A 1028759-nucleotide genomic window follows, 5' to 3' on the forward strand; every position below is an offset into this window, starting at 1 on the left:
TTTTATTGTTTTTCTTAAGTCATTGTTTTTCATGGATTATTTTAAAAATACCTACTCCATAATTTTCAGGCACTTGTAAAAATAAACCTTTTTTAAGATAACTTAATGGTACATATCAACTATATGTGGGAAACAAATGCAATTTTCTGGGCAAGAGAAACCAAGGGATTTTCAATATATGAGATGCCAGGTTGTCAATTTTCTAAACCTTTTCCTCTAGATTATTCTGGCCCCAGGCCTTTCAGCGACCCCACTAATCAATTATTAGATCCTGCCCCAAGGAGCAGTGGCATGGGGGCTGGATTTAGGGAGGAAAACCTGATTAAACTGTTTTGTTTAGTACTGGTTACAGCTGTAGCTGGAGAAGAGTTTATAACCATAAAGTACATTTTTGTTATTACCTTGTGGATTTTAATTATCCATCTTGTCTAATCTTGTTCTCTGTCATCCTAGATAATGAGGTGTTTGTGGGAGCAGAGCTCTGCTCACACCAGGGGATGTAATAAATGTTTGCACTTGGCCCAGTATATTATGAATGTGGCACAGGAAATAAAATTTGTGTACAAAAGATTAGTTTATTTCTATGGGAGCCATTATGTTCAGGATATATAAAATGTATCTAATTAAACAATTATGAATCTATTTTGTGCTCTAGAAATGTTCTTTTGGGGAAAGATGGAAAGAAATGTATAAATGGACTTAAGATTAAAGCGTTTGGGTTTTTTTTTCCCCAAAAGCTTCCCAGTTATTTAGAAATACTGCTATCCAGAGTAGAATTTGATCCTGTAAGTCCTAATTGAATTTCTTTTGTAAAATTGATACATTTAAACTGTACATTGCATAATCATTCTGTTAAACTAAACCTTTGTTTAATACATAATTGTAAGAGCATATATTTGTTATTGAATCGAAAGACCTTTTTTGTAGCTTTTGCTTTTAAAGAAGATGGCAGATTATCTAAGAAAGACTTAGCTTTAATACTTCCAAAATGAGATCTAAAGAAGGAGGTCTTTAAAAATTGTTGTGATGAACTAGCATGTCCAACATCGTAAGCAAATGAGGCATCATAATTAAGGCAGCTTACAGATAACTCAAGTGGAGAAGAACTTACCTGTCATATGCATCCTTTTGTTTTCCAAAACAATATCTGATTTAGTTCATTTTCCCCAGCCTTGCTCCTAACATAGTGAAAGGCATAGATACACATATATGTTCTTTTGCACCGTGTCATTGTTTGTAAAAGGCACAGTATTTATGTACAGTTTCAGAGACATTCAATATTGAAAACCACTTCAGTTAGCCTCCTAGTTAATACTGTAAATTTTTCATGGATTGCATATTACCATATTACTCCATAAATACATTTTATTAGTTACTTTGGTATATCCAAATTGGTAGAAAAAAACCCAAAAATGTTCTTATTTTCTGCAATTTTTTTTTTCTAGCCATTCCTTCCTCCCAAATAGAAGTGAGGGGAATTGTAGAGAGAGGAATATTAAGTTTTCATAAAGCAAAGTATCATCTTATTTGTGTTCCACCTGTTTCTTCTAACACTTTTAATTCATAAGGTGAGCAATTGAACTTCTTAATACTGTTAACGAGAGAGCATGCTAGAACTATTACTTCTTTTGTCTAAGACACCCACTTTCCCTTAATTCTCATCTATTTAGTTTTTTAATAAAATTGTTGCTAGAATTCTTGTCCTTTCAAGTTCTTTTTTTGTTAATTTTATTGATATTGCTGTACTTTTTTTTTTTTTTTTTTTTTTTTCCTGAGACCGTCTTGAGTGCTGCGTCATCCAGGCTGGAGTGCAATGGCGCGATCTCGGCTCACTGCAGCCTCCGCCTCCCAGGTTCAGGAGATTCTCATGCCTTAGCCTTCTGAGTAGCTGGGATTACAGGCATGTGCCACCACACCTGGCTGATTTTTGTATTTTAGGTAGAGACGGCGGTTTTGCCATGTTGGCCAGGCCGGTCTCAAACGCCTGATCTCAAGTGTTCCACTGCCTCAGCCTTCCAAATTGCTGGGATTACAGGTGTGAGCAACCGCGCCTGGGCTCAAGTAAGTTCTTTTTAAAGTTTGATTAAGGTATAACTGACATATAATACACTTCACATATTTGAACAGTACTTGATACAGTTTGATGTATGTATATACCCTTGACATAATCAAAATAGTGAACATATCTATCACCCCCAAAAGTTTCCCCTGCCCCATTGTAATCCTTCCCCATCCTCCATCCTGAGGCAACCATTGATCTGCTTTTGTTATTTTTAAAAGTTAGCATATTTTCTTATATTTATTGCATATGGGATTTTTCTAGAAGGCCACGTGCATATGCACCCTCCCCTTCCATTACCCCAGTATCCGCCATCAAGTAGTAACATGTTGTAAGAAAAAGAATCCCATTAAGTCCTAGTTCTGGTAGCCCGGAACAAATTTTAGATTTTCCCCAAAAAAATGAAAAAAAATTTTTTTTAAATTTAGATTTGAAATGCTTAGAAAACAATAATTTATTTTTAATATCAAAATGTCCAAGTAAATTAATGGATGAATTTCCATGCTTTAGGAGTCCAAAATAATGCTAACACATCTGGTGATGTAACACCACTTGGTGGTGGCACTGAGGAAACCCTGGGAAGTGTTTTTCTCTGGTGTGTGTAATGAAAGACTCACTGACAAAGCCGTTGGGATCCAGAATGACTGCTCTTGAAATGATATTACGATGATGATGACCAGGGAAATAGCCTATGCTGATTTATTTATCATCCCCCAACCCCAACCCCACTTTTGTGTCACGAACATTTGAAACTCCCAGCTGCTTTTCCAATATCTCCTAATATCCTCACTCCCCATCTGGAAACAAAGTTACTAAACCTAGTTTTGGAAAAGCAATGGAAATGGAAGTGAACTTACTGGCAGTTGTGCAAGTTGAAAGCTTATTCCTTATATCCTAAGCCTGAAAGCCTTATTCCTTATATCCAGAGCCTAAAAGTTTGCTCAAAAGTAGAAAACTTTCCAGACAAGATCACATACAGAACGATTAACATGAATGCTAATGAAGAAACAAGGCAAGAATGTACAAGAGAAATGGAATCTGGGGGGAAAACTAAGTTCTCTAACTGGGGCAGGCATCTTGTTTCTTGGGGGCATATGATAGATCCCAGGTGGGCCACGAAATCATCTTGGATATTTACCGGCTGATTTCCTGACTTTCCCTCCAAAGATTCTGAGTCCGCAGATCTAGGGTGTGGACCGAGAGTCATTGTAACAAGCACCCTCTGCCTCCAGGGCATTTTAAGGTAGATGGAGAACTAAGGTGAGAGTGTGCCAGCTAAATACTCTTTCCTTTGTCCCTGTGCCTCAGTCTTTTTTGTTTGTATTTTTTCATATGACACTCAGTAGGAAAGTCTAGTTCAAGAACCGGAAACTGAGCCGGGCATGGTGGTGCGCACCTGTGGTCCCAGCTACTCAGGAGGCTGAGGCAGGAGGATGGCTTGAGCCTGCAGCCCATGCCACTGTGAGTTACGATTGTACCACCGCCCTGAGCCTAGATGACAGAGCAAGTTCCTGTCAAAAAAAAAAAAAAAAGTAATAAAAAATACATTTTTTAGGCCGGGCGCGGTGGCTCAAGCCTGTAATCCCAACACTTTGGGAGGCCGAGACGGGTGGATCACGAGGTCAGGAGATCGAGACCATCCTGGCTAACACGGTGAAACCCCGTCTCTACTAAAAAATACAAAAAACTAGCCGGGCGAGGTGGCGGGCGCCTGTAGTCCCAGCTACTCGGGAGGCTGAGGCAGGAGAATGGCGGGAACCCGGGAGGCGGAGCTTGCAGTGAGCTGAGATCCGGCCACAGCACTCCAGCCTGGGCAACAGAGCGAGACTCCGTCTCAAAAAAAAAAAAAAAAAATACATTTTTTAAAAAAACAAAAACTAATTACAGCTCAGTGACCTGTGACTTGCTTGCCACTTTGTCATTTTCTTGACTTCTGTCCCAATGCCAGCACTGTAATATGGAGATAAAGAGTGAGGAGGACAGAACTCTGAAACCTAAAAGCAAGAATTGTGCTAAGCCGGAGAACATAAAAATACATTCCTGGAGGCAGTCTAACCAGCCAGATAACCAGAAGTTTACTCTTCAAAGCCAAGAATCAGTACCCCCACCTCACCTTCCATTCCCTCTTGGGCTTTGTCTATGTTTCTAAGGGGAGTGTTTCAATTGACTGATGAGGTCCTCACTGGTAGGGAAGCCTGCAGGGAAATCCTGTGGCAAAGCACACTCTTGGTCACCTACTTGACAATTTCTTAACAAGGTCTAGCAGGACATTCTTAATCCAGGTCAGCTTCTTCCTGAAAATAATATATTTTTTAAATTTCTGTTTGAAAAAACTCCACTGTGAAATTACTCTGCTTATATTAGAAGGTATAAAGACAGTAGTCATGTACTGTTCGCTTGCATACGGTCATTTTGAGATAGAAAAATTTTATTAGGAATAGAATTTCAAGCAACTTTCTACAAAAATACAGCTTGTGGTTAAATTTCCTAATGAAAGAGGAATTATTCGCTGAAAAATTTGTCTAATCTGTGCCACCTCAAAATAAGAATTGTGCCTCTTCAGTGAATGTTGTATATGAGAATGTTACATTTGTAACAGCAAAGGAAACTCAATAATTTATTTTAAATAAATTATATAAAGAGATTTTTATTTGGGTACAGTATGTCCTGATGACTTTTCCACATTACTAATTTTACAAAAATTACTAAATTTGCTAAATATTTTTATCTGTTCGAAGCAAGAGACTTCAAATAGGATATAAAGCTTGAGTACTTAATATCTGACTATATTTCCAGGTCTTCTTCATGTGTTTTCAAATCAAATACTAAAACATAGATTCTTTTCCTGAATTTTGAACTGAATTTTCTGGAATATTGAAAGACTTAAGGCTGGGCGCCGTGGCTCACGCCTGTAATCCCAGCACTTCAGGAGGCCAAGGCGGGCGGATGATCTGAGGTCAGGAGTTTGAGACCAGCCTGGCCAACACGGTGAAACCCCGTCTACTAAAAATGCAAAAATTAGCTGGGCGTGGTGGTGCATGCCTGTAATCCCAGCTACTTGGGAGGCTGAGGCAGGAGAATCACTTGAACCCAAGAGGCAGAGGTTTCAGTGAGCCAGGATCACACCACTGCAACTCCAGCCTGGGAGACACAGCAAGACTCCATCTCAAAAAAATAATAATAATAAATAAACAAAAAAAGACTTAGAGTTGCCTTCAGTTTCCCATGTTTCTAGATTATGGGAGAAAAGTGGTAGTTCATGAAGTCTGGAGGAAACTCACAATCACTCAGATGAGAGTTTCTTCCATCTTGGTCTCTTGGGAAAGTTCTAGGGATTCGTTTACATTCATTCAATAATTCTCCCTTTGGGAAGAGAGATTTCATGGGGGGTATTTTCTATCTGTCAGTGGTGAAAACACTTTCAATAAAACAATGACAATATGTTTAGTTTGTAATCTGTACACGTATTATAAGTAGATGATTTATCAGCCTTAATCTCCAAGTCTCCAATTTCTTCAAAAGAAGTAGAGGAAGAAATATTTTCAGAGTGTCAAAACAACGTACCAACTGTTTGTTTAACTGGAATCCCAAAATCAGTTTTTTGTAAAACAAACATTAGTAGTCAACCTATTTCAGTCCTGCTGGAATGTGATAAACTCACATGCTCTGAGGCCTTTCAACAGCCTGGCCCCACTGTGGTGCATTTATGGGCTGGTACCCAGCCTATCCTGACACTGTCCAATCACAGAACTGTGAGGACCTTGTAATATCACATCCTAGAGATAAGTTCCTAGGGCTCTATTGAGGAGAAACTTTGATGTGGCTGGCAAGAACACACAAAAAAGTCAGTCTTGTCTCCTCGTGTATGCACCAGAAGTTCTCAGCTTAGAGGGAAGGGGGAGGTGGCGAAGGAAGGGGGAGGTGGCGAGAGAAGAAGATTGAGAAAATGCTAAACACTTGAAATGACAAAGAAATGCCCCCACCCCCTTTGCCATATATACTTAAGTAACTGGGAAGCAAATTGAAAATAGACATAATAGATGAAACTTTCATTTGCATAGTTTGTGATTATATAATCACAGTTGCCTTAAGTCAGTTTTCCTGCCCAATTATAAAATCATGCCAGAGAATTAATCTCTTATCAAAGTACATATAGCCCCAGTTACATTAAACTATTGCTGGTTGTAGGTAGTAGTTTCTTGGTTTGGTTTTAGCTTGCTAAGTACAGAATTGGAGGATACAATGGGATAAACACAACTGAATATGTGACAACAGTTTGTTGACTCGGAAAGCCATCAGATGGCAAGGGATGACCATCGAAGGGTGTGGGTTGGCCTGACTCAACTGCACGACCAGTCTGGCAGCTGCGTGGCCAGGCAGCTGTGCAATGTGGAGGGCTGTCTGCCTGAAGACCAGCCTGCTTCAACGGCACAGCCTCTGCTAACATGCTAACTGGGCTGTTTTCTCTGTAAAACAATGGGTTTGTTGGGTTGGGAGGAAGTGAAACCTACAAAAACAAATCTCTACCAGGAAGCTCTCAAGTCTCTGAATGAGGTCATCCATATAACAAGTACTCTAAGGTATAAATAATGAAAGTTCAGTATTTCCTACTTATTCCTGAAATTGTCCATCATTTTTAAAGTTTACCAAGAGTAAACTTCCCAAATGTAACAGCTTAGTACTTTACCCTTCTGAAGGGGTGGCCTACCCCTCCACACCTGTGGGCGTTTCTCGTTAGGTGGAACGAGAGACTTGAGAAAAGAAATGAGACACGGAGACAAAGTATAGAGAAAGAAAAAGTGGGCCCAGGGGACCGGCGCTCAGCATACAGAGGACCCACGCCGGCACCGGTCTCTGAGTTCCCTTAGTATTTATTGATAATTATCTTTACCATCTTAAAGATAAGGGAGTGGCAAGACAATAGGATCATTTTAGGGAGAAAATTAGCAGTAAGACATATGGATAAAGATCTCTGTGACATAAGTAAGTTCAAAGGAAAATGCTGTGCCTTGATATGCATATGCAAACATCTCCATAAACCTTTTAGCAGCATTGCTCCAGCAAGTCCCACCAGCAAGCCCCACCTTATGCCATAAGGCGGTTTTCTCCTATCTCAGTAAACAGAGCATACAATCGGGTTTTACACCGAGATGTTCCATTGCCCAGGGACGGGCAGGATTTTTAACCAGCAAGCTGCCTTCAAGCACTTGTTTAACAAAGACATATCCTGCACAGCCCAAAATCCATTAAACCTTGAGTCACCACAGCACATGTCTCTTGCAAGGACAAGGTTGGGGGTAGGGTCACAGATTAACAGCATCTCAAATACAGAACCAAATGGAGTCTCTTATGTCTACTTCTTTCTATATAGACACAGTAACAGGCTGATCTCTCTTCCTTTTTTTTTTTTTTGAGACGGAGTCTCGCTCTGTCGCCCAGGCTGGAGTGCAGTGGCCGGATCTCAGCTCGCTACAAGCTCCGCCCCCCGGGTCCACGCCATTCTCCCGTCTCAGCCTCCAGAGTAGCTGGGGCCACAGGCGCCCACCACCGCTCCCGGCTAATTTTTTGTATTTTTTTTTTTTAGTAGAGACAGGGTTTCACCGTGTTAGCCAGGATGGTCTCTATCTCCTGACCTCGAGATCCGCCCGTCTCGGCCTCCCAAAGTGCTGGGACCACAGGCTTGAGTCACCGCGCCCGGCCTGATCTCTCTTTCTTTTCCCCACACCTTCAAATTCAGATTTATAAAATTTTAGAAGAGAAATATGAGAATGAGAATTTTTCTTTCAAAGAAAATCAAACCTCCTCACATTCAACCTTTCTCTTCCTTAAGATTCTCCCCCAAAATACTTAATTTTCTACTTTATTCTCTCAGAATTTTCTATATATTAGCATAGTATTTTTGGGTTATTATTTTTTAAGCTGCTCATCTTCCCCAATTGCTTTATTATTATTATTATTATTTGAGATGGAGTCTCACTCTGTTGCCCACGCCGGAGTGCAATTTTCAGTCGGCTCACTGCAACCTCCGTCTCCCAGCTTCAAGTGATTCTCCTGCCTCAGCCTCCTGAGTAGCTGGGATTACAGGCATGCACCACCACGCCTGCCTAATTTTGTGTTTTTAGTAGAGATGGGGTTTCTCCATGTTGGTCAGGCTGGTCTCAAACTCCTGACCTCAGATGATCCGCCCGCCTCAGCCTCCCAAAGTGAGAGGAGTAATAATTTAAATGTGGTTTAACCTGCTGCAGTTACTATTTTTACTGATGCTTAAATTGTCTCCTCTTTGGCCAGTGGGAACCTCATTAATCAGCTCCTGACCCTCTTGACCCTGTGGTACAGTGGTTCACACCTGTAATCCCAGCACTTTGGGAGACCAAGGAGGGCATATTGCTTAAGCCCAGGAATTTGAGACCAGACTGGGCAACGTGGCAAAACCCTGTCTCTACAAAAAATGCAAAAATTAGCTGGGTGCGGTGGCATGTGTCTGTAATCTCAGCTACTTGGGAAACTGAGGCAAGAGGCTCTCTTGAACCAGGGAGGTTGGGGCTGCAGGGAGCCAAGATCATGCCGCTGCACTCCAGCCTGGGGGACAAAGTGAGGCTCTGTCTCTAAATAAATAAATAAATAAGCCAGCGTGAGCTTATTAGAGATCTACATTTTACTTTTAGTTTAGAGACATGGTCTCACTCAAATACTTAGCAGTATATGAGTAGGTATATCCAATGAACAAGATTCTCACTTAACACATGATTAAATCTGAAAAAAACGTGAAAACCTTAACAATATCCTCTCTCTCTCTCACAGACCCTTGCAGGAATCAATATAACTACCTCCTAAAATTTCAAGGAGAATAGCCAGGGTGCTTGATGATAAAACAAAGTATGCTCAGACTGAGGGGCTGAGGACAGCTGGATCCTTCCAGAGCTGTGGGAGCAGCAGTTGATGCTACTGCTCAGCTACTCGGTGTGTCTGCTGTGCTGTGGTCTGTGCCCTGGCATGCAAGGTACACGAAGCAGGGTCAATGAAAATTGTGTAAAGTTATAGAGTACGTAGAGGCTTAACAGTCTTATGGAAGCGTGTATAACAGTTCGTTCACTCTTGCTATAATAATTCTAGTATTTATTGCATGGTGAAAGTCTACAACTGTTCATTTATTTTCTTGGTTGATGATAATTTGTTGTTGTTGTTGTTGTTGTTAATGAGACGGAATCTCCCTCTGTCGCCAGGCTGGGGTGCAGTGGTGCGATTTCAGCTCACTGCACCCTCCGCCTCCAGGGTTCAAGCGATTCCCCTGCCTCAGCCTCCCGAACAGCTGGGACTACAGGGCACACTACCACACCCAGCTAGTTTTTGTTTCTTCAGCAGAGATGGGGTTTCTCCATGTTGGCCAGACTGGTCTCAAACTCCTGACCTCAGGTGATCTGCCTGCCTCAGTCTCCCAAAGTTCTGGGATTATAGGCATGAGCTACTGTGCCTGGCCTGATAATAATTTTTTATTTGTTGTAAGAAGCTAGCTTTTTAAAAAAGGACACATGTAATAAAAGATGGAGTACTGAATATTTGTTTTTTAAGAAATTGATAGCTACTTAGGAGGCTAAGGCAGGAGAATCACTTGAACTCTGGAGGCGGAGGTTACAGTGAACTGTTACAATACAGCCTGGGCAACAAGAGCAAGACTCCATCTCAAAAAAAAAAAAAAAGAAAGAAAGAAAGAAAAGAAAAAGAAAATTGATAAAAGATATGTAACTTGTACCAAGTGTTCATCAGTATTTACCCTCCACTATTGGTCATTTCATCCATCATGAAATAAATGACGGGAAGTAGAGGAAGACCACCCAAATGAGAGCAGAGTTTACTGACTCAGAGCTGGCTATACCAAGAGTCAGCCTCCATCACTTGCATTTGGCAGAGACTAAAAGGCAGGAAAGAGAATAGTCAAGCTCTGTATTTTAAGCAATTTCAGATATGTTTTGGTTTGGAAGTTGTTGGCAGGAAGAGATGCAGGTGGGCTAACTGGAAGCAAGGCCTCTTATATGTTTGGTTTAGGGAGCATATTTGACTTTCTCTGGTTGGTCCTGAGCTGGAAGAGGGGTAAAAAACTTGGAAGTTGGCAGCCATTGAACAAATCCTGACTGTTCTGGGCTGATTGTTACAGGAGTTGTAATATGGTTTCTTGGACCGGTTACTGTAGAGCAAACTTGCCCAACCCACAGTCTGTGGGTCACAGGTGGCTCAGGACGGCTTTGAATGCGGCCCAACACAAATTCATAAACTTTTCTTAAAACATTATAAGATTTATTTTACTTACTTTCTTTCTTTCTTTTTTTTTTTTTTTTTTTTGAGCTTATTAGCTATCACTAGTGTTAGTGCATGTTATGTGTGGCCCAAGACAATTCTTCTTCTTCCAGTGTGGCCCAGGGAAGCCAAAAGACTGGACACCCCTGCTGTCGAGGTTGTGGGTAAGAGTTCTATTGTCATATATGACGTGGCCTTGCCTGTTTGTATATTCAGTCTCTAACTTGAAAACCAGATTTAAATCTTGTGAATAAGCCATAGCATGTATTTGAAAAGTTAGTTGTTATTTTAAGAACATCATGCCTAAAGATGATGATTTGATACATACAGCAGCAGAAGGGGCTTCGTTTTTTTGTTTTGTTTTGTTGTGTTTTTTGAGACAGATTCTCACTCTGTTGCCCAGGCTGGAGTTCAGTGGTGGGATCTTGGCTCACTGCAACCTCCACCTCCAGGGCTCAAGCATTTCTCATGCCTCAGCCTCCTGAGTAGCTGGGACTACAGGCCTGTGCCACCATGACTGGCTAATTTTTTGTATTTTCAGTAGAGACAGGGTTTCACCATGTTGCCCAGGCTGGTCTCAAACTCCTGACCTTAGGCGATCTGCCTGCCTCAGCCTCCCAAAGCAGAAGGGGCATTTTCATAACATTCTGTGAAGCATGAGTTTCATTCAGTTCACATGTCTCTACTTCTAAATTACTTTTACCCATTTTTTAATCCAAGTTTCATGTGTGTACATTAACATGAAGTACCAGCTGTTAGTGTGTTGGCTCCAAGAGCAGAAGAACTTTGCAGATAGTTAAATAATGTCAATTTTATACCACTGGCATAAGATGCTTCACATAGAAAATCAACTGAAGTAATTCCAAAAGTGGTTCACTTTTTTTCATCCAATTTATGAAATCAAAGTAAAACTTTTAGAAGTTAATTGTGTCAGCCGGGCGCGGTGGCTCAAGCCTGTAATCCCAGCACTTTGGGAGGCCGAGACGGGTGGATCACGAGGTCAGGAGATCGAGACCATCCTGGCTAACACGGTGAAACCCCGTCTCTACTAAAAAAATACAAAAAACTAGCCGGGCGAGGTGGCGGGCGCCTGTAGTCCCAGCTACACAGGAGGCTGAGGCAGGAGAATGGTGTAAACCCGGGAGGCGGAGCTTGCAGTGAGCTGAGATCCGGCCACTGCGCTCCAGCCCCGGCGACAGAGCGAGACTCCGTCTCAAAAAAAAAAAAAAAAAAAAAAAGAAGTTAATTGTGTCAAAAATAAAATATCTGACACTATTTTGTGAATGTTACTATAAATTCAGTTCAAAAGTTCAACTGTGCTGTGAAGATGCAAATGTCGGTGGGTATAGCATTGTGGTAAAAACAATGCTCTTATTAAGAAAACTTCAAGGCAAAAATATACTAGATATAAAATAAGACAAAAATATGTATATACTAGATTTTGGCTGTAGTATAAACATAATTCAAAATTGTGTTCAGAGAAACTGAGAAATCTTACCAATGAAAGTAGCTATCACGTTTAACAAATATTTATATAATTTCCAGTATATGTAATCAAATTACAAAATTTTTCTAGCAAAATTGATATTCAATTTTTATTTTTTATTTTTATTTATTTTTTTTTTTTTTTGAGACGGAGTCTTGCTCTGTCCCCCAGGCTGGAGTGCAGTGGCCGGATCTCAGCTCACTGCAAGCTCCTCCTCTCGGGTTCACGCCATTCTCCTGCCTCAGCCTCCCGAGTAGCTGGGACTACAGGCACCCGCCACTTCGCCCGGCTAGTTTTTTGTATTTTTTAGTAGAGACGGGGTTTCACCGTGTTAGCCAGGATGGTCTCGATCTCCTGACCTCGTGATCCGCCCGTCTCGGCCTCCCAAAGTGCTGGGATTACAGGCTTGAGCCACCGCGCCCGGTCGATATTCAATTTTTAAAATCCCTAAAGTTTTCAGCTAGTTATATCCCTTTTTTACTATCTATCATCAATTGAATTTTAAAATATTTGGGCCTTTGAAGTACTACTTTGTAAATCATCCTAAGTATCTTACAATGGTATTGAACTTTTGTGTAACAAGTCCCCTAAATTTTGGTTGTACTTTGCACAAAATCAGTTACAAATTGTTAATCTAAATATTCAATGAATAGCATGCTAAAAACTTCAGTTTTTGAAGCTTTTAATGAATTGCAATTAGTGAAAACAAAACTTCCAAACAGGATAACACTACATTTCATTCCTTCACAGAAGACAGAAACTGAATAAATTAAATGATGAGGGCTCAAACAATGTAGACATAATCTTAAAATTTTCTTTTTTTTTTTTTTTTTTTTTGAGACGGAGTCTCGCTCTGTCACCCAGGCTGGAGTGCAGTGGCCGGATCTCAGCTCACTGCAAGCTCCGCCTCCCAGGTTCACGCCATTCTCCTGCCTCAGCCTCCCGAGTAGCTGGGACTACAGGCGCCCGCCACCTCGCCCGGCTAGTTTTTTGTATTTTTTAGTAGAGACGGGGTTTCACCGTGTTAACCAGGATGGTCTCGATCTCCTGACCTCGTGATCCGCCCGTCTCGGCCTCCCAAAGTGCTGGGATTACAGGCTTGAGCCACCGCGCCCGGCCAATCTTAAAATTTTCTAACTGGACTTTGGAATGTTAAGACTTGTAAGAAGAATCTTTTGATGTAGCTCTTATTTTTAATTAGATAAATTTATATTCTTCATTCAAATGGAATAAAATGAAGACCGCCCAATGGTTTTGCAGCATTTAAATTGACAAAACATTCAAAAGAATCTGGAAACAATTTATTTGACACATTTTGTCTTGTCAAAACTATTTGTGGCTTCAGGTGTTCTGATGAATGGCAAAGGGACAATTCTTGTGAAAATATTTAGGCTGAAATTTTACACATTTCACAACAAAAACTATTATATTTTAGAATATCCTCCATTTAGCAGGATTAGCCCCAAATTTACCAATAACTTCAGCACTTGCAGAGAGAGAGTAGTTTCTCAGTTAAAAACATTATTATGGTCTACTGTGAAGAAACAATTGAAGATGTTAACAATCACAAAATTATTAACCATAAAACACAATGTCAAAGAACATTGCAGGCAATTTTAAGAAGAAAATGAAAAATAATAAGACCATACACACACTTCAGAAAATGCCAGTGATACAATATTAGAGATACATCTAAGTAACTGATTAGTGGACACAAATATATACTAAAAGTTTTTATTCTGTTGAGTATTTTTTAATGTTCAGATAATCAATATGAATACTGTTTAAAATTTTTTTGTAAATTCTTGAATATATATTCTTTTTAGAAATAAAACTTTCTAAATTTTCTAGATTTTTATTTTTTAAAAAAGAATATTTTTCTTTGAAAACTGAATGCAAGTTTTTATAAGTCTAACAATATAATAACATGAATTTGTTGGTCAATAAATATTTTTTAAAATATAAAATTGTAATGATGTTTAGCACCCCCTTCTCAAAAGTGTCTGGTTTGGACAGTAAGTCACACAATTAATCCACGTATCTGTAGCCCCCTCTCTTTCTAAAATTAGGTTCCTTTAAAACTTCTATGGTCATCAGTTATCCCAGGGTTTAGGTCCAAAAAGAGGATTTTTAAAGGATAAGAAACCTACAACCCAACAACAAAAAAGCAAACACTTTATTTAAAAATGAGCAAAGGACCTGAATAGACATTTATCCAAAGAAGATACACAAGTGGCCAACAAGCACTTTAAAAGGTGCTCAACATTACCGCATTGCATTACGGAAATGCAAATCAAAACCACAATGAGATGCCACATCACACACAGTAGGATGGCTACTATAAACAAACGAACAAACAACACAAGTGTGGACGATCTTGTGGAGAAATGGGAACCCTTGTGATCTACTGATGGCAATGTAAAATGGTACACCTACTGTGGAAAAGAGTATGACAGTTTCTCAAAAAATTAAAATAGAATTACCATATGATCCAGCAATCTCACCTCTGGTATAAACCTACATCAGTTTCCTAGGGCTGCCATAACAGAAAACCATAGATTGAATGACTTAACTGAAATTTATTTTCTCACAGCTCTGAAGACTAAAAGTTCAAGATCAAGGCATAAGTAGGTGTGGTTTCTTGGTGATCCCTCAGCCCATACAAGTACCTGGTGTCTCTCAGTGTGTCCAAATTTCCTCTTATAAGGACATCAGTCAGATTGAATTAGGGCCCACCCTAAGGACCTCATTTTAACTTAATTACCTCTACAAAGGCCCTGTCTCCAAATACAGGTACATTCTGAGATACTGGGGGTTAGGGCTTCAACATAGGAATTTTATGGGGACATTCAGCCCATGACAATATCCAGAAGAATTGAAATCAGGGTCTTGAGGAGATATTTACACACCCATATTCACAATAGCCAAAAGGTGGAAGGAAGTAACCCAGGTGTTCACTGACTGAAGAATAAACAAAATGTAGTATATACATAAAATGGAATATTATTCGGCCTTAAAAATGAAAGAAATTCTGATGCATATACAATACGGATGAACCTTGAGGATATTATGCTAAATGAAATAAGTCAGGCTGGGCGCGGTGGCTCAAGCCTGTAATCCCAGCACTTTGGGAGGCCGAGACGGGCAGATCACGAGGTCAGAAGATCAAGACCATCCTGGCTAACATGGTGAAACCCCGTCTCTACTAAAAAAATACAAAAAACTAGCCGGGCGTGGTGGCAGGCGCCTGTAGTCCCAGCTACTCAGGAGGCTGAGGCAGGAGAATGGAGTTAACCCGGGAGGCGGAGCTTGCAGTGAGCTGAGATCTGGCCACTGCACTCCAGCCTGGGCGACAGGGCGAGACTCCATCTCAAAAAAAAAAAAAAAAAGAAATAAGTCAGGTACAAAAAGAAAAATAGTATATGATTCCACTTATATGAGGTACCCAAAGAAGTTAAATTCATAGAAGTAGAAAGTATAATAGAAAAGTGGTTTCCAGGAGATGGGAGTAGAAAATGGGACATTAGTATTTAAAGGGTACATACAGAATTGCAATTTTGCAAGAGAAAGAGTTCTGGAGATGGGTTGCACAACAATGTGAATGTACTTGATACTGCTGAACTGTGCACCTAAAAATAGGATGGTAATTTTTTTTTTTTCAAGATGGAGTCTTGTTCTGTCACCCAGGCTGGAGTGCAATGGAGCAGTATCAGCTCACTGCAACCTCCGCCTCCCGGGTCCCAACAATTCTCCTGCCTCAGCCTCCTGAGTAGCTGGGATTATAGGTGAGCACCACCACGCCCAGCTAATTTTTGTATTTTTAGTAGAGACGGGGTTTCACCATGTTAGGCTGGTCTCGAACTCCTGACCTCATGATCCGCCCCCACCTCGGCCTCCCAAAGTGCTGGGATTACGGGCATGAACCACCGTGCCTGGCCTAGGATGGTAAATTTTATGTTATGTACATTTTACCGCAAGTAAAATTTTTGAATTAAAAAAATGACATCTATCTATATCCATGTTGTACCGTTGTTAATTTCCTTGTTTTAATATTGCACTGTATTTATGTAAGATGTAACCACTGAAGGACTTGGTGAAAGGTACAGGGACATCTCCCTACTACCTTTGCAACTTCCTGTGAATCTGTAATTAGTTTAGAGCAAAAAGTGTTAATTTAATGCTTGTGTTAAAAAAAAAAAAAAAAAGGAAGTTATAGACTGCCGATCTCTTGGACCAGGATAATAGAACTTTACAAACACAGAGATTAAAACCTATTTACCCACAGTTTGCCCATGATGGTAACTTTGATCAGAAAGAATCTCACAAGCTGGGACCCAGCAGGACCAAGTAATCCATGTCATGATTATTACAAGTTATCAGCCTTCCAGGGAAGTGGAGTTTACAAGCTTTCCCTTTGGCATGGAGCCTAGGTGATGGCCTCCTATTGAGCAGAGTCCCCAACAATAATTACCTTGTATGTCAAAGGCCTCATTTCCCCAAAACAGTAAACCATAAAATATAGCGCAGATTCTCTCCATGTATATCACTCAAATATCACACTGTAGAAGCATATAACTGATAGTACTGCCTCTAGCCCATGCCAAATTGCAAGTGGCAGATTTTTTTTCCTTCCAAATTAAGAAACACAAGCTTTACCCCTTTTCTTGGAAAAGTGTTAAGAGTCCAGCACCCCCAATAACTAGGGTCTACAGATGTCTAAAAGTTATTACTCTTGGTCTGTCTTAACTATCAATTCTCTTAATCTGGATAACCTGAATTTTTTTTTTTTTTTTTTTTTTTTTGAGACAGAGTCTCACTCTGTGGCCCAGGTTGGAGGGCAGTGGTGCCATCTCAGCTCACTGCAATCCCCGCCTCCCAGGTTCAAGCGATTTTCCTGCCTCAGCTTCCCTAGTAGCTGGGATTACAAGCATGCACCATCACACCCAGCTACTTTTTGTATTTTTAGTAGAGACGGGGTTTCATCATGTTGGCCAGGCTGGTCTTGAACTCCTGACCTAAGGTGATCCACCCTCCTCCCAAAGTGCTGGTATTACAGGCGTGAGCCACTGCACCTGGCCTGGATAACCTCAAAATTTTAAATGAAGGGATTGGAGGTAACATCTAGGATTTTATCTAGTTCTATCTTCTATGATTCAAACCCCAAATTCTCCACTACACTGACTGCTGCTGGAATCGATATTCCTGGCTGCGTGTCTCTGAAAAAAAGCCTCACATAAGGCTAATGAGAAGGAAAACTAAGGGAGGATCTCTCCTTTCAAGGCCACATATTCAGGGTTGTTTAATAGGCATACAAAGTAGAGACATATTTACCCATTCACCATGAAAAAACACCTTTATAAAGGGCCCAATACCTGGGCTTAATAGCTTCATTTCTTGTGTGATCTTGCAGTATACATGAAAAAATTAACAAATAACATCCAGTGACATGATCTTGGCTCACTGCAAACTCCGCCTCCCGGGTTCAAGCGATTCTCCTGTCTCGGCCTCCCAAGTAGCTGGGATTACAGGCATGCACCATCACAGCCGGCTAATTTTGCATTTTTAGTGGAGACGGGGTTTCTTTCTCCATGTTGGTCAGGATGGTCTCGAACTACCGACCTCAGGTGATCAGCCCGTCTTGGCCTCCCAAAGTGCTGGAATTACAGGCGTGGGCCACCGCGCCCGGCTCGCCCCGCCCCCCGCAATTTCTAAACTGTATCTGTCTCCTCCCAAGCCCTTGTTCCTTCATCCCCTACCCGGTGCAGATTCAGACGAGCATTTTAGTTCCTAAGCCTCGCGGTGCTCTCAGCTCCCGCGCCTCTGAGCTGCCCACACCCCTCCCAATCCCCTCCTCCGCGCCGCCGTCCTTCTGGCTCTGGGATGGCCGCAGTGCCCGCTCCCTCTGAACTCGCCGGAGCAGGGATACAGCCGCCCGGGGCCTCTTGCTCGTGCTTGGTTTTCCGTACCCCACTTCCTAAAGGGTCTTTAGGGGTTCCCGGACTCCTTCGCCTGGGAGCCTCCATCCGCCCCGCACAGCCCCCGGCAGGGCCGAGGGGCGGCTTCAGTGGCGACCTGGTGGGGCCTAGCGGCCCTGCTCCCGGACGTCAGCGCCGGCGCCGTCATTGAACAGCTTTTGCTTAGGGCAGAAGAACCTATGGGCACAAAAAGCAGCATCGCGTAGCGGTGGCGGAAGAACGAGCAGGAGCTTGAATTTCAGTTTTCTTATGAGGAATTTTCCAGAAAAGATATCTTCACTGTGAAATAAGTAAATAAATGCCCACTCAGTACAGTAAGTATTGATACCGTCCTGTAGCATTTGGCTGGAAAGTGGTGTCAATAGGGTTTTTTCTTCAGACTTTACACTACTGTACAGAAGGGCCAATGCCAATCCTTCTGTGAGGAAGTTTTTTTTCTTCCTAAATATGTTAATTGCCTCAACTTGCACTAACGGTCACACTCGTGAATATGAGTGTAAGAAACGGTTTCTTTCTCACATGTATGAAAAGGAAATTTTCCTTCATGTAAGGCCACTATTCAGAGTAAAGTCAAGATTATGTAACCTGCAAAATGAAGCACTAACTTCATTTCAAATGAAATAAAATTTCGTCTGATCAGAAAACCCTTGGAGCAGTTTATATTAACCTAATTATCTTTTATTACTGCAGTAAGTTCATTGAAGATTATGGAATGCATCTAAAAAGCAGTTATATTTACAGGTCTCAAAATTAAATGCTAAGGAAAAGCATTATTTCTGCAAACCCAGGTAGTACGGACAAGCCGAAGGGAGTTTCTGTCAAGTTTTACTCTAAATTCAATCATGGATCAGCTAGATCTCGGCTTGGTTTTTCTTGGAGGAGCTGCTTTGCAAATGATTCCACTCTGAGCTCGCCGGCCACAGTAGCATGAAATGGATGGCGCTTTCCTCTTCCTAAGACTGGGTGTGGTTTGGCTGGCCAGAGTCTATACAGTGGGCGACTCTGGCGGGATTTGAGGAGCCTAGAGAGGCCCACCGCATGTGTGTCTCCCCCTAGTGACCAACGGACTGAAGTTCCTGTGGTTAAAGGCAATTGCTGATTTTGCCGTTAGCTGGAAGGCGAAGCTCAAGGAACTCCTGCGTGTACGGCACCATTCTAGAAGCTGGATGTGTTTAAAGATGTGACGCAATATGTACCCAGAAGGAATAAGACTAGATCACTAGGGTACAAATTAAAATATCAAGTTGCATACGCTGAATGTGGGATTAGCTCCGCGGAACACACTTTGGAAAACACTACTTTAACGACCTCATTCTGAGTCCCTGTAATGCTTAAGGTTATAGCACAGTTTAGGCACCTTATATATATTATGATGGAATGCTTTCCTAGAGTAATATTCTGTGGTGGAAAGAGCAAATCAAAGGTCTCTGTGTTCTCTGTGACAGTGGAAGAAATTGCAACTATTAATATAAATAGGGGTTTTAAAAAATGTGGGAAAAGTCTGAAGAAGCATTTGCAGAAACTCCTTACAAAGTCAGTGACAGCAAGGCCAGGCCAAGGGGGGCGGATCACTTAAGGCCAGGAGTTTGAGACCAGCCTGACCAACATGGCAAAACCCGGTCTCTACTAAAAATACAAAAATTAGCTGGGCGTGGGTGGCTGAGGTGGGAGAATTGCTTCAACCCAGCAGATAGAGGTTGCAGTGAGCTGAGATCGCATCACTGCACTCCAGTCTAGGCAACAGAGCAAGACTCTGTCTCCAAGAAAAAAAAAGAAAAAGACATGTACTATAAATGTAAAATATAAAATATATGCTGGAATTCAGAGACACATGTAAAAAAGGATGTAAAATATCTCATTAATAATTTTTATATTTATTACATATTAAAATGATAATGTTTTTGACAGGTTAAGTAAAATATAACTCAATTAGTTTCTTTTCCCAAAGAACGTGGCTACTAGAAAATTTTAAATTGTATATATGGTTTGCATTATCTTTTTTTCAGACAGTGCCGATGTAATAGTAACAAAAAGTCTCAGCATCATTTAAGATAAAAGGCCATCATCAGACAATGCAGGACAGATTGTAACAACAGGACAACAGGAAGTACTACAGAGATTCAGAGAATGCCATAAATAACCTTGGAATCCTGTGCTTGGGTAAACAATTTCCTTTTTTTACTTAGCTGATCCCTTAAAGCCTGTGAAGTTGAAATGTTACAGAGGGAATTATTTTCTATTTGAGTTAGCCACCTCAATTTCATAACTTTGTAAGAAGAAAATGGCTTACATTTTTGCATCTTCAAGGTTTTCAAAACATTTGCACATTTATTATCTCATTTCATCTTTCTAATCTGAGATGAAGGTAGAGCAGGTTATCCCCATTTTACTGGTGAGGAAACTGAGGCTCAAAGAGTTCATGTGATGTGAAGAATATTGGAATTAAGGATGCCAGAGAACAGTGACTCAGAGGGACCAAATCATTATGGGGTCCATTTGGAGGTCTCTATGTAGAGGGGGAGCTTCCTCAAGGACTTCTGCGGAGACCTCCTTATTGAAGGAGAGGAGGAAGCTTGAAGACACTTTTCCCCACTCGGACTCAGTACTAAGCACTTTTCCACTCCAAGCCCTTCACCTTCTCCTCATCCCAGGCCCTGGGTCCATAAAACTGCAGGAGCCTTTTGTTCAGGCATTCCCTCAGCCATGCTGTGCTGATCCACCTGACCCTGGATTGGTGCCATTCTATCACAGCATGGGATTAAAGACTTGACCCTTCCTTTCATATTGGCTTATTGTCTTCACTGCTTTTCTCACATCTGGCTCCTCAACTCTCTGGAACCAAGCTTGGCCCTTGACAATTAGACCTGCTGTCTCTTCCCACTTTGACTTCCCTCTTGTCTCCCATCCTGGTACTGTTCCTTGCTCTGGCTAGGCACAGCCCCCAACTTTAAAGTTTTTGAGTGATCACAGGCATTTCTGGGATTTGGCAAGGGATAAATTGAGTTGAGACTACATTGAGTTTGGGTTTAATGGGATATATGTATGTGGTTTGTAGTCACATCCATGTATACTTAAATATTGGTCATCCCACCATTGGAATGGTTTCTAGGAATACTCCTACTAGTGATTGTGCAGGTTCACCTACACCCTACACATAAAAGCAGGGCCAGAGGTCACACTATGATGTGAATGTGACCTATTGCTTGGCACCAGAAATATGCGGGAAGTGAAGAAGAAACAGATTGAAATGAACTGTGATAGATCCATTGCAAGAATTTCTCCAATCCTTCCCTGTAGGCAGACCCTTTGCAATGTGATTTTTTTTTAACTCTACCCATGAAAAGTTGGGCCCACCTCTTGAATCTTGAATTTGTGACTTGCAATGCTGTGGAAAGAGCCATACTTGAAGAATAGGGCTGCTTTAGTCTCTAGAAAGGGTCTACTTTAAACCCATGCCAACAAAGCTTTTAAAATACCCCTCCTATAAGAATCAATGTGATCCATCAGTAAATTAACTGTGAGAAAAAAACTCAATACTCTTTAAAGGAAGACAACAAAGTCTTGATTCACAACAAGGTAGAATTTGTAATATACAACATATAATCTATCAAAATGTAAGAGAATCAGAAAAGCAGGAAAATGTGACACATAATCAGAACATGTGTTGCTGGATCGTGCTGATCACCTTTGTTTTCCAACACTGGAGGACTTGTGGAATCTTGACTCAGCTTGTCACTCCTCAGTGGTAACTTTTCTCTGCTGGCCTTCACAGAATCTTACTCTGCACATGCACAGCTTTATATTTGGCTAAAGACTTAAAGGGAATCCCTATGCAGGATTCTGTAGTTTCTTCTCTACACCACTTCTTATCCTCAGGCACTCTGCCCTACTTACTCTAGGCAACTCGGCATCCCTGAGGTCTTTCTGAACTTCACTTCTCCATTCTGCAGTCCAAAATGGGCCCTTGAGCAGAAATGTAGGGCCACCAGAGGGATCAACTCATGTGTTTCTCCTCTGTCAGATTAGCAGCCTGTGCTGTTGTCTAAGATTCTTTGCTTGGTCAAACTTTAATCAGGCTCCTAAGGCTTCTGCTAAGCCCATTTGTGCACTTCAATGTAAAAGCCAGTTGTAGCAAGAACCCTGCTTAGTTGGGTTAGCAAGAATCCCCACTTTTGATATCTGATCACCCTTGATATCTAATTGGGTTCCTCGTCCTCTACCATCCCAAAGGTGACATCTGATTAATCTGGCCTGACTTCAGCAAGAATCCTGTTAGGTTGGTTGGTTTAGCCAGAATTCCCCTTACCTTTGATGTTTCCTCTTAGTAATTTTCTATCCACTGCCACCACCCTGCCCCTTGTCTATAAATTCCTTCTTGCCCATGCTATATTCACAGCTGAACCTAACCTCTCTCCCCTACTGCTAAATCCCATTGTACAGGTCCCTGTACCTTTTGAGATAGTCCTAAATAAAATCTCCCTTATTGTGCTTTAACAAGTATCATTTTTTAAATTTCTGGGTTTTTTTGTTTTTTTTTTTTGTTTTTTTCCAGAAGACAGGGTCTTACTGTGTCACCAGGCTGGAGTGCAGTGGCATGATCATAGCTCACTGCAGCCTCAAACTCCTGGGCTCAAGTGATTCTCCCATCTTAGCCTCCCAAGTAGCTAGGACTACAGGAGGGTACCATCAAGCCCAGCTAATATTTTTATTTATTTTTATTTTTTGTAGGAATGAAGTCTCACTATTTGCCCAGACTGATCTCAAACTCCTGGCTTCAAGCAATCCTCCTGCCCCAGTCTCCTAAAGTGCTGGGATTATAGGAGTGAGTCACTGCACCTTGCCTCATTGAATAATTTTTTCTTTATATGTATAATGTCTGAAAGGAGCTGCCTTCTGTCTTTTGTCCAGTTTTAAAGTTGTTTACAGTGAGAGGAGCGCTAGCCCACACCATTTACTATATCACATTTGGAAGCAGAAGTCAGTTACCCTTAAATTAGAGATGAGGAAACTGAGGAAATGAAAGGTTAAGCAACTTGCCCCAAATTACACAGCTGTTTACATGTGATGGAGCTTGAATTCAAACCTAGGCAATCTATCTTTAGAGATGCTCACTTAATTATTGTACTGTACAGCTTCTTAGAAAAATGGCTTTATATATGCATGTAAAATGTTTTGTCCAGTGTCAGGTAACATAGTCAATCCTTAATAAAGTCTAGCTAAATTATTCTTTAAAATCCTAAAGCTCAGTATGAATTTGTTCCTAGCCCAGTGTTTCAAAGCAAAAGATGATTAATAGGACACAAGCACCATCAAGTGAGTTGATATTCCTTATTAACACTAATTTTTATTACCATCCTACTATTAGCAAATAAAAACAAAGCATTTGCTTAAGTCCTTTATTAAGTGCATGAACAAAATATTAAATCCTTAGCCTGCTTTCTTTTGCCATTAACACTACCTTTCTTTTTTTTTTTTTTTTTTTTTTTGAGACGGAGTCTCGCTCTGTCGCCCAGGCTGGAGTGCAGTGGCCAGATCTCAGCTCACTGCAAGCTCCGCCTCCCGGGTTCACGCCATTTTCCTGCCTCAGCCTCCCGAGTAGCTGGGACTACAGGCGCCCGCCACCTCGCCCGGCTAGTTTTTTGTATTTTTTTAGTAGAGACGGGGTTTCACCGTGTTAGCCAGGATGGTCTCGATCTCCTGACCTCGTGATCCACCCGTCTCGGCCTCCCAAAGTGCTGGGATTACAGGCTTGAGCCACCGCGCCCGGCCAACACTACCTTTCTTAACTAGAAATATAAGATAAAATGAATAAAATAAACCAAGCAATCAGGCATAGGTACTATCAGTTTCTGAATTTCAAATAAATCCTGTGCAGTAACACACCCATCTGGCCATAATGGAGATTGCACCAGAATGAAAGCACAAGCTCATAAATAAAAATGTAAACATTTGTAATAGAACCCAGCATTTACTATACTATCTAATTCTTAATCTGCCATCTAAATGAGCTCCAATTGTTCATCTTATTTTAAAACATTATAACTGGAGACATCTGTAAGTCCAAGCCTTTCTTTGGTTTTAGCTCATACGCTTGAAAACAGTTTCTCTCTGTCTTCTGCCTTTTTTTTTTTTTTTTTTTTGGTGAGATATATGTAAATATTTTTCAAACCTCTATTGTATCTATTAGAACGGAATGCTATAAACATGTGGCAGCTATCCATTCACTCAGATTAGCATAGATAGAAAAACTAGTTCATTCATGTCTTCTCTCCACAATGTCCCACTCTTGCCTCAGCCCAAGCAGTGAAGCAAAAAAACCCACATAGTCCAATCCATCTACTTTACCCTCTCTAATGTTCAAATTGACTGAATAGCTATCAGATCTCCATTACACACTGTTCTCTGCAGATCGCCTTTTTGATAAGTCTTAACCTAAAAAAATTATTAAGGGAAATGAAGAAATCAGAAAATGATAAATTAATTACAAGAAATGTAAGACTTGGCTTATTATTATCATCTCCTTTTTGATATCAGCTGTATTTGTGGCAGAAAGCCATCGTGATCTGCTGTCTCAGTATATTGTTAAGCTAGTAATTCTGAATATGTTGTCAAGCTTGTAAAATGTTCTGAGTAGACCACATCTTCAGTAATTTCCACAAGTTTACAATTTTTCAGGTAAAGCTATAATTTATTACCTTAAAAGAAATTCATTTTTTCAATGTAGTAAGAGCTGCTGCTTAGTTATAATACTCTGAAACTTTCATGAAACTATCCTTTTTATAACTCATATTACAATATGGGCTCTTTCATGTTTTTTAACTTCTTTGGACCTTGAGATGCAGTGTTATTCTAGATGCAGCATTACTCACAGTGGACGTTGTCCTCAAATTAGCATAATTTCTATTTCATTTCCGACATACTGTTTTGGATAATGTTGAAATAAATCTTTTGAAAATGCAAATATTTTTTGTCATTGCAGCACATACACCGTCTACAGAAACTTTGTCTTAGTTTGTTTAGTGTTGCTGTAAAGAAATACCGGAGACTGGGTAATTTATATTATTTGGCTTCTGATTTTAGATGGCTGGAAAGTTCAAGATCGGGCTTCTGCATCTGGTGATGGTCTCAGGCTGCTTCCACTCATGCAAAGGTAAAGGGAAGCTGGTGTGTGCAGAGATCACGTGCAAGAGAGGAAGCAGGGGTTAGGGAGACGTGCCAGGCTCTTTTTAACAACCAGCTCTTTTGGGATTTAATAGCGTGAGAACTCACTCACATTTAAGGGAAGGCATTAATCTATTCATATGGGATCCACTCCCATGATCCAAACACCTTCCACTAGGCCCCACCTTCCAACACCACCACACTGGGAATCAAATTTCAACATGAGATTTGCAGGAGAAGGGACAAACAAACCATATCCAAACCATAGCAACCCTGCCAAAAATAAAAAGCAAAGAAAAAACTGGCTACAAACTCATAATTTGTCCTATCTCTAGAAATTCTAATAAAAGGCAAAAGATACATGATCTGAAGAGAATCCAGGGTATCTCAAATGCTGGCTTGTAATTTTATGTATCTTAAATTACGTGATTTATATGATATTCTTATCATCTTTTCTCACTAAACTATAACTCCGTATCTCAGGTGGGACTCTCAGGGAGCAGACTCAGGAGACAGTGGGCAGCAGGTTTATTAGGGAATGCTTTTGTGATCATCATCCATGGAAGGAATGGGAAGAAACGAAGATTGGGTGGAAGGAGGACTTGGGTTGTGATACAGTGTCAACAGTGTTCTCAGCTGACCCCATGGGAAACTTTGAAGCTGTTTGGCCCTTTTGGTGTCCCATATTGGAGCAAGAAGTTCAGGGAACTCAAAGATGGGGGTAACCTTGGATGCAGTGACACTCTCAGCTGGTCTCAGTGACTTACCTGGTGATAAAACTCAGCCCTCAATCCTCAGAGGCTCAGAGTCCCTGGTCCCCATAATCTTTTTAGGCTGATAATGGCTGCTACACTGTCCATTTACAATCAAAATTGGGCAAGAGCATACCAAGAGGTGCATCCGTGCACTACTTGGGTACCAACATTTTCCTCCTTCCTCCAACTGTGTAACCGTAGTCCTCCTCTTTATGATAAGATCCATTATCCCTACTAAGATGTGACTCCTCTTTTTGCCTGCTACTTTCTCGGTGCAAGGAACCTGAAGTACCTAGTCAGCAGATGTAGCTCATAGTTCAATGAGACCAATGAGTCTCTTCTTGGGTCTCACTGAACTGCAAACTACATCTGCTGGTGGAGGTGTTTCACCTTTAGGAAGCAGGACCTCTAAATGACAGGGCCCAGTGTTGTGGAGCCAGGAAGCGCAATTTCCCCCAAGGGAATCACTGGGAATGATAAAAAGCAGGGCCATTCCTGCTTCTACACCCTGATTCCTGGACCCATGTATTCTACCTATTGAGAACACAGCCCTACAGAAAGACCATTAAAGTGTACATTTCATCTTAAAGGATAGTGTTTGTGTTACGTATGCCTTCAACAAGTTATTTAATTATTCTATCAGGGTAGAGGCTTCTGGGCGATGCAGCATGTAATAATATGACAAGCAGAGGCTGTGGTCATTTGCCCACTCTCTTTCCTCCTTTGCTATAAAACAGGTCCCATGAGGTAGTTCAAACACTCTGAAAGCCCTCTGTGATGCTGGCTGATGCCCTGCAGATAGAAAAGGAGAATCATGGAAAATATGTGTCTATTCCTGTCAAAATGAGTCACTGCCTCTTGTTAGGATCATTATTGTAAGTCAGCTTGCCACCAAGTGGCTGATTGGTCTTCTTGAGGAATAGGCACTCAGTATTGCAGCATTGGTTTCTGTTGTTAGCAGGCTGAAAATTTAGTAGTGACTATAACAAATCAGCCTCAGTGTATAGGCGCCCATCCTGTTAGGTCTATTACTTAGCCTCCATTCCTGCCACAGTAGTTATTCCAATGCCAGATGCTGGGTGTTATTAACTGGCCAAGTCCTGATAGTAACTTGGTTGGTCAGGGCCTTTTCTATTATGGGTACTTGGTGGTATAGATCAAATGCAATACAAAGCTCCTAACACTTTGTGCCCACTCTCATGTGCCCAGTCCACCATTTTTATCTCAAATCTCTTTGTTCCCAATAGTTTAGTCTCTCTGTTTTCAGGACCCCGATCCCATGACCAAGCCAGTTGTCACCGCCCATATATATTCTAACCTTGAGACCCTTTCTACACAAATGGGCGGCAAAGTACACTGCTCAAAGTTCCGCCCTTTGGGAGGATTTTCCCTTATCATTGAATTTCAGGGCCACCCCTGAGTTGCACAGTAACATAGCCACCATCTGTTTTGTTTGCCAAAATATACCCATTTGTGAGTCAAATTCATGCATTTTCCTCTTTCATCATCTGGTCATATGGGATCAGTGGCAATAAATGTAAGCCAAGGGAGAGACACTGGTGCAACAGTGGTAGAGACATGGGAGTCTAGGCTGCTTGCTAATGTAACATACTGTGCCATCTGCCTATGTTTGTGTTCTACATGTATAGAACCCAGCTCATAATCATTGGTCTTGGCTTCATGGCCACTTGGCATCCCTTTGTCGGGTGCTATATCTCTATAAAAGCCCAGTAGCACATCAGCAGCTGTTTGTTGAAAGGTGTTTACTTCTCTGCTACAGATAGCACAGCCAGACTCTTGGGTCTGCATTGTGATTTTCCCATTAGGACTTCTCATAAACTCCATACAGAATCTTTTCCTACATATCTAATACAACACCATCTGCTGGGTGGCATGGCACAAGTGGTAAAACTGCCATCTGGACCTGCTTCAGAGCCCTTTTCTGCTCTGGGTCTTACTTGAAATTGGAAGCCTTTTATGTCGTCCAGTGTATAGGTAACAGCAAGTATTTCCTGCTATGGAATATGCTGCCTCTAGAACCCATAGAAACCTATCATTCTTCTATGCTTCCTTCTTTATGGTGAGAGGTACAAAATGCAATAATTTATTGCTTATTTTGGAAGGGATATCTTGGCATACCCTGGACTGTGGACCCACCAGAGAGCCACCAATGGAAGACCCTTGAATCTTTGTAGGGTTTAATCTCTCACCTTCAGAGTATATGTGCCGTAGCTCCAATGTATTACCTACTTCTTGCTCTTCTGGTCCAATTAACGTGGTATAATTGATGTAGTGGATCAGTGATGTTCTGCAAGATGCCCAGCTGGTCTTGGTCCTTCAGACTATATTACAATAAAAGGTGGGAGAGTTAACATTCTTCTAAGAAGATTATACGCGTTCACTATTGTCTGATCCAAGGCAATGTGTTTCTGATCCTCTTTTCTAATAGAGATAGAAAGGATGCATTTGTCAGATCAACAGCTGCATATTGTATATGTAGTGCCATGTTGTGATTTCTACTTTTTTGCATCTGTTGAGACTTGTTTGAAATATGGTCTGTTCTGGAGAATGGGAAAAGAATGTATATTCTGGGCTGGGCACAGTGGCTCACGCCTGTAATCTCAGCACTTTGGGAGGCTGAGGTGGGTGGATCACCTGAGGTCGGGAGTTCAAGACCAGCCTGACCAACATGGAGAAACCCCATCTCTACTAAAAATTCAAAAATTAACCGGGCATGGTGATGCATGCCTGTAATTCCCTCTACTTGGGAGGCTGAGTCAGGAGAATTGCTTGAGCCCAGGAGACAGAGGTTGTGGTGAACCGAGATGACACCATTGCACTCTGTAGCTGTTGGGTGGTGAACCGAGATGACACCATTGCACTCTGTAGCTGTTGGGTGAAATATTCTGTAAATGTCAGTTAGGCCTATTTGATCTAGTATGTGGTTTAACTCCAGTGTTTCTTTGTTGATTTTCTGTCTGGATGATTTAACTGTTACTGAGAATGGGTTGCTGAAGTCCCCTAATATTACAGTATTGCAGTTTATCTCTTCCTTTAGATCTATTAATGTTTGCTTTGTATAATTGAGTGCTCCAGTGTTGGGTGCATAGATATATAAATTATTATATCCTCTTGCTAAATGGACTCTTTTGTCATTATATAGTGACCTTCTTTGTCTGTTTTTATAGTCTATGACTTGTAGTCCATTTTATCTGATGTGAGTATAGTTACTCTTGATCTTTTTTGATTTCCACTTGCATCGATTTTTTTTTTCCATCCCTTCACTTTCCATCTATGTGTCATTACAGCGGAGGTGAGTTTCTTGTTAGCAGCATATAGTTTAGGGCTTGTTTTTTTTAATCCGTTCAGCCATTCTATGTCTTTTAATTGGAGAATTTAGTCCCCTTACATTCAGTGTTATTATTGACAAGTAAGGACTTACTACTGTCATTTTGTGCTTGTTTTCTAATTCTTGTTTTATAATTCCTCTCTTCCTTTCTTATTGTCTTCCTTTGTGGCTAAGCGATTTTTTCTGGAATATGTTTTAATTTGTTGCTTTTCGTTTTTAGTGTATCTATTATAGGTTTTTACATTGTGGTTATCATGAGGCTTACATGAAACACAGATATGCCAAGTTATCTTAAAGAGATGACAACTTACCTTAGATTAAAAAAAAAGAAAGAAAAAACTAAAAAAAGCCTTTATACCTTAACTCCATCCCGTCTACATTTTGACTTTTGGTTGTCTCAATTTATGTATTTTTATATTGCTTATCTTTTAACAGGTTGCTGTAGCTGTTATTGTTTTTGGTAGATTTGTCTTTTGGTCTTCATTCTAGAGTTATAAGTGGATTACACATCACAATTTCAGTATTAAAGTATTTGGGGATTGTCTTTGTACTTAATTTCATCAGTGGGTTTTATACCTTCAAATGTTTTTGTTTTTGCATATTAGTGCTTTTTTTTCTCTTTTGGATTGAAGAACTCCCTTTAGCATTTCTTTTAAGATGGGCCTCATGGTGGTGAATTCTCTCAGCTTTTGTTTATCTGGGAAAGACTTTATCTTGCTTTGATGGTTGAAGGATAGCTTTGCTGGATATAGTATTCTTGTGTGGCAGATTTTTTTTTTCTTTCAACACTGAAAATTTCATCCCATTTGCTCCTGGCCTGTATCGTTTCTGTTGAGAAGTCTGTTGCCAGATAAATTGGAATTTATATTATTTGCATCTTTTCTCTTGTTGCTTTTAGGACCCTTTCTTTATCCTTGCCCTTTGAGAGTTCGACTGTGTCTCTCAAAGGGGTAGTCTTATCTGGGTCAAATTTGTTTAGTGTTCTCTGACCTTCATACCTGGATATTTATATCTTTCTCAAGTTTTGGAACAATTTTTATTATTTCTTTGAATAAGCTTTCTACCCCTTGCTCTTGTTCAGCTTTTTCTTGAACACTAGTTATTCTTAGATTTGGTCTTTTGAGGTAATTTTCTATATCTTATAGGTGATCTTCATTCCTTTTCATTCTTTTTTCTTTTCTGCCCTCTCACTGTGTAATTTCAAATGACCTGTCTTTGAGCTCACTGATTTTTTTCTTCTCCTTGATCCATTCTGTGGTTGAAATCGTCTGATTTTTTTTTTTTTTAGTTCAGCAAATATATTTCTCAGTAATGAGAATTTTGTTTTTTTAAAAATTATTTTAATCTGTTAAATTTCTCTGATAAACTTATAGATTGCTTGTCTGTGTTATCTTGGAGGTTACTGAGTTTCCTTAAAACTGCTATTTTGAATTCTTGGTCAGAGAGCTCACATATCACCATTTTCTTAGATTCAGATACTGGTTCTTTGCTTTGTTCTTTTGGGGAGGTCATGGTTCCCTATTGCTGTTGTTTTTCTTGTGGATGTACGTCCATATCTTTGCATTGAAGGATTATTTATTCCAGTCTTCTCTGTCTTGATTGTTTTGTTTTCTATTGGCGATGTTTGCTTAGAGATTCTTTGTGACTTATCTGTTAAATTTCTTATTTTCCCACTAGATCACTGTCTCCTTTTTGGCACTTGATGGCACCTTACGCCCAGCTTTGCCTCCGCTCTAGAAACTCATCAGAGTGATGCCCTTCTCAAATGGGGGAGGTCCCAAAGGGGATATCCTGGCAGTGTGAAAGGCCGGCTAAAGGTTTGTGCCAAGAGGACCTGTGGAATGCATCTCCTACAGCTGTTGCTGCTGAGTAGCCACTCTGATCTGGCATCTTCTTTGGTCAAGTTCCAGAGCAGAGTTTCCAGGGCTGGGGATTGAAGTCCTGCGTCCTCCCTTTGTCTCTGGTTGTCCTCGGTAATGTTTTTCCCTCAGGTACTCATGATACTTCCCATGGGCTGAGTCGGGGACAGGTCTCCTTCCAGGGAATCCAAGACGGCAGGAAGGTTGGTTGTCTACCTTTTCTCACTTTTTCCATTGTAGAAACTGTGAGTTGGGGGAAGTTTTCCACACACTTGGTGCCAGACAGATTGTGGGGAGGGGCACTGCAGATATAAAAGTCTGATTCTCTTACCATCTGCTCAGAGTTTTTTGACTTCTATGTCCCCAGGAATTGACTCATCCTTATATCTGAGTTCTGGGATATTGTTGGTGATAATCTCGGTGCTGTATATTTGTTTTTGGTTTTCTGGTGTGGAAGTGAAGCCAGCTTGCGTCTACACTGCCATTTTTGAACCAGAAGTCCACCTGATGCCATGTGGGTCTGCTCTAACAAAGATGCCTATAGCTGTCTCTGTAGATAAATTGGAGCTACTACCTCATAAAGTTTGTGGTAGCCCACTATCTGGTTTTTGGAGGGACTAGACTGGTGAATTAAATGGAGATACAATGTGAACCATCCTCCCTGAATCTTTTAGATATTTTAGGATGGCATTAATTTCTGCCATTCCCTGAAATATTATTTTTTGATTTACTATATTGGTATAGAGAAGAGGTCAACTTTGAAAGCTTCCACCTGGCCACTTGGCCTTTATCACTATGTTAGCTCTTACCACACACACCGAGAAACCTGGTGTCACTAATCAAGTATATTTATCACAATTATACACTCAACGACTAGGTGGGTCTGTGGATATATTGTGAGCCAGACTTGGGCCAGGACTCCCTAGGACTCGACCTCCATAACCTTTACTGTAATCAAGGGCATATAATGACTTTCAGTTCTGTGTTATCATTGTTAACTCAGATCCTGTGTCCAACAGATATCAAAATGTTGAGTATTCCCCTTTCACCACTGTATGATTTCCTGAGTAATGGCGATAAGTCCCTTTGGAGAAGGACTAGAGGAATCATTATTTGTGCACACTGTGGTATTACACAGTCCTTCCTCCTGGGGACCCAGATTCTTTAGTTAATGGGCCTGGATCCAAAAACTGACTCAGGTCTGGAAATTGAGTAAGGGGTCGTGATTATTTTTTATTTATTTATTTTCGAGATAGAGTCTCCCTCTTTAGCCCAGGATGGAGTGCAGTGGCAAAATCTCGACTCACGGCAACCTCCACCTCCTGGGTTCAAGCAATTCTTTTGCCTCAGCCTCCCGAATAACTGGGATTACAGGCACGCGCGCACCACCTTGCCCGGCTAATGTTTGTATTTTTAGTAGAGACAGGGTTTCACCATGTTGGCCAGGCTGATCTTGAACTACTGGCCTCAGGTGATCCGCCCTCCTTGGCCTTCCAAAGTACTGAAATTACAGACATGCGCCACTGCACCCAGCCAGTTTAACTTTTTTTAAATTGGCTTAGTTGCCAAGAGAGGAAGTTGGGGAGGATCCTGAAGAGTGTATGTTTTGTCCTTGGAGAGACAGCTCATTGTCTTCAAGCAAAACAGGGAGCATACTAGCCCTTATTAGAGAAGAGAGGGGCACTTCTGTAGCCTTAGAAGGTTCTCGAAACCTGAGGATTGAAGATTTTTCAGGTGCATCAACCCTGATGGTTTCATCCCTTGGGTCAGGGTTCCATTTTCTCCCAATCGGGGTCCTGACCACAGCACAGTAGACCTGCCTAGCTTGGGTCCTAACTTCTTTGGGGTTTTATTCTTACGATTAAGTCCTGGGCCTGGTCCTCAGCTTCCTCTCCTCATTGGCTTGAGGAGCTGAGAGTCTGATATTCTACAAGGGAGGTTTTCTGGCCCTCACACTGAGTTTTTGTTTGTTTTTGAGACAGGATCCTGCTTTGTCACTCAGGCTGAGAGTGCAGTGGCACAGTAAGCTACTGTAACCTTGAACTCCTGGACCCAAATTATCCTCTGGCCTCAGCCTCCTAAGTAACTAGGACAACAAATGTATGCCACTATGGCCTGCTGATTTTAAAAATTTTTTGTAGAGATGGGCCTTGCTATGTTGCCCAGGCTGGTCTTGAATTCCTGGCCTCAAGCTATCCTCCCTTTTTGGTCTCGTGAGGCACTGGAATTACGGGCATGAGCCACTGCTCTTGATCCCACACTCAGCTTTTAATTACCAACTAATCACTCTCATTCTTTTATTTTGAGACAGGGTCTCACTCTGTAGCTCAAGCTGGAGTGCAGTAGTGCAAACATAGCTCACTGCAGCCTCAAATTCGTGGGGTCAGGTGATCTTCTTGCCTCACCCTCCGAAATAGCTAGGACTACAGCCACAAGCTACTGGGCATGGATAATTTTTTAAAAATTTGTAGAGACAGGGTCTCACTATATTACTCAGGCTGGTCTCAAACTCCTGGCCTCAAGGGATCCTCCTGCCTCAGCCTCCCAAAGTGCTGGGATTACAAGTGTGAGCCACTATGCCTGGCCCATTCTCATTCTTTTGTTATCTTTTTCCAAGGTATCGGTCTAGCTCAGTAATAACTCATCAGTTCCACTATCCGCACTGTTTCCCACCTGATCTTTGTGCCTGCCAGTGCATTTCCTTAAGTTGACGTGCCATCTTAGTTCACCACTAGTGAAAGTTTTAACAACTGCACTATCAGGGTGTGCTAGTAGTTAACTTCTCCCTACCCCAGTGAGGAGAATCTCATCCTGTAAGTGAAAAGGCAAGATAAATGGCTCCAAAAGCCCAGGAGCACCTATTTTCCTGCAACCCTTCTGGTACCAAGATCACAGATGCTCAGATGAAGATAAGTGGGTAGGAGATTTATTAAGGATTGCCACCTGTGGAAAGAAAGGAAGCTCCACTGGGTGGAGAAAGAATATGGACTATGATGCAATCTCAAAGGCAGCTTTAGCTGACAGTAAGGGGAACTCTGAAGCTAGGATGGTCTTTCAGATTGTCCTAATATGGGGCAATGGGACTAGTCTTTGCATGCAGCCTGGCCCAAGAAGGAAGTGTGACTTTAGATGAGGTGGCTTTCTTCAGTTAGAGGGCAATTCTACTGACAGTTGAGGGCTGTTGGGTGCACACTGCCAAGGTGAGGAAACAAAATCCTCTGTAGGGAAGGGGAACCTGCGTGGAATATCACAGCACACCCTGAGATCAGGGGAGTGGCTCTTCATCAAATAACACAATATGGGCCAACACATTCCCAGAGGCTGCTGTAGTGCTGGGCACATTAGTGCTCAATAACTTATTGAATTAGTATTACCATCATATTGTATTATTGCCATCCTCATCTTTTAAAGTCACTTATCACTTAATGGATGCTCTTATGTGTTAGAACTGACACTATGAAGATGACTATGACACAATTACCTGTTGAGCCTATTTGGGAAATTAACCTATATTTAACAAGTTTGACTAATTAGATTGGTTAAGAGCCTTAGCAGAGGGCTAACCAAAATGGTGTTAAAGGATACACCTGATGGTCCAAGAAAATCCCTAACTCTAGAAAATCTGGATAATCTGAGAGGCGACATTTGAACAGTGTAAGAATGCACTTTCCTCCAGAGCCAGAAGCAGGGAAAGCAGAGGCAGCAGCAATTTTATCTTCTGGGCACCTTATCCTCAGACCTCATTTTATCAATACATATGGACTGTCTACAACCAAGTGATATTATCCTTTTCATCAGCCTTATGAAACTTTCCCCCAATTTATCCAAGTCAGGATTTCAGTATGCAAAAGTCTAATGTCATCTCAGAGAGTTCATTGTGCCTCCCCCATATCCAAGACCATTTACTAAAACCTTAGTTCAATCTTTAAAGAGTCACAAGATCCTATTATGCCCAGCTTTTTTTCCAGTTTTTTAAGTCTATTCCTTACCTTGCCAAAAAAAGCACCTGTTTCTATGGTTTAACAAATGGAACTTAGAATATGGACCTATGGTAAGTGCTCTTTAGAATTGAAGGTAAGTTACATGTACTGGTTTTCCTTTATTTTATAGTTTGTTCTCAAAGAATTCCAGATATTTTTTTCCAGACAAAAAGACCTGCTACATACTTACTTCGGTATGAATACATGAGACCTACCTTCATTCATAAAGACCTACCTCTATGAAGCTTTCCCTGAGCTCCAAACACAGAGCTGAGACCTCTACCTAACTTAGAAAGCTAGCACAAGCCGGCGCTGACAGATGGAAGACTTGAGATGTTACAAGATGATATATGGAAACACTAAAGGTTAAAATCTGTTCATTAGACTTATTTCCTAACCTTTTCATCACTCATCACTTTGGAACATTCTTGCAACTGAACTGAATAAACTGGGAAGGGTTTTTGGGTAATTTTTTTTTTTTTTTTTTTTTTTTTTTTTTTTTTTTGAGACGGAGTCTCGCTCTGTCGCCCAGGCTGGAGTGCAGTGGCCGGATCTCAGCTCACTGCAAGCTCCGCCTCCCGGGTTCACGCCATTCTCCTGCCTCAGCCTCCCGAGTAGCTGGGACTACAGGCGCCCGCCACCACGCCCGGCTCATTTTTTGTGTTTTTAGTAGAGATGGGGTTTCACCGTGTTAGCCAGGATGGTCTCGATCTTCTGACCTCGTGATCCGCCCATCTCAGCCTCCCAAAGTGCTGGGATTACAGGCTTGAGCCACCGCGCCTGGCCGGTTTTTGGGTAATTCTAACGCTTTTTTTTTTTTGAGACAGGGTCTCACTCGGTCACCCAGGCTGGAGTGCAGTGGTGTGATCCTGGCTCACTGCAGCTTTGATCTTCTGGGCCCAAGCAATACTCCCACCTCAGCCTCCTGAGTAGCTGGGACTAAAAGTGTGCCACCACACCCGATTGATTTTCTTTTTCCTCTTTTTGTGGTAGAGATGGGGACTCACTATGTTGCCCAGGCTGGTCTCGAACTTTTGGCCTGAATGGATCCTCCCACTTTGGCCTCCCAAAGAGTTGGGATTATAGGCCTGAGCCACCGTGCGTGGTCAAATGCTTTTTAAACTAGTAATTCACCTGTGTATGGTTATGTCAAAGAAAAATAAAAGGTTGCAAACGCTTAGAGAAAGTAAGGAAGTAACCCATTACATGTATGTTTGTAAATTTTGCTTAGGCCATCATTTTTTATTTTCACCTTTGAATTTCAAAGTAAATTAGAGATATGTAAATAACAGAATTATCAACATTAAAATATTCACAATGGCTAACAAGAACAGGACGACAGTCAAGTCAGTAGCTTTTTAATAAAATGAGCAGAATCCCATCATAACAGTTCTTTGTTACATGAATTCAAATACAGAGCAGACCAATCATGTTCCCTGAAATTTAACAATCATACTTAATAAAGGCCTGTTAGTGCTGTCCCTCAAGACTCTAATTCAAAAGGGCTTCCTTTGAATTCCCTTTATAAAGCTTTGTGCAAAGAGCTTAAGCACCAGTAAGAAAGACTGTTGCTAGCATTTTTATTTCATCATCAACAACAAACATGCAATTTCTTTCTCCGATGTGCATGGCACTGTAAAATGGGTGCTACACTCTGTCTTGTGGTACAAAGTTTATAAATACAATATACCGATACAAAGTTGAAGCCATTAAAAAGAGCTTAATAACAACCACGAGGAGATAATTAAATCTGGAGTATTGATGGACTCTATGAAGAGATTTAGAAACAAGACATAAACTCAAACACTATGGTAAAAGTTTTACTTGGGAAGGGGCCAAAGGGGAACTTTTTATGTGCTACTGAAAGATTTGTTAAGTTGCTCCAAATTTACTTTCTTTCTGCTATTATCTTTAAATACTGCAAAGCATTGTGAGCTGCATCACTTTGTGCATTGCCACAGGAGATACCGGAGCCATGACAGACCGTGATGGGGCTGGTGGACAGTTCAGCAAGACATTGATACTGTCCATTGGCGCTCAGTTCATCTGTAATGACACATTCAAGGATGACGATTAATGTCCAATATGTATAAAGTGGATCATTTGTAAAAACAATACAATTCTTATTACTGTCTTTCTTTTTAAGCATCCATAGTATACTACACCACTCGCAATCTTTGTTTTGCTTGTACAAACAGAAACCACAACTGCTCAGCTGTAGCAGTTTTCAAACACATTACACTTCATAATGATCTGACAGCTTTAAAGACATACAGATATGTAGGCTGCACTCTAGCTCACTCAATCAGAAATATATGGTTGGGGGTGGCTGATTCCTACATTAAAAAAAAAAGTTCCCAAGGCAATTCTAATATGGTTAGTTGAACACTATTTGGAAATTACTGAACCATTAAGTAACTTTCTCAAAAGGGAAAGAACCATTTGTTAAAGGACTGGAGAGATTGTATTTTCCACTAGGAAGTCATTTTCAGGAGGCATCTGAACCAGGAATAACTTGGATCAAGGCAAAACCTCCCTTGTGTCTTCTATTAAAATTTTTTTAAAATTGATACATAATAATTGTATGTATTCATGGAGTTGTCCGTTCATATTCTTAGGTTTTAAGTCTGTGCAGAGTCTAGTTCTTTATTTATACTGTAAATGGGTCATGGTGTTTTAAAAACAATACCTGACCCAGGAAACAAATGTTCTTCCCATCAACTGATGAGTCATTCTTACTAAAGATGGCTGAAATGAGGGCAAAGAGGAAGAAACAAACATGTGCGGTATAACTTAAAGTGGGCATAATAAAAATGTTATTTTTGATATTCTATTTAGTGGAAAATATCCAGATACAATGGGATTATTTAATGAGTGAAGAGGCTTTCTAGTTCTAGTATCTAGGTTCTTTTCTCCTGACCCTCCAACCCCTGCTTGAGGCTCATCCATGTTGTAGCATATATCAGAACTTCATTTCTTTTTACAGTTGAATAATATTTCATTGGAAGGACAGTCCACAATTTGTTTATCCACTTATTTATTGATGGATGTTTTGGGCTGTTTCTACCTTTTGGCTTTTGTGACTAGTGCTGCTATGAATATACAGGGATCTGTGTGTATAGGCATTTGTTTAAATACCAGTTTTTGATTTATACTCCTAGGAGTGGAGTTGCTGGGTCATATGGCAATTCACTTGAGGAACCGAGAAGCTTATTCTACAGAGGCTGAACTGTTTTATATTCCCACCAGCAACTTATAAGGTTCCAATTTCTCTACATTGTCACCAACACTTACTATTTTCCATTTCCTTAATGATAGCCATTCTAGTGGATTTGAAGTGGTACCTTATCATGGTTTTGATTGCATTCTCTATTAACTAATGATATTGAGCATCTTTTCATGTATTTTTTGGTCATTTGGTCATTTTTCTTTTTTAATTTTAAAATTTTGAGACAGGGTCTCACTATATTGCCCAGGCTGGTCTCAAACTCCTGGGTTCCAGCGATTGTCATGCCTCAGTCTCCCAAAGGGGTGGGATTACAGGTGTGAGCCACTGTGCCCAGCCCATTTGTATATCTCCTTTGGAGAATATCTAGGTTCTTTTGAAGGTAGCTGCATAGAAACTAGCCAAATTAACAGACTGTGGTTTTTAGACTGCTTTCCATATCTACAAGAACTATTTAGTTCTTAAAACTGGGAAGAAATGTTTCAGAGGCATCATTAATTTATAATCTAAAATTTATTTCAGGTTTCCTTTTTTCCCCCAGATTCTGTATCCTCCATAGTTCTATTCATGACATGGGTCATTCATCTCTGTATTCTAAACCCTCAACAAACTGTAGACACTAATATTTATTGGATGAATGGTCTCTCATCAGCCACCTTTTCTTTTCTTTTCTTTTTTTTTTTTTTGAGACAGAGTCTTGCTCTATCACCCAGGCTGGAGTGCAGTGGTGCAATCTTGGTTCACTGCAACCTCCGCCTCCCAGGTTCAAGTGATTCTCCCACCACCTGGGCCTCCTGAGTAGCTGGGATTATAGGTGCATGCCACCATGCCTGGCTAATTTTTGTATTTTTAGTAGAGATGGGGTTTCACCATGTTGGTCAGACTGGTCTCAAACTCCTGACCTCAGGTGATCCGCCTGCCTTGGCCTCCCAAAGTGCCGGGATTACAGGCATGAGCCACCGCACCCGGCCTCTGGCCTCTTTTCTTTTGAGACAAGTCTCACTCTGTCACCCAGGCTGGAAAGCAGCTGCATGATCATGGCTCACTGCTGCCTCAATCTCAGGGGCTCAAGTCATTGTCCCCACCTCAGCCTCCCTAGTAGCCTGGACTACAGGCATGTGCCACCACACCCGGTTAATTTTTCATCAGCCACCTTCTCTAACCATCTGTCTGCACTGACTTCTCAGGTTCTGCATCATTATTGGTTTACTAAGACAATGCACTTGACCCGTCCTTCAATCCCAAAATAGCAGAGAATATCAGAAGTTCTTTGAGCCCCTAAGTGCCCTACTTTCCCAGGGTCAGGGGACCCTGACAAGCAAGGTCCCCACATCTGTGGTTGGATAGGGATATAAAATTTCTCACACGTTAAATCAAGTCACTTTGGCCACACACGGTGGCTCACCTGTAATCCTAGCACTTTGGGAGGCCGAGGTGGGTAGATCACTTGAGGTCAGGAGTTTGAGACCAGCTTGGCCAACATGGTGAAACTCCCATCTCTACTAAAAAAAACTTTGGGAGGCCAAGGTGGGTGGACATGAAGTCAGGAGTTTGAGACCAGCTTGGCCAACATGGTGAAACTCCCATCTCTACTAAAAAAAACTTTGGGAGGCCAAGGTGGGTGGATCATGAAGTCAGGAGTTTGAGACCAGCCTGGCCAACATGGTGAAACCCCGTCTCTTCTAAAAATGCAAAAATTAGCTGGGCATGGTGGCACACACCTGTAGTCCTAGCTACTTGGGAGGCTGAGGCAGGAGAATTGCTTGAACCTGGGAGGCAGAGGTTATAGTGAGCTGAGATCACGCCACTGCACTCCAGCCTGGGCAACAGATCAAGACTGCATCTCAGGGAAAAAAAAAAAATTAGCCAGGCGTGGTGGTGGGTGCCTGTAATCCCAGCTTCTTGGGAGATTGAAGCAGGAGGATCGCTTGAACCTGGGAGGCAGAGGTTGCAGTGAGTTGAGATTGTGCCACTGTACTCCAGCCTGGGCAACAGAAACAAGACTCTGTCTCAAAAAAAAAAAAAAAAAAAAAAGAACAAAATCAAGACACCAAACACACACAACTAATTAGCTTTATAAATTGAATTAAAAGAAAATCCATACTGACTTGCTTTCCCATCTGTCCATATTTGTCTGTCCAAATGATTAAGGGCTAGAGAAAATACAGATGATGATGGCTGGGAAAGGATAAAACTATAAACTGACTTGTTTCCATTTACCTCCCAGAATCAGCATACAGTGACAAAGTAGAGAGAAAGGGTCTGGGCGCCACAAACTTGGTACTTGTGCTAGAAATGTAGGTGCCTTTTCATTTGCCCAGCCGCCCAGCAGGGCTAGTTTAACAGCCAGGGTATCTTCTGGAACTCTTCCCCAAATCTTGCTCTACCACTGACTAGTTATGTGATCTTGGGCAAGTTTCTCAACCTTTCTGTGCCTTTGTTTCTTCACTTATAAATAAGGATAACAGAATTTGCTTCATAGAGTTAGTCTGAGGATTCAGTAAGTAGATACATGTAATCTTAGAACAATGCCTGGCACATAGTAAAACTCTATCTTTGCTATTGTTGTTTTTGTATAAGAATGGGACATATCAATTATATATATTACTGGTCTAGTAATTATATACACTTAGAATCCCTGATCAATAAAATAAATTATAATAGAAATTTTCATTCCTCATACACATTTGTAAATAAACATGTCTTGGGAAAGCCAAAGAAAAAAAAATCATACCTATATCCAAATATGTTATATTAAAACCTTGTTCCTTGGCAATTTCACTAAGCAGCTGGATGTAATCTGTATTTGGAATACTAAGGAGGCTTCTTTTCAGTAAGTTGATCTTTTCACCAGGAGAATTCCTCAAGGAATGCCAAGTACATCCTAAAGAATGTCCTACTACATTTGTCTGAAAAACAGAGATGAAGATTTAGACTCTTGACTAGTACTGGGTTCCAACACCAGTACCAGTATAATTAAAAGTACTTATTAAGCACTCACATTTAATATGTTATAAAGCATGTTTAAATGGATAACATTTGGTTAATTTTCCAATTTAAACAAGACATTAAAAAGTACACATTTAACAAGTACTACAAAATATGTTTTTAAGAAGCACTTGCAATAATATACTGAAAGTATTTTGTATTTTGTATAGTACAAATGTTTCTCAGTCGAGTTTTCTGATGGTCACATTAAGAGGTACAAGATATTTGGGAGCACCGTATCCATAAATCCATAAATAATTAAATCTGCCTAATGGAGCAATTTGCAGATTAAAATATAAAACAATTTTCATATCTTTGGTATTCCAATCACTATAACTGACAGCTATAAAACAGGAAAAAAATCTATAAAAAAACATGAAATGTGCAAGTTGGGTTTGAGGAACAAGTCAGTCAAATAAATGACAGGATGTCAAAAAGTTCTTAGACTTCTTTCCCAGAACCCAACTGAGTACTTTTTCCTTTTTCTTTCTGCTTTTCCTCTTTCCTTTATTCTCCCCTATATCCTTGCATTTTCATCTCTGTCCTTAGAATGCCTCATATTTCCATATTAGTTTATGGTTCTCAAATTGCTTTCATATGCCATAAAATAAAAACAACTACTTTCTGAAGTAAGTAGGGTTACTACTCTTAATCTTATTTTATTAATGAGCATGACAGACAGGAGGCAATTTCCAAAAGATTTTAGAGATGGCATGATATGGAATTAAGTAATTTGTTAGATTTACCAAATAAAAATTTACATTATAGCAACTTTAAAATACTGTTTAAAAAAAAATTAAAAAACACTATTTACATGGTTAAAAAAATACATACATGCACTAAGAACAAATATATAATGAAGAGTACAGTCTCTCTTCCTTACCACCCATTCCCTGAAGACCTCTGTTCTATTTCTTAGACGTACTGTTAAACATTTTTCAGTATCTTCCCATAAATGTTCTATGCATATGCAAGCACACACAATCTTTTAAAGCAAGTGATAACTTACTCCTCTACATCTTGTTCATTTTTCTTTTATCAGTGCACATATATGCACTGTATTTACCTTATGAATCTCCAACTGTGAGCTTTAGGTTGTTTCTGGCTTCTTGCTTTTACTAGCAATAAACACTCTTTTGCACTTGAATGAGTTTCTTTGTAGAATTATTTCTAGAAGTGGAACTGCTAAGTCAAAGAACATGTAAACTTTTAATTTTGATAAACACTTCCAAACTGATTTCTGAACCAATTTATACTCCTACCAACTGTCTTGGAGGGGGCTTGTTTTCTCATACCCTCACTAATACCAGCTATTATCAAATTTTGTAGTTTTTGCCAATCTAAAAGGTGAAAATATTTTATCTTGCATGAATAAAGTTGAATATTTTTTCTTTTCTTTTTTTCCTTAATCGTTTGCATTTCTTCTACTGGGTTGTCTTTTTTTTTTTTTTTTTGGTGAGACGGAGTCTCGCTCTGTTGCCCAGGCTGCAGTGCAGTGGTGCGATTCGGCTCACTGCAAACTCCGCCTCCCGGATTCATGCCATTCTCCTGCCTCAGCCTCTGGAGTAGCTGGGACTACAGGCACCCACCACCACGCCCGGCTAATTTTTTGTATTTTTGGTAGAGACGGGGTTTCACCATATTAGCCAGGATGGTCTCGATCTCCTGACCTTGTGATCCACCCGCCTTAGCTTCCCAAAGTGCTGGGATTACAGGCGTGAGCCACCGCGCCCGGCTGGGTTGTCTTTTTAACTGATGCATAAGAGCTTTTTAAATTTTCTAGTTTTTAAGAGTTAGGGTCTTGCTATGTGGCTTAACTCTCAAACTCTTGGGCTCTAGCAATCCTCCCACCTTAGCCTCCCCAGTAGCTGGGACTACAGACATGTGCTGCTGTGTGCAGATGTGTATAAAAGAGCTTTAAAGTTGGTACTGAAAACAGTTCCTTTATAGTTATATGTTGAAAATAATTTCTTCCCACTTTGTTTTTATTCTCTTGATTTACAGATTTTTTGCTGTGCAGTAGGTTTTATGTTGCCAAATTTATTAATCTTTTAACCATCTAGGTTTTAAGTTAAAATGCTTTCCCCATGCTAAGATTTTTAAAAAGAAAAACTCTTCCATGTTTCCTAATACTTATACTGTTTTAAATTTTTATGTTCAAATCTTTGATCCATCTGAAATTTATTTTGGTGTAAGGAATAAGGAAGCATCCTAAGTAGATGTCATACTCATAAACAAATATATATACAGCCCCCACCTAAAAGTGGATGTAAACCGTTTCTACATCATTATTGAATAATCCATCCTCTCACCCACTGATCTGAAATCTCACTGTTGCCATATACTATGGTCCTATGTGGATTAGCATCTACACCTGGATTCTCTGTTTGTTCCTCTGACTATTCCTGGCCCAGTACCTTGTCTGACAAGTACAGTTTTACAGTATGTTTTGTTCTCTGGTAAAGCAGCACACTCTTGCTCTCCCAACCCTTCCTTTTCAGTTTTCTTGGTTATTCTTGAGGGTTTTTTTCCAGATAAACCTCAATAAAGGTGTATGAAGGTCCAAAATGAACGCTGGTAGGTTTTGAGTGAGACCACATTACAGTTAAATATATTTACAATATTTTCTGCTCTATTCTTTAGTAGAGTTTTCCTCACATGGTCCTGCGCATTTCTTTTTAAGTTTATTTTCAGATATCCTATCCCTGTTTCTACAATTTAAATTGAGATCTTCTATATTCTAGTTATTATTTGTAAAGCAAACTATTGACTTTTTTCTAGTATATTTTTTCAGAATAGGATAGATTTTCTATTTTTCTATAAAATGTCCAATGTTACCAAGCTTCGTAAGTTTTGTCAAAGTGGATATACACATACAGCAAAAAATCAAATAGTACAGAAGTATAAAAGCAACAACCTCTGCCTTGCCCCTTCTCCACCTTCAGTCCCCTTCCCAGATACAATAATTTTTAGCTTTTTATTTTTAATTATTCTAGTTGTTACCTACATAACTCTGAGTAATATGGAAAAGCTATTGATTTTGTATATTAATTTCATAATCAGTTACCTTGATGAATTCTCTTATTATTTCTAGTAGTTTTTCTTTAGGGTTTTAAAGGGATACAATCGTATCATTTGCAGTTAGTAACCATTTTATCTCCTCTTATTTCCAACTTCTTCCTGTTTTCTCTTGTCTAATTTGTTTTTAATTGGTAGGTACTTCTAGAACAAAGTTAAATAAAAGTGGTGTTGGTGGGCATCCTTATTTCTGATATTAATGGGAATGAGTACAATGTGTAAATATTTAACCATGATTTTCGTTTTTTTCAAAGTTTTTATCAGTAATGATTGCTGAGTTTTATCAAAAATTTTTGTCATCCATTGAGAGGATTATATATTACTCTTTAACACATTAATGTGGTTAAAGTAACCAACTTACTAACCTTGAAATAGTCTTGCATTAGTTGAATAAACCCTACTTGTCAATGTTTTATTATTATTTTAATGTTGAACTGAACATTTTACAAAGGTTTTACCATTTTACCATAAGGCATATTGATCTATAATTTTTTTTTCTGTTGAACTTACTATTGTCAGGTTTTGGTGTTTGTATCATGTTGGTTTTGGAGAATAAATTTAAAAGTTTCCTTTATGTTATCTATACATTGCCTGAAAAGAGTTTAAATAGCATTGGAAATGATCTCTTCTTTGAAGATTTGACCAATTTCACCTGTAAACCTATCTGTGCTTTGTAATTTTGGTGATATTGTTGATCCAAATTCCAAAAGCAGTAAATGCGGTGTTAATTTTTCTATTAAAAAAGTAGAATCAAATTATATTACTCATTTGTATATAGTCTTTGATTTTTTTTCTAAAGAATGAGGCCTTATTTTATCATAAGCTCAGTGAAGAAGTTGCTATAGTTGTACTTTTTTATTTCCCACCTAATACACTACTCTCAGATAATGTATTACATGACAACACCTATCTATGAATATCAGAATCTGAAGTTATATATCGTGTGTAGGTCTCAATGTCTTAAGCTCTGTATTTATTTGTTCAGCTACTCGATACATTCACTTAGCTATTCCATAAGCTATTCTACAAGCACTTCAAATTCAATACATTTAGTTCATTATCTGCTCCCCTCTTGCTATTGCCAAGCTTAAAATAGTAATTTCCTCCCTTTCCCTTGCTTCCTACATCCAATCAATTACCATGCCACTTTACCTCCGTTTTCTAAATAACTTTAAAATCTACCCATCTCTCTCCATTTCCCAGCCACTACCTTAGTTCAAGCTGTCATGTCTCATGTGTCTTCTATAACAGCACTCTTGCAGGTCTCTTTGATCCTAATTTCACTCACTCACCATAATGCAGCCAAGTGATTTCCTTCTAATGTTTAGACTAGATCCTGTCCTTCCCAGATTAAAATTCTTTAATGACTTTGTACTACCCTTGGGATAAAGTTCACTTTCTTTATATAGGGGTCCCTTTAAGATTTAATCCCTCCTTACTTTGCTGGCTTCATTGAGACTCCCTTCCTCCAACACTATGCTCTACACACAACAAATCACTTAGGGCTCCTAGACCACATACGATGTTTCACTCCTGGCCTTTGCACACGCTTTTTCTTCTTTCTGGAATTCCTTTCCCCCATTCTAGACCTACAGGTCTTGGCTTAGACATTACTTCTTCCTGGAATCTGTCTCCAAACCTGTTTTGGTTGGATGCTTTCTTCTGTATTCCCACATCACACTCTGTAAGGACTCGTCTATAGAGTTCCTTCCTCTCTTTCAGTAGTCTATAAACTCCTTAGAGGCAGGGACTGCTTATCCACTGCAACCCAGTACCCAACGCAACAATTAGCACATAGTATGAGCTCACTAAATGTTTGCTGAGTGAATGAATGAACAAAGGGATGGAAATGCGCTGTCACTTTGAAGGCAAAAATGGTACTACTGGCCTATTATCTTTACATCCCATCCTATTATTCTGAATTTGACTGTGTCTCCCAAGCTCTCTTACCTAATTGCCTTTGTGATCCTGACTCACAAACAGGAAGCAGCTAAAAATGGGGTAGTGTATAACTGAATAATGAAGAGATTTCTAAAAATCACAACTCTAAAGTAGCCATACAATAAGAAATCAAGGAAAGTTTCCTACAGCAAGAAATGCTTAATGACATTAACATCATAGCTGTCAACATTACTCACTAAAGAAATGTGGTTCTCTGGAGAAATATTACTAAATTTGGCAAGAAATTTCTCAGCAGCATTCCTTTTGGCTTGCTTTTTTGATGCCCCCTTTCCTGAACAAAGAAAAAGAAATGGTAGATTTAGAAAAGAAATTAGTGTCCACAGAGGATGATCAAACTGTATAAAGTATTGTATTTAATCAGAGAACCTCATGGTTTTTATTATATGCTAGACTATGTTCTTACTGACCTGGTATCTTTGTTTGTTGTGTTATTTCTTTTGTATAGCTATTAATTCTTTTTTTTTTTTTTTTTTGAGATGGAGTCTTGCTCTGTCGCCCAGGCTGAAGTGCAGTGGTGCAATCTTGGCTCACTGCAACCTCCGCCTCCTGGGTTCAAGCAATTCTCCTGCTTCAGCCCCTCCAAGTAGCTGGGATTACAGGTGCCTGCCACCACACCTGGCTAATTTTTTATATTTAGCACAGACAGGGTTCTGCCATGTTGGCCAGGCTGGTCTCGAACTCCTGACCTCAGACGATCGGCCCACCTCAGCCTCCCAAAGGGCTGGGATTATAGGTGAGCCACTGTGCCTGGCCTGTATAGTTACTAATTCTTACACTTTTGAAGGCATTTGTTTTAAGTTTTTAATAGTTATGCTTTCTGTTTTTCTATAATAATTGTATTTTCCTATGTCTAGCATTACTGAACCACATTTGGTTTAATTCTGACCAATTATTCATATTTATTAAAATACATCTGAATTATAACTCCTCTCTCTCAATGTCTATTTCCTGCTTGTGATCTTCTCTAAACTGACAATTATATGGAATTCCTTTAAACAGGAATAAGAAAGGCACAGGGGATGCTGGAGTTGAAAGATACCACAAATATCTATCTCCATGTTTTTGTTTTATAGATTAAAAAACTGAGGTCCAGAGAGATTAAGTAATTTGCTTAACTTTGCAAATCAAGGACTGCATCAAAAATGGAAGTTGAGGTTCTTGCTTTTGACCTGGTGCTTTCTGTAAGAGCCCACACTACCTCCCAAAGGCACACAGTTTCTTATTACTTGAAACTATTATCTAGTTAAGGTAAAATCCCATTTTAAGCCACTTTAAAAAATGACAAAAACATGCCAGAGAAGTTAACAGGAATTCTCACTAGTACTTTCTAAAGTGACAGTGTTTCTTACAGTTTATATCCTTTATAACATAGGAGTTGCTACAATTAAGAAAGATAATTTTCATTTTTATCTCACTGCAATTATTTTCCATCTAGTCTCTTATTAATCATATCGTTTTCAAGGGTAATCTTCCTCTAGTCCTATTTTCTAGATAGAATAGCTGTTAAATAAAATCCAAGAGATGTGCTATAGCTTTGTCTCCAAAATGAGTTTTTTTTAAGTCACTAATTTATCAATGAAGACTGTTTAAAGTACAGAGCCAATAGTTTCTATTAATAATCTCTGATTTTTAAAAATATCAAATTAAGACTAAGTATCTTAAGCCAAATATTTATACTTAAGTTCAGCCTCAGAAAGTCAGAGACTATAAAAGAGGAGTGTATCAACTTTTCTGCATAGAAATACTGGAAAACATTATGACAGAAATTTCTATAGTCATTCATCATCTGAAAATATTTCAAATGCCTTTAATTGTAAGAAATAAGTACCAGTTTCCATAAATGACTCTAGCCTGCAAATTGTGGTATATTCTCTCTTATGAGCAGGTCCTCCCTCCTGGGAAAGGGTATATTCAGGAAGTCTCCAGCCATGATGAATAGCCAATTCCTATAAAATCAAGATGAGGCTTTAATAGTAATTTTATGCAATGGCTCAATCACATAAGTATTTTCTTAATTTTGATCCCATTTCTATGTATATGTTTGAAAAAAATAGTGATTTTCTGCAACGGAAAAAAGAGGGAAGACCCTCTATTTCTCAGAGACATTCCTGCATTTTGTATCTTTATATCCCAATACCAAAACTGAATCAGTTTTCTGCTATGAATGGTGTTCTTGAATTAAACCATAGTGAGCTGGTATGAGACTTCAATTAGAAAAACAGGCTACCACCGCCCTCTTTGGGAACACCAGAGGAGACCATCTACAGGTTTCACTGCCATCAGTTCCTAAAGTCCCTCCCCCCCTAGCTATAGACTTCCAAACCCACAGCTGGCCAAGAACACATGAGTAGGGACAGCAAACAACAGACTTGGATGAGGTGGGGGACAGAAGGTGAAGAAAACTATAGAAAAGCTCATAGTGCTGGAAAAAGAGACCAAAGGACTGGCTGAATAATGGGGAGGGGAATGGCCTAACAGAGCACATGAATAGTCTGCAAGGATATTCTGCATATAGAAATTCAAAGCTGAATATGTGTGCATATGTGAGTGTGTGTAGATATAAATTTTTTTTTTTCGGTAGAATAAGCAAATAAGCAGACTCCTTTTCTTGAGTTAGGTTCACTGATTTGATTTAGGCTCTTTATAAAGTCTTCTGTCTCAACAGAAGTAGAAAGAGATTTGTCACAAGAGTAGCAAGAACTATTCTTAAAGTATAAAACACTCTACCCATGTGCACTGAGGGCCTATTGATCTTAAATGAGAATTGTATAAGCCAAAGGCAAATACTGTATATGGAATAATTTCAAGTTAGCTCTATAAATCTAATGATCGTAAGTTGGAAAACAAAATATATCACTATCTTGTCTTTAAAATATTAATTCCTTGTGTTAGCCCCTCTGATATTACAAACTTATTATATATTTCATCAGTAGGCAAAGAACTGTACAACTTACCTGTAATGAACCAATAGGATTAAGCTGGTTCTTTGGTTGCTTGGAAGGGTCAGGCATTAAGGGATCAGGAACTGCAAAGCTAAATATTTTTAAAAAGTGTTATAAAACAAAATAATTTCCCCCAAATTATGAAATAAATGACAAGCATTTTCTAATTAACTCTCTATGTCTTTGCTCTGGTCATTCCTTCTACATGGAATGCCCTTTTCTCAGGCCTCTTCTATGGGAATCTGATCTGTCATCCAAGATATATCTCAAATGACACTTTCTCCAAGAAGCCTATCCTTTTACCCCAGTGGTTTATAATCTCTCCCTTCTTTGAAACATTATAACACACAGTTTAATCCTTTCTTGAGGAAATTGTTTTACCATAAATTATATACTCTTACAAATACATATAATTTGTCCATCCTTCACCATACCTCTCCCCTATTCAGACTATAAGCTCCTTGAGGTAGGGCCTATGTATCACTTACCTACATAAGCTTTGTGGCGTTTTGTACGTAATAGGCATGTCATAAAAAAATATTTAAAGAATACTCTGTTACAACTATGCAAAAAATAGAAGAGTAACAATGATCCAGAAAATTGAACCTGGCAATGTGAACAATACAGATTATTTATAAACATTGTTTTTTCATCCAGAGAACTATGAAGAGAGATCTGTTTGATCTATCATCTGCTCAGTGCTGGGATAATCCTCTAAGATTTACATGTATCCTGCATAAAATAGATGGCTTAGATGAATTTGGTTTTAGCATGTGGGGATTATGATTAGGGAAAAAGAGAACCTCTTCTAGGGAGTTGGGAATTACTAGTTACTTGGCAGGTCAGTGCTTAAAATTGAATAAGCGGCATTTCAAGGTTACTACCACCTAGGCAACTGGAGTCATTTTTCCATGACAAGTGAGGTTTAGTTATTGCCACTTCCTCAAGGTTTTTTTTTTTTCTTTTTCTCCAACTGCGAGAACTTCAAGCTTTACATAGGCTGATGAGATATGAGTATTCACTTACAATGCTGCATGCCGAAGCTACCCAAATAATTGTGATGGAGAAGTGAGAAAGTCTCTGTATTAAGTCAGGCCACTTTAGGCCTGATTACAGCTTAGTAATTCCCATTTTATCTGTCAAGAAGCACAAATATAGTAAAGTTTGTTAGCTTTTTTTGCTGACAAAGTGAAGTGCCCAGGTGCAGAAAGGACACTCTATACCCCTCATTTCTACAAGTGTACTTACTGGTTGGGTTCACCTTCAGGCTGTACAGAAACAGCATGGCCATCACCAGTGGGGGAGAACCCAATACCTGCCATGTCATTTGGCATGTCTTTTGTTTGTTTGGAGACAGAGTCTTGCTCTGTTGCCCAGGCTGGAGTGCAATGGTGCGATCTCAGCTCACTGCAACCTCTGCCTACTGGGTTCAAGGGATTCTTGTGTCTCAGCCTCCCAAGTAGCTGGGATTACAGGAGCATGCCACCACACTTGGTTAATTTTTTGTATTTTTAGTAGAGATGGAGTTTCACCATGTTGGCCAGGCTGGTCTCGAACACCTGACTCAAGTGATCTGCCCATCTTGGCCTTCCAAAGTGCCAGGATTACAGATGTGAGACACCACGCCTGGCCTTTTCTTTGAGACTGGGTTTCACATGCTAGAGTTCAGTGGCGCAATCTCGGCTTACTGCAATCTCTGCCTCCCAGGTTCAAGCGATTCTTGTGCCTCAGCCATCCAAGTAGCTGGGATTACAGGCACCTGCCACCATGCCTGGCTAATTTTTGTATTTTTAGTAGAGACGGGTTTGGCCATGTTGGCCAGGCTGGTCTTGAACTCCTGGCCTCAAGTGATCCACCCACCTCAGCCTCCCTAAGTGCTGGGATTACAAGCGTGAGCCACCCCGCCCAGCCTGGCATAGATCAATTATAATGCATGACCCTAGAGAATGAAGCATCATCTTGTGAAATGCAAGGCTTATCTTGGGCAGCTGCTTATCTAGAGGGTTGCCGTGTCACTGGTTAGTTCTTAACTACCCAAACGGTTTAGAATGATTTACAAAAAGAGAGGAATACTACATGAGAACCTAACTACACCCCTAATCCAAAAGCCTTTCTATGACTAGGAACAAAAAACCCATCCCAAATTCCCTGGGTCTCTACTGTCGGCTATAAGCAGATTACACCAGATCGTACTTCAGGCTAATGTGAGTGCATGCACAAGAAGAATTTGAAAGTATGCCAAGCTCCAGAGTACACCCAGTGGACACTACTATAATATGTGAGATGCTCCAGGACCAATATTCTATCCAGAAACACCTAGAGTAGTAAAAAATCTTACTTTGGAAAGATATGTCAAGAATATCCCACTTAACATTATCTTCTTTTGGTATATATTATATAATAAAAGAAAACCTCTGCCTGCTTCTTCAAAATTATAATTCCTAAAAGAGTACTTTTAGTGGATCTTTCTCCATCTCACACTTTCTTGTCTTCAATGTATAAATAATCAAAGTCTAAATACAAAATGTTAATATTAATATTTGCAAGAAGCACTGATTTTCTACTGTTGCACCCCATGTTAAAAAAAAAAAAAAGTAAAGCCTAATTCATGAGCGCCTTCATTTAACAGCTAACTGCTGGATTTGATTCAATAAAGTTTTCTTCCATGGATAAGTCTTCATAAGGAAATATAATTAGAGAGGCAGGATGCTAACAACTGTTCACTTTGTTGCTTTTGTAAGCATGTTGAAATTTTTAATCTTACCTCAGCCATGATATTTTTGAGCTGCTGAATACAAAGAAATTTAGCTCACCAAATACTTGCATTGGCTTTCAAAATGTTTATGGCAGCCTCTGCAGCTCTATGTTTCGCCAGCTTCTTACTTGTACCTTCACCTGAATTAAGATTTAAAAAAAGAAGTCTTTATCCCCTACAAAAATGTGCAGCTTACAGAGATGTTTTCAAAACACAAAAAAAGTCACTATAGATTTTACATACACATACTAGGTAATAAAAATATACACTACATGTGGTTACACACTAATAAAATACTCACCAGGTGAAAAATATTTCAAAAAATAACTTTTAAAGTTCTGTATATTTAATTCTATGCATACCTGCATAAAAATCCTTATTTCTACATTATATATGTTTATTACATAACAGGGTAATAAAGTAGACCATGTCACACCTCTGAAGAAATGCAGCTTAGTATTTTACTCTTCCTTCATTCCTGGAGGGGAAATTCTTCTGCAGCAAGAAGTTTCTTTTAAAGGAACCATTTACAGCAGAATTGTTTGACAGCAAAATATGCATAATTTTATTCGAATAGCCTGTCCTATAATGTATCAAACTGCTCTGCTAGGCTTAGCAGTCATGATTATGTGTTGGGTACAACAGGAAAGTGTTTTATGAAGTAAGGTGACAGCTTGTTATGTATCTTCTGGACAGTCTGTATCTTCTGCATGGGTAGCTAAGTTGGGACCGGGGATAAGACTGATGTCTAATTTCAGTAAGCAATCGCAATGGCAAATGATAAATTCAATCTTTTTCCTTTTAAGTTCAAACTCCCATACCCTCATGGGATAAGTTTTAAGTGTGGCCCTCAAGTGTGAGAAGATACACAAACCACATATTTATCTGCTAACAGAGGTATTAGGGATATAGCATACAGGGGCCCTGCCCTCAAGAGCCAACAGCCTGGTGTGGGATTTTTGTCTGTTAATAGGCACCTGAAATATGGAATGGGATATGTTACAACAAGCCTAAGTGCAGGCTGTAGGGGAGCACATAAAAGCAGCGGTTCTCCGACTCTTTGTAAGGATTCAGAAAGGTTTCATGAAGGAAGAGATAACTAAATGGAGACCTAAATGATGAGTAACAGCTAATAAAGTGAAGAGAGATGGGGGAGTAGGAAGAGCATTCTAGGCAGAGAAAAAGAGCACCTGCAAAGGCTCAAAGGCAACATACAGCACAGTGTTCTCAAGAATCCCAAGTAGTTGGCTTTGGCCAAAGTGTAAGAGCTTTTTTTTTTTTTTTTTTTTTTTTTTTTGTATTTTTCAGTAGAGACGGGGTTTCACCAGGTTAGCCAGGATGGTCTCGATCTCCTGACCTCGTGATCAGCCCGTCTCGGCCTCCCAAAGTGCTGGGATTACAGGCTTGAGCCACCGCGCCCGGCAGTGTAAGAGCTTTTTTAAAGTGTAAGAAGCAAGGCTGTAAGTCATGTTAAGAAACATGGTATTGTGCTGGGCTCAGTGGCTCACACCTATAATCCTAGCCCTTTGGGAGGCTGAGGCGGGTGGATCGCCTAAGGTCAGGAGTTCGAGACTAGCCTGGCCAACATGGCGAAACCCCGTCTCTACTACAAATACAAAAATTAGCCGGGCGTGGTGGCAGGCACCTGTGATCCCAGCTATTCAGGAGGCTGAGCCAGGAGAATCGCTTGAACCCAAGGGGCAGAGGTTGCAGTGAGCCGAGATTGTGCCACTTCATTCAAGCCTGGGTGTAAGAGTGGAACTCTGTCTCGGAAACAAACAAACAAAAAACATGTGTTTATCCAGAGGGTTACAGGGAAGCCACTGAATGGATTTTGAGAAGAGGAAGACATATGAATGCTAGAAAGAATACTGGTTGTTAAGGGTGGGTGAGGTGGCTCACGCCTGTAATCCCAACACTTTAAGAGGCTGAGGTGGGAAGATTGTTTGACGCCAAGAGTTCAAGACCAGCCTAGGCAATGCAGTGAGACCTTGTCTCTATTAAAAATCAGAAAAATTAGCTGGGCATGCTGGTGTGCACCTGTAGTCCCAGCTACTCGGGGGGCTGAGGCAGGAGGATTGCTCCAGTCCAGGAGATTGAGGCTGCAGTGAGCTATGATCATGCCACTGTACTCCCCGACAGAATGAGACCGTCTCAAAAAAAAAAAAAAAAATGAACACTGGATGTCACGTGACAAAAGGACATCACAAGACTAGAAGGTAAACATGTAGCTACAAGAATGCAGCTACAATCCAAGTGAGAGATGATGGTCGCCTAGGCAGTGGCAATGGCCAGGAGAGAGAAGCAGACAGATTCAGTGGCTATTTAGTGGATTATTAAACTCCAACGGATGGAGTTTAATAACAGACTGGACAAGAGGGAGGGAGAGGGGAAGTAGTTAGGAAGACAAAACCCACATGTCTACTGAACTAGGTGATTGTGGAGCCTTTACAGAGAAAGGGAATGCAGGAAGAATGGGTTTGAGGGAAAAGATGGATTCAGTTAGGGACAATGAGAGGCTTGAGGGGCCTCTGTGTCATCCAAGCAAAGATGCTCAGCAAGCAGAGACTGATACACTATTCTGTAACTGGGCTTGGGATGTAGACAGACATTTCAGAATTATTAGCCTTTAGATAGTACAGGAAGCCATGGAGGCAGATAAGCTTGCACAGGAAGCCATGGTAGTGTGAGAAGAGGGCGTAGGCAGAACAGTTGCCATAGGTTGTTAATTTGGGGTCTAAAACACATCGAGAGGGAAAAAGCCTCCTTTTTCTTGAATTCTTCCTGATTATCTAGAAATAGACTAGCTAAAGTAAGTAATGCAGTGTTGACTCTATGGTTCCCATGGGGACCCTTCCGGCCAGCACCTACAATCTAACTGCCTCACACAAAAAGTTTTAAACTTTTCTTAAAGTGGCGTCAATTAAAATAAAGGACTCCAAACTTCCAAGGACACAAACAAATGCTGCCGTCAGATTTACCAGATGGCAGAACTTGAGCCTTCCTACTAAATTTTTTTCTTGGCATCCTTCCAAATTAAATTTAGCATCCAATGTTTTGTGTTTGCAATTAAATAGATACATAAGAAAAATAATGTCCACATTTACAAATGAGCAACTTTAGTTATCATTTGCTCAAGCTCACAGACCAAAAGAAAGCATGAACTTTAAAATTTCATTGCTATGTGACTTCATTGCTACAGGCATGTTACTTATCTCTCTGAACCTGTTTCTTCTTGTTTAAAAAGTGGATAATATACAAAATATCTGTTACGTTTCAAAAACTAGAAGTTATTATGCAATATAATGTATGAGGACCTTCTCCCCTTCCTCATTTTGTTTGGATACAGAATCAAAAGTGGTACAATGGACCTAAAGGGCCAAATGAGTCCATAAAGAGAGGAGAGACGCGCAGAAAATTCTGGGGTCATGCCTGCTGGTATCTGCTATAATCTATGAAACTTCACAGTACCTAGGGACCCAGCTATGATTGCTCCAAGAACCCTTCCTGCTTCCCTTTAATTCTTAGAAGAACCCTAGGAGGATCATGGGGTATGAAAAGAGTCGTGCAGGATGGCTGGGTAACTTTTTAGTTTCTGAGCTTCTTTGGTATCTGGGGAAGAGAAAATTAGGAAGAGAATCAGATGAAGCTGAAAAGCCCTAACGATCTGAGATGAGAGGTCTCAGTTTCAGAACCTGTTCCTCACAGCTGTCTGGCAAAAAGAGCACTTTTCCGAACTGAAAAGCAACACCAAGTATTGACTGCCAACCCACTCGGTCATCCAGGTTAACTGTGTATACAGACCTGTGCAGGTTATGTCACCAACGGTTACTCTGAAGGTGAATGTGGGCACATGTATTTGCACATCAGATCTTTCACATTCATAAACTGGGATGTTCTTGGTCTTCATGCCGTATTCGTGTAATACCTGAATCGGTGTTTTCCCTGGCTTAGCTGTTATCATCTTCCCCAAACTGCAAAAACCAGAAAAAGGTGTGCTTTGCATGCCAAATTGGGAGACTGAAGCAGAAGCGTACAGAGGCCAGTTTTGACCGCCACCGACGGTGACGAGGGAGGCGCGGAGTTCCCCGGAGGCCAGGGCCAGAGCAGGAGAGGCTGGGGCGCACCTGTCTTCCGGCCCCGCTGCGGCAGTCACCCCGCAGGGGCAGGCGGGGTGAGCGAGGTCTTTAGAGAGAGAACTTGAATGCGGGTAGGAGACAGTCTCAACAGAACAGGGCTAGTAGCAGCGCCGCAGCCTCTCAGGACAAACCTGACGATCTCTTCCCCGGCGCGGCGACCGCGCGCCACCTCCATCGCCCCGCGCGCCGCCTGGGGCCACGAGAGGGGCGGGGCCCGGCCGCAGACCCCAACCCTCGCAACCGAGAGGGCGGGGCCGAGCGCCCACAGCCGCGGAGGCGTGGGCGCCAGGCAGGGCTTTACCCAGAATGCCTCTGGAGGGCCGGCTCCCCGCGCCCCGGTCTCGCCGCCCAACGCTCCCGGCCCTGGGGCCCCGACTGCCCGCACGCTGACCTGAAGGTCCCACTGTCCTCGCGCTCCAGCGGCGGGGCCTCGGCGCGGTGCCTGCTCTGGGACATGGCGAGAAGGGACGGTTCAGCGGGTGGAGGAAGAGCGGTGCGGAGCGACGTGCTAGCTCCCCGGGTCGCTGGTCCCCAGGAGGAGCTCCAGCGCCGCCGCCGCCGCCTCCTCCGACTCCCCCTCCTCCTGCTTGCGTTCCTCTAGCGAGGGGGCGGGAAGGGCGGGGGCGGAGCCTTGGTGCCGTAGCTCCGGCTACGCCCCCTCGCTGCCCCTCAGCGGGCCTCGGTCCCGGCCCAGCCCCGCCTCTGTCCCCTCCAGGGTCCGCCTCCTTCCCGCCCGTCTCCGCCCCGCTCCCGCCTGGGCACAGGCATTGGGCTCCCGGGGTTCTCAGCGCCCGCCTCTGCCGGCCCTGACCAGCCTGCAGTAACTGGCCCTCAGGCCGTAGTTCTTTGTCCTTAGGAGGAGGCCGTTTCTTTCCCGGAGAGAGGGATTAGAGGGATTGTCCGGCTTGGGTCTAGGGTCGTTGAGGCCTGAAGTTAACCCTTTGAGGGGAGGACGGATTGGGGGCTGTGTCACTTTAAGAAAAAGATTTGAAAATTCGGAAGGCAGAATTCCAGGGAGTCTCCCGGGCCTGGTTCTGAAGCTTGAGACCCCGGATATGTACGCTCCAGGGGGCTGCGGTGGGCTCTTCGGGTCCCCGAGCCCGGTGTTTAGGAACACGCGGGGACGTCCAAACACCCCCTCCTTTCCCGCCAGGCGGGCTCCTTTGTCTTCTGGGCTTTCGTCGCGAGACGGAATGCTGGGTCAGTGCATCCCAGCAAAACGTTAGGAGTAAACGAAGGCCTTTCTGGGGACCTGTGTAGTCGGTTGTAATGGCGTTTGCCTGGGATGCAGCACCTTTGGTGGGCCATTGGATGTCGTGTCGCTTCTCCAGGGGCTTGCTAGGCACTAGCTGAAATGCCATCCTGTGCTTACGCGGTGTTATGGAAGATTGCTTTGCACGATGCTCTTCGTACGAAAGAATATTATTAAAAGTGATTTATGGCCGGGCGCGGTGGCTCACGCCTGTATTCCCAGCACTTCGGGAGGCCGAGGCAGGCGGATCGCCTGAGCTCAGGAGTTCGAGACCAGCCTGGACAACATGGTGAAACCCTGTCTCTACTAAAAATACAAAAATTAGCCGGGCGTGATGGCATGCGCCTGTAATTCCAGCTACTCGGGAGGCTGAGGCAGGAGAATCGCTTGAACCCGGGAGGCGGATGTTGCAGTGAGCCGAGATAGCGCTACTTCGCTCCAGCCTGGGCGACAGAGTCAGACTCCATCTCAAAAAAAAAAAAAAGTGGTTTGTTATTTTGTTAGCATGTGAGCCCTGGATGCTTGAAAGCAAGTGAAAGATGTTCCGAATCTAATCAAATTATATCATTTGATGCTTTAATTAGAGCCTATTCTCTCTTCTTCTCCATCTATATATGTATGTATATAGATTACTATCCATCACTGTTTTAATGGATATCTTATTGGAAGGGATACATAGTCACTATTTCAAAATATATGAACTCCGCATAACACCTATGCCAAAACATTTCAGCACTCAGATAAAGTTCATTTTTAGCCACAAAATCACTTAAAAACAGGCCAGAACTTTATATAGATAGCTCTTATTACTATCCCAGTAGCTGGGATAATAATGAAACAAAAAGATGCAGCAGGACTCCATTTCAAAGGGATAGAGTCTATGTGTCCAACTTCAGAGTAAGAAACCACTAGGTAATCGTTTATATAGTTACTTACATGTAATGTGGCTTTATTTTTTTATAAAGATCTGCATGTAATTGTTTATATCTGTGAATTCATATTTAATATTAAACAGTTTTGTAAACATGTAAGATGGAAAATGAATGAAATGCTCTATCAATGAACTGTATGCCGTGAGGATTCAAAACAGCACTTTCGTGTTGCCAAAATTCCAGTGTGGACTTGTGAAGGAATTCCCTTTGGACTAGGTCCACTGTAGATTGTATCCGGGACTATTGTTAGTGCCTAAATTGCATTGCTTCCCACAGCGCTATATACTTCCCTTAAAATTGGCCCATTGCCAGTGGCAAATCGCTATCTACTGTGATCCTTATCATAGACATTGGTCATATTTTTACGTTATTAGTTTTCTGTGTATATTTTAGTGCTATAGCCTGCCATTCCAAATTAAACATGCTCTTAGCATATCGTTTTACATCGTTGATCTATAATTCATTACCTGAGCACATGAGCGGAGGCAGTGAATTATACAGTGGTAAACTACTTGGTGAAACCATGCTTTGTATTTTTAAGATGTATAATTATATTTAAAAACAAGCAATGCTTAATTTTGTGCCTGATTTTCGTCTTTAAAAATGGATTTATCTGGGGGTTGCAGTTGATGACATTTTGATTTTAATATGTTTGCTGCTGCTACCAAGAGCTTTGTCAAGCAAGTTGGAGATGGAGGGAGATTAGTTCCCGTTCCAAGCCTCAGTGAAGCTGACAAATATCAACCTCTAAGTCTGGTGGTAAAAAAGAAGCGATGCTTTCTGTTTCCTAGGTATAAATTTACTTCAACACCTTTTACACTGAAAGATATTCTCCTAGGAGACAGAGAAATTTCAGCTGGTAAGTTTAAATGTTTGGGAGTGCCAACTCATTCGTCTGTATTATTGGTAACCTAAACATAGGTCATATATGCTACTTACATTAGTAATACACATTTTCAATGATTAAAGCAACTTTTATTATGATGGTAGTATAATAATGTTATTAAGATTAACAATGCCGAAAGTTTGTATAATATCAAATCTCTTATTGGTCAAATAATTTTCAAATCTATCAATTATTTTATAAATTGTTTTAATCAGATCAACTTAGACTATGACATATTTCTTCATCTATAAAATGGGGTATTATTTGGGCTTACCTATCTTATATGGTCAAATGAGATGAAAGTAATTTGTATTTATTTTTTACAATGCAATTATTACAATTGGTAAACTGAAATGTATTTGAAGGGTAGGTTATTTAATAAGCTGATATTTTAATGAGTTACTGCTCATAAACGCTTATTTTTTCTTTGAATTGCCCAGTGGATCTTGATGCTTAAGAAGTTCTGTTGGCTGAATAGAAAATTTGAGTTCCTTTTAAGAATTCTGGCTATGTGTTTCTTTTAGTTGTAAGATTAATTGAATTACTACTTTAAATCTTGGTGAGTAATGTTGCCTTTCTCTAACATTTGGGTAATTGAGTCTTCAATTGTAAATTAACGTGTTACTATATATAATCTACATAAGATAAATTAAAGACGTTTTAAAAAGACTACGTTTCTTCTTGTAAAGGTATTTCATCTTATCAATTACTGAATTATGAAGATGAATCCGATGTTTCACTCTATGGAAGGCGAGGTAACCATATTGTAAATGACGTTGGGATTAATGTTGCTGGATCAGATTCCATTGCGGTGAAAGCTTCGTTTGGTATAGTAACCAAACATGAAGTGGAAGTATCAACACTACTCAAAGAAATTACTACACGGTCAGTATAATAATCCTAATATATTTCAGTGTTTTCATTAAATACTTTAGCTATATAAACTTCATTACAAAGAATGCTTAAAACATTGAGGTTGTATTTTACTAGTGTAATTTGCTAGGTATGTTTGAAATACATTAGTGGTATATCCAAACTTTGAATTAGGATAGATATCAAAAATCACTTGGTTTAAGTCAGAGACCTCAGGGCCCCAGATCAAGGAGCTAACTGACGAAGACACAGAGAGGCTGCAGCTAGAGATTGACCAGAAAAAGGATGCAGAGAATCATGAGGCCCAGCTCAAGAACGGCAGCCTTGACTCCCCAGGAAAGCAGGAGACTGAGGAAGATGAGGAGGAGGAAGAGAGAAGGAGAAAGGAAAACTGAAGCCCAACCTAGGCAACGGGGCAGACCTGCCCAATTACCACTGGACCCAGACCCTGTCGGAGCTGGACCTGGCAGTCCCTTTCCGTGTGAACTTCCGGCTGAAAGGGAAGGACGTGGTGGTAGACATGCTGCGGTGGCACCTCCGGATGGGGCTCAAGGGGCAGCCAGCAATCATCTATAGGGAGCTCTACAATGAAGTGAAGGTGGAGGAGAGCTCGTGGCTCATTGAGGACGGCAAGGTGGTGACTCTGCATCTGGAGAAGATCAATAAGACGGAGTGGTGGAGCCGCTTGGTGTCCAGTGACCTTGAGATCAATACCAAGAATATTAACCCTGAGAATTCCAAGCTGTCAGACCTGGACAGTGAGACTCGCAGCATGGTGGAAAGGATGATGTATGACCAGAGACAGAAGTCCATGGGGCTGCAAACCTCAGACCAACAGAAGAAACAGGAGATTCTGAAGAAGTTCATTGATGAGCATCCACAGATGTATTTTTCCAAGGCTAAATTCAACTAGCCCCTGTTTTTTCCTCCCTGAACTCTTGGAGCTGAGCTGCAACCACCTAGCTTTCTTTCCCACTCTTCTCTGGGACTTGTGGGCCTCAGGGCTTGGGGCAGGCATGGGACTGGCCCAGGCACACAGGTCCCAGGGCATCAGGGGAAAGGCTGGAGCTTGGGGTCTTGTCCTCCGTAGTTGGTCTACTGTTACACGTTAAAACGATTTGCCCAGTTTAAAAAAAAAAAAAAGTCACTTGGCTTAAACAAAACTTAATTGTTCCACAAAATTACTTTGGCTCTACACACATTTGCTAAATTATTAGATTTAAATAATAGAGGAATCTGTCTGCAACAAATAGAGTCCCCCCTCAAAAGACTTTCAACAGACGGAGTGAAACATTGTGTATAAGCATGTTTTAAGAAAACAGGCGAGACAAATTACTACATTTCTTTTGGGTGTATTTTCTGACTATTAGGATTGCCTTGATTTACTATTAGGTGAACTATGAATGAATAACACATGACAGCAAAAAATGTACTTGATTATGTGTAATTAGATGTTACAGAGTCTTGTGAATGTATCTTCTTTATTTTAGAAAAATTAACTTTGACCACAGCTTGATACGTCAGTCAAGGAGCAGCAGAAAGGCAGTATTGTGTGTGGTCATGGAGAGCATCCGAACCACACGACAGTGCTCACTGTCTGTGCATGCTGGAATTCGAGGGGAAGCAATGCGGGTAAACCACACTCGTTGGGCTTCTCTTACTAACTAAAGTGTTGCCATGGGAATTTTTTTAAGTATTGAATTTCTAGTCAGACTTGTGTATTTTGTCAAATGTTCTGATGAAAGAGCTGCAGTTGTATGGGATTTTGCACAGCAATGTCTATTCTAGAGTATGAAAAAAAGAAATGTTGGGGTTCTAAACATGTGTAATATAATGCAAAAACAGTAATCCTTATGAAATTACATGCATACTGGAGTCCCTCAAATTACTATTTAAGTGTTGTTTTAAGAATAAAAATTGAGTGAGTTGAACTGATTTTAAGTGGTATAGTTTTTGGCTAGGCACAGTGGTTCACGCCTGTAACCCTAGCATTTTGGAAGGCCGAGGTGGGCGGATCACTTGCAGTCAGGAGTTGGAGATCAAGTTGGGTAACATAGAGAAACCCCATCTCTACTGAAAATACAAAAATTAGCCAGGTGTGGTGGTGCACCCCTGTAATCCCAGCCACTCAGGAAGCTGAGGCACAAGAATCGCTTAAACCTAGGAGGTGGAGGTTGCAGTGAGCCGAGATTGTGCCACTGCACTCTAACCTGGGTGGCAGAGTGAGACTCCGTCTCAAACAAAACAAAACAAGACAAAAACCCCAACCAAAAAAAAAAAAAAAAAAAAAGTAACATAATGCAAAAACAGTAATCCTTGTGAAATTACATGCATAATGGAGTCCCTCATATTACTATTTAAGTGCTGTTTTAGGAATAAAAATTGAGTGCTTAAGCTGAGTTGTTTTTTAAGTGATAGAGTTTTTACACTTTGAATTTTTAAAAGCTGAATTTATATTTTTATATTCAAATAGTTTTTCAAAGTTAATATTATCAATGGCCATACATGCTTTATTCAAGGTTAGTTAAATCCTTTAAAAAATATTAGCTGCAAGGTGCAGTGGATCATGCCTGTAATCCCAGTGCTTAGGAAGACTGAGATAGAAAGACAGCCTGGGGCCAGGAGTTCAAGACCAACCTGAGCAAAATAATGAGACCTTGTCTCTACAAAAAATAAAAGAATTAGCTGGGTGTGGTGGCACACGCCTATAGTCCTGAGGCAGGGGGCTGCCCTTGGGGGTTTGGGTCATTGTCTTTTAGAATTTGGGAGCCTTTGAAGAGCCGTGGGCCCTCCCACCACTATTGTGCTGGGGAAGATGTAGCAGCCTCTTCTCCAAACCACCCCTTTGCCTTCAGACTTCTCTGGGGCCAGCAACCACCCAACTAGGGACCTAGGGCCAAGGGCTCAGCTGATGACCATGGGCTCCGTGTCCAACCAGCAGTTTGCAGGTTCGAGCTCAGGACTTAGCAGGGACACCTTACGATGCAGGAGCAGCCAGGAGTTCAAGGTTACAGTAAGCTATGATTGTGCCACTTCCCTCCAGACTGGGTGACAGAGAGAGAGCCTGTCTCTGAAACAATAAAAAGAATTAGAAAATTATCTGTGTTTAATTTTCAGCTCAATTATGATATTGTTTATCTTTGTCATTCAGTGACACCTAATAATGACTTGATTGGATTAAAACTCTGGAGGGCTTTGGAATGGTAGACAGGCTAGGCTGAAAACTTAAACTCTAGCACTGCTTTCTAAGATTTCCTGTTGAAAAAAAAGGCTTCTACTCCAGAGCATTATGGTTGTGGTAGCACTAATCATGGGCTGTAATACCAAAGTAAGTGAAAAGTGCAGAAGTATTTCCTAATATAGACCAGGAGTTTCTGTTGGACCAATTGGATCTCTGCTATAAAAAATGGTTTAATTCAAGCAGAATAATTCTTTACTTGGGAATTTTTTGTTTTGTTTGGTAGGATTTTATGAGATGTTTTGTTTCTCCAGAAAGCTATCCTTACGTGTTATAATACTTAATAATGTTATATATTTATTCAATATAGTTTCACTTTATGGATGAACAGAATCCCAAGGGAAGGGACAAAGCTATTGTTTTCCCAGCACATACAACCATAGCTTTCAGTGTTTTTGAACTCTTCATATACCTGGATGGTGCCTTTGGTGAGTTAAGGGTCTGCATGAAATACAAATGACTATATTTTTAAGGAGCATCCAACAGGGCATGGGCTCTCTCTCTCTCTCTCTCTCTCTCTCTCTCTCTCTCTCTCTCTCTCTTTTCTTGTGTCTAACAATTATAGAAGATGCTGTCAGCACTGTCAATCTTATGCTTGGGCAAAATAGCTGAGAAAGGTCTTCCCTTCCCTGCTTCCCCATTCCACTTTTCTGCTTCTTGGTGAAGGTTGTAAACTCTCCACTACCCCATTTAAAATTATAAATAAGAGCTAAAATGCCATCTACTGACAAAGTATTCCTTAGCTTACATGGGGAGATAATAAATGACTTTCTTATAGGTAGTTTTTGGTGGTGGCAAACAGAGGAGTAGGTAGATAGTAGGATGCCTGAAGTGTTAGGATTCCCAAACCAGGGCATCTAAAGACAGCTTTTCTTACTTCAGTTTTACTTATCATAACAAGCTTCCCCTTGCACTCTTCCTAAAAAATAACTTTAAAAGGTAAAAATACTTCCTCCAAAATTGTCACCTTGTATAATACCTAAGTGCAGCTCACTTTAGGTCTCTACATTTCACAGGTCTTTAAGGTCTGTTGGCCAACTAGAACAAGCCCAGGTGTAGCCCAAAGGATCAGGAAAGGGAGTCCCCTAGCCATGGTAATTTACAAATGTTTTTAGACCTGTTTTTGTTCATTTCTGCAATTTTGTAGGAGGAGGGAATAGGGAGTCCAGAAACAAAACAAAACTACATGTTAAGTAAATTGTTTTTTTAAAAAATATTTTTAATTTTTGTGGCTATATAGTAGATAGATATATATTTATTTATATATGGAGTACATGAGGTATTTTGATACAGGTATACAGTGCAATAATAATCACATCATGGAAAATGGGGTATCCATCCCCTCAAGCATTTATCCTTTGTGTTACAAACAATTCAATTATACTCTTTTAGTTATTTAGTTATTTAAAAATGTACAAATTCTTTTAGTTATTTAAAAATGTACAAATTCTCAGTCTAAGATGGAGAAAAAACTGTACAATTACATTGTTTTGACTATAGTCACCCTATTACGCTTCCAAATACTAGGTCTTTTTTTTTTTTTTTTTTTTTTTTTTGAGACGGAGTCTCGCTGTGTCTCCCAGGCTGGAGTGCAGTGGCGTGATCTCGGCTCACTGCAAGCTCCGCCTCCCGGGTTCACGCCATTCTCCCGCCTCAGCCTCCCAAGTAGCTGGGACTACAGGCGCCCACCACCGTGCCCGGCTAATTTTTTGTATTTTTAGTAGAGACGGGGTTTCACCATGTTAGCCAGGGTAGTCTCGATCTTCTCACCTCGTGATCCACCCGCCTCGGCCTCCCAAAGTGCTGGGATTACAGGCTTGAGCCACCGCGCCCGGCCACCAAATACTAGGTCTTATTAAGTAAATTTTAAGTTTTTTTTTTTTTTTTTTGAGACGGAGTCTCGCTCTGCCGCCCAGGCTGGAGTGCAGTGGCCGGATCTCAGCTCACTGCAAGCTCCGCCTCCCGGGTTCACGCCATTCTCCTGCCTCAGCCTCCCGAGTAGCTGGGACTACAGGCGCCCGCCACCTCGCCCGGCTAGTTTTTTGTATTTTTTAGTAGAGACGGGGTTTCACCGTGTTAGCTAGGATGGTCTCGATCTCCTGACCTCGTGATCCGCCCGTCTCGGCCTCCCAAAGTGCTGGGATTACAGGCTTGAGCCACCGTGCCCGGCCAATTTTATGTTTTTACAGTTTTATTGATGGTTGGGAGGAATGTAAATGGACTGATATATCCACAAGAATTTAAAATATACATATAATTTGGACTTCCACTTCTAGGAATTTATCCTACAGATATATTTACACATATATGAAATGATATGAGTGCAAGTATATTCAGTCCTCAATAACAAGAGATTGGAAACAACTTTAAGGAGACTAAATAATGGTGCATCCTTACAAGAGAATACTATGAAGCCAATAAGAATATAATACTTTTAATGGATATTTTTAAAGAGCTGAGTATAATATGTAACTATTTGGGCATAAATAATTTTATACACATACATGTATACATACATCTTTCTTTATGCTTGTAAAATATATGGAGTATTTCTGGAGTATGAGCCCCTGAGGTAGAAGACTGTGGCTGGATACAGGGTGGACCAGAGACTTATTTGTCGCTGTATCTCCTTTTTGTATGAATTTTGTACCATGTGAATGTTACCTTTTCCAAAAGTATGTAAAAGTTAACTTTTTAAAAAATACAATGAATGGTTTGTACCAGAATTCATCACCCCATCAAACAATAAAACATGAATTATTCAAGTTATTACATCTTCTAACAATTTTTTTTGTAGACCTTTGTGTCACTTCAGTGTCAAAAGGAGGATTTGAAAGGGAAGAAACGGCAACATTTGCACTGCTGTACAGGTTGAGAAATATCCTATTTGAAAGAAGTATGTCCATTGTGAATGTCTTTTTTTTCTTTCCTGGCTTAATGCATGAGGTTTTCTATTCAGTAATCCCATCTGTTAAGGAAAAATTTGAATTTAAAAGCCTGGCTGGTACAGTGGCTCATACCTATAATCCCAGCACTTTGGGAGGCCAGGGCAGGCAGATTGCTAGTGCTCAGAAGTTTGAAACCAGCTTGGGCAATGTGACAAAACCCCATCTGTACAAAGCATATAAAAGAAAAAAAATTAGTTGGTTGTGGTGGTGTGCATCTGCAGTCCCCGCTACTTGAGAGGCTGAGGTAGGAGGATCACTTGAGCCCGAGAGGCGGAGGTTGTAGTAAGTGGAGATTGCGCCACTGCCCTCTAGCTTGGGTGATAGAGCCAGAAAAAAAAAAAAAGAAAAGCCAAATTATTTCATGACTAGTGGATTCACATATTTATTAATGCTATTTGCATTATGTATTTTTCATTTTCACTTCTAACACATTTCTCTTCTGTTTTTGTCTTTTTAGATAGAAGAGTGATGGATGTAATTTCTCGTTCACAGCTTTACTTGGATGATCTTTTTTCTGACTACTATGACAAACCTCTCAGCATGACTGATATTTCACTCAAAGAAGGGACCCATATTCGAGTTAACTTACTTAATCACAACATTCCCAAAGGGCCGTGCATACTCTGTGGAATGGGGAACTTCAAAAGGGAGACAGTTTATGGGTGCTTTCAGTGTTCTGTTGATGGTCAGAAGTATGTGAGACTTCATGCAGTTCCTTGTTTTGATATTTGGCACAAGAGGATGAAATAAAATGAAAAATGAATATACCATGTTGGTGTTGTAGGTGCAGTTGTGCCACAAACCTTCCCTAAATTATCTAGGTTTGGTTTGATGAGTTAAATTAAAATGAGAAAAACAGAAAGAAATTAACCTGTCTGGGTATCATTTTCCCTATCTATAAAGTAGTGATGATGACAGTAGTGTCTGTTTCTTAAGTTGTCATGAAAATTAATAACACTATTTATATCAAAAAAGATTCACATGTAACATTCAGAATAGAGATGTTCTTTCATAATCTTGCCAGTCACTTTAGAATCATTTTTGGGATGTAGTCTATCATTTTAGATAACTTTTTTTTTTGTTTTTTAAGACAGAGCCTTGCTCTGTTGCCCAGGCTGGAGTACAGTGGCACGATCTTGGCTCACTGCAACCTTTGCCTCCTGGGTTCAAGCAATTCTCTGCCTCAGCCTCCTGAGTAGCTGGGATTACTGGCGCCTGCCACCACCCCTGGCTAATTTTTTGTATTTTTAGTAGAGATGGGGTTTTACCATCTTGGCCAGGCTAGTCTTGAACTCCTGACCTTGTGATCCACTTGCCTCGGTCTCCAAAGTGCTGGGATTACAGGTGTGAGCCACTGCACCTGGCCTAGATAACTTTTTATATAATTAAGAGATTTTTCTAAATACCAATTTTATTTTCAATCAACTTTCAATTCAACATGTAAGGATGACAAGACTGCACAAGTAGCAACTTTATGGTGTTTCAACTATTGCCTTTGGTCTGGTAAAATGAGAAAAATGTGTTAATAATTTAATGTAATCCTAAATGTTTAATTGCAGTATCAAATTAAAAGCACACTGAACTCAACATAGGGTTTTGTGTACACAGTTAACAAGGTGACTGATAGTAGTAATGGGCTGCCATTCTATGATGTGGGTATGCTCACGAGTTTCGTCTTCATAAAATGCAATACTGTCATTGTAAAGTTAAGACAGATAAGACACATCTGTTTCTTTGAAAATGTTTAAAACATTTAACATATTCAGTTCTGAAAGATATTTTTAATCTACTCTGTTGAGAAATCTGAATTTTTCATACACAACCTAAATTACTATTTACCTTTATTAAAATAATTGATAATGAATAAAATGTTAAAATTCTAGAATTCAAAATGTAGTCACGGCACTGAATGCCACATATATGCATATGAAGGCAGAAGGCAATCATGCTGATATGAAATACTTGTACACTGTATTGTATGTAGAATGATTAGAAATTTATTTTTAATTGTGTAAATACAAGTTTTAGAATGAATCATCTCCCTATTCATGTGGCATTATCTGTCATTTTTTAAAAACAAGTTTAAAAGCACTTTGTATGAAAAATAATGGGACAAAAAATTAGAATTACAAAGTTTAGATTATAAGGTGACTTCTTAATATGGATACAGAGAATGGAGACAGCTTCCAAACCAAAATAAAGAATATTGAGTTACTTAGTTTACTTCAACGGAGCAGGTTTTTCTGAGGGAAGGCAATGAAAGAGTAAATGATTAAACACGTGAGAAAGTGTTAAATATTGGGAGGAAGGAAAAGATAGTACAGATCCTTGTTTTATGAGGTGTCAAATTATGTGCTAGCCATGTGTTATTTACTAATCTCATGGTTGTGTTACCCCTATGTACACTTGTTTTTGTACATACTCATCTGAAAGCCCTCTATTTTTAAATAGAATTTTTGATAGTGTAAAGAAGTTAAAGGATGAACAATGGTTTGGAAAGAGCAAGTTTCAGAAGGTAGAAAAAACTTCACTTGTTGGGAACTCAATTATTTTGAACAGAGCTATTTACTGTCTGACCATACTTTCCTATATATGCAGTGTAGTAGTCCACTTTCACACTGCTGTAAAGAACTGCCCTAGACTGGGTAATTGATAAAGAAAATAGGTTAAATTGACTCACGGTTTCCCATGGCTGGGGAGGCCTCAGGAAACTTACAATCTTGGTGGAAGGCAGGGAAGCAAGGACCTTCTTCACAAGGTGGCAGGCGGGAGAATGAATGCAGGAGGAACTATCAAACACTTATAAAACCAAAGATTGCATGAGAACAGCATGGGGGAAACCACCCCTATGATTCAGTTACCTCCACCTGGTCTCTCCATTGACATGTGGGGATTATGGAAATTATGGGGATTATAATTCAAGATGAGATTTGGGTGTGGACACAAAGCCTAACCATATCATGCAGTATGCAAAATCTTCTATGTTCTGATAGACACGTGCCCTTTCTTTGGTACCAACGTGATCTTTTTTTTTTTTTTTTTGAGAGGGAGTCTCGCGCTGTTGCCCAGGCTGGAGTGCAGTGGCCGGATCTCAGCTCACTGCAAGCTCCGCCTCCCGGGTTTGCGCTATTCTCCTGCCTCAGCCTCCCGAGTAGCTGGGACTACAGGTGCCTGCCACCTCGCCCGGCTATTTTTTTGTATTTTTTTAGTAGAGACGGGGTTTCACTGTGTTAGCCAGGATGGTCTCGATCTCCTGACCCCGTGATCCGCCCGTCTCGGCCTCCCAAAGTGCTGGGATTACAGGCTTGAGCCACCGCGCCCGGCCTCCAACGTGATCTTCTACAGCATCTCTTACATACTATTCTCAAGTCATATGATATCATAACTTGACCATGACACAAAACTGCCATGGCACTGTATATCCTCCTTTGTTTGGCACATTTATCAAAATTTGACAGCATACCAATTTGTAATGATCATTCATCATTAATGACAAGAATGATGGGAAATGAGGTGACATAAGGAAAGAGATAACTAGAAAAAGGGAACAAAAACTAAGAAATTTCATGGCATCAATTTAAAACTATCAAGACAAAAGCTTGGGGTGGCAGACATCTTATAAAGGTTTGAAGAGGGAAGAGGAGTTGCACATTTATAATAATGTCTGAAGGAATGCAAAAGCCAGGCAGTACACTCTCTATGCTTGCTATAAGAGGCAAAGTCTTTGGTTTGGTCAAATATCTTTAAACATTCCGCACTGGAAAATAACCAAGGCTAGAAGCTTACACCAAAAAGTATAGAGACTGTGTTGTGTTCTTTGTGGAACAGAGATATACAACTTTCTTCCTGCACATATACCAAAGGAAGACTCTTCAGTTCTAGGATTTTTATATCCTCTTCATAATGTTATAAGATGTATAAACAAGTGAAATGCTAATTCCTGGGTCCTTATTGGATATTTTAAAAATATGAGGCACTTTAACTTTTAAAGTATAAAAAAACTGGATATTAACATGCTGGTAAGGTTAAAGTTGGGAAAAGCTTGCAGTTTTTGACATACTGTATACGTCCTCCTACATCCTGAAAGGCGAAGAAATGCCCACTGGGACCGAGAGGTCTGTTTCATAGTGCTACAATTCTCGTTTACAGAATAAAGCAACAGGAAACACAATCATACCATTCCTACAAGTTAAGTTTGCAAAACAGCCTCACATTTATTATAGCAAAATCAATGTATTGGGGAGATCAAATATCTTCTCATAGGGGAAAATAGAAAATACAACTTGAAGAAAAGTGACATTGTTTTATACATAAAGTACAGTAAATAGCTAAAAAAAGTAGAAATACAAATATGCTATAGTTCATCGTGTTGGTATACATTGTATTCCTTGGGAGAAATGAAGCCATCACCATCATGGTCATTCTTCTTAAAAATATCTTCTAAAACTGCATCCTGATATGACTTGTCACGTGGCTTCTCATCTTTTTCAAATTCCCTTTGCAAGTAGAGGTTTATCTGGAAGGCCAAAATAACATTCCTTTAATTAAAAGCCATCACAGTAAATTTCCAGTAACTTTGAGAATATTTATAATAATGAAATTCATGTCCAGGATTACTTATAGTAAATGACACAACAGTTTGAAAAGCTATTTGAGGTTTTATTTTTCTTACTCTTTGAAGCAATGTTTTGGAGAGAAACAGGTCTTCAAATTAGTTTTCCCTAAGATGATAGATGGTTAGTGGTACATACTCAAAGATTAATATTTAAATTGAACTTTGTTGAAACTAAATGCTTTCTAATAATCCATGCTGTTCATATTATCAAAGGAAAATAATGCATGACTGCCATTAGTGAAAAAAACCCAAATTGGCATTTCTATAATCTCTAAAACTAATGAATATGTTATATAATCAATAAAATATAACCATAGGTTTTGAAATAAAATTTAGTATTTTAAGTTTTTCTAGGCTTCTATTGCTCTCTTCCAAATCTACATAACTATAATAATCTCTTTAATAATGTCAAATAAAGAAAGGAATCCTGAAGTATTCACTAATTATATAAAATTTCTCTATGCAAACACACATTAAAAGTATTGTCCAATATAGTAGCCACTAGCCACATGTGACTAATGAGCACTTGAAACATGGCTAGATCAAAATGAGATATGTTACTACAAATGTAAAATATATAACAGATCTTGAAGGCTTCAAAAAGTATATCTAATTGATAACTTTTATATTGATCTCATATAGAAATGGCAATATTTTAGATATATTGAGTGAAGATATAACATTAAAATTAATTTCACCTATATCTTTTTACTTTTTAAGATGTGACTATAAAAATTTTAAAATTATATGTGTAACTCAAATTATATTTCCATTGGAAAGCACTAATCCTTATAATAACTAAAGAAAGCAATGCACAATCATCTGGAGGTAATGTTCAGTAAGGCTGGCATTAAAGAGGCAAGAGTATTTTTGAAAGCTAGAGTTTGAGAGGTTTTTCGCAATACATATCCTACGGTCAACCCATTGCAAGTTGACTTTATTTTAGAGCAATCAGTGGACCTTAATGAAGGATACATCAACTGTTCTCAAATGGGACTTTGGTCCTACATGAGGGAGATGAATTTTTTTCTTCCAGCCAAAGCTTAGCAGTCCTAGGTAGGTGTAAACAATTTTTAATAGCTTCAAATATTTCTCAGTTTCTAAGTAAGTTCATTTATTTTTACACAACCAATATTGCTGATGCTTAAACTCGACTCCTTTTCCAGTACACTATAGTACAGAGGTACAGAAAGACAGTGGGTAAGAACATGACCTTAATTTTGCTAGTAATGGGTTCCACACTATTTCCACTTTTTAATTTAATAAAACACTGTATTTCCCCCATCCTTCCCCTTTAATACTAAAGAAATATTTTTCTTTTTCTTTTTTAAAGATGAAACTGATAAAATAGTTTACTTAATCTTTCTGACAATGAATAAAGTTTTTTTTTTTTATTTTTTTTTTTAGTTCATGTTTCTAATTCAGGCTTTGCCTTGGATTTGCTGTGTGGTCGTGTGCAAATTAACCTCTCTGAACCTCAGTTTTGTCATCTGTAAAAGGAGGTAAATAAGTATCTATATTGTAGGATTGATGCAAGGATTAGAATAATGATTATGGCCATCAATAAAAGATAGCTATTGTTATTCAAGTTAGTGAAAATCACTCTCATCCATCTGGCGATAAAGCAGCTGGTATCACAAAGATATCCAGGGAAATTGTAGCTAAGTAGATTATTATTTTGAATTTTCTCTATTTTTATTTTCCAGAAAAGAATTTAAGATTGTCTAATGTCTTACTGTGGAGTAGTCATACTGCAGAACATGGCTCTTGGTGTGCCTGTGATAATGAGTGGTCTGTGTGCATAGGCTGAGCCCTTGGGTACTATGCGAATTCAGCTGCAGCTGCTATTCACTCTAAAAAAGGGTGATAAGGAGTCAATAGAGAAGTGAATAAGGAGTCAATGGAGAAGTACACTTTGGGAACCATTTGCCACCCCTGTAACTGCCCTTCTTCTTAAGAACAGGACATGTTCCCTTCTCCTTCTTCCACTGTTGGCCAACCAAGATGCTTGAAGGGAAAGTCATTACTAATATCCAGGTGTAAGAAGTTGAACTGGGTGGGGAAAGGATTGGAGAGGGAGATGAAAAAGCAACACAGAAAAAGACTTATTTTTATCACTTGAAATCAATCTTTTACTACTCACTTATGTGGTAGAGTTATGCATTTTTAAATGTCTCCTAACTAGTTAAGAGGGGAGACAGCTGGTTTACTAATTTTAAGCAAGAGTATGGTCAGTGGGACTAAGTAAAACATTAGATTTCAATAAATAGTATTAGACTTGAAACATTCATGATTTTCTCCAAAAGAAGCAGTCTAAGTCCAAAGTTAAAAATATAGTAGTGGGCCGGGCATGGTGGTTCATGCCTGTAATCCCAGCACTTTGGGAGGCTGAAGGAGAATCACTTGAGGCCAGGAGTTCAAGACTAGCCTGGGCAATGTAGTGAGACTCCATCTCTTAAACAAAAATAATTAGCTGGGTGTGGTGGCATGCTGGGGTATCACTTGAGTCCAGGGATTCAAGGGTGCAGTGAGCTATGATCACTCCACCCTGGCATGGGCAACAGAGCAAGACCCTGTCTCTAAGAAAAATTAAACTGTAAGAAGACTCATGAAGCCAGATGGCCCAGGTTTTGCCCCTTACTACTGTGTGATTTTTGGCTAGTTAACCTGATTATTATTTTCCCCATCTAAAAGTGGAGATGATGACAATAGTGTCTGCCCCATAAACTATCATGAAGATTAGATAAGTTCACATACTTAAATGCTTATAAATAGTATCTGGTACTAAAAGTACAAAATAAATGTTACCTATTATTATCTCTTTTTTTTTTTTTTTTTTTTGGAGACAAGGTCTCAGTCTATCTTCCAGGCTGGAGTGCAGTGGCACGATCACAGCTCACTGCAGCCTCAACCTCCTGGGCCCAAGCGATCCTCCTACCTCAGCCTCCTAGCTGGGACCACAGGTATGCACCACCACACCTGGCTAATTTATTAAATTTTTGGTAGAGACGGGTCTCCCTATGTTGCCCAGGCTGGTCTTGAACTCCTGGGCTCAAGCAATCTTCCCACCTCGGCCTCCCAAAGTGTTGAGATTTTAGGCATGAGCCACATGCCCAGCCCAATTATCATTATTATTACAAGATCTTTATTACAAGACTGAGATACAGAAGCTAGCTGGCTGAACTCCTGGCTCCTGTTTACCAACTTTCTAGCCCACTCAATTCAGATCCTTGCTAGCTCTTTTCATAATCCTATGAGGCGTGAATTATTTGCCCTGTTGCAAATTCTTACAGTGTTGCCTGAAAAAGAGATATGCTAGTGTAGTCTAGAAACTGGAAGAGCACTGTAGAGATGAATAATTTGGGATTTTAATGACTCTCTTGTAGGGAGAAAGGCAATTGAAGAGGATGACTCACAAGGTTTATACTGAAAAAGCTTAGAGCTTTTTCTAAGCGCTTAGATTATTTTTTAGTGACCAGCTCTATAAAAGCAGTGATCAGAGCCCATGCTAGCTAGACCTAAAAAGTAATAGTTGTAAAACAGATGTATTTAAACTGAGATAAAAAAATTAGACTATACACATGAAATTGGTTTGAATTACCTCGGCTTTAGAGAGTTGCCTGTCATTGTCCGTGTCTATCTGTTTAAATGTCTCAATGCTCCGTGGTCCTTTGGTCACAGCATAAAGTTCAATCTCAAAAATCAATGTAGCATCAGGTGGAATCTTGCCTTCTGCTAAGGGTATAAATTTTAGCAGTTTAACTTACGTAAAGATATGGTTCAAATATCTACTATGAACTGCCATAACCATATTACATTATTTCATGTTGATAAGAATTGCTATCTGAATACTCACAATTTTTAATTTTTTCTCATCTTTTATAACTTCTTTCAGCTTTTCAAGAGTTTTCATTTTTGCTTTTTTTCTCTTTTTTTATAAATACTTTTTAGGAATATTTTTTTCCGCATGTTTCTGAACCAAGTCAATTCAAAGGACCTATGGGACCACTATTTCTTGATTAAGTACAAATCATAAATTTTTATTAATACATGGATATGACCCTCCATATCTGTGGGTTCTGCATCTGTGGATTCAACCGGTCTCAGCTTGAAAATATTCATACAAAAAAAGGATAGTTGTGTGTGTAATAAACACGTACAGACTTTTTTCTTGTCATTATTCCCTAACCAATACAAAAAACTTTTACATAACATTTACATTGTATTAGATATTATAAGTAATCTAGAGATGATTTAAAGTACACTGGAAGATGTGCGGAGGTTATATGCAAATGTGATGCCATTTTATATTAGGGGCTTGAGCTTCTGTGGATTTTGGAATCCATGAGAAAGTCTTGAAACCGATCTCTAACAGGTACTGAGAGACAACTGTACTCTCCTATCATCAATACAGAAGAGAGGTGACACAGAGAAGAAATGCAGGGGCAGAAAAATTTCAAAGCATAGATGAGTAATCTTCTAGAAAACGATTTTGTGTAGTTATTTGGAAGCATAAATAAAACATAAGTATCAATATATTTGTCTTTCAAATTTTTTATAGACATTAAAAAATAAGTGCAATGATAGAAAAATCCAGTAACAGGCTGGGCATGGTGGCTCACACGTGTAATTCCAGCACTCTGGGAGACCGAGACAGGAGGATCACTTGAGCCCAGGAGTTTGAGACCAACCTGGGCAACATAGTGAGACCCTGTCTCTATTAAAAAAAAAAAAAAGAATTAAAAATAAAAGAAAAATTCAGTAACAATTTTACAAAGAAATTGTATACATTTTTAAGCATTAAGTTGAATACCTCTTTTTATTTTTATCTATTTGTTTTTTTTGAGACGGAGTCTCACTCTGTTTCCCAGGCTGGAGTGCAGTAGCGCAATCTCCGCTTACTACAGCCTCTGCCTTCTGGGTTCAAGCCATTCTCCTACCTCAGCCTCCTGAGTAGCTGGGATTACAGGTGCACACCAGGCATTGTATTATTAGTAGAGACAGGGTTTCGCCATGTTGGCCAGGCTGGTCTTGAACTCCTGACCTCAGGTGATCTGCTTGCTTTGGCTTCCCTAAGTGCTAGGCTTACAGATGTGAGCCACTGTGCCTGGCTAGAATTGCTCTCTTTAATTAAGTTAACCTATTAGCTGATGTCACAGATTTTTTCTTTTCTTTTTGGACAAGAAAATTCCTCTGTCACCCAGGCTAGAGTGCAATGGCATGATCTCGGCTCACTGTAACCTCTGCCTCCCAGGTTCAAGCAATTCTCCTGCCTCAGCCTCCTGAGTAGCTGGGATTACAGGCATCTGCCACCATTCCTGGCTAATTTTTTGTACTTTATTAGTAGAGATGGGGATTCACCATGTTGGCCAGGCTGGTCTCAAACTCTTGACCTCAAATGATCCACCTGCCTTGGCCTCCCAAAGTGCTGGGATTATAGGCGTGAGCCACCGTGCCAGGCCATGATGTCACAGGTGATTTTAATAAACAATGGGCTATTTCAGATATATATGTCATAAAAATGACCTGCAGAAATAACTTCCTAAGGGGCAGTGGGTAGCTTGTGTCATCAGTATATTGCCAGTGTCTCACACAGTGCCTGATCTACTGCAGACAGTCCAATTTGTCAAATGAATGACCCATATCATTTATTTTTTAAATGTTTGTCCTTGGAAGGAAACAGCAATTTCTTTAATAAAAAAGTGAAGCATTCTAGCTAAAGTCTTTATATAATCTGAAGAGAAAAGAGTTTGTGAGTTATAGCCAAAAGGAGTAGCAGATTAGTAGTTTTCTTTTTTCTTTTTTTTTTTTTTTTTTTGAGACGGAGTCTCGCTCTGTCACCCAGGCTGGAGTGCAGTGGCCGGATCTCAGCTCACTGCAAGCTCCACCTCCCGGGTTCACGCCATTCTCCTGCCTCAGCCTCCCGAGTAGCTGGGACTACAGGCGCCCGCCACCTCGCCCGGCTAGTTTTTTGTATTTTTTAGTAGAGACGGGGTTTCACCGTGTTAACCAGGATGGTCTCGATCTCCCGACCTCGTGATCCGCCCGTCTCGGCCTCCCAAAGTGCTGGGATTACAGGCTTGAGCCACCGCACCCGGCCAGATTAGTAGTTTTCAAAGAGAAAACATAGTAGGATCTACCCATGCATCATATGACTAACATAAAAGTCCTAACCTAATGCACCACATATTACCTGACTTTAGAGTAGAAGAGCTAGAGATTGAGTCAATGGTCGTTTTATAAAACCTATTCCTATTTTTTCCAGTTATAATCTCCTTATTACAGAAAAACAATTACTTCTGACAATAATTCAAGGCAAATTCAAAACACAAATTCAAATTTCTTTCTTTCTTTTTTTTTTTGAGACAGAATCTGCTCTGTTGCCCAGGCCGTAGTGCAGTGGCACAATCTTGGCTCACTGCAACCTCCACCTCCTGAGTTCAAGTGATTCTTGTGTCTCAGCCTCCCAAGTAGCTGGGACTACAGGCATGCACCGCCACGCCCAGCTATTTTTTGTATTTTTAGTAGATATGGGGTTTCACTATGTTGGCCAGGCTGGTCTTGAACTCCTGGCCTCAGGTGATCCACCCACCTCAGCCTCCCAAAGTGCTAGGATTACAGGTATACGCCACTGTGCCCAGCCCAAAACATAAATTTCTTAAGAAAAAATATCATAGGTACATAGGCAGTTTTTGAACAATTTTGCTATAAACAGAAAACATTGGCCAGGCGCAGTGGTATAAGCCACCAGGAGTTCGAGACCTGCCTGGCCAACATGGTGAAACCCCGTCTCTACTAAAAAAACAAAAATTAGCCAGGCATGCTGGCGTGTGCCTGTAATCCCAGCTACTCAGAGGCTGAGGCAGGAGAGTAGCTTGAACCCGGGAGGGAGAGGCTGCAGTGAGCCAAAATCAATCACACCGCTGCACTCCAGTTGGGCGACAGAGTAAGACTCCATCACACACACACACACACACACACACAAAAAAAGGATATATTGCCAATTACCTCTTTTTCTTGTTATATATTGTTATTTAAGCACTAACAAGTCACATGCATTTCAAGACATGCAGGGTTGTTCTGTGACATGAGACAAGGATATTTTACAGAAGAAAGACTTCTTCAAGTACTACCTAAAATAAAGTTATAGCTAATGTCACGTCTTAATAACAACTTACTTTTAAATGCTTATTTAATCAAGAGGTTGTTAAACAGTTACTTAAGGTCTACACTGCAACTTTTAAAATAATGTAATCCAAGTTATTGCAATGCAGGCAAGGCCAGTATTAACTATGGTCCAATTAACACACTTTTTGGGGCCTCAGTTTCCTTTCCTGTAAAATGAGGGTGCTGGTGGTATTACTAGTGAGATTATTCACTTTAATGTTTGTTAGAGATACCTTCAATTGAATAGGAACTTGTTTCATGTCAAACTTCTATATCTCTGCAGCAAGTTTCTGATTTATTAAGAGCTTAGGCAGCTTGGGTAGTCATTCATATCTAAGGATAAATTACTTTATGAAAAGGATAAGCTAAGTGGTCCTTTGCCTGAGGGTGGTGAACCCTGGATGAGCACCTGATGATGACAGATGTGTGTGCTCCAGGCAGATAGGAGAGTGGGTGCTCTAGTGGTAGGCAGAATGTGGAGGCATCTGAAGACACAACACAAGACCGAAAGGAAAACTTTGAAAATGAGAAAGAGACTGAAAGGCAAACTCTCCCTCCATCATTTTGCCTAGAAGTGGCCTTAACTTTTGACAGATTTTTAGCACAAGTATTGCATTTGACTTAATTTATTTTCAATTTTCCTTCTCTTTCTCCCAGGTTCCTATACAAATAAAAACAGGATATATAAATTATGGTACCATGGAGCTGTTCTGATGGGATCAAATTATTGGCAAAAAGCATTAAAAATAAAGCTGAAGTTATCTGGAAATTGTCTCTTTAGGAGTTTTAAGCCTGACTGGGTCTGACTCGAAGCATGACAACCCCCCACCACCCACCAATCCAATGTGGGGCACTGATGCCCCGATTTTGCTGGAAAGAACTCTTAATGACTAATAAAACAGCCTCAAAGAAGGCATGCCACTTCCATGAAATATTTGGGAGCAATGCCATATCTCATTGTGGAAAATTGATCTTTACTATTTCAAACAGGTGGAGTTAGCAGTGGCTCTAAATAGGGTAAGGAGGCAAAGATTCTTTCTGTACAGCCTTCAAGCAGCAACGTGGAGCAAGAACCTAACAAAGGATGCAAGGTGCAGCCTGTCTGTCAGGCTGCCCATCCTCCCTGCCTGCTTTAAAAATTTTCTTCTCTGTTCTGCTACACTCAATTTTTGTAATTTAAAAATTTAATTTTGGAAAAATTAATACATGCACTATAAAACTTTCAAATGGTACAAAATGTTAGAATGAAAATAAATCTTCTCATCCTTGACCCTGAGGCCTCCTTCCCAGGAACACTTAATGTCATCAGATGACTGCATATTCTTCCAGATGTATTTTTGTGTAGATACAGGCATATGTGAAACTCCTCCTCTGAGATACAAGCTCATAGAGGATCGGGAGTAGTGTCTACTTTGGTCACTGCTTTATGCCCAGTGCCTACAAAGCCTGGCACTGATGCTCAATACATATCCCAAAAGTGGAATATAGTCTAGTCCACAGGTTGGAGTGCAGTGGCACAAACACAGCTCACAGCAGCCTCGACCTCCCAGGCTCAAGGGATCCTCCCACCTCAGCACCCTGAGTAGTTGGGACCACAGGCGGATACCGCCACAGCTGGCTAACTTTTTAATTTTCTGTAGCGATTGGGTCTCCCTGCATTGCCCAGTTTGCTTTCAGACTCCTGGGCTCAAGTGATCCTCCCACCTTAGCCTCTCAAAGTGCTAGGATTATAGGCATGAAGCCACCATGCCTGGCCTCCACTTTATTTTTAACATATTAATAAGTATAGCTCTACTTAATTCTTTTTACTGGCTACACAGTAATTCATTGTGTAGATATATTATATTTAACTAATTTCCCACTGATGGATAGGAGGTGGTTTCCAGCCTTTTGCTACCCTCCCCCACAAAAATGCCTGCAGTGAATGTTCTTTTACACATACCTTTGTGCATATTCCTGGAAATGGAACTACTGGAATAAGAAGGCATGTGCATTTTCACTTTTTTTTTTTGAGATGGAGTCTCACTGTGTAGCCCAGGCTGGAGTACAGTGGCACAATCTCGGCTCACCGCAACTTCTGCCTCCCAGGTTCAAGTGATTCTCCTGCCTCAGCCTCCCAAGTAGCTGGGATTACAGACACACTCTACCACAACCAGCTAATTTTTGTATTTTTAGTGGAGGCGGGGTTTCACCATGTTGGCCAGACTGGTCTCGAACTCCTGACCTGAAGTGATCTGCCCACCTCAGCCTCCCAAAGTGCTGGAATTACAGGTATCAGCCACCACACCTGGGCCTGCATTTTCACTTTTGATAACAATTGTTAGAGAAGTTGAATGATTTCCATTCCCAGCAATAATGCTGATTTTTCCATGCTTTTGCCAAGTTGTTTTGTCTTTGCTAATCTGATGAGTGAAATATGGTGTCTCATTTTAAATTTCTTTAATTATGAATAAAATTAAGTATTCTCACAGACTTAAAGGCCATTTGTAATTTTTTGCTAGTGGGTGCTTATTTATGAATTTGGCCCATTTCTAGGGATATGTCATTTTCATTATTGGTTAGTGTAAGTCAGTCTTCATATATGATACAAACATTTTTCCCATTTATTTGCTTTACCTAGGTTTTCAGATCTTTTTGCTCTACGATTTTAAAAATAGGCAAGATATTGAAAGAATAAGATCATTTCTTACACATTTGAAGGCTTGTCCTGTATTGGGGTAATAATGACTGACAGCTTATTATATCTCAGATGTTCCTTTTACAATGTGCCCGTCCTGTCCTTTTACTCTAAACCCACATGTTCCAGTTTCTGAGTTTTATGAATTTAACTTTGGTACTACTTACCAAAGATCTGTTATAAATATTTATGTAATAATGACATATGCTGAAAACAATAAAAATGCTTGGCCAGGCACAGTGGCTTAGCCTCTAATCCCAGCACTTTGGGAGACCGAGGCGGGCGGATCACGAGGTCAGGAGATCGAGACCATCCTGGCTAACACAGTGAAACCCCGTCTCTACTAAAAATACAAAAAATTAGCCAGGCATGGTGGCGGACACCTGTAGTCCCAGCTACTCAGGAGGCTGAGGCAGGAGAATGGCGTGAACCCAGGAGGCAGAGCTTGCAGTGAGCCGAGATCGTGCCACTACCCTCCAGCCTGGGCCACAGAGCGAGACTCCGTCTCAAAAAAAATGCTTAAGATAGAGCTTATAGAATATACAGAATCATCATGAGTGTTGCCACAATGTAGAAGAAAGAACTCTGGCCAGATATCTATATTCAAACAATGTCTTTATAAACAAAAAGAGGGGACTGGACTGAACTAGATAGAGCTTAAGGTCATTGGACTCAACTGTTCTCTTTATTTCATCTATCATTTTTTATTTATTTTACTTTTTTTGTTTTTAATTGTGGTAAAATTCACATAACATAAAATTTACCATCATAACGATTTTCAAGTGTGTTGTTCAGTAAAGTACATTTATGCTGCCATGCAACCAATCTCCAGAACTCTTCCTCTGGCAAAAGTGAAACTCTATACCCATTGTTCAACACTCCCCCTTTTCCCTCTCACTTCAGCCTCTGGCAATCACCCTTCTACTTTGTCTCTATTAATTTGACTACTCTAGGTACCTCATATAAGTGGAATTATACAGTATTTATCTTTTTGTGACTGGTTTATTTCATTTAGCATAATGTCCTCAAGGCTGATACATGTTGGTGAATGTCTCAGAATTTTCTTCCTTTTTAGGGCTGAATAATATTCCATTTCATGTGGGTTTTTTTTTTTTTTTTGTAGAGCAAGGTCTTGCTGTTGCTCAGGCTGGTCCTGGCCTCAAGCGATCCTACCAACTTGGCCTCCCAAACTGTTGGGATTACAGGCGTGAGCCACTGTGCCTGGCTTCCATATACGCATATATTCATTTTGTTTATCCATTTCTCTTTTTTTTTTTTTTTTTGAGACAGAGTCTCGCTTAGTCGCCCAGGCTGGAGTGCAATGGCGCGATCTCGGCTCACTGCAAGCTCCGCCTCCCGGGTTCACGCCATTCTCCTGCCTCAGCCTCCCGAGTAGCTGGGACTACAGGCGCCCGCCGCCTCGCCCGGCTAATTTTTTGCATTTTTAGTAGAGACGGGGTTTCACTGTGTTAGCCAGGATGGTCTCGATCTCCTGACCTCGTGATCCGCCCGCCTCGGCCTCCCAAAGTGCTGGGATTACAGGCGTGAGCCACCGCGCCCGGCTGTTTATCCATTTCTCTATCATCTATGGACATGTGGCTTGCTTCCATCTCTTGTCTACTGTACGTGGCTGCTATGAGCATGGCTGTACAAATATTTCTTTTTGAGACTGGGCTTTCAATTCTTTCAGACCTACATACCCAGAAATCTACTAATCATTTTTAAAATATAAAACAAGAAATTAAAATTAAACATCTTACCATGGCCTTCCTTTCCGTATGCAAATGAAGGGGGTATAACTACTTTTCGCTTTTCTCCAGGGCACATATCCATCATAGCAATGTCTAGGCCTTTTATCACTTGCCCAACACCAAGAACAAACCATTTGGGGTGGCCTTCATTTTGTGTCCGGCTATAATAAAAAACAATACTTAAGTAAACTGATTTCAAGAAGTCAAACTTGAAAATACAGCTGGGCATTTAAAATTGGAGTCCTCTCTAACCATCATTCCTGTATAAGCACTCTTTCTAAAACCCCTAACCGGGTGTTTGACTCAAACTTCCCTATAATCACCAGAAAGAAGTATGATTTGCCCAAAGCTAATCATTAAGAGCCATCTCATTTTTTAAAATTGTTATCTTTACAAAACCTATTCAACAGTTAACTTTTTAATGGGTCTCCAGCCCCTAACTAGCTGCATGGCTTGTACAAAGAACTCATTTAACTCCCCTGAGTGTGTTGTAAAAAATGATAAGGCAGGTTTAGCCTCAAAAAGTCATTTTAAAAGTAATTTAAAATGGTATATTTTCTTATTAAATTCTAGTAATATAGTCTATATTCTTATTAAATCCTAATATAATATTAAATTTAAAAACTGTATAAATTCTTATTAAATTTCTCTATTTTATTCTAAATGGATGGAACTATCTTACCCAGTCCTATCTTTACAGGATGAAGAAAAGATTCTCCCTCTGAGTAATAAGCCATCAATTAAATCAGAGTAGGCACCAGGTGGAATGGGGGAGCAGGGCCCACCAGAAGTCACCAGGGAAGTAATGGTTTTTCTTGATAGAAAGTGGCCACAACCTATAAAAATCGTGCTTCTGAAGGCCAGAGTTAAATCTAGTTATTCCATGTATTCCTCCGTAAAGACTCAATACTTCCGGCGAGGGAAAAATGTGAACATCCTTACAGGCAGAACCTTGATTTAATTCTGGAGGTCCCAGAATTAAAGGTAATGGTAGTGGTTGGTGTGTGTGTGGATGTACTGTATTTTCGATAATTTATTGGACCAACATTTTCAATACTTTAAATAGAAATATTCAGTTTATTAGAGAACCACATATATATATAATATATATATATATTTAATGAATAAAGGGCTCAACTTTTACTGTTAAAAAATAAAACCCCAACCAACCAACCAACCAACCAACCAACTAACCAGTAAGGCTTACGCTTGGTGGAGGCAGGCAAGATTTTGTGCAACTGGACGCGTGGGCAGCTCGCAGCATTTCCTACCTGCAGTAGAATTTCGACCCGTCTTTAGCCAGGTAGCCGTCATAATGGGCATTTAGTAGGTCTCCCTTCTTGCTTGTCTTAGAGCAGTTTTCTGGACGATGCAAAACTTCTATTTTCACTTCTTCGGTGCTCTCCTCTTTCTTTTGTCTCTGAGCAGTAAAAAGGCCCCATAGATAAAAGAAAACAATGAATCTGAATAAGAAATGCATGGTTTCTGGCATCGGCTCCAGCAGAACAGCGCTCTCCCTCCCGCGTGTCACTCGCACCCCTTGGATGCCCCGCGCCGAGTTCCGACGCGTGGCAGGCGTTGTACACTGTCACAAAGGGCCGGGGCTGGGCCATAGACGCGGCCCTGCCCTCTCACAGGCCCAACCCCTCCTCCTTGAGCAGCGGGCTCAGCGCGGTTAACGCTGTTTCTAGGCCCCCGGGCTGGCTGTTCTCATCTCTAAGATTGCACCGCACACTCGCTCTGCTTCTCGCTAAACCCGCATATTTTACAGCCGGTTTCCTCAGGGTTCGGTGACAACATTGGCATTTCTAAAATGGAACTGGCATAGGACGAAATAAACAGCCAGGGATGTCGTAGAGTCAGGGAATATGGTTGTCATTTGTGGAAGCAAAAGACTTCTAAGACCCCTACGGAACGAGCAGATAGATACTGGGGGGAGGAAGAAGCATGCTGGAAAAGGAGCGTAAAAAATAGGCTGGCGGTGGCTTCCTGGGTGCTTCTGGGGTGTCCTTGAAGCGAATCCTCAGGTCGGAGTCTTGCATTCAGAAGTTCCAGGCTGAGTCGCACAACCTGAAGGCCAGCCCGACGCGAAGAAACTGCGGTGCAGCAGCTCCTCCGCCTGGCTGCAGGCATTTCCGAGAGCCGACCTCCAGGATTCAGCGACCGCCGCTGGCTTGCATTTCTTTCCCCCTCCACTAGGGGCCGCCCTTGATTCGAGGGCCTCTGGTAGTGCGGGGAATGGTCTTTTGACTTTTTTGTACCAATCCCATGGGATACGTAATTTTCCACATCAGTCAAGAAAACTTGAGTATTGGGCATGTTTTCCTAATCTCACAGCTAATACGCAGCCAGGTTTTTGGTCAAATCTGTGTGACCACACCTCCCCACCACCAATTTTAGTACGAAAACCTTTAAAATACACAGAAAAGTTGAATTTTACAGTAAACACTCGTACACCCACTGCCTAGATCCTGTCATTGAATTATATTTATTATATATCTATCCATCACTCTTTCCTCCATCAATTCGCCTTGTTTCCGAGTGAATACCTAAAGACTATCCAAACCAGAAAACCAGCAAAGGCCTTTTGCATTCGCCTGGATTAAGTTCTGGGAGTAGAGGTGCTATTCCACCTGGGTGATGCGAAGAAAAGCCGCAGCACTGAGCCCGATTGATGTGCTTTGCTTAAAGTTTGCAAAATTCCATAAACCTGAAAATTACTGTCGATTATGCAAGATGACGATTGCGTCCAAGCAGGAGTTTCAAAAATCATAAAAGCTAGGGGGAAGTCCTGCTTTCTAGAATAAAATTCCAAAGTCAAGTTCAATGTTTTATATTCTAAATAAAATTGTGGCTATCCAAGGTTAATTATCAGCGTGATGACAGTTCCTTGGGGGGCCCTCGCCATTCCTTGTCAGAGGACCCCGTCTGTTGCACATTGCCTTCATAGGAGATAATTTCAGACCCCTTGAATATGAGGAAAATACGAAGCAAACAGAAATAGGAAGGCTTTTATTTATTTTTTCAGAGAAAAAAAAAAAAAAAAACAACCAGGAAAACCCGAGAGAACTAAGTGCCCGCGGGATGAGTGTGTGGGGAGCTCCTCCTCGGGTGGGCACCGGGGCTGCGCGCGCAGTGGAGCCCGAAGGCCTCGGCCCCCGGGGGCGGTCGGCCTGGGCCTTGGCGGCCAGGGGTAGACTAGGGAGCCTCGGGACTGTTGGCCCTGGGCCCGTGAGAGGAGAAGAGCTGCCCTAGCTGGCAGGCCGAGGGTGCGACGCGCAGGTCCGCCCTCCTCACGCAGCCTCCGGCTAGGCGGCGAGGCCGCAGGCCGCGCCCGCTCCTTCAGCCCCGCCGCCGGGGAGGGGTTTCCCGGGACGATCCGGCCCCTTTCATCCAGGAAGTGAAAGCGACGTCGGGGTCAATGAAAACAAACGGGGAGCCCGGGGGGAAGGAAGGCAGGCGAGGAGGAGGCAGCGCCGGGCCACGGAAGCGCGAGCAGGAGGCCGGTCGCGGTCGCATTTTTGTCGTTGTCGCGGCCGCAGCCGCCGAGGCTTACTCCGGGATGTCTGGGCCCGCGCCTCGCGGCCCCCAAGCTCCACGCGGCGCCCGCTGTTCCGGCCTCTAAGGGCCGCCACGTCCGGGCGGCGCGCGCAGGCAGAGGGCGACTTCGTGCGGGCGGCGGGCTCCGGGGGAGGGGGCCCGGGCGGGCCGGGAGTGGCTGCCCCAGGCCCCGCGCCTACCCCATCACCGCGGCTGGCGCCAGGCCGGGAGGATGCGCGGTGTGGGGCTCTGAAGCATGGAGGGGGTTTTGTACAAGTGGACCAACTATCTCACAGGTATGGGGGCTCGCGTGATGAGGGAAGAGGGGAGAGGCGGGGGGCTTGGAGGGGCTTAGGCAGGAGGCTGCGGAGAAGGCGGGTCCGGGACTTCTCTTCCTCCGTCTGGCCTCCGCGGACCCTCAGAGCGAATTCGCTGTACTCGATTCCAGGGCTTATTGAGTCCTTCTGGCCTCTTCAGGGGAGGGTTTAAGGCTGCGCACCTTCTAGAGGGTGGGAAATGCACCTGCCACTTACTTGCTAGTGTGATAATACCAATCTTTGCCTCCTGTAGCCTCCGGAACAATTCTCAGTCACCCTACATGTGTTGTTGCGATCTCCGTCCTTATTCACACTTAGTATTCATACTTTAAGAGCATTTTGTTAATAACTGAGTTGTCAGAGTATTGGACTGGAAAGGACCCTTTAATTGTTTCAACTACAAGATTTAATTTTAAGAACTCTTTTCTGTATTTCTTCTAATTTCCTTAACATTTTATTTTAAAAAGTTGTCTTGTTGAGGTTGTTCGAGCTTAGCGAGCATGATTTTGGAAGCTGTCCCCAGATAATATTCTCTTAGGGATTGTCAATGAAGTATCCTTACGTTGGGGAATTCTGTTAACTGTGTGGGAAATAGTGGAAGACAGTGCCAATACACAGAAAGGGAGCAGGCAAGTCACTTTCACCTGTGAAGTGGGTGGAAGGGAGAACGTTGAAGAAATCAGAGGCCAGCAGGAAAGGGCTCCTTTCCATGACATTGGCAGTCTGGCTTATTTAAAAGCTCCTTAAATTTGAGTTGTAGTCCAATCTCTGCCATCAACCAACAATCAAGGCAAGTCAGTTATTCTTTCAGGACCTCAGTCTGGTAAGGCCAGGGTGATTAGCTATTTTGTCCTGGACATGCCTTCTAACTTCAGAATTCCATGACCTCACTAAGTGAGAGGATGGTTTTAACATAAATTTGAACAGTAAACAGATTTTTTTGGGGGGTCTAGCATAGGCAAATCATGACTTGCTGCCCACTTATTCCCTCTGCCAAAAGTATCGAATCCCTCAGTAATTGTGTGGTACTCTCAACTTGTGCCCACCTGATCTTGTGCAAAATGTGCACATAAACTTTTTCAGGCAAAAGCTCTGGGCTACAGTTATACCTGCTTTTTGATTTCTTAGAATGCTAAAGCCAGATTGATAGCAGCAAATGCTTTTAACATTTATGATACACAGATGTTTTATTTTGTTCAAACTAAAAAGTCAATTTATTTCTATAAGTGACATGTTTTAATGGGAAACATTTAAAAGTTAGATAAATATTTTTTATTGGGCATTTTCATTTGGGCCCTTGTGAGAGCAGTTATACTGTTTGGTTGAGGTATAGTGTTAACTGTTAAAGACAGTAGAGTGCTTCACCCCTGTAGTCCCAGCACTTTGGGGGGAGGACGTGGGAGGATTGCTTGAGCTCAAGACCAACCTGTGCCACACAGGGAGATGTGGTCTCTACTAAACAAACAAACAAACAAACAAAAAAATTAGCTAGGTGTGGTGGTGCACGCCTGTAGTCCCAGCTACTGAGGAGGCGGAGGCGAGAGGATTACTTGAGCTAGAGAAATGGAGGCTGCAGTGAGCTAGGATCAGTGAGCTATGATTGTACCCACACATTCCAGCCTGGCTAACAGAATGAGATCCTGTCTCAAAAAGCAAAATAAAACAAAAAGACAGTAGCTTGTATGCTTTGAGATGCAAATGCTCATCTCATTGCAAGTATTCCTAAGCATGGTGTTGTGGAGGTCATGCCGGAGGAACCATTGGGTCATTACTGAGATGAGTCATAATTTAAGAACTGAGGTGAAACCTGGTCTTGGTGGCCATTTCCTCATCTCCTATGGTACTAAATAACCAGTGGTTGAGCTTTTCACCGCATGTGATTTAGATTGTAGTCTTTGCAGGGCATTTAGTCAACTTCTAGTATGCATTGTAGAAGCTGGTTGAAAAGAAATCTTTTGGTTGGAAGAATTTCATTTTTAAGAGTTAAATTTGAGTCAACAGCGTGCTGATGATTAATTTTAGTTCATCATAGGTCATTAGGATGAGCAGCTGTTCATACTAAGTGATCTTTCAGTGTAATGATAGTGTTGTTCAGGCACAGTGGCTCATGCCTGTAATCTTAGCACATTGGGAGGCTGAGATGGGCAGATAGCTTGAGGTAAGGAGTTTGAGACCAACCTGGCCAACATGGCGAAACCCCGTCCCTACAAAAAATACAAAAAATTAGCCAGGCATGATGGCGTGCACCTGTAGTCCTAGTTACTTGGGAGGCTGAGGCATGAGAATTACTTGAGCCTGGGAGACAGAGGTTACAGTGAGCCCATATTGCACCACTGCACTCAAACCTTGGCAACAGAGTGAGACTCTATCTCAAAAAAAAAAAAAGATAGTGTTATTTGAGAATCCTTTGTGGAGAGTAAGAATTTCAGTAACATTTGGTAGTTTGAGATAAAAAGAATTTAAAAAAAAAAAGAATTTTAAAAAGGGAATACCTGTGACTCTTTTTCACAGATATTACCCTCTGTTATTTGAGTGTGTGAATCAATTAGAAATTGTTTTATTAAATGTTTCTTCAAAAAGTGTGTAGAGATAATTAACAGGCTTGATTATATTGATATGTTCAACCACTCACCTTTCATGTTGCTGCAAATTCTAAATGAATCATTTTGCCCAATATTTGTTTTAAAGAGATATTGAATTGCAGTACTGCAGGCTTGCAAAATCATAATTTGTTCTATAGGCACACTAGACCTGGGTGGAGGAGTGTATTTTCACCACCCACTGCTTATAATTTGTTTGATAAGGTAAATGAGTGTTTGGAAAGATAGTTTTTATCATTTCCATGCATGATCAATACAATATACTCTCAAAGATATATTGTATGTCTATATTCTCATGGTTAATATGAAATATCTGCCAGGTGTGGTGGTCCACACCTGTAATCTTAGCACTTTGGAAGGCCAAGGTGGCAGGATTACTTGAGTCCAGGAATTTGAGACGAGCCTGGGCAACATGGTGAGACTTCATCTCTATAAAAAATTAAAAAATTAGCAAGTCTTGGTGGCGTGTCTATAGTCCTAACTACTTGGGAGGCTGAGGTGGGAGGACCTTTTGAGCCTAGGAGGTCGAGGCTGTGGTGAGCCATGTTCATGCCACTGCACTTCAGCCTGGGCAGCAGAGCAAGACCCTGTCTCAAAGAAACAAAACAACAACAGCAGCAGCAATCCATGAAATATCTCACTTTTGGGGGTATTTATTCATTCATTTATTTATTCAGTCACTTGAGAAATAGATTCTTTTGGTACCTCTTACGTGCCAGGCACCATTCTAGTTGCTGGGAATGCAGTGTTGAGCAAGATAAAGTCCATATACCAAAATAACTTATTTTCTAATTTGTTTAGGTCTCATTAGGGAATACTCTGTTGTTTCACAAAAAGGAATCTTCCAGGAACCTGAAAATTGCTGGTTTTTAATTGCTTTAGATATCCATCTTTCTGAACTGTATTACTGCATTCCCTGCCTTCCTAAACAAGGTTACAAAGTAAAATTTAATCTTTTATGATGACTCAGTGTTGTCATTTCAAAAGTGTTAGAGATAAATCCTTTTGGGGAATTAAGTCCTGGATCTGTATTAAAGTGTAAGGATGATTGACCCATCTCCCCTCTCGGCACTATCTGACTCTGGAAAGATCAGATTAATCATGTGGCAGGCTATGGCAAAAGTGACCAGGATTTGAACACCCACGGTTTAAAATGTACATTTTACCCATGAACACTTGTGCTGAATTGTTATTTAATAGTCACGGAAAGAACAAGGACAGTTGGCCGGGCGCGGTGGCTCAAGCCTGTAATCCCAGTACTTTGGGAGGCCGAGACGGGCGGATCACGAGGTCAGGAGATCGAGACCATCCTGGCTAACCTGGTGAAACCCCGTCTCTACTAAAAAATACAAAAAACTAGCCGGGCGAGGTGGCGGGCGCCTGTAGTCCCAGCTACTCGGGAGGCTGAGGCAGGAGAATGGCGTAAACCCGGGAGGCGGAGCTTGCAGTGAGCTGAGATCCAGCCACTGCACTCCAGCCTGGGTGACAGAGCGAGACTCCGTCTCAAAAAAAAAAAAAAAAAAAAAAAAAAAGAACAAGGACAGTCACGCTGCCCCCAGCATGGTCACCATGTTAATAGTCAGTGAACTGTTGTAAATTAGTAGCATGCTTGATAAGGGATGCTAATCAAGCATCCAGGGAACACCAAGTTTGGCTTCAAAGAGGAGTGGGAATTGGGTGCCAAGGAAAGCCGTCATCCTTGTCACCAGCTTTGGCATGGAGCCAAGTCTGTGATAGATGTGAGCTCTGGTCACTGAATAAATATCAGTTGAACAACTGCAGTTTCTAGGATTTCTGCCCTAGCTGTGCACCTGCAGACAAGGGAAGAGGGGATCACATGGGGAATCTATGTTCTCACCATAGGGTATGTAGCTTCTATTTAAGAGACTGGAATTCATTTAGCACTCACTGTGTTTAAGGGAGTTTGCTTAGAAGTATGTATTTCATAGGAGTCACATTGCAGAATTAGAGGGCCAGGTGGCACCTGAGAGGTCATCTTATTAAATCTATACATTTTAGAGACTGGGAATTTTAGAGATTTATTGAAATGAAAAGATTCGCCCCCAGGGTATGATTATCCAATTAAAGAATGATACTATAGGTAAGGCTAGAATCACTGTCTTCCATGGCTTTTCCCTTAATATCATAACCCCAACTCTGTTCCTTTTTAGGAAAAGAGGGCAGTTATGCTATACCTGGTTTAGGGCTATTACTAAGGATGGGCCTTATGGGTTGTTAATGAGAACACTGTGAGCTAGAATTAGAAGTATTACTCCCTGTGTTTTTGCTGCTCTGGAGATTGCTCCAGAAATCTCTCCCAGTAAAGTGGAGACTGATGCAAAAACATTTTTGGTAAGCCTTGGTGATTAAAAATTTCATTGTCAGAATGTTATTTGAGAGCCAAGAAATAATGTGGATAGCAAGTTTTGAAGTCACAGTTTTCTACGTGGTAAAAGTAATGTCTTTCCAATTGACCTTTTGTTATTTATGATCTTTTTAGGTTGGCAGCCTCGTTGGTTTGTTTTAGATAATGGAATCTTATCCTACTATGATTCACAGGATGATGTTTGCAAAGGGAGCAAAGGAAGCATAAAGATGGCAGTTTGTGAAATTAAAGGTAAGTGAATATATGGAATTAGAGGAACTGGAGGTTAGTCAAGGGTTCTTCAGCATACTCCAAACAAGAGTAAAAAAGGCATTTCTAACCATGTAGGGATCTTCTAATACCATTTATATCCTTAGCAGTCAGGAGTGGCATTTCATCACAGTTAACACAATTAAACACAGTTTTTTATCATGCTCCCTGTACAAATGTATTTTGAATGGAAATAACTTTTGCTAGTCTTCCAATTTGCATTTGACAAACAATTTCTTGTGGATACTACTTTAGTGTCCACCTTCAGTCTACAAGCATTCTATTTTATTATTGTTGTAATTAATATAAAGATATTGTAAAAATTGGAAGCTTTACTCCAAAGATAATGGGGCCAGCTCTGTAGGGTTTTGATGAAGTATGAAGTTGGAGTTGTAAACTCTGGTTCTTTGCTGAATTTGGAGGTAAGTTCCTCTGGGTGATAGAGATGGTTTCCTTTTCTTCCAAAAGGGGAGAAATAAAGCGATAGGTCCTGCTGTAATTTTTGTGAAGGAAGATTTTATGGACCATTGATTCATTTGTGTGTGTGGTTGGGGTGTGTGGGGTGGAGGCGAAATCAGATAAAATGGCAGTGAAAAGTACTGAATTCTTCAAAGAGAATGAAGGAAAAACTAGAGTGCCAGGGGAGTGACTGTTTGACTTCCCCCTGGTCATTTTCATTTCTCCACTCTAGCTTAAATACTTGTCCTTCATGAAGTGTGTTTCTTTTGATGTGGTGAGCTCTGGGTCATAGCTATCAAATAGTCTTCCTGAAAGGTAGCCGTTAATCTGACTTTAATTGCCATATATAAGTGTTATCTCCGTTTGAACATTTTATAAATGGAATAATTCACTATTTTCTTTTGTGTCTTGCTTTTTTTTACTCAACATCGTGTTTGTGAAATTTATCTATGTTGTTCTATGTAACAGTAGTTCAGTCATTCTTATTGTATAGTATTCCATTGTGTGAATATCTCACAATTTTGGTATCCATTCTAGTACTGAAGGATTTTTGGGTTATTTCCATTTTGGGACTACAGTGACTAAAGCTGCCATAAACATTCTTACACATTTATTGAACATATGTGTGTATTTCTGTTTAGTGTATCTCTGGAAGTGGAGTGGAATGCTAAGGCATTGAATATTCATACATTCAGCTTTAATAGCAGTTAAAGAAAAAAGTATTCTTGACACTTGTTGAAATGGTATGGCAAACTTTATTTAGGACTATTGTGATAGATATAGGGAGTATTGCATTGGAGGAGAGAAATTGGGCTCAACTCCAAGTACAAGGAAAAGTGGGAATGTATAGCCAAGGAGCAGGGTTAGGCAGAGAGGGTATCAGTGGAGGGAAAGTTACTAAGAGGTAAGTGGGGATTCTGGCTAAATTGACCTAACAGGATTCTTGCTGAAGGCAGGCCAAAGCCAGGGTGATCAGACATTGCTGGGAGATGGTAGGGAATGAAGAATGTGGTCAGATAGCAAGGGCACGTGATGAAATACGGTGTTAGGGGATTCTGGCTAAACTGACTTAGTAGGATTCTTACTAAAACTGGATTCTACAAGGATGGAGAAGGAAGCTTAGGTGAGTACAGGACTCAAATGAGCCTGACTAAAATTTGGTCAAGAAGACAAGCTTTTTCTTTTTTTCTTTTCTTTTCTTTTCTTTTTTTTTTTTTTTTGAGACAGGGTCTCACTCTGTTGCTCAGGCTGGAATGCAGTGGTGTGATCATGGCTCACTGCAGCCTCGACCTCCTGGGCTCAGGTGATCCTCCTACCTCAGCCTCCTGAGTAGCTGGGACCAGAGGCACACGTCACTATGCCCAGCTAATTTTTGTGTTTTTTGTAGAGACGGGGTTTCAAAAACCAGGCTGGTCTTGAACTCCTGAGCTTAACCAATCTGCCCGCTTTGGCCTCCCAAAGTGTTGAAATTACTGGCGTTAGCCACTGTGCCTGGCCAATAATCTTTTTCAGAGATAATGCCAGATGTTTTCCAAAGTGATTATATCAATTTTTTCTGCAATCAGTCAGAGTATTAGAGTTCCAGTTGTTCTGCATCTTTGCTAAAACTTGGTATTATCCATTTTAAAAATTCAGACTATTCCTGGTGTTTGTAGTGGTATCTCATGGTGGTTTTCACTTGCATTTCTTCAATAACTAATGATGTTGAATGCTTTTTTAGATGTTAGCCATTTGAATGTCCTCTTGTCGGGCGCGTTAGCTCATGTTTGTAATCCCAGCAGTTTGGGAGGCCAAGGCAGGCAGATCTCTTGTGCTCAGGAGTTCCAGATCAGCCTGGGCAACAAAATGAGACTCCTGTCTCCACAAAAAGGAAAAAAAAGGTTGAATGTTCTCTTCTTTTGAAGTCCTCTTCAAGTCTTTGGCCCATTTTCTAACCTTGGCTATCTTTCATGTTGATTTGTAGGAGTTCTTTGTATAGTCTGGATGAGTCTGTGTTGCAGATATTTTCTTCTACTCTGTAGTTTATGTTTTCATTTTGTTAATGATACCTTTTGAGGAACAGAAGTTCTTAATTTCAGTGAAGTCCAATTTGTTAATTTCTTTGATTGGATCCCTTTATGACCCACTGAAAACATCTTCTGTGTTGCTTTCTGGAATGTTTATAGTTTTCCCTTTTATATTTAGGTCCATATTAGGTCTGTACCTGACTTAGTAACAACCTTTCCCCCACTGCATCATGGAGATATCTTTATCACAAAGCAAGTGACCATGTATGTGTGGGTCTTTTTCTAGACTGTCTATTCTGTTCTGTGGCCCTGTTTTTTGTTGTTGTTGTTGTTAATCCTTGTGCCAATATTACATTGCCTTAATTTCTTTAGCTTTATTCTCTTTGTATCTGATAGCCAAAGTCTCCTAACTTTAGTTCTTTTTCAGTACTGTATTGGTTGTTAGCCCTTTGCATTTCCTTATACATTTTAGAATTTGCTTATAAATTTCCACAGCTATCTGCTGGAATGTTTGAAATTGTGTTGAATCTACAGAACAATTTGAGGAGAATTATATTCTTGATGATAATTGAGTCTTCTGTTCCATTAACTCTGTTTAATTAGATATTTAGTTTCTCTCAGTAATGTTTTGTAGTTTTGTGTTTAGAGGTCTCGTCCATCTTTTCTGATGTTTTGGAAGCATCGTTTTTAAGTTTGTTGCCTTTTCAGGTGACAACTTTGGAGGGGACCCCCCTTGATTGGATACATAAATTCTGGTATGTTTAAAAATGAGTCGTCTTATTTTAGTTTCATCTTGTAGCAACATCATTAGAAATTAGAGCATTGTTTTCTTTTAAAGTAGGTATTACTGGTGCTTTCACTAGTATTGGCAAGTAGCAAGGAAGAGTTACTCTTATAGCTTTAGGAGTTCAGTAGTTTTACCCTAGCCTAGAAATCTTTTGCATTCATAATTGCCTGTTGCATGGTTGTATGTTTCAGTGTCTGCAACTAAGAATGGCCCATGTAAGTAGAATAATAAGATAGCAATGTTTTTGTGGCACTTACTCACCATAATAGACTAAACATCTGGTCAATATTTATAGCAATTAATTATATAAGTTGGGGCTTCTGCCAGAGTTTGCTGGGACCCTCATAATTTGGCTCCTCCCAACTTATCCATTCATGAATATACATTTTTTTCTTTTTCTTTTTTTCTTTTTTTTTCTTTTTGAGACCGAGGCTCACTCTGTCGCCCAGGTTGGAGTGCAGTGGCGCGATCTCAGTTCACTGCAAGCTCTGCCTCCTGGGCTCACGCCATTCTCCTGCCTCAGCCTCCCGAGTAGCTGGGAATACAGGCGCTGGCCACTACTAATTAGCCCGCCCGGCTAATCTTTTGTATTTTTAGTAGAGACGGGGCTTCACTGTGTTAGCCAGGATGGTCTCGATCTCCTGACCTCGTGATCCGCCCGCCTCAGCCTCCCAAAGTGCTGGGATTACAGGCGTGAGCCACGGCCCGGCGTTTTTTCTTTTCTTTTCTTTTCTTTTCCTTTTTTTTTTTTTTTTTTGAGACAGGGTCTTGCTCTGTCACCCGGTCTGGAGTGCAGTGGTGTGATTGTAGCTCACCACAGCCTGTACTGGGCTCCAGTGATCCTCTTGCCTCAGCCTTCTCCCTCCCAAGTTGCTGGGTCTACAGGTGCTGGGAGTGCATGCTTGCACCACTGTGCTGGCTAAACAAATATCAATATTACTTTGCACTACAATGGAAGCCTCTATTTTTGCTTGTTTCCTAATATTCTCAGTACATTCTGTGTTTATTTTCTCATTTAAGCTTTTTCTCATTCATTTTCTTAACCAAATCCTGCTTTCATCAAATCCTTCTTCTTGAAGCCTTTTAAATTTCCTGTCTTAAATTACTTTCTCTCATAATTACACAAGAAATCTCTGCACCAAAGAGTTAAACATATACGTATTCTGATTGTTTTTGGTGTGTCTGTTTGTATCTTGGTTAAATAGTCAACTGTATAGAAGCAAAGACATCTTTTTTTCCCCTCTATCTTGCCTTCTACTAGCACTGCTCTGAGCTGAGTAAATATTTATTGATGAATGACAGCTTAACACAAATTTTGTTTTACAACAAAGACTTGGGATTGGCTCATCATAATTCCTGATTAGCTTTCTTTTCTCAGAGCATCAAAGGAGGTGTGTGTGTGTGTGTAGGAGAAGAGGTAGAAAGAGGCAAAGAGATGAATGTCTTCAAAATATACATGGCTTCCATGTGTTATGCTATGATCCATAATTAAGGGCATATCATAGAGTTACTCTTCAGATAGATGGTGGCTGTAGTTGTCATTTATTACATTCCTTCTATGTGTCAGGCACTATCCTAGCCTTGGGGGATATGAAAACAAAGACTTTACTTTCAAGGAAATCAGTAAAAAATGTGTGATAGTGTAACATTCATTGCAGTTGTATTTAATATGATAAGTGGCCCCAAGGTGGGTGAGGGAGTCTCACTTCTCAGTAGTTAGTATGTCCCTGTTTTCTTTTTCATACTCTGTCATCGCTTTGGCACCATTATCACCCTGGGTCTATATGAGAATGTTGGTTTGGGGAGTGCCACTGATGCACTGGCTGCATCATGAATGATAGTTCATTGTTTTAGGTGTATGAAGCATCTGATACTGTGTGATTAGATGATTATTTGATTCTCCTTAAATTACTTAAGTCTATAACTGTATTTCCTCTTTTTCATCATAGTTCATTCAGCAGACAACACAAGAATGGAATTAATCATTCCCGGAGAGCAGCATTTCTACATGAAGGCAGTGAATGCAGCTGAAAGACAGAGGTGGCTGGTTGCTCTGGGGAGCTCCAAAGCATGTTTGACTGACACAAGGACTAAAAAAGAAAAAGGTAACTATAAACTTTTCCCTTGTGGTGAGAGTACTTTCTTAAATATAAATATAAATAAAATAGCCTGTTCACTTTTAGTATCTATCCCAAGGAAATAATTAGAAATGTAGATTTACATGTATCTTTATCATAGTAAACATTTTGTAAAAGCTATAAATTTAGGGGAATGTCTCAATAAACTTTTTCTTTCTTGTTTTTTTTTTTTTTTTTTTTTTTTTTAAATGGAGCCACGTTCTGTTGCCCAGGCTGGAGTGCAATGGCGCTTTCTCGGCTCACTGCAACCTCTGCCTCCCAGGTTCAAGCGATTCTCCAGCCTCAGCTTGCCAAGTAGCTGGGATTACAGGCACTTGCTACCATGCCCGGCTAATTTTTGTATTTTTGTAATTTTGTATGCTGGCCAAGCTAGTCTTGAATTCCTGACGTCAGGTGATCTGCCCGCCTCGGCCTCCCAAAGTGTTGGGATTACAGGCGTGAGCCACTGCGCCCAGCCTAAACTCGTGCTTTCATTGGCTGATATATAGATAGTAAGATGTTTAAAACGAATTTCAGTGTGAGAAAATGCCCAAGGTTAAATGATCATTGAAAAAAGCAGGATTCATAATTATATATAGTGTTAGTATTCTTTGGCTGGCTTAGGAAAGGTATGTAAGAATTGGTCAGATTGTTACCTTTGGAGGTGGAATTTGTGGGAAGGAGACTCACTTGTCACTGTATACCCTTTGGTATCTTTTGACTTTACCATGTATGCATATTGCCAATTCAAAAAGATTTTTAGAAACTGAAAGCAAAGCAAATGATTTATGTTATCAGTTCAACTATATACAGATATAATGTGAAAATGACAATTTCTTGATAGTGAGATTATAGTTTGTCTTAGTTCATTTTCTGTTGCTTTGACACAATACTTGAGACTGTGTAATTTCTAAAGAAAAGAGGTATGACTCATGGCCCTAGAGGCTGGAAGTTCAAGATTGGGCAGCTGTATCTAGTTGGCTTCTGGTGAGGGCCTCATGCTGCATCATAGCATGGTGGAGGAAGCAAGGGAATGCGGGCGTGTGCAGAAAGAGATCAAACACAAGAGGCAGCCTCAATTTATAACAACCTGCTCTCATAGTAACTATAACTGTATTTCCCATAATGTAGTTCCAAGAGGTTGAGAACTCACTCACTCCTTTGAGGAAGGTATGAAACCTCTTTAATGACCTAAGCACTTCTTAGAGGTACTACTTTCCTAACACTGCCACACTAGGGACCTAGCCTCAACATGAATTTTGCTGGAAACTAACCATATTCGGACCGTAGTACAGTTGTTTGATTTTTCTTTTCTATATTTTTTATATTTTTCAAAATTTTTTATTAAGTATGTGTTACTTTTATAATTAAATACACATTACATTAGTGAAAGCAGGTAAATTACAGGTATTGAGAAATGAAGGCTGAGGATTGAATTTATAACAATTTTGAAATATATGAAAACATTACAGAATATGGCTACAGGTAGGATAAGAAGGAATGGATATTCACAATAGCTAAAAGATGGAAATAACCCAAATGTTCATTGGTAGATGAATGGATAAACAAAATATACGATAGAATGTTACTCAGCCTTAGAAAGGAAGGGAAATGTGACACATGCTACACTGTGGATGAACCTTATAGACATTACAGTAAGTGAAATAAGCTAATCACAGAAAGACATATAGTCTATGATTCCACTTATATGAAATACCCAGGGCAGTCAAATTTATACAGACAGAAAATAGAATGTTGGTTCCCAGGGCCCGGGGGGAGGTGGAAATAGGGTTAATGTTTAGTGGGTACAGGCCTTCAGCTGGGGAAGATGAAGATGTTCTGGAGATGGATGGTGGTAATGATTTTACAAATACAAATGTACTTAATGCCACATTTTGAAATGAATACTTAAAAGTGGTTAAAATAGTAAATGTTATGTTTATGTATATTTTACCACAGTTTTTTTTTTTTTTTAAAAGGAGAAAGAACAGGCTTAAATGTGAGCAGGAATTTATTTAGGTTAGATTAAATGGGCAGATAGAGCTGCTTTGTCCACTCTGGCAAAAGTGGCTTTGTGGCTAGGATCAGAGAGCAAGGCCACTGGGGCCTGGCCCAGGGAGTGTGGAGAATCACCAGAAATTTACGAATTTTTCTCCTATGTAGCTTATACTTCTAGTTTAAAAGGTATTGGCTTGTGAGTGGCTGAGATTATGGCTGGGTGTTTAGTTTGTCTGGAGATACTAAGGAAGAAAGTATGCTCTTAATAAAAAATGTTGAAAATAGTATAATGTGAAAATGAAACTGAAAGGATCAGAAGAAAATAAATGAATGTTTATATATAATAGTTTTAATTACATAAAAATTTAAAACTTCTGTAAGCCAAAATAAAGAGAACTGAAAGAAAGCTAACAGATCTGGATAAGGTATTTGCAGTATATAAGATAGAGGAAAGATTACTGTCTTAATTTGTAAGAACTTTTACAAACTATCAGTTTATATTGCTAAGAGAAAAATCAACATCAGAGCTGGAAAAAAATGTATAAAGGACAAAATAAAAAAGCAATTCACAAAAGAAAACTAAGCACTATTTAAATGGAAGATGAGTAATGGAATGGAAATATCCTGTATAAAATATCCAGTGGTCATCATCCTGTCTCTGGAAATCACCTAAATGTGGCAGGCATGTAACTGTCAGCTTTTTCCCAATTATCTAAAGAGAAGATGTTTCCTTAGGGCTCTGGTATCCTATTCCCAAGTTCTCACATTTCTTGAGCTATAGGTATTTATATTCATTGCTTTTTTAAATGATTACATTTTGTTGCATTGCCCAAAGAATATGAAAATGATCTAACTGGATATTTATATATGTTCTTTTCAGAAATAAGTGAAACCAGTGAATCGCTGAAAACCAAAATGTCTGAACTTCGCCTCTACTGTGACCTCTTAATGCAGCAAGTTCATACGATACAGGAATTTGTTCACCATGATGAGAATCATTCATCTCCTAGTGCAGAGGTAGAGCAAAGAGGATCTCTTCATGTGCGGTTATGCTTTGGAGTGCTCTGGGGAGATCCTCAGTCATTCCATAAGATGATAGGCATTTTCACATTGAGTTATTTTCAGCTTTTCTGGGTTCTGCCTACTGTAGACTATCTGGAAATCTGTAGCATCTTCTCGGTTTTGTCTGTGTGGCCAGAGAAGAACATGAAGTAGCATATTTCTCTGGGGATCAAGGCTTGTCTTTGCAGCCACTCTAATAATTTGGAGGTTGGAGTGGGGAAGAAGCATTCCAGGCTTTGTTCTCTAGGCTAGCGGCATAAATTCACTGGACAGCTGCTATTCTCTTTTTTTGGTAATAAGGTCCCTGCTTCAACTGTGAGAGTTGATAACTTATCTTTATGGAATAACTTAAAACAAATCCTTCTCAGAACAGTGACTTAGGAATCAAAACTCAGATTAGTAGGATCGGGCTATAATAGGCTCATTCTTTATGGTAAAATAGGACTGGTGAGCTATACCACTCTCTGGGTGAAAGGCCAGCATGTTGCCTGTCCCTTTTTGCCTAACTTGATAGAAGTGCAGCAAGAAATCTTCCTTCTTCTTCTGTGACTTTCTCCTGTTGGGGAGGAATCTTGTGTAAGAAGCCCAAGGACAAACTGACCACAAGCTCCCTGGAGGTGGGTGCTCTCACACTTGCTACAGCAGCTCGGTGACAGTATTAGGGACCCAGGCTTGTTGCATTTTCCACTCTGCCATTCTTGATGTGTTGAGTTTTTCTCCTAATGCCCCAGGTGTCAAGATGACTGTCAAGCTCACAAAGAGGCAGGAGGCAGTGGGGCTGCCAGAGTGGAGAGAGTCCTTCTCAACTTGCTGTGCTTGGTTTTGAATCAGGGAACAAAAATCCCAGAAATTCTCCAGCAGACTTCTCATCTTTGTTTTTTTCTGGCTCAAGGGAAACCAGGAAAAAAATGAGCATTTGGTAAAGAGTCTTGGAATAGCCATGACTAGCTTAGATCAGTCTCTATTCATCCCCCAGGATCAGGGCACTTTGCGATCCTGAACAAAATTGGGGTTTTTACTCTGTCAAGGAAGAAGTGGGAGAACAGATAGAGGGTAGACATGAATTGTACTGCCACTAAGTAATTCTAAGGGTATTCCATGTCTGTGACCACTTTTGGGAAAATGAAAATTACTGTTTAGGTTAGATTTCTCTAAGATAAATTTTTGTACATGATTTTTCAATATGATAATTCAATGCAAAACTTAGTTTTTCTTAGAATCTAGGTTCATACATTGTTTAGGAGACAGGCATTTCTTATTCATAGATTTTTAAATTTTCTTCTTTTTTTTTGCCCCAGCTTAATTTTCTTTTCTTTTTTTTTTTTTTTGAGACGGGGTCTCGCTCTGTCACCCAGGCTGGAGTGCAGTGGCCAGATCTCAGCTCACTGCAAGCTCCGCCTCCCGGGTTCACGCCATTCTCCTGCCTCAGCCTCCCGAGTAGCTGGGACTACAGGCACCCGCCACCTCGCCCGGCTAGTTTTTTGTATTTTTTAGTAGAGACGGGGTTTCACCGGGTTAGCCAGGATGGTCTCGATCTCCTGACCTTGAGATCCACCCGTCTCGGCCTCCCAAAGTGCTGGGATTACAGGCTTGAGCCACCGCGCCCGGCCCCCAGCTTAATTTTCTAAGGTATTGTATTTTAAATAAATTTGAACATAGTAATGTGTCTGTTGGAGATGTCTTTTTATTTAGTGATAAGGTTGTATATGATTCCATGTCGTTGTATGCAAATCTGTTCAAGTCTTTGTGTAATTTTTCAGAACATGAATGAAGCCTCTTCTCTGCTTAGTGCCACGTGTAACACGTTCATCACAACGCTCGAGGAATGTGTGAAGATAGCCAATGCCAAGTTTAAACCTGAGATGTTTCAACTGCCCCATCCGGATCCCTTAGTTTCTCCTGTGTCACCTTCTCCTGTTCAAATGGTTTGAACTTCTTGTTTTGTTTTTTTCTTTCAGTAGTAATGTTGCATGTGGTTTTTGTTTCATTTTGGTATTTATTTTTAAGGGCTTAAACAGGCAGTGGCGGGGAAACAGGTAACAAGTTGAATTTTTTTGTTTGTACTGTTTCATATTAGAGCTTCTCAGCTGATGAGCTCAGCACTTGTGCTAGTGTCCTTATCTCCTTCCGCTTGGAGGGGCTGTGCATGGCCTGCCCACAGGCTGCTTCATCCATTTCCCCCAGTATCTAGGACAATATTACAAAGTGCTGTGACAGAGAAAAAATTGGGAGGCTCTATTCTGCTTGGTAAGAATTACACAACGGAATGAGGTTTTAGTCACAATGGGGTACAATTAAGTAAATCTTTAAAGGAGTTAGAAGGAATTTGAAACATAGTCTAGTGGGAACGGTGTTTTGTACTCACTATTTGGATCTGAACCCTCAGAGTAGCTGATCTTCAGTTTCTTCATGTGTAAAAATACAGTGTATATCAGAGAGTCACTGCAAACGATCTGACCTGCTTACTGTTAGGTGCTCAGTGTTAGTTTCTTACTTCCTCATTACTCAGAACAACAAGTCCTCTTTTTGCCAGGGGTGGCAGATCTGTTGTCCTTTCTGAGCTAATAAATTTGCTCTAGCATGCTGTGAGAAACTTGTAGGTGAGATAAGCTTTATAATGAGACTTTATTTCATCAAAGTGTTTTTAGGAGTCCATTTATAGGAGTAAGAATGCCACCTTGTTGCTGTTTCAGCAATTACCTGAAGATCTGTTTGTTAGGAGAATAGGGTCTAACTTATTCCTAGGTTCTCTTACCTATCCCAGCAAATTTAGTTATATGAGAGTTAGTAAAGATTATTGCCTAGATTTATTTAGATAATTGTTTTCTAATCAGTGTTTGATGGGCTAATAGTTTCCTCTGAGACAAGTGTACCATGAAAATGAGTTTTATGGCCAGATTAATTTGGGAATTGCTAGGTTAACTTAAATGATATGAATTGGGTTTCTCTAATCTGACAAGGACAGTTTGATAGGACTTGTCACAGCCTTTTTATTTATTTATTTTTTTAGAGACAGGATCTCACTCTGTCACCCAGGCTGACCATCATAACTCACTGCAGCCTCAAACTCCTGAGCTCAAGTGATCATCGCACCTCAGCCTCCTGAGGAGCTGGGACTACAGGCGCATACCACTATGCCTGGCTACTTTTTTTTAACTTATTATTTGTAGAGATGATCTCATTTTGTTGCCTAAGCTGGTCTCAAACTCCTGGCTTCAAGCTAAGTTTTTCAGTTTATTTTTTGTAGGGATGGGGTCTCATTTTGTTGCCCAGGCTGGTCTCAAACTCCTAGCTTCAAGCAGTCTTCCCGCTTCAGCCTCCCAAAGTGTTGGGATTACAGGCATAAGCCACCATGCCCAGCTTTTATGCTTTTCACACCCTCTTTTATGCTGAAGTATATTATGAATCTCTGAGAGGTGGAGGTGTAGTGTACAGTGTTTCTGAAATTTATTTGACAATTGAGCCCATTATATATATATATATATATTTTTTTCTTTTTCTTTTTCTTTTTTTTTTTGAGAGATAGAGTCTCACTCTGTCACTCAGGCAGGAGTGCAGTGGCGCAATCTTGGCTCACTGCAAGCTCTGCCTCCCGGGTTCATGCCATTCTTCTGCCTCAGCCTCCTGAGCAGCTGGGACCACAGGTGCCCTCCACCACGCCTGGCTAATTTTTTGTATTTTTAGTAGAGACAGGGTTTCACCATGTTAGCCAGGATGGTCTGGATCTCCTGACCTCGTGATCTGCCCGCCTCAGTCTCCCAAAGTGCTGGGATTACAGGCGTGAGCCACTGCGCCTGACCCTTTTTATGTATTTTTTAATACCATTTTACAGGACTGTGGTGTTGAGTAAAACATAGTTTGACCATGTTGCTTTTTAGGACAATTGTAGATATGCTATAAACTGTTAATTAACGTGTATATGTGAACAAAGAAACCAGTCTTTTGAGATGGATGTATAGTGCTGTGTTCCTGAGGTTGATATGCAAAGGGTACACTTTTTTGTTTTTACAGCTGTACTTTTTAAAGTCAAATGCAGTAAAACTTCAGGGTTGCCTTGCTTCCGCATTGAACTTCTCAGGAAATCCCTTATGTTACAAATGCTCTCTAGTCCAGAGTAGTCATATGTGTATTTTACATATAAGAAACTAAAATAATTGTCTTTTTAAAGCTAAAACCTTCAATAGAAAAATTACAGGAAATCTAATACATTAATTTAGGAAATATTAGATTAGAAGCTGCTTATTTTTGCTAGCTATGCCATTTTACTTGATAAAAAGAGCAAGAATTGTGGCTTATGTAATAGTTCTAGAGACAAATAGCATGGAAAGTGAGGTCAGACAGTCTTCTTTTTTTTTTTTTTTTTAAATAACATTATTTATTTATTTATATGAAAAACTTACATTTATTTATATGAAAAATAAAGCTGAAAATTTGAGTATTCCAAAACAGTTTAATCTGATCTTTATGAGCGCTTTATATAGTGAATCTCAATGAATCCATCTTAGAGTAAACTTGCATTTAACTTTATTTCAAGTTATCATAAAAGTTCAGACAACTGTCATTGGACCTACAGACTGAGTGATTATTATAGTGGGGATGTCCTTGGGTTAGTAAGCCTAAAGGAAGTAATTTCTGTTAAAGGAGATATTAATGTCCATTTGCATCTTAATGTCAATCTTATCAGATGTTCCCAGACTACAGATTGGGTGGGTCATATCTCTTATCATTTCAACTGGTATTTCTCAGAGCAACTAGTGGCTCATGTTCCAAATATAGAAGGCATTTACATAACATAAATGTTAGACCTGGGCTTGTTAGACTCTTGGGCTCATGTGTACAAAAGCAATCACCCTAAACCTTTAGTTTAATCTTTGTTTTTCTGCTACCGTGTTAAACTTTGAAATAATCAATTTTACTTGACTGCCTCCCTTCATATTTTGATGGAGTAGTTGGATCTTCCAAATTATGTTTAGTATTTATCATATTTTTTAAATGCTCTGCTTAATTAGGTATTTTTTATTTTTTTAAATATATGTTTTGGAAATCCATTGAGACTTAGGGCTCTTCTGAGTTCTTTAAAATCTTAAATTATTAATGCTGTCTTCCATGAAAACCACACTTCAGAACATTTGTATATCAGCTACCTAAATAATTAATAGTAAAGAGAAGCTTTGCTACCTGACTCTTCTACTACTTCCCTTTAAAAAGAGATATTTATTAGAATATTTTCTGGCTTGCTAGATACTCCTTTTTATCACATTTATATCCTATTTATAGTTATATACCCTGTTTTTTATATTTGTGTACACACTCATATATATATATTATGTATAAAATTTGGTTTTTACTTTTGAAAAAAGAATCCAGCATATTTTTGGTGTGTGTTGAAAAAGATTCCAGTTAACGGTTATTAGAGAGAAAGCTTTATGTTGTGCTAATTATGTTACTCGAGTCTGTGAAAGATAAATTTTGTTTTGCCAGGTATCTTTTTCTCTGAGTAAATTTATGTTTATTATGATAATAGTAAATTAGAGCTGCATGATTCTACTTGACATGTGGATTATGGTAATTTTTTTTTTTTTTTTTCAAAATTTCTAGATGAAGCGTTCTGTCAGCCACCCTGGTTCTTGCAGTTCAGAGAGGTAAAAGAACCTTTTCTTTTGATTAAGTTCTCTCAAACTATACCTATTTAGGGAAGTTCTCTGGGCCTTTAACAAGTGGTGTGGAATGTAAACTCTGTATGGGTTAGGTCTGATTCTGAAACCAGCATTTTATCTCTCTGTATTTGTCTCCTAGTATTTAGTATAAGGGCCTGGCCTCAGTAGGTAGTCATAAAAAAAAATGAATTAATTAATTAACCAGCAAGGTAAGCACCTTGCCAGCCATTTTACTTTTTTTAGATGTTTGAAATACAGGCATATAATGAAGAATGACTTTTCCATCAATGATAGACTGCATATGTGACAGTGGCCTCATAAGATTATAATACCATATTTTTACTGTACTTTTTCCATGTTTAGGTATGTTTAGATACACATGTACCATTGTGTTACAGTCACCCACAGCATTCAGTACAGTAACATGCAGTACAAGTTTGTAGCCTAGGAATAATAGGCTATACCACATTGCCTACGTTTGTAGTAGGCTATACTAGCTAGCTTTGTGTAAGCACACTCTGTGATGTTTGCACAGTGACAGAATCACCTAGTGATACATTTCTCAGAATGCATCCTTGTCATTAAGAGACGCATGACTGTATATCAAGTTATAGTTAGACAGAAGTACATTTTTGATGTATTAAGACTCCACAGCTGGGGCTCATTTTATCTCAACTGTTTATAGCATCATCTATTCATGCTGAGCTGTTATTTCATTAAGAGAAAAAGATCTTGCTGAAAAGAGAAACCACTTGATATTTTAAAGTACCTATTCATATCAATACATTAAAAAATCTTACCTTCTGGATAGATCTTACCAAAATGCTAAGTTGTTAAACTATTATTTTGTTAGGTAATAGTCCTTTAAGTTGCTATGATTGTCTTATTTGATTCTTTGGAAAGTGATTTAATTATAGTGACATTAGCATTTATTTCTCTATATTTGCACTGTTAAATGCTGGGCCCTTATTGTTTTGTCATGTTTTAATTTTTTCCCCTGATGATTATATAATCTTTGATTAAACCGTCAAATACTCAGAGGAGTCCAATGATGTATATGCCCAACTTTGTCAGGGAATCAAGAGTCCCACCAACTGAATTTTCCAGAAAAATGGAAGCTTAATCAACTTTTTTTTTTTTTTTTTTTTTTTTTTTTGAGACGGAGTCTCTCTCTGTCACCCAGGCTGGAGTGCAGTGGCCAGATCTCAGCTCACTGCAAGCTCCGCCTCCCGGGTTCACGCCATTCTCCGGCCTCAGCCTCCCGAGTAGCTGGGACTACAGGCGCCCGCCACCTCGCCCGGCTAGTTTTTTTTGTATTTCTTAATAGAGACGGGGTTTCACCATGTTAGCCAGGATGGTCTCGATCTCCTGACCTCGTGATCCGCCCGTCTTGGCCTCCCAAAGTGCTGGGATTACAGGCTTGAGCCACCGCGCCCGGCCTTCAACTTTTATTTTTATGAAAGAAAGTTTTCTATCCTTTCTACTTCACAAAATAATAATTTTAAAATCTTATTTGTTTCCTGATGAATCAAGGTTGTCATTAAGTAAGTAATGTTGGGCTATTACAAAAATAGTAGCGGAGGTGCTATTAGGTGGTGGTGATTTGCTTCTCTGTTTAATTTTTTGAGGCAGATTTTTAAAAAAGTTTTTCTAGGCCCCTTTTTGCCATCTTTATCTTCTCTTGCTGTTGTGAGTGAGTCTACCTCTAGCTCTATGAACTCCTTGCCCATTTCTTTCAGTCTGCTGGTTTGGTCAGATATGGATTGACTTGAAATACATGCACTAATGAAACCTATAACTTTTAGTTTTCAAACATTTGTAAACCGACTGATATGTCTGCTCTCTGGAGTCTCCCCTACAGAAGTCACTACTTCTTCATTATACCCCTCTTCCTTTTATTTCAGCTCAGAAGCCATATTCTTCAGGTTACCAGCTGTCTTCTAAATGGGTTCACTTGTTTTTGACTTCTGAGTAGAATGTTGCTAACATGGGACGTTGAGCATAAAAATAATTCTTTTTTCACTTAAAGAGAAGTCATTTAAAATTCCAGTCGAGGGTGTTTTTATTTATGTAAGGCCTTACAATTTAATGCTTTTTATTTAATTTGCAGGAGTAGCCACTCTATAAAAGAACCAGTATCTACACTTCACCGACTCTCCCAGCGACGCCGAAGAACCTACTCAGATACAGATTCTTGTAATGATATTCCTCTTGAAGACCCAGATAGTAAGTGGCATAGGCTCTGTCTCTTTCTTTGGCATATTCAGCAAAATTACTGTGGGACTCTGTAATTTCTGAAAATGAAGTATACTGACATTGAACATTGTACTTTGTTTATTTGATTGATTCCTTCATTCAGAGGTAAGCAAACAGCGCTCAATCAATGAAAACTCATATATCCTCTTACAAACAGGTTTGTTATTAACTAAGGAGTGCTGAGGATTGCTTTGTAAATATCGTATCTTAGATATATATTTATAGAATATCAAGATCTTTTACCACCACTATACTTGCACTTAAAAAACATTTCAGAAGAAGGCATGAATTGTTAGCAGGATTCTAGGGGAAAATAAAGGCAAGTTCCAAGTTCATATAAAAGTCAGCATTGTTACTTTACTAAAATACCTTGAAATGGCTAAGGAAAAGAATTTTGTCTGGTAGTCATGGTGAATTATAGTAGCATTCATTCCTGTACCTTTTTCTTATTAAAGAGGCAGCATACTGTGATTGAATGTTTTTGGGAAAGGTTTTGTGATTTATGTTAAAATTTTTAAATTTTTCTCTTCAGAGAAGAAGCTTTGAAAGTGTGTCAGAATATCTAGTAAGATAGTAGTGACCATGATTTGCAGTGAACACAAATATAGTCTTATTATTACATCTCTATTAATAGACTTCTACTCTCCAAGTCTTTACTATTTCTCAGGAAACATGTGGGATAGAAACTATGTACAATTTCCAATTAAGGAACAGATTGTGTTCCAGTAGTTCATTTGTAAGTCAGTTGTTTGGAAAACAGATTTTATTTTTCTTGTGGAACTGACATGATAAGTGGTGGTTAGCTCTTTGAATAGCCTAGAAGAACCCAGTGAATTCATAGTATGGCTGAAATGGGACAAAACAATGGTGTATTTCTAGCATTTGAGTGTATTGAAAACATTGATTAAGCTGGAGTTGTTTTATGTAACCAGAAAGTTAAACAGGTTTAGTTCACACACATGGCAATTTTAAAAAGAATTGCTGGTCATTTTTGGATTTTTAGGAGTGATAAAATCTGTTTTTTTTTTTTTTTTTTTTAATGCTCACTTTTTTTTTAACCGAACTAATCATCTATTTATTAATATATGGCACTATTCTATGCTCATTAACATTTTGAATTTAAATTGAGATATGGGTAGAGAAATTAAGGAAGGAAACCGGGAAGGGGAAGGGAGAAAGAAACTTTCTTGGGCCAATCAAACAAGACCTGGAAGAGAAGAGGAGGAGAGAAGGAGGGTTAAAGAGGTTGAGTATGTGAAAAAAGTGTTACCTGAGGTAGGTAAGATAGATTCTGATTCTCTTTATTCTTTATGCCTTTTACACATGACTCTTAATCCAGAGTTCATGAAGGAGTTCTGTATGCTACCTTGTACTTTTCTTTAAGTGTGACTTTTTTTTTTTTTAAGAGGATCATTTGTGATTACTAAAATAACTTTTTTAAAGTCATCCATTTTTCTTTAGAATTCTTTTCTTCTCGTTACCCTAGTCCTAAATATTTGAAAACAATTTTCAAAAGATCTAGGTGTACATGCTCATTGTATTTAGCATCCCCCAGTTTAACTGTTATGGACTGTAACAAAACTAGTCACACACACACACACACGTATATACATGCATACATATAGTTCACTTCTCTAGAACATCTTTAAATTAGCAAGTATAGACTAGGTCAGAAATTTTATCCTTAGAGTTTTTCCTGTTTATACTAGTTTAGTGTTTCAATTAGCTGACAAAGCAAAGATTGAATTAGTGCTCCTTCTAGAAAGTATATATTTTGCAGTTGGCAGTTTTGGTTGAAAGTTGTTACTCAAAAATATTCTTCTTGTGAGATGCAACTGTTTCTATTTTTCTAAACAAGCTTTTTCAAAAAGTATGAAAGTAATAAATGATGATGGTAAACTCAAACAATGTGTATAAAGGTACAACTGCCTTAGAACAGGACTATGCCAGTGTAGTCAGCTGTGTTAACATGGAGCTGCAGTGATAGTTCTGTGAGCTGCATTACAAATGGAGAAATGGGATCTTTCAGTGTGAGGTATCTTGTCAGCTTTGCTCAGAAAGTCTTAGAATGAAAAGAGGAATACCTGAATTTAGTCCTCGTTCTGTTACCAATTGTGTGATGTTGGGTAGGGCATGTATCCTTTTATGGGTCTTGGTTTGTTTGCCTAGGAACAAGAAGGATATTAACAGCATTAAAATAGGCTGAAAGAGCAATATTTAATTAATAAAGATTAAATTCAATTCAGCAGATATTTATTGACTGCTTGTTATGTGCCAACCGTGATTCTAGCAATGAACAAAACAAAAATCTCTACTTCAGGCAGTTTCGTCATTTATCCCATGAATTCTGATGTTTTTCCTTTTGACTGTTGATACTCTACTCTAAAAGTTAAGTTTTCCTGTATGAAACAAACAAGGAAATAAAAAATTAGCAGGAAGCTAAAGGAATTTCATGTGCCTGAATAGGAAATTTAAAATGTTCTTTCACGGAGGACTGGAGTTAATATTGACAGGATGTTTAATGTTTTTACCAATGTCTTCATAGGACCTGTTCACTGTTCAAAAAATACACTTAATGGAGATTTGGCATCAGCAACCATTCCTGAAGAAAGCAGACTTATGGCCAAAAAAAAATCTGAATCGGAAGATACTCTTCCATCCTTCTCTTCCTGAAGAAACTGAAGTGTCCAACTTCCTCTAAGTATTGCTATGCAAAAGCTGCTGTAATTAAACTATTGTTATAGGGAGTAGTTTTTTCCCTTAGGACTCTGCACTTTATAGAATATTATAAAACAGACAAGAAAACAAACCACATACTTTTGAAGTGTATTTTATCTTTATATAGTTTGTTTGCAAGAGTATTTTCCTAATAACTCACAGTATGAATGTGCATCTTTTTTTTTTTTTTTTTTTTTAAACAAATGATGGTGTAACATTTTGACATCCATAAGGACAAATGTAGATATTTTTCTAAAAAACTGTGAGAGGACTGACAGCTTGGTCAGGGTGTATTGTAGCTTATAAACATGAAATCTTATAAGGTTTCAGTTTGACAGAAGTGTGATATATGTAACTTGTGCCATGGACCAAATGGTCACTTTACCACAGCTAAAAATGAGTTACGATAGCAGCTTGATGGTGATTGTATTATATTCCTTTAATCAAAAAGGAAACACAATATTTTAAGTATCTTTAGCCCAATTACCATGACATATTGAGCATCTTTAACCAGACTGTATTGTCCTTCATATGTGAAGTTGACACTACTGATTTGTCATTCCAAATGTTGGGTTAAAGTGTTTAATTTTTATTTATTTTCTTGTTGCCTCAAAAGATGATTGCATTCTAACTTTTGTGACCTACCAAATTTAAGATGTGTATACGTTGTTCTTTACATTGTTCTAGAAAAGAGATTTTAATGCTATAGTGACTTTGCTCACTTGCACCAGAGAAATAAACAACTTTCAATGGAAGAGGATTTTAGTGCTTTTTTTTTTCCTAAAATAGACATTAAGCTGCTGTTGTAAAGTATTGTTTGCAGCTCTTTCCAATGTCTAGAGACATTTTTATTTATGAATATTTATACAAAAAGGAATTCTGTCAAGATGACTGCTCTATATCACTTGAGAATGGCATTATTTAATTAAAGAACAAATAGCATTTTTTGGTAGTGCCTGTCTATACCTATTGTCATTGTTTGCCTTGTAATCGGTTGTTTTGAATTCACTTTGGGTTAATAGTTTTTTTTAAGGTTTTGGTGAAGGAGCACTTTAAAACAAACTGGTGTGTTGTTTTTAAGTTAATCATATGTTTAATAAATGTGTGGTTTTTGCATTCAAACACATCATATAATACATTGTATTTTTTATATTCATTGATATTCTGTCTAATCTTTATTAGGCACTAATATAATTCTAATGGATTTGAGTTTGTATATTTAGGCCTGCTGGTGAAGACACAAATGATTGCTTTTAGTTTTTGTTGCCTGTGAGCTTAGAATGGTGTGGCCTATTTCATTTTATTTCAATTCTTCTTGTAAGTTTATGTGGGATATTTAAAAATAATTAATATTTGGTATTTATTTAAAAAACTGTAATTATAGGCCTTCCATCTTAAGTTTAAAATGGACATAAACAGTCTATACATTAATATGTGTTTGGGTAAACTCTATGCTACTTAAAGTGTTTGTAATTTTAAATAGCACACAGGTCATCAGACTACTTTATATTCAGTGGAGTCTTTTCCTGCTCGTGAGTTGTACTTCATATGTCTAATTTGAAAAAAAAAGTTTGATAATGTAGTAAGTTATAATGTTGAGCAGGTAATCAAGTTTTTTATTATTATTATTATTATTTTTTATTTTGTAGTAAGAACTTGCACAGTGTTAAGACCATGAAGGTCAGGGTGCTATTGATCGGGAGTTTTTTCTGGTAGTGAGTTTTTTTGAAGTAATAGGTTTATAATGAAAACACCATAACAAGCTTTTGAACTTATAGAAAACAGTCACAGCCATTTTCTATTGCTTTACCCAAATAGATGGGTTCGTGAAGAGTTTTCTGTAAATATTTAAAAAATACAATGCAATTATTTCTGGTTTGTATCATTTTTTCCCCCTTGAAACAGGTCCTTGAACAGGTTTGCAGTATCCCTAAGTATGTCTTTTGTTGTGAGTTGGAGCCACTCTTTGTTGTTATTGTTAGGAACCAAAAACATATGTGAAATCATTTATTTTGTGGGAGTATAAATATATCTTGAATTATATCCAGGTTTTGATCAGTGAATTAGTAGCATGAAGAAACCTATAAAGCTTAAGGGAACCTTGCATTTTGAGGAGTCCTTTATTTTCCAGTGTGCCTTTTTTGAACTTTAAGAAAAAGATGAACCAAATAACAATTCTGTAAGAATTTTAGCTTGTCAAGTTGTTCTATACTTTATAGAAAAATTATTGGTTATTATTAGTTATTAGTAGTCCCATTTTTGCTTTGTCTAGGTCATGGGGTTATTGAAAAACATGAAAAGTTGTTGAGAAATTTGGAGGTTCTCTTGGCAGCGTATCAGTGATCGTCTAAGCAAAAGCAGTGCGTGTTTTTCATTTCAAGTGCTTGCTCACTATTCTTTGGGAATCACAGGCCTCCATGACTAAAGGGATTTTGATACAGTTCTTTTATAAATGAGCTGAATTTGAATTTTCTTACATCATACGGGATTATGGCATGATCTTCAGTCAGGAAGAGTCCAGAAATGGATGTTATTGCTTAAACTTAAATTCCAAGGCAGGAGATAGAGTATCTTTATTTCCACAGATGCCCTGGAACCTTTGACCTTTGACCTTGAATTGTAGTTTTTCAGTATGTATTATCACATTTAGAAATTTAAAAATCATAACAAGATCTCAGGAAATATGTCCTTGTAATATGTTAATACCAGACTGCTGTTTAGACTAGTTCCATATACATGATAATACCATTAATTTGGACTCCGCTAGTTCTTTTATTTAATGAGGTCTGTACTTTGAGCCTTGCTCTGGTTACTTGGTGCAGAGGGAGCGTCCTGGCCTGAAGAAAGCCACATGAGGCTGCAGGAGCTCCTTTGAGGAGGTCTCTCTTTTAATAACCCTGGCGGTAAATGAATGGTAGGTAGCTGGTAGATAGGCCTTCTTGTTCATGTCTTTCTGTCTCCTCAATCCTCTCTTTGAATTCATGTTGAATTCTTAACTTGAAATTCTGTTTTTTTTTTTTTTTTTCAATTTTAGCTTTCTTTTTATTAAACTAATTAATGTACATAGTTTGAAAAAATCAAATAGAACTAAAAGGTTTATAGTGAAAAAGTTTAGTTCCCTCTTCCCCAATTTAGCATTCCAAAGACAAACACTTGGAACTCTTAGTGGTTTGTGTTAGTATTTACCTTCCTGTTTGAAAATGTTATACCACTTTTTCTTGATTTACCAATTTCAGAAATAGTTTCTCGAATGCCTTTTATGGTAGACAGGATTTACTTAACTTAAAATCTCCACCTCCCCATTTTTCTTCCCCCACCCCTCCCAAAATAGATTTATATTCACACAACTTCTTGTTAGAACAAACTTTTTGTTAAATAGACATAAATGTAGTTCACTGATGTACCACATGGTTAACTATCATTATTTCCTTTTTACTAGAATGTTATTTTTTCTGGGGTTGGTATTGCCTGATTTTCAAATTTGCTTAGTTTTTAATGTACCCGTCACAATGACTATCCAAAAGACTTAAATGCTGAAAAATATCAGATAATCTATCAATTCCCTTTATTTAAAAAAGTTTTAAAAAATATTTTGTCATCCTTTAGGGACATTTCTTCCACAGTCCTTCATCTTCTGCCATTTGTACTGTTGCCCTCCAGGCCTGTTCCATGGTTCAGCTGTCATTCTGAAACTCCCTTTGTTTTTTAGTCTCACATTAGATCTTCCATTGTGGATCTTGTAACTTCTTTCTAGATTTACTGCCTTTTTCCTTTTTTTTTTTTTTGGCAAAGCTCCTCCACCAGTAACTTCCCAAGAAAAGGTGCATAGAAAGTAAAGATGTTAAGGCTTTACAGGTCTGAAAATGTCTCTACTCTTGATTGGTAGTTGGGAGTCTGAAAAATAACATTCCCTCAGAATTGTAAAGGCAACACTTCATTCTCTTAAGGCATTTAATTTTTCTGTGAGAATTCTGATACCGTTCCTTTCCCTGGGATCTGTTTTTACACTCTGCAAGCTTTTAGGAACTTCTCATTACTTCTGATGTTTCATAATGATATGTGAATCTTTATTCATTCATCTTGATGGGCACGTGGTGGAATCTTTCAATTTAGAGATTTGTCTGCTTCAGTTTTGGGTTTGTGTGTGTGTGTGTGTGTGTGTATTATCTTTTTGACAATTTTCTCTCTTCCATTTTGTTTGTTCTATCTTTCTAGAATTTCTGTTATTTGAATGTTGGACCTCCTCTAAATTAAAAAAGCTTTTTCTCTCTAGTTGTTCCTTAAGTTATATTATCTTTGTCCTTTGTTATCCTCCAGCTCTTCTGTTGAATTTTCTTTACATATATTTTAATTTCTAAGAGGTCTTTTTTTTCTGTTTCATTTCATAAAAACCAATTTTTATTTTATAGATTAAATGTTTCCCTATATCTCCCTGAGGATAAAATTAAGATTTTTTTCTTACATCTTTCCTGTTTCTTGAATGGTTCTCCTTCTCCCCCGCCATGTTTCTATTTTCTCTTTGTTTTGAGCTCTTTCATTCTGAAGCCTTTCTTAGAGATCATCTATTCATATTAGTCATGTATTAAAAAGCTAATGTCATAGGTCTTTATGTGCGGGCAGGGTTTATAAGTTGTCTAAAGGGCCATCAGGTAGAGAGTTGTTGGCGTTTTCTGTTGAGACCCCCTAAATTTCAGTGGAGGTCTTCTCTTTGGGGCCAGTTTCTCTAGAAAACTGGGTCCTGGTAGTAGGGTAAGAAAAGGACAGCTGAGGTTTGTATGATGACTTTTGCTTAATCCTTCTATCTTCAGCTTCTTTCAGGCCCATCCGGCCCCACCCCGCAAATCCTCCTCTGGCTGCTGACCCTCAGGTTCAGTTTTTCCTGTCAGTGGAGGTTGAGGGTGGCGGGTAGGCTGGCTGTGGAGAGTCAGGGAGAGGACCTGGGTTCCAGTTGTTCTTTATACAGACTTCTAGTCCTGATTTCAGCTCTATACCTCACTCTCATCTTCTACAATACCTAGTGCTTCCAGCTCCTGAACTTAGTAGAGGTTTGGTGGAGTGTGTTTTTTGGTTTCTCCCTTTTGGGTACTTAGGCTTTAACTTCCTCCACTCTGCTAGGTTAGGTATCACACTTCCTCCTGGTTTTTATCTGTATAAACTTTGTTAAAATCTCATGGCTTTGTAGTCTGTTCTCTTTATGGTTTAATACCATTTGTATTCCTTTAATGTCTTTTCGGTGGTTTGGAGGTAGAGGAAATAAATTCATGTGGTTGGTTTGTATGTTTCACTGGAGTCTAGATTTAAATTCTAATAGTATATAGAAAATAAAAATTCTTTAGTATTAATTTATAATTCATTCTAGTTATTTTTAATTCATATGGTTTTACTGTACTACCTACCTCATAGGGTTGTGAGGATTAGAAGAATCAATTCATAAAAAGCAGTTAGAAAAGTGCCAGGCACATAGTGTATTGAGTGTTAGCTATTAATATTGTTTACTATCATTATTATTATTACTACTATCACATTTTTTTTTTCTGAGACAGAGTCTCACTCTTTCACCCAAGCTGGAGTGTAGTGGCGTGATCTCAGCTCACTGCAGTCTCCACCTCCCAGGCTTAAACAATCCTCTTACCTCAGCCTCCTGAATAACTAGGACTACAGGCATGCACTACCACTCCTGGCTAATTTTTGTATTTTTTTGTAGCAGCAGGGTTTTGCCATGCTGTCCAGGCTGGTCTCAAACTACTGGGCTTAAGGGATCTGCCTGCCTTGACTTTTCCAAGTTCTGGGATTACAGGCATGAGCCACTGCACTCTGCTATCTCTCTCAATTCAGTAACCTGTTTATTCTTGAGTGAAAATGTTTCACCATAAGAAGAATTATTAATATATGGGAAAATCTAGTGTTCAATAATGTTGACCCTACATTTTTTTTTTTTTTGAACAGTCTCACTCTGTCGCCCAGGCTGGAGTGCAGTGGCGTGATCTCGGCTCACTGCAACTTCCACCTCCTGGGTTCAAGCAATTCTCTTGTCTCAGCCTCCTAGGCTACAGGCTAGGTCTACAGGTGCACGCTACCACGCCTAGCTAATTTTTGTATTTTTAGTAGAGATGGGGTTTCATCATATTAGGCTGGTCTTGAACTCCTGACCTCAGGTGATCTACCTGCCTTGGCCTCCCAAAGTGTTGGGATTACAGGTGTGAGCCACCGTGCCCAGCAGACCCTGCATTTAAATAGACTTCATATGAAATGTTCAAATGTTAGGTGTTATCTTTCTGAGAAACATTCAAGCCTTAAGAAATCTAATCAGTAATAGTTACTTTAAAAGTTTTAAAAAGAGTATAACAATTTTGATGTGCTTTTAAGCTTTATTAGTATTATATTTTGTTTTTATCATATAAATATGAAGTATAGGAGATAATGCAGATGATGTTTGTTATGCCTTACCTACCGCCAGTGGATGTAATACTCTTAATATATGGAGTACAGAAATAGTAGATTCCCTTCATCCCCAATGCAACAGTGTTGGGAGTGGGGCCTACCAGGAGGTGTTTAGGTCATGTGGGCACCACCCTCATGAATGGATTAATGCCGCCGTGTAAAGGGCTTGTGGGAGTGGGTGAACACTCTCCTGCTCTTCTGCCGAATGTCTCTCCCTTCCAAAGGACGTAGTGTTCTGCGTAGTGTTGGAAGCAGAGAGACTGAGCCCTAACGTGCCAGCGCCTTATCTTGGATTTCTCAGCCTCCAAAACTGTGAAAAAATAAATTTTCATTCTTTATAGTAAATTCCCATCACTGTGTCCATAACCTCTTATAAATAGTTGTACACCTTTCAGAAAATGTTGTGGACTTACATAAGCAAAATGCCTGCATTTATTTCATAGGTAAAATTTTAATCTATTTTCTATTCAAAGTGTTTTGGGGAACATTTAATTTAAATACTATATTCAATTTTTTTAATGGTCTGCTTCAGATTGTTTTTTATAGGTTAATGTTTTAAAACAAAATAATTGTGTTCTAGGTAGAAGCTACTCTGAGTCTAGGTTTTTAAATCTCTTTCAGATATTTTAAGTATCTTTTTTGTGTCTGGATTCAGAGAGGTATGATAACAAGATTCTCTTCTAGAGGTGAAGTGGGAGTAGGTGATCATACTACTCTTTCTACGGCTATAGAGCTGCATACTTGAAGAAGGGAGATTTTTATTTGTAAGGACATTTGTATTAACTTTCATTAAAGTAGAGTCCCGTGGGTGTGGCAAATGGCTGTAAATAAAGTAAAAGTGGCTAAAGAAACCACTGCCTGCTATTAGCTTGATGCTGGCATTTTCTTCTTTCCCTGATGTGACTTTTATTATCTTTATTGGGTCTGCTTATTATCCCTTATTATCTGTTTTGATATCCCGTCTCTGGAACTTTGACCTCTTTTTTTTTTTTTTTTTTTTTTTGACAGAGTCTCACTCTGTAGCCTAAGTTGGAGTGCAGTGACACGATCTTGGCTCACTGCAACCTCTGCCTCCAGGGCTCAAGCAATTCTTGTGCCTCAGCATCCCAAATAGCTGGGACTATAGGCACACACCACCATGCCCAGCTGATTTTTTGTATTTTTAGAGAAGGAGTTTCACCATGTTGGCCAGGGTGGTCTCAAACTCCTGAGCTTAGGAGATCCTCCTGCCTCCGCCTCCCAAAGTGCTGGGATTACAGGTGTGAGCCATTGTGCCCGACCTGACCTCTCCATCTTTGGCGTCCTTATGCTGCCTCTCCTCCAAATGCAATAACTAATCTAGCATATTTTCATAGGATAGAATTTGTCCTTTCTGTCCCATGATATGTTCCTCTTCCCCCAAAAAGTTTTTTGTTGGTCTCTTTGGTAATAAAACATTTTAGAGCATTTACTGTGGGCCAGGTGCTTTACCTCATGTTAGCCTTATAACAGAGATGCAGAAGTACAGGACTACCAGTGCAGCCAAGATGCACAGCACCAGGATTAACTCATGAGATTGATTAGAATGATGAATATCTTATTGTATCCTGAAACATTAAGCCTTTGAGTTACCTCTTTATTTAGTATTTAAATTCACATGCTTCTTGATTTTTTTGGACTAGCATTAGTTGTTGAATAAATAATTCAGAATGTATCCACAAAACCTAGAATATATGACAGGGTGGATTCAGTTTTGCTTAGTTACTGTAGATCAACCAAATAAATTAATGTAAAGGAATATTAATGCATTAAGCAATTTTTTGACATAAATGAGGGGTTGTTTCCATGGGTAATATATTCAGAGTATTAAAGATGAGTAAAATGTATGACTATAATGAATTCCTTCTTCAGTTTTACTGTGACAAGGTGGGAGGATGGTGCTGTTGATAATCTCTGTGCTTTTGCAAGTTTGGCATAAAGACTTTTACCCACTTAAATCTCAATATAAAGTATATTGCCAGATCTGGCAGCATGGGGACAGTTAGGAACAAAGGAGAGAGAATAGAATCAGCCATCAGGGGCTATAACTACACTCTTCTTTCCCAACCTTTTCTGGTATTAGTAGGCAGAAGTCCTTTTGGATGCGATGAAGCATTTTAGGAGTGAACAATGGTGAGTCATGTAATGAAAGGAGATGTTCTAGGAAAACTTTTCAGTCCCACTCAGTGCTGCCATCTTTTTCTCCCAGCACTCTGGACTTAAAATTCTGAGAGAACAGGGTATTTCCTACCCTTCCTCTTACTTGAAAGCAATACCTGAGTTATTAAACAATCATTTAGACAATATGAATAAACCAAAATTCACCTTGACACTCCATCCCCTAGAGGTAACCATTCTTTTCTAGTATATATTCTTCCAGACCTTTTTCCTGTGTATTGACTTTTATATAGATGTACATTCCAATAGTTTGGATTAGCTCATCCATAGCAGGGTGGTTAAATAAACAGTGGCACTTTTTTTTTTTTTTGGAGAGTCTCGCCATGTCGCCCAGGCTGGAGTGCAATGGTGCGATCTTGGCTCACTGCAACTTTTGCCTTCCAGGTTTAAGTGATTCTCCTGCCTCAGCCTCCCGAGTAGCTGGGATTACAGGCGCTCATCACCACGCCTGGCTAATTTTTGTATTTTTGGTAGAGACAAGGTTTTACCATGTTGGTCAGGCTGGTCTTGAACACCTGGCCTCGTGATCTGCCTGCCTTGGCCTTCCAAAGTGCTGGGATCCTGGCCCCAGTGGCACATTTTTATGATGCATCTGGTACCAGAAAAGGAGCTGGCTTTATGACCTTTACTTGAGTATTTTTTTTGTGTGTGACAGTTCAACAATTCTGACTCCTATCATTGTTGGCTGGACAGGCGTTTTCTTTTTAATTCTTCTATGCAAGAAACTGTGGATTGTTTTTTTCTGGCTAGCTGGGGCCATTTTCTTTCAAAAGACAGTCCTAGAGTTTCTAGTGGTTTTCTTTAATTGTATATGCATGAGTGTGAGAGTGTGTGTGCCTGTATCTGTATCTGTGAATGCATCTGTATGCATAGTTTCTTGGTTGTGGACAATGCAACTTGGAATCATTTTAGTTTTCCAATTGATTTTAAAAGTTTGTCTATAAAAGATGAGACAAATTTGCTGTAGAAGTTACCACTACTTGGTCAAAATAGAGAGTTCTGGGGTTTTTTTTGTTTGACAGCAATCAAAAGTATGGCCCACAGATAGTAAGGGTTAACCACCCAGATTTTTGTCAGATAATACATACATGTCCATGTAATTAAAAGTCTTCATTTGACAAATTCATATGGTAAATGAGCATAAAATGAATATCTTTTAAGTATTAGAACATTTCTATTTATGCCTATTCCAGTGGTATTTGTGGTCACTAGGGGTTGCTGGGTTATCCAAGTGATTCAGCATGCTTTCAGAATTGGCATCCTCAGGTGATTGTCCATAGCCTCTTGCAATGGTGCCTCATCTTGGGGAGGCTTTAGAATACAACTTTCATTTAGCTTATTATTAATTTTTTTTCTTGTTTTGCAGTGGTTGGCTAGAGAAGGGTGTGTAGCAATAAGTACACACACTTACTGTGGTTTACCATAATTACCATGGATAGCAAACTGCTTTTTTTTTTTTTTAAAAAAAAAACTCCTGTGTCATCTCTGATGTTGTGGCTAATTTTAAGACTTTGATTTTGCAGCTAGGATTAGCAGAGAATGACCTACCTACTTGATTAATGATGTCTGCATGGGCTTACTAAAAGGGTGTGGGGAATGGTGGCAGGAGTAACTATCATCGAGAATATAGGGAAATGGGTGTATTCTGACTTTGCATAACTTTGCTACTCACAATAAGCAAAGCTGAACAACTTAAAATTGATTCCCTGTTTTCTGTTTTCACTATCCAACTAGGATGAACTTTAAGTTCGTACATATACTTTAAAATGGAAACAAACATAGCCTGTCATGTCTTTATTTAGGCTAAGTGCATATGTATGTATAAGTAATGCGTATCCTTCACTTAGTAGTGCCTTCATGAATTCAAAGACACTTGTCACATGGTGCTCAGGAAAAAAAGTGCCAATACTCTTTTTTTTTTTTAAGAAGTACTAGTTTAGGTAAGTGAAATTCAATAGCATATCAGTGCTTTACCTTAGTCACCTTTTGTGTTTTGATCACCCTTAGTCGTTACTGGAGAGAAGAGTTTGAATTCATTTGTGGTTTTGCTTTAGTGGCAAACCTCCTCACAGAGATGAGTTGCCCTTCTTTCCCCTTGCGATATTTGGTTAATATAGGCCATGACCTTTGAGGGGAAAAGGCACAGATTGCAACTTTTCTTTCCTGCTTTTGTGAATCAGGCCATGTTCACACAGGGTCCTTGAAGGTGACTGGAGTGAGGAAGCCATGTACCGATGACTTATCAATTTTGGTCTTATAACATTCTCTCTCTCTCTCTCTTTTTTTTTTTTTTGTAGCATATGGCTTCCTCTACTGTATGTTGGCATTTGCCACTTTTGGTGATTTGACTCCTGCTGGTTTTTTTTTTCTTTTGGGGGAGTGTGATGGCAGTGGATATAGTCTTAGATGATGTTACTAATAGATCAAGTCCATTAGTGTCTTGCTCTAGAGAAAATGAAAGACTCACTGTGTGAGTTTTCTTGCCCTCTGGTTTTCAGAATTCTGTGTAGTTTCTCAACATTTGCTTTCTACCTGCCTTGAAGAGCTTTTATGGAAATCATGGTTGAATGTTAGTAAATTTCTAAGAGCTTTCCAATATTATCTATAATTAGCTAAAAAAAGTCATATGAACTTTTCTCATTCTACCTTTTTAAAAATTTTATTCACTTTATCTTTTTCTTCAGTTTTGATAGATGATTATAGAGTTCCCCAAAATGGCCTTGTTACTATTTCTATATTAGGTATATTATTTCAGAAAAGAAAATAATCACTTGAGAATGGTGGAGAGTTCAGAGGGGCTGTTAACCATTTAATTTAGGATTGTTTATACATTTATTTACCTCTTTAAAAAATTTTCTTCAGTTAATATTCATTGACCACTCACTAAGTGCTATGTTGCTAGTATTTATCTTTGCTTTCTAATTATTTTTTTGTAATTTTTTTGCTTTCTAATTTTTGAGTGAATTTAAAACTCACTGCTTTATTATTTAATAGCTTAGATACACTGACTATCTTAATTATAATTGACTTTCCAAAATTTTAACTTTTTTCAGTTAACTAGTTGAATAGTATTTATCTTTCACATTTGCACCCCAACTATTGTTTTAACCTAAACATAAATAAGCAAGCATTAGAAAGTAGCATGATTGCTATTAAAATAGCCTTTTCTTTGTGTGTTTAAATATTATTAGAAACATAAGCACACGAATTTTTTTTTGGTCTTTTAAATGTCTTTTTTGTAGCTAGTTATAAGATGTATATATAGCTTATATATGTGTATATACACATACATACACATTCATACATATATACACATAAAATGATTCTTGCAACAGTAGTTATGGGTATTTAAGTGAAAAACTTGTAACTTTAGAAGTTAAGAAATTGGAAATAATGGAATTGGTTTAAAAAGCTAGTCTCTAAATTAACTTAGAAACCTAATAGCAAGTACGGATTTTGATTGGTATAACTAAACACTTTAATTTGAAAAAGTTTCAGAATAGGATTTCTATACCCAGGGGAAAATAAACTTCATTTAAAAATATATGGATACTTATTTTGTGAATATTTTTTTCTTTTCCAAATTCCAAAAGGTGTATACTCTATATTTTTGTCATAAAAATTCTGCTGGTTGAAAATATTGTAGTAATTTTATAAATTCAATAAAAGTGAGTGATGTGAACAGTGTGGGGGAAAATGTTTAATAAATTTGCCATGCCACTGAGAAAAACTTAAATACAGCATGTTTTGAAAGTTCGAGGAAGAATAACACTTTGCTTTTTACAAAGATGACTGGTTTGCTGCACATTTAAATGTAAAAGCTAGTTGGCTATTTTAAGATTAGTGCTGTGATGTGAGAAAAGATAGTAAGATGATAGCTAACCTTTAAACGAGAGCGTACAGTGCATCACCCTATTTGTTTAGATCAGGAGTTCTCCACCTTGGCTGCACATCAGAAACCACTAGGGTGCAGCCAGGCACAGTGATTCACGCTTGTAATCCCAGCACTTTGGGAGGCAGAGTTGGGCAGATTGCTTGAGCTCAGGAATTCAAAACCAGCCTGGGCAACATAGTGAAACCTCATCTCTCCAAAAAAAAAAAAAAAAAAAAAAGTGCTGGACGTGGTGTTGTGTGCCTGTAGGTCCAGCTACTCGGGAGGCTGAGATGCGGGGATTGCTTGAGGCCATGAGGTTGAGGCTGAGTGAGCTGTAATTGCACGACTGCACTCCAGCCTGGGCAACAGAGTGAGACCCTGTCTCAAAAAAAAAACAAACCAAAAAAACAAAAACAAAAACCCCGCCCCCCGGGGTGCATTTAAATTTCCTAGGTTGATGGGTAGGTTGACGTAGACCAATTATAGCAACACCTCTGGGGGCAGGATGGGGCCCAATCATCAGTATTTTTTGAAAGCTTTTCAGTAATTCCAATGGGTAGCCAACTTGGGAAACCATTGAGCTGGATGGAAATTCTCAATTCTGATTGTTGTATTTTAGAAGAAGTGAGGGGTGTGTGTTTGTATGTGTGTATAGATAGATACAGATCTATCTCTTTTTTATATCTGTCTCACTAAAGTTTGTGGCCATCGTCTAGCAGTCAGAAAGGCCAAACAGGTACTTATTAGCATGGTCTGAGGGTCAGCATCAGCCTTACTTTGGGGGGTTGTTAGAATGCAGAATCTCATCCTCCCCACCCCAGGTGTGCTGAACTAGATTCTGCATTTTCAAAAGTTCCTGCAGTGATTCCCACACACTTTAAAGTTTGAGAATCTCTACTGGAGGTGATACTAGGGTAAATGTAGATGTCCATACACCCTGCCTTTTGCTTCTCTCTGGTTTTCTGACTAAAGTTGTGACATTTTATGTGGGGTTGGAAGATGAAGATCGTACTATGTGCTCACATCAGCAGATTAATAGCTGTGGTGAGTTTCTGATCTGGAGCAGATGTGAAGGAGATGACTGCCATCACCACAAAACTCCACTCTTCCCTGAGATGGGGAAAGACAAAACAGCTCAAAGAATGGTCACTGAGCTGAAGGCAGTACTCTTTCAGTCTCTTCTCTCAAATACCCTATGTGTTAAGGAAAAATAAGAAGTACAGTACTTGCAAGGATACTGCTTTATACATACCTTTGAGAATTCTTCTCTGAAAGAGAAAGCTATTTCCCTTTAAGTAAGAAATGTACTCATCCCAGTGTCAAACCACAATGAATAAAGCCAAATCCTTCAAGTTCTCTGAAATAATTTCTGTATAATGCCCTGCACTCAGAAACCTTTCTTATAGTGGCTACAATCCCATATCTTAAATATTTCAAGAACTTTCAGTCTGCTTCCCTCTGTCTCAACCCCTACCAAGAAATAGGCAGATTATTTTGCTAGGATGCTTTCTTTCTGCAATGATGGAAAGATTCTTTTCTATGAATACTGTAGGGTCCAGTAGTGTAGTTTCAGGGAAGCTCTCCCACTGCTGTCCCTTCACGTGACACGCTGGGTCAGGTAAGCACCCTATTTCCTGATTGTATTTCAGCATCTCTGGCCCGAGCTTTCTGAGAAGAGGAATTCCCTACACTAGAAATGAAAGGCTTTTTTTATAGGAAGCAACCTGATGGCATTTTGCTGTGGACTCTACCCTGGAACTACAGTGATTCTCAAAGTGGAAGAGAGCCCTGTTCTCCTTAAACAAGCACTCTCTTGCCTGCTCACCCTCTAGCAGGTTTGGTTCTTGGTGTTGTGAAGGGGTGGAAAGACAACACTGATAAACAGAGACCTGGCCTCTGGCTCCAGCTCTGTTGCTAACCATGTGACTCTGGGCATGTTATTCAAAGACCTGGATCTCAATATTCTCCATTTTGAGCTTTCCTTCTGGTGGTTATCTCCATCAGGGGTCTCATTCTCTTCCCCTTAGTAGTCCTTCAGGTTTTTAGGACAGAGCATCTCAGCCTCCCACCTGGTCTTGGTCTGATGGGCCTGGTGGTGTCCCTTCTCTCTGGCTGCTTTGGGTTGTGGCAGGGACATGGAAGTGAAGGGGAAACAGCTGGCCTGATGCATGTGGGCTGAATTTCTTGGCAAGTTGGAGAACAGGGAATACCTGTGTCCTTCATCTGACCAAAAGCTAAAAGTTGATTATGGTGGTCTCGGAACTGGCAGCTGACAACAAAAAACTGCATTCATTCACGTGCTACATCCCTTCATAAGGCTGAGACTGGTGTCTGACAGAGGCCCCTCAGCATCCCTGGAGACTTCTGTAACTCAGGGAATTCATACCTATTGCATATAGCAGGAAGTATTCATCCTTGAGGCTCTGCTCGTTCAGGAAACACAAGGTTCATTGGCAGCAGCCTCTCTTGGATGCAGAAGGAAAGGAAATTCTGAGCATCGAGCCTTTGTAGGGGTTTCAAAAGTGGAGTTCGTCACTGCCTCTTTTTAGAGGGAACTATGTGTAGGTATTTCTCAGGTGGCTTAGACATCCCAAGGAAAAGAGTTGGGGAAATGCTGACCCAGAGATACCAAAAAGCACAAATCCAAACTCTCACTTTTTATAACTTCAAATAAAAACCCATGGGCCAATCTATTTTCATAAATCCTATCTAGCCTGCTACCTCTTAGACACATGTAGGACAGCATTTCTTAAACTTTTAAAGTCACTGGCATCTTTGTAAATGAAACCTAAAAAATATACATAGACACAGTCTCAGGGACCTTGTGGATCACTAACAATCTCAGGATAAGCATGAGTTTCATGTTTGGAATTCCGACTTTTAGGACATGCTATCTTTTGGAGGGAATTCCTACAAGATTGAGAAGCATTGGCATAGCTGCCCATTCCTCTTACCTGCTTCCCATCTCTTTTGAAATAGAGCAGGAGTGGATGGGAATCATCTCCATCGGCTGTATTCCTGACACAACATCCTCAGTGTAACTTGGCTTGCTGGGCGGGACTCTTCTACCTCTTCACTGCCAATGCCATAGCAGTGGCCTCTGTCACTTAGAAGGTTTGGGGCAGTAAGGTGCCCTCCTATATCTACCCCTTGCTGCCACTTTTCCTATGCCTGGGAAGTCATTAACAGATTGACTTCATTTATATGCACCCCCAAGTCCCACGAAAATCTTAGGAAAGACCTTTCCATGATTGACTATAATCTCCCAGTGCTATAATTACAAGTGACACCATGGGTTAGAAATTTGGTGGTAGGTAAAGTCTTCCTGTGAGTGGAATTCTATAGGAGAAAATAAGCTCTTTGATGTAGAAAGCAAACAAATGTCATAGCTTTCTCAGAACAGCTAAAGACTTGGTAAAAATAAAATTTTATCAAGTCTCTAGTTGACTTAAATCTCTAGTGATTCCCTTACCTCTTAGGGAAAAGTCCAAACTCTATTATATGGTGTATGAGGCTTTCTGCAAGGTGGCCTTGCCTCTTGCACCGAGCCCTTCAAAGGTTGTTCCACTATAATATTTTTTCTACTAAACAAAAAACAAAAAATTTTTAAACTTTTTTGGATGTATTGTGCTGTCCTTTGCCCCAAGGTCTCTGCAGGTGCAAAGGTTGTCTGCCTGGAAAGCGAGGCATGCCCCTTCTTATCCCACATTTTAGGTTGCAGCTTTTGCCTGTTTGGCCCTTTCTCTGACTGATGCCTTAGCAATGTGCTCTCAAACACTCTGGATTTCTTCGATCATAGCACTTAACTTCGTTTCTTAGGGGATATTCAGTTGCCCCTTCAACCAAGATCTATTGCCTTCCACACCTTCAGTGTTTCCACCTTATATAGCCTGTCTTGACATGCTGTGCACCTGCATTGTGCATAGCACCAATGAAAAGCAAATTCTGTCTTCAAATAAATTTGGGGAGCACTGTGCCACCTCCTGGAAACATAATTCATAGCTCATCAAAGACTCCGAGAAATCCTGTATAGAGAAGAACAGTTACCCAAATCCTAAGTTTATTAGGCAGTGGAACAGTTTTTCCACAACATCTTGAGGAGCAGAGTTTGGGAAACATTGACCCAGGGGTACCAAAATGCGTAAAACAAAGTTTTCACATTTTATAACCTTAAAATAAAAACCCATGGGCCAGTCTATTTTCAAAAGTCCTACTTAAGTAGCAGACACTATTTTCTCCTATTACAAGGAAATGGCTTTCTCTGCTGAATTTCTCAAAATTACATTTGTGGCACAGTAAACAAAATTGAAAATTACTTTTTCTTTCTGGAGCACAATCATAAAACATTCTTCTTGAATCAGTCACCATGGAGATACAAATTTAACTTGTTATTTTATGGACTGTTTCTGGTTTAACAGCCTCTACAACCGTCTACATAATCAGGTACTATTGGATAGAGAGAATAAATCTCTCTTTTCAGAAATTCCAGAGAGGTGCTGTTCTAAGTCCGTCACATCTAGGGTGATAGATGTGTATTATGTCCCTCCCTAAGAGATGTTGGACTCCTAACCTCAAGTACCTCAGGATGCGAACTTATTTGGTGATAGGCTTTATAGAGGTAATTAAGTTGAAGTGGGGTAACTAGGATGAGCCTCAGTAGTATGACTGGTATTCCAAAATGGAGAAATTTGGACACAGCCATGCAGGGAAAATGTCGTGTGAACATGAAGGTAGCTATCTACAGACAAGGAGAGAGGCTTAGGAGAGAGTCTTCCCTCAGAGTTCTCAGAAGGAACCAACCCTGCCAACACCTTGATTTTAGACTTCCAACCTCCAGAGCTGCGAGACAATACATTTCTGTTGTGTCTGCCACTCTGTTTGTTGTACTTTGTTCCAGCAGTGCTAGATAACGAATATACTAGTCCCCTCTAATCTGTGGTTTCACTTTCTGCTGTTTTGTGTTACCTGCAGTACAGTACAATAAGATATTTAGACAGAGAGAGATCACATTCATATAACTTTTATTATAGTACATTGTTATATTCTATTATTGTTGTTAATCTCTTACTGTGCCTAATTTGCCTAATTTATAAATTAAACTTTCATAGGTATGTGTATTAGCCCATTTTCACGCTGCTGATAAAGACGTACCTGAGACTGGGTCGTTTATAAAGGAAAGAGGTTTAATTGACTTACAGTTCCACGTGGCTGGGGAGGCCTCACAATCACGGCAAAGGCAAGGAGGAGCAAGTCACATCTTACGTAGTGTCAGGGAAGAGAGAAATGAGAACCAAGCAAAAGGGGTTTCCCCTTACAAAACCATCAGATCTCGTGAGACTTATTCACTACCATGATAACAGTATGGGGGAAACCGCTCCCATGATTCAATTATCTCCTACCGGGTCCCTCTCACAAGGTGGGAATTATGGGAGCTACCATTCAAGATGAGATTTGGGTGGGAACACAGCCAAACCCTATCAGTCTGTATGTGTAAGAAAAATCATAGTATATGTAGGATTCAGTATAATCCAGTTTCAGGATTCCACTGGGGGATCTTGAGATAGGTCCCCCAAGAACGAAGGTGGCCTGCTGTACATCTAAAGAGTACCAGTGAGACCTAGGCTAGGTCCCCTCTAAAATGCTGCCTCTCTAGTCCCTAGCTTCAATATTCTGTACAGTGGTCCCTAACAGAATAATGATTGCTGGTATTTATTGGGTGCTCTGCTAAGCACTGTTCTGAGTTTTACATGTAGTAACTTGTCTAATCCTCAGAATACTGTGAGGTTGCTGCTGTTATTCTCATTTTATGGACGAGAATGTCAAAGAACGGAGAAGTTCGGTAATCTGCCCCAGGTAAGTAAGTTAGTAAACAGCAGGTCTTAGATTTGAGCGGGTTTTGAATGCAGGGTTTTGAATGCAGATGTGTAATTGCAACATTATTCGGCTGATCATGTAGCCAGGTGTGGGGTTTATAAAACAGACGTGAAGGATTTAAGAAAAAGGGGCAGGATGACCGTGAAGCTTGCCCATGCGTTTTGCGGAGGGGGTAGATTGGAACCAAAAAGCACGCATTGGCTTGGTGCTCCCTGTCGCCCTCTGTTGACTTGGGGAGAGAAGAGCGGATCTGACTCGGAAATGACGCCATGATGCTGAGGAACCACTCCTGGCGCTGCGGAAGGTGGGGTATAGGGCAGGAAGACCCTCCCCCAGCGTCTTCGGAGTAGTGCTGTTTTTGGAGGAATTAGGGGAAAGAGGCTGCCCGGTAAGCCAGGAAAGGGGCTTCTGGCCGTTCTGTTGGAGCGCAGTGGGCTTTTGCTAAGGGATAAACAGAAATAAAACCTTGCCTTTAGCGCAGCTGTCCTTCACTGGGCAGATTGCTCTCCCTCCCCACTCTCCCAGGCCCAAATTGGATCTCAGCGCCTGCGAGCCGCAACTGCAGCAAGTGCGAAATCCTGTCCTCGGTTTTGGAATTTTCGTCAGCACAGACTATATCAGCCACGGATAGGATATGTAAGAATACTAGCATGTCAAGGCTGGGAATCATCCTTAGGCATCACCTAGCCAGTCCTGCCTCTCATATTAAGGTAAGAATAGGCATTTAACATTGTAAGATGATGTAGTGGTTTATGTTGGCATCACTCAGATATCGAGGGAATGTGTATTCTTCCATCGATTTCTTGATTGTTCACTGTTTGGCTGCCCTAGTCCGTGGAGAATTGACCTGGCCAACAGGCACCCCTCTTCACTTGGGAAGGTTATTTCCCTCTTCCATGCCTCCTCAGCCCCTCAGCTTATAGCCTGTAGCCATTGACTGGTTGGTAAGGGAGTACAAAATGTCAGCCCCCTTGCTCCTAGATGGTACCAACTCTGTGGTATAATTGATGCTCCCTGTTAGATCTGGCTGAGGCTTTTGCCGAGGCCCCATTCTTGCTGAGCTTTCTTCCTCTGCCCTATCTGCCGGTTGCCCCATTCCCTTTTTCCCTGAGAGTAATAATCCCTCAAAGAACTACTGAGACAAGAATCCCCGTCTCAGGCTCCGCTTTTAGGGAATCTGACTTCAGACAGAAAACTTGCTGAATAAATTGGTGAAGACCCAGGATCTTCTTCTGGAGAATGAAAACTGACAGTACATTTGCTTCAACTTTGGTCACCTGTACTTACATTAAGGCGGTCAATTTAGGCAAATAACATCATAGGCTTATGGTTAGCAAATTGAAGTGGACAAATACAGATATTTTTCGCATTATTTTATTACCAAGTCTAGATCAGTTGTTTAAAAAGCGTAGTAGAATGACACTATTTAAAATAGTGTCAATCTTGCATATACTGTCATTCTACCATGCTTTTAAAACAACTGATCTAGACTTGGTAATAAAATAGTTCTTTAGTTCTGAGGTCCTTTATTTGTTTTGTCTCAATTTGGACTTGCAGTAGCCAATATGGACTCAGATGCACAACTGATCATTTTCCCTGAAATTGTCCTTTTCTGTTCACTATGCTCTTTGAGGGACTGTATCTATACCGTGTTAATCATCTTTGTATTGTTCCCTGTGGTGTTTAGCACAAAAGATTGTGAAATTGTAGATGGTCAAATTCCATCAAAGATATTGAATCACAGCTGATTCCGAGTTGAATCAGCTCTCCTAAAAATATTTTTCTTGATATATTTAGAAGATAAATTTTTGGGGATAAATATATCCATGAGAACTATATCTAGACTTTTTAAACAAAATTGCTGAATACATCTAACACAATAATTTAAACATTTGCTTAAAAGAACTTATAGTATGGGCTGTTTTGAACTTGAGTTGCCTTATCTATCTATGATTGTTTTTGTGATACTTGAAGGTGCATACTTCCCCACCCCAGAATTTCACAGAAAACAACCAGCCACACATTTTGAGGTGCAGATAGCTTGCTTTATTTTGTTGTTACTATCTCAAGGAGGTCCAACAATTATAACTAACAATTGAATTTATACTTGCATGAAAAGAACTACATCAAATTGACATTTTGGGCAATTAGTAATATTGTTGTTTAAAATTTAACGACAGCTTTATTTTGTTGTTGTTCTTTAGTTTTTGCTGTGGCTCATTGCTTAGGTGCCCAGGTTTTTCAGGTGCAATTAAAATTTAGAACTACCACACAAAGGCATTGGCTGCACCCTGGGACCTCCAAGAGTTGGCACTGCTCTGGCATAGGAATACTTGAATAGCTTGGTTAAATGAAGGGATGGCCAGGAGATGTTACTTTTCCAGGCTATTCAGGCACTCCTTATGTCAGAGACAGTGTAAAATGAGCGAACAAAGTGTTGGCCGTTACACTTTGCTCTGGTAATATTTGTCATGATAATTTTGTGTGACATCATCAGAGAAAATGTAAGACATTAAAGTGTTGCTTACAGGAGGGTAAATGCAAACATCACCAATGCCTTACATTTCTGATTCAATAGGTATTGGTGCACATATCAAGTGATGTGCACAGCATCATTCTCTTTTAGGTGGACAGGACATCTTCAGTGGGGAATTTCTCAACCCACTGAGGCATACTTAGACATCAACAGTATGTTGAGGCACAAAGATTGATTAAATGTTGAGCAGGGTATTCGTTCCATAAGAAACTTTCTCCTACCAACAGTTAGTTTCAAAAGTTACATTGTAAAATGTCATAAAATAAATGGTACAAAACTTTATAACCGTTAGTCCGGCTATATACAGTATGTACATGTCACTAGCAAATGTATAATATTCTTAGGTCAACAATTATGAAAAGATTGAAATGAATATTTTTGAACTTTGACTCATTTAGGTTGATACAAAACTACTTTTTTTTCTTTAAATATTTACAGATCAGAAAGATTAGTCCATGTGAAACGTTTGCAGAAAGTTAAGAATGAGTGTAGAGTATAAGGGCACAGGCCCTCTTAAATGGATCGAATATGTATATTCACAGTGGCAGAGTCAGATCCAAATTCATTCCCTAAACTCAGGGTATAAAGTCCACCATCTTGTTTCTGTACGTCCATGATGATCAGCGTTGTCAGGTCATCTGTGTTTTCAATGTGGAACCTCCCCTGTTGTTCTTGATTGTGAATTTTTCTTCCACCACAGGACCATGTTACTTCTGGGGTAGGCTCACCCGTGAAAGCACAGGCTACTGTTAGAACTTTGCCTTCATCAATGCTGATATCAGATGGAAGAGCTTCAATTTTAGGCGGAATTCCTTTATGGAACAATGACAAAAAAAGTCTTAGAATCACTGAAAAAAATAAAGATTTGCTTTCTACTGAATTGTGTGTACTAAAGACTACACCATGTTACTTGGCTTGTCTACCTCTACCGGTAATTTTATTGCTCACCTCTTATGCCTGCTTTAAGCATTTTACTAGTTGAACTTTCCAGTTGTGTCATACTAGATTTTCCCATAAAGCTGCTGGAACTCATTTCTACAAAGGACTCTTGCATGGAGGACATGCTTTGGGCAGACATGCTTGCAAATTTCATCTGAGTCATGCTGCTAGCACTGCTGCTGCTGAAACTGCTGAAGGAGGCCTCCTGCTTGGAGGCAGACATTTGGACTGACTGAGACGAGAAGCTTCCTTGCAAGCTTGTGTCACCACTTGTTCTCAATACTACCTCTCTGGAAGGTTCTTCAACTAGAGCTGTGGAGCATAGCAGATACACAGTGAACATCAATGACATCTGGTTAATTGGTGACATATGACGCTGACTTACAGAAATGGAAACTTCAACACACGCACAGCAGCATAACCCAAACAATTTGCTGTTGAAGCATAAGCAAATACATATATACATACATTTGTCAAGAGCTAGCTCAATGTCTCCAAAACATGAATCCTTATATTTCTATCATTACATTACATGCAGGTGCTAGGAATCACCAGGAAAAAAATGATTAGTCATATAGAAAGTAATTGACATATTGTGCGTCCTGAAAATAAATGTTACAGGGCAGTTGGTAGCTTTACTTTGAAATGTAATCTATCCAAGTTTCTGTGTAACTATAAAGAAAGTTTGACTGCAAGAATGAATTCACATCGGATGGCTGTCCCTCTTTCACATGGAATTTAATAAGGCTTCTTAGAGTTTTCTGTGCTTGAAAGAGAGGCAAAAAAAACCATCTAAAGGCCTTAAGCATGTAAGGAAGAATGGTGAGGAGATACTTACGAAGGACCGTTAAGGAAGCTGTAGCTGAACACTGGCCACGGAAATTTTTGGCCTTAATTGTGTACTTTCCACTGTCGCTGACTGATGCATTTCGGATTTCAAGAGAGTATATGTTTCTGGAGCGACTTATGCTGACATTTGAAGAAACAGAAATCTAAGACGAAGGAAAAAGAAAGGAAATGTTGAAGTTCTTTAGATGTGGAAGACATGGTATTTTAGTTTTTTCTTCAATAATATATTCATAATTAAACTTACTGGCAGGTTGTTTTTAAACCATTCGATTTCAGGGGATGGCTCGCCACTGATTTCACAAGTAAAGAGAACATTTTGTCCTTCATTAATATTTTGAGATCTAGGCTGGGAGATGAAGGCTGGAGCATCTGAGAGTTCTTTGCTCAGCATCAAATCATACTGACACTTGACGATTCCTTCCTTGGTTTTGCCTATGCAGGTGAGGATTCCTTCATCTCTGTGACTAGCTTGCTTGATGGTGAGGGTCTGATCGCTGCCTGAGACACCGTATCGGTACTCCTCAGAGTTGGTAAGCTCTATGCCATTCAGTACCCATTTCACATCAGTGGCACCAGCAATGTTGGCTTTTAAAACCACTCTTTGACCTTCATTTATGCTCATCTGAGTAGAAAATGCTTTAATCTCAGCATGAGTTCTGATTTCTTCTGATGCCTGTGATGTTTTAGTGATTTCCTCATGGACAATGGATTTTTCCAGGGAGGTTGCTGCTGATTTCTTGACTTCTTCGGAAATCAAAACCTTTGAAGCTTCCTCTTTGAGGGCTAACTTTTCTTGTTTTGCCTCTGACATCTTAATTTCTTCAGACATTAGGGCTTTTTGGGAAATTTCCTCTTGGACAACAGCTTTCTTCTGAGATGTAATTTCAGAAGTCTTTTGTGTAGAGACTTTCTGTGCCTCAGTATCTTTTACAGCTAAAAAAGAAACCTCTGTAAGGCAAACTTAATTAGAAAGAGACCCCCACCTTTTACTCTTCTAGATTCTGCATGTGAAAAACATACAAAGAAAAAAGTCAACTTCATGCAGTGTAGGTAATACCTAATACTTTCTCAGTTACACTTTTGGAAAATTGTCATGTGTGACTTTTGAAATCAGTGTAATGAGTCCTTAAACTAAACTGAACCAAAGATGATTCCTATGACTTAAGGAAAAAAGTCTTGAAAAGAATAGTCAAAGGATTTAGGAGATAAGTGGATTTGGGAGATTTTGAGTAACCAAAACATTAAATTATCTTTCAGAAGATTGAAATGAAAGCAAACTAATTTTAATTGGTAAAACAGAAATAGTTCTTTAATTAACTTTGTACTGCTTTGGACAATTAGCAACTGTGAAGGTTTAGGCAAGCAGTGCCATTTTGTATATTCACTGACTTTATTCTTAAATATTCCTGGGAGCAGGGGCTGACACTATAGAATCTTATATAATACCATATATAATAAGGTACTTAATAACTGCTTTTTATGCTCATAGAAAAGCATATGCTAACTTCAAATGTGTGTTTCTACTTTGGTGTACAAATTGCATTCTGGAATTAGGAAAATAATTTTATTTTAATACTTTCTTGTATGTGTATATAAGGGGGGATGTTTGAAAATATTTCCCTAATATTATCTTCTGAAAAAATGTGGGTAAAAACAAAAGCCAACCTACCTTTTATTGTTAATTTGCAGCTAGAGGACACAGATCCAGCTGAATTTTTTACCGTACAAGTATAAAGTCCACTGTCAGAAGTATCAGTCTTGTGAATTTCTAAGAGGAACCCTCCCTTGTCTTCAGAGAGTTTATATTTACCTCCTTGTGTAATAGCCTGTAGAATGCAAATGATTTGCGCTTTAAAAAGTGATTTCATTTTAAGTGTTTTTTGGGAAGCTGAATTTAGGAGATAAAATATTTTAGAAGATAAAAGTAAGAGACATTTAAGAACTGGTTACCTTTCCATCTTTTGTCCAGATGACAGTTGGCCGGGGTTCTCCAGTAGCTTTAACTGCAAATTTAGCAACACTGTCTGAAGAAACAGTTGTATCATGCAACCCAGTAACAATTACTGGTTTTGAGGAAATTGGTTCAGGAGCTTTTGGTTCAGTTTTTCTGGTTTCTGTTGACTCAGTGGTTTTCTGATCTGATTTCTTAGTTTCTGATATTTTTGATACCTTCTCATGGATACTCTTAAAGGCTTGCCCCACAAATTGGAAGTTGGTTTTAGATGTTCCACCTTCACCAGAAATCTCACAAACATATTCTCCTTGATCAGATTCAGTGAGGTTATGGATTTTGAGCTCATAGGTACCATCTGCTGAATAATGAAACTGGAAATGCCCATTTTCCTTCAGTTTCTTGCCATCTTTATACCAGGTGACCTGTTTTGCACTTAATACACTGCTTTCAACCACACAGGTCAGCTTTGCAATCTCTTTAGAAGCTTCTGCTTTCAGGAACTGAGTAATCTTTGGTGGGGCAGAGACTGGGAGGTGCTGAACTTTCTCTGTTGATGTTGTTTTTGTCTCTGTGGGTGATACGGCTTTGGGGTGAGAAGGTTCTGGAGATTTCACTCGTTTTGGAGATTTAACTGCTTCTGGGGATTTCACCCGAGGCTCTGGGGATTTGACTCTTGGTGGTGATGTCACAGCCTTTTCAGTTACCCTGGCCTTTTGAACAGTCAGAGTGAACTCTGCTTCTTGTTTCCCTTCACTGTTTTCTACCACCACGCTGTAATTGCCCTCATCGGAAGCCTGAACTGAAGAGATCTCAAAGGTTGATTTGTACTTTGTGGTGGTCACTTGGTGGCGGGCAGAAGTACTTAGCACTTGTCCTTTACGCAGCCAGGTCACAGTTGGTACCGGCTCACCATCGGTGTCACAAGAAAACCTTGCAGACTCGCCCTCGTGGACAGTCATGGACCGTGGCTTTGTTAGAATTCTTGCCGCCAAAGTTGTCTTGATCTTTCTGGTTGTGGATTTTTCTTCCAGCGACTTTTCTTCTAATGCAGCACTTTTCATTTCTGCAGATGCATGGTGTTCATATGAGGAGAGACTTTCCCTTGTCTCTGTCATCTGTGATTTCACTTCCCTGACAGAAGACGAAGCTTCCATCTCAGATGTTTTCTTAAATGATGAAACAGCATACGCCTCTGTTCTTGTCAGCTCAGGGAAAACAGATCTGGGGACCTCTTCATCTCTGCGCCTGGAAGCATAGGTGGTATAATCCCCTCCTGTTACGTCCAGTGTTGCATAGTCAGAAGCTTCGCCCTTGTAGTTGGTGCACACAGCACGGTAGGTTCCACTGTCATCAATATGACAGTCCAGAATTTCCAGGGTCAGAACTCCACTCATGTTGGTGTAATGAATCTTACTGCTTTCTTGGAGTTCCACACCATTGTGGTACCATTTAACCTCAGCAGTTGGCTTAGACTGAACATTTAAAATAAAACGTGTATTTTGGCCACATGGTACCCTGTGTGAGCGCATTCTCAATGTGATTCGAGGGGCATGGTCCAGTGTGAAAGGCTGCTGACTCAAAACTTCATACTTCCTTTCTGATGTCTTCTGAGTTTTTAAAGCAGCTTTCATGGACTCATACCTGGAAAAGATATCAAATCTTGCAGACCTCTCAAATCTCGAGAGTGATCTCTCACTAGACACAGGGCTGGGGGATCGTGGGCGAGTTCTTTCTGGAGTAGGTGACCGTCTTTCTGTGTCATCTTCGTATTCCTCAGCCGGTTGTGGACGTGACCGGATCAGCTCAGACACCGGCCTCATTAACTCAATATAAGTTGGAGACAGGGAGCGCCGTCGTCTCAGTAGTCTAGATGCGGATGAGGATGATTCTCTTTGAGCACGTTTTGAGATTTCGTATTCTTCCTCAATTTCTGTTATTTCTGTCACTTCTCTTTGTCGCCTTGATTTCTTTCTAGACTTTTCCTCCTTTGACATGTAGTCAAGTTCGCTTTTGTATTCTGAGAGACGCTGGGTGGTCGTAACTGGGCGAAGCAACTCTTCATCCTCCTTCTCAGCCATGATTCTTTGCCGTTGCTTTGGCTGTCTGTACGCAGCCTGGGCATGCCGTTCCCTCAGTTCTGCATAACTTGTACTAGCTTCAGCCTTCGTTGGGATGTGATAGGTTGAATACCTGAAGTCTTTTCTTGTTTCCTCCACCTTGACATGAGCTTGTGGTGAAGAGTAACGTAGGCTAGAAAGCTCAAAGCGTGGAGGGCTTCGGCTTGGGGGTGAAGCTGAAAAACCTAATTCAAGCTCTTCTTCAAGACGCAGCCTCTCTTCCTCTGTTCTTTTCATTGCTAAGTAGTCATCAATGGGGAGGAGTAATTCTTCATCAGAGATGTCTCCAAGAGAACGTCTTCTAGGTCGGTAGTAAAAGTAATAATCAGGAGAAGGTGTACGCCGGCGGGCTGGTCTCACTATCTCAAGATCATCTTGGGACAGTTTAGGAATACGCCATCTAGGTCTGTATTGATCCGTAATGCGTGGAAGAGGCATCACATAGAACTGTTCCCATCTTGAAAGGCGGATGCGCTTGGGTCGTTTCTGTACAACTCTGTCAAGTTTCCCAGGCATTTCATACTGATCACGTATCTTTTTATACCACTTCATGTCAGACATGGGCACGAACTGCTTGATGTGTTGGTCTTCTTCTATGGTAGTCTGCTTGTACTTGCGTGGCTCTGGTACATCATAAGGCATCCGGAGTTTTCTCTCCTCTTTCTTTTCCTCTGTCTCAAGTCTGAATTCCCCTTTTACAGTCTTGGTGCTTACAGCTGGTTTGTAAAGGATGGAAGCTTCTCTCAGAGCCTCTTTAGCTACCTGTGTCAGTGGCACACTTTCAGTTCCAGAAAGAATTTCAGCCATTCTGAGGGTTTTGTCAATTTGTTTTTGTACGTGTCGCTCATGCTCCTCCCTACTCTTGAATTCCTGTTTCTTGTACCTCAGGCGTTCCACTTGTAGGTGAGCCTGGCAGCTGGTGGACCCAGCTGTGTTAGTGGCTGTGACTCTATAATAACCTGTGTCTTCAGGCAAAGTGTCCCTGATGTGCAGAGCATAATAATCCAAGCCTTCATGGATAATTTCAATGTTAGGTCCAAGGGACAGTGGCTGACCATCTTTCTCCCATTTTAATGTTGGTGGGGGGATGCCAGACACTCTGATCTCAAAGCAGACACTTTGGCCTTCTTGGCATTCTGCATTTGCCAGTAACCTTTTGAACATGGGTCTTAAGGTACTGTCTGATGGAGGTGGGTGTAGGGTTACCGTCAGCTTTGCTTTACAGCTGTCTTCACCGTATTTGTTCCTTGCCACAACAGTATATTCAGCGTCATCATCTGTAGTGACACTGTTGATTGTTAATTGGTAAAGACCCTTGTCTGACTCAAATGTGTACTTCTTGTCATCGTCACCTGGTTTGATTTTCTGACCTGATTTATACCATGTTACACGAGGCTCTGGGTGGACAGTTATAGTTACTCCAAACCGGACATTTTCACCTACATAAGCTGTCTTATTATAGAGAGGCAGGGTAAATTCTGGTGGCCTTTCCAGGAGTCTCATTGTATCTGTTCTGCGCTTAATTTTCTTCATGGTTCTACGGCAGTAATAGTCATAGACTTCTCTCACACCTTTAACAAATAGCTCTGCATAAGAACTGTCTTCACCGTAGTCATTGACTACTTTGCATCGGTAGGTACCATCATCAAATTTGGTAATGTCTTTGACATAGAGGATGGCCACTCCATCTTCATAGGTGATTTCATATTTCTCACTGTTCTCCAGCTGTCGGACACCGAAGTACCAAGTCACTTGGGTAGACTGATCATAATTTTCAATTTTGCATACATATTTGACATGTCCTCCTTCTTCACCAACTGCATGCATTATCTGCCCAGAAACTGGGCCAATTTCAATGGATGCTACTTTAACTTTAGCAACACTCACTCCCTTCTGAGATCGAATTGCACCACCACAGGAGATCCGGGCTGCTGACACAACCATGTTGAGGTCTTTCTTGATCAGGGTGTGGTAATAACGCCGGTGTTTTAATGTTCTGATAACTTTAGTACTGACTCTTTCTATCTTCTGCTTCAACCATGGGTGCTGGAGAGCCTCTGATGCTGTCATGCGAGATTTTCTCTCTTTCACTAACAACCGGTCAACAAAATCCATGGCTTCAAGGCTAATCTCTTTGAATGCTTCTTCATCGAAAGTATATTCAGCATTCATGATATTCTCAATGATCTGTTGGTTAGTTTCAGCCAGGAATGGGTTGATACCACTCAATAGCACATATACCAGTGTTCCAAGTGACCACATGTCTGTGGCTGTGCTGACAACATCATGCTGGTGGACTTCAGGTGCATAGTATTCTGGGGCAGTGAATAGAAGCCTGAAGTTGTCCCCTGGTTTCAGCTGACGGGCTTGACCAAATTCTATTATTTTAATGGTAGAGCTTCTTCTGGTTTGGTAAATGATATTTTCTGGTCTAATGTCAAAGTGTCCAATATTATGACTGTGTAAGAACTGAAGTGCTTCACAGACCTGGTGAACATAACTTACAATTTCTCTTTCATTAAGTTCAAAAGCACTTGTGTTAATGCGCTCAAATATGTCAAGTCCTGATATAAACTCAAAGATCATAACTAATTCTTCCATGCTTTCAAATGATTCATGGAGGTATAAGATGTTTCTATGCCTAGCAATATTCAGAATGGAAATTTCCTTCTTTACCAAAACCTGATCAGTCCCTTTGACTTTAACAAATTTGGCCATGTATGTCTTCTTTGAGGATGTTTCAACACAACGGTGGACAATTCCAAACTCACCACGCCCAAGATCTTCAGCAATCATATATTTCTCATAGAGTTCTTTGGTTGAAGAGTGAGATGCTTTAGTCATGGAGACTTCCCTGGTTTCATCTACCTCTTCATCATAGTTCATAGCTCTGGTCTTATCTTCTTTGGTTATGGTTGGTTCTGAAGGCTCAGAAGGCTTGCTCAGACCAAATTTATTTTCAGCTATTACCCGGAACTGGTAACTTGTTTTTCCAAATAAGTTGATCACAGTATAACGTGTTTCTCGGGCTTGTCCTACACGAAGCCATCTTTCTGCAGTAGTTGCACATTTTTCAACAATGTAGTTGGTGATTTTGCTGCCACCATCAGAGGCCGGCTCAGTCCATGTTAAGTTGACAGAATCTCGTGAGACATCACTAACTTTGACTCCTCTGGGTGGGTCAGGAACATCAGCCACATCCAGTTCAACTGTCTTCTGATCAATTCCAAATCTGTTTTTAGCACAGACCACATAGAAACCAGCATCTTTTCTCTCTACCCCATTGGGGAAAACAAGTGATGTGAAGGATCTTGTGACAATAACTTGGTAGTGGCCATTATTGTCAATGAGATCTTGTCCTTTCTGCCAGGTGATCACAGGATCTGGTTTGCCACTGAAAGGAATCTTGATGCTGACCACTTCACCTCGGAGAGCATGAACTGCTCCCATGCCTTCAAGAGTTTTAGGTAAGTGTATCTTAGCTGGAACTGTATCAGAAAAAAATAAGAATATAATTTAGCAACACCTAACAATATTTGTTTAAGTGCAATAACCTGCACCCCCCAAGTTAATAACTCATTTAGCCTCAAATTGATGATAATATATTTTTACCTTCCACTTCCAAGGAGGCAGTGCCAGACACAGATCCCCCTTGGTTGGTAGCTCTGACTTGGTAAACTGTGGCATCATCATCTGTGACACTTGCAATGATGAGCTGGTGATAGCCACCCTTAAATTCTTGAATCCTATATTTTAATCCATCTGCAATGATTTCTTTGCCTTGTCTGTACCATTTCACGATAGGTTTTGGATGACCAGTCACTTTGCAGACCAAAGTAGCATTGCTCTGATATCTGACATTTAGATTTCTCAGTTCCTCTTTAAAGTGTGGTGCCTGAATTGGAACATCAGATTTGGGAGTGATGGGTTCTGATATTTCACTCCATTCACTTTCCCCACCTAGGTTTTCACATTTCACACGGAACTCATATTCAAGACCTTCAATAAGGTTTTTCACCGAAAAGACAGTTTCTCGAATTTCTTCTGTTGTCACAGAAATCCATTTATTCTGCTTCTTCTCGCGCTTCTCAAGGTAGTAATTTCTAATCTTTGCACCTCCATCACTGACAGGTGGCTTCCAAGCCACAACACAAGAATCTTTTGTGACAGCAGTAATAGTTGGTTTGCCAGGAGCACCTGGCTTTTCTATTAAAAAAACCAAAAGATTTAAGTCATGAGATGAAACAGGCAGCTTTATTAAAGCTTATTTATTTAAGAAAAGAATGTTATGAGTCCAAAATTTTATTAAAAAATAGGTATTCCAGAAAAATGAAATTGGTTACTTTATACTAAGACATATCAAAAACCAAAGTTGTATTTTTAAAAAGGGGTTAGGATATATATTTCTCCTTTTAGATATGCAAACATTCAATTAAAATGAAAGTAAAGGCACTTGTACTTTATCTGAATCTTTGCTATTTCCTTTCAAAATTTCTTTCTGTTTAAAAGAATTTCATACAAAGATGGAACTTTACCATAGGAAGATATGGAAATCAGGTTGTACTCACCAAATGGACTCTTAATGATCACAACTGAGGACACTTCTAGAGGTTCACTGATGCCGAAAGTGTTCTGAGCTGAAACCCGGAAGTAATAGCCAGCATTTTCTGTGAGGTTCACAATTCTACAGGTTGTCACTGAGATGGCTGAAGACACCAATTGCCATTCAGCCCCCTCCTTGGCCTCACATTTTTCCACCACATAGTTGGTGATCCAGGAGCCTCCATCATCTGCGGGTGGTTTCCAGCTGATCACTGCAGAGTTCTTCAATAGAGCTTCGATCACAATTGGTCCTGTAGGTTTGTCTGGTTTATCTGTTGGGGGAAAATACAATTGTAGTGATTTTCATAGTGTGTTTTTGAGATTTTTTTTTTCTTTAAAAATAAAAAGCACTGAAAATAAAAATAAAATACCTTGTATTTCCACATCAAGGATGGCATCAACTGTTCCGAAAACATTGCTGAGCTGGACTTTGTATTTCCCAGCATGAGTCTTACGTTGGACGTTCTTCATGACAAGATGAGTATAGTGCTCAGTGTTTTCAATAGTAATGTTTTCTGAGTTTTGCAAAAGTTTCTGACCATGGAACCAAGTCATGGCAGGTACTGGACGACCAATGTACATAACATGAAGCCGAAGTGTAGAACCCACAGCTCCATAATATTTCTCTTTCAGTGGGTAACCAGGATGGAACTGTGGTGTTGCTTGCAGGAGAAGCTTACTACTGGTTTCTACTTCTCCAACCTCATTGGTGGCTATGCAGGTATAAACACCTTCATCTTCCTGTTCCTCTGTCATTACTGTAAGAGTGTGTGTGCGTCCATCTGAAGACATTTTGTATTTCCGGCTTTGTATGAGCTCTTTACCAAATCTGTACCATTTAATGTCAGGAAGAGGCCTTCCAACAATCTGGCATGAGAGTTGAGCAGCTTCACCCAATTTGGTGGTAACATCCTTCATTTCTTTGCGTATTCCTGGGGCCTCTCCAGCTGAACGATATGAAAGATAATATTAAGTGATTGTTACTACTCAATCTGTAATCCTTTGTCCTTGTACATCAGGAATGAATTTACCTTATTTACTAACACATACCATGATTTACATATTAGCCTAATTCTTAAAAACTCTTTGAAGTGATTTTCTTAGGATCATATGGTAAATAGGGATTCAATGAGCACATTGTCACATTTTCTGTAGAATGACTTTTTCCCTTTATGATTGGAAGGGAATTAATAATGTATAGGCTTTTAAGGGACTATAAATTCTCTCTATAATTCTGTAGTATTCTTGCCCTTACTTAGGTTCATTGAAGTGGCATACAAGTGTTGACCTTTCAAATCTTGTTGGGAAGTATTTTAAAAAAGAAACCATTGCATTAGAGGGAATTGCTCAAGGAAAGTGCTCAGTTCACTGCCTCTAACATCTCCTGCTGAAGTTATGTGCTTGGAATGGTTTCCTATAGAACTTATCATATCTCCTGTGTGTGCACTTGCTTTTCTTTCTAAACACTTGCTCTCCAATAAAGCTTTCCAGGGTTCTACTTAGTATAGAGGGGAAATTAGCCTTAATTTGTTTAGTTTGTAAATCATAAGTAGAGAACCAAAGGCTACTTACATGTGAGTTTAGTCTTTATAGACATAGCAGTCCTTCGAGGTCTGCTCAGCCCAGTCTCATTCTCAGCAAAAACCCTGAATTCATATTCAGTAGCTTCCAGCAAACCCCCTATTGTGAATTGCTTGTCCTTAATACGTTCCTTACTGCTCTTCTTCCAGGCACTGTCTCCAGACTGTCTATATTCAACCCAATATCCAAGAATTTCTTTGCCACCATCACATTCAGGTTTCTCCCACTGTAGAGTGACACTATCTTTGGATATTGAAAGAATCTCAAGTTCTCCTGGTTGGCTTGGTTTATCTGAAATATTGTAAAATAATGAAAAGGGAATCAGCTTTACTGGTGAAATAAAAGGACCAAACATGGCTTGCTTCTTTAATTTAACCCCTTCTTCTGAATTCCTTACCAAATGGATCTTTGCAAACAACTGGTTCAGAAGCAGGGCTGGTCTCACTTAGGCCAACATCATTCTGTGCAATGATTCGGAACTGATACTCAGCATCGGGAACAAGCCCCGTGACAGTGTACATTGTGGTAGTGATCTGAGTCTTGTTGTGTCTGACCCACTTGTCAGTGGATGTCTCTTTGCGTTCAATGTAGTAGCCTGTGACTCGAGAACCACCATCATCTTTGGGCCGGGACCAGGACAAGCTAACAGAACTCTTGGTTACATCGAGTACTTCCGGAGGATTGCTTGGAGGTTCTGGAGGATCTATAAATATAAGTAGAAAGCACACATGTATTAGAGTACAGTCCCAAGTCTTATAAGCCGATGATTTTCATTTAAAAACAGAAAAGTGCTGAAATAATGTTTATAATTTTGTGGTTGAAAGGACACTTACTCAGTGGTGTTTTTGGTATGACTGGTTCCTCAGATTTCAAGGGCTTGCTTATGCCAAACTGGTTTTCTGCTGAAACACGGAAATGGTATTCTACATTCTCTTTAAGGCCTTTTACCACCAGAGATGTACCTCGGACTCTAGAATCAATGGTATACCAGGCGGCTTTAGGCACTTCTCGTCTCTCGAGGATGTAACCTAAGATGTCAGCACCACCATCATCAGCAGGAGGTCTCCAGCTGACCCTCACAGAGCGGGCTTGGATGTCATCATATTCCAGTGGCCCTTCTGGACTGTTGGGACTTCCTATCACCCTGACCTTGATGTAGACAGCCTTCTTGCCACATTTATTTTCCAGAACCAGGTCGTAAGTGCCAGAATCACCCCTGTCTGCTTCTTTGATCACAAGCTCAGTGTGTGTTTCAGATGTTGCAATCATGGCACGCTTACTAATATCCTGGCCTTCCTTGGTCCATTTACATATTGGGAATGGTTTTCCTTTGATTGGTATGGTAAGTCTGATGACTCCACCTTGCCTTACAAAGATGCCTTCCTGGTATCTTTCATCAAGTTCATAATCAGGATATTCTGGAAAAAAGAGTAGGGTTTCAATTTAGCATTTGGGGTAGGGGGAGTAAGAAATAAGTCTATGGCAATTATTGCAGAAAGTAAATGATCATATGTCTCACCAAGCATTTCAGTGACTTTGACTGTTCCTGGTACCTCAGCAGGCTCGCCAGGTCCACCAGCATTACAAGCTAGGATGCGGAACCTGTATTCCGCACCCTGAGGTAGGTGTGTTAGAGTATACTCTCGAATCTTGGTTGGAGTGGTGTTACACTTGGTCCATTCATGTTGATCTACTTTTTGCATTTCAATCAAGTAGCCTGTGACTTTAGATCCTCCTTCATCTTCTGGAACGCTCCAGGCCAGGGAAACTGATGTCCTTGTTGTATCAGTAACTCTTGGGTTTTGTGGCTTTCCTGGAGGAGCTGGGAATAAGAATAAGACAATATACTGGTTAAAGTTGCCGCAAAGTTGAAAATTAGCTCTGCCACCTAACAAATTCAATGGGTTGTTGAAACAGGGACTGTTAACATTAGCCTGTTTTTTTGTCCTGTGAAAATTTTATTCATGGCCGGGTGTGGTGGTTCATGCCTATAATCACAGCACTTTGGGAGGCCGAGGTAGGCAGGTACTTGAGGTCAGGAATTCAAGACCAGCCTGGCCAACATGGTGAAACCCCGTCTCTACTAAAAATATAAAAATTAGCCATGTGTGGTGGCAGACATCTGTAATCCCAGCTACTCAGAAGGCTGAGGCAGAAGAATTGCTTGAACCTGAGAGGCAGAGGTTGCAGTAAGCCAAGATCATGCCACTGCACTCCAGCTTGGGCGACAGAGTGAGACTCTGTCTCAAAAAAAAAAAAAAAAGAAAAAGAAAATTTTATTCATTTTATCAGTTAAAAATACTTAACATTTTTTCACTTTCCTTTCTCTTAAATGTGCTTCATTTTTAATCACTATTATTATCTTACATTTATCATCAGTTTTTAAAGTGCTTCCAGAAATATTAACTTGTTTTAAAATGTTAATTGTGATAGAAAGCATATATTATGAATCTTATCTTAAAGAGGTGCAAATTGACTCCAGAGAAGAATATTAAAAATTATTTGCCAGAAATTGCTAGCAGCTGGGGTGGGGAAGGGACTGATTACAAATGGACACAAGGGAACTTTATGGGGTAATAAAAATATTCCACATTTTGATTGTGGTGGTGATTACAAAACAGTACATTTTTCAAAAGTCATAGAACTGTATACTTCAAAAAGGTGAATTTTCCCACATATAAATTATAACTCAAACTTGACTGATACAAAATGTACTTACCAATTGGATCCATGGCAACGATGGGTTTGGAAGGACGACTTGGTTTTCCAGACCCTCTTGCATTAATGGCTGTGACACGGTGTTCATATTCTAAGCCTTCAATAAGGCCAGTGGAGCGGTACCGTGTCATTGTCACAGGTACTTTATTTACACGGACCCATCGATCTGCTCTCACTTCTTTGCGCTCCACAATGTATCCAGTCACTTGGGAGCCACCGTCATCCTCTGGTGGGTACCAAGTAAGTGTCATACCATCACGGGAAACATCAAATATCTGTAATGTTTCTGGGGGTCCAGGAATACCTGTGACAAGACAGAGGTTAACAGGATATGGCAATATGGATAAATTGAAACAATGACTCATATATTTGTGTGTGCCTTAGGTTTTGGTTGGTATTTTAAAAGATATATAAGACACATGACTATTTTTCCAATAGTTTCACTTTTGTACTATTTGTAAATTTTAATTTAAATCATTTAATTAACTAATTATTTTTATTAAAAATTTTGACTTTTGTTTTAGGTTCAGGGGTACATGTGCAGGTTTGTTACATGGGTATATTGGGTGATGCTGAGGTTTAATTTTGTACTTTCCTTGCTGTTCCTCATTTTCTTCAATTCTACATTTATTAAGTATGGACTGTGTATTTTTTTCTCACTATAACATTGCCAGTCCTCCTTCCTTTCCTCTCTTCCTCCTACCCTTCTCTCTTTTCTTCCTTCCATTCCTTTCTTCCTAACTCCCTCCTCTTTCATAAGAGTGAAGATTTAAAAAAAAATCAAGCCTAAGTGTGTTGAAAAGCTCTGAGAAAAGGAGGTTTAGAAACCTTAGAAAGACCACAGGGTTAATTTTGTGACCTATTTTTATTTACATTAGGGCATATTAAAAACAAATTCTTTTTTGTTAACATTGAGAATCAGAGGTGGAGAGAGTGGTAGAAGGGTCGTGGACTTACGGATGCTGCTGCGACACTCTATGACCTCAGACTGCAAGTAAGAGCCAATCCCAAAGCGGTTTGTTGCAGCCACACGGAACACATACTCATTTCCTTCAGTGAGTCTGGTAAACTTAAACGTGGACCTAGTCACTGATTCAGAAACGGGCAGCCATCCTGGACGATGAGCATCACGTTGTTCTACCACATAACCACTCAATGGAGCACCACCGTCCAATTCAGGTGGTTCCCAGGAAATGGTAATTGATGTAGCATCAATTTCATCAATCCTAATAGGTCCTGTTGGTGGACCAGGCTTGTCTATGAAGGAGAAGAAATACAAGAAATTAATTTTTACTTCAAATCAAAATTGGGTGACTGAACATCAACAACTTGCTTGTGTCTTTGTCACACATCCTTACCAAGAATGATAACTTTAATGGTTTCTGAAGTAGTTCCAGTAACATTCTTCAGTTCAAGTGTGTATTCTCCAGTATCTCTGATAGTGGTTTCACGGATGGTTAATTTAGCTACTTTAGTGTGAGTTTCAACTGTGACACGCTCTGATTCTCTCAGTTTAGAACCAGCAAAGAACCAGGAAGCAGCAGGAGGTGGACGGCCAGCAATAGGTATCACCAGCTCTACTGGTCTGCCAGCTGGGACATGGATGGTCTTCTGAGGCATCGTAGAAAGATCGATTGTTGGCAACACTATGGGAAAGAAATCAGGTATTTATTCTGAAGCATTATTTTTATGGTAAATTGTTACGAATTCTGAATTTTCATTTTACTTTACCATTATTATTATTTGGCTATTTGGTACATACCTCTGAGGTCTTGTACAGTCACGGCTGTGACAATCTCTCTTGCTTCTGACACACCTTTCTCATTTTGTGCCCTCACTCTAAATAAGTATTGTTCACCTTCATTTAAGGAAGTCACAGTGTGCTCTAGGACTGTGGGTTTTAAGGTGACAACCTTCATCCATCTCTCTGTGCCAGCTTTGCAGGCCTCGAGAACATATCCAGTGAGTCGGCTACCGCCATCATAGAGTGGTTTTTCCCAGGCAAGGGTAACAGTGGATTTGGTGACATCGACCACTTCTAGCTTTGTAGGCACCAAAGGCACTTCTGAGACCAGTACTGCATCAGATGTTTCACAGGGTTCTCCAATGCCATAAATATTTTCTGGCAGCACTCTGAAGTAGTACATGGTTCCTTCTACAAGTCCAGAAATTCTGTAAAGTGTCTTGCTGCATTTGGTAGTTACTGTTTTGAATGCTCTCATGGCAGCTTCACGCTTCTCAACAATGTAATTGTTGACTGGAGCTCCACCATCAATCGTGGGAATTTCCCAAGTTATAGTCACAGAATCTCTTGATACTTCCTTAACTTTCACTGAAGGACAGGGACCAGGAGTATCTGAAAAACAGAATGAAAGATTAATATTTCCTATTTGCCTGATAGCTGTTTTTTTTTCCTTGGGGAAATATAATCAACATAGTTCCTCTCTAGAGAGGTAATCAATCATAGGTCAAGCTATGTTGTTTTAGAGGATCTACTCATTGTATAGCCAATTTTAAGTAAAATGCTTACCATAGACTTTAACGAGGACTGTTGCTGATTTCTTGCCAGATTGGTTTTCAGCTTCAATTGTGTATTTTCCAGCATCATACCGATTAACTTTGTCCACTATTAGCAATGAGTAGCTCTCAGTGGTGTCAATAATTGCCCGACTTGCAAGGTCAATGCCCTGCTTGCTCCACGTGATGACAGGAGGTGGTCTTCCAGATACAGACACCATCAAGCGCAAGGAGGCCCCAGCCCTGATGGTCACAGTCTTCTTTAGATCATCTGCAAGCTCGAGATCTGGTATTTCTGGAAATTTAATGACAAAATTTAATTAATTCATGGACAGGTATGAGAAGAAAATAATTCACCTAAAAGTTTCTATGATATATACCTATTCTTTCCACGGGCTCAATTTCAGCAATCGATTCACTGTATTCGCTCATACCCTTCACGTTCACGGCAGCAACTCTGAAGGAATATTTCTGACCCATTTTAAGATCTGGCACAGTGAATTCAGTATTTCTTATTGTGGCTTTGGTATGCACTCGGTACCACTGATCAGTGTCCTTCTCTTGCATTTCCAGAACATATCCTGTGATGTCAGCACCACCATCATACATGGGTTTGGTCCATGCCAAACTAATGCTGTGTTTGGTGGTATCCACAACTCTTGGAGCAGAAGGTGGTCCAGGGGTATCTATGGAATTTAAAAAGTGAGATGCAGATATTAGGCAAATAAGGAAATGTTGAGATTTGTATTTTTTGTTTTCAAGACTCACAAAGGCATTATTGCTCTTTGTCCACACTCGCCAAAATAATCTTTATTAACTAGGTTCCTGATATTGTAGGACAGCACTGCATGCCACATTATAATTTAATATTATTATCTTAATAATTAAATTGCTTTAGGAAAGTGGATATTTCTTCCCCACTGCTTTGGCTAGCTTCACTGTGTATTCTCCGTTAGCTAAGCTCATTACTTAAAGTACCCATTCTTAGGGACTTTCCTTTAGTTGCTTATCTTTCACTGGGTTAGTATCTCTTGCCACCAATACATTTCTAATGAATACAGGAATTGGTTTCCTCAATGTAGGGAAAAGAAAGGGAGATCAGATTGTTACTGTGTCTATGTATAAAGGGAAGACATAAGAAACCCCATTTTGACCTGTATTCTGAACAATTGCTTTGCCCTGAGATTCTGTTAATCTGTAACTTTGCCCCAACCTTGAGCTCACAGAAACAAGGGTTGTATGGAATCAAGGTTGAAGGGATCTAGGGCTGTGCAGGATGTGCCTTGTTAACAAAATGTTTACAGGCAGTATGCTTGGTAAAAGTTATCGCCATTCTTCAGTCTTGATAAACCAGGGGCACAATGCATTGTGGAAAGCGGCAGGGACCTCTGCCCTGGAAAGCCGGATATTGTCCAAGGTTTCTCCCCATGTGATAGTCTGAAATATGGCCTCGTGGGATGGGAAAGACTTGACCATCCCCCAGTCCAACACCCGTGAAGGGTCTGTGCTGAGGAGGATTAGTAAAAGAGGAAGGCCTCTTGCAGTTGAGATAGAGGAAGCCACTGTCTCCTGCTTGCCCCTGGGAACCGAATGTCTCGGTATAAAACCCGGTTGTACATTTGTTCACTTCTGAGATAGGAGAAAAACCACCCTATAGCAGGAGGCGAGACATGTTGGCAGCAGTGCTGCTTTGTTATTCTTTACTCCACTGAGATGTTTGGGCGGAGAAAAACAAATCTGACCTACATGCACATCCAGGCATAGTACCTCCCCTTGAACTTAATTATGACATAGATTCTTTTGCTCACATGTTTTTTTGCTGACCTTCTCGTTATTATCACCCTGCTCTCCTACCGCATTCCTCTTGCTTAGATAGTGAAAAATAATAATCAATAAAAACTGAGGGAACTCAGAGACCGGTGCCGGTGCAGGTCCTCCATATGCTGAGTGCTGGTCACCTGGACCCACTTTTCTTTCTCTATAATTTGTCTCTGTGTCTTATTTCTTTTCTCAGTCTCTTGTCCCGTCTGATGAGAAATACCCACAGGTGTGGAGGGGCTGGCCCCCTTCATCTCAACTTCCCCAGTTCAGTCCCAGTGACTATTCCTTTATAGTTCTTGGACTCAGACTCTGTAAAAGGATTTGCCACTTACTTTTGAAGCTCTTATGACAATTATTTTGTCAGTAACTTATGAAACCACTAGAAACTGTATGTTCCTGCTAAACCTCTTCTTAAAAGGAGTTTTGCCATTTTTCTTTTCAGTTGTTACAGTACAATGGTACAATGCATTTTTCTCTAAGGAAAATTTATGAAATAGATTCTTTTCATATTGATAGTAGAATATTTTTCCATTAATTGGAAAATGCTGTAACAATTTTTAGCAATTCTAATTGCTAACTTAACAGATGTAGTAGTTAAAATGTTCTCTGACTTAAGCTATATTTATGATCATGTGAATAAGCATATGCTTTTCTAGACCATTCATACATTCTACAAATTCTTAGAATTTGTATGTTGGAAAATTATCTGTCATATAGTTTTGAGGAGCATTGTATTTATGTATAATTCTTGGAGCTCACATGATGGTTCTCTGCATGAGATGAAGTTGGAAGCTTCGCTGGGCTCACTGTTACCAGCTGCATTCACTGCAGTCACTCGGAACTGGTAATCACAACCCTCCATCAGGCTCGTCACCTTCAGCCTGGTATCATACACGACGTAGTCTTTGTTGACACGTGTCCAGCGCAGGCTCTTCTTCTCACGTTTGTCTACTAGGTAGTTGCTGATTTCATTGCCACCATCAGATTCAGGTTTTGTCCACTGAATGATGATATGCTCTTTGCCAGTCCCAACTTCTTCAGGTATGCCAGGTGGTGATGGAATAGCTGTTTATGAAAACAAGGATGATTAGAATTGCACAAAATTACTATTAATAAGACTGCCCTTCTCCCTCCTCCCCCGATTCTATTACATTTCAACTGTCAAATTGTTTGAGTGTTAATACTCACTGAATGAGTTTCTGGCTACAATTGGCTCTGATTCAACAGGCACACCAGGGCCATATTTGTTTACTGCCCTCACTCGGAATATGTACTCATTGTTCTTGATGAGCCTGGTAACGACATAGGATAGGGTTGGGCATTCGCCTTCAACAATCACCCAGTTGAGCCTGCTAGTCTCGCGTCTTTCCACGATGTAGTGAGTGATTTCTGCTCCTCCGTCTTCCTGAGGAAGGCTCCAGGCTAAAGTGCACTTCTCCTCTGTTACTCTACTGACGGTGAGCTTTCCACATGGGCCAGGGGAATCTGAAACAGGTGTAATGACAAGCCATGATGAAGATCATTCTTTCTGCCCACACTAGAAAATGCTATATAAATGTGAGAACATTTGACATGCTTACCAAGCACTTTGACCATGACAGACACGGCCTTGGTCCCGCTGGCGTTTTTCACTGTTAAAGTGTATTTTCCAGTGTCACTCCTGTCACAGAACTTGATCACAGCAGTTGCTCGTTTGCCAGTATACTGCAAAGAGACTTTTTCACAGAGATCTAGCTCCTTGTCTCCTTTGGTCCAGATAATTTTGGGTTCAGGTTTGCCACCAACTGCAGCATCCAGAACAAGATCAGAACCTGCTCTGATGGTAACCAGATCACCCTGTAATCGGGCATCCAGTTCGGCTTTGGGTGGAGCTGTCAGTAGGCAAAACAGATATGAATGAATATCTGAGAGTTTATTTTCACATAAATTGTGATAATTTTAAAAAGGAGAATGTTGACTATTTCCTACCGTATTCATCTCGGCAAGTGACAGGGCCTGTAGATTCAGACCCTTTGCTAATTACGCCTGCTGCATTCTTGGCTAACACACGGAACTCATAAGTGTCTCCTTCACTGAGAGCAGTCACGGTGAAGAAATTGTCAGATACAATGGTATAGTTGCACTTCAGCCAGCGACCGTCTCCTACCTCACTGACTGGCTTACGCTCTATGATGTAGCCCACAACCTTGCTGCCTCCATCATACACTGGGGCAGACCAAATCAGTGATACTGTTGATCTTGTGACATCTGTCACCTCTGGTCTGCCTGGTGCATCTAGAAGGGATGCAAAAATAAGGTTAAAATATACCACTCTGAGTTCTACTAGAATCAGTAATAATAAACAAATATGCCCTTAAATTGTGATACATACCAACTGGATTTTGAGCCATTATAGGTCTTGAAGCTTCGCTGGCCTTGCTAACACCTGCAGCATTGAGTGCATAAGTTCTGAACTGATATTCCAGTCCTTCTACTAAACCAGTTACTTTGTAGTTGCACTCTAAGCATGGCACTTTGTTTTCTTTCACCCAAAGAATTGTGTTACGTTCTTTCTTCTCAACCCAGTAGCCAACGATTTTACTGCCACCATCGTGGTAGGGTTCTTCCCAACGAATAGACATGGCATTGGCAGACACATGATAGACCTCAGGTCTGGTAGGAGCACTTGGTGGGACTAAATATAAACAAAGGTATTAAGTATGAATACAATTTTATAAAACTCAGGGGAAACATTTAATAACAGAGACTTTGAAATAGGATTTTTATTTTTCTTACCAAATGGATGTTCAGCAACTATTGGTGCTGATTCTAGAGGTTTGCTGACACCAAATCTGTTCTCTGAACTGACACGGAAAGAATATTCCATGTATTTTGTGAGATGAGTGACTTTAATTTGAGTGCGCTTGACACTGGAATTGACAAGATGCCAAGCTGTTGTACCCGATTCACGCTTTTCAACTATGTAATTAGTAATTTCAGTGCCTCCATCATCTTTAGGTTCTCCCCATGACAGGACACACGATTCAGCCGAGACAGATGAGACCTCAATGGGGCCGGTTACTGGACCTGGCCTTCCAATGACCACAACTGTGATGGTAAATGTTTTAACACCAGCTGTATTTTCCAGAGTCAAGAAGTATCTTCCAGAGTCACCTCTCATGCTGTCCTTTACAGTCAGGGTGGTCCTGTCTTTTGTTGTTGTAATGCTCACTCGATCCGTCTCTTTAAGTCTCATTTCTTCCAGTTTCCATGTTACTTTGGGGGCGGGACGACCACTGATTGGTACGTCAATGGTAAATGGGCTTCCTGCTTTGCAAGTTATAAGCTGATTGGTAATTCCAGTGAGGTCAGCAGTGGGCTCGATTTGAGGCTCCTTAATGATGACAGAAGAGAAGGCTTCCCTGGGTTCACTGTAGCCAGCATCATTCTTGGCCTTCACACGGAATTCATATTCAGTGTTCTCAACAAGACGCTCTACTGTGAAAGTCAGCTGTTTGGTGTGACCAGCTTCAACCCAGAAGTCAGATCCCTTTTGTCTCATTTCAAGCAGGTAGCCAGTGATCCGGCTGCCTCCATCGTGCTCAGGTTTAAGCCAAGCTAAGACTGCAGAGGATTTGCTAGTATCAACAACATCAAGTCTTCTAGGTGGAGCAGGCTGTTCTGTGGCTACAATTGGTTCTGGCATTTCATAGGGCTCACCAACACCATACTCATTTACTGCAGAAACACGGAAATAGTATGGAACACCTTCTGCCAGGTCACCGACCTTGAGGATCTGTCGAGTGCATTTTTCACTGATAACCTGCCAACTCCGGCGACTTGCCTCTCGTTTCTCTACCACATAGTGATGGATTCGGGCACCACCATCAAGAAGGGGGGCATCCCACATCAATGTAGCCGATCCCCGGGTCACATCTTTGAAGGTAATTGGGCCGGGCGGGCCTGGAGTGTCTAGCACTTTTACGGTGAATGTGATCGACTTACTACCACTGTTGTTTTCCACAGTAAGGGTATATTTCCCTGCATCATTTCTGTTGCAGTTTTCCACAGTGAGGGTGCTGAAGGAGTCTGTTGTATGGATATCAGCCCGAAGGCTAAGGTTAGAGTCTGGTTTGCTCCACACAGCTGTAGGAGTAGGTCTACCTTGGTAGGCAATGAAGAGGCGAATACTGGCCCCAGCTCTAACAATATGAGTCTGTTTGAAGTTTGCATCTATGTCTAACTCAGGAGCTGTTAACCGGTCAACTGCTTTAATTGTGCCGGTCACTTCACAGCTGTCTCCTTTTCCAGCACCATTGATAGCACTAACTCGGAATTTGTATTCTTCACCTGCTTGTAGATCGGTGACGGTATATCTTGTTTTCACGCATGCCTCTGCATTCACCTTGTGCCAGTCTCCTAAGTCGGCCTTGCACATTTCAATAATGTACCCAATTATTTCCATGCCGCCATCAAACACTGGTTTGGACCATTCTAAGCTCACAGTTGTCTTTGATGTGTCTGTTACTTTGACCACTGCAGGAGGACCTGGTGGGTTGACGGGCTCTCTACATTTAATGAGTCTCGAGATGCCACTTGCAGGTCCGACTCCTGCAGCATTTTCAGCCATGACATGGAATTCATACTCATTGCCTTCTGTCAGACCGGTGACTTTGAATCTTGTTTCGGAGATTGGTCGTTTACTGATCACTTTTACCCATCTTGTGCTTTTCTTTTCTCTTCTTTCAAGGATATACTGTTGAATTTCACTGCCACCATCTGATTCTGGCCTTGCCCATGTCAGGGTAATGCTGTTGCCTGTTACGTTGCTAGGTTCTGGAGTGCCAGGGGCATCAGGAACAGCTGTAAAACAAAAACAAAACCCCAAATCAATTAGATACATTTGCTTGGAAGGTTAATCTTTTGACATAGTACCACTTAGCAAAAATGCAAACTTACTGTATTGTATTTGAGCAACCACTGGATCAGAATCAAGTGGCCTGCCAACACCAAACTTGTTAACTGCAGAAACACGGAATTGGTATTCATTGCCGTTTATTAGTTTAATGGCAGTGTAACTTTGGGCTTCACATTTATCCTCAATTAGTGCCCAAGCAAGTCTGCTGGTTTCCCGTTTTTCAATGATGTAGTGGGTTATGGGAGCACAACCGTCGTTGAGTGGAGCATCCCACCACAGAGTCATCTTCTCCCCAGTAATATTGGTGAATCTTATTGGCCCAACTACTTTTCCTGGTGTATCTGTAAGAAAAAGTTTCTAGAGTTAGTTTCTTTTTCCTTGTCCATTAAAACACAACTAGGCATGTCTCTAATCCAAGTTCATAAATTGTAACATTAAGAAGCTATTTTAAAAGTACCTTGTACTTTCACTTTAATTTCTGCTTTTGCAGAACCAGATGCATTTTTGGCTTCCACTGTATATATACCACGATGGTCCCGAGTAGCATCTCTAACAAATAGGCTGGTGGATCCAAGGACATCGGTTATTTCCATATTCATCCTCTTTTCGATTTCCACTCCATCTTTGAACCAAGTTACTCGAGGCACTGGTCTTCCTTGTACCAAAGCTTTAATTCTAAGGCTCTCTCCAGACTTAATAATGAGACCATCAAAGTACTCAGGACCAAACTCTACTATTGGTGGAACTATAAGAGGAAGAGAAATACTGTGTATTAGTTTGGCTTAATAAAAACAAAAGAAATATATATTTTTCAGTAGTGCCATATCACAAGGCCTGGAAGAGTAATGACTTGTACTGTGCTACCAAAGGCTATTTTGAAAGTAGGATTGATAATTGAGAATTTGGACTATGGGGTTAGATATTTGCCTATTATTATTCGCTTTGTAATGCCTGTCATGTTTTTAATTTTGCATTGCTGTTTGTAAAAAGAAAAGTGAAACATTTACAGATCATTTACTTTGCTGCACAAACAAGTTCTTTTAAGAGGCCATTAGCTGCATTCAAGCAAGGGAATGATTGTATTGTTGGATGTATGTTGTATTTTAATAACTTCAGTGAAGATGGACAGTTATCCTTGAGAACCTTTTTTCTTTATTTACTGTAAGTGGCGAAAATTACAAAGCTAAAAACTCATTCCAACTTGCTGCATGCTCTTTACGTGGGAATGGAGTGAAATAATAGACATGGTAAAAATAATTGATGCCAATTACTTTTTTCTTCTTTTCATCTGAAAGGTAGAAAGACATAATTCATTCACTTAGCAACTTCGGGTAATTTGTTTCTGTTCCCATTTTACAGGCCAGAGGCCAAATGTGGTTTTTAAAAATGTGAATGCGCTTAGTCTCATTGGAAATAAGTTGTAAATGCTTACCATTTTCATCTCTTGTCATAATAATGCCAGAAGACTGTGAGGGCGGGCTTATAGTTCCAACAGCATTTCTTGCAATTATTCTGAACTCATAGCGATCCCCAGGACTGAGTCCTGTAACTGTGTACTGACATTCACTGACGTCAGTAAAGTTGCATCTCACCCAGCGTTCATTTCCTTGCCGTTTCTCAATGCTATAGGCCACAATCTTACTGCCTCCATCACGCAATGGTGGGTTCCATTTAAGTGTGATGGTTTCCCGGGTGACATCAATGTAGTCAGGAGTGCCAGGTGGGTCTAAAATATTATAAGGAAGGTAAATGCATCATTACATTTGTAACCAGGTCTTAATCATCCATGGAAAAAAATAAAATTATTCAATAATTTTAATAAATAAAATTTTTATAATAAATAATTTATTCAATCTCCCAAACTCATTTTGGTCATTAATTTCAACTTTCCATTTCATAGTCTTTAAAATGAACTTCAAATTAGTTTATTAGACTGATTTAAAATCATTCCTCTTGCTTTACATCACCAGTTCTCTAGTGACAAGAAGATATGTAAGAAGGTGATACAGAGAAGAAAAGCATTCTTTGATATATTTGTTTCTAATATGTTCAGTTGTTAAACTAAATGTATTTGAATAATAATCACTTACCTACTGGAGAAACAGCTAAGGTAAATTTGCTTGGGTCACTAGGTGAGCTTAGGCCAGCAGAATTTTCAGCATATACACGGAATTGGTAATCCAGACCTTCTACCAGTCCAGTAGCTCTATATTCTCTTCCAGAGATTGGTGATGTATTAACTTTTTGCCAGAGGATGCTATTTCTTTCTTTCTTTTCAACGTGGAATCCAGTAACTTCTGAACCACCATCATAAACTGGAGCATCCCAAGTTAGTGACATGCCATCAGAAGTCACATTGTATATAACTGGCTTTCCTGGGGGACCAGGAATCCTGAACTGGTGTTTTGCCACAATAATGTTTGAGACAAGTGGTTGGCTGACTCCGTATCTGTTTTCTGCCCTCACTCTAAACTGGTACTCAGCGTCTTTGACTAGATTAGGAACTTTGAAAGTCGTCCTGGCAACACTTGAACACACCATCTTCCAATTAGTTTGTGAAGTTTCCCGCTTCTCGATGCTGTAACAAGTAATTTCTCCTCCTCCATCATCTTCAGGTACATCCCATGACAGGATGACACTATCAGCCTTGATTTCATCAAATCGAATGGGTCCTTTGGGTTTTGATGGTGGGCCAAGGGTGATGACTGTAATGGGGACTGCATTTCTACACACTGCATTATCAAGAATAACAGTGTATTTTCCTCCATGCTCCTTCTTGGCATTCTTAATACTCAAAGTAATTTTGTTTTCGGTTTTACTGAAACGAACAAATTCACTTTCTTTCAGTGGCAAGCCATCTTTCAGCCAACTGATGGATGGTTTGGGCTTTCCTTTATAAGGTAATTCAAGGTGCACATTGTGCCCAATTCTCACAGTGACTTGTGCCCCAGGGATATCTGACAGGTCAACTTCAGGCGTAATAATAAGTTCTTTCACTGTAATTGGCCCAATAGTGACAGGATCACTCAGTCCTTTCTCATTTTTGGCAAACACTCTGAACTCCAGGACTGACTGCTCCTTAAGTTGGCTAACCTCAATTTCACATGTCTTACTTATGCCAGCGTGGGACCATGTCTGTTCACCTTTACCTTTCCTTTCTACAACATATTCTGTGATGACGCTACCACCATCAAAGTCAGGTTTGGTCCAGCTGAGGATGACAGATGTCTTTGTTGAGTCTTTCATTGAGAGATCACGTATAGGAGCTGGTACTTCAGCAGCCTTCACTGGCTCCGTAGTTTCACAGGGTTCCCCAATTCCAATTTCATTTTCTGCAAGAACTCTGAAGAAGAATGGAGTCTTCTCTGACAACTCTGTTAGCTTGAAGGATGTGCTAGAACATTTGTGTGACACGACAGACCATGTTCTCTTGGTGGCATCTCTCTTTTCAATTACGTAATTAATTATTGGAGATCCTCCATCGATGAGAGGAGGATCCCAGAGCAAAGTGACTGTGCCTTGAGAAACATGTTTAACCTGTAGTTTCTGGCAGGCAGCTGGTGTGTCAAGCACTTTAACACTCACAGTTGAAGACTTAGGTTCACCAACTCCGTTTTCTATTGTGAGAATATATTTTCCTGTATCATTGCGAGTAACTTGAGGAATGGTGAGTAATGAAGATGAATCAGTGTTTTCAATGCTGTATCTGGCATCACTGCCAATATTCTTCTCATCTTTTCTCCACGTGACAGTAGGTGGAGGTCTACCTTTAAAGGGAATCAGCACTTGTACATCTTCACCAGCTTTGGCAATAACAGAAGTTCTGAGAGCCACATCCAGGTCAATCTCTGGTGCCTCTGTAGGCATAAAATGGATATATACAGTGAATTTTAAAAGTAAAAAACAAGTGATTTCCTGGAAGTATGCTTATAAAAAAACATAATCACACCAGTAGGTACATACCAAGTATATCTTTAGCTTGTACAGGTTCAGTCATTTCTATAGGTTCTCCTTGTCCAGCACAGTTTACAGCAGATACCCGGAAGTAGTAATTGACTCCAGGTTTCAGGTTGGATACCACATATTCTGTAGTTCTGACCTCTCCTTTGGTAGAGACAATAGTCCATTCCTCTTCCTCTCCTTGTCTCATTTCAACAACATACCCAGTAACAGCACTGCCCCCATCATAGACAGGCTTACTCCAGCCAAGGGTGATGGATGACTTGGTTGAATCTGCAATTCTTATCTTAGCAGGCGGACCTGGAGGATCTGGAATGGCCATTCACAATAAAATAATTACACAATCATGTATAATTTAGTCACACAGGCAAATTTAGAAGACACAGGTGAAGATGCTGCAGGTATGAGCACTTACCAATAGGATCAGCAGCTTTGTAGAATTCAGATGGTTCAGAAAATGGACCCTGTCCAGCAGCATTTACAGCACAAACTCTGTATTGATAGTCACTGTTTTCTGTGAGTCCTGTTACTTTTTGTCTGGTGTCACGGATAGTCTCTTTTAGTACTTTAAACCATCCTAGACTCTTCTTATCTCGTTTTTCAAGGAAATAGCCACTTACATCACTACCACCATCTGCAATTGGCCTGCTCCATACAACAGTCATCGAATTCTTGGTAATCTTTGTCACTTCTGGTATGCCTGGTGGCCCAGGTGTGACTATTTAGAAAGGAGAGGAAAACAAGGTACAAGAATCAACATTACTGATAAATTGTACCTTTGATGTTCACATTCTTTCCAAGAATATTAATTTTATTTTTTACATTTTTCACCTTGTGAAAAGGATGGTAATGAGACAGGTGTTATACAAAAGAAAATTAAAGCATATGCACAGGTTAACATAGTTTATTTTTAAATTTTTTATATTTCAATTTTCTAATGAAATCATGTCTCACCAAATGCGTTCTTGGCTACAACGGAATCAGATTCCAGTGGCTCGCCAATTCCATATTTGTTGACGGCTCGGACCCGGAAGATATATTCATTTCCTTTGATAATTTTGGTGGTTGTAATGATGCACTCTTCCAAATGTTCAGACACCATAGACCACACAACGCGGCTTGTCTCACGCTTTTCCACAATGTAGTGGGTGATTTTTGCACCACCATCATCAGCTGGAGGCCGCCAGAGAATGGTGATCTTTTCAGCAGTTACAGTCTTAAATTCAATTGGTCCACTAGGTGGGCCCGGTTTGTCTATCAATGAAAGGACAAAACACAATGTTAGTACTTCTTTAAAGCCTACTTACTCAAAATTACTAAGCTTTAGGCAAATGTAATATGACAGTGGTCTGTATTCAGCGCCTACCAAGGATCTGTACTCTGATGGTGGCGGAGGCTGAGCCCATGGCATTCCTTAGTTTTAATTCATAGCATCCACTATTAAGGCGATCGGCATCTTTGATGAGTATAGATGCGAGGTCCGTGGTATTTTCGACACAAACCAGTGCATTGGTTTGTAATTCTTTATCATCTTTATACCACTCAATTGTAGGCGCAGGTTTGCCAGAAATGCCAGCTCTGAGCCTCACAGATGTACCTGCTCTGTATTTGACAACTTCTGTATATTCTAGAGGCAAATCAATTACAGGACCACCTGCAAGAAAAACAGATGAGAAATATTTAAAATATTATAAGGATGGAAAAAAATAGTTGCACCAACCTTAAAGTAAGGTCATTGGCCGTTATTAAATTATACACACACCCCGTCATTATAATTCTATGCAATTATTATTTAAAAATCAAAAATTTATAGGCCACTCTTCTATCTCAGATGGGGTAGAAAGACTGTGAGTTGTGCAGGGACTTAAGCACCTTTTACATGTGTTTTAAAGTCCATTAGTTGCTTTATTCCAGTGATGAAATGGGATATGATAGTGAGAACATCATGGAAGAAGCTGTTAAACATTTTCTTTCACTTTAGCTTTTTTTTCCTTTTCTTCTAAGCACCTCCTATTCTTTTTCTTTTTCCTTCCCAGTTCACTGATATCCAGGTGTGGATGGTTCATGTCAGACCCCTAAAGTCTGAATTCTCTACCCACAGAACTACATACTCACTGGACAGATTTTCTGCCATGTTGTTTGGAATGATCAAGAAAGAGAACTAAATTTGACTTGCTTCATACTCTCATAAACACTGATGCAGTATCCACAAAGCCTGATTCATAAAGAAAGAACAGCCCTGAGATTCTCAGCATGAAGATGGGAGTGGATACTTTTGCCCAGACACTATAGTGGCTCAATTTTCTCTTAGCGATTGGAGATCTTTTAGGAAAAGTGTCACAGGATACCTGACTCTCATGACGTTTTAATTTTCAAAACATTGTTGAGTTGAATGTGCCACTTATTTTCCAGAATGGTGAAGAATATGCATTTTGGACTAACCATGATAGAGAGGGCTCTGAAGTCTGTCTGTTTGAATTCCCACTCCATCCCTAACAGGGAAGTTACAGAAGCACTCTCAGCCTCGGTTTCCCTTCTATAAGATGGCTAATATGAGGGCTATGAGAACTAAGGGAAAGAATTCATGAAAATTAATAAATGTTAGCTGCTGCTAATACTATCATCATCAAAGTCTGTGTTTAGGCCAGGTGTGGTGGCTCACACCTGTAATCCCAACACTTTGGGAGGCCGAGGTGGGTGGATCACCTGAGGTCAGGAGGTTGAGACCAGCCTGGCCAACATGGTGAAACTCCGTCCCTACTAAAAATACAAAAAATTAGCTGGGTGTGGTGGGGCATGCCTGTAATCCCAGCTACTCAGGTGGCTGAGGCATGAGAATCGTTTGAGCCCAGGAGGCGGAGGTTGCAGTGAGCCAAGACCGTACCACTGCACTCCAGCCTGGGCGACAGAGTGAGACTCTGTCTCAAAAAAACAAAAAAACAAAAAAACAAAACAAAAAAAACCCACCAAAAACGAAGTCTCTGTTTAGTCTGTGGCCTATTTAAAAGCAATATTCTCTAGGAACTCAACCATGGTTTAATTATTGACTCTGATAATTTAAAATAGAATGAAAGCGCCAACTCGTACAATCAAACAATCATAAAAGGTTGAAGTTGGAAAGGCCCGTAGATATCCTGAGGTCTAAATCTCTCACTTTACAGTCAAGTCAAGAGGGCTGGAAAGGTATTTAAGGAATTTTCCTCAGACTCCCAGCTAGTTCATAAGTTCTTCCAAAAACCTCATTAAGGCACAGAATAAAAGTTATTCTATATATCAGAACTAGGAAAAGGTACGGGGAAATACTGAGTTAAACAGCTATTGTGATTCAAAGTGCTAAGCATGCTTACCATAAGAATCGATGCAAGTAATGGGCCCTACAGCCTCAGATGGATTGCTAATGGAACCAACAGCATTCCTAGCAAAGACACGGAATTCATACTGGGAATTCTGAGTCAAGCCAGAGATGGTGAATTGAGTTTCAGTAACATTGGTGAAGCTGGCCTTGGTCCATCTGCCATCTGGAAGGTCACGTCTTTCAACAATGTAGCCTGTAATCTTGCTACCTCCATCAAAAGCTGGTTGTTGCCACGAAAGGCTGACAGAGTTCTTTGAAATATCAGTGATACGAACATTTCTTGGGGGTTCTGTGGTAATAAGAGAAGCAGATTAGCGGCACTTATATCATAATATCTGGCTTCGCAGAAGTAAGATTTGCATTTCTGTTATCAGAACTGCCCTTCCCATGACAAATACATACCACAAGCATCAATTGCCAAGACTGGTTCAGAAGGATGGCTGGGTTTTCCAACTCCAGCAGCATTTTCTGCATACACCCTGAATTCATAAATAAGTCCAGCACTGATTGTTGTGACTTTGAAGTGAGTTGTGCGGATGACCAGTTTGTTGGCTTTTTGCCATAAAATACTGTTTCTGTCTTTCATTTCCAGGTGATAGCCTATGACTGCACTGCCTCCATTTGACACTGGTTCATGCCAGCCCACAGTGATGCTTTCTCGAGTAACATTAGTGACCCATGGTGTAGATGGTGGTCCAGGCGTTGCTACAAAAAGAGAAATCCTATAGATTAGTACAGATAATAACACATTTATGGTAAAAGAAAACCTGGATCTTTGAAAAGTTGGACAACTTACTGTATGGTAGTTTGACAGTCACACAAGCTGAATCTATGTGATCACTGATGCCAAAGCGGTTTTCTGCCTTGATGCGGAATTGGTATTCTTCTCCTGTGGTCAGTTTCATGACTTTCATCATGGTTCTTGCAACTGTTGCAGACACTTCAGTCCATACTGCAGTACTGGTTTCTCTTTTAAGTAGAATGTAGTTGGTAACTTGACTTCCACCATCATACTTAGGTGGCTCCCACTTGAGAGTCACACTTTCTTCAGTTATATCACTAATAACGACAGGGCCAGTTGGAGGACCAGGCCTGTCCAGCACAACAATGTTAATGAAAGCTTTGGCTGTACCACTGGAGTTGGCAGCAGTGATCTCATATTTCCCAGCATCAGCTGTAACACTTTCTTTGAGATTGATGGTCAGGTTCTCAGCAGTAATTTCGGTATTAAATCTCATGGTTGCCTTCACGGGGACACCATCTCTTGATAAGGTCACTTTGGGAAGTGGTTTTCCAGAGATTGGAATGTCAACTTTAAGGTTTGAACCAGCTCTAACATATACGGTGTGACTTGGGAAATTCTTCATATCAATTTCAGGTGGTTCTGAAAAATGAGTACAGAAAGTGGAAGTGAAAAAGGGTTTCTGAAAATTAACATAAATCAATGCAAATAATTTCAAATTTTGCTTCTACACAAAATTAGACATACCTAGTTGCTCCTTAATAAGAACGGGAAGCAGAAGCTCTCTCGGGTCACTCAGGCCAGCTTGATTTTCAGCAAACACCCGGAAAAAGTATTCAGAATTCTCCCTCAGACCAGAAACAACGTGATGGGTTGACTTTGCCACTGCACATTTAACCCAGTTTTTCTGTCCTTTTTCTAGTGCTTCAACAACATAGTGTACAATTCTGCTTCCGCCATCATGTTCAGGCTTCAGCCAGGTCAGGGAAACACTGTCTTTGGATGTACTTGTTACTCCAAGTTTTTCAGGTGGGCTTGGTTTTTCTAAGAAAACAAGCATCAAAAGAAAGTGAATAATTATTACAACTTTTTAAATGTGCATTCTTCATGTATCGTCAAAAGAAAACTTTTAAATGAAGACCATATTTTTACTTTGATTTTAGTCTTCCTTCCTTTTTGCATGACCCATTTTGCTTCTGAGCCAACCAAGGCTCCCACAAGCTATGTCATTACATGCTATAGCATTCAAATCCAAATTAAGGGTAAAATGACCAGATTAAGTGATAACATTTACTCCAAATTAATCATGGGTATAAAAAAGAGGAACAAGATGAACAATCTTTTAAAAAACTTTATGATACAATTTCTGTACACACACACACATGCACATACATATGATATATGTGTCAAACACACTATATATATGTAAAATCTGTGTATATATAAGCATGTATACCTACATATACATACAGTTAGATTCAATAATACTTAAATTCAACATAAATTGTCCAATTTTAGCTATGTAAATTTCTGTTTTTTTTAATCAACGAAAGACTTTCTTCACTAGAGATTCCATTTTGTGCCATAGTATGAATAGTCTGGGGTGTGAAGGGTGTGAACCCAAAAGCATTTAAGATGAAATAATGACTAATTAGAATGATTCACACTATTCTAGCAAAATTAATGTGGATATGTAGAATTTCCTTATTCTTAAAACATACCTGTTATTTTTACTCCTTCCTTTGTTTCAGCTGGTATACCAACACCAAACTCATTTTCTCCAGAGACTCTGAAGTAGTAGATAGCTCCTTCTTGTAAATTGGTAACTTTGTAGGAGAGGCGGTTACAGTTGTTGGTCACAGAGACCCATGCTTTCTTGCTGGCCTCACGTTTTTCTATGTGGTAATTCTTCACTGGTGCTCCACCATCGTTTTCAGGAACATCCCAGGATAACACTGCAGACTCTTTGGTTACATCTTGTACAGCAATGTTGGTTGGAGGACCCGGGGAATCTAAAACTTTGACAACTAAGGTCAGTGAAGCAGCACTCAAAACATTCTGAATTGTTAATGTGTACTTTCCAGAGTCATTTCTGTTGGCATTTTCAATGGTCAGTGAGGTACGAGAGTCTGTGGTATCAATATAAGCTCTAGTGCGGAGGTCAGTGTCTGGCTTACTCCACAAGACATTGGGCACTGGTCTCCCTCGGAAAGGCACAGTCATGGTAAATGAGGCACCGGCCTTGACAATCAAAGTCTTCCTCATTTCACTGTCAATATCAAATACAGGTTCTTCTTCTCTTTCCTTTGCTATCTGAGGGTCGGAGCTATCACTGGGGTCACTAGCACCAACCTTATTGACAGATCTTACTCTGAAAATATATTCAGCTCCTGTTGTTAGTCCACTTATTGTATATTCTGTCCCTCGTAAGCTCTGAATGGCAGTTTTCCAGTCAGTGTCATCAGATTTTTTGTATTCAACAGTATATCCAGTTATTGGGGCCCCACCATCAAACAGTGGCTTAACCCAGGCAATAGTTATAGTTGTCTTGCCTGAGTCCACAATTTTGGGTTTAGATGGAGGAGATGGTAGGAACACTGGATCTTCTGCTCGAATTAAGGGAGAGGTTTCACTTGGAAGACTTAGGCCAGCAGCATTTTCTGCATAAACACGATATTCATATTCACATCCTTCCCGAAGTCCTGTTGATTTCACTCTCAGATCATAAACTGGTTTTTTGTTTACACGCACCCATCTTAGGCTATTTTTCTCTCGTCTTTCAATTATATATCCAGATATTTCACTACCTCCATCACTCTCAGGTCTTGACCAGCAAAGCGTCATAGATTCTTTCGTCACAGAAGTAATTTCCAAAGATGTGGGTGGACTTGGAACTGTAAATGGATCTAGTGCCTTTACAGCTACACTCTCTAGAGGCTCACCAACACCGTATTTATTAACACCAGTTACTCTAAATATATATTCATTGCCTTTGAGTAACTTGGTTACTTTACAGGATGTCGTCCGTAACTCTCCTTCACATATTGTCCATGCAAGGTGGCTTGTTTCACGTTTTTCTACGATGTAATAGTCGATATCTGCACCACCATCTTCTTGGGGGCGTCCCCAGGAAAGAGAGCATTTCTCAGCAGTGAGGCCATTTATTTCAAGTGGTCCTGCTGGTGGACCAGGCTTATCAAGTACCTTGCAATTAATGGCCACAGACCGAGTGCCGGCAACATTCTTCAGTGTTAGTACATATTGCCCAGTGTCTCGTCTTACACAGTCTTTAACTGTTAACAAAGTATGATTGTCTGTTGAGATTATTTCTGTTCTTGCTCTTTCTTCAATTTCTACACCATCCTTGGCCCAGGAAATTACTGGCAGAGGTCGCCCTGCAATGTCTGCATTTATCTTAAGGACCTCTCCAGCTTTGACAACAATAACATCTCGGAACTTGACATCCATCATAATTCTTGGAGCCTCAACATCATCTTTAACTGTAATAGGCCCAGTGGATTCAGATGGCTCACTAATTGAGTCAGCAGCATTCTTTGCAAAAACCCGGAATTCATAACGCTGATCTTCAGTAAGTTCAGTTACTTCAAAGTGTGTTTCCTGTATATTAGTATAATTGCACTTCAGCCACCGGCCATCTGGTAGTTCTCTGCGTTCAACAATGTATCCTGTGATCTTAGCTCCACCATCATAATGTGGTTTAGACCATTTAAGTGACACTGATTTTCTTGTGATGTTTGTGACTTCAGGTTGTCCAGGAGGGTCACAAGGATCTCTTGCAGGGACTGGTTCACAAGATTTACTGCATTTACCGATTCCAGCAATATTCTCAGCATATACACGATACTCATACATCAGTCCTTCATCAAGGCCGGAGACTTTCATTTGAGTATCAGCAATGAGGATTTTATTTGCTTTTGACCAAAGAATGCTGCTTCTTTCTTTATACTCAAGATGATAGCCAATTACTCGACTTCCTCCGTCATTAACTGGCACTTGCCAGGTTACAAGCATGGTAGATTTTGTGGCATGCACAACTTTAGGAGTACCAGGAGGACCTGGGGGACTGAATGGATACTCTGCAACAACAGCTGAAGATTCACTGTAGGAGCTCTTTCCATAGCGGTTTTCTGCACAAACACGGAACTGATACTCACTTCCTGTGGTCAGGCGAACTATTTTAATGGATGTTCTTGCAACTGCTTGTGAAACTGTGTGCCATGTTGTAGAGGTGGTTTCTCTCTTTTCAACGATGTAATTGCTAATTTGGCAGCCACCATCATATTCTGGAGGATTCCAAGAAATGGTTATGTTGTCACAACTAACTTCATCAATACGTATAGGACCTGGAGGTCCCGGTCTGTCAAGGACAATTATAGTAAGAGGAACTGTTATGGATCCAGCACTGTTTGAAACACATAATTCATAAGTTCCAACATCTTCCCTTGAAGCTTCCTTAATAGATAGTGATGTTACAGTCTTTGAAGAAGAAACATTGACTCTAGTTGTCTCTTTAAGAGTCTGACCATCTTTTTTCCAGTTCACAGTAGCTTGAGGTCTTCCTTTGAATGGCACATCAATCTTAAGTTGTTCTCTAGCCTTTACGTTGAAAGTATGGAAAGGAAGCTCAACTGAAGGCTTTATTTCAATATCCCTTGCAATTACTGGCACTCCAAGTTGTCTTGGATCACTTCTTCCCTTTTCATTAACTGCAGCTACCCTGAAGACATACTCTTCTCCTGCAGTTAAGCCAGATATAGTTGCTTCTAGAGTCTTAACTTGTGTGCAGGTGCTCCACTTTTCACTCCCTTTAGTCTGCATTTCAACCACATAACCAATAATTTTGCTGCCACCATCACTTTCTGGTTTCTCCCACTTAATTGTAGCTGTATTACGGGTCACATCAACAAGAGTTACTCTTCCAGGTGGGAGGGGTGGTTCAGACACTTTAACGGGTTCTGTTGTTTCAGCTGGCAAACCAATCCCATACTCATTGGAAGCCAAGACTCGGAAGTAGTAGGAACATCCTTCTTGTAGATTTTCAATTCTGAAAGTAGTTTTAGTGCAATTGTTTGTAACAGTAGCATAGGCTTTTCTTGTAGTTTCTCGTTTTTCAACAATGTAGTTTGTAATCTTAGCTCCACCATCAATAAGTGGCGGTTCCCAGGACAACGTCACTGAGTCTTTCTTCACTTCTCTTACAGTCAAATTCACAGGAGCACTTGGTGAGTCAAGAACTCTGACGTTAACAAAAGCTGTTTTGGAGCCACTATTATTTTCTAGTGTCAGATTATACCGACCACTGTCAAATCTGGTAACATTATCAATCACCAACATTGTAAATGAGCTGGTCACCTCGATCTGAGCCCTATCAGTGAGAATGCCTTCTGCCTTTTCCCATTTAACTTCGGGTTCTGGTCGACCTTTGATAGTGACAAATAAGCGTAAAGTAGCACTTGCACGCAGAACGACCACCTTTCTGAGATCAGCATCGAGTTCTATTTCTGGTGGCTCTATCCTCTCCTGAGCAACCACTGAACCAGGTAGAGTTGCAGGTTCACCTACACCTTCAGAATTGATGGCACAAATACGGAAGTTATATTCAGTATTTTCTTTAAGCTTGGTCACTGTGAACTGCTTTCCTTGTAGTCCTGTTGGTGGAGTACAAGTTGTCCATTCATCTGCAGCAGCTTCTTTGACCTCTACAACATAGCCTTTAACAGGTGCACCACCATCATAAATTGGCTTACTCCATGCCAGGGAGACAGAAGATCTGGAAGTGTCCGTCACTTTTGGATTGCTTGGTGGACCTGGTGGATACAAGGCATCACATGCACGGTAGAAAACAGATGGCTCACTAGGTTCTCCCACACCAGCTGCATTTTCAGCAGCAACTCTGAATTCATAGGAATGGCCTTCGGTAAGACCAGTTACCCTGAGCCGGAGATCCGTTAATGTTTTCTTGTTGCACTTGGTCCATCTAACGCCTTCCTTATCTCGTTTTTCAAGAATGTAGCCCTCAATTTCAGCACCTCCATCGTCTACTGGGCGTGCCCATGTTACTACCATAGAATCTTTGGTGATTGCTGAGACTTCAGGTGTTGAAGGAGGACCTGGTGGCTTATAAGGATTACAGGCTGTAACAGGCCCAGATTCCAAGGGCTCTCCAATTCCGTATTTATTCACAGCCATGACACGGAAAATGTACTCATTACCAGGAAGAAGTTTAGTAACTTTGTAGTTAAGGGCCTGTACCTCAGTTGAAACCTGGGTCCAAGAGAGTCGGCTTGTCTCCCTCTTTTCAATGATGTAATGTGAAATATTAGCACCACCATCTTGCAAAGGTGGGTTCCATGCCAGGTAACATTTTTCTGCAGTAACTCCAGTAACTTTCAGAGGCCCTTCAGGAGGCCCTGGCCTGTCAAGTACCTTTACAGTGATGGGTATAGACTTTGTACCACCAACATTGCTGAGTTTCAGAATATATTGTCCTCCATCAGTCCGTATACAGTCTTTGACAACAAGAGTTGTTTTCTGAATAGTAGATTTAATTTCCATTCTAGCAGCTGTTTCTTCAAGTTCTTTTCCATCTTTTGACCAAACAACATCAGGTATAGGTTTGCCACGGATGTCGGCTTCAAGAACAAAAGTCTCTCCTGCATGAACAACGATGACATCTTTATATTTTGGATCCAGAGAGGCATTTGGTGCATCAATTTCATCTCTTGCAGTAATGGCACCACTACTTTCAGATGGTTCACTAAAGTTTCCAGCTGCATTTCTTGCAATTACTCTAAATTCATATCTTTGGTCTTCTACAAGTCCACTCACTGTAAATTCAGTTTCTAATACGTTGGTAAAGCTGGCTTTCATCCAGCGGCCATCAGGTAGATCTTTCTTTTCTACAAGGTAACCTGTTATTTTGCTACCACCATCATAGGCAGGTTTCTTCCATTTCAGTGTGACATTGTTTCTTGTAATAACAATGGCTTCAGGGCGACCAGGTGGGTCACATGGATCACGAGCAATATAGCATTCCGACACTTTGCTAGGCTTGCCAATGCCAACAATATTTTCAGCAGAAACTTTGAACTCATACTCAAGGCCCTCATCAAGCCCAGTTGTTTTGAATTTGGTGTCCTGAATGGGGGTCTTATTTAACTTGACCCATAAAATACTGTTCTTTTCTTTCTGTTCAAGATGGTAGCCAATAATTTTGGTGCCTCCATCATGAACTGGCTCATGCCATTGCACAAGCATTTGATCTTTTGAGATTGATGTCACAAAAGGAGTTCCAGGTGGTCCAGGTTCTTTAAATGGATACTGTACAATAACTGGCTTAGAATCCAGTGGGGCACTTTTTCCATACCTGTTTTCAGCAAAAATTCTAAACTGGTACTCCGTGCCTGTTTTCAGTTTGGTTATTTTAATTGTTGTTCTTGCAACTGTTGCTGATACCATGTGCCAAGTGGTGGTGGTTGTATCTCGCTTCTCTACAATGTAGTTGCTTATTTGGCAGCCACCAGTATAGGCTGGAGGTTCCCAAGATATGACTACAAAGTCTGCACTAACTTCATCAAACCGAACTGGACCAACTGGAGGTCCAGGCTTTTCTAAAACGATAACACTGAGATTTTCTGTTGCTGTGCCTGCACTATTTGTTGCTGTTATGGTGTATTTTCCAAAGTCATCTTTGTTACCTTCTTTAATGTGCAAAACAGTTGAGGTAGCTGTTTCTTCAACGTTTACTCTTGTTGTCTGTTTAAGAGGCTCACCATCTTTGACCCAAGACACGTTAGGTCTTGGTCGGCCTATAACTGGAATTTCTATTTTAAGATCTTCTCCAGCTTGGATACTATATGTGTTAAATGGTAACTTTAAACTAGGCTGTATAGTCAAGTCCTTGGCTATGACAGGAACACCCAGCACTCTTGGATCGCTTTTTCCTTTTTCATTATAAGCTTTGACACGGAACTGATATTCTTGTCCAGAACTCAAACCAGTAACAACTGCATTACAGACTTTGGATTCCGCCACAATGCTCCATTTTTCAGTTCCTTTGGGCTGCATTTCAACAACATACCCCAGGATTCTGCTACCACCATCATGTTCAGGTTTCTCCCACATAAGTGATGCACTGGTCTGGGACACATCAGTGAGTGTAACCTTTCCTGGTGGGGAAGGAGGTTCAGCAGCTTTCACGGCATCAACAGTTTCCACTGGAACACCAACTCCAAATTCATTTTCAGCCATGACTCTGAAGTAATAAATGGCTCCTTCTGTAAGATTTTCCACTTTAAAACTTGTTTTGCTGCATTTACTACTCACATTAGCATATGCTTTTCTGGTTGACTCACGTTTGTCAATCACATAGTTCTTGACCTTTGCACCTCCATCAATGATGGGTGGCTCCCATACCAGGAGGACAGAATCTTTTCTCACTTCTTTGACTGCCAAATTCTGTGGCGGTCCTGGAGTGTCAAGAACTTTCACAGTTACAAAAGCAGACTTTGATCCACTGCTGTTTTCCAACTTAAGAATGTATTTTCCAGCATCATTTCTATCACAGTTATCTATTGATAGTTGGGTATAGTTTACTCCCTTTTCAATTTGGACCTTATCTGTGAATTCACCTTCCTCTCGAGACCAAGTGATCTCAGGCGTTGGACGACCTTTGAATGGAATGTGAATTCTGGCAGATCCACCAGCTCTTACAACAATTCCTTTTCTTAATTCAGAGTCAAGGTCAAGTTCAGGTGCTTCAAGTTTATCTTCTGGTTTCACAGTACCAGGAACTGATGTAGCCTCACCTAAACCAACTTTGTTGAGGGCACAGACTCGTATTTTATACTCTTGGTGTTCAGTGAGTTTTGAAATTTCAAATCGAGTAACTCTTAGGCCAGTCTGTGGAGTAACTATTTGCCATTCTTCTTCATCTGCTTTACAGATTTCTACTACGTATCCCAGGATCTCACTGCCACCGTCATAGATGGGTTTACCCCAGGCAAGTGTGATTGAATTTTTGGTGGTGTCTACAATGTGTGCATTGGTGGGTGGGCCAGGTTTGAACACAGGATCACAGGCTTTATAATAAACTGTAGCTGGACTTGGTTCCCCAACTCCAGCAGCATTTTCTGCAGAGACCCTGAATTCATACTCATGATCTTCTGTTAATCCTGTCACTCTTAGACGCAAATCTGTAATGCGGCGTTTATTACATTTTATCCATCGAATGCCACTTCTGTCTCTTTTCTCTACAATGTAACCAATAATCTCACTTCCACCATCACTATCTGGACGGTTCCAACAGACGGTCATGGAGTCTTTGGCAATATTTGTGACTTCCAAGCTTTTTGGTGGTCCAGGAAGCACAAATGGATTTTTCATTAGTACTGGTGCAGATTCCAAAGGCTCTCCAACACCATATTTGTTGACAGCCATTATACGGAAAATATATTCATTACCTTCTAAGAGTTTGGTAACTTTCAGAGAATTGGTCACAACTTCTGAAGCAACAACAGTCCAGGCAAGTCGACTGGTTTCTCGCTTTTCAACAACATAGTGAGAAATGTCACTGCCACCATCTTGAAGTGGTGGAGACCATGTTAAAGAGCATTTTTCAGAAGTGACTCCAGTAACCTGGACTGGCCCTTCTGGAGGTCCTGGTCTATCTAATACTTTTACATTTACTGGGAATGACTTAGAACCTGCAACATTGGAAGCTCTTAAAATATACTGCCCACCATCAATTCTAATTGCATCTTTTACAATAAGTAAAGCCTTGAAGTCTGTGTTCTTTATTTCACATCTAGCAGATTCTTCAATTTCCTTATCTCCTCTTAACCACTCAATGGTAGGTAGGGGCTTTCCATGGACATCAGCCTCAAGTCTGAATGTTTCTCCAGCATTTACCACAATTGTGTCTCTGAATTTTGGATCCATTGAAATTCTTGGGAGTTCAACTTCATCCTTGGCAGTTATTGGTCCAGTACTGTCAGAGGGTTTACTTATTGCACCAGCGGCATTCTTTGCAATGACTCTGAATTCGTATCTTTGATCTTCAGTAAGACCTGACACAGTAAATTGAGTTTCAATGACATTTGTAAAGCTGGCTTTCATCCAACGACCATCAGGCAAATCACGTTTCTCTACAATGTAGCCTGTAATCATACTTCCACCATCATATACAGGTTTAGTCCACTGTAAAGTGATTTCATTTCTTTTAACCATTATTGGTTCTGGGGTTCCTGGTGGGTCACAGGGATCTCTGGCTACATAGCATTCAGAATTCTTGCTTGCTTTGCCTACACCAACAATATTTTCTGCATACACTCTGAATTCATATTCAATGCCTTCTTCAAGATTCTGTGCTTTGAACTGGGTGTCATGAATAATAGTTTTGTTGACCTTTGTCCACAAAATACTATTTCTTTCTTTTCTCTCCAGGTGGTAACCTATGACTGGGCTTCCACCATTGTTGACTGGTTCATGCCACTGTATGACCATGGAGTCTTTGGAAATGGCTGTGGCAAATGGTGTACCTGGAGGGCCTGGTTCTTTGTAGGGATATTGAGCTACAATTGGATCAGATTCTAAGGCAAAACTTTGTCCATATCTGTTTTCGGCAAATATTCTAAATTGGTATTCTGTACCAGTTTTCAGTTTGGTCACTTTGAGTGTAGTTCTAGCAACAGTAGCAGAAACAACATCCCATACTGTGGTGGTTGTATCTCTTTTCTGAACAATGTAATTGGTGATTTGGCAGCCCCCTGTATATAATGGAGGGTTCCAAGATAATGTAATACTTTCAGCACTGACATCATCAAATTTAACAGGTCCTTTTGGAGGATCAGGTTTATCTAGAGTTACAATTTCAATGGATGCTGTCTTCTGACCAACAATATTGGCAACCATGATTCCATATTGTCCACCATCATCCTTATGAGTTTCTTTAATACTGAGTGTGGTGAGATCCAGTGAATCAGTAACATTGATTCTTGTGGTCTGCTTCAGTGGGAGACCATCTTTAGTCCAGGTAATTGTTGGCTTAGGACGTCCAGAAATTGGCACTTCTATTTTCAAATCTTGGCCAACCTGTACACTGTAACTGCTGAATGCAGGTTTTACATCTGGCTCAATTACCAGATCTTTGGCAACTATTGGAACTGCAAGGGACCGAGGGTCACTTCTCCCCTTTTCATTTACAGCAACAACTCTAAAAAGATATTCTTCCCCTTGAGTTAGGTTGGAAATTACTGCTTCAAGAGACTTTACTCGAGCACACTCTGACCATTTCTCACTGTGTTTAGCTTGCATTTCCACAATATACTGAATGATTTTACTGCCACCATCATGTTCAGGTTTTGTCCAACTCAGAGAGACACTGTTTCTGGTGACGTCATCCACAGTTATTTTTCCAGGAGGTTGTGGGACTTCTGCAACCTTAATTGGATCAGCAGTCTGGGCAGGAAGGCCAATACCATACTCATTCTCAGCTGTGACTCTGAAGTAGTAACTGCAACCTTCTTGGAGCTCATCGATTTTCCAGGAATTCTTATGGCAATTAGTTACAACAGCAGCATATGATTTTCTTGTGGCTTCACGTTTCTCAACAATGTAATTTTTTATTTTGGATCCCCCATCCAACAAAGGAGGTTCCCATGTAATTGATACTGAGTCTTTGGTGATTTCTGTGACTTTCAGGTTAACAGGTGGACTTGGCGTGTCCAGAACTCTCACAGTAACAAAGGCAGACTTTGTTCCACTGCTGTTTTCTAATGTAAGTGTATATTTTCCACTATCATATCGGTTGACATTGTCAAGAACAAGAGAGGTGAAACTGCTAGTGACATCAATTATAGCTGCATCTCTAATTTCACCATCCATCTTTCCCCATTTAACTTCTGGTGTAGGACGACCTTTTATAGGAACAAATAACCTTAAGGAGCCACCTGCCCTTATATTTATGATTTTCCTTAGTTCTAGGTCAAGATCAATGTCTGGTGCTTCCAATTTTTCTTCAACTATAATAGGTCCAGGGACATCAGCATGTTCTCCAACTCCAGCTTTATTAATAGCACAGATACGGAAGTTGTATTCATGCTTTTCCAACAGCTTTTCTACTTCTATGTTTGTTTTATTAATTCCCGTTGGTGGAGTGCACATTGTCCATTCACCAACACTCACATCACATTTTTCAACAATGTATCCTTGGATTTCACAGCCGCCATCATATATTGGTTTGCTCCAAGATAGGAATACTGAAGATCTGGTAATATCTATGACTTTGGGGTTGTTTGGAGGTCCTGGTTTATAAATAGGATCACAAGCCTTTTGGTATGCAGAAGGAGGGCTTGGTTCACTAAGTCCAGCAGCATTCTCAGCAGAAACTCTGAACTCATAATTGTGATTTTCTAAGAGTCCAGTTACTCTCAGGCGCAACTCTCCAATCAGACGCTTATGGCATCTTGTCCATCTAATGCCTTCTTTATCCCGTTTCTCAAGAACATATCCAAGAATTTCACTGCCACCATCAGATGCTGGTCTTTCCCATACAACAATCATTGAGTCCTTGGTCACTGTTGTGACTTCTGGAGCTTTTGGTGCATCTGGTACTACAAATGGATTCTTGGCAATTACTGGCTCAGATTCAAGAGGTTCACCAACACCATATTTGTTTACCGCCATTATACGGAAAGTATATTCATTGCCTTCAAGAAGCTTAGTAACCTTGCAGCTGAGAGTCTGCACATTGGCATCAACCACAGTCCAAACTAAGCGGCTGGTTTCTCTTCTTTCCACAATATAATTTATGATATCACTCCCACCATCCTGAAGTGGAGGTTTCCAAGCTAGTGTGCATTTTTCTGCTGTAACTCCTGAGATAACAACAGGTCCTTCAGGTGGCCCTGGTCTATCAAGAACCTTGACATTCACAGTAACTGATCTCTCTCCTGCAACATTTTTGGCCTTCAGTATGTAATTTCCACTGTCGACACGTACTGCATCTTTTACACTGAGACTGGTGGCAAAGTCAGTGCTCTTTATTTCTAATCGAGCTGTGTTTGAAAGCTCCTGATCACCTTTTATCCACTGAATGGTTGGTATTGGTTTGCCATAAATATCTGCATCAATCTTGAATGATTCACCAGCATGAACCACGATTGTGTCTTTGTATTTTGGATCCATACTTATTCGTGGTGGATCTACCTCATCTCTAGCTGTTATTGCCCCTGTGCTTTCTGAAGGCTCACTAAACACTCCTGCGGCATTTCGGGCTATAACCCGGAACTCATATCTGTGATCTTCAACTAGGCCAGTTACTTCAAAATGAGTGTCAATAATATTTGTAAAACTGGCTTTCATCCAACGGCCCTCAGGTAATTCTTTCTTCTCAACAATATAACCAGTGATCTTGCTTCCACCATCATAGGTGGGTTTCTTCCACTGAAGAGTCACAGAATTCCTTGTGACAATGATTGCCTCTGGCCGTCCTGGTGGATCACATGGGTCACGAGCCACATAACATTCTGATACTTTACTCGGCTTGCCAATGCCCACGATGTTCTCTGCGGAGACTCTAAATTCATATTCAACACCTTCTTCAAGGCCAGTTGTCTTAAACTTGGTTTGAGGAATAGGTGTTTTATTCAACTTAACCCAGAGGATACTATTTCTTTCCTTGCGTTCTAGATGATAGCCAATGACTCTGCTTCCTCCATCACTGACCGGCTCATTCCATTGTACTTCCATGCTGTCCCTGGAGGACAGTGTGACAAGTGGAGTGCCAGGAGGACCAGGAACTTTGAATGGATATTGGGCTACAATAGGCTCTGAATTGAGGTAGGTACTCTTTCCGTATCTGTTTTCAGCTGCAATTCTAAACTGATATTCACATCCAGTCTTCAGTCTGCAAGCCTTTATTGTTGTCCTTGCAACTGTAGCTGATACAATTTGCCAGGTGGTTGTGGAAGTGTCCCGTTTCTCAACAATATAATTATTGATAGAACTTCCACCATCATACTTGGGTGGGCCCCAGGAAAGAGTAATACTATCAGCTGTCACTTCATCCATTTTAACTGGTCCAGTTGGAGGCCCTGGTTTGTCAAGGACAATAACATTAAGGGTTTCAGTAGCTTCACCAGCTGAGTTAGTCAGTTTAACCACATAATGGCCAACATCTTCTCGGCAGGCATCCTTTATTGTCAGTAGTGAATTATTTTCTGTGCTCTCTGCATTTACCCTAGTTGTCTGCTTCAGTGGTACATCATCTTTATGCCAGATTACAGCTGGGGTAGGGCGGCCAATGAATGGAACATCAACTTTTAGGTCTTCACCTGCCAGTACAGTGAAAGTATTGAACAGGAGTTTGAAGGCTGGTGGAATGACAAGATCTTTGGCGATCACTGGCACACTCAGTTGTCTAGGATCACTGATGCCCTTTTCATTCTGAGCTGAAACACGGAAAGAGTATTCTTCACCCTGAATTAATCCAGTGATAGTGGCTTCAGTGACCTTGACTGTGGCACACGTGGCCCATTTGTCACTGCCTTTGCTCTGCATCTCCACAATGTAGCCTAGAATTCGGCTGCCTCCATCATGCTCTGGCTTCTCCCAAGAGAGTGACACACTATTTCTTGTGACATCCATCAAAGTTATTTTTCCTGGAGGAAGAGGTCGTTCTGATGCTTTCACAGATTCCGCGGTTTCAGCAGGCAGCCCAATGCCATATTCATTTTCTGCGAGAACCCTGAAATAGTAGCTACAGCCTTCTTGAAGCTGGTCTACCTTCCAGGAAGTCTTGTGGCAGTTTGTTGCAACAGTTGAATATGCTTTTCTTGTTGATTCCCGCTTTTCAACAATATAGTTCTTGATTTTTGAACCTCCATCAAGGAGAGGTGGGTCCCATGTCAGTGTGACAGATGTCTTAGTGACCTCCTTTACCTTCAGATTCTGTGGAGGGCCTGGTGTATCAAGAACTCTAACGTTGACAAATGCAGACTTGCTGCCTGAACTATTTTCTACAGTTAGTATGTATTTGCCACTGTCAAATCTGTTTACATTTCCAACAATAAGCAGTGTGTAAGAGCTTGTGGATTCAATGCTAGCTTTATCTAAAGATTCTCCATGTTCCCGGGCCCACTTCACCTCAGGTGCAGGCCTTCCTTTGATTGGAACAAAAAGTCTCAGCGTGCAGCAGGCCCTTATCGTAACAACTTTGCGCAGGTCAGCATCCAGTTCAATTTCTGGAGGCAGCATTCTGTCTTCAGCCTTCGGAGTTCCAGGAACAAGGGCGGGTTCCCCAAGTCCTTCGGAATTCATGGCATAGATGCGAATCTTATATTCCTGATTCTCTGTGAGGCCAGTGATAGTATAAGAAGTTGCCTTGAGTCCTGCTGGTGGAGTGACAATCTGCCATTCATCTTCCTCTGGCAGGGCAATCTCAACCATATACCCAGTGATTTCTGATCCACCATCATAGATAGGTTTATTCCAAGCGATTGAAATGGATGATCTGCTTGTATCTAGAACACGTGGGTTACCTGGTGGTCCGGGTTTAAACACAGTGTCACAAGCCTTGTAAAATGGACTGGTAGGACTTGGTGCACTAATTCCAGCAGCATTTTCAGCCATAATCCTGAACTCATATTCATGTCCTTCTGTCAGTCCAGACACTTTATATCTTAAATCAGTAAGAGTTTTTTTGTTGCATTTAATCCAGCGTTGGCCAGCTTTATCACGCCGTTCCACAATATAATTGATGATTTCACTTCCACCATCAGAATCAGGATGTCCCCAGCAGACAACCATCGAGTCTTTAGTAATAGCTGTCACTTCAGGGTTTTTGGGCGGATCAGGGGGTCCATAAGGATTCACTGCAAGCACAGGCTCTGATTCCAGTGGCTCTCCCACTCCATATTTATTTACAGCCATGACACGGAATATGTATTCATTGCCTTTCAAGAGTTTAGTGACCTTTAGCTTTGTTACTTGGACTTCTGAGGCTACATTTGTCCATGCCAATCTGCTGGTTTCACGTTTCTGTACTATGTAATGATCAATTTTGGCACCTCCATCATCCAGTGGAGGCAACCATGATAGTACACACTTTTCTGATGTCACTTCAGTTACAGCCAAAGGTCCTTCAGGTGGGCCTGGTCTGTCAAGAACTTTGACATTGAAAATGTGTTTAGCAAAGCCACCAGGATTAGTTGCTGTAAGGGTATAGGCACCACTATCCCTTCTTGTTGAATCTTTGTTTACCAGATGAGTAGAGAAATCTGCAATTTTTATTTCTAACTTTGCTGTGCCTTCCAGCTCTTTTCCATCTTTGGTCCATTCCATTGTTGGAGGTGGGCGGCCTGAAACATCAGCTTCCAGTCTGAATGCTTCACCTGCTTTTAATATAACTGTGTCCTTAAATTTAACATCCACCTTTATCTTTGGTGCTTCAATGTCATCCCTGCAAGTGATAGCATCAGATGGCTCAGATGGTGGACTGATGGCACCTGCAGCATTTTTGGCAATCACACGGAATTCATATGCAGCATCTTCTGTTAGGCCACTGACTGTAAATTCATTCTCCAAAATGTTGCTGAAGTTGGCCTTCAGCCACCGTCCATTAGGAAGGTCTCTCTTTTCAACAATATAACTGGTAATTTTAAAGCCCCCAGTATATTCAGGCTTAGCCCATTTAAGTGTCACTGTGCGTCTTGTAATATTTAGAGGTATTGGTTTTCCAGGTGGGTCGATGGGATCCAGAGCCAACATAGGCTCCGATGGCTTGCTTGGCTTGCTTTTGCCTGCCATGTTTTCTGCAATCACCCGGAATTCATAAGCAATACCATCTGTAAGTCCACTTGATTTGAAAATGTTGCCTGGTACTAAAGCTTTGCTCACAGTCTGCCAGAGAATACCATTTCGTTCTTTTCTTTCAACGTGATATCCTAAAATAGGGCTTCCACCATCAGAAAGTGGCTCATGCCAGCTAATGGTCATTGAATCCTTGGTAACTGCAGTTACCTGAGGGGTACCAGGAGGTCCAGGAACCTTAAATGGATAGTTGGCAACTATACATGCTGATGTGATGCCTGGTCCGACTCCGTATCTATTCTGAGCTTTTACACGGAACTGATACTCTAATCCAGTAGTAAGGCGGGTGGCTTTATAGGTAGTACGTATAACGGTGGTTGCTAACTCAACCCAGGTAGTACTGTCAGTCTGCCGCATTTCCACTACGTAGTTGCTTATTGGTACACCACCATCGTTCTCAGGGGGATCCCAAGAGAAGGTTACAAAATCAGATGAAACTTCATCAAATTTGATTGGTCCAGTAGGTGGCCCTGGGATATCATGGACTTGAATGGTGATGACATCACCAACCTCTCCTACAATGTTCCTTGCTGTTAATGGATAGGGCCCACTATCACTTCTGACACACTCATTGATATTTAAAATGGTTGAAGTTGCTGTGGTTTCAAAATTAACTCTCTGTGTCTGTTTAAGAATTTGGTCTCCTTTTTTCCATGTCACTGTGGGCTTGGGTCGACCGAGCACTGGAATTTCAACTTTGATGTTGTCACCAGCTCTGGCAATGACCAGTTTCTGATAGATGCCACGGAGATCCAGCTCTGGAAGCATTGTCTGCTCCTTGACAATGACGGGTCTGCTTTCTCTAGGGGCACTTCTCCCCGCGCTGTTCACTGCCATCACTTGGAAGGTGTATTCCTCTCCTTCAGTTAGATTCCTCACAACACATTCTAACCCTTTCACGGTTGTGATGTGGGTCCACTGGTCAGAGCCTTTTCTTTGGGCTTCAATCACATAGCCAGTGATCTTGCTGCCACCATCGTGTTTGGGCTTAGGCCATGCCAGGCTGACAGTGCTCTTAGTTATGTCCATGATGTTAAGGGTGTCTGGTGGAGATGGTGCTTCAGAGGCTTTTACAGGCTCTGTAGTTTCTCTTGGCTCACCAATTCCATATTCATTCTCTGCCATCACTCTGAAGAAGTATTCACACCCTTCAGACAAGCCGGTAACTTTATATGTGCATTTATGGCACTTAGTGGTGACTGTGGAATAAGATTTCCGTGTTGCTTCACGTTTCTCTACAATGTAATTTGTTATACGTGAGCCTCCATCTATCAGAGGGAGGTCCCAGTGCAGGGTGACACTGTCCTTTGTGATGTCTGTAGGCCGCAGGTTGAGGACTGGGCCTGGCGTGTCCAAGACTCTGACATTCACAAAGCCACTTTTCTTCCCAGCCGGGTTTTCAATGGTCATGACAAATTTACCGGTATCATATCTGTTACATTCTGGGATAATCAGAAGAGTAAATGATTCTGTATTTTCAATGTTGGCTCGGTTTTTCAGGTTGATGTTATCTTTGGTCCATGTCACTTCAGGAGCAGGACGACCTTTAATCGGCACAAATATTCTAATACTGAGTCCTGCTCTAACAACAAGTGTTCTTCGAAGCTCGGCATCTAGTTCAAAATCAGGAGCCATTTCCCGTTCTACAATTTCAACATCTGGAATCACCGCTGGCTCCCCAACACCTGCATCGTTGATGGCACTGATTCTAAAGTTGTATTTTTCTTTAGTCTGAAGATCAGGAACAACGAACTGAGTGATTCTGAGGGCAGTTCCTGTGGTATCTTTTATCCAGGCCTCGTCTCCTACTTTTTGATGCTCCACAACATAGCCAGTGATTTCAAGTCCACCATCATAATGAGGCTTGCCCCATGCCAAAGAAGCAGATTTCTTGGTCGTATCAGTGACATGCGGATTTGAAGGTGGTCCTGGAGGATCTGAAAAAGAAACAAAGACACGAAAGTATATATTCAGAGTTTGGCTTTTGGATAATTTAGATAAAATATTGGCATTCTGGAATGAATGGTATTGAAAAAGACAAATACTAACATGCTGCATCTTTCATTAGAACAGAATTTGAAGCCTCACTGGGTGGACCAATTCCTGCTCTGTTTTCTGCACTGACACGGAATTCATAGGTGCTTCCTTCTTGCAGTCCTGTTACTTTGCATCTGAGATCAGAAACTGGCGTTTTTATTGCTCTCACCCACCGCAGGCTTTTCTTTTCTCTCCTTTCTACATGATATCCTGTGATTTCGCTGCCACCATCATCCACTGGCCTTTTCCAGCTGACAGTGGCAGTGTTCTTAGTGACATTTGAGACCTCTGGTTTTTCAGGAGGGCCCGGGGGACCTGAAAAGGAAGCAAATTTATTAGAAATCCATGATTTCCTAAACTCTGCTATAAATGTTTCCATTTCAATTCCCTCACATGCTCTACATACCAAATCTGTCTACCATTTTGACAGGTTCAGACTGTACAGGTTCTCCTTTGCCATAGTGGTTTACAGCTGAGACCCGGAAGACGTACTCATTTCCTTGGATAAGTTTGGTTGCCACATGCCTGCAAGACTGAATATCTTCAGAAACCACTGTCCACAAAAGTCGACTGGTTTCTCTCTTTTCAAGTATATAGGACTTAATTGGTGAGCCGCCGTCTTCCAAGGGAGGTGTCCATGTAAGTGTTGCTTTTTCAGCAGAAACATTACTGATTTCAATAGGACCTGGGGGACCAGGTACATCAAGGACTGTTACCTTCACATGTTCCTCCTTCGTGCCAAAAGGATTGGTAGCAGTGATGGTGTATTCACCGGCATCTTTTCTAGTGGCATACTTGATAGTAAGCATGGAAGATGTTGGGGTTGAAGTTATCTGAGTGATATCTGATGGTCTAATGTCTTTTCCTGCCTTGGACCAACTTGATTTTGGAAGGGGTTTGCCAAGAATGCTAATGGCATTCAAAACAATGGTATCCCCTGCTTTAATTGTTAGCCCATCTTTTATTGTGGGATCAAGGACAATTGTTGGTGCCTCTGCAAAGAAGAAAATACATTTTAATCAGAAAAGGAAGGAGGCTTAATTTGCTTTTTTTTTTTTTTTTTTAAAAAAAAACAACAACAAAGTACATAAAAAGTAAAATGGACCTACCGTATTCATCCTTGCAAATAATGGTTCCTGTACTTTCTGATGGAGCACTGATAGCACCTGCTGTATTCTTTGCTCTAATTCTGAATTCGTATTTTCCACCCTCAACAAGGTCAGTTACAGTAAAGGCACATTCTGGGACATTAACATGGTTGGCTTTCATCCAAGACTTGGAAGGTAGATCTCGCTTCTCCACTATATAGCCAGTTAACTTATGACCACCGTCATATTTAGGTTCAGTCCAAATGAGAGTCACTGAATTCCTTGTTACGTTAATAACCTCAGGTTTTCCAGGAGGATCTAAAACATAAAAACAAAACCAGTCAAACAAATACCAATGTTTTCTTCATGTAAAAAATGCACATGGGTTTTTCTTCATATAATGACTTACCAATCGGGTCCAGTGCCACGACAGGCTCTGATGGGAGGCTTGGCTTGCCCACACCTGCTAAATTGATTGCCATAACTCGGAATTCATATTCAAGACCTTCAGTTAATCCTGTCACTTTAAAGTCTCTCATCCTTATCGGAGTCTTGTTAGCTCTCTTCCACAGAAGGCTGTTTCTTTCCTTGAACTCCAGATGATACCCTACAAAAGACCCAGGGTTGTATCAATTCACATACAAAGTATAAATGCAGCCTGATTTTACAATATATATGTGTTGCCCAAATTATTTATACATATCCATATATATTGAACAAGTAATCATTCTTGCTAGTATCTATACTTTTATTACCTAAGCATAGTGCCATTTTTTTCCCCCTTGGACTATGCATAGTTGTCTTTTTTGTTGAACAATTTTAACTTACAAAAATAGATATTATAATAATTATAATTATAAGAAATATAAGAAATACTTTATTAACTATTACATTAGGAGATTTTCAATAAAATTAAACATTAACCATATGTACTGAAAGAAAAACACATTTCTGTATAAGCAGATAGTGTTATCGATAAGCACACATTCCACTGTTCTCAGGGAAATATTTGTGAGGAATCTTGATGTAAAAGATGTAGGGTAAGAATAAACAAAATACCTGTAATTGGAGAGCCACCAGTTCTCCTGGGGTCAGTCCAAGTTAGAGATACTGAATCGTGTCTGACCTCCACAATATTGGGAGGTGGGGGAGCATCAGGCACATCTAGAAAAAAGTAGATAATGCAAGATTTATAATAAGAAGCCTCCTCAAAACCATGTTTTGCTTCATGTCTTCTGAATTTAAGACACTTACCAAATGGATGTCTAGCAACAATTGGCTCCGATTTCAGGCCTTCCCCTACACCATATTTATTTTCGGCACTGACCCTGAAGGTATATTCCATGCCCTCATGAAGTCTGGTTACTCTAAAGGTGGTTTTCTGGACAGCTGAGGCGCACGTCACCCACTTGTTGTTCACAGAATCCCTCTTCTCTAGGATATAGTTGGTGATTTCAGAACCTCCATCATCCTTTGGAGGAGCCCACTTTAAGGTCATGGCTTCTGCTGTGACTTCATCAAATTTGATTGGTCCAGTGGGGATGCCAGGCTTGCCAACAACCTTTATGGAGATAGTTCCTTCCTTGGTGCCAGCAACATTCTTAAGTGTGATTGTGTATTTTCCAGCATCAGATTTTTGGCAATCGTATACTATAAGAGTTGTGTTAACTGCAGATGACTCAACACTGACTCTAGTGTCAGTTGCTAGAGGATCTTCCCCTTTCTTCCAGGAGACTGATGGAGCTGGCTTGCCTTTTATGGGGATCTTAAGCCGGAAGTTGCTGTTTTCTTTAGCCAAGTAGCACAAATCAGGTAGACCCTTTAAGTCAAGATCAGGAGCCACTGTAAAATAGCAGAGATAAATTACTGTTATTTTTAAGGCCAGGTAATTAACTTTTTCACATACTTCTAGCTTTTAATGGATTTTTAGATAAGCTAATGAGTAGGACACAAGAGTGCACTTTTGATGACAATAAAGGAAAAATGAAGATGTGTGGATAGAGCCTTACCAACATCATCCCTTGCCACAACAGTGATTTCGGTTGGGGTTCCTTCTCCATTTTCATTCTCAGCACTCACTCTGAAGGTATATTCCTTCCCTTCAGTCAGATCTTTTGCGGAGTACTGTAGGCTTAAGGATTTCATAACTCGTTGCCACTTATTTTCTTCAGTCAGGAAATCAACTACATATCCAATAATCCGACTTCCACCATCACTATGAGGCTTTTTCCAGCCAATGCTACAAGATGACTTAGTTACAGACCTCACTTTCAGGTCCACAACTGGTCCAGGAGTTTCTAAAGCAAAGGAGAAATGATAAGTGTAAGCCCCATATAGCAAAGGAAGGATGTCACTCAAAATGATGGGATGATGGTTCATTTGCTTACGGGAAGCTTTGACAGCATCACGAGTTTCACCGGGATCACCAATGCCATACTCATTTTCAGCAAACACTCGGAAGAAGTAGGATTTTCCCTCCTCCAAATTAGATACTCTGAAGCTCGTTTTGGAGCACTCAGTTGTCACTGTAGACCAGGATTTCCTCTCTGCATCACGTTTTTGTACCACATAGTTTATGATGGGGCTTCCACCATCAATAATGGGAGGCTCCCAGGTAACATAAGCAGAGTCTTTGGATATTTCCTTAACAGTCACATTGACAGGTGGCCCAGGAGTATCTGGATAAATAGTGGGTAAATAAGAAATGAATGTGTAAAAAATACATATACTATTTTAAAATATATATGATTCTTTTTTGAAATAGACTTACCAAGCACTTTCACAACAATGGTATATTCCTTTTTACCACAGCTGTTCTCCAGGGTTAAGATGTATTTTCCTGCATCATATTTGTTCACATTTTCACAGCGCAAGAAAGTGTCAAAGTCAGTTGACTTTATGTCCAGTCCAATCCTGTCTCTTAGATTGACATTAGGTTTAGACCAAGTAATCTTTGGAGGTGGGCGTCCTTTTACTGGTACATATAGTCTCATAGTAACTCCAGCACGTAATATGAGTGTCTTCCTTAAGTCCGCATCAAGTTCTCCCTCAGGTGGAACTGTTTAATTTTGGGTGAAGAAAGTTAATTAAAAATTTAATAGTCAAATGTATTTCCAAGGACTGGCCTTATCACTCCTAAAATACATTTATTTTCTAGAGCCAATTTCTTGTTCTTTAAAACTTCCTTAATACAATCCTCAAAACCATTTTTCTATTCTGTACTAATTATTGATCTTTCCATTTTCCACTATGCTTTAGTTTAACCAGGTTTTCCCCGGAGGATCTGTACCTCCTTTTTCATGAGCCTTATGTACTCTGAAATGCTACATATACTAAAAGGAAAGTAGATGATTGGTTTTTGGCTCCCTTTCATTCTTGTTTTTTCCTTTCTATATTCCATGAAGGTATTCTGCCACATATTCTAGCTCTCTTTATTATTTCATAGTAGGAAGAAAAGTACCTGGAGGGTGACATATAATATCAAGTAATTCAAATAAAGGGGAAATTATCATGGAGAATAAGCAAATAGAAAAAATAAGAAGAAGGGAAATTAAGATGGAGAGCCCACCAATCACATACTTAGGGAGATGGTGGATTGGAAAACAGAAACCCTAAGAATAGTAAATAGCTCACTACTTAGTTAAAAGGCCTCTTTATTCGTAAAATAAAATTCTTACATTCCAATAAAATTCTGTCATTCTATGTCTTTTGAAGACATGAAATTCTTATATATATGAAAAGCTTTTCAAAACCACAAATCATTTGCATTTGATTTGCCTGTTCTACAATACCGTAAAGTACCCACCCAGCTCTCCTAAAAAGTACTCCTGGAGTTACCAAGTCTACACCTTGTAAATAAATTAATCTACCTAAGGGAGTTCTATTCTCCCTCTTAGAATATGATTAATAAGAAAAGCCTTAGGTATTGCCCCTGGTAATACTTACTTAAGATGTCCTTGGGGTAGTGTTTATCTGGCACATCACTGGGGTCACTGTATCCAATCTTATTAACGGCGTACACACGAAATTGATATTGTGTGTCTTCCATCAGGCCAGTAACCTCAAAGCGGGTTTTCTGTAGATTCTGTGGTAAGTTGCACCTCACCCAGTTATCGGAGTCAGCCCGTTTTACTTCAACGAGATAACCAATGATAGGGCTGCCGCCGTCATAGGCTGGCTTGCCCCAGGATAGACTCACGGAGCTACGAGTTGTATCATATACTTTAGGGAAAGCCGGTGGGCCAGGAGGATCTGAGAAGAAATAATGATAGGAAATTTTCATTCAAACCTCCTTCCTGGGTGTTTCATGCTGCTTTTAACACAGGATATGGATCTTGTTCATGAACACTTACACTGAGGGTCCCGAGCATAAGCGGCCTTGGATGCGTCACTGGGTTTGCCTGGTCCAGCTTTATTTATAGCTGTAACACGGAACTCATATTCGGTACCTTCTTGAAGACCTGTTGCTTTTAGTGTTCTTTCTATAACAGGTTTTCTGTTGACCTTAGTCCAGTTAACAGCCTGGGTTTCCCGCTTTTCAAGCAAATAGCCAGTGATGGGTGAGCCGCCATCATCTGCTGGTGGCTTCCAGCTGACTGTCATGTGATCTTTGGTTATGTTGCTAATAACAGGAGGATCACAGCGTCCTGGTGGGTCTGCAGAAATTGATTGAAAAGTTAATTTCCCAGACTAAAAGGTAATATTTAAAAAGTAAAATGAAAAACCACCGGGAAATGTTCCTACCGTATGGGTTTTTGGCAATTGCTGGTTCAGTGAAGACTGGATCGCCTACTCCATATTTATTTTCAGCACAAATACGGAACTGATACTCATGGCCCTCTATAAGTTTCTCCACGCTGCAGCTGGTGATAGGCACAGTTGCAGAGACTTGAGCCCAGTTGGGCCTGCTTGTTTCACGTTTGTCAACAATATAGTTGGTGATTTCTGAGCCTCCATCTTCAAGAGGCGGTTCCCAAGAAAGCATTGCACGATCTGAATACATTTTGTTGATTTTAACAGATGCTGGAGGACCCGGTTTATCTGAAAGAATAAGGAAGAAGAGTGAAGTCTTTCACTAAAATATCTGGAATGGGGAATGAATATAGAGTAGAAGTCCGGAGACCTGGACTGCAGTCTTTCTATTGTCAATTTCCTTTATGACCTAGGAGATTACTTAATTTTTTAGAATCTTAGTTTCTTCATTTGTAAAATTGGGTAATTGAAACATGTGATTTTTCTAATGCTCTTTTTAACTCTAAAACATGGTTCTGTCATAAGAATAATTCTGTGCATAGGAGATATACTTTAGAATATGTATGTCTTCTCCCACATTATTTTGTAAATCCTATTTACGTCCCATTAACCAAAGTAAAATATGGGATTCTAATGAAGTTTATTAGTTACCTAACACTTTAAGCTTAATGGTGGCTGACTTAGAACCACTTGAATTTTCAGCAGTAATGGTATAGTCTCCCGAGTCCTTCCGGTTCACGCTGAATAGCTCCAAGGTGCACAGATTCCGCTGCATGGCCATCTTTATGCCTTCTGCTGGTTTTAGCAGTGTGCCATCTTTCTTCCAAGAAACCGTTGGCATTGGTTTACCAAAAACAGTAGCATCCAAGCAGACATTAGTTCCAGCTTTCACAGTAAGCAGTGATTTCATAGCCACACTCAGGTCTATCCTGGGAGGGACTGGAAAGAAAGAAGATAAAGGACTTAATATATGCAAGGCTATATTATGTAATCCTTATTAATAATAGTGGGAAATTCATATGCTACCTCTTTCAAGAATGGAATTTCAATGTTATTTCATTTTGCATATTTTAAATAGACAAATAATAACTGCATTATTGAATAACTATTGAAATTATATCGTTGCCACAGTTGTGTATCCTGCTTTTATTATGATTCTCCATAATCATAATGTTTATGTCTTTATATAAAATATCATTTTATTTTTCCTTTTTTCCTTAGGTGTATACTTAGTTGTTTATTAGGAAAAATGACCATCATGAATGCTGTTACATCTTTGCCTGTAATACTCAGCAGAATCTTACCATTTTCTGCGAGGATAGTCACTGGATCAGAAGGTTCCGAAGGTGGGCTAATGTTTACTGCGGTCCTGGCAATAGCTCTAAATTGATACTGAGCTTTCTCTTCTAGGCCAGTAGCTGTGTACTCTTCCTGGGGAATCTGGTGAGGTGCAGTATTGCACCGTACCCATTTATCACCAGGAAGTTTGCAAGCTTCTACGAAATAACCAATAATTTTACTGCCTCCATCATGCTTTGGACGTGCCCAGATCAGAGATACAGTACTCTTGGTGACATCAATAACTTCAGGTTTCCCAGGAGGATCTAAAACAAAAAGAGGTTCACTCACCATTTATCTTACTAGCAGAAGTTTAAACTTCCATATTTCACATTATCATCCCTGCTGCTAAGTAACAAGCTCAACAGGATGATAATTATCCCATTTTAATAATTGTCCAACTAGTATGCACTTTTGAGTCCTTGCTGTATGCTTTAAAGGAAATTGTATGTCCTTTTCTTTTTTTAATATGTCATCTTCATTGTAAGAGATAGACCATATTCTTGAATGGGAGTTGTAATCTTCAGATCTCTACTACTGTCTATGTCTTGGAGTCCAAATCTTAGACTCTGAGATTTAAATGTGCCTCCATAATACTAAAACAACAACAACAACAACAATAAAAAACCCCCAAAACTTACCAACTGGCATTCTTGCAGTTACATATTCTGTGGGTTTGCTGGGTGGGCTGGATCCAGCTTTGTTTAGGGCATAGATTCTAAATGAATACTCAAGACCACCTATAAGGCCAGCACAAGGATATTCAGTTGACCGGACAGGAGTATCATTGGCTTTCACCCACAGCAAACTGTTTCTTTCCTTGCGTTCAATCAGATAACCAGTAATGGGGCTCCCTCCATCACTGTCTGGTCTGTCCCATGCAACAAAAATACAGTCCTTGTTGACTTTGGTGACTCGTGCATTCTTTGGTTCACTAGGAACACCTGGAGATGAAGACAAGGAAAATGTCAGTTTCTACATTCAGTAACAAACTAGAAAGAAAACATAACTTTTTTTCTCCTTCCCAAAAACATACCAAATGGGAACTCTGCAACCATCTTTGGAGATGTGAGAGGCTCTGAAATGCCAAATCGGTTTTCAGCACGGACCCGGAAGATGTACTCCTGGCCTGGGATCAGCTTTCCAACCCTGCAGGAAGTTTTTGTGACTGAAGCTAGAGCCGTGACCCAGTCACCTCGGCTTACATCACACTTCTCCACTATATAATTGGTGATGTTACTGCCTCCGTCCTCCAGAGGGATGTGCCACGACAGGGAGCAAGCATCGGCGTCTATATCAGAAATGTCAAATGGAGGCTGAGGGGGGCCAGGGGCATCTGCATGAACCAAGAGGAAAGAAATGTAAGAACAAGGACCTGATGGGTAAAAATGTTTCAGAGTTTCATATTTAGATGGCCGTTTGTCTAATACTTAACTCACCCATAACTACAACTTTGATTTTCTGAGTGTCTGTCCCAGAACTGTTCTCTGCTGTGAGGCTGTAGTAACCACTGTCTTTTCTAGTCACATCTTTTATGATCAGAATTGAAGAGCTGTCTGCTTTATGCACTGCCAGGTGGCTGGATGTGACAACTTCATCTTCTCCTTTTTTCCATTTACAGGTGGGATGAGGCTTTCCATACACATGGGCTTCAATTCGGAGTTTTTTCCCAGCTTTGATAGTAATTTGCTCTGGCATAAGGATCTTTGGTGGCACTGAAAGTAAAATGAAAAGATACTAATTTTGGGAAGGTGGTTAAGTTTCTTCTGGTGGAGAACTATACTGGTTCAAATTAATGCTTGTATTACCGCCAATTTTTTTTTTTTTAAATACTTTAAGTTCTGAGACACATGTGCAGAATGTGCAGGTTTGTTACATAGGTATACACGTGCCATGGTGATTTGCTGCACCCATCAACCCATCATCTACGTTAGGTATTTCTCCTAATGCTATCCCTCCCCTAGCCCCCCATCCCCCTGACAGGTCCCAGTGTGTGATGCTCCCCTCCCTGGGTCCATGCGTTTTCATTGTTCAACTCCCACTTATGAGTGAGAACATGTGGTGTTTGGTTTTCTGTTCTTGTGTTAGTTTGCTGAGAATGATGGTTTCCGGCTTCATCCATGTCCCTGAAAAGGACATGAACTCATCCTTTTTTATGGCTGCGTAGTATTCTGTGGTATATATGTGCCACATTTTCTTTATATAGTCTATCACTGATGGACATTTGGGTTGGTTCCAAGTCTTTGCTATTGTGAACAGTGCCACAATAAACATACATGTGCATGTGTCTTTATAGTAGAATTATTTGTAATCCTTTGGATATACACCCAGTAATGGAATTGCTGGGTCAAATGGTATTTCTGGTTCTAGATCCTTGAGGAATCGCCACACTGTCTTCCATAATGGTTGAACTAATTTACACTCCCACCAACAGTGTAAAAGCTTTCCTATTTCTCCACATCCTCTCCAGCACCTGTTGTTTCCTGACTTTTTAATGATTGCCATTCTAACTGGCATGAGATGGTATCTCATTGTTGTTTTGATTTGCATTTCTCTAATGACCAGTGATGATGAGCTTTTTTTTTATATGTTTGTTGTACAGCCAACATTTTAAAAAACACAGAATACACTCCAGCCTGGGGACAGAGCAAGACTCCGTCTCAAAAAACAAAACAAAACAAAACAAAACAAAAAAACCACACAGAATAGGGTAGAAAACATAAGAGTGCACATGATAATGAATGGGTATTGTTTCAGGAAATGGTTTTTAGTTATCTATGTGTTTGTATAAGTTTATTTACTGTGTGTTGTTGGCCCACCCACGTGTTTGAAAGCCACTGTTCTCTATTGTTTTTCAAGTATTTATAGAGCTAGATTCCTCAGGGAGAAATGTCTACATATAAAAGAAATTCTAATAAACTTAGCACATGACATAAATGAAGCAATGACTACTTACACAGTTGTTCTTTGGCTTCATACACTCCTTCAGCTTCTCTTGGCAAACTGACTCCAACAGCATTTCTGGCTGCTACTCTAAATTTGTATTTCTTTCCTTCCTTTAGGCCAGTGACAACAAGGCTGAGATCTTTTACCACTGAGTACTCTGTCCAGCGGTCTGCAGGCTGCTCTTCTTCTCTGTAACTAATGATGTAGCCATCGATTTTAGCACCTCCATCACGCAGGGGAGGTAACCAGGCTAAGGTGGCACTGTTCTTTGTCATTTCAGTCACTTCTAATTTCCTTGGGGGATCCGGCTCACCTAGAAGAAAAACATAATGTATAAAATTACCTAGGTAACCTAATCAAATCCCCTTTTTAATGTACATAAGAGTTTTAGTATGCCATTTGCTCCAATGTACATAGAACCTGTAGTTCAGTACATTAAAAGTAAAACACGTAAGATGAGACAGATCAAAAAAGTGTTTCATGAGTGACACAGACATTTATTACACTATTTGGGTCTCTACAAATGAAATCTCTTTCAGAAGTGGATTAAAATGGTATTAGTATCTTGACCTTGCTGAAATAGGAGGCTGGAGTTAAAAGGAGGAAGAAAGCATAATACTTACTTAGAGGATCTGATGCAAGCACTGGTTTTGGGACATCTGTTGGGACGCCAGGGCCATATTCGTTGACAGCAGTTACTCTGAAGTAATACTCATTCCCAGGGACAAGATTGGTTACTTGGAAGCTTGTTTTCTTAACCTCTGGGGTAACGGTTGACCATGTCTTTCTGTCTGCCTCACGTTTCTCCACAATATAATGTGTCACTTGGCTCCCACCGTCATTTTCAGGAGGGGCCCAGGACACATGGCATGATGTTTTAGTGACATCTGAAACTTTCAAATCAGACACAGGTCCAGGAGTGTCTGTAAAGAGTCATAAAATCAGATATACACATCTCCTCAGCATCCCTATTAACAAATTCATTTTTGAAGTGGGAGGGAGAAGCATTTTAGTAACCCACCTAATACTCTGACATTTACGAATACAGCCTTTTCTCCTGCTGGGTTCACAAGTGTTAAGGAATATTTTCCTGAGTCATCACGAGTAGAATTGGGGATGACAAGGAAGGCCATAGTGTCAACCAGATCAACTTGTCCTTTTCTGACCACATTATCAATGCCCACTTTTCGCCAAGTGACTTTAGGGGCTGGTCGTCCTCTTACTATAGCAAAGAGACGAATAGGGCATCCTGCTCTCACTATGACCAGTTTTCTCATGCTGGCATCCAAATCAATCTCTGGAGGTTCTGCAAATGACAGTAAGGTCATTAATTGATGTTTCAGAATGTGGGGAAATCATAAGAAATTAGGTGTGAATGAATCACATGCTAAAGGAAGGACTTACCTAGTATTTCTTTAGGTTTGATAGCTTCCTTTAGCTCTGCAGGGCGCCCAATACCAACTTGGTTTTGGGCACACACCCTGAACTCATATTCCTGGTTTTCATCCAAGCTGGTAACGGTGAATTCCTTGCGTACAAGCTGTGCTGCAGCATTACAACGTTTCCAGCCTTCATCAGGAGATGCATCTGCTATTTTTGGTCTCATTTCCACAACATATCCAATGATCGGTGCACCACCATCATAGACTGGTTTTCCCCACCCAAGAGTTATGGAATGTTTGGTTGTATCAACCACTCTGAAATTGGTTGGTGGACCAGGTGGCTCTGAAAATAAAATATAAGAATAGATATACATATGTTTAACTACTAATAGTGATACTTCAATGTGTAATTTTATATAGCCTAGCCTCAGTTAATCAAATATAGGTCGTCCAATTTTTCAATTAGAGTCCTCTTTATTTTCCTTCATAAAAATGAGAATCTACTATTGTTTGTACCTTTTAGGTATTTTGGTAAAAGGTCTATTTGGAAAAATATTTGCTAAATACAGTTTTTATGTTATGGATTTAGATGTTACATTAACTTATTTATCAAATACTTCTGTGCTTGAGATTAAGAGTTGATGTAATATCAGAAAAAACAAGGACATCCTACCTATGGGGTCTTTTGCCACCACTGGTCTTGAAGGCAAGCTTGGTTCTCCAATTCCAATTTCATTTTCTGCCTTGACACGGAACTGATATTCATGGTCTGGGAGGAGATTCTGTACTTTCATACGTCTCTCAGGGATTGCACTCTTGTTAACAGGGACCCATCGTGTTGAATGCTTTTCCTTTTTCTCCAAAAAGTATCCTGTTATAGACTTTCCACCATCATATTCAGGTGGATTCCAAACCACAGTCATCTCTTCTTTGCTTACTTTAGTGACTTCTGGGGGATCAGGGCGTCCAGGTTTATTATACTTGGTTTTGGCTATGACTGGTTTACTTTCTGTTGGAGGCCCTGTGCCTATTTTATTTTCTGCACGGACTCTGAAAATATATTCATTTCCTTCTATGAGACGTGTTACTGTAGTACCAGGTGTCAAGACAGTAGCAGAATAGGTAGACCAAACCATTCGCTTTGTCTCACATTTTTCTAGAATATAATTTTGGATTTCACAGCCGCCATCATCTTCTGGTGGATCCCAGCGAACAGTACACCTATCACTGGACACATCAACAATTTTCAGATTTCTCACAGGACCAGGCTTATCTAAAACGTTGACAGTGGCATAGGCCACAAAACTGCCAGCTGTGTTAGTTGCCGTAACTACATATTTACCCCCATCACTTCGCTTTGCTTTAGTAAGAGAAAATTTAGATGAATCAGCACTGGTATCAATCTTGACCCTTGGTGATCTTGTCAAGTCTGTAGCATCTTTGTCCTTGGTCCATGAAACTTCTGGGAATGGTTTGCCTCTAACCCCTGCCTCAAGCCTAATGGTGTCCCCTGCTTTGACAGTTAGGACCCCACTTAATTTCAGATCAAGTACTGGTTTTTGTAAGTCTTCTTTAACAACAACTTCCTCTGTCTTCACCCAGTCACTTTCCCCACCTTCGTTCTTCGTTTGCACTCTGAACTCATAAATCTGGTTTTCAACACATCTGTCAACCATGTAGTGAGTTTCTTTAATGCTTCCTTTATGCACTCTTTCCCAGTCATCAGAGCCCTTCAGCCTTCTCTCAACATGATATGACAGATTTGGACTGCCACCATCATAATCAGGCCTCCGCCACTTTAGGTAGACAAATGTCTTTCCTTTATCCGCAATGTGAAGGTTTTCAGGCTCACCTGGTCTGTCAATAGGGTTAATAGCCAGAATGGGAGTTTTTGTTTCGATGGTTGGCCCAACACCTACTTTATTCTCTGCACAAACTCGGAAATAGTATTCATTGTTGGCTAAAAGGTTGGCCTTGATTAATCGTTTAGTGACATCTGACGCAACAATTGACCAGCCTTTCTGGTTTGGTTTGCGATATTCTACTATGAAGTTTGTTATTTCTGAGCCGCCATTATCTACTGGGTTTTCCCAAGAAATTGTACAGTTCTCTTTGGTTACATTGGTAACCTTCAAATTCTGGCAAGGCCCAGGTCTGTCAAGGACGTTAACGATGGCTGAACCTTGGGCATGTCCACTGCTGTTCTTAGCTGAGATGATATACTTGCCATGATCAGCTCTAACAGCTTCTTTAATTTGTAACTCAACACGAGGTAGGTCCTGAATAATGTCCACCCTCTTTTCTCGGACCAATACTTTGCCTTCCTTAGTCCAAGTTATGTCTGGTGCAGGTCTGCCTTTGACTCGAGCTAGAATGCGGATAGTTTGGCCTACTCTCACGGTAATAACATCACGACAAGTAACATCAAGTTCTACTTCTGGAGGATGAAGGATATCTTTTGCAATCACAGATTCTGCTAGTTCTCTTGGCTCACCCTCTCCTACAATATTAGCTGCCTTTATACGGAATCTGTACTCATTTCCTTCAATTAGTCCAGGTACTCTAAAGGCACATTGCCTAATGAGTTCATCTTTATTAATCCTGTTCCATTGTGCTGTGCCAGGTTTCTGACATTCTACTACATATCCTAGAATGGGGCTACCACCATCACTGAGAGGCTTTGTCCACACCAAATCAGCTGTTTCTCTGCTCTTGTCTTTCAGTTTAGGATTAATAGGTGGTCCAGGTGGTTTGATGGGACGGCAAGCTTTTATTGGATCGGAACTTGGGGATGGTTTGCTTAGTCCTGCAAGATTTTCAGCAAAAACCCTAAACTCGTATGTATTTCCTTCATAGAGTCCAGTCACTCTGAACTTAAGGTCAGCAATAGGTGTTTTGTTGACCCTCACCCATTTGCCAGTTACTTCTCGACGTTCCACGTAGTAGCCAGTTATTGGACTGCCACCATCAGATTTTGGCAGGGTCCAAGACACTGTTGCTGCATTTTCAGTAATGTCAGTAACCACTGGTTTACCAGGAGGAGATGGAGGACTAAATTTATGCTTAGCAACAGTAGGTGTGGAGTCAAGGGGAGGACCAACACCTATCTTATTCTCTGCTTTAACTCGGAAAACATATTCACAGCCCTTCTGCAGATGTGGGATTTTCAGCTTTGTCTTACTGCTTCCCGAAGAGACAACACCCCAAGTGTCTTTCCTTGTATCTTGTTTCTCAACAATATAATTTATCACAGGGCTTCCTCCATCATCCTTAGGTGGCTGCCATGAGATAGTCATGTGTTCAGGAGTAACATCCAGAATATGAATAGGACCTGTTGGTGGCCCAGGAACATCAAGAACAGTAAGATGTACGGCTACTGTTTTGCTACCAGCTGCATTGGAAACTGTGATTTGATATTCTCCAGTGTCTCTCCTTAAGCAGTTCTTAATGGTAAGTACTGATGAGAAGTTGTCTGTTTCAACTGTGTAGTGCTCATCGGTTTTAATCTCACTCCCATCGGTTGTCCACTTTGCGGTAGGAACAGGCACACCTCTTATAATAGCAGGGAATCTGACTGTGGTTCCAGCCTTTACCACAAGACCTTCAATTAATTTCACATCTAGCTCCACAGATGGAGGCACTGAAAAGTAAACATGAATAAATTAGATTTTGATTTTCACCTACATGAATAATTTTAAAAAGAAATAAGATAAAACTGCTAGTCCAAAAATTACCTAGTTTTTCTTGACATTCTATCGGGATAGTTGTGTCGGGGAGACCAAGACCCACAATATTTTCAGCTTTTACACGGAATCTATAGGTCTTTCCTTGTTGTAGTCCGGTAACCACACACTCTAAGTTTGTCACAGTCTTAAATTTAATCCAGTCCTCGGTGCCTTCTTCTTGATATTCCACCAAATATCCAGTGATTGGAGAACCACCATCACGATCCGGCTTATTCCAGACGAGGGAGACTTCAGTCTTGTCAACATCTACATGGTGCAGGTTCTTGGGTGGCCCTGGGGGATCTTTTCAAAGAAGAAGTTATGATGAAAAAGGAATATTCTTGAGGACAGTCAAACAATAGTTTTGTATTCAGAGAAAGCAACTTACGGAGAGGATCCAGAGCCTTGATTGGTTTTGGTGTTTCAACAAAAGGACCACGTCCATACTGGTTCTCTGCAGCTACTCGGAAGAGGTACTGGTTGCCTTCATTCAGATGTTTAGCCAAGTGACTCTTTTTCTTTGATGTAGCTGAGAGAGATGACCACTGGGCGCTGGCAACATCTCTCCTCTCAACCACATAATTGGTAATAACGGAACCACCATCATCCAGTGGTTCTTTCCAAGTAAGGTAACAAGAATCTTTCCTAATTTCACTGACTTCCAGATCTCTAGGTGGCCCAGGTTTATCTAAAAAGTGTTAAATAACAGTTTTATAAGTAATTTTATCCAAATAAGAGCTCAAAATTATCAAAATTTATTTTTAATGGCATAAGTATTAAAATTCTTACCTAATACAAGTACTTTTACTGAGACAGTTTTTGAACCAGCTGGATTCTCCACTGTTAAAGAATAAATTCCACCATCTTCATGGGCAGCATTACGAATTTCAAGCTTGCTACCAACTGGAGTCACATCAATTCTTGCTTTAGTTGGAGCATCTCTGTCTTCTTTTTTCCAAGTTACTTTTGGGAATGGCACTCCTTTGATGATGGCACTAAGTCTTAGAGTATCACCAACCTTAATGTGTTGTTCTCTTGCCATGTTGGCATCAAGAATCAACTCAGGGGGTTCTAGAAAAAAGAGAACAGAACACTCAGATTTGATCCATAATGCAGATTATAATTAAACACATACAATCAGACATCTATTTTCCTTGCAAACACAGGTGAGAGCATTTTACTCACCAAGTCTATCTTTTACTAGGACTGGCTCTGGAACATGAGCTGGATCTGATTCACCAGCTTCATTGACTGCTAACACTCTGAACTTATAGGTTTGACCGTCCCGAAGACCGGTGACTTTATATTTAGTTTCAGGACATGACTCAGGGGTGTGATTGGCTCTTCTCCACTCTTCATCTCCAACTTTCTGGTACTCAACTATATAACCCAGAATCTTGCTCCCACCATCATGACGTGGTGGCTGCCAAGTTAGATCGACTGAATTGCATGTTGTATCTATTGCTTCAGGATTAACAGGTGGACTTGGTTTAGCTAAAAAATAAAAGTAAAAAATGAATTAGCATATAGCTGAAAACAAAGTTAAATAACATGAAAACTGAATAAATCCATTAATACTATACCAATTGGATCTTTAGCAAAGACTGGTTTGGATGGTGGGCTTGGATCTCCAATACCAATTTCATTTTCTGCAGAAACCCGGAATTCATACTGACATCCTTCTAGAAGATCAGGAACCCTAAATTTAGTGTACGGATGAATAGGATCTTTGGTAACTCTAGCCCATCGTTTAGACATAGTTTCTCTCTTCTCCAGGATATAGTTTGTGATGGGTTTTCCTCCATCATGTGGCTTGTTCCAGGTTACTAATGCAGTGTCTCTGGTAACTTCTGTAACAATTGGCTGATCAGGTGCATCAGGAACCCCTGTAACAAATGTTGGAAAATGTGTTAGAAATTTATTTCTTCCTATTAGTTATATCAAGCATTGAATCACTAAAAAGAGACATAATGCATACTGAAACGATCTTTGGCTTTCATTGAATCAGACACCAGAGGATCACTTATTCCATACAGATTTTCAGCATGTATCCGGAAAATATAATCTTTTCCTTCAAGTAGTTTAGAAACTTTGCATGTTGTTTTAGCACTTGCAGATGTCACGGGCATCCAGACGTCTTTACCCACTTCCTTCTTCTCAATAATATAATTGGTGATTTCACTGCCTCCATCATCTAAAGGAGGCTTCCAAGAGATAACCATGTAATCTTTGGTCACCTCATCAAAAATAACTGGTCCTACTGGTGGACCAGGACGGTCTGCAGAAAAAAAAAATCATGGCACAAAATGTTATTTCCATTTCTGCTTTTGAAAGAAAAGAAGATCTATTCTTTCCACTAAATAAGACTTACCAACAACATTAACTTGACAGAAACCTTTCCTAGAGCCTGTACTATTCTCCACAACCACACAGTATTTGCCGGAATCTGAACGTTTGGCCTTGATCTTCTCTAAAGCAAGTGTTGTTGGTGTAGTCTTTATGTGAGTGCGATCATCTTCCAGCACATCAGCTTCATCTTTGAACCAGGAAACCTTAGGCTTTGGTTTGCCTGAGTAACGGCCAGTGAGGGCAAAAGCTTCACCAACTCGAATCGTGAGCTTATCTCTGAAGTCGAGGTGAAGTGTTGGGGGTGCTAAAATTTACAATTATAAAGGCAAGTCATTTTTACTGATGTCTTATTACAAACTACAAATGTGCAAGTTTCTGAAGTATAAATTGTAGTAGACACATACCCAGCTCATCCTTGCAAGTAATTGGCTTGGTGCAAAATGATGGTTTGCCTTGTCCAACAATGTTGACAGCACTGACACGGTACTCATAGGTATCACCTTCTTTTAAGTCTTTAACAGTGTATTTTCTGCTAAGCAAGTTGTCATTTGTAACTTTGTGGAACTTCTCAGTTCCAATGAGCCGACTTTCTAGGACATAGTTAATAATTTCTGACCCGCCATCATACTTAGGAGGATTCCAAGTCAAAGTTACAGTACTTTTAGTAACTTCTTTGACTTCCAGGTCTTCAGGACGTTCTGGTACAGCTGTGAATATAAGTATAGGAATTGTGGTAGAAAAAAGTGTCACATTAAGAATGTAGTAGGATGTAGTGAATATTCCTTTTCTGAGGATTGTGTTTAAACATTAAACTCTCTGCTCCCATAAATAGCAAAAGAGGTCTCATCCGAAAACTATTAGAGTTAAAAAGGACCAAATACAATAGAATTTCTTCACTTGACAGATGAGGAAATGAGGTTTGCTGAGGAAAAATAATTTAAGAAAGATCTTCAGAGTTGGTAGTTTTAGACGTAGGAAAATAATTCAGTTTCTATTAATGCCATTAAGTGGGAATTTTAAAAAATCTGTGAGGTATAGATGGAAGAAATTTGATAAATGGGCCAGGCGTAGTAATGCCAGCACTTTCGGAGGCCGAGGCAGGTGGATCACTTGAGGTCAGGGGTTTGAGACCAGCCTGGCCAACATGGCAAAACCGTGTCTCTACTAAAAATGCAAAAATTAGCCGGGCATGGTGGTGCATGTCTGTAATCCCAGCTCCTTGGGAGACTGAGACACAAGAATCACTTGAACCTCGGAGGTGGAGGTTGCAGTGAGCCAAGATCATGACACTACACTCCAGCCTTGGTAACAGAGTAAGACTATGTGTCAAAACAAAACCAAGAAAAACAAAAAAAAGAAATTTGATGAATTATACGTATTTGTAAAATCTCTTTCACAATCACTGTCCAAGTACTACCAAATCAGATACTGAGGAGTTGTGTAATAACTACTTGTCAAATGAATGAAATGTATGGCATTTATACACATATTTTTTTACCATCGTCTTGTACTAAATGAGTAAAGAAGTGATTAAGCATAAAGTTGTTTTTAATTTTACTTACTTATTGGCTCTCTGATAACAAGTGCCTCTGATGTCTCAACAAATGGACCCATGCCAATACTATTTTCAGCCGCGACTCGGAAAAAGTAGGCTTTTCCTTGAATGAGACCCTGGACAGTAGCATTTTGTCGGGTAACTGTATATGTCACTGGGGTCCATGCTCTGCGGTCAGATTCACGCTTTTCAATGACATAATTGGTGATTGGAGAGCCTCCATCATCTTCTGGAGAAAACCATGTCAGTTTGCAGGACTCATTGGTTAGGTTGTGAGCTAGGAATGGTGTTCCAACAGGACCCGGAACATCTGGAAATAAGAAGAAAATATTTCAAGCTGTTTGCCTTCAATGAAAGATAATGCTCAACATTTGTTTTTTAAAAGGAGACAAAATGTTGTTATGAAGAAAGTAAGGTTTTGTGTCTACTAATTGAGTTAGTTTTTCCTCCTCCTCCTGCTATCTAGTCGATACAAAAACAGTCAACCACTTTTTTTTTTTTTTTTTGAGATGGAATCTCGCTCTGTCACCCAGGCTGGAGTGCAGTGGCGCGATCTCAGCTCACTGCAACCTCCGCTTCCTAGGTTCAAGCAATTCTCCTGCCTCAGCCTCACAAGCAGCTGGGACTATAGGTGCGTGCCACCATACCTGGCTAATTTTTGCATTTTTAGTAGAAACAGGGTTTCACCATGTTGGCCAGGCCGGTCTCGAACTCCTGACTTCAAGTGAGCCACCTGCCTCGGCCTCCCAAAGTCAGGGGATTACAGGTGTGAGTCATAGCATCAAGCCCCACATTTGTTAATGAAGTAGTTTTGCAACAGTTACTGGTTACCATGCTTTTAGTAGAGGCTGAAGGGAAAATAAAAATGCTTTTTAAAAGCAATTCGTGAGTTGGACAGGAGGGAGCTGGGAGGCAAACATGCAGAGGGATACAGGAGGTGGGTAAGAGTGGCATAGTCAGTTTCTATGTCCAGTTTCCTCTCCAGGGGAAAAGGAGGGAGAGATGGATTCTTTCTGGATGATCAGTGGATCAACGAGCAGCATAGGAGGCCCCAAATTTCAGAATGACTTTGAGGAGGTTGCAAATAATTAACATGGAAATGTACCAGTTTTCAAATTAGAGTAGTAGCCATTAGGCAAAAGAGCTTTAGGTGCTTGAAACTAACCTGAAAGTTTGTGGGATTATAGGTTAATGAAATATTTTTCCTTATGACATTCTTATATTAATTATATTCAACATAGAACTGGCAAATTTCACATAAAAACTGTGACTGGAGTATTGTTGTGCCTAGAGACATGCTTAGAAAGAGCTCTGAGTGGAAGGGCTTCAAGTTCTGAGCAAATCACTGGACTAAAGCCTCCAATGAGAGGCATGAAAAAGCCTCATAGAGTTCAACTCTATATTCAATGACTAGAAATGCAATATTGATAACCAACTATGATGCCTCTCTTCAATTAGAATACTGAAACCCTTCAAAGAAGTTTTTGCATTATTATGATAATTTCGTGATAGGGATAGAGTCTCATGATGTGAAATGGTCAGCACTGGCAAATTGTTAAACATTCATGTACACTTGAAGGAAAGTTGCTTCTATGAAAACTGTATAACAACATAATAGACAGTATGGGGGCAAGTTCTATAAAAAAGTCATATTTATTCTGGGCCATGATTCAGAATACATATTCATGGCCTTCTAGCAATTTGGGAATTGTGTACATGCACTCTTTAGGTTCACTGGAGACATGGATGTATGTCTTCTTGTTAGCATCTGTTTTCTCAATTATATAGTTTGTAATCTTAGACCCACCAAACAGAATATGCATATAATAAAAAAGTAAGGAGGAAATTTTTAGAAATTCTAATAATGTTCAACGTGATTATGGGTGATTTTTCTTATTTTCCAAAATGTTTGTTACATAGCACACAGTGTAGCCTTGTGTAAATATAATAAGAATGTTGGTTTAAAAAGTTGCACAGACAAATTGAAAGTATTTACCTAATACATCAACAATAATTGTCTTCTTTCTTTCTCCGGCTTCATTTTTGGCAAGAAGAGAATAGACGCCTTGATGGCTCCTCTGGCAGTTCTTGATGACCATGGATGAGCTAATAGCTGTGGTCTCAATGGTGGCTTCTTGAGGTAATGCTCTTTCATTCATGTTCCAGGTGACGGTTGGAGGAGGCTTTCCAGACACATAGGCAATGATTCGGATCACTCCTCCAGCATGGACGACAATTCTATCTCTGACACTGGCATCTAGCTGAAGGTCAGGTAAAACTGGAAGCAATTGAAAATTACAAATGTGATTTTTCCCCCTTCAATCTGAAACATAAATACTGATGGCATAAAAGAAGGATTGATAATTACCAAGTCTGTCTTTCATTTCAATGACATCTGTGACCTCTCCAGGTTCTCCAATGCCAGCAATGTTGACTGCTCTAACTCTAAATTTGTAGAATGCTCCTTCCTTTAATCCTGTCACAACAAGCTTTGTTCCTCTCACTTCTTTATCTTTACCCTGGGGAGAAATCATAAACATTTTAAAATTAGAATAGTCATCTGTAGCTTCTTGCTTTAATGACTTCCTAAAGCATCACCAGCAGCCTATTTAACTGTTTACTCTGGGAAAATTGTTGCTGGTTTAGGTTTCAGGGATCAGATACTACAGGCAACACTGAATGGAATAACTTGGCAGGAGTTATGCTTTAAAATTATTGTCAAACAATTAAACCTTTATTTATTTATTCCACATTCCAGGATTTATAACCAAAAGATTAGTAATATCATGACTTAACTTTTGATTAGATTTCTGACATTAACAGACGTTTGGAATTTGAGTTAAAATTATGCTATTTTCCTGATTTCTTAATCCAAAAAACATAGACAGAAGTTAATGGGATTGAGAATAACTAAGACATTTTTAGTTTATTCATAGTGCATTTCCTTAGTGCCAAGTTTTCCTACCTTTTCCCATTCTTCTTTTCCTTCTTCTTTATATTCAACGATGTATCCAGTTACTTTGGATCCACCATCTTTTAGTGGGGGAGACCACTCCAGATCTGCAGATGATTTAGTCCAATCTGTCACTTTGGGAAATGGAGGACCAGGAGGAGCTGGAAAGAGCCAGTATACATTAGTATTCTTGACTTTCCCAAGGCACTTTTGGAAAATAAGATTAAAAAAAAGGAATGGTTTCAAGGCTTACCAATTGGATCTCTAGCAGTCACTGGGTCTGATGGCAGACTTGCTGGACCCACACCAGCAGCATTGATTGCATATACCCGGAATTGATAGTCAGAACCTTCAATAAGACCAGTCACTTTATAAGAAACACCCAGAGTCATGGCTTTGATAGGATCTCGGTTAACTCTCTTCCATCTCTTTGAAGTAGTGTCTTTCATTTCCAGCCAGTACCCTGTCACGGGAGAGCCTCCATCATATTCTGGCTCTTCCCAGTTGACGGTCATGGAGTTACGAGTCACGCTGCTAACTGTTGGTTTATCTGGTGCTCCAGGGACAGCTGTGAAAAAGATCATATTGATTATAAGAAATTTTTTTGAAAAAGTAAAAATGACTTTGTTCGTGAAAATGTTGTCCTACTTACAGAAGAGGTTTCTTGCTGTTTCAGGTTCACTGTCAAGAGGTTCTCCAATGCCATATTTATTCTGGGCCATGATTCGGAATACGTATTCATGGCCTTCTAGCAATTTGGGAATCGTGTACGTGCACTCTTTAGGTTCACTGGAGACACGGACCCATGTCTTCCTGTTAGCTTCTCTTTTCTCAATTACATAGTTTGTAATCTTAGACCCACCATCATCTTTAGGTGGATGCCAAGACAGTGTCATTTGCTCTGCTGAAACAGATTCAAATTTTATGGGTCCCACTGGGGGGCCAGGACGACCTAAAATGGTTTAAAGAAGGAACCCTTTATCAGTCAGATGATTTTAAAGCCAAATGTTATTTATGAACAGAAAAACAAGTAGTTTTAACCAAACCATGCAATCTTTACCCAGGACATTCAGTCTCATCTCCTTTGATGCTGTTCCCAGATTATTTACAGCTGTGATGGTATATAAGCCAGTGTCACTCCTGCGAGACTGTGGGATAACTAAAGTGCAAGTATCATCCACCACCAGTTTGTTGACATGGGTGTCATAGAGAACAGGTTCTTTGTTATCAGGCTTCTTTGGAGGAGCTTTAAACCAGGTTAGTGTTGGGAATGGCACACCTTTAATTTTGGCCACAATGTTAACATCAGTTCCTTCTTCAACCTCCATGAATTCTGTTAGATCGATTGATGGTGGGCCTAGATTATTGAAAAAAAGTTGTCATTACGAGCAAAAAGCATTGAGGGATAGAAAGTAGAATTCACAGTGACTATAAAGCTGTTTGAATCCACCGTAGTCAGACTTTGTAGCTCAGCCCAATGTAAAGAACGGTTCTGTCTTTAACACTATTACACTTGTTTGGGGAGCAGGTACACATGTGGCTGTATATCAGGGCTTGCCGCTCTTTATTTGGCATCATTATGCATGTAATGATGCATATTATTATATTCTCATATCCTGACAAAAGGGAAGAGAGGAGATTGTAGTAGGAGAGTATCATGGGACACTCTCTAATGTTTATGCAGAATTATGAAGGGATACATAAGAAGGTGAATTCCCCTTTTAAGAAATATAACTGTTAATAAAAGGGAAGGAATTTTCCATTTTGCTCAAATTTAGGACAGAAATATTCAAAGAGGGTAGCAACTACAGTTTCTTTACACTTAGATGAGAGAATAAACATACACAACAGTAGTGATGGTAATTATCAGAGGAAGAATTATTACCATATATATTATATATACTTCATTAAAATGGATATATCTTTTCTCATATAGAGAAACAGAAACTTGATTGTGAAGATAAATGGGTCTCAGCAGTTGCTAAGCAAATGACTAGTTACTTTCTGTCCCTTTTGAGGAGCATGCAGAGAAATTGCTTTAACCTCTGATAAGTAAAACAGCCTGCCATGGAGAAAATTACAGCGAGGAAATTACAGACATCATCTCCTTTGAATAGAGAAAAGTTAACAGGTAAGGGAATGTGAAAATTCTGTGGAAATTGAGGGAATGAGTAATTGAATAATGCGCCCATGTCTACATTCAAGCCATGGTGGCTTTCTAAGGTACAGATATAGCTCTTTTAATTTTGAACTATTATTGAACACCTAGGAAGGCAGTCGTAAGGAGGACATTCTTTGTCAGTACATTGGTACTTACATGTCTGGTCTTTGACAGTCACGGGGCCAACAGTGGCTGAAGGCTTGCTGACTCCTGCAGCATTGACAGCTTTGACTCGGAATTCATATTGCCCACCCTCTACTAGGTCTTCAACAGTAAATTGCAGTTCTTCCACATCACGCTTATTGCACTGCCTCCAGGCTTCTTTCTTTGTTTCAGTAGGGTCCCATGCAAGGCACTCAACAATATAGTGGGTAACAGGGGAGCCCCCATCATTCTTTGGGGGTTTCCATGACAGATGCACTGTGTTCTTTGTGATGAGGCCAATTTTGAGTTTAATAGGAGGATCAGGAGGATCTTTAAAAATAGTTAAAGGAAGTATTAAGCATTGTTTATAATAATATACTTCAATTTTGAGAAGATATTTTAAATTTAGACTTTAAAGCTTACATATCGGATCTCTGGCAGTGGTCCTCTGAATGGTTTCCACAGGTGGGCCAATACCAAAACGGTTTTCTGCTCGCACACGGAAGAAATATTGCTGTTCAGAGAGGAGATCAGGCACTACAAATGTGGTGCTTCCACAGTCTGGATTGACTTTGGTCCAGGCTTTTCCATCAATAGTTCTCTTCTCGATAACATAGCCTTTGATCCTGTCTCCTCCATCGTCATCTGGCATCTTCCATGAAAGTCTGCAACTACCCCTTGTGATATCGCTGACTTTCAGATCTTTGGGTGGGCCTGGTACATCTGTTGGATGTAAATCACAATATAAGCAAAGTTCCGTAAATGCTTAAACATGATTTGTTTTTATTCTTTTGCAACTTTCAAAGTCTTTCTTACCCATGACTTTAACTCTGCAATTTGCAGTCTTTTGTCCTGCTTTATTCTTGGCTGTGATGCTGTATTTGCCTGTATGAGATCGTTTACACTCCGGAATAATAATTACTGAGGAGTTTTCAGCAGTCTCGAGCTGTACAAAGAAAATAGTAGTCATACATTGAATGAAATCATAGTAGTATTGAAGTCAACCATATTTTGAATTATTTTAATTATTATTATTTTTTACCTGTGAATCTTCGGGTATGTCATGAACTCCATCCTATTAGAAAAGGAGACAGTCAGTTGTAGTATAAATACTACTCATAGTGATTCAGTGGAAAAAAGAGGAGAATGGTTATTTTCTTACCTTCATTGCTTTCTTTGCCTTTCCATCAAATTCCCAAGATGATTTTGGTGTTGGGCGTCCCTTGATGACAGCAGGAATCCTAATCTGTGAGCCAGCTTTACAAACCAGACAGTCCTGTGCTCCAATGTCAATGAAAACCTCTGGTTCCTCTGTAATACCACATACAATTTAACAGGATTTAACTCATATTTGTCAAAAAGTAATTGAAATATCTTCAATTGAAGAGTAATTGAAAAGTAAATTAATCAATTTTATAATGAGATCCAAAGAGGAATACATAAACTGAGTAAGTACTAGTACCTTGAATATCAGTGGCAGGGATCTCCCCGGTTGTATCACTTGGTTCAGATTCACCAGCTTCATTGACAGCTTTCACTCTGAATCTGTACTTCCTGAGCTCTTTCAGATTAGGCACCACACATTCACAGGTAGTTATAAGTTTGTCTGGTTCATTTACTCTTTTCCAGTCAGTAGTACCTTCTTCTTGCATTTCTACAATGTATCCTTTGATTGGGCTGCCACCGTCTTTGGCTGGAGGTTTCCATCCTAGTGAGATGCTTGACTTTGTTTTATCTTTTACTTCTGGGCAAGAAGGTGGCCCCGGTGGAACTAATAACAAAGAAAAAAAAGCTTCATCAGATTTTAAAGCTGATGAAGTGCTAGAATCTTTTACTACACATGATCATATATTATTTTTAATCTATTAAAATACCAAAATAGAAATGCTAAAAGGATATACAGTTGGCTTCTAGAGAAGAGAAATAAAGGAAATGGTCTGTTTTCCTTTAGTGTTAATGAAAAAACAGAGAAAGCAAACAACTAACTGGGAATAGAAAGACTACTTACTATCTTGTTAGATTTACATTCTATTTACACATGATTGGTGAAAAACTACTTTACTTTTGAGATCCCTTTGAAGAAATTCTACAATAGCCTTTACTGAAAACATGATTTAAATTTAATTTGGCACAATATGAAAATTTTAAAATGATTCCATCAATAGCTAGCAAACCTGTGAACACAAACTAATCTTAATGCCCTTTAGGGACAGGATCAGTGTCTACAATAATCCCATAACAATCCTTTACCTTTCTGAAAGTGCTTTACAATTACAGAAATTATCTTACTCCACTTGTCTTTTTAATCTTAACTTTTCCCCCTCCAGTGGTTAATATGGATCCTTGCACAAAACACATGTTCAGTACTAGTTTGCAAATGAATGAATAACTATCTCCTTATATATGTATATATGCTCCACATAGCACTTGAGTATTTAAAATTTTCTTTTTAACAAATAATTGAATTTTTCTTCTATAGAGAATCTAATCAGATATATGGCAAATAGGATGAATTATTAGGCCACAGTATTTTTAAATTTTTGAACTAATCTGCTCATAGATCTTTTAGAAGAATTTTCCTCTCTTATTTGACCTCACAGACTATGCCTGAGAATCCTAAATCTTTGTTCAATAATATTATTGAAAAGCTAACAACACTTTGCTTTTTGTTGAAAAGTCTGGAAGGTCAGACTGTTTGGTGGGAGAGATGATTTCCCCAGTATCTAATGAGCTAGAAACTTATTTAAAGTATCAGAAGAGATAGCAGTTTATAGTCCAGGTCTTTATTATTGTGATTCCTCATAAAATATTTTGTTTAATCCAAGAGTTTACAAACTGTATGATTTTATGTATGTGTGTATGTATATATATATATGTGCCTGTATGTATACATATATACTTCTGATAGTCTATGTGAATATGAACCTTTTTTATTTTAATAAAATAATTTGGCATAGAAAAATATAAGAAATTTAAGAGCAGAATTACCCATTTAGTGACTTTGTGCTTTAGAAATTAGTCCCTAGAAATGGAAGCATACTTACATATGGGATCTCCTGCAACCTCTGGATCTGATGGTTCACTGGGAGGACCAATTCCTGCAGCATTTATTGCCATGGCTCTGAATTGGTATTTAACGCCTTCAATCAAACGAGGAACATTAAATTCCACGCCTTTCAATCCTACTTTGGTTACTGGTGCTCGGCTAACACGTGACCAGTAAGGACTTCCCTCTTCTCTTTTCTCCAGCCAGTAGCCAGTAATTGGAGAGCCACCATTGTCCAAAGGAGGAGTCCAGCTCACTAGCATTGATCCTTTGGTGCGTGCCAAAACTTTTGGTTTTCCTGGAGGTCCAGGAAGGCGATAAGGATCTTGAATGACTACTTTATCTGATTTGCACTCATCACTGATTCCGTATTTATTCACTGCCCTGACTCGGAACTCATACTGACCATTGGGGATCAGTTTCCAGATCTAGAAATTAGAAAAATAGAAATTTATTGAAGAGAATATACTTATGTTGATTTTCACTCATTTAAAAATTCAACTTATTTTGGGAGGGATGACTATAAGAAGAAATAAATATATAGACTCAAAACATGGGAAGACAGAGAAAAGGAGAAAGCATTTTAAAAATAAAAATATGTAGATGTATTGTACCTGATAGTGGATCTCAATTAAAAGAGTATCTGTGTATCAAATGCTATTTACTAAGGAGCCTTATGTGTATGGGGCTAAACACTACAATAACAAAATAGCAGCTTATTGTGTGTGGTTTTAATTATCAAATTCCAAGGTTATACTAAAATGGCATCAAACCAGAGTAATGTACTTTTAATGTGTTTAAGAAAATATTTAGAAGAGTTTACCCCATATCTTTTCTCTACAGCAGTGTTGGTGACTTCCTCCCATTCTGTTTTCTTCCTACTTGCATCACGTTTGTCAATAACATAATGGGTGATTTCACTGCCACCATTATCAAGAGGGGCATCCCATGTCAAGTAGCAAGATTCAGCTTTAATGTCAGTAACAGCAAGGTTTCTTGGTGGGGATGGGCGGTCTGGAAAGGAATCAACAGAGAATATTGAGAAGGCAATTCTTAAACAGACACTGGATGCCTTTTTGATGTAAGAAAGCAAGTCACCTACCATATACTTCAACGTGAATATTTCGGAACACTGAGCCAAGGCGATTGGAAGCAGTAACTGTGTAAGTGCCTTTGTCTTCCCGGACTGCTTTGGGAATGCTAAGCTCAGTTTTTGCCTCACTTCGGGATACCTCTTCCTTGGTTATCTGAAGTGCCTCAGTGGGTTTTTCAATTACTGTTTCATTTTTGGACCATTCAATCTTAGGCATTGGAAGGCCTGTCACATCTGCAGGGATGTGGACAGGCTCTCCTGCCTTAACTTTGATAGTGTCTCCTCGAACACTCAGACGCAACTTAATAGTTGGAGGCACTGCAAAGAGAAGAGAAAGAAAAAAAAAGTAGCAAAGTCATAAGGACATTTTTTCAACTTATGGGATAAAGGCACACTGTAAAATGCATTAAAATTATTATTATATTCAGATTTCGCACCTTCATCATCTTGTATGACTACATTAAGAGGCAGGGATGGTTCACTTTCACCAATTTCATTGACAGCTTTGACACGGAACTCATACATTTGGTGTTCATCAAGATTTTCAACCAGAAGAGATGTAGTTGGGCAGAGTCGCTTGTTAACTCTTTCAAAGTCAGGTTTGTCGTGACGCCGTTTTTCAATGATATATCCTTGGATGGGACTGCCACCATTACTGCGGGGCTCTTTCCAGTCAAGGGTGATAGTGGACTTTGTCCTTTCAGTGTATGTCAGCCTCTCTGGAGATGTTGGAGGACCTTTCGCCAGAGGCAAGTGAAAATGATTAGCATGAGATAAATATTCATAAAGGAAATAATATTTCACTTCAACTTAATTATGTAAAAAATAGCCTTCTGTTTGGCATAACCTTACATCCTTATTTAAAGTCATTCCTAAAACTTGTCAGTTGCCAAAATTATAGACATTCATATAGACAGAATTTTTCTTAGCCAACTTTTCATCAAGATTATCAGTGAAAAATAGATCAAGGGCACATATGCTTTTTCATATTTAACATTTTAGATTATTTACCTTTGTAACTGGGGATGCTTCTAATTCTAATGAACTAGAAAAGTCAGTCTGTGAAGTTTTGCTTTGAATGAGCAGCTGAGAGCAAAGTGTTTTTTCTTTTATTAACAGATAGTGGGAATGTCTACGAACATACTTTGAGCCATGTTGCCTCACATGTGGGTTCAAAATATGATGGAAAGAGGATTTATGTAATGCTGCTGAAGTTTTCTTTCCTGAAGGACCAAACTAAGAGTTAAGCTTTCAGTGGTTAAACTAGACCCAATCCATACTTGTTCACTATTATTGCAACCAGAAGGAGTGGAAGCTCAGCTCTGTTCTGGTACCTCTGGCACAGCCTGTGGTATATTGGACATTCATAGATGGGCTGCAGCAGTGGTATAGGATGTAATTTTTTTTTTTCAGGGGGTGATGGTGAAGGAATAAGTTCTTCTGTCTCTTGAGGAATGGGTCTTCCTCAAAGGTTTTGCTTTCTTAGATGGAATGTCAGTGCGCATTACTGTGTGTGCAATTTTAGTGTTTCGTATTGATTTCTGGGAGATTCCCTCTGGTTGGTTTTCTATTATTTGGGGGCTGTTTCTGGTTTTGGGCCTCTCTATTCTAACAGTATGGGGACTTTTTGAATATAGAGGAAGACTAAGGCATTTATCCTCAGGCAATTGTCTAATCTTTTCGAAGAATATTGAATTCTCTCACTACTAGGCTAGTAAATTTTAAAAACCCGACTTCCAATGTGTTCTACTGGAGAGACATAATATGTCTAAACTACTTCTAGGTTATTATTCAGCCCCTGTAGATCCAAGTTTTTCAGTACAAAAAACCATGCATGATTAATATACTTAGAGTCACAGATTACACTGAAATTATAGCAGATATGATATCTTTAATGTTGCTAATAGTTTTTTGATTTACTTCTCTTGTTACTCTTTAGCTATAGATTTTGAGACTGTTGGGAGTTTGAAGCCATAACGCTCAGTAAATAATATAACCAGAAGCAAAACATTATTCTATAAACACAATGAAACCTTCTCTTTTACCTAGTGGATCAACTGCAAGAATTGGTCCTATTTCAACAGGAGGGCCACAGCCAAACTTGTTCTTGGCAATAACACGGAACTTATATTCTTGTCCCTCAAGCAGACCTGTGATGTCACATTTAGATCTCTCAGTCTCTATTGGTTGTCTCCAAGTATGCATCTTGGCATCTTTTCTTTCAATGATGAAGCCTGTTATTTCACTTCCTCCATCATCTTCTGGATCAGACCAGTTAAGTAGACACATTTTTCTGTTTGTTACAACAGGTTTTAAATCAAGAACTGGACCAGGGACATCTGAAAACAAAACAAAGCCAAAAACCAATGTAATAAGATAGTAACATTTGGGAAAATCCTATGAAAATCAATGTAACATTCCTTACCAAAAACTTCTACCCTGGCTGCTGCAAATTTGGAACCACAGCTATTTGTAGCTGTAATCACATATCTGCCATGGTCTTTTCGCAGTGCATCCTTGATAATTAGTTCAGATTTGGTTCCAACATTGTCTATTACAACGCGGTCTTTATCCAGCTCCCCTTCTTCTTTGGTCCATACTTTTGTAGGTACAGGACGACCCGTTACCACAGCTGGAATTCTAAGAGTCTTCCCAGCCATTATTTGTATTCCACCCTTGACAGAAACATCCAGTTCCACAGTTGGAGGCTCTGTTGAAAGAGAACAGTCATACATTAGCCCATGAAAGATTAAAAAATAGTCCTGTATAGAGAAAATATCCATAATTTTATTCCAATAATGTTAAGTACCTTGTGGTTCAGCCACAGTAACAGGTTCTGTTTCTCCAGGCGGTCCTTCCCCTGCGACATTGACGGCACTCACCCGAAGTTTATAATCAGCACCCTCTCGGATTTCTTTGACTGTGTACTGACGGACCTTGATCATCTTCTCTGTGCAGCGTGACCATTCATTTGTGCCAACCAACTGCTTATCAACAAAATAGCCAATAATTTCCCCACCGCCATTGAAAGCTGGGGGTTCCCATTCTAGTTCAATAGTCGTAGAGCTTGTGTCAGTGACTCTTGGGATAGGTGGCCCAGGCGGAGCTAGAATGAATGAAGATATAAAAATCAACCTCCCTGATGATTTTAAAATGTACAATAACTTGTTCTACTCCACCTTCTTCTTAAGGAACTACTTACAGATTGGATCATGTGCTGTTTTGGGATCTGAAGGTGGACTGAACTTTCCAGGTCCAGCTGCATTTTCAGCACATACTCTGAAGACATAGGTGAGTCCTTCTAATAAGCCATCTACATTGGCTTTCAAGGCATTCAGAAGGCTTTTGTTGACACGAGACCAATGTGTACTATTAACCTCACGTTTTTCAAGCCAGTAACCCAAAATGGGGCTTCCGTTATCTTTTGGTTCATTCCATTTCACTAGCATACTGTTGCTGGTAACATCTTCCACAATGGGCTTATCTGGTGCATCAGGTGGTTCTGATAAAAAAAAAAAAAACCAAACACATTTGAATTAATTCCCTAATATGACATAAAATGCAATTTTACAAGCTGTAGTAATTATATACCAAAGTACATGGTAAAAGGCAAACTTTAGATGCCAAAGGAAACTTACCAAATGGATCTTTAGCTACAAGTGGCTTTGAAACACATGGTGGACCTGGCCCAAATCTATTTTCAGCTCTTACACGGAAGAGGTACTCTTTTCCTTCAATCAGTTTTGTTACTGAATATTTGCAATGTCTAAGTGTTGAAGTGACAACTATCCATTCTGAGTCAGGTTTTGTCTTGTCTTTCTTTTCCAAAGTGTAGTTTATGATTTCACTGCCACCATCATCAAGGGGTGGTTCCCATTTACAAAGGACTGAGGTCTTTCTGATATCTTCAAATACAAAGTTGATTGGTGGTCCCGGTGTATCTAATATTTCAAAAGAGAACAGTAATCAAAAACATGTGTGGGAAGGGTTGCTATGGAAAATGTAAATGTGAGCATGCCCCTCTGACATGATTTCTGGTTTTCCCACATCTATCACTGTATTCTATTAGCTAATAAATAACAAGGTCAGGCGATTTCTTTTACATGGCCAGGAGATAAAATATGACTGAGGATAACTTGCTGAAGCTATGTCCCATTTCTTTTAACTCTCCCCCAAACTTTTTATTTTTATGTTTTACTAAAACCTTTTTCAATTGGAAAGTGTAGTTTTAATGACTCACCTAACACACTGACAGTACAAGGAGCTTTTGCGATACCATGGTCATTTTCAACTTTGATCATATACAGACCATGGTCAGGTCGGAGAGAATCTCGGACGCGTAGCTGAGATTCTCCCTTTTTGCTGTTGTCAATACTCAAACGCTGTGTCAGAGGCAGGACAAATGGTTCTTCTTCTTGAACTTCACCCTTCCTTCTTCTAACCAAGGGTGCTGCACGCTTCTTAATTTCCTCTGGTACAATAGCATTCTCATCCTTTATCCATGTAATAGTTGGGTAAGGTGATCCAGAAATACTTGCATCAAGTGCTATTTCATCACCTCGTTTCACTTCTAGGCTTGTTCTCAGAATGACTTTGGGGGCATCTATAATGATCATAACCAATAAATGTTTTCAGTTCTGATGAAAACAACTGACAAAACATTATTTTCATTTATTTCAAAATGGGAAAGTGGTAACTCCATTAAACAAAACTTACCAATGGGATCTACAGCTTTGGTTGGAGGAGTAGCCCGAGAAGGTTCACTAATACCTGCGGCGTTCTCTGCTCGCACACGGAATTGATACTCTTTCCCCTCTTCAAGTCCTTTTGCTGTATAGGTCAGGATTGGTACCAGGTGTTCATTGCATCTCTTCCACCTTTCTTCACCCTTAGCAATCTTCTCTATGATGTAGCCCATTATCTTGCTTCCTCCGTCATACAAAGGTGGCTTCCATGTAATAGTCATTGCCTCTGCTGTAGGATTATGAACCTCTACATCTACAGGTGGATCAGGGGGTTCTGAAGAATAAGAAAAAAAAGTTAGTATCAGGAAAACCACCTTCTTAAAACAAAACTATGGTTTATTAGTTCTTAGCCATAGTACACCTATGCCCAAACTTACGCTTTGGATCTTGGGCAATGACTGGATTTTTCAGTTCAATATATTCTCCTCCACCAATCTTGTTGACTGCTTTAACACGGAAGAAGTATTCACCATTTGGTATGAGATCCTTCACAGTCCACGACAGTTTATTCTCACCAGACATGACTGGTATATATGTTCTTCTCCCAGCTTCTCTGCGCTCCAGGACGTAATGAAGAATTGGGGTTCCACCATCAAATTCTGGAGGTTCCCAGGTTAACTTACAAGAACTCTTGGTAATGTCACTTGCTTTAATATCTTTGCATGGTCCAGGTAGGCCTATTACAGAAATGGATAATTATTCTAGTAATCCTGAAAAATCAGCATTTTAATAATGCACTTGTCTCTAAGTGGGGCTATCTGTATTTTGGGTAGGATAATCTTTGATGTGCTGGAGTGGCATTCACACTGCAGAGCATTTAGCACCCTTGGCTCCCAACTACTAAATGTCAGTGGTATCTACCCCAAGTCTGTGTGCCAAGGAAAAATGGCCCCACAAATATCCAGACATTATTTGCAGAGCCGGGGGGAATGCAGAAAATGTTACTATCCCTGGTTGAGAACACTATGGGAAAATGTGAAGCTGTACAATTAAAAAATTGTGGTCATTTCAATATTCTTTGGGTATGCTAATATATTTTATTTAAATTAGTATTTCACATGCAAATAATTAAAACTAGTATAAATTACTCTAATAAGAGTTTAGCAATTTCATCTCTTTAGAATTGTTTTACTTCTCATACGGAAAGACATAATCAGAAGTGACATTTAGTTTACAAGTGGCCAGTTCATGAAGTCATTTATACTGTTAATAGCACTGCAAAGTTAACTAATTTCCTCTACATGTGAAGAATGTCTGGTGTTTCTTCAAACAATGATTACCTATGACTTTGACATTGATTGAGGCTGTTGCTGAGCCGAGCTTATTCTCCAGTGTAATGGTATAAACTCCGGCATCTGCATGGACACTCTTGGGAACTTCAAGGTGGGCTGAGATGTGATCATTCTTCATTGTTAATCTATCACTTGCTTTAACTTCTTTGCCATCTTTATGCCAACTAACAGTTGGAACTGGGACAGCTCTGAAGGGAACAGGAATGCTTAACTTTTCACCTTCAATAACAATAATGTCATGAGTCTCCAGGTCAATTGTTGGCTTGCCTGTAAGATATCATTCGAAAGAGCAAAAAAGAGAGTATGTCAAAATGCAATGCATGAATAAAGGGTATTTTATTAACTGTAAAAGACATTGTGCTCTTACAGTCTGGGTCTTTGGCAACCACATTTTCAGAGATTTCAGATGGCTCGCTGACACCAATAGCATTGACTGCTCTCACTCTCAGGACATATTCTTTGTCAGGAACAACACCTTCTTCAACCTTGAATTTCAAGTCCTTTATTGGGCGAGAATTAACTCGCATCCATTTCTCAGTGCCTACTGGACACATTTCAACATGGTATCCTATGATAGGACTTCCACCATTTTTCTCTGGAGGCTTCCAAGCAATGGCAATGTGTTTTCTCCCAGCATCAGTCACATGTAGGTCAAGGGGTGGTGAGGGAGGACCTGCGAAAAGAGTGAAACATTCATATCCACCGTCTCATCAAGTTCTAGACAATATCTTGTGTATAATCAGCACTACTTACTTGTTGGATCTTCAATGGATAGGATTTCTGTGGGTTCACTTGGGTGGCCAACTCCAGCTTCATTTTCAGCCCGAACCTGAAACTGGACCTCTGTTCCTTCAATGACATCAGTTACTCTGAAGTTACAGTCAGGTCCTGCAGTCTTTCCAGCTTTCACCCAACGGGTACCTAACCTTTCTTTCTTCTCAATGATATATCTATTGAAATAACAAAGCATTTCATTAGCATTAATGAAAAAACATTGTTGAGATTTTGCAACCAAGTGTAAGTTATTCTTTATGAATTAATTCAAATTCTACCTCTGAATTGGTCTTCCACCATCATTTTTAGGTGGCTCCCACTTTAGGTCAACATGTCGTTTTGTCACATCAACCACTGCCAGGGCATAGGGTGGTCCAGGAGTGGCTGAAAGCAAAATAATCAATGATTAGGAAAACCAGAGGGAAGGTGATAATCTCCTGTCACAAAAATTAAGTGTGAGAGCACTTATTGTCACAAAGATTAAGTGTGAGAGCATACTAAAGGTGTCTTTGGCCAGCACAGAGTCCTCAATTTCGGTGTAGTCACTTTGTCCTATAGCATTTTCTGCAGCAACTCGGAACACATATAAAGAGCCCTCAGTCAGCGGGGTGACTGTGCACTTGGTGTCCTTGACAGTGGTATCCACTGTTTGCCAGCCTTTTCGCCTGACGTCTCTCTTTTCTACAATGTAGTTGGTGATGGGGGACCCTCCATCTTTCTCAGGAACTGTCCATTTTAGGTCTGCTGTATTTTTTGTGATATTAATAACTTCAAGCCAGCGTGGTGGTGATGGAGGATCTGAAAAAGAAGGAACGAAAACAAATTCATTTTTGTTTTATTGCCCAATAGTCAGTCTGAATGTGCAGGCAGTCATTAAGAAATAATGTAGCCAGGAGGAAATAATAGTAATGAATTTTTCATATTTTCTCATATCGTAGTTCATAGGCAGACATTAGAAGAATTTACATACCCCAGACGTCAAGAGTGACTTACATAGCTTCTCCCGGCAAAGCACAGGGTCGCTGGGTTCACTGGGTTCACTTTCCCCAGCCTTATTCACAGCTCTAACTCGGAATGAGTATTCCTGTCCTTCCATGAGCCCTGGGAGCAAGTGCTGAGTGGTGGGAACCCCTTCCGCCACTCTGACCCACTCATCTGTCCCAGTCTTCAGCATTTCAATGATATAAGACTCAATCTTTGCGCCTCCATCGTGTTCTGGTTTTGTCCAATTCAACCTTAATGATGTTTTGCCTACATCTTTTACAGTTGGTTTTCCAGGGGGCCATGGAGGATCTGTAAGCCAGTGAAATCATTGTTTAGGTTTGTCAAAAAGGAGTTCATATGAGCTTCAAAATAACCACAAAAATTATATAAATAATACCTATGGGATCCTTTATTAAGATTGGTTCAGTTGATTTGCTTGGTTTTCCAGGTCCAGCAAGATTTTCAGCCAACACACGGAATCTGTATTTTTTCTTATTGGTGAGACCTTTCACTCTGAATTAGGAACAAAGTGCATGTATAACATCACGGTAAGAAGCAGAAGAAGCCTATGTTTACTTTACACAGAAGAGACTAATTTATTTAAATTGTGAAAAGATGATTTGGAAATTTAATTGAAAAGCACTTCAATATAAATTAAAGTTGCTTTTTAACAGGCACACGTTAGACTTGGCCACACATACCAGTCTAATTATAATATCTATGACAATGATCATTATCATAATGTACTGGAGGATCAAATACTTTGAAACTTCCTGAAGGTTAATATTTTAGAGTAAACTAAGAAATGTGCCCTTGAATGGAATTTATATAATTTTTCAAATTATGAGGTAATAGCAAATATGAGTAAAAGTAGTTTAAAAATGTTTTAGCAATATATAATTATCTGTAATCCCAAGGAATACTAAAGAGTAAACATTTGAATATACTGCTGTCTTAACATCTTGATGGGGATTCTGAGCATACCTGTATGTTGTGTCCTTTACTGGCATCTTATTGCATCTAACCCATTTATCCGTATCAGGATCCAGTCTTTCAACCCAGTATCCAGTGATTGGGCTGCCACCATCATCATCTGGCTCACACCACGTGAGAGTCACTGCATCTTTAGTGATATCAGAAGGTTCTAGGCGAGTTGGAGGTCCAGGTGGATCTATAGACAGGATAATGGTGTAAAATGTTATATGTCCTGTATATCAATATGACACCAAAATGCAAGTTTGACATAAGCATCCTTTTTTTTTTTTTAAATCAGCTGATTGAGAAACTTACCAAACTGATATTTGGCTGTTATTGGAGAGGCCTGAACTGGTTCACCAACACCATACATGTTTTCTGCAGCAACTCTGAAGATGTACTCTTTATTGGGGATTAATTTGGTGGCCTTGAAGTTTGTATCCTTGACGGTGGATGAGAGCTTGTGCCACACTTCACTATCAGTTGCTCGTCTCTCCACAACATAGTTTGTGATCTTAGATCCACCATCATCGCGTGGTGGGTTCCATGTTAGAAGACATGACTCATTGGTTACATCTGTGATGTCAAAGGCAGCTGGTGGTCCAGGTTTATCTGTGTGGCATTACAGATGCAGGAAAAAAATTGTTTTATTTATTTATTTATTTATTTATTTATTTATTTATTTATTTATTTCAAGAAAGTAACTGCAAACAGTTTATCCCCTTTTAAAATGAGAACCTTCCTTACCTAAGACGTTCACTTCCACCACAGCAGTGGCCCGGCCACACACATTCACAGCCTCGATGATGTATGTGCCAGTGTCACTTCTCTTACTATCAACAATAGTCACTGTGGATTTCTTAGGGACATTTTCAATGGTAATTCTTTTGTCCTGCTTCAGAATCGTATCAGCCTTTGTCCAAGTTATTTTAGGTTCAGGTTTCCCGGTTACAGTGGCAGGAAGTTCAATCTTGGTCCCAGCTTTTACGGTGAGACCAGCAAGGAGCTTCACATCGAGGAAGATTTCTGGGGCCTCTGAATTGGAAAAGATTATTTATGATGTTATCAAGTTCAAGCAGATTTAAGGTCAGAGGCCTATTTGATAAGACAAAAATCAAAAATAGATACCTTGTGTGTCCACAGCCTGGATCTCCTCTGTGGGTTTGCTTGGTTTGCTAGCACCCTGCCTGTTTAAGGCCTTCACGCGGTAGGCATACCATTTGCCTTCCTCAAGACCTGTCACTTCCATCCTGTCAGAAAACAGAATAAGATGTTTTACTGTGATGTCAATAATCGTTTCATTGTGTAGTACTCATGGTCTTTCAAAAATTCAAACCCCTGGTATAATACTAGTCTTTAAATTAAACCTGGATTACTTCAACACTATAACTGAATACATTTTCATTTTAATACTGTCATGAAAACCCTGAGCATGAAGTACATTCAGCAGCACCTTTAAAAACCAGACAGACACACCGGCAGTATAGGATTCTCAATGAAAAAAGACAAACATTTAAATTTTCCCCAACAAAGCCCATTTTAGTGACTAGGAGTACACATTTACTCTCATGCCAAATAAAAAACTTACTTTGTTTCTGCAACAGGTTCTCCACAGGCAACCCATTTATCAGAACCACGTGGACATCTTTCAACTATATATCCTTTGATGCGTGAACCACCGTCATTTTTAGGTGGATCCCATGTTAAGAAGATGCTATTGGCTGTTCGATCTCTCCATTTAACATTCTCTGGTGGGTCAGGTACCGCTATAACATTTGGAAGAGAGAGTCAGTCTTACGCAGGGCACCTATGCAGTTCTCTTCGCATTGCCAACCCCTGCCTTGCCCCATAACTTCAACTCTAGGTCTAAAAGCAAAAACAGGCAACAAGATTAGGTAAGAAATCATTAAGAATGTACTCACTTGCAGGAGCTGACATATTTACAGGTTCATCAACATATGCAGGTTCTCCAGGGCCACATTTGTTACGAGCACAAACTTTAAATAAATACTCTTTTCCTTGAACAAGATCAGGAACTGTGAATTCTAGATCAGTTACAAAGTCCATAACCTGGGACAAAGAAATATAGTTAATTAGCTATTTTCCAAAAACCCTTTCCCCAACTCAAAAGATTTTTACCAAGTCAGTAGGGATTTTTTTTTTTTTTTAATTTTTTACACATTTGGTAAGGCTCACAAGACAAGACAATTACAATTATACAACCCTTGGTTGAGCTACCTCAGGAAGCATTAGTACCGATGCATTCTTAAAAAGTTTTTGTACATTTTCAGTGAGGTAAAGGTAAGAAGTTGTAGCACACAAGATTTGTGCATGGCATCCCAACCTTCTGGGATTTCCCCTACTCTCATTTTTGGCGTTGATGCAGTGCTGCTCAAAACTCACCTTAGTCCATGTTTTCCGGCTGACTTCTCGTTTTTCAACAACGTATCCGGTTAATGGACTTCCTCCATCATCATCAGGTGGTTCCCAAGTCAAATGTACTGAGTCCTTGGTTATATCACCAAATTTCAGTTCTTTGGGTGCACTTGGGCGAGCTGAAAAGAAATGCATTCACAAATCACTGTCATTAATAGTCTGAACTAATATTTGTCAATACTACCAAATCACCTTAGATGATAAACAGTTAGTTCCTTACCGATTACATTGACATCGATTTCCCCAGAAATTGTTTTCACACGGTTTTCTAATTTCAGCGTATAAATGCCCTTGTCTGAACGTTCACTTGGAGAAATGACAAGTTCGGCATAGGCAGACAAGGTCTTCATTTTCACACGGTCCCCTGTTTCTAGTACTTTATCTCCAAAACACCAGGTTGCAGTTGGCCTTGGATAGCCTGTACTTGGAACCAGGATCTTGATAGGATTTGGGACAATAACTTCCAGACCATCTTTAAATGCACTTAAATCCATTGTTGGTTCAACTGCAAAGAAGAAAAGTTAATGAGTCTGCAGTGCCATATTTAAGTCCCTGTTGCCCCAAAGTAACTATGTTCTATTCCCTGGTCTAAAAATAAAATATCTATTTACCAAATGCATCATCAGCGGTGAGAGGACCAAGAATTTCAGATGGATCTGAAACACCAGCTTTATTTTCTGCAGATACTCTATATAAATATTTATTTCCTTTTTCCAATCCGGTAACCTACAATTATGAATTAATATTTGTAAAAAACACATACAGTTATGTCCATGATCCACACTGAATATTCTTTTTTATATGCAAATGACCTACCTTGTAAGTCAGTTCAGGGACAAGTTTCTTATTGCAACGAATCCAATTATCTTTTCCTTCTTCACATCGCTCAATTATATAGCCTAATACTGGGCTTCCTCCATCTTTCAGAGGAGGTTCCCATTTGAGTTGAACTGATGACTGAGTCTGATCTGAGGAAGTTAGGTTTACAGGAGGACTTGGTCTCTCTGGAATAAAAGAAAGAGTTGGAGCATACCATTTACGTTAGTGACAATTTATGAAGACAATGTTGTAATCAATTATATCATCATCATTAAAATAACAGATTTATTGAATTCACAAAGTAAAGTAGGCACAGTCTGGGTTTCTAGAACTTTATCCAAATTTTTATGATATTCTACCTTTTTATTAACTTTCATTGAACTTGATTTATTTTAATTGATAGGCCTAATATCAGGATTTCATGCAGTAATTATTTCCTTTTTTTGATGGGCTTACCAATTGGATCGGCAACTTTGACGAAGGGTGTGGCTGCACTTGGTTTTCCGACTCCAATTCGATTTTGGGCTCTCACTCGGAAACTGTACTCCTGTCCTTCTACCACATCAGTAACAGTTGCAGACAGGTCTTCAGCTCTCACAGTCATGGCAGTATCCCACCTGATAGAAGTCTTGTCTCTTAATTCAATGACGTAGTTTGTGATCTCAGCACCTCCATCATACTCTGGTGGTTCCCATGTCAGTGAGACACCAAATCGATTCACATCAGTGATGGTTACATTCAAAGGAGGGCCTGGAACATCTAGATTTCATCACAGAAGAAGAAAATAGGAGTTTTGGGTTAACAATGATGATGAAGGCAAAGACCGCAATTTACTTAAAAGCTAGCTTGCAATTTACTTAAAACTTCTTACCATATTTACTCCTTGCTTCTACAGGAATGTCAGTTTCTACTGGTTCACCAGTGCCAACTCTGTTTCTTGCACTTACACGGAATAGATACTCAACTCCTCCTTTCTGTAGACCAGTGACAGTAAACTCACAACTGTCTGCACGGTCTGTGGCCAGAACCCAGGTCTTTCTCTTAATGTCACGTCTTTCAACAACATAACCGATGATTTTGCTTCCACCATCAGTTAAAGGTTCTTCCCAAGCAAGGCTCACTTCACCATCAAATGTTTCTGTCACTTCTAAGTTACGTACTGGCCCAGGAACATCTGAAATTCACATATAAAGGAATTTTTTAGTGTGCTGTCTTACTTTTAAATTGTGCTTTGCCAATTAAGTCTGAGAGACCCAAGGGCTTACCAATAACTTTTAGATTGATGAATCCTTCTGCTTTTCCATGTTTGTTCTGAAGCACAATTTTATATCTCCCTTTGTCTCCTTTCTTGGCTTCTAAAATTCTGAAAGAAGTTTGTTCAGCCGTAGTATCAATGGTTTTTGTAGATAAAGGTTCATTTTCTTTAAACCATTCAGCTTCTGCTTTGGGGTAGGCATCATATGGCACCACCATTGTCAGAGGCTGGCCAACATCAACCACAAGGTCTTGGTCACCTGTCTTGATTTTCGGTGCAGCTAGTGAGAAAGATAAAATGTGAATGCTTTTGACTATTAAACACAACCAAGCTACATCATATGTTATTATGCATTTGTCAGCAAATATTGGTTACATAACCTTGGAAGTATGCCACAGTAGCTTTATAGCACAGAAAACTAAGTGGCTTAGACTTCTCATAGCTTTTTTTTTGTTGTTTTTGTGTGTGCAAGTTAGATTGGAGAGTAGAGGATTGGGAATGGCACAAAATCATAAGACATGCATTCCTTGCCAAAAATAGTGACATAGGACTCAGTGTAGTGCAAAACATGTTTTGTTTTTTGATAGAGTAGGCACCGCGTACTTAGTTCAATAAATCAGAAAACTTTTTTCCTATGAATGAGAGGTACACTAATGGCTTTTTCATGAGGACAGTGTATAAGGATGTCCTGGGTCAGGATGAGAACATACCTAAAAGGCACACAGGGGTTTGTAAAGTAGGAGAGTATAAGACTGTCTTTAGATTTGCCAAGACTCTCAGGGTGATAGCTTAGTTCTAGCCTAAGTTCATAAACAGTCATCATGTACTAGGAACTGTTCAACGTTCTGGCATATAAAGATTATTGCTATTAATTTCCTCTTACTCAAGACACTTACTTTGTAGTGAGCAAAATTAGAACTGTTAACATGTGGGTAGGGCTTGCTAGAAATGAAAGACCCTCACAAGGATTACCTCATTAAGTAACTGTGAAATCGGAAATCTAACTAATCTCTGTGATATTGGAAGGATATTTTAAAATAAAAGAAAGGGACTGACCTGCCAGTTCAAGCTTAGCTCTGGCTTCTTTATCTTTGGCAATAAATCTGTATTCACCCTGGTCGCGGGGCTTAATATCACAAATCTGTAGTCGATGTATCTTTCCTTCACTCATCATCTGGTGTTTATCACCCTGGACAACAACCATGTTATTTCTTAGCCATTGGACTTCCACCTTATCTTTATTGAGTTCTGCTAAAAAGACAACATCAGCACCAGGGGCTTCAAGAATATCTTGTGGAGGCCTGATGATCTCAACGGGAATTTCTGGAAAGAAAATGTGAAATAAATATAAATATGTTTACATTTTGATTAACAATTTTAAAAAGTTGGTAACATTAGAATTGTCCTTTCACTTAATATGTACCTTCCACAAAAAGTCTAGCACGAGACTTCCTGTCTTCTACTCCACAAGCATATTCACACTCATCATCCAGCCTGCAATCTTTTATAATGAGTCTGTGTATACTTCCATCTTTTTCAAATTTGTATCTAAAGGAGACATTGGATTATCAGTTAGCTTGCATAATGGCCACTAAATTGTCAAAAGTGTATATATAGCTATGGAAATAGAGAATAAAAAGATCTTGCTTACTTTTTGCCTTCTTTGATTTCTCTCCCATTTCTGTACCATTTTACATTGGCTTTCTCTCTGGAGAGCTGGCAGGAGAAGACAGCGTCATCAAACTCAGTGACTGTCTGATCTTCCAAGTGTTCCACAAATTCTGTAGGGGCTTCTATGATGAGAAGCTCAGCAACAGATTTGTCTTGTCCAGCAGTGACAATGTATTCACCTTCATCTGGGAAGCCACAGTCTTTAATAGTTAACGAGTGCTTGTATTTATCAATTCTGTATGAGACACGGTTGTCAAAAGGCACTTCTTCACCATTTTTGGTCCACTTCAGTGTTACATTGAGACGATTCACCTTGCACCAGAATGTGACAGATTTCTTCTCCATTGTTTCAATATCTTTAAGAGGCTCAACAATCCTAAGGTCTTCCTCTGTTGTAAAGGAGAAAAATATGTTTATTTTAATTATTTTCATAATAGAAACTGATGAAAAAATCTCTAGTGGTATATAAATTACTTACCTTCTACTATTAGATTGGCTGCACTTTTAACATTTTCACCTCTGTGATTGGTCAAAGACACATTATAGTTGGCTTGGTCGTCTAAGCGTGCATCTCTAATTCTGAGGGTGTAGACCAGGTCTTTTTGGAGAATAATGTATTTTGAACTATCAAATATGGCTTCTTCATTTCTGAACCATTTGGCTTTGGCACCTTCAGTGTTGACTTCACAGTTGAAGACAACTTCTTGTTGTTCCTTCACCCGAGTGTCCTTAAGAGGAACTACGATCCTGAGTTTTTCTGAAAGAAACCAACAAGACTTTATAGTATGACGAATGATCAAAGTGGTAAATACAAATACAAAAAACCAAAACAAAACAAAGAAAAAACCCGAAAAGCAAGAACAAACTTACCAATGACTGTCAAGTGAGCTGCTGCTCTGGCGGCCCCTACCATGACGACGTAAGTGCCCATATCTTGTAATGTGGCATCTTTCACAACTAGAACTCTCTTTTTACCATCAGCAATAACGTCATATTTATCTCCAGATTCAAGTATCTTATCATCCCTCTTCCACTGGACTGGAAAGCTTTCTTTTGATATAGAGCAGACAAATTCAGCCTTTTCTCCTTCAAGTATTTCAAGGTTTTGAGGCTTTGAGATAAATTCAGCAGCCAGTTCTGGGAAGAAAAAGTTACAAGATATTAGAAACGTATGTCTTTGTACTTTAAATCTAGCAAGTGTGAATTGTTAAAAATAAAAGATTATTCACTGTAGTTTTCATACCATGTACTTTGACTTTGCCATCGGTTCGAGAGCTTGGGAGTCGACAGTTGTAGTTGCCGGCATCCTCAAGGTGAGCGTTCTGAATGACCAGGATTCTCTTCCGTCCTTCAGTCAGTATTTCATATCTTCCTGTTTCAATGATCTCCTCATCCCCTTTATACCAAATCACTTCTGCACCAGGTTTGGAGACTTCACAAACCAATTTTATAGTGTCTGTTTCACTAACTTCAATGTTGGCAAGATTTTTGGTGAAGACAGCTTCTTCTTCTGCAAACATTGAAAAAACAAAAGCCGCATTGAGTTAAGTTGGAAATTATTATTTTTTCCCAACACATATACTTCACAAAGAATGACTTTACTCTTACCCAGAACTGTCAGCATGCCAGAAGTTCTCGCTGTCCTTACTTCACAGGAATATTCAGCTTCGTCATCCAGTAGACATTTGTTGATGACAAGAATGCGCACCGCTCCCTTGGATATGATGTCATATTTTTTGCCCTTTTTAATTTCAGCACCATCTTTAAACCACTGAACCTATATTTAAGATAAACAGATGATCAGTTTTCTTGTTCCTTCACACAGGTGTCCCTAAGAGAAACTATGATCGTGAGTTTTTCTGAAAGCAACCAACGAGACTTCATAGTATGAAGAAGAACCAAGGTAGCAGACACAAATATAAACCCCAAAAGCAAGAACAATCTTACCAATTACTGTTAAGTGAGCTGCTGTGATATTATTATCAGTTATTAAAAACAATGGGATCATATAAGTGTAGAGCTATAGTGAGCCTTAGACATCATGCAGACTAACTTCTTGGATGTGTAAACTGAGGCTAGAAACTTGCCAATGGTAGTTAATGGCAACAGGAGGTACTTAGTTGAAACAAATATAATTGCTGACATTTGACTTTTACTGATCTAAGAAAACAGCAGTTTTATATGGTTCAAACTAATAACTAAATCTGATTGTGAGTCCAGTGTTTTTCAAGTAATAATAAATTAATAATACTAAAAAGAGAACAATTAAAGTCAAGAATGCATTTTATACTAAAATTATCTTTAAAAGTAAAGTGGTAACAAGAGAAAGTTTTGACTAACTTTTTTTTTTTCCATTTTGGCTAGACCAAAAGTAAATATAAAGTTATTTGACAGTATAAGGTGACAGGTATACAATCACAGACCTTAGCATTTTCTCGGGAAAGTTCACACTCAAATCGAGCCATTTCTTTTTCTCTAACTTGAAGGTCTGTGAGTGGTCTTAAGAATTCCACATGAGGAGCTGTAAAAGAATGTCATTAGAATTCAAAATGAGGTTTCTGGAAATTTACTCTGACATTACCATAATATTCATTAAGAAAAAGTGACTCTTTTATAGGACCTTTCCATCTTAATAGACTACAACTGACTTTGAAATCACTTGAAGCCCATCAGATATGATGCTTTGCTTTTTAGATATCTCTGTAGTTTACATAAAATTATGTGACATTCTATATGTTCAACTAGTGTGCATGTGTGTGTGTATAGTATATATACTAGGGAGCCATCTCAGTTCTTTTGAATAATAGCTGGAGGAAAAATCTTCATTTGTACTGCACCAGACTTGAAAGATAACGTCAAAGGAAACAGCAGGCACCAGTGGCAAAGAAACATTGTCTTCTTTAAGGCACCCAGCACAATCTTTGAGAAATTAGCAGAATTCAAAGATAAAACACGTGAAGCACTACGGCCAGCCTTGTGTATGGCTAAGAGGCATGAGGCTGTGATTGAAACATATATTCAGCTTTTTAAAAAAATCAGCTTTGAAGACGTCACATATAAGTCAGGCATAGCATCTATTAGTGCAATAAAGCAATGTGTTTTGTATGGGAGGGTGATTAGGATTTTACATCTGTTATTTCATTCATCTCTAGAATTAATTCAGCTGGTGTATAGAATTAGGGAGCTGCCCCCTTGTCCTTCCTTCTTTCAGAGCTCCTTGTGAGTCCTTCCCAAGATGACCATTCTTGAGCAATAAGATTCTGAGACAAATGCTGGCTAATAGGTTTGAAGATACGCCTCTTGCAGCTGAGCCTTCTGGAATGAAGGTAGATGTCGAGGGGAAGAAGGAGACCCAACAAGCTACTTTGACATAAGCTTGAGCAGAGCAACCACAAAGTGGTAAGAAAAACATGGTACAAGATGCATGAAGCACAGAGTCACTAGGTTGTAGCTGTTGACAGATGGGAAGCAACCAAACCAAACAAACAAATATTTCACAAAAGTACGCAGAAAAATGTCATCACTGGACAAAGGAATGAATGAAACAAATAAGCTAGCATGTGGCATTTTGAAAAAAGACATTACATTTTTCACCAGAGGAAGAAGTAATGTTAAAAACCATTAGAGTTCTCTTCATGCAGAGTCCAGGACTCAAAGGATCCAGGGCCTTACTCTATCTTCTTATCCATTCTTATTCTCAGAGATTGAATCATGTGACTAGGCTTTGTCATATTACAGCAGATCTCTGTTATGCTCCTATTCAGACTGAAATTTCATGCTCATTTTCTAGTTGTTCCCCACACCTGAAAATTCATTTTCCTTCCACATGGAAATCACTTTTACTTTGTTTTTAAAATTAGAACTCCCTACTTATCTTTAAAATTCAGTTTCTCCTCATCCATATCAGGATATCCATACAGTAGACTGACCCCATGTAGACAAAGAGCACATCTACTCACTACTCAGTGAGAGAAAAGAAGCATAGGGAAAAGTGATTGCTCCATCATTAATCAGACCAGACATAGAATAAGACTTTTCTTTTCTTTTTTTCTTTAAACACATAAAGGATCAGGTTAGGTCAGTGTCAATACTAGAAGTTGCCAAGAAATGCAGTTAGGCCAAGAAGGGCATGCAAAAAGTGTTGTGTTGTTTTGTTTTTGTTGTTATCAAAGAATTGCAAATGACAAGTCCTTTGTAAGAAGAATACTTACGCACGACATTCAGGTTACAGGAAGTCTTAAAATCCTTAGCATCACAAGTGTATGTTTTAATATCCTCTGGGGTACAGCCGTGTATAATAAGTTTTCTGACCCTGCCATCAGCAACAATTTCATACTTCTTGCTTTTGAGGATTTCTGTCCCATTTTTGAACCATTTCACCTTAGCATTTTCTCTGGAGACTTCACACTCCAGCACTGCAGTGGCTCCCTCTTCGACCGTCTGGTCCTCAAGAGGCTTAGTGAATTCAACTGGGGGTTCTGAAAGAATCATACTCATTAGCCAAGGTACTGCTTTCCTTCTCCAAGAGTTTTGGTACCATCTCAACTTTCCCTGCCATCTCCAGAGCTTTGTTCTGTCCTAAGTTTTATTTTCAAGTTTTGATTACACTCAGACGTTTTCCTCTAATAATGATATTTTATCATTATTTGTACAGACAAGAGGAAAATCATTTTTAAAAACTAGGAAACATTAAGGAAATAACAGCCAACTCTTGGTTAATAAAGTGATGGATACCTAGCTTGATAATAATTCTTCCTCCAGCTGGCTTTTGGAAATCTAGGATGTGCAAGAAAAACAATAGAGATGGAAGGAGGAAGTAAAACCTATGCTAGTCAATTTTGACTCTTTAAAAAGATAGCCTGTGAAGTATTTTGTTATGCTAAAAAGTAAAATTAGACTTTTGATTATTTGGTTGATTTTAAACATCTATAGTACTCATCATATAAAGATAATTGAGAGTTGGCATTATTTATGAGCCTCTGCCTTATACATGTTTTTAAAATAAGCCTTGTAATTACCTTTCACAAAGAGGTTGGCGTGAGTTTTGAAATCTTTTGCTGTTAGTTGGACTTCCCCAGCATCTTCTAACTTTACATCCCTCAGAGTAAGTGTATGAACTTTTCCTTCTGAACGTGTGACCACCTAGTTGTTTTAAAAAAAAGAATATATGAAATAGCAATCTAGTATATGGGTGCATTTAATTCATTTAGATAAAAATAAATGGAAATAGAGCTTTCCAAGTTGTTTTATAATCATATGTTTAGCACATATGCATTCAAAAATAATTCCAACCAATAGTTTCGGATCTTTTAAGAAAATTTAGGCTTTCATAGTTACCTTTTATAACTGCTAGGTGGCCTTTCACGTTGAAATTGCCCAGGCCGATTTCTGTTTACATTTGTGGTCTTTTTTACATATGCGTAGATATATGGCACATATATATATGTGTATATATATGTGTGCCCCCATTCTGCTACTGGGCTTATATATACATAAAGGAAGAACTTAGAAAAGCGAAATCATGAAAGGATGAAAGAAAAATATCGGCTATGGCAAGCTAAAAGTAAACCTTATATTCTGTATGTAAGGTGTTCGCCATGCAACAACAAGCTATAACTCTTCTTCCCATTTATTTTAGCAGTTAAACTTATTTTGCAAACCAATTAAACCTGTGATTAAAATAATTGGTACAACCTATTAATGTTGTTCAAAACTGCAAATGAAGGTTGGACTCTTCTTCCCTTTTCATGTGTCTAAGCATCAGGAATGGGAAAATCAGATGTCAATGGTATGACAGATAGGGTCATTCTGACAGTAAAGATAAGAGATGTGGGGGTTCTTCCAGTTCTATGATATAAAATTCCTAAGAAGCTGCGCCCTGTCATCCAGACTGATTTTGCACTGCTTAAGAGTTTACTTAGAGTTAAAAATAATGTAAAGGTTTTCACCAGTGGAACTATTTATTATGCTGGTGTAAAGAAAAGAATCAGAAATAAGGTTTCATCTGAAAGTGTCTTCTTTAAGAACTGGGCATGGTTAGTCACATAATTATCTTAATAATTGAGGGTGAGCGAAAAACATAATAAGGAAAAATAACAGCTAGGAGAGGGTAATTAAATATGTCCTTGGAACAGAGCTACTTATCCAAGGGCATGGGGCTGAAATGGGGAAAATTTGTTTTTTAATAACATTTCAATATAAATTTTGACATGCAACTTTTGGCTATTTGAAAAGGTGTCTCAGTTTCTAACCCACCCACAGATATGTTTTATCTATTAATATTATGTTGCTTTATCATCTGAGTTCCACTGTAGCTACTCTAGGACACTGCTCAGAATGCAGTATGTCTCAATAAACAGCTTGTACACAATCTACTCCCACTATGTTAAAAGAAAGAAAAAAGGAAAACTGGGGTACCTTATAAAAATAAATCAATGAAATGAATGTTGAAGATTTTGCAGTAGATTGTAGGAATAATGTTAGAGATTTAAAAAAAATATTTAAAATGGAAGCATATTACTATAATACGGTAGGCTTATGACTGTGACAAAACTATTAAAGTTTTATGTTTAAACTTCTCAAATTTAAAATTTAACTTTAAAATTATCAAATGCCATTTGGAACTTGGCAGTCCTTTCTTAAACTGACAGCCAAAAACAACTACAACAATGAAGAAAAAATGCAAACAACTCATGTCTACAAGTTTCTCTTCATATTTCCTATTCCTATAGCTTGTTTTTGCTTGTTTGATTATTGCAGTTTTGAAGGCTAAAATTTTTACAAAAAGTGAATATTAAAGGTTGGAATTACATTGACAAGAGCAAGTTTGTTCTGATAGACTTAATTTAAACAAAATCTGCCAAATGTAATAAAATGATTTTATTACTTCAAAGTTTATATTTAAGCTCTTTTTGAAAAGAGACATTTAAGTAATGCAAGAGCAAGTTCACAAAAGGCTAAAGTATTTCGGGTGCCTAGAGTAAAGGATTAAAATTCCTATGCCGAAAGAGATGTAAACGGGCCCTATAGAATTATCGTAAACTGATCCTTTCTAACCCTAGAAAAAATGTTAGTTACAATAAGAATTAAAAAAAAATGTGAATAAGATTTTTAGGAGTCTACATTTGAATTAAAATAGTGCAGTTTTTGTATTAGAACTGAGACTGATCTTTTAATAAGAAGCTCTTAATGTGACAAAAAGATATTTGGTAATGAAAAAATAATATTTGTCCTTAAGCAGTGTTTCTATATATAAATCATGAATTTACAGATCTAGAAAGAATCTTGAAAAGTCAACCTATTATCTGCCTTTAGACATGAAGTTAATTAAATCATGCATGATAGGAAAAATATATATTTTCAAACAATAAGCTTGAAGGTAGAGGTGCCTCCCTCAGTTCAATATTTAGAAGACCTCATTGTAAGGAAGGTTTTCTCATATGTAACTTAATTCTCATGCTACAAATGGAATGTACTGCTGCTTTTTCTGGTCAGTGGAAAAGGAGACCAAGAAGATCTCCTTATCTGTATAACAGTCAGGTGTTACCTATCAGATAACTGTTAGTGAATTACCCTGTAATCACTGTAGTGGAACACTAGTTTTTTGTTGTTGTTGTTTATTTGTTTGTTTCAGAGCAGTTACTTGAAGGCATTGCTTTCAAATACTTCAGTCAACTATGTGGCTTTTTGTTAAACTGAATCACTTTTTAATTATATTCCTTTAAGTCTTCAAAGTTTGATTTTTGTTGAGATCTTTATAACACATTTAATATTATTTCTGAAATATTGGGGGAAAATGTCATAGAACAATTTACTCTCTTGTGCTTTATTTCCAACCCAGGCTGGACATATTCCATATATTTTATTTTAAGAATTCAAAATTAATGATGGATTGTCAAGATAATTTAAAGACATATGTTGTTTCTGGGAACAAAACATACAGATCAATTTAGGCAAAGTGTATTGTGGGCCTATCTGAATAATCCCTTAGTTTTTACTTATGGGTAAAATCTTGGGCATAAAGAATGTCAGTAAAAGTTAACAGCAGGAGCTAGTTCTTTCCCAAAGCTTTAAAAAAATATTTCATTCACATATGTGGATAACCACAGAGCCCTTCTTTCTTGTCAGTACCATCAGTTGCACTTTAAATAGCCCACTTGCATTCCAGATATCGCACAGCCCAACGCACTTGAAGGTTAAAAATAGCTTTGGAGAAATGCTTGAAGAGAAAATCTGCCCAGAAGTTATCTCAACTACTTGATCAACTGCCTGAAATGGAATTTCAATCTTCTCCTCTTAATCCCCTTATATGCAGAACACTAGATAGGATGGAGAGCATTAATCTTAAAACTTAATGTGCACCATGGTTGCAGAGCATGCAGTCAGAAAGCCTTTTTGATCCTTCCTGTCTTCTGGGTAATCAAACAAACTACCATTGATAGTCAATGAGTCTTGCCTTTTCTCCAAAAAACTAAAACATGATCATACTTTAAATTTATTTCTATTTTAATAAAAATATCAGGTTAAACCTAATAAAAAATGGAAACATCGGCTTTACAGTTTCAGCAGAAATCAGGCTAAAGGTGGAAAGAGAAAGGCAAAGGCAGAGGAAGAGACATTAGAAAGAGCAAAGAATAAGGAACATACAAGTGAAGGTGGAAGAACTCCAGAAAAAGAATGGGAAAGACAAGGCATGCCTGCTTTTTACCTTATCGCTGGGCTCTAGTTTCTTCCCTTTGAGATACCATTCTACGGGGATATCCTCATAGGAGAGCTCGCAGTCGAAGGTGGCTGTTTCCCCTGCAGTCACGGTGACATCCTTTAAAGGCCTCAGAAGACCAATTACTCGTGCTTTTCGAGAGGGAAGAAACAGCTTTGCATTACTCATTTTGTAATCCCAAAAGAATAAATAGAGACTTAGATATGAACCTTCATGGTTGCTTTCTTCAGGAAGCCACAGGACTGGCCACTATTTTAACTCCAATGTGAACGTGGCCTTATGGTGCTGAGAAGGGGAGAGCTGGTAGCCGGAGAGCGAGTATATGTAGGGGCCCTTTCGTTCTGACGTACAAGGTCAGCGAGAAATCTCTGCCGCATCTGTCTCTCTGCCAGGCGTCAAGTTCTTCTTGCTACATAAGGTATGTGACTTCCAAAATAACTAAGACTCTGATTGGGAGAGGACAAGGGGCCCTCAATCAGAGGCTGTCCCTATCCATCAAACACTTTGCACCTTCCAGAAATGTTAGCCTAATGCTCTCCACGTTCTTTCTTGAATCTGACATGCTCACACAGCAAAGTTTGTCTTTCTGGTGCTCTAGTTGCACAGTCACTTGAGGGAAGTGGTCTTTAAGGGTTCTGAGTTAGATTCTTATTGTATGTGTATCTACTTTCAATGAGAGGACTACAGAGCAGGAAAATCTGATTTGCTAAATTTTCTTTTGTTCAAATGGCAAGGTCAACAAAATTTCCAAAATTTTACAATTTGAACCACTTCTGTATTGGAATGTCAAAGTGGCAAAGAGAGCCAGTTTTTGTGTTTTAACAATATTTTCTAACTAATAAAATAATTCCAATTAATTTCTCTCACATTCATTTTCTGAAAAAGTGTTTATTTAATTTTCCTCAAAAACATACAATACTTACGCTTAACTCGGAGGTGAGCACTAGATTTAACATTGGCAGCTTGGAAATCCACTCCACCAGTCTGGTCCAGGCGACAGTTGTGCAAAACAAGGGAGTGTATTTTGCCTTCTTCCTTAATTTCACAATCCTGTACCAACAAAATAGAAAAACTTTCATAGAAAATAATTTTCTTTGAATTTTTTTTCTAAGGATAGAATATCTTAATTAAAGGAATGCAACAAATAAATGGTAGTGAAACTTTATATAACTTTGAGCTCTTTTTTAGGAAGTAAAGCTTACAAGTACTAAGAGGAAAGCCACATTTATTTTAGCTGTATAATTCTGAGCCAACTAGCAGCATCACAGAGTATCTACAACCTTATACCCACTCTGCTGGATCAAAAGTAATGCAAGTGTGCCAGTCTGAGCCCATTCATAGACCCTGACATCTCTCTTTGGCTTAGGGTCTGATAGAGAAACTATCATGTTTTAAATGTCCTGCATGCACTCTGACTTTCACCTGTCCTTTTCTAATTCACACAGCTCGTTTAGGTGTTGACAAGTTCAGAAATAGCCTTACAGGTGTTTGGAGTAGGGCCTCTCCCTTGAGTTTCCAGTTGGCGTGGATATCATCTTCAGAGATTTCGGTTTCAAAGCGGGCCGTCTCAGTCTCCATCACCTCCACACTGTGCAGGGGTCGCACCAGTTTAATTTCCCGATCTGGAAAAGTGAAGGGCCAGCATGGGTCATTAGCCTCTGGCACAAATAACCCCAATGCTTCAAGAGTGAAACTCATGGAAATTTCCTTACCCTCAATGTCAAGTTTTCCTGAGGTCTTATCTGTCCCACAGTCACAGATGTACTGTCCAATATCCGATTTCAAGGCTTTCTTTAGGATTAGCATGCGTTTCTTGCCATCTGCCTTAATAACAGCATTTTTGGATGGCTTTATTTCCTTCCCATCCTTAAACCATTTCACTGGTGCATCTGCTTTGCTAATTTCACACTGTAGAATAACTTCATCTTTCTCTACACCAGTATAATCTTGAAGTTTTCCTGTAAAATACGGGTCTCCCTCTGCAAGTAAAGTGTAAGTGAAAAAGTTTTATTAATCACCTTAGGGAAATGACAATCTCTTGGAAAGTTTAAGAGACAATTCACAGAGTTCTGAGTATATTTTTAAATTGTGTCAAGTGTTCAATCATTTAACCTGTTTATGTTCAAAAGTTCTCTAAATATTAGAAAGGGAATCAGTGCATGGGATTTATCAAGATCTAATCCATCCATATTGAATTTTGAAACATTTTGTTAACAGTAGCCAAAAAGACTGAAATTTAGCTTCAAATACAATTTTGTATTCCTCCATTATTTGGATAAATTTCTAATTTCTTAGCAACTCTATTATGTCTAGTTTACTTTTAAGCTTTCAGGTTCACATTGTTAGTTTTTCTTAATCAATTAATAGTTTGCCTTTAATCATGTCTATATATGTTAGCCTTCATGTTTAATCTTGTTGATATTAGGTGGCCAAGAAAATGAGGCTCGTTAATGTAGGTTATGTAATATCTTCTCTTATGGGAAACTTGAAAAACATTCCTCTGAAATAATTTTGATAAAATGAAGAGATAGAAAGTATTTATATATTCCTGTTTTAAACATGACAGGGCTCAATAATTAATGAAAAATTTTAAGTTTGCTTTTAACTGGCTATTTTGTGGGCATAAGCTAGAATCTTCATTAATTTACAGTAATGAAGGTAAAATGTTTTAGAAATAAGCCTGATTACATATATGATACCTTCATAAGGAGTTGGGCTGCTTTCATGCAATATAACACTTAGAAGACTATTTTATAGAATAGATACTCCACAAATTTCTGCTGAATTTAATGCAATAAAATTAAAATTTAAAAAGCACTTACCAAGCACAGTGAGTTTAGCTTCTGAACTCATCCCCATAGCTTCTACTCTAATTTGAGAGGTATCATCAATAGACAGGTCTTTGAATGTGATTGAATGAGTTTTCCCTTCGTCTTGCATTGAGACCGACCTGGTGGTGTGTAGGCGCTGGTCATTCTTGAACCATTTAACTCGGATGTTATCATGAGATAACTCCACAGTAAACACAGCACTTTCCTTCTCTTTGGCAGTTACATCCTTGAGAGGAGTGAGAAATTTAAGCCGGATTCCTATCAAGAAAAAAAAAAAAAAAAGAACTTATTAATTGAAGCACTTTAAAGAAGAAATATAAAAGTAAAGGCAAAAAAATGATTTTGGGGTGGACTATTTGATAAAACTATTTACCTTCAATGATCAGTTTGCCACTTGTGTGCTTATCTTCAGCTTCAAACATGTATTTTGCTTCATCTTCAAAAGCAGCTGACTTGATCACCATTGAATGCTTAGTGCCATCCTTTATAAGCTCAATTCTGTCATCACCTGTGATTTCCTGGGTTCCTTTTAGCCAACGGAATGTTTTGGGTTCCCTGGATACTTCACACTCAAACTTAGCCTCATCTTTCTCGAAGACTTTAACATCACTGAGAGGTGTGATGAAGATAAGAGGCAATTCTGAAAGAAGTGGACAGTGGATGAAGTCAGAATATGTTTCCATTGAGGACCCTTGATCAATGCAGGGGTGTATCAGGAAGTCTTGCAGAGAAAATACAAAAATGTGACCGACAAGTAGAGCATACCTTTCACTTTCAGATTAGCTGCAGATTTGGCATTAGCAGCCTGGAAGGAAACCTCTCCTGTCATACCCAGCTGACAGTTATGAAGGATCAGAATATGCTTCTTCCCATCCTCAATGATTTCACAGTCCTGTTTGGAGTGAGGATTAGAAGGAAAGAAAAAACATCATTTACATAGTTATTCCTACAAATCATCAAGATATTTTATGCCTTTTTTCACCCTATACAACCAAGGAACCCCTCTCCTATATGATTAGCTAATCTTGACTTACAGGGGAAGCTGTCAAAGGCTCTCCTTTCAGCTTCCACTGGCCGTGAACATCAGGTTCAGAAAGTTCAATTTCAAAGCGGGCTGTTTCACCAACAAACACCTCTACTCCATACAGAGGCTTTTCCACTTTTATTAGTCGAGCTGAAATGATACAGTTTTGTTAGCATGACCGAACTAATAAACTACAGATTCAGATACGGTAAATTTTACATTGTCGAGCAACTCACCCTCAACAGTAACATTTGCCTTGGTCTTGTCTGTGCCACAGTCACACACATATTCGCCTTTATCTTTAAGTTCTGCCTTTTTGATTTTTAAAATGCGGCGCAGGCCATCTGCCTTGATAGAATATTTGGGTGAAGGGACAATCTCTTCACCATCTTTGAACCATTTCACTGGTACATCCTTGCTCAATTCACACTTCAAAATAATCTCATCCTTCTCCACTGCAGTTTTGTCATGTAATTTCACAGTGAAGTAGGGATCAGCCTCTGTAAATAACATTTAGCATCAAATTAGAAGAATGTGAAAACTAAAGTTTATTAAAGAGTAAAAGGTTGCAAAATATTTTATTACTCCCCACTCCCATGATTCAGAAACTGGCTCTCTGGTTATAGTTGGTTACATTTACCTAAGACCTTCAGCTGTGCTGTGGAGCTCAGATCCTTGACTTGAGCTTTTATCTGAGATATATCATCCAGTGTCACTTCTTTCATTTCCAATTTGTGAGTCTTGCCCTCAGAAGAGATGAGTACTGTTCTGCTTGTGTGGAGTTTGACATCATTTTTGAACCAGACTACATGCATTTTTTCATGAGAAAGTTCACATACAAAAGTTGCTGTTTCACCTTCTTTTACGGTCTGATCTTCAAGAGGCGACATGAATTTCAGTCTTATACCTGAAATGCAAGCATAGATAATGCCTCAGAAACACAATTCACCTTCAGAAACATTCCATTCTAATCTGTCTGAGTAAAAGGGACCCATTTCACATGACACTTATTTATTCATCTTTCCAAATAGAGTGCCACTAAAAAAAAATTCAGGGGGTTGTTTTGGTAACACTGTGAAAGTTAATTAGTGATGCTGATTATCACAGCTTTTAGAACTTGGTGTCCTATCTTTAAAGTCATATATTTGCATGCTTTTATGGGATGTCACAGATCTCATTAGCTCTCTTACCTGTGACAAATAACCGAGCTGAGGTCTTCTTGCCCTCTACCTCAGCAGTATAGACCCCTTCATCATCAAATTGAGAATCATTAATAACAAGAATATGTTTCTTTCCATCAGCAATGATATCGAATTTGTCAGATGACTTGATTATATCGGGTCCTTTGGACCATATAACATTTGCCTCTCGGGTGAGGACACATTCGAATCGAGCCTGTCGCCTTTCTGGAACAGTGACATCCTTCAGGGGCACAGCAAAGTCAAGTTCGATTTCTGAAAATCAGACATTAAGAATGAGGCTTTTCAGAATGCACAGGGATGTGAAATGAAGTTGAGGCCCCTCCCTGAATTCTAAAAGCCCCATACCTTTTACTGTCAAAATGGCAGTTGTAATTGCATTCAGGGCCTGGTAGAGGACTTCACCAGCTTGGTCCAGTTTGACTTTGTGCAAAGTTAAGAAGCGTTTTCCACCTTCTGCTTTGATTTCACAAGTCTGAAAAACAATAGTTTTAGTAACCATTTGAAAGAGATAAATTCCCCATAGGAGAAATGTTTCAGATACAGATTTCTATAGAGTTTTAAAAATTACTACTAATAAAAGTAAGCAGAGAATTCCCTGTCATAACATTGTACAAAAATTGTTCAAGTTGTCCCCAAATGATATGTAAAATTTCTTTCCTTCTTGGAGACTTTAGAAGACTCCATTATTATTAAAGGAACCTGAATCTGGGAAGTAGATATTGAATATAGGATGTGGTTATTTTATATGACTAACAATTTAAAATGTGAAATTACTCACAGGTGAGGGCCTTAGAAGTTCTCCTTTCAGTTTCCATTGTCCAGGAATGTCTGCCTCTGAGATTTCTGCATCAAAGCTTGCACTTTCTTTCTCATAGATGGTAACGTCCTCTATTGGTTTAAGCAGTTCAACTTCACGCTCTGTATTGGTCAGGGATGAAATAACATAATGCTTTAGACAATCCAACAATGCTTTGCTTTTATGTGTTTTGGTGTGTTATTTGGCTTTACACATATACAAAACTTATATTTCGAATAAAAGGTAGGATTTTCATACCTCCAAGTGTCAGCTTTGCAGGGTATCTTTTTCCTTCAATTTCCACTGCATATTCATCAATATCTTCTGGCATAGCATTCTTAATTTTGAGGTATAGATGATTTCCATCTCTCAGTATTTCAGTCTTATCATTTGGTTCTGCAGGGATTTCATCATATCCTTTGAACCACTTAATGTTTGGAGTATCTTTTGCTATATCACAGGCAAAAATAGCTGTCCCCTTGGGTTTCACATGCTGGTCTCGTATAGGTTTCACCAGCCAATCTCTAATGACTTCTATATGAAAATAAAATCAGGAAAAATGATTAAGATCTGAACAAGTAATATACATAGCTTCCTTAGTAAATTTCAGAAATAGGAAAAATTTCACAAAATTGGGCATAATTAATCCACTATAGGATATATTGTTATTCCCCTTTTAGGTACAAGATTTCTGATATCGTAATACTGGGAAACGAAGTCCTTTCTTCCATTTCCTTAGTGTGGTAATAAGCTGAAAAAATCTTCCAGGAAAGTACTAACCTACTACTTTTACGCAAGATGAACACTCCAGGTTGTTGGCGTTTTCCACAGTAACTGTGTATGTTCCAGCATCTGTGTCATCTGCATCGTTGATGGTCAGGGCCCGCATCAAGCCAATGACGCCCGGCACAATTCGGCCAGGTTTCTCCACCACAATCTTGCCATCCTTCCTCCAGACAACATCACGCTCTTTGTTTAACTCGCAGCTCAAGTACAATGGCTGTCCTTTGACCACTGTGACTTCCTCTTCCAGTGTTTTTACAAAACGCACAGGAAGTTCTGTGAAGAATTTCAGTATATATTTCAATAAATACAATATTTTCAATGAAATAAAACTTGGAAATAAGAGGTTTTGTAAAACTACAATGCAAGTTGCTACTAAGGTTTGTTACATTGAAGTTTAATATAGATTATGTTCAGAAGACTGGAAATTACCTTCTACAACAAGTTTAGCCGTGGAGGTCTTTTCTTTGTTTCCCAAACGTAAAACACAGGTGTATTCACCAGCATCGGAAAGCTGAACGTCAATGATGTGCAGCTTTCTGTCTTTACCATCTGCAATAAACCTGTGCTTGGGGCTCTCACGGATATTGCTACCATCTTTCATCCAGGTTGTAATTGCAGTGGAGGGGGAGACCAAACATTCAAAGATTGCTGAAGAGCCAACGAACTCTGATTCAGTCAAGACGATGTCTTTGATTTCTTTCACAAACTTCAATGGCACAGCCTTTAGCTGGTAGGTGAATGGGGCTTCATCAGGAGGTTTCTCTCCACCACTTCCTGGCCTTAATTTCCTCCTTTCGGCTTCTATTGGTGAAGGAGTCTTTTTGGCTACACCTAATTCAAAGTAAAATAAAAAGTTGATTTGGCATCTCCATAGGAGTCAGAAAATTCATACTTGGCTGCCTGCTGGATAAAACCACCCAGACAAGGCAATTGAAAGGTCAATTGAATTTATACTGCCTTGTTTCAGACAAGAAAATGAGATGGTATAAGGAATCCATGAATCATAAATGCTCCTTTTCTCAAGTTTTAATATGAAGTATAAAATAGCCAGATTAATGTCTGATTATTTTATCTGCCATGTATAAATATGCATATGAAAAGTGAAGCTAAGAACTTACAGGATTCCCTATGCTTAAACATAGTTGGTATATATATATATATATGTAATATATATATATTTTTTTACCTCCTTGCATAATACTAAAAGTGTATTATTTGAAATATCAGAAAACATGCTAGTTTTAGTAGAATCAATTAGAAAAAATACAAATTGTTATAAATTTTGTAATTTTTTCCCCCTTGAATATGAACTTTGGAAATTCAGAGTGGAAGGTTACAATACAAGTACTAGAAAAACGAGTCTCACCTTTGATAGGACCTTTTGGCTTGGCAGCCTCTTCCTTAGGTGCTTTGGCTTCTGAAATAAAAATAAAACTCAGCATTTAAACACTTTTCGGACTTATTTCATGTTTAATAGTAAACCACGGAGGGTGAGTCATGCTCCATTATAAATATTAATGCATAAAGAGAAATTGGTTTCATTTATATGACTTCTATGCATAATCATATTTCCAGGAAGGCATATTCTGAGATTGCAGAGCTCAAGCTAAATTGCCAACATATTTAGGATTAACAGATTCTTTCAGCAAGTGCCTTATTCTCTTCCCATTTTTGGAAGGCTTACTGTTGCCTTGTGAGGAAAAGTTTTGCTCCTGCCTAACTATGCAAAATATTTTATATGTTTATGTATGTCCTGATTATGTGAGCCAAGGAAATGAGGTTTTGTCAATAAGAAATCAGTGTAGGGAAAAGGGAAATGGCCGAGAAGTTACCAAAAGACTTTCTTTTTATGTCTAAATTGGGCAGACAAACAAATCCAGGGAAGACTAAAGAAAAAGAGTCCACGTACCATACATGCATGAGTTTCTTTGAAGATTTCCCTTAGACAATGAAGTAAAGCAGAAGCAAGAGAGTTCTGACATTTAGAGTTTGATTCCATTATTAATACAGGACAGTAAAAACTGTGGAACGAGTTTGCTAGCCTCAGCCCCCAGGATAACTGAGAATAGCTTTATTTTTATACATACTTAATTAGCCAAGAGCAATTCATCACCTTTTTCTGAATAATAAAAGTACTACATTGACATTATAAAAGTTTAAAAGAGTAATGCCCAAATCATAAACATCAGTGACAAAATATAACAAATATTAAAAATTAAACTACAGTCAAAAGAATATAGTATATTTTTTCATGTCATTAAACATGGTAAACTCCAAATATTTTGAGATAATTTTAAATAAAAAAATTTCTAAATAATTTATATAAAAATATATAAACAAATATAAAATGACTATATAATTATTGAATGAATAATCTAAAATAATATAATTTTTCTGAATAATTTTATTTATTGATTTATTAAAGATATAATCAATTTTTATTAGATTCAGAAAATTAAATTCAAAAATCTCTCTGTCAAGCTATTATGGATATTTCTAAATGTTATTCCCGGGGGCTATGCACATCTCATTGTGGAATGTAACAAATAGTTCTTTTTTTTTTATTCACCCTGAATTTTTTATTTTGTGCTTTATCAGTGGAGATGATCATTTTTCCATAGGAACAAATTGTCAAGGCATTACATTGAATATCTTAGATTCTTCACATCTTAGAAAATTATCAATATATGCATTCCCCCCACACCCCACTTTAAATTTACTTTGTTTTATTTTTGGTTTTGTTATTTTTTTCTTTTTTTAAAAAATAATTTCAACTTTTATTTTAAACTCATGGGATGCATGTGCAATTTTGTTATGTGGATATATTTCATGATGCTGAGGTTTGGGATATGAATGATCTTGTCAGCCAGATAGTGAGCCAGAGGGCAAATAGCATGTGTGTTTATCAATGACTATCAATTACATATCAAATTAGTTTTGATCAATTATGTCTCAAATTATCACTTAAATGATGAACTATACTAAATAATTCATATACAACTAATAGGTGCTTTAAGTTTGGACTTGAGATATCTATACCATTAAGTTAGAACATTTAAGAAAATTATTATTGATCTAATTCCTTATACAGATTAAAAGACTGAAATATGGAGTCTCTTTTTTCTTTTTCTTTTTTTTCGTGGTGAAATATACCTAACATAAAATTTACTATTTTAGCCATTTTTAAGTATACAATTCAGTTGCATGAAATACAGTCACAATGTTGTACAACCATCAACACTATCCATTTCCAGAACTTTTACATTATCCCAATATACAGACTTTTTTAAAAAAGAGAAATAGTTCCAATAGGGTATAAGGAAAATTTGAAGCTTCATGGGATTCTTATATGTATACCCTTATAGGGTCTCTGCCTGTCTCCTTAGTTTTTATCAGCCCCAAACATATTCATTACTTAATCTCCAAAGCATATGAAAGAAATGGCACAACCCGGGAATGTACATTCCAATTAAGGCACAATATTCACCCACTGGGCAGGAGACAAGGTGGATAAAAGATACTAGATGAAGAAAGGCTAGAAACTTATCATAAACCTCTAAAGTTGAAATGATACCTATGTTGCAACATAAACAGGGCTTGAATTTTAATCAAGTGTGAATACTTTTATTAAGTCACCAAAACAAACTAGCAAAAAGAAAGCTACAAGATAAATACCTGCTTTCTTTCCAACCACCGGCACTGTTACTGGGGCAGCGATGGGGGTTGGTTCAGGTTCCACAGGAGGTGGTTTGATTGTTTTCACTTCTGTAGAGAGATGTCCATTGCATTAATGTATCAATTTGTCACTTCCTAAAAGCTTATTTGGTGGCTTATTTGCCTCTTCTGATATAATTTTGAAATCTTTGAATAACTAGTTTTTAAGAGAATAGTATATTAAGCATATTGAGACATTAGAAATCATTTGATACATACTGACTTTCACCTACTATCTTTTATTAAGTACATGTTATGTGTGTGAATCAAGAAGGAATATGCTGTTGACATTGAGGATAAGCTTGCTCACCTGCTTCAGGCTTTGGTTTCGGTTCAGGTCCAGGGAGAGGTATTGCTGGCTTGATTTCAGGCACTGAAATAATTCAGAGTAGAGGGCAGATTATTACAGGATTTTTGAAGTTTTTCACAAAGTCAAAACCAAAATTAAGCCCACATATCTTGGAAGATATTAGAATTTATATACATATAATTATCAAATCAAGTATTTGATTAGTTTTCATTTTAAACAAAATATTTGGAAAATATAGTAAGGCAATGTTCTTGGTTTTAATGTTGTTATTTATCTCATTGCCCATAAATACAATTTTTTTTTCTGGTAACTTATTTTGCAACTGGGTAATCATTAGCCAATTGCATAGGAGAGTGAGATGGTAAAGAAAATTAAGCCATATGTGATGAACAGATTAAGGTCATGTGTTCAAATCTTTATGTCAGTGTAACAATATTTTAAATGATACATATTTGCATTTTTAGAGACAACTAAGAATGCCAGTAGATTTGTACCTTTTGTTGGTTCAGGAATCTTCCTTTCTCTTTTTGTAACAGTAGGTACTTCAACCTCTTCAACAGGTTTTGGAGGTGGTGGTTCTGGTACTTTAAGATAATAAGATTTTTTTTTAGTGTTAATATTTGAATATTTAGGGAGCAACTCATCTGAAATATCAATTTATTTTTCAAAAACTCTATTGATGGTTTTTTAAAAAACCTTATAGTTTATCAATTTCTATTTTATTTTCTTGACTCTGCTTTCATTTATTTTTCTTCCTTTTATTCCATCAACTTGTCTTCCACTCCCCATAGCTCTCTCCTTCTAAATCACTTCTATAATAGTTCCCAATAATTACACCCTTTGAGAAGAGGCTAATGATAAAAGCCAATCCATTTAAAAGCTCCCAGATTATGAAACCTTTGCTGACAACCTCCCATGAATAGCCACTTGATTATTTCAGTCATTTCTACTGGAGGAACTTAAGTTGCAAAGGAATGATAAGAATGAAGTGCAGGGAAATACATGAATGGATTTGGGAATTACTATAAAACTATTTAAACAGAAAGCAGACAATGGAAAACAAAGACTACATCACAGATGAAATATGAAGCCATGTTTACATCTAACTTCATTTATGTTTACAAGATAAACCTTTTGTTAAATGTCCATTTTGTTAAAAGATATTCTTATAAATTGTCACTGAGATTCCTACCTGCAGGTTTTTTAACTTTTTCTAGTTTTTTAGGTTCTACTTTAGGCTCTTCTTCTTCAGGTCTTTTTCTTAGAACTTTAAAGACAAAAAGGTTTATATGTAAACCAAGACAAACTAATGAAGATGTTGAATAAGCTTGACAAATGCAAATAATGTACAAAGCAAGGAAAATGAAAAAAAGCATGCTACCTAGCACTCTGGAAAGTAAGCATTTACACTAAAAGTTTTTTCTTTTTTTTTTGAATCAAAGGTTGTTACGTTAATTATAATAGCACTCAAAGTTACTTTGTTTCTGTCTTGATAGAGGGTATATTCTGAGACAAGTCTGTGGGAGAAACAGCTCCAACACAAAATAAATAATTTGAATAGCAACGAATTGTAATAATAATTAAATGTTAATGATTTAATGAGTATGTAAATAAGTAGAAAGTTTACTTAAGCAGAGATATCTAAAGAAAGGTAGCCTAAAAATCAGAATTCTATGTGAAGACAATGTTAGAACTTAATTCTTCATTTGACTATCTTGTTTCACATTCTTTAATATTGTATTAGTCGGAAAGAAATGTTCAGTTTTTTAAGGATGTTATTTATTAGTTGTGGTGATCCTGTGTCATGCTTTAAAACTGAATATTGAATTTAAGCTAAAGTAGTTTCATGTAAGATATTCAATAGGTTTAGTGTACTTTACTACATAATTTGGTTAGGAAAATGGCAGTCATGGTTGTTGTTAGTTTAGAATATTATCAACTTAGTTATGCCTATTAACATTTTAAATTTCAAAATACTGTGAATGCTCACAAAATTTCTGTCTTTTTTTAAAAAAAAGATCTGGAAATGACATTTTTCTTAATTTTCAGTGAAACTACAAACAAATTTTGATAAATAGCAAACCAATTCAAAGAAAACCAAAGGACAGAAACATTTTGTAAGCTTTCAAGTTCATTTTTAAAATTACTTAACGCTGACAGAATGGTCGAAAAATACTATACCGCTTTTCAGAACAACTTCTTCCTTTGGTTCAGGTTTACGTTCAGGAAGTAATTTGCGAACTTTCTTTTCACCTCCAGACACTTAAAAGAATATGATTTCAAATTTTGAAGTGAATTTATATAAAAACGGAATTTCAACAAGAAAAATGTCTCTCCTAAAACTAGTTAACTGTAGTGCATTAAGTAACAATTTTCACTGCATATAAATACCACAGAATTTAAGTTTAAATGATACATTTCAAGTTATCTCCTCTGTATAAATATCTATACAGCCTTGTGATGAAATTCAACTCCATTAACTGCAGGCAAATGTATTCATTTTAAATGCTTGTAGAGGATGTTGCTCTGTACTGACTTTATGAATCTTTAATCAAATTATAGGGTCAGCATCTTTGTCCCAAACTGCAACTGCAGATTGTCCAAATTTATGATGTTACCTCCCCGACCACTAAATGTATGAAAATGATACTGGCAAGTGTTAGTGCCATCATTCAGTCTTCTCCACTGAGGGCAGACGGTGGCCAAGGGTTCCGATTTGTGACTTTGATGCTGGGGAAGGGCCATATCTCACTTTCTGAACAGAAAAAGAGTATCCTTTCTTAAGATTTCCTTTTTGAGATAATACTGGATAAAATATTTAAAATTATAGAATTATAAAATCTCAAAGCTGGTGTTGGAAGCTCATTTTTCATGAATAAGAAAATGTTCTTCATTCAAATTAAGGAATGCAAGGAATTCAAAATTAATTTCCTCTACAGTGAATACTGAGCATGGTGGGTGATGCTATTTTATAGAGCGGCCTCTTTTGCTATTACGGCCCTCACAGATTTGAATGGTGAAAGAAAGGAACATGTAGTGATTATTAAACCTTTTTCCTCTCTACTAATGTCAATTAAAATCTAATTTAGAACAGTATTTATTTGTATCATGTAACTATTTGCTCACTGTCAGAAAGCTGAATTTTTAGATATTTCTGTAAAATTTCCTATTTAGGGCTTCAAACAAGATATTTGCAACTCATTAAATATTTTTATGTGATAAAGATAACATTGCTTAACTCTTATTTCAAAAATTTAAACCTGCAATAGGCAAATATGTATTTCATTTTGAATAATCACTTTTTTCTAATGCCAAATATTTTAAGTAAAAATTTTACAGTTAAACATTACATATTTTATCCAGGATAAATTGTGTTGGCCTTCAATACTATTTTAAAGGTACCAATCTTCTTAGTAACTATTTTTATTGCTCAAACCCAGAAGGAAGCACATGCATCTAATTAATGTAAAGCGAGGAGGCATAATATTGATTTTCTTTACTGATATAATGGACATAGTGAAAATATATCTGTGCGTTTTTTATATTATTATTTTATTTTAAAAATCTTATTGATATTTGAGAACCCACCATTGTAGCTATTATTTTTAAAGTCATTATGTGTGATTATGTGCTATTTTGATGTTTATGATCAATATCCATGATAACATTATTTTGTAATCTCCCCTTTATGAAATCAGGAAGTGTATATTTATATGGATGACTTTTTTCCCCAAAATTTCAGAGTGACCAGAAACAGTCTTAATTTCTAGGTCTGAATGTGTTGATTACTTGAACAGAACACTGCTACCTACTAGAAAAATTAAGTTTATTTTTGATAGATGTTTTCTAGACTCTTATAATTCATTTAGTTTTCTTTAGGGTCTAATTTTAGATGAGACCTTATTAGGGAAAATACTGTTTACAGAAAAATACATTTTAAAAATTACCTACAGCAATAAGGAAATTTTTCTGAAATGTGAATTCTGTACACCTCAGAGAATGCCTTAGAGCCAGTGAGAAGAGACTGACATGAAAGTCCTAAGGAAATCCCTACAAATAACCTTCATAATATAAAAGGAAGATAGGACTTATTTTTAATGCTTATTACATTGGCTAAAATGCTTATGTCAGGGAAATGTCAAAACAGTTTACTAATAGCTCTCAGCATTTTAATCTCACATGTCTCTTGATATCAATTTTGGCTAACCAGTAAAATTTGATATTTTTAAGTTTAGGAAAATGCAAGAAGACATATGCAGATGAGACGAAGATAGACCATGTCTATGCAATGTATGAAAGGGATGGGAGACAAAGGAAGCCACACTTATGAGCCAGGACCATAAAAGCCACAGAGATATAAGAAATGAATGGGACTACTCTCTGATGATTGAAAAAGAGAGACAGAACATTCAATGGAGGCAGAAAGAGCGAGGAGTCAGGAAAAGGGCTACCACGTAAGTATGTATTTTTCAGCCTGTGAAATACCTTTCAGAGGTGTAAGCTCCACTTTTTCTGGAACTTCAGGTTTTTCAGGAACTTTCTTCTTTGGAACAGCTTTAAAGAATATGATTTTACTTTTGTTATTTGTATATTTAATCTGAAGCAAGTGATTAACTTTCTACTCCAAGAATCAAAACCAAGCTTTGCTTATAACCAGAAAGCATTAATAACAGCCAAGAACAGCTTCCAAAGAACATACAAGCAGCATTCGAACCATGAAAACAGACTGCAGTTTTACTCCAAAGCTCAGTAGTTAATTAAAGACCGGCAGAGAAATAAGGCAATTTTTGTTATTGGCAAGAGGAAGAAATTTTCCTTTGAGCATACATTTTACATTAAGGGAAATGTATTTATGTGTGTGTCCTCATGGAGTGTCAATTAACAGATGGGTGGCCTTTCAAGAGGTGCCAGAGGGTCCCCCTAAAGGCCATGAGGGTTGTAGAGGGCAAGAATCACCAGCAGCAATGTCTTATGCTGGAAGACTCTGGTTTGCAGATACACAGGTCTGTATGGGGAAAGTGCATATCTAAGATTACATCTAGATAATTTTAGATTGGGGAATCATATGACATCACAAGACAACTTTTTGTTAAAATAAGAATAATATGTTTTTGCCAGTTTGTTTCAGCTTTTAAAGAAACTGATATTTTTAAAATTAAGTAACATTGTGTCAATTCATAGAAAAATCAAAATATAAAAAGGTGGAAGAGAAGTTTAATAATAGGAAGGGATGCTGGATACCAAATGTCTTCATAACCACTCTTTCCAGCTCCCCTGAGAACCACACAGAACACTTCTTTAAGTTGCAAGAAAAAAAAAAAAGATAGGGGAACAGTAACAAGTCATTCATATGCTTTCCTTTCATGATATATAGGCACATATCAGCTATTGGAGATCATAACTATATTACTTGTAATATATTTAAAAGCACATGCAATTCTTTAAGAACAAAGTTTTGGCTTTTAAGTAAATGTGTTACTGCAATATTGAAAATATCTTGCAAAGATTTCTTATACATTCCTTAAGCATAAGACCACAATGATATGTATAGCAATCAGGCTTTGAAATCAGAAAACTCTTTTCTACCCACTCCACAAAAGAAAGTTAATTGGATAGCCCCTGCATTCAGATATCCCAATGACGCTATCAGTGTACTTTCTGACTTTTGCAGCAGCAGGCATGACATGACAAGCAACCCAGGAACCATGGGGCAGTAGAAGACACAACTGTATGCAATCTCACAGTACAATCATGTCTGAAAAAGTACACACTTCTAAAAGTCATACATTTCTTGCAAGCAGCATTTCAGATGGCTGGATAGAAGTTTGAAGCAGGCTAATAAAACTTTGGAAGTGGTATTTTTACCTTTAAGTTGGAATATTTTCTCCTTCACATCTTCCTTAGGTGGAGCAGGTGGTGGAGCTGGGGGTCTTGGTTTGAGTTTTGGTTTCTCAATAACCTTCTTTTCAGGTTCAGGTTCTTGAAAGAGTATTTCAGAGGTGTTAGTATATGTATATGTTAGCATGGGGATATGTAGTATATTTAATAGAAATTATACATATAATTTCTATTTTATATATACACACACATATATACATATATGTATATGAAGTAAAAAGTTTACTTTTTAAGGTACATAATACCAGTATCCGACACAAAACACAGAACATAAAACATAAAAATATCAACCCTTTACATAGATGATGAGAAATACAGCAAAGGCACCAATAACAACAACAAACAGAGCATCCAGACAAGCCATAATTGACATGAGATAAACAGTACAAGTTATATGGAAACCTAAGAATGAGGTTCACATTTAAAACGAAGAATACATACAAATGGGAACAGACATACTACATATGTACAACAACATAAACCATATACATTTAAAGAGAAAGAATATGATAAAGAAGATTTAAGTCCACTGGCTTGAATACCTTTTACTGGTATTTCTTCAGGCTGTGGTTCAGGTTCAGGCTCTTCAGGTTTAACGTACTTTTCAATTTCACGTTCTTTAAAGAATTTTGACAAAGGATACGAGGTTGTAAAGTTCTTCAAAAAGACTCATAGAAATTTCACGTTGATGCAAAGATTACAGTCACAAAATAAAAATATACAATTCATACAAATTCACGTATAGAAAAATTCACATATAAGAAAAAGTTCTTATACTTGAACTGCCTATTAATTAGATTATTCAATGTATATTGATGGCAAATGAGATGAGTTTTAAAATTTGATACTGTGTTATCATTTGGGGATCCAAGGCAATTATTCCATTTTGCTTCAGTAAACTGTACCTTTTGGAATTTATAATTACCAACAAGAGTAACCAAATTAAAGATTATAATTTGAAAGAAGTGTAACTATTTCAAAAATAAAGCAGTCAAACATGCTAGACAGATCTTGTATATAATTTCAAGAAGGAATAGTGTCCTGTAAATGCTTTTGTAATTCTAACAGTAATCTTCAGGAGATTAAAAAAAATTATATATATATATATATATATATATACCTTCAACAGGGGGAGTCTCTTTTCTACCAATGGTTATAGATGCTTTTTCTTCATATATTATTTCCTCAGGAGTCTCTTCAACTTTAAAAAATATAGTGTTTTATTTTAGACTATATTTAGAACAGAATACTGCAACTACTATTCTAACATATCAACCTAGCTACATTAAATAACACTCTATAACAGATTATTCAGATGACCCCCAAATATCAATAACTTCAATACATGAGACAGACAGACAAATACATAAGATTCATCTACAGTCAAAGCAAGAGGATGAAGACAATTGTCATCTTTACAAGAATTATGGAGAAGCCATGTACCTTCAGCAGGTGGAGCTTCTGGCTCTGCAGGGATAGGCACAGACACTTCCTTTTCTGGGATGATTTTCTCAGGCACTTTGGGCACTTTAAAGATATGATTTTGTTTACTATTAAGAATTTAGAAGACATGCAAGACTGTCTAAAGAGCAGGCAAAGAATGCAGGGGCAAGAGCTTCATCTTAGAAGATTTCATGGGGAAAATGGCTTCTGAGACATGGCACCGTTTTGGACATCCTAATTTTATATATGAATCTTCTCAGCCTTCTTCATTTGCTTCTAGTCCTCTGTGTACTCTTAAATGAAGATGTTTTCCCACTGGTCTAACTTCGACACTTAAAAAAATTTGCTGTACATTTTCTGAGTAATTGTTCCTTCATACTCAATTCTTATTTCCATGTGAATGACTTTAAGCTACATCTCTAGGCCTGATCTCTTTCTTAAGCTCCTGAGGCATACTCCCAACTTTTATGCTTTAAAGGTGAAAAATACATCTACCATCTTCCTCTAACATGTGTTCAGAGACCCAATGAACCATTCTTTTGGCCATCTAGCTTTAAACCTTACAATGATCTTGGGCTCCTCAATTTCCCTAATGGTTTTGACAATGGTCAGAGGCCACTCAGTCTCCATCTGTCTCAAACCCAGTGCCCCTTTTCATTTCTACCACCACGGATCTTGTCCAACTCTTAAAGACCTTAAATAATTACAATGGGTCTTTACTATTTAGCAGCTGAAATTGCTGTCAGTTACCTTTCTAAAGCCCAAATCCTGTTAATATGTAAGCCTGCTGCAAAACCTTTGAAGCTTCCTATTGCCTATAGAAAAAAGTACAAGCCTTTTTCTAGCATTTGAAGTACTCCAAAATATGACCCCATCTTTATATCTGGTATTATCTTTCAAGACATTCCACAGTCAATCCATACTCAAATTGTATAAGTTTACTTGAAAGTCCTTGAACATTCTAGATCCTTCTATCTCTGTGCCTTTCAATATGCTCTTCCCTTTCCATAGGATATCATGTCCTCAATTTCTTTCTTTTTTTTTTGAGACAGCTCACTGTGTCGCCCAAGCTGGAGTGCAGTGGCATGATCTCGGCTCACTGCAACCTCTGCCTCCTGGGTTCAAGCAATTCTCCTGCCTCAGCCTCCCAAGTAGCTGTGATTACAGGCACATATCACCACGCCCAGCTAATTTTTGTATTTTTAGGGGAGATGGGGTTTCACCATGTTGGCCAGGCTGGTCTTGAACTCCTGACCTCAAGTGATCCAACCACCTCGGCCTCCCCAAGTGTTGGGATTACAGGCGTGAGCCACCACATCCGGCCTCATTTCCTCAATTTCTACATGTAAAAGTCCATCAAAATTTAAATTCAATTATTCCATACAACTTCCCATGATGCCTCTGCCTGAAAGTAATCTTTTCTTGCCCTGTGTTTCTGCAGCCCTTTGTATTCACTTGCTATGTGTAATCACTTCCTGTGTGTATTAGAGTCCTGTTATCTTTCTATCCTCTCACTGGATTTAACTTACTTGAAGACAAGATCAGGCCTTAATTTTTCTAATATGATGTCTTGTTAATGGTCTACATTCAACAAAATATGTTGAATTGAGCTGTTTGACACATTGAATGAGAGGTTCTTTTCTACTAGTTGTAACCATGTGATATATCACAGCACAACTGAATCCCATTCATTTTTTCACTCCTGCTTGTCTGTTTCATTTTTTCCCCTTCATTATTTCCCTTTTTTCTGTGCAATGTGGTTTTAACATAAATTCACAATCAGTATGTTTTTCTCTAAGACCTATTATTAACATGCTTAAATAGCAGTTAGAGAAATCTACTTTTTCTTCATGGTAGGTACCTTTTTCTGGAAGAACTTCTGGTTTTTTGGTAACAGGCACAGGTTCTTTCCTTACTGGAACAAGTTTCTTGGGCACCTCAGGCACTTTGAAGATATTAGTTTTGTTTTAAAAAGAGTATTTAAAAACATTTTTAAATATTAAGAATAAAAAACCTGCATTTATTGGAGCAGCATTAAAATTAATGAAAGCAAAATAAGGAAATTTTTGTCCTTAGTTATGCAGTGACAACGAGGACAACTTATTGGATTCCACTTTAAGATATCAGAATATTTTCTTTTTTATGATGCCAATGATGATGTGAATACCTTTAGCTGCTGGTGTTTCTGGCTTCTTAACAGTTGGGACCTTCTTCACTGGAACAACTTTCTTTGGCATCTCAGGTTCTTGAAAGATATTAGTAGCATTTAATAATACAAAGTTGCAAGATGTAAGATATACATACAAGTTTATTGAACACCATAACATATAGGTAAGAGTTAACAAACGTATGATATAACACAACACACAATAAGAAAAGAGTGTAAAATTGTAGACACCACAAAAATGAAGTATTCATTTTAACATGAGTACCTTTAGGAGGTGGTGCTTCTGGTTTTTTGATGACAGGAACTTTCTTCTCTGGGATGATCTTCTTGGGCTCTTCAGGCACTTGAATAATAGGAATTTCTTTTAGAATTAGGTGATTACAATGAAAAATGTAATGCTAATGAATGAATTAAAAGCCACACATATTTCTTGGTATATGTGGGACCAAATTCTGTGGGACCAAAGTTTTATGTGTAGAAACGACTTTTGTTCTTAATGTAGTCAGATTTCAGGCAACAAGGTACAAGACTGATATTTTGCCTTGAAGAAGATATATAGACACAAAAATGAAATGACTGTATTTTCCCATACAGTGAATTCTGCTTCGTACCTGCTGGAGGTGGGGCTTTTGGTTCCTCCTCTTCTGCAACAGGTACCGGCTCTTCCTCTTCAGGAGCAATTTCCTCAGGTTCTTCATATACTTTGAAGATATTAGTTAATTTTATTTCAATGTATGGAACAATATTCTAAGATGGACAAACACTAAACACGACACATAGTAATCTTGATTTCTTCTTTTGTTTCAATTAATACCTTCTCTTATTTTTGTTAAGATAAAATCTATCTCATTTGCACTAACTTCTTCGTCTATTGATTCGAATGCTTGCAAAGCCCTTTTAGTGTTTAATGTCATTTATAATCATTAGTTCTCCTGTCTTACTTTCTGTGTACATTGGAGAAGCTTTGTTTAATACAGCTTACTATGACTTATGTAGATACTGTGGACCAATAACCCAAAATAGATTTGAGATTGGAGCTAATTTAGAATGATGAATTAAGACAAATAATTAAAGGTTAGAAAATGACCAAGAAATAATAGTTAGGAAGGAAGAAGAACAAAGCTTAAATTAGAAATAGTCGCAAGTGGCAAGGTCATTAATGATCGGTCTCACGTGTACCTTCTGGGGGAGGAGACTCCACTCTTTCCGGAACAGGAACAGCTGGTTTCTCTTCCAAGACAGGTTTCTTTGGCACTTCTGGCACTTTAAAGATATTAATTAGTTTTTATTATGAGTAGTTGAGAAGTATATTAAATTTATACCACATCTACTTCACATTTTGCTCAAATAACCCAGGGACAGATCCAAGAACAAATTTCACAATAAGGTCAGTGATCTGTCTTTGGATCCTCATATAGTGGGAAGGAAAATATGGCCTATTAAAAATTAAAAAACCAAGTTAGTAAACTTTTCCAATGCTTGTAATAAGTAAATATATCACTTTTAAAAGTCAGTGATGCTATTAAAAAAGCATTTACACCCTAAAAATCCAGAATGACAGTTTTGTAGTTGTGGATTTAAGAGGATTGGCAAATAAAGGGTTTGATAATAGGTGACTTTTTAGACAACGGTGAGTGCTTTTCTGCAGAATCTCATTAGTGACATGTACCTTTTGCTGGTGGGACTTCTGGCTTTTTGGGAACAGCTACTTTCTTTTCTGGAACAACTTCTTTTGGAACTTCAGGCACTTCAAAGATATTAGTATTTTAACATTAGAAACAATCACCAGTAAACATCCATCACATTTACACAGAACAAAACCTTTTAGAAGCTGGGGGCTCCATCTGCCTCCATCAAACAGTGGAAAGCTAAATATACCTTTAGCAGGTGGGGCTTCTGGCTTTTTGGGAACCACTGGAGGCACCTTCTTTTCAGGAACAACCTCCTTGGGCACCTCAGGCACTATAAAAGATATTAGTAGTTGTTTAAGCTCATGGTTTCAATGAAATGTGAAAATCATGAAGCAGAACAGTGGAATATGGCATTTTAAAGACAGTTTTTTGATAGGGAGTTAGTGGCAGTGAGGAATACCTTTCGCCGGTGGTGGTTCAGGTTTTTTGGCAACGATAGCAGGTGCTTTCTTTTCTGGGACAGGTTTCTTAGGTGGCACGGTCACTAAAGAATTAGAAGGTATGTTTTAGAAAGAATGAAGATTGAGAAACGAGACAAAAGCTCAGAGCGCCCAGAATTATCAGGGCAGGAAGGGGAAAGAGCGGCCGACGTGTCCCAGCAGCTTTCTTGCCAGGTACCTTGTGGAGGCGCAGCCGGCTCTGGCTCTTCCACAACTTCAGCAGGAGGCTCTTCCGGGGCAACTTCCTCAGGCTCCTCGAAAGCTTTAAAGACATGAGCTCATTTTAATGCCAGAATTGACTAAAATACATGCAATAGTTTCCACACACAAAAAAAGGTTTTTACAACACTAAGGAGAGAGTTTGTATTTTAAAAAACAGTAATTTGAATAGTTTCATTATTACCTTCTGGAGGAGGACTTTCAGGTTTGGGAGGGATAGCTTCAGGCACCTTCCTTTCTGGGACAGCTGCCTTTGGCACCTCTGGGACTTTAAAGATATTAGTATTTTCATTATTAGACAAAGTAAAGACAAACAAACAATATCAAACACAGCAACATGAGGGTGTCTACCTTTTGTGGGTGGCACTTCAGGCTTTTTAGGAGGAGCCACCGGCACTTTCTTTTCAGGAACAACTTCTTTGGGAGCCTCAGGCACTTGAAAGATATTAGTGAAATTATATTTAGGCATTATGAAGACCACTAGAAAAATATTTTCCAGAGCAGAAGAGTTTGATCTTCGGAAGCCTAAAATCAGTGATAAATACCTTTAACAGGTGGGACTTCAGGCTTTTTAGGAGGAGCCACTGGCACTTTCTTTTCAGGAACAACTTCTTTGGGAGCTTCTGGAACTTAGAAGATATTAGTGAAATTACATTTAGAAGTTATGAAGACCATTAGGAAAAATATTTTCAAGAGTAGAAGAGATAGATCTTCTGAAGCTTAAAGTCCATGACAAATACCTTTAACAGGTGGCACTTCAGGCTTTTTAGGAGGAGCCAAAGGCACTTTCTTTTCAGGAACAACCTCTTTGGGAGCCTCTGGCACTTAAAAGATATTAGTGAAATTACATTTAGGCATTATGAAGACCACTAGAAAAATATCTTCAAGAACAGAAGAGTTCAATCTTCTGAAGCCTAAAGCCAGTGACAAATACCTGTAACGGGTGGGACTTCAGGTTTTTTAGGAGGAGTCACTGGCACTTTCTTTTCAGCAACAACTTCTTTGGGAGCCTCTGGCACTTAAAAGATATTAGTAAAATTACATTTAGGGGTTATGAAGTCCACTGGAACAAAATATATTCAACTGCAAAAGAATTAGATCTTCTGAAGTCTAAGGTCAGTGACAAATACCTTTAACAGGTGGGACTTCAGGCTTTTTAGGAGGAGCCAAGGGCACTTTCTTTTCAGGAACAACCTCTTTGGGAGCCTCTGGCACTTAAAAGATATTAGTGAAATTACATTTAGGGGTTATGAAGACCACCAGAAAAAATATTTTGAAGAACAGAAGAGTTCAATCTTCTGAAGCCTAAAGCCAGTGACAAATACCTGTAACAGGTGGGACTTCAGGTTTTTTAGGAGGAGCCACTGGCACTTTCTTTTCAGCAACAACTTCTTTGGGAGCCTCTGGCACTTAAAAGATATTAGTAAAATTACATTTAGGGGTTATGAAGTCCACTGGAACAAAATATATTCAACTGCAAAAGAATTAGATCTTCTGAAGTCTAAGGTCAGTGACAAATACCTTTAACAGGTGGGACTTCAGGCTTTTTAGGAGGAACCAAGGGCACTTTCTTTTCAGGGACAACTTCTTTGGGAGCCTCTGGCACTTAAAAGATATTAGTAAAGTTACATGTAGAGCTATGGAGACTACTAAAAAAAATATACAGCAGAGGAACTGGATGTTCTGAAACTTGAGGTCAAATGACAAGTACCTGTAACAGGTGGAACTTCTGGCCTTTTAGGAGGTACCAGTGTTTTCTTTTCTGGGGCAATTTCTTGTGGAACTTCAGGCACTTGAAAGATATTAGTAGTTTTTCACTTAGGTTAATGAGATAAATGGACTGAAATATTTCTAAGATCAGAAGAGATATTTCTTCTGCAGAAAAAGGACAGGGGTGAAAAATACCTGTGGCAGGTGGGGCTTCTGGTTTTTTGGGCGGAGCCTTGGGAACTTTCTTTTCTGGGACAACTTCTTGAGCTTCAGGCACTTGAAAGATATTAGTAGTTTTAGACTTAAGTTAATGAAGAGAAATGGGCTAAAATTGTTTACAGTAGGAGAGAAGATATCTCTTCTGCAGAATGAAGTCAGGGCTAAATTGTACCTGGGACAGTTGTAACTTCTGGTTTTTTGGGTGGAGCCATGGGAATTTCTTTCTCTGCGGCTTCTTGAGGAACTTCTGGCACTTGAAAGATATTAGTAGTTTTATACTTAGGTTAATGAAGAGCAATGGACTAAAATTGTTTTCAGGAATGGAAGAGAGAGTTCTTCTGCAGGATAAGGTTGAGCTGACATGTACCTGTAACTGGGGGGGCTTCTGGTTTTTTGATTGGTGCCTTGGGAATTTTCTTTTCTGGGACAACTTCTTGAGCAGCTTCAGGTACTTGAAAGATATTAGTATTTTTATAGTTTATGAATGGTGAAGGCATATTTTACAATGATTGTGAGGGGTACAGAGAATAAGTTTTTCTTAACAGAGGAGTGGGAATAAATACCTTTTGCTCGTGGGGCTTCCGGTTTTTTGGGCACAGCCACAGATACTTTCTTTTCAAGTACAACTTCTTTAGGAGCTTCAGGAACTTTGAAGATATTAGTATCTTTTAGTTAGAAGCTATAAAGGGGGAATATCGACTCCACATTGACCCAAGCAAATACAACTTGTTAGATCCGCAGACTTTTCTGTACACTCTTTCCCCAGGCCCCCCGGACTGACAGTGTGTAATGATACCTACCTTTAGGAGGTGGAGCTTCTGGCTTTTTGGGAGGAGGCACTGGTACTTTCTTTTCTGGGACCACTTCCTTTGGTGGCAGCACTTCAGGCACTTCAAAGATATTCGTAATTTATGTTTAGAAAAGGTGAAAACAATAGATGCCTTTTGCATATAAGCACACACCAAGATATTTTGGATAGCAGTTGACATTTGTTTTATTTAGAATTATATCATCTTTAAGTAGCAGGATTTTTAACATATAATTTCCTAGTTAAAATAACAATCATTTTTCTCCTATAGTTTGTATAGCTTTCGCATACCTTCTGGGGGAGGACTTTCCGGTTTGGGAGGAATAGCTTCAGGCACTTTCTTTTCTGGGACAGCTGCCTTTGGCACCTCTGGGACTTTAAAGATATTAGTATTTTCATTATTAGACAAAGTAAAGACAAACAAACAATATCAAACACAGCAACATGAGGGTGTCTACCTTTTGTGGGTGGCACTTCAGGCTTTTTAGGAGGAGCCACTGGCACTTTCTTTTCAGGAACAACTTCTTTGGGAGCCTCAGGCACTTGAAAGATATTAGTGAAATTATATTTAGGCATTATGAAGACCACTAGAAAAATATTTTCCAGAGCAGAAGAGTTTGATCTTCGGAAGCCTAAAATCAGTGATAAATACCTTTAACAGGTGGGACTTCAGGCTTTTTAGGAGGAGCCACTGGCACTTTCTTTTCAGGAACAACTTCTTTGGGAGCCTCAGGCACTTGAAAGATATTAGTGAAATTATATTTAGGCATTATGAAGACCACTAGAAAAATATTTTCCAGAGCAGAATAGATCTTCTGAAGCCTAAAGTCCATGACAAATACCTTTAACAGGTGGGACTTCAGGCTTTTTAGGAGGAGCCACTGGCACTTTCTTTTCAGGAACTACCTCTTTGGGAGCCTCTGGCACTTAAAAGATATTAGCAAAATTACATTTAGAAGTTACGAAGATCACTAGAAAAAATATCTTCAAGAGCAAAAGAATGAGATCTGAAGCCTAAGGTCAGTGGCAACTACCTTTAACAGGTGGGACTTCAGGCTCTTCAAGAGGAGCCAAGGGCACTTTCTCTTCGGGGATAAACTCTTTGGAAGCTTCTGGCACTTAAAAGATATTAGTGAAATTACATTTAGGTGTTATGAAGACCACTAGAACAAAATATTTTCAAGAGCAGAAGAATTAGGTCTTCTGAAGCCTAAAGTCAGTGACAAATACCTTTAACAGGTGGAACTTCAGGTTTTTTAGGAGGCACCACCAACACTTTCTTTTCCGGGATAATCTCTTTGGGAGCTTCGTGCACTTGAAAGATATTAGTATTTTTACACTCAGAAAATACAGAGACGACTAGATAGATACACAGACATTTTCAAGAACAAAAGAGCTCTTCTTTTTCCCCTGAGCCTGAGATCAGTGGTAACAAGTTCCCATAATAGGTGACGTTTCAGGTTTTAGAGGAGGAACTTCTGGTACTTTGTTTTTGGTAGCCATTTCTTTGGGAGATTCAGGCAGTTTGAAGATATTAAAACATTCACACTTGAGTCACAAGAGTCAACACAGACATGATTCACATGTACACATCAAAATAATCTTCAAGGCTGGAAAGGTGGTCCTTTCTATCGCCCCACCCACTATCCCACCATAAGGGGACAGTTAAGAATGTACCTTTGATAGGTACAACTTCAGCCCTTTGGGGAAGATGCATTTTCCTTTCCGTGATAACTGCTTTGAGAGCCTCCGGCACTTTGAAGATATGAATAATTTTACATTTAGAAGTTACAAGAATCAACACAATCAAGAAACACATTTATACAAGAAAAGACATTTTCCCACCCCTCTAAGCTTCCAGCAAGATATACCTTCATCAGGAAGGACTTCGGGCTTTCTGAGAGGAACCACAAGCGTTTTCTGTTCAGGGACAATTTCTTGAAGAGCTTCAGGCACTTTAAGAAATTAGTAGTTTTATGTTTAGTGTTATGCAGATCACTAGGAATAGCAAAAATATTCTCAAAACTAGAAGAGCTAGTTCTTGACCCTGAGAGCATGGTGACTTGTACCTTTAACTGATGGGGGTTCTCTTTTTTTGGAAGGAACTCTCTTTGCAGGAGTAATTTCTTGAGGAACTTCGGGCACTTGAAAGATATTAGTAGTTCACATTTAAGAATTAAAATTATTAATGGAAAACAGTAACCACAATAAGTTAGCAAATATAACCACATTTTCTTCTCTTTCCTCCATCTTCCCTTTGCTCAACCAATAGGCTTAGTCTTTTAAGGGGTTAGTGGATCCTTGAGAAGAGGTGCTCCCCCTCCTCCAGAACCTCACAGAGTTCTTGCGACACTCTACACTCTCATTATAAAGGATTTGTTGAATGAATACTTTCAGCAGGAGGGTTTTCTGTTTTGGCAGAAACAGCCACAAATATTTTCTTTTTAGAGGAAAGTTCTTGTGGAACCTCAGACACTTTAAAGATATTAGTATGTTTATATTTAGAATTTATGAAGAGTATTAGAAAAAAACATAGTTTTAAGAGCAGAGGACATAATTTCTTCTTCCACATTTGTTCAGGGTAACGTACTTTTCATACGTGGAGTTTCTGGCTCTTCAGGTACATCCTCAAACATTTTCATTTCAGGAACAACTTCTTTCATAGCTTCAGGTGCTTTGAAGATATTAGTATTATGGTTAGAGGTTAAAAGGATCAGTGGAGACATTAATTAAATGAGCTGAACCAAAGTGATTTTTATGGCTACAAAGATGATTCCTTTAAAGAATCTGAGAAGGTATAAAATCTTGAGGAGAGGAACCAAATATTAATTGTCTTTGTTTATTATTCTCCAGTTCCCTAGCACCCTGTACATACTAAACACTATTAAATATTATTAAATACCTGAAGGAAGGGATGACAGGATGAATGATACCTTTAGTGAGAGGTATTTCAATTTCAAGGGGAGCAGCCATGGGTGTTTCCTTTACAGGGACAACTTCTCGAGGTGATTCAGGCAGTTTAAAGATATGAATGCATTGTACTTTGGAGTTATGAAGAGGAGTAAAGAGTTTCCATCATAACTGCACATGCAGAACGTTCCAGATGGGAACCTTCTCCCACTCCCTGCCCCCAGAATCAGATTCTTTTGTAGCAGTGTTTTTGGTTATGAGTGGCTGTTTTCTTGGTCACCTCAGACACTATCAATATTAGTAATTTTATTTCTTGGAGTGGTAGATGCATAGAAAATTAGATCATGGAAAGTGGAAACATTGATTATAATTAATGCTATACCTCTGGCTATTACATTGAGAAAAACAAATTACAGCCACTTTGAAAAATCTAGGTTGGCTTTTTTTTGCATCTACACCTTCGACACCTTAAAAAGGTGAGTGTTTTTCCAGTTTAGGAGAGGGGAGAACAACCAAAAGATTCCAGACTGAGAAAAAATATCAAAATATTCAGATATTCTTTAAATTACAGAATACCATGGGTGTTATGATGCAATTATTGTTCCAGAGGTTTTAAAGCTTTTCCATGTTTTGACTTATCTAAAGATATTCAAAATGAAAAAAATGTATGATGCTTGAAAAATAAAAGGCAATGAGAGGAGCAAATGAACATTGAGGGGAGAGTTCCAGCTTTAACTGGAATTATTTTTGCTTTGGTTGGAGGATATTCTGGGAGGTGTTCTAATCTTGTAGAGATATTACAGATCAACTTCACACTGAATTAAATATTTTCTTTTCTTTAAGACATGTTTTGATCATAATGTGTGTATATATGTTTTCTCTGGAGTCCTCTTGAAAATACACTGACTCAACTATCTTTCATGTATATAAGTTAAAGGCATTTTTCCTCTATTGTATCTTGAGTGACTCACTGGGACATGTATACATTTGGATGAGCTTCTATTTGGGGGATCCATCTATGAAATGATTTCCTCTGTAGCCACTGTGGTTTAAAAGATATTAGTATTTTTACATGTGTTAAGTACAACTGCAAACATGAGATTAAAAAGCTGACTTTCTTCCAACTTGTACCTGTTGGTGATGGTGTTTTTCTTCTTTTAACAATGGGAGTTTCTTCCTCTGGAATGACTTCCTTGAAGACTTCAAACTCTTTAAAGATATTAGTATTTGTTTTTTAATTGAGAAAAGGCAAAGGCATAAAGACATGACATACTAAGAAAGTTAGATTTGTTAATATCATTTCAGAGATCTTTATGCTAGAAATGTTATTTTTGTTCTAATATTTTATCTTTGTATATTATATGTGTGGTATTTGACTTTCTTGGGGGCAAGTCATAGATCATTCTTTTTTGTGGGTGTATCAGATCCTTTAAAGACAGTATTTTAACATTAGAGGTTGTGAGAATGTATATTAAACATTAAACATTTTGCAGACTGAAGACAGTATATTTTCTTCTTTAGATTTTCCTAACTAGAGAATTATACCTTCAGTTGGAGGATGTTCTGGAATTTCAGGAATAGCCTCAGGTACCTCCACCTCTGGAAAAACGCCTTTGGTTGTATCAGGTTCTTTAAAGATATTAGTAGGTTTACATTTAAAACTTGTAAAAACAGTAATTTATATAAAGCATGCAATGTTTGAGTCATAAAGCCAAAGATATTCATCTGGGTTTGATGTATTTGAAATATACCTTTCGTTGCTGGTGTTTCTCTCTTTTTAGGAATAGTCACATATATTTTGTCCTCTGGAACAACTTTCTTGGGTGGCTCAGGCACTTAAAAGATATGAGTATAGTTATATTTATAAATGGTGAGGAAACATATGGAGCTTTTTAAAAGGAGCCAAAAAATAGTTTTTCTTCAGACTGGATCATTGTTATATACCTTTTGCTAGTTTGGGTTTTGTCTTTTGAGGTTGAGTCACAAGTACTTTTTCTTCTAGGTCTGCTTCTTCAGATGCTTCATAAACTTTAAAGATATTAGTATTCAGATAATTAGGATGTTTCAAGGTGGATAAAGAATTGTATTAAGAAAAATGTAATACATAATACCACATTCATCACCAAAATTAATAGTAGTACATAGAGGCGAATTAGTGGCTAGAATCCATTGGCTGGGGATAGCCTCATTCCCAGTTTCATGATATAAGACTGTAAGCATTTCTCTATGATCATGATAATAAAATGGATGAATTGTTCAGGCAAGGACTATATAATTCTTCATTTTGCCTTGAGAAAGTTATTGGTAAAATTGTCCTATTGGTCTTATTTTTAATGGATTTGTTCATAAAGAACAGGGAAGATACTGAATTGCACATTGAGAATTCTCCTGTATTTGACCTACTAGAAATTCAGTAAGTCTTTTCCCTTTCTAGAAGCTTCATTATTTATATTTTCAAATCACATCTAATATATGGTTTCACAATTTAATATGAATGTAAAAGCCATTTAGGGCTTGGAGGCAGAAAATTTAAAAAATTAATTATTTAGAAAATAAGGCAAATAAAGACAACAAAAATTTCTCCAGTTTTTAGAAGAAAAACTGGCTGAAAACAATAACTAAAGTCAAGAATAGAAAGAATATTCAAAGGAGGAAGTGATTATATTCTTTTATCCCAACTTAGTATATATAACAGGATGAACAACAAAAAAGTTGAGTTTCATCAGGAAATTTTTTAGATTTAAAAAAATGGAAGAGGGCTGGGTGTAGTGGCTCATGCCTATAATCCCAGCACTTTGGGAGGCTGAGGAGGGTGGATCACCTGAGCTCAGGAGTTTGAGACCAGCCTGACCAACATGGTAAAACCCCATCTCTACTAAAAATACACAAAATTAGCCGGGCTTTGTGGTGGGCGCCTATAATCTCAGCCACTTGGGAGGCGGAGGCAGGAGAATAGCTTGAACCCAGGAGGCAGAGGTTGCAGTGAACCAAGATTGCACACTCCAGTCTGGGTGTGACAGAGTGAGATTCCATCTCAAAAAAAAAAAAAAAAAAAAAAGGAAGAATATTTTGACTACTGTCATTTTTACTATTCAGGTTGTTGAACAGTATTCTATTCACAATATTTTACTATTTGGATTATTTCATCATTCAAATTATTTAATCCTAATTTTGTATCAAAGCAAAAAAAAAAAAAAGTATTGATAATTCTTTTGAGGTTTGAGTGGCCTTGTAAACCTACGGTCCTTTGAGCAGTTTTGCCAAAATGTTTCCAATTATGGTTGTCAAGAGTAAAAAAATAATAATGGTGAAACATTTTGATTTTATAAAATCCAATTAAAATATTTTTACGGAGTTAAAGTAAGTTACTTCATGATCTGAGAAAATAAATTGCTTCAAAGCAAAAGACACTTGCATACTGAATAGGTTAGGCAAATTTAACAAGACAAATGACTTTTCTAAAATCACACACTATGGTAAGTATAGTATTTCTTTTTTAAATTGGTGAGGAAATATAGTTTGTCTGAAGATAGTAGACACAAAGATTATTTGAGTCATATATTTTTGGCATGTTAGGCTTTTACAAGAGTTTAGTGTATTTACTTTTCAAAGCTATAAAGACTAACACAGTGAATTTAAGGACACGAATGAAACCAAAAAGAATCACTAATTTTTCTACACTCACTGTACATCTCTGTGTCTTCAGAAATAACAATAGGTGATTTTTCTTCTTGAATACTTTTCTTAGGCATTCCAGGAACTTTAAAGATATTAATTGTTATAAATAACAAATATAAGATACAAAATATAAGGATTTAATGTCACACGCATTCACTTTAAACCATGAAAAACTAAACCAAGAGTTATTTCATGTTGTGATTAGCATCACTGTATACCTTTAGCTGGTGGAACTTCAGGCTTTTTAGGAACAGCTTCACGAACTTTTTCTTCTGGGACAATTTTCTTGGGTACTTCGGGTGCTTTAAAGATATTTATTTATCTTAGTTTTTCAGAACATTATCGTTGGGTGTAAACATATCAAGCCTAGAAGGGGCATCTAACAAGGAGAATGTCAAAAACCCCCCAATTATAAGTCAACTATAAGTCAAATGTAGTCAGTGCATTTCTCTGAATTGCCTTGTCGAGGAGTTCTTGATTCATTATATCAGAAACACTTTGCTTTTTGGAGATAGTATCATTTTCTATTGTCATTTAGAGCGCACTTTTTTTTTTTTTTTTTTCAGAGCTACTTCAGAAGAGCTTCCAAAATGAATTATTTTTGAAAGAGAAGTTTGAGGGATCAATATTACTTAGTTATTAAATAAGAGGATCAATACAAATGATAACTTTGGGCTTATGTCTTTATGCCTAAAGCATTGCCTCAAAAGACAGGATTATGTTATAGAACATAAATTGAAGTTTATGTCATCTTGTGGCATTGAGAGGAGAATGGTCTCTCTTACATAGTAAGTGAATAAAAGAGGATTTTACATTAATGATGAATCAGAAAAGGCAGTTACCTTTAGTTGGTGGAACTTTGGGTTCTTCAGGAACACGTACTTTTTCTTCTACCACAATTTTCTTAGGCACCTCTGGTACTTTAAAGATAATAGTAATAATTTCTTTTATTTTTAAATATTCTTTTAAATAGCAATTTTTTAACAAGCAGAGCATAAGAGAGATATAAACACAGAACAGAATGCAGCGACAATATAAAATACAGGCATCACTTTATCAAATACATTACAGTATTTCAAATGCATTGAATTAAAAAAAATATATTAACAAGAATCCAGGGGAATTTCACGTTAGAATGGTAAGAACTTGAGAAGAAAAATTAACAGTACACCTTCAGGTGGTGCTATTACTGTTTGTTTTTGTGGAAGAGTTGGTACCTTCTCTTCAGTGATAACTTTCTTGCATGTTTCAGGGACTTTAAAGATATAAGTTTATATTATTTATTGTATACTTTTTTATTTCTATTGTGAAATTTAAGAGATTTACAAAAATGAACAAAGTAGGAACATTAAACACATATTCACTATGTATTTATATTTGCCAGGTTAATATAATTAATAATAAATAGAAAAACATGTGTGTATCAGCAAGCACGTTAGTGAATATGTAATCAAACAGCACCAAAGAAGGAGATCTGGGCTCACTATTTGGTTACTAGAGATATATGCTTTGGTTGTTTTAGGTATAACAACAGTGACTGTCTTTTTTTGGGAGAACTTCCCTTGGACCCTCAGCTGCTTTAAAGATATTAGTTTGTTTTAGACATGTCAGAAACAAGAAATACAGAAGAAAGACATCAAGTGGAATGCAAACTTGTGCTTATAAAGTAACCAAGGTGCTATTGTATGTAAAGTTAAGTAGTAATTTTTCACCAAGTAGATACCTTTAGCTGGTGGCTCTTTTCGAGGAACGACTTTAGTGGGCGGTTTTTTTGGAGGGATGATTTTCTCAGATATCTCAGGCCCTTCAAAGATATTAGTATTTTGGTTTAGAATGAACTTTTGAAGTATTTTGGAGCACTACTACTAAAGTTAGTACAATGAGGGGTCACAAAATTCTTTATATTTGTTGAATTTATAACACATTTATTTCCAAAAGAGCTTTGATTTGCTAAATATCATGTATATTGTAATTTTCTATATATGCTAAACACATACACACACATATTCCTTCATATTGCATATATATTATTAATTTGTGCAAGATCTAGAGTGGTATTGCAGATAACTTATTTGTGCTATAGTTTGTCTTCATAGTATGCTAGAATACAGGTGCCATTAACAATATTTCACTTCCTTAATGTTGTTTCTCTAATAAAAGTATCATAAACTGGCAAAAGCTTTTGATAAGTAATTCTCAGTTTGTGAACAGTTTGACTGAAATGTTAACAAAGCAGTGGTTATTTTGCCTGAGCATATAAATTCCTCAGTGAACTGAGGAGTTTCTTTTTCCTTTAACCAATGACACTGGTCAGTTATTTTGGTACCTGTAACAATTGTGTAACATTCTTAGTCAAATTTAAAAAATAATCTCCAAATTCATACAGTGACCTCCTTCGATAAGTAGATCTCAAATATTACTATCATCTACTAAAAATTATACTCCGTGTGGTTAAGAGATATTAATCTTCATGTCAACTAGTTTAAACTCAAGTTTAAAGTATTTTATGGGGTTTCTAATCTTCCATACTGAACATAAAATTTACTTTCAAAGGAAAGTTAGAGCAAGATATAAGAATTTGTATTATTTGAAGAATTCCCTATACCTTTAGGTGGAGCTTTTGGTTTTTCATATACTTCCACTTCTTCAGCCTCAAAAACTTCTATTACCCTATGTACTTCTTCAACTCTGTGTTCTTCTTCAACTCTATGTTCTTCTACTTTGACGAATTCTTCTACTTCATGAAACTCATCTTCTTCAAAATATTCTTCAACTTCATGGAACTCTTCTTCTTCTGGAATTTCTTCCACTTCTGCTTCTACTACTTCTAATTCTAGTCTTTCTTTTACTACTTCCTCTTGGTGGAAGGCAACTGATACTTTTTCTTCAAGGACAGTTCTCCCTGAAAGAGCATCTATTTTAAAAGACTTATTTTTTTAAACACTGAAGAAATAAAGATGTACATTCAAATATATATTTTTAAAACTGAATAAAGGCTTGCATGCAACAATACATGAAAATCCAAGATCTTTTCAAAAATACCTTTAGCTGGGGGAATAGCTTCTTTTTTATGCACAAGGACTTTCTTTTCTGGGACTTTCTTTTCTGGGACTTTCTTTGGTACTTCAGGCACTTTAAAGATACAGTTTTAATGTTTAGGAGTGTTGAGAGCAAGCTTTCATAGACAAAAGTCATCAAAAGCAATCAAGACACAGAGACATGAAACATAAAAGTCTTAACGCAAAAAGACAGAAGAGGAAGTCAGGTTTAAAAGAGAAGATGTACCTTTGGCTGGGGGTGCCTCTTTTTTCTGAACAGGAACAGGTACTTTTTCCTCAGGAATTTTCTTTGGCACTTTAAAGATATTAGGTGTTTTAGTTAGCTGAGAATGCTTAATAACACACATAAAATAAAAACACCAGAGACAACACCAACGTTACAATAACTAAGGTTTTTCAGAAGTCACTCTGTACTGTGGGACATCCATTTTAGAGGCAATAAAGCTACTTTCTCAAATCACTCATTTGTCCTAACATTCCTATAGAGGAAGAAATGTCCACCAAGTACCTGTGCCATTCTTTTTTTTTTCTTTTCATAACAGGGATTACCAATACGAACCCACTTTTACTATTTTTAACTTGATGAAGGCTTTTTTGAAGTGATTACCATTGTAGAGTATTTAAGCCCTGACATTGGCCTCACTTTCTGCTGTGCACTCTTATATTAGCTGAGGAGTCTGCTGTGATAGGGACAGCATAATCTAACTGCTTAAGAGCACTATCTGAAGCATTAAGTGAATTAGGAAGCAGGGAAAAGTAGACATTTTGTAATAACCTTGAATGCTTGGGTTAAACATTACAAAAGGGACGTGAGGCTCTTTAAAATGGTTATTATCCAAGCATTAGATTTTTTCCATAAAATAATAAATATAGTAAAATAATTATTATAACACATACGAAAACTCCACTTATGGAATAATCCAGAATGTGGGGAAGAGGGATCCATTGCTATGTGTATAAGTATTGAGAGACATACTAATACATTAAAATTCTCAGCTAGTTAAGAAGCTTCTAGAATAATTCATACATAAACACATGTACACAATTATTCGTTAACATCCTAGAAAAGATTAAAGAACTGGAATGAGTTATATTTTTATTGGTCCTTAATCAGTTCGCTATCTAAATGATTATAAGAAAGCAGTCAAAAAAGACAATGTTGCTTTTTAGAAAGAAAATTAATGGGAATTTAAAGATATTAATAATGAGGATTTGATATACCTTTAGCTGGTGGTGCCTCCACTTTTTTAGGAACAGGAGTAGGTGCTTCAGGTAGTGCTTTCTTAATCACTTCAGGCACTTAAAAGAAATTTTATGAACATTTTGAAAAGTGGCATGTAATGAGCAGACCACCACCCATATACCAATAAATAAATAAATATCACAAAACATTGACTTATTTTTAAAAGATATTAGCAACCTAAATGGTAATAATAAATGTGGAGTAGGAACCCTAGAGGTGTAAAGGATATTACTTAGAATAAGCAAATATAATACCAGTTACGCAAAAGATTATCACACTCTTCAGGAATAATAAGTTAAAGATTTTTCTAAAAAATGAACACTTTCACCACAGAAATAGATTCCCCTCATATTAATATTAAAAACAAAATTAAGGATTGAAATCTAGGAGAAACTATTACAGTAGGGCCTGGTCAGAAAAAAATTAAATCGCCAACAACAAAATAGTAATCTCTCATTCTTAGTTGTATTGCAGATGCTGTAGAAAAATTTAGGGTAAAAAAAGGACACATAGATTCAGGTGCCAGGAATAATTAATCTTCACTTTATCATGGATATGATAAAGAAAAGCATACTGGTGAGTATTAGATTTAGATAACTTCTGAGAAAGATTTGGAACACCGAATGTTTTAAATGTTCAACTCTTAAAAGCGGCTATACCTCTAGGTGGTGCCACCTCTTCAACTTCCTCTATGCTAGGTGGTTCTTCTGGGATTTCTTCTTCTGGAATAGGCTCTTCTTCAGGCTCCTCAGTCACTTTAAAAAGATTATTATTTTGTAAATTATTTTTATAATTATTCTGAATATTAGACTACAGTGATAATATCGAAAACTGCTCAGCCTTCAAAACACTTGTGTAAACTCACTAGTCCTTAAAAAATCTCTACTGGGTCTTCAAAATATGTTAGGCCTATCGCAGCATTTGTGAACTGGAAAGGACTTCAGATAATTTAGTTAAAATTATTATTGTTATTTTTTTTTTAATGAAAGACTTGTTTGAAGTCAAACAGCCACTTGGGGTAGAAGTCAGATTTTCTGCACCAGTTACTCAGGCTTAACTGGAATTTCTCTTGGATAAGCTTATTTTACAATTTCCTACTAAGTCATTTGATGAAAAATTTCCCACAGCAAATACAGTTTCCCTTCATGAATTCTAATTAAAATAAAACAAATAACAGACAAACAGGCTGAACATGCAAGAAGGAGATTCAAATAATATTAATTTGCCTGCTCAATTTTTATTAGGTTAATAATAATTTATTTTAGAATCTGAATATGTTGATTTCCCGGGGTAAATTGTACATTTACCTACTTTAAATATTAGACAATAATAAGACAAAGATGACTTTGCAATGTTATTTTCTTAGAAAGTTATCTACCTTCAACTGGTAGAACTTCCTCTTCTTTAGGAAGAATGATTCGTTTTTCTTCTACCTTCTTAGGCACCTCAGGAACTTGAGAGACATTGATTATTTTAGACACTTAAAATGCAAGAACCAAAGAAGAATAAAGACCAAGTTTCCAGTTTCCAGCATAAGAGAGTAAATATCAAAAGGCACATACACAAGATGAAACATTGACATTTCACAGAATCAGTTAATGAGAAAAGAATAAAAAGTTTGTGGTTTAAGATTAAGGGTTTATTAAAGAGAAATTCTACTTTTTACTACTGGAGTCTCCATTTCTTTTTTCTTTTTCTTTTTTTTCTTTTGGTAGGAAGAAATGGGTACTTCAGGGACTAGTTCCTTAGTTATTTCTGGCTCTTTAAAGATATATTTTTATTTTGTAGAAACAACATACATAGAGAAACAATGTAAAACACACCAATACCAAGTGAAAAAATGGACACAACACAAACTTGGGTGCAACAGAGTCACAAATGACGAATGTGAATGACAGACCATACAACGCACACATTTATGTTGAACGTCCTGTGTGGATAGAACCACCGTTCAACATCGGTGCAGCAAACACATCCCTGTTACGGGATGATGTACCTTTGGCAGGAGGCGCCACTGCTTTCTTAAGACCAGGAGGAGGGACCTTCTTTTCTGGCTCAGGTTTCTTAGGTACCACAGGCACTTTAAAAATATTATTTTATTTTATAAGTTCAATTTCAGAAACACAAAGACAAGTAGACATAGCAGTAATATAAGTTGTACTAACAAATACGGAAACAGGACATTTTGATTTTTACAGGTGAAGGAAGGAAATGGCGTGGTCTAATTTACTTCAGAATAGCAATACCTTTGGCAGGGGGAGCCTCCTCTTTCTTGGGAATGACCACTTTCTTCTCTGTCACTTTCTTCTTAATCTCAGGCACTTTAAAGACATCATTTCATGACAAGAATTTATTTTGAAGGACAAAAAAAGAGAGAAACCAAGAAGTCCCCACACCCAGAAAGACCAACATGCAACAGTCACTCAAGACAGGTCTGTAATGCAAGTTGGGAGCCCAAATATTATAATGTAATTGGGAGTTGTAAAGCAAGGAACCAGCAGCATATGTCATTATCAGAGGACAGATGCTATTAGGGTGGTGCAAAAATAATTGCGGTTTTGACATTACTTTTAATGGTAAAAACCACAATTACTTTTGCAACAAACTAATATCATTTCATCCATTTAAATTTCATTAGTAATTTATTGTCTAGAAAGTATTTCTGAATCGTTGATATCCAATAAAAGATCAGCTTTACTATTTCATTTGATTATATAACTATATGGCCTGATGGGAGGGTTATGCTGATTTTAAGTAGCCATGTCAGCACCTTTTGTAGAAAATATTATTGAGCTTTAAAGCACAAATGTATTAATTCTGTCCTGTACTATGAGCTGACTGAATATGTTAAATCTGGATACTATTCATTCAATGATAGACTACTTTAATAACTTACTTTATTTTATCCTCACCATAATAGCTGAACCCATTAAGACTGATATTAGCATCCCCAATTTACAGGAAAATAACTTCAGGCTCAGGTTGGTTAAAGGATTTGCTGAGAGTAATACAACAAGGTGTAAAGTCAACACTAAAATCAAAACCTGTTGGGCTGCCCTTTATATATATGTATTAGAAGACATAACTATTATTCTGTGTTTTGGTAAATACATTCATCTTTTTTTCTTTTTAGCCTGGTGTTAAATACGCATTTAATATAAATGGTTGAAGCATGAAATTTAAGAATATTTATTCATAACTTTTTTGATATGTTTAAATATATAGTATACTTATTCATGTATATTTAAATATATCTCCATGAAAACTATGATGTTTAATCAAATGATAGGAAATTAGAACTTTTCTATGAGTTTTGGGACAATGCTTCCTTTCATCTTTGTTCTTGAATCCTGTTTTTCATCTAATGAAAAAAGTAGGTATCAGTGTTCCTGAACATCGTTAGAAGTAAATATGTAAGTGGGTGATTGTCCATTTTATAAATATAATTTTTCCTAAAACCCAGTTTCATCATAATTTATGTGGTGAAGCTATGGGTGAAGAATATGTATTCACTTTGGGGAGGTGTACCTTTGGGTGGTGGTGGAGGTTCCACTTTTTTAGGAGCGGGAACAGGGACTTTCTTCTCTGGTACAGGTTTCTTTGGCACTTCAGGCACTTAAAAACATTTCATTTGAAGGCATTAAAAACCACATATACATGGTCGTGTATATATATATAAGAAAGAGACACATGAGAGTAAGACCACAAACAAGTAAACATAATACGTGATTTGAAAAGACATTTAGATAATTTACAATAGACAGATACACAAGGCAGACACACAATAATAACAGCACAAATGTCTGGAATGTTTTCTAAGATTTAGGTGGTCAATTACAGAGGGTAAAGCATTATAGATAAAACTGGAGATGAACAAAAGGATGGAAAAGCAGAATTCAACACAAAAAAGGCCTTGATGATTCCAAGAAGAGCTGCCATACCTGCTGCAGGTACTGGCACCTTAGGTTTAACTTCTGGAAGGACTTCTTCTTCAGGTACAAATTCTTCTTCCTCAGGTACATATTCTTCTTCAGGAGGAACTTCCTCTTCCTCAGGTGGAATTTCCTCTTCTTCAGGTAGAACTTCCTCTTCCTCAGATAGAACTTCCTCTTCCTCAGGTAGAACTTCCTCTTCAGGAACAATTTCTTCTTCAAATGGAACTTCCTCTTCCTGAGGTAGAGCTACAGGAACTGGTTCACGTTTCTTTGGCACTTTAAAGATATTGATTCAAGGGTAGAAACATCACTTTTATGTAAAATATTCAAAACAATGAAGAAGCTTATGAAAGACAAATATTCTGTGATCACAAAGCATCGATTATCATCAACATAAAAACTAAGCATTAATTACAATTAGTAAGGCTGTATAACACCAGTTAGTTTTCTCTTTTACTATGGCTCTGTTACAGATTAATGTACCTTTGGGTGGTGGTGCTTCCACTTTTTTCGGAACAGGTGTTGGTTTCTTTTCTTCTGGGATGAGCTTCTTGGGCACCTCTGGCACTTTAAAGATATTTTTTGTATTTAGGAATATGTTCTCTTACAATGTCTTAGAGCAATAGATATGAAAAAGAATTGCAAAATACCTGACATATTTCTAACAAGATAGACACTTTAAAAATGTACAATGTAACGGGGAAATTTGTGTATGAGTATACATAGATGTGCATTTTTCCCCCAAGTACTTTAAATGATGAAATGATGTACCTTTCGCAGGTGGAGCCTCCACTTTCTTAGGAACAGGAACTGGCACCTTCTTCTCAGGCACAGGTTTCTTGGGTACCTCTGGCACTTTAAAGAAATGATTTAGAGAAAAACTTCATACAACTTAAAAATATTGATTCCAAGCATAGTTTCAAAAGATTAAAGTAAGGTAATAAAAGTATGACAAAGATATTCCAAGAAGCATTTTCTTTTTAAAACAAAATATTTAATTTTCTCTAAAGAGTTGCATCCCAAAGAGTTCAGAGTTAAACCAATTAATTTTTTACTCATATGCAAATGTAAAATAAAAAAATTGCAACATTACAAGTTCATGTACCTTTGGCAGGTGGAGCTTCCACCTTTTTAGGAGCTGGTACTGGTACTTTCTCCTCTGGTACAGGTTTCTTGGGCACTTCAGGAACTTCAAAGATATCAGATAGAGTTAGTGTCACATTTTTCATCCATAGCTAAGATTTTAAGGCTGGCAATGTAAGGCCTTAATTGAAGCAGCATAGATATTCTATCAATTTCACTTTAAGACGGAAAATTCTAATAGCCACTAAACAAAGACCAGAAAATACACAAAAATTAAAATAAAAAACACTGAAAAAAAGTGGACTGGTGATAAAGACAAGACACAATGCCTGATAAATGATGGTTTTGTCCATTTTGATATGCAAAAAGAATATTTTACTTGAAGAACTTTCCACTAAAGAGGAGGAGCCAACCATTGAGCATAAGGAAAATTTGATGGTAAAATTGAGAGATGAATACCGGGTAAACTGCTCCTGTGGCCAGTTGAGAGGTTCTTGTCATGGCATTAGTGTTGTTAATATTGTCATGGGGAAAGATCTGCTATGGCTCACCAAGTTATGCTACATGGTGAATTATCATGCTAGTCCATTGATGGATTATAAGGATGTACCTTTTGCTGGCGGAGCCTTCTCCTTTTTAGGAATAAGCACAGGAAGTTTCTCCTCTGGCTTCTTAGGAACCTCAGGCACTTTAAAGATATTGTTTATTGTTAAGTTCTAACTACTAGTAACAACACATCCATATAAAGCACAGCTAATGGTTTTTAACAACAGATAGTGACACACACACAAGGTTTTGAACTCAGAAGAAAGTTAACTATTTCTAGGCAGATGAAGTCTCTTAGATACCCATCAATGAATGGTGGTGTACCTTTTGCCGGTGGAGCTTCCTTCTTTTTGGGAACAGGAACAGGTTTCTTCTCTTCTGGAACAGGTTTCTTGGGTAACTCAGGCACTTTAAAGATATTATTAAGAATATTGGAAATTTTGCAAGAAAGAAATAAAATGTGAAAAGCACCGGTAGAGACCATATTTCAGCATCTAAAAATATCTGGTTTAAAGTAAGCAATCATCAGTGCTGCTAATAACCCCCAGAATCTGACCAAATCAGACCCCCAAACTCCAAAGATGCTGTTGCACATCCCTTTGCAGGAGGCATCATCTACCTTTGACTGGTATCACTGGCACCACTTCTTCCTCAGTCATGAACTCCTCTTCTTCATGAATGTACTCTTCTTCTTCTTCTACAAAATATTCTTCTACATGGGTTACTACTTCCTCTTCAAAGGCAACCTCTTCTGGTTCAAGTTCTTTAGGCATTTCTGGCACTTTAAAGATATTATCTTTAAGTTGGACCTTTGCCAATGACTCAGCAAAATTAAGACACCTTAGAAACATAGGCCCATTTATAACAGAAGAAAGGACAAGATTTACTTTTCCCACAAAAGTTTTCACACACAGAACTGAAGAGTAATTCAACAGCAAAAGACGAACAACACATTAAAATGAGTGCCATTAGGTACCTCTAACAGGTGGTGCTACTTCTTTTCTAGGGACAGGTACTTTTTCTTCTGCGACAACCCTCTTGGGCTTCGTGGGCACTTGAAATATTAAGTATAAGGAAATTTTATTGTTGGGAAAAGGCCACCCAGCCAATGCTTGCTTTGCTGTACTTTAAGCAGATAGAATAATGTATCTCCCTCTAATGAGATAGATATGCGATTGTTCCTCTTTAAGAAACTATGTACTCTCCGTGGAAAGGATTCTGAGCTTCATAGAAATACAGATACACAGAAGTACCCAAGTAAACAAAGTAGCAGAGCCCAAATGTGAAATCAGGTTTAGTGTTCAAATATCTCTGCTTGAAAGAAATATCCTTTCCTGAAAAGTGAAATTTACTTCTCAATTAGTAAACTTCACACTTAGTATGAATCAGGGGGGAAAATGACTGGAAACTGGTTAGCTTTAAAAAACATCTTCAAAATGAATTTAGAATGAATAAACAGTTACCAAAGTTTGGTGAATATTATGGTATCATTACATTGTTTAGGTAAATCAGGAATATGCCAAATGGTCACTGATTCTAAACCCAAACATTCTATTTTATATGTATTGTAGCCATGTGGTAGGACACAGCCATTGTCTAACAGGCTATGGATGTATTTTGAAATAATTTTTCCTTTTAAAGGTATTATCTTCTTATCCTGTATTTACAGATTTTTACATTCAACATTCTGCAGACAACTAATTTAAAAGACAAGAAACAACAAAACAAAATGAATCATAGTTACATTAATTTCAAAAGAAGCATCAGAAAAGATCACAATTGAGGAAGGAAATCATTATACCTTTAGCAGCGGGTTCAGTCACCTGCTCTTTTTCACGTTTGGTAATTGAAATACGTATTTTTTCCTCAACAACTTTCTTTGGTTCTTCAGGCACTTTAAAGATATTAATTATTAAAGGGCATTAAAACCAATTCCTTGAATACTATGTAATAAATACACATAAAAAACCAAATATAAGAATCAGGACAAGAACATCCTACTCAGCAAAAACACAGAACATCAGATTGGCTAGGAAGACATGATTTTAGAACATACATAACAAAGTTGTTTTTGGTGATTATTACTCAGTAATGTACCTTTGGGTGGTGGAGGTTTGAGTTTCTTAGGAATGGGCACTGGTACTTTTTCTTCAGGGACAGCTTTCTTCGGCACTTTAAAATATCAATATTAAGAGATTTTAAAACTTGAAACAGATTTCTCAAGGCTAGTAAGAACAAAAAGTTAAGAAAGACAAATACAACATAATATTCCCAAACACACACATAATTTGTACACTGCCACTTTTACATATATTTTTATAGTAGGACAGACATGGAGGAAACAAAGATCTCTTACAGGTAATAATGTTTTTTTCACTCTACCTTTAGCTGGTGGGGCCTTTGGTTTTGTGGGAACTGGTTCTTCTGGGACAGGCTTTACAGGGATAGGCTTCTCTGGTTCTTTAAAAGTACATACAAGGTATTTCATGTTAGACTTTAGAACATAAGTTTAAACATTTCTTAAAAGGAATTAAATAATTGAAATACCTTTTATCTACAGTATAGCCATAGCCTATTGAGGTAGGCAAGAATCAGAGGTCCAAGCAGAACAAGCTCATATTGCCCTTTCCTTCTTGCTATTTTCTTTAATTAGGTAATTCTTACATGTTAAAATTCTCATTTCACTTCAGGTAGATAAATTCCTGGCTAAAACTCCCCTATAATATGGGTTTCTTAAAGCTATCCATAAGACTATGTAGAATGTTCTCAAAGTTGGGCTATGAAACATCAGAGACTGAATAAGTGAAATAATATTGATTTATTTCAAAATTACAATAGAAATTTATTCTTTGAGTGAAATAAACTCTTTGAAGCCCAAAATATATGCCTACAAATTTGACCTTCATTAGGTAAAACACAACAGCTTGTGTTAGCTTACATGCCTGTCTTTACTTTTGAAGTAGTCATTGTCAAGTGTTGATAATGGGAACCCTGTGGGTAAATATATTTTCTCAATAGCCTATCGTACTCCATAATAGCAAGCTTTAGAATAAAAGATGTTCAGAAATTTTTAACCATGTCCTAGAACGATCATGGGCACTTGAAGATAAACTTGTAACCTTTTTGAAAAAGAAACTTAATGACATTTGCTATTCTGCATATGAGCCAAAATGAGGGAAAAATCTAACAATAACCTTAAGATTTATAGAGTTTTTTTTTTTTTCTAGGAGTTATCAAAGAAGAAAATTCCACATTTGCCAAATGAAACAAAGTTCTTTCCAAATTTCTTTGGACATCCAAATTTTTATCTTGTTCTGATTTATCTTGTTTTATCTTGTTCGAGTGTGCACATATTTAGTGTGGTTTTGAGTTTGCAGTTTTGCTCATACCTGTGATGTATTCTTCATGCTCTTCATATCGTTCATACGCCTGTTCCTCATATTCTTCATATTGGTCATATTCTTCTGTTGGTTCATACTCCTCAAATTCTTTATAATCATATTCTTCATATTCCTCATATTCTTCTTCCCGTTGTACTGAAACAGCTTCTTCTCGGGTATAAGACCTTTCTTTCTCTTCCATTATAATTACTTCTGAAACAATATTAACAACAGGCAGCACTTTACTTTAAAGCACTTTTAGGGATGACTGATAGTCACAATGTGCTTTGATTTTATTCTTTTGTGTTTGTTTCATGCACTGATTATGGGAGACTCTGACTGCTTTTTTTGGCCGGCCAAGGTATCATAGAGTATATTTAGTAATTGTGATTTCAAATGTTGTATATCCTGCCCTTAGTCAACAATAAGCTAATAAAGCAAAGGAGTCAGATTGGGAACCAGAAGGCAAAGAGCCAGATAGTTTCATGCTTCACATTACTTAATCAAAGTTCAATATACCTTTGGTGGGTTGAGGTTCTCTTTTTGGAGCTTCAATTGATACTTCTTCTTCTTTAACCACTCTTTTTCTGAATTCAGTCACTTTAAAAGAGTAATTATTAAAAGTGAATTGCAAGATTCTGAAAATGTGTGTGTGAAGAGAAATTTCGTTCAAACAATCCGAGGACAAAGACAACCATAACAGTGCCTGATTAAACTTTCATTTAAAAGGCAAGAAAATCAATAGACTTGGAAATAAACTTGCTCTAATATACATATGAATACCTTTTTTTTTTTTTCCAAAAAAGGCTACTTAGTACATCAAAGACATTGAATAATTTTAGCAAAATCAAGTATTATTTATAAAAGTTTAAAAAGACAACTAGACAGCGTAAATAATGACTATTAAGCTAAGTAGAAGCGTTAGACAGAAACCTGTGTTACATGAATAGTTTCTTCACCTTAATTCTAAGACATTTTCCTTAGTTCTGGTGGTACAATGTAGAAAATTCAGAATTGAAAAAATTAAAAATTTCATCAGAGATTGCTACGTAAAACAAGCATCGAGGCAGATGAGTTTCGTATATGGACAAAGACATTAGAAGACAAATACAGATGAAGGAAAATTATTCACATACGTTTAGAAGAAGCCTCAGTTTTTTGAAGTAAAAAGTACTTTCTATTATCAAAAATTTTAGTTTTGAAGTGATATGCATTAACAAACTTACATTGCTTACTTTATAATATGTCTTTTTTTTTTTTTTTTTCCGAATGACACCTATTCCACTAGATTAGTTTTAGTGCCTGGATGCTTATTTTGAATTTTTTTTTTTTTTTTTTTTTTTTTAAAGAGTCAGTATACCTTTAGCTGGTGGTTCCTCCTCTCTTTTAGGTTTGAGTTTCGGAACTTTTTCTTCTGGGACAGCTCTCTTCGGTTCCTCCGGCACTTTAAAGAGAGATTTCACTTTAACGTATTGTTTCCCTCTTTCAAACCACAAAAAGGCAGCCATATAGTAGTAGCCCAAACAAAAAACTTGACATTTTCATTATTTCAAACATAAAACAACAACTGTAACAACAACAACAACAACAACAAAAACTAGCACCCATAACCAGTGTATTTGGTAAAGAGAGTAGGGCAAGTACAATATTGTGCATAATGGAAGGGCGGATGTACCTCTTGCTCTTGGAGGCGCCTCTTTTTTAGTTACAGCAACAAGAACTTTTTCTTCCTGGGTAATTTGCATGCGCCTCTCAGTCACTTAAAAGATAATTTTAGGAATAGGGAGTTATATTAAAGTGGACGTAAAAAATATACTAGCCAGAAAGTACTGTGATTTTAGAATAGAGGAATTTACAAGGCACACACAAATAAACATCACAAGTAATACTCCACCCAAAGACACCATTGTCACCCACCAACATATAAACGGTTTGACCCAAAGGACAGCAGCAGAGAGAAAGACAGACAAGTTCCTAGTATTTCTGCTGGGGAGGTTTGTTTACCTTTGGCTGGTGGAGGTTCTTCCATCTTAATGACTTTTGGAGGAACCTTTTTTTCTGGAACTGGTTTCTTTGGCTCTTCCGGCACTTAAAAGATACCAGGCAATACCGTCAAACATACGATATGAAAAACACTAAACATAGGCACACTTATTTTCTTGTTAATGTTTAAAAAATCTGAAGAATGTATCAATTTAAGATTTAAAAAAAGACAGTCTCGAAGAATAAAATAAAATCCAATGTACCTTTAGGTGGGGGCACCTTTTCCTTTTTAGGAACTGGAGCAGGAACTTTCTTTTCTGGCACAATTTTCTTAGGTGCTTCAGGAACTTTAGAAAGATTAGATTTAAGAATATGAGTTTGCCTTACATATGAAGTGATATAGTTTTGGGGCTTAGAATTCACTTTTTGAAAAGATTGCACATATATACAAACATTAATGACTATACTCAGTAAATACGTTCATACACGTGTGCTGACAAAACGTAGACAGTTACGCAAATTGTTATGCATAAGACAGTTATGCAAATATGAAGGTATTATTATATACATGAAAATAAATAGTGTTGCATTTCTTCGAAAGAAATCATACCTTTAGCTGGTGGAGGCTCCTCTATTTTAGCAGGAATTTTTGGTTTCAGTACAATTTTCTTCTCCTGCCTCTCTGTCACTTGAAAAGATTATAAAATATACTTGTAGAAATGTCCAGATTTCTTTTCGATAAAAGTGTAAGGGGTCTTTTTATTAGACATTATATTTATCAACATATGCAATATGGATGACAAATTAGCTAAAAGAAAACATAAAGGAGACAAGCTAACATAGGGATAAAACTAATTAAAGAGTCAGTATACCTTCAGCTGGCTCCGCTTCCACTCTCTTAGAAATAATGTGCAGCTTTTCTTCCACAACATATTCCTCAGGCTCTTCCATCACTTTAAAGACAGCAATTTTAAAGAAGATAAATTACAGAGTTTTTCATGTTTAATTTTAGCTTTAATTTATCACTTCAAAGAGTAATTAAAATAGCAAAAGTTTAACCCTTGCCAAATCCCTGCGTGTTCCTATTTCAAATGCTCAAAGAGCATTTTAATCAAAGCATATGTGTTAATGAAGAGTATGGGAAATGGGAACTATGTTTCATTAACTTAATTTTCACATGTGTCATACAGATAATAATGCTTATATCCACAGCAACAACAGGACAAGCACAAGACAAAAAAAGTGATTATAACAGCTGAGTTAACAAGAACACAAGAATCTGAAGATGAGTTTCACAAATAACAGAGCACTCTAGATTTGAAGGCCGCAGGGCAGAAACATATACTTGAGGATTTAAGTGAATTGCAAGATAATATTTCATGTTGTTTTCCCCGCCAGTTTTGTGGGGCAGGTATGGTAGAAAAGGCGGGAGGCTTCACATGATTTTTGAGCCTAAGTGTATACAGTTTTAATTTTTTTTTCTTTTTTAAGACAAGGTCTTGCTTTGTTGCCCAGGCTGAAGTGTAGTGGTGTAATCACAGCTTACTGTAACCTCAAACTCCTGGGCTCAAATGATCATCCTGCCTCAGCCTCCTGAGTAGCTGGGATTACAGGCTCATGCCACTGTGCCTAGCTGTTTTTTTTAATTTTTGTAGAATGGGGTCTTGCTGTGTTGCGCAGGCTGGTCTTGAACTCCTATGCTCAAGCAATCCTCCCTCCTTGGTCTCCCAAAGCACCAGGATTATAGGCATGAGCCACCATGCCTGGTCAAAGTTAAATAAGGAATAGAAGTGTCTGGTTAAAAACATATCTGCTCCTTACACTGAAAGTAAACCTAACAAGCCACCTATATTTGGGGCTTAATAAGAACCTAAAAATAATCAGTGTTTCTCCTTTTAACTAGAGTCTGGAGTACTAAAGGAAGTTTATAGTGTCAAAAGTTGAAATCAGACTATGTTTGGTTTTACGAACACTTTTAGAAAAGATGGAGTCGTCTTCAAATCTACCAGCTTCCTGACTTCTGTCCACCATCATGGCCTCTTCCAGGAAGCACAACAGAACTAACGGATTTCCTCCTGGGAGTCATGTCCCATCTTGGCCTATTCCAAGGCATTCCATTAAGACTACGCACCTTGGATTTTTACATGGGCTTTTGTTCCAAGTGAAAAAAGGGGGCATAGTGTGCCATCTTTTATTAGACAGATAAAAACAGATACTTAGGGCATCTAAATGTACTTCAATTCTACTCATCTTCTCACTGGGAAGAGAGTTTGGTTAAGGAGCTTATTGATTTCTCTTTAAAAGCAGACCTTAGGAACTTTCTTAGGAAAGTTCTTTTGGCCATATGGCTTTAGCCAGAATGCTGGATTTTAGCTGGAAACCCGCCTTAATTCATTGAAAAGATATCCCAATGGAATAGTTTGTTGGTTCTGTCCTTAAGAAATTATAGATAATTAGCATTATAGGTATGAAAAGATCTGAGTAACAAGTCAGTCTGATCACATATATAACACAATTGTTTTCTCCATATGTAAAATACAGGAAAGCCATATGTGTTCAGTGGTTCAGACTCACAAATGTGGCATTGACTCCTGGAATGTAATGAGGTAATATATTTTCTTGTTCATTTTAAAACTGTCAGTCAAGACATTATAGTGACTTCTGCAATTGACTTAATGGATTATAGCTTGTATTTTTTAAATGACTAAAATAAAAAAATTAAAGTTTTCTGGTTTGCACATGTGTGTAGGATTATAATATAAAATATATTTTTGTCTGTGGATTGTGGTACAAGCAATGCTTGAGAAACACCAATTAGGCATTAGACTACTAAGGTAAAGCTTATGCCAGCCCCCCATGCTGAAGCCAAATCCTGTTTAATGAAAGGATATATGTATATGGAGATACCTGCCCTGATTAATTATATATAAATATGAAGCCTCTTTTATTCTATATAGGCAAGTAAGAAGGGATGCACAAGAAATACACTGGATTTCTTGAATCTAGTATAATCCTCCTGAATCTTGTGTTTTGATCAAAATATTCATTTAATGAGACTGGTAGATGTTCACTGAATTTGTGTCACTTTTTGTGTCCCTTTTCATTGGTCTGTAAACAGTTTGTGAAAGAAAACACCTCATCAAAACCCCAGATCATCTCTGCATTGTTTACCTTCATATTCTGTAACCTCCGCTTCTTCCTCCTCCTCTCTTTCTTCTTCTCTATAAACTGAAATGGACACACCTTCCTCCTCTTCTGAATAACTCCATTCCTCCTCTGCAGATACTTTAAAAGATAAAGTTTCATTTAAATTCAGCCTGCTGAGATACAGATGTATATACAGCCATGTGGTCACTACAGATGGATAACTGTTCCTCTATTTGCTTAGGACATAGCTTCATGGTTCTTCCTCACTACAAGAAGGAGGAAGCTAATTTAAGATGAGGGCAAGTACGGCCCAAGACTGAGAATGATACTCGAGTTATGTCCAAGTGTGGCCACTTTCAAAATTATAACATTTTCGGGACTCATCCACTTCCTTCGAATGATTCAAGACCAACATAGACACAGAAGACTCAGTCCCAGAAGGCTACAAAAGGTAGACACATTCTAATACCAACATAAGGAGACATAACTGATGAGGACACATTCTAAGGTAAGCAATCACATGTGGAAGAAGAAGAGACTTTGAGGAAACACAAACTCATTTATCCCCTGACTTCCAATTATATACCTTCGTGCCGCGTGACTTCCACTCTTTGAGGAACTGCGAAGGATAGTTTTTCTTCAGCAACAAATCTTTTTTCTTCTACAACAGTTTTCTTAGAGACTTCAGCTTTAAGGAAGCATTAAAATTGAAGTTTAAAATCAAGAATTTTAACAATTCTCACTTTCTAGAATTTGGGGAAGAGTTGCACGTACACCACTTTGACTAGCAAAATGGGAAAACAAGTTACATATCACAAGGACATAAACAAAAAAGTTTCACTGCAAGCAAGACAACAGATCAGTACAAGCACAGACCAGATGGAAAAAGCAAGAAGTTAACACACTCGAAGATTTTTTTTTTTTTTTTTGGTCAGAGGATTGAGGCAAATCCTACCTCGGGGAGGAGGAGCTTTCTTAGCGACAGGAACTGGCACTGCAACTTTCTCCTCTGGGACAGGCTTCTTAGGCAGAGCTGGCACTTTAGAGACATTAAGCACTTTTAGAAATTTAATGTGATCTCAGTGAAGCCCAATGCAAAACAAAGAAATACACCCACAAAGCACTCATATCACAAAACTAACAAACTCACTGGAACATAAAGACTGTTCTTTGGAAGATGGAGAAACAATACCTTTTGGTGGTGGAACTTCTTCCTCTTTCCGAGGAACAGGTTTTCTTTCTTCAGGAACTTTCTTCTTTGGTATTTCTGGCACTTAAAGGATAGTATTGAATTTTAAAATTTGTCAAAAAGTCCAAATAAATGAGCAATATAGAAGTGGCAATTAAAGAAGACATGCAATTAAAGAAGCTTGAAGGAAAGACGAGGTTATTTCATGGAGATGGAATTAAGTACCTGCTGGTGGTGGAGATTCCTCTCTTTGAGTTACAATGGTTATTTTTTCTTCTGTCACAACTCTCTTCTGTACTTCAGGAACTTGAAAAGACATTTTTAGAATTGACTTTATATTTTCTAAAGTAGCTATGCACAGCTACTTTTTTAAGAAAGCAGACAGGTGGACAGACACTTTTGTTCAATTCTCACCACAAAACATCCATTTAGAATTAAAGTAACTCAATGGACAGATAATTAAACACAAAATATTTTGCATCAAAGACAAAAAAGATAGGGCTTCTTTACTTTGAAAGCCACTGTACCTTTAGCTGGGGGAGCTTCCTTTTTCTTTGCAACAGGAACAGGAATCTTTTCTTCAGGGACAGGTTTCTTTGGCACCTCTGGGACTTAAAGTTTTTGAAACACAATGTTGGTTCAGACATATATCACTTTTATGAAAGAACATGGGCACATGCACAAATCTTTACGTAGTACATTAATGTTGTTATAGATTATTTATGCATCAGCAAAATTATCCAGAAAATTAAGCTAACTATAATATTCCAAGGATCATAATGTGACAAATATCACAAATAATGTTTTAGAGGCATTTAGGCAAAAATGAGTTACGTAATAGAAAGTTGTACACAGAATTCATCCTTTATATATTGATATGACCTTGCTAAAAACAAATTAGTGATTACACAAACAATCAAGAATGTGGATATAGTATATAGAAAACTTCTTTATGCTCTGTATTGAGAAATTGAGTAAATAATAACAATGGCTTTAGTTTATGTAAGACTATTTTAGGCTAAGACTAAGAAGCCTTAGAGTCTTAGAATAGTTGAATATATATATAACTTACTTCTCTTCCCCACATATCTCCTCTCATTTTTGGTAGGTGTGCCTGTAGTGAATTCAAAACTCAGGAAACACTTACTCTAGAGTAGGTCTCTCCATCTGATACCCATGAGTGTCATAAGCTCTTTACAGAGCTTTGTGTACAGAATTCTGTGGGTATGTGTATTTGTGCTTTTTTTCTAAGGGGCTCTAGAGTTTTCAACAGGGTTTTCAACCTAAAAAATGTTTACAGTGTATTTGATTTATCTATTCTAAGAATGGATAATGTTAACTTTTTAATTGGAAGATGAATTTTAACAGCATGCATTATTGGCAGTAATTGTTCTCATTTTAAATACAGTATTGGCAGCTTTTGTGAATCCCTGCACCTCTGCACATGCATTTGTAATATTTTGGTGTAATTATATAGCTGCTCATTTCTATATGTATGTGTTATGCTATATATACATGTAGTATTTATATATATACATGCTATTATGCTATGTGTATTTGTTTTTATGAGTAAATGAGAGATGCCTCTGTGTCTCCTTTAAAAGACATATATGACTTTGCTGAAAACGAATTAGTGATTACACAAGCAGTCAAGAATGTTCAGATAGTTTATAGAAAAGCTTCTTTATGCTTTGTATTGGGAAATATAGTACATAATAACAATGGGTTTAATTTATCTAAGATGATCTGTCTCACGTAGCTTTAGTATTAGTATTGGTTTTACTAATATGTCCTTTGTATTTAATGGTTAGATAATCAAAAGAATTTTGAAAGAGCCAAGAGTTTGAGAAAGAGAGAAGCATATTTGATTCAGGAAGAAAATAGAAACATTGCAAAGTCAGGCCAAGGGAACACTATTCAAAATGTACTGTTTTAGTTAGGTCTGGTTTCTCCTAAATTGGATGTTGTTGAATTCTTGCTGAGTCTTTCTATAGCTGAACAGATATGTGTAATTGTAGTTTCAGTGCTTCAAGAAGATAGTGCCTTTTATCACCAAAAAATCCCAAACGAACGAAAGCAAGGGGTTTGTGATATACCACAGCAGTACATTTTCATTCAAACATACCTCTATGAAAGGTACTTTGACTAGCTAATTAGATAACTGAAACATTTACGGCAAATACTGAAGCTCAGTTAAGGTCTCAAGAAAATGGTGAAAGTAAACTTCAAAAAACCTATATGTTCCCCACTATTGAAGACTCACCACTATTGACTTTTAAGAAGTGTGGTACTATGTACGTCTTTATGTAATTAACAACTAGTTCTGCCAGACACTCTATAGTTATCATTGCCCACACCTCTTCATAATGCATGAAACTGCTTTTACTAAGAAAAAGTTGCATTTATGAAGGATGAAAGTTTTTTCCTAGAAACATGTAGAAAACAAGTTTCACAAACATTTCCTTTTTCTCTAAGAGAGGGAAGATATTAAAAATGTAAGATAGCAGTTTCACATAGTTACTTCCTTTAACAACACTTTTTGGTGATGTCTTAGGAATATTCAGTATAATAAACAAAGTATGTCAAGAGCATGGCACGGAAGTGGACAAACACTAAAAACAGGAGGAGAATGTAAAAGAGACAAAGACAAAGGCAGCATAGTACACATGAAGATCGCAGAAAGCAAAAGGCTGGCACTTGGAGCAAAGAGTCTCCCCATCATGGGCTCTGGTGTACCTTTCGGGGGAGCAGCAGGTTCCTTCTTAGGCACAGGAACTGGCTTTTTCTCCTCTGGCACGGGTTTCTTGGGAACCTCAGGAACTTTAAAGATACAATTGTTGAAATAATGTGGAATATTCTAGTCTCCTTCTGGGACATTTAAGATTACATTAAAGCATAAATCTTCACTAAGAGTGTGAGAATTAGGAAGTAATTTAAATATGCCTGTTTGTGATAGAAATGAATGCTAAATACCTCCACACCATGTAGACATTACATACATTACACAAGCAGACAAAGACCCAGTTAGCATGCTCTGGAGTCTAGAAATGTTACCAATACTGGTATAACACATTACCACAAATAAATGAAATCAATATACACGGAATTAAATATATTATAGATGGTTTGCAGATGCTATTTTGTTAATACACAGATCTCATAGAAAAAGATACAAGATGGATGCTAATAATTATTTTTTTCACAAATATTATTCTACCTTTTGGTGCTGGGGGCTCCACTTTTTTAGGAATGGGAACAGGGACCGCTTCTTCTGGAACTGGTTTCTTAGGTAGCTCAGGGACTTTAAAAGAAATGTACCGTTTTTGAGAAAGTGTGCATTTGACAAGGCATATGTTGTTTTAAGACTTAGAATTAAAAAAAATAGAGATTCCCTTTTTATACCAATTGAATGCAAGAAAATTATGCTTTAGAAATGAGGGCAAATGAAGATGGCTGAATGGCTAATTGGAAAATGTGACTGCTGTCACCTTTAACTGCAGAAGCCTCCACTTTGTCAGGAACAGGTAGGAACAACCCTCCCTCGGAGGTGCCTGTGTCGGATCCTCAGAAACCAGCTTTTTACGAACATCAGTAACTATGAAGTTAGGTGTTTTTTTTTGTAACCTTTACTTTTATAAAGCAGTTTCATAAACACAATTGCATTCGATTTTTTTGTGTCTTAAATGTTCAACAATTTGGCTGGGATGGAGGGGGTGGAGGCTTGATCTATAGTGCTTGCAGATTTCCGATTTCCAAGGTGGTGTAAACACTCCCTCCCACCCTGGCTATAAAGGTGATGTCATTGTTTTGAGTTGGAAAGAGACTTGCAGTAGTACATTATATGGTATTTCCACCACACAGACACAAAGATAGAAACAATCTCAGAAACACAGATAAGAACAAAATGCCGTAAAATAGGAGGTAATAAGTTTTGAGTATTTATTAACATTTAAAAATATACTTTATTGGACTGTAACTTTACATAATCTGATTTTTAATAATGGCAGTGTTAAACTACTGGCTAGCAAAATTCCTGAAAATTTAACCATAGGCACTGGTGAGCTGGTATGAACTAGCTCCAGGACACTGTATTTCCAAATAACAGGTGATGAGATTGCAAACTCTCTGAATCTGGGAATGGAGCCTCCAGTAATTTTCGCTTTTCTCCCCTGTGCCTTCCTCATGGTTCTTCCCGTCCCCCATCACATCCTTTGTACATAGTGGCTATAGGTATGCAGACTGTGACTAAATCTGTTATTTAATAATAACATAAATGTTTACTATGGAATTTGTACTAACTTTTATTAAAAGACTAGTTTAAACTTAGAATGAATTAATAATACCTTTAGGTGGTGGTTCAACCCTTTTGGAAACAGCAACATGAATTTTCTCTTCAGTAACAGTTTCCTTTTGTACCTCGGGGACTTAAAAAATGTGCATTGTAATTACTGATATGCCATGTTGTGGGTGGTAATTGTAATTTACAAAGAACATTAAAATAAAATGAAAACAGAGACAAACATGAAATGAAAAAGATGACAGAGAATTTACAAAGAGACAGAAATGTCTACATGATCACAAATTAAACAGGGATAAAAATCTGCCTAAAACCCTTCCATTTGAGCCCCCACATTCCAGTTTGCCTTATACCTGTGACTGACACCTCCTCCTCTGTGTGAGAAGCAAAGAACATCTTTTCTTCTGAAATAACCATCTTCTTTGTATGCACAGCTGGTACTTTAAAGAGAGTATTTCACATTAGTATTTCTTTTTTTAGTACAAGACATCAGATCAAACACATGGATTTTATACTCAAGTATTTCGACACAGAATGAGTGGGTTAATATGGTAGCTTGAGAACAAATTCAGTATTGACAAGAAAACAAATCATCTTTTGATCTATAGGGACAAACAACACATGCAGCCTTCATCAAACGTTCTTAAATGAGAATCAAATAGACACAACTTCTTCACACACAATGTTGTGCTTTTCCAAATCTGTTAGGGTCTATTTCTATAAATAAGAGGACAGGGAATATTATATGCAATGGAATGCATTGCATAGTAAAGTTAGCAAACTACTGATTAAACACAAACCTTCCTTATAATAAAAAATGTAATTTTTAAGCAGAACTAGAAACAAAGTAGATAATGTTATTATTTAAATTGAACATATGTGCAACTCAACGTAAGACTTGTATTATGTAAAAATGTGTTTTTTTGGTCGTTTCAGATTTGTGAGTTACTTAGCAATATATGTACACATGTCCATACACATAAATAAAAAAAATTTGAACTTGTAGCTGAAAAACAAAGATGTATACCTTTCACTTCAATAACTTCTTCCTGTACTGGAGTCCGGGAAGGTTTTTGTGGAACAATCTTCTTTGAAACTTCAGGTACTTTAAAAATATGTACAAATATATTTGTATTTTGAAGAATGTTGCTTTGCACAAAATTTATAAGTATTTGATTATATAAAGAACTAACGTGAGTATAGATCAGTAAACACATTACTTGTGTACATGGGTGCTAGGAACGTTTGAAATGATAATACCTTTGGTGACTTGAACTTTTTCTTCCTCCATTCTTCGAGAAGTCTTTTCAATTTTTTCAATTACTGGCTTCTTTATAACTGCAAGCATTTTAAAGAAATTGCAGTACTTTTAGAATTCCTATTAAAAATCTCTCTCTCTCTGTCTCTCTCGCTCTGTGTTTATACACACCTATATGTATATATGCAGATATATGTATCATTTTTTAAAGAGAGAGACGAGTTTGGTGCTTTGACCTTTATGCACAACTTTGAACGTCGGGTACAAGTTTCTGTACTTAACATATTTTGGCTATATTTAAGTTTACTATTACAATTTTTATCATCTTTTGATTTTTTAAATTAAATGAATTAGATAGAAATTTTAAGAAAAAAAATCATTCACAATAAAGCTTAGAGAAGAAGTTGTGCCTATTGGATTGAACTGCTGATTTATACATTGCTGCCAAACAAGCCATGATAATGATGTCGATGCTCTAGTCTATTTAAATATTTCCAATTACTTACCTTTAGGAGGTGGTGGTGCTTTCTTTTCAGGTACTTTGGCTGGAACTTTTCTCTCATGTGATTCTTTAATAAAAACACAGGAATAAGAAGGGATGCTTAAATAAGTTCTCTTAGGTTGTATTAATTCCAAATGAGATAAGGTAAGGATAATATATAATTTTGGGATCGTTATTACCAACACAATTCTTAGTGCTAGGTTTTGAAGCAGGATCAAGCAGAGATGCAACAAGGCAGTAAAAGTAAAACTTGAACTTCTGCATTAGAAATTAGCACTTGCAATTTAGTGTTAGTAATAAGACTAAATGATTTAGCTTGTAATGTCAAAGCATGAAAGTAACTCTGAAGAAAATAACTTTTAAAAGATTTCTAACCTTAAAAAAATCCAAGATCATTTTATCTATTTCACATAAACTGCAAATCAGGTTCATAGCATTGACAATTTAATGAACTGAGCAAAAATGAAGAAAAGAGGGAAACAAATCATTCAGTTTATACATACCTTCATAGACCTCCTTTTGAACTTGAATTACTTCCCTTTCTTGGTAAGCCTCTTCCCACTCTTCCTCCCCTTCGTCATAGCCTTCTTCCCTTTCATAGTATTCTTGCCCTTCTTCAAAATCTTCTTCCCATTCCTCATGAACTTCCCTTTTAGCTTCTACCTTGGTCTCTTCATAGTATTCATCTGGTTCTTCATAATAAGGTTGTTCAAATGGCTCTGTGTATGGTTCTACCTCCAGTTCGTCATAAGGTTCTTCGAAAGATTCAATGAAAACTCTCTTCTCTTTGTGGACTGCTTGCTTTTTCTCATACACAGCTTCTTTTTCTTTCTGAACCTCTTGCTTTCTGGTTATAGTCATTATTTTTACTTCTTCAGCTTTAGAGGATACATCAATGATTTCAGGACCTAAAATAGATAAAGAGACTATTAGCACATTAATTCTATCCATCCAACTGCTTCACTAAACAAAAATCTACCTAGTTAAACAACATCAGTATTTCAGATCTATTTTATTGAGAATCCTTTTTTTTTTTGTATTGGTTCCATTTAAATTTTTGACTACGGAACACAGTAGAGTATCAAGATACATTCTACTGTTGATTTGAGGATTTTTCCAGTGTGAAAAAATGGATTCAATAAATATTATCAAATGGACACAACTTCCATTATTCCATGAGAGCTCCAGTTTGCAGAACCCCTAGTTTCTTCCAATGGAATAGTTTTAACATTCGATAAGTTTATGGAATTTATATTTAATACTTAAACAGTTAACCTTTTAAAAAAGTTCTGATTATGATTTCAAACACATTTCTAATTTTAAACCTACATTTTTGACTATTGCATAGGATCCCTTAGTCATTTAATAAAAACAACATTTAAAATTATGTAACCAAGTTAATTAGGTACTTTTAGATAACAGATTTTAAAAGTTCTTAAGGGCTCTCATTATTTATATGACTCTTAACATTTGTGTTAACTACAATTAAAAAACTAAGGAATGGCCCCTCCTTTTGAGCCCTCACTGCTTCTTTCTCTGAGACCATTGCACAGAGGCAGCATAAACATCTGCCTGGGTTTCTTTTCCTGGGAAAGGGGCAATATGAAATAGCCATCATTTCTAATGCTAAATTTAACACAGCAGAGGAGACTCCACAACTTTGCAATAAGTTGGAAGCCTAATATTTAAAATAAGAATAGTCAGCAGAAGTGCAAATCTCAGGAATAAACAGAATAAAAATAATTTCTCTTTATTTACCTTTTGCTGGAATTAAGGTAGTAGGAGGTGGAGGCTTCTTGACAAGCTCTGGGAGTTTAAAAACATAAAAATGGGTATTTATTTTTAGATTACATTATTACTAATGTTTACTAATCCTGCACATCATTGTTAGTTGTTTGTAGGAGCTATGACTACTACAAATACACCAGCCTTTCCAGGAATCATAATAATGCTTTTATAATTTCCAAATCTAGCTCATTAGAAATGCTATGCAATGCCATATTAACAAAAAACAAACATGCAAAAGGCCAAAGTTTGATTCTAGTTTAGATTGATTTATAATAAGTTAACATTAAGCATGAAGAGAATATTTAATATGTCCAATGCTAAAAAAATGCATTAGACATTTTCAATTATTAACTATAAAGTTCACGAAATATCCATGCTTTTTGAGTGTCCTCTTATTCCGTGATGTTTCACAAATGACCACTCAGAAAAGTCTGAATGATAAATGATGCCTTGTGCTTCCATATTTTCCTTCTTTATGGAGGATGCTATACTCTAATCTTAGTCGAATGGGTTAAAACTATTTGTTTAAATTTAGTTATCCAACTGTTTTCCTAAAAATCTCCCAGGATATATTGAAAGTTAAAGTGATTTGAATTGATCCTCCTTCATAAAGTATTTTTTCTTCAAATATTGATATTTAGATCACCTAAATCAGGAAGGACACTGAGGTAGGTTGCAGCAACCTCTTAAAATTAGCACCAACCCTTGCTCTTCTATTGATGGGACTTTATCAAGACCAGCTGTTGGGCACTTCCATGTTCATTACAGCATTATTCACAAAGACCAAGTCATGGAAACACCCTAAGTGTCCATCAATGGATGAATAGATAAGGAAAAGGTGGTATGTACATACACAGTGGAATACTATTCAGCCTTATAAAAAAAAGGGAATTTTGTCATTTGTGACAACATGGATAGAATTGGAGATTATGCTAAGTGAAATAAGCCAGGCACAGAAAGACAAAGACTGTAAGTTCTCACTTAGATGTGGAACTAAAAAGTTGAACTCATAAAGTGTAGAATGATGGTTACAGAGGCTGGGAATTTGAGGGAATGGGGAAGTGTTGGTCAAAGGGTACAAAATCTTAGCTAGACAGGAGAAATATGGCTTTTCTTGAGATCTGTTGTACAGAGTGGTGAATATAGTTAATAATAGTGTATTGTACATTTCAAATTCGCTGAAGAGTAAATTTCAAATATTCTCACCACAAAAATGTTAAGTATTTGAGGTGATGGATATGTTAATTGGCTTGATTTAATTATTCCATATTGTATTCACAGATCATAACATCACTTTGTACCCCGTAAATATATACACAATAGTAAATTGTCAATTTACAATAAAATAAAAAAGAAAAAAAAAGAATAGCTGTTGGACTTCCAGGCAAGACCTTCTTTAAATTATCATCCAGAAAAAACCAGTATACACTGGTGTTGTCATTGGTTCCCAGGGGCTCAGGAGGACAGGAAAGAGAAAAGGGAGAAAAAAGGAAGTTGAGAAAGAGAGAGTGAGGACTGAGTCAAAGAGGGTGAAAGTGAGTGAAGGGAGAGGTACCATTTTGTGATTGCAAATTCTTACCCTTCCTTCACCCTCCACTATTTAGGATTTAGAAGTTTTAGCCAAGAAAAAAGTATTAAGACTGCTTTTTCATTAATTATAATACCTTCACGTGGTGTCACCTCTTCTTTGGGCTTTGCAACAACTTTTTTGGCATCTTTCTTCACAGCCTTTTTGGTAACTAAAAAATAATAATAATGAAAAGATTTCTGGTATAAGTAACTAAAATGCTTTCAGGAAACTAGGAATTTCATTGAAATATTTTATTTTTCCCAATGTTGATAGTAGTGAGCTTCTGCACATTACTACAAGATATTTGTTTTGGAAAGATCTAGGACTAGATGCAAAAAAATTGTTTTGGAGGGATATAGAAAATGTACTGTGATCTTACGTCTTCACTGATTTTGTGTCTGCTGAGAGTTAAAGTTTTCAGAACATGGGGTGTGAATCTAAGTGATATCATAAATAGAAAAGTATACATTTTCATCCTTGTTTCACTTAGGGATGAACACAAATATGTTAGGAGGAAGAGTAACAAGTGGGTTTAAAGTCCTTTGTTGTGCTGCTGTTATACCTTAACCACATTTCCTAATCATACTTGATTATGGCCTCTCGTATTCATGAATAAAGAACACTCTCTTTTAATTTTTAAAACATTATTTAACTTCTCAAGTTTCACAGTGAGTTCTCAAACTTAGCCATGTCGATACTACCAGTCAAAGAACAAATCATTCATTAACATAAGTTATTATTTTTGACAACAGAAATAGAAATGGAAATCCAATTTATGATTGTTGATTCTTGTTCCTCCCTGTTCTCACAGCTCGATAAAATGTTTATGTTGGTATGAATCATAAAAATGCTTCTCTTTGTTAATGAGGTTGCATTAGTCACAAAATTGGAAGTTTCTAACTGAATTTCCTCTAAGACTGGCTTGAAAAATAGGTCAAACTTTTAATGCCAATTGTAGTGGATGTTAAGGGCCTACCATGTCCACCCCTTGAATCTACTACAGTCATAGTGACTTAGCTATAGAAAAGTGTGATTTTGACACACAGAATTTTTTTTCTGACCATGCTGGGAGAATTCTGACAGCATTTCTGAACTCCCTATAACTCCAGAAAGTCCCAGGAAATCTGTTGTCTAATTTAGTTGAGAAACTTTAGGACACAAATAGTACAATTTCTCTGCTGAATATTTGAGAGGAGCAATTCCTTGGAACGCTTAAGATTTCTTTATTGGTGAGATCATGCCTTAGGTACAAAAGAAGTCAAATATTTCATAAGTATTCTAAATCATATTTTTTGTAACAAAATAGTAAAATTTAAAGAGTAGTTAATACTACAAATTGAGAAGAACCACAAGCTATAATTTGCAATTTAACTGTAAACTACTATGGTTTATTTCCATAAGCTGCACTAGAAATTGGTTCCATTATTCTTTTTGTTATACTTAGTAGTTAAGAAAATACGAAACATAAAATTAATTCTACATCAATGTTTCAGTAATTCCATTAAAATAAAATATTTTAATAGCAACATAGTATTTTGTTTGATGATTTTCAGAGTTTTAAGCACATGACTTACACATTTAGTTAGCTAATACTTTGAGAAAATAATTTACATTTTGAAAGGCAATTCCACCTCTTGACCACTAGAGGGCCAATGTGTTGTATTAAGCAACATTTTTCGGGTCAGCAGAGTGAAATTCTTATTTCGACGTCTAGGTAGATGAGGTATAATACCTTCAATACGTTTTGCTGGTGGTTTCTTTTCTTCGGGTGTTGGTAGCAAAAGGGGGATAGGAGGAGCAACCACAGGAGGGATTTCTGAAGAAAATAAATGCCGTTAGTAACATGTTTTAGTTTCCTATTTTGTGTAAAATATAATGAATAGTCTCATGCATTTTTTTCAGTACTTCAAAGGTATTATAGTACCAATTCATCAATCAGAACAAATAAAAGTAGCATCTATTTATTACTGGAACTACTTTGTTTTTTTTTTTTTTTACTTTAATTTCTAATTGCTCACTGAAGAATACAACATGGAAGGGTTTGTTCTGACTCTGCTGCAGTTTGGGCGTTGGTATAAAGTTTTGTACAGATTCGTAGTGCTAGAATATTGCTGCTCCAAGCTCAGATGCTGAGGTTCTGGGTCTTACCTTCTGGTGGTACTGCTCTAATAGGCATGGTTGGGATTGGAACTCTGGAGTCAGGAATATCTGGAAAGGGACATGTAATGATAAGCATAGAGAGACTGAGAACAAGCTATTTATTAGACCCTAAGATATGTCAGGCATATCTAATGGAAGAATCTAATATACAGACAAAATAATATTAGTATTCTTTTGTATGCAGCCACATAGGTAAGTTTTGTTTGCTGTCAAAATTTGTTTCATTCTGTGGCCATTCTATTTGGCATGATTCTAGCATCAGCTGAGTGAGACCTTATTATCTCTGATTTGCCATACTCACAAAGTTTAACATTTTATTATTTGACTGAAAGTAATTTGACTGAATAACACTTTTATTGAAAAATATTTTATCCAAAAGAGAAAGATGTCTTATACGTTTTAGTTTGGCTTCTGTGATTTACAAAATTATGCTGAATTTATTGTAAGCAAGGATTGATTTTTACAAAACAACTTACCAGGAGGCTTCAGCTCAAGTTTGATTTCTGCAAAATAAAAAAAAAAATGATATTTTTGTGTTGAGAATGGTATAGGTAGGCTACGTGTTTCAAAGATGGCAGGGTGGCTTTCAGATGGCGCTCCCTCACCTTTCGTCGTTAGGTATAACTCTGCCGTGCTTCTTGCTTCACCTCTTGGCTCCAGCCGAGCGATGACCGAGTAGACACCTAGGGAGAAAAATCATCCAACTTTTGTTTTCTGATATGATGCAAATAACACTTCTTTACTTCAATATATGTATGTGTTTATTTACACTTGTCTTTTCTAAAAAAGCATTCTAGATAGAATTAGAGCATGAGCGCATACAGGGTAGAAATACAGAAAACAGATGAGCCTTCAATTATACATTCACTGGAAAACTGTCAATGAAATCACCTTCATCGTCTGGGGTCACGTTGTGGATGGTCATATAATGGCAGCGACCGTCATTCCTGAAGTTGTACTTCTGGCTCTCTGTCAGTTCTGTTGGTCCTTTGTACCATGTTACAATGGCGTCATCAAAGGACACTTCACACTCGAAGGTGGCAGACTGATGCTCACTCACCACAATGTTCTGTATACGCTTTGTAAACTGAATTGGTTCAGCTGTTTAAGTACAAAGAGAGTTCAAAGCTAGGTTATATAGAGAGGAATTTCTTTTACTTGCTTTTGCCTCAGATACTTAAAATCTCCATCTTTGTACCCAGTTATAAAATAGCAAGAAAAGTTCAAAAATCCAAAATGAAAAGAAATGCACACTTCTTTGCATCACTAACAAAAAAGTATCCCAATTCTTAAGTGTATTCCTGCCGGACGAATGTAGCAAAGTGTAAAGAAATTATTGTGAGTCCTTAAAATATTTACATAAAGGACATATTAAAGAGAGCTTATGACCCGAAGTCAAATTAAGTTTTAAAAGTGTTAGGGTACATAAACTTAATTGTACTCTGTAACTTATTCCTCTGTGAAATTCTTTCTTGCCTCAGTAAAATGATTTCTGTTACTCAGGATCTAGAATTGTTTATCTAATATGTATAACTTTTCTTGTAAAATAATTTCAAACTCAATAGGAAATCTGCACTTCTAAATTTCACAAAAAAATTTTAGAGTTCGGAAATCTGCTAAGTACATAGGGGCACAAATAAAGGATCTGTGTGGATGGCAGGAGTGTTTTCTAGAAGAGGACGGAGGGGAGGGTCTTATACGTATAACAGTACCATAAAATCTTAGAAATCACAGTACTCTGGTGAGCTCTATTTACTAAATAATTATATAAAAAATATCAATTATTTAAAAAATAATTAGTACTTGCAGCTGGACCTTTACTTTGAAAATCATTTAAAATACAACCAGTCACTGATATTCATTGTAAGGTAAGCTAGAAAAGTTGACATGTTTATGTAAATTGAATGTCATATATTTGTGTTTCAGCAAATACAAATGGGCACCAATAGTTGAAAGCAGATGCTATTATAACCAAAATTTTTCTCAATACAGTTTGAGGGTGTCTTTGGAAAATGCATATAATCAATTAGGAAATGAATGTTGTTGCTCCTAAATTCTGAGATTTCACTTAATTTCAGAGATTCAGAACGTTGAAACATGATCTGAAAATGAAATAAATATTTTTTGAAAAATAATTGCTAATTGCACATGACATGTTAATTTTATCTACATAATTTTGTACAGAGAAAGTCAGACTATGTCCTATAAACAAAATATCAATTCCTAACCAAGATCCTCCAGATTTACAGCTATGAGATCTTGTCCTTTCCTAGATTTCTTTCTACAATCCTAGATATGAGAATCATGAAATTTAGACTTTAGACAGAAATTACTGTTAAAGATTATGTCTTAGACTAGATTAAAATCTAAAAGAATGACGCAAAAGAATTGACACTCATTTGAATATTTCCCGTGTGCTTCTGTATGAACTTTGAGATGTGAGTGAATACTATGAGAACGTGTGTTGGGAAATAAGAACACATGACCACTTTGGTGTGTATCTAAAGGCAGGGCTGCAGGCGTCCTGCACAACATTTGCCATTGACCTATGCTGCACCACAAGGACTCCACAGTGTTTCACGCACCTTCGATTCTGAGTTCTGCTGAAGTTTCAAGGTCTTCATATTTGCAGGTGTACTGACCCTGGTCTTCTGCTCGAACATCTGCAATGGTCAATTTGTGGACTTTGTGTTCCACTTCTGTTTTGTGTCTACCTTGGGGTTTAAGGATTCTGCCATTTCTGAACCATTCAGATTTTACATTTGGTACAGAAAACTGGCATGTCATGGTGCAAGTCTGGCCTTCTTTCAGAGTCACATCCTGAAGATGCCGTTCCCACGCAGGCTCTGTTCATGTGATACAACACACATTTTGTTCAGTATCACACGCAGATGTGCTCAACAGTAATTGAAATCTCACAAGTATTTCATAAGCCTTTTCTAACTTACCAATTACGGTTAGTTTAGCGCTAGCGATGTGTGGGCCACAAACCAATCGATAATTGCCCTGGTCTTTAAGTTGACAGTTTTTGACTCTGAGTGTATGTCGGTCACCATCGATGCTTATTTCAAATTTATCACTGGGTTCCAGTTTTTGAGTTCCTTTGTACCATGAAAGCTTGATTTCTGGATAATTAATTTTAATGTCAATTTCAAAGACAGCATCATTATCTTTCAAAACTGTCTGATTTTCGATGTCCTTGATCAGAGTGACAGGCTAGGAGAATAAAGAATTAAAACACATTTGTTACTCCTTCCCTTATAATAATACTCAATCCTAACTTGTTCATTTTATTATCAGCATAATTCTTTTTACCTCTGTCTGTGACAGTCTTTGCTGAATAAATGATACAAGTTCCTCAAATTCCTTTTCGTCCTTCTCTGACCTCTCTATTTCTTCAATTTCCTGAGAAGAACAAAAATGATAGGTATTACATATGAAACAAAATTTGATTTAGAGGATGCATGACTATATTCAACTTCCATTCTGGATGCTGGTTAGGTCATATTAAATGATGTCATATAACTATAGGATTCTGGTAATTCAAAGGGAATGTGTGAGATGTTTTAAGTGTGACTTTTTTAGGATGATGCTATATATGAAGGAGCATACCAGTCTATGTGTCTCTTCTTCTTGGCTTTGCTTGAGCAGTTCAAATGCTTGAAGAAGACCTCGGAAGTCAGTGATTCCATACATGCGGGCATATTTTTCATATTCTTTAGGATCAACATTTTTGAGAAGTTCCATGATATCAATTTCCTCTTCTTCCCCAGCTTTCTTTAAGATTGGAGTCCTAAATAAAATTTAAGAAGGATAAATCACCTGTCTTCTATTTATTTTTAATTATCTATCATCATTCAAAGATTATGTACTTCATGAAGGTTTTCTTGTTCTTTATTCAATAAATATTAATTTTACCATGTTAGCTGTGAAATAATTTTAAAATGTGGGTTTGGAGATGGAGTGGATTAGAATCAGATGGATTAGGACCATGGTTATAAAATATAGACATTGGATCAAAAATTTTAAGAAAGGAAACAATAATAGAAGTATTTCTGTAAACTTCATAACCAAAGAGCCTAGTTAATGAATTATAATATCAGAAAAAATAATAATAGCAATGGAAAACTTTAATAATAGAATAGTATACATCTCATGGAAAAGATTTATGGGAATTGAGTGTGGATTTAATTCAATAATTATGTTGAAAAATAAACCATATTGAAATGGATGATAATTATGGAAAATGTTTAAAACAGTTGTTTTAGAGAACCATTCATAACATACGAAATTATATATAGAAACAAAAATTTCATACCTAGGCACAGACAATACTAGGGTTTCTTTAGGGCATTTCTTTTTGTTTAAAACTCTTAATAGACATTCACCTCATTCTTAAAACTTTCTCTTACATTCAGAAATTGATTCTAATGAAACAAGAACACCCAGATGTTTTTGCTTATCTGCTTCTGTTAAAATGTCTATATGCCTATGTTTTTTAACAATCTGAATCATGAGATGGATGGCCCATGCCTTTTGAGAGATTCCTTTTGTGAATGGGACATTACAGTTGTCCCTCTGAATGCACAGGAGATTGGCTTCAAGAGGCCTGTGGCTAGATGCTGAAGTCCCTGATGTAAAATGGCATAGTATTTGCATGTAACCTATGCACATCCTCCTGTATACTTCATCTCTAGATTACTTATAATATCTAACACAATGTAAGTGCTGTGTAAATGGTTATTATGCTGTCTTGTTTATTTGTATTTTTAAAATTTTTGTTCTTTAAAACTTTCCACTGGGGCTGGTTGACTGTGGATGCGGAACCCGCTTACACTGAGGGCTGACTGTACAATTTGTGTTTTTTATTGAACTCACTTTTTCAGCATTGCTCTAAGATCGCCTTCAATTTTCTCTTGTTTCTTCCTTTCATCCACCTGTAAGTTAACGTTACTTTCAATTTCACCATGTTTGTTAAATGCCACGCATCGGTATAACCCAGAATCAGTTTTTGTGGTGTCTCTAATCTCCAGTTTTGCCTCATCGCCTTTTTGGTGGATGAAAACACGACCTCCTTGGTTCAGCTGTCTCCACTTCCCTTTTGTCCATTTAACATTTGGGATTGGGTCACCTCCAACTTTTGCAATGAAGGTTGCAGTGGTTTCTAAGGAATAAGGAAGACAAATGAATAAAAATTTAATTTTCTAAAATCAGTTCTTCCAAAATTAAATCATAAGTAAAAGGTACCAGATAGATGAAGATGCACTTCTCATGAAGTACACTTACTTTCTACGACTCTGATACTCTGAGGTTCTGACACAAAAAAGAGCCTTCCATCTACCGCAGCTTTCTTGGCTGCTGGGGCCACAGCTGGTTTGTCTGAAAAAACGTTTACATGTTTTGTTACTACAATCACCTCAGAATTGTAATAAATATCCCCCTTTTTAAAATAAGCCTTAGGAGGTTGGCAGTGTGATAAGTAAGTACTGCAGAATTCTCTTCCTATGTAACGGTGGGTTACAGAAGATAAAGCAGCTTCTCAGACATTTATGCTAATGATAGCTATCAAAGGTTGAACTATAATCATGTTAGTAGTGTCAATATTTTTAGACCTGGTTTTATTTTTTCCAGGTGTATCACACCAGCCTACTTTCTATCACATTATTATAGCATCATTTTTGGAACTGCATTAATTAAATCTTACTGGATATGGTGAAAAGAGGTGCAAGAAGAGTGGTAAACTTGTAATAATTTCAGATACTTTGTATTGACATTATTTCTGTTAAATTATCTAATATTTCAATTAAAATAAGGAGCCTACAAATTGCAGATGAGCAACAACTGATATTTCTAAAAATCTGATTCCATTTCTAGTGAAATTGTAATAAGCAAATAAACATGAGTGGTGGCTGGCTTGAACTGCATAATACTTTTGAGGTGTCTGTACCTTTAATGGTCACTTTTGATTTGGTAGTGTCACTTCCAGCCACATTCGAAGCTTTACACACATAATCTCCCGAATCTGCTTTAGCCACATCTCTGAGTTCCAGTACAGCTGTCCCACTAGCAAAGCTGAAGCTGCATCGGTCTGAAGGCTTTATTTCCCTGCCAGCCTTCAACCACTGGATCCTAATTGGCTCAGATCCCTGGACATGGCAGCTGAGCTGCACGTATTCTCCCTCACTCACTGTTACTGGAGTAAGGTGCTGATCAAATACAGGTGGCTTCTTAGGTTCTGGAATTGAAAAGGTATTTTCATGAGGAACATAAAGGCAAAAAAAGTATTAAATTCCACAAGAGAAACAAATAAAGAGAAAACCAGTTTTGCCTCTAACAGGTAACACTGGTTGCTGTAGTAGAACAGAATTATGTGTCTGGTTTATTCCTCTCTAAAGACAGTAGTTTAAATTTGTTGGATTTTTAAAAACGATAAAAGTTTAAAAACAAGCAAAGAACACATGACATGCTGCCCACAAATTGCCCCAGCATCTGTGTCCTGACTAAGCACTGCAGACACTGGCAGTTACTATAAACTTCTTTACCATGTAGCACACTATTAATTCTCTCAAACCTGTGTACAGCTGCGTTTTTGCTGAACCCTGAAAATGAAGGGCCTATTTGGGAATTCTGCTTATCTCCAGCAGCAGTGATTGCTACCCTCTAGGAAAGAAAGCTAGCATCTGAGTAATACATGAGCCCACATATTTATATGTGATTTTCTCTGATGTTCATCTTTAGCTTTTAAATGGAGCCACAGTAGCATTTAAAATCCAATCTTAGCCCAAAGGAATTAGGAGTTGAAGTTCAGTGTTTAACTGAAGACCAATGATGAAGACTCGATGAGTAACATGATAGGAAGGCCATGTACAACTCAGTAGTATATAATGATTTTGTTCAATGGTTCTGAGACCTGTACCTAGAAAGAATAAGGCCATTTTTTTTTGTTATTGCAAAGATTAAAACTTCTGATGTCTACCCTTTAAAAAATTTTACAAATAGCTTCAGAATTCTATAGAAAGCATTTATCTGCCGTGGTAAAACCATCATGAATGTAAATCATGAATATAAGCCACTGCTAAGTATATGTTTTTCATTTTATTAAATGTGTTTTAAAACTAAATGCATCTAAATTCCATTAAATGAGTGATGAAATTGGAATTTTAAGACAACTCAGTGATATTTACTTATGAGAAATATCAGTCTATTAATAATAACTTACTATCTGTACACTGTGAGATAATCAACCAGATCATAAGAGTTGGTAATCAATTCCAAGCTGCTCTAAGAGTTTAGTTTTTAATGTGATTTTGATGAAGCTATGTTGTAATTACTGGAAGCCGTTACAGTGAAGAGAAACAGATAAAGATATCCTTAAACAACATAGTCTATTTCATTGTCTCAAGCTATGATTGTGTATTTAAATACATCTTCCATAATGATATGCAATGTTTTCTACCCATTATTTTTCTTTTTGGGCAAATGTTACCCTTTTGTCTGGGATTAATATTTGTTTGCAGGTCCAAAGCTTTGGGCAATATACATTAAAAAATAATCCTTTAGAAATACACTTAGAAAGGAGAAAGTTTCAGACTGTGATTTAATGTATAACTCAATAATAGTCAAGTGTGATATTTGGTGATGAACATTAGAAAAAATTAAAAACAAATGTACTTCATAAAAATATATGTGTCACATATGCACACATTTCAGAGTATGCTGAAACTTCTAACTACTTAAGGGAATTTGGGGATATGATTTAGAAACCTAAGATACTAGTCCATTAAATGACACCTCCTTTGGGAAGACACATAATTAAATTACAATAATTTATATTTTTGGTAAACATGTGGAGTGATAAATACACAGTTAAATAATGTGTATTTATATTTGTTATAACTTACATGGTCAAGATATCATAAGAAATGCACATGGCTATATAACAGGCAGTGAAGAAAAACAACAGGTTGGGGCTGTGAGGATAACTCACCTTTGATGACAATTGAAGATGTGCACAGAGCAGAGCCTGCATCATTGGACACTTTGCATGTGTACAAACCCGCGTCGTTCATGCCTGCTTTCCTGACTTGCAGCACTAACGTGTTGTTCTTGAATGTTATTTCACAGTTAGAAGTTGGTTGTATCTCTATATTATTTTTGTACCAGGCAACAGTTATAGGTTGGGAACCAGCCACACGTCCCTCAAGTTTAAAAGAATTCCCTTCTGTTTCTTCTACTGTCTCTGAGAGTTTTTTAGTGAAACTTGGTGGGATGAGCCGCTCTGTAAGAAATTGCAAGGATATATGAAGTAGAATCCCGAAGCAGATTACTAATATGAAGCTTTTCAAGGAAAAAATCTCATATTTTTAGTTAAAAATCAAGGCTAACCAACTAAATACACTATATCAGTGTATGTTCCTAAACATTTCAGTCTCCTTCTACCAGCTTATTCTAAACTGTTCTTTGACTTACAAGGTGGGTGATAAGAAATAACTTATGGTCATTTACAGAATCACAAATTTGTAAAAAGAGGGGGTAATCTCAGTATCATATGGAATATATAAAGTTTTAGAAATATAGATTATAAGCTGGGTGTGGTAGCTCATGCCTGTAATCCCAGCACTTTGGGAGGCCAAGGCGGGCAGATCACTTGACGTCAGGAGCTCCAGACCAACCTGGCCAACATGGTGAAACCCCGTTTCTACCAAAAATTACAAAAATTAGTTGGGCATGGTGGTGGGTGCCTATAATCCCACCTACTCAGGAGGCTGAGGCATGAGAATCACTTGAACCCAGGAGGCAGAGGTTGCAGCGAGCAGAGATCATGCCACTGTACTCCAGCCTGGGTGACAGAGTGAGACCCTGTCTCGAGAAAAGAAAGAAATACAGATTTAAAAAATGACTTCTTCTCTAGATAAACTTATTTCCTCGTAAACGTTTTCTTTTCATTTGTTTAAAAATGTCCTAAATTGCATTCATCATCATAAAAACTACACCTTCAGGATATACTACAAAATTACACTTTTGTGGGATCGCTTATAAAATAAATGATACCTTTTATATTCAGCTGAGCTGTGCACGAGTCTTTTCCCACTTCATTCACAGCATAGCAGGTATATTGTCCAGAATCTCCTTTGTCTACTTTGAGGACTGTCAGGTGGGCGCTGTTTTCCAGATAACTAATCTGGTAGTTTCCACCACTTCGTATCTCTCTGTTGTCTTTGGCCCAGCTGACCTTTATCGGTTGTGTGCCTGTGACGTGGCACTCAAAGTCAGCACTTTCTCCCACCACAGCATCCACAGGGGCAAGACGGATATCAAAGAATGGTGGGTTCTTCCCCTCTAATAGTAGAGCAGAAAGACAAGGTTTCAGGCTCAGTATCTGGACCGTGTCAGTTTACTGAAACAGAAATTTCTCCCTAATTTCACATTTGATTACAATACTTTAATTATAGAAATAAAAGTTTAAGAATCCACAAACCTGTAAGAATGAGCCGGGCACTAGAAGAAGCAGAGCCTATAGGGTTTGTAGCTGTGCAAGAATACTGGCCTGCAAGGCTCCGGTCAGTTTTAAAAATATTGAGTGTGGCTGTATTGTCTAAAAATGATGTCTGTACATTTGGGCTGTCTTTCAATGGCTTGCCATCTTTATACCAAGACACAGAGATAGGTTCTGATCCACTTATGGCACAATCAAAAACAACTGGCAGTCCAACTGTTTCTTGAACATCTCTCAATTGTCGAGAAAATGATGGTGGAAGTTTTTGTTCTGTAGGAACAGAATAAAAGTAACAAACACTTTAATTTACTAAATGCTCTTCTCACAATTATATATATACAAAATGCATGTATATATGTGATTTCTTTTAAAAATCAGGAATTATTAACGTCTCTTGAATTAACTTGGAGATAAAGAAAAGCATATAGATTTCTGGAGCAAAAGTATCACTCTGAGACCAACCCTTATGCACAGTAGGTGCAAACCAATCTGAAAACCAGTAAAGCAATTGGTTGGCTGAAGGCATGTCTCTGGGCAAGCAGCAGATTCCTGTAATTTTAACGACTGCCTTCTAACAATTTGCATGAGATACTTATGGGGTGGAATTAAAAAATATATGATCACTTTTAAAAAAGATTTAATTATAGAATCAAATGATTGCATAATCCTTCCAATTAAAGATTTAGTCATATTATCTCTCTCTGTAAAATCCACAGAAAAAGATAAGCCACTAACTGTAAATAGGATTACTTAAGCAGAATATTAAGACTTTGGAAAGATTTTCCTAAAAACAAGGCCTCCCCAGACATTTTAAATCTTGTTCAAAAGAAACACAAATTCGTTCACTTTAAAAATATTGCCATCACCTTGAACGGTAAGGAAAGTTGATGCAGAAACTTCTCCTACGCTGTTTTCAGCTTTGCAGATATATTCTCCACTATCATTAATATCAACCTGGTTGAAAACCAGTGTAGCAACATTATTCCTAAAATGCATTTTGTAGGTCGTAGTGGGTCTCAATTTTGTATCTCCTTTATACCAGGATACCCCAATTTCAGGGGTTCCAGCAAGCTGGCATTGTAGAGAGGCAGAATCTCCAACAGACACCTTAACCGGCTCCAGCTGCTTGACAAAATACGGTGGTTCTGCAGCCAAGAGAGATAATCAATCAGTGATGAAGGAGATGGGCCAGATCATCGATTGCATACAAAGGTAAGAATGTGCAATCATGACAAACCTAGTATGAGTATTTGTGCTGAACAGGAATCTTTTCCAGAAGCATTTTCAATGTAGCAGTTGTATTGTCCTGCATCCTCTACTGTGCTACTTGGAATTTCCAGGATTGCCGATTTTTCAGTCGTAGTTATATTACACCTCTGAGAAGGAGTTACATTTATGCCATTTTTCTTCCAGACAACAAAAATGGGAGGAGTTCCAGTGAATGTACCCTCTAGGATCAGGGGTTTTCCTTTCTCTATGCTGTAATCATTCAGCCTCTTCACAAATTTGGCTGGGGCTAAAGTGACCAAATTGAAAATATATCAATTGAAAATATCAAACACAGATACATAGAGACATAGACACATCTAATTACTAACCATATAAATCTAGAAGAGCAGTCTGACAAACCTTTTATGTAGAGATGTGTTGTACAAGAAGCCTTGCCAGCTTCATTGCTAACTATGCAAGTATATTCTCCACTTTGTGATGTATCTACATCGAACAACTCCAGTTCAGCAACTGAATCCTCCAAGGACACGTTGCATCTGTCCCCTGGTACTACTTCACTGCTACCCTTGAACCAGCTAACACTGAAAGGAGGTGTTCCTTTTACGATACTGGTGAAAGTTACATTGGTCCCAGTTAAAACATCCATGGGTTCAGGTTTCTGAACAAAAGATGGTGGTTCTAAACACAAAAGCATATATCAGAAAAGGTTTAGATTTGTGAATTGTTATGACAAACATGCTTAATAAACTGTGAAATGCAATTCATTTTACTGTTTTGTAAACTGACCTCTCACAGTCAAAGGAGCACTACATTCATCAGAACCAGCCATATTAGTAGCTATACATGTGTAGTCACCACTGTCTGATTCTTCCAGCATGTTCACAGTTAAAGCACAAGTATTATCTGTCAGGGTGGTCTGGTATTTCCTTCCACTGCTGATCTCATTTCCTTCATGGAACCAGGAGACAGAGATTGGAGGTGACCCATAGACTTTACACTCCATTACAACTGAGGAACCGGATAGACCATTTGTCTCTTTCAGTTTTCTTGTGAATGAAGGAGGAACGGTTCGATCTGAATGTGATACAAAAAAAAAAGCAAAAACAAAGGACAACAATTATAAAATGACTTGAAGAGAGAGCTGTCTTCTTGATGGAATATCCCTAGATCCATTTGGCTCTTTTGTGAGGGTATTAAAAAATCCTCTATGGCTTCACACTATCAAAAGCTTGGAGAATCAGTGGGCAGAATGTGATGGTTGACTTGCTAGGGATTTTATTCTCTCTTTGCCGTGAAGCCTTATGTGGTGAATTATTTCAGCATAAAGGAAGACTGCTTTAACCTTATCCAGACACTATTTTTTCATTCCTATCATCATTTTGGAAATTCCTCAAAAAGAAAGGGATATAACTTTTGAATGTGGTTTTCTTCTAATTCTACAGATGGTATTGCCTCTGAATTTGCTGATTCAGAAGATGTAAGACTCATGCTATCCTATGGAAGATGGAACAACCCATATACATTTATGAAAATCAGGAAATACATTATTATAATGGTGAAGGAAAAGCCCAAGAAATCAACCAACCTGAAACCTGCACTGAAGCTGTGCAGCTGTCTTTACCAACAGGGTTCTGCACCTCAAAACTGTATACCCCACTGTCACTCGGTGCCACCTTGATGATCTTAAGGCCAGATACTTTGTTGAAGAAGCTTATTTTGTATTTGTTGTCACTTGTTAGTTCCTTTCCATCCTTAAACCACTTAGTACTGAGTTCAGGGGTGCCAGCTACTGTACACTCCAAGGTACAGGTGTCTCCTGTGGTAACTTTTATGGATTCTGGCTTTTCTACAATTGTTGCAGGCTCTGGAATGAAATGTAAAAGATACCCATATTTTAAATTCAAATTGAAAAACTAAAGAAAACACAGATCCTGGTGAGTGTGTGCCTTGTATCTGTGATAACATCATCTTCGTACTAACCGAGAATGGATAGCATGGCGAAGCACTCTTGCATCCCAGCATCATTTTTGATCTGACAAGTGTATTTTCCAGCACTGGCTGGTTCCACTCTTGAAAATTGTAAGGTTGCAATGTTTTCTGAATAAGAAATCCATATGTTGTCACTTTCTCTAACGACTTCCCCCTTATCTTTGAACCACACCACTGAAATGGGCTCAGCGCCTTCAATGATAGTCTGCAGCTGAACTTCTTTACCAACGACAGTAGAAATGTCACTGAGCTTCTTCACAAAGCTTGGTGGTGCTGATGAAGAAAGAGGAAAGCCTGGGTTTTAAAATGTGTGGGACTGACAGCATTTTGCTCAAATCATGAATGCCAAGAATCAAACTAGTGATAATGTATCATTTCCATTTAAGAGGCATTTTTGGTCGATGCGAGCAGGGACACATTAAAGTTTATATTCAGTAGGAAAGTTGAATATCTCATCTACTCCAGCTTTCTTAATCCAATCAAAACCTAATGACAACATTATCTAAAAGGATATTTAGTAGGATTTAGAAACGGGATGCAGACTCAACAGAAAAGGACTTGGAAAGGAAACAAAGGGAAAGTGGAATAGGCTGTTAGTGATAAGACTGAGCTAGGGTGAAGGGGGCAACAAACTATTACAATTAGAAGGGAAGTAGTGAGCAGAAGAGAATGCAGTCCATCTAACCTTTGAGAGTGATGGAACCAACGCAAGTGTCACTCCCCACATCGTTTGTGGCTTTACACTGATATTCCCCAATGTCTGCAGCATCAACATTCAGGATGTGGATACTGGTAAGGAAATTCTCAGACATTATCTTGTACTTCTTGCCGCTCCTAAGTTCTCTCTTGTCTTTATGCCAAGAAACATGAAATGGGGGCGTGCCCTGAAGCTCACATTCAAGGTGAACATCAGCTCCTTTCAGTGTCTCGACAGGATGAGGCTTTTTGCGGAAAATGGGTGGTTCTAAAATTGGAAAAAAGGAAGATACGGATGTATTATGTAAGTATATAGTTAAAAGTAAGAATCAGTCTTCCACTCCATCGGAGATAGAGTGAAAAAAACACTTTCAATTCTTTACTGTGTCCTTTCCCAATTTTAAAACATCGTTGGAGAGTCAAATAGGGAGTTAAGAGGACAATTAAAGAGGAGGCGAATGTGAAAAATACACAGGTGGGGAGAGCTCTGACCTTTAACTTTTAAGGACGTGCTGCTGCTGGCACTGCCGGCTGCATTGTGGGCCTCACAGGTGTAGTCTCCACTGTCTTCAACACTGAGATTGTGCATTTCCAGCACAGCCACGGAGTCAACGAATGACATTCTGAATTTACTGCTCTCTTGAATTTCAGTCTCGTCCTTGTACCATAAAACTTTGATTTCTGGAGACCCGCCGATTTTGCATTCATACCTTGTAAATTCATCCTGTTTCACAATTCTTGAAGGTTCTAGCTTCTTAATGAACCTGGGTGGTTCTATGGAAACAAAAGGAAACACAAAGGGTAAGGGATGGAAAAGATGCATATAATTCAAGATGAGGTGGAAAAAATAATCTTTGCTAGAGAGGTCGTTAGCTCTGGAAAACAAATTTATGCAGTTCAAGGAAGAAGAGTTAAATGAAACCTAAATAGAAAATTTCTAAAATAAAATACGCTTGTTTTTGTAAGCATCCACATCAAGTATTATTACTAAAGGAAGGAGAAAAAGACGTTACTCTCTAATGTGCCGTCCTCTCCCAGCAAAAGAGTCCCTTCTCGAGTGCCAAGATCAGAGATAATAGCATGTATCTGTCAGTGGAAGCCCTCTGAGGTCCACGGGGAATGAGAGTTTCGTTACTGTCCTGTATGTGAACCAGTGGAGAACTATTTCCTAAGGCTGCAGTGCTATCAGTTACATAGCATGAAGAGCCAGAATGGCAAAATGGGTCAGATATCCTAATATTTTTAAAATGCCATTTTCCTCTTATAGGTGTTAAATGGATATTTCTTCAACCTTCATAATTTTCCTCTGAAGTGTGCAAGAGTAATGCTTTCCTCATTAACTGAAGCAAAAAATTCAGGCATAGGGAAGTGAAAATGATTAGCTATATGTCATAGAGCAAATGGGCTGCTAAATCTAATTATATTTTAATTTCAAGATATTTATAAACCACCACCATCATAAAAACCCTTAAAAATACTCTAATGGACTCGACTAGCAGTCCATTGAGTAAACTATTTAATTGCTAACACTAGCAGCTATAAACATGTGGCAGAAACACATGACTGCCTTCCATAATAGCAGATACTGATCTACCTACTCCTCAGCCGCTGACGTCCACTGTTATTTAAGTGGGGCTCGTGGAGGAAAGTAAGTTGAACTTATCATTCTCATCTGAATTCTCCTTGAAGAGCTTGATAGTTTGGAGTTTTGCTATGCCTTAGACGGACAAAAGCCATTCATTTACTAAGTACTGTGGAAAACAAGTCATTTGCAATAACTTTGCTTTTTTCTCCTATGATAATGCCTTTCAAACTAGGATTTTCTCGCAATTTTGTAGAGTTTTGGTTGTCTCTCTCTAGTCTCTATTTTTAATCTCTTAAAATGGACTTTTGGTCCATGTTTTCCTAGTTTAAAAAAAATTTTTTTTAAGTAATAAAAAAATACTTGTCTCCATTTGGAAGGTACTTGATCCACTTGATCCATTTTAATCACTAGACCCTGGTCCTAAACGTAGCCCTCTCTCAAGCACACCCACCCTCCTATATTTTAAGATACTGAAAATGTAAAAGAGATCTTGCTCCTTCACTCTAACAAGTACCTTGTACACCCAGCTGAGCAGAACAAGAGTCTTTTCCAGCGACGTTGCTTGCATAGCAGGTGTACTGCCCGGCATCGCCTTTGCCTACTTTGAGAACTGTCAGAGTGGCAGTATTTTCTACCAAAGTCATCTTGTAGTTGCCTCCAGGGCGTATCTCTCGGTTATCTTTGGCCCAAGTGATTTTGATTGGTGCAGTTCCAGTTACATGACATTTAAAAGTACCACTTTCTCCAAGAGCAAGATCTACTGATACAGGTTTTAGATCAAAGAAAGGAGGCACTTCATGCTCTGAAAAGAATGAAGACCAACATGGTGATTTTGATTTCCATGCTCTCATATACACAGCAGAAACTAAATGGCGCCAGCCTTTTGGTGGCCTGGAGCAGTGAAGCTGCTTTACAATGAAGAGGGTAATGTGAGTTACTCACCTGAGAGAATGAGCTTGGCACTGGATGAAGCAGTCCCAAGAGGATTAGAAGCAGAGCAATTATACTGCCCTACGTGGCTCTGGTCAGTTTGTAAAATCTGAAGAGTTGCTACATTATGAACAAAAGATGTCTGCAAATTAGCATCATCTTTCAAAAGAACCCCATCCTTGTACCAAGACACTTGAAGAGGTTCTGAGCCATTGATGCGGCATTCAAATGCAACTGGGAAGCCTAGAGTCTCATGAACGTCTTTCAGTTTTCTTGCAAAGGAAGGTGGAAGTTTGCGCTCTGTAAAGAAGTTACAGATAATCCTTATTTACAAGTGAGAAAGCATCCACAACATATTTCAATCCATGAAAGTTTTGATGTTTTTAAGAAAATGAATCTGTCCACACACACTAGGTTAAACAACACCATCATCACCTTTGATAACAAGCACAGCTGAAGAAGCGACTGCCCCCACACTGTTCTCTGCCTTGCACGAATACTCTCCCACATCACTGTGATCCACTTTGTTGATTACTAAGGAAGCAATGTTATTTTTGAATTGCATTTTATATGCAGGAGCTGATCGTAGCTTTGTGTGTTCTTTATACCAAGAAATTCTAATTTCTGGAGTTCCATCCACTTTACACTGTAAAGTTGCAGGTTCTCCAATGGCTGCTTCCACATGTTCCAGAGGTTCAATGAAGTATGGTGGTTCTATGGTACAAAGGATGGTAATCAATCAGTCAGTCATGCCATGTAAAAGAGGATGTTTGAAGTGAAAGAGCAATACAAAGAGGTAGCTGTCAACACACCTAAGACAGACACCAGAGCTTCACAGATATCTTGACCGGCCTCATTTTCTATCAGGCAGCTGTACTGTGCATAATCCTCTATTGTGCTCTCAAGAATTTCCAGTATGGTAGATTTTTCTGTCATAGTAATACTGCATCTCTCAGATTGTGAAAGAAGATACTCGTCCTTTATCCAGCTCACTGAGATTGGAGGTGTGCCAGTGTATGTGGCCTCGAGAACTATGGGGCTTCCTGTCTCAACACTGAAATCAGCCAGTCTTTTCACAAAAGTGGCTGGTTCTATAGGGAGAAAACATGAGGGTAAAATTCATGTCTTCTAATGAAGACTTAGGAGAAATTTTAAAAGATACACATATTGGGGGAAAAAGCAAACCTTTCACAAAAAGATGTGTGGTACAGGAAGCACTGCCAGCATCATTAGTAACGAGGCAAGAATAGTCTCCACTTTGCAATGGCTGCACCTCAAACAACTCCAGTTCTGTGACAAAATCTTCCAGGGAGATGTTGCATGACTCCCCAGGCACCAGTTCCCTGCTGCCTTTAAACCACTTGACCTTGAAAGGAGGGGTGCCTCTGATGACACTGGTGAACGTGAGGCTCATTCCAGGCAAAACTTCCACAGAATCGGGGGTTTGTTCAAAAGATGGTGGTTCTAGATATTGCAAGGTGGAAGGGGAGATTAAGAGAAGAAAGAAATCCAAGTGAGAAGTGCTTTTGCTCCTTAAAAAAAAGGGAGCTAAGACTAAATATGAAGACAAAATAAAGAAACTCCAGGGAAGGCAGACATCACATCCACATGAAAGAGGTGTTAGAGAAGCAGCAGCTTTTTCCCTGCACACTGACCTTGCACAGTCAGGACTGCTGAGCACTCGTCGGAACCAGCTACGTTGGCAGCCACACACGTGTATATGCCTGTGTCGGAGGGCTCCAACAAGCTCAGATTCAAAGTACAGACGTTTTCCGAAAAGCTGGACTGACATTTGGGCCCACTAACAATCTCATTTCCGTCCTGAAACCAGCCAACTGAAATTGGGGCCGAACCAGAGACTCGGCACTCCAAAACAATTGAGGCCCCCAGGATGGCATTCACGTCTTTCAGCTTGCGGATGAAGGAAGGAGGTACAATCCGATCTATGTGGGGAAGGGTAGTTTTGGGTTTAAAGAGAAGTTTTATTCTGTGCCCCTCCACCCCGTGGAAATATTGTAAATGCACAAAAATCTCATTCTACTCACCAGAAACATGGACAGATACAGTGCAGTTACTTTTGCCAACACTGTTTTTCACTTCAAAGCTATATAACCCTTTGTCACTCATTTCTGCAGAGGGGATTTTGAGGGAAGCTACTTTATTGATGAATGTAATGTGATGTTTGCTGTCTGCAGACAATTCTCTTCCATCTTTGAACCACTTGGCTGAGAGTTCGGGTGTTCCAGTCACTACACATTCTAATGCAAAAGGATTTCCAGTAGTGACAGTCATGGGTTCTGGCTTCTCTATGATTCTGGCTGGTTCTAAAAGAAGAAGTATTTTGCATTGAAAACAAAGTCACCTTTCAAACTCAAGAGTACAATCACTGTATTACTCGATAAGAGGAATATTTGAGGAAAATGATCATGGATCAATTAACTTGATATTTTTTCTCTGGCTGTGCTTTGCTACTAACCTAGTACAGTCAAGACTGCAGAGCATTCTCTCATTCCAGCATCGTTTTTGATTTGGCATATATATTTTCCAGAATTCGATGCTTCTGGACTCCCCAGCTGGAGGGTTGCAATGTTATCAATGAATGAAATCCTGGTGTTCTCACTTTCTCTGATGACTTCACCTTTATCTTTCAGCCAGACAACAGAAATTGGCTGGAAGCCCTCCACTATGGCCCGTAACTCAACAGCATCCCCAATAAGTGTTGAGGTGTCACTTAGCTTTTTCACGAATCGTGGAGGTTCTGATGAAAGAAATTTGTGATTAGAGGAAAAAATGTGAGAGTCATGGCCACACAAGTTATTAGTTAGGCAAGAACAGATAGAAGTAAGGGGCATATATTTTTGTGCCCATGTATACAAACCTTTGAACTTGACAGAGCAAGAACACGTGTCACTTCCCACCTCGTTAGTAGCTTTGCAGTGATATTCCCCGACATCGGAGGCTTCAAGGTTAAGGATATGAAGACTTGTATCAAAATTTTTCGAAGTGATTTTAAATTTCTTGCTGCTTCTAACTTGCTTTCGATCTTTAACCCATACTACTTCAAATGGGGGAGTTCCCGAAATTTCACATTGTAGAATCACATCAGAACCTTTAAGAGCTCCTACTGGAGAAGGCTTCTGGGTGAAAATAGGAGGTGCTACCAGAAAAAAGAAGATAAACAATGAGAACACTTGCTTACTATAAAGGAAGAAAAAATTAAATCTAGAACCTTGAAGACTGACTGGTGTGATCATATGACAATACATGCTGACACAAGAAATGACAATTCATTAAAACTTGTTGAAGAATTGCAACAAAATAACCTTAATTATCCTTTTATTTTGGAGCTCGTAACTTTGCTAAGAGCCCAAATCAGAGGAGAATAAAGAAATGAAGAAGCTTAGTGTGTCTAACCTTTCACTGTCAACGCTGTGCTGCAGCTGGCGTCACCAACACCATTATGAGCCTCACAAATGTAGTCCCCGCTGTCCTCAGCACTAGCTTCATTGATGGTAAGCAGTGCCACAGAATTAATGAATGACATGTTGTATTTCCAACTTTCATGAAGTTCACTGTCATTTCGGAACCACGAAACTTTGATTTCTGGGGAACCACTTATTTTACATTCCAGTTGAATGGATTCCCCCTGCTTTGCAACTTTTGAAGCTTCTAATTTCTTAACAAACTTTGGAGGTTCTAGTAAACCAAACAAAACAGTCAGTGAGGGATATTTATTATACATGTTAAAAGAGCTTGTTTTTGTAGCTGAAGATCCCATAAATTTATATTTAAACTGGTTTGTTATTAAGAATATACTTTCTGAGGATTTTGCAGTAAAATAAGTTATCTTTTAAGTTAAATAATCTCATAACATTTTAAATAATTTAGTTGATACTTTTTTTAGTTTGACTATGTAAGTTAAAACATAAAAGTTAATGTATTATAGATGTATTTGATCAACACTTAGTAATGATAAATCAGAATGCCATATAACAAGAAAGCATTAAAAAATGGACTAGACAGTTAAAACATTTAACAAATTTCAATTAAACAATACTTTTTGATAAGATTACACTTAGAGATACACTAATGTAAAGAACAATATAAAGAGAAAACACAACTTTGATTAATGTTACCTCCAACACTAATACACAAATTCTAACATGTCCAGTTAGTTTATCTCAAACACTTAAAAACCAAAGAAACATTTATAAGACAATTATGCAAACATGGTAAGGAACAAATATTGTGAAAAGCCATGGAATGATACCTTTTACACTGAGCTGAGCTGAGCACATGTCTTTGCCAACATCATTGGTTGCTTGGCAAGTATATTGACCAGAGTCTCCTTTGCCTACTTTAAGAATTCTCAAATGAGGAGTGTTTCCCACACATGTGATTGTATAGTTTCCTCCAGGACGGATCTCCTTGTTATCTTTTGACCAAGTGATTCGCATTGGTTGAGCACCAGTAACGTGACACTCAAAATCAGCACTTTCTCCAGCAATAACATCTATAGATACAGGCTTGATGTCAAAGAAGGGAGATTTCTTGGGTTCTGGAAGATGAGAAGAAAGGCAATGGGTGTTTGTTTTTTTTTTTTTGCCATTGGTCATTTCTACTTTGACAATGAAATATGAAGTCACAGTTTGCAAAGAAAAAGTGTGACATGTGAACAGACCTCTTGCTGTGAGTCTAGCACTAGAAGATGCTGTTCCGAGTGGGTTGGAAGCTGAGCAAGAGTACTGGCCAGAGTGACTCAAGTCAGTTTGCAAAATTTTTAAAGTTGCCACATTATCTACAAACGATGTCTGTAGATTTTCATCATCTCTTAAAAGTACTCCATCTCTATACCAGCACACTTGGATGGGTGCAGAGCCATTTAATCGACAAGTGAGTGTAACAGGTAACCCCACAGTTTGTTCAATGTCCTTTAATTGTCTTGCAAAGGAAGGTGGGAGTTGGCGCTCTGTAGGGAGACACGTAATACTTAAGGCGTTAGGAGATGAAATGAGAACTTCACCATAAAGATACAAGAGTTAAGGAAAAAAGGAATTTCTTAATTTGTAAAATATCGTCACCTTGAATTCTGAACACAGTCTTAGAAGAAGCAGTTCCTATACTATTTTCTGCTTTGCATGTGTACTCTCCGCTGTCATTGAGGTTCACCTTATTAAAAACAAGCGTGGCCACATTGTTTGTAAAGTAGGTCCTGTATTCAGGAGTTGGCCGTAATTTGGTGTCTCCTTTGTACCAAGACACTGTAATTTCTGGTGTCCCAGCAACTTGGCATTGTAAAGAAACCGAATCTCCAACTGATGCCTCCAGAGGTTCCAGTTCCGTAACAAAATAAGGCGGTTCTAAGGAAGAAAGGCTCACAATCAGCAACTGGAATTAATGAATATCAAAGAAACTATGCTACATGTTAGAAGAATGCAAATGATTTAAAAGACAATAAGACAACGCACCTAATGTAGATACCAGAGCTCCACAAACATCCCTTCCTGCCTCATTTTCAATCTCGCAGGAATACTGTCCTGCATCTCTTTTTGTGCTATTCAGAATTTCCAGGATACAAGTTTTCTCTGTTGTGACTATGTTACATTTTTCAGAGGTAGTTATGTTAAAACCATCCTTTTTCCAAGTGACAGAAATTGGAAGTGTTCCAGTGTAGGTGCTCTCCAGAATTATGGACTTCCCTGGTTCTACAGAATGGTCACTTAATCTCTTCACAAATGCAGCTGGTTCTAGTAAGTGACAAAGCACAGCAGTTAAACACAATAAAAACACAAAGATGTCAGTATACAGAAAATAGAAAAAGCAAATCCACTTGAGCAAACCTTTTACAAAGAGACGGGTAGTGCAAGATGCTTGGCCAGCATTGTTAGAAACCACACAGGTGTATTCCCCACTGTGAGATATGTCAACATTAAATAATTCCAGTTCTGCCACAGTGTCTTCAAAATAGATGTTGCACTGGTCTCCTTTCACTAGTTCTCTGGCACCTCTGAACCAGCCGACTTTGAATGGAGGGGTTCCTCTAATAACACTTGTGAAGGTTACATTTTTCCCTGGTAGTACTTCCAAAGGTTCAGGTTCTTTCACAAAAGAGGGTGGTTCTATGTAGACATGGAGAACAATTGAAAGATCCTGTAAGCTTCAAATGGAGTTGCAATTTTGAATAAAACTTTAGAGCACTTTTGAATGTTTGTCAACATAGATGTGCACCTGAAAAGGAATTTGTATGAAATTCCTTACAAGTTGGACTGTCTACTGACCTTGTACAGTTAGCACTGCGCGACATTCATCAGACCCAGCGACATTAGCAGCCACACATGTGTAATGGCCCATATCTGATGAATCCAGAGAATTCAACTGCAATGTGCAGACATTATCTGAAAATGTGGTCTGGTACTTTGCTCCACTGACAATCTTAGTTTTTTCATGAAACCAGGCAACTGAGATAGGTGATGATCCAGCTACTTTGCATTCCAAGATGCAAGAGGCACCTAACACCCCACCAGTATTTTTCAGTCTTCGTGTGAAAGAGGGAGGAACTGTTCGGTCTGTGTGAGGAAAGGCAAGAGACTCATCATGATTTGAAAGAATAGAAGAGACTTGAAAGAAGGAAACTTGTAAAAGGAATTTGCATAAGCAACCAGAGAAAAATAGCAGAACTGACCTGAAACATCAACTACAGCTGTGCAGCTGCTTTTCCCAACATTATTTTGAACCTGGAAAGTGTATGTGCCTGCATCTTGCCTTTCAACTGAGAGAATCTTTAAGGAAGAGATTTTGTTGTAGAAGCTAAATTTGTGTTTTTGGCTGCTGGTCAACAGCTTTCCATCCTTGTACCATTCAACAGAGAGTTCTGGAGTGCCAGCCACCTTGCACTCCAGAGTGCACGTTTCTCCTACAGTCACTGTCATCGGTCCTGCCTTCTCAACAATGACTGCGGGCTCTGAAATAAAACATGATATCCATTTGTCAAAGTCTGGGATCTTTACTGTGTCTCTACTATCACATTCACTAAGATTGTTTCTCCCAATGAGATGGTTACGTTAGGGTGCTCGCTTTCTCGACTTTAAAGTGTGATTCCATAATTACATGCAGTCATAGAATGATACTATTTTTTGGCTTAATATTTTTTCTTTTTAGTTTTCTTTTTTCTTTATTTTTTACTTTTCCCACCACTCTTGCTGTCATCTTATAGCAGTTATTCTTAAGAAATATATGTTCATGCACGACTCATCTCAAATCGATTTAAACAATGTGCATTAGATAGTATATATTGATTTCCACTTGACCCTCTGTAGATCAAAGGCTACACGTTATTGTGAATTACTTGGTATTTTTGCTCTCCTTTAAGGTGTTAAAGACAATTCTTTGAAAGATGTTATTCAAACAATTGTTTAATTGTCATTTAATTTTATGTGCAAGCTTTGCTATCAAATGCCAACCTTTGGAGTTCTTGTTAGTTTTAACAATTACTCTTGTAGCACATGCTGAGCTCTGTATTCTTTCATGCTTAATCAAAGAGAGTCATGATTACATCTGCTAATTGATTAAGACAGGTAGTTATTAAACAATAAAACAGATGTTTACTTTTGTTAGAATCACAGAAACAGAAAAGAGTGTTTGAAAGATCGACTATGTCTTTCCTCTAGACCTTTCAAATAGATGAGGATAAATATAGTTCTAGAAGAAATTCAGAAAAAGAGTCTGCCAGTAACTCTTAGTAATTCATTCCAGCATTTGGCACCAGTTTCTATCGTGGGTTATTGTACCAACCTAAGATGGTCAGTGTGGCCATGTTCTCCCTCATTCCACCATCATTCTTGATTTGGCAGATATACTTTCCAGCATTAGCTGGCTCTGCTTTCGCAAACTGCAGAGTTGCAACATTTTCCACAAATGTAATCCTGATGTTTTCACTTTCTCTAATCACTTCTTCCTTCTCTTTAAGCCACTGGACAAAAATAGGCTGGGCGCCTTCTATGGATGCTTGTAGTTCAGCAGGCTCTCCAGCTACCACGGTGAGGCTGTTCAGTTTGGAGACAAATCTTGGTGGTTCTGGACAGGAAAAGATGGATGGAGATTTTTGAAAAGATTGTCCAGATCATGTGAGAGTGAAAAAAATGGGATTTTGCACATTTATGACATTTCTGCCATGTGAATGCACTATATTTACCTTTCAATTTTACAGTACAAACGCAAGTATCACTTCCCACTTCATTCTGTGCTTTGCAGTGGTATTCACCGATGTCTGAAGTGTCCACATTGAGAATGTGAATACTTGTGTGGAAGTTTTTGGATGCAATTTTGTATTTCTTGCTGCTTCTGAGTTGCCGCTTGTCTTTGTACCACACCACCTCAAACGGTGGTGTTCCCGAAAGTTCACATTCAAGACTGACTTCAGCATTTTTAATGGTTTCTACTACTGGAGGGAAGCTGCTAAAAACAGGTGGCTCTGTAAAAAACAAGAATTTCTCATGAATTGGGCTACTGAATTTCACAGAATGAAAGTTTTTTATTTGTCTTTAAATTGGAAGAAAAGGTTAGGATATTCTAATGGGTAAGTAGAGTCCAGCACTATCACTCCATGGGATAACAGCCTCAGAAGTCATTCACCTTCACAAGATAACCAGCTAGATGGGCAGAGAACCCAGATAGATCCTAGATGTTGTTACTGAAAAGTTCAACATTCTGTCTACTCCCCCTTACTGATGTATCTTAGGCTACAAAGATTGATACAAAAATTGTAAATAAGCAAGTATAGCAATAAATAGGATTTGCACGAAGTATGGAATTCTAATTTCAAGGATGATTTTTTTTGTATATGTTCTGTAACAGACACCTGGAAGTCATCACAACATCTGTGATCTAAGTCTTCCATTTCAGCAAATGATTACTGCAATAACTGTCTTGCCACAAGACAAACTTGGCCTTTGTGACAAAAAAAAGCACAGGAAAATTGCAGCAAAAAAATATGGGTACTGTTTGTACCAAGGTATAGTCATATAATTTTTAAAAGATAGGAAGTGATTCTTGAGAGAGAAGGAAAAAATATGATTGTCCTGTTTTAAACATAAGTTTAAAACCTGTATTGCTCTCACTTTGCATAGATATAGTAAATAGTGCTTGTTGTTAATGATATAGATTATAGTGAGAATGATATATCTGTAAGTTGATTGAAGGCAAAGACTAATTTTAAAATGCCTACTTCGTTTTCTTGTGTGCAGTTTTGAAACATCACGTTTGATGTTTGGCAAATGTGTTGAGGTAATCAGAATTATGACACTGGAATAACAGAAAAATATTTCATGATGACTAGTTACATGTAAGCACAATTCAAGAAGGAAAAACATCTAAAAAGGGAAATAATACTAGCTCAGAAAAATATTCTATGATCTCAAATGGAAACTAAAATGATAGTAAATGAATAAAGAGCTATAATACCCAGGGGAGAAGACGGTTTTCATTTAATGAGAAACATAAGAACAAGATGTCTACCTTTTACTATAACCTTGGTACTGCAGCTTGTGCTGCCAGCAGGATTCTGAGCCTCACAAATGAAATCTCCACTGTCCTCAGTACTGAGATTGTTCATCTGTAGGACGGCCACTGAGTCAATGAAAGTCATTCTGTACTTATCACTGGCTGGAAGTTCATGTTCATTTCGGAACCATACAACTCTGATTTCTGGGGATCCAGCTATCTTGCATTCAAGTCGTGAAGAGTCACCTGCTTTCACAATTTTGGATGCTTCTAATTTCTTTACAAACTTTGGTGGTTCTAAAGAGTCAGGAAAGAGGAGAGTATGAGGGAACAGAAATAAATAACAATAGTTAAATTAGGTAATACATAGGGAAGAGAAAAACATGAGCAAATACTGTCTACTATGTTAGAAAGAATACTGTTTTCTTGATTGTTTAGAGACATTGTAACTGAATACAGAGAACCATAGACACAGTCAGACAGAAACATAAAAGCAATCAAACTTGCACACCTGTCACAAGTAACATTGTAGTACAAGAGTCGCTACCAACATCATTGGTAACGTGGCAAGTATACTGTCCAGTCTTAGAAGCATCCACTGAGTAGAGATTTAAGAAGCTAGTCGACCCTTCCAAGCCAATGAAACATTTAGGACCTGAGACAAGTTCCACATCATCCTTAAACCATTTTATTTTAAATGGTGGTGTTCCTTTTAGTACTGCCTTGAATTCCACTGTAGAATCAGGTATGGCTTGTTGTCGCTCAGGTTTCACTAGGAAGCTTGGTGGTTCTATAGATTTTGAGAGAGATATATTAAATTAAGTTGCTTGCAGTTGAATTATTGTGACAGTTTTATGGACATTTAAGAAAACACTCTTGAAAAGAGGCAATGGCTAAATATTTCTTGAACACAACGAATATGTGTCTAAAGAACCAGAATCATAGAGATTTTAGCTCTAAAGGATACAAAGGTAAGAGTGATACATTTAAGAACCATTCACAAAGAAGAACCAAGAAGAGGTAAAGAAATTCTAACCTTTCACAGTTAAGATGCCACTGCATGCATCATCTCCTGCTACATTTGACACTTTGCATGTGTAATTTGCAGTATCTTCTAATTCCAGATTATTAACTTCCAGAGACACAGATCTCTCATGGCATACAAGTCTGTATTTTGCACTTGTGGATATTTCTTTTCCATCCTTAAACCACTGAGCACTAATGGGAAGTGAACCAGAAACCTTGCACTCCATATGAATAGAAGAGCCCAGAACTTTATCCATTTTGGTTAATTTTTTGGTGAATGATGGAGGAATATTTTGATCTGTCCAATGCAAACAGCAAAACACATCCATTAATTTCTTGTTATTTGTTTACAAAGGACATACTATAAATAAGGGAAGTTGACTGGGGTAAAGATACAAACCTAGCACTCTTAGGTAGGCATCACAGCTACTGCTTCCAAAGTCATTTTCCACCTTGAAAGTATACTGACCACTGTCCTGTGTCATTACTGACTGAATCCTAAAACTGGCCACGTTGTTTTCAAAACTCATTGAAAAGTATCTACTGGGAACTATTTGTTTCCCATCTTTAAGCCATTTCACTTTGAGTTCTGGTGTTCCAGCCACAACACATTCCAAAGTCACGGGATCTTTCTCCGTAACATCAACTGATTTAGCTTTCTCTATGATTTGAGCTGGCTCTGTAGTAGAAATGAAAATGTGGATGAGTTACATTGATAACTCCACTAGAAATAATGTCTGCTCATGAAACTGTCTCTGTAGACTATCTTTGAAAGAGAATAGCTTACAAACCTTGTACTAAAAGGAAAGCATAACACCTCTCAACTCCTGACTCATTCTTGGCTTGACACGTATATCTCCCACTGTGCCCATTATCCACACTTCTGATTTGAAGTGTGGCCACACTGTCCACAAATGAAATATAGATGTTATCATCTTCATCAAGAATCTGATCATCCTTTAGCCAGGTTATAGAAATAGGAGGAGAACCTGCCACGATACTCTGAAAGGTGGCAGAAGTTTTCAAAACAGTAGTGGTATTTTCTATCTTCTTAATAAACGATGGTGGTTCTGTGGTTAAATAAAAGAGTGTGAAAAGAAGAGACATATTGTAACTCCTACCCATAATCATAAGATTAAAAAGCCTTACAGAATTTTTATTTGGTAGGCTCCTTCTTGTAAAACTGACCTTTCAGGGCAACTCTAGCACTGCAAGAGCAGCTGCCACCTTCATTGGATACAATGCACTGGTATTCCCCAGTGTCTGAAGGGTCACACTTGGTTATATGGAGGCTAAACACAGACACTCTGTCGGTCAATGTGTATTTTTTGCTGCTTCGAATTTCCTTGTTATTCTTCAGCCAAGTGACTTCAAACGGAGGTGTTCCTGTAACTTCACATTCCAGCTCCACGTCACTATCTTTTACTACCTCCACAGGCTTCAGCTCTCTGATAAAGGTGGGGGGTTCTAAAGTTTCAAAAGGAAGACAGTAGCTTACTTAAGGGAAGACCCCAAACCTATCAGGCAGCACAGCCAAAATGGAGAATAGATTCCATTCACAAACCTTTCACTTTGAGTTCAATGCTGCAGCTCGCCGTGCCCGCATCATTTCGAGCTTCACAGACATAAGTCCCACTATTTTCTACCCTGGCACTAGAAATCTGGAAAGTGGCTAAACCATCAATGAAGGAAATGCCATGCTTCTGAATGGCTGTTATTTCATTCCCGTCTAGATACCAAGACACTCGGATTTCAGGAGTGCCTGTTATTTGGCATTCAAATGTTGTTGACTGTCCATTCCTCAGCACTAAGACTGGACTGGGCTTCTTAATGAATTGAGGAGGTTCTAAAGATGGAAAAAGAATTGTGATGTTCAATATTTTTAAAAACAGGTCACTGGGCAAAACTGCTTTCTTAAGCGTTTTTCCCTCCCCACCCCCAGGCAAGAAAATTTAGACAAGCAAGAAAGTGAGGAGATGTAGAGACCAGACCTTTTACAAAGAGAGTGACTTTACTGGTTGCTGTGCCAACATCATTGCTTAGTTGGCAAATGTAGGTTCCGGAATCGGTAGCTTTGGCTGCAAAGAGCTCTAGAATGGTAGACGTGTCGTCCTTCCAAACCGAGCGGGCTGCTCCTGAGTGTAGCTCTTTGTTATCTTTAAACCACTTTATTGTCATGGGTGCAGTGCCACCCACAAGAGCCTTTAACTGAACCCTTGTGTTGGGATTGACATCTTGTGACTGTGGCTTTTCCACAAAATAAGGGGGTTCTGGGGTGAAAGAAACAAGAAGCAAAAGAAAAGAGGAAGTTTTATTTTATAACTTAGCAATAAAGGTAAAAATTGAGAAATGAAAGAAAAATATTTTGTAAGTTCTTGATAAGTGGAAGTAAAATTTGCCAACCTTTGACTGTCAGATGCCCACTGCACTGGTTGTGCCCTGCCTTATTGGTGGCAGAACAAGTGTATGTCCCGCTGTCGGTACCTTCCAGTTGACTGATTTCCAAGAAGGCAGTATTGTCATGAAAAGAGAATTTGTACTTTTCACTAGCTGATATTTCTTGGTCATCTTTGAACCACTGGATGCTTATGGGATGTGACCCAGCCACTATACATTCTAAGTCAATGAAAGAGCCTTTAATGCTGTCCATTTTCTTCAGCTTTTTGGTGAATGAAGGAGGTATGATAAGATCTATTCAATGAAAAAGCAAACAAACAAAAAAAAAGGTCAATCTACTAACTTGTATTTTTTTTTAATTTTAAGGGAAGAAGGAGCATGGAGATGCCCAATCCTCCCTATAGAAGAACAATACCAACCTAATACATTAATTCTAGCCTTGCAGCTGCTTCTCCCAACATCATTTTGGACCTCGAAAGTATATTCTCCACTATCTTTCTTTTCTGTAGAAATAATCTTCAGTATTGAGACTGTATCAGTAACACTGATTTTATATTTTGAGCCCAGGGTCAGTTCTTGGCCATCTTTAAACCATTTGGCTGTAATCTCCTTAGTCCCTGAAAATTTAACCTGCAAAGTGGCTGGGTCTCCATGGGTGACATCTATAGACACAGCTTCCTCGGTGATTGTTGCAGGTTCTGTAGAAAACAAAGGGATAGATGTGGGTTGTGCATTACCCTGCTGAAAGGCTTACATCTGCATTTCTTCCTCAAATCCAAGGCAAACTTTCTGAACCAACCTTTTACTGAGAGTAATGCAGAACATCTTTGTATTCCTGCATCATTTTTGGCCTGACAGACATATTTCCCATCATGCTTGACTTCAATGCCACTGAGGTACAAACTGGCCACATTGTTCTCAAAGGTCATTCTTATATTATCATCTTCAGTGATTTCATCGTTGTCTTTTAGCCAAGTCACCGTAATTGGCAAGGAGCCCTTCAGCGTGGCCTGGAAGGCAGCTGTGCCTCCTCGGAGGGAGCTGGTACTCTCGATCTTCTTTATGAAGGATGGGGGTTCTAACAGAAGAATTAATTCTCAATCAATATTATCCCTAAAGTAAAACTGGCTTAAAAAAAAGAATTGACTCTTCAGCAGAGCCAGTCCATCACTGGAACCAACACTAACCTCTTAAAGTCACCCTGGCACTGCAGATGCTACTGCCCACCTCATTGGTCACCCGACACTGGTATTCACCAGCATCTGCAGCTACAAACTTGAGGATCTGCAGGCTAACCAGATGATCCTGAATGAAGGTCTTAAACTTTCTACCACTTCGCAGGGTTGTGTTGTCTTTGAACCAAGTGATCTCAAAGGGAGGAGTGCCTGCCACCTCAGCCAGCAACATGACATCGTACTCCTTTAAGACTTCAATTGGTTTAAATTCCTTGGTAAAGTAAGGTGACTCTACAGTAAAAAAGGAATGATTTGCATTAAGGGAGGAGGGGTCTGTGCCATGGGCCATAACTTTGGCAACACAAGAGGCAAAGTGAACACAAACCTTTGACTATTATAATGCTACTGCAGTGGTCACTGCCAGCCTCATTCTGGGCCTCACACATATATTCACCACTGTCTTCGATGCCAACATCTGTCAGTTTTAGAACTGCAGCAGACTCCACGAAAGACATTCTGTGTTTGCTGCTCTCCTTAATTTCTCTATCATTTGCAAACCATGTTATTTTAATTGGAGGGGTACCAGTTACTTTGCAGGCTAGCTGGGTGGCATCTCCCTTCTTTAACAGCTGTGATGGCTCTAACTTTTCAACAAATGTGGCAGGTTCTGTGGAAGGAAGGAATTTATTAAGAAATGTGAGAAAGAGGAGAGAATGTATAACAAGGGTAGCACAGAGATGTCAAGAAAACAATGCAAACCTTTTACAAACAAGTTTGCACTGCATTCCACGCCTCCAGCGACATTGCTGACTTTACATGTGTATGTGCCTGAATCAGAGGTTTTTACTGCATAAAGTTCCAGGGAACTCTCTAAAGCTTCTTTGGTGATATAGCAGCTTCCACCAGAAACCAGCTCTTTGTTGCCCTTAAACCATCTGATTGTGAGAGGAGTAGATCCTTGGAAAGTGCTCTTCAGGCAGACTGCTGAGCCAGGCAGAACATCCTTTGAGCCGGGTTTAATTACAAAACTGGGTGGTTCTGAAGAAGGGGTATAAGAAAGAATTTCAAAGGGTTAAGAGGTCTGATCTAAGGGAAGACAACTTAATTTGAACATAATCTTTAATAAGGATAAAACGCAAAGTCTCCAGCCAACCTTGCACAATCAGGGCTCCACTGCTGTCTTTGCTTCCCACGGAATTTGTGGCTCGACAAGTGAAATTGCCTGCATCGTTCATGTCTACTCTGATGATCTCCAAAGAGGCTGTGCCTTCCACAAATGCTATCCTGTATCTGTCAGAAGAAGTTATTTCTTTGCCATCCTTAAACCAGGACACCCTCATGGGAAGGGAGCCTGCAATTTTGCAGTCCAGTCTGCAGGTACCATTAACAACACTATCCACGTTGCGCAAGGGTTTGGTAAAAAATGGAGCAATGTCTCGATCTGTTTGTGGCACAAGAAGGGAGAAATGGTCAATATAGAAAAGTGCTCAGTGATTGACTTTAGGCCATTTGTTGGGTTTCAAATGCATATGCAGCATCATTTTCTAAAAATACTAACCTAATACAGTGAATGTAGTCTCACAGGAGCTGCTGCCCACTTCATTGGAAATCTCAAATGTGTATTGGCCACTATCGTGCAGCTCAGCTGAATAAAATTTGAGCTGAGCAACATTGTTTTTAAAACTTATTCGGTATTTTTTACTGGCGACCAAGGGTCTCCCATCTTTGTACCATTTGGGCTTCAGTTCTGGCGTGCCTGCCACTGTGTACTCCAGTGTGGCGGGATCTCCTGCTGTCACCTGGATCAGTTCTGCTCGCTCAATGATTTTGGCAGGTTCTACGATGGTATGAAATAGTTAGGATCCTAAATGCATATTAGGGTTTCACTTTAAATCTAAGTAGCAATTTGAGGTTTAAATGTTCCTACACAAACCTTTAACTATTAATTCCCCAACAGATGTTTGGCTTCCAGCTTCATTTTCAGCCAGGCACGTGTATTTGCCTCCAAAACTAATCTGAACATCAGGGATTATCAAGACTGCAACACCGTTGGAAAAGCTCATTTTGATTTTTCCGTCTTCTCTAATGACCTCTTGTCCTTTCATCCATGTGACAGAAATGGGTTCTGACCCTCTCACAGCAGCTTGCAGGGTAACAGTTTGTCCTGCTAGTGCAATAAAATCATCTACTTTCTTTACAAAGGTTGGAGGTTCTAATTAAGGAAAGAGAGCACATAAAACATATCAATTCCCAAACACTTTCAACACCATCTATATTTAAGAGTTTTATCAAGATTATATTTATCTTGTCCCAATAGTATTTCACAGTGTTAATTAGAAGAAGAAATAAAAGTTAAGAATAATTATAATTCCATCCAAGAGACAGAGGCATAGACGATACATGTTCGTCAGCTGACAAAATGGCTTATTATGTAATTCCCTTTTGGTATCAGATAATAGATATTTACACTGGTCTCAGGAAAAAGACCAGGCGAAAGTTATTGACTTTGTTCCCAAGGTCCCAGGTCAAACCAAGACAAAACAAATTTAAAGGATAGGACAAGAGAAAAAAGTATCAGTTTTTCTTCCTTGGGGTAAGAAAGCTATTTTGACAATTTGTTAAAGAGACATTAGCTTTTCAAGCACTAACCTTTGAGTAAGTGTGTTGCCCTGCAGCCACACTTGCCAACTTCATTAGCAACAACACATTCATAGTCACCAACATCTGCGCTATTAAAAGAAAAGATCTCCAGACACACAAGAGACTTCTGAGAAAACAATCTGTATTTTTTACTACTTCGAATTTGTTTCTTATCTTTGAACCAGCTAATTTCAAATGGTCCAGTGCCTGAGATTTCACACTGAAGTAGAGCATTTGTTCCTCTCACTATGTCCGCAGGCTCAAGAGTTTTGATGAAAGAAGGAGGTTCTACAAAAGCATGAAAGCATTGTATAAGTAATGAGTAATAAATAATTGAAAGGGAAATCTTTTCTCAGAAAAATACTGCATGGAAAGTCAGTAAACAAACCTTTGATAACTATTTCAGTACTGCAGCTATCACTGCCAACATCATTCACGGCTTCACATGAGTAACTCCCACTGTCTTCAACTTTTACATCCGTAATATCAAGTATGGCCTCAGAATTGACAAAATACATTCGGACTGTGTTACTTTCACTGAGTTCTTTGTTATTTTTAAACCAAGTAACCTGGATCACAGGTGAGCCTTTCAGCTTGCAATGGAGGCGTGCTGATTCACCTGGCAGCATTAAATAAGAGGGATCCACCTTCTTCACGAAGGATGGTGGTTCTACATGAAGTTTACAAAAAAGAAAAAGGAGAAGATATCTGAAACATAAACTCCACAAAAGAAAAGTAGACATATACAACAAAGAGACCCAACACACATAAAATTTCTGAAAAAGTTGTGGTGCATTTAACAGGTTCCTATCATTCTAAGACACTTTCCCAGTCTCTTGGTTTAAAATAAAATAACAATAAACAGACTACCTACACAAAGAACAATTTTATAAAAGAAGATAGTTAGGAATTTCCCAGACACTTGGAATTTTTTCTTAGAAGAAATTTTAAGCAAGCTTTGTTAATAGCAGACAATTTAGAAGAACAAAAGTAAGTGAACTTTGAAGAGGATTAAAAACATAAAATCAAACAATGCCAGGACTTTCCCAAACCATAATGTTTGCTGAATGGCATTATTTTAATAACAAAGTGTACTGACTGAATTGTTTGCCAACAGTTTTTCTACCGAGGATTCCTTGCAGAGAAAGGACTGGAAATACATTCACATGTTTCTTACCTCTGACAGTGACTGTGGCTGAACAGGAGCTGCTTCCAGCCTCATTTGAAGCTATGCAGACATAGGTTCCTGAATCTCTCAGTTTGGCCAGAGGAATCTCAAGTGTTGCTATTTTATCTTCAAAACAGATCTTATAATCTTTCCCTGGGGGGAGTTTTTGCCCATCTTTGTTCCACGTAACTGTGACTTTTCTGTCTTCATCTACTTGGCACTCAAGGTGGACCTTCTTATTGATAGCAGATTGCACAGGCTCTAATTCTTTAATGAAACATGGCTTATCAATGATGACCAACTCTGCTTGGCAGATGTCTGCTCCAAATTTGTTAGAAGCCTTACAAGAATAAACTCCTCTATCTTGAATGGTAAGGTTTGAGAGTTCTAAAATGTGTTTGTTTTCTGCGTCAGAAATCTTCCGGTTAGGTGAAGGTGAGAGTGCAGCACCATCTTTCTGCCAAATGGTTTCTATCACAGGAGTCCCTGTCACTGTGCAGAGGAACTTGGCTGCCTTACCCACAAAAGTCGTAAGGGACTTAGGTCTGGAGAGAAAGGTTGGTGGATATGCCTCTGCAAAAGAAATTTTTCCAGCATTACATTTAGTCCCCACCAAAGCACTTGCTGTAATTATATATTCCGAGACAGAGAAAAGATGAGTTAAGTCTTTAGATAGACGTGAGCCATAATTTAAAATAGAGTAATGCGTTAATAAGAACAAAAGATTGTCAAAGGAAAGGGATGAGAGTGTTCTTTATAAAGGAGCAAGACGTCACTTTACTTGTCTCTATCAAAGAAAAGACAAGTGTTCCTTTATTAAGTAACATTGCTAAAGATTTGTCCATTTTAGTGGCTGATTGTTTAATTATTTGATAAGCTATTGAGCTGATACTTTAATTCTGCAAATTAGAAGACTATGTAAGGAAGATAAAGAAAATATATTTGACTCTTCTAAAGAGTAGGGATATTAAGTGATAAGAAGATTGAAGTAGTTGTGTAATGTCTTTGTAACCCTCACGTCAACTGCCTGGAAATTCTTATATGGCTTAACTATGAATGCATCCTCTAGGCCAACTCAAACTTGTAAAAATATTTAATAGCAGCAACTTCCCTTTTACATTCTGCATCTTGAAGCCAGACTTTCAGAACCTCTCTTTTTAATTTTTTTAAGTCATCCTCTTTATCCTTTCCTCTTATTATCTGAAGCTTCAATATTAGTTGCATTCCTAAATTGACCTAATTTGAGTAAAGAAACTTCAAAAAGTGTCAGTATGAATAATATCATGCACTTGGTTTTATGGAGACATTTTGACCAGAGTGAAAAGCATTGGTTGGGTCATCATGGGCCTGGGTTTTTCTTAGGATCATGTAAAAGGATTGTAGAGAAGAGGAAGCTATAGGGAACCTGATCGTTTTCATGTCCAAGAGATGTGCTGCATTTGCCCTTCCCCTTGATATTCTCATTGACAAAGAAGACCAAGAGACAGCCTTCCCTGACAGTCCAAGTATGGCTTGACTGCATCTCTACCCCTGTCCTCAAAATATAGTTCATACTCACACTTTCTCTTGGGAAGAGGGAAAGAAAGAAAGAAAGATAGAGAGGAAGGAAGGAAGGAAGGAAGGAAGGAAGGAAGGAAGGAAGGAAGGAAGGAAGGAAGGAAGAAAAGCTAGCTGCTAATATTTTGGTTAATGAAGGAATTCAAGTATTTGATGAGTGTTATTAACTATTTGAAAGTCAACCTATGTATCAATTAGAAAATTGGGAATAGGATATTTATGTAGTTGTCTTATTTTCTTTTTCTTTTTCTTTCTTTCTTTCTTTTTTTTAGATGGAGTCCCACTATGTTGCCCAGGCTGGAGAGCAGCAGTGCGATCCTGGCTCACTGCAACCTCCACCTCCTGGTTTCAAGCAATTCTCCTGCCTCAGCCTCCTGAGTAGCTGGGACTACAGGTGCGTGACACCACGCCTGGCTAATTTTTTATATTTTTAGTAAAGATGGGGTTTCACTGTGTTAGCCAGGATTGTCTCGATCTCCTGACCTTGTGATCTGCCTGCCTTGGCCTTCCAAAGTGCTGGGATTACAGGCGTGAGCCACCGTGCCCAGCCGTCTTATTTTTAAACTAGTAAAAATGCCTAGAGTGAGAATCCTAGTTTTCAGTCCTGTACTAGTTCCCTGTCTTACATAAGGATTTAATTTTAGACTAGACATTGACTTTTTTAAGTTTGTAATTCTGCTCTTAATTGGTTATTTGATTTAAAAATTTTTAAATATATTGAGACTTTTTTTTTTTCTTTTTAGTAGCACCAAACTGTCCTGATATGTTTTATATGAAGGGCCAAGGTGAGCTCATTTGATTACTTAACATTGTTCTCAAATAATAAATTATTTTTTCTTTGGTCAGTGGTGGAAATATGACTGTAAATAATGATTTCTTATCCCATATAGGCTCTGCATACCTACCTACCATGTTACCGTCTTGGTTATTGGTCTCTCCAGTTGGTAATACAAGCATTTCCCACACATGTACAAAAAGCAAAAAGGACAACAATATGAAATGAAGTGACAACATCTGTGCCAATGTATGGCATTTACCTGTCACAGTTAGTGTGGCTGTACAGCTGACACTGCCATACTCATTGGAAGCTTTGCATGTATACTCGCCGCAGTCAACCACCTGGGTTCTTAGGATTTCAAGGCTGGAGACATATTTTGAAGATCGAATAGAACACTTGTCACTCTCATAAATTTCTCGGCCAGCTTTAAACCACTGGAACCGGACATTGGGAGCACTTTGGATCTCACAGGTGAATTTGGCTAGGTGGCCCAGTGCTACTTCCAGGGGTTCGATTCTCCTCCTGATCACTGGGGCAGCTGCAAAGGGAAGTAGAGTCCATTAACATGCCTCCTTACCAGGCATATGACATTTTTCTCTTTCTTCTAACTTTTGTTGCTGTTAATGGAGTAAAACAGTTGAAATTGGTGAGATGGATTACAGCAGTTTAAGACAAGTGACTGGAAAATGAGAAAGATCATTGAAGGCAAAAGAAGACAATAAGCTTTTTTTTAAATAAAAACATATTCAATCATTGCTCTGCAGTGAATTGTGAAAAAAATGTGATGCTATTGGATTACATGCATAACAACATGATATATTCTTTAAATATACCATGCTGAATGGTAACACTGACAATCATGTGAAGAAACATGATATACTAAATAAAGTGATGAAGTGAAACAACAGCAAAAAATAAATAGAAAGAAGAAACAGACAACTAATCATGGTTATTTTGAATCTAGGGCGAGACTAGTGATTTCACAGTGGCTAGGTGTTCACTGATACTTTTCATTACATATTATGAAAGTTATCCTCATATGAAAATAAACTAAAAAGCTTCTCTATTGGTATTATGAAACATATGAAAAGATGATTCATTTTTAACATAAGTAGTACCATGGATATGATAGCATAGCACCCAACAGGGCAGTAAGGGAAAAGCTGAGTTCATAACCATGATTATGTCTGTGATTTCATTCTTACTCTAAATAAATTACATTCTGGAAGTGGCAGATAAGTGAAAATTTAAGTGGTGCAAGCTAAATCATTACAATCCAGTGAATGTTAACACTTGATCTATTTCATCCTTAAAATCCAACCTCTTTTTACTACAGTGAGTTTGGCTGAAGTTGCTGTTTTTCCGTTGTCATTCAAGGCCTCACAGACATACTCTCCTTGATGATCTTCGGTATTTACTTTGTCGATGACTAGCGTATACGTATTTTGATCTTGTAAACACTTGAACTTTTCATCTGAAGGCACCAGTTTATTCTCAAAATACCAATTCACCTCTTTAGCATTTGTTATGGATGTTGTGAGGTGTACAATGTCACCTTCCTCAGAAACAGTGTCCATTAAGGGTGTATGTATCACGGGGCCATCCTCTTTGATTAAGCCACCCTCAGGTTCCTGTATCTTTACTGTACCAACCTCCTCAGTACCACTTTCAGAGGAGGACTCCTCTTTTTCCTCTGATGGTTTCAGACTCTCATCTTGTTTCTCATCAGAGACAACAGCTGAAGCAACCCCATTAGTGACAGTTGTGGCATCCAAATATTTAACTTGACTTTGCATGTTAAAATACCTGACCTCTTCAGTTGAGATAAGATATTTAGATTCAACTTCTGGTTCAGTAATGGGTTCAACCTTCTGTGAACCTGAAAAAGAATCCATTTCTTCCTGCAAACTTGTTTTGGCTCCTTGCTGAATTCTAGGACCCTCAGCTGTTAGGATGCTTATTTCCTCATATATAATAGCACACAAAACATCCTTAAGTTCCATTTTCAGGTTAGTGATTTGAGGATCAACATCTTCAATAATGATGGTTACTTCTTCTGTTATAGACTTCGCTGAAGTAACAAGGTACGTGCACATGATGTGTCTGGGCTCTTGGGTGATGTTTACGGCCATGACCTCCACCTTTTCAATATTTCTTAGCCACTCAGAGAAAAGAGCTGGCTGCTCACTGGCCACAGCTGCTTGCAAAGCCCTGCGGATTTGAATTTTCAGATTTAATCGCTGTTCTTCTGGAATACCAGAAAGCAAGCTTTCCTTAGAAAGAATGTCCCTTCCCTGTACCTCCTGCACTTTCTTTATCGCCACAGGCTCTCTTTTAGACTCAATGATTTGGTCTGGGGGCATCACCACGTTGTCAGAATGCTCTTCTTTGAGCAGTACCTGCTTTTCTTCAAGTGCTAGCGGAAATCTTAAGGACTTGCCTTCCTCAATTCTGACCGCAGAATCTTGCCCTGCATTTTCCAGTGGATCTGCACTTTCTATCAAAATTTCAGCTCCTTCTGTGCATGAGTGTTCTGAAGGGACTAGGGGCTCATAGTTTACCTGAGAGATCATGACATCAGGACTCTGGAGACTCTCCACGTGTCCCTCGGCTAAGCTCTGACTCAAGATGAGTGCACTTTGTGCCTCTTGCTTTTGAAGAGTCACTCTTTGGTCTTTGTTGGCATCAGACACTGTCTTTTCTTTTGGTAAAAGCACTTCCTCAGCCACAGAGGTTAGATAAGAATGCACCGGAGGTTCTATTGAAGACTGTGGATAATTCCCTTCAGGTTCAGTTAATACAGTTTTCAGAGGCTCAACTGTTAATGAATTAATTTGTTCTATGAACATGGCACTTGGGAAGATTTTCTCAGTCTCTGATAGAACCGCCTGTGTCTCAGGCTCTTCAAGCATTAGAATGCTTTCTTTGGAGAAGGTTTTCTGGGACTGTACAGTCTGCAGTTGTAGGTTGGGAGAGGGTTCCTTGAGAGGCTGAAAGTGAGTACTGCCATTGATGCAAAGAAGTTCCCTGGTGCTTTCAGGAGTGGACTTGTCTTGCTTCAAAATGGATTGCAATTCCTGAGCTCCCAAAGGAAGCTGGCTGCTCAATTCATTGGCTTTAGCAATATGCTCATAAGATAGTTGCTGCTTTTCTTCTGTAATTAAAGAAGCTTGCAAAATGGTGTCTTTTACAAACGTTGCAATTTCCTGCTCTGAGTCAACTGCTTCAACTGCGGGACCCTTTAAGGGTGTCTGTGAAAAATCCTCAGGAGCCTCCGGTGTGGACTTTGCTTTGCAGGGGGTATCAGTCATGTCTGTGTCTTCCAGAAGCACAAGAAGTTCTGCTGCACAGGTGGACTCACCCAGCATATTCTCTGCTTTACAGATATAGAGGCCACTGTCTTCCCTCTGAGGGTCATTGACAATGAAAGTCCCAGAGCCATCAGGGTTATGAATGATAGTGTAATAAACACTGGTGCATAGCTGCTTGTTTTCTTTGAACCATGCAACAGTAGGGGCAGGCTCTCCAACTACTGTGTACTCAAAGATGGCAGGAAGTCCTTGAGCACAGCGAACTGCTTTTAACTCCTTAAGGAAGTGAGGAGGACAAGGACCTCCAAGCTTTTCCAGAGATTTTGCCACTGCTGATTCTGTTTCTGTGTCTTTGTGACCTTCTCCTTTGGAATTTATTTTTAGATAGGCACTACATATTGCTTGTCCATAGTCATTACTAGCCATACATGTATACTCTCCCTCATCCTCCAATGTGGTGAACAGAATGATCAGGCTATGATCATCACCGTCAAAAACAAATTTGTAGTCAGCAGAAGGGGTTAATGGCACTCCATTAAAGAACCACTGAATTTTAGGTTTGGGGGTGCCAATGACAGTTACAGACAGTGTAGCCACATCCCCCATGCTTGTATCAGCACTTGACACTTCTTTGATGAAAACTGGGACAGCGCCTTCCTTTTTGGAATCAAATTTAGTTGAGTAAACTGGAGGTTCAGACAAAAGTTCAAGTGTTTCATTTATATTAGATAAATGAAGTTCAGAGCTATGAAGTTCTTCTTCCTCGGCAGACAGAAAAGAACTAGCAAACTCTGTATGGGGAAAAATGATTATTATTTTACTACAAAATTTTATTTAATAAAAAATAGAAACCAAAGAATTAGATACCAGTTGATGGCCTTCTTCTGCTTTATTCCTGGAATGATTAGATTATTACAAGATTAATTTATCAAAAAGCACATTTCTAAATTTTTCTTAGCTTAACATAAAAAATTACACAAAATTATAGATACTGTACAAATGCAATTTTTGATCCACTTCATCTGTGTTAGAGTTCATAAGTTTTAAAAATGCTCTCATGAGTTTTTCTTGAGATATAATTCCAATTTTAAAGTTTGAAAAACTGCTGATTAGTTATAATAATCCAGCATTATTTAAATCGACTTCTAAAAAGATCCAGAATTGTTATTTATATTTAGAGTTTTCTTGAGTTTAAGAGTAATCTTCTTTGTTAAAGACTGATTATTTCCAAAATAAAACATTGATGTTCTAATTACTGCCTCTAAAGTCATTATTAAAAATAAGAGGCTACAGGAAATGTTTAATTTGGATTTGTAAGAGAACCACTGTTTTCAGTTTCTAGAAATGCAGGCCTTCTTTCACCTGTGTAAATCACCATATTACTTGAACAAAGCCTTTACGTAAGGCATTAGCCAAGAAAATAAGAGAATCAAAAATAAGAGAAAACAACTCCAATATTAAAAGTTCCTTGTATTTTATTGTATAAGAAAACCTATACAGAACCACTGAGCAAGAAACAAAGCAGTGCATAACAGACACTCTTTAAACAGTATCCTGGATGACAGGATGAAAGACATGTAATTTTAAACAATTTGATTTTTTATTAAACCTGTTAGGGATGTAGAACAGGCCTGTTATTAGTAGTTTTATTGCCTTAGCAAAAGGCAGTTTTATGATTTTATTTGGTGACTTCACTTGCATCACATGAAATAGACTTACACCTTAATTCCTTTCTGTTCTAGCATACAAGCATTAGAAGTCAGGACTCAAGTATCTGCTGGCTATAAAAATACTGGAGAAACTCATCTATAGCATGCAGAATACATATTCAGGTATTTATTATTTTAAGTAAACCATAAAACCATTGATAATTTTACATATTAATGATGATCACTTAACTTTGCATTTAATCTACAATATATAATTCATGTTACCTTTCCCTTCACTTGAACTCACAAAATATCTGTAAAGGTAATGAACGTGAATACAGTTAAAATACCCTTACTCACTAGTATGTTGAAATATTTTCAAATGTTTTCCCTTCAAGCCATGGTATTATTAGCCATAAAAAGGATAGTAAATGAAATTCAAACGTGCTGAAACTTGAAAGGCATAGTTTAAAAAATTACATGTAGTGGTAGCAGCTATTAATTGTCTAAACTCAACTATCTGCAATACAATAAATTCTTTATCCAGAATCAGAGAAACTAATATTTCAGGGTTTTATGTTATGTACCATTGAGTCAGAAAATAAAAAATTCCATTTCATTATCTATGACGATTAAAGTAAGCCAAGGCTTACTTTTCTTTATTCGGTCACTGTTATTCTGCATATACTCAAGTTCACTGTACTTGAAACTAACAGAATTACAGAATTTTAATGAGCAAAATCAAACAAAGCCCTCCTTCTTATATGAATAAAAGTGTTTTTCAGCTCTTCCTAAAATCCAGTAGGACATTAAAACATTTTTCTGTTTCTGTCTTTCTTTCTTTTTTTTTTTTTTTTTAAAGAAACAAGGTTTGAACTGTTGCTGTGCTGTATGATGATTGAGTAAAGCATGCTTGTCATGTTTGCTTCAATCTGAGTTTCTCATTAATTTTAACATGCATTTACGTGACTAAGCACAGAATAAATCCTTAAGTTCCTAATCTATAGAATTAGTTTTATTTCAGGAATTTGTGATGTGATACATTACATTATGTCTATAATTATTATCACAGATATTGTATGCTCACTGGTTGGAACAGGAATGATTGTTCTACAATAGTATATCTATGCTGATGAGTTATGGTGGCTCAAACAGATAAATCAAATTTTTTTTTGTGAGGAAGGCATGGGAAACCTGACTGCTCTGCCTACTTTCTATACATTGTCTCTGTTGCTTCTTTAATTTGGATAGCTGTTAGAGAATTCCCATGTTGAGAATAAAGATTGATAGATGAAGGAAACCTAATAAACATAATTGGATATGAATTCTTTGGAAAATTAAAGTGTTTATATTTCAAATTAAATTAAAATTAGTATTTTAAACATGATCATGGTACTTAAGTATTGCTGAACGCAGGTGACAAATAAGCCATTTAGTAACAATAAGTAATTTAAGAGGTGGAGGGAGATAAAATTTATCTTTCATTGTAGTATTCTTTCTCTCGTCCTTTGTTACAAAATTAAAGTTTATTCTAAATTGTATTAAGAATAATTACTATTAGGATGACACAGAACTCTATTGTTGAATGATCGTCTCTAAGGTCTTTTGTTCCTACCCTTCATTTTCAGAATTTGTTTATATTTGTCGAGTCTTATATGAGAAGACTTAGGTCCATGTTAGTATATAGGTAAGATATTAAGGAGTATGTTAATTTACTGTTATTTTAATTTTAAAAGACAAAATTAAAGAGTTACTTTAGAAACATAAATATCATAATAAAAATTGAATGCTTACTAAGCTATATTCGTTTTAAAGATGAAATTCAGTGAAACTGATAGGAAAGCTTGATATCTTGTTATTTATATATAATCTGAAATACAAATTGCCATATTGACTCAATTCTAAAAATATCCCACGTTTTTTTTTAATTTTAAAGATTCTGAAATCAGAATACAGTTTTAAAATCTATATGTAAACACAATGTGATAGTTTCCCTTTTTTTCCCCAGGCCAATACTAAATTATTGCTGCATTTTACACTTGATGTCATCTCAAAAATTGAGAAAAATAAGGTATCTCCAAAAGTGGAAAGATCTTTATCTGCTTATTCTGCAAATGTCTAGGTGAATCCTGCGCACAAAGAGCACAATTGGTCCCTTGAAGCCAGTGAGAATTAAAGCACTTATGTAGAGGAATATTAATAATGAAAATATTTTTAAAAGAGATGAAGTTAATATATTAAGATTGAAATGGCAAACAGATTATAGAGTTAGTTGCCAATTGGGAGAAGCTGGTTTTTATTGTTTGTTTTGCCTATTCTAAGTCGAAGTACATCAACATGGGTTTGGATGCAAAGGGGTTACAATTCCAAAAATAACTTAGAATGGGAACAGAGAGGAGATTTGCCCTTACCAATTTGTCTGCGTGGTCATCTGATATGGTCTCCACGTTTACATTGTACTTTTGCATATATGGTTTATCTGCTAAAAGAGAGTCCATTCCACTGAAACACTTTGTGGAGGAGGCATGAGGGTAAATAGAAGTACAAATAATTAGGTAGCCAAGAAGAGATTTAATTGTGTTTGATGTTACACAGCATGAGTGACTCAAGTGATGATTCCACAGTTCAGATAACAAAATATTTACATGTGTTACAAAGATGAGATTTCTACACAGAGATTATTTCTCCAGCGGTCTCCAAGATAATGCATTCAAATATAGTGGACCTGTTTGGAAGTTTATTAGATCCATACAATTTGGAAAATATGAAAGCACTCAGATCAATTCTAATAATTACTGAGGCACTAAAACATTACATTTTAAGTTAAGGTGAGTGCTGCAAAGGTCTCAGCCATTCCTGATTTGTTTGTAGCTACACACCTGTACTCTCCTTCATCACTCTTTACTAAGCTTGTTATAAACAGGTTGTGGAACCCTGTGCCACTTTCCTCAACACTGAACCTTCTTCCTTGGACCAATTTCCCATCTTTGTACCAGTAAACCGTGGGTCTTGGAGAGCCACGAACTAAGCACTGAAAATATGCTGCTGTACCTATTGGTGCATAACAGTCAGAAATACCTTTGATAAACCTGGGAGGCCCTTCCACCACCTGAAATTCAAAAAAACTGTCTGTGTAGTTGCTCTTTAAGACCAATTCTTCTGTCAAACTGCTTAAAGTCACTTTGCTTTTCTTTGCTATCATAGCAAATATTTCGGAATCTCCCAAGGTGAGGAATCCACGACAGATAGCCTCTCCTACACAATTCACAGCTCTGCACCTGTATGTTGCACTATCAGAAAGACAGACATTTCTAATTTTAAGAGTGTGACTTCCCTTCTCCTCGCTAATCACATATTTAATGTTATCTGGCTCAATACACATATATTCTTTATACCACTTAACTTCGGGAGTAGGGATGCCTATGACTGAACATTTGAACACAGCATCTGAATTTTCTGGAATTTTAAAATCACAAATAGGCATTATAAAGCGAGGAGGCATTTCAAATACTTCTAAATCAATTTTTAGTTCTTTGTTTTCTCCCTCCCTTGAATCCATATTTGGATCTACAAAATTAAATGGAAGAACATCTAGACTCACAATCATACTTTTATGGTCAGGAGTAAATTCAGGAACTGTCACTATTTTCACCTGCTTCTCAAATTCTTTAACGTCTTTTTCACTTAATTCAACTTCCAGGACAATTTCTTGAGGAGAAGGTGTTCTTGATGATGTGGTGTTTTCCAAATCAAACTCCATGACATGCTGATGTGTTACTGGAGGTGGGAGTGCCACCACTCTTTCTTCTTGGGACATTATGTCTACATTTGCAAAGCTCTTTGCTTCCCCTATGATGTTTACAGCATGACACATGTACTCTCCCCCTTCTCCTTTTTGAATGTTTGAAATTTCCAGTGAACATACATTACCCACCCTTTCCATTTTGATTCTTTCATCTGGCTCTAGTAAAGATTTATTTCGATACCACTTCACACTAGGAACTGGAAGACCTTCAACTTCAACAATGAAGCCTAGTGTTGTGTTTTCATACACCTTCCTTTTGGTCAGAGGTTCAATAAAAGATGGAGGCATTTCATTGTCTTTTGGCTCAATGGCTTCATTGGGTGTGCCAAATGAATCGGAACGCCATATTTCGTCAGCTGAACCTCTCTCTTCTGTAGGTGTGTAGAAACGCTCATTTGGTGTACTGTCTTCCCTTTCTATTTTTGACGGATATGTTTTAAACGTACCAGTGGGGTTTGGTCCTCCAGTAGGAATAGAATATCTCTCTAGAGTCTCTCCTGGGGGTGTGGAATATCTCTCTAGAGTCTCTCCTGGGGGTGTGGAGTATCTCTCTAGAGTCTCTCCTGGGGGTGTGGAGTATCTCTCTAGAGTCTCTCCTGGGGGTGTGGAGTATCTCTCTAGTGTCTCCCCTGGGGGTGTAGAGTATCTTTCTCCTATCTCACCATCGGAAGGTGTTGAATATCTTTCAGTAACTTCCCCTAAAGGTGTGGAATATCTTTCAACTGTCTCACCTCCTGAATATATTGAGGATTGTTTAGTTACATCTGAAGGATTAAAATATAAGTCAGGGGACTTTGGAGATTCAAAATATTCAACAGATGATGGTGGGGTATAAAACTGATCTAACTCAGATATTTCTTCACTAGTTGTACTTCCCACACCAATGGAAATGTCAGACTCAGGAGAAAATGGACGACCTAGTGATTCCTGTTTCTGGTTGTAGTATTCGTACACAGTGTTGAATGTTACTTCTTCCACCTCCATTGAAGTGATTGATTCACTCTGGACAAGCTTTGCCTGGTCTCTGGTGTCTTTAGTTTCAGGAACCTCACGCTTTCCAGCAGCAAGTAAATATTGTGTTAGGGAGGTCTCAGATTCCGCTACCTCAGTGGTATGTGCCTCATCTAATTTAGGAATATTTTGAGAAGAACTAGTTTCTATCATTTCTCCTAAAGTGGAGAAAGAAGTTTCATTTTGGACTTCTTCATAACATTTTTCTTCTCCAGAAGCATCAATGTTTGTAATTATTTGTTCACCTGGATTCTGTTTTCCTTCAGTCATCAAGAATGGGAAGCACTGACTCAGGGAGAGCTGTCTATGGAGTGTGTCAGCCTCCTGAATATCACCTCTGTGGTCTTCCAAAGTGGCATCTGTATATTCCTGTGCCCCACCATCCTGCTTTGGAAATGATGCCAACTCTGGTTCTAGAGTGCATTCTTCTTCCATTTCACCAACCTCTAAAGGCTTTTCCTCACTTACTGCTTTTTTCAAATGTGAGATGAAACTTCTGTCTCCATTTTCTAGAGAACAATTTTTCTCAGAAAGATCAGTTTCTTCTATATCTGCAGATGAGGCTGGAAATAGGGCACATGATTCACTATAGATTTCTTCAGAAAAGGATTTAAGAGAAAGATCAGTTTTTAAAATGTCTAAGTTTTGTTCCTGTACATGTCGGACTTCTTTTTCTGAAGAAATGGAATTTTCATCAATACTACTTTTCTCCACCATAGTTCTATATGAAAGCTCCTGACTGGAAGAAATTTCTTGACTGGCAAATACATTATTTTGCACATTTTTAGAGATACTCTGTGTATCAGGTTGTAATGTTTCAGGGCTAGGAATTTTTTCTTTATAATATATTTCCTGCTGTTCCCTAGTTTCTTGCCCTTGGAACTCCATAGCTGGATCTCCTATATGAGAATGCATTTGTTTTAGATCAAACACAATGTTCTCAGTGTCAGCTGTTTCGGAAGCAGGATGTTGGATTTTAAAATAAGCTTCTTCTGGTTGACTACTATCTAATTCTTGGAATTTCACATCTGTGTGTTTTATTTGAGTGTGAAACTGCTTTAAGTCAAATGTAATAGGTGATTCATGTTCAACTCTTTTAGAAATTGCAGGTTTATCTATAAGACTTATTTTTTCCTGTTGTTCCCTTTCTTGTGTTTCAGATTCCTTATGAGTTTGAGAGGAAAGCAGCTTTAAATTTATTGCAATGTTAGATGAATTTGATTCAGTATTTGGAGACATTTTCTCTGTCTGACACATATTTGCATTTAGATTACTTGATCTTGATTCTCTTTGCTTTAATGAAAAGGCTTTGTCATCAATCTTCTTTTGAGGAGGATTAACGAATGATGTTCTGGTAGGTCTTTTTTCTAGAACTCTTTTTTCTACATGTAATTTTTCAAATTCGATAATTCTATGCTTCACTTTTTCCCCCGGGTAGTGTATCTCTTCACCAAGGGATTCTTCATGTGCAACGGCAGATGAATCTTTTGTATTGTAACTGTCAGAAATTCTCTCAGAGTGAATATTTGGTAAATAGTCACTTTGGGCATATTCTTGTACATTTTCCTTTTCTGATCTACCAAGTTTTCCAAAATTGTTTCCTACATCTTTCTTAATAGTGATATCACTGAAATCATCAACAAATGGATAAACAGTACCCTCTGCTTGGTGCAGCTTTGATTTTTCACTTACATGTCTCTCTTTCCCTTCAGCCTGACATTGTATGAATTCAGCCCTGATGGGCTTGTTGGTTTTTATGGTTCTTGAAGCACCACGCACAAATCTGGGAATTTTTTCTCTAGAAGGTACGCAACGCACCTGGTCTTTCTGGTCTATCTGCTTAATGGTCTCAAGGCTTTGAAAATAGTCCCTTACTGAATATTCTTTTACATTTGTCCAGGGAGTAAAAGGACCAGCTGGATAATCATAAAAATGTGCCCTTACAGATTCTCCCTGGACTTGCACTTGCTGATCTCTGGAATATTTTCCATAAATTTCACCAATATTTTCATATTGACTATTCTCCCTATAAGTGACAGGCTCCACTGTTAGATCTGAAACACTTTCAGCTGTCCCTGAATTGTTTTCAGCAACACATTTATATTTTCCAGAATCTTGAGAACTAACATCTTTAATACATAATCGGTGGCTACAATTAACTTCTTCAAACTGAAACTTCTGGTTCTGCTTTAAAAGGACTCCATTTTGAAACCATGTTACAACTGGCTGGGGCTCACCAGATATTAAACATTCAAGAATGATGGAATCCCCTTCTCTACACCTGGCATGCTTTGGCATTTCTTGTAACATTTTTGGTGGCTCATTAGTAACATCAGACAAAAATACAAATTTATGTTTTGGTGACTGAGTAGCTTGATCTTGAGGCATTGCTTCAGGTTCTAGCTCCTCAGTTTGAAACATCTCTTTATCCTCTTCTGGGATAGGAGTAGCTGCTGTTACCTGGATTTCTACAGGAAAGGAAAGCAATTCTGTATCTCCAGAGGGAGGAACTGGTGGGTTAGTTTTTAACACGTGAAGATTTGTTTGGCCCTCTTGACTCATAGATGGGTGGGCGCCTTTTGCTTGGTCAAACACCAATGCTAGCTCTTCTTCCTCATCAAAGTAGTCATGGAACACTGGGATTTTATGTGTTTTGACATCATGTTTTTGTTTTGCTTTCACTTTAAGCATACCGGTTGTTTTTACTGTTCCATATTGGTTAAATAGCACACAAGTAATAGAACCTTCATTCTGATGATGAACAGACGGAAGAGTTAATATTGAATAGTTTTCCAAAGAATGAATGATAAAGTTTTGATTACGTGGGATTGGCATGTCATTGTTATACCACGTCACGATAGGTTGAGGATATCCTTGAAAATGGCACACGAAATTACAACTGTCACCTTCATAAATTTCTTGAGATTCAATTTCTTGAAGAAATGAAGGTGGGCAACGTTGTGGGCGTTTTCGAAAAGAATTTTCAAAAAATCTCATGTTTTCCTCCTTCTGTTCGGTTTTGAATTCATCGATTTGTGTAGAAGCAGAGAGTTGTAATTCTCTTACATCATCCTTTCTTATTCTTTCACTAGCTATTTCTTCACTTTCTTCAACATTTACAAGTGTACCAAAAGATTCGCTGGCATGTGGTGTAATAGCTTGAGACACCTTTTCAGGAGTCTCACATACTTCCTCCTTCTCACATACATTAGTGATATATGTGGGTGACTCTCCAACTGTAGTACTGGCCATAATTTCTTCCAGCTGTCCTCTTGCTTGGGTATTTTCACTTCCTAGAATTTCACCATATAAATGGTCTTTTGGTAGACTTTCTTTTGCCAATGACTCTTGGCTCATTCTTATTTCAGTCTGGAAAATTTCTTCATCAACAATAGTTTGAAAGCTTGTGGGAAGTTCCTCAGATTCTATATTTTGATCCATTTGATTAGAAAGGCCGTGTGGATTTTGCACAATACTCTCAGCTGAATTATTTACCTTATAACTTTCAGCTAGATCAGACATAGATCTGATTTTCATGTCCTCTCTAGAGAATAGAATATCTTTATCACTAGCTTCACTTCTCAAAATTCTTGAGCTTATTTCAGAAGACGTATCTAAAAGAGATAATTTCTTTTTCTCCATTAACATTTTTCTAGCCTCCCTTAAACGTTGCAACTTCACTTGGGTCTCCCTGTCCAGAAAACTTTCACCTACATTAAGCCATCCTCTTATGTCAGATTTACTTTCTAAATATTCTTCATCATACATGTAATCTGTTTTCTTGGCAGAACTCATTGTCTTAAAATGTATAGTTCTCACCATTCCCTTTTGTTCCACATCTTGTTTTTTGTTAAAGGGAGAGCCAGTAAACCTCAGGTCAACCTTTATCCTGTCTTCTCCCCTTTCAGCTAAAGCCTCCACATTTTCATGTGTCTGTTCTGCTCTTTTCAGAAATTCTAAATATTTCTCATCTTGCCCTTTTTGGATAACAAGCAATGATGCAGTTGATTCAGCAGACCCTTCACTATTAATTGCTAGTAATCTATAACTTCCAGAATCTCTGTCTTGGACCCTTTTAATCTCTAAGCTGGAAGAGTGATGGTGTAAATCACTCTCAGCTTTTATAATCCGACGAAGACCTGTTGGAATGGGCCGACTGTTATGAAACCAAGTCATTTCTGGAGTTGGACAGGCAATTAATCTACATGTAAAAACAACTGGTTCACCCTCTAAAACATATTTAAACATAAGTTTTTGGGTAAAAGAAGGCTTAAAATATTCAGGCCAGGAGCTTGTAGATGATATTCTACTTGCATATCTTTTAGCAGCCATGGAGCTGTGGTCTATGTCTTCAGAATCTGAAAAGGCATCACGAGTATCCCTTTCTGAATGTTCAGATTCCCCCTCGGAGAATAATTCTGGGAAAAAAAAAAATAAAACCTTTTACTATTTTCCATAGAATTTGAAAAAGTTGAAAGTAAATAAAATTGCAAAATAGGAAATGAAATAAATTGCATGCTACAGATCTCACAAATCCATAGAAAAATTCACTCACCATATTTGTTCGAATAAACGCAACACCATGCTCTGTTTAAAAGATTCTGACACGAAAATCGTTCGTTGTCTGGTCTTTTCTTCAAACTGTTGAAATTTCTTCTTGAACAAGCAAAAATGCATTTCAAAATAACATGTTCCTGTGCATATTTGTTTTGAGAGCAGGAAAACTTTGTTCTTTTGATGGCTAAGTGGAAAATCTTACCTGACTTGCAGAGAGTGGAATAAACGCCCTTTCTGATTCTTTTGATTGTAGATTAAATTATTATTTTTTTGAGAATTAACTATTTAAAGAGTATATGCAAGAACTATAACCATAAATAATTAGCTAAAATAAAATGAGAAGGCGTTTATTCGAACTAATACAGCCATAAAATCACAATGTTATGCAAAGAAAAGCAGGCAATAAGGATCACATAAGGCAGCTATCTGCAAGCCAGTGTAAGAGACATATCAATGTTAAAATGATGTATGTGCATGAAGTGTAAACCAGATGGGAATGTAATGTTTTCACACAACCTCAGTAAAGTAGCATTTCAATCAAAATTCATTCATGACATTGCATTCTGAGAATGACAGCTAGGTTATTGTCTATTGTTCAATGTAATTCACTGTGATTTTGAAAACAAACTTCTACTTCATGATTTCATGCATTAAGATGACAACTTTTCCTAATACACACTTTTGGAAATGACTGCAAACATAAAGTTGAATATGTCTGATAAATTTTAAATACAAAATTTTAAATTAACTTATGATAAATTACTGTGAAATGCATGTAACCATCAACATTCTAAACCAAGCATGCGACATAGTAATATATACTCTAAGAGATATATTTGTACATCTATGTCATTTTTTTTCTCAATAATACTAAGAGAAAGAAGGCAACTCAAGGATCCTATTAATCCCTTAGAATTTCTACTTAAATCTCACATCCATTATAACAATACCTTTCATTTCCATCTCAATCTCTTGTTCAATCCTCTCATGCAAAATTGATTCAGGGGCTAAAATAGAAAAACATATAAAGAGATTTTAGTTATTAATTGCATATACTTTCTGCATCAATTCATGACTTATATGATTAAAATTTTCTTTTTATTATAATAACAGAAAACTGCATTCCCCAAATATACCAAAAAGTCCATGCCAAACAAACTATTGAGCTGATAAAACACATGGCAATGTCGACAGAAAGATTTAAAACATTTTTATTTTAGGTTCTTCATGAAATTTCCACTTTTAGTTCTATAATTCCCCATGCCTTTACATGCATTCAGAAAGCAATCTACAAACTGAAGGAATATTATTTTCTAAAAAAATGTCCTATTGACTAAACACTTGCTAAGAGATGAAATCACATTTAGAAAGAACATGCATTTTCTAAACTGCTACTTTAGCAGAGGGCTATTCTCAGTTTTTCCTGCTAGTAAATACTCCTTTGATTTGAACCACCTTTCAAACTTTAAACTATACAAAGTCCAATTACATATTAAGGAACAAAACAAAGACTTATCAAAACTGTTTTTATTACACAAGGAATATGCACAGTTTTTAGACACAATCATCTCTGGGGCAGCTGAAAGGCTGGGACTCTCGTATCACTCTGTCTTCAGTCCACGTGGTATCCTGTCAGTAGACTTGATTCCCTTGTTCTCAGTTTCTTATGGTTTTTGGCATGAAGTTAATGACAAACTTGATGTTTTCTTTGACGATTCTCTTTTTACTTCAGGGGTTGTTTTAATTTGTGACTCTTTGAGTGTTTTAATACTTTTAGTGTCTGAACCCAGAGTAATTTTTGTAAGTGCTCTGGCTTGCGATTCTTTTGCTGGGTAAGAATAAAGTTAGGGAAAGGCATAAATTAGCTGTGTTTGTAAGATTAAAAAACATGCTGAATGTGGAGAAGATGGAATGTCATTAGGATGAGAAGGAAAGGCAGCATGTTAGTCATCAAACTAATATACGATATGTCTATGTTTATTATGCACATAAGAACTGTATTCAGACAGACTTCCAGGGGTTTGACATTCCTGCTTGATCTTGGTGGATAACTCTGTAGCCTATATGAACTTATTAGGCCAAAATAAAAAAGGAATATATAAAGACTGGCCTATGTCAAATAATTAGACAACTGTGCCTGATCTTTCACTCTTCAAACACCTAAAAATATCTTATCTTTTAACGTTCTTAGGTACAAGTAAGGCAGTTGGATGTTCAAAAAAATTATTTTGCTTCACACTTTAATAATATTATCCATTGGAACTCAATGAACTGGAGATCCTAGGGCAAAAGAGCCAAGCTCAAATCAATTCTGGGAATATGAAAGTCAAACACTGCACTATAGCACTAGATTCTTTAGGAACTGAGTTAAGAGATCTAATCTACATTTCTCCCACCTTCACAAGACAGCCAACTCCCAATTACATTTCCGAAAAAGTTGTCACACTGTCACCTACAAAACTTGCAGACAACACCTCCAAATAAATAGTCACTCTGTGTGATTACTGTGCTAGCCAGCAGCTGCAGTGAAATTGAGGGTCAACTCTCTGGCTGGTGGAATTTTCTATCTAATTTACATAACTAAACCTCAGTTCTTGAGATATTGCCTTTGTAGGCTGTGGTGACAGAATGAGATAGAGCTTTAGAACAAAATCTCATTAAGAAAGAATAAGACCTCCTTTTGGTGAGCAGGTGTTGCAGAAAAATTATATGAATCAACGAACCATATTCTCTGTACTGGGTAGGAAGAAAGGCCACTGTTTCAAAATTCTGTGCAGAGATGACTGTGCACCTCCATAGCACTGCCCCTTTTTCATCCTTAACACCACTATGGCCAGGATTAGGGAGGAACTTGAGGCCAGAGCTTTCCACAGACCCCTGGAGATGCCTGAACTTCTCCCACCACCTTCCTTCCATGAGACTCAGTGGAGCTGTTTTGCCTACAGGCACACAACACAGGCTTATAGCACCTGAAAAATATTTTTCTCATTTCATTAATATCCAAAAGGAAAGACCATCGATAAGAGGAAGAAGTTATCACTTGCCCAGACAAGTTTATTCCTGCTCTTCCAGACATGATGGAGAATCAAGCCCAATAATGACAAAAATTGTGATCTTGCCATGAGAAAATTCTACAATTCCAGGAGGATTTTAAGCCTGTAAAAGCAGCATCATTTATGGAGTAATATCTAGAGACTTCTAATTTTGGTCCAGAGAGAGCCAGGTTATTTTCAGCACCCAATTTTCTATTTTTCTTTTTTGGAGATGGAGTCTAGCTCTGTTGCCCAGGCTGGAGTGCAGTGACCCTATTTTGGCTCATTGCAACCACTGCCTCCTGGGTTCAAGCAATTCTCCTGCCTCAGCCTCCTGAGTAGTTGGGATTACAGGAATGCACCAACATGCCTGGCTAATTTGTGTATTTTTAGTAGAGATGGGGTTTCACCATATTAGCCTGACTGGTCTCGAACTCCTGACCTCAAGTGATCTGGCTGCCTCGGCCTCCCAAAGCGCTGGGATTACAGGCATGAGCCACTGTACTTGGTCCCAATTTTCTATTTTCATGGCCCCTTTGTAAACAACTAGAACCTCCAGATGTGAAAATGAAGAGGAGATAAGAATTGTTGAACCTCTTACTTTAAAACAATTAAACTGAAATTTACCACAGTATCCAGCACAATAATAAATACCCAATAAATACTTCTCAGACTACAACATTTTAACTTTGCTACACTTTCTTGGTGGCGCATTGGTAAATATTAGAAAATGCAGCATATAGGAAATAAGCCTTTGCTTCTTGAATCTACGTTTAAAAATTAAACTTTCTGAATCTAGACTGGCAAGTTAAATTTTCAGGATAATTATGGTCATTGACTTGGCTGACTTTCAGAAGTCATTTATGAATATGGTGCTAGTTTAGATATATTCTAATTAATATATTCATTGATTGCATTTGCACGGCAGAAAAGCTGCATAAAGCAATGAGGATGAAATGAAGCAAGTCATAGCTAAAAATCAATTAACCACCTTCTACACTTAGTACTGCTGATGTTGTCCTCTCTCCACAGTCATTGTGTACAATGCAGCTGTATAGTCCTTGGTCTGCCAGCTGAACTTTACATATGGTAAGAAACTGAATATTTCCATTTTGTGATTGCTTCAGTCTCTCGGATTCCTCTATCTTTGCACCTTCATGAGTCCAGGTTACATCAATGAAAGAATCGTCTTTTAAAACACACAGGAATTGAGCCGTATCACCACACTTTACAGTGATGTCCTGAAGATGCAGGAGAATCTTGGGCGCCTCACCCATGGACTCTTCGGCACATTCCTTAGATAGCTCAGTGCTTTCTGCAATTTCTGAAAGGGATGCAGTATGGCGCAACTGTATATCTTGAATGGATGCAGCTGTGTGGATGGAACTTTGAGATACACTTTCAAAAACCTGCACTTCATATTCATATGATGATCCTTGATATGACTTAATATCCTTTTGAGATATTTTGCTGTCCTCCTTTGTGAAAGAGGAATCTGCCACTGCCTGGGACTTGGTGGACTCTCTTACATCTTTCCCAGAACTTTGCCTATCTAGGGCTTGCACTGTATAATCAAGTGACAAGAAAAAGAAAAGAATATTAAGATCTAAGCTTTGTCACTTGCCTATGTTAGTAACACAAAATGGCATGGAAGATGAAGATGAAAGACATAATTGTCACTTGGAAGCGCATGCCAGATGCAATATGATCTAGATGTCAGCATCACACAAAAGAAAATTCATTCCCAGTGATTCCAGGATGAATGGTTGATGAAGGCTCATGCGGATGCCATACAGTATCTGGTTCCTTCTTTCTGTTGTCATTTCAGCTATCCAAAGTGACCCGGTCTCTCTTTCTCTCTCTCACTCTAGCTGAATATATTTGGGGTAGCATTTGCTCTCCGTCCACTGTATGCTTTATAAGTAATACTCAGCAAATAGATAATTTAATGATGCAATGATACAATGTTGCTTAGAAGAGTAAAGAAGCCAGGCAAAGATGGTGCCTAATAAAATCATTACTGGTTCTCTGGGGCATAGAACAGATACTCCAGTGAAATTTAAAGTGTGTAGGTTAACCCATAATTGAGGACCTAGGGGAAGTTATTGCATGTTATTTTATTAGTAAGTTATGGACTGACCACAGTATGCAATAAAACAAACAACAGAGACTCTCATTAGTAACAGTGGGACTGAGAGGTATACAGCAAATCAAAGTCCTTGAAGCAAGATGGGCTTTACCTGTTGGAGTCACTGTGAGTGTAGCTGCACAAGTGGCTTCCCCAGCACTATTGGTTGCTTTGCAAGAGTACTGCCCAGCATGCTCTGAGTAAGCATCAACTATAAGCATTAAAGCCATGCCTGTGGACTCCTCAAAATGGAAAACTACATCTTTTGTTGGTAGAATTAGCTCCTGGTTACGAAACCATTGGATTTCTGGCTTGGGAATGCCAGAAACCCTCGCATGAAATCTGACTGTCTCCCCGCTGTGCACCCTGAGGCTTGACAGAGGCTGGATGAAGCTGGGCTTTTGGCCAAGGGGCTCCTTCTTAAATGAAACTGATAAAGAGACATGCCATTGGGAGTTTGATGTATGTTCTTCAAATTTGCTAAATCCTGAAAAGAAGCATACCAATTTTTAATGTCTTACCTTGCATTGAAACCAGAACTTATTTGGAGTTGTCTACAGATTTGTCACAAATTCCAATAATGGACTAGAATTCAGTCCAATCCTAATGCCTTGTCCTTGTATATCACTACTGATTCAAAGTCACACAAGTTCCCTTCCATTTCCCAGAGAAGCAAGCTGAGACATGAATGGACTAAGGAACTTCACTACATTGTTCATGAAGGCAATAGTGGAGTATCCACCAGGGTTCAGGTATTCTTTTCTTTCTTCCTCTGGTTGTAAAGTCAACTTTTTTATTTTATAAACCACTTTAAATTCATTATTTAACAAACATCTAGTTACAGTTAATGCATAAAGTTTAGAAAAAAATAGAAGTTTCTCTAAATCTTTGTGTATTTGTATGTACTTAATACTGCATAGACTGTATTTGCTCAGGAAAAATAGTCCCACTATATAAAAATGCTATCCTCGTTTGAATCAAAGTCCCCGTGTTACTGAGGAAGTGTTTCTGATTACAATTTAAGAGCCCTAACTCACAGAAATGTTAAACCACTTTAGGACTGCACTCCTTAACACTCAGACATTCTTGAAAGGAGGGTGAATATAACTCGCTGGTGTACAGACCTGAAATGGTCTAGCTTTTGTGAAATCAAAATTGTGTCAGCACGGTAGGAGGATAACACTCTTAGATGTTTTTAAAATATAATTTTTATGTTAGCCAATTGAGAAAACAAATCTACCTATTTCTTCAGCATATTTTGCCCCCTTCTGATTCATGCTGATCAGGAAGCATGACAGCTGGTGACAGCAGCAATACATTACAAATTGTTACAGAGAAAAAGCGGGGCCAAATGAAACATGATGGTCTATGATTCACAATGAAAAGTGGTAAAGGAGAAACGAGAACATGGCATATAACATGGAAATAATTAGTTGAATTAGAAGAGAATGGTAGGAACAACGATGATTTACATGAACTCTTGAGTAATTGTTACAGACATTGTAAGATTCGATCTATATTTAAATGGGGTTCTGAAATTTGTTTTACTTTACCTTCCAGACTTAGGTTGGCTGTGCTTGACACTTGGCCTACAGCATTACTAGCAACAAACGTGTAAGTTCCTTCATCTTCTGGATAAGCTTCGGCAATTTCCAGTTGGTAAGTGTCTTCAAATTGAGTCATTCTAAAGAACCGAGATGGCTTGATTTTCTTGTCTTTGCTGTACCAAGACACTTTTAGATCTACAACAAAAAAGAAGAGATACTTCAACCACAAAAACGAGTGGATTTTTGAAATTTACCTGCAAACACTATGTTAATAATACTAGTGCCTACATTTCATATTTGACTTAATAACATGATACTTTTCTCTGGGCATGCCATATCTACTATTATTAAATGATTTCCTTTCATCTTCAAGAAGGAAGTATGATGATAGAAAAATATAGCTTGTCCTATGGTTGAACTGGTTGTAATGTTTAAAATGATAGAATTTCAGTTACATTCTCTTTAGACATTTGCATGTCATACAGCAGAAGCAGGGACAAGATTTTGACATATTCAGCCACTTTGAGGAAAAGACAATCCTGAGAACAGTCATCGTGAAAGGTTTGATCTGGGCTTGTAGTTGCCTTCTGGGACAGGAAGTGAGAAAAATCTCCACTTTTGGTTTGCAGAAAGATCAATCAAAAAGAGAGCTGAGAAGATCAAGATATGAAAAGTCTAAAATAGATAACTTTGAAGGCTGTAGAAAAAAAAAATCTCTGTCTTTGTTACTGATGAGCAAAAGGTTTCAGTATGCAGTATATATGGCAAAAAATAATTGTACAGAAAATAATTTTTTAAATAAAGAGGGTGATTTATGGTATTTGAGCATGTTAGATACATTTGACTCTTTACAGAGTGGCAGTTATAAGACATTATAATAAAGCTAGCTATTTCTATATAAGGATTTGAACCATCTTAAAATAATAGAAAGTAAAAACCCAAATTACAGGTAAAGTAGCATGTTATTGTGTTGTAATAATTGGAGGTGATATGCGCTTTAATTTTAGTTAATTGTTTGAATAGCCAAAATCAAAGCCATCTTGTTTTTGGAGCATAGTCACTATACCTCTTCTTTGTCTCAATACCATCCAAGATGATCTTCTCATAGTCCAATCATCTAGCATTTGTCTGCATTTTAATGCCAATACTTGCTATAAAATTTACTGCCCTTCCCATGATGGTAGTTGTGTATAAATGGCAGGTTCTCCTCTTACAGTAACAAATCTGTTCAGTTCCTTAGATAGCAAGGTAAAGTAGAAAATGAAATCCTGCCCAGGTGTGGTGGTTCACGCCTGTAATCCCAGCACTTTGGGAGACTGAGGTGGGCAGATCACAAGGTCAGGAGTTCGAGACCAGCCTGACCAATATGGTGAAACCTTGTCTCTACCGAAAATACAAAAATTAGCCAGGCGTGGTGGTGCATGCCTATAATCCCAGCTACTCAGGAGGCTCACGCAGGAGAATCGCTTGAACCCAGGATGGGGAGGTTGCAGTGAGCCAAGATCTTGCCACTGCACTCCAGCCTGGGCGACAGAGCAAGACTCCGTCAAAAAAAAAAAAAAAAAAAAAGAAAGAAAATGAAATATTGACACTACAACTTGTCAGCTGTGTGACCTTGGAAATGTCGTTTAAGCTTTCTGGATTAGTCTTTTCATTTGTAAAATGGCATGCATAATGATTTATGGGCTATTCATTGCGTATAATTGCTGTGAGAATTAAATGATACAACACACATGAAATGGCTTTATAAGCCACTGGCACAAGTCAGTCATTACAGCAAGAATGTCTAACATCACAGATGGAAGCAAAAGTGTCTTCAATAACATGCCAAAAAACAGGTCCATGTGATATAACATGAAACACCACCCCTATTTCGTTTGTGTGAAGGTGTGTGTGTGTGTGTGTGTGTGTGTGTGTGTGATCATCAATGGCAAGGGAAGGGAATAGTTTGGTACATCCTCTTACAAGGTTCTCTGCTTATTTCTACTGACAGCTTCTTCCTTTGGTGAGCTGAATGAGGCATCAGGATACACATGAACTGCCACTGGACGAGAACTGCACGCAGTAAGTGAGTTAACAGGTGAAACCTTTCGTGGTAGTGGACTTGGTGCTTGTGGCTGTGATGCCATGATCTGCGTTAGTCATAAGCCTCTTGCGGCTTCTTTGAGGCCATTCTTCTCCCATATTACTACTTCTACAATCCCTCCCTTCTCTCTCCTGCCTCCTCTGGCTGAAGTCCTAGTCCATACTCTCCAGGCCTATTGTAATAACCTCTCCCGAGTTCCTGACTGCCAGTCTTGCCTCCCACATCTGTCCATTCCTTCTTTCCCTATCACAGTATCGTTTCTAAAAAGCAAACCTGATCATGGTACCTGGGGGCTTAAAAATCCTTCAGTGTCTCCTAAATGTAAACAAGATCAATTCCAAAATCTTCAGCAAAGAATATCAAAAACTTTAGCATGGGCTTTGCCGTATTATCCAGCCTTCTCACCTGCTCATGATATCACTTAAACCAACTGTACTTAAACCACTCGATTCTAGCACACGACGCATTATTGCAAGTTTTGATGACTTGGAGATGTTGTTTTCTCATCATAAGATGCCACTGTGTTCGATGATCCTACTTATTTTACAATGCTCAGTTCACACATCTTTCTCTGGCTCTCTCCCAGACAGAGAATGATGAGAAAGTGGGCCTGTTAATAGCACTTAAAACCTTGGGATCTAGTTGTGTGCATGCATCTCCTCACCTACATATTGAGCTCCTTAAAGCAAGAGCAAGATCTGCACCCCAGCACCTAAGGTAATGTCTCAATAGCAGGGAAACAATAAATGGTAGAATAAAAATTGCACAGATGCTTAAATGAATAACAGACAACATCAGTGCTAGATTAATTATTCACCATTTTGTTTAGCTAGCTGTCACTCTGTAACCCTCCAAATGACACTGACTCATCATCTGTAGAATAAACAGCAAAAAACTAGCTTTTTTACGTTTTAAGATTCTGCTTTTCCAAATTGCTCCTCTACCAGTAGGTGGCACTGGAGACCTTCAATAGGTAACATTTTCCCTGTTAGAAACAGCCCCTGGTTGCTCAGGCCCACGTTTCATGCTTCAGAAAGTACTGCATCGCCAAAAAGCATGGAAAAGGGGCTTCTGAAGACTCCCAATTTCTTTTCAATTTGTGGAAAGCAGGCCCACACTTACTTAAGGCAATACGTAGCCAGAGGAAGTTGTGTAAATATTTTTAGTTCCAGTGGTATGAAACTCTGTGAGTTGGTGAGTTTTTGAAAGAGCATTTTATTTAATGAATTTAATTTCTTTCATATGGAAAACAAATTTACAAGAGGGTGCTAAAACCACTATATGTGTATAAATATTACCACACATAGGACGTTAATGATCTTCTGAGTTTACAAAGCCTATTCAAACTTTAAAAACATTGGTTATGCAGAAAAGATAGTGAAGTTTTTCTCTTTCTACCCCAATTGGTGTCTTGTAGAGTGCTTCAGGTGTATTTCTGCAACACTTTAAAGGCAATACTACCATATGTTAATATGTTATAGACTTAAAAGCACTATACCAATATAGTTAAGACAAATATTACTACTTTGAATGATGTATATATATGTTTATATTAAAAAAATTCCTCTAAAAATTAAATAAATGGATAACGTATTTAGTGTAGCTTTAGTGAATTTGCTTTTAAAATATATTTTTATTATTGTGTTAGTAGGATATTATCAAATCAGTCTTCATTTATTAATATTTAGTATTTCTTGAACACTATCCCTCAAGTATACAGTCCATGGTATTTGTCCATATTGGTCACCCAATACATTGATGTTTATGTAATTCCTCTCTATGGCTATAATAAAATGAATGTATTGAGCCCCAGTTACTTGGCAGCCATGGCTATAGGTGCTTTACATACATTATATCTTTTAATTATGCTCATACAATCAAATAGGTCTATTGGATTTCTAGATCACAATCTCCATTTCTGAGGAGGAAATAATCAGGTCAGAAGACCAACTGAAGTACTAACCTGTTCAGAAAAATAAATCTTGACAAGGTAGATATTGGATTATAAACTAATGGGAGAAGCACAATAAACAAAACAATACAACTTTGCAATTACTTTTGCATCAGCCTATTAAGAGTACTGGGAGATGCCCAAGCTTTGAGAGTTTCCCTTTGGCTGGTGGTATACAAAAGCCAAGAAAATTAGAGAGTGATTTTCATTTGGGATAAAGGGATCATACATTCATTTGATTTATCTTGTTTCTATCTGAGACAAGATATCTATCAATTGTGATTACAGACAATCAATTATGACTTGAAGTGGTTCTACGTGTATTGTCTCATTCTACCAAGGTCAGATTCCTGGGATGAGGAAAGCGGCTGGTGGTACTTGAGAAGCATGCCCCAATTAAAAATGGTAGCAGCTGACTCTCATTGATTACTCTATGATGGGCACTGTGCTATGTGCTGACTTGAGTTACCTAACTTAATCTTGATAATAATCTTAAGTGTTTGGTAACAGTCATTTAACCATCATTAATTTGTCCAGTCAACAATTACCTATGGAGTATCTACTATGTATCAGGTGATATTCTAGGGCAACGATCCACTCTTGTTTTCATAGAGCTTACCTTTTATCAGGTACTATTTTTCAGATGCCAAATTCTAGGTACTAAAACAGAATTCCTAGCCTTATAAAATATATTTTCTAGAATTGAATGCAATAGTTTACTCAATGTATTCATGAGAGAAAGAGAACCAGAGAAATGATATATTTGCCTAAGGTCACATATTGAAGGCAAGATTCAAATTCAGCATCTTTGACCATAAAGCCCTGACTTCTGACCACTATAGGATATTATCTTCCAAAGGATACCTTTCACACAAGCATTTTCCATAGACTGAATAATATCTTATATAAATGTATTATTCTTTTGAAATATATGTAGATGCTATTATGATTAATCTAATGATAATTTTAGTTTTGTCATTGTATTTTATCAATTAGGAAATTAAGTGTAGCTACAATCATAAAGGGAACATGACCTTTTTTAAAGATTAGTAAAAAACACTAATGTAATTCTTTTACTGTGATAAAGAACACATAACATAACATAAATAACCATTTTTAAGGGCACAGAATAGTGAAAAACACTTATCTACTTCTTAATTTAATAATTGAAATAAGTTTTCTGCTAGATTTCCATTAAGCTTCAAATTATGCATGAGAGATGTTTGTGATAGAGGAGAAGGTGACAGAATGTTTTTCCCATATAATTCTTTGTAAGTATTAGCAATGATACCTTTTGTTCTTAAACTTACCTGTTCCAGAAACCCGGCATTGAAAACGGGCTGGCTGCCCTTCCGAAGTGACAGTGTCCTGAAGCGGGGTGATGATGGCAGGTGGATAAACTGGCATTTCCTGATCGGGAGACACAATTTCTGGAACTAAAGAAAGAAACCACAAGGTTTGTCATGATTAAGTCACCATAGAGACCTCACAGAAGGGAGCATGTAGGTTTATCTTAATTTATTTCACAGTAGAGTGCTTTCAAAACTGGGTAGCAATCTACTTTTATGAGCTCCAAATTGTATTTTTAAATGCACTGGGAAAGGACAAAAGCCATTTCTTAGGTTTTATTTTCAGCTGGAAGTAGCAAGGCATTCCCACCTTCCACTGAGAGTGAAGCTGATGTTGTGGCAACTCCATAGTCATTCTTGGCTTCACAGGTATAGACTGCCGCATCCTCTGGGAAGGCTTCAATTAGCAAAAGCGTGTACTCTTGCCCATCATGAAGAAATTTGCACTTGAAGCCAGTGGAAAGCAGCTGCTCTTCCTTGTACCAGGAAATTTTGGGCTGTGGTCTGCCGGATATCACGGCACAGAAGCGGGCCGGCTTGCCAGACTGCACAGTGACAGGCTGGAGCTCCTGCAGAACTTGGGGCGGTTCAGGAGCTAGGAGTAAATGTTGACAAATAGCCCATAAAAAAGTGTAAAAACACAGGAGAGCATGCAAAACTCTACATTAATTTCTTGCCGTCTACTTATACATCCAGAGACAAAATTTTGGAATTGTGGTATTTTTACTTGCCTCGGAATATTGGAACATTCTTTGTGCTAAGAATGAAGAAAGCATTTAGAATTTGTCCACAAGCAGAGGGAATAGCTTCAGAAAGATATTTTTGACATTTGGGGGGCATGCTGAGAGTGCTGAGTTAACCTGATTATCCCAGTTTCTGTTTGGGGTGGGGGCTTAGCGATGGATACCTGAATGAATTATAAAATAACTTACACATGCTACCTATTTTCAAAAGTCATTTGGACAAATCATATGGTGAGGAGGCTCATCCCATTCCATTTTGTTTGTTTTGCAAGTATTTGTATTTATGTCATAGTCATTTTGTTATGTACCAGTGCCAGTAAAATGCAATCAGTAAGTATTGAATGAATGACTACTATTTCAGATCTAGTTAAATGCCATTAGGTAGATTTAACAAATTCAGCTTTCCTGTTTTGCTAACTAAAGCATATTCTCAGTGCTGTGATGAGTGAGGGGACCTGGTTAGTTCATGGAACCCAGAAATTAGAAGAAATGACTTCTGTGAGGCTGGCTTCTGACACTATCATAGAAAAGATCTTTACTTTTCTGTGTCTCAGTTTCTCCACTAGTAATACAGAGATAATAAGAACTGGATGCCATGACCATTTGGTCTCCTAGGAACCAAGGGAATGTTGGCGATATGGTTCATCTTTGTGAATCTTGAGATTACCCCTGGTGTTCCTGCATCTGCCTCAGGGGTATTTTATTCAAAGAGATATGGCCTAGGATGAGGAGAGAAAGGGAGGTTCCATTTTTCTCTTGCATCTAGGTTAGACTCGAAACAAGGTCAGCTTGAGATTCAGCCTTAAGATTTCTAATGAGGAGAGCAGAGGTTTAACAGCACTTCCCTGAGAACTGCTGAGAGGCTCCTCAGGAGTGCTTGCTAGCAGGTGAAATTCCCCCTCCAAAATAAGAGCCCCTGTTCTTAGAGCTTGGGGTAGAGAGGATCTAGTTCCACATTGCCTGAGGCTCTCTAGGCCTTCCAGGGTCTCAAAGAGGACCTTTGAGTTCTCCCAGGCACTCCATACTAGAGGCTGGAAACACTACTTTGACTTGTTAGTGCTGCTAGGACTTGAGCAGTTCAGGCAGAGGGCAGAGAACTAAAATAGTTTAACAGCAAATCTGGAAGCCCATCTGGGGTATATGACAATTGACACCCAGTGGGTATTCAATAGTGTTGAGCAACTAGATAAGGATCTGGCCATCAGGTGCTTCTGAAAATAACTTCTCAATAGGTCTTTTAACAGCTGCCCTCCCTTTTCCGTAGGTATAATGTGAAGAAAAAAATATAACTGCAACCATGTGAATACCATAGGTTCTTTAGACATTTCCTTTGAATTACAGGAATTTAGTGACTTAAACAGGAGGATTATTTCTGATGGATCCACAAAATATGCTGAAATCTGTCCCTACATACCATTGACATAGAGAGTGACAGAACTCCTGTTCCTTCCTGCCACAAAGGTGTATTCTCCTGCATCACTCTGTCTGGTCTCAGAGATAAACATTCGGTGGATTCTTCTCTCCACCACATATTTGTGTCGTTCTTGAACTTGGAAATTGATTTCAATGCCGTCTTTATACCAGTGGGCATCAACGTCGTCTTCATTGACCTCAAACTCAACAACAGCACGCTGTTTCTCAATGACCTATTGATGAAACAACATTAAAAAAAAAACAAAAAACTTGAAGCTTTGGTTTCCTCCCAGTTAATCAATTTCTAAAACTGGTCAATGAATGGCATGTGAAACCAATATATTATAATGCAATAAGTTGGCTGATTATAGCACTCTGTAATTTTTCCTGACTAGTGTTGGACAAATGGTACATAAACTTCTCTTGTAGAGAATTGTGTTTACACCTGCACGGAGGAAAGGAGCTGGCCCAAAGGGACAATTATTTCATCCTTAAATGTTTGCTTATTTACTAAAAAGGGATATAAAGACACTTTACATTTGGGGGCTTCTTATTATCTAAAAAGTTATTACTTAATTTGATTTCATTTTATATGAACAATAACTTTGTGAGCTAGGTAGGAACTATTATCCTCATTTTAAGAGTGAGAACACTGAGGTTCAGAATTGGCAAATAAATGATGGAAGACCTCTCCAGGTTATCTGAGTCCTCATTGAAGGCTTTTTCATTGTGGTCTACAGTCTCTAAAGCCTGGTTTTCTTTGGATGAGCAACATGATGAAGCTGAACTCAACTGGTATTTCTCTAGACATGTGTCCTCCATTATATCATTTGGGATGACTGACACTTATGAGGACAAGCTCTGTAAACTCAGCCGACAGCAAAAGCATCCAGCATCCTTGCCAGGAACCCAGCATGGCTTGGACGGGGCTTTCTCTTAGACTTCATAGAAAGTACTTCTAGCCACTAAGTCCCTTGACACTTGGCTCTCCATAGATAGAAACCTGAGAAAATGTCACCTTGTTCAAAATTTCCTTAATTCTAATTGATGTGTGAACCTCATGATTTACATTTTAATTCTTTTCTGGTTGGTGCTGCTTGGCAAGCAGCCATTTATTAGACGGTGAAGTTTCTACAGCTGCTTTAATTAACGTATTTAGACAGCTGCTAGGGACACACTTATTCCCTGAGTGGAAACTGTGACTAAATTGAGGTCAGCATGAGAGAGTCTAAGCCAAGTAAGAATGAGCTGATTTAATTCTTTAAAGGACTGTGGTTAGCAAATGTAAAAGGGAAACATTGAAATATAAAATGATAGATTATGGACTACTGATGATTTTTCAAAACATTTAGTATATAGACAATACCTGAACCTCCTTTTTAATACTTCGGATGCGAACATCTCTGCCTTCTACAAAGAGGTTTGCAGTTGACACGTTGCCTCCTGCCACCACTGTGTACTTCCCAGCATCAGACATCCGGGTGGATGGGATCAGAAGGCGGTGGACATATTTCTCCTTCTGAATCTTTATTCTATGGATGAAATGGAAATTGGAGTTTTACCATATGGTGATTCAGAAGAAACTGGGAATTACTGGAATGTAGCAAGACAAAACAACCGACCTGTCTGTGATCTGCAGTTCCTGGTCATCTTTCATCCACTGTACAGTGATATCAGGTTCAGAAACTTCACATTCAAACATGGCTCGCTTCTTCTCCAGAACCTTAATGTCCTTAATGTGTTTCCTAAATTCTATATGACGAGCTGGAGAATAGCATGTAGAAAATTAACATTTTTAACAGCTTTATTGAGATATAATTCACATACTATACAATCCACCCATTTAAAGTACACAATTCAATGAGTTTCCATGTATTCATCATTGTGTAGACATCACCATAATTTTAGAACATTCTCATTCCCCAAGAAGAAATTATGTACCCCTTAGCCATTGCCCCAAGGACTTTTCTATTGTCTCCCTTGTAGACCTAGGCAACCACCAATCTACGTCTCTACAGATTTGTGTATCTTGGACATTTCATATAAATGGAATCATACAATATGTGATCTTTGTATGGTCTCTGGCTTCTTTCACTTAGCATAAAGTTTTTAATGTTCATCCATTTTGTAGTAAATCGTAGTGCTTCCTTTTTGTTGCTGATTGCTTTCCCATTGTATGGCTATCCCACATTTTATTTATCCATTCATTAATTGATACACTAAATTTTACAAAGCATGTGTGACATTTTTTCTATGGATCTAATATTTATGAAACCATACCTTCCACATAAAGTGTGGCTGTTGATGTAGCTTTTCCAGCCACAAAGGTGTAGTCAGCAGCATCCCCAAAGTGAACATTCCTGATGTTCAGGGAGTGTGTGAGCTTTTTGGTTCTCATCTGGCACTTGTCAGTTGATTTGATTTCCACACCATTCTTTAACCATTTGTAAGAGATGCCTTCATAGTTCACTGTCACCTCAAAAGTAATAGTGTCTTTTTCTTCAGCGTTGATGTCTTTCAGCATGGAAGTAATCATGATTGCTGCAAAGGAGAAAAGGAAACACACCCAAGGAGACTTTATGTAAATATGATGTGGGTTATAAGAGGTGCAGAATAAAAACTTGGAATGTTTTTAGTACATCTGTTGAGGCAATTACAGTTTAGAGATATAAGCTTTGATACCTTCCATGTACCATACAGGACAGTGCCAGCTCAGAGGAACAGAAAGATCAAGTGATAGACACTGAGCCATCTTTCCAGGTAGCCTTTCAGTGCTACTCTAACTGGAACATTTTATCCAGGTGGAGATACTAGTGCTTTACTCAGTGTAACCACATACTAGATGTTTCAAGTAACAATTTTATTTTTTATTTTTTGAGGCAGGTTCTAACTTTCTTGCCCAGGTTGGAGTGCAGTGCCATGATCGTGGCTCACTGCAGCCTTGGTCTTCTGGGCCCAAGTGATCCTCCAACCTCAGCCTCCTGAGTAGCTGGGACTACAACTCTGTGCCACCATGCCCAGCTAATTTTTTTTTCCTTTTGTTTTTGGTAGAGGCAGGATCTCACTGTGTTTCCCAGCCTGGTCACAAAATCTTGATCTCAAGTGATTCTCCTGCCTTGGCCTCCCAAAGTACTGGGATTACAGGCTTGAGCCACCCTACCCACCCAATCAAGGATTTTTGAGTGGTCAGCAAAGTGTAGGATATAGAATATCAATGAATCTACTGAATATTTCATATTTTATATACATATATGTATCTATTTTTAACTTACGGGTGACTGTCAGGGTGGCGCTGACTTGGTCATTGCCACAGACAAATGTGTATTCTGCCGAGTCCTCCGTGCTGGTGTTCATGATGATCAGCTGGTGGAGTTTTCCCTGCACAACTATCTTGAACTTTTCACTCATCTCAATTTCCACACCATTCTTCAGCCACATGGAAGGGACATTGAAGTGGGACACCTCACACTCAAAAGAGGCAGTTTTGGTCTCAGGCACCTCGATATTTTTCATGGTTTTTGTAATATGTAATGCTTGGTAAAATCAGAGAACACTTCAGTTAATACAATTTATTTAAAAAATAGACGAAACCAAACAAATTAATACATGGGGTTCATCAAGGAAAGGGCCGTAGGGGCTGCCTGATACTCACTCTCCACAAACAGTTTTGCTTTGCATTCCAGTTGCCCCACCACAGCTGTGTATTCCCCAGCATCTGAGGGGGAGATGTTCTGCAGCATCAGCTTGTGGACCTTCCTTTCTGAGACCAGTCTGTGTTTGTCACTTGGCTTAATTTCCACATTCTTATGGAACCATTTTACTGGAACGGTGTCATGGGAAACACTAACTTCAAAGGCAACAGTGGCATTTTCCAAGGCTGTCACATCCTTTGGCTTTTTAATGATCTTGACAGCTAAGAGGAAAATTGGAGCAATTCAGTGATAGGGTTAACTTAATGGTAACCACGGGCTGACTATTTGTAAAGTGTTTCTAAGTCAACTTACTCTCAACGTGCAGTCTGGCACTGGCTCCTAGCCTTCCAAGCCTGAAGCCATAAACAGACTCATCCACGATGGCACAGTTTTTAATCCTCAGAGAGTAAACTGTTCCTTTGACAGAGATAGCATACTTTTCATTGGATTCCAGCACAACTCCATTTTTGATCCACTGGACACCTTTGACATTAGGGTGTGTAAGCTCGACAGTGAAAACAGCATCCTGTGTTTCTGTCACTGTGAGGTTCTTCAGAGTCTTCTTAATTTTGACAGCTGAAGACAAATTTATGATTGGGTTAGAAAATATGGATGACATCATGAAGGAAAAGAAGTCCTGAACAAGATCATTGCTTAGTCACCCAGCAAAAAAATGGCTACCAAACATTTTGCAGTTATGCAGCACCTCTGTTTTAAAAGACACCGGAGATTATTTAGGGAAACCTGGGATCCAACTGGACATGTACATCATGAAATGATTTTTCTATGCTCGAGTAGTATGAAGTTTGCATAGCTATATATTAGTAGCATAATAGACTAATTGGAGAAGGGTGAGAGATGAATGGAGAATCAGTGTCTGATATAGCTGTTTCACAGAGCTTTAACCTAAGAAATGGCTTTTTTGCATAAACACATTTGATAAGCAATTTTGTGCCTTGTGGTATGTGTCTCAGGAAGGTTTAGAGGATCTAGAAGGACTTTATGAAGTGAAAATTTATGGTATCCAAAATGGCCATATCATTTGTCTTTTAAAATGATAATGATCAAGATTGTAATATGATTTGAAAAGGACAAATCCTATGTTACTTACCTTCAACTTTAAGTTTGGCAGATGTTTTGGAGGTGGCCACCTTGTAGGTATATTCTCCAATGTCATCTAATTTGGTGGCAGCAATGATAAGTCTCCTTTTGTGGCCATCAGACTCACTTCTGATGTTGTTAGTCAGTGGTAGGTGTTTGCCATCCCTCAACCATTCACCTTTGGAATCTGGGTTGGCAACTTCACATTCAAACACAGCTTCCTGGGATTCAGCTACGGTCTGATCTGTGAGTGGCTTGGAGATGGCCCCACCTTTGGAACAAGAGAAGTACAGTATGAGCCCTTTAAAAATACTCACATAATAAGAAAATCTTTGCAGAAGTAAATGTAAAATATCAAATTTAAGAACATGATTTTGAAATCATGAAATGTCTATAAGATTGTTTTTACCCATATTGAGAAGGTACCAAAGAAATCCCTTATTCCAAGTATGTATGACTGATAATTAGGAGAAATACTGGAATCAGAAAAGTTTTGTTAAGAAAAAGCAATTGTTGAATTAATAGGAAATTCTTAGAACAGTGTAACACTGGGATAGCCTCTAACCCAATTCCTTCTTCTTCAGAAGCATTTTACTTGGTCTTTTAATGATTATTTCCTGGGAATCTGATATTTTGACTACATAAAAATTTGCTAAACAAAATGTACAAGTCATCAATGTTTCTACTAGATTAAGGATTTCTGCATACTAAAAATCACTGTGTTGACAAATGTCACTCATTCTATGAAGTTTCACCCCATTGCCTCCACTCTTATCATCCGCTAGTAGAAATAATTACTGCTTTAACAAGCTAGTTGCTTATGTATCTGTCTTCTCTAAATTATGAATTTCTCAAGAAAAAAATCGTTTCTTATTTAGTTTTGTGTCCTGAGTTCCTACAAGTGTCTGACCTATGGTAGGTACTTTAAAAACATTGGGTGAAATCACAGAGGGGTTCATAGTTTATTCCTGTTTCCACACATTTAAAAACATGTAATTTATATTAAATGTATAAAAATGCTAAATCTGAAATTTTGTTTTACCAGTCTTTTCATGGTCCGATCTCTGAGGAAATCTTATAATGTAACTAAGTATAAACCATGAAACTTTCATACCAAATAAGACAGATCATTACCATATAACTTGCTTCAATTCTGGATGTAATAGACAACACGATCTGAATGTAATATCTCAACTCTCAATATTTAAACTGTAATGAACCAAACAAATTAATGATGACTTCTAGTTTTTTGTTGACAATTGATTTACATTTTTTATTCTTCGTTGTAAAGCTAAGACATTCTGCTGAATGATGGTCTTATTTCTACATGATATCATAAGAGATACAGTTACATTAAACTGTATTTTGAAAATATTTATTGAGTTCATTAAAAGGTAGGAAGAAAACAAAAGGCGCAAAGACTAAAGAAGCAAGAATGGCTACAAAAGGAAATAATTCTTTAGAATAAGAAAGTTTAAATAAAGCTCAATTCAGCAAATATCAATTGATTATCTGTCATTTGCAATATATTGGAATATACAAAGAAAATTCCAGATTTCAGGAGTTTATACACTGATATTGAAAGAGGAAGGATATTGAAAGAGGAAATGGGAAATAAGACAAGTGCATAATAAATACTATGAACGAGAAACATATAAAGTGATCCTGGGGTTGGAGGAGGAAGAGATCATATATAAATGGGGAGATTAAGGAAGGTTTAATGGAGAAGGTGATGTTTGAGGTAGGCCTAGAAGAACATTTGTAATTTAGGCTGGTGGGAATGGTGTTGCAAGTACTATTGGCTTTGGGAACAGCATAAGCAGAGGCATGGAAGTGGGAAACTGAAAGGAGTTTTGGGGGAAATGAATAACAATTTCTTAAAATAACAATCGCTCCTCATAAGAATTTAGGTTAATAAATATACCTACCTGCCACAGTAAGTTTTCCAGATGTCATATTTTCTCCCGCATAAAATGTATATTTTCCTTCATCATCTTTCATCATATTTAGAACTGTCAGTTTATATATTTTTCCATGTGCTTCGATTTTATATTTAGAACTGGGTTTGATTTCCTTGTCCTTAAAATTCCACAAGACATCAATTCCAGAGTGGGACAGCTCAACCTCAAACACCACATTTTGAGTTTCTGTACAGGTAAGGTCACGAAGACCTCTGATAATTTTAATTTCTGGGGAAAAAATAAAATAATCTCTTGGTTATTATTACACTGAGAAAGTAGAATGCTTAAAGTAATTATTAGATAAGTAGAATAATCCTTACTTTCTACAGAGAGATTACAGTTGGTTTCAACTCTGCCAACTATCAGCTTGTAGGGTCCTTCGTCTGAAGCATGAGTTCGGTTAATGACTAGCCGCTGTTTAGTACCTTTTACAATGGCATGCACACGGTCATCAGGCTTGATTTGTTCATCATTTAAGTACCACTTAACAGAAGTCACATCAGGAACTGAGACCTTACATTCAAGCACAGCCTTTGTGCCTTCAATCACGTTAACATCTTTTAGAGGTGTTATCACGTCCACACCTGCAAAATCATACACACACAAGATGAATGAATTTTGTTGAAATTGTCTGCTCCTTGAAGTTCTTTATGTTGCTTGATAGTGTAAACATAAAATTGTATAAGTAGGACTCACTATAGACAGAGACACGCCCACTGGTGGAGAGGCCAAGGGCTGGAATGGTGAAAGAGTAATTTCCAGCATCTTCCTTAGTCATGTCTTCAATGAGCAGCATATGAGATTGTTTGTCTATCACAATGTGAATCCTGTCACTGGGCTGCACTTCTTGGCCGTCTTTCATCCAGACACCTTCCACACTTTCCAAGGAGACTTTAACTTCAAGCTGAACAATGTCACCCTCACAGACTTTTTGGTCACTAAGTCCTTGTAGGATAGCAATGGGGCGGGCTGTGAAATATGGGGAGAAAAAGAATGTTATGATCATTTTTTATCAATAAACCATAATGATGCTCACTGCAGGCTGTCAGGAATGGGAAGACTTACGTTTCATCTTTAGTTTACAGGTTGTCTTTTTTCCGTCAATGACAAAGCTGTATTCTCCCTGGTCCTCCTTGGTTACGTCCTTGACTGTGAGGTTCTGACGTCCACGACGAGATGTAATTGTGTATTTGCCATTGGATTTAAGCTCCACATTGTTATGATACCATTTTCCTTCTATATTTTCTGGGGATACAATACACTCTAATTCTCCTGAATATGATTCTGGAACTTCTATGTCCTCAAGTTCCTTCACAAACTCAACAACTGCACCTGAAGTGTATAACAGAAAAAGAAAACATTTTTTTTGGAGAGGTATGCATCTAGACTTAGGATGGAGACAATGTCTTGTATATCTCTTATCTCCCCCATACTATCAGGAATATTCTTAATATCTACCTGCTAATGGGCTGAGAGATAAATTTTCAATGAGAAGCAGTTATTTTATTTTAATTTTTAAATATTTTTGAAAGTAAAGAATTAAGTTTTAATAAAAATCTTAAAAGCTAAAAATCAAGATAATACTACTTAAAAAAATCCAAATGGTCAAATTATTAACATTCTTAATTAGGAACATAAATTTATGATTCTGGCTATGAAACTTATAGCCAATTTCCAAATAATTGTTTTATGAAAGAAAAATTGCATAGCTAATTTGACCACATGCTAAGGGTGACCTTAGAGCTTAGGTAAACAATGAAATCCTTTGTTGTTGAATACCTTCAACAATAAGTTTAGCAGTTGTTTTGATATTTTCATCTTCCACAAGTACACAGCTGTAATCTTCAGCATCAGACATATCAATGGTCAGTATGGAGAGGAAGTGAACCTTTCTGTCAGAGTGCATCCTGTATTTATCTCCCTCATGAACCTCCATACCATCTTTATACCATTTCACTTTGACAAATGGTTCTGAAGTTTCACATTCAAAGGTTGCCATAGTATCTTTTTCCTTAGCAACAACATCTTGTAATTCCTGTGTGAAAGTGATCAATTGCTTGGCTACAAGAAAAAGGTGGGGGGAAAAGGGGAGAGCACATTATATTAAATTAAATTCGCAACCTGAGGAATGGGGAAAGAAAATAAAAGTAAACGCACTCATGGATATTCTTGAATACAAAGACAGGTCCATCAAAGGAAAGACATGCAAATTACCTTGGACAAGTAGGAATGCGTGACTAGAGGTTTCTCCAGCTATGTTGATGGCTTTTACCATGATGCTGGCAGAGTCCTCAGCAGTCACATCTCTTATGACCAATTCACAAACATTGTCTTCGGGCCAGTACCAGTAGATCCGGTCAGACCGTTCAATTTTGACACCATTTTTGTACCATTCACATTCAGGGTCTGGTTTCCCCACGACTCTGACCCGGAAGTGTGCATCAGATCCTTGGCCCACTGTTTGGCTTTGGATTCTTTCGAAGATTTTTGGAGCCTCCATACTAGGACTTAGTTCAATCTTATCAGGTTTAAAAGTTGGAATCGTGATTTTGCCTTCTTCGGCAAGAGCTTTCTTTTCCTCTTCAGTTAACTCTTTGGTCCAGTGGAGAAGTTCATCTTTTGTCTTCCTGAGGAGTTCCTCATAGGATTCATCTTTCTTTCGAGACTTGAGCTCCACAGCGGTAATGGCTTCATAATAGCCCTCTTCTGTTCTGCGCTTGAATTTACTACGCAGCTCTTCCGACTCTTCGGGCACTTTTTCATGGGTAATTCTTTCAGCCCTTTTCAACTTCACAACTTCTTTGGTTTCAGTGGTGTCAACAGGTCTATCCACTTTTTGTACTTCAAACTGAAGCTTTCCTGGTTCGTGTACGTGAAACTCGGGCCTTGGTTCAGGAGCTCTCCTAAGAACAGACCTAAAATCTTCCCTCTGTTGAATCTCAAGCTTCACTTTATGCTCTATCACACCTTCAGGATTTTCTGCGGTGACCTTCACTTCACCTGTGTCATATGATTTGCAGTCCACGATGTCCAGGTAATGGATACCATCATAGCGAACTCTGAACCTTTTGCTTTTGCGAATGAGCTGTCCATTGAGGTACCAGTTGACTTTGGGCTGAGGGTAGCCTGTTACCCTGCAGCGGAACCTTGCAGTCTCCCCTTCAAGTACTCTAACTGGCTCTGGGAACAAGACAATGTCTGGCTTTTGCTTTTCTTTCTGATCTGTTGTTACACCTGTAAGTGCACCTTCATGAGCCATTCTCTCTAATTCTTCAATTCTCTGTAAGCCTTTCCTCCCCTCAGGCAACTGGGATTCTTCCACAAGACTTTTCTCATCTTTAACAATAAGGGTAGCAGATGTATGATCTGTTCCGTATTTGTTAGTGGCTCTGCAAGTAATGATACCACTGTCTCTAGAATATGCAACACCATAATCAAGGCTGCAGTACCCAAATTCATTGATCATACGGAGCCTGTTGGCTGCCTCAAGTGGCTTTCCATCATGGAGCCACTCCACCACCATCGTTGGGTCACCAATGGGTGTTAGCCTGCATTCAAAGTGGGCAGGTCCAAAGCGCTTAAGTCTTAAGGAGGTGAGTTTTTTCTTAAAGAATGGTTTCTGTTGTTTCTCTTTGTCATAGAGATCACCTTCTTCCCATTGCTCTTGACCATATCGCAAATGGAGGGGCTCCAGTTCTGGGGCTGCAATCTCCTTTGCTCTATATGTCCCCCTTGGGATGATTAATTTTCTCTCTGGTTCAGGCTCTGCAAACTCAACTTCAACATTTACTTTGCATCTTGTAGTGTCTCTGCCAGCTTTATTAATAGCAGTCGCGGTATACCAGGCAGAATCTTGGCTGACAGTGGAATCGATTTTAAGGGCAGCTTCTCCCTTGGTTCCTTCAATTCTATAAAAAGTTGGGGGAGGGAATCATCAATATAGTAGTATAGCTTCCCTGGTTATTGGATTTGTATAATGAGCTTAGCTTTATTATTTCCAAACTTACCTGATTTTGGGATATTTATGAGGCACAATGATGTCACTGTTTTTCAACCATACAATGTCAGGGTTGGGGTTACCCGTAGCTCTGACTTTCATTTCAAGTCGGGAACCTTCCTTTACATTGAGATTTTTCAGTTTTTCTACAAACATCGGTTTTACCTGATGTTCCACAGCTGAAAGAGAAAGGTCATGATTTAGAGGGAGTAAGGCTGAAATACCTGTTTATAATCCAAGTGATAAGAAAATTCATTTATTTTTATTTTATCTCATTTTACCTTCCACAGTTAAAATCACTGAAATTGAAGATCTGCCTGCCCTGTTTTGGGCAACCACAGTCCATTCCCCAGAATCACTGGGTGTGGCAGGGACAATAATTAGTGATTGAGTACCATCTTCTTTAATGACCACTTTATGGGTATAGTCATTGACAATTTGCTGGCCTGTGAAAATATGTTCAAAAGAAAGTAGATTTTAAAATAGTTTTTAAAAATTGTTAGACAGATATATAAGCTTGTTTTTGTGTTTTTATTATTCATGAGCAAAAACCTGTCATACTTACCATCATGAAACCAGAACGTCTCTGGCATAGGTCTACCAACAACCTTTAAGTCAAATCTGGCAGTTTGCCCTTCTAAACATTTGAAAGAAGCAGGTTTTAACACAAAGACTGGTTTATACAGTCTCTCAAGTTGTGACTCATCTGTCTCCTCCAGCCTACGTCCAGGGGACATTCTTGCAGGGGACATCCGTGCAGGAGACATCCTTGCAGGTGACATCCGTGCAGGAGACATGCGTATAGGAGACCTGCTCACTGAACGTGGAGAGAGAGATCTGTAAAACAAAGACAAACAATACTTTCATGAGGCCTAAAGAAAACTCAGCAAAACAAACTTCATTTTGTCTTATTCATTATTCATTATTCACGTTATTTTAGAATTTACTTCTTGCATGTATTAGAAGGCACCTCCAACTCATTCAGATCTGAAATAGAATATATTATTGTTGCCCCCACAGCTATGTTTTTCCTATATTCTCAATTTTGGCTGGTAGTCATTCAGTACATCCAGGTACCCAGGTTCAAAAATCTTGGAATAATTCTCAATACTGTCTTTTCCTTACCACTTGGATTTAATCAGTCACTAGACTTTTTTGATTTAACTACCAAAACATCCTAATAAATGTTGGTTGGATAAGTAAACCAAATGAATACATTTATGGAAAAATAAAAAAATATATATTTTTTATCTCAGAGGAGGAAAACATAGAAATCAATTTGGAAACAAAACAAAGCAAAACAAGACTCTATCTACACATTGCAGCCAGACTGACTTGGAGTTTGAATGCTGGCACCACCACTTACAGGCTGGATGAATTAAGGCAATTTTCATAGATTCCCAGGGCCTCAGTGTTCCTATTTCCAAACCAATAATAGTCATCTTTTTATTGCAGGGCTGTTGTATAAATTTACATTTGTAAAAATCAGGTGTCAAATAAGAGCTATTGTGATATTAGCTGTAGCACTAGGAAAATAAATAGTATGATACACTGATGAAAATTCTTTGCTCATCTTACACAGGGGCAAGAAATAAAAACTCTTGGCAATTGTTGGTGTTGCCGCTGGTAAGTTTCTGTGCCATCTTAGCCCTCAATTTTTTTCTTACACAATAGCGATTTGCTACTAAGATATTTGATGTTTTGAAAACAATTTACATACTAAGTAACCCAAATTATTATAAGTCTTACCTGATTCTGCTCACTGGCTCTGGTGTGGGGATGTAAGTTGGAGCTCCAAGTGGTGCAGCAGGCTCCACATACAATTTCCCTGAGCAAATTGCATTTCCTTTAATATTGCTGGCAAATGCAGTGTAGATTCCTTCATCTTCTGGAAGAACAACAGGTATACGCAGACTAGCTCTGCCATCTTGTAGAAAGTCCATTTGATATCTTTCTCCATGTTTGATGCGCTTGCCATCTTTGTACCAAGCAATCTGCAAAGAACACCATGCATGTATGAGTAAAATTTACATCAAATAGTTATACTGTAACCAACTTGTATCTTTACTGTGGCAAGGAGGTATTATAAATGTTTATATTTTACCTTTGGTAATGGATATCCAGACATCTTGCAATGAAAAGTGACACCCATCCCCTCAAGAATTCTATAATTCTTGATTCTTAACTCAAATCCTGATTCAACAGCTTCAGATTCAGAAATGTCAACTGCCATCTTTTCTTCTCCATCTTCTTCAAGAAGTTCTTCTAATGTAGTCTTTATTATTCTATATTCAATTTCTTTAATAAGTCTCTCTTCAAAGGAAGAAATATGGAATTCCTATGCAAAAAAGATTATGGTCTGTTAAAAATACTTATCCTTACTGATGGAAATTATTTAAGGATATGTATCTGAGCTAGATTGTTGAAGTTTTTAGCTGGGAGAAGAATCTAGAAGACTTTGGTTTGTTTGTTTTAATCTGCATTATGGTCATCTTTCCCACTGAATGCTGTAGCATCTTGGGTAGAAAGGTTTTCCAAAAAAGCAGGAGTTAGAGTTGGGTTAGAGGTTACATTAGCTTGTCATACAGATGAAGAGATCTTGGCATTAATGAACTTAGCTCTACTAATATTGGTCTTTTCCTTAATATATTATAAACCCTATTTCTAAAGCCACATTTATGGCATATATGTAATCTCTATTTCTAAACTCACAGGTGCAACATACCATGAAGATTAAGGAAACTTAGCAGCAGTGAACTTTGACCTACTAATAGTTGTCTAACCCTGAGCTCATCACTTGAAAATGAAAATGTCAAACAAAAAAAGGAAAGTATAATTTATGAAATTGGTTGATTGGTCATTATTTTTATACTCACCTGATCTTCTACATATGTTCTGACCATTACAGTATCTTTGGCCATTTTCTTCCTAATTAAGGCTTGTTCTTTTTCATACTCTTTTTCATACTCAGAATATACAAATCCAGGGGCTGTTTCTCCAACTTTGGGTTCTTGAACAAATGCAGTCACTTGTGTCTGGTAAAGCATTTCTTGCTGGGACTTCATCAGTGACTCATAATCAGCTAAGAGTTAAGAACATAAGTTAATTTTTTAATATTCTTACTAAAAAAACATTCATGCCACTATGCATTCAGGTTAAACTCTACATTGGGGAAAGTTGATAACCAAAAGCCAAATTTTCCAAATATCTACTCTTGATGTGCTCAATATTTTCTAGATGGAATTTGGAAACCAAACTTACACTAACAAATCAAATCAGCCACTACAATTGTAGAAAGAATTTTATATTAGCAGTCAGTTTTGGGGGGATCTACCATGGAGGTCTTCCTACTCTGCCGTGTGGCTTTTAACAATTCATTTACCTTCCTGAATCTTGAGTGCTTTATTGGCTAAATGAAGATAATATTGTAATTTCCTCTAAGGGATACTGTGTAGATCAAATGAAACAGAGTGAGAACCAGTTCACTGTAAATGTGAACAGTCTAGCATGAAAGATATTGCATTTGTTTTCAAGTTATAAACATTGAAAATCCTGACTTCCAGGTTTTCTTTAAAGTATCAGGAGCAACACTGAGTCTGGTAACAACCTGGTGCATGCCTGGTAACAGCCTGGTGCATGCCGGGCAACAACACAGCTACTGTCTCTTTGAGGCAGGGCACCTACTCTCCAGTTTGCCACTGTTTTCATTGCGCTCACTGTTACCTGCCTGGGCCTGGAAGGCAACTGGATTTAGAATCTGTGCATTTTCGGAGGCATGATATGCCTAGAAACAAACACACCAAACAGAAACTATTGCTAGAACCTCAGAAGTTTAATGCCAGTATAGTTTTTGAGGCCATGTGGTCTAAAACATTTTCCATACAACTGAGGCAAAGACACTGGGGCAAAATATCAGAACCAGTAAATGGCAACAGGTTTTTCAGCAAACGGACAGCACTGCTATCTCCTTGTATTTCAGATCTTATCATGCACGTAGAAACTACAGTTGCACTTACCTTCTTCAAGCAAGGAAGCAGATGCAGAAGTTTCTCCATGCTTATTACGAATAACAATAGTGTATTCTCCAGCATCATCAGCAAAAGTCATAGAAATTACTAGCTTGCATTCGCCGGTTTGTTTGTTGTAACTCACTTTGTATCTTTAGGTAAATGTACAAAATTGAAAAATCAGTTATAAACAACCCTTCTGTGGGTAAAATAATTGGACTTATCTGTGAGCGGATCTGTGGTATAAATTCAATGACCCTAAACATAAGACTAAGCTCCACAATAGATTATAAGATTGCTGAAAATTGAGAAAAATGCAAGAACATGAGTAATTAGGGCCCAATAAGTTAAAATATTCATTTTAAAGAATATTTATTGCTAGAATCAGTCATGAAATTAAGTGGTTTTTGGTGTTTACATTAGCAAATGATCAGGTCACTTAAACAACAGGTATTTTCTCTTCGTTTGTTATTTTGTTCATTATTTCATTCAGATATCAAATGAATAATTAAAACAATAAATACCTTTAAATATTTCAGTATTAACTCTCTGGTACATTATATTTATTATTATTAAGGTATGGCACCTACATTTTTAGATTACCAGGTTGCTCTTTTTATCTTAAGTTGCAAAATATTCAGAGCTAAATTTCGTATTGAATTGAAGAAAAATTAGTAGCATAGATTTTTGTGCATAACTAGCTTTCTTCTTCATTACATGGCCCCTATTCTTCTATCTTTTAGTCACTTAGTTATTACATGTTTTTATTGAAAGTTGTCTCAAATCTTTTCTGGAAGTGTGTATGTGTGAAAATCCATATTTTCTCTACTTTCACAACCTCAATGAATTAAACTATAATGTAAATAAATATATCTTCCATCCACTTTTGTCACATAGCTTTATTTCTTAGAAGACTTTGCACAAAAAATGTAAAAATACCTCAAAACAAAGATGGCTCCACAATGAAAGAGCCTACGCTCAGGGTCGGTGGGGTAAGTAAATTCTACTCTAGGCTTCATGCAAATATTATACAAGTCGCAGAGAACTCTATATTCAGCCATCAAAATACCTGTATCCAGTGGTCAGAGGAACACCAGATTTTTTCCAGTACACATGGGGCTTTGGGTTGCCACCAACTTGGCATCCAAACACCACGCTCCCACCTTCCACCAGTTTCTGGACCACTGGTTTTGTAATAAAGTAAGGCGCAGCAGGTTCTCCAGGCCCTGCTTGTTCCTCTGTGATGCTAGTATCAGTCATAACCACATCTCTTGACTCAACAAAGCTGGAAAGAGAATTCGCCTCATATTAGTTTCTGAGTTGCAATTTGCCAATACTGACGGGGCTGAAAGTCAAAACTGTACTAGAACAGCTACTAATTAGCAAAATGTTTTACCGTTTCTCTTCTGTGGTAAATTTCTCAGTCACGGCTGTGGTTTCCTTTTCAAATTCTTCTGACACTAAAAGAAGACAAAAGTTTCTCATTGACATGAGATGTTTAGTGACCCCGCTTAGCGCTGACAGTTAAATTGACCATATAATCTCCCCCCCAGTTCCAAAAAGGGACATCATTTCAAGGTGCGCAGAAACCGTATTGTGGAAAAGAATGTCACATGAAAGTGATGGCATGTGCATTAGGACTGTGGGAGGGGTGGCCACTAACCCTGCACAGCCAGATAGCAGGATGTGCTGACGGTTCCAGCCTCGTTAACAGCACTGCAGGTAAATCGCCCGCTGTCTTCCGCAAACGCTTCGCGAATCATAAGACGAGCGATTCCACTCTGGAAGGTTATCTGGAAGTCAATGGAACTTTCGATTTGGTAGTCTTCCCTGTACCATGTCACTGTCGGGGATGGGTATCCAGAGATGTGGCACTCCAAGGTGACAGATTCACCTTCTATGACTGTCACATTTTTTAAGCCCTGAAGAGAGAAGAAAAATAAATAATGATACGTGTGCATATTCATTAATCATTTCTGTTTTGTAACAAATGTGGAGTTTGAGCTTACACATTTCAACTGCCACAAAATGGCCTTTTAATCAGGACTCCAGAAATAGTAGTAGAGAGACTAATATTTATGTAATATACTAATATATTAGTAAAGAGCTGTAAGGCTCAATAGCAAATGCTACCTGTTCAACAAAGCTTTGCCATGGTATCACCAACTGGAATGAATCTATCCCTCCCATGGATTCTCCCTCTGTTGTGGTGCTTATCACCTTATATATTTTATTATGCTCGTTTATGTACATTTTCTCTGATGGCAAAGAAAATATTTCAAAGAGGGATGGAGGGATGGATTGGTCTTTATGTCTCCACAGCTCCTGCAATAATGCCTTTTGCATATGAGAAGCGCATTAAATCTTTTGAATCCATGAATGATGTACCCCATAGAATTCCCCTCTTCCTTGCCAATATGGTCAAATATGGTCTTAAAATGAGCATCTGTATGCTCACTAACGTCATTTTGTATTAATTTGAGAAACTGATCTTTTCAAAAATGTATTAAAATGATTTGAGCAGATATGAATAGGGTCCAACATAATCAACTTCTTTACTCACCGAGACCAAAGTTGGTGGAGTAACAGGAATTTCAACAGGTGCTGGTACTCTTGCTGTTTCTGTTACCTAGATTTTTACAAATTATATTACAAAATGCTCATGAAATTAAGGGAAATCTCATAAACTCTTAGCTCATGCCACATTATAAAAATAATTTGAGAAAATGATCTCTGACCCATACTGTGCTCCACAAAAATCAAGTCTTAGCGTGGTAAAGGAGAAAGGCAAGACTCCGCTGGCTACTTTTTAGTACAAACTAGCCAACCACCTGGCCCTGCTCAATGGGAATGGGCCAAGCAACAGCAGGTAACCAGTGACCAACCTTGGCTTCGCGCCCGTGCAGTACTTCAAAGCGCTCTTCACGGACGGTGGCGCCAGTGATGCTCACCCCTACTTCCTTTTTCACCTCAACGCCAGCTTGACTCTTGTAAGTATCTGGCATGTCAGCGAAGGGGAACTGTGGCGAGGGTGTGGGCTCTGCCCTTACTCTAGTCTCACTGGGCTTCACAGTAGGAGCCTTCACCGATTTGGTGATCTTCTGAGCAGAAGATGTGGCTGACAACTCTTTTTGTAATGTGGCAATAGCACTACCGGCTATTGATGCCTACATGGAAACAGAGTCAGAAAATAAAGTCACTTAACCATTCTCAGATGGCTAACCCTCTCGGACTGAGTCTCAGCCTATTTCTATAAGGTCCGTTTTTTAATGTTCTCGTTATCACTCATTATCACACAGTTAATTAAAAGTCCATTAGAGATAAGCCAATTATAAAGCTCCTTGTCATGCCTGTTAGTTTGTAAAACAAATTTGAAATATCTTTTTTAAAGAGTTGTATTCAGAACTCCTTATTTTACAGCTTTTATCATAAAAGGACGGCGTCTTCTAAAGCTTAGTCATGAATTTTCACTTGACCATTCCGATGAATGCCACTTTCGAATATGCCACAGTGGGAGATTCAAAATTAAGAAATTATTGAAATTGTTGGTAAATTCCTAAGAACTACTTTGCAATAGTACATTTGAGTTTTAGCCACAAATCTATGTGAAAGGTGAACATGGAGACATTCAGACAAAATATTTTAAAGGTTTCCTTACTGCTTTTATTCTGTTGCGGTCTATGGTTATTTGTTTTGTAATTTGGGACTAAATTGAATACAGGCATTATATGTAACTTACAGTTCTTTGAAACCATAGAAGGTTTGGGTTCTATTTCTTGGATATGTATGATAACAATCGTGATTAATATAAAGGATTTATTACATGCTGACAACTTGTTAAGGTTTTTATATACTTTTTACTTGCATTTTACATGTACATTTACTTTCTCCTGATGACAGAGGTTATAAGGGGGAAGATAGGGCACTAATCCAGAGCTATTTGATTCCACAATCCAACCCAACCACCATATAGTACCACCTCTCCATCTTGCTATATTGAGTATATAAATATATGATTTCTCAATGCCTGTCTTTATTATTGAAACACATTCGCAGTTAAGTTACTCTGAAATGTCTCACAGCATAAGTAAAACTATGCTGTGTAATATACTACTTTCACAAAATCATCAGAACAATAGTAAAACAATTGAGTTTGAGCTGTCCCCGAAATGTGAACTAGAGAGAAGCCTGTGTGGATTTGTGTCTCCTCAGAGGTATAAGATAACCACTTGTGACTCTACGCTCACTCTCCTGGGCAAGTTTCAGAAATCAAAAATTTAGGGCATCTGGGCCCACTGTGAATGCACACACACACACACACATATCACCAAAAAAAGCCTCCATTGGCCTACTCTAAAGATGCTCTATTTCACAGGTTAGATACTTATTTCCTTTAAACATTTCTGTATCATGCTCTGTAACTTCTTACCTCATATCCATGTTCTGTCTTAGGAACAGAAATTTTTGAAACAGTAAAGTGAGGGCTCGCTGTGCGGGGGCGTTTATCCACATGGACTAATCTTTCCGTTGTTAGATCTGTAGTTTTCTTGATCTGCATTGAAATGAAACTCAGTGATACCATTGATCACCAATGACCACAGCAGTGAGGCTTGCTTTACCATGAACAAGGTGAAAAATCAGCAGGTATAGACTCACCTGTGATGATATGTGCATTCCCATTTGATCAGTAGTTTTGATATGAGTCTCAGAAGGAGCCTGGATTACTACAGGCTTGACTGCTTTAGGGACAACGTGGGGTTCTGAGGCTGGACGTTGGGGAGGCTCAGCTACCTTTGCGGCGGAAATGCGTTCCTTATATCCGTACTCCAAAGTGGTCTGCTGAGCATAGGATTCTTCAAGACGCCCAGGCTCTCTGGGCTCTCTGACTCGGGCTTGGTCTACTGCAGCAACAACTGTTGCTACAGCTTCAGCCTTTTTTCCAACATCCACCTAGAGACAAGGGTTCCAGAGTTAATACACAGGAATACAAAGATGAGGCTGGAACATCTCCTAGGCATCAGGACAGGCAAATGGCTAAAGGCGTGATAGGTATATGGCATCCACGTTATACAGCAGTGTTAATGTGTCTAGAAATGTATCTCAGAAACACTTTTAGGGACTATTTCATTGATTATTATATTGTACAGACATCGATTTAGATCCACTCTCTGTACACCTGCTTAATTATACTAGACATTAAATCACATAGACACAACATAGGACAATCACAATATGACCATAAAATCATAAGGAGATTTTGACATTTTGTAGAATTTTTCCAGGCAGAGAGTCAATCAGCAATTGGAAAATCAGAATTTTGGAGCTGGTTCTCCTCACTGATTATTTTTATTATCTTGTTGACCATTTAGTCTGAGGTTAATGCAATGACAGTGGTGATATAAGTGCACTCGAATACCATCATCATCCCATCCAGAAAAATCAGTAACTACAGAGTTACATGGTTGCATGCAAATCGGACATAACATGAAAGCTCATAAACACAGAGTGAGCATATGAATTTACTTATGATTCCCTAAGGGTAAGATTTGTTTAATCTATTAGAAAATACCTGTCTCAAAACACACAGATGACAAAGAGAACCCCGTGCAAATGAAAATATTGTGATTAAAATGAAAGTGTTATCATGTTTGGATTCAAGAGAACAACCTTTCACATTGGTGTTTAATTTACTTTCATTATTATGGAGAGTTAAAGCAAAGAATGAAACAAATATTATTTTCTTGTTTCTGAGTCTGATGAACATAAATGGAAATAAAATTTGCAGAGCGGTTTCTCTTCTAAAGAAGGCAAACTAGCTGATGTGGCTTAGATATTATGATTCTATGTGATACTTGGAAACAGCACACCACAAAAATCACATAGCCATGTTCATCCAGTGCTTTTTAAAAGTAAGATTGGAAAATTTTATTAATGTTCAGTTTTCTATATCTGTGAATAGAATCTAGAATGCATCGGAAACATTCTTCAACTATGCTACCTGTATATCTTTAAAAATTGTTCTCTGAACTATTTAAGATATAAATGAGATTTTTCTGAGATAGAATTGGGTCTTTAGTGATCATGGGCTTTATCCAGGGCTTCCTTTTAGGAAGACACAAACAATTTCATCTGCCTCAAAGGACTGCAAATACCATCTTCACTTTAGATTGCATCATCTCAGAAGAAAACATAAAATATACATGAGGCTTAGGTGAGTTAAGTTTGTCCATTTATTTGTTTCTTTTTTAAAAACTATATTGGCAATGAGCTGACTTTAATTGTCTAGACGTTTTAAAATGTTCATCTTCGACAGATAACACTAAATAAATATATATTATTTTGATTGTAGAGTGATCACATTTCCACCATATCTCATTTGAAACTTTTAGCCAGTCTGATATGAAGTAGTCAGGTTAAGTCTTAATTTTATTTTAACAATGATAAAAGAAACTGTCAAAGAAACTGTCATTTGACTAAATATCACACAACTGAAATATTTAAATTTTGTTCTTAATTTTAAACATATGGAAAAATCTTAATCATGGTAGAATATTTTAAATTGAGGAAACATCTGTCTGTTTTTTCCTTGAATTATTGTATATCAAATTTATATACACACACTTATTGGTGGACTACAAATGAGTACGCTGGTAACTGCTTTTATTTCTTAGTGGACTTTGATATCTCTCATGTTTGTAACCTAGAGAAGCAGGAAGACAAATTGGACTAGAATATACCAGTTCATACCAGGTAAATGCTGAGAATAAATTTAGGAGACATAAAGAAGAGTATTATATAGTCTGACTTTTCACTACTAGAAATGCTCACTGTTCAACTGGAGGATGGACTGAACCTAACCATCTCTAATGTTTTATTGATCAGTCAAGCAATTGAATGGAACACTGGAAGCACAATTCATGACGGATGAAAAGTTATGAGAGTTGATGATGAAATGGGATGAAACAATACTTGTCACCTCCATTGCATCAGTTTTCATCTCTTCTTGGAAAAGATGTATTTGTTCTTGTTTAACAGGAAATACTTCTCTAGTTGTTGGCGGTGCGGCTGATTCAGCAGATTTTGCAGTGGTAACTACTACTTTAGGTATAAAAATTTTCTCAGCTTCCATCCTTAGCTATTTTTTAACAAGAATAAGATAGTGAATTCATGACAAAATTTGAATGGAAACAAAAATAAAAAGTTAATCACTCATGAAGTATGTTGCATAGTGGAATTTCTATGATTTATGAGACTTCTGTAAGGCTGATATGCCATTAAATGTTAGACTTGAGTAAAGGTTTAAAAAGTTTATCTTAAATCATGTCTTAGAAAAAAAAAAGATGTAGAGTTAGAAAATGACATTGAGGGAAATACAAATAGGATTCAGGCCATCCTGCTAATGAAATGGGGAAACTTTAGTTGCTAATTTTCAAGTGGTATATTAGCAATAAAGAATACAATTAGGTAAATGGCTCATTTGGAGTAAATGATAGTCATGGGAAACAGTTTAATTCATGGATATTTCATAGCTACAAATAGATACAGTAATCTTTTCATGGCTTATGTGTAATTGTTCTGTTTGGATACTTCCTTCTCTAGATTTTAATATGCATCTTGTTTAGCTTTAGTGGGAGCTGCTACAGCAGGCATTATAATTTTTTCAGCTTATCTTCTCCTGTGATATTTACAGGAGGGAAAAAAGATAAAGTTTCATACAAAGAAAATTATGGGTAATTTACTGAAATAAGTCCATACTCCATAACATAATATACTGAATTTATGACCCCTCAAAACACATATCTTCTTGACAGTGATTAAGAGTCATCATTTACTTATACAACTTTGTGTTTTAAAAAATGTTCATGGGCCTCTTAAAATTAGCCTGCATGCAATTTTAATCAACTTCTGGAAGATTCCCAGATGTTAATAAAATGTTGAAAATAATGGCGAAGAGGTAAGTGGAGAAAGGGATGTGTAGTAATATTAACAATAAATCTTTTTTAGTTTCCAATTATTTAATTGTCTAAAAAATAAATTCGGTTAATAGTGACTCATACATAAGAAATTCAGAGATTTGATATTAATGTATTATTATAAGGAATTTCACATGATATGTGGTATTAATGTATTATAATAGGGGATTTCACACTTGGAACAACAATAGTCACCTTTCCATGGGTAACTTGGGTTTGTTCTTGTCTAGTAGCCATAGTTTCTCTAGTTCTCAGTATTGTTTCTTGTTCTTTGGCTTTAGCAGTAGCAACTGCTATTGTAGACAAGGCAGTTTTCTCAGCTTCCTTTCTCATCTGATTATTACAGTAAAATCAAGATTTAAGTTGAACAGGGCTTCGAACACACATAGTATGACCCTTCCCGCTTCCTCATGGTGATGCAAGACGGTTATTCAGGGTTAAATACACAAGAGAAATTAACTTTCACCTGGCAATGTCTACATATACTGACTGTGAATCACAAAACTTAGAAATGTTAGCTATTTAAAAACCTCTAGATGAGTCCCTATGTCGCTTTTTAAAAATTAAGCTAAAAAATGCTAATCTTCATGCAAAGAATAATGGTGAATAAAATGAATTATAAATGTTACCGAGGATGAAAATCAAATGTGCAGATAAAATTAATGATAATCAGTTGCATATTTACCGTTTTGTTTTTAGTTAGGGGTTTTAAAAGGCAAATACAGATTAATAATTCATACCACAATGTAGTTAATAGTTTACTAGAAATTAGTTTAAAGATGAACTTTTCACAGCTCAAATATCTGTATTCACCTTTTCCTGAGTTATTTGAACTTGTTCTCTTTTGGTAGTAATGCCTTCTCTACTTCTTGATACTAAATCTTGTTCTTTGACTTTGGGTGTGGCAACTATGACTTTAGGTACAACTGTTTTCCTAGTTTCCTTCATTATCTGATCACACACAAAAAGTAAGAAAATAGTCATTAATTCCATAAGTCTTTAATAAAAGAAACATAAATCAAAAAGAAAGGAGGCAAAATTTCTTCCTATTCAAGGAAATTTTAATTACACTAAAATATATCATTTGAGCTGCTTTGATCATCCATACTGTTTCACTGGCAAAAATATCTAAACAATAAGTCCAGTTTAAAAGAAAAAAATGTGATTAACAATAAAAGACTAATGAGTGCTCTTTTGTATTTTTCACATTTTAAAAAGTATAATCTATAAGACATTTCAATAGCACTGTAAATAGCACATTTTTTTGTATTATGAATTGACTTATTTACAGACATCTGCTTCAATAGGAAGATATTAAAGTGAATTATTATATTATATTAGTAACAAGCCAAAGAATGTCTGAAAGTTAGGAATGAATTGGCGGTGAAAGGTAGCTGTGTGGGGAAAGAAATTTTCTATTTGCATTATAAGAAGAGGTGAAAGTGAAGAAGTGATGATTAAGATCCATGATGGAAATGTAGGTGATTTGCAAATGAAATGGTGCAAGAGTGACTTTCACATTGGCAGGAAGTCATCACCTTTTCATGACTTAGGTGCATTTGATCTTGTTGTGTGGCAGTTTCTTCTTGAGCTCCCGGGACTGTTTCTAGTTTTGTGGACTTTGCAGTGGCAACTACCACCATGGATGCAGCAGTTATCTCAGTTTCCTGTCTTATCTGATTTTTAGAGTAAAATAAAGATTTGAGTTTCAAAAGATACAAAAGAAATGGCACGACATCCTTGAAACATTCAGGAAAATAGAGAATGCTTAGTGGTGAAAGATAAAATGTCAGATTTCCATTTTAGGGGCCTACACTTGTGCTTCAGACATAGACTGCTTTCCTGAGGTATGGTCTTCTTTTCTGCCCACATGCTCCTTAGCAAATTGTCCTAGAACTGAAAATAATCTCATCTTGAGACATGTTGACATGTTAGCGATCCTGGTGGTTGGCTGCTGACAAGTGGCTGGAAAACTATAGGCCAGCTGAACTTGCCAGTCACCAGCATTGCAATGGCCATGGGGATTTCTATGCCTTTGATTATGCCAAGTAGGGTTCTTGCTACATTCAAAGTGTCTCACTCACAGTAAGGAGAGGGAAATTCAGTCAGCAGCCTCTGGTCAGCCTTTTAAGTGTACAGGGTTCTCAACTGGACCTTTGAAGAAAGTAGCTCTAAGACCAGCAAAGAGCTTGAGTTCAAGGAGGATGAGCACAGGTGCCCTCTTCAACATGGAAGAATTCAGATAAATGCCTCTCTCCTGACACTTAAAGGCTTGATTTCACATACGGGAGAGATGTGGATTTTAATGATACTGAGATTGTCCTTACACAGCTCTAGGGCACAACAGCAGCAAACGCTTCTAGGTCACTGTTTATCAATCATGATTTGAAGGTTTTTTTTTTTTTTTTTTTTTTTTTTAGGAAGTATTCGTTTTCGCCGATGTCTGGCATTTCCTCACTTTCCCTTGCTATTTATTTGGGGTGTTTATGGCTGATGTATGTGTGTGTGTGTGTGTTTGTGTGCATGTGCACACACATGATGTGTCTTACAACTATGTAAAGTTTGTGCATTACAATCTAAGTGACTGAGGGCTTAGGCTATGCACAAAGAAACCGACTGTCCCGGTGGGTAACTGGATTGGCATGATATCTATCATCCATTCATGTATGGTCTAGAAAGTTCATAGATGTGCCCTAAACTGTTCTGTAGACAGTCTCCTGAAAACTGATCAAGTGAGTGGAAAATAGTGCAATGTGAACATAATTTCCATCTTGAGTTTCAATGCTAGACATAGAGGAACAATAACAAAAAATATACAACAAAAGACTTCTCCATTTGTGGGTTTCAGTTATAAGCTACCTGCAGCTGGCTGTAATGTGATATTGTCAACGAACTACAAAATATTTAGAAAATCGAACTTACTGTTTCTTGAGTTACTTGTTTTTGTTTCGTAGTAATTTCTCCAGAAATTCTAGTTTCTTGTTCTTTGGCTTTAGCTGCCGAAATTACTACCTTTGGTACAAATGTTTTTTCAGTTTCTTTTCTTATCTGCAAACAATGATTAAAAAAACTTTATTTCCTGATGCCCAATGAAATGATATGGTGTTTATTAAATATAACAACATAGGGATTTGAAGATGTAAAATCCCTTTTCTGGAGATGTCACTAAATAAAATAAATAATCTCATGTTCATAAATAAGATCATGCTCTTTCTCTCCCTCAACTGTACATTATGTAGGCTGCTTAGAGAAAACAAAGTTTAATTCAACACTTTGTTTTGAACAGGAGAATTGTAGTCTTCTTTAAAATGACTTCCAATTTTTACAAATAGATCTATGGCAATATTATTCTGTACTAATTCTGTCATCTAAAGGTAATCTTAGAATATATATCAGAATGGAAAGCTTTAGAAGTAATTTTGTCTGATCTTTTTATTTTCCATGTGAGAAATCAAGCACGGATAATTTATAATCTGCATTTATACAATAATTTTGTCTTGTCAATTTTCCTAAATACTGTGAAGAATGCTGTTTCCATCTGGGCATCTAAGTTATATGCGTGTATAGGGGGACAGTTTTCTCCATTTGCCTCTGTGCTGTTCTCAAATATCTCATCACTGAAACACAGAATCTCAAGGCTGAAAGAGACTTGAAAGTTCATCTTCTCAAACCACCCAACTGACAACTGGTTCCATTGGCCAAGAGCTTTACTAACTGGCCTTTCCCAATCTGTCCCCAAATGCTGCCAACCATGGGGCTGTCCTTTTCACCTTTTCTGGTCATTTGGCTTGTTAAGGCTATGCTGTCCATTCCACTTCAAACTCATGTGTAAATGTCTTCCCAAGTAGCCAGGAAGCAGTTGCTAAGATTCCTAAAGCAAAGTGAGTTCAGTGTCTCCTCCACTTTTCCCCATTCCTGCCTCAGCATTGATTTCTTCCTCCTGGTTTTACCCATCTGTCCTCTCCCTATATAGTCATATACTTACATCCCCAGATCAATGTGGTGAGATCCCTGGTGTATGTTCACAGAGTTCTTTTTCATACTCATAAGGGGAGCATTCAGGGACACTACCAAACTTTGGTATCCAGTACCCAGAAATTTACACATACAACAAGGGGATTTTATTAGCATGCTAACAACCATATGGCCCAAAAAACAACACTCTTCATGGTAAAGGTGATTATCTGTGTTGACCCCTGTAAGAACCTCAGTGAATTTTAAATAGAAAACCATTTTCACCTGCTCATGAGTTACGTGCATCTGCTCTTGCTTTGTGGTAATTACTTCTCTGGTTCTTGATTTTAATTCTTGTTCCTTGGCTTTGTCGGCGGCCACTACTACCTTAGTTACAGCAGTCTTCTCCGCCTCCTTTCTCACCTGCTTTTCATAGAGGAAAGGAAGAAAACACTTTAATGCATCTTACATAAAAAGTTCAAGACCAGCCTGGCCAACATGGTGAAATCTTCTACTAAAAAATACAAAAATTAGCTGGGTGTGGTGGCGCACACCTGTAATCCCAGCTACTCACGAGACTGAGGCACAAGAATCACTCAAACCCAGGAGGTGGAGGCTGCAGTGAGCCGAGATCATGCCACTGCACTCCAGCCTGGGCGACAGAGCGAGACTCTGTCTCAAAAAAGAAAAAAGTTACAATAATCTGTCAGGATCTAGACATAAATGTCACACAAGAGAGGTAAGGAGGAAAGCTGGAATGATTTTAAACTATAACAGAAGATCTATTCAAATACGAGGTGGGACATTATCCTGGATTTATAACACTGTTCTAGCTATGAATCAAGTGTCATGTTTGTTTTGAGAAAAGTAAAAACAAAAGTCCTTTGGGGAAACTTAGAGAAATGTAATGCCTGCCCTGAAATAGTAGTTTCCACGTCCAGTGTGTGCAGTGACTGAGTTCTGGAATTGACTGCTCTCTGTTTCTCTGGCCACCCTTTGCCTACCTTGAATACCATAGTTGACTTTCGCCTGCTCATATAGCCCAGGTATTTCTGGCCTACGCTGCTCTTCTGATGTTCACATTGTCAACACCTTTGGTATCTCAGACCACCTTTTGCTCAGAAAGTTCTAAAAGTCTGGGCCCTGCTGGACTCAAGGCTGTCTTCAGAATGAATTGAGCACTGCTGCGTGCAAAGCTCAGTGGATGGTGGTTGAGTAAATGTGCACTGAAGGACGCGGCTCTGCGGGTGCCTCATGGCAGCCTCACACGTACCTGTTCTTGAGCAGGTTGGACGTGCACAGCAGTCGTGGTTGTCCTCTGAGCAGTCTGCTCTACAGCGCTGATCACTGGTTCTCTCACTCTGGCCATATCAACGGCAGCAACAACAGTCGCAACAGCTGCACTTTTGTCAGCATCTTGTTTCACCTAGATTAGAAATGACCAAGTAGATTACTTTTTAAAATGACATGCCCAGTAGAAAATAAAACAGCATACTGCAAAACTGAGCTACCTAGAGCAAAATACACTCATATATAAGCATTTATTATTGCCAAGAAATATAGAGGCTGTATCATTAAACCCTGTACTTTATGGAAACTTCACAGATTGGAGCTTTTGTCCTAATTAAAAATGGTTTTACAAAGCATGACTACTGAATTTGGTCTTCAGTTGCTGCTATATTTTTATGTTCATATGCATTTTTCCTCCAATTTATACAGACTGAGTTTCTGGCAGAAATCCACTTGGAGAAACTAGAATGTGCAATAAGGAAAAACAAAACCATTCTGACAGTACCTCTTTAGCACCAGTGGCAACAGCCTCTGCTGCGTAGGTAGCACTGGCCGACACACTGGCGGCAGCACCCGCAGCGCCACTGATGGTCATTTGCTCCTGGATACCGTATCTCCCTTCCCATCTCTCTTCTGTCCTGATCTGAGTAGAGGTTGTCAGCGTTGTCTCTCTCATCTCAGCCTCAGATGAGGAGGCCACGTAGCCCTCTTGCTTCCAAGGGGGTGGCACTTCGGGACCTGTGGCCATGGTGGATGCCTGAGTCTTACGCATGAGCAATGGAGACCTAACAGACCTGATGGGGGATGTGGAGATTCTTGCTGCCGGAGACACGGACCTGAAAACCAAAGGCAGAGGTCAAGAATGTCAAAGCAAGTAGAGGTAATTGGATGTGAATCATGGATGAAAATCTGGAAGTGCTTTAAGGCAGAGTTTTAAAATGTGTGCCTCCATAACCTATTCAGAGGGTAAATAATGTACTTGGAAGTAATCTGTTTTAAATCTCAATAAACCTATTCTTATATGCTGTAACCCTGTAAGAGAATCAGCTTTAATTCCAAATAAGCTGGGGATTTTGTGCCTTGCACCTTCTCACATTAAAAAAAAAAAAAAATCACAACAGAAAAATCTACTTCTTTAATATGCAGCCAAAGACAAGACATGTCAAATCCAGCAACCTCTGTATTCCCAGTTCATCTCTGTATTTCAATTCTGGGGGGTTAGAGGATGTCAAATAGGTGTTATAAGAAGAAAGGTTTTTGTAATCAAAATGTTTGTGCCACTCTTGACTAAGCAGCTTAAGCCTCCCCCCTCCCCCCCTTGCAGGACTTCCCACAGCCTTTACTATGTCAGTATGCCTTGTGAATTTCCAGGACAGGAGGACACATTCTCAGGAAGCTTTCTGCAGCATGTTGCTGGATATAGGTTGTGCAGTGCACTTTGCAAATTGCTGCTTTAGCTAAAGTGTTTGTGGACAGCTACTTTTAATTTCCTCCGTATTTGTTTGCACACGCCCTCCTTGTATTGCACTCTGGACTTATTTTAAATATCTTTAGAGTTATTGTGGGAATTGACTAATTTAAAAACTAATGATTCTGTGATTTTTCGTTAAATTGATAAAGTTGCTTCTTCCAGAATAGTTTTCATTGTTTGCTTTTTAGATGTATCCAAAGTGCAAGTAGCATCAGTTGAAGAATATGGGTGCTAAATCCCAGCACTGATGGCCAAAAAAGACTATTTCTGATCTATAGCAATAATTCTGGGGATTGGACTACTATTGTAAGGTAAAATTTTTTTCAAAACTAATTTAATTCTTAATAAGGCTTATTACATTTTCCTCTCTAGGTGGCAGTATTGCCCTATCATTGCATTTTATTAATTCTGCATATAAGAAATTGTTTATAAATACATTCTGTCACTATCTAGGATATTTAGCTTACACTGATCATAAATGAAATGATTATTCTAATTAAGCTCAAGGTACAGTTGATATTTTCTGTAACTTACAGAGTACCTTAACAGTACATTACAACATTAACTGGTTTCACGAAGAAATGTTTATTTTCTCGAGGAAGGGCTTTTTTTGTGTGAAAATCCATTTACATTTTGTAAATGAAATCGTAATCAAACTAAAGGAAAATCTAGGGAACAAGTCTCTTTTCTGAACACGACTGCCTTCGAAATATAACCAAAACCAAGTTAGAATAATGTGTGGTTTCCACTAACTGAAGAAAAGCAAAGAGACATGCACTTTTAAGTTTCAGCCTGTGCCTTGTTCTTGCTGTACTTAGTAAATGGGTTTAATTCGAAAACAGTTAAAAGACAAGATTAGCATGACATGACTGATTAACAGCAGGTCACAGGTAAGCCCATAACTGTGAAAATCATTGTAATTTTGGTCATTATAGGAGAGTGCTTATTTCTGCACTTACAATAAAAAATAATCACCTGGTCACAGCAAGATACAATGCACCTTATTCAATGAAATATGTTTGCCTTTCAAGATTAAACTAGGAGATATTTAGAAAGTAGTCTATTTTTGATAACCATTATTTTCTCTGCAAATTGGCATTTTATTTCTTAATTATTTGAAAGCAAAATTTGGGGGCAATTTGGATGGTTATTAATGAACTTTCAAAACTACTAAGATGGTCAAAATGCTCCATGGGATCAGGAACACTCCATGATTCTAAATGATCCTTAGGCTTGGGTTTTAAAATATAGTTAGGTTGTTATCTCCTCAAGAAATTGCATTTGGCTTGTGTTGTGATTTCATGGTGTGCAAACTTGGATTTAGCCTGAGACTGAACATTTTTTTTTATTCAACTGCTAGACATGTTTTTTAAAGTAAGCTTTTTGTTCAAGGTTTCATGTTAGTGTTTGCCAATATCTTTACATTTTTGTGGCTAAAACAATAAAAATTGGAAAACATCTAGCATTTTTTTCCCACATATTTATTGGACTTTTACATTGCCTCTCATGTGAAATACTTTTTTGTATCTTTTGTCTTTTTTTATTTGTGTAGTATATTTTCCTTTAAAAATTAATTTATGGATGATTTTTAATGCATTTAGTGTATTAGTTATTTGTCATAAGTGTTACAAACATTCCTCCAGATCCATTTCTTTCATTTTGCTTGTTTATGGGTCTTATCCAGAATAAACATACATAATTGTGTATGCTATATACTGTTTCTAGGCTGGTATTGTCCACCTTGTAGCCATTTTATGTTTATTATGATACTTTTATGGCAGAGGCAATGAAGTACCTTGAGGAGGGGAAACCTCTTAAAATGTTTTCAAAAGTTCTGTTTGGTTTAGTGATGACCTTTTGCCATACATATATTTTGATTTTTATGTAGTTGAATCTGTAACTGTGTTTTTAAAAGCTTTCGCCCATAAATGCTTTTGCAAATTGTCTTCTCTCTTTTTTTTTTTTTTATTTTTTGACTATTTAATCAAGCTGAAATTTACTTTGTAAATAGTGAGAGGCAGAAGTTTGTGTTTGTTTGCTTCCAGATGGATAGCTAATTGGACAAGCATTCTTTATTAAAATACCTCTTCCTCCCATGAATTGAAAGGTCACTTTGCTTTTTGAATTCCCTATATACTTGGACCTATTCTACTTGGATCTCTTTCTGGACTCTCTGTGTTGTTCCCCCGGTGTATTTTTCTATTCATTTACCAATACCATACTGTTCTGATTATAGTAACTTTATAGTATGTTTGAATATTATTTAAGCCAACTATCTCCTTATTATTCTTTTATAAAAAATTTTATTAGCAAGGAACATCATGTGTTTTTTATTTCATTTAAATTGATCAATAAACACTTTTTGGTTTGCTCAAATTTTGTACATTTTTCATTTCATCATATTAAAAGTTTCATCATGATAAACTAAATCCCAAACTTTCAAAACTGTTGTGGACAATTTACACTTGATTATATAATTTCTGAGCCCTGATTATGATACATGATCACCTTCTAAAATACTTCCATATTAAGTAAGCATAGAAGTCCATTTTATTTTCTAGATAAAATAACACAAGCATATGCAAAATACTTAAAAGGTTTTACTTACTCTCTGAATATAAGAATATTGGCATAATTACTTTATATTTACAAGGCACTTTCAACTAATTATCTCATTGAACCCCCAAAATGCAGCTTGAGGTCATTCTTATTGTCATTCTCTTTAACTTACAGATGACACAACTGAAACCTTAAATAAACTACTTAACTTCTTTAATTCCAGTTATCTATCAATAAAATTGAGGATAATAATTCTTACAGGTTGTGAACATTTAATAAGATAATGTATGTATAGTTCCAGTCTGACAGAGGAAGTGATCCATATATAGTAACAATTATTTTATTATTTATACTTATTGCCCTAAATCAAACTGTTAAGTGATCAGGCTGATTTGTCCTTAGGGCTTTCAACTCTAACTTCTGTACTCTTCTCCTTTCATTGTGCCATATTTTGGCCCCTAAAGTAGATATTTATTACATGAAATATAAATAAGAATTCAGAAGTTTTTAAGGGTCTTCAATTTACCTGTGGACAGTGAGGATTTGTGAAAATAATATTCAGTAACTTCTTGGTTTACCTCCTTTGTCACCTGCTACATTTTTGATTGCATGAAACTTACACGGGAGGAGGGCTGGGAAGTGCTGGGAAGAGAAGGGCGTGGTCCCTAGCCAGGCCTGTGCCCACGGACCTAGGTGAGGACAGGCACTGCTGCCTTCCTGCCCAAATGTTGCATTTCCCAAGATCACCCTGACCTGCCACGCCCCAACCCTATGTCTATAAAAACCCCTGAGACCCTAGTAGGTAGACACACAAGCGGCTGGATGTCGAGAGGAACACGGAGCCCCACAACCTGCCAGTTTTAATGCTCCCCTAGAGGTTTGAGCAGCGGGGGACACTGAAGAAGCGAGCCACTCTCCGCGTCTCATGCCCTGCGAGGGGGTGAGGGAATCTTTCTCGTTTCAAAACCTAGTTCCAAAATGTGCAATAACCTGCTCTTTCTATGGAAGCTTTACCTGACCGGCGATGGGGTCGGTGCCCGCACGTGTCTGACCGGGGAAGGGGAGTGTCTTATGGGCGATGGGGACTGCTGCCGAGCCAGCTGTGCTTTGGCAGCAATGGACGGTGGCGTTGGGGATCTTGATTTTGGCTTCGGAGGAATCCTGGGAGGTGTTTTATGTGGCAGCTGTTGCCCAGCGGCACCATCTATGACCATCTCAACGGTTGCAATTGATCTGGCATCAAAGTGGGCTTCAATCTTCTGTAAAAGATTAAAACAAAGCCCACGTTGAGGAGGAATAGCTGGGGACGCAACAGCCTGAAAGGCTTGAAAACCAACAGTATAGAAAAAATACCTTTTCAATTCGGGTTTGTCTTGATTCTGAAATCTGAGCAGTCGAAACAATTGTCTTTGTCTTTTTAGCAGGTACTTCTTCTTCACCTGTGGGAAGGGAAAGATGAATGTTTAGGAGGGGGCACAATGACCCATTTTAAAAGACATTCTGTTAATTCTGACTACAAAGTCAAAAAGATTTTCTGGGTATCCCGATGGAGAAAATTGCAGAAAGTTTTACATTTTGCATGAATATAAATTAGGTTTAAAAATAGAAAACATTCATTACTAGATAAAAATTTACTTAGAACGATTTTTTAAAATTTCATTATTTGCCAATAATTTGGAAATGTAGATCACTTAATTGAAACCCTTTCCAGTTTATAATGAGATTCATAAGCACAGATTGCTTCCATTCTGTGCTCCTGCCTAGAATCTCAGGGACTTTTCATGGGTGTCGAAAAGCCAGCTTTTATATTAGCTCACAGCCTTCTTCCCAGGGCTGCGAGAGGTGGCAAGTGAACCCTTGGTCCCACTTCATCACAAACCAGCTCTCTCCCCTTCTCTCTGTTCCCCAACCTCCAGCACATACCTTGAACCAGTAATTCAGCAGTCGAAGTAGCTCTTCCAACGCTATTGGTGGCATTTACTGAATAGGTCCCTGAGTCTTCAGGGTATGCTTCTACAATCAGTAAGCTGTAGAGCTCGCCTTCTTGTGAAATTTGGAAATCAAGGGAGCTCTGGATTTCGGCTCCATCCCGGTAGAACTTCACCACAGGTGTAGGGATTCCAGTCACTCTCACTTGGAGTCTCACTTGGCTTCCTTGTCTCACGGTCATGCTCTGCAGTCGTTGAACGAAGTTGGGTGGTGCTGTCTCAGCTGCAGGGGCAAGAGAACAAAGTCAGGAGTGAGAGCCAGGGTGCTCCCCACAAGGTAATTTTTAAACAATCACAACTCCAATTCCAAAACCAGGTGATGACTCGCCAATCTAAACATCCTTAGCTGTCCTTGAACCCAGTTCACCCAGCGATGACAGCAAGAATGGAACCAGGAGATTACAGAAGGCTTTCTCACCACCCTATTTTATTTTATTTGCTTTGTTTTGCTTAGCAGTTTAGGCCAACACTTTTTGTTTCTTTGTTTTAAATAAAAGCTCTAGATTTTGTTATAGCATTTCTTGAGACTCTTTCTGGCACTTCCCCTTCAACCTCACATCTAGTGCTCTATTAATATGCGAAGGCCATGTTGCATATTCCAGTAAGTTGCATTAAAATGAATTCCAGTGGTTGCTATGATGGGTGCACCTGTTACTTAAAGAATCACTACATTTTAAATTTAATTTTTAAAATCCTAAACTTTCTCCAACTTGATAGGTATTCAAATAACCCAAATATTTACTTGCATTTAAAATGTTAATCACAATAATAACATTACTTTAATTACATTACAGAAAGGGGATTTTTTTGGTTATGTTGAAAGAAATTTTTTACAAGTGTGAGGAGTGAATGGAATTAACTTTGACATGATTTTGAGTAACAAACAACAGCAGGTGCTGCCAACCCTGTGCATTTTCCATTTGTGAATTTTCTGGGTACATGCTAAAGTTCTACCTGAAGTTACTTGATGTGGTTTCTGTTTAGGTCAATTATAGCCCTATAATTGAACCTCACTGAATGTACAGTTTATTGGATAAGCATATGTAACTTTATGTAGCTCATGTAGGATATTGTTATAAAACATGTAAAGGCATGCAATATTCTGTATAATAATGTCTCACTAGGTAGTAAAGGATAGAGAAAAACAACAGGCCACTAAGATTGGTGATAATTTTTCTGGGGAAACAGTGTCATGTGTTTGAATAATAAACAAGCATTTGTTTTCTTCTGGGTATGTTTACATGCCTCTTAAATGGGTGGTCTGTAGACCACCAGCATCAGAATTATCTGGATACTTATTAAAGTGTGAATTCCTGGAGATTCACATTTTCCTGGAGAATATGTCTTATTCCTTAATAGACTTATAAACAAGGTTCCAAGCTTTTCTACTTGCTGAGAAACATGACTTTCAATATTTCCTTAACATACTTTTGAGTGTTTAATATGTGCATAGAGAAACTGATTCTCAGCCACTTTTATGATGTACCCTAGAGGAAAATTAAATTCCAAAAGGCAAACAACTTGGTTACAAATAATTCAGCCTCCAGTAGACCCTTCTCTAGTTTAAGAGCTGCATCTACCTATGCCCATAGCTTTTTCTGGACCCCTTTCCCAATTTGCCAGAGATGTCCTCTGAGGGAGCAGAGGATTGGCAGGTCCCCACCAGCCTACCTTTCACGAGAAGCTCAGCAGTACTAGTCGCTTGTCCAGATCCATTGGTGGCTCTCAGGGAATATCGTCCACTGTTGGCTTTAGTCACGGCGGGGATCGTCAGTTTAGCGCGGCCATCGCTAAAGGAGATCTGCACGCCGGGCAGAGTGGAAGTGGAAATCACCTGGCCATCCCGAATCCAGCTCACCTCAGGAACTGGAAAACCTGAAGAGCAAGAACAATTCATCTTTAGGTTTGAGTGGGCACCGCAAAGTCCTCTGCTGTGTCCCATCATGTTCACTGCCTTGTCCCAATCTGTAAAAGCTTTCCAGCATGGAATGCCACTTAATGATAGGGAAAACCCAACAGTTGCATGATCAATGTGTAAACTTGCAGACCATTAGGAAGGCAGGAAGGGAGGCAACTGAGGCCAAAAGAGGCCTAATGATTTTTCCAAGGTCCTTCAGCTAGCAGTGACACAGAGGGGACTAGAATTTCCTGCCTTCCTGCCTAGAGCTCTCTCTGATGCAATTTTTTTTTTTTTTTTTTTTTTTTGAGACGGAGTCTTGCTCTGTCACCCAGGCTGGAGTGCAGTGGCCGGATCTCAGCTCACTGCAAGCTCCGCCTCCCGGGTTCATGCCATTCTCCTGCCTCAGCCTCCCAAGTAGCTGGGACTACAGGCACCCGCCACCTCGCCCGGCTAGTGTTTTGTATTTTTTTTTAGTAGAGACGGGGTTTCACCAGGTTAGCCAGGATGGTCTTGATCTCCTGACCTTGCGATCCGCCCATCTCGGCCTCCCAAAGTGCTGGGATTACAGGCTTGAGCCACCGCGCCCGGCCTCTCTGATGCAATTTAATAGACATCATTAAAATCATGAAAGGGACTTATAAAAATGAAGAACCAAGGAAAATTTGAAATGAAAAGTGACTGTTGTCCTCCTTGAGAGCAAGTGAAGAACAAAAGCAGCCAACTGATCTCCAGGTTCTGCCTGACAGGCCCAGGAGGCATGCCCTCCTCTCTCTGTGGTTACAGGGACACTGTCTTCTTGGACTCTTCTGCTTTCACAAGTGCAATCAGTAAAAACATTGTAACACGGACAAGCAATTTCTCATAATAAGAAACCTAGTCTTTCAGAACAACATGTATCATTGGAATTGCAGCTGGAAAGCCAAATTCTCTTTATCTGCCATAAATTGTAGAGCCGAGAACTACATGTCCGTGGTTTGAGGTTTTAAATATATTAAAACTCTGTACATTGAGAATGTATGAGGCACATTCAGAGCATGATTTATTTTGCACTTGGCATAAAGGTTGATGCTTTATCTACTTAGACTGGGAGGTAAAGATAATCTAGAGAAACTCTATTTTGTTGTTTATACATTAGCCAATCTCCCACTATGGCCAATTAAATAGTTTATTGGACTGATTTATGGGTATTGGATATTTTCAGTAGTGTCTTTGTAACAATTTATTTGCATATAGTTTGAAGGAACAAGAAGATATGAAGTAGCCAGATTCCACTACTTCTCAAGGAGGCAAATTCCTACTGAAGTCATATGTGTTCCAAAGTTCAGATGTTACTGAGTGCTACCAGATAAATAAGTAAATTATTTGGAAGTCAGTAAGACTTTATCATGCAAGAGGGAATTTCACTGGTCTATATATGTACAATAGAAAATAAGTAATGATTATATGATATTTGTGCAATGTAAAATAAAGTATTATCCAGTTATGAATAAGATTGGTGCATACAGTAGAAAAAAAGAGAAAAAAATAAATATTATTTTATATCTTTATCATAAGCCATAAAATTTTTAAAAAGAAGTGGGCAATGAATGATGGAAGTACACTAAATTAAGAATTAAGCATGATTTTTTATTAATCCATATCAATCTTACATGGCTAGTTATAATACTACAGAAAGATAAAATATTGATTAATTTTAAAATTATTTACAATATAGTTCATAAACTACTCCCCATTTTTTCATAAGATGATACCATGCATTTTTTTGAACCATCCATAAACTGAGTTATGAGGAAGAAAAAGAAAGGCAAAAAAGAGATGAACTTCTTTTCAAATAAAATTCTAGGGTTAGTGTTTGCTTCCTTTTAAATAGAGAAACCCGAGAAGCATATTATTTTCTGTCATTTCAAAATGATTGGAGTCTTTTAACTCATTAGAATCACTCAATAAAGACTGAAAATAAAATAATAAAATAATGAGGAGTTGGTTAATTACTGAACAGCTCTGCCTCTGAGGAAAATTAGATGCACTGTTATTTTGCATATGAACCAACTGAAGTTCAGGTGTCCAGAGCAGGCAACCCAGACTGCCTACCCAGTGGCTCTGTGGCTGGCTTCTATTGGGCTTGAGTTCTTGGCTTCCAGTCTGGCTCTGCAGCTGAACCCAAATATAGAATGACTAAATTTGGTCCTACTTAGCTGCTGGATTCTAACAACAATTTTAATCCAATGCTAATTATTTTTGCTTTGTGGAATAACAAATATGAATAAAACATTTTCAAGCCATTATATTGTCAGATTTTGTCAGTACTCTGTGAATGGTATACCCTTAAAATGACCTTTCCATAGTGTTGGACTAATTTACCGAAGTGAAAGCAGGGCTTAAACTTGGCATCAAGTCCTGCACTAACGTTAACTTACTGGAGAAGAGGCAAAGGAAAAAAAACAAAAGTGTGGATGTGTGAGCTTACCACTAATGTGAGCCTCAAAGGTTGCGGTACTACCCTCCAGTACCACAACGCTTTGTAACGGCTGCGTAAACGTCGGTGCTTGAGTTGTCATCTTTCTAGGCACTCTGGAAAAGAAGAGAAAATAAATTAGGGTGTCCCAACTAAGGGTCACTCTGGAGCTGCTTTGCAGATAGCGGAGACACATGTTCCTCCAAATGGATTGCTCCATAGGTCGTCTATGGGCCTAAAGTGATGGACAGGTCTTCTCTTTTGTGGTTTGAACAGTTTTGCATAGTTCATCATTGAGTTTACTTAAAGCCTAACCCAAAGAAGCAAGTGTAAGGCGAAATGGAAAAAAATATTAGCCAAACAGAGCAAGGAATGAACCCTAGTGGTCAAAGAGGGAATATACATTCTTACCAATAGTGGAAAATCAGGTTCACAGTTGAAGAAAAAGAAAACCACAGCAATGCAGGGTTAGTGAAGTGTAATTAGAGAGACAAGACATGTGATAAATGTCAACTAAACCTCTGGGCCTGGCGTGGTGGCTCATGCCAGTAATCCCAGCACTTTGGGAGGCCAAGGCGGGAGGATCACTTGAGGTCAAGAGTTCGAGACCAGTTTGGCTAACACGATGAAACCCCTGTCTCTACTAAAAATACAAAAATTAGTCAGGCGTGGTGGCGCATGCCTGTAGTCCCAGCTACTTGGGAGGCTGAGGCACGAGAATTGCTTAAACCCAGGAGGTGGAGGTTGCAGTGAGGAAAGATGGTGCCACTGTACTCCAGCCTGGGTGACACAGTGAGACTCCATCTCAAAAAAATTAAATTAAATTAAATAAACCTCTGCATGAGCTTAATGTGTAAGTGACAATTATTTTAAAAATTTTCCTTTTCCCCAATATTTTTCATTCACTCTATATTTATGAAGTTGACATTGATTCAGACATTATCTGATTACTTAAAATAGTTGCCAGAAGTAAAAATCTGGACTTTGCAATTTATTTCCTGACTGGAAAAGCTTTGGCAAGCCTTATCAAATATGCAAACTTTTCGTAGACAGCATACGGTGCTTTTTATTTCTTAACATTTCTTCATACTGTAACTGTGCAGTAAATGTTGCTACTGCTGAAGTAAATATTCAGAAAAATTTAAATTTTAGTGAACAGGCCAAAGTTTATTATAGATCTGAAAGAAAAATGCTGGCTCGAGTTCTTAATATGGAACAATTTGCAAACTTTGAATAATGGAAGGCTGGTGTAAAATGTAGATGAAGTGAAAAGGCCTATGCTTTCATAAAGTAAAATATTCAACATCAAAGAAACAAGTATGAAATTTGCAGTGAAGTCATTTTGTTAAGTGCAAGAAAGTACTTTGCCTATCAGTTTCAGAGAGATTATGTGAAGAATTTTCTGATGCATAAATACCTAATTATTCAACATGACTATTCTGTTCTGAAATAGAACATTTCTGAATTGTCAATCACTTCATTACTATTTTTCATTAAATTCTTTGTTTACTAAAACTTCATGGAGCAATAATCTTCTCAGTGATAATTCTGTTTCTTATTGTAACTTTCTACTTAGTTAAAACAATGAAACCAGCATTCTCTGAGACAATAAAATTTATATTTGGAAAATTCAGATAATATCCAAAAGCTTTCATAAATTTTTTTGTCAGAAACTCCTTTTCGTAGCATATTATCTTTGGGACGAACAACTTTCTGTGTCTAACTTTTTCTGTTTACAAGCTAGTACATCTAAAAATATCTGTCTTCTTAGATATAGAATACCTAATTATATATCTATGTATTATATATCTATGTATTACAGGCATTGACAATTAGTAATTGAATTCTAGGAAGATGAGAAATCAAAGTGTATTTAGAAGTAAGAAGCCTTTCCTTTAAACATTATTTCTTACCCTTCTTAGCATCAACATTTATCTCAAAATATATAATTGGACTGTGCGCTGAATTAAAATGCATGAAGAGATTCTGAATATTTTAGAAAACAATTATATCTTTTTATTCCAAATCTCTAACTATGTTGCAATTAACCAGCTTAAATTGATCTTACATGCCTATTGTCTAGGTAAATTTTGTTGCTTTAGCACTTGCTCTTCCCAGGCCTTTGTCTAACTGGGGCTGAAGGTATGCATCTAAAATGTCATGCTCTTAAAATAAACTCTCCTAAACTCTCCAAGGTTGACTGACAGCAGGCAAGTGTTGTGTCACTGTCCTGCAACTGATACCTCAGCAGTTGATTCCCTTAAAAAGTCATCAGGGTGTAGCTGATACCACATGCATTTTATCAGAGCTATTCTTGGTGTGCTTCACTTTATCATTGAGTAACATAACCTTGAACATTCTCAACAGACAAAGAGAGTCTAGACAAGAAGTAAACATTTTTCTCAACATTTCAGACCTCAACTTTTAGAATATGAAGTGAACTTAAGCAATTTGAATCATGGAATCATTTAGCTGATATGCTAAAGCTTTCAACTTTTTAAGGAAAAATGTTCAGACATTTTAAAACAGAATGTAACAAGCAGATTTAAATAATGGGTCAGCACTAGCAAGAAGTAGTTATACAAACACTTCTACAAAGGCATTTAGCACACACAAATAATCCGGAGTCAGAGATCAATAAGAAAGTGACTCTACTATTAAAATAAGAAAAGTTGCTGCTCACCTGATTTCTCAAGAGTGCCTAAAAAGGGTGGGACTAAGCCCAAGGTTGCTTCTGAAACGACGTCCTATGGAGAGTTGGTTTTTCTGACCATCTCCGACATGAATCGGTGAGCCTCTAATCCTAAAAACAAAACTACACAGTCAAGACTGTGTAGTTTTGCTTTTCTATGCAATCCCTACACCCGAGGCGAGGCTGGGAATGCACGACTGCTGAAGAGCCAGGGTCTGGCCTGCCCTTATAGTCACCAGATCTGCTGACAGCCCCGCATCCTTAGGCAGGGCCCTGGGTGATTGGCTGTCTTAGGAAAGCATGATGGGAGAGGACCTATTTGGTAGTGTCACATACCACCTGTTCTTCTGATTGACAGTGCTAAATTTAGTACCTCAAAGGAGACTTTACCAAGGAAATAGAACTGTATTTAAAGAATAACTGTGTTGAGACTCAGAGAAGAGAATTGGTTGCTGATGTTAAAATCTGAAAATGCAGGTCTAAAGAAGTGTGACAGTAGATAGCACTTGTGGGCAGTTATACAAAAGAGCCCCAAACCTGAGGACTCTGCCCCGAGTCAGGTCCCAGTCCGGTTCCCTTCCCCCATAAAACAAACCAAATGGACCTGTCAATCATGACAGCAGATGAGGGAATTTATCTCAAGTATGAGGCTTCACGTTCTCTGAAGAATCAGTTGCTATAAACCTTAGTGTTGAGGAGAGCTCATTTGTACTACCTACGTTCTCCAGAATCCACTTGTATTTCGGGGACAGTTACACTGATGTTAATGAGCTTATTGCTTATACAACCCTGCAAGAAATAATGTTGAAAGGCAAAATTGGAACTCTGCTTAGGTTAGTCTGCACAGTACAATGATTTCACCTTTGTCAGATTTCATTTTTGTCTGGCATTAATATTTACAAATATGTGTGCACTGCTCCTTAGTAAGTAGCCAGGTCTTATGCTTAAATCATCCATAAGGTTCTTTTTCCAGGCACATGAATGCTGTTCTGCTAATCTCTGGAGTTTGCTGTTACTAATGGGAAGTGGTTAGGAGATGATATAGTTGCTATTTTAGGACTGAATTTAATTTCAAGCAAGAGATATTTCAAATACAAAAGAGCACACCAAAAGATCTTTATAATGACTCAGCTGAGAGATTTGTGAAACTCTACTTAGAGGGAAGAAAATTGTCTTGTTGATAATGGAAAAAGACTTTTATCAATAAAAGAGACTAAAATTTTTAATTTAAGTTAAATTTCTTTATAAATTTCTTTAATAAAAATATTCCCTGTTATGGAAGAATTTGGTCATGCACTAAACTTTTCAATTTCTTGAGTATTTCATATCTTATGTTTATTTATATAGTGGTTAATATGTTAATGTTTAACAGAGCTTAAATTTACTGACAACTAATATAGCATAGTTTTATTAACAAGATGACACCATGTACCTATTTAAACATTTTTCTCCTTTACTTAAGTGGTGTATCTGTATTGGTGGCACCATTTCCACCCCCATAGGTTGCATCTGCTATAATTCTATTTGATTGTTTTATTCAGAAACAACTGGTTTCATATTATACACTTTGAAAATTATTCCCAGTGAGAGATTTGTGTTACAAAGAATCTGCCAGTCATAAGGCTAAGAAACAATAGAAATATGTGATCTTTCTGTTTTGGAGTGTTCACCAACTGGTTATCTATTTAGGATACATTTGTGCATGTTTGTGTGTGTGTATATACTGTGCATGTGTGCGTATTTTTAGACTCGTTTGATCTAATGTGAAGCAGATTAATGTTGTGTTATGTTCGTTGGAATTAAAGTCAAACCATTTACATTCTTATGGGAACTAGAGGGAAGAAGTGACTATAATCTGGAAGCCTGCGTCATCTTGACATGATGCAATTCAGGTAACTCAAGAGCCAAGAAGACGGACCATATGTTATAAACCTAAAGTCAAGTGTCTTTCCTTTTAAGCTGATTGTCTAGTCACTGTTCTTTGACTTTGCTAGACCTTGCCTCCCAACCTACACCTTTCTCTCGAGCTGGATGCTTCCTGTCCTCAAACATCAGACTCCAAGTTCTTCAGTTTGGAGCTCAGACTGGCTCTCCTTACTCCTCAGCTTGCAGACAGCCTATTGTGGGACCTTGTGATTGTTTGAATTAATACTTAACAAACTTCCCTTTTTATATATATTATATACTAGTTCTTCCATATATATATATGTACACACACACACACACACACACACACACATATTAGTTCTGTCCCTCTAGAGAACCCTAATACACCTTGCAATATTGTCGGGATCCTTGCCTTTAGGCCTTTATATGTTTATATGACATTCAGAATTAAGAAAAGAAAAAATGAATGAACAAAAGAAAAAAGAAAAGAAAGGAACAGTATATGACATTCAGAATTAAGAAAAGAAAAATATGAATGAACAAAAGAAAAAAGAAAAGAAAAAAAGAAAAGAAAAGAAAAGAAAGGACCAGTCAGTAAATAACTAATATTCTGCTCTGAAAAAGAGTTCTTATTATTGGAATAGTAACGGACAGTATATGATATCATGGTATGCATTAGTTTTAAAATTAAATATGCCATCGTTACAATTAGTAAACTAGTCTTGTGGAAACCAAATACGGGGCAGATTTGGGGAGTTTGCTGATGCAGTAAGATCTCAATTTACCACCCTAACAGTGGGGAGGAGCCACATAGATAATCCCAAACAGCTGATAATTCAAATGTAATGCACTTAATTTGGAATGCATGGCATGATTCTCTCTTTGAGCACAATATTCAATGAAATTCAGTAAATATTTATTAAACATATATTCAGTGCTGAGCACTGGGATAAATTATTATGATTTTGGATTCTGTCATTATTTGTTGATTTGACAAATATCTCTGAGTGGTGACTTTGTGCTGGGCATTGTACTAGTGATGGCTAGGCAGAGCTGACCAAGAAAAGACAGTTACAATTATTGTGCTCTTAGAGATCGTGGTCTACATAAACTCCTAATGAATGCTCATTAATCTGTGACTGAGACCAAGTCTAGGATATATGCAAAACTCAGGCAGTAACTCCAACTACATAGTCAGATTTTGTTTACCTTATATAGGACCATTTACAAAGGAAGGACTTACTGGGAGTTATTTAAGAAATGGGTACAGTTTTTAAGGCCGATGCAAGGATACTAGAAGAGAGTAAAACTAATGTATCTTATGACTGGTTAAATTTTTGTGTGTGTTCTTTTATTGCATTAAACACAGTTTAGGCACAGAGATTATAGCAATGCACACAACACACAAAAATACATGCCCTCTAAGAGTTTACATTTTTGTTAGCACAGTAATATTAAGTGATATAATATCAGTAAATTCCTTTCCACTCATAAAACATATCAAAACTGAAATATAGGCTCATCATGGAGCTATTTTTAAACAAGGAAGTAGAAAAGCAAATTCAAGAAGTGCACAGGGAAAAGCCTGCTGACGAAAACAACTTATTCTAATGGAAGACAGTCTGTGTTCTTGGAGTTATAGAGGCAGAAAAAGCTACACTGGGAATGTGGGAGGCAAGAAATTGTTGCTTACAATTTAAAAGAAGACTTATTGTCCCATTTTTTTCTACATCCAGCTATAATTTCTTTAGAAGCAAGATCAAATTAGATTTCCACAAGTATTTACAAGTGTACGAATAGTCACAGATGCATTTAACACCACATCGAATACAAAAAGATTATTTCAGACATGTAAGATATTTTTACCAAAGTAAGAAAGGTAACAAAAAATAAGTCTTGAATGTCTCAGTAGCACTGCTGTTAGGGGCACTCGGAATTTCACTCCCACTCTGCCTGGGTTTAGGCAACTCACTTGAATCTCTGTCTCAGATTTGTCAGGTCAAATTGGTGATTATGATCTTGACTTCAAAGAGCTATTAGGAAGATTAAATAACAGAATGATCATGGCAGTGTCCAGGACCATGAGAATCTGACACATGGTAGGCATTTTGTTCATTTGCTGCTGCCAAGAATGACATTAAGAAAATAATTTCTGTGCTTGGTTGTATTGATTTGCTAAATTATCTCTGACTACCTGATAAAATACACAAGATAGTATTTTCTAAGAAATCTTTGAGAAGTCCAAAAGTGAGCTCATGGAATAAAGCACATCTCATGTCCTTCCCTGAAGGCCCTCAGAAGGTGACATGACATTTATATGTGGATTAAAGCAAAGCCCAAGAAATACTGCAATCTTAAAAAAGAAATAAGTTGGGCTTCTGAAAGCCTGTGGCAGGTAACTATAATCCTGATTAGATCCAACCACCAGCAAACGCTCATTGGAGGGGATACTGCTGTCAAACATCAAGCTTTACACATGCTGAAGGGAGGCAGCCAGCCTCATTTTTTCCAGTAACCACTGCAGGCACGGCATCTGGGGACAGGGATTAAGGGCTCTTTCAGGGTCAAAAACATATTTGGGAGCTGAAAAATAAGTTTTGCTTTGAAAACAAAAAGAAATCTGCAACAAGGAAAAGAATGGATGTTTATCAAATACCTACAAAAGAAGATATGTCAACTAGTCAACTGCACTTGAGATTGGTATATTTCAATGCATCTGATAAGCTCAGGGATGGATTTTCCAAAACTAAAACAATCTCTGTGGGACAAAAATCTAAAAATGGCCCTAAAAGAGGCTCTACAGTCTCAAAAAACAAAGGTAATCTTTGAAAGATTAAAGGCTCCTTGAGCCTTAAATTATGGTTCTTTTTTATGTTCCTATGGAATTATTTAGTTTTTATGTGTCTGTTAAAGAGATTTAGGCCTTTTTAACCTTTGTGTTTTACCCCATCTATTTCAAATTCCCAGATAAATTCCTCTTTCCCCCATTTCCTCACCTAATCATAATAGAATATTTTTTGAGCAAGCCCTTACTGTATTAGCAAAGTGTGGGGTGCTATCATATTGTCTGTTGCCCCAGCCCATCCCATTTGCTACCTACCCTGCTCCAAGCTACTCTGTGCCTCTGGGAGGCTGACTCCTAGAGGAGTCCTCCTTGGCCCTCTGGCTTCTCATCTGGTTCAGCCAATGGGAAGTGCTTTAAGGAGAGAAGTTGGAGTATTCATTCCCCCTGCTTCCTCCTTGCCTGGCCATGGTTTGAACTTGCCTTCCTCTACTTGTGACCATGCCTTCCTCTACTTGTGGCCGTGCTCTTGTGACCCTTCTCCTCCAGATTCTTTCTTTGGTTCCAGGAACTGCTCCTTTCCCCAGTGTTTTTAGTTAGGGCTTTGGACTGTTGCTATCTCCAGGATTCTTCGGCAGCCCCCATTAGTTTTCATTACCCTGCTACGCCTTGTAATAATCCCTTCACTAAACTCTCTTCAGTTATTCTTTTGAGGTGCATGTACTTCCTGCCCTGACTGCAACCTGGCTTACTCACATAAAGACAACATTAACAACTTCTCTCTTTTTCTTAAGCTAAACTAAGTCAAACATTTACCTTCATTGCTAAGTTATAGTTTCCATTTCCAATTGACTTCTTCCTTACCCAGCTTCTTCCCTACAGGCAGCACGTATTTTTAACATCATGTTCAGACTTCTGTTCATTTCTTCCTCCTCTCTGTTGTTCTCTCCCTCTTTTCTTTCCTTCTCAAGTGTTTTTTGAGTATGTTCCATGTACCAAGAACTATAAAAGATACAGATGATGTAAGGCCGTTTGCTGAGATATTAGTTAGAAAGACAAGAGAGTTATGTAACAATGCAAGGACAGACAACAAAAGGTTAAGGGCCAGAATGATAAGAAACACTAAGTGCTCAGAAATTCAGAGGTGCAAGAGAACAGTGCAGAGTGAAACAAAGGCACAACTCCTCATGGAGAGGATCACTTAGGTTGGGTGTTTTTATTTCTTTTTACAAAATAATTGAAGCATTTCAGTAAAAGCACATAAAATATGATAAAAGAGAAATGGAAATAAAAAATGCCTTTGAGAGAAAATAGAAACAGAGTAGAAAACTAAAGCCATGCCAAATAACAACATAAGTTCACAATCCACAAAGGCCACTATATTTGCTGTAGTTGATCTTTAGGTTGGTGATGAGCTTCTTTAAAGTTAAAGAAAAAAGAAAGTTATAATTCAAAATATAGAGTAGAAAGCATACCAATTCCTGGGGCACATGCAATTTTCTAATGCTAAATTTGTAAAATGTATAATGTACAGCTTTATCGAGTAGGCACTAAGGGAGGTACCTACCAAAAGTCCTTAACAATGTACCTGTAGTAGATATAGTGACTTAATTTGATATGTTGATATTTTCAGTGCAAGTTTTAAACAAAAGTTCAGGGCATACCAAAAAGCAATTCACTGAATGCAACTGAATGAAAGGCTAAGGAAATATAACCCAAGTTTAAAAAATTAAGAAAAGGAGTGAGGCTCTAACCTGATCCATGGTAGGATTTAGATCCAAATGATCAAAATCGAAACCAAAATATGACTGCAATCCTGGTGTTCTGTGTGCTTGATTGTGAAGTGATTGACATTATCTTTAAGGGTTTTTACTGAAATTCACATTTCCTGATATAATGTAAAGGTTTCCACATTTTCTCACTGTCCTTAATGACAACAATCACGACTTTATGCTTACCAAGTAGTTTATATTTTCGAAAGTAAATTCAGTTCTCATTTGATAATTACATTCTTGGATTGTAGAATATTGGTGTTAGGATGGTCCTTAGAGAAACTGAAAGGATTGTCCTTTGCTAATGTGTAAAAGGAGCAGGCAGACATCCTGTGGAAGGTCAAGGTGAAGTACAAGTATGTCCCCCTGAATGTTGGAACATGCTGCTACATGCAAAGGTTGAAGGCACCAGCTACACATTATTTTTGATGAGGTCATGGTATAAAAGACCTTTGAAGAGGAAGCCATGTCATGTATTCATGTCGGAACCAGTGTAGCCACGTTGACTCCCTCATGCCTCTGTTTCTAAGATTTTCACCTGAAGACTTTAGTGGATAATATGAGTATGAGAAGAAATTAGCATTAAAAAAAGAAATTCAGTGGATGAATCGGTTTAAGCATTTCATTTTTAAGTTTCCTAGGGTGAGAACTCTGTGCATACCAATGAAATAAATCCAGTAGGGTGCAAGTTTTTACATAATAGACCTTTGGCAGTGAAAGATTTAACCTGTAGGTTTGACACATTGTGGATAACACTATAGAGTCATAGCATTTAGTTTTGAGGAAGTGTGAATTTGAATTACATGTATTATATATGATATGGTTTGGCTCTGTGTCCCAACCCAACTCTCTTCTTGTAGCTCCCATAATTCCCACATGTTGTGGGAGGGGCTTGGTGGGAGATGATTGAATCATGGAGGCGGGTCTTTCCTGCGCTGTTCTTGTGGTAATGAATAAGTCTCACGAGATCTAATGGTTTTAAAAACAGGAGTTTCCCTGCACAAGCTCTCTCTCTCTCTCTGCCTGCTGCCATCCATGAAGATGTGACTTTCTCCTCCCTGTCTTCCACCATGATTGTGAGGACTCTCTAGCCATATGGAACTGTAAGTCCATTAAATCTCTTTCTTTTGTAAATTGCCCAGTCTTGAGTATGTCTTTATTAGCATCACGAAAATGAACAAATACAGTACATCGGTACCAGAAGTGCGGTGCTGCTCAAAAGTTACCCAAAAATGTGGAAAAGACTTTGGAACTTGGTAACAGGCAGAGGCTGGAACAGTTTGGAGTACTCAAAAGAAGACAGGAAAATGTGGGAAAGTTTGGAACGCCCTAGAGACTAGTTGAAAGGCTTTGACCAAAATGCTAATAATGATAAGAACAATGAAATTCAGACTGAGGAGGTCTTAGATGGAGATGAAGAACTTGTTGGGAACTGCAACAAAGGTGACTCTTTTTATGTTTTAGCAAAGAGACTGGTGGCATTTTGCCCCTGTCCTAGAGAATTGTGGAACTTTGAACTTAAGGGAGATGATTTAGGGTATTTGGCAGAAGAAATTTCTAAGCAGCAAAGCATTCAAGAGGTGACTTGGGTGCTGTTAAGACCATTCAGTTTTAAAAGGGAAACAGAGCATAGAAGTTCAGAAAATTTGCAGCCTGAAGATGGGATAGAAAAGAAAACCCATTTTCTGAGGAGAAATTTAAGCTGACTGCAGAAATTTGCATAAGTAACGAGGAGCCAAATGTTAATCACCAAGACAATGGGGGAAAATATCACCAGGGTATGTCAGAGACCTTTGTGGCAGTCCCTCCCATTCAGGCCCAGAGGCCTAGGAGGAAAAAGTGGGTTTATGGGCCAGGCCCAAGGTTCCTCCCTCTGCTGTGTACAGTCTAGGGACTTGGTGCCCTGTGTCCCAGTGCTCCAGCCATGTCTAAAAGGGGCCAAGGTACAGCTCATGCTGTGGTTTCAGAGGGTACAAGCCCCCAGGTGTTGGCAGCTTCCACATGGTGCTGAAACTGCGGGTGCACAGAAGGCAAGAATTGAGGTTTGGGAACCTCCACCTAGATTTCAGGGGGTATATGGGAATGCCTGGATGTCCAGGCAGAAGTTTGCTGCAGGGGTGGAACCATCATGGAGAACCTCTGCTAAAGCAGTGCTGAAGAGAAATGTGGGGTTGGAGTCCCCACACTCAGTCCCTACTAGGGCACTTCCTGGTGAAGCTGTGAGAAGAGAGTCACCATCCTCCAGACCCCAGAATGGTAGATCCACTAACACCTTGCATTGTGTGCCTGGAAAAGCTGTAGATACTCAATACCAGCCCGTGAAGACAGCCAGGAGGGAGGCTGTATCTTGCAAAGCTACAGGGGCAGAGCTACTCAAGACCATGGGAACCCATCTCTTGCATCAGTGTGACCCAGATGTGAGACATGGAGTCAAAGGAGATCATTTTGAAGCTTTAAGATTTGACTGCCCTGCTTGATTTTAGACTTGTGTGGGGCCTGTAGCTCCTATGTATTGGCCAATTTCTCCTATTTGGAATGGCTGTATTTACCCAATGCCTGTATCCCCATTGTATCTAGGAAGTAACTAACTTGCTTTTGATTTTACTGGCTCAGAGGCAGAAGGGACTTGCCTTGTCTCAGATGAGACTTTGGACTGTGGACTTTTGAGTTAATGCTGAAGTGAGTGAAGACTTTGGGGGACTTTTAGGAAGGCATGATTGGTTTTGAAATGTGAAGACGTGGGATTTGCGAGGGGCCGGTGCAGGATAATATGGTTTGGCTCTGTGTCCCCACCCAAATCTCATCTTGAATTGTACTCCCATAATTCCCATGTGTTGTTGGAGGGACCTGGTGGGAAATAAATGAATCATGGGGGGTGAGTCCTTCCCATGCTGTTCTTATGATAGTGAATAAGTCTCACTATATCTGATTTTTTTAAAATGTGAGTTTCCCTGCACAAGCTCTTTCGCTCTCTGCCTGCTGCCATCCATGTAATATTGACTTGCTCCTCCTTGGCTTCCACCATGATTGTGAGGACTCCCCAGTCATGTGGAACTGTAAGTCCATTAAACCTATTTCTTTTGTAAATTGCCCAGTCTCGTGTATGTCTTTATCAGCAGAATGCAAATAGACTAATACAATATATTATCTAGCTGTGTACCAAAGCTAATCCTTTACCTAATACATGAATCTATAGTGGACAAGGGATGCATTAATTTGTGGATTTTGTTCTTTGCTTTTGCAATGCAGAATTACATTAAATGATGAAAACCATTCGTTCTAGGAATTTGTAATATTAATAGGAGATTTAAACTAAAGACAATATAATTGTCTACCAATAGAGAGTATTATACGCTGACACAATAGACTATTAGGAAGCTTTTAAAAAATAACTATAATGTTGAAAAGGAACTTGCCTTACCAGAAATAGCTTACTATACAACTACATCAACCAAAGTATTGGCATAGTAATATAAAATATAAAAATAAATTAGTAAAAATAATAGAGAGTCTAGAAACAGATCCAAGAAAATATGAAGAATTAATCTGTAATGGCTTAGTTCATAATGGTGCTGGCATAATTGAATATTTATTCAAAAGAAGGTACCTCATACCATGTAACATAAATCCCCAAAGTAAAAGGAACATGATAAAATATTATGACAATATGTAAGATAATATTTGTGGAACCTCACAGGTGGGAGAAACTATTTGAAGCAACACTGGACACTCAGATGTCATAATGAAAAGACCAAACACTTACCAAATAAATAATTTTGAATGGCACAATCTACTTTGGTCAAATTAAAAAGACTTGAGAAAAATATTCGTGTTGCACCTGCAGTAAAGGCTTGGATACTGCAAAATATAAAAGTATGAGTATAAAAAATATTTATTTTAGTATTGTTTAAAGGGGATAAAATGGACAACCTGAATTTTAATCAGTGAGGAAATGCTTGAATTATTTGTGGTATAACCATGATATCCATAGCACCCAGCAATTAAGGATAATGAGTTAGACCCATATATTGCCCCAGAAAGATGGCCATGACAGTAGGAGAAAAAGCAAGTTGCAGAGTGATATACAATGAATATTATTCTCAATCACAGCAATCTGCTCATTTTAATCATATTTCTTTTTGCTTTTTGTGTATTTGTTTTGCCATTTTCCTGATTATTATATGACTCTTCTATTGGTCTATAAACTTCAATAAGGAAGCATTAAAGTCTGTTAAGTTCACCTTTAAAACTCTGGCTCCTGGTACAGTGGTGTGCTAGATAGAAGATGCTCATTGAACATTTATTTAATGAAAATTTATAGTAAACTTCTGGAAAGATACACAAAAACTGTTAAAAGTGACTTCTTTGAGATAGATGCATGTAGGGCTTAGATGAAAAACTTAATTTTCACCTTTGACCTGAATTTGAATTTTCACCATGAACATGTATTACTCTCTCTTAAAAAAACTTCTATTACAATAATGTATCCAAAACTAGTGTGGAATTAAAAATATAAGGCAAAACTTATAAATTCTATTTAGTAAAAACATAAATAACAAACAGAAACTTTTTCCATGAAATGCATCTCTCCCTGCAAGATTTTGTTTTGTGGATAAAAGTGATCAAAAGCTGGAGTGATCTAAGAAGTGGAAATCATATACAACATACAGGGGGATAAAGTAACTGGAAAGAAGCCTAGTACACTGAAGTGTTAGTTATGTTATTTGGGTGCAATGAACATGTATTGCTTTTATAAAGAGCAAATGAAATTCAAACACAGACAAAAACCAGGTGCAATGATCATTAACATAAATAAAATAGTTGGGGGTGAAAAAGGAGCCTTCTGGAAAATTCTTTCTTTGCTATTGGTGCTGTGTCTTCCTCTCCTGAACTTGACTCTAATTTCCCAAGCCCTGTGAAACCTCTGTTCCAGTTGTTTCACAGAGTGCCTCTGCCCTCTCCTTGCCTTAACTGAAATGCATGTTTCCCCTTGGCAGCCTCACCCAGTGGAAACTACTCAGTGCCCACACAGCCAAGTGCTGATTTTTCTCCAGCTTCCATTATCACCTCCAGATGTTTACTTTTTTATTTCTAAACAAAGTCTATTCTTCCTTTGAAGCTAAAGATTCTTTAGCTACCACTTTCTACCTACCTTCTCCAGGCTTTCAGGGTGTTTTCTTTAAGGGCTTTCTCAAAATTTCCTGAAGACATCAGCATCAGCACCTCTAGTGTAAGCCTTGCAAACACCCTGAGGGACTCCCACATCCATGTGTAACCACACTAGAGGAAAATGATGGATAGCACAGTTTCTAAGTCAGACAGACTTTGGATTAAATCCCAGATGTGCCAGTTATTAGCAAAATGACCTTGGATTAATCATTGAAGCTTCATTTCTTCCTCGTAAAATGGGAATACTCACTTCTTCATAGTGAATATTCTCCTTTACTGTTGTTTTGGTTTCATTAACTAGGTTTTGTAAGTTCTTATTTGATTCTTTACTTTTACAAATAGTTTTAGATACTAGTAATTTTTTTTCATAGCACATTTTATAACAAATGCTCAATGTAGAAGCTATTGCTGGTTATTGTCATTATTTAAGTAGCTCTTTCTACGCCTTTAGCCACAAAGGTCCTGCCTGGCAGATCTGAAATGGCATTCATTTCTTCTTTCCCATTTCAACACTTTACCACTGTGACCATACTTTGGGTCTTGCTCTCTTCAGGTCTTTCCTCTGTGGAGTTGCTTCTCTTCTAACATCAACAGAGAAGTTAAAGATACATCTGTTTTTGTCAGTATTATCATGAGTAGGGCTTAAACATTTACTCTCTAACCATATACCTATGCTTATCTGTTTTCCTCCAGTGTCAGGGGAAAATGGGTCTATTCCTCTTCAAGGCTAGACCAATATTCAGGATCCTTCTACTCTTGTTTCTTCCAAGACACACACTATTCACACTATTCCATAATATGTTTCACTTCCCCTGTCTAGAAGCTTCTTCCCCTTACCAGCCACTCCACTTGATACATTGTTTTCCCATTTAATTATAACTGAGTTTATTGCTGTATTAATTTCTTTATTTCTTATTGCTATGTCTAAATGTTTGTTTCCTTCCAAATTCATGTTGAAATCTAACCCTGAAGGTGATGGTTTTAAGAGATGGGGCCTTTGGCAAGTGATTAGGTTATGAGGGTTTTGCCCTCATGAATGGGATTCGTACCCTTATGAAAGAGGCTTAAAAGAGCTCCTTTTGTTCTTCTGCTATGTGAGGTCATAGCAAGAAAGCCTTTTCTATGAGAAAAGTGCCCTTGTTAGATATACAATCTGCTGGTGGCTTGATCTTGAACTTCCCAGCCTTCAGAACTGTAAGCAATAAATTTCTATTGTTTATAAACTACCCAGGGTAAGGTAAGTTGCTAGAGCAGCCTGAATAGACTAAGACACCTATTCTTTCTGAACCCTCATTCAGCTTCTTTTCTCATTGTCCTTGCACTACTCACATTGTGTTTTCCATTGCCTTTCTTATTTCCAAATCCAATAGGCAGAGGTTTTTCAAAACTTTTTTGCAGCATTTTTGGTTGTCACTTATTCATCCAGTGGATGCTTAAAAATTGTATTTTCATAATGCATAATAGTAAGTGATGTGTTAGGAAACTCTTCAAATAAATTCACTTAAAGGAAAACTATTTGTGTTGAGTGATTGAAAAGTCAATGAGTTCATAGCACTAAACTTGAACTATTTCTCAGGTTATGTCTTCCTTTGGCCTTGGCTTTTTGACAAAACATAGCCAGGAAGAATCACCCAAGATTATAATTTTTCTGCATCCCATCACTTTCACCAGTTCACGTAGTTTTGTACTTCATCTTTCTAGAAGCTCTCTCCAAACTTGAATTCCATGGCACCAGACTCTCTGGACTCATACAGTTCTGACTTATTCTCCTCCTGCTGGTCTTGATCAGGTTCTACCTCTTCTTACTCTTGTGTTTTCCTGGTGTTAGTTCATCTCCTTTCAAGGCTTCAACCACATTCGGATCACTTCAAGACGATTATATCTGCCCCTTTCATCACTCATGTGCTCCAGACTCACATTTCACTCTTACTGGGTATCTCCAAGAGAATCTAAAACTTAAAACACCCAGATTTAACTCCTTATAAATGTGTCCTTTTTCTGGATTTTTACATCTGAGTTAATAACATCACAATCTATTCAATCACCTAAGTGAGAACTCTGGGAGTTTTTCTTAATGTTTTCTCCTCCTTATTACCTGCCTCTGAGATGTCAATAAATTCTTTTAATTCTACCACCTAAAAATAGCTTGAATCTTTGTAATCTTGTTTATTGCTACTGCCATTTCCAGGGCCTCATTTCTCACTTATTCTGTTGGATTTAGCCTCTTAACCGTTTGTTTGTGCCTCCAATCTAAAGTCTACCTCAAAGACCAATAAGCACTCCATGATAAAAATTTCAGAAAATTTCCCTGATTTAAATCTTCAGCAAGTCTTGGGAGCCCTACATCACCCAAGATACTGATCGAGTCTATTATCCTCCACTCCGGACTTTTTGGTACTGTTTTGATTTTGCCCAGCCCATTGCCTTTTTGTGGCACTGACTAGAAAAATGATCGACACATAGTAGCTCTTGGTATGGGCTAAAATGTGAACCCTCCAAAATTCATATGTTGAAATTCTAACTCCTAGTGCCTCACACTGTGACTGTGTTTTGAGATTAGGTCTTTAAAGAGATGATTAAGTTAAAATGAGCTCATTAGGGTGGGCCCTAACCCAATATGACTGGTGTCCTTATAAGAACAAGAAATAGGACCAGGACTGGTGGCTCATGCCTGTCATCCCAACACTTTGAGAGATGGAGGTGGGCAGATTGCTGGAGACCAGGAGTTCAACACCAGCCTGGGTAACATAGCAAGATCTTGTCTGTCTTAAAAAACAAAAACAAAAAATCCTGGGCATGGTGGCATTCACCTGTAGACCCAGCTACTCAGGAGGCTGAGGTGGGAGGATCACTTGAACCTGGAAGAGTGAGGCTGCAGTGAGCCATGATCACAACACTGAACTCCAGCCTGGGTGACAGAGTGAGATTCTATCTCCAAAAATAAAGAAAAAAAAAAAAAAGAACAAGAGATTAAGACAAAACAGGAACAGAGGAAAGGCCATGTGGAGACAGGAGGAAGATGGAAGTGAAGGAGAGAAGCCTCAGAAGAAATGAGCTCTGTTGGCACTTTGATCTTCAAACTTCAAGTATTCAGGACTGTGAGAAAATAAATTTCAGTAAGTTTAAGTTGCTCAGTCTGTAGTGCATTGTTATGGCAGTTCTAGCAAACTAATGATGTGCTCAATAACGTATATATGAAGGACATGAACAACTTTATCAGATAAATATGATGACAATTTGAGCTTTTGGTGACCGACTTTCTCAGAATCCCTGAATCATATTTTAAGGAAATGAGAGTGGAGCAGGCTGGAGAGGACAGGACTTTCTAATTGCTTATTACCATATCTCAGCAGCAAGAAACTGCTCATCTCTAGGCCTTCACTTTGGATCTAAGTGTTAATGTGTACTCTTCCATTTAAAATGAGGAAACTTTAGCAACAGTTTCACCTTTGGCAAATTCTTTGTCAAAACGAAGGAACACTTATCATCTGTAATGTGAATCTTTGTCTCCCTGCATCTCTGTTGATAGACTGTGATTTGGGGATGCCTGCAGTATACTCGTCCTTCAGTATCCTTGTGGGATTGGCTCCAGGAACCCCTAATCCCCAGCGGATACCAAAATATGTGGCTGCTCAAGTTCCTTATATAAAATAGCATAGTATTTGCATTTAACCTATGCACATCCTCACATATGATTTAAATCATCTCTAGATTCCTTATAATACCAAATACAATGTAAGTACTATGTAAACAGTTATGCTGTATTTTTTATTTGTATTTTTTTATTTTGGGGTTTTTCTTTTTTGAATATTTTTGATATGCATTTAGTTGAATTCATGGATGTAGAACATGTGAGTAGGGAGAGGCAACTGTGTTATTAACCCATCAAAGACTACATTCATTAGAGGTTAGTTGAGTAACAACTATTATAAGAGCATATGTAAGTTTAAAAAACAATAAGCTTTGAAAAAGATAAAAGTAGGTCCTGGCATCCAGAAGCTGGCCTTTGTAATAAGTGGTGAGCCAATATTGATGCATTATTACTAAAGTTCATAATATACATTAGGGTTCATTATTGTTTTGTACATTTGGTGGGTTTCAACTGATGTTTAATGACACATATCCACCACTGCAGTATCATACACAGTGGCTTCAATGCCCTAAACATCCTCTGTACTCCACTTGTTCATCTTCCCCTTCCTTCTCTCCCTAAACCCTGGCAATCACTGGTTTCTTATTGTCTCCGTACTTTCTTTTCCAGAATACCATGTAGTTGGAGTCATACAGTACGTAGCCTTTTCAGATTAACTTCTTTCACTTAGCAATATGCATTTAAGATTCCTTAGTGTCTTTTTATGCCTTAGTAGCATATTTCTTATTGCCTAAGATTCCATTGTATGTATGTATCTCAGTTTGTTTATCCCTTCACCTGTTAAAGGACATCTTGTTTGCTTCTAAGTTTTTGCCATTATGAATAAAGCTGCTATAAACATCTACATGCAGGTTTTGTGTGGACACAAGTTTTCAGCTCATTTGGGTAAATACCAAGGAAACTAATTGTTGGATTGTATGACAAGAGTATGTTCAGTTTGGGGGGCACCCAAGATGACCGAATAGGAAGAGCTCCAGCCTCCAGCTCCCAGCATGAGCAACACAGAAGACAGGTGATTTCTGCATTTTCAACTGAGGTACCAGGTTCATCTCACTGGGGCATGTTGGACAGTCAGTGCCAGTCAGTGGGTGCAGCCCAACCAGCGAGAGCTAAAGCAGGGTAAGGCATTGCCTCACCTGGGAAGCACAAGGGGGAAGAGAATTCCTTTTCCTAGACAAGGGAAACTGAGACACACAACACCTGGAAAATCGGGTAACTCCCACCCTAATACTGTGCTTTACCAAGGGTCTTAGCAAACGGCACACCAGGAGATTATATCCCATACCTGGCCCAGAGGGTCCCACGCTCACAGAGCCTCCCTCATTGCTAGCACAGCAGTCTGAGATCTAACTGCAAGGCAGCAGTGAGGCTGGGGGAAGGGCACCCACCATTGCTGAGGCTTAAGTAGGTAAACAAAGCCACTGGGAAGCTTGAACTGGGTGGAGCCCACTGCAGCTCAAGGAGGCCTGCCTGCCTCTTTAGACTCCACCGTGGGGGCAGGGCATAGATAAACAAAAAGTAGCAGAAACCTCTGCAGATGTAAATGTCCCTGTCTGACAACTTTGAAGAGAGCAGTGGTTCTCCCAGCACGGAGGCTGAGATCTGAGAACGGACAGACTGCCTGCTCAAGTGGGTCCCTGACCCCTGAGTAGCCTAACTGGGAGACATCCCCCAGTAGGTGCAGTCTGATACCTCACACCTCACACGGCTGGGTACACCTCTGAGACGAAGCTTCCAGAGCAAGAATCAGACAGCAACACTTACTGTTCAGCAATATTCTATCTTCTGCAGCCTCCGCTGCTGACACCCAGGCAAACAGGGTCTGGAGTGGACTTCCAGCAAACTCCAACAGACCTGCAGCTGAGGGTCCTGACTGTTAGAAGGAAAACTAACAAACAGAAAGGATACCCACACCAAAACCCCATCAGTGCATCACCATCATCAAAGACCAAAGGCAGATAAAACCACAAAGATGGGGAAAAAGCAGTGCAGAAAAGCTGGAAATTCAAAAAATTGGAGCGCATCTCCCTCTCCAAAGGAACACAGCTCACTGCCAGCAATGGAACAAAGCTGTACAGAGAATGACTTTGATGAGTTGAGAGAAGGCTTCAGTTGATCAAACTTCTCAGAGCTAAAGGAGGAACTACGTACCCAGTGCAAAGAAACTAAAAACCTTGAAGAAAGAACGGAATAATGGATAACTAGAACAATCAATGCAGAGAAGTCCATAAATGAACTGATAGAGATGAAAACCATGACACAAGAACTATGTGAAATATACACAAGCTTCAGTAACCAACTCGAACAACTGGAAGATGGAGTATCAGTGATTGAAGATCAAATGAATGAAATGAAGCAAGAAGAGAAGTTTAGAGAAAAAAGAGTAAAAAGAAATGAACCAAGCCTCCAAGAAATATGGGATTATGTGAAAAGACCAAATCTGCATCTGATTGGTGTGTCTGAAAGTGACAGGGAGAATGGAACCAAGTTGGAAAACACTCTGCAGGATATTATCCAGGAGAACTTCCCCAACCTAGCAAGGTTGGCCTAGCAGGCCAACATTCAAATTCAGGAAATACAGAAAACGTCACAAAGATACTCCTTCAGAAGAGCAACTCCAAGACACGTAATTGTCAGATCCACCAAGTTGAAATGAAGGGAAAAATGTTAAGGGCAGCCAGAGAGAAAGGTCGGGTTACCCACTAAGGGAAGCCCATCAGACTAACAGCGGATCTCTCAGCAGAAACTCTACAAGCCAGAAGAGAGTGGGGGCCAATATTCAACATTCTTAAAGAAAAGAATTTTCAGAATTTCATATCCAGTCAAACTAAGTTTCATAAGTGAAGGAGAAATAAAATCTTTTACAGACAAGCAAATGCTAAGAGATTTTGCCACTACCAGGCCTGCCTTACAAGAGCTCCTGAAGGAAGCACTAAACATGGAAAGGAACAACCAGTAGCAGCCACTGCAAAAACATGCCAAATTGTAAAGACCATCAAAGCTAGGAAGAAACGGTATCAACTAACGAGCAAAATAACCAGCTAATATCATAATGACAGGATCAAATCCACACATAACAGTATTAACTCTAAATGTAAATGGGCTAAATGCTCCAATTAAAAGACACAGAATGGCAAATTGGATAAAGAGTCAAGACCTATCAGTTTGCTGTATTCAGGAGACCCATCTCACATGCAGAGACACACATAGGCTCAAAATAAAGGGATGGAGGGAGATCTACCAAGCAAATGGAAAACAAAAAAAGGCAGGGGTTGCAATCCTAGTCTCTGATAAAACAGACTTTAAACCAACAAAGATCAAAAGAGACAAAGAAGGCCATTACATAATGGTAAAGGGATCAATTCAACAAGAAGAGCTAACCTTCCTAAATATATATGCACCCAATACAGGAGCACCCAGATTCACAAAGCAAGTCCTTAGAGACTTACAAAGAGACTTAGACTCCCACACAATAATAATGTCAACATGAGACAGAACAATGAGACAGAAAGTTAACAAGGATATCCAGGAATTGAACTCAACTCTGCACTAAGAGGACCTAATAGACATCTACAGAACACTCCACCACAAATCAACAGAATGTACATTCTTCTCAGCACCACATTGCACTTATTCCAAAATTGATGACACAGTTGAAGTAAAGCACTCCTCAGCAAATGTAAAAGGACAGAAATTATATCTCTCAGACCACAGTGCACTCAAACTAGAACTCAGAACCAAGAAACTCAATCAAAACCACTCAATGACATGGAAACTGAACAACCTGCTCCTGAATGACTACTGGGTACATAATGAAATGAAGGCAGAAATAAAGATGTTCTTTGAAACCAATGAGAACAAAGATACAACATACCAGAATCTCTGGGACACATTTAAAGCAGTGTGTAGAGGGAAATTTATAGCACTAAAAGCCCACAAGAGAAAGCAGGAAAGATCTAAAATTGACACCCTAACATCACAATTAAAAGAACTAGAGAAGCAAGAGCAAAAACATTCAAAAGCTAGCAGAAGGCAAGAAATAACTAAGATCAGAGCAGACCTGAAGGAGCTAGAAATACAAAAACCCTTCAAAAAATCAATGAATCCAGGAGCTGGTTTGTTTTGAAAAGATCAACAAAATTGATAGACTGCTAGCAAGACTAAGAAAGAAGAAAAGAGAGAAGAATCAAATAGACGCAATAAAAAATATTAATGGGGATATCACCACCGACCCCACAGAAATATAAACTACTATCAGAGAATACTGGAAGCATTTCCTTTGAAAACTGGCACAAGACAGGGATGCCCTCTCTCACCACTCCTATTCAACGTAGTGTTGGAAGTTCTGGCTAGGGCAATCAGGCAAGAGAAAGAAATCAAGGGTATTCAGTTACGAAAAGAAGAAGTCAACTTGTCCTTGTTTGCAGATGACATGATTGTATATTTAGAAAACCCTATCATCTCAGCCCAAAATCTCCTTAAGCTGATAAGCAACTTCAGCAACGTCTCAGGATACAAAATCAATGTGCAAAAATCACAAGCATTCTTATACACCAATGACAGACAAACAGAGAGCCAAATCATGAGTGAACTCCCATTCACAATAGCTTCAAAGAGAATAAAATACCTAGGAATCCAACTGACAAGGGATGTGAAGGACCTCTTCAAGGAGAACTACAAACCACTGCTCAGTGAAGTAAAAGAGGACACAAACAAATGGAAGAACATACCATGCTCATGGATAGGAAGAATCAATATTGTGAAAATGGCCATATTGCCCAAGGTAATTTACAGATTCCATGCCATCCCCATTAAGCTACCAATGACTTTCTTCACAGAATTGGAAAATCTGCTTTAAAGTTCATACAGAACCAAAAAAGAGCCCGCATTGCCTAGACAATCCTAAGCCAAAAGAACAAAGCTGGAGGCATCATGCTACCTGACTTCAAACTATACTACAAGGCTACAGTAACTAAAACAGCATGGTACTGCTACCAAAACAGACATATAGACCAATGGAACAGAACAGAGCCCTCAGAAATAATACCATACATCTACAGCCATCTGATCTTTGACAAACCTCACAAAAGCAAGAAATGGGGAAAGGATTCCCTATTTAATAAATGGTGCTGGGAGAATTGGCTAGCCATAAGTAGAAAGCTGAAACCGGATCCTTTCCTTACTTCTTATACGAAAATTAATTCAGGATGGATTAGATACTTAAACGTTAGACCTAAAACCATAAAAACCCTAGAAGAAAACCTATGTAATTCCATTCAGGACATAGGCATGGGCAAGGACTTTGTGTCTAAAACACCAAAAGCAATGGCAACAAAAGCCCAAATTGACAAATGGGATCTAATTAAACTAAAGAACTTCTGCACAGCAAAAGAAACTACCATCAGAGTGAACAGGCAACCTACAGAATGGGAGAAAATTTTTGCAATCCATTCATCTGACAAAGGGCTAATATCCAGAACCTACCAAGAACTCAAACAAATTTACAGGAAAAAAACAAGCCCATCGAAAAGTGGGCAAAGGATATGAACAGACACTTCTCAAAAGAAGACATTCATACAGCCAACAGACACATGAAAAAATGCTCATCATCACTCGCCATCAGAGAAATGCAAATCAAAAACCACAATGAGATACCATCTCACACCAGTTAGAATGGCAATCATTTTTTTTTTTTTTTTTTTTTGAGACGGAGTCTCACTCTGTCACCCAGGCTGGAGTGCAGTGGCCGGATCTGAGCTCACTGCAAGCTCCGCCTCCTGGGTTCATGCCATTCTCCTGCCTCAGCCTCCCGAGTAGCTGGGACTACAGGCGCCCGCCACCTCGCCTGGCTAGTTTTTTGTATTTTTTAGTAGAGACGGGGTTTCACCGGGTTAGCCAGGATGGTCTTGATCTCCTGACCTCGTGATCCGCCCGTCTTGGCCTCCCAAAGTGCTGGGATTACAGGCTTGAGCCACTGCGCCCGGCCAGAATGCAATCATTAAAAAGTCAGGAAACAACAGGTGCTGGAGAGGATGTGGAGAAATAGGAACACTTTTACCCTGTTGGCGGGACTGTAAACTAGTTCAACCATTGTGGAAAACTGTGACGATTCCCCAAGGATCTAGAACTAGAAATACCATTTGACCCAGCCATCCCATTACTGGGTATATACCCAAAGGATGATAAATCATGCTGCTATAAAGACACATGTACACGTATGTTTATTGTGGCACTATTTGCGATAGCAAAGACTTGGAATCAACCCAAATGTCCATCGGTGACAGACTGGATTAAGAAAATGTGGCATATATACACCATGGAATACTATGCAGCCATAAAAAACGATGAGTTTGTGTCCTTTGTAGGGATGTGGATGAAGCTGGAAATCATCATTCTCAGCAAACTATCGCAAGAACAGAAAACCAAACACCGCATGTTCTCACTGATAGGTGGGAATTGAACAATGAGATCACTTGGACACAGGAAGGGGAACATCACACACTGGGGCCTATTGTGGGCAGAGGGGAGAGGGGAGGGATAGCATTAGGAGATATACCTAATGTAAATGATGAGTTAATGGGTGCAGCACACCAACATGGCACATGTACACAAACCTGCACGTTGTGCACATGTACCCTAGAACTTAAAGTATAATAAAATAAATTTAAAAAAATAAAGAGTAAGTTCAGTTTTGTAAGAAACTGCCAAACTGTCTTTCAAAGTGGCTGTTCCGTTTTGCTTTCCCACCAGCAGTGAGTGAGAGTTCCTGGTGCTTCACATCCTCACCAGCATTTGGCTTTGTCAGTGCTTTGGATTTTAGTCATTCTAATAGGTATGTACTCTGACCCATTTTTTTTACCATAATAAAATAAGTACTTCGGGATAATTAGGGTGTATTCCACAATAAGAAGAGAATGAGGGAAATACAACAATAACTTTAAATTTGGCTCCTGGGTGGTAGGCCAGGCTCATTCCCTGAGTAAATCATTGGTTTTCATATTCTAGCCTTCTAGGATGAGATTAAAATCTGCACCTAAGAGAAACAAGGAATGAGAACTTTGGGTTATTCATTAAGGTTATATCTGCACATTAGATGTCTAATGTAATTACAATTTTACAGTAATAGCTCTAAAAGTAGAAAGGACAATAAAATATGTAATATCCACATGGGTTATGGATATTTCCACATATGAATATTTATACTTAGAAATGGGATAACCTCCACAAAAGAGTTTTAGTTCCTGCCCCTTTACCTAAGTGGACAACTGGTCCTTGCTAGTACTTTTTTCATAATTCTAATACTTTTTTCATACTTCTAATACTTTTTTTCCTCTGTTGTATTTTTGTGCAAAAACTTTTGTTTGTGTTTAGTTTCTGTCTGAAATGTGCCACATGTTTCTTTCTTTAAGACAAAAGGGGCCGGGCGCGGTGGCTCAAGCCTGTAATCCCAGCACTTTGGGAGGCCGAGGCGGGCGGATCACAAGGTCAGGAGATCGAGACCACAGTGAAACCCCGTCTCTACTAAAAATACAAAAAGTTAGCCGGGCGGGGTGGCGGGCGCCTGTAGTCCTAGCTACTCAGGAGGCTGAGGCAGGAGAATGGCGTGAACCCAGGAGGCGGAGCTTGCAGTGAGCCGAGATCGCGCCACTGCACTCCAGCCTGGGCAACAGCGTGAGACTCCGTCTCAAAAAAAAAAAAAAAGACAAAAGGGTGCACATTGTCTTGTGAATAAGTATTTCTTTCATTGATGTATTGTGTACCTGAGAACATGGCCTCAAATATAAGAATTTAGCTGAAACTACTGTTGGTGGAACAACAGATCTTTCCTACTTTATTACTCTTAGGACAGAAGTACTTCCTAGAATCAGAAAGAGTCATGCTTTTTTTCTGTGGATAATATAGAAAAACATAGAGTTAGGAAACACAATATATTCTTCTGAAAATAAAGACAAAACCACATGGTCTACTTCAGTATCTCCAGGTACCACTTAGAAGTCATCTTTGAACCAAGTGACACATAGTCCTAACCTTCTGGACAGTGTGCAGTGTGGAAGCAGATCTCATCCTTCCTGGAAGTTGACAGGTCTAACACTTTCTAGGAATCTTAGAATTTTGCCTCATACTAAAAGGTAAAGGAAATTTGAAGTTGCTAATATAAGATACACATGAGCAATATATTCTTTCTTCTTTCTTTCTCTTTCTTTTCCTTCCTTCCTTCCTTCCTTCCTTCCTTCCTTCCTTCCTTCCTCTCTTTCTTTCTTTTCTCTTTCTTTTTCTTTCTTTTTTCCTTCTTTCTTTCTTTCTCTCTCTCTTCCTTCCTTCCTCCCTTCCCTTCCCTTTCCTTTCTTCTGTCTCTCTTTTCTCTCTCTCTATCTCTCCCTCCTCTCTCCTTCCCTCCCTCCTTCCCTCCCTTCCTTTTTTCTATGGAGTCTCATTCTGTTGCCTAGGCTGGGGTGCAGTGACACAAATTCCACTCGCTGCAACCTGCTTCTCCCAGGTTCAAGTGATTCTCCTGCCTCAGCCTCCTGAGTAGCTGGGGTTACAGGCACCCACCACCATGCCTGGCTAATTTTTGTATTTTTAGTAGAGACGAGATTTCACTATGTTGGTCAGGCTGGTCCCAAACTCCTGACCTCAGGTGATCCACCCACCTCAGTCTCCCAAAGTGCTGGGATTACAGGTGTGAGCCGCTGCGCCTGGCCCACATATGCAATATTTTCAATATGTTCGTTTTCAGAAGTCTTTCTAAACAATGTCAAAGTTTTTTTTACTGCATTCTTACCACCTCCTAATGTTTAGCAATTATCAATATTCCCCTGACTGGAAAACCAAAAGCAAAAGTAAAACAAAAACAAAACCCATAAAGGTGACTTTTTAAAATTTTAAGTTCCAGGATACATGTGCAGCATGTGCAGGTTTGTTACATAGGTAAACATGTGCCATGGTGGTTTGCTGTACCTATCAACCCATCACCTAAGTATTAAGCCTCACATGCATTAGCTATTCATCTTGATGTTCTCCCTCCCCCAACCCTCAACAGGCCCCAGGGTGTGTTGTTCCCCTCCCTGTGTCCATCTGTTCTGATTGTTCAACTGCCACTTATAAGTGAGAACATGTGGTGTTTGGTTTTCTGTTCCTTTGTTAGCTTCCTGAAGATAATGGCTTCCAGTTCCATCCATGTTCCTGCAAAGGACATGATCTCATTCCTTTTTATGGCTGCATAGTATTCCATGGTGTATATGTACCACATTTTCTTTATCCAGTCTATCATTGATGGGTGTTTGGGTTGATTTCATGTTTTTGCTATTGTGAATAGTGCTGCAGTGAACATATGTGGGCATGTATTTTTATAACAGAATGACTTATATTCTTTTGGGTATATACCCAGTAATGGGATTGCTGGGCCAAATGGTATTTCTCATTCTATATCTTCGAGGAATTGCCACACTGTCTTTCACAATGGTTGAACTAATTTACACTTCCCAAAACAGTGTAAAACATTCGTAAAGGTGACTTTTATCAAGACTCTTGAATAGAGTCATCTTGTGAAATTCCACTTTCCTCACATATAAGGGAGAAAGAAGGGCAGATAGAAGGAGGAACTTGTTCTTAAGCTACTACATTACCATGCTTTACTGGAGATCTGTCTGAGTAAGAGTTTCCAAAGTGAAAAAGCTACATTCTTGGAGACTATTCTAGAAACAAATTTAAACAGAAGTAATAAAGATGACATTTTGAACTATGCATGTAGCCATTGATTGCAAGTGTACTTAGGGGCCTCTTTGTCAAAAAATTATAACCTCCACAATTTTTTTTCTGTCAAATTCCAGAATATGGACTTCAGTCTGTTGAATTTTGCAGGCTTTTATTTGATATGTTTAATTGAATATCATCATTATCATTTTGCTGGTATGTCAGGGCAATGGTATGTCAGGAATTTTAGCTCTCATAACAAATTTATTCAACTAATTAAAACTATTTACTAATCCACCCAGGACAACTAATCCATTTAAGAAGAAGAACAAAAATAAGAAAAAGTTTCAATAATTAAGAAACAGTAAAATTGCTTTGTGAAGACCACGCTATTTGCTGGATTTTATTTTCTAAATTGTACTGACAAAACACCAACATGTAATCTTGACCAAGCTTATGCTATCTTGCTTCCTTAAATAGTGGTTCTCAACCAGGGATGATTTTCTGCCAGGGGATATTTGGCAACATTTGGAGACATTGTGGTTGTTACATCTGAGGGTGGAGGTGCTAATGACATCTAGTGGGTAGAGGCCATAAATGCTGCTAAACATCCTACGATGTATAGGACAACCCCCAAAAAACATATAATTATCTGGTCCCAAATGTCAACCTTGTATCAAGGTTGAAAAATCCTGCTTCAGAGAAATACAGGATGAATATCACATTTTCCTCATATTTAAATAATTTTCATACATAGACAGCTATCTCATGAAACATTCATCTCAAAACCCAAGCAAAATACAGTTTTTTTATGTAGAACACTTTCTGGTCAACGTACACAGAAATTGAATGGTTTTTGAAAAGCATTCTACTGCATTAAAGGACATAAGTGGAAGATATTTATTGAATATATTTATTAAGCTTCACTCACTAAGTAAAGCACACCACTGATACCTCCTCCTGCTTATCTGATACAGAAAAGGACATTAAGACATCATTTCCTGCAGTTTATGTTCCATAACACGGCAGTTGATTAGAAAGATGTAGTTACTTCTGTTTGAAAATGTAGCTGCTGCTCTGCCCTCTGGCTCACTTTGAAAATTTGTGGTTCTGAAAGCTCAAGGTACTATTTTTACTCTTCGTATTTGGCTCTGACCTGTGTAGCTATGTTCCTGCTTCTTGTTTCCCTTGGTTTGGCCACACTGGTGGAGAGTGGGGCTGTGGTGTGTTTTTTAAGGTTGGCGGAGGGGTTGCAGTTACTCAGACAAGATTCTGATAAGTTCACGTTCAGGGTGGTTTTGGCTGAAAACTAAAATTTATAATTTTACAAATCAGATTATCCTTTTAGATATGTAGTTTTATGAAACATATTATCTCTTCCTATGAAAACAGAAACATGGCAAAAATATCTGAATATTGTTGGGCATTTAAAAATATTTTTATACAGGCTCAAGCTTAATTTGGAAAAAAATTGTGAACTATATGCTATTTGCAATTACTTTACGTGCAATAAAGTAATTTTTACCTGAGAATGAGATCTAAAGTATTAATAGATTAAATTGAAATGAAAGAATTTTTTTTAAAAAAATTAATTTATATGAGCTGTTCTGAAGAAAGCATTAGAAATGTGTGAAAGCTTATTTCAAAAGGGATCATAATGGAAAAATAATTTGACTTAATTTCAATATAATAAAGGCTAAGATTTTTAAATTGTCTGAAACTGGTACTGAGCTTTTCATTAAAGCAAGTATCATGTGGGTGGACATTTTGATAGCCCTGTTTAGAGTGCTACAGTCTTATAAGGGTATCTATCTACAAAGTTCCTCAAGGTTCCACATGTTAAACATGTCAAAGTGACTTTTCATTTTCTATGTTCTTTTTCTTTAATTATACTTTAAGTTCTAAGGTACATGTGCACAACGTGCAGGTTTGTTACATATGTATACGTGTGCCATATTGGTGTGCTGCACCCATTAACTCGTCATTTACATTAGGTATATTATTTTCTATGTTCTATTATACCACTATGCATTATAATACTCATTGGACACAAAACGAATATTAAACTAGGGTTGCATTTCTCTAGAGAATGACAATATCTATGCTGACTTTCTTTTTTCTAACATAGGGATAAATTTTTTATCAACTACTATGTGCTATATTCCCAGTTATTTCATCACTCAACAAAGCCACAACTGCATGAAAGGGCTTCAAGGCTGGGACTTCTGGGGGTGAATAAGAGCCTGATTGTGTTTGGTACACCAAGTTTTTAGTGAACCATATTTGAAGTCCTACAATCATATATATATATTTATATTTTTTCTTTATTGAATAAATAGAATTTTTTATGACTGCCAAAAAAGTACACTATTCTGAGCAAACAAAATTATTACCTTATCTGTCTTCTGCTTCCCAGGAAATTTCCTTAAAATTTTGTTCTAAACCTTGACTGGTCTCTTGATCATTTGGCCCCAAACACCAAGTGCTTGGCAATATCATCCACCTGTTCCAATGAGAAAATCAAGAACACATTGTGTGTTTAATACCCCTTAGAGATCAGTGAGAGCTAGACGCACATTTAGAAGTGGTCTATTTTGCACCATAATTCACAGGCAAGGAACATGAGGGTCAAAGATTTTAGTTGCCTAAATCCTCAGAGTTTTTCTGTAGCAAAGCTAGGATTAGAATTTAGGTCTTTAGCTCTTCCAAATAGTAACATTTTAAGAGGAGTAATACAGAATACTTCAATTCTTTAAAACAAGTGCTCCCTTCTCTAAGAATACAAGATTGAGACCGGGCTCAAAAGCATGATATTCAGTGTTCCACTATTTTAATAAGCAATATTTAGGACTTCGATTTACTTGCATAAAGGTACATGATAACCTCAACAAAAAGCCTACATTTACCCAATTAAAAAGGATTCAGATGGCCCTAGGTTTCTCAGGGCAACATCAATAGAGAGCCATTTATCTCATCTATGTTATCTCTAAATGGAAATGTTTATATTAGACATATAAAGGCATATCCATCATTAGAAATTTAAAACAAAAAATGAAGATTGGTTGTAATTTATTTTCAGTAACATACACAGCCAATGTCATATAATTTAAATATCAGTTATACTCTGATTTCAAATATGTCTGTTGGTGTTATAAATATAACCATGTAATCTTTGCACTGTATATGGAGTCGGTTTGAGCCAACCTGCAAAGTTTCAGATTGGTGGAAAAAGAAATATTTCTCCATGTGTCCACACATGAAAAGGAATATAGCACAATGAGAAGTCAGTACATTTGACTATAGAAAACTGTCTTAACTTGCTTTGATTACTGTCCTTCCATAAAACAAACCACTATTCTGCAATGGAATGTTTAATAGGTGTATGTTAATGGTGGTTAAATATTAACCACCATCATCATTTTTTCTCTTGAATTGGAGAAACGGCATTTATTAAGAGCATTTTGAGTCAATATTTATACAAGAATAAGCATCCCCTACCTGCAAAAGTTTGAATGAGATATTCAGATTAAATTTATTACCTTTACAGGAACTTAATGTCAAATTATACTTTAAGGAATTCCCAGTAAAGCTAAGAAACAGGCAAGTAAATTCTGTTGTTTCCAGGTATTTAGTAGACATAATATACATTTTATTATTAGCATATAAACCATTAGCAATAAAAAAGAAATAAACACACAAAACATTTGTTCCTGCAGTAATCATGTCTGCTTTAGTAACCTAAAGATATGAGCTAGAAAAATTCATCTTTAAAGATCTAGATTCAGTACTTTTATGGAAGCTTGAAATACCATAACTAATGGATTGAAAAAAACCAACAGCTGCTTCTCAGCTAAGATTTATGATGTTATGATGTTGTTATTACACTAAAATTAAAGTAACTTCTAAGTTCTGTTTAGAAATAATTCTTTTTGGTTTGCTATCAATGAAGAATTTAAATGAATTTACATTTGAGGTTGATATATATGTACACATATCTTAACAGTATCTCCCACCCTCCAACAGCTATCTGGAAATCTTGTTTGAAATATACAGATTTTTAATTATCTATTTTAAAACTGGAGTTGTGCTGAGCTTTTTATCCAGAGCATGCATATAAATAACTCTCTGTATGATACCACTGTTAAAATGAGAGAAGCGTATTTCTTCATCAAATCTAGGCCATAAGTTGCTAATGGCACTGGGGCCATTAGCATGAGGTGTTTTTCTAACCTAATCACATCACATATCACCTGGGCATTTTATGTATTACTGAATTCATACAAGTAAGAACTCATGCACACACACACACGTATAGCAAAGATTCAAAACTCTTGAAATAGTTTTTATTCATTCACAGTGATCCTTATGGCATATAACACACTCTGCTATATAATTTTGATTCAGCCAACCAAGAATCTCTTACATTTAAAGAAATGGTACAGGCTTTTCTAATTCTGAGATTCTCTATGAGATGGTATCATTCCTTTCACTGATTTAATTTTTGCCTAGAATGGATTAGAGTCAGAGCACAGAGGAATGAGACTCATGTGCCAAGGAAAAGTCAGCTGTGGCCGGGCACAGTGGCTCATGCCAGCATTTTGGGAGGCTGAGGCAGGTGGATCACCTGAGGTCAAGAGTTTGGGACTAGTCTGGCCAACATGGAGAAACCCCGACTCTATTAAAAGTACAAAAATTAGCCAGCATGGTGGCATGCACCTGTAATGCCAGCTACTCAGGAGGCTGAGGCAGGAGAATTGCTTGAACCCGGGAGGCAGAGGTTGCAGTGAGCCGAGATCACGCCACTGCACTCCAGCCTGGGCGACAAGAGCGAGACTTTGTCTAAAAAAAAGAAAAAAAAAAAAAAAAAAAGTCCGCTGCAACTGAGGACCAGCCCCTGTACCTTAGACTGTGCTCCTGACTTGTCCAGGAACATCCTGTTAAACCTGGGCCATCTTTCATGGTGTTCATAATCCATTTTGGGTTCTCAAAGTAAATCAGTATTGGTGCAATTATACAATGTATTGCCATAGATTTGAACAAAACCTATAATAGGTACTTTGTATATCCATTTATAAGTCCCAGATGGGGTCTTTACAGAGCTCTACTGCTTACACTACTATATTTACAAGGCCTTTGATAAAATACAAGTTTAATACTTGGCTTTTGTGGTGCATCAGTTCGTTTTCTTTTAAGTGACAAAGTACAATGCCATAATAATTTAGAATATTGACATATAAGACCAAAAATTACCCTCAAGAAAATGTTTAAAGGAAATGAAGAAAATAATTATATTTAACATTTAGATAATATAAAACAATTAGTTTCATTGAAAAGTTTCTAGTTAACTATAAGTGCCAAAATAGCCATTTGTATTCTATCATTTAATGAATTAACAAACTAAAATATGACTTTATGAAATACTGCTTTTTAAGGTATAATACAGAGGTTCGCATATTTTAGCTTAGGTTTCTAAGAAGAAATCTTAGAAATAATACTAGCAGCCGGGGCCTATCCTTGCTGATAGGAAAGTACATATCCACGGTAGCTACATTCATTCTTGCAGCACAGCAGATGACCAACTGGTAAATCATCTACTCCAGGATGTGATGTCAGAGGCCAAAAGGACTTCTTTTATTTTATTTTGGTCATGTTATTATTGGAGAAAGCCCAGCTCAGCAATCCTGTAATCACAATTTCTATTTTTTCTCTCTTGATCTGTTGATAATGACAATGGCAGTTAATGATCAAATTTGATTTATGTTCCACATCAAGCATTCCCTCATTCTGGTGAGCATCATCTTCTTCAAGTAATTTACCTCTCTCAAATCTGCCCCCACCCCCACCAAAATATCAGAGGAAGGTACAAGAAAAAGCAAGCGTGACATGTCGCAACTAGATTTCAGGTTTCCATAATGTCTGCAACCAACGTACGGAAAAGGGGCAATTTCTTACAGCCTGCCTTTGCCTTGGTCTCTGGAGATGCCTGATCACTACACTGACAGCTCCCTAGCTTTTTCTCGAGAGCAGTTGTTGCAGATCTTCTGCTTTGGTGATTTTGTGTACTCTGATTAGTTTCAAGAGTTTTTTGTAGATTCTTTGGGATTTTCTAGGTAGAAAGTCATGATGTCTATAAATCAAATTAGTTTTATTTCTTTTAAAATCTTAATAACTTTTATGTTTTCCTGTCCACTCACTAGTGTTTCCAGTCAACATTGAATAAGAGTGGTAAGAGAGGATGTCCTTAAGTATGATGTTAGTTACAGGTTTTTATAGATGTTCTTTATCAAGTTGAGGAAGTTTCCTCTGCTACTAGTTTTCTGACAGTTTTTAAAAATTATCATGAACACATATTAGATTTTTGTCAAATGTTATTTCTGCATCAATTGATATAATTATCTTATTTTTCTTCTTTTGCCTGTGGATGTGGTGGATTCACTGACTGATTTTTGAATTTTGAAAGAGCTATATATACCTAGAACAAATCCCATGTCTTGTGTGGCATTCTTTTTATCCATTGTTAGATTTGACTTATTAGTGTTGTGTTGAGGATTTTTGTAATTATATTCATGGGAGATATCGGTTTTTAGTTTTCATTTCTTGTAATACCTTTACCTGGTTTTACTATTAGAGTAATTCTGACCCAAGAGAACAAGTTTAAAAAGAGTTCTCTCTGCTTCTATTTTCTGGAAGAGATGGTGGAGAATGGCTATTTTTTCCCCTTTAAATGTTTGGTAAATTTATCAGTGAAATCATCTAAGCCTTGTGTTTTCTTTTTTGGAAAGTTGTTAATTATTGGTTCAGTATATCTAACAGATAAAGGGCTTTTCAGGTTTTCTATTTCTGCTTGTGTGAGTTTTGGCAGGCTGTCTTTCAAGGAATTGATCTATTTCATTTCAGTTATCAAATTTGTGGGCTTAGAGTTGTTCATAGTACCCCTTGTTATTCTTTTAATGTGCATAGATCAGTAGTGGTGACCCTTCTTTCATTTCTAATATTGGTAATTTTTGTCTTCTCTCTTTTCTTGGTTATCCTGGCTAAAAGTATATCAATTTTATTGATCTGCTCAGAGAACAACTTTTGTTTTCATTGATTTTCTCTATTATTTTCCTGTTTTCAATGTCATTGATTTACACTCTCATTTTTAAGCTTTCTTTTATTCTGCTTGCTTTAGGCTTAAATCACTTTTCTTTCTCTAGTTTCCTAAGGTGACAGCTCAGGTTGATTTTAGATTTTTTTCTTTCTAATATATGCGTTTAATGCTAAACATTTTCCTCTACACACTATTTTTCTACATCCCACATATTTTGATGTTTTATTTGTAACTTCGTATTTTTCAAAACATCTAAAATCCTTATTGAGATCTGTTTTTGATCTACATGTTATTTAGAGGTGTGCTGTTTAGTATAGTTTGAAGTCAGGTAGCGTGATGCCTTCAGCTTTGTTCTTTTGGCTTAGGATTGTCTTGGCAATGAGGGCTCTTTTTTGGTTCTGTATGAACTTTAAAGCAGATTTTTCCAATTCTGTGAAGAAAGTCATTGGTAGCTTAATGGGGATGGCATTGAATCTATAAATTACCTTGGGCAGTATGACCATTTTCACAATATTGCTTCTTCCTATCCATGAGCATAGTATGTTCTTCCATTTGTTTGTGTCCTCTTTTACTTCACTGAGCAGTGGTTTGTAGTTCTCCTTGAAGAGGTCCTTCACATCCCTTGTCAGTTGGATTCCTAGGTATTTTATTCTCTTTGAAGCTATTGTGAATGGGAGTTCACTCATGATTTGGCTCTCTGTTTGTCTGTCATTGGTGTATAAGAATGCTTGTGATTTTTGCACATTGATTTTGTATCCTGAGACTTTGCTGAAGCTGCTTATCAGTTTAAGGAAATTTTGGGCTGAGACGATAGGGTTTTCTAAATATACAATCATGTCATCTGCAAACAGGGACAAGTTGACTTCTTCTTTTCGTAACTGAATACCCTTGATTTCTTTCTCTTGCCTGATTGCCCTAGCCAGAACTTCCAACACTATGTTGAATAGGAATGGTGAGAGAGGGCATCCCTGTCTTGTGCCAGTTTTCAAAGGGAATGCTTCCAGTTTTTGCCCATTCAGTATGATATTGGCTGTGGGTTTGTCATAAATAGCTCTTATTATTTTGAGATACGTTCCATCAATACTGACTTTATTGAGAGTTTTTAGCATGAAGGGCTGTTGAATTTTGTCAAACGCCTTTTCTGCATCTATTGAGATAATCATGTGGTTTTTGTCTTTGGTTCTGTTTATATGCTGGATTACGCTTATTGATTTGCATATGTTGAACCAGCCTTGCATCCCAGGGATGAAGCCCACTTCATCATGGTGGATAAACTTTTTGATGTGCTGCTGGATTAGGTTTGCCAGTATTTTGTTGAGGATTTTTGCATCGATGTTCATCAGGGATATTGGTCTAAAATTCTTTTTATTTGTTGTGTCTCTGCCAGGCTTTGGTATCAGGATGATGTTGGCCTCATAAAATGAGTTAGGGAGGATTCCCTCTTTTTCTATTGATTGGAATAGTTTCAGAAGGAATGGTACCAACTACTCCTTGTACCTCTGGTAGAATTCGACTGTGAATCCATCTGGTCCTGGACTTTTTTTGGTTAGTAGGCTATTAATTATTGCCTCAATTTCAGAGCCTGCTATTGGTTTATTCAGGGATTCAACTTCCTCCTGGTTTAGTCTTGGGAGAGTGTAAGTGTCCAGGAAATTATCCATTTCTTCTAGGTTTTCTAGTTTATTTGCATAGAGGTGTTTACAGTATTCTTTGATGGTAGTTTGTATTTCTGTGGGGTCGGTGGTGATATCCCTTTTATCATTTTCTATTGCGTCGATTTGATTCTTCTCTCTTTTCTTCTTTCTTAGTCTTGCTAGTGGTCTATCAATTTTGTTGACCTTTTCAGAAAACCAGCTCCTGGATTCATTGATTTTTGGAGGGTTTTTTGTGTTTCTATCTCCTTCAGTTCTGCTCTGATCTTAGTTATTTCTTGCCTTCTGCTAGCTTTTGAATGTGTTTGCTCTTGCTTCTCTAGTTCTTTTAATTGTGATGTTAGGGTGTCAATTTTAGATCTTTCCTGCTTTCTCTTGTGGGCTTTTAGTGCTATAAATTTCCCTCTACACACTGCTTTAAATGTGTCCCAGAGATTCTGGTATGTTGTATCTTTGTTCTCATTGGTTTCAAAGAACATCTTTATTTCTGCCTTCATTTCATTATGTACCCAGTAGTCATTCAGGAGCAGGTTGTTCAGTTTCCATGTAGTTGAGCGGTTTTGATTGAGTTTCTTAGTCCTGAGTTCTAGTTTGATTGCACTGTGGTCTGAGAGACAGTTTGTTATAATTTCTGTTCTTTTACACTTGCTGAGGTGTGCTTTACTTCCAACTATGTGGTCAATTTTGGAATAAGCATGATGTGGTGCTGAGAAGAATGTATATTCTGTTGATTTGGGGTGGAGAGTTCTGTAGATGTCTATTAGATCCGCTTGGTGTAGAGTTGAGTTCAATTCCTGGATATCCTTGTTAACTTTCTGTCTCGTTGTTCTATCTAATGTTGACAATGAGGTGTTAAAATCTCCCATTATTATTGTATGGGAGTCTAAGTCTCTTTGTAAATCTCTAAGGACTTGCTTTATGAATCTGAGTGTTCCTGTATTGGATGCATATATATTTAGGATAGTTAGCTCTTCCTGATGAATTGATCCCTTTACCACAATGTAATGGCCTTCTTTGTCTCTTTTGATCTTTGATGGTTTCAAGTCTGTTTTATCAGAGACTAGGATTGCAACCCCTGCTTTTTTTTGTTTTCCATTTGCTTGGTAGATCTTCCTCCATCCCTTTATTTTGAGCCTATGTGTGTCTCTGCATGTGAGATGCATCTCCTGGGAATACAGCAAACTGATGGGTCTTGACTCTTTATCCAATTTGCCAGTCTGTGTCTTTTAATTGGACCATTTAGTCCATTTACATTTAAGGTTAATATTGTTATGTGTGAACTTGATCCTGTCATTATGATATTAGCTGGTTATTTTGCTCATTAGTTGATGCCATTTCTTCCTAGCATTGATGGACTTTACATTTTGACATGTTTTTGCAAGGGCTGGTACCAGTTGTTCCTTTCCATGTTTAATGCTTCCTTCAGGATCTCTTGTTGGGCAGGCCTGGTGGTGACAAAATCTTTAAGCATTTGCTTATGTGTAAAGGATTTTATTTCTCCTTCACTTATGAAACTTAGTTTGGCTGGATACGAAAATCTGGGTTGAAAATTCTTTTCTTTAAGAATATTGAATAATGGCTCCTACTCTCTTCTGGCTTGTAGAGTTTCTGCTGAGAGATCCGCTGTTAGTCTGATGGGCTTCCCTTTGTGGGTAACCCGACCTTTCTCTCTGGCTGCCCTTAACATTTTTTCCTTCATTTCAACTTTGGTGAATCTGACAATTATGTTTCTTGGAGTTGCTCTTCTCGACTAGTATCTTTGTGGCATTCTCTGTATTTCCTGAATTTGAATGTTGGCCTGCCTTGGGGAGAGTTGGGGAGGTTCTCCTGGATGATATCCTGCAGTGTGTTTTCCAATTTGGTTCCATTTTCCCCGTCACTTTCAGGCAAACCAATCAGATGTAGACTTGGGCTTTTCACATAATTCCATATTTCTTGCAGGCTTTGTTCATTTCTTTTAACTCTTTTTTCTCTAAACTTCTCTTCTCGCTTCATTCATTCATTTGATCTTCAATCACTGATACTCCTTCTTCCAGTTGTTTGAGTTGGTTACTGAAGCTTGTGCATTTGTCACGTAGTTATTGTGTCATGGTTTTCATCTCTATCAGTTCTAACTATACTACAAGGCTACAGTAACCAAAACAGCATGGTACTGGTTCCAAAACAGACATATAGACCAATGGAACAGAACAGAGCCCTCAGAAATAATACCACACATCTACAGCCATCTGATCTTTGACAAACCTCACAAAAACAAGAAATGGGGAAAGGATTCCCTATTTAATAAAAGGTGCTGGGAAAATTGGCTGGCCATCAGTAGAAAGTTGAAACTGGATCCCTTCCTTACTCCTTACATGAAAATTAATTCAAGATGGGTTAGAGACTTAAATGTTAGACCTGAAACCATAAAAACCCTAGAAGAAAACCTAGGTAATACCATTCAGGACATAGGCATGGGCAAGGACCTCATGTCTAAACACCAAAAGCAACGGCAACAAAAACCGAAATTGACAATTGGGATCTAATGAAGCTAAAGAGCTTCTGCACAGCAAAAGAAACTACTATCAGAGTGAACAGGCAACCTACAGTATGGGAGAAAATTTTTGTAAACTACTCATCTGACAAAGGGCTAATATCCAGAACCTACAAAGAACTCAAACAAATTTACAAGAAAAAAACAACCCCATCAAAAAGTGGGCAAAGGATATGAACAGACACTTCTCAAAAGAAGACATTCATACAGCCAACAGACACATGAAAAAATGCTCATCATCACTCGCCATCAGAGAAATGCAAATCAAAACCAAAATGACATACCATCTCACACCAGTTAGAATGGCAATCATTAAAAAATCAGGAAACAACAGGTGCTGGAGAGGATGTGGAGAAATAGGAACACTTTTACACTGTTGGCGGGACTGTAAACTAGTTCAACCATTGTGGAAAACAGTGTGGTGATTCCTCAAGGATATAGAACTAGAAATACCATTTGACCCAGCCATCCCATTATTGGGGATATACCCAAAGGATGATAAATCATGCTGCTATAAAGACACATGCACACGTATGATTATTGTGGCACTATTCACAATAGCAAAGACTTGGAATCAACCTAAATGTCCATCAGTGACAGACTGGATTAAGAAAATGTGGCACATATACACCATGGAATACTACGCAGCCATAAAAACGGATGAGTTCATGTCCTTTGTAGGGACATGGATGCAGCTGGAAACCATCATTCTCTGTAAACTATTGCAAGAACAGAAAACCAAACACTGCGTGTTCTCACTCATAGGTGGGAATTGAACAGTGAGATCACTTGGACATGGGAAGGGAACATCACACACCGGGGCCTATTGTGGGGAGGGCGGAGGTGGGAGGGATAGTATTAGGAGATATACCTAATGTAAATGACGAGTTAATGGGTGCAGCACACCAACATGGCACCTGTATACGTATGTAACAAACCTGCACGTTGTGCATATGTACCCTAGAACTTAAAGTGTAAAAAAAAAAAAAAAAGAAGTGTGCTGTTTAATCTACAAATATTTCTGGATTTTTGAGCTTTGTTATTAATTTCTTGTTTCATTCCATTGCAGTCTGTAAACCTGCTTTTGTATAATTATTATTCTTTTAAATTTTTAATGTATGATGTATGGCCAAGAATGTGGTCTATCTTAGAAAATGCTCCATGTGAGCATGAGAAGAATGTGTATTTTGCCTTTGTTGGATGGCATATTCTATGTGTCAATTAGATGAAGTAGATTGATAGTGTTGTTTAGGTCAGTATTTCTTAATTTTTGACTGTTAGTAATCCCATTTTTTTATCTCTCTTCTCCTTCCTTTTATTGTATATAGTCTTACTTTCATTATATGTCTAAACACAACTTTCTTTCTGCCTTCCTCGACCCCTGTTGTGAATAGTTTCAGCTTCCTCTAGAACTCTTTGCACCATAGTGCACTTAGGGGGTGATGTTCACATAGAAGATGAAAAGTTACTGATTGACTGAAATGTACCAAGGTGATCCCTTCAAATCAAGAAGGAAGCAGAGGTATTCCAGCACACCACAGGAGTGCTGGTTTGAAAGGCTGACTGGTGTCCAGTAACGGTCTCTAGGAATTTTATTACCAGAGACTTGTATTGGTTCTTCTAAAACATGGTCATTGTATTAGCTTCCTAGGGCTGCCATAACAAAGTACCACAGAGTGGCTTGAAACAACAGAAATTTATTATTTCATAGTTCAGAAGGCTAGAAATCTAAAAGTCCAAACTCTAAAGTAAAGCAACCATTCTCCCTCCAAGGGCTTTAGGGAAGAATCTTTCCTCACTTCCTTTAGCTTCCAGTGATTGCAATCTCTGGTGCACCTTGGCTGATAGCAGCTGCATTACTCCAATCTCTGCTTCTGTTGTCATGCGTCATGTACTGCCTCCTCCCTGTGTGTCTCCTCTGTGTCTCTGTGTCTGCCATGGCCTCCTTATAAAGACACCAGGAACTGGATGTAGGGTCCACCTTGACACTACTAAACCCAGTAGAGTCCTCTTACTGGGTCACAAAAATTGTCATGTAGAAACATTTTATTGGGGTCTCTAACTTTTTCTCGGGGAGTTCCCTAAAAACATTTCCAGAATCCATAGGAAATTCACACAGTCAGGGAAGCTGAAAGCCAAAGCTGACACTGAGCATCCTCACCGTGTTGTGTAGCCAGTTTATCCCTTCTAGTTTTACATATCCCCAGTCACCACCCCTAAGTGGAACACAGCCTGCAAATCTTTCATCTTTCCATAGACCCCATTTTCTCACCAGAAATTATGTTCTTTAAGTGGGGAAGCATTCTTATTTAATCTACTAGTCCAGACCAGAATGTGATAAGAAATACTATTCCACTTGTAAGAGTAATAGAAAAGAATAAAAATGCATTTTAAAAGGCACCTTCTGGAGCTGCATTCACTTGAATCAAAGGCTGGCCCTGCAGGGTTGGCATGGCAGCAGCTGCTAGAGGAGCGGCTCTGGAGCAAATGGGCATATTCGCCTTTCTGACTCTGCCAAGTAAGTGGTTTCCTACCTTGTCTGCATTTCCAGCTGACTCTGTTTTCCAACAGCTTGTTTGTGTGTGGGTGTGCATAATAATTATTACAAAGAGAGGTGGCTGTCTGCCATCATTAGCATAATATGTGCTGGAGACAATTTGCCATGGATAAAGTATGTCCTTTTATATTTCACTGATTTTTTATGCTCAAAAGATTTTATCACATGATTTTTTAAAATGCATACGTAAGATAAAAATACCATGTTGTAGATACTTGAATCAATAAAGTTCTTGTAAAAAGAACAGTTGTTGAATGACAAAGGAAAAAGATGATTTCATTTTATTACCTAGTTCTGGAGCTGCTATTTCACAAGTATTGATGTTTACGTGCATTCTAAATGGAAAAAGAGCCATGGCAAGGAGCCATGAGAATACAGATAGAAAACGTCATGTTATGTAACTATTATTTTTCTGGTTTAAAGAAAAATTGGATTTGATCTATTTTTTCCATCTACTCATATGGTTAAAATACATTTTGATTTCACCCAGTTTTTATTGTGCGAATTGGGAATACACATGCATTCTTGTCTATACAATTATTTCTGCACTCTTGCTCTTTAAAGAAGATAGGATGTTAATTTTATGGTACAAAAAAGGAGGATCCAAGGAATCCGATTTGCCCTGTCCTGGGTTACACAAATGAAACTGCTGTTGAACAGAAGGAAGAGTGAGCAGGCCAAACACTCAAACTCTCAACACAAAGGCTTGTTCACCCTGAGGAGTGTCATGCCTCCAACCTGCACTGATGCTCAGATGGTTCCTGATGTTATACAAACTCTCACCATCAAAAGGAACAGTGCTGTGGAGATTCATGGAAAAAGGCCAGAATCACAGCTGTGTGCTTCCTGTTTTTGAGGTTGAATTCATGCACAACTGATAGCATTCAAATCTCATCTCCTGTGATGAGCACAGACAAAATGAATTGTTTTTGCTTTAAAAAGGACACTTTTTCATTTAAGTCAGTGCAAATCTTTTAGCTTTCCAATGCAACTCAAGATTCCGCTTATTATAAATGGAAAAGTCTGTCATGCTTTGGCATTTACATTGACACAATATCAGAGCATACTGTTAGGAGGTATTTTATTTTGTTTCAACTAACTTATTTCATGGCTGCACTTAAAATGCCGTGCATACAACAGGAGTGTCAAAAGCTTCAGATGGTAATTTTTAGTAAGAAATGGTCATGAATAAAGACAAACATAAAGCAGAACAAAATAAGATATTCTTTCCTTTCTTCATTTGGAATTCAAATACTCTTAAGTTCTTGGATTTGGCTTTCTTTATATTTACAAGTATGTATGAAATACTGGTTTCAAATAAGATCTGTTCACAGCCCAGATTACTGAGCCCCAGCTACAATTAAATATTGATCATTTACGTAGTGTTTTAAAGAAGTACATAAATTCTGGTTTTGACAGTTTGGATTTAGTCATAGAGAGTGGAGGCATCCACTTCCTCATACCGGATGATGATTTATGCCTGAGTACATATGTTTTAAAATGTTGGAACGCTTTCATATGTTGGAACAATATTGATCCAGGAACAACAATCCTGGACCTTTCCTCTTTCCTCCTCACTATTATTTTAGTCCCTCGTGCCAGCATCTATTTTTAAATTGAAATTTTCAATCAGGGTCTAGCCCAGAGGGTCTGGAGGGTTCTCACACAAGTTTTTCAGATGAGGTGAGAAATTTTCAAGCATGCTTCATTGTTAGGGCCTGATTTGGATTGACTCCTGTCTATAAGAAGGGAGAATTATCTTTGTCTTTTTACATTTCCCCTCTCCTCTCTCTAAAAAGGGGAGAAAAACAAGCTAGGTTTATTTATTTATTTTTTTTTACCCTTGGCAACAATTCAATTCAAACGAGTTTACTGAGTGTGACTGTGTCTCAGGTACTGGCAATACAAGGACAACAGGGCTGTCATGGATCCTGCCGATAAGGTTCTTACCACCTAGCCAGAGGAAACAGATGCTCAAACCTGCAATTCCCGTGTGTGTATTCAGGGGTGTGGCTGGGCAGTGCAGGTGCTGACAGTGCACATGGCAGGACCATCTACTCTGGACTTGATGGGTCAGGAGGCTTTTCAGGGGAAGCTGTGTCTCAGTGGAACTGGAACATAAGCAAGACTTAAGTCACATGAAGAGAGGGTGGTGAAGATAGTAAGAAAGTTATAGGAAGAAAGGGCTGGAGAGAAGAGCATGACAGGTGAAAACCCTGAGGTTAAATGTCACTTCGCTAGGGGTTGGGGGTAATAAGAGGAGATCAAACAGAGGGTGGAGAGGGGAGGCCAGGTTGTAAAAGGCCTATGAACTACTTGAGGAATTTTAAATTTGAGCAAAGCAGTTAGGACAGTCTTATAGTCATCTATTTTAAGTATGTGTCTTGATTATGAGTGAAAGAGGTTACCATTATTGATTAAAATAGCTAAAAAATTGTCTGCATCTTGTTCAAATATTTTAAATATCATAGAATATTCAGAGATTCAAATGTAAAGATTCCTATGGTAAATTTCTCTTGGAATTGAGTGTGAAAAACTACCACCAAATATTTATACGTCCTTTTATTGGAAAATCAAAGCTGGAAAACTCAATGATTTTGCCTTATGAAAACTTAAAAACATTTTGTTTTGCAGTTCTTTGAAGTATCAAGTATTTACAATTTGTTGAAGAGTTTGGAAGTTTTAAAAAGTTTTCTGGTGAAAATCTTGAGTTTAATTTTCACCAGAAAACCTGCTAGACAAATTCTAGAAGAGCTGTAACACATATAATTTTTAATCTTTCTTTTCATTTTAGTTTTCTTGTTGAAAATCTTTTGATATTACTAACCATTCAGGATTTTCTCTAGAAGTAAATGGTTATAAATTAGGTATATACCTTAAAATAGAAACAACACTTAAATTTCCTGGGTCTTATGTTTTTAACCAGTAACTGCAATTGATACTTTCATAAGAAGAATTGTTTGCTCAAGACAGAAATCCCAGCAAAAAGGAAAATCACACTTAAGTTTTTGAAATTAAAACATAACCAGAAGAATAACTGAATAATTATTCTTTACTGCTGTGGGAGTCAATCAATAGCCCAGAGGAACAGGTAGATGGATAGGTACACAGAAAGCTATCTGTACTATATCTTGAATATCAGCATAGTACTCTTTTCTGATCTTTGTGCTCCCCACACCCACCTTTCTCTCTCTCTCTCAAAATGGATTTTGCATGCTTTTTTCCATCATACACCATGGATATATATGCATCTCACTCTGCTCCCCAAAGAGTTAACACGAACAAGCATGCAATAGAAAAAGCAAACCAGGAATTCCCATGCCCTAACAACCTCAACACACAAATTCAACCATGTTGACAAAATGGGAAGGGAGATCCTGCCAAATTCATAAGAAAGAGAAAGTGGGAAGAGAGACAGTTTGTTACCACGTCTCACCTGCCTTCTTTGGACATGAACAGGTTTTTACTCTTTAGCTTCAACATAGGCAATAGCAGTTAGGCAAGATTCGAACATTATTTGAAATTGGACAAAAAGGATACAAGAGGCCGGGTATGGTGGCTCATACCTGTAATCCTGGCACTTTGGGAGGTTGAGGCCCAGCCTGGCCAACATGATGAAACCTGGTTTCTACTACAAACACAAACATTAGGTAGGCATGCCTATAATCCTAGCTACTCGGGAGGCTGAAGCAGAAGAATCGCTTGAACCCGGAGGTGGAGGTTGCAGTAAGCCAAGATGGCACCACTGCACTGGGCAACGGAGAAAGAGTCTTTCTCAAAAAAAAAAAAAAAAAAAAAAAAGAAAAAGAAAGTAGTTAAGAGAAATTCCTTAGGATGTTGTATATACAAGCTTTTAATATGGTTCTATCAAAATTTAGAAGGAAACGGAGATTTAATTTTTTAATTGAATTGGATATGCAGCACAAGAAAGTATATGCCAACTTTTTACTTGACTACACATTTCACATCTTCAGATAACATTCAGCAACTTTTTAATAACAACTTGAATATATTATATTTAAATATTTTGGTTATTTGTAGACAGTCTTCCAGCAACATAATTAATTTCTTCCCTTCATCAAAAATCTGTAATGAATTATTCTTTCAACTGAAGATTTTCCTCAGCATAGTAAGACTACATTTAAAATCTAAAAAACAAATGCCTCCCTACTTCATGCTTATTTTTAAAAGGAGGCCAAAAAATGATCTTTTCTGAATAAAGTGTTGCAGAAAGGCATAGAATACTTCAATATTATAGTAACAATTATTATCATAAAAGGATAGAATTCATCTCATACCATTCTATTACATGTTTCCCCTTGGAACAAACAAAATGTATCCTCCTGAGTTTAATTTCAAGTCTTTGAAAAGAATGCAGTCTTAAGAAATTAGATAGGAATTTAAGTTCTAATTCATAAAACATCACTTTCCCCCATGGAACTCGTTGAAAATTACATATTAACAGCACCCCTTTAATTTAATATTCTAAAAAAACAGCATCTAAAAAAAAAATAAAGAATTACATTAAACAATATCATTATCCTTAGCCCTCATAGAGTGCTTTCCATTTTCCAGATGTTTAAAAGACACAAAATGGGCCGGGCGCGGTGGCTCAAGCCTGTAATCCCAGCACTTTGGGAGGCCGAGACGGGCGGATCACGAGGTCAGGAGATCGAAACCATCCTGGCTAACACGGTGAAACCCCGTCTCTATTAAGAAATACAAAAAACTAGCCGGGCGAGGTGGCGGGCGCCTGTAGTCCCAGCTACTCGGGAGGCTGAGGCCGGAGAATGGCGTGAACCCGGGAGGCGGAGCTTGCAGTGAGCTGAGATCCGGCCACTGCACTCCAGCCTGGGCGACAGAGCGAGACTCCGTCTCAAAAAAAAAAAAAAAAAAAAAAAAAAAAAAGACACAAAATGAAAACTCTCAATTGCCCAAGAGGTAGATGATGAACTCATTTTCCAGACAGGAAACTGAGGCAATGAGATACTTTGCCATAGAGTATAAAAATGGTCATCAGCAGAATCAAGATTAGAAGCAGAAACACCTGGTTACAATGTACACATTGCTGCTCAAAACACATCAATAGAATGTCAGGAATAATGCTGGTTCTTTCTTGCAACCTGTATTCCATCTTGCTATATGACATGCAGAGCTGACAAAAGATGGAAGCTCTATTTAAAGTTGATGGCACGTCTATTCTCCAATGTCAAATCCGTGAGAGCAACATGAGGAATGATTATTTACAGTGTCATCATCAGACTCAGGAATGTCGTCTGTGTTGAAATTACACAGAATGCATTTCAGTAAAAAGATCAAGACATGGAAAGCAAAATTAAAGGACAGCTAATGCAAAAATACAACATCAATTCAATAGTTCTACCGATATTCCCTACAAAGAGATGTTTTTAAATACAATTAAAAATAAATAAACAACTGTATTTGAAATTTAGCACATCTCTATGCCAATGTCAGCCTTCATCTGCACACCCTTAAATTAGGAGGGAGTAGGCATAGAATAGTTTTGCTGCATATTATGTTGAAAACATCTCTTTCTAGAGTACAAAAATATGTTCTTATCCACTACAGATAATTTATCAAGCTTTTCAACTATATTAAACACTCAAGAAAATTTGATTATTTCACCTAGCAGTGGTATTGGCCAAACAGGTATGGTGATGAGACTGGAGATACACTTGGTGGGAGATGCTTTGCAGGAGGTGCAGGAAGATAAACAGTGGCATTGTTCTTTAGGTACATGAGAATGATGTCCATTGGTGCCAATACCACAGTTATTGTGTGAGTAGCCAGTACATTAGGGACACACTAACATAGACGACACACAGCGTTATCCAGTTTATTCTTGTGATTGGCGGCCTGCAGTTACCCGTCACATGGAGGTTGACATTGGAAGAGAGAGTGCCGCTAGGGTTTTGGGCCTGAGCCACATAGAGGCCTTCGTCTCCCTTGCATACCTTCGGAATGAACACGGAATGCCTTGTCTCCTTGTGTAAAACCTGTAAGTGCCCATCTGTAGACAGTTTCTGGCCCTTCTTGTACCTGAAGCAGAGAGGCAGTTTTTAAAGTCAGGATTGCTGTTCATTCACATTATTTCCAAGTTCTAATAACGGTTGCAAATAGGCCTATTACCACGCAATATTCTCTAGGATTAGTAGGAACATTGTAGCCACAACAAATTCCAGTGGGGCTCTTTATCTTTTTTTCTTTAGTAGGCTAGAGTGCAGTAGCAGAATCAGAGATCACTGCAGCCTCAAACTCCTGGGCTCAAGCAGTCCTCCCACCTCTGGCTCTCAAGTAGCTGGGACTACAGGCGCCTACTACCATGAGCAGGCTAAGTTTTTCATTTTTCATTTTTCTTAAGAGACAGGATCTCACGTGTTACCCAGACTGGTCTTGAACTCCTGGTTTCAAGCAATCTGCCTCCCTCAGCCTCCTGAGTAGCTGGTATTATGGGCTGTTTATCTTTCAAGCCGAAGTTGGCAACTGGTGGGGAGAGAATTGCTTCGACTGGCTCAGACAATGTTTTTGGAAAACTGAATTTTTTGAAATCCTTTAAAAATTGGAATATTGCAAATGAAAATTCAGATATACAGCTACATCTAAAAACAAAAACAAAACAGACCATCTGGTCACATTAGGCCACCATTTGCTTATAGTAACAATTATCTAGGGTGTGAAATGGCACCCTCATGTTGTCCAGCTTTATTCTTTTTGCCACTCTGGAACAGCAGCTGGGACTCCTCAGAAATTGTATTGGAGTGAGACTCATCTACTCCATCATATTCATACCATGATATCCACACGACAATACAGATGTGCTGTTTTAGAGGACTGGACTTAACATCACCTCCTGATGAAATCACTTCATTTAATTTTTTTAAAGCAATTTCATTAGAAGAAAATGGCTTGTAAATATAAAAGGTATTTATGCAACTGGATTATGACTAATAACATATTTCTAAAAGTTTCCTATGAACATGAGTGCTTAACTGCATGTTTTTATAAAGCAAATAGTTTATTTTGTATATCTGAGATTCTTGTTTATTTATTTATACCCACAATCAACCACTCAGGGGGGATGACAAATCTGAATCGTCTTCTGTTCCCATTGCCTAAGTGATAACTTTGCCTTTTCCTGGGTGTCCTAAAAATGTATGATATCCTGAAAGCTTGTCAGTTACTATTTGAGCACAGTTGTAAATCTGATGGCAAAACATTTGTTTACAACACTGTGATATTCTTCAACAACATGTAAGTAGCAGTGGTTCTTTAACCACATACACACTAACCAAATTATTAATATTTACTGTGTGGACAAAAACAAGAAATACATCTGACAACATTTTTCTTTGGAGTGAACTGAGATTTAATAATGAATTAAATATTTTTAAAATTCATAAATATGACACTCCTGATTTGTAAAAAAACATGCAATAATAAAGACAATAAAACAAAAAGCAAAAGTGACCGCACTAATATAGCACAAGTGCAGTTTCTTTTAATAATTTGAGAAACCAGAGTTTTCTCATAAGTTCCTTAGATAACTGGTTCATATTTCAAGTACCATTAATGGGCACACACAATAATCGAAACTGATCATTTAATATCTACTGAAATATTGTGATCAATAAATGCTATTTTACTTAATCTTAGTTTATAAGTATAAACTAGGTCTCGCAGATTTGTAACTTTGTCCTCAAATAAATTTACTTAAGGATGAGAATTTTCCAAATGTTTAAAAGTAACCCACATATTGAGAAAGAACTGCTTTTGTTACCAACAGTAGGCAATCCAAAACCAGTATTCTACAGTTTGCTTTTACTGAAACAAATAGGCTAAAAAATAATGATGTCTCCAGAGTGAAATCATATCGTTCACAGCCCAGTTATTATACTACCTTACAAAAATGAGTTTATTGCCTGTCACCTGGAACAACTGTGACAGAAATATTTTTATTCCATCTCTCATATTGAAAAAATTTGTAAAAAGAAATCCTAGTAAAACAAAATGTTACAAAGATGACATGTGTGACTCTGTTGGAAAGAGGAAAAAGATGAAAGAGGTAAATGAGAGAGAAGGGGAAAAAACCAAATTCTTGTATTTTTCAATTGCATAAAGGTAGTTAAAACAAGCAGATGCCATGCTTATATAGAAATAGACAATAGAAAATAATTTCAACCCACAATCTTTAGAAATGTGGAATGTTTAACACAGAAAAAAACAAGCACAACCAACCTACAGTGCTTTGGAAATTTGTTAAATTATTAGTACTTTATATGGTTACCTTTTATTTTTCTTAAAGGTATTAACTATGCTGCTTCTAAAATGAGAGTGGTCTGATGTGAGATTGAATCATGCAGAGTTGCAGTGTCACAGAATATTAATCAGCTAGCCCTAAACCTTTCAGTTAGTGCTCACAGAATGATTTTTCTCTGTGACTAAATTTGTTTCCATTTATGGCTTGTCATTATAGGCTACCCACCATGTCAGTGTAGGCTCTGGAAATCCTGTTACTTCAACTTCCAAAGTCACTGGAGAACCTTCCATGACAGTTACACTAGACAGGAGCCTGGAGAAATTAGGTGCCTGGTCAGCTAGGCTGACCACGCTGCTCTTTGCTGACGTGCTTCTAATCTCTTCTCGAGGAACCATTTGCCTTTGATAGCCCCTGCTGGTGCCTGATTGAAACCTGAGGCCTGAGAATGCATCAGGGGAAGCATGCAGCCTATCTTGGATTTTAGTGAAGTTATTATCAGCATGCATTTTCTCCCGTGTTTCTAGCAAACCGCCCTGAGCCTGAGGGTGCTGCTGTAAAGCTCTCTCATGCACTTCACTCATCATGCTCTCTGGATGTTCAGCACTGATTCTGTGTAAGGCAGTACTCTTTTCCAGGAATCCTCTGGAGGTTAGTGGGGGCTCGGCTTTGAACTGGAGGTAGGGCCTCTCAAAATGACTTGAAAATGTTTCTCTCTTATCATTGCATGCATCCGCAAATGCAACAGGTGGTGGAAGAACAGATTCCTGGGCATTCCCTGGGCTGCTGGTCCCAGCCTGCACCGCATAGCTGCCTATGTGAAGGCTGAGGGAGGAGCTGACAGGCTCTTCCACCTCCATGTCAGATGGTGCAAGGGGGGACTCAGGGCTTCCTGGGAGAGGAGGCAAGGAGATGTCATCAGGTGAGACACACTCATATTCTTCCCCTGAGAGCATGTCTTCAGGCAGGAGCAGGCCCTGGACGCCACCCTCCTTGTCAGCGGACACCTTCAGGTCTTGTGGGAGCCGATCTTCCCCTGTTCCATTGATGGCCAAAAGATCTGCCACCTGTACCTGCCCCTTGAAAACAGAAAAGCCAAATCATCCTTATTCATTCATTTTTCTTTTTCCAGTTTCAATTACAGTAAAACTCAACTTCAGAGAGACAACCTGAGAAAACCTACAGGGGGTGAAAACTTAGGGGGCTGGAGGAAAACCATTTGTCTGTCTATCCTGAGCACAGTCCCACTTCTCATGACTGAGGACTCATTACAAAGACCTCAAGTTCTGAATAAAATGTGATAGACCTTGTGAACAGAAGAGAGAAAGTCCTAGTTTCCATCTGTAGTGAAGGGGTTGGACTGGATCAACATCTTTCAAACCATGATCTGAGGAGTCTCCTGAAACAGCAAAGTCAGCTTAGGTCTGGCTTGTCTACACTTCCTGTAAACACACAGATACTGAACACCAGCAAAGTCAGCTTAGGTCTGGCTTGTCTACACTTCCTGTAAACACACAGATACTGAACACCAGCAAAGTCAGCTTAGGTCTGGCTTGTCTACACTTCCTGTAAACACACAGATACTGAACACCAGCAAAGTCAGCTTAGGTCTGGCTTGTCTACACTCCTTGTGAACTCACAGATGCTGACCATCAGAGACTCCCTTGTTAGGTGATTCCTCGGACCCTCCCAGAATAACCTGTCTTCTCTCTCAAGAAAACAATTCCTTTTTAAAATAAATTGTAGTGAAATATACAAAAAATGTACCACTTCAACCATGTTTAAGTGTGTGGTTCAGTGGCATTAAGTGCATTCACATTGAGTGTAACTATCACTGCCATCCATCTCCAGAACTTTTCCATTTTTCCAGTTGAAACTCTATCCACTAAACACTAACCCGCTCATATTCAATCTTCCCCCTGACTCAGCCTTTGTTAACTACCATTCTATTCTCTTGCTCTATGCATTTGAGCCCTCTATGTACCTTATATAGAGTAAGCAATTCTTCATGACTAGTTTTATTTTCTTAAAGTCCCTTAGTTTATTCTTGCATTGAAAAAATATTTATTGAGCACGTACTGCTATACACTAGGAACCATGCTAGTATTACAGGCATAATTTGGTGAATACAAGTAGATCAGTCTTTGCAGTTGAGGAGATGATATCCTAGTGGAGGAGGTAGATATTAATGGAACAGTCAGACATGATGGCCTTTCCCAAGAGAGCACATCAAGATACAATAGGAAAGCACCTGCCACTTGTCTCTTTGCTCCAATCGGAGTGTAGTTCTGCTAGGAGCTGTGAGTAGCAGTACTTCTTTCTCTGCTTCCACCGTCCTAGTCTAATCCACATCCATCTATGGTTTAAGAAGAGGCTCAAATGTCCCTGTTGCATAGACTCAAAAGAACATTGAAGCTGAAAAGCGATCTCATCTATCCCCACCTGCTTGTTTTATATCTCCTTTCTGTGCCGTTCCTCAGCATTTTGGGTGGCTTCTTACTTAGTATGTACTGGTTTTTGTCCTGTAGTAACTGATGCGTATAGGAAAGTCACCTTTGAGTGACTTGCCTTTGAGTTTTTGATTTTAGCCTGTAGTCCTGTTCTTGATATACACTTTGTAAGTGATTTTTAAGAAAATAAGGCCAGGTGCGGTGGCTCATGCCTGTAATCCCAGCACTTTGGGAGGCCAAGATGGGCAGATCACGAGTTCAGGAGATGGAGACCATCCTGGCTAACATGGTGAAACCCCATCTCTACTAAAAATGCATAAAATTAGCCAGGCGTGGTGGTATGCTCTTGCAGTCCCAGTTACTTGGGAGGCTGAGGCAGGAGAATAGCTTGAACCCAGGAGGCAGAGGTTGCAGTAAGCCAAGATTGCACCACTGCACTCCAGCCTGGGCAACAGAGTGAGACTGTCTCAAAAAACAAAACAAAACAAAATTAGCTAGGCGTGGTGATGGTTGCCTGTAATCACAGCTACTTTGGGAGGCTGAAGTAGGAGAATCTCTTGAACTCAGGAGGCAGAGGTTGCAGTGAGTCGAGATTGTGCCATTGCACCCCAGCCTGGGTGACAAGAGTGAAACTTTGTCTCCAAAAAAAAAAAAAAAAAAAAAAGTGTTTTCAAGTTGAAGAGCAGAAGCAAAACAATGTTGCTTCTACTATCCCACAGAGATGATCTCTCCTTAGAGAAACATTAACCCAGCTTAGAGAAAGTGGTTTCCTTCCGCCATTTAGTAAAAGTTTAAATTCTGAGTCTAAAACCCAGATGTTCTTAGAAGTTCCTCTCATTACAAAGAATACTAAAATTACTAATTGCCCCTCCCTCTTTTGGTTGTCGTTCCACAGCTTAGCTCGGTCTCTCTCTTCATGAAAGTAGAATGCTTATTTTCCTCCTTATAGGGACTTTGATCAAACACCTATTGTCTAAGAATCTCCGCTACAACATTCTGGCAGCCTCTATTTGAATACTTTTTCTGAAAGAGTACTTTGAGAATGTGCACCTTACTTGTGTTAAGAATATCTTCCTACGTGTAGCAGAGATCTGCCTTCCTGCAATTTCCACCAATGGATCTGAATTGGCCTCCTGGAGCTACACAAAAAGTCCAGCTGCTCTCCAATTTTAACAGCTCTTTGACTGTTTGGAGTATTGGTCCTACAACCTGTCTAAGCCTCTTTCTCTGTACCAGACACTCTCAGGTCTTCTTCTGCCTCAACTCTGTCATCATTTTGGTCATTTCTGGGAGGTCCCACTCCTACTGGACCACAAGGTCCTTTATAGAAGAGCAGGGACATTTGTTGACTTGATGGCCTTCCAGGGGCAGACAATGACAACTCCTTAATGACTTCGTCAGGTAACCTATGACTCTCCACAGAAGAATAATGTGTTACAATTGTCTGAAAATTTACAACAAGCTTAGGAGAGAAACTTGAATAAAAGTCCAGACCAGTCTCCCAACTCCTCAATCCCTGCTGGGGAGGAATTTATTTCCTAATTGAGGGTTTGGAAGAAGGAACTGAGCATGCTCAGATCTGTCTCTATGAGGCCCTCTCTTTTGGATTTGCCTTTCATGAAATGCATGGGTTCAGGTTGGCTCTAAGGCATGAAAATCCCCTGGAGGTGAAGTCTGTGGTTGTCTAGATGGGCACCCAAGTGGACTAGGTACACATTTAATCTATTTAAATCAGGCACGAAGTTTGGGGAAACCCACTAGAAAAGTTCAAGCCATCCAGCTTTAAGTGGTTCCTGACTCCTGTATCTTACTTTTAGCTGGTACCAAACACAGGAAAGGAATCCAAGACTATCATTTTTTCACTTCTAACAATTCCTAAAATAGAAAAAGTACTTTCCTCGGAAAATAACACTACTCAATAATTTCTACTATCAATAAGAGGGAGAGAGTTTTCTCAAATCTTTTTCTGGAATCATTTAACTCCCCATTAAACATGTTTGCTTCTAGAGTTGTTTACTTTCCAGATGGTAAGTAATCAGTGGATTCATCATCTTCTTGACCTATATGATATGTTTTTATTAAGGTGATAGTATTAGTTCATTTTTTAAAATAAAAATCACATGGGACCATTGACTCATACTGGATTTGTAGTCAACTAAAATTTGCTACCTCCTCTGTCCATTAGTGCTATTGATGAAAATGTTGAACACTGCAGTGTTTAGAACAAAGTCAGATATCTCCACAAGACAGACTGTTTCCAAGGTTGATGTTGATGAACTACTTAACACTCGAGTACAATTATAACTTGGCCAAACCCTCATTCAGTGCACATTTCTCCACTTATCTTAAGAGAGCATCATAAGTGTGTTTATCAGATGACTTCTTGAAACCATAATAAATTATGCCTATGGCACTAATCTAGAATTATTCATTAAATAATCATCTCAGGAAACAAGATAAGGTGAGTTTAATATATATGCAAGTGGTTTTCTGAGTAAACCCATTTGGCTCTTGGCACTTCTGCTTTTATTCTTAAATGCAAAAATGAATGTATTAAATTATCGCAGGTACCTCAAAACTATGTACATCTATTATGTATCATATAAAAATTTTTAAGAAAATTAAAAATGCAAATAAGATTTTAGTTTTTAAGTCACTGTGGAATTTTATGGAAACATTATTTTATTTTATTTTTATTTTTGAGATGGAGTTTCACTCTTGTTGCCAAGGCTGGAGTGCAATGGCACAATCTCGGCTCACTGCAACCTGCACCTCCCAAATTCAAATGATTCTCCTGCCTCAGCCTCCCGAGTAGCTGGTATTACAGGCACCTGCCATCACGCCCAGCTAATGTTTGTATTTTTAGTAGACACAGGGTTTCACCATGTTGGCCAGGCAGATCTTGAACTCCTGACCTCAGGTGATCCACCTGCCTCAGCCTCCCAAAGTGCTGGGATTACAGGCATAAGCCACAGCACCCGGCCAGAAACATTATTTTAAAACTCACTGACCTATATTTCCTAGAACTGTCTAGTTTTCAACTACGAAAATGCTATCCAAACATTCACATATACTAATTATTTGTTAATATTTCTTCACCATAAAACCATGTTTGTTATTAGAAAAAAAAAGTGTGTGTTATTTACCCAGAAAAGGTTAAATAAATCTATGGTGTTCAGTACAGACAGGGCATATTTACATCAGTCTAATGAGTTCTGGCAAAATAGCTGGGAAACTCTGATCTAATTCACCAAAACATAGCTCAACTCTCAATCTGCTTTTCTTATATCAAATTGAGAGGCTGATCTTTGTCTTTTTGTTGATTCCTTTTTCTTTTCCCACCTTCTAAATATATGAATGGTCTGCAGCCTTATCTTGAAGTTCTCTAATTGTCTCTATATTCTTTGCCCCTCCAAGATCTCACCCACTTACATATCTAGTAAACAATTAACTTTTAATTAATACTAAATCTATAGCTTCAAGTCTTATCTCTGTCAGGACTTCCGAACTTTCATTTCTGCTCATGGGCATAATCCCTTGAATTTAATCATTGCCCTGTAGGCAGAAAAAGTGTCTGGAAGAGAGAATGCAGTGATATTCCTACATCCATTCAACTAAGGGGGCAGAACCAATCCTCAAAGTACATAGAGCAGGCAACTACTTATGTGGTAAATTTGAAGGAACAACACAAGACTTTATCTTCCAAAATAGCTCCATAACAGATAGCCTTACTTTAGGGTAAGTAAGATTTAATGAAGGTAAGTAGGAAGAACACAAAGAAAGATATTAAGCATAGGACTTGGTCTGTAAGAGGCATTTGTAGAGAAGGCCCTTGGCGGGGGCTTTAGACAAAAAGGGGTAATATGGCATTTTTGGGCACTTTACGTGGACAAGGTAAAAGAAAAGGGAACAGAGAGGTGGTGAAGAAAACACTTTGTCTCTTCCCAAATTTTTTCAAGGCCAGTGTTTCAGGGACATCTTCCTGTAGCTGCCAGGTGATCAGGATTAGTGTGTGTGTGTTGAGGGTAAAGGGGGAGTGCAGGGATCCTCCTTACCCAGTCTGATAAGAGCACTCCACTGAATTCTTTGGTGCAAAAATATTTCCATGCTATTGCTTGTAAACAGATAAATAGGAAGAGGGGAAAAGTTTGTCATGGACATCTACAGTATCATTACAAAACGGCTTATGTATATGCAACAGTTCCTGGGAGCTCCCATTTGGTCTTGTGGGAAAAGTGTATGGTTAAAATTCAGGAGAATTGGGGTGACTACCAGTTTTTACACTACTTTCTGTAATTTTTGGAGGGCAATATATTTAATCCCTTTTGGCCTCAGTTTCCTCAACTGTAAAATGATATTTGATCAGATTATTGTTAAATCCCTTCTAGCACTAAAATTCTATAACTCTAAATGCTGGCATCAAAAGCCACCATCTTCCACCGAATAGTTCCATGACTTTAGGTGAGCCTGTTAATACTGTGTGCTTCCATTTAATCTGAGGAGTTTTCATAGCTTCGGTGCTCACGTTGGGAATAAAACACCATCACTAATCTGTTAGCAGTGCTCCGTGCGTTACATTTAGTGAATTGCCTAATTCCACCTACTGCATTTTTGGGTCTGAAAAATGAGAAGTACTTTGCTATCTCCAGGAAAAAAAATCCCTGTGTTGAATATATTCTGTGGTAGTTCAGTGGAACTATTCTTTCCGACTCAAATAATTTCCTCAGGAAGGCTACCATCATTTAAGGGTATCAGAATTGACTGCAGTAATACCAGGACCAGCTTTTCACTTGGTGCTTCCCACATGGGGTTGTGGAGAATCATTACATCTGATGTACATATAAATAATAGAGACAATAAGAGGGTAAATGTGATTGAGCTACTTAAAAGTGAAGATTACTGCCACCCTTTCATTTGGCTGTCTACACCAATTGCACCAGGACATAACATAATGTTAATAAGAATTCTTGACAGCTGTAATTGTAGACCTTCACTTACACCTGAAATGACTGATGCTATATCTTTTTAGTTTATATTAGAACAAAAGTGATTTTTCCATGAATGTAAATCTTGCTTTTTTTTTTTAATTTAAAGGAATCTGTTTCTTCTAATAAGAAAATAAAAGCAAGATAAGCACTTTTGCTAAGTATAAATTATTTTTGTTTGCTTTGGTAACAATTTTTGTTTCTGAGTTCTTAGTAAATGTGTCTAGTTCACAATGTAGGAAATTGTGCAGAACTAAATAAAATAAATGATAGGATGCTGAATTTAGTAACTCTTAGAAACCTTTTTAAGAAAATGTGGTGCATTTAAGGCTATTCTTTATTATGTCAACCAGTCATTCTCAATTTAAGTGATTTTAGTATAATAGACGCTACTGGCATCTAGTGAGCAGGGCCAGGAACACTGCTAAACTCCTACAATGCACAGGACAGCTCCCCACAATAGAGAATTCTGTGGCCAAAATGCCAGCGGTGCTGTGGTTGAGAAACCCTGATTTAGACCAATCAGAGTAACGTAAGATCATTTGATATAAGAGTAACATCCAGCAAAATGACCAAAGTTTGGCAGCTTTCCTTTGCCTCAGAGAGGAATTTGGGTTTAAGTGGCTCAAGACCCTACCACAAAAAAAGACAGTTTGCTTAACAGTACTTGCTGCCTGGTGGTTGTATAACTGCACCAGGCCTTGGCATAGATTAACCTGTGGGAAAGGACCTATAAGGAAGCTGAAAGAACTCTATTGACTTCAAGGAAAGATAAATCTTTCTCCATGAAATAACTACTACAAATGGAGAGGGTTTGTGTTTATTTTTAACTCTCATGTCACAAGAAGTATATTTTATTAATTTGAGAACGGTTGAGAATAATGTTGACTCTGATTGTTCCTTCAGCTCCTCGGTAGAGAAACACTGGGGGCAGGCAACTTGGCAAAGCAAAAAGTCAAAAGCTTATTATAGTCCAGCAGCGATGAATAGAGAGTGAGCAACTTATGCCAAAAAACCATCATGATGTTGTGATTTAAATAATACTTTCAAAATCATGATACATTTGCATTTTTGTGAGTATCTGTAGTCATTACATGCTTTAATTTATCAGTAAGTGCATACGTTTTACAATAATTTAAACATTTCTCTAAATACTTTAGTATTTATATTTCAGCTGGATTCTATGGTTTGGTAAATGTGCCTGGAAATATCATCTTAGAGGTAGAGTCTATGGGAACAAGATACTATCTAATTTCATGAACTAAGCTTTGCTAATGGGTTGTGTAAAACAATAAAAATCATGGCTTGGCAATATGATGAAAAGGGAGAAGTAAAATTTGAAGTTGGATTGGATATAAAAAGACAATGGAAAAGGCAGCTAGAGATGGGAAAAACAGAAGTGGTTTGGGGTGACATGGCATTTAAATGGCTGTCCCAATGCTACTGTGAAATGTCACGGTTTCAGTACTTGATAGTGAGAAGCTCAGAGGAAACAGCATAGCAGAGAGAAGCAGCACTAAGTAAGGAGCCAACGGAAGCAAGGAAGGAGGAAACTCACATTGCATTTACATTGGGAAATTCTATTTGGATAGATAAGAAGGCTGCAATTCACTTTTATTTTGCAATGAACAATGACTCTAACCTCAAAGCAAAAGTACTGAATAGCTGAGGTTAAGTAGTTTTCTTTACCTTATTCCTTTCTTCATTGCATATTGTCTGCTTATTTTTTGCTGGTTCCTTTAGCAAGTCAATGTAATCATCATGGAAGTCTTCCAAATTTGGATTCATCTTTAAAACGTCTCCCTGCTGTACAAAGCAACAGTTAGTGAGAGCCTGAGCCAGGAAAGTTGGAGGAACAGTGCCATACACTACTTGGAAGAAAACGTAGACCACTTGCAACCTTTCAGCAAATACATTCCACAAGAGACTGGTGTACTCCCATGATGTGATTTATAAAATTATCCCTCCCAGCTCAGTTTCCCTCCTGCCTCATTCCTTTGATAGAGTTCATTGCCAGTAAAAATTGGTTGTTGAAAGGCCCAGCAGGAAAAAAGTAATCATTATAATAGGATGCTCCTGCAGGAGCATTCTCTAGAGAAAGGAATCATTATGCATGGCAGTGTAAACCATTAGGAGAGTCTGGGGAGCAGCAGTGAGGTAGAAATGATTAAAGGTTTCTAGGGGAGAAGAAGGTAGGAAATCCAGAGAATCTACACAAGCAAAATACCATGGAGACTCTTGAAAAGAGGAATAAAATATCACTGAGTATAGTAAAGAAAAACAGCAATTGAGAACACAGACGCTTCATGTGGTTGAAGATATTTTGTTCCCTGCATTTATGGGGCTCAGTTTTAGTCATGGAGGTAGTGGAGGTTTGCAAAGTGCTGTGGAGTCAGTGCGAGAGCCAAGAAGACTTTGTAAAGGTGGAAAGAGCCACTGGTATCCCACGTGATAGAGCACGCCAGTTTAGAATGATGATCATACTGCAATGGAAGAGTCTCTATTCCACCTGGAATACGATCCTTGGAGCATGCAATACACATGCTCATCAAAATGCACATGCGACACTGGCTCGGAGGATTCAGGGAGACCCACTACTGGGGAGATTCTGCTTTTAGTCCCAACTCTAAACTGAACTGGTTCGTGTCGCTCAATGAATCACTCTGCTTTGGTATGCAGCTTTGGTATGGAGCTGATTCTAAAATATCAGCTGGTGTGGAAAGAATGCTAGATTTTGAATTAAATCTAAATTCAAATTTCAGATCTACCACTATTGACTCTTGGGGCCCATGTAAAGCACTTTTACCCTCTTTGGAATTTTCCTTTCACCTCTACACAGAAAACATTTGCCTTCTTTTCATCTCAACATTATTTGGAAATCACTGGAGATAATGTATATATGAACGTCCTTTGTAAGTCTGAAATTGCTATACATTAGAAAGGATTTCTATCACTATTTCAGCCTTGACAGGAATTGCTGAGCCCACTTTCTATAACTTTGAAAAGAGAGCCATAGCATCAACCTTTATATTTAAAAACATAAAAAATAGACATTTGCTCTCTTCATACAAACACCTATAAAGTGCTGGTAAACATTCTTTGGCAAGCATTTGTTGCGGCTGTAACTCATAAAGATAATGCTGATGCCTATTTCTTTTGCCAGGGAGACCCTTTCTCATTTCTACATCCACCCAAATTAAACACCTTCAAGCACTGAAAGATAGTTCTTCTCTGTACCAATTCATCGGGCATTTACTACAAATGCCAAAACTCTTTCTGGATAACCTGCTTTAAAAAGCAAAGCAGGCCAGGTATGGTGGCTCACACCTGTAACACCAGCATTTTGAGAGGCCAAGGAGGAAAGATCACTTGAGTCCAGGAGTTTGAGACCAGCTTGGGCAACATAGTGAGACCTCAACTTTACAAAAATATCGAAACATGTAGTGGTGCATGCCTGTGGTCCCACCTACTTGGTAGGCTGAAGTTGGAGCATTGCTTGAGCCTGGGAAGACGAGGCTATAGTGAGCCACGGTAACACCACTATACTCCAGCCTGGGCAACAGAGCAACACGCTGTCTCTAAATCAATCAATCAATCAATCAATCAATCAATAAAAGGTAAAGCATAAATGTTAAATGTTGTGTGGGACACTAAATTTAGCAGCGCCAGAGGGTTTCCTTAAGTATAATCAAGTAGGGAGAGTTGGGATGGCAACAGTAGTTATATGTGATGTAATTATATGTAGTAGTTATATGTGTGATTATACTAGTGTTATAGCCTGAATGTTTATGTTCCCCTAAAGTTTATATGTTAAAATCCACATCCTTAAGGTGATGGTATTAGGAGATGATGCCTTTGGGAAGTGATTAGGTCATGAGGGTGAAGCTCTCATGAAGAGGATTAGTGCCCTCAGAAAAGAGGGCTGAGAGATACCCCTCATTCTTCCACCATGTAAGGTTAGAGTAAGTAGACAGCTACCAGGAAGTCCTCACTAGACACCAAATCAGCCAGCATCTTGATCTTGAACTTCCAGCCTCCAGAACTATGAGAAACAAATGTCTGCTTTTTATAAGGCATCTTGTCTATGGCATTTGGCATAGCAGTCAGGATGGACTAAGACAGGTAGGAAGGCACACAAGTGGCATGAGAGATCAGGGAGGGAGTGATATAGCTAAGGAAGGATTTATGGAGGAGGCAGCATTTGGGTTTGGCTCTGAGAGATGGTAAGATTTTGAAAAACAGACAGAAGGTCATGTCCTTGAAGTAAAGGTTTAGAAGTGGGAAATCCCAGGGAGCACAGTAGATCAGTAGGACACAGATCTACAGTGAATGTAGAAGCACAGTGGTTGGGAAAGGTGACCAGCCTCAGAACATTGAAAGGCCTTGAATTGGAACTTGACTTGGTAAGGAAGAGTTTGTAGTGGAGTGTTGTGAATGTGAAGATGACACTAGCAGAACTATTTAGGAAGGGTAATCTAGCTGGGAGTATAATTAGGGGACTCCTGGCTAGTGCAAAAGAGAATCCAAGTGACAGGTTGAGCGTGAGAAAGAGAGAATGCAATCCTGACTACTCTGAGTATGGAAGGAATGGAGAATAAGGAAGTGGGAGAGACTGTGGAAACAGCCCTTTCAGGAAGAATAGCCATCAAGGTAAAAGCTGAAAAGGGATATAACTTGAAGAAAGCAGATTTTATGAAGCTGACCCTCACTTTAAGATGTGCAATATAAATGGGAGGAATACTGTAGACAATGAAGAGCAAAGAGTCAGAGGAAGTAGTGATTTGCAGCCTGTGTATTGGAAGTCAGAAGCAGCAGCAGCTCCTCAGGGGGTGGGATGGAGGTGGGGAGGAAAGGATAAATGTTGAAAAAGATAACATGAGATATATGGTTTATTATCATTGTGAAACATTGATGGGAAGCAAATAACATATATATTAGAATATTAATCATTTCATATATTAAACATTTCAGTTTTCTCAAACCTGATTGTAGAATTTATGTGTGGGTAATAATATAAAAGAAAGAAAAAGCTATGCACAAAGATGTTCACTGTGGTGTTATTTAAAATGGTAAGATGGTTAGAAAATCTAGATTCTTAACCAAAGGATAAAGATAATTTAGTTGGGCACCCACTGAATTAAAAGTCTCACAAACTATTTGAATGGAAGAGGCACATAAATTTATGACATAGAAATTCCTACCAAAAAAAAAGTGGCTACTAGAAATAAATATAATTCTGCTCTGAACTGCGAGACCACCACTAGGCCTCAATAACAATTATCCCAACAATAATCTTGAGTATCTTCACAGTCAATTGTCAGGGCTACCCTGGGATCCACTTTGTAGATCAGGAAATGGAGATTCAGGGAGATTAAATAATGTAACCAAGGTCACAAATCCAATTATTTAGGGAGTTGGTATTTCAAGGCAACTGTGCTTTGCTTTACAGCCTTTGACCTTAATGACCTTGCTATTCTGCCCATCCTCAACAACCAGTTCTTTCAACCAGCTATGAAAACAGCATTAATCAAACCAGTTTGTGTCGTGACACTGACAAAGAAACATATGTATTTCACTTTAACTGGTTTTGCTTAGACATAAACACATTCTCTATATTTGTTACCATGAAATTGGTATTCTATGAAAAGTGATCATGATTAGTTTACTATTTCCATGAGGAAAAGTGTTCAATGAATATAATACCTGAAGATTAATTTTATTTTCTCTGGTGCCACAATTTGGAGAGGAAAAAAAAAAACCACCCTGGCATCTATTATTTATGAATAAAACCATAGGCTACTTAATTATGAAACAAAACCATAGGCTACTTAATACAAAGTTTACTGGCAGAGTCTTAATGGGACACATTTTTTAGGATATGATCCATGAAAATGTAAACCAGACACCTTAATTGTGTTTAGCCCTCATTCCCAGCAATATTTTTCTCTGCAGTGATGGGAAAGAAATAGAATTAATTATCAGAAACACCCAGATAATTATGTTAGAAAGCTGTGAAACAAATGTGCACATTACGTCCCTTGAGAAATTCTATTAAAACGTCTTTGCACCAGAAGACATTTGATTAACACACTTTTATTTATTTTGCTTGAAAATACATATTCTAGGAAGAAGAAATTACCTTCAGTTTTTCTTCAAGCTCTGTGAGGGACTCACATAATTCAGTCACAGATTCAAGAACCTCTTTGTGTTTTGTCACTATTTTCTCAATATATTTCTGTCCTTCTTCCAAACCTGGGGAGAAGGATGAAACTAATTTTAAAGGTCAAATTTTTAGCAAGAAAAAAAGTCCAGGTATAAATTCATATCCATGTCCAGTGTAAGGGCTGATAAATTGTAAGTTCTTAATAAATATCTGCTGAACAGATAAATAAATGAATAAAGACATGTTTCTAAAAGCTAGATATTCTAGGAAAATGATTACATTTGCTGTACCATGCCACTTTCACATAACCTAAATAATGTTGCTACATGAATAGTCTTAAAGCTCAATTCTCCTCAGTTTTTCCTATTCAGAACATCCAGTGGTTCCTCTCTGCTTAGAGAAGAATAAATTCCTCAGGATGGCATTCAAGGCCCTTCCATAACATGGTTTCAATCTGCCTCTCCCAAATGTATGTCACTCTAGTTCTCTCCTGTATTTTATCTCCAGCCAAACGGAACCAGCAACTCCTTCTGAAGATCCCCACAGCAACTGAGTATTCCTTCCTCTACCAGGACTACTGTCCCTCCACTCTCTATTTCTGCTGTCCAAATATAACCTACTCTTTAAGGTCCGCCTGAAATGCCAACATTTCTGTGAAGATATTCTGAATCTTTTCCAACTGGGTTTCTCCATATATATTGTAATAAAAATAGCTACCATGTAGCACATGCTTATTATTTGCCTGTGCCTGAGCACTATATAACCATTGTTCAATGTAATCCTTGGGTAGACTCTACTACTATCCACATTTTACAAATGAGTAATGCGATGCTCAAAAGAATGTCTTGTCTGGGCACAGTGGGTCGTGCCTATAATCTGAGCACTTTGGGAGACCAAGGTGAGCAGACTACTTGAGGTCAGGAGTTCGAGACCAGCCTGACCAACATGGTGAAACCCCATCTCTACTAAAAATATGAAAATTAACCTGGCATGGTGGCGCATGCCTGTAATCTCAGCTACTCGGGATGCTGAGGCAGGAGAATCACTTGAACCTGGGAGGTGGAGGTTTCAGTGAACCGAGATCATGCTGCTGCACTCCAGCCTGGGTGACAAAGCAAGACTTTGTCTCAAAAAGAAAAAAAAAAAGAACTTCTTTAGGTGACCCAGACAATAAACGGAGGAACAGGGATTTGAACCCAGGACTATCTGACTCCACACCCCAGGCCAAGATTGTGTCACACATTGTTATGGGCTGAACTATGTCCCCCATCCTGCCAAGTTCATATGTTGAAGTCTCAATTCCCAGTACCTCAGAATGTAACTGTATTTGGAGATAAGATCTTTAAAGAGGTGGTTAAGTTAAAATGAGGCCATGGGATGGGGCACTAATCCAATATGACTGGTGCCCTTACAAGAAGAGGGAGAGACACCAGGGGCGTGTGTGTGCAGAGGGATGACCATGTGAAGAGGCAACAAGAGATCAGCCATCTGCAAGCCAAGCAGAGTGGCCTGAGATGAAACCAACCCTGCTGGCATCTTCATCTTGGACTTCCAGACTCCAGAAGTGTGAGAAAATAAGTTTCTGTTTAAGCCACCCAGTCAGTGGTATTTTGTTACGGTAGCCCTAGAAAACGAACACGAACATTTTATGTCCTTCTCAATCCATTTACCATACCATGACTTCAAGGCCTAGACTGTGGTCTCTTGAATGCAGGAACCAGGTCTTAATTGTCTTTATAACAGCCACAGCTCTTAGTAGATAAAGGTATGCAAAAGTTTGAGATAATTTTTTTGCATGAAAATTCTGAGTTCAGTAGTGCTTGAACAGCTTGTAAGAGTTGATATAATCTTAAAGTACTTCCCTTGATGTACTAATTTTAAAAAATGTATAGCTTCCATACCAAACAGATGGAGACTCATGTCATTCATTTATTCATTCAGTGATTCATTTATTCATCAAATATTTGTTAAGCTGTTGGTATGTGCCATTAGACAGTGAACTAACAGGCAAAAATCCATCCTCGAATACAGCTTACACTCTGGTAAGGAAAGCCAGGCAACAGACAAATACCTATATAAAATGTCAGTTGGTGATAAGGGCCAGGGATACAAACAAAGCCAGAAGCAGGATCTTGCATGTCAAGAAGGGAATTTAACTTTTTAGGGGCTTTGTCAGTACTTATCATGCTCTGAGATTGAATAGGCACTGATCCAGGCACAAATACAGTGAAAAAAAATATATACTTTCCTCAAGTTTATGGGAAGTAGAGAAGATAAATAGGTGTTTATACTACAATGTAAAAAGTTCAGTCGTGGAGGAAACATATACCAGGCTATGGGAGCAGAGTGTCTCCAAAATTTTTAGTGCACTTACACGGTAACTCCAGCAAGAAGATGTCACCTTAGTTTCCATTAATTTTTCAATCCGTATTTTATTATTTTTATGTGTCTACCCTTTTCTTCTGGAATATCATGAATAATTCATTCTCAACAATTTAAGTAGTATACTACAAAATTTCAAAATTTATGGTTCTCCATGGATAGTGTTTCATGTTATATAAGAGAAAATATCTGGCAGCAGCCATGGGCAGCCAAATTAAGCATTTTGTACCAACTGCTGTGTCTTCTTTCTGGGCTGCATTTGCCTGGTCACTGGGAATTACTCTGGATCTCGTAGGACTGATACCAGGGAATTCATGGAACTTATTCCTCAGAGCCCTCAAGAACTATCATCCTCCATGGACTTCTTAAATGGGGGCCTCTTTTAGGAGGAAGGATCTCCCAGGCTGACATGACGTTATCTTTTCTAGTCACGGAAGAGAGGAAAGCAGAACTTGTAAAATGGCAATTTGAGTTCTCCCATTTATTCCACAAGTGAGAGGAAGACAAAGGAGAATTTTCCAGGTCTTTCTCAAATTCGTGAACCAAAAGCCTCGTCGAAATGAGAGGGCTGGAGACTTCAGTCTTAGCTTTATGTCTACTTAAAGTATTACTGAAATTTTATGTTTTTCGAGGAATCACTCTAGTGGAAATTAAATGGGGTTTTTGTTGTTGTTGTTTATATAAGCTGAATATTGTTCTGGTGTCATTACCCTAGAGATGAACAACAAGGATGGAGGAGAAAAGAGAATAGAGAAGGAAGGCTTACACAAAGTAGTTAAAAATCTGCAGGCTTCATCTGCTCCAGAAATTCCTCCCTCTGTTCCCTGTTTGCTTTCCCTGGCTGTGGGTTCTTATCTTGAACCTTTTCCCTGAATAGGTTGTTATACTGTGGACCCTGAGGACTTGCCACGCTCTTGCTTTCTACTGGATTAGGCTCAGTATAGATTTGTTCAATGGCCAATCACAGGATATCTTAAAAGAGATCTCACCATATAAGCGCTGAGCAAGGTCAGTGGCCTCCTGAATTCTTTCTTCTTGCTGCGGCACCGAGGGTGCAATAAACTTATTGAACTGCTGGTGGAGAATTTTCACAGCTTCCTTTGTCTTGCACTCTGTGGAATATTTTCCCACTCTTACAACTGTGGCACTTGCATCTTCGTACCAAAAGTGACACTAAATTTAAATAGGATAAAGCACAGGTGAAAGAAATACGGTCCTTCTTAAGTTCTTAATTTTGACCAGTGGAGTATCAAATTTTAATTCCCTCAACTTTATGTTCACATTGGCTTGAACTTTCTAAGTCATAATAAAGAAAATATTAAAACATGATCATATTCTTTTGCACTTAAATGTTAGTGGCAGAAATAAGTACAAATATGAAAATATATATAAATAAAACTATAAGAAAGTAAAAATATGAAACTATATTTGATTCTCCTGCCTTCTTAGGTTTGCCTAAAATATAATTCCTAAGAGGAATGTTGCAGACTTACAAGAACAGGCAGGATAAAAAGCACCTGGCACGACAAAGAATCCAAATACATGCTAAATGGCAAGAAAAAGGTCAAATGTTCACAATCCAGCATAATGAATTGATATCATTAACAATACACTGCTAAAGTATTGCCTGATGAATACTCTACCAAATAAATTCTCCTTGAAAAATAAGATTTAGTTTATGAGTGGGAAAATATCATCCAACAAATAGCATTTCACCTTTTCTTAATAGAAAATAGTTATATTTTCCAAACACAGTGGAGAATGAGACAATTTCTCATTAAAAATAAATAACTGTGATGGAAGGAATGTCTGACCCAGACCCAAAGCACTTATGCAGGGTGAGAGATAGAAACACATGACTCTGTTAGGAGTTGGTTTTAAATAAGTGCCACAAAGGCACAACAAACCTGTACATCATATGTAGAAGACTGATCATTTTGATTCTCCTTAATCTGGTGTTAAATCTAAAAACTCAACTGCATTCGCGGTAAAGACGTTCTGTATCTCAAACAATAATGGGCAACAAAGAACACTCAAGAACTTCAAGTGCAGAATTTCTTCAATACGAAGTGTTCAAACAATAACTTTAACGTGTCAAATTTCATATATTTTAGGTATACTCTACCTTTTATCCTCTTGACAGTAATAAAACACCAATAACAACTTTTTGTAACTGAAAAATCACAGTATCGATCTTTAAAATAAATATTTTCAAGTTCTGTGAAATAAATAAGCCACTCTGAGCATTTTAAACAGATATCCAGCATAATTTCATGATAATTAAACATCTTCAGTTGATGAGGTTATGGAGAAACAGGAACTCTTACACATTGCCGGTAAATTCGTAAAGACCTTTCTCAAGATAAATTGACCAATAAAACCAAAGACCTTATAACATTCATCCCCTTAAGTCCAGCAATTCCATTTTAAATAATTATCCTAAGAAAAAAAATCATGAAAAGGAGCATGATACATGTATAATGACAATAACAGCTAATGTGACATTGCTTTAAAGTTGCAAAATAATTTTTGAAAACAACATTGCAACATGGATACCACTGCAAAAAAAAGTTACCTCTTCTATCACCTCCTGGAGATGCTCAGTCAGGTCCAAATTCTTCTTGTAATCTGTCACAACTTTGTCAAAGTCATCCACATGTTTTTGCAAATCCTTCACGACTTCCAAAAGGACATTAACTTTATCACTTGGATAATTTAAGAAAGAATCAGAAGTTTTATTACTAACTTTTTCCATTTTCCTTTTCAAAGCCTGTGTGAAAAACAAGAAGTTTTTAAAATAACATTCAATTTGTATTTATGATGCTAGTGATTCAATACCGAGAAAAAAACTAGTAAAAGCTTTTGCAGCTTCCTCCAATCTATTAAAATAATAATTATTACAAATATATTATGGAAAGAATGGGTTTTCCCCAAATTCTATTGATTTAGCATTCAGCAAATAAATAGAAAATGTACACAGGTTTATTCCAGATTTTGAGACTAGTAATATGATATTTTTTAAAGACAATGATAATTAAATCAAATAGTTGTCCTCAATAAGCTCACTGTCTCCTGGAAAAGGCATTTAAATAATCTAGCCAGTACATGTGATAATCAAGATAGGAATAAGAGGCTATAGGAGCAGCAAAACTAATGACATAGATGGACGCAAGAAAAGGAGGAGGAGTGTAGAAGGCGTGTGCATGCGTCCATGCATGTGTGTGTATGTGTTGGGGAGAAGAATGGAAGTAGACACGCTGGGTAGGTTTGGCAGAAACCATTCTGGATCTGCCTCAAGAAATAAATCAATTTATTATGTATTTTTACATGAAGGATAAAATTGTTATAAAGATGGAAAAATACCCTTTGAGTCCCAGTGCTACAAAAAGCCAGAGTTAGGTATCTAGATTTGAAATGCAAAACAATTTTGCAATAATTGTGTAGTACATACATACACACACACACACATATACAAACCATATTTTCTTGTTACCTGCATTTTTTCAGCGTACATATCAACTTGTTGAATTTGATATTTAAGCACCTTCAGATTCCGATATTTTTCATTTTTCTTAGTGTAATTAAACTTCAAATTATTGAATTTCTTTTTGACATCTTTGAATGACTCTTTGAGCTGTAGTTCAACAAAAAGAAATAGGTGATTTCCTTAAAATGAGAAAACAAAGTAAGTCATTAAGAAATCAAAGCATCTGAACACTTCAAAATATTCATAATCTTAAAAATGTATTTAGGGTAATTTTCTCTCCCCTCCATTCCCTTCCTTTCCCTTTCTTCTTTTTTGAGACAGGGTCTCACTTTGTCACTCAGGCTGAAGTGCATTGACACGATCTTGACTCATTGCAACATCTGCCTCCTGGGTTCAAGTAATTCTGATGTCTCTCCTAAGTAGCTAGGACTGCAGATGTGTGCCACCATGCCTGGCTAATTTTTGTACTTTTAGTAGAGACAGGGTTTCACCATGTTGGCCACACTAGTCTCAAACTCCTGGCCTCAAGCGATCCACCTACCGCGGCCTCCCAAAGTGCTGGGATTACAGGCTTGAGCCACCGCGCCCGGCCTCAGAGTGATTTTCAATAGAAAACAAGTCTGCCAAGTGGACACACAAAGTGAATTTAAATATATCCTCCAAATATGAGTAATTATAAAATGTTTAATACTTTTCGATTTGTAATTTTTAATTAGGAATTATAGCTATAGAACATTCCTTTGTCCCTCAAGTAAGAAAATTTCTCAGATATCATACATAAACTTTTAACAACTCTAATTTTCTTATTTGTATTTATTTTATATCTTTTTTTCCCATTCATTCTGTTTTCGATATGCTAATATTTGCCCCAGATCTATCTTCCAATACTCTCTCACAGCCATCATGTATACATTTATTAAGGCTCCAAAAAGCTATCCATGTTGAAGAAGTCAATGAAGTGTTGACATTTAGACCACCTGGACATCGGTGGGGTGGAAGAGAAGACCCAATATGAGATTTAGTAGGGAAAAATAACTATTATCTGCCCAGTTAAAAATTATTTTTCGTGAGCAGTTCTGAAAAGAGTTTGACTTCTTAGATATAGACCATTAACTTCAGAGATCCTTCAAAAACAAAAAAAGTAAAGTGACAGTTGTTGCTAATGACAGCTAAGCTAACCTGTGTATAAATAAAGCATACAGCTATCCATAGGGGAAAGATTTTGACAGTCTTAAAAACAGTTCAACTTTACCAGTGCACCAAATTTCTAAGCAGCCCAGTTCCATTAAATGCACCTCTTTCTGTCCCTTCTCTATATTTAAGAAGGAGAAGCATATTGACAGGCAACTCTCTGTATTATCAACAAAGTACAGAGAAAAAAAATACCTTCTCAGATTATATGGAGGCATTTCATAGCAAGACTGAACAATGTCATGGTTGATAAATTTGAGCTAAGATAAGTCAGAAAAGCATTAAAATTCTTTTTGATGACAGCAAACAAATTATTTGGGAGGGAATAAAGACCATGCATGTGCTAGATTTTAGAATTGTAATGCAGAAAAACATACTTGCCCTACAAAATGTATGCTTTTTCAAAATGCTTATTTCAAATTCTGCAGACTGTGAAAATAAAGCCTTTATCTTATCTTTAACACATCTAGGAGACATCAACTTTAAAGCTCTAGTGGAATTGCACACGGAAATTATTATACTGATAGAATTTTTGCATCGGATACACATATACTTAATCAGTGTTGTTTAGTTTATATGGTAAATAATGTTGTTGAACATTACTTTTAAGTTACAAACTAAACCAAGCACAGAGACCGCATGAACTACTTTAACTGATAAATAAATCAGTAATGTTCAGAAAAAGTGAAAAGTTTCAGAATTTGAACATTATTTCTCTATTAGAAACTCAGTGGAATATTTAAAAGATCATATTCAGTTGATGTGTTTGTGAAATAACTAATAAACATTTACATTCTATGGCACTCAATGTTTTAATGTGCATATGTTTGATTTTAACAAGAAAGGATAAATAACGTCAATTTTGTAAGATTGAGATATAAAGGGGTTATATCCTTAGTAATTTACATAAAATTTTGGCAGGAGTTTTTGCAACTATAAATGTAATAAGTACTACATCTGAGGAAACCAGACATTATTGTTTTAAAAAACATCTCAATAACGAGTTACTATTTAATGAGTGCAGAGTTTCTGTTTAAAATGACAAAAAAGCTCTGCAGATGGATGGTGGTGATGGGTTCACAACAATGTGAACGTACCTAATACCACTAAACTATACACTTAAAACAGTTAAGCTGGTAAATTTCATGCTATGTGCATTTTACCACAATTAAAAATGAAAGGAAAAAATGCCCTGTCACTAAAATTTATCCACTGGAAAATAAACTTATATATTCTTCTACTTAAATGTGACATACATCAGAAAACCTTAGTCTACAGAAAGGAAGAAGGGCTCTGTCACTAACCTGATAACCACTGGATTACATCTGCTTTAAATGGGAAAATTCAATGTCTATTTGAAAACTATATGATAAATAGAGAAAGGCTGAGATTTAATACTTTAATTTTCAACCATGAGATTTTAAATCTACTTTGGATTAAGAAATTTAAGACTGATAAATGATGAGTGTGATTTGATTTCTGTTTGCTTCAGAATGTGTGCACTTCCACTGAAGATGATTTATAAGGCCAAAGAATGTTCATGACACTGTGGGCATGTGAAATGGGATCAGCTTCTTTCTGACACATGAGCTCCCTTGACAAAGTTGCTGGCACTTTTCTATTTTGGTTTCACTGGAAATCCATTTTAAATCTAAATCTCTGTGCCTTTTTTCAACTCAAAGTCAGGACTACTGCAGATACGAGTGGAAGGCAATATGCACGAAATTACCTTCAGCAACTGAAAAATCTTGCCATTCTTAATTTTCTTACCCGCACTTTCCAATATGAAAACTTAACTTCCAAAAAAAAAAAAAAGAAAACTTAACTTCCCATCTAATCCCAACATAACTTGTGGTCATATTTTTAAAGGAACTGAGTGCCATAGTTGCTGGGTGTGGTATCATTGTTCACACAGCTGTTTCTAACTTTAGTCAACTTGTCAACAATGGGGAATGGTGGGATGGGGCTGAGACAACTGCTCCAGTTGAACACATAAGCGGAGAAATACACCCCAAGCTTGGGGTGAGAAAAATTTTACCCTGTTAGAAATCTTTAAATGATGTCATAATTCATACTAAAGTTCCTCAAAGTTTTCAGAAAATTAGGGAAAACATATTTTTAATGAATAATTTTATTTTCCCATCTTTTCACATGGTCAGCTCCTCTATATTTACCATAGAATAAACAGACCGAGTTAACATAGCTATAATTAGAAATAAGCTATTAAGATTTAAAAACTATAAATATTTTGAAATTAGCAGAATGAGCATCTTTGCCAAATTTTCTAGCATGCCGTAAGCCCCCTCTCAGGGTTAGAAATGAACAAAGCTTCTTTGGAAAGAAGCAGAAGGGAAAGAGGCTGATGCCAAGTGAGGCTGGCTTGCTATTGTTAGTCCACCCTGGGCAAGCTGGTTGAGCCAGCTTTGGCATGAAAATGTATTATTTATAAGTTTGCTGCTGTCAAGGCCAATTTGTGTGAGGGACATGGGACATTTAAAACAGAAATGCATTTAATGCATTTAAAAAGAAAGCCTTTCCTTAGAACTATGGCACATGTTTGGCCAGAAGCAAAAATATAAAATGACTGGTCAATTTCCATAATGTCCCCTTCATGAATGTCATTTCTTGCCTGTCATTTTATTTACTCCAGAAAAAAGCTTTTTGATGCTCATGTTCAGCAACAGAAAGCTGTGATGTTATCACCTCCCAGGTATGCGTTATTCAAAATCAAGAGACCCAAAGGCTCAAAATTTAACCCAAATCATTTGCTACAATTATCAATTATCACTTAGGGAGGCTGTGGTGGGTGGATCACCTGAGGTCAGGAGTTCAAGACCAGCCTGGCCAACATGGTGAAACCCCATCTCCACTAAAAATACAAAAATTAACTAGGCATGGTGGCACACGCCTGTAATCTCAGCTACTCAGGAGGCTGAGGCAGGAGAATTGCTTGAATCCAGGAGGCAGAGGTTGCAGTGAGTCGAGATCACACCACTGCGCTTCAGCCTGGGCAATAGAGTGAGACTCTGTCTCAAAAAAAAAAAATTTTTTTTTGTAGAGGCAGGGTCTCACCATCTTGCCCAGACTGGACTTTAACTCCTGGGCTCCAGCAATCCTCCTACCTTGGCCTCCCAATTGTAGAATATTCAGACTTAGTGCTAGAGAGATTTCAGGAGAAGACTTTTTGTCCTCCTTCCATTTGGCAACCACACCCTTGTCTTCCCATGCTTGAGGCCAGTTGCTAGAGGCTGAAAGTGGGACAACTTGGGAAGACATGACAATTGCTCTGCCTTAAATTGTAGGTAGCAACAGGTGTCAGTAATAAATATTTTATCCATTTTGCATGTTTTGTGTCTTCATAATATGTTTGTCAAGTTTTGTTTTCTGAAAATGATAACCATAATTTAAAACTTCAGCTCTCTTTATTCTTCAGAAAGATTCCAGTCATTTTGCAGATGTTAAACACCAAAATGTTAACATTTTAACCTTATGGAATGGATGCTTTTAGAGCAAATTGTAATCTTTCTTATCCTCTTACACATACCATCCAGATGGATCCAGGATGGGGCCCACTAGAGGAATGGCTGTGACTGTGAAGTCTCATGGGTTTTAATGCTGTCTAGACTTGAAGTTTCCTGAGGATGTTTGTGTTCTTTTTTTTCTTTTTAATTGGTGGAGTCTCACTCTCTTGTCCAGGCTAGAGTGCACTGGAGTGATCACGGCTCACCGCAGCCTAACAAACTCATGGGCACATGGGATCCCCCTGTCTCAGCATCTCAAGTAGTTGAGACTACTGGGACATATCACCACATTTGGCTAATTTTTAAAAAATGTTTGTAGGGCTGGGCACGGTGGCTCAGGCCTGTAATCCCAGCACTTAGGGAGGCTGAGGCGGGTGAATCACCTGAGGTCAGGAGTTCAAGACCAGTCTGGCCAACATGGTGAAACCCCATCTCTACTAAAAATACAAAAATTAGCTGGGCATGGTGGCGCACACCTGTAATCACAGCTACTCGGGAGGCTGAGGCAGGAGAATTGCTTGAACCCGGGAGGCAGAGGTTGCAGTGAGCTGAGATCACTCCAGCCTGGGCGACAGAGTGAGACTCTGTCTAAAAACAAAAAAAAAACAAAAAAAAAATTGTAGAGGCAGGGTCTCACCATCTTGCCCAGGCTGAACTTGAACTCCTGGGCTCCAGCAATCCTCCTACCTTGGCATCCCAAAGTGCAGGGATCACAGGTGTGAGCCACTGCTATTTGTATTCTTATGGCTTGGTACACAGAAGCCACAGTAACACATTCGTTGAGTGAATATAATGGAGTCCTTTTTAAAGAAAATGATGAATTCAGGTTATAAATCTGGAAAATAATTATTGTCTGTACTATACCATTGTGCTGCCCTGTTGGGTGTTTTGCCATCTATGCAAACTCTTTCTCTGCTTCCTTTGCTGCCATGGTCCTTTTGTCAGTGGCAAAGTGCTATACAATGTCAGGTGGTTTTAATTTTATTGTGTATGTGTCCATAGCAACACTATTCCCCTATTCTAATTTACTGCTACTAATCGACTTGTATCCCTGGAACTCATTGGACTGATTTATTCAAGTTGAAAAAAGAATTTGTGCCATTAGAACATGTGACTGATACATGGAACATATATACTAAGTCCTTTTCTGCATAATTCCTGATGGGCAAGATGTTGCTACAGTGGAAAAATTCAGGGTAAGGTAAAATAATTATCTGGAAGTTCTATGTGGAAAACTTGAGAAAATAAATACCAACCCAATTCTGTCATTACTATACTTTTCAGCAAAGTAATTGTGATCTGTAATATGAGCCTCGAGCTACAAATTTCCATTAACATCATGTAGACGTAAAGGTAATTTTTTTGGTCAGGTTGAAAGAAGAAAACATGCTTGATATTAACTTATTACATTTCTAAATGTAGATGTGTAAAGAATGATGTTTCTGTGTCATGTAATATGGCAGAGAATATGTCTATTGTGCTTTGTGTATGAACAACTTATTTATATAGCCAGGCAAGAAAAAATATGAATTATATTCAACATTCATGCATACAAATGTATCTTTGTATGAAATGGGTAGGAAAAAACACAAAATCTGGCAGTCTGAAGATTATTTTTCTAGTAGGTAGACATGAAGAAAATAAGGCTTTACAATTTCCTATGTCTTCATATGAAATTGGAAAAAAATGGTTTTTACTCAAAGATAAGCACAAACTATCATTCATTGTCTTTAAGGCACATCACATTGCATTTTAAAAAATTACATTTAGAACACTTTATTTTGCCTTGGGGTACTGAGTTCTTTTCTAAGGGCTTTCAGTGCAGTTAAGACCATGTAAGTTAGCTATAGCACGGTCAAGAAAGAAATTTTTTTGAAATAACCAAATGAACCGTGCTATGATATCAGATCATACAAACATCTTAGATATACCAGAAAATAGGGATAGAAGAGGAAAGCATTAAAAAAAAAGATATTTAACATCAGACCATGCAGTGGTTGAATGACACTGAAATACTATATAAATGGTGAATTCTGAATTTAACAAATGATAAGCATGTTGGTGCCCAACAAATGAGTCTGTGGCCTGAAGTCGATTCCCTGGAACACCCTGAGCTGAAACTCTGTTGTCCTGTAGCATATTCCTAACATGAAAGTCTTATGCTCCTCAGTTTTCCCATCTGAAAAATGAACATACTGAACTGGACATTCTCCAAAATCCATTGCAAGTCAGAATCTGTGAACTTTCTAACAGTACTTTAAGCACATTGGAAGTGAAACTGTGTTTAAAAATCAACTTTAAAAATTAAATGCTATACTTGGTTTAGTCCTCTGGCATGTTATCTAATTTTAATTGTTTATGCAGAAAAAAATAGTGTAACGTATCATATTTAATTTTACAAATGTTTTAAGCAGCTGTACCCAAAGACTAATAATGATAACAATAAGAATAATGTCTAGATAGCAAATATTATTACCACTGTGGAAACTAGCCATCTGTTTGGGTTCTACTATTCACAATATAAACTAGAACACACGTATTTTTATTTTCCTAAGGGGCATGGAAAATATTCCTTCTGATTATTTTCCCTTAGGCCTGTCGTGAGAAAGTCCAGGGTGTGCACACTCCTCATATCTCCACAAAAAAGGAGAAACGACAAAGACCCAAAGTTCTCAAAGGTCATTTAAATGTGAAATTGTAAGTTACATGAAAGATTAACTGGATCTGTAGTGGAAGCAAATGGGAAGAATATCTCTCTTAAAATGTAAGAGCATGCTGAAGTGATACCTGATTCCTAAATCAAACCCGCATGTATCTGGCTGCTCATTCTGACACGGTACAGACAATCCTGGGGCGTCCCTACTGACAGGAAGGGACATCTGTCATCCCAGCCGACTGGCTCCAAACGCAGTCTCATCATGAGGCAGTCCCTATAAATAGAATTCCTGCTGGAAGGGCCTGAACAGGGAGACCCAGCTTCATAAATATCACAGGTCTACAGGGAGACAGAAATGGAGCCAGAGGGGGCTGGGAAAACCCCTCAGCCTGCTCCACTTGCACGTCAGCAAATGTAGAGCCCAACCATCCCTGCAAAGAGGGAGGATTTTTGGCAAGACAAAGGTTTACAAATAGAAGTACACGAGGAGGAAGAGAAGGAGGGAAAACCAGAGGAAAGGGGGAGGGGGAGGGGAGGAAAGAAGAGAGAAGGAGGAATAAAGAAGATAACTTTAAGGAAAGACTGTAAAGGAACAGTTTCCATAACCATGAATCCACATTTTGTAGCCTTGGGGAGACTAATGTGCTCTGATGGTTTTCCTTAACAAGACGTGATTGACATGTAAGCAGCAGTACAGGAACCTGAAGTGGCCATTCTATCACCTACAGGGCAAATTACAACACCGGTTCAACCCCAAAGAGTCTTGACACCTCTCTAGCCAAAAGTAACTCGCGGGAACACAAATTATGAGCTGAAACTCTACAGTCCTGTAGCACACTGCTGAAATGAACATCATTATCAGATATCAGTTCCTGCTTCCCTCCTGTTTAACAGGATCAAAGTGGCCACTCCTGCTCTCTTCCCCTCTGGTTTTTCTTCCAGCCATGCTCCATCCTGCACCTGCCTGTGGTCTGTAAATATGTGGCCTACAGGAAGGGCCACTTCAGAGCCATGCCACCATTAAAGTTGAGTTATTTACACTTATTTCTGTGCTTTAATGTTGTTGGGTAATATTTGATACTTGCTGGGTCTAGTTGATGTAAATTGGGCATAAATAGAAAGTGAAGAAAGTTTACTGCCTCCTTTTCCACCACCTTCTTTCCCAATGGACTCATGGCTTAATAGGCTCAGAAACATTTTGTTCTAAATGGAGATAAATACAGAATTATGGGTACCCTTGTGTTCTGCTATCACTTCCCAGTTAAGAATCAGAACTGTTGCTATCCCAATCTGTGAGCTGTTTTCTCCCAGAACAAGTAAGCCTTTCAATGGAAAGCTTAGCTAGGAGCAGGTGGTGGTTGTGATTTAGTGAATATCTAGGTGTTGTCGATTGGTTACAGTTGAGGGAGAGGAGGTAGAATTAAGCATGTGGAGGTGCATGGATATAGAAGATCACTCTGATCTGTTACTTCTTTTTTCTCGAAGAGTTGTTTTGCCAGAAAAGCCACGCAGTTTGAGTAAATATGAAACCAGCCACTAGACCTCAGTGATAATACTTCGTAGCCTCCGAAGCAAAGTGCCTGCTCCCTGGCCTCTGGCACCATTGACTCACCATGAGTCAATGACCCTTAAATAGAACCTCAGCAGGCTGGAGTTGGCTGCAACGAACTGGTCAATGTCACCCCTTCCTCTGGGTCCTGAAAAAGCTGTATCCACTCAAGCAAATGACTGCTATACAGGTTTGAGGGAGAAGGGGGAAGCAAAAAACAAACAAAAGCAAGCAAAAAAACCATACTACTGAATTATTGGTTTTTCTATGTATTGACATCATACTGACTTCAACAAATTTGGGAGCTTGAAGTTGACTCAAACTTCCAGAGCCCTGAGGTCACTGCTCAGTGGATTAAAAGACATAAGTGAGAAGAAAGTCTCCTGATTCACTGTGTGTCTGTGTGTGTGGGAGTGTGCACATATGTGGACATTTAGACACATGCTTTAGGGTCAAACAGCTTTTTGGCAATGTGCCAGTTCTCACCCCTCCCACCCCCACCTCGTTTATCTCGTCTCTCATGGCGCAGTACTCCAAACTACGGGACAGGCTCCGTTCATACTCCTCAGCTTTGGCACGCCACTTCATGCTTTCCTCCTCAAGGAGCTCCAGCTGCTGCTGTAAGTTCTTTGCAGAAACATTAGAGCAGTGCTAAAAGAGACAAATGGTGGTAATGGGGAGAATGGGCAAAACAGCAATGAGATGAGTAAGCTATTTACCTGAATTATGAAACTCATAAATGACACTTTTTTAAAAAAGAAATAGGTTCCTGATTTATTTTACCTTAAACATATTTGAGCATAATTATTTCAGAAAGAAGCCAGACACCCAACATTATAGAAAAGATATTTCCCAGCTCGAATTTCTAGTGTTGAAGATTCACTCATCACACCCAACTCCTCAGAGACCCCTTTCATTATAGGGTATAATCTTTACTTCAAAAGGCCTAAAATATGCATTAGAAACATTTGATTTCTGCACTATAATTTTCCTGTCAACTTGAGCTTAACCTCAGGTTCATTATGCAAGTGCTCCAATCTCAGCTCAGCACAGCGGGCTGCCAGGGCCAAGGCCAGAGGACGATTGGAGAACAATTCACATTATTTGCACAAAGTGAGACTTCTTGCTTTCTTATTCTTTTAAAAATAAATGTACTAATAAAATAAAACTCTTTAAAAAGAAAGCTCTTTCCTGGCAAAAAACCAATTCCATTAACAACAGCAGATAATTTGTATTTCTGTATCTTTCAGTTCAAAAAATATATATTTTATATTCACTGCATTTCATATAGTTTAGTGGATATCTTACATGTACTTTAAAATAAAATGGGCCATTATGATTTTATTAATGTTATACCTGTTGTTAGAGTAAACATAATCTTTTCTCCCCTCAAGTTAGAAATCTGGAGAAGGATTTTGTGTTTTATTTTGTGTTTGTTGGTAGTGGTGGTTTTTGTGTGTATGTGTGTGTTTTTTTTCTTTTTTCTTTTTGAGATGGAGTCTTATTCACTCTGTTGCCCAGGCTGGAGTGCAAAGGCTGGATCTTAACTCACTGCAACCTCTCCTTCCCGGGTTCAAGCGATTCCCCTACCTCAGCCTCCCAAGTAACTGGGATTATAGGCATGTAATACCACACCTGGCTAATTTTTGTAGTTTTAGTAGAGACAGAGTTTCGCCATGTTGGCCAGGCTGGTCTTGAACTTCTCGGCCTCCTAAAGTGCTGGGATTACAGGCGTGAGTCAATGTGCCCAGGCCGAAGAAGGATTTTTTTTTAAGAATCAATGTCCAGTGAATTATTGATGAAAATTTGATCTGGGAATATTTCCTTCTCTTTTAGGCCCCTCTTTTGAAGTCTGACAGTGGCATCAAACAAATCCAATGAGCCCTGGCTAGAATCAGGAGACTTGGACTTCTCCATTCTGGGCTTTTATGGGTAAGGTGGGAATTTCTGTTTGCCTCAAATTCTTCATCCATAAAATGATAGCTCTGGCCTGGGTGAACTCTAAGATCTAGATGGTCTTCCAGATCAGCAATGCTAAAACAGCATTGGCCAACAAAAATAGAATGTAAACACACAAATAATTTAAAATTGCCTAGTAGTCATATCAAAAAATCAAATAAAAAGATGGAGCAAAATTAATTTTTATAATATAACCAACTATGTCCAAATATCACCATTTTAACATGTAAGTAATATAAAAAATACTACTATGATTGCTTTTCATAATACCTCTTTGAAATCTGGTGTGTATTTCATACTTTGAGCATCCTCACTTGTTGCTAAATTTTGATCAGAAATATTTGATCTGTATTTTAATTTTTTAAATTTACAGTTTCAAAAGTTGATTCCCATACCCAAATTGCTCTCAACATACTTAAAAGTTTTCCAATAACTATGCTGAGGATCAATTTTTAAATTTGTATTTAAATTAATGCAAGTTAAATAAAATTAAAACTTTAGTTTTTTAGTTGCATTAGGCACATGTCAAAGGCAAAAAAGTGACTGCAACACTGGACTATACAGATCTACTATATAAATGCTCTTAAATATTTTTTCATGAGAATAGAGGTATTCAACAAGACTTTTATATTTAGATTTTCTACTTAAATTTTTTTCTCTTGTCAGAGGGTAGAAACGAATCACAAATAACTACCCCAATGGTTTAATTTATTTTTAAATTTAACATATACTAAGCAATCTGCCTGGTTTCTTTCATACGCTAGCCCAAGCCCCAGTTAGAACTGAGTCAAATGATGGTGGTGCTGGATGCTTACAGGCCGCTGCACTGATGAGATGATGTCCACTCCTAAGGAAAGGGCCAGTCTGTGGAGATGGTCTACACGTGCTTGCTTTTCCTGAGAGCACCAGAGGTGAATCTGCACATCGTGAGCATCACCCAGTTCCTTCGGCTGCTCTACAAACTCCAGCTCTCTTGATCTGATGAGATGTCCCAGCTAAAATTTAGGGCATTAACAATTAACCTGAGTTTTATATGAAGACAGATTTTTTTTTTAAGCCTAATTTCTATAGCACATTTTGCTAGCTGGTCGAAATGCTGCCAAGGCCATCTATAAACTGTTGGCATTAGCCAAATAAGAATGCTGCAAATCCAATGGTGGTAAAATTGAACTGCTAACATCGTCAGTTCCATTAAAGAAGGAAATTCTTTTTGGTCATGAACCAAAACATTAGCAAGATCTAGGCCTGTGCTCTGAGTAAATTTAGAGGCTATTTTAAAGGGATATTAATTAATATTCCTCTATCTTATGTTAATAGAGACCATAACTATGAAGTTTTTGTAAAAATGCCACCAACAAATAGCACTCCGTGATGTCAGGTACTTGAAGTGCAAAAAAAAAAAAAAAAAAAAAAAAAAATTGAACTTGGTTTCTGCCCTCAAAGAGCCTACAACTGAATTGGGCGGGGCGGGGGGTAGGGGAGGGAAGCTATGCTTATCAAAAGGTAGTTAAGAATCAAGATAGTAAAATGCAAGATATGTGGAATAAATAATGAGCTCTAGGATTTTTGAAGAGAGAGAAATCACTCCAAGTGAGGTAGGATTGTTGGAAGGAGGTATAGGATTTAGATAAGAGGGAGGAGAAAGACAGACTTGTCAAATAATGGCAGCCTGAGAGTCAAGGGTTGGAGTTAGATATGTGTGCATCCTCTCTGAGGGATGAAGAGCTCAGTTTGTCTGGAACAAAAGGAAGAATAGGAACATAGTGAGAGTAAAGATAGGGGCCAGATTGTGTAAACTTCTGATATTAGAAGATACAATTTGGTCTTTATTTATTATTTAATAATTCATTTTTAATTGCATAGTTTAAAACTCAGGATTTTTCAAACATCCCTTCTAAGCCTTACCGCTTCCTTGACTTGATGGAACTGGACCACCTTGTACAGGATATCCTCGTAATCCTGGATTCTCTCTTTCTGTTTTTGTTGGAGGTGAATGAGGTCCTTCAGTTGTTGAGACTTTTCTTTTACAGGGGCTCCTTTGCCAGTTAACTCCTCTGATTCTTTCATAATGTATTGAACCTCATCATTTAATTGCTAAAATATTGAAAGTGATAAAAAAAATCTTGCTTTTAAAGAACTTTTTTACTTTGCAACTGACAATATAAAGGTCTAAACAATGAATCACTCATTCATTTGTCAACAAACACTTATTATGAATGCCCTCACCCTCCAAAAAATTTGGGCATTGTGCTGGATGATAGAGATATATTTTCCTATATTCATCTGAGAAGTTTACAAAAAAAAAATAGCATGAGCAATGCAAAAATGTTTCAAAGCTATGTGGAAAAACAAAGTCATACATTTCTATGGCATACCAAATGTTCTATTCATCTGTTAAGTAAATGTATTTTAGATATTTTATGCAGCCCCATGATTATCTCTGATATTTAATACAGACTAGAATCAGGCAGTATGGTAAAAACACCATGAGGAGATGAGTGTAAAAATATATCAGGGGAATAACTTGTGCTCTGTGATAAAAGAATGATCAGAATGAACCACCAGCTGAACAGCATAGTAGACAGACTGTTTCAAAAGCGGTCATCCCATGATCCACAAATAGCCATCACATGTAGGGAAGGATAAACTGCCTTCTCTTTCACCTGGCATTGCTCAGATACCCCTTATGGGAATCCAGATTCTGGAATAGAATTTACAACGGGGGCATACTTTAAAGAGAATGCTACTGTAGGCCGGGCACGGTGGCTCACGTCTATAATCCCAGCACTTTGGGAGGCCAAGGAGGGTTGACCACCTGAGGGCAGGAGTTCAAGACTACCCTAGCCAATATGGCAAAACCCTGTCTCTACTAAAAATACAAAAATTAGCCGGGCGTGGTGGCGTACACCTGTAATCCCAGCTACCCCAGAGGCTGAGACACGAGAATCACTTGAACCTGGAAGGCAAAGCCTGCAGCAAGACAAAATTGTGCTACTGCACTCCAGCCTGGGCAACAGAGTAAGACTCTGTCTCAAAAAAAAAAAAAAAAAAAAAGAAGAGAGAGAGACAGAGTGAGAGAAAGAGAGAGAATGCTACTATAATTTCAAGCGTAGATCTTTTGTATGAAAGGTAAAAGCAATGGAAATGATTTAGACTAAGGAGATAATTTTCAGAAGAGTGACCTAAAAAGGGTCGTCGAGTTTAAGCATTTGGGCATCAAATATATGTGCACCACAGTGACGGGGCTAAAGAAGTATGGCAATGGTCCTGATTTAGAGGAACTTACATGTACATGCAAATGTGCATACAAACCAAGCGCATCAGTCACATTTGCTGAGAGTTTTAAAGAGTTTGCTGTGGGTTACAGTTGTGGGTGTGTTTGTGTGTAGCAGGCGTGGTGGCTATGTTTTACATTGGTTTTTGTCTTAATGGAACCTACCGTTTCCTAAAGGAATCTTCAATCTTCTGATTCTGGGGTTCTTTGAAGCCCACATTTATGAAGTAGTGACAGCTAGAAACACAGGTATCTAAATTTTGCAGCAAAGCATAAGAATCCAGGCAGAAGTATGATGTGACTAGCAGCTGGCAATTTTTGGCAGTTGTGTCACATTTTGGAGAGGCAAGAGGCAGGGAAATAGGGACAGTGTTAAGCAGTCAGGGTCAGGAGCATGACTTGTGGTTTTGTTGCTCATATCCTGAGAGGTGGAGTGGAGAGCACAGCAAAATTCCTGGGGTGATGGTACGTGCCTGGGGTGCTGGTGGGTGAGGACAGTGACATAACAGTGGTCACCTCAGGGACTCAGGGCAGCAGAGCCTCTGGGTCCGAGGTTGCCCATCCTTGTTCTGAGAGGTCTCAATTTAAAACACCTCTGCACTCCCCAGGAAAAGAATTAGAGTGAAAATACAGGATAAATATATGACTAGTTTAATTAGCCATGTGAATTTTAAAAATCTAAGATAAAAATCTATTTAGGACATTTTGTAGCCCAAATGTTGGTATATCATCAAATTCAAAAGAATGTAGGAAAACAGTAAGAAAAATGTCCCTACAGTGGATTTTTAGACAAGCGATACTTTTGTTTAAAAAATAGAAATTCACCAGCCTATTACAATTAATCAGGTAAACTGCAACCAGTTTTAAATATTTTTTCCATTCACCCAAATCCGGCAATGTATTTCTTCACCTGGAACTGAGGCTTCATGTCATTCCATTTTTGTCGTAGCTCTAAAATGAACTGGAGGCTCCCTCCAAGGTCAAGTGCAGACACAGGCATAAGTGCTTCCTGAAGAAGTTTTAAGTTGTGAGTAGTCTGAAATAAATATTGGACAGTTACACATGCATTTTCTTTGACATCTCCAGCAAATGTGATCATTCTAGTAATGACAAGAGTGTGATCAAATTTTTCAAGCCCCATGAAAACGCTCAGGATGTGGCATGAGCTCAGGGTTCTAAACAACCAAGGAGTAAGGCCCTTGGTTTCTGCTGCCTTTTTTGGTTTTACTGTGGTAAAATATACATAATAAAAGTTACCATGTTTACCATTTTGGGGTGTACATTTCAGAGGCATGATATTTAATACATTCATATCATTGTGCAATCACCATCACCACCATCCATCTCCAGAACTTGTTCATCATCCCAAACAGAAACTCTGCACCCATTAAACAACTCCCCATTCCCTCCCTCGATCTCCCAGCCCCTGGTAACCTACATTCTGCTTTCTGCCTCTATGAGTTTGACGACAGGGACCTCATTTATAAGTGGAATCACACGATATTTATCCTTTTGTGTTTGGCTTATTTCACTTAGCTAGTGTTTTCAAGGTTCGCTCATGTTAGCCTGTGTCAGAATTTCATTCCTTTTCACACCCCATTGTCCCTTGCCTCACCTTTTTAAGCTGCTCTTTGAATGCCGCCCACTGCTGTTTGACAGGCTTGCTTTCCGTGGCTTTAAGCTGCCATGCCAGCCGAAGGAGGCTAAGTTCTTCCCGTTCTGCTTTCTGGTTTTCCATAGTGTTCTTCATGATGTACACTTCATTTTCCACATTTAGTATCTCATTCTCTTTTGCCTGTTAAATTAATAATTCATATAATAGCTTTTCTTTCCCAAGAGATACAGCTTTTTGTTGTATATAACTATTTGACGAGGCAAATTCTTTATCACAGCGAAAGCAGAGCACGGTTCTGACATCCCAACAAGTTCGAACTCCCTGCACAGAGGCACAGTTCAGCTCTCGGAACCCACATACTGTTCTTAGACGTCAGGTCCCCAGTTCTTCAAGACCCAAGGGGTGTTTGAATTCGTACCTAGGGTCTGGTTATTTCCTGGGGTTTAAAAGATTATTTAATGAGCAGAGGATCCAGAATTTTTGAAGTCAAGATTTAAAACATGCGTATAAGTATACCTATATGCATTTGAAAGATACTCTATCTTTTATTTTAACACGCTCATTAGAATACATCAAAATATCAGTATTGAGGAATAGGAGGGGACAGGATGTTCTGGACCACTGTTTTTCTTTTTCTTTAAACTATTCCATTGTATACATTGCAATTATTTTAAATGTCCTTTGCTGTTTCTCAAGTTCCTCCATTTTGTGAGAACTGAAATGGGTCTGCATCTCTGTATTCAGAACTACATCATACACCGGAAGCACAGTACCTAAAATCGAAGATTTCACTTCCAAGCTTTCATATGTTCTGGTTTACTGATTAGAAATCTTTTAAACAATGGTTTTAAACAAAGGGAAATTCAATTAGTGGTAAAATGATAATAGCAAAGAGTAAGACTACGTGTGCTTTATTTCTGTAGAAACATTTAAAAAATGCACAGGAACATTCATTTGGCAAAACAGTTATTATTATTTTTACTTTAGTAGCCAGCCTTTCTCAATAAATCTTCAAATTTTTATCATCTCAATGACAGCAATTGATAGTATCATAAATATTTAACAGGATAGGCCGGGCGCGGTGGCTCAAGCCTGTAATCCCAGCACTTTGGGAGGCCGAGACGGGCGGATCACGAGGTCAGGAGATCGAGACCATCCTGGGTAACACAGTGAAACCCTGTCTCTACTAAAAATACAAAAACTTAGCCGGGCGAGGTGGCAGGCGCCTGTAGTCCCAGCTACTCGGGAGGCTGAGGCAGGAGAATGGCGTGAACCCGGGAGGCGGAGCTTGCAGTGAGCTGAGATCCGGCCACTGCACTCCAGCCTGGGTGACAGAGCGAGACTCCGTCTCAAAAAAAAAAAAAAAAAAAATTTAACAGGATATTTTAAAGATAGGCCATTTTATTTTAAAATTATTTTAAATGATATTGATATTGTGCACTTATATTTTTATATAATTTTATAAAGTGGCAACTAATTCCAAAAAATATATATATTTGTAGGTCCTAAATGAGGATTCCTCCATGAACTTAATAATCTAGTAATAAAATGATATATTCCCTCATTATTAATAATGATACATAATAAATTATGAAAGATATTAGACAACTCAGCAGAATCCACCCCAAATTATACTTTTATCTATATAATAAAGTTATCTTTCACATATTTTAAAGAAATGATTAACCAGAATGTAATGTACTATATAATTTAACATAAATTTTGAAACCGCAGCATGCCAATGACAACTTTAATCAGAAGGATATGGTGGATTCTGAGTGAGGTCTAGAGAAAGGAGAGCTATAGTAGGATTCGTAGATGTCTAGCTAGTAGGATCTGTGAAAAGTGATCCTGTATTTGGCAGATGAATATTTTGGCCACTCAAGAAGATTGAATAATTTGCCTGAGGTCTAATCAGTAAACACAGTACTCATTTTACTTCCGTGTAGGGCATGGAAACTTTTTGCCATAATCCAGTCTAAATAGGCGACTAAAGCATTCCTTTTTCACTTGTATTCATGCACCATAAATGGTTTTCTGATGTCTTACTTTTCAGATACCTTGATAATAGGAAGGCTGTATCCCAGATAGCATTCTTGGTACTGACCATTATAAATAAATAAATTGGAAGTTTCATCAAGATGTCTGTCATAATTTGAACCTGAATCAATTTCTCTGATCTTAATGATTTTTAGATGAACTGAACAATTTTCTATTTCTGGCTTGAAAATATGAGCCACGACAACCCAATAAAGAACAGAACACTCAATTGAATATACCAGCTGGCCTCTGCCTTCTTGACGAGCAAACTGGTCACCATGATTCAGCAATAATGTTTGTTTAAAAGCCTAGTGGTCCAAAAGATATCATGAGAATGAAAAAAATTGTTTTACTTACTTTACCAACAATTTCATCTCTCCAAATGTTGCTAACCAATAAATTTCATTATCATGTGGGCTTTAATTTTAATCAGTAAGGAGGAACTTATTTATCATATGATAGTGGCAAAGACCTTGGGGTAGAGTGACCATGTTTATGACATCAAGATAAAAGACCACCAGAGCACAGTAGTAAAATACATGCTATTTCTGGGAGATCTAAGTAGGCATTGAATATTATGATAACCTAAGTTTATTTAGATATAGATTCAAAATATAATTTGGAATGAGTTATTGTTGCAGATCTTTAAAAACGAAAATCTGATTGTACAATCTTAAACATTCTAAATAAGTAACAAAGGACTTCTGGGTAGAATGGAGTAGCCAGTGGCAGAGCAGTGCTTTTGCTTAGAATACCTAGAAAAGCTAGGTAAAATGCAGAGGGAATCCATTTGAAGGAAGCAGAGAGCTGCTCTGCAACCAGAACTAGAGAGGCTGACTCCAGAGAGGGAAGAACCTGACAGTGGTGAGCTCATCTGTCATCCCAGGGGCATTTCCCAATTCTGTGCAGACAGGAGGCTGATAATCAAGACTTCCCTGGAGCAGAGAAACCAACAGAGATTTTGGCAGACACTTGGAGGGCTTCAAGCACAATGATCTTCTTCTAAAGAAGATTGACAAAATACCAGGGGTATATGGGGCAGTGGATTAAAAAACCTAAGCTAAAGGCCTCTGAAAAGCAGAGTGGAGTTTTTCAGCAGACAACCCAAACAAAGATTGGAGTTTGTGACCTGCCAGGGGCACAGATCTCAGAGAAAGCACCTGGCTCTCAATATAAAACTCTGGGAGCCTGAGGGGACAGGACTACACTGCAAACACAACTCTGCCAGCTTCTGATTGGCTTCAGTGATTGCCTACCAACACCTGCCTGGAGAAAGAAGGGCGACCCTTTCTAGAAGAAGAAAACACCATCTGCCGATCCTCCAATTTTTTATACATAATGTCTGGCATTTGATAAATATTCACTAGTGCTGCCAAGACACAGGACTACAGGACTGGAAACCAAGTGAAAAATTAGACAATAGAAACCGCTCCAGATCGGCCGGGTGCTGTGGTTCATGCCTGTAATCCCAGCACTTTGGGAGGCCGAGGTGGGCAGATCACTTGAAGTCAGGAGTTCGAGACCAGCCTGGCCAACGTGGTGAAACCCCGTCTCTACTAAAAATACAATTATTTGCTGGGCCTGGTGGCGGGCACCTGTAATTCCAGCTAATCTAGGGACTGAGGCATGAGAATCGCTTGAACCCGAGAGCTGGAGGTTGAAGGGAGCTGAGATCGCGCCACTGCACTCCAGCCTGGGTGACAGAGCGAGACTCTATCTTAAAAAAAAAAAAAAAAAAAAAAAAGAAAGGAAAGAAAGGAAAAAAAAAGAAAGAAAGAGCTCCAGATCCAAATGTTGTAGTTAGCTGACAAGCACTTTAAGTGCCTAGGGTTAATATATGGTTCAAGAAAGTATTGGAAGGATGGGAAAAGTGCAGACAAGAAACAGAATTTCGAATTTCGTCAGCAATTTAACTCTAATAAATAAAAGTACCAACTGTATATTCCAGAACTAAAATTTCTGAAATTAAGTTAGTAATAAGATAGACAAAATTATGCAGTTTGAAAGTATTTGAATTCCCTTAGGTAAATCACAAACATATATAATCAACAGATGGGAGAAGATTGATTGAACCATGTAAAAGTGTGAGAGAGAGACAGAGCAATAGATAGATGGATAATACATGTTCTAAATGTTCTAAATGAAAAAAATATATATATATTTTTTACAGTAAAGTACCTAGATCACATAGGTACATGGGCAAATTGCTTAGCAAGTTTTCTTTAATGCTTAAGGATAGTGTTGGATAAATTAGAATTAGCTAATGCATCTTTTATTTCCAAGTAGGTGTAACAAGAATGGTCTTCAAACAACAAAAGTTGAAACAAGACAAAGAGAAAATTGTAGCTCAAAGTAGATGAGGGTAGTTAGACCCTAACTCTTCCAAATGAATTCAGGCTCCAGACTGAGATTAATCACATCCCAGGTACAGAGAAAATTGCAGCTGTCAGTTATCTTTGAAAATCTACAGAAACTAGAAGGGCCATAAAATTAGAGAACAGAAAATGCCCTGATTTTCAAAAGGAGGAAAGGATGGATTACACAATTTACAGATTGGTAAGCTTCACACTGAAAATCAGTGCAGTAAGTTCATTACCTATCAAGCACTTTGTGAGCATTTTGGAAAGAATGCCTTGATCACAAGGAGCCATCCTGATCTATGTCAAATTATGTCTGTGTCATTGATAGGATACTAGGTAGGTAAACCTTCTTTTGAGCAGTTTATTTGAGAAAGTCTCCCATTATAGACTTAATACAAAGATTATGAAGTAGTGGCTGAATTAAGCATTATTGGGAGCATTCATGATTATTTTAAAAACTGGTTAATCAATAGACTGCTTCATGAACTGGAATGTCAATCTGCCCTTTAGGCATTTATATTTAAGAACTAATTGCTGCCATAGAAAGCTTACTTGTCATATCTACAGAATTAAACCCAAGACAGATGGCTAATATACTACTAGATAGGTTCAAATTAGTTTAGCAAGATGGGATCATGTGTGAAGACTAACAAAATAAAATTAAATAAAAAAATATAAAAACTCATATTTGTATAAAAAAGGTAAATGGCTGATACAGGTATGATATGGGAGAGACATGGTTTGACAGAAGCTGCAATAAAAATATTATGAGAGTTTTGTTCTATCACAAGCTTAACACGTACCAGCAAAGTGAAACTACTGCTAAAAATGTTAGCATAATTGTAGGTCTCATTAGTAAATAATAATGTCCAGTTTATTGTACTCTGTGTTGCACCTGTAGTTCACTTTTTGGTTACATTTAATGAATGATCTCGACAAACCACAGAAAATCCTGAGAAGGGGGGATCAATCGCATAGAAAGAAAAATAAAGCTCCTTCATAAATGATGGAAAGGATTTCTAATGCTGCAGAAAACACTCAGACATAGCAAACTGTTTTTAATGTTGGAAGGACTTTCATATATAAGAGAAATTAAATATGAATACTTTTTGTCCCTGTGTAGCTACAGAAGATTAGGAGTAGATATGGAAACAGATATATTTAACATTAAAAAAAAAAAAGCTTTCTAGCAGCTGGCATTCTCCAACAATGAAATGAGCAGTTTCATTAGGAAAATACTTGAGGTATTGAAAGAGAAGTGGACTAACCATCTTTTAAGTATCCTACAGGGAATTTAATATTGGTTATGGGTGGATATAAGGATTCTAGAACATTTTACAGACATAATTCAAGACAGCTAAAGGTTAGGGTATTTTTCTAAATACAATGGACCTTTACAACAAAAAGATCTGCTAAGGTAAGAAACTCTTCAAAAGAAGATTCATCTTAGAAGTTGTCTTTAGCCCCCAGAAATTTTGAAAGGACCTTGTTGCATGCTTTCAACATAACACGGAACTTTTGGGTGGACTTCTGAGGACTCTATTTAATAATAACAATGTTGCATTTGGATTACAGTCACTCTTCCTTCTTAATAGTTAAAACAACCTTCCTGTTATAAACTAACCAAAGTTCTAGGCCAAGTAAGCATTTAAATATTGGGCTTCAGGACTGGTCTAGGTTGAATGAAGCTAACGAGAACTTCCTAGGAGAGAACTGCTGATTAGTAGACAGCTGAACCTTTGAAATTATTATTTTGACTTTGATGAGTAATCCTAGCAGAAGGTGTGATCCATTTAATGTCATTCTTACCATGTTTATTAAATTAAGGAACTCAAGCCCTAGATCTTGTGTTACAAAACTCTTCTTTAAAAATAGCGGCCACTGCTTCTCAGTCGAGTCAGAACAAGGCTTGGCTTTAGCATCATCCTGCTCCTTCTGAGGGATTTTGGTTTCATAAAATTCTTTTAAGCTCTGAAACTGCATCTCTACCTAAAAAAGAAAAAGAGGGTTAAGAACACTCAAACACATTTTTTTAAAGAAAAAGAACAGTAGATTCCAATAAAAGCCTATATAAAACCTAAAACTACATTTTCTGAATTTTTAATTTTTAAACATTTTATTTATTTATTTATTTATTTATTTATTTATTTATTTATTTATTTATAGAGATAAGGTCCTTTGCTCTGTCACACAGGCTACAGTGCAGTGGCACGATCATAGCTCACTGCAGCCTCCATCTCTTGGGGTCAAGCGATCCTCCCTCCTCATCCTCCAAGTATTAATAGTTAAAAACTACAGACTATAGGCACTCAACACCAGGCCTGGCTAATTTTTTTTGTTGTTTTTTTCGTTTTTGTAGAGATGAGGTCTTGCTATGTTGCCCAGGTTGGTCTCGGACTCCTGGGCTCAAGAGATCCTCCTGTCTTGGCCTCTCAAAGTGCTGGGATTACAGGCATTAGCCACCAACCCCAGCCCATTTTCAGAATTTTTAAAATAATTATTGAATGTTTTCAACTTATTGAAAAGATATAAAAATCTATTTGGATTGTTGATTGTTTGGGTAGAACACTGAGCTGACAGGTTTATTAAGCATAAAAACTAATTATTGAAGCCAACATCATATTTATAAATTCTGTGTTTGTGTGTTTTTCAATTTGGGACAATGTATGTCAAAGACCTGTGTGGTTTCATTTAAAGCCAAGTTTCATAATTCAGAAGAAAGATGCATACATAGAATCAGATAATACAAATCAGTAAGAAATACAGGCCAGTGAAAGATGATTAGTAATTAGTAAATCACGATTTACTTCTAATCAGCAATAAACCAGAATAAAAAAGTATAAATAATTCTTAATGTTCTGCCAAAGTATTAATATTAAACTGCCTCCATGAGCTAATCTCTTATTAAGGTACATTACTATGCCTCCCTGGAATTATATTTTCTCATTTGCTAAGCAATATAAGCAATATTAGATCATTTTAAATCACTCTCCTTGAGCAGAGTTTATATAAAATCAAATGTGTCTGTAGACCTACAGATTAATATGTAATTGGATGATATAGAAATAGTAGAAATTATTTGACACAAGTTTGTATGCATTTTCAGTAACACCAATGCCTGACAGGACTAGATTTAAAGAGCTCGTAACTCCCAACCTAAACATGGTAAGAAATCTCAGGCAATGGTTAGTCACTATATTTTAAAGATTTTAACATTGTTCTTGATTTAACTGAACTTGATAGGAGAGCCTGCAAATAGCTCTCAGAAACAGAAGCTCTCTCCTCATTTCCATATTCCACTTATACACGCCTCTACGTTTTGCTGATGCTTGTTCCCTCAGCCCAGAATGATCTTTCCTCAATTTTCCTCTCTTATTTATCCTTCATGAGCAGTTAAAATGCCACTTCCTCCATGGAGCCTTCTAAGATGCCCTAGTAATAATTAACTATTTTGGGAGGTATTCAAAGATAGTTCTAGGAGAAAGAGAGCCATAATCAAATTATTACAACACAGAGACACATATACAGACAATATTATGGGCACACTGAGGAGAGGCCACCAACTCTATATATGGAGTAAATAGGGAAGCGCTTCCCAAAGGAAGTCACATTTGATCTGTGTCTTGAGTAATTGTCCAGGGTGAGAAGGCGTCAAAGGGGATCCCGGATGGGAGGGATAACTTGTGTAAAAGTGTGAAACACTAGCTGTGAAGACACTCACTGGTTCAGAGGACAATACATGATCTTAGTGTGAGTGAAGTACAGGTTACACAAGCTGAGTGGTAAGATAAGAGACGGAGGGATATTTGTGCTGGGATAAAGCTGGCCAGCAAGTTTCAACCTGTCTCCTACTGTAACCAACATAATTGAGATACATTCTGATTAGGTTGAAACCACTGATAGATGACTCGGAATCAGCATGGCAATCATCAGGCCTTCAATAAGGTCATCCATTATATGCTGGGTGTCAATATTATGGGCAGTCAGTTATGTGCAATTCTCAAAACACAAACTTTAATTCATCCTTCTTTTCTAACTGCTCAAAAAAGCCTCCTTGAATGCAAATGAGAACCATATTATTACGGAAATTCCCTTAACTCTGTACTAGTTGACTTAGGTGAATTAATGGGAGATTTTATTCATTTTTGGTAAAAGTTATTTGCAACTTGCTTTATTACACTTGTCAAATTACCTGAATTTCAGGAGGTAATGTGATCAGATTTGCCTTAGTACGACTTTTGTTTTGCCTACAAAGAGAAGGGGAGTGTGAAGGGGTAAAAACAGGAGGCAAACTGAGCAGGCAGAAGATGACATCATTAAGCTGGATAAGAGATCATGACAGCCTGAACCGAGGAAGTGATGGTGCAAGTGCAGAGAAAGGGGAGTTCAGAAATCATTTAGGTTGGCTCAATAAACAGATATGGAAGAGCACGGCCTTTGAAATAGGAAAAACAAAAGGGAAATAATTTGGGATGAAACTTCAGCTTTGACGTTTGCTAGTGCTTGATCTTGCATACCTCATCCTTCAGAGCCTCAGTTTCCCATATTTACAAAATGGGGATCATAGTAACTAAAACATAGGGTGCTATAAGGATTAAATAAAATCAGGAATGAAAAGCACAGTACCTAGTACAAAATAAATGCTCAGTGAGAAAGTGATTGAAAGAGACATAGAAGCTTCTAAATAGCATTCCTGAAAGGATGGTGGAGTCATTAACCCAATGCCAAAATACAGAAGGAAAAGCATATTTGAGGAAAAGCCACCAGCTGTGTTTTGCTGAGTTGGAGGAGCCTACAGGATACATAACTAACTGAAAGCACTGGTTTAGAGCTCAGGAGAGTTGGGGCTCAGGAACCACTTTTGAGTTATTGGTGAAGAAACTATAGGTGGGAATGTGGTTTTTGTAAAAAAAAAAAAAAAAAAAAAAGTGGGTACAATGTGCAAAAGAGAGGGCACATGCAAGAACTCTATGACCCACCATGCTTTAAGAACAAAAAAGAAAAGTGAACTAGGAGTAAGGACAAGGAACAGACAAAGAAGTAGATAGGATTATTCCACTTATGTGAAATATTCAGAAAAGGCAAACCTAGAGAGACAGAAAGTAGATCAGTGCTTGCCTGAGGCTGGGGGTGGGAGCCAGGACTGCCTAAAAATGTAAGCCAGTGCTCTTCTGGGGATGATGGACATACACTAAAACTGGAGTGCTATGGTGGTTGCATGATTCTATAAATATAGGAAAAATCACGACATTATGAAATATGTGAGTTTCATGCTATGTAAATTATACCTCAGTAAATCTGTTATTAAAAAAAAAAAAACCCAAAGGAGGTGAGAGTCGGTAACTGGGTTAAATAAATGCTGCAGAAAGATTAAGCAGGATGAAGACTGAAAATATACTATTTCATCTGTCAACCAGTAGGTAGCTTAAAAGAATGTTTTTAATGGAGTGAAGAGGTGGCAAGTGGAAGGGTTGAGACAGGAATAAAGCGAATTGCAGTGGGACAAGGACAGGATGAGCAAGTAGAGGTGAGGAATATCTTCTTCCCATTTCAAGAGTCCAAATTTGAGCCTGTGCATCATGAAGAAACCCCATTTCTTAAAAAAAAAAAAAATAGCTGGGCTTGGTGGCACATACCTGTAGTCCCAGCTACCTGGGAGGCTGAGGTGGGAAGATCACCTGAGCCTGGGAAAGTTGAGGCTGCAGTGAGCTGTGATCATGCCACTGCACTCCAGCCTGGGCGACAGAGTGAGACCCTGTCTCCCAAAAAAAAAAAAAAAAAAAAGGTCTACATTTGAAGAGAAATAAAATGATGGAGTGGTAGCCTTGGTGAGGGCAAGACTATATGGACATAACTGTAGAACAAAGGGAAAGAAGCAATGGAAAAGAAATCTTTTAAAAATCAGAGGATGGCCGGATGTGGTAACTCACACCGTAATCCCAGCACTTTGAAAGGCCAAGGCGGGCAGATCACCTGAGGTCGGCAGTTCGAGACCAGCCTGGCCAACATGGAGAAACCCTTCTCTACTAAAAATACAAAAATTAGCTGGGTGTGGCGGCGCATGCCTGTAATCCCAGCTACTCCTGGCTGAAGCAGGAGAATCGCTTGAATCCAGGAGGTGGAGGTTGCAGTGGGCCAAAATTGCGCCATTGCACTGCAGCCTAGGCAACAAGAGTGAAACTCCATCTCAAAATAATAATAAATAATAATAATAAAATTAAAAAAAATAAAATTAGAAGATGATTGCCGGAGCTAGATGCTGAAGGATGTAGGAATATTTTCATTTATTGGAACCCATGGAGGATGGGTGAATATGTCAACAAGTTTGGAAGTCAAGGCCATTATTGTCAATGGCTTCATTTTTTTTTTTTCAGTGACATATGAGTTAAGAACATTGGATGAGATTTAGAGATAGAAACTAAGGTAATATGCTTGAGAATTGCTACCAAATGGGAACCAACTAGGGAGCATATGGGAGACCCAGCTGAGGCAGAGGCCCGTGCATTTGTAATGGGGCCAATCAGCACAATTGTATGATTTTCCACTGGAGTGTCTGGAAGCTTGGAAAGAAAGGCTGAGTAAACAGACTATTGGATTGATCTCGTATTGGGAGTTGGCAGGGGTTAGTCAGGGTGGAGGGCAGGGAGTTGACGGGATGGAGAATGGAAAGGAAATGAGTAACCATTAGCTAGTGAGGAAGAAAGGAAAGCCAGAGGAGGAGTGAAGTAATGTACGGGGAGCATCGCCAGGATTGGAAGGATGGAAGCCTCTGCCAGGTAGAAAAACAGATTTAGCAGAAAATAGAAAGCAGGAAGCTAGAATGTTCTGATTAAATTGTTGTTTGCAAAGCTAAGCCTCCTGGTCCAAAGGCCAGAGTGGATCAAAGTGGATGCTTAACTGAAAGCTGAGGAGGTTCATTTTTGGCAAAGAAGATGCAGAAGGCAAGCACTTCTTTGTAGCTTCTCTACCATTTCATGTACTGCATTATAATATTCATCAACAAGATAATTCTGTCAGTTGGGAATAGTTTGGAACTTGCCAAACCATGAGAGTTTAGGGTCAAGAACTAAAAAGAACATGAAGGATAAATGCTCGAGGGGATGGGTACACCATTCTCCATGATGTGATTATTACACATTGCATGCCTGCCTCCAATCATCTCATAAATATATATACCTATGTATGCACAAAAATCAAAAATTAAGAAAAAAGAAAAATAAAGAGAAAAAGCTAAAAAGTCAGAAGGGACAAACAGTTGAGTAAAAATGTAGAAAAGGATGCAGTGGTGAACTGAGAATATTATAAAGGAATTGGACAGAGGAGAGGTGTGCCGGCAGGATGGTGGTGGTGAGAGTTAAGAAGGAAGGTGTTGAGAAGGTGGAGGTAAGAAGAGGAAAAAATCAAGCACATACTTGTCTTGGGTTGGCTCCACCCTTGAGTGAACCCTGCTGGCTCCGCCTCCCACTAACCAGCACCTCTCTGCCTGAAGAGGAGAGTGATTTATATTTGCATGGGGGTTACTAGGATAGGGGTTAAATAAAGTGAGACTCTAGGGCTTTTCTATTACTGATGCCAGCTTCAAGAAGCAATGACCTTTGAGATGGAATCCAGTGTACTAGAGGGAATATTAGAGGTTGTCTAGCATAACCAGACAAAATAAGGCCTCGGAAGAAACTCTGAGGGGTAACATAGGAAGACACATCATACAAGGCAGATTCGAGACTGAACCCAGTAGCCTGTATTTTGCAATTCTGTGTATTTCAAATGAACCACACTAACTGCTAAGGTATTCAAAAAGATCTATGGTTTAGAAGATGACTATTTTGGGCTGGGCGCGGTGGCTCAAGCCTGTAATCCCAGCACTTTGGGAGGCCGAGACGGGCGGATCACGAGGTCAGGAGATCGAGACCATCCTGGCTGACACAGTGAAACCCCGTCTCTACTAAAAAATACAAAAAAACTAGCCGGGCAAGGTGGCGGGCGCCTGTAGTCCCAGCTACTCGGGAGGCTGAGGTAGGAGAATGGCGTGAACCCGGGAGGCGGAGCTTGCAGTGAGCCAAGATCACGCCACTGCACTCCAGCCTGGGCGGCAGAGCGAGACTCTGTCTCAAAAAAAAAAAAAAAAAAAAAAAAGGAAGATGACTATTTTGAAATAATTTTGTTGTCTGTTTAGGATATTGTAAATATTTGTAGGATGTAGTAAAATTTATTCCAGTATAACTAGTTTGTTTATTTGTGCATATCCCATACTATCCACACATACAAATTTGTATGTTTTTAATAAAACAACTTATTTTTTGAGCCTTTGTATGGTGCCTTGAAGAATGTGGAAAAAAACAAAAAACAAATAAACAGAATCTCAGAACCCCAAAGTCACTATGCCCAAGGGAAGGTTAAGCTTGGGAACTGGGTCACACACACAAAAACTACTTTGCTTTTGTTTCCAAACAGATAACTGTAATTTTACAGCTTTATGTCATAGACTCTACTCCCTCTTTTCACATGTTTATCTTATGTAAAATGTAGATTTACTGGGTGTGCAACAATGCATAATTTACTTTTTCCCCATGTAAAAATGTAGGTTTTCACATGTAAAATGTAGATTTGCTGAGGCTAATCAGAGCCTCACAAGAATGTAACCAGCTGCCTCACTGCCTATCCTCCCTCCTTTTTGTTTTCCTCGTGCTTGCCCTTTCTCCTTTAAATACTGAAGTTCCCCAACCCCCCTTTGGAAAAAAGCACAGGTCACAGGTGCTCCTGGGATTTTTATTTTTTCCCAGGCACATCTCAACCTTGGCTAAATAAACCTTTATAGATTGAGAACTGCTGCAATCACTCTTTGGTTTACAAGAACACAGGGCCTGTAAGTGATCCCATGCACAGGGGTAGAGGACATGGAACTACCCACCAAGGCAGAGCATATATCCCCACAGAAAGCAAGGACATGGGCAGTGGCCACCTTGCTGAAGAAGGTTAACACATAGTACTATACCTCCTCTGATGACCTCAGAAATGCTACGTAAGTTTGCAGGACTTGTGATCTGTAGTCAATGCTTTGGGCAAATAGGTTTAATTCTTCTGTTAGCCATCTAGCTTTAGAGGAAAGTGATACCATTTCATCAGATTCAAATTCGCTTTTCTCCATCATGGTTTTTGCAGCTGCTTCTAATTCATGTGATGTCTCCTGTAAAATCAAAGCACTGGAGGTCAGAAACTGACAGGGGAATCATGAACATTCACATTTCATTATCTTCTGCATATCCATCAATTATGATTACTAATTGAACTTATACCAAGAATCTCCTCAATAAAGAACAATAAAGAAAGACACAACTTCCAAAAAAAAAAAAAAGAAGGGCACTTTAGAATGAAAATCATCACAAATTATTCTTGGTTCTATCAGCTATATTTATTTTGAGCACTCTATTTTCTGTGTCACAGATAAAAGAAAGGTTGTTTGGTATGAAAGGTTAAAAATGTTTTAAATAATTTAAATGAATTAATTATACATGAGATTGCTATTTGAAATTTAACAATACTTCTAGCAAATTCCTAAACTAATTTTATTATATAAGAGATGGCAAATTTACAAAACTTATTCATTAGTTTTTAGTTTACAAAAAGATGACATATCGATAGTGCAGTCTTATTTAAATCTCTATCTAGAAGGGCTAGTAGGGAAAATATCACATATCAGGCCTAAATAACCTAAAAAGTCAGTGACTTTGACTTGCTCAGGGATGTTCTCCTATGTTTTCTTCTGAGTGTAATTTCTGTTACGTGAACTCCAACCACTGATTAAATGGACGAATAGAAATTGTAGCCATGACGATTACGCATGTCATAGAAAGAGCCATGTAAAATTTCATGTGAGAACAACCTCAAAACCAAGCAAAATGAAAGAAAAAAGCTCTGCAGCAATGAGAGATTGCTTCCCTACTTGTGATTAATATGCTTCCCAAGTACTCCACTGAATGAAGGCAATTTTAATTTACAGGCTCTGCTTCATGATAGCACTGTGGGAAGGAGAGAAGTGGGGAATTTCTTCCCTTGTAATCTCCTTCCCATTTCTAAAATGTTTAACATTAAAAAATGAAATTGAGTTCAGACATAAGCTTTAAGTATTCTAAATAATAAATAAAAAATACTCCATTTAACAAAAAATTAGTGTGTTTGTGAGTTTCCGGTGGGGACACAGTCCATGAAGGAGGCTCTTCTGCTGAGAACTGGAGTCACAGGGCTCTTCCTGTGGACCTGGGAGAACCAACCAGAGGAGGGCACTTGACTTAGGTCCTTAAACTTTCCTGGAGCAGACAGAAACTTCAGGGCAGGTTTGGAGCTAAGCACCATGTGAAACGGGTATGGGGGAGCTGGAGAAGGTGCTATGATGGGGGTATGGCACTTTCTGTCTCTGAGTGTTAGGTAAGCAAACAAGGTTGTTTTTATTTATATCCTTGGAATCTTGCAATAATGCACGTTGCTTCTGGTAATTTTTTGGTAACTTGCTCCTGCAGAAAAAATTGCCAATAGTCAGAGAAGCACTGTCCCTGCCTCCTCTGTCACCCCCAAAATGAAGCTTTTTGTGAGAAACTGCCCAGGCAAGAAAGGGAACCAAATGACCAATACCCAGCTGTAATGCTGACTTTCAGTGAGCACAAATGTCCTAATAAATGCATATATAAAAATAATTTAGACATGTAAGAATATGAGTTTTTAAGTCATTGTGTGCTACATACGAATTTAGAATTGTAAACCTCAAGGGCGCTAGGATTGTTTATAGCTATCAAATAATTTAAAAATTATATTTACAAAATTATAGCCATAATAATCATTCTCGTTTTACTCACCTTAGCTTGGATATCTAGTTCCAGATATTTATTCAAAATCTTCTCTGATTCAGAACAGGTGGAGCCAACATCCATTGCATTAGAAAGCACTGGACTGATTTTCTGAATTGACATTTCCACCTTTAGGAGTGAATAATATATGGCAGTCTTAGTAATATATTTTTGCATATAGGTACACATATATGTCAGGAAGATAAATATTATTTTATAGATTCTCATTATACTTGAAATATATTTTACCAATATTAATCTAATATAGTTTTAAATATTCAGAATTTCATATTTTAATAATGCTGCTCTTCACAGGAGGTAATACTTGTGGCCCACCAACAAAGGTTATATGTGGAAAGGGATTTCTTTTATTAACAGCTGTGAGATATAAGCAATCATCCACATCCTCTAAGAACTTATCTGTATTACCTATGAAGGATAATGCACTTGCTAACACATCAACAGAGATGAATTTATCTGTGAGTGGAATGGCACCCAATTTACAGGCACATTTTAAAGGCAAGATCCAGAGCATGAGCACTGCAGTATTTTGGGAAGAGGGACTCTAGGGAAGCACCAAACCCTGGACATGTCGTAGTAAAACACAGGGGCATACTTAGGACATTTAATTGATGAACTTGGAGGACTATGATTTGATCCTCAGTGGACATGAGTCATTGACTAAAATGACCCTTGAAGGGCTCTGTTCCATTCAAGTTACATGCTTTGTCCCATTGCTCTAACTCCAGTCCATACTCCCCAGACTCAAATTGACTACGAATTGGCAATAGGACAAGTAGCAGCAGCTGAGGTCCTACTGGTCCACCACCACCAAATTAGGTTGGTTCTCAAGCTCCAGGGGATGCAGCACCACAGCTGCCACCATATTTGGAAACTCCCTGAACCCAGGCACCAGAACGAGGATAAAATTCCCAAGTTTCTGATTAATAACAGGTGAGGAGGCAATTTAAATACAGACATTGATATTTAATGTCCTCTCCAGTGAAGGGTACTAACTCTATTCATGTAAGTTCAGGCACATAAGTCCATCGTATCAAATGAAAACATCATTGAAAATTTGAGACCCAGCCTCTACAGCAAGATTCATTAGCATCAATGCCATTGAGATATTACTAGTTTTTGCTGAAGACAAATAATTTTTTTATTTAGTCAGATTGCAGCTCCTTAGTTTTATTCCCCTTTGGAAACAGGAAGTAAAATTCTTCCATACGAAGCCATCATGTTCACTTTGCAGAGAGGATTTTCACATGTGTGTTTATATGCAGAATGACTGTGTTGCCTTGCACTGGTCTAGTTCAATAAAATATAACAATGGCAATTTATTCCTTGAAAAACCTAAAACTCGTAATATTTGGTATCTGTCTATATATCAATCTATCTACCTACCTATAGTCCTGGTGTTGTATGGTACCATGGCAACAGAAACTTGTGCATATTTGAACCATGCTCAGAACGATGCACATGAAAAATCCACTCTATTCCCATATGTACTTGGTTCAGTTAACACAGTACTGTGCAAAGCGGGAACTGCCTTTGTGTATATACCTACAGGCCAGAGGCACAGACAGGCCACCTGGGTCAGGGGTGGTTGATGAACAATAGTGAATTACAACCGTGTCTAGTTCAATTAAAGGACCCAATGTGGAACATAAGGGCAGCCTAAGGAGACATGCCCCTGTCCTCCCACCATGCCCACATACTGCCCTACCATATCATCTATTACCACCAACTTAGATGTTTAAGTTTTAGTTGATGAAACTACCTTCCGTAGGTAACCCTCCACTGAGGCTGTTAGTTGTTGTTTCTTGAGAGCATATTCCTTGTGTGCTGAACACTGTTCGGTCAGATGATCCACTCGTCTCTTAATGCACCCCATCATCTCGTGGATGCCAGACACCTGAGAGCTGAACAGAGCAAACCAGCTGTTAATTCACTCTACCCCAATATAGAACACAGAGTATTTGAAAACAGATCTGCTTTCATGTTAGGTAGGCACTGGTAAAAGGCATCAGCTTTAGGATAATAGAAGTTAAGTAGCTATCATCTCGGTATAGCAGAAAGCAAAAACAAATTATATTCTTTTGTCAGTCAGTCCTGAGGGAAAAGATGAGTTATGGGTTTTTGCAACAAGGTCTAATCTTCTTTTCTAAAGGCTTACTTTTTAATATTTCTGTAGGATATTTTGAAAACCTGATGGCAAAGCCACAGTGTGTTTACCACGACTTTTCCTTAGGGTGTTATTTAAAAACTTCATTTATCTAAAGATGCTCTTTGAATAGAAATGTGGATCAGCCAATTAACAAAGCATTTACTAATCCAATAGGGTAAAATATTTATATAACACTAAGGTCCTTGTTCTCAATGATTATGAATGCTCAAGGCTGTATTCATTAGATGAAAACCAAGTTATCACCAACAATTAGAAATCAAATACACTTGTTGATAAAAAAAAGAAGCCAAGCCTCCCATTATCATTTTTTCGCCTGTGCTGGTCTCATGAGACAAAGAAAAGTGACATGAGAGCTCCCGCAACGAAAATGCGTCTAAAACAATGCATGAATTTTGAGTTGGACCCTACCTCTAGTCCAAAGATATCTTAACAGGTTTCCTAATATTGTTGAGGGAATGAACACTTTTAAATTTTCCAACCTATCCCTAAGACTATTTAAGAAGTTGATGTCTTTCATTTCCCCTCAGTCATTTCCTTCGCATACTGTATTAATAAAGATTAACATGATAGCTCTTAAATTTAATTACCGAGAGTTTAAAAAGAGCTCAGAACAAGGTACAGGTTTCAGTCAGTTTACCTCAAAATAATTAATTTATGACTCTGTAAAAATGAATTTAATTAGTAATGAAATGACGGCAAGATCCTAAATGACTGAGAGGTAAAGTAACCTCACTGGAGTGATGACGAGGCCGCTATAGAGCTGGAAAACACTGAGGTGTGTCTTGTGGACCACAGGAGTCTCAGATACGTTTAATTGGAGGAAAATATGAAACCACTATGAGTAATCTTATTCATGACACATAATGTTTCACAGATGTTACATTTTAAACATTTAGTTTTGCATTTTAATATGTAGAGACAGTGAAGAATATAATCAAGACATCAGGAGATTCTTCTCATTTATCATTAAGAAATAGTTCTTAATAACACTAAATTCCATAATTCTACAAAAGCAGTGTATTGGTGATATGAATTGTATTTTGACTAGGCTTTAGACTTTGAAATATTGTATGCTCAAAAGGCATTTAAAAGCCCAGTTTTCCTGTATACTTTAGGCTCCAAGTTTTCTGCAGAATATGGAAACCTGGAATGAGAAAAATAAATTGAATAAGGGGCATTGTGGAAAGAAGGTACAGAGAACAAAGGTTGTGAAAGGAAATGGGCAAACACACAGAGAAGAAATATAGCTGAAAGTGGCAGAAAATGCCATTACTAAAATAAAAGGAATTTGGAAATGATTAATACAATTAAGAAAGAAAAGCCAAGATAAAAAGGTGGCCACTCTCACCTCTGAGCTGCCCTGTGTGGTCCTACCCCAAATGCCCTCGGCAACCATTCCAGTTAGGGGCTATTTTACCAACTAAACTTAGAACACAGGCCTCCCTGGTCCCAAGAAGCTGTAGCTTGAAGGGGAGTCCAAATTCTGAATAGGCTACTCCCTGGGGGAAACTAGATCTCAGTAACCAGCTCCAGCCAAGCCTCTTGATTCCTGTTCACATTACTCTTCATTCCCTGGCCTTCTCCAAAGAATAAGACTGTTAGCCAGCTTCTTGCAGTTATCTATAAGTCCTAGCCATGATGTCTCAGGTACCAGAAGTACCAGAACTCAGACCCACTCTCTGACTCTCACCTGAACTTGCTCTAGCATCTCCTCCCCCTCCCAAATTTCCCACTTGAATCCCTACTTTGTCTTAATTATGATGCTCTAATTCAACACTCACACTAAGCCCAGCCTCCTCTTCGGCTATTTGAATCTAAAATGAACTCTCTTTCTAAAATGGCATCACTCGATTGTACAGTGTCATGGAAATACAGATTATAGATGCACACTTCTTATAAATTTGCATATAGTCATAATAATAGCTACTATTTAATACATTCTTGCACCAAACTTGCCACTTTGTTAAGTGCAATAGATGCATTATTTGATAGAATCCTTACAATAACTTTGTGAAGTGTCAGAAAAGCAACAATAACTTCAATTTTTAGCCAATGAAACTGAGCCTTCACAGGTGACATAACTTGCCCTAGAGACACACATCTAGTAAGTAGCAAAGACTTGATTTAATGTCAAGTCTCTCTGCTACCTGAATAGATAGACTTAATATACTTAACAATTTTATTGATTTAATGATTAGTTATACATCTTACCTTCAGGAAATTTAAGGAAAAACAGATTACATTGGTTTAGTTTTTACCATAAAATGCCATAACTAATAAAAACAGTTATTGAGCTCTTACTGTGATAAGGCACCATTCTTAATGTTTTAAGTAGTCTCTTTTCTAATCCTCATAACAACCCTATGAGCTGAGTAGGACTGTTATCCCCATTTCGCAGATGAGTAGACTGAGGAACAGAGAGAGTCTCAGTAACTGGCCCAGTTCTGAAATGGCTGACATCTGATCTCAGAGTTCACACTCTACCACCTCATAATGCTTTTTCTGGGTCTATGACACATGACTTGGAGTAGGGAGTATTTTGTCCTCTAAAATTTCACTTTGCCTTGAGTTGAGTGTTCTTGGCTGTCGTAGCAAGTAGAAACAGGGGTGGCCTGGCTGACGTGCTCTTTTAAAACTGGCTGGCTTTTCCAGGTAATGCGATGCCTGCTGCAGTTTTCCAAGTGGCCACTAGAGGGTCATGGTAGCTTGTTCAAATTACAACCTGTCTTGACGGTCCCTTCAGCACAAAAAAATAGGTAAACAAAACCAAACCAAGCATTCCTTCCATAAAAGTGTTGTTTTTTAAAGAACCTACCATTTTAATTTAGGTAAATTACAACCAACCATATAGGATCTCTCTATCTCTCTCTGTTTTTCAGTAACCTTGGAGATTCTGTCTCATTTTGTGGTGATTTATGCCTTATCATGTGTATCTATTGCGTTGTAAATTCTTTGAGGGAAATAAATGGTGTCCTATTTATTCTTATATCCCTTGTAGCCCTGAACACATAGCCTTTTAAGTAGTCGAATATCAATGCCCATTTTCAAATAAAATAAAATAGTCTCTGGTCATTATTTAAGGGAAGAAAACACATAGATTTAAAGACTGAGAAGAATATACGCACAGTTACCATATTTGAAATGTCATAGTAACAGTGTCCAGCAGTTTTAAACAATGATGACTTGCACTTTGGGTCACTTGTAGAAGTTTTAGGCTATCCAAAGACTGCCCAATTTCTTCTTTGGTATGCTTTGGCATTTATAGTTAGGTTAAACCAAACTTATCATGTGTAGTTTGGCTCGATACTTCCTTCTATTTAAAGCCTTAGAGGGACAGACTGAACTGCCTTGTCATTCTGTACATCACTGCCTGTCCTATGTGTACTCCATTCTCACATGTGGCTTAGATCCTTTTCTTGGGAAGAGAAGTTTCCATTCATCTTGGTTAATCTAGCCAGTTCCCATTTCCCTCTCTCTATGCCCTTATAACTTGGTCATCTCTGTCTGATTGGGCAGTAACCAGTTCCTTTTCTCTGATTCCCAATTGGAAGATATCCATCACATTCCCAGTCCTAGGGCTTTTTCTATTTCTTCTTAGTGACATCCTAATCTGCAGGTTACATTCAGCCCTGATTCCATCCTTTTCCATTAGAAACTTTATACGGTGATACCAGACTTTTCTTTTGAAAGTTCTAAAACATTTTAAAACTTGCATAGCATGCATATTGACAGTTTCCTCAGCACCTGAACGGCAGGTGGTCTGATCAAAGGAAAGGTATGACCCCACTCTTTGCCAGCAATTCTTACATGAACTGAAAATAAATTAATAGAATCTCATCAGTCTCCCAGAAATGAGTCCTACTACTTTACAATCTTATTAAATTAACGACAAAACTTGGTTGAACCAAAAACGTGGTGCCCTGTCATTTTGTTCTGATTTGGAAGCAACACTGCCCATGTGCAGTCTGATTGGGTAGGAGAGGGGCTAACAATGGGCTAGACTTCTAGCTCTAACAGTCTGTGGCTCTGTGAATTGCATTGGAAATATTGATTGACCTTTGGGCTGTCTCTGTAAGAATGAATTAGAGGATGCCCGTCTGTAGTGTGAACATGCGGTACATCAGATTTTCCTGATGTTGACTTCGACTTTTCCAAGCATCACAGACTGTGAAGGCTTCTTCAGGCATTTGTTAGAAACTCCAAATGAGAACATTCTCTCCCTTACTCATTCAGCCAATAGAGGGGAGTGGAGGAGGAAGAAAAATAATTACTTTTTTTTTTTTTCTCAAAGAGCAGAGACTTTGGTTCAAGAATAGGCTGTTCTATTTACTGTATGGAAGCTGTTGCCTTATCTTTGCATTTGTTGTAAATTGGGGCTGGAGGAGGGGAGCAAATTCCAATGTTAATGTGTTCTAATGATTTTTTCTGAAGAATGGCAAGTTGCTTTCAAACCTTTCATAAATTACTATTGTCAGCCCATCTGGATTAGGAGCTGAACCAGATGGTAAGCACTTGACAGCTTACTCTGTCTCATTGGGAGAGATCAGCTGACCATATTTTTCTTTTTGTCTATGGACAAATTATACTTTGAAGATGGAAAAAAATCTTCCTTATCTTTAGCTTGCTGCTTCTTTTAACGGGAACCTGAAGAGTGTCTTTTTATGTTTATGGTTGTCTTTATTTTTGAGGAAACAACTGCTGCTCTCTCCAGTTTTCATCCCTACTTTGAAAAAGTGCCATTTATGCTGTAGAAGTGAAGTGCCTATGTTTCTACAATAAATTTGATTCTTATTTAAGTTATATACTTTGAAAATCTCTCCCACCAAACATATCTGTCTGTCTCTCTCTCTCTCACATACACACACACACAGACACACACACACACAATCTTTTATGTATAGATAACATAGTAGAAACAGAAAGCAGTAAGTGTGGCTGAAGCTACAGGGCACCTGAGTTCTTGTTCAGATGCATGTAGAGATGGCCAGAAGTTCCATTTCTGTGAGGCCATAGAGACCAACATATATGTTCTATTTGAAGGGTGCCATTGCTAGGATTCTTCCTGAAATTAGTAGCAGAGCTGAAATTCTCCACCCTCATTAGGGGAGGTTGAAAATACTGCAGCCAGCTGCTATATGGATATAGCCAACTGCTATATCCATGGGGGCCATGGAATCAAACATGGCGGGCCATCAGGAACCACATCAAGCCCTCTTCTGGTTTTCTGACTGTATCTTCAAGAGCCAGAATATCTCCATAGATGCTTGTGTGACCCTGATCAAATAACAGAAGGACATTTTATGCTGGACTGAAGGTACTATGAGTCCAGGTGGTCACTGCAAGGCTGCTAAGGAGGAAAGAGCAAAGAGAGAAGAAAGCAAGCAAAAGAAAGTCAAAGAAAAAAACCCTCCCACTCCAAATGAGAGTGCAATCCAAAATCTCAAAACACATGAGGAAAAGCAAATCCAAGATACATTCAACAACCAAGAGATAAATGTACTCCAGTTGTAAAGAAAATAAGTACAGCAATCTGACAATGACTTTAAAGTAAATGCCTGAGATCGTCAGAGAGATTTAAAAAAACCAACACCCACAATAAAAGACCAAGAAATTTTGAAACAAAAACAGTCAGAAATAAAGCAAAATTTGATACAAAAAAATTAGAAATCACAGAAATGAAAACAATATATTTTCTAAAATAAGAAATCAATGAATGAAAAAAAGGGGAAATTGACAAAAGAGAAAATAGCCTGAGGACCCAGGGAGAATGCAACATGAGGAGTTAAAATAGTGAAAAAAAAAAAACAAAAAACAAAGACAGGTAAGAGACTGGAAAGAGACCAAGAGGCTCCAACATTCTTCTAATAGAAGGTGTAGGAGAAGAGAAAAAAAGGTAATGGCAGAAAAGTAATATTTAAAAAGATAATGGCTGAAATTTTCTCATAATTTGCGACATGGTACTGAGATTAAAAGGGCACAGCAAGAGCTAAACAGATAAATGCCCACATTTGAGATTATTTGGAAAACATAAAAATATCTTTTAATGTATTTCCTTCCAAAACGACTTTCTTTTCGGTAATCCCCTGGCCCTCCTTGCCTACTCCACCCCACATTAGTATTATGCCATATAGAGAACTTGGGCCCCACTTGTACCTACTTACTGTTATATTGTGAGGATACTCTGTCTTAAAATATTCTTCAAAACACCATTTGATAGGGCCTTAGAATATTCCATTATGTGCTTTCCCTTAAACTATTCAAACATTTCCCTAGTTTCTGGAAATATTTAGGTGGTTTTCCGGTTTGCACTATTATAAATAGCACTGTGATGAGCATCTTGTTCATAAATATGTCCCCTCACATCTCTTTCTGTCTCTTTTCTTTGTCCTCTTCTCCCTAAACCCTGTAATATGAGAGGACTCCTCAACCACCCAGGGCAGGGATTTCTGCCTCTTTAGTCAGCCTTCCTCTGGAGGTTCTGTGGATCCAGATCTTTTTACTCTGGGATCTTTGCTACTTCACATCACATCATCAGCATTATAAATGAATACATTCATATTGCAGTGGTAAAGATACTTTATGAGAACCTAGTGTAGTTACTCCTGGATTTAATGGAAAGTGTAAGCTTTTGGTACTTTTCATACTAAAGAGTTTTAGAATGATAAAATCTTTAACAGCGTTAACAAGCCAAGATTGCAGTTATGACATTTACCCAGCCTCTAAAAAGAACAGCTTATTATAGACATGAAAATATTTGGAAAGTGGTTGGGTTAAGACTGTCATAAGAACTCAACTTTGTAATTTCCTAAATTTCACTATCTGACATTTACCATCTAAATGCATCATCAAACTCTTTTAAAAGCAGTTATTTTTAAGTTCTTAAATGCTTAGTACAGTTCATATAAAATGCAGGCATAGACAAATCTACTAGGCAAAGGAAATGTGTTTGCTTTGTTGGAGAATGGAGATTGTTTTTGTTTGTTAAGATCTTTATACATATTTTCATTATGATAAGGGCTTTCCTTCAATGTCATGCCAACCCCTTAACATTTCAAATCAAGTCACCCAGTATGTAATACTAGAGTAATGTAATACTAAGCTAAGAAAGGTAAAAAGAGGTTTCTTGGGTGGTTTCAGCCCTTGGGTGATATCATAGTCTGAATGAGGACATGATACTGTCACAAATGAAATAACTAAAGAATGATTCAGCCCAGCACAGAATGAAAAGTGAAGCCATGAGATAGACATGACAAATAAAAAGGAATTAAAATAAACTGTTATGTGGTAGGTATTGATTCAGCTCATCTCGGCTTGAAGATGTAGACCCTATCTCAGCCTACCAAATACAGCAACTGTTCATAGCCCTCTCAGATTTCACCCTTTCACCTGGCCTGTCCTGATCTCAGACTTTAGGATTGTGTCTCCCTTCTCTGAAGAAGTGACCCCAACACCTACTGTACTCATGGTCCCCTCATTCCTGGAGCACACTTCCTTGATGTGTCGCTCCCTGACTGGACATGGGACAGGTTCTGGGGATTTGGGGTCAGTTTTATAAGGCTTTGATTGTCCCTGAGGCCTGGTGCTTCTATGTCATATAAGATGCTCATATGTACATTTAATAACTTCTGAAATGAACTGAAAGAAAAACTTTGTAGAGAAGTTGGGACTTGAGCTGAAGCTAGAAGCTAAATTTTAAGTGCACTAAAATATACATTTTTAAAAAAGGATCCATGTTCATTTAGCCACCAGTCTTCTTGTTATTGATTAAAGCTGAATGAAAGGAGTAGAAAGACAAAAAGCTAGCAACCTAATAGTAATTCAGATCAGCTCTTAAGTACTCACACAACCTCTTACTGCAGGGTTACAGGCAATAGGGCAAGTTATTAAACTTCTCTGTGCCCCAGTTTCCTCATCTGCAAAACAGGGACAATGATAATAGTAGTATCCATTTCACAGGGTGGTTTTGAGGATTAAATTAGTTTATGTCTAGAGCACAGAAGTGTTTGCCATTATTGCTAACGAGTCATTGAACATAGTGTACCTCCCCCTCTCACTTTGTAGTCTTGTCTGACATCCTTCTCCCCCTGCCACCCCCTCCTCCAGCCACACCACCCTTGTCTCTGTGGCACCCTTACTATTGCTCTGCCTTGTCCACTCATCTCCCGGCTGCTTGCAGGGTAGCCCCCTTTGTTCTTAGAGAGTCCTTCTCTGACTACAATGTCTAAAATGATCTCCTGCTCAGTCACTCTATCTCATTTCCCTTTTATATTTTTTCATAGTACTCATTCCCGGGTAAGAGCATCTTAGGTATTCGATTTATTTGTTGGCTATTTCTTACCACCAGAATAGCATAATCACCATGAAGATGGACACTTCACCTGTCACATTCGATGCCTGGGAACATCTGATTTACAAAAGATGGTCAATAAATATTTCTGAATAAACAAATGAAGAAATGGATCATGTTCTGTCCAAAAAGTTCGTAACCATGCACAATATCAACCAAGAGGTAGCAGTAACCAACGCAAATGAAAATTGTGGGAAAAGAAAGCAAAAATCCAATAAACTCCTGTTTTATGTCTCTATAAAATATGAAAATAAGAAGATCTACATTAAGAGGGTAGTAAGTGTTGGATCAAAACAGATAAGTCTTAAAGTTATACCAAAGCAAAATATTCAGTTAGGATGAGGCATATAAGCCTAAATCCACCATGATGAGGTAGAATGAAAACTGATGCAGTCCTTTAGGCAGGTATAGAAATTGAGTTAACTCTGAAGCAAGTTTATATGTAAATTATATAAGTTAATTTTGGCAAACGGGAAAGGCAAATGAATACTTCACAAGGTAGCCTGGTCTTGCTGGGTTTTTGTATGTTTTTCAGCTCTGAATTGGTAACTGAACTGAGAGAAAAAAAGGAGGTCCTCATTTTTGTCTCATTATAGAAAATCTTACCCTCACACAAGGTCCTGGACCCAGCACTTCCAATCACCACAGATTCCTGTGTCTTAATAAATGCAAAATTCTGCTTGGTAGCAGGCCATCTTTGGTTTTTCTTTAGACTTGGTTCTCAAGGATGATGCTTAGGGAGATGAGGAAGGCTGGAAGCCAGGGGCTTTTAACTTCACTATAAGTCTACGTTTGGCCATTTCTATGATTTAAGTATGGTTCGTCCCCACCAAAACTCATGTGGAGGCTTGGTTTTCAATGAGGTGGTGTTGGGAGGTGGTGTCTTCAAGAGGTAAATAACATGGTCATTAAGATGGATTAATGTATTTTTCATAAGTCTGGGTTAGTTCTCTCAGGAATAGATTAGTTCCCACTAGAGCAGGTTGTTATAAAGCGAGGCTGCCTCTTGTCTTTTGCCCTTTTTTCATACGTAACTGGTTTCCTTCCAGTTTTCCATCATGTCATGAGGCAGCATGAGGTTCTTACCAGAAGCTGACCAGATGTGGCCACCCAATCTTGGCCCTCCAGCCTCCAGAATCATGAGCTAGATAAACTTCTTTCCTTTACATACTACCAGTCTCAGATATTCTTCTACAGCAACAGAAAATGGACTAAGACAACTGTTATTGCATACACTTTTAGGCATCATAAAGAATGCACTAAAATGCCTTTAAAATTAAAGTGGTTATGTGACAGATATTGTACTCCAAAAAGACAACAACTATTTAATAGTGACTCAGAATTATCATCAGATTAAATGCAGGAAATAGAAAAGGCAAGAAAACATGTAAATAACCACAATTTACTTTGTGAAGCTGCTCAAACTTCAGATGTATTTGATTGCATGATAGTAAAACAGTGTAGGCCTGTTCCTAATAAAGTAGTAATTACCGAACAGTAATGAAAATGTCTCAGATTTACTAAGGAAGCTTCATTTCAGATAAACGTAAACTTCTGAGGTCCTATTTTTTGACTAACAGAAAAAAAAAATCAGATCAAAGGGCCTCTGAAATTCCTACCTGCCCCAATACTAAATTATGCCTTTTATTACATTAAGGTAAGTGTTTATCTTCCCTATTTCAAATATTACCTTTCCAGTTAGTGAAAATGAATACAGTTTGATACAACTGACTGTGCTGTAATCATTTGAAACAACCATATTACCCTCAGTATTTTTTTAAGCTCTTTATATAGAAAGTAAAAAAGTATAGTTATACACCATATAACATTGCAATCAACAATGGTGGTCCCACAAGATTATAATGCTGTGCTTTTACTGTACTTTTTCTATGTTTAGATACACAAATACCATTGTGTTTCATTTGCCTATAATATTCAATACAGTAACATGCTGCACAAGTCTGCAGCCCGGGAACAACGGGCTAGCTTAGCTATGTAGTAGGCTATACCATGTCTAAGTATGTGTAGGTGTGTGTGTAAGATGTGTGTAAGTGCACTCTATGATGTTCACACAACAGCAAAATCATGTAAGACTCATTTCTCCGAATGCCTCCTCACTGTTAAGCGATGTATCACTGTACTTGTTTATTGAGCCCTCTCTGTGCTGATGGTGGTGCACATAGACAGGGCTCAACAAACAAGTGAGTTTGTGCTCAACTGCTGGTGCTGTCTCATTCAATTTTTTAAAAACTCTATAAAATGTGTATCTTCGTTTTACAAAGGGAAAACTGAGATTCAGAGAAATTAAGTTTAAATGTCATGGCATTGTTTTGGCACCCAGAATGTATGAATTAGAACTCCTTTAACATGAAGTCTTGGGTTTCTTATCCATACCAGTTTTTTGGTGTCTGGTAATAGGAACCTTAATATATTGTGTCCCATGAGTGTGGCTGGCACTCAGAAGTCTCAGAAGCTACTGTGATGTTCAGCAATATCTGCTTTGCTCTGTTGAAATTTACATTGATTTCCATTGCCAGCATTCTAAACTCCATCTTCACTCCAGCAGCGACTGCAACTTGAAATATTATCCTTACATTCTATTTCTTTCCTGTGATGGTGACTCAGTTCATTAAGCACATAAATTATTAGATGAGGAAAGGGAGCAAATCCCAAACAGAATACATGGGATTGAGGTCAATAGCAATGTATGGCTCTAGTTTGCAACTGACAGTCTAATGCATTTCAGTTCAATTTTTAATGGGTTTTTATTCTACATCTACCTTCTGAATCCAAAAATGTCCTTTGCCAAGAAACAATTTTATTTTATCTTCAGCTCCTCCTGTGAAATGAAGATAGTATTGATTTATAAAATATTATAAAATCTCAAGGAAACCAAATGCTTTGGAACTACAATGTTGACAGAAACCATATTGCTAAAGATTTTCTTAAACTCACTTACCTAAGCATTAATTCAAGCTTTTTGAAATGGTACCTAATTATTTCTTCTTCTATTGAAACCAGTCTGCATCACGAAAAACAGGATTGTAGCTGTCTCTTTGAAAAATGATAATTATGTTAAAATTAAGACCAAAAAGAGCAAAAGAGGTAAAAAGAAAACTGGTATGGATAAGGAAACTAAGACTAATGTCAAGGGAGTTTAATTTTATACATGTGGAGTGTCAAAAACAATGCCATGACATTTCAACTGAACTTCTCTCAATCTCAGTTTCCTGTTTATGAAATGAAGATGTCTATTTCATAGAGTTTTTTGTTTGTTTGTTTGTTTTTTGTAGTTGAATGAGACAGCACCACTCTTGGCACATAAAGAAGCAAGTAAACATATCAGCCATTACAAAATGATGGCTAAAAATAGTCAGTAAAACCTCAAACATAGAATGTATATAAAATAAAAGCAGCTTTCCTCTTATATGTAAGTTTTGAAAACAAGAATTACTGATTAGAGCAAACAGGATAAAATTCAGCAGTAAAAAGTTGTGACTACTTTTCTAACTCCAGGAGTCAAGCATCAAAACTGAATCGGGAACTTCCGTTTCTGGTCAAGAGGCAGGGACTGGATTTACCTTCATATCTTAACCAACTAGAAAAACAAGTACAGGAACAATGGTTTTCAGACACTGAACAATTAGTAGCACAGGGCAGTGATCAGTTGGAGAAGGAAAATACATGAGATGAGCCTTATGATTGCACTAGTTTACTGCCTGGAAGGTAATTTTTAGATCAAAGCTCAGAGAGGTGGAACCTAAGCAGAGCCCAGAGTTCTTGCTGAGTTGAGAAGACAGGAATCAGGCTTTGAGTCAAGGCATCTCAAATTTGTGGGCAGGGTACCAGACAGGAAGGAGTAACCCACAAACAGAACTCCAGAGATTTGGGCAGAGGTCTTCAGCTACATTGTGATCTCCCCATGCGTGAGAGGAACCTTTCCACAGCCAGGGAACGTGTCACAAGCAAAGAGTAGCCTGACCAGAGAAATAACATCTGTCCATGCTTTGAGACCCATTTGTTAAACTGAGATTGGACCATTTTAAAATTATAACTAGAAACCTCACCGCTTAATTCAGTCATCATATGACTCAAATCAATGTCCAACATGTACCCCGAGTCTAGGCACAATAAATGTCTCTTCCACCCCATAGGACGTTTTCTGTATTGTTCAAGACATTTATACATTCTGGAAAAGCTGGAAAAGAGCAGAAGGAGGAGTTCCAGTATCCATATTTTGTGCCTGGATGGGAGGGAACACCTTGAAACTCCTGAAGCCTAGTGGACACCCCTATTACCTACTGCATGGCTTGGAGCTGAAGTAAAGAAACTTAGTAAAAAACACAGCTATTCATTTTTCAAAGGGGAGAATCCCTTGTCTTCATAGCCTCAACTTTTTGGCTTTTATTGGAAGACCTTGGATTGTTTCTAATCTTAGTCGTGCATGGTCCTATAGCAAATATCACAAACGCTGGGTTAAATATCTCTGTCCAGATTCAGACTGTCTTCTGGAAAGAATGTTCCCCAAACCCAAAGTTACCAAATCAACACCTTTAAATACGTCTAAAATAGAACAGAACAAGGATTTAAACCGAAATAAAATGATTTTTATCACATTTCACCTATTTCATGGTTCTTCAAACTGAATGTCTTTGAGTTTCAAGGAGATTTGCAGACATGGAAGGTGAAAAAGTGAGTTTAACCCATTTATAATATTTTTTTTTTGTCTCTGTCAAAAATGTAAGCCCTGCTTTCATTTCTTTCTGGTCAATACGCATTCCACTATCTGCTCCGTCACTTCCTCTTTGTCTTCCAATCCCTGGTCTTTCCCATACTTTCCTACTGCATTCTCTCTCTCTTTCTCAAGGTCTTTCTCTCTATTCATACCCACTAAGCTCAACACTGATGCATTCACCAAATGTGCTCATAAAACAGGCCCACCTAGAGCACTGTTCAAAAGCATGCAGTCTGGTGCCCATGCCATTGGATTAACAATTGTCACTGTTTACTTAGGGTTTTGCATGGTGAGCCACCAAGGTCTAACTGGAAGGAAATTGTGGTATTTTATTTTCTTCCAGTAAGAAAAAAACAGGACAGGATAGACTCATGACTCATGAACCAAAGGGAGGGAGCTATTCCATAAAGATGCTAGGGTTTGAAAAGCCTTGGGAACTAAAGCTCCATTTCTTATTTTGTCCATTCTCTTTCCCCTCCTCAGAAATGAGTAAACAGAAAGCTTTAGCATATGTAAGTCTCCAGGCTTAGAATATGGCCTCACTTCTGGATGAGCAATGGCTGTGTTCAGAATAGCTGTTGATCAAACTTCAATAGATCCTTTTAAGCCACATCATAATGCAGCAAAACATCAGAACCAGAAAAAGACAATCATGCATCTTATTTTTTAGCAGGTTGTGGAAACTGTGAAAAAGCTTGTTACACCGAGAAAGAAATCAACTTTACTCACCTGCAGGAGTCTACTTGGCTGATTAAGGTTTGTCCCTTTTGCAAAGCATCAACTGTGCAGTCTTTAATTTTTCTGTGTAATTCCTCATGCCTCGCTGCCAAAACAGCCAGACTTAAATCCTCTGATTTAAGGAGCTTAAGGTAAGCTTCAACTCTTCCAAGTACATCAAATGCCTGCCAAAGAAAACATACTTTCGTTTTCTGCTTTTCTTGTTTAAAATCTACATCAACGTGTACATGAAACACTAGCAATTAAACCAGGCCGAACAATTTATTAGTTTCATTATAACAAAAAACAACTATCTTAATCTTGGAAGATTGTTGGAAAACAGCTGTATAGTTTTTTAGGATTCCATTTAGGGAAACTGATCATAGCTTAGTTCAGCATAAATAAATGTCAATAACATAAAATCACCAAAATAGTTTACATTGAGAATGTATCTATACAACACAGAGTTATAACTGTATAGAATTTGGAGAGTCAGTCTGGTTTATTTTGTGCATTTTATACTGTACAGAAATAACAGATGAGTTATTTAAATATATCATGCAGGTTTTAATGGCAAGAATGTTTCTCTAATATTCTTTAGAGGAAATTTCCCAGTAAATTCCACTTTGCTCTTGAAACACTGTAGGAAAATATCCAAGAAATTATGAATGTCCTTTTTTTCTCTTGCTTTTGCAGATATAAGACCTTCAGCCTACTCCATCCAATGCATCCATCTGTCTTCAGAAGAGTTTAGAATTCTGTTCTGGTGCTGTGCAAAGAGTAAGACCAAGGTAATATTTAGCTTCTGACATGCATAAATAGGATTATGCAGAAAAAACATAGCCTTGCAAACCAAGATATTGTCTTGAGAGAAGATTTTTAAATTCCTTTATTTTCGTCCTTTATTAGCAGATCAACAACCCAGCATGCAGGATTAAGCTTATAGAATTAACATAAAGTAGAGAGGAGTTAGCCACTGGGCCATTAAGGCTTAGCTGGTATTAACATGGAGGAGTGTATGATACAAAGGCAATGAAAGAAGATCGTGGGAATATGAGGAGAAAGAGAGAAAGCAGAGTGCAGTTGTCTTTGTAGGTCTCCTGATATCTCACATAATGTCTCTAGGAATAATTTTGACCTAGAGAACAAATGGTACATTGAAGAAAATCTGAATGGCATGGGGGATCTTGCCACATTGCCCTTTAGCACTACTGGAAGAAGCCACCTTAGGGAATGTTCCATACCAATCTGGAAAATAGTCCTAACAGTCAGGCAGGGGCCTTGAAGTGTAGCCTCCCTGGATTGCTGAGTTGGAAGCCAGTGAGCTTGCCAGGAGCTGACCAGTAGAGCAGGAAGACCCCACAGAAGACCCTAGGTAAGGATCCCAGACCAGAAGAAATGAGAATAGGTGGGCTCATGAGTCCAGTACTACTAAGACCTAAAGGAGACCAGGCAAGCAAGGTTGAGCTGATGCTGGGGCAACACGGGCGAAACCAACTGTAGAGGCTATGGTCATGGAGGTACACAAATGCACTCATGCCCCTGCACCTGCTGCCATCTCGGGGGTGAGATCTAGTGGTAGAATTGGAACTGGACAAAATTTGAATTTATGAATGAAATCACTCAAACAGTGTCTTACTATTTATGCACTGATATTCTATTTTCCCACCAATGTCCTCATGTCTCCCATGCTGCAATTCTGTTTATTTAGAATGTTTAAAACAAAATCATTCTCACTTATTTAGCAGCGAAGAGGAAGTTATACCTATATTTTAATATATACATAGTTATATAACTATATTTTAATAAGAACAGACTACGTGCTTGCTTCAATACTGTGTGTTGCACAATTCTTATTCAGTCAATGAATATTGAATGCCTGCTTAGTTCCAGACTCTCCTTAACTGTCCTAAGAGGAAGTAAGAAATTATCCCCAACATATGACTGGGAAAACGGAGTCTCAGAGAGGTTAAGCAAATTGCAGAAAGTGACACTTCTACCAAGGAGTGGATTTGGGATTTATACCCCATTTCCTGACTCTGAGACCACTGCTCTCAAACCCTGGGCTGTGGTGCCATGTGGCAAAAGATTACCTCGGAAGGCTTAAGAAGGAAGGGCTATTTCAGATAAAGTTGTAATTTTGGGTGGATAAGGAGGGATTTTAAAACTTACTTTTTGTAAGTATGTCTCTGCTTTTCCTTCTTATAGGTTAGAAAAGATACAGAGAAAGGTTGAGAGATTTCTCCTACACTATAGGACTGTAAAAGAAAGAGAATTTAATTGAAGAAACTTTGAACCTGAAGAACTCTTCTTTATCTGATTCTTTTGCTTTCCTGAGGTTGGCAATGGAGCCGAGTGCAACAAAATGTTGATGTTAGAAAAGAAGTTGATTGGCCAGGCATGGTGGCTCACGCCTGTAATCCCAGCACTTTGGGAGGCCAAGGCAGGTGGATCACTTGAGGTCAGGAGTTCAAGACCAGCCTGACCGACATGGTGAAGCCTCGTCTCTACAAAAAAAAAAAAAAAAAAAAAATTAGCCAGGCGGGGTGGCACGTGCCTGTAATCCCAGCAACTCGGGAGGCTGAGGCAGGAGAATCATTAGAACCCGGGAGGTGGAGGTTGCAGTGAGCCGAGATCACACCACTGCACTCCAGCCTTGGCAACAAGAGTGAAAGTCTGTCAAGCAAGCAAGCAAGGAAGGAAGGAAGGAAGGAAGGAAGGAAGGAAGGAAGGAAGAAAGAAAGGAAAGAAAGGAGGGAGGGAGGGAAAGAAGATGATTTAATGACTTTCTCTATACTTCCATAACCCATTGAAACATCATTTGCCAATAACCACTGTTTCTGAAAATTTTAAATACATTTTAAAATTTGTATTGCTTATTTTGAATAAAGCAGAGTTTGTTGTTAATTGAGGGTTAGGTTTTTTGTTTTGTTTTGTTTTCTGAGACAGAGTCTCGCTCTGTCACCAGGCTGGCGTGCAGTGGTGCGATCTCAGCTCACTGCAACCTCTGCCTCCTGGGTTCAAGTGATTCTCCTATCTCAGCCTCCTGAGTAGCTAGGATTATAGGCACATACCACCACACCCAGCTAATTTTTGTATTTTTAGTAGAGATAGGTTTCATCATGTTGGCCAGACTGGTCTTGAACTCCTGACCTTGTGATCTGCCTGTGTTGGCCTCCCAAAGTGCTGGGATTACAGGCGTGAGCCACCACGCCCGGCTGAGGGTTAGTTTTAAAGTCAATGCCTGAAGCAAATATCTGGCATAGTCAAAATCATCTTGAACTCCCTTAAATCACCCTTAAAGTTTAACATATGTGAATTAGTGCATATAGTAACTCGGATTCACATTTAGAATTGAGAACCCCTGAGCTACACTAAAGGAGGAAATAAAAGGCAAGTCTGTATGTAAATGTGAGAGCCTTCTCCCCTTTCTTCCCTTAAGATAATTCTCAAGTTTTCAGTGTGAATGGAGAAAGAATAGAAAATTCCAAAGTGCTTTTTCTTGCTTACACATTTAACCCCATTTTCTAATATAAAGCCACTATAACCTTAATATATGTCATGTTTGTTGTTTTGAGAATTAGGAAGAAAAATATAGAAAAGTAAGTGGGTTTCATGGCAAACATGTAGTAGGTACTTGGAAAATACTGGCTGTTATTCTAAATCTTGATTGATTGAGCCCATCTTTAAAAAGTCACTGAGAAGTGCATGGCCACCTGGTGCCTGTCATTCATCCCACACGGGCTTTTCCTCTGTGGCCCCACTGAACATCTGCCACTCTCAAATCCTCAGGCATTGGTCTCATCTTTATTGGAATTAGATGCTAAAACCACAAGGTCATTGAATGCTTGTGTGGTATCACTCCACCCCCTCCTGAATGTTACAATAAAAGTATTACTTCCTAATAAATGGGAAATAAATTGAAAGACTAAGCATTCACTAGAAGTAGGGAATGATATATCAAGGACAAAGATAGCCCATAATGAGAATCAAAATAGTCAAATTATCTTCCAGAGCTTTTTCTCAAATGTGTAAGGAAAATATTTACTATAAATTGTTCTATGTATCACACTTAATAGAGCTACAGCAGTAGAAAGGAAGTAAGTGATTTTATTCCTTCATTAGCTCAACAAATACATATGTAGAATACCTATTGGTACGATGGGCCCAATACCGACCTCAATCCTAAGCAAACCCTAATAGGAATAATCTGTAGACACAGAAATAAGAGTTAAATTTCTGGACTTTAACAGGAAGCTACTTTCAGGGAGAATATACTGTCTGTGATTGTCTGAATTATACACAAAGTTCATCTCTCTTATTCCCATGCAGAATTTGCCAGTTCCATGTGCCAGTTCTGGAAATGAGCTAAGTATCATTGCTCTCACTTAATCTACCCTCAAAATAGAACTGAGCGCTTTTCTATTTACCATATCCATAAAGAACCTGATATACTGGATTCAGCCTGGAAAGACTCCCTTTGCCGCACACACAGTACAGAACATATTATTTCTGGCATTAAGAACACTGTGACCCCCATATAAACTCCTTTGGAAGTAGTGTTTTCCCTTTAGTCTTTTTTCCTTCACATATCTCTCTTTCTTCAAACCTTATATGTGCAAGTCAAATAAAGCTACTACGACTGGATTGGGAAGAAAGGATATAGGACAAGGATAATATTTTATCCCTCTGGTTCCTAGCTCTTCTTGACCATTTTATATGTACTATTCAGTTTTTAGGCAGATAAGAAGATGAATCAGCTCTTTCTGGCCTTGTTTTGGTAAAGACTAAGGAGTTGCTTGGTGTTTGTTCTTCACAAAACCAATAAAGACCTTTCCTTTTTCACTTGTTTAGTACATGACCCAAGGCAGCCTGCACCAAATCAAATAGAGATAGTATCAGGACATGGCACGTTTCATTCTTTTAAAAATATCAACAAGATGAAATCAAACAAGAGTCGTGAGTCATCTAGCAGAATTCTATCATGCTGTTTCACAAAGGTGTTTAATAAGTAATGTTGTTTGCTTCTTGACTAATCAATTTGAAGAGAATCAACATTAAATAGGAACAACAACAGAAAGAAAACAGCAGAACCTAGAACATTTCCTTCCATGAGTCTAGTGGCTGGAGAGAGTTTCGTTGGAATGCTTGTAACTACCAAAAACACAAAATTCAGCTGAGTGCTGAGTTGAGTCTAATTTGTGCTTCTAATTAGAGCACCAGATTCTATTACCTGTAGAGATTCGGATTTCCCTTAGGTTCTGTTACAAAGACCAAAAGCTTCAGTTTCCTTTTCTATACATCACCTGAAGAGAACTTCTGGTGGTTCCCACTCTGGGGAACTGATTCCTATCAGGTCCTCCCCACATCTGCCCAAGCTTTCAAAGGCCATGAAGGCCAGAGTATAGGGGTGATGTGATTTTTAAGCTCCCAATATTTGCTGTCCCTTGCTGCAGCTCCAGCTTATTCCTTGCCTGTCAATGGCGGTTGCTGCTGGACCCCAGGGCTCCCTCCTTGTTCCAGGGTGAATTCATGATATTAATGACAGGTATTAAACGCCATTAGCACCTCTGGAAGCTTTTGTCTCATAATCCGGAAAGCTGAGAAAACACTGGAATAAAAGAGGTTTGGGATTGAAAGTGGTATGTATCTGAAGCATTTTATCAACAAGGAATGGAGGAAGTTTATGCATTGACCATCTTTGTTCTGAGGAATACAACTAGACCCATTCAATAGCACTTTAGGCAGCTAGTCACTATTTATAATTTCTGGTTTCTTTTCTCTAAGTTGACCTAAATGACTTTAAGATGATCTTGGAAATATTAATACAGGAAATGTCCATTTATAATGTGTTAAGCATTTATTTTTTTGCTTAATCAAAAAACATTGAAATCTACAGACTATGTACTCAGCTATGTGCTGGGAATGCGAAAATGAACAAAAGCATTACATCACATGAGAGATATAAAGACAAAATAATGGCTAGCACTTAGTGAGTGCTTAGCAGTCCTGTGCTGCAGCCATGTATTAACTTACTTAGCACAATGTCCTTATAAGGTACCAATAGTACTTCTATTTTACAGGTTAAAAAAGCCAGATGCACAGGGAGGTTAAGCGACTGCCCAAGGTCATACAGCTAATAAATGTCCAAGATCAGATTCATACATAGGCATCCGGGCTCCAAAATCTACTGTTATTTTGGCAAAGTGTCATGCTAGCAAACATTTCTAATTTTCACTTAATACCCTACAATTCCATTTATTTTACACTCCAACTCTATCCAAAAAAATTGTGTACTATTTATCACCAATTATAAGAACTTTTATTATTGAATGAGACTCTCTGAAGTAGATAAGGATTATTAGACTGATTTTAGAAAAGAGAAAACTCAAGCTCAAAATGTAAATTGATTTGTCACATGGCCAGTCATTTATTCATTCATCCGACAAAAGTTTTTTGAACATATGTGACACACAAAGATTAGGACATAATCTCTCTCTAAGGCGTACAGAGAAATATTATGGAAATGATACAAAATGAGCAATTAGTGCTGCCTGGAGATGTCTCAGAGGAGGCACTGTGTGTAGATGACAAGCCCTTTACACAGCATGACCTGCCTTCTCAGATACGATGCAGAGATGAAGCTTAAAATTTGTGTTCCTTGTATATTAAAGTAATTAAGTTATCTTCTTTCAAAATGGTCAAGTCCCAAGTACCTTGGATCAATATAATCTCCAATGAACAATTTCATGTAGTTGGCCTTGAAACTCTAGAGTTTATAATATTTCACCGCTCTTAGTCTGCTCTAGTTAGTATGAGAATTAGGAAGAAAAATATAGAACTAACCCCACTAACTAGAAGTCAGTGTTCTAGGTGTTCTGGTGAACACAAAGGGAAAAGAACATGTTTCTTACCCTCAAGAAATTTTAATTTAGCCAAAGAAATCTACCCAGAAATAACTGTAATACTAAGCAGAATGTGTTTACTGCCAACAGAGAGATGCAACAATCTGATATTGCACATAGAAGAGAAACCAATTAATACACTCTTAACTTAGAAATTCATTGACAGCTTAGATGTGAAAGGTATTCATGAGTGAGGACAATAAAATTGAGCAGCTTGATTATCAGACTATGAGATATGAACTGAGTTGTGAGCCCTCATAAGACACTTAAGATGTTAAAGGTGTTTCTTTTTCTATAATTTTTCTATGATATCTCCATTTTCATAATTGTATGCTAATAACAGCCATACTTATCAAATGCTTGCTGTGGTTTAAATAGCCTGACCTCTGAGCTCTAAAATCAAAGGTTTCTAAACCCAACAGTCATCATTCTCCCAGAGAGAGTACAGGAAGAAGGTAAATTAAGACATCATCTGCTTCTTGTGGTGAGGTTTGCATCATCATGGCTTTTTCAATTCTTAAATATCTCTGCATATTTAAAGACACGTTCAGCATAAAATAGAAACTCCTTTGCATGCTATTCAAAACCCTTCCTGATCTCCCCACCTGCTTCTACTACCTTCGTCTCTCATCACTTTAGGTTTACATACTATACTCCTGGCAAATTGAATTATCTTAGGTTCCCCAAACATGGCATGACTTTGTACCATCCAGCCCTTCCTTGACCCTTCTTGCCCCATCCTTTAAAACTTATTTCAGGCCGGGCACAGTGGCTCACGGCTGTAATCCCAATACTTTGGGAGGCTGAGGCAGGTGGATCATGAGGTCAGGAGATCGAAACCATCCTGGCTAACACGGTGAAACCCCATCTCTACTAAAAATACCAAAAATTAGCCGGGCTGGGGGTGGGTGCCTGTAGTCCCAGCTACTCGGAGGCTGAGGCAGGAGAATGGCATGAACCCGAGAGGCAGAGGTTGCAGTGAGCCGAGATTGCGCCACTGCACTCCAGCCTGGGCGACAGAGCAAGACTCCGTCAAGAAAGAAAGAAAGACAGACAGACAGACAGAAAGAAAGAAAGAAAGAAAGAAAGAAACAAAGAAAGAAAGAGAGAGAGAGAGAAAGAGAGAAAGAAAGAGAGAAAGAAAGAGAGAAAGAAAGAGAGAAAGAGAGAAAGAAAGAGAGAGAGAAAGAGAGAAAGAAAGAGAGAAAGAAAGAGAGAGAGAAAGAAAGAAAGAGAGAAAGAAAGAAAGAGAGAAAGAAAGAAGGAAAGAAAGAAAGAAAGAGAGAAAGAGAAAGAAAGAGAGAAAGAAAGAAAGAGAGAGAGAGAAAGAAAGAAGGAAAGAAAGAAAGAAAGAGAGAAAGAAAAGAAAGAGAAAGAAAGAAAGAAGTAAAGAAAGAGAAAGAAAGAAAGAAAGAAAGAAAGAAAGAAAGAAAGAAAGAAAGAAAGAAAGAAAGAAAGAAAGAAAGAAAGAAAGAAAGAAGAAAAACTTAGTTCAGTGGTCACCTCCTCTGTGGAGCCTTCCTTGACTCTTTTTCCCCGGGCCAGGTTAAGGGTCTCCGCTCTGTGTGCCCTAATGCTTTGGGCTTACTCCATCATAGCTTTCCCACAACCCAGCACACTTCTGTTCCCTTGCGTCTTGTCTAAACTTGACTGAGAATGTCTGGAAAGCAGGGATTATATCTTTCATTGCTTTTGCTCAAGTACCCATCTGATGCATGGCAAGAATAGGAACACAACATATTAGCTGAATGCAAATATGGAAGAAGAGAGGGAGGGAATATAAGAGGCTTTAGTTATTTCTAAGAGAAAGGAGAGTTGTTCTGAAAAAGAGGAATTTAAGACAGGCTGCTGAGGAATTATAAAACTGAAAGTAATAACATTTTCCTTCATACCTAATAACATTTAGCCTATTTCTTGAATTCGTTTATATCACCTCAATAAATTCCTTCTGGATAATATTTTTAGGTACTCTACTTGGGCAGGTTTTTAAAAATTTCAATCTATACAACAACTGGACCATTTTGATTGTTTTCGTCAGCTGGGCCTAAAATGTGTTTATTTTGAAAACAGTAAGATCACTTATATCTCACATATATATATATGGGAAAAAAAGCGTACCAAATTCCATGCTTATTTATTCTGTTTGCATCTGAAACAGTGATGTTGCTATAAGCATTACTGTGCATCACTGTAAATATCTTGAAAAACAATATCATCTTCTTAAAGGACATTAATGTTTCAATAGCTATGGCAGAAACAAAGGAAGCTATGACAATTGTTACATTTCAAACTACTTTTTGTGTGTTTCTTTGGCCACCCCAACTTTTGCTTCATCTTTGCTTTCAGACTGACCACCCAAAAATCAGACCATGTTCATAAAATGGATTTGTCCTCAGTTTCCTCTGCTTGCTTTCTTCAATGAAATCACACACCTGGGAATGGAAGGCATAGGACATGATACACTATGACCAGTCAGTCATATTTTACAGTTTTGGGTTCAATTGCAGCAGTCCTGTAAAAACAGGCTCACCCCATTCTGTTTTTGAAACATACGATATATTTATCTCAGATTTAAACTACATTCCCTTAACAATGACAATTACATTTGGGGTGATCAATAAATATTAACCATAGCTTGTTTTCTGTGAACACACTGGAAGTATAATAAATAAGATAATATATAATCCCGAAGGATGAATAATTTGGAGGATCGAGATGAGTTATTCTAATAGGTGCTAAATTAATATGTCGTGCCATGTTCTCATAAGTCTTAGCAACATCTGATAATTAGAGGAACTCTTCTCCAATCAGCTATTAGTCAATGTCGACAACTGACACTTACTTGTATATTCTGCTAAGTGACTTAACAAATAGGTTCATTCACCAAACACGTTAGGAAACTCTAAAAAGAATAGGAAGTATTCAGATTCTTGAGTTATACGGCTCACTCCACTTGAATCCAGTGGTTGGTTTACAGCAAGCAGCAGGTAGTGATGTTCCTAATGCCGTCTCAACATCGCCACCTGCTGCTCATTCCAGGTCCAAACATTCGTATCTCCAGTCAAAGGCTACCAGACACTTCCTCTGGGTGAGAAACATTCCTGAACCTTGGGTACTCACCAAACCCTAGTAGAACTAAAGGTAATCAATTGCACTCCTGGAGCCACTGGACAAAGGCAGTGGGGGAACTGTTGGCAATGTGGGCAATTAAGTGATGATTATATTTTACTGAATTTCACAAATTTTGTAAGTTTTGTTCTCTGCTATTTATTTTCCAGCATTTAGAACAATGCCTGACACACAGCAGTGACTCAATAAATATATACTAAATAAGTGAATATCTAAGGAGAAGGGTAATTATTCTCATGAATTCCCCTTTAAATAATAAAATAAATTATTGTGAAATATTTCTAGTAAATAATAATATCCCTATCTAGAATTGTTAGAGAGGGGAATGAATGAAAATGAAAAGAGGTGGGGTGTGGTAGCTCACACCTATAATCCCAGCACTTTGGGAGGCCAAGCAGGGTGCATCCTTTGAGCCCAGGAGCTCAAGACAAGCCTGGGAAACATGGCAAAAAATACAAAAAATACAAAAAATTAGGCTGGTGTGGTGGCAACCCAGTTGCCTGGGAGGCTGAGGTGGGAGGATTACCTGAGCCCCGGAGGTCAAGGCTACAGTGAGCTGTGATCATGCCACTGCACTTCAGCCTTGGTGACAGTGAAACCCTGTCCCCACCCTCTGAAAAAAACAGAAAGAAAGAAAATGAAGGAAAAGGGGGAAGAGGGACTCCTCAATGATTTTAACCAGAAATATGATAAAAATCTGGATGAAAAAATATATATGATAGGAGAAAATTACTAACAGTCTATTCTGCAGGTAAAATTGGATATTTATTCTTTTTATTTTAACAAAATTCAAAAAAGTAAAAAGTATATTTAAAAAATCATGTATTTCACTTTTTACCAAGCAGATATTCAAGTTATCCCACTCACTCATTTATATATTGCGTGCGATACTAACAAATTTGACTAGTATTTGACATAGAAATTGAAAAAGTATATTGACCTAGCTTCAACGAATTTGGAACAAGAAATTGTTTGCTGAAAAATAATTCCACTTTTCAAGAATGAAATTGATTTTCAAGGAAAGTATCTTTTTGTAAAGTGCTGACTTCATCTTCTATTCCTGCAGTGCTAACATCCAGATTCGCATGTGCTGGGAGAGAAAGTTCTTCATGGATCTCTTGTGCTCCTACACATCTCACAGGTAGGTCAAGAATACAAGACCCTGACCCCTTTATATCTGGGCCATTTCTCAGTGTTGGGTCTGCAACTAGCAACCTTCAGGATTGAGGTGATGTTGCCCTCCAAGACAAAGAGCAGGCTTGCTTCCTATTTGCTGTAAAACTACAGATTCTCCAAGCTTAGGGTTCCTCTCCTGAACCCCACCTGCTGCAGGTGCATACATCCATCAGGGCCCGTCTGCATCACTCTGGGGAACTGGAGCTGGGAGAATTGATGTGGTATGCAGACACTCTGGCTGCTGCTTTGCTATAATCAATCACCTCTGACCCAGAGGTCAGGTGTCTTCTGTAGTCATCCATGAAACTGTGATAAGTTAACATGTTAGCTGGAACGGAGGGTAAGATCTCAAACCCCTCACAGTTCTTGAGAGCATGACTTCATCTAAGAACAGGAATGTTCACAATGAGGAAATCCCAGTGCACTCAAGGCACAACAAAGTGAATTTTCAAAAGGAAAATTCAGTGTTTTGGAGATAATTGATTATATAAAATGAATACCTTTTCACTAGTGTCAACAGAATTTTATTCTAGAAAAAAACATTTTAAGGGATTTTGAAATTATATTAATTTTAAAACTTCAGTTCTTTATTTAAACTAGGGCTATAAGTATCACGCTAAGAATTGGGTAAAGTGGTCAAATTTTTGTAAAATTTGGAGGTTTTACAATATAAATTTAAAAAAAATACCATTTATAAGCCACGAGAAGGGTTTTCTTCTTTAAGTAGATTTACACTACATAATTTCATCATTTATTTTACTTAATTATATAGTATAAATAATATAGTTATTTTACTTAATAACACAGTAAAAAATTCATTCAACAGTCATGATTAAACATCTACATTCCAAACTCCAGCTTCTATTTTTGCTGAGGTAGAAATATCCATCATCTTTCACATTGCGTTCTTAGATTTGGAGTCAGAAATTATTTCCTTGATGCTTTGAAAAGGGAGAAAGGATTCTGACACTATTCTGAGCACCACTTGACTCTAGAACCTGCTATAGTATGAATAAATCCCAGTGGAGCTTATTATAATTTGTATAGTTAGCATGCCATGGCTTTCAAATGATAAAATGGGGAATCTAGAAATCAAAAGTCTTTGTGATTAAGAAACATACATTCTCTTCTCCAGTCTGACCTGAATTACTGTATGAGTCTGAGAAAGTAACCACTCTCTTCTTCTTCTTCTTCTTCTTTTTTTTTTTCAAAAAAAAAAAAAGACTTTTGGAGGGGATATTCCTTCTCTGTTAAAACCCAGAAAGATATAACAGCAAAGTACAAAATAATGAGAGCAGAGAAAACCAGAGTAAGAGAATGGGAATGAAAGAGAGAAAGTACATTTTGCAACGCTGTAAACTATAGGGTTTGAACTGGAAGCATTGTTTTATAGCAATATGTTTGATAACTGTTTTCCTTAGAAACAATATTAACTGACTTGTAGATGACCCACTCATTTTGAAAAATGAACCTGCAGTTTAAATTTAAAAGTCTCTTATTCAAAAACAGAATTACTGAGGAGAAACTTAATTAGCACTTAACATCGAATTAGTTCAATAGCTCCAGTAATATGGTATGTCTGTTTCCTCTCTTAAAACAAAGAAATCCCAAATGACAAATAATCTGACAATAAATCTTTCTTTAACATTTTACCACAATTTAGCACTTCTGTTTTGAAATTTTAGTATTTTTTTCCAGAAAGTTTTTGTTAGTAAAGAAGTTCAAAATTAAGTCAATATTTTGATATGCAACAGGACATTGTATTCAGGGTGTTGATGATACGATTTTAGATCACAACGTACCCAGCTTCTAGGGTTTCCTCTTTCATTTCCTGCCACATTGTCTGTTTTGAAAACATCAGTGAAATTTAAGGTATGAAAGAATTCCAAAAACACCATTTGAAGGTGTATATTACATTGGAAAAGGTAGAAAAAAATTTCAAATAAGATCCCCAGCCTCATATACTGAGCCATACTCAAGTGATGTGAACAGGTGAACACTGCCACTTAGCAGGAACCAGCTGCTGCAATGAACGTCCAGTGAATCCGAGAGGAGAAACAGAACACTTCTCCAACTCAAGAAGACCTGGGGATGGTCCACAGCCAGATTTCACTCTGGCTGACTTAAAATGGCAAGATCAAGGTGGAACAATCAGGCTGAGGCACTGTTTCTAGCCTTATGGCTTGTGTGCAAAAAGACTTGCAATATTCATATATTTTTTACTTGGTAAATAAAAGAGGATGAAAAAAAGGAGGGCCTTCGGTAAAAATTTTAAGGTATTTTTAAACCTTGATATATTTATGATAATTCTCTTCCTCCATGGGAAACACAATAATGTGGGCACAAGTGTCCCCCCCAAACAGACCAGTGGCAGCTGTAAGATAAAACCCTCATGAGGCTAGGCATGGTGGCTCACACTTATAATTTCAGCACTTTGGGAGGCCGAGGTAGGAGGATCACTTGAGCCCAGGAGTTTGAGGACAGCCTGCACAACATAGTGAGACCCTGTCTCTACAAAAAAAAAAAAAGTGACGCATGGTGGCATGTGCCTGTGATTCCAGCTACGTGGGAGGCTGAGATGGGAGAATCACTGGAGTCTGGGAGGTCGAGGCTGCAGTAAGCTATGATCACGCCACTACATTCCAGCCAGGGTGACAGAGCCGGGCCCTTTCTCAAAACAACAACAAACACCATCCAACAACCAAACCAAACCAAACCAAACCAAACAAAAAAACAAAAAACCCTCATGAGGTGTGTTTGCTGTTTTTAAAGTCACCTTTTACATGGGAAAACAGTCTTCTAGTTTTGAGAACCAAATAATGGCCATAATAGGAATATATGTTAAAAACTCTTCTTTGCTGCTATCAGTTTTGAAAGTTTACATGGAGTTTTGACTTCTGTGATGTGCTCCAGCTGGTTGAAGTAATGGTTCTTTTACTGGTCTCCCTGATTACCGAAAATTATCAACTTGATCTCACACTGACCTTGTTAGCACTGTTAAAAAATGCATTTGCCTTCTTTAACCAGGTATTCCTTTCCACCATGAGTTGACCAAATTCTTCTTGAAGCTGACTCAGTTTCTGGTGAGAGAGCTGGAGGTGTTCTTTCTCCGCGTAGTCCTTTGACAGCAGAATTCTCAGTGCCCCACTCTTCAGCTTCTCAACAGCAGAATTCCATTCCTGCAACAGATCATTCTTACTAAGTTTATTTTACACATCTCCCCGGTTATGGACTGAATGCTTGTGTCCCCCGCAAATTCCTCTGCTGAAATCTAATCCCCAAGGTGACGACATTAGGAAGTAGGGCTCTGGGAGATGAGTGACCTCATGAAAGAGGATTGAGAGGGCTACCTTGCCCCTTCCACCGTGTGAGGATACGGTAAGTTGGCAGCCTGCAACCCAGAAGAGGGTTTTCGCCACAACTCTACCGTGCTGGTACCCTGATCTGGAACTTCCCACACCCAGGACAATGAGACAAAAATATCTATTGTAGACAAGTCATTCAGTCTATGTTACTTTGTTATAGAAACTCAAACTGACAGAGACACCCCTTTTTATAATTTCTGATAAGATTCAGAGAATATTTAGATATGTTGAGTATATCAGAAATCTGCCATTCGATTTTCAAATCATGAAAGTGCAGTAAATACTGTAGTGGTAAATGCTTCACTACAGGTTTGAGTGTCATGTAGATGTAGTGGGGAAAAGACACAGAAAGAGGCTAAAAAGGGAGAGTAGAAAGAGGCAGGAAGTTGGGATGAGTGACTGGCAGAGCTCCCAGCTGACCTGAATACAGGTCACTTCCATTTCTATGAACTCCACCTAAAAATATACCCCCTATACAATGAACAACAGTTTTAAATCTTGAACGCATTTTGTCCAATGTTTATTCATTTAAGTATAAAAACATATCTTTCCCACAATTCAGTCTCACTGTCAATGTGGGTAAATGTGTACAAGAAATGAAGAGAAATCACATGTCTTATGACTGTTGTTTTTGTGTCTGCCTACACGTAGAGCTATTAGGTTCGTACAAAGGTAATTGCAGTTTTTGCCACTAAAAGTAATTACCTTTGCACCAACCTAATAAAATGAAGTTCTGTTACCCTTCATAAAATGAACAGCTGTTATTGTTCTGTATTTCCTCCTTCGTGATATCAGTTTCACCTCTCAAGGCTTCACTCTTTAATGGTATATAGACCTTTCAGAAAATGAAAAGAGGTAGCTTTTTTACTTTTTGTTGCATGAGGGTGGAAAAACATTAAACAGAATTAAAATATGAGTCGGAGTAAACCAAGCATATTTACATTCAATTTATTTGAAGGGAAATTCAAGTTTCTTGCAAAAGTCCTGAAGTCAGACCCACTGTCATAAAAGAATGATTATCTCTAACATGGCTGTCTTGTTAGTGAATCTTCTGGTATTCACATAAGCTGAGGTTGAGTGACAGGCATAGGCTACTTGTTAAGCTTGGAAAATTTAGCACAAGATTTCAGAAGTCTCAGTCTGACTCCATCCTGCCTTGTTCTACCAGTACAAAGTATCCTATTATTAAGTTACATTTGTTATATTACGCTGTGTAAAATAAGTACAATTTTAGTGCAATTTGCCATTAATTTTTCCATTCATTCATTTCACAAAGTAACTACTATGGTATTACTATGTACCCAGCACTACGCTAAGACAGATGCCTTGGGGAATATAAAGAAAGAATAAAATGGTTTGTGCGGTCGCCTGTAATCCCAGCACTTTTGGAGGCCAAGGCAAGCAGATCACTTGAGCCCAGGAATTTGAGACCAGCCTGGGCAATATGGCAAAATTCTGTCTCTACAAAAAATACAAATAGTGGACATATGGGCATAGTGGCGCATGCTTGTAGTTTCAGCTACTTGGTGGGGCTGAGGTGGGAGGATCGCTTGAGACCAGGAAGTCGAGGCTGCAGTGAACTGTGATCATGTCACTGAACTCCAGACACACACACACACACACACACACACTCAATACAGTAGTATTTTAAATAACAATTAGCAGGTGTTAAGATACAAATTGTACACATATTTTGTGTCCATGGGAACTGTTATAGTTTTAGGTGCAAGAGAAAAACATTTTGATCAATGAATACAGGAATATAAAACTTAGAGTAAGAAATTTGAATTATTTGAAGTATCAGTTATGTAAAATTGTGGCTTATAACTATAATCCTCAAAAACCCTTAAATTAGATATTATTTTTTCTAGTATTGACATAGGTTCAGAAGAGTATGCTACTCAAGGTTACATATCCAGTAAGTGGCAGTACCAGGACTAGTTCACAGGTCTTTGTCTCATGCTACCTTCCAGGGAACTGAGGATAGACTCCAAAATCTGCAATTTCTCAGTGCATGCAAAAGCAACACTCTTAAGCATAGATACGGGCTACGTGAGTTCTCAAGATCTTTCCATTTTTAAAGAGCTATTGTGTCCCCACGTAAGGAAAACTAATATGTGCCAAGATGTTCTTTCATAAAGCACTTTTATCAACCCTACCACTTAAAAACCATTACGTTAACCTACTGGGAATGAGCAAATATTTTTAAAACAGTACAATTTCTGGCACACATAATAGGCACTCACTAAATGTTAGTCCCACTTTTCTGCCCATCAGTTTTGGTTCATTAATTCTCCAAAATTTGTTCTTTATTTATGGGTATTCCTGCAACCCAGTTGTAAAATAATGGTAGTGAAATGTTTCCCAAAAATGTTATTGATTAGTGTTAAGTATTGATCAGTCTTATGAGATGAAACAAAGTAAAATGGTTTTTGTGTGTGTGTGTGTGTGTGTGTGTGTGTGTGTGGTTTTTGTTTCTGTTTTTGTTTTTTTACTGCAGTACTTCTTGGCATCTTTATTGTACTAACACGCATTGAGACTCTCCTAGAGGAAAGTGTGGTGTGGAATATTTTGGACAAACTCTCTTTGATTAATAAACTGTTTGCTAGTCATCTCAGGGGACCAATGCTCCAGTTGGAACAACGTTGGGGGAAAACGTTCTGTAGCTAAGACAAGCTGAATCACCAACTGAGTTCACCAGCTCTCACAAGTCTTTCTGTTTCTTTCTTTGCTTTGTCTCTGTTCTCCAGCTCCTCTGCTAGTTCATTTCCTCTCTTTGTACCATTCTTTCTTCTTCTGTCTATTATGATCTGTGGGGCATTAATACTCAAACTCAGGTGGAGAAATACTTAATGCTTAAAGATGCAGAATAAAGCAGGTAATTCTTTAAAAAGATTTGGTATTGATCAGAACCTTCTGTGCTGATTAGGGGGAGACTACTTAACAAATATGGAGAAGCTGGGGAGGGCCTAGAAAAACAGGGGCAAGGAAAATGCAGAAGTTAGGATATGAAGAAATGAAATACAGCCATTGCATGCTCAGTCTAACAACACTAAGCTCTAGGATGTTGTCTTAACTGTCTGCAAGATGGTAAGGGTTGATTTTTCTTCCTGTATGTTAGTGGTGTGCTAAACACTTTACATGCATTATCTCATTTAATTTTTATCATATCCCTATGAAGTAGGAACTGTTATTATCTTCATTTTACAGATGGAGTATCTGGGGCTCAGGGAGATGACTGACTTGTCCAAGGTGTCAACATTAGTAAGTGAAAAAGCCAAATTTGAAACTCTGGTAGTTTGACTCTTCTCAGTCTTGATACACTGTTTTTCTCATCAAATAATGATTAGCCATATTATTTTGGAATTGCCTAGGTAAAACTTCCATATGGCCTGGACAAGACCTCGGAGGTGATAAAAATCTTATATGACCCTGGCATTCTCAGATTTGAAATCAGAAGGCTCGCCATTTCAGAATAAACATAAAGCTAATATAGATACAGTTGAAAATTTACAGCCCAAACTCAGACTTAGTTTTGCTTAGCAACTGGACCAAAATAATAAACCTCTTCTCTATGAACAAGAAGAGGAATACCTGTTCTCCAACAATGTTCATAAATCTGCCTTCAGTATAAATTTTGCAAGCAACATTAAAGAGAGACCTTTGGAGTAGAGCCAAGTCTTTGAAAACCCACTTTCACCTTGTGCTTGACATCATGCTATAAAAAGTGGACTGTGACCTTCCAAAGAAGCTGTAAAGGTCCATTTTGTGTCTCTTATCTTTTTTTGTTCTCCATCCCCAGTCTTCTTAATTACATTTTCACATGAACTCTGTGGGTATTAAATGAAGCTGGGTCCATTCAATATTTCTATTCAATCTTCTCGGAAAATTGGTTCTGTTTTCTTTGGGCAATCTATAGGCAGTTTCTGATGCATTTCTATACCATTCTGGTAATGTATTTATTTCCCCAGCCATTTTTCACAGGGGACAGTTCCACCATTTTATTTTTAAGACAAAACTTTCCAGAGCCATTTGAATCCATCACACTATTTAAAAAATATAGTTGTCACCCTTGTCAAGACTGGAGGAGCCCAATGGAGAAAATCTCGTTCTGTTTTCTCTAAGCGGTTGCTGCCTGCCTGCTAAGTGTTAAACTTCTAACAGGGTCTCAGTCACTTTGCAATAAAATATTTCCAGTTCTTGTCCCCACCAGCAAGAAGCCCAAGCCGTCCACTTCCTTGGCTTTTTAATTTGACAGAGATGCCTACATGCATATCTCGGACCTGATACAGACAAGAGGCCCTGTGTGTTCCCAGGTTTGCAGTGTCTCCATAGGTCACACCATTATTTTCATTTTTCACTCACAGTAGGAACCTTTTTAACTGTACCTTTCAGTATTCCATTTGGTGAGGCAATTGAGCTTCTCTTGGATCCCTTGATTGAAAGGGTACTTTTCAGAGGATTAGTGCTGATAGACAAGAAGGCAAAAAAGATTTCTTCTTTCCTTCCCCCCACTGCTAGTCCTAGCTTAGCTCTTTAAATGAAGTTATGACTTGGCATAACAATTATCCAGCAAGCAGATCCAAAAAGTAAGAATGTTAGGGGCTCCAACTGAAATGAAAAAATAATGATAACCACAGTATGTTTAGTAAGCTTTCGCTCACACAAAAACTTCCCTGTGTATGAGGGGATTTTAACCATTCAACATCAAGTGGGAATTTTTCATGATAAGCTTGACTTCAGAATTTAAGTGTTAAGTGGGGGAAAGGTGGACCAAAAAACAATAGGGAATATATTTGAAAAGTACTAAAAAATATTAACTGTGGAGATTACTGGCCAAAATCAAATCTGGCAGAAGCATGTGTTGAGTTCATGCATAGTTCCCAAAGCATGGCTGATTCCTAGACCATCTCATTAGATATAGCCTAGTTTTTGTTTAACCCCCAAGTCCACAGTTCCATTCGGAACAACTAGAATTAACTCATTGACACAAAATCATAGCATTTTGCATGATTGCATTAGCAGATGGTAAAATGAACCTGGCAATTTTAATCATAGAATATTTGAACGTCTGCTTAAGATTTTTGTTTTTAACAGAAATGTTTATGCTTTCGAAGAGTGGCATTGAGCCCTTTAGAAGTTGAAACTCTCTGATTATGTCAAGTTGGATTATAAACTGGGTGGCAGTTTCTTCTCCTCATGCTCCCTTCAGGGGCATTTCTATGCTGACCTGTGCAAATGTCAGGGTCATTCTGGAGAGAAATGTCTTGCCTCAGTCTGCCATGCTTGCTGAGTTCAGTGTCTACAGGCCATTTGAACTTTGCCCTCACTATGATGCAGTCCAGCAAAGGCACAGATTGCAAACAGGAAGGACTGTGATTTTGCATTTCACCTAGAGATGAAAGAAGTGTGCTGTTTCACCTCCCAGACATACGGTGAAAATCACTGCTATTGAACCAGGGAGAGCTTGTGGATAAGAGCAAAGAACCCCAGCTAGAGGTACACTTTTTATCCAAGCTTGTCAAGCAGCTTCAGGAAGAAGATTTTGCTTTTTTGAGCCTTATTTTTACTGCAGTGCAATGACAGTCACCACCAGTTTGTACATTTCTGCTTTCCTAGTGACTCATCTGTTAATTCAGTGACAAATTAGCCGTGCTTCAAGTTCCTGGATTTTATGCCCTCCCAAACTGTGGGATACTGGCTGTTCGATCCATAAATTAACCTTACCAGCATTGGAATTGCAAGTCTGTAATAGAAGTGACAGATATCACCAAATTAATTTCTGACTATTAGTTGCTGCTTTCTTATCTTAGTTCATTTGCATATTTTAGAGATTTAGTTAGTTTGTTTTAGTTCATTCAGATATTTTTAAAGTTGCAGGAAAACAGCCCATGACTTGGAAATCTCTTGTTTCCCTTATTCTCTTCAGTGTTTGGCCACTGAATGATTCCACTCAGCAGCACTTTAGCAGCATGAAGCAGGGTGCTTGTTGCTAATACACACTGAAGCAAATGGCTATGTGGCAAAATAAAATTTGAAAATAAAATAAAATCACAACACACTATGCTCATAAACAAATCTTCAAAATAGTCATTGGAGCACAAATGCATTTATTCTTTCTTCCTTGGTTCGACATAGATGAAAATTTAATTACAAGGGAATTCTGGGGAAAATATTCCCAAGATTTGTATATTCCAAGAACCATTTTCTTCTTTAGTGTCTCGTCCCTGTTTTTCTTAGATTTCTTGTTCCTATTAATCACATTTTCTTCTAGTTAAGTAAGAGAGCCTGGTTGGTGTTTCCATTTTAAATTAAATTTAATAAAAGTCTAGCTGGCCAAAATACTTGCATCTAACACAATTTGCCTACAATCAGATTGTGTCATGGGCTGACCATATGGTCCCAGTTTATCTTAATGTCCTCAGAGGACTTACTTTTTCATTGTCTACACAATCCATTGGAGATATTTTCAGGATCTCAACACACATAATTCAGCTACAGGGGAAATTATTAGATTGTGTGGTGATTTCCCTAAATGAAATAGGCTAACTTAATAGAAGGGAGGGTCTATTTATGTTTTATCCACAATAAACCTCAAATATAGACTTTTTTAAAAAGCCTCTTAAATCTGATTGGCTGTTAGTATCTCTTGGGAAAGTTTTAAAAACACGTATTTCCAGGCTCACCCCCTATCCACTGAATCATAATTTATATTAGTAGGGTGAAAAAAATAAGGATTTAAAAAAAAATCTGAAGCATTTTATTTGCAGTCAGGGACAAGGAAATGACACAGACAAATTTTAGAACCACTGATACAGAATATTCTAAGGTATTTAATGAATAGGTAACATTTGACTTAGAATAATTGGTATATAATTATGCTGATAATTGGAAGATAGATTCTATAAGAATAGTAGTTTAAACCTAAAACTTTCAACTAACTTGACTCTGAAAATTACATTATTGTATTAATGACTTCTAAATCTAAAATTTAACTTTAGTTTTACACATTACTTCATTCAGTCAATAAGTATTGAGCTAGCCTGTGGAAGATACAATGACAAATAAACAAAATCCTCACCCTTAGACTCCTTGAATGATTGTTACACTAATCCATCAGGAGTTTAAACAGCCCTGTGCAATATTGGATATCATTAGTCTTAATTCAGAAAGATGAAACTGACGCATTTCTTCCTACTTTCTTCATTGACATCATTGTCTCAACAAAGGCACCACTGATTTAAAAGGGGAAGGATTCAAAATTACAGCTGGATATAAAGAATAAGTTCTAATGTTCTATAACACTGTAGGATGACCATAATATATATTTTCAAATAGCTAGAAGAAAGGATATTGGATGTTCCCAACACAGAGAAATGATAAATGTGCGAGATGATGGATTTGGTAATTAGCCCAATCTGATATACATACATATGTTATATGTATTGAAACATCACTATGTACCCCCCAAATATATACAATTATTATGTGTCATTTTAAAGAAAAAAAGCTAAGAAAAGGTAAAAAAATATGATCAGGTTTTTCTTTCCCAAAATTGTCTATATGCCCATGTGGTTATTTTTACCTTCCTTGTAAAATTTTTGTAACTATATTTATAATAGCTATGTATTCTATCATAGGAAAAAATCCTTACCTCTAATGGTATGGAAGAAATCGCTTGTCTTCTAACAAAATCCACTGAAAGCTAGAATTCCTTCAACTCATCTCTTTGCAGGCTCTGGGTTTCAGTTCACCACTAAGTATATGCACAGGACTCTCATTCCATAGTCAATAATCTGTGAACCAGCCACAAATGATACCGGGATGGGCATTCCATAACTCTCCTACGCTGAATGTGGAACCATCTAAAAAGCATTATTCAGCACTTTTTATGAACACAAGCTCAAATGGAAAACAAAACAAGTGTGTAGCAGAAAGTGAAATCAGTTTCTGCTTTGGGGTATCTGAGAAGCCATCTTATTGGGTCTTAAACACGCACAGGAATTTCACCTGGTGAGCGTAGAGGTGGGTCTTGGGAGAGGGCAAGGATGACTCACCATGTCCCAAGCAGGAGAGACAGCCTGAGCCAGAGCACTGAAGCAAGGGGGTCGGTGTTATCAAGAAAATGTGGAGGACGATTCTGGATCATAGAGAAATGGAGCTAATGGTTTCCAGAGAATTAATAAGAGTTTCCTATAGGAAGCGATGTCTGAGCTGAGACCTCAAATAAGCTGTGGGAGTTATCTAGGCAAAAAAAGGAGTGGAGGTGGGGTGGGGAGTGAAGGGTGACAGAAAAATGAGATATTAAGAATGAAAAGAGATATAAAATGAATAGGAGATAGAACCAGTGGGATTTAGAATAGGATCCATTTCTCCTGGAAATGAGGGGAAAGAAGTAAAAGAGAGAAGCAAGGAAGAGACAAAAAGTTTGGGCAGAGAAGAAAAGAACAAGCAATTCCACTCTGTGGGACTAAGTGACTTTGAGGTTAGTTAAAGCCTGGCTCCATGATAGTTGAGCATTTTAAAAGAGCACGAAGATTTTGGACTAGTTGTTAAGGGGTATGGAGCAGGGAATTAACAGATGATAAATAAAGGGATTTGAAAGGCTAACTGGTAACAGATAAATTATGATCAGAATAATTATGCTAATTGTTTCAGAATTAGGAAGAAACAGAGAAACCAGGTGATTGAGTAGCACATGCTGAGTAGCACAAGGACAGAGACCAGGAAAAGAAAGAAGGCACGGAGGTGGTGATGAGAGCAGTTTTGGGTGATGCTATAAAACAAAGTGTTGTGGCCACAGTAGTGGGAAGCTGAAGCTAGCTGAAAATAGGTCTTTGGAGTAAAAAAAGTCAAGGAAAGCAAAGGCTAGGGCATTAAATAAGTCACTAAATGGCTAAATTAGCACAGGAAGGTTGTAGGCGGTTCAGGGAATGACTGTATTAAGGTAATAAGAAGTCCTCTCAGGTGTTCACTTAAAGTAGATTCAATTTCACTATTATTATCATGATAGCAAAATACCATGCAATATAATAGTATTAACTGTAAAAAGCCATGCTTTCTGGGACATTTTATTTAAGGGCTGACAAATGCCAGGAAAAAAAACCAAAAAAGATGTATGAGGAATTTTTGTAAAAGTCAAAACTAAAAATGATTTTCTAAGCATTTAAACTTAACGAGCTGGTAAAGATTCTGTAAGCAAAATAACAGCAGGTAGTTTTAAACCTCATGATCATAGATCATAGAGCACAATGTTCTTTATTTGCTTTCTTAACTCAGCCCTTTCTTAGATGGGCATGAATATTTCGGAGGGACTTTCTAAATTCACCTTTCCCTTGGAAATTAAAACATAGGGTTCACTAAACTTTAAATTGAGCTACAAGTTAAGGCTAGAATAGGGTCACCAATATGAAAATCCCATCATTGTGTGGACATTCCCAGTGCTTGCTGGCAAATTCAATACTATTTGTATATATTTTGCCTGTTAGTAATAAAATGATTTCTAATTTATGTTCTGTGAAAAATGACATCTGCTTTTAATTGGAAAGTTCATTAAAGAATCAGACGAGTAAAACAAATTATTCACTAAAATGAAGACAGAGGAATTGAAATGCTCTGCTGCAGGTGTCTTACTCTTTGGAGAACTCACTAATTTCTGCCTTGAGACATTTCAGATTCAGACCCCACTTTATTTTTTAAATTAGATGAAACATTATAAAAACAGACGGTCTTTCATTGTATTGATTTTCTTTGTAATCATCAGATATGTGAGCTGATTTATTGAAGCAACATATTTTATAGTGATTTTACAATTTTTTCACATACCTTTGGTGAAGGAATTTGGGGAGATAATCAAAGTTCAAATAGCAGAAGAGTCAGCTTCTTTATACAGGTTAATAAATGCAGCAATGAGAAGAAAATTGTTCAACAATGCCTGTGATACACTTGGAAAATATTTGGATATCCTGGACACTATGATTATGCAAACTCTGGATATTGCTACATACCTCTTTAACTACCCATGAGACATATAAGTAGCTCCTTTGTTACTAAATATAAGTATAATATAAATATAAATATAAGGGCTACTTCTGAGGAAATATTTGTATTTTTGAAAATGAACAATCAGAACATTTAAATACTTATCTTTTGATCTTCAATTACCTGAGTAATGTATCTAGGACTAAATAAAAACAACAACAAAAATTAAGTTGTAAGCTTGGGCAAGCACGTCCACACCTTAAGAGACTCAAAGATTTATTTTGACTTATATCTTCTGAGTTTTAACAATGACCCAGTATTCTGACTCTATCACTTATACTCTCTTTCATTGTGCAGTTATTTCCCTTATAACCTTTGTTATCCAAAAGGCAGCCCCGAGACCCGCAGCATCATTACCCTGCAGCTTGTTAGTAATGTAGATACTAAGGTCCCACTCTAAACCTGACAAATCAGAATCTGCCTTTTAAAATACATGGGTAATTCATGAGTACACTATAGTTTGAGAAGCTCTGGTCTAGAATACACTGAAATAGCAGCTTCTTACAACTAGACAGATGATCAAAACACAAATGAACAAAGAATATGGAAGGGGAAACTTGCAGATGACATGATCTTACATGCTGAGAACTCTAAGGGATAATTTTTAAAAATTAAAGCAAATAAATTAAGTCAGTAGAGTTGGAGAGTATAAAACCAACACTCAAAAAAAATCACTTGTGTTTCTATAGAATAGCATTGAACAAACTGAAAAGGAAATTAAGAAAATGATTTCATTCACAGTAGCATCAAAAAAATGTAAAATACCTAGGAATAAATTTAATCAAGGAGATTGGAAACTTACACAAGGAAAATTACAAAACACTGTTAAAAAATGAAAAACCTAAATAAATGACAAGATATCACATGATCATGAATTGGAGAATTTAATGTTAAGATGGCAATACTCCCCAGAGTATTCTAGGGATACAATGCAATCCCTATCAGAATCTCACTGGCCTTTTTTGAAGAAATGGAAATGCTGATCCTAATATTAATGTGGAATTGCAAAGGATCCTGAATAGCCAAAACAATCTTCATAAATAAGAAGAATATTAGAGAACTTACCCTTCCAGATTTTAAAACTTACTACAATCCTACAGTAATCAAAGCAGTGTGGCAAACTGGCATGAAGATAGACATATAGATTTACAGAATAGAAGAGCCCAGAAATAAACCCACACATCTGTGGCCAATTAATTTTCAGTGAGTGTGCCAAAGTCATTCAACAGAGAAAGAATATTTTTTTCCAACAAATCTTGCAGGGACAATTGAATATCCACATGCAAACTAATGAAGTTAGACCCTTACCTCACAACATACAAAAAATTAACTCAAAATGGAACAAAGATCTAAATATATACACTAAAGCCATCAAATTGTTATAAGAAAACATAAGGGATAAATTTTCATAACTTTGGATTTAGTGATGGTTTCTTAGACATGACACCAAAAACATAACCAAAAAAATTAAGATAGATAAACTTTATCAAAATTAAAACTTTTACTTAGCAAAGAACATTTTGGTCAAAGGGCTTGAATAGACTTTTTTTTTTTAAGGAAGATATACAAATGGCCAGTCACTAAATGAAAAGATCTGCAACATCATTAGTTATTAGGGAAATACAAATAAGAATCACAACGAACTAGCACTTGATGCAGACTAAGATGACTATAAAAATCAAACAAAATGAAAGAAAACAAGTGCTGGAGAGGATTTAGAGAAATTGGAATCTTCTACCTTTCTGGTAGAAATATAAAACAGAGTAGCTGCTATGGAAAAATAGCATAGTAATTTCTCGTAAGTTAAGCATAGAAACTCCACACGATCTAGCAATTCTACTCCTAGGTATTACCCAAAAGAATTGAAAAGAGGTATTCAAAAATATACATATACATGAATGTTCATAGCAGCACTATTAACACTAGACAAAAGGTGAAAACAACCCAAATGTCTATCAACTGATGTATGGATAAATGAAAGATGGTATATCCATGCAATGGAATATTATTCAGTATAAAAAGGAAGTGTTAATACATGCTGCAACATGGATAGACCTGAAAAACATGCAAAGTGTAAGAATTCAGACACAAAAAGCCATTAAATATTATTTTATTTAATGGTATTTCCAGAATAGGTAAATACATGGACACAGAAAGCAGATTAGTTGTTGTCAGGGGCTGAGGGGAGACAGGAATGAAGATTGACTGCTTAATGGTTATGGTGTTTCTTTTTGGAGTTATGAAAATATTCTGAACTAGGTAGCCATGATAGTTATACAATACTGTCTAATTTACTAAATGTCACTAATGATAAATTTTATGTAATATTTACTTCACCATTATTTTCTTAAAGCCCATATTATGTTGTGTTTCTGTTGTGCCAGGCATTGTGCTAAGAACTGTTACATATGGCCAGGTGTGGTGACTCACGCCTGTAATCCCTGCACTATGGGAGGCTGAGGAGGGCAGGTCACTTGAGGTGAGGAGTTTGAGACCAGCCTGGCCAACATGATGAAACCCTGTCTCTACTAAAAATAAGAAAATCAACCGGGGCATGGTTGCGCATGCCTGTAATCCCAGCTACTCAAGAGGCTGAGGCAAGAGAATTGCTTGAACCTGGAAGGTGGAGCCTGAATAAGCCAAGATCATGCCACTGCACTCCAGCCTGGGTGACAAAGTAAGACTCAGTCTCAAAAAAACAAAACCAAAAAAAAAACAAAACAAAACAAAAAAAAAAACACACACACACACAAAACTGTTATAAACGACCACATTTAATCTTCACAACAAACTGTAAATTAGGTACAATTGTTACCCCCTTTCACAAAAAGGGACTGGAACTTAGGCCCAAATACACAAAAAATTTGCCCAAGATTATATCAGAAGTAAGCAGAGATGCTCAAATTTAACTCCAGTTCCCTTGCCTGAGTGCTGCCATGCTGTATGCTGCCTGGGAGCATCCCATTCACTCTCTGCTAAGTAGTCTAAGATGCTATATGTTGCCACTTCACATAATGTATATCTACACGGTTTGGTAACATGTAATCCTTAGAAAACACATTTAAAATATGTGTTAAAATGAGGAAATGCTTATGATATAATGTTAATTGGAAAAAGCATCACATTGTAAAACAACACATACAATTTTTTGTGTATACATACATATATGTATACACAAAATATATAGTATATACGTGCATATAATACACAGTTTTGGAACACTCATATGTAAATGTTTTATATTTCCTTCCTATTTCCATATACACCCACATACAGTGTGATTTTAATTTTCTTTTGTTTAGTTTTATGTCATTTCTATTTTTTCTAAGATGACAAGGTACTGTGTAATCAGAAAAATAAAACAATAAACATATTTTGAAAGAGTCACTTTCTTGCATTGGCTCTACTGATGATAATTACGCATTTAAATTACTTAAATAAGCTTGCGGGATATTCTGCTTTACTTCCTTATCCTATATTTATAAATATTTTTTAACTTTAAACTGAATTCTTCCCTTTGACTAAAGTTTCTGTGGGACCTAAGCACCTAAGCATTGGTATTTTCTGAAGATCTCCAAATAATATTATTTGAAAGAACTTGGGGCCAAGATCACAAATCCAATTTATGAAATCACTCAATAATGACTAGAAAATATTTTCAATGACTTGGAAAATTGGATTAGATGATGAATCGTGGAAGATGGTTTTAATCTTGAAGCTGAGATATGTGAATGCTGCTATATTAAAACATTGAAGATGATGTTTCTATACACAATTTTCAGTTTTGCTTCTCTCCCAGAACTTTAAAAATTATTAATCAAGAACTTCATAAACCATATATGTCATAATAAAAGACAACAATATAAGTCATCTATAAAAATTAAGAGGAACATGAACATACATGAAACATATGGGCGAAACGTCTAAGTTGGTGCCTCTTAAATTTTAGAATGAATACAAATCCTCTTGGGGAATTTGTTAAAACACAGTCTCATGCCATAAGTGTGATGGGTGGATTTGAGATTCTAAATCTCTAACAACTCTCTGACGCTGCTGTTGCTCTCTGGGAGTCACACCTTGAATAACAAGGCTATATAAGTTTCATTTAAGCCTTAAAGATGGAGATTAATAACCTCCATCTTGAAAGAGAGCATGCCCTTCCTGAAGTCACTCCCATTCAAACCACAGTAGTTTCTTAAGTGATTTTCTGTCTTCTATCTCCCTCCCATTACTGTCGTTCACATTATTTCCAAGGTAATCTCCCAAAATGCAAATCAGTTTAAGCTATACTTTGCTTTGATGATATTTAATTGCCCATCTGGTCTCAAATCCAAATGTTTACAGCAGCCAGGCACATCATGTGAATGAGTGAAGCAAGGCTAAAAGGGGAGGTAGGTCATGAGGAATAGTGGCAAACTAAGGACTGTGGCAGACTGATATGCACATACCTTTTCTAAAAGAAACAGGTATTACTGGGCTCCAGCCAGGAGTCACTATGTCTATGTGGGAAGACGAGCTGATAATGCCAGATCTTCCAGTTTTTTAAAAAAAACAGGAAATCTAGATTTCTTTTTTAACAGAAACTCCAACATTTTAAGATTAATATTATTTTTTTCAAGCCAGATGCCCACCAAAACCTACATAGAATCTCTGGGAATGAGATGCAGACATCAGTATTTTTTCAACATCCTCTAGGTGACTCCAGTGTGCAGCCAGAGTTGAGAAGCACTAATCCACACATTCCCCCATGGCACAAACTAGAAAGGGCCTGAACTTAACCAAGGGTTGAAGCTATAGAAGTACAGATTGGTTCATGAAGGGAGTTCTATTATATGAACATTATTTCTGATGTGTAAGAGAAGGACTGATCATACCCCCTCAAAAAAATAATTAGCAAGTATTTGTTTGCATAATATTTTAATACATCCTACAACAAATTCTGAGTTTCAAAGGTTCAATTCAAGCTTTGGAGCATCAAGGTGATTTATAATACAATTTAAGAGTATTTAAGATTTTAAACCAAAGGACAGTTTATAATTATCCATATCTGCTATTTCTTTGTCTCTTACACATGTAAAAGAAAAAAAGAATTTTCATATTCGGTAAAGAAAGTATAATTCAAAACAATTACCCACAGTCAAAGGTCATATTTAAAAATCCTTTAGTTCATTTATTTCAATATGTTCTGAATAAAGTATCACACTTATTAAGAGCTATGAAAGTTGCTGTATTTCTTGTTCTGAATGTATTCCAGTAAGAAATGATAGAGACATTTTCAAAGTTTACTTAGAAAGAACTCACTGAGTAGAATAACAAGCCATATACACCAGCTTCCTGCTGTTGAATTTAGCTGTGGGTAGCAGAGAACACCTGCTTTCTCTGTGTTACCAGATTATTTATAGGAGCTTCACTGATGAATCCTCAGCTTGATTCCTTATTTCTATGTTAAATCTTCTTTGAAAGGAATATTTCCTATTCTGTGCCTCATATCCACACCCAAACAAAAGTCCAAAATGTAATATGCTGCTTACTACTTAAGGACATATAAAATTGAATTTCTTTTCCATGAACAAGAAATTAGATTGTTGAAAAACCACAGATAAAAACTATTTGGAAGTTTACACTATGGATGGGAAAGGAAACCAAACAATATTTTTGGAGCCACTACTAAAACATGGATGTGTTCACAAACATTATCTTTTTTTTTAACTTTTATTTTATGTTCAGGGATACAGTGAAGGTTTGTTACATAGGTGAACTCGTGTCACGGGGTTTGTTGTACAGATTATTTCATCACCCTGGTATCAAGCCCAGTCCCCAGTAGTTATCTTTTCTGATCCTCTTCCTTCCCCCATCCTCCACCCTCAAGAAGACCCCAGTGTCGGCTGTTTTCTTCATTGTATTCATAAGTGCTCATCATTTGACTCTCATTTATATGTGAAAACACGCAATATTTTGTTTTCTGTTACTGCATTAGTTTGCTAAGGATAATAGCCTCCAGCTCCATCCATGTTCATGCAAAAGACATGATCTCATTCTTTTTTATGGCTGCATAGTATTCCATGGTGTATATGTACCAAATTTTCTTTATCCAATCTGTCATTGATGGGCATTTAGGATAATTTTATGTCTTCACTGTTGTGAATAGTGCTACAATGAACATTGACATGCGTATGTCTTTATGGTCGAATGATTTCTATTCATCTGGGTATATGCCCAGTAATGAGATTGATGGGTTGAATGGCAGTTCTGCTTTTAGCTTTGAGGAGTCTCCATACTGTGATTTACACATTCCCATCAACCGTGTTAAGTGTTCCCTTTGCTCTACAACTTCACCAGCATCTGTTATTTTTTGACTTTGCCATTCAGATTGGTGTGAGATGGTATCTCATTGTGGTTTCAATTTGCATTTGTCTAATAATCAGTAATATTGAGCTTTTTTTCAGGCTAATAATCTCTAATAATCAGTAATATTGAGCTTTTTTTTCAGGCTACACATATGTCTTCTTTTGAGAAGGTCTGTTGATGTCCTTTGCCCACTTTTTAATGGAGTTGTTTGTTTTTCTCTTGTACATTTAAGTTCCTTATAGATGCTGGATATTAGACCTTTGTCAGATGCATAGTTTATAAATATTTTCTCCCATTCTGTAGGTTGTCTGTTTACTCTGTTGATAGTTTATTTTGCTGTGCAGAAGCTCTTTAGTTTAATGAGATCCCACTTGTCAATTTTTGCTTTGTTACAATAGTTTTGGGTGTCTTTGTCATGAAGTCTTTGCCTATTCCTGTGTCTAGGACAATATTGCCTAAGTTGTCTTCCAGGGTTTTTATAGTTTTGAGTTTTACATTTAAGTCCTTAATCAGCCTATCTTGAGTTGAGTTTTGCATATGGTGTAAGGAAGAGTCCACCTTTAATCTTCTGCATATGGCTAGTCAATTATTCCAGTATTTATTAAATAAGGAGTCTTTACCCTATCACTTGTTTTTGTCAGCTTTTTTGAAGATCAGGCGGTCATAGGTTTGTGGCCTTATTTCTGGATTCCCTATTCTGTTTCCTTGGTCTATGTACCTGTTTTTGTACTAGTACCATGCTGTTTTGGTTACTGTGGCCCTGTAGTATAGTTTGAAGTTTGGTAACATAATGCTTCCAGCTTTGTTCTTTTAGTTTAGGATTGCCTTGGCTATTTGGGCTCTTTTTGATCTTACATGAATTTTAAAATAGGTTTTTCTACTTCTGTGAAGAATGTCATTGATATTTTGATAAGAATAGGGTTGAATCTGTAAATTGCTTTGTGCAGTATGGCCATATTAATGATATTCATTCTTCCTATCCATGAGTATGGAATGTGTTTCCATTTGTTTGTGTCATCTGTGAATTCTTTGGGCAGCGTTTTCTAATTCTCGTTGTAGAGATCTTTCACCTCCCTGGTTAGCTAGGAATTTAATTTTTTTTGCAGCAACTGTGAATGGGATTGCCTTTCTGATTTGGCTCTTGGCGTGGCTGTTGTTGGTGTGTAGGAATGTTAATTATTTCTGTACATTGATTTTGTATCCTGAAACTTTGCTGAAGTTATCAGCTGAAGGAGCTTTTGACCAAGACTATGGGGTTTTCTAGATACAGAATCATGTCATCTGCATAAAGAAAGAGTTTGACTTCCTCTCTTCCAACTTGGATGCACTTTATTTCTTTCTCTTGCCTGATTGCTCTGGCTAGGATTTCCAATACTATGTTGAATAAGAGTGGTGAAAGAGGGCATCCTTTTCTTGTGCCAGGCTTCCAGCATTTGCCCTTTCAGTATAATGTTGGCTGTGGGTTTGTCATAGATGCCTCTTATTATTTGGAGGTATGTTCCTTCAATATCTAGTTTATTGAAGATTTTTAAAATGAAGCAGTGCTTAATTTAGTTCTGTTTATGTGATGAATCACAATTATTGATTTGCATATGTTGAACCAACCTTGCATCCCAGGGATGAAGCCTACTTGATTGTGGTGGATTAGCTTTTTGATGTGCTGCTCAATTTGGTGTGTGTTTTGTTGAGGATTTCTGCATCAATATTCATCAAGGATATTGACCTGGTTTTCATTTTTTGTTGTGTCTCTGCCAGGTTTTGTCCTCATAGAATGAGTTGGGGAGGAGTCCCTCCTCCTCAATTTTTGGGAATAGTTGTTGGAGGAATGGTTCCAGCTCTTCTTTGAACCTCTGGTGGAATTTGGCTATGAATCTATCTGGTCTTAGGCTTTTTTTTTGTTGATAGGCTATTTATTATTTATTCAATTTTGGAGTTCATTATTGGTCTGTTCTGAGAATCAATTTCTTCATGATTCAGTCTTGGGAGGTATATGTGTCTAGGAATCTTTTTAGGTCTGTATCAAGGTGTTCGTTGTAGCTTCTGATGGTGATTTTTATTTCTGTGGGGTCAGTGGTAACATTCCCTTCATTATTTCAAATGATGTTTATTTGGATCTTCTCTCTTTTCTCCTTTATTACTCTAGCTGGCAGTCAATCTATCTTACTAAGTTTTTCAAAAAACCAACTTCTGGATTCATTGATCTCTTGAATGTTTTTTCATGTCTTCATTTCTTTCAGTTCAGCTCTGATTTGGGTTACTTCTTGTCTTCTGTTAGCTTTAGGGTTGATTTGTTCTTTTCTCTAATTATTTCTATTGAGATGATAGGTTGTCAGTTTGAGATCTTTCTAACTTTTTGATGTTAGAAAGGCATTTAGGGGAGAACACTAAATGTTGGGCATTTAGTGCTATGAATTTCCCTCTTAACACTGCCTTAGCTGTGTCCCAGAGATTCTAGTACGTTGTATCTTTGTTCTCATTAGTTCCAAAGAACTTTTTGATTTTTGCCTTAATTTCACTGTTAACCCAAAAGTCACCGAGGAGCATGTTGTTTAATTTTCATGCAGTTGCATGGTTTTAAGTGATTCTCCTTGTCTTAATTTCTATTTTCATTGTGCTGTGGTCTGAGAGTGTGTTTGGTATGATTTCAGTTCTTTCCCATTTGCTGAGGATTGTTTTATGTCCAATTATGTGGTCAATTTTAGAGTATGTGCCATGTGGTGATGAAAATAATGTATATTCTGTTGTTTTGGGATGAAGAGTTCTATAGGTGTCTAACATATCCATTTGGTCCAACGTTGAGTTCAGGTCTTGAATATCTTTGTTAATTTTCTGCCTTGAATTATCTGTCTAATACTGTCAGTAGAGTGCTGAAGTCTCCCACTATTATTGTCATAAAAATTTTCTAATTGAATTTTCAAGGCTTACAGGTAAGGAAAGTGGGGCTCACAGGTATGTAATGTACCCAAGGTATGTCATTCACTATGTAGTGAATGTCATAGCAGGGGTTTACACCTGTTTTTCTCCATGTAGATGCAACCAAGTATAGCATTATAGTCAACTTCTAGATATTGCATTGCTCACAGAACATACTCTGTTCTGGAGTAAGGGAAGACAAAGAATATAGAACTATAATCATTTTGTCATTATAATTCCATTTTCTCTAATCTAATCTGCATGTTTTTTTTTCTTTTGGTTTGTTGTAGGAAGCCTGCTAATTCAAGTGAGAAGAGGTTAATAAAGTGGCTAAGGAAAATGTATATTCAGCAAAGGCTGCCAGGTCTTTCCAGAAATCCTAACCCTATATATAGGACTGACTTCATGGCCAGCTGACCTGTGCAATCACACAGAGCCTTATGTTTAAAAGGGGCCCATGCTGCCCCTATACTGAACTTCTCAATAATATTTTAAGAAAACCTTCCGTAATTTTATTTTGCACTGGGCCCCACAAATTATGTAGCTTGTTTTTTCTGTAAAGTGAAAGTAAGGTTTTGTAGATCACAGAACTTTTCTGTGGGAGACAAAAGGTAGTTGAGTCTCAGGGCACATGGCTGTCTACATACAATAAGGTTGGATGCCATAGACAGGAGATATGTCAGGGGAGAACTTTTTAGGTGTGATGCTTTCTCTCCTTACCTCCCTGGTCGTTGCTCATCTTTGTACCTTTTTGGATAGAAAATAGTACCCTCAGTCCAGTACCAGTAAGAGAGAAAAAACAGAACCCCATGGAAATCTAATCAGATGGATAGTTGATATTAGAGAGGCAGGCAACCTGATCTGTTTCTTCATGTGTCCGTACCAACTCTCCACCATGTGAGCTGGGTAGAATACCACCCAGAGAAATAGGTCATGGATAAAAGCAAGGTCCAGAATCCAGTCACTGGGAGGTCGTCCAAGGGGTATACTCTTTTGTTCGTGTGGTGGAGGGGGGGTGTTGGGGGACAAATGGGAATGGCTGAATACTAATTGTAGCAAAAGAAGTCATCTGCACTTAGGGTACTCTCCCCAACTCACCCAGAAGGGGTAAGTTAGAGCACTGGCTTTCATATCCCCAACATACTAAAGTTACTGATATCCCAATGGAACATTAACTCACAGGGATAAACAACATCTGTTGACCACAAGCAACACTGAAATACAGAAGAAGCAGAATTAATGCACTGGACAGACCAAAAATTTAATATGTTAAAAAGTATGTCTTAAGATATGAGGAAATACATTAGATAGGTAAAACAGAAAACCATTTGTGAAGAAGAATCAATGTCAGCAATTGGGCATGAAAAATGTAATAGCTGAAGTGAAGAACTTGGCAGAAGGGCTGAATGGCAGAAGGAGTACAGCAGAAGAAAGAATGAGTGCGCTATAAGATCAGAGATTAGGAAGGAATAAAGAAATAGGGGGAGGCAGTGACAAGTTAAGAAGGATATAAGTAGAACATCATGTATGTAATACAACTTTCCAAATTTACATTGCGACTAGAAATTAGCGTACTGAAGAACACAAAGAACTGTATAAAATAGATGCAAAGAGTGTTATGGCAAAAAACAATATGAGATCTATGGCTTCATACTATTTATGAAAATTAAAACATGTAACTCTCTATTTTAGAAATAGGACTATGTCTAAAGACAAAAGTTGAGCCCATTAGAGTAGGTGCCTGTGAGAATGAGAATGTGAGGGAGACAGAGAATAAAGGCGAAGACAATAAGGTAAACCAAAAGGGAAGTGTAACTCTACTCTGAGGGTTACAAAAATGGTTTTAAAGTTAATAGGTGGATAGATAGATAAAAGAAGGCTAAGTGATTATCTAAAGTCACCTGGGAATCACAAAGAAAAACTAAAAGGATGTTTCTTCTTCACAACGTAAAAGACTTACTACACAGACATCAATGAAATGTCCTTTTCATATCAGGGACTGTCCTATGTGCTGGGAATACCAAGGTAAGACACTGTCTACTTTAAAAAAAATACTGCTACTTCCCCCAGCCAGACTTATTCCTTTCAACCAGCTCTGGAAAGGTGTTTTTTACACTCATCTTGCTTTCAATATAACAAGCATAACTGATATTGAAATGTGCATCCTATCTCATTTACAGGATTTGAAAATTAAAGAAAGTTTTGAGGTCATCTAGGCCTACCTCTGATTGCTTCAGGAATCTCTTCTATTTCCCAACCTGTGGAAGTCTACTTTTCTGTCATGACCATGAATTATTATTTCTTTCCTACAGAATGGCTGTGGATGTCTATTGCCTCTAGGACAACTCTCCTTAGCCTCTCTTCTCTGGCTTACACATTACGAGGACTTTAACTCTCATCATAGACAGCCTGGTTTGATTGCTGTTTGCCTTATTCTGCCATATTCTGGTTTGACCACCCCCTCCTAACCAACAACTCATATTCTATCCATCTGTTCAAGCCCCATCATTCCAGAAAGCTGTCCTGGATCACCCCAGAATAGAGCACTACTCCCCCTTGTACAAACAGACTGATGGTGGTCTCTCTCAACCCATATGATTCAGAGACTCCTGAAGTCTTAATAACCAGTTATCTTGCCAGTGAATTCTCTAGTGTCTGAAATTCATGGCAAATATCTTTAGAACCTTTTTGTATCTACAAGTTATATTTGAGCATTCATTTTCATTTGACTGAATCAGTCTAAATAATTAGTCCACATTTTTGTAATTTGTAATTCAAGGTGGATTAAGATTGATGGCTCTATAGCCCAACCCATAGTTCGGAAGGAAAATCTTACATTGGAAAGAATACTTCACAGAAATAAATAAAAAGAAGAAATCCCAATAAATAAACTAATACTTTTTTTTTTTTTAGAAAATAAATTTGCCAGGTATGATGGTTCATGCCTGTAATCCCAGCACTTTAGAGGGCTGAGGTGGGAGGATCACTTGAGGCCAGGAGTTCATGACCAGTCTGAGAAACATAGCAAGACCCCATCTCTACAAAAAAAAAAAAATTAGCCAGGTGTGGTGGTGTGCAGCTGCAGTCCCAGGTGCTCGGGAGGCTGAGTTGGGAGGATCGCTTGAACCCAGGATGTCGAGGCTGTGGTGAGCTATGATTGTACCACTGTGCTCCAGCCTGAGTGACAGAGTGAGACCCCCATCTCAAAAAAAAAATAAATAAATAAATAAATAAAAAGGAAAATAAATTTGTTCTCAGGAATGCTGTAGAGAAATAGGTTTCTCTGCCTCACTTTTCAAAAACAGTTTGCCTTGAAAACTACTTGAGTACATGGGGCAGTACTCAGCTTCTGCCCAAGATGCAGAGTAGTTCAGGACCCTAAAGGAAGTGGATATACTTGTATGGAACTTCCCAGGCTCAAACAATCCCCCCACCTCAGCCTCCTGAGTAGCTGGGACCACAGGCATGCACCACCACACCTGGCTAAATATTTTGTAGAGATGGAGTCTCCCTATGTCATGAGGCTTATCTAGAATATTATTTATTTCTAAACAGGAATGAACTATCAAGTCATGAAAAGATATAAAGGAAACTTAAATACATATGACTAAGTGAAAAACGTCAATCTGAAAGCCTACATACTGTACAATTCTAACTACATGACATTCTGGAAAAGGCAAAACTATGAAGAGAGTAAAAAGATCAGTGGTTGTCAGGAGTTGCGGGTGTGGAAAAGAATGAACAGGCAGAGCACAGAGGAGTTTTAGGGTAGCAAGAATAATCTGTATAATTCAATGATGTTCAATCATTCAATACATGTCATCACACATTTGTCCAAACCCATGGACTGTACAAAACCAAGAGTGAACCCTAATATAAGCTATGAACTTTGGGTAATAATGATGTGTCAATGTAGGTCCATTAAATGCACCACTCTGGTGAGGATGTTGATAATGGGGGAGACTATGAATGTGTGGGGGCAGGGTGTATATGGGAAATTCTACACCTTCCTCTTAATTTTGCTGTGAACTTAAAACTGCTCTAAAAATAGTCTTTTAAAAATTATTTTTTACATCCCTTATACCTGCAACTTAATAATATTGATGGAAATAATATGCTTTTTTGTTTATGCACATCAGAGGTGGAAATACAGCTATAAACTATGAGAAAAACTGTGGCCTACTAAGGTTAAACATTAACAAATATTCTACTCCAGACTGTCTTCAGGCTAGAGGAAACCATAACTCCACATTTATCATGAATATAACCCCAAGGGATGTATAAATTATGTGTACACTATATACTGCTTTTTTTTTTGTATTAAAGGAAGCAGCATCCTATGCAATTCTGGTAATCTCTTGTGCTTAGCATTTGGGGCTTTCGATAAAACTTTCACTGATAAAACTTGAGTGATACAAACAGAATCAATTGCCATATAATTCAATGAAAAAAATTAATGTCCTAAACAGATAAACCAAATGCTGAAAAATTTTAAGAACTTAAAAAATAATCAGTCATTATTAGTCAGTCTTCTGTAAGTGCACCTTTTATCAATCAGTCAAATATTCAAACCAAACACTTTGAATGCCTAGAAGACACTGGAGTGTTCAAACAGAAGCAAGAAACTGAAACAAATGTGTCATGATCCCCATGAAAAGATTTAAGTCTAAATAAATGCAATCTACTGCCTCCGTCCTCATCTTGCCGACTCCTATCCTCCCAGATATGTGAATATTTGACTTGTCTAGCCTGTATTCAGCTATTGTCTAGTAGTGTTGGCCCATTGTTTTCTAGAGCTTTATGACTTAGCTCTACCTACAACTATCAATCATCTAAAATATTAATAATACAAAGTTCTCTAAACGTTGATAGTGATTATTCACTGTTCTCATTCCATCTACTATGATGGACTTCTGTTTTCTTGCAGATCAATATGGAGCCTCTGTAAAGAATTTTGGAAAGTATTTATAGACCCCCAGATGTATAAATGCATTGATTTTCAAATAACAAGACACAATGGAGAGAAGGTCAACCACAACACAGGTGCTTTACTCATCTTGCTTTCGGCACTTCATGCTTGCATTTTAATGCATTCTATATACCTACAAGTGGCTGCCGGGCTGGTAACCATTACTTGTTGCAAAACTGAGAAATCTGAAGCAAGTTAAGGAGCAAAAGACATGTAAATGGGAACAGCAATCAAATTATATCTGGAAGTCATAAAAGTGATGACTCATAGTAATGATATCTCAGTGTAGAAAAAAATTTTAGAAAGCTAAAAAAGTATAATGTTTAAGAGCTTGGGCCTCTGTATTAGACAAAACCTAGAACTGAATTTTAAATCTGCCACTGACAAGATATATTATATTGGTCAAGCGACTTTGCATTTCCAAGCCTCTGTGTTTTATTTGTTTTGATGCATAAAATGGGGGAAATAATACCTCTCCCTTAGGGGTTTTATGATAATTTAGACAATGGATTTCATATACATAGTATAGTGCCTGGCATATAGTAACTATTCAGAACAATATAGTTATTGTTGTAGAAGCTGTTAATTTGTTTATCATTATTCTGGAAGCCCTGTCAATGCACAGCGGTATTGCTAATGTTATTGGGATTTTTTTTTTACATGAATAGTAGATTAATCAAAGAGACTTCTCAGTTCTCCTCTAAATTACCCACAGAAGCATATTCAAGAAAGGTTAATGCATTTTTCAATTATTTTTAAAGTGTCTAATATATCTCTTACCTTTGCTTTTATTATCAGTTCCTCGTGCTTACGAATTAGATCCTCATTGTCTGAAAGTGATGAACCTAGACTTTGTTCCTGTAAATCTCTTATCGTTTTCTGAAACCAAGAAGTAACCTAGGTAAAAAGCAACAAAGAAAGATCAAAATTTAAATAATCAGAATAAGTGAGTAAAAATTCAGAAATAGTCCCTCAACCTTTCAAAGGTTAAGCTACTTTAATTTCTCTTTATATAAACTATCTCATGTATTAAAATAATATGAACAAGTTTAGAATTTTTTCTTCATTTAACCTCTACATGCATAAAAGAAAAAAAATCCCAGAAAAGTATGAAAATGACTAATCAGTTCAGTAGATTACATGGCATGAATAAGATCAAAATCTCCTAACAAAGAATCAAAATACATTCCCAAGCAGTCCAAAAATCATGAATTCGTTTAAAATATATCTTCTTTCCTGGAAATGAATATGAATCTAAGTATAGTTATATAAACCCATACGAAGATATTAAACAGTATAGGTAGAATTATATTTTCTGCCATAAAATAGACTATGCAGAAATATTTAGTTTGCTACAAGTGCTGGAAATCTATATCCAGAAAATAGAGAGGTTATTAAAATCCATTGACATTATAAGTGGTAAGGGCATGACTCACATTTACATTGACTTGATTTATCATACATGCCATATACAGTGCTGAAACCACAAATAGCAAAGGACTTGAAATAATCCGTACCTTTTTAAATGATGCCAACACTTGTCATGGGGGCCCTGGATACAGATTCCTTATCCCAATTAAAGGAGGCTTAGATTTTTTACTCTCGAATCCTGTATAGCATTATCCTTATGATCATATCATAATGACTGATTCTTAAGAGACTACTACCAGCTACACAGTTTGCTAGTTGCTTTTTGGGCATCATCTCTATTTCTCTCAACAACTTTATAACAGTCATGATATCATCATTTTAGAGATGCAGTGACTGAGTTTTGAAGAGGTTAAGCAGCTTATCCACAGCCACATAGTAAGTAGCAGAGTTTGTCCTCCAGTCTGCAGGATTTCAAAGTCCATGCTCTTTCCATTGTGCCCTGCTGCCATGCTTGAGTCATTTCAAATCTTACAGCCCTGCCATCAGGGGAAATGACTTCAAATCTGAAAAATGAACACTGGCAGCCCATTCAAAACAATGGGCATATAAATCCCAAGTCTGATACTATGTCTTTCCCCAGCCTAGGTTGTCTTGCCTGTTGCAGTCTCAGGATTTCTCTGAAATCCTGTAACATGGAGAAATGTGTGAAACAGGTGGCCAAGGAGAACTCTAGATTAGTTTGGAAGTTCCACACAATAAATGCACATCACACACACACACACACACACACACGTCAGAGTTAATGGCTTACCTAGAATAGGACACACCATTTATAGGGCTAATATTGCAAAGTTGACTATGTGATCAAAAGGTCTACACCAACTCTTAGTATTTCTCAGCATGGAATAGGCAGTTAAAATACAGGATGGAAGCATTTCTCTAGCTTTCTGCTAATTGGAAATGTCTTTGTTAACCACCATTTTAGTCCATCATTAGTGCAAAGAAAAGAATACTGGTGACCTTGTAGCAGTTTTCATGTGACATATATCTCATTTTCTTCTGAATATTTGGTAATCTATGCACAATACACACATTATCTAGTTAGTCCCCAAGATATACAAGTATTGTGCTTATGTATTTACAATTATTTGAAGACAGTCTGTTTTTCTGGTATCCAATTAGAGCTAGATGATATGTACAATGTGCCTATGAAAACACACACAGAGTATTTTATCAACAGCTATAAAATTTATTATTTTATTGTGTAAAACAAAATAATTTTCTCCCAAAAATGCAGTAAGCCCCTATAAAAACACAACTAGATCAATGATTTAAGGGTTTCCTCAAAGTAAAGTGGATCACGATACAACTAACTTCCAGAGATCGTTTATTTTATTAAATGAAAGTGAGTTTTATTTATTCTTAGCTAAAGTGGGAGGGACTTGACATCTCAAGAATGCTTTAATAGGGACAGTTAATATAGAATCAGAGTGGATGAAAAATGGGTACAAACAGGTGTTCTCTAATCTCTAAAAACAGGTGAGAAGCCTGAACCCTCAGATAATCTTATTAAACTTTGTGAGTCAAAGACTTGTCATCTAACACATGCCAGCAGTGATGAAAGCTGGGTAAGAGTGAGTTGTTTTGATTTTTAAACCGTATCTACTGACCTCATCTTCTGGATTTGGCACATACTATTTCAGCTCCCAAAAGATACTATTCCTGTGAGACAATACTATTCTCTTTAAGAGAATGTAAAGAACTACGATAATGTTCAGCATGTCTTGTTCACATTCTTGCCTGTTAAATCATGCTGACTCTCTAGATCTACAAATTGTTACTACCAGATGCACCCTGGAAAGAAACATAAAAACAAGTTGGCATAACACTCAGAAGTCAGTCGATCATCATGAGGGTGTTACATCTCATTATGAGGTATTCACACACAGGAGCAGACTCTTAGATCAGATTTACCATGTATGCTGTGGGATGCACACAAAATAGGCTCTCAGAGTCCTTCTGATCACAAGATAGGACACCCTAAATAACCAGGAGCATGTCAATCATAATATTCTGCCACCCAGTAAATCAGTCATTGTGCCTGGTGAGTAGCTACTTCAGACAGCTGCATAGATATTCTAAGTGCACTTTTTATAAGGTTTTAAATTATGTCAGCTGCTGTCCAGAAGCCTGAGTGTTAAGTACAGTAAATGATGCACCAGGACATTTATGTAGAACATGGTCCCTGCAAAACTATGAAAACATGAGCCATAAGCTGAGGAGATGTGCAATGGAAGGAAAACAAAAAGTATTCAAAGTGTGCACTGGAAATTGGTTCTGAGCAATGATGGATTAAAGGGGTAAATTAGAATATTTTTCTTTTCTTCCCAGTTTCTATCTTTCAGTTTCATCTGAGCAATGTGTTCATGGTCATCCCATTAATTTGATAGGGCATTCTAGGTACTTGATGCCCAGAGGAGATAGAACTCAGCAGAGGAGTGAGGCAGATCTTTGTAGTGGTGTGTGTGTAGTGATGGGGTGGCATCTATCACAGAATGACAAGAGATGGAGAAAAAGGAAAGTCAGCAAAGATGCAGAGAGGAAGCAATCAGGAATGTCCAGTGAAAACAAAGAGCTTCCTTCAAAGTTAAAGTGGGGTGGCAGGAAAACCTGCACTGTCCAATACAGTAGCCACTAATCAACATAGCTATCTAGTACTTGGAAAGTGACTAGTCCTAATTGAGACATGCTCCATGTATAAAGCACACAGCAGATTTCACAGACTTAGCATAAAGTATAATGAAAATATCTCATTAAGAATAACAGTATGAGTATGAGTATGGTGGTTCATGCCTGTAAACCGAGCAGTTTGGGAAGCTGAGGCAGGCGGACCACTTGAGCACAAGAGTTTGAGACCAGCCTGGGCAACATGGCAAAACCCAGACTACTAAAAAAATACAAAAAATTAGCTTGGTGTGGTGGCACACACCTGTAGTCACAGCTACTCAGAGAGGCTAAGGAAGGAAGATCACCTGAACCTGCAAAGTTGAGGCTGCAGTGAGCCAAGATCATGCCACTGCACTCCAGCCTGGGCAATAGGAGTGAGACCCTGTCTCAATAAAAAAAAAAAAAAGTTACTATTGATTACCTATTGAAATAACATTTTGTATATGTTGGGTTAATTTAAAAATATTATTGGTTTTCACCCTTTTTGTGTGGCTTTTTGCTTTTTAATTTCTTTTTACTTTTAAAATGTGGCTACTAGAAAATTTAAAATCATATCAGTAGGTTGCATTCTATTACTATTGGATGGTTCTTCAATTAAAATATATTTGGACTATATTTGTTAAATGTAGACTTAAAGACTGAGCTTTAATTAGGGATATGTAAAAAGTGGAGTCAGGAGAAGAGTGGTGTGAGATATCAGTTGGTAGCATTTATGAACATCTAAGTGCGGATGTTGGCTGCTACAGTTTTGATGTTTGTCCCCTCTAAACCCCATGTTGAAATTTGATTCCCAGTGTTGGAGATGGGATCTAATGGAAGGTATTTGGATCATAGGAGTGGACCCCTCATGAATAGATTGATGCCCTTCCTTGGTGGGGGCTGTGGGAGAGTTCTCCCTTTATTACTTCCCAGCAGACCTGGTTGTTAAAAAGAGCCTGGTGCCTACATGTGTTCTCTTGCTTCCTCTCTTGCCATGTGATCTCCGCATTTGGAAACTCCCCTTCACCTTCTGCCATGGGTGGAAGCAGCCTGAACTTTCAACAGGTGCCCAGTCTTTCAGCCAGCAGAATCATGGGCCAAATAACCCTTTCATCTTCATAAATTACCCAGTTTCAGGTATTCCTTTGTAGCAATGCAAAATGGACTAAGACATTGGCTACATTCATTGGCTGAGTAAAGGATAATAGCTTTTGGGAAAGCAGAAGTAACAAAGGGGCTCCTCCCCACATTTTTTTCTTTGATTAGGTGAGACATGCATTTCTTTGCTTGTGTTGTTCATCACTGAAGATGCATGGGGAAAGTTGATACAGGGATGTACCAAAAACAGTGGGAAGGTTGGAAGAGAGGGAAGCTTGGGCTAAATACCTATTGAAGGTATTTAGCCTTGAGCAAAGAAGGACTCCTTTTTTTAAATATTTTTAATTTTTGTCTTGTTGGAAGTCCCACTTTGGACTCCTGCTGGTAAATAAGAATGAAGAAAGTAAAAGAAGTGAACCAGCCTTCCTTCCAAGAGAAGCATTAGGTACTAATTTAGGTAGGTTACAACATAACTTCAACTAATCTTTGCACCCCTCCTGTGATAAAGATATTTGTCTTTTCAATAGATGAGGTAACAGTTCAATAGACAGTTCAATAACTTGCCTAATTTCAAACAACCAATAGGAGGAAATTCTTGTAGGTAGGGACAGAAATGCCAGTGTCAGAATTCATACTATGCAATATTTTTCCTGCTTATTATATACATCTGCAGAAATAAAGGATTCTGGAGAAGAGAAGTGGCCTATATATATCTCATTAGGCTATATTTATGAACATTCTTTTTTTTTTAAATTTATTATTATTGTACTTTAAGTTGTAGGGTACATGTGCATAACGTGCAGGTTTGTTACATATGTATACTTGTGCCATGTTGGTGTGCTGCACCCATCAACTCGTCATTTACATCAGGTATAACTCCCAGTGCAATCCCTCCCCCCTCCCCCCTCCCCATGATAGGCCCCTGTGTGTGATGTTCCCCTTCCCGAGTCCAAGTGATCTCATTGTTCAGTTCCCACCTATGAGTGAGAACATGCGGTGTTTGGTTTTCTGTTCTTGTGATAGTTTGCTAAGAATGATGGTTTCCAGCTGCATCCATGTCCCTACAAAGGACGCAAACTCATCCTTTTTGATGGCTGCATAGTATTCCATGGTGTATATGTGCCACATTTTCTTAACCCAATCTGTCACTGATGGACATTTGGGTTGATTCCAAGTCTTTGCTATTGTGAATAGTGCTGCAATAAACATACGTGTGCATGTGTCTTTATAGCAGCATAATTTATAATCCTTTGGGTATATACCCAGTAATGGGATGGCTGGGTCATATGGTACATCTAGTTCTAGATCCTTGAGGAATCGCCATACTGTTTTCCATAATGGTTGAACTAGTTTACAATCCCACCAACAGTGTAAAAGTGTTCCTATTTCTCCACATCCTCTCCAGCACCTGTTGTTTCCTGACTTTTTAATGATCGCCATTCTAACTGGTGTGAGATGGTATCTCATTGAACATTCTTAAAATAAAAACCAAAATGCAAAGCTATGGTTATAGAACCCAATTTTAACACCGAATTAGGTCCTGTATATAATCAGGGGCTTAGTGAAAATAGTTCATTAGAGAGGAGAATGAATGTGTGGGTCAGGCCTGTCAGAGAGAGTCCCTGAGAGCAAGATGCCAGCTGTGGGCAGTGGTGACAGCAAGAGCAGGCTGAGAATTTCACTTCCCAAATGACATGTGCCAAAGACAGGACTGAAAGATGGAGCATGCAAGCAATAGAAAATGCTCTCTGATGGTCAAGGATAAACAACGGAGGCGTCAAGAAGGTGAACTTCTGCTGCAGCCCAAAGCAATGCATCAGAATGTCATAAACCACTGCAGCTTATTTTTCTGCAATTTGTTCCACAATCTGAAATCAGATCTTTTTTGTCTTTATTTAAAATATGCTGGAGGAGGTGAACTAGCAATAAGCAATTCAAACCACCTTAACAGAAATGCTTAAGGGGAGATGAAAATCTCATCAAATTACTTTCATTTTCTTTTCCACGTGCAGAACTTGCTGAATAACCAGGTTCTATTAAGGACAAAAAACTGATCAAGGAAAAAGGCATCAGTTATTCATCTTCTTTAACCCAAGACTTTTTGACAGTCTCTCTTGCAATTACCAAAAATACACACATACAGAGAATGCTTTCAATTGTAGTTGATGGTCACAGGTGACAGTTCTAATGCCTGCTTTGATTTTGAAGGCATGTTTCCATAGGGCTTTGGTTTTTTTTTCTTTTTTTACAGTAGGAGAACCAGTTGTATTTTGTATTAGACAATACAGTCAAATGAGCTCTGGACTTAACTAGCAATAACCAGATTTGAAATATCTATTTGGTCCACTAGGTGATTCTAATGCACATTAGAAGAGATGCTAAAGCTGTGTTGCTGATGTTTGCACCTGCAGACTTGGCAGGAGGGCAGAAAAAAACAATTAGTGCCAAAAATGTGGATTGGGTTTCCATTTCTAGATGTATTCTGGGACCGATCTAGTTATTGGCCTGTTATTATTTGGACTTAGAGATTCCAGGAGGACAATGCTCACAATTTTCTTCTGTAGAATTTGGGAGCCCTTTGTGAATTACTGAGATCAACTGGAAGGTATCTGTATCTCCTCAACAAATTCCAGCATCAAATCCCGGTATTCTGTGTTGAGGGGCAGTAGGAAAGCTAAAATATGTTATTTTAAGGCAAAACTTGTTACTTTATGAACAGCTTTACATACAATCTTTTTCCTGTCTAGAATAATAATTTTATGTATTTAACTATTCTGACTTGTGTTAGCATATAATTTCTCTTCTCACATCTATATTTCATTTAAAAAAAAGGCAGTAAGGACTTCCCTTCTTAACAATGCCCACAACAATTATTTGTGTTTAGGTAGGCTCTTCACTTCCAACTACTTAATGGATGGAAAGTTATTTCGTCCAATGGACAAAATCAGTACAGTAGAAGTCTCTGGACCTAAATTTTATTTCTAACATTACCTCTGACTCATTGAAAATAACTTCCCCAGCAGTGGAAAGAAATTGTTTTTCAGGAGAGGAAACAGCCCCATCCAGTGTCTTGGCAAAATGTGTATCCCTGCCAAAGATATCGAAGGCATGGTTTTCCCAATATAACTTAAAGTTCCACCCTAAGTGATCTTCAGCCAATTATATTCACTGTGTGTGTGAGATAAAGAGAGTGAGAGACAGACCGACAGACAGCGCAGAGCTACTTAGGAGTGGGACCAAAGTTTGACATTTTCATTTTACCTTCCCATTTCCTAGGTCAGGCAGCTTAATGGATTTCCTACCAAAGTTTTGGCCTGAACCTCTGGTTGTTGGGAAAAACAATGAATCAGAAACTGTCATATAGACAGAATAAATAACTGGTAAATTTTAAAAGATGTCTTCATCTTTTTAAAGCATGCCATTTATTGTTTGCTTAAGAGTCTCCCTACAATATTCATTAAAATTAGTTCATCCTTTTGGGTTGTCTTTGGGATTGGATCGTGAGAATGAGGGAAGAGGAGAAAATGATTTCTACTTCCTGGCTAGTTTGGGATGGTGGCAGGAGAAAAGAGAAGCCAATGATCACCAGGGACAAGCACCAGGGGTAGGGAAGGAAAAGAGCTTAGAGAGGTAAAAGGAGACCCACAGGCAGCCCCAGGGCTTAGCAGATATCTCAGGCAGCAACAGCTAATTCTGTCATACAATGGGCATGAGGATTAGAAGCAACCACAGAGCCTTCCCCAGGGAGCACACACACATCACTTCTGAGAGTGAATGTGGTCACAGTGTGTGTCCCCATCCCCCTTACCAACCGACTTGAGGGCTTCAATAACCAAAATGTTGTTAAGCCATCAGTTCAATTGAACAGTATACAGGAATGACCTAATTTAATGAAAATGTAATCAACTATAATAAGTATAAGTGACCTAAAGAATAGCTAAAGGGTGGAGAAACTTAAGAAGTGGAAAAATTGGTTTTAAACTCTATCTTCCAGCTAAAGCTGACCTTTTGAGTAAACTAGACTGGATATAAAGCCATGAAATGGCATTTATGCCCTGTTCATATCAGAACATTTTAGAAAGTTAAGATTATCTAGTGGTTTATGGAATTGGTGTGGGATGTGGCCAGTGTGTCTGATTTTGTAGGCTAGTGATTATCCAGTAAAGCTCAGAAAGTGACCGCCAAAGTATGTAGTGATATGGTGAACATTTGAAAAGTATTGAGCACCTACAATATGCCAAGCTGTGCTCAAAGCATTTTAAAATGTATAATATTTTTTATTTTTACAATAAATCTATAGGTAGATACTGTTATTATCCCCATTTTATAGAAAAGGACACTGAGGCACAGAGGCCAAGTAACTGGCCCAAAACCACATACCTAGTAAATGTAAAAGCTAGGATTGGCATCCATGCCATCTGCACCAGAGTCCCTCTGTTTCAACCTTTGAACTGCAGTGCCGTTGGAAGCAATAGTCATTCGCATACATCCCAGTTAGAAAAGGTTTTTTTTTTCTGTCAAAATTACGTGATCCTTCTACAAATACTATCAGATCCTTTGCATTTACTGTTGGCGTGCCCTAGAGAGAATTCTAGAGACAGACTGTATACCAAAATGAAATTCTGTGATAAATTTTCATCTATGGACAGTGGGACAGTCATGTATACCTGCTACTGACCCAACGGTTTGATACCAGTGTCACCAAAATAATGCAACCCTTTTTTTTTGGCCTTATGCCAGCCAATGTATGAAAGCTGCCTTCAGAGAAGGACTTTTTTTTTCTTTTTTTTTTTTTTTGAGGCAGCAGCTCACATTTATTGAGAGATGCAAATGCATGTATTTTTAATGCAATCACTAGAGATTTAGGAAATACTAAGTTAAACAACAAGACCAGATTTGCAAACATGAAAATAAAAGGTAATGCTCAACACTGACCAATGTGGTGGGAACTAGTACTCAACTCCAACTAGTTGGAGTCAAATTTAAACAACTTTTGTGGGGGTAATTTGACAAGATGGATCATGGGACTTAACACTTGTTCACATTCTATCAACCCCCAAATTCCACTTTTGGGAATAACACTGTTTATCCAGGAATACCACCTCTTGGAATATGAAAGATACACTCAAGAATACAACTGAAGAGGCTCATTGTGCGTAGTCATAATCATGGGACCAGGACTGACATTTTGCTGATGTAAATGTTTCAAAGTATTTTCACTCACACCTTCTCATTTATTTTTCACAAAATCTCTTGGTGATAGGTTTAGTATCCCCAATTCAAAATTTCCAAAGCAATAGATAAGAAGCTCAGGTAAGTAACTTCCAGAGAAGGACTTTCAAAATTACGCATTTAAGCTGTTGAATCATTCAAGTTCTAAATCCTAGTTAGAAGGTGGCATCATATACAAGAGAATACACTCACATATGCCTGTATGGGTGCACAGTTTTACAGATGTCCACCAGACACAAGATTGGTGCCCAGACGCTATGCTCATATATGTCATCTTTAATATCATTTAAATTGCTCATTGACAAGGAATATACTGCATGATTATGATACACATTTTACTCAAATTATAAAACCACAAAACCTTCTGATGTGAATTCTATTATCCTTCCTGCCCCTAAAGATGTATAACTCATATGTGATCTGGGTAGTAAAAAGAGATTGTCTGCCCTCATGTCTTAATTCTCCTAGACGTCCTTGACACTGTCTTGTACATAGAGACCATGAATAGCTTAGTTTTAATATATTTGTTTGTCTCACTTATGCCTGATTGGAGCAATTGAGAAAAATTACATTCATAAATCTTCTTGCCAAGATAATTAATTATGCACGAAGTACTTCAAGCTGCTTCTGATTTTCATTAATGAGGCAGATTATCTGCAAAATAAGATGCTGCTGGAGCTGAAAAGAAAGGTCAGCTGCTTATCTTTAAATGTAAAACAAGAGTGCATTATTATATCTGAAAAACAATGATGAAAGAACATGCTATAATTATCTTTATGAGGTGATCACATCCTAATTAAGATAGGAAAGTATGTGGTTTTCATTTACTGTTTTCCTGCAGTTGATGTGAATCCTAAGTCCCCATCATGCTGGTCACTTAATTTCTTTTCCAAAGGAGAATTAGCTGAACTATTATAGTTCAAAAGCATTAGGCCACAGCACTCAGAAACAGAGAAGCACTAAATGTATCTTTTAAATGGCTCTTACGAAAGAAGACACATCACGTATTCAGACATCCACATTATTATTCATCAGTAATCTTTGTTCTATTTCTTTACTCAATTTCCCTTTTTCTTAATTGGTTAAAATGATTGACAAAGTTGATATTTCATTAATGTAAAGATTGATAGCTCCTGTGTTCACTTAAAATAAGACAGAACTGACCAAAAAAAAAAAAAAAAACAAAACAAAAAAAAAAACCCTTTGCCCTCCAATGAAATGTGGTTCCATATGTTCTAGAATTATCAGGTAGATCATCCAAGAACATGATAACTATAAAACCCAAATTACGAACTGAGTGACACTCAGCTCAGTGTCCCTGCTGCAATTCTTCACCATTGTACCATCAACAACACTTTAGAACATTCAGGCCGGGCACGGTGGCTCATGCCTGTAATCCCAGGACTTTGGGAGGCCAAGACCAGCAGGTCACTTGAGCCCAGGAGTTCAAGACCATCCTGGGCAACATGGTGAAACCCCGTCTCTACTAAAATGCAAAACATATAGCCAGCATGGTGGCGTGTGTCTGTAGTCTCAGCTACTTGGGAGGCTGAGGCACGAGAATTGCTTGAACCCGGAGGTGGAGGTTGTAGTAAGTCAAGATTGTGTCGCTGCACTCCAGCCTGGGTGACAGAGTGAGACTCTGTCTCAAAAAGAAAAGTAACAATAATAATAATAAAAAACAGAAGTTTAGAAAAACTGAAAAACTCAGGTGCAATAATTTGTGTTTATACATACCTGGACTTTAAAGTGAATCCTTGTTCATATAATTATCAACAGAGTAAGCATTAATTATTGTTTATAATATTAATAAATCAAAGCAACTCTATTTCCTCATTAATAAAATACTGTTTAAATTGTTTTATATTCAAATAGCAGAATACTACACACTTATTAAAATTAATTGCTCTACTTAAACACAGAATATGTTTAGTATTTTTTTCAATTTAACAAAAAAACAGGTTGTAATACGGTATATATAGGCTAATTCAATTAATTTTCATTTGTTTGTTTAGTTTTTTATAATAAATGTGTGTGTGCCTGTGACTACGCTCACACTTGGATAAAAGTCTAGAAGGTGGCAGTATGCCAAATTTCTAGTAGCAATCTGCATGGAGGGGGATCGCTACATTTTAACAAAGAAGCATTTTTAAATCACAAGCAGAAAAAAAGATACTACTTTTTGTTTTAAACTATCAATTCAGTGCCCGTTGAACAAGGGTAGCTGTTAACATTATTAAAGCGACTTTTATTTTATCACATCCTGTGAACTCAAATAATAAAACTGGTCTTCAATCTGAGACCAATCTTCATCTGAGCACGACATTGCGGGGGCAAGAAGTGGGGAGAGTATGTAACATGTCGGGCCTTCACCATCTTTTTCAGACATGATGGTAACAACTGCTAACACTAAGATAGTAGTTGGTATTACTATTCATATTTTTACAGAAAACTGAGCCTCAGGGAAGTTAAATAATTGCTGTTACTCAGCTAGTAAGTGGTGAAGCTAGGATTTGAACCCAGCCAACAGTCTGGCCCCAGGATCTGTACCCTTACCAACATAAAGAGACAATACTTAGCTTTGTTAACTAACTACTCCAACTGCTGTCACTGCTGTTAACAAGAGAAAATGTCACATAGGTGTTTTAAGATTCAGAGTCCAAATTTTATTTTTATTTTATTTTTTGAGACAGAGGGTCTTATTCTGTCACCCAGGCTGAAATGCAATGGTGCAATCTTGGCTCACTGCAGCTTTGGCCTCTTGGGCTCAAGCCACCCATCTATCTCAGGCTCCCAAGTATCTGGGACTACAGGAGCATGGCACCATGCCTGGCTCATTTGTGTGTGTGTGTGTGTTTTGTAGATACAGGGTTTTGCCATGTTACCCAGACTGGTCTCGAACTCCCGGGCTCAAGGAATCTGCCTGCTTGCTCTGTTGATAATTATATGAAAAAGGAATCACTTTAAAGTCCAGGTATGTATAAGCACAAATTATCTCATCTGAGTTGTTCAGTTTTCCTAAACTTCTGTTTATTATTATTATTATTATTATTATTATTTTTTCTTTTTGAGACAGAGATTGCTCAAGCAATCTCACCTCCCACAGTGCTGGTATTATAAGCATTCATCACCACACCCAGCCTAAGAGCCTAAATTTTATATTTAAGGAAATGACTATCTTGTTTATTAACTGGTTATATTTACTATAATGTTGATTATTCTTATTATAATTAATTTTTGTTCAAGTGCTGTTAGGAATGGAGTCTAAATGACAGCCTCATTCCCTTAACCACGAATGTGGATTCCTAAATCCTAACTATACTTGTAACAGCCTCCAATAACTAAACAGTATTAAGAGACCTAGACATGTATGACAACAGTAATGCTACATCCGGGGGAAAGAATCTGGGCTGAATGAGAAAGCTTTCATAAGTTGTAAGGTTTAACCACAGAGAGGGAGGGCAAAGAAACTATTAAGTACCTCTTAAAACGCTATGCATTGTGCTATGTGTTTTGCACATTATTTCATGTAATCCTTATAACAACTCTGTGATTTAAGTATTATTCCCAATTTAAAGATGAGGCCCATTAAAACAGCAATGAGATACCACAACACAGCTATTAAAGTGGCCAAAATCTAGAACACTGACAATGCCAAATGCTGACAAGGATGTACAGCAACAGGAACACTCATTCATTGCTGGTGGGAATCCAAAATGGTATAGCCGCTTTGAAAAACAGTTTAGCAGTTTCTTACAAAACTAAACACACTCTCACCATATGACCCAGCAATCGCATTCCTTGGTATTTATCTATATAAATTGAAAACTTATGTTCACATAAAAAGCTGCACATGGATGTCCACAACAGCTTTATTCATAATTGCCAAAATTTGGAAGCAACTAAGATGCCAGTAGATTAATGGATGAACAAACTGTGGTAAATGCAGACAATGGGATACTTATTGATTTATTAATTTATTTATGTTATTTGAGACAGAGTCTTGCTCTGTGTCACCCGGACTGGAGTGTAGTGGCATAATCATGGCTCACTGCAGTCTCAACCTACCAGACTCAAGGGATCCTCCGACTTCAGCCTCCTGAGTAGCTGGGATCACAGGTACACACCATCACACCTGTCTACTTTAAAAAAGTTTTTGTAGAGACAGGGTCTCCCTGCTTTGCCCAGGGTTGTCTAGAATATTATTTAGCGCTAAGCATAAATGAGCTATCAAGCCATGAAAGGACATGGAGGAAACTTGAATGCATATTACTAAGTGAAAAACGCCAATCTGAAAAGTCCTGTATGATTCTAACTATATGACATTATGGACAAGGCAAAACTATGGGAACAGTAAAGATGAGTGTTTACCAGGGGTTAGAGGGAAGGGAGCAATGAACAAGCAGAGCACAGAGGATTATTAGGGCAGTGAACATGGTTTCTATGATGCTGTGATGGTGGATGCATGTCATTACACATTTGTTCAAACCCATATGTACGTGGAATTGGACATTTGGAACATACATCATCAAGAGTGAACCTTCCTGTAAACTGTGGACTTTGGGTGATAGTGATGTGTCACTGTAGGCCCACTGATTGTAAACAAGCTATTCTGAGGGGAGATGCTGATAAAGAGAGAAACTGCATGTGTGGGGGCAGGGAGCATATAGGAAATCTCTGTACCTTTCTCTCAATTTTGCTGTGAACCTAAAAGAGCTCTAAAAAATAAACTTTACTTTTTATTTTTTTTTTTTTATTTTTTTTTTTTTTATTTTTTTTTTTTTTTGAGATGGAGTCTCGCTCTGTCGCCCGGGCTGGAGTGCAGTGGCCGGATCTCAGCTCACTGCAAGCTCCGCCTCCCGGGTTCACGCCATTCTCCTGCCTCAGCCTCCCGAGTAGCTGGGACTACAGGCGCCCGCCACCTCGCCCGGCTAATTTTTTGTATTTTTAGTAGAGACGGGGTTTCACCGTGTTCGCCAGGATGGTCTCGATCTCCTGACCTTGTGATCCGCCCGTCTCGGCCTCCCAAAGTGCTGGGATTACAGGCTTGAGCCACCGCGCCCGGCCAAAAATAAACTTTACTTTTTAAAAAGCACCCCTCCCAAAAGCATTCACCTCTAAACAAAATGAGACCCCATAAGTTAGAGAACTTACCAAGTCAGACACCTTCTACTATACCTTACTTTACTTATTAGCAAATATATTTTTGCTTTCCAGGTTTAGCAAGGGATTTAGATTTCCTTTAAGAATGTGGCCGGATTAGAATGTCCATTTTGAATCTTCTAAATTTTCAGGTGATTTTTTTCTTTTCTTTTTACTACAGAGGATTCAAGTGGATGATTACTGCCATAGTTATGGGGCAGAAAGGCAAAATTGCTGTTTTAAAAATAAATAAATAAAATTACTGAAGTTATTTTCTTATTATTGGGAAATTGTTCTGTTTGGGGAGCCTCTTTGAGGAGGTTTTTTTTTTTTTGGAGAGAGAAGGTGTCTGTGTTAATCCAGATAAGAGATGTTGAGGTTTAAAATACAAGTGCTTCTCTGTATGATAAAGCAAGAGGAGTTTTTAATGTATTTTTGGAAGCACTAGAGGCAGGGGCTTGGGGTTGTAAACACAAGAATGAAGAGATAAAAGGAAGGTTCCTTTAAGGGGATAGTAGCTCTGGGAACACGGTGGCTGGTCAGGATTAGGGCAGAGAGAGACAGAGAGGAGCAAGGGAGCTAAAATACACCCACTTATGCTCGGAAGGACAAAGAACTTTGGAAACAGTTGTCTTACAATTTTAAGTTTCTTGTCCTGAGGATTAATTTCCTTCTTGTTATGTCAGAGTCATCAGGAAAAGACCTTTGCATTGGACGATAATGCTTTGGGAGATGAGCATGTGAAAGTGCATGTCAGAGTGTATAATGGCTAGAGCAGAGTCCGCAGGTCAAGCACAGCAGAAGCAGGACAGGAGGAGCGGGCAGCAGTCAATGTAAAATGATAAAAGCAAGGCAGCTTAGAAAGTGTATGGTGACTTAGAAGGGAATGGCAACAAAATGCAAGCAGGAGAATATACGACTGACATCTGCATTTAGGTCTCTGCTCTATGCCACTTCCTCGGAGAGTCTTCTTTGATTCCTTCTTTGATGAAAAGTTGACCAACACATGTCAAAATTCATTACGTTATTTGATTTCATCATCAGGTTTATCATCATACTCATCATTTGTTTATTATAAGTCCTCATCACATTAGAATAATGGTTCTTAACTGGGGGTAATTTTGTCCCCCAGGGGACATTTGGCAATGTCTAGAGACAGTTCTGGTTTTTCAAAACTGGGGATGTTGTACTGGTATCTTGTTGGTAGAGGCCAGCAAGGCTGCTCTGTATCCTAGAGTGTGCTGGACAGGACAGCCTCCCACAACCAGGAATTACCTAGCACCAAATGTCAATAGTGTGAAGGTTGAAAAACATTGAATTAGAAGGAAATTTCCTAGAGGAAAAAGGCACCATCTTGTGGTCTAGTATATCCCCAACACTTAGGATAGAAACTGGTACATAGTAGGTGCTCAATAAGTATTAATTGAAAGGTTGATCATCATTTAAGTTCTCATTTTTCCAGCTTGAAATAAGAACCAGTTTCTTCTGGACTCATATGCGCTTCCAAATATATGAATGTCTCTTCAATTTGGATGGAGCAATAATATTAAATATATGAAAAAACCTCTTTCCCGTGTATCTAGGCCAGGAGACGTCCCCCCACATGATTTCTCCCTAAAAATTCCTTCCACTTAATCTGTACAGATTTAAACATGGAATTAAGACAATCAGAAGTGTTGTGATAAACTTCTCACTTATTTCAGTTGGGGGTTTGCAAAGAGAGTTCTGCCCACTCTTCACATCAAATAATTGTAGCAGAAGAAATCTGTGTCAAGCACATTGACAACCCATCAGAAATGTGCTCGCAGCCTGGGTAATGAGCTCTAATGAGCCTGCAAACTCATCAACCCCCAAAGCCCTCTGACCACAGATCCTGCAGCTATGGGCCAAGGTCATATTTCTTGATTGGCATCAGACTACTCTTCTAAGAACATTATCTCTATTTTGGGCTGACAGACTTTTTTTTACTGATGTAAGCAGCAATCTAGCACAATTTGGCAGCATCATGCCTCTTCAACTTTTAAGAAAATTGCAATTAACATTTCAAAATGTTAAAGAAACATGTCTAAAAGTAGTGACCTGGAAGGAAGGAAGAATCCAACAATAGAATACATTCATTCTCGAAACTACCCACAGGTGTTCTCTCATTTATAAAATCAACAGTATAATGAAAAAAATGCATACATTTGATTTTATATTACTTACAGGGAAAAACAACATGGTAGTTTGGATGAAAGATTTTTGGACCAAAGACCAAAGGATTTGACCATGAAGACTGACAAACTGCCCCGGGGAATGGTTAATCCCTATAACAACTAATCAGCTGAGACTGGAACATCATCCAATGCCCCTTTGGGTTACCTGGTTTTCTCGTTGGTCCCACTGACATATCTGCAGAACCTGACTCAATTCTTGCCACTGTTGCTTCAAGTACTTGTCTAACTGTCTTCTCCTGTCTTGTAGAAGTTCAAGAAGGCTGTCAATCTTCAGACAGCTGCTATGAGCTCCCTGAATCAACTCAGGATTCACATTAGGTCCTTCACACTTGAATTTTTCTATGAAGTCAGTGAGTTGTTGACTTTTGTTTAAAAGGGCTAAAGACCGTTCCAAGAGTTCTAGAAGAAAATTAGAAAGAAGAAAGAATAATGATATTAGCAAGCTTTTATACAGCAATATTTGGATTCTTCACAATGTAAAATATATGTAATTTTTATGTTAATAAAAAACAAGTTGTGCTGCAAGGAATTAAAATATGTGGACAGAAACTGCCTACAGTACTTCAAAGAAAAAACTGGTCAAACACCTTAGCCTAGCAATTGTGATAGTGCTAACTGCCAACTGATGGGATGCTTTGTTCAGCAATTGTGTGATTCAGGCAGGGAGTAGAATGAGCGTGGGATTTTGACATTGCTGCAGTTTTCAGCGGTATGATGCTGGGTAAATGTTCTACATTCTAAGGTGATTGGACTAAAGCTGAGGTTTAAAGGCTAGTGCCTGGGATGACCAAACAAAAACTCAATAAATGTGGTGGCCAGGTGCCCAAATGTCAGGGACTACAGCAAAGTGGAAAATACTTGCTAAAAGGGTCAGCTGTCACTCAGTTCTGACGAACTGTTGACATGAAGAATATGGGTTCAGTGTTGATGGAGCTTCCAATTATTAAAAGAGTTTCAAATGCAAATTTTATATGAAAGTTCTGACTTCTAAATCTTTCATAATTCATATTTTTTAATTAAAAAATCACAGGATAATGAAGCATCGATATCTCCCAAATGGGCTACCAGTATGTGATCTCTGGAGTAAATAGCATTGTAAGTTTGGGTAACATCGTGTAGAATTGAGATGTTAAGCTAGAAATTGAAGAACTACTAAGGGAGAAAGTGTAGAAGAAGAAAGAGTTGAGAATAGCACATTGAGAGGCATCTACACTTGCGGATCAACTGAAGGAGCAGTTGGGGAACTGTCCAGTCTCCATCAGGCAGAAATGAAGGAGTTGTCCATGACATCCCTCTCCTTCAACCCGCCATCATCAAGACCTGTTGATATTACATGGTATCTCTGGCATCTGTCTACTTCTTTCTATCCTCACCATGGAAAGCATCATTTGTTGCCTGGATGTACAGTCTTCTCTTAATTGTATCCTCTCTCCAATCCATCTATCAATGCTCCAGACTTTAGCCACAGCGATCTTTTCTAAACATAACATCTCTTTTTCTTTCTTTCTTTCCTTTTTCTTTCTTTCCTTCCTTCCTTCCTTCCTTCCTTCCTTCCTTCCTTCCTTCCTTCCTTCCTTCCTTCCTTCCTTCCTTCCTTTCTTTCTTTCTTTCTTTCTTTCTTTCTTTCTTTCTTTCTTTCTTTCTTTCTTTCTTTCTTTCTTTCTTTCTTTCTTTCTTTCTTTCTTTCCTTTCTCTCCCTCCCTCCCTCCCTCCCCTCCCTCCCTTCTTTCTTTCTTTCTTTCTTTCTTTCTTTCTTTCTTTCTTTCTTTCTTTCTTTCTTTCTTTCGCTCTCTCTCTCTCTCTCTCTCTCTCTCTCTCTCTCTCTCTCCCTCCCTCCCTCCCTTCCTTCCTTCCTTTCCTTCCTCTCTCTCTCACACACAGATGCATGCACACACACACACACACACACACACTTAAACAATGGCACCCCATTGCCTTAAAATTAAAGACAGACCCCTTAATGTAGATTACTATGTCTGGCATGGTCTAGTCTCTTCCATCCTTTTCAAATTGTCTCAATTTCTCAATTTTTCATTCTTCTTTAAATTCCTCACACATGCTATACTCCCTCCTGACCCTGAACTTTTCACTATGTCCACTCACAGGGACACCATTCTCCTCAACACCCTCCTTCGTTACCTTTACTGTACTCATACTTCATGTCAACTGTCACTTCCTCAAAGGACAAACCAAATGGGATCAAATACTCTCACACTTAATGTCTGTCTTTGCCACTAGGCTCCATTGCAACATGAGGATAGAGACCATGACTGCATCCAGCACTTAGCACGGTGACTGGTACAGGAGATTTGCTATCATTTTTGTAGAATGATAGAGCGAGAACAAATATTTTGAAATGCGGGGGGAGGAGATTGGGAGAGCTACAGATGTTAGAGATCAGAAGTTCTCCAGAGATGTATAAAAGAGAAGTTGAGAAGACTTTGAGTTTTGTGATGGAAACAGAAGCCAAGTTACCAGGGTGAGGAGTGAGAAGGCAATGAGAAGTGAGAAGAAAGTGAGCTGAGAAGTGGGAAGGCAACAAGCAGGACAATCTTTGAGACATTTGTTTTTATAAGAAAATGCTAGGATAGTATCTTGAGAGAATAACAGGGTCAAATATACTGTTTTTTATTATTATTATTTTATTTTCAGGATGGGGGAACTGTGGAGAACACTGGGAGAGTAAGCATCTTACCAAGTCTGACACTAATAAAAATGGACTGAACCGGTGCTGAAACTCAAGACTTGTGATTAGTATAACTCAGTATTATTTCCACTATAGGGACACACTCAACTTCAGCATTCTTGGCAGTTTATTACACAGCGATGATGTAGGCTGAGGTAGTTGGGCCAGTTTTCTCTTTCAATTGACACCCTTTTTTTTGGGGGGGGGGAGAAAGCTGGAGGAGAGAATAAGATAAGTGAATATACTGTAAAAAGGCATTTTGAGATGAAAAGGAAATAATTTGAAGTAGTTTATTCCACATGACCTAGATCTGTCCTGTAAAATATTAGCTAGTAGTATCTGCTCCGAATGACAGTGTGATTATGTCCCCTGGGCAATTTGATTGTGAGTCAACAATGCGAAGAAACAAAAGACAAAAACAACCACAGACTTCAACCAAGTCAGAAGAACGGGAGAATGTAGATAGTGTAAGAAAAGTCAGGGAGAACATCATAATTCAAGTCAATTTCTTTGGAAAAAAGAAATGGAAGCAAACATGAACAAGATGGGACTGGGGGTAGGGTTCAGGAAAAGATCTATCTGCTCAGAACAAGTTCTTACGGGAAGGTCCAAGACACAACTGGAGAAACGAGTTATAGCAGGCCTTACCTATCAGACTAAAGAGTTTAATTTGTATATCCTTAAAGAAGTAAGAAGTATGATGGAGTCTCCTTTTATATATAGAGAGAAATAGTATTTTTCCTTTGCACTGAAGAGTTTGTTATGATATTGTGAACAGCTACACACAAACATACACACACATACAGCCCACACATGAGAAGTTTGGGAAGGCAACAGGGTCTCCACAGGGTTTCCTTCCTTCCTGTAACTAACTCTTACATATTAGACTTTGCAAATGAGAGAGGGAGGCACAACTTTAGGTCCTCAGGGTATTGCAGACTAATGGTCAACCTGTTCTGGTTCCCGTGAGAACACGAACAATTAGCCAAAATTACAATTCACATTTTTTTTCCTGGTTTTCTGTTTCACCTTCTGCCAAAATAATATAACAACTACCACAATATTGCCACGCACACAGCCCCCTGAGCCAGCATTAACTTGTAAAATGTATCCAGGCTGAGTCAGTCTGTTACCTGCCACCATGACGGCTGTTGAGGTGGATGGATTCTTCCCTCAGTTTCCTCTGCCAGTTCCCTCAGTCTTTCAGTTTCTTACATTTTGTTTCTTCACAGTTTACATTTTCCTAGCTATTTATTCCATCAGTTGATCTTACAAAGTGATGTGTTTTTCCCCAAGGGTAAACTGTCTAGATATATTGCGACCTTCAAGAACATCTTTACAGTCAATTTATTTTAAAGATTGTATATCAGCACATACAAAATCCTTCTTACTGACACAATACCTTCTCATGTGAACTTAGAAAATAGTTGATAAATTTTCATTAATTGTTTTGATTAATTTTCAATCTATCTAAAAAATTATCATTAAAGTTCACAAAATACATCATATTTTATATTAATACCTCTATAGTTTGCCACAATTATTAAGTATAAATAACCAATTTAAGATGGTATAATAGGTATACACAAGGTGGATAGGTTTATAGCTTGTTAAATAAACTTTCCAAATGAGTACTTTATAAAATCCATCAAGGTCACCATCTTGGTCCTGAGATAATGTATGATATTTCTTCCTAATACTTCAAAAATTATTCTAAATGTTCCCCAGTGGGATGGTTTCTCTTGAACATAATTAATGGGTATTTTCAAATAGAGACAAAAGTACAGATAATAGTATAATGGGCCACCAGGAATGTATACCCTAGCTAGGTTTAAGATATAAAAAACATTCACGATTGCTGGCAAGATGGCTGAAGAGGAACAGCTCCAGTCTGCAGCTCCTAGATAGATCGACACAGAAGGAAGGTGATTTCTGCATTTCCAACTGAGGTACCCAGTTCATCTCATTGGTACTGGTTGGACAGTGGGTGCAGCCCACAGAAGGCGAGCCAAAGCAGGGTGGGGTGTCACCTCACCCAGGAAGCACAAGGGGTAGGGGAATTTTCTTCGCAACCCACAAACCAGGAGATCTCCTCCAGTGCCCACCCCACCAGGCCCCTGGGTTTCAAGCAAAAAACTGGGCAGCCATTTGGGCAGACACCGAACTAGCTACAGGAGTTCTTTTTTTCCATACCCCAGGGCACCTTGAACACCAGTGAGACAAAACTCTTCACTCCCCTGGAAAGGGTGCTGAAGCCAAGGAGCCAAGTGGTCTGGCTCGGCAGGTTCCACCCCCACAGAGCCCAGCAAACTAAGATCCACTGGCTTGAAATTCTCGCTGTCAGCACAGCAGCAGTCCGAGATCGACCCGGGACGTTCGAGCTTGGTGGGGGTAGGAGCATCCGTAGTTGCTGAGGCTTGAGTAGGCAGTTTTACACTCACAGTGTAAACAAAGCCACTGAGAATTTCAAACTGGGGGGAGCCCACTGCAGCTCAGCAAGGCTGCTGTGGCCAGACTGCCAGATTTCTCTTCTCTGAGCAGGGCATTTCTGAAAAAAAGGCAGCAGCTCCCATCAAGGACTTAGAGATAAAACTCCCATCTCCCTGGGACAGAGCACCTGGGGAAAGGGGTAACTATGGGTAAAGTTTCAGCAGACTTGAACATCCCTGCCTGACAGATCTGAAGAGTAGTGAACCTCCCAGCACAGCATTCAAACTCTGCTAAGGGTCACACTGTCTCCTCAAGTGGGTCCCTGACCCCTGTGTATCCTGACTGGCAGACACCTCCCAGTAGGGGCTGACAGATACCTCATACAGGAGAGCTCTGACTGGCATCTAGCAGGTGCCCCTCTGGGACGAAGCTTCCAGAGGAAAGATCAGGTGGCAATCTTTGCTGTTCCGCAGCCTCCACTGGTGATACCCAGGCACACAGGGTCAGGAATGGACCTCCAGCAAACTCCAGCAGACCAGCAGCAGAGGGACCTGACTGTCAGAAGGAAATCTAACAAACAGAAAGGAATAGCACATCCACTCAAAGACCTCATCCAAAGATCACCAACATCAAAGGCCAAAGGTAGATAAATTCGTAAAGATGGGGAGAAACCAGTGCAAAAAGGCTGAAAATTCCAAAACCCAAACGCTTCTTCTCCTCCAAAGGATCAAAACTCCTCACAAGCAAGGGAACAAAACTGGATGGAGAATGAATTTGACGAATTGACAGAAGTAGGCTTCAGAAGGTGGGTAATAACAAACTCCTCCGAGCTAAAGGAGCATGTTCTAACCGAATGCAAGGAAGCTAAGAAGCTTGAAAAAAAGGTTAGACGAATTTCTAACTAGAATAACCAGTGCAGAGAAGAACATAAATGACCTCATGGAGCTGAAAAACACAGCACGAGAACTTTGTGAAGCATGCACAAGTTTCAATAGCTGAATCGATCAAGCAGAAGAAAAGATATCAGTGATTGAAGATCAAATTAATGAAATAAAGAGAGAAGACAAGATTAGAGAAAAAAGAATAAAAAGGAACAAGAAAAGCCTCCAAGAAATATGGGACTATGTGAAAAGACCAAATCTATGTTCAATTGGTGTACCTGAAAGTGATGAGGAGAATGGAACCAAGTTGGAAAACACTCTTCAGGATATTATCCAGGAAAACTTCCCCAACCTAGCAAGGCAGGCCAACGTTCAAATTCAGGAAATACAGAGACCACCACAAAGATATTCCTCAAGAAGGGCAATTCCAAGACACACAATCGTCAGATATAGCAAGGTTGAAATGAAGGAAAAAATGTTAAGGGCAGCCAGAGAGAAAGGTCGGGTTACACACAAAGACTAAAAGCAGATCTCTCGGCAGAAACCCTGCAAGCCGGAAGACAGTGGGGGCCAATATTCAACATTCTTAAAGAAAAGAATTTTCAGCCCAGAATTTCATATCCAGCCACACTAAGCTTCCTAAGTGAAGGAGGAATAAAATCCTTTATAGACAAGGAAATGCTGAGAGATTTTGTCACCACCAGGCCTGCCTTACAAAAGCTCCTGAAGGAAGCACTAAACATGGAAAGGAACAACTCACACCAGCCACTGCAAAACCATAATAAATTGTAAAGAACATTGACACTATGAAGAAACTGCATCAACTAACAGGCAAAACAACCAGCTAACATCATAATGACAGGATCAAATTCACACATAACAATATTAACCTTAAATGTAAATGGGCTAACTGGACCAATTAAAAGACACAGACTGGCAAATTGGATAGAGTCAAGACCCATTAGAGTGCTGTATTCAGGAAACCCATCTTATGTGCAAAGACACACATAGGCTCAAAATAAAAGGGTGGTGGAATATTTACCAAGCAAATGGAAAGTAAAAAAAAAGCGGGAGTTGCAATCCTAATCTCATAAAACAGACTTTAAACTAACAAAGATCAAAAGAGACAGAGAAGAGCATTACATAATGGGAAAGTGATCAATGCAGCAAGAAGAGCTAACTATCCTAAATATACATGCACCCAATACAGGAGCACCCAGATTCATAAAGCAAGTTCTTAGAGACCTACAAAAAGACTTAGACTCCCACACAATAATAGTGGGACACTTTAACACCCCACTGTCAATATTAGACAGATCAACGAGACAGAAAATTAACAAAGATACTCAGGACTTGAACTCAGCTCTGGAACAAGCAGACCTAATAGACGTCTACAGAACTCTGCACCCCAATTCAACAGAATATACATTTTTCTCAGCACCTCATCACAATTATTCTAAAATTGACCACATAATTGGAAGTAAAATACTCCAGAGCAAATGCAAAAGAATGGAAATCGTAACAGTCTCTCAGAACACAGTGCAATCAAATTAGAGCTCAGGATTAAGAAACTCACTCAAAACTGCACAAGTACATGGAAACTGAACAACATGCTCCTGAACGACTACTGGGTAAATAAGGAAATGAAGGCAAAAATAAAGATGTTCTTTGAAACCAATGAGAATGAAAACACAGTGTACCAGAATCTCTGGGACATTTAAAGATGTGTGTAGAGGGAAATTTATAGCACTAAATGCCTACAAAAGAAAGCAGGAAAGATCTGAAATTGACAACCTAACATCACAATTAAAAGAACCAGAGAAGCAACCGCAAACAAATTCAAAATCTAGCAGAAGACAAGAAATAACTAAGATCAGAGCAGAACTGAAGGAGATAGAAATGCAAAAAATCCAAAAAATCACTGAATCCAGGAGCTGGTGTTTTGAAAAGATCAACAAAACGGACTGCTAGCCAGACTGGTTAAGAAGAGAGAAGAATCAAATAGACACAATAAAAAATGATATAGGGGATATCATCACCGATCCCACAGAAATACAAAGTACCATCAGAGAATACTATAAACACCTCTATGCAAATAAACTAGAAAATCTAGAAGAATTGGATAAATTCCTGGACACATACACTCCCCCAAGTCTAAACCAGGAAGAAGTTGAATTCCTGAATAAACCAATAACAAGTTTTGAAATTGAGGCAGTAATTAATAGCCTACCAACCAAAAAAAAAAGTCCAGGATCAGAGGGATTCACAGCTGAATTCTACTAGAGGTACAAAGAGGAGCTGGTACCATTCCTTCTGAAACTATTCCAAACAATAGAAAAAGGGGGAATCCTCCCCAACTCATTTTATGAGGCCAGCATCATCCTGATACCAAAGCCTGCAGAGACACAACAAAAAAAAGACAATTTTGGGCCAATATCCCTGATGAACATCGATGCGAAAATCCTCAATAAAATACTGGTGAACCTAATTCAGCAGCACATCAAAAAGCTTATCCACCACGATCAAGTCAGCTTCATCCCTGGGATGCAAGGCTGATTCAACATATGCAAATCAATAAACATAATGCATCACATAAACAGAACCAATGACAAAAACCACATGATAATCTCAATAGATGCAGAAAAGGCTTTCAATAAAATTCAACACCTCTTCATGCTAAAAATCCTTAATAAACTAGGTATCGATGGAATGTATCTCAAAATAATAAGAGCTATTTATGACAAACCCACAGCCAATATCAAACTGAATGGGCAAAAATTGGAAGCATTTCCTTTGAAAACTGGCACAAGACAAAGATGCCCTGTCTCAACACTCCTATTCAACATAGTATTGGAAGTTCTGGCCAGGGCAGTCAGGCAAGAGAAAGAAATAAATGGTATTCAAATAGGAAGAGAAGAAGTCAAATTGTCTCTGTTTGCAGATTACATGATTGTATATTTAGAAAACTCTATCGTCTCAGCCCAAAATCTCGTTACGCTGATATGCAACTTCAGCAAAGTCTCAGAATACAAAATCCATGTGCAAAAATCACAAGCATTCTTATACACCAATAACAGACAAACAGAGAGCCAAGTCATGAGTGAACTCCCATTCACAACTGCTACAAAGAGAATAAAATACCTAGGAATCCAACTTATAAGGGATGTGAGGGACCTCTTCAGGGAAAATTACCAACCACTGCTCAAGGAAATAAGAGAGGACACAAACAAGTGGAAAAACATCCCATGCTCATGGATAGGATGAATCAATATCGTGAAAATGGCTATACTGCCCAAAGTAATTTATAGATTCAATGCTATCCCCATCAAGCTACCACTGACTTTCTTCACAGAATTGGAAAAACTACTTTAAAGTTCAAATGGAACAAATAAAGAGCCCACATAGGCAAGACAATCCTGGACAAGAAGAACAAAGCTGGAGGCATCCCACTACCTGACTTCAAACTATACTACAAGGCCTCAGTAACCAAAACAGCATGGCACTGGTACCAAAACAGAGATATAGACCAATGAAACAGAACAGAGGCCTCAGAAATAACACCACATGTCTACAACCAACTGATCTTTGACAAACCTGACACAAACAAGCAATGGGGAAAATATTACCTATTTAATAAATGGTGTTGGGAAACCTGCTAGCCATATATGGAAAACAGAAACTGGACCCCTTCCTTACATCTTATATGAAAATCAACTCAAGATGAATCAAAGACTTAAACGTAAGATCTAGGACCATAAAAATCCTAGAAGAAAACCTGGGCAATACCATTCAAGGCAGGCATGGGCAAAGACTTCATGTCTGAAACACCAAAAGCAATGGCAACAACAACCAAAATACACAAATGGGAACTAATTAAACTAAAGAACTTCTGAACAGCAAAAGAAACTATCATCAGAGTGAACAGGCAACCTACAGAATGGGAGAAAATGTTTGCAATTTATCCATCTGACAAAGGGCTAATATCCAGAATCTACAGAGAATTTAAACAAATTTACAAGAAAAATTATGGGCACGGTGGCTCATGCCTGTAATCCCAGCACTTTGGGAGGCCAAGGCGGGTGGATCACGAGGTCAGGAGTTTGAGACCAGCCTGGCCAATATGGTGAAACCCTGTCTCTACTAAAAATACAAAAATTAGCTGGGCTTGGTGGCACACGCCTGAAGTCCCAGCTACTCGGGAGGCTGAGACAGAAGAATCACTTGAACCAGGGAGGCGGAGGTTGCAGTGAGCTGAGATTGCGCCACTGCACTCCAGCCTGGGTGGCAAAGCGAGACTCCACCAAAAAACAAACAAACAAACAAACAAAAAAATGAATTTAAAAGAAAAAAACCACCCCATCAAAAAGTGGGCAAAGGATATGAACATATACTTCTCAAAAGAAGACATTTATGCAGCCAACAAACATATGAAAAAATGCTCATCATCACTGTTCATTAGAGAAATGCAAATCAAAACCACAATGAGATACCATCTCATGCCAGTTAGAATGGCAATCCTCAAAAAGTTAGGAAACAACAGATACTAGAGAGAATGTGGAGAAATAGGGATGCTTTAACACTGTTGGTGGGAGTGTAAATTAGTTCAACCATTGTGGATGACAGTGTGGTGAATCCTCAAGGATCTAGAACTAGAAATACCATTTGACCCAGCAATCCCATTACTGGGTATATACCCAAAGGATTATAAATCATTCTACTATAAAGACATATACACATGTATGTTTACTGCAGTACTATTCACAATAGCAAAGACTTGGAACCAACCCAAATGTCCATCAATAATGAACTGGATAAAGAAAATGTGGCACATATACACACACCATGGAATACTATGCAGCCATAAAAAAAGATGAGTTCATGTCCTTTGCAGGGACATGGACGAAGCTGGAAACCATCATTCTCAGCAAACTATCACAAGAACAGAAAACCAAACACCACATGTTCTCACTCATAAGTGGGAGTTGAACAATGAGAACACATGGACACAGGGAGGGAAACATCACACAGTGGGGCCTGTCTGGGGGCGGGAGTTAGAGGAGGGATAACATTAGGAGAAATACCTAATGTAAGTGACGGGTTGATGGGTGCAGCAAACCACCATGGCAAGCGTATACTTACGTAACAAAACTGCACATTCTGAACATGTACCCCAGAACTTAAAGTATAATAAAAAAACTAAGTAAAAATAAATTTTAAAATAAGATATATACAACATCCAAGAAGAAAAAAGAAGTAATATGACCCTTCCTGTGATGCAGCTTCTCAGTTCTTACATTCATTTTAAGAAGACCCTTAGAAAACTGGAGGGTGCAGTTGTCATTCTTTGGAGCTTAGAGTAAATTTTCTTCTCCTTAATGTCCCTATGGCACCTTGTGTGTTGCTCGCTTTTGTATCATTCTGCCATGTCATACATTGGAATTATACACAAATAACACTGAACGAATATACTTCAGGTTGCACACTATTCTCAGCTTCAGAGATCTAGGGTCTCACAACCTGATGATGAAGATAAATAAGAAAACAAATCATTACTACACAGTGTGTGAGGTGATGTACTGAAGTACCCATAGGAAGTACAGAGGGAGTTACCAAGGAATATGCACATGTCCTGATAAACTGCAGGCTTCCTGAGGAAAAGGGCCATGTACTCCCCTGACACGTGGCCCTGGATTTCTCACCAGGTTATGGGTTCAGAAAACAGTATTTAATTATGTGTTCTTTGATTGAGGGCAACTAGGCCAGTAAGTAATCTGGAAACCATATTTGCTGGAAGACTTTAACTAGGTTAATTTTAACCCCAAGGAGAGAAGACTGGAAAAAGGTATATTATTCCCTCTATTTCAAGGATTGTTATGTAGTAGAGGGAACCAACTTATTCTGAAACATTCCAGGGGGCAGAAACTTCAACCCATTAATCCTGGTTCTGACTCCCATAGTGTTAAAGAATATATTTCTTACATAGTAGAGAACCTTAGCATTGCTGAATAAGGAGAAAGCATAGGTGAAGCTAATTGAAATAAAGTGACTATTAGGGGTAAGTTTGATTACAGTTTTTCCAGCTTTTGTCACCCTGACACTCATGTTTTATACTACTCAACCGATCAACATCTCAGAAACTTACTAGAATGGCTAGCTGCACTTACAGACATATTTTATTGCTTAAATTTAAAGATAATAGATATGAAGCCCTTAACTAAAAAATCAGAATTTCACCCTTTAATAAGCATTTCAAATCCACTAATCTTAATCATATCCCACAGAAGTAGTTGGTTAATAAATTGCATCAACTCTCATTTTTTTGTTTTATGAAAACAAAAGCCCTTGAAGCCACCACTGGGCATATGAACTGGGAAGAAGTGTCCTGACCAGAGTTTTCTGTCATCTCTGTGCTTCAAGTATCACACAGAAGGGCACAAACTCTCACAATAAATATGTCATCAAGATGGAAGAATATTTTTTCATCACAAAAATAAACTATGTTTCCTGTCTTCCACTAGCATTTTTATCCATCTCCTCGGACTAAGGAGACCCCGTGGACTCTCGAAGGCTGTACCCCCGAAAAGCAAGACATCAGTTTCACTGTCAGCTGGATGCCAGAGAAGTGCAAACAAAGCAGCACGTCCCTGATGTAAACTGGCCCACGGTGCCACAGATCCTAGGAACTCTGAAGGAGCCAACAGCAGTAGCAACAACAAAACAGCATTAAGGCTACATTCCCCTGCTAGCTCCATTGCCAAATATTTATGGAAAAGCCCCTACTTCTACAAGCCCCCCGTCCCTCCGGAGAATGCTTTCATTCGATTGCTTCAGTATTGAAACTCTTCAACAATAGCATCTGTCACTGTCAGGTTTCTGGAGGTAAAACTGCTGTGTGATGATCATGTTGGTTGAAAGAAGAGTGAACTGAGACCACAGAACCCATCTGTTACCTTCTAGTCTCCTAGCAGGAATTTCACGTGATTCTACTCATTTCCTTTGGACCTAGCTAGATTACTACTGCTGTATAATAATAGACAACTGTTGCTTTAAAGCACAAGCTTTTGATGCTTTTTATAATCCCTATTAGTGATAGGTCCTATAGAACAATAATCAGTGGAAATTATATATACATATTTGGTAGGATCTCATAAGAATTTACATAGGAAAGATTAAGTCCTTTAATCTTACATAGAAAAGATTGAGTCCATTAATCTTTGACTTTTAGAAAGTTGTGATAAGTAATTTATCATAATGATCTACTGTCTAGAGTCTTTTGAAGGGTAATATAAACACTCAATCTATTTGTGACTTTAAAACACCTTTTGGTTTTTTAAAGTCCAGAATGACAGGCTGGTGGAGCTGGAAGTCAAGTTAGAACTGTGACAAATGAATTCAGGAAGTCTTTCCATCCAGCCCCTGTTCTATTTGGCAGTAAAACTAGAAGACATATTAGGCAGAAAGGAAATGGTTGTTTCTATCTATTTATCTAACCTCTTTCCACAGCAAAAGATGACAGGTTAACTACTACTTTTCTACAAATGCGTTCCCTACTCCACTCCTGGCCCACACCAAATTCTTGTAGAAAGCCTTGGCATACAAATTGTTGGTTAACAACTAGACTGTCTTTCTAGTTGTTCAAAGGGAATTGAAAATCTTTTTGTAGAGTGTCTTATTAGATTTTCATCTGGAAAAATTCACTGTTCCATTTTTTAACTGCAATAGTGAAAGAGGAATTTTGCTGATCCAGACCTGCTTTTTAAAGAATGACCTTCATTGATTGACCCTTAGAAGGAACATTCACTGAATTCAATGATTTATTCAACTAAGAACATTTCTTGAGGATCTACCATGTGGCCAGGAACCTTGCTAGATGCTAAGGGCAAAAGGATGAACAAGGAAGAAATGGCCTCTGTCCTCAGGAGCTAAACTCTAGCAGACCAAATAACAGAATCTCCTGGAGGCATGTCCTCTGCCGTCCTCTCAGCATATCTACAACTACTTCTTTCTTTCAGAAGATGACTAAAAATGAAGCTTTATTTAACTTTTCTTAGAACAAGCTGAGGTATACATAAATAGATAAATTTCAAATACACTGTCATACATAAGCATTCTCACATTAACATCTTTTAAAACCTCTAAACACTTCTGCGAGAAATAAACGTATTTCTTGCCTTTAGTATGATGTTCATGAAGCTGAAGAAGTGATTTTAAGGACTCAGCATTCTCAAACTCATGAGTATTCTGGAGGAAATCTTCAGCTTGGTCTATTTTAATAGCAAACTACAATAGAAATACAGAGGAAAGACATTTGTATAAAAATTAATGTGCCATTGTTAGTTACCTGTAGATGTTTTTCATAAATTAGTAGCCCAACTGAGGATGTGTGTTTGTGCAGGGTATATGTTCGTATGTGTTTGTGTGAGTGTGTGTTGGCTTACGGTGTTTGTGTGAGGGTGTGTGTTTGCATGTGGTCAATTTACAAAGTGTCATTGGTAAGAACTTTCTTCTCCTTTCATACCTAATTTTGTATGCTGAAATAAACCAACCTGTTTCCTGTCCAAGTGCCTATCAAATTTTTCAAACAAAATTATAATGTCCTATGTATACAGTCACTTTCAACATTCTAAGGCACTTAATTAAGAATAAGCAGATAGTTAGCTAAGGGAAACCAGGAAGAGGTTAACTAGAAAGTAATCTACACATTTACAAGTAAATGTAGCTTAAGAACTCACTTAGAGAGAAAGTTGAAGTATAGTTATTTTTTCCCTCTATAATTGAACTTAGCAGTGAAATATGCAAGTTTCCAAATAATACATAGTCTAATCCATATCTAATCCTATATATATATTTGTATAGAAAGCAGTCTGAAAAAATACACACCAAATGGTGACTTAATGAGAAGAAATGAAATTAAGGATGAGCAAGAGGAGGTAAAATTTTAATATTTGAATCTATAATTTGTAATTCTGTTTGCATTTTTATCAATAATTTGTATGCATTACATCTATAAATAAAATGAGATTAGACGGAGCGAGAATGACAAGTGAGAAATTTATCCTCTCTTTCAAGGAAAATGCATAGCAATTTCACACTCTAAATGGTGAGGAACATGACTGGTCTCTCTTTTTCTTTTTCTCCATAGAGGCAGTGGGAAATTGAGAGAGATAATTAATGTGATGTTAAAATGCTCAGGAAAATCATCTTAGAAATAAATTTTAGAAGACGGCAAAATGCATTTGGTTATCCTGTCACAGTATGTCTATAGTGGTAGACAAATAGCTGGCTTGTTTTAGCACTAAGATTCAATAGTAATTATCACAATTTATATGAGCATTTCAATATATTCACCTTTGGATTAGGTTTAGGATAAACTAATTAAGGACAAGTATCAGTGTAAAAGACACAGAAGCTTGCGATGTTACTTATCTTCTGTTTCAAGTCTTCTCCAAACTATCATCTTTGAATCTGGGGATTCTTAATATTTTAATGTAACTATTTGATTAACACAATCGACTGTAGTTTATTACAACAGCCATATGAAATCCAATTATAAATGAAATGGAATGACGAGAGAGAGACTGAAGAGCATGGGACATGTTTTGGAAATGCAAGGCAGGCCTCTGTTATCCTATCAGAACAACCTGATGGACATCTGCTGCTGCCACTCAGGGGCGGTGTTTCTAAATTATAGCACAGTGTTTGAGGTGAGAATAACCCAACTGATAGTTATGTCTGTGAGTGAGCCTGAAATAATCTTGTAATAATGATCAACCATGCAATCATTATTAATTTTTAATTTCTCAAAAACTTCTGCATGCACATAATTCAATAAGGGAGTCAATATCCACATCATTTACATCTCTAATTCACTCAATTTCTAATAACTGATTTTTAAAATATTATTTAAAGAGAATCTTCAAAAAGAAAAAAAATCCTAGTAGGTGGTTTGTTTGTTACCTGCAGAACATTACAAAAAGTTCCAGGGTCACTGTTTAACTTATATTTATATTTCAGTTTGTTATCAAATTAAAAATAAACCAATAAGCAAACAATGCTTTACTCAGAAAAAAGCTTCCCTAAAGTTCTGTTTACTTTTATCGGTATTTTCCTTTCTCCACTCTCTTTTATCACTAAAGAAATGGCTTTGGCATACAAAGGGGGCATAAGGATTATATAGCAGTTTGTCTTCAGTTTAATATGAAGTGATTCACAAAATTGGAAATGGGATAATACAAGTAATAATTAGTCTTTTCACTAGAAGCAATAAAAGCTCACGCAAGTGTAAGAATAACAGTGTTGGGTTGAATCATGGTTTGGCCTGCTATTTCCTTTTACTTCATGTTATATCGGAAAGCAATTTACTCATCATGGAGAAGATAAGCTAGCATTAACACTAAAGCACAATGAGAAACAAATATTGCTCTAACGCTAGAAAAAGAAGAAAATTTCCTGGACTCAAAACAGATGAGTTTCAAGGACAGTTGACACATGTACCCTACTTACTAAGATAGAATGAGTCAGATATATCCATAATTTGGCATCTGTAGGTATATTTCAGCTGTTTTATTTATTTTCAGGGAAGAAAGATTGTGTATGAAACTTCTTCCAAGATGGTCTCTGAAATGAGTTAAACTTCAGTGTTCAAACTGTGAAAAACAAGCCTTGAAAGTTATAATAAGGTTTTTATTCCTCCCTTTTGCTTTTAAACAAGTTCATGATGCATGAGATTGCCTACTCCAATTTTTAGGTTCCATTACTAATCTTCTTTCCTTCATTATTTTGGATTTAAGCACTGAATTTTTAGTTTAGAAATGTCATATTTTTCAAAGCTAGTGCTTTATCATAATGAAGCAGTGCTCTCACATCAAAATGAATGGGCTGCCACTTGACAGAGAAGTTAAAAGTGAAATTTCCAATAACTGTCTTATACCAAATATAATACCTCTTTTGATAATGTTCTTTGAAACTCACATTTTGAAATGAGAAACCTCAAAAAATTGTAGAATTCGAGAAAACTCACATGGAGACATGACCTTCTTAGGTCCAGAAGGACTTTTTCCTTCTCTTGTATTGTTAGGTGTTCAAACTATGGAAAATCAACTATACGCCTTAGGAAAGTACTCAGAAAATGCTATATTTATGAATCAAATATCCTATGGAATATTCTATAATTACCTTTTTAAAACATAGGCAGCAAAAGGAAATTTTATTCTCCAACTTTTAGCCAAGAACAACACTCTAGACCAGCATTTCTTAGTAATCCTACAATCAGGGTAATTGTTTGATTTAGTAATTGTATTACTACCTTCTATAGAGGGAAATAATCATAATGACTTATGAGCATTCCCATTATTACTTAATATTTTGCCAAATTTTAGTTACTTAACTGTACTTTGTTTTTGTTTGAAGACCTACTCTTAAAATAGTAATAATTTTATTTATTGACAATCAAAAAATAAATATATTGTCTATGTATGTCTTGGTTATTCTGCCATTTTTTTAACTGCTTGCAATGTCTATTTGTGGAAAAACAAACATTTTCAGGAGTGCTATTAATTTGCTCTGATGTGGGGAAGGGAGAAGTTTTTTAAAGCACAAACCTCCAAGGCATTTTCAAAAAATTCAGAAGTCAACCTAAGGAGCTCCATTCTTCTTTCAAGCATGGACACCAGGGCTGCCCATGCTTCACCCAGAGTCTCGGCCATGGCGTCGTAGACCTGACTCTGATCCTTATTCTCTTCAGCTGTCTTGTCTGCTTCCTGCAAGAGTTCCCATACCCGATCTTCCAAAGCCTAAGTACAAAAGAAAAGGCATAAGGCAGGATGTTAACTCAATGTAAGAACACAGGATCACATTTTAAACACTTGGATATTAGAAATTGTATGTGGTCTAGGAAAGATAATTTATAAACACAAACTGTTATACAAGAAAGTATATCAAACAGGAAGGAAGGAGCGATTGGATTGAGGTGAGCCAGGAAGCATGGCCAGGCTAAAGGGATTCACATTTAAACATTGCCCAAACACTGCTGACATCTGTCAAAGACACATGTCTACATTCCCAAGGGGTATAGAATATTATGTTAATCTCACAGTTCCAAAAAAAATAAGAAAAGTAATAAGAACACACCTAGAAGAATGATCAAGAATAAAGGTTGTGAGAAACAAGCCCAGTAAAGCTTACTGTTTATTGCAAATAATTGTCATTAGTTGTTAATATGACCATGATGCTTAATGTAAATATTAAGAGTAGATTTTTAAACCAGAATAGTCATAATTTAAAATTTAAGATATCTATAACCAACATTATCTACTGTTTAAACAAAATACGAAAAATGAAAAAGAACATGTGCTTACATAATTGTCTCATTCAGGGATAGGAGGATTTAATAAGTTCCATATAATTCTTGAAGTTAGCACCAAAATAAAGGCATAATTTTTAAAGAGTACAGTAGACTAAAATAGTATGAATAAATTCTAAAATATCAACATAAAAAGGAACTTAAAAATGTGATAAAGAAAAATACAACAAAGAAAACAAAAGAAATAAGAGCAGGTTCATAAGGACACACGCACACACACACACAAACATAATGACAAGTACATAATTAAATATCAATTAACACAAAAAATGTGGATGAGCTAACTTTTTAAACAAAAAGACAAACGCTATCACACTGAGGAAAAAAAGGCAGCAAAATTCAACCAATTTGTGTTTCCTAGAGTGTCCCTAAAAAGAAATACTTCTTGAAAATAAAGAGATGAGATATATCAGGCAAAGACAGACAAGAGAAAGCAGGACTATAATATTGAACAAATTAGAATCAAAACTAAAATCACTGATGCTTAAAAATGGCATTTATAATGATAAATAGTGCAATCCACAGTAAGGACACTCGTGAACCTTTGTATCTCTGGCACTGAAATATTTCAAGTAAATATAAGCAGTCTTACATCAAATGAACAGAGAATAAGAACTACAGTTATAGACTGTTTTTAAAAATAATAATAAGGCTACTACATTTAAAAACTTTAAATATACAGCTAACCTTATGCTCAGGTTAAATACATAGTATTAGACAACTTAAACAAAGAAAGAAAACAAATTATCTCAACATCTAGCTCTAAATTATTTAAAAAATAAATAAAACAACAAATTAAGGAGGATAAACTGATTTAATACAAAATCAGAAATTAGCAGTTTAGATTAAAATATTAGAATTGATTTTTAAGTTGATTAATTAAAAAGCCAATGAAATATTAAAACAGCTGACAGATGTCAATAAAAATGGGAGAGTAGATAGCTCCAAGTGACCATTCCTGTAGAGAAACATCAGAAAACGCTGGGAGGTTGAGGTGGGCGGATCACGAGGTCAGGAGATCGAGACCATCCTGACTAACATGGTGAAACCCCATCTCTACTAAAAATGCAAAAAAATTAGCTGAGCGTGGCGGCGGGTGCCTGTAGTCCCAGCTACTAGGGATGCTGAGGCAGGAGAATGGCGTGAACCCGGGAGGCAGAGCTTGCAGTGAGCTGAGATAGTGCCACTGCACTCCAGCCTGGGTGACAGAGCGAGCCTCTGCCTCAGAAACAAACAAACAAACAAACAAAAACACAAGCAAAAACTGTCTTATTTTTGTTAGAACTCTGGAAAGTAGTCAAAGATTTACAGCCACCAAACAAAGGCTGAAGCAAGAAAAAGGTGACTTAAAAATGGTAGAAAAGCTTTGAGATATTTTTACATGCCCTTGCTCAACCCCTCCTGGGTTCAGCAGAGACTATTAGAGTGGATAAGAATAGTAAGACTCAACTGTATATTGTCCACAAGAAACCTACTCCAAATATAAAGGCAGAAGTGCATTAAAAGTAAATGAAGTGGAGTAACAATGTGAGGTGATATGTCAATTAACTCAATTAATTTAACATGTGTTAATTATTTTGCAACATATACATACCTCAAAACATCATATTGTATAACTTAGGTGTATACAATTTTTAGTTGTCAATTATAACTCAATAAAGCTGGGTGGAAAATAAAGTAAATGGATGGAGAAAGATGTACCATGCTAACACTAATCTAAAGAAAGATGGAGTAGCTATGTTAATTCTAGACAGATAATATTTTAGAGCAAGGAATATTATTTGAGATTAAGGTGGGTGTCACATAATAATACAGGAGTCAATCTACAAGAAGGCACGACAATTCTAAATGTGCATGAGCCTAACAACAGAGAGTCAAAATATATGAGGCAAAAATTAATAGAACTGCATGGAAAAATAGATAAATATACTATAATAGAGACTTCAACATCCTTCTATCAGTAATCATTATATCCAGCAGACTGAAAATTATTAAGTATATAGATGAACTGAACAGCACCATCAGTCAACTTGATCTAATTGCCATTTATACAATAATTCCTCCAACAATGCATAACATACTTCCTCTCAAGCTTACATGGAACATTCATCAAGATAGGCCATATCCTGGGCCATAAAACATACCTTAACAAATTTTTAAAAACAGAAATCATACAAATTTACTCTCAGACCACAAAAGAATTAAACTACATATCAATAACAGAAATATAACCAAAAATACCACAATATTTTAATATTAAACAATACACTTTTAAATAACACATGGGTCAAAGAAGTCTCAGGGAAATATAAGTATTTTGAACTAAATGAGAAAATGAAAATACGATGTATCAAAATTTTTAAGATGCCACAATAGTAGTGCTTAAAGAAAATTTTATAGCATTGAATATATACATATATATGAAATGAAAAAAGACCTAAAATCAATATTCTGAGTTTTCACCATAGGAACTAGAGAAAGAGAGTAAATTAAAGCTTAAGTAAACAGAAGAAAATAATAACAATTAGAGGAGGAATCAATGAAATGAAAACAACAGAGAAAATCAATGAAAGCAAAAACGAGTTCTAGAAAAAGATCAATAAAATTGATAAATCTCTACTTAGGCTAATCAAGAAAGAAAGAGAAAAGAAACAAACTACTAATATTGGAAATGAAAGAGGGGCCACAACTACTGATCCCATGGACATTAAAAAGATAAAAAGGAATACTATAAGTGGCTCTATGCCCATAAATTTGATAACTGAGATGAAATGGACAAATTCCTTGAAAGACACAATCTACCAAAACTCACACAAGAAAAAATAGGTAATCTGAACAAGTCTATATCTATTAAAAAATTAAATCAATAATTAACAACCTTCCAAATAAGAAAGCACTAGGCCCAGGTGACTACACTGGTGAATTCTACCAAATGTTTAAAGAAGAAATGATGCTAAAGCTACTTAATAAATTCAGCAAAGTTACAGAGTATGAGATCAACACACACAAAAATCAGTTGTGTTTCTTTATAAAGAAATGAACAATCTAAAAAGGAAATCAAGAATTTCATTTACAAGAGCATCGGAAAGAATCAAATACCTAGGAATACGTTTAACCAAGGAGGTGAAAGACTTGTACATTGAAAACTAAAAATCATTACTGAAAGAAATTGAAGAAGACCTAAATAAATGAAAAGAGAACCCATGTTTATGAGTTGGAAGACAATGTTGCTAAAAAGCAATACTATCTAAAGTAATCCACAGATTCAATGTAATCAATATAAAAATTTCACAGGCTTTTTGACAGAAATTGAAGAGATAATCTTCATATTTATATGGACTTGTAAGGGGATCATAATAATCAAAACAATATTGAAAAAGAACAAATTTGGAGGACTCACACTTCTAAATTTCAAAACTTACTACAAAGCAACAGTAATCAAAAACAGTGTATTGACACAAGGATAGACATATAGGGCAATGGCCTAGAATTGAGAGTTCAGAAATATACCTATATGTCTATGGACAATTGATTTTCAACAATGATGCCAGGACCATTCAATTAGGAAAGAATAGTCTCTTAAGCTAGTGGAGCTAGAACAACTAGATATTCATATGTAAAAGAATAAAATTGAATTCTTACCTCACATGCCATATAAAAATTAACTCAAAATGTATCAGTGATCTCAATGTAAAAGCTAAAACTAAGAAATTTTTAGAAGAATTTTATAAGTAAATTTTCATCACCTTGAATTTGGCAATAGTTTTTTAGATATGACACCAGTAGCATAAGCAACAACAACAACAAACAGATAAATTGGACTTCATCAAAATTAAGACTTTTGTGTACAAAGGACATTATCAAATAAGTAAAAAGAAAATCCTTAGAATGGGAGAAAATGTTTGCAAATTATGTATCTGATAAGCATCTAGTATCCAGAATATATAAAGAGCTCTTTCAACTTAACAATAGAAAGGGGCGGGCACAGTGGCTCAGGCCTGTAATCCCAGCTCTTTGGGAGGCCGAAGTGGGCAGGTCACTTGAGGTCAGGAGTTCGAGACCAGCCTGGCCAACATGATGAAACTCCATCTCTACTAAAAATACAAAAATTAGCCAGGTGTGGTGGTGGGCACCTGTAATCCTAGTTACTCAGGAGGCTGAGGCAGGAGAATTGCTTGAGCCCAGGAAGTGGAGGTTGCAGTGAGCTGAGATCACACCACTGCACTCCAGCCTGGGTGAGACAGCAAGACTCTGTCTCAAAAAATTAAATAAATAAATAAATAAATAAATAAATAAATAAAACTATAGAAAGGACAACAATACAGTCATAAAACGGGCAAAGGACTTGAAAAGACATTTCTCTAACAAAGATATATAAGTGGCAAACAAGTGCACACAAAGATGCTCAAATGATTAGTCTTAGAAAAATGCAAATCAAAAGCACAACGAGATGTCACTTCACACCCACTAGGATAGCTATAACCTTAAAAAAAAAGGAAGCTGGGCACAGTGGCTCACACCTGTAATCCCAGCACTTTGGGAGGCTGAGGCAGGCAGATCACCTGAGATCGAGAGTTCACGACCAGCCTGACCAACATGGAGAATTCCCATCTCTACTAAAAATACAAAATTAGCCAGGCATGATAGCACATGCCTGTAATTCCAGCTACTCAAGAGTCTAAGGCAGGAGAATCACTTGAACCTGGGAGGCACAGGTTACAGTGAGCCGAGATTGCGCCATTGCACTCCAGCCTGGGCAACAAGAGTGAAACTTCATCTCAAAAAAAAAAAAAGAAGGAAAATAACAAGTGTTGGCAAGAACATGGAGAAAATTGGAATCCATGTACATAGTTGATGATAATATAAAATGGTACAGCTGCTTTAAAAAAACATATTGGCATTTCCTCAAAAAGTCAAACATAGAATTACCATATGACCAAGCAATTACGCTCCTAGGCATATATCCACAGGAAGTAAAAGCATATGTCCACACAAAAGCATGGACATGCATATTAACAGCAGCAGTATTCACAATAGCCAAAAGACAGAAACAACCCAAGTATACATTTACTGGTGAATGGATGAACAAAACGTACTTTACCCATATGAGGGAGTATTGATACATAGTATGAAAGAAAGGAAGGAAGGAAGGAAGGAAGGAAGGAAGGAAGGAAGGAAGGAAGGAAGGAAGGAGAAAGAAGAAAGAAAGAGAAAGAAAGAAAGAAAAAGAAAGAAAGAAAGAAAAAAGAGAGAAAGAAAAAGGAAAGAAAGAAAGAAAGGGGAAGAGGAGAAGAGAGAGAAAAAAGAAAAGAAAAGAAAGAAGGAAGGAAGGAGAAAAGGGTAGAGAGGGAAGGGGAGGGGACGGGAGGGGAGGGGAGGGGTAAATATCTAGAATAGGTAAAATCTTAGTAATAAAGAGCAGAATGGTGCTTGCCAGGGGCTGAGGGAAGAGTGAATAAGTAGTCACTACATAATGGGTACAGGGTTTTCTTTTGGGCTGCTGGAAAGGTTTTGGATCTAGATAGAGGTGATGGTTTCACATGTGAAAGTTGATCATGTGAATTGGGTCATACTCAACAAAAATGGAGTTGAGAGGTCATGGAGAAAACCATTCAGGGCACAAAACATTGCCCCAAAAATGTAATTCCATGCAAGTCTGCAAGCTGAAACTGCCTACTATAACCTGAAACCAGTTTTAGCTATTGGCTACTAAAACAACCTGCTGCAACTCTGAAACTAGTTTTGCCCACTATTGTCACTTGCCAATCAGAGCTTTCCAGCTCCTCAAAACCTTACTAGTGGCAATGAAATTTCTCTAAGAGCAATACATATTCTCCTTTTTATAAAACCTCTAACTTTCTCTTTGTTTTTCAGACATACTGAAGACCAGCCAGTCTGCATTTATGCCCTGAATTGCAGTACTTTTCTCCCAAATAAAACATTTTAATTTCAGAAGTTCATTTCTATATTGAACTTTTCACACACAGCACTGTGAATGTACTAAATGCCACTGAATTTTACACTTTAAAATGGTTAATTTTATGCTATATGAATTTTGTCTCTTCAAAAATTTTTTTAACTTATGACATTTCAAAAGGAACAAAGTGATACACAAAAAACATAAGCAGATCTCATGGAGGTAGAGAATAGAATGATGGTTACCAGAGGATAGGCGTGTAAGAAGGAAGAAGATAAAGAGAGGTTGGTTAATGGGTACAAAAATACAGTTAGATAGAAGGAATAAGCCTTAGTGTTTGATAGTAGAGTGACTATAGCTAATTGTTATATATTTCAAAATACTAAAAGTGAAGATTTATAATGTCATCAGCACAAAGAAATCATAACTGTTTGAGGTGATGGATATTCCAAATACCCTGACTTGATCATTATGCAGTGTAGAAATGTACCAAAATATCACATGTACCCCATAAATATGTGCAATTATTATGTATCATTTAAAATATTTTATTTAACATAATTATATAAGATTGAGGGCTATAAATGCATATAGCAAGTTTTGGATTTTCTGCAAATAAAAACAAAAATGGGGATAAAATGGAAAATTTTCTTTAAAAGTTTACCAAAATTGCCCCAAGGAAATCTTGTCATCATCTGCCTCATCATCACTATTATGACTGCCACCATCATGGAAAATATTGAATAATTTCTCAAGTATGTCCCTAAAAGAATAGATGAATATGCCAATTTGTTTATTTAGTGACCTGTAGAAATTTGGATGTTTCCAATTTTTGACTACTATATATAAACCTGCTATAAATATTTATGTACAAGTTTTTGGGTAGACATATATTTTGATTTCTCTAGGTATTTACCTAGGGTTTTCCAGTTACTTTCACCTTCTTATTTATATCTTTCTGTATATTTTCAATTTTTTATAATAAAAGTATGTTATTTTTATTACTGGAGGAAATATTTTTATTTTTGCAATTATGTAAAATAGACCTATTCTTAAAGGAAAAACAACACATGCCATTGCTGTACTGGAATCATGGACCTAAGTTGTCTCCAATTATTATTCTTGAACAGTCTTTTCCTTCCTTATCCTTCCAAATTATATTCTAAGACACATTACACACTTTAATTATATTATTGTTCCCAGTTATTTGCTGTTTCTCTCTGTAAGAGGATTGTACTTCTATGCCTCCTAAAACCAGACTTGTATGCACTTAGTTAGACTAACAAACTGTGAACAGAAGTTTTGTGTGCCATTTCTGAGTAGAAGTATTAAGAACCAATAAGTGAGTCTATCATTGCTCTTTCCATAAATAGTGGTTGCTTCTTGATATGTTTTGGCTGTGTCCCTACCCAAATCTCATCTTGAATTGTAATTCCCATAATTCCCACATGTCATGGGAGGGACCTGGTGGGAGATGATTGAATCATGGGGGCAGTTACCCCATGCTGCTATTCCTGTGATAGTGACAGAGTTCTCACAAGAGCTGGTGGTTTTATAAGGGGCTTTTCCCCCTTTTTCTCAGCACTTCTCTTTGCTGCTACCATGTGAGGAAGGACGTGTTTGCATCCCGTTCCACTCTGATTGTAAGTTTCCTGAGGCCTCCCCAGCCATGGTGAACTGTGAGTCAATTAAACCTCTTTCCTTTATAAATTACCCAGTTTCGGGTATGTGTTTATTAGGAGCATGAGAACAGACTAATACACTCCTTCATCCAGGATTCTAAAATAAAGGAGACACACAAACCTGAACTGCATTTACCATGCAGCCAACATGGTAAGATAAAATCTGTTATTTGTAAGCCACTGCTATTTTGGGGTCATTTGTTACCCTAGCATTACCTAATAAAAGCTATATACTAGTCCATTTTTATATTGCTGATAAAGATGTACCTGAGACTGTGGAATTTACAAAGGAAAGAGGTTTAATGGAGAACTCACAGTTACATGTGGCTGGGAAGACTCAGAATCATAGCAGAAGGCATGGAGGAGCAAATCAAATCTTACGTAGATGGCACCAGGCAAAGAGGGCTTGTGTAGGGAAACCCCCATTTTTAAAAGCATCAGATCTCATGAGACTTATTCACCATCATGAGAACAGCATGGGGAAGACCTAACCCCATGACTCAATTATTACCTCACACCAGGTCTCTCCCACAGCATGTGGGAATTCAAGATGAGATTTGGGTGCGGACACAGCCAAACCATATTATTCCACTTCTGGCCCCTCACAAATTGCATGTCCTTATATTGAAAACCAATCATGCCTTCCCAACAGTCCCCCAAAGTCTTAACTCATTTCAGCATTAACTCAAAAGTCCACAGTCCAAAGTCTCATCCCTTACGCCTATGAGCCTGTAAAATCAAAAGCAAGTTAGTTACTTCCTAGACACAACGGGAGTACAGGCATTGGGTAAATATAGCTATTCCAAACAGGGGAAACTGGCCAAAACAAAGGGGCTACAGGCCCCATTCAAGTCCGAAATCTAGGAGAGTGGTCAAATCTTAAAGCTCCAAAATGATCTTTCTTAACTCCATGTCTCACATCTGGGTCATGCTGATGCAAGAGGTGGGTTCCCATGGACTTGGGCAGATCTGCCCCTGTGACTTCACAGGGTAGAACCTCCCTCCTGGCTGCTTTCACTGCCTGGAGTTGTCTGTGACTTTTCCAGCTTCTATTTGCAAGCTGTCAGTGGATCTCTCATTCTGGGGTCTGGAGGACAGTGGGCCTCTTCTCACAGCTCCACTAGGCAATGCCCCAGTAGGTATTCTGTTTGGGGGTTCCAGTCCCACATTTCCCTTCTGCACTGCCCTAGTAGTGACCTCCATAAGGGCCCTGGCCCTGCAGCAAATTTCTGCATAGGCATCCAGGCATTTCCGTACATCTGCTGAAATCTAGGCAGAGGGTCCCAAAGCCCAGTTTTTGACTTCTGCATACTCACAGGCTTGACACCGTGTGGAAGCTGCCAAGGCTTGAGGTTTGCACCTTCTGAAGCTACAGTCCAAGCTCTGCGTTGGCCCCTTTCAGCCATGGCTGGAGTGGCTGGGTGGCAGGGCACCAAGTCCTTAGGCTGCACACAGCACAGGGACCCTGGGCCTGGCCCCAAAACCACTTTTTCCTCCTAGGCCTTGGCCTGTGATGGGAGGGGCTGCTGTGAAGACCTCTCACATGCCCTGGAGACATTTTCACCATTTTCTTGGGGATTAGCTCCTTGTTACTTAGGCAAATTTCTGCAGCCAACTTGAATTTCTTCTCAGAAAATGGGATTTTCTTTTCTGTCGCATTGTCAGGCTGCAAATTTTCCAAACTTTTATGCTCTGCTTCCCTTATAAAACTGAATGCCTTTAACAACACCCAGTCACCTCTTGAATGCTTTGCTACTTAAAAATTTATTCCGCCATATGTCCTAAATCATCTCTCTCAAGTTCAAAGCCCCATGGATATCTAGGGCAGGGGCAAAATGTCACCAGTTCTGTGCTCAAACATAACAAGGGTCACCTTTGCTCCAGCTCCCAACAAGTTCCTCATTTCCATCTGAGACCACTTCAGCCTGGACTTTATTGTCCATATTGCTATCAGCATTTTGGGCAAAGCCATTCAATTAGTCTCTAGGAAGTTCTAAAATTTCCCACATTTTCCTGTCTTCTGAGCCCTCCAAACTGTTCCAACCCCTGTCTATTACCCAGTTCCAAAGTCACTTCCACATTTCAGGTATCTTTTCAGCAGCGTCCCACTCTACCGGTACCAATTTACTGTATTAGTCCATTTTCATGCTGCTGAATAAGACATACCTGAGACTGGGAAATTTAAGAGGTTTAATGGAGAACTCACAGTTCCACCTGTTTGGAGAAGCCTCCCAATCAAGGCAGAAGGCAAGGAGGACCAAGTGACATCTTACATGGATAGCAGCAGGTAAAGAGAGTGCTTGTTGTAGGGAAACTCCAATTTTTAAAACCATCAGATCTCATAAGACTTATTCACTATCACGAGAACAGCACAGGAAAGACCCGCTAGCATGACTCAATTACCTCCCACCAGGTCCCTCCCACAACACATGGGAATTCAAGATGAGATTTGGGTGAGGACAAAACCAAACCATATCAAGTTGACAGATACATTTACTAATGTAAAAATCCTTTATTGGTACATTTTGTCACCAAGGTTCTCTTATACTTAATAAAGAAAAAAATAAAATTTATAATGCAACAAAACAAAAAATCTACATCATAGACTGATAATTTCACAGTTGCCTCAAAAAAGGTCTCAAGCGCATTGGGTAGAAATGGCAATGAATATCCACTAAGAGATAGATGAGTATGTGCCAGCTCTGTTTTCTTTGCTATTTAGGATAAACAGACAACTGAGTGTCTACATTGACAAGAGAGTTTGACCAAAAGTGTATATTTTCTTACCTAGCTATTCGAAAGCATAATAACTGGACATTTCATTCTTGTGTGACAAGTTTGAGACCATAGTAAGGGCTGGTTAATTTTGTTTTGTGCATATTTTTCATTTTATACCCTTTAACATTAAAATAGGTTAACCTGGCCTCAATCTCCACTTATAATGGTGTTAGTTCAAGAGTATATAAGATGAAAACATTATATCAAAAGTTTTAAATTTTAACTTTTTTTCATATGACAAAGAATGTGGTAAGAACTGAAATATAAATGCCATGAAATTTTAAAATTCTCTCTTTTTTTTTTTTTTTTTTTGAGATGGAATCTTACTCTGTCGCCCAGGCTGGAGTGCAGTGCCTCGATCTTCACTCACTGCAACCTCTGCTTCCCAGATTCTTCTGCCTCAGCCTTCCGAGAAGCTGGGATTACAAGCATGTGCCACTATGCCTGGCTAATTTTTGTATTTTTAGTAGAGATGGGGTTTCAGCATGTTGGCCAGGCTGGTCTCAAACTTCTGACGTCAGGTGATCCATCCACCTTGGCCTCCCAAAGTGCTGGGATTAGAGTGAGCCACTGCACCCAGTCAAAATTGGAAAATTCTATGGCAGTGATACAGGGAAGAATAAGAAATAATAGACTACGAATTCATTCTAGGGAAAACCAGGTAAACATGTAACTTTCCAGTAATATTTCTCAGATTTGGCACAAAGGTGCTAAAATAAATTCAAAAATGGGCTATTTCTATATCTAATAGGGTTGCCTTTGGAACCTCTTAGCCTTGTTAAACACATAAAATAAGCTCCTCTTAATATTTTTCTTTTCCCACTCAAATGAAAATTTATAAATCAGTGATATAAAGGCTTTAGGGAGAGCGATTTAAAGAACTATGATTACGGCTCCCAATATTTCGTTGGGACTCTCCCATGACCTCCGCTGTGAACCACAAAATGTTCTATTCATTGCAGATCTAAGGCCAGAACATTCTTGCAGAACCCTCTGGATTTAATTTGGTACAAATTACACTTGGGATTTTCTCCAAGAAAGTCAGCAGACATTCTGCTTTGGGAATCTGTAGAAAACTGTCTGATTCAAGTTTCCATGGAATTATAGATCGCTCTTAAGCTGCTAGGATCAGAGGCCAGGTATGGCCCAATGCTTCCCAAGACCTATCAAACATCATCTGAAATACTGGAGGAGACAGGGACTCAAACAGAGTGAACTAGACAGGATTTAAAGAGCAGGGATATTTCTAGCAAATCCAAAATCTTAGGAGTGACCAGTTAAAATGTGTCTCCTATGAGATTCTGGAAATAGAACATGATCTTGAACCCAAAGGCAGAATCCACCCTGGCAGGTTTTTGACGTGGAGTAATTGGGTCTCCGTGATACTTCTTCAGCCTTGGTAAAGGTGTTAGGAAGACCCTGTGGTTCTTTTAGTGGTCCAGATTTCTGTTTGCCCATGTGCCACATCATCCTGTGGGCCAGGCCTTCCCTTCTGAATCTGGGGATTGCTCATATGCTGTCAGCACTCAGGAAATACTATTTTATTTTTTTGTCCATTGCTGAGCCTCCATGGAAGCTACTTCTTTCTTTTCTCTTCCCCTATAGAGCAGTATCTATCAGTCAGTCAGCCTGAAACACAAACACAAGTGAGGTACTAATGGAGACAGCTACAGGGCATGATACCCCAGCATGCCGATGATAATGATTTCAGATCTGGGAAGGGGAAACAGAGACATAAGTTGTCTCACTCACATTTACGGCTCCAGCACTGGTTCTGAGACATTTTTAGTTGTTATGTGTGTGTGGTAGTGATTGGAGGGGCTTGAGGAAGGATTGTCCCACCAAATAGCCCCCCTCCTGAGAAACACAGAATGCCCTGCACACAGCAGAGGCTCAATAAATGTTTGTGGTAGAAGTGTGGGAAAGGTCTAAGAGGTTTCTTTCGCTTTCTCTTGAAAATTATTTTATTTTGTCTCACGAGCTGTTAGAGAAGACGTTCCAATCTGACATCAACTTTAGGAAGTTGTAACAAAACTGCCACCCAGCACTGATTCTAGAGTGGTGGGGCTCTCTTAAGTTTAGAACAGAGTCTTCTATAGGTATTAAAAGTCTTTTTAGACCAGATCAAAATTTTCCTCCTCATTCCCCAGAATGCCATGATTCCCAGTTTTCCAATGGTGGGAAAACCCTTGATAACAACCTCGAAGTCTTCTCTCTCTCACTTCCTGTTTAAAGCCATAGAATTCTTTTAGCAATTTCATAAGATTTGTGTACTATGGAATTTAAACCAGGCAAACCTCAGGATACGATTTTGAACGCTGAAAATGAGCCTGGTGCTCCTGCCTTTAACCCATCCCCTCAAGTGACCTCTCTCCATTGCTGTTGGCTGTAGATGGATTTCTTGTCTAAATGGAGAGAAGCAGCTCTTCCCCATGGATGACCATCAAAAACCGTAAGGTATGGAAAGACAACTTCATATCTGAAAACACACTTAAAAGCAGGAGAAATCTCATTTTTGCATGTCTTATTTATAAATTCAGTAATAATATTGCAATATAAATAAAATATTTGTATATTGATTTCTAGTTTAAAAATTTATATAGTATTCTACAGCACTTATAACATTCTCAACCAACAGGGAGCCATAGAAAGTACTTCACTAGAATGGAAAGGGTGCTCTTTATCCTTTATTAAAGCTAAAACCAAACTGCCCTTGTTCAAATAAAATAATACTCTCAATGACCCTTACAGTTCAGCGAAGATAATACCAAATGGAAGCTGAAGTTATTCATGAATGTATTCACGCATTCATTGTCTCAATTATTCAGCAAGCATTTTTCAAGACCTCTTAAGTATAATAGTACACATTGTGGTAACAAATATAAAAGATTGAGGAGGAGTCTGCTATTGTATTGTTTTCATTTCCTCCGTGCTTCAGTTTTTTTTTTTTTTTTTCTTAATACCCATCCACTTCTCTACTCACTCCTGAACAGTTTCTGTCCCCATCATCTTAGTGAAATATTCTTGTATAGGTCTATACGACCTCATTTTGGTCAACACCAGCAATCTTTATTTAATTACCTCTTCATGATTAATACTGCTGCATGCTCCATTAAAATTTTTTTTTCTTCCACTGACTACCAGTGCACTCTGATTTTTCTTCTGTGCTTCTGTTCTCTTTTACAGATTCACTTTCTCTTCCTATTTTTAAACATCTAGGTGTTTCAGGATATCATAGTCTTTGATGTTTTCTTCTCAAGCAAGTATCAATGGTGGGTCTGAGTAGCATATATCAAAATCATTTGGACGACTTTTTCAAACTATAGTTAACTTACTCCAGAAATGCTAATATGACTCTGAGAGCTGAGGACAAGTGATTCTAAAGTTTGAATAGACTATCACAGCAAGTCGTGAACATTGATTGGATTGCATCTCCATACAGTCCAATAGGGATGGTGGAGAAAGTATAGCAGTCATTATTCAACACCCTCTTTCCAAGTGAACACATCAGCTCTTATATCTGCAACCACTGTCTACTAACTTATTTCGCCTGATTTTCCGTATTGAAAATCTCCACTCAAATTTTCCACAACTACCTCAAACTCAAACCATCTACAAACAGATCATACCTTCTATATTTACACTGAAACTCACCTGGCTGCCAGGAGCAAAAACACAGAAGGGTACCTTCATTCTTTCCTGTGCATCTCCTCCAACTCCAAGATTTAATCAGTCACCAGGGCCCACTGAGTCAACTCCTACATATCATTTGAACCCTTTCCTTTCTCTATTTCCATCCCCGTACCTCAGTTTCATCTTTCAACACTTCTCACCCGAATTCCTACAACAGCCTTTCAACTTGCTCTCCTGCCTCTAGGCTCACCCTCACCCAATCCATTATCTACCCATATGCCATATAGAACTTTCTAAATCAGAAGTATGAGCATGTCACTCAGCAACTCACGAATCTTTCCATGCTTCCAATTGATTTTAAGATAAAAAATTAAAGTCCAAGCATACCAAATAAGATTCTCAGTGCTTGATTCTTTTTCTAGTCCTATCCCTCTTGGCTCAATCCCTAACACTGTTCTCTAGCCTTCTGAAATTCTTGTGGTTCCCTGACTCTCCTATGGTCTATGATCTATTTCTCAGCCTAGAATTCTCTTCCTTTTGGCCTCTCACTCTCCCTTCTTTCCTCCGTGACTCACCTATCCTTGAACAACTCTTCATCATCCTTTGCAACACTATTCAGAAGTTGTCTCAGCAAACCTTCCCTGCCCCTCATCCTCCTCTCCTACTTGGGTCAAGGGTATTAGACCCTTTAAAGCACTTTCCACCATTATAGCCATTATTATAATGCATTCATTTTTTGCTTTTCTGATTATAAAAGTAATGTAAGTTCATATTTTAAAATGGAGAAATACAAGAAAACCGTAAAAAATAAAAATTGCCCATAATTCCACTGCTCAGAGATTCACCACCTCCCCGCCACCACACACGCAATTAGAATCACATGGTATAGATCACCGATCAACAAACTATAGCCTATGGTCCAAATCTGTCCTGCCATCTGTTTTTGTATGGCCTATAAGGTAAGAATGGCTTTTGCATTTTTAAGTGGTTGAAAACAAAACTCAAAAAAGAGTATTTCATGACACATAATAATTATATGAAACTCAAATTTCAATGTCCATAATAAAGTTTTTTTTTGGAACACAACTATGTCTACTGGTTAACATACTGTCCAGAGCTGCTATCACAATGCAACAGCCTAGTCTAAATAGTTGCAACTCACAAAGTAATATGATTCTAAAATATTTACCTAAAATAATTTAAAATGTAGATAAAATATCCTAAAATATTCACCATCTGACCCTCTTACAGAAAAAGTTTGTTGACTTCTGGTATAGAGAGCTGTGTGTTGCTGTTCAGCTTAAAATAGTATTATGAGTCCTTTGTTTTCAATATTTTGTAGAAATAATTTTTTTTTTTTTTGAGATGGAGTCTTGCTCTGTCGCCCAGGCTAGAGTGCAGAGGCGTGATCTCGGCTCACTGCAACCTCTGCCTCCCAGGTTCAAGGGATTCTCCTGCCTCAGTCTCCCGAGTAGCTGGGACTACAGGCGCGTGCCACCACATCCAGCTTTTTATTTTTAGTAGAGATGGGGTTTCACCATCTTGGCCAGGCTGGTCTCGAACTCCTGACCTTGTGATCTGCCCTCCTCAGCCTCCCAAAGTGCTGGGATTACAGGCATGAGCCACCGCGCCCAGCCAAAATAATATTTTTAATGGCTATCTAAACTCCCATCACATGGGATGCCATAATTTATGTAACTATTCCCCTATTGTTAAATTTTAAATCTGCTTTCCATTTATAACTATTATAAATAACGTTGAGCTGAGTCAATTACAATAATCCTCATTTAATTTGACTTCTGGGTCCTTCATACAAATCTTTGTAGACCTCTCTTGTGTTCATAAAATAAATTTCTAAAAGTGAAATGACTGGGTTAAGGATTATCCACAAGGCTTGATGCAATTACTTCATTGTCCTCCAGAAAGTTTGTACCAATTGACTAGCAATATCATAATAGATTAAAATTGTTTACTTATCTGACTTCCCCACTAACCCTTGAAAGAAACTGTTTTTCATTCCTTGTGTGTAACGCAGTGTGTAATGTAGAAAGTACGCAACAGATGCATGAGGAGTGAATAGCCAGGCCTGGGTGATGCTCATTTGCCCAGGTCCATTTCAAGCACGGCAGAGCAGTTTTTCTCAATCTTGAGAGCACAGGAACTCAGAGAACAAGCTATGAATCCCCAGTTTGAGAAAACATGAAAAAAGTCAAACACTGCCATTCCTTTGGCACCAACGAAATGAAAATACAAGTGTAAGCAATGAAATTTGGTAACTTATATTAAATATTTTTAAACAATCAAAATTTGAGATTATTTTAGGTACTTATGCATCTCTGAGAGTATATTTGTGAACTCTTAGGGACATGAGATGCACAATTTGAGAAACAGCTCAACAGAGGAAATGAAGAAAGGAGTGGAGCCTTGGGAGTAACACCTAAATGTGCTGATGTGCAGCTGCAGTGTCAGCAACCAACACCAGAGATCATCTATGCCAACGAACTGTGGAGTCGATATATTCCAACTGGCCAGAAACCACTTCTGCCTTTCCAGACTTATGATTGCAGTATTTGTGGAAGGTATGAAGAGAATAGCAACTTAAAAAATCATAAAGTTGAACCAAAAAGATCAGAGGAGGAGGAGTTAAAAAGAGATGGAGGGCTGTGCTAGATAGTAGAGCATCTGGAAATCAGAGCACCCTGGGGAGCACAGGCAAGAATGGCAGGATTAACAGAGCCAGGAAGACACAGGACATTACAGAGTTTGATGTAAGAAAGTGGAGACCAGCTCTTTTTTGTGGCACCTTGGAGGCAAGCAGCTGAATATCTCCTTCTCAGTCACCGGCTGTCAGAAATTCACTGAAGTCATTAATGAATGCAAAGTTCTTTTTTTTTTTTTTTTTTTTTTTTTTTTGGAGACAGAGTCTCACTCCATCAACCAGGCTGGAGTGCAGTAGTGTGATCTTGGCTCATTGCAACCTCCGCCTCCCGGGTTTAAGTGATTCTCCTGCCTCAGCCTCTTGAGTAGCTGGGATTACAGGTGTGCACCACCACACCTGGCTAATTTTTGTATTTTTATTAGAGACGGGGTTTCAGCATGTTGGCCAGGCTGGTCTCTAACTCTTGACCTCAACTGATCCACCCTCTCAGCTTCCCAAAGTGTTGGGATTACAAGCATAAGCCACTACTCCTGGCCAAAGTTCATACTTTTTATGAGAAGCACATGGCCACAGAAGTAGCTGCTGATGCTCTGGGTGAAGAATGGAAGGACTATGTGGTCCAAATCAGTGGTAGGAATAAGAAAGTTTTCCTGTGAAGCAGGATGTCTTGGCCCATGACCATGTCCACCTGCTACTGAGTACAGGGCATTCCTGTTATAAACCCAGAAGAACTGGAGAAGGAAAGTGTAAAGTTGTTCAGGATTGCATTGTGGATGCCAATCTAAATGTTCTTGACTAACTTATTGTAAAAAAGGGAGAGAAGGATATTCCTTGACTGACTGTCACTATGATGCCTCAACACATGGGGCCCAAAAGAGCTAGCAGAATCTGCAAACTTTTCAATCTCTCTAAAAAAGATGATGTCCAACAATATGTGGTAAGAAAGGCCTTTAAAAAAGAAGGTAAGCCTAGGACCAAAACACCCAAGATTCGGCATCTTGTTACTCCAAATGTCTCACAACACAAATGCTGCTATGTTGCTCTGCAGAAACAGTATACTACAGAACATGCTAAATCTTTGGCCAAAAGAATGAAGGAGGCCAAAGAAATATGCCAGGAGCAGATAACCAAGAAACGCAGCCTGTGCCTACTTCTGAGTCCAGTCTGTAATAATATCTTTTGAGTAATGAGTAAATAAAATCAGACTACTCTCCCCAAAAAGAAGGTTGGGACCAGAAAGGACACTGTAATGAATGGGGTAAAGTTCCCAGGAAACATCACAAATACATCAAAATAATACCTCTCACAAATAGAGTAGGACTGATATTCTTTTTGTGAACTCAAAATAGTTGTAAAAGATATTCTGCCAGAAACATAAGTAAACAGTCGAGCAATTACTCATATAACTTGATCGATGTGTTGAGTCAATCTGGAAAATGGGACAAAGATCTGTTTTGCCCAGTATTGTTTTTGGATGGAATTAACCTTATATATTCACTTATATTAACTTCTCAAAATAAAATTGAAAAGTTTTCTTCTCATGAAAAGGAGACAATTTTGGTCATGAAGAAAATGTTGATATAACATTATCTTTCATGTATAAAGATCATGTTTTCCAACAGAAAAAAAATCATGCACATTGAGTTGTTTCTCCAGTGGTGGAGATGAATTTGCCTTGAGTGGCCACATTGTAAAATAAATCTCCTTTCAAAGCATGGCATGCAGCGTAACATAGTGATTAAGAACCAGACCCTGGAGTCCACATTCTGGCTCCACCAGGTAGGAGCTCTGCACATTTTATAAATTACTTTTTCTCACTAGGCCTCAGCCTGTTATAAAATACCAACACTAGGCCGGGCACGGTGGCTCACGCCTCTAATCCCAGTAATCCCAGCACTTTGGGAGGCCGAGGCGGGCAGATCACAAGAAGATCAAGACCATCCTGGCTAACACAGCGAAACCCTGTCTCTACTAAAATGCAAAAAATTAGCCGGGCATAGTGGCGGGCGCCTGTAGTCCTAGCTACTCGGGAGGCTGAGGCAGGAGAATGGCGTGAACCTGGGAGGCGGTGGTTGCAGTGAGCCGAGATCGTGCCACTGCACTCCAGCCTGGGCAACAGAGCGAGACTCTGTCTCAAAATAAATAAATAAATAAATAAATAAATAAATAAATAAATAAAATACCAACACTAATAGTAACTATCTTATAAGATTTTGTGAAGATTAAATGAAGTAATCCATGGAAGCTCTTAGTAAAGTGCCTCAAATATAGTAAGTATGCAATAAATATTAGCTATTATTTTAATTATGTTTATTGTTTTGTATACCTTCTTACTACTATTATTATTGTGTATTTATCAAACCACTTGTAGAGAATATATTGAAGTCACAGTAGTAATAAACTAAGTGACACCACACCCACAAGAGGAAACAAAAACCTATTTCTGATTTGAAGTGTCTACGTGGAATGCTAATCATGATAGCTTGCAATGACAAGTTCAGAAATGATGAAAGTTCAAAACATAAGATATTTTAATCTGAATCCAAATAACAATGATTTACTTTCAAGAAACATGTACGTTAGAATATGTTTTTAAAATAATTGCTTTTTTCAGAATAAAAACGCAATCATTCATTTTGTTCTTAAACTTCATACTAATTCTCTATGGTGAAATGATTTATTTTTTGTATATGAAAACAAGTAATTGTATCACATATGCTGACGAGGTGGAGAGTACAAACATCTACTACTTAAAACTGAATGAAGAAATGTAGTAAACTTAGCAAAAGTCTACCTTGTAAAAAGTTCAAGTCTTAGCATTTGGGGCTTCATAGTAAATCCAATTTCCTCATCAAATTTGGTCCACTGGTTTCTGAAATCCATGTTAAAATAAGAATGAAATGTTGCATTCTGGGATTTGCAGTTCCCTTGGGCTGAAGACTGCATTAATGATTAGGGAGATACTGATAAATTCCTCTCTATGCATCCTTGGGGCATCCCTCACTAAAAGAAAATGAACATATGTGAGAGCAAACATATGCTTATATTCATCTTCTGCTACTTCTTCTAATGCTAATAATTGTTCTAATACATTTGTTTCAAAAAAATCATACAACGCATACAAATGACCAATTTTGAAGAATAATAGTCGTTTCCTGACAGGTAAATTATATGTGAAAATTGTTCATGGAACTGTTATCCATGGTATGTGATAGAATGGTATTTGAATTAATAAATATTTTATTGTCAATTTGATTCTAATTCTACTGCCAACCATTTCTGTAATTAATTATTTCAGAGTCAAGATGAAGATGCCATCTGAAATTTCTATTCTATGAATGACATCTGGATATTGATTTCCTGAAATTTTCTTGAAACTACATCTTGTCCTCTCTATTAAGTATCTAAAATGTTTCCTAAATAAAGAACATTAAAAACTTTTTTTTTTTTTTTGAGATGGAGTTTTGCTATGTTGCCCAGCCTGGAGTGCAGTGGCACGATCTCGGCTAAGTGCAACCTCCGCTTCCCAGGTTCAAGCCATCCTCCTGCCTCTGCCCCACCTAATAGCTGGGATTATAGGCACGTGACACTGTGCCTGGCTAACTTTTGTATTTTTTGGAGAGATGGGATTTTGCCATGTTGACCAGGCTGGTCTCGAACTCCTGACCTCAGGTTATCCACCTGCCTTGGCCTCCCAAAGTGCTGGTATTACAGGCATGAGACACCACACCCGGCCTAAAGACTAAGTTCTTAAAAGTCACAAAATTTTTTTGACTTCTTGAGAGCTTTTAAATCACCAAACTTACAATTTAGGGAAGACTTTAGGAATGCTCTATTCAAACCTAATATGAACAAATTTCTTTAAATATTTTCAACTACACACGACTAATTGACAGTGATTTCCCTCCAATTAGACTACCTGTAATGAAAAATATTCAAGTAAATGGATCTAAACTATTCCACAAGAACTTATTCATAGATTTTCTTATACTTGTGAACATTATTTGGAGAATTTTTTTTAAAAAAGGTTTAGAAAATTATTAAACAATGTAACACACTGACATTATTTAAATAGTTTTAAAATACATTATAATGTATATATTACAGGAGAAAAAGACAGAGCAAATTAATTCAAAGATGAGATGTATTTAGAGATTATTTACATATATAATTCATCTATTTAAAAAACAATAAAAAAGTAACATTGCAAAGAACAGGCATATTACATTATTAAAAATCTTGTTACCAGAAGTGACAAATAACACTATAAGACATGTGGAACCTGTGCTTCACCATCCTCTGCCTACTTCAACACTGTGTTTGTGCTTCTTTCTTGCTTTTCTTTTCTTTTTGAGACAGAGTCTCACTCTGTCGCCCAGGCTGGAGTGCAGTGGTGCGATCTCAGTTCACTGCAACCTCTACTTCCCCCAACCCCCCCATAGCTGGGACTACAGGCATGTGCCACCATGCCTGCTAATGTTTGTATTTTTTTGTAGAGATGGGGGTTTTACCGTGTTGGTCAGGCTGGTCTCAAACTCCTGACCTCAAGTGATCCACCCACCTCAGCCTCCCAAAGTGCTGGGATTGTAGGCACGAGCCACCATGCCCAGTGGTATTGGTGTTTCTTAACGTAAGCTACGCCTCTGGATACTCTGTACCTCCCTACCTTCTAAATCACACAGAACCTCATTTTCTTCTTCTCTGACATTCCAGTGAAGATACACCTCCCACAGCCACAAAGAAGCCAGCCTAGCTCTCAGTCCAGGTACCAACTATCCAGGAGAATCATTACTTCCTCTCAGGCAGCTTCAAGGCTGAAACAATGGTCCATGACTTCTCTCTCTCAATCAATTCCCTCATTGGAATTCTTCCCCACTTCCCCTGAACAAAGACTAGCTTGTTCATTTACATTTCGTTGGCAGATAATATTACTTGATATATCATTCAATTTGTTATTTTTATCTTAACATACATGGGGGTGGGGAGGAGAAAAAGAAATTAAGCAAACTGTGAATGTCCCTTTGTTCAGTGTTACCAGTTTCTGTTAACTATGTAAGATGTTGGTAGATGGCAAACAAACTCCCTGAGAACAAAAACAGTGGGAGTTTTCATATGAAAGTGTTCAGAGAGTGGTTCAATGATCCCTCTGCAAGACATTGTAGGAAATATCTGCATCCATCCAAGAGATTAACTAGATACCTTCTAAGGACCCATCTATTTCCATGGTTCAGTGATATAATAAATTAATTTATGCAACAGATATTGAGTATTTACCATTTGCAAGGCACAAGGAGTAGCTAAAATCTAGAAACTTTGCATGTGAAATGTTTAACTTTTTTGTCTTACACATTTCATACAAGAGTTTAAAATTAGATCCAGGGTTGGCGAGAGGCATATAACATCTAAGACATTACTGAAATACAAGAATAAAACCATTGTTTTCACTGTTGAAGAGATGCGATGTTTCCTCGCTTGGGAGCATAAAATTTGCTTTTGCCATTAAAGACTGATTTTTCTTCGTACCTTAAACATATTAAACACTAATGGGGAAATTAAGCCACTTGTTGACTTTTTTCTTTTCCTTTTGCCAATAGAACAATGCTTTTCTTCTCTCTTAGTAAAACACTCCTTCCATGTGAGAAATCCATGACACAGGATTTGGGGAAGGATCAACCTGCTTCTCCACCCACTGACAAGGGAAAGTAATGACACAGAGCCAGCTCGGTAAGAGTTGCCTTCCCCCTTATTATTGAGTGGATGGGCCCAAGGATGAAAACATGATTGATTCAAGGATGGAAAATGATCAAAGTCTGGAAAATCAGGTTCCACAGAATCTTTTCTGCTGAGGGTATCTGTAAAGATTCTATTCACTGGTTACAAATTTGGTAAGATGTGAGCTTGGTGTAGCTGACTGGCCATACCATCAGCCATGTGTAGACAGACTGTCCACGAGCTAGAGAGACAGAGACTTGACAATGTTACAGTATTCCCGTGTTCAGCCTGCTTCTAACTTGGTCTCCTACTTATGCAAATAAACACTGAGACCTAATCCACATTTTTCATGGCTTCTCCAAACTGAACTTAATAAACATGTGAAGTTAATTAAAATCTTTAAATCACCTCTGTTTATCAAAAGAGCTGCATCTGATAAACATCATTATTTAGCTGCTTTAAAATGCATGTTACTTTGGAACATGGTGTTTGAACAGAGTCAACTGTTGATTCCTGAAGATCAGCTCTGTTTCCCCAACATCCACCTTCTGACTGTCCATTCAGCACCTCTCTAGACATAAAATGTCTAAATGAGATTTTTATTTTAAATGGGCGAGGGTCAGAAACAAATAATTTTTTTTTAAAAATTTATGTCTAATAAGAGTCTTGGTTTTGACATCTATAATAAAACCTCAACTAATGAATGCAATAATACTATCTCTTCTTTTACCAAGCAAAAAGATTAAATGTTTTAAAACATTTCTTTCAAAACATGTTTGAAATAAACATCATGCCATGATTGTCAAGTTTAACTTCAAATGATTTTTCCTGTCTCCATTATTTAACATATGTCTGAATTAACTACCAATATTATGTCCAGTTGTCATCACTTAGATTATCACAATCACACACTGATGATAATTGATTCAGAAGTAGTACCAGAGAATACATTTTCTTAGTTTAGCTCATAAAATCTCAGTGTAACAGTGTTCACAAGATGACTGATGTCATCTTCTGTGTTCTAAGATCTGTTATCTTCTTCAGAGCAGATATTTTATCAAAATGACTGAGCCCTAATTTTAAAATTAAAATGAACAGAACTGCTGAAAAGTCTGAGTAAATAGCTGGGCTTTAGGCTATATGTATCTCTTGTTTTAATAAATTGGTATTTTAGAGTATTTTGGTCAAAGAAAAATATACAAGCACACTGTTAGTCATACTGCCAGTCTTCGCTAACATTTGAGTTCAGCCATGCTCATTCATTTATCAAATAGTTGAGGAGCCTCTACCATATGCCTGACTTTGCAAGACTTTCCAAGGACACAAAGAGACATATGACATGGCAGCTTGAGCAATGCAGGCTAATATAACCAACCTGCTCCCACAGCATTTGATAGGTGTCATGGACACTGACCAACTGAGCCTTTGTAAGACCTCTGTAGCCATTCCTTGCTACTCTCCCTCTGCAACTTTATGTCCCCAAACCTCACTCAGTAAACTGGCTGCACCAGTGCTACCTGGAGGAAATTCTGGAAAATACAGATCCCCAGGTTCCACTTCAGAGGATTCTGACTCAACAGGTCTGGAGTAAAAGCTGTGACTCTCTGCCTCTTTTAAAACTCCTCAGTTGACTGTAACACACAACCATATTTTGGAAGCACCGCTCCACATATATATTCTGTGGTGGAAAAATCAGGGCACCAATTCATAGGTAAGATATTGGGGCATTTGAAAAGCCTTGAGTTCCCCAAATATCTCTACCCATAGGACTATCAGGGTGCCTGAAAATCTCCCTCTTCACCATTGTTCTGTTAACTTTAGATGTTCTCTCTATAAAGTTCTGAATACAGAGCACAAATCAGATCACTCCTCAGCCTATCACTTGTCAATGATTATTCATCAGTCATAAGATAAAGATAAACCTCCTTTTAGTTGCATACAAGGCCTTCTGCATTTCAGCCACTGCCTACTTGTCCATCCTATCTTTCTCAGGACCCTTTTCCCAATCTTTTTATCTCTAGCACATGGGCCAACCATGCAAAACTACTTACTGCTCTCCTAATGCTGTGCATGGGGTTGGTCCTGGGACCTTGATACATGTTTTTCCTGTTGCTCAAGCTGTCTTCCCATCTCTAAAATACCTGGCAAATCATCTCTGAGGAAGACTTTCTTGATTATCTCCTATGCCCTCCTCTTCCTCGTAACTATATTTTATATGGGTTTCTGCTGAAGCTGTTACAACTTCATTGGGCTTATTCGTTTAAATGCCCAACTTCTGATGTGTGAAACTTACTTTTAAATAGTTCTCCCCTCTGGGTGTCAAAGAGCCTTATTTTGTCATATTACCATGGTTGGTTTTCTGGTTCCTTTTCATTTGGGTAGGCTCTCTCAGAGGGAAGGTCTAGGGCTGAAGGCTGTTGTTCAGATTCTTTAGCCCCATGGGGTGTTCCCTTTTCCTATGTATTCTTCCCCTTTTCCCATGGATGTGGCTTCCTGTGAGCTGAACTGCAGTGATTGTTTTCTCTCTTCTGAATCTAGCCACCCAGCAAGTCTACCCGGCTCCAGGCTGGTAATGGGGGTGGTCTGCACAGAGTCCCGTGATGTAAACCACCTATTGGTCTCTCAGCCTTAGATACCAGCACCTGTTCCTGTGGAAGTGGCAGGGGTGGGGGTGGGGGTGCAGTGGATTCCATGAGGGTTCTTAGCTTTAGTGGTTTAATGCTCTATTTTTGCGCTGGTCAGCCTGCCCAAAAAATCACATTAGTTCACCAGCAATGTATGCAAACCAACAAGAAATCCCTTTACCTGAAAAAGAATTCAGGAGGTTAGTTATTAAGCTAATCAGGGAGGGACAAGAGAAAGGTGAAGCCCAATGCAAGGAAATCAAAAACATGATACAAGAAGTGAAGGGAGAAATATTAAAGGAAATAGATAGTTTAAAGAAAAAACAATCAAACATTCAGGAAACTTTGGACACACTTTTAGAAATGTGAAATCCTCTGGAAAGTCACAAAATAGAATTGAACAAGTAGAAGAAAGAAATTCAGAGCTCGAAGACAAGGTCTTTAAATTAATCCTATCCAACAAAGACAAAGAAAAAAGAATAAGAAAATATGAACAAAGCCTCCAAGAAGTCTGGGATTATGTTAAATGACAAAATTTAAGAATAATCGGTGTTACTGAGGAAGAAGAAAATTCTAAAAGCTTGGAAAACATATTTGGGGGAATAATCGAGGAAAACTTCCCCAGCCTTGCTAGAGACCTAGACATCTAAATACAAGAAGCACAAAGAACATCCAGGAAATTCATTGCAAAAAGATGTTCACCTAGGCACATTGTCATCAAATTATCCAAAGTTAAGACGAAGGAAAGAATCTTAAGAGCTGTGAGACAAAATCACCATGTACTCTATAAAGGAAATCTTACCAGATTAACAGCAGATTTATCAGCAGAAACCCTACAAGCTAGGAAGGATTGGGGTCCTGTCTTCAGCCTCCTCAAACAAAACAATTATCAGCCAAGAATTTTGTATCCAGCGAACCTAAGCCTTGTATATGAAGGAAAGATACAGTCTTTTTCAGACAAATAAATGCTGAGAGAATTCGCCATTACCAAGCCATCACTACAGGAACTGCTAAAAGAAGCTCTAAATCTTGAAACAAATCATGGAAACACAACAAAACAGAACCTCTTTAAAGCATAAATCACACAGGACCTATAAAACAAAACTACAAGTTAAAAAGCAAAAACAAAAAACAAATCGAAGTACACAGGCAACAAAGAGCACAATGAATGCAACAGTACCTCATATTTCAATACTAACATTGAATGTAAATGGCCTAAATGCTCCACTTAAAAGATACAGAACCAGCTGGGCATGGTGGCTCATGCCTGTAATCCCAGCACTTTGGGAGGCTGAGTTGGGTAGATCACAAGGTCAGGAGTTCAAGACCAGTCTGGCCAACATGGTGAAACCCTGTCTCTACTAAAGATACAAAAAATTAGCTGGGTGTGGTGGCACACACCTGCAATCCCAGCTACTCGGGAGGCTGAGGCAGGAGAATCGCTTGAACCTGGGAGGCACAGGTTGCAGTGAGCCGAGATTGCACCATTGCACTCCAGCCTGGGTGATAGGGTGAGACTCTGTCTCAAAAAAAAAAAAAAAAAAAAGATACAGAACTGCAGAATGGACCAAAAAACTCACCAACCAACTATCTGCTGCCTTCAGGAGATTCGCCTAACACATAAGGACTCACGTAAACTTAAAGGGTTGGAAAAAGGCATTTCATGCAAATGGACACCAAAAATGAGCAGGGTTAGCTATTATTATATCAGACAAAACAAACTTTAAAGCAACAGCAGTTAAAAGAAACAAAGAAAGACATTATATAATGGTAAAAGACCTTGTCCAACAGGAAAATATGACAATCCTAAACATACATGCATCTAACACTGGAGCTCCAAAATTTATAAAACAATTACTAATAGAGTTAGACAGAAACTGAGATAGAAACACAATGGTGGGGGACTTCAATACCCCACTGACAACACATACTAGACAGGTCAAAAGAAACAATGGATTTAAACTATATCTTGGAACAAATGGACTTAACAGATATATACAGAACATTTCATCCAACAACCACAGAATACACATTCTATTCAACAGCACGTGGAACTTTCTCCAAAATAGACAATATGATAGGCCATAAAACGAGCCTTAATAAATTGAAGAAAATTGAAATTATATCAAGCACTCTCCCAGACAACAGTGGAATAAAACTGGAAATCAACTCCAAAAGGAACCTTCAAAACCATGCAAATACATGGAAATTAAGTAATCTTCTCTTGCATGAGTACTGGGTCAAAAATGAAATCAAGGTGGAGATTAAAAAATTCTTCAAACTGGATGACCATAATGACACAACCTATCAAAACCTCTGGGATACAGCAAAGGTGGTGCTAAGAGGAAAGTTAATAGCTCTAAACACCTACATCAAAAAGACTGAAAGAGCACAAACTGGCATTCTAAGGTCACAACTTAAGGAACTAGAGAAACTAGAACAAACCAAACCCAAACCCAGAAGAAGAAAGAAATAACCAAGATCAGAACAGAACTAAATGAAATTGAAACAAACAAACAAAAAAATACAAAAGATAAATGAAACAAAACACTGGTTGTTTGAAAAGATAAATAAAATTGATCGACCATTAGCAAGATTAACCAAGAAAAGAAGAGAGAAAATCCAAATAACCTCACTAAGAAACAAACAGAAGATAGTCTAACTGACACCACTGAAATATAAAAGATGATTCAAGGCCACTATGAACACTTTTATGCACATAGAAAACCTAGAAAAGAGGGACACATTCCTGGAAAAATACAAACCCTCCTACCTTAAATCAGGAAGAATTAGATACCCTGAACAGACTAATAACAAGCAGCAAGATTGAAATGGTAATTTAAAAATTACCAACAAAAAAGGCCAGGACCACATGGATTCACAGCAGAATTCTACCAAACATTCAAAGAAAAATTGGTTCCAATCCTTTTGACACTATTCCACGAGATAGAGCAAGAAGGAACCCTTCCTAATTCATTCTGTGAAGCCAGTATCAACCTAATACCAAAACCAGGAAATGACATAACCAAAAAAGAAAACTCTAGACTGATATCCTTGATGAACATAGATGCTAAAATCCTTAACAAAACACTAGTTAACCAAATCCAACAACATATCAAAAAGATAATCCACCATGATCAAGTGGGTTTCATACCAGGGATGCAGGGATGACTTAACATAAGCAAGTCAATAAATGTGATATACCACATAAAGAGAATTTTTTTAAAAATCACATGATCATCTTAATAAATGCAGAAAAAGCACTCGACAAAATCCAGCATCTCTTTACGATTAAAACTCTCACAAAATCAGCATACAAGGGACATACTTTAATGTAGTAAGAGCCAAGTAAAAGCCATCTATGACAAACCCACAGCCAACACAATACTGAATGGAGAAAAGTTGAAAGCATGCCCTCTGAGAACTGGAACAAGGCAAGAATGCCCATTCTCACCACTCCTCTTCAACATGGTACTGGAAGTCCTAGCCAAAGCAATCAGACAAGAGAAAGAAATAAAGGGCATCCAAATCAGTAAAGAGGAAGTCAAACTGCCCCTGTTTGCTGACAATATAATCGTTTACCTTGAAAACCCTAGGGACGCCTCCAGAAAGCTACTAGAACTGATAAAAGAATGCAGCAAAGTTTCCAGATACAAGATTAATATACACAAATCAGTAGCTCTTCTATACACCAAAGCAACCAAGCAGAGAATCAAATCAAGAACTGAACCCCTTTGACAATGGCTGCCAAAAAAAAAAAAAAAAAAAAAAAAAAAACAACTCAGGAATATACCTAACCAAGGAATCAAAAGACCACTACAAGGAAAACTACAAAACACTGCTGAAAGAAATCATAGATGACATGAACAAATGAAAACACATCCCATACTCATGGATGGATAGAATCAATATTGTGAAAATGATCATACTGCCAAAAGCAATCTACAAATTTAAAGCAGTTCCCATCAAAATACCACCATCATTCTTTACCGAATTAGAAAAAGCAATTTTAAAATTCACATGAAACCAAAAAGGAGCCCACATAGCCAAAGCAAGGCTAAGCAAAAAGAACAAATCTAGACTGGGCACAGTGGCTCACACCTGTAATCTCAGTAATTTGGAAGGCCGAGGTGGGTGGATCACGAGTTCAAGAGATCAAAACCATCCTGGCTAACACAGTGAAACCCCATCTCTGCTAAAAATACAAAAAATTAGCCGGGCATGGTGGCAGGTGCCTGTATCCCAGCTACTCTGGAGGCTGAGGCAGGAGAATGGCGTGAACCTAGGAGGCGGAGCTTGCAGTGAGCCGAGATCACGCCACTGCACTCCAGCCTGGGCGACAGAGCGAGATTCCATCTCAAAAAAAAAAAAAAAGAACAAATCTCGAGGCATCACACTACCTCATTTCAAACTATGCTATAAGGCCACAGTCCCCCAAACAGCATGGTACTGGTACAAAAATAGACACATAGACAAATGGAACAGAATAGAGAACCCAGAAATACAAAAATACTCACAGTCAACTGATATTCAACAAAGCAAACAAAAACATAAAGTGAGGAAAGGACACCCTTTTCAACAAATGGTGCTAGGATAATTGGCTAGCCACATGTAGGAGAATGAAACTGGATCCTCATACCTCACCTTACACAAAAATCAACTCGAGATGCATTAAGGACTTAAACCTAAGATCTGAAACTATAAAAATTGTAGAAGATAACATTGGAAAAACCCTTCTAGACATTGGTTTAGGCAAGGATTTCATGACCAAGACCCCAAAAGCAAATGCAATAAAAACAAACATAAATAGCTGGGATCTAATGAAACTTAAGAGCTTTTGCACAGAAAAAGGAACAGTCAGCAGAGTAAACAGACAACCCACAGAGGGGGAGAAAATCTTCACAATCTACACATCTGACAAAGGACTAATATCCAGAATCTACAATGAACTCAAACAAATCAGCAAGAAAAAAACAAACAATCCTATCAAAAAGTAGGCTAAGGACATGCATAGACAATTCTCAAAAGAAGACATCAAAATGGCCAAGAAACATGAAAAATGCTCAACATCACTAATGATCAAGAAAATGCAAATCAAAACCACAATGCAATACCACCTTGCTCCTGCAAGAATGGCCGTAAGCAAAAAATAAAAAAACAGTAGATGCTGGCATGGATGCGGCAATCAGGGAACACTTCTACACTGCTGGTGGGAATGTAAACTAGTACAACCACTATGGAAAACAGTGTGGAGTTCCCTTAAAGAACTAAAAGTAGAACTACCATTTGATCCAGCCATCCCAGTACTGGGTATCTACCCAGAGGAAAAGAAATCATTATTCGAAAAAGATATTTGCCATTCATGTTTATAGCAGCACAATTCAAGTTGCAAAATCATGGAACCAACCCAAACGCCCATCAATCAATGAGTGGATAAAGAAACTGTGAGAGAGAGATATACATATAAATAATATATAGTATTCATATATATATGTGTGTGTGTGTGTGTGTGTATATATATATGAATGATGGAATACTACTCAGCCTTAAAAATGAATGAATTAACAGCATTTGCAATGACCTGAATGAGATTGGAGACTATTATTCTAAGTGAAGTAACTCAGGAATGGAAAACCAAACGTTGTATGTTCTCACTGATATGGGGGAGCTAAGCTATGAGGACACAAAGGCATAAGAATGATACAATGGACTTTGGGGACTTGGGGGGAAGAGTGGGAGGGGGGCGAGGGATAAAAGACTACAAATATGGTGCAGTGTATACTGCTCGAGTGATGGGTGCACCAAAATCTCACAAATCACCACTAAAGAAATTGCTCATGTAACCAAATACCACCTGTACCCCAATAACTTATGGGGGAAAAAAAGTACATAGTTCTCCCCCCACCATAAAAAATGTATACACATAAACACATGTTTAGAGGCAAGATGAGAAAGAGAAAGAAAATATGCAACATTAACAGTTAGTAAATATAAGTGAAGGATTTCTGCAGGTCTGAAATTTTTCAAAATAAAAAGTTTGCTAAGAATGGTCCATCTTTACAGAAGCTTCTAGAGTACAGGAGTCATGTCATAATCATAATTGTATTGATTGAATCTAATCTAGTACCTGACATAGAGTATGCTTTTACTGACTTTTGAGTGAATTGATAAGTGGTGGGAATGACACATTGATGTCTTGATACCTTTTCATGAATAAGCAAGAATAAACTTCTTTCTTTAAGAGTGTACTGGTTAATTTTACCTAGTGGAAAACAAGTGGAATTCTGGTTGAGGTCAGAAGGTGAGGGTTGGCATCAGGGTGGAGGGTGAAGAGCAGAGTCGAGTGGGCTTTATAAACTGCTGAGACTTCATATTTCTGAAGGGTAAAAGGTGTTACATATGCTGAAGTTGGGTCAGTTGGTCCCCAGGCAAACATTTGATACCAAATATATTCCCTATGTGGGTCACCATGCTTCAAGAAGTGTTTTTTCTTTTTCTTCTTATTTTTTTTAATAGGGGAGGGAGGAGATTTCCCACACACAAAAATGTATTAATCTATTCATTTGGCAGATTTTATTTTCATACAGTATGAATATTTGTAAGTTATGATTATCAAATTTTCTACTTTATCCAGATATTTTGAACTTTTAAATAGTTATTTACAACAAAAGAAAGTGCATACCGGTGGCCTATTTATCCAGTGTTCTCCACATCTTTCTTTCTTTCTGAATAATAGTTGACTTTTGCAAAAAAATAATAATAGTAATAATACTTCCAGTTCTATCTTTTGATAGAGATACCTGTGTTAAGGAACCACATGATTCTATTGTAAACTAAAGAAGTCCATCTTACAAATGAGCTTCCACTTCTTACTTACATCGACTTTTGAAGAAAGATGCCTTATAGGGGCGTGTCTGGGGTGGGTGATAACCCTTCACACTGGGTTCCCACCTTTCAAGTCATTTCTGTGCCCTTCCTTAAATCCGCATTCCCCTGCTTTAAAGCGTAATAAAGCCCTTTCTTCTTGTTGGTACCATCTTTAAACTTGAAGAAAGTGGCAGCTAGGTTACACGAACTATCCTAAAAGAAAATCAGACCCTGTCTGAGGTGAAAAAATACACTTCAATCTATTTGCAAAGTATTGAAAAATCAATTTTTGTCCTTACCTTGAAAGAAAACACATATTCTCAGATATTTTTTAAAACTCAGGGCAGTTACCAAATAAAACCCTTGGATAAATTGATAGCAACCACAATAACATTTTTTAAAACTAGTTGTTTAAGGGAACAAAACGGAATGCCCAGTTTACAACGTGAGCAGACTTTGTGTTGACAATGAGATACGGCACTTACAAGAAGAGCAGCCCATGAAAAATGGCTTGCCTCAAGACTCAGTCAAGGTCAGCTTAATTTAAGTTTTCCTCTCCTACTTGCTTAGTCATTAAACTAAGGAAAATATTTTGGAATTGGATCTGAGAAAAAGATGTTCTGGCCAACATCATAAAGCTGGTTATTTAAAGAAAGGCTAAAAGGCACTACTTCCCTTTGCTTCCAAAAGGATAGGAAACCAAGGCTGTGTGGCAATGCTTGAAAAATGCACTCTGTCTTTTTAAGTGTGGCTTTGAAATTGCTGCTTTTAAGGACAGCATATTTTATAGACATTGCACCACCTCAACTGCTATGCGGACCACAAAAAAGGATTGTGGACTTTCTCTTCAGTAGAGCGTTAAATGGTCCCCTGAATGCAATTTTCTAAAAGAGCAAACATATGTGGCATACCCTGCATATGTTTTCCTGACACTGGAGTCTATCTGTAACATAAACTGTGGGATACAGGTAGAGTCTCTAGTTTATAGAAACACACTTAGTTTTACCACTAAACTGGAGGTAATTAAGACACTTAAAAGTAAAGAATACACATTTTTAAAAACTTGGGGAACAGTAAATGGTTCAGTTCTATTTTTTTAGTCTCTTTCAAATAATATCAAGAATTTGTTTTAGCTTTTGCTGTTGTTTTGTTGAAGGATTTTAGCTAGCATGTTCTACACTTTAGCATCTGCCTGTCTAAAACCTGTTAGCCTTCAAGTCCCAATTACAATGCTGCCTCCCCCATGAAACCCTTCTCTCCATAGCAGCAAAAAGTAACTCTTTGCCGTGGACTCCTTTGTCACTTTCTTTCCACCTTCCTAATGTGGTTGTTATGTTTCACTGTTTAGTACAATTGTGAGTGAGCTAGTTTTAAATTCTGTAGATTATAAACTAGGTGAGAGCAAGAACAGTCTCACTCATTTTTGTACTTCTTATTAGACAGTATATTTCTTTTTAAATACAATATGAAGTTACTGAAAAAGGTAAATAGCAAAAAAAGTACAAATCAATGTTCTAAAATTCATATGCTGAGAAGTCAATAAAATACATTTCAGATAATTCTTTAAAAGCAAATATTAAAAATCAAAAATAAAAATCCAATGTCCATTTGATTATAATTGCCCAAAAGCCAGACCATGGCCCTCTTCTTTGGACTCCCACAGCTCCAGGTTCAGAACATGGCTTTTTGTCAGTGTTAATTACCATTTGGTTACTCAAAAATAAAATTGTGTCCACTGAGCCAATGTTCCACAGTCCAGCGAGCCAATATTATATTAGAAGACAAAAGTCTTTTTGGTTCCCAAGACTTATCTGAATCCAAATACTTAATATATTTCCCAATATTTCTATCATCTTAATGGATCTCCCTGGAGACTCCAGGAATCAACGACATATGTTCATGGTCTACACTGCTGATAAGTGAAACATCTGCATGTTTATTAAAAAAATGACTCCTATAATCATTACTTCATCTATGCAGAACATTAATGATGAGAGAGAAGCATTCGTGTAAAGACATATGAACACCAGGGCCTCACTATGGTACCCTTTGTTTGCTCAATACCTACTGCACATCACTTCTTCTTGTATCAGTAATTCCAGTTTAATGACGTAATATTTATTTCATACAGGAAAGCTTTTAGCAGTGTTCAGAAAGAAAAATCTACTCATAAACCGCTATTTATTTTCTTTCCCTTTCTATCCCCTTTACTTCACACTTTGCCTCATATCAAAAGTAAAATGATTATTCTACAGTAGGAAACTACACTTTAATAATTAATATTGACTTTAAATGTGAAACAATGTATTTCCAATACGTCAGTATAGCTCTTAATCTATTTTGCAGTGATGGTAAGATCATTTTTATAAATATTTATTATTATTTATTAATTTATTTTATTCATTTTGAGACAGTATCTCACTCTGTCTGCCAGGCTGGAGCACAGTGGCATGATTATGGCTCACTGCAGCCTCAACCTCCTGGGCTCAAGCAATCTTCCCACCTTAGCCTCCCAGGTAGCTGGGACTACAGGCATGCACCACCATGTCCAGCTAATTTCGAGATGAGGTTTCACCTTGTTGCCCAGATGTGTCTCAAACTCCTGAGCTCAAGCAATCCGACTACATGGGCCTACCAAAGTGCTAGATTACAGGCATGGGCCACTACCCCCAGCTGGAAAGACTGTTTGAAAGATAAGAGAACATAGTTTCATATTTATTAGCAATAAAGACTATTATAACTGTCATGTAGAATCCAAAAAGTTCCATAGAAAGGGCATGCGTATTTCAAATAAAGGTGTGTGTTTTTTTTCTCTCACTCAACAATGTAAGGAGCTTTAGAACTAAAATCCAAAAGCATAATTTTACCTAAATACGTTCCTACTTTTTATGTCAGTTACGTGGCCCCCACACTCCTATACAGTGTGCCACAGTGCTACTCTGGGCTGATCAACACTGCCCCACGCAGGGGAACTAAGGCTTTGCATGTCAGAATCCTCCAAGCTGGAACTGGGCCAGTCTTAGGCTTACCTAGAAACATACACCTGATCCCATGAGACCACTGTTGGCTGTGATACGACAGCACTTCTCATGGGATCAGGTGTGTATTTCTAGATAGCAGCGGGCTTCCATGCTCAGCTTGTGCCAGGAAGCCACAGGATCCAACATCATGGTAAGATCATGAAAATGAGATTTTAATCAGAGTGTGGGTCCCAGCTCAGTCAGTTACTAAACCTGAGCAAGTCCCTTAATCTCTCTGAGACTCAGTTGTCCTTAATCTCTCTGACACTCAGCTCCCTTACCTGTGAAAATGAGTCCATACCACACTGGTCCTTATTATATATGCTAAAATGAGGCAATGATATGAAAGCAGTCTCTAAAGTAAATACATATGCATTTATGTAATGTTAATTATTCTCATCTAGTTTTACTTGGATTCTATGAAGATATTTTAGTGGTTACAGCTCAGTTACATGCAATGCTTATATTTCTACAGGCTTCAACATTTCCTGATGGCAGTTAGGGTTAGCCATAAAAGTTGATGGAATAAATAAGCAAATATGTGGTGTGATTTCAGGGATGTAAGGAAAACCTTGATGTTGATAATAAATCCTTTTTCACATGCTGGCTAATTAGCATATGATTGTTAGCACATCACCTGGCTACTGTTCAGTCTTCCATAAAAGTTAGTAACTTAGCATAATCATCATCATTAATAGTAACCAAAATGTAAGATAATTATAAGATAATAAATACTTTGGAAATTACATACTTCCTTTTATATGTATTTTATGCCTTTATTTCTTCATTAACAAATAGGTTATACCTTCCTTTGTAAACCATGCTGAATTTGATCTTGAGTTTACACATACTGTTGACAGGCACAGTGAATTTCTGGCTTCAACTATTTTTTCTGGTGAAAGAGAAATGAACATACCACCACTTAATTTTAGCTATGCAAACCTAATTGCCCATGCCTATCTGAAGGGGGTATTACCTTGTCCTATTTGTATAGGCTGCCCCTAATCCAAACTGGCACACAAATGACAGAACTAGTATTCTGATTGGCTTCAGTTTGAAATAGAAGCTGCAGCTAATGGGCTGCTGAAAACCTGAGGGTCACAGCTGTCCCAAGTAGAAATTCACCTCTAACTGAAAGCTAGACCACAGCCCTCAGTGAATTGAGAATTCTCGTGTCAGCTCTCTAATTTTCAGGGGCTCCTGTGCTAAAACCAAATTAGTAAAAGATCAAATGGTTCTGCTGTCACTAGGAAATGTCAGTGACATACACAGTAACAGAAAGAGACAAAATTATGAAAAGCAACTTGAAAAATTCTGACATTGTATTGAATTAGTCAATTTGGATTAAAAAAATAAGGATTTGTGTTTTCTTGGTCACTTTTCAAACTAGAACCATGTATTAAAGGACCATAAAATCTGTTTATAATGGAAATGCCAGTTACAACTTAGTCCCTTTATAATTACATAGGACTAAGTGCATTGTAAATGGAATCAGATCAGATATTTTCTTCTCAGTTTACTGCAAAATAATTGTTCCAAAAATATTTCTTTTGCATAGGCCTAATAAAAGATGGCATTTTAAAACAGATTTCAAATGCATCTAAAAGGCTCTACAACATTAATTCTCATAAATGCATTTTCTTAATTTTTTCTTTTTGGATATTTGCATATAAATGACTCTTCCATATCTGTTCTGTTAAATGAAGTAAATAATGTAATTAGAAATAATCTACAGGTGTATGGGCCAAATAATAGTAGTTTCTGCTATTTGAGGGAGTTGTCTGTACGCTTGGATTTGTTTGGATTTCACTACCTTTTTTGCAGAGTTCTGTGGCCTTTCAAGTGACTGAAAAAACAGAGTCCTGGAGGCTTATCAAGAATACCATTGTGTGTCTTACTGGAGAATCTGAACTCTACCATGCTTGAATAAAATACAAAAATAACAACAAAGAGAATGACACATTCCCCAAGACTCGATGAAAGCTAGAGCAATAGGAAGTTTTTGTACCAAACAGAAAGATAAATAAATACGAGTACTAAGCTAACATCTGCTCACAGGATGAACCCAAAGCAGAGGAAAGAGGCAGCTTTTCTAACTTGAAGAGCTAGCTCTCTTCCCTGCCGCAAACACTTTTCTGTCTCACGTCACTTACTCCCACAACTTTGTATATCAAGGTTGACCTTAAATTCTACCTTCTCCATGAAACCACTCCAGCTAAATTAATTCCTCTTTCTCCATGAATATGTCTATGGTACTTTCACTATCAATGTCTTTCATCTGGGGACTTAATCAGCTAGTGCCTTGATGTTGTGACTTCACTGTTATTTAACTGCTTTGTGAGTCTACCAGGGTCATTTTGTTCTCTATATATTATACATCATAAATTTCTTGAGGTCAAGAATGCCTTTTACATTTTGTGTGTGTGTCCCTTCCAATGCCAAGGACAGAGGCACATAGTAGACAGGGAAGCTAGCCAGGTGGAGCAGGGCCATCTTGATGCTATGTGATGAGGTTCCTGCAAATCCTATGAGATCCACGGCCTCAGTATTGCTAAAGAAATTACTGAGTGGTCCTTTCCAGTCAGCTTAAAGGTGATCCCCTGAATGAGTGGGATCTCATACTACAGTTAATGATTGAAGGGCACACAGCACGCTGGGTATGGGGAATCGCACAAATGCACACCACTGGAGTGGGAGCCCCAGCTCCACAGCTTCCTAGCTATATGACCAGGGCAAATGACTGTATATACATTTGTGTATACAGACTTGTATATGCATTAGTTTCTTCAATTGTAAAATGGAGATTAAAAATAATAAGAGGTAATCATTCAGCACTCACTATGTGTGAAGCCTTGTTTCAAATTCTTTAAAGGTTTCAACTCACTAAATCCTCACATCCACCTTCCGAGGTAGGTATTACTACCTCCAATTTACAGATGAGGAAACTGAGGCAGAAAGAGGATAAGTAACTTTCCCAGAGTTACACATCCAAGCAGCAACACTGGAACACACATCCAGGCAGGCAGAACATACATACTCAACTGCTAAGTTACATTGCCTGTTACGAAATTTAACTCATATGATCATTTTAAAGATTAAACAGATTAATACATTTAAAACATTTAAATATATGTAAAGTTTGAAATTAAATATTAAATTTTTGAAAGTGATTGGCACCTAGCAATCATGCAATAAAAGTCCACTGTGTTATGTTTATACATATATCACAACTTGGGCTCTAAATTTCTTACAACAAATTTAGACAAAAATTATCTAGAAAATAACTTAATGTGCACCAACACAATCTCTGTCCTGAGGAAAACTTACACTCTTATGAGAAATATATACATATGTAAAAATATAAGCAAACTTACATTAAAATCAATGCTACATGATGAGGAAGAGCCTTAGAGCTGCAGGTGCCAAGTACAGATGGCCTTGCTCTACCCACAGAGAGTCTTATCTCATAGAGGTCTGGAGAGCTGCCCTTTAACAGGTACCCAAGATGATATGAATGTAAATACTTCATAAACCACGCTTGAAATACATTATACAGGCCATGCTTGTGTAAGTACCACATTAATGTGACACTGTACTGTGCATAATGAGACACTGGTTGAGAAACTCGGAGGAAGCACAGTAGAGAGAGACAGGCCCGGCTTAGGTGAGGGCAAAGCTCAGGAGGCCACATTGACATTCTAAAATGAGGACATCTATAATTTACAGGGAAATCCATCCTCTGGCTCAGTTAAAAGAAGAATAATGACACAAATCAGAAAAACTAACAACATTAATTATTCATCCGTTCCACCACGTTCTCTTAGGAGCCCGAATGTTCCATACATTAATAATTGAGTCTTCTTCAAACCCTCAGAACTGTTGCAAGCAAGAACAGCAAGGTATGTGAATACCATTTAAATCATCTCTATTTTGTTTCTTTACCCACATTCCTTTTTTGCGTGTTTCTTTTGTTATTACAGGGATGAACTGTTCCTGTGATTATGTCATGAATATATGTATTCATTCATTCATTCCTTTATTCATTCATTCCACAAACATTTGTTGAACATGTAATCCAAGCACAGTGCTAGGCTCTATGGATAGAAATATGCCCACAATCTCACAAAGATGAAAACGAAACACTCATGGTCTGTCATGGAATGTACACTATAGTAGAGGTAGGTAGGCTGCAAGTTATAGAAGGTACTCAGAGGAGATCATGGCCAAATAAGGTAAGTGGGAAGCACTCCAAGAATTTCAGAGAACAATGGTAATTTCCTCATTGTCAGAGCTCATGGCAGCTTCCCCCCACACACTGCTGTTTTCAACACTATTCAATACCTGTTAGAATTTCCTTTTCTCAAAATGTTTGTGATGGGACCCTGAATATTTTTGCCTCTAACTTTCCATTAGTCTCTTTTTCAGTTCCATTGATGGCACTTTAATGTTGTTGTTTAATGGAAAAATGTTTCCTAGGTTATAGTCAGAGCTTCTTATTCCTCGTTGTGTTTTAGAATTACTGCAAAAACTTTTTTAAAAAACATACAGGCACTCCAGCCTTTCTTTGCCTCTTTGGGTTTGGGGCCTGAATATATGAGTCCTGTCGTTTATTTTTTTAAGTTCCTCAGTTGATTCTGATGCCAGTCCAGTTAAGAATCACCTATTTAGGACTTCTTTCCTCTTCTCTACTGCTCCTTAGGGAGATTGTTCATTTTCTTTTTCTTTTTCTTTTTTTTAACTTCCACTTTAAAATCAGGGATACATGTACAGGTTTGTTATATAGATAAACGGTGTGTCACAGGGGTTTGGTATACAGATATTTGTCACCCAGTTAATCAGCACAGTGCCCGATAGGTAATTTTTTGATCCTCATCCTCAGATATGGTTTGGCTGTCTTCCCACCCAAATCTCATCTTGAATTGTAACTCCTACAATTCCCAGGTGTTGCAGAAGGAACCCAGTGGGAATTGACTGAATTATGGAAGTGGGTCTTTCCTGTGCTGTTCTCGTGATAGCGAATGAGTCTCACGAGATCTGATGGTTTTAAAAACGGGAGTTTCCCTGCATAAGTTCTCTCTCTCTTCATCTGCTGCCATCCATGTAAGACATGAGTTGCTCTTCCTTGCCTTCTGCCACGATTGTGAGGCCTCCCCAGCCACATGGAACTGTAAGTCCATTAAGCCTCTTTCTTTTGTAAATTGCCTAGTCTTGGGTATGTCTTTATCAGCAGTGTAAAAATGGACTAATACAGTAAATTGGTATCAGTAGAGTGGGACATTGCTGAAAAGATACCTGAAAATGTGGAAGTAACTTTGGATCTAGGTAACAGGCAGGGATTGGAACAGTTTAGAGGGCTCAGAAGAAAACAGGAAAATGTGAGACAGTTTGGAACTTCCTAGAGACTTACGGAATGGATTTGTCCAAAATGCTGATAGTGATATGGACAATAAAGTCTAGGCTGAGGCAGTCTCAGATGAAAATGAGAACTTGTTGTGTTTTAGCAAAGAGACTGGTGGTATTTTGTCCCTGCCCTAGAGATTTGTGGAACTTTGAACTTGAGAGAGATGATTTAGGGTATCTGGTAGAAGAAATTTCTAAGCAACAAAGCATTCAAGAGATGACTTGTGTGCTGTTAAAGGCATACAGTTTTATAAGGGAAGCAGAGTATAAAAGTTCAGAAAATTTGCAGTCTGGCAATGTGATAGAAAATAAAATCCCATTTTCTGAGGAAAAATTCAAGCTGGCTACAGAAATTTGCATAAGTAATGAGGGGTCAAATGTTAATTCCCACACAATGGGGCAAATGTCTCCAAGTCATGTCAGAGGTCTTCATTGCAGCCCCTTCCATTACAAGCCCAGACGCCTAGGAAGAAAAATTGGTTTTGTGGGCCAGGCCCAGGGTCCCTGTGCTGTGGGTAGCCTAGGGACTTGGTGACCTGCGTCCCAATCACTCTAGCCATGGCTGAAAGGGGCCAACATAAAGCTCAGGCCATGGCTTCAGAGGGTACAAGCCTCAAGCCTTGGCATCTTCTATGTGGTGTTGAGCCTGCAAGTACACAGAAGACAAGAGGTTTGGGAACCTCTGCCTACATTTCAGAGGATGTATGGAAACACCTGAATGTCCAGGTAGAAGTTTGCTTCAGGGGCAGGGCTCTCATAGAGAACTTCTGCCAGGGCAGTGCAGAAGGGAAATGTGGGGTCAGAGCCCCCACACAGAGTCCCCCCGCAGCAGTGCCTAGTGGAGCTGTGAGAAGAGGGCCAGTCTCCTCCAGGACCCAGAATGGTAGATCCACTGACAGCTTGTACCGTGCACCTGGAAAAGTCACAGACACAATGCCAGCTCATGAAAGCAGCCAGGAGGGAGGCTGTACCCTGCAAAGCCACAGCCCCGGAGCTGCCCAAGACCATGGGAACCTACCTTTTGCATCAGCATGACCTGGATGTGAGACATGGAGTCAAAGGAGATTATTTTGGAGCTTTAAGATTTGACTGCCCTGCTGGATTTTGGACTTGCATGGGGCCTGTAGCCCCTTTGTTTTTGCCAATTTCTGCCATTTGGAATGGCTGTATTTACCCAATGCCTGTACCTTCATTGTATCTAGGAAGTAACTAACTTGCTTTTGATTTTACAGGCTCAAGGTGTGAAGGGACTTGCCTCATCTCAGATGAGATGTTGGACTGTGGACTTTTGAGTTAATGCTGAAATTAGTTCAGACTTTGGGGGACTGCTGGGAAGGCATGATTGGTTTTGAAATGTGAGGACATGAGATTTGTGAGGGTAGAATGAAATGATTTGACTGTATCCCCACCCAAATCTTATCTTGAATTGTAACAACCACAATTCCCACATGTCATGGGAGGAACCTAGTAGGAGGTGATTGAATTATGAAGTCAACTCTTTCCTGCACTGTTCCTGTGATAGTGAATGAGTCTCATGAGATTTGATGCTTTTAAAAATGAGAGTTTCCAGCCGGTTGCAGTAGCTCAAGTCTGTAATCCCAGCACTTTGGGAGGCCGAGGCGGGTGATCACAAGGTCAGGAGATCGAGACCATCCTGCCTAACATGGTGAAAACCCATCTCTACTAAAAATACAAAAAAATTAGCTGGGCATGGTGGCCAGTGCCTGTAGTCCCAGCTACTCGGGAGGCTAAGGCAAGAGAATGGCGTGAATCTGGGAGGAGGTTGCACTGAGCCGAGATTGTGCCACTGCACTCCAGCCTGGGTGACAGAGCAACACTCCGTCTCAAAAAAAAAAAAAAAAAAAAAGAAGAGTTTCCCTGCACAAGCTCTCTCTCTGTCTGCTGCCATCCATGTAAGATGTGACTTGTTCCTCCTTGCCTTCCGCCATGATTGTGAGGCCTCCTCAGCCATGTGGAATTGTAAGTCCATTAAACCTCTTTCTTTTGTAAATTTCCCAGTCTCAGTATGTCTTTATTAGCAGCATGAAAACAAGCTAAAACACCCTCCTCCCATTGTTCACCCAAAAGTAGCCCTGGTGTTTGTTGTTCCCTTCTTTGTGTCCATGTGTACTCAATGTTTAGCTCCCACTTACAGGTGAAAACATGCGAGATGAGATTGTTCATTTTCACCCCCTTTCCTCTCATGGTTTCCTGAACTGCCTAGAAACAGTCATCAGACGGAGAACACTGGAGCAAGAAGTCACCATCCCAGACTTCCCACCCAGAATACCATGAGATCAATTCCAATATGAGCACTGGGCACTGCAAGGCTGGTAACTCCACCTTGCCTTACATTCCTCCCGTTTTTGTTCACCTAAGAACTGGTCATCTGTCTGCTTTATAATCTTCCTATCACTGCTTCCCTTCCTTCCAAACTTCACAACTGTATCTCTTGGAAATTCAGATTCATAGCAAATGAATTCTTCACTAACACTCACACTATACTTTATAAGTGCAGGCTGCTCATTTCCTGAACCCTCATCTCTCCCATACTAACAAAAGCTTCTCAGTCAGCATCACTCTTCAGTGGAACAATAGTTTACTCTTACTACTGCAAATTTTTCTCTTTACATTTGTTCATTAAACAATTGCAACTTTGTATCCAGCATCATGGCTCCCTTGAAACTATTTTAGCAAATGATGTCAGTGACCTCCAATCTGCCAAATATAAAGGACATTCTGATTCAAAATGGTACCCTTTGGCAATTATGTAATAATACCAGTGGGATATCTGTTGTTTTTTATCCTATAGGCTTTAAGGTTTGGGATTATCTTTGACTTTTCCCTCACTATTTGTAAAATTATTGATTCTAAAATATATTGTTTATAATTCATTACTTCATCAATATACTATACAAATACACTATGTTGCTAAACAAAACCTTTTAAATTTTATCCTATTTACGCTCACTGAAAACCCCAGACTAAATTCCAATGTCTATTAATAGTATCCAAATACTTATTTTAACTCCCCAAATTTCCCATTCAAGTCCATCCCACATGTAGTTATAAAGGCAACCTTCATAAAACTATTTTATTAAATCTATCCCCACTTTAAAAACCCACTCTTGGCCATAATCAAATCTAACTGTGTAGCCCAGTGTGTACTGCCATTCAGCCCCAGCCCCTATTCTCCACAACACAGTAACCTCATGTCATATTTCCTGACAGAGTTCTTCACGTGCCCCATGTGAATTTTGCTTATATTTGTCTCAGCCAAATATCTCAGGATATTTGCTAATCCTGTACTCTAATCTGGAATGCCAGTCTGATTCCCAATCTTTACCCATCACTTCTTTTGAGATCCAAGTAAATACTTCCCTCTCTTGGGCTGATGACTCTTTATGAGCCATCTGTCAGCATTTTGTATATAGTCTTCCACATATTATCTTGCCATGACTATATTTTAAATATTAATACTAACCTCCTTAAATAAGTTAGAGTAGCAATGACTAATAGGCCATTGTGGGACTTGGGCATAGCCACTTCTGAATTTGTTTAATCATCTGTGAAATGAAAATATTTCCTATCTCACAAGGTTAATTTAAAGATTAAATATCTAATGCATCTAATACAATGATTGGCATATAGTAGATGATTCATAGATAGGAACCATTATTGCTTCTATAAGTTTTTCAAGGGAGTAAAAACTTTATTTTGCAATATTTCATACCCACAATCCTTTGTGTACCAACTCTGAGCTGTTTACACAGAGGGTGTCCCATAGTTACATATTGGGTCCATAAGTTAATCATGAACATTCTAGGAATTACAGCAAAATCCTATTTGCAAGCTTAGCAGGGATTTTTGGTTAGAAGTATAAACATGATTTATTAAAAGGAATCACTTATGATAACTAATCAATTGGTTATGATGGAAATTTCAGGATTGAAAATGTTTGATATCCCTGTGTTTAACCCTTTTTGCAGGCCAGTTCTAAGTCTCAGGTGATATAGAAAGTTTTCTGTTCTTGGAAGAAAAAGAAAATCCAAAATTTTTAATTTTTTGCCTTTCTAATCTTGATTAATTATCTAGTACTTTTTCCAGGTGTCTTGCTTAGTCCTGGAGAACAGGCTCTACCAGAGATTTAAATCTTTATCCTATTTGTATATGTAATATCCAGAGCATAATTCTCTCCTCTCTAAGCACAATACATTAAATGGCTATAAACATTGATAGAACACTGAAGTTATTAGAGATCACATTCTTAAATAACATATATATCCCCTCCTTTGTTTATTATTCAGAACTTAGGCCATCATCTACAACCATAAACGAAAATCAGTCACATGTGAAATATTTATAAATAAAGCAATACCAAAAACAATTTTTAAGTTAGTTCATTTTCCAAATATGCTAACGGAAATCTTTAATGACCCATTAACCAATATTAAGCAAAACTAACTAAGGCATATTAACAAAATCCTTTCAGCTATTTTTAGAATCTGAATTGCATTTGGCCTCCCATGTTGTTATCATTATTAAGAAACATAACCATAAAAAAATCCACTGAGCAATATTTGAGCAATGGATGAACAATGAACAACAAATTAATTACATATAATAATATTAGTGAAATGTGCATTAATGCTTCCAGAATTTGTAAACAGACAATTCACCATTTAATTACTGTCTTTTACTGCTAGTCTTTCAAACTGGATTAGTATGTTTTCATTTCATTGTTGTAAAATGCTTATATAATTCATTCATTTTAAAGAAATTGCTTTTCTAAGTAAAATAATTGGAATAGTTACTACATACATATACCAATAAATTTACAGGCATACCTATTTTTGAAAATATGACATTAAGAAAAATATTCCTACTCATCCTATGACAGTGTCTAATAATACTGCTTTATTAGTTGCCTTCAAACATTTGCTATTAGAAATAATCTGGCCTGGTTTTCTTTCTTTTCTCATCCTTGAAATAAATCTCCTCTCACAATTTTCCTTTTCAGGCTCTGTATGCATTAATTTGGTAAGCAGGCTCTTCCTGGGCTAAAAAAATGAACTATTTTCATCCCCAGAAGATGTAGTCTTCTTTATTCTCTAAATCTGCTCTACCCAATATGGAGGGCCACTAGGTACCTGAAACGTGACTTGTTCAAATTCTGATGTGCTATAAGTACAAAGTGTATACTGGACTTGGAAGTTTTAATGCAAAAAAGATTAAACTATCTCAATTTTTATAAAGATTAGATGCTAAGAGATAATATTTTTATGTATATTGCGGTAAATTAAACATATCAAATTATTTTCACTTGGCTCTTTTTTTACTTTTCTTCTTGAGTAGTTTTGGTAGCTTATGATTTTTAAGGTTTGGTTTCTTTCATCTAAGTGTTGAATATGTACATAGAGTTGTTCACAGTATTCCTTTATTATACTTTTAATATCTGTGGGGTTTATAGTGATACCCGTTTTTTATGTCTAATATTAGTAATTTTTGCCCTCTTTCTTTCTTTTCTCAGTCTGGCCAAGAAAGCCTTTCAAAAAACCAGCTTTTGGTCTTACTGATTTTCTCTATTGTTTTACTATTTTCAATTTCACTGATTTCTGCTTTTATCTTCATTTTTTCCATCATTCTGCTTGATTTGGTTTTAATTTACTCTTATTTTTCTAGTTTCTTAAGGGAAAAGCTTAGATCATCAATTTGAGGCATTTGTTATTTTGCAATGTAAACATTTAATGCTCCAGAATTCATATATGGACTACCAAAAAATTTAAATTACATATGCAGCTTGCATTTGTGGTTTGCCTTATGGATTTCTATTTATTGCTGCTCCAAGAAGTGTGACACACTAGCAAAGTGTTTTCTTTTCAACATGTTAATAAAAGTTTAATAGCCTATGGGATCACTGAACCTAAGAATCTCAGGCACTCAAAGCAGTCAGCAATAGCCTTGGGTGGTTTGCGTTTCTCCAGTTTCAACTACGGAAATGCTTGGGATGGGTTTTGAGTTGGCTGTTAAAGTGAAAAACACGTCTTATGAAATTGAATTTGAGAACTTATGGTTCTTCAGAGTTTTTTGTCTACTGACAGAGTAATTAAGCTTACTTAAAAAAAAAAAAATCAGAGAACCATCTATATAATATGAGTGATGGAGCTGAAAGGTGAGACTGCTCTTTTGCTTTCTCTGTCTTCCCACTTTACTGGCTTGACTCAGTGCCTAAAATTTGTACCAGGGAAGCCCCCCTTACTGGTTCTCTGGCATTAAAGCTGGGGCTTTAGCTTCCTCACTCTACTGTGCACATCCTCTCATGGCACCTGTAGGACCAAGCAGCAGAAAGGGTGGGGAGAGAAAAAGCAATGTGAATTCATTCCAAGCTCTGGGACCATCGATCTTCTGGCCAGAGAGTTTTTCCCTCTCTTGGAGGGTAGGCATCTGCCTGGTTGCTCCACTTTCGCTATCACCACTGCCACTGTGGCCTGGACTGATGCAGAGACAATAGAAACACAAAAAGCAAAAAACAAAAGCAAGGGATTTTTCCCTCTCCCTCTCTGACCTTTGGATCCTCTTTCCTCTGCTCAGAACTGAAAGAGAGGGCTTTTCTGGAACTTTTTCTGTCCACATCTGGTACATATATCAGGGTGTCAATTTGTCTTTGAATTCAACCTGGGAAATACCAGAGCAAGGACAGATGAAAACACCGCTGGTTTGGCGGTATTTGGAATTCTAATCCTTTCCCCCAATCTATCTGCAGGCATTAACTCTTCATCATCCTCGTCATACATGCATTCCACCTGGGTTTATAGCTGCGGTTAGTAGAGACAGGGTGGAGGATGTTCATTTCATCTTTTGTGGTACTAGAACCAGTAAAAAAGATGAAAATTGTAATTTCACTCAAGGACCTAAGTTTCAAATATATGGTAGCAAGGAGATGGAGTACACAGAAAATTTGGAGAACAAGGCTAATCATACAGTCAGAAGTTTACTTTATTCTCCCGAAGAGTATTAGCTAGAGGAACTTGTCATGAGAATGATATAGTCATGCCACTTGAAATCTCTAGTGTTTTACACATTTATACATTATTATATTTATTATATATGTATATAATACATTTATACAGTATTATACATTATTACTATATCACAGACAAAGTCTATAGTTTAGAAAAGAAGCATTCTGGCTAAGGCTAATCAGGCAGGAGTCATAGTGGACTTAAAACACACAGACAAACCAAAACAAAATAAAAGAAAATCCTCTCATTCTAGGCTAAGTACAATACATATGGACAGTTGGTTCTTCACATCCACATCCACAGATTCAATAAACCATGTATAAAAATATTCAGAAAAAAATAACATAACAAAAATTAATACAAATATGAAACCAATGTGGTATAATATTTGCATAATGTTTACATTATTTTATATATTATAAGTCATCTAGAGATGATTTAAAGTATAAAGGAGGATGTGCATAGCTTATACACAAATACTATGCCATTTTATATAAGGGACTTGAGCATCAGTGAATTTTGGTATCTGCAGAGATCCTGGAACCAATCCTACATAGGTACTGAGAGACAATTTCATGTCTTTTCTAGAGTAGAAAGAACTGCTACCTTCTTGACAGAATACAAAAGTATATAATCTTACTCAGACGTATTGAAGATTGGGAGTAGGGGATGGATGGATTCTGTGTCCACTTTATCTCTGTCATTTTCATTTACATTGAACAGTCAGAGTTTTGTCCTGTCTGTCTAAATCTCAGACCTAGAGCCTTTTTGTCATACTAATAAGGACTATGGGTTCTATTTTCCATGAAAAAATTTTGTTTGTAGGCTTATATTTTAAAGGACTACCTTCTAAATAGAAAACTAATATCTGGAGACTACAGGCCTATGATTTCAAAAATGCTAGCTATGATCCTGGCCTTTCAAATAGAAATGTTTTTAGTGACAAATAACATAAAGCCCAATGAACACTGGCTTAAACTTCTGTATTTATCTATGTCACAAGTAAGAAACCTAGGGCTCAGCATAATATTTCACAGTATGAAAAAAGCATAAATTACCAATTTAAAATTTTATTTCCCCTGTTATTGTATATTGTTTTGTTTCTAGTTAGGTTGTTCTACTAAAAACACATGTTCATTGCAGCACTCTTCACAATAGCAAAGACAGGGAATCAACCTAAATGCCCATCAATGGTACACTGAATAAAGAAAATGTGGTAAACACCATGGAATACTATGCAGCAATAAAAAAGAATGAGATAATGTCCTTTGCAGGGACATAGATGGAGCTGGAGGCCATTATCCTTAGCAAACTAAAGCATTAACAGAAAACCAAATTTTGCATGTTCTCACTTGTAAATGGGAGCTATATGATGAGGACAGATGGACATGGACACATAGAGGGGAACAAGAGACATTGGGTTCTAATGGAGGGTGGATGGTGGGAGGAATGAGAGGATCAGGAAAATAACTAGTAGAGTGCTAGGCTTAATATCTGGGTGACGAAATAATCTGTACAACAAACCCCCATGACACAATCTTACCTAAATAGCAAACCTGCACATGTACCTCTGAACTTAAAAGTTTAAAAAAATGTGAAAACATGGTCAATATCAGATCAAAAGCATCTTTATATCAATATCTCTACTAGTGCTTTCATTTCCAAGGATAGTTTCCTGGAGGTGAAGTTAGTAGATCACAGAATGCATGCATTTTACATTTTCATGCTTTCCAGTTTCCAAAAGCTTGTGTCAATCCAAAGTCTCAACCAGTCTTTACTCACATTCTCACCATCATTAGATGTTATTGCTATTTTGAATTCATAATGGTATATTAGCAAATAATGGTGTATCTTTTTAATTATTGTTTCATTTCTCAGGTAATTCTGATGTTGATCTTTTTAAATGTTTGCTGGAAATGTATTTCTCTTTTGTAAATTGTCCATTTTTTATTGATTTCATTTATATTTCTTACCAATATGAAGGATTATAACCATTTGACTTTCATGTAAATTGCAAATATTTTTCTCCCTATCTATTGTTTGTCCATTAAATTAGTCTATGGGTTCTGGAAAACTCATATTCATCTCCAGGGCAGCTCAAATATCACTTTTTCTGTCAAGGTTTTCCTGGAAGAACTAAATACCCTATTTTCCACAATATACCCATAATAGTTTGTGTATATATCTGTGTGCTGAATTATAACTACAACATTTTTCTATCAAGAAACTTTATCAGAATGCAAGTCAAACAGTCTAACATTATGGTAGACATATCTTTGAATCTGTTCTCATTCATTCTTCATAAAGTAAATCTCTCATAAATTCAGAATTTTCTTTTTACTTATCGTTAGGATTATCACCCCATCTTTCTCTTTAGAGAAACTCAGTTCCACTTATCCACTGTCTTCCCATAAAAACTCTTGTTTTCCTCTGCCTGTGCCTTTTCATTTATGAGCACTGCCTTCAAAATCCCTATAGGGTGCTCCTTCTGCATTTGCACTCTGTTCCAGTTGTGGCTGTGTAACATGCCACCCCAAATTCTAGTAGCCTGAAACAAGCAACCATTTACTTTGTTCATGATTCTCAATTTGGGCAGGACTCAGTGGAGAAGGCTCGTCTCTGCCCCATGCAAGTCAGCTGGGAAGCTCAACTGGGGTTGGAGAATCCACTTCCAAGGTGGCTCACTCACATGACTGGAAGTTGATTGACTGTTCGATTTCAGCCAAAGCTGTTACCTGGGAGCCTCAGTTCTCTTCTACATGGGCTTCTCTACAGTGCTGTTTGACTTCCTCACAAGGTAGGTGGGTTTCCAGAGTAACAATTCCAAGTTTCAGGAAGTAAAAGCAGCCAGTCTCTTGAGGCCTGGGCCCAGAATATGGCACAACATCATCATATTACTCTAAACAGTCACAGAGTCTCCTATTTTAAGGGAAGGGACATAGATCCCACTTCTCAGGAGGAGACATTTCAAAGAATTAATAGCCATCTTTCATCTACCATAATATTCCTGAGTACTAGGTCTTTTCAAAGCTGCCAAAAGAGTTGACAGTATTTGCTATAACCAAGCCAGGTTCTTTCTGTTCCTTGCAGAAATATGGAGGATACCTCTCTTTTTTGCCTATTCTGTGTCATTTGGTGTCCCAGCAACAAAGAAGTATGGTGTGTGCCTCATCTTTTTCACAGGCCTGTCAGCCTCTGCTAAGAAGTCCAACCTTGATGCCTGGGCCAGGACAGGGCCAAGGTCAGGAGTGTCTTTTGTAAATTTTCTTACTCTTCGGTCTCTGCCTACAAAATTCTCTCCTAGAATTCTTGCCCTTTTGGTAAATCAACTCCATCAACACTTCATTGGTTATGGTCATACTCTAAACGCCCACTCAACCTGAACTGGTAACAAATTATTTGTGATATCCAGAATATTATGTACCCTAACTCTATGTTGAGGAAGCCTATTTTAATGGATACCCTAGACTCTCTTAAATCAACATGTCTCACATCTATTTGTGAAAACCATATTTTACAGAATCGGCCAAGGTACTTTTCAAATATAAAGAATGCTATTTAAACTTTAGCCTCTTGGACCACTGTACTGCTCCCTTCTAGCCACTGGAAATGAACCAGGGAAAGAAAATATTATATAAAGAAGCAAGGTGCCAAGCAAGGCAGGGAAAGTCACCAGGAAGTTGTGCTGCCTCATAGTTATGAGAACACTATTTTCATTTTTTAGTGGAAAAAGTTCTCCATTTTCAAAACCCTAAAAGAGAAATTAAAGCACTGACTAATTACCACCCGGCCACAATTCCGGCATTGTTCCCACGTTGTTCCAGTCACCTTCTTCAAAATGATCCACGAAAAATAAGGCAGGAACTTTACATACATAGAAGCCGAGAACACCATCTATTTCAAACACAGATCAATTCGTGTTGGAATTTGGAAGGTGCCAATTGATCTCATTCCTTTCCCTTCAAGATTCTGAATCAACTGAGAAATAGAAGTCCGGGTGAGGGAGGGATAAGAATATATGCTGTTATTACTGGTAAAGCTAGATTGGAGGATGGGGTTGATTTGCATTTCTGCATTTTCTCCCTATAACCTATCCCATAGAACCTCCCTGTGGAGAGAGGCAGATCTGAGGCACAGATACGTAACTGGATGCCCTAGGTGGGATTGTGGCCTGTGTCTGCCAGGTGGGGACATCTGGCCAGGTGAGCAGAAGCAGAGAGAGAAGAGAGCCTGCAGCCCATAGTTAAGTGGATCTGCGGAAAGAGCCCTTGAGGCTCCCCCAGTCTCACCAATAAGGTGACACAGGCCTCCCTACTTGTGTAGGAAAGAGAAAGTGAGGAGATATAAATGGAAACATCTTCCCCAACACTTCTCAGAGAAGTGTGGGTCGACAGGAGCACAGGGAAAGAGATAAATTGGCTCCTATATAAAGTAAGCATTTAGAGTAAAACACTGCTGTGACACAGATAATGTAAAACAGGTTAGTCCTCTTCTAACACTGTCTGAAAGTGTTTCATCACATTTGCAACACACATGCTATGAAATTTCCTCTAATATGCAAATATAAATAATTCAAGTCACACAGCTTTGGAATACATTCTTAAAGAATATCATCAAGAAAATGAGAAGCAACCTACAGAATGGCAGAAGATATTTGTAAATCATGTGTGTGATAAGCCATTAATATCGAAAATATAAAAAGAACTTCTACAACTCAACAACAAAAAATCCAAACAACTTGCTTTAAAAGTGGATAAAGAATTTGAATAGATATTTCACCAAAAGAGATATACATTGGCTAATAAGCTCATGAAAAGATGCTCAACATCATCCACTTTAGGGAAATCCAAATTAAAACCACAATGATATATCACTTCACACCTAACAGGATGGCTACGACTTTTTTAAAAAGAAACAAACAAGAAACAACAAGTTATGGACAGGATGTGGACCAATTGGAACACATATAATGTTGGTGGGAACAAAAGTTAATGCAGTTGCTGTGGAAAATATTTTGGTGTTTCCTCAAAACGCTAAAAACAGAAATACCCAGCATGGGACCCAGCAATTTTGCTCCTATATATATATTCAAAAGAATTGAAAACAGGTACTCAAACAGATACTCGTACACCAATGTTCATTGTAGCATCATTCATAAGGGCCAAAAAGTGGAAACAACTTAAGTGTCTATTGACAGATGAATGAATAAACAAAATGTACCATGTCATTATAATGGATTATTATTCATTATGCAAAAAGGAATGAAGGTCTGATACATGCTGCAATATGGGTGAACCTTGAAAACATCATATGCTAAGTGAAATAAGTCAGGTACAAAAGGACAAATATTGTGTGATTCCATTTATATGAGGTACCTAGAAAAGACAAATTCATAGAGACAAAAAGTGGATTAGAGCTTACCAGTGGAAGTAATAATTAGAGTTATTTTTTTTACTGGGTACTGAGTTTCTGTTTGGGGTGATGAGAAAGTTTTGGAAATAGATAGTGGTGATGGTTGCAAAACACTGCGAATGTAACTAATGCCACTGAATTGTACATATAAAATGAATAAAATGGCAAATTATACGTTATGTGTATTTTACCATAATAAAAATATTTTCTAAATGCATTCTTAGTAAATATTTCACATCAACACCAGAAAACCTCGCTATCTCTTTTATGTAAGTCTTTTATAAGACTTTTAGTTTTACTAATAATATATTCTATTTACAGTACATTCATCATTCATTTCTGGCTCAGAAAATAGAAATAGGGCAAGCATTCCCTGAGTTGGAGATTCAGTCAGAACAGGATACCAGTAAATTTATGAGAGTCCAATTAGAGGTGAAATTTTCCAGAGTTTTACCACTCTAAAGGGTCATTCTTCACTGAATGCTAACTGCAACTACAGTTGCCAGTGCCCAGGAGGTTTTCCTGATTCTTACAGTCATAATTCCCCCGGACAACAGCAATGTAATGGAAAGTCACATGTTAAGAAGAACATTCTTGGCAACTTCCCTAAGGAATTTCCAACTTTTTTTCTTCCTTTAACACTCTGCACCTCACCTGAGGATGTATGTCAATAGTAGCCACAGGCAGATCTTCTTTACCTGGTTTAAATCTACCTTTTCTGGAATCTTTCTTTTTCATTGCAAATGATTTGAATACGGTTTGGAAATCTAGATGCCTTTTGGGAATTAAAGTTTTTTCCACTTGATTATATTTTCATCACTGAAAACAGGAAAATATTTTTTCTCTGGACACTCCACTGAGATTAAGTACATCGCAGAAGGGAAAATAAGATCTCTAGGGTACAGATATTACCAACATTAGAGGCACTTATAAAAATTCTGGGTTTTCAGAATGTTTTTCTTTAGTCTATATTACTAGAGTTTGAGATAATTTTCAGTGGAAAGCAGAAAATAGCTTTTCTATTAAATTAAACATTTAATATATCAAATTACTCTGATGTACTCATTAACATAATAATTATGCCACTTTTTCTTTGAAAAGTAGCATGTGCTTCCATATATTATTGTATTTCTTCCCCAAATTTTCTTTTTAGGTGTGTGAAGGTAACCGTTATTATTATTCTAATTTCTCAAATAAAGACCCTGAGACCAGAGAGACTAAGTGTTGTGCCCAAATCAGAGTGGACTCAGCACCAAATACTACACCCTTCCAATGCCATTTTCACAGCATTCTTTATGATTAGAACAAATTGCAAGACCCTGTACATACAAAAAGGACTGGAATAAACATTAAATATTAAGTACTATTGGCTTATTGAACTACTAATGTCCTCATCCTTCAAAAGCTCACATTCAAACCAACTTGGATCTAACAATTTTCTGCTGCAGGTTAAGTCTGTGCCTATCTTGACAGCATATTAACTAGTAAATTGGTTGAATTTATGATCTATCCATTTGTGAAATGGAATTTACATTTTCATTATTTTTAAAAGTCTTTTCTCAGCAAATCTGAAATAGACTTCAGACTCCTTGATCATTGTCTTCTTTTTTAGACTCATAATATTAGATTTAGGTATATCTAGATGATGAAACTACTAGTTAAAGTTTGTTAGGGCTGAGTGGCTGGATTGAGAGTGGTGAGTAGTTGGGGGAGAATATGAAAGATGGACCTTAAGAGGTTATGGCTAGAGGTCTAGATGAAGGTAAAAGATCTTTTTGTTTGAGACCTCATTTTCTTAGATCCATGTGCAGGGAGGGAGAATGGTACATTATGGTAGGATCCACAATAAATATGAAGCTTTAATCTGTCCTCTTCCTTCATTTTAAATATAAAAAGTCTGAAGTCCAGAAAACTTAAATGGCTAGTCCACATGTAGCCTGAATGGCATCAAAGAACAAGATGTTTAACTCTAGAACCAGTGCTTTCTAAAGAGGATAGAAATGGAAACCCCTCTTCTTTTTTTATTTCCAACTTTAATTTTAAGTTTAGGGCTAAATGTACAGGATGGGCAGGTTTGTTATATAGGTAAAGTGTGCTATGGTGGTTTGCTATACAGATCATCCCATCACCCAGGTATTAAGCCCAGCATCCATTAGCTATTATTCCTGATGCTCTCCCTCCTCCCACCTCCCACCCTCTGACAGGCACCATTGTGTGTCGCTCCCCCAACTGTGTCCATGTGGTCTCATCATTCAGCTCCTCCTTATAAGTAAGAACACATGGTATTTGGTTTTCTGTTTCTGAGTTAGTTTGCTAAGGACAATGGCCTCCAGCTCCATCTATGCCCCTGCAAAGGACATGATCTCATTCCTGTTTATGGCTGCATCATATTCCATGGTATATATGTACCACATTTTCTTTATCCAGTCTATCATTGGTGGGGTTTTAAGTTGATTCCATGTCTTTGCTATCATGAATAGTATTGCAATGAGCATGCTCATGCATATAACTTTATAACAGAATGATTTACATTCCTTTGGGTATATACCCAGTAATGGGGTTGATGGGTTGAATGGTATTTCTGCCTCTAGGTCTTTGAGGAAATGCCACACTGTCTTCCACAATTCCACAATGATTCAACTAATTTACACTCCTACCAGCATGGTAACAGCATTCCTTTTTCTCCACAACCTCACCAGCTTCTGTTGTTTTTCCATTTGGTTTTGTTTTGTTTTGTGACAGAGTCTCGCTCTGTCACTCAGGCTGGAGTGCAGTGGTGTGATCTCAGCTCACTGCAAGCCCCGCCTGTCAGGTTCATGACATTCTCCTGCCTCAGCCTCCCGAGTAGCTGGGACTACAAGCACCCACCACCACGCCCAGCTAATTTTTTGTATTTTTAGTAGAGTTGGGGTTTCATCATGTTAGCCAGGATGGTCTCAATTGCCTGACCTCATGATCTGCCCGCCTTGGCCTCCCAGAGTGCTGGGATTATAGGTGTGAGTCACTGTGCCTGGCTTATTTTTTTTAGACGGAGTCTCACTCTGTCACCCAGGCTGGAGTGCAGTGGCATGATCTCAGCTCACTGCAAGCCCTGCCTCCTGGGTTCACACCATTCTCCTGTCTCAGCCTCCTGAGTAGCTGGGACTACAGGTGCCTGCCACCACGGCCGGCTAATTTTTTGTATCTTTAGTAGAGATGGGGTTTCACCGTGTTAGCCAGGATGGTCTCAATCTCTTGACCTCACAATCCACCCGCCTCGGCCTCCCAAAGTGCTAGGACTACAGGCGTGAGCCACCGCACCCAGCCACGTCTACTGTTTTTTGACATTTTAATAATAGTCATTCTGACTGGTGTGAGATGGTATCTCATTGTGGTTTTGATTTACATTTCTCCATTGATCAGTGATTTTGAGCTTTTTTTTAATGTTTGTCGGCTGTATGTATGTCTTCTTTTGAGAAGTGTCTGTTCATGTCCTTTGCCTATTATTTAATGGGGTTGGTTGTGGGGTTTTTTGGCCAAATAACCAGCTAGCACCATGATGACAAGATTAAATCTACACATAACAATACTAACCTTAAATGTAAATGGAAACGCCCATTTAAAAGACACAGAATGGCAAGTGGGATAAAGAACCAAGACCCATTGGTATGCTGTCTTCAAGAGATCATCTCACATGCAAAGACTCACATAGGCTCAAAATACAGGGATGGAGGAAAATTTACCAAGCAAATAGAAAACAGAAAAATTAAGATTTGCATTCCAAGTTTCTGACAAAAGAGACTGTAAACCAACAAAGACTTAAAAAGACAAAGAAGAGCATTGCATAAAGGTAAAAAGTTCAATTCAACAAGAAGAGCTGAATATCCTAAATATATATGTACCCAATACAGGAGAACCCAGATTCATAAAGCAAGTTCTTAGAGAACTTCAAAGAGACTTAGACCCCCACACAATAATAGTGGTAGACTTTAACACCGCCCCAGACTTTAACTGTGGACCTGATAGTTATATACAGAACCGTCCACACCAAAACAACAGAACATACATTATTCTCATCGCCACATGGCACTTACTTTAAAATTGATCACATAATCAGAAGTAAAAGATTCCTCAGCCAATGCAAAAGAACTGAAATCATAACAGTCTCTCAGGCAATAGTACAATCAAATTAGAATTAGAAGTTGAGATTAAGAAATTCACTCAAAATCATACAACTAAATGAAAATTGAACAATGTGCCCCAGGATGACTCTTGGTCAAATAATGAAATTAAGGCAGAAATCAAGAAGTTCTTTTTTTTTTTTTTTTTTTTTTAAAGACAGAGTCTTGCTCTGTGACCCAGGCTGGAGCGCAATGGCGTGATCTCAGCTTACTGCAACCTCTGCCTCCTGGGTTCCATAAATTCTCCTGCCTCAGCCTCCCAAGTGGCTGGGATTACAGTTGCACACCATTACGCCTGGCTAATTTTTGTATTTTTAGTAGAGACGAGGTTTCACCATGTTAGCCAGGCTGGTCTCAGACTCCTGACCTCAGGTGATCCACCCACCTTGGCCTGCCAAAGCGCTGGGATGACAGGCATGAACCACTGTGCCCAGCCTAGTAAGTTCTTTGAAACTAATGAGAACAAAGATACAATGTACCAGAATCTCTGGGATGCAGCTAAAGCAGTATGAAAAGAGAAATTTATAGCACTAAAATGCCCTCATCAAAAAGCTAGAAAAATCTCAAGTTAACAACCTAACATCATAACTAAAAGAAAGACCCAAGAACAACAAACCACTTAAGCTGACAGAAGACAAGAAATAACCAAGATCAGAGCTGAACTGAAAGAGATAGAGACACAAAAAAACTTTCAAAAAATCAATGAATCCAAAAAGCTAGTTTTTTGAAAACAATTAATACAATAGATAGGCCACTAGCAAGACTAATAAAGAAGAAAAGAGAGAAGCATCAAATAAACACAATTTGAAATGATAAGGGGGTTATTACCACTGACCCAACAGAAATACAAACAATCATCAGAGAATACTATAAACACCTCTATGCACATAAACTAGAAAATCTAGAAAAAAATGAATAAATTCCTGGACACATGCACCCTCCCAAGACTGAACCAGGAAGAAATTGAATCCTTGAATAGATCAATAATGAGTTCTGAAATTGAGGCAGTAATAAATAGCCTGCCAACCAAAAAAAGCCCAGGACCAGATGGACTTACAGTTGACTTCTATCAGAGGTATAAAGAAGAGCTGGTACCATTCCTACTGAAACTATTCCAAAAATTGAGGAGGAGGGACTCCTAACTTGTCCTTATGCCAAAATCTGGCAGAGATACAACAAAAAAGAAAACTTCAGGCCTTGATGAACATCAATGCAAAAATGAAGTTCAACAAAATACTAGCAAACCAAATCCAGCAGCACATCAAAAAGCTTATCCACCACAATCAATAGGCTTCATTCCCCATATGCAAATCAATAAATGTGATTCATTACGTAAACAGAACTAAAGACAAAAACCACATGATAATCTCAATAGACACACAAAAGGCCTTTGATAAAATTCAACATTCCTTCATGTTAAAAACTCTGAATAAACTAGGTATTGAAGGAACATGCTTCAAAATAACAAGAGTCATATATGACAAACCCACAGCCAATATTATATTGAATGGGCAGAAGCTGGAAGCACTCCCCTTGCACACCAGTACAAGACAAGGAAGCCTATTCAACATAGTATTGGAAGTTGTGGCCAGGGCAATCAGGCAAGAGAAACAAATGAAGAACATTCAAATAGGAAGAGAGGAAGTAAAACTAGCTTTGCAGATGACATGATCCTACATCTAAAGATATAGGAAAAATCCCATCATCTCAGACCAAAAGCTTCTGAAGCTAACAAGCTACTTCAGCAAAGTCTCAGGATACAAAATCAATGTGCAAAAATCGCTGGCATTCCTATACACCAACATCAGGCAAGCCGAGAGCCAAATCACAAATGAACTCCCATTCACAACTGCCACAAAAAGAATAAAATACCTAGGAATACAACTAACAAGAAAAGTGAAGGACTTCTTTTAGGGGAACTGCAAACCACTGCTTGAAGAAATCAGAGATGACACAAACAAATAGAAGAACATTCCATGCTCATGGATAGGAAGAATCAATATCGTGAAAATGGCCATACTGCCCAAAGCAATTTATAGATTCAATACTATTCCCATTAAACTACCATTGACATTCTTCACAGTATTAGAAAAAAACTTTTAAAATTCATATGAAACCGAAGAAGAGCCCAAATAACAAGGCAATCCTAAGCAAAAGAATGATGCTGGAGGCATCACTCTACCCAACTTCAAACTATACTACAGAAAAACCCTTTTCTAGCTGAGCTACGGGATGGATTTAGGTATGCACATTTGAGCACAGGGTAGAAGGCAGGAGCTGAATTGCTGCACTTAAGAAGGCATTTCCCTTCTGTAGTCCTGGATGGAGTAGGGATGAAGGGAGAAGTGAGGTAGCCTGAGAGTTCCAAACTGAGCTGAGCTCACCCACCACTACCCACAATTTATCAGTGGACTGGGAAATGCTGGCTGGGCATGAATTACTAGCGGGAACTGGGGAAAATATGTGGTTTCAAGCCCAGGTTAGCTTCAGCCGAAACAGTTGGCTGGTATATACAAAGGAGCTGGGGACACAAGAGATCATGAGAAAGCAAACTTCTGGAAATGGTCAGAAACTTCAAGTAAGTATTGTGTTTCTACAGTTCATGGAATTGGGGATTCACGACAAGTTTACACAACTTTTTGTGTAGCAGGAAGACCTTGAGTTGTTAGCCAAATCACACTAGTTTGTGACATAAGTAGAGCTAAACAATAGGTGTTTTAATTCCTGGTTCATTGATCTTCCATATCATAATGGGGTTTTCCTACATAACAAAAGACTTAATAATAACTAGGGATTTCTGCCTTTCAAGACAACTTAAATCCCAGAGTAAGGAGTTGTCAAACGGGAATAAATTCTGCATTCTAAGGGCCTTCGTCTTTGTACTAATTCTTTCTTCAACTTCTTGGTTTCATTTACTCAATTACTTTTACCACTGTTCAAGCAGAAAACCACTGTCTATATATCAGATGCAGATCAAATCTGCTTCTAAATTTAGAAAGCAAGTATGAATTTCAGCCTAGATGTAACAAAGAAAACAGTAATATTAAAGTACTAAAAATGTAGAGCATCCTAGTCTTTGCAGTCCTCTGAATCCTCATTAAACCTCTTTGAACTTCTTTGATTTTAGTGAAGATATTTCATTTGTCTATGAGGTTATTACTCACAGGGCTGGCTCCCTCAGAGGTTCCTCAGAATGGAACACCATTTAGGGTTTAATGCTGTATCTGTTCCTGTGTTGAAATTCTTTACATTTGTGTTTTGTAAATTAAGTCCAATGGGACAACAGAGCAAGTTCTGAGGGCTTGGCACCTCATCAGACATGCAGTCCTATCTCCCGGAGATAGAGTCGGCTGTTCTGTCTGCTCCTCAGCTCCACTCAGTGACTGTTGCCACCTCCTATAGCCGGAGCTGTGGCCAAGGTGAAACTTAAGAAGGGTGGGGACAAACCCAGTCCTTTGCACTGAGTCATGGGTGAGGCCATGTACCTGTGAGGGTCTGCACTCATCTTACACATGAAGGAGCTAGACATTAAGTAGTGAACAAAATACAACATGACAGGTCAAGAAAATGCCTCTCCCTGCTTTTTGAAAAAAAGCTCCAAATTTTTATTTGCCCTGGGTCTTACAAATTATGTAGCTGGCTCTGATCCTATCTGGCCTTTATCTGGCAACCTCAAACCAATGTTACTTTTAGATTTCTAACTAAATACTCTCAACATATATAAAATAGTATGTCTGGTTTTACTAAAAGTATTATTTGGTTTCAAGAACTCTTAATACTAAGCACGGAATCAGATATTTTCAATAGTCCAACAGGGGGAAAAGTCTTCTAAATTATTTTTGCCAGCAGGTATCATTAACAATAGAAATTGTGGATCTGTTTTTGTGACTTGATGGTGTAATGCATGAAATGAAAAAATGATGGAGTTTTTTTTTTCCACTGAGGCAGCCAGGAAAAAAAAAATTACTTTTTTCTCCACAGTGAAAATATTATCATTCCATATTTTCTATCACATTAGGGAAAATTTTTTTAAATCTTGTTACTTCTCTCTGATGCTGTTTGTGCGTAAATAACTACTGATTTTTCCATTATCTACCTGGTACCATATTAAAGTGGCACTAGGCCAGTAACAGCAGAGGAATCAAGAAGTATAAGAAATAGTTTTTTAATTTCTCTTTAATTTTGTTTTTGCTTCACATCTTAGTATCTTACCTTGAGCTTGGCCAAAAGAAGTTCATGATCATGAAGAAGTTTTTTGGTTTCATCTTGACTGCTGCCAATTTCTAGAAGATTGGGCTGTGATTCAGCCAGTTGAAGTTGTACCCATTTGCCACACTAAAAATAAAAATTAAATTAAGTGCACTTTTAGTTCCTCTTGCTCCTTCCTCTTCACTCTTCTCATTTTTAATATATCTTTAAAATTTCCAGTTATACAGTAAACACTTTTTTCTATTTTCTATTTTGTCCATTCTTTCCATAGATATGGGGTTTACTTCAATTGAAACAGCAGATCTAATATAAATCCATGCCCTGCCTTTTATTTTATTTTTTTTTTTTTTTGAGACGGAGTCTCGGTCTGTCGCCCGCGCTGGAGTGCAGTGGCCGGATCTCAGCTCACTGCAAACTCCGCCTCCCGGGTTTACGCCATTCTCCTGCCTCAGCCTCCCGAGTAGCTGGGACTACAGACGCCCGCCACCTCGCCCGGCTAGTTTTTTGTATTTTTTAGTAGAGACGGGGTTTCACTGTGTTAGCCAGGATGGTCTCGATCTCCTGACCTCGTGATCCGCCCGTCTCGGCCTCCCAAAGTGCTGGGATTACAGGCTTGAGCCACCGCGCCCGGCCTTTATTTTTTATTCTTAGGATAAATTATTCTCTCATGGCATATAGGATTTGAGTTAAAAATTCCCAAATGAGGAAAACATATGATGGATTACATATTACTGAATATTATAAAGTTACAGAATAATTTACACAACTGTATCTTCTCTCACTCATAAAACTGAACTCAATAAAAACAGTGAAATTCTACTTGGGCAAGTAGGATGCAAATTTCACCATAGAGGAAAGTTCTTGTAAATGCAGTTTAGCTTGATAAGTGTCTTTACATTGGCCTTGCTGGTTTAGCTGAAAATAATAAATATCAGATGAAGGAATTGATTTTTATCTTATTTCAAAGGTAAAATATACTGTTTTCCAACCTTAGTTGTTGAATATTCATTAAAGCATGTAGGAAAATATTAACAAAATTAGATGCCTGTGACAACTGCCATTTGAGCACAGTCAACTTGCTTTCCACACAAGATTTACACCGCTCTAAGACATAATTTGTCATTGCATTTCCTGAGGAATTGCTTTTCTAAGAAGCAACAACTCATTAAGCAAAAGGAACCACTAACAGGCATGTGCATGTAGATACATGAATTACTAAAGAGAAATTAGAAAAACGTGTTTCTATTTTAGAAGCTATTCAGTCCCCTGAGACAGTTTGGAAAGTCACTATAAATCACACACAGGCACTCCTATTCCATTAAGACGGACTTTCTACTCTGAATTGCTTGGGGTGTGTTTTGTATGGAGATGGCAGTAAGGTAAGAGAGCTGAGGAGAGGGTAGTGGGGGAACATTCTTAGAAACACAATTCAGTTAAAATAAGAATTTCCCATGTAATTTTCCAGTGTAATTTCCAGTGTAATTTTTTTGTGTGCAAGCTACCTCTGATTCTTCTGTAATTTATCCTCTAATATTATTCCTCATCCTGCTCCAAGAATGTTTCATATTTGAGGAAATGAAAAGTTAACTTTTTGAAAAATAGTGAGTTTGCCTCTTTTCCCTCATTGCTGAAATCTGCAGTTAACTCAAAGTATCATTAATCCTGTGCAAGTGGTCTGTTCGCACCACTTCTGCGCCAGGCTTCTTCTCATCTCCACTCCGGGACTCTGAAAAGATGGGAGGGTGAGGAAGTCAGCAGAGGCCTGGTTCCTGTGGGAGATGAGTATCACAACACCAGAAAATCTGCCTCGGTAGGAGCACTTTCCATTCTGTCCTTCTATAGTGAATCGTTTTGCTCAATATCAAGTGCTGTTTTCCTGGTATGAATTTTCACATTACCATAAAACTCACAGCAATTAAGTTAAAGTAAACACGCTTGCTGTCCATGCTCTAACAAAAGGCCAGAAAAGTCATTCAATTAAGCCTGGTGGGGACCTGAAAGTAACTGGTTTGTGACCATCAGCTTGTTTGCCAGCTTTCCCTTCATTAAACACTGAATTATTTAGGTGGAATATCATCTAAAGCCCAAGTCTAGTGCTTGAAAGGTTTTTGTTTGTTTGTTTGTTTTGTTTTGTTTTGTTTTGCAGGGCATTTCCATGGAGAATAAAATCATGGATGTCTTCTTCAACCCAAAGATGTGTGGTCATCTTTGCAAATGGGCAAATGGCTTGTCATAAAACATGCAGTAATCGTAAACCCTAAGTGGCTTCTACTTCCTGCTGTTAAGAACAAATTTGACACAAACCTTTTGTACCTTTCCCTGCAGGGTCTTCATTACTGAACAAGGATTTAGCAGTGTCTTTACCATGTCAAAACCAGTGTTGCAAAGGGCACATATCGGAGCCCTTTCCTTAGGTGTTTTCTGAGTTCCATCATGCTTAAAGCGGTGCCCTCCCCATGTCTGTCAGGACCTGCCTCCTCCCACCTCCATCACATCCACTCTCAAAAATCACGAGCATTTCACAGGTCCATTGGACTCTTTAGTCAGGCAATCATGAGCTTCCAATTACCAATGCCTTGCTTTTAAAGACCAAATTAATAGTATATGCTAGAAGTTTTCTTTATCTTTCTTTCTTTTCTTTTTTTTTTTTTAAATCAAGCAGCTGTAGATGCTTTCTGGCTGACTGAAAGGAAAGAGAATCTCTGGTAACTGCTGAAACTTGCAGAGGTTCCTCTTAGTAGCCAATTTAAGAAAGCAGTAACAGTGCTTTCCGCGTTGTCTTCTCTATGCTGTGTCCTGCCGATTGCATAGAATTTTCTTTAGGATTTTCAACACACAGCTAGAAGCCCACAGCCGCACAGAAAAAAGGAAGTTGTTAGCTTACCTTTATGACAGCTATAACGATTTTGGAGTCCCCAGCCTGCACAGCAACTGAACTGACTGTCGTCGTAGAAAGCTCCACACTAGGACTTTCTTGGCTGGACATGGTACTTTAGAACCACAGTTTATACTTTGGGCAGCCTCTGGACAGTTGCTTGTCTGCTGGTCATTTCAGAACGCAACCACCAGGCTTACTTGGATTCATTCAGGGAAAGAGCTCAGCTCACACTGATTACTCTGCCAAAAGGAAAGAACAGGAGGTTAAAAATAGACAACCCCATTGAGTTTATCGTGAGAGAGAAAGGAGCGAAGCGAACGAGAGAGAACTGCCACGCCCCTAGTATGGTAACGCTAAGTGCCTGTTATTTTTGCTGTTATCTTAAATGTGGAGGACAGCTTCAAGCTCTTTCCTTATCAGCTGATGCTCGATAACAAATGGAAAAAAAAATTACATCCTGACAACCCAAATTAGTTTTGCCACCGAAACTATGCAATTGTAACCACGGACTTTGAAACCAGTAAGTCATTGACCTGGCTATCAATCTTTTCAAGATTTTTGAAGTCTCTCTCAGGCAAAGAAAACTACCAAAGTGTACTCTAAAAAAGCTTTGGTATTTGTCTTGGGGTTAAGTCACAAATTGCTTAAAAGACAGTTTTAGATTAATCTGCTTTTCTAAAACTTACTGTTCTTTGCCAAATGAAGTTTAGATGGAATAACCACATTTTCTCAGAGCCTCAGATTTCTTAGGAATTTTGTAAAAATATTTCAACCAGCATTTATAAATAGGTACCTATCATTTGAGATTTTCTTTGTGACTATTCTGCTCCACTGAACAGGGTTTTCAAGTTCAGTTATCAACACCATGAGAAAGCAAAATGCTTTGCTGTTACCTTTTAATTGCAGCAAGAAAATTTTTTGGTGTGGTTAAAGGTTATTAAGGCATATATTTTGCTGCAATTAAAAACAAAAACAAAAAGGAAAGCACTGTACTGTATTCAGGCTTGATTTTTATTCCCTAGCCCCACCTCCTGTGCAGGAAAATTATAGCCAGCTTCAAATCAGTGCCCCACATTGGGAGATTAATCCTATTGCTAGAAACTCAGCCTGTGTCACAAGTTGTCTGTGGTATTAAACAGCAGCTGTTGGATTCCGTGTCAAAGAACAGCTGAAAATAACACTAAAGTTTAGGTCAGAAGTCAGATGCAAACATATCAGAGTTACTCACTCCAAAGCTGCTGGAAGCATTGGAAATCTCTGGGACAAAGCCAGAACAGAGAATATAGCAAAAAAACAGTTTTAATGAATCTACTTGCTCTGTAAACCTTTTAGCCCAATTTAATAGTAGGTTCAGGGTCAGAAGACTCAGCACCATTGCTTTGTTTTGCTAAGGTTCATGATCATATTCTTGATTCAAAGGGGAAAAGTACTTTTACATATACTTCAGTGCTCAACACTTATTTTTGTTTCCAAGAGCATGTCATGGCTGCTCTGCAACTGTGTAGCCACCACCCAGGTCCTCTGTGCTCAGCATCTGCTTGCTGCCCCAGTGAGATGGAAACCATACCTAGATCCTCGTCCCTATGCAACGTAAACTTCACCTGACCCCATGAAGGGAACAATTGGAGCAAGCTCAGGAAAGCAGATGTCAAGCAAGCTATGATGTAGCAACTATTGCAAAGGGTTTCATTTTATGGCAGGGCTGGAGAGCTTGCAGAGAGGTAACTGACCTGGAAGCTTGAAGGCAGGCTCCTTCCACTCGAGCAAATAGTTGGTCCAGACAAACCAAAATGAACTGATCACAACTGGTTTTTAGCTAATTGTCCTCAAGAAAAGGCAACAGTTGACACTTGTGTCTCAGAATATCTATACTGTAAACTAAAATGCCCAATAAGCATAGCTTGTCATTTGGAACGGCATACTTTGCCAATTGGAACAGCAAATAGTGATTTGCACTCAAAATACTCCGTGCAGGCCAGCCATGGTGGCTCACACCTGGAATCTCAGCACTTTGGGAGACCAAGGCAGGAGGATTCCAGAAAATTTAAAAATCAACCAGGCATGGTGACGTGCCCCTTTAGTCCCAGCTACTTGGGAGGCTGAGGCGAGACAATCCGTTTGTTACCAGAAGGAAGGCCAAGCGTGAGTTGTCCAGGTCCTTGGTGTTTTGAACAAAGAATTGAGCAAAACGCACAAAGTAACAACGGAATGAAACACAGAAACGAAACAGCGAAAGCAGGGATTAAAGCAAGAAAGCACTCCACAGTGTGGGAGTGGACCCACCCTGAATAAGGACCGTGTTGCAACGTTTTCTGGGTTTTAAGTATGCCTTATGAGGTCCCCAGTGGCTATCCCTTACCTGAATGAAGGATTTTGTCCGTGGCTAATTAAAGGCTGATGTGAATTGACACCCTATGAAGATGAAGGGATGGCCCACACTTGGCCCAAATCCAAGGCACTCTCCCTTTCCATCTGAGCCCTGGGAAAGGGGGAGGGTTGCAGGGAGAGTAGCCTTTGAACTTTTGCTACTTGGTGTGGGAAGATGGGGTCTTTCCTTTTGGTTTAGCTTTTGGAAGTTGATGTTAATTGGCCTTAGGCTCCCTGCCCCCAGACCCAGGTGTTTCCCTTTTGACCCAGCTTTGGGCAGTCAGCATGAATTGGCCTTAGATTCCCTGTCCCCAGACCTTTGTGTTCTTCCTTGATTTAGCTTTAGGAAATCAGCACAAATTGGCCTCAGATTCCCTGCCCCCAGACCTTGATGTTTTTCCTTGATTCAGCTTTAGGAAGTCAGCACGAATTGGCCTTAAGTGCCCTGCCTCCAGATCCTATTCTCCTACCTCACCTTGAGCCCAGAAGTTGGGGGCTGCAGTGAGCTACGATAGTGTTACTGTACTCCAGCCTGAGTGACACAGTGAGGCCTGTCTCAAAATAAAATAAAATAAAATAAATAAAAATAAACTCAGTGCACTTTCACCTAAAGTTAATTCTGTTGCTAGAAACTCAGTGTGTGCCTCAAGTTGCATAAAGGCCATCAGGTGGGAAAGGGTTTTGGCAGCAGGCTGCAAAGACCACAGGCTAAGGGTGGCTGTGTCCACAAAGCTGTAGTTAGGATGGATGATTGTGTAAGGGGCGTGGAAGGTAGCATGGAATGTCTGGAATTGCAGGCCCAGACAGAGGGAAAAGTAGAAGGGAAATGAAGAGGAGAGAACACATGGCTGGAAGTGTGGTTAATTCCAAGGTTTAAGGGCAAAGGGAATTAGAAAAATATAAGACTTTGTTAAAAGATTAACCCAGCTATTCAGCAACAAAAGTAGTGCCTTTCCCTGTGTGTGTGTATGACCTTTCTTTCTGTTAATTAGATGGAGCAGGTCCAAGCTGTTGCACAAAAGAAATGTTTTCTACATTGGTGGACATGATCAATAATGCAAACTGCGTACATGAATTTAACTGGCTTCTATTTTATTTTAAATTTAAACTCTTGACTTTAAAATCTTCAAAGGACTTGAATCATGTTTTCCTCCTCTGCTCTTGTTTTCTGTTCCTCTTTTTTTTCCTCCTAAACTTTTTAGTCCTTCTGTCTACAGAAGCCCTGTGGCTCAGATCTCTCCGTCCACATCTAGCTTATTTAGAACTTTGGCCTTGTTTTCTTCATCTAGAATAATATTTAATTATAAGTTGCACCATTAACTCATATAAACAGCTTGAAGAATAGTTAGTGTGGAATATATAGTACTAATGATACTGGTACACTAAGATGGATTTTTTAATGTTAAAGAACTGAAAGCTTCTTGAGTTACAATTTATTTATACTCTGCCTCCCCTATCATCACCAAAAACAAAACAAAACAAAGCAAAACAAAAACCTTCCAGGCATTCTCATACCTTTGAAGTTTATAGAGGATCTTACAGAGGTTATTATGCCTTCTCTGTTTATCCCTCTGGGAAATGCCTGTTTTTATACCAACTGAGTTTTAGTGAAATATCCTCCATGGGGAATCATAAGGCTATAACTGGATTCAGTAGAGTTGCAAATAGCACATTTTTAATGAAATAGTCAGTAGTCTGAAAACTTTTTCATGTGACTATTTTTAACTCTGTCAATGGTGATGCCATTAAAATAACACATTTTCTTTGCTGGAGTATATGTGGGGTCTGCTCATTTTTATGTAAGATCCTAGGTGTTTGTCTTCATCGATAGTATTATTGATTAAACTATATTAAACTTTATAAAGACAAATTAGATAGACCTGGTATAGATAACCCAGAATGAGTCTATTTGTCCAAATTAAAAATTCAAGGCAAGTTATCTTAAGTGAAGCAAGTCAGACACAGAAAGCCACTTATAAGTAGGAGCTAAATAATATATACACATGGACATAGGGAATGGAATGATAGACAATGAAAATTTGTACAGGTGAGGGCGTGGGAGTGGGTAGATGATGAGAGATTACCTAACGGGTACAATGATTTGGGTGATGGATACCCTAAAAGCCCTGACTTTACCATTATACAATCTATGCATTTAACAAAATTACACTTGTACCCCATAAATTCATACACATAAAAATAAAATATTTTTTTAATTCAAGGCAAATCTTTCTCTGCTGTTACCACTAATGTAGTAATAATGGCTACTAATTAGTGACTGCTTCATACAGGCCAGGAACTGGAATAAGTGCTTTACACTCTTTATCCCATTTCATCTACATGATAGGGTTGGAAAAAACATTTCTTTAATTTTACAAATGATACACGCACACATGCACACACATATTCACACCCAGCAATTCACTAATTCCAGTCACCTCTAGTTCAACTTTTTCTGCCTGGGTTTCAAACCTATCTATGGCTGGCTTCTCCCTGTCCGCCCAGTCATGTATACCATTATTCCCAGACCCCAAAGGTCATTGTTGTTCTCCACTTTAATTCAGTTGTTCTATCCAGGAATATCATTCCCCTCTTCCCTTCATCTATCCAAATTCCTCCCATCTTTTGAGGCCAAGATGAAGTATCAACTTTTTTAAAAAATTTGAAATATCTACCTATATTCTTCTTGTCATGCACATCTGTGTGACGAGACCACCAAACAGGCTTTGTGTGAGCAATAAATCTATTTAATCACCTGGGTGCAGGTGGGCTGAGTCCAAAAAGAGAGTCAGCAAAGAGTGGTGGGATTATCATTAGTTCTTATAGGTTTGGGATAGGCGGTGAAGTTAGGAGCAATTTTTTGTGGGCAGGGGGTGGATCTTACAAAGTACATTCTCAAGGGTGGGGTGAATATTACAAAGTACCTTCTTAAGGGTGAGGGAGGATATTACAAAGTACCTTCTCAAGGGTAGGGAGGGTATGGTATACAAAGTACATTCACAAAGGCAGGGGAATATCACAAAGTACATTATCCCAAGGGTGGGGAGGGTGTATTGTTACAAAGTCAATTGATCAGTTAGGATGGGGCAGGAACAAATCACAGTGGTGGAATGTCATCAGTTAAGGCAGGAACTGGCTATTTTCACTTCTTTTGTGGATCTTCAGTTGCTTCAGGCCATCTGGATATATACCTCCATGTCACAGGGGATATGATGGCTTAGCTTGGGCTCAGAGGCCTGACACTTATTTCTTTAAAGTATAATTGTAACTCAAAATTTAATAATTAAATGCTTGTTGATGTAGTTTGGATGTTTGTCCTCACCCAAATCTCATATTGAAAGGTAATCCCCAATGTTGGAAGTGGGACCTTTTGGGAGGTGATTGGATCATGGGGATGGCCTTCTTATGAATGGTTTAGCATCATCCACCTTGGTGTGGTCCTCATGAGAGTGAGTTCTCACAAGATCTGATCATTTAAAAGTGTGTGGCACCTCCTTCCTTGTTCTCTTGCTCCTGCTTTTCTCATGTGACCTGCCTGCACCTCCTGCCTTCTGCCATGATTGGAAGCTTCCTGAGGCCTCCCAGAAGCAGATGCTGCTATGCTTCCTGTATAGCCTACAGAACCATTAGCAAATTAAACCTCTTTTCTCATAAATTACTCAGTCTCAGGTATTTCTTTATAGCAATATGAGAATGGCCTAATACACTTGTATTATAAACTTGTATCATTTTTTAATTATTTTTCTTGCATTATTGTTATTTCTCAACTCTATTGGAAGCTCCTTCTGGAAAGGAGCCATGTCCCAACATTTTTTGGACCTTTGCAGATCACCTCATAGAGTTACCGTAGAGATTAAGAGTTGCTTTACATGAAGTGCTTGGAAGAAGATTTGACATTTAAGTCCATATATGGAACATGGTGCTAGGCATGGAATTGGTGCTTATAAACATTGGTTGACTGAATCACATGAGTCATACAGTAAAAGGATACAACTAATTAATATAACTCATTCATTCAGTATTTATTCATGCAGCCAACAGTTACTGAGCATTTACTATATACCAGGCATTTTTGCACTGGTAATATAGCAGTGAGCAAAACAAAGAAGTTCCTACCCTCAAGAAGCTGAAATTTCAGTAAGAAAAGATAGACCATAAACAGTGAAATAAATAACCAAGATAAAAAACACACTGTCATAAAAGCTAAGAGAAAAACAACTGGTAGTGGTTTAAGTAGACTGAATCACAAAAGGTTACATTTAGAATTTGCCAGGGAAATCAGGAAATTCTATTAAAATATTTCTATCAAAATACAGAAATTAATGGGAATAATAAATGAATAGTGATTGCAACAACGATAAAAAAAAAAAAAAACATTGCACAATATGACGAAGTTGATGGACCCTGAAATCAGACTGCCTCAATCTCTCCATGTTTCAGTTTCCTCACTGTAAACTGGGAATAATGGGAATGCCTACACCGTATAATATGGTGAGAAGACTAAATAAAATAATACTTAAAAGCACTAAAGATAATGCCTGGCACATAGGTGATGGTCTGATAGGTATATATTCTTATTCAAAAGATGGCAACATCATCTGTTAAGGGATTTCCTAAATCTAGTGGCTGCCACAAAATTTGAAATGAGTTTTTAAAATTAAGTTGAATTAAAACACAAGGTAGGCAATCTGAATGGATTCAACATGTTATCAACACATAAAATATGCATTACCAGGGAGTAAGTTATTTCACTGTAATCAGTTGTAAAAACATTTCAGTGAGCCATTTCTAGAATACCTTCATCATTCACGTTAGCCAAAATTTTCTCCCCAACTCATTCTTTACATCATGTAATGCTCCTCCTGATACTTCTCACTTATTTCTTAGAATACAAGCATTCTCACTTAACTGCCATCCAAAAGTAAATGGAAGTTGCTCTTTCCCCTTAAAGATGCCTCCGATTTTAAACAACAGCTTATTCTTCCATGCATGCACTCATTTGTTCATTGATCAAGTATAATTAAATATGTACTCAGTGCCAGGCACTATTCTAGATGCCAGGCACACAGTAATAAACAAAACAAAATTCATCCTCAGATGGAGCTTGCCTTCTGGTGAGGGAGACATACCCAGTTAGACAAGAAAGACCAGGTACAGTGGCTCACGCCTGTAATCACAACATCTTGGGAGGCCAAGGCGGGACAGATGTTTGGGGCCAGGAGTTTCAGACCAGCCTGGGCTTCATAATGAAATCCCCATTTCTACCAAAAAAATTAAAAATTAGTGGAGCGTAGTGGTGCATGCCTGTAGTCCCAGCTACTCTATAGTCTGGGGTGGGAGGATTGCTTGAGTCTGGAAGGTCAAGGCTGTGGTGAGTCAGGATCATGGCACTGTACTCTACCCTGGGTGACAGAATGAGACCTTGTCTCACACAAAAAAGGAAGAAAACAAACAATTAAAAAGTACATATATTTTATGTCAGGATGTAATAAGTATTATGAAGAAAAATCAGGCAGAGTAAGGTGGAGAGAGCGAACAGAGGAAGAGGGATGCTAGTTTAGGAGGGCATCAGAAAAAGTCTCTTTAATAAATGAGATTTGAGTAGAAATCCTGGATTAAATGAAAACAGCAAGACCTGCACAACTATCCTGGGGAAGAACATTCCAGGCAACTGAGACATGCTTGTTATATTTGAAAAGCATCCAGTAGGTTGTTGTGGCTGGAGCTAATTGAGGACAGAGAGAAGGAGACAGTGATAGAACATGAGATATGAGAGAGAGGGATGACTAGTTCATCTAGGGCCATCTAGGTAGGTGCCTCTAGGTCCTGGTTTGCTTGGGGACAATTCTGGTTTACACCTGTTGCCCTGGAGTGATTGCCCCTAAGGTTCTTTTCATTTTCAGAGGAATCCCGTTTGTATGATGGATTATGTGATAATCTTACTGTTAAGCCTAGGTAAGGACTTTGGATTTAATTCTGAGATAGAAAAGTACTGCAGGTTTTACATCCAAGAAATAACATCATTTGACTTAACATTGTTAAAAACTATTTGTGAAGAAGAGACTGGAGCACGAAGTAAAATGAATTCCATAGCACCTAATCCACAAATGCCAACACATTGCTGCTTTGGGATGTTTCTTTATGGACATTTAGGTTTTCCTTAAGACGAATGACATGTCCAAAACATTGTGACTCCTATTGGCAGTTTTATTCTATGTATTGACTTTCATAGATTTCCTTACAATTAAACATGTTTAATGACATATGAATCCTTAGCTTCTCCCTAAGAGCTAGTAGAATAATTATAAACAAGCAACTTTTATATCTAGCAAGTTTCCCTTCTATAAGGGCTAAAGAAAAGAAAACAAAACTTGGGCAAATTGAAAGAATACTTAACTTGGTCAAAAGACTAAGATGGCTGTATTTACTCTAGTTTTAACCAATGGTTCGCCAAAAGTGATATGCTAGGTAATATCAATACTTGTTAAATTACTATGGACATTTTTCTTGAATAGTCTCTAGTTAGAGTTATGCATGATCTAGAAAACTGTCAAATACATGTGTAGACTAAAGTTAAAATAAATGGTAAACATATGGCTATTATTGATTTGGGCAAACTCTATTCTACATGGGAAAGATGTATACAATAAGCCAGAAAACATTTTTTTTTTAATTGCTGAAAAGCTTTCATGTGCTAAATTTATTTTTTTAGGATTCAAGTCACCTGCCTTCCTACCTGTGTTGAGCTGTGTACTTAAGCTCCAACATAGCAGGGTTCTCTGTTATAATTCCTCTTTACACAAAGAAGTGTCCCAAGAGTTAGTCTTCAGGAGGCAGGGAGATGATATGTAATGAAAGGAGGAGTCTTCGTCAACTTGATTTTGGAAAACTGCATTTCTTTTGTTTTTCCTCTCTGTGGCTAAATTCCAGTTGGGGCTGAGAATTTTCCATCTCAGAGTAGTCCCCAGAGAGACCTAGAGAACAGCAGTCATTCCAGTGGCTTGGGAAGATAGCAGTGACACTAAGGCTAAGCCACCACTTCCTCAAGCAGCAATCATTCTTGCTAAGGAAGAAATAATGATCTAATAAAACCCATGGTTTTATTAATAAATAAAAGCAAGATAGCCTAAATGGCATGGTTATTACCTGTGGATGGATTCGAAGCAGGAAGTATGTAAAAAGTTAAAAAGAGAAAGTTTTTAAAATATAAGATTTTATGAAGAAACACTAAAACGTGATTGAAGAAATTAATGTATATATGGGGTATAGATATATAAGTTATAGAGACTGTTTTAAGGAATGTTATAATGGGCTGTCTCTGTTGTACAGTGGTGATGTTCGATGATTCACTGATAGTTTATTGGCATCAGTTTAGTGAAAAACACATATTTTAATATACTTTAGTAAATCATTTTTATACAATTTAACTGAGTTTTAAAAAATCTGACCAAGTGCACTGTCTCATGCCTGTAATCCCAGCACCTTGGAAGGCCGAGGCAGGTAGATCACTTGAAGTCAGGAATTCGAGACCAGCCTAGCCAACATGGTGAAACCCTGTCTCTACTAAAAGTACAAAAATTAGTTGGGCATGGTGGCACAAAAATCACTTGAACCTAGGAGATGGAGACTTCAGTGAGATTTCAGTGAGCCGAGATCTCGCCACTGCACTCCAGCCTGGGCAACAGAGTGAGAGTCTGTCTCAAAAAACATACACACACACACACACACACACACACACACACACACACACACAGTGCTCTTTGACTCAGAGCACTGCACCAAGACCCCTTAAAAGACACGTGTGTGTGTGTGTGTGTGTGTGTGTGTGTGTGTGTGTGTGTGTGTATATTATATGGTTTTTCAGATCTGCATCTTCATTCCAAGCCAAAACGCCTCACACCAGCATTCACATAGCTATCCCTTGCTATGGGAATCTTCTTTTCTGTTATTACATCACTCACCTCGGTCATAGAACCCACATGAAAAGCAATAATTACTGAGACTGTCTGGAAGGAAAAAGAAGTTAGAAACACCTGCAGGAAAAAAGATACTCATATATGCAGGCTTTTAGGAAAAACAGGAAAAAGATGAGAGAAACTCACAGAAACCTGGAAATCCAAAATGGAAACAAAAGTAGCAGATCATCTGCACCCCACCCCACGCAACCCTCACCACTCCAAGCAAACCCGTTTCCTATCACAAATTCCACACTCAAAGGAAGGACTTCAAAAGCAAAGTCAGCCTATATTATGGAAAGTTTGGATTCTGCTTCTGGCCCATCCCTGCTTTGAGCTCCTGCTAGCAGGGAGAGCCAATGGCCTCGCTACCAATGTTTGCTGAGCACCCACTGTACACAAGGCCCGAGTTCATCCAGTCATTTTAAGTTTGTAAAACATGTAGCCATTTAATCTAGTTGAGCCTCTCAACAATGCTGTACTCTGGGCTTGTATTCTAGACTATTAGCTCTGCCATATGAGTTGAAAAGCTGAGGCAAGAGAAGTAAAGTGACTTATCCAAGTTCATGAAGCCAGTAAGTCGAGACCCCCAACTGCTCCCCTCTTAGTTTCTTGCTCCAGTCTCACAGGGAGTAAGTTCTACTATCCTAGTGCTATATCCAAATTTGTACAAATGTCCACACATACTCGTCACTCAGCTAATCTACACAGTTGAACACCTGCAACAGAGTCCTTTGACTCAGAGCACTGCACCAAGACCCCTTAAAAGACAACAAAAGAAGTACAAAATTATCTCTGTTTTCAGCAACCCCTACACCCTACCATCACAATGGGGAAGACAAAATACACACGTGAAGCATTTTGATAGGAAGATGTGATGACAACATCTAGGAAATATAGCAAACTGAAATGCCTTGGAAATGAGAAGAACCCTTTTAAATAATTCCCCAAATCAACGCGAGCAATGTTAATACAAGAACAAGTTTTATACATGGATGTAAAGCAATCATTATAATAAAACTGCTCTGGGTTTGTGTCATAGTTCTTCTTACCTTTAAAATCACTTTTGTTACCTGGCTTGATAAGGACATGGACAAGATGTGAGGGTAATATGGTTTGGTTCAGATCTGCATCTTCGTTCCAAGCCAAACGCCTCACCCCAGCATTCACATAGCTATCCCTTGCTATGGGAATCTTCCTTTCTGTTATTACATCACTCACCTCTGTCATAGAACCCTCATGAAAGGCAATAATTACTGAGACTGTCCGGAAGGTAAAAGAAGTTAGATGTAGGTATAAAACTATCAGATATCATCTGGTGGTTTTAAAAGTGTTTGACAGTTCCTCCTTCACATGCTTTCTGTCTCCTGCCACCTTGTGAAGAAGGTGACTGCTTCCCCTTCCGCCATGATTGTGAGTTTCCTGTGGCCCACTAAGCCATGCAGAACTGTGAGTCAATTAAGCCTCTTTCCTTTATAAATTACCCAGTCTTGGGCAGTTCTTCATAAGAGTGTGAAAATGGACTAATACAAAAAGTTGGTACCAGGAGTGGTACTAGAGGAACAGAATTTTAAGGATGGATCTCTTTAGTCAGTTTGGGGGTTTTGGGAGTTGGCTGCTTAATCTGATTAGACACAAAAATGCTAAGGACTCTACTTCTAATAGTATAGAGAACACTAATAGTCCTTGGCATGAACAGTTATGCAAAATAAATGCATTTGACACTCCTGATTCACTCCTCTTGAGAAGCAAGGAGTTTAGTGACCCTATACGTAGTATCTTTGACTGTATGTGGAGAAACAAGGAATGTAATGAAGTTGGTTGGTTGCTCCTAAGCTTGCATAACAAAGTGATGAAAGAAAATGATAAGCTCAGGGATTCCAACTCCTGCCTCCAGAAGCATGTATTTAGGCTCAAATCTTCTAAGATTGCCCTGAGTGAGAGTCTTATCTCCTGTAGACAAAGGGCTGAAATTGCAGAAAATCAAACATAAGCTCTTATGATGTGAGTGGCTGGGACCTGCAATGGAAGGTGCACACACAGCCTCGCCAAGTGTCTGCTGTTAAAGTGAGGGCATTGATTGGAAAAGAATGGAACCCTGCAACTTGAATGTGTGGGAGAACACTGACGAAGCTGGCTTGCTGAGTCTTTCAGCTTCTATCTTTCTGCTGTACTAGATGCTTCCTGTCCTTGATCATTGGACTCCAAGTTCTTGGGCCTTTGGACTCTTTGACTTACATCAATGATTTACCAGGGGGTCTCGGGCCTTCAGCCACAGACTGAAGGCTACACTGTCAGTATCCCTACTTCTGAGGCTTTAAGACTCATATTGAACCACCACTAGCTTCTTTGTCCTCGGCTTGCAGACAGCCTATCATGGGACTTTATCTTGAGATTGTGTGAGTCAATTCTCCTTAATAAACTCCCTCTCGTATATACATATATCCTATTATAGTTCTGTCCCTCTGGAGAGCTCTGATTGATACAGATTTTGGTACCAGGAGTGGGTGATTTGGCTCTTCTCAGTCCTTCTAAAGTCACAGGTGGATTTGGCTGAGCAGACCAAATGTGCCAGGTGAAACAGGTGGTAGAACATGTGAACAAATAATACAGTTAAACAGGAAATTTGAGTTATTGCTGTAACGGGGGACTCCTCTCCCCACTGGCATCCATAGACTGGCTGGGTTTGAGGACATCTGGGATATAGCACTATTCATACAGTTTTCTACATTTTTTCCTTCATGGTTGTTAAGAGGGCTGGGGAGGTGCAATGGATGAGACCAAAGCACATTTCAATCAAACTCAATCAGGAATTCAAACTCAATTCTTTAAAAGCAAAACCTTGAGATCACAGAACTGAAAGAAAGCTCTTTATTTCAGAATGTATCCTCCAGGATAATGAATAATCTGTATTTTATAAACTTCTCCACAGAATTCCATCTCACAACTACCTGTGGATGTACAAATTTTACAGAATAAAATAAACAGAAAAAAAATAACAGTTCAAGGAGAATTTCACGGTAGAGGAGTTCAGTTCTTGTGCCCTCCTGGTTTCCTCGTCCAGGGCACTCACCACTTGCCATGGTCTCTGCCTTCTGTCCCATAACTCCTGCCTTTACCTGGTCATGGACCAGATCCCACTTAAGGGGCTGGCACATGGCCTAATGTGTTACTTAATGCTGATATAAAGTTTGGCCTCTTCTACATGACATTGCATTTAAAGGGGATTAGTAACAAGAAGAAAGAGAGTTTTTACAAGAGGAGAGTAGATCCTCAATAAGCAAACTTGTAAGCCTGATCCACTCTCTCCTCTCCTATCATCATACTTATATCTCTTTTTAAAAAGCCCCCCAAAAGGATCAAACTGGCTAAAAACAAAAAAAAGCAAAAATGTGCATGGCATTTTATTTTATTCATTTATTTTATTCATGTTTCATTTTATACTTATGGGTACATAGTAGGTATATATATTTATGGGATATGTGAGTTTATTTTAATTTTAAATTTTTGTGGGTACATAGTAGGCACATATATTTGCAAGGTACATGTTTTGATACAGACATGCAATGCATAACAATCACATAATGGAAGATGGGGTATCCATCCTTTTAAGCATTTATCTTTTGTGTTATAAAAAATTGCATTGAGTGGCGGGCAAGATGGCAGAATAGAAACGGCTCCGGTCTGCAGCTCCCAGCGAGATCAATGCAGAAGGTGGGTGATTTCTGCATTTCCAGCAGAGGTTCCCGGCTCATCTCACTGGGACTGGTTAGACAGCGGGTGCAGCCCACAGAGAGTGAGCTAAAGCAGCTTGGGGCATCACCTCACCCGAGAAGCACAAGGGGTCTGGAAACTCCATCCCTTAGCTAAGGGAAGCTGTGAGGGACTGTGCCAAGAGGGATGGTGCATTCAGTCCAGATATTTTGCTTTACCCATGGTCTTTGCAACCCGCAGACCAGGAGATTCCCTTGGGTGCCTATACCACCAGGGCCCTGGGTTTTAAGCACAAAACTGGGCAGCCATTTGGGCAGACAGTGAGCTAGCTGCAGGAGTTTTTTTTTTCTTTTTACCCCAGTGGCGTCTGGAATGCCAGCGAGACAAAACTGTTCATTCCTCTTGGAAAGGGGGCTGAAGTCAGGGAGCCAAGTGGTATAGCTCAGCAGATCCTGCCCCCATGGAGCCCAGCAAGCTAAGATCTATGGGCTTGAAATTCTCGCTACTAGCACAGCAGTCTGAAGTTGACCTGGGATGCTCGAGCTTGGTGGAGGGAAGGGCCTCCTCCATTACTGAGGCTTGAGTAGGTGGTTTTCCCCTTACAGTGTAAACTGTTTCCCCTTACAGTTCAAAGCTGGGAGCTTTGAACCCGGTGGAGCCCACCGCAGCTTGGCAAAGCTGCTGTAGCCAGACTGCCTCTCTAGATTTCTCCTCTCTGGGTAGGACACTTCTGACAGAAAAGCAGCAGCCCCAGTCAGGGGCTTATAGATAAAACTCCTATCTCCCTGGGATAGATCACCTAGGGGAAAGGGTTGCCGTGGGCACAGCTTCAGCAGACTTAAACGTTCCTGCCTGCCAGATCTGAAGACAGCAGCAGATCTCCCAGCACAGTGCTGGAGCTCTGCTAAGGGACAGACTGCCTCCTGAAGTGGGTCCTTGACCCCCATGCCTCCTGACTGGGAGACACCTCTCAGCAGGAGCCAACAGACACCTCATACAGTAGAGCTCTGGCTGGCATCTCACAGGTGCCCCTCTGGGAAGAAGCTTCCAGAGGAAGGAACAGGCAGCAATCTTTGCTGTTCTGCAGCCTCTGTTGGTGATACCCAGGCAAATAGGGTCTGGAGTGGATGTCTAGCAAACTCCAGCAGACCTGCAGCAGAGAGGCCTGACCATTACAAGGAAAATTAACAAACAGAAAGGAATAGCATCGGCCGGGCGCGGTGGCTCACGCCTGTAATCCCAGCACTTTGGGAGGCCGAGGCGGGCGGATCACAAGGTCAGGAGATCGAGACCACGGTGAAACCCCGTCTCTACTAAAAAAATACAAAAAATTAGCCGGGCGCGGTTGTGGGCGCCTGTAGTCCCAGCTACTCGGGAGGCTGAGGCAGGAGAATGGCGTGAACCCGGGAGGCGGAGCTTGCAGTGAGCCGAGATCGCGCCACTGCACTCCAGCCTGGGCGACAGAGCGAGACTCCGTCTCAAAAAAAAAAAAAAAAAAAAAAGGAATAGCATCAACATCAACAAAAAGGACATCTACACAAAAACTCCATCTGAAGGTTACCAACATCAAAGACCAAAGGTAGATAAATCTGTGAAGATGAGGAAAGAACAGTGCAAAAAGGCTGAAAATTCCAAAATCCAGAATGCCTCTTCTTCTCCAAGGGATCAAAAAAAGTCCAGGACCAGACATTTTCACAGCCAAATTCTACCACAGGTAGAGGAGCTGGTACCATTGCTTCTGAAACTATTCCAAAGAATAGAAAAAGAGGGAATCCTCCCTAACTCATTTTATGAGGCCAGCCATCACCCTGATACCAATACCTGGCAGAGACACGACAGAAAAAGAAAATTTCAGGCCAATATCCCTAATGAACATTGATGCAAAAATCCTCAATAAAATACTGGCCAACCAAATCCAGCAGCACCTCCAAATGCTTATCCACGAAGATCAAGTCAGCTTCATCCCTGGGATGCAAGGGTGGTTCAACATACTCAAGGTGGAGTAAAGACTTAAACGTAAGACCTAAAACCATAAAAACCCTAGAAGAAAACCTAGGCAATACCATTCAGGACATAGGCATGGGCAAAGACTTCATGACTAAAACGACAAAAGCAATGGGAACAAAAGCCAAAATTGACAAATGGGATCTAATTAAACTAAAGAGCTTCTGCACAGCAAAAGAAACTATCATCAGAGTGAACAGGCAACCTACAGAATGGGAAAAAATTTTGCAGTCTATCCATCGGACAAAGGGCTGACATCCAGAATCTACAAGGAACTTAAACAAATTTACAAGAAAAATGCAAACAACCCCATCAACCCCATATCCTTTTTGGGCAAAGGATATCAACAGGCACTTCTCAAAAGAAGACATTTATGCGGCCAAGAAACTTATTAAAAAAAGCTCATCATCACTGGTCATTAGAGAAATTCAATTCAAAACCACAATGAGACACTATCTCATGCCAGTTAGAATGATAATCATTAAAAAGTCAGGAAACAACAGATTCTTGAGAGGATGCGGAGAAATAGGAATGATTTTACACTGTTGGTGGGAGTGCAAATTAGTTCAACTATTGTGGAAGGCAGTGTGGTGATTCCTCAGGGATCTAGAATGAGACATACCATCTGACCCAGTGATCCCATTACTGGGTATATACCCAAAGGATTATAAATCATTCTACTATAAAGACACACGCACATGTATGTTTATTGCAGCATTATTCACAATAGCAAGACTTGGAACCAACCCAAATGTCCATGAATAATAGACTGGATAAAGAAAATGTGGCACTTATATACCATGGAATGCTATGCAGCCATAAAAAAGGATGAGTTCATGTCCTTTGCAGGGACATGGATTAATCTGGAAACCGTCATTCTCAGCAAACTAACACGGGAACAGAAAACCAAACACTGCATGTTCTCACTCATAAGTGGGAGTTGAACAATGAGAACACATGGACACAGGGAGGTGAACATCACACACTGGGGCCTATGGGGATCAGGGGCTAGGGGAAGGATAGCATTAGGAAAAATACCTAATGTAGATGATGGGTTGATGGGTGCAGCAAACCACCATGGCAAGTGTATACCTATGTAACAAAACTGCACATTCTGAACATGTACCCCAGAACTTAAAGTATAATAAAAAAATTAATTATATTCTTTTAGTTATTTTAAATGTAAAACTAAATTATTATCGACTATAGTTACCCTATTGTGCTATCAAATACTAGGCCTTATTCATTTACTCTATTTTTTTGTATCGATTAACCATCCTCACCTCTTAAACCCCCACCCCACCACTACCATTCCTAGCCTCGTAACCATCTGTATTAGTCTGTTCTCACACTGCTAATAAGGACATACCCAAGATTGGGTAATGTATAAAGGAAAGAGGTTTAATTGACTCACAGTTCAGCATGGCTGGGGAAGCCTCAGGAAACTTACAAACATAGCAGAAGGGGAAACAAACACATCCTTCTTCACATGGCAGCGGCCAGGAGAAGTGTTGCGCAAAACAGGGGAAAGCCCCTTCTAAAACCAATAAATCTTGTGGGAACTCACTCACTATCACAGAAATAGCAGCTTGGAGGTAACCAACCCCATGATTCAATTACTTCCCACTGTGTCCCTCCTATGACATGTGGGGACTGTGGGAACTACAAGATAAGATTTGGGTGGGGACACAGCCAACCATACCAATCAGCCCCTGGCCCCTCCCAAATCTCATGTCCTCACATTTCAAAACACAATCATGCCTTCCCAATCATCCTCCAAAGTGTTAACTCATTCCAGTATTAACCTAAAAGTTCAAGTCCAAAGTCTCATCTGAAACAAGGCAAGTCTGTTCTCCACCTATGAGCCTGTAAAATCAAAAGCAAGTTAGTTACTTCCTAGCTACAATGCGGGTACAGGCATTTGGTAAATACAGCCATTCCAAATGGGAGAAATCGGCCAAAACCAAGGGGCTATAGGCCCCATGCAAGTCTGAAATCCAGCAGGGCAGTCAAATCTTAAAGCTCTGAAACGATCTTCTTTGACTTCATGTTTCACATCCAGGTCATGCTGATGCAAGAGGTGGGTTCCCATGGTCTTGGGCAGCTCCACCCTTGCAGCTTTTCAGGGTACAGCTCCCCTCCCAGCTGCTTTCATGGCTGGCATTGAGTGTCTGCAGCTTTTCCATGTGCACTGTGCAAGCTGTCGGTGGATCTTCCATTCTGGGGTCTGGAGGGTGATGGCCCTCTTCTCACAGCTCTACTAGGCAGCGCCCCAATGGGGATTCTGTGTGGGGGCTCCAATCCCACATTTCCCTTTGGCACTGCACTAGCAGAGGCTCTCCATGAGGGCACTGCCCCTGTAGTACACCTCTGCCTGGACATCCAGGCATTTCTATACATCCTCTGAAATCTATGTGGAAGTTCTCAAACCTTAATTCTTGTCTTCTGTGTACCTGCAGGACTAATACCACATGAAAGCTGCCAAGGCTTGGGGCTTGCACCCTCTGAAGCCGTGGCCCAAGCTGTAACTTGGTCCCTTTAGCCATGGCTGGAGCTGAAGCAGCTGGGGCACAGAACACAATTTCCTGAGGCTGGACACAGCAGGGGGACCCTGGGCCCTGCCCACACAACCTTTTTTCCCTTCTAAGCCTTCAGGCTTGTGTTGAGAGGGGCTGCTGAGAAGGTCTCTGACAGGCCCTGGAAACATTTTCCCCATTGTCTTGGTGATTAGCATTTGGCTGCTGGTTACATATGCAAATTTTTGCAGCAGGCTTTAATTTCTTCCCAGAACATGAATTTTCCTTTTCTACTGCACTGTCAGGCTGCAAATTTTCCTAACTTTATGCTCTGTCACCTACTGAATGCTTTGCTGCTTAGAAATTTCTTCCACTAAATACCCTAAATCGTCTCTCTCAAGTTTAAAGTTCCACAGATCTCTAGGGCAGGGACAAAATTCCACCAGTCTCTTGAGTGACCTTTGCTCCAGTTCCCAACAGGTTCCTAATCTCCATCTGAGACCACCTCAGCCTGGACTTTATTGTTCATATCACTGTCAGCATTTTGGTAAAAGCCATTCAATAAGTCTCTAGGAAATTTCAAACTTCCCACATTTTCCTGTTTTCTTCTGGGCCCTCCAAACTTTCCAACCTCTGCCTATTACTCAGTTTCAAAGTTGCTTCCACATTTTCAGATATATTTACAGCAGCACCTCACTACCTGGTAACAATTTACTGCATTAGTCCTTTCTCATGCTGCTAATAAAGACATACCTGAGACTGGGTAATGTATAAAGGAAAAAAGTTTAATTGACTCACAGTTCAGCATGGCTGGGGAGGCCTCAGGAAACTTGCAATCGTGGTGGAAAGGGAAGCAAACATCCTTCTTCACATTCCTGGAGCAAGGAGAAATTCTGAGCAAAGGCGGGCAAGGTCCCTTATAAAACCATCAGATCTCATGAGAACTCACTCACTATTATGAGAACAACCTGAGGATAACTGCCCCCATGATTCAACTCCCTCCCACTGGGTCTCTTCCACGACACATGGGGATTATGGGAACTACAATTCAAAATGAAATTTGGGTGAGGACACAGCCAGACCATATAACCATCCTTCTACTCTCTATCTCCATAGTTTCAATTGTTTTGATTTTTAGACCCCACAAACAAGTGACAACATGTGATGTTTGTCTGTCTGTGCCTTGCTTATTGCACTTAACATAGTGACCCCAGTTCTGTCCATGTTGTTGCAAATGACTGAATCTCAATCTTTTTTATGGCTAAATAGTACTCCGTTATGTTTAAGTATCACATTTTTCTTATCCATTCATCTGTCGACAGACACTTACGTTGCTTCCAAATCTTGGCTGTTGTGACAAAAGCTGCAATAAACATGAGTGTACATATCTTTTTGATATACTGATTTCCTTTCTTATGGGTATATAACTAACAGTGTGATTGTTGAATCACGTAGTAGCTCTACTTTTACTTTTTGGAGGAGCCTCCAAACTGTTTTCCATAGTGGTTGTACTAATTTACATTCCCACCAACAGTGTATGAGGATTCCCTTTTCTCTACATCTTTGCCAGCATTTGTTATTGCCTGTCTTTTGGATATAAGCCATTTTATCTCAGATAAGATGATATCTCATTGTGATTTTGATTTGCATTTCTCTGGTGATCAATGATGTTGAACACCTTTTCATACTCCTGTTTGCCATTTGTAAGTCCTCTTTTGAGAAATGTCTATTCAAGTGTTTTCCCCATTTTTAATCAGATTTTTAGATTTTTTCCTGTAGAATTGAGTTTCTTATATGTTCTAGTTATTAATCCCTTGTCAGATGAGTAGTTTTCTAATATTTTCTCCCATTCTGTGGGTTTTATCTTTACTTTGTTGATTGTTTCTTTTGCTGTACAGAGAAGCTTTCTAACTTGATGCTATTCCATTGGCCCATTTTTGCTTTGGTTGCCTATGTTTGTTGGATATTACTTAAGAAATCTTTGCCCAGACTGATGGCCTGGAGAGTTTCCTCAATGTTTTCTTGTGTTAGTTTCATAATTTGATGTCTTAGGTTTAAGTCTTTAATCCACTTTGATTTGATTTTTGTGTATGACAAGAGATAGGGGACTAGTTTCCTTCTTCTGCATGCGGATATCCAGTTTTCCCAGAACCATTTGTTGAAGAATCTTTTTCCCAATGTATGTTCTTGGCACCTTGTTGAAAATGAGTTCACTGTAGGTGTGTGGATTTATTTCTGGGTTCTCTATTCTGTTTCATTTGTCTATGTGCCTGTTTTTATGCCATTACTATGCTGTTTTGGTTACAATAGCTCTGTAGTATAATTTGAAGTCAGGTAATGTGATTCCTCCAGTTTTGTTCTTTTTGCTTAGGATGACTTTGGTTATTCTGGATCTTTTGTGGTTCCATATACATTTTAGCATAGTTTTTTTCTGTTTCTGTGAAGAATATCATTGGTATTTTGATAGACATTTCATTGAATCTGTAGACTCCTCGGGGTATTATGGACATTTTAACAACATTGATTCTTCCAATTCATGAACATGGAATATCTTTGTGTTTTATGGTGTCCCCGCCCGAATTTCTTTAATCGGTGTTTTCTAGGTTTCATTATAGAGATCTTTAACTCCTTCAGTTAATTCCTACATATTTAATTTTATTCATGGTTATTGTAAATGGGACTACTTTTTATTTTTCAGTTTCTTTAGTTTCAGTTTCTGTTAACATATAGAAATTCTATGTATGTTGATTTTGTATCCTGCAACTTGACTAAATTTTTTTTTATCAGTTTTAATAGATTTTTTGTGGAGTCTTTAGGTTTTTCTAAATATAATATATCATTTGCAAATCTGACTTCTTTGTTTCTAATTTGGATGGCCTTTATATCTTTCTCTTACCTTATTGCTCCAGCTAGGACTTTCAGTACTATGTTGAATAACAGCAGTGAAAGCCATCCTTGTCGTGTTCCAGATATTAGAGGAAAGGCTTTCAAATTTTTACCCCTTCAGTATGATACTACCTGTGGGTCTGCCATGTATGACTTTTATTATGTTGAGGTATGTTCCTTCTGTATCCAGTTTTCTGAGAGTTGTTATCATGAAAGGATGCTAAATTTTATCACATGCTTTTCCAGCATCCATTGAAATGATCATATGGTTATAGTCCTTCATTCTGTTGATATAATGTATCACATTGGTTGATTTGCATATGTTGAACCATTCTTGCAAACTAGCAATAAATACCACTTGGTCTTGATGAATAATTTTTTTGTTTTGTTTTGTTTGTTTTTGAGATGGAGTGTTGCTCTGTCACCCTGGCTGGAGTACAGAAGCACGATGTCGGCTCACTGCAACTCCACCTCCTGGGTTCACACCATTCTCCTGCCTCAGCTTCCCAAGTAGCTGGGATGACAGGCACCCGCCACCACGCCCGCCTAATTTTTTGTATTTTTAGCAGAGACGGGATTTCACCATGTTAGCCAGGATGGTCTCCATCTCCTAACCTCATGATCCTCCCACCTCGGCCTCCCAAAGTGCTGGGATTACGGGTGTGAGCCACTGTGCCTGGCCAATGAATAATCTTTTAAATGTACTGTTGAATTTGGTTTGTTAGTATCTTGTTGAAGTTTTTGTATCAATATTCATTAGAGATATTGGCCTGTAGTTTTCTCCTTTTTTGATGTGTCTTTGTCTGGTTTTGGTGTCAGTGTAATACTGGCCTTGTAGAATAAGTTTCAAAGTATTCCCTCCTACTCTGTTTTTCAGAATAGTTTGAGTAGAATTGATATTAGTTATTCTTTAAATATTTGGTAAAATTCAGTAGTGAAGTCATCAGGACCCAGGGTTTTCTTTACTGGGAGACTTTTTATTACGACTTCAATCTCATTACTTGTCAGAGGTCTGTTTAGGTTTTAAATTTTCTTATGGTTCAACCTTGGTAGTTTGCATGTGTCTAGGAATTTGTCTATTTCTTATAGATTTTCCCATTTATTGGCATGTAGTTGCTCCTTGTAGCCACTAATGACCCTTTGAATTTCTGCAGTATCAGTTGTAATGTCTCCTTTTTCATCTCTGATGTTATTTATTTGGATCTTCTCTCTCTCTCTCTTTTTTTTTTTTTTTTTTTTAGTCTGACTAGAGGTTTGTCAATTTTGTTTAACTTTTCAAAAAATCAACTTTATATTTCATTCATCTTTTGTTATTTTCTTAATTTCAAATTTATTTATTTATGCTCTGACCTTTATTTCTTTTCTTCTACTAATTTTGGGTTTAATTTGCTCTTGCTTTTCTAGTTCTTTAAAATCCTATGTTAGGTTTTTTATTTGAACTTTTTGTTATTTTTTTGATGTAGGCACTTATAGCTATAAACTTCCTTCTTAGAAGTGCTTTTGCTGTATCCCATAAGTTTTGGCATATTGTGTTTCATTATCATTTGTTTCAAAAAAATTTTCAATTTCTTTCTTAATTTCTTCCTTGACCCACTGGTCATTCAGGAGCATATTGTTTAATTTCCATGTACTTGTATAGTTTCCAAAATCCCTCTTATGATTGATTTGTAGTTTTATTCCATTGTGGTCAGAGAAAATGCTTGATATTATTTTAATTTGGGGGGGATATTTTAAGGCTTGTTATGTGACCTAATATATGGTCTATCCTTGAGAATGATCCATGTGCTGAGGAAAAGGATATGTACTCTATAGTCATTAGATGAAATGTTCTATAAATATCTATCAGATTCATTTGGTCTATAGTGCATTTTAAGTCTGATGTTTCTTTGTTGATTTTCTATTTGGAATACCTGTCCAATGCTGAAAGTGGGGTGTTGAAGTCTCCAGCTATTATTGTATTGGAGTCTCTCTCTTTAGCTCAATAATATTTGCTTTGTATATCTGAGTGTTTCAGGGTTGGGCCCATGTATATTTAAAATTGTTATATCCTCTTGCTGAACTGACCCATTTATCATTATATAATAACCTTCTTTGTCTTTTCTTACAGTTTTTGTTTTGAAATCTATTTTGTCTGATATAATTATAGCTACTACTGTTCTTTATTGGTTTCCATTGGCATGGAATATCTTTTTCTATCCGTTTATCTTCAGTTTATGTGTGTCTTTATAGTTGAAATATGTTTCTTGTAGAAAATAGATTAATAGGTCATGTTTTTTGGCTTTTTGTGTCCAAAACTCTGTCTTTTTATTGGAGAGTTTAGTCCACTTACATTCAATGTTATTGTTGATAAATAACGATGTACTTCTACTATTTTGTTTGTTTTCTGGTTGCTTTGTGGTCTTGTCTTCCTTCTTTCCTTCCTGTCCTCCTTTTAGTGAAGATAATTTTCTCTGGTTATATGATTTAATTTCTTGCTTATTTTTTCTGTATACATTGTATGATTTTTGGTTTGAGATCACCTGATAACAACACTGTTTGCATAAACAAACAAACATGCAAGCAATCAAAAAGAAAACTAATTAAGACTGTATACCTTAATAATCCCCTTGCTTTTAAATTTTTTGTTGTTACTATTTGTATCTTATTGTACTGTCTACATTGTAAAAATTAGTTGTTACTATTTTTTTCATTGGTTCATTGTTTAGTCTTTCTACTTAATAGCAGTTTACACACCACAGTTACCCTGTTATATTATTCTTTGCTTTTCTTTGTACTTCCTATTACCACTGAGTTTTGTACCTTCAGATTATTTCTTCTTGCTCCTTTTTGTCCTTTTCTTTATGATTATAAAACTCCCTTTAGCATTTCTTATAGGACAGCTCTAGTGATGATAAAAATCTCTCTCCTTTTTTTTTTTTTTTTTTTTTTTTTGGTCTGGGAAAGTCTTTATTTCTCCTTCATGTTTGAAAGATTATTTCACCTGATGTACTATTCTAGGTTTAAAAATATTTTCCTTCAGCAATTTATATATGTCATGCTACTCTCTCCTGGCTTATAAGGTTTCTACTGAAAAGTCTGCTGCCAGATGTATTGGAGCAATTTGTTTCTTTTCTCTTGTGGCTTTTAGTATCCTTTCTTTATCCTCTATCTTTGGGAGTTTGTTTATTAAATACCTTGAGGTAATCTACTTTGGGTCAAATCTGTTTAGTGTTCTATAACTTTCTTGTACTTGGATATTGATGTCTTTCTCTAGGTTTGTAAAGTTCTCTGTAGTTATCCCTTTGAATAGACATTCTACTTCTTCTTTAAGGCCAATAACTCTTAGATTTCCCCCTTTGAAGCTGTTTTCTAAAATATGTGTGTTTCATTGGTTTGTATTATTTTTTATTTTGTCTCCCCTGACTGTGTATTTTCAAATTGCCTGTGTTCAAGCTCACTCATTCTTTCTTCTGCTTGATCAATTTCGCTGTTAAAAGACTATGATGCATTCTTCACTATGCCAAATGCATTTGCCAGCTCCAGAATTTCTCCTTGATTCTTTTAAATTATTTCCATCTCTTTGTTCCTTTATCTGATAGAATTCTGAATTCTCTGTGTTGTCTTTATGTGAGTTTCCTCAAAACAGCTATTTTGACTTCAACATCTAAAATGTCACATATCTCTGTTTCTCCAGGATTGGCCCCTGGTGCATTATTTAGTTCATTTGGTGAGGTCATGTTTTCCTGGGTCATCTTGATACTTGTAGATGTACATCTGTGTCTGGGCATTGAAAAGTTACTTTTTTTGTTTTGTTTTGTTTTTTGTAGTCTTCTCAGTCTGGGCTTGTTTGCACTATCGTTTTTGGGAAGGTTTTCCAGGTATTTTAAAAGGCTTGGGTGTTCTGATCTGTATCCGCTTTAGGGCAGACCCCAAACCCAGCAGTGCTGTGGTTCTTGCAGACTCATAGAGTTACCACCTTGATGGTCTTGGCCAAGATAAATAATTCTCTGGATTACCAGGCAGAAACTCTTGTTCTCTTCCCTTACTTTCTCCGAAACAAATAGAGTCTCTTTCTGCCCTGAGCCACCTGAAGCTGGGGTGTGGAGTGACACAAGCACCCTGGTGGCCACCACCCCTAGGATTCTGCTAGTTCAGACCTGAAGCCAGCACAGCACTGGGCATTACGCAAAGTCTTCTGTAACCACTTCCTGGCTACCGCCTATGTTCGCCCAAAGCCCTGGGGCTCTATAATCAGCAGGTGCCAAGGCCAGTCACACCTATGCTGTTCTTTCATTGAGGGTGGTGAGTTCCCCCAGACTCCCAGGTGGGTCCAGAGATGCCATCCAGGAGCCAAGTCTAGAGTCAAAAACCTTAGAAGTCCACCTGGTATTTTATTGTACTACAGCTGAGCTGACACTCAAACCACAAGAGGCTTTCCTTCTCATTCTTCCCTCCCCTTTCCAAAGGCAGAGGAGCCTCACCTGGTGGCCATTGCCACCTATTCCATTTTGGTCAGAGAAGATGCTTGATATTATTTTAATTTTGGGAGGATATTTTAAGGCTTGTTACGTGACCTAACATATGGTCTATGCTTGAGAATGATCTGTGTGTTGAGGAACAGGCCCATGGGGAGTAGTGCCAGACTACCACTGGTGTTCTCCTAAGGCCCAAGGGCTCTTCAGTCAGCTTGTGAGTGCTGCCTGGCCCGGGATTCACCTTTCAGAGCAATGGGCTCTCCTCTGGCCCAGGGCAGGTCCAGAAATGCCATCCAAGACCTAAGTCCTAGAATTGGGGGCCCCAAGAGCCTGTTTGGTGCTCTAACCTGCTATGGCTGAGCTGGTATCTAAGGTGCAAGACAAAGTCCCCTTTACTTTTCCCTCTGCTTTCTCAATCAGGAGCCTCACCCTTTAGACACCACAGTTAGGAATATGCTGAGACTCATTTGTGGCTGGTAAGTCTCTGTCTCACCCAAGGCCCTTGACTTAGTATCTGGGTATTGCTGCTGGTTATTCAGGGCTCGAGGGCTATTCAGTTACCGGGTAATAAACCTGCCAGTACTGGGTCCTTCCCTTCAAGGCAGTGAGTGGTTCCCTTCTGGTCCAGGGTGTGTCTAGAAATGTCCAGGAGGTAGGGCCTGGAATAGGGTTCTTATGACTTTGGTGCCCTATCCTCCTGTGGCTGAGCTGGTATTTAAGATGCAATACAAAACCTGCCCCACTCTTCCATCTTCTCTTTTCAAGTGGAAGAAGGGGTTCTCTTTTGGCGTTGCCTGGAGTTAGGGAAGGGGTGATGCTAGCACTCCCTTAGTCAGCCCAGCTGGTGTCTCAGTATGTCCCATGTCCCCCCACGCCACTGGCTCTGGGCCCAGTTTAAACCTAGGACTCATTTATATTTTGCAGTCCTTGTGGCCTAGACAGCCTTTCAAGTTCATATGGGACCCCAAAGCCCTTTAGCTTACAATGATGAGGTTTGCAGGAACTCAAGTTCCAACCTCTGGGATCTGCGACTCCCCTCTGGCTAGGACTGGTTTAAATGCACACTCGGGTGAGCATCAGCTGAGTTGGGTCTGGTTTTGCTTTCTGCTATAACGCAGCAGCACTGAGTTCAATACCTCACAATTGCTGTGCTTTCCTTCTTCCCAGGGCACAGAAGGCACAAGGTTCTCTTCATCTTACCGCCACTTTCAGGGGATGGAGGAGGAGGTGGTGTCAGTAATCCAAGACTGATCATTCTACCTCTTCATTGCCTTTTTTAGCGATATGAAGTTAAAAGCAGGTACTTACTGTGAGTGCTCATCTGATTTGTGGTTCTTATGAAGGTGCTTTGTGTGTGCGTGTGTAGATAGTTTTAAAATCAATGTTCTTGCAGGGGGCTTGAGGGGGAACAATTGGTGATGACTTCTATTCCACCGTCTTGCTCTACCCACTCCACCTGCCTCACATTTTAAATGCCATGCAAATTATCATTTTCTTTTTCAACAAATACTTGCTGAGCACTTTTGATGTACCAGATATTGACTTAAGCACCAAAAAAACATCAGGCAAGAAGACAAATGCGATCCCTGCCCTCAGGAGCTTGTTGTCTAGGAAGCTCAGAGAAAATAATATCAATATAGGGCACTGATCATGTGCCAGATACCCTGCTGAAGATTTATTTTACATAATGTCACTTAATTACTAGAGAAACACTGAAGTATTTTCTGTATTAATGCCATTTTATTGAGGACACTGACCTAGAAACGTTAAATAACATCCAAAATCACAAGGTTAATATGGCTTAACCCATGCCAACCTAACACCAAAAACAGAATTCTGAACCACTGGCTCTAAAGCATGAAACCCCAAAGCCTGTATTCTGTTTTCTGTGTCATGGTGTCTAAAGTAAATCTGATTTTGAGTAACTATTGGAACAATGATAAATGATTTTACCAAACTGAAAATTAAACATGTATTACTAGTTTCAGGGTAGGTCATGTGAGCCTTGTACTTGTGAATTCTTTCGACCATCAATCCAACTACAACAGAATCTGTTGCATTTTGTTAGTGTGAGCACCTGGGTTTCTGTCTCCGTCTATTTCTTGTCATTAATGTTGATACATCATTCTGGTTTTGTATGTCTTTGTTGATCTCATGGGTCAGGCCTTATTGTGTGTTTTTGCATGTTATATTCAAATATACTACTGTAAATACACTTATATGTCTGTAAACATACTCAGTAAATGTAATACTATAATCATTACTATTCCATTCTTTTCACAAATCTTCAGTTGTTTCTCCAATTTTTTTGCTTCCCTTCTATTTTGTGCTGTTCTCTTGCTATTTGATCTTTTCTGTTGTACTTTTTCCTCTCTGCATTCTGCACAGGTTGTTCTCTCTCTGCTACACAGCTACTACTTCTTCACTTCCTTTCTTGTTTTGACTAAAATACCTCTAAGCATATAAACTTTTTCTTCACTCACATAAATTTGCTGGCATCTATACTCACCATGCTACCAAAAAAAAAAAAAAAAAAAAAAAAAAAAAAAATTCTTTCAGTAGGAAAAGCTGTTTCTCTGCAATGCTACAAAAAAGAACTGTTTATTTTTTGTTTGTCTTATTTTTAAAGCAATACTAAAAGCAGTGTGGTATAGGCAAAATTATAAACACACTGATCAACAGGACAGAATAGCTAGCCCAGAAGTAGCCCCAGAAGACTTAAGAACTCAACTCTATATATTTTCAAAGGAGTATCAGAAATCAATAGGAGGGATAGATTATCCAATAAGTTATGTTGAGAACATTTGATATGTGGAAAAATGTACCATATTACTACCTCACACAAGGCACCAACATTTTTTATGAATGTAGGAGTTTAGAGTAATAAAAAACTGCACAGGAGAAACAAAATTTAAGCTGAGGAAAGATTTTCTAGTCATTAAGGCAATATGAAAATATCAAGGCTGGGCGCAGTGGCTCAAGCCTGTAATCCCAGCACTTTGGGAGGCCAAGACGGGCGGATCACGAGGTCAGGAGATCGAGACCATCCTGGCTAACACGGTGAAACCCTGTCTCTACTAAAAAAATACAAAAAAAACCTAGCCGGGCATGGTGGTGGGCGCCTGTAGTCCCAGCTACTCGGGAGGCTGAGGCAGGAGAATGGCGTAAACCCGGGAGGCGGAGCTTGCAGTGAGCTGAGATCACGCCATTGCACTCCAGCCTGGGCGACAGAGCCAGACTCTGTCTCAAAAAAAAAAAAAGAAAAAAGAAAAGAAAATATCAAGAAGACAATCTGTTAATAAATTTCACCATAAATATGAGCACGATAACATCACCAAACTTCATAAAGACAGAATAAATAGCAAACTAGGAAAAATACTTGTTCAAATATGATGGATTATTAGCCTTATTTAAAAAAACAAAAAAACAAAAACCTCTTCAAACAAGTAAGAAAAAATGCTAACTCCAAAGGAAAAGTATGCAAAAACAGTAACAGACAAGTCACCAGAAGGGAAACACAATGGATAATAATAAATCACTAAATTTGTTTTAGCCTCACTGGTGGTTAAAGAAATGTACAGTGAACTGAATTTCTCAAAGATTTGTAAAGACTTTAAGAAGAACAACACTTCATGCTGGAAATAGTGCCATGAGACAGGAAACAGTGCCATATACACGATGTATGTGTAACTGTTAACAGACACATACATCTACCTAACCTTCTGGAAAGCAATTTGGCCATATCTATTAAAAGCCTCAAAATATGGATACATTCCAATCCAAGATTTCTACTTTCAGGAATCAATCCCAAGGAGAGATGCTGTCAAAAAGTTAAGAGCAAGGATGTTCATTGCAGCATTACTTATAGTACCATTAAGAAAGAAAGAGAAAGAAAGAAACTAAATGTTTTACCTAAGAGTGTAATAGTTAAATCATGGTATTTACATATTATTGAATATTACACAGCTATTGACTTAAACTGGGAAAAAAGTTGAATAACTTTTTAATGATATAGCTGTAAAAAGCAGGAAATAAAGTTGAATGCTAGCATAATCTTGTTAGGTTAAATACAAAGAAAATATATCAAATATTAACTGTATGTTCTCAGTATTGATAAATTATAGGCAGTTTTTTAAAAATATTTTTCTCTATTTACTAGAGTACTGTAAAAAATAGTAACTACACATTACTCTTAAATGGAATTTTAAAGAATAAAGCATAAAGGAATTAGTTATTTCCAGTTTTGAAAACAACCTTCCCTCAGTGATGAGATACTGGAAAATGACAGTTCAGGCTTCACTGTTTTGAATTTGCTAATAATTTTTACCATAGATTGGATGTGCTAATCTTTCAGAATGTGTTAACTTCATAAATACATTTGGTTTCTCTAGTCCCTATAAGTATATAATTCCCAAAATGCCATCTCTGTAGTCTTCTACTCAAATTAGAGAAATTAGGTAATTTGCAGGATGATCAGATGTTGCCTCTGAAAAGTTTATATACTGAGGTTTTTATAAAAGGTATTCTAGAATCTTGCAGTCAGAAGTGTGGTCTGCAGACTGGCAGCATCAGCAGCAGCTAGAAACATTGAAAATGCAAAACCTTTGGTCCTACCCTAGATTTACTGAATCAGAAACTGCATTTTAATAACATCTCCAGTTGATTTGTAGGCACATTCATGTTTGATAACCATTGGTGTAGACCACATATTCTAGTTCTAACTACATGTCTACAATGCAACTATAGTCCTCCTTTAAAACTTAATCTATGTTCATGTCCTAAGTACCAGTACTATCTTTATGGTCTGAGTTCTAAACATTTTCTTAGAACAAGAGCGGCTTCCAACTAATGAATGGGACATACCCTAAAAATATATTGGTAGGTCAGTTGTTAACAACTTATACAGTAGTATTATTAATGCTAGATTTGTAGGTCACCTTAAAGTAGCTTGCTTAACTCATAATGTAGTTGAAAAAGACTAATTGCATTTTAATCATTTTTTTATGGGAAAGTATGTTCCCAGTTCTAACAGTTCTAACAGAAGATTCTAGGAAAGCCTGATACTGCCATCAATACAGGACTCCCAGATGGACACAACTGTTAGTATTTGTGTATATGTATACAATTAGTGGAGCTGATACTCCTATTCTGAAAAAGTTCTAAACACAAGAATAAAATGTATTAAAAAGACAGGAATGTCAAGCGTTGCTATTTACTCATTCACATTTTCTCCCAATTTTATTTTGACCAAACACAATGGTAAGATAACTTCAATGGTTTGAAACAGGTTTTTGGATACATGAAGCATCTAATGGAAAACCTAGAGATGGGTGGATACTCTAACGTGTAAACATACCTATTAATAACAAATGTACATTGTTCTTCTATATTTTTTTTTGCTCGTATGTTGAACTGTCACTCAAATGTAGTTAATTTCATTGGACAAGGTATAAGGGCTTGCCAATTTCCAAACTCTGGCAATCTGAAATCCCTAGTAGTCATTCTGGAACTGCTATTGTTTATAGCATATGATTTTACTTTAAATATTGCTTTGTTCTAATATGCCTCCTTCATCCCCAAATACACATTCATCTTTTATGCCTTAAAAATAGACTTCTCAGTAGGAACAAAGGAAATTTAACCACTGTCTATTATGGCGAGAACCTATTTCTGACACCACCACAAGATCTAGAGAAAGCACTGAACTTCTGTGCCAAGCCTGTGGGAAGGGGGCGTTGGGGTCATGGGAGAGGGAAGGAGAAGCTTCTGTCTTCTAAGACTCCAGGTTATTTCAGAATATACAAGTTACATTTTTGATTTAATAAAAGGTTTTAGGTAACATTGTTAGAAGAAATTTAAACCTTTACAAAAAAATAATTCAAATTGATTCAAAGATGCAGAATTCACCAGATTATCTTATAGATACCAGTGTGACTTAATTCTCCCTAGATTTTATGAACAATTTTTATTAATAGAAATCAAACTTATTGTCCAAAGTGACAATATATCAAAGAAATACATACCAAAACCTGCTGCCATTATAGGTTTTAACATTTTTATTGCATATTTACAATATATGGAACATTATAAGGATTTACAGTAGAAGCCAAATTTCCCAGCCCTTAAAATTTTAACAGGAAAAATCGAATAAACCATACATATTTTTGAAAATGAGCATTAGAAACACACAGATGATTATAATTTTATAGGCTAATACAGGTGAATGCTGTGTGTAATAGAACAGCTGGGAGAGGTAAAACAGAGTGGATAAGAAAGTCATCAGAGTGTGAAAAAACTACAGCTGGGTGGTACTGAATAAAGAGACAATATTGAAAATATTTTTAAAGGCTAAAATGTGCCGTAAGAGCATAGCTATCCCCTATGCAAAACTGTGAGGTAGAATTTTTCCCACCCCGTTTTCTGCTCTTCTGACCACCATTTGCGGGACTTCCCTGCCCAGGTGACTCTCTCTCACATTGCTGTACCTGGGACTTACTAGCAATACATGCTTTCCACTACTCCCTCAACCTCATCACAAAATAACCTTTTCTGTTCAATGATCAGTTTTACTTTACCTACTGAAAACGGGTGGTGAAAGTTAGTAACATAAACAAACAAGTGCTGTTTCTTCTAGCTAACATATCACCATGGTTGGGCTTTAACCTTTCAAGGAGTGAAATATTGCTAAAGTTTCAGGCATAGGAACTCCTTGAGGAGCTGTTTGGGGCAGACAGGTCTTTGCTTTCCTCAAATAGCTCCAACTGCCATTCTCGACCATGTATAATGCTATTGTTATTCCAAACTCGCTTCTTCTAATATTCAATATGGATCATAAAAATAGTTTACACCTTTATGCACATCAAAATACAAAATACAGGGCACAATAAAAACTGAACTGGAAAAAGGTATGACAGTTTCTTTAAAACTACCCTGTGACCCAGCAATTCTAATCCAAGGAATTGACTGCAAAGAAATGAAAACCTATGTTCACAAAGACTTATATAAGAATGGTCATAGCAGCTTTATTTATAATGGCCAATTCTGGAAACAGTCCAGGTATCTATCAATAATAGGAAATTAAATAAACTGTAATATTGTCATACAGTGGAATACTACTCAGCAATAAAAAAGAACAGCAATAAAAAAATGAAGCCTTGTAGAAAAGTATACATGTTGTGTGAATCTACATATAAATTTATATAAACTTTTACAACAGAAAATCTTATGGTAGGAAAAGGAACAGTGGTTGCCTTTGAGGGTCAAGTAGGGACAGGAATTGACTGGAAAGGGCCATGTGGAAACTTTCTAGGGTGGTGATATTGTTTCCTATTTCCATGGCAGTATATGCATTTGCCAAACCTCAGTGAACATGTATGTTCTATGCACTTCATTGTATGCTAATCTTATGTAAAAAAAGCCAACAATGAACTCTAGTTAATGATATGCAGTTTAAAATGCATCAAATAATATGAACTGATGGATATGACAAAGCAAGCACAGGTAATGCTAATTAGCATCTAGTGAGTACACTAAACATTTTAACTTTTTAGTGTACCTGATAATTTTCATAACAAAATGTTGGGTAAACATATAGGGTGCAATGTTTACCAAATAATGCTGCTGAGAATTTCATTATTGATGTTAGGACAGTATAATCATCAAATTCTTCTAAGTGTCCATTGATAAGTAAGTTTCTCTTAAAGGCTTCTGAGACTATTTCTAAGTGTGATGTGAGCAATCAGTACTCAAATCTACTCTGGTTTGTAATTGTCAAAGTGGTATTTCGATCCTCTCACACCTTTACAAAACCTAATAGATATATTTTGATATGTTCTGAGCAAATTTGTTGGCCATAAAGATAAGAGTTCAGATGAGAAAACATTCCTAAGAGAAAAACCAAACACAGAAATTTTATTTTTCCAGACTAAAAAAGAATCTGTAACTGTAATAGAAAAGACATGAGGCTTGGTCATAAATAATGAGTGAGCTACTGTGTTCTGAGTGGAAAGGCATCCAGTCATCTCTCATTTTTCCCCCAAGAGAGATGCATTTGGACCCTCTAAAGACATGATATTCAGCTCGTAAAGACTTCTAAGGTGCCTCCTGGAGATTCACTGGAAACTGGCTTGAGTTCAATAGCCCTTTTGTCAGAAAGTTTTCTACATGCCTAACTTAAAATCCCTAATAACACTGTTCCTGATAACTAGCAGTTGATAACTATTTTCAGTTAAGAATTCCTATAAAATTATATATAGGAATTATATATAGCCTCATAAAGTTCTAAAAAAAAATCTTTAAAAAATGTGCCCACTGCTTTCAAAATATTTCATCATAGTTCTGGCTGTCTTTTGATCTCTAAGTTCTTCATGTTCTAGTACAGGTTCTGCTTTTTCTTGAAGTACAGGAACGAGTGTTTATTCTCAAGCTTTCATGTTTGCTTTAAAATTCTGCAGTAATGTTGAGTCATATTAAGTGTCATACCCACGAATGTTTTTCAGTCTTAGACTCCCCTGTATTTATGCCAGCTCATGGAGTGTCCTTAGTTCTGTGCCTCTATTATAGTATCAGTTGGCCATTTTCTGTTCATCACTGCCTGAGTTTACCAAGAGACTGCTCTTAAGCATAACCAGCACTAATTGTGGTCTTGTCATGTTTTGTTGTTGGGTTTTTTTTTTTTAACCTCATTATTGGGATACTTCATAAATAACAGATTTATGCTCTTGTTGTTTCTACTGGTTGGTGCTTGCTCACTAATACTAACTCCTAGTATGACGTGCTTTTACTTGTGTCTATTAATGGGGTTACATCACACCCTGTCAACCTCAAAACATGATACTCACCACTTGTCTTCCATCTTGCTGGTCTATTATCTTCCTATAAAAACAGCTAATTTGTCAGATTTCAAAGCCTTATTATTTACTGATGAGCTTACCAACTGTACCTTTTGTATCTTCAGTGTGTTAATTCTGAACGTACATTCTGACACACTAGTGAACTGGAGGTGAGGGTGAAGGGGTGGTGGAGCTAATGGGGCGGGGGGGCAGCGAACATAAGCAAAGTGCCATTTCCTCACCATCCCATGCTTGTCATGTGAGACAACAGAAAGAAAAAAGAATACTCTATTTTCTATTCTGAAAAGATAATTATAGCAATGATACTTTCCATTCTGTTTATTTCTGGATATTTTGGTTTCAACACTTCTTTATATATTTTATCCTCGAAATTGGTATGACTTCTCTATTTTACAGTCCCAGAGAAATTCTCAGATTTTTTTTTTAACCAAGGTCACAGTAAATAGCAAAGCCAGATTTTTGAAGCCAAGTATTCAAGCTCCAAACACTTTCCATTATATTCATTACAGTTCTTGTTTTAGCTGGTATGGTCTTTCCTCTACAAGTATTGCCATTATTTATGCTTCTTAACTAAACCTAGACTTTTCAGTAGCATGAATGAAAGTCAAATAATGTCAAATGTTAAGTTTCTACTTCATCTCATCAGGGTATTTGTTGCTCTATATACCAGCATAGTATATTTTCTACTCCCAACTGAAGCTTTTCATTTTTAGGGTTGAAAGTTAACAAGAAGTCTACTAATTAGGTTAACTGCTTAGTTATGTTCCAGCCATGTTTTTAATGCTAGAGAATTTTTCCTTTGGGGGCTTAAGAAAAGATATCCTAATCATACAGATCTCACTACTGATAATATACTTAATGGTGCTTGTTTCTGCCTGTACTGAAGATGTAAAGGACATTAGCAGCCACAGTATGTTTAGTTTTTAGTAGCAACAGTATTTTACTATGGCCTTGTGTATTTTGGATAGGATGTGAGAAGGGGAGGAGTACATAAAAACGCCCAATCTCTACTGACAAGTAACTTACAATATAGTAGAGAATTCTGACTATTTCTTCGAATGTAGACCACATAGTGAGACAGATTCAGCTAACTTCATAATCACATAATTGGTAACAATGGGTTTAGATCAGAGAGTATGGTTTACTCATCACTATCAGTAAGGTAACTTAATTGTCATGCTCATACTAAGGAGTATGACACTAATAATAATACCACTCCATATGTCAGCTAATAAGATAATGAAATAACAAACACGTTAAGACTAGCTAACACATGGGAGCAATAGCCAATGTAAATTTCTATAAAGTGAGAAGTATTCAATCTTCTACCTAGCAATGAAGCCTACACCTGCCATCAATATCCCAGCTGGCAGGCTGAGCAGTTTCATCAACATCACCAATGAGTCACCAGAACAGAACAAAGTCACCAACAATGAGGACTGGGAACAAAGCCAATCTGACCTAAAATGAAGTTATCATTTTTGCATCATAACTCTGCTGGGATAGACATGTGTGAAGAACAGATGCCAAAATGCCATTAAATATTAAGTTTACACAGGAGCAAACAAATGATAAGATGAAAGAAAAAAAAAATCCTCAAACAAAAAAAAAAAAAACCCAAAAAACCAAACAAAATAAAACTAATCCTGCCAGCATTTCAATAATTCCCTGAGATGGGCTAAAGGAATGTGGGAAGTTGTGACATATACCAATTAGAAATGAGTGGTTCTTACGGAGATTTGCAAGCTGATGTTAATTTATGACATAGAAACAGCTTGTGGAGGCCGGGCGCGGTGGCTCACGCCTGGAATCCCAGCACTTTGGGAGGCCGAGGTGGGCAGATCACGAGGTCAGGAAATCGAGACCATCCTGGCTAACACAGTGAAACCCGTCTCTACTAAAAATACAAAAAATTAGCCGGGCATGGTGGTGCACACCTGTAGTCCCAGCTACTTGGGAGGCTGAGGCAGGAGAATGGTGTGAACCTGGGAGGCGGGGCTTGCATGGGGCTGAGCGGAGATCGCACCACTGCACTCCAGCCTGGGTGACAGAGCGAGACTCCGTCTCAAAAAAAAAAAAAAAAAAAAAAAAAAAAGAAAGCAAAAGAAACAGCTTGTGGTTTCAAACATATTGCAGTCACTTTTTTCACATGTTCACTTTAAGTGAGCTATGACCCTATGGAAAAAAGTCACTTTAGGGCATTGTTGGATTTTCATTCATAACTCTGTGTATGTACAGATACACATATGAAAGCAGCAGCAAATTTACAGATGAGGAGCGACATTCAATATGTTAAAATCAGACTTGACCTCATGTGAAACACTCCATTTACAAATAACATTTATGAATCCGGCCTTATTTTACTTTTTGTAGGTAGGATAGCTTAAGTTATATAAAAATTAACTCATTTGGCAATTATAACTCTATGAGTTGATGGTGGAATTACTAACAAACCAGTTCCTTTCTAGCAAAGTCTTAAGAAAAACATTCTAACTACTCTGAAATTCAGTAGAAGAAACAGATATTGAGTATTGATATTCAGTTATTGAGTATAACTAAATATCTAAAGTAGTATCTAAGAATCTAAGAATAGATTCACTTGTAAGTCAGTTCTAACTTTAAAAAATAAGTATATTTAAAACATACTTCAGACTGCAATATAACAGGGATTATTACTAATGCCTATAATACACCATTCATATTTAGGAGGACTGGGCATCTGTTATGCATGAGCAAGACTGGGAATGGGAGAAGACAAGATTCCTTCCCTCAAAAGAGCTTAGTGGGTACAGACATAAACAACTGTAGAATGTGACTAGCACCATCATGAAGACTGAAATAAATAATCACAAAAGTTCATACTCATAGCAGTAAAGCCCCAAAGGACTGAGAAGATTATCAAGTATAGAAAGAACTTCCTGGATGTTCTCAGAAGCAGTGACCACATAAGACAAGAGGGAGCAGTTGAACTTTGCCCTGAATTTCCTGGCATGTTTGACTAGGAAAAAAGGCTGCACCATTAACCTAAATTGTTCCAGAAGGAAAAGGTGATAAATATTGTAAATCTTTAATCAAGGTTGAAATGTCAAGTAGGCAATTAAAAAGAAGTACAGGTCTAGATTTCTGGACCAGATATGTAATCCAGAACACTGGTATAAAATTAAAACCATAAGGATGAGATACCTAGAGAAGAGCCAAAAGCATTCTGAGGACAGGATCTGAGAGAGCACATGTTCAGCAGGCACATCTTAAATTAGGGTTATGCGACTGTACTCACAGTTATTTCAGAGGATAGCATCTTCAAGGAAGGAGACACTGTCTAGGAAAGGTTGCTCAATGGTGTAAATGTTGCAGAGAGAAAAGGGTAAGGGATTCAGACAGAGAAAAAACCATTCAGTTTGGTAACTGGAGGCCACTGTTGACTTTCAAAAGAAGTTTCAGTAGAGTACTATGTAAAACCAGACTACAAGGTGCCGAGTAGTGAGTGATGAGGATGTAGGGGCATTGGATGTGGATTTCTCCAAGAAGTCTGTCAGTGAAGAAGGTTGGAAAATCTAGGTTAAGAGGGAGGGTTGTTTTTTTTTTTTTTGCATCGGAGGATACATGAACATGTTTGTAGACCTCAAAAAGGAACCAGTATACAACTCGTTTGTAATTTTGTAACAACTACAAGCCTAAAAAATAATTTTTAATCTTTTAAAAAATTTTCTGAAATAAAAATACGCAAAATTTAAATTATATGCATTTCACCATTTAAACTTAATACAAACTTAAAAGCACTAGCATTTCATGATAAATTTTATTTCTAAAGGAGTCATACAGTTCTGTTACTGGACTACTTAAGAATTTATTTTGCTTTTAGACTATAATGAGAAACTAAATTTTATTAACAATTGCTATTTTAGTTCCAGAAAGATTACTCTGATATAAAGGATTACACTGAAGTAATTGTGTATGCCTTCTTCCTCAGCCCTCCTCCCCTAAAGACAAAGTATCTTCAGGGTAGTTAATAATTTTGAGAATATTTTTCAAGTTGAAGAAGAGAAAAATTAGAAATAGTATTCCATTATTAATAAGTTCTTAAAGATCTAAATTGTTCACAATAATTTTTCATGATAAACATGCTTATTTATTATATATACATGCTTACATATGAATTTCCTGTCTAAAACACATGCAACCACCATGAAAAAACAAATATTAAACCATCTTCACAGTCCTAAGAATGCCCTTTTAAATAAGGCACTCATGTTTAGAAATAGGATGTAACTACTAAATTAAATAAGATGTTTAAAGAAGTCTTTTATTAAGCACAAACAACTTTTAATACGTTATCAATACAAATAGGAAAAGGTCTTTTAATGACTATGATATATCAAAGATCTGAAAGGTTTTCTCCATATTGACACAATAAAAATAATCAATTCTGAAGAATTACAAAGTAAAATTTTGAGGACACCACTATTTACTAATAAGAGTTTAACTACTGCCTAAATTTACTAAATCACCTGTGGAGGAAGGGCAACCTTTTTTTTTTTTTTTTAATAGAGAAAATTCCTACTCTTATTAGCACCATTCAAAGCTTATTATCAGTTGTTTATCTACAAACTGACAGGTCAGGTAAAGCTTTAAAGCAAGTTTTCAGTGAAATGTTTATAGTTCCTTCTTTTAAGATACTTGGAGTCTACAGCCTCGAAGCATGTTAAGTAATTATGCCTTGGTAATAGCAAGGTGTTAACATATAAAGAGAAATGTGTCATGAAAAGAAATGAGACTTATTTTGGCTGTGAAATGCATCTTAGTGTGGTGGCTAATGCTGTAGTATGTTGACAACATGCGGGATTATGAACTGCAAATCTGTAGGTAGCTGGTAGCTATTAGCTCTCTGTGGTCACCATTTCAGGATGTCTCAGCTGCTGCCTTTTGAGATTAACTAGTTTCATCCTGTCTCTGATGTGTTCTGCAGTAGAAGCCATGTCACTTGGACTCCCGAAATATTGTTCGGTTCTAAAAATCCAAACACACAGAAAAACCTCAGATTAATACAAATCCATTAACTGCAGTGAATACAAATAGAAGCAAAAGTTTACCATAAAAAATCTACATGAGATAGCCTATGTGTAAATATCAGTTTATCTGTGATCATACCGTTTATCTGTGAGCAGGAAATTCAGCAGGAAAAAACATTTTTTAAAATGGCATAAAATACATTAAGACATGATGAGAAAAATATATTGGTGGTGTAAAGGTTATATCATGTGTACTTATGAGATAATAGCAACAAACCGAACAATGAAACACTGGAAATACGTGGGTCCAGAAGCATACACAAACACAAAATTTATACATGTACTTGAGTACTGCTGGCTGGGGACACCACTTGTCTATACAGCTGGCAAGCAAAATAAATATTCTTTATAATGTTATGACATTGGTACATTAACAGATAAAATCATTAATTTTATTCTACTCTCAAAGATACTATATTCAGAGTCACAGAATATTTTTAGAGCTGGAAGATTTCTTAGAAATTATCACGCTAATTTCTTTATTTTTTAGATCAGAAAAGTGGAGCCTAGAAAGTTAAATGATGTAAGCAAAGTCACACAGGGAAAAACTAGAATTTGAACCTAGGTCTTCGAGCAGTGAATCCAGAGAGACCATCAATCTATTTTACCAGGAAAAGGTATAAAAGACAAATCTGTCCAACCTATCAAACTATACATGGCATAAACAGATTACCATTATATTAATAATTATGGAAAACATTACACACAACTTTGGGAAATATTTAATTTAGCAAAATACCTAAAAGAGATATAAATAAGTTTTAATATGAATATAAAGTGGAATAAAATAGCAATTCCAAAATGTTAAAGGTAGATGTGAACTTTGAATATACAGTACTAACATTCTTTTATCTTAAAAGGATGAGGAAATGACACATGGACTATCTGTGAAACACAGACAAGAAGCTGAAGCAAGCATAAAAGGGAGAGGTGTTCCTAGGCTGACATGGGTAGAACAGGAGGCTGATTGTGTGACAACTGGTTGTGAAATGTAGGAATCAGGGAGGGTAAGGGATCCTGGAATGGAACAACCAGAAACACACCTATAATTCTGTTACTAGGTTACTAGCTGAAATTTGTTCTCTTTTATTGCAGATGTAGGTGACTTCAGGTGACTTTAGCCTACTTCCAATTGTTCAAGTTTAGGTGTGGCTTGAGATAACATAAGTATAGACTATGAATAATATTCTTTCAAGGGAATAAAATGCCATCTTTTCAATATCAATCCCAAATAATCACTGCAAGATCATGGCACAGTAGTAGCAGTGCTTATTATGTGTCAGATCTGTTTTAAGTACTTTATATTTATTTTGCTCAGGTAATTCCCACGCCCCCGTAACCTGAGGAGGTAGGAGTGTTACATGGCTGTTTTTAGATTAGGTAATTGAGGCACAAAGGTTAAGTGGCTTGCCCAAGGTGTTATAGTGAGTAGGTGGTAGAGCTGAGACCTCTGGCTCCAGAGTACACAGACTCACTCCATCACACTATACCACAATGTTAAAGATACTTGTATTTTTATTTAATGGTTTGTTTACTCTATCATTTGAATTAAATATCCTCTGGATTATCTCTAAATTATTTTCACTAAGAATCAGATCTAAATCACCGGGAATGAAGTTCCTCCTGATTCTTTTCCTGGTCCATTTATTTTGCATCAGATTATTTCATATTTTTATCACTGACTATTTGAAATGGAAAGGTGTAAGAAAATCAGGATCCCATCCCTTCACACATAAAGAAATTAGAATGCCATGTAACATGGTACAAAGAGAATAGGTTTGGAGTCACACAGACAGACCTGAGATTGTATCCTTACTCTAACACTTAGAAGCTGTGAAATCCTGAGAGCCTTACTTAATCTCTCTGGGCCTCAGTTTCTTCATTTGTAAATCAGGAATAATCATACTGGTTTGGTCCTCTTTGGTCAAAAGAAGGTGAAATGTTTCACTTGGTACTTGGCATATACTATGAACTCCCTAACCATTAGTCCCTTGTCCCCTCTTCCTTTCCCTGAATGAAGCCCCAAGCCACACTATTCCCTACCATCATAGCCAAGGCTAGAACCCAGTGTCTTAATCTAGTCAATGATCATTCTACAACAAGCTGTCAAGAAGCAACACATCTGATGTCAGCAAGTACCATTACTGTGGCTAAGAGGTGTGGATTTCTTTTCATTTTAAACTAATTTATCGTAGGAGTTAAAGATGTGGACCAAACCTAATTTATTTGGCTTTTTAAAGAATAGATTTCCTCTTTTAATGATTTCACTTTAAGACCACATCAATAAAAAATAAAATTATAAGAACATGCCCCATACCCATCAGGATAAACTACAGGAACAGTTAATCTATCCAAAAGTGATTTCCCAACTGCTTCAATTTCATCAAATTGCTCCTCATCATTAATAGCTTCAGGCTCTTCTGGACAGTCCTGCAAAATCTGCAGCAAATAAAAGAGCAACATCAATTAAGAGACACAGAAAGGTCTGCAGTTTCAGAGGATCCAAAAAAAAAAAAAAAAAGAGAGAGAAAAGAGAGACACAGAAATGGAATCAAGCTCATACAAATGTGGTAGATTATAAGGCATTTTCTTGTTCTTAGCATCTTCAGGTATACCACTATGTAAGATTGATCTATTATTGGCAACATTCTTCAAGAAATTCAAACAACAAAATGCAATACATAATTCCTACTAACAATATGGTGATTTCCAAGAAAGAAAATGCTAGACTACTATTTGGAAAATAAGTTCAACCTGTCCTTAAGAAGTATTCTTTCATTTATTAAGTAGCCATTTATTGAACAGTTTACTCTATGTTTATTTAGCAGCCTGGAAGGTGAAGGAGGTATAGACTGTTCTCAAAAGGCACACAGACATTACAAATGAAAAATTATATGAATAAAAAACAACAGAGTACAAATATATAACTGATGTGACAACTTAGCTCGATGATAATATTTAACAAGTGATCTGCTGGCTTGAGTTAACTGCCGTAAAATGATTAGGTTATAATTCAAATATGGGAATCTCTATAGTCCTTGATGAGATACTGTTCTTCACTTCACCCTAACCATTACTATTTAAATTAAACCACAAGAAAGAACTGCAAAATTTGAGAGACAGAGAAGAAAAAGAAGTACTCATTTTTACAACTTTTCTTTGCATTACACTTTAGGGAATTCAATCATGTTTACTTCAGCATTACTCAAAAACAGACATTTTTGTATTTTAAAACTCAAGATTTAATTCAGATATTTTTTCTAATCATTATACTAGACAATTGGCTTATAGTTGTGGTTATTTATATTTATGCTTAATGGTGTAAAATAGAATACAGTCAAGAAGAAAGTAATATCTGATAACAAAGGGTTTTACTTAAGTTTGTACAACCTAAGTAAATCAAATTTAAATCAAATTTACTACAAACAAGACAAAGGCTAGGTAACAGAAAAAAAATGGAAACAACTTTCTATTCAAAAAAACCTTTCAACTCTATTCATTCTTATATGACCTCATTAAAAGGTAGTTAAAAGCAGTATCCTAAAAAGTCATCAGTGGGCCAGGCACGGTGGCTCACGCCTGTAATCCCCGCACTTCGGGAGGCTGAGGCGGGTGAATTACAAGGTCAGGAGATGGAGGCCATTCTGGCTAACACAGTGAAATCCCGTCTCTACTAAAAAATTAAAAAAATTAGCTAGGTGTGGTGGCGGGCGCCTGTAGTCCCAGCTACTCGGGAGGCTGAGGCAGAAGAATGGCGTGAACCTGGGAGGCTGAGCTTGCAGTGAGCCGAGATCGTGCCACTGCACTCTAGCCTGGGTGACAGAGTGAGACTCCGTCTTGAAAAACAAAACAAAAGTTATCAGTGGTTTTAGACATTGGGCCAATGGTCACTCTTTGACAGTGAGGTGGTGGGGGGAGCAGTACTGTGACTACAGGAACGGAGGGGAGCTTCTGGATGCTGGTAATGTTCTGTTTTTTTGAACAGTAAACTGATTACACAGGTGTGTTCACTTTGTGAAATCTCACTGCACAGAATACTTGTGGTCTGTATGTTTTCTATGTTAACAGTATACTTAATAATAAAAAATTCTCATTGAAACAATCAGTAAACAAGTTACACCATTTTGTATACTTCCATTTATCATTAGGCCCATGTTCATCAAACACTGATCTATGGAGTTCAATGACCAGCTGAGAATGAGTTAACTATGGACACATCCCAACAGATGTACTTCATAACTCAGAAACTGTTTAATTCCTGAGGTTCCTTGCAACATCTGTTCTATGGATTGAGTTAGGTTTGCTAATATCTCAAAGTGTATTGAACATTCCCTACGTATAAACTTTTATTGTAAGAGATCAAAACAAAATTAACTACATAATAAAGTTCCTTTTCAGAACGGATATGTAAGGCTTGGGTATAATAAATTCTTACTACAAAGAGTAAGAAAAAAGTTCTATTGAAAATGTGTCCAAATAACCCTGCATATTTTATTTTTTGTTTCTGGAATTAATGACCTTAATTCATTGAATAATAAATTCTAGAATGAATCTTTAAAGAACCCATATAAAAAAGCATTTTACTTTTGTCCTTATTTTTTTAATGTCCCTACTTTATAAAATCACAAGGTGCCTTTTAGAAAATGTGTGACAATTAATAGCAGTTGCCAAAGCAAAAAGTTTCCCTTCCAGGCATAACGAAAGAGATTGAACTCATGATACTCTAAAGAACAGAGGGCATATTCTGGACACCAGGCTTGGTGAGGAGACAAGTGTAAAGAGAAGACTACCACGTGGTTCTAGATTTCTTTAATCACAGCTCTCCAGCACTGGTAAGAATCAAGAATTTAATTTGAACTCTCTAAGGCAATATATTATATCTAAGCAAACTAACAATGGAACTAATATAAATACTGAAAAATAGATCAGTCATATAGTTACATTACTAAAATTAACATACTTTAAACACATATAATAAATACTACTGAGAATAACATTTCAAAAAAAAAAGCAAACCTTTTCAGCATTTGAGTGAAATGCAATAGCCATTTCCAACCTATGTACTCTCTCTTCAGATGCTATTGTAAATTGTTTCCATACTCTGTTCAATCGAGGAAGCGTATCCCCAGATGACCGAGAAGTGCAACGCAAAGACTGGCATAACACCACTGTGGCCTGTAGCAACTGTCTGCCATAGTCATAAGTGCTCTAAAAAAGAAAAGGAAACATAAAATTATAAAAAAAGAATTCTTAAGAGAAGGATGAGGAAAGTGTGCAGGAAGACTGTCCTTACAGTTAAGTGACACTACTAGAAATCAATACTGAATAAATCTAGTGGCACTTATTACTACAAATTATGTGTCTAAATAATAAAGGGGAAGCAATATTTTTGGTTAGTTTATAATAAGTTTCTTGGCCAGGCACAGTGGCTCATGTCTGTAATCCCAGCACTTTGGGAGGCTGAGGTGGGAGGATCGCTTGAACCTAGGAGTTCAAGACCAGCCTGGCCCACATAGCAAGATCCTGCCCCAAAAAAATGAAAAAAAAAATTGGTTGAGTTTGGCCACACTTGCCTATAGTCCCAGCTACCTCGGAGGCTGAGGCAGGAGGATCACTTGAACCCGGGAGTTGGAGGATGCAGAGAGCTATCATTGTGCTACCACATTATATCGTAGGTGACAGAGCAAGGCCTTGTCTCAAAAAAATAAATTGTTTTAAAATTTTTAATTAGAAAAAAAGTCTCTTTCTGTTAGGCTTCCCCACTTCATTCTGTTTCCCCCATCACAATCCGCCAAATTTCACTGGCCAGAAAGAACGTCTGCTTATGAATTAATCAAAACTACTTTCAAAAGAAGGTGAAATTAGGCACTTTATATTCCATATAGGAAACTACACCTGTTACAATGTGAACTCATTATCAGGGAAAATAAGATACTTATTGGCTTGGTGCTGTAGCTCACACCTGTAATCCCAGCACTTTGGGAGGCCGAGGTGGGTGGATCACTTGAGGTCAGGAGTTCAAGACCAGCCTGGCCAACAAGGTGAAACCCCATCTCTACTAAAAATACAAAAACCAGCCAGGCGTGGTGGCCGGTGCCTGTAATCCCAGCTACTCAGGCGGCTTGAGGCATGAGAATCGCTTGAACCTGGGAGGCAGAGGTTGCAGTGAGCTGAGATTACATCACTGCACTCCAGCCTGGGCAACAGAGGAAGATTCTGTCTTTAAAAAAAAAAAAAAAGAAAGATACTTTTCACCACAAAAAAGTTCTGTATTATGCTAACACTAGTGAGATGCAGAAAGTGAGGTTTCTTATTTACTGATATTAACATCCATTTCATATTAACTTCTGTGAATCAACAGCTGGATTGCCTAAAAAATGCCACAATATATAGCATAAATCAGAGGGACCATGCAGAACATGTATTCAGGGAAACATAAACCCTCTCAAGTTTATGCAGGCTAGTTTTGATGCACCAGCTGACACTTTCTTAATTCTGTGATACTTCTGGAATAACAAAACTAACCTTCTTGTACTTGGAGGGTAAAGTTACATTATAATCATGCAGAAAGCTATTCAAACACAGAGCTTGTGGAAAAGGAAGATAACCAGTTTTGCACCTGTGCAACATCAACAAATTTTCTATGCTTTTCCAGCAAAACTTTCGTTTCTTGAGCATCATCGCCCAATCTGATGTGAGTCTTAAGCAGAGCATCCAGAAGTTCACTTAGCCATTCTACTGCCTAAACAAAAAGACATAACAATGAAGCTGGATTCAGAACTCTTTACTTATTGTATCAAAATGTCATTTATACAGTGATTACTATCATGTGATTAATGAATCCATTAATTATAACCTAAAGTCTTAAAAGCTTATTTCATTCAATGATAAGCTACATGAATTAATTACCTCTCCTACTCCTCAAAATTTTTTAAACCTGAAGGCAAAACATACTAAAGAAAAGCATTCTTTTAAAGTTAATATCACATAATAAAAGATCATGTATTTCTGTATATAGATCCATCAAGATTGCATTATAGATTTGTGTTACTATATAAAACCAAAAATTTTCTCTAAATCAAACTGAAATGATGTTCTCTAATGATAACAAAATATATCAAATTGTTTATCTGGTGTTGAAATTTCTCTTGCAGATGCAAGAGAGCAAAATGCAATGTGCTTCACCAGATTTTATCCTGGATGTAACTGACAACCTAATCAACAATAATAAATAATCCCAATCTCTAGCTCAATAGAGGATTTCATTGAGAAGATTAAGTTAAATGAGATCAATAAACTAGCTGGAAATACTAAAGTGTATTCTTCAACAGGATAAACTAGAACCTGACTTCAAGAATTTACTTTTTAGGACCATGAAAAGTACACTTTTGTTTGTAGTTAAGATGAAATCAATCTTCTAAGAAAAGCTAACCACATAATATAGCTGGCTGGTCCTTACCTGAGCAGCGTCTTCTTCACATTTAAACAACTGCACCATCTGAAGCATCTTTAACCTTCGCACATCTACCATGTCTTCACATCTAATGAACCCAAACATAAATTTAACTCATCATTTCTGTTTTATTAATTACTATTGTAACATCATCATTTGGCATGTGTGTTTTATAGTACACTAAAATACTTAGTCCTACACAATGGAGAATCCAACTATTTTGTATTGATTTGTAAGAATTTTAGGGATATTTATATCAATGTTACATCAAAACGTCAAAATACCCAAATGATACTCAATGACAAACCCTCTTAAGGATAGCACGGATTCTGCAAAATATTAAAGCAAAATGTAAGGACAACAGTACACTAAAACCCCAAAAATCTCCATTGCTGTTTAGCATCAAACAAGTTTCAAGGATAAAAGTGTAATGTTTCTCAAATATAGGATGATATTTTTTTGAGACAAGGTCTCACTCAAGCACCTAGACTGGAGTGCAGTGGCACCATCATAGCTCACTACAACCTCAAACTCCTGAGCTTAAATGATCCTCACATTTCAGCCTCCCAAGTAGCTGAGACTACAGGTGTGCACCACTATGCCCAGCTAAAGAAACTTCTAAAAATTAGTGCTTTTCATTATATTATAGTACCTAAAATAATATATATATATATTTTTAAACGTTCCATCTACATTCTTAGAAACAACTAGATGGAGGGCTTAAAAAAACAAAACAAAAAAACCCTACTGACCTCTGGGTGTAGAGAAACACAATTCAAATTATTTTTTAATCTTGCTGTGGTCTGTTTGGATAATATAACCATTTAAGTTTTTAAGGCAACTTAACCTAACTTATCTCTGGTTCCTTCATTTCCATGCAATTCTGTGTACTGCAGGTGGGACGGAGGACTCCCACTGCAGTCTCAAATGCCTATAACAAGTTACCAGTGACTGTGCTCTACTGTACTTGATGTCCTTAAAGGAAGTTTAAGAACAATATAGAAGTAGGTATCACAAGGCTTTTAAAAAAAAAAAATAAATAAAGCAGCTCTCAATAAAAGCTGTAATATGACATTAAAATTCAGCTTGGTTAAAGTAATTCCACAATGGATTGAAGGGAAGTGATACTTATTTTTTAAATATGAAACTAAAAAACAATGTAGGCCACTTTAATGATGAAGATGGTATCATACACATACTGTATTCAGGTATTAATGTGTGCTGGGGAAAATATAAGATATGGTCTCTACTATCAAGATGCTCCCATTTGCAGAGATGTAATAAGTACTATTATAAAGCTATTTAAAATGTTTTATAAGAGTAGGGAGGAGCACGTGACTAACTTGCCTTAGAAGTCCGAAAAGGCTTCCTAAAGTAAGTATCCCTGAGTCTTGAAGAGTAAGTAGGAATTCACTGAGCAGAAAATGAGGAAAGAAGTATTCTTAGTCATGGATGCATGAAACAGCATGATGCTTTCAGGGAGATAAAAACAACTGTGTGATTTTATGGGAATGTTATAGAAGATAAAATTATGCAAGATTGGATTATGAAGGGTCTCCTACATTATTCCAAGAAGACTAACTCCATCTGGGCAAACAGGAAGTCACTGAAGGAAGTTTTACACAATTGCCGTACTTTATGAAGATTACTCTTATATATAAAAACCTGGAGTAGCCAGGCCAGAGGCAGATAAGGGTTTAAGATTTTGACCAGAAATGTTTGAGATTCAGAGACAGCAGAACCTGGACATTTGATAAGGGATGAGAAAGATTAAGGATTTTAGGATAAATCTCAAGTTTGGTAGCTGATGGTAACTTTAACTTAGGTAGGAAATTAAAAAAGGAGGGCAAGTTTAGAGGAAAAAAAGAGGAAAAAAGGAGGGCAAGTTTAGAGGAAAATTATTCCAGTCTGGACATACTAGGTGTTCTGGTTTGGATTTGGGTTTTGGATTTGTGTCCCCACCCAAATCTAATATCAAAGTGTAATCCCAATATTGGAGGAGGAACCTGGTGGGATGTGATTAGATCACGGGGGCAGAGTTCCCCCTTGATGTTCTTGTGTAAGTCAGATCTCACAAGATCTGGTTGGTTAAAAGTATGTGGCACTGTCCCCTTCACTCTCTTCCTCCTCCAGCTGTGTAAGACATGTCTGCTTCCCCTTCATTCTCCCGCCATGATTGAAAGTTTCCTGAGGCGTCCCCAGCCATGCTTCCTGTACAGCCCACAGAACATTGAGCCAATTAAATCTATTGTCTTCAGAAATTCCCCAGTCTCAGATAGTTTTTTATAGCAGTGCGAGAGCAGACTAATACCAAAAACTGGTACTGGGAGTGGGGCACTGTTATAAAGATACCTGAAAATGTGTAAGCAGTGATGGAACTTGGCAATAGGCAGAGACTGGCACAGCTTGGAGGGTTCACAAGAAGACAGGAAGATGAGGGAAAGTTTGGAATTTCCTAGAGACTTGTTAATTGTTGTGACCAAAATGCTTATAGTGACACACACAGTGAAGTCCAGCCTGAGAAGGTCTCAGATGGAGATGAGGAACTTATTGGGAACTGAGGCAAAGGTCACTCTTGCTATGCTTTAGCAGAGAGACTGGCAGAATTATGCCCCTGCTCTAGTGACACATGGAACTTTGAACTTGAGAGAGGTGATTTACAGTACAGAGTGGGAGAAACTTCTAAGCAGTAAAATGTTCAAGACTTCACCTGGCTGCTTCTAGCAGCCTAGGTTTGTATTTGTGAGCAAAAAGACGATGTGAGACTGGAACTTATATTTAAAAGAGAAGAAGAGCATAAAAAGTTTAGAAAATTTGCAGCCTAGCCATGTGGTAGAAAAGAAAACCCCACTTTCTGGGGAGAAATTCAAGCTGGCTGCAGAAATTCGCGTTAAGTAAAGAGTTGCTCAATGTTTATAACCAACACAATGGCAAACATGCCTCGAAGGCATTTCAGAAGCCTCTGCGGTAGCCCCTCCCATCACAGGCCTGGATGCCTAAGAGGGAAGAATGGTTTTGCAGCCAGGCTCAGGGCCCTGCTGCCCTGCACAATCTTGGGACAATGCTCCTTGTGTCCCAGCCATTCCAGCTCCAGGCACAGCTAAAAGGACCCCAGATACAACTCAGGCCACTGCTCCAGAGAGGGTGCAAGCTGTAAGCCTTGGCGGCTTCCACATGGTATTAAGCCTGTGGGTGCACAGAGGGCAAAAGTTGAGGCTTGGGAGCTTCTGGCTAGATTTCAGAGGATGTACAGAAATCCCTGGATGTCCAGGTAGAAGGCTGCTGCCTCATGGAGAACCTCTACTAGGACAGTGTGGAGGGGAAATGTGAGGTTGGAGCTCCCAAACAGAGTTCCCTGGGACACTGTCAAGTGGAGCTGTGAGACCCCAGAATGGCAAATCCACTGACAGCTTGCATTATGCAGCTGGAAAAGCTGTAGGCACTCTATGCCAGCCTGTGAAAGCAGCCAAGAGGGCTGTACCCTGCAGAGATACAGGGTGGAGATGCTCAAGGCCTTAGGATCTCACCTCTTGTATCAGTGTGGTCTGAATGTAAGACATGGAATCAAAGGAGATTATTCCGGGGCTTTAAGATTTCCCCTGCTGGGTTTCAGACTTGCATGGGGCCTGTAGCCCCTTTGTTTTGGCCCAATTCTCCCTCTTGGGATGGGTGTATTTACTCAGTATCTGTAACTCTGTTGTATCTTTGAAGTAACTAATTTGTGTTTGATTTTGGAGGCTCATAGTTGGACAGGACTTACCTTGTCTCAGATGAGACTATGGACTGTGGACTTTTGAGTTAATGCTGAAATGCATTAAGACTTGGGGGACTGGTTGAGAACGGATGACTTTATTTTGCAATGCGAGAAGGACATCAGATTTGGGAGGAGCCAGGGTAGAATAATATGGTTTGGATTTGTGTCCTCACTCAAATCTCATGTTGAATTGTAATCCCCAAATTTGGAGGAGGGGCGATATGGTTCAGCTGTGTCCCCATCCAAATCTCGCCTTGAATTGTAGTTCCCATAATCTCCACATGTTGTGGGAGGGACCCAGCGGAGGGTAATTGAATCATAGCAGCAGTTACCTCCATCCTGTTCTCATGATGGTGAGTTCTCATGAGATCTAATTGTTTTATAAGGTGCTTTCCCCTTCTTCACTCTGCACCTCTCCTTGCTGCTGCCATGTGAAGAAGGATGTGTTTGCTTTTCCTTCCACCATGATTCTGTTTCCTGGGACCTCTCCAGCCCTGCAAAGCTGTAAGTCAATTAAACTTCTTTCCTTTATAAATTGCCCTGTCTTGGATATATGCTTACAGCGGCGTGAGAACAGACTAATACAACGGGCCTGGTGGGAGATGACTGGATCATGGGGGCATATATCTCCCTTGCTGTTTTAATGTAAGTGAGTTCTCATGAGATCTGGTTGTTTAAAAGTGTGCCGCACCTACCCCTTCACTCTCTTCCTCTTTCTCCATCCAAGTAAGATGTGTCTGCTTCCCCTTCCCCTTCCATCATGATTGGAGGTTTCCTGAGGTTTCCCCAGCCATGCTTCCTGTACAGCCTGTGGGACTGTGAGCCCATTAAGCCTCTTTTCTTTAAAAATTACCCAGTCTCAGGTAGTTCTTTATAGCAATGCAAGAATGGACTAATACACTAGATTTCAGCAGTACACGGGGCATTCCGCAGGCGACACTAAGTAGGCAACTGGAATTATGGGTCTATAGCACGGGAGAGGGTCTTGGTAAGAGCTGTAACTACTAAACTATGATCTATTCAAGAAAGTAATTCAAGTAGTGAGAAGGTCCAGGGAGAACATACAAAGAAGGGAATCTGGCCTCAGAACAAACTCTGGAAGTGGTAACTTGAGCTAGTGGCCAACAAATCAGTGACAAAAACCAAGAAGAAACAGAGAAGGATCATAAATGTGTTTTCAAGAAAGACGAAATGAAAGAAAAGTCAGTTGTGCCTAACTCTAATCACAGTTAAGCAAGTCAGGACTATAAGTATTATCTGAATTTTAAGTAAGATCCAGCATTTATTATGTTGGTAATGCTGGTAAGAGCAATGTTGAGTCAAACAGTGAGGGTAGAAGTCAGACTGAAAAGGGTTGAAAATAAATTGGAGGTAGTGGGTAAGTAGTATGAATGTACTGTAAACCTATCCAAATGACTTAGCTGTGAGGAAAAAGAGCTCTAATGCTAAAAGACAAAGAGTTGAAGACACACCCATGTGTGTGACTATTATTTTTAAAATAGGAGAAATTTAAGCATTTAAGTGAAAGACAGGAAGCAGAGTAGAGAATGGGATTTGATGGAGTTAGGAGTCAGGAGGGTGATCAGAATCAGAGCCTAAATGGAAGCTCAGCTTTGAGAAGAGGAGAGCTCTGTCATCCTCTGTGGTGTGAGAATAAAGCAAGTTTGCAGATATGAGGGAAGAAATTTCTGCCTCATGACTGTTTTCTCTGTGATGTAGAAGGAAGCTTTCTGTGAAGTTTTGTTGATGATCATAAAATTTTTAAGTGTGCAACATTTCATATAACCATGCTAGATTGTATATATTTCATAGACAATTTTAATCCTTTACTTTGCAATACTTTGTAGTTGCTATTGCAAACTGAATTTTCAAATAATCTTTTAAATTCCTGGTTTTATAGAAAATGAAACTAAACATCACTAGTCCATTGTTCAATCCTACTACAGCAAATATGAGAACAATGAATGTGTGACATTCTGTAAGTTTAGATGAAGAAACAGATCAATGGAGATGACAAGTTTAATGGCAACTCTAAACTAAATGAAATTTAAAAAGCAGAATTATTCTTCACAAAGTTTTTTTTAAAGCAGAACAGAGTCATAGACTACATTGGGGATATGGAATATGAAGTAGTTGAGTATAACTGAAATTTTTACAACGCAGTAAAAAGGAAATGGTACCTAGTAATTGAATAAATTATTACTATTTGTTAGTAAAATTATACACAGTAATTATTACATTCACCAAAAACCTACTGTATGTCTTCTATATAACAGTTAAGAACGTTTTGTCTGTATATAAAATATGTTATATAACTTTTTATTTTAATTAATATTGTTACTTTAGTAAAAATTAACATTAATAGTCAAACTTTGCCTTTGTTTTCTAAGCTGCATATCTTCCATCACTCCTTGTATGTGGTCCACATTTTCTTTATTTTCAATGGTTACATCCTTTCCATAGGCCCAGGATGCCTGATTGGAGATCTGATCCAGGAGACCTTGACCTTTTTCACGCAAACCTTGCAATCCCACATCTAAAACAAAAGTTGCTAGATTTAATCTCTTACACAACTAAGGTGCTTTCCCTCCCTCAAACAAATCGTCTCATCAGATATTGTACCTGGATCCCAAGTATAGGAGCTTTGCACAGTAAACCATCTTGGGATGCAATCCCAAGACTCCATCCTATGAACATTTCAAGCAATAAAACCCTTTAAATGTGACTCGAACTGGAGCTCTCTCTCATGCCAAATTCTCTCCTTAAAAGGAATTTTGAAAACATGGGTTTCCATAGACAATAATTACTTTTAAAAAATGAAGGCAGAAGAAAAGTACGAAAATTTCTATTTCTAATAGAAAACAATTTTCTATTTTTTCTTCCTGCTTTTATGCCGTCCAACTTATAGGAGAACAAGGCAAATATGTTGTTTAAAAAAGTGCATAAGCCTTGCAAAATTTTAAGACACTTCAGCAATGTATTATCAATGTCAAAGGATGCTGAACGTTGTGACTAAAGGTACAGTCTAGCTTCTATACCATAGGAAGCAACAATTAGGGTATATTTAAAATTCTCCAAATTACATGTGTAAAGGAACTTTTTTTTTTTTAAACAAAGACTGTGGCTCAAGAAAACTTCTAATATTTTAAAATAAAATTCATTTGTCATATTAAATACTAAATATGTATTATGCATATCATCTGTTAAAATAACAAAGGCTGGCTGGGCGCGGTACCTCACGCCTGTAATCCCAGCACTTTGGGAGGCCGAGGTGGGCAGATCACCTGAGGTCAGGAGCTTGAGACCAGCCTGGCCAACATGGCAAAACCCCATGTCTACTAAAACTACCAATATAAAAATTAGCCGGGCGTGGTGGCAGGTGCCTGTAATCCCAGCTACTTAGAAAGCTGAGCAGAAGAATCGCTTGAACCTGGGAGGCAGAGCTTGCAGTGAGCCAAGATGGCACCACTGCACTCCAGCCTGGGCAACAGAGCAAGACTCCATCTAAAAAAAATAAAAATAAAAATAAAAATAAAATAAAATAAAATAAAATAAAGGCTGTAAGCAAGTAAAATGTCCAGTACAAGCGTGATTTTTCAAACCAATTCCCTAAGGCAGTTTTCAATAATTAATTTGATTTAGTCATGTGCAACCACATTTTACTAGTTCTCTGCCTTAAGTTCCTGTTTCCTCTCTTTCATTGCCATTTCCCCTTTTATCCCCCTTGATACGACTCCCCATCTTCCCATTTTCACATCCTGACCTTTTAGGAAAGTTCACTGTGCTTCCTGCTGTAGAAAGTTTTAAAGGCCTTGATGTCAAACGATAGAACTAGCTTAATGTAACTGGATGTAAATTGACCCCACTCCTTTGAGAGTGGGTAATCTGGCAATATTCCCAGTTTGGTGAGACAAGAACCAAAAAACCAAACCAACCATTTTTTCACAAGGTTAGGATAAAGCAACAACAAAAATCATTGCATAAAACACAATTTGGGGCATACAGGGTTTACCACAGAACACTTCACAGCTAATTACAGTTTATGCATGCACTACAAATAATTGTTCATAGTATATGCAAGACATAGCACCTGTAGATATAGCTGGCTAAACAGGCAAGGGTAAATGCCCAGGGAAGGGAGGAGTGACTATGAAAAATAAAATTTTCAGCATAAATTATAACCCCTCAAGGGAATAACACCTTTTTATACTATTTTTCTCTGCTTCCTGAAAATAATAATATTTAGTTCAGTGTAAGTTGACTTAATTGTCTAACCATGGTAATGATATTCAAAAAAAAAAAAAAACCTTATGTTTCAGCATTTTTAAAATCTGCTTACCAACACTTTTCAGCTTCTCTTCAAGCAGTTTTAAAGTTTGCTGAATCGATGCTCCATCAGCTGGTGCTACATCTACGCACAACATCCCTAATAAGCCATCCAACTGCTGAGACAACTAAAGCAGAGGGACACCAAAGAGATAACCCTGATGTAATCAGCATCTAAAGTGTTTAATGATTAACGAGGTTTATATCTAACGAGGTTATCACAATTACACTTGAAAAGACTACACTGTTACAAGACAAGGACAAATCATTAGAATACGCGTTATCTGGAAGATAGAACACACAGATGCATGCACCAGGAAGACAAAGAAGTACAACCAGGTCAGCAGACTTCCATTTCCATCTACGTTATAAAGCATAAACACTGAGAAAGAGTCAAAATAAAATATTCTACTAGACTGGAACACTCTAGTTAGATAATAAAAGGTTGAATTGCATGCAGAATGACTTAAAAAAATACTTGTTTTTAAAAAAAATCAAAGAATTTTATCTCATTACCCCCACCAGTAAATCATTTTATTGGTTCAGAAAAATAATTTAGGAGGCATGCAAACCTGAAAAAAATTATGCATAGGTAAGTGTTCAGATAATTTGAAGAAAAGAAAAGAATCAGAGTAGACACTTACATCTTGGGCAACACCATGAAATTCAAGAGCTGCTTGTAAGAGATTTTGCCTAAATTCCAGCTGACTGGCCTGTCGATAACAAACATCACTAAGTTGTTGCTGCAGTGACTTTAGTTCCACAAGATCTTCCTCATCGCCAGCATTCAAGAGTGCTGCAATTTGCTGATTAAGTTCCACATACACTGCAAACCATTCCTGTAATCAAGATGTTACAAAGTAAATTAAGGCTCAAATTAGTTCCTGGTAGAGATTACCTTTTACAAGTTTTCCAGATAAACTAAGTAATACATGATTTTTTTTTCCTAAGGCAAAAATTATTAAAATTGAGGGTGGGAAGTTCCTAATCCTCAAATCCTAACTGTGATCCCTGGAACTCAATCCTTGGCCTCTAAAAGTTCCCTTCTCTTCCTTGCTCTAAGTGAAACCTGTCTGCCCTCAGTTACCCCTGCAGCCTTCTCAACTGATTACTGTTTCCATGTCTGACATACTGCAAGCCTGAAGGTGGGTTTGATGGCTGCCTCGTTCTTCACTACTTGCAGACCATTTCTTTTCCTTCTTCTTTCAAAAAACCACATCCCCTTTGAAGTGTATGCTGTTAGATTACATCCTGTCAGCTTTCTCTGTTGCACTCCCTCATCCACAGAAGGGTTTAGCAAAGGTCACTGCCTTCCTCTCAGCACAAGCCTTGTTAGTGACTTCCACCACATAGGCACCCACCACCATCATGAACCTCCAGTTCCTTGACTCCCTCCCTCACCTCCAACTAACTTGTCCTCACCTCAACTGAGCTACCTCCTCCACTGGCCATAAAAACTTGTCGTCATATACTACTATGCAGCTCCGGAAATCTCAATTTCATGAAACCCAAAACTCTCCCACTCACCTCTGTTTGTAGGCTCACACCTGCAACCCTATGGAATCCACCTATCTATTGACCTCTCTAATGTCCAGCACATTAGAGAACCTCTGTCCTCACTTCCATCCTCGATCAAAGGCTATAACCACCTCCCAGCATATAACCCATGCCCATGCCTGGCTTTCTGTTCTTCCATCAGAATCACCTGTTGAAACCTGAGATGTTTTCTCTGCCTAATGTGTGCCTGTACCACAGAAGCTGAACATGGGTAGATTAAAAACTAGGTGGATAGCGTTCTCTCTCTCGTTTTTTCCCCCTCACATCAGAAGGGTAATGTGCTGATGTTGTTACAAGGCTTAGAGGGAGACACATCTCACATGAGTGTGGGCACCCATCATCACACTTATAAACTACAAAGGAACGACATATCTCTTTTTAAAGTTATGACTAAATAATCTCAAATGAGTCTTTGGCAATCCATTTATGTTTCTCTAGTAAATTCACTTTCTCATTCTCATGATCATTTATGTTTTTTTCACTATCAGTCTCCAATCCCCTTTTCACCTCTTCATTCTCAGCCAAAGATCTTAATTCACAGGGAAGTAATCGGAAAACTCTTTCATCTTCCCACCAACAAATCCCCAACCCTCCATTCTACAGCCCTATGCTCTGCCCTCAGTGCTGTAATAGTGAGCAGCCTATCTCTTCTTCTAAGGCCAACCACTCCACTTGTGCATTACAGACTATCTCTGTTGCCTACACAAAGCTTTGCTCTCACAGTTATTTCTCTCTCTTCCATCAGTTCTTCTGTCTCAACTGGATTATTTCCACTAGCACATAAAAAAGCTATAATATATTAAACAATAAAAGACGCATTTAAGATTTGTGCATTTTACTATGCTGAAATTAAACCTGTTTTTAAAAAAAAAAAAAAAAACTTTTCTTAAAGGAGTTCTCTGTATTCACTGTTTTCTCATTTTTCATTCCTTTTTAATCCATTCCAATCAGGATTTTGTTCTTCCCACCCTTCTGAAACCAATTGTCAAATTCACCAAAAAATTCCATCTTGCCACAAATCCAATGGTCAATTCTCAGTCTTTATTTATTGAGCCTCTCAACAAACAGCTGCATTTGGCACAAGTAAGCACTTCCTCCTCCTTTAAATGGCCTTTTCTCTTGTTTTCTGAGACACAACAGCTCCTTTTACCCTTCTTTGCTGGCTCTCCTCCCTCTTTCTGCACTTAAAAGTTTAGGCTGACCCAAGGCTCAGTTTTCCAGAGACTCTCTTTTCTTCTCACTGGGTTTGGATGACTTCACCTAGTCCCATGCCTTTAAACAGATCTACAGGCTAAGAATTACCAAATAAATATAGGCTTTAAATATATCTATAGGCTAAGAACTACCAAGTTAATATAGGCTCTAAAGATATCTATAGGCTAAGAATTACCAAATTAATCATCAACCTTGACCCCTCCCATGAACCCCAGATACTGATACCCAACTGCCCACTAGCCACCTTCATTTGGATGACTAACAGATATCTAAAATCTAACCTGCTGCCAAAGACACTTATTCACTATCCTCCCAACCTGTTCCTCTCGCAGTCCTCCCTGCCTTAGCAGTTGCTAAGGCCAAAAGCCTGATTCTTTCATCAGAAAGTCTTGCTGGTTCAACCTCATCAACTTCTATCAATTCTCATTACTTCTACTGCCTCCATCTATCAGCCTCCTGCCTTCCATTTTCACTGCTAGTCTCTGTTCCCTATTTTCTACACGATAGCCAGTGATTTGCTTAAAACATAAATTAATTATCTGTCCAAAAGTTTCAAATAACTTCACGTAACATTTAAAATAAATTTCAAGTTTCTTTTCATGGGCTAAAAAGATATTACATGTTTTGGCCCCTGACTTCCTCTAAAACTTTATCTTCTGTGACTCTCCTTTGCTCCCTGTACTCTAGCCACACCAACATTCTTGCTGCTCCTCAATCATGTTCCTGTGCTAGGGTATTTCTACTGCTGTGTCCTCTTATCTGAATTGCCCTGTTTGGATTACTTCTTGACATCATTTCAAGGTTTCTGATTAAATGTCATCTCCTCAGGCCTTTCCTAAAATCTACACCTATATTGCTCTCCACTCCCCAACCTGAATGTAAATTCCTTATAGTAAGACAGTACTATATCACAAAAGCCTAGAACAACACATGACACATAGTATGTGCTCAATTAACATGCACTGATTGAATGTGTAAACATATTAATCACTGTAGATTTACTGACATTACATTAAGTAGGCAACAGAGGGTAATCTTGTCACTCAAGGAACATGTGGCAGTGTCTGGAAACATTTTGGGTTATCACAACTGAGGAGCAAGGATGCTACTGCATCTAGTAAGCAGAGGCCAGTGATGCTGCAGAATGCCCTACAATGTGCAGGGCAGCCCTTACGACAGAGATTTATCTGGCCCAAAGTGTCAAGAGTGTGCTAAGGAAGAGAAATCCTCCTGTATCCAATGGTGATGATAATATCTGCCTTACCTTGTTTATCGGTTATTGTTTGGATTTAACTCAATAATATGCATAGAATATTTTTAAACTACATAGTTTATAATGGTTAATAGAGACTATATTAAAGTAGAAAACATTACCTGAGAAAATTATCACTGTCATGCTCTAAAATACAAAAGGATTTCAATACCTTATTCATAGTACTTCCAGATCATTAAATGCTCTAAAGAAATAGGCTTAACTCTTTGAAGAAGTAATAGCAATGATTCTGCGAAAAGTAGTAAAGGATTAGAGTCCCAGAATAGCACTTTCCAGAGCTACCAGCATTAGACCACTTGGGGTGTTTATTAAAAATGCCTAAGCTTCACCCCTGACTTACTAAATCAGTATCTGGGAGTTAGGCCCTGGAACATATATTTTAGCAAGCATCTCTGATGACTCTTACGCCCATCAAGGTTTAAGAACCACCACTGTGAAGCTAATTATTTCCTGGTTTGAATTTGTAAAATATAGGCTCTAGCAACCTGACCAGGGATGTAAATACATTATGAGGACCAGTACATCTCAAGAAATTAATACCTGAAATTAGAGACACTGATATTACTGATTGAGGTTGAAATAAAGAAACAGTAATTCTCTCTGGGATGTGGAGAGGAAAAAAATCTGGCAGATACATTTGCATATATTTAAAATTCATCCAAATGTTTCTTCCTAAAAAACAGGGCAATGTACGGCCGGGCACAGTGGCTCATGCCTGTAATCCCAGCACTCTGGGAGGTCAAGGTGGGCAGATCACGAGGTCAGGAGATGCAGACCATCCTGGCCAACAGGGTGAAGCCCCGTCTCTACTAAAAATACAAAAATTAGCTGGGCGTGGTGGTGCATGCCTGTAATCCCAGCTACTCAGGAGGCTGAGACAGGAGAATCACTTGCACCTGGGAGACAGAGGTTGCAGTGAGCTGAGATAGCACCACTGTACTACAGGTTGGTGACAGAGCTAGACTCCGTCTCAAAAACAAAAAGCAAACAAACAAAACAACAACAAAAAACACCAAAAAAAAAAAAAAAAAAAAAAAAAAAAAAAAAAAAAACCAGGAATGTAGATTCCCTAGAACCTTAGGTGTATTTTGTTCACTTACAGCCATTCTTTGGTCTGTCTCTTATGTATATTTAACTGTGTAGAAAACGATTATTTTATAGCAAAATAAAAAGACGACACCAATATTTGGAATTTGGATTGAGATGGTAAGTAAGAAAAGAGCTTGAAGGATCACATTTAGGACACGAGCAGTCAGGATTGACACTGCAATCATATTGGCAGTGATGCATACGTGGTGAAATGATGGGTATTTATACTTTATACCATGAAATGGGAATCCATACATAGGCGGAAGGAAACCCTGCCCACTCGGGTTAAAAAAGTGATTATACTCAGACTATACATTAGGAGAAATGAGTCTTGATTCACCAGGTAGACCTGTTCTGCTGCTTACTATTATGCATAATACACCAGAGAAAGTGGTTTCTTTGTAGTCCAGAAGTCAGCACTATGACACGGTGTGACAGTGACAAAACTCTCAAGCAGTTTCAGATATTTATGCTCCTCCATGTTCCTATCACACACGCTTTTCCTACCACACACGCTATTCCTACCACACACTTCCTTCAACCCAAAACATAAAATTAGATTATTGAACTAAACTACTTTTAAATTTATTGCCAGTTACTATAACCATTTTCATGTACCTTATTTTTGTGTGTGTGCGTTGTATTAAAAAACCAAGTTAACTTCTAATTACCAACCCTTGAACTAGAACTACATGTTGGCAGAAATTTCATTTTTCTATTTATTGAAACTCAACATCCTAACAAATTTGAGGTTTTTAGCTTTATTTCTGCATTGTGCTTTTATACGGACTCTAAAATTTAATATATGACATTGAGCTGGTAATGCAAAATTGTATGTTAAAAGTTTTCTCAAATTCTACCGTTAATAGCTGTCAATGCCAGAAATTAGTCATTATAATTTCACAAGACTTGAACAATTCCAATAATGCTTTAATCTGTTAACTCTTAGTTACAGAGAGAAAAGAAAGTTTTTAATAAAATATTAGAATATCTTAAACATCATAAGCTAAAATATTCATCCAGCATCAACCAACCTATTCTCAAGGTGACAATGCAGTGCCACCTATTGGCTAAAACGTACAACCTGCTTTTCAAAATACTTCAAAAGTGGGAAGAACAGTATAATGAACTCCTTCCCATCCAGCTTCAATAATGATCAATTCATGGCTAATTCTATTTCACATACACTCCCATCCATTCAATCTGTCCCTACCTCCCAATTCTGAAACAAATCCCAAATATCACATGTGATTTAAGGAAATAAAATCTCTGATAGCCATCAATGTTTCTTTTCTTTAGGCTATGTCTATAAATGCAGATGTCAATGTATATGTACAGTTCTAAGTATTAAAAGTATAAGAATGAAAAAATACTGTAGCTTATGCATCTCTGTGAAATTTAGTAGCTTTCTCTAAGAGACAGCCAGAGAAAGGATCCCCCCTGGGTATCAAGAGATCTGTGTTTTAACCATAGTTCAACTATTCATTGAGCAAAAAATGTAGCTTCCTAGTTTGTTCATCTATAAAATAAGATGAGGACATCAGAATAATCTATAAGGTATTTTGCAATTCAAAAGTTTTATATATTGGTTCCATATTATAAGTAAGCTTAAGCACATGGCAAGGACCACCCTTAAGAGATGTTTCTTTAAGCTGATTTTGAAAACCTTATAAATATATTAAAAACACAAAACCAACATCTGAACATAGCAATTTCTATGTATATCATCTGCAACTTCATCCATACTATATGCAATATAAAATTTGCTTTTGAATTCTTTTAGTAAACTTAAGAGTACAGTACAGTATGTATACAACCCAATTTATAATTATTTATCTTGGCACTTAAAACAATAATAAAATATAGATAAATCCTGTCTTTAGGATCCTCATGTGTCATGTGCCCTTCCTAAAAAGAACTTTTGGAATACTTTCATAACTAAATCCCCTTAGGTGAAGTCTAGAATGTTCTGGAGTAAATACAGTTTTTAGGAACTAAAGAGAGGAACAAAATTGTAGACTCTAACTATAGTAACATGTTCTAGAACAGTCTATCAGGTTCAAATAAATCACAATCCACGTTTAAAAAAAAATCAAAACATTAAGTTATTTTAAAAGTACCAAGAGAATTAAAAGATTATATCCTCAGGAAGAGGGTTTGTAATATGATTATTTTAGTATAAAAGCAAGAACCATTATGTTGGAACCTGTGAAACGCATAAAATAAATCGATTTTCAATTATCAGATTTCATTTTCAAGTTTTTTACAAGTACTAATTAGAAAAATTCCAAGGAATATACGTATAGTGCCTTTAGACAATTCCAAATCTTGTAATATCTCTTATTATTCCTTCAGGTAGATTACAACTACTTTAGGGTATAGTATGTAGATTTTCTGCCAATACCAGTAATTGTTATTCCTGATTTACAGAAAATTATAAAGAAAGCAATATGAGGAAACTAAGCAAAATGGAATATATTTAGAAGAAAAATAAGTATCAGATACTGTTAAATTCTAGTAAAGATGAGATTTACTCATTCAAATTTATTCCCAAGCAAATCATATTATTCTTTAATCTTGTTTAGTTAAAAATGGGTATTTCCTAATACTATCCAACATAATTAGAGGTAAGAAGAAACGCTGCAGAAATTAATGTTCAGATGGTACTTAATGCTCACCTGGGTCCAGAGTTTAACATTTTAACCAACTTTTTTTAAGACAAATAACCTAAGGAGAAGGGAATGAATTGATTCAAATTTTATTTTTCCAATTTTTTATTTAATCTATTTTAAATTACCAAAGTAATATGACCTTGGGGAGAAGGAGGTGAGCTACCCAGTCCACAAACTGCACCATCTCTTTCTCAGTAATGAGGAATTAACTATAACAGAGCAGGAGCTTAATGAACACCAGCTTCTTTCACATAACAAGTTGTTAAATTTTAAATTATCTCGAACAATTATTATCTATAATCTGCTTAAGAATCTACTTATTTCCCAATTTTATACCTGTGATTTGTCTGATTACTCCTTTCACAAATACAAAAGGGACTCCTAAATGCTCAGAGAATGGAAAAATATTCTGCACCCTCTGGACTTACTCTCCATCAGTTGTGTTTAATGCAGCAATTCTGCTATCACTCTCAGGCATTTAATCGTACTATATACTCCCAATAAAGTGGGGGTGGGGGGACTTGAAAACAGAAGTTTCTGTCACAGAGACTACAGATGAAAGCTCTGTTTTTGTACTATCACTCTTTTTTCTGTCACTGTAGCTTTAAAATTTCATGCAAATCGTGCTTCTATAAAAATATAATTAAACTGCATTACAGACAAAACCAAAAACAACCTTCTAATTAACATGTACTAAGTAATCAAAATGTACTTTATGACCTCTAGGCACTTAACAAACTGTACTTCATGCCCCATACCAAAGTTTGCAGCAACTTATCACTCAGTACCACATGTGCTACTAATTATCCACGTTCATAATAGCATTGTAACTTGCAGAGGAAAAAGCCTCTCACACTGTGCTGGCTCTCAATCTCTTCATGTTTCTGCTGTAGGGCCTGGGAGGCCCTAATGGAATCTCCAATGCCCCACTGGGCTCTTAGTTGTTCTGATCCAGGCCCTTCTAGCCAGTTCACAACCTATAAACAAAAGTAGAAATACAATTTTTAAAGAATCAAAAACTTTTCAAACTTTCATTCTGATTTATTTTTCCCCTCCCAAAGTTCCCCAATTATTTTTAATGTAAATTCTTTACATTCTATCCCATAGGCAGATTAAATGTTTCTTCTGGAACTACACAGCTATAATGTGACAACATTTTCAAAACCTAAATGTGGAAGAATGTACACTGCAGCATCACAAGCTTTCAGCTTATCATCTTCCAGGCTAAAAGAAATCTGGAATGCTACTATAAAAGAGGATTAAAAATTAACTTATGATGATAAGAGAATCAGAGAATCATAAGATTTAGAGTTGGAAAAAACATCAGAAATGATATCGGTCAAAGTTCTTAACTAACATTTAAGAAAACTGAGTTTCAAAGAGATTAAGTGACTTGCCCAAGGTAATATAATCCATTACTGAAAAACTGGACTAACAGCCATATGTTCTAACTCACAGTCTAATGCTTTTTCCAAGCATTGAAAAAACTGACTGAATTAACTACTATAAACTTAGTATACTACTTTTGCACTTCAAAAATAAAATTAAAAACTAATTAGAATTATACTAATATAATAAATACCCTCTTGGAGTCTTCTTAGGATCAACCAACATTCAGACCCACAGAAGGTCCCACTAGCACCAGTCTGCTAGTAAGGATATAGGGTGGGTACTATAGTTTGCCAGGATGACAGCATCGGGAGTTCTTCTTCAGCTGAGTCCCTCAAGCAGGTATAAGCAGATGAGATCAGTATGGGGCAGATATGGGAGATACTCTGGCATCAAAACGTGATACCCCACAGGACTAGGCCCATTATGAGTCACTAATCTCAAGGATTCCCCCGGCCCCAGTTATGCCTTCCATCATATATTAATCATATATTAATAATTCTCCCAGTCCAGATCTGGAATAATATTTACTATAAGCAATATTGCTTAGTAACATAGTTGACATTCCAATTTTTAATCAGGTCTTCAGGGGAATAGAGCTAGAGAATTAAGCAAAGATCAAGTTCTCATGCAGAAGGAGAGGACTGTGTTGACACTCTACCCACAATCATATATACTCTGAAACTACAAACACATTGTGGAGTAAATTTAGTGGAAAAAATAGTATTACTAAGCTTTACCTTTTGCCAAATTAGAAAAAGGAATTTAAGAATAGATGTATGGTTATATCCTAAATCTAAACTTAGGATAGCTCCCCAAAAAGTGAATAGGGGTATCACTGTAGCATAATATTATAGACTCAGTGGGTAGGCTTAACATAGAACTTTATAAAAGAGCAGTGTAGATGTACACTTCTGCTGTTAACAGGTTAAAAAAATATATTTCTAAATCTAACAGTTCATGTATCCTTTTTATAATTATATAAAAGTACCACATCATAAAGAAAAATCACATACGCATTCAGTCCTGTCTGAATATCCACAGATTTTCATGCTTGAATTCAACCAGTCACAGATTGAATATATTTGGGGAAAAAAAATCAAGCACAAAAAAACAATAACACAACAATTTAAAGATACAAATAATAAGCCAGTACAGTATAACGGCTATTTTCACAGCATCTGCATTGTAGTAGATATTATAAGTAATCTAGAGATGATTTAATGTATATAAGAGGGTATCCATAGGTTATATGCAAATATTATGCCATTTTATATGAGACTTGAACATCTTTGATCTTGGTATCCACGGTCTGCAGGGTGTCCTGGAACCAACCTACCACAAATACCAAGGGACAACCATATTATATTTCCTTCCATTAATTTTTCACCTGCATAAGGGTTTTCATATACTACTCCAGATTTAAGTGTTTTAGCCAATTCTCAGAGAATACAAGTAGTTTTCATCCTGTTTTTCACTTAGCATTAAACTCTACACTTTAATGAGTTTCCACTTGGCTACTGTTATTATAACATAATTTTCAATGACTTTGCAAATCCTTTTTTCAGAAGGCCAATCCTGTTGCCTGCCTGCCTCCATCTCTCCCATGTGTCCAACCAACCAACCAATCAACCCACTCTTATTAAGAGCTAAGTAATGTACTGCCTCAAATAACTATTGTACCTGCTATCAATACTTTAATTCTCTATTGTCGGGAACATAGGATGTTTCCAATTTCCATCAATTCTAAGGAATTCTATGACTAACACATATATAGCAGTTATATATAACGTTTTTTCTCTGTTTTATTTTCCCAGGAAAGGTTTCCAATAAAGATCTTCTTGGGTCCAATGATGATGTAATCCTAATGCTTGTTAATATACTTTATAAAATTGCTCTCTAAAGCTCTTGTTCCTATCTGAAATACCCAATCAATGATAGTTTGAATTGTAAATAACCTCTACAAGGTATACAAACTGACTATTGACTGTTACTACACTTTATAAAATTGTTCTCTAAAACTCGTTTCTCTCTGAAACATCCAATTAATGATAGTTTGAACTCTACATTAACCTCTACAACGTATACAAACTATTGTTGTTTTTGTTGTTGCTGTTTTTTGTTTTTGAGACGGAGTCTTGCTGTGTTGCCCAGGCTAGAGTGCAGTGGCACAATCACAGCTCACTGCAACCTCTGCCTCCTAAGGTTCAAGTGATTCTCGTGTCTCAGCCTCCCAAGTGGTGGGATTACAGTAGCCCACCACCACGCCTGGCTAATTTTTGTATTTTTAGTAGAGACAGGGTTTTACCATCTTGGCCAGGATGGTCTCGAACTCCTGACCTCATGATCCACCAGCCTTGGCCTCCCAAAGTGCTGGGATTACAGGTGTGAGCCACCGCCCCCAGCCCAAACTGACTATTGTTTTTAAAATACTTCTGCCAATTGAAAAAACAGAAATCTTTCCATGTATTTTTTAAAGATCAGTGATTGAATACATTGCAGATGGTTGCTTATTCAAGGTATGTGATCTTTTGTGATTTATCTCTTCATATTCTTTGTTGATTTATGTTCTAGAGTCTTAAAGAATATTAATATATAAATTTGTCCCCTCTCTTTATAAAACTTAGTAATAGAGAGAAGGCTAGGCACAGTGCCTCATACCTGTAATCCCAGCCCTTTGGGAGACTGAGGTGGGTAGATGGCTTGAGCTCAGGAGTTCAAGATCAGCCTGGGCAACATAGTGAGCCCCTGTCTCTACTAAAAATACAAAAATTAGCCAGGCATGGTATGCACACCTATAGTCCCAGCTACTGAGGAGGCTGAGATTGGAGAATCGTTTCAGCCTGGGAGGCAGAGGTTGCAGTGAGCTGGGATTGTGCCACTGCACTCCAGCCTGGGTGACAGAGTGACACCCTGTCTCAAGAAAAACAAAACCCAAAAATCTAGAGAGCAAAACTCAAAAACAAAAAAGTCAAAGTCAAAGTATTATTGTTGACTCAGTGGAACAGCCTAAGTGCTATAACTTTCTATTGGCTAAACTCTGTTTTCAGAGTGCTAAATCCATCTGCAAAACTGTATTATCAGATGCTCTTTAAGTGCAATGTTTTTTTTCCTCAACACATCCACTTTTTCTGCTTTACTCTTCTGTATGAGTTATCTTTGGAGGGCTAGGGTACTAGGATCCTGTTTCTCTCTGCCAGCTTGGGGAAAGTATCACTTTTTCACAAAAGAGACAGATAAGCAGTGCAATATAAAGAAAGCCCTAGCCATGATTCTGAATTCTGAATTCTCGTTCTGCCACTACTAGGGGGTCTGAATTCTGGCTCTGCTTCTTTTAGTTGAAAGACTTTGGTTCCTCACCTTTTAAATGATGTTAATGGTACCTACAGTACATGGCTGTTGTCAGGATTACGTCTGTCATTATATGTAAGACAGCACAGTAATGATACTAATAATTGTTAGCCTGTATGTTTTTCTTACTTTTTCTGTAGGCTAGTTCCTTCTGTCCACTAACTCGTTATGAAGTTTATTTCACATCTGCATTTTACAATAACAACCCTAGTTTCTTGAGAAAGCTCCTGAACTACTGTATCTAACACTTTAAAAAACAGAAATAAAAAGAACAAGTTTTAAGGAAACACAGGCAAACATTTTAAAACAATTTTCCATGTCTTTTTCGGGAATCAGTTGCTTCTCATTTATCACTACGTGTTACAAACAGATATAGAAACATAGTGATAAAATGACTTTTAAGTATTTTAAATAATTAACGTAATTATTTTACTAGGAATATCTAAGCTCTAAAAATAAAAGTGGAACAAATGCATCTAAAAATTTTAACAATGTATAGTTTTTAGAAACTTAAGACATCAGTAAGCATTTAGATTTTGATTTTAGAATAATCTAGAAGCAGGTTAATATAAATCGGGATAGCTGGGGATAAACAATTCATTAACATGGAACTTTTGAAATGCCATAAGTTGAAAAATAAATCTTAAATAAAGCAAAGATATCTCCTTGCCTCAAAAAACCAGTTACATAGTAATGGGCACATATATATGTGTGTGTGTATATATATGTGTGTGTGTGTATATATATGTGTGTGTGTATATATATACATATGGCTTTAATATAGGCTGAAAGTAATTTCCCTTAGTATACAACATCAATAATGTAGACATAGTAAATATACGACTCTTTCTAATAAAAATGATTCAAATTGAGGTTGACGCCCCAGTAAACAAGTCTATTTAAATGCATTAATAATGGCAGTTTGCCAAACTAGGCTATAAAACTTAATTTCAATGAAGACATCTTGCTCAATCTGAATATTACCTTACTGGAAAAACAGTTCTATGCCCAATCCATATCAACGTGACCCTTCAAGTGGTTACATTTATACACAAAGTATAACCTTGGAGCTATGCTTTTAGAATCTACCATGAAAAATATTTACACTGGCCAAAAATGCTTGTGACTATCCATACTTCTCGCACGGCTAGGCTTATTTTTAAAAACTGCATGACAGAACATGTAGAAGTATGCAAAGTCAAATCAGGCAGAAGGGCATGTCAAGGAAATGTCAACCATCTAACCTGGAGAAAGAGTATGGGGAACTGAGAACACAGCCTCCAGCTGTATGCTTATGCAATGCAATGTATTCTATTTGGCATCTATGATTCCTCTCTACAAAGGAAGAAAAGCACATGGATGATTCTAGAAATAACATTTGCAGTGCTGGCAGTAATTACTGCCACAATAAATAATGAGCATAATGATAGCACATTTCAGTGAAGTGGCACTGTCTGCTACCCAGAAGCATGTGAAATCTAATTTTTAACTGTAACAGCAGCAGTAGTATAGAGAATCTCTGCATACCACATGAAGTCTTGTGCTACTGATCTGAACTGTGGGGAATCAGGGATAAATATCATGGTTATTACTTATATAATTTATCTATCAAAGCAATTGATTCCTCTTGCGTTATGTTTTCAGTGATGAGTCAGTAAAAACAAAAGAAGTTTGAAACAATTCCATTTTCACTGATTTAACACAGATATTCAGTTTATAATTATCTTTATACAAGCAAAAACATTTTCACATTTTTGCCAAATTTGTAAGACTGAAAATAGTACGATTCACGCTCTGTGTGACCAACATATGATCAATATGTTACTATATAGTTCAAAATATATTATCATATAGTAATCATTTTGGCAAGGGATACAGATGTTTCCTTAAAATGTGACCTGTGAAAAACAGAGTGCAGGAAACATTATATGCTGACTATTGTTGTTCAAACCAATTCACCTGTTACTCTGATAAAGAAAACTGAATATGAAGTTTACCGGTTTTTAACAGTAATCTCATTACCATCATCGCCATCATTATAAACATAAACATCGTCATCTCCTTTCTCCAGTTTCTTACCCAGTTGAGCTGGTCCGTCATTTAAAAATGCGATTGCCAATACATTAACTCCTTTGCCCCTCTATCTTTTTGTCATAGTCACTTATCCCATTTAGCAAAGTACAAATGCTGGATAAATTCTGTCACCCATGTGTTTGGTGCCTGAACCTCAACAGCCACATATGAATTGTCAGATAGGGTTACATAAAAAGCCAGAGAGGTTCTGCCATAAATTAAGATCAACACTACCCCAAAATACAGCTACATTTTTGTGATATGAAAGTTGTCTGAATCAAAATGGAGTCACTAATATTGGGGGGAAAATAAACAACCCTGAAAAATAGTGCCAGAGAAAGCCATGGCAAGAGGTTCTCATGCTTGTATGCCTGCTAACAAAAACTATCACAAAGGACTGCAAAAACCAAAACTATACACAAAGGCATTGCAACTTCACACAAAAAATACTTCTACAGCCTGGGAAGCATGGTAAAACCCCATTTCTACACAAAACACACACAAAAAACAGCTGGGCATGGTGGCATGTGTCTGTAGTCCCAGCTACTCAGCTACTCAGGAGGCTGAGGTGGGAGGGTCACCTGAGCCTGGGAGGTCAAGGCTGCAATGAGCCATGATCGGGTCTCTGCACTCCAGCCTGGTGATAGATTGAAACCCTGTCTCAAAAAAAAAAAAAAAAAAAAAAATTCTTCTGCAAGGACATTCGTCCAGCAATTGCCTGTCCAACCTCAGAGGCGCATCACCCTTGTTCATTGATCTTTAGAATCAAAGACAATTATTTCAAAACAATTATGTAATCCTCATTTTTTTCCTTTAAAAATGTTTGTCTTCCTTTACCTCTCTGAATATGCACACAGCTTACTATGACAGGCGTATTCCCATTGTAATGTTCTATTCTCTAAAACAAATAATCTCTTCCTTTTAGAGAGCCTCTCTTTGTTTGTTATTTAGGCTGACAGTGGTAATTTCATTCTTCGATTCCCCACAAAGAAAATTTTTAATCACCTCCGCTCCATTCAAACCACTGATCCTCTTTAAACACCATTCCTGCAATTTGTGCCATCAAGCAGATGGCCTTTTCCTCTTTATGAAAAAAAGACACATCACACAGTAACTCCTTCGAACTTCCTGATGCCTGATTTACACACAAAGCACCTCTGGACTCATCCTAAAACCGCCCCTATAAACTTTGTAAAATTAATCAGGGAAGAAAGAAGAGGGAGAAATGAAAATATACCAAGCTTGCAGCATGTTGAAAGTTAATTGTTAGGTCAGCTCAGTTTCACCTGCTTCCTCATAGTTGTTTGCTGCCCACTGACCTAGAATCATGGACCCTGTTACAAGATTATAGTTTCCCTGAACTGTTCTATAGATAACAAACTAAACATTATGAATCGTTGTTTTCACTTGGAGACATTCCTTCAAGTCCTGCATACTGACGAAACTACTCTGCCAGCTGGTCTGAGGGGCCCATGACGCTGACTCACCAAATAATGCAGTTTCCACATCCTGCTGACTTCATCTCCCTCGCCTTAACCAATCAACAACCCCAATTTTCCAGCCCCTTACCCTCCATGATCCCCTTAAAAACTCCAGCCTTAAAGACTCCTCAAAGAGATGGATTTGAGGGTCTCCTCCCATTTCCTTGCTCAGTGCCCTGCAAGAATTAACTCTTTCTCTGCTGTATCCCTGCTGTCTGTATAACTGGTCTGTTTACTGGGCAGCAGTCATAGGAACCTCATGGTCCTATGGCAATCCTAGCCATCCTTCTTCCTGCGACACAAGAAGAGCTCTCCCTCTTTCATTCTAAAGCAAATCCCTTCTATTGTGCTTTGATTCCACCTTGTTGGGAACTTGATAGTATTAATTATTCCTTCTCTCTTGTGTATTCAACCTCTCCCCCCAACACTTTCCAGCAATCTTTAAAGTTTTTCATATCATGAAAAGAAAGAACAACTATCCTTACCCCTCCTATAGGTTGAATTGTGTCCCTCCCCTCAAAAATACATTGGTTGAAGTCCTGACCCCCAGTACCTCAGATTGTAACAATATTTATTAGGAGACAGAGTCTTTAAAGAGGTAATTAACCTAAAATAAGGTATTTAGGGTGGGCCCAATCCAGTATGACTGGTATCCTTATAAGGAGAGGAAATCTGGTCACAGACACATACAGAGAGAAGACAATGTGAAGACAGGGAGAAGGCCATCGTCAAGTCAAGGAGAGAGGCTGGAACAGAGCCTTCCTTCATGGCCCTCAAAGGAACCAATCCTATTGACCTCCTGATCTCAGAACTCCAAGAAAATAAATTTCTGTTGTTAAATCACTTAGTCTGTTTGCTATGGCAGCCCTCGCAAAGCAAGACAACCCCTCTTCCACCACTTATAGCCATTACTCTATTTCTCATCTTTCCTTCAGAGACAGACTTATCAACCACTTGTCGATACTCATTGCTTCCTTCACCACACCTCCCTTTCATTCCTGAATTCACTCCACTGTTGCTCCTGGCCTTGCCACTCCATGCCCTGTGGTCACCAGTGACCTCAATCTTGTGCTTTTCTAACAGACATTTTAAGTCCTTTTATTTACCCTTTCAGCAGCATTTGACAGGTTTGTAACTCCTTCCCTGAAATGCTTTCTTCCCTTGGTTTCCATGACAAAGAACTCTTCACACTTTCTCATCTTTGGCCAGTCCTTCACTGCCTTCTTTTCAGGTGTGTGCTCCTCTACCTTGCCATGAAATGTTAGAGTTTTTCAAAGTTCAGTTTAAAGCACTCTTCTTACCTCTCTCAACTTTCTCTTCAGGCAATTTTCATCCACATCAATGCTTTTAATTACCATTCACGCACAGATGACAAACAAATATACCCCAGCCCATACTTCGAAGTTTGGACCTGTTCTGAACTACCCTTCTACATATTCTCTTAGAAGTCACAGTCACCTCAAACTTAACAAGTCTGAAACCAAACTCATGATTCTCCACACTATTTTGCACCCACAGTAATATCCAAATCTTGCCCAGTGTTCCCTAGGTGGGCAACACCATTATCTTGCAAGCTAAGACACCAAGTCTTACAAGTCAGAAATATGATTCGTCTCTAATATCTTCTTACTCATCCTAATCCTATTCCCATCACTCTCCTTCTTGGCACTTGTCATAGCTGCAATTTCACAGCTGTTTGTGCCATCATGTAAATATGTCCCAGGAAGCAACAATCCTAGTTTTACTCACCATCACATTGTTGAGCCTAGGACAATGTCATACTACTGTAGACATTCATTTTTTTTAATGGATGAACTAACAGGTGTTATTAAAAGAGGACTCATTATGTGTCAAACACTAAATATTTCATGAAAATTATCTTCTTTAGTTCTTGTAACAGTCCTAATAAGTAGGCATTATTGTTGCTGCTATTGTGGTTACTGTTGTTATCCTCTGCTTACTGAAGAGGAGACTATGACATAGAAACTAGGACTTTCTTTCTCCCCAAGGTCAAGCAGCTTGGAAGTGGTAGAAGAGGGTAGATTCAGATTATTTGGGTTCAGAATATGATTTTTGTACTGCTCTGCTACTCTATCTTAGTGGTTTTCAAAGATAATCTCAAGCTAATTGGCTAAAACTTACCTGCATTTAAAACAAACTCTTTAACTTATGAATGAAGTCCATGGAAAAAGCCATGTACAATTAACATATGCTCAGAAATATCCAGTTTATATGTGGTTATCATGGAATACATTCTAAATCCTTTTGCCTGAAATTCAACATCTTCCATGATCCCACTCCTTCCTTCCTTTCAAATCTTTTTTCCCATGACATCCTGATGCTCTAATTTGAGAAGTCATGAACTAGATCAATTGTGCAGGCCAATTCTGGCCCACCACCTGTGTTTGTATAATAAATAAAAGTTTATTGGAGAATGGCCACACATGTTGGTTTACACAATGTCTATATCTGCTCTTGTACTATAATGGCAGAGTTAAGCAGCCACAGCTGCAAGAAAGACTGTATGGTCCAGAGAGTCTAAATGTCTGGAATTTTACAGAAGTTTGCCAGCAACTACACTAGACCTCTAAAGTAGAGTCTAGTTCAAAAGAAATACATAAAATAACTACCACTGATTGAGAGCTGGGTTCTTTCCAAACACTAGCCTTTCAAAGGGAGTATTATCATTCCTGTTTCAATTAAGCAAAGAAGGCAGACAGGGAAAAAAGAGAGGAAAAGAGGAAAGAAAGAAAACAGAACAAGCGAGGCTCAGGTAGGTGAAGTATAGTGAATGGTCACACAGCTAAGCAGAGGAACTGGGATTGGGATCACACTCAATGACTCAAAAATATCATCCACTTCCTACTGTGCCTACTGCTTCCTTTTTCCTCAACAGAACTTAGGATTCTACGCTGCTATGATTTACTCATGCTACTCTTTATCCTCCCCAAAATGCCAATTCTTTCAAAACCTATCACTGCCTGGTGAAATCAGATACATTCTGAGAGGACAATCTCAAATGCTACTTCCCCCACTAAGTATTCCCAGATTACCTGCAGCTGAGAAATAATCCTTCCTTTAAGTGTCTATAACCCCTCAGTCATGTCCTGTGACTCTTAACACTTTCTCGCCTTAAACTTATTGATAGTAAAAACAAGTTTACCTTTATATACTGTAAAAACTCTACCACAATGCCTTCCACAAAAGAAACACTTAATAAATGTTTATCTAATGAGTGAATGAACCTAGATTTAAAAATTAAGATGTTTCCAGTTTGTATTTTTAAATAAAATATTTGAAGATTTATTTTCTTAATTATTCAACATAAAAATCCAGAGTGTAATCTAAATAATAGAAATGTATTCCTTTAGTATTTTTAGTATTTTAGCCTACTTTTCTCATAAAAATAAATTTTAAAAGAAATTAAAATTCCTAACAACTAAATACATTTAATGTTTTCTATCAGTATTATAAAAAATTTAATATTAGAATCATTTGCATTACATGGGTTATTTTGCTAGGACAGAAATACTCTTCATAATGCCTAAGTTAACCAAAAAACTAAGTTATTAGAAATTAAGAATAAACCAAATATCAATAATGAAATGTTATTTTTTGCAAGAATACACTGAGACCACTGATGATGTTTCCAAGAATCAGTTATTTTTGAAGTTCATTGTTACACTAAGCTCAATGCTCAATGTCATCACTGTAGAAATAATATAACTTTTAATTCAAATACTATTTGTAAAACAATACCTAATTCAAAAGTTTTAGAATCCAGTTTGATATGTTCTAAGGTTTTCTATATAGTGCATATAAGACTTAATAGTCACATAGTAGAAATTATAAGGAATTAAAAAGAGTTAAATATATTCAAATCAGACACCTACCTGCATCACCTTCTGTTGAATCTCTTCTAACTGTGTGCGCTTGCTACGTTGCCTACAAACTTCCTGGTAGCGGGTATATTGCTCTCGGAGTGAATCTAATAATTTCATAACCTGTGGCTGTGCGAGCAGTTCATCATCCATAGGAGACCATGAAACCCCTCCATCTGAGCCATTAAATCGACGCTGCTGTAATTCGGATAATAATTCATGCCCTTTACAAATAAAAGATACTGGAAATTAATATCTGTAAAGAAATGCAATTCTCACTTCTCAATATTCTCAATTCTAGTCCCTTGTTTTTAAAACCTATCTGTCTACCTACATATCTATCAGGTTATAAATGCAATTTAAAAATGTATGTATCACAGTAAATAGGAAAACTGCACATATTAATATGTATATGTGTGTGTGTGTACATATATACTATGTAAACTAGTATATTAAAATGCTATATCATATATCATAAATATATACACCATAGGAATACTATACTACATATTAAATATGGCACATATACGGTTTATATATTTTTTTCTATCAATCACATTTTTGTTATTGGTGAATTAATTACTCAGGATACTGTGCCAAACAATCCTATTTATCTGTAGAGCAAAATTATACTGTGGGATTTCTGTCTGATGGTACTAATCCAAGTTGTATGTTGTAGGGTTTCAGTATTAATCCATATTCTCAATTATAGCATTTAAAAAAAAGGTGATAGTATAACGAATGATTAAAAGAAGAAAGTTTTTATTACAAGTACAAAATAATATTTATATAATCTCTATTTATAAGAATCTTCACAACATATTAACAGTGAATAATAACGGGCCGTACTAGTGTTAGAACTGCAGTGAATGTGACTCAATTACAGAAAACTCATGTAGAAAATCCACTCGTACATGAAGAACTACAATTGCAAAATGTGCAACAACTAAAGCTGTAGGTATTAAATAATTTTAAAAGTAAATAAGGTAAAAATTGTTTTTGTGACTAATATTTAGGCATCAAAACAACACACATATTTAAATTCTCTTCCTTATTTAGAATAATATCCTAAATTTAAATGGCTATCAATATACAGCAACTGAACTTTTATTATGGTTTGGAGGTATTTCTAATTTCTAAAAGTACCTATGATTGTTCTAAACTTCTTCGTTTTATATTCTCGTTCAATCCTTAGTTTAAAAGTTAACAGCATATAAAATAGGACCTAGTAGCATATAAAATTAAATTTAAAACAGAAATTGTAAAAGCTTAATTCAATGAATTAAAAAGTTTCAAGCTGTTAAACATATGTATGGAATTAACTTTTAAATCTAGAGCAGTATTTTACTGACAGTACCTTCTAAACATATAATAATTCAGAGATTACAAGTATTTCTTTGTTCTCTAACAAAATAAGCTGTATATCATACTGGAAGAACTTAGGACACCTGAATCAACACAACAAATACATTCAGAATTTACTTCTTTATTATTTATTACATTTTATAATTGGAAAAGTAACTGTTCTAAAGATTTGCGCAGTCGTTTTATATACATTCATAAAAGCTATGAATATCAGAATACATTTAATTTTTTTCTACTTTGACAACTGTCACCCTTAATATTTTCCTTGTGGATATCATGACACTATGCTGTCATGATAGTGTCATGATCTCAAAGAGCATGCTTTGAAATCAAACTGCCTAGGTCCAAGTCTCAGTTTCAGCATTTACTAGCTGTGTAACTATATAAGTTACTTAACCTTTTTATGCTTCAGCTTTCCCGTCTTAAAATTGGGATGACAATAGTATCTATTTCACAGGACCGAAATGAATTAACATATGTAAAGTGCTCAGAGGTAGCACACTGTAGGATTAGAGTTATAAGCTATTATTAAAAAAAGATTAGAAATAAAATTCAGATATTTCAATTGGAAAAAATTACAGTTTGGTTCTCCTAGAGTTTGTGAAACTGCTACCAGAGATATTTGGGTTGGAATATACATATCAGGCAGCACTATGTGCAAGGCTTTGCAAGGTGATCAGTGTTTTTACATCGAAGATTATAAAACAGTAGAGCTTTGGCTTTGGATTTAGCTATGGAGAGAGAGAGAGTTTAATAGTTACTTGATCTTCAACCTGATCTTCAGGTTTTCTATCGTTAAACCTTGGCTTCTTCCAGTACAAAACAGATAAAATAACACTAATTATCTCAAAGGCTTGTTAGGAGAATGAAAAAGAAAAATACATAAATACAATGTCTGCCACATAAGGAGTGTTCAATAATTCTTAGGGCAACCCAGTGAAATAAAAATTTTTATCTTCATTTTATTGATAATAAAATAAATCCAAATTTTTAAGGGAGAGATAATTATTATTAATTTTTTAAAATATTATAAAGCTGGGGTTCCTCCTACCCCCACCCTGGGCCACACAGCAGGAGGTGAACGGCAGGCCAGCAAGCATTACTACCTGAGCTCTGCCACCTGTCAGAGCAGTGGCGGCCTCAGACTGTCACAGGAGCACAAACCCTATTGTCAACTATGCGTGCGAGGGATCCAGGTTGCATGCTCCTTATAAGAATCTAATGTCCAATGATCTAACGTGGAACAGTTTTATCCTGAAACCATCCCTCACCCAGTCCACAGAAAAACTGTCTTCCACAAAACCAGTCCCTGGTCCTGAAAAATTTCCCCTTGAGTTCCTTCCACATGTACCACATTCATGCTGAACTCATGTTTATTTAATGAACCAATCAATCCAATTGGTTTACTGGATTATTATCACAAATATTTTTTAAATCTTACCTGTTTGAAGAACCGTTTCAGGATCAACCGATGGAAGAAAGTTTAAATCCACAGACCTGGAAAACACCAAAGGAGTAATTTTCAAAAGACATATTTCTATCAATGTAACTTTAAAAATTCCTTTATATATAAAAAATCAAAACAGGGGCACAAAAGTATGAAAATCTGAAGCATACCATTCTACCATGCTAACTTATCTCAAGCATAAGGAAGCCCATTAGGGAAAAGTAAATACTAGTAGCCAGAGAAATACCAACATAATAAATCATAAAATAACTACTTGGAAAAATATAGTTTACTGTTTTTAGTCATAATATTATTTCAAATATATCAAAGAAGTCCATTTAGTATTTATCCAATGAATATTTGTTTCAAAATGAAGTTTGTCATATAGTAACCCAGAAATTTAACATTAAAAAAAATGCATGCAGCCATCCTCCAGTCAAAACTTTATTTACCTACAGCAATCTTTGATAGCTGCAAATATTCTGTCTTATATTCCAGAGGGGTGTGTGTGTGTGTGTGTGTGTGTGTGTGTGTGTCCGTCCTAGCAGTTGTACTCTCTTCCCTAATCATACTTCTTGTGCAGCTGGACATCTGCCTTTATTTTCCTAAACACATACAGGAAAGAAAAGATGAAGGAAAGAAAGGGGACAAGGACCTTGCTGCTGTAACTGATCGGTCTTGTGCTAAATTTTTTGCTTTTTGTCAATTGATCTAGGTCCTCAGATGCTTTCTGAGGATTGACATAAAGAATGTTGAAAAAAAAAAAAAAAGACGGTTGATTAAAATTTGCAAGAGGAGGGACTCTATTATCTGGGATCTGGGGTTTAAAGGAAACTAAGCAATAACACGTGAGTTCCTTGCACGAGGAACTGGCAAATACAAGATTTTGATATTTCATGTAGTCATGCAAACCAGCACTTTCCAAAGTGTTTCCCAAAACACTGAAAAAGTTTTTTTTTTGAGACGGAGTCTCGCTCTGTCACCCAGGCTGGGGTGCAATAGAGTGATCTCGGCTCACTACAACCTCTGCTTCCCGGGTTCAAGGGATTCTCCTGCCTCAGTCTCCTGAGTAGCTGGGACTACAGGCGTGTGCCACCATGCCCGGCTAATTTTTGTATTTTTAGTAGAGGCAAAGTTTCACCATGTTGGCTAGGATGGTCTGTATCTTCTGATCTCGTGATCCACCCACCTTGGCCTCCCAAAGTGCTGGGATTACAGGCGTGAGCCACTGCACCCGGCCTGAACAAGATATGTTTTAAGGAAGCAATTAAACAGGTTTCTTTGCTGCACTGCTTCTTGAGAACCTGTAATCTGCAATATTCACAGTCATTCTCAAAGAGGGAAATATAGTCAACAGCATTAAGCTCTTTGACCATGGACTCATTTTCTATAGGCACCAACATGGGATGTCTTTCCCAAGGAATATAACGAAGAAACATCAAACTTACTCTGATGGACTATTCAGAAAGCAAAGAAGTCCAGCTAATTTTCATCAAGTAACTCATGATATTTTCAATTCCTAAACCACAGCATATATGTGTGTGTGATATCTACAGACACACAATCACATATTTATATACACAGACAAAATTTCATAATTTTACATTTTTATATGGCATCTATAGGACAGAAACATTCCTAACTGCTTGTGGTGACTTTAATCAGATTTACATTCAAACCATTTGTTTTCATATTTTGACTTTGTTTTAATCAAGATTTTGTTAAAACTAAGATCTTACACTCAAAAACTTGGTATGTGACTGTATTTGGATTCATGGAATAACAACAAGCATTTTATTAAGGTTCCACTGTATCTTCAAGGTCAGATTCAAAGGAGACAGGATGATAGGGAAGACAAGGATTCTTTCACATTTCCTAATGAAAAATTACTGTTCTAGTGACCAGTAATAATCAAGTGACCTGAATAGTTAATTTGCTTGCTAAAGTGTTTTTTATCTGAGGAGGGGGACTTGGCCTACCAACAGAAATGTGAAAGCTGACAAGGCTATAAATCAAGGAAAATCTGTTAACATGATAAATCTAGGTAGTTACATTCAGATAACACAACTCAACTATTACTTCATCGCATGTCATAAAACACTAAATTCTCCAAGTTGAATTCACGAATATCACATATTTTACAACAACAGAAAAAGTTCTATAAGCTAGACATTTTAGTGCTAATGTATTCAAATAAGGGTTATAATAATTGTATTTCAAACTGCAACTTTTTTCATATTCTTAGCCAGGAAAGAAGATAACTCTAAAAAGGCAGAAAATTGTTTCTTTTGAAAATATGTTCTTGAAACACTTTACATAGTGTCAGAAAAAAGTAAATACATTACTACTAATTTAAAAATGGACCAAGCGTGGTGGCTCACACCTGTAATCCCAGCACTTTGGGAGGCCAAGGCAGGCAGATCAAGAGGTCAGGAGACCAAGACCATCCTGGCTAACACGGTGAAACCCTGTCTCTACTAAAAATACAAAAAATTAGCCAGGTGAGGTGGCGGGCGCCTGTAGTCCCAGCTACTCGGGAGGCTGAGGTAGGAGAACTCATGAACCCAGGCATGAACCCAGGAGGCGGAGTTGCAGTGAGCTGAGATCGTGCCACTGTACTCCAGCCTGGGCAAGAGTGAGACCCCGTCTCAAAAAAAAAAAAAAACAAAAACAAGGCTTTTGTGAAGAAACTTTGATTTAAACCAATACGTTTTACACGTAAAGCAAATTCTCATGAATATTGTATATCAATTTTGATAGAATGAAGACTTTTTTTACTGTAGATTTTTTAGCCTGTATTAACAATAGAGCTATCTTTTATCAGATCAATTACAGTTTTGAAAGGATATAATTGCACGCCACTAGCCACCTACCTTTCTTTCTCTTGCTGATTTCCTTTATCACTTCCATTGTTAATCAAAGCAAGTTCATCTAATAATGATGTAGATTCCTTTGTAAACTTCTCAAAAACCTACAATATGAGTTTTATTAACATACTAAGAACAGTCTTAAAAATTAATATGTAATAAGGATCATCTGTTAAGAGCAATAGAATTGGCCAGCTAGGATTTGTTTTCCCTCCCTGGCAGTCAGTGCAATTCTACCACCAGAGCACAACAATGTACACAAGAGAAGACAAAACTGTTTCCTAAAGCAATGAATAGTTTCATGGATAAATAATTTTTAAAATTTAAATACATCAATAAATTATCTTCATTCTCCATTCAGATAAGTGTTTCTTTGAGAAACATTTGCATCGATAACAGTTCTAATTACATACATGTAATTTAGAACATGCTAAGTCTCTAATAACAGTTACAGAACATTTCTTTATGTTATTCTATCACCAACACATGTTGGTTTCATATAATAGTTGTTACATACATGCATATAGCATTAAAATTAGTTATAATTTTAATGATTTCTTCAAATATTTCTGAAAAGGAAATTTGCGCAAGTCTGTTTAAACGTACATAATAAAGTGGACAATCACTTGACTGACAGCACTTTTTAAATATGGTAGAAATAGGCTGGGTACAGCAGCTCATGCCTGTAATCCCAGCATTTTGGGAGGCTGAGGTAGAGGGGTTGCTTGAGCCCAGGAGTTCATGACCAGCCTGGGCAACAAGGAGACTCCATCTCTACGAAAAATAAAACCTTCGTCAGGCATGGTGGCATGCACTTGCAGTACCAACTACTTGAGAGGCTGAGTTGGAAGCACTGCTTGAGCCCAGGAGTTAAAGGCTGCAGTGTGTGGTGATCATGCCACTGCATTTCAGCCTGGGGCAAGACTCTGTCTCTAAATAAACAAACTGGGTGGATACAGAATTAGTTAACCATTCAGAGATAACCAAAAGTTCACTATTCTCCAAAAAAATTATCATTTAATCTAAAATGAGTTAATCTGACGTTTTTTCTTTCAGTAGTTGAATTTAAAAAACCATCAAATTACACAGAGTAGCAGATTTCAGAAGTCTAGATTGCCGAAGATGATACATTTTCACAAATGAAAATGTTTAATATGTCAAACTGCTCTTCAAGTTGATAATTCAAATTAATGTTTAAATATTCTCTGAAAATGGTAAAGCAACTAGATCACCTCAAGAAATTATGCTGCTGTTCGCTGGGAGCACTGGCTCACACCTGTAATCCCAGCACTCTGGGAGGCCAAGGCAGGTGGATCACGAGGTCAAGAGTTTGAGATCAGCCTGAACAACATGGTGAAACCCCGTCTCTACTAAAAATACAAAAATTAGCTGGGCGTGGTGGCGCATGCCTGTAATCCCAGCTACTCAGGAGGCCAAGGCAGGAGAACTGCTTGAATCCCGGAGGCAGAGGTTGCAGTGAGCCAAGATTGTGCCACGGCACTCCAGCCTGGGCAACAGAGCAAGACTCTGTCTCAAAAAAAAAAAAAATAAATAAAATAAAATAAAAGAGAAATTATGCTGCTGTTATTCTACTTTAAAAATTTACAACTTTTACTAATGCTATCAATGACAGAACAGTAATACCTAATACTTATATAGTGCTACTATATCATATCTGGTGCTATTCTAAATGCTTTATATGTATATTCACTTCATTTTACCCATAATCAGACAAAGGTAGGTACTCTTATTATCACCATATTACAGATGTGGAAATCAAGCCAAGGCAAGATTAAATACATTGTTGAAGGCCATACACCTAGCAACTAGAATCAGAATTCTAATAAGTAAGTCCAACTGCACAGTATTTGTCTATTATGTTATAATGTAGTATGCACATAATTCTCCATTTTTGTAAAAAGAAAAATAATCTATATTTTAATAGAATAAAATTATAAAGTTGTCAAAATATATCTTACTTCTATGCAATAACATTTTATCTCATTGTAATATACCAACCAGCCTCTTATTTAACCAGTCCATGTGATCATAGGTGAGACTCCCACCAAAATCTTCTGTTAATTGGCATGGTTCAATATAACGAGTCAATTTATTGGCAGACACTAAAATAACCTACAAAAAGGTTAAAAGAAAAGAAACATTTAGTAACCCCCTATTAAAGTCCATGAAAGTAACTGGGAGGTAAAATTAGGTTAAAATATGCAATGCTGTTTCCAACATGATGACACATTATCATTTACTTAATACAATATTTAAAACCAATTCAATAAGTTATAGATACCTGATAAAAAATTCACCAAAAACTTTTTCTAATACCACATTTTAAAAAACAACAGGTACCAGCAGTTCAGATGAAATATTTTCAAAAATATTTTATTAATGTTTCTTTGTAACAAAAATCAATTCCTTAATCCAATGAAGTAATAAAAAAATTTCACATCACCTTAAAATTAGCTAAGGACACTAAAATGATAAGCTCTATGAAGAGCAAATCCGGCGATCAAAAAGTTACCCATTTTAAAGTTTTTCTAATGTTCCTTTGATTATACATGAACAAAACAAGTCCTCCAGTTGTAGAGTATAACCCATGATAATGTATGCCAATATTTAATTTTTAGTAAAAATTAGGAGATCAGAGTATTTACAAACTTGAAAAGTACATTTTAAAATGCTAATCTTTTAACTCTAAACTTAAAAAGATTTCAAATACAAATTAAGAAGTACCTAAGAGACCATTGCAGAACTAAATAAAACTTCAGTGAAGATACACATGAATATAAAAGAAAATGCATCTATGGAAGATATTCAAACAGTAGTGTTAATACTAAATGATATATGGAAATGTGAATTTACCAAAAATGACTTGATAAGAAAAATAATGTGTCTGGCTGGAAAGAGTATCATTCCCACTCTCACAATAACAAAAGCCAGACAATCAGCAAAATTATAACTTTTTTTGGAACTCCTAAGAAAGCTGAGGTTACAGGGAAACCTGTAACTAGTTTGAAGTTGAAGAGAAGGTAGGCATCACAGAGAGAAAGGTGAAAGGGGCTACTACAGAGCGCATGTGCGAAAGTTTTGGAACTCTTCTGTATCTTGATTATGGCAAAAATTATGTGACTATATGAGCTTGTCAAATCTCATAAAACTATATGCTAAGGCATGAATTTTACTTCACATAAATTATACCTCATAAAACTGACTTTTAAAAAATTTAAAAAACAACTTGAGGACTTGTGGAAGAACTCAGAAAGAGACAAATGAAACATTCAGAAACAGACACAATATGTAAAACAAGGTACATCCATACTGTATATGAAGTTATAAACAATAAATAAGGAGAAATCACCAAGACTGCTTTGCCGAAAGAGGGGAAATTTCATCCTCAGGAAGATACCAAAAACACTGCATGAAAAATTCATGGAACTATGAACTCTATCAAATTTGAGTGCACAACAAATTGCTATTGATAACAATACATTAAATGGAAATTAATAGTCTTAAACATTTATATGAGGAAACACAGCCTAGTGAATGAGCTAAGTGACTCATCTAAGAAGTGAGGAGAGGAAAAAGACAGAATAAGTCCAAAGAAAATAGAAGAAAGGAGGTGAAAAATCAGAAGTAAATATAAATTAAGAGCTTACAGGGGCTCAAAAAAGCCAAAATTTACTTCTTGAAAAGACTAATAAAATAAACAAACTTCTGATAGGATGAAGCAAGAAAAACAAAGTACAAATAAATAATGGTAACAACATAAAGGAGAATACAATTTCATTGATAGCAATGGTTTAAAAGACATTAAGGATACAGGATAATTTTGTGCCAATACCTATAAACTTAGAAGAATAGACATATTCCTATTAAAAAGTGTAACTTATCAAAACTGACATAAGAAAACAGAATACCTACAACCAATGAGGTGAATCATTAGATTCTTTATGTTTTCAGTAATCGTGCTGTTAGTGATAGTTTTAGTACTGCCATTCTGCAATCACCTGATGAGGAACAAAGCCAATGAGTGAGATGGGATATTATAATTCTGCCATCCCCAACAACCTTAAGAAAATGGGATTTTTGGCAAGGGAGGAAGGAAGATGTGGGAGAGAAAAAGCATCCTTATGGTGCTCATTTTAAATTGGAATTATCAGTTTAAACTCCACAATGTATTTCATTTTAAATGAACACACACACTCTCTCTCTCTCACACACATTTATATGTATATGTATTTTCTAGTTGTGTCCAATGGAAGGTTTAGAAATAATGACCAATTTTGTCAAAATGTATACTCCTAGTATCCAGACTATGATCTCTGAGTACCATTTCTCAAAAAGAATCAGGTTTTACTAAAATAGCATTAGTCAAAAACAATTTTTTTAATAAAATAAAATAAAATAAAATAAAATAAAATAAAATAAAATAAAAGGAATCAGGGCTCCTTGGAGAAATGGAGAAATACACATGATGAGTAAGCTTGGAACACCTTACCAGACATCAAAAAAGCTATCAAAGACTACTGTGGTTGTGACGAAAGGATGTGAAAAGGCTTCTACTGACCAAAGATGTGACAAGTTACACATCAATAAGAATGATAAATGCCATGAATTGAAACATTAAATATGCTTAACTCAATGAGTGAATACTGATACAAAAGAAATAATCACCACTGGACTAAGCTAGAGAACACACTATAATGAAAACCAGACTGGGCATGGTGGCTCATGCCTGTAATCTCAGCACTTTGGGAGACCGAGGCAAGAGGACTGCTTGAAACCAGGAGTTTGGCTGGGCACGGTGGCTCAAGCCTGTAATCCCAGCACTTTGGGAGGCCGAGACGGGTGGATCACGAGGTCAGGAGATCGAGACCATCCTGGTTAATACAGTGAAACCCCGTCTCTACTAAAAAGTACAAAAAACTAGCCGGGCGAGGTGGCGGGCGCCTGTAGTCCCAGCTACTTGGGAGGCTGAGGCAGGAGAATGGCGTGAACCCGGGAGGCGGAGCTTGCAGTGAGCTGAGATCTGGCCACTGCACTCCAGCCTGGGCGACAGAGCAAGACTCCGTCTCAAACAAAACAAAACAAAACAAAAAAGAAACCAGGAGTTTAAGACCAGCCTGGGCAATGTAAGAAAATCCAATCTCTACAAAAATAAAAAATAAAAAAGTGTACTTGTAGTCCCAGCTACTTGGAGAGCTGAAGCAGAAGAATCACTTGTTTCCAGCAGTTAGGCTGCAGGGACCTATTACTGCACCACTGCACTCCAGCCTGGGGGACAGAGAACTCCACGAAGAAAAGAATGGAAGGAAAGGAAGGGAAGGAAGGGAAGGGAAAGAAGAAAGGGAAGGAAGAAAGGAAGGAAGGAAGAAAGGAAGGAATGGAGGGAGGGAGGTGGGGAGGGAGGGAGGGAGGGAGGGGGGGAGGGAGGGAGGGAGGGAGGGAGGGGGGGAAGGAGGGAGGGAGGGAGACAGACAGACCAGCAAATAAATAAGCATTTATTTCGCCTTTCATATATAAAGTGTATTAGGAAACCAGCAAATAAAGAGAAACAAGCATTTATTTCACTTTTCATATACAAACTGTATTACTGGATAGACAAATAATAAGTTTCTCATTATAAAACTATTACAGCTAGTAAATGAAGAAGGAATAACAGAACTAGATCATCATTTTATAATTTTTAATGAAGTAAGAGATCTAGACACTGAACATCAATGGCTACTAACATCACAAAAAGACAACTATTACAAATCTCATGATCAAGGAACACATCACCACCTGTGACGAGCCTTGGAAAAAGAAAATCAACTCTAAATCTAATCACTGTCTAAATCCAACTATCAATTTATAAAAATACATGTAAATTATACCACAGGGATACTTGCAGAAATAGGCAGACTACTGGAAACTCTATAGGGCAAACAATCTGGTCTCTTAAAAAAAAATGTGTAAGACAAAGAGAAGCTAAAGATTAAAAAGCTGCATTTAATAAACATATACAGAATCCCACAACCAATAATAAGAGAATTACACGTTCTTTTCGAGCAAGTTATGAAATATTTTAAAACTTGACTATATGTTAGTGCATAAGAAAGCCTCAGTAAATTTCAAAGGAATACGTATTACGATCACAATAAAATTAAGCTAGAAATCAATAATTAATCATATCAGCAATCCGTATTACTGATTTCTAATTCAATGCAGCCTCCGCCTCCAGGTTCAAACGATTCTCCTTTCTCAACCTCCCAAGTAGCTGGGACTACAGGTGCATGCCACCATGGTTGGTTCATTTTTTTTGTACTTTTAGTAGAGACGGGGTTTTACCATGTTGGCCAGGCTGGTCTCACATTCCTGACCTCAAGTGATCCACCCGCCCCGGCCTCCTAAAGTGCTAGGATTACAGGTGTGAGCCACCACACCCAGCCCACAACTCTTTTTTTTGGGATCCACAGAGATGCTTTTATACTAGGGAAATTAAACACAATCAGATCCCCGAAAAGAACTTTTCCTTTCTCCAAAAATGTCAAGCAATATATTAACAAGATATATAACTATATATACTAAAAATGAAACCAAGTAATATATATTTATTCTATGAGGAAATAAATTACTTGCTAAATTGAGCATGAATTCACATCTGAAAATATAAAATCCCAGAGCACTCTCTCCTGAAAATGCAGGCCAGACATGGTAGCTCATGCTTGTAATCCCAACAATTTGGGCAGCCAAGGTAAAAGGATTGCTTGAGCCCAGGATTTCAAGACTGCAGCGAGCTATGATCGTGCCACTGCACTCAAGTCTGGGCAACAGAAGGAGATTCTGTCTCAAAAAAAATACAAAATATAAGGATGGTCTTTTTGCTCCTCAATTGCATCTTATTTAACATAATATTCTATTTAAATACTGATGAAAATCTCTCTTTTGAAAAATCCCACTATCATGTCCCTTAATTATTTTTAATTTTCCACAGGTTACTGGGATACAGTTAGTGTTTGGTTACATGAGTAAGTTCTTTAGTGGTGATTTGTGAGATTTTGGTGCACCCATCACCCAAGCAGTATACATTGCACCCTATTTATAGTCTTTTATCCCTTGCTCCCTTCCAACCCTTTCCCCCAAGTCCCCAAAGTCTATTTTATCATTCTTATGCCTTTGTGTCCTCATAGGTTAGCTCCCACATATCAGTGAGAACACACGATGTTTGATTTTCCATTCCTGAGTTACTTCACTTAGAATAATAGTCTCCAATCTCATGCAGGTCGCTGTGAATGCTGTTGATTTATTCCTTTATATGGCTGAGTAGTATTCCATCAGATAGACAGATAGATAGATGTAGATATATATACAATATATGATATATATTAATATAATGATATATATATAATATAATAAAGACACAAACGAATGGAAACATCCCATTCTCATGGATGAGTAGAATCAATATTGTGAACATGCCCATATTGCCAAAAGCAATCTACAAATTCAACACAACCCCCATCAAAATACCACCATCATTCTTCACAGAATTAGAAAACACAATTCTAAAATTCATATGGAACCAAAAAAGAGCCCGTATAGCCAAACCAAGACTAAGCAAAAGGAACAAACCTGGAGGCATCACACAACCTGATTTCAAACCATACTATAAGGCCATAGTAACAGTGTCATTGTTTCTTTGTTTTCATATTCAGAATCATAGGATGATTTCATATTTAAAATCATAGGATGGTAAATCACAGGATGACTTATTTCTGGGTTCTCTATTCTGTTCCATTGGTCTATGTGACTATTTTTATACCATACCAATACAGAACCCAGAAATAAATCCAAATATTTACAGCCAGATGTTCCTTATATTAAACTTAATTTTTAATAATGTGTTATTGATTCACTTAACAAATATTACTTACTGGAGTTAAACTTATTTATCACAAGACGTGTGTTTTAGTGTTGGGAATGTGAAGATGAATAAGATATGCTTCTGGCAAATAAATTAGCTTTTCATTTGTTTCTTTGCAATATTTCTCTGCAATATTCCCGAGACAGTTGTGTAAGGCACAAAATGTAGAATAAAGTTTTCTGCTTTGTTCTAAAGCCTTTGTTGAAAATACCCTAAATGTTGTTGCTGCTTTCGTCATAACAGCATAGAGGGCCAAAGGCTTTACTAGAATACTCCAGATGATTTCCCAACCCTTTTACCAGGAAAAAACACCATTATTTTACAAATGAAAACATACAAAACTAGAAGCCATTCATTCCAGGGTTGTGCCCTAGTTCTGCCACAAATTCACTAACTTATGTAGAAGACAACCTAAAAGAATTCACCACTCCAAGCTTATTCCCCAATCTTTCGAAGAAGCCATCTTCATTAAATTATTGATGATGTTTCTTTAAGCTCTAAAAGGACTTAATTCTAATGAGTTGATATCTGATACATTTAATTTGGGCCATTCTCTCTAATATATTACCTGTCTTGTCCAATGAAGAGCACTTGTCACTTTTCTACCCACACTGGTTAGCCTTACCATATGTATTCCTTTCTACTTTTACAGTTCCTAAATGCACCAAAATCACTGATAAACATGTTTCGAGTTTAATGAGCCATAGGGAAATTTTCCAGTTAACAGCTACATATAACAGAAGTTTATTTCCATCTGAATAATTCTCTTAAAAGCTTTTTCCTAAAATGAACTTAAATGTCAACAGTACAGATTCGCCTTTTATGACATAACATATATTTAAGAGTATATTATCTTTTAATCAAAATAATTTTTTAAAAAATTCACCAAGATTACTGCTATTCTATTTTTACCTATGCAAAATAGTTTTAAATAAGGGAAGAACACAGTTATGGAGAGCTACAGAAAACTCATTTTCTCCATTATTATAAAACATTTTATATAATCCACATTCTTATAAAATTCACTGGTGGCTATTAAAAGTTAAAACAGTAGCCCTGCCATGTAGACATACAGAATTTTATCAACACCAAAGGTATCTCGAAGTTAAACGTATGTGGGGGAAAAGCAACAGTTTGAACAATCAGCAGACTCACAATCACAATAATTTCCAATTAACGACTTACAGAACTATCTACTGTGATGAAACATCTCAGTTTCCACTGCAATAATCTCATTTTTGTTTAAGAGGGTGAAGGTGAGGAGAAAGGGCAGAGTAGGCTGGCTAAAGAGCAATAAATGTTTCCATTTTACTAGAAACATTATTTTAGAAAAAGAATGAAGGGAAAAGACATTTAAGAGTGTGCAATAGTAGGAAACATCTTATTCTATACATATGCTTTTCACCTAACAATCACCTTTATAAAGTGGGTCAGGATCAGCATGTGTAAGAGGAAAGAGAATCCCTCCTTCCAATGCACTGCAAAAATACACTCTGTTTACAAAGGTGAAAAACTGTCCACCTGCCTTTGGAAAATTACACCACTTACCAGGATACAACATATAAATTACAGACAACTGCTTCCCAGAGGACAAACCAAGTTTGAATAAACAGACAATTCAACTCCACTCCAATGATGGCAAACATCACAGAAGGGTGTGATTTCACCACTGTGAATTTGCTTGAAAAGAGCAAATTCAAACGTGCAAGCAAAAGTAAGAAACCATTTGCAGGGTGGGATTTAGGCCTGAAGTAGAACTGGAATGTTGAAAAAGGAAGACTGTGTAGAGATTTCTAGATGTTTTAAAAGCAAAAACTCAACGTGAAGAAAACAGAAAAAACTGACACATTTCAGGGTAATGCAACAAAACAAAATTAGGAATCCCAGACTAGGTGATTTTCTATAAATTGTTTCATTACAGCTTTTAAAATTACAAAATACTGGTAGGGCTTCCTATATTCCTTTCTGTTACAGCTCTTGAAGAGACCACTAAACTTTCACAGATGGCAAACCTATATGAAAGTTTAAATATAAAGCAATGCAAATCAAAGGATCAGTTTTATCTTATGGGAAATGTTTTATTACCTGGCAAAGAAGAAAAAAACAAAGAAAGAAACATAATGAAAATAATTTTTTTTTTTTTTTTTGGTAAGAGAGTTTTGCTCTTGTCACCCAGGCTGGAGTGCAATAGCACGATCTCAGCTCACTGCAACCTCTGCCTCCCAGGTTCAAGCAATTATCTTCCTCAGCCTCCTGAGCAGCTGGGATTACAGGTGCCCACCATCACGCCTGGCTAGTTTTTGTAATTTTTTAGTAGAGATGAGGTTTCACCATTTTGGCCAGGTTGGTCTTGAACTACTGACCTCAGGTGATCCACCTGCCTCAGCTTCCCCAAGTTCTGGGATTACAGGCGTGAGCCACTGTGCCCAGCCCATAATCAAATTTTTTTAAAGTCTAGCATCAGAGAGCAATCATCAACTAAAAATAAGAAAAAAATTAGAAAAGATTCCCCCTCAAAATCATATTGAGATCACATATTATGAATAATTCATTTTATCCTATGATTCTAAATATGAAAATGAAGAAACAATGACACAATTGCTGAAAATTCTAAAGAAACATTTTCCAAAGCTATAAAAAAAGCTTTGAAAATCTTTAGGGAAGTGATTAATGAATAAGAAATAACATTGTGAATTAGAGCACAAATACTGAAAAGTACAAAATGGCACAAATATATATAGATTATATTAATTTAAAAATTATATGGTTAATTCTTTATTATCTTCTGCAAAACATTCTTTCAAATATTTATTGACATTGTCACCTGTTTTAATTAAGTGACCAATTGATAGAAACATCATATTCTAACTTAAAGACAAACCTTCTTTAAAAATAAAAAATTCATTGCCCATGGAGAAGATGGAACCACAAACTCAACATTTTCATTTCTCAGAAAAATATTTAAAAGAGTAAATTTTCCAAAAGTATCCAGCATTTCTTTAGACTAGCCTATTGTGACTCTCTAAATCACTATTTCCTGGTTATGAAAATTTCATACACTCTCCATATCATTCTACATTTATTTTGCAGAACATAATGAAGTAGTATATATAAGCTCATTTTAATTTTTGTAAAAGGATTTACTTAATTATTAGTATTACAAAATACTAAATTAAAGCAAACTTCATAATAACACCTTAAACAATTTTTTTTTTTTTTAGAGACGGGGTCTCTTTCTGGCACCCAGGCTGGAGGGCCACTGCACCTTGACTCTTTGGTTCAAGTGATCCTCCCTCCTCAGCCTTCCTAGTAACTAGGAATACAGGTGTGCATCACCATACCCAGCTGTTTTTAATATTATTATTATTATTGTTGTTGTTGTTGTTATTATTATTTGTAGAGAAGGGTTCTCATTGTGTTGCCCAGGCTGGTTCCAAATTCCTGGGCTCAAGTAATCCTGCCATCTCAGCCTCCCAAAGTGTGGGGATTACAGATGTGAGCCATTGCTCCTGGCCTTAAATAATATATTATACCAAGATAAAAATGTAAGACCAATTTGTGTTTTTCCCACCTAAGAAATGATATTAAGGATCTTCAGTTAATTTAGAAACAGTCATACAAAATACAATGATTCACCATAAATCATTTATAAAGTTACCTTTCATGTTGAATTTTAAGATTACACATACATCACAATCAAAATGGTATTATGTTGGGAGGCTGAGGCGAGCGGATCACGAGGTCAAGAGATCGAGACCATCCTGGCCTACACGGTGAAACCCTGTCTATACTAAAAATACAAAAGTTAGCTGGGAGTGGTGGCACACACCTATGGTCCCAGCTACTCGGGAGGCTAAGGCAGGAGAATCACTTCAATCCGGAAGGTGGAGGTTGCAGCGAACTAAGATCACGCCACTGCATTCCAGCCTGGCAACAGAGGAAGATTCAGTCTCAAAAAAAAAAAAAAAAAAGGTATTATGCCATCAAAAATAGAGAGGAAAAGCTATTTTCATGACCTGATATTTGACATTTTAACTTTTATACTTTTAAAAAATCTAGTTGGCTTATTTTTGTAATTTTCATATTTCTTTTTAAGCAACTACATAAGAGAAAAAGTTTGCAGTCCTGGACTGGTGGATAACTCTTTGAATGTGTAAAGTCTTTTCTTCTCCAAAAATGAAGAACCAATTTAATTTCATCACACTGCATACTATGTTTTTACCATTATTTTCAGAGTACTAAAGACATCTTCATATGCTACATAACAATTTTATGAAATGAGTACAATTTACACCTTTAGTAATAATTGTCTTGAGGCAAATTTATAGGATTATCATCCCTATTCTTCTCCTTAAGTTGTTACATATCAATTATCAGTGACTCTTATGGTTCATTATTCACCAGTGGTTTATATGAAATTGTTTAATAGAGAAAGCCACCAAACTGATTATGATTTCCAGCTGAGTGATAAATCTGAGCAACTGACAAATCTCCCAAACTAGGCAACTAATATCTGAAAGTTTTCAAATTAATATATTTTAAGTAAAAAAAAAAACATATTTTTAAAAGATAGTATTAAAAATATGATTCCTCCATTAAGGATATAAATCCTTTGAACAATTTAGAAAATGATGTAGGAAAATACTAAATAATGTTGCTCTCAGCTTGGAATACAACGTTTAAAGAGAGACTGATACGTAGTTTGATACTAAAATATCAAACTTCAAGAAACAGCTTATATTATCTTGCAGTGATCAATGCAGTATGTCACTGATATCCAAAATCAAGTTTTACAAAATATCCTCCTATAAAAAATAAAATTCGTCTATCAGATAAACTACCTAAATCTCGGAAACAGGCAAACATTATTACTGGGTGTTGTTTCATGCAGTGGTGGGTTTGTATCTTTGATTGACTCTATAGACTGCTCAGTAGGTAGTAAGCTCTGTAGGAGTAGAAGTTAACTTGTAGGTTCTGTTTAGAACAAAGGCAAATAGGCTGGACATGGTGGCTCACGCCTATAATCCTAGCACTTTGGGAGGCCTAGGTGGGTGGATCACAAGGTCAGGAGTTCAAGATCAGCCTGGCCAACATGGTGAAACTCTGTCTCTACTTTAAAAAAAAAAAAAATTAGCTGGGCGTGGTGGCGCATGCCTGTAATCTCAGCTACTCCGGAGGCTGAGGCAGGAGAATCGCTTGAACCTGGGAGGCGGAGGTTGCAGTAAGCCAAGATTGTGTCACTGCACTACAGCCTGGGCAACAGAGCGAGACTCTGTCTCCAAAAAAAAACAGAAAAAAGAATAAAGGCAAATAATTGTCTAATGAGACTGATACACTTCTGTCCAGTGGAATAAGAGACAACCTCAAAGTTTACAACTTACGGATGTATAGAATAATAATTAGGTTCGTATCTAATTTAGTTGGCAATCTTTTCCTATAAAAACCCTGAATTCCTCAAATGCTCTTTGAACCACAGCTTACAAATTACTGGTAACCTAATCTATCAACAAATTGAATAATGTATTTGACTTAAGCTCATTTTATATTTGCATTAGAGTCATGATTTCACCTTTAGGAAAACGACACTTTAACATATGTTTTATCAATTTAAGAATGTGGAGTGGATCAAATTCTGACTTTCATCAACTATTTTCAAATAGCCATCTCCATGAACATTCTAATATTTATGCATACCATTAAATTTATGAAGACAAAGGCTACTGGTTACGTTCAAAGTAGCTATCATTTTACTAAGCAGAAATCTAAATTTCAAATCTATCCTCATATTACCAAAGAAATTTGAAATCTAATAATCAGCATAAAGGGAACAAGAATAAAAAAAACTACAAAAAAGAAGGAAAAAAAGATCACTACCCTGCACAAGCATTTCAAACTTTTGCTAAGTCCTTTCAAAGGTAATACAAAACATAAAGTTTTAAAAATAATAAAGCCCTACATAAATATTACTTTCCCCCTTCATTTTATATATGTTAGAGAAGTCAAGACAAGACAAATTAAACGACTAAACCACAATATTGTATTAACTAGCACATAACATGGTTCAACAAGTTTGAAGAGAGAGGTACTTACCATCTGGTCTTTAATAAAACATTTGTGCAGGTTTTCTTTAATCTCAAATTTTAACTTGTAGAAAGATAAAAAACTTGTTTCTCCTTTACTCTCATTATTCCTTCTGTAACTATAATACTTATCCTTTCCTAGTAAAACATTCCCCAAAAACCTACCACTGAAAGTTTCATTTTGTAGGCATTGAGATGTTTTATTATTTCACTATTGCTAAGAATGTGTGTGCAAGATCCAGAATGAAAATCTGCCTTTGTATGTATTTCTGCAGTTAGTAAAGATTCACGTGTGTATATATGTTCATACACAGACTATTTTGATGTGTATGTCTGCTTGTACCTGTTTGTTGAAGAATATATTTCTCATTCAAGGAAAATAGGTTTCTATAAAAACTGGAAAGAATCAGAATAAATGGAGCCAGAGGTGTTCTTGAAAGAACAGCATCATGGAAGCCTTTGGTCCTGGATCCTACAATTATGTATAGTCTCAAAAAAGAACACGATTAAATCCAGTATTAACAGATAAGAGAATAAAGTGACTTAGAATGGGGGCTGGTTACCATTAAATAAACAACACTTTAATGAGTGACAAAAAAGGAGAGTGGAGATCCTTTTGATAGTTAATCTCTCCATTTGAAGACAAGATTAATGCCAGTATGACCTCAATTTTATCTTGTCATTAGACAGAATATAGACACTATCATCTAACCAGCAAAATCTATCACAGTCACCAGGTATAATGCTGCTGAAAGATACGAAGTACTTGAATATAATATCTGAGTTGCTAAAAAGGAAACTAAACAGGTAGGTATCTATGTCAGAGATAGGAAGGATATACAGAGAAATATTAAGGTTAGCAATGAGAGATGAATATTCAATGGCTGATGAAAAACACTGGAGGAGTGAATAGGAAGGAGGTTACCTAGAAGAAAAAATTTAGAAAGTATCATGGGCAAGAAAACAAGAAATCATGTGGGAACAAGGTGCCACCAAAATGACCACTGGGTATTTACTTGATGAGCATTGTAGACAGCTGGTAATAAATCTTTGTTGCAGATAATTTAATTTTATAAGGTAAAACATACATTTATGCTTACAGGATCACCATTACTCTTAACAAAGTTAAAAAAATTTTTTTTAATATTTATACTAGATGTACAAACACAGGCTTAATTATAACAGGCTAAATTATCCAAAATAATACCAGGGAAAATAATTTGCGATTAAACAAGCATCTATGTTGGATTTAATTATATAGAGCTCTAAGTATCATTTAATGGATAGTGTTGAATTGCCCCCTTAAAGCCAGGTTTGTTTGGCAGCGTATTAACCAGCATTTGAAATTACTCTCATCTCATTAGGAAATTGGGCTTTTAGTAACTGCCTAGTGCTTACTTACTTGAGAAAATATCCTAGCTGAATCTCTTAAATGTCTAAGAAAACATATTGATAAAAGAAGTTTTAATGCTTCTGTTTTAAAACAACAATCTATGACACTACAACAAGGTAGATAGAAATTCTGTCTTCTATTTTATCCTCCAAGATGCAGGGTACTTAAAGTCACTATTAATTTATATAGCATAAGACCCAACTACCAGAGCATCTCTGAGCAGATGCCTACTTAGCTTAAGCAGGATGTGACAGGTGCCTCATAAAAAGGGATCTTCCATGGTACTGAGTATTCACAGCTTTAGTTTCCACTATTTGCCCCCGGTTCACTTTGCATTCTCTCAGAGCAACATTTCCTGCATGCCCCAGGCCATGAACTGCAGGCCTCACTGGCTGGCTGAAGTCTTCACTCACCATGCTCCCGACTCTTGAGGCAACATTCAGGCCTCCTGCCTTCAGCTTTTACTTTCTTCCCTCACTATGCTTTTGTCTTTTTTTGTGGGGGCGCAGTTTTCCAATCAACTACCAGGGCAACACCCTTCCTAATGTGATCCAGCAGCCTTGGTCACCTTCCCTTACATTACTGGCACACATCCTTCCATCAAGTCTACGGAATAGTCAAGTCTACCAATGACAAAAGTTGAAAAGAAAAGTGGGAAAAAACTCTGGCTCCCACTTAGGATGTAGGAAGTTGGAAAGAGCATGGCTCCAACTCTTATATAACAATGACCAAAAAAAAAAAAAAAAAATGCAAGTTAATCTGAAACACCATAACTTTCCTGAAGCCACTGGAGAGCTAAATTCACAAGGAAACCAATTAACCTGGAATCTAAGGAAAGACCTGCATCTTCAAGAAGATGGAACTGGAGTACTTGCTTACCTGGAAAAAATGCCAGACCTGATGACAGCCAGTAGGAATTTAGGTAAAATTTTTAATGAATCATTAAGGCCAAATGTGGGGTAGTGTGAAAGTACAGAACCCATGGAAGTATAGACACAAGAAGAATTCATACTCACTTGGAGGCTGAATCTCTAGGGGAAAGATCTCTGAAGGAGTCATGAGAAAGACTGGAAATAAGAGGAATAAGAGATTTGAAAAAGCCTCTCTTGGAGCACAGGCCTGGGTGAGGGGAAGAGCAGCCACTACTGGAAAGGCATGAAGCACAACCCAAAATCTTCAATGCTATGTCTCCTAAGAAAAAAAAAAGTCTTAGAGTGCTGCAGAAAGGACTGAAAACCCCGCTGGCCTTAGAGGACAACTGAAGTCCCACCACACAGAGGACAACTGAAGTCCCACCACAGGTGGAAGATGGGAAAAGACAATCACAGGGGAGGGAGTGGAGACAGGAATATATTATAAACCCAAACTAACATAGGTTCCTAAAAGTGGGAGAGGGGCAACATTACCAAGAGGGCCCTTACCCACTAGGCTGAGGGACACAGAGCCTGCCTAAGATTGAGGCTGAATAAGAACAACAGAGAACGCCTCTCTAACAAATATTGACTAACAAGTAACCACAGCCTATTAATGAGGGTCAATTGTACACAGAATGACTTTCTCTGAGGTGCAGGCACAAAGGAAAGACCTAGAGCAGAGGATACAACAAATAATGAAAAAGCAAAACTCTCCAGCAAACCAGCCCCCATCTTCAACACAAAGTAACTCTACAGAAATTAGAAGCCTGTGGAGGACTAAGGAAAATAATAGCAACAACAAAATCCAAAGCCCACTCAATTCCTGGTTAGAACTCAACCCTTCCCTTATGCCTAGGAAAAGGACAAGATGAGCCCATGTGCAGGCACAAATACCACCTATACCTCAGTCTTTACTGTCCTAAACAAGATGTCTAACATTCAATAAAAAATAACAAGGCACACACAAAAAAGGAAAGAAAATGACCCACTGTCAAGAAACAAAGCAAACAACGTTAGTGGAGTAAGACAGATGCAGATATTAAGACTATGAGATAGGAAATGTAAGATATTGATGCCATAGAGAATGAAAAATAACATGCAAGAACAGATGAGGAATTTCAGCAAAGAGAAACTCTAAGGAAGAGTCAAATAGAAATGCTACAAATCAAAAGCACAGTAATTTTCAGTGGTCTTACCAACAAACTTAACACAACCAAGGAAACAAACAGTGAACTTGAAAATGGATCAAGAAAAATACCTAAACTGAAACACAAAGAGAAAGACGCAGGGATAAAAACAAAATAGGAGGCCAAAGAAAATGGTGAGAAAATTTCAAATATTGTATCATACATCGAACTGGAGTTCCAGAGGAAACAGTAAAAGGGCAGAGAAAATATTTGAAAAGAACGTATAAACATTTTCCAAAATTGATGACAGATATCAAACCAGATATCTAAGAAGTACAGAGAACACTAAGTGGAATAAATACCAAATAAAACACACACAGATACAGCAAAATACAACTGCAAAAACCAAAATCAAAATGAAAATCTTGAAAGTGGCTAAAGGGAAAAAAAGGCAAATAACATACACAGAGGACCAAAGATACAAAAAACAGCGGCCTTCTCGTCAGTGACCATTACAATGAGAAGGCAAAGGCAATGAGATAGCACTTTTAATTTTATTTACTTTTTACCTTTTTTTTTTTTTTGAGGCAGGGTCTTCCTCTGTCACCCAGGCTGGAGTGCAGTGGCGCGATCTCGGCTCACTGCAACTTTGCCTCCTGGGTTCAAGCAACTCTCCTGTCTCAGCCTCCCGAGCAGCTGGGACTACAGGCACGTGCCACCATGTCCGGCTAATTTATGTATTTTTAGTAGACATGGGGTTTCACCATATTAGTCAGGCTAGTCTTGAACTCCTGACCCTCAGGTGATCCACCGCCTCAGCCTCCCAAAGTGCTGGGATTTCAAGAGCCACTGCACCCGGCAAGAAAGCACTTTTAAATACAGTTGACCCTTGAACAACTCAGGGCTGAACTGCACAGGTCCACTTACAGGGGGTTTTCTTCTGCCTCTGCCACCCCTGAGACAGCAAGACCAACCCCTCCTCTTCCTCTTCCTCCTCAGCCTCAAGACAATGAGAATGAAGACCTTTATGATGATCCACTTCTACTTAATAAATAGTAAATATATTTCCTCTTCCTCATGATTTTCCTAACATTTTTTGTCTAGCTTATTTTATTGTAAGAATCCAATGTATAACACATATACAAAATTTGTGTTAACTGACTGTTCATGTTACTGGTAAGGCTTTTGGTCAATAGTAGGCTATCAGTATTTAAGTTCTTGGGAAGTCAAAAGCTAGACACAGATTTTCAACTGCACAGGAGGTTGCTGGTCCTAACCCCTGCATTGTTCACAGGTCAACTGTATGACTAAAGTGCTGAAAGAAAAAAAAAAACCACAAACAAAATTCTATACCCATTGAAAATAATTTTCAAAACTAAAATAGAAATAAAGATTTTCTTCAGGCAAACAAAAAATGATACAATTCAATGCCAACAGACCTGCACTGCAAGATATATTAAAGGAATGTGACACCAGACAAAAAGTTGAATCTCCAAAAAGAAATGAAGAATGTCAGAAATGGCATAAATGAAAGTAAATATGAAATTAATTTAAAATTTTTAATTGCTGTAAAAGAAAACAGACTATCTGTAGCAAAAAAAAATGTAGCAATGTAGTGTTTGTTTATAGCACAGTAAAAGTGAAATGTATAACAACAATGGGATGGAAGTATTGGAGATAGACTGTTTTAAGGTCCTTCTATTTCATGTGAAGTGGTATAATATTTGAAGGTTAGACTGATTATTAAAGATGTATACAGTAAACAGTAAGGTAACCACTAAAAAATTAAGAGACAGAAATTACAAGCCAATAATGGAGTAAGATGTAATTATAAAAAATACTCAGTCCAAAGACAGAAAAGAACAAAAAAAAACCCATAAAATCTCGCAAGATGGTAGATTTTATAAACCGAATCAATAACTGCATTAAATACAAATAGTCATACCCATGAAAAGACAGAGATTGTCAAACTGGATATGAAAGCAAGATCCAACTACATGGTGTCTACAAAAAATTCATTTTAAATATAAAGAAATAAATTAAGAGTAAAATAATGGAAAAGATACAATACATGAACACTAATCAACAGAATGCTGGAGTAGTTATATTAGTATCAGACAATGTACACTTCAGAGCCAGATACAGTATCAGGAATAAAAAAGAACATTCAAAAATGATAAATTGGGCCCTACTCACCAAGAAGACACAGCTATCTTAAATCTTTATACAATAAACAATAGAGCTTCAAAATACATGAAGCAAAAACTGACAGAAATAAAATAGAAATAATCCCAGATATAACAGTTGGAGGTTGCAATATTCCTCTTTCAGTTATTAAAAGAACAGGTAGACACAATATTACCATGGATAGAGAAGACCTGAATAACACTATGAATCATCTTGACAGTTACAGAACACTCCATCCAACAACAGAATACTTATTCTGGGAACTCATCAAGATAGAACATACAGTGTGTCACAAACCAAACCTTAACAAACTTAAAATTACTGAAGTCAGTTGGGTGCGGTGCCTCATGCCTGTTATTCCAGCACTTTTGGAAGGCCGAGACGGGCAGATCACCTGAGGTTGGGAGTTTGAGACTAGTGTGACTAACATGGAGAAATCCCATCTCTACTAAAAATACAAAAAATTAGCCAGGCGTGGTGGTGCATGCCGGTAATCCCAGCTACTTGGGAGGCTGAGGCAGGAGAATCTCTTAAACCTGGGAGGCGCAGGTTGCAGTGGGCTGGGGTCGCACCACTGCACTCCAGCCTGGGCAATAAGAGCAAAACTCCGTCTTAAAAAAAAAAAAAAAAAAAAAAAACGAAAAAAACCTGAAGTCATAAAATACATATTCTTGACCATAGCTCACAAACATGAACTCAAAATAGATCACAGATCTAAATTTAATGCCTAAAACTATACAACTTTTAGAAGAAAATATCAAGGACAATCTTTGTGACCTTGAGTAAGGCAAAGATTTCTCAGATTATGACAACAAAAGTCTGATTCATAAAAGAAAACCGTTTCTCCAACTGTGAAATCAGAAGGAAAAAAAAAACTGAAAAAGTGGACTTCATCACAGTTAAAAAAATTTCTTGAAAAATGTTAAGAGAATGACAAGGCAAACAATAGGCTAGGATGTAATATTAGTAAATTATGTGTCTGATAAATGACTTCTATACAAAATACATAAAAAACTCTCAAAATCCAGTAACAAAAGAGACATTAAAAAAAAAAAAAAAAACGGGTAAAAGGTTTAAACAGATACCATCTGTCATACTGTGATATAAGAAATATGCATTTGCTCTCTGTCCCCGGTTCCCGGCACAGAACTCCTGAAACCCTTGTAATTCCTGGGTGATACGAGCATCTTTTATTACAGTATTTGGTCTCAGTCCCCAGTTATTGATACAAGAGTTATTAAGATCCTTGGCATTTCTGGAGTGATAAGTGTTTTTTTGGATGTTAATAAGATGAATGGTGGCTGTGGGCCTCTAAACAGATTAAAGATGAGGGCTTGTCACCAAAAAGACCAAGGCATAATTAGAGAGTTGAAACTTTCATGGCCACTCCTCTCCCTCCAGGGAAGGGAGAGGGGCTGGAGACTGAGTTAGTTAATCATCAATGGCCAATGATTTGGAGAGTTTCTGGGTTGATAAACATGTTCACGGGCCAGGAGGGTGGTGTACCCCAACTCCCTAGGGTTAGAAGCTCCTGCGCTCTGGATCATTCTAGACCTCACACTTTGTATATCACTTCATCTGGGCTGTTAATCTGTAACCTTTATATAAAGCCAGCAAATGTTAGTGATTCCCTGAATTCTATGAATCAATACAGAAAATTACTAAACCTGAGAAGGGGCTTGTGAGTACAGAAACAGTTTTCCTACCACCAGTCAGGGGCTAGAAATGGAGAAGTTAACTACAGGAGCATATAGGGGAATTCTGGGGGTGATGAGACACTTCCTGATTTCTTGATTGTGGTTTTACATGTTTTGTCAGAACTCTCAGAATTATCACTAAAATGGATTAATTTCACTGCATGTAAATTATAGCTTAACTTTTTAAGTAAAGAATAAAACCATGTATTTTTAAGAAATTTCCAGCCATGTCCTTTAAGAATAAACTAAGTTTTCTCAAACCGTTCTATCCAATATACATTAACAATCTTTTCTCCATACCAAAAATACACTGATACTGACCTAGGTAAAAACAAAAACGAGAGTGTATAGTATGGCAAGTTCCAAAATGAATCTTTATTATCTGACTGTAAGCATTCCAAGAGTCTATGTTATACCAGGTTGGAGTTAGACTTTGTATTCTTCAAAGTTTCCACACTTTATTTAGACAATGTAAAGCCTGTTATTTATCAACTCTCCTACTAGCAGCTGAGAATTAACAGGTGTGGAAGAAAGAATATGACAAACCGCTTAGATTTACATTCCATCGTAGTGCTTTTTTCTAACCTCCAATAAGATGCACTATCACACAAGGAAAGTGAAAGAGAGAAAGAAAAAGTCAGTAGGAAAGGATGGATAACTGTGTTCATGTATTAAAACTGGCCAGATACTAAAAAATAATTATGACATGTCACAGAAAATAGACTATAATTTCAACTCCAAAATGTCCAGGACTTCCTAGTATTTGTTAAATTTCCTCTCCATAATGCAATAAAAAATTTTAAACACAAAGGTTCTACTTATTTAAAGAAGTTAACAAAGAATGATATAATTGAAAATGGAAAACAAGAAAGCTTTCATGATCTTTACCAAAATATCATACTTCATTCAGCAAGTATCCAAATGCTGACTGTATACTAATTATTACTTAGGCACTAATTAAGTATTCCTTAAACACTGCTTAGTAACCACTGCTGAACCATCAAAAATAATTTCAGTAAAATACTATTTTTAAAGATATAATGGACTTTAAAAAAAGAGATTACATTTACCTCAAAGCCAAGTCTATCCTTTTCTTTCCAAAAACAAAAATGTGTTACTTTCTTATCCCAGAATTCATCTGGCTTTACCACACAAACAAGGGACACCTCAGCTGGAACAACATTCTATAAAATACAGAAAAATAATCACAAATTACACATGTAAAATGAATAATTTACTAAATTTATAAATTACCAGTCAAGATTAAGCTACATAAGAGACGTTTGGAGAATTAAAATAATAAAGAAGAAATTCTCTAGACTTTAAAACATACACGGCAATAAAGAAGAACTTGAAAAACAAGCTGATTCAGAAAATACTTCAAATAAACAATGCAGCATAAATTGTACATGTGAATCACTTTTTGTTTTATTGAATCTCTGTACTAGGAATATGTTTAGATTAAACTGTAAGAGTTAATTTTTAGTTGAGAAATTATTAAATTTGATTTTTCTACAATATGAAAATTTTTTTCTAACACAATCCATCTTGGAGAATTTCTTCAAAAGACATAAAATCAATTTTCTCACTAAAACAAGTTTTTTATCAGTCATTATACAATGAGGCCAAGATTTTATATGATTATTAACTTGAAGAGGAGGACAAAAAGCTAATCTTTGACAAATACCATTTCACATTTACTTGATACGGTTACTTATACTACCTAATGAATTGAAATGAACACTTATTGAATTAATAAATATCTCACATATATTTTATCAAGTCCTATAGAGTCTAACTTTAAAATGTATCTTAAATCCAACAAGTTCTACAGCCTGCATTGTTAACAACTTCAAACTATCCAGCTTTCTGAAATATCATCATTACAAGGCTCCTTGCTTGACTTTCTCTTGCACTCTGAATGAAATTCAAACCTCTTACCAAGACCTACAAGGCCCTTCAAGCTCAGGCCCATGTTGGCCTCTCAGATCTCATCTTACACCTTCCCCTCCTAGCTCACTCCTCCACAACAGCCATGCTAACCTCGCTGCTCCTGCAATATGAAGTCTGTTCCACTTCAGGTCTTTGTCCATGCTATTTCCTCTATCTGGAATGTCCTTTGCCTTATACCTAGTAGTGTTCCCTCAGTTTATTTAAGATTCTATTCAAATATTCCCTCTTCAGAGAGGCCTTCCCTGTCTACCCTATCTAAAGTGGCATCATCTGACTCAGTCTCTTTTACTACTGTATTTTTCTTCACAGCATTTATCACCATGGGCTGTTACATTTGCTTAACTGCTTATTGTCTAACTCTTCAAGTAGAATATAAGCTTCCCAATGGCAGGTACCTTATCTATGCTGTCATCCCTATGTTTCTAGTGTTTATGACAAATGTCTGACATATATAATAGAACACATGCTATAAATATTTGTTAAATAAATGAAACCTCATTAACAAGTGGATCTCATTCTCTTAATTTTACAGGAGAGTAATTTGAGCTTCAGAGAAATAAAGTTACTTGTCTAAGATAAAGAGTTAAAAAGTCACGAGGCTGAATAGAAACCACCTCTGTCTGACTCTAATGTTCTACTACACTATTTCATATGCTCTGAACTTGGGGTTAATATATTCTTTCCAAAGGTCCAGATAATAAGTATTTTAAGCTTTGCAGGCCATAATGTCTCTACTGCCACTACTCAGTTCTGTCAGGACAGTATGAAAGCAGCCACACACAATATATAAATGAATGGGCATGGCTGAGCTCCAATAAAACTTTATAAAATCAAGGGCCCAATCTCTGTTCTAGACCATAAATTGCAGCACTGAATAATTATAATAATAATTACTATTATTACTATTCAGGGAAAAATGGAAAACCTTTAGAGATAAACATGCACACATCATAAATCTAGCATCCTCTGCAACAACTGGATTGGAACTAAAGTAAGTAAAATAAATTCAATGGTATCAAAACTTTTATCAGAGGGGCTGGAAAATTTAAGATAAAATTGAGTTTTATTCATATATTGCCTTGTGGAAGATTATTATTTCAAAATCATTGAATATGAAAGCTGTGAGAAACAAGAGAAACCAAGCCCCTCATTTTAGAGAATACTAGTTATAGGCACTGTGGGGTCCCAAACAACTGGTCCCAGTACCTTCTGAGATGAAAGCAATGAATGACTTCATATGTAGAAACTGTATGACTAGAAGTAAAGAGGCCATTGCAACTTCTGAAAATGTTAACTATTAATAAATCCAAAAGTTGTTAAAATACCTATCAGAAAAGAAATCGCAAGAGGGGATTAAATCATCCATTGATTGTTCTTCAAAACTGCCATTGATCAAAGTCCAGTTCAAACAGCAAGTCCCAAACAGCTCATCTGTGACACAGTTGAATGACAGGATGAAAGGAAGAACACAAGGTCATAATTAATGGATTTCTTACCTAAGAGTTATTTTAACAACTTTCACAGAGAAGAGTTAATTCTCAAAGTTTGAAATATAAAAGTGCTGGAAGCACGTTTTTTTCAAAATAAAAGTTATTTTAGGACACCAATTTGTGCTCCCTTAAAAACTGATCCTCCAGAGGCTATGTCCTTTCTAACCCAAAGAGTGATTCTAGCTTGTAATCCCAGTGATTTGAGGGGCTGAAGCAGAAGGATCACCTGAGCTCAGGAGTTTGAGACCAACTGGAACAATATAGTCTCTACAAAATAAAAAAAAAAGTAGCCAGGTGTGGTGGCACTCGCCTCCACACTCCCAACTCCTCAGGGTGCTGAGGCAGGAGGACTGCCTGAGCCCAGGAGCTGGAGGCTGCAGTAAGCCATGCAACTGCACTCCAGGCTGAGTGACAAAGTGAGTCCCTGACTGAAAAAAAAAAAAAAGTTGGGGTGGGGGAATTCTAATGATGAAAAGTTTAAGCCAAACATTTAAGAAGAATGAGGCAATGGGTAGAAAATTCAGAGACCCCTGCCTCAAATACAGGCCACTGGTAAATACACATTTTAAAATGGATAAAGTCAAGGCCTGGGGCTTACTTAGTCTGTACTAAGTTCTGATTTTAAGTTATTTAAAATCCTTGAGCCTCGTTGACCTTCTCTGTAAGGTTGTGAGGCCAAAATTAAATGAGATAATTTATATAGCAAGCTTTGCACAGTACCAGAAACATAATAAGCACTAAAACTAGAACTAAAACCTAAAATTACCACTTTGTTCCTATCCCTTGAATCCCTTTTCCCCAATTAACCTAAATAAATGATAAAACGTTAAAAACCATTCTCCTTAGTTATTTAAATTTTAAAATTATATGCCTTTCCACAGAATCCTAAAGTAGCTACCAAATTATTTGTTGAATTCATTTAAAATTCTTGATCTTTCTTTCAATATTACTGATATCCACTTAAGTGAATGTTCATGATTACTACCAACTTATGTTTCTCCCAGACTGGCCTGCCATCAACTACTCTCATTGTACTTGCTTCATTTATGAGCTATATGTAACTCAGAGTACCTGTGAGGAAGGCCCTCTTTACTTTCATTTAAATTGGATAATTCAAATTTTACCTCTCTAGAAGCCCTACAGAAAGCCAAGTGCATGAGAGCAATCTGCCCTCCGCATCACTCAAATGTTTTATTTTTCCTTTTCAAATCATATCTTCAATACCCTTAAAATAAATCAACAAATGTCTACTGGGTGCCTACTACATGCCAGGGGTCACAGAAACATTCTGTGTGGAACATGAGGAAATATAAAACACAAGACTGGCATCAGATCTCAAAAAGTTTGTAATCGTAGATGTTTATTAAATGTTAATTTGTGAGGGGCTGAAATTCCTGAGGACACAGATGTTAAGTAAGTTTCTTCCGGACTATAAATAAATAATAAGATCATCGTGAATCCTGATGCTTTATGTAGGAAATAGGGGACTAGAAGAGAAAGACAAGCCAGAATCACCTGAGAAGTTTCTTTGAACTATACTTCACCAAAAATCCTACCACCTACCTGTAGTTGCAGAATGGGGTGCAAGAGGGAGAATGACAGACACCAGAGCACGCAAAAGCTCCCACGTGAGTCTCATAATTTCAACGCTCACACTTTTAAAATCACTGGCCTCCATTCTTAAATTACTTAAACATGACATATTATTTTCATTTACAAACCTATTAGAATAGAGATTTACTTAACTGCCTAAATTCAAACCTAAGGAGTTCAATTTGAACAATCCAATAGTGATCAGTGCATTTTCAGAACTCAGTCACTGCTAGGACGCCAGGCACAGTCCAATAAATTAAGTGCATTTGCCATTTTCACCAGGATCTGTTGCTGTAAAATAAAAACCATTTCCTGATAGACAAAACCAAAATTACCTGTAGCATTACGACTACTGTTTTCACCACATTCCACTGTGATTTTCTGCCATCCACAATCACGGTAAATCCTCTCGCCTTACACTTCTCACTGAAACAAAACAAAATTACACAGCATTAAAACAAGCTCCAGAATTCGTTCTTCATAATTCTAAATAAAGAAGGTTTAAAACTTAATTGCATATGCAGTAGAATTAATCTCACTTGGTTTAGTTTACATTGTCAATAAATAAAATTCTTCAGAGTATCCTTTCATTTTCTCAAGCAATTTATTTTTCTCATTTTAGGAAATGTTCACAATTTACAAACTAATGTGGTAAGAAAATTATTCTAAAAGCATAAAAGTCAATGTCTTAAAAAGTAAAGAAATCAAAGCAACATTCAAACAGTACTACTAGTCTCTCAATTTCTTCATCAGTAAAAAGGGATCACAGTGAAGTAAGTCACTAATTGCCAAATGTGTTATATATTTCTTGTCTCACCTTCCTGCCAGAAGTATAAGATTTGTGAAGTGACAGTTCAAAACAGATAGAAAATAGTTATTAATAAATCACAAAAATCGGCTTCTTTTGGAGAAGAAGTTCTTTTGGAGAAATTTAATGAGATGAGGTAGAACCTGCTGATTCAAAAGCTTGAATAGACCATGTCTAACCCACTTCCGCTCTCACTTTGCATTCTCAGTCACTTGACCAACAAAATATTATCTTCAGTGTTGGATTTCTGTATTATATTGAGTGATTTAAGTATTAACTAAACACTTCCCAGAAGTCTAACCTAGTAAAACGCAACTTCTGGAGGGAAAAACTCCATTCTAAAGGCCAAAACTACATACCTATCATTATCATTATTATTATTATTATGTTTACTTATCAACTTAATGTAAGGATCTCAACTGCACTCCTTCCAATACAGTAAATGGAACTACAGCTTTGCTTATCAGAGCAAGATTTTGGTAGTGAAACCTGTCCCCATACAAACTGTTCCCAATTACATACATTATAGGAAAAATAAACAGACCTTTTCCTGGGATTTAAATCCACCAACAGTTCAGGGGACTTTACTAGTCCTCCTCTTCTCCCTCCAAGCATGCACACTAGTTCCAAGAAGGTTCTTGTAGAAGTCATGTTCTGTTCTACTGAGAAACAGTAAGACTACAAGGAATGAGGATGATATTGCTAAAAGTTTAGAGTGGGAACAGGCAAGGACAGAAGCTGAGCTTCCAAAGTAAACAAAAGAGTATTCAAAAGGTAAGGCAAACTGATGCATATGTTCACACAAAAACCTGCATGTAAATATTCATAGCAGAATAATTCATAATAGCTGAAGAGCAGAAACAATTCAAATGTCCATCAACTGATGAACAGAAACACAAAACACAGTATAACCAAACAATGAGACATTCAGCCATAAAAAAAGATGAAGTACTGACAGATGCTACAACATGGCTAAACCTTGAAAACATTATGCTAAGTAAAAGATGCCAGACACAAAAGGACACACATTGAATGATTCCATTTATATGAAATGTCCAGAATAGGCAAAGCCAGAGACAGAAAGCAGATTAGTGGTTGACAAGGGTTAGGAGCGAAGAATGGAGAGTGACTGCCGATGGGAACAAGGTTTATTTTGGGCTGATAAAAATGTTCTGAAACTAGATAGCATAACGGATGCATAACCTGTGAATACACTAAATATCACTGAATTGCCTACTTTAAAAAGATGATTTTTATGACATCTGAACTATATCTCAATAAAACAAAAGTACTCTATTTTTGGATTTGCATCACAAGATAAAGGACCCACTAAATATTCTTTGGGAAAAACTAAAGGTAAGGCCAATACAGTCATCACTTGTGGGTTAGCAAAAGAAAATAAAAGACTTGCAGAGGGGGCTAGGTGTGGTGCCTCACGTCTCTAACCCTAGCACTTTGGGAGACTAGGGCAAGAGGATGGCTTGAGCCAAGGAGTTCGAGGCCAGCATGTGAGACCAGCAAGACTCCATCTCTATTTCAAAAAAGTAAAAGACTTGTGGAGAGAAGCAAACCTGACACATAATGACTATCTGTGGGCTCAAGTAATGAGGGGATTCCTGGGGTTCTCCACCAACAAGACATCTAAGAAGACCACCATGATATAGAAGAGGATACAAGCCCAACAGTGATCAGCTAGGCAGGGTAGCTGGTTGTTGAGTGGTCTGGAGTAGTGGCAACAATGCAGGGATTCTACCAATGCCTATTGCAGGAAGGAGAGCTAAGACACAGCTGTCCAGAAGAGGGCCTTCCCACCAAGAGAAACGTGCCATTCTCATAATGTGGCACTTTCTCAACATTGGCATCTATAGTCCTGAGATGTAGGTTACACAACCATTTTGTTAAATACATTTTATATAAGCAATACATTTACATTTCAAAGCACACTATAAATTAATCTGTACATTAAGACTAAGAAAGTAATGAAGCTTGAAAATACCATCTGTAGTGATCTTAAAGGAATAAAATACTCTAAATTTATCTTTCAGAGTACTTAGAAACACACTTAACCCTCTCATATTTTCACATTTTACTAAGATAGATAATGAAAATACACAGAATCCAAAGATATTACTATTTCAAAATTGCCAGACCAAGTGGTCTTTCAGGTACTTGAAAGGAAATAGTTTTGTTTTTTACTTCATCCTTGTAAGTGGTATGATGGCTTAAACTGCTTCTAACGACATATTTAATTTAGAAGCATGCTATACCCTTTATAAAGGGCCTGTTGTAGGACCTGAAGTGCTATTAATAACAAATTCCTATAGCCCCTGTTACCATGTTTATAACTATACTTTAACAGTAATAGAAAAAAAAATCTAAGACCCCGCCTCCTAGTTCCTAGCCCAGTTAAGCCTTTCAAGGGTGACATAGCTGAGTTAAAACCGCTATGTAAAGGTGAGGTTGTCTAAACAGTCCACTCACTTTTGACACAGAAGACACTGTTAGTGGATTTCCTGGGTCCAATATCCTGCAGATCTTCACTCATTTCTTTGATTACAACTACACGCTCCTTCTCTTCCACTCACACAGCTCTGCTAGTATTTACATAATGGCACTAATTTCACTTATGCTTTTATTATAATTACTTGTTTACAATTCATCTTCATTAGATAATATGCTTCCAGAAAGCAAGAATGTTACCTTACAAATGTCTTAGCAGCTTCTAGCACTGTGCTTTAAATACAGAAGGCCTTTAATAATGTTAGATGACACACATCACATCACTCCTCAGATACGACAATAGCTTTCCATCTCATTCAGAACGGAAGCCATGGCCTACATGGTCTTCCACGACCTGACTCCTGACTCTCTTCTGATCCCCCTCCCAGCACTGTGCTCCTCTCTCAAACTGTTCCAGCCACACTAGCCTCCTTGATCTTCCCAGAACATGTTAAACCTGCTCCTGCCTCAGGGCCTTTGCACTTACTGCTCACTCTGTCTTCGATGTTCGTTGATCAGATTCTGTAGGGTCTGCCCCTCCTTTCAATCATCTCTGGCAAAATATCATCTTATTTTGTAAAGTATCACCACTCTATCACTCTGACTCTTTTCATGCTTTGTTTTCATAGCACTCATGAATATCCAAAATACTGTACACTTAGTATCTGAAACAGAAAACAAACTCAGGGCCAACCTGTGTACGAAAGAGTCAAGAAATGCTTCCATTCTCAACTGTGCTAGGTTAGCCATTTAAAATAGCTATATATCACACTTTGTCCCTGTGATCATTAAAATTAAGCACAAACTATAAGAAATGGGATAATTTCTTTTCATTTTCGCAAAAATTTTGAAAAGCTATTATTGTATTCAAAACGTTAAGATAGTCATTGCACAAAAAAAAAAAAACAATTTGGACATCTCCTATTAGGAAGAGGCCACCTTAGCTAGCTACAATGTTGGAGATGTCTGCAGATGTTCACAGGTGGAAGGAGTTAAACATTAACAGTTGGAAGCTGGGAGACAAAAGCAGGTCACAAAAGAATGTAGATATACTAGAAATGAAAAAACTTTTCTAGACACATCCGGGGCCTGATCTGGTAGGGTAAACTTAAAAACATTCCTAGGACAAAAAGAGGGCTGAAACATGGGTGATAATGTGATAAAACACACAATGTTAGTTTTAGATTTTCTAAGTGGTGGACATATGGGTGTCACCATATAATTCCTTCAACTTTTTTGCATATATGAACATTTTAATAAAATGTTGGGGGGTTACATTTTAAAAGCACTTCTGAGCAGTGGAAATTTTGAATGAAAAACATTGGTTTTAAGATCACACATCTAGTTAACTGCTCTCTAGCATCACAACGGAGAGATCAAAAACACCTTAGCTCTCTAAGGAAATGGCAAGTACAGATAAAAAGCTGACAGCCACTTTGTTAATCCCAAAATTATGGGAGACTGATCCAAGAAAGCAGGACAGAGTTTTCATGAATACTTGAGAAGGTCAAATTTTAGCAAAACAATCATAAGAAATAAAGTATCCATGTATCTATTTTGCCTTGCTAGAATAAGTTCTTTCATCTTGCTTCAACTTACACCTTCTCTGCTAGTTGGCAGGTAAGTGTAGATATGCAGAAACTGATTCATCATTTACACTGGAGGAACATCATACGTACATTTACATGAGAAAAAGAAAGAGAAAATTTAAATAGTATAGGCTGTACTTCCTGCTTATCCACACCAGAGTGAACATGAGTCAGGAGATGCGAATGAATTTGCTGGGCCTTTAGCCTCCCTCAGTTACCCAGTGCCTCTGACAGGGTAAGCATCCTGTTGAACTGAATATGATCCCAGTATATACAAACATGCATTTTCTTAAAACAAACCTAATCACAAGCCAACTATATCTTCTGGAATTCAGTATGAATAACTTGCTCCAATGCTGAAGGAAAACCTAACATGTTCATGGAAAGGTAAAACAGTCTCTGATCTACCCTCAGGCATTTTTCAAAAGTAACTTTGACAATTAGTAGTTTTTGCTTTTCATCTGAACCCACTGGACTTCACGTGAGATGCAACTACACTGAACTCTATTCATTTGAAGTACAAAAAGGCTCTAAATTGGTGTCAGGAATTGTGGACACTCATCCCAGCTGTGCGACTCACTAGGTTTGAGATCTTGGGCAAGTAACCATAACCTCTGAATTTCAATTTCCTCAACTACAAAATAAGGTAGTTGTTCAGATGGCACTTGACATATTTAACCTTCTATTAATCCATCTATGAATTTTTTTTCATAACTTGTAAGCTGTAAGTCTGGCTAACCATGGTTACCTAAAAAGCAGTTTGTTATCTAATGGTGAACAAGTTAGCAATCCACAGTTTGGGAGATTAGCAAGATTACTGCTAATGCAATTAGCTAATGCTAATACTAATACACTGACTACAGATTCTCATCATTTTCACCCCCAGAAACTGAAAATATTGAAAATTTTCACATGAAGAGCTCTATTTCCACAATATTAAAAAAACAAACAGCAACAGAATCATTAAATTACAGAACACTACTGGACGCAGGTGCGATTAAAATGAGTTGTTTTAACTCCATACTCTGCAAGGTGGTTTAAACGGAAAAAAGCTATTGTGTCAATAAAATGCAAATACAGGAAGAACATACAAAGAATTGTTTACTCTGACGAAAATGTTTTAAAATTCACTAGCCAGAACTTAAGAGCAGTATATGAAATAGTCGTGTTCCTTTTTCTACCTCTACATTGTATACACACACACACACACACACACACACACACACACGCACACACACACAGAAACCTGCCCTCATTTACATGCTTAATTGTAGTGGTTTACAAACCTGGTTGCACATTAGAAATACACAAGAAGCTTAAAAGACTTTCTAAAAATTCTGATAAGCAGGCTTCCCAAGAACAATTGGATCAGAATCTCTGGAAGTGAACCCCTGATCATTAGAATTTTGAAAAAAAACTCCAGATGACTAATATGCAGTCACAGTTGTGCCCCAGTCCCAATTATGGGAGAAGCAGATGGGGAGGAAGCTTTATTTTTGTTGTTGAAGTGATGGTTAGACTAGGGCAAATAAAGAGGTTTAAGTTGGGTCTTCACTGAACAAATGTGAAAACTAAAGTTAAAGGCCCTTTACATTGAAATATAAACAAACATTTTTGACATTTTTTAAAATAAAAATATTTATAAACTCCTAACAGCCTTCACTCACTCAGTACATTAAAACCTGCACACGTATTTATATCAATATGGTGAAATAGCTTACCTAAATAAAAGATCTTTTCTACTGATTAAATTCTCCAATTTTTCTAAAGTTACATGATATAGATGCTTAGTTACAGTGTTCCTTAAAAGTTGACAATACATACATTTTGGAAATCTGTAAATCATTAAATTCATCAAGAGCATAAAATGAGCATTTTATCTGCAATGATGTTATAAGTCATTGATTTTAGTATCTATAATTATAATTTCACTGCGAATAAAAGCAAATAAGATAGCAAAGTATACTTCAACAATAGAAAGAATCATTAGTAACTGAAAGAAAACATACTGAGATTTAAGAAAAGACACCTTTAGAGTCACCTTGGAATGCTGAGTAGGTAGTCTAAGGTGACACTCAGCTCATCCATATTTGTCTGTTCGAGGCATAATGGAATTGTCAAAATGAGGCCACTCCGTCTGTCCTTTCCTCCTATTAAAAAAGAGATTTAAATTTAACATGTAATACATATTAAGGCATAATCTGAATAATATATATTTGAATCCAATCTTACTACAATAATAAGTTTAAGACATAAATTGGAAAATATCTAATGGCTACCTATAGATTGTAAATGTTTATGATAGTATAGGAGAATTATAGAAAATTTAGAAAAAACAAAAAAAAATCACCCATGAAATCTTCACCCAAACATAGCAAATATCGCTTTATTTAAATTTCTTCCATTTAGTGTGCTTAATGTAATAAATTCATCAAGCACCTCTCGTGTGCCCAGCACAGTAAATACTTGCAAGTAAAGTAAAATAAATTTCCAATGAACCTAGGAAGAAAACATTTAGGTCATAAGAAATAAGATAGTTTGTTATGTTGTATAAGATATATAAAAATTATAAAAAGGGATTTAGAAAATGATTAAGAGCTGCAGTAAACGTGAAAAGTTTCATTAAAAAGCTAAGACTTGAGGAAAACAGAGCTGGGGGTATTGGTGTGCCTGTAGTCTCAAGTCCCAGCTACTCAGGAGGCTGAGGGTGAGAGTATCACTTGAACCCAGGAGTCCAGTACTAGCCTGGGCAACATAGCAAGATTGCATCGAAAGAAAGAAAAGAAAAGAAAGAAGAGAGAGAGAGAGAAAAAGACAGAGGAAGGGAGGGAGGGAGGGAGGGAGGGAGGGAAGAATTTGTAAACCAAGTCAAAAGAGTATTCTGTTATGAGGAATGATCTGCGTTAACTCACAAAGGTCAGACAGGCATATACTGTTCATAAGACAATAAAGATAAAGCACTGCACAGCTGAGAAGGGTGCATGGGAACTGGATATTGAAGTCTGAAATCAAGGTAGTAGAATACAGTTACATTCCATGTACGTTCAAGTTCCTTTCAGTGTGCCAAAAGTATAATGTAACTTTTAAATACTTTTATACCCACATCGTGTCTTTGGAAGTTTCCTACATGTTTTATTTTCACACTGAAGCCCATCTTCTGACCTAGTTGACATTTGAGGTAATTTTAGAAGCTTAAAAAGAAGAAAATACTGAAAGAAACAATTCCACATGATCGCTAGACATCTATCACTAAAAACTGCTAAGTGTGAAGTGAAGAAAAATACTCATATTAGTGACACAAATGGAATTCATAACGTATGAACCATAAATGAACTTCTGTCCTCCATTAGGTCAACCATTACTACTATCCAACCACTTTGTTTAATGTCAACAAATAACCATCTAAGATGATTCAACTTACTAATCAATCAATATGACTTCAATTGCATATTTTTTGTTCAGAATATAAGTGTCATTTTCAAAAAAAAAAAAAGGATTAACACAAGTGATTTTCAAACTGCATCTGCTGAAGGACTCTGTTGGTTTGAAAAAATTTTCTCTATTACTAAAAAAGTTTGAAAATTACTGGCTTAAACAATCAATGGTCAAGTGAAGAAGTTAATAGGAATAGGCTAAGAAGTCTTTCATTTATACTTCAAAATTGCTAAGCTTTATCCATGCATTAAGCCAAGCCCCAAAAAAGGCTCACACCTGGACTATGGCACTCTGACTCACTGTAGAATTGTCTTTAGAAGATAAATTGAACATTCAGGGCTATATTTAACTCAATTCCCTCAGATTTCATTCAGGGACAATAAAATAATCACCAGTGTAAAAGTACCAGAGGGGTGAAAGCCAACAGGAAAAAGACTTTCAAGGTAGTTAGGGTCAAAAGCATCAAATGCTACAGAGACAAGTGTCACAAGATGCAAAAATGTCATGGTAAAGATTATAAGAGAATAATAATGTCTGCTATTGAAAAGAGTGTGAGAACACAGGCATTTTCATACACCATTGGAAAAAACAGAAATTGAAACAATCTTCTTGGAGGGCAATCTGACAAAACCTAACACAAATATAAATGCATATTATCTTTATACCACTTCTACTTATAAAAATGCATACTGCTGAACTTGTACAAAATACACAAAGCTTTTTAGGCATAGAAGAGAAAAAAATGCACAAAGCTATGAATAAGAATATTTACAAAATCATTCATATCAGAGTATAATATATAATATATATTTATATATAGTATATAGTATTGTATATAATATACAATATGTAAAATGCACTGGGAAAACATGTCGATTTATACAGAGACATAACATACTTTGAAAAAAGGACATTAGTGTTATTAAGGCAATTAGGACAGGACATAAATAAGAATTAACACAGAGAAAACAAGCTAATACAGGCCAAATAACTCTGAGTTGGCAGAGCTACAGTATCTATGCTACAGCATGTACAGATTTACTCAATGATCCAAACTCCAGAAGATCACTACACCCAATGTACCAAACCACTGCTCCCACTCACAGCTTCCCCTTGATTCATCTTAGCTGATACATACTTTGAGTTGATAACTGAAGATAAATTCAAGTGTATATAAACAGTTTTGAACAGCAAAGAGTGAAAACAGCATAATGGATATTAAATAACTCCTCCAGTGTACTGAAACTTCCTCAGAGAAAGATGGAAGAAAAAAGCTAGAAGATAGTTATCATAAAAACTAATTATTCTGTATTTCAGAAACAATTATTTGGATGCCAGTTAGTCAATTATTAATTATTATCTTTTCATATAAGAAGTGAGACATCGTGACACCTACCTTGTAGAGGTCATTTTAATGAAATTACAGAACAGAATAAGTATCAGAAGACTGTATTTTCAGGGATTATTTTTATAGTTCATTCCTAGAGAGCTTTCTCCGAATGTGTAGAGCATCAAAAATCTTAAAGGAGGCTAGAGAAGAGTCAGATCACATACAATGAGAACCCTGTCATGCTAATAGTGGACTTCTCAGGAGAAACATTATAAGCCAAAAGAGACTGGAGGCTTATTTTTACCATTCTTAAAGAAAAAGATTTCCAACCAAGAATTTCATATCCTACCAAACTAAGCTTTATAAGTGAAGGAGAAATAAAATCTTTTCCAGACAAGTAATTCCTAAGGGAATTCATTACCACTAGACCAGCCTTACAAGAGATCCTTAAGGGAGTTCTAAAGATGGAAACAAAAGAACACCTGCTACTACAAAAACACATTTAATTACATAGCCCGCAGACCCTATAAAGCGACTACACAATTGAGACTACAAAGAAACCAGTTAATGACTTCAAAATAGGATTATAACCTCACATACCAATATTAGCCTTGAATATAAAAGGTCTAATACCCCACTTAGAAGACACAAAATGGCAAAATGGATTCAAAAAACAAGATTTGGCCAAGCATAGTGGCTCATGCCTATAATCTCAGCAATTTGGAAGACTGAGGTAGAAGGATCACTTGAGACCAGGAGTTCAAAACCAGCCTAGGCAATATATAAGGACACCTGTCTCCACAAAAAAATTAAAAATGGGAAAATTAGCTGGGCATGATGGCACATGTCTGTGGTCCCAGCTACTTGAAAGGCTGAGGTGGGAGAACTGCTTAGGCCCAGGAGGTTAAGGCTACAGTGAGCTATGATCATACCACTGCACTCCAGCCTGGGTGACAGAACGAGATCCTGTCTCAAACAAACAAACAAACAAACAAACAAAAAACTCAAAAAACAAGACCCATCCATCTTCTGTCTTTAAGAGACCCATCTCACATGTAATGATAATGATAGGTTCAAAGAAAAGGGTTGGGGAAAGACCTATTACACATAAGCAAAACAAAAAAGAGCAGGGGTCACTATTCTGATATCAGAAAAAACAGACTTTAAACCAACAATAATCAAATAGGACAAAGAAGAGCATTACATAATGATAAAGGTTTCAATTCAACAAGAATACCTGATTATTCTAAATATATATACATGCACCCAACAACGAAGTACTGCAGATTCATAAAAAAAGTAATTCTGGACCTACAAGATGAATTAGACAGCCACACAATAATAGCAGGGGATTTCAACACTCCACCAATAGAGCTAGACAGATCATCAGGGAGAAAACAAACAAATGCTGAACTTAAATTTGACACTTGACCAATTAGACCTAATAGACATCTACAGAACAGTCCATTCATCAACCACAGAATATACATTCTTCTCATCTGCATGTGAAACTCTACTCTAATCTGCATGTGAAACTCTTCTCATCTGCATGTGAAACATACTCTAAGACCAACCACAGGCTTGGCCATAATGCAAGTCTCAATAAATTAAAAAAACTCAAAATCATACCAACCATACTCTCAGATCACAGTGTAATAGAAGTAGAAATCAATACCAAGAAGATCTCTCAAAACCACACAATTACATGAAAATTAAACAGCTTGCACTTGAATGATTTTTGTGTAAACAAAATTAAGGCAGAAATCAAAAAATTGTTTGAGATAAATGAACACAGTGATACAACATCAAAATCCCTGGGATGCTGCAAAAACTGTTAAGGTTTATAGCAGTAAATGACTACATCAAGAAGTTACAAAGATCTCAAATTAACAATGTAACGTCACACCTACAGGAACTAGAAAAACAAGAACAAACAAACTCCAAAGCTAACAGGAAAAAAGAAATAACTGAAACTAGAGCAGAAGTGAATGAAATTGAGACCCCAAATCCATTAAAGGAATCAACAAGGCCAGGCAAGGTGGCTCAGCCCTCAAATCTCAGCACTTCGAGAAGTCAAAGTGAGCGAATCACTTGAGCTCACGAATTTGAGATCAGCCTGTGCAACACAGCAAAACCCCATCTTTACAAAAAATACAAAAATTGGCTGGGCATGGTGGTACACACCCGTAGTCCCAGCTAATTGTCAGGGCTGAGGCTGGAAGATTGCTTCAGCTCAGGAGGTCAAAGCTGCAGTGAGCCTAGTTCGTACTTGCTCTCCACCCTAGACTGAGTGACAAAGTGAGATCCTGTCTCAAAAAAAAGTGTGGGGGGCGGGGGAGCTGACAACATCAAATGATACACAAGATCAAAGACCACTAGCTAGATTAAGAAAGAAAAAAAGAGAGGAGATCCAAATAAGGACAATTAGAAATGACAAAGGTGACATTACAATTGATCCCACAGAAATACATAAGACTTCTGTGCACACTAACTAGAAACTCTAGAGGAATGGATAAATTTCTAGAAACACAGACCCTCCCAAGGTTGAATCATAAAGAAACTGAAGCCTTCAACAGCCCAATATTTAGTTCTGAAATTGAACTGGTAATTTAAAAATCTACCAACAAAAAAAAGCCCTGGACTAGATGGATTCACAGCCAAATAATCCTCCACATTCAAATAGGTTTTATTCCTGGGATGCAAGATCAGTTCAACATGCACAAATCAATAAATGTGATTTACCAAATAAACAGAATTAAAAACCATATGATCATCTCAATAGATGCAGAAAAAGCCTTCAATAAAATCCAATATCCTATCACGATAAAGACCCTCAATAAACTATGCATTGAAGAAATACATCTCAAAATAATAAAAGCTATCTATAGACAAACCCACAGTCAACATCATGCTGAACAGGCAAACGCCAAAAGTATTCCCCTTAAGAACTGAAACAAAACAAGGATAGCTACTCTCACCACTTGCATTCAACATAGTACTAAAAGTCCTAGCAAGAACCATCAGGCAAGAAAAAGAAAAGGCACAGAAATAGAAAAGGAGTCAAATTATTGCTCTTTGCTGACTTTATGTTTCTATACCTAGACAACTCTACAGCCTCCACCAAAAGGCTTCTAGAACTGATAAATTACATTAGTAAAGTTTCAGGGTAAAAAAATCAATATACAAAAATAAGTTGCATTTCCAAACACCAATGACACTCAAACTGAGAGCCAAATAAAGAACATATTCCCACTTATAACATCCACAAAAAATACTTAAAACTACACCTAAGCAAGGAGGTGAAATATATCTACAAGGAGAGCTATAAAACACTGCTGAAAGAACAGAAGACATAAAGTAATGGAAAAACATTCCATCATCATATTTAAAATGTTAAAATGGCCATACAGCCCAAAGCAATCTACAAATTCAATGCTATTCGTATCAAACTACCAATGTCAATTTTCACAGAATAGAAAAACACTAAAGTTCACATGGAAACAAAAAAGAGCCCAACTAGCCACAGCAATTCTAAGCAAAAAGAAAAAAGCCAGAGGTATTACATTACCTGTCTTCAAGCTACACTACAAGGCTGCAGTAAACAAAACAGCATGGTACTGGTATAGAAACAGACACATGGACCAATGGAACAGAACAGAGAATCCAGAGATCAATTCACACACCTACAGCCTTCTGATCTTCAACAAAACATGCAATGGGGAAAGAACTGTTGTTTTAAAAAACAGTACTGGGATAACTTGCTAGCTATGTGCAGAAGAATGAAACTGAACCATACCTTTCACCATATACAAAAATTAACTCAAAATGAATTAAAGACTTAAACCTAAGACCTAAAACTATAAAAATCCTAGAAGAAAACCTAGGAATTACAATTCTGGATACCGGCCTTGGAAAAAAAATTATGACTAAGTCCTCAAAAGTAACTGCAGCACAAAAATTGAAAAGCAGGACGTAAAGAGCTTCTGCACAGCAAAAGAAACTATCAATAGAGTAAACAGACAACCTACAAAATGGGAGAAAATATTCACAAACTATGCCTCCAACAAAGGCCTAATACCAAGAATCCATAATGAACTTAATCAATTCAACAAGGAAAAAACAAATAACCCCATTAAAAAGTGGGCAAAGGACATGAACAGACATTTCTCAAAACAAGACATACAAGTGGCCAACAAGCATGCACATCACAAATAATCACAGGAATGCCATCAAATTGACAATGAAATATCTCATACTAGTCAGAATGTCTATTATTAAAAAGTCAAAAAAATAATAGATGCTGGTGAGGCTGCAGACAAAAGGAAATGCATATACACTGTTGGTGGTCATGTAAATTAGTTCAGTAACTGGAGAAAGCAGTCTGGAGACTTCTCAGAGAACTTAAAACAGAGAAATCTATAAAACAATGTATTTTCCTTTGGGTATATACCCAGTAATGGGATTGCTATCATTCAATCCAGCAATCCCGTTACTGTGTATATATCCAACGGAAAATAAATTGCTCTATCAAAAAGACACATGCATTCATATGTTCCTTGCAGAACTATTTATAATAGCAGAGCTACGGAATCAACTTAGGTGCCCATCAACAGTGTAATGGATGAAGAAAACGTGGTACATACACATCATAGAGTACTACGCAGCCGTAAAAAAAACAGGGAAATCATGCCCTTTGCTGCAACATGGATGCAGCCAGAGGCCATCATCCTAAGTGAATATTGACACAGAAACAGAAAACCAAATACTGCATGTTCTCATTTGTAAGAAGGAGTGAAACACTGGGCACACATGGACCTAAAGATGGGAGCAACAGACACTGGAGACTACTGCGGGGGAGGGAGAGAAGGGGAAAAGGGCTGAAAAACTACCTACTGGGTATTATGGTCACTACCTGGGTGAGGGGAATCAACTGTACCCCAAACCTTAGTATCATGTAATATACCCATGCAACAGACAGGCACATGTATCCCCAGAATCTAAAATAAAAGTTGAAATTAGAAAAATAAATTGGCCTGCCAAGAACCAGTACAGAGTTAGCTCTCCTAGCTCTTCACTCTGATTTAAAGATGTCTCAGAAATATCTTTTAAACAAAACTTTCATAAAAACATAAAATGCATTTGTCATAATCATCAAACAAAAAAACTATTAAACAGTTTGTATATCAAACACTTCAAATTTTAAGAAGAAAACATACCTGAAAGGAAGGCCAGTTTTTTCTTCAGAATGGGTAATATTACTGAGGCCTCCATTTTACTCCAGTGAACTTCCTTAATTCTGAAAACACAGAAAGTCAAATGTCAACTACAAGATAACAATTATTCCATGAAATATATCCTAATGATAGTTTATCCCAGAGTTTCTAAACCTGAGAACTACTGACATTTTGAGCAAGATGATTCTCTTTTTTGTAGGGAGTTATCCTGTGCATTGTAGAATAGTTTGCAGCATCCCTGGCTTCTACTCACTAAAAACCAATACCACCTCCCTTTCCCAGTTTTGACAACCAAAATGTCTCTAGACATGGCCAAATATCCTCTGGTAGGCAAAATCACAAGTGGTTGAAAATCACTGGCTTAATTCTTTCTCAGAGCAATACTCTTGGGCTAAAACACTGCCTGGTACACAGTAGTAACTAAAAAAATGATTTGTTGAATAAACAAATGAATCAATGAAACAGGCAGTCAATCTTCCTTTGTGTTCCTTATTAATTACACAGCTTAATGCCAAATATCTGATTCTTTCCATTTCACTATTAAATGGCTTTTTCTGATTTCTCATATTTTTGCTCCCCTATAATACAGGGTACCACATCTTATCCTGTTTATCTCACTACATTTTCTAATACATTGTTTCAATTTTTGCCCCCATTGTTAACTGCCTCCATCTCTCTACATTTTACAGTTTTTAATTTTCCAGGGAAAATTGTGGTTAGGCCAGTTCATCTTTTTGTACCAGGCCACAATTCACTATTCTTTGATTCAGTTTTCCAGGGTCTACTCAGCCATAGCCAGGGATTATAGCTAAATACAAAAAGGGACTACCCTTATAGCAAGGGCTAAGGGCAACATAGTTTCCCTTAAATGGAGGTTTTGCCATGGCAGGCATTCAGGCTTGGCCAGCCCAGTATACTATCAAATTTTGATTTTAAGGAGAATAGGACCTTTCAAACAAAACAACAACAAAAACAAACAAACAAAATCAATTCTATTATCTTCTTATACTTAGTTTCATGTCTGAGAGAGTATTCTCAATCACATTTTATCCCTTCCTCCCCTGTCCCATCTCACACCCACCCACCATCACAACACAGAGCAGTTCCTTGGAGTGCACTGTGAAATTTTATTGTATTTAATGAAAGCATACTCTCTTGAAGACAGTTTCTAGCACAGCAGAAAATATGACTCTTTGTATCTTACTTACTCAGCAAACACCTGCTATGAACCTATCCCACCTAAGGTTATGCTACCAGCTAGAGCTGAAAACTCAAGAAACAGCACTGCTCTGGAGAAAAAAAAAAAAAAAAAAAAAAAAACACAAAAGCAGTCTTTAAAAAACAAACAAAAAATAGATGTTAAGGAAAAAAAAGATGGAGTTGTAACATTGGTCAGATAATGGCTAATTAAACAAGACTAATTTAAACTAGTATATAATTTTACAGCTTTTGTGTATACAATTTAAAAAACAACGACCATTTGCATCTGTCTTCAAAGAAAACAAGCTGTCCATCTAGATGATATATTCAAGTTCCCTTGAATATTTGCAATTTGTTTATTCAAGTTTGTTCTACATTAGCCCAGCAAACAGAGTAATAGGAAGTAGGAGGAAAAAAGCTCACAATATACATCTTTAATCTAAAACTAGTAGCACTCCATGTTTTCAGATCAATACCTTGATCTGATGAGTTGTTATCCAGTTATACAAGAACCCAGGAGCCTAGATTCACGTCTTAGATCTCCTGTCTTGTGACCAGCTTGTTGAAGACCTGATTTGAAAGTTTGATAAAGGGGTGATAATAATTACTATAATTAACATTGACTAAGTGTTTATTATAAACTATGCACTGTTCTAAACGATTTCTTTTTATTATCTTAGTCTTCACAACATTTCTATGAGGTAGGTACTATTATTTTATTAGCCCCAAATAGCTTGTTTTCCAGTCCCACCATGGGACAAACCCCATCTATTCCTTCAGACTCATCTCTGGGTAGCATCCTAAAATACTGGATAAATCTGACCCTCACACTCTCAAAAAGAAAGTTTAATTTTCTTGGGCAATACAACATGGCCACATTACAAACTTTCAGATCAGGAATCCTCCTGGGCCTCCTGCCCCAATACTATTTTACAGCTTGCCCTTTTCTGTTGCAACTCTTCTCAGTGATCTGAAGTTCCTATGTCCAGGCTTTCGTAACTCACTCTCTCGGGATCCAAATCTCCACCAAACCTGCTGAATGTGCTGACTATATTCTCTGGCCCCACTGACTCTTTTGACATTTTGGATGGCCTTTCTTTTACTCTCTCCCGTTCTTCCCAGCTAGCTCGATGGGTTGAGGCCACACCTTCTTCCCGTAACAAACTACCTTCATGTTCAATTACACCTACTCCATCTGCTCCCTCTCTCTCACCTTCCCCTCAACATCCCAACCTTTGATGTTGATTTCCTCCTCCTTATCAGGGATTCTTCTCCCCTTCTCATACTAGGTCAGAGGTCACCTATGAGATCTTATTTTGGCCTCAGAAAAAGTTCTGCTGCTCCAGGACGTGGCAAATGGGGATCTAGGAACCATGAGAGTCCATGCTCCCTTCCTAAAGTCTGATCTTTCCCAAATAAAAACTAAGCTTTGGCTCTTTCAGTAGGGGCCCTCCTCATTTCATGAAGGAATTTAAAAGACTACTGCTTTATCTACCTCACTTGGTAGGACATGTATATTATTTTTACCACTTGTTGCACCCATGAGGAAAAATCCCACATATGGTCTCTGGCTCACAGGTGGGCAGATGAAGTGCATACCCCAAATCCCCAGGAGTCTGACCCTGGGAGAACTGCAGTGCCTGACGCTGATCCTAGGTGGGGTTATCAAGAGGGAGACCACAGCAGGAAATGTCATAATCACATGATCACTTGCCTGATTCAGGGCATTAAAAAGGCCATATAAAACCTGTAAATTATGCCAAACTAAGGGAAATAAGAGAGGGGTCAAATGAAAATCTAGCCCTATTGTATTCCAAGCTGGCTGAGGCTATGAGAAAATATACTAGTATGAACCCCCAGAGCCCAGAAGGCCTCAATGTCATAGCTGTTTATCAGCCAGGTATCCCTACACATTAGACATGAAGTCCAAAAGCTAGATTAAAGACCACAAACTACTTTCCCAACATTGCTGGACATAGTTTCAATTTCTTCAATAATTGAGAACAGATTAAGGGGAACAGAGCTAAAGAGAAAGAAACATGCAAGGACAAGAGACAGGCTTAACTGCTGGCTGCTTTAGAAGCCTCCAGCCCATTCCAGATTGTACTGAGGACACTTCTCCAAGTAAGTGTTGTTGATGCAGAAGGACAGGCCACTGGATATGGTTTGGCTCTGTGTCCCCACCCAAATCTCATCTCCAATTGTAATCCCCATGTTTTGAGGAAGAGAACTGTAATCTCCACATGTAGAGTGAGGGAAGTGATTAGATCATGGGGGAGTTTCCACCATGCTGTTCTCATAGTGAGTTCTCACGAGATCTAATGTTTTCATAAATGGCAATTTTTCCTGCCCTCCTTACTTCTCTCTCCTCCTTACTTCTCTCTACCCTGTGAAGAAGGTGTCTGCTTCCTCTTCTACCATGACTGTAAGTTTCCTGAGGTCTCCCCAGCCATGCAGAACTGTGAGTCAATTAAACCTCCTTTGTTTACAAATTACCCAGTCTCAGGTATTTCTTTACAGCAGTGTAAAAACGGATTAAATAGAAACTTCAAGTTAGACAGTCCTACCTCAGGTGTTTAAAATATAGCCCACATTTATTCAAACAAGCCCTAGCAAGAAATCTAATTGAAAAATCTCTTAAGAAGGGATAACTTCTACAGCATGTAAACTACCTCCTCATTTGCTCTTCCACATAAATCACACAGCAACATGAAGTACAAATCTTAACTTCCCAACAAAAGGAAAATAATTTTTGTCTACTTCAAAGGTTACTTAAAGGTTATATATAAAACAAGGTAAAAGGAACCAGGGAATAAGAGAGACATGAAGAAGGTTATAAGGGTAAAAAGGTATTTTGGGAAAGGAAGGTTATTTAAAAACAAACAAACAAACAAACAAACAAAAAATACTTTATATGAGAAAAAAAATCTCGTATAAATTCTTGTCCTGAAATAGAATGACTGGTTGTTTAAGAAAGAGGAATGCTTAGGACAAGTCGTAAAGTCCAAGCATGTCAAAAATAGTCTGTGTAAGTCATAAGAAGGTTTGTGAAGGGAAATTTATGAAAGGAATTTTCTATGTGATTAAGCTGGTTATAACTGAAAGGGAATTATTTAGGATAGTCTTTCTAACATTGCCTCTCCATATGTTAAAACAAGGTTTTCTTAAGGTATTAATCTGTTTTTAACAAAACTACAAGAAGTTTTACTTTTCATTTTATAATGTTTATTTTTAAAACTTCTCAGAATCATCTCAGTTTAACTTTTGCTGTGTCCCGCTGCTTTCAGTTTTTTCTCCCCTAAAAAAGGCCTAATTTAACAACACTCCCCAGTTTTTGTCAGCTCCTGTCGTGTTTTCCTCCCAATTCTAACTGCTATTATGTCCTAATGCTAAACATTAGCATAATATTTTAACGTTTCAACTTTAAGGTCAAAAAAATTAAGCAATGTTTTCCTCTAACATAACTTAATTCTGAACCCCTGGCTTTTCTTGGTATGTCTAAATTTTCCATGTAATCAAAAAAACCAACTTATGCTGTTCCTAAGAGTCATGTATTCCCCCGCTGAACACACACTTTCTGTGTCTAATGAAATGCAAACACTTTTTCACTGAGTTTAATTTTCAGGTTACCTAAATGGGTTTCCAATAAGGAAAAACAATCACAAAGCAAAAGGTTTGTGTATCCCTTTTTGGACAATGGCTTTAAAAAACAAAATTTTATCTTCTAGAATTCAACAGTTTCACTTTCAAATGATACTGTGTATGGGATCAGTCTCTCCCCAGAGATGCCTGCTACCGTTACAAATCTCCCCTGGATTCAGCTAGTCACCAGTTTCACCTTGACATACTCCCCCCTCTCTGATGAATACCTTCCTCCAGAAAAATCCAATATCCTAAGACCCACAATCTGGGACAATGACCCACAGGGTCTCCTGACAAACCAACAACCATAGGTAGGGTCTACTCCATGCTCTAGGCATGCCAGGAAGTAGTTGGAAGATGAGACCTCCACCCCATTGCCAAAGATTTGTCACTGCTGTTCTGTCAGAGGGGGTGGGGCAGATGTGGAGTTCTGATAAGTAAGCAACAACGAGAAAGGGGTGATCCCGGATGGGAAACAATGAACTACTGTTCGGACAGATGGTTAATCACAAACAACCTGCAAGCACAGCTACCTTGTTCCGCAGATAGCCGCCTTGTAGCATGACTCTATACAATTTCCCTCCAGCCCCCACCTCTTGGCAGACAACCCTTTCTCTGCTGTGCTGCCCAATGCAACCCTGCAGCATATTTTCACATTTTCGCTAATAAATCTGCATTTTTTTACCTACAACTGTCTTGGTAAATCCCTTTAAAAACTGCAAAGCTGGCCCCAGGCAGTAGCACCCATGACATCCAGGAGTTCAAGACCAACGTGGGCAACATGGCAAGAACCCCACTCTATTTTTTTTAAAAGGGGATGGGAACAGTTCAGAGAGCTTCCAGGTGGGTGAACACATCAAGATGCTGAGAGGGTAGCACACCCAGACAGGCCATGGAAAGTCCCCATGCCTCCTCCCCTGATACCTTGCACTAAACATCTCTTCTATAGGCTGTTCCTGAGTTGTATCCTTTATAACAACCCAGTAATCATAAGTAAATTGTCTTACTGAAGTCTGTGAGGTATCTTAGTGAATTATCAAACCTGAAGGGGTTGTGGGTGATGAGAACCTTGATTTGTAGCCAAGTCAGACAGAAGAGTGGGTAATCTGGGGACCCAATACTTGTGCCTGGCATCTAAAATGAGGACAGCCCAGCTATGGTGCCTAAAGTGAAGAGAGCCTGAGCCTGTAGTCCTAGCTACTAAGGAGGTTGTGGTGGGAGGATTGCCTGGGCCCTAGAGTTTGAGTGCAGCCTGGGCAACATAGCAAGTTTCTTGTCTATAAAAAATAAAAAGAAACAAATAAATAAAGTGAGGACAGTCTTGTGGGACTGAGCCCTTAATCTCTGGATCTGATAACTCCAGGCACTTACTGCCAGAACTGAATTGGGTTGTAGGACACCCAGGTGGTATCTGGAGAGATGGAGAATTGATTGGTGTGAAGAAAAAACTCTCACATTTGATATGAGAAATATTGTCAATGAAAAGTTATACGTGTGTGTGTGTGTGTGTGTGTGTGTGTGTGTACAGGTTAAAAAAGGAAGAACTTTTATCTGAGGAATGCAAGTCCTTTTAATTATCAGACCAAGAGAGACACTAAAATGAGACCACAATCATGCCCTTCTTCATGTCTTGCGCTGTGTGTTCATCTTCTGAAATTGCTTACTATTACCACAAGTAGCTATAAATAAATCTAATAATACCCCACTGGACATTATAATCCACACCCTATAGCTTAACAATGTAGAGCCAATCACTAATCAGTGTTCTTTCTGTGAACCAATGAGAATTTCTGATGACTTTTTTGCGATAATCCATATCTTATAGCTTAACAACGTAGAGCCAATCATTAACCAATGTTATTTATGTGAACCAATGAGAATTCCTGACAAACAACTTTTTTTTGCCTTTAAAAATCTACTTGTAACTGGTACTAATCAAAGTGCATGTTCAGGACAATTTGAATCTATGCTCCCAGGCTGCAGTCCTTGAGCTTAGCCAAAAAAAACTCTTCACTTATATTAATTTTGCCTCAGCTTCTTCCTTTTAGGTTGACATGCATACAGACATGCCACTGCCTTGATTCATGCTAAGGCACCAGCACTCTTTCTCACCAACGCTTTTACACCATCAGCACAAATGTCAACACAGTAAACAGGGCAAATAAAACATAAGAATTATAAAAAACAGTTTTGACCTCAGGCACTCCTGAAAGCTAGAAACAAGAGAACTACTGATCTCAGCTGTCCATAGGATGCTCCCCCAGAAAAAGAAAAAATTCAACCTTGAGGGAGAAATGCAGATACAGAGACAACAGTCACAGAAACAGAACTGGCTTTCTAACCAGATTTTCTTTATGGTATATGAGCAGAGACAAATTCTCAGCTGCCTTTAATTCCTTCCTATTTTTTTTGAACTTATTTCTCCATCCTTCTCATCAGTTCTGTAAATTATACAAAATAAATCCCTTTTCTGCTTAAGTTGGCTAAAATAGGCTCCTCTTTTAATCAGTGGAGAAAGTTGGTAGAAGCAGCAAAACTAAAATTGAGAGTTTAGAAGACGGTCTCCAATCACTTTGGGCCTTTTTTTTTTTTTTTTTAACTCTGTTGCCATTTAATTTCAATAAAAATGCCCAACAATACATTGAGATTTTAACCCTTGCCATAGTCAAACCTAATTAAACAGCATCCAAGAAATAGGAACATCTGGCATCCCTAAGACACGGCGTACAAAATGATAGATGCAGCTGACCCATGGAGTAAAATCTATTAATATTATTGAAGCTTTCCAAGTCAAATTATTAATTTTATGCCATCATATGCTAAAATTTAACTTTTCACAACTGCATTCTCTACATCTCTAAAAAGGAAAAGGACAATGGTTTTAGTCTCTTGGTCTAGATTTTCTTTGGCAAACTATGACATCAAGAAGCAATCTTCCATTTCATCACTATCTCCTGAGAGACAGGTGCTTTATCCAAACTTTCCTTTACACAAACACTTCAGCAAGGCAAAATACTGGGTTTTAAAAAAATTAAACAGCTTTTTAAAATTGTTTTATTTTAAGAATATCTTGAAAGTGATACAAAGGTAGCTTAAAGTAATACTAAGGAGAAATACAGTTTTGTGGGTGTATCAAATGACCACAGGCCAAGATCAAATGACCTGATAGATAAAAAGTAAAGCAGTCAAGAGATGAAAACAACTGTATTTACTCTGTATCTTCCTCCTTTCTACAGTCTCCTTTCCATCAATCTCTTTTACTGTTGTCACAAAAGAGATAGGTAACAAAAAATCATTATTACTGTATCACTAGGTCAAATTTAATTTTTCAAAAGTTATTTGTTCCAGTTTTTCAAGTGTTTAGCACAGTTATTAAAAAAAAAAAACCTTCCTCTTTCTGGTTATTTTAATATCTGATAGAAAAATTTAAATAGATAATATACAAAATACACAAAGGGAAAATCTTGCAAAATAAAACCAACACCACCTCCATCTCCACAATAAAATGTTAAATAACATAAAGGTGGAAAATGGCGAATAGGAGACAGGACTAACATGCAGCTCCCACTTGGACAGACAGTACAGCATCTGGAGACTCACACTGCTAACTTTTGTTCCAAGAACGACCATAGGAACATAACAGGAAAACTGAAGAATTCACAGATCCTTTGAAAAAAGTGGCTTGCTGCTGCAACACCACAAAACAGCTGAAAAACTGTGAATCAACAAAGTGTGAGAGGGGAGAAAAGTCAGCCTCTGAACACACATCCCCACTGGGGAACCCAAAAATCCAGATCATGGGAGAAGAATTTAATTTACCTAGAGTTGAAATGGATTTAGGGAGTTGTGTGAAACATAAAAGCAGAAGCAGCAGCTGGAAGAGCCCTGTAGGCACTCCTGGTCCCCAGCACCCCAGCACAAGCCCAAGGAAGCCATTCCTGACCTCATCTCACAGAGGTCCCTTAGGGGAAGTAAGGCAGCTGGTGAAATTGGGGAGGGGCCACAGGGTGAAGGATGCTCCTAGCTGAACTCTGTAATAACTTCAACTGAGCACAAACTTTCCTGAGCAGAATCCAGGGAGTAGGGGGCAAACGGGAAGTGCAGATACAAGCACAGAAGCCAAAGCCGACCATGCAGGCGGGCAGGCAGGAAGGTGAGAGACCTGAGAGCCCTGCTTGTTTTCTCAATGTGAAGGCTTGTACCTGAGGGCAAGACCTCAGCCCTGCTCTCTGGCTGTCTGGATACAAACTCAGTGTGGTTGGTGGGGGTAAGGTGAGAGTGAGACTGGCCTTGCTAACTGTATGGGAGCTCGGTGAGGCCTGTCACAGCTGGCTTTTCCCCACTTCCCTGGTGATCTATATGATGCAGCAGAGGCAGCCATAATCCCCCTCGAACCTAACTCCATTGGCCTGAGAACCACCCACCAACCCCCACAGTGGCCACAGAAACCCCCGTCCAAAGGGAGTCAGAGCTCAGACCGCTCTAACCCTGCCGATGGTTTACATCTATCTGCCCTGGTAGCCAAAGACAAAAGATAAAGCTCTTGTGAGCTCTATGGCCACAACCAAATCGGAGAAACCAAAGTATTCATCCTGGCCAATGTGGGGCAAGATTATATCCACTTTCTACCACTGCAGTTGGTACTCTCTTGAAAGTGCCTGGGGGCCAACCAATCAAGCCACTACAGTAACTCAACAGAACAACCCTGCTCCAAAGAAGGAGAAAACAACAGCTAATTCCACCACCTGCAACACCCTGGCTAAACTGAGGTCCTGATTCTGTCCACATGACAACTTCACTACCAGCATAATCAGCATTCAAGAAAACCAGCACCAAACAAAACTAAAATCAAGGATTCCCACAGAGTCCACTTTATAACCCTGCCACCTCCACCAGAGCAGGTGCTGGTAACCACAGAGGGGAGACCTAAAGACAGATGACATCACAGGACTCTTTGCAGACACTCCCCAGCACCAGCCTGGAGCCTGGTAACCCCACTGGGTGGCTAGATTTAGAAGGGCAATAACAATCACTGTAGTCTGGCTCTCAGGAAGCCCCATCCCTAGCACCATATCAAGGGATGACCCTGTGGTACAAAAGAATCTGAACAGTAGCCCCTGAGTTCCAGATCTTTCCACTGAAACCATCTAACAAAATGAGAATGAACCAGAAAAGTAATTCTGGTAACATTACAAAACAAGGTTCTATAACACCCCCAAAAGATCACACTAGCTCCTCTCTAGCAACAGATCCAAACCAACAAGAAATCTCTGAATTGCCAGATAAAGAATTCAGAAGGTTGATTATTAAGCTATTCAAGGAGGCATCAGAGAAAGGTGAAAATAAAGAAATTTTTAAAAATACAGGATATTAATGAAAAAGTCTCCAGAGAAATAGATATCATAAAGAAAAGACAATCAAAACATCCAGAAATAAAAGACACACTTAGAGAAATGCAAAATACACTGGAAAGTTCCAACAATAGAATTGAACGAGTAGAAAAAAGGACTTCAGAGCTCAAAGACAAGGCTTTCAAATTAATGAAATCCAAAAAAGACAAAAAAGAATTTTTAAAAATGAATAAGCCTCAAAGGAATTTGGGATTATATTAAAACAACCAAACATAAAAATAATTGGTATTCCTGAAGAAGAAGAGAAATCTAAAAGCTTGGAAAACTTATTTGAGGGAATAATAGAGAAAAACCTTCCTGGTCTTGCTAGAGACCCAGACATCCACTTACAAGAAGTTCAAAGAACACCCAGGAAATTCATTGCAAAAAGATAATCACCTAGGAACATAGTTTTCGGGATATCTAAAGTCAAGATGAAGGAAAGAATCTTAAAGCTGTGAAGAAAAAGCATCACTTATATCAACTTATAAAGGAAAATCTATCAGATTAACAGCAGATTTCTCAGCAGAAATCCTGCAAGCCAGAAGGAATTGGGGTCCTATCTTTAGCCTCCTTAATTAAAATAATTATCAGCCAATAGTTCTGTACCCAGCAAAAGTAAGTGTCATAAATGGAGAGATAAGGTATTTTTTAGACAAACAAATGTTGAGAGAATTTGCCACTACCAAGCAAGCACTACAAGAACTGCTAAAAGGTGCTCTAAATCTTGAAACAAATCCTCAAAATACGCCAAAATAGAATCTCCTTAAAGCATACATCTCACAGGACCTGTAAAACAATAACACAATGAAAACAAACCAAGGTATTCAGTCAACAAATAGCATGATGAATAGAACAGTACCTCACATCTCAACACTAACATTGAATATAAATGGCCTAAATGGTCCACTTAAAAGATACAGAATGGAGAATGAATAAGAATTCACCAACCAAGTATCTGCTGTCTTCAAGAGATTCAACTGACACATAGGGACTCACATAAACTTAAGGTAAACAGGTTGAAAAAGACAGTCCATGCAAATGAACACCAAAAGTGAGCAGGCGGAGCTATTCTTCTATCAGACAAAACAAACTTTAAAGCATCAGCACTTTAAAAAGGCAAAGAGGGGCATTATATAATGATAAAGGACTAGTTCAACAGGAAAATATCACAATCCTAAATATATATGCACCTAACGGTGGAGCTCCCAAATTTATAAAACAATTACTACTAGACGTAAGAAATGAGATAGATGGCAACACACTAATGCTGGGGAAATACAATACTCTCCTGACAGCACAAGACACGTCATCAAAATGGAAAGGCAACAAAGAAACAATGGACTTAAACTACACCCTAGAACAAATGGACTTAACAGATATTTACAGAACATTCTACCCAATAATTGCAGAATATACATTCTTTTCATCAGCATGTGGAACATTCTCCAAGATAGATCGTATGATAAGCCAAAAAACAAGTCTCAATAAATTTAAGCAAATTGAAGTTATATCAAGTACTCTCTCTTATACTACAGTAGAATAAAATTGGAAATTAATTTGAAAAGGAATGCTCAAAACTACACAAATACCTTAAAACAATCTGCTCCTGAATGATCTTTTGGGCAACAATAAAATCAAGATAGAAAAAATTTCTTTGAACTGAACAATAATAGTGACACATCCCATCAACACCTCCAGGATACAGTAACAATGGTGCTAAGAGGAAAGTTCATAGTATTAAATGCCTATTACATCAAAAAGTTGGAAAGTGCACAAACTGACAATCTAAGTTCACACCTCAAAGAACTAGAGAAACAAGAACAAACCAAAACTGAACCCAGCAGAAGAAAAAAAATAAAGATCAGAGCAGAACTAAATGAAATTGAAACAACAACAAAAAAAGATGAATGAAACAAAAAGCTGGTTCTTTGAAGAGATAAACAAAATTAATAGACCATTAATGAAATTAACCAAGAAAAGTAGAGAGAAGATCCAAATAAGCTCAATTAGAAATGAAATGGGAGATACTGGCCAGGCGCAGTGGCTCACGCCTGTAATCCCAGCACTCTGGGAGGCAGATGCAGGCGGATCATGAGGTCAGGAGATCGAGACCAACCTGGCTAACACGGTGAAACCCCGTCTCTACTAAAAATACAAAAAAAATTAGCCAGGCATGGTGGCGGGCGCCTGTAGTTCCAGCTACTTGGCAGGCTGAGGCGTGAACCCGGGAGGTGGAGCTTGCAGTGAGCCGAGATCGCGTCACTGCACTCCAGCCTGGGCAACAGAGTGAGACTCCATCTCAGAAAAAAAAAAAAAAAAAAGAAAAGAAATGGGAGATACTATAACCGAGATCGAGATCATTCAAGGCTACCATGAACACCTTTATGCAAACAAACTAGAAAACCCAGAGGAGACAGGTAAACTCCTGGAAATCGAAAACTCTCCTAGATTAAACCAGGAAGAAAGAAAAACTCCAAAAAGACCAATAACAAGTAGTAAGATTGAAACAGTAATTTAAACATTTCCAATGAAAGAAGTTCAGGACTAGATGGATTCACAACTGAATTCTATCAAACATTCAAAGAAGAATTGGTATCAATACTACTGAAACTATTCCAAGATAAACAGAGAATCCTCCCTAAATCATTCTATGAAGCCAATATTCCCCTAATACTAAAACCAGAAAAGGACATAACAAAAAAAGAAAACTACAGACCAGTATCTCCGATGAACATAGATGCAAAAATCCTCAACAAAACATGAAATAACTGAACCCAATAAGTGGGTTTCATACCAAGGATGCAGTGTTGGTTTAACATACACCAGTCAATATATGTGATAACCACATAAACAAAACAATTAAAAACAAAAATAATATAATCATCTCAATAGATACTGAAAAAGCATTTGACAAAATCCAGCATCACTTTATGATTACAACCCTCAGCAACATCAGCACAGAACGGACATATCTTAAGGTAATAAAAGCCTTCTATGATAAACCCACAGCCAACACTATACTGAATGGGGAAAACTTGAAAGCATTCCTCCTGAGAATTGGAACAAGATACGGATGTCCAGTTTCTGTTCAACATAATACTGGAAGTCCTAGCCAGAGCAATCAGACAAGAGAAAGAAATAAAGGGCATCTAAATTGGTAAAGAGGAAGACAAACTTGTCACTGTTGATGATATGATTGTATACCAACAAAACAATAAAGACTCCCAAAAAGTTCCTAGATCTGATCAATGAATTCAGTGAAGTTTCAGGATACAAAAATCAGTAGCACTGTTATACACCAACAGCGACCAAGCTGAGAATCAAATCAAGAACTCAGCCCCTTTCATAATAGTTGAAAAAGAAAAAGAAAAGAAAAAAAGAAAAAAAAGGAATATACCTAACCAAGGAAGTGAAAGATCTCTACAAGGAAAACTACAAAACACTGCTAAAAGAAATCACAGATAACACAAACAAATGGAAACACATCCCATGCTCATGGATGGATAGGATCAATATTGTGAAAATGATCATACTGCCAAAAGCAATCTATAAATTCAATGTAATTCCCATCAAAATACCATTATCATTCTTCACAGAACTAGAAAAAAAATCCTAAAATTTATACGGAACAACAGAAAAAAGAGCCTGCATAGCTCAAGTAAGACTAAGCAAAAAGAACAAATATGGGGGCATCACATTACCCGACTACAAGACTACAGTTACCAAAACAGCAGAGCACTAGTATAAAAACAGGCACACAGACCAATGGAACAAAATAGAGAACCCAAAAATATGCCAAATACTTACAGCCAACTGAACTATGACAAAGCAAACAAAAACATAAAATGGAGAAAGGACACCCTACTACCCCACTAAACAAATGGTGCTGGGATAATTTGCAAGAAATGTCAGTCACACACACACACACACCATGGAATACTACTCTTCAGCCATAAAAAGGAATGAAATAATGGCATTTACAGCAACCTGGATGCAGATGGACACCATTATTCCAAGTGATGTAACTCAGGAATGGAAAACCAAACATCATATGTTCTCACTTATAAGTGTGAGCTATGACAGGAGGACATGAAGGTATAAGAATGATATAACGGACTCTGGGGACTCAGGGGAAGGGTGGGAGGGGGATGAGAGATAAAAAAAAAACTACATACTGGTTTCAGTGCACATTGATCAAGTGATGGATGTACCAAAGTCTCAGAAATAACCACTAAAGAACTTATTCATATAACCAAACACCACTTGCTCCCCCAAAACTATTGAAATAATTTTAAAATATCTTCTGTTCCAAGATGACAGAATAGGAACAGCTACAGTCTGCAGTCCCCAGTGTGACTGATGCAGAAAATGGGTGATTTCTGCATTTCCAACTGAGGTACCTGGTTCATCTCATTGGGACTGGTTGGACAGTGGGTGCAGCACACAGAGGGCAAGTCAAAGCAGGGAGGGGCATTGCCTTACCCGGAAAGCGCAACGGGTCTGGGGATTTCCCTTTCCTAGCCAAGGGAAGCCATGACAGACTGTACCTGGTAAAACAGGACACTTCCGCCCAAATACTGCGCTTTTCCCAAGGTCTTAGCAACCAGCAGACAAGGAAATTCTCTCCTGTGCCTGGCTCAGTGAGTCCCACGCCCGTGGAGCCTTGCTCACTGCTAGTGCAGTGATCTGAGATCAAACTGCAAGGCGGCAGCCTGGTTGGTGGAGGGGCATCCACCATTGCTGAGACTTAAGTAGGTAAACAAAGTGGCTGGGAAGCTCAAACTGGGTGGAGCCCACCGCAGCTCAACAAGGCCTACTACCTCTATAGACTCCACCTCTGTGGGCAGGGCATAGCTGAACAAAAGGCAGCAGACAACTTCTGCAGACTTAAACATCCTTGTCTGATAGCTCTGAAGGGAACAGTGGTTCTCCTAACATGGCATTTGAGCTCTGGGAATGGACAGATTGCCTCCTCAAGTGAGTCCCTGACCCCCGTGTAGCCTAACTGGGAGACACCTCCCAGTAGCAGCCGAAAGACACCTCATACAGTAGCACGCTCCTCTGGGAGGAAGCTTCCAGAGGAAGGATCAGGCAGCAATATTTGCTGTTCTGCAATATTTGCTGTTCTGCAGCCTCTGCTGGTGATACCCAGGCAAACAGGGTGTGGAGTGGACCTCCAACAAACGTCAACAGACCTGCAGCTGAGGGACGTGAGTGTTAGAAGGAAAACTAACAAACAGAAAGGAATACCATCAACATCAACAAAAAGGACATCTACACCAACAAAAAGGACATCTACACATTGGTGACCCCATCTGTAGGTCACCAATATCAAAGACCAAAGGTAAAACCACAAAAATGGGGAGAAACCAGAGCAGAAAAGCTGAAAATTCTAAAAACCAGACTACCTCTTCTCCTACAAATGACTGCGGCTCCTAGCCAGCAACTGAACAAAGCTGGATGGAGAATGACTTTGACAAGTTGACAGAAGTAGGCTTTAGAAGGTCGGTAATAACAAACTTCTCTGAGCTAAAGGAGCATGTTCTAACCCATTGCAAGGAAGCTAAAATTCTTGAAAAAATGTTAGACAAATTGCTAACTAGAATAAACAGTATAGAGAAGACCTTACATGACCTGATGGAGCTGAAAAACACGGCACGAGAACTTCGAGGTGCACACACAAGCTTCAATAGCCGATTCAATCAAGTGGAAGAAAGGGTATCAGTGACTGAAGATCAAATTAATGAAATTAAAGCGAGAAGACAAGGTCAGAGAAAAAAGAGTAAAAACAAATGAACAAAGACTCCAAGAAATATGGGACTATGTGAAAAGACCAAACCTACGTTTGATTGGTGTACCTGAAAGTGAGGGGGAATATGGAACCAAGCTGGAAAACACTCTTCAGGATATTATCCAAGAGAACTTCCCCAACCTAGCAAGGTAGGCCAACATTCAAATTCAGGAAATACAGAGAACACCACAAAGATACTCCTTGACAAGAACAACCCCAGACATATAATTGTTAGACTCACCAAGGTTGAAATGAAGGAAAAAATGTTAAGGGCAACCAGAAAGAAAGGTTGGGTTACCCACAAAGGGTAAGATCTCTTGGCAGAAACCTACAGCCAGAAGAGAGTGGGGGACAATATTCAGCATTCTTAAAGAAAAGAATTTTCAACCCAGAATTTCATATCCAGCCAAATTAAGCTTCAAAAGTGAAGGAGGAATAAAATCCTTCACAGACAAGCAAATGCTGAGAGATTTTGTCACCACCAGGCCTGTCTTACAAGAGCTCCTAAAGGAAGCACTAAACATGGAAAGGAACAACTGGTACCAGCCACTGCAAAAACACACCAATGTGTAAAGACCGTCGATGCTACAAAGAAACTGCATCAATTAACAGGCAAAATAACCAGCTAACATCATAATGACAGGATCAAATTCACACGTAACAATATTAACCTTAAATGTAAATGGGCTAAATGCCCCAATTAAAAGACACAGACTTGCCAACTGGATAAAGAGTCAAGATCCAACAGTGTGCTATATTCAGGAGACCCATCTCAAGTGTAGAGGCACACATAGGCTCAAAATAATTGGATGGAGGAAGATCTACCAAGCAAATGGAAAGCAAAAAAAAGCAGGGGTTGCGATCCTAGTCTCTGATAAAATAGACTTTAAACCAACAAAGATCAAAAGAGACAAAGAAGGCCATTACATAATGGTAAAGAAATGGTAAAGCTCTTCTTCAACAAGAAGAGCTAACTATCCTAAATATATATGCACCCAATACAGGAGCACCCAGATGCATAAAGTAAGTCTCCTTAGAGACCTACAACAAGACTTAGAATCCTACACAATAATAATGGGAGAATTTTAACACCCCACTGTCAATACTAGACAGATCAACGAGTCAGAAGGTTAACAAGGATATCCAGGACTTGAACTCAGCTCTGCACCAAGCAGGCCTAATAGACATCTACAGAACTCTCCACCCCAAATCAACAGAATATACATTCTTCTCAGCACCATATCGCACTTATTCTAAAATTGACCACATAATTGGAAATAAAGCACTCCTGAGCAAATGTAAAAGAACAGAAATCACAACAAACTGTCTCTCAGACCAAAGTGCAAACAAATTAGAATTCAGAATTAAGAAACTCACTCAAAACCGTACAGCTATATGGAAACTGAACAATGTGCTCCTGAATGACTACTGGGTAAATAAGGAAATGAAGGTAGAAATAAATGTGTTCTTTAAAACCAATGAGAACAAAGACACAAGGTACCAGAATCTCTTCGACACACTTAAAGCAGTGTGTAGAGGGCAATGTATAGCACTAAATGCCCACAAGAGAAAGCAGGAAAGACCTAATATCGACACCCTAACATCACAATTAAAAGAACCAGAGAAGCAACCACAAACAAATTCAAAATCTAGCAGAAGAAAATAAGTAACTAAGATCAGAGCAGAACTGAAGGAGATAGAGACACAAAAAAACCTTCAAAAAAAATCAATGAATCCAGCAGCTGGGGTTTTGAAAAGATCAACAAAACTGATAGACCACTAGCGAGACTAACAAAGAAAAGAGAGAAGAATCAAATAGATGCAATAAAAAATGATAAGGGGGATATCACCACTGATCTCACAGAAATAAAAACTATCATCAGAGAATACTATAAACACCTCTATGCAAATAAACTAGAAAATCTAGAATAAATGGATAAATTCCTGGACACATACACCCTCCCAAGATTGAACCAGGAAGAAGTTGAATCTCTGAATAGACCAATAACAGGCTCTGAAATTGAGGTAATAATTAATAACCAAAAAAAAGTCCAGGACCAGCCAAATTCTACCAGAGGTACAAAGAGGAGCTGGTACCATTTCTTCTCAAACCAGTCCAATCAATAGAAAAACAGGGAATCCTCCCTAACTCAATTTTATGAGGCCAGCATCATCCTGATACCAAAGACTGGCAGAGACACAACAAAGCAAGAGAATTTTAGACCAATATCCCTGATGAATATTGATGCAAAAATCCTCAATAAAATACTGGCAAACTGAATCCAGCAGCACATCAAAAACCTAATCCACCACAATGAAGTCGGTTTCATTCCTGGGATGCAAGGCTGGTTCATCATATGCAAATCAATAAACGTAATCCATCATATAAACAGTACCAACAACAAAAACCACATGATTATATCAACTGATGCAGAAAAGGCCTTCGATAAAATTCAACAGCCCTTCATGCTAAAAACTCTCAATAAACTAGGTATTGATGGAATGTATCTCAAAATAATAAGAGCTATATATGACAAACACACAGCCAATATCCTACTGAATGGGCAAAAACTGGAAGCACTCCCTTTGAAAATCAGCACAAGACAAGAATGCCCTCTCTCATCTCTCCTATTAAACTCAGTGTTGGAAGTTCTGGCCAGGGCAATCAGGCATGAGAAAGAAATAAAGGGTATTCAATTAGGAAAAGAGGAAGTCAAATTGTCCCTGTTTGCAGATGATATGATTGTATATTTAGAAAATCCCATCGTCTCAGCCCAAAATCTGCTCAAGCTGATAAGCAACTTCTGCAAAGTCTCAGGATAAAAAAATCAATGTGTAAAAACCACAAGCATTCCTATACACCAATAATAAACAAACAGAGAGCCAAATCATTAGTGAATTCCCATTCACAATTGCTTCAAAGACAATAAAACACCTAGGAATCCAACTTACAAGGGATGTGAAGGATCTCTTCGAGAACTACAAACCACTGCTCAAATAAAATAGAACACAAACAAATGGAAGAACATTCCATGCTCATGGATAGGAAGAATCAATATCATGAAAATGGCCATACTGTTCAAGGTAATTTATAGATTCAATGCCATCCCCATCAAGCTACCAACGACTTGCTTCACAGAATTGGAAAAAACTACTTTAAAGTTCATATGGAACCAAAAACGAGCCTGCATTGCCAAGACAATCCTACTCAAAAAGAACAACGCTGTAGGCATCACATATGACTTCAAACTATACTACAAGGCTACAGTAACTAAAACAGCATGGTACTGATACCAAAACAGACATACAGACCAATCAACAAAACAAGGCCTCAGAAATAACACCACACATCTACAACCATCTGATCTTTGACAAACTTGACAAAAACAAGAAATGGGGAAAGGATTCCCTATTTAATAAATGGTTCTGGGAAAACTGGCTAGCCATATGTAGAAAGCTGAAACTGGAACACTTCTTTAAACCTTATACAAAAATTAATTCAAGATGGATTAAAGACTTAAATGTTAGACCTAAAACCATAAAAACCCTAGAAGAAAACCGAGGCAATACCATTCAGGACATAGGCATGGATAAGGACTTCATGACTAAAACACCAAAAGCAATGGCAACAAAAGCCAAAACTGACAAATGGGATCTAATTAAACTAAAGAGCTTCTGCACGGCAAAAGAAACTACCATCAGAGTGAACAGGTAACCACAGAATGGGAGAAAATTTTTGTAATCTACTCATCTGACAAAGGGCAAATATCCAGAATCTACAAAGAACTTACACAAATTTACAAGAAAAAAACAACCCCATCAAAAAGTGGGCAAAGGATAAAAACAGACACTTCTCAAAAGAAGACATTTATGCAGCCAACAGACACATGAAAAAAATGCTCATCATCACTGGCCATCAGAGAAATGCAAATCAAAACCACAATGAGATACCATCTTACACCAGTTAGAATGGCAATCATTAAAAATCAGGAAACAACATGTTGGAGAGGACGTGGAGAAATAAGAGCGCTTTTACACTGTGGGTGGGAGTGTAAATTAGTTCAACCATTGTGGAAGACAGTGTGGCGATTCCTCAAGGATCTAGAACTAGAAATACCCTTTGACCCAGTGATCCCCTTATATCCTAGTTATATACCAAAAGGACTATAAATCATGCTACCATAAAGGCACATGCACACATATGTTTACTGCGGCACTACTCACAATAGCAAAGACTTGGAACCTACCCAAATGCCTATCAATGATAGACTGGATTAAGAAATTGTGGCACATATACACCATGGAATACTATGCAGCCATAAAAAAGGATAAGTTCATGTCCTTTGATGGGACATGGATGAAGCTGGAAACCATCATTCTTAGCAAACTATCACAAGGACAGAAAACCAAACAGCACATGTTCTCACTAATAGGTGGGAACTGAACAATGAGAACACTTGGACACAGGGCAGGGAACATCTCACACTGGGGCCTGTTGAGGGGTTGGGGGGCTGGGGGAGGGATAGCATTAGGAGAAATACCTAATGTAAATGATGAGTTGATGGGTGCAGCAAACCAATATGACACATGTACACCTATGTAATAAACCTGCACATCGTGCACATGTACCCTAGAACTTAAAGTATAATTTTAAAAATAATTAAAAATAAATTTAAAAAATTACATAAACATACTAGTCCACATTCTTCTACAATGGGATATTTGACCTAAATATATCTGAGTGGATTATACTCTCAAACAAGGAATGAAGCCAATAACAGACATTTACCTAATACGAAACAATGAAGAATAGAAAGGAAAATACCTTAAAAACAAAAACAAAACTTGTCTTGTAAAGCAGGCTAACAAATGAAAGAATTAAAGAATTCACAACATTCGGAACAACAAAAAAAAAATACACACCACTGCACTTATCATATTTATATGGTCATTTAAAGCAGCACCTATTTTAAATCATAGTTCATTAAATATAAAAGACACAGAAAGCCAGAGTTTATGACAAATTAAGTGCCTTAGAGGCTGGTAAATATAAAGGAAAATGCAACCATGATTGTGTGTTACCTTCAACCAAAAGCAAGAAGCACCAAAAAAAAGTAGTATCATTTCCAGGTACAAAATAAGTACTTCTTAGAACAAAGCCCTTCTACAGTTAGAGATGATGAACTCTGAAAACTAGAAATACAGGGAGACTAGGTTTCCATGGATATTTGTATCCACTTCCTAGTTTAACTATCTTTCCCAATATTGTGGAGATTTAAAGAGGAAAATAAAGGCAACCAAGGCTTTATTTAAGTTTGCATTTTGTCTCCCCAAGGGCAGGGACCAAGTCATTTACTTTTGTATTCATTCACTCACTCAACAAATCTATACTAAGAACCTAACAGACTGAGAGAAGTCTAGGTGGTAGACATTTCTGGTATTCCAAAACATCTGATGAATTAATGGATAAATGAACAATAAAACGAACAAACGGAAAAGTAAAACACTTACTCTAAGAATCCTAACATTGTCACAACTACCTGAATGCCAACACTTGGAGGGAAAATCACAGGATTCACATGTGCATGCTTTTCCTTCAAAGGAGCTCCCATCAGATGTCTTTTTACTGGGAGAGCCACCCAAGATCCCGCAGCTATATAAGTTGCTGGATGCCAAGAACAGCAAGTTCTTGGTGGTTAAGATGGACATCAGTGGGTGCCACCAATGGGCTGCCATTAGAGGGCAGCAGAGGATGTATTCAGCAGCAGAAAACAGAATTGCAGGCCTTTTAATCAAGACTGGGCAAACTGCACTTTATGACAGACTGTGATTGATGATGTGAGTGGGTACACTGGAACTCTTCTCTCAATAAATATAAATCAACCAGTTTATTTGGAAAATTCAGTTAAATTCTTCAAGGAGCATTTCTTAACAACCAGTGAAAACCCATTACGATAGCCTAGAAGTAATTAAATCATCTCTAATAAGTCTACATCACATAGACACAAAATGGCAATGAACAAAATTAGAATGCAGGCTCTTTGGCCTTGTATTTCCAGAAGAAATACTATAGTTATAACTATTCTTAAGTTGAGATTAGAAATATTTTCAACTGTTTTTACAAAGTAAGAGCAATTTTAGAAAATTAAAACATACAGGTACTCAGTGCTCTACCACTCCACATATCCATATATAAAATTATACAGAAATAAACATTATTCAACTTTAGGATAATAAATTGGTGAAGCAAATCAACAATGGAAATCTTAAGTAATTTTTGTGTTACTGCAGGTGCCAGTGCATGATTACTAATCTGGTTTTGCAACAATATTGACAGTTGTAGAGGAAAGAACAACAATTCTTTGAGTAGACCTAACATGAAAATTATTTTTAAAAAGGGCTTTCACCAAAATACAGATTTATCCAAAAGTGTAACTAACTCCTCTAAATTAATTTGAAAGCTAAAGTATCACTGTATAATGTCATTTTTACCACATGAATCAAGAACTAGTTTACTGAATAAGAAATGGAGAAAAGAAGAAAGGAAAAGAAAGCCTCTGAGATTTAAAGTTTTCTATAAAAATACTGCTAATCCACCTTAAGAAACAAAAAAATATACATTAAGAAGCCTAGTGGGACATTAAAAGTCCTATACTATATTTAAAATTCAAAAGTCTAATGCAAATGGTAATGACAGCCCACCACTTAAAAACCCTTTTCGAAAACTACAACATAAGCCACTACCCCAGATCATCCTTCTCACTCTGTCCCTTCTCCACCCCTCTAGCAATTCTACCGAACCCTTAGCAACTGCAAACCTCCATTTCTGAAGGTCCAGATTTAAAGTTCCTTAACTTTCATATTAATATATGAAAAATTTTTTAAATCTTTGGTTCTTATTAATTTACAGATAAATCCTTACTTTGACTGCTTCTTCACCAAAATAGGAGCAGCAAAAGGAAAAAGGAACATTGCACTAGAGAAGCAAATCACACACCTGTGGAATTCCAGGAGGGTCAAGATATTCCTGGAACCCCCAGTTTTAGAGTATCCTCCATGGCTAGGACCTCATTATCTATTGCCAGAGTTCCCTTAGATGAGTTCTCTACCTGTGTATTTTCTGCATCTAAGCCTTGTGTTGAGCTCCAGAAACCTGAACCGTTTCCTTTTCCTTTTCCAAGGCATGCATGTGTCCACTAAGCTCACATAGCTGGGTGAGGTCTCCTTCCATCACCAGAGGAGGAAGTGGATACAGCCACAATAACTTCACAAATTCCAGGATTTAATTTCCAGATTCCAACTCCTCTTCACCTGCTGTAGGTGTTTCCTCTCCTCTTCTTCAACTCCGAATTTCTCTGGGTCATTACCAAATCTCATTCTCTCCCAGTCTTCCTCCTAGAAAGAAGCGTTCTTCCTCTCTCCTTGGTTAAAAACATACATGCCTTCCACTGAGTTCAGACTAAATGTAATATTCCAGATATATAAGATGTAAATGCATTTGCAACAGAGGTTCAGATGTATTACAGGACACCTAATTCCATATACTTGGCATACTAAAATTTTTAGCACCCAAATGTTTTTATGTTCAATACCACAAATCCATAAAATAATACTTTTGTTCAAATGAAGTAATATGCCTGCATCATGAATTGAAATTTTGGCACTAAATTTTTTGTTTGTATAATGTAAATATTTGGTATGTGCCATACACTACATTGGGGAGGGGACGAAATGTAAAAATAGTTTTTAAAAAAGGTTAAAAAAGTTTTAAGTCAACTTAAAAAATGGAATATTGCTTTAAAATGGAAATTATAATAGTGTTAACAAGGCAGAAAAAAGCCAGTGAGATGTATGAGTTGCTTTCATCAAAGTCCCATTATAAAAAAAAAAAAAAAAAAAAAAAAAAAAAAAATGGGGCTGGGTGCGGTGGCTCACACGTGTAATTCTAGCACTTTGGGAGGCTGAGGCAGGTGGATCACCTGAGCTCAGGTGTTCAAGACCAGCCTGGCCAACGTGGTGAAACCCCATCTCTACTAAAAATACAAAAATTAGCCAGGCGTGAAGGTGCATGCCTGTAACCCCAGCTACTCGGGAGGCTGAGGCAGGAGAATCGCTTGAACCCAGGAGGCAGAGGCAGAGGTTGCAGTAAGCCAAGATTGTGCCACTGTACTCCAGCCTGGGTGACAGAGCGAGACTGTTTCGGGGGAGAAAAAAAAAATGCCCCAGGCATGCTGGCTCATGCTGTAATCTCAGCACTTTGGAAGACCAAGGCGAGAGGATTGTATGAGCCTAGGAGTTCGACAACAGCCTGGGCAACATAGCGTGACCCAGTCCCCCCACAAAAAATTAAAAAAATAAGCCAGGTATGGTGGTGTGTACCTGTGGTCCCAGCTACTCAGGAGGCTGAGGTGAGAGGATCCCTTGAGCCCAGGAGGTCAGGGCTGCAGTGAGCCATGACTGTACTACTGCACTCCAGCCTGGGTGATGGAGCAAGACCCTGTCTCAAAAAAAAATTTAAAAAACAAAAAACAACACATATTGTATTTTTTGTAGTAAAATAAATAGAACATTCTGCAAATTTTCAATTTGGTCAACTATTAAACTTGTTCAATTACTAAAATGTCATATTGGAACAAACATAGGACACATGGAAAACCAAGTATTTATAGAGTGACCATCCCTTTTCTCTCTCATAAGGACTGCAAGTTAGCTATCTTTCCCCAAAAAAAGATTTCCCCCACCAAAGATCTCTCTACTATGGGATTCTGTTCCAAAGAATTGTCCTCCCTGAAATAAAGTTTAGTGCAGCGGCAAAAATCACGGCCTTGGAGCTAGGGTGTGACTCCCGGCCAGTCACTTAGCTATGTGGTTTTGGCAATTCCTTTAATTTCTTTTACGAGCAAATCACTGAACCTAACTCATAGACTGGGACTTAAGTGAGCAAATTTGTATATATAGTTTAGTATACTCAGGATGATAAGCACCCAATAAATGGCATTTATTACTTGTAGCTAAATCTTCCTTCTTCCACTAATTACTGATTTACCAGTTTACTACCAGGAACTCCACTAAGGCCACAGTGAAAGCATTCCCACTAAGGCATTCTTGATCCAGAAAAATAACAGTCCCAGCCTTATCTTGATACTTTTTTATATTCCAAGAATATTCTTTCATCCTCATATTAATATTTAGATATGATTATATTAATAACCCAATGTTTTCAGTTGAAAAAGCTGAGGCACAGAGAAGTAATCTGCTCAAAATAATATAGAAATTAACAGATTTATAAATCATAAGAGATCATTTAGTCTAACCTTTCCATTTTGTAAATCTGGAAACACAGATTTGCCATCCTAAGGCCACAAAACAAGAAAGTAGTCTGTGAAAAACCTAGGCTCCTGCAACTCTGTCCAATGCTTCTCCTCACTGTATTACATTGTCACATAATAAAATCAAAATTAAAAACACACAAATAGCAGATAACTATTATTCTATTTGTTAATTTTTTAAAATAAACAAAAAATATATCCACTCAAAGATGTGTACACGAATGTTCACAGCAGCATTGTTCATAACAGTCAAGACATGAAAGCAACCCAAATGTCCATCACTTCTATACGGATAAACAAAACATGACACATCCATATAATAGGATACCATCAGGCAATACAAATGAATGAAAACATTGATATATGATATAACGAGGATAAACTCAGAAAACATACTAAGTGAAAAAAGTCAGACACAAACATATATTGTATGATTCCTTTTGTATAAAAAATATTCAGAATAGGCAAATCCAAAAAGAAAGAAAGTAGTAGGCCAGTGGTTCCCTAGGGCTGGGGTGGGTATGGAGAGTGACTGGTAATAGACACTAAGTTTCTTTTTGGAGAGATGGAAACACTGTAAAATTAAATTGTGGTAGTGGCTGCACAGCTCTGAAATCTACTAAAAATCAATCTGTATAATTAAAATGGGTGAATTTCATGATATGTAAATTTCACCTTATAAAGCCATCAAAAATAATTTAAAAAATAAACAACTGAATTGGTCATTTTGTAAATTAGGACAATCTGGATGAAAATGATGTACATTTTATTAAGAAATAAAAACTAAAAACAAAAGTAAGCAATATTCTCCAGAAAGTCTGTAAAATGAACTGCATATGCTAAGCAATTTATCCCCAAGTTGTACTATAATCAGAACATATTGCTATGAAAAACTTCAGTTTTGCAAAGGCAAATGTCTTCCAACATTGTACATTCTGAATGGTATAAAACAATGACAATAAGACTAAATGGATTAAACAAAGGGAAGAAAGGAGAGTATAAGCAGTATTGTTGATAACATTTATGTTCATAGATTATCCAAACTCTCTATTACTCTATATTAGAACTACAAAAGGAACTTAGATTTGCATTTTATTTTTAATCTCAAGGGAAAATTATAAAGGTCTTATCTCTTACGGTATCTCAAAGGTTTCACACATCAACATACATTAAGACATTCAAGATTTGATTAAAAGTTAAATTTATTCCTTTCAATGCTATTATATGTTTTAAAACAAGTCAAATTTGCTTTTGAGAAAAGAATAAATGTGCCTATAGATTAAAACAATATTATTTTGTATTCCCTAAAAATAAACTGTGAAGAGCATGATTAAACACAAATCACTTTGAAACATGGCCTAATCCAAAAAATGGGATCTCAAATTAATTATGTGTATTCTGTCACACCTCCAAATAAAAATAACAATAATGCTAACATTATTGAGCATGTTTTACACATAAACACTATCCTAATAGCTTTCTGTGCATTGTTTCATTTATAACTCACAAGTATCCTACTTAGTTAAAACTATTACTGTCAGCATTTAACAGCTGAGGATACAGCGGCCTAGTGAGATGAAGACAGGTTAACCTGCCCAACGTTATCCAGCAAAACTGGCATTCAAATCTAAGGCTAACTCCAAGAATACAATACTGTGACATAAGAAATATACTTTATATTTTGTTTCTGCTCCTGGTTCTTGGCATAAAGCTCATACAACTCTTGGAATCTCTAAAGTGGTAAGTGTCTTTTGTATGCTAATGAAATGTCTGATTGCTCAAGGCTCTTATGAAGGATGGGGGCTGGTTGCCAGGGAAATCAACCCTGTGGATAGAGTTAGAACTTTCAGTCCAACCTCCCAGTACCCCCACTAACTCAGAGAAGGGAAGAGGAGCTGAAGGTTGTGTTGACCACCAATGGCCAATGATGTAATCAATCATGCTTATATAAAGGAACCTCCACAAAAACTCTACAGGACTGGATTCAGGGATCTTCCAGATTGTTGAACACATTTATGTGTTTCTGGAGGGTGGAATGCCCACCAGAGGTCATAGAAGCTCTATGCCCCTTCCCATAAACCTTGCCCTGTGTATCTCTTCCATGTGGCTGTTCATCTGTATGCTTTGTAATATCCTCTGTAGTAAATGGGTAAATGTACAGGTTTTCCCTGAGTTCTGTGAGCCATCCTAGCAAATCAAAACTGAGGAGGGGGTCATGGGAACCCCAATTTATAGCCAGTCAGTCAGTAACACAGGTCACAACCTGGGCTTGCGATCAGTATCTGAAGTAGGGGGGTAGTTTTGTGGGACTCACCCTCAACCTGAGGGATCTGATGCTGTCTCCAGGTAGACAGTGTTAAAATTCAGTTCAATTACAGGATACCCAGTTGGTGTCAGCTGGCAAATTGATTGGTTGCTGGTGGGGGAACATTTCCACACATTTTAGTGACCAGAAATGAAGTGTTCTATGTTGACTGTGTCAGAGATGAAAAAAACAACTTAGGATTTTTTTCCTGTATCTCCTACAGAAGCCCTACTCTTAAGCTCTAAGTTATATTAATTCTCATGCTTGTGGTAATTAATGTAGTAACCTTTATTGTAATATAAATAATAAAAGTTTTTGACATCTCTCAAATATAATTATTCATTTTCTTAAAGATATGACATTAAGGTTATATTTTTTAAAAAGAGATCTTTATATTTTAAATGACATATACTTTAATGAAATATGTCTGAGTATTTTAATATGTTCATGCTACTGTAGCAAAAATACGTGAGATAGAGTAATTTATAAATAATAGAAATTTACTTCTCACAATTCTGGAAGTTAAGAAGTCCATGATCAAGGCACGGGCAGGTTCACTGCCTGGTGAAGCCCTGTTCTCATAGATGGTATCGTCTAGGTGTCCTCACATGGCAGAAAGATGAGAGGGCAAAAAGGGTACAAATGCTGTGTCTTCATGTGACAGAAAAGTGGGAGAGCAAGAGAGCATTCTCTTCAATCTCGAGTCCTTTTATAAGGGTGCTAGTCCCATTCATGAGCGCATAGCCCTTGTGACTTCATCACCTCCCAAAGGCTACACCTCTTAAAGCAACCACAGCTGGAGCTATGTTTCTACACATGAATTTTGGGGGACATTCAGACCATACCATTAAGATTTGCTTCAATAATGGAGAAGGAAGAATATTCATAAAACAGGATTGGCCACTTATTGATAACTGTTATAAATGGATGATGAGTAAACAGTGATACCTTTTATCATTCCCTATGTTTCTGTATGTTTAAAAGGTCCATAAAAATTTAGGAAAACTAAATTATTAAGCATATAAAAAATGTATAAGAGGGAGCTATAATTCTTGAAACAATTTTTCATTTTAGCAATATTTTTATTTCAAATCTCAAGGGAAGGCAGAAAATAGGCTACACATACTCTTAAAATATCCTCATATTCACCAACATATTCTAAAGCCTGGTGTGGGGAAAAATCTGAGTATCTGGACCCCATTTAAGACTGCTGAGAAAACAGGAGACCAATTCTGATCACTGCAACAGCCATAAGATAAAAAGAGGCAGGCAGGCATGCAGGCAGAACCCCAACTTCTGTCACTCTATTGGCAATGGAGACATTTATTCCTTGTCTTGTTAGGCCTTTCTCACTTTCGTGACCACAGTCATTTTCCCAGCAGTCTCCTTCTCACTATCACTATCACCATTATTATACTTTTAGTTAAGTGATTAAATTACTATGAAAAACAACATTTATGTCCACAATATCCACTCACGCTGATATGTGCAAAGAAGTGGTTGGTCAGAAGATGAGGCAGATCTCCAGGTTAATAATCAATAAATGTCATATTGTTTGATCCAGAAAAGAAACAGATTCCAAAGATTTTGAGCATGATGCATATTAACACTAAAGAGCATACCCAAATTTAATAACAATCTATTTACCTATACAGTCAATAAAGCCAAAATAGTTATTTCTGAAATCTAAAATAGATGTTGCCTATGTCATTTGAATGTGTCTATTTGTTTGCCTAGGACAACGCCTGGCAGATGGCCAATGTGCAATAAATATTTGTTGAATAATGATCCTGCCAGCTTTCTCAGTTAGGTGCCACTTAGCAGAATAGAGAGGAAGCAGGAGAAAAAGGAAGGAAAAAGCAAGCTTAGATAATTTTAAACATGCCAAAGAACTATGAATAGAGCATTATTTACTTTGAGCAGAATATTAAATTACATAGTTCAGGGACATTTACTGAAACATTTTGAGACCTGGCCCATTAGGATCACGAATGAAGAGGGGCACTTTATAAAGCCTTCTTTATGCTGAGTCAACTCCAACTTTTGGCTTCAGAAATGGCTTATTTGACTTTACTACTTTTACAGCCTAAGTGAGTTTTCATTATCTGTATTTCAAAATTTGGGAAAAGTCACTATTTAACATGCAGCTGTTTCCATTTTATAAAATTACATCTTAACTTTTATTACAATATTCACTATTATCCCCCACCTCACTTTCTCACTTTAGTATCTATGAAGCCTTTTCAGTTCCTAGTACATTCTCAAAATATTTAGATGGCTCCTGACTGCCACTAACCTCTCACTTGGCAGATTATATGATACCATCCACAAAGGCAGCAAAGAGAAAATTTTAGGATTCCTCTGGACAGTCAAAAATAAGTTTTTGCTAGCAAGTATTTCTAAGAATTGAGGTAACAATGTTTTTGCCATCCACTATTACTATACTCTAAAACAGCTATTTGAACAAATAGTTTTTGTAAGAAAAAGCACAACACAAAATCTAATATTTAAAAATAAGGGACTATGATAATTGTTTCCTTTACAAAAAATGATTTAAGGTTAAAAGAGCTTTCTTAAAGTGTCACTGCTTCTAGTACAAAGCTTAGGTAGGAGGCACCAAAGTAGCACTTCCCGGTTTTCAATGACTTCTGCACTGCCTATGGAGCTCTTGACATTACTAGAAATTTTGGGGGGAAAATGAGCAGAGGCAGCAGGTTGTCATGATTAAGGCTAGCACCAGGTTGAACTGGGATCAAATCTGAACTCTGCCGCTTATTAGGTGTGTGACCTTTACCACTCACCCTGGCTTCAGTACCTTAAGAGAACCCAGCTGCCATTTGGTGTGGGGTGATATGCCAAAATTACTCAATTAAATACCCCTTTTAGCTTAAGCCCACTCACACTGGTCTCAATGGTTAAAGAACTAGAAGTGAGACAATCATCCTTCCTGAACGGCCTCCTTATGATCCTCCCCTCCTAGGAATCTATACCATCTATCAATCACTGAGACAAAAATCTATGTATAGTCCCCAGACCCTCACACTGTGGAAGTATAATGTAATTTAGTGTGTTACCAGGTGGCCTCTATAACATGACAGACATTAAATATGTCACGGGTGTATGTATCTGTGTCTGTGCACGCATGCGTGCTTGTGTGCGTATTGTAGATGAGGAAGTTCCTCAACACTACTCCTGGCCTGAATATTACACCTCTAACCTCGATTACACATTTTACATTTTGGAGGGTTATATATCTCCTTTATAACAAATATGTCCATGTGTGTAATGGAAGGTGAAAGGAGTTCCATCTTAGGGTTTGCAAATACAGTGGCAGAAAAGATGCTGCAATGACTTTGCCTTACGATACAAACCTGTGGTGGGAATGGGGTCTATATTTAATGAAGGAAAATACTGTAGAACCAGGGACTCATCCTACATCAGGAAAGCACACAGGCTTCATCTTGAATGCTAATCCAGTCCATTGGCATTATATGGAAACACTAAGTAACCTACTCTGGTTTCAGTAGGGAAAAAATTATCAACTGGTGTAAAGTTTCATAACTTATGGGTTAATCAAGGTATTAGTGGCCATGTAAATCCAAATCCTCCAATATAACCGTCAAAAGCTAAAAAGACCTTCAAAAGCTAAAAGAACAAATAAAACCATACAAATTTCACACTTTTAATACAAGACAAACTAACTTCAAATTATGTAAAGTAGAAAACATAAACTCCATTCTAGTGGATATATTACTCAAGCTTTTCCCCTAACCCATTACAGAGACGACAGACAGATCTAGGGGAAGAAAAATTGTGCAAAAAGAAAAAGGGGGCTGGAGGTGAGGACAGAAAGCCTAAAATAAACTAAAATCATCCACAGAAAAAGAAAGCCCAGCCTAAGTGAAAAAATCCTCAAGAAGACCACTCGTAGATGAGAAAAAATTACAGGGAAGGGAATTAAAAGTACAGGGAGGATTCAAGAAAGTAATCTTGATAAGGTAATGCATCAAAGGTGTGACGGTAAATTTCATGTGTTAACTTGACTGGGCCACAAGATGCCCAAATATCTGGTTAAACATTATGTCTGGTTATGTCTATTAGAGTGTTTCTAGAAAAGACGAGCATTTGAATTTGTGGAATAGGTAAAGCAATTACTTTCCCCAATGTAAGGGAGCATCATTCAACTTAAGAGCCCAAACCGAACAAAAGGAGGAAGAAAGGCTGAATTCTCTCTATCTGCCTTACAGCTTGATACAGCAGTCTTCTATCCTTGGGCTGGAACTTACACCATTGTTGCTCCTAGTCCTCAGGCCTTCAGACTGACTGGAATTTACACCACAGGTCTTCCCAGGTCTCCAGTTTGCAGATGGTGGGACTTCTCAGCCTCCATGATTACGTGAGCCAGTTTCTTACCAAAAAAAAAATCTCATTCTAGATCTAGATATACATATGTATTTAGATATATATCTATATAACTCTCCATCCTTTTGTTTCTATTCTCTGGAAAGCCCTGACTAATACAAAACAAGGAAGGTGGTAAAAAGAAAAGAATGTGCGTTTTTGGAAATCACATGGTGATGAAAAAAGAAACTAAAAAGAAAATTTCAGATTCTGTAAGATTCTTATATACATAAAGAAATTTAAGATTTTGTAAGAACTTATACTCTCTCTCTCTCACACACACACACACACACACACACTCCTACTTGAGAAATACAAAATCCTCTCCCTCAAAAGGTGAAAAAAAGCCATCCAACAAACAAACCACACTTTGCTACACTGACAGAGGAGGACATACTTGAATTAGCAATCTCATAAAACCCCCTACAACAACAGCCCTGCTCACAGACATACAGAGTTGTTGCAATCTTCATCTATATAAAATTTCTAAAATAAAAAATAACGTTAGGACAATTAAGCTAATGAAAAGCACCTCCAAAAAACCCACAACAAAGTAGAAGATTGTAATAAATATTCCAAACTGAATTGTATCTTTTTTTTTTTTTTTTTTTTTTTTGAGACAAGGTCTCACTCTGTCACCCACGATGGAGTGCAGTGGCATGATCTCAGCTCACCCCCACCTCCACCTCCTGGGCTCAAGTGATCCTCCCACCTCACCTTCCCCAGTAGCTGGGACGATAATTTTTTGTATTTTTTGTAGAGAATGAGTTTTGTCATGTTGCCCAGGCTAGTCTCAAACCCCTGGGCTCAAGCCATCTGCCCATCTCGGCCTCCCAAAGTTCTGGGATTACAGGCATGAGCCACTGCGCCCAGCCTGAATTGTATCTCTTTAAACAAGCATTCAGGAGTATGAAAACCATCATAAATCAGAAATGTAAACCTGAAAATAGAATGGGCAAAAAGAAAAAATAAGAGAGAAAAGGTGAGGACTAAATTCCTGGTCAAAAATAGAGAAAACTAAAACCTTAATAAAAAGGTACTGAGGAAAATAGGAAAAGAACCAAGAGAATGAAAAAGAGATAATGAGGTAAAAAAAATAATCACAGGAACGGTTGGTAAAATGGCAGGTAAACAAAGAAGGTATAACTATATGAGTAACTGAAGTTCCTAAAGAAGAAAAAGAAAATATTAAAACAGAATTAATATTTAAAACTATAATTGAAAAAGAATTTGCAGAAACAAAATCTGACTCTACACATTAAGAGAACCCACTAATGTAGCAAGGAAAATTGACCTGTTAAAATCAATTCTAAGATATATTATAGTAAAACTATTAGACTTTAAAAATATGAGAAGGAAAAGATCTAGGAATTCCAAACAAAAGATTCAAGCAACTTACAAGGGCAAGAAAATTAAGAGTGGCATCAGACTTCTCAGAACAACAAAACATATAGAAAGCAAGGCCACATTATAAAAAGGGAAAGTGTGAACCAAGGACTTGTTGCCACCCAACCTGTACTACCAATATTAAGGCTACAGGAGAACAATTTTTAATATGCAGGAACTCAGGGAATATTGTGGTCACCATGAGTTCTTCTTAAGAAATCCACTAAAATCTGAGCTATATCTAACCAATAGGTAAACTTCAGCAAAAAAACTGGTGGTGAAAATTTAATATATTTAATTGTAGATCTAAGAGCAAAACGAAGTTGCAATTAAGGATTGAGGACGAAACAGACATAATGCAACTGAAAAAAATGGAAAAAGAAAGAAAGAAAAATGTAAAATAAACTTTTGACTGTTGAAATAGCAATAGATAAGAATTATAGGACGCCATTAAAAACTAACATAATAGATCATATGAACTTAAATAAGAAAACAACGAAATGAAGACATTTAAAAAAGGCATAAACGCACAAGTAGCTGCTACAACAACAAACAGCAAAGCCTAAATATCCAAAAAAAAAATTTTAAGATGAAAAGGCAAAGAAAGCACGTCACAGAGAAATAAAGAAAAATATAACAATGTACACAGTATTTATAACATAAGAGTTGAAATCAAACATAAGTCATTAAAATTTTTTTCATTTGGCTATTAAAAAAATACCTAATAAATGCTTATTCAAGAGATAACCTAAAACAGCATAGACCAAAAAGCGAAAAAAAAAAATTTTTTTTTAATTTAAAAAAAGGGATAAGCAAAGGCATACAAAGCAAACAGAAACAATAAGGAAGCAAGAGTACTGATCTTGATACTAAAGCATTAAATATGACACAGAGAAACACTGTTTAACGTTAGAAGCTGCAATTCACAATGAAGATATAACCATTGTGTACGCCTATCATCACACAGCAACTACCTTTAAAAAGTAGAAGTACAGGGATGTACAGACATACGAACATAACTTTAATAATATGTAAGACTGAAAAACATTTATAAACTTAACTGAAAACTACATACCCTGATAATAAAAACTGTACCTCCTTCACAAATGGACATAAATATTGACCAAAAAAAGTGCACACATATTAGGTAATGTAAAAAGCAACAGTGTATTTCATGAAGCAGTAATAACACAAACACTCTGATCATAATTCTAATAAAACTAGATATTAACAAAATCAAAAACAAAAACAGCATTCTACCTCAAAATTATACATTTTCCAAAAAAAGATATAAAATTACACATTTAATACCCTGAACAGAGGAAAATCTATACAGCCTTGAACATTTGTAATTCAAAAAGAACAAACTAAACCAAGAGAAAACAGAGACTAGAAATAATAAAGACAAAATAAATCAGCTAGGTGGAGAACTTTAAAAATCATATCTAATTCATAAATCAAAATCCTAGAATTTTTTAAAGTAAATGAACAAGGTTAATCCAGAAAAAAAAAAAGAAAAAAGAAGAAAGCACAAATTCAAAACAAGAAGCGACAAGGGAGAAGAGACATTTCAACAATATAAAAACACATATTACAAAGATTATTTATTGCAGTGATATTTATAATTGTAAAATACAATCAGAAATAACCTGAATGTCCACAAATGGGAAAGTGATTGAATAAACAAGCTGTAGATCCACACAACGGAGTACTATGCAGCTCTAAAAATTAATAAAGAGCTCTCTATATCATTATAAAATATAGATATCCAGTATATACTGTTAAGTGGGAAAAACAAAATGGAAAAGAATATATTTAGTGTTTTACTTTTTGTACAGGAAAGAAGATATACATTTATCTGTCCATTTTGTGTACAGAGAACCAAAGAATTAAATACATGAGAAATTAATCAGGGTAATCACCTAGGGAGCAGAAAATAGGGGATGGAGAAGATGAGTGGACTGGAGAAGTGATAGAAAAGATGGGAGGGATGATCAACACTTTTCTGTGTATAGCTTTCTGTATGGTTCTGAATTTTGGAATCATGTTAATGCTTCATATACTCAAAGAAATAAGGAGATCCACAAAGATGAGACAGGAAAAAAAATCTAAGATGGAAATCAAACAAAACGAATGTCTCTGATGGTATTTCAAATGACTCAGGGAAAATTTAGGAAGAAGGGAAGACCTAACCACCAAAGTAACTTTTGAACACAGTATTTTTACTACATATTCTCAGGACATAAACAAAAGAGAACTGTAAGTAAGCACTGAATTCCAATAAGTGGGTTTGCTTTTTATAGTGTTAAGGATTAGCAATTCTAAATTACTTTTTGTGTATTCTAAGATTGAGCAAATAAGTAAGTATACTGTGAACAGCAGAAATCAGACTTCTTATTGTCAAAGGTAGTACAAATATGGAAAGGGCGGAAGGAGGCTAGAAAGAACCCGGTAATGATGGCTGGAACAGGAATATGTCTTCATAGTTTCTTTTTGCTTTTGTTTTTGTTTGTTAAGATGGAGTCTTGCTCTATCACCCAGGTTACAGTACAGTGGCACGATCTCAGCTCACAGCAACCTCTGCCTCCTGGGTTCAAGCAATTCTCCTGCCTCAGCCTCCCAAGTAGCTGGGGTTACAGGCACACACCACAGTGCCTGGCTAATTTTTGTATTTTTAGTAGAGATGAGGTTTCACCATGTTGGCCAGGCTGATCTCGAACTCCTGACCTCATCTAATCCACCTGACTTAGCATCTGAAAGTGCTGGGATTACAGGCATGAGCCACCGTATCCAGCGTATTCATAGTTTTTATACAGAGATAGATACAGGGATACATGCATGCATGCATGCACGTGTGCATGTGTGTGCACATGGCCTGGCATGTGTGTATATGTGTATGTGTATGCATGCCCTGGTGTGTGTGTGTGCATGTGTGTGTATGCATGCCCTGGTTCTGTCCACTTGGAGGACTCTGATGGTTAATTTCAGTAATTTCAGGTGTTGACTTGACTGGGCCACAGTGTGTCCACATATTTGGTTAAACATTTTCTTGTTTTCTGTAAGGGTGTTTTGGATAAGATTTACATTTAACTGGTAGAGTAAATCAGTTTGCCTGCCGTAATGTAGGTGGGCCTCATCAAATCAGTCGAAAGCATGAGTAGAACAAAAACACTGACTCTCAGTAAGAGGCATTCCTTCAGCAGGACTGTCTTCAGACTTCATTTACAACACCAGCTCTTCCTGCCTGATGGCCTTCAAACTAGAACATCAGCTCTCTCTGGGTCTCCAGTCTGCTTGCTGACTCTGCAGATCAGACTTACCAGCCTCCATGATCATGTAAGCAAATCCCTTTAAATAAATAAACAAATAAATAGACATCTCTCAGTAGCATGAGTGCCCAGATCTTGATTTCTAAATAACATTCCCCCTAAAAAGAATTAGGGCTGCTTGAAAATATGAGAGATTTCAAGGCTGGATAAGGAAAGTACAAGATGACTCTGAAACACTTGTTGCCAGAATATAAGAAAAGGCTCAGGCCAGACGCAGTGGCTCACACTTGCAATCCTAGCACTTTGTGGAGCTAAGGCGGGTAGATCACTTGGGGTCAGGAGTTTGAGACCAGCCTGGTCAACATGGTGAAACCCCGTCTCTACTAAAAATAGTACGGGTATACATCACCAGTAAAGGAACAAAACAATAGTATGGGTCTCCTGCTAAGAGATTCTGAGGACACGTCACTTCAGTAGTATTCCAGCCAGAAATGCATAACCTGAATCTAATCATGAGGAAATAGCAGACAAATTCAAATGGCAAAAATATTTCTAAAAAATAACTGACTGGAATTCTTTTAAAATGTCATTTATCAGCTGGGCACAGTGGCTTATGTCTGCAATCCCAGCACTTTGGAAGGCTGAGGTGTGAGGACTGCTTGAGGCCAGGAGTTTAAGGCCAGCCTTGGAAACATAGTGAGAGCTCATCTCTTTAAAAAAAAAAAAAAAAGTCATATTATGAAACACAAAGGAAGACTGAGGAAGTGTTCTATATTAAGGAAATTAAAGAGACATGAAAACCAAAAGTAATACATATAATCCTGAACTGGAACCTATACCAGAGGAAACAGTTTCTCTTTTACTTAAAAGGAAATTAGGAAATACTGCAAAATTTAAATAAATTCTAGAGAGTATTGCATCAATGTTAAGTTCCTGATATTGATGATTATATTGTGGTTATATATTTTTAAAAAATCCTTGTTTGGGGGACATACTTAGGAATAAAGGGACATAAGTATTTAGGGGCTAAGGGGCATAATATCTACAAATTACTCCCAAATGGTTCAGAAACAAATACTGCCTCATGAAAATATGAAACCAAGTATGGTAAAAAGTTAACATTAGGAGAATGTGGAGTGAACCCTACATGGTAATTCTTTGAATTGTCTTTGCAATTTTTCTGTAAGTCTGAAATTATTTCAAAATAAAATAAATTTAGGTAAAATTACAGTCAGAAGTCACTAGCTTTTCTACATTATTCCTCAACATATGTCCAAACCCACATACATATTATAAAAACCAAAGGCAAAAATCTAAGAAAAGCCTCAAGTTATTCTTTTCCTGTACCGTCTACATACAAATGGCACATAGTCTGCTGATTCTACCCTCTTCTCAACAGCACTATTGCCTCAAATACCTATTACCTCGGAAACATTTCCCGACTCCAGACTCAACCGCCTTTACCCACTTGCAAAATTAATTCTCTCACTCAATTTGAAAATCCCGAATGGTCCTCCACAGCCAATTCTTTTACAAGACTTAAGTCTTTTCCAGATCATCCTCCTGCCTCTCTCTCCACTTCATGTTTTTCTCATTAGCAAGAAACCAAGTGCAACTCTCTGAACTTGCAACTGTTTCATGGTTTGAGCCCTGGCCTATGATGTCATCTTTGCTGAAACATCATTACTACAATCCTTTGTCCATGAAATTTCTACTCATGCTTTAACCTTATCTTAGATTCACTTTCTCTGTGAAACCTTCCCTGACACAACACTCAAGGGGAGAATGAGTACCCATTCTCTCCCTCCTCAGTGCTACCATTTACCTTCCACTCTATTATTATGATTATTATTCATCATCATCTATCTCCCCTTCTAACAAGAGCTCACTGACAGAAGGAACCATATCATTTTTACTTGTTGAATTACTTAAGATATGATATGAACTCAAACAGTGTTTATTACAATGAGCAATTATATGTAGCCAGGTGTGGTGGCTCACATCTGTAATCCCAGCACTTTGGGAAGCTGAGGCAGGAGGACTGCTTGACCCCAGGAGTTCAAGACCAGCCTGGGCAACATAGTGAGACCTCATGGCTTTAAAAAAAAAAAAAATGCTGGGCATGGTGGCGCATGTCTACAGCCCTAGCTACTTGGGAGGCTGAGGTGGGAGTACCACTTGAGCCCAGGAGTTTGAGGTTACAATGAGCTACAATCGTGTCACTGCACTCTAAGCCGGGCAACACAGAGAGATCCTGTCTCTAAAAAGTTATTTTTAAAAATTATATGTATATATACATACATACTACCTGAGCATATAGTAAAGGGTAGATGTTAAGAAAGCCTCAATCTGTATGTTGACAAGTAAAATCTAAGAAAATGAAGAAATAATTTTCAAGAGATAAATATTTAAATAGGGGAGACAACCCGTGCTCTTACTTGTAATTTAATATGTAAGAACAAGTCCTAGACTTAATTATTTCACACTCATCTTTGAAAAAAAAATCTGATGTAGTTTTTTTTTCATTTGTATTTGCTATAGTTTGATGATTCAGAACACTTTGGGGTTCACAGGCTTTACAATCATGAGTTGGGACCAAAATAAATGTATGTAAATAGAATAATATACAACCATATTTTACCAAGTAGTTTTACTTGGTGATATTTAAGTGCAAGGATCATCTTTTTGGTCAAAGTGTTTTAAAAGCAGTAATTCCTGATTTAAAATCAAGTCTATAAAAATATCTAATTAGGTCTTAATCTTATTTTCTTGATCTAAAACCAAACCGATTATATAATCTTCTATCAGAAAAATGTTTAAAAGAAAACACTGCAAATGTTACACTTGCCCTCCTTTCTAATATATTACAGGGACAAATGAAATTATTTTCTAATCCTAAAACAGAGATCCTTAAATCACTAATGACATGAGAATCCATATGAAAGCTTCTGTGAAAAAAAAAATACCATGACACACAAATATCCATAATCATACCTACAGAAATTAGCACTGTTTTTGCTGTCTTCTTATGTTTTAATACCCCATTCTCCTGTTTTTCCCGATGACCTTCTGATGTTCACTTTGTATTACACTTTTTGGGGGACTTGGCGTGATTTGATCCTTGTTTACCTGGCCCTTCGCACATTTCCATCATAGCCTACATTTCCGGGCATAAAATTTAGCATGTATTAAAAACATGTGCTTTACAAAGTCAGGCACTGAGCCAGTTTTTATTTACCATTGTGTGTGTGTCCCTTCCCTACAAGTCCCAAGCATACTGTCAGTGAACATAAGACAAATGGCTAAGTTTGGAGATATTTTTAAGGGCTAATTTTTATAAAGATTTATTTTCTTTTGAAATAAGGAAAGTGATTATTTTCCATGGTCCCTTCTGTCAGTAAGCTCATTTCCAAACTTGTAATATGACACATATGCCAAATATAGAAGCATAAAGGGTAACTTCAAAATCTGCCCTCAATGTTTGAGTACAGAGACTTGCCCCACCCCTGCTCATCAGAGACAAGAGTCCATGGGAGTCGGTATCTTTATCTCCTGCCAGAATGACGGAAATCCAGTCATGGCATACAAATTTGGAAATGAAACTGTAAGTATTAATTGTAAGTTGACCTTTGAGCAATACAGGGGTTACAGGCACCTACCCTCCACATAGTCAAAAATCCACATATAACTTTAGACTCCCCAAAAACTCAACTACTAAGAGCCTACTGCTGACCAGAGCCTTACCAATAACATAAAACTGATTAACATATGTTTTGTATGTTATATGTATTATATATAATATTCTTAGAATAAAGCTAGAGAAAAGAAAATGTTATTAAGAAAATCATAAAAAAGAGAACACATATTTACTATTCATTAAGTGGAAATGGATCATCAAAAACGTCATCATCCTTGTTGTCTTTACATTGAGTCAGTTGAGAAGGTGGAGGAAGAGGAAAGGTTGGCCCTGCTATCTCAGGGGTGACAGATGTAGAAGAAAATTCACATAAAGTGAACCCACCTGGTTCAAACCTGTTGTTCAAGGATCAACAGTATAATCATACTATTAAGTCCATAGAAAACTTTAGGCATAATAAAAATTAATGCTTTCTCATGGCCTTAGAAATCCTGTCATGATCAAATTTCTTCAAAATTCTTGGATTCTATAAAAAATATATATTAAAGTTACAGCATATACATTTAGAAAAACAAAATCTGACAAATACTTTGACAATTATCTAATAATGTTCTTACTACCATTCCTAGAGATTTACCTAACATGAAGCATCAGCCCCTTTAAAGTAGTCCCCTCAGTCATGCCAGTTTCTGTAACAAACTAGAAATTTATTGCTTAATAAATTACTATATGTAGGGAAAAAGGTCAGTGTCATTTTATAATTCTTCCCGTGCTTTGGAGTCATAATATAATGAACCAAATTGAGTATATGGCCCTAAAATAAATAATGAACTAGAGCACCTAATTTCTTCGTTCTCAGAGGAAAGTCTTTGTTGTCACAAAGTTAATTGAATTCTTATCTTTGAGTCTATTTTTTCTCCATGTTCTTTATTAACTGACCTCTTTTCTCCTTTTTTTCTTCCTCTGCCTTGCCCTTGTTTCCTTATCCCCAACTGCTTTTATTATTAGAAACTAAAAGTCTGTCAGTCTCTTAAATTAAATACATTAACTACTTAGATGCCAAATGTTTACATCAGTTTTATCATAAGATTCAAGAGTGTTTCATATACTAATCACGACTAATGTTTGATTTCTCTGCTGTAGCAGTAAATTCTTTATTATCTATATTCGTGCCAACTACGTATCTTAGTATCTGACAAAAAGTAAACACTCGAAGAGAGATTGACTATTAATTCAACAAAAAATTCTACAGTATCAATGGATTATATAGGATGCTATACGCTCTGTACTGTTCCTGCAACCACCTTTTAAAAAAATCAATAAGAGAATTTTTTTAAATCTTTGAGAGAACAATCTTGAATTTTGTTATTTCACATTGTCTACAGAAATTTAATTATTGCCACAAAATGTTTTCTTCCTTTTGCAAACCAGCTCATAATTCATATAATGACTCACCTGGATGAGTCATCTGCAGGAAGTACAAGGGTTTTTTTTTTAATCTGCTAAGGTAAAAACTTTGAAGTATAAAGTTAAAAGCTGCACAGCTGGAAGCATTCCGGGAAAGAACTTCAAAAGTGACTGAAACTACTGGTGTTCACTTATATTTTAACCCAGCTATATATGAGAATCATTTGGAGAGCTTTTTAAAAAAGTCAATGCGAGAGCCCCAGTTCAAATCAACTGAATGGAAATCTCTGGGTTTAGACCTAGGCACGGCAATTATTTCAGAGCTCCCCAGGTAAACAACATATGCAGCTAGGATTCAAAACCACTGGCCAAGTCTTTATCATTATTAAGATAGATTAAAATAAGAAGGCATCATTTAGCACTACTAATGCTTTATTCTTAAAGAAATGCCATTTAACTAAATATAAACCTTAAATTATCCACCATTCCAATGTTTAAGTCCAATATTCAACAAAGAGTAGATGCTCCACAATCAGTGGCTGGTGATACTGATATATTAACAACCAAATTTACAATCATTACCTTACTTTAGAAGGACAAACTATTCTAGTGCAGAACATAATATTTTGACATTTTTCAATAGTTTCAGCTTCACATCTTCTGGAACAACTGATGATCCAGTCAAACACCTAATAGCTTGCAAATTACAAGGTGATGGGGTACATAGCCTTGAGATGAAGGATTGGGGCATTTTAGACAGAGGAACAAATTGACCAAGGTCATGGTATAGAGAGAGTAGAAACACAGAATCCTATAGAATTCTATAGAACATCAAATGGTATGATAGAGACACACAGGAGTAGCTGGAAGAGGAGAGAAAAGCTAAGATTCTGTATAGATTAAAAAGCTCTCTGAATAACAGACTAAGAAACTTAGATGATGATCTATAGGCAACAGAGAGTCACTGGAGGTTTTCTAAAAGGAGTGACTTGGTGTTCTACTTCCTGGAAGATGGATAGATATAGTTTTTCCTACTCCTCTCACCAAGTACAAATAAAAGTGCTACACATTACATATAAAACAAGCATAAGAAGTCTGTGAATGGTAGAGAAAGGAATGCAGACTGACTAGGGGCCTCAGGACCCAAGGAACAACTCAGTGGTAAGTTTCCCTTGAGTTTTCGTTTTGCCTAATCACATCTCAGACTTGCAGCTGTAAAACTGGCAACCTGGAAATACCAACAGGGGAAGACAAAAATAAAGCCTCAACAAAAGCCTCCAGTCAAAAGACCAGGAAGGAGGAGTCCAGCAGGAAAGACAATTTTTAGACAAAAATAGTGCTACTCTAGCCAAAACTACACAAAACACTGGCCTCATCCTCACCCATGCCAGAAGGTCAAGTGGAGGGCCTAGACTTCCATTCTCGAAAGTCTGTAAGGAAGCATATAATAACCCTCAGGAGTATGAAGTGAGAGAGAGCCAAGTAGGGATCCAACACATTCATCTAGTAATGATCTCCCACCTCCAACATTCTCCATCTCTGTTGTGTGAGTGGAGCCCACACGGGGCGCTATTAGAATGAGCTGACAATGATTTTAAAGCATCCATGATGAAAAGGCTTCCACAAGGAATTATGAACGTGTTTAAAACAAATAAAACAACAGAAAGCCTCACTAAGAAAACACACAGTCTTGGCAACCAAACAGAAAATACAAGAGAACCAAATGGAAATTTTAGAACCAAAAAATACAATAATGAAATAAAAGTGCAGTAAATGGGATCAAAAGCAGAATGAGGGCACAAACGAAGGAATCAATCAAACATAGTAGAAATTGCATGATAATAACAAGAACACAGACTGAACAACAAATGAACAGATCCTCAAGGACCACTGAGACTATATGAAAGACCAAACATTTGTTCATTGGAGTCCCAGAAGTAGAGAAGAAAGGGAGGGGAGGATTGAAAAAGTACTTGAAGAAATTAAGGGCTAAAAACTTCCCTAATTTGGCAAACAATCCAAAGACACAGAAGGTGAATGAAGCAGAAAGAGGAGGGACACAGAAAAAAAAATCTGGGCCAAGTTATACCCTAATTAAACTTTTGAAAACTAAAGACAAAGAAAGCATTCAAAAAATAAATGAAATCTTATCTACAAGAGAAAAGAAAAACGATTCAAATGAAAGCAGATTTCTCATCAAAAACCACCAACTGAAGTGGCTCATGATGGGGGCTCAAGCAGGAAGACTGCTCAGGCCAGTTCAATACCAGTCTTGGCAATATAGCAAGATTCTCATCTTCAAAAAAAAAATTTAGGGCCGGGCGCGGTGGCTCATGCCTGTAATCCCAGCACTTTGGGAGGCCAAGGCGGGCGGATCACAAGGTCAGGAGATCGAAACCATCCTGGCAAACATGGTGAAACTCTGTCTCTATTAAAAACACAAAAAATTAGCTGGGCGTGGTGGCAGGCACCGTAGTCGCAGCTCCTGGAGAGGCTGAGGCATGAGAATGGCGTGAACCCGGGAGGAGGAGCTTGCAGTGAGCGGAGATTGTGCCACTGCACTCCAGCCTGGGTGACAGAGCAAGACTCTGTCTCATAAAAAAATAAATAAATAAAAATAAAAAAATAATAAATTAATTCAGAACAGGCAGGAAGGCCTAGACAGAGCAATTGAGCAAGAGAAAGAAATAAGAGGCATATATCTAAGAAAATAAGCCAAATTATCTCTTATCATTGTAATATGATTGTATACCTAGAAAACACTAAAGCCTCCATCAAAAGGCTCCTAGAACTGATAAACGGGCTCAGTAGAGTTTCAGGATACAAAAACAATGTACGAAAATCAGTAGCATTTCTACACACCAATAACATTGCAGGTGAGAGTCAAATCCAAAACACTATCCCATTTACAATGCCACACACACAAAAATAAAATACGTAGGAATACATCTAACCAAGGAGGTAAAAGATCCCTACAGAAAGAACTATAAAACACTACTTAAACAAGTTATAGAGAACACAAACTAATGGAAAAACATTACATGTTCATGAATTAGAATAATCAACATCATGAAAATGGCCATACTGCTCAAAGCAATCTACAGATTTAATGCAATTCCAACCAAACAACCAATATCATTTTTCACAGAATTAGAAAAAACTATTCTAAAATTCATCTGGAACCAAAAAAGGACCCAAGTACCCAAAGCAATTCTAAGCAAAAAGAACAAAGCCAGAGGTATTACATTACCCAACTTCAAACAATACTATAAGGCTACAGTAACCAACACAGCATGATACTGGTACAAAAACAGACACATGGACAAATGGAACAGAAAAGTGAACCCCAAAATAGACAAACCTCAGCCATCTGCTCTCGGACAATACAAGCAATGGGAAAGGACTCCCTATTCAGTAAATGCTGCTGGGATAACTGGCTAGCCATGTGCAGAATGAGACCGGACAGTACTTTTTACTATATACAAAAATTAACTAGAGATGGATTAAAGACTTAAATGTAAGACCTAAAAGCATAAAAATCCTACAAGAAAACCTAGGAAATACCATTCTAGACATCAGCCTTGGCAACATGACTAAGTCCTCAAAAGCAACTGCAACAAAAACAAAACTTGACAAGTGGGATCTAATTAAACTAAAGAGTTTCTGCACAGCAAAAGACACTATCAACATAGTAAACAGACAACCTACAAAATGGAAGAAAACATTCACAAATTATGTATCTGACAAAGGTCTAATATCCAGAATCTATAAGGAACTTAATCAATTCAACAAGCGAAAAACAAACAACCCTATTAAAAAGTGGGCAATAGACATGAACAGACATTTCTCGAAAGAAGACATACAAGCAGCCAACAAACCTGAAAAAATGCTCAATATCACTAGTCATCAGAGACATGCAAACATACCTGCCAGAATGGCTATTATTAAAAAGTCAAAAAAATGACAGATGATGGCAAGGCTGCAGAGAAAGGATAACGTTTACATACTGTTAGTGGGAATGTAAACTGGTTCAGCCACCAGTGGGGAAAGTAGTTTGGAGATTTCTCAAATAACTTAAAACAGGACTACCATTCGACCCAGCAATCCCATTACTAGGTATATATCCAAAAGAAAAGAAATTGCTCTACCAAAAAGACACATGCACTTCTATGTTCACTGCACCACTATTCACAATAGCAAAGACATAGAATCAATCTAGGCACCCAACAATGGTGGACTGGATAAAGAAAATGTGGACAAATATACCATGGAATACTACGTAGCCATAAAAAAAGAAGGAAATCAAGTCCTTTGCAGCAATATGGATGCAGCTAGAGGACATCATCTTAAGTGAATTAACAAAGAAACAGAAAACCAAAGACCACATGTTCTCACTTGTAAGTGTGAGCTAAACTATGGGTATACAGGGACATAATGATAACAAGAGACACTGTGGCTACCGGGGGCGGGGCGGTAAGGGCTGAAAAACTACCTATTGGGTACTTTACTCACCACTTGGGTAACAGGACCATTCATACCCCAAACTTCAGCATCATGTACTACACCCATGTAACAAACTACATGTGCACCCATATGTACCCCATGGATCTAAAAGTTGAAAGTATTAAAAAATATATATATGTATATATATGTGTGTGTGTGTGTGTGTGTATATATATATATATATATATATATGAGGTGGTGTACACGTGTATCCTAGCTACTTAGGAAGCTCCAGCAGGAGCCTCACTAAGCCCAGTACCTTGGGGCTGCAGTGAGCTATGATCTTGCAACTACACTCCAGCCTGGGTGACAGTGCAAGATGTCATCTCTAAACAAAATGAATGAATGAATGAATTTTTTAAGAAAACAAAACCAGCTGGGTGTGGTGGCTCACACCTGTAATTCCAGCACTTTGCAAGGCCAAGGCAGGTGAATTGCTTGAGATCAGAAGTTCAAGACCAGCCTGGCCAACATGGTGAAACCCTGTCTCTACTAAAAATACAAAAAAATTAGCCAGGCATGATGGCGCACGCCCGTAGTCCTAGCTACTCAGGAGGCAGAGGCAGGAGAATCATTTGAATCCAAGAGGTGGAGGTTGCAGTGAGCCAAGATTGCACCACTGCACTACCGCCTGGGAGATAGAGGGAGACACTGTCTCAAAAACCAAAAACAAAAACAAAAAAAACATGGATGCCAGAAGAGAGTGGTACAATATTTTTCAAGTGATGAAACAAGACTATCAACCCAGAATACTATATTCAGTAAAAATATATTATATGCTAGAGGGAGAAATCAAAACATTCTCAAAGGAAGAAAAACTAAGCAAAACTTTTACTGACATATATACCGCAAAAGAATGGCTAAAAGAAAATTTCTAAATAGAAAGATAATGGTAAAAGAGGAAACCACAGAAGAGTGGGAACAAACAAACAAAAAAAGGTAGTAAGCAAAAATACGGGAAAATACAATAGGCTTCCCTTGTCTTGAGTTGTCTAAAATATGTTTGACACCTGAAATAAGGATATAGCTGTCTAACATGATTCTAAATGTCTGTACAGGAAACACTGTAAGACAATTATATTACAAATGGGGTAAAGAGCCATAAAGGAGGTAAGGTTTCTACACTTCACTCAAACTGGTTAAATGATGACAACAGTAGACTGTAATAAATTATGTATATAATATTAATACCTAGAGCAACCACCAAAAAAGATACACAAAGAGATACACTCAAAAACAAAAAACATAAATCAAAACAATTCTAAAATATGCTTGCTGGGTATGCTGGCTCATGCCTGTAATCCAGCATTTTGGAAGGTTAAGGCAAGAGGATTGCTTGAGTCCAGGAGTTTGAGATCAGCCTGGGCAACACAGCATGTTGGCAACATAGCAAGACCCTACCTCTACAAAACATTTTTTAAAATTAGCCAGATGGGCTGGGCACATTGGCTCACATCTGTAATCGCAGCACTTTGGGAGGCTGAGGCAGACAACTCACGAAGTTAGGAATTCAAGACCAGTCTGGCCAATATGGTGAAACCCCATCTCTACTAAAAATACAAAATTAGCCAAGTGTGGTGGCACATGTGTGTAGTCCCAGCTACTTGGGAAGCTGAGGCAGAAGACTCGCTTGAACCCAGGAGGTGGAGGTTGCAGTAAGCCGAGATCTCGCCATGGCACTCCAGCCTGGGCAACAGAGGAAGACTCTGTCTCAAAAAAAAAAAAAAATTAGCCAGATATAGTGGCACACACCTATGGTCCTAGCTACTTAGGGGGCTGAGGTGGGAGGATCACTCAAGCCCAGTAGCTGTAGTGAGCTGTGATGGCACCAGTGCACTCTAGCCTGGGCAACAGAATGAAACCTTGTCTCAAAAAAATAAAATATGCTCAAAGAACCCATAAAAAGGGAGGAAAAAGAAAACAGATAAGAGAAACAGAGATGAATAGAAAATAAAATGGCAGACGTAAGCCTTAACACAGCAACAACTACAGTAAATATATTAGTGTAAATATAGTCATTTAAAAACATGTTAATAGAGTAGATTAAAAAACATGACCCAACTAATTGCTCCCTACAAGAAACTCACTTCAAATATACTAAAAAGGCAAGCTGAAAGTAAAAGGATGGAAAAAATAAATCATGTAAACATTAACCAGGCCGGGCCGGTGACTCATGCCTATAACCCCAACACTTTGGGAGGCCGAGGCAGGCGGACCACGAGGTCAGGAGTTCGAGACCAGCCTGGTCAGTGTGGCGAAACCCCGTCTCTACTAAAAATACAAAAATTAGCTGGGTGTGGTGGCGTGCACCTGTAATCCCAGATACTCAGGAGGCTGAGGCAGGAGAATTGCTTGAACTCAGGAGGCAGAGGCTGCAGTGAGCCGAGACCATGCCACTGCATTGCAGCCTGGGTGACAGAATAAGACTCCGTCTCAAAAAAAAAAAAAAAAAATTAACCAAAGAAAAGTGAGAATGGCTATACCAGAAATAGAGATGTACATTTTTTTTTTTTTTTTTTTTTTTGAGACGGAGTCTCGCTCTGTCGCCCAGGCTGGAGTGCACTGGCCGGATCTCAGCTCACTGCAAGCTCCGCCTCCCGGGTTTACGCCATTCTCCTGCCTCAGCCTCCAGAGTAGCTGGGACTACAGGCGCCCGCCACCTCGCCCGGCTAAGTTTCTGTATTTTTTTTTAGTAGAGACGGGGTTTCACCGTGTCAGCCAGGATGGTCTCGATCTCCTGACCTCGTGATCCGCCCGTCTCGGCCTCCCAAAGTGCTGGGATTACAGGCTTGAGCCACCGCGCCCGGCCCGAGATGTACATTTTATAATGATAAAAGGGCCAATTCAACAAGAAGACATAGCAATCCTAAATGTGTATGCACCAAATAACAAAGTTGAAAAATATGTGAAGCAAAAACTAAAGAACCAAAAAGACAGACAAACGCACAGTTATAATTGTAGATATCTCTTCAATATCTCTTGCTTTCTTTCTCTCTCTCTCTCAACAAGTGTCTATCGAACAACTACACAGAGAATCAACAAGGATGCAGAAGAACTCAACACTACATCAACCAACCAGATCTAATCAACATTTATAAAACAATCCACCACAAAAAAGCAGAATACAAATTGCTTTCCAAATGCACATGGATCACAAACTAAGATAGATCATACCAAGACAGACCTGAGCAATAAAGCAAATTTCAACAAACTTAAAATAACAAAATCATACAGAATCTCTTCTCTGACCCAAATGGACTCAAACTGGAAATCAATAACAGAAAGATAAAAGAACAATCTTCAACCACTTAGTAACCAAGTAACATTTCTAAAAAATCTCATGAGAAGGAGGCAGAGTGAAAGTAGGTTAATATTAAAACTCATTAGAAAGATCTACTCAGCAGTCTGCCCAAATCCAACTTTGAGGAGTTTATGAAATAGGAATTAGTCTCCCATTATATATATATATATATATATATTTTTTTTTTTTTTCTCTACTTTGTCCATGTTGAGGATTGTCTCCCACTTTCAGATTCCACTTGGGCATATATTCTTTTATTATCGACCTAGGTAATATATATAACTATAATAGCAGTCAAGGCTAGGCACATATTTTTAAAGTATTTATTTTACTTGTTTTTCTAATTGAAAAATAATTGTACATATTCACGGGATACATAGCAATGTTTTGATATATAACGTATGCTGATGAGATCAGGGTAGTTTTTTTTAATTTAATTCCAACTTAGTTTACATTATGTAAGACCATTTCACCCAATAAAAGCCTAAGTAATGCTGCATGAGGGATGGGGCATATTAAAAATAAATAAATGAAGCATAAGTTCTTATAACATTTACAAAAGTCTAGAAAACTCAGCTTCAGAACATGGAAGTTGCCCAAAGGTTTTGTTTGTTTTTGTTGTTGTTTTTTTTAAGATACAGGGTCTTTCTTGCTCTGTCACCCAGGCAGGAGTGCAGTGGCACCTTCCTAGCTCACTGCAGCCTAGAACTCTTTGTCTCACACAACCCCTCCCATGTCAGCTCCTAAGTAGCTAGGACTACAGGCATGTACCACCACACCTAGCTAATTTGTTAATTCTTTTTTTTTTTTTTTTTTTTTTTTTGTAGAGACAAGATCTCATTATGTTGCCTAGGCAGGTCTTGAACTCCTAGGTTCAAGGGATCCTCCTGCCTTGGCCTCCCAAAGGGCTAGGGTTACAGGCATGAACCACCATGCCTGGTTAAAGGATGTTATTTCTGACAGTGTTAGTTAGGATGGTAAATAATTAGCAATGGCTTAAATGTACAGTAGATACACGAATAAACAGAAATTTACACTACCTAAGAACCAAATAGGAAGTCTTAAGGGAAATAAAAAAACATATTGAACTGACTGAAAAATGAAACTACAATATATCCAAATACATGGAACATAGCTAAGGCCATGCTAAAGGGAAATTTATAGCACTAAATGTATACATTAGAAAAGAGGAAAAAAATCTCAAAACAATAATTTAAGCTTCCATCTCAAGAGCAAAATAAACCCAAAGCAAGCAGAAGGGGAAAAAAAGTAAAAAAAAAAAAAAAAAAAGAGACAACACAGATTACCAATATTTGGAATGCAACACAGATATCATGGCAGCCTCTGCAGACAGCAAGAGAGAGTACTACGAACACCTCTACACACTTTGATTAAATGGGCCACTTCCTCAAACTATCACAACCCATCTAATATAAAATAGATAATTTGAATAGTTCTTTAGTTATCAAGTAAAATAAATTCATAATTTATAAAACTCAAAAAGAAAAAAGAAAGAAGAAATCTCCAAGCCCAGGTGGAGAAGTCTACAAAATATTTTAAAAGGAATTAACACCAATTCTACACAGTCTCTTCCAGAAACAGAAGAGAATTGTCCATGTTGAAGATTGAAACAGAAAAGAGAAACAGAAGAGGAGGGAACACTTTCCATTTCATTTTATTAAGTTAATAATACACTAATGCCAAAACTAGGCAAAGATATGAATATAAACCTAAGAATCCTAAACTAAATATTAGCAAATAGTATTCAGCAATACACAGCAAGATTATACAAAGTAATCAAGTGGGGTTTATTGTAGGGATGGCAAGTTCACTGAATATTGGAAAATCATATTAACAAGCTAAAGGAGGTAACAATCACATAATCATGAACTCTTGCAAAAAAAGCAATAGGCAAAATTCAGTACCTACGAAACCTCTTAGAAAAATATGAATAAAGGGGAACTTCATCAACTTGATGAAGAGTTTGCATTAAAAACTTAAAGCTAATATTATATTCAATTGTGAAAGACTGAATACTTTGTCCTAAGATAAAGAACATGGCAGCCAGGCACAGTGGCTCAGACTTGTAATCTCAGCACTTTGGGAGGCCAAGGTGGGAAAACTGCTTTAGCTCAGGAGTTCAAGACCAACCTGGTCAACATAGGGAAATCCTGTCTGAAGAACAACAAAAACAAAAACAAAAAACAAAAAAATTAGCTGGGTGTGGTGGTGCCCACCTGTGGTCCTAGCTACTCAGGAGGCTGAGGTGGAAGGATCACTTGAGCCCAGGAGGTCGAGGCTGCACTGAGCCATAATTACATCACTGCACTCAGCCTGGGTGACAGAGTGAGACCCTGTCTTAAAAAAAAAAAAAAAAGAAAAAAAAAGAACATGGCAAGTATGTCTACTTTCACCAATCTTTTCAATACAGTTCTGGAAGTTCTAATCAGTGCAATAACAAGGGAAGGAAATAAAAGGCATACAGATAAAAGAAAAGAAGTAAGACTACCCCTATTTGCAAATAATTGCCTATATAGGAAATCCCAAGAAATCTAGCAAAAAATCCTAGAACTAGTGAGTTCTGTACGGCTGCAGGATATAAGACAAACATATAATACTAGCAATGAACATACGAACAATGAAATTTAAAAAACAATACCATTTATAATCACTCCAAAAAATTAAATACTTAGTTATAAATCTAACAAAATATGTATAATACTTGTGTGCTGGAAACTACAAAATACTGATGAGAGAAATCAAAGACCTATAAAACACTGACAGACATAACATATTCATGGATTTGCAGACTCACTATAGAAATGTGCCAATTATCTCTGAATTTATATGAGTTAAATGCAATTCCTAGCATAATTCTATCAAAATTCTTTGTAAATATAGAAAAAAATTATCCTAAAAGTTACATACAGAGGCAAAGAAAGACTACGTAAAACAATTTTGGAAAACAATACAGTAGAAGGAATCAGTTAACCCAATAAATGAATAAAACAGGAAAACTCAGAAATAGAAACACACAAATATGCCCAATTGCTTTTTGACAAAGGTACAAAAACAACTCAATGGAGAAAGATTGCCTTTCCTACAAATGGTGGTGGAGCAACTGAATATCCACAGGCAAAAAGAAAGGACGGACGGACGGATGGACGGAAGGACAGAAGGAAGGAAGGAAGGAAGGAAGGAAGGAAGGAAGGAAGGAAGGAAGGAAGGAAGGAAGGAAGGAAGGAAGGAAGGAAGGAAGGAAGGAAGAAAGAAGAACCTTGACCTAAGTCTCACACCTTATACAAAACCGATCATGGACTTAAATGAAAGGTAAAAAACTGTAACTTTTAGAAGAAAAGTTTTCCAAAATTTTCAGGATCTAGAGCTGGAATTTCATCAAAACTAAAAACATTTGCTCTGTGAACAATCATCTTAAGAGAATGAAAAGACAAGCTATAGAGTGGGATAAATTACTTAACAAACCACATATTCAACAAAGAACTAGTTTCTAGAATATATAGAGAAGGCTTGAAACCCACCAGTTTAAAAAAAAAAAAAGTCCAAATAGAAAACAGGCAGAAGGGCAGAAGTCATGAACAGACATCTCATCAAAGAGGATATACAGATGACGAGCACATGAAAAGACGTTCAACATCATTAGCCACCAGGAAAATACAAATTAAAACCATAGTGAGACATCACTACAAACCTATCACAATGGCTAAAAAAAAACAAAACAAAACAGTGAAGAATCAAATTGCAAAAAAACTGGATCACTCATATTATTATTCTCCTAGAGCAACCAAACAAAATACTACAGACTGGGTAGCTTAAACAGCAAAATGTCTTTTCTTACAGTTCCGGAGGTTAGAAGTCCACGATCAAGGTATCAGCAGGTTTGGTTTCTTCTGAGGTCTCTTTCTTTGGCTTGCAGGTACCATCTTTTTTCTGTGCCCTTTCATGGTCTTTCTTTTGTTTGCACATATCCCTGGTGTCTCTCTGTGTGTTCAAATTTCTTCTTTTTTTTTTTTTTTTTTTTTTTTTTTTGAGACGGAGTCTCGCTCTGTCGCCCAGGCTGGAGTGCAGTGGCACGATCTCGGCTCACTGCAAGCTCCGCCTCCCGGGTTCACGCCATTCTCCTGCCTCAGCCTCCCGAGTAGCTGGGACTACAGGCGCCCACAACCGCGCCCGGCTAATTTTTTGTATTTTTAGTAGAGACGGGGTTTCACCGTGGTCTCGATCTCCTGACCTTGTGATCCGCCCGCCTCAGCCTCCCAAAGTGCTGGGATTACAGGCGTGAGCCACCGCGCCCGGCCGCTCAAATTTCTTCTTTTAAGGATATCAGTCAGATGGATTAGGGCCCACTCTAAAGACCCAATTTCAACAAAAATCACTTTTTAGAAAAACCTGTTTCCAAATACAATCACATTCTGAGGTACTAGGGGTTTGGGCTTCAACATATGAAATTTGTGAGGATATAATTCCATCTTTAACATTCATATATTGTTAGAGGGAATTTAAAATATTAATAGTACAGACACTATGGAAGACAGTTTGGCAATCTCTTTAAAACCTAAACATGCAACTACCATACAACTTGGCAATTGAACACTTAGGCATTCATTCCAGAGAAATGAAGAGTGATGTTCACACAAAAACCTATACATGACCGTTTACAGCAGCTTTACTCGTAAGAGTCAAAAGCGAGAAACAGCCTAGATATCCTTCAATGGGTGAATAAACTGTGGTACATCCATACCACAGAATACTACTCAGCAATAAAAAAGGAACTATGGAAACAGAGTAATAACCTGTGTATGAATCTCCAGTGAATTATGCTGAATTAAAAAAAAATCCCAAAAATATATATACAATAAGATCCCATTTATACAGGACTCTTGAAATGACAAAACTATAGAAATTGGAGAATAATGGCTGCCAGGTATTAAGGAGGAAGTAGTGGGTGAGAAGGAACTGGGTGTGGCCACAGAAAGAAACTCTTTATATCTTGCTACACATGGGTGGGAAACTTACCCGAAATCTTTTTTGTACTTTCTAATATTTGAATGCTGTGTTCTAAAATAAAGTACAAGAATAACAATGGTCACACAGGGGTGGATGAAGATATATTAGTTACCATATGTGGAATGATTAAGGAGGGCCAGGTTCTGTCTAATCCAGACCTGTCCTTGCTCCAACACCAGTGCTTCCAATCACCTGTCTATGCTCAATGTTTAAATGTCACCCAAAGCAACAACTGCAGGGTCCAGCACTATCCTGCACAAGAGATGTACTACAGACTGAATGTTTGTGTCCTCCCCCACAAATTCATACATTAAAATCCTAACACCTAATGTGAGAGTATTAGGAGATGAAGCCTTTGGTAGGTTATTAGTTCATGAGGGCAGAGACCTAATCACTGAGATTAGTATTCTTATAAGAGATCTGGAGAGTTCCCTTGCCCCTTTTCCCATGTGAAGATACAGAAAGAAGATGGTCAACTACAAACCAAGAAGCTGGCCCTCACCAGACACAAAATCTGTCATAATTGGATCCTGAATTTCCCAGCCTCCAAAACCATAAGAAACAAATTTTTGTTGCTCATAAGCCACCCAGAATATGGTATTCTGTTATAGCACCCTGAATGGACTAAGACCAGATGTAAATTATAAAATTATCTCTCCTATCAACATTCTTACTTCCACAGTATCTGATGTCAGCAAAGTGTTAAGGAGAATGGCAATAATTTGCTTAAATGATTCACACTAAGGTATGAGTAACTGATAGGCTTAAATATTCTCTCAAAGTTCAAAAGCAGTTTAGCTCAAATAACATTTGAACGGAAACTGTATGTTCAGAGCAGAATTAAACTGTAGTACAGGTGTTGTCAACTGCTTAATTCAGAGGCCCTACCGCATCCACTCACTCTATTTCTAATCTTGGAGTTCTTAGGTATTTTGAAAGTAAATGGGATACAAATACTAAATTATAAAGTAGTAGTGGCTTACGCCTCACCACAACTCAAGATGCGTATCTGGTTAGCTGCCTGTCCTACTGGGGGAAATCTCTGGTATACAGCTTTCATCTGGCTGTGAGTAAAGGTAATTCAAGATCTAGTAAAAACTGTAAAAATCCCTGTTTGTCTTCTGAGCTGCCTTTAAGCTCCCCTTTCTCTCATCTTTCAAGTTGTCTATAGCATCCTTTCTATCTCCTGCCTCAGGAGTCCACTATTTTCCACCTTCCTCTATCAAATCAGAAAAAGATTTAAACAAGGACTGAACTGTCTTTTTAAATGCTTGTCTTGCACTTCAAGGCAGCTAAGAGGTATTTTTACCTTTTGGTTTGACTTGGTTAAATTGAGGAAGTAGGGGCTTTATTTTTTATTTTGCTGGGTCCACTAGAAAAATTGTTTCAGTACAAATACTACATCTGGGAGAATTTGGCCCAAAAAGTTAATAGTTGACTTGACCTCTCTTTTGTCCCTGCCACTCTTTTAAACTTAATTATTCAGAACCCAAGACTCAAGTTGCAAAGATTCAGATGTTATTTTCATAGTGTCTACTTCCCTCCCCTGGTTTGATACCCCTTTCCTTCTTTCAGCATGGTGACCATTTTTGTATATCTTCCTCCCTTCCAACCCCCAGGAATCTGTTCATCTGTTCTCACATCCCAAAGTTCTTACAGCCTCCATCCGGTGAGGAGTAAATGAACTATAAAAGTCTGGGGAGAAGACAGGCATAAAATACATAGGTGGTTAGGCTGACCTCACAGACTTCCAAACATAAAACTCAAACATGGGAAAAGAGCAAAGGACCACCACCACTACTACTCCCATCCAGCTGACAAAAAGTAAGATTCAACACTCTTGTTTTTTAGAGTGTATGTCTTAAAATAAATCACCAGTACTTCTTAAAACTTCCATAAAAAAAAAAAAAAAAAACCTCGGAAAAACTGTCAAGAGGAGACTAAGGAGAAATGACAACTAAATGCAATCTTGTTTTCTGGATGGTTCCTGAAACAGAAAAAGAACTTTAATGGAAAAACTGGTGATATCCAAAGCAAGTCTCCAGTTAACAGTAACATACTGATGCTGGTTTCTTAGTTTTGACAAATGAACCACAGTAGGATACTGTCAGTGGAAACTGAAACTGGGTGAGGTGTATATGGGGACGTTGTACTATTCTGCAACTGTTCTGCAAATCCAAAATTATTCTAAAACAAAAAGTATATTTAAAAATAGAAAAGATGAAAGCTTTTAATGTAATTTTCCAAGAAGTAAAAAAAGTAAGGTACAGAACACTATGTGACATAGAAGAAGCAATATAGGAATAGGTACTGAAGTATCGTTTGTATAAAAAGGATGGGAAACCATATGCATATACATAAAATATTTCTGGAAGAATACATAAGAATCTGATGACACTGACTTTATGGAGGAGAGAACTCAGCAGTTGAGTAGGAATGAAAGGAAGAATTTTTAATGTGTCCTTTTACACCTTTTAAATTTAGAGGCCAGGCACAGTGGCTCACACCTGTAACCCCAGCACTTTAGGAGGCTGAAGCAAGCGGATCTGCTTGAGCTCAGGAGTTGGAGACCAGCGCGGGCAACATGGCAAAACCCTGACTCTATAAAAAATACAAAAATTAGCCAGGTGTGGTGGCACGCACCTGTAGTCCCAGCTACTCAGGAGGCTGAGGCAGGAGGATCACCTAAGCCCAGAAGTTTGAGGGTGCGGAGAACCCTGACTGCACCACTGCACTTCAGCCTGGGTGGCAGAGACAGATCTTGTCTCAAAAACAAAAATAAAAATAAAAAATAAAATTGGAAACATATTAATGTATTACCTATTCAAAAAATAATTAACTTTTAAATAAAAAGGATGACCAGGAGCTGAACTAAGACAAAGACTATGGAAAGAATGTAGAGGATTAATGAGAAAAAAAAAATTTAGGAGCTAAAAAAGAAAATCTAATCTACTCCATCTATCCATTAAGGCTTCCTACATCCCCTTCCTCACTTTTTCCACCAACCTCATTTCTCCTTAATGCACTACAGACTTTTTATTCCAGCTGAACCAATCTGACTGCTAATTCCAGAGTCACCAGCATTTTTCCCCAAATTCGCATCTCTCCCTGCAAAACCTAACTTTAAACTTAAAAGCCACCCACCTATGTGCTATTTAGCATTCTGAATATTCTATCTATACCAGGGACAGCAAATACAGGCACTAACGCCATCACTACACCTACTCACAACAATAAACACCATTCAATGATCACAGTATCCTTTCCCACTAAATCCAGAAGCTATATCCAACTAACTTCTCAATGCAGTCTTCTAGGCAGTCTTCACTATCAATTAAAGCTAGCCCATGAAATAAAACATACTTGCCATATCTAGTCCCTACTATATTAATCTGTTTGCCTCGATATATTTGCCATGGATTTGATGTATATCTACATGCAGATCTCACTTCAATACACTTTGCTTTACTGTGCTTTGCAGATACTATTTTTTTCACAGATTGAAGGTTGGTGGTAATCCTAAGTGGAGCAAGTTTGTCAGCTCATTTTTCCAACAGCATGTGTTCACTTTGTGTTTCTGTGTCCCATGTTGGTAATTCTCACAATATTTCAAGCTTTTTCATTATTATTATTCATGTATCTGTTATGGTGATCTGTGATCAGCGATCTTTGATGTTAATTGTTTGGGGGTACCATGAATCACACCCATATGACAACGAACTTCATCAATACATATCGTGTATATTCTGACTGTTCCACTAAATGGGGGTTCTCCTGTCTCTCTCCTTCTCCTCAGGCCTCTCTATCCCAGGAGACACAATAATATTGAAATTAGGCCAATCAATAATCCTACAACGGCCTCTAAATATTAAAGTGAAACGAGGAGTCACATTTCTCACTTTAAATGAAAAGCTAGAAATGATTAAGCTTACTGAGGAAGGTGTGTCTTTAGACAAGAGAGGTCAAAAGCTAGGTCTCTAGTGAGTTAGTCAAGCTGTAAATTCTAAGGTAAAGTTCTTGAAGGAAAGTCAAAGTGCCACTCCAGAAAACATACAAATGATAAGAAAGTGAAACAGCCACATTGTTAATATGGAGAAAGGTCCAGTGGTCTGGATAGAAGACCAAACCAGCCACAACATTCCCTTAAGCCAAAGCCTAATTCAGAGCAAGACACTACTTCTAGTCAATTCTATGAAGGCTGAGAGGTGAGGAAGCTCCAGAAGGCAAGTTTGAAGCTAGTAGGAGTTGGTTCATGAGGTTTAAGAAAAGAAGTCATCTCCATAACATAAATGTACAAGATGAAGCAGCAAGTGCTGATGTAGAAGCTGCAGGACGTTACCAAAAAAATCTAGCTAAGATAACTGATGGAGGTGGCTACACTAAACAACAGATTTTCAAAGTAGATGAATCAGCCTTCTATTAGACAAAGATGTCATCTAGGACTTTCACAGCAAGAGAGAAGTAAATGGCTTCAAAATTTCAAAGGACAGGCTGACTCTCGTTAGGGGTTAAAGCAGCTGGTGACCTTAAGTGAAAGCCGATGCTCATTTACCATTCTGAACAGACTGAAATCTACTCAGCCTGTTCTCTACAAATGGAATAACAAAGCCTGGATAACAGCATAAGTGCTTACAGCATGGTTTACTGAATCTTTTAAGCCTACTATTAAGACCTGCTGCTCAGACAAAAAAAAAAAAAAAGATTCCTTTGAAAATATTACTGTTCATTGGCAATGCACCTGGTCATCCAAGAACCCTGATGGAGATGTACAAGGAAATTAATGTTTCCATACCTGCTGACACAAAAGTCATTCTGTAGCCCATGGATCAAGGAGTAATTTTGACTTTCAAGTCTTATTATTTTAGAAATACATTTCAAAGGCTATAGCTGCCATAGACAGTGATTTATCTGATGGATTTGGGCAAACTGAGAACATTCTAGAAAAGATTCACCAATCTAGACTCCATTAAGAACATCTGTGATTCATGGAAGGAGGTCAAAATATACTGACATAAACAGGAGTTTGGAAGAAGTTGATCCCAGCTTCCATGGATAACTTTAAGGAGTTCAAAATTTCGTGGAGGAAGTAACTGCAGATGTGGTAGAAACAACAAGAGAACTAGAATTAGAAGTGGAGCCTGCAGATGTGACTGAATTGCTGCAATCTCATGATAAAACTTTAACAGATGGGGCCAGGCGCAGTGTCTTACTCATGTAATCCCAGCACTTTGGGAGGCCGAGGCAGGCGGATCACGAGGTCAGGAGATGGAGACCAATCTGGCTAACACAGTGAAAGCCCGTCTTTACTCAAAATACAAAAAATTCGTCGGGCGTGGAGGCAGAAGCCTATAGTCCCAGCTACCTGGGAAGCTGCGACAGGAGAATCACTCGAACCTGGGAGGGAGAGGTTGCACTGGGTAGAGACTGTGCCACTGAACTCCAGCCTAGGCAACAGAGTGAGACTCCCTCTCAAAAAAAAAAACAAAACAACAACAAAAAAAACTTTAACAGATGAGGAGTCGCTTTATATGGAGGAGCAAAGAAAGTAGTTTCTTGAGATGGAATCTACTCCTAGTGAACGTGCCATAAGCATTGTTCAAATGACAACAAAGGATTTAGAATGTTACATACACTTAGTTGAAAATGCAGTGGCAGGGTTTGAGAGGACTGACTCAAATTGTGAAAGTTCTACTGTGGCTCAAATGCTACCACACAGCATCTCATGCCACAGAGAAATCTTTCATGAGAAGAGTCCATCAACGTGGCATACTTCATTATTGGGTTTTTTTTTTTCAATTTTATTTAAAATCAGAACACATCTCATTCTATGTCATAGAATAAGGGAGTCTATCTTGAACCTATTCTGGTTCAGGGGGCTGCCCTTACGAAAAAGAAAAGAAAGTAAGGAAGTAATTACCATAGCTACCCCAAACTTCAAGCAACTACCATCCTGATCAGTCAGTAGCTATAAACATTAATGTAAGACCTTTCACCAGCAAAAAAATTACAACTCACTTAGGCTCAGAGGATCCGTAGCATTGTTAAGCAATAAAGTATTTTTAAATGAAGATATATATAGATCATTTTTTAGACATAATTCTATTACACATTTTGTAAACTACAGTGTGAACATAACTTTTATATGCACTGAGAAACAAAAAACTTGTATGACTTGCTTTGAGATATTTGCTTTACTGTGGTGGTCTGAAACTGAACTGGCAATACCTTAGGGGTATGCCTTTATTTGTATATACCCCATTTTGTTCTGAAAAGGGTTAAAGACACAATAAATGCACTATAACAAGTTAACAAATTAAAAATAAACGCAAAGAATAGAGAAAAGAACCAAAAACGGTGCCAAGAAAAAGGCTAAAAATTGTATAATACAAAAACATATTTACGTGTTCTGCAGTGGGCCACAAATCTAGTTCTGGCTTTCTAGCAGCCATAACAAAAAGGAAAACCCAGGCAATCTAAGAGATACACAGAGAAGTACTCAGAAGGGGAGCTACCCTTGGTAGTTAAATCAAACAGTAATTTTATATAGCAAAAAAAGCCCCATAGAATGATCAAAATATATGAGACACATAATCACCAGTCTTCAAAGGGATAGATGTTTCTCATATTGTCCCTCAGGAGAGACCTATGACACCTTACCAAAGTCCAATGTTGCAAAATTGATTTTACAAAGACAAGACACAAGCTTTAAGAGCTCTTTATTCTTTTACTCAGTTTCTTCCTTCATTGCCTCCCTGATTGATTATAAACTCTTTGAAAACAAGAACCACGTTTTCTAATTCTTATATATAGCTCCAAAGTATTTTGTATTCTGCAGAAAAGAGGCAATGTCAGTGAGAATTTACACAGTGCAATTCAAGCCTTTTCTGATAAAAATTATCTAACCTAAACACAGTAATTCCCACTTCTACTACAAAAATAGGCTAACTGAAGCCCTAACAGATAGAATTCCTAAACTTTCTAAACTATTACTGAATCACAATTCAATTTGTGATCTCTCAACAGCATTTTGTTTCATATATCCCTAGCACAAAGCATGCAGAGATACCAAATCAATATCACTGAACCTGATCAAATAAAATGAAACTCATAAGCAAAAGCTTTGGCAATGCCTAGTAAAGGAAAGACAATATTACTATCTTTCAAGAATATAATCAATAGGTCTTTACAAACCAGCTGACAAAGGCAGGTTCATTTTCTAAATGACTCTGCAAATCTACTAGAAGGCAATGAATTATAATCAGATTACTTCTTTCCAAGAATGTGCAGTTTCTGCATATGCCAAGCTGCTGAAGAACTGTACTTCTCAGCTGTCACACACACCCGTGCGCGCACACACACACACACCACTATCAAACCAGCTCTGACCACTAACTTACTAATTTACTTCTCTGCTTTACTTGGTCAAACTGAAAATGAAATTAGGAGTAGGTAATAAATTATTTAGATAAGGTGATTATGAGAAAATGAAGTATCATCTTCAATTGCTACTCTTAAGCATTGGCTTTGGGACACATTAACAATCCTCTATTTGTATTTTATTAATGGAAGTCATTAATAAGTAAGTGGTCTCATCCAACACTGCTTTGTTTATTCATACACTTAGCATTTCAGTTTATAGTAGGTTTCCCCCCTTGGTATTCCCTGTATATAAGGGCACGCCCTATCATCCCAGGAGTGAATAGTTGTAATGAGCCAAAGAATAGTGCCAGGACTGGGAGAGTCCACCAAGTAGACCTTGGAAAATCCAATTCCTGCACCTTTGTTTGTCTATTAGAAAGGGAAAATGGAAATCATCCCTATCTGATAGGATTATTGGAAAAATTAAATGAGATAAGATGTGTAGTTCTCTAGCCTTTTTTTTTTTGAGACAAAGTCTCACTCTGTCACCCAGGCTGGAGTGCAGTGGCATGATCTCGGCTCACTGCAACCTCCACCTCCCGGGTTCAAGCAATTCTCTGCCTCAGCCTCCCAAGTAGCTGGGATTACAGGCGCCCGCCACCACACCCGGCTAATTTTTGTATTTTTAGTAGAGACAGGGTTTCACCATCTTGGCCAGGCAGGTCTTGAACTCCTGACCTTGTGATCCACCCGCCTCAGTCTCCCAAAGTCCTAGGATTACAGGTGTGAGCCACCGTGCCTGTCTTAGTTCTCTAGCTTTTTTATAGATAAGGAAAACAGAAGGATCTAAGCACTTAGGTGACTCATCCACAGCCAATGGCTAATAAACATAGGAGAGAACAAAACTCTGACTTATGGCTTAATGTTCTTTCCAACTCACTAAGCAACCGTAAAATAGTAAAACTCAACATCTCAGGTTTGTCACTGCTGGGTATTCACTACATAGAAAGAAAAAACATTGACTATTTTGAACATCTACTGCATGCTAGAAACTAATCTCTTTCTTCTTAACTGCCCTATAAAAGAAGGTGTTATCTCATGTTACTGAGAAATTAACTTGTCCAGTCACAAGGCTAACAAGTGACAACACAAGATTAATCCAGATCTGTTTTAATGATTTTCCCTACTATCCTTCTTAAAGAGTGTATTTAGATACCACTGTCTACCAGAATCAAATCGCAAATGGCCTGTGAATTTTTACAGATCCTTCTGATTTATTGGTGGAAACTGTCCCTAGCTCCACCATCCTATCTACTTAAATCTGTTCCTATTAGGTTAAAGCATAATTACAATAACTGTAGTAACATATTTACATTTGTATAGCATGTTACAGTTTATTACATTTATTCATTTTGTTAGATGCAACTACGGAGGCGTTTCATATATTAGCTCACATATCATTTAATATTTCAAAACTCTTATGAGGTAGGAATTATTGCCATTTTACAAATAAGAAAATGGGCCAGGTGCAATGGCTCATGTCTGTAATCTCAGCATTTGAGAAGGCCAAGGTGGGCAGATTGCTTGAGCTCAAGAGTTTGAGACCAGCCTTGGCAACACCAAGAAACTTCACCTCTACAAAAAATGCAAAAATTAGCTGCACATGGTGGCACATGCCTGTAGTCTCAGCCACTTGGGAAGCTGAGGTGGGTGAATCACTTGAGCTCAGGCAGTTGAGGTTGCAGTGAGGTGTGATCACGCCATTGCACTCTAGCCTGGGCAACAGAGCGAGACCCTGTCTCTAAAGAAAAAAAAAAAATTAGAAAGGTCATCTCAGATCTCTCTCTGACCCCAAGTTGTCAGATGATTTCTAGTAAACATTTAAAGGGCAGATATTTTAAACTGTTTCAGAGCACAGAAAAAAGTGAAAAGTTTCCTAATCATTCTCAATTCTGGCTTCATCCTGACACCAACGCCAGGCATGGATAGCAAACTTGAATGAAAACGTAATATTAGATTTATCCTTTGTAATTACATATGTAAAAGTTTAACATATTTAAGTGAAAAACAAAGGAATATGTATAGTATAATCCCATTTGTAAAAGAAAAAACATTGTGAATAGCAACATGTCTTTATGTACGGTAGAATATGAAAATGTATATTTATACATAAATACACACATAAATACAAAGATACAGGTTTGGAAATATACACCTCAAACTGTTAACAGCGGTTTCTCTAACACGGAAGTGGTCTTAGGAGTGAAGAAGGGGAAAGGACAAAGTGAAGGGAGATTTTCAGCTTTTACTCTCTATATATACATACATACTATTCAAATTCTGAAACAGTGGGTTCTAGGATGGGCTATGCCATTAAGAAGCTGTTACTAGGTTGAATCACTCTGACTCTCTTTCCCCGTTGGAAATGTGGAAAGCAGACCTACCTTATTATGATAGAAGAAAAGGAATTTATTTGAAAATGCATAATAAAATCTGATGAATATGTAGCAGTGTGGCCACAACACCTTATTTTTTGTTATTGTTTGTTTTTTTTTTATTTTTCCCTCACTTTGTCACTGATCAGCCAGATATTCACAAACACAATTTAACTTCTATATGCCTCATTGAGTGCAGGAAGTAGAGTCAGAAGACCTGAGTTTACATTCAGACTTTGCAACTTATTAACTATAAGGTTAAAAAAACAAGCAAATGATTAAACTTCTTTGCACTTTAGTTTCCTGGCAGTAAAATAGGAATAAACCTACCTTACAGCACCATTTAAAAGATTAAATGAGAAAATGATACACAAATGGCCAATAAAAACATGAAAAGATGAAATACAAATGAAAATCACAATGCGATATCACTTCACAGCCACTAGGATGGCTATCATCAAAAAGACAAACATTAAGTGTTGGCAAGGATGTGGAGACAATGGAATCCTCATACACTGCTAGAAGGGATGTAAAACAGCGCAGCAGCTATGGAAAACAGTCTAGTAGATCCTCAAAAAGTTAAACAGAATTACCATATAACCCAGCAATTATACATCTAGGTATACATCCAAGAAAACTGAAAGCATATATACCATACAAAAACTTGTAATTGAGTATCCACAACATTATTCATTATAGCCAAAAAGTAGAAACAACCCAAATGCCCATCAATTGAAGACTGGACAAACAAAATGTGGCATAGCCATATAACAATATAATATTCTGCCATAAAAGGTATGAAGTATTGATATACGGTATAATATGAATAAACCCTGAAAGCATAATGCTAAGTGAAAGACACAAAAGGCCACATATTATGATTCTATTCACATGAAGTGTCCAAAATAGGCAAATCTATAGAGACATAAAGTAAATTAGTGGTTGTCAAATATGGGGGAGGGGGAATAGTAACAAAAGCTACTAGGTACAAGGTTCTTTTTAGGATAATAATGTTCTTGGGTTAGTGTTGACATTTGTGCAATTTTGTGAATATATTAAAACCACCAAATTGTATACTTTAAAAAAGTGAATTCTATGGCATATGAATTATATCTCAAAGAAAACGATTATAAATATTTAAGTCTCTGCTTTTTCTTTTGAGACAAGGCTGGCTCTGTCACCCAGGATGGAATGGTCCAGTCGTGGCTCACTTCTCTGCTTGCTACTTTTTATTAGTAAATATTCTACTTTCCTCAAGAGGTTGTTCATGTTGCTTGTAACAGCTTTAAAAGATCTTTGAAGTCAGCTACTACACAGATTAATGGTATTTTTAGTAAAGTAAAACTACTATAACAGAGAAACTTTCTAAGAATCGGATTAGTTTGGTATAATTTCATTTTTTCAAAAGAAATGTCATTAATACCAAGTTCATTTTTAGACAGTGGAAAAGCTTCAACAAGTCATTATAAAACACATTTTTTTAAAAAGGTCAAAATGCAATACTTTGTTTTCTTAATTAGTGGACATTTCATTTTCAGATACATCATTAGATTACCTGTTTAAAATGTCATTAAATGCCTAGCAATCAACTAAAACCCAAGGAGATGCAACTTCGTGACCTCTACTTACAACTTTCTACATTCTGCATTCTGTTGTCAGATTCCTAGTCCATCACTAGCTCCTAATCTCTTACATCAATTTCTCACTCACAGGGGCTAAAATGTTTGGTAAATGCAATCAATTCATTTTTCTAATGCTGGGGAACTTACTAGAGTGGGCCCAATTTTTAAGGTTAAATTTAGTCCAGAATGTTTGAATATTCAACAAAACGATTTCCTGGAATTTGGAACATAAAAACAGCCTATAGAGTTGTGAAATGCTTTCTAGGTCCTTCGGGAATTTTTTCATGTATTTAGTCGTGGGGCAAAGTATTACGTATAAAAGCTTCCTGGTCCTAGAACAAAGACGTATTTTACTGCTCAAAGCTAAAGGAATTAGTATTGTTACACTAAAATAGCATACCAATGAAACCAGCTAGGTATTGGCATAACCCAAGGTATGTAAACAAAGTGTACCTTATTATGCATTCTTCCTTGGGGGGAAAAATTCTCACATTAATAAGATTTAGCCAGCCAAAATAGAAAAAATATACACATATATATGTGTCTGTGTATGTCGGTATGTATAAGGATTAGGATTTTGAGTAGCAATTTATATTTGATGGTTTGCCAAGCTATGCTGGGATACATGGTGGGCATGCTTGACACAGGCAAAACGTGAAGCAAGAGACGACCTGTCAAACAGCTGCTATCTAGTTACTCCCTCGGCAGCACTTCCAACTTCTCCCGCGATGTCTGTGTATGAGAGAAAGATGTCAAAGCACCAAGAAAACCAAGGGGGATATCAGAGCAACAGCCAAGTCCAAACCGTGCATCCCAGGGTGAAATGCCACCCGTACCCTCAAGAGCTGGTCAGACTGCGGCTCTTTTCTAGTATGAGTCTACCTAAAATAGAAAAACACACAACCACGGACCCTGGCCAACCCGCTCTCTCCTCCCCTTTGTGACTCTCCCAAACGCTGGAGGGATGTTAACCTCCGGCAGGCCCGTGGAAGCCAAGCCCCACGACCTGACAAGGCGTCCAGGAGCCTCGGCACAGCCCTGGGGCCTCGAGTCCGTGTCCCCTACCCACCCGACAGGGCCGGTCACCGGTCACACAAAGGAGCCAGCCGCGGGCGCTGGACGTGGGGACTCGCCCCAGAGCCGGGAGCCACATCTGGTTCCTGCACGCTGGCAAAAGAGACCCGCTGGAAAATAAGGATTAACGCCCAAACCTGTTGCACAATTCGGGTCCCTTTCACCCAGAAATGAACAAGGGCGCTCAAGAGCGGAAAAGCGCGCGGCCCGGTCTCTGCGGGCCGCGGCCGCACCCGGCAGACGGCGCGGAGGCAAAGGCGGCCCGCGGGGCTCCCACCTCGGGCGCTTTGTCTGCGGCGGCGGGGGCGGCCAGGGCGCTGGGAGCGGAGGGGTGGCGGGGCGGGGGCTCCCCTCCTTCACTGCGCAGCCCCTCCGCCCCGCGGCCCGCGCGGGGGAAGAAAGCCGGGCCCGCTGCCGCCGCCGCGCCACCGCTGCACCGGCCACCCGGCCGCGGGGCCTGCGCGCTTCTCCCGCCCAGGCCGAGCGGCGGCCACACTCACCTGGCTGGCGCTGACGCTAGCGGCCGGCGGCTCCGGGGCGTTGGGGAGGACAGGGGAACGCTAGCGAGGTGCGGGCGGAGGCGGAGGGCGCGGCGGGAGGAAGGCGGGCTGGGGGCGGAGCGGGCCCGGGCGGCAGCAGCGGCGACGGCGGCGGCGGCTCCAGTCACTCGCGGCAAATCGCGTCCCGGCCCCTCCGTGCGTCAGGCGGGAGCGGGGGCGCGGGTGGTCCGGCGACCTCTCGGCACCCGCGGCCCGAGCCACGTACGCGCGACCCGGCGCACGCCCGGGTGACGGCGGTACAGCGACCCAGCCCGGCGCGGGAAGGGGGAAGCAGGCGGGGTGGGGCGGGGCGGGGCGTCCAACCGGGCCTGGGGCTGAGGGCTGGGCGCGAGCGGGACTCTGGCGATCCCTGACGGACCCTGCCGTCCCCACCCCTAGTCGAGGCCCAGGCTCCCCAGGCGGGAGGCAGTCTGGGAAAGTGGAAGGGTCCCTAGACCTGAAGTCAGAAATTTGGGCTTCAGAGAGGGCCCGCTACTTGACACCTTGGCAGGTCGTTTATTTCCTCTGGCCTCATCCTGGAGTTCGAAGGTTCGAGTACAAGGTCTCCAAGAGCTGCTCCCAAGTACCCACTGCCAAGGCGTGGTGTGGCTGAAGGATGAAGGCAGATGAAAGGGAAAGGGTTGCTGTGAGGAAGGGCTGGATTCAGGGCATTTGTTTTGCTTTGAGGATCTTTCCATTGGACAGTCCAAAATTAATCCACAAATGGGGCTCCCTGATAATGGCTACTTCCCCATTTTTACCAACCTAGTTATTTTTCTCCAAATATACTGACTTAAGAGTCCTTGTTCTCATTTTATTGCGCAAATCATTTTTATGTCATTTCCTGAATTCAGTTCGAAAGAGTCATCAGCAAATTCACACCAGATCAGAGCAGCTGTGTGGTCCCAATTTCAAGACTTCCATATTATTCACTCAGCCACTCACTTGAGTATCACCTAATTCCATTGATAAAATCTTGCCATTCCAACAACTAAGCAACCAAATTTCTCTCCACTAAAGTTTTCTGACTTAAAATCCCATGGATTAATTCTTCTTCTTAATTCTGTGAATATCAGTCTGTCTCCATGACTTCCACCTCTTTGCCACTCTTTAGGTCAAGTCTTTAATTTCACTGCTGCTTCAGTTCCACATAACTGCCAGAGAGAATGCTCCAAAAAGACAGAGCTGAGCATGCAATGTCCCTCTTTAAAATCATTCAGAGTCTCTCCACCAGGTTGAATCAGAGTCAAACCTATTACAATGGCTTTGGTTTACAAACCTATTTATATTTTAAATTTTAAATTTGGTTTACAAAGCCATTTAAAATCTGATCTCTTGACCTCCTTGGCTCCAGCTTCAACTCCTAACATATCTACGTATCACACAAATTCAACAGGCTTTGTCTTTGTGCCCTTGTAGTTTTCCCCCACCTGAAATCCATCCCTCATTTAACCAGTTGAACTCCTATTATCCTTCAAGATAATGAAGATAGTACATTCCTTCCTCCTTGGAATCTTCCCTGCAATCATCTCCTTTCACCACATCTGCATCCTTACCCCACACACTTACAATGAATTAAATACTTTTTCTCTCTGCTTTCATAAAATCATCTATCTACAGTATTCCATATGATAATATTTAGTACTTGCTTTTTTCCTGTTGCTTTGCTTGGTGGCCTTTTCTTCCTAGACTGTGTGTTCTTTAAAAGGACAGGGATTTTGTCTAGTTCATTTTTTGCTCCCCAGAACATAGCAAGAAGAAAATACAGTGAAGTTCACAGTCCCTGTCTTTTTTAGCCTTCCGTGGTATTCTGTTTTTCCCTTCTCTACTATATGGTGTTCTCTGCTTATCATTTAAAACTCACTCCAACGACCATTCACATTCTTTGCTTGTCCTAATAAAACAAGAGCATGCCAAGCAATCCGTTATAGTAATTCACAAAATATCCCTGCCCTTCCTCTTTCCATATTTCTGGTTCCACGTTGTATTACCTAGGTGTTAGGTGAGAAGTAACTGCTATAATGGAAAAAACATTAATAGCACCTTAAATCAATTCAGAGAATGAAATTTGGATGCTATGTTTTCCAGTAACTACTGAATGAACTTAGCTCAATCACTTATAGTCATGAGGCTTCACTTCTGGAGTTTCTTCGGCTCTATGATTCGCATTTGTTTTTAATATTTTGTTATAAAGTTAAATATATATATATGCTAGATTCTTGCAAACTAGCTATCCAGCATATGTTTGAACTCCAAGTGATAGGAAATCATTCACGACCTCACAACAGTTTTCATTTTTAAACAGTCCTGCTAGTTTCTATGTTCAACTGAAATGTGTCTCTGTATACATTTGGTAGGTAGCTGCAGTATTGGTAGAAACACCACTGGACTTAAACTCCAAAGAAGTGTGGTCAAATCCTGGGTTTATAACTTCCTAATTGTGTGACCTTGGAAAAGCACAAAACTGCTCCAAGTATGAGTTTGCTCCATTCTAAAAGGATAAAATGATAATAGCACCTTAAATCATTATTGTAAATATGAATGCCATGTGTATGAATGTATCCAGTGAATCTGAACCTAGTACTAACATTGTTTAATACAGAACAGCATGGTTCCCCTTCCATAGGCAGCCTTGTAAACATTTGAAGTCAACAGTCACAATGTGTGCCTTCCCCACCCACTTTTTATTCACATCCCATTCATCTCCATGTGCGTTTATCTAAACATTCTCCAGTGCCTCTTAAAATGTGGCACCTAGAACTGAATCCAATCTTGCAAGTATAAAGAAAGAAGTAGAGGAGTACAATTTTCTGCATTCTAATGATGATATTTCAAAATTCAGTCTGATATCACATTATTTTTCTACCACCCCATACTGTTCATAAATATCATGTCATTGCCAACTAAAAACAAGCAAAAATTACCCCCAAATCTTTAAGTCTTTAGCATACATCCAGCTATAAAACCATATCTTCTCCAACCTGTATTTTGCAATTTGTTTTGGAAACCGTGCAGATCTTTGCATTTATTCCTCTTAAATATCACTTTGGAAGTTATGTGCAGAAGCCCCTGCCAACTAGAAATCAATGTGAAATGAGAGTAACATTTTAAAACATTAAAGGGTGGAGAAAAAGAATCCAAAGGCACCTCAAGCAACAAGTTTCTAAATTCTTAATTTCTCCTCTACTACTTATCATAGATTAATAAATAATAATTATTATTATATAATAATAATTATTATTATTATTTTAGAGGGAGTCTCACTCTGTCGCCCAGGCTGGCGTGCAGCAGCACGATCTCGGCTCACTGCAACCTCTGCCTCCCAGGTTCAAGCAATCCTCCTGCCTCAGCCTCCTGAGTAGCTGGGACTACAAACACGTGCCACCTCACCCGGTTAATTTGTGTATTTTTAGTAGAGTCGGGGTTTCACCATGTTGGCCAGGCTGGTCTCGAACTCTTGACCTTGTGATCCACCCGCCTCAGCCTCTCAAAGTGCTGGGATACAGGCATGAACCACTGCACTTGGCCTAATTTATTTATTTTTAAGAGATAAGGTCTTCCTATATTGACAAGGCTGGTCTCAAAGTCGAGGCCTCAAGCGATTCTCCCACCTTAACCTCCCGAGTAGCTGGAACTATGGGAGTGATCTACCATACTAGCAAGTATTTTTTTTAAGCCACATTTGAATGTCATCTAAAATTAGATAACTTTCCATACTCATCTTGTTTTATTTATATCATAAATTAATAGTGAAAACACCTTCTATGAGCATGTTCCATACATTGTTCGCTTGAACCACTGAAGAATTCTCAATCGGTCTCAGACAGACTGGTATTGTTACTGCCAGTTTCCTGAAACTCAGCTCGGTTAGGTAATTTGCTACACAGTCATCCTGCAGCAAAGTTGGCTTGGAGAAACTGCCCCTCCTCCAGCCCTTGCTGAAGGGTGGCCCCAGGGAAGACTCTTGTACTGTGTGTGTAATCCCTGAATCACTGTTGATTGCCCCTGGGTGGGCACTGACCTAGACACAGACAAGTCATACTCATTCAAAAAATGACCTGGAGGGAGAAAATCAGTCCAAAAAAAAAACAAACCCTGATCCAATCAGGCAATCAACTGGGGAAGCTAAAATCCAGGAGTCACAGAGGGTGTCTGTGGGCAGGAAGGGCCCTGACAGATCACCAGTGAGAAGAAGCTACTGTCTACCAAACAATGACTGAGCAGAAAATATCCATTCATATATTCATTCAACAAGTATTGATTAAGTGTCTCCTGTGATTTAGGTACTGGGGATACAGTATGGACAAAATACATACAAATTCTGCCTCATGAATCTTGCATTCTGGTGGGTGGGACAGGCAATAAACACAAAATAAGTAAATCAAATCGTACACTAGAAGGTGATAAGTGCTAGATAAAAATAATGCAGGGAAGGGGACTAGAGAGTGCTGAGGTTTAGGGTACAATTTTTACTATCAGAGAAAGCCTTGCTAAGAAGGTGAAGTCACAGGTAAGGCTTGAAGGATCCAAGGCAGTGAGGCTGTGGAAAAGAAGGTAGGGGAGACGCTGAGGGAGCCAGCTAGTGGCTGGGTCATCGCGCAGCAGGCACCAAGATAACGAGCCACAACATCAAACTATACACAGAGCACGACATTGACAATCTACCTGGGAGCTTTTCCCCCAGGTCAACTAGACCAGAAACTTTGTAGATGGGACCTGAAAAGTCTGTATTTTTAAACACTCCTGAGATGATTGGAACATTCCACAAGGATGAGAATCCCTGCTCTTATGAAAAGACTACAAACTCCCACTGATGCCTTGGGTTCTGAATACCCGTTAAATTCTGTCTTCCAGAATGCACAATTTAATTTGCATTCCTCTCCTCTTAGGGTCTATATTAGTCCATTCTCACACTGCTATATAGATAATACCTGAGACTGGGTAATTTATAAACAAAGGAGGTTTAATTGACTCACAGTTCCACATGGCTGTGGTGGCCTCAGGAAACTTAACAATCACAGTGGAAGGGGAAGCAGACACGTCTTACATGGTGTCAGGCAAGAGAAGAGTGAGCATGTGTGAGCTCAGGAAAACCTACCATTTATAAAATCATCAAATCTCATGAGCATTCACTCACTATCATGAGAACAGCATGGGGAAAACCATGCCCATAATCCAATCACTTCCCTCCCTCAACATGTGGGGATTACAATTCGAGATGAGATTTGGGTGGGGACACAGAGCCAAACTATATCAGGGTCTTTGATTGTTCAACTTTTCTATTGTTCATGGAACACTTGATTTCATGGCTGAGATATCATAGGTATTCTTTATAAACTAAAAGAAAAGAAACCAAACCCCAACACCCCAATCCCCAAAGCAACACGGTTGAGTTCTATATCTTGCAACCACAATCACCTAACATACCAAAGTCACAAAACCATGAGATGGTGATGCCAAAACTGTAGCACTGGGTTGGTGTTCTTCATCCCATAACTCATATGTTTAGGGGCAAAACAAAAACGGAAATTTGGGGCTATCTGTTTAACATTTCAAAATAAATTTTTGAAAATTGTTGACATATAAAGGTATATAACATTTATTTTAATGTACATTTAATACATTATTGAATTTTAAGAAAAATATTTAGTAATATTACAAATAAATTAATCTGAGTGTCCAATTTATCAGTTTTGACTGATTTGACCTTTTAATTCCCAGCTCAAAATTTCTCTCTTTCACTGAAGCATTTAAAAAGATCTTGTATTTAAAAAAATAAAAAAAAAAAACTTTCATGATTCTGAAATTGTACAAATGACATTTTTAAGTATTTTTGTTTTAGTTTTAGTCTCCTGTTAGTTCATTATCTAGGACAATGTATTTTGAGTCCTTTAGGTCAGCCATCCTCCACCTTATTGGCTCCAGGGACCAGATTCATGGAGGACAATTTTTTTTCCATGGGATGAGGGGATGGGGGATGGTTGTGAGATGAAACTGTTCCACCTCAAATCATCAGGCACTAGATTCTCATTGGAGTGTGCACCCTAGATCCCTCGCATGTGCAGTTCACAACAGGGTTTGTGCTCCTCTGAGAATCTGATGCCACCACTATCTGACCAGAGGCAGAGTTCAGGTGGTAATGCTTGCTGGCCAGCCACTCACCTCCTGCTAGGCACCCAGTTCCTAACAAGCCACAGACCAGTACCTGTCCACAGCCCAGGGGTTGGGGACCCTTGCTTCAGGCAACAGAACCTTTTCTAAGACCAAGAGAGTTTGCATTCACTTGGTCAGGTGGTTTTCTTACCCCAATCACAGTTTCATGAAATGTTTTTGGTAAACTATCCAAAGGAATAAATAAAGAGCAGTGTTTGATTTTCTTTTTGTAAAATCAGCAAAACTGTTTTTTAACAGAACTGATTTTCTTTCCTAGTTGTAAAATTAGGATCTTAAAACTGGAAGACACCCATCTATTCCATCCTCTTTTCCCTGAGACTCAGAGAAGTTAAGCAACATACCCAGCTCTAGAGTTGGTTAACAAAATATCAAACACTATAATTCAGGCCTCTTGACTACTCATTGATATAAGCCTTGGAAAGTATTAGAATATTTGCAGTATTATCTGTATGTGTGCAGTACATAGATGTAGTGCATAATTTAGGCAAAATACAAGTTTATGTCTTAAGCATTAAATGTGCTTTAAAAGTATTGTGAATTATAAAAAATAAAATAGCACTTCAGACAAGGGAAAAGCTTCTAATTTCAGTGATCAATTTACTGTCACTCTTAATTAATATAAACTTTCTGAGAGAGGTCAACAAAGGAGGCCAAGTGAAAAGCAAATTGTTCAGGGAAATCATTTTAAATGCTCCTGGCAATATACAATATATTACATAATGGAATACAGTAAACAGGCTATGCCAATTTTTATAGTTCTCTTCAATCAATATTTTTCCATAAGAACCATTAAATGCTACAATATATGCCCAAATGAGCGTTCCTGAGTCAGAACTCTTTGGTTGCAAGTGCCAAAGCCAATTTGCACTGTATCGAGGTGGAGGTATGATGGCTTTTCTGGATTAATACTGAGGTAACTCAGAGCATTGAAGGAAGAACTGCATTTCTGGGGACCTCAGAGACCAGTATCAGAGACCCTAGCAAAGTCAGCATCTTTCTTTTTGCCCCTTCTATCAAATCTGTTCCTCTCGGACTTGTCTTCAATCTGTCCAACAGGAAATCAGACTACAAGGAGCAGAGGCCCAAATAGCACTGGCTGTACATACATCCCCCAGCTTTAATAGCTCATGCAGAAAAATATAAGGAGTGGTTGATATTTTGTGTCAGGTGAAACTTCAAACACTATGGCCAGTAGAACAAGATTGGTCTGGCATGTGGGGAGCTGGGTATCCTAACTAGCAGCTCTAATCTTGGGAGAAAGTTTACCCCAAAGAAGATGAGGCATTACCGAAGAAGGAGAGAAAGGGATACCAGGCAGATTAAAAAAAAAATAGATATTCGTTGCAAGATGTGTGCTTTTCAAAGCCTCATGCTGGAAAGGTGATTTTTGTGAAATATTTTATTACCCACTCAAATGTTAAAATTATAATGTAAATTACTTCTAGTCTCATCATTTTATATTAAAAACCTATACTCAATTACATTTTTCTGGTTTGTGAATGTTCCTTTAAAATCCTAGCCTAGAAAAAATCTTTCAATTTATTCATGATGATGGTAGAAAAACACAATTTTGCTTGATCAGAACATTTTTACTTATTACTTGCATTAGAAAATTTGAATCTAAAAATATGTTATTCAGAGCTAAAGAGATAAAAACACTTGATTGTCAAATTCAATCTGCATAGTGAAATATTCAGATCTCATTGGAGAAATATTAGTTAAGTTACAGAGAAAGCTCTTTGGTTTCTGTTACATGATATTTCAATGTGGGGCTGGGTCCTAGATATTAGTAAGATGGAAAAGAATGTTAAAAACAAGCTTGGTCCAAGTCATAAGGTTCTCCTTTGTTTTTCTAATGTGTGCCAGTTATCAGATTGAATACAAAGGTCAATATTTATCTTAGCCATCAAGTAATGTGTTCTGCCCTGGACTCTTTAACACTCTGGGCCAGAGACTAAAGTGTTTTCCTCGTAGCTTCAATTCTCTGGTGGTCAGAAATGGTTCTCTTGTTTATCTACAGGTTTTTTTTTTTTGTTTTTTTTTTAGATCCTGTGATTTTGGACAAAATAGGGACAAACCACATTTAAAAATAATCTCCACCCATGCCCAGGCTCCCTCCACTCTGTCACTCTTTCCAGCTGCACTGGAGAGGTGTGTACAACTCTTCTGCAATGAGCAGCTGAATGGCAGCTCGTGAGAAGTCCCATTGCATAAAGTCGGAGGAGGCACTAGCAACACAGAAGCAGAGTTGATTTGGTTGTGGGATAAAGTGGACAATGGAAAGAATTGCCTTTTGTATCAGTCTAACTTTTCCTCTCCTTCTGAATAAAACATTATTGTGTAACAAAGGGCTTTTAAACAATTTCTTTCTTTTTTAAGTTGGCGATTTGACAAATACAGATTGTGTCATCCTGGGTTAAAGCCACTTCTTAGGGTGTGGAGTTACTTGATTCCGGCACTGTGGACCAGTGTGCTCAAAACATCTGACACCAGCTAGTTTTATGCCTCATTAATGTTGTCTTAGATTTAGGGGGAAAAAGGAATGAAGGGTACGTTTCTCTTTGGGGTCTCGAAGAAGGAGAGCCACCGAGTTAAACATTTTACTTAGTTAACCATTTTATAATGAAATCATAACTTTTTGTATAAAAAAGGTAGACAACCCAATGAATATATTCTATCACCATTTCTAACAATGGAAAAAATTGTCATCTAGACTTCTCCACTTAAAGTACAGTAGCAAATTTGGGGCAGGGGCTATTACTGCTGTTCAGCTTCCCCTCCTGTCTACCAATCCTGGGTGTCTTGTCTGTACAGAAACTGTGCCTCGATGCTTTCAAGCAAGAGTATCCGACTCTGGAAGTGTTTAGAGATTCTGTGTGCAGGCATCAGCTTGGTTGTATCTGGAAAGATGTATCGTTCTAATGTTACCTGGCCAACTTTTAAACATTTTACTTGGAAAAAAGATAAGCATGAAGAAACATAGGAAAAGACATTCAATGACTTCTTTGTTCATGCAACCAAAAGTGTCAGGCCAGCACTGTGTTAGAGACCTGCAGACAAAGACGGGGATGTCATGTGTTTGCTGTCATTGTAACTGGGAGACAGGAACCCAAGCAAACACTCAATGCAACATGATATACACCATAGTGGTAATTAAATTCTACAGAAAATGTTATCAGGACCCAAAGGGGAGTCACTGCTCGGGTGTTTAGTGAAGGGTTCACTGAGCCTTTGACATTTGAACTGAGTCTAGAAGAAAGTCATTATCTCAGCAGAGAAAGCGGGGAAAAAGCAGAAGAAAAAGTATACAGTGGCTGAGAAGCACCAAACAACATGCTGTTTGGAGGAGAATTTTGAATATTCTTGCTGTGGCTGCATGAGGATCATTTAAGAGAAGGATTAAAATGGAAAGTACCTGTGGGCTAGGGGTGGAAAACTCAATAGGCTGCAGAGGCAGGCAGGTAATGTAAATGATATAAGTTAAGCAGCTTTAGGCACAAAATGCATTTTCTGTGTGTATCAGAGCTGATAGCTCACTGTATGACACAAAAACCTGTAAAAATATTGCATAAATTGTATTTTCCCCCACAATGTGAGAGATCATCTCTTTTCCCACACTCTTTCCAAGAATGAGTATTTACAGTTTTTTGTCATTCATTCATTCAACAAACATTTATTGTCTTTTATTTTAAAGTATTGTATTGGGAATTGAGGATGCTACAGCAAATAAAACAAAAATTCCTACCTCATGGAACTTACATTGTAATGAGAGAGGAGACAGAAAAATAAAGAAGTAAAATGTGCATTTGTCAAATAAATGTCATGGAGAAAAATTAAGGAGGGAGAAGCAATAAGGAATGAGAGATAGTTTGGGTTTTAGATCAGATGACCTGGAAGGACTCACCAAGAAGGTAGCCAATGAACAAAGACTGGAGAAGTTGAGGGAGGGAACTATAGGGATGTTCATCTGTAGGAAGAACTTTTCATGCAGAGGAAACAGCATATGAAAGGACCTAAGGTGAGGTCATATCTGCCAGGGCAAGGGGGCAAGTGGAGGAAGGGGAATGGGAGGAGCGAAGAGAGATTGTATAGGGCCTTTTAAGGAATTGTAAGGACTGAGGCTTCAGCTCTGAGCAAGTTGAAAAACTTTTGAGCTGAGGAGTGATAGGTGGGTTTGTATTTTTAAAGACTCACTCTGGCTGCTGCATGCAACCAGAATGAATCCCTCTGGAGAAGGGTGGAAGCACAGAGACCATCGCAAGGTGAGAGCTACTACACAGGGCAGACATAATGGTGGCTTGGCCCAGTGTGGTGGCAGCAAGGGTGGTAGGAAGTGGTTACATTCTGGTTATATGTTAAAGATAGAGCATCAGGATTTCCTGACAGATTGGATGGGGGGTGTCACTAAAACAGAAATCCAGGGATAACTCTGAGGTGTTTGGTCTGAGTTATTAGAATGATAATATTATATTTACCATGGAGATTATGAGGAGGAGCAGTTTGGGAAACACACAGAGCTCAATAATTTGGCTTTGAAAATGTTAACTTTGGGATGCTTATCAGACAGTAAGCACACATTTAGAATAAGCAGCTGGACAGATGAGCCTGGAGTTAAAGAAGGAGGTCTGGACTATAAATATACATTTGGAATGTGTTGGTGTAGCAGTGTATATATAATGTTCAAACCATGAGACTTGGTGAGATTAACTAGAGTAGAGAAGAGGTCTAATGACTCAGCTCTGGAATACGCCAACATTTAGAAGCTGGGAAAATGAGGAGGAATCAGCAAAGGAGACTGAGGAGAAACAGCCAGAGCTGTTTTTCCAGAGGTGGAGAAAAACCAGGACAGTGTGTTATCCTGGAAACCAAGCAAATAAAGTTTTCAGAGGAGGAGGGAATGAACAACTCTGTCAAACGCTACTAATAGGGCAACTGTTTTAGTCAGACTTTTTCTGAACCAATAGGATGTGTGTATAGAGACTTTATTCAGTTATTTATTTTTTGTGACGGCGTCTCGCTCTGTCGCCAGGCTGGAGTGCAGTGGTGCGATCTCGTCTCACTGCAAGCTCTGCCTTCCTCCTGCCTCAGCCTCCCTAATAGCTAGGACTACAGGAGTCCGCCATTACGCCCAGCTATTTATTTTGTATATTTAGTAGAGATGGGGTTTCACCGTGTTAGTCAGGATGGTCTTGATCTCCTGACCTCGTAATCTGCCCGCCTCAGCCTCCCAAAGTGTTGGGATTACAGGCGTGAGCCACCACACCTAGCCGAGACTTTTTTTTTTTTTTAAGGAAATTAGCTCATGCAATTATGGAGGCTAGCAAGTCCAAAATCTGCAGGGTAGGTGGACAGGCTGGATATCCAGGAAGAGCTCATGATGTAATTGAAGTCCAAAGGTCACCTGCTACACAATTCCTTCTTGCTCAAGGAAGGTCAATCTTTTGTTCTATTGAGGCCTGCAATTGATTGGATGAGGCCCGCCCATGTTATAGAGGGCAATCTGCTTTCCTCAAAATTGACTGTTTTAAATGTAAATCTCATACCAAACCATGCTCACAGAAACATCCAAAAAAATGTTTGTCCAAATATTTGAACAGTATGGCCCAGCCAAGTTGACACATGAAAATACTTATCACATAAAGGAGGGTTGGAACAAGATGGTGGAATAGAAGACTCCACCGATCTTCCCGCTACGAGGACGCCCATTTAACAACTACCTACACACAAAAAACCTTCATAAGAACCAAAAATCAGGTGAGCACTGATAGTACCTGATTTTAACTTCATATCGCAGAAAGAGGCACTGAAGAGGTAAGAAAAACAGTTCTGAATCCCTGACGCCACCCCTCCCCCACCCCCTGGCAGCGGTGGCATGGTGCAGAGGGCATTTCTATGCACTAGAGAGAGGGAGAGCCAGCATCTATGAGGCATTGAACTCAGCGTTGCCCTTACTATAGTAGCAAAACCAGACCAAACTCAGCTGACATCCACCCATGGAGGGTGCATTTAAAATAGCCCTAGCCAGAGTAGATTCACTAATGCTAGCAGTCGGAACTTGAGTTCCTGCAAGCCTCACCACTGCATGCTAAAGTGCTCTGGGGCTTCAGATAAACTCGAAAGACAGTGTAAGCCCCAAGGACTGCAACACCTAGGCCAGCCCTAGAGCTTAACTGGGCCTAGAGTCAGTGAACTGGGTGGGGCAGAGGGTTGGGGGCCATACAAGTTACTGGGACATCAACTGGGACAGCTAAGGGAATGCTGGCATCACCCCTCCCTTAACCCCAGGTTGCACAGCTTGTGGCTTCTAAAGACACTTCTTCTTTCTGCTTCAGGAGAGAAGACAGAAAAGTAGGGAGGACTTTGTCTTACACTTTGGATAGCAGCTTAGCCAGAGCAGGATAGGACACCAGTCAGAGTTGTGAGGCTCCTGTTCCAGGCCCTAGCTCCCAGATGACATTTCTAGATACATCCTGGGCCAGAAGGGAACTGACTGCCTTGAAATGAAGGACCCTGTGTGGAAGGATTTATGACCTGCTAACTGAAGAGTCCTTGGGCCCTGAATAACCAGCAGTGATTCCCAGGTATATCAGAGGGCTTTGAGTGAGACTCTGAGACTTCCTGGCTTCAGGTGAGATTCAGCACTTTCCCAGTTGTGTTGGCTACAGGATGAGACTCCTTCTGTTTGAGAAAAGTGGAGGGAAAAGTGAAGGGGACTTTGTAGCTACCAGCTCGGCCATAGGCGAGTAGAGAACCAAGTGGGCTCCTGGGGTCCCCAGTGCTAGTACTTGGCTTATGGATGGCATTTTTGGATTGGCTCTGGGCCAGAGAGGAGCCTGTTGCCCTGAAGGGTGAATCTCAGGTCAGGTAGCATTCACCATAAGCTGACCTAAGAGCCCTTGGGCCTTAGGAAACATCAGTGGTAGTCTGGCAGTACTCTTTGTGGACCTGAGGTGGCAGTGGCCATGGGGTGAGACCCCTCCACCTTTGGAGAGGAGAAGGAAAAGTTGGAAGGACTTTGACTTGTGGTTTGAGTGCCAGCTCAGCCACAGAACAATTGAACACCAGGTAGACTTCTAAAGTTTTTGACTTTAGACCCTTACTCCCACATGGCCTCTCTGGATCTTCCCAGGACCTGGGGGAACTTACCACCCTGAAGGGAGGAACACAGGACTGGCTGGCTTTGCACCAGCTGACTGTAGAGCCCTGGGGCTTTGAGTGAACATAGGTAGTAGTCAGGAAGTGATTACAGCAGGTTTTGGGCAAGACCCAGTGCTGTGCTGGCTTCAGGTTTGACCTAGTGCAGTCATAGGGGTAGTGGCCACAGGGGTGCTTGTGTCACTCCACCTCCAGCTCCAGGTGGCTCAGAGCAGAAAAGAAACTCCATTTGCTTGGAAGAAAGTAAGGGAAGAGAACAAGAGTTTCTTCCTTGTAATCCAGAGAATTCTTCCAGATCTTGTCCAAGACCATCAAGATGGTACCTCTGTGAGTCTGCAAGAACCACAGCACTACGGTACTTGGGGTTCCCCTTAAAGCAGAGACAGCTTAGATTGCAATACCCATATTTATTAAATAGCTGGAAAGCTTTCCAAAGAAAGACAGGTATGAACAAGCCCAGACTGCAAATACTACAATAAATACCTAAGTTCAGTCCCCAGACACCAGTGAACATCCACAAGTATCAAGACAATCCAGGAAAACATGAACTCATTAAATGAACTAAATAAGGCACCAGGGATCAATCCTGGAGAAACAGAGATATGTGACCTTTCAGACAGAATTCATAATAGCTATTTTGAGGAAACTCAAAGGAAATTCAAGATAACAAAGAGAAGGAATTCAGAATTCTAACAGATAAATTTAACAAATAGATTAAAATAATTAAAGAGAATCAAACAGAAATTCTGAAGCTGAAAAATGCAATTGGCATACTGAAGAATGCATCAGGGTCTTTTAACAGCAGAATTGATCAAGCAGAAGAAAGAATTAGTGAGCTTAGAAACAGCCTATTTGAGAATACACAGTCAGAGGAGACAAAATAAAAAATAAAAAACAGGCCGGGTGCGGTGGCTGATGGCTGTAAGGTGGCTCACGCTTTGGGGGCTGAGGTGGGCAGACTACCTGAGCTCAGGAGTTTGAGACCAGCTTGGGCAACATGGTGAAACCCTGTCTCTACTAAAATACAAGAAAAAAAAATTAGCAGGGTGTGGTGGCGTGTGCCTGTAGTCCCAGCTACTCAGGAGGCTGAGGCAGGAGAATTGCTTGAACCCGGGAGGCGGAGGTTGCAGTGAGCCAAGATGGTGCCACTACACTCCAGCCTGGTGACAGAGCGAGACTCCATCTAAAAAAAAAAACCAAAAACAAACAAAAAAATAAAAAATACAAAACAATGACACACACTTACAAGATCTAGAAAATAACCTCAAAAGGGTAAGTCTAAGAGGTATTCATCTTAAAGAGGAGATAGAGAAAGAGATGGGCTAGAAAGTTCATTCAAAGGGATAATAACAGAGAACTCAAACCTAGAGAAAAATATCAATATTCAAGTACAAGGAAGTTATAGAACACCAGGCAGATTTAACCTCAAGGCACTTAAATAAATAAGCTCCCAAAGGTCATGGATAAAGAAAGGATCCTAAAAGGCATAAGAGAAACTAAACAAATCACATACAATGTAGGTCCAATACATCTGGCAGCAGACTTTTCAGTAGAAACCTTATAAGCCAGGAGAGAGTGGCATGACATGTTTAAAGTGCTAAAGGAAAAATCCTTTAACCTAGAATAGTAAGTACATCTGCTGAAATTACCCTTCAAACATGAAGAAGAAATAATCACTTTCCCAGACAAACAAAAGCTGAGACATTTCATCAATACCAGACCTGTCCTATAAGCAATGCCAAAGGGAGCTTTTGGATCAGAAAGAAAAGGACAGTAATAAGTAAGAAGAAATCATCTGAAAGTACAAAACTCAGTGGTAATAGTAAGTACACAGAAAAGTACAAAATACTATCACACTATGACTGTGGTATGTAAAATATTTTTATCATAGGTAAAAAGACTGAACAATGAACCAGTGAAAAATAAGAACTGCAACAATTTTTCAAGACATAGAGAGTACAATAAGATATAAATAGTAACAACAAGTTATAAAGCAGGGGGATAAAGTTAATGTATAGAGTGTTGTTTTCCTTTTGCTTGCTGCTTTGTTTGTTTGTTTATGCAAACATTGTGTATTAGTCCATTTTCATACTGCTATAAAGAAATACCCAAGACTGGGTAATTTATAGAGAAAAAGATATTTAATAGACTCACAGTTAAACATGGCTGGAGAGACCTCACATTATAGTGGAAGGTGAAGGAGGAGCAAAGTCATGTCTTACATGGTGCACGTACAAGACAGCATGTGCAGGGGAACTCCCCTTTATAAAACCATCAGATCTCGTGAGACTTATTCACTATCATGAGAACAGCCCGGGAAAACCCACCCCCATGATTCAATTACCTACCACCACGTTCCTCCCATGACATGTGAAGATTATGGGACCTACACTTCAAGATAAGATTTGGGTGGGGACACAGTCAAACCATATCACAGTGTTAAGTTGTTGTTAGCTTAAAATAATAGGTTATAAGATAGTATTTGCAAGCCTCATGGTAACTTCAAACCAAAATCATACCACAAATACACAAAAAGTAAAAAGCAGGAAACTAAGTCATATAACCAAACAGTATCACCTTCACTAAAAGGAAGACAGAAAGGAAAGAAAGAAGGAAGAGAAGACCAAGAAACTTCTAGAAAACAAATCACTTACTTATCAATAATAACATTGAATGTAAATGGATTAAACTCTCCAATCAAAAGACATAGATGAGCTGAATGAATTTAAAAAAACAAGATCAATGATCTATTATTTATAATAAACACACTTCACCCATAAAGACACACACAGACTGAAAATAAAGGGATAGAAAAAGATATTCCATGCCAATGGAAACCAAAACAGAGCAGGGGTAGCAATACTTAAATCAGACAAAACAGATTTCAAGACAAAAATTATCAGAAGAGGCAAAGAAGGTCACAGAAGAGGCAAAGGGGTCAATTCAGCAAGAGGATATAACAATTTTAAATATACATGCACCCAATACTGAAGTGCCCAGCTATATAAGACAAATATTATTAGAGTGAAAGAGACAGATAGACCCCAATACAATAATAACTGGAGACTTCAACACCCCACTTTCACCATTGAACATATCTTCCAGACAGAAAATCAACAAAGAAACTTGGACTTAATCAGCACTACAGACCAAATGGACCTAACAGATATTTACAGAACATTTCATCCAATGGCTACAGAATACACATTCTTTTCCTCAGCACATGGATTATTCTCAAAGATAGATCACAAAACAAGTCTTAAAACATTCAATAATGCTGAGATAATATCAAGCATCTTTTCTCATCCCAATGGAATAAAACTAGAAATCAATAATAAAATGAATTTGGAAACTGCACAATTTCATGGAAATTAAACAGTATGTGCCTGAATGACCGGTGGGTCAATGAAGAAATTAAGAAGGAAATTGAAAAATTTCTTAAGACAAATGATAATGAAAACATAACATACCAAAACCTATAGATACAGCAAAAGTACTACTGAGAGGAAAGTTTATAGCTATAAGTGCCTACATAAAAAATAAGAAAAACTTCAAATAAACAATCGAATTTATTTGAAAAGTAAAACAAACAAAAATCCCAAAAAGTAAAAGAAAATAAATAATAATAAAAAAAAAATAATAAAGACCAGAGCAGAAATAAATGAAATTAAAATGCAGAAAACAATACAAAAAAATTAATGAAACAAAAAGCTAGTTTCTTGAAAAGTTAAAGAAAATTGATGAACCTTTAGCCAGACTAGCTAAGTAGAAAAGACAGAAGATCCAGATAAATAAAATCAGAGATGGAAAAGGAGGCATTACAACTGATACCACAGTAATTCAAAGGATCATTCGTGGCTACCATTCGCAACTATATGACTATAAATTGGAAAATCTGGAAGAAATTGACAAATTCCTGGACACCTACAACCTTGATTGAACCATGAAAAATCCAAAATCTAAACAGACCAATAGGAAGTAATGAGATCAAAGCCATAATAAAAGTCTCCAAGTTAGGAAAACCCAGGACCTGATGGCTTTGCTGCTGAATTTTACCAAACATTTTAAGGATAACTAATATCAATCCTACTCAAACTATTCAGACAAACAGAGCAGGAGGAAATACTTCCAAACCCATTCTATGAGGCCAGTGTTGTACTGATACCAAAACCAGACAAAGACACATTAAAAAAAGAAAACTACAGGCTTACATCTCTGATGAATATTGACGCAAAAATCCTCAAGAAAATATGAACAAATGAAATTCAATAATACTCATTCATCATGATCAAATAGGATTTATCCCTGGGATGCAAGGATTGTTCAACATATGCAAATCAATCAGTATGATACAGCATATCGACAGAATGAAGGACAAAAGTCATATGATCATTTCAATTGATGCTGAAAAAGCATTTGATAAAATTCAATACCCTTTCATGATAAAAGCCCTAAAAAACTGGCCTGTAATCCCAGCTAAAAGCCTGTAATCCCAGCTACCTGGGAGGCTGAGGCAGGAAAGTTGCTTGAACCCAGAAGGCAGAGGTTGCACTGAGCCAGGATAGCATCACTGCACTCCATTCTGGGTGACAGAGTGAGACTCTGTTTCAAAAAAAAAAAGGAGAATACATACCTCAACATAATAAAAGCCGTATACAACAGACCCATAGCTAGTATCATACAGAAAGGAAAAACTGAAAGCTTTTTCTCTAAGATCTGGAACAGGACAAGGATGCCCACTGTCACCACTGTTATTCAACATAGTATTGGAAGTCCTAGCTAGAGCAATCAGACAAGAGAAAGATATAAAGGCCATCCAAATTGGAAAGCAAGACATCAAACTATCCTTGTTTACAGATGGTATGATCTCATATTTGGAAAAACCTGAGGAATCCACCAAAAAGTTATTAGAACTGATAAACAAATTCAGTAAAGTTGCAGGATACAAAAGCAACACAAAAAATTAATAACATTTCTATATACCAACAATGAACAATCTGAAAAATAAATTAAAAAGTAATCCCATTTATGATAGCCACAAATAAAATTAAATGCCTATGAATTAATCAAAGAAGTGAAAGATCTTTATAATGAAAACACTAACCACTATTTTTGGTGTGCTCTTCAATTTCCTTCATTAGTGTTTTAGACACCAAAAAAATGGAAAAATATTCCATGTTCAAAGATTGGAAGAATCAATATTGTTAAAATGTCCATACTACTCAAAGCAATCTATAGATTCAATGCAATTCCTATCAATATACCAATGACATTCTTCACAGAAATAGAAAAAACTATCCTAAAATTTATATGGAACCACAAAAGACCCAAAATACCCAAAGCTATCCTAAATAAACATAACAAAACTGGAAGAATCACATTATCTGATTTCAAATTATACTGCAGAGGTATAGTAACCAAAATGGCATGTTACTGGCATGAAAACAGACACATAGACCAATGGAACAGAATAGAGAACCCAGAAACAAATCCATTTACCTACAATGAAATCATTTTTGAGAAAGGTGCCAAGAACATACATTGGGGAAACGACTCTTCAACAAATGGTGGTGGGAAAACTGGATATCCATATTCAGAAGAATGAAACTAGACCCTTATCTCTCTCCATATACAAAAATCAAATCAGGCCAGGCGTGGTGGCTCATGCCTGTAATTCTAGCATTTTGGGATGCTGAGGTGTGTGGATCACTTGAGGTCAGGAGTTCGAGACCAGCCTGACCAACATGGCAAAACCCTCTCTACTAAAAATACAAAAATTAGCTGGGCCTGGTGGTGACATCTGTAATTCCAGCTATTCAGGAGGATAAGGCAGGAGAATTGCATGAACCCAAGAGGCAGAGGTTGTGGTGAGCCAAGATTGTGCCACTGCATTCTAGCCTGGCTGACAGAGCGAGACTCCATCTCAAAAAAAAAAAAAAAAAAAAAAAAATCAAATCAACATGGATTAAAGACTTAAATCTGGCTGTCATGGTGGCTCACGCTTGTAATACCAGTACCTTGGGAGGCCGAGGTGGGCGGATAACAAGGTCAGAAGATTGAGACTATCCTGGCCAACTTGGTGAAACCCTGTCTTTACTAAAAATACAAAACTTAGCTGGGTGTGGTGGCATGCACCTGTAGTCCCAGCTACTCGGGAGGCTGAGGCAGGAGAATCGCTTGAATCTGGGAGGTGGAGGTTGCAGTGTGCTGAGTGCCACTGCACTCACTTCAGCCTGGGTGACAGAGTGAGACTCCGACTCAAACAAAACAAAACAGAACAAAACAAAACAAAAACAAAAACAAAAACACTAAAATTTAAGATCTTAAACTATGAAACTACTACATGAAAACGTTGGGGAAACCCTCCAAGCCATCAGCCTATGCAAAGATTTCTTAAGTAATATTCAACGAACATAGACAACCAAAGCAAAAATTGACAAATGGTATCACATCAAGTTAAAAATCTTCTGCATGGCAAAAGAAACAATGAACAAAGTGAACTGACAACCCACAGAATAGGATAAAATATTTGCAAACTATTCCTCTGACAAGGGATTAAATAATCAGAATATATAAGGAACTCAAACAACTCTATAGGAAAAAAATCTAATCCTCTGATTAAAAAATGGGGAAAAGATTTGAATAGATATTTCTCAAAAGGAGACATACAAATGGCAAACAGACATATGAAAAGATGCTCAACATCATTAATCATCAGAGAAATGCAAATCAAAACTATAATGAGATGTTATCCCATCCCAGTTAAAATGGCTTATATCCAAAGACAGGCAATAACAAATGCTGGTGAGGATGTGGAGAAAAGGAAATCCTCGTATACTGTTGGTGGGAATGTAAATTCATACAACTACTACATAAAACAGTTTGGAGGTTCTTCAAAAAACTAAAAATAGAGCTATCATATAATCTAGCGATCCCACTGCTATATATACCCATAAGAAAGGGACTCAGTATATTGAAGAGATATCTGCACTCCCATGTTTGTTGAGGCACTATTCACAATAGCCAAGATTTGGAAGCAACATGAGTGTCCATCAACAGATGAATGGATAAAGAAAATGTAGCATTTATACATAATGGAGTACTATTCAGCTATATAAAGAATGAGATTCAGTCATCTGCAACAACATGGGTAGAACTGGAGGTCATTACGTTAAGTGAAATAAGCCAAGTACAGAAGGATAAACATTGCATGTCCTCATTTATTTGTGGGATCCAAAAATCAAAATAGTTGAATCCACAGAGATAGAGAGTAGGATGGTTACCAGAGTTTGGGAAGGGTAGTAGGGTGGTAGGCGGGAGGTGGGGATGGTTAATGGATACAAAAAAATAGAATGAATAAGTGAGACCTAGTATTGATAACACAACAGGGTGAGTACAGTCAATAATAGTTTTACATTTTAAAATAACTAGGAGAGCCTAATTGGATTGTTTATAACACAAAGAATAAATACTTGAGAGGATAGATACACCATTTTTCATTACGTGATTATTATGCATTGCATGCTTGATCAAAACATCTCATGAACCCCATAAATATATACATCTACTATGTACCCACAAAAATTAAAAATAAAACAATTAAAAATATCATCACAGCAAGGATTCTATGGTTTGAATATTTGTGTTCCTCCCAAAACTCATGTTGAAACTTAATCCCCAATGCAACATTATTAAGAGGTGGGACCTTCAGGAAGTGATTAGCCCATGAGCGCTCTGCCTTCATGAATGGATTAGTGTCCTTATAAAAGGGCTCAAGGGAGGGAATTTGGTCTGGTTTGTGCTTCCATACTTTGACCTTATGAGGGCATAAGGGCATAGTTGGTGTCATCTATGAGAAATAGGCCTTCATCAGGCAATGAACCTGTCAGTGCCTTGATCTCGGACTTCCCAGTCTCCAGGACCGTGAGAAATAAATTTCTGTTACTTATAAATTACTCAGTGTCAGGTATTCTATTATGGCAGAACAAACAGACTGAGACAAGAAGTAAGATGAAGTGGAAAAGTCACCCTTGCTCTTGGAGATTATTGGTGACTTTAGGAAAAGCAGTTTTGATGGAATGATGGGAGAGGAAGTTTGATTGAAAGAGGTTCACAAGAAAATGGGAGAAAGACCTTATTTTGCTACAAAACAATAATGCCATGCACTTCTAGGCTCACAGGATTTGGGGGGAATGAAAGCAAAGCAGTGGGCTGTAAGTCACCAGGTCAGACTGACCCAGAGAAAGGGTCCTGGGGCAAGTTGGAGAACTGATGAAGAGTAGCTCTCACAAAGCCAGAAACCTGGAAAGGAGTTATGGTGGTTCCAGATTACTAGTGGGGCATGGGGCTCCGTACAGAAGATGAGTTTTGGGGAAACACATCTTCAGGTTAGGACTCCAGGATTCCCACAGATTAAAATCAATTAAATGGGACTTCATAATCAAGGGTTATAAAAAATATAAACAAGCAAATTCATGAAAGTAGCAGAAACAACCAATATCACATTTTGTTCAATCGGAGTTTCACATACTGGAATGATCAAAGAATATGAAACAAATTATATGAAATGTTTAATGTTTTAAAAGATGGAAACACAAAAATTAAGCAAACAATAACAGGCTCTTCTGTAAGACCAGGCAAATTTGAAGACAAACCAAATAAAACTTTGAGAAATTAAAAAAAATAGAATTGTTGAAGTAAAAAATTTCAATTGATTGGTTAAAGCACTTATTAGGAAGAGCTAAATAAAAATATTGGCAAATTCGAGTACCCATCTGAAGAAATGATACAAAATGCAGCCCAGAAGACAAGCAGATAAAATATAAGAAATGTTAAGAAATATGCAAACAGTCTTATCAAATTAATAGGAAGAGAGAAAGAGAAAGCCCATTTGCGTCACAGGCCTAGCAGCTCACCAAGCAGGTGGGCAGAAGACAAAATCCATAGACTCATGCACACTAATGCTGAACCAGAAAATCTGAGGTTGATCTGACTAATATTTTTTCCTCTTAGGGATGTGGAGGAGGGGGTGGGAAAATGCAGAGCCAGCAGGAGTTTCTCATCCTAGTTATTAATAATAAATGAAATGCATAAATTGTGGAAGCACTTGCAATGTGCATGCTTTAAGATCTTCCTGTAAAATTAATCTTGCCATGTGACATCAGGATTGTCCTGTGAGTAATTTCTTTTTCTGTAGCTACAAAATATTTATGTTTCTGTTATTTATAAAAACCAAAATTCAGATATTCTTTCAAGCTATTATCTTCTTTTTCCTTCCATTCAGTGACAGCTTTCTTGTGAGTGAAAAATATCTAGAATTGAAATGATTACTTGTTCACCGTTCATTCACTACTTGCAGCCTCCCCACTAAATCAACTGATATAGTTCTTTCAAAGTTAACAATGACTACTTAATTATCATATTCAGTGATTTTTTCCCTCTCTTCTCTCTTTATAGTACTTGATACTGTTAACCACTCATTCCCTTTTTCTTTTAATCAACAAATAGTTACTAGGTTTTCACTATTCTCTAAACTAGATCCTGGGGCTGAAAAGGACATTGTCTGATGTCAAATGTTGTTCAGTCTATTTATCAAAGGAGATGTGCACAAACTATGTGATATAAAGCTCTAAAGGAAAAAAGTAGAACCACAAATGAGGGAGCAGTTACCTCTACCCAGGGAAGTCATGAATGGCTTTACACTTGAGTCTTTTAGAAAGACAATGTGTGTTGATCAGGTGGATGGAAGCAGGCTATGGCATCATTAGTGGCAGAGGAAGTACATGACCAAAGGTGCAGAGACATAAAGCAACCAGGTCTGTTAAGGGCACTGCAAATAGTTCAGTATGTCTAGAACATAGGAACTGAGCTGGGCTTCACAGCTAGAATGAAAGGCAATGCAAAATAACAGAAGACACTGAACTTATCGAAGGAATTTGGACTTAAACCTATAGGCACTACGCAAGGTGCTAACAAGGTTTTCCTCCTCGTTTTTGTCCTTCTTAATACATTAGTAATTTGCAAATAACACACTTCCTTGCAAGTAGATGGAAGCTGGATTGGAAGGCTGTAAGACTGAAGGTAGAAGATGATGTAGGAAACTTGAACTTCTGAGTGAAAGAGGATAAGAATCTGAACTAAGGAGGCAGACAGATGTGAGAGGTGGTGGACTGAGTGAATGACAGTCCCATTACGAGAGAGGGTATACCAGGCAAAGGAGCAGGGTTTGGGAGGGTGTTCTCAGGGATGAGGAGTGTGGGCTAATTGGGCATCCCAAAAGGTGACTTATCCAATTGGTGACCATGTATTTCTTTCTGCCCTTTTGCTTCTATAATATTTATCACTTTCTTCATTATAAAATACATACCTTTCATTGCAGATGATTTCAACCATTCTGAAAAGTGTAAGGAAAAGAAAACCCACCAGTGATCTCATAATACAGACATTTTAGAATATTTGAAAAGATAACACCACTGCACTCCAACCTGGGTAAAAGAGCAAGACTCTGACTCTAAAAACAAAAACCATAAAAAGGTGTGCACTATGCACATGTGTACATTTTTAGAAAATTGTTTCTTACCCTATATAGAATGTTACAGCCTGCTTTTAACATTTAATCTGTACCATGTGCATTGTTCTGCATAATAAGATGATATTTGGATATATCATTTTAATGACTATATAGTGTTTTATCCTATGAATGAACCACTTTTTTAAAACCTATTGATTAGCATTGCAATTGACTTTTGTTTTGCTATTAGATATAATGCTATAATGAACATTTCACATATAATATTAGACAATTCTGATTATTTCCTTGGTACAAATTCCTGGAAATAAAAAATACAGTGTTAAATTTAAGAAAGAACAGGCTAGGCACTGTGGGCTCATACCTGTGATCCCAGCACTTTGGGAGGCTGAAGCGGGTGGATCACTTGAGGCCAGGAGTTCGAGACCAGCCTGGCCAACATGGCAAAACCCCATCTCTACTAAAAATACAAAAAGTAGCTAGGCGTGGTGGCACACGCCTATAATCTCAGCTACTGGGAAGTCTGAGGCACGAGAATTGCTTGAACCCAGCCTGCAACGGTTGCAGTAAGCCAAGATGGCGCCACTGCACTCAAGCCTGGATGACAGAGTAAGACTCTTTCTCAAAAAAAAATTTAAGATAGAACAATTATAAGGTCTCTTGACACATACTAACAAATTTCCAAATATATGTCCCAATTGATGTTCCCATTGGCATTGAGAACTGCATTACAATTTTTTTTCTAAATATATAAGCAAAGATTTCTTCTTTTTAAATTTGCATTTCCTGAATGATAAAATAATATGTTTATTGGCAATTGTATTTTCTTGGTGAATTGTTCCTTCATGCCCTTTGATAATTTTTCTGTTACAATGTTGGGTTTTTTCCTTCGATTTATATTAGTTGTTTTTGTACTAAGTATATTGACTTTTAAAAAATTTCGCCATACTTTTTTGCAGATATTGATATACAAAGTTTTATAATTATTTTACAGCTAAAGGTATTTATCATTTCTTTTGGAACCCTTGATTTTCTTCTCAAAACTCTTCTCTTTCAATGTCCATGACACTGTTTTATCCTGTTTTTCACTTCTCAGTCTATTTCCCTGGTAATGGTGTCTAGCTGACATTTTTTTCCTTCTTCAAATAGAGACATTTGTCAGTCCTTGGCCCTTTTCTGCCAATATCCTCATACTCAGAGACCTCATCTATCTCAATGCCTCAGTGTTTTTAAATACTGAGTCTCTTCATCTATTTTTTTTTGAGTACTATATGTACATAATATTAAATTCAAAACCACAAAATAATATACAGTGACAAATAAGTCTCTTTTTTTTTCCCTGACCCTGGGCCATCCAGTTTCTCTCCTAGGAGCCAACTACCACTATTAGTAATAGTCTTTTGTGGAACCATCTAAGAATCAGCTATGCATTTACAACTATTCACAATAGCAAAGACACAGAATCGACCTAACTGCCCATCAATGGTAGACTGGATAAATAAAATATAATACATACATACCATGGAATACTATGTAATCATAAAAAAGAACAAGATCATGTCCTTTGCAGGAACATGGATGAAGCTGGAGGCCTTTATCCTTAGCAAACTAATGCAGGGACAGAAAACCAAATACCACATGTTTTCACTTATAAGTGGAAGCTAAATGATGAGAACACATGGGCACATACAGGGGAACAACAGATACTGAAGCCTAGTGGAAGGTGGAGGGTGGGAGTAGGGAGAGGATCAGGATGATCAGGATAAATAACTAATTGCCATTAGACTTAATACCTGGGTGATGAAATAATCTGTACAAGAAACCCCCATGACACAAGTTTACCTATATAACAAGCCTGCGCATGTACCCCCGAACTTAAAATAAAAGTTAAAAAAAGAAATTTTTACAATACAAATTCTGAACTACATTGAATCTACCAATAAAAATGGAAAATGTTTATTATTACCCTGTTAATCTTTAGCTTAAATGAAAATATTGATATTGGCTGGGTGTGGTGGCTCACGCCTGTAATCCCAGCACTTTGGGAGGCTGAGGCGGGTGAGTCATTTGAGGTCAGGAGTTCGAGACCATCCTGGTCAATATGGCAAAATGCTGTCTCTACTAAAAATACAAAAATTAGCCAGGCATTGTTGTGCAGGCCTGTAATCCCAACTACTCAGGAGACTGAGGCAGGAGGATCACATGAACCTGGGAGGCGGAGGTTGCAGTGAGTCAAGATCGCACCACTGAACTCCAGCCTGGATAACAGAGAGAGACTCTGTCTCAGGAAAAAATAAAAAGGTAGTTAAGATATTTAGTCAATCCCTTCTTTCAAAAGCTCTTAAGTTTAAAATGTGTTAAATTGTCAAGTTTGAATATACAAATTAACCTACAAAGTCAAATGAAAATATTTGGATCCTCAATTAAAATCCTCAGTTAATGGCATCTGAAAAAGATAGGATATTATTTAACAGAATTAGAAGTATCTTAAAAGCAGGATACATCTAGAAATAAATTATCACAATGGCTATAGATAACATTCTCTGATTTTTATGGCAATTACATAAGCAATTTGTTTTTCTCTCTTTCAATTCTGTGTCTATATATTTTACCACTCCTGGCAATTTTAAAATAAAGATCAAATCTTCAAAAGAATATTCTATCCATTTACAAACATCTGAGTACATACATATGTATGTATATGTGTATAATTTCCCCACACAAATATTACAATTCTATGTACTATTCTACACATTACGTTTTTTTACTTAACAAATAGATTTGGGGCCAGGCATGGTGGCTCATGCCTGTAATCCCAGCACTTCGGGAGCCTGAGGTAGGAGGATCGCTTGAGCCTAGGAGGTCAAGACCAGCCTGAGCAATTAGTGAGACCTTGTCTCTACAAAAAAAAAATTTTTTTACCAGGCGTGGTGACATATGCTTGCAGTCTCAGCTACTTGAGAGGGTGAGGTTGTAGGATGGCTTGAGTCTGAGGGGTTGAGGCCACAGTGAGCCATGATCACGCCACTGCACTCCAGCCTGGGCAACAGAGCAAAATTCTGTCTCAAAAATAAAAACCAATTTTTTAAAACAGCAAACACAAAAATAAAATCAAAACACCCCAGAAAAACAATAGATTTTGAAGATCTTTTCCTACTAGTATTGTATTTCATTGTTTGAACATGTCATGATTTTTTTAACCAGTCATCTAATGATAAACATCTACTCTGCTTCAGAGTCTCTTATAATCTATCTTAAACAATCATTTTGTACTTACAGGATAGGTACTTAGGACTAGAACTACTAATTCAAAAAGTAGTTGCATTTGTTATTTTGATTGATATTGTGAAATTGCCTTTTGTTGAGGTTGTACCAATTTACAACCTCTCCAGTAATACTTCATTACTGTGTTATAAAATATTTTGGTTTTTGCCAGTCCAATAGGTGAAAGATAGCATCTCAGTGTAGTATCGTGAGGACTGATATCTTCATATATATGTTTAAAAGCCACCTGTACTTCCTTTTTAATAAACTATTTTCAAAATATTATTTAGCTCCTCACTCATATTTTACATTGAATAGTTAGTCTTTTAAAAATAATTTATAGGCCAGATGCGGTGGCTTATGCCTGTAATCCCAGCACTTTGGGAGGCTGAGGCGGGTGGATCACCTGAGGTCAGGAGTTTGAGACCAGCCTGGCCAACATGGTGAAACCCCATCTCTACTAAAAATACAAAAAATTAGCCAGGCATGGTGGTAGGTGCCTGTAATCCCAGCTACTCAGGAGGCTGAGACAGGAGAATCATCTGGACCTGGGAGGCAGAGGTTGCAGTGAGCTGAGATCACGCATTGCCCTCCAGCCGGGGTGACAAGCACAAGACTCCGTCTCAAAAAAATAAAATTTATAGCAATTTGCTTCTGATATATGGTGTATATATTATTTCTTAGTTTTTAGTTTATATAGGATGGTTTTATTTTGCTAATTTGCCTGCAGAATTTTTGTGATTATTATGTGGTCAAATTTACCAATCTTTAATAGCTTCTGAGTTTTATGTTATCCTCAGAAGCCCTTCCCATGCTGATATTATTTAATGTAAAATGATTCCATATTTTCTTCTGGTACTTTGGATTCATTTTTGTGTCTAAATCTTTGATCCATCTGGAATTTATTTATATGTAAAGTGTAAGGTAGGAATCCAATTTTTTTTTCCAGCTTGCTATCCATTTGTCTGAATATCATTTGCTGAATAATTTTACTTCGTCCTCAATTTGAAGTACTATAAAAGTAGCACTTGTATCATCTCCTTGTATGTTTTGTGGTCTTCTTCTGGACGTTCTCTTTTATTAATGAACATGCTCCGAACTATTTTAATGACTGTAGCCTTTCTGTTATAGAATAGGAAGTCCCTCATCTCTCCTTTGAAATTTTTGATTATTATTTATATATTTTTATGTATAAACTTTGGAATCAGCTTGTCTACTTCCAAATTTTAAAAATTCTTATTGTTACGTTTATGGGGATCAGGTTAAATTTACAGAATAACTTAGGAAGAATTGACATTCTTATGATGCTGAATCTTCCAGTCTAAGAACACAATATGCTTTTGATTTGTTCAAATCTTCTTTGATGTCCTTCAGAAGTGCTTTTCATTTTCCTCATATAAATGATACATATTTATTTTAAAGTTCATTCTCATGTTTTTCATATTTTTGTTGTTATGGAAATATTTACTACTACAGTTCTATGCAATTCACTTTCAAATTTCTTTTAGCTGTACCACACACACATGTTCAGCTATTTTTTAGATATTTTCATCTGAAAGTTCTGCTGTTATTTTAAACTCAGCAAGTCCCAAATTTGACTCATCATTCTCCACTAGCCAAAGTGCAATCCGTCTTCTTTAGTTTTGTAGCTTGTCAGTGTCTGGTACAGGGCCACATGCCTGGCACATGGTACGTTTACATATGTCTTCTGAGTTGAAACTCTTGCATGTGTGCCTTCCCTTTCTACTCCTCTCTTTTTCGCTTTCACGTAGACACACACACAATGAGGGTCAGGTACATAATTTGTGGAACCTCACGCAAATGAAAAGTGAGGAGACCCTTGCTGAAAAGCAGGGAAAAAGTGCCATTCAAGGTACTGAAATAAAAAGCTTTTTCCTTTATGCCGTGGTCTCTCTTTGTACTTATCATAGTGTTTTAATTTGATCTTTAATGTCATCCTAGGTAAAGACAAATTAAAATGTTTAATGATTAGCATTTTACCACTGACTTTTATGTGTGCAGTGCCAGTTTCAAACACAAATAGAACATTTAATGTATGCAGAATCACAGAAATTTTGCAATTCAGTGTACATGCGTATATGTACTTTGTTATTACCAGAACAGAGAAAACATTACACAAACCTAACTCAATTTTGATTTTGCTTTTTTTTTTTTTCTTTTTGAGACAGAGTCTCACTCTGTCACTTAGGCTGGACTGCAGGGGCACCATCGTTGCTCACCGCAGCCTCCTCCTCCCAGCTTCTGGGTTCAAGAAATTCTCGTGCCTCAGCCTCCTGAGTAGCTGGAATTACAGGTGTGCACCACCACACCCAGCTAATTTTTGTACTGGGGTTTTACCATGTTGGCCAGGCTGGTCTTGAGCTCCTGACCTCAAGTGATCCACCTGCCCCAGCCTCCCAAAGTACTGAGATTACAGGGGTAAGCCACTGCACCTGGACTATTTCACTTCTTAATACACATACATCCTGTGTATTAAGGCACTGTATGCCTTTGACTTGCTGATTAGTTACGAAGGACTGAAAAGAAAAAGAACTACAGGTTACCTGTTTTCCCTTTTTCTTTTGTTTCTGTAAGTATCTTCTATAATCTCCTTTCTTTTACGTCCTTATTTTCAGCTTAAGAGGGTGACTAGTAAGAAAATTAACATAAATAGGAAATGATATAACAGTGTTCTTTGGTCATTCATGTTTCTTAGAATGCCATTGTCTTCTTTCTGTGTTTGAAGTAAGTTCTGGTTTAAAGGGAAAGTTTGGCCTCTTAGAGCTGTCAGTCCCTCCTCTTACTCAAGCATATACATAATATGCTTGTCTTTTTTTTTTTTTTTTTTTTTTTTGAGACGGAGCCTCACTCTGTCTGGAATGCAGTGGCGCAATCAGTCTTTCCTCACTGCAACCTATGCCTGCTGGGTTCAAGCGGTTCTCCTGCCTCAGCCTCCCAAGCAGCTGGGATTACAGAAGCCCACCACCACGCCGGGCTAATTTTTTTTTTTTTTTTTTTTTTGTATTTTTATTAGAGATGGGGTTTCACCATGCTAGCCAGGCTTGTCTCAAACTCCTGACCTCAAGTGATCCGCCCACCTTGGCCTCCCACAGTGCTGGAATTACAGGCGTGAGCCTCTGCGCCAGGCCATGTGCTTGCCTTTTACTTGCTTCAAGTGTCATTGAACTTCACATGTTGTAGGTCCACCAGAATTCTGTGCTCATGGGCCATATAAATGCTAAGGGCACATAGGGCAGCAAAGAACAGCAGACACATATTTGTACGTATCTCCTCTGCTCATTCACATGCTCCATTGTCTCATTGAGCTTCAGTTATAAAACATAAGTTAAAGGATGCAATTATTAAGAATTTCAAGACAGGGACAGCAGAGCATTAAACCACACACGGCTCCGTTCTGGGAGCGGGGTGCCGTTGGACTGAACGGGTCTTATGCCTGTGAAGCCAGCCCTACGCACACCCAGCTTCGCTTTCTTCCTACTTCATTCTCGGCTTCTAGTAGCAAGGGGTCATGCTAACTGAGAATTTTGAAGTTAGTTTTGGCTTTTTCTTCCTTTCCTTGCTGTTCCACCCTCTTCTCTCACTTCTATTTACTAAATCCTATGGCTTAAATCTATCTCTAGCATCTGCCTTTTCTTTCTATTCCCACTGTTATCATCCAAATTTGGATAATTATATTCCTCTGTAGTATTTAGTAAAAGTAACCACTTGCTGTGGACTAAGTTATGTTCCCCCAAAGTTCACATGTTGAACCTCTACTCCCCTATGTGACTGTGTTGGAAGTAGGGTCTTTAGTAAGATGAGGGCAATTAAAGTTAAACAAGTTCATAAGGATGAAACCCTAACCCAAAAGGGCTGGTGTCCTTATAGGGAAAGTACCAGAAGCGCTCTGTTTCCACCGTATGAGGAAACAGCCAGAAGACAACCATTTGCAAGCCAAGAAGAGAGCCCTTGCCAGAACCCAACCATGCTGGCACCCTCATCTCAGACTTCTAGGCTCCCAAACTTTGAGAAAATAAATTTCTCTTGTTTAAACTACCCACTCTGGGTTATTGTATTTTATTTTATTTTGAGATGGAGCCTTTGCCTCCTGGGTGCAAGCAGTTCTTCTGCCTCAGCCTCCTGAGTCACTGGGATTACAGGCTCACACCACTACACCCGGCTAATTTTTGTTAGAAGCGTGGGGTTTCACCATGTTGGCCAAGCTGGTCTCGAACTCCTGACCTCAAGTGATCTGCCCACCTCGGCCTCCCAAATTGCTGGGATTGCAGGCATGAGCCATTCTGCACAGTCCAATCTGGGTTATTTTGTTATGGTAGCAAGAGAAAGACTAATCCATCACCTAATACTTTTTCCCTAGTTTTAGTTTTTATCTGCTTCCATCAGTATACTTTCTCTAGATTAATTATCTTAAACTTATAACTCAAAGTATTATCCCATTTAAAAACATTGGTGATTGAATTGAATGTTTGCTTCTCAGCCTGGCATTCAAAGATCTCCACATAAGTGGCTTTTACCTACTTTTCTGTCTTTTGTGCCCCAAGAAAATTGCATTGCTTTTGCTTTCAGGAACTGGCCTCCTCTTTCTTGCCTCTATGCTTTTGGAATGCTTCTCCTCCCATTTCTGCCTGTTGAAATCCTCCTTCCTTTTATTCAAGGTCTGTTTCTAAATGTCCTTGCTTCTTTGAAGCTTTGTCATACTGTGTTGTCTCTGTTCATTTTTGGTGACAGGGAGGCATCTCCTTGGTATTTCATTTCCAATCCCATACAGAATTTAAATAAAATTCAGGGCAGAGTATGATTTTGGTATTTTTCTTATCTTTTCTATTACACTATGTATGTCAAATGGATAGTAGCTGGGTCCAAACTTGGGTTTTGGGAACTACGTGCCTTATTGTGGAGTCTAATAATTGTGTGAACTCACTGTGAAGTCTGTTTTTATGGATCAATTTAAATAATGGTTATCTAGAGAGAGAAATTCAAAGATGTTCTAGTTTTACTCTTTGCTTATTGGTCTGTTTTTCCCCAATGATGATGAGTTCTTTGAGGGCAGAAATAGTCGATTAACTTTTCTGTAATCTCCAAAAGAAATTTTGTATTGATTCAATAATATTATCTAATATACATTCCAAGTCCCAAAAATGTCTTTCAATTTTTTTAGGTCCAAGATCCAATTAAGTTTCATCCATTGCATTTTGGTGTCATATATTTTTTCTCCTATAATCTTGAACAGGCTTTACCTTGTTTCTTTGTTTTGTTCAGAGTCTAGGTCCAATTGTATAACAGAATGTCCTATAATTTCAATTTGTCAGATTATTTCCTCATGATTGGATTTAGGTTAAAGATTTCAGGCAAAAATATTACATAGGTAATGTAATGTCCTTCCCGTTATATTACAAATGGAGGCACATAATTCCAGTTTATTCCATTATTGATGACTTTGCTTTTGACCATTTAATTAAAGTGGTGTCCTCTAGCTCTTATACTGACAGGTATATTTTCTCTTTGTAGTAAGTAGATTCATTTGTGGGTAATACTTCAGGACCAACGAATATCCTCTTTTCCAGTATCTTTTTATCTGGTGGGTTTAATGTCCAATTAATGGTCATTTCCTGAATCATTATTATTAGACTGAGGGTAGTAAAATGGCATTCTTTCACATTTGGAGAACAAAAATGTATGACAAAAATCTAAATATTTCTTTTAGAAGCTCCAGTAACAAAAAAAGTATTGATCTTCCTAAAAAGAAGGAGAAATTGGCACCCAAGGTTTAAACCCAGGTCTGAGAATTGGGTAGAAAGGCAAAGTAAAAGCTATAGAATAAGTAACATACGAAAAAGGAGTCTTTTAAGAGTTGTCTGTGCATGCAGGCAAGAATAGGAGCCATTTCCTACTAAACTAAAGCTGTGCACAGAACAGCTCCAAGTAACTTGGATGAATAAAAAAAGAGTAAGACTGTGGAGTGGGAGTTAGCAAACTATGGTCCATGGAACAAGTCTGACCCAGGGCCTGTTTTTGTAAATAAAGTTTTAATTGGAATAAAGCCATTTTCATTTGTTTACTTTGTCTGTGGCTACTTTTGTGCTAAAACACTGTATTTGAGCTTGCAACGGAGACTTACTGGCATGCAAAGACTAAAATATTCACTGTCTGGTCCTTTACAGAAAAAGTTTGCCAGCCCCTGGTATAGAATGTCTCCAAATGTGTGTTTGGTAAAATGTGATTTTTATTCCAGCCTTGTAGGGTAGGCCTTAAGCAAGTGAAGAATGACACATTCAAATAAGAAGATGAGGCCCTTTAGATGAGAAGCAATAAAGCCTATTGCTTAGCATTGGCTCTGGAGCTATCCTGCCTGAGTTCAAATCTTGGCTCTATCACTTATTAGCTGTGTGACCTCAGGCAAGATTTTTTTTTTTTTTTTTGTTGAGACGGAGTCTCGCTCTGTCGCCCGGGCTGGAGTGCAGTGGCCGGATCTCAGCTCACTGCAAGCTCTGCCTCCCGGGTTTACGCCATTCTCCTGCCTCAGCCTCCCGTGTAGCTGGGACTACAGGCGCCCGCCACCTCGCCCGGCTAATGTTTTTTGTATTTTTTTTTAGTAGAGATGGGGTTTCACCGTGTTAGCCAGGATGGTCTCGATCTCCTGACCTCGTGATCCGCCCGTCTCGGCCTCCCAAAGTGCTAGGATTACAGGCTTGAGCCACCGCGCCCGGCCCTCAGGCAAGATTTTAAACTTCTCTGCATCTCATGTTCTTGTCTCTATAATGAGGATAATCATCATACATATCTGATAGGATTGTTGTGGATATTAATTTAATTGCATATAAAGCTCTTGGACTAGTGTCTGGTACTTAGTAAGGTTCTTTAACAGCCATTATTATGTTAAGCAACTCTGACATCATTTTTTATTTCTTAAAATGCTTAATAAAATGGAGAAATATTTACTGAATACATGTTCTTATAATCAAGATAAAGTGGAACTTGTCTGATAATGGCCCAGGTGCAAGAGGAAACTGTGATACATTTTGAAGGTCACAGGCAGAGGCCTGTCTGGTTTTAGATAGGTAAAAGGATAGCCATAAAATGTAATCTCTGAAACAGAAGGAAATGACAGATTCCATAACTGGGTATTTTTTTACATGGCAAAAGTAATGTGCAATTCTAATATTTAGTAATTCTTTTAATTCCTTTTTAAAAGATTATCATTTGATACTTTAAATAGTAACTAATATATTTGGTTGAAATCAGCTGATGAGTTTATAATTTTGTTTATAAAATTATAAATCTTTGAAATTTAAATATAACTACGAAAATTTAAAATTTGTTTGTCATTTGTAGACATTACTAGCTTTAATATATTTTTAAAAACATGATTTAGTACAATAGAAGTTGATCCTCTGTTGCTTTTAGCTTTATTCATTCCTTCAGTGAAAACTGATTAAGTACCCAAAATGTGCTATACTCTGCACATTACAGGGTTCTGTTAGCTGATATATTTATGTCTGTGTGTATTTTTGCATTTGGGTTTATATGAATATAAAATGTTTTCTAAAGAGCTAAAAGCACTTTATATACATATGGCATCAGTTAATTTCGAAACTATATTCTAATGCGCAGAGAGAAGATGTAGTTTTTACTTGCCCTTAAAAATACAAGAAATAAAAAACAGTACCTTGTTTTTCTTTTTAGTTCTCAAATCATGCTCACATCTTTTTTACTTGTTTAATTTTAGAGAGAGGGTCTCGCTCTGTCACCTAGGCTGGTGTACAGTGGTGTGATCATAGCTCACTGCAACCTCAAACTCCTGGGTTCAAGGGATCCACATGCTCAGTCTCCAAGCAGCTAGGACTACAGGTGTGCACCACCATGTCTGGCTAATTTTTAAATTTTTTTGTAGAGACAGGGTCTTGCTACGTTCCCCAGGCTGATCTCAAACTTCTGGCCTCAAGTGATTCTCCTTCCTCAGCCTCCCAAAGTGTTGGAATTACAGGTATGAGTCACTATGCCTGGCCCCAATATCTATTAATGCATGTAACCAGTTCTCTGAGACAAAGTAGGTATAATTCCATCTAATAGATTAAAAAAAAAAAAAAAAAAAAAAAAAAAAAAAGCCAAGGCTCTGAAGATTAAGAGATTTACTGAAGATTGCGAAACCATTCAGTGAGCCCTGGAGGCCAGAGTTGGGTCCCCACCATTGTCCGTTTTCTAAATTAAGTCTATGTAGAAAAGCCTTTCACAACTTGCTTCTCTTTTAGAAACTTATCATGTTATCGGACCTATTCTTTCCAAAGTCCATCATGCTAGTCTATACGTGAATCGATTTTAGAGTCAGGAATAAATTCAGATCCGCTTACTCTCAAGCCACTGTACTTTCCACAGCTTTATAAATATGTTATAAAACAAAAGGATCCTTTTATTCTATTTCTGACTCTGTACAGCTAACATTGTTCTAGTGTAGACTATAAACACAACTAACCTTATTAGTTTCTAAACATTTTTAATGAGGCCAGGTGCAATGGCTCACACCTGTAATCCCAGCCTTTTCAGGGGCTGATGTGGGAGAATCCTTTGAGCCCAGGAGTTTAAGAACAGCCTGGGCAACATAGTGAGACTCTGTTGCTACAAAAAATTAAAATAATTAGCTGGGTGTGGTGGGATACACCTGTGGTCCCAGCTACTTGGGAGGCTGAGGCAGGAGGAACACTTGAGTCTGGGATGCTGCAGTGAGCTATGATTGTACCACTGTACTCAAGCCTGGGTAACAGACCAAGACCTTGTCTCAATAAATAAATAAACATAGAAGTTTTTAATTACATAAAAATTCATATATACTCAGAAAAAACTTATATGCCAGGGAAACTTTTATATTGAAACAGTGGGTTAAAAACAACATTCAGGATGGGTGTGGTAGATCATGCTTGTAATCCCAGCACTTTGGGAGGCTGAGATGGGAGGATCACTTGAGTCCAGGAGGTTGAGGCCAGCCTGGGAAACACGGTAAAACCCTGTCTCTGCAAAAAATTGGCCAGGCCTGGTGGTGCATACCAGTAGTCCCAGCTACTCCGGATGCTGAGGTGGGAGGATCCTTGAGCCCAGGAGGCTGAGGCTACAATGAGCCAAAATCACACCACTGTACTGCAGCCTGGTTGACAGAGTGAGACTCTGTCTCAACAAACAAACAGACAAACAAACAAACAAAAGCAACAGTTAGAACTGAGGGATAAAGAGCCTCTTTATGCACATGATAAAGAGTGGAGCTGCCACCTACTTAATATTTACCTATTCATCATTTTCCTAAGGAATATGAATTTGGAGTCTACTGTCTTCCTGGAAACTCTTCAGTGAAGCCTGAAATATAAATATGCTGGATATACCAAATGCAGTTAGTATATTGCCTGGGCAGCTGGACATTTAGGTTGGTGTGTGTGACGAGAAAGGAGATAGTTGTTTCCCCATTTGATGTTTTCTTAACCCCCTTATCACTGCCTAAAAATGCTGGCTCCACTGGAAATTAAGGTTCTGAGGTATGCTGGAGTAAACCATTTATTATTGAATATTTTCAGGAAAATGACTCATAGACAAGTAGAATAAAACCCTTGAGGGCAAGAACTTCCCTTTTTCTTGTTGCTCTTTGATGTACCTACTTTATTTAAAACAACTGGAGTCCTAATAACACAATGGAATTCAATGTATGATACAATCCATCTAACACCTAGGAACTTCTTGAATTATCTGAAGAACTGGTGCATCTACTCCCCACATTTGGAGACACAAAGGGAAATGCCAACTCTTCAGACCTAAAATTTCCTGGTTGGATTATAGCCCAGTTCTCTGTGCAATAGCAGCAATGAAGCTCAGAAAAACAATCTGAAGTAAGCAATTAAGAAACTTCTGTATTTCTATGTGTGTGTGTGCACAAAAGGGAGGTGTGGAGCACAGTTGACCCTTGGACAACGTCGGGATTAGGGCCACTTGCTCCCCAAACACTTAACTACTAATAGTCTACTGTTGACTAAAAGCCTTAATGATAACGTAAACAGTCAATTACCCATGTTTTGTATGTTAGCTGTATTATATACTGTATTATTACATATATAAAGTAACATAGAGTAAAGAAAATGTTATTGATAAAATCATAAGGAAGAGAAAATGTCTTCACAGTACTGTACTGTATTTCTTGATAGCATAAGCTTGCATCATCTGTTTACAAGATAAATCCTCTCTCTAAAATGGTAGGCAACCACAGCTGTAGAACTCAATCTACAGAATATATCAAGCTATTCAACTTTTTCTTGCAATGTTATGACTTCTCTGCTTCTTGGGTGCAGTTTCAGCATCACTAGTGGCACTTCATGTGGGTCCCATGGTGTTATTCGAGGTTTACGGTATTGCACTACACATGATGACAAATACCTGAGAACCAGGAGAGATCACTTTTTACTACAATAAGCAATTTACTAGAGAGATGAACTGCTTATGCAGAGATAATTAGCCTCATACAGTGCTATAAGTGGATACTTGCATCACTTGAACTTGCCGCAGTAGCAACAAGAGGTAGCTATAAAATAATTACAGTTATGCAGTATGTACTACAGTTAATTTTATGCAATTATAATTTAATAGCATCTTTATGGTTGCTTACATTTCTCTTGACCCCTCATGGCACCGTGTATGGTCTGTAAGTGTTTGTGCAGGTGTTGATAAATTTTAATATATTTGTGTATATCTATTTTTTTTATAATAGATTTGTGTATATTTTGTGGTAGTAAATGATTAAATAATAATAGACTATTATCTACCTATATTTTATGCATCATAACATTTCTAAGTTTTCCTTATTTTTTTCCGTATTTCTAGGCTATCTTGGAGCAGGAAGTTCCCTGAAGTCAAGAGCAAGCACCATTCCAAGACATAATGCAAGCCTAGCGGCATGCAGGATGGGATCATCAGCCCTGGGGAGAGGATTTGGGTAGAGTTCCATTGCATCCACTACAAGGCCCTACATGATGTGACCCTCTCATGTCTCTGACCTCATCCTCTCTACAGCTGCACTGGCCTCCTTACTAGTTCCTGAAACTGCTAGGCATGCTCCCATCTCAGAGCCTTTGTTCTTCCTGTTTCCTCTATCTGGAACACTTGTCAGGTGACCAACTGTCCTGGTTTGCTTGGGCCAGGACTGCCCTGGTTTCAGCACTGAAAGTCTTGCAACCAGGGAAACCCCTTAGTCCCCGACAAGCCAGTATGGTTGGCCATCTACACCTCTTCCAGATACCCACATTTGTCATAGATGTTATCTTCCTTGACCATCCTTTTGAAAACTGCACCCCTTTTCCCTCACATGCAGAATCCCAACTCCCTTTCCCTGCTTTTATTATTATCCATAGCATTAGAACCTTCTAATGTAGGATATCATATAGATATCATACCTTTGTTTTCTTTTTCTTTTTTTCTTTTTTTTTTTTTTTTTTTTTGAGACAGAGTCGTTCTGTTGCCCAGGCTGGAGTGCAATGGTGCAATCTTGGCTCACTGCAACCTCTGCCTCCTGGGTTCAAGCAATTCTCCTGCCTCAGCCTCCTAAGTAGCTGGGACTACAGGCACACGCTGCCATGCTCGGCTAAATTTTTGTATTTTAGTATAGAGATGGGGTTTCATTTTGTTGCCCAGGCTGGTTGTGAACTCCTGAGCTCAGGCAATATGCCTGCCTTGGCCTCCCAAAGTGCTGGGATTACAGGCATGAGCCACCATGCCCAGCTTTGTTTTCTTTACTTTAGGAATGTAAATTCCATGATGACAGTTTCTGGTACAAAGTATGTGTTAAATGGATAAAATAAATGAGTATATCTAATATTTTATAGAAAATATATACTTCCTGTTCTCAAGAAGTATATGTTGTCCTTTAATAATTAGTTAAAATATTTCAGATCATAATCATTTATCATTGTTAATTATCTGGCAATTATGTTGGTAAAAGGTCAAATTGATCGCAGAACAATTTCTTCAGTAAGGGAATGAAGAAAGACTTTAAAATTAAATAATTCTACTTGGTGGCTGATGGTAATGATGTGCTATTTTTAAATTATGTGAAATAATTTAACAGATTACTTATTTAGAATTTGCAACTTGAAAAAATAGGCTGGAAAAAATGGGGCAATCTAATTGACTGACAGCATTGTGAACTTAATACATGGTAGCGGCCATATCTTAAACACATCTTTATAAGCAAATGTTTAAATGGCAACACAGGACAGCTATGAGAATGAAATTCCAACAGCTATGAAGTCAAAGCATTAGATTTTGCTTTATCTTCAGTGATCCATATTTTCTTGAATCAGAAGGGCAGAAAAAGAGAAACAAGTATCATTTGGAGAGATAAATATTTATTTGCACTTGAAAGAAAAGTTTTTAGAAAATAAAATAGATACTCAAACACACATTTTCATTTCCACAGAATGTAACAGATGCTTTGACTCCTATTTCTAAGAACTTGGTTCAAACTATAGTTCACTGTGCTCCACAAACAGTAAAATATAATAAATACGAAGCCGTCTCTCACAGTATCTGAAATGAACTTTTTTGCTTTGGGTTTTAGTAGATAATTTTTTTTTTTTTGAGATGGAGTCTTACTGTGTCGTACAGGCTGGAGTGCAGTTGCGCGATTTTGGCTCACTGCAACCTCCACCTTCTGGATTCAAGTGATTCTCCTGCGTCAGCCTCCTGAGTAACTGGGATTACAGGTGCTCACCACCACACCTGGCTAATTTTTGTATTTTTAGTAGCGACAGGGTTTCGCCAAGTTGGCCAGGATGGTCTCGATCTCTTGATCTCGTGATCTGCCTGCCTCAGCCTCCCTAAGTGCTGGGATTACAGGCATGAGCCACCACGCCCGGCTTAGTAGAGAATTAATATACCTTCAAACCCCTTTATCAGCCAACCCATAGTATGGACAAATAATTATTGTCCAGTCATGGGGAATTTTTAAAACAAAAAATGCGGAAAATTTTTCTTTAATTTTATTTCTGAAATATTTTATCCTAAGGAAATGTAGGCCAGACGTGGTGGCACACACCTATAATCCCAGTACTTTGGGAGGCTGAGGCAGGCAGATCACTTAAGCCAAGGAGTTCAAGACCAGCTTGGGCAACAAGGCAAAACCTTGTATCGAGAAAAAATAGAAAAATTAGTCAGGCATGGTGGCACCTGCCTGTAGTCCTAAGTACTCGGGAGGCTGACGTGGGAGGATCATTTGAGCCCAGAAGTTTGAGGCTGCAGTGAGCCATGATCACATCACTGCACTCCAGTCTGGGTGACAGACCTATACCCTGTTGAAAGAAAGAAAGTAAAGAAATAAAGGAAGCAAAAGAAAGAAGGGAGGAAGAAAGGAAGGAAGGAAGGAAAGAAGGAAAATATATATTGCATTATGACAGAAGTTAGTATTAGCTTCCCATGATTTATACATAGATTCACACACAATATGGTTGAGTTAAAATAGATCGCATATCTTTGTTCTTTGTATAGAACAACAGAGGAAGCTAATTCATCTAAATACTTTATCTGAAGAAGCCTATATTTGTAATGCATATAGTAATTCTACTGAAGACTAAAGTATTTTACTTTATGCTCAGTTAATTAGCTTGCATTCTCTTTAAAGTTATGATATGGTTTGGCTGTGTCCCCACCCAAATCTCATCTTGAATTGTAATTCCCATGTGTCATGGGAGGAACCCACGGGAGGTGGCTGAATTATGGAATTGGATCTTTCCTGTGCTGTTCTCGTGATAGTGAATGAGTCTCCTGAGGTCTAATGGTTTTAAAAACAGGAGTTTCCCTGCATAAGCTCTCTTTTTGCCTGCTGCCATCCATGTAAGACATGACTTGCTTCTCCTTGCTTTCCGCCATGATTGTGAGGACTCCTCAGCCATGTAGAACTGTAAATCCATTAAACTTCTCTCTTTTGTAAACAGCCCAGTATTGGGTATGTCTTTATCAGCAGCGTGAAAATGGACTAATACAAGTTATAAATTAAACTCCAACATGGAGTCAAAGAATACATGAAGATTTTTTAAAAAATTAAATGAAGTTGGTTAAACCCACTGTTATGGGTTAAACTGTGTCCTCCCCCATCTCCAAATTAGTATTTTGAAGCCCTAATCTCCAGTACCTCCGAGTGTGACTATATTTGGAGATTGGGCTGTTAAAGAGGTAGTTAATTAAAATGAGGTCATTAGGAAGGGCTCTAATCCAATCTGACTGGTGTAGTTACATGAAAAGCAAATTTGGACACACAGAGAGACACCAGGGTTTCCTGAGTACAGAGGGAAGACCATGTGAGGCTGCAGTGAGAAGGTGGCCATCTACAAGCCGAGGAGAGAGGCCTCAGGAGAAAACAGCTGCTGACACATTGATCTCAAACTTCCAGCCTTCAGAAGTGCAAGAAAATACATATTTGCTGTTCCAACCACCAGTCTGTGGTATAGTCATGCATCAGTTACTCACAGGGATACATTCTGAGAAATTTGTAGTTAGCCTTTTTGTAGTTGTGTGAATGTCGTAGAGTGTACTTACACACACCTAGATGGTACAGCCTACTGCACACCTAGGTATATATTTTAGCCTATTGCTCCTAGGCCACACACCCATACAGTATGTCACTGTACTAAATACTGTAGCAGCTGGAACACAATAGTAAGAGTATGTGTGTATATAAACATATGTAAACATAGAAGAGGTACAGTAAACAATGTGGTATCATAATCTTATGGGACTACCTTCTTGCATGTGGTCTGTTGTAGACCAGATCACCTTTTAGTCCCTGATTAAAGTGCTATTTAAGTGTTTCGTTCGTTTGTTTTGTGGACCTTGGCATGCGGGCTGGATGAATTTTATCTGCCTGGAACCCTCACCAAGCATTTCTTGCTTCCTTCTTCCTTACCCATTCTCCCCGCTTTGTATTTTGTCCTTTGCTTCACTTCAGCTCTTTCCCTTCCAGGGCTTCGGAAGTGATCCACATGCTGTAACCAGATGTCTTTAAATGTATGAAAGGGGAACAAATGTTGTTTCATTCCAAATGGAAAAAATAGAGAGAAACTGAAAGGTAAGGGGAAGTAGATAGTACCAGACCTGAAAACAATTAGGATGGCATTCTTCCTCACCTTAGAAACAAAGTTCTTAACATGTGAACAGATTTCTAATTAAATTACTTTTCAGTCATTTAATGATTTTACATTTCACTACCTTGGTAAGCCTTTATCTTATTTTCTCTGAAGAAAAACAATTCACTCATTTCCCTCTGTCTATATCCCTAATTTTTGCTTCAAATCTATTTACATTTCTATTTTCCCCTCATTAAAAGTCATGCCTTGGTAAATAGTAGGCACACAATAATTGCTTGACAGTTGAATATATAAATACCAAAATGTATCTTGACATTTTCCACGGACTGCTGTCCCCAGCTGTGGCCTGCATCTGAGCCTCATTATCTCTCTTGGATCATAGTCAGGGGACCCCTAACTAGTCTCCCTATTCTCTTTGTTCCTGGCAGTCTATTCACAACACAGTAACCAATGGCTGTTTTAAAATATAAGGCAGATGTGTTACTTTCTCCCGAAAGTCCAAACGCAGTTCTCCATTTTACTCAGTAGCACACCAAGATCTTACAATGGCCCACAGGGCTCTAGTAATCTGCCTTTCTCCACAGTCCCACTCACTCCACCTTACCCAGCTCCCTGCTGTTCTCCAGCACTCTAGTTTCTATTTTAGAGCCTTTGTACTAGTTTTCCCTTTTGCATGGAATATGATATCCTTGCTATGGGCTGAATCGTGTTCCCCCAAAATTCATATGCTTTAAGTCCTAACACCAGTCCCTCAGAATGTGACTAGTTGGAGATAGGGCCTTTAAAAAGGTTTTGAGTTTAAATGTGATCATTAACATGGGCCCTAATCCAATATGATTGTGTCCTTAAAAAGAACAGGAAAGCTGGTCACAGACACAGAGGAAAGACCGTGGAAAGACACAGGGGGAAGAGGGTCACATACAAGCCAGAGAGGGGCCTCAGAAATATCAACCCTGCTGACATCTTAATCTCAGACTTCCAGCCTCCAGAAGAGTGGGAAAATAAACGTCTGCTTTGTTGCAGCAGCCCTAGGAAACTAACGCAACCCCTAAAGCTCATTCTCTCACCTCCTTCAAGTGTTTTTGAAAATGTTACGTTCTCAAAAATACTACCAGGATTGTCCCACTTAAAATTACAACCTCCCCCATTCTCAACATCTCAACTTCTGCTCCCAGTTCCCTTTACTATGCTCTACTTTTTTCACAACAGCATTTATCACCATCTAACACACTTTAAAATTACTTACTATGTATTTTTTATTATCTATCTTTCCTTGCTAGGATTTGAACTACACAAGGGTAGAGATTTTTGTCTTTTTTTGTTCCCTGGTATATTCTCTGTGCCAAACACCTGGAATAGTGTTTGGCTTATAGTAGCTGCTCAACAAATATTCATTGGCTAGCAAATAAGTAACTGAAACAGAATACTTGTGCCTGTGTGCCTAACTGAAGATGTATTTTCTTTGATAGACACAATGCATTTCCTCAAATTAATTTAGTCTGTTTTGTTTCAAAATACATGGCTTCTCACATAGTAATTTATGTATTGTTTAATCCAGAAATTGGAAAAAAATTCAAAGATCTATTCCAGTATTTATCAAGCACTTACAAAATATTACTTTTATATATACATTTTATATAATTTTATAATTATATATTTAAATATTAAATATAATACTTAATTTAAATAATATTTAATATTTAATTCTAATAAAAAAGAGATATATTAGTATTAAAATGACTCCCATTTTACAGACTGGAAAACAAAATGATAAAAACGTTTAATAACTTGATCAAGGTTCTTGTGTTAGGAATGATGGAACAGAATCTGAACCCAGGCAATCCAAAAGTCTAGGCTTATAACCAGTATATTATACCGCCTGGTAGTGGGATATTATTGATTTTCAGGTCCGTATGTTATAACCCCATGTGCTGTGGACCTCCAGTCCCAACTCTTAAGATTTCTCAGGCCGGGTGCAGTGGCTCATGTCTGTAACCCCAGCACTTTGGGAAGCCGGGCAAGAGGATCGCTTGAGCCCAGGAGTTCGAGACCAGCCTGGGCAAAATGGCAAAACCCCGTTTCTACAGAAAAAATTATCTGGGCATGGTGGAACACACCTGTAGTCCCAGTTACTCAGGGGGCTGAGGTGGGAGGGTCACTTGAGCCCAGGGGACAGATATTGCAGTGAGTCGAGATCGTACCACTGCATTCCAGTTGGGTGACAGAGTGAGACTCTCTCAGGAAAAGAAAAAAAAAAAAAATTAAAAAAGATTTTCGAAGTTGTAATAGGAAGTATAAGCATATATACATATATTTGTATATAGTTTATGCAAATAAATAAACTATAAATTCTGCTTTTAATGGAAATATAATTAAATTTCTTATTTTAAAGATTCCTTTTACTTGGTATCAAATTTCTCCCTTAAGTTGCTTTCTCAGTCTGAATTACTTGTTTTTCTTCTAGAAGCAGTCAAGCATGCCTAATAGCATTATCACATTCTTTGATGTCTCCATTTTATATTTTGGAGGGAAGTTTTAGCTAAAAAACAAACAAACTTTTCTTAAATATCAGAAAATAATATTCACATGAGTAAATTTTAGGTTAATGGTATTCACCAAGGAAGGTAAAATATCTCAGTCACTTAATCTGATGAAGTCACAAGGCAATTAAATATATTATCTTGAGACTATGACCCTTGGGTAACTCTGATCTTCAGACTTGCAGGATGGGGATGATCTATTTCCTCCTCTGCACCCAGACTGCAATCTAGGTGTCAATAGAACTAGGTGAGTAGTGGTGTTTTAAATTATGATTGCTTAACTCTATTGAACAGGCTTATATGAGGTATGGATGATTGACCAAAAGGAAGGTACTGTGCACTGAATGTTTGTATCCTCCAAAATTTATATGTTGAAATCTAATACTCAAGGTGATCGTATTTTGATATGAGGCCTTTGGGGAGGTAATTAGATCATGAGCACCACCTTCATGAATGGGATTAGTGCCCTTACAAGAAGAGGCCAGAGAGCTAACTTGTTCTCTTTCTGCTATGTGAAGATACAACAAGAAGTTGGTAGTCTGCAACCTGGAAGAGAGTCCTCACTAGAACACAACCATGCCAGCACCCTGATCTTGGACTTCCCAGCCTTCAGAACTGTAAGAAATACATTGCTGTTGTTTATAAGCCACTCAGTCTGTGGTACTTTGTTATAACAGCCTGAGCTAAGACAGAAGACAGAAGCTTATCAGATGTCTATAAAAATTATCACTCTATTTAAATACATACAATATGGACCAAACCCCCTCAGCATCTTGGAGCCCATTGTAGCTGGGGCATCAATGACGTGCAATAGTGATTCTGAGTCTGTTGTTGGTGGCTCCCCTCACTTATTCCGCACAGCATTTGTTGGCAAATCTTCACTAGTCATGCTAACTCCCCTGAAATACACTACCTCCCTGTCTGTCTCAGAAAACAACTTGCCTCTATTTTATAGAGAAAAGAAGGGCTTTTGAAGAAGAATAAAAAGTCTCTCAGTTTCTGGCCCTTGTAGCTGATAACTCAGATAGACGTTTCAGTTCTCATCTTACTTTACTCCCACCTCTTGGACCATTCCAGGTTCTCCTTAGTTAGCTGCTGCTTCGTTTCCTGCCCTTGATATTATGTGTTTTAAGCCTTCTTTTCTGACTTTAAACATAGCATCTGTGTTATATGCTGAACATTTCCAGATTAATATCTCTAGCCCAAACTTCTCCTCGGCACTCAACACTTGCATGTCCAATTGTTGACATGCCATTCTCTTGAATGTCTCACTTAACAAGTCCAAAACATGTTTTCTCCTAATCCTACTTGTCTTTTAGCTCTGCAAGCTAAAAGAAAAGAGGACCATCATCTGCCCAGCTGTTTAAGCCAGAAATCTGGCATTGTGCTCAATTCCTTCCTGTTCCTGTCTACACCCAGACTATCTAGCCTAACAGCAAGTCCTATGATATTACTTCCAAAATACATCTCAAACCAACCCACTCTCCATTCTCATTTTCCTCTTTTAGTTCCAGGCTGCATTTATCTCTCTTCAGAGGGGGTTCCCTGCTTCTATTCTTGCTCCTTGTGAGCTCTTGACCCTAGGATTCCCTTTCCATCTCCCATATCATATTTCAGGTCCTCATCACTCTTCCTTTGGACCACTGCCATAACCTCTTGTCTTCTTTCATTCTAATCCCTTTGCCATATTGCTGCCAGTTGGGTCTTTTTAACATGTGAGATCTAGAATCTTTAGCATTGCATTTAAGTCCTTTCATGATCTGGTGTGCCTCTTTGACTCCACATGTATTTCCCTGCCTTGTTCCCTATCAAAGCCACACAACATTACATGATACACCTCCCCTACTTCTACACTTTTGCTGTGCTGTTCTCATGATGTCAACCCATTATTCTTCTGCCTTTGTCCTGTTTGCCCTTTGAGAGAGTCAGTTAAGGTTCTATTCTTTCTGGAAAGCTTCCTTTGATTTCTCACAGTTCAAGAAACGTGGCCCTTGAGTTTCCTGTCTAACTTCTGTCACAATACTTATCACAGAACATGCTATCTCTCCCACAAGACTGAGCAATTTTAGGGCAAAGACTCAGATTCTGATGGCTGGCACATGAGCAATGCTCACTGAATGATTCTTGTATAAATTAATAGATGAGTAATACAATTTCAAATAAAATTAGAGAGGTACAGATATTAAGCACAAAATAAAAATGCAACATAAAAATTGTTAACTCTGGAGAAAATTGTGAGATAAAGGGTTGAGCAAAGGCAGAATTTTCATTTTTCTCTGTATGTGTGTAATTAAAACAAAAGAAAAACAACTGAGGCCGGGCGCAATGGCTCACGCCTGTAATGCCAGCACTTTGGGAAGCTGGGGCAAGAGGATCACTGGAGGCCAGGAGTTCAAAACCAGCCTGGGCAACATAGCATAACTCCATGTCTACAGAAAAAAGATAATAAAATAAAATTAAAAGTCCGGGTGCAGTGGCTCATGCCTGTAATCCCAGCACTTTGGGAGGCTGAGGTGGGCAGATCACAAGGTCAGGAGTTTGAGACCAGCCTGGCCAACATGGTGAAACCCCGTCTCTACTAAAAATACAAAAAAAAACAAAAACAAAAAACAAAAGCCGGGCACGGTGGTGCATGCCTGTAGTCCCAGCTACTCAGGAGGCTGAGGCAGAATTGCTTGAACCTGGGAGGCAGAGGATGCAGTGAGCCGAGATTGCACACACTGCACTCCAGCCTGGGTGACAGAGCGAGACTCTGGCTCAAAAAAAAAAAAAAAAAGGAAAAACAACTGGCCTGTTATATGGGAATTATGAGAGTATTCCATGAGCATGATCAGAACTGGGCTCATTAGGCTCCTAACTAATTGAATAACCTTGGACAAACCACATAAGTGATTTGGGCCTTAATTTCCCCATTATAAAGTTAGAGAAGTGATAAAACTAGAAGTTCTATTAAGATCTTCCCAAGGTTTAAAATTCTACTATTTTATAAATTGTATTAGTCCATTCTCACACTGCTCTAAAGAACTACCTGCAATTGGGTAATTTACAAAGAAAAGAGGTTTAATTGTCTCAGTTCCACAGGCTATACAGGAAGCATGGCTGAGAAGCCTCAGGAAACTTAAAATCATGGCAGAAGGGGAAGGGGAAGCAGTCACATCTTACCATGGCAGGGCAGGGGAGGGGGGTGGGGAGAGAGAGAGAGAGAGAGAGAGAGAGAAAGACAGAGAGAGAGAAAGAGGGAGAGAGAGAAACAGAGAGAAAGAGAGAAGGCGGAGGTACTAACACTTTCAAACAACCAGATTTTGTGAAAACATACTCACTGTCATGAGAATAGCAAGGGGAAGTTTGCCCCCATGATCTAATCACGTCTCACCAGACCCCTCCTCCATTACTGAGGATCACAGCTGGAGATGACATTTGGGAGGGAACACATAGCCAAACCATATCATAAACGGAACAAATTAACAACTGTATAATAGAACTCTGAATTCTCTTGTTCTGTTCTAATACTTAATTTTTATATACTCTTCAGATGTTAAAAAACTATGTCACAGTTTTCTAGAGCCAATTTAATGCCTCAGGGTGGTACCACAGCAGAGCTCCTGAACTTCCTGCTCGCAGAGAACAAAGCATTCATTTGCTCTGTTGGCGCACCTGACTTTTTAACAACAAACATCTAAATAACTACATGTTTATTTTGAGCTGTATTCTCTAAATCAGCATTTCAGGAACTAGAAATAGGTGGCCACATTAGAGGTCAAGTAAATTTGGAAGATTGCCTTTCTTGGAGGTCCATGATCTATTTTGGCCCACAGAAGGCTCAGAGAAATCCTGCAGTATGGAAATGTGCTTAATCCAAGGCTGGGCGCGCTGGTTTACGCCTGTAATCCCAGCACTTTGGGAGGCCGAGGCGGGTGGATCACGAGGTCAGGAGATCGAGACCATCCTGGCTAACACAGCGAAACCCTCTCTCTACTAAAAATACAAAAAAATAGCTGGGCGTGGTGGCGGGCACCTGTAGTCCCAGCTACTCAGAAGGCTGAGGCAGAAGAATGGCGTGAACCTGGAAGGCAGAGCTTGCAGTGAGCTGAGATCGCGCCACTACACTCCAGCCTGGGCGTCAGAGGGAGACTCCATCTCAAAAAAAAAAAAAAAAAAAAAAAAAAGAATGCTTAGAAACGTGCTTAATCCAGCATCTCCCTAACCAGAGTGAGCATGGAACGCTTTTCTCTTGCACACATGTTCGCATCCAGTTTGAGAAATGCTGATTTAGAGCAGCCTTTCTACTGTTCCTTTTAGTTTTTTGTTTCATTAAAGTTCCCTGTACTGGCCAGGAGCAGTGGCTCACACTTGTGATCCCAGCACTTTGGGAGGCCGAGGCAGGTGTATCACAAGGTCAAGACATCGAGACCATTCTGGACAACGTGGTGAAACCCTGTCTCTATTAAAAATACAAAAAATAGCTGGGCAGGGTGGCAGACACCTGTAGTCCCAGCTACTTGGGAGGCTGATGCAGGAGAAATCGCTCGAACCTGGGAGGCAGAGGTTGCAGTGAGCCGAGATTGCGCCAGTGCACTCCAGCCTGGCGACAGAGCAAGACTCAATCTTAAAAAAAAAAAAAAAAATTCCTTGTCTTATGTGCAGGTTGACTTAAGCTAGGACAGTTTCATGGCCTGGTAAGTGCCCTTGATGATTCCTTTCCAACCTGATCATGATCTCTACCTATTCCATTTTTCTGTCTTGGTCTGCCTTAGTGTCAAAGTTAATTTGTATGGAATTTCTTAAAGGTATCTATATACCACCTTAGAAGACTTCCATTTCATTTTCTTGGTACTGATTAAAGTGGCTATAACTTTTGCTGTATAACATTTTAAAACATTTGTATAGATACATTGTTACAGAAAATATCCAGCTGATCTAGTTGGGATTTAAACTTTTCTAAAAGAAAAAAATACATTATCTTAGAAATTGCTTGAATTTTTGTCCTATCACACTTGAACTATACCTTAGTGGTAGTCAAAACACTTAAAATACAGAAGAATAGATCTTTTCCATATTCCTTTGCACAAAATAGATAGTATTCTATTCTGAGAAGCCAGTTGAATACCGAGAATAGTATATCATTCTGTTGTCGGCAGTACAAACTAAAAATCTGCAAAATGTTTCTCTCTGTCATGTTTTATTATTCAAGCAGCTTCTCACCTCTTTTCTAAACAGATCTGCTAATGCTTCATCATCTTAAGAACAGAGTTGAGGCCTCAGGCTGAAAAATTGCAAAGTTTCAATTACTTGTCCTACTTTATAGGGATTTATTTTTAAAGCAGGCAAAGAACAGTGTTTTGATGGCCTGTGCTACTGGACCTCTCACGCTCGGCATGACTGCAGACAGCTGCAACCAAAGTTAGCAAGAGGCTAACCAGCTTTGACCTGACTGCGGAACTCCATCAATAATCTGAAGGAAATGCTGGGGCTGCAGCCAAGGGAGTTGACAGCTGTCTTCTTAAGAGCATTTCACAACAATTTCAGAGAGCCTGATTGTAACTTCTTTTTAGAATTCTCTGGTTTTGAATTTTGGAAGACTGAGTAGTTGAATGGGACTAATCTGAAGAATGTCATAATAGCTCCATTTAGGACTCAAAAAAAAAAAAAACAATACATTTGATGGAACTGTGAAATAAATACTGTTTAGAGAGAAAGCAAGGTATCATTATTACTGGCATTATTTTCAAACGACAGACTCAGCTCTAAAAAGTAAACTGTGGTTATAAGATACATAAGTAAAATAGACTGACCCACATTAAAAACATTAAAATCGTAAGTATTTTAACATATATTTGCAGTTAGGTCATATTATAGGTATGGTCATTAAAATAAATAAAATATTGGCCTAAGAATTGATGGATTAGTGAGATATAATAAGTAACCCGGAAATTAACTGTGTAAACCTTTAAAATCAGACAAAGGCAGTAGCACAAATCAAAAAGGAATAAGAATTATTAAATAAATAGTGTCATGGCAATTGAGTAGACACAAAAATAATTACTTTATTGTAGTTATTCTAGTAAGGATGGGTATATTAAAACCAGGGCGCATTTAGAGCTAATTAAATAAATACTAACAGACACTCAATAATAGGGAATTGCTTTTGTAAATTGTGGCATATTTATGAGATGAAGCTGTAAAATGCTATTAAAACTTGCAGTTACAAAGATTATTTGGCAATTGAAAGTATGATATAATAAGTTAAAATGATAGACTTTAGCAAAATTCATGCACCTATATTACTTAAGATTAAGTTGTCAGGTGTGGTGGCTCATGCCTGTAATCCCAACAATTAACAATTTGGGAGGCTGAGGTAGAAGGATTGTTTGAGGTCAGGAATTCAAAAACAGCCTGGGCAACATAGTGAGACCCTTGTCTCAAAAAAAAAAAAAAAAAAAAAAGATTAAGCTCACATATGTGTGAAGACAGCCCCAAATAACAGTGGCTTAAAGTAGATAGAAACTTATTTCCCTGTTAAATGAAAGTTCATTTGGTGGTCCAGGGCCAGGATGCTGATGGCACATGGACATTAATGTTGTTGATCCACTATGCACAGACTCAACATTGAAGCTGAAGATGGAAGCATTTCTGTGTTCCAGGCAGCACAGGATGAAGGAATAAATACAAAGGGTCTATGTACTGTCTCTGAAGGATGATTCCCAGAAGTTGCCATATGACCCTTCTGCTTTGAGTCCTCTGGCCTGAATTCAGTCAAGTGGCCAGTCTGGCTGCAAACTGGGAAAGGCAGTCTTTAATCTGGATGGTCTTGTGTGCAGACAAAAGTCAGGAACTCCATTACCAAAGAAGAAGGGAGAAGGGATTTGAGGGGACAGCCAAAGTCTCTGTTATATCATCATTTTACAACTATGTAAAAAAGCAAAGAGGGAAAAGAAAGGAAAGAAACAAACCAGTGGAAGAGGATATGTCATTGGAAGGAAAGACACTCAACTTGTACTTTTGTTCATGTTTGTTGTTTTTAAAATCCCTTCCTTGGCGGTGCCACCAAAAGGAGTTTCTTTGTACTGGCCTCTTCTCTTCACATTGTCCTCACCATCCCTAGCTCCTGTCTTTTGGGTTACTTTTCCCAAATACCCAAACCCTCTATGCCTTCTCCTCTCTTTGCAGTTCTGCCTGTTTTAGGGATCAATATGTATACAGGTGCTCAACAACAAAAAGACCTACAGGGTAATCACTCTTCACATGGCAATGACATTTTGTTACTTTCACTTATGGGCATTATTTTCCCTGGAAGGAAGCTTTAGCAACTCACAGAGAAAGCATTACACTAGTTAATCATTGTGCCCAGCTTGCTCATGAACTCCATTTGAGGAAAGCTGTCCTATCCCTAACCTGGACCTGAGGGAGCAGCCTAGAGATCTTTGACCCCCATTTCCTGCAGACCACAGCTGGTTGGACCAGAGATAAGCACCTGGCCCAAGAATTGTCTGGAGAGAATAGTACCAGCTAAAGAGGTGATAATGGAGGTGAACTGGGCCAACTGGAAGATATATGGGGAAGGCAAGTAGAAACCTTTGAGTGAAAAGGGTTGTAAGGCCCAATAAAGATGCATCAGTGGGACCAGGTGTGGTGGCTCACACCTACAAGACCAGCCTGGGCAACATAGTGAGACCCTGTCTCCATGAAAAAAATTAAAAAATTAGCCTGGTGTGGTGGCACACACCTGTAAGGCCAAGGAGGGAGGATCACTTGAGCCCAGGAGTTTGGGGTTGCAGTAAGCTATGATTGTGCCACTGGACTCCAGCCTGAGCAACAGGTTTTTTAAAAAGTGGCATCAGTAGAGAGAGAGGGATTAGAGGATTGGTTGGTCATGATATTTTCGTATGGAAATTCCTTCCTACCATTTCTCAGAAAATTTATGTTTTCCTGAATGCTGAATCTCTAGAAAACTCAGTTGAGAAATCAGGAAAACAGAGAGAGTATTCAAATTCTCCTGTGAAAATTAAAGCCTAACAATCAGCATAGAAACATTATTAGATCCATGGAAACCACTAATGTCAAGTTTAAAGCAAGAACAGGAAACAGTAACATGTGGAGTCAAAGGCTAAAGTCAACATTTCCGGGAATAGGACAAGAGCACATGGAAGATAAGTGGTCACAATCCAGTCAGTCAGTCTTGCTTGCAGCCGTGGACACGTTACAAGTGTGTTTTCATGGCCCCATCTCTTTTTAATGGTGAGTTATTCTTGCAAAAAAAAAAAAAAAAGTTTATATGCTTAGTTTACTTTATACAAATTGTGTGAGTGGTGTTCTAAGAAATAAGTTTTGGAAGCAAAATAAGTTCTTAAACTGCCAAATCGGTAAAATCCTATAAACCTTGCTAGGAGATCTGAATGAAATTACATGAATACTATCCAATAATGTTTGCTGGTGTTTTCAATGTTTAAATATTCACTGCAGGCTATAGATCTTTGTAAATACTGTAATAGGAAAAAGCAGAGAGAAAAAAATGTGAATGCTCCCTATATAAAATGGGAAACAGATCCAAAATCTGAATTACCAAAAGTAATATTGATTTTGGCTGTAAAACCAAAATCAGGGCAAACAGACAAAATATTTTCATCATTAAACAATGACATAAACTTAAGGAGGAGGTTCCAAGATGGCCGAATAGGAACAGCTCCAGTCTACAGCTCCCAGCATGTGCCATGCAGAAGACGGGTGATTTCTGCCTTTCCAACTGAGGTAGTGGGTTCATCTCACTGGGGCTTGTTGGACAGTGGGTGCAGCCCAAGGAGCAGGGTGGGGCATTGCCTCACCCAGGAAGCACAAGAGGTTGGGGAATTCCTTTTCCTAGCCAAGGGAAGCCATGACAGATGGTACCTGGAAAATTGGGACACTCCCACCTTAATACTGTACTTTTCCAATGGTCTTAGCAAACGGCACACCAGGAGATTATATCCCATGCCTGGCTCAGAGGGTCCCATGTCCACGGAGCCTCGCTCACTGCTAGCACAGGAGTCTGAGCTCAAACTACAAGGTGGCAGCGGGGTTTGGGGAGGGGTGTCTGCCATTGCTGAGGCTTGAGTGGGTAAACAAAGCAGCCAGGAAGCTCGAACTGGGTGGAGCCCACTGCAGCTCAAAGAAGCCTGCCTGCCTGTGTAGACTACACCTCTGGGGGCAGGGCATAGCTGAACAAAAGGCAACACAAACTTTTGCAGACTTAAACGTCCCTGTCTGACAGCTTTGAAGAGAGTAGTGGTTCTCCCAGCTTGGAGTTTGAGATCTGAGAATGGACAGACTGCCTCCTGAAGTGGGTCCCTGACCCCACAGTAGCCTAACTGGGAGACACTTCCCAGTAGGGGCCGACTGACACTTCATACAGACAGGTGACCCTCTGAGATGAAGCTTCCAGAGGAAGGATCAGACAGCAACATTTGCCGTTCTGCAGTAGTTGCTGTTCTGCAGCCTCCGCTGGTGATACCCAGGCAAACAGGGTCTGGAGTGGACCTCCAGCAAACTCCAACAGACCTGCAGCTGAGGGTCCTGACTGTTAGAAGGAAAACTAACAAACAGAAAGAACATCCACAGCAAAACCCCATCTGTACATCACCATCATCAAAGACCAATGGTAGATAAAACCACAAAGATGGGGAGAAACCAGAGCAGAAAAGCTGAAAATTCTAAAAATCAGAGCACTTCATCTCCTCCAAAGGAATGCAGCTCCTCCCCAGCAACAGAACAAAGCTGGACAGAGAATGACTTTGATGGGTTGAGAAAAGAAGGCTTCAGATGATCAGTAATAACTAACTTCTCCAAGCTAAAGGAGGATGTTTGAACCCATTGCAAAGAAGCTAAAAACCTTGTAAAAGATTAGACAAATGACTAACTAGAATAAACAGCATAGAGAAGACCTTAAATGACCTGATGGAGCTGAAAACCATGGCATGAGAACTACATGACCATGCACAAGCTTCAGTAGCCTATTCAATCAAGTGAAAGAAAGGGTATCAGTGATTGAAGATCAAATGAATGAAATGAAGGGAGAAGAGAAGTTTAGAGAAAAAAGGGTAAAAAGAAACTAACAAAGCTTCCAAGAAATATGGGACCATGTGAAAAGACCCAATCTACATCTGATTGGTGTACCTGAAAGTGACGGGGAGAATGGAACCAAGTTGGAAAACACTCTTCAGGATATTATCCAGGAGAACTTCCCCAGCCTGGCAAGGCAGGCCAACATTCAAATTCGGGAAATACAGAGAATGCCACAAAGACGCTCCTCGAGAAGAACAACTCCAAGATGCATAATTGTCAGATTCACCAAAGTTGAAATGAAGGAAAAAATATGAAGGGCAGCCAGAGAGAAAGGTTGGGTTACCCAAAAAGGGAAGCCCATCAGACAAATAGCGGATCTCTCAGTAGAAACCCTACAAGCCAGAAGAGAGTGGGGGCCAATATTCAACATTCTTAAAGAAAAGAATTTTCAACTCAGAACTTCATATCCAGTCAAACTAAGGTTCGTAAGTGAAGGAGAAATAAAATCCTTTACAGACAAGCAAATGCTCAGAGATTTTGTCACCACCAGGCCTGCCTTGCAGGAGCTCCTGAAGGAAGCACTAAACATGGAAAGGAACAACCAGTACCAGCCACTGCAAAAACATGCCAAATTGTAAAGACCATCGATACTGGGAAGAAACTGCATCAACTAACAAGCAAAATAACCAGCTAACATCATAATGACAGGATCAAATTCACACATAACAGTATTAACTGTAAATGTAAATGGACTAAATGCTCCCATTAAAAGACACAGACTGGCAAATTCAATAAAGAGTCAAGACCCATCAGTGTGCTGTATTCAGGAGACCCATCTCATGTGCAGAGACACATATAAGCTCAGAATAATTGGACGGAGGAAGATCTACCAAGCAAATGGAAAACAAAACAAAAAAAAAGCAGAGGTTGCAATCCTAGTCTCTGATAAAACAGACTTTAAACCAACAAAAATCAAAAGAGACAAAGAAGGCCATTACATAATGGTAAAGGGATCAATTCAGCAAGAAGAACTAACTATCCTAAATATATGTGCACCCAATTCAGGAGCACCCAGATTCATAAAGCAAGTCCTTAGAGACCTACAAAGAGACTTAGACTCCCACACAATAATAATGGGAGACGTTAACACCCCACTGTCACATTAGACAGATCAACAAGACAGAAAGTTAACAAGGATATCCAGGAATTGAACTCAGCTCTGCACCAAGCAGACCTAATAGACATCTACAGACTCTTCACCCCAAATCAACAGAATATACAGTCTTCTCAGCACCACATCACACTTATTCCAAAATTGACCACATAGTTGGAAGTAAAACACTCCTCAGCAAATGTAAAAGAACAGAAATTACAACAAACTGTCTCTCAGACCACAGTGCACTCAAACTAAAACTCAGGATTAAGAAACTCACTCTAAACTGTGCAACTACATGGAAACTGAACAACCTGCTCCTGAATGACTACTAGGTACATAACGAAATGAAGGCAGAAATAAAGATGTTCTTTGAAACCAATGAGAGCAAAGACACAACATACCAGAATCTCTGGGACACATTTAAAGCAGTGTGTAGAGGGAAATTTATAGCACTAAATGCTCACAAGAGAAAGCAGGAAAGATCTAAAATTGACACCCTAATATCAACACTAAAAGAACTAGAGAAGCAAAAGCAAACACATTCAAAAGCTAGCAGAAGGCAAGAAATAACTAAGATCAGAGCAGAACTGAAGGAGATAGAGACACAAAAAAATCCTTCCAAAAAATCAATGAATCCAGGAGCTGTTTTTTGAAAAGATCAACAAAATTGATAGACTGCTAGCAAGACTAATGAAGAAGAAAAGAGAGAAGAATCAAGTAGATGCAATAAAAAATGATAAAGGGGATATCACCACCGATCCCACAGAAATACAAACTACCATCAGAGAATACTATAAACCTCTACACAAATAAACTAGAAAATCTAGAAGAAATGGACAAATTCCTGGACATGTACACCCTCCCAAGACTAAACCAGGAAGAAGTTGAATCTCTGAATAGACCAACAACAGGCTCTGGAATTGAGGCAATAATTAATAGCCTGCCAACCAAAGAAAGTCCAGGACCAGACAGATTCACAGCTGAATTCTACCAGAGATACGAAGAGGAGCTGGTGCCATTCCTTCTGAAACTATTCCAATCAATAGAAAAAGAGGGAATCCTCCCTAATTCATTTTATGAGGCTGTCATCATCCTGATACCAAAGCCTAGCAGAGACACAACAAAAAAAGAGAATTTTAGACCAATATCCCTGATGAACATCGATGCAAAAATCCTCAATAAAATACTGGCAAACCGAATCCAGCAGCACATCAAAAAGCTTATCCACCATGATCAAGTTTGCTTCATCCCTGGGACGCAAGGCTGGTTCAACATATGCAAATCAATAAATGTAATCCATCATATAAACAGAATGAAAGACAAAAATGAAATGATTATCTCAATAGATACAGAAAAGGTCTTCAACAAAATTCAACAGCCCTTCATGCTAAAAACTCTCAATAAACTAGGTATTGATGGGACATATCACAAAATAATAAGAGCAATTTATGACAAACCCACAGCCAATATCATACTGAATGGGCAACAACTGGAAACATTCCCTTTGAAAACTTGCACAAGACAGGGATGCCCTCTCTCACCACTCCTATTTAACATAGTGCCAGGGCAATCAGGCAGGAGAAAGAAATAAAGGGTATTCATTTAGGAAAAGAGGAAGTCAAATTGTCCTTGTTTGCAGATGACATGATTGTATATTTAGAAAACCCCATTGTCTCAGCCCAAAATCTGCTTAAGCTGATAAGCAACTTCAGCAAAGTCTCAGGTTACAAAATCAATGTGCAAAAATCACAAGCATTCCTATACACCAATAACAGACAAACAGAGAGTCAAATCATGAGTGAACTCCCATTCACAATTGCTTCAAAGGGAATAAAATACCTAGGAATCCAACTTACAAGGGATGCGAAGGACCTCTTCAAGGAGAACTACAAACCACTGCTCAACAAAATAAAAGAGGACACAAACAAATGGAAGAACATTCCATGTTCATGGATAGGAAGAATCAATATTGTGAAAATGGCCATACTGCCCAAGGTAATTTACAGATTCATGCCATCCCCATCAAGCTACCAATGGCTTTCTTCACAGAATTGGAAAAAAATACTTTAAAGTTCATATGGAACCAATAAAGAGCCCACATTTCCAAGTCAATCCTAAAACAAAAGAGCAAAGCTGGAGGCATCACATTACCTGACTTCAAACTACACTACAAACTACACTACACTACAGGCTACAGTAACCAAAACAGCATGGCACTGGTACCAAAACAGAGATATAGACCAATGGAACAGAACAGAGGCCTCAGAAATAATACCACACATCTACAACCATCTGATATTTGACAAACCTGACAAAAACAAGAAATGGGGAAAGGATTCCCTATTTAATAAATGCTGCTGGGAAGACTGGCTAGCCATATATAGAAAACCGAAACTGGATCCTTTCCTTATCCCTTATACAAAAATTAATTCAAGATGGATTAGAGACTTAAATGTTAGACCTAAAACCATAAAAACCCTAGAAGAAAACCTAGGCAATACCATTCAGGACATAGGCATGGACAAGGACTTCATGACTAAAACACCAAAAGCAATGGCAACAAAAGCCAAAACTGACAAATGGGATCTAATTAAACTAAAAAACTTCTGCACCACAAGAGAAACTACCATCAGAGTGAACAGGCAACCTACAGAATGGGAGAAAATTTTTACAATCTACCCATCTGACAAAGGGCTAATATCCAGAATCTACAAAGAACTTAAACAAATTTACAAGAAAAAATCAAACAACCCCATCAAAAAGTGGGCAAAGGATATGAACAGACACTTCTCAAAAGAAGACATTTATGCAGCCAACGGACACATGAAAAAATGCTCATCATCATTGACCATCAGAGAAATGCAAATCAATACCACAATGAGATATCATCTCACACCAGTTAGAATGGCGATCATTAAAAAATCAGGAAACAACAGGTGCTGGAGAGGGTATGGAGAAATAGGAACACTTTTACACTGTTAGTGGGACTGTAAACTAGTTCAACCATTGTGGAAGACAGTGTGGCAATTCCTCAAGGATCTAGAACTAGAAATACCATTTGACCCAGTGATCTCATTACTGGGTATATGCCCAAAGGATTATAAATCATGCTGCTGTAAAGACACATGCACACATATGTTTATTGTGGCACTATTCACAATAGCAAAGACTTGGAACCAACCCAAATGTCCATCAGTGACAGACTGGATTAAGAAAATGTGGCATATATACACCATGGAATACTATGCAGCCATAAAAAAGGATGAGTTCATGTCCTTTGTAGGGACATGGATGAAGTTGGAAACCATCATTCTGAGTAAACTATCACAAGGAGAGAAAACCAAACACCGCATGTTCTCACTCATAGGTGGGAATTGAACAATGAGAACATTTGGACACAGGGTGGGGAACATCACACACTGGGGCTTCTTGTGGAGTTGGGTGAGAGGGGGAGAGATAGCATTAGGAGATATACCTAATGTAAATACAGTTAACAGGTGCAGCACACCAACATGGGACATGTATACATATGTAACGAATCTGCACGTTGTGCACATGTACCCTAGAACTTAAAGTATATATATAAAAAAATGACATAAACTTATAAGAAGGTACATGTACTCAATGTCCAACTTGAGGATGCTTTTGGACCTACTTAAAAATCTGACTGTCAATGCAAAAGGAAAAAATATTTTCTGTTGAACAAGGCAATTAATTCTAGATGTGTTTTAAAGTTTTACTTTAAGAATGATGATTTAAAATATTAAATAGTTATGGTATTCTTTTTTAATTTTAAAATTATTTTGTTGCATATTATTTTGTGTTATTCTTGCCTTCTTTTAGTGTTTTAAAAATTATCAGGTAGACATTATTCTTTACATATTATTAAGATAACATGCTAATATATTAGGGTCATAATAATAATGAACCATAATTTATTATTATAACATTTTTATAGAAAAACTCTGAGAGATTTAGTATATGCCTATCACAGAAACATGACTTACTGCTTATTACTATGACAATGTATTCTTAACAATACAGGAAGTGTTATGAAAAACATAGATTACTTATAATTTGGGGAATTGCTGAGAATTTTCAGAAATTCTTATTTTTTTTGTTTCTGAATCCTGATGATTAATATCTGTTGGGAATTTAGTAGGTCATGGTAAGAACCACAGAAGCAATGACGGGGAGAAATAAGCCATTACCAAGGTGGGAGGTGGAGTGACTCTTGCTAATTGATGTTGCTAATGAATCTTGCCTTATGCTGAGAGTTGTCCAGTGATCTAGTCCCAAGCCGCTTTCTTCTATTCTTGAGGCTCATCTGCAATGGAATTCATATTCCTTCCAAGAGAATTCTGCTTTCTTTATCACCACATCTTACCATACTGTAAATTATTGGAGGTAACCTGAGTATGGCAAAAGGCCCTAGCATGTAGCCTGGTCAACATGGTGAGATTCCGTCTCTGGAAAAATAACAAATTAGTCATGCATGGTGGCGTGTGCCTGTGGTCTCAGCTACTCAAGAGGCAAAGGTGGCAGGACTGCTTGAGCCCCAGAGGTCAAGTTTGCAGTGAGCTGTGAACACGCCACTGCACTCCAGGCCAGGCAAGAGAGTGAGACCCTGCATAAAAAAAGAAAAAAAAGAAAAAAAAAAAGAATAAAAGACCCTAACATGTACAGAAATTTAAAATTGAAGGATCAATCAGGGTGTGACTGAAGAACACTTGGATTTATTTTCAAGTAGATATAATCAATGAACAAGAAATGATTTTATTTTGCCTCCTAATTAAATAGCTTTATTTACATTAAAATATGGTTTAATCCTAGATTCTACTATTTCAGAAGCCTGAACTACTTCAGAAGCCTGTTCTGTCTGGCTTCAGTCTCATGTCAGAATTACTAAACAGGCTAGTGAATCATGCTGATTATCCAGGTAGCACTGTGAACTGTAAAATACCTACTACATTGTTTACTACTGTAATACAGAATTATTTCTTCAGTCTGAAGTTATTATCAGAAGGAATGACAACATTTCCAAATTAGAACTAACCATTGGAAATGGTGCAGGTGTGTGGAATTCAGGACGTGTTTCACAACTTCACCAAGCATGTTTCTTCAATTATAACTCAATTGTGCCACTAATTATGTTATCATTTATCTCTCTATAATCAGAATTTAGTTACTTCTTTACTCTTTTATTGGAGGCGAAGTCTCGCCTGTTGCCCAGGCTGGTCTTGAAATCCTAGACTGAAGCAATCCTCCACTTTAGACCCTCAAAGTGCTGCGATTACAGGCTTGAGCCACCGTGCCCGGCCCACAATTGCATTTCTCTATTCAGCAAGCTCAATGAATGCTTTTAAAATATGATTTGGCTTGCACACAGCTTTCCCACAATTTAATCTATCAAATATAGTGAGGAACTGCAAAATGATACAAAACTATCTATGAAATTTTCCCTCAATGAATGTATCATCTCATTCTCACTTCAGAATGATCAATGGAGCCCTTGAAGTCCTCTAGCTGTCACTCTACAAAGATTTTTCACCATGCATCAAAGAAACCATTGGTATATATGAAGCATAGTTTATTTGTATATTGTATTTTTACATTTAGAAAATTCCAAAATGCTAGAAAATCCTTTTACTGTCATCAATGGATGACAGTAAGTCTGCTTTCCTAATCAGCCTTTCCTATATTTTGTACTCTGCTGCAGTCACTTTTTAACTTGAAGCCTTTGGAGCATGGCTTGAACTACAACAAGGACTGAACTTCTAGCTATGGATCTGCTCCCTTTGCCTTTGGAAAGAGAAGGGCTGCAGCAGTTGCTTGATGCCATATGTTGGTGCTTGCTAGGAAGTAGATACTTTCTCAGTGGTGGTAAAATCTTTGCTTTTGCTTTATGTTTTTAATGTGAATTGTAAAGTGGAAATTCCTACACATATTGATTATGAGTATGAAGCAACTAGTCTGAATTTGGGCCAGCTTCCACTTGTTCCTATGCGGTAGAGGAGCCAGTAGGTGTGACTTGGTGGTTCTGGAGTCAAAGCCTGCCACATATCTTAAGGGTTTTATTCTGTTGGAAAAATCTCAAACTTCATAAATCTCAATATTCAAATTAGAAGCATTTTTATTGAGATATTTTCTGTTTGCTCTGCTGAGTCTGACCCTTTCAATTCTTTTTTTTTTCTGGCATATAGTTATAACTAGATTATACCAACATGATACTCACATAGTCTCAAGTGGGATATTAATTTACTTTCTAAAGGAACGTTAGATTTTCAAATTCCAGATTTCTATAGTTTTCCATCAAGCACTTTATCTATAGTAAGGTTTGCTGTTATTAAAGTCCTTACTGGCAAGTAACTTTACAGATGTGGAAAGTGCCGCAGGCAAATGAAGTCACTTGTCTAAAAATTGTCAGGAAATTCTGGATTCCTTGAATTATAATATTTTTCTTATCCTTTTGAGCTGCTTCCAGCTTAGATTTTACAAAACACCTTAAACTACTTTTGAGTTAAATAGAATTTTCTTATGGTTGAGTCAAATCTCTTTGGACATTATAAAGTGTTCCAAGAAACATTATTAGGAATAACACAATTTTTTTTCCTGTTATAGTTTTTATATTCAATTTCACTTTGAGACTTTAAACATAAAATAGCCCTTTAAGTATACTCCCTAATTAGAATTTAACTTTTTTCACCCTTTATCATCTATTTAAAATGACATTTCTGATGGATGTTGGAAAGGTTCACTATTCCACTGACTATTCAAAAGGATTCACTTTTCATTTTTCAGATGAAGTCACTTTTTCAGAGTGAGCTTTGGAAATCAATGTAAAAGTCAGTTCTCCTTATATTCAGGGCTTAGACCATTGAATCATACAATGTCTGTAAGGCATATAGAAAATGATGTACATAGTAACATCATTTTCTTCATGTGAATACTTTTCTATGTTTCTATAATGCTCCTAAGAAAGGCTAGGTTCTCAATCTTTAATTCAGAAGTTATCACTAGTATTAACATCCTACATGTATCTCCAGATTCATATAATGATTAGAGATTGAGACTCTTACTAGGTCAAGGAACAGAGAAGATAATACAGTAGACACCTAGTTTTACAAATTCTTACGGAAGAAAGAAAACTATTATTACATAGAAACTGATGATGAACAACATAACCTAGAATATGATAGTAATTGTTAATCAGAAGACTAAACCAAATAAAGGCGGGCTATGGCCTGTTCAAGAACCAAAATTATGAATGCTACTTACAATGTAGTTTTCTAAGAAGCAGACCAAGCAGCTAGTGTTCTGTTTATTCTTTCCATCAATAGGTAAGGATTTTTTTTTTTGACATATACTATAAGCAAGGTGTTGTTTTATGTTCTGAAAATTCAAAGACTCTTGCCCTCTATGATCTCATGATCTAATGGGCAAAGTCGCCAGTCCATAAGAACAAAACATTTTCTACCATTTGTAATGAAAGACCTCTCACTGCCCAATTCAAAATTTCAAAGGATTTCTTAAATATATTAGTAAAAGTGTATTGAATGTTCACAGGAATTGCTTTGGGTGTGGTATGAAATGGCCTAATTTTTGGTTCTCAATGGTTAAGGGTAAGATGCTTTATTGGCTTCAGATGTGCAGAGAGCTCTCTGTGGGATGAGGACAGTGCTCAGACATATTGAGGTAAATTTGAGGAAGAGAAACGTGTTTTGTCAAATGGTAAATATATCGATTCCTATATTCTATTTCTGGATCCATCACTGAAGTATTTTCTTATTTTTTTGATGCTTCAGTTTTCTCACCTATAAAATAAGATGATTGAATTAAATCTCTAAAATCCTTTCTAGAATATAATACAATATACTTCAAGAGTTAAAAAATTGGAAGAAGTCGGTTTATTCATCATGTACCAGAACTGATAGGAATTGAACAACTATAGGCTCTATGGCTAAAATGACCAAGAAACCATGATAAGAAAAAGAAAGAAAATAACATAGAAAATAAGAACATTTTTTCCCAAGGACTGGGAGCTGGACAGAAACATTAAAAACAATTCATAACATCCTGGCTGGAGCATGCTTGAGTTTGTAGGGCATGTACGTTAACAAAATAAAACTCTTTTGACTACATATTCCCTTCCTGCCTCAGTCTCACTTCTTTGCTTCAGATTCACAGCAAATACATTGAAAAGACATGCCTGACTTTCTAGCTCCATAATCTCATTGCCATTGGGTTTTTGACCTTTTACTCCACTAAAATGACTCCTTTTTACTTACCAGTGCTCCTCATGTTGCCAAATTCAGCGATTACTTCTTTGTCTTCTTCTCTCAGCAGGACTGACACACTCAACAACCCTCTCTTTTCTCTTTTTGTCCTCTTTAGTCCAACTTTCCTGATTTATGCCTGCCTCACTGATAACTCTACAGTTCCTGCCTCTTGTTACTCCTCCTATGCCTGTTCTGTAAATATTGCAATGTGATAGAATCCAGTCTTCTCTATCCTAGCTGCACTACTCTCTGTCTCTTGATCTCATTTGCCCCATGGCTTTAAGATACATTTATGTGAAGATGACTTCCAAATATGTATCTCTATGCCTCAAGTTCCAGATTTGTAGTGTTCACTGCACATCTGCTGTCTTCCCTTGGATGTCAATAAGCATATCAAACTCAACATATCTAAAGAGAATGATGGAAACAATCCTCCACCACCATCACTAGGAAAGCTGTTCCTCACTGGGCTTTCTTACCTTAGAAATAACTTAAGTGAGCTGAGTATCAGAAAAATGAAAACAGATAAACTGGTCACTTAATCTAGTTACATAGCGAGTTAGGGGCGGAGCCAGAGATGTAACTCAGATCACTGGAATCTCAGTTCAAGTTTTAAAATATATTCCACACTACTTTGATATTTTTGAATCAGATATCAGGTATGATTTTTGCTGTCATTGGTTTCTGATGCATATATTGTAGTCATTGTGTGACGGATAAGAATGAATTCATTCTGCTCAGCAGCTGCCCGAACTTTTATAACTCACCCCATTTATATTTATTGAATAAATTTACCTTCAACTTGCCATGGAAACAGAAGTGATCTGGTAAATAATTCCTCAACTTCCCACCATCCTATCTCTAAACTTTCCTTCACCTGCCTTATACCTCTTCCGTAATCTCAATTGGAATCTACTATAACGTAAAAGTTTTTAAAATTTTATATGTTTTTAGAGACAAAGTCTCACTCAATTGCCCACACTGGAGTGCAATGGCATGATTATGGCTGACTGTAGCTTCAAACGTCTGGGCTGAAGTGATTCTCCCACCTCAGCCCAGCTAGAACTACAGGTGTGTGCCACTATTCCTGGCCAATTTTTAATTTTTTGTAGAGACAGGGTCTTGATTTGTTGCCCAGGCTGGTCTAGAACTCCTAGCTTTAAGCGATCCTCCCAGCTTGACTTCTCAAAGTGCTGGGATTAAAAGCTTGAGCCACCATGCCCAGCTAAATTAAATTTTATTTAAAAAAAAAAAAAAAAAGGAAAAGTTGAATGAACAGAGCTGTTCCTCCTTCTTGGAACTATGTTTTCTCTTGAGTTTTCTATCACCATTACCTCCTGGTTTTCTTTGTACCTCTCTCAGACTCCTTCACTGATCTTATCTACAACTTAAAATGTGTTTCACTCTGGAGTTTCATCCTAGGTCTTTTCTAATGTTTAACCGTTTCTCTTTGGGGGAACCCCATTTATTCCACATCTTTGCATAATACCTGTAGGTATGATCCATATACCCAGTGGGGATGTAAAACTACTCTATCTTCAGCTTGCATATTTTATCTGACCTTCATTTTTTATTATTTGTTATTTATTTATTTTATTTTATTTGAGACGGAGTCTCACACTATCTCCCAGACTGGAGTGCAGTGGCGCGATCTCGGCTCACTGCAACCTCTGCCTCCCGGGTTCACGCCATTCTCCTGCCTCAGCCTTCTGAGTAGCTAGGACTACAGGCACCCGCTGCCATGCCCAGCTAATTTTTATTGCATTTTTAGTAGAGACGGGATTTCACCATGTCAGCCAGGATGGTCTCGATCTCCTGACCTCATGATCTGCCTGCCTCGGCCTCCCAAAGTGCTGGGATTACAGGCATGAGCCATTGCGCTCAGCCCTGACCTTCATATTTATGTTTCCAACTAGACCTGGGTATTGGAGCAATCTGCTTATCACATGGCAATGGAGTGGCCAAACCTGTATTTTCATACCACACCTTACCAAGGTTTGTCTGCAGACATCAGTTTTCAATCACTGCCATCAAATGCATTGGCAGATATGTATGAAGAAGCTACCTCTGTTGGATAAGTATGTGTATCAAAAATTATACTTACCACACTTTGTCTTAAGGAGAGTACCATATAAGATGGTAATGTTTGTGATGTGATGGGTAACAGCTGGCAGGATAAACTATGTTTTAGGAGGATGGATTATTTAATTCTAGGTTTTTGTTTTGCTGATTGGAGAGTGCAATTTTGGGCCAAGAGCCAGACTCTTAAGAATAATACATGAAGGCTGAGAACCTGCCTTGCTTTCTCTAACTTTCCCCACACTGTACTTGCTGCCTCCTCTAAATAAAAAACAAAAATAAACAACAGCAACAACAAAAAACTTCAGTAAGGTTTCAGGATACAAAGTCAATGTGCAAAAATTAGTAGCATCTCTATATACCAATAACATTCAAGCTGAGAGCCAAATCAAGAATGCAATCCCATTTGAAATAGCCACAAGAAAAATAAAATACCTAGGAATACACATAACCAAGAAAGTGAATGATCTCTACAAGGAGAACTATAAAACACTGCTAAAAGAAGTTGTAGATGACAAAAACAAATGGAAACACATTCCGTGTTCATAAACTGGAAGACTCAACCTTGTTAAAATGGCCATACTGCCTGAAGCAATCTACAGATTCAATGCTTTTCCTATCAAACTATCAATGCCATTTTTCACAGAACTAGAATAAACTATTCTAAAATTGATATGGAACCAAAAGAGAACTCAAATAGCCAAAGCAATCCTAACCAAAAGAACAAAGCCAGAGACATCACATTACCTGACTTCAAACTATACTATAAGGCTGCAGGAACCAAAACAGCATGGTACTGTTACAAAACCTGGTATAAAAACAGACTCATAGACTAATGGAACAGAATAGAGGCCCCTAAAATGAAGCTGCACACCTACAACCACCTGATCTTTGACAAAACAAGCAATGAGGAAAGGACTTCCTATTCAATAAATGGTGCTGGGATAACTGGCTAGCTATGCACAGAAGAATGAAACTGGATTCCTACCTTTCACCATCACCATAAAAAACAAAAAAACAAAAAAAACAACAACCAAAAAAACTCAACATGGATTAAAGATTTAAATGTAAGACCTACAATAGAACTTCTAGAAGAAAACCTAGTAAATACCATTTTGGACATCAGCCTTGGCAAGTAATTCTTGACTAAGTTCTCAACTGCAACAAAAACAAAAATTGACAAATTGGACCTAATTGAACTAAAGAACTTCTACACAGCAAAAGAAACTATCAACAGACTAAACAGACAACCTACAGAATGGGGGAAAATATTCAGAAACTATGCATCCAACAAAGGTCCACTATCCAGAATCTATAAATAATTTAAGCAATTTAACAAGCAAAAAACAAATAAACAAATTTTTAAAAATGGGCAAAGGACATGAACAGACATTTCTCAAAAGGAGACATACAAATGGCAAAAAAACATAAAAAAATGCTCTGCGTCACTAATCATCAGAAAAATGCAAATCAAAACCACAATAAGATACCATTTCATACCAGTCAGAATGTCTATTATTAAAAATAAAAATAACAGATGCTGATGAGGCTGTGGAGAAAAAGGAATGCTTACACACTGTTGTTAGAATGTAAATTCATTCAGCCACTGTGGAAAGCAGTTTGGAGATTTCTCAAAGAACTTAAAACAGAACTACTATTTGACCCAACAATCCCATTACTGGGTATATATCCAAAAGAAAACAAATCGTTCTACTAAAAAGACACATGCACTTGCATGTGCATCACAGCACTATTGCAATAGCAAAGACATAGACTTAACCTAGGTACCCATCAACAGTGGACTGGATTAAAAAATATAGTACATATGCACCATGGAGTACTACACAGCCATAAAAAGAAGGAAATCATGTCTTTCGCAGCAACATGGATGCAGTTGGAGGCCATTATACCAAGTGAATTAACAGAGAAACAGAAAACCAAATACCTCACCTTCTCACTTATGAGTGGGAACTTTGGGTACTCATGGACATAAAGATGGCAACAGTAGACAATGGGGACTACTAGAGAGGGGAAAGAGGGAGAGGGTCAAGGGTTGAAAATCTTTTGGGAACTATGCTCAGTACCTGGGTGACAGGATTATTTATACCCCAAACTTCAGCATCAAGCCACATACCCAGATAACAAACCTGCACATGTACCTCCAAAATCTAAAACAAAAGTTGAAAAATAAAATAAAATAAAATGAAAAAGAAACAAAGCAACAAAGAATCTACAACTGTCAAGGCATTGTGCTAAATCCTTTATCCACTGCTTCCAATAATCATAGCAAGGTCTACTTGACTTTGATGAAACTAATAAAATTAGAACTTTGGTGAAATGAATCTAAAGAAAAATAGCATATAGGCATATGATTTCTAATTAAATGTTAGAGATGTATGTTCTAAACCAGGTGTGGTGGTGTGTGCCTGTAGTCTTAGCTAATTGGGAGGCTGAGATGGGAGGTTTGCTTGAGTTGCCCAACAGATTGAAACCAGCCTGGGCAACATGGTGACACCTTGTCAAAACAAACAAACAAACAAACATACACACACCACGAAGGAAAGAAAGAAAGAAAGAAAGAAAGAAAGAAAGAAAGAAAGAAAGAAAGAAAGAAAGAAAGAAAGAAAGAAAGAAAGAAAGAAAGAAAGGAAGGAAGGAAGGAAGGAAGGAAGGAAGGAAGAAAGAAAGAAAAAAAGAAAGAGAAACAAAGAGAAAAGAAAAGAGAAGAGAAGGGAAGGAAGAAAAGAAAGAAAGAGAGGAAAGAAAGAAAGAGAAAGAAAGAAAATAAAAGAAAAGAAAGAAGGAAGGAAGGAAAGAAAGAAAGAAGAAAAACAAAAAGAAAGAAAAGAGAAGAGAAGGGAGGAAAGAAAGAAGGAAAGAGAAAGAAAGAAAAGAAAAGAGAGAAGGAAGGAAGGAAAGAAAGAAAGAAAGAGAAAGAAAGAAAGGAAAGAAAGAAAGGAAGGAAGGAAGGAAGGAAGGAAGGAAGGAAGGAAGGAAGGAAGGAAGGATTTGTCTTTTTATCCCTGGAATTTATTATGCATGAATTGAATTGATGTGGTCTACATTGTTGCTGAACAAATGCTGAAGAAGTTTCCACATTTCAACCTGAAGCAAATAAACCCATTAGAAAAATGTATCAGAGGGATAATTCCATTCTGTTGTAAATAGAATCCAAAATTCATATTTGTGTCTGGAGGCTGATCACTTCTGACCAGCTGAATCTATTTTAAGCAACATGGGAAAGAAAGCATATATTCTGGACATCTAAGATAACTGTACTTCAGATTTGATTGGTTTAAAAATATTCTAAGAATGCATGAGGCAGGTGCATACAAAGATATACAAATCTAAGACTGCATGTTTATCTTGTAACTTTGATTCCATGTCTTCACTCAGAAAATGCCTAGATTAAATTTTTATCCATTTTTGTCAGACAATGTGTAAAATAAACCTCAGGACTAGAATTCCTAGTGGGAGAACTTTTTTCTCTATAAAGGAACCCTTGTCATAGTGAATTAATATCACTTTCTAATTCACAAGAAAGATCTGTTAAGGTAGGAGAACATCCAATCAGGTAGAAAAGCATCCTGAAACAATTTGGTTACAATAATTAAAGAAAATGAAGGTGATGAATTAATCTTTGGCATAGTTTGGCAAAAAGCTTTTATGCTGAGATTGCATTAGTAGTGGATGTCTGGTGTGTGGCATTGAGAAGGATTCCAAGTACAACCACAGGCTAAACAGAAAAGATCAATGAGTAATATTTGCCTTGGGTGTAGAATTGGGGAATGATGGCCCTCACACAGTGTGTTTGCTGACCCGAGTGTAACAGTGTGACTGTAATGCTGAAAAAGCATCTGGAGAATAAGACATAAATAAGAATTCTGAACATGAAAAGAAATATTGACCTCATGGCCTCCACAAAATATGTAAAGCATTGGTTAGATAAAAGACAAAATCTGGTCTCAAAAGATATAATTAATAGCACTTGAAACAAATTCTACACCCTCGTATTATATGGAATTTGTGTACTTTGATATAGTTGAAATAGGATGATATAAGAGACTTATCATCAGATAAGTAATGAAAAACCTATAAATCTACACAGGGAACGTTGCCAGGCATGGTGGTACATGCCTGTAATCCCAGCTACCTGGGAGGCTGAGGCAGGAGGATCCTTTGAGCCTAGGAGTTCAAGATCAGCCTGGAGAACATTAGTGAGACCCCATCTCAAAATAATAAATAACTAAAACAAAATAACATTAAAAAAACAGCAAAAGTTTACATTGTTTTTATCCAAAGATATGCAACCCAAACGACATGGATTAGTTTCATTAAATCCAAGATTCAAAATCTTGAATGAGAAAAGCAGTATAAGCCCAAACAGGTATCTAATGTTCAGACTTCTTTTCCATTTTCTCTTTTGTTTTTATGCTGATTCCAAGTAGAACTTTTTACCCACGACTCACCAATCAGGATCTTTTTCTCCCTCTCTCTTTCTAGTTTAGTTTCTTTTATAAAACACTTCTGAGATGAAGTGTACCAGGAAAGAAAGAAAAGACAAAGGAAATTAAATGACTAATCACCCAATTAAATTAGAGGCTTATCTTCTGTCTCTACTCTTCTTCCAGTTGGTTATCTATGCATTTATGAAGAGTTCAGTGTGCTTTGCAACACAATAGCACTACAAGTAAGCTTAATCTATTTATTTCACAACTAGCCGAGTGAAAGTGTTTAGAAAATAGATGTTCTTACAATGTTTTCTGGCTTAATTTCTGCACCTAAAATGGCTATTTTCTCAAGAGAGAGAGATGATAAAAGTACATGCACATTATACCATACATGTTGAAATAAAAGTTTCAAATCATCTCTACGGCAAAAATTTTTCTATTCGTTCTGTATTAAAGCCTAGTAAAATTAACTCTGTGCTCGCCCTTCTCCCTCCCATTCATTTGTGCCTTCTTCCTTGAAGAAACCTATACATCAGAACAGGAAGTTCTTTCTCTTCAAAGAAGAAGGCACATATTAAATATTTGAGAAGTTACATTCTTGTGGAAAGAGTAGAATCTTAACTTCTTTAAGCAACGCACCAAGGAATAGGTAAAAGCACAACTCTGAGATGGTATTTCTTAGGGAACAGATGTAATTGAGGTCTCCCCACATTACTTTATTGGTTCTTATAACATCAGCACACTGTAGCTATTTGGAAAAAAACATGTATTAACAAATTTGATTAAAGAGATATTTTCTGAACACGTACCTTAGTATGTCAAGGTATTGTAAGTACCACAGAGAAATATCAGGATAAACAAAAGACTAACTTTACTATCAAAGAAGTCACAGGCTAGTGGAGAACTTAGGTATTTTTAGAAATCTGTCTCTCCATCAAAAAATGTAATAAAGGTAAACAAAATATGACCAGAGAAGTTAAGTCAATGAATTATCTTGCTCAAGATGATTTATCATCTTTACTCCAGGCTTTCTGATTTCAAATTTGAAGTAAGTTTCTGACTTCATAACTTACAAAATACTCAGCCATTTATGCATTAGAAAGAATCCCATTAAATGGTAGTGGCAAGATAGGAGTTGGGGTGTGGGGAGGGAAACAATGGAATTAGAAGGCATTGATCCAATGACATTATTTATCAGAAATAATGTTAGAGAACCATTCTTATTCATAAGCAAGAGAATGTAACTAGGTTATATACATACAGTAATTTTTTTTGTTTCTAAGGTACATGTTTTTCCTTATTTTCATATTTCTGAATTCAGGCTTTATCTTACAAATTTACATTTAATGTAAAGCTGTTATTAAGTTGATATTACTTTTTATAATCAATGACATCGTAAATGAAGAAATCTTGGTTCTGCTACTCACTCACCATATAATCTGGGCTCTCTGGGTCTCACCTCCGATTCCTCATTTACCAGATTGGAGTAATGATACCTCATAGAGTTTATGAAGATCAAATGAGATAATGTGTGCAAATCACTTAGCAGTGCCTGGCACATGAAACGTCCACAGCTAAATGTAGTTATTGTCATTTTTATGGCTGTTGGTGTTTACTAGCTCATAGGCTGAACATTGTTTATTGTTTACTTTCTGTAAGAATTTTATCATTGCACAAAAACATGACTATCATCAAGATACAAGCCTGCTTTCTGAAGAAAAGGAATTACTGTAGGGGTTGGAAAGGTGAGGCAAATGAGAGGGGGAGGGTTGCCACATACTGAAAATCTTCTTTGGGAATGTAACCGCTAAGAGAGGAACTATTTCTCTGAAAGCATGCAGATGCATCATAAGAACATGTCAATTTTCTATTCTGTGAAGGATGAGCAAATTGTGGCTTATCATCAGTGAATTCAAGAGTGACAATAATGCACTGACAGCTATCCGATGACAATGGCAACCATGAATGGGGAGAGAGACTTCAGAAGAAAAACAATTATAATTAGACCACAAGAAGGAATCCAGAAGAATGTAGAAAGTAGAGGGCTACGTGCAAAATTGCTGAGGTTACCTAGCAACAGGGTAGCTTTTACTGTTAGAAAATGGCAAATGGAATAGTAAGAATAGGATACAACACTGAGCTCAGGGGGGTTGAAATACATGACTTATCAATGAGGTTAGAATTACATTCATAGCAACATCAGTGTACGATGCTGTTTTGTGGCACATGCTTCAGAGAATGGGTTACATAAACAGGTGGTGTGTGTGTGTGTGTGTGTGTGTGTGTGTGTGTGTATGTATGTAATAATTTCATAGTCAAGCCTATAGGAATAAAGAATACTTCAAATATAAAGAATTCAGATAGTATGGAAGAAAATGTTAGGTACCACCCGTAACTGGAATGTTCAAGAAAAATAATTATAAATTCAAGGAGACATTCTATATAAACCAGATGTGAGTTGGCAAAATATATGACTTTTCCAAGTAATATTTACATTTTAAGAGGGGGCTCCTGGAAATGCCTTCTTCCAAGCTATAAGGTACAGGGGTAAGGATTTCAGCACCTGCAAGGCAGATATTTTTGAAGTAGAGAATCTTTGTAGCAGCTGAGACGGGTTTACAGCACATAATCTGTTCTTCTGTTCAAGGTCAGTGTGCCCAGATGAAAAGCTGCCCTCCTTTAGAAGAGGCTAACATGGTCTGAAGCAGCTACGGAACAGCGTATGTTATCTGTCAATCCAAACCAACATGATGAAAATTATTCAAATCAATTAATTAAACAATCTCACATAAATAATGCATTTGTCATCCAACTTTGTTCTGTTTTCCTGGCTGGGTTCATAATCAAGAGAGTTAATATTTTTTAAAACGCAAATATTCTTGTTTTTAATCTTTAAAGATCTTGCTAAATTGACCATAAATAAAGTTCTACCAGGTGAAGTTCATGAAAGTTTTTAGAAGGAGAGCATTTGCCAGATCAATGTAGTCTGAGTCAAAAAGAGATATAAAAGGAAATGACTCCCATATCTTCAGAGCACTCCAGGATCTTTGAAAGTGCCATACAAATATTCAACGGTTGCCTATCGGCAAAGTAGAAATAAGCAATGGAAGAATCCTTCAGGAAGCGAGGGAGGTACTCTAAACTTTAGCCTGCAGCTGAGCCCCAGGGTCTCATGATTCCTAGAACCATCACCCTCATTATTCTTTAGTTCTTTCTTCACTGTGGTAAAACAAATACAACTGAATTCTTGAATTCATGTCTAGAAGGGCACCAGCCACACACCCTCTTCAGTCAGCAGGGATAAACGTCTAGCCTGTTTTCCCCAAGCCGATCTCCCAGCACACTGAGTCCGTACATCTGGAAAATGTTGTTTGCTGCTTGAAGGGTCACTCCAACTGTGCGGCTGCTGGCAGGAATTCCTGCGACTCAGACTTTTGGTATTTATTGGGAGAGCCCCCATATGCTGGTGCAAGGATGCCCAGAGGGAGTCCTGAAAATCCTTTTGAGCCTCACAGCTGGGCTCCTTTATCAGGCTGCACAGCTGGCATTATATTTGGGCAGCATGCCTTAGCTTCTGACTGTGGGGTTGCAGAGGCCAATCCCCCTCTGCTGTCTCAAGAACTCCAGTTCCTCCAATATCCAGCTTCTGCCTTCATGAGAAGAAGTCTTGAGTTGCTTGATTCTTTAAAGCTTTCAAACTGCTATCGGTTTATTAAAATGTTCAGTTCTCGGTACGGTAAGTTTCAATAAAAATACTATAGATTAAATGGGTTTTGGCTAACTCTGAGAAAATAGCATTGCTAAATTTAAGATAATTTTATTATATAGTAGCCATGGAGAGAGAATTAAATTTGGAGTTTCTTGAGCAGTTAACTGAAATTTTAGTGGACCATAAACTTATTCCTAAAACTCTTCCTGATGTAAAAGTTCAGCAAGAGTCTTGCTGTGTCACCCAGGCTGGAGTGCAGTAGCACGATCTCGGCTCACTGCAACCTCTGCCTCCTGGGTTCTAGCAATTCTCCTGCCTCACCTTCCTGATTAGCTGAGATTACAGGCACCCGCCACCGCGCCCGGCTAATTTTTTGCATTTTCAGTAGAGATGGGGTTTCGCCATGCTGCCCAGGCTGGTCTCGAACTCCTGAGCTCAGACAATCTGCCTGCCTCGGCCTCCCAAAGTGCTGGAATTACAGGCCTGAGCCACTGTGCCTGGACGATAGTAAGATTTTCATAAAGGACATCAAAGTTGTCTTCCAAGCATCCTCCCTTTTTCCCTCATAATTCTTGACTCCATTTCCATGGCAGTCCTTAGCCCTGACATACCAAAACCAGTCCAGGTAGCCCAGTCCCATCGACACCTGTATTAGCTCAGGTAACGTAGGCCTAATAATCAACACATGACATTTCCCTTGTTCGTTGGTTGGAGGAATCCAGCCTCTTCTTTTGGATGTGACTGACGGGCAGGTGGTCTCAGTTGACGCTGCAGTCACCTTGTGAAGACAGCCTGAGGGCAAAGTTGATGCATGTTGGGAAGAAGATTCAAAGAGCCATGACTCAAAGGAGCTGTACCTGACCAAATCTCACCTCAACTCCCATAAAATGTTTGGACTTTTTAATCTATCGAGCTAAAAATTCCCATTTATTGTTTAATCCAATCAGGCTACTTTTTTGCTACTTGCATCCAAAAGAATTTCAACAGAATAAATTAAGGTGCAAACTTAATATCCATACATTTCTCCAGCCTCCTGGGATGACTCTTTTAGTACCGTAATTCAAGGCCCTTATCCCAGGAGACTGCTAAAAGTACTGTGGTGCTTGTTTCAAGTCCTCTGAGGATCGCTAAGGAGGGATTTTTTTTTTTTTTCACCTTTTCTCTTGTGGCTAGGGCTACTCTTGTACAGATCTAAGTCCTCATTCTCTTTTCCTCTTCATTTCCTGTATGACAACCCAGCTGTTTCTGGGGCAACTACAACCCCAACCAGAAAGTTCCCAAACAAGTTATTGCAACATTCTCTACATCTGAGGAAGACAGCCTTTTATGGAGAGTCGCTTAACTTTGGAGAGTTAAGTCAGTCTCCAAAAATTCATTTTTTTTGACTGGACTTTGAGAACCTCTTTTTCCTCCATTGTCACCTTTTTGACTCAGTACTCACTTCCCACTGCTCCACAATCCCCAAACACTATTCCAGTGCCAACTTTTGGGCCTTGTCTTGCCTAACCAAAAATTTATTAGAATATTTTCCCAAAATAATGAACAACTTTCCCCAAAGAAATTACAGTCATCCTCAATAATGCAGAAGACACTTTGGTTTTCAATGTTATTATATATGTAGATACTAAACAAGAAAACTGTGATTGTGGCTAAACTTTTTCTAAGGCCTAAGATTTTATTGTGCATTTTAAATAGTAATAAATAAAATTTGGGGAAACTAGTAGAGGTTATGCGCTTGATTTGTTGGCTAATATTTATGACACACAGTGCATGAAACACTCAGAAATTCAAAAAATATTACTTAATGTTTAGATATAAAGTTGGTAAAATACATTTCTTATTTTATTGGGATCCTCTTTTGAATATGACTTAGCAGATACAATTCTTTCTATACTTTCTAGTACATTATTTTTTCATTAAGAAAGGCTTTGGTTAAATCTCTCTATTCGTCAAAAATGCTTTCATCTGATTTATTTTTGTATTTCATTGCTGAAGATCTACATAAGTAAACATCATTGGGGAAGTATTTGAGTCTGGAAGATAGTATTATGATTAATATTATGCTTTAATTAAGTTATGTTGACATTCCTAATAGATCTCTATCTGGCTAATAAGAACTAATATTTTCCTGGATAAAGAACAATGCAAATTATAGACAGACAGTGATCAACTACTAGTGCTTGGTTTTAGCACTTCAAATGAAATGGATCATATTCTACAGGAAAATTACAGAACTAATTATGAAGAGTGATGATGCTTTGGAAAAAATAGATTCTCAACAGAAGGTTATTATAAAAGTTACTGATAGGTCTAAATTTTTTAATATCCGGGACTTTTTCATGAGTGGGTTCGATTTCTGCCTCTCTTCCAGAACCACCATGATAAAGCAGTCCAAAATAACTCAGCATGCAATATACGACATAAAATGATGGGATCAGATACATTTCTGTCCATGACAAAAACCATTCAATTAGGTCCATTTCTGAGCATCAACAGGAGGAGGGTCTTGTCATAAAATCACAGTCACACATTATTTTGTGGGACGGTTCTCTGTGTTTCAGTAGGACGAATATTCATTTTTAAATCTTTTTTATATTGAAATATTGTTTATTCACAAGAAGTTTTCACCAATACCCATTTTTAAAGGCTTATAGTATCAAACGTATACTGTATATCCTGCCATACTTCTTCTTCTTCTTCTTCTTTTTTTTTTTCCAAGAGACAGAGAGTCTTGCTCTGTTACCCAGGTTGGAGTGCAGTGGTATGATCATAGCTCACTACCTTGACCTCACATAGCCTCTACGTCCTGGGCTCAAGTGATCCTCCCACCTTATCCTCCTGAATAGCTAGGACTATAGGCATGCACCACCACACCTGGCTAATTTTAAACTTTTTTGTAGAGATAAAGTCTCACTGTTAACGGTGGAGGGTGTCCAGGTTCTTGGCGTCTTGAGCAAAGAATTGGACAAAATGCACAAACAAAGCAAGGAAGGAATGAAGGGATTTATTGAAAATGAAAGTACACTCCATAGTGTGGGAGCGGGCCTGAGAATAGGGGCTCAAAGGCTTTGTTACAGAGTTTTCATGAGTTTAAATATCCTCTACTTGGGGTACACCCTATGTAAATGAAGAGGATGAAGTAAAGTTACAAAGTCATTTATGGCATATGTCCTATGGAGAGGGTATTTCTTGTTATAGCTCAAGTGTGTATTGGCCTTCTGTTCTCTGCCTCCAGACCTGATTTTCCTGCCTCATCACTATGTTGCCCAGGCTGGTCTTGAACTCCTAGGCTCAGGTGATTCTCCTGCCTAGGCCTCCCAAAGTTCTGGGCTTATAGGCATGAACACCTGTGTCCAGCCTGCTTCATTCTTTTACTTAAAAAGTTTACTTTTAATTCATTGACCTTTAGGAAATTTAAAATGGAAAGTTTGAATCCCAGACTTTGGTTCTGAAGCAATAGCTATTTGAAGATCAAGAGCTAAATCAAGGCATTCAGAGGCTCAGAACTTCACACATTCATCCTTTCAGTACCCTTCTATTACAGGAGGAGCAAAAGTCATCTTCCCATTTAACTGGTGAAAAACTCAAAGGTGGAGACCGGTAGGAAAGGATGAGAACTAAACCGAACTCTCTGCAGTCCCAGCCCAAGACTGATGAGCTACCTCCTTGCTGCTAAATAGAGAATTTTCCATTCATACCATTTTCATTTATGAAATATGATCTTCCTGCAACTCTGAAATGGACTTTGTGCTTTTTACCCTGCATGAACTTCTCGCCCACTTTCCTGATCCTCCTGAGTTTGCTCACTCTTGAAAGGAACTTTTCAAATCCTGGAAAATGATTCTGTTTTCTCAGTTGACTATAGCTGCTCACAGAGTGTCTGTAGCTCTCTTCAGTGACTCAACACTTTACAGAGAAAAATTGTTCTGGAGGGAATGTTAAGGCAGGTCACATTGCTGCTCACAGGAAAGAAAGAGATCAAATCCTGCCTCCAGGGAAAGCTGAAACACCAAACTTAAACGCTAAATGGAAACAACAACAACAACAACAACAAAACGACCAACAGATGATGAAAACCCAGGGAGGCAAGGTAAAGAAGGGAACAGCAGAAATTCTCCTAGGTATGAACAGCGCGGGTTCTGAAAAGCTGTGTGTAAATCTCTCAGTACCCGTGAGCAAAGAGGCCCTAATCCAGTGATCACACTGTTGTTGCTGGTAGGTAGAGCCTGCTCTCCCTTGTTCTGATGCCTGCTTTATCCTCACTTTTCTGAAGTTGAAAGGTTGTGTGTAAAGATGCAGTATAGAATTTGAACTTAGAAAATTGGAAAGGAACAAAGGAAAAATCACTCTTCACTGCCTCTCTCACTTGTTCACTTGGATCCAATGCACCAGGCCTATTTCCTAAGAACACAGTCTGTTTTAGGTAGTTTCTATGGTCACAGTGGATCTTGTCAGACCTGTATGTGTACTTGGGACTTGGACACTGTCATTCTTCTTGAAGCCAAGTAGTGGAGAAAACTCTTCCATTTGTCATGTTTTCCTCAGGGCAGCACCTCCTGAATCACTGTAGATTGTTCCAGAAACACAGACAAAGCAATAAAACTCTCCTTCATATTGTGTTGACTCACAATCATAACCATAAGTTCCCACCACACATTTCTTTCTTCATTAATTCATTCATTTCCTCCCTTCCTCCTTCTTGTTGTACAACGGCTTTGAAGGAGCATAGTAAAATTTTAAAAAGGAGGAAATGAGTGCTAGGGGGAAATCTGGGCCTAGCACACCATGCATACACCTGGACATTTGCTAGAGGGGCACCTCATATTTGGTCTAGAGCTTTGCAGCAGCTAATACAGATGTGTGTGCGAGATCTCTAATTTGTAAATGGATAATACAATTGAAGTGTCCATAAGAAGAAAACAAACCTGTTTTTTAGAAGAATCATAACAGTTTTTGACCTGAGAGAAATTCCTTCCTAAAGTGTAATGATGTGGTGGACAACTGTTCAGTAGCACTGCACATATAATGCAATAATGGGTTTCATAGGGTTGTTACTTATAAGGTCCATCAGTGCAAGCTGATGGTTTCATGGCCAAATTTGGCTCAGTAAAGGTAATCCTGCAAGGAGCTCGACAATGTGGTTGTAGGATACAGCTGTAAGATTTGGTGGTAAAATGTCAAGTCTCATAGAAATAGATTAACTGGATGGGTATCCGGGAATTTTACCTGATTTTTTTTCTTTCTTTTCTTTTTTTCTTTCTTTTCTTTTCTTTTTTTCTCTTTTTACAAGAAGCTTTTTAACTCTTCCAAGCAGCTGAGTTCAAGGTTATCCTCTCTGGAGAGCTGCTCAAGGCAAGTATAAATAATCTACGATGTTAATGAAGGACACATCCATTTGAGCTGGCGGTAGAATTGATATTTTCTTATGAAAATTAAGGAACCGAATCTAGACAAAGCCAGGCTGGGAGGCTACCTTACCTTTAGATAGAGGTGGCTGTGATTGTTGTGGAAGAAAAAAAAACAAAACAGACTCCTTTTTCTTCAATGCTAGAAATTAGACAGCATTTAGGAAGTTTTATGCATTACTGTGCCTTAATTTTTGGATTTTAAAGGTGGAATATAGTCATACAAATTGAAAATAGAAACATAAAAAAATTAAAATCACCTTTTTATGCAATCACTGGAGAGTACTGACATTTTCTAATTTTTAACCACAAAATTGGGGTTTTACTAAGTAGACAGCTTTAATATACTTTGTTTCATTTAATATTGTATTATAAACATTTTTCCATATCGTTAAATATATGAAAAATAATTTATAGTCATGATTTTGTTATATATGTTATATGTTGATTTGTTTATATTATATATATGCTATATTTTATATTTCATTGCATGTGTAAATCATAGCTTATTTAGTCACTCCAGTATTTTGGGCATTTCATTTTTTTTGTAGACATTCTGGTTAGGGGACTACCTCATTTGGTTTCTGCAAAGATATTCTCTGCAGTTGGACTGCTTGGGTTCAAGTCTCAGTTAAACTATTGTGTGACCTTGGGAAAGTTACTTAATCTTGCTGATTATCAGTTTCTTCTTCTGTCAAGTGGGGATTATATTGGCGCATCTCTCCTAGAGTTTTTGTGACAAGTGATGTTTGTTAAAGAGCTACCATCTAAAAAAGGCATAGCACATGATAAATGTTGTCATAATTATATTCCAGGGGTGTCAATCAGAGCTTGTGCAGTCAACAATCCAGATTTAGATCTTGAGTGCCAAACCCCAAGCCTTGCAGCCTGCTTCTAAGAGAGGTATCATCTCACAACTCAAGCTTCAGGGAAGAAGGGAAGGAGGGGGCTATCACAATGAACACTTCAGTATAGAAAACAAAGTTATTGGGTGAAAGGTAAAGAGGAAAGCAATTAAATATAACTGGGGCTGGTTGCTCACTAGTTGTGAAGTGGTGGCTCACACCTGTAATCCCAGTGCTTTGGGAGGCTGAGGCAGAAGGATTCCTTAAGGCTGGGAGCATGAGACAAACCTGGTTAACATAAGGAATCCCCATTTCTATTTAAACAATAACAACAACGACTGGGCTCTGTACTAGTTTGCTAGAGTTGTTGCAACAAAGTACCACAAAATGTGTGGCTTTCACAACAGAAATTCATGGTCTCATAGTTCTGGAGGGTGGGAAGTACAAAATGCAAAATGTGTCTGCAGGGTTGGTTCCTTCTGCGGGTCCTAAGGGAAGGATCTGTTCCAGGCCTTTCTCTTTGGTTGTACATGGCTACCTTCTCCATGTGTCTCTTTACATCATCATCCTGCTATGCGTGTCTGTGTTCAAATTTCCCTTTTTATAAGAACATCATTTGTGGTAGATGAAGGTCTTCCCCTAACGACTTCATTTTAACTTGATTATCTCTGTAAAGACTCTATCTCCTACTCAGGTCACACTCACAGGACTTTGATATATGAATGAATTTGGGGGCAGTGGGGACGACACACTTCAACTCAAAACGTGATCCAAAGTGAGTTTTATTTATTTTATGCTTTGGAGAAAAATCACTTTACCAAGAAAGACAAAATTCACACTAGTTCTAACTTTTTATATAGCTCATGATAGCATCAAAACTATGTGTGCCCAATGTAAGGTCTCTGTGAGAGCCATAGTAGCTGGTGAAGGAGGTAGATGTGGGGGAAAACTTAGATTAGATAATAAAGAAGACTGCAAGTCCTCTCTCTCAAATTCTCCCATTCAAATGGTCTGTCTCTTTATCAAGCAGATCTTTTTTTTTTGAGACAGAGTCTCGCTCTGTTGCCCAGGCTGGAGTACGGTGGCCCAATCTCGGCTTACTGCAACCTCCGCCTCCCAGGTTCAAGCGATTCTCCTGCCTCAGCCCCTAGTAGCTGGGATTACAAGCGCCTGTCACTACGCCTGGCTAATTTTTGTATTTTTAGTAGAGTCGGGGTTTTATCATGTTGGCCAGGCTAGCCTCGAACTTCTGACCTTGAGTGATCTGGCCACCTCCACCACCCAAAGTGCTGGGATTATAGGCGTGAGCCACCATGCCCAGCCTTAAGCAATTCTTTCATGAGTTCTAAGGTGTTCATTATATTCTTGAACATTACATGAACATTTTAAAAGAAAGGCATGGTAGCATTTCAGAGGGTAAATCTGAAGGGAACTCACTGCCTTAATAAAAATCAGAGAACAAAATTGAACTTCTAATGTGACCCCAAAATGGCTTCAACAGATAGGAGAAGGGGAAATCATGAAGAAAATGCTTTCTTTTCTACTCTTCAAAACTAAAATAATAAACTAATATGTATCTGTAGGTTTAATTCACTGAAGAAAATAAGTGTTGTAGAAATAGATCATATAAAGAACTCAAATACCTCAGGAATATACAAGACTGGGGGTTCAGGGCAATGGAAACCCAACTTATCAGCAATAACAAAGAACAAAAACTCTTGGGAGGTGGATGGGTTAGCCTATTTGTGGTCATTCTTCCCAAATACCAGGTAGAGAATCATGATTCAAATCACCAAAATGATCCAGGGATTTGCAGAACTTGAAGACGCACTAAATGGGAACGCGGCAAGCAAAGAACAAGTGACAGAATTATAATTCAGATCTCAGTTCTTGGCGTCTTTTAAGGATTGTTCTAAATTTTGAAAGTGATACCAGGCAGGGACACAAGCTCTAGTCTTCCTGCTTTAATCCGCAGTCTACAGGCTCAAAACAAATCCTGTGAAGTCAGTGAGCATGAAAGATCCAAAGGCTCCTCCTGTGATTAGATTTCCGACTTCCCTTGGAGCTGCCATTCATCACCGCTCCCTGGCCTTGTACAGGACTTCAACATGAAACATTTCTCAGGGAATCGTTTATCCTGGAACTCTGGCCAGCATCCCTCCAGAAGCAGAGCTGAGAACTGAAGAATCTTTAGAAAGGAGAGGAAGCTGAAAGTAGGACAGCCCTTGAGAGCACATTTGTCCCAATGGCTTTTGGTGTGTTGTCAGATGCAAAAATTTCCAGTCTGAGGAGTTTTAATATTCCTATCCTTTCTAGTTGAAATATGGTTTCCTTCTTTTCTAAGCATCAAAGGATGATGTCACCGTCCTTCCAAGTCATTTAGGAACAAGGCAGAAAAGTAGAGATTTGGTAATGATTTCACCTAGACTTAGATGAAAAGCCGCAAATCATGGTTCTTCCTGAGAACTATTTGCTCTTGTATTCCATGTCCAGATTGTCATTTATTCTGATGTGTGCAAACACAGAGGCTGTTTGATAATCTTGTTGCCTCCAAGACAACCTTATTCTCAGTTTAGTAATAAGCCAAATGCATAAATATCCTTTTCTTGCCTTTGAAATGATGGTATTTATAAATACTTCATGATTTATTTCAGATGCACCCAATTTAGTGGTTGGGCAATTTAAATCTCCTCAGCAGAAGATTCAAATGCAAAGAGATCTACCAGAATGTTAGTTTTACAGTTGAGATATAAGTACACACAGAAAAGTCTATAAAGGGGCATGAGTAACTCCATATCATAAATATTTTATTCTCAAGTTCATATTTTCTCTCCATCACATAGACCTGTGATATGTGGCTGAAATGTGCATGAGTGACAAATCTTTCCAGCAGATACATGATGTGAGTAGTGAAAATTGTCTGAGTGAGTGAGTTTGTTGTTGGTAAGGTGGTAAGGACACACTCTCTCCTCCTGAAAAATTAGTCCGCTGTATCCTTAATATGTTTAAGAATAAGAATGAGTTAACTCCTGCCTTCTGCTTAAAAGTGAAAATTGGGATGTCTTTTCTCAGTAATTTATATCATGCTATAAATAGTATTTGCTAATAATATTAACAAGGAACTGACCTACTTCTTCTTTTTAACCAAGAGATAAAAGGTAACTGACTTTCCAATTACTGAGCACTGCTTTTGCTAAAAACTTGTCTCATTTCATAAATATATTGAAATAATTTAAATTCTAAGCCTAGGAAAAAAACCTGGTAGTTTAGAATTCTCTGGTTTTCTTATCAGGATGAGCAGAAAAGTATGCCTAATCTGGCTCCTTGGCATTGGAGCTCCAGAGGAATTATTTGGATGTTTTCAATTAGAACCTGACAAAAGATAAATTGCTGTGTGAATGACAGGAAAAATCAAATACTGATTTTATTAGAAGGAACTCATTAAGGAAACACATTAAAACCAGGAACTGATGGGACCTTATGGTTCTGGGAGACAGAAGGTGGGTCTATTGCCACTTAGAAAATGTTTTAAAACAATATAAAATGAGTTCCACAAAGTATAGACAGTGATAATGCAATGAGATATTTCAGTTCTTTGGATGGCCAGGGACAACCCACACTGACCAACCATACCATACCAGGCTTGATGCCTGGGCTGCATGGACTGGACTAGGAGTGCTCCAAGGGCAGGGGCTTCGTCTGTCTCACCTTTGATGTTTCAGTGGAAAATGAGATATTCTCATTATCAAAATTAAAAAATCATTGAGAATACTCAATGAAGAAAATGAAAATAATTCGGTCCATTCCCTTAAAGATAATTTATTGTTGACTCTTTGGTAAATCAGCATTTGATTTACTAAATCATTTTACTTTTGGGGTTTAATCTCTTTCTATCATTTATCCATCTATATTCTATATCAAGGTGGAAATATTTTTTGTTATCTCAACCACTGGTCTGAAAATTTATTATAGATTGAGGCCAGTTTTTGTTTGTAAAGCTAATATATGATTGAATTAAAAGAAAAATCTTAAAGATGTTGAAAAGGTATTGGTTGATGCACAAACTTCAGAGAATAGGGTAGAATTGCTCTGCATGAGAAAAGGAGAGGAGTTCTTTTTTTTTTTTTTTTTCCTTCTAAAAAAGGGCAGAGAGAAGAGTAGAGAATAACCCAGGGAGAAGTAAATGAGAGGGAGGGAAGGGGAGCCAGAGGAGGCTGCAAGACTGGGAGCTGAATGGGGGAGGAGTGAAGAAAAGAATTCATGGTGCTGAGGTGCCCAGGAAACATTTGGAGTCCAGCAATCTCTTATGGGGGCATCATGGCATTACCAGTGCAGCAGGCAGCACCATGTCTCCCCTAATGGCTTAGTAAAGACTTTTATATCTACAGAATACTTGGTGTGAGCGAGCTTTTCCTGTGGGAACAGGGGTGAGTGTCAAGACCATACTGAAGCTGTGTGGGAAAAAAAGCCCATATGTGTGGAAGCAGGCACCCATGGGCTGAGAGACAGAGGTGGCCAGGAAACACAGCTCCTTACTTCTTTGCTACCTGATTCCCCCTAAATTCACAGAACACTTGGAAATGTTTTAGACTCTATAGGACCTGGAATTGGCAGTGTTGAACCACTTCTATCTTTAAGGGTAAGAAAGACCCTAGAATATATCTTGTTTATAATTACTCTAATCCAAACCACAATGGTGAGACTGCTCCCCCAGTCTTATTAAGATGCTATCTCCTCTAAAGAATGTGTCTCAGATATTTCCAATGGATTTTGATACCTAACGTGTGCTAAGGAACACATCCCTGGCATCCCTCTCCTCTGGTCCTGTCCTCATGTTAGTATCCCTCTTGATCCAGTGATGACTCTCACTATCTCTACTCCAGAGGACATGGCTGCTCTCTGGCACTGACCACTGCCCACCAATATGGACGTGGGCTCTACCATAATTTCCCCTTACAGAAGAACCAAGACTAATGGAAGGAGAGTCCAACATGGAAGATACATTGCTTCACAGTTCAGGTCCATTTTGCCGTAGGTCACCTATGGGTCCAGCCACCTTCCTGAATTGTCATCAGCTTTTCTCCGTGTAGTCAGGCACAGGTCAGGACACCTGGCTCCTCACAGTCACCGGGTCTCAAACCCAGAGAAAAAAGAAACAATTTCTCCTCACCTCAGACTAATTCCTACTCAAGTCCTCATTTTCTGTCCCAGGATGAATATCTTCCTAGTATGATGGACAGTGGAGAACTTCTATCTGTTATAGGGAAACCCAACTAGTATATAAAAGAGTGAGACTGGCTCTGTGATCCCAAGAAGAAAATAACAAAGATGATGCTTTTTCTATCATGTGGGTTACATGGTCTTACCCTTGGGCAACTTGATATAATATTGTTTTTACAAAAGAAATATGTAAAGTAACTCAAATACAATTTTCCATCCTCTTTCATTTGACAATACATTTTGTGCATCATTCCATATATTGTCAACTTTATGCTTTTTAATAGTTGCATGCTATTCCATAGTTACATGGTTATACTAGTTTGCTGATGATCATTTTGGTTGTTTAAACAAATACTGCCACAAGTATTTATTTCAAAATACTTTAATAGACGATGTAAGTCTAGGAGTATTCCAACATTTACCATGCAACACTTTTTAAATTGTGGTTAAATACATACAACATAAAATTAATGATTTTAACAATTTTAAAATGTAGAGTTTTGAGGTATTAAGTACATTCACATTGTGTGCAACAATCACTATCATTCATCTTCAGGACTTTTTCATCTCCCCTAACGAAAACATTGTACCCTTAAAGACAAACTCTGCATTCCCACTTCATTGCAGCTCCTGGCAACCACTCTTCTATTTTCTGTCTCAAAGAACTTGACTCCTCTAGGTACCTCATATAAGGGGAATCATACAGTATTTTTCCTTTTGTGACTCCCTTACTTCACTTAGCATATAATTTCTTCAAGGTCCAATGATGTTGTGAGCATGCATCATAATTTCCTTCCTTTTTAAGGCTGATAATATTTCACTATATGTATATACCACATTTTGTTTATTTGTTGGTTGATGGAATTTGGGTTGCTTTGACTATTGTGAATGATGCTGCTATGAATGTAGGTGTACAAATATCTTCTTGAATTCCTGCTTTCAGTTTTTCGGGGTTTATACTCAGAAGTGAAATTATTGGATCTTATGGTGATTCTGTTTACTTTTTTAAGGAACTTCTATATTGTTATCCATAGTAGCATTTGGGTCATTTTTAATAACGTAAAAGTAGCCATATATATATATAAAACATGTATAATATAGTGTGTATATATAGAGAGAGCTATATATACACAGATATATATCTGTATTATATATATTTATATATCTGTATTATATACTTATATATATAAATAGCCATTATATATGGCCCTATAGGTACAGATATCTGTACCTTTACTTAAAGCATTTCTGTAGGATATGGCTGGGAACAGTGGCTCATGCTTATAATCCCAGCATTTTGGAAAGTCGAGGGGGAAGGATAGTTTGAGGCCAGGTGTTCAAGACTAGCCTGGTCAATACAATGAGACCCTGTCTGTACAAAAAATAAAAAAGTTAGCTAGGTGTGATGGTGTGTGCCTATAGTTCTAGCTACTCAGGAGGCTGAGGCAGGAGGATTGCTTGAACCCAGGAGTTCAAGGTTACAGTGAGCTATGATAGCACCACCGTACTCAGCCTAGGCAACAGAATGAGACCCTTTTTCTAAAAATAAATAAAATAAAACAAAATACTATATATTACTATTTGTTTTCTTTCTGTTCCATTGGAATACGTCTCTTTTACTGAGCTGAGAACATGCCATTTTATTTATTGTGGTTTGGTATCACCTTTAAACATATATTAAATCTAATCCTTCTCTCTATGGCCCTTATTAAAATTTTTGTTGTTGTTCTTCTTCTTGGCTGTTCTCACTTGAATATTCTCTATATTCTCTCAGATAAACTTTAGAAACATTTATTCAAGTTTATTAAAAATTCCATTAGAATGCCATTGAATTTACAGATTAATTTAGGAAAATTGACAGCTTAAAATATGGAGTCTTTTTATTCAGGAACAAGACATTTTATGTATTTATTAAAGTCATTTTAATTTATGGTTATCTCTTAATTATTCTCAGTAGAAGACAAATCTTAATTTCAAGTTTTTGTTGAGAACCACCTGTTCAGCTTGATTATCTCCTTTGTTTTTCTTAACTGCATTTATTCTCATCCTCTACATATGAACTATAACTCATTAGAGTTTGGAGGCAAGAACTTTAGAATAAAAATATCTAATTAAATTTCTACCTGAGAAAAAAGGACACAGAGCGACAGCTGTACTCTTGGCAGCAGCTCCTCCAAAGCACATGCTTCCTCTCATTTTAAAGACTTGCCTTGATCCACTTTGGGGTGGGGAGAAAATGGAGAGCAGGAAAGGCAGAGAAAGAAAAGAAGAAATGGCAGAATACTGGAGGAGGAATCATGTGGATAAATTCTTAGTTCTTGTAGAGTCAGAAATTCCATGTGTGGCCTCTTCGTTTTATTTCCAATGTTGTGAATTCTTAGAAAGTGAAATGCACTATGACTAAACATGAATGAAAAGGTCCTGTAAATTCAAATATAAATGATATTTTGGGAGGTGCAGAGTGCTATGCATACTTCCTCCAGGAGTGTGAATAACTAAGTACTGACAATATTCTAAAATGAAAGAATTTAAACCCTTTGATTTTAATTGAATAAAATTTGGGTTAACAAATTTTGAGGAAATTAAGATGTTTTCCTATGAAACAATTTGTGATGCAATTAAAAACACCATCACAGTGTAATTTCATCATTTGTATCTCCTTAAAGATTGATGAAATTATTTCATACTGTACATTAAATTTTTAGTAAAGTCCAAAGATGGAAATAAACATATTTCTAAGAGAATGTCACAATCACCACTAGAGGGTACAGTAAGCAACCTTTCTTCCAGATATTTGAGCAGAAGAATATTACCAAGAAATAAAAGGCAATATAGAATCACAGTACTTGAAACAACCTCAATAGGAGATCTGAAAGAGAAATGGCTTTTAGAAATGGTCAACGTATTTGACATCTGGCCAAGGCGAAGGGCATCAAATGATTTTCAAGGACAATGTGTGTCTTGGATAAAAGTAAAGTGAATTTGTCAAGGAATACAGAAATGTTTCTAAAGTAATTAACAAACAAAAAAATAAGCCTTTTATACATACATGGAACTCTGTAACCATCTCCCTCATTAAGCCTGTTGATTAAAGCTGCTTCTAGAGTGATCTTATTCTGAAAAGTCAAACTTAATGAGGTCTTAGAAAACAAAATGATGACAGGATTTTAGAACCTCAGTTAAGATCCAAGTTGGCAGTAAAAGAAAAAGACAACATCCTCAAACCAGCAGTGACATTGGCATGAGTCAGATGCAGAGGGCATGAATTCTTTACTTCAGATATATCTCCAGACTAGTGGATCCCATGTTGTGAAAAATAAACACATTCCTCCTTCCTTCCAATCCTAAAAAGAGCAGGTTGCTGTTTATTTAAATTGGAGAATCTCATCCAATATACTACAGAATCTACTGTAATGTTTCTTGATGAAAAAAATCTTTCTTTAATATAGGATTTCTCCCATATCCCACTATAAGCATGCATCCAGCCTTTACATTTAAAATACTATTATGTATTATATTACAGAAAAATTATCCTTCTTAAAAGAAATACACCAAGCTTTGCACTATAGGAGAAAATAAGGCAAGCAAATCTCATAAGGAGAAAAAATTAATCCTTTTATTAGCTATTTATCTAGATATAATATTGCTTAACAGATAAAGAGTACTTAGCAATTTATGATATACCTTTATAATATTCTTTTAATCTAGTCAGGGAGGTATTTTTATTCATATTTTCTGAGTGAGGAAACAGAGACTTGGAGCAGTAAAAAGTCTTCCCCAAATTCTCCCAGTTAATAGAGGACAGAGCTAGGAGAACGAAGCTTTGGATTCCTTCCTAATCTAGACTTATTGCTGCTATTCTCTGGCTCCCATGCAACAGAGATGATTCAGTGTCAGAAATCCCCTAAATTGCACATTTACATCTCTCTGAAAGAACCTCAAAGTTAATATGAGAAGGATTTTTTTTTTATTTGGCTGTGAGTGTTCTGGTACTTATGCCCACAGTGTCCAGTCATCCCTAGTTTTGATTTCTTGTTCATTTTCCTTTCTCAGGTCCATTTCATCATATGGGCATGAAACTCCAGGGAGTACATTACTAAAGGCTCATTATATTTCTTCGGTGGTTGAACTCTCTTGGCCTTCATTAGAATAATACCCTGTCTTTTTTTTGATTACCTGGAAAACTTTCTCAAGACGTACAAAGTTGCCAAGTGCATGTTTAAACCTTTTTAGCATTTGTTAAAGCATTAGAGTAGTTTAGGGTTGGTCAAGGTGCAGTGGCTCATGCCTGTAATCCCAGAACTTTGGGAGACCAAGGTGGGTGGACCACTTCAGCTGAGTTCAAGACCAGCCTGGGCAACACGGTGAGACCCCGAGTGTAATAAAAATTTTAAAAAAGTAGTTGGGCATTAGTCTGTTCTCATGCTGCTAATGAAGACTGGGTAATTTATAAAGGAAAGAAGTTTAATTGATCACAGTTCAGCATGTCTGGGGAGGCCTCAGGAAACTTACAATCGTGGTGGAAAGCACCTCTTCAACAGGGCAGCAGGAGAGAGAATGAGCGCCAAGTGAAGGAGGAAGCCTTTTATAAAACCCTCAGATCTTGTAAGAATTCACTGTCATGAGAACACGATTCAATTATCTCCACCTGGTCCCCCTTGACATGTGGAATTACAATTCAAGATGAGATTTTGGGTGGGGATACAGAGCCAAACCATATCAGGCATGGTGGTGTTGACTTGTGGTCCCAGTTACTTGGGAGGCTGAGGTGGGAGAACCACTTGAGCCTGGTGGGTGGAGGTTGCAGTGAGCAGACATCGTGCCACTGCACTCTAGCCTGGGCAACAGAGCGAGACCCTATCTCAGAAAACAAAAACAAAACACAAAACAAAACAAAACAAGAGTGTACCCATATTGTTACTCAGCAATTTTAATGTACACATATTAAATTAGAAAAATATTTATTATACTTTTATATTGAATATTGATGATGAGATTATTTTTATATTGAATATTGATGACAATAGGATAATTTTAAAATGTAATAATGTCTTCTGCACATTAATAATTTCAAAATAATATGGAGATCAAATACTACAGGTGTATTCTTCCCTAAAAATATCTTACCTACATCCAAATTTTAAACTTAATATGGCCATTGGATCACTTTTGAACATATTGTCAAGTTGTGAATTTGGTGTGGTGAGGATTTTTCAAACTTAATCATTTATCTTCAATATTTTTACCATATCTATATGCCATCTGTACTATTATTTACTATATATATTCATAAAATAAAATTGGATTTAATTGTATTTCCAGTATATTAAATAAATGTGTAACTTTAAACATATTTTTCATAATCTATTTAAAATACTCTTTGGTACCATATTTAATATGTGTACTATATTTTGAGAGATACTGGCCTAGTAGAAAGAGTTCCAAACTAGGAAGTAGAGACCTGAATTATGGTATAAGCATTAACATTTTCTAGCTCTGATCATTGAGCAAGTTAATTAACTTCTGTGAGTTTGAATCTTACAAAGTTGTGAAGATTAAAGGGCTAATGACCATAAACATCTTTGCCTGTGCAATATTTTAAATAAATGTTAGTTTTTAATCCCTAGACGGGAATTCAGCTGATTAAAGACCATGTTTACCCAAGTCAAGACAGGGTGAGGTGAGCCCAAATACCTTCTTCTCTGTGTAATTATTTTCCACACAATATGCCCTAAAATGCTCATGAAAGATACAGAAGCTATTTCAGAAAGGCCAGGCTATTGATGAAGTGAGAAGGCAGATCCCCATTGTAAATGCTTTGTATGGAATTTTACACGATTATTAATCATATTATCTCAGAAACTCTATGTTTCAAGAATGCTAGAACAGAGGGCCACTAAAATAAGCCAAATCAAAGGAAAAGAGGGCTATTACAGGTGCTTGGAAGTCTTGTGAACTATAAGGACGCCCGATGGCATTTAAGTAGGTCTTATGTCAACTAGGACCAGAAGACCAACCTCAATCTTTCAGAGGCTTCGTGATCTCTTCTCTGTCTCTGTCTTGTTTCTACTCTCCTATGGCTCATTCTCATCACAATTTCCTCTGCTCTCTCATCTTGCTCATGACCCCAAAATGGCAGTAAGAGGAATCTGTCCCAGCTTATACATTTTCATTAAGTCTAAGGTCTCTGGCTAATCAACAGATAAGCTCCTCTGGGAATGCACTTCAGAAGGAATGAGCTGTTGGCACCCTAGAACATTGAATGGAAAGAAAGTACACTTCATTCATTCAGTCATGAGCATGTCAACCTCTTCCACTGCCCAACCCTCCCTCCCAAAGTATTAGTAACACTTTGCTAGGGGTTGTGGGGCAGACTAAAGACCTATAAGAATATATGGTTTTAAGATTGGTGTGTTTACATGACATATAATATAAAAGAAAGATGCCCTTTCAGTACAATACACTTTATTCTTTTTAATGCTAATTGTTACCTCAGGTTTCCTTGGCTCTCAAGTTAAATCAACTCTCCTTCCCTGGGCTAAGCCACATTCATACTTTAAAACTTATTTATTTATATTTTGTTTTTTGCAGAGAAATTTGCTCTATGAAGTCAGGCTCCTCTGTCTGGAGAAACAACCCCATTGAATCCTTCTAAAGTGGGAACAGAGGAAACAGTCTCAACACTTACTGTGATGGCTCACTGACTTTGATAAAAGTTGTGATGAAATATCTTATTTCCTAAGCAAGGAATCAATAGTTGATTTCCCCCACGCCCAAATGCTGTTATCCTGTCATGTAGACGTAGGCTAGAAACACTCAAAACCATTAAAGAAATTAAAAGCTATATTTTCAGTATGATTTTACATTCTAGAGTGAATTCCACACAAAATAAGTAATTTTCTTATGCAAAATTTTGCTGAACTTTTAACATAAAGACACAGTTCATAAATTATAGCATGCCAAAAAAATCAAACTAAAAATTATTTTCCACTAGGTCTGAGGGGACACAGGAAACTGCCTCTTAGCAAACACCCCAGATTATGTTTATGCAAGTGGTCTAAAAACTACATTTTGAGAAAAGTGCTATGTATGGATGAAAACAATCTAAATGACCTCCCCTGGAGATGATCCGGTTTTTGCTTTTTGCAAAGGAATCATCACATCATGTACTTTATATTTGGGGCATTCATTCACTAGTTATGCTAGCATAAGTCTCACTTACCTACTTGGAAATAATTACATAAGAACTGATTTTTAGAAACCAGAGTTGCCCAATGTCCAGGGAGAGAGCTTGGCCTCTACCTAGTTGAGCATAACCAGGCCAGCCTAGTGCAGTGGAATTCTGGTGTTGGTTTTCTGTTAGTTCACAACATTCTGATAATGTACATTGCTTTAGTGATGTTCTGTGCTTTCGGAGTATTCTGTGAAGTAAGAAGCTTTGCTCCATTTCAAAACAGCAGTTTTGCCAAGGGAAACATGTCTTTTGAAATCAGGTATATTTTCTTGAGTGTTAGAATACACAACCGTGGCAAATGATTATAGAAATTCTGTGATAGTCTTTGGGCTATTTAAAAATGTCATACTATATGATTTTTGAATCATAAAAGCTTATAAGTGATACCAGTTCAAATTGAACATTGTGTGACTAAGGTACTTAAGATATTCTGAAGCCCACAGGGATTTTTTGTGTGTCTCTACAGGGAAAACATAGGAAAATTGAATGCATGTGATAGCATAAGAGACTTTCAGTTATTTATCATAAGGACCTCCTGGAATTTCAAAAAATGATTGTTTCAATCTGAAAAAGATTTTAGAAAACAACAAAGACAAAACTTATTTTCCAAAGTTTAACTTACATTTTTTCATCTAATGCTTTCTCTATGCTGGTGATAAAGCCTCTTTATTCTTTATCCTTACATTTAATGCTGGCCATGTATCCTTAAAAAGCTGTTATCAGCTTTCAATCATTTATTCTTAGCCATGGCCAAACTTGTTTTTGTGTTTCGTGTGTTTTATATTTATAATCTTTGGACCATGAAGAAGTTAGATTCTGAAAACTTGTTCCGTTTTCCTGACTTTTCTCTTGGAGATTTAAATTACCAGCCATTGTACTTTTTCCAATCAAATTCTCAGAAGCCTCCAGTGATTCTATATCTGATTCAACTCCTAATTGCTTCATATACTATTAAAGGAAAGCACAATTTATTTTATAGAACTAACTGGGCTTACATACCAGTCAAGGCTATTTTTCTCCAGCTTCCAGTCTGAAACATTCCGACTTATTCATTATAGTTTCAATTTAGTGGTCCTCCCTTTTGAAGCCTTTCCTGAAAATCCCCTGCCTACTTTAGTATTCTTTGTCCTATTTTCCAGTCTCTAGTACTGCTGTTATCCCATAGTACAATAATCATTGACATGTCAATCTCCGTGTTACATAACAGCTCACAGAAGTCAGGAAACTTGTGAAATCCACAGTGCTAGTGAATTGCCTACTGCTAATAAAATACCAGATAAATACCTCAAGAAATGTTTCTTTATGTATTAGACTGAAACCCACATGTTGCGATCCACATAAACATTTTACATTGTATTATGGACAAGCAAGTATGAATAACAAAAGCTTCTCTCCAAATGGAAGAAGTTATGACTTTGCCAAATCCCTTTAATATAGTTGCCTCAGACAGTCTAGGATAGGGTTTCCCAACCTTGGCACTACTGACAATTTGGGCTGCATAATTCTTTGTTATGGGAGGCTGCTTTCTGCATTATAAGACATTTAGCAACTTCCAGTATATACCAGTAGCGCCCCCTGCCCCAAATGTGGTAACCAAACATGTCTCTGGACATTGCTAAATGTACCTTGAAGGACAAAATTGCTCTTGGTTGAGATATACTACCCCAGAATGATAACTTTTCCCACTTTAGGTCAATCAGTCAGTATCTGAAAGAGATTTCAAACATCATTTTAAAATCTTATCCTGTTAACTCTGTGAAACATTTATTTTTAAGTTTTAATTGCATGTTAAACTTCTAATCAGCTCACAATGTGAATTTACAATTTCTGTTTAATATTTGCCCCAGTCTGATTTTTTAACCACTCTCCCAACATGTATTTCAGTTATACCTATTTTTGCTCTTATCTATTGCTTCTTAACAAACCACCTCAAAATTTAGGGGCATAGAACAATAATTTTATTGTATGCATGATTTTGTGAGTCAGGAATTTGGATAAGGCATAGCAGATGTGGCTTGAGATACTTAGGACAGCTCTACACTGAGCCATATGTATGGGGTCTTTGTTCTCCCTGTGGGTTGAGTTTCTTTTGTTTTCTTTTTTTTTCTTTCTTTCTTTTTTTTTTTTTTTTTATCCTTCTTTATTGTTGTTTTTCACGTGGCATCTGCTGGCACAGGACTGTCCAACATGGCTCCTTAGCTTATGTGACTGGTGCATGGGTTGAGATGGCTGGAAGTGTGGGGCTGTTGGACAGCTATCTCTTTCCGTATGACCAGCTTGTGCTTCCTCACAGCATGGCAGTTTTGGTAGTCAGACTTTTTATACTCGCCCCAGACCAAGCATTTCAAGAGACTTGAACAAAATCTGCAAGGTTTCTTATGACTTAAAGTCTGCAAGTCCCAGAATACCACTTCTGTTACATTTTTTTATTTAAGAAATTTACCAAATCCAGCTTAGATTCAAGGGGTGAGGGGTAAGAGGTGTGGGAGGTGGAGGGAGAGGATTAGACCCTACCTCTCTTTAGGGGATTAAACGTACATACAGGAAGGGAGAAAATCGGTGGTGGCCATCTTGGAAACAAGCTACCAAATCTTCCTAGGTTTAAACAAGATTCTCCCTCTTCTTTTCTACCCTCCTAGGATAGATTCTGCCACTCCTCCCAGGTTTCTGGAAGCCCAATTTCTGGAAATGGACAAAAGAGGATAGATACTCCATTCAGGTTCCTAGGATATTCTTTCACCTTGGACAATAGTTCCTTCTCTCCCCTCCCCCTTTTGTTGACAATTAGAATTTGGTGGCCTACTGTAGACAAATCTCACTTTGCGGGAGGCATGCTAAGCTTGTTTATACAGTTTTGTTTTAGTTTTTCTAGGATATCTTTCAGGAAATTGCATTTGTCACCCTGGGGGGCATAATAAGCTGACAGAAATCTTCCTCCTAGAAGGATCTGTCATGATTTTTGGCTTATCATAAACATAAACCATAAACACGGATGGTTTTTGGCAGTGGTTTAGTGGGGAGAGGCCATGGAAAAACAAAGTCTTGGGTATAAATTCCAGCTGCACCACTGTGGGGCCTAATATGAGTTCCTTAACTTCTTTTACTCTCATTTTCCTTTTCTAAAAAGCGAGTAAAATACTTACCTTGAAGGTTTTTAGTAGGTATTGATTGTTGGAACACAGTTCTCTATGGGTCTCATGTTCTTGCACATCTTGTAAACAGAGTCCCTGAATGCCTTTGTTTCAGACTATCTTTTCAAGGTTGAGTATATAGTGAAAGACTTGGAAGACAGTGACTCTCTCTGGGACAGAAAGCACATTTGTTTCCTGACCAGGGTAATAGGACAATGTCTGCCTCTGGAACAAAGGTCAGGTAGACTCACTGTCCATCATAAAAGATCCAGGTGTCCTAAGCTCAAAGTTTCTCTCTTACAATGTTATCAACTATGTATAAAGGAGTGAAATAGCTTTCTTTATGTCACCCTGTGGGAATTCAGGCTTGAGAAACATATGCAAATGCTGCCCCTGTGGCTACTGCTATTGCTATGATTAATAAAATCCTTTGTTTTTTGACCCAGGAGTTTGGTGTATTCTGCCAGTACCAGTGAAACTGTGGAAGGTTTATTCATCAACTTGCAAGTAGGGTAAAAATTTAACCCTTCACAGTTTTTCACACTGATATGACTCCAACTAAGAGTATGAATGTGGGGATATCGCAAGTTTTTATTCCAGACCGCTGACCTCCCATATTGTATCCTCTAGAAATTGCTTATTTCTGTGGATTTTTAGATTCTCAGGTTAAAGCTCTAAAATTTTGAAGCTAAATATAGTCTTTACATCTAGATGTGGGCTTTGAGAACCAGAACATTGGGAATGGTCAAAATTCTGGTAATTAGATTTCACAGCTGGCTCCCCTGTTTCTAGAGAAAGAGAAATGTTTTTCTGGCAGATATTGTCTGTTAATTCATGTTCCTTAGGGTTAAGTCTCTTAGTAAACTGTAGTTAATGTCTTACCAGTTATTTATATCTAAGAAATTTGTTAAAAGTTACTAATTAAAAGACATGAATTAGAAATTACCGTAATTTATCTGAAACTGGGCTGTACCTATCTCCTTGTCTATTCCAAGTAGCTATTCCTCTTACTTTCCAAATGTTTACATTAGTTGCAGGTCTTGAGGTCCAAGCAAGAGGAATCAACTTTGGCTAACAAAAAACAGAAAAGGAACCTATGGAAAGATAATAGTAAGAAGGTAGAGAACGAAGCTTAAAAAATAAGAGCAACAGCTATCTCCAGGAATCAGATAGCACTGAGTATACCACAGTTGTTTCAGGATACTGTTCCAATTCTCCTTTCTTCCACTTAAAGTTCAAAGTCTTGGAGGAGAGAGGCCAAAGTAGCCATCTTTGGTCCCTGGTCCACCCCTGAGCTAGAGAAGGACAGACAATCTTGTTTTATGGGTCCAGGATTGCACATATTGGAGGCAATAATTTTCCAAAAGACACCAAGAAAATAGAGACTGGGGTAGCAAAAAATAACGTATATCCCCTATAGTGGACAGTGAAAACATATCCTCTTCTTTGAATAGCTCTTGCTATTTGGTGCCACAGAGAATTCCACCACACAGAGAGCAGGTCTGGGATGGGGTTTGGGAATTTGTTTTTTCAAAGGCTCTCCAGCTGGGGGTAATAAATAATCAACCAGGGTAACAAAGAATAAAAATTTTTATGCATAAAAATTTCTGAAGCCGAATTATTTATTAAACTCTAAAATTATATTCTTGACTATTTGGATTAGAAAAGAATTAAGAATTATGACATTTTAATTCTGATTTATATTTATTTTTAGAGATAGTCTCACTCTTACAACCCAAGCTGGAGTGTAGGGATGTGATCATAACTCACTGCAGCTTCAAATTCCTGGACTCAAGTCATCCTCCCACCTTAGTCTCCTGAGAAGTTAGGACTACAGGCATGTGCCATCATGCCCAGCTAATTTTTTTATTTTTTATTTGTGGAAACAGGGTCTCGCCATGTTGTCCAGGCTGCTCCCAAACTCCTGGCCTCAAGCTATCCTCCCACCTAGGTCTCCCACAAGTGTTGGGATTACAGGCATGAGCCATCACACCTCGTCACTCATTTCTTCTCTTTTCTTTTTTTTTTTTTCTTTTTTCAGATGGAGTTTTGCTCTTGTTGCCCAGGCTAGAGTGTAATGGCACCATCTCAGCTTACTGCAACCTCTGCCTACCGGGTTCAAGCGATTCTCTTGCCTCAGCCTCCCGAGTAGCTGGGATTACAGGCATCCGCCACCATGCCCAGCTAATTTTTTTGCATTTTTAGTAGAGATGGAGTTTCACCATGTTGGCCAGGCTGGTCTTGAACTCCTGACCTCAGGCAATCCACCCACCTCAGCCTCCCAAAGTGCTGGGATTATAGGCATGAGCCACCGCACCAGGCCCCTAGTCACTAATTTCTGATTGTTTACTATTATGGTCTAAATTGTGTCCCTACTCCTCCACCAAGTTCCTGTGTTAAAGCCCTAACCCAGTCCTCAGAATGTGGCTGTATTTGAAATAGGGCCTATAAAGAGGTAATTAAGATCAAATGAGGATACTGGAGGTAGGCCCTAATTTAATATGACTGGTGTCTTTATAAGAACAGGAGATTAGGATAAACACAGGCAGAGAGGAAAGACCATGTAAATGCAGGAAGAAAATGGCCCTCTGTAAGCCAAAAAGAGAGACGCCTCAGAAGAAAATAACAAGGCCACCACCTTGATCTTGGACTTCCAGCCTGCAGAACTGTGACAAAATAAATTTCTGTTATTTAAGCTACCGAGTCTCTGGTACTTTGTTATAGCAGCCCTAGCAAACTAATGCAATTACAAACTAGTATAGCACATTCAAAAATGTATTGTCATCACAACTGTCATGGATAAATTAACAATAGCTCCTATATTTTTCTAGGATTGCCCAGTCACTCTGAAATGATCCAGAGGCTGGCCGGGTGTGGTGGCTTACGCCTGCAATCCCAGCACTTTGGGAGGCCAAGGTGGGTGAATTACCTGAGGTCAGGAGTTCCAGACCAGCCTGGCCAACATGGCAAAACCACATATCTATTAAAAATTTAAAAAAAAAAAAAATTAGCCTGGCATGGTGGTGTGTGCTTGTAATCCCAGCTACTCGGGAGGCAGAGGCAAGAGAATTGCTTGAACCCAGGAGGTGGAGGTCACAGTGAGCCGAGATCGCGCCGCTGCACTCCAGCCTGGGTGACAGAGCAGGACTCCATCTCAAATAAATAAATAAATAAAATGATCCAGAAGATACTATATTGTTCCAAGCACTGTTCTAACAAACCCCATAAAACTACATAAGATACAATCCTTTCTCTATCTTCACATCCCATCTTAAAGAGGGGCAGAAGAGGGTGTATAACACTGCACTTACCTGGTCAGTAGTCAGACCAGTAGTCTCCTGCTAAATCTGGTCACTGTTGGGACTCCACAGATCTCACTGGCCTCTTGGGGATTATTTGCGGTATCTCTGGTCTGACTCCCACTGGCATCTATGGTCTTGGCCGTTTGTTCGGGACCTGAAACTCTCTGTTGGTTCAGCAGTGTTCACTGCCTCTCCATACCTTTATCAGGTTGTGGAGGGTTTTCTGCATTTCTGACATGAATATTCAAGCTCCCGTGTCTACTTGCTTTCTGCCTCCACCTCCAGTATTTTGCTCTTTTCTACACTGAAAGTGGTTGGGTGCAGGCCTTCTCCTAGGCTTGCAGTGAGGGATGCATACCAATAGCACTGAGGTTCTCAAGTGCCAATATATTTATTAGGATATTTCTAAAGCCCCTGTGTGCTTTTACACGGGGCACTGGAGGCATGAAAGGGATCAACGGCCTTGAAGTTTCCTCTACTCACTGCCTCCACTCCCTTCTACTCTGGTTCTTCACTTCCTATTAACCAGGCTGAGGATGAATTTGTTTGCTCAGTCTTCCTATGTGGATAGGATCCTCCTTATATAAAAAACATTATGACTAAGATTACCTATCTTGGCTCTCTAAAGGAAGCAATAAAAGAGTGCAAAATCCTTCTGCTCTCTTTTTCTCTAAAACAAGTTGCTGCTTTTCAGATAGCAAGAGCTGAATATTAACACTTTTTTTCCCCTCTTTACATTCCTGTTTTAACAATTCTAAATCTCCCCTAGGCATTTTTTTTTTTTTGGTAGAATAGAAGCAAGATTAGTATAAGAAAATGTAAAACAGAAAATTTCATTAATATTTTAGAAAATTTCATATTATTGCTACCTCTCAAGAACTGCTATGGAGTGATTCCTATCTCTCACTAATATATATAATTATGTTTAATATAAATTCAGTACATTGTGGATCAGTTTGGTAAACCCCCTTTGCTCAGAATGCTTCTTTAATATAGTTCTATCCCTTTAGAAAACTCAGTGTCCCCCATACCAGATAAAGGAACTAAATCAGTAGAAACTCTTTGAGCAAAGCAGTCTGTATGCTCTCTATCTGCTCTCTCCAATCACATCTGAGAGCTGAAAGAGAAATCTCACTCAAATTCTCAATGCCATAGTTTGTTCCCCTAAGCACAGCTTAAATTGGTTAAAAAGCAACTGAAAGAGAGAGGACCCAGTCTGGAGTCTGGCAATGTGATCAAATACCTATTATTTCTATTTTGGGGAGCATGTCACTTCAGTTTTTCACCAGGATGGAGCTGGATTAATTCTACCCATTTATGTGTGGTGTTCAAACGAGAACTCACATCACCTGGGGGTAAAACTTTCTTTATGAACTCCAAAGTACATTGCTCTCCTGAGCCTAAAGCAAATCAAATTGTTTTTCACAGGATAGGGTTAGGGAAAGTCAGTCAGTGTGTTCAACAGCAACACTGAATCACCTTCTCCCTTCTCTTGGCTGCCTACTGAAAGTCATTTGGCTACTTATTATTGTTCTCAATTTATCTCAATTCAAAACATTGATTATCTACTAGTCAATTAGCATGGGGATGAGCATTGTGTGGAATATTAAGTACCTGGAGCGTATAACCTTGTTGGGTCAACTTGACACTTGAATGGAAAAAAAATGAGGCAAAATAAAAATTTAGTCAAATTATGTAGTAAACCTAAAGAAATGAAAGCATATATTCATACACATATTTGTATACAGATGTTAATATCAGCTTTATTTGTAATAACTCGGAATCTGAAATAACCTATATTAGTTTTCTCTTGCTGTGTAACACATGAACCCAAAATTTAGTGACAAAACAGCAAATATTTATTATCTCATAATTTCTGTGGTTCGGAAATCCTGGAACAGCTTAGTCGGGTGGTTCTGGCTCTGGGTCTCCCATGAGGTTGCAGTCAAGCTGTCAAGGGTCTGTGGTCATCTGATGTCTGGACTGATGTTAGAAGATCTGCTTTCAACCTGGCTCACTCACATGACTGCTGACAGGAGACCTCCGTTTCTCACTACATGGCCTTCTCCATAGGGCTACTTGAGTTTCCTCACAGCATGGCAGTTGGCCTCCTCCAGAGTGGATGACCCAAAAGAGCAGGAAGGAAGTCCAAAATCTTTATATGACTTAGCTTCACAAGTTGCATGTCATCACTTCTGCTTTATTCCATTCATTGGAAATGAGTTGCTAAGCCAGTCCATACTGGAAAGGAGAGGGAAATTAGACTCCATTTCTTAAGTGTCGAAGTAGTATCAAAATCATATTCTTGAACATATTTTGAAGCTGCCACACGACCTAATTGTCCACCAATAGGAGAATCCATACAGAAATTGCTTGCATGTTCATACAATGGAATACTATTCTTCAATAAAAAGGAATAAAGTTTTGATACATGCAATAACATGGATGATTCTCAAAATAATTATGCCAAGTGGAAGACGTCAGACAAAAAAGAAGATACACTGTATGGTTTTGTTTATTTAAAATTATATAACCACACATTAAACTATACATATAGAACCCAGATCAGTCGTTGCTTGGGACTGGGGCTGGAGGATAGAGCGATAAAGGAAGGGAGGGAGAAAGGGATTTCAAAGAGCCATAAGGCAACTTTTAGAGTTGATGGATATATTCATTATCTTGATTGTGGTGACTATTTCAGAGGTGTGTAAGTACATCAAAACTCATCACCTTGTATGTTTTAAATAGATACAGTTTATTATATGTTGATTATACCTCAATAAAGCTGAAAAAATTATGGTGAAGACAAGAAATTTTTTCATTTCATATGCCAGTTATATTTTCCAGAACTTTAGTTTTTAGCTCTGTCTGTTTAGTCACCAAATATAATTAATAAGTCTAGGCCTTTTATCTATCATGGGGTAGTTTTCAGCATTGAAGGAACTTATTAACCTCTTTTAACATATGTGAATAATTTCAGGACTCTGAGTTTTTATTTGGTTAATCAACACACTTCAGGTTGTTGTCATATTGTCTTTTAAAAAATATCCCCTGAAAGATTTTACATATATAAAGCCAAAAATATCTATTTTGTTTTGTGGGTTTGTCCAAAATCAAACTAACATCTTCCTCCACAAATATGCTCCCTTATCTCAGTTTATTTAATCACCATTCACCCAGCACCATGATCTAGAAATATCTATTTCTCCTTCATTCATATCTTCTTCAACCCATCCCTCACAATTCTTTTTTTAATTTAACAAACATTCATTGAGCAACTGCCACACGCCAGACACTGTACTTGTTAGGTGTACAGTGTGAGCAAATGCACCTGATTTCACCCTGATGCAGCTTACATTTTAATGTAGGATATAATCTCTAACTCTGGTCAGTTGCATACCAGCAATGTCTCTTATACCCCTCGATCCTCCATCCCCACTGCTACTGATTCAGCTTATATGTGAATTGTCTCTTGGCTAAAGTAATTTACTAACTTGTCTCTTTTTAAAAAATCTCTTTAGAGTAGTTTGTTCTCCATATTTTTGCCAAGGTTTGCTTCCTAAAACATTGATTTGATTATGTTGTTCTCTGATTCATTTTTTTTTTTTGAGATGGAGTCCCACTCTGTTGCCCAGGCTGCAGTGCAGAATGCAATGCAATGATGTGATCTTGGCTCACTGCAACCTCTGCCTCCCAGGTTCAAGCAATTACCCTGCCTCAGTCTCCCGAGTAGCTGGGATTACAGGCATGCATCCACCATGCCTGGCTAATTTTTGTGTTTTTAGTGGAGATGGGGTTTCACCATGTTGGCCAGGCTGGTCTTGAACTCCTGACCTCTGGTGATCCACCTGCCTCGGCCTCCCAAAGTGCTGGGATTACAGGCATGAGCCACCATGCATGGACTCTGATTTAAATTATTTTTGATGGATTCATATTTACCAGCTGAATGAACTCCAAACTCCTTCATGACTTGACCATGACCTGCTGACTCAGCCTCAGCCTCACCAACTCAGCTCCCTCATTCATTCTAGCAGTGCTGCTCCGCTCAAAGTTCCCCATCATGCTATGTGTACTTGCACACTGCTTTTGCTTGGAGATGTCCTCTGACCTCTCCCGAGCCCAGTAAATTCTGTTTCTTCAATATACTATTCACATAAACCTTTTTTCTAAAGAACACCTATTCATAAGCAGGATTTGTTAGTTTTTTTAAACATGTGTGTATTCTTGTAACTTAGCACATATCAAGGTATAGTGTAGCTCACAACTGAGGCAGAAAAAACAACTTCTCTCCCAGGCAAGCCATAGTTATCCTGCTGAACATAGCTGCACACACACTTTATAGAAAAACAAAATCATATGATGTTACTCTGTGCATAAACCACATAATGGATCAAAACAAAAATAGGAACCTTCTATAGTTACATCAGAGCCCAGAAAAAAACAAGAACACAGTGCTAACCATAATAGTGGCCACATACACCCCGTTCCCAGTTAATAGCTCCTGCTGCCTTACAAACTGCAAGTTTAACCCCGTTTTATTCTTTCCTCCTCCTCAATAAAATTTAAGACAGCCAATCATAGAATTACTCCCACCCTCTGACAGCACCTGATGTGGACAAAAACCACTGTTTCCTTAAACCATCCCTTAAATTACCTAATGCAAGCCCGAACTCAAACCCTATAACAAGTCCTCGCTATAACCCTCTGAGACTCCTCTTTGTTCCTCATGGCCTGGGGTCTCCCTTGTTGCAGCAAATAATAAACCTAGCTTTGAATACAGGTGTATTTCTGGTGGCATTTGGCTGGTGGGTATCAACATATTTACATAATGATTTTTCTACCTGAATATGAAGACTTTGACATCTGGGACTTTTTTTTTTGTATTCCCTATACCAAACGTAGTGCCTGACCATAATGAGTACTGTTTACAGGATATGTTCATACATGAGTATTTTATGATAAAAGGCATACAGTTCAACAAATAGATGAAACTGAATCTAATAAAACATGTTCTTTTTCATCAAAATGCTCTGCTATGTGGCTTCTGATTGAGTTTTGCTTTTGCACGTGAGAGTGCTCACCTATGGTTTTGATGCTATTGTCTTTGGCCAGTTCCCACCATCTGCAGAGCTCAGGTCTTCATTTTGAAGTTATGAGGGCTTGTATTGTACCTCCCAGTTTCCTACAATCCTTAACATTCACAGCATGGATAGCTACGTACAGCCCACCAGGTGTGTGGATACTGTGATCCAAGCTATACATTACTGGAAATAAGTCACGGTAGGAAAGCAGATTAGGACAGTTTAAAGAGTGGGGAAACAGAAGCTATGAAAAGATAGAAAGAAAATTGATTTCTGACTACAGCTAGACATCATACTTGTTTTGAATTCATGGGTGATTCAAGGTATGGTATAGTATGGTTGTCCTCTCTCTCCAGGAATTATTTCTATCTGTAGATTTCCAGAGCCTTCTCAGCATTAATGTTATGAATCTTCCTGTTTTGTGCTTTAGTAACATACTATTTGAAGTAGAATAACAAATGCTAGGTCTATTCCAGGCACTTATCTCATTTTTATCCAGTATAGCAGAGTAGTTAAGAACTTAGGTTTTTACTTGGAAGGACATGGAATAGAATCCAGTATCACCAACTTTCTGTCACTTAACCTTTCTGAAGCTCAGTTTTCTCATTTGTAAAGTAGGAATATCAATAGTAAATGCTCTATAGAGTTGTGGTGAAATGAAATGAGATAGTATATAAAAACCTTCCTTGACACAAAGATTGCTAAAATGGATTACAGCTATAATTAACTAGTAACTTTTCATTTATATAGAAATCACATTTATAAATACAGGGTAAAATACTATGCAATGTCACATTATATAATACACTATTATTTTACTTATTATGATAGTATATAATATTCTATATATATAATATAAACTAAAATAGAATGGTTTATATAATAAGATTTAGTCAAACTCATTATTTCAATAATAAAATCTTTACAAAACTGGTTTGTGTATTATGTCTTGTCTGAAATAAACTTCTAGCCTAGGAAAATAAACTAAACTCTTTATAATACCTATCACTGTTGGAGTTTTAGTGATTGGACTGGATGACTTTCAAGGTTCCCTGTTGTCAGAAAGAGAATAGCAAATTTGATAAACAGCAGGAAAGACTAAACCAAGTGGGAAAAGAAGTAGAAAGTAGACTGGCCCTGGGGAAGGATCATAGTCAGCAGAGTATGGGAAAAGAAAGTTCAGTCAAACTGGATGTGTAGGCAAAAATAGTGAAAATTGGTTCTTCTAAGCAGATAGCTAACAGCTGGGAAATCAAGAGGGAGCTGGAGCACAGCAGAGCAACTGGGTGAAATATGTAAATAAGATACATTGCTAATATTATTAGCTAAATTCATGAATTCTCTTTATGTGCCAAGGTCTGTTCTGAATCGTACTTGTTAGCTCATTTAAGCCTTATAATATCTCAATATGATGGATACTATTATTATCACCATTTCACAAATGAAATGGAGCTCAGTTGGATCACCTAGAACAGAATTTGATTCCAAACAAAGGCATTATTTGTCAGGTGCCTTTGGGTTGCAGTTTGTTTTGGTGTATTTTAAATCTCTGACATTGTATTGTTCATATCTGGATGACCAGTCTGGATCATTTTTACATATTTTATGTCTCTCCTTATCATGCTCATGTTTCCCTCTACATTTGTGAACATATGGAATAAGTTATAATAAGTTCTTTTATGTTTATGTTTACCAGTTCTATCATCTGTTTCTATTTTGATTGATTTTTCTACTTACTAAGGGTCTTATTTTCCTGCTTCTTTGAAGGCCCAATAATTTTTTATTACATGCCAGATATTGATAATTTTACTTTGCCTGCTACTGGATATTCATGTATTTAAAACAATATTCTGGAGCTTTTTATTCTGGACATAGTTAAATTACTTTACGACAGTTTAACAAAACAGATTTTTGTTAGGTGGGACCAGATTAGCCTTTAGGGCTAGTTTTGCCCGCTTGTGAGTTAATACCCTTCAGAGTGCTCCACCTAATGCCCCGTGTATAACGCCATTTTTCTACTCTGACAAAAGGAAACGGTAACTATTACTGGCCTTGTGGGACTTCCAGGGATTGTTCTATCTGCCCCTTTCAGATGGTTCTTTCCATGGCCTAGGGTTGTTTTCTCATATATATGTAATGACAGGACTCAGGTGAAGAGATGATGAGGGAAAGGGAACCTCTGAAGATCTCCAGAACTCTTTAGACCAGAAGTTCTCTCCTCTCTGATTCTTCACCCAAATTCTAGTTTCCTTGGCCTCTGCAAACCCTTAATTCTACCTTTCCAAGTCAGGAGACTGTGGGGTTCTGTCTGGGTTCCTTCTGTTTGCACTATATCCTAGAAACTGTCTCTAGCCAGTTTCCAGAGTTTACCTCATTAGTTTTCTTTTTCAGGAATCAGTGTGCTATGACGCCTGTTGTCCAAAATCTGAACATCACTGCTTTATATGTATTTTTTCCTATTATTTAGTTGTTTGTGACAGGAGGGCAATTCTAGTCTCTGTTGCTCCATCTTGGTTGAAAGCAGAAGTCTCTGAATGTCTTTTTTACTAAGTTACTAAAGCTATAGCCTGAGTAAGCACAGGATTTGTATCCTGAAACACAATACCCATAGTTTAATTAACTGTCTCAAGGCCACATAAATTCCACCTGGACTCAGCCTACACCTCATTTTAAGGTCTATTGCCTGCCACATCCCATTTTCGTATACTTGTTTATGTGTTAGCCATGGCTCTTTCAGTTGAAAGCTTAAAAATTCTACTGAAACTATTTAAGGGAAATTTATTATTATTATTATTATTATTATTATTATTATTGGAGACACTCTGTCACCCAGGCTAGAGTGTAGTGGCATGATCTCTGTTCACTGCAATCTGTGCCTCCCATGTTCAAGTGATTCTCCTGCCTCAGCCTCCCGAGTAGCTGGGATTATAGGCATTTGACACCTTGCCTGGCTTTTTTTTTTTTTTTTTTTTTTTTAAATTTTTAGTAGAGATGGGGTTTCACCATGTTGGCCAGATGATCTCAAACTCCTGACATCATGTGATCTGCCCACCTCGGCCTCCCAAAGTGCTGGGATTACAGGCATGAGCCACTGCACCCCGCCTAAGGGAAAATTATTTTTAGCTCGTTTAACTAAAAGTTTAGAACTAACAATTTCTGTTAGTCCATTTAATAGAAATTGTTTTATGGGCGGATAAGATTGCAGAGGGGGTAGTGTCCCAAGTAATTATGAAGGTTCTATGTCATTATTTCTTAAAAATGTACTCTCAAATGTCAAGCAAGATTGCTGTTGGCACTATGGGACTTACATTCAAGCAGTTAACTTCTTCAAGATATGTATCTTACGAGTTTAAACCTCCCCAAATAAAAGTCCTCATGTTAGATCAGGTTGGCCAGGCTTGGATCATATAGTCAGTTTAGAACTAATCACTCTGACTTGGGGCAAGAGGCTCTCTTATTGACCATGGCTGATTATGCGCTCTACCTAAATCATATGAAATGGATTATTTATAGGAAAGTGGGGTACTATTATCAGAAGAAGGAGATGAGTCCCTATGCAAGACAGGGAAGCACATATTACACTTGGGATATAAAGTGGTAGCTTAATTTCAAGAATAATGCAGAAACTCAATACCATATTTGACGGAAGTCACAAATGACCTCCATCATCCCAAGTCTAGTGGTTATCCGCTGGATTGCATTTGACTTTTCAGCAGCTTTTACCATAAACATTCCTTCTTTCTGGAAACATTTTGTTTATATACAAAATAAAGGATTTACTTCAAGATTAATGTGTCAGCTGAGCTATTAAATGAAGGGCTAAATCTCTGACTAAGGACAGATTGGTCAAAGAATATTGGGTTTGGTGAAGTCTACTGCTAATTGGACTATTGACCGCAGTCAGGTAATATCATCTATGAAAAGAAGATAATATCAGGGCAGAGGCAATACATTTATACATTTAATATTGAGATTCTATAATTCTATTACAACATAATATTAAAATAGTGCTTTCATTAGTGAAATGCTCCTGGTGCATAAACTCCTGGTACAAAAATGTGAAATGTTACTATTGATTTTCAAATTGGAGAAAGAAATCGTTCCTGGTGTTTCTCAATATAAGTTTTCCAACATCAAACTGTAGAGGTTATTAAAAAGCATTTTCAACATTAAAATGAGAAAGAAATCATGTCATACTTGGGAAAAAGCACTGGGATAACAACTGTATTCCATGTTATTCAACCAACAGGGCTTTCTGTCCAGTTCATGTCTCTAAAAGAGCCAAGCAATTGGTAATAACTGCTTGGTGCATTGTTATAAATGATTTGAGGTTGTGTTCGAGTTAAGCTGGAAAGACTGCCTTTTCCACAGTGACTTTATTTTCCAGTACTAGCTCTTGTGAGTATTAGCATGAGTTATGATCTGAAGCAAGAAGGAGTAACTACATCTGGCTCTGGTTTTAGTTGGTTTCTTGGCCTTTGGTAAATCATAATTACCTAAGTTTTTATTTCTACAAAGAAAAAAGGCTTGTAACACATATGCTGCGAAGGCTGACTGACAAGGAAATAATATGTTGTTTAGGAATATATGTGTATATTATAAAACTTATTTTTTAATCTAGGGGAAAATAAAATTTAGAGTAGCTTTTACCCTTGGGGAGAGCTGGAGGCAGGAGGATGACAGAGGATCCCACAGTAAGATGCAAAATAATATTAATAATTAATAATTCTTAGGTTAGGTAGAGGATTCATAAGTATTTCCCCCATAACTTATTATCCTTCATAATATATTCGATAACTTTTTGAATATATTAAATATTACATAATAAAATATAGGATAATAATAAAATAAGTTCCTTTGGAAAAATACTCTAGCGCATTGAATAAAGGGTGTTCGGAAGAGCAAAATGATTCAGCTCAATTCTACAATTTTGTGTATCTAAGTTAGAATCTTCTCTAACTTAACACACATTGAAGAGGTTGCACAGAGTAACATGAGAAAGACCTTGGTTGGCACAGCCTAATTTAACTTTATTGAGGGCACTTTATTTAAAACACAAAATGTACCTACGACTGTATCCTCATGTACAGGAATATAGATACCATAAGCACAGAATTCCTGCATTTACTGTTTCTCCTTTCTCACCATTCCATTCTATCTTCTTGGACTTGATTTTCCACTACTCCAATGAGTAGCTCTTATCAATATCACAAATGACTTCCGTCTTAGCAAGTCCAGTGGTTCTTCAATCTCATTGTATTTGACTTCTCAGCAGTTTTTATCATAAATACTCCTTTTTTCTGGAAACACTTTGTTCTCATAGTTGTGAGTTTTTTTACTATTTCATCTGCCACTGTTTCTGAGTATCTTTGGTAGCCTGACCTCTCCTCTAATTTTCTTTTTCTTTTTTTAAAAAAATATTTATTCATTTGTTTATAACTTTTACTTTAGATTCAACAGTTCATGTGCATACAATATACAAAGTTATATTGCGTGATGCTAAGGTTTGGGGTATGAATGATCTCATCACCCGGGCATTTAGCACAGTACTGAATAGTTTTTTAATCCTTAACCTCCCTCCTCCCTTCTCTATCTAGTGGTCCCCAGTTTCCACTGTTGCCATTTTTACGTTCGTGTGTACTCAGTATTTAACTCTCATTCATAAATGAGAACATCAAGTGTTTGGTTTTCTGTTCCTGTGTTAATTTGCTTAGGATAATGGTCTACAGCTGCATTTATGTTGCTACAAAGGACATTATTTCATTTTTTATGGCTATGTAGTACTCCGTGGTGTATATGCATCATATTTTCTTTATCTAGGCCACCATTAATGGGCACCTAGGTTGACTCCATGCCTTTGCTATGCTGAGTAGTCCTGCGATGAACATGTGAGTGCTTGTGTCTTTTTAGCAGAACGATTTGTTTTATTTCGGATATATAGCCGTAATGGGATTGGGGAGTTGAACGGTAGTTCTAAGTGGTTTGGGAAATCTCCAAACTGCTTTCCACAGTAGCTGAACTAGCTTACATTCCCACAAACAGTGTATAAACATTCTCTTTCCTCCACAGCCTCAATAGTAACTGTTGTTTTTTGACTTTTTAATAATAGCCATTCTGACTGGTGTGAGAGGGTATCTCATTGTGGATTTGATTTGCATTTCTCTGATGATCAGTGATGTGGAGGATTTTTTCATGTTTGTTGGCTAGCTGTATGTCTTCTTTGAGAAGTATCTGTTCGTGTCATTTGCCCATTTTTAAATGGGGTTATTTGGTTTTTGCTTGTTCAATTATTTAAATTTCTGATAGATTCTGGATATCAGACTTTTGTCAGACGCATAGTTTGCAAATATTTTGTCCCACTCTGTTGGTTGTTGATTTACTCTGTTGATAGTTTCTTTGGCTGTGCAGATACTCTTTAGTTTTCTTAGATCCCATTTGTCAATTTTTGTTTTTGTCGCAAATGCTTTTGAGGGCTTAGTCATAAATTCTTTGCAGAGGCCAATGTCCAAACGTTTCCTAGGTTTTCTTCTAAGATTCTTATACTTGAGGTTTTACATTTTAATCTTTAATATATCTTGAATTGATTTTTTTTATATGGTGAAACAGGGGGATACAGTTAGTTTCTTCTGAATATGGCTAGCCATCTATGCCAGCATCATTTATTAAGTAGGGAGTCCTTTCCCCATTGCTTATTTTGTTGAATTTTTTGAAGATCTGATGACCATAGGTGTGTGGCTTTCTTTCTGGGTTCTCTATTCTGTTCCATTGGTCTATGTGTCTGTTTTTGTACCAGTACTGTGCTGTTTTTGTTACTGCAGCCTTATAGTATAGTTTGAAATTGGGTAATGTGATGCCTCTGGCTTTGTTCTTTTTGCTTAGGATTGCTTTGGAAATTTGGGCATTTTTATTTTTTATTTGAGACAGAGTCTTGCTCTTTCACCCCTGCCAGAGTGCAGTGGCATGATCATGGCTCACTGCAGCCTCAGCCTCCTGGGCTCACTGCAGCCTTGACTTCAGCCTCCCTGTGAAGGTGGGACTACTGGCATGTGCCACCGTGCCCGGCAAATTGTTTCTTTTTCTTTTTTTTGTAGAGATGGGGGTTCACCATGTTGCCCAAGCTGGTCTCAAACTCCTAGCTTCAAGCTGTCTACCCGCCTTGGCCTCCCAAAGTGCTAGGATTACAGACGTCAGTCCCCGTGCCTGACCTGGGCTCTTTTTCGGTTCTATATAGGAGCCAAATAAAGAATGCAATCCTATTTAAAATAGCCATACATAAAAAATTAAATACCTAGGAATATATCTAGCCAGGGAGGTGAAATATCTCTACAAGGAGAAATTGCAAAACACTGCTGAAAAAAATCATAGATGACACAAATGGAAAAAAATTCCATGCTCATGGATTGGAAGAATCAACACTGTTAAATCATCCATATTATCCAATGCAATATACAGATTCAATTCTATTCCTATCAAACTATCAATATCATTTTTCACAGAACTAGAAAAAACTACTTGATTTCTAAATTTAAATTACTTAGGTCTTGTGCTATGTTATTACCCACTAGGTGATCTTGTAATAAGCTAGTGGATCCCCACATTCTGTCTCCAGTCTGGGCCCCTCTCCTCAGCTCCAGATTTGTGTATCTGACTGCCAGACTGACACATCTACGCAGGCATCAGAAAACTCAAAAATCTGCTTATCTACCAGATTTTCTCCTCTGAGAAAATGCTATATCCAACGTGCAAGTATCTCAGGCTACAAACATCCTTGATTCCTTGCTTTCTTTCATAGTCCACAATCTATCCTTTATCAAGTACTGTCAACTCTATATTCCAAGCATGATCACTTCTCATCAATTCTACTGCTATAATTCTAGTTCAAACTTCCATCCTATCTTACTGAAACCCATGCATCCTACATAGCAGGCAGAGTTACCTTTTCAAAGCAGAAATCTTATCATAACATTTCATTGCACAAAACTCTGCTGGTGTCCCATTGAAATTCCAAGTGCCTTGCTATGTCCAACAAGGCCCACATAAAGGGGTTTCTGCTAGCTCTTAGACCGCATCCCGTACCAGTCTTCCACCTTCTTTAGTCTCCAACCACTCTGATTTTTTGTATAACGCACAATTACAGAAAACTCTATCTCTTCTTGGTGTATTTGCATTTGCTATTTCCTTGGCTTGGAATGTCTCCTTACCTCCTGATCCCATGCTGTACTATCATACCATTTCTTCTTTGCTTTATTCAAATCTAAACACAATGCCAGATCTTCAGATTAAGGAGCTAGAACATCCTTTCTTCCTTACCACTTTCTCTAGACGCCGTTTTTCTTTCTCTGTGATACTTAAAATTATTTGAAGTGATCTTGTTTGTTTCTTGATTTGTTTATTTTCTGTGTATCTCCTTATTTAAATGTTGATTAACATTGAGACAAAGACTACCTTATTTTTTTGCCCTATCCCAGGTACCTATCATATAATAGGTGATTAATACATATTTATTCAGTGACTTTTTCATTGTTGAATGAGTAAATAGTTTAAAGTCATGTGGGTCTTGTCTGTAACCGAGGGTTATTTTATATTAAATATAACTTGATAAAATAGCCCAAGAGGGTATGACTTAATAAACACAAGGCTGCATGCATCATTTTCTTTTATGAAGAACAGGTAGATTGTACCAGAATTCTACCAGTCTTAGTCTTTTATTCTTACATGCTCTTTGCCTCATTCTGATAAGATCTCTTACAAGACATTTAAACCTAAGCAAAAAGAAAAGGAGGAATTCTGTTTCCAGCCAGATTTACCTTCTGCCTAAAACTAACAAACAAAAAAGGGTAAAAGAAAGAAAACTAAACAGAATCTATTCAAAATAGTTTTCAGTTTTTAAGATGCTGGACATCAGGCATTGAAAGTGAGTAATCCTTGAGAGATAGGAAACAAAAAAAGTCAATCCTATAACTCTTCCAGTTTTACTGCTCAGGGAAAGTTTCTAGGCTGTGGCACAGGGAGAAATTAAAACACTTGTAAATAACACATAGGTGAATTAAAACACCAAAAGGGAAACTAGAAATTAAACTGAATAAAAATGCAAATATAATGCATCAGAATTTGCTAAAGCAGTACTTTAAATATAGCTACTCTATTTTATTTTTTTGAGAGGGAGTCTTGCTCTGTCACCCAGGCTGGAGTGCAATTCTGCGATCTTGGCTCATTGCAACCTCCGCCTCCTGGGTTCAAGCGATTCTCCTGCCTCATCCTCCTGAGTAGCTGGGATTACAGGCGTGCACCACCATGCCTAGCTAATTTGGTCTCGAACTCCTGACCTCAGGTGATCCACCCACCTCGGGCTCCCAAAGTGCTGGGATTACAGGCAAGAGCTACCATGCCCAGCCTAAATACGGCCTTTAAAAAATAATATATATTTAGGCCAGGTGTGGTGGCTCACGCCTGTAATCCCAGCACTTTGGGAGGCCAAGGCAGGCAGATCACAAGGTCAGGAGATCAAGACCACCCTGGTTAACATGGTGAAACCCTGTCTCTACTAAAAATACAAAAAAAAAAAAAAAAAAAAAAAAAAAATTAGCCAGGTGTGGTGGCGGGCACCTGTAGTTCCAGCTACTCAGAAGGCTGAGGCAGGATTGTGAACCTGGGAGGAGGAGCTTGCAGTGAGCCAAAATCGTGTCACTGCACTCCAGACTGGGCAACAGAGTGAGACTCCATCTCAAAAAAAGGAAAAGAAAAAAAAATACATATATATATATAAATGCTTATTTTAGAAAAGAAAAAAGGTCTGAAATCAACCTCTGCTTCTACCTTATGAAACTAGAGGAGGAAAAGTGAATCAAATCTGGAGTTAGATAATTAAGAAAATCAGAAGAGGAAGAAGAAAATAAATAATAGAGAAAGAGCAAAGTGGAAATAATAAAATAGAAGACAGAAAAATAGAGAAAATCAATGAAACCAAAATGGTTCTTAAAGATAATCAATAAAGTTTATAAAATTCCTGCCACACTGATTAGGAAAAAAGAGAGAAGTCGTGAATGACCAATATTTGTGAAAGAGAAATGTGACATCACTACAGAATTTACAAATAGCAAAAGGATGGCGAGGGAATGTTATGAACAACATCATACCTATAAATGTAACAACTTATGTGAAATAGACACATTTCTTAAAAGTCACAGACTATGAAAGCTTGCTTAAGAAAAAAACCCTGAAAAACCTTCTATCAATTAAAGAAATAGAATATTTTGTTAAAAACATATCTAAAATGAAAAACTCCAGGCCAAAACAGCTTTGTTCACAGATTCTTCCAAATATTTAAGAAAAATTAATACCAATTCTACCCAAACTCTTCCAGAAAATTGAAGAAGGAGTATTTTCCAATTCATTCACTAAGGACAATATTATTCTCAGACTAAAAGTATACAAAGACATTACAAGAAAAAAATTATGAATCAATACCCCTCAAGAACATAGATGCAAAAATGCTAAAGCAAACTTTAGAAATTAACTGTACCAACATACAAAAAAAGGATAATACATCAGGACTAAGTCAGGCTTATTCCAAGAATGCAATATTGGTTTAACATTCAAAAATCAATTATTGAATGTTGATTAGCTACCATATTAATACACTAAAAAAAGGGAACCCATGAGATCATGTAAATAGATGTACAAAAATTTTTGACATGTTACAACTATTATGTAATAATAATTATATAAATTGTGAGACGTCAAAATAATGTATGCTTGGAAGAACTGTATGTGTTTATGTGCGTACATGTACTTTTTTTTCTGGAATCATTCAAGAATAAGATGCTAACCTCATGGTTCTTTGCCTTCAAATATTTCAGAGTAGTCTATTTTCTAAGAGTAGAGGTATTCTCCTACATAACTACAGTATTGTTATCAGCATCAGTAAATTTAACATTGATATAATACTTTTACCTAATATATGATCCATATTTTAATTTTGCCAGTGGACCCAATAACATCTTTTATAAAACTTTCTCCTCTTCAGAACAGGGTTCTCTAACAGTCCAGAACTGCATTTAGTTACATCTTTTTAATCTCCTTTAATCTGGAATATTTCCACACTCTTTGTCTATTATCACACCAAAATTTTTTTTTAAATATATGACTGATGTTATTAAAATGGCGGGTTAGAAGCTAACCTGTTCATATACCCCCACAACAATAAGAATTCTGCATCCATCCACAGTTAAAAGTCTTTGTGCAGGAGCCTCAGAATTCAGGTGGGAGTTTGTGAAGTCCTAACAGAACTCAAGATCCACAAGAGCGTTGTTTTGAGGGTGCAGAACAACACCCAGCTGGCTGATCTGCCTTGCTGAGTTTGCTTCCAGGTTCAAATCTGGAAACAGTCTAGTCCCTCAAAGGGCTAGGCTACAGCCCTGTTTGGCATTGAGCTTTCAACTAAAACCATCTGTGCAAGGGTCCAGAAAGAACCATGTACACTACTACCTTGGTGGACAGGCTGGCTACCCATTGATATTGGTTTCCACAGTGAACCTGAAAGTTTCCCTGTGGGCTGTTCCGGCTCTCCTCAGCTGAGGTCCCACCTCAGAGATGCTCTGCCTTACAGCAGACGCTAAGGGGCCTCAGTCTCAGCTCCGGCCCCTCTTGTTGTAGTCAGGGAGCTATCCCATCTGTGCTGAGACCTGCTGGAAGATATGTACCCATCTGGGCCAACAAGATGGGCTCTCTAACCTTTGTTTCTTAGGAGATCCTGGAGAGGTGGGGGGGAGGGCAGTCTCAATTCCAGCCCCTCCTGCTACAATTGGTGGGCCATTCTATCTATGCAGGAACTTACTGGATGACATACACCCATCAAAGCCAAGACTGGGCTCTCCAGCCTTTGTCCCACAGCAGATCTCAAGGGGACCCAGTCCTAGTACTAGCTCTTCCTGCTGCAGGTGGGGCACTATCCCATCTGTGCAGGGACCTGCTAGGAGATTCACACCTATCCAAGCAGATATGATAGTCTTGTCAACCTTCATCCCACGGCAGGTCCCAGGAAGATTCAGTCTCAGCTCTGGCCCTTTCTGTACCAGTTAAGGAGCTATCTGACTTGTGCAGAGACCTGTTTGGTGATGTATACCCACCTGAGTCAGACAAGCACAACAGCCTCTTTCCCACAGCAAATCCCAATGGGGCCCAGTCTCAAATGCAGCTCCTCTCACTGGAGTTGGGGACCCATCCCACCTATGCAGAGAACTGCTGGGAAGCATGTTCATCTGGGACAGTGGGACAGTCTTGTTGACTCAGGTCCTTGGCCAGTGTTCCTACATAGTCCCAATATCCTCCTTATGTCTTCCCCAGGATCATTTGGGCTAGAAAGTTGCATCAACCTCAGAACCCTCTCAAGACTCATGGCAAGCCTAGGCTTATACTATCCTCTTGTGCTGAGATGGCTGCGGTGATCACAGACTCAGGTAACACAATAGCGAGTTAGCTTACAATCCCTGGAAGGTTCTCTGAAGAAGGATAGGCACAAACAAAACCAGACTGAAAAGCTAAAATAAATACCTGATTACTCTTTGTGCAGGCATTGTCACACTTCTGAAGGACCAAGAACATTTAGGGAAATAAAACCTCAAAATAAGATGCCAAAAAACAATCCTAAAGTTGTGAAGGTGTATGATCTCTGAGGCAAAGAATACGAAATAGCTGTTTTAAGGAAGTTCAATGAACTTCAACAATAACAGAGAATCAATTCAGAAATTTATCAAATAAATTTAACAGAGAGATTGAAATAACAATGACAAAAAAATCGAACAGAAATCCTGGAATTGAAAAATACAATGAATGAAATGAAAAGTACCATAGAGAGCAACAACAGCAGAATTGATCAAACAGAAGAAAAAAATAAGTGAGCCCATAAATGGATTAAATACACAGTCAGAAAAGAAAAAAAGACTGAAAAAGAATACATGAAACCACAGGACTTATGGAACAACATCAAAAGAGCAAATATTTGAGTTATTGGAGTTGAAGAGGGAACTGAGAAAGACAAGGGGATAGAAAGCTTATTTAAATAAGTAAGGGGGGTCGGGGCCAAAATGGCCAACTAGAAGCAGTGGTGTTCAGAGACTCCCATCAAAAGAAAACATAATAAGTATGTGAATCCTTCACTGGCAACCAAGGTATCCAGATTCTCTCATCAAAATTGACTAGAAAGCTGGCGTGACTCACAGAGAGAAGGAAGAACAGTGTGGTGTGGCTGCCCACCTGACAGCCACATAGGGCAGGGAAACCCCCTCCCCATAGACAAGGGAGGCAGTGAGTGAGCATGCTACCCAGCTGGGGAAACTGTGCTTTTTCCATAGAAGTTTGCAACCCATGGATTGAAAGATCCCTCTTACAAACTCACACCACTGGGGCTCCTTTTCAGTTGTTTGGAATAGTTTCAAACAATTGAAAATTAGTTTGATATTTTTATGAAAATAGCCATTCTTGCAGGCATAATGTGGTATTGCATTGCAGTTTTGATTTGCATTTCCCTGATAATTAGTGATGTTGAGCATTTTTTACATGTTTGTTGACCATTTGTATATCTTCTTTTGAGGAATTGTTTATTCATATGCATAGCCCACTTTTTGATGGGATTGTTTTATTCTTGCTGATTTGTTTAAGTTCCTTGTAGATTCTGGATATTAGTAATTTGTCAGATGTATGGATTGTGAAGATTTTCTCCCATTCTGTGGGTTGTCTGTTTACTCTGCTGATTATTTCTTTTGCTGTTAAGGAGGTGTTTAGTTTAATTAAGTCCCATCTATTTGTTTTAGTTGCATTTGCATTTGGGTCCTTGCTCATGAAGTCTTTGCCTAAGCCAATGTCTAGAAGAGTTTTTCCAATGTTATATTCTAGAATTGTTACAGTTTCAGATCTTAGATTGAAGTTTTTGGTCATTCTTGAGTTGATCTTTGTATAAGGTGAGAGATGAGGATCCAGTTTCATTCTTCTACATGTAGCTTGCCAATTATCCCAGCATCATTTGCTGAATAGGATATCCTTTTCTCACTTTATATTTTTGATTGCTTTGTCAAAGATCAGTGGGCTATAAGTACTTGGCTTTATTTCTGGGTTCTCTATTCTGTTCCTTTGGTCTATGTGCCCGTTTTTATACCAGTACCATGTTGTTTTGGTAGTATAATTTGAAATCGGGTAATGTGATGCCTCCAGATTTGTCCTTTTTCTTGTGAGATGGAGTTTTACTCTTCTTGCCCAAGCTGGAGTGCAGTAGCACAATCTTGGCTCACTGCAAGCTCTGCTTCCTGGGTTCAAGTGATTCTCCTACCTCAGCCTCCCAAGTAGCTGAGACTACAGGTGCTCGCCACCATGCCTGGCTAATTTTTGTATTTTTAGGAGAAGTGAGGTTTTGCCATGTTGGCCAGACTGGTCTTGAACTCCTGACCTCAGGTGATCCACCAGTCTCAGCCTCCCAAAGTGCTGGGATTACAGGCATGAGCCACTGTGCCCAGCCCAGATTTGTTCTGTTTTAGTCTTGCTTTGGCTATGCAGGCTCCTTTTTTGTTCCATATGAATTTTAGGATTGTTTTTTCTAGTTCTATGAAAAATGATGGTGGCATTTTGATGGGAATTGTATTGAATTTGTAGACTGCTTTGGCAGTAGTTATTTTCACAATATTGATTCTACCCATGCATGAGCATGGGATGTGTTTCCATATGTTTGTGTCATCTGTGATTTCTTTCAGCAGTGTTTTGTAGTTTTCTTTGTAGAGGTCCTTGGTTAAGCATATTCCTAAATGTTTGTGTGTGTGTGTCTGTGAGTGTGTGTATATATAATGTGTATATATATATACACACACACATATCTATGTGTGTATATGTGTGTACATCTATGTGTGTATATATGTCTACATACACATATGTGTATATATGTGTGTGTATATGTGTATATACATATATACACATATACACACACATATACATATATATGTGTGTGTTTGTATATATGTATATATACATATGTGCATGTGTGTATATATATTCAGCTTTTGTAAAAGGGATTGAGTTCTTGATTGATTCTCAGCTTGGTTGCTGTTGGTGTATAGCAGAGCTACTAATATGTGTACATTAATTTTGTATCTTGAAACTTTGATGAATTTATTTACCAGTTCTAGGAGTTTTTTGGATGGGTTCTTAAAGTTTTCTAGGTATACAATCATATCACAAGCAAACAGAGATAGTTTGACTTCCTTTTTACCTATTTGGATGCCCTTTATTTCTTTCTCTTGTCTGATTTTTCTGGTTAGGACTTCCATTCTGTTATGTTGAATAGAAGTGGTAAAAGTAGGTATCCTTGTCTTGTTCCAGTTTTCGGGGGGAATGTTTTAACTATGACAAACCCATAGCCAACATTATACAACATTATACTGAATGCAGAAAAGCTCATGTGGTGTATAACATTTATTAACTTGTGGATGTTATACCATCCCCGTATTTTTGGTATGAAACCCACTTGACCATGGCATGTTGTCTTTTTGATAGGCTGTTGGATTCAGTTTGCTAGCATTTTGTTGAGAATTTTTGCATCTATGTTCATCAGGGATATTGGTCTGTAGTTTTCTTTTTTTGTTGTTATGTCCTTTCCTAGTTTTGGTGTTAGACTGATGCTGGCTTCACAGGATGATTCAGGGAGGATTCCCTCTTTTTCTATCTTTTGGAATCGCATCAACAGGATTGGTGCCAATTCTTCTTTGAATGTCTGATGAAATTCAGCTGTGAATCCATCTGGCACTGGACTTTTTTGTTGTCGTTGTTGGTAACTTTTACATTACCATTTCAGTCTCACTGCTTGTTATTGGTCTGTTCAGAGTTTCTATTTCTTCCTGGTTTAATCTAGGAGGGTTGTATATTCCCAGGAATTTATCCATCTCCTCTAGGTTTTCTATTTTATGCACCTAAGTGTGTTCATAGTAACCTTTAATGATCTTTTGTATTTCTGTGATCTTAGTTGTAATGTCTCCCATTTCATTTCTAATTGAGCTTATTTGGATCGTCTCTCTTATTTTCTTGGTTAATCTTGCTAATGGTCTATCAATTTTATTTATCTTTTCAAAGAATCAGCTTTCTGTTTCGTTAATCTTTTGTATTTTTTTTTTTTTTTTGCTTCAATTTCATTTAGTTTTTCTCTTGTCGTGGTTGTTTCTTTTCTTCTGCTGAATTTGGACTTGGTTTGTTCTTGTTTCTCTAGGTCATTCAGGTGTGACCTTAGATTGTCTATTTGTGCTCTTTCATACTCTTTGATGGAGGCATTTAATGCTATGAACTTTCCTGTTAGCATTGCCTTTTCTGTGTCTCAGAGGTTTTGATAGGTTGTGTCGCTATTATCATTCAGTTCAAAGAAGTTTTTAATTTTCATCTTGATTTCATTGTTGGCCAAATGATCATTCAGGAGCAGATTATCTAATTTCCATGTGTTTGCCTGGATTACAGAATTCTTTTTGGAGTTGATTTCCAATTTTATTCCATTGTGATTTGAGAGAATACTTGCGATAACTTTAATTTTCTTAAATTTGTTGAGACTTTTTTCTTAAATTTGTTGAGACTTTTCTATCGTATGGTCTATCTTAGACAATGTTCCATGTACTGATGAAAAGAATATATATTCTGCAGTTGTTGGGTATAATGCTCTCTAAATATATGTTAAGTCCATTCGTTCTAGGGTATAGTTTAAAGCCATTGTTCATTTGTTGACTTTATGTCTTGATGACCCATCTAGTACTGTCAGGAGAGTATTGAAGTTCCCCAATATTATTGCGTTGCCATCTATCTCATTTCTTAGGTCTAGTAGTAATTGTTTTATAAATTTGGGAGCTTCAGTGTTAGGTTCATGTATATTTAGGATTGTGATATTTTCCTCTTGCACTAGTACTTTTATCATTATATAATGTCCCTCTTTGTCTTTTTTAACTGTTGTCACTTTAAAGTTTATTTTGTCTGATGTAAGAATAGCTACTCCTGCTCGCTTTTGGTGTCCATTTGCATGGAATGTCTTTTTCCACTTCTTTACCTTAAGTTTATGTGAGTCCCTATGTGTCAGTTGAGTCTCTTGAAGACAGCAGATACTTGGTTGGTGAATTCTCTTTTTTTTTTTTTTTTTTGAGACGGAGTCTCGCTCTGTCGCCCAGGCTGGAGTGCAGTGGCCGGATCTCGGCTCACTACAAGCTCCGTCTCCCGGGTTTATGCCATTCTCCTGCCTCAGCCTCCCGAGCAGCTGGGACTACAGGCGCCCGCCACCTCGCCTGGCTAGTTTTTTGTATTTTTTAGTAGAGACGGGGTTTCACCGTGTTAGCCAGGATGGTCTCGATCTCCTGACCTTGTGATCCGCCCGTCTCGGCCTCCCAAAGTGCCGGGATTACAGGCTTGAGCCACCGCGCCCGGCCTTGGTTGGTGAATTCTTATCCATTCTACCATTCTGTATCTTTTAAGTGGAGCATTTAGGCTATTTACATTCAACATCAGTATTGAGATGTGAGGCACTATTCTATTCATCATGCTATTTGTTGCCTGAATGCCTTGGTTTATTTTCACTGAGTTATCGTTTTATAGGTCCTGTGAGATTTATGCTTTAAGGAGATCCTATTAGGTTGGTGCAAAAGTTATTATTGTTTTGCCACAAATTACTTTTGCACAAATAACTGCAATTACTTTTTCACCAACCTAACTTAATATTTTTGGTTTATTTCAAGGATTTGTTTTAGATTTAGAGCTCCTTTTAGCAGTTCTTGTAGTGTTGGCTTGGTAGTGGCAAATTTGGCTTGGTAGTGGTAAAATGTTAGCATTTGTTTGTCTGAAAAAGACTGTATCCTTCCTTCATTTATGGAGCTCAGTTTCACTGGATAAAAAATTGTTGGCTGATTCTTTTGTTTAGGAGGCTAAAGATAGGACCTCAATTTATTCTAGCTTGTAGGATTTCTGCTGAGAAATCTGCTGTTAATCTGGTAGGTTTTCCTTTATAGGCTACCTGATATTTTTGACTCACAGCTCTTAAGTTTCTTTCCTTCTTCTTGACTTTAGATAACCTGATGACTATGTGCCTAGGTGATGATCTTTTTGAGATGAATTTCCTAGGTCTTCTCTGAACTTCTTGCATTTGGATGTCTCGATCTCTAGCAAGGCTGGGGAAGTTTACCTCAATTATTCCCTCAAATATGTTTTCCAAACTTTTAGATTTCTCTTCTTCCTCAAGAACACCAATTATTCTTAGGTTTGTGTGTTTAACATAATCCCAAACTTCTTAGAGGCTTTGTTCATTAAGAAAAAAAAAATTGTCTTGTTGGATTGCATTAATTTGAAACTGGCTTCAAGCTCTGAAGTTGTTTCTTCTACTTGTTTGATTCTATTGCAGACTTTCCAGTGCATTTTGCAATTCTCTATGTGTCCTTCATTTCCAGATTCCGTGATTATTTTTTATTTATGCTATCTATTTCACTGGATATTTTTAAATTCATATCCTGTATAATTTCTTGAATTTCTTTAGGGTGGACTTCACCTTTCTCTGGTTCCTCCTTGATTAGCATAATAGTCAGCCTTCTGAATTTTTTTCTGGCAAATCAGAGATTTTGTCTTGGTTTAGATCCATTGCTGGTAAGCTGGTGTGATCTTTTAGGAGTGTTAAAAAACCTTGTTTTGTCATAGTATCAGAATTGTTTTTCTGGTTCCTTCCCATTTGGGTATACTATGTCGGAGGGAAGATCTGGGACTCAAGTGCTTCTGTTCAGATTCTTTTGTCCCATGGGGTGCTCCCTTGATGTAGTGCTCTTGCCTTTCCCCTAGGGATTGCGCTTCCTGATAGCTGAACTGCAGTGATTATTATTCCTCTTCTGAATCCAGCCACCCAGCAGAGCTACCAGGCTCCAGGCTTGTACTGGGGAGTGTCTGTAGAGAGTCCTGTGATGTGCTCTGTCTTCAGCTATGGATATCAGCTGTTATGGTTTGGCTGTGTCCCACTCTTGTCTTGAATTGTAATACCTATAAACCCCATGTGTGGTGGTGGGAGGTAATTGAATCATGGGGGCAGTTTCCCCATGCTATTCTTGTGATAGGAAATTTTCATGAGATCTGATGGTTTTATAAGAGGCTTCCCCTTTCACTCAGCTCTCATTCTTCTCTCTCCTGAAGTCCTGTGAAGAGGTGCCTTCTGCCATGACTCTAAGTTTCCTGAGACTTCCCTACTCATGTGGAACTGTAAGTCAATTAAACCTTTTTCCTTTATAAATTACTCCATCTTGGGTATTTCTTCATAGCAGCATGAGAGTGTACTAATATAGCAGCACCTGCTCTGGTGGAGGTAGCAGGGGAATGCACTGGACTGTGTGAGGGTCCTTGGTTGTATTTTTCTTAAGTGTGCTGATTTTGTGTTCTTTGGCCTCCAGCTAGAGGTGGTGCTTTCAGGAATGCATAGTTGTGGTAGTATATGAAGGATCAGGTGGTGGGTCATAAGGTTCCCAAGAGATTATGTTCTTTGTTTTCAGCTACCAGGGTGGGTAGAGAAAGACCATTAGGTGGGGGCAGGGTTAGGCATATGTGAGCTCAGACTATCCTTGGGTGGGGCTTGTTTTGGCCACTGTGGGGGATAGGGGTGCAGTTTCTAGGCCAAGTAAATTATGTTCCTGGGGAATTATGGCTGCCTCTGTTGCATCACACCAGTCATCAGGAAAGTTGGGGAAAACCACAGCCATAGGCTCATCAGGCTCCCATGGAACCCAGAGCCCAAAAGGCTGGTCTCACTCCCACCATGCCCCCACAACAGCACTGAGTTATTTTCAGGCAGCTGGTGAGCAGGGCTGAGAACTTACCCCAGGCTACAAATTCCCAGCAGAGAAAGCAAGCTGACTTACAGTCCCTCGGCTGTCCCACAGAGCCTGCAGTGGCAATCCACCTCCTTCAAAGGGTCTGTGAATTCTCTCAGCTTTCCTGGTATATTCCTGTGGTAGTTCTTGAAGCAAAAGTTTATGATGTGGGTCTCTACATGCTGCTCTGTCCATCCAAGTGGGAGCTGCAAGTTAGTTCTGTCTCCTATCTGCCATTTCCCCCCTCAGATTTTGGTGTTAGTTTTAAATACTTATAACTATAGGATGTTTTTGGTAAGCCTTGTGGTGAGCGCAAGGCAAAAACCTATGATAGATACACTAAAAATTAAAAGCTACAAATTAAAACATACTACCACAGAAAAATCACATAACAAGAAAGGAAGGAAGGAAGGAAGGAAGGAAGGAAGGAAGGAAGGAGGAAAGAAAGAAAGGAAGGAAGGAAGGAAGGAAGGAAGGAAGGAAGGAAGGAAGGAAGGAAGGAAGGAAGATATTGGTCGCTTCCAAGATGGCTGAGTAGGAACAGCTGTGGTCTACAGCTCCTAGCAAGATCAACACAGAAGATGGGTGATTTCTGCATTTCCAACTGAGGTACCAGGTTCATCTCATTGGGACTGGTTGGACAGTGGGTACAGCCCATGGAGGGTGAGCCAAAGCAGGGTGGGGCATTCCCTCACCCAGGAAGCATAAGGGGTTGGGTGATTTCCCTTTCCTAGCCAAGGGAAGCCATGAATGACTGTACCTGGTGGAACAATACACTTCTGCCCAAATACTGTGCTTTTCCCATGGTCTTTGCAACCGGCAGACCAGGAGATTCCCTCCTGTGCCTGGCTCGGTGGGTCCCACACCCACAGAGCTTTGCTTGTTGCTAGCGCAGAAGTCTGAGATTGACCTGTGATGTGGGAGTTTGGCAGTGGGAGGGGTGTCCGCCATTGCTAAGGCTTGTGTAGGCAGTTCTATGCTCACAGTGTAAAGAAAGCAGCAGGTAAGCTCAAACTGGGCAGAGCCCACTGCAGCTCAGGAAGGCCTACTGCATCTACAGATTCCACCTCTGGGGGCAGGGGATAGCTGAGCAAAAGGCAGCAGACAACTTCTCCAGATTCAAATGTCCCTGACTGACAGCTCTGAAGAGAGCACTGGTTCTCCCAGCATGGCATTTGAGCTCTGATAAAAGACAGACTGCCTCCTCAAGAGGATCCCTGACCCCTGTGTAGCCTGACTAGGAGACACCTCCCAGTAGGGGCCAATAGACACCTCATACAGGTAGGTGCCCCTATGGAACAAAGCTTCCAGAGGAAGGGGCAGGCAGCAATCTTTGCTGTTCTGCAGTCTCCGCTGGTGATACCCAGGCAAACAGGGTCTTGAGCACACCTCAAGCAAACTCCAACAGACCTGCAGCTGTGGGGCATATTAGAAGGAAAACTAACAAACAGGAAGGAATAGCATCAACATCAACAAAAAGGACATCCACACCAAAACCCCATCCATAGGTCACCAACATCAAAGACTGAAGGTAGATACAACCACAAAGATGGGGAGAAACCAGAGCAGAAAGGCTGAAAATTCCAAAAACCAGAATGCCTCTTCTCCTCCAAAGGAACACAACTCCTCGCCAGCAAAGGAACAAAACCAGATGGAGAATGAGTTTGATGAGTTGACAGAAGTAGGCCTCAGAATGTCGGTAATAACAAAGTTCTCTGAGCTAAAGGAGCATGTTCTAACCCATCGCAAGGAAGCTAAAAATCTTTCAAAAAGGTTAGACGAATGGTTAACTAGAATAAACAGCATAGAGAAGACCTTAAATGACATGATGGAGCTGAAAACCACAGCACAAGAACTTCATGAAGTATACACAAGCTTCAATAGCTGATTCAATCAAGTGGAAGAAAGGATATCAGTGATTGAAGATAAAATTAATGAAATAAAATGAGAAGACAAGATTAGAGGAAAAAGAGTGAAAAGAAATGAACAAAGCCTTCAAGAACTATGGGACTATGTGAAAAGATCAAATCTACATGTGACTGGTGTATCTGAAAGTGATGGGGAGAATGGAACCAAGTTGGAAAACACTCTTCAGGATATTATCCAGGAGAACTTCCCCAACCTAGCAAGGCAGGCCAACATTCAAATTCAGGAAATACAGAGAACACCACAAAGATACTCTTTGATAAGAACAAACCCAAGACACATAATTGTCAGATTCACCAAGGTTGAAATGAGGGAAAAAATGTTAAGGGCAACCAGAGAGAAAGGTCAGGTTACCCAGAAAGGAAAGCACATCAGACCAACAGCAGATCTCTCAGCAGAAACCCTACAAGTCAGAAGAGAGTGGGGGCCAATACTCACGTTCTTAAATAAAAGAATTTTCAAACCAGAATTTCATATCCAGCCAAACTAAGTTTCATAAGTGAAGGAGAAATAAAATCCTTTACAGACAAGCAAATGCTGAGAGATTTTGTCACCATCAGGCCTGCCTTACAAGAGCTCCTGAAGGAAGCACTAAACATGGAAAGGAACAACTGGTACCAGCCAATGCAAAAACATGCCAAATTGTAAAGACCATTGATGCTAGGAAGAAACTGCATCAATTAACAGGCAAATAGCCAGCTAACATCATAATGACAGGATCAAATTCACACATAACACTATTAACCTTAAATGTAAATGGGTTAAATGCCCCAATTAAAAGACACAGACTGGCAAATTGGATAGAGTCAAGACCCATCAGTGTGCTGTATTCAGGAGACCCATCTCACGTGCAGAGACACACATAGGCTCAAAATAAAGGGATGGAGGAAGATCTACTAAGCAAATGGAAAGTGGAAAAAAAAAAAAAGCAGGGGTTGCAATCCTAGTCTCTTATAAAACAGACTTTAAACCAATAAAGATCAAAAGAGACAAAGAAGGCCACTATATAATGGTAAAGGGATAAATTCAACCAGTAGAGCCAACTATCCTAAATATATATGCACCCAATACAGGAGCACACAGATTCATAAAGCAAGTCCTTAGAGACCTACAAAGAGACTTAGACTCCCACACAATAATAATGGGAGACTTTAACACCCCACTGTCAGTATTGGACAGATCAGCGAGACAGAAGGTTAACAAGGATATCCAGGACTTTAATTCAGCTCTGTACCAAGCAGACCTAATAGATATCTACAGAACTCTCCTCCACAAATCAACAGAATATACATTCTTCTCAGCACCACATCACACTTATTCTAAAACTGACCACATAATTGGAAGTAAAACACTCCTTAGCAAATGTAAAAAGAAAAGAAATCACAACAAACTGTCTCTCAGACCACAGTGCAATCAAATTAGAACTCAGGATTAAGAAACTCACTCAAAACCACACAACTACATGGAAATTGAACAACCTGCTCCTGAATGACTACTGGGTAAATAACAAAATGAAGGCAGAAATAAGTTGTTCTTTGAAACCAATAAGAACAAAGACACAATGTACCAGAATCTCTGGGACACATTTAAAGCAGTGTGTAGAGGGAAATTTATAGCACTAAATCCCACAAGAGAAAGCAGGAAAGATCTAAAATTGACACCCTAACATCACCATTAACAGAACTAGAGAAGAGCAAATAAATGTAAAAGCTAGCAGAAGATAAGAAATAACTAAGATCAGAGCAGAACTGAAGGAGATACAGACACAAAAAACCCTTCAAAAAAATCAGTGAATCCAGGAGCTGGTTTTTCGAAAAGATCAACAAAATAGATAAACTGATAGCAAGACTAATAAAGAAGAAAAGAGAGAAGAATCAAATAGAGGCAATTAAAAAATGATAGAGGAGATATCACCACCAATCCCACAGAAATACAAACTACCATTAGAGAACACTATAAACACCTCTACACAAATAAACCAGAAAATCTAGAAGAAATAGTTAAGTTTCTGGACACATGCACCCTCCCAAGACTGATCCAGGAAGAAATTGAATATCTGAAAAGACCAATAACAGGTTCTGAAATTGAGGCAATAATTAATAGCCTACCAACAAAAAAAAGGCCAGGACTAGATGGATTCACAGCTGAATTCTATCAGAGGTACAAAGAGGAGCTGGTACTATTCCTTCTGTAACTATTCTAATCAATAGAAAAAGAGGGAATCCTCCCTAACTCATTTTATGAGGCCAACATCATCCTGATACTGAAGCCTGTCAGAAAGACAACAACAACAACAAAAAAGAATTTTAGGCCAATATCCCTGATGAACATTGATGCAAAAATCCTCAATAAAGTACTGGCAAACCGAATCCAGCAGCACATCAAAAAGCTTATTCACCACGATCAAGTTGGCTTTATCCCTGGGATCCAATGCTGGTTCAACATATGCAAATCAATAAATGTAATACATCATATAAACAGAACCAACAACAAAAACCACATGATTATCTTAATAGATGCAGAAAAGGTCTTCAGCAAGATTCAACAGCCTTTCACGCTAAAAACACTCAATAAAGTAAGTATTGATGGAATGTATCTCAAAATAATAACAGCTATTTATGACAAACCCAAAGCCAATATCATACTGAATGGGCAAAAACTGGAAGCATTCCATTTGAAAACTAGCACAAGACAAGGAAGCCCTCTCTCACCACTCCTATTCAACATAGTATTGGAAGTTCTGGCCAGGACAATCAGGCAAGAGAAAGAAATAAAGTGTATTTAATTACAAAAAGAGGAAGTCAAATTGTCTCCGTTTGCAGATGACACCATTGTATATTTAGAAAACCCCAACGTCTCAGATGGGGAAAAAGATAGTCCATGTAAATGTAAGTAAAACGAGAGCAGGAATAGCTATATTTATACTAGATCAAATAAACCTTATGTGAAAAGCTGTAAAAAGAGACAAAAACGTCATTATAAAATTTAGCAAAAGCATATAATAGTAAATATATATATATATACACCCAACACTGGAATACTCAACTATATAGAGCAAACATTAATAGATCTAAAGGAAGAGAAAGAATATAACACAATAATATTGGGGAACTTTAATACTCCCACTTTCAGCAATGGATGGGTCATTCAAAGCAGAAAATCAACAAAGAAACATTGGCGTTAAACTATATTGTAGACCAAATAGACCTAATAGATGTGTACAGAACATTTTATCCAACTGCTGCAGAGTATACATTCTTTTCATCGGACATGGAACATTCTCTAGGATAGATAATATGTAAGGCCCCGAAACAAGTCTCAACAAATCCACAAACGTTGAAATCCTATTAAATATTTTTTCTTAAAACAATGGAATAAAAGTAGAAATCAACAACAAGAGGAACACTGAAAACTGTATAAATTCATGGAAATTAAACAACATACTCCTGAATGACCAATGAGCCAATTACAAAGTTAAGAATATAATTTAAAAATTTACCGAAAGACTTGAAAATGAAACACAACATGTCAAAAACCTATGGGAAACAGCATACATTAGTCTGTTCTTACATTGCAATAAAGAAATATCTGAGTCTGGGTAAGTTATAAAGAAAAGAGGTTTAATTGGCTCATGGTTCTGCATATAGTACAGGCAATGTGATGGTGGCATCTGCTTCTTGTAAGGGCCTCAGGGGGCTTACAAGCATGGCAGAGGCAATGGAGCCAGCATGTCTCATGGCAAGAATGGGAGCAAGAGAGAGGGTGCAGGTGCCATGCTTTTTAAAACAACCAGATCTCATGTGAACTACCAAAGCAAGAACTCACTCATTGCCTAGAGGATGGTGCTAAGCCATTCATGGGAGATCTGCCCTCGAAATCCAAACACCTCCTACAAGGCCCCACCTCCAACACCAGGTGGTGATTATATATATATATATATATATATATATTCTCTATATTATGTGTGTGTGTGTGTGTGTATACATACACACATACATACACATATTTTTTTGAGATGGAGTCTCCCTCTGTTGCCAGGCTGGAGTGCAGTGGTGCTATCTTGGTTCACTGCAACCTCCACCTCCTGGGTTCAAGCAATTCTCCTGCCTCAGACTCCTGAGTAGCTGGGACTACAGGCATGTGCCACCAGGCCCAGCTTATTTTTGTATTTTTAGTAGAGACGGGGTTTCACCACATTGGTCAGGATGGTCTCGATCTCCTAACCTCATGATCCACCCGCCTTGGCCTCCCAAAGTGCTGGAATTACAGGCATGAGTCACTGCACCAGGCTGGGATTATATTTTAATATGACATTTGGAGGAAACAAACATCCAACCATATCACAGAAAAAGCAGTCTTAAGAGGGAAGTTTATAGCAATAAATGCTTATATAAAAAAACAGAAAGACTCAAGCAACCTAACAATAAACCCCAAGGAACTAAAAAAGCAAGATCAAACTAAACTCAAAATTAGTAGGAAAAAAAGAAATAATAAAGGCCAGAGCAGAAATAAATGAAATTGAGACCAAAAAAATTCAACAAAATGAAAAGTTGATTTTTTGAAAAGATAAAATAAAAAATCCTTTAGCCAAATAAATAAAATGAAAAGAGATAAAACTTTGCAACTGATACCACTGAAATGCAAGGGATTATTAGAGATTATTGTGAGCAATTATATGCCAACAAATTGGAAAACCTAGACTAAATGGATAAATTCCTGGGCACATGCAACCTACCAATACTGAATCAGGAAGATACAGAAAAACTGAACAGACCAATGATGAGTAATGATATAAGAGTTATAATAAATAGACTGCCATCAAAGAAAAGTACAGGACCTGATGGACTTACTGCTGAATTCTACCAAGTATTTAAGACAGAACTAATACCAGTTCTACTCAAACTATTTCAAATAATTGAATAGGAGGGAATAGTTCCAAACTCAGAAAACTACAGTCCAATATCCCTGATGAATATATATATATAAATCCTCAACAAAATATTAGCAAACTCAATTTAACAATACATTAAAAATATTATTCACCATGATCAAGTGGGATTCATCCCAGGGATGCAAGAATGGATTAACATATGCAAATAAATAAATATGATACATCACATCAACAGAATCAAGGGCAGAAACAATATGATCATTTCAATAGAAGATAAAAAAGCATTTGATAGAATTAATATCCTTTCATAATTAAAAACCCTCAACAAATTGGGTATAAAAGGAACATACATCAACATGATAAATGTCATATATATCAAGATCACAGCTAATATAATACTGAATGGGAAAAAATATCTGGAATAAGACAAGGAAACCCTTTCACCACTTTGATTCAACGTAGTACTGGAAGTTCTAGCCAGATCAATTAGGCAAAAGAAAGAAATTAAGGGCATCCAAATTGGAAAGGAAGAAATGAAGTTATCTCTGTTTGCAATGACAGGATTTTATATTTAGAAAAACCTAAGAACTCCACTAAGAAAACTCTCAGAGTTGATAAATGAATTTAGCAAAGTTTCAGGCTACAAAATCAACATACAAAAATCAGTAATGTTTCTATATGCTAATAGTGATCAATCAGGGACAGGAATAAAGGAACAATTCCATTTACAACAGCTACAAAAACAAATACGTGTAAATAAATTTAACCAAAGAGGTGAAAGATCTCTACAAGGAAAAACTATAAAATATTAATGAAAAGAACTGAAGAAGATACACAAAAAAATGGAAAGATGTGCTATATTCAAGAATTGGAGGAATTAATATTATTAAAATGTCTATACTATGTAATTTACAGATTCAAAGCAATCTCTATCAAAATACAAATGAAATTCTTCACAGAATAAAAAAAAGTCATAAAACACAGAACTACAGAAGACTGGGTTTATAATAAAGTCAGTGTATTTTAATACCCTCCCTATTAATTAAAAGCATTATTTTAGCAATAATGGAGCTAGATTTCCTGAGTCTAAGTTTACCATTTTCTATCTCCCTTCTATTCTTTGTCTTAATATTATTAAAAAGCTTTTGAGTTATTTTCTCTTATAAAATAATATGTGTTGATTGTAAAAAGGAATTAAAACAATGAGACAGACATGAATAAGCAAAACAACCAAACCAAAACCCAAAAAACTCTTGAATTTTCACCAACCAGTTATTACTCCCTATAAACATTTTGGCATATCAGTTTCATAACTGGATATTGTGCTGAAGATTTAGAGGAAATAATCTACTGACTTGAAAAACTGTGTTTTTTTCTCTGCTTTAACAAAAGGTCCTTTGGCCAAATCTTGGGGCAGAGGGGATGGGTGTAAGGGTGTTGTGGGAATGACTTGCCCGTGAGGAATTCAAGGTGCACCTAACACAAGAACACTCAGATTTATAAAATAAGTTCTTAGAGACCTCTGAAGAGACTTAGATAACCACACAATAATAGTGGGAGTCTTCAACACCCCACTGACTGTATTAGACAGATGACTCAGGCAGAAGACTAACAAAGATATTCGGGACCTGAACTCCTCCTAAAGGACTTCTGGGTAAATAATAAAATTAAGGCAGAAATCAAGAAATTGTTTGAGCCTAATGAGAACAAAGATACAACATGCCAGAATCTCTGGGACATAGATAAGCAGTGTTAAGAGTTTATAGCGTTAAATACTGACATCAAAAGGTTAAAAAGATCTAAAATTAACCATGTGACATCACAATTGGAGGCACTACAGAAACAAGAGCAAACCAACCCCAAAGCTATCAAAAGACAAGAAATAACCAAAACCAGAGCTGTACTGCATGAAATTTAGATGCAAAAAGCCATTCCAAAAGATCCAACAAAACCAGAAGTTGGTACTTTGAAGGAGTAAATAAGACTGATAGGCCAGGTGCAGTGACTCATGCTTGTAATCCTAGCACTTTGGGAGGCTAAGGAGGAAGGATCACTTGAGGCCAGTAGTTCAAGTTCAGCCTGGCCAACATGGTGAAACTCCATCTCTACTAAAAAATACAAAAAATTTTAGCTGGGCTTGGTGGTGCATGCCTGTAATCCCACCTAGCAGGAGGCTGAAGCACAAGAATTGCTTGAACCTGGAAGGTGGAGGTTGCAGTGAGCTGAGATTGCACCACTGAACTCCAGCCTAGGTGACAGGGCAAGACTTCTAAAAAAAAAAAAAAAAAAAAAAAAAAAAGCCAATAAACCACTAGCTAGACTAATAAAGAAAAAAATAAAAAAGACAGAAGATCCAAATAAACACAATAAGAAATGACAAAAGGCACATTACCATTGACCCCACAGAAATACAAAAACCCTTCAGAGACTATTATGAGCACTGCTTTGCACACAAACTAGAAAACTAGAAGATATAGATAAATTCCTGGAAACATGACCTCCCAAGATTAACCAGAAAGACAGTGAAAATCTGAACAGACCTATTGGGGGAAATCCCACCCCCAATATTCAATGTGGGTTCTTTTGTATTTCTCTAAGCATCAGCTGGTCTGAGAAATAAAGGGAAAGGGTACAAAAGAGAGAGATTTTAAAGCTGGGTGTCCAGGGGAGACATCACATGTCAACAGGTTCCGTGATGCTCCCTGAGCCATAAAACCAGCAAGTTTTTATTTGCAATTTTCAAAAGGGGAGAGAGTGTATGAATAGGGTGTGGGTCACAGAGATCACATGCTTCCCAAGGTAATAAAATATCAAAAAGCGAATGGAGGCAGGGTGAGATCATAGGACCACTGGACAGGGCAAAATTAAAATTGCTAATGAAGTTTCAGGCATGCATTGTCATTAATAACATCTTATCAGGAGACAGGGTTTGAGAGCAGACAACCTGTCTGACCAAAATTTATTAGGTGGGAATTTCCTCATCCTAATAAGCCTGGGAGCGCTACAGGAGACCGGGGCTTATTTCGTCCCTTTGTCTTTGACCGTAAAAGACAGCTGCCCCTAAAGCGGCCATTTTAAAGGCCTACCCTCAGGGGCACGTTCTCTTTCTCAGGGATGTTCCTTGCTGAGAAAAAGAATTCAGTGATATTTCTCCTATTTGCTTTTGAAAGAAGAGAAATATGGCTCTGTTCCACCTGGCTCATTGGCAGTCAGAGTTTAAGGTTATCTTCCTTGTTCCCTGAACATTGCTGTTATCCTGTTCTTTTGTCAAGGTGCCCAGATTTCATATTGTTCAAGCACACATTCTCTACAAACAATTTGTGCAGTTAACCAATCATCACAGGGTCCTGAGGTGACATATATCCTCCTCAGCTTACGAAGATGACAGGATTAAGAGATTAAAGATAGCCATAGGAAATCACAAGGGTATTGATTGGGGAAGTGATAAGTGTCCATGAAATCTTCACAATTTATGTTCTTTTGCCATGGCTTCAGCCGGTCCCTCCATTCGGGGTCCCTGACTTCCCGCAACACAGACCAATAACAAGTTTCAAAGTTGAGTAATAAGAAGCCTATCAATCAGAAAAAGCCCAGGATCAGAGAGATTCATAGCTGAATTCTATCAGACATGTAAAAGAGAACTGGTACCATTCCTACTAAAACTATTCAAAAAAATTGAGGAGGAGAGACTCCTCTCTATTTTATTCTATGAGGCCAGCATCATTCTGATACCAAAATCTGGCAGATTATTTTTATATATATATATATATATATATAAAACCTGACTTCAAACTGTACTATAAGGCAACAGTAACCAAAACACTATGTTACTGGTACAAAAACAGACACATAGACCAATGGAACAGCACAGAGAGCCCAGAAATAAAGCCACAAACCTAAAACCATCTGATCTTTGACAAAGTCAACAAAAGCAACAGGGAAAGGACTTCTTATTCAATAAATGGTACTGTGATAACAGCCTAGCTATATACAGAAGACTGAAACTGGATATCTTTTTTACATCATATGCAAAATCAATTCAAGATGGATTCAAATCAATGCCTTTTTACATCATATACAAAATCAATTCAAGACTTGAGTGTATAACATGAAACTGTAAAGATCATTGGATAAAACCTAGGAAATACCATTCTGAACATAGGCCCTGGCAAAGATTTCATGACAAAAATGCCGAAAGCAATTGCAACAAAAACGAAAATTGACAAGTGGGACCTAATTAAACTAAAGAGCTTCTGCACAGCAAAAGAAACTATCAACAGAGTAAACAACCCATAGAATGAGAGAACATATGTTTAAATTATGCATCTGAGAAAGGTATAATATCCAAAATCTATAAGAAACCTAAATAAATTAATAAGCAAAAACCAAGCAACCCTATTAAAAAGTGAGCAAAGGACATGAACAGGCACTTTCAAAAGAAGACATACAAATGGCCAATAAGCATATGAAAAATGCTCAGCATTACTAATCACTAGAGAAATGCAAATCAAAACCACAATGAGATGCCATCTCACACCAGTCAGAATGGCTAGTATTAAAAAGTCAAAAAATAACAGATGCTGTCAAGGTTGTGAAGAAAAGGGAAGGAATGCTTATACACTATTAGTGGAAATGTAAATTATTTCAGCCACTGTTGAAAGCACTTTGGAGATTTCTCAAAGAACTTAAAACAGAACTACCATTTGGGTACATGTCCCATTACTGGATATATATCCAAAGGAATATATATTGTTCTATCATAATGACACATGCATGTGTATGTTCATTGCAGCATTATTCACAATAGCAGAGACATGGAATCAATCTAAATGCCCATCAATGGTAGACTGGATTAAAAAAGTGCAGTACATATATACCATGGAATACTATGCTGATCCTATCCTTTGCAGCAACATAAGTGGAGCTGGAGGCCACTATCCTAAGTGAACTAATTCAGGAACAGAAAACTAAATACTGCATGTTCTCACTTATAAGTGGGGGCTGAACATTGAGTATACATTGACATAGAGTAGAAAAATAGATGCTGGAGCCTACTTGAGGGTGGAGTTGGGAGGAGGGTGAGGATAAAAAAAGTACATATTGGATACTATACTTATTTCCTGTGTCATGGAATAATCTGTACATTAAACCCTTGTGGCATGCAATTTATCTATATAACAAACCTGCACATGTGCCCCTGAAACTAAAAGTTAAAAAAAGAAAAATAACAACTATGATATGATTATTGTCTCATAAATAAAATCAGAGGGGTTAAGTGGCTTGCCCAAGGACATGGAAGTTGCCATTGCAGAGTAGACACATCCCGGGACTGAACTTCAAGATCAGTGCTTTTTGTTTCCTTAAAATCATCAACGAAAGACTGGTCCTGACTTTATCTGTTCCCTACAAATTATTACCAAATTAAAATTGGGCAGAGACAACAAAGGAGGCTAAGCAAACTTTTCTTGGCTACCGTTTATTGCTTTGGCTTTCCTTTTCTTTTTCAGTCCTTAATGAAACCGAGAGTAAGGTCATGGAAGGAACTGAGGAAGGTCTCCAGCATGAGGCATTTAGATGGCAGAAGTTACAGAAGGATCATTTGTGTGTCCCTATCTAGTGGGAGGGAGAGCCCTGGACAAGGATGTCGGGAAGGAGGATGGGCAAGATAGGCCCTTATGGAGTACAGATGGACCAATATGTATTTTGTGATCACAAATCATTTTTAAATTGTTAGTTCAGCTAGAATCCAGGGTACATCCCTGAGGCTTGTGTGTATGCATGGAGTATTTCTTAAATAAATAATATTTAAAAATGAATGACAGCCAGGTGCAGTAGCTCATGCCTGTAATCTCAGCACTTTGGGAGGCTGAGGAGGGTGGATCACCTGCGGTCAGGAGTTCGAGACTAGCCTGAACAACACGGTGAAACCCTGCCGCTACTAAAAAAAAAACAAAACAAAACCCAAAAATTAGCTGAGTATGGTGGTGGGTGCCTGTAATCCCACCTACTCAGAAGGCTGAGGCAGGAGAATTGCTTGAACCTGGGAGGCAGAGGTTGCAGTGAACTGATATTGAGTCACTGCACTTTAGCCTGGGTGACAGAGCAAGACTCTATCTCAAAAAAAAAAAAAAAAAAAAAAAGAGCAAATTCAGGTTCCATTAAGGTTTCTTACACAGAGGTTAGGTAAGCAGGTAACCAGATGGAGAGTTGCTTTACTTTCCATAATCAGATAGCCAAGTAAGTTGAGTGGAAAAAACTCAGTCAATCGTATAGAATAACAACAACAACAAAATCAATGTTAGATTCAAGAAAAGTTCTTTTTTGAGAACACCTGGGTTAAGATAGCTTAAAAGAGCTGAGAAGTTAGAGGTGAAAAGATGAGAAGTATTGATTTCAAAATTTTTGGCCAAATTGTTTTGATCTGGTCATTTATCCAGAGGGCAACTGTTTTTTTACAGAGGTTTCTGGGGAACAGGATGTTGAAGGGATCAGGGTAATGGAAAGAAATCATTATTTTTTGTGTTTTCCCAGGAACATAATGTAGCATGCATGGACTTCCTCTCCCTAGAGTGTAGCATCATGGCAAGAATTTGCCAAGTGACTCCAATTTTGCCACATAATTCACAGAATTAAACATATCATCCCACTTCAGATCCTCCAAAGTAACCTAAAGGATTTAGGTTACTGTCTGAGGGATTTAAAGTATTTTCTGACCTGAATTCCTGGTCTATTGAGGATTACTTTGACGATTTCTTAAAAGTAGGATTTGTATGTCTAAAAATCCACAAGGTTTCAAGAGAGCTAACAAATTATCAGGACCCTCTTAACCACAGAGTGCGCAGGTGCTTTGCTAGCAGAGCCAGCAATTATACAATATTAAATTAGAATCTTGTCAGAGAAACACAGAAAAGGAACTAGTGAAATTAAGTAAGACTTTAACTATATATACTCAATGAAATTATAATACTGGCATCAACAAAAGCATTTTGTCCTTAAGTGTTTAGAATTTTGTCTGTGTAGACACCAACCAAAGGAGTCTGTCAACATAGCTTGTCTTCGTAGCTCTAATATAAAGCTCAGGTTAGTGAAATAGGTATCAAAAGATTTGTATATCACCTTTTTTTTTTTTTTGAGATGGAGTCTCACTCTGTTGCCCAGACTGGAGTGCAATGGCATGATCTCAGTTCACTATAACCCCTGCCTCCCGGGTTCAAGAGATTCTCTTTCTTCAGCCTCCCAAGTAGCTGGGATTACAGGTGCCCACCACCATGCCCAGCTAATTTTTGTATTTTTCATAGAGATGGGGTTTCACCTTGTTAGCCAGGATGGTCTCGACCTCCTGACCTCAGGTGATCCACCTGCCTCGGCCTCCCAAAATGTTGGGATTACAGGCGTGAGCCACCATGCCTGACCCCATCACCTTTTCAATTTTGTTGTTTTTGAAGTATTTATGAAATAAAAATCAATAATACATGGAGATGGTTGAAAAATTTAAAAGTACCATAAACTTAAAATGAAAAATAAGTCCCAGACCCTTCATGTCCTTCTACCCAAAGACAATTTTTTGACTTTTTTTTAGTGATTTCTTCTATTCTCAAGTTCTTATTCCTAAATCAAAAACATACTTATTTTCTCAAGTTATTAATTTTAGGTATTTGGCTCTCTTATACTGTCTTACTCCTTCTCCTCCCATTGCCTAGTATATATCAGTATTTTTAAATTAAATCTATATCTAATGTCAATTCATTATAACTATAAACATACTATTTATTGTGAGGCAAAATCATATATATATACACACACATATATACATATATACATATGTGTGTATGTGTGTACGTATATATGTATACATGTGTATATATACATATATACGTACACACATATACATATGTGTGTATTTATATGTATGTATATATGTGTATATATGTGTGTATATATATGTGTATATACATATACTATGATACATATGATACTATGATACATTTCCCCCCTTTTCAGCAGTGTTTTTTCCTTATCAAATTTTTCCACATGTAATACTTGCTATCCATGTATTCTCCCCACACTGCCCAACGAGTGCTTCAAAATGCTCCATAATATCCACTATTCTACTGAATAGCTTCTCCATAGAGATATCCAGTTGAGGTCTCTCTGCTTCTCACTCCAATATGGGCTGCAAAATCAGTAACCTGGGGCTCCTCTTGGCTGTACTATTGGGTTGGCTCTTCTTTTTGTTTTACTTGCTGACTTTACTGGAGTCTATTCTCCAGTAGAAGGATGGTTCCCTTTGAAAGGGTGCATGGAAGGTAAAGTATACTCTGCATTTATGAATACATCTTCCTTCTGTCCTCATTTTCAAATAAAAATGTGGGACTGAAAATTATTTTGCCTCATCAATTATTTTGTATTACTCTATTGTCTTCTAACTTACAAAGCTTTCTCTTTTACAAGGCAATGCCATTCTCACCCTACAATCTTTTTAATGTAAGCTAAGGCTAAGGTTTTTACCTGGAGATTGTAGTGTCTTCTTTTTTCCTGTTGATGTGCACTGATGTGGGTCTTTTTCTAGTCAATGTGTTCAGCATTTGGTGCCCTCCCATTTTTTCCTTTACAAGTTGTAAAAATAGTTTTACTAAGATATAATTAACACAGCACACAATTCACTACTTTAAAGAATATAATTCAATGATTTTTAAGTATATCCATGCTATCTGCAACCATCACCAAAGACAAATTTATAACATTTTATCACCACAGAGGACCCCATACCCTTTAGCTGTCAAGCCCCTATTCTCTATCCTCCTCATTCCTAAGTAATTACAAATCTACTTTATATCTCTATAATTTTGTCTGTTTGGGACATTTCATATAAAAGAAATCATGTAATTTGTGGTATTTTGTGACTGGCTTCTTTCATGTTTTTAAGTTCTTCTGTGTTGTAGCATATATCAGTACCTTATTTTCTTAGGGCAAATAATATTCCATTAAATAAATATACCCTATTTTTTTATGTCATAAACCCATAAGTGAGTTTATTTATATTAAATGAAGATTGTAGCCTGGATTGATACAAAGCAGTAAAAAGTGCTACTCCAACCTTTTTCCTGTCATGATCCTCAGTGCTTAATGTGGACAATATTAAATGCTTGGTGCCCTAAAGGAAAGAAGGCAGAGGTTATGCAAAGCAATTGAATGTAGGTAATTGCTGAGGCAGGTGGTTAGTACTAAGTCTGGCCTATATTGCTTGAGGGCAAGCAGCCATTGGTGATTCCTAAAATGTCCATCAGTGTTAACATAATAGTTTAGAAATAAATAGTGGGAAGCCTCACAAGCCAAAGAAAAGGTGTTTCATCTGTCCAGAGCCTCTCCCAACTAGAGTGTGGGATGAGGGTTTTAAATGTGCTCAGCTCTAACTGCAGTAGGCTCTCAGTCAGATCCTATTGATGAGGTTCAAAATGAAGCACGATAAATCCTTAGCAATAAAGTTAATTCTCCATGAGTGATGAACAATTTCATGACCAAAAAGTAGTTTTCCAAAGTCCCTTTGTGACAGAGTCCAATGATGTAGTCAGAGGTTCAGTTAAGATGTATCCAATTTCCTTTTCTTTATGTCCTGGCCCTTCCTATGAGCTTCCCAGTTTCCTGTTATGCGCTGGTCAGTGCTGTAAGTTTGGAGGTCTCAAGATCCAGATTTTGCTTGTGGTTTCTGGCAGCGTAGGCTGTGTGGAGTCCTGTTCTGGGTCACCATCTGGTTGTTCAAGGCTGGTGTGTCAGAGGTCTGGGGTGGTTCTTCTCTAGACAAATCTTGACCACACCATCCCCTGCATCTGGAGTCACATCCCAGATTTCAGAGTTGTCTCCAAGAGTCTCCTCACTCTTCTCAACTGATGGCGAAAAGGTGTGGACTTGCTGTTTCTTCATCTGCTCCCGGAACTGCTGCTGCAGCTGCTTTTGCCAGAGCTTCTGCTGGTACGTGGCCTCTCTCACCAATAGTGGATGAGCTCAGAAGTTGGAAAGCTGCAATCCTTGTCCCCCTGAACCACAACGTGGCTTGGTCCGCAAGGGAAGGTCACCACTTGAAGTTGTGGGTGTCTCAGGGTCATGTTCAGTTGGCAGCTGTTGTATCTTGCCTATTCCACAGGTGGTTCAAAATCTTGTCTCTTTGCTTTAGTTTAATCCACTTCAAGAGGCAACTGGCATGGAAGCTTGTTTAGTGACCTCAAGTAGTCTCTGTCCAAAATACAATTTCCAAGTGCATTACAAAAACTCCCGAGGGCTCGCTTCAGCCCTTCTGTCACTGCCTCCTTCCTTGCCTTCTCCAAAGATAAGGCCTTGGACTGGAGGCCCTAACACCATAACCCACAGCTTCATGATATGAACCATCCTTCAGCTGGACCCTCACAAATGTACAGACTCCCATGTAGAACTTGCCATTGTTGAGGTCAACAAAATCCACATTCTGCTGTGTGATGGAGTGTGCCCCACCGTTGTAACCAAACATGTCATAGGCCAGATTAATTACCCAATGACCCTCAATGTAACACACCTCTGGCCTCCTCCAGTCATGCGCTACCTATGTATTCTGGGCCCAGCCTCTGCCTCAGGGCCTTCTGGATGGCCTGGTACTCTTCTACTGTGTACTGGCACTGTCCAAAGCATACTGAACTGCCATGAACAGCAGTATGACTGTCACGCTCTCCAAAAATTGCTTCCTCAGTGCCAGACATCTTGATTCTGGTTGACCTCTCTGGCACTGCACAGTGCATGCAGGTAGCTCAGTCTACCCTATTTTGTTTATCCACTCACTTGTCAATGGTCATTTGAGTTGTTTCCACCTTTTGGCTATTGTGCACAGCACTCCTATGAACATCCATCTATACATTTTTGTTTGAATATCTGCTTTCAAATACTTTGTGTATAAACCTGAGTTTACTTGCTGGGTCCTATGGTAATTGTATGTTTAATTTATTGAGGAACTGTCAAATTGTAGTTCAGAGTGGCAGCAGCATTTAAATTCTCATCAGCAAAGTACAAGGGTTCCAATTTCACCATATCCTTACCAACATTTATGTTTTGTTGTTTTAAAATTATTATTATAGCTATCCTAATGGATGTGAAGTGGTGTCTTATAGTTTTGATTTGCATTTTCCTAATAATTAATGATGATGAGCATCTTTTTTATGTGTTTGTTGGACATTTGCATATCTTCCTTGAAAAGATATCTATTTATGTCCTTTGCCTACTGTTTCTTTTCTTTGTTGAGTTATAAGAGATTTTAAAATATGTATTATTGGTACTACATCCTTATTAGACATACAATTTGCAAATGTTTTCTTCAGTTCTGGAGATTGTTTTTTCACTTTCTTGATAGTGTCCTTTGATATACAAGAGTTTTAATTTTTAGGAATTCAAATTTATCTTTTTTCTCTTTCATTTTTGTGCTTTTGGTGCCATACATAAGAAATCATTGTTAAATAAAAGGTCATGAAAATTTATGACTATGTTTACTTCTAGGAGTTTTAGCTCTTATGTTTAAGTCTTTGATTCATTTTGGATTTTTTTTTTTTTTAAGATGTAAAGTAAGGGTCTAACTTCATACTTCTGCATGTAGCTATTGAATGGCACTGGCACCAATTGTTGAAGAGACTGTTATTTTCTCATTGAATACTCTTGGTATCATTGTCAAAATCAGTTGATCATAGACACACAGGTCTATTTATGAACTCACAATTCTATTCCATTGATTTGTATGTCTATCCCAGTGCCAGTACCACTTGATTACTGTTGCTTTGTAGTAAGCTTTGAAATTAGAAGGAATAAATCCTCCTACTTTGTTATTCTATTTTAAGATTGATTTGGCCCTTCTGGGCTCCTTGAAGTTCAGTGTGAACTTTAGATTCAGCCTGTCAACTTCTACAAAGAAGCAGCCCAAAGTCTGACAAGGATGATGTTGAATCTGTAGACTACTTTGGGGAGTACAGCCATCTTGCGTTTTTAAAAATCATTTATATCTTCTTTAATTTCCTTTGACAATATTTTGTAGTTCTGAAAATACGTTTTGCACTTCTTTTGTTAAATTCATTAGTAAGTGTGAATTACTTAGTGGTCTCTTACAACTTGGAGACATATCCTTTTGTTGTAGGAAATTTTATCATTATTATTTCTTTGACCATTTCTCTTCTTTGATTTCCGCTGGTCTCTTTTTCTGGAACTCATCTTGGCTGGATGTAGGACTTCCTAGCTTGAACCTCTGCACTTTATTGCTTTATCCCTCTCTTTTAAAAAAATAGTTTCTTTGTTTTACTGTGTGAGAGTTTTCCATGACTCTATCTTCCAACTCTTTTATTAAATTTCTCATTTTGATGATAACATTTTTAATTTCTAATAACCTTAATCTTTCTTATTTTATATTTTTTCTTATTTTATGCATGCATTATTTTCTTATCTCTTTGATGATTCTAATTACATGTTTTTTTAAAAGTTCCTTTTTTTCAAGGATTAGTTCGTGTCCTTTGTAGGGACATGGATGCTGCTGGAAACCATCATTCTCAGCAAACTATCGCAAGAACAGAAAACCAAACACCGCATGTTCTCACTCATAGGTGGAAATTGAACAATGAGATCACTTGGACACAGGAAGGAGAACATCACACACTGGGGCCTATTGTGGGGAGGGGGGAGGGATAAAATTAGGAGATATACCTAATGTAAATGACGAGTTAATGGGTGCAGCACACCAACATGGCACATGTATACATATGTAACAAACCTGCACGTTGTACACATGTACCCTAGAACTTAAAAGTATAATAATAATAATAATAATAATAATAATAATAATAAAAGAATTTCCCCATTTACAAAGCTTAGGATCATATGTAGGAGAATGGTTAAACTTACATAAGTGATTTATAATGTTCACAGTGATTTTGCCTGTATTAAATCTCAGTCTCAAAACAACATCAAAAAAAGGTTCTTTTTTTCTTCTTTGCACCCTGTTTTTCCTGTATAGTTATATATACACACACAGTGCATATTATATAGGCAGTTATCTATGGTCAACTGATTTTTGACAATAATGCCGAGAGAAGGTGTGGCTGTGTGTATATACACATACATATATATGTATACACATGTAGAAATACACACATATGTATACATACATATACATGGATATATTAATATATGTACATATTGATGTATGTAGATATATACACATGCATATACATAGATGTATACATACATATACATACATAGATATATATACAAACACACACATTTTTTATAGAAAACTCTCTCCTTCTTGGACTAGATATTCAACTTTTTTTTTCTCCTTCCTGATTCATGTTTTTAGCAACATCATACAGGCAGAGAAGCTATGTAAACACTTAGAGATGCAGGCACCAAGTAATGAAAGAAAGCATTTCTATACATAAAATACTATTTATGCCTGTTTTCTTTTTTTACATTAAGATGTAAACATTCTCTTATCCTAAATAGCTGGTGAAAAAACAGAAACAAAAACAAAAAACAAATTAAGACTTTAAAAATAGCTGGTAAGAAATTTCCAAGTGTTATTGCTAAATGAATCCAAACACCAAACGTTATTAAATATAACTAATCAATTCAACGATAGGGAGGTAGCTGCTGACAAACGGGGTAGGAGCTATAAAATATCAATATATAGCAAAATCACAATTAATCAGAATGTTCTGGAGCTGGAAACCATCATTCTCAGTAAAGTAACACAGGAACAGAAAACCAAACACCTCATGTTCTCACTCATAAGTGGGAGTTGAACAATGAGAACAAACGAACACAGGGAGGGGAGCATCACACACTGGGGCCTGTTGGGGGTTGGGGGGCTAGGGGAGGGATAGCATTAAGAGAAATAACTAATGTAGAAGATGGGTTCATGGGTGCAGCAAACCACTATGGCACGTGTATACCTGTATAACAAACCTGCACATTCTGCCCATGTATCCCAGAACTTAAAGTATAATAAAAAAAAAAAAAAAAGAAAGAAAACTCTTTGTTTTAATTATTAGTTTAGAAAACCTTTCTACATTGAACCACTTCACTTTCCTGGCTCAGTAAGTACAAAATGCCAAACGCAAGTCAATGTTGTTTTGATGATTTAGGATCATGTGATGCCTGGGGCATCTCCTAGAATATTCATAATTTCTGTGTAGCTTTGTTAGAGACATAAAACTGGAATGAACTACAGTTTCTTGTTTTAAATAACTCTCTGATATCATAAGCTTACTGTTTTCCTTTTACCTCATTTTCCTAAAAGGAGGATGCAGACAAAGATTGTAGTTAAGCAAGATTTTATAGTTCTAGACATATCCACATATTCTAGTTCAGGCAGTACACTGCACAAAGATGTAATGAGGATGGGGTTTGGAGGAGCTATGTGCAGCTTGTAAATTAATTCTCTATTACCAGCCCCATATCCTACCCCTTCCTCTGCCAGTCTGATTGTCCGACTTTCATGTTTCTCATTCAAATTCTATAGAGAAAGAACCTCAGTCTCCTGACGATGCATTATTGAAGGTATCTGCTGCATGGGAATTAAAGATTTCTGAAATTCTGCTTATCGGTAGTCAGGAGGGATTGACCACTCCACACAACTTCAACCCATATCTTTTTTTACAGCTCCTCACCTTATCCCCACCCGCAGCCATGCCAGGTAATGCAAAGTCCTTTCAGACGTCAGCCTCTGACCATGCCTTAGGCTTTGACATCTTCCAACGTGATTGGTTCTCTTCTATTGTTTTCTTGCCTTCCAGAATTGTGTTGCGCTCTCTCACCCTTTACTTCCTCCAATCCCATAATTTTAAAAAAATCAGTTATTTCCTCATTTTAGTGGGGTCTGGAGAAGGACAAGAGATAAATATGAGTGGGCAACTTGATGTGTTTCACAGAAATCTTACACCTCTTGTGTTTCTACTTGGGAGACTGCTTCCCTACCACTTCCATCTGTTCCAAATTCATGGGGTGCTACTGGGATCATCCATTGCAAGAGGCTTCCTTCTGACTGCAGAGGTGGGCATGGAATTCAGGGCTAGTCAGTCACAGACTATATATTTGCCACGTGATTTTTTTCAGGCGTAGTTATGAAGGGCTAATCAGAGTACTTGGGGCTGGAGGAAGCATAACCTTTTATCTAAAGATCATAAAAACGTGACTGGTATGCAGTTCTGGAGCTGCCAGCTGTTACGTTATCTCCACATGGAGAAAACCTGTTAAGGGGAGAGAATCATGTCAAGCTGAAAAGAGGAATGGGTGGACAACTAAAATATGGACAATTAGTAGTTGAAGTTCTGGAACTCAGCCATGCCCGAGCCTAGCTTACCTCTGAAACTTTATAGAAATGAACAAATACCTATTTCAATTTAGACAAGATTGAAACTTGTTTCCATTTCTAGCAATCTGGTGTATCTTAACTAACGCAATGTTGTTCTTTTTTTTTTTTTTTTTTTTTTTTGAGACGGAGTCTCGCTCTGTAGCCCAGGCTGGAGTGCAGTGGCCGGATCTCAGCTCACTGCAAGCTCCGCCTCCCGGGTTTACGCCATTCTCCGACCTCAGCCTCCCGAGTAGCTGGGACTACAGGTGCTTGCCACTACGCCCGGCTAATTTTTTGTATTTTTAGTAGAGACGGGGTTTCACCGTGTTAGCCAGGATGGTCTCGATCTCCTGACCTCGTGATCCGCCCATCTCGGCCTCCCAAAGTGCTGGGATTACAGGCTTGAGCCACCGCGCCCGGCACTAACGCAATGTTGTTCTAATGGACACATATGTAGGATTTTGTTAGGAATATCTTACCTCTTATTGAATGCAAATAAAATTTTTTAAAACAAAATAAGGTATTGGAATGCTTCATACGAAACAAACATGATTCAAAGTGGTCAAAGCATATAATTGCTTTCATATAAAAGTCAAGGGATGGATCAAGCAAAACTGGATCTCAGTATTTGAAAATATCTTTCGAATCTGCCTCTCTTATTCTCTTTGCTCTGTTCTTTTCTGTGTGGTGGCATCATGCTCAGACAATCTCTTCCTGTGTGGCAAGGTGGCTTCCGTGAACTCCAGTCTTAAATACTACCAACCTAGAAAACCCTGAAAGAAAGAAAACTCTCTTTTTCCAGATTTATTCAGCCATGGCCTTGTACCTATCCCTGGACCAATTGCTATGACTGATGAGTGAAGGTGGTGGAGTAAGCCCTGCCCAGTGACATGCACACAGTCAGATTTGGTTCTGAATGGAGTTAGAAAAAACAATCAAACCTGGCATATGAGGATTAGAGAAGGAAAAAAACAAGAATGAACTGATAAATGCCTTATAGAAAGGATAACAAGAAAGTGATGGTAAAGTAGTAGAAAGAACAAAGTGGTGGCCAAAAAGAAAAAACTAGGAGAAAGTATAAATGCTAGGCTGAGGTAACTCCCACATGGAAGTTATAAAGAACGCAAAAAGCATTTTGCATGGAGAATACAAATAGGCGAGAACTATATCCTTGCTTGGGCATGTGTTTAAATGTATTGAATGGAGAAAATGCTTTAATGAAGGGTAATTTCTTCTATCACATGCATATATAAGCTTCTCTCATCTACCCAGAAGTGGATTGTGAAGTAAATTTATAATTATATTTGCGATCTGTCCAAGTACTATATATATGAATGATGGCAAACTAGGCACAATTTATTTGTAATAGAGAAAGGAAATATATTCATTGAAAGAAAGGGGTAGATATTTTCAGTGCTCTAAAAATACAGTTCTAATTAATTTATAGATTTAAAAGGCTACTCTGACTCAGCCTCATAATTTGAGTAATAAAACTCTTCTAATAGCTTTACAGCAAATTTATAAAATAAATGAGTAAACTTAATCAAACCACAGTGCTTGGTCGATACAAGCATTTCTGTTGTTAGCAATTTTACTCCGTCAATTCAGAAATTTAGCCATGAATTTGGGTGGCTGCATGTCTCATATTCCATGAATATATTAGCAGGACCTTCATAAATGCATTCTCTATAGTAAATTGAGAAAGGCATATCCTTAGTGATCAGCTGAAGTGGAAAAAAAATCTTTCATGTTTTTTGTAAAATAGACTTTATTTTCTAGAGCAGCTTTAGGTTCACAGAAAAATTAAACAAAAGGTACAGAAACTTCCCATATATCCTCTACCCTTACACATACCTAGCCTTCCCTATTATCAACATCCCCCACCAGAGTGGTACTTTTGTAACAATTGATGAACTTACATTGATCCATTATAATCACCCAAAGTCCATAGTTTCATTAGGGTTCACTCTTGGTGTTGTACATTCTACGGGTTTGGACAAATGTATAACAACATGTATCTATCATTACATTGTCAGAGTGAGTAGTTTCACTGCCCTAACCATTCTCTGCATTCTGCCTATTCTTTCTTCTTTATCCTGAAAGTGAGCAACAATTTCCTTGAAGCCCCATAGAGATACGTATTAAATTAATGTTTTAAAAAGCCTCTAGGATATGTATTATATATAAAGGAATGTTTTGCCATTTCAAATTATTTCAGTTGATTAGAACAATATACAGAAGTGTTGTCTTACAAGTTTTATGTATCTGTGGCTTTAAACTGGAAACATTTACAAAGGCAGACATCGTTATTGATTTATAATATATATTATAGCATTATAGACCAGAAAGATAATTTAATTGTAACCCAGAGTCTACAGTTTCCCTGAAGAAATAGACCCAGACTATGGAAAAGGGCTATTTATAGTGAGGGAAAGGTGCCAAGGTACCCTGTGTACCCATTAGGCTCTGGTGGGGCTGACCTCTTCCATATGTATCTGAAATTTATTCCATAGGTAGAAAGTTGATTATACATTATTATGAAGTCAGGGCTTCTTTGAAAATCTGATAACAGTTATAGACCTTCCCCCAAGCAAAATGCACATAATGCATGTATGCACATAGTGTATATAATTTCAGGAGTTTTGTGTTCTCCCTTTGAAGGTCAGCTATGAAGCCCAGAATTTTTGTATCAGAGTAAGTCCTTTTGCATGCTAAACAAAAGAATTCATATTTCCTCTAGAATATGTGTTGAAATTAACATGTCAAACTATACCTAAGAGAACACATACGTTTATGTATTAACTTGGGAAGTCATTTGTGTAAAAATTTAAATAATTTTATTCATGACAGAATTTCCTATATTAAAATGAGTTAGAAAAGGAGAAAAAAATCTTTATTTACTAGGTGGCTGGGATGTTTACCTTTACCTTCAATGGGTCAAGGGCAAATGGAAGGTGGCGAAGCCAACCAAGTACTCCTGCTATCCTAAAGTGTTTCAGCCTATGAGGGTAAAAGACCTGCAGAACGTTGAAAAGAACATGCAGAGATTTGGGAGTTGTCTTGAGAATAGGAGAAAGAGTTTAGTGAAGTGTCTGCAATCCATGTGGAAGGTATTGAGAGGGAAGCAAAAGGGAAGGAGAATTTGTAAGATGTTTAGTATACATAGAGGAAATTTTATATAACAACTTTACATAAATCTGTCAATTTTTAGTAAAGCTAAAAATGCAAATGTTCTACAAGTCAGTATATTCACTCCTATAGAATTCATGTACATATACACAAAAACATTCACAGCAGCATTGTCAGCAGTAGCAAAATATTGAAAATACCATAGATATCCATTGATGCAATGTCTTAGTGTTTTGTGTTAGTATAACAGAATATCACAGACTGGGTAATTTACAAATAATAGAATTTTATTTGGCTCACAATTCTGAAGGCTAGCAAGCCCAAGATTAAGGATCTGCATCTGATGAAGACTTTCTTGCTGCATTGTAAGATGGTGGAAGACATTGCATGGTGACACAGCATGTGTGTGAGAGAGAGAGAGAGAGAGAGAGAGCGCCAAACTTATTCTTTTATCAGGAGCCACTCCCATGATAACTAACCCATTCCCATAACAGCATTAATCCATTCATGAGGGCATCTGTTCATCACCTCTGAAAGATTCTACTTCTTAACACTGTTGCATCAGGGATTAAGTTTCTAATATGTGAACTTTGGAAGACACATTCAAACCATAGCCTATGAGAATAGATAAATAATTGTGAAATGGTCATGAAAAGGAACACTACACAGTAGTGAAAATCAGTGAGCCAGAGCTACATATTTTAACATGAGCGAATCTAAAAACATAGTGTTGAATAAAATGAAGCAACTTAATGTGGTACTATATGCATTCATACACATACATACACATACACATATATATTATATATATTTTTTAAAATTTATATACATATAAAGTTTATATATAAAAATATAAATATATATTTATATATAATAGATATATATTTCCATCAGAGATGGAAAAAAATATATATAAAATAATATATATTATATATTTATATATGTTAATTATATAAAAATATATATAAAGTTTATATATATACAAATTTTATATATATATAAAGTTGAAAATATGTATAACCATGCCGTTAAGGCTATTGAAGCATGTAGTAAAAGAAGATAGAAATATATGGAAAAATCAATACCAAAATTATGAAAAGGGTTATTGCTGGGAAGAATAGAAGGGTATCCTATTTGAGGTAGGTACTCAGTGGCATAACCTCTATTAGCACTTTTTTCTTAAGATGGGTAGTGGGGACATTTGTGTTTGTTGCATTATTCTTTGTTCCTGTATATATATCTTATTTTATAAGAAGGATGCAAAACATTAAAATTAAAAGCAAACTAGCACTTGAAAAACTGAATATTAATACATATTAAAAAAAGAAGAAATAATTCATTGATGAAACTTCTACCAACATGGTGGACTATATTAACATAGATGAGGTCTTCATAATATAACCCATAAAAAATGTTGGATAAAAGATACACTTAAAACATTTGTGAATGTATAATCAAGCTCACAATAAAGAGAAATCTGTCTGCCAGATGAAAAGAGAAAAATCAAAACGAAAGCACTGAGCAAAGACTGAAACCAGACTGAAGCTTCTGCTGGGATTCTAATGCTTCCTTAGAGCAGGCGTCATGGCCTCAGTCCTGAGAACATACAGAAAATGGAACTGACACTGCCGGATAAATGTTGGATCTTGGATGTACTGCCCTATTTGTTAAAGGGGGACCAGACAAACTCTGCCCTTGGCTGGGGGAAAGAGTGAAAATGTTTTTATTTGTCCTGTGCTTTCAGTATAAAAGAAGTCATGTATTAGAAATTATAACCTCAAGTTTGTACCACCCTTAGATATGGCATACACATTCGTAGTACTTCATGGCTCAGGAACTCACAGTGGAGAACATAACATAAAAACATACTTGAATCTTTGAAATATATTGGGTTCCAGAAGAAACAAGTATAAAACTGTTCTGTAAGATACTTTCATGACAAAAGAATTCAATAACAATAATAATTCCTTCTGGAGATTATTTCACAATAAAAAATACAAATGACACAAAAAATAAATTAGCTGAGCATCAGCAAATGCAACAAACAAGATAATTAAGACCTTGAGAATTGCAGATAATAATCTGAAAAGAATTAATGTAAGATTTTCAAAATACCTAGAGTTAAAAAGGAATAGGAACTATTGTGAAAAAGGACACTGTGAAAAAGAGAAGGGAGTGATTTTTGTTTTTGTGTTTTTTTTTTTTTTTTTTGGAGACAGGGTCTAGCTCTGTTGCCCAGTGATGGACATGTTGCCCAGTGATGGATACTGTGAACAGTAATACTGTATCACCCACCACGGGGCAATAGTGTGGTGCTTGGAACCTTGAGTTATTATTATCAATTCAAATAATTTCTTTAAAAATATTTGTATCTTCATATAATCTGTGAATAAGCAATTTATTTTCTTCATTTCCAATCCTTATTTGTTTTTATTTACTTTCCTCCCTTACTGTGCTAAAAGAGGAAAATATAGGTGGGCTAAGATGGGGTTCCCAATGTGCAAGAACCCAAGCATCATATTAAATAGAAGTGTTTATAGGAGTTATCTTTTTTCTCAATACTGATTTTTAAGTGAAAAATTTATAAAATTTCTCCTTTAAGAATGCTATTGAGTGGTTTTTGGTAGAATCACTTTTTCAGATGAGGAAGTGTATTTTTTACACACTTTCTAGTATCTGGTTGTTTTCTAGCAGGAGGAGACTTTAAATTTATCTAGTTAGTGAGAATGCTTGAACATTCATATTTTACCCAAACTCCACACTCACCTAGTTCTGAAGAAATGGATATCATTCATGGAAGGAAAGAGGAAGTTGGTGATTTAACTGCTCTTACAATTAAAAGTTTCTGGCCACCCCTACTGCTGTGTACTGGATCCCTTAGATACTTAGTGGCTCTTGTGGTATTCAGTAATTGCTATTTGGGACTTTTTTTTTTTCCCCAAAAAGTAGCATGCCAAGGACTGGAGAAGTAGACTTATAGAGGACAGTAGAAACATCAATAAATGATATGGTTGAGGAAACTGCTGATGATTGAGAAATACTGCCAGTTAAATGAAGGTCTAAACTGCCTGGTCTATGGAAAAATATTTCACTGTTCTAGACAGAGCATAGGTTAGAGTAGGCAGTTACTGGGATTTACGTATCAAATTAATAACCAAACTTGAAGAAATATTCCATCTAGGTGTTCAGCCTGGAAAAGCTACTTTACTCTGTCATCCACCAGGGGGCAATAGTGTGGTGCTTGGAGCCCTGAAGCTCTTGAATGCTAATACTAAACAGTGATTTGGGATCCAGGCAACAGAGCCCTCTTGGAGCACAGCCAGTGAGGCCGGGATTCATCCTCTCCTATTAAAGTGGAGCTCCCAGGTAGGTGTCTCAACACTGACCAGGCTGACAGTGGGGCACGATGTGTCACAGGGGGATCATAAGTTTCTCCACCACTCATTAGGCAGTTTTCAAACTCTTCTTTGGTTGGGACAGCTTTGGTAATCATTCTTGAGCTGCACAGAACTTTGGAGGTGGGAAACAGTCCCAAGTTTGTCTTGACTGTGGTGAAGAGTGACATGACTTAAAGACAAAATGGAGTCACTTTCAAGACACGACTTGTAAGTGGCCAGGATTACATCCTTATATTTGCTCCCTGGGAAGTCCCCCTTCTCCCAGCTCCCAAGTTTGTGATGGGTTAAGCATACCCAAGAAGAGACCTGCTCACTAAGTAGAAGGGAAAAAAGGAGAGGAACATGAACAGATGTAGCAAACTTCCCTCTCTGAAAAGAACCAGAAAGATTTAACTGAAACACAGAGTTTTTTTTTTTTTTTTTTAAGATGGAATCTCACTCTGTCGCTAATACTGGAGTGCAATGGCGCGACTCTGGCTCACTGCAACCTCTGCCTCCCGGGTTCAAGTGATTCTCCTACGTCAGCTTCCCTAGTAGCTAGGACTACAGGTGTGCGCCACTATGCCCAGCTAATTTTTTGTATTTTTAGTAGAGATGGGGTTTCACCATGTTGACCAGGCTGGTCTTGATCTCCGGACCTCAAATGATCCACCTGTCTCGGCCTCCCAAAGTGCTGGGACTACAGGTCTGAACCACTGTGCCCGGCCTGAAACACAAAGTGTTTGATTCCCTGGATGTTGGAGTTTTAGGCTGGGAGTAAGGTTGGTTATCTGTTAACCCCCACACCAGGTATGACACAGGACAGGAAGATGTAGATGGGGGAAAAGAGGGTACCCCCTTGTGCAGCAACAGAAGTGCCATGACTATCTCACTACACACCCACTGGGGTGTAGTGGATATGAGATCAAAAGGTGTGCTCACATTCTTGTTACAATGACCCTAAGATGTAAATGAATGTATTTAACCTACTCTTAAAGAGGTCGATGACTTCAGCCTTTCAGCATTAATTTTGTGTTCCACTGCTTACTCATCTCCCTTGGTTGCTTTCTCTTCTCCCTTCTCCAGTTCCTCAGTAACAGCTGAAACTTGGTGCTTGTGGAAAGATAAAAAACTCTAGGTTGGTTTATTTATAAGAAGTTTATTTATAAGAAAATAAACTTTTGTCACAGTTAGAATAGTTCAGATTTTAACAAGCCTGGCTAGATTATGTCTGGGGCTCAGAGCAATAAGAATGTGGGCTTCTTGCTCAGAAGAAGGAAAGAATTCCATTGAAAATACTAATATATAAAGCTTTTTCTTTTGAAGTAATTGTATTAATTATGATACCCAATAGGGGTAATCATCATTTTAAGAAAAATTTTAAGTTATTAGCATAAATTTAACTATTCTTCTTGATATTATGCAGTGCCAGTTTTAATAAGCGTATTTCACTCATTTGTAGAATTACCAGTATTTTGTAGTTCGTGTATGCATATGTGTTTAATTCCTGCCTAACAATTGAAATACAAAAAAAAATTGCTCTATTCATTTCTTGTTACACACACATTCTGCCATCACTCTATCTTTGAGTCATTGATGAATAAGAAAGATCTCAAAGAAAAAATAACTTTAGGTTATTCTATCTTTTCCTTTAAAAATATTTTTAGGCTGGGCACAGTGGCTTATGCCTGTAATCCCAGCACTTTGGGAGGCCGAGGCAGGCGGATCACGAGGTCAGGAGATCGAGACCATCCTGGTTAACACGGTGAAACCCCGTCTCTACTAAAAATACAAAAAATTAGCCGGGCGTAGTGGCAAGCACCTGTAGTCCCATCTACTCAGGAGGCTGAGGCAGGAAATTGGCGTGAACCTGGGAGGTGGAGCTTGCAGTGAGCCGAGATTGCGCCACTGCACTCCAGCCTGGGCAACAGAGCGAGATTCCATCTCAAAAAAAAAAAAAAAATTTTTTTTAATGTAAAGTTTAGCTAATATAGGGAAGTAATGTGAATAAGACAGGATATGATAACATTCTTTGGATATTTGTGTTTTTTAGATTTCTTTAGTTATTTGGATTACTTTCTTTGTTTGAAGCAAGTTCTGGTTTAAATTAATAGCCTGGACTCTCAGGGTCCCCACTTACTCTTAGAGTCTTAGGTATATTTATATAGAATGAGCATGAATTATGGTAAACCCATGATGGATGCAAGTTCAGTAACAATATATTATTGTCATGTTAATTTTATTCCCTGATTATGAAGAAATATATACCATATTTTCATATGCTTATTGGCCATTCAAGTATTATTTTCTCTGAATTGCGTGTTTTATACAATTTACCACTCCTTCCCTTTTTCTTTTTTGCCTGATGCTGAGGTTTGGGCTTCCAATGATCCCATCACTCAAGTAGAAAACATAGCACCTGGTAAGTAGTTTTTCAATCCTTCCCAAACTCCCTCACTTCTTTCCCCCTTTTGGAATCCCTAGTGTTTATTGTTTCCATCTTTGTGTCCATGAGTACCAAATAGAACAATCTCAAATGAACAACGTAACCTTGCCCCTAAGGGAACTAGAAAAACAGGAACAAACTAAATTCAAAGCTAGCAGAATAAATAACTAAAAATCAGAGTAGAACAAAATGAAATTGAGAACAAAAAAAAAAATAGGACCAACAAATTGAAAGTTAGTTTTTTGAAAGGATAAACAAGATTGATAGATCCCTAGTTAGATTAATAAAGAAAAAAGAGGGATGATTCAAATAAGCACAATCAGAAATGACAAAGGTGACATCACACCAATCCCACAGAAATACAAAAGATCCTCAGAGACTGTTATGAACACCTATATGTACACACACTAGAAAATCTAGAGGAAATGGATACATACCTGGAAATACACAATACCCCAAGATTGAACCAGGAAGAAACAGAAATCCAGAATAGACTAATAATAAGTAATGAAATTTAATCAGTGATTAAATAAGCTACCAACTACAAAAAGCCCTGGGCAAGATAGATTCATAGCCAAATTTTACTAGACATACAAAAAGAGCTGGCACCAATCCTACTAAAAGTATTTCAAAAACTCAAAGATGAGACTCCTCTTTAATTCATTCAATGAAACCAATATCATCCTAATATCAAAATCTTGCAAAAATGCAACAACAACAACAAAAAAGAACACTTCAGTCCAATATCCCTGATAAACATTGATGCAAAAATCCTTAACAAAGTACTAGTAAACTGAATTCAGCCTTCACACATCAAAAAGTTAATTCATCACAATCAAGTGAGCTATATTAGTGGGATGCAAGGATAGTTCAACATGCGCAAATCAATAAATATGATAAACCACATCAACAGAATAGAAAACAAAAACTGTATGATTATTTCAATAGATTCAGAAAAACATTCAGTAAACTCCAACATCCCCTCATGATAAAAACCCTCAAACTGAACATTGATGAAACATGTCTCAAAATAGTAAAAGCCATCTATGACAAACCCATAGCCAACATCATACAGAACAAGTGCAATTTGGAAGCATTCCACCTAAGAACAAGACAAGGATGTTCACTCTTACTTCTTCTATTGAATATAGTACTGGAAGTCCTAGCCAGAGCAATCAGGTAAGAGAAAGAAGTGAAAGGCATGCAAATAATAAAATAGGAAGTTAAATTATCTCTTTGCTGATGATATAATTCTATATGTAGAAAACTGGAAGATTTCACCAAAAGACTCCTAGACCTGATAAATGACTTCAGTAAAGTCTTAGGCTACAAAAATCAACATACAGAAGTCAACATACAAAAATAAGTAGCATTTCTATACATCAATAACATTCAAGCTAAGAGCCAAATCAAAATTGCAATTCCAATTAACGAAAAATAAAATACCTAGGAATACATCTAACCAAGGAGGTGAAAGATTTCTACAAGTAAAACTACAAAACACTGCTGAAAGAAATCATAGGCAACACAAACAAATGGAAAAAATCCCATGCTCACAAATTAGAAAAATCAGTATTTTTTAAATGTCCATACCACCCAAAGCAATTTATGAATTTGGTGCTATCCCCTTCATATTACCAAAGTTATTTTTAGAAAAAACTACTCTAAAATTCATATTGGACTCCTAAAGAGCCCAAATAGCCAAGGCAATCCTAAACAAACACAACAAAACTGGAGGCATCACTCTACCTAGCTTCAAACCATACTACAAGGCTACAGTAACCAAAACAACATGGCACTGGCACAAAAATAGACACATAGAACAACGGAACAGAATAGAGATCACTAAAATAAAGCTGCATACCTACAACCAACTGATCTTTGACAAAGTTGACAAAAATAAACAATGGGGAAAGGATATTCTATTCAATAAATGATGCTGGGAAAACCAGTTAACTGTATGCAAAAGAATGAAACTGGACCCCTACCTATCACTGTATAAATAAAGATCTATTTATTAGAATAAAGATTTAAATATAAAACTTAAAACTGTAAAAATTCTAGAAAAAAGTAGGAAGTAGGAAATACTCTACTAGACACTGGCCTAGGCAAAAAATTTTTGACTAAGTCCTCAAAAGCAAATGCAATGAAAACGAAAATTGAAAATTGGGATCTAATTAAACAAAAGAGCTTCTGCACAGCAAATGAAATTAGCAATAGTGTAGACAGACAACCTACAGAATTGGAAAAAAATATTTTTGGAAAAAATATTTACAAACTATGCATCCAACAAAGTCTAATATCCAAGGCTGGGCATGGTGGCTCATGCCTGTGATCCCAGCACTTTGAGAGGCCGAGGCAGGCAGATCACCTGAGGTCAGGAATTCGAGACCAGCCTGGCCAACATGGTGAAATCCCTACTCAACATACAAAAGAATTAGCCAGGTGAGGTGGTGCCCGCCTGTAATCCCAGCTGCTCAGGAGGCTGAGGCAGGTGAATCGCTTGAACCTGGGAGGCGGAGGTTACAGTGAGCCAACATAGCTCCACTATACTCCAGCCTGGGTGACACAGTGAGACTCCGTTTCCAAAAAAAAAAAAAAAAAAAAAGCCTAATATCCAGAATCTATAAGGAACTTAAATCAACAAGAAACAAACAAATAACCCTATTAAAAAGTGGGCAAAGGACATGAACAGATGCTTTTCAAAAGGAAACATATAAGTGGCCAAGAAATATGAAAAAAATGCAGACCATCACTAATCATGAGAAAGATGCAAATCAAAGCCACAATGAGATACTACCTCACACAAGTTAGAATGGCTTATATTAAAAAGTAAAAAATAATAATAACAGGTGTTAGCAATGTTTCAGAGAAAAGAGAACACTTATACACTGTTGGTGGGAATGTAAATTTAGTTCAGCCCCTGTGGAAAATAGTTTGGAGATTTCTCAAAGAAATAAAAATAGAATTATCATTTGATTCAGCAATCCCATTACTGGGTATATACCCAAAGATAATAAATTGTTCTACCAAAAAGACACATGTATTTGCATGTTTATCACAGCACTATTCATAATAGCAAAGACGTGGAATCAACCCAGGTGCCCATCAATGATGAACTGGGTAAAGAAAATGTGGTACATATGACATCATGGAATACTATGCAGCCATAAAAAAAGAACAAAGTCATGTCCTTTGCAGCAACATGGATGCAGCTGGAGGAAATTATTCTGAGTAAATTAATGCAGAAACAGAAAACTAAATACTACATATTTTCACTTCTAAGTGGGAGCTAAACATTGGGTACACATGAACACAAAGGTGAAAACAATAGACACTGGGGATCCCAGGAGGGCGAAAGGAGAGAGGGAGAAAAGGCTTGAAAAACTGTCTATTAGGTATCATGCTCATCGCTTGGGCAATGGGATTGTTAGGAGCCCAAAACTCAGCATCACACAATATACCCATGTAACAAATCTGTACAAGTATTCCCTGAATCTAAAATAATAAAAAAATTTTAAATAAAATAATCTAAAAATGTTATTGTGGTAGAAAATCTCCAAATATAGCTGCTGGCAATTTCCCCACTCTTGTATGTTGCCCCTCACATCAAGAAGCTGTCTACTTTTTCTCCCCTTGAGTCTTACAAATAAGATGTGGTGAAAATAATAATATTTTAGGACTTCTAAGACAAGTTCTTAAGAGTTATGGCGACCTCTGCTATTTTTTCCTTTGGATCCCTGCCACCATGCTATAAAGAAGTATAGGCTGGACTAATAAATGATTAGTGGCTACAAGGAGAGAAACGCTAGGGGTGGAAGAGCATCTCAGATATCAGCCCCAGTCCAGATCCCAGATAAATGCAGGTTCAGTAGCTGACATCATGTGATGCAGAGCAAGCCAGGTGAGCCAAGCAAATTCTTGACTCACAGGATCATGAGAAATAACAAATAACTGTGGTTTTAAACCATAAGACTCTGTTTCACAAAAATAGATAATTAAAGTTATAATAATTAACACACCATAGTACTGACATAAAAGCAGACACAGATTAATGGAACTGAATAGAGAGCCCAGAAATAAATCCATGCATTTATGGTCAATTGATTTTTGACAAAGATGCCAAGAACACACAATGGGGAAAGAACAGTTTATTCAATAAACTAGGTCCTAGGAAAACCGGATATCCACATGCAGAGGAATGAAACTAGATCCTTATCTCACACCATATGCAAAAATCAGCTCAAAACAGATTAAGAATTTAAATGTAAGACCTGAAACTCTAAAGCTATTAGAAGTAAACATAGGGGAAAAACTCCATGACCTTGGTCTGGACAAATATTTTTTGGACATGATCCCTAACATGTAACATGTTTATACAGATAACAAAAGCAAAAATAGACTGTTGAGGGTTGCATCAAACCAAACAAATCTTCTGTGCAGCAAAGGAAACAATCATCAGAGTGAAGAGAGAACTTACAGAATGGGAAAAAATGTTTGTAGATGATAAATCCATTAAGGGGTTAATATCCAAAATATATAAGGAACTCAAACGGTTGAACAGCAAGAAAATGAAAAATCCAATTAAAAAATGGGCTAAGGACCTGAATAGAAATTTCTCAAAGAAAGACATATGAAAGACCAACAAGTATATGAAAAAAATGCTCAACATTACTAATCATCAGGGAAATGCAAATTAAAACAATGGTATATTACATCATACCTGTTAGAATGGTTATTGTCAAAAAGACAAAAAATTATCTAGGCATCGTGGCATGTGCCTGTAGTCCTAGCTACTTGGGAGGCTGAGGTAGGAGGATTGCTTGAGCCTAGGAGTTCAAGGCTGCAGTGAGCCATAATCATGCCACTGTACTCCAACCTGGGCCATGGAATGAGACCTTGTCTCTTGAAAACAAACAAACAAACAAACGAACAAACATAAAAGACAAAAGATAGAAAGTATTGGTAAGGATGTGGAGAAAAGGGAACACTTGCATACTGTTGGTGGGAATATAAATTAGCACAGCCATTATAGAAAATACTACAAAGATTCCTTAAATAAAAATAGAGTTACCATATTATCTAACAATCTCATTGCTGGATATATATTCAAAGAATATGAAATCAGTATATTGAAGTGATACCTGTACTCCCATGCTTATTGCAGCATTAGTCACAGTAGCCAAAATATGGTATCAATCTAAGTGTTTATTAATAGGTGAATGGATAAGAAAATGTGTTATATATGCACAATGGAATACTATTCAGCCTTTAAAAAGAAGAAAATCCTGTCATTTGTGACAACATGGATGGATTAGGAGGATATTAGGTTGAGTGAAATAAGCCAGATGCATAAAGCTGAATACTATATGATCTTACTTACATGTGGAGTATAAAAAAGTCTAACTCATTGAAACAGAGAGTAAAATGCTGATTACCTAAAAGTGTTATTGTGAACATTTTTAGGCTGGAGGGGAGGGGTACTGGGGAGTTGTTGGTCAAAGGACCCAAACTTTCAGTTAGGTAGGAGGAATAACTTCAAGAGATCTATTGCCCATTGTAGTATTAACTATAGTTAATAGAAAACCCAGAAATAAGACCACATGCTACAACTATTTGATCTTCAGCAAACCTGACAAAAGGAAGCAACGGTGAAAGGATTCCCTGTTCAATAAATGGTGCTGGGATAACTGGCTAGCCATATTCAGAAGATTGAAACTTGACCCCTTCCTTACCCCATGTACAAAAATTAACTCAAGATGAATTAAAGACTTAAATGTAAAACCCAAAACCATAAAAACCCTGGAAGACAACCTAGGAAATACCATTCAGGACATAGCTACGGGCAAAGATCTCATGATGAAGATGCCAAAAGCAATGGCAATGAAACAAAAATTGACAAATGGGATCTAATTAAGAACTTCTGCACAGCAAAAAAAAAATATCAACAGAGTAAATAGACAACTGCAGAATGGCAGACAATTTTTGCAAACTATACATCAGACAAAAGTCTAATATCCAGCATCTATAAGAAACTCAAACAAATTTATAAGAAAAAAATAAACAACTCCATGAAAAAGTGGGCAAAGAACATGAACAGACACTTTCCGAAAGAAAACACACATGCAGCCAAAAATCAATGAAAAAAAGCTCAACATCACTGATCATTAGAGAAATGCGAATCAAAACAACAATGAGATACTATCTAAGGATCAGAGTGGCTATTATTAAAAAGTCAAAAAATAACAGATGCTGGTGAGGTTGTGGAGACAAAGGAATGCTTATACACTGTTAGTGGGAGTGTAAATTAGTTAAGCCATTGTGGAAGACAGTGGGGGCAATTCCTCAAAGACCAAAAGACAGAAATACCATTTGCCCCAGCAATACCATTACTAGGTATATACCCAAAAGGAATATAATTTGTTCTGTTATAAAGACACATGAACACATATGTCCACTGCAGCACTATTCACAATAGCAAAGACATAGAATCAACCTAAATGTCCATCAGTGATAGACTGGATGAAGAAAATGTGATACATATATACCATGGAATACTGTGCAGCCATAAAAAAGAAAGATCATGTCATTTACAGGGACATGGATGAAGCTGGAGGCCATCATCCTTAACAAACTAATGTAGAAACAGAAAACCAAATGACCCATGTTCTTGCTCATAAGTGGGAGCTAAATGATGAAGGCATAGACACAAAGGGGAACAACAGACATGGGGTTCTATCAGAGGGTGGAGGGTGGGAGGAGGGAGAGGATCAGGAAAAAAACTAAAGGGTACTAGGCTAAATACATGGTTGATGAAATAATCTGTACAACAAACCCCCAGGATGCAAGTTTACCTATATAACAAACCTGCACGTGTACCCCTGAACTTAAAAGATAAAAAACAGTCTTCTTAATTAATTGATTTTAAAATATTATGGTAAAATATATAACATAAAATTTACCATTCTAACCATTTTTAAATGTATAGTTCAGAGACATTAAATACATTGACACTGTTGTACAGCCATCATCACCATCCCTCTCCAGAATTTTTCATCTTATACAATTGAAACTCTGTATCCATTATACAATAACTCTCCATTTTCCTCTGTGCCCAACCCTGGGCAACTAACATTCTACTTTCTCTATGAATTTGACTATTCCAAGTACCCTTACTTGAAGAATCATACAGTATTTGTCTTTTTGTGACTGGCTTATTTCACTTAGCGTAATGTCTTTAAGGTTTATACATGTTGTAGCATGTGTCAGAATTTCCTTAATTTGCAAGGCTGAATAATATTTCAGTTAGTGTATTCATTTGTATACACAAACCACATTTTGTTTATCCATTCATCCATCAATGGACATGGCTTGCTTTCACCTTTTGGCTATTGTGAATAATGTTGCTATGCATACGGGTGTACATATATGTTTGTATTCCTATTTTCAATTCTTTTGCATATATATACCGAGAAGTGGAATTGCTAGATTATATGGTATTTCTATGTTTTAATTTTTGAGGAACTGACAAATTGTTTTTCATAGCCGGTATGTCATTTTACATCCCACCTGTAGTGCATAAGGGTTCCAATTTCTCCACATTCTCACCAACGCTTGTAATTTTCTTTTTTTTTAAATGATAGCCATGCTGACACATTTGAAGTGATATCTCATTGTGGTTTTGATTTGCATTTCTCTGGAATATCATTTTTTACTACCTTCTCTCCAATATTTGTTATTATTTCTTCTAAGGGATTCAGACATAGAAAGTTAATGAGCATAGAAATAAAGATAACTACTCTATATGAGAAAATAAAAATGAATTTAGTATCAGACGACAAAAGCTTGAGATAATTTTTAACTTTAACATGTGTAGGAGCGAGACTGAATTTCCCTTTTTTGCCCTTAGAGACAAGTTCCTTGCATTATGAGGCAGAGTGTTGGTAGCCTCCAGGGGGCACCAGAAAGCTGTGAGTTTGCTTGCATCCTGGCCGGCAGATGTTGATAGCAGATTTAGGAATAGGTTACCTGGGTCCTGTTTTCAGTCCCATTATTTCTCATTACTAAATAGACTTCCAATGTAGGTAATCTGAGAAAGAAAACAGTTTCAGGAGTTCCTGTTAATTCTGTTGGGAGATCTGAGGAGCAGATAGGAAAATTATCACTCTCCTATGTTGTTATAAACTCAATTTAACCCTCAAGAGAATGACCTGAAAACCTGAGGGCTTTAGGATTGCACCAAGGTTATAGAATCTTTTATCTCAGGGCCGTAAGGAGAAGAAATATTTATTATGTGCTAGATATTGGGTTAGACGTTTTTCACACAGTAGCTTATAAATTATGTGTTATCTTGTTTAACTAAAAAAAAATAATGTAAGTAATTTGTCAAAGTCACATAGCTAATGAGTACTAGAGACAACTAAAATTCAGGTTCAATTCCAAACCATGCTACCTATGGAATTGTCTATCATTCATTGGGCATAATTATGTTTACTTTTATTATATTCCCTGTAATGACTGAAAGGGAGATAATCTTTGCTATTCATAAATTAGATGATGTTGGTATCCTTGGAAGTATCAAGGAATTTTGAGATACTCTAAAAACAGCTCTATTGAGAAAGGATACTGATTCTGGCTTGATGTTTATTAAAAAATGAATCGCTGACTGTTCTGGAATTTCGTTACAAGTGCTTGAGCTCATCCAAGTCACAGAAGTAGACTTGGCATGGCCTTGTTTATCAGAACTAGGTCCCAGAAATTGTAAACCTCAGAAAAATTAGGATTTTTGTCTTTCAAACTCTTTGTGCAGTGAGTTGACTATAACAAGGCAATGCAGGCCAGGAAGTAATTATACCACTGTTCATGAGTTTCTGTTCAAACACCACTTGTTTTCCTCATCTCACATGTTGACCCAGAAATGCATTTAAAATATATTAAAAATATAAAACCTGACCTAAAGTAACAATTTCTTGTCATATGATAATGATACTCAGGGACCCCTTTTATCTAAGGATTTCATAGTGCTTTATATACTCATTATCTCACAATCCATCTGTTTTACTTCATTTTATAGCAAAAAAGATGGAGGCAACACCGAAATCACACAATATGTTGATGTAGTGGCTTGAAAGGGAATTATTCGAATTCTGAACACTTAGCCTGTTCATCTCGATTTAATATGAACTTACTAGATATGGAGAGCAAGAAATATAATGGACACTCTTACTGAGAGCTTATCAAGTTCTAGATTCTGTACTAGCTGTACTAAATACATAGAAAGATCCATATTAGATCATTTAGACCTTAAAGACTTCCATGAGATAGAACCTATTATTATCAGAGGGAAATACTGAGGACTAGAGAGGTTATGTGCCCTCAACTGACAGTGAGGGACGAAGCTTGGATTCAAACCAGAAAGGGTGCATGGTTCTTACTCATCATATGACACATTGTCTCTCAACATAGCAAAACGTCTTGGATTTTTAAACGTATTAAAGCTTAATGGTTACAGAGAAAGGAATTTTGCTTTGCTCCAATATGTCTGAAGCACTGTATCAGTTATGAATTCTTGGATGCAAGCTACAAAAATTGATCCTGACTAGCACAAAGGGAAATGGGAATTTATTGGTAGGAGAAGACAGAACTACTTACAGAATCAAAGAAAAGATGAATGGCTGGGTCTTGGGAAGAACAGTTTCAGGTATCTAGAGATAACAACTAGTGAGAAATGCTTTCAGGACCACACTGCCCAATGAAGGATCCCTAATTCTCTCCATTTCTCAAGCTCCAGTTTAGCAGCATGAACTTGGATCACATACCCAATGTAGCCAGGGGTGGCCTAGGCATACCCATACTACACTACTGGGGAGATGGAGGTCTCAGGTGACAGCCAGGTGCTAATTACTCGCTTTAGTAATTAGGGGGAATGAATGCTAGGCAGGACATGCACTCAACAAGATATTCTTGAGAAATAATGTGTGATGTGAGGCAGGTGCTCAAGAGCATCTGGAGCGAGATGAGGTAGGAAAGGCAGAGAAAATAAATCAAATGGTAAATAAGGGTGCGATATCAATTGCTAATTTTTGAAAGGGAATGGAATTAAAATATCTCCATAGCTTTTCCAGCCCTGAAACTGTAAAAAAAAATAAATAAAACCTCACATGACTTTAGGACAACATCAGGGAGCAGTTTTCCTGATGATGAATAAACCCACATCTGATCCTCCACTCAGAATGAGGAAGTTCCAGTTGCTATGTGTAATTCAGCACCTAGAGGTCCTTGTCTTTATAATACCATGGGCTGCGTGAGATCCAGGGCTGGTCCCAGGACAAACTGACCACAGTCGGTTTTACTTATTTTCAGTGAATTATCAGGAATCTAATGCTGCAGTCAGGGCCCATTTTTCCTCAGCTGCTTTTTCATCTTAGTTCTGCCTTACTGAAGACCATTACTTTTGGCTGTTTTGATCATTTGAATCATGTTCTGGTATCTTCTTCCATTTCACCTCCTTTCTGAAACTCAGCTGTTTTTGGTTTCATATTCTCTGTCATAGGTTCTCTCTTTTTTTCATGACAACAGCTAATCTAGAAATCTAGAAATTTTAAACACAATTCCTAACCCCCAAGGGAAAAAAAGAAACAAAGCTAAATTGTAAACTCCTCTAAATGTAGGTCTTCCATTTTAAGCCCCCAAAGGAGACCAAGCTGAGGACTTATTAATTGCTCAGCAAATCAATGAGTATGTTTGTAATTTTGGCCACCTCTCAGCCTGTTTCCTCATCTGTAGATTGTGATAAGACTACCTGGTCCTTCAGGTGCACTGGAAGGTGCATATGAGAATAATCACCTTAAAATGCCTTGAAAAGTAAATGTTGTATGTACAGTGCTTGTACTTTCTAGAAGCAGTACCTTCCTATTGCCCCAAAGCAGTGAGTTATACCTTAGCACCAAAGAAGTCACAGTGTTTGTTTCAGATCACATAGGAAGAGAAAGAAACATTGATGCCGATAGAAAGATGAGGTGGTTAGTGGGACCTATTTGAAACAGGCAGCTTCTTAGTGACCCTAAATGTCACTTTATAGGTGCTTGGCCATCTTACCTTCATGGAAGAGTCGGTGGGTTCCATAAATGAGTTGAACTACTGATGGATTCTATTTATGAGCAAAATAAACTACTTCAGAAACTTGTAGACATATGACTGGTACAAATGGGGGAAAAGAATAGCTTCAAATGACATCTCAATGAGTATCAGCTTCAAACAGTATCTCTCCGCACACAACTAAAGGATGCCCTTAAGTTGGCCATTGCAAATTCAAATTTGTTGACCATATGAAATTATTTCATAAGAGATTAAATGGAGTAAAAAAGATGCATAAGAAAATAACGAAAGGTAAATCAGATGAAAAATTAAAAGAAGGCCCCAACTCACGTATGAATTAAATTTTTAAGTAAATATAATTAACATTTATATTTATTGAGCAGTTATGATATACCATACATTGTTCTAAGCTCATTGTATGTGACAATTCATTTATTCCTCATATCAATCCTGTGAGGAAGGAATTATTATTGTCACTTACAGATGAGGAAACGAAGGCACAGAGAGGTTAATACTTTGCTGTAGGTCACACAGTTCGTAAGTGGTGGAGCCAGAAGTTGAACTCAGACAGGAAGTCTGCCTCCAGAACCTGTGTTCTCAACCACTAAATAAGCTACATTAAAGTAAAGAAAGTGCTTTGTGAATATCAAAGATCCATATAAAATCAAGGTATTATATCCACAGTACTATTTTTTTTCTGAGACAGAGTCTTAGTCTGTTGCTCAGGCTGGAGTGCAGTGATATGATCATGACTCACTGCAGCCTTGACCTCCCAGACTCAAGTGATCCTCCCATCCCAGGCTCCTGAGTAGCTGAGGCTACAGTTATGCTCAACTGGCTGATCTTAAAATTTTCTGTAGAGACAGAGTCTTCCTATGTTTCCCAGGCTGGTCTCAAAACTTCTCTGCTCAAGTGATCCTCCTACCTTGATCTTCTAAAGTGCTGGGATTACAGGCATGAATAATATTTTTGAACAGAATGTACATTAGAGATAATCTAGCTGAAATCCTATTTTGCGTCTAAGGGAACAGGACAGGTTAACTGACTTGCTCAAGTTTACAGGTGACCTAAAGTAGAGTCTAAATGTGTTCTATTTTAGTCATTGAATATTAATTTGTTCTATTTAAGATATTGATAGCAGCACCCCTGCAACATCCCCTACCCCATTATGTGGAAAGCATAGATTCTAATAATTTTGTTGTAATTCTGTTTTTTGCCAACACCTTTGTAAGTTCGATGCATTGAAAGAAACAAAATGCCAGTAGACTAGAAGAGGTAAATACATGAATATAGAAGCAAAAAGACAATAATCTCTCAATTACTGAGCCTGCTTTTGGGTGCAGATATATTCCTAAGATTCAGCAAGTCAGTGTAGCTTCCTACCACCGGACTAGGGGGAACATATGCATATATTATCCAGGACTGCCTCCCACTCCCTTCCCCTCCAACACACTTATCTACATGCCTAGCCCTTCAGTGCTCTCACTTTGGAAACACAGCCACCCACCCCACCTCCCTTCTGAGAGTTGTGTTCGGAGATGTCCGATTCAAGAGATGCTTTCAGTGTTTAACCGTCTTGACAACACGAAATAAATAGATGGTAAAAAAATTAGTTATAATAAACTGAAGTTTGGAAAGACCTTTACTCCAGAAATGCTCTTATATCTTAGACTAACATTGTCCAGTACCAAATCCCAAATAATGATGTAAAGGAGGTAATTATCAGGTATAATGTACCAATGAGATCGCTGTACCATTATACTCACATTTGGTTGGCTTGCTAGAGGGCCCTTGCCTGGGTAAGTTCCCAGCTCCCCAGGTTTTGGTGGGTTCTCCCAGAAGTGTTCCACATGTGTGGCACCTCCATGGCATGTGCACTGTCCCACCTCTCTGCTGGGCATAGATATCCAGGTCTGGTGGCTGTCCTACGAGTGCCTGAGGTGAAGTGGGGGAGACCAAATCTTCCCCCTTGGAATGAATCTAGACAAGGGGGCCAAAGGAGTGTCACTAGGAGGCCAGTGTGTTACTGAATTGAGAACAGTGGCCTCCTTACTGTCCAGGACCAGACCTGCATCCAGGGAAGTCGGCTGGAGACAGGGTAGGAATGCTGAGCTATTTCCAGTCAATTCTTGAGAAGCAGAAACTCTCAGGAAAGTGTTTCCCTGAGTCCACAGAACCATTGATGGTGATCCACAGATAGGTTTCCTGGAATCCGAGAATGCATCAGGTATGGTGTAAGAAATTGAGTGTTGTAAATGCATATGTAAATGTTTTCTGTGGTATTGCACAGGGTCCAATACCAATACTTTCAGCAGGTTCTCAAAGGGGTCTATGAGCCAAAGAGATTAAGAACTGTCTCCCTCTCCAAGGCTTTGCTATCAGGGTAAGCCCCTCAACCCACAGCTCCTTCTTCACTTGCCAGGGGCCCTTTGGGCCCTTCCTCTTTGGGGCCGCTGACTGTGAGAGAAGGCCATTTGCTCTGCTCTGCAAAGAGATTCCTCCCTGCAAATTCTCCAAATATGCCTAAATATGCCTGTACCCAATAGAAAACTATGGCTCCAAAAGACATCCTTGCTACATGGGTTTAATTACATTTAGAAAGGTAGGTTTGCACATCTTACTGCCAGCCCTCCTGCATTTGTAGCAGAGGTTGTATTATCATTTTAAAACAGCCTTGGGGAAAAAAATTCTTTTTCTTAGAGAGTGACAAGTTATTCTGGGGAAATAGCAAGAGTGGTAATGGAGAGTGTTGATTTAATTAATTTTACTGACTCTCTGCATCACCTGGGAACAGGTAAAATAACTAAATAAAATGGTAGCAGTTCATCTTCATGATCCCCACAATCAAGTCAGAAGGAACTTACTAAATTGTGGAAGCCACTGTGCAAGGCACAGTTCAAAGAATACTAAGACGGTTTTAGGTCCCGGGATTCAGAGGCACACCTGCCATGGGCCCTCTGAAACCAAAGTCTAACGGGATTATACACACTTGTTTAAAGCAATAAAATGGCTCCTGCCTGGGAGAAGGCACCCTTATGTTGGGGTAGTTGGTGATAGGAGGGGGCAGAGGCCAGTATACAATTTGGGAGGAAACATTATGTCCATAAGAATCTCATATTTCTATAGTTTGTATTGATTTGTACTTAATCTCATCCTTTCCTTGTTTTTTTGCTCCAAAGTGGTTCAGTTAATTAAATGGCTTGTTTACCTTTTCAGACTTATGTCCTAGAACATCCTATTTTCTTCCAAGCATCTCTGGAGAAAGCAGGAAACTGCTTCCCACTTACTTGCAGGGGCAGCAAAACCACAGGCTTTCTTTTTCCTTTGGCTCTTTTTGTTGTAACGGTTCCCATCTGCTTCCTAGAGAAGAAAAAGAAAACTGCATTGCATTCAACACATGCTGGATCGAGGTTTCACACTGATTATTGAGATTAGAGCCAAGCGCATTTGCAATTGCTCCAGACGGGTCCCTTTATCGACTGAACTGCCCTTAGGAGGGAGCTGTGCCGGGAAGTCAAGCTGACCAGCGTCAAAGCTCTAGCAGCTGAAACAGTGCACCCCCTGCTCGTCGAAAATGACTCCTGATCTTCCTAAATGCCAAATTGGTCTTGCCTCTAAGGATTTTGACTTATCCTAGATTGTCAAGTTCCAGCATTGCCTAATAGCTTAGCTCCACTGCCTGTGTTTGCTTTTAATGAGCACTATTTTACCTACGTCTCCAGACAGTGAGAGTAGGGGAGCAGGTTGCGTGGAATCAACACCAACTGGGACACCTGCGGATGACTGCCTGCTGCCTCAGTTACTAGCAAGTCAGTCCCCACTTCTGCCTCCCTGCTCGCGGAGGCCCCCACAGCAGCTCCACCTGTTTGGGGATACCAGGAGGCTTACATCCACCAGCTTTCTTAGTTGGCTGGAAACCTGCTCTCCTCCTCCAGGTCCTGGCACTCACAGATGATGGGTCTTAACTTTCGGGTGTGAAGGTATGCAAACGCGTGCAGGGCATCCTTCCATTACCTGTTGGTTTCTCTCTTCAGTGGCTAATTTGCATGGGGCTCTGTAACAGGAGTCAGTCCAAGCATGGAGTTCTTGGTGAACAGGATTGCATTTCCGTCTGTAATGTATGTTTCCAGCTTTATTTTAGAAAATGTTCTAAGGGATGCAGAAAAGGGAGTCCCCCCACATTTTTCTGAGACAGTCATGGCCGGAGCACAACGTATTAGAGTTATCAGGGATGTCCCTAAATGAGAAAGCCCTTTGCCAAGGATTTGTATTTGGCTAGCAAAATTTAAAAGAAGGAAAGAGAAAAAAGGGAGAGAGTCTCTGTCTTATAAAATATGATTACTGTCCTGCTGTTGTCATGCTCTGTGTGAGGTTCCCCCTGTGGCTTACTTTACAGAATCTGATAATGGCATGAGGTTTCAGAAAGGAAACCAGATGACATCACCCCATGGAAGCAAAATTCACACTCAAAGCAGATAGAGATGATTTTAAACCTGTTTGAGACTTCAACAAACATCATGATTCAGAAGCACCCATGACTTTTTAGCATTAGTGTATCCAGTCATCACTTACTACTATTTATTAAATATGTGGGATCATCTTTCCCTACCTTCATCACCATAAACATATAGCAAATGGACTAGTGTATCCAAATACTGCTATGCGATCAGAAAGCCATTTCATGAAAACCAATTCATGATTTTCATAAATTTAATACATGCCAATTTCCCAGTAGAATGCTGATTGCAGAGGCTGGGGGGTGGAGGGAGTGGGGAGATGACGGCCAAAGGGTACAAAATCTCAGAAGGAATACTGTTTTTTTCTTTTTGTTTTTGAGGTCTATTGAACAGTTTGATGAATATAGTTAATAGTAAGAGTACTGAACATTACAAAATTGCTGAGAGTAAATTTTAAATGTTCTGACCATAAAAAATGTTACTTATTTGAGGTGATAAATATGTTAACTAGCTTGATTTAATTATTCCACATTGGATTTATAAATCATGAAATCACTTTGTACCCCATACACTTATACAATTATAAATTGTTAATTTATAATAAGATATTCTTAAAAATTCCTCTGGTAATTTTTGGAGCCAACCGTACAGGAATGTGTCAATTGTGGGGAGTTAATTTCTTTTGTTGTTGTACTGACATCAGTGGTGGAACAGATTACTCTGGACCACTTTAGGAACTTTAGATCAATCATTTTAGCAGACTAGTTTCTAGAGTTTGTTTGTTTCCATCAGAAGTTTAGTAATTAATAAAAATGTTATTCTTTCCAAGTTCTCATGGACACAACGCCAGATGAGAATGGTCTGGAAGCCCACACATGGGTGAAATCAGAAGATAATCTGATTAAGAAAAGCAAGACATCATTTAATCAAAATATATTCTCTTCTCTCACCACTCACACACCCACTTAGCTGGTTTGTTTATTTTTTTCCCTGAGCTTGGGAGACATATTTTGCTCTCAAATAGAAGTGATCTGGGGCACCAAATGCCTCTGGGCTTTGTATTTGTGGTCCTTCATCAGCTCTGAATAACACAGGGTTTTAAGCCTTTTGATGATTGTTAGGTCTGCTCATGAAGGTCACCTGGGGAGTCTCTTTGTTTTCATGTCAATGCCAGGGGCTCATCATTTTAGATTCGGATTTAGTTGATCTAATGATAAGGCCATGGCTTTGATATTTTTTGGAACCTTCCCAGGTAATTCTCAGCTAGGTTGAGAGCTCCTAGATTAAACTCATCTCAGCATTACCAGAAGGAGAATAATTCAGTTCAAGTTAAAACAAACAGGCAAATGCAGGTAAAAGGAGCCTACTACCCCAATAATTGACTTTGCTTTCTTTGGGAGTCTTAATAATTTCCTTCAGAGCCAGGTGTGAGTCTCATTTATTTCAGTATTCTTAGCACAGCACCTAGCACGTTTTAGTTGGTAGAATGAATTAAGAAGATTATGATTTATTTTCATGTTATAATAGTGATTCATAATAAATTTCCAGAAATCATTGATATGACATCTTCAACTTACAAACACTATGGAACAACTAAAAGTAAGAAAGAAAAAAGATGCTGTTGAGCAGCCAAAATAGATGTCAAAAAGACTAGGATGATTCTAGTACACTTTATTTCTGGGAGCATCCCTCAGGCTGCTCTGGGAGCTCTGTTCCTTTTCTACACACAGTTCTAACAGTCTTGCTTCTCTGGTTTCTCCATTCATAGAAACTAAAAAGGGTAAAAAATGACTACTTTGCAATTTGACACACAAAAAAATTATGCATTATTAAAGTAAATAGGGCCAGGCGCTGTGGCTCATGCCTGTAATCCCAGCACTTTGGGAGTTTCGAGGCAGGTGGATCACAAGGTCAGAAGTTCAAGACAAGCCTGGCCAATATGATGAAACCCCGTCTCTACAAAAAATAAAAAGTTAGCCGGGCACGGCGGCGGGCGCCTGTGCTCCCAGCTACTTGGGAAGTGGAGGCAGGAGAATTGCTTGGACCTGCGAGGCAGAGGTTGCAGTGAGCTGAGAGCATATCACTGCACTCCAGTCTAGGCGACAGAGAGAGACTCCATCTCAAAAAAACAAAACAAAACAAAACAAAACAAAAATAGTTGAACTCAGAGAATATTACAATCATGCTGGATACATGGAGATTATAAAAATAAACTCTTTCAATGAGTATCAGGTGAGCTTCTACCTAGTACCAGGTCCCAGGTTCTTGCTCTTGAGATGCCTCAAGTGTAGTAACATTATGAACATTATGCTGTCATCACTGCTGCTACTGCTGCTGCTTGGTTTTCGTTGTCCAAAACATTTCGTAGTTTTTATTACTGAGGCCCTAGTTCAGGCCATTCTTATGGCCTCATAACTCTTTCTCTGATCCATATAACTTCTTCCAATCCCTCCTTTTATTGCTGCCAGAAAGATCTCCCTAAATGCAAATCCCATCATATTAGTACCAATTAGAAACCTCTAGCAATCCCCACAAGCTACAGGATTTAGCATAGACCACTGTATACAGCTTTTCATGACTGATCCATATCTACCTTCCAGCCTCCTTGTACCTCTCCTGCTTCTCATTTCAGGCTCTGTGAACTGCTCTGGTTCTCCCCATACGCTGCACTATCTTTACCTCTCCTGCTTCTCATTTCAGGCTCTGTGAACTGCTCTGGTTCTCCCCATACGCTGCACTATCTTCATGCCATCCTTTCTCACTGGATGCCTTTTCTTCTTGCCACTTTAACTACCTGAATCTCCAGGAAGTTTTTTTCAGCACCTACTCATGCCACACATATGCCACCCGCCTAGCTAGGCTAGTTATCTTCCCTTTGATCTTACCATACATCGAAATAATGTTCATATGTGTTTATTTTCATGGCCACTTCCTCCTCTCCACTGCCCTTCTTCCTTTTCTACTTCCCAGCATTTTAAGAAACCAGAAGGTGGGAATCATCTGTTTACCATCTTTTCAGTGTTTGATATAAACAATAAGTGACAGTTGAATGGGACTAAATTAAAAGCTCTTTTCCATTCATTTTCCATTCATTTTTGTAACTCAGATGTCATGTCTCAGCAGGAACCTCTGTACATAGTTCACAAGCTCTGTGTTTCTACAAATGGTTTCCAGGATTTGGCCGTGGAATATGATGCTCTAACAGTGATATAGCAAAGTCATGGGGAGCACTGGAGATGACATGAGCTGCCTGGGATCAATTTGTAAAAGTTATTTTCTGTGAGCCTTGATTCCTTGTCTGTTTATGTGCAGTGCCTGACATGCCAAAGATAGAAAGCTAAAAATGTATTGAGCACTTAACTATAATTGTTTTTATTTGATCTCCACAATACATTTTGGCAAATGCAAGGCAAATAGTATTATTCCCTTTTTATAGAGGAGGACATGTAGTCTCAAACTTGCTTAAGGTAACATGACCAGTAAGTATTGGTTCTGCTGACAAAAATTTAGAAATTCTGATTTTTAGTTCATTGTTTTTTCCATGACTATATGACATCCACATATGTGCTACAAATAATGGTTTCAATGATGAACTTGACTCATCAAGAAAAGATTCTAGCCAGTATATCATGTTGCAAATGATATACTTGCTATAATATACTGCACAGGCAATACCATAGGTAATAACTTTTAGAAAGTGTTCCAGTCAAAAGTTTAAATAAAACCAAGAGAAATGAAGTTCTGAAGGGACTAAGATTCATGTATATAAAAAATAAGCTTACATCGAACACCTTATCCCCTGAGTTATAAATCAAGTATTATTGTAGCCAAATTTTAGTGTTATTGTAGTAGATTTATTAAGAAATTAGGATCATAGGACAGAGAAGTTCCTTCAGTTGTATTCTCAATTACTGATTGTCCTTTAGATAAAGTCATGCTTTGCCTAGTTCATAATAGTAATGGGTAAATTTTAGAGACCTTGCATTGAAAGCCACCTTCAGTAATCCTCCTCTTAGTTTTCTAGAATTGCTACCTAAGAACTAGCCTAAATCTTTCATAAATACCTGAAACCACTTTTCTTTTATTACTATTCTTAAATTAGAGGTTATCTGGTTCCTTTACTTGTCTCGACTCACTGGGTCCTCTTCTATATTATAAACTATTTTTTTTGTTGTTTTGTTTTGAGGTGGAGTCTCGCTCTGTCACCAAGCTGGAGTGCAGTGGCGCAATCTCGGCTTACTGCAACCTCTACCTCCTGGGTTCAAGTGATTCTCCTGCCTCAGCCTCCCGAGTAGCTGGGACCACAGGCACCCATCACCACACCCAGCTAATTTTTGTATTTTTAGTAGAGACAGGGTTTCACCATGTAGGCCAGGATGGTCTTGATCTCCTAACCTTGTGATCCACCTGCCTCAGCCTCCCAAAATGTTGGGATTACATGAGCAACTGTGCCCGGCCTTTTTTTTTTTTTTTTTTTACAGTAAGGGCTCTATGTAAGATTCTGTTTGCAATGGGGAAACAAGTGAATTGATTCCCAGGGCATTAAAAAATCTTTATTGTTTACCAAAAAATATTTGATTGTTTGAGATGGACCTCCTTGAAGCCCTCGTCTGAAGTTGGGTCTACTCAGTATAATCTTTGGAAATCTTTATGGCTTTAATCTGGGCCTCACATACAGCACTGCCTAGATGCAGCAGTATAATAGGTGTCCTTTTAAATGAAGCTAATAAAGCTTTCTTTAATCTTATGAGCTAGACTGTTCTGCCTTCTCTTCGTTACACTAGGGGGCACCTGATATGATGCAGATTTCTGGGAACCACTTATACCTTTCTGAATAATAATCTCTAGGGTGGGACTCTGGCATCTGCATTTTAAAAATCTTTCCAGGTGATTATTCTACCCACTATCTTGGAGAATCTGTGATCCAGGTTGTATTTTGCACCTCAGTGACTAGTGGGTCAGTTTATGTTTTTTGCCGGTAGATGAAGCAAACCACCACCCTATTGAAAAGTTCTTGCTCTTTGGCTGAGAGTGGTACTTTTCCACTCTTGCTTGGTGTTCTGCTTCCAAACTAATTTCAGTGCTTAGCTGCCCACTATATTGATTTTAAAATGGGCTCAGCCATGTTGGGAATTCTAAGAGTGAGAGTTAAAGCTAGCCTTTTGTTTTAACAAAGGTGTGAACTTGGCTACCAGCTATCCATAATGATACTGCATCTCAGGAGAGACTCTTATTACCAGGAGCCGTGAGGAAGAGTCTATTGATCTTTATCTTGAAGAGCTAGAAATCAAAAGGCAAAGTGTTTCTTCACTAGAGGGTTCTCCTATTTATCATGCAAGCTTTGATTTTAACATTCAGTCTCATACGTGCCATGTGTTTATATTTAGTGGAAAGTGAAACAATCATTGGCATCCAAATTGTGAATTCTCTTAGGGAGGGCATCCGAATGGAATTCCGACTCCTTGAAGGAAAGCGAGCTTGTGTTTTACATCATCCTTTTATCATTTGAACCTTTTGGGTCTTGTAGGTTAAATGTTGTCAGTTGCTCTTCAAGGAGATTTTACCAGCTATTTGCACTTCTCTAGTCTGTGCTCTTTTCATGTCAGACAAATATGCCTAAGATGGTGGGCATCTCAAAGAGGAAAAAGAAAGGCTGCCTTTTTTTTTCCAGTCCACCAAACTATATATTTTATAGTACAAATGCACTTCCAATCAACAGTAAAAGACAAATGTATTTTATTCTAGTAATAATGTCATTATTAGCATAAATAGGCACAATTTCTCAGTTTTTAAAAATAGAGCCATATGAATCTATTCACTGGTTATGCAATTCCCGAAAAACTGGTGCTTAGTTATAAAAAGCATGGCATTGTTGGGGCAAGAGAAAAGCCCAGAACCTAGGAGAAAGGTGGGAAAAGTCCGTGTGAATGGCATTGAGAGTCATAGGCCTCAAGAGGCAATTTACATTATTTAAGCAAATTGGGTGTTTCCTCTTTCAAAGTAACCATATTACAGTTTCTCAACATGTAAGGAAAACAGTATCTCTCAAGAAAAAAAAACTAAAGTAACACAAAATGTCTCAACTTGCTTTTTATATTTATAATCAACCATTCTTATTTGATATTTATTATATGCTTATTTTCTAATTATAATTTCAGAGAGTGCTTTGAAATTGTTGCTCTGTCACTATAAGTGAAAAGTATATGTTTTTATTACAGTGGGACAGCTGATTATATTTGCATGATCCTGAAACAGTGACATATTCATTGTAAAAAATTCAAACTATACCAAAAATTATAATCAAAATATAAAGCCATAGAGAAATCTACAACTCAAGGATAACTTCTTTTATCAGTGGGAATTAGCCACTTTTATCAGACATCTCTCCATACATAAATACAAACACACAGGTACAGTTTTAAAATTTAGGCCAGGCACAGTGGTTTATGCCTGTAATCCCAGCACTTTGGGAGGCCGAGGCGGGCGGATCACCTGAGGTCATGGGTTCGAGACCAGCCTGCCCAACATGGTGAAACGCCTTCTCTACTAAAAATACAAACAATTAGCCAGGAGTGGTGGTGGGTGCCTGTAATCCCAGCTACTTGGGAGGCTGAGGCAGTAGAATCGCTTGAACCCGGGAGGTGGAGGTTGCAGTGAGCCAAGATCAGCACCACTACACTCCAGCATGTGTGACAAGAGCAAAACTCCAAAAAAAAAAAAAAAAAAAACCCAAAAAACGTGAATGTGATCACACTCAGGATGCATTCTATAACCATTTACTTTCCCCACTTAGACATATATCATTGATATCTTTTCATGTCAATAATTGGAGATGTTGTCATTTTTAATGGCCTTGTTGTTTCCCACTGCATGTTGGTTCCCTAGGTTTTTTTTCCTCCTGTCCTAGGCATGAACTTATTTTTTTCTATTTCAAAACATACTTGTGCATGAATCTTTTTAAATTTACATAGTTATTGTCTTAGAATAAAATCTTGGACATGGAATTTCTGGGCCAAAACTTAGGCATAACTAACATGATGATTGATACATATGACCAACCATCCTTCCAGAAAAGTTGAAGCAAGTTTCATTACTACTAACAGTGTATGGATATGTCTATTTCCCTACCCTCTTTAATACCAGGTTTTAAAATATTAGAAAATTTGTTAATATGCTAGATCAAAAACATGTTGTTTTCGTTCATATTACTTAAGTAAAGAGGAACATCTTTTCCTATTAGGCATTTGTGTATATTTTATCTTTTTTGGTTTGCCTTTTTGTCTGGTTTTCTATTAGATAATTTCTTTTTTGAAAGAGTTCACCTACCCCTCTTTTACTCTCATAAAAGAGTTCACCATTTTATGAGTTCTCTGTGTAAGAATATGAACCTTTATATGGCATATGAATTGTAAATATTTTCCATAGTTTGTTTTGTATGTTTAAATACTCTTTATAATATTTTAAGTTTTTTACATCAGTGTTTTTACACTGTTTTTTACAAGTTTTTACATCAGTGATGAGTATTTTATTTTTCATAACGAGAGTTGTGTTTTTTTTTTACAATGTAAGAAAGCTTTTATTTTTTAAAACTTGAGATTATGTTTTTCTTATGTGGAATATAAGATATAAAATTCAAACATTCTTGTGATAAGCAAACATTTTGCATTTACTTTGGTTCTGTTATCCTATTACTTGAATTTGGATTATACCTTTGAGACTAGGAGCATAAAAGATACAATTGATGAATTTGCTATTTCTTCTTTACAGATAAATTTTTCTCTGTGTCTAGGTCACCACTAAAGACTTAAAATTGGCTAATTTGACATAAAAAAGAATGAAATTATGTTCTTTGCAGCAACATTGGTGCAGCTGGAGGGCATTATCCTAAGTGAAATAACACAGAAACAGAAAATCAAATTCTGCATATTTTCACTTGGGAGCTAAACGATGAGTACACATGGACATAAAGATGGAAACAGCAGGCACTGGGGACTCCATAAGTGGGGAAGTGGGGAAGAAGGGAGGGGGGCAAGTTGACAAACTGCCTATTGGGTCCTATGTTCATTAGAAGTCCAAACCCCAGTATCATGCCATATATATGTGTGTGTGTGTGTGTGTGTGTGTGTGTATATAAAACAAACCTGCACATGTACCCGCTGAACCTGTAATAAAATAAATAAATGCAAGGTAGCAAAAAGTTGGCTAATTGGAGAGAATCTTACAATTTTCAAATTTAAAATCAGAAAAATTATTGATTTGATTTATCCATTTACTATGCAAAGGTATACAGCATGTGGTAATGTACAAAAAACATTCTCACATGTTTAATTATATGTGCTTCTCAGAATCACCCTGTGAGTTGAATACTATTATATCTATTTTATATATGTGAAAACCTGAGGCTTGGGGGAAACAAAATACAATATTTTTCTGACATAAGATCACCGAACTAATGTGTGTATGACATGATCAGGATTTGAATTCAGGTCTTTGAGTGCAAATTATGTATTTTTCTTATTTATTTCTGCCTTATCCTAATTTTACTTTTTCACTATAATAAAAATAAACAGCAGATGCTTAATGTCAAGTTTGTCCAATTATCTGTTAAGTGACTTCTTAAAATGAAAAATATGACATGAAGATATTTTCATTGCGCATACAGAAGGGATTCTGACGACCAGAGATTTTATGCATTTTGAGCACTTAGCTAGGAACAGAAGAATACATTAGTCAATCTGGCTTTAGAAATGTTAGCCGAATACGTAAAGGCAATTACCAAGTCACACTCCATAGCTGCTGAGAACCTGCAATGACATGTCCTTGATGAATTCCCCTATGGAGCTAATTACACGGAGGAGGGAAGGAGGCAAACATAGCATCCCCTGTGGAATTTGCTCTTGCACTGCATAGCTTCTCCTCAACCCACTATGGTACTAGAAACTAATATTTTTCCGAAGAGACATGTCACCTCTGACATCGAGGGCCATCATATTAACAAAACAAGGATCAGATGGAAGAAACACTGTTAAGGAAGGCAAGAATCCACACAGACCTGCAGAGGTGGAATGAAATCCTTCACCCTGTCACCTGAAGATGTCTGTGCTCATCTAGGGTGTATATGCCTTGATGCTAACTTAATCTTTATCCGTCAAACAGCTCCTGGACATCTCTTTCCTCCCCACAAGTTTCTTCTCCCTGATGGTACCCCAGGCAGTGGGTGCCCATTTTCCAAAAGAATCCCAAATTGAATCTCCTTGGTCAGTCTCTTTAGGCTCCCTTTGGGAGTCTGCACAACAGGATTTCCACCTGATGCTGTCATGTCTTTCTCCTTTGTTTGTTCGTTTTTCCAGTGGGAATTTTCTTGGTTCTCTTTCCCAGTGACACTGAATGCAGTATAGTTTTTTTTTTTTTTTTAAACACTATCTGAGAGAAAAATTCGACATGACCATATCTATTTCTGCTCTGAAAAGCCAGAATTCATTTAGGGCAGAAAAGAAAATCAAGGGTGCTGTGGTTGGTGAATAAGATAAATTAAAATTTTGTTTTTTCCTTTTACAATGGTTTAATTTTGATAAACAGGTATCACTGTAGCTTTCAGTAAGAGGCATCTGCAGTTACATTTTCCGCCTTGCTGGTCCTATGCAAAGTCAATATGTCATTGACTTTTACTTCACGCAAGTTCCTTCCTCTGCCTATTTGTGAGTATATATTAATGTACCTTTAAAAAACTCATTATTTTGTTTTTAATACTCAAGAGGTTGTTTCTCTCCCGAAGCATCATGGTTCTTGAGATGAGGAGAAATCCTCCTGAGAAAAGGGTTGCTACATTTAGCAAATAAAAATATAGGATGCCCACTTAAATTTGACTTTTAGATAAACAACAAATAATCTTCTAGTATAAGTAGGTCCCAAATATTGCATGTGTATTTATGAAACAGACTTCTGCTATGTGCAATATTGTACTACAAATTATTTAAAACATCAAGGTGTATAGGCCTTGATGCTAACTTAATCTTTATCCGTTGTTTATCATTGTTTATCTGAATTATGTTATCATTGTTTATCTTAATTATTCATTGTTTACCTGAAATTCAAATTTAACTGGGTAGTTTATGTTTTATCTGGCAACCCTACCTGAGACTAGTTTTTTGATTCTACAGAGACCAGAACTAGACTCTGTCAGAGGAAGCAGTATGTTTTTTAACTTTCACAATAAGTGAAGTAGAATGGCACTCTTTTCTCATTAGAAATAGCATAGGAATAGGTGTTAGTTCAAATACGTGTATCCTTTCCAGGGTTGACCCACACTAGCACTTCAGAATTAGGGTGGATGATGACATATATGCATTTAATAGTGTTTTATAAATAAGTGCTTGAAGTTGTTCATGGCTTCTTTTGAAAGCATTCATTTTAATTAACTGGTATTCTTTTGTACTTCTTCCATATGGTAATTTTAACAAATCTTAACTCTATAAATCTAATCAGTAAATTCCTGAGTCTATTTAAATACTGTCATTTATAAATTTTTGAGGATTGCAGTAAGCTTTAATGAAATATAGGATAATGAAAGGTAAACAAAATATCATGGCCATTGAAGTCCCTAAAAATAAAAATAAAAAGTACTCCAAAGTGCTAAATGGAAACACAATTCCTTCAGGGCATGCTGTCTATAAATCATGACTGAAGGTCCAACCAAGGTTAAGTGTAACTAGTATTGTTAGACTTCAAATGAGTCATATTTCTTAAAAATGCCAAATTCTGAATATCAAACTGAAATCTTACTAGAGTCTGAAAGAAACCTGATTATAAGACCAAAATATTAAGACCAACAATTTTCAGTTAGCTAAACTCATAGAGGAAGTCATGAAGCCATGCATCACAGCTACACTGCCACCTACTGGCCTTAAATTTTTAGAAATGAGAATCTAAGTCCCACCCTAATTCGCATTTTTAAAAACTGACATGTTTTGCATGTAGGGTAGGAAGAAACAGGATCTGTAATGGTTTTGTAGCCACTCCCCTCCAAATTCTGTAACAGTGTGGTAGATTAAAGATGGTGGCAAATTCTTTCTCTTCTTCATATTGAGAAATGATGTCTAATTTTCTTCCTCTTGAATCTGAATTGGTCTTAGTGACTTGCATGATCAATGGAATGCAGCAGAAGATGTGCTGGGAGTTTCAACACCATTTCTTAAGAAGGCTTTGATTTTTACCCAGGACTCTTAAAATGTTCTCTCTGCTACTATGTAACTACCTGAGATAACAAGGAGGATGCTGGGGAGGCCCCATGGAGGCCCTCTGGTAGATTGTTCCAGTAAAGCTCAACCTTCCAGTCATTTTTGACTGGGCAGACATAGGAGTGAAGTCATCCTGGGCCCTCCAGTCCAGCCTGCCTGAAAGCTGAATACTAACAAAAGTACTCTATTAGATGCCACTGGGAAGAGAAGAACAGCCCAGCCAAACCCTGCTGGAATTATTGACCCATGAAATTCTGATGTAACTAGTTATCAAATGGCTATATTTAGGCTACTAAGTTTTAGAGCAGTCTTGTAAGCAGCAATAATTCACCAGAACAAACAGTGATATGTTGATCTTTATATTTAAAAGCAACAGAATGAGGTGGAAGAAGGATGTGCTGATTGGAGAAGGCAAAGGAGAAGTGGAATAAAATTATCTGAAAAGAGATCATAAATGCCATGGACATCAATAAAAGATGAACTAGAGATTTAGAGGACCCACAGTAAGTTAAAAAAAAATTCTAGTCCAAAGTTTTTTGCAGGCTGCTACTGTGATTTTGGGTAACTCAACAACTTTGGCCC

General features: G+C 38.0%; 7 protein-coding genes, 4 long non-coding RNA genes, 2 other non-coding genes and 3 pseudogenes across 55 annotated transcripts; 8 read left to right on the plus strand and 8 right to left on the minus strand.

Annotated features, from left to right (window-relative positions):
• Positions 1-17691: 17691 nt before the first annotated feature.
• PJVK (pejvakin) lies at positions 17692-66903 on the plus strand. Of its 9 annotated transcripts, XM_024788828.2 has the most exons (9): positions 17692-18126; positions 19819-19972; positions 22541-22634; positions 24893-24962; positions 59766-59961; positions 61440-61581; positions 63498-63615; positions 65985-66083; positions 66593-66903. In XM_024788828.2, exons 4-9 carry the CDS (start codon positions 24893-24895, stop codon positions 66883-66885), a joined length of 918 nt encoding a protein of 305 aa, XP_024644596.1. In that variant the 5' UTR covers positions 17692-18126; positions 19819-19972; positions 22541-22634; the 3' UTR covers positions 66886-66903. The 9 variants fall into 9 exon arrangements, with proteins under 9 accessions (XP_024644596.1, XP_011717759.1, XP_011717757.1 ...); XM_011719457.2 differs by lacking the exon at positions 22541-22634; XM_011719455.3 differs by lacking the exons at positions 17692-18126; positions 19819-19972; positions 22541-22634 and adding an exon at positions 58982-59049.
• Positions 36259-56614, minus strand: LOC105468965 (protein activator of interferon induced protein kinase EIF2AK2). 2 transcript variants are annotated; one of them, XM_011719462.2, is made up of 8 exons: positions 56398-56614; positions 55672-55841; positions 51926-52007; positions 49125-49203; positions 47999-48116; positions 46347-46441; positions 40877-41051; positions 36259-36962 (listed from the first exon to the last, which is right to left on the minus strand). In XM_011719462.2, the coding sequence occupies exons 1-8, from the start codon at positions 56460-56462 to the stop codon at positions 36805-36807; spliced, it is 942 nt and encodes a 313-aa protein (XP_011717764.1). In that variant the 5' UTR covers positions 56463-56614; the 3' UTR covers positions 36259-36804. The 2 variants fall into 2 exon arrangements, with proteins under 2 accessions (XP_011717764.1, XP_024644600.1); XM_024788832.2 differs by lacking the exons at positions 51926-52007; positions 55672-55841; positions 56398-56614 and adding an exon at positions 50139-51908.
• Positions 60035-61431, plus strand: LOC105468970 (nuclear migration protein nudC pseudogene; annotated as a pseudogene).
• A 3421-nt stretch (positions 66904-70324) lies between the features above and the next one.
• LOC105468966 (FKBP prolyl isomerase 7) lies at positions 70325-83852 on the minus strand. Of its 5 annotated transcripts, none has more exons than XM_011719464.3 (4): positions 83617-83852; positions 82355-82506; positions 74352-74482; positions 70325-70651 (listed from the first exon to the last, which is right to left on the minus strand). In XM_011719464.3, the coding sequence occupies exons 1-4, from the start codon at positions 83835-83837 to the stop codon at positions 70490-70492; spliced, it is 666 nt and encodes a 221-aa protein (XP_011717766.1). In that variant the 5' UTR covers positions 83838-83852; the 3' UTR covers positions 70325-70489. The 5 variants fall into 5 exon arrangements, with proteins under 5 accessions (XP_011717766.1, XP_011717765.1, XP_070929958.1 ...); XM_011719463.2 differs by having other exon boundaries at positions 74352-74485; XM_071073857.1 differs by having other exon boundaries at positions 74352-74485; positions 83553-83678.
• Positions 83853-85541: 1689 nt separating this feature from the next.
• Positions 85542-132471, plus strand: LOC105468967 (pleckstrin homology domain containing A3). Of its 3 annotated transcripts, none has more exons than XR_011610256.1 (9): positions 85542-86181; positions 91303-91419; positions 96639-96794; positions 99685-99821; positions 101627-101791; positions 105465-105508; positions 107634-107749; positions 110325-129270; positions 129408-132471. XR_011610256.1 is itself a non-coding variant. In XM_011719465.3 (8 exons), exons 1-8 carry the CDS (start codon positions 86142-86144, stop codon positions 110450-110452), a joined length of 903 nt encoding a protein of 300 aa, XP_011717767.1. In that variant the 5' UTR covers positions 85542-86141; the 3' UTR covers positions 110453-132471. The 3 variants fall into 3 exon arrangements, 1 of the variants encoding a protein (XP_011717767.1); XR_011610257.1 differs by having other exon boundaries at positions 110325-128861; XM_011719465.3 differs by having other exon boundaries at positions 110325-132471.
• On the minus strand, positions 130906-403570 carry LOC105468968 (titin). 11 transcript variants are annotated; one of them, XM_071073834.1, is made up of 344 exons: positions 403364-403567; positions 400693-400796; positions 397997-398200; positions 396261-396548; positions 395691-395776; positions 395352-395596; positions 390813-391143; positions 390291-390443; positions 389303-389443; positions 387986-388111; positions 386602-386739; positions 385877-386014; positions 385259-385396; positions 381747-382040; positions 381520-381642; positions 379976-380257; positions 379654-379719; positions 378754-379012; positions 378487-378550; positions 378160-378375; positions 377100-377242; positions 375960-376165; positions 375188-375421; positions 374833-375077; positions 373649-373920; positions 373365-373529; positions 373094-373262; positions 371301-372994; positions 370866-371147; positions 370152-370418; positions 369783-370055; positions 369407-369670; positions 369054-369314; positions 367136-367396; positions 366337-366600; positions 365985-366245; positions 365605-365865; positions 364613-364873; positions 363955-364096; positions 363699-363864; positions 362334-362565; positions 360487-360771; positions 360138-360263; positions 354797-354985; positions 349034-349090; positions 335072-337852; positions 334010-334288; positions 331425-331988; positions 330636-330917; positions 330257-330535; positions 329541-329819; positions 329166-329444; positions 328761-329048; positions 328367-328645; positions 327993-328274; positions 327620-327898; positions 327232-327510; positions 326852-327130; positions 326439-326726; positions 326027-326305; positions 325600-325881; positions 325224-325502; positions 324827-325105; positions 324436-324714; positions 324046-324333; positions 323521-323799; positions 323025-323306; positions 321703-321981; positions 321303-321584; positions 320194-320472; positions 319790-320077; positions 319352-319630; positions 318980-319258; positions 318593-318871; positions 318193-318480; positions 317782-318069; positions 316926-317207; positions 316390-316668; positions 315988-316269; positions 315557-315835; positions 315167-315454; positions 314697-314975; positions 314324-314602; positions 313947-314225; positions 313524-313811; positions 313096-313383; positions 311489-311770; positions 310986-311264; positions 310292-310573; positions 309897-310175; positions 309098-309385; positions 308711-308989; positions 308319-308597; positions 307948-308226; positions 307064-307351; positions 306637-306924; positions 305573-305863; positions 303533-303820; positions 302872-302964; positions 302464-302749; positions 301198-301378; positions 300901-300990; positions 300534-300801; positions 300171-300431; positions 298477-298686; positions 298191-298268; positions 298062-298088; positions 297574-297633; positions 297158-297241; positions 295520-295594; positions 293826-293873; positions 292571-292975; positions 292072-292134; positions 291568-291645; positions 291335-291412; positions 290661-290747; positions 290354-290434; positions 289228-289311; positions 288747-288830; positions 286538-286621; positions 286236-286316; positions 286014-286094; positions 285777-285860; positions 285408-285509; positions 284846-284959; positions 282547-282627; positions 282285-282362; positions 281938-282021; positions 281696-281779; positions 281367-281450; positions 281052-281135; positions 280211-280291; positions 279701-279904; positions 278694-278771; positions 278409-278483; positions 278113-278205; positions 277288-277365; positions 276931-277092; positions 276636-276719; positions 276376-276453; positions 275788-275871; positions 275454-275537; positions 275166-275249; positions 274689-274958; positions 274276-274362; positions 272994-273068; positions 272744-272827; positions 272126-272200; positions 271407-271502; positions 270726-270803; positions 269731-269799; positions 269488-269577; positions 269051-269347; positions 268169-268249; positions 267288-267365; positions 266664-266747; positions 266453-266527; positions 264712-264795; positions 264519-264602; positions 264313-264396; positions 263899-263976; positions 262448-262531; positions 261927-262001; positions 261729-261812; positions 261535-261612; positions 261088-261171; positions 260892-260975; positions 260700-260783; positions 260510-260593; positions 260316-260399; positions 260149-260232; positions 259850-259939; positions 259613-259696; positions 259417-259500; positions 259222-259302; positions 259026-259106; positions 258832-258912; positions 258642-258725; positions 258446-258529; positions 258251-258334; positions 258055-258138; positions 257861-257944; positions 257666-257749; positions 257472-257555; positions 257305-257388; positions 257080-257163; positions 256862-256945; positions 256649-256732; positions 256440-256517; positions 255950-256033; positions 255382-255471; positions 255036-255113; positions 254771-254848; positions 254465-254548; positions 252604-252687; positions 252281-252361; positions 251703-251777; positions 251128-251241; positions 249748-249816; positions 247444-247524; positions 246455-246529; positions 245757-245846; positions 245263-245325; positions 244914-245003; positions 242605-242655; positions 241668-242069; positions 241233-241511; positions 240711-240986; positions 240435-240574; positions 240002-240128; positions 239645-239908; positions 239095-239361; positions 238691-238954; positions 238465-238604; positions 238196-238322; positions 237804-238070; positions 237422-237688; positions 236312-236578; positions 236082-236221; positions 235523-235649; positions 234588-234730; positions 230899-231022; positions 230092-230358; positions 228304-228401; positions 227489-227657; positions 227124-227390; positions 226751-227017; positions 226359-226637; positions 225861-226269; positions 225633-225757; positions 225266-225532; positions 224220-224489; positions 223826-224128; positions 223411-223713; positions 222952-223139; positions 222747-222861; positions 222356-222640; positions 222103-222254; positions 221622-221769; positions 221288-221465; positions 220828-220949; positions 220447-220734; positions 220015-220311; positions 219709-219895; positions 219122-219237; positions 218734-219033; positions 218239-218538; positions 218019-218124; positions 217720-217916; positions 217334-217639; positions 216955-217233; positions 216052-216351; positions 215646-215948; positions 215170-215532; positions 214568-214870; positions 214132-214431; positions 213739-214035; positions 213355-213639; positions 212975-213268; positions 211367-211666; positions 210939-211247; positions 210660-210850; positions 209835-210264; positions 208253-208561; positions 207953-208101; positions 207833-207865; positions 207607-207736; positions 207214-207513; positions 206803-207120; positions 205546-205842; positions 205138-205437; positions 204739-205053; positions 204498-204646; positions 203901-204051; positions 203529-203810; positions 201540-201842; positions 200382-200684; positions 200000-200281; positions 199607-199906; positions 199212-199514; positions 198814-199122; positions 198418-198699; positions 198017-198316; positions 197638-197931; positions 194577-197543; positions 193926-194246; positions 193543-193827; positions 193145-193444; positions 192532-192834; positions 191015-191290; positions 190612-190911; positions 190217-190519; positions 189542-189841; positions 188889-189176; positions 188229-188525; positions 187838-188140; positions 187431-187736; positions 186256-186543; positions 185873-186163; positions 185495-185782; positions 184740-185327; positions 184545-184649; positions 183895-184092; positions 183507-183803; positions 182804-183391; positions 182410-182712; positions 165192-182297; positions 164218-164514; positions 163525-164112; positions 163131-163433; positions 162721-163017; positions 160740-161027; positions 160328-160627; positions 159789-160091; positions 159377-159682; positions 157504-159270; positions 156846-157139; positions 155871-156158; positions 155455-155754; positions 153292-155358; positions 152888-153190; positions 152485-152790; positions 152097-152387; positions 151705-152001; positions 151276-151581; positions 149076-149381; positions 148709-148990; positions 147941-148534; positions 147537-147824; positions 147136-147435; positions 146180-146482; positions 144980-145282; positions 144294-144878; positions 143858-144163; positions 143452-143751; positions 142251-142826; positions 141846-142151; positions 140890-141483; positions 135157-140765; positions 134876-135032; positions 133451-134139; positions 133196-133349; positions 132367-132669; positions 130906-132230 (listed from the first exon to the last, which is right to left on the minus strand). In XM_071073834.1, exons 2-344 carry the CDS (start codon positions 400781-400783, stop codon positions 131932-131934), a joined length of 105573 nt encoding a protein of 35190 aa, XP_070929935.1. In that variant the 5' UTR covers positions 400784-400796; positions 403364-403567; the 3' UTR covers positions 130906-131931. The 11 variants fall into 11 exon arrangements, with proteins under 11 accessions (XP_070929935.1, XP_070929936.1, XP_070929937.1 ...); XM_071073835.1 differs by lacking the exons at positions 261927-262001; positions 262448-262531; positions 263899-263976; ... (2 more) ...; positions 264712-264795; positions 266453-266527; XM_071073836.1 differs by lacking the exons at positions 261088-261171; positions 261535-261612; positions 261729-261812; ... (5 more) ...; positions 264712-264795; positions 266453-266527.
• On the plus strand, positions 219177-224129 carry LOC139357300 (uncharacterized). Its single transcript, XR_011610266.1, has 2 exons — positions 219177-219272; positions 219998-224129. It is a non-coding gene; the product is annotated as an uncharacterized lncRNA (long non-coding RNA).
• LOC105499513 (uncharacterized) lies at positions 373917-375923 on the plus strand. The gene is made up of 2 exons (XR_011610267.1): positions 373917-374709; positions 375798-375923. It is a non-coding gene; the product is annotated as an uncharacterized lncRNA (long non-coding RNA).
• On the plus strand, positions 391099-586564 carry LOC105499519 (uncharacterized). Of its 5 annotated transcripts, none has more exons than XR_011610262.1 (8): positions 391099-391187; positions 391967-392089; positions 480655-480750; positions 516848-516933; positions 517591-517685; positions 527995-528069; positions 555699-555814; positions 586021-586564. It is a non-coding gene; the product is annotated as an uncharacterized lncRNA (long non-coding RNA). The 5 variants fall into 5 exon arrangements; XR_011610261.1 differs by lacking the exon at positions 586021-586564 and adding an exon at positions 569011-569129; XR_011610264.1 differs by lacking the exon at positions 586021-586564 and adding an exon at positions 569011-569129 and having other exon boundaries at positions 516851-516933.
• LOC105499520 (coiled-coil domain containing 141) lies at positions 403442-667324 on the minus strand. 7 transcript variants are annotated; one of them, XM_011772110.3, is made up of 27 exons: positions 667211-667324; positions 655843-656075; positions 652962-653084; positions 591103-591294; positions 587674-587782; positions 573651-573904; positions 556521-556637; positions 531089-531283; positions 516907-517079; positions 502688-502829; positions 500914-501033; positions 499059-499250; positions 491876-492055; positions 485667-485846; positions 484962-485087; positions 482683-482871; positions 481593-481772; positions 479320-479469; positions 469908-470048; positions 468990-469184; positions 467404-467587; positions 464009-464121; positions 459559-459675; positions 450663-451513; positions 448135-448219; positions 430721-430830; positions 403442-409043 (listed from the first exon to the last, which is right to left on the minus strand). In XM_011772110.3, the coding sequence occupies exons 2-26, from the start codon at positions 655942-655944 to the stop codon at positions 430789-430791; spliced, it is 4452 nt and encodes a 1483-aa protein (XP_011770412.2). In that variant the 5' UTR covers positions 655945-656075; positions 667211-667324; the 3' UTR covers positions 403442-409043; positions 430721-430788. The 7 variants fall into 7 exon arrangements, with proteins under 7 accessions (XP_011770412.2, XP_070929949.1, XP_070929946.1 ...); XM_071073848.1 differs by lacking the exon at positions 403442-409043 and adding an exon at positions 427690-429636; XM_071073845.1 differs by lacking the exon at positions 403442-409043 and adding an exon at positions 445726-445929 and having other exon boundaries at positions 429980-430830.
• On the minus strand, positions 444866-444924 carry LOC112423221 (U7 small nuclear RNA). Its single transcript, XR_003013702.1, has one exon. It is a non-coding gene; the product is annotated as a U7 small nuclear RNA (small nuclear RNA).
• Positions 604650-615835, plus strand: LOC112423213 (small ribosomal subunit protein eS6-like; annotated as a pseudogene).
• Positions 667325-667350: 26 nt separating the features above from the next.
• On the plus strand, positions 667351-686866 carry LOC105499524 (uncharacterized). Of its 3 annotated transcripts, none has more exons than XR_011610259.1 (4): positions 667351-667431; positions 682153-682208; positions 682900-683032; positions 686745-686866. It is a non-coding gene; the product is annotated as an uncharacterized lncRNA (long non-coding RNA). The 3 variants fall into 3 exon arrangements; XR_011610258.1 differs by having other exon boundaries at positions 667425-667447; XR_011610260.1 differs by lacking the exon at positions 667351-667431 and adding an exon at positions 667468-667607.
• Positions 686867-688014: 1148 nt separating this feature from the next.
• On the minus strand, positions 688015-845803 carry LOC105499523 (SEC14 and spectrin domain containing 1). 6 transcript variants are annotated; one of them, XM_071073849.1, is made up of 19 exons: positions 845673-845748; positions 779770-779863; positions 778076-778155; positions 770136-770244; positions 763534-763624; positions 759233-759346; positions 738866-738979; positions 736853-736950; positions 733974-734029; positions 731180-731391; positions 719847-719969; positions 711831-712025; positions 711200-711314; positions 709237-709396; positions 703113-703194; positions 702273-702395; positions 700670-700861; positions 697971-698092; positions 688015-695591 (listed from the first exon to the last, which is right to left on the minus strand). In XM_071073849.1, exons 3-19 carry the CDS (start codon positions 778128-778130, stop codon positions 695462-695464), a joined length of 2091 nt encoding a protein of 696 aa, XP_070929950.1. In that variant the 5' UTR covers positions 778131-778155; positions 779770-779863; positions 845673-845748; the 3' UTR covers positions 688015-695461. The 6 variants fall into 6 exon arrangements, with proteins under 6 accessions (XP_070929950.1, XP_011770414.1, XP_011770416.1 ...); XM_011772112.3 differs by lacking the exon at positions 845673-845748 and adding an exon at positions 806265-808230; XM_011772114.3 differs by lacking the exon at positions 779770-779863 and having other exon boundaries at positions 845673-845803.
• On the minus strand, positions 713007-713108 carry LOC112423220 (small nucleolar RNA U13). The gene has a single exon (XR_003013701.1). It is a non-coding gene; the product is annotated as a small nucleolar RNA U13 (small nucleolar RNA).
• Positions 845804-985751: 139948 nt separating the features above from the next.
• On the minus strand, positions 985752-988078 carry LOC105499525 (DNA repair protein RAD52 homolog pseudogene; annotated as a pseudogene).
• Positions 988079-1028759: the final 40681 nt, after the last annotated feature.

The sequence above is a fragment of the Macaca nemestrina genome, chromosome 11 (genome assembly GCF_043159975.1).
Source record: "Macaca nemestrina isolate mMacNem1 chromosome 11, mMacNem.hap1, whole genome shotgun sequence".
NCBI lineage: Eukaryota > Metazoa > Chordata > Mammalia > Primates > Cercopithecidae > Macaca > Macaca nemestrina.

What these genes read in the sequence shown, in the direction of transcription:
- LOC105468965 (XM_011719462.2), bottom strand. Translation starts at nt 56,462, where the DNA reads ATGTCCCAGAGCAGGCACCGCGCCGAGGCCCCGCCGCTGGAGCGCGAG. An exon ending in GAGGACAGTGGGACCTTCAG is followed by an intron (nt 55,842 to 56,397) that starts GTCAGCGTGCGG and finishes TGGTTTTTGCAG; the next exon opens with TTTGGGGAAGATGATAACAG. An exon ending in AAAGCCAATGCAAGTATTTG is followed by an intron (nt 49,204 to 51,925) that starts GTGAGCTAAATT and finishes AAAAATATTTAG; the next exon opens with CTTTGCAGTTCCTGATCCCT.
- LOC105499523 (XM_011772114.3), bottom strand. Translation starts at nt 778,130, where the DNA reads ATGGAGGCCTCAGTAATATTACCCATTCTGAAGAAAAAACTGGCCTTC. An exon ending in TGAAACGGTTCTTCAAACAG is followed by an intron (nt 731,392 to 733,973) that starts GTAAGATTTAAA and finishes TTATTTGTAAAG; the next exon opens with GGCATGAATTATTATCCGAA. An exon ending in TTCAACAGAAGGTGATGCAG is followed by an intron (nt 719,970 to 731,179) that starts GTAGGTGTCTGA and finishes TTTTGTTTATAG; the next exon opens with GTTGTGAACTGGCTAGAAGG.
- PJVK (XM_071073855.1), top strand. Translation starts at nt 57,873, where the DNA reads ATGTATGTATATAGATTACTATCCATCACTGTTTTAATGGATATCTTA. An exon ending in CATTTCAGCACTCAGATAAA is followed by an intron (nt 58,004 to 58,861) that starts GTTCATTTTTAG and finishes TGCTACCAAGAG; the next exon opens with CTTTGTCAAGCAAGTTGGAG. An exon ending in ATACCTGGATGGTGCCTTTG is followed by an intron (nt 63,616 to 66,592) that starts GTGAGTTAAGGG and finishes TTGTCTTTTTAG; the next exon opens with ATAGAAGAGTGATGGATGTA.
- LOC105468968 (XM_071073834.1), bottom strand. Translation starts at nt 400,783, where the DNA reads ATGACAACTCAAGCACCGACGTTTACGCAGCCGTTACAAAGCGTTGTG. An exon ending in TGGAGCCCTGATTGTGCAAG is followed by an intron (nt 328,646 to 328,760) that starts GTTGGCTGGAGA and finishes CCCCTTCTTCAG; the next exon opens with AACCACCCAGTTTTGTAATT. An exon ending in CAAGGCTCTGGATCCTCTCC is followed by an intron (nt 197,932 to 198,016) that starts GTAAGTTGCTTT and finishes TTCTTTGAAAAG; the next exon opens with ATCCCCCAGGGCCACCCAAG.
- LOC105499520 (XM_024786956.2), bottom strand. Translation starts at nt 655,944, where the DNA reads ATGTCCAGCCAAGAAAGTCCTAGTGTGGAGCTTTCTACGACGACAGTC. An exon ending in TCGTTATAGCTGTCATAAAG is followed by an intron (nt 653,085 to 655,842) that starts GTAAGCTAACAA and finishes TTTTATTTTTAG; the next exon opens with TGTGGCAAATGGGTACAACT. An exon ending in TGTACGCTGAAAAAATGCAG is followed by an intron (nt 469,185 to 469,907) that starts GTAACAAGAAAA and finishes TTTTTCACACAG; the next exon opens with GCTTTGAAAAGGAAAATGGA.
- LOC105468967 (XM_011719465.3), top strand. Translation starts at nt 86,142, where the DNA reads ATGGAGGGGGTTTTGTACAAGTGGACCAACTATCTCACAG. An exon ending in CACCTTCTCCTGTTCAAATG is followed by an intron (nt 101,792 to 105,464) that starts GTTTGAACTTCT and finishes CAAAATTTCTAG; the next exon opens with ATGAAGCGTTCTGTCAGCCA. An exon ending in TCCTCTTGAAGACCCAGATA is followed by an intron (nt 107,750 to 110,324) that starts GTAAGTGGCATA and finishes ATGTCTTCATAG; the next exon opens with GACCTGTTCACTGTTCAAAA.
- LOC105468966 (XM_011719463.2), bottom strand. Translation starts at nt 83,837, where the DNA reads ATGCCAGAAACCATGCATTTCTTATTCAGATTCATTGTTTTCTTTTAT. An exon ending in ATACGGAAAGGAAGGCCATG is followed by an intron (nt 74,486 to 82,354) that starts GTAAGATGTTTA and finishes TTATACCCTTAG; the next exon opens with CAGAAGGCAAGATTCCACCT. An exon ending in GGCAACTCTCTAAAGCCGAG is followed by an intron (nt 70,652 to 74,351) that starts GTAATTCAAACC and finishes TTGGCCTTCCAG; the next exon opens with ATAAACCTCTACTTGCAAAG.